Source organism: Manis pentadactyla, chromosome X (genome assembly GCF_030020395.1).
Source record: "Manis pentadactyla isolate mManPen7 chromosome X, mManPen7.hap1, whole genome shotgun sequence".
Classification (NCBI taxonomy): domain Eukaryota; kingdom Metazoa; phylum Chordata; class Mammalia; order Pholidota; family Manidae; genus Manis; species Manis pentadactyla.
In genome coordinates this window covers 103632238-104785670 of record NC_080038.1, presented here as the reverse complement: position 1 = coordinate 104785670, position 1153433 = coordinate 103632238, and the positions used below count along the sequence as shown (strand labels likewise).

At 38.8% G+C, this 1153433-nt stretch overlaps 7 protein-coding genes and 1 pseudogene across 12 annotated transcripts; 4 read left to right on the top strand and 4 right to left on the bottom strand.

The window, feature by feature from the left end:
* The first annotated feature begins 24458 nt into the window (after positions 1 to 24458).
* Positions 24459 to 104097, top strand: GUCY2F (guanylate cyclase 2F, retinal). Its single transcript, XM_036924931.2, is given in 28 exon segments — positions 24459 to 24591; positions 24594 to 24725; positions 24728 to 24885; positions 24887 to 25046; positions 25049 to 25180; positions 35006 to 35148; positions 35150 to 35308; positions 45529 to 45759; positions 45761 to 45872; positions 47239 to 47329; positions 51465 to 51561; positions 56022 to 56095; positions 56097 to 56148; positions 61599 to 61688; positions 72224 to 72276; positions 72278 to 72390; positions 74593 to 74751; positions 79824 to 79973; positions 82989 to 83133; positions 85369 to 85542; positions 86306 to 86426; positions 86428 to 86499; positions 90046 to 90220; positions 94253 to 94346; positions 95410 to 95414; positions 98215 to 98309; positions 103822 to 103928; positions 104013 to 104097. Coding segments are annotated over 28 exon segments (3312 nt in total).
* A 42739-nt stretch (positions 104098 to 146836) lies between these two features.
* On the bottom strand, positions 146837 to 147406 carry LOC130681806 (glyceraldehyde-3-phosphate dehydrogenase-like; annotated as a pseudogene).
* Positions 147407 to 465519: 318113 nt separating this feature from the next.
* IRS4 (insulin receptor substrate 4) lies at positions 465520 to 483268 on the top strand. The gene is made up of 2 exons (XM_036924976.2): positions 465520 to 469243; positions 479535 to 483268. Exons 1-2 carry the CDS (start codon positions 465520 to 465522, stop codon positions 479537 to 479539), a joined length of 3729 nt encoding a protein of 1242 aa, XP_036780871.2. The 3' UTR covers positions 479540 to 483268.
* A 27569-nt stretch (positions 483269 to 510837) lies between these two features.
* On the bottom strand, positions 510838 to 738845 carry COL4A5 (collagen type IV alpha 5 chain). 2 transcript variants are annotated; one of them, XM_057495198.1, is made up of 52 exons: positions 738799 to 738845; positions 738305 to 738527; positions 651031 to 651090; positions 626656 to 626745; positions 618023 to 618067; positions 613887 to 613931; positions 613739 to 613801; positions 609654 to 609707; positions 609279 to 609305; positions 607319 to 607399; positions 605491 to 605553; positions 603809 to 603844; positions 603679 to 603720; positions 603427 to 603519; positions 602174 to 602227; positions 602023 to 602079; positions 601717 to 601761; positions 600193 to 600246; positions 599492 to 599533; positions 597351 to 597483; positions 596067 to 596240; positions 595640 to 595723; positions 581134 to 581226; positions 579658 to 579728; positions 579192 to 579383; positions 578332 to 578500; positions 575872 to 575964; positions 575676 to 575780; positions 574571 to 574668; positions 573117 to 573267; positions 564797 to 564910; positions 559909 to 560076; positions 558942 to 559031; positions 558320 to 558469; positions 556836 to 556934; positions 555372 to 555461; positions 554816 to 554955; positions 546595 to 546721; positions 543694 to 543774; positions 542947 to 543045; positions 542349 to 542399; positions 540976 to 541161; positions 532370 to 532503; positions 523292 to 523364; positions 523085 to 523156; positions 522153 to 522281; positions 521239 to 521337; positions 519547 to 519759; positions 515344 to 515521; positions 513463 to 513577; positions 512963 to 513135; positions 510838 to 512088 (listed from the first exon to the last, which is right to left on the bottom strand). In XM_057495198.1, the coding sequence occupies exons 2-52, from the start codon at positions 738383 to 738385 to the stop codon at positions 512007 to 512009; spliced, it is 5058 nt and encodes a 1685-aa protein (XP_057351181.1). In that variant the 5' UTR covers positions 738386 to 738527; positions 738799 to 738845; the 3' UTR covers positions 510838 to 512006. The 2 variants fall into 2 exon arrangements, with proteins under 2 accessions (XP_057351181.1, XP_036780835.2); XM_036924940.2 differs by lacking the exon at positions 738799 to 738845 and having other exon boundaries at positions 738305 to 738698.
* A 1305-nt stretch (positions 738846 to 740150) lies between these two features.
* Positions 740151 to 1010666, top strand: COL4A6 (collagen type IV alpha 6 chain). Of its 3 annotated transcripts, XM_036924942.2 has the most exons (46): positions 740151 to 740405; positions 740597 to 740648; positions 859808 to 859891; positions 950507 to 950641; positions 951738 to 951782; positions 955054 to 955170; positions 957492 to 957560; positions 959243 to 959278; positions 962036 to 962098; positions 962884 to 962919; positions 963099 to 963140; positions 964160 to 964252; positions 965561 to 965614; positions 972273 to 972332; positions 973356 to 973400; positions 973900 to 973953; positions 975196 to 975265; positions 976328 to 976435; positions 977358 to 977498; positions 978408 to 978512; positions 980253 to 980413; positions 980891 to 981070; positions 981622 to 981805; positions 984490 to 984543; positions 987510 to 987581; positions 987859 to 987966; positions 988966 to 989187; positions 989567 to 989728; positions 991368 to 991538; positions 992267 to 992410; positions 992859 to 992984; positions 993438 to 993619; positions 995493 to 995556; positions 996111 to 996185; positions 996692 to 996799; positions 996893 to 997000; positions 997582 to 997653; positions 997966 to 998091; positions 1001759 to 1001875; positions 1002206 to 1002367; positions 1002551 to 1002649; positions 1004212 to 1004358; positions 1004966 to 1005082; positions 1006712 to 1006903; positions 1007606 to 1007892; positions 1010223 to 1010666. In XM_036924942.2, exons 1-46 carry the CDS (start codon positions 740395 to 740397, stop codon positions 1010481 to 1010483), a joined length of 5121 nt encoding a protein of 1706 aa, XP_036780837.2. In that variant the 5' UTR covers positions 740151 to 740394; the 3' UTR covers positions 1010484 to 1010666. The 3 variants fall into 3 exon arrangements, with proteins under 3 accessions (XP_036780837.2, XP_036780839.2, XP_057351255.1); XM_036924944.2 differs by lacking the exon at positions 984490 to 984543; XM_057495272.1 differs by lacking the exons at positions 1001759 to 1001875; positions 1002206 to 1002367; positions 1002551 to 1002649.
* A 1543-nt stretch (positions 1010667 to 1012209) lies between these two features.
* On the bottom strand, positions 1012210 to 1070824 carry ATG4A (autophagy related 4A cysteine peptidase; the record flags this gene model as incomplete). Its single annotated transcript, XM_036924946.2, has 13 exons — positions 1012210 to 1013766; positions 1014784 to 1014892; positions 1016331 to 1016387; positions 1017570 to 1017715; positions 1022026 to 1022104; positions 1022226 to 1022413; positions 1023050 to 1023129; positions 1025094 to 1025166; positions 1025311 to 1025412; positions 1027788 to 1027886; positions 1029984 to 1030055; positions 1032073 to 1032183; positions 1070599 to 1070824. Coding segments are annotated over 13 exons (1413 nt in total), but the record flags the coding sequence as incomplete, so codon positions are not given.
* A 66-nt stretch (positions 1070825 to 1070890) lies between these two features.
* On the top strand, positions 1070891 to 1082504 carry PSMD10 (proteasome 26S subunit, non-ATPase 10). 2 transcript variants are annotated; one of them, XM_036924949.2, is made up of 5 exons: positions 1070891 to 1071020; positions 1073136 to 1073234; positions 1074098 to 1074244; positions 1074342 to 1074508; positions 1081682 to 1082504. In XM_036924949.2, exons 1-5 carry the CDS (start codon positions 1070907 to 1070909, stop codon positions 1081833 to 1081835), a joined length of 681 nt encoding a protein of 226 aa, XP_036780844.1. In that variant the 5' UTR covers positions 1070891 to 1070906; the 3' UTR covers positions 1081836 to 1082504. The 2 variants fall into 2 exon arrangements, with proteins under 2 accessions (XP_036780844.1, XP_057352145.1); XM_057496162.1 differs by having other exon boundaries at positions 1074342 to 1074429; positions 1081682 to 1081824.
* Positions 1082505 to 1094807: 12303 nt separating this feature from the next.
* Positions 1094808 to 1126384, bottom strand: VSIG1 (V-set and immunoglobulin domain containing 1). Of its 2 annotated transcripts, XM_036924929.2 has the most exons (8): positions 1126213 to 1126384; positions 1114084 to 1114247; positions 1110806 to 1110913; positions 1105580 to 1105778; positions 1100934 to 1101089; positions 1100412 to 1100531; positions 1097379 to 1097520; positions 1094808 to 1096523 (listed from the first exon to the last, which is right to left on the bottom strand). In XM_036924929.2, the coding sequence occupies exons 1-8, from the start codon at positions 1126259 to 1126261 to the stop codon at positions 1096274 to 1096276; spliced, it is 1188 nt and encodes a 395-aa protein (XP_036780824.2). In that variant the 5' UTR covers positions 1126262 to 1126384; the 3' UTR covers positions 1094808 to 1096273. The 2 variants fall into 2 exon arrangements, with proteins under 2 accessions (XP_036780824.2, XP_036780825.2); XM_036924930.2 differs by lacking the exon at positions 1110806 to 1110913 and having other exon boundaries at positions 1126213 to 1126373.
* Positions 1126385 to 1153433: the final 27049 nt, after the last annotated feature.

The following is a 1153433-nucleotide window of genomic DNA, read 5'->3' as shown; positions in this document are numbered from 1 at the left end:
CAACAAATATTTATTAGGCAGGTACTATGGGCCAGGCATTGTGCAAGGTTTTGGATATAGAATGGTGAACAAAATAGACAAGATCCATATCCTCATGAAGCTCACAATGTAAAGGGAGTGCTAGACAATAAAAAAAAGTTAATGAATTAGAGGAGTTTCAAGTAACTTGCCTAATTCTGCCCATTGTTTAAAGCAACCCTTTCCTGTCTCTCCTCTTTCCTCTGTACACAGCTTTGACTTTGATTACTTTATTCTTAGTTTTGCAAAATTCTTCTAATCTTTAAAGACCTACCTTGGTCTGGTATCAATTTACCTTTCTAGACTTCTCTCCCATTCTTCACCAACACTGGAAAGCTAACTACTACTGTCTGCCAAAAATGACTCCTGTTTACTGCTTTATAGGTGATTGCTTTTCTTGATTGAGACCTTAGAATGTGTCTGGTATTCATTATGATTTTAAACAATCCTCACAACCCCTGGAAAGGGACATATTATTATCCAGATGTTTAAGAATTTAAACTGAAGTTCAAAGTGGTTAAGCAAGTTGGCCAAGATGACATAGGTAGGGAAGTTGGGGTTTCAACCCACTTGCCCTTAGACACTCTGCTATTCATGCATTTGCCTATACTAAGATTAGTTTGGAATGTTTGGTTCCTCCATTTCTCTGCGCCCTTCAGGGACCAGGGCAGGTGCAGCCTTTTCTGTGAAGCCTTCCCTCATTTATGTCCCCAGAACCCTAAAGGATGTGACCTGTCCTGTGGCTATGAGGAGTGTCTTTTGGTGTGGGGCAATAGTGCTGGGGACTAGAGGAGTGCTGTGAGTACTGAAAAGGGACAGCTGAGCTAGAGGGGGAGAGAAGGCTCAGAGGTTTGTGCTGAATGTGTGCCCAGAACTTTGTGTACTTTTACTGATGTGTTACAAGGGTTGAATCTGGGTAAACTGACAATATATAGAGAAAACAATGTGCACTCTGGTTGGTCAGAGCAGTTAATATAAAATTATGTTTCAGGAACAAATAGGAACCAGGTCAATAAGACAGAATTTCTCTTTACTAGGTAACTGCACATGTGCAAAAAGCTGGGAGAGTCACTAGGGAGGGTGTGAAAGGGCTTTCTTTGGAACACAGAATGGCCTCTTGGTTAAGCACATTGTTCTTGACATACGTCTGGATTCAAAGCCTGGCTATGCCATTGATTAGCTCTGTGACCTTGGCCAAATTATCTATCCATTCCATGTCCCAGTCTCCCAGACTGCAAAATGGAAATAATAATATTAATACATATTTCATAACATGGTTGTGAGAATTAAATGAATCAGTGCCTGGCATTGCTTGAGGAATATTATTTTCCTACCCATGGCAGAGGAGATTATGCAGCTGCATATTTGAGAGTAAGAAGTTGGGACAGACTCGATAACTGTTGTGTACTGAGAAGCATCTAAGATTCAGAAGATGGTTGGGGGCCTGGGATAGCAGACTGTAGGAGCAGTAAATTGGATAGATTAGGATTGCTCGTGGCTATGCTGTGCAGCCATCTCTTCTGGTCAAGTGAATACCTAGTGGAATTAAAGCTGTTTAGAGTTGCTAACATCCCTATCTGAGTTTTCACCTTGCTCTGGACTTGAGAAGGTCTAAACTTGACTGTTTGTCTAGAACAATCAGGGAAGTTATCTGAGTAGTCAGCCCTTTCCTCTCAGGTCTCTGATTGGCCACCAGCCTATTCACATTAAGTCTCATGTTCTACTGACTTAGCCACGCACCTTTGGCCTGTTCACATTAGATGGCACTTTTAAAAACAGCTTTACTGAGGTATAAATAACATACCCTTCAGTTCACCCACTTAATGTGTAAAATTCCATTGATTTTAGCATATTCACAGAGTTATGCAAGCATTACCATGAAATTTTAGAACATTTTCAATGCCCTGGGAAAAAAAACCCTTTCCCATTAGCAGTCCGTTCTCAGTTCCTCGTCACCCCAGTTCCTGGCACCACCAATCTACTTCCTGCTTTTATGGACTTGCCTATTCTGGACATGTCATACAAATGGAATCATACAATATGTGGCCCTTTGTGACTACCTTCTCTAACTTAGCACAGTGTTTTCAAAGTGCATCCATGTTGGAGCATGTATCTGTATTCCATTCCTTTTAATTGTTGAATAATATTCCCTTGTATGGTTGTAACATATTTTATTTATCCATACCTCCATTTACTGACATTTGGGTAGTTTCCATTTTTTGGAAATTATGAACAATGCCTCTATAAACATTTGCATACAAGTTTTTGTATAAACATGTTTTCAATTCTCTTGGGTGGATACCTAGGAGTGGAACTTCTGGGTCATATGTCAACTTATGCATTAAAAAACAGAATTCAACTAAGGAAATTTTGAGGATCTCATTGGCTCTATTCAACAATTCATGGATTGGGCAACATCCAGTGTAGCAGTTAGAAAGGAGCTCCAAGGAGCTGTACAGAATGAAAGAATTTTATAGGCAGAAGGGAGCAGGAACAAGGAAGTTATACTAGGTAAAAAAGGGGATTGGTTTTTGCAAGGTTACTTTCCTTTAGGAGATGGTAGGGCTCTATTATTTAATTTTTTTATTTTACTTTACTACTGATTATTTTACTACTACTAATCAGGAAATTCCTGAGTGACTGGTTTAAGATTTCATTTCTGGAAGAGCTGAAACTGTGATTAAGTTAAGTCTAGGTTTGATGATGTGCGGCTTAGCATAAGTAACTCCATTTTGGGCCTGTGACCCTGTTTTTAATATGAACTTAAAGTTTTAAGGGACTTCCAGCTTATTCTCCACAGTCGCTGAACCATTTTAATTTCCATCAGCAATGCATGAGTGTTCCACTTTCTCTACATCCTTACCAATACTTGTTATTGGCTACCTTTTTTTATTATAGTCATTTGAGTGATTGTGAAGTGGTATCTCACTGTGGTTTGATTTGTATCTCCCTGATGCCTAATGATGTTGAACATATTTTCATGAGCTTATTGGCCACTTGTATATCTTTTTTGGAGAAATGTCTATTTAGATCCTGTGTCTATTTTTAAACTTAGGTTGTATTTTTATTATTGAGTTCTAAGTATTCTTTATATGTTTTAGGTACAAGTCCCTGATCAGATATATTATTTGTAATATTTGGTCATATTCTGTGGGTTGTCTCTTCACTACTGTGGAGCTATGGAGAAGGGTATGGGAAATCAATAGGTTAAGTTACAACACTATAAACCCTGCTTTCCTTATTGAACATTCAGCAGTTTTTCTTGAGTAAATGTCAGATTTTTGAAAATGTTTACTTAATTTCTAGTGTTCTGAAACAGTTAATTTTCACATTTTTGTCAGTGCTCTCTTTGCTTTTTATGGAGGGTTGGATTGACAGAAGTCCTCACGCTGCCATTCCAGAAGCCTTGCCTAGGTATCACTTTTGTGTCTTTTAAAAGATTAACATAGTTGGCCTTTTATTATTTATGTATTTATGTTCTTCACTAGACTTTAAGTTCCTGGGGATAACATTATCTGTGAATATATTTAACAATTACTCACATCACTGGCACTGAGTAAAACTTTACACAAAGTAGGTGGTGAATGACCACAGGAAATGTCCTCCTTTTTTTAGTTTGCCTTTATCCTCATTCTGAATCCATTTTGAAGGAAATGAAGGTGTGAACTAATTTCTTATTTCTTATAAAGGGAAGTTTTTCTTCCTGTTGTGAAAGAAGTGAAGGAATAATCCATTTTCACCTCATTACTTTTCAATTGCCTCCTCTATGGGGTATTCATAAGTCTTATCTTCAGGGGAGAACAATTCTTTCAACTCTCTGCTGGAAACTTCTTTTCCTTCAAGTAATTATTTTCAGAGTCAAAACGTACAATAAGGCTTTTGTATTGGTTGAGCTCTCAGATTTTGGGAAGTCCCACTAAGACTCTGGCTCACTCAGTCTGCAAATTTCTTAGAAAAATGTGAGTTATCATTGTCAAGACATCATAATACAAGGTTCAGACAGCGGCATACATTTAATTCACAAGATGTGGAACTAAAATCTGCAAATTTCCTTGTCTTATTTGGCTCTGAGAAGTCACCTTCGTACTAAACATTTCTTTCTTTCTTACCTTCTTCCTCCCATCTAGTTCCAACCTCCCTGCTTCCATGGACTCAGTAAAAACAAAATGAAAACAAAACAAAAAGAGTCTCACTCCCTTGCTCCCCAGAAAAGAAAATGTTTTTAGGGGTTTAATGTAGCCACTCAGTTTTTCTCTCTGTTTTCCTGATATTAGCATAGGGCTACAGAATTTTTTTGTTATTATTTTCCTGACATAACTTTTTTTCATCATTTTACTTTCAACCTTTTGAGTCCTCATGTTGAGGTTTGTCTTTTGTAAATTGCAGATAGCCCGATTATTTTGGCCTAATTACCCCCTTTTTTTAAAGGATACATAATTTACCTGCAGTAATGTTTCAAACTTTCTGTGTACTGCTTGATGGATCTCACTAAAGTACACACCCATATAAAAAGTAACTACATCAAAACAGAATATTTCCAGGGCCCAAGAGGCCTCCTTCCTGTCCTCTCCTAGGCAATACTCCCTAAAGTTGACTACTATGACTTATGATCACACATAGTTTTTCTGTTATTTAACTTAATATAAATGGATTCATATAGTACCTGGCTTTATGAACACCTGGCTTCTTTCACTCAGCATTGGTGGGAGAGCTAACCAGTTGTGACACTGTAGTAGTAGTTCATTCTTCATTTATAATAGCCTCAAGCTGAAACAACACAAATGTCAGTCAGTAGGAGAATGGACAAATAAACTGATCTCAGGGGAAAAGAGTTTTATCTTTCACTACTAAGGATAATGCTAGTTAAAAAAAATACCCCCTTTAAAGATTGCAGGAGTTCCTTTCCATTCCTAGTTTGGTGTGTGTGTATATTTTCAAAAAAATCATGAACACGTGTTGTGCCCCTCTACCAAAGTTCACCATTCTTTTCCCAGTGATCCTTCTATGTGATTTTTTTTACATTCTGGTAATCACTTCCTTCCCCCATTTCTTCCTCTAGGGAGTTGTAACAGCTCCAGGCTGTAGTGTTTTTCTTCTGGTTTTGTTACACCCTGCCCACACCTTTGTAAACAGTTCCTTTATTAAACTGTGACCACAAAGCTAGGTAAAAAAAGGGTTAATGGGGAACTTAGAGTGAAAGTTAACTTTTATCTTTGGAGTTGTTTTGCAGAACAAGATGTTCAGGGAGGAGCAGAGGGGTGAATCAGTTGCTATTGGCAACTGCAGGAACTCCCTTCACTGCAACCTGGGGGGCCCTCTCCTTGTTGCCAAGGTCTGAGAGTTTTGGCCAGTCGCTCTCCCTCTTCTCAACACCAATCAAAACTGTACTGGGTTTTTACCTCATTTGCATAATCTATGTACCAACCAGAACTGTACTGAGTTCTCTGTGACTATAAAAAAGCTTCTTTGCCCTAAGTAGGGGACCCACTCTTTTGGGAGCTATCTGTGGTGTTCTCCTTCCTTGTTGCAAATAATAATCTTTCCATTTTTTATAATCTAGCTTGGTTCAATCTTAGGAGAGCTAATGAGCTGTCACTAAGAAACCCAGGTTGGTTATAAAACCTCCTTGATTTTTCCCATTTTGAATGTGTCATTTGTTTCCTATTGGGTCCCAAATATGTCCCATCTTTTTGTCTTCCTTGTCTTGTCCCTTTCCTCCTCTAATTTCCCTAACTGTGGGTATTTATTGGGATTTCAACTATTGCCTCTAAACAGATGGTACCCAAATTTATAGCTAGCTGTCATCCAGGCCTAAATCTCAAAATCATAATTTGACTCACAACCCTCTCCCACTCCCACCTCCACTGTCATCAGATAATTTGCTGTTTATCAGTTTCAGCTCTTAAATGTTTCTTTCATCCACCCTCTTTTCTCTAGTTTCATGGCTACAATACTGTACAGCATGGTGATGAAGAGCATGGGCATTGACCTCAGTCAGGCCTGGGTTTGAATTCTGTATCTGCCACTTACTTGGATAAATTTGTTCCCTCATCAAATGCATTTATTGAGCATAAACTTTGTGCCAGGTACTATTTTAGGCCCTGAAGAAACATCACTGAACAAGACTAAATCCTTGCCTTCATGAACCTTACCTTGCAGGGGGGGAGACATTATACATAATGAAAAAAAACAATAAATAAGATAATTTCAGATTGTGACCCAATGGAAAGAAAACAGGGTGTTGGGAAATACATGTCATGGGAGGAGGAAATCTTAGAGTTATAAGGGATGTGTGACTAGAGAAGAGAAGAGGTCCCTGGGGCAAGCTCTGGGTCATGCCAAGATTTAGAGGTAGGGAAAAATAATAGTAACAAATGTACTTATGGCCCTTGCTAAGGGCCAGGCACTGTCCTAAATGCAACGCATACAGTGATTCATTCAATCCTTGTCAGAACCCTAGGGGGTATCATTTTGATCTTTATTATCATTTTACTAATGAGGAAACTTAGGCACAGAGAGGTTAAGTAACTTGTCCAAGGTCAAACAGAAAACAAATGGTAAAACTGGAATTTGGATTTAGGCAGTCTTCTTTTGGAATTCATGTTCTTAACTGTCATGAAGTATACTGTGCCCCAAGAGAAGAGAGATGGGGAAGAGTCAGCAAAAGAGACTGAGAAGTAATATTGATACCGGGGTTCTTGTTTACGAAGTTGAAAAATGAATTTTGCAAATGCTCAAGGTAGGCAAGCAAGCAAGAGGCTTTTTATTGATAGAAGTAAAGATGCAGAACTCCCAGGCATATACTGGGAGGGGCTGGGCTTCCGTTTATGGGCTCAGGTCTAGGGGTGTTATTCCTGTTGCATTGACAAGGAGAGAAGCTGTTAGTTTTCTATAGGTTCCCGTCAGAATGCAGCTATATTTTAGCCAATCATACTAAAGGTCATTTCTATTTTTAACTAGTATGCCTTGGTAAAGCTACCTGAGCTACAGTGACTTATAGTCAGTAAAATGGTTCTTTATCAGGGAGGTTGGGTGGGAACCTTCTTATACATTGTTGCCTTGTTTCAGCTGCAAGTCTGTTTTTCACATTCCCAAGGTCCTTCATAAGCATCTTGTTTGTCCTTCCCAGGGCCCTTATTTTGCTCTAACTGGACAGGGGCTGCCCCCTGTCCTTTCTCTGTCTCACTATAACCTGCATGACTTTCAGTTTTCTCATTTGTAAAGTGGAAATAAAAATAGTGTGCTTTTCACGGGGCTGCTGTGAAGATAAAATCTTAGCATACTTGCAAAGTATATATCACAGTGCCTGTCAAGTAGTGGCCACTTGAGAGATGGCAGCTACTATTATTACTTCTGAGACTATTGTAATAGTTTCCTAACTGGCCCGACTCCTCTCTCTATGTGCTCCCCTCTCCACAACCCAGACCAATCACCTCATATTCCAGTTTACCTCTACACAGTGGTGCCATTGTGATCTTACATACTGCCCACCTGCTTAAAATCCTTTAGTGGTTCCCAATTGCCTAAAGCAGGGATTGGCTAACATATTATGTAAAAGGCCAGGTAGTAAATATTCTTAGGCTTTGTGGGCCATATGTCCTCTGTTGCCACTACTCATCCTTCCTATTGTATTTCAAAAGTCGTTGTAGAAAATATGTAATAAAATGAGCATGGATGTATTCCAGTAAAATTTTACATACAGAACCAACTGTGGGGAAGACTGAATTTGGCTCACAGGCCATAGTTTGTCAACCCTTGGCCTACAGAATTAAATTGGGCATTCAGGACCCTCCTGCCTCTTAGAACCTTGCTTTCTACTGCTCCCAACTGTTGGCTTAAAAACTGGCCCCTGTACACGGGGGTAGGGACAGACCAAAGGAAGAGGCAGACCACTCAAGATTGGTAGGTGGCAGGTTCCATAAGCAAAGGAACTTAACTATGAGACTTGTCTTGGGCAGCCATAAGATGAGTAGATCTCTGCACATGCCAGCCAGGATCTTAAAAGTTTATATAGAGGCCTTAATGGGGTTCAGATGGTCTCAGCAACACATTACTCTCTCAAGGCTGTCCTTGGGGCAGCTTCTAGCATGGGGAAGAGAAATGCACATTCCAAGGTCAGGGGAGATGGTGAGGAGCCTCTGATTGCCCAGGTCCAGCTTGTGGATCAATTGGAGGTCTTGTCCTCTCAATGACCTCCTCTGTTCGACCCCAGTGATTCATTCAACACTGCAGCCAAATCAGATGATGCTCTGTTCTCCTTGTTTACACTAGTTCCTCCACCTGAATTGCCCTCCTCTTCAAGCTCTGTCTGTTAAAATCTTATGTATCCGTATTGACTTAGGGTCCTTTGTAAGCAACAGACCTGACTTTGGCTGTGGAATAGACTGCAGGTGCTCATCAATAATCAGTGTTCTCTACTTTCTGGATGCCCACCTAGATTACATTTCCCAGGGTGCTGTGCAGAAAAGTGTGCCTTGTAACTAACTGAGCTCTGACCAATGGAATATGAACAGAGGTGATATGTGCCATTTTCCTTGAAAACCTCCTCCCACGCTTCATCCTGCCAGCTGAATGCAGAGGGTGCTTGTCTTAGTCCTCTCAAGCTGCTATAACAAAATAACATACACTGAGTGGCTTGAACAACAGAAACTTATTTCTCACAGTTCTGGAGCTGGGAAGCCCAAGATCAAAGTGCTGGCCAATTTGGTTCCTGGTGAGGATCTTTCCTGGCCTACAGGTGGACTCCTTCCTACTGTATTTTCACAGGATGAAGAGAGATATCTCTCACATGGCTCTTCTTATAAGGGCACTGATCTCATTTATGAGTGCTCCCCCCTCATAATCTAATTACCTCCTAAAGGCCCCACCTCCAAATATCATCACATTGGGGATTAGGGCTTCAACATATGAATTTTGGGAAGACACAGACAACTCAGTACATAGCAACTCCTAAGATCTAGAGGAGAGCAGAGACATAGAATGGAAGGAGAGTGGGTCCTTGAATAGCTAGCTATGTGGCAGAGTCCTCTTGCTGATCCACTTTGGACTGGACCTGAATGAGAAAAAGATTTTTTTTAAGCCACAAAGATTTAGGAGTTTATTACCCAAACTAATAAACTGGTTCACCACGGAATTTATTTAGAAGGCAATAGATGAGCTCACAGAAGGAAAAACTAAACAACTAGGATTCAAATAAGGCATGTTCTGGGAGCCAGATATAGGGAACTAATGGGTCACTTTTCCAGGGTACTACTGGCACAATGAATCAGCTCCCATTATTTGCCATCTTTGTTGCTCAGCTCCAGATTCAAACTGACTTGACTTGGACCTTGTGCCCATTTCCTGACTAGAGGAATGTAAGGCATATTGATCACCAGTCCCCAAATGCTACCTACAATGGAGGAGGGGGGTCTTCCACAGGGAATGACATAGCTGGCACTTGGCATGTCCTGCAAGGTAACAGTAAACCTTAGGCTTTAGGTGGTTCATCTATTGAATTCTTAATTTTAGTTATCGTATTTTTCAACTTTAGGATTTTTATCAGATTCTTTTTTACAGATTCCTTCTTGTGACATTGACCATGCTGTCCTTTTTTTCCTTGAGTATTTATAGTCCATGTCACATAACTGCAATAACTGGATCATAATAAGTCTGTTTCTATTGCTTGGATTTTTTTTCCTTCTTAGGCTTGTTTCTTAGTATGTCAGTTATTTTTAATGACTGACAGACTTTAAGGTATATAGTGCCTTTACGTTTATGCCTGAAAAGGTATATAGACTCTAGCTGATCTTACGTCTCTCCAGAGAGGATTCGCCTTATTTACAGCAAGGCCTCAGAAAGACAAATTACTTTAATCCAATCAGCTCCTGAGGTGACTTGAGGCTGGTTTACAATGTTTGCTCTACGCAGCCTATCTCTAGTTTGCGCCTTTCCTGGGATGTAGCTCTCTCAGGTGAACCAAAAGAGAGCCGGGAGTGGGTGTACTCTAGGGACCTTCCTCCTTGAGGTGTTCTGAGCTCCAATTTTTGTCTCCTCAGCTCAGTGAAGCTTCTTAAAACTCTTTACTTTTAGCCACTCTGCTTGGTTTCTAATTTTTTGCTCCGTGCAAGGTAATTGGCGAGTTCCTAGAGGAGAAAATCTGTGCTGAGTGTCAGACTCCCTTTACTGTGTTTCTCCTCTCTTCAGATTATAGCTGCTCAAATCCTAGCTGGCCTTGCAGACCTTTGACTCCACTCTTTGTACCCCTTTGTCCTGTGACATTACCTAAAGCATTTTAGGAGCTGCCCTCGACCCAATGTCTGAGCCAACAATTGACAAATACCCCAACAGGAAAAAAAAAACTTGCAGGAAGTTGGGCTCACTTTGATGAGTTTCCCTTCTTTCTGGGATTTCATCTCTCAAGTTCTAGTTCTCTGATGCCTTCAAAAAGGAAATAAATGGTTTTTCACATTTTACCTAATTTTTTCTGGTTCTCAGAAAAGCATTGGTCCACTGCAAGTTACTTCATCTCGAAGCAGAAACACCACCTTGAGTGGAACAATATTTTAATAACTGTTGGGTCTCTAAGAATTTCTTGTATATTTATTTTATTTATGTGGTTGATAGCTGGACTGGAAACCAGATGTTTTCAATACCTTAGATATATAAGGTTTAATGGTGATGATGATGGTGTGACTGTGGGTATCAGTCAGAGTTCAGTGCAGGAAACAGAAGCCACTCCAAAAAGTTTAAACAGAAAGGGATGCCCCTCATCTCTTTGACAAAAATGGAATTTTACAATCTGTTTCATTAAGTATATAATACATTATGGCATATTTTAAGGGCAATACATACACAGCCTTTTAATTTTTTCAGTTTGATCTGTAGTATTCCATAGTGTGAATGTCCTGCAATGAATTTAACCATTCCCCTACTGATGGACACTCAGATCGTCTCCAGGGTATTTTTTGCTACTAAAAATATTGTTGCAACAAATGTCTTTGTGACAATGAGTCCTGGTGCTTTTATTTTTGTGCAATAGAATTTTCCAAGTGAGATTGCTTGGGTCTAAATGTGTACATATTTTTAATGGTAATAGATACAATCAGATTATGTTCCAAAAGTTCATAACAATTTAAAGGGAAAGAATTTAAAACAGAGAATTATGTAATCACAAAATATTTGCTGTAAGGTCTAAAGGAGCAGGTATAGTTTGGATTTAAAAGACCAGAAAAATATTGAACTGAAACCTCCTGGGAACTACCTCTAGAGCTCTAGTGTCACCCCTAGAGCTCTGCCAGAATCAAGAACTTGCCACTGTTACCTCTGCAGATGCTGCAGCTGTCTCTGAGTACCCAGAGAGCTAGATGAAAAGCATCTATCACTGTGATCCAGGGATTAGAAACCACATAAAGAAACTGCTGTCGCTGCCTTTGCTGGGGATGACACCTCAATTCCTCCTGGTACCCCAGGAAGCTGGAGAAGAAACACGGCAGAAAAACCTCATATGGACAGACAAGACTGCTTTCTCTAGCTTCTTAGCCCACTTCTACCTGTCAGGTTTCACATTAAATGCATCTCCTTGGTGATCTCTAATTTGCATGCAAAACCCTAGCTGAATGGGATTCCGGGGTGGAATGGAAGTGGAGTAAATCAATCCATGGTATTAGCACTGTTTATAATTATTATATGGTATTACTACCTACTCACTTCTGCATAAAGCTGGGCAAGCCACTAATTTCAGGGTATTCTCTGCCTACCACTGGACCATAGAAGTGGGGGAAGAGACAAAAAAACAGTTCACAAAACAGCAAATGCAGATGGCTTACAAAACTATGAGAAAAGAATTTTTAAACAGTTCATCAGTAATTCAAAACTGCAAATAAACCCAGATATCATTTTTGGCCTGTGAAATGAACAAATATAAATTTGAGACAAACTGAAGCTGGTGACAGGGCAATAAAATGGACACTTTTATTCACTTTTGGAGAGAGCATAAATTGGTCCAAAGATTTTGGAAAATAAATAGATTATATATGTTAAGGACCATTGCTGATATTCATACACTCTGACCCAGTAATTCCATGTCTGGGAACATATCCTAAGGTAATAATCCTAAAATACTGAAAAGAGGCTTATGTTCAAAGATATTCATTGCTGCATCATTTACAAAAGGGAAAAATTGGAAAACTAAATATATAACAATAGGAGAATGGTTCATAAATTAAATTAAATATTCTGCAGCCATAAAATAATGCATAAGTGAAATAAATGATAATAATGTTAGCCAGAGACTTTAATTTTAATCCATTGATCACTATAGGCACAGATGCCTAAGGCCCATAAGATTTCCAAGGGCTTGCCAAGCTGTTTGAACCCTCACAAAAATTATAGGCTTCAAAATGTGAAGATAACTGCAAGATTAAAGTTAATAAATACTTAAGCAAATGTCAAAAGCTATAGTGCACTGATTTTATGAACTATTGCATTTTGTATTTAGAGAAGTTTCAAAACACCTTGGAAAAGTTGTTCATTAGAGTTTATCAGTTTGTAAGGATTCCTGAGTATACATAGTCTTTGATAAGAAGTCATAACTAGTAATAAATTTCAAAAGCAAAATTTAAAAATCTCTTTAAATTTTTAGAAAAAAATATAATGTAGGATGTGGTACAAGTCCAAGTATATATATATATATATTGTAGGTTTGGGATGGGGCCTCCAGAAGCTGGAGAATCATAGGGTTTAGCATAGTCTTAAATGCTTTGGACAACAAATGCCTTGTTTTGAGCACCTTCTGTGTGCCAGACACTTAATATGGATGATCTTTAAACTCCACGACAGTGCTGGGTTTTCTCTGTTTATCAATATTTCTTTCAGAAGAGGAAACCTAGGCAGGGAACTTAAGCAAATAGCCCAAGGCCACATGGCTGAGAAAGGTGGAGCTGGAATTTGAAGTCAGTTTGGTTTGATTCAAAATCCTGATCCCTTAATGTGAACTTACATACGTTAGAGTATCAAAGTAAAACCAAAAGCTTATGCAATCGTTTACATGGTATGATTGTAATTTTAGAAAAAATACGGTATTCATTGAAAACAATATTTTTTAAGATTTCTACTGTTCTGCATTTTCTAAAATATTTGCAACAGTTGTGTAACTACTAATTTTTTGAAAACCAGGTTTACAAAGTCTTGAGAATACTTGTATAACGCTGACATCCTGTGTCTGTATGGCATCATTACAGTCTCAGCTTTAACTTCAATTTGGGAGCTGACTACTAGACGGCAGCACTGAGCAAATTGTACTCAAGTTTTCGGGACTTGAAAGCCACAGAAAGTTGGGTCAGGATTCCAGCTCTTCTCACAAAACTGGAGAAAAATAAACCCATTTATAATGTCATAAATAAACAGATAGATAGATACAGAAACAAAATATTCTCCAATAGCTTCTTTGCATCTAGAAGCAATATAGGAAAAGTTATTAAGTGCCAAGCCTGGAACCATGCTGCCTGCATTTGAGCCCTGACTCCACTATTTACTAGCTGTGTGAACTTGGCCAAGTCACGTAACCTCTCCAGACTTATCTTGTTCTCCATCTCGAAAGTGGGGGTAAGAATTGTCTCCACCTCTCAGGGTTGTTGGAAAAATAAATGAAGTAATATGCTTAATAGTTGAGCCAGTTGAGAGAGGGGTGCTTGCTAATGGATAATCATTATACTGCCTGCAGCCCAAAGCAATTCTTCTTTTAAAAAAAAATATGTACCTTGCTGAGCACCAGAGACAGAGAGAGAACTTTGTTATTACTATTCAGTATGCCAAAGAACTTTCAGTGGGGCAGAGTTTATATGAAACCTTTAGAGCAAGGTTGAGAATTGCAGTTCAAAGCCTGCACTGGCACCAGGCAGATCCAGCTTTGAATGCGGTCTGGGCCTGGGTCACTTACCTGCTCTGCCTAAGCCTCACTTGCCTAACATGGAGAAAGTACTGTTATAAGTGTCATAGAGGTTTTGTGGCGATTCAAAGGAAGAGTGTCTTCCACGCTAGTAGCACAGACGTTGGCATGTGGAGCTCACAGCAACTGTTGGCTTTTGTTTTCCTCCCTAACCTCAGGGGGGTTATACGTGACATGGCAGCCCTTGTGGCAAAATAGGGAGGTTTGTCTAGTATCCTTCCTTGTAGTTTTCCTCTCCCGCCCTCAGTCATCTTCCCCCACCTCCTTTGTTCCCCAGGTTCTCCTGGCTGCACGGAGTTACTTGTCCCCAGTCTTGTTCTGGCTGACTAACCAGGAACACGCCATTCTGGACCTATTTTTATAGCCCATGTCACCGCCCTGCAGAGCTATTAATCCTGTGCCTCAGCCTTGAAAGGAATCTGTCGATCCCAGGTGACTGTCATGGCAAGCCTTTGCCACTTTCCCAGGAGGTATATAATTAGAGGTCCCCTGTAGTGTTCAGCAGTATAAAATCATCACTGATTATAAAGGGACTGTGCTTTTATCCTTGCAACTGAAGTTAAGAGGGAAGCTAGAGGGATGTGTCTGGCTTCACAAGCATCTTGTTGTTGGGGGAGGGTGCAATTTTGGGTCTTTTCATTCCATGGCTCCTAAGGAAGTAAAGATCATCCAGAGATGACTGAATTCTGTAAATTGTTAAGCAACGATATCAGAACTGTAGCACATGAACTGATTTATGTGTTGGTAAAATCCAGTAGAATCCCATGAATATTCTGGTGCTATCAGCTTACAAGACCCCGGAGGGACAATATTAAACCAGACAATGTAGCTGATGTTACTGACACAGCAGTTCTAGAAGGCCTGTAGGGATGATCCCTAGGATGGTACTCATGGATGGATTTGGAGTTTTTGTACATTTTTAGACTCATAAGGAACCCAAAGGGTTTGAATTTCTGTTCTAAAATCATCATTAATCACGTGGCCACTGAAGTCCATAGATCCAAAGGGTATTTTTTAGCCTACAGATAAATCTGGTGGGCCCACTCGGTGATTCATTTTAAGAGGCAGTGGTTACTAGCCTTGACTCCAAAGCTAGACCACTTATTTTCACTAACTGGCTCCACCACATACTAGTTGTATGCCCTTTGGCAAGTTATTTGGCTTCTTTGTGCCTCAGTTTCTTCGTCTATGAAATGTGGATGATGTTAATACCAACCCTATAGGACTGATGTGATGATTCAGTGACTTAGTACATATAAAGCCCTTGGAGCAGCACCTAACACATAGTGAACTCTTAATAACTGTTAGCTATTATTAGTAACATAGAGAGAGACAAGTATATAAGGAACTCTTAATTAAAAAATTATCAGTTTTATTTATATGCTAATTCCCAGCCACTCCTACCCATCCATTTAGAATCTCATGTCTATTCAGGATTTTGGAGCATTCCTTGAATGATGGTCCCTTGAGTGTCATAGTCCTCATCAGAACTACCCTGTGAAGCATCTGCTGGGGGTCACACATGGCACCATGGCACCAGTAGGTAGAGAAGGCTGAAAGGCCCTCACTTGCATGACTATTTTGATCAGGTCACCCGAATTCTACAATCAGCGATTGTTTCTTTTAGGTAGTTATATTGTTTTCCCCAAGCTTCTGTAAAAGTACAAGCAGCCTTGGAGGGAATGGCACAAGAGATCCATTAGTAGAATGTAGCAAGGATAAGCATGACCTGTGTTGGAGCCCAGTGGCCTTGGGTTTGAATCCTAATTCCACCACTTACCCAGAATCAGACTGTCTGGGTTTAAATTCTCACTTCACCAATTAGTGGCTGTGTGGCTTTGGGTAAGTTACCTTACCTTCTCTGTGTGTCTGGAAATCAAACAATATCTACCTGTGTGCATGAAAGGAGACAGGGCTCCTAAGAATGCCTGCCACATCATCAGCTCAGTAAGTATTATTATTGCCTAATTTATCTGAGTCTTGCTATCTTCACTTTACAAAATGGGGAGGATAATGTCTATCTTCATGGTTGTTGTGAACATAAACGAGATAACATACATGTAAAAATGCCTACCACACTAAAACAAGACAGACAGGTAATAATGAGTGTTGGCAAAGTCATGGAGAAAGAGGAACCCTCATGACATTGCTGGTGGGAACGTAAAATGTAAAAAGCTTCTTTGGAGAGCAGTCTGGAAGTTCCTCAGAATGTTAAACATGGAGTTATCATGTGACCCAGCAATTCTACTTCCAGGTATATACCCAAGAGAATTGAGAACATAAGTCCACACAAAAAATGTGTACATAATGTTCATAAAAACATTATTCATAATAGTCAAAAAGTGGAAACAACCCAAATGTCCATCAATTGAAAAATGAATGAACAAAATGTGGCTGAGATAATAAAATGGAATATTATTCAGCCATTAAAAAGAATGAAGTACTAACACATGCTACAACATGCATGGCCCTTGAAAACATGCTATGTGATAGAAGCCAGCCACAAATGATCACACACTGTAGGTTTACATTTATATGAAATGTTCATAAATAGGCAAATCCCTAGAGGCAGAGAGCAGATTAATGGTTGGCAGGGCATAGGAGGAGGAGAGAATGGGGAGTGACTGCTAAATGGGTACAGGATTTCTCTGTGGCGGTAATAAAAATGTTCTGAAATTGGGTAGTGGTGATGGTTGTACAACCTTGCAACTATATTTAAAACTGAATTATACACTTTATTTTCTGTTGAGGTATAGTTGATATACAATATTGGTTTCAATTGTACAAAATAATGATTTGACAATTATATGCATTACTAAATGCTCATCATGATGGGTGTAGTTACCATCTGTCATCATACAAAGATATTACAATATTACTGGCTATATTCCTTATGCTGTACTTTCATCTTCATAGCTTATTTACTTTATAATTGGAATCTTGTACCTCTTTATCCCCTTCATCTATTTCACCCATCTCCTCACCCCCACACCACACCCCTGTGGCAACCACCAGTTTGTTCCTGAATTTGAGACTATTTCTGTTATGTTTATTTTATTTTTTAAGATGCTACATACAAGTGAAATCATATGGTATTTGTCTTTCTCTGACTTATTTCACTGAGCATAATACCCTCTAGGTCCACCCATGCTGTTGCAAATGGCAAGGATTCATACTTTTTATGGCTGAGTAACATTCCATTGTGTATATGGACCACATCTTCTTTATCCACTCATTTATTGATGGACACTTAGGTTGCTTCCATATCTTGGCTATTGTAAATAGTGCTGCAATAAACATGGGGGTGCATATATCTTTTCAAATCAGTGATTTTGTTTTCTTTGGATAAATTCCTCTAAGTGGAATTACCGGGTTGTACGGTATTTCTATTTTTAATATTGTGAGGAACCTCTGTACTGTTTTCTGTAGTGGCTGTACCAATTTACACTCCCACCAACAGTGTAGGAGGGCTCCCTTTTCTCCATATTCTCACCAACACTTGTTATTTCTTATCTTTTGGATAACAGCCATTTTGACAGGTGTGAGGTGGTATCTCATTGTGGTTTTGATTTGCATTTCCCTCACGGTTAGTGATGTGGAGCATCTTTTCATGTGCCTGTTGTCTACATATATGTCTTCTTTGGAAAGATGTCTATTCAGGTCCTCTGACAATTTTTAATTGGATCATTTGTTTTTCTAATGTTGAGTTGTATGAGTGTTTATATATTTTGGACATTAGCCCCTTACTGGATATATCATTTGCAAACATATTCTCCCATACAGTAGGTTTTTTCATTTTGTTGATGGTTTTCTTCAGTGTACAGAAGCTTTTTAGCTTGATGGAGTCCCACTTGTTTCTTTTTGATTTTTTTCCTTTGCCTGGGGAGACATAGCTAGAAAAAAAAATTGCTGATGCTGATGTCCAAGAGTTTATTGCCTGTGTTTTCTTTTAGGAGTTTTATAGCTCCAGGTCTTATATTTAGGTCTTTAATCCATTTCAAGTTTATTTTTGTGTATGGTGTAAGACAGTGGTCCAGTTTCATTCTTTTGCATGTAGCTGTCCAGTTTTCCCAACACCATTTACTGAAGGGACTGTCTTTTCTCTATTGTATATCCTTGCTTCCTTTTTCATATATTAATTGACCATATAGGTGTGGGTTTTTTTCTGGGCTCTCTATTCTGTTCCACTGATCTATGCACCTGTTTTTGTGGCAGTGCCATATGATGAATTTTATGGTACTTAAATTATGTCTCAATAAAACTTATTTTGAAAATGTCTGCCATATAGTAGCTCTCATTTAATAGGAGTCATTTTTAGCCACACACACCTCAGTTCTTACTTTTGGAATCTAGAATAGGGCCTTGGATGAGTGGTGCCCATGAACAGAGAAGACCGCTAAGAGACAAGGGATTGACCTAAAGCACAGGTGTGTGCAGAAGTGTTGGGGGAAATTCAGTGGTCTCTTTTGGAAGGAAAGGCAGTGAAGGTATTTAAGGGGAATAGCAAAAGCAAACAAATCTCACATGAGGGCATGTGAGACTGATTTTGAAAGGCAGAAAAAGGCAGTAGTCTGTGGTGGACACATTTACCCAGAGGGCTCCAGTTGTAAATCTCTGGGTCAATGCATTTAGGTGAGCACTACTTCTGCTACAGGTGGGATCAATTTAAAGGATTAGATGGGGCTTTCTAAATTATAATCCCAGTCTTGATCTGGGGATGTTGAAGAGTGATTTACAAAAAGATTTACTATCTCTTTCAATTACTTATGCCACTAATGGAATTTATCAACACACTGGAGTTCTTGGCAGGATTATGAACATAGAGAGGATGTGCTGAAATGGACACACTGGGGAGTCATGCTAGATATTTGCACAAGTAGACAGAAAATTGAAGACATTTGATCAGTGAATTACATGGTGAGTAGTTGACAGCTCTTGTTCATTAGAGAGGTTGTAATGGGGAAGAAACTCAGCTCACTTGGGAGCTCTGATTTCTGAATAAGATACATCAGTTTTACTGCAACATGTAGTTTAAAAGATGACAAAAGAAAGAATGGGAGGGAAAGAAGGAAGGAAAGAGAAAGAAAGAAGGAAGGAAGGGGGGAAAGAACTTTCAAGACATTTTAAATCAAGATTTGGGCTCAAAGGTTCTCATCAAGCTTTCATTTAAATTCTTTCATGATTCTATTTTATTTCTTCCTGATGTTGTCTTCTACAAGCTGTTAACTTGATTCAGGCTGCAACTGCAAAGATCAATCATCCGTAGAAGTCCTTGGCTTGACAGGCCAGGTGAGGAACCATTTTTCCTCAGAGCTATTTGTCATAGTCTTTCTTTGTACATGTTTAAAGAACAGTTGTTTTCCTTGTGAAGTTGGGCTTCTCAGCAGATTGTGTAAGCTACCTGAAATGAAACGATGCATCCCTGCTTTCTAGCTATTTTCCATGGAAGCCGGATTCTGTGCAGGTGTTCGAACTTGAGTTACCTAGGCGACGGCCCCAGAAGAGCTGTGGGTCAGTAGTATTTTATGTCCAAAATTTCATACTTTCAAACTTCTAGTTATGACCACATTTCTCATTAACCCCAGGGAAGGCTTCAGCTGGCTTCTTTTAAAGATAGCATCTTTTACACAAGAGCTTTATAATTTTGTCTTTAAACCCAAATCAGCAGGTGAAGGCTCAGGAGATCTCCCTTCCTTCCTTTCTTCTTTTTTCCTTGTCTTCCTTTTTTTTTTTTTTTTCAGAATAAGTTTCTTTCTGCAAAATCTTGGGGTCAGGGATCAAGACTAAATCCTAGAGCAACAAAGAACTTTCTGGTTCTTCAGGGAGTCCTAGCAGAGTTAGAGATACCACCCAATGCATGAAATAGAGCCCAGAAAGAATGGAGGGACAAATTTTTGCTCAGCGCTGCCACCACTCCAGCCTCTGCTCTGCTCTCCTGCAGCTGTGCAGCAGCTGTGCCACTGCGTCACTCAGAGCACTGGGCGGAGCTCTTTATATAGAGTCAATAGCAACATATTGCCCATGTGTGTAGTGAACAAGCTGACCAGGGCCAGGTGAGAATTCTGTCAGCAAGAACCTTCACTTTCTCCACAGGATTATTTTAACAAATCACAACAACAATCAAGAACAAAGAGCAAGAGGTAGTTTCTGATATGCTGCTTGAGGAAAGACCTTGAGGAAAGTCTTGCCAATGGGTTTCAGCCCCAGACAAGATCACCATGGATTCAGTGAGACTGAAAAATATGACAGTGGAACGTTCTTGGGGTGAAAGGGTTTACACCCAACTTTATTCCCACTGTGGCAGGTCAATCACTAGAATCCCATCCAGTCAGAGCAAGTCTGCATGCAGCAAGCCAGTCTCTGCCTCTGGGCCTATCTGTCCTCACAGAGGTCTCAGTCTCTGTCCTTGGTGCTGCCACCACTCCAGTCTTGTCTCTGTTCTCCTGCAGCCATGCATCAGCCGTGCAGCAGCAGTGCCACCACCATTTTGCCCAGAGCACTGGGTGGAGCTCTTTATACAGAGTCAATAACAACGTATTGCCCACACATGTGTAGTGAGCAGGCCGACCAGGGCCAGGTGAGATTCCTGGCCACAGGAACCTTCACTTTCTCCACACCCATGTTGTAAATGTGTAAGCTTGGAAAATGCTATAAAAAACCCCATAATTTTTATTTAATTTTTTTATTGTGGTAAGAACACTTAACATGAGATCTATCCTCTTAACACATTTTTAAATGCACAGTGATGTTAACTATGGGCACTAGGTTATACAGAAGATCTCTAAAACTTATACATCTTGTTTAACTGAAACTCTATATCCATTGTACATCATCTTTGGAGAAACATCTATTCAGGTCCTTTGCCCATTTTTTGGTTGGTTTTTTTTTGCTTTTGAGTTGTAGGAGTTCAATAATATTTCAGATATTAACCCCTTATCAGATATAGGGTTTGCAAATATTTTCTCCCATTCTGTAGGTTACCTTTTCACTCTAATTGTTTCCTTTGCTGTGCAGTTCAGTTTAGTTCTGCTGTGCAGAACTTGTCTATTTTTGTTTGTTTTCTTGACTGTGCTTTTGGTATCATATCCAAGAAATTAGTGCCAAGACTGATACCAAGAAGCTTTCCCCCTGTTTTACTTCTAGGAATTCTATAGTTTTGGCTCTTACTCATTTAAATCTTTTGTCCATTTTGAGTTGAATTTTGTCAAATGCTTTTTCTGCATCTGTTGAGATAATCATATAATTCTGTTCCTTCACTCTGTTAATGTGGTATGTCACATTTATTGATATATGTATCTTGAATTATCCTTGTATCAGGGGATAAATTCCACTTGATCATGGTATATAATCCTCTAAATGTGGTGCTGAAAAGCAAGCTTCTTAGAAATTGGATGGGTAGGCATTATGCTTAGGAGGAACAACCTGGAGTGTAACATAAAAATGCCAGCCTTATACCTAGAATCAATAGCTGATCACTTTGATCTGAGGAGCACCAAAAGTCTCTTCATTTTACTACACAAAAAGTGGTCCATCCTCCTTTGGACCTGCAAGGATGCTTGAAATTAAAAGTATAATATTATAATTACAATTCCTGTGGCATAAACTCCCCATCCACTGTTAAAAACAAATACCATAGGTTGAGGAGGAGTAAGGGAAAGTATCAAATATTATCAGTATTTTACATATCAGTGGAAATTATTTAAAGAGCTTCTTTCTCTAGAGTTGTTTTTCTCTCCATTAATAGAGAAAGCAGACAGAACTGCACTACAAGTTTGAAGACATACCTTACCTACTGGATAATTTTGCCAAAGGTGGTTCCTGCTGAAGGCCTTAAACAGAGCCTTTTCAAGAACGTAGTAATATAAGACATTTCATTTGTGCTCCACATGGCTTCTTTATTATTCATTCAACAAATATTTGTTGAGTGCCTGTTATGTGTCAGGCACTGTACAGGGCACTGGACATACCATAGTGAGCAAAAGCAAGTAGGGAACTTACAAATATGACTTTACATGTGAGCCATGTTGGTGGACATTATTGCTCTCTTCCTTCTGATGTACATAGTTGCTTTTCCTGGCAAGATTTCTCGGCCAGGCCCTATATTCCCCCACCTTTTTGTAGTTTCAGGCCTAGCACAAACCACGTTTTCAATGTACTTGTTAATAATGATGGTAAAATAGGAGATGGTTTTAGGAACCCAGATTTTCAGCATAGCACAACTCCAGCATTGATGGGGGGACTTCACATTGTAGGTACTTGATAGAGGATTCTAGACCAAGATTTAAAATGATCAGGAACAGGATCTCCCAAATAGAAGTAAGTACCAACCACTTAGGGGAACACAACTACAGTTGCTAATTAGAATATCAAAGGCTAGAGAATGTTGAATGAATTCAGAAAGCAGTTTAACAGTGCAGTAATTTAGAAAAGTCACTACCTGTAAGAAGTGCAGAATCCCAGCATCAATGTTATATCAGAGAAGAAAAGGACTTGCAGATCCTTTAGTCCAGCTGAAAAAAGTTAAGCTGAAAAGAGCTGAAAAGTTAAGAGAGATGTAAAGAGTTGGAAACGATATCTTCAGTGTCTCATGAGTCAGTGGCAGAACTGGGTTCAGGACCCAGGCCTTCTGATTCCTAGTGCAGTCTTCTTTTTACTGACTTCACTTTATTGATTCCCATTCATTTTTGGATTCGTTGTGGTCTCTCAACTTGCAGCCTCTCTAAATCCAAATCCAATGGACACCTTTCTATCTTTAGCTCACTTGACATCTCAACAGAGTGTGAGATGTGATAAACACTTTTCGTCCTCAAAGTTTCATTTTCCTTGGATTGTAAGATACTCCTCTCTCCTGGATTTCGCTGTTTCTCTGGACTTTTCATGTAAGTTTCATTATGACCTCCTATCTCTTGGTCTGTCCTTTAAGTGTTGTGGGGTCTCAGGGTTTTGTCCTCTATCTTCTTTTGTTACTCCACAACTCTCTTTCATTGATCTTATACAGTGCCATGTCTTCAATTATCCTCTTATTGATCCTCGGGCTTATTGATTATGCCCGAATTTCTATCGCTAGTTCAGCTTTCTTTTATGAGATCCCATATGTCAAATTGTCTACTAGATATTGCCACTTGTATATTCTACAGGCATCACCAGTTCAACATGTCTAATAGAATGCATTATATCTTCTATCTCCTTCCTCCACTGTTCTTTATTTCAGAAACTTGTATCATGTTCTGACCATTTCCCTAGGTCTGAAAAGCTTAAAATCATCTTGGAGACCTCCTTTCTCCTCTTTACCTTCTATATCTTGTCAGTCACCAAATTGTTATTGGTTCTACTTTCTTAATCTCTGATATTTTTTACCTTGGAATTTGTCTCCATTCTCTATCTTCACCACTACTCTCTTGGTCTGTCATCATTTCTCATATGGATTACTACTAGTCTAATTACAGCAAACTAGTCTCCCTGCCTCCAGTCTTGCCCCCTTCCAACCCATTCTCCACACTGCTACTTGAGTAATCTTTTAAAAATAGAAATCTGATTATACCATGTCTCTGCTTAAAGCCATTGTCTACAGGATTGAATCTAAAAACCTATGAAGAACATGTAGGGCTCTTGATGATCTGGGCCTTGCCTTGGCTGACATCATAGACCCAACAGAACAAATGCCTTGGAATTCTTAGATTCTAACATACCCTTCTCTTTTTTAAATCTCGGGTCTTACTGCATGTTGTTCCTTCTGCCTGAAAGCCTCTTAACACCAACCCCACCTTGCAACCCCATTCATGAGGTTAACTTTCCTTTTACTTCTCAACTCAGAGATATCTCTCCTCTCCTCCCCTGAAATCTGAGTTTGGGTGGTTCCTCTCCATCTTCCTCTGTCTGGGCTACTTTAATTATACAGCCAATCGAGTTGCAAGGACTCCCTTTACTTTATGAGTTGCAATAGCACTTTTTACTCTGCATTGCCATTATCTGTTCATATCTGTGTCTCTCTCCAAGAGGGAAGTATGGTGGAGAAAGAAGGACATATTTAAAATGATAAAAAGGGTAGTAATATCACTAATATAATGCTAACAACATGCCAGACCCTGTCATAATCACGTGCTGTATGGTAACCCATGTGAGGTGGGCAGCTTTTACTGAATTTGAATCAACAGGACTTGGTCATGGATTGAATGTGGGGGCACAGAAGAAAGAAGAGTCTCAGTTGACTACCAGGTTTCTGACTGGAGAGAGTGGGTGAAGATTGGCTGGTGGGGGCCATCTACCGAGATGGACATAAGAAGTACAGGAAGAGGAAGAGTTTTGGTCAGGGTAGTGGACAGAAACTTTCAGTTTGGGGACTGACATTCCTTTTCCATCCTTTCATAACTGATATTTCCAGACGCTCCAGGAATAATGTGAGTAACAGATCTTTTCCTCTGACTGACAGGCATTTGGAAATCCTGCTGTCTGTTTCGGGACAGGAGACTAGCACTCAGGGTCTCTTCATTAGCTTGCTGGTAGCAGGAGGGCTATGTTCTTGGGACTCTGGGCTATCTTTCACCTTATGCTCTGGTTTGCAGCTCCCATAAGACAGCGAGGACACCATGGCCTTGTGTCCTTCAAGCTCCTGTGGTGCTTGTGCCTCCTGGCCCTCATGTCCCTTCTGTAGCAGGTGTGGGCACCCTCTACAAGATATGGGTCGTGGGCCCCTGGGCTTGTGATCTGTTGTTCTCAAAGGCCCTGCCTGAGTGTTTTGCTCGACTAGCCACTTTGTAGATTAACAAGGACCCATAATTTGATCTTTTGAATATGTGATTCTCAGTGAAGACTGCCGGTCTTCCGGGGCACTTTCCAGTTTCATTTCCCACCACCAGATGGCATTAGCAGTTATTGGACCTGCCAACCCTGGCTACTGCGAGGCTGCCTTGCTCCTGGGAAACAGCTGGGACAAAGGGATTTTTCTCCTGGGCTTGTGTGAATTATGAACTAGACAATAAAAACAGCTACCCGACCTTTTCTCGGACACTCCCTTCTCTGATCCGGGTGCTGGTAACTGTCATGAGATACTTCCAATGGACTCATGCTGGAGTCAATTCGTCAGATGAAGATATTTGGGTGCACACAATCGAGTCGCAAGTGCTGTTTGGAGCTAAGGCCTACCAGCAGAGGTCGTCCTGACTACAGGACAGGACAGTCAAAGCACTGGGAAAGCTTTCCAGCGCATTGGCCAGGCTGACAAAGTTCGCAGGGAGGGTTTTCTCCCAGCCAGGTTTAAATGTGGCTTCAGTGAGAGATAGAACAATCTCCGAAAGTCTTCCTACCCTCACACCTAGGATAGCACATTACTCCCCAGTTCTTCACACGTGTGCTTCTCTCACTCACAGTCAGGCTCCAAGACTGTCCTGCTTCGACAGAGCCTATTTTTTGAACTGAATAAAGGTACAAAGAACTCTGTGGTTAAGATTTCTTTGGGTACCAGTGTCTCCTCTTAGCACCTGGGTGGGGGAGAGCAGCTTCAAGAGTAAGGAGAGCCATACACCCTGTATACCCTTAGGACCTTTGTAGTTCCAGATCAGCCAAAGAGGATGTTCTCATGGCTTCAGTTTTGCTCCCTTCTGGGTACTTTCCCTCATAGGCTCCCAGTGCCCTGGAGTTATCACATCTCACGTAGAACCTGTCTTCCCTGGACTCCAAAATGCACATCTGCCTTCTTTCCTCTGCCCCCCCAAACAGGGCTTGTCTCTCTGCAGCACACAACTGGAGGGATCTAGCTGATCAATGGAGGCATAGTAAAATGAGAAGACTCCCTGAATTTTACCCTTTCCCCTTCCAAGATAAGTTTTACATTCAAAGCTGATTCTTACAGATGATGGACAAAATGTGAAGCAGAAGACTGATGGACTTTCTGAAGCTACCATCACCAGTGCGAGCTGGGGAAGGGGAGCTCTTCCTGGTCTTCTGGAATCAGACATGTCATACTTATTGCAGCCCTTGTGGCACTTTGTTTGGATTTTTTTTTCTCTTCTAACTTTTTGATCTCCACTTTACCTTTTCTTCTGAAAAGTGGCAGTGAATTGTTGGGAACACTGCTCATTTCCCCATTGCAGCCACTCCACCACCTCAGGAGGGAGAGCTCAGAAACTCTGTCAAACTGATTACTTTGAGGATTAGTCCTGGTCCGGGTCATTTCCTTAGCATAACAATGGGTTTGTTAGAGAATGGCCAAGCTTAGGCCTGGCCTATAACCAGAAGCCCATTTTAAGTTTCAAGTGTCTCTAGTATTGGGCCTTAATTATGATCATTATGGGAGCAGGAAGGCAAGAATTTTTAGTTCTAGGAACTATAGTAGTTTGCTTCCAGCTCCAGTCTACAAGATCCTATGTTAGGCAAATCAGTGTGGCTCTGATTACTTCATAATAGAGCTTGACACTTTCAAAGCAGAGCACAGAATTATTTTTGAAGATAGAAAACCATTTCCAGGGAAGAGTCATGCCAGAAACAGGCTAACATATTTAGTATCATAATGTTTTAATATGTTACAAATCTTCAAGAAGTCCAGTGTCTCCTGCAAGTTTACATTCCGTAAGTGTTTCACATCCCACCCATTCTAAATAATATACTTTTTGAAATAACATTTTGGCCTCTACCATGAAATGTTAAATAAATCCAGGCCCTGAAGCTCTTTGGGCTGTCAGACTGACAAACTAGGATATAGCGTTCACCAGCCACAATTCCTTTGAGGCAGAGGTGGCAAATGCACATATTATTGTCCTACTATTAGAAAATCATTCCTTTAAGTCAGTGGTTTTCCCTCTGGATGCACACTAGAATTACTTGGATATCTTTTCAAAATAACTGGTGCCAGAGTGCCACCTCCACAGGTTCTAATGGGCTGCAGTGTGGCTCCAGCGAAGGTATTCTAACTAGCTTCCCAGATTCTTGAAAAATGCAGCCAGAGTCAAGAACCACTGCTTTAAGTTAATGGAAATGGCAACAAGTCTTCCTTACTTTAAGTTACGAGCCACTTTTGTCTTAATATGACTTTGTTTAATCAGGTTGTTTTCTTTATAACAGTATGAATCAGCCTACTAAGGGAATGGAAATTTTAAAACTGGGGGCAAAATAAAGCCTAGAGAGGAAGGTACGTGGTTATGGAGCAAAGGAAGACCCTGGGTAGAGAGGACAGCAGCAGGAAGTGAAGTAGGAACTCAGAAAGGAGGATGAAAGGGAGCCAAGACAGAGCTCTGCTCTTTGGGATTTTGCCTCTATGTGGATAAAATGAAGGTTCCTGTGGCCAGGATTCTCACCTGGCCCTGGCTGGCTAGCTCACTGCACACCTGTGGGCAATATGTTGTTATTGACTCTATATAAAGAGCTCCGTCCAGTGCTCTGGGCAACGCAATGGAACGGCTGCAAGGCTGCAGGAGAGCAGAGACAAGACTGGAGTAGTGGCAGCGCCGAGGACGGAGACTGAGACGGCTGTGCAGGCAGAGAGGCCAGAGGCTGTGTGCAGACTCGCTCTGAGTGGATGGGATTTTAGTGATTGACCTGCCACCGTGGAAATAAAGTTGGGTATAACCTTTTCATCCCAAGAACATTTTACTGTAATTTCTTTGGTCACACTGAATCCATAGTGAACTTGCTCAGGTCTGAAACCCATTGGCAAGACAGTCTGCTTTCTGACAAAACAGGCAGACTCAGAGATGGCATGAGTCAGAATGTGGGTGGGGGTGGGGGCAGCAAAACGGAGCCATTGGTTGGGCTGTGGCTTGAGTCCAACCCCTGGCAGTCCAGTGTGCAGTGTCCAAAGGAGTGTGTGGTAATTATGTGTGGTAGAGCCAGTTGCTGGTATGCAAGGGCTTTGCTAAGTGATGGGTGGGGTGTGACAGTAGTTGCTGTGGAAAGGCAACGAGTCTTCAAGGAAGACAGGTTTGCCATCACTTGATCATCAATTGAGAGCAGTGCCTCAGCCAGTGGGAGCAGGAGGGGCAGAGTATGAACATAAGTAGACCATGTATCAGGACTTCAATCAAGCGGCCTGGGGTTCAGGGCATGTTTCGGGTCCCACCAGAAAATGGAAGACCTAGTGGGAAACTGAGGCAGAAGCCAATGAATATGGATTTGGTCAATAGAACAGAAGGTAGGTTACAACCCACCAGGCACAGCACACAGCCGATGGGATCTCTAGCTGCTTTTCTAGTGCCTCTCATCTGGTAGGACTGAGAATGCTGAAGTATTCCTAGCTGTTGTCTATCGTGACTGAAAAAGCACTAAGAGTTTTGTGTTACCTCAGCTGAGAAGGGCTGAGAAAGGTAGGGCCTGGCCTCTTCCCTATTCTACTGGATGGATATGAGGTTACTCTTCACTGTGGCCTCCCAAGCAAGCCTTCAGAGAAGGACCTATTTTGATGTATAAAATACAGTGGACAGGGAGCCCTTCCTTTGGAGAAGCCTGGCAATATTTGGACATAATAAAAATGGGAGATTTGTTTGGTCTTATCTGTTCACAATAACATTGATCACAGACAGCCCCATGTGGTGGTGGTAGTGAGGGATAGGGGTGGGGAGGAACGGGAGAGAAAGCCAGCCTACTACTGGTTGGTGTGTCACGTCTCTTTCTTGTACATTTCTGTTTCCAATTAGGAAATGTCACTGGCACCTTACTGGAGTCAGAAGAAATGCCTTTCTCAAAAACAGGTCTACATTGTGCCAGGACAACACCAAGACAATGAGAAAATTTAATAGTAAAGATGATAATAATAATAATGGTTCTGGGCTCTGTGGAGAAGAAACAGCAGGGATGTTTTTAATTAGATGCTGCCCTCAAGACAATGAAAGCAGCCACAATACCACTTTACATGTGGACAGCCCTCTATAGTTTACAAGGTATTTGCATCTAGAAAATCTCATTTAATCCTCCAGATTATCCAGGGGGTAGGTATTTTCTTTCAAGTTTTACAACACCTGTGTCTCACATAACAAGTAAGTAGGTGTCAGAATTATTAACACCAAAGAATGGAGTAAATGAAGTCCCAGAGAAGGGGGATTCAGCCTCTTCCGGATTCTCAGCTCATTTCCTTTAAGCTTCAGGGGCAATTAACTAATGATCTTTGTTATTGACAAAGTCAGATAGGAGAGACATTAATCAAAGACAAAGGCCTCAATTAATGGTCAGGGCTGCTGTATGTGATTATGTAGGTTGTGCCCTGTGCTAGGGAATCTAGCTGAATGGGCATGAGGGCCAAAATTCAGTTCACTTTCTGCTCCTTAAACCATGAGCCCTGGTGGAGGTTTTGATTCAATGGCACAAAAGAGCATCTGCTCACCAGGCAGAACACCTGTTGGATTGCAATTACCCAGAAGAGGTTCTTTTGCTAATTCTCACAAGGGCTAGCAGGAGGCCCCACTAAAAAGCAATTTAGAGCACTTTTCAAATGGCTATTTCAAGCCCTCCTCTCTTCTCCTCACCTTTTTGCCTATCAATGCTTGGCTGATTGTGACATCCTTTCAATTTGGATTTACCAGGTTGTTGAACCATTTGGGGATTCCTCTAAATCCCTCTAAATTGAGAATGTTTCACTATAATATGATGTTGGGCAAATAGGACACAGAATTGTCTTCTCTTGTTCTTCTAAAATTAAACACCTTATTACTATCTTATTGCCAGGGATCTGGCTCGCCTCTCCTCATCTATTAAAGATTATTGTACACAGAACAGCAATAGTAACAATAACAATAATGGCAATAGCTAATATTCATTGAGAGTTTAATGTATGTTAGTCATTTTGCAAGGGCTTTGTATGGACCATCTCATTTAGTTCTTCCAACAGCGCTTTAAAGTAAGGCCAGTTATTATTAACACACTTCATAGATTAGGCTTCTGAATCTAAGAGAGGTTAGGCAATGCATCCAGTGTCGCAGAGCTAGTGAATGGGAAAGCCAGGATATATATTCAGGTTGGTCTAAAGCAGTGCTTCTCTAACCTAGATGTGTACCAGAATCCCTTGTTACAACACAGGTTTGTTTGGTTCCTCTTCTGGTTTCTGACTCATGAGGGCTGAGGTAGGGTCCCAGAATTTGCATTTCTAACCAGCTCACAGTGGTGCTGATCTTGCTGGTCCAGAGGTCAGACTTTGAGAACTGCTGGTCTAATGAATGACTTAATGCTTTCCTGCTTCCTGTTCACTTGAGGTATAGCCCTAAAGCACACTCACTTGATATCCTGTGTTGGTGTACAGTGTATAATTCAGCCCTTCCATATTTCTTAACTTTTGGGCCCACTGATGAAATTCTTTTAAGTGCCTCAAGGTATACCAGGTGTTGGTCCTGTTTTCCTCCAGTAATAACAACGGTAATAGTGGTACTACTGGTCAAGAGCCTCAGTGCTAATAAGGAACTTGGCATGGGCTTTGGTGTAGAGAAATGTCAGTAAATGTCAATGGTGAAAGGAAAACTTGCTCTCATAGGCAGGTTTACTATCAATAATGATAAAATTATAGAAGACTCAGCACAAGAGGAAATCTCTAAACATCTAGCCTTCCTGCATTTAAGAGGCCTTATCTGTATAGCAGTTTAGGAAAAGCTGAAGAAAACATGTTGTGTGGTGTGGAGAAATATTAAAAGCTTATCTCTGGGCAGCAATGTGCAGGCAATAAATGCACTTGCAATACCAGTTTTACCTGGCATGAGAAAACACACTCGGCTGCAGGTGGGATGGCCCCCGCATATAATCTGTGTCTGCCATCATGCTGAGCTACTTGTATCAGTTCAACACTGGTGGCAGGAAAGTAAATGGTGGTCTCGGGACTTAAGGCTAAAAAAGTGTTGGGTGTCCTCAGCTGATAGAAACAGCCACATATCGCCTAGTGTGGTGTTCTTAAAGTGTGCTTTGAGAGCCTCCTACACAGTCACACTGGGTGGGTGGGTGGGTGGGGGTGCTGGGAAACATGCAGATTCCAGAGCCTCCCACTCTCTTCTTATGTATCCATTCTATAGACTGGGTGGGAGAAAACAGAGGAAGCATGTGAATCTACTTCTGTTATAGTATGGCCAGATATAGGAGTCCTGGGAGAATGTGAGACTTGGGGTAAATCACACTGCATGTCCCCCTCCTCCTTGGACCTGCTTCCCCTCTCGTCTCTCTCAACATTTGTTGAAATGAATGTTACTGGTAGGACATGTCACAAAAGGGTTAAAACGAAGAGCAAGGACGGTAGAATGGAGTGTTGCTGTGGATTGGGAGCAATATGGTGGGCTCCTGATGTGACATGACCCCTAAGGATTTCTTCAGCAATAGCTAGTGGAACCACTTCCATTTCACAAGGTGTGACACTGGGCCCACTTTCTTCCACTGAGGACTCTATAGCCAGTAATCTGTGAGAAATCAAAAATTGAATTTTCCCTTCTGAGAAACACAGTTCCTCTTTCACAAGGAAATGGCCAAAGTATTTTAATATACGAAGAGAAGCACGAGTTGAATAACTTAGTAATTGGCTTCTCCTGGAATTCTGTGACATTTCCTATTGCTAGTGTTGGGGGTGAAAGAGAGGGTCCTGGACAGCCTGCCGTAGTGGGTACCACAATATGAAGACAGCTGCTAGACAGCTCATGTGGGGTCCAGGTAACTCAGAGAAAGTGCTAGTATCACATCCTGGTGAGATGGGATCTCAGGAGGATGCATCTCCTGGTCCTTGTTTTGGCTATCAAGTGGCTTGACTATTAACAATCAGGATGGAAACTTACAAATGAGTATTATTCAGTGATCACCTGTTGACTCAGGCCTTGTTTAGGATTTAAGGTTTCTGTGTATTAATCCTTTCCTGACAACAACTTACAGGTAAAATCCCATTTTAATGAATGTAATTTTGAGGTAATAAAACTATTTAGTAAAATCATCATGTAGAACAGATGCATCCACAAATCCCTGTTCATGAAGCACTCAATCTGTTAAATTAAGTGGCTGTTGTTTGAAGTCAGTATTGATGCTTTCTATTTTAATGTGTTCAATGGTAAGGTCTTGTCATGCAAAATATAGAAGAGCCTGTGATCATACCCTCTCAAGGCTTCCATTTCCTCATCTGGAAAATAATGGGAAAATGAGAGGGGCTAGATGGTCTCGAAGGGTCTTTCCAAGTTGTAAAAATTCTGACTCTTCGTCTGAAATGTCCTCAGTGGGGGCCAATGGAAGGGAAACTGAGAGGAGAGACTCAGGTTGAGTGTTAGGTCTTGAGCATCGTTAATGACGCTCAGTATTAAAGACAGGCATGGTAGTATTCACCTGCCCAGCAAATACCCTTTCAAACTGTTCCTCCATACTAACAATCCAAATACGCCATGTCTCACTTCTCAAGGAACTCACCAAAGACATCCAGTGCACAAACTCTCTCAGTTCTTCAGACATCCATCTAAACAATGTTTATTGGGTGCACCATATGTACCAGGATATGGAGATGAATAAGACACTGTCCTTGACTTCAAGGAGCTGACAGTTTCATAGTAGAGGCTGACATAAATAAATTAGGGCAATAAATCTGGTAAGTGCCATGAAAGAAGTCAGCTCAGGGTGTGGTGGGGCTCTAAACCAGTGTCACAAGTTGGTGCCCTGGAAAAAAGTCTGTCAGATGGAGATTTGTGTGCAGGAAACTTATGGGGAAATGCTTTCAATGATAACACCTGTGAGGGAGAGAAGGCAGTGGGATTGGACACAGAGAAGACTCGAACTGTCATGCAATTACAACAAAGGTCTCAGCAGTCCCAATGGCAGTGCTGGAGCTGGGATGCCCTTCAGAGTGACCAGAATTGAAGTAAGCTCTCTTGGCCTTTATGCCTCCATGTTGATGAGCCATTGGTACAGGATGACACAGAGAAAGGGATGCAGATGACAATAATAGTTTAACAGCCAGACCATCAGGGGGAGGAAAAAAGGCCCTGATTTGTAATGCTTGCTGATTTCTATGGTATAATCACTCCCACCATGCCCAATTTCAAGCTACCAGTATGACATTATAGCTTACAAAAGCCCTGAAAATTTAACCACAGGCTCTTGTGAACCAGCAAAAGCCGACTTAAGCACACTGCTGAGGGTGTGTGACCTTGGAAGAGATGGTTCTCATTAGCTGAAGGCAATTCCCAGGGAGGCATCAGCTATCATGTCCTGACACCCCCAGCAACTAGGAGAATGAGTGCTTTAGTCTTGAAGGGTGCATCTGGGTGACACACCACAGCACCCATGATGCAGTGCATATGTTGAAGTATTTCCATCAACAAAGAGCACTTAGTTCTCTTTAACATTTTTTATCCAGTGAAGTACTTTTAATACTCCTTTAAGTATATAAATGGAATTTTATCTCTATGGGGTAATTTCGTCAAGTCATCTAATCTCTGCTTTTGTAGAAAAAAGCTGCCAATACCGACCTGCTTGCTAAGGATATTGTTGGACAAACTGGACAACTAACCGAGACACCTGAATTAACTTGCTTTTTCCCCCTCAACGGACTAATCTGACCAAATGGATTCATGTTTAATGATATTAACCAAGTTTAAGGAGTTAGAGGCCTTTGGTTCTAGTTTCTCTTTCTAAATCCAACTCTTGCCTTTCCATCCTCTCTGACACTCTGTTTTCCCATTATCCAGAGAGAGGCTGTGAACAAGGGAGGCTAACTTCCTTGCATGGCTGATGAACTAGCTCCAAAGATATCCCTAGAGTATTCAAAGGAAGGTTTGAGCATCAGAGTACCTGTAGAACCACTTAGGATAATTATATTGAATGGACTAATGATCATCTGAAAACTCAACTTATGTGCTGTGTGTATGTGGTGTTTAAATTAACTTCATGACTTACTAGTTATACTTTAAAAAAAAATGAAGAGTACCAGCTCTAGCTCAAAGGGAAACTTTCTGGGGGTATTTAACAAGTGTAAAGAAGGTTTATGAAAATCGATCAAACAAATATGTAAATGCTAAAGACCCGTCATTGAATGTAGTAAAGCATAGTCAGTTCCTGAGATTAAAGGTTCCGTGTAAGCTGTATAATTAATATTTACCAATGGCAATAGGACCTTTGTTGTTCTTCAAGGAGCTCAAAATCCTTGCCAGGCATTGTCTAATTAAACTACTCAGTGTACCTGTGCATTGGAATCTACATTTTAAAGACCTGGGCACTGGAGCACAAGTGGGCTTAAACTAAATTCATTTAGCATGCCAAGGGCGAAATTGGATATAAGACTTTCAGTCTCATGACCCAGCTGCCATTCTTCAACCGTGCCCTCCTCTAATGCACTCTATTCTAGCATAGCCTTGCCAAACAACATAGTTTCATATGTCTAGGAAGAATTAAATTGAGTGCAAAGTAATTCCAATTATAGGGAAGTTTTAGATTATTAAAAGTTGAACATATCGCCCATAATATTAATAGCATTTATGGATGAGTGAGTTAGTGCCATTCCTTGTCTATGGTGGCCTTGGTAAGAGTGGGATCAGTTGGTCAAAATCTGTTGGAATGTATGTTTGTAGGATGTGGACAATAAAAAGCCGCAGTGGCTTGGAAAATATCTCTCACCCTCTCCTTCCAGGCTTCTTATTCTTACTTCTAATCATAGTTACTATTTATTGAGTGCTATGTGCTAAAACCATTATACAAATTGCTCCTTCAGTCATCACTACCACCCTATGAAGCACATATTTGTTATCTCCATTTTATGAATGAGGCAGAGAGAGGTTAAGTCATTTACCTAATGGTATACAGCTAATAACTGGAGATGTTAGGATAAAAACTTAGATCTTCCAACCCCAAAGCCTCTTTGTTATGTTACCTCTCACTTGCTGTATTTGTTCTAGTTCCTGTATAGTATTAGGCTCTGCAGCCTGTAGACATATGTATCTTATCACCTAACCCAGAGTCCCTGAACAGGCCAAAGCCATAGCTCAGGGCTTCAACATCTTGCTCATCTTGGAGGCATAACACAGAAATCATTTCCAAATTGTTTATAACACAGTTATTTATTTCTCCCAATCTGTAATTCTTGGTACCATGTTTTTCTAACATATTACTGCTATAACCTCCCTGCTTTGTTGGTTTCAGTAATCATCATGTGCATGCATTTGGCCTTAATTGGGGCAGAGACTCAGATGCATCTCTTGGAATGGGCTCATGATCTGAAAATGACTGATGGAACCTATGTCTTTGTTCCCTAGGATGCTCTGCTCTTCAGTTTACCGTATAAGCAAGCATACCCACTAGCATATCCTGAGGAACACCCCCAAACTGTAAGAAGCCTATGATGCTGTGTTGACCATTACAGTGGAGTCCCAAGAAAAGACCTACCAAACCTACACAGAGACAGCAGCTAGAGGTGAAATTCCCAAGAAGCTGGAGTCAGATCAAGTAAGCGCAGATTCACAGGTTATCACGAGCAGAGAACTGAAAAAATCAGGAAGGTAAATATTTTTCCTATCAAAAGGTTCTGTTCCATAGGAAACCCAATCAACAGCAGGAGACTGCACACAAATTAAAAACACTTTTTTTGTTGCTGCAGAAAACATTTATAAAATAAAGACACATTGTTGGAAAGTGTGTTTTTTCTTCAAGCAACCCACAATGACAGCATATAGTCATGAAGAATAAATAAAACATATTTAAGAACAGGGAAACAAAACTTTTAACACATACTAGTGCTATATGAGGTGGTCCAGTAAAGATAAGTCTTGTTTCTGACCCAAGCTCTGGGTCAATTAAACAGTAACACTGGTATATTAGAATATAGTACCATTACTATTGATAAAGCTGGTATTGGAGAATGTGGCTTCTGTCTGTTGGCATTCAAGCTTCCCAACACCGAATCTGAGGATTAATCAGACTTCTTCATCCAGTCACCAGCATTGCTGGACTACCACATTCCTACCCAAGGGCATGCCTTTTGTAAATTGTACAGCCTGGAGGAGCACAGTGGAGTGTGGTCCCTATAGATAGCTCACTCTCAAGAGAAAGAAGTTAGGAGGGGCTGTGCTGCACATGCTTAATTCTCCTTCCAAACTAACTAGTCAGATCAAGTCACTCCTCCTTTCTGCAAAGGAATGAGTAAGGGGGTGAAGAGAGGTCAGGTATTTTTTACTAGTAGAGCTATCTCTGTATAAAAAGGAATCATCTGGAATGGGGAACAATTCCTCCCTTCTAATATACAAGAAATAATATTTATATATGTATAGATGATGAATGTATGTATTAACATATTTCATATTCAAATCACCTCTGGGCTAGAGCAAGGAAAAGGAATGGGGAGAAGAAAGCAGAGGAAAGAATGGAGAGCAAAGACAAAACCAAAAATGAAAAATACAGAGAAGGCAAGAAGTATGAGAGGAAGATAGGGAGGCCAAAGATGCCAGTTGGTTTAAATATATAGGGGGGTTCTTATAGGTTGGAAACCAGCTGTAGAAGACAGTAATTTTCAGAAGTATTTAGACTAACACCTACATATGTTTAAAATTGCTAGCATTTGCTAACCTACTGTATTAGTTATAATGCTTCTGGCTACAAGTAACAAACTCAACACAACATGGCCCAAGTAATATTTTTGTCCCCCAAATTTGAAGGTATGGGAGCTCCAGGGTCAATTAATTCAGCAGTTCAGCGATGTTAGCAGTGAACAAGGTTCTTTTCATCTTTCCACTTTATAAGCTATAAAATGCTAACTTGCCCTCACCATCTGGTTGCTTTCATGGTCTCAAGATGGCTGCCGCAGTTCCAGACATCACATACAGGCAGAACTGTCTACAGATGAAAATGGGGGAATATCCTTCTCCTGTGTCACTTTTTAGGAGTGAGGAAATCTTTCCCAGAAGTTCCTCAAACAGACTTCTCCCCACTTTCCTGGTCACAATTGTGTCGTTACCCATACCTGAACCAATAATTTAGAAAGAGGGATGAGACCATTGTGACTGACCCCATGGCTGCTGGAAAAGTATGAATAAAACTGGGACTCTGTTAGCAAGGAAGAAGGCTGTCAGATAGGCAGCTGATTGTGTCTAACACTCATATTTCTCATAATCTTCTCCTTTTTATTCATTCTTTTTTTCATTGTTCTATAGTCTGCTTCTCTCTGAATAAGTGATTCAGATGAAACTTAGGTTTACTTCTCTTTCTGTCCTGAGTACTGATAGCAAAGATTTCGCTGATTATTGTTCTAATAAAAAAAATTGACCAGCAGAGATATTAACAGTGCTGGTTTTGAACTTTATTGCCACCAGTATATTTATAATAAATCTTTTAGGGCACAAATATTTAACTGAAAATAATTGGATAATATGGTCAAGAATTGCAAGAATCCCTCAAATTGCTAAGGATTGTTGCTCAAACCAGTTGTTTGGTGTATACCAGCAAGCAACCAGATGGTGAATTTTTAGACTTTATAGCCAAAAATATTGCATCACATAGATACAGACTAAGTCATTTTTCTACTTTAATTACAGGATTGAGCGAAGGAGAAAGGTGTGTGTGTGTGTATTGTGTATATATATGAGCAGATATTTTGATACAAAAAACTCAGATTTTCTGCTCTTAATATTTGTTTCAATCTTTTTTGAGCTTGTGGAAAACATAAGCTAATTAAAGCAAAAAAAAAAAAGATGAAGATGCCATTAGCTTGGTTGCTAGGCAGCCTGCACTCTGCTTTAGACAAGGAAATAGAGAGAGCTAAAACAAAGAATCCAGATCTTCTAAAAAAGCTTGTTTGGATGCGTTTCCACCCCCACTTTGCAGGTGCCTAAGATTTATAACCAAAGAATGATAGAAGGATAAGACAATTATCTTAACATCTCTGATAAACAAAACCCTTTTTTCCTAAATTACCTTTTTGAAAGGTGCTTTTGAAGGCAGCTGGTATAGCAGAAAAAGCATATGATAAAGGAGCTAGACAAACTTGAATTTAAAGCCTAGCTCTCAGTCTTACTAGCTGTGTGTCCTTGGGCAAATTACTTAGACTTTTCGTTCTCAGTTTTCCCATCTATACAATGGGTTAGTGATCTACATTTTCTAGGGTTGTTGTGAAGAGTAAACAAAGTAATATATGTAAATGACTAGTAGCATGCCTAGCTGACAGCTATCCTCCTTTCCATATTTTCTCCATTGGGGCCAGGATGACCTTATTAGTTGATGGTGACCTAATATCTAAGTTACAATATGACTTCAGCTTCCTACTTTCTTGAAGATTTTTGATTACTGGCAGAGAGTCTCTCAGTAGTTCTAGCTTTCAAAATTATTTCACTTTCAGAAATCCACATGGTACTTGCTAAGATCAAATTAGTTAGTTCGATGTTTGCTTATCCATGGACTCCTGTTATTTTTTTCCCTATTTACTCAACAGATCAACAGCTATTGAGCACCTGCCATGTGCCATGCACTATGCTGAACTCTAGATAGAACAATCAACAAGACAGGACTTTTGTCAATAGTGTGTTGGCACCAGTTCAAAAAACTAATTTTGTGCATCTTTTTCCCAACTCTATATTTAGTGGCATCGTGTTTGTAGCTTGAAATCAGGCACTGGGAATATTTACACCATGGAAATTGGTAGTTGCTACAAACCAGAGCTTTATTCCTCCTCAGGGAGCTGTTGTTAAATATTTACTAGTTCATAACTTGTTCCTGCTCTTATGGGGTTTAAATTCTAGTGAGAGAGACAAATAGTAAATGAATAAACAAATGGATGAAAAAGATGACTGTATTTCTCCCTTTCCCAATAACTTCCAGTGGAATTGAAATTTCTATATATAGGCTACATTGTCTATGGTGGTGATTTGCAACCTCTTTTAATTTATTCCCTTGCTTCTTTAAAAAGTAAAAACAAACAAAAGATTATCAAAATGATGACTGCACATAATTTAAAAAGTCAAGAAATGCTAAAAAGTTTGTATCAACAACAAAGTAGTCCCTTGGTCTCCCTCCCACCATTCATCAGAAGCAACCACTTTCTTGTCTTTCAACTCTTTATTCTGGTATTTTCCTCTGTTTTTCTAAATACCATACTGCTACGGGTATGTCTTGAGTAATCAATTTTGAACCTTATTTGTTGACTCCCTATTCTAATTGTAGATTGTTAGCTCTTATATACTTCCTTACCCTTGTTCAAACCCTCAATATAGTCATGTCACAATTTTTAAATTCATGTTTAGTATTTTTAATATTATGCCTATCTAAACATCATCCATTATTGATCCATATGGTATCCTATGGTAATAATTCATTTCATATACAACTTTTGATTCTTACTGAAGTTAGTAATTGCTTTATTTTAAATTTGTTTACCTTAATTTGAATTTCTAGGTTTTTATGCACTGTCTGGTAGAATATAGCATCTTCTCAAAACAACTTTATACATGGTAAAACCCACAGATTCTTTATCAATTTCATTTGTTTTTCCTGGGGCTCTCTATCATCCTATTCCAATTTTAACTTGTTGCTCCCTACGGTTGCTGCACATCTGTTATGCTAGGATCTCCCTTCTCATCTCCCTGGAATTTTCCTTTCTCTTTCTTCTGTATGGATCCACTATTTTATGAGTCTCATGACTCCCATTTTCTTAGTTTATGTCCTCATTTTGGTGGAGCATGTCCTTTAGTAGCTTCTGAGAAAGGTATACAGGAGGTCAATTTTTGAGATTTTGCGTGTCTGAAAGTCATTATTCTATCTTCACTATTGATTGATAGTTTCACTGAATACATAAATCTAGGTTGAAAACAATTTTCCTTCAGTAGTTTGAAGACATGGCACATTATTTTCTCATTTCCGTTGTTGGTATTGAGAACACCAATGTCATTTTTATTTCTGATCCTTTGATTCAACCTGTTTTCACTCCTCCCCATTCTCTCAAAAACTTTTGAGAGTATCTCTTTATTCCTGATGTTATGAAATTTCATGATGATGTCTGGGTCTTTGACATGTATTACGCATGTATTTGGTGGGGCCTTTCAATTTCATTCTACCTGGGAAATTTTCTTATATTACTTATTTGATAATTTCCTCAACAATATTGCCTTTCTTTTTTCTGGAAACATCTTCTTTCTGGAAGAAGATTGGGACTCTCATCATTAAATATGAAGACATTAATTTAATCACTCTTTTATGTGGCCTACCTAACTCTCACCTTCCTTTCAATCAAGTGTCCTAGCTCTGGTAGAGGAGGGTATGCTGGATGTCTAACTTTTCCTTGCACAGACTTTCAAACAGCTCTCTCTTTTTTTATAATATGTGGGGCCTCTAATTCCTAAACCTTTCTGGGATTTTCAGGAGGCAGATCTGCTTGTTGCTTACCAATATTCTCCTTTTCAAGTATTTAGGTTTAATGGCTCTACACTCTGCTAAGTCAGTTAGCTTTCCATCTTTATGTTTTGTGGCTAGGGTTACAGACATCTCCTAATATCACGAGACTGGAAGGTTTAGTGTTTCTGCTCCTTGTTCTTGTTGTTTGGGTGTGATTTTGAGAGGAGAAAGAGAGTGAAGAAAAAAATCTTTATTTCACTAACTTTAATCAGGAAGTCATGAAGGAAAAGAAAGTTCCAAAGGGTATATATCATATTCTTTTGTTGGTTGGTTTGTCATAGTCCATTAATTTAACAAGTATTTATTAAGCTCAGGTATAACATGGTGGTTAAGAGCACGGGCTTTGAAGGCAGACTGATGTAATTACTTAAATTTACTCTGTCTTCTTTTCATTAATTTTAAATTGGGAATAATAATAGTACCAATCTCATAGAGTTGTTATGAGGATTAAATGAGTTAATATACATGAAGAACTTGTCCAGCACCTAATAACCCCTCTATAAATGTTTATTATTATTAATGTTGTTATTTTTATTATTACTATGGGCTAGGTACTCTGTAGGTGATGTAATGGAGAATCAAATAAAAATGAAATCTTTTCTCCAATGAAGGCAAACAGTTTTACCATTTCAGGGTGCTAAGGACACTGGGTCTAAAAGTGGGACTTCCTTACTTATTGATCGCAATTCAAGACTAGGACAAGGACTTGAACACTATACTTCCATGATGGTATTACCAGAGCCCTGTGCTCCTATTCTGAAATGCAAACAATAGCAGCTATCATGTATTCAGTACTTAGTCTGAACCAGGTAGTCAACATAAATGAGCCCACTGAATCCTCAGACCAAGCTGACAAATTAGGTATTCTTACCTCTGTTTTATGGATGATGAAACAAGGCTCATGGTAACTTGCCCAAGGTCATAAGGCTGGCAAGTGGCAGAGCTGAGATTCCAGCCCAAGTCTGCTACCAGAACCTGACCATTTGACCATACATTAGCCTGTTTGAAAAAATTACAGCGACTCATGTCTGATGCTTTACTCAAACAAAATAGCATTACTAAGATCTAACACTTTGATTTGAATGGGCTTATTGGATTGTTTCTCCTCTGTTATACGATGTGATAGGACTTTATGAGGACTGTGAAAAGAGAACAGTAAATCACAATGGAGAGATTGGGGGGTTGGGACACCAGTAACAAACTTCCTGATTTGATCTCAGGATGACTGGGCAAGGACTGTCACTTTGTACCTTCATATTTTGGCACAAAATAGACTTCTGAAATAAGGTTTATGTGCTTGCATTCTTAACTTTCATTCCCAATGTTTGTTTTCAATAAAACTTTATTGGCAACAGATGCATATTGCTGAAACACACATTTTGGATATTTTTTTCCAAATGTGGACTCATTTGGCTAAGCAAAGGAAATTCTCTGTATTTCTCAGTAAGCCTTGGGGAACCCCTTAAGCTTCTGCCCCTACTATTTTCCATTACCCTAAATAGGGTATCTGGCAGGGGGATGGTAGACTGAAGGGGCTGTGGTTAGGACCAAGCATTCGAGGACAGCGCGCACCACACAGAATGTCAGAAAAGGTTGCCCACAGCTCACAGTGGCTACAGTTATCTTCATACCTCACAGTATATAAAATAAGGGTACTGTGTTCATGAGTATCATATCAAATGGATTGGGCTATTAGCCATCTCTTGGTTAAGTCCTAGGGTTGAGATCATGCATTATTGGAGGTACCACCTTTAATAACAGGAATTCAATTACCCATTGGTTTCTTGATTTCTGTGTGCACCTGACTCTTTGTCCAAATGTGATGCTGTCATTTTGTTTTTCAAGTGAGGCTTTACAAGCCAGGTATATTTAAATGTACACTTTCAAGGACAAAATTCTTCAGAAGCCAGTTTTGTGTCTTTCAAGCACAGTAAATCTGAACTGATGATAGTCAACTTAATGACAGCATGAACCACTGAATTGAACAAATTCAAATATCACTGCCCCTGCCGCATACCTTGTTCTCTTGGATATAAGCTCCAAAAAGCCTAAGGTAGAGCTGGCTAAAGTCTCTGAATAAAAATTAAGGGAGACTTTCAATTATCACTCATTTATTCATCATTCATTCATTCAGGTTTAGGTCTTTACAGCAGGCAAAACCAAGAGACTGAGTCATCAGTTGTTTCACCCTTCTGGGCTGTGATGTCTCCAAGGTCATCTCTCTGGCAGAAGTTATTGCCAATCCTGTGTTACTTCTTTGGGGCAGAAGTCAGAAGCCAGGACAGAGGGTTGTGGAGCATGTCCTTCCTTCCCTTGTCTCACCCTCTACCTCTTCTTTTTCTCATTATTTATGCAGCTGCAACTAGAGACCTTTTGTGGCCAATGCTAAGAGAGTGTACCCTTGACTTATGGACAGGGCAGTTCCCACGCTGAAGGGCACAGTGGGTGAAACAGCAACACAAACCAGCTAGAACACAAATCCAGGCCCTCACAGAGTGGACATTTGTGACAGCCACTCTGTTGCAATGAGCACTGTTGCTATAGCTATGATATTACCCTTAGCTTCAGGTGCCTCTACCATACTTTGGCACTGTGTGTGTGCACACATGTACATTTGCATGTGTATGTGTGCATGAGTGAGAGATATGTGGTGGAAGTGAGAGAATCCTGAAGAATGGCTTCAGGTTTCAGTCATCTTAAGCAGATGCTGTCAATCCGTTTTAACAGGAATAAGTCTGAGAGCACAAAGGGCAGTGTAGCTCGGCCAGCTGAAAATGCTGTGGGATGGGTCAAGTCAGAGGTGAGGGTGTTTTTAAGAGTTTCAGTCTTTGCTTTTGGCTGGAGGTAGATGCAGTCTCTTTCCCAGAAGGCTCTGTGCGTTTCAAAACAGAATGCTAGCATTCTCCCTGCTTTCAGGGCCTTGCTGCTCTGTGGTTTTTTAATTCATTTGTTTTGCTAGTATAGATTTTATATTCCACCTTCCAGACTTCACTTACTGTCATAACCTACCAAAGCCCCAGAAAGCAGGCAGGCTCTTGCTGAAATCCTAAAGACAATCAAATGGAGCACCCAAGAATGTCAGGAGGGAGAGTTAGTGAAAACCCCTTAAGGGACCTCAGTGTGTACTAGGTAACTAAGGGTGGATGCCTTGGTGAGAGCATATGTCGCCCACTCACCATGCCTATTGCTATAGTGTGTGTTAAGGCAGTGGGGTGAATGGAGGTCACTGGAATAAAACCTAGGAGGCTGAAGTGCTGATTTCTGCTCTGTTATTAGTTAGCTCTCCTATCTGGGGCAAGGTTTTGGGCCTGAACAACTGGAAGAATGGAGTTGCCTTGCACAAAATTGGAGCAAGAGGATTTGAGGTGAAGATCAGGAGTTCAGTTTTGGGTACACTGAAATTTAATGTCCAAGTATCAAAGTAGGCAGTTGACTATGTAAGTCTGGGATTTATGAAAGAGGTTTGAGCTAAAGTATAAATCTGAAATTTATGGCATTGATGTAGCACTTAAAGCCTTGAGATCAGAAGAGATCACCAAGGGAGTGAGTGTAGATAGAGAAGAGAACCAAGGACTGAGCTGCAGGGTGTTCCAATGTTAAAAGGTCAAAAAGATGAAGAGGAACCCATAGGCCAAACACAAATGTCTGCAAGCTAAATTTGGTCTCTGGACTAGACCACAAGTTGGGAAATTTCACAGGAGTTCACAACTAGAAGAGACCACAGCTAATATCTGTTTCAATCAAGAATGCTAAACGAAGAAATAGGAGACCTGGGATCTGTTTGGACCTGGGTGAATGACTTTGACCAAGCACTTGGCTTCTTTAGTTCCTCTGTATCCTCAGTTCAGAGAGGAAACAAAGTGAAGCTCAGAGTGAAGGGATAAGTGACTCACCCAACATCCTGACATTAGGAACAGACCGCAGGCCAGTGTGTCTTCTATACAGTTGTTTAAAAGCCTCTATGTACATTAGAATTCCTGTGAAGCTTTTAAAAACACTGATTACTGGGTCCCAAACCTCAAATGTCTCATTTTCTTGGTCTGGATTGGGTTTGGCATTAGTATTTTTGACACTCCTTAGGTAATTCTGATGTGCAGCCTGGGTTGAAAACCCTCTGTTCTACATGAACAAGGCATGGCTGTATCTTGCTAGCCGCTACACATCTCTGCACCTTGACTTGTATTTCCAACACAAAAATGATTCACTCAGTTTTAAACTCTTTTATTCAGATGAAGATTGTCACAGGAGGATAGCTTTCTAGACCTTGTGAAGCCTGAGTAGCAAGTATCAGCTTTCCCCGAAGCTCGGCAAAATGGCATGATGATAGCTTACTTGAACTCCATCTGAAAAAGTGAAGTGTTACGGAAAACCATGAAGCCATGCCAGTGTGGGGGAAAGGAGGGAGGGATCATTCACTTTTCCTCTGTACCTTTTTGGAAAACAGATACAAGATTTGTTCCAAAACTAAATTTACAAGGTTAAGGAGCAATGCATCAGGCATAGTACAGGAATGCTGATGCTTTTACCATATTTCTACAGGGGCAGAGTCATGCTGTCCACTGTAGAAGCCTCCCTACCTAATAGTGGCTTCTCACCAAAGCTTTGCCACTTTGAACACCAACAGGATATAGGGTTTCTTGATTAAAACCCACATTCTCCATACACTACAGCATTTTGCTTGTAGCTGTGGGTGTGTGTGTGTCAGTATTGCATGTCTGCAAGTCGGCATGTGGGGGTATGTTTTTAAAGCTGTATTCTAGTGTTCACTTTTTCTGGGGAGCATGTGTCTAGGAGAATAGTCATTTTGGACTAAGACAGGATACCGACATGGACTGTGGAGACATGTTATTTACAGTCTTACCACACACACCTACCTCTCTAGTAGTGCCAGCAAAATGATTTTACTGTGTATAATGCACTGGTAATTAACCTGGTAAATTTCCTTTGCATGCCTCTTGTCTATTCCACACCTATTTTTTTAGTGCCCTTTATAACTCTAAATCATTTTCTTACTTTAGGAGCATAAAAATATATTGTGTATGGCTTGGTTTGCTCATAAAATTGTCATATTTGATATATTTAAAGATGTGAAGGCCTGGGGGAGAAGAACAGAAAAATTCAGGGAAGAAACCAAGCAAGTCCTCAGAAACAATTTTTTTTTTTCCTCTGGGTCTTCATAGCTCTCCTCCACTCAGACATGCAGCTCATAATAATGAACACAGGCTTGGAATACACTCTGAGATTGCTCTAGGGTGACTAGGGCTCAAGATAATTGTAATTTTTAAAAATAGGTTTCACTGTTGTTTGGAACCATCTACAATTCAATTTACTTTATCGCACAAGGCATGAATAATGCTATGAAAGAAAATGGACGGGCTAGTGCTGCCAGGCTGGTTCAGCATTCCCGAAGCATGCTGTTCTATGGATTCAAACAGTTGATAAGGACAGATCCAAATGGAAATGGAATTTCAGAGTATGTAATCCTGGACGCCAACTGGAAAGAATGGGAACTCCATAGTACTTGACATTGTGGACATGGAAATGGAGCTCCTACGGTTCAGGGGGACCCCCATTCACTTCTCTGGTGGCAGGCCCCCTTGAGCAGATGCAAAATGTTGGTTTGCAGAAGGAGGTAAGGAATAGAAAATCACTGGTAGTCAATTTGGCTCAGCTTGGGTTACAAGGGGAAACTCTTTAGGGGAAGGCATATTTTAATATCTGGAACACTCATAGAATTAGTCATTTGTTCTCAGGTGATATAAACATCTTGGCACTCTATGTAGTTAATTTACAATAATGAGGACACTGAGAAGTACTTTGCAGCTTTGAATAATCATTCACAATTTAAAAACTGTGCCCATTCATTTTTAAAGGATCCTACTCCCAAAGAAGCTACTCTGATAAGCAGAAAGCATGAGTCTTCTTCTTGGTCTTTTGTAGGCTTTGACCTGTGATTATTTCCATTGCTAGAATGATCACCTGTCCTTCCCTTGATGTCCAAATCCTGTCAATCAGGTCTCACTACAGAAATACCATATATACATACACCCTCTCTTCTCTGAACTTCCTTTGAACTAAAAGTCAGCACCTCACCCTCAGCACAAAATTGCTCTTCACTTGTTTCTTGTGTATTGATTGTGTCTTCCTCCAAATAGACTGCTCCTTGAGGGCAGGGACCATAGCTAATAATTCTTATGCCCCCCAACCACCCAGCACAATCAGCGTCCAATAAATACTTTGGTTTGATTGACTGATGGAACTCCACTAGCTCATGGAAGAGGGAAAACCCCATCAAATCTCTGAGAGCCAGAGGGGAACTTTGGAAGGATCCATATTATTCCTATGCAAGTATACACTCCACCCTTCTAAAACCAAATATATTATCTTGAAAGGGACTTCAGTTTCTATTTTGCTTTATCAACTACCTCTTCACCAGCATCATCGTATATTTTCCTATGAAATCTTAGTAATCCATCCAAATATTTAGATTTCGCAGAGGCCAATTTACATCATGATGAAAATACTAATTATCAAAAATAGACACACCCTTGAAGGACAGTGCTACGTTTTTCACCTATAACTCATGAGGTCTATGGGCTCCAGTGAATTAAAAAGGTCTTTTATTTTATGAAGGCAACATAATACTTACCCTTCACAGGTGAGAAAACACATTTATTCTCAAGACCTCTATTGCTGTCCAACTTAAATGAAGGTACTCAAAGTTTTCCATTTGTGGATGTTTTCCTCCAAAGAAACACCCGGGTCAGTCTTAATTCATGTGATTTGTTATTGTCAGAGTGGTGAGTGGTTTTGCTTCACAACAGAGAAATTGCTTTGTGTCCATAAAGTCAACAAGACAGACTGTGCTGTAGAAAAATGGAATTAAGTTAGGTAGATGTGGCTTGATTTTAGAGTCACCAGAAAGCACAAGGAGTCGCTCTGAGGTATCCTTTATTTACAGCCTCTCTCTGATAACGCCATTCTTCCTCTTCCTCTGGCTCTCTGCAGGAATGACCCTGTCTTTGCTATGATGGCCTGCCTTGCTTTGCTTATAGCTCTGCTATCCATTAATGGATTTGCTTACTTTATAAGGTACATTTTTTGTTCTTTTTGTATATAAAAATACAAGCCCATAATAGTTTTGTTAATATTGATTTCCAGGAAGTCATGTTTCAGTACAATTTCCTCATTACATGACCCACTGATTTTCTTTTTTCCATAGTGATTTACCATCCCTATTGGCCTCATTTAGAGTGAAGTGTTTTCATGATGCCAAGAATAACTTCCTCAGCTATGTTGTCAGTGTTGTTGCCTGTGAGTAGATCTAGCTGTTGACACTATCGTGAAATAAGAGAACCAGTATTTTAGGGCCTGTCTATACACTATCTGTGCTTCCTTTTCTGATGGCAGTCTCCTAGAATCACCTCCTTCCCCAAATGGTATGGACTGGTACGAAGCAGACATGGGATATTTTAATAGGTTCTAAGAATTAGGCAGACTGGCTAGAACCCAAGATTTAGGAAGAGTGGAACCAGTTCACAGGATTGTAGTGGGGATTAAATAAACTAATGTGAGGAGAACATCTAGAACAATACCTGTCTCACAGTAGGAGCTCAACAAATGGCAAACCTCATCTCCTTCTCAGGCACACGGTTACACGGTTCTGACGCTCCTGCTAATTGTTGGGAGCCCAGGATCCTGACTTTGACACTCATACCTTTTGCCTAGGGTATCATATTCCATATTTTTACTATCCTTCTTCCTTGGACAAAAGTTGTCCTAGCTAGTCATCAACATTGTCATTATCAAGTCTTTGTCTTCTCTCTCAGATCCCTTGATAGGTGACACACTACTCTGATGAATTAATTCAGGTTCAGGGATAAAAAGCTGAAGATGGCTTAATATGATACCCCTTTCTTATAATCTTTGCATTTTAACAGTTAGACCCTCCCTATATTAGGATGATTTAGGGAAAGTGAAATAAGAAATCAGCCACAAACCTCCCACTGAGGGAACCTTTCCACTATACAAACCACACTTTTGATGTCTCTTTGTAAAAGTGATCCTGACAACGATGTAACATATACTTGGTAGGGAATGGAGTGGAACCATTTTAGTAAGTTCCAAGAAAAATGTCTACTGTATTAAGAAGCTGTGTAAATTTGGATAAGACACTAAACTTCTCTTGGCCAAAATTTCTCATTTGTAAAATGAAGGAATTGGATTAGATGATCTTTAAGAGTCTTCCAGCTCTGATAGTCTAATGGGCCTGTAAAATCCTGGATTGAAGCTATTGCAGGTGACTCTTAGTGTTTAATATGTTTGCATTACTGTGAAAACCCACTATTATTCAATCTCTCCAGTATTAGAAACTTGATAAAACCACACAGACTAGTAGGTAGCTTATGATTGTTCAAACACACTTGATAAAGACATTATTTCAAAGGAAACTTTTCTTTTCATTTCTGTGACTATGACATATCCCTGCTCAGAACAGAAATTAAATGTCTTTAATTTAGCTGCTGCCAAAGAATAAAGTATTTAATTAACATCATTAGATACTTAGTGAAAATAAAAGCCATCCAATCAAAAAACTTCCCCCTCTAGGGAGATTTGAGGAGTAATAGGCTCAGGCTACCCAACACCAAAACATCCCATGGCAAGGTGGAAAAATGGAGTCGTACAGCGGCCTATGCTACTTGTCAATCTCCTTCCCACCCTACCCCTCCACAAATGACTGGTGTCACTGGTCACTGGTCTTTCCCAGGGAATGGACTGGTTTTTTGGGCTTAGAGTGAGCCCAGTATGCAATTCTTGGGAAGGGAAGACAAGAAGGAAAAAATAAATCATAGGGGAGTTTGTTTAGAGCTGGTGGGCTGAAGGGCAAAGAAGACTGGAGAGGAAAATGATTGGAGAGGCACATGGTTGGAGAGGAAAATGACTGGGAAGGAAAATGAGTTTGAGACAACAGGTATTTCAAGTGGTCACAGAAAACTCAGAGATGAGAGAGAGGCACATCGTTTCCCAGAGTCAGTTGGTCCTTGGTTCTTAAGCTAACAAAGCACAAAAGATGCCCTCTCTTTGCTGCCTTCCTCCTTCTCTGCCCACCACGGCTGCAATCAGAAGAGCTGAGCCGCTGATGAGTTTCTGTAATAGACGGTGATTACTTGCATGAGAGTGACTCTCTGTTCCTTCCTTTTCTGTGTGTTTTGATTGTTTAAGTTTTTTTTCAGAAAGAAAGACATGCAAAGGACCCAACCACCCCAAAACAAAGGATTCTTTGAACTCCTCCGTTCTCCCTACTCAGAACCAGACTGACTCGTCTTTCTATAAAGCTCCCTCGTGCTTTGTAATACTAATGATGATAATGATAATAATGAGTCCTTATGCTTTCATAGTGCTTCATGCTTTCCAGAACACTTTTGCATACATTATCTCATTTGAGTTTCAAAACAACTCTATAAAGCGGGAAATGCAAGAGTTATTATATTGCTAGATAGATGAAGACACTGGGGCATGAAGAGGTTAAATTATTTATCCAAGGTCATCTGGCTAATTAATGACAGAATCTGTACTAAACCTCAGGTCTCTGAATTGGGAGTCCAGTTCTCTTCCTACTGGAATGTATTCTGTAGCATGATTATTTTTACAGGTGTGCCTGCTTTAAGACAATTCACTACACATATGAAACAGATAAGTTAGGGAGTGATGCTTTACTTTGCCAAAAGATTCATGTGCTCAACCCAAGAAATCACTACAGGGCTCTTTTAATTGTCTCTGCAGGACAGCAGCTCCCACAGTGATAAGGGACATATTTGTTGGCAGACAATTAGAAACACATTAATTGTTTGTTTATAAACCAGTGGAATCACTGAAATAAACTGACTGGGTCGCTGGTACTTAAAGCTACAGCGACATTATAGACTTTGAGCAACTTGACAAAGCATTTTGATTCAGTGGTTGTTTTTTCCGCTCAAGCTCTTGGCTTTAATACATTCCACAGGATAACCATTAAGGGGTTATGGAAAAAGTGAAGCCAAACCGTAGCTCTGAGTTCCTAAGACAAAACAGTACAAAACAATCACGTGGGCTGAAGCAAGGTCCCTTCCAGGTCTTTAAGTTGCCTGGTTAGATCAACTGAGATGACCTACCTTGCTGTGTGGGTAGACATCATAAGCTTCTATGTGTCTAGTAATTGATTTGTAGGAAGTAATTTACATTCACTGCAAATTAATGGGCATGTTTGGAGAGAATCAGGTTTAAACTGTGTCTATGTAACACTCAGACAAGAGACCAATTCAGTAAAAGAAAAAAAAAACTCAGCCAGCCCGCTTGTTTGGAATCATGTAGACAAAGCGACCAACTGATTGAATTTTTCCACTTTTCAGCCTGTTGCTTTGGCAACGCATAGATGCAACTTTGCAAGATAAGTGGTCTTGTGGGCAGAAATCTGGGCCCACAGCCAGGGACCAAGGATTCAGGACCCAACTCTGCCTCCGGCTAGGGGATCTCTCACACAATTTGCTTAATTTTGTTTTCTTTCTTTAATGTGCTTTTGTGTCTATAAAATAGAGATTAGTAAGTCTTGGCCCTGGGATTATTAGAATATATACTATGGCATATGAGAAAGGATGTTGTGTTCTTTAAAAGTACTCAGAGGTGTTTTGAAAGTGCTTTTGATGTGGGGTCACCATTTTATTAGTCTGAGATACCAACCCCATGCAACACCCTCACCCCTCCCTTTTGATGCCCCTTTAATAGCATTTTCTTTCTTTTTTTTAATTAAGGTACCTTTGATATAAAATCATAAGAAGGTTTCACATGAGCAGCATTGTGGTTACTACATTCACCCGTGTTATCAAGTCTCCCTCCACACCCCATTGAAATCACTATCAACATAATAAGATGTGATAGTTACTACTTGTCTTCTTTGTGCTATACTGCCTTCCCTGTGACCTACCTATATTGTGAGTGTTAATTATAATGCCCCTTAATCCCCCTCTCCTTTAATAGCATCTTCATTTTTCTCTTTTGGTCTTTGTAACTCTGCAAGTTGTGAGAAGCCAGGATTGCTGCATTCCTTCGCTGTGGGTACTATGGGAAAAATCCAGTGAGGTTATTCTCTTGATTATCTTGTGTATTTTTAACTTCTATCACAGGGCAAATTCACCCTGGGTCTGCAAAACACGCAGCCTGCTGTGACCCTCTGATTTAATGCCTGTTATAGGTGTCATATAAATAAAATCCAGTTGATTAAAGGACCCAGCAGAATTCTACTGACTTTAAAGTATGTGACGCTTATCAATCCCTACTTTGGCAGTAAGGTAAGGAGCATCGCTTTGTCTTGCTGCACTGTCTAATAAGGTATCCACAAGCCACAAGGAACGATTGAGCACTTGACATGTGCTCAATGGAGACTGAGATGTGCCATAAGAGTGAAATACACACTGGATTTAGAAGACTTAGTACAAAAACATGTAAAAAATCTCATTAAACTTTTTAAAAATAATGACACATGTCAAGATGATAATACTTTGGCTATACTGAGTTAAATAAAGCAAATTATTAAATTAGTCTCACCTGTTTCTTTTTATTTTTTTTAATTGTGACTACTAGAAAACAGCATTATATGTGGCTCATGTTATATATTTATTGAATAGCGCTGTCTTCAAGCAGTTTTGTAGAAGTGAGGCAGTGCACTTTGAGGATAGTGCAGCTTTGACTTTGTAGAACCCTTCCTTATACATTTGAATTCAACATTTGATTGCTAGTTCCTCAAGGGCAGAGGTAAATCTCTATTTAAAAAAAAATGTTAATGCATAGCACCTGATGTGGTACTGATAGGTACTCGTAAAAGTTTGGTGAATGAATCAACTAGTGAAAGATAGTTGAATTTCACAGGGATTTTCTTCTGGTTGTGATTGTGTTATTATTGGTGATCTTCACTGAATGCCAGCTACTATGTCGGGCCCTGGCCTAGGCTTTGTGAGAGATGGCATGGAGTCTCTGCCTTCAAGGCGATTCCAGTCAAGTGAGAAAGACAAATTATACCAACCCAAGAGAGTCAATAGATGCCATGTTGCCCATAAGGCACCAGAATATGGTAGAACTTCAGAGGAGACAGATCTGTGGAAGAAGGCTCCTCAGAGACCCCGCACCAAAGCTGGATCTTAAAGAAGGAAGGATAGAATTTGTCTGGGTCACAGGTCATGAACTGGTAACCACTTTCGTTTGAACCTTATGGTTATAAAAATAGTAGCCAGAATTTTGAAATTGTGAGATTACAAATAAAAAATTTGGATTTCTGGGTGTTCTTTAAAAGTTGGAAGATCCATCAACTTTGGGTATCATTGTGGCAATTGGATGGAACTCAGTACTACTGCTCTTTTTGGAAGGGGTATGCTCTCTGCAGTTTAACACAGTTTCCATCACTCTCTCTTGTCTTTATGAAGCCTATTTCATCAATTTATACTAGCTGCGTGGTCCCTATAGGTATCCTAGACAGAGAAAACAGCATACACAGAGGCTTGGAAAAAAGTTTTGTCAAATGTAGCCTGTAATGGGAGAGTATGTCACTTTGTGTCCAGTCTATGTGGCCAAAATAAAGGCATTAGTCTTTGCAAATTCTAGTATAGTGGTGGCAGGATGTAGGGAGAGGATATAAACACATCATATCGTCCCCATGTGCTATTTACTTTTGCCATACCAGTGTACCATATCTGAGACTTAATTATCTCTGTGACCAAACCAACCACTTGCCTAAATGGGACAGTGAAAGGTATACTTTAGTGAGTAGCCTGTGTGAGAATAGATTTACATGGTAATACCTTGTGCCATTGGGATCAAATGAAATGTTCAGCTATTTGGTTTAACTCTCAATTACAACCCTACCTCTTACTCATTTAAATCATCAGATCATTTGGTAAAGTTGATATGTTCCTGGAAATGTATCACTAAATGCCAAAATTATCACTGTGACTGACTGAAAGCTACATCCCAGCCTCATGCCATAAATCCTTACTGATTTTAGTCTATTTTTGAAGCCACCAGAGGGCCCTGGGACTCATGGTGGTAGAATTTGTCTGGATTTGCCATACTCAGTATGTCTTGTATGAAATTTGCCACCTCAGTTAGAAAGAGTAGATACTGAAGTGCCAGCTCTAAAGCAATTCAAATAGATAACCCAATACTAAGAAAACAAATACTCAATTCTATAACAAAATATTTTATCTAGGAATGATCAGTAGTAAAAACAGATGGCTAGAAGTCATTGTCCAAATACAGCAATATACAGTAACGGTTTGGTCAAAAGTAATAAATCTAGTTTTTTTCATTTTGCTTGAAATTTTATTTTTTTTACTGTATTGTGAACATAAATATAATATATAAATATGGTTGATATCCAGTGTTATATTGGTTATGGTGTATGACATAATGATTCAACAATTAATATACATTATTAAGTGTTCACCACGTTTATAGTTCTCATCTGTAAACATACAAAGATATGACATTATTGATTATATTCCCCATGCTGCACTTCCATCGCTGTGACTAATTTATTTTATAATTGGAAGCTTGTACCTCCTTACTGCTCCTACTTTGCCCCCCCCCCCATGGCAACCACCAGTCTGTTTTAAGAATCCATACATCTTCAGTGGTATCCCTGTCAAAATGACAGTTCATGTCACCTGCCTAGATGTTTTGGCTCTAACATGTCAAAACAAGAAACACAGCTCAGTTTTGGGCAGAATTAGCCTTTTCTTTGTATACGCCTTGCAATAGTTCAGGAAGGTCTGTAAAACCTCCACCTGTGCCTTCTCTCTTTCCTACTGAGACACAAAACGTATTTGAGTTTTTTTCACTGGTTCTTACAAAATCAATGTAAATAGCAGAATAGTCCTACCTTCAGATAAACAAAGTACCAAGGTTTTAAAAATTTTGTTCATGATGATAGATGTTTTCTTTCATTTGTGCATAAATTTCGACATAATGAGAGTAAAAAACCCCAATCAACACCACTTTTCACCACATGAGTGAAAAGTGAATAGCAACAGGGATTGATAGCCTTATAGGGAATGTTCTTTTTATTTTTTACTATTTTGGCATAGGTGGAAAAGGATGGCATTACCCTAGAAGAACATAGCTCTTGGCTTCCAGACCCTTTTGGCATTTGGCTTGTATCAGGGATTCTGATGGGAAAAGATAGGGAAAGCATACATTTTCCTTAATTGCCGTGTAGTCACAAACTTGCAGCTGGCTGTGTCTAATCAGTCAAGAAGCCAAGTCAAGAATTCCATCCAAATGGAATGTCTGAAAGTGTAAACTCTTGGTGAATATTAAATTAATTCAGTCTAGAAAAATTGGCAGGTCAATAGAAGTCAGGCCAGGAAAGGAAGTGTTTAGAAGAAAGTGAAGCTGATGCCCAAATGTATGTGGATTTTGGCAGATTCTCTTGCTTTCTCCTTTGCCCTTCATGGCGAGGTCTGTATCTCAGTAGAAAGATCTAGGTGTTCCTGCTGAGATGTGAAAATAAAGAACAAAAGGGAAGTAGATTCCTCTCTGGCCTTGCTCTGTTAAGGGGAACTCAGGTTTATGCAAGGGTTATGTGAAGAGTCATGTTTTACAACTTGTCTGAATCTTGAGCTGTTGGAATTTCAACACATTATGGGCTGGGTGTAGTTGGCTATTGCCTTGGAAATTTGTGATAGGCTTGTCTTGGTAAAATGAACTTAACTCAGGGCTAAATCAATTAGTGATCTTCAGTTTATCAAAGACCCTTGTGAGCAGCATATGTGAAAGTACTTAAGGTCCATTTTTATTGGCAAGCAAGAGTAAAACAAAACATGGAGTGATAGAAATAACACAAGATCAGGCAATATAATGTCTACATTCTTCTTCCAGTCCCTATATCCTTCTCTAGGTCTCTGTTTCCTCATTGTGGGGATGGGGACTAGCCTGACAATACCAAATGTAACTGCTTACTCTGAATCGCTAGAATTCTAAGAAACATTTGGAGACACAGAGAAGAATATGAGGAACCTGTTGACTATTATTTCTTTATGTGAAATAAGTAGGTTGGTTTCGCTGAAGATAAAGATGTTCAATTTTAAAGGTTAATACAGATCGCAGATAACTTCCTCTTGTCATTCAACCGTGTACCTCCTAGCCCTCTCTTGCCAGACTTATGTGTACAAGTTAACAATTCAAGGAACAGGGAATTTGGCCCATTTAAGCATCAGACTTATAAATCATGGGCAGATGATCTACTCACTCCATACCATCTTATTGCTTTCTGGGATACCTTCTGTCATTAATCTTGCCTGCATAAACAAGGGTGCCACTTAAGATGGTATAACAAAAAGCCAGTCCTGAGAGTCAGAAGAGTGGGATTCTGTCTGAGTTGATTTTTTTCGAAATGTCAGATTTTTATCTTTTTCTCATTTTTGTCTATAAAACAAGGGTCCCAGATTAAAGTTTGACTGGTGTTCTTCCTTGCCCTCCAAATCTATGACTCTAATCCCCTCTAAGAGATGGAAGTACCTGAAGACATTTACCTTTCTTTTGTAGTGCATGGAGGTAAAGCATGGTACCAAACCTAGCCTTTAAAAAAAATAGTGAATATTAATCAATCTCATGTTCACGGAGTTCAACTTGTATAGTTACTTTCTTAGGCAAATAAAAGAAAAAACCCTAGATAAGCACAGTATCTATACCATAGCTCAATGCTCTGTCCTAGATCATAAAATTTTGTTTGTAAACTTTCCTTCTAATGTTTTCACAGAAAGGAAGTCGTGCCAGTGCAAGCTTCCAGATCATCTCGGAGGTCCAAAGTGGGAGGTTCCCAAGGCTCTCCTTCAGGGAGTCTAACTCTAGTTACCTATGAAAAGTCCAACATAGCGATTTATGAGGTAGGATATCCAACAGGTATCTAACCTGCTGCCTTCTTGGGTTTTAAAATGAGTCGGTGACTTAAGACTTAGTCTTTGGACAAAAATACTGAGGCTTTTGGTAAGTCTTTCCTTTTTGTCTGTTATACACTTATGGGCTTGTTTGGATGGCATTTTTGGCACTCATATTCCTTAGCAATTAATCTACTTCCCTGTAACCTTATTGATCTTTCAACTCCATTCATTTACTATGCATGTGGAAAAAAGCCCATGAGACCTTAACACTTAACTGTTTCACTCATTCTAGAAGATACAGCTATAATAATAGAAGAAATGACTTCCTGAGCCAGCTGTTTGTGATGGGATGTCTAGAGACATGTTTGTGTAGAGTACAGTTTGGGGCAAATTCTCCCCTTCAAATTCTAGTTGTTCTTCTAATACTTGTTATCTTCCGATATTATTACAATCTTTTAAAAATTATTCACTTATTTCTTTTTCACAGCCTGTACTGCTTCTTGGATTAACAGGTTACCTTCTGCTGTGTAAAATCGAATTCTTTATTATTTCACTTAAATTTCTGTTTCTTAAGGCTTAAGAAGCCACCCCTGACCCCTTGTTCTAAGGTACTGGAATTTGGCAACCAGAATAAATCTTGCATCAGTTGGAGAGATGGACTGTTTCTTCTCAGCAGGAAAGAGTTAAGCAGGGGGTAAAAGGGAAACTAGATCGCCTTTCTGTCCCTCCTAAGTGAGGCCTTCCCAGTGTGGTTTCCTGGTTTTGTTTGAAGATATACCCAAAAGCAGCAAACATTCTCAACTTCAATAGTAACTACTAAGTAAGTTCAGAACAGGGCAGAGTAAGTTTTCAGATTGTCTACCACAGTGGATTTTCCAAGTGAATGCTCTCTTCCATTGGATATGTAATTGACAGGGGCCTAAAATACCAAGACCGGCATGGTATATGTTTGCTCAGTATACCTGAATGCTTTGACTTAAATTTGTGGCAGGAAACCCCCGGATCTTGCCTTGGACTTAATTTAATCAAAGTGGAGATTTGCTTCGAATGTAAACTTGAGGTATTAGGGAATTGACAACTCTACTCTCTCAAAGACCGGAGACAAGATAATTATATAACTTGTAAAAGTAAAATGGAATGGGCTAATGGCTTTAAAAATGTATTGACACCTGTAAGATTCTGAAGTAAATCTCAATAACCTAAGGCAGTGTCTTGCTTTCTCATCTGTAAAATGAAGGGTTGAACTAAATTCTTAATCTTGGCTGCTTATTAGACTCCCATGGGAAACTTAAAAAAAAAATCTATGCCCAGGCTCCACTCCTAGTAACGCTGTTTCAGTTGGTATGGGGTTTGCTGAGGCATTGGTATTTCTTTTTTTAAGTTCCTATATATACAGCCAGGGTTGGGAATTGCTGGACTAAGAAACCTCTAAGGCCTCTTCTTGCTCAGATATGCTATGATTCTCTGATTCTGTGGAAGAATTTATGTGTTGAATTGTGGTGTGTTTTATTTGGTGGAGTTGGAAGGTTAGAGCATAGAATTGAGAAGGGAAAAAATAAACATCTGTACGTAACTGGCCTTTAAGAATCTGTCAGATATTTCCTCATTTTGGAAAGAGGCAGAGAGTTGAGTTAGTTCCCATAGTGACTTTTGGTCAGTCAGATCGTGAGTATTTCTGAACTGTGTAGGCCAATGAGGGCCTCTACCTGCACAAAAGGAGGGTGTGAGTGAGAGTAATACCACACAGTGACATGAAGATTAGCATGATGGCAGGGTGCAAGGGAAGACAGCTGAAGCCCGAAAACAGCCTGGTGAAGGGCTGAAGAGGACTCTGAGAAGGAACATAAATTAACTGGATCAACAGATCAAACAAAGAGGTCCAGTGTGCCATCTGAAATGGTTCTCTATTAAGAGTGTTTAAAAGAGATGTGTTATCTACTTGTTGTGTAAACTAAATCAAATTCTTAAGAATTGTTACTGGAAGGTCTGGAAGTTCCAAATAATGTGCCTGGAGTAGCAGACACCAAAGAGCAAAGGACAGGCTTCACTAGGGCATGCTCTAACATTGTACTACATGGACACAATTCACACTTTGATTATACACACAGATGCATAACATTTGGAATTGCACAGGAAAATCAGCCCTTGTTTCACACACACTCTTAGAGATACGAAAGGAAAGCTAGAGGACCAGATCACTGGGGAGAAAAAAGCTGTGAGGGGCAGATGCAGAGGGAACACATCATGATCTGCTGTGATAGCCACAGTCTAAGGGAGGGGGTGAGGTGGGTAGCAGTGCGACCCTGGCACACTCAGCTAGAACTCACTGAACTTATCCTCCCTCTTCATTCTCTGCCTCTGCCTCTCAATCTCTCTTGGTGTTTTCCTCTTTGTCTCATTTCTCTCTCAGCTCCTGCACACCCTCTCCATTCATTTCCATTTCCTGGGGCCCTTTTTCTATCTTCCCACCTTCTTCTATATCCTTGATAGCTCCTGCTTCACCCCTCTCTTTTCCCCCAAGCATCTTCTCTCTCTCATACAGGAATCAGATCATCAAAGCTGAAAAGGACCTAAGAAATCATCTAAGTTGCCCAGTTCTTTCAGGGAGGCAACTGAGGCTCAGGCCAGTTAGGTGGCTTCCCAAGGCCCGCCCCTGAATTTGAGGCAGAGACTGGTTTAGGACTTAGTTGTTTTGACTTAGTTAATACACCATGGCATTAGTGCAAAACTGATGGGCTTTAAATTACTTTGAAAAACTTTAGTGGATAGAGTTTGATGTTTCTTCCTCTTAATTAAAAAGTGAATGATGAATGAAGTATTTTATCATTCTTTCTCTTAAAAGAAAAAACAAAACAAATAGTGCATGTGTGGTAAAGATAAAACCTGACCATTTCCTCCCTTTTCCTCATTATTCATGAAGTAGGACACACACAGACTCAATAAAAATTTGCTTTAAAGTTTGTAAGAATTATTTAAATCTTAAAATAAACCCACATGAATCTCCCAGACCAAAGAAAACCCATGGGGGGAAAGAGCAATAAAGTAGGAGATGGGAGACCTTGATTGTGTTACTTCTGCCTTCAGGAGAGTCATTTAATCTTTTCAGACTTCAAAAATAAGAAGGGATTGTACTAGGGATATCTAGGATGCTTTCCAGCTTTCAAATTTGGTGATTTGACTGGAAAAAAGCTCTGCTTAACTACTTCTCAAACTTAATAAACCAGAGAGAAGTCTAGCCCATGTCTGTAATGGGGCTGACTCCAGGAAGAAGGTATCAGGTGCTTGGTATGGACAGAGACAGGGCTGCTAGTATTGATGTTCAGGTTGTGCACAGCACAAGGGCACCATATCCAAGAGGGTACTATTTACAATGTAGACATATCCTAGCTTACATAAGAGTGAGGCAGGAGAGGGCAAAGAGATTCTAGCCTCCCAACCTACTTTTGGAATTCAGTGGTGGTGGGGGGCCTTCGCATATCTACATTTATAACAGCACTTCCAACTATGTATGTTCATAGCCACTGGTAAACATATGTGCACCTGACTATGCGCCATCTTGACCATGATGCCCCAAGGGTTTCTTGAGGTTACTTCTTTCTCCTGCCTACTATTCTTGGAGGCCCAATTTCAGCTTCTCACCTCCACCTCGATAACCCAACTCCCAAACTGATGAAGAGGCCTCACCTGTCAGGTAGGGCTGGGTTGTGTGTGAAGTATCTGTGCTGCTAGTGAAATGTGTTCCCTGGTGTCTGGAGGATGTTTGAATAAATGAGAGGGTAGTACATGCCTGTGTGTAGACAACCAGGGCTGCTGCCCAACATCACAGGGCTGCCACAGGTTGTAAAATAATATTTTCACATAATTAGTTTTTTACTTGAAGGAAAGCATCCTTTTCTAATTAGCTCAAAGGTGCCCTAGTGACTAGCAGTGACCATGGGCTTGGTAATATAGTTACAAAGGTGCTGGGAAGCCAATAAAAGGCTTCCCAGTATATCCCACATATTGTCCGATTTTGTAAATTCCCAGTTAGAGTTTTATTCTTTTAGAATAACCTTAGCCTTTGATCTCTCTAAAGGGCAAAGTCCCGTGAAGGGTAAAACTTCAAATTCATGTTAGGCAGTCATTACTCCTATGATTAAGTAAATGTTGGATGGGGCCTGAGAGTTAGCCTTTCCATGCCAGTTCCCAGGTGAGCATGATGCAGCCAGCCCTGGAATTGCTGGGCAAGAGAAAAGAAAGGCTGCCTTTGGTGCTTTGACTATTGGGCTGCATGCAGGCACCCATCCTAGACTCCCTTTTTGAATTCCGTGGGTGTTGAGCCTGGCTGGCAGTTTTGTTCAGCTGCTGGAGGCCTCTGAGAGCCATACAGTAGTTAAACGGTTTTGAGCTGCTTGGCAAGAAGATGCCCTCTAAGACAAAGTGTGGGCAAGTAACTCAGATGCCTGCAGCTCCCATTAGCCTTTGCCGCTGGCTGGTCTCCAGATGCAGTGCCACAGCTGGATATATTCCTTAATAAGACAGTGGTTACACATTCTTAGTCTCAGAATTTGACTGCACACAGTTCTCTGCTTTCTGTCTACTTGATGACAAACTGGTGCAGCTTGAAATGCAATCTCTGGGCTATAGGTAATAGATGTGAAAGCACTTTGAGGAGTAGAGAGCACTGTGGAAATGTAAGGCATTATTATTATTACAGAGAAAAGGGAATCTATATTTGTATTGCTTTTTTAAAATTTGGGTTGGACAGAAACTAAATAGGGCTTGATGACGGATGAATCCTTGAGGCTATGCGCATAGAAGAAAATTATCCATCAGGCATAGGTGTGAAAGTGAAGACAATAAAACCATTGTTGTTTTTGACTTGACAGCAGCCTTGGAAATAGACTTTGAAAGAGTCTAGATTATGCATATTACTATGGTAGTACATTTGTGCATCTCCCCAAAATGTTTAATCTACATTTAAGCCAATTGGTTTATGATTAAAGCATAAGAGGGCCCCCACATGGCCCGCCGCACAAGAGAAAAATGGATCAAGGTAAATATGGGAAACGTTAGCTGCACTACATCTCCTGCTCTACATCTCCCACCACAGATGCCTCAAGGCAGTGAGAATTGCAACCACCAATGATCACAATCAATTGCAGGGAACTGGGCGCTCCATCACTTAGGTATGGGTAAGTGAAATGGCCTAGCACTTTCTGTAGTGAGGTGAGCAAGTCATTGCAGAGAGTGCTGTATTTCCTTTCCTGGGCTCTGCATACCTACAGTTGTTTCCTTGTCTTTAGTTAATTGGAATTTTTAACTTTAGCTTCTCGTTGTGACCTCATTTTTAGCTCAGGATGCAGAATGTCCACAGGGTAGAGAGTGACAGAGGAGGAACAAAGCCTGTTTGGGTTGATGGTCTAACTATAAACCCACCATGTGTCTTATCACCATTCTCTACCTTTTCTTTCTAGGGTGATTGTGTGTGGCTGAAAAAGTTCCTCTCTGGAGATTTTGGAGACATTAAGTCCATCAAATCAAGGTCAAGTGATATGTTTGAAATGGTATGAAAAACCCTCATTTATATACATTCCTATTAAAACCAATCCTTTCTCCAAAGTAACTAATACCAGCTGTTAAGAAGACCCCTTAACAAATCAGTACAGGGCAACTGCAGGGTTGCTACTGGCTTGATATGACCACATAATGGGCTCTGAAGTCAAAGAGATATGAAGGATTCAATTCCCAGCTCCAGCACTTGAGAGCTATACTTAATTGGGCATTTCACCTAAACGTTTTGAGCCTTACTTTCCTTATCTGTAAAAATATATTAATGTCTACTTCCCAAGGTTGGGATGAGGATTGAAAGAGAGAATACATATAAAGCATCTTGCACATTTTCTGACATATAGCTTCCTTGTAAAATTGTAGCTCTTATGATTATTGTTAAGTATATATACCATAATCATTCAAAATCTCTAGTTACCAGACCTGGAAAACTCATATGGTAATTTCTATTTACGTAAGAAAAATGGTCATTTCCCCAATCCTACCAATTATGTTCAAAGAGTCCTTGGATGGTTTGTTTAAGGAAGTATTCTATAGAAAAGGCAGGGATGGTGATGATGGTGATTCCGCCCAAGCCATTTAAAATCTTGGCTCTTCCTTGAGCTTTGAGTCCATAAAATATTTGTGGACACACTGATTTCTTCAGACTCATGAGAGTGGGATTTAGGAAGGTAGTGATAGATTTCTTCACATTTATGAAGCAGGCAAGTTCGAATCAACCCAACAGATTTGAATCAGGCGCTTGATCCAGCCAGAGCACTGTAGAAATGAGAAAACAAAAGAAATGGGAAAATAGAAGAGATGTGGCTTGCAAGGGACAGGATGTGCCCCAGAGGTCAGAATGAGATGATGTGATTTGGTATTTCCCTCACATGTGGTTTAAAACATTTTTTTAATTGAGTATAGTTAATATACAATATTATATTGGTTTCAAGTATACAACATAGTGATTCAACAGTTACAACCTATATTAAAGCCTCACCCCAACTAGTACAGTTACTATCTGTCAACATAGAAAGACGTTACAGAACCGTTGACTATATTCTCCATGCTGTACTTCCATCCCTGTGACCAACTTATATTATGATTGAGATTTCCCTTACATGTGGTTTTGATGCCTGAAGCTGAAGGGAAAATAATGAGAGATGAATCCAGAAGTGGGACCAGGGTCAGAGCTAGAATAGGCAATTGCATACTGGTTTGACAACCCAGGATGCTAAACAGAGCAGGATCCAAAGGATGGAGCCAAACAGGGCCAAACTTGGGGAAGCTGATAAACTAAAAGGATGGAAGTTAAAGAACACACTCTTCTTTCTGTCTTTTTGTTCAGACACACTATAAAACGCAAATTCTGGATCATCCTAACTCTTAACTTGCTTTGTGCCTATGCTTGAACAGCCAAGTATTGTGGTAGAAAGTTATGCAACAAGGTATATTGTTTCTACTATAAGTTCACATTTCTCATCATAAAATGTCCCTTAACACTGTCTTCTAAGTCTGTTATACTTCACTGGTTAATTCACTTTCTACAGCCCATACTCCAAAGCTTCTCCATACTCCTTAAACCTCCTGTGTTTTTTTCTTCTATTTTTACTATTATCATCCTGGTCCAAACCACCATCATCTCCCACTAGAACTACTGCAATTGGCCTTTTTTTTAAAAGAGAATTTATTAGAGCAGCTTTAGGTTCACAGCAAAACTGAGCAGAAAGTACAGAGTTCCCATATACCCCCTGCCCCCACACCTGCATAGCTTCCCCACTTTCAATATCCTGAATCAGGGTGGTACATTTGTTATAATTGGCGAGCATATCATTATCATCCAAAGTTCATAATTTACATTAGAGTTCATTTTTGGTGTTGTATATCCATGGGTTTTGACGGTTGTATAATGAATGTGTTTACCATTATAGTAACATAGAGAATAGTTTCAATACCTTAAAAATCCTTTGGGCTCCACCTATTTGTACCTCCATCCCCCTAACCCCTGGCTGCCACTGGCAATTGTATTGTAACTCCTTTACCCACATCCACTTTTACTACTCTCAAATGTTTTATCCATATTGTAGTCAGAGTGGTATTTTCAAAATTGAATCTAATCTTGTTAGTTCTCTGCTTAAATATTAAATGGATTCCTATTGCTATTTTCTTTGTGTGGAGATCTTAAATTACAGATTCAATTTCTTGAATAGGTATTGGACTATTCAAACTTTCTATTTCTTCTGGTATCAGTTTCAGTAAGTTATGGCTTAAAAGGAAGTTTTCCATTTCATATATGTTTTCAAACTTACTGGCATGAAGTTCTATGTGATATCCTTATGCAATCTTTTAAGTAGTCTTAGGATTTGTAGTGATGTCCCCCTTTTCATTCCTGATATTGGTAATTTGTGTCTTCTCTTTCTTGATCAGTTTCATTAGAGGGTATCGATTTTATTAATCTTTTCCCAAAATCAACATTTGCTTTGTTGACTTTTCTCTATTATATGTCTGCTTTCTATTTCATTGCTTTGTGTTCTTATTATTTCCTTCATTCTAATTTATTTGTCTTTAATTTGGTGTTTTTTTATATTTTTTTTGAACTGGGAGGTTTGATAGTTGACTTTTAACCTTCCTTATTTCCAAATAAAGTCCCTTAAAGTTAGGAAATTCCCTCTATGTACTGCTTCAGCTACATTTTGGGAGTTTTTCTTGTCTTTTTAAAACTTTTATTATGGAAAATAACAAACATATACAAAATAAACAGGATCATATAACCAAACTCCATATATGCCCATCACCCAACTTCAATAATTATCAACATTCTACCATTATTATTTCATCTGTACCTCCACCTACTTACATATTTAACTTGGTTATTATTCTTATTTTTTGTGGTGTTATTATTTTGCAGTTCTGTATTTTTGAGGTGCAATTATGTACATTGAAATGCCCATATTATAGATCTATAATTTTAATAAAGGGATATGCCCATATAATCTATTCTCCTATTGTGATACAGAACAGGGTCAGCAAAATATGGCCAATAAGCCAAATCTGGCTCATGGCCTGTTTTTTACAACTTGGGAACTAAGAATGTCTTTTATATTTTTAAAGGACAGTAAGAAAAGGAAAGCAAAGGTTATGCAACAGAAACCCTATATGTATGATCTGCAATGCCTAAAATATTTACTATATGTACTTTACATAAAAAGATCGGCCCCTGACATAAAACATTTCTTTATCTCCAGAAAGTTCCCTTGTATTCTCTGGTAAATTTGTGCCCTGCTTCCCCAAGAGGAAACTACTGTTTTTTTTTTCTCCATCTTACATTAATTTTGCTTATTTTATATTCTCATATAAGTAGAATCATACAGCATACTGACTAATATTCACCCATGTTATTGTGTGTATAATAGCTTATGCTTTTCATTGCTGAGAAGTATTTAATTGTATAAATATAGCACAATTTAATTATCTATTTTTCCTGCTGATGGACATTTGCACTGATTTCACTTTTGGCTATGTGAATAAAGCTGCTATGAATTTGCTGTTCGCATGTCTTTTTATGGACACATATTTTCTCTTGGGTAAATAACTAGGCTTGGAATTTCTATGTTAAAGTATAGTGTACTTTTAACTGTATAAGACATTATCGAACCTTTTCCCTTTTTAATATCCTGCAAGAAATTAGAGTTCCCTTTGTTCTACATTGTCACCAATATTTGATATTGTCATTTTTTATAGTTTTAGCCATTATAATAGGTTTTGGGGTATTTCATTGCATTTTCTAAAGTTTTCAGTTATGGTAAAAAATAACATAAAATTTACCATCTCTAAGTGTACAAGTCAATGATATTAAGTATGTTCATATTGTTTTGCAACATATTAACATAATCTTTGCATCTTGCAAAATTGAAACTCTGTACCCATTAAACAACAACTCCCCTTTCCTTCCTCCCCTCAACTCCCAGTATCCACAATTCTATTTTCTGTTTCTATGAACTGGACTACTTTAGTACGTTATGTGAGTGGAATCATATACTATTTGTCTTTTTGTGACTGGCTTTTTTCACTTAACATAATGTCTTCAATGTTCATACATGTGGTAGCATGTGATTTGATTTCCTTCCTTTTAATTAAGGCTGAATAATATTTTGCTGTATATTATTCATTTCTTGATGGACATTTTAATTGCTTCCCCCCTCTTAGCTATTGGGAATAGTGCTGCTCTAAATATGGGGGTGCAAATATCTCTGTGAGACCCTGCTTTCAATTCTTTGGCTGTATACCCAGAAGTGAGATTGATGGATCATATGGTAGTTCTATTTTTAATATTTTGAGAAACCACCATTCTGTTTTTAATTTTATTACGATTCCACCAACAGTGCACAAGGTTCCTATTTCTCCACATCCTCGCCAATACTTGTTATTTTCTGTTTTTCTTTTTTGATAGTAGACGCTTTAGTGGGTGTGAGGTGATATCTCATTGTGGTTTTAGTTTACACTTCTCTGATGATTAGTGATATTTAACATCTTTTCATAGGCAATTATAAACATTTTTGTACAAACATTTTTGTGAACACATATTTTCACTTCTTTTGGGTAAATACCTAAGAATAGACTGGCTGAGTCATAAAAGTAGATGGAAGTCTAACTTTATATGAAATTTCTAGACAGTTCTCCAAATTGCTTATAACATTTTACACTACCGTCAGAAATGTATGAGGGTTCCAGTTGCTCTAAATTCTCAGCGATATTTGTCTTTTTGATATTTGCCTTTCTAGTGTTTATGAAATTGGTATCTTATTGTGGTTTAATTTGCATTTCCCTGATGACTAAAGTTGTTGGGCACCTCTCCATGTGCTTATAATTCTTTTGTATATCTTCTTTTGTGAATTTCCTGTTCAAGTTTTTACCTATTTAAAAATTGTTTTGTTTAATTTTCTAATTGAATTGTTTCATTAAAAAATTTGAATTGTAGACATTCTATATATACCCTGGATACAAGCCTTTGGTCAGATATATGTTTTACAATATTTTTTCTTGGTCTGTGGCTTGTTTATTTTCTTAATGGTGTCTTTTGATGAGCAAGCGTTTTAATTTTGAGAAAGTCTAATTTATGATTTTATTTTGTGGTCCAGAAATCCTTGCCTATTCTAAGAGTCTAGATTTAGGACTATGATCTATCTTAAATTAGTTTTTGTGTTATGGACTAAGATGTTGATGAAGGTTCATTTTTTTTTTCCATAGAGAAATCCAAGGTTTCAATAACAATTACTTTAAAAAAGCTTTCCTTTCTCCATTGAATTAACTTTTCAACTTGGTAAAAAAATTAATTGACTGTAAAAGTATGGGTATATTTTTGGACTCTACTCCATTTCACTAACTCATTAGTGTACTCTACTGCCAGTATCACACTGTGTTTATTATCATTGCTCTAGATTAAATCTTGAAGTTAAATGGTGTGAGCTACTCCAACTTGTTCTTGTTCAAGATTGTTGGGAAGGGGGAGTTCATTTTAATTTTCAGTAAATTCTGGAATCAGTTTGTATATTACTTCAATAGAATTCTGGAATTTTTGATGGGGGTTGTATGAATTTATAAATCAATTTAGGGAAAATGGACAATTTAACAATATTGAGTCTTTAGCCTTATCTCACACCATAGTATTTCCTTTCTGCTCCAATCACACTGCCTTTTTTTCAGTCCTTAGATTGTGATCTGCTCCTAGCACAGAGCCTTTCACATGCTATCACAACCTCTGGAATGTATTCCTCTCCCTTCTTTGCCTGATTAACTCCACTATGTTTTAACTCCCAGCTCAGTTGTGACTTCTCAGGAATCTTCCCCCAACCTCTGATTAGTCAAAGCCCCAATTATACATACTCACATTATGTAGCTCTCCTTCATAGGACTTATCAGAGTTGCAAGTTTATGTTTATTCATGTAATTATTTGATTAAAATAAGAGGTCAGGGACCATGTAATATAATATTTTGTTCATCATTTGTCATCAGTACCTTAGCTTAGTGCCCAGCATGTAGTAAGGTTCTCAATACATGTTTGTTAAATGAATGAGTATTGCTGGTGGGAAATAGAGCACCAGAACTCTTTCACTAGTACCTGGTTAATATGTTCTATATGACCATTGATCTCTGGGTGGTAGAGAGTGAATAGGGTGACACAAGAATAGGAGGCCTTGAATAATAGCTCTCTAAAACAAAACAAAACAAAACAAAACAAAGGAAACAGGTGTGAGTACTGTTTAGTTCATGGAGGTAGAAAACTATACTGCCAAAATAGGTAACAATGGCTGATATAGTTAGGGGCAGGCACTGATGTAGATAATTAAATTTTCAAAGAGTCCATACTCACCTATAGGATGGTGTTGCAGCTGTTGTGCAAGTAGGGATTATTCTGATGTTATGATGTGCCAGAAACATTTTCAAGTGGATGAGGCTATCTTTAAGATCACTTAAGCTACTGTTTGACTCAGAAGCTGATTGTATGCTTAAAGGTTTCATGTCAGATATAGCACGAACAAAAATCTTTGGAGATAGGACACATTCAGTTTTGAACATCTGATGGTAACCAACTGGGGAGATACTATGGAAGGGGTGAAGTACATGCCTATCCAATAAATATTCAGATGGCCATCTTGCTAAGGCAGGTGTGCAAAATATTCTCTGCTTCCTGGGGTTGTCCAGAATGTCAACAGGACATGACTGCATGCAGGTATCTATCTGCTTCATATATGGGCTCCTCTCTATTGGTTGTAGCTGAGGACATATGACTTTAAAGATCTAGGGAAAATCTAGGCCTGAAATGTTTCCATTGCTAGGGCTGCTAGTGTAAAACTAGATGCTGTCACAAACAGATCCCCAAATATTTAACGTCCCAAACACAGCAGAGGTTTAATTCTTATCCAAATAACAATACAAGATAGATGTGTTCTTGGTTGGCGAGTGACTCTTTTCCAATATAGTGACTCAGGGACTCAGGAAATGACTATCTTATGGCTCTGCTATCTCCTAGGGCTTTGGCATCATCGTAATTTATTTATAGAAGTGGAAAAAAAACATAGAGGGTGTATATTTGCTTCTTAAAAGCTTCAGCCTAGAAAGGGCTCATATCACTTCATCTTACATTCCATTGCTTAGAATTCAATTATATGGCTACAGTTAACTCCAAGGGAAGCTAGAAAATGTGGGTTAGTTGTTTTCCCACTAAGAAAAGGAAATAGATTTGTGTTGAATAGCTAGCAGTTTCTAACATAAACACTTAGTGTTTCTCTTCCAACAGAGATTCAGAGCCCAGTAGTTTTGGCTGCTTGGTTCATAAAAGGTGATACGATGAAACCTTAGAGGAAGGTGTCCATTTTACTATGTGTGGACTGAATTTCCATGTCTGCCTTAGCTGGTTTAGGCTTCATTGGACTAAGAAAATTGCCATGGGTGCCAAGCCTTTATGCTTAGAAGGCAGCTTTAGTGATTAATAGCTGCCATTCACACCAGGGGTAATTTAACCTCAGTTTGGCTCACTTGTTGGAGAATCGGGCTCATATTCCAAGCCAGAGTGCCCCATCTGAATAAACGTCCTGCCATACTTTCAATGCTCAAAATAGAATAATCTTTGATATCATCTTTTCCCTTAGTTCTCACACGAACAAGCTTGTGATTTATAGCTCCAAAACATATCTCAGATCTTCCAATTTCTGTTCCTTCAGATTGCTACCATTCTAAATCTATATATACATTTGTATATCTGTGTAAACATATTTACAGGATAAGTTTATGTAATTAATAATTCCCTAATGGTCAAATTCACCAGATGCATTTCTGTCTTCATCTTACCTGACCTCTCTGGTATTTATCACAATTCTCTGAAATTCTTTCTGGCATTTATTTCACTTTACTGAAAGTCTTCCTGTGGTATTCATAATGTTTTCTAAATAGGCTTTTCTCCACTTCTTTGGCCTCATTTCCAAGTCTTTATGCAGGATGTTTTTCCTTTTCCCATCTATTTCCTTCTTTTCTTTTTGTTCTATACGCTTTCCTTGGGTTGTCTTGTTTACCCCCATTAATTTCATCTACCATTCATATGCTTACAATTCCCACATCTATTTATCCAGCTTGGACTTCTTTCTCAAGCTTCATACCCTGAATATCCAACTGTTTTTGGAATAGCGCCACCCTGTTGTCCCACAGGCACCTCATTCTTAATATGTCCCAAACTGAATTAATTAGCCTTCCCCACCACCAAAAATTTGCTTCCCCATCTGTCTTAGGTCAGATTCTCTAAAAGCTGAGACTGAGATGGAGATTCTTGTTCAAATTACACATTGAGAGAATGCTCCAGGATAAAGGGAGTGAGGGAAGCAGGATAGAACAGAAGTACAAGCTCAGCAAGTATGTGATCTCAGCTTGGAATCTAGCTTCAGTATGATCTCATGGGAACAATGTTGGAGTGAAAGTTGTACCATGAGTCTGTCCCATCTTGAGGCTGGGGAGTTGGACTTTTGTACCATTCCCAGTTGTATAGTCATTGGCTGAGGTCTGTGGGTGGAAGCTAACCTTTCAGGTAAGGTGGATCCCCTTTGGCTTGGGCTCTAGGACAATTTCCCCAAGAATAGAGCAGCTGTGAGTTATGAGCCAACATTCACAGCAGCTGGGGGATGCATGGTAAAAGAGTTATGGGTGGGACATCAGTATATCTACTACTACACCTTTCCTCAATGCCTATATTGATGTACAACACTGCTGTCTACCTAGGAATCCAAGTAGAAATCTGGAAGTGATAATGGAGCCCTTTTCTTGCTCATCCCCCATTAAATAGTAATAATAATAGATTATAATTATTGAGTGCCAGAATATAAAATTCAAATTCCATAGCAAGGTACTCAGAACCCCATGGACTGTGGCTCTTGTCCATTTCTCCAGCCTAGTGTCTCACATTGTTTCTCTTGAACTCTGTTCTGGCCTCCTTAAGCCTTTTGCTGTTTCCCTAATATGGCACACTCTCACTCTCAGCCCCTTCACCTACGTTACCATCACCTGGTCACTTCTTACTTGTCCTGCATGATAGTCCAGACATTACCTCCTCAGGGAAGCCTTCTCTGATACTTCAGGGTGCAGATACTTAACATCTGATCTCCCCCAGCATCTCATGCTCCCTCTCATAAGAAGACATTTCACAGTTGAAGTACAGCCATTGGTTTTCTTGTTACTATCCCTCTTTGAGTGGAAGGTCCTTCAGGGCAGTGATTTCATTTTATTTCTGTATCTCTAGCATGCAGTTCAGTGCCTTGGACATTGTGGGCATACACTAAAGGCTTCTTGCATTAGTGAAAAAATTAATGGATGCAAAGGACAAATGCAATCAAGATTCTAGATGTTTCTTCTAAAACAAATGTAGGTTTTGGCCAGTTGTTACATAGGCTATTTATTTTAACAGATGCTGGGTATATGAATATTCACAGAAAGACAGTCTATTCTACCTTTTACTGTACTCTCTAGATCTCCTGGGTTATAAGCTCCATTCCACAGGGTCCACAAAGAATCAGGAAGAAGGCCACAGCTCCAGCATTCACTTACAATATGCTGAGGCAGATTCTTCTCTGAAATCTCCCTCTGGCCATTGCATTTATTTTCTATCACTGCCTGTGATATTGTGATTTATAATAAGAAATGTATATTTGATCTTTTGTCTTTGTCCTCATTTCTGGCACAGAGCTTCTAAAACTCTTGGAATTTCCTAAGTGATGAAAGTGCTAAAGGTGTCTTTTGATATGTTAATGAGGTGACTTTTGGACTATACTTAAGAATAGGAGCTGGTAGCCAGGAGAACCAACCATATGATAAGAAGGTTGGAACTTTAAGTCCCATCCCCTGACCACTGGGGAGGTGAGAGGGGCTAGATGTTGAATCAATCACCAACAGCTAATCATTTAATCAGTCATCCCTATGTAAGGAAGCTTCCATAAAAACTGTAGTTCCAAGGGAGGGGGCTCCCAGCTCCAAGCAAGTTCATTATGGATTTGGTGAGACCAAATAATGACAATGGAACATTGCACGTAAAGAGGGACTCATACTAAACATTATTCTTATGGCAGTCACCTGGCTCTATAAGTGGCAAGCTCATCTCTGTCTCTGCCCCTGGCTCCAGCCTCTGCTTAGGCTCCAGGCTCCCCAGTCTCTACTCTCTTCCCTAAGCTCTGCTCTCCTGCTTCCCTCTGCCCCTACAACCAGGTGGAACTCTTATTATATCAGTACTGGCAGTAATGGCTTATTGCCAATGGGTATACAAGCATACACCTGTGTAGTAGGCCAAGCACTACCTCATTGTCTGTATACAGTGGGCAATATTAGAATTAGGTGAGAATCCTGGCTATGAAATTTCCATTTTTCGTACAGGGTTGAAGATCATCGGGGTCAAAATTCTGCTTACCATGGCCACCAATTGTAAGAAGGGTGAAGAGAAAGGCATGTGTCCTAAGCTCTGGTCCTCAGTTGGGACAGGACAGTTGTGACTCTCCTCTCTCCTTCCATTTCTAGATGAAGGACCTTCATCATGAGACTATTAACCCTTCATTGGGCTTCTTCAAGGATGTTTGCCATTGTGACAGAATTCTGTTCCCAAGGGAGCCTAGACGACATACTGACAAATTAGGATGTAAAACTTGACTGGATGTTTAGATCACCCCTCCTGGTGGATCTTATCAGATTAATGGAAAGACTGAAGAAATCTTGGATTTTCCCTATAGATTAGAATTTAAATGTTTTGGGATGTTTTATTTTTCTTGATCACTGTGATGATCTCACTCCTCTATCTTCCTTCTGAGGTTTTGTTCCCACTCCTTCCTCATGGTCCCTTTGTCCATATCTGTTATAAGGTACTGACACACAAAGGACTTACTCCTCCCCCCTTTTGAAGACCAGATTTATCTTTATTTCTTGTTGCCATTGAGCACTGTTTGCCTTAAGCAGTCCTTTTCTCCATTCCATTTCTCTGCTTCTTGGATGTGGGAAAGTGCTCATTCCCAGATTCTTTGGTGCTGCTTAGCTCCATCACCTGGTATTCACCTTCTAAAAGGTGGTTCAGTATACAACTAGGTGATGGGTCTTTGCATACCATGGGTATAAGTATTAAACTCACCATGACCAGAAAATCCAAAGATCATTGAGTCTGTCAGGCAGCACCTCCATTCTCTAAGGCAAGGACTATTGATAGTCAAGGAGACTCATGGATGGGCCTATGGATGGGCCTCAGGGAAGTCCATGAACTCCCTGGAATTATATGCAAATTGTGTCAACATGCATTTTTATGAGGCTGAGCTGAATGATCAGTGAAACTTGTTGAAGTTCCTTCATATTGACCATAGTCTTGACCTTTGTACTGTGGCTGAACCCTTTTCAAGGTAACTTATAGACATGATCTCATTCCAATTCTCCACAAATTGTGATTAGTTCCCTTTTACAGAGGCCCAGAGAAGCTAAATGAGGTACACTTTATTATATAGTGTATGCCACATGTAGTAGGTACTCAATAAATATTTATCAGCCATGTATTAAGTTACAGAACTGATAAAGAATCTAAGTCTTCTCATTGATTTTCTGGTAGCTCTTCAGTCACCCTGTAAGCAAGGTCCCATGAGTTAGGGGAGAAGCTTCTAAATGGCAGTCCTCTCAGGCCCATGATGAATGAAATGTAAGCATTAGACAACCTGGGGGAAATCTCATCCACTGAAGACTCTGGTTGGAATTACTGGGCACTGCAGACTTTCTGAGGGCACAAGATATAAAGCATACAAATACAAGAGTGTCAGGCTGCAAAATAGAGCCAGATACTTAAAAGAGCTCAGCATAAACAGTTCTGAGATGATTGCACTAGAATATGGATGTATTTATATGTGAATGATTAAACCCATCTGATAGGAGTCCTGGTAGATCACATTTGAATATCATATAAAGGTCACCAAGCAAGCTGCAAAGATCAGTAGTATTCAGCTTTCTTCTTTTTTTATTGTCTATTTTTAATCACAAAGCTGGCATACTAAATTAAATTTAAAAATCAAATGATATAAATATATATGACAAAATACTGACATTTACTCAATCTTCCTTCATTCCTCCCCCAGTGTTAGCCACTTCAAAGAATTTGTTGATTAGCTTTGCAAGTTATGTCATATGTATTTATATATATTATAGATTTGTTTGTTTTGTAAAATACGTACTGTCACATAGTTCTGTAACTTACTGTTTTTCACTTTATCACTTAGAGATGGTTTCCTGTCAGTAAGTACATACAGATCTAATCATATTTAACTGTTGCAGAATATTCCATAGTTTGGATGTACCACAATTTGGACAGTCCCTTCTTGATAGAGATGTATGGAATTTCTGATTATGTAATATTATAAAGGAAAGCTGCAGTAAGTGTTCTTGTATATGTCTCCTTGTGCAGATGTGTAAGCGTTCCTTTGGAAGAGAAGTAGGATCCCTAGGCCACAGGGTATGCATCCACTCAATATGATAGCTATAGCCAGGTTGCCTACCCAAAAGACTGTGCCAGTTTCCATTCCTGCCAATAGTGGATGAGAGTTGGGCTAGGCCTTTTAGGGAAAAATCAGAATCTTCAAATTACTGGCAATTATATATGTATGGATTCATCCTGTGTTTGAAACTCAATGAATCTCCCAGTAACACACAGTTCTCTATACACGCAAGATACAGTTCTTCATCAAAGCATAACATTTTAGAGGTAGAAGGGACCTGGAAATGATTCTTATTAGGGTTTCGCTTTGCCTGCATATAAAAGAAAAAGGCTGAATGTGGATCATAATAGCTCATGCCATAACGAGCTCAGAAAGTGGCTCAAAATCACAAAATAGTTTTGCTAAATAAATCCTGTTTGTATTATCTGCAGGGCGTGAAGTACTTACACCACAGAGCATTTGCTCACGGGAGGCTGATGTCTCGGAACTGTGTGGTAGATGGGCGTCTTGTACTAAAAGTGACAGATTATGGCTTTAATGACATCTTGGAAACGTTAAGGCTCTCCCAAGAGGAAACTTCTGTGGACGGTAAGCAATGTATTATATACCCTTCTGATGCATACAAGGTAACTCCAATATTCAAATGAGGATATGCAGTGAATTAAAGCCTTGGGCTAATTCAGCTACCTACTTTTGTTGAAAATTCGGCCTCATTTCCAAGCCAAAGGAGTTGAATGAAGTCTGAAGGCTGTAATCTCAGCACAGCCTAAACCTAGGAACAAAGCCAGTGCAATAATGTGGACTTCCTGCTGTGGTGGGATTAGGCCGTATTGTTTGGAGACCCCAGGAGTCTCTGGAGGAACTTGCTGAGCCTTAGGCACACAGTAGGTGCTCAATAAATACTTGTCAGATTGAATGGAAGATAATTTGGTAGCTGGACCCCCACGAAGCACATTTTGGCATGGGATGTCACTAGAGCCTACCCTCACTGTCTCTGTCAGAAAGGAATGAGCAATGAGCCCCCCACCCTGCCCCTCACAAGTAAATGCTTTGTGGGTTGTGTAGGATGGTTTCGGACAGAACTATGGCCTTTGAGGAAATAAGTAGGCATGCCTGAAACGTCCATTTTGTCTTTTTGTCTTCTGTTTAGTGCACTAGTGGCAGCACCAAACAATGCCTGTAGAGGTCATAACAGATCAAAGAAATCAGAGAACTCTGAGCTAGGGAATGGGAGTGGGTGAGTGAGAACCTGGAGGGAATGAACTGATGGAAGAAAGGGAGGAAGAAAGAGAAAGAGTAAGGCGAGAGAATGAAAAAGACTGAATATGTATAGGAAACATGGGCACTAAAAGTTTTTACCAGTATTGCAAAGGCAAAGAAGAGAGAGAGTGACACACACACACAAACAGAGAAACAGACAACCCCAAAGACAGACAGAGGGAAAGATGGAAAATTATAATATATACTTATGTCCTTAAAAGGATTTTTGTCATTCTAAATTTTAAAGCTGCTGACTTCGCTGCATAGGAGAAGCACAGAAGGAATGACAGACAGGCACTGAGAGAGACAGGCAGTCTAGTCATCAGCAACATCATCTTAGTGCTTTACAAAACTGATGGAATATTACATTTTAGGGAGTCGTGTCCAACTCTCTCATTTTACAGATAAGATAACTGAGGCTCAAGATTTGCCCAAATAATGAAGCTACTTAGTAGCGGTTCCATGAATTCAATTTAGGTCTTCTGAAGACTAGCCCCAAACCCAGCAAAATTATAAAGCTTATATAATAACAATTCCCTCTTTCTGTGCACATCCAGCTTTAGAGGACTTGAAGCTCCCAGTAATCAGAATTAAAGACATGTGGCATTGATTTTCTCTCTCTTTCTCTCTCTTTCTCTCTTTCTCTCCCCCTCTCTTTCTATGGACCTGTTCTGGTTGCCGACATAGTTGTATAGTTATTTGGCTAATTCCAATTTGAAAGCTGGGAGTAGTTGCCTGGCATTAGTTCCAGGATGTTGGGACAACAGCTGCAGAGGGGCAAGATTCCTGTCATAATTAGTCATCTATACAAGATAAAACACAATGGCCAACTTCCCAGACTTCCATTCAATACACAAGTTGGCAATTTCCAAAAGTGAGAAACTCTGGTCTTAGAGTACAGCAAGGATAGCTGCAGAGTGTGTGGGTGTATTTTGTGGACTGTACCTGTCCTTTCGTGTCTCTCTTCCTACCATTTCAGTTCACTCTCCAAATTGCAATGGCAGTCTGGATGCTCAATCCATTCTTCACACACTGTAGCCAGACAGAGTATTCTAAACCGAAAATCTGATCATGTGACAGCTATGCCAAAAGTCATTGAATGGCTTCCCATTGCTCTGAAGATAAAGTTCAAATTCCTTTGCATGGGGTATGAGCCCTGTGAGGTCTGGGCATTGTGGACTGGACTTGCCACGCTTAACAACTTCCCCTCCATCTTCTATGCTTTAGTAGTGCTGAACTCCTTCCAGTTGTTTATTTACACCAGGCTTTCTACTTCTAGACCTTCACACATGCTGTGCCCTGCTTGGCACCCTCTTCCCTTTCCACTCTGAAGTACACTCCTGTGAGCCTGGCTAGATTATACTCTATCTTTAAGGCTCAACTTAAATTGCACTGATACAAAAGCTTTCCATGACCCCCTGTGCTTGGTTAAGTTCCCTTCATTTTGATCCCTTAGGGCACTGAACTTTTTTGTAAGGTCAGACTTCGTTGGTATTGCATGTTTAATTAGCCGTCTCTCTCCCTAGCCAAACTTTAAGCTCTGTGAAGGCAAGAAACACGTTGGCCTTCCCCAGCATCTTTCACAATACCTGGCAGAATAAATGCTTGTCAAATCAATGGATGAATGAAATGAAATGGAATAAAGAAACTTTATTCCCACTAGGTGACAGGGCTAATAGAATCTTATCATTGGAAGGCCCACAGAGATCATCCGGCTCTACTTCCGTTTTACGTGTGGGGAAACTAAAATTCAGTAAGATGAGCTAATTAGGGACTAAGGTGAGATTTTGAACCCAGGTCTCTTGACTTGCAGCTCTGTGTTCTTTTGCACTACACCACACTGGCTCTCCAACATTGCGTTTATCACCACAGCAAGGCTCAGAATTAGCACTGGTTCCAGCAGATACAAAACCAGCCAAAGTAATTTTTCTAGTTTTCCTGAGAGTTCAAATCTAATGTTAGGTAGTGGCTCTTACTTGGCTCTGGAGTGGGGATGGGGAAATGGGAGTGGATTGTAAGTATATTCATTACTGTCCACTCTCAATTTTATAAGTATAGTGCAGATAAAGCCTCATTTTTAGCCATTAACAACATACATGTAAGTGCTCTCTGAAAATTCTATTTGGTAATGATTGTATTTAATCATCTAGCTTTTTACCAGCGAGTTTTGTCCTCTGTTCCCTTCTTGTGCTTTTAAATGTACAGAGAGAAAGGATACTAGGAAGAAGAAGCTGCCTACCATTTTCCCTGCTCACAAATATCCACCCTGCCTTCCCCACAAAACCATATGCCTGAAGTCCCACGATCAGGAATGTATTCATTTGACTAAAGCATCACTCAGTCTTTTCAGTTTTATTTGCAAATATCAGTCCTCATAGGCAAAGGAGACATATAAGCAAAACCCACCACAGGGAGTGTATTAGACACTTTCATGGCGTGGGGAGTGAGGGAGTGGGGGATGGGGGACAAAGGCTGGAGACACCTGGAGGACAAAGACAGAGGATGAGTACATGCCTGGGGGAGGCTCAAATTCCCTGTTGCAGCATTTCGATCAGGGTTGGCTGAAAATAGGAATTTTCAGGGTGAGTTTCTCTTTCCTGCATTTCACTAACAAACCAACACTATCTCCAACCTTTCATCCTCCTTCCTGCTTCACAGGAGCTTGTCTCCTGGGCTGCCCTTCCCAATGCCCCAAATTTCACAAGATGAAAAGTTAGGCAGTACTTCCCCTTGCCACCCCTACCCTCAGCTCTGTGAGGGTTCTTCTCCAGCCTCCCTATCTGGACCTGGACGTCCACCTGTTGTTTATTCCAGCTTTCTCCCCTTCAGAGCACATTGAGCCTGTCCCCAGCTTTCCTCTGTATCTGGCTCCCTGTCCTGCTGCCACCCCCCACCCCCAATCAAGCCTCCTTCACCTCGCCTCCAGTTCTTACTGTAATAACTTCCTAGCTGATCTCCCTGACTCCAGCCTCTCTCCTTCAATCCAGCTTGTGCAGGTTGCCAGATTAATCTTCCCGAACACGGCTTTCATCAAATCCCTTGCCAACTCCAGCACCCCTACTGCCTTTTGTATTCACTCCAAATGCCTTCATTTGGCTCTCAGGGCCTCTCACCTTCTGCCCTCATTCTTCTAGCCATTCTCCCTCCCCCACTTCATCAACCCCATTTCTTAATTCTCATTATTTCTTAACAGACCCATCTCTTCAGCCAAACTAATCTGCTTACCACCACCCCCATCTGCAATTTGCTCCTTTCTACCTCTTGTTTTTTTGCACATATTGTTCTTTCTCCCTGCAAAGCCCTTACCCTCTCCACTCCAAGAAACTGCATCCTCAACCTTTTTAACAAGCTCCTTTAAGGTTTAACTTTTCCAGGAAGCCTTCCTGGATTAATTTGTTCAACTATGTTTTTTATTAGTTTGATCCTTAAGGAATTCTCAATGTTCAACTATTTTTGCACTACAGAAACAGTGATGTCATACGGTTCAATGTAAAACACTCCCTCCATCTTTTGACTGCACTATTTATTATTAATGTGTATTTCTTTATGTATTGCTTAAGTGGCTCACTCCAAAAGTTTCTGGGTCTCTGACTGCCATAACTCTCTGAAAGCAGAGATAATATCTTTCACCCCTGCCATGGGGTCTGAAATGCAGCAGAGCATGCAGTGGGTGCTCTGTTTGGGTTGCTATAGATTCATTTCCCTGCACTGTATAGTGGCCCTCATCATTCTCTCCCTTGTATTGCAGTTAGGGGTACACATGTCTGTTTGCCTATGGTCTGTGAACTCTCTGAGGGCAAAGAGAAGGTCTAATTCACCTCTGGCACCACCCCTGCACCTCTCACAGTGCCTGGTACATAGTAGATCCTCAATAAATCTTCGCATAACTGAGTTGTAAGAACTGCTACACCTTTTTTGGTCTGCAAGGACCAGACGAGGCCTGGGGATTCTTTAATCTCCTTAGAGAAGACCTGGAGAAGCAACTTGTGAATTCCTGAGGCCCAGAGCAATCACATTACCAGACACATATAGATCTCAGCAAACAGCAAATCCATGGCAACCAGTATGGTAGTGCACTTGCCTTTCTCTGGAAGTCTGCCAGCTGCTACCTGCAGGCTCAAGAGAGCAGGAAAGCAAGCACCAGATAGTTTTTTCACTTAGAGCTATTTTGCCCGTCCCCATACCTCTGCTGTGTCTGCTTGCGTGGTCCTGGGGTGGGGAGAGTGGTATGCTCTCTCTATGTGCAATTCCGACCCTGTAGGGGGAGGACACTAGCATGCCAGTCTGTCTAATAAAAATATAAAGCAGTCAATGAAACAGCCCCCTTGGAGTCCTTGAGGGCATTGCAAATGCTGTCGGTTAATCCTCCTTGCATTCATGACACAATGCTTTCTTTTCAGAGTTATGGTGGATGGCCCCTGAACTGCTGTGAGCCCCGAAGGGCAGCAGGTTAGGTTCCTTTGCAGGAGATGTCTATAGCTTTGTCATCATCATGCAAGAAGTGATGGTCCGGGGCACCCCACTCTGCATGATGGATCTGCCTGCCAGAGGTAAGCGGGAGGTGAGAAAAGGGTGCCGGGGCCCACCATGACCCAGATCATTAGGCTAATCCCGGCTGTCATGACTTGCCAGGAGAATGAACATGGTTATGTGCTGTGCTGACCGCCTGTTAGTCTGCAAGCAGCCCTTATTGTGTTCAGATGGGACTTGGAGCCAGATAGCTTTAGGCATTTAAAAGAAATTCCCCCACTCAAGAAGCTGATCTGTTTCCAAGCTGTGACAAGCCAAGGGCCTACAGGACCTATGTCAGTCCTTTTTTTAAAGCAGCCCCTCTGTTCCTTTGAGACACTCCCTGTCAGGTATTTCACTACCCCTCGTGATGCTCCTGGAGGTCAGCATTCCCCCCGCACCTTCCCTGTGACATGCCAGAGGCTTTCATTCTCATCTCCCATCAAAATGTTTGGCCATCAGGCACAATCCATCAATGAATGGTAAAATCAGTGGGCGAAAGTTTGAGGGGAAAGAGGATATTTGCACATTCTAAAAGTATGAATGCACTAGATATTTAGTACTTACAAGTGGAAAAATAGTAAGTTTACTAGTAGGGGATCCTTCAGACACCACCTTAACCAAGTGATCAAGGTACCTCAACATCGTCCTGTACCCCAACATGATGCATTGAGAAGGACATCACATTGCTTCTGTGGTATTCTTGCCAGAAGTGCATAACCTTTGATCTAACTATGAGAAAGTATCACACACACTCTAACCTAGAGGCATGCTGCAGAATAATTGGCCAATACTCATCAAAAGTATCAAAGTCATGAAAGACAGGGAAAGAGTGAGGAACCATCATAGACTGGAGGAACCTAAGACACAACAATTAAATGCAATATGGGATCTTGAATTGGACTGTGGGACAGAAAAAGGATATTAGGGGAAAATTGATGAAATTCAAATAAAGACTCTAGGTTAGTAATGATACTGAAGCAATATTAATTTTCTTTGTACTACGGTTATATAAGTTATATAACATTAGGGGAAGCTGAGTGAAGGGTATATAGGCAATTGGTATTCTATTTTTCTGACTCTTCTGGAAGTATAAATTTATTTCGGACTAAAAGACTTTAGAAATGCAAACAAAACAACACAAAATCCCAACAAATATTTAGCTATCATTTGCCTCACTTGGAGTCCCCTATTATTCCTCTACTGAGAGCTCCCCATTGTTCACCATCATTTGTTACATGAAACCCGGATTCCTCACATGACATACAAGGGTCTTCACAATTGGCCCCTAGCCACCTCTCTAGGCTTATCTTCTGTCACTCCCCACACTCCAGCTAAACATGACTGGCGTGACTAGTAGTACCCTGAAAGCACCGTGGTCTCTCCTACCTCTGGGCCTTCACATATGCTGTTCACAGTACCTGGAATGCCCCCACTTTCTCCTCACCTTGCCTCATTCAACTCATGTCACCTCCTCTGGAAAGCCTTCTCTGACCTCTTCAGTGGGTCAGGTGCTCCTCTGTATTCACCTGTGTGTGTGTCTGCTAGATCACTTGTATTGTTGGTCATTATTTATCTCCTCAATTGGACTGTGAGTGCCTCAAGGACATGAATCATGCTGGGCCTAAGCAGAGAGGTGACCCATTCAACTCAATGGTGTTCTGAGAAAGGACAAAAACTCCCTCTGCTAGTTGGACTCCAAGGGGTCAATTCGCATGATATCTATTGCACTGAGAGCAGGGTGCTACAATGGGGAAACCATTACTGCTGTAGGCCACCCTGGGTTACAGGAGCAGAAGGTCTGATGTCATAAAGAGCTGAGAAGTTAGAGGTAACAGCTGAAATTCTTTCATGGAATCAAGGAGACTCCTATTACAGCTGAAGCAGTACTGTCAGAGTGTTACAGCCAGTGCAGAGGTGGGAAGGGCCCACTGGTGGACTGAGCAAGGTTTGCTTCATGCTGAAGAGTTGGGGGTACGGGGAGAGGACCAGGGATAAGGAATGAACTGGAGAGAAAATCAAGGCTTGGATTTTATTCTGTGGGTTATGAATAGTCACAAAAGGGTTTTAAGCAAGAAAGTAACATGGCCAAATTCATGTTGTGGGAATGGCTTGGAGAAGGCTAGGCTGACAGCAGAGAAAAATAGTTTGAGTCCCAGTGCAGGTTGCTGGGAACATTGAAGGCTAACTATTTTCTCCTACTTCTAGGGAGTTTTCTCCCTTTGTGAAAAAGTCAGTCTGACTGATCTAGACCTCTGATCACTAACGGCTTTTGGGTCTGAATAGGGAGTTGAGGAACTCAACAGTTGAGGTCTGAGGCATTTGGAATCAGGGCAGTATGGCAGATGGAGACTGCCTAGGGTCAAACTCAAATTTTCTTACTAGCCATGAGACTTTGAGCAATTACTCTCTGTGCATCACTTTTCCCTTCTGTAAAATGAAAATGAGAATTCCTACCTCATTGGTTTGTAATGAGAATCAAATAAAATAATTCATTTGAAGTGCTTATCCCACAGCCTGATACATGGTAAATATTCCACTGAAAGTGGAGTTCAAGGACCATCATCCAGGAGGATTTGGATGAGGCCCTGATATATTTACTGGAGTTCTTAATTCCCTTTCCTTAGTGGCCAGCCAGGGCCCAAAGCCTGGACCTGGGCTGGGCCTGGGCCTTAAGGGGGAATAAAGGGGTCTACTGTGGGATTGGAAGACTTATTTGATTTGGGTGTGGGGGAAGGGAGCCATATCATCTAAGGTGTAGTATTAGAACTAACATCAGGCCGGCCACATCTAAACCTCACAGAAGCAGCATAAAGCTATGCCTAAATGGTACTAATAGATCACTTGATAAATTTCTTACCACCTCCTCACTTGACTGATGCATCCTTTGCTCAGATACAATTTATATTCGGGCCACCTAGAATAAGCAAAGGAGATGGCCTTTCTGTGATTATTTCTGACCAACCCCTTTCTTGGCTGAAACTCAATTATTTTTTTGCCAAATCTTGGTGCTTTCTTCATGATTTATAAAAGTTTCTCTTCTTGCTTCTGTACAGAAATGATAGACAGACTCAAGAAACTTCCTCCTGTGTACCGACCAGTGGTTCCTCCTGAGTATGTCCCTCCAGAATGTCTTTGGCTGATGAAGCAGTGCTGGGCTGAGGCTGCACAATAGAGACCAACTTTTGATGAAATAGTTAACCAGATAAGGACTCTGTGAATCTTAGCACTGCTCAGAAGCTAGCCTACCCCAAGCCGACTCCTTGGTTTCTTGTCATATTGTAAGAGGAACTTCTCACAAGAGAAGAAGGCACCGCTCTTGGGGAAGAGGCATGGAAGTGGCTACTTGGAGGCTTTTTGATGCTGGTGCATCCCAGGTGTACAAAGGCTGGTTCAGGTGCTCTTCTGAATCTGAACCTCTGTTCCAGACCATCTACAGTCTGACCTAACCAACCTTTCAAAGGTAGAATTGAACCCCTGGGCATTTGCAAGGCAATGGCATTGAGACCGTTAGAAGACAGGCATCATGGAATCAACAAGGGTCCTCACAGAGTGGTGTTTGCTTTGGAGACCCCAGAGAACTGTGACAAGTATACGATTTAAGTGACGCCAGGTTGTTTTTGGAGGGCCTGGAAAAATATGGGGTGTTTGAGAGGGTGTCCAAGATGGAAGAAAGTACAAATGTGGAGTACAAAAGCAGGGGATTCCTTAGGTTCCTAGGGAACTACTTGAGGCAATGGAGAGCACGAAAAGTGATAATGTCTCTCCTCAAGTGTTGAATTTCTAAAGAGGCCAATTCTTTCTCTAGAACTGGGGACTGAACAGGAGAAATGAGGAAAGGACAGAGAGAGCCCTGCTGAGGAAGTTAGGTGTGGGTCCTAGGCCGGAGCATGCAGTTCAGAGCTTCGTTGAAACTACAGGATACCGAAACTGAGGGCGCTCTCTGTGAGTGCTGTGTCAGCTCTGGCGGAGAGCTTTTGAGCCTGGCTGGAGTACAGCCCTGAGATGCTTTGTGAGTGGCAGGTATCTGAGGCGGAAAAAAGAAAGAGTTGGGTTGAAAGCCTGAGGGGCCCTGCATATGAGGTCATCCGTGTCCCCAGCTAACAATGCCTCCATTAGCCCGGCTAGGTTTCTTGAGGACACTCATACAGGTGTTCGGTAGTATGAAAAGGCAAAGGACCATGAAGGTTAAATTTCTAAAAACTTACTATGAGGCAGGGGAAAAAGCATTTGCCCTGTTGTTGATGCTGGAGATGTTATTTCAGAAGGCAGCAGAGAAGCTGGTGATAGATAGAAGGAGTTCACGTCATATGGCCTCTAAACAAGACATTGCTGGGGCTGCCCTTATTGACATGCTTCAGTGCAAGTTTGGACTGTCTGAAAGACAAGGGTAGCCTTCCAGCTTCCTACTGCTAATAACACTTAAATGAGAAGAGCAGGAGAGGGAGGCTTTCAGGGCTAGGCAATATTGGGAGCTCAAAGCATCTGAAGTGGCTCCTGAGATTACCTGAAGGAACTTGGTGGACATGTCGATGTGGACCAGACTTAGCAGGAAACTCCTAGTGTTGACCTTGGGGCATTGAGTACCCGGTGAAGCCTGTGTGGCCCAGCTGTAGAAAAGGGTTCATTGGGACAGATTCCTAGATGTCTGCTCAGCAAACCAGTCTTTTATTGCTGAGAACACAGCCCTGTGCATGCTGAATACAGCAGCAAGGAGGAGCTATCCCCTCATGGTCCCAAGGTTATGCCAAGCTCCCTGGCTCTGTAGATGGACAGGGTCTCAGGAGTGCATATTGAAAATCTGTGGCATGTAGCCACCTCTAAAGGAACAGGGCACAGGATGGGGGCAGGACCAGTTGAATTTCTCCTTGACCCTGGCTGATAAGAAGGACATGTGCTAGGGGACTTCATTATTCCTGGACTCCATGGCAAGAAATAGGGGTAGATCTTGGGTCATTTTTAAGAAGTCAGAGAACCTCACACTGTCCAAGAACTGACAACACTTTTTGGACCTTAGTAGCATTAGAGGACGAGGATGATTTAGTAGGTTGATGATCGAGAAGGGTAAAACAGCACTCCCTGCCTTCTTTCTCCTTATCCTACTCACAGCTGCCCTGGGCTCAAGACCAAATCCTTTGCCTTTGAAGTGGCTACTATTCATGTGAGAGCACCTCAGCACTGAAGGATCCTGCCAGGAGCACCTTTGCTTAGACTTGAAAGAACAAGAAGGGTAGGGGAAAACCTACTCAGAGAAAAAGGGCCCTGTGACGGGGCCAGGGTGACAACAGGGGTGAGCGATGACTTTTCCTATTTATACCTGGGTTCACCTAAAATGCCCTGGCATTTTAGAGGAAGGGATTTGTGATCAGGGGTTCTGCTCCATCACCTCTGAGTTTGGGGAGTAAGAATCCCCTGGCTCCTCTTTCTATTTTACTTCCAGTTTAAAATTTTCAATAAAGGGAAGAAGACCAATATCATTGATTCTATGCTTCGGGTGTGGGAGCAATATTCTAGAAACTTGGAAGATTTGATCTGGGAGTGGACTGAAGAGCTGGAAATTGAAAAACAGAAAATGGAAAAGCTTCTAACACAGATGCTACCACCATATGTGTGAACACCTGAGGAGTGTGAATCCTTGTCACAGTGTGTTCTATTAAAAATAGACAAAAACTGCCCATCACCTAACTGCTCCTTCCCCTTGTCCTGCACCTCTCTACTTCCAGTTGGTTTGAGTCACACCTTTAAAATCAAAGTAGAATTGGAAACCAAGGGAGTGGAGCACACTTCCTAATTTTCCACTACGTGTGGCTCATGCTGGTCATTTAAGTTTTGTTGCCTCGGTTTTTCCATGTGTCACTTCATGACTTTATCTAGAATTTGACCAATTAAAAGGAGGCAGTTCTTTGAGTTCCCAGAGAAAAGCAGCAGAGTTGTTTTTCTAGGTATTTCCTCCCTTAGTTGAAAGCCTTATCTGTTGCTACAGTTTCCAAGTTTTCCAAGGCATCTTTTCATGTTGTAACATGATCTTGTAGGAGATACTTGGGGAAACTAGTCTCATGCAAAGGTAACCACATTGGAATGGTCCTCGAGTAGGGGGATGGCTAAGGAAGGAGGACAGAGAGCTGAAAAAAACTCCACAAAGGCATCAACCAGGGCTGTCTGTTCAATGCTGTATTCCAGCACCTGGCACATCGTAAGCATTTAATATATATTTGTAGAATAAATGAAATAATTAGTGTTTTCATCCAGGTGACATTTTCTTCCTCATCGTTCCTGTGTCAGTGATGTTCAGAGAAATTGTGTTCTTGCATATGTGTGCGTAGCATGGAAGAGAGCTTTTGCCCCCTGAGGAACAGCTGTGTCTGCTTTTCAGATCAGTTGCTGAATCCTTCAAAAGGCGTCGCACAATTGAACCTGAGGGCTATGACTTGGTCACCTTGCATTTCAGTGACACTGTGTGCCTCACCACCATCTCAGCCATGAGTGAGCCCATTGGGAGGGGTAGATTCTCTCAATGACCTGTAAACACTCTTTGATGCCATTGTTGGCAGCCATGATGTCTACAGGGTAAGTTACTTAGAGAAATATGTTCAAAAATCGGAGGATGCAATTGTATTGAATGCTGTTGTTTAGGAATTAAATTTTAAATAGTGCACCACTTCCATGGGTAACCCATTGGAAATGAAAGCCAGATACAATGCTACAATTTCACCCTTTATAAAATAGCAATCTTGACTCAGGAAGAGATTGCTGATCGATTTCTTTTGAGCCATTTTCTAGAACTGGGACTAAGAAGAGGTTGGAGTCAAAAGGGATATTGCACTTCAGTGGCTAAGTACTCAAAGTGTAGGCAGCATCTCACTAGGCACTGAGGGGTTACAGAAGTATTGGTGTTTTGCCCATAGTTGGTGTCTGTACAGAGTTCCTCTGAGTGAAGTTTGTGCAGATTTAATACATGCTGTTAAAATTTAGTTTCCTCCTTTAGGTACCCTTTCTGTACAGGAGGAACTCTGACATTTCACATGTCAAAGAGCTATTAGACTTGAGGCTCTTTGGGATTGCTACAGGGTAACCAAGAGCCACCTATTGATCTGAGGTCAGGGGAAATGATTAATTGTGAAATTGCAACTTCGGCTCCCGCCTTTCCCCCACCCCTCTAAGCCTGTCAATTTCCACTCTTCCTATGAAAGGTTACAGAAGATGAGTAGTGAACAAATGACTACATTCAGTCATTTTGGTGCCATGCTTCCTTACCTTGCTTCCTTACCCTTGGTTTTATGTGTTGTCTCGTCTCTGTGGAGAAAATGACTAAAAATATCATAGCTGTGCAGGGACATTTCCATGTTGTCTGCAAACATGGAAACTTGTCTTATTGATGGAGAAAGATGCCCCAGGCATCCCATACTTTAGACAGCTCCTCTGTCGCAGGAACCAAGGTTGAACTGGAGAATGAGTAGCTCCATTCATTGGGTCCTTCATAGTAGTCTGAAATGTTCCAACTCTCAAATCACACACAGGGCAGTGTGTTTATCTCAGATGAGACAGGGCCCTTTCAGGTCAGGTAGAGAGCCTCAGGGCTAGGCTAAAGCCACCTAAATAGGGCTCAAAAATAGACATCATACCTGTCAATCAGCAGGAGCTGCAAACTAATCAAGAAGCACACATGGAAACCACAGTGGAGAAAAAAATCCATGGAATCAGACTCCCTGTCCTAAGTTGTTGAACTCAAGCAGCCTGAAGAGAAAAACAAATCACCAATAGCTAATTCAGTTGAAACTAAAATCGAAGATGATTCAGCATGGCCAGTAATACAGCCACTAGTTTAATCAATCCAGCTGATATTGTTTGGACAATTGGTGGGGGTCTTAGGAATGAGGCCATTAGGTATTTTGGTACTTCATGGCTGCAGTAGTGAATTACTGGGCTGTTTGCAGGACAGAGCAGGGCTACATGAATCCAAAAATGGAATCTAATTTTTCAGTCTTGTTTATTAAAAACAACACAGTGCAAAGGAAATAAAAATTGAGCCAGCTGTGAGTCACCAAACCCATTTGTTTTTTTCATTTTCTTTACCTGTAAAATTGGAATCACCTCCCCTGGTACTGGGTAATCTGAAATAGGAGTGAAAAGGCTGCTGAGGAATTATGGGGCTGCTGACTTGTTCTTAGTTTCAGCTCTCCGGCCATCACCCCATCTCAACCAGACCCTTTTCTATACCTCCCTTCTCTTTCTGCATCCTTATGCAGCCCACAGTTCTCCATAGCTGTCTCAGACCAAGGCCAGGCAGCGCTCATGCTCACTGCCCTGCTCGTCTCCTCATCCATATCCTTGAGGACTCCTGAGTGACTGACTCATTGGAGCTCAAGGGTCAGCCCACAGTCTCTGATAATGGCCAGCCAGTGAGTTTCTCCCTCCCGTATCACATCGCCTTCCTCTGTACAGGCACACAGGCTTATTGGAGGGCAGGCCTCCTTTTCTCAAATTGCAATAGGTAAGGCAAGCCCCAGAGGGAAGCATGCTGAGGTACAGAGTCCCGTAGGTGCCAAGGATTGTTGTTACTGGCTATATAGAAAGTCATGAGGAGGGGTCTATTCTGATGACTAAATTTTCTCTGGAGCTGAGTTGTAGCCACAGTCCTATGGCTCATTTCAAGACCTATCAGTACAGATAAGGATACTGAAGCACAGAGAGGTGAAGTGACTTGCCAAGGCCACACAATTTGTAAATGGTGCATCTGGGATTCTAACCAAGGCAGTATGACGTCAGAGTTTCACACTTTTAACTGTTGCATTCTGTGAGTGCAGTTCTCTAGGCGAACATGGATCTGAGCTGGACCCAAACATGTACTAGCAGAGTCTGACCGGCACATATCCTAGAAGTCCTTTCAGCTTACTTACCATTTGGATATGCTTAAAAAGCTTCAATTTCCTAGTCACCTAAAAGAGCGAGCACACTTCTGTGGAGAAAGACGAGGAGCAAAGATTTACCTTTATTTGAACAGGTATCCAGCTCTAAGTGGTCCCTGCAAAGCAGTTTAGGGCTAGTACTGCTGCCCTTCGGAGAGGCGGCCCCAGGAAAGGAGGAGGTATGGCAGTAAAAGACCTAGTTCTCATATCCAGTGAACCGCAAAACTAACTCCACCATATTAGCAAAAAGGTGAAAAAAGCAGGAGGAATGAACTCTTCCACCTCCTTCCTTTCTGGCCTCGAGGCTGCCCTAGCTCATTTACCTGAAATCAGCTAAAGAAATTCTTGCTATTTGCAACAACATGGATGGACCTACAGGGTATCATGCTCAGTGAAATAAGCCAGGCACAAAAAGACAAATACCATATGATTTCACTTATATGTGGAATATAAAAAACAAAACGAACAAAACAGCAGTAGACTCATAGGCACTGAGAAGTGACTAGTGCTTACCATGGAGGAGGGGTTGGGATGGGTGGAATAGGTGAAGGGGATAAAGGGGCACAAAAATCTCAATCACAATATAAATTAGTCATGGGGATGAAAGTGCAGCATACAGAATATAGTCAATAATTCTGTAACATCTTTCTTTGTTGACAGTAACTATACTAGTTCGAGTCAGCATCTAATAATGTATATAATTGTCAAATCACTATGTTGTATACCTGAAAACAATATAAGATTGTATATGAACTATACTTCAGTAAACACACACACACACACACACCTAGGAAAGAATACACTAAGTTAAAGAAAAGTAAAAGAAATGCTTGCAGGCAGCATCATACGCAGTTACCCAGGGTGCTCCTGCGTGGGCATCTGTCCCAGAAATCTCCCCTCTCCCTTCCCCCCAGGAATTACTTGGAGGCTGATAGTTCTATACTACCTGTGAAGCAGTTGCATTTATTAAAGAATCTATGAATGTGGAACCTAGACATCAGAATTTTTAAAAAACAAAGCTCCTTAAGTGATTCTTATGTGCAGCCAGGCCTGTGAATCACCCACAGCCTCTCTTTGTCTTCCTCACTTTACAAGAAGAAGAGCTGGCTGCCATCATATCTCTTAGGCTCTGTGGAAACATGCACATGCACACACACACATGCAAATAAGTTATGTACCTGTTAATTCTATTTCCCTTGATTCCCAGGTAGAGACCATTGGTGGTGCTCACATGGTGGCCTCAGGCGTCCCAAAGAGGAATGGCAGTACGCATGCAGCTGAGATTGCAAACATGTCCCTAGATATCCTGAGCTCCGTGGGTACCTTCAAGATGTGGCACATGCCAGAGGTGCCAGTCAGGGTACGAATAGGCCTGCTCTTAGGTAACAGCAACCAGCTGAAGTAAGAGAAGACATTCCCATGGGTCTCAAGGAAAGACTAGAAAAGTAGGGAGAGAGTAGCAGTTGTCTGATTACTGTTGGCTGGATAGCCAAGTGTCCAGGGTGCATATTTCTTCTATGCCTACCCAAGTTTACTCTGTTCCTACCACCTGCACTCCTCCAGTAGGCAGCAGACCTTATGCTAGGTACTAAGCTCTTTCAGTCTACCTTTCTTTTTAAAGCCAACATTTCTACGTTTGACTATGATACAAGATCAACATGAATATGTTGTAATTAGGGTAGTTTAATTAGTTGAAATCTCAACTCCTGAAGTATTTTTTCCCTACACTACTCCCCACTTGCTTGAATCTCTTCAGGATCTCCCCTTCTTTGTGGCTTTCCCATCTATCTTCACACATTCACAGGTATCTTGAGAGGTATCTCACTTGATGTTACAAATATCTCACCTACTAGCCCCTCTTGCTTCCCTCTCCTCTCCCCTCCTCTTTATCCTTGCTTTGCTTTTCTAGGCTCTTTTTCTTTCCTTTTCATCCCTTTCCTACCACATTTGTTAGAAGAATGATTGATGCTGACTGTGCCATTTCTTCACTGCCCACTCCCTCTTCAACCCCTTTGCAATCTGGCTTCAGCCCTCAACACTTTTCCCAGTCCTCATTTGCCCTTCTCTCTGCAACATTTGATATTCTTGACAGTCCTCCCTCAGTTAGTTTCTATGACATGCTCCTCACTCTCTGAATGCTTCTTTTCCATTTCATTTACTGGCTCAGTTAGGAATTCCTATTCTACAGCTGTGGATGCTCCAACATTTTCTGCAAAGCTTTGAGTTGTGGTCTTGATGCTGTCTGCACATTCTGACCTCGAATTCATTTCTCAACCCACTCCAACCTGGCTTTCATTGTCTACCACTGTCTGACAATCTCTTCTGTCTCTATCTGTCCCTGAATCTGATATTCCCCAGGGTTCTGTCTTCATCCACTGTTTTTCTCCCTTGATATACTCTTCTGGGTGATCTCATTCATGTCTATGGTTTAACTACCACTTGTATGTTGATGACTTCCAACTCCACAATGTCAGCGCATATCTTCTTCCTTAAGCTTCAGCCTTGTATATCATACTTGCTGCTGACATGTCCACCTGAATGTTCCACATGGACCTCAGACTCAACACATCCAAAACAGAATTATTTTCTTCCCACACATAAACTTCCTCCTCCTCCTTTTTATTTTTTTCTACTTTAGTTGGTACCATCACTCGCCTAGTTATTCCACTTAATCTTGGGGGGTCATCCTCCTTGAATCTTCCCTCATCCTGACCTTCACCATTCAACCAGTTACTAAGTCTTGAATAATTTACATTTTAAAGACTTCTTGAATCTCTCTTGTCTCTTCTTGGCTCTCCTTGAATCTAGGCCACCAGCATCTCTTGCTTGGATTATTGCACTAACAATTTTCTTGCTGCTACTCTTGTTTCTTTCTATCCAGCCTTCTCATAGACATCAGCATAACCTGTGTTTGCTTTACTGTCCTTTCATTAGACTCTAAGCTCCTTGATGGCAGGAACCATATCTTACTCATGATTGTATCCCAAATAATTAGCACACAGCTGGTGTTCTTTTTAAAGAAAAGCCCCAATCTCTATGTGTGCTTCAGTTTTGTATTTCCAACCTCTCTAAGCATATCTGTTCTTGTATGCTTCACCATTACTTCAAACTCAACTTATCTAAAACTTCAAGTCATCTTTTCCTGCAAACCAGCATCAGTTCATAAACCCATGCCAATTTCCTCATGGTTGTCAATCAGACAGCCAACAAGTCTATTGGTTCTCTTTTCATGATGTCGCTCTTTTTATTTTTTCATTTTTATTTATTTATTTTGGTATCATTAATCTACAATTACATGAGTGACATTATGGTTACTAGACTCCCCCCATTATCAAGTCCCCCCCACATGCCTCATTATGGTCACTGTCCATCAGCGTAGTAAGATGCTATAGAATCACTACTTGTCTTCTCTGTGTTCTACTGCCCTCCCTGTGCCCCCCACCTCCTACATTATGTCTGCTAATCGTACTGCCCCTTTTCTCCCTTGTCCCTCCCTTCCCATCCATCCTCCCCAGTCCCTTTCCCTTTGGTAACTGTTAGTCCATTCTTGGGTTCTGTGCTTCTGCTGCTGTTTTGTTCCTTCAGTTTTTCTTTGTTCTTATACTCCACATATGAGTGAAATCATTTGATGTTTGTCTTTCTCTGCCTGGCTTATTTCACTGAGCATAATACCCTCTAGCTCCATCCATGTTGTTGCAAATGGTAGGATTTGTTTTCTTCTTATGGCTGAATAATGTTCCATTGTGTATATGTACCACATCTTCTTTATCCATTCATCTACTGATGGACACTTAGGTTGCTTCCATTTCTTGGTTATTGTAAATAGTACTGTGATAAACATAGGGGTGCATATGTCTTTTTCAAACTGGGCTGCTGCATTCTTAGGGTATGATGTTGCTCTTTTATCTCCCCTTTGTGTGCTCCCCCTCCAGATCATCACCTCCTTTCTAGACCACACAACTTTGTGCTTAGATGAGGGAAACAGTCACCTAACCGGTTTTACTTTCTCCCCTTTCAGTGCATTCTATACACTGGCTTGAGAAAATGAAAAGAATATTTATTTTCATCATGTAGTTTGCTGGTCAAAATTCTCTAGTGGTTCAAGGTCCTCCATCTTGTACAACCCAATATCCAACCTTATCTCCAGTTTCTCCTTAGCCACCTATACTAGGCAGACTGCTTTCTCTAAGACTTTCCTCCAATTCCATGCTCAATCCCAACCACAAACCTTTGATTTGTGTCCCTTTTCTCCTATTCAAATCCTACACACCTATCAAGATCTAAATGAAATCTTACCTTCTCCATGGGATCCTTCTTGACTGAACCAGGTCCTAATAAGCAACCCCTCCTCCATTTTCTAAACTATTATAGTATTTCTGCCTGTAGCATTTATCTCAACTCAACCGTCCATTGTCTTGAGTTGTTGCTTAATTGCTTCCTGTTTGGTAGTCTCTTCAATTAGACCATAAACTGCTGGAGAACTGAGACCATGTTTTCTTATTCCTCTTGGAACTTAGCTCAGTGCTCAATGAATGCTTCTGAATGGGTGAGAAATGAATTAAAAAGAGAACCATATGTTTTGTAGCTCTTATGTATTTTGATTCTTAAAAATTAAGCTTCAGAAAAAACTTTTTTAAAGCAAAAACAGTTACTTTGTCTAACTCAGGAAATAGCAAAAAGATAATGCTGAACATTTTTTTCAGATAGAAATAGAGCAGAGACCAGAAAGGTAAAGGTGGAGCACTATCTAGACACTCCTGAACTCTGTTTTCACTATGGCTGCTGAAGATTTTTTCAAGTAATGTCCACTCTGAACACCTAACACAGCATAGTGAAATGTAACAACAAAAGCCATTCTGAGGGCAAATAGAAAATATTCTTGGATTATCTATAGCTACTGTTCTTCCATGTCCCTAACACAAATGATTGAAAGTCAATTTTACTTCTTTTCACATGTTCTGACTGTGTTAACAATAGTTCTCTTAATAGACACAGTCTGGGGGACAGAGGGGGACAGATAGCTCTATGAGATCCCTCCTTCCAAACCTAAGGAACAACAAAGAAGTCACATTTTTCCTTGTGACAATTGTGCTTGGATACTGAGTCCCTGCCCAGGCCCTTCTGGTTTGGGTTTAATGCTTATCTGTCCCTGTTGACAGATAGAAACATTTGGGTGTAGCTGTTACTTGGAATAGAGGTATAAATCAGAAGGGAGTCATGTCTGCATCATTATAAACTTGCTTTCTTGTAGGGCAAAGAGTTCATTACTCATAAGACATCCTTCAGATTCCCAGGGCTATTTGGTGTCAGCATTATTCTTTTGTGTAGTTACATTCCTTCCCCTGGCAGTGTTCCTCTAATTAGGATCAGAAGCATACCTGTTGACTGCAATCACACCACCTGCTACTCTATAGGGTCAGTTGTTGCTGGAGTGGTGAGCCTCACTATGCCCAGATACTGTTTGTTTGGAGACACTGTGAACACAGCTTCTCAGATACAATAAACAGGGTTACATGAGTACCTACAGAGGGATAGATGGGATGGTCACCTTCTGGTGTTGAGAAGGTGATTGTTCCTCAAGGGAAGGGAAAAAGAACAGGGTACATGATGTTTTAATGTTTTAAAAGAAAATAAAAGATAATTTGAGAAGATAAAGAGATTTAACACACATATCTCTTGGTCTCTAATGGCAAACCAGTAGGGGGTGATGTTGGATTGAACACGTAACTTTTTTGTTCTAGAATGAAGCTGTTAGCTAAGTGACACTGAAACAGCCAGTTGATTTGATCAAAACAACTAAAAAAAAAATCCTTTGGATAAAGGAAAAAATTGGCCAGCCTAGTGGGTTTGGGGGTAATCATGTTGAAAAAATAAATAGGTAAGGGACTGACATTTTTAGGTTTACAACTAGTTTATGGAAATAAACCCAGAGCCAGCTGCCTCCCAGCCTGGATGCTGTTTGCTGCTTTAGTCTTCTTTTTGAACTAGTTAGGACCCCAAGAGTTCTGGGTTCATCAATTAGCCCCCTAGAATTTAGTTGCAATAATCCCTCAAACCGAGGAGCTTGTAATTCTGAAATAATTAATTCCAACTTGTCTGTATATAAAACCCTTAATTTCTATCAAAACAGGCATGGAATCAAAGATATCATTTATTCTCCCCTTCTTTGAGAAGAAAACTGTATAAACCATTATGCCATTTTTTTTGTTGCTGGCACCTCTTTCTTGGTTATTTAGTGCCACTACTAAGGCAATGGCAGCATCACAAGGTGACCTACCTATATCATAGTTGAACAAAGTGATTTGTTCATGCTAGTATGGGAAAAGCATAAAGAACAATAGATTCTATATGCAGTTTTCATGGATTTTTCTACTTTAAAAAAACAAACAGGTAAGCCTTTAGCAGTCCTGGATCTGGCAGCTACTAGGCAAGAAAAGCTATTTGCAGACTTCAACAACATACACAAACTAGTCCCTGATGATATGGTGGCCTATATCACAGTGGGTGGTGCCCTGTCTGACCCCAGTCCTCATCACTCATGTGCAGAAACAGGCTTGCACAATGGGTCCAGTCTTAGTCAATCTAGCCTGTGCAACCATGATTAAGGAGGCAGCACAGAACTTAGAAGCTGTTGTTGGAATAAATTTTCTGACATCTGGGAAAGTCTTCAAACTCTACAGACACAGCAGCAGCCATGGAAGTAGTCATCCAGGAACTGCGGCATGCATATGACTTTGCTCTTGAAGTGCAATGCAAGAGGAAGTGAAATTGATAATGGAACCACCATGCAGAGTTGGCACAGTACTCTGGGCTGATGGGAGCTTGCAGAAGACCAAAGTCATATTCTGGTCTGCACCAGGGAAACTCTACACATTTCACATTGGAAATAGAGAGCTGAGAGCAGAAATTGAATTTTCAGAATCAGGCAGCACCTTGTCCAGGGATCAGATAGGAAGAAGAAAATTGAGTGAATCATGCACAGCAGGTGTTTATTAAGCACTGATTACATAAGCACAAGGAAGACATTGTGAGGGATACAAAGAATCATACACATGTGGTCTGTGCACTGAAAGGAGCTTTTAGTGTGCACTAACATGTTTCTAGAAGCTAATGACTATTGCTAAAATGTGGCCTTAAACTCCACACCTGATAGACAATCTGTAAAGAGGTGGCTTCATGGTGGACATGAGACCAGGACACGTCACAGGTCTATCAAAAAATCAATTTCATGAGTATGTCCTTTGTGCCCAGTTGAACCTACTGATTCTGGAATGGAAGTGACAAGTGACCCAGCCCTGGAGGGTCCTCCTTGCCACACAACTGGACGGTGTCTGGAATGAGCTATCTCATGCTTTTCAGCTGTGTGCTCCCCACTAGTGAAAGGCTCCCTGACAAGCCATGCTAGTGGAATGGCACACATAGGGCTGGCTAGGGACACACCAGGTGAACATGTGATGTTTAGGAATGGGACAGCCCTTTCTCAACAGAGGTTTTGGGTGACCATGAGTTTGTGATGAAGATACAAACAGTACTGAGGTGTCAAGAGAAAGAAAGTCACTATGAGTACACATAGCAGAAATTTCTTGCAATTCTTTTCAGCCATGGCTTCCTATTTAGATTGTACTTAGCTTCTAAAAGAATTAGTTTCTCAACTGTGTGTGAGAATAAGTCTGGGGCTTGTTCAGACTCAACCTGAACATGGTCTTATTTCATAGAATGACAGTTTTCAGAAGGATCAAGAATCCTACCTCAGTTAATAAATGATTGTTCTCCACCAAAGAATTACACTTAGTTTCTAAATAAAATTTTCAGTTGTAGTTCCCTATGTAGAGCTCTTATCCCAGGTTAAGATCATTAGATGGAAAATAATACGTTCATGTGTGTACACAGCTCGATGCACTCACCCATAGGGCAGCTATAAATGTACAGGTTCCAAAGGATGTTGACAGCAGTCTTGGGACATTTCCCACTGATGTTTCATTTTGTTTTGTTTTGTTTTTTATTAAAGTATTATTGATATACAATCTTATGAAGGTTTCACATGAACAACAAACACTGTGGTTTCAACATTCACCAATATTAAGTCCTCACCCCACCTACTGCAGTCACTGTCTATCAGTGTAGTAAAATGCTATAAAGTCATTACTTGTCTTCTCTGTGAAGATCTATGTATATTGTAATTGTGAGTCATAGTGTCCCTTAGTCCCCCTCTCCCTCCCCATGCACACTCCCCAACCCCTCCCCATTTGGTAACCACTAGTCATTTCTTGGAGTCTATGAGTCTGCTGCTATTTTGTTTCTTCAGTTTTGCTTTGTTTTTATACTCCACAAATGAGGGAAGTCATGTGGTACTTATCTTTCTCCACCTGGCTTGTTTCACTGAGCATAATAACCTCTGGCTCCATCCATGTTGTTGTAAATGGTAGGATTTATTTTCTTTTTATGGCTGAATAGTATTCCCTTGTGTATATGTACTACCTCTTCTTTATCCATTCATCTACTGATGGACACTTAGGTTGCTTCCATATCTTGGCTATTGCAAATAGTGCTATGATAAACATAGGGGTGCATGTGTCTTTTTGAATCTGGGCTGCTGCATTCTTAGGGTAAATTCCTAGGAGTGGAATTCCTGGGTCATATGGTATTTCTATTTCTAGTTTTTTGAGGGACCTCTGTACTGCTTTCCACAATGGTTGAACTAATTTACATTCCCACCAGCAGTGTAGGAGGGTTCACCTTTCTCCACATCCTTCCCAGCATTTGTTGTTTGTCTTTAGGATGTTGGCCATCCTTACTGGTGTGAGGTGATAGCTCATTGTGGTTTTAATTTGCATTTCTCTGATGATTAGCAATGTGGAGCATCTTTTCATGTGCCTGTCGGCCAACTGATGTTTCTTTTTAAGTACAGCAATATTGAAAGATAGAACTATGGACGTATATGGAAAAGACACCCTTTTTTCCTCTTAAGTAGGAGATGTAAACCTTGGGAGTTCAGCCCTGGCAGCAGCCTGTGAGAGAGGCTCCTCAAGGCTAACTTCTCTCAGAAGAGGTCACATTTCAGTTGAGATCACAATAGTGATTACTGGTTTCTTCACCTCAACCCTTGAGTTAAATTAATACCTTTGTCTAGCATGGGCTTTCCTCTGAGATGGTGTCTAGGAGGCTGATAGGTGCTACAGCTCTCACCTTATTTGGGCCTGGTGAGGAAGACCATCACTCCCCGCCCCATCCTCCCGTGAAACCCTAACTAAAACTCGCTCTCAGGGACTTTGCTTAGGGTCTAGTTCATTTAGAAGTGGGGGTATTTATTACATTAATATTTTCTCATTAGTTTTATCCCAAAGGCTCCAAAGTCATGCCTCTCTTTCTTTTACAGTTTATCACATTCGTGTCAGTCACAGCACAGTGACAATTCTTCAAGCTCTGAATGAGGGCCGTGAAGTGGAGCTTCAAGGAAGGACAGAGCTCAGGGTATAATGTCCTTTTGTTATTTGAATGAAACCACTCGTACCCACCTGCTTCTGGAGAGGTCATGGTCTGCTGAAATTTACCTGGGTGTCTGAGACTCAGCCATAATTTGGGCAGAATTTCCAGCTCCATCTGCAGTTCCCAAACGACTATTTCCTTTTGCCTTGGTTTTCTTTTCTTCAAACTACAGCTGCAGTCAGGAGGATTGTTAAAACACCTTCTGCATTTTTTAGACTACAAATTGCATCCTTCTCTCCTAAAAAATTGCCTGGGATTTGGCTTTCCAATGAGCTGCATTATTATTTACACTTTCTAACTTCCATTTTATTTCCTCTTCGGCAGTGCCAGACGTTGTTCAATAAGCTACAGTACTGGGGAGGAGTTTGGGTCTCTATTTGCCTGCTCAGCAGCTACCCTTTCTGACTTTTCATCCACACCGTTGACCCTTGTTTACAGAGAGGCTTTATGTCTTTCTGCAAGGACCAGGAAGGATAAAGTCAGTTCCTATGAAGGACAAACATTTGTAGCACTTTTTCTTTCTGCTAGGACTATCACTTGATCTGGGATTTGGGGTCAGAATACTTTTCCTTTTTCTTAAAAAAATATGTTCTAGTTCTACTGGATTCTTTTTATCTTCCCCTGGATGACCCGAGAGCCCCTGGCTGTCCCAGTTGTAAAAGATTCCAGCGATCTAACTCCTTCATTTTCAGATGAAGTACCAAAGTCCAGAATGGTGAAGTCATTTGGTCAGGATCACACAGTCAATTGATAGCAGGATCAAAACCCAGGAAGCCTGACTTGGCAATCAGTACCCTTTGTATGATCCCATTGTGCATGCACATTATTTCCTCAGTGATTATTCTTGGGCAGAGCAAAACCTGGGCACTGAGTGGTCCATAATTTGTTTCTGTCATTGGCATACCTTCCCCAAATGGTGGCAATTTACATGTAAAAGGATTTCAGAAGTTAAAGGTTAGAAGGCCTGCTTCTAGTTGATCAGTTTTTTTCCAGTTAGTTCTAGTTTGTCCCTTCTAAAAGAACCTTAATATCATCCAGCAGGTGGGATGAGTCATTTATGAGCGGACAGAGGTTCCTTTCCCACCTCTGTGGAAAGATCAGTGAGATGACGTGGGTGGAAATGTTCCTTGGACAGTGAATCAAATCACCCAAGGCTTTTGTGATCCCTCTATACATTTGTCATTTCTCAGCAGAGGAGGACAAAGGCAGCTGGGTTTCCTGAAGCACTTTCCGCTCTGTATTGCTGGGCATAGGTTCCCTCGTTTAAAAGCTGAGGATCTGAAGAGGTGCCACTTTTGAAACTGAAAAGGAAAAATATGCCCTCACCCCCATGGTTTTTAGTGCCCCTCAAAGTCCAGTCAGGAGCAGTCTCTTCTTTGGGTGTTTCAAGTACAAAAACAGGACTCCCTCCAAAGGACCCATTGCAGCATCACAGTGTCCCCCGTCTCAGGGAATCTGGGAACATGCTCCAGCAAGTTGGAGGAAGAGGTAGAGAGAGGCTTCCCCTAAGGCTCAGACCTTAGTTATTGGGGTGGCAGGGGCTTCCTGAGGACAAGAGATTGAGAGGGAGATACTGAGAAAGAAGAAGAGAGGGGGCCCTAGGGGAAGGAAGGGAAATGAGAAGAAGGAAGAGGACAGGAAGTAAGATCCAAAGAAAGGAAGGGAGAGGAGGGAAGATCTTTTCTGCCTCTGTATACCTCCCCACCAGAGGTAGGTACTGGGCATTACTGGGAGACAGGGGATTCCTTGTTCCTTGGGTGCATGCAGTATATCCCCAACAAGACCACATCAGCAGCACAATTTAGAAATTCTGATTTAACATTTCACCTGCTGGAAAGCAAGAATCGCTCTAGTACATGGGTCAGGAGGACTACATTTGATGGCTAGCCAGGTGTGCTGTCAAAGATGATGGCTAAAGACATCGTCTGTTCTAGCTGGCTGATGTTTGAAATTCCTCCATCAGAGCCTCTTCTCTTGGGCTTAAAGATTGGATCCAGTAAAAATAATAACTCCCCCTGGCCCCTGCCCCTGCCCCATCCCATCTCCTTTATTGTAGTGATGACACTTTAAGTTGTTTCTCCTAGTGGAATCAAAGACGTGCGTTGGACTGGATAAGCGAAGAAAACAGAGCAGTGAGTAACTGGGTGGTACAAAGATAGGGACCACAATGAGGAAGCTGAGATAGCTTGTGGGAGGATTCATTTAGAGATGAGCTTGGGGGAGGACTCGGCCTCTCTGGGGAGCTGTCCTTCTGCCATTTCAACCCCCTCCTGTACTATACTGCCAACAAATCATCAGTGCTTAACTGGTAAATTCTGCTTTTTAAAATATTTCTTTCCCAATGGTCTGGTGATAACTCACCTCATTACCTCTTCTATACGAGTCCTGTTTCAGTTACCATTTCCTGACAAATTTGAAGCTCTTTGCCGGAGACTTTGTATATATCTAGGTTCATTGGTTGTATTTACCAGAGCCTCTTTGGTAGATTTACATTCTGAGAAGACTTTCCCAAATGGTTGTTCTCAATCAGTTTATGTTGTCTTTGCCAGAGGTGAAGACTTTCTGACCTTCTCTCTGAATTCTAGGGTTAAATAGCATTTGAGTATCAGGCTTCTAAGCAGTAGTCTTGCTTTGTTTGTGATTTCTCCCTTTTCCCCAACTTCTTCCACCCCTACACTCAACCCCTAACAGACACACACATGCATGAACATGTGCAAGCATGTGCACACACACACACACACAAACGCACACAAACCAGTAATTGAGTTAAGAAACAATGAGGTTGTGCTGACACAGTCATGAAGGTCACAAGGTCTGCTCTGTAATTCTTGTCCCATCAAGGACTCAATGTGTGACACTGGACAAGTAACTTTATCTTCTCTGTGCTTCCATTTATTCACATACAGGCCTCTTCTGACCTGTGATTATCGGAAAACTCATTAATCACAAGCTTTAAAATTCTCAACAGTTGCATTTTGGCCTCTAGACCTGCCCCTTGGCTCCAGCATGTGAGAAAAGCTATAACAGTGTGGAAGGAAGAGCATTTAAAATTTGGCATCTAAGATGTTAACTAGATTTATTGTGGTGATAATTTCACAATATATACAAACTATGGTGTACACCTGAAATCAATATAATGCACACCTGAAACTAACATAATGTTGTATGTCAGTCATATCTCAATTTAAAAAGCAGCAAAGTCATAGTAAAAAAACACATAAGATTTGGACTCTAGTGGGAGTTGGTATAAGTCCCTGCTATGCCTGCTTATTGACAAGTCATTTAATCTCCATGAACCTCAGTGTCCCTATTTGCAGAGTGATGTTAATAATGAACCTACTTTCCAGACTTTTGGTGAGAATTAAATAAGACAGGAGATGCCAAAGTGTCTTAAAGGTGTCAGGCCAGAGTAAGATGCAATTATTTGGAGGGTCTCTGGGACTGCCTAGGGATTGATACTGAATCAAGGAGTTTGCTTTAGGCTTTAGTTGTTGCATGCTTGTTTTACCTCTCACTCTCCCTTCAGAAGAATTTTGGAAGTAGGGTGGGTAAACACAGCTAGGATTCTAAGAATTCTCCTGGGTGGGCTCCAGAACCTCAGAGAGCCCCTGGAGCTCCCCTACATGCTCTGATTTGGAAGCTTGCCTGAGTCCATGACACTCCCATCATCTTTTTCAACCATAGGTTTTGGCACCCCAAAGTGTCCCAGGATGCACCCAAATATCTGGACAATCCTGGCATCTACAAAGCTCCTGTGAGGATTGGCATGTTTTCTTGGTAGCCTCTAGATCTCCAGACAAACAGTCAAATACAGCTGAGGGTTGAGCTCTTTTTTTAAATTAAAGTATCATTGATATACAATCCTATATTGGTTTCAAATATACCACACAGTGGCTCAACAGTTACCCATATTATTAAATCTTCATTCCCAGGTTGAGCTTTAAGAGTATGTTTTACCAAAATGAGGTCCAATGATACCTTGAGTGTTCTAAGTGCTCAAGGGTTGAGAATTCCAGTAAATGGAACAGTCTGATTATTTACTTGACTGTTCTGCAGAACACACTGCACTAGGTTCTGTGAGGAAAAGAAAGAGCTTAGGAGGCAGAAGAGTTGGGCCTGTGTTTAGAGCCCAAGACATGGCCTGAGAATGTTTTTTATTTAATAACATTATGAGTTCCTTAAGGACAGAGCTATCACTGTGTTCCCAGCCCTGGTACAGCAAGGGTGGAATAAATGTAAGAATGAGTGATTTGAGTAAAGTCTCAAGTTGTTCACCTCTCCTGAAAACAGAGTGGCCCCAAAGAGTCCAACTATTTGAGGTTTAGGGTGAGTTGGTTGTCAGTTAATGGAGGTTATGCTGCTGTGGTGGTAATTCTCTTCTTACTTGCGTCATGGAGAACTTGTTCAGAGCCTTGAACCAAATACTTGTAAAATGCTTTGCGATTCTTCAATTAAATGTGCTAATTATTATTATGGTTGTCATTATTGTTAAGGGATAAATATATGTGATGTAGAATAGAGAACAGTGGATTTGATATTTAAAGGGGCAAACCTAATTGGAATTTCTAAGTTAAACAATTTAGAACTCTTCCAAATGAGATCTGCCGAGGGTGAGACCATATTTGAGATTAATGGGTTGGAAACACATCCCATTACTTTTCTCAGTCTTAGTAAACACATTTTTTTTCTTATGGATTGGAGGAAATGAGAAGACTGACAAAGAGAATTAAAAGGATGAGAGAGAAACACATTGAGAAGAGGAAAGATGGGAGAGCAGAGCAAACACAGAAAACTCGTCTCCTCTGAGGTCATCACTCAGGCTCTGGGGTGACCAGCTTGAGTTTATGCTCCCTTTCCCTTCTCAGACTTAGGGCTCTTGACAAGCAACTAACTGGGCAGTAGATGGAGGTGTTCCTGAGGTCTCTCTCTACCTGTAAGAATTCCTCGGCAGGAGGGAAAGAACTCTGCAGACCTCTCAAAGCAGCCATGATGCCCTGGGCTTGAAAACAAAGTTGCACAGCCTGCCTTCCATTTCTATTTCCTTTTTCGGCTTTGTGAGAGCTGTTGGATGGCGGGGTGTTGTGGGGGAGGCAGACTCTCAATGTACGTACTCTAGATACAAAAGAAAATGGGTTGCCTAGTGCTAAAAGATCAGGGCAAAAATGACAAAGAAAATCTTCAACTGAGCATCCAGATGTTTGGTTGCTATGAAGCCAAACAGCCACACATTCTCAAAGATGGAGCTGCGTGGTGGTGGGTAGACAAAACATCTGGATGACAGCTTGAAATGGTGTTCACTTTTCATCTGGCTGCTGTGGCAGCTTATGGAGCTTGCCTGAGCCTCAGGTATATATGGCAAGGAAGCTGTGTAGGAAAGAAGACTCCAGGGAGTAGTGACAAGGGGAAAGCAGAGGCAATTTCTGAGCCAAACGTAATGCTTGTACCCTATTGACTGGAAGGACTTCTTTAGGAAAATTGGTTATATAGCGTGCTTAAGATTTCCTGTATTTTCTATAATAACGGCAAAGGCACTGAAGAGAACTTCTGGCTGCTTGGAAAAAAAGGCTTCACAAAGCCACTTCCTGTGTCCCCACCAGTGGGTAAGTGGAGTTCACACTTAATTAGAGTCTTCCTATGTCCTGCTTGCCATGCTCTCTTTACTATTTTTGTGTCTCCCCTGCCCTGCAGGCAAGTGGGCCATGGCCGGCAACCAGTAGAGATCGCAGCCTTCCAAAGAACAGCAGAAAGGCAGCTGGTAAGAAACAAGCCATAAGGTAATGGCGAGCAGGAAAACAGAGCACAAGAGCTTGCCAGATTTTTAATAGCTGGGGCTCCCTTTGGCATGGGTACCAGTCTCAGACTACACACTGTTGGCAGAGTGTGATGGAGCTGGTGAATTTCCAAGCTCCACTGAGTTGTGCGAAAACCTTGTGGGGAGGCCTATTGCAGAGTGATCTGCAACTGGGGAAGGTCAGTCGTCCTGGCAGAAGAGACCCTTGCCTCCTGTACTGATAACACATTTGAATGTTAACAAGGCTGGCCTTGTTATCCAGTTATCAGGCAGGTGCTCCTGTTTCTTTCATTGCCCAGCACCTGGGCCACATAATAAGCTGCCCCAGGTCTTTAGAGACTCACATCTACCTAAGCAAATGAGCAATATTATGATGACCCCCTTTTCCCACGATCTTTTGGCAAGACTGACTCTGAAGGGATGCTTATATCATTTCCTCTGGAGGTCCTGCCCAATCCCTTGGCATTGCCAACCAAAATAAGACTACTCCTTGACTGCCTGGCTTGAATTCAGGAGACTTTCCACTATCCCTCCTCCCCTCCTAGAGTGGTATGATTCTGAAGCAGCAACAACAGCCTAATTATCAAGAATTCTTCCCACATATTTATCTCTGAGGAACCCATTGCCTCCTTGGGCTCCTGTTAGTATTTATTATCTTCCTTATCTTGCTTTCTTATTCTCTCTTTCATGGACACTTAGGCCCTAAGACCCATTACTCCCTCCACTTACCCTTGGAAATCACAAGATCTTAAGGTAAACATTAGGGCATCTCCACACACTCCTGCTCCCTTGTGTTTTTTAGCATGGTCCAGAATAATCACAATTCTAGCAGCAGCTACTAAAGGCATTCATATACTTGCTATTTTTCCATTAGCCTCTGTTGACTTTCTCAGCTTTTCATGACTATTTCTCTCCTAAGAAAATCCAGTGTGTCTTCATTTATGTGACTATCAGATACTCTCTCTGAGTCATAACATTCATGCTTTAGAAAGGCTTCTGTACTGAGCATGTGGCTCCCCTTATAGCCTTCTGCACCACCCTCTGCCACCTATGGCCTGGCCCTATTCTTTCCTATTGACCAATACAAGCAGATAAGCAGCTGGGACACACATTCCTCCAATTTCCAGGAACATTCCTTCTTGTGGAGAAGGAAACACACAGAAAAACCATCAGTCTCAGTCTCTTGTAGGGCTTTCCCTTTGGCAGTGTGGTGTAGGCATTGGAGGCACTGTACAAGAACCTATCCATTCCTAGGAATGTACTGGAGTTTGCAGCAGGAGACACTGCAGCTGACTCACCATCACTGGCTGTGTGCTTGGGAGCACTTTCCTAGCACTGTGGATGGATGTGGCTTAGGTGATTTATACTCACTCATCTGGACCCCCTTGACAGAGGGCAAGCTTCTGTGGGCTGTGGGTATAATGGAACAGATTGATGCCAGTTGGCCCCAAACTGGATTTGATTTGATCGTGACTTAATTTGCACCTGTGCTTTAATCAGCTTCTTAGCTGACCACAATGGCCTTAATAGGCTGTGCTAATCACAAAAATCCTCAAGATCACCCTTGACAGATTTCAGAAAGCATGACCTAAATCAAAGAGCTCCTAGACATCTCCTTTATCTCTCATTTAATGTCCTATGCCAATGTCATCCAGTAACATCACCTATTCCAGAATATTTCCAACTTCTTGTGAATTTTCAGATTGACTCTTCATGACATAGACCCAATTTATGAAAGACCCATAATACCCTTTGTCTTGCCAGTGGGTTCCAGCCCCGGGCAAGTTCACTATGGATTTGGTGAGACCAAGAAATGACAATGGAACATTGGGGTAAAAGGGTTCATACCCAGCTTTATTCTCCTGGTGATAAGTCGAGCACTAGAATCACATCTGCATCTAGCAGTCCGCAGGTCCGTAATCCATCACCTCCCTCTCTGCCAAATCCTGGGCAGAGCTCTTTATATAGTGACTCAATCAGTAATAACTTATTGCCTATGGGTATGGAAGCAGTAGCCTAACAGTAGGCCAGTCACATCATCAAGTAGTTTAGGTTCAGGTGAGGATCCTGGCCATAGGAACTTCCATTTTCCTCACACCCATGAATGTCTCTCACCCATTGCCACCATCATGGGGACTGTTGGGACAAAACTTGAAATCTTTTGAAAGTGCTGTGGAGTTAGGGCAGAAAGAAAGATACTGTGAGAAGGGGTAGACCTTTGGCGAACAGGGGCTGCCTCTCAGACAGGGCCCTGCTGTCTGCCTAGCACCTTCTTCCCCATGTCCCCAAATATCCACCACTTCCCAAACCTTCCAAAAGATCATCACTTCATCTGATTAGTTTCCCTAAAATTTCAGTAATTGCAGTTCATTTGAGGTTCAGAAGTGTCTTCTTTCAATAAAAAATGTACCTTTTGGAGGGTAAGGGGCAATTAATCACTCATATCACAATGCAGGTGAATGAGCTAGATATTCAGGAAGACTTGGAAGTTTCATTTTGATTGAGACAAGGAGAAATGAGGAAGTTGGAAGGAAGTTTTGAACAATGGACGGTTACAGTGGAAAGCTTGGAGCCACACAAGAGCCATGGATCCCTGGGAGATGATAGAAGAGTGGAAACAAGGATGAGGGTGTAAAGTCAGTTTAGATCCCCCCACTTTTAAATCTTTGCTTTTGGTTTTCCTTGGACCCAAAGATTGGGAAGAAAATGTACTTTTCCTTCTGCTCTCAGAACCTAGGACCCCCGCCAGAGCTTTAATATTAACTCTGCTCCATGTGGGCTAAATCAGCCTTTGTGGACCAGCCTAGAAACCTAACCACCACATATATAACCTAGTTTCTATGGAATTTGGATTCCAAATTCCAAATCATTTACGTATAAATGTTTCGGACACATATCATCAGTAAATTAAAGATTACCTGTATGTTAACATGCCCCCTTTTTTGTTAAATGTGTAAAAACTCTCATAAATGGAAATAGCTACTTAGGCAAAACTGACAAATGGAATAGTGTTTCTCTGGTCAGTGATCCAGGGAAGTTTAGCAATTTGATTGCTGTCGGTGAAGTGCAGTGATACTGTGGGGCTTGGAATCATTCATACAGCAGTTTCATGAAGGGCCCAGGATGCAGAAGGAAGTCTTAGTGTTTCTTCATTCTTCTACTGAGGAACAAAGGCTGAACTCTTCTCTGGGTGAGGCAAAGGACAAGCTCTTTCCAGTTCAACAAATTGTTCCGCCTGGGCAAAGAATTAGTGAATGACTGTACCTCTGAGGATGACCAGTCTTCTGGGTTATTTAAGCCTAATTCAAATGTAAGGGGGTCCCTGGGAAGTAACTTTAATAAACTTTGCTCATTACACAGCTATCACCCAAAGCCCATCTAATGTAAACTGCAATGGATGTAAACCTTAAGGAAGGGTAGAGAGTTACGTCCAAGTTTAGTCATTCTAAAACAGCAGGCCTAACTTGGACTAAGATAAGAAGGTCTCTATTTTCACAGAAAAAAAGTAGGAGGCACTTCGTTTTCTTTTTCAATTGAATCTCTAGAAGGTATTTAATGAGCGTAATTTATAACTCAGATACTATGAGATTAGTGCCAGGAAAAGAATCTAGCAAACATACATCTGAATCCCAGTCCACTGTGACCTCAGTTGGCTGGAATGCATAAGGAATAGAGGGGAGAAGAGTCTGGTTAATTGTGTTGTTTGGATAACTGAGGGCTAAGAAGAAGTTCCTTTGTTTTCTTATTGCTTAGTATTCAAACTCTTTCCAAAGCTGTCATGGTCTCTTTCCTGTCTCAGTAAACAGAATCTAGGCAACACAACTGAACTGTCCTTGCCTGATAGGTGAGTATCTCACTGGGCCTCAGGGTCATATTCTGAGCATGACAGAAGAGATGTAGGAGAGATTGTCAGGGTAAAAGACATTGAAGGAGTGGACTGATTTGATCAATTCCCTTGAAGTTTTGTACTTTGTTTTCCTTCCTCTGCCCACCCTGCCTTTCAAGCCTTTACCCCTACCCCTAAAATAAATCCTTTTGAACATTTGTTTTTACTTTATGCTTTTAGTTTTCCAGATTCTACTTTCAAGCAGTTACTGGCAGTGGTTTGCCATAGTCACATGGAGCAAAGCAAAAAGGCTGAAGTCACAGGCATATTTAAAATAGTTAAGCAAGCTAGTCCTCCCTTTTATTATAAAAAATAATCTATTAAAACAGTGGAACCCAAACATATCAGCCAGTAAAGCAGTTAATTCTTTTAGAACAAGCGTCTTTAAAGAAAAATGCTTAGGGTATAATTTGATACTTTTCTCACTAATATTTAACTTTTTCATTATCAACTCACCCTGAATCTGAGCTTAGAGTCAAAAGCTCTTCCCAGCAGTTTTCCCCCTACCTTCAGTCCAAACGCCCTTGGACTGATCACAGAATCTCACTTCTCTCAGCCTCAGGTGGTCTGTTTACTGTGCTGACTGTTCAAGAGGATCCAGAAAAGGCTGAAGTTGCCTTTCAACCTCCTTGATGAGAGTTTTTAATTTGTTTTTCTAGACATGGCAGAGGAGAAGGAGACATGAAATAGCCTCTATTTGTGGCAAGGTCACAGTCAAAAGTGAGCTTTTAAGACTTCTGGAGAGAAGCAAGGCCTAAGGGAAATTTCAAAGAAATGAACCAACTCAAAACAGGACTTGGCTTCTCTTAGATGAGATTGCATTGCCCTCTAGGATATGGAAGAATCACTGGAGGCAAGGGAAGGGATGGCACTGCAGCTAGGGGCTCCATGGAACAGGATTGTCCCCAACATAGCCCAGGAACTGCAGCCCCAGAGCTAGGCCTGCAAAACTGCCCAGCCAAAGTCTTTTACTGAACAAGACCCACTGACGGTGATGCCAGGCTCTGTGTCTGATCCTGTCTGCTATTTCCCTCTTTGGTATTTCTGCAGTCCAGCATGTCAACCAAGCCTACCTTGTCTAGCCTACTAATACTGTCTTGTTTGGGATCACATCTTCCTTCGCTCAATTCTGTCATGAGCTCCCATATAAATCCATTCCATACTTTCTTGGATTCTTTTTCATTAAGGCTTTCTGCATTGACCAAATTAAACTTTCTTCAATTTGCCTTAGCATTTTAATTATCTTTGGCACTCCCATGTACCACTTGACTTATTTTAATAGAGTGTAGCCTGATTCTTACAACAAATTATTTCTCTATTTGCCTGCTGCTACTAGCACAGTGGCTTGAGTTGATGGTTAAGAGGGACCAAAATGATTTTTTTCTCTCTTGCAAGGAGCCCCTAGCTTCTTTCCTAAGTCACTTGTATTCCTTGTACAAAACAAAATATTTGGAAAACAATTTGAACAACATTTTCAAAAAGATTTAAATTCATTTCATCACACCTCTTATATCTGCATATTTTCTTGTGATCTGCTTCTTCTCAGAATGAATTATTGGAAAAAGAAAGCCAAATGCTAAAGAACTGCAAGTTGGGTTCTACTTCTTTGGGGTTTTACTGTACTTTATAAATATAACTTAACAAAATGGTCATCCCATGGGCGATTATTTAATTCCTTTTAGATTTTTCTCTTAGTGATCTCAACACCAATGCATGCTCATCACAGAAAATTTTTACAAAACACGTGAAGGCCCATAGGAAATTAAAATTGCTCAAAATTCCCTCAGATCCTTTATTGCATTTTATCCTTCCTGTTTGGGTTCACTTCATAGATTATTGCATGCTGTTGTAACATCCACCCAGCCAAAGAATACCTAAAGTTAGCTGATTCCCAAATGAGTCCATTTTACTTTTATTTTATTGCTGGTAGTGTTACTTATATTTTTGGTGGTGGAGGCTGAATCTGTTTCGATTGTGGGCAGCTTTCCGTGATCCACTTGTTCCTTATTTCACTTGGCATAGCTAAGCAGGAGCAGAGAGCAGATGGTTATCTACCACATCAGAAGGCTGTTACTCCATTTACTATATAAAGCTACTCTACCAAAAAGTGTTCCAAGGACTCCCATTCTGCCTACCTTGTCTTAGACTTTGTATAAACAACTTTATTATCAGGCTACTCATCTCATCACATTCTTGTCCTTAATCCAAGTGGAATCAACTTGCAAGGAGTGGGAGGCGGCAAACAGCCAAATAATAATACTTCATGCACTGGGTGGTCACATCTATGTGTCATCAAACAGTTGGATATAACTTAACAACTCAATTGAATCAAGCAAGCATTAATTAGAGGAAGGCTGCAATGGACTGACCATTTTATCCTCTTCTCCAGCCAAAGCTGGTTGACCTAATCGAGCACATTTCCCATCTGCCTGGTTGCTTCTAGCCCATTAAAATAATGGAATCTGTGCAGTAGAAGTCTCTCTCACCCTTTCTCTGGTCCATGCCATCTCCTCAGGTCAAGATGATGGATAGAGAGACCACAGACACAGACACAAATGACCTTTTAAAAAACACAAAGTGTCTGTTATTTGTGTGTGTTGTTTGGGTTTCTCTGAAGTGGTTTGTAAAATCCCTATCTTACTTCTTTTTCAGTTCGTATTTGCTGCAGGCCAAGCAATAGAGGATCTTTTTCAAAGAGGCACTTAAAGCAGAGGCAACTATTCATCTATAGCCTCACTTTGGCTCACTGCACATTTGAGTGGCTCCAGATGCCACTGAAGATTTTTCAAAGCCGACCTAATTCCAAGCAAATGAATATGTACCCAGAATCATAGATATGGCAGGGCCTTGGAGACCATCAACCGTGTGGAAATGTGGAAAATGATATTAGGGTCCAGAAAGGAGAAGCCATCTTCTTAAAGTCACCGTCTAGTGAGTAGAAGAGGAAAAGCTCTTACCAAGGTCAAAAATAGATCTGAGTTATCAAGAACAACCCTTCACATTAGGAACACTTCTTAGAGATCGTGGAGTAAGACCCCTAACTGTATGGATGGGCACAAGCTTGGCAGGAGCACTTTGGTTTGGGGTATTTTGAACTAGGTGACCGTACTGACATAACAGTCCAGAGAGAGACAGAGAAAAGATGGGAGATTCCTCACTAAATCACCTTTACCATGCAGACAGAATCTCATCCATAGCCATACATATTCCTAAACTGATTTGGCCCAAGTGGATGGAAAACAAACCTCCAATTCTTCCCAACCCTATGGATTCATTAATAGTTTATAGCACATGGCCTTAATTCTGTTTACAGAATTAAAGTTTCAGAAATACCTGAGAAGAGGCCCGACTTCAGAGAACATTTTAGGAATATTTTCACTGTGTGCATCATTCAAATAAGAGCTCCAAGACATAGTGAGGGAAATCACGGGGGATCTCAGCCTGCAAATTTCAAAGCAAGGTAAGACCTAATTCTGATTACTATTGTTGAAACCACCTCTCTCCTCTAGAGCCGTGAAATCTGAGATGTAGGTATAGCTGTGCACCTAGTGGAATAGGCTGGCCAGAGAGGGATTTCCCCACCCCCGCACTCACTGATGCCTGCTACTTCAGGGATGATTGAGCCCGTCATGTGGAATAGTCCCAAGTAAACTTCTCATGACCATGCCTACCTGGAATGAGAGATCAAAGGAAAAGCAATTGCTCCAGCAATTGCTTGGAGCCTTCTAGGGGACTAGTTAATGGAGCTAGGTTCTTTGTAAGTGGCAGTATATTAACTTCATTGGGGTATTTTGGTGTGGATAAGAATCAAGACCTGCTTGTTCTTTTGGATCTCTCTTGGTCCAGGAGAAATCTAGGGTTAAAGTAAATTTGTTGGGATGGTTGTGAGTCTGGAGAACCTGCCCCATTGATGGATTTCGGTTGACTTAATCACTGAACCCACAGGACAAATATTAACATAAAATATTCCCATTTATGTCTATGATTTGAAAGTGCAACTCTGCTATAATGGTTTGCAGTGATAGTATTCCAAAAGAGTGTCATAAGATGGTCATGTTACTCCAGAAAAATATAATTTTTCCCTCTATGTGTAAATCTATGTCTGTATTTCAGTGTACTTTTCTAGGATTGAAGTTTAGGTCTTGTAATCCTCCTCTTCCCGAAATTTTAATGTTTCTCTATTTTTATAAATTCCTTAGTTAGGTTCCAACATAGCTTTCTCTATTCTCCTTAAAGTTTATGTTCTAGCCCAAACTTATTACTTGCTCTTTCCCTTGACCTTTTCTGATTGCATGCCTTTATTCATGCTTTTCCCCCTACCTGAAATTCCTTCCTTGCCTGCCACCACATAGGTCTAAATTTTACCCATCCTTCAAAGTCTAGTCAAACATCACTTCCTCCATAAGTCTTCCTTATTCCTTCTAGTGATATGTCCCTTTTTCTGAATTCCTATAATGACTTTACCTATACTCTTTTAATGTTTATATAATATTAACTTGTTTTATAGCTATTTGTATACTTTCTTGTTGTCTCTACTATACTTTGATCTAGAGAAAAAAGTAAATGTTATAAGCTTCTTGAGGGCAAGAACCATGTTTGATTCATCTTTGTACTTCACACAATGCCTGACACATATAAAAGGCACTCAATAAATACTTGTTAACTGAATAAATGTTTCTATGACTCTGTGTATGTATCATTCCTCTGTGCATTTTCATCTCTTTTCCTTTTTTACTTAATGTTTTTCCTGTGTTCCTATACACCTGTCTATATCCTATCACCCTTCTCTCTCTCTACATATATATCTATAAAATGATGTATACATAATTTAATTAGCCATTATAAAAAACAAAGTATATTTTGTATTTGTTGTGTTTATTAAATTGAGGTTAAATACCTTGTTTTTAATCTGAAAAGCAGTAGTGTTTTTATATTCCCCTCCATCATAAAATTCCAAAGAGATAAGTTACACCACATTTTTATTATGCCATTGCTGGTTAACTTTTTTTTTCTTGATGGTCACTGACCTTTGATAGCAAAAATATTTCCCATTCATTCATTGAAAAGAATCCAGTTATGCTGTACTATGGCTTTCTCTTGAGGCATGGAGGGAAACCAATTTTAGGAATTGTAATACTTATCCAAGAGAAGTGGAGACTAAAAGACTCAGGTCGGGGGCATGATAGCTCTCTTGATAAATGTAAAAGGATACTATGGAGAGCAGGGTTTCACTTTATTGTATTTGGCCTCAGGAGATAGAATCTGGATCAAATGATGGAAGCTGTAGAAAAGGTCAACATAAGGAAGAACTTTCTAGAAATGAATGTTTGGGCCTCAAAGATAGTGAGTTCTCTGTTATTAGGGTATTCAACAGAGGCTAAATGGTAATGTTGTGTAGAGAGAATAGATGGTATTTCTAGCACTATGGGGGGGGTGGGATAAATGATCTTTTGAGAGTCTTTGGTTCTATGATTCCTCCTTAGAATAGACCTCAGAAGCTTTCAAATGTTAAGAACAGATCAATTCAAATTAAAAACGGAAAAACAGTTGTAAGAAACAGAGCTAGAAGCTTCAGACAGCTCCATGATAAATCATTGCATTCAGCCACTAAATTTTACCAAGTTTCTTGGCAGTTAAGGTAAAAAGGGAAGAAAACAACAACATTGGGTCACATGGTTCTTTGTCAAATAAAAAATTGCTTATGAGTTCATCTGCCTAGACAGATTTTTTTCCTGCTCCTGAATTCTAGGAGGAATTTATCATGTAATTCCTTGTATAATACATACTGTTTATTATAATGGGCAATGTGGTTTTACAAAAGATATAGACATGAAATGTCTTTTCTTCCCCTTAAAAAAAGGCTATAAAATATCAAATCTTAAGCCAGCAAGAAACTACTTTTTCCTTCAGAAAGCCAAGCTATCATGGTTAACGTGAGTTACTGTCTGTTCATCTGGCTTAATATAGAGATGTGGCACACAGAACCTAGAAGAACAGACAGTTAACATGCCCCTTATCTGCTCTCAAGTACCTCCTGTATCAGGTGATCCTTACCACACACAATTCATTGTTGAAGTCTCTGAGGGATGTCTCAAGGAGGATTGAGATTAGGAGCCTAAGGATTTGTGGTCTCTGCCAATTGCCTGCTGGCAAAGGACAGTAGAGAGAGGCATCCTAGTCCTACCTATCTTGTAGGGATGCTGTGAGGACGGAAGAAGAGAAAATTGATATCAAAGCACTGAGGAAAGTTATAATTTCTAACCAAATGTCAGGGATGAGGGATGGCACTATTGCCACCAGACTGCATCTCACCAGGGCCTAGGCCTCAGGGAGGGCTTTGGTGGTTAGCTACTGGGAAAAGCCAATTTGTCAAATCTGCTATGAAGTGTCATTGCATATCTACAGGGGCAAGGCATTCAACCTCAGAGAAAGATGACTTTATGAAATTAATGAAACTTTCATGGAGTCAGAACCCTCGTTGACCAGTGTCACAGTAGTGTCTTGGTCAAAGATATAGTCTAGCGACGAAAGGTAATTTCAAAGTAATTCGAATTCTTGCACTAATCAAAAACCATGTAGGGGATTCAGACCTACTCATTAAAATCCCCCTTTTTCTCCTGCGTGTTTTCTTTACATCATATTCCACATGTCTCCAGTGTCTCTCTCTTCAATTCATTTCCCCATCCCTTCAGCTTTTCCTTGATCTCCAGGCAGAACAATGGTCTTTTCTCAATATTTCCCTCTCTCCAAGCACTTTCTTATGTATATTGGCTTAGAATACTGCCTAAATCCTTTCCCCCTGCCTCTCATATATTTTTGCTCTCTCTTCTTGGTTGTGCATCACAAAAAGCCAGAGATCACTTTTGCCAAACATAGAAGGGATGGGTTGGAATGGTAAGAATCTGAGAAAACAAAAACCAGCCTCTCCTTGATGCACTGGGAGAGGGAGAAGGTTGTTAAATTGACATGAACAGATTAAACATGTATACCCCATCACACCATGACGTGGAAATTTAGCCAATACTTCAATCTGGACAGATGGATTATCAGAATCACTCAATTTCACTTCCTTTTGTTATTAACCCAATTTCTCTTCTTTTCTACTTCAACTTACAGGCTAGATTTTCTCACTAGACTGGAAACAAAGACCTTTGGGAAACAATAATTAATTATAGCAAACCCACTGGTTGATATGGTCAGAAAAGGTAGCAAGCCTGGTGGAAGGGCTGGGGTATCTCTTGGACTGGTTTTGTACATCTTTCAGGGAGATGCCATCTTCAGCATGCAGAAGGAGCAAGGAAGGGCTGGCTAAATTTCCCAGTGCTTCTTACGTCTGCCCTTTGCAGCGCAGCTTCAGTGTTTGGCTTGTGGTGTGTAGCTCCCAAGCGTTAGGAGTACCTCTTCAGATAAATATCAAACCCCAAATTCTAAAGCCTAAAGTAAATATTTTTGGTAACTGATCACATCATTCTCTATTGACCAAAATTCTGTCCAAGATACAGAACAGTGAATTGAAAGCACTTCAGAGGAACACTTTGGAGAAAATATTTCATATTCCCCTTTATGGCTCTAAAACACTAGCCTTAGACTTAAAGAAATGCCAGCTTCTGTACATTATAGAAAAGGTAAAGAAGTATATCCAATGTCTAAATTTCTAGATCTTTCCAACATTCCTCCCAGATCAACAAAGTAAGTCACTTCAGTGGTCATTCTAACCTTACTATTTCATGTAAGCCATGGGATGCTGATACCAGATGGAATATGTACTATGATTATAGGTATGGGGGGTAGTAATTGGCATAAACACAGCACTGAGAATAATTCAGTGATTCATAGCAGTGTTGGTGCCATGTCTCAAGTGCTTAGCAAAGGCTCTGGCATGTATTAATAAAAAAGCAGGTCAAGCTTAATTGTTGATGACAGTGAGATACATCCTTAAACATCTACTCAAATATCCCACCTATGGGCCTCCAAATATATAGTTTTTGTTCCTTGTTGTTCCTTTTTATTGTCCCAATAAATAAATTCATAGACTTTCAAAGTTGGGAAAGACCTCAAAGATCATTTAGTTTAACCTTCTTATTTCACAGACTGGGAAACTAATCCCAGAGAAGAAAGTACCTTCTCAAAGTTTGCACAGCTGGTTAGTGGCAGAGCTAGGCCTAGAACTTCCTTTCTCATTCCAGGTGCATAGTTACTGTGAAATTCAAACACTGGCTGTTGGCAGAGTATCCACTATTGAAAAGGTACTAAGTGACCTTAATAACTTCTGTACTTCAGTTCAATGTATTCTGACCCCTTTCCATTATGAAGCCGATGAATCATTAGTGATTAATTAGGTCTTCATGTGGCACTATCATTTCTAGCCTGCTCCATGATCTTGTATTTTCTGTCTTCCCTTTGGCACTGATTGAAAAAGCTACACAAACTTTCTTGGACGAGCTCAGTTGGTTAGTCATATCACATCAGTAGAAAGGAAAGGCCTCAACTCTTGATTATTTAGTCTACACTCTTAAGAATTTCCTGACTTATACTTTCTAAATGGACTTAGTCTTTAGACCTTACAAGGAAGTAAATCATGCTTATGTGAATAATATATTTATTCAGCTTTCTCATCCCCCAAGGGAGAGGTTTGAAATCGCCAATCTATGGATCAGTTTAGGATCACATATCAACCAATTAGTTTCCAAATCCTCTGACCCAAATCTTTTGACTGTGAAAAGTTACAACTAGAACAAGAATATGCTAAGAGAGCTGCCAGATCTCGATAATAGTTTCTCATACTAGCCTCTTAAAATAATGCTTTGACGATATTAGGTTAACTGGTTTTAAATTCCATCTTGTATTTATGCCAGTGAGTGCTAATTTGCTTAATTATGATACAGCAATGGTATTCTCTGTCTTGAGAAAGAGAGAATTGAATTTATTCAGTGAGTTGTAGGCAATGGCAACATTAACTTTAGTGGAACTACAGTCCTGACCTGTCCTCCCTGTCCCTCTCTCTGTGGTCAGTTCCATAGAGATAAGCTTAGCTTCCAGAAGGCTGATTTATTTTGTTGAATGTTAACCAGTGAAACAGACTATTACTCAGAGGTCTAACATACCATCTACTTACTTGACTGCAATAGAACATTTTGGAATAGGCTGTCTTCTAGATTCTGTCCAAGGTGTTAATCATTAAAGTAGCTCATTGGTTAATCTATACCCTGTGAGATCAGCTGGGTATTCATAGAGCCTGACAATCCTGGGCATGTGCTTGGAATTTTCTCCATTTTTAATCACAGTATCAAAGAGGTATTGCCAGATGGGTAATACCTGGAGTTTTTTTTCTGCTTCTCTTTCAATCCCATCTCTGAGCCAAGGAATCAAGGCAAGGTTGACACATATGGCAAAGAGATCTGGCAAATACCCTATTAATCAGATCCACAAAAGCAGCCAAACCAGATAAATGGTCTCCAAAGTAGATTTTTGTTTGCGGCAGGGGTACTGAAATGATCTCGGTTGTCTATTTATGAGAAATTGAGGAACTGTGGAAATTCCAAAACTTATTTATTTTTCAGCTCATCATCCTTGGAGAAAACATCAGCTGCAGCTAGTAACTTCAGGCATCATTAGTTTTCTGAAGAGTCAGTTAACAGCATGTCATTTCAGATCAGGAAACTGTTCGTCTATTCCCTTTAGCAGAACATCTCATCATTGTTGCTAGCACTATCACTGTGTACCTACTATGTGGCAGGAATGGTACACAGATAATCTCTTCTGAGCCACAGAACAGTCCCAGGAGACAGGTGTTATTGTTAACCCACATTTACAAATGAAGAAACTGAGGCTCTGAGGGGTTAAGCAAATTGCCTAAGGCCACACAGGTCATAAGTGGGAAGTGGTATGGAAGCCAGATTTGTCCTCATTCCAAAGTCTGCTCATGTTCTACTGTACTCACATGATATGAAATTATCTGAGGAGACCAAAATAACATTTTCCCTGCAGACTTTGCAGGGCACTGGACTATCTGGAATTCTGAAATCTGGGAATTTATTTCCCACCAGGTACTTGATGGATGAAGCAGCAACTAGAAAACACAGAAGGGTAGGGGGCAAGCATATTCAGCAACTGGTCAGAGGGTGTGCTCTCTGGGTTTGCTAGGTAGGTGGAAATAAGTTTCCTCAAAATGTGAAATGAAATAAGCAAACGCAAACCATGAAATCACACTGCAGTTAACTAAGGCTTCAACCTATTTAAAGAGGCTTTGTTTCAAAACATTTGATAGGAAAAACTATCCATTGCATCAATTTTTTAAAAAGTTTCACATTACTGATACCATGAATGCTTCAAGAAGGTCCACATCTGCTTACAGAAAGGGCCTCCAGTGGATATTGAGTCCTAGAATCTGGATGGACCCCAACCAGGAAACCAATGCTAAGACTAGCCACACTCCTTTGCTAAGCCATACTTCACCCAACTGAAGCCAAATATTCTCACTGGACTGTGACCTGGACCAAAGTTTGTTGTCTTCTTCTCTTAACATACAGTGAACAGATTCAAACTAGAACCAATGCTGTGTATTTTCTAAGTGAGTGAATCCAAGATAACAGAAAACTTCAAAACAATCATAATATTGAACCTGAATTGAATTGATATACATGTAGTCCAGTCAATTTCGGTCCTTGACTGATGATGCCACTGAGCTCCCAGTGTTAGAGCTCTACTCCGTGCTTGGAGAGCTCAGCTCTGTCTGGACTAAGCAACTCAGTCACACTGAAGACCCCTGGGTCACATTACCTATAACACACCCAAGTTCTGAGAGTGCAGACTAAGGAGGAAGGGTGTTGTCTGCTTTCAAATACAAAAGGATGTGTGTGCATGTCACTATACAATTTGCACTGACCTCCTTTCTGCTCTTCAAACACATCACATATTTTCCTGTCTCAGTCTTTGCACATGCCATTTCCTTTGTCTGGAATACATTGCCTCCCACATAATTTGCTCCCTCCTTTATTTTCAGGTCTTTGCTTAAATATCATCTTAATGGAGAATGCTTTCTGTGATTACCGATATCAAAAATAGCACCCATCACACTTTTTCATCTTCTTTTAATTTTTTTATAGCATCTAACACCACTTGACACAATGTATTTTAGTTGTTTATTGATTGTCCCCCCAACAGCGTGTAAGTCTATGAGAGCAAAGACTTTTGCTCACCTCCCTATCCCCAGTTCTTAGAATAGTGTCTGGCATATGGTAGGTGTTCAATAAGAATTTGGAAAAAATGAAACACGATGTAAGGTTGTCTTGCCAATGGGTTTCAGCCCCTGGGAAGTTCACTATGGATCCAATGTGACCAAATAAATTGACAGCAAACGTTCTTTGGGGTGAAAGGGTTTATTACCCGGCTTGTTCTCCCGGCGGTAGGTCGAGCACTAGTGTGTCTGCCTCTGCCCAGAGCTCTGGGCCAAGCTCTCCATATAGCGCAATAATAGCTTATTGCCTGAAGGTGTGGAAGCGGTAGCCTAGCAACAGGCCAGTTACAGCATCAGGTGGTTGAAGTTCAGTGAGGATCCTGGCCATAGGAACCCCAACTTCCCCACAAAGGTAATATGACATAGTCCAAAGTCAGAAAACCTCAGATTTAATCCAAACACTGTCAATAACTTGCTGTGGACTGGGGCCAGTCATGTTACATCTCTGGAGTTCAGTTTCCTTTTTGGTCAAATGGGACTATTTTTTTCTTTTTTTACCAAGTTCATGGGGATGTTGTGAGATGCAAAAGAAATAATATATATGTAAGTTTTTGGAAAAGTAGAAGGTACTAGATCTATGTATGTTTCCCTCTAGCCTATAAGGTCAGATAGTCTCTGAGAAGCCATTTTCACTGGTTTAACCTCATGCAAACTTTTGTTGTCTTCTCATATTCCTAAACTAAGACAAGCTCTTGGGGACAAAAAGCAAATAAACTACTAGTCAATGGGCCCTGGCCTTACTTTTCCTTGGCAGAGTATGCCTAAAGGCCAAAAGGCCAGTCTAACTGAAGCCAGAACCCAAAATGACTCTCTGCCAAAACTTGCACCATTCCTGAGAATCAGCTGCTCAATGGAAACAGGGACTCTGAGCAATGACCTACTGGGTTTGGCCATCTTGTGAGCAGGTTAGATGTCCGTTAATCCTTCAGGATTTGGCCAATTATCAGTCTCTTGAATGGCCTAGGACCACTGGCCCAAGGAAGTCAAGGAAGTAAGCAGTGCATGTCATTCCTGGCATCCTGTTCTAACCTCCTCTGGCTTGCCATGGACATGCACTGAAGTCACCAGATATCTCGGTGTCCTGGCTGGTGTCTACTCACCCCAAACCCAAATCCAATACAGCTAAACAACAAGCTGTTGATGAAGTCTCTGAATTAAATTTATGTGAAAAGTGCTATAGTCTGTACATACAAAGATTCTTATTCATTTTCCATCCATCACCTGGGCATGCCTTTAGGGATTGTAGGCTGGCATGGTTACTTTGATGAAATATGAAAACAAATCTGCTTTCCCCCAGAGTCTCAAGTGAATTGACTGCACAGCCATTGGCAAACAGCCCAAATGAGACTGACTACTCCGTGCTGCCAGAAAGATCCTGAACTTTCAAAGGTAGTGGGAGGTGGGTGGAAGCGGAGGCTGTGTTGTGAATAAAGAAGAGAGAAAAAGGAACACCTAAAGAGTCCTCCTAAGGGTTCTAAGATGACATCAGGGTAGGTTCTGAGATAGGGGAAGTGGGGTCAGGAAATAGACTTCTTCATTCTCCTTGCTCACAACCTGCTGCATTGCAACTCTGTCTCTACCACTTACTGCTTTGATCTTTTGTTTCTCATGGTGGTGGGAGTAGGGTGATGGTGAAACAAGTCCATCAGTGCCCCTAGGAGTCAACTGTAACTCCTAGCCCCTGGCTCATGTGCAAGGAGTCCCCACTGCTTTGCTTTAGGCCAGCCACACCAGTCCCTGGCTCGAGAATCTAAGTGGTCTTGGCACCTCTCCCCCTCAGGTGTCTTATGGCCTAAGTCTGCCCTCTTTCCTCAATGAGTTTATACTGGCACCAAATCTACATTCACAGGTTAAGTTATTTTATATATTTTAAATTACAAAACACATGCATGCTTCTTGACACTTTCTTTTAACAATACAAACACGTATAAAACAACAGGGGAAAGATCCCCTTTGCTCCATCCCCCAATCTCCACCACAGGAGTTAATAAGGCTGTACATGGTTTGGTATGATAGTTCCAGAAAATTTTCTAGGTACTTTATGTTCAGGAAACTGAACCAAGGAAATTCAGTTTTGAATTTCAGTAATGCTAAATGCTGCAGACCACAGGACAATTAGGGAAGGTGAAAAGCCCTGGCTGTTCCTAGCACAGCCTGGCTCTTTAAGTCCCCTGCTAGTGAGTGGCACTGCATGTGCTGGATAACTCGATGGCTGCCCATTAATGAGACGCTTGGTGAGACATGTGTAGGACACCTATACTTCAGCAAGCTGTACTGAAGCAGCCTTAGTTCTAAGCTGAACATTCTTAGTTTACCTGGCACTCTCTGTGTTGTGGCTGAAGCCAAACATCCATGCCAGCCTGAGAGATAAGATGTCTTGGTGAAGATAAAAGGCCAACAGCTTTGGTGAAGTGACCTTTAGTGGGAGTCTTCCTACATTGCTGCTTACTGTGCTCTGACCCTTCTCCCAGAAATAAAAAGCCTTAGTCAAGTCAGGCAACTCAGTGACTTGAGAGCTCTTAGCAGAAGAACTTGAGAGGCAACCAAGAAAAGTGACTTACATACCTGGTGGGGTCATGGTTAGGGCTTAACACCAAGCCACTTTACTTTGGAAGGGATGAAGATCTGTGAGTCAGAGATTTTTGGAACATATATGGTATCTGTGCTTAGTCTTTTTTTTTTTTTTTTTTTTTTTTTTAATAATTATTTTTTATTGAAGGGTAGTTGACATACAGTATTACATTACATGAGTTTCAAGTGTACAACACAGTGGTAGAACATTTATATACATAATTCTAGGTTCCAGCTATCACCCTACCAAGCTGTTACAATATCTTGACTATATTCCTTATGCTATACCTTACATCCCGGTTACTAATTTATTTTACCATTGGAAGTCTGTCCCTTTTTTTTTTTTTTTTTTTTTTTTTGTGAGGGCATCTCTCATATTTATTGATCAAATGGTTGTTAACGACAATAAAATTCTGTATAGGGGAGTCAATGCTCAATGCACAATCATTATTCCACCCCAAGCCTAATTTTTGTCAGTCTCCAAACTTCTGAGGCATAACAAACAAGTTTTTACATGTAGAACAAATTCTTACATAATGAATAAGGTCCATAGTGAACAGTACAAGGGCAGTCATCACAGAAACTTTCAGTTTTGCTCATGCATTATGAACTCTAAACAGTCAGTTCAAATATGAATACTCATTTGATTTTTATACTTGATTTATATGTGGATACCACATTTCTCTCTTTATTATTATTATTTTTAATAAAATGCTGAAGTGGTAGGTAGATACAAGATAAAGGTAGAAAACATAGTTTAGTGTTGTAAGAGAGCACATGTAGATGATCAGGTGTGTGCCTGTAGACTATGTGTTAATCCAAGCTAGACCAGGGCAATAAAACATCCACGTATGCAGAAGATTTCTCTCAGAACGGGGGGGTGAGGTTCTAAGCCTCACCTCTGTTGATCCCCAATTTCTCACCTGATGGCCCCCCTGCGACTGTGCCTGTCTTAGGTTGTTCCTCCCTTGAGGAATCTTACCCGTCTCTGGCTAACCAGTCATCTTCCGGGGCCATACAGGGAAATGTGAAGTTGGTAAGTGAGAGAGAAGCCTTATTGTTTGAAAAAGTTAGCTTTTTACTTCTTTGCATATTTATGCCCTGTGGCTTCTATGCCCAGCATTTGTCTTGAGGTATCTTTACCACTTGGAAGAATTATGATACTCGGTCAATTTGATATGAGGCACGAATTCTATTTAAGGGTTGTAATTAGGAAGGAAGAAGAAAAGCTATAGAAGTAGCAGGCGGAAGAAAACATGGGAAGATTGATTATTTCTTTGATATATCTTCAGTGTGCTTAGTCTTTCATCCACAGCACCCTTCAGACACGCACTTTTAAGTACCTTTCCCTGCCACTGCCTCACAGATGTCATAGCTGTTGTCCTCTCTGGGTCACCAGTGATGAAGCAGTGCAAAGGGGGAGGTCAGGCATGCCTGCAGTAAGGACTATAGAAACCCCAGAAATGGAATAAAGAACAGAAAGGCTAGTGGAAACCCAGAGCTGTGCACCCTGATGTCTGCTTCTCAGAACTGGGTTCAATAGAGTCAGCCTGTTTGCATGCTTGATGCATTCACTCACTCCTCACCTCATGCTACCAAGGGCCTGAGGAAGTTAGGAATTTCAGCTGTTCTGTCCTACTTTAAAAGTGCTGGAAACAAGAAGTGACACCTTTTTCTCCAGACTGGATAACCAGCAGGCAGCCCAGTAGGGTTGTGCTTAGACTTTGTAACTTGGGCGGTTATGAAACTCACAGGTTTAAGAAATATGTTGCCTTATCCAGTGAGTTCCTAGTCTAATCAGAGGGTCTAAAGTTCATTGCAGTTGGCAGTCTATAAGGTATAGATCCACAGAATGGCAGAGCCAGAAATGGCCAAGAATCATACAGTCAATCTCCCTTATTTTTTCCCTAGCCCTGGGAACACCAAGGCACACCAAGGCCCAAGGTCTCATCCAACTGTAGGCATACCATCCATCCTTTCCTGCGGCTACCACTGCCTATCAGACATCAGATGGTTTTGCGTTACGGGAAAGGGTCCTTCTGCCTTGTAGCTTTTATGTTTTCACTTCTTTGTGGGCTTTGTATTTGTCTTGCTTTCCAGCTCTACCATGAGAGAAATTACCTTTATACAGACGAGAACATTGAGATGGGAGTATGAAAATGGTCATAAAAACCCTGAGCAAATTTTCTAACCCCACCCTTTGTCATTGTCAAATTCCCTTTTGGGATGTCCCCAATGGAACAAATCATTTCTTTTAATCTTGCCAATAGCTAGGAGGATGAGCCTGAGGGGTGTGTGAGGTTCCCATCAGGAGGCAATTAATTTATTAATAATTCTGTGGCTACCTTCGGTTCCATTAACAAACAGGCGTGGGGTGCAAGCCTTCCCCGAGGCATCTCATTAAGCACTTGATAGAGCAGTGATTAACATTAGTATCACTAATACCTGACACTGGCTGTGTTCCTTGCATCTGAAGATTGGCTCTTCAGGCAGGAAGCAGAGCTGAAAAAATTAGCAGCAAGCAGAGATAAGACCCAGAGATGGGAAAGATATATTCTTGGAAACAGGATGGGTAGCTTATACCAGTTCTCCCCAGAGTTTAGAATTTCATAGAAAAACACAACTCATTTAATTTAGGGGTGCCATAGGGTGGTCAGCTTTTGTTTTGTGAAACAAAAAACCTCTGCAAGGCAAAATCTCCATCATTTCATTAAACAAATGATAGTGTAGCTCCAAAAAGGTAGGAAGGACAGAATAAATTGAGTAAATTTAATTCATAAAAAAACCACTGCATTGTCCTGATTCATCTAATTGCAGCACAGACCAGTGAAAACACAGTCAGAGACTGGAGCTGACCCACTCATTGGCTTTTGGAAAATTCTGGTCTATATGAGAGCTAACACACTACCTCACTGTTTGTCCAAGCTGGCTTCAGTTCATTGCCTGACCACTGCTTCATTTGGGCCTGAGCGAGGCATCCCTCCTAGCTCATTTTTTGTTTACCAGCAAGTTTCCTATCTGGTTCCTGCTGGATTGGTGGCAGAGGCTTACTTATCCATTCTTCTTTTTCTGCCCTAGTACAACTCAGTAAGGTCAGCTTGGACTGTATTTCCCTGATAGCTGTGCATTATATTGCCAAAAGAGTGCTTCAGGCTGGGATCTGTTAGCTAAGAATACAAGGTCACTTCACTAATTGCCCATGGCTCTTAAGCTCTATGCTATTTCTCTAATAGAACAATTTGTTCATTTATAATAAACAAGATTGCCTTTGGTCCAGAAACCCTTTTTGAGTGGATGTCTCTATGGTCTAGATGCTGCATGTAAACCAAAGTGCTGCCCTCCATTAGATACTGCTGGAGTTTTGCTATCAAGACAAGTAGAAGTGGAGAAAGGGGGGGCGTTCAAGTAGAGAAAGGAGCTGGTGCAGAGGAAGGAGAAAATGTAGTTGAAGCAGAAAGGCTCACTCTTCCAAGTGCCCTTTTCCCCTCACCCTATCATCCTATACCCTCCCCTGCAAGGGAACCTATAGGCCAGGTGGACCTGAATTCATGTCTCAGCTCTGGCTCTTATTAGCTGCATGGTCTTGGGCAATTTTCTTAAATTCTCTGAGCTTCAGTTTTCCACATTTGTAAAGTTGGGAGGATTTTTATGCAGATTAGATGAGAACACACATATAAAGTGGTGGGCATATAGCAAGCAATCAGTAAATGGTAGCTATTGCAATTCCTTAAAGCAGTTCTGTTGCTATATAATGGAGCTCTCTATTGCTATATAATGAAACCGTTACTGCCCTACTGGGCAGACCTGGATAATCTCCCCACCTGGACAGGCATGCCTATCAGAAAACAGGCCAGGCTCTTCGGAAGGGTAAAATATATACACTCAGGCTGACAGTGACAGTCAGGCAGCCATCTTTAGCCCAAATATCAGGGAAGAGCTCACTGTGACATGCTACATCCTGGAGAAGCCAGCCTGAAAGCTTCTGGAACCACCCTGGGGGTTCATGAATCTTCAGGGGGCAAAGTGAAGATTGTAAGGGTATCCTTTTCCTCCTAGTGTCTGGCATATGGTGCTTTGAATCCTGACAACACTGCAAGGTAAGCATTAATCCCATTTTACCATTAGAGAAAGAGGAAGTGATTATTTTCACATGCTTCTGTGGCCCAGTGGGTGCCAGGCTCTACCTATTAGTTTAGCTCTGAGGTAGTGTTCATGCCCACTGCTATCTAGTTACACTCATTGTTTTGTGTGTAGGGGTTGGGAGGTAATGTGTTCCCCTCAAGGACAGACACCAAGACAAAAAAGGAGGTACAAAACCACAGAAAGAGACAATGGTATATGTTTACCAAGTCCTGTTTAATTTTCCTCTTCCTGGGCTCCTAGGAAGGTTACATCTCCCACCCTTCCCTGCAGCTATGTAGGGCCCATGTGACTACATTCTTGCCAATGGGATATGGAAGAAATGTTGTAAACTACTCCCTAGCCTGGCCCTTTAAATAGTTAGTGGGGACCTGCAGCCCTTTGCCCCCTGCTGCAGAGAACTTGGAGCCTCATGTTAAGATGCTGCCATCCAGAATGGAAAGAGCTTGGAGTCCCAAGTTGCCCAACTTGGAAGAGAGCCCCTGATGACTCTCATCAGATTTTATATGTATATGAAAGAAACTTCAGTTGTGCCAAGTCACTGAGATGTAAGAGTTGATTTGTTATTGTAACATAGCCTATCTTACCCTAATGCATAAACCAGTCATATGTAGTTAGAAATACATACTCTAAAGAGTAAGTTGAGAGAGATGACAGAGAAAATGGTTTTGCATGTATCTTGCCTGAGGGTTTCAGCCCCAGGCAAGTTCACTATGGATTCAGTGAGACCGAGAAATGACAATGGAACGTTACTGGGGTAAAAGGGTTTATAACCAACTTCATTCTCCCAATGGTAGGTTGGGCACTAGGATCACATCTGCATCCAGCAGTCTGCAGGTCCATAATCTACCTCCATCTCTGCCTCTGCCCAGAGCTCTGGGCAGAGCTCTTTATATAGTGACTTGGTCAGTAATAGCTCATTGCCTACAGGTGTGGAAGTATTAGCGTAGCAGCAGGCCAGTTACATAATGGAGTAGTTTAGGGTCAGGTCAGGATCCTGGCCATAGGAACTTCATTTTCCCCACAGCACATCAGGGGTGGGGAATAGATGAATGACAAGCTGATGGGAGTAACACAGGTTGGGTGGCCAGTGGAGGGGATCTGTGGAGTGAAGATCAGAAGAACCCAGGGATTCCTGGCCCTCTATGTTTCCTGTTTCAGGTAAGAAGAATCTTTATCTTTAGCTCTTGCTGAAGCTGCTCCCCATCCAGAAGGACAGAGCAATTCTGGGAGAGAAATTTCCAGTTCCTTAGATCAGAGCCACATATTCTGTGCATCCTGGTTTAGCAGCTGCTGACTGTCAGCAACCCCTTGAGCTAGAAGCGATTTTGCAGATTGTTTAGTATATTTCCCTTAAATCTTCCTCAGCAAAAAGGAATTTTCCTGTTTTCTATCCTAAGAATAGACAAAAAGAAGTCTCAGCACCATGGCCCAACCTGTCCAGGTTGTCCTATCAATTGGAGGTACCAAATGTTACATTATAGAGTGGTCTCCACAATCCACACAAGGTATGCACACCTAGCCCCCAAGCTGCCAAAGGTCCCCTCTGGAGTTGCTGTCCATATCTTCCTCTAAGCCTGGGCCATTGCCTGCAGCAATCCAGACTGTCCCTTGACGTTTCCTTAAAGCCCATATGCTTCAGTTTAAGAACACGTCTCTCATGCTGTTGTCAGTAGAAATGGGGAATGCCTATTACCCATTCTGGCTAATTGCCTCCACCCAGCTTTGCTTTTTCCCTCTGCTGCTGAGTTAACTGCCTTGCACAACCCAGGAAAACTTCCCTTTTTGGAAAGCCTCTCTTGGTGAGCCTGACAGCAGCTGTATCCCTTCCAATGCCTAAGGAAGTCATTCAGCATTTTACAACTTCTTGAAATCTTAAGAGGAAGTGAATTCTCAGCTAGGTTGGGCCATCTACAGTCTCCTAGGGGACTGCACAGTGGCTTGAGGAAAACCTAATCCTGGCCTATTACAACAGTGCTGCCTTGCCAAAGTACACAAGGCCAGTCACTGCACTCTGCCTCAAGCTCAGCCAGAGCCTGGAGGGCAGAGAGCAAGAACAGGCAGGGCTTCCCTGACCTGACAAGTCAGGTGGTCAGGCCTCCAGCCAGTCAGCTCCAGGCCAGGCAGGAGTCACTGCTGCAGCCAAGTTAGTACACTTGTTTCCACACAGCCATGCTGAAAGCACCACAGAATGCTAAGAAATGCCTTCAGCTTCTGAGCCTAACAGAGGTGCTGGAAAGAAATAGAAAGAAACGGTGAAAGATTGTGAGAGAGAGAGAGGGAGAGGGAGAGAAAGGACGGAAGGAAGGAAGGACAGAAGGAAGGAAGGATGGAAGGAAGGAGAAATGAAAGGGAACATATCTTACCTCTAAGTGCTCCTGGGCCATGACAATGAGCCGTGTTAAGATCATATTTGTGCATAGCTACATGACCAGAATGTGTGTGCCTGGTAAATTCAGAGCACTGAAATTATGGTAGAAACTTCAGAGCCAGGAGGCCCTCCCTATCCTGGTATGCCTTATCCTGCTATCTAAACAAACCCAAAGGGCTTTTACGACAATTCCAAGAAAGCCCAGCAGATGTGAAGTAATGTAGTCCAAGCGAATTTACAGAAATGCTTAGGTAATTCCCGTCTAGTGCTTTAAAACCCCAACCCAGGGATGGACCACTGGATTTCTTAGGCCCTACGGCCTTATCTATTAGCCCAAACTGCTATCTGGCTCCACTGGGAGCCAGCCGTAGTCTCCTTCTGGCAGCAGCTTTGCGAAGCTCTAATACCTCATTAAGGTATCAGGTGAAACGCCAGACACCAGCAATTCAGCATCCATTGCACTCGGTACAGCAAGGGAGAGTTAAAGACAACATTATGAGGAACTGTGTTGGTTCTGGTGTCATTGAAAGGAGGTAGCAGGTACATCTTCAATGTACAGAGAGGAAATAAGCACATCCTCTGAAAAACTGAGGGCAGGAGTGCTGCACAGATGTGGATTTTTTTCTAGCTCCTTCTCAGCTCCAAAATTCCGTGATTAGTACTGTCATTTAAAAGTTATTTTTTTCAGAATGAAACTGGATTATTGTCTAACCCCATACACAAAAGTAAACTTGAAATGGATCAAAGACCTGAATGTAAGTCATGAAACCATAAAACTCTTAGAAGGCAACATAGGCAAAAATCTCTTGAATATAAACGTGAGCAACCTTTTCCTGAACGCATCTCCTCGGCCAAGGGAAACAAAAGCAAAAATGAACAAATGGGACTACATCAAGCTAAAAACTTCTGTACAGCAAAGGACACCATCAGCAGAACAAAAAGGCACCCTACGGTATGGGAGAATATATTTGTAAATGACACATCCAACAAGGGGTTAACATCCAAAATATATAAAGAACTCACATGGCTCAACACACAAAAAACAAATAACCTGATTAAAAAATGGGCAGAGGATATGAACAATTTTCCAAAGAAGAAATTCAGATGGTCAACAGGAACATGAAAAGATGCTCCACATTGCTAATCATCAGGGAAATGCAAATTAGAACCACAATGAGATGTCACCTCACACCAGTTAGGATGGCCAACGTCAAAAAGATTAGGAATGACAAATGCTGGTGAGGATGCAGACAAAGGGGAACCCTCCTACTCTGCTGCTGGGAATGTATGATAGTTCAACCACTGTGGAAAGCAACATGGAGGTTCCTCAAAAAAACTAAAAATAGGAACACCATTTGACCCAGGAATTCCACTCCTAGGAAATTACCCAGAGAAAGCAAGTTCTCAGATTCAAAAAGGTATATGCACCCCTATGTTTACTGCAGCATTATTTACAATAGCCAAGATATGGAAGCAACCTAAGTGTCCATCAGTAGATGCATGGATAATGAAGAGGTGGTACATATACACAATGGAATACTATTCAGCCATAAGAAGAAAACAAATCCTACCATTTGCAACAACATGGATGGAGTTAGAGGGTATTATGCTCAGTGAAATAAGTCAGGCGGAGAAAGACAAATACCAAATGATTTCCCTCATTCGTGGAGTATAACAACGAAGCAAAACTCAAGAAACAAAACAGCAGCATAATCACAGACTCCAAGAAGGGACTATGGTTACCAAAGAGGAGGGGTGGGGGAGGGTGGGCAGTGAGGGAGGGAGAAGGGGATTGAGGGGTATTATGATTAGTACACATGGTGTGGGGGGATCATGGGCAAGACAGTGTAGCACAGAGAAGACAAGTGGTGACTCTGTGGCATCTTACTACACTGATGGACAGTGACTGCAATGGGGCTTGGGGGGACTTAATATGGGTGAATGTAGTAACCACATTGTTTTTCTTGTGAAACCTTCATAAGAGTGTATATCAATGATATTTTAGTAAAAAATAAATAATAAATAAAAAAAGTTAATTAAAAATAAACTTTAAAAAGTCCTTAGCAATGTGAATACCTTTCAATAATAAAAATATTTTTCCAGACTTCCCTCAACTTAAAAAAAAAAGCTATTTTCTTCAGAAAACTTTAAACTTGGCTTCCTTGACCTCTTACTCTCCATGATAAGAGGATAGTTCTGTTGTTCAGCTTCCCTGTAGTAGTGTGCCTGTTTGGGAAGGCAGTATGTGTGTGCATGCATGCATTTGTGTAAGTGTGTATTTCTTTCCGAAGAAAAAAGGATACCTAAAGAAAGAGAGAGACTCACCTAAAGATGCCTCCCTCACCCCACCTCGACCCAACCACCAAGATAGGTTCAAACTCTAGGAGCTCCTGAAAGCAGGGTACCCACCAGTCCACACTTGAAATTGCTCGTAATGTTGCCTTCCACCTTTGACAAGCACCAGTATATTTCAACAGAGCCATCAGGGCTGGAGGGTGTCTGAAGCCATCAGACAAGCAGAACAGCCTAAGTGAAAGAGGAGAGGGCAACGAAGGGTGGGGCACTGCCCCTTTGGGATTACAATTGTTTTCCTTCTGGGTATCTAAGAAGGAGGACAGTGAGATGACAAGATCCTAGGGCAAGAAGGGACTTCGAGAAATAGAGCCACATTTAAACCACCCCAGACAGATGTCATAGCACTTTATTTAAAAAACATCTTGAGAAATTCCATTTATTATTTGTGCTTGTTTCGTCTGACTTCTATTCCTTGTGCAGCTATAAGCTCACTACTTCTTGGTCTGCAGGTGGTGACGGAGTTCATGATGGTGGGCTGCCCTGGGTGAAGCACCATAGGGTCTATAAAGGAGGAAAACTCCCAAGATCTGGTCACTCTCTCTGCTTGATAGATGCAGTTTGAACAGCTTAGAGCCTCAGCCTGCAGGAATGACACAGGTTGCTGGCCTCAATGGGCCAGGCTAAAAAGAGCTAGCAAGAAAACCCCACTGAGGTGTGTGACACTTGCCCAGGAAACATTCAGAGCCACGTGTGCCCTTGCTATGCCTGAAAAGTCCTGCAGGAATCCTCAGGAGTCAGAGCACTTCTTAATTTTCTGGGTATTTTAGAGATTCCTGGCACAACTAAAGAAAAAACCAAACCAGAAGCCTTCTTATTTTCCCAGCTTGCCTGTAGAAGGGTTATTTTCAGTTCTTTGCCTCTAGCTTGGGGCTCCCTTTCTACTAATGATCTGCATCTTAGAGGGAAAGCTGGTCCTTGTGTGATCGATAGGTCATGGGCTTTCACTTAGCATATGACAGTCAACCTATTATTTCATGCCATCTTATTGGTGGTGGGAGCTGTGTGGATTAGGACCTGTTGGTGACATTTCAGAGAAGGGGTGACAGAGGCTTTAGTTTGTCTAGTAGCAACCAAGCTGGGACACAGTGTGAAAAATAAAGTGCAAATTATAGACACAAGCGCAGACATGCACGCAAATCCATAAGGTTCTTAGCTTTTCTAACCTCCCTCCCCTCCCTAGCACACCCTCCCACGTACAACCATAAACAGCCACAGCAGCAAAGCTTGGCCTCCCAGATGTACCCAGAAAAGAGCTACAAGACTCACATCTGGCATCAGCAAATGCCAGGATTAAAGAAGTTAGATCCCACTTAACTCCCCTCCTCTCCCATAGATTTTCCTCCAGGCAAGGTAATCCCTAGATAAAAACAGGGTGTTACATTCTTTCTCTTAAAGTCCTCCCTGCCCTGTGCTCAACTTGCCTGGCCTCACTGCCCCACCCCACCAAAGTACTCCCCTATCCTCACCCTGCCTTCTCTCTGCTGGCTTCTTCAGGTGCCTGCCTTTCCGGGAGTTCTTCCTGCCGGCTTAGCATAGTGTAGGGCAGAGGGGCAACCTGGATGGAAAAGGCCAGCAGAAGCTGAAAGGACCATTTGTGCTTCTGAGCCCTGTCCAGACTCTCCTCTCCGGTCAATCACCTGTGAGGCCTCAGCTGAGCAAGACACAATGGGTTATGCAAAGGAGGAGGAGACGTGTTCTGAGATCAAGAATCTCACAATATAGCTGAGGCAGAAGAAGCTAACAGACCCACTGGAGATGGAAAAACTGGATATCATGGTGGAGACAATTGTGTTCTTGCAGAAAGAGCTGAAAGGCCATGGAGGCTTCCTGCTAAGGTAGAATCATCTGGGAAGACTTTGTACAGGAGGCAGGAATTGACTGACTGTTCAATGCGTCCCACCGTGGAGCCCCACACTGCGATGGGCTGGCAATCAGCTCTGTCTGGGTGTGTTGGAGTTTGGAGTTGGGACAGGGGCTGGGGGAAGCCATAACCTAGCCCTCTTCTAGCACAGTCCTCCTGCAGTTCTCTTCCTCCCCAGCTGGGCCTTCTCTATCCCTACCTATCCTTCCAGGTATCATCTCCTTCAGCTTGGAAATTTCACCAAGCAGCAGCTGGAAGCCAGGCATTGGCTGCTGGAACAATATTGGCTGGATTTCAAGTTGCTTTCAGACCTTCACAGGGGGAAATCTGCTTTGCTTTTACTTATCCTAATCAAGACCATGTGCTCTGGGCCCCATGGAAACATAATTGGTGGAATACTTTCTCCAGTAGTTCATCCTACGGATTCAACGGCAGATACAAAACTTGAGTTGCTGTGGAAGTGATGCCGGCTGCCTGGGTTCAAAAGCAATGCTCCTGGGTTCCCAAGGGGATTGCTTGTTCTCAAAAGAGAGAAGCTGTTGGGCCTCTGGAAAAGGCATAGTATCTTGATATTTATCTCACTCCTTTCTCCTCCACATGAGTTTTTTGTATCAATAGCAAGAGCAAACTGGCATGGGAACTGTGACCCACTTCAAAAAGCCTTCGTGGCACATTGACTGAGGAGCTGGGCATTTCTAACAGCAACTGCTGGCTAGCAAAGGCCCTGGATGGGACAGGTGTTCACTGCAGACTGGTGTGGTGTGGTGGGAAGCCAGAGGCCTGAGCTCTAGCCCCAGCAGGGCCATTAATTCCTTATGTGATCTGGGAGCAGGCTAATCTCTCACTGCTTCTTCCTCTTGGGTAGGTAGGGTAGGACCTACCTTAGGCCCTGGTTTTCAAAATAAGGGAATGGCCTGCTCTCTAAGTGCTTTGGGAGCTCTGAAATCCTGTGACTCAAAGTCCAGCTCTCTCAACAGCAGCCAGCAGTTGAGGGAAAGCAGCTGGTGACAGAGCTCACTCCAGGCATAACATCATGCCCAAGAGTGGGGGATATTGTTTCTCTGGGGGTGAACTGGCATGCCCTGGCCTTATGTAACAGTATCCCATCACTGATGCCTTAGGAGCCTCTGCTGGGCTAGTCCCCTTTCCTTTGGGATCATCACATCTCCAATGTCCTCTTCTAAAATGCAGATGATCTGTATGACCCGTTCACGAGAATGCACTAATCCGACCCTCTTCTCCCCAAATGGAGAATAGGGAAACCAGAAGAAGGTGGCAATGAGGAAGGGGCACAGACTTAGAAAAGTGGTTGCCTAGGATACATATTTTCCTGCTTTCACAATCTTGCTCAGGGACAGACCTGGCTTTCCTATAGTTCTGTTGTTTTGTTTCCAGGAAGTGGAAAGTTCTTACCTCCTTTTACTTATACCCTATTTAGAAAGTCAGTTTTCAGGGATGTTGGCCTATCCACAGTTGGATTCATCTGGAGAGAAGTACCAAGTCATAGAGCATTCCTGCTGCCATCAAACAACACTATACTTACATCCTCTGTGAGGGATTTGGAAAGACCTTTAGGGGTGAAAAGCCCATGATCCTTTGTGCATCCATTTCTGTTAATTGGGCCCTTTTGTAACCATCAGGTTTCTTTCTTAGTTGAAGTTTCCAGGGCTGTGATTTGCAGGAGACATCAGGTTTAATCCTAGGTCCCCTCTTACTTCATCTTGTTTCCTTTGTACTAGGTTATGAACCACACAAGAAAACTGGTCTTAATGGTTCACAGTCATACTTGGAGGGCAGGGTGGGAGGGAGGGAGAGAGGGGCAGATAGAAAGAAGTAGGGTGTGCAAAGGTATGGAGAAGAGGGGCATTGGGCTGTTTTTTAATTAAAAACTCCACTACTGAGCTTGATCAACCTCCTTATTCTCTAGAACTTGGCTCTGAGTGACTTCTGGCTGCTGAAATCAAATCCACCCTCAAAGGACAAAGATTTATAACCACTGAGGATATTCAAGAGAATGTGCCACAGGCTCTGAACTCAGTTATTAAAGAGGAGTTTCAAAAACCAGCTTTGAGCAATGGCAACACCATTGCAATAAATGTACAGGGAGTGAGGTTCCCAAGGTGCCAGTCTGAAGGGGACACCACTCCTTTAGTTGTGCATGCCTTAATATGCTTGTGAAAAAGCAGCAGTCATATTACATTATGGTCACATTTCAAATTATTCCGTTTCCTCTCCTTTTGTTTTCAATGGGGATTGGCAACAGCTGTTTGCTAAGTTTTGTAGGGAGCAGCGGAAAGCCATATGGGATTTTTTACCCTGGCTTGTTTGGTACCTATGGCCATTAGTTTCCCTTTACTGTACATGCAATAAAACTATCATAGGAAATTGGCACTTTGTGGAGAAAATGAGGGTTCCTATGGCCAGGATTCTCACCTGGCCCCGGTCGGCTTGCTCACTATACACGTGGGCAATATGTTGCTATTGACTCTATATAAAGAGCTCCACCCATGCACTGGGCTGCTGCACCATGAAACAGCTGCAAGGCTGCAGGAGAGCAGAGGCTGGAGTGGTGGCAGCGCCGAGGACAGAGACTGAGATGGCTGCGGGGGCAGAGAGGCCCAGAGGCAGAGACTGGCTTGCTGCATGCAGACTTGCTCTGAGGTGGATGGGATTCTACTGATTGACCTGCCACCGTGGGCATAAAGTTGGGTATAAACCCTTTCACCCCAAGAACGTTCCACTATAATTTTTTTTTTGGTCTCACTGAATCCATAGTGAACTTGTCTGGGGCTGAAACCCACTGGCAAGACACACTTGTATAGTGTTTTATGCTTTTCAAGGCAGCTTCACATCCAGATGATAATCTGGAGTGAAGGAACTTTGTCATATTTACTTTCGAATGGCCAAACCCTAGAACAAAGCCTCAATCATAACACTCAATATATGTTCATGGAATGGAATAATCACCTCATTATTTTATTCTTAAAACGTAAAGAAGGCAGACTAGGTATCTTTCATGATATTCCTATTGCATAAGGACCCAGGACACAAAGAGTACAGTGTGTATGGGGTAGAGGTAGTCTACTGTCGTGTTTAGGGCTATGGGCTTTGGGGACAGTTCTGGATTCTAATTCGGACTTTGCCACTGATTAGCCATTGATACTGAATCACTTACTAAATTTCAGTTTTCTCTACTGAGGAACAATATCCTTCTCAAGTAGGGAAAATAATAGTGTCTACCTTCCAGGGTTGTGCGTGAGGATGAAATCTGATCATCTATGTGAGGCACTTAGCATAAGACTGACATAGTAAGTAAGCATTCAATCCATGGTGGCTCTTTTTATTTTGTGAATTGTTTAATTTACATAGCTAGCTGGCAGCAAAGCCCAAGCTGGAATCAGGGCTAACTTTCAGTGTCAATTTCTTTAGACAAGACAAGGTAGTGTGGATAAAATGAAAGTTCCTGCGGCTAGGATTCTCACCTGGCCCTGGCTGGCTAGCTCACTACACATGTGTGGGCAATAGGTTTGTCTTGGCAATGGTTTTCAGCCCTGGGCTAGTTCGCTATGGATTCAATGTGACCAGAGAAATTGACAGCAAAACGTTCTTTGGGCTAAAAGGGTTTATTACCTGGCTTGTTCTCCCAGTGGTAGGTTGAGTCCTAGTGTCTCTGCCTCTGCCCAGAACACAGGGCCAAGCTCTCTATATGGCGCAATAATAGCTTATTGCCCAAAGGTGTGGAAGGGGTAGCCTAGCAATAGGCCAGTTACATCATCAGGTGGTTCAGTGAGGATCCTGGCCATAGGAACCCTAACTTCCCCACACTCCACCCCTCCAGGATTCTCGCCTTACAATCTACATGCTTTCAATCTTCTGCAATGATCCCTGTGCGAGAAAGCTGGAGCACTGTAACCAGATTACACAATAGCAAAAGAAGATAACAACAACTTAGAGATAATAACAAAAATTAAGATACCACAAGATTTTGATACAGGTAACATAAATTATAATAATCCTCAAGCCAGAGGAGGTTCCTAATAGCAAAATTTATAATAATCCTCAAGCCAGAGGAAGTTCTCAATCCACAAAGACTTAAGGGCAATAAGATACATGTTTAATGCCACCAACATAGGCAAATCTTGTCCATCAGGCAGGATGCATGTAAGAGAGTGGTCCTGTGATAGCACTGTAGCAGGAAGGGGGGCCCTTCCAGGTCTAGTATACCATACTTTTACTCCTTTCCCCATGGGGGTTACTGAAGGGTCTATATATAGTGCTACTGAAGGTGCATGCACTGGCCATAATGATAAAACAAAACTCCCCAGTAATAAGCTCCTACCTTCTGGCCGTTCAGGATACACTACTGTGACCTTTGTGGCCACTCTGCTGTTATTCCAGGAATACACAGGAGGCCAGCTTCCAGGCCTTGTTCCCAAGGTGCCAGGAGAGCCAGCCATCGTTGGTCCATGTGTCAAAAGGTCCAAGGTCACATCCACTCAATGGAGTCTCTGGGGTTCAGTGCAGTTGGTGCTGACAGCAAGATGTTGTTCTGGTGACCAAATCTCGGCTTCAGTGATTCCTCCTTGGTTTGTATTTGCAGTTGTATAGGGAAGGCAACCATATGTGTTAACACGTCTATGGGGCTCAGGGCTCCCTTTTGGGGTCTCTTGTTCAAACGCCGTAGCACAGTCCATAAGTGAACTGACCATCCCCACAATTATCTGATTTTTGTCTGGATTTTAACAAGCCATTGTGCCTCTCTATCATGCCTGCTGTGGTAGGATTGTATGGCACACAAAATTTCCATTTGATTCCCAGCTGTCGTACCCATTCTTGCAGTGTATGTCCAGCAAAGAGACGCTCCAGGTCTCTTTTGGTCACCTGCTGGTCTGCACAATTGGTAGGAAAAGCAACCAGAAGTCCAGTAGCTGTGTTCACACAAGTCATGGCATACCGATATCCTTCTGACACAGGTAGAGGTCCAATATAGTCTATCTGCCATCTGACGAGGGGTATAGGCATCTTAGCTATAGTCCTATGTTGCTGTGGAACTCGGTGTAAGTCCCTTTTGGAGCATATGACACACTCCTGCTGGGCTCTACTAACTTCTTCAAAGATCAAAGGCAAGCCCCACCAACAGGCTACAGCCCATATTGTCTTTTGCCCTGCATGCAACGAACGCTCATGTAACCATAGGGTTATATAAGAGGTAGGCTTTCCTTCTAGCCAGCGTATCTGGGCCAATTTATCTGCTTCATCATTTCCTGGGGATGCCAGTGGCAAACGACCTGTCACATGGTATACTGTAAATATTTTAGTCTGATCACAGGCCCATAAGTCTAGCCACAACTCTTGCCCCCAAAGGGGTCGGTGACCAACCAGTCAGTTGGCATTATACCAGGTTGGTAGCCACAGGGTCAAGCCCCCAATAGACAGTCCAGCTGTCAGTACACACAACTATAGGGGAGGGCTCCTGGCTGATCACAAGGCATGCAGCCTGCAACTCTGCCTATTGGCTGCTCTTCCCCTCACCATCTTCCATCCATATTGTCTCAGTCTTAGGATGGAAAGTATGGCCCTGCATTTTGGGAGCTGCCCACGGGTAGAGACGTCTGCATACCATGCATTTTCGAGTATAGGAGCTCTTCCCTCCCGATAGGGACTCTCTGCTACTAATGGTTCAAAGGCAAGTTTTTCCTGCTTTTCACTAGTGTATGTCACCAGTCCCAATAAGTGTTGGAGTTCTTCACTCAAGGGGCTGCTAGAGAGGGCACTATGCTGCTGTAGGTAAGCATCCCACTTGGCCAGTGTGGGTGTTTGTGCCACACCACTCCTTGGATTTGGGCCCAGTATCATACCCACATGAAGATGGGATAGGTGGTTATCAGGGCCACTCCTGTGACGGGTTCTGTAGCCAGCAAGGCGTGATACACGGCAGCCAGTTGTTTTTCTATCAAAGTGTATCGTACCTCTGCCCCTTTCCAGAGTTGTGACCAGAATCCAACGGGTTGGTGAGTTCATTCAAGCCGCTGCCAGAGACCCCAGCCATAACTGTCTTCAGTCACGTGAACATCCAGCTCACAGGGCCTTGATGGGTCTATCACACTCAAGGCCTGCATGGCCTTGACTGCCTGTTTTGCTGTAGTAAAGGCAGATGCACATGTCTCATCCCAGTCCCACCTGATGCCCTTTTGTACCAACCAGTATAAGGGCTTCAGAATTTGTGCCAAGTGTGGGATAAACACTCTCCAGTAGCTTAGAAAACCCAAAAACTCTTGTTGCAATGCTACAGTTGTAGGGATAGGAAAGGCGTGGCCTTTATCTATTACTGCTTCTGGTATAACTTTGGTCTTACCCAACCAGAAGACTCCCAAGAATTTGACAAACTAGGTCCCTGAACCTTGGTACTGTTCACAGCCCATCCTTTCTCCTGTAGGTGTTGCAGTAGTTCAGGTGCTGCACCTTCTAGATCTGAAAGAGAATTGGACATGAGCATATCATAAATAAAGTGGTACAGCCACATCACTGGTGGTTTCTCCCATATAGCCAAGTACTGGGCTGCAAGTCCATGACAGATGGTGTGCTATGGAGGTATCCCTGTGGTAGGATGGTGAAAGTCCATTGCTGTCCTTCCCACATGAAGGCAAACTGTTCCTGACTTTCATGCTCAATGTCAATGGAAAAGAAGGCATTAGTAAGATCTACCACATAATGCTATGTTCCTAGTTCATGGCTGAGTGTATCCATCAGGCCTGCAATAGAGGGAATGGCAGCACACATAGGGGGTATGACTTTATTCAGTTCTCTGTAATTCATAGTCATATACCAGGAGCCATCTGGCTTTTTTACTAACCACACTGGGGAATTGAAAGGACTATGGGTGGGCTTTATAATACCCACCTTTTCCAGCTCCTGAAGAGTTTCTCCAATCTCTTTATGCCCTCCAGGCAGTTTGTATTGTTTGGTTTTAGTCACCCACCGAGGCACAGGCAAAGCTATGGGTGGGTGCCTAGCATGTCCTCAGAACTGTCTTCAGTGTGAACTCACCTTCAGTGGTCTGCAACCATAGACCCTGCAGGATATCAATCCCCAAAATATGCTCAGGGATAGGAGATATATACACAGTATACTCTTTTGGGGGTAGAAGCCCTATTCCCAAAGGGATTTGGACTTGTTTCACTCTGATAGCCTTACCCTCGTATCCATCTATGATAGTGGGGGTCCCAGAGAACCATTTGGGGTTACCATGAATCAGTGAACATTCAGCCCCTGTGTCCACCAGAGCCCGGACACATTGTATGTTCACTGGGAACCAATGGATAGGTACTTCAACATGTGGCCTCCGGTCCCCCCTGGTCCCTAGGGCAGATACCTCGACCTTCCCCTCAGTCAAATCGTGTTCCCCAATCATCTTACTGTGTCAGCTTGAGTGAGGTTGGCTCACTCTCCAGCAGGAAGTCTTGCAGACACACAGGCCGGACTTGTGGCTCTGTCATTGACCTCTGCCTCTTTGGTCTTAATGGCTGGAACTGCTGCTCTGGTTTCAGTTGTTGCCATAGCTCTAGTAAGATCCTATTGGACTTCCATCTAATTTCCTTCCGTCTGCTCCTGTCCATATTAAATCAACCCACATCTGGGTCCTCATAACCTTCATGGGGCCCTTTAAATTCTTCTTGTGAGTAGCACACCTTATTTTTTTGTTGTTGTTCCCATTGCTTCAGCCTCTCCTAAGTCTGCTACTGTACCTGTCACTCTCTTATGGGCTGCTCTATGTGAGGGGAAAGAATGCCCACTAGATACCCAAAGGGGGATGTGGGAGCCTTTTGAAGCACAGTATTTCTCATCCTATTAGTGAAAATCTCTTCATCTGGGCCATAATTCTCTGGACTATAGATGGCATTTCTTATGCCTAGCCCTTGTAACACCTGTTGGAGCTCATCATATGTCTACCATCTAACAGGAAAGGATGGTAGATCACCCTGATTGGGCCACACAGCATGAAGTGCAGCCATAAGCCAATCGAGGAGGGAGTGACTCCCTGGGGTCTGATGTGCATTTTGTAATTACTACCTTAAGGCAGGCTGCACTGTCAGGGAAGCCAGCTTTCCCATCACTGATCCCAACAGAACAATTCCATCCCCTCTGGAAGTCCCACAGATGCAGGAGCCAAGCTGATATTGACTCCAAGGGCTTCTGCCTAAATTGGGAGCCCAAGTCCACCAGCTCAGTCTGAGTATAGGGGCGGAGCATAGAGTGCTCCACGACCTGGGGAGGGGGGCTGCCCTTCTCCTTGGGGAGCTTTCAGGTGCTGGGTCTTTCTTTACAACCATTGGGCATGCTTTCAATACAGGAGGGGTCAGTGCCTCTGGACCACCCCTTCATCCTTCCCCAGGTCCCCCATTTCTGGGCTGATGGCACCTTTCTCTCCCCTCCCCCAAGTGCCTCCTGTGCTACAATCTTTACCTTTTCTACTGTGCCTCACAGGAGTGCTAGCTCAGTACTCAGAAGCTCTCTTACCTTCACCTCAATGCTTTGCAGCTGGCGTTCTCATGCCACCTCTGTCTGTGCTTCCCTCAGGATTTTTTCTTTTTCCCTGATGGCCTCTTCCTCCTTCATAACACCTGGCATTGCTGCTGTCTTGTTCTGTAAGGAATCTATTACCTCTCCAATGGCACCTCACTGTTGGCGTTCTTGTGTTGCCTCCTTTTGCAACAATGCCATTTCCTTCTTCAGGGAATCCACAGAAGTTTGCAGCTTGTGTTCTCATGCTGCCAATTCTAGGGTATTTTTCAGGAGCATGTCCTTCTCTTCTGTAGACTTCTTTAATACTGTGAGAAGCAGCCAACCTACAGTCCCCACTGCCTCATGGGCACTCTGTCTCTCAAAAGACCTATTTACTATACCAAGGGCTAACCGTACTGCCTCAGGTATCACCTCCACTTGCCTCCAGTCCTGGGATGGAGACCAGTTCTCTAGGAGGCAAGCCACCTCAGACCCTATACTCACTGCGGGACTATCCACTCCCCATTCACAGGGGCAGCCTGCTGAAGCACCCTTCCCATAAGGGCAGCCTGTCCTTTTCCTTGGTCAACAATGAACCCTGCCAACTATGCCAATTGTCTTGGCAATGGGTTTCCAGCCCAGACTATTTCACTGTGAATTCAATGTGACCAAAGAAATTGACATCAAAACATTCTTTAGGGTGAAAGGGTTTACTACCTGGCTTGTTCTCCCAGCGGTAGGTGGAGCACTAGCATCTCTGCCTCCACCGAGAGCACTGGGCCAAGCTCTCTATATAGTGCAATAATAGCTTATTGCCTAAAGGTGTGGAAGTGGTAGCCTAGCAACAGGCCAGTTACAGCATCAGGTGGTTTAAGTTCAGTGAGGATCCTGACCATAGGAACCCCAACTTCCCCACTACATTGCTATTGATTCTATATAAAGAGCCCCACCCAGTGCTCTGGGTGATATGGTGACACGGCTGCAAGGCTGCAGGAGAGCAGAGCAGAGGCTGGAGTGGTGGCAGCGCTGAGGACAGAGGCCTAGGGGAAGGCTGTGCGGGATGACTGTGTGGGCAAAGAAGCCCAGAGGCAGAGACTGGCTTGCTGCATGCAGACTCTCTCTGAGTGGACGGGATTCAAGTGATTGACCTGTCACCATGGAAATAAAGTTGGGTATAATCCTTTAACCCCAAGAACGTTCTACTGTGATTCCTTTGGTCACATTGAATCCATAGTGAACTTGCCAGGAGCTGAAACCCATTGGCAAGGCAATTGGCAACAGTTGGCAGGGTTCATTGGTGACCAAGGAGAAAGAACAGGGTTGCCCTCATGGAAGGAGTGTTTCAGCAGGCTGCACCTATGGACGGGGAGACATTCGAGTGAACCCTGTGCACATGTGGTGCTGTGAAGGGGTGGAGGACTGGGGTCCACCCCAAGAGAAAGCTGACTGAAAGGCCGTCAGTACAAAGTGCTGTGCCCCGAGAGGAAGCAGCATGAGAAGGAGCAGTATGGGTGTGCAGGCTGCCAGGTGCCATGGAGCAGGTGAAGGAAGGAGCTGCACGAGAAGCAGCAGCACGCAGGCTGCCAGGTGCCGTGGGGCAAGAGAAGGATGTGAGCCGTCATCCCCAGAAATGGAGGAGCGGAGGTTTGACAAACAGGTCGGGGTGGAGGCCCTGCCCATGCTGGAGGCACCACTCCCTCCTCGGTTGAGACCCCACCTGGTTGAAAGCTGGTGGAAAGCCAGGACTCGGTGACTGCGGGTTCTTTCAGGAGCGGTGCAGCCCCCTCCTCAGGTTGTGGAGCACTCCATGCTCTGCTTCTATCCTCAGGCTCAAGCACAAAGGGAAACACGGTCTGCTTCTTGATGGAAGAATTTAAAGGGCCCCATGAAGGTCGTGAAGATTGAGATGTGGGTTGGTTTGAAAAGGCAGGAGCAGAGAGAAAGAAACTGGACTGGAGCTGTGGCAGCAACTGAGACTAGAGCAGTGGTTCTGGCTGCCTAGGACAAAGCAGAAGGCAGAGATAAAGCAACAAGATCGGCCTGTGTGTCTGCAAGGCTTTTTGCTGGAGAGGCTGGAGAAGGTGGGTGTTTTAAGGCCCACCCATGGTCCTTTTGGTTAACTCATTTGAGGAGAACTGATTTGAAAACAGCCAGGATGACCACTTGGTGGCAATGGATCTCCTCAGGCTTTAGGGTTATTATAATTTGTTAGAACTGGTTTGAATATGCAATGGATCTCCTCATGTTTGAGGGTTATTATAATTTGTTGTAATTTTTGTTATTTGTATATTTGTTGCAGCCTCTGTTGTTATTATGGAATTTGGTTACAATGCTCCAGCTTTCTCATACAGGGAGCATTGCAGGGGATTGAGGGCACATAAATTGAGAGGAGAGAATCCTGGAGGGGTGGACTGTGGATAAAATGAAAGTTCCTGTGGCCAGGATTCTCACCTGGCATCTCACCTGGCATGGTTGGCTAGCTCACTACACACCTGTGGGCAATACGTTGCTATTGACTCTATATAAAGAGCTCTACCCTGTGCTCTGGGTGATACAGTGGCCAGGCTGCAAGGCTCCAGGAGAGCAGAGCAGAGGCTGGAGCAGTGTCAGCACTGAGGACAGAGACCCAGAGGATGGCTGTGTGGGATGACTGTGCAGGCAGAGAGGCCCAGAGGCAGAGACTGACTTGCTGCATGCAGACTCACTCTGAGTGAATGGGATTTTAGTGACTGACCTGCCACCGTGGAAATAAAGTTGGGTATAACCCTTTAACCCCAAGAACATTCTACTGTGATTCCTTTGGTCACACTGACTCCATAGTGAACTTCCCAGGGGCTGAAACCCATTGGCAAGGCAGTAGAAAGGAGTGTGATAAAGTGGTCTAGACTTTAGAGGCTTGGCCAGCAAATAAAATGTGGAAGCTCCTGGATGTGCTTTGTGCTTCTTATACAAGGGATCCTCTGAAATGAATGTTCAAGACCATATGGTTTAATCCCTGTACCTTACAGAAATATTGTCTCATGTTTGAAGAGATACTTTTGGGACTTAGTCATCCCATGCATGGAAGCTACACCCTTCTTCAGTCCCCAACCTCTCTGAGAAGGGAGGCAACTTCACGCACACACACACACACATATATATTATATATATATATGTATATGTGATACATATATATATATAAAACTTTACATACATATATATTTTTAAGTAGCTGAGAGAAAAGCCAAAAAGACAGAGTGGCCACTGATTACAGGATGAAATCTGAAGCGACATCTTCTTGCATTCCATCCTCCAGTCCCATGGAACAGAGCTAAACAGAGGCCCATGTTGGCCTGTTTCCTGATTTCAGAAACATAAATCCAATCAACTGAAATGCCTTCTGTTTATACTGGCTATCCAAGCCCCCCAAACTTTACACAGGAAGTCATTAAAATTCCTTATATTCTCCCTAGGCAAAGGCAGACCCAGTCAAGTGACTTCTCTCTTCCTCCTATCCAGAGGAGACCTAGGTGACTAGCAGCCCTCAATACAGGGAACACCCTTTTATCTGATCATTTGCAGATTGTCCCATTTGGAGTCTTGAGTGGCATTTTCATTGAAATGCCCAAGGATTCTTGATGGACCCAGGAATGGCCACTTATCTCTTTCATTGTACCTGAGAAAGCCCATATTGTCCCCTCACAGGGCCTACCCAACCTAATTTCTCATTTTTTCCTTCTATAGTCACACCTGAAAAAACAGGGCCCCTACTCAGGCTGAGAAATTCAGCCCCAGAGAGCCACAAACCCTTCAGTCTTCAGTGTTTGGAAGACCAAAGGACCAGATCTCCACTTCCATTTGGCTCTTTGAAACTCAAAACCTGAAACATCCTGTTCTTTTGCCACATCTGCTTCTTTACCATACAGCTGGACCTGCTCCAGTGGGGGCAGAAGGATGAATTTGAAAACATCATCTTAAACTTTACGTGTGCCTTGTCATCAACTTACAAGGAGAGCTTAAGCTAAACCATGGCATTCTTCTCATTCCTTCTTTTCTAATTAACAACATATGATCTCCATTCCCTTCCTGCACTCCCCTCTCAGGAGCTTCCTTTTTTCACAGTCCAAAGATACTTGAAGTTCAGGCCAGCATGAGCCAATGGCTTACCCAGGTCTTGTTTTCTTCCCCAAGAGGAGTCCCCGATTACTTCTTTCAATGTACCAAGCTGCTTCCTCCTCAAAAAATATCCAGCTTCATCCTGAAGAGACAAGTATAAGGGCACTTCTGGTTCTATGCCTTCTTTGGTTTGCTGGATGCTCCCTGGCCTAAGCCCTCACAGTGAGCAGAAAGAGCAAGCAAGCAAGCAAGCAAGCTCTGAGCCAGCCCTTCCCAGAGTTGGTAGTTTTGACCTCATCAGCCCCAAATTAAATTTTCTGGCTCTCTTTCAAGCTTCCAGCACTCCCACTTACTCCCTTCTTGTTCTAGTTATATGTTTTGAAAGAGCATTTCCCTGAGCAGAGAAAGAGAGGAGGAGGGAGGGAAGAAGGGAGAGAGGCATGGACATACAGACAGACACATGCTTAACACTCCCCCACCCCAAAACAGAGACCAAGGCATAATTCACTGGGGTTATTTGAGGAATTAAGGAACCATAAAGTACATGGCCAGGGTGCTAACTAATTCTAAAACTTCTTTGTGAGACCCACATTTCATCAGGCTCCTATTTTATACTCATAGGACCTCTTAAACTCCATCTTGGGAAAGAGCTTCTGTCCTTGGTTATAGACCTCCCACAGAGCCAATGTCTGGTGACGGCCTGAGGAACAGCTATTCTTATGTCATACTAATATCTGTTCTTAATGAACACACAAATAAAAGCATAGACAGAAATAGGGCCTGAGGGTTCCCAGATCTCAAGACCAACCTAGGAGCCCATGGGAAGCCCCCTACCTCTATACAAATACATGCAAAAGAGCTTCCCCTATCACACAGAGAGCACACATGGGAAATATCATACCTCTCCCTGAATGAGCCAGTTGCCTCTACTAAGTGTGTTATAGTACTGAGGCTTTGCACCTGTGATATATGTCATGGTCTTTTGGGTTAGAAGGTGATACTCATGATGGTGTCACAGCTGCAGTGGTGCTAGTGGCTAAAGAAACATATCCAGCCAGCTTTAATTCCTGTGAGTAGATCAGTAGGGAAAAAATACAGTGTAAAATGATACAAAGAATGAAAGGGGAAAGTGTCTCAATATATTCTACAAGGCCTGAGCAGACATGCTTAGAGACCATGAGCTAAGGCCCTTTTCTACTCCATGTCCAAACAGTATCTGCACTAAAGCGATTATTTGCAATGCCTCATATTTTTTAGCTGGAAGTTGTCTTCAAAATTTTGCTCAAAGCAAACCACTTCATTTTTTCCCTGCTGGTATATGTTAATGGTATCCTTCTTCTAGGGGATGTGGGATAGGAACCATATGGAAGATGAAGATGTTCAATGTGTTAAGGGGTAGATTTGAGGCAAATGTCCTCAGAAATGAGGGCCTCTCTCTTCCTCTTGTACTGGGAGTACTGGTTCAGGGCTCTTACTTCTTAGAGGCCATATGAATGATGAAGTCCACAATGTGGTTCCTATAGCCAAATTCATTGTCATACTATTAAATGAGCTTGACAACATGGTCATTGAGGGCAATGCTGGCCCAAATATCAAAGATAAAGGAATATGTGTCACTGTTAAACTCATAGGAAACAACCTGGTCCTCTGTGTAGGTCAAGATGTTCTTAAAGCGGTTTTGCAGGGATGATGATCTGAGAAACACTATGACAAATATACCAGTTTTCCAGAGGGGCCATATACCTTTTTTAGGATGGAAGTGCTTGTATGAACTGTGATCACAAGTCCATGATCCCAAAGTTGTCATGGATGAATAACTGTGACCAGGGTGCCAAGCAGTTCATGGTGTAGGAAGCAATGCTAATAATCTTGAGGTAGTGATCATACTTCCCATGGTACCCTTTCATCACCAACATGGGACATCAGCAGAAGGGGAAGAGATGATAAGTCTCCAGCCCTCAACTGAGCTGCAGTCTTCTCCAAGAGAGGGAACAGATGAATGGACTTCCACAATATATGCACCACCAGCATCATCCCATTTGATGTTTACAATACCTCACCCTGAAGATGGCGATAGGCTTCTTATCATTGACAAGCTTCCCTTTCTCAGCCTTGACAGTGCTGTTGAATTTTCATGGGTGAAATCATACATGCAGAGGATATAGTTTAGGAGGTCATAAGCAGTGACAACATCTACTTTGTCACAGATGAAAGCAGTCTGCCGACCAGGTGCCCAAGACAGCCAAACTTGTTTATTCACACTTTCACTATCATGTCTTTGGAATGTGGCTGGCACTGCACAAAATGGTGCATCTATGTGCTAAGCACAGAGGAATAGATAGCAAATCATACCATTTTTATTGTTCAAATAAGAGGTTAGGTTATGAGGCTTCATTGTTCCACAGCCATCACTAAATTTTATTCATTGAACAAAGTTGTATTCATGCATTCCTCTCTCTCTTTCTATGCCCACGTTGCTCAGCCTAGAGAGATATAATCACACAACCAAACTAGGGTTCTATAGGGAAAATGGAAGTTCCATGGGCAGGATCCTCACCTGATCCTAATCTACTAGCCCACTGTGTAGGTGCAATGATGTAGTACTTAGCCTACTGTGCAGGAGCCTGCTTGCACACCTGTTGGCAATGAGCCATTATTGTCTGTGTTGCTATAAAAAGAGCTACACTCCAGTGCTAAGGGCAGAGGGGAGCAGAGGCTGGAGGTGAGAGCAAAGCCTGAAGTGGAGACAGAGCCTGGAATGTAGGCATCACCTGAGGCAGAAGCTGGAGCAGAAGCAGAAACAGATATGGACTTGCTACTTGCAGACTGCCCTGGATGTGGATAAGATTCTAGCACTTGACCTACCACCATGAGAATAAAGCTTGTTATAAGCCCCTTTTTATTTCCAATGTTTCATTGTCATTTTTTGGTCTCACAGAATCCAGAGTGAGCTTGCCAATGGTTGAAACCCGCTTCGGCCCAGAGCTAAGGTTCCTATAAAAGCTTGGTCTTTAGCAGCTGGAACCACAATGCTACCTAGAAATCCCTCCATATTGCCTCAGTCAGTAACATTACCCATCCCTTTAGTGCCTGTTCAAAACTTTAACCTCTCTTCTCAGACTCCTTCTCCACCCCATCTACCCCTTATTCTTACAGCAGTTTGCTTTGCTTCCTCTATTACCAAAATAATAGAGGCCATCTGGGAATAGGAGTAGCCTCCAAATTATGTCTTGATATGGTGACAAATATATCTACATCTAGAGCCATCCTTGTCTGATTCCCTTCTGCCTGACATCTGGATCTCATATATACCCCTTCATATATGTTTTGAGATTTTCACTAATTTTCCTTTTGATCAAGACCACCTTTAATCTTTTCCAGTCTCCTAGTTCCTTCTGCTCAGTATTTAGATGGTCAAGCCTTATTCTAATAATAACAACAAAGAAACAAAAAACTCTCAAAAAACATCTCCAGCTATCATCCTATGCATTTCATTATCTCACTGCATGGGAACTCCTCAACCCATTATAACCTGTTTCAATCTGGCTGAAACTATTTTAAGGTCCACTCTTAATTGTCAAATTCAGTTTACACTCCCCAACCACTACTTGACTTCATTTTCATTGTCATTTGATACCGTTGGTTACTCCCTTCTATTTAAAACTTCCTTTTCTCTTGACTACCATGGAGGTATCCTTTCCTGTTTTTTTCTCCCTACCTTTAGGATTACTTTTTCTGTCTCCTTTGCAGTCTCTGCCTCCTCAGAAAAACCTTTGAATGCCATTGTTTCCCAGGGTTCTATTCTCAGAACTATTTTTTTGTCACTCCACTCACTTTCTGTGGGTTAACTCATCCATGCCCATGGCTTCAATGGCCAACAACTAATCCTTTAACTTCTCTAACTTATTGTTCATTAACTGTCACACCAGAAACATGGTTAGCACCATCAATAGCTTGCTTTCTTTCATTCCTCACATCTACTCACTCATTGAGCTATGTCAATTCTACTTGGTAAATCTCTCTCATCCATATCCCTCCTCTCCATAACTTAAGCCCGTATCATTATTACTCCCAATTGGTCTGTCTGTATGTCTCACCTTCTTCCAGTGCATCCCTAATTGCAGATAAAATGATCTTTCTAAAATGCAGAGCTGATCAAATTTTTTACCTTGTTTCAAATACTCACTGAAACATAATTTCCATTATTTCTCTAACTTTCCAACTGAAATATCCCCAGGAGCTCGGGGGTAATTAGAAGCAGCCTAGTACAAGTAAAAACTTTTCCATCTTTCAGCTTAAGAATTTGTAGTCATTTAGCTTTCTACTCCATATTATATCTATATTTGTTTTAATATAAAATTACATATTGCTGAAAGATGGCAGCATGAAAGGTGAGACAGAAACCTCCTCCCAAAACAACATATAATATGAAAATATAGCAAATATAACTAATCCTGAAAGAGCAACAGGAAAGAAGGCTGTGGCAGGCTGCCTACATCTGGGGAAAACAGCAGACCTCAAGGAAAAGGGTAAAGTACCAAAGCTATGATCCGGAGGGACCCAAGCCCTTCTCCAACCCCAGCCCACCAGAGGGAGGAAGAGAAATGGAGTGGGGAGGGGTGGAGGCCTAGGACTGCTGAACATACAGCACTGGAGATATGCTCTGGGAGCATGAACCTACATTACATGGTGTTCTGGAGATTAGTGGGGTTGGAAAGCTAAGACAGGTGGAATACTTGGAGAGACTGAGATTCCAGCTGCTCGTGGAAAACAGGGATCCACATCTGGCCACTCTGGGACAAAAGAAAGATGGGCAGTCTGAGAGACTTCCTAACAGCGAGAGGGCTGATAAAGGGGCAAGGATTGTACAGAACTTGTTGCACAGGAGAAAGGACAGGTGGACAAAATTGTCCAGGCACACTCTTCCCAGCAGGTTGGGAACTTTCAGGAGCCTCAGGTGCTCCATCCCCCAGCTGGCTATGCAGCTACGAGGCCCCCCACCATGATACACAGTCTGCAGTGCCTTCCCCCTGGCCAGCACCAGCTTGCAAACTGGCTGCCCCCACCATTGCACCAGGCCAGCCAGACGGTGGCCCCACCTATGGCAGCTATAAGTGCAAAGCATAGAGTCATCTCCTTGTGTGCTTGGCCCACTGGCCCTGGCAGTGGAGGCAGGCACTGCAGCCAGGAAGCAGGAAAGACCTCTTTCCTCCCGACAGGCACCAGCACCCTTGCCTGAGTTGCCTGCCATCACTCCAAGGGCTCAAGAGCACCAGAGAGTAGAGCCTCTGGGAAATAGAGTGCACCACCTGCAAATATGAAATGTCAAAGGAACCTGGCTCAAAACAAAATGCCACAAACACCAGAAAAAGGGACAAGTGAAACTGAACTCATCAATCTTCCTGAAGGGATTTCAAAATAAATATCATAAACATGCTCATGGAGGTACAGAAAAACATTCAAGAACTCAGGGAGGAATTCAAGAATGAGATACAAATGTTGAAGAATTCAGTATCTGAAATGAAACATACAAAGGAGGGACTTAAAAGCAGATTAGATGAAGTAGAGGAGAGAGTAAATGAAATAGAAATTAGAGAACAGGAATACAAAGAAGCTAAGGCACAGAAAGAAAAAAGGATCTCTAGGAATGAAAGAATATTGGGAGAATGGTATGACCAATCCAAACAGAACAATATTTGCATTATAGGGGTACCAGAAGAAGAAGAGAGAAAATGGGATAGAAAGTGTCTTTGAGGAGGTAATAGCTGAAAAATTCTCCAGTCTGGGTAAGGAGATAGTCTCTTACGCCATGGAGGTGCACAGATCTCCCAACATAAGAGACCCAAGGAAGACAAGACCAAGACATATAATAATTAAAATGGCAAAGATCAAGGATAAGGACAGACTATTAAAAGCAGCCAGAGAGAGAAAAAAGATTACATACAAAGGAAAACCCATCAGGCTAGCTATCACCAGACTTCTCAACAGAAACCTTACAGGCCAGAAGGGAGTGGCATGATATATTTAATGTGATGAAACAGAAAGGCCTGGAACCAAGAATATGCTACTTGGCAAGATTGTCATTTAAATTTGAAGGAGGGACTAAACAATTTCCAGAGAAGCAAAAGCTGAGAAATTTACCTCCCACAAACTGTCTCTACAGTGTATTTTGGAGGGACTGCTCTAGATGGAACTGTTCCTAATGCTAAATATGTCACCAGAGGAAATAAAACCACAGAAAGGAAAGTAGAAAAAATAATTACTAAGCAGATGCAAAATCAAATCAACCACCCCCAAAGACAGTCAAGGGATAGACAGAGTACATAATATGATACCTTATATACAAAGAATGGAGGAGGAAGAAAAAGAAAGAAAGAAAAGGCAACCTTTAGATTGTGTTTGTAATAGCATACTAAGTGAGTTAAGATAGACTGTTAGATAGTAAAAAAGTTACCCTTGAATCTTTGGTAACCATGAATCTAAACCCTGCAGTGGCAATAAATACATACCTATTGATAATCACCCTAAATGTAAATGGTATGAATGCACCTATCAAAAGACATACAGTCACTGAATGGGTAAAAAAACAAGACCCATCTATATGCTACCTACAAGAGACTCACTTTAAACCCAAAGACATTCACAGGCTAAAAGTGAAGGGATGGAAAAAGATAATTCATGTAACTAATAGGGAGAAAAAAGCAGGAGTTGCAGTATTTGTATCAGACAAAATAGACTTCAAAACAAAGAAAGTCAGAAGAGATAAAGAAGGACATTATATCATGATAAAGGGGTGAGTCCAACAAAAAGACATAACCATTATAAATATCTATGCACTCAACATAGGAGCACCTACCTATGTGAAACAAATACTAACAGAATTAAAGGGGGGAGTAGAATGCAATGCATTCATTTTAGGAAACTTCAACACACCATTCACTCCAAAGGACAGATCAACCAGACAGAACATAAGTAAGGAGACAGAGGCACTGAACAGCACATTAGAACAGATGGATCTAACAGACATCTACAGAATAGTCCAAGCAAAAGCACCAGAACACACATTCTTCTCAAGTGTACATGGAACATTTTCAAGAATAGATCATACACTGGGCCACAAAAAGAGCCTCAGTAAATTCAAAAAGATTGAAATTGTACAAACTAGCTTCTCAGACCACAAATGTATGAAACTAGAAATAAATTATGTAAAGAAAAAAAAGCCCACAAACACATATAGGCTTAAAAACATGCTCCTAAATGACCAATGGATCAAGGACCAAATAAAAACAGAGATCAAGTAATATATGGAGACAACTGATAACAATAACTCAACACCTCAAAATTTGTAGTATGAAGCAAAGGCAATGCTAACAGGGAAGTATATTGCAATACAGGCCTACCTCAGGAAAGAAGAACAATCCTATATGAGCAGTCTAAATTCACAATTAATGAAACTAGAAAAAGAAGAACAAATGAGGCCCAAAGTCAGTAGAAGGAGGGACATAATAAAGATTAGAGCATAAATAAATAAAATTGAGAAGAATAAAACAACAGAAAGAATCAATGAAAGCAGGAGCTGGTTTGTCAAGACAATAAACAAAATAGATAAACCCCTAGCTAGACTTATCAAGAAAAAAAGAGTTTACACACATAAACAGAATCAGGAATGAGAAAGGAAAAATCACTATGGACACCACAGAAATACAAAGAATTATTAGAGCGTACTATAAAAAAACTATATGCTAACAAACTGGATAACCTAGAAGAAATGCACAACTTTCTAGAAAAAGACAACCTTCCAAGGCTGACCCAGGAAGAAACAGAAAATCTAAACAGACCAATTACCAGCAACAAAATTGAACTGGTAATCAAAAACTACCTAAGAACAAAACCTCTGGACCAGATGGCTTCCCCACTGAATTTTATCAAACATTTGGTGAAGACCTAATACTCATCCTCCTTAAAGTTTTCCAAAAATTAGAAGAGGAGGAAATACTCCCAAACTCATTCTATGAGGCCATCATCATTCTAATACCAAAACTAGGCAGACACCACAAAAAAGCAAATTAGAGACCAACATCCCTGATGAACATAGATGCAAAAATACTCAACAAAATATTAGCAAACTGAATTCAAAAATACATCAAATAGATCATCCATCATGATCAAGTGGGATTCATCCCAGGGATGCAAGGATGGTACAACATTCGAAAATCCATCAACATCATCCACCACATCAATGAAAATAAGGACAAAAACCACATGATCATCTGCATAGATGCTGAAAAATCATTTCACAAAATTCAACATCCATTCATGATAAAAACTGTCAACAAAATGGGTATAGAGGGCAAGTATCTCAACATAATAAAGGCCATATACAACCAACCCAGAGCCAACATTATACTTAACAGCGAGAAGCTGAAAGCTTTCCCCCTAAGATCAGGAACAAGACAATGATGCCCACTCTCCTTCTTTTATTCAACATAGTACTGGAGGTCCTAGCCACAGCACTTAGAAAACACAAAGAAATAAAAGGCATCCAGATTGGCAAGAAAGAAGTTAAACTGTCATGGTTTGCAGATGACATGATATTGTACATAAAAAACCCTAAAGAATCCACTCCAAAACTACTAGATCTAATATCTGAATTCAGCAAAGTTGCAGGATACAAAATTAATACACAGAAATCTGTTGCTTTCCTATACACTAATGATGAAGTAGCAGAAAGAGAAATCAGGAAAGCAGTTCCATTCACAATTGCATCAAAAAGAATAAAATATCTAGGAATAAACCTAACCAACAAAGTGAAAGACCTATACCCTGAAAACTACAAGACACTCATGAGAGAAATTAAAGACACCAATAAATGGAAATACTTCCTGTGCCATGGTTAGGAAGAATTAATATTGTCAAAATGGCTATCCTGCCTAAAGCAATCTACAGATTCAATGCAATCCCCATCAACATACCAACAGCATTCTTCCATGAACTAGAGCAAATAGTTCTAAAATTCATATGAAACCATAAAAGATCCCAAATAGCCAGAGCAATCCTGAGAAGGAAGAATAAAGCTGGGGGGATTATGCTCCCTGACTTTAAGCTCTACTACAAAGCCACAGTAATCAAGACAATTTGGTACTGGTACAAGAACAGACCCATAGACCAATGGAACAGCCTAGAGAGCCCAGATATAAACCCAACCATATATGGTTAATTAATATACGGTAAAGGAGCCATGGATATACAATGGGGAAATGGCAGCCTCTTCAACAATTGGTGTCCCAAAACTGGACAGCTACATGCAAGAGAATGAAACTGGATTATTGTCTAATCCCATACACAAAAGTAAACTCAAAATGGATCGAAGACCTGAATGTAAGTCATGAAACCATGAAACTCTTAGAAGAAAACATAGGCAAAAATCTCTTAAATATAAACATGAGCAACTTTTTCCTGAATGTATCTCCGTGGGCAAGGGAAACAAAATAAAAAATGAACAAATGGGACCTACATCATGCTAAAAAGCTTCTGTACAGCAAAGGACACCATCAGCAGAACAAAAAGGCATCCTATAGTATGGGAGAATATATTTGTAAATGACATATTCAACAAGGGTTTAGCATCCAAAATATATAAAGAACTCACACGCCTCAACACCCAAAAAGCAAATAACCCTATTAAAAGATGGATGGAGGACATGAACAGACAATTCTTCAAAGAAGAAATTCAAATGGCCAACAGGCACATGAAAAGATGCTCCACATTGCTAATCATCAGAGAAATGCAAATGAAAACCGCAATGAGATATCATCTCACACCAGTAAGGATGGCCAACATCCATAAGACCACCAACAGCAACTGTTGGAGAGGATGCAGAGAAAGGGAACCCTCCTACCCTGCTGGTGGGAATGTAAATTAGTTTAACCATTGTGGAAAGCAATATGGAGGTTCCTCAAAAAACTAAAACTAGAAATACCATTTGACCCAGGAATTCTACACCTAGGAATTTACCCTAAGAATGCAGCTGCTTAGTTTGAAAAAGACATTTGCACCCCTATGTTTATTGCAACACTGCTTACAATAGCCAAGATATGGAAGCAACCTAACTGTCCATCAATAGATGAATGGATAAAGAAGAGGTGGTACATATAGACAGTGAAATACTATTCAGCCATGAGAAGAAAACAAATCCTACCATTTGCAACAACATGGATGGAGCTGGAGGGTATTATGCTCAGTGAAATAAGCCAGGTGGAGAAAGACAAGTACCAAATGATTTGCCTCATTTGGGGAGTATAACAACAAAGCAGAAGGAACAGAAGTGCAGCAGCATTACAGACTCTAAGAAGGGACTAGTTGTTACCAAAGGGGAGGGGTGGGGGAGGGTGGGTTGGGAGGGAGGGAGAAGGGAATTGAGAGGTATTATGGTACACATGGTGTGGTGGGGGTCATGGGGAAGATAGTGTAGCTCAGAGAAGACAAGTAGTGACTCTGTGGCATCTTACTGCACTGATGGACAGTGACTGCAATGGGGTATCGGGGGGGACATGATAATATGGGTGAATGTAGTAACCACAATGTTTTTCGTGTGAAACCTTCATAAGATTGTATATCAATGATACCTCAATAAAAAAAGAAAAACCATTATATATTGCTGTATTTCCATTAAATTAAGGAAGCATTTGGATAAAATTGATGCTTCAAGATTAGCCATGTTTACCTTAGGAATTTAAATATGCTGTTACACACCATTTCCTACTGCAGCTTGAGAAGCTCAGACCCTACAGGAGCCAAGTCCAAACTCATTAGCAGAACATAAATGGTCATCCCTGATTGAGCACCAGTGGTCCCCAGCCAAGAAGTGGGGGTGTTTACTCTTTTAGGAATATTTAGTATGGTGTACGTGTGGTATAGTGGTTTTGATCATTACCACAACTGGGGGTACTTCCAGCACTTAGTAGGGAGGAAAGATGGATTCCATACATTCTATAAAGAGAAACAATCTCATATAATGAAGAACTATCTTCAAAATACCTCCTGTCTACCTCTCCAGTCTCATGTCTGTGTTCTCTTTTCATATTCCATTATCCAGCCATATCAAGAAGTACAGTTTTTCTTAAAGGTCATGGGGTTTCACATCTTTATATCTTGGCAGAGGTTGTTCCCTCTACCTGTAATAATCTGTCCTACCTTCCAGGTTTTTTTTTTTGTAAGCCTTTTCTAATCCCAACCCACCATCTTTTCCAGGTAGAACTAACTACTCTCTAGCACAACAATGCATGCATGGTAGATGCACAGTACATGTTACATGTTCATAGGGTAAATAAATGAACTATCAGTTAAAGCGTCAACTGATTAATTCATATAAAAACTTTCTAGCATGAGAATTAGCTAGGCTCTGTCCTCATTTGGGATCATTAAGGTAAAAGAGAAAGGAAGCAAAAAGTTGGGCCCCAAAGGTGCTGCAAGAAAAGAGCCATGGGTGGGGGCTGAGGGCTCTTTCATTTAGAGTCTCTAAGCCATCAGACATGAGGGGCAATGGATATACAACAGAAAGAAGGGGTTAGAAAGAGGAAATAAGGACAAGGGTGAAATTGTGCTGCTCTTACAGCCTGTCAACAGCTTATACTTTTATACTTTTGCATAGATTATTTTTTGTCCTGCTTCCCCATTCCCACATTGCTGCTTCCAACTGTTCCCATGGTTCTGACCTAGAAGGACTTCCATATTACCTTCTACTTTATTATTAACTAATTTCTTTTAATTGTAAAAGCAATAAAGAAATCTAAGATCATGATTTTAAAAATCAAATAGAACTATAAACAAAACTATAAAGAAGGGGGTATATAAGGAAGGTGAAAGAAGTACCCAATCTATACCCCAAACCTCAGGCCTTCTCTCCAGAGGTGACTGCTATTAATTTTTTCTTCTGTCTATGCATTTAGTGATATTTTTATTTATTATTATTTTTTAAATAAAAATTAGATCCTACCATACATACTCCAATAGTTAATTTTATGTAGCTTGACTGGGTTCAAGAAAATACTAATTTTATCAGCTTGACTGGGTCACAGGATGCCCAGATATTTGGTTAACATTCTTGGTGTGTTTGTGAGGGTGTTTCTCAATAAGATTAACATTTCAATGGGTAGGTTTAGTCAAGCAGATTGCCCTTCTTAAGGTAGGTGGGCATCATCCAATCAGTTGAAGGCTCGAATAGACCAAAACCACTGACCCTCTTGTAAATAAGAGAGAACTCCTCCTGCTTGACTGTTTGGTCTTGGACATTGGTCTTTTCCTGCCTTTGGTCTGAAAAAACATCAGCTCTTGTTGGATTTCAAGATTGCCAACTTTTGGACTGGAACTTACACCATTTGCTCTCCTGGATCCCTAGCTTTCCAACTGCTGATCTTGGGACTTTTCAGGCTCCATAACCACCTGAGTCAATTCCTTAAAATAAATCTTTTTATAAGTGCGTGCATGTATATGTGTGTGTGTACATACACACACACACACACACACACCCTGTTGCCTGTATTTCTCTGGAGAACTCTAATACATGCACGCTACTGTAACTTGATTTTTTCAAATACAATATATATTGGAGATGTTTCAAAGTAATACAAACAGATTTACTCTATTATTTGTAACAGTGGCATGATATTCTATATTACAGATATACTATCATTTATTCAGCTGGTTAACAGGAACTAAGTTGTTTCCAAAGTTTTTGTAATAAATAATTCCACAGTGAATATTGTCCATATACCCTTGCCAAATTGTACAAGTATATCTTTAGTCTGTCAGAAAAGTTGTTGCTGGATCAAATGGTACAGACATCTGCAATTTTTATTCATATTGCCAAATTACTTTCCAAAAGGTAATAGACACTCCCATCAATGGAGTATGAAAGTACCTATTACCCCACAACTGTACCACCACTGGCTTTCATTAATCTTTAAAACTTTTGCCAATAAGATAGGTGAAAAATAATATTGCAATGCTGCCAACCTGCTTTCTATAAAAGCTGCACCAATTTAATTACACTCTCCCCAAATGGTCCCATATATCTGGAACCATGCCAGAAGTTTCTTCGGAAAATTCTAATTTGAATCCTCTCAAGATGAAGATCATGCCTGCTGGCAGACCCCACAAACCAACCGCATTCTTCTGGTCCACTAGTTGAGCCCCAGTAGGCACTTTATCGACCTGTTTTTTAAGGTACCCTTCAAGAAAATACATCCTGCATAAAAGAAAAACACCGTAACACTCTTTAAAAATGTTAACATGGTTTCAAAAGCAAAAACCAGAAAAGGAAATCACATTACTAAATTAGATTGCTCATTCAAGAAGCAGTTGCCTTCGAGAACAAAGCAGACCAGCCTGAAAGATTAAAACCATTCTTGCAAACAGCAACTTGCCAAATGTTCCAACAGTCATGCTCATTTAATTCATTGTAGCCATGTTTCAACGCTAATGGATAATCAACATCTACCTAATATGTTACCAAGTGCTAATGAAACAGAACCAACCAGAAGGGGCCCAGTACCCCATACATTTAGTAAGTTGTAAAAGAGCATGACTATGTCAACTGAATCATTTCTCTGATACTGAGAAAATAACATGGCTGTATTTTAAAGGTCACTATGAGCAAGCTACTGATAAATCATGCCTGACAGCCCCACAACAAATCAATGATAACTAAACAAGCTAAACTTTCAAATAAATAAACAGTAGGATGGAAGAGGAGTCATTAAATGCAGCCCTTTTGGAGCCAACTCTGGGGGCAACGGTAGTAACCTGAGAAGAGAGGCATGTTCCGCTGGCTCTTTTGCTTTAGGGCTCACAGCCTATGGCAGGGATTAAGGTAAAAGAAGACATTATTCTCCCAGGCCCCATATTAGAAATGTTAACATCTGCCTTACTGCCATAGCCTATCAGTTACCTAATCTATTATTTCAAAACCTCTCCTGCATCTATCCCTTCCACTCCATAGCCTCTTCCGTTAGCTTGATCTAAGAGAAAAATTTTCTCCATTCATGATTAAGAGTTAATTTGAAATGCCCAAGTCATCCTACACACTGCTGCAAAGAGCCAGGTATACACTGGGTTTAAGATAGGATATCGGAATCATCATTCCATTTCTCAGACAAATGGCTCTGTATTTCCCAGAAGGAGAGAAAGTCAAATGTCTCTGCAGTGACCTGTGCATGTAAGAGATGACTTGATTTCTTGGGCAGATAGATTACTATACGGTAGCTCAGTGTCTGACCAGGAAGCCACCCTTGTTGACAATGCCAGTTATTCCCCTTGTCCCTAGGACTCCAATTATCAGAGAGCACATCACTGTTAATTTACCAACAAAGACCTTGGAAGACAGTTTCTATAGCCCCGTGACTTCTGTCCAGGCTTACTTCATTTAGTGCCTACATTTAGTTGGTCAACAAACAAGTATTTGTACATTACCTGGGAGTAAAGCACTGTGCTAGGTATAGTGGAGGGCTAAGAAAAAAGTGTAAGAGTAGTTTCTGTCCTGGAATAGTCTATTGAGAAGGAAAATCTTATATGAGGCTGGTTGAGCAGGCTTCATGGAGTTATGAGGATTTGGCATGGAAAGGAATTGGAGAGGTAGAGGGGAAGGCATTTAGGTCCACTCAGAATTTTATTGCTTTTGGTCTGAAGCCTTCAAAAGACTTATAGAATGAGGTAGATATAATGTGCTTTTAAAATAAACCAAGATCAAAACAGAGGTTAGAAAGCTCTTTTGAGTTTAAGTTTAGGAAACATTTCCCAGATGTTTTTTATAAAAAGAATTGTCAGACTAATAATATAGTTGGATTAATAATAGTGTCTAAAATAGTTTTAGTTCTGAGTTTTTGATTGGCAGAAATAGAGACGTTAGTGGTTATGAAACTACCTGGGTTAAAACTAAGCCGTTTGTATTTTCTAGCACTACAATAAAGGTGACATTATTTAAAGCGATCTCCCAACTTCCACCAAAATTTCCAGTATGCTTGTTGGTAACTAGAACCCATCAGTTAAAAAAGTGCCGGAACATTTTTTATAGCTTAGAAGCAGGTGCACTGGATTAGATGAACATATAGAATGTGTCGTCTTGAATGGAAACAGGTATAGTTTGGGAGCAGGATGTTACAAAGGCTTGCTGGTGGCCACGGAAGGCAAAACTGACCAGGGAAACAAATCTATATTGTTCCCCCAGATATCCACCAGGCCTCTCCCTCCTTTCACCAAGGTGTCAGCTTAGATGTCACCTCCTCAGAGAGGCCTTCCCTGACTCTCCCTATATAAAATCACACCCTCTGTCACTCTCCATCTTCTCATCCTGCTTTATAATTGTTTGAATATATGCTTATTGTCTCTTTCCCAATTAGAATGAGTTCTCCATGAGTGCAGGGACTTTCCTCCTTTGTTTACTGGTACATCTCCAGCTCCTTGAACAATGTCTAGCACATAGTAGGGGGCAATAAATATTTGTTGAATGGATGACTGTCATCCATTTGGAAAAAAAAGCTATGTAAAAATCCCCAAAAAGTAATTGGACATCATATTTTGAACCAATGATCTCATGTAGGTTACTGCTTGCTTTAGAAATGGTTTGTGATTTGGGAAGACATAAAGGCACTTCCTCCTACACAGTCTTCATTTCAGTTCCACCTCCTCCATGAAGCCTTTCTTCTTACTAACAAAGGTAACTCCAAACCTTTTCTGAACTCTGAAAGCATGTACCTTAATGAGGTCTTGTTCCATGTGTACAGAATTTGGAAGTGCCTTGAGAAAGAAAATGTTATCCTATCTTTTCTATCCTATAGTTTCTATCATGCACAGCACAGGGCACATAGTAGGCACTCAAGACATTTAACTACTTGTTAATTAATTAAAGGTGGGGAAATTGGCAGGCATAAACTGTTGGAAATGAGCTTTTTTCTTTTTCTGTAAGACACCCAATATTCAACTGGCATTAAATAAATTACTCATAAATCCTAACAAATCATTTTAACTATAAAGGTAAATTTGATTCAGCAGTGTCCCTTGGGCACTCTTCACACTTGCTAATGAATAACTTAGGGGCCTAGAAAAAATGAATTACAGGGTCTAGCCTTTGGGGAGAGTTGTCAAATGAACACATTAATTTTTTCATCTGCCTCTGCCCTGGGCTATGGGGGTGGGGGTAGGGTTTGGGTATGCAGCCTGCAAAGATCCCTTCATGCCTTTCCCTTTCCAGACTTCTTCTAGGATGTGAGTGTTGCTTCCTCACCCATAGGCAATAAGCTGTTATTCACTGAGTCACTATACAAAGAGTTCAGCCCAGTGCTCTGGGCAGAGGCAGATACACTAGTGATCGACCTACTGCCAGAAGAACAAGTCGGGTAATAAACTCTTTTTCCCCAAGAACGTTCTACTGTCATTTCTTTGGTCACATTGATTCCATAGTGAACTTGCCTGGGGCTGAAACCCATCGGCAAGACACACATGATGATGGATACCAGTATCAGCACTCTCGTATCTTCAATGCCAGTAACTCCAAACATTTTTGGAATTGTGATAGTCTATTTGATTTTGCAACACCTCTGTTTCCTTTATCTCTTCTAGGAGGAAACAAATTTTGGCAGATAACTTTAATGACAGCAGAAACAGTGGAATGTAAGAGTGTCTTGCCAAGGGTTTCAGAGCACTGGGCCAAGCTCTCTATATAGTGCAATAATAGCTTATTGCCTATGGGTGTGGAAGCAGTAGCCTAGCAATAGGCCAGTTACATCATCAAGTGGTTTAAGTTCAGTGAGGATCCTGGGCACAGGAACTCCAACTTCCCCACACTCCACCCCTCCAGGATTCTCGCCTCACAATCTACACACTCTCAATCTTCCACAGTGGTCTCTGTGTGAGAAAGCTGGAGCACTGTAACTGGATTCTCAATAGCAAGAGAGGCTAACAACAACTTAAAGATAATAACAAAAATTAAGATACAACAATATTTTCATATAGGTAACAAAAATTATAATAATCCTCAAGCCAGACAAAGACCTTAGGGGCAATAAGACCCATGTTTTAATGACACAAACATAGGCATATCTTGTCCATCAGGTAAGATGCATGCATGAGAGTGGTCCTGTAATAGGACTGTAGCAGGTAGGGGGGCCCTTCCAAGTCTAGTATACTATACTTTTACTCCTTTCCCCGTGGGGGTTACTGAAGGGTCTATATATAGTGCTACTGGAGGTGCATGCACTGGCCATAATGATAAAACAAAACTCCCTGGTAAGATGCTCTTACCTTCTGGCCATTCAGGATATACTACCATGACCTTTGTGGCCACTCTGCTGTTATTCCAGGAATACACAGGAGGCCAGATTCCAGGCCTTGTTCCCAAGGTGCCAGGAGAGCCAGCCATCATTGGTCCATGTGTCAAAAGGTCCAAGGCCTCGTCCACTCAATGGGGTCTCTAGGGTTTAGTGCAGTTGGTGCTGGCAGCAAGATGTTATTCTGGTGGCCGAACCTCGGCTTCAGTGATTCTTACTTGGTTTGTACTTGCAGTTGTATAGGGGAGGCAGCCATATGTGTTAACATGTCTATGGGGATCAGGGCTCCCTTTTGGGGTCTCTCGTTCAAATGCCATGGCACAGTCCATAAGCAGATTGACCATACCCACAGACTATTGGTATCTGACTTTAGTCCACATTTTAATAAGCCCTTGTGCCTCTCTGTCATGCCTGCTGTGGTAGGATTGTATGGCACAGGAAATTTCCATTTGATTCCCAGCTATTGCACCCATTCTTAGAGTGCATATCCAGTAAAAAGGGTGCTCTGATCAGTCTCAATTACCTGAGGTCAGCCATAGGTGGCAAAGAGATGCTCCAGGCCTCTTTTGGTCATCTGCTGGTCTGCACAAGAGGTAGGAAAAGAAACCAGAAATCCAGTAGCTGTGTCCTCACAAAATCAATATCCTTCTGACACAGGTAGAGGCATATCAATATCCTTCTGACACAAGTAGAGGCCCAAACACAGTCTATCTGTCACCTGATGAGGGATATAGGCCCCTTAGCTATTGTCCCATATTGCTGTGGAACTTGGTGTAAGTCGCTTTTGGAGCACACAACACACTCCTGCTGGACTCTACTAACGCTGATGTAACCATTGGGCTATATAAGAGGTAGGCTTTCCTTCTAACCAACATATCTGGGCCAATTTATCTGCTTCATCATTTCCTGGGGATGCCAGTGGCAAATGACCTATCACATGGTATACTGTAATTATTTTAATCTGACCACAGGCCCATGAGTCTTACCACAGTTCTTGCCCCCAAAGGGGTCAGTCACCAACCAGCCTTTTGCATCATACCAGGTTGGTAGCCACAGGGTCAAGACCCAATAGACAGCCCAGCTGTCAGTGAAGACAACTATAGGAGAGGGCTCCTGGGTGATGACAAGCCACACAGCCTGCAACTCTTCCCATTGGCTGCTCTTCCTCTCACCATCTTCCACCCATATTGTCTCAGTCTTAGGATGGAAAGCTATGGCAATGCATTTTGGGGGCTGCCCATGGCTAGAGATGTCTGTGTACCATGCATTTTAGGGTATAGGGGCTCTTCCCTCCCGATAGGGACTCTCTGCTACTAATGGTTCAAAAGCAAATTGTTCCTGCTTTTCACTAGTATATGTCACTGGTTCCAATAAGCATTGGAGTTCTTCACTCAAGGGGCTACTAGAAAGGACACTACACTGCTGAAGGTAAGCACCCTACTTGGCCAGTGTGGGTATTTGTGCCACACCACTCTTTGGCTTTGGGGTCCAGTCTCATACCCACCCTAAGATGGGCAGGTGGTTATTACCTTTATTGGGGCCATTCCATTGGTGGGGTCTGTAGCCAGCAAGGAGTGATACACAGCAGCCCACTGTTTTTCTATCAAAGTGCATCATACCTCTGCCCCTTTCCAGAGTTGTGACCAGAATCAAATGGGTTGGTGAGTTTGTTCAAGCTACTGCCAGAGACCCCAGCCATAACCGTCTTCAGTCACATGAACATCCATCTCACAGGGTCTTGATGGGTCTATCACACTCAAGGCCTGCATGGCCTTGACTGCCCATTTTGCTGTAGTAAAGGCAGATGCACATGTCTCATCCCAGTCCCACCTGACACCCTTTCATACCAACTGGTATAAGGACTTCAGAATTTGTGCCAAGTGCGGGATAAACACTCTCCAGTAGCCTAGAGGACCCAGAAACTCCTGTAGCAATGCTACAGTTGTAGGGGTAGTAAAGGCCTGGCCTTTATCTATAACTGTTTCTGGTATAACTTTGGTCTTACCTGACAAGATGAACCCCCAAAATTTGACAGACAAACTAGGTCCCTGAACCTTGGTGCTGTTCACAGCCCATCCTTTCTCCTGTAGATGTTGCAGCAGTCTAGGTGCTGCACCTTCTACATGTGAAAGAGAATTGGACGTGAGCATAACATCATCAAAATAACGGTACAGCTGCACTGTTGGTGGTTTCTCCCATGCTGCCAAGTCCTGGGCTACAAGTCCATGACAGATGGTGGGGCTGTGGAGGTATCCCTGTGGAAGGATGGTGAAAGTCCATTGCTGTCCTTCCCACATGAAGGCAAACTGTTCCTGACTTTCCTGCTCAAAGTCAATGGAAAAGAAGGCATTGTAAGATCTACCACATAATGGTGTGTTCCTAGTTTGTGGCTGAGGGTATCCATCAGGCCTGCAATAAAGAGGACAGCAGCATGCACAGGGGGTGTGATGTTATTCAGTTCTCTGTAATCCACAGTCATACCCCAGGAGCCATCTGGCTTTTTTACAGGCCACACTGGAGAATTGAAAGGACTATGGGTGGGCTTTATAATACCTACGATTTCCAGTTCCTGGAGAGTTTCTTCAATCTCTTTATGCCTTACAGGTAGTTTGTATTGTTTGGCTGAGGCACAGGCAAAGCTATGGGCAGGTGCCTAGCATGTTCCCTCAGAACTGTCTTTACCGCATATACTCTCAGTCTGAACTCAACTTCAGTGGTCTGCAACCATAGACCCTGCAGGATATCAATCCCCAAAATATACTCAGGGATAGGAGCTATATACAGAGTATACTCTTTTGAGGGTAGAAGCCCTATTCCGAAAGGGATTTGGGCTGTGTCACTCTGATAGCCTTAAACCTGTATCCAACTATGACAGTGGGGGTCCGGGGGAACCACCTAGGGTTACCATGAATCAGTGAACGTTCAGACCCTGTGTCCACCAGAGCCAGGACACATTGTATATTCACTGGGGACCAATGGATAGCTATTTCAACATGTGGCCTCCAGTCCCCCCCTGGTCCATCAGGGCAGGTACCTTGAACTTCCCCTCAGTTGAACCATGCTCCGCAATCATCTTCCTGCATGGGCTTGAGTGAGGTTGGTTCACTCACCAGCAGGAAGTCTTGCAAACACACATACCGGACTTGTGCCTCTGTCTCTGACCTCTGCCTCTTTTGTCTTAATGGCTGGAACTGCTGCTCTGTTTTCAGTTGTGCCATAGCTCCAGTAAGATCCTACTTGACTTCCTGTCTAATATCCTTCCATCTGCTCCTGCCATATTAAATCAACCCACATCTGGGTCCTCATAACCTTCATGGGGCCCTTTAAATTCTTGTGAGTAGCAGTTCTTATTTCTTCCCATGTTCTCATTGCTTCACTCTTCCCTAAGTCTGCTACTGTATGTGTAAGCTCTCTTATGGGCTGCCCTAAGTGAGGGGGAAGAATGGCCACTAGATACCCAAAGTGGGATGCGGGAGCCTTTTGAAGCACAATATTTCTCATACCAGTGGTGAAACTCTCCATCTGGGCCATAATTCTCTGGACTGTAGATGGTATTTCTTATCTCTAGCTCTTGTAACACCTGTTGCAGCTCAGCATACATCTGCCATCTAACAGGAGAGGATGGTAGATCACCCTGATTGGGCCACACAGCATGTAGTGCAGCCATAAGCCAATTGAGGAAGGAGTGACTCCCTGGGGTCTGATGTGCATTTTGTAATCGCTGCCTCAATGCAGGCTGCACTGTTAGGGAGGCCAGCTTTTCCATCTCTGATCCTGACAGAACAATTCCATCCACCCCTAAGTCCCACAGACGCAGGAACCAAGCTGATATTGACTCCGAGGGCTTCTGTCTAAACCAGGAGCCCAAATCCAGCAGCCCAGCCTGAGTATAGGGGCGGAGCATAGAGTGCTCCACCACCTGGGGAGGGGGCTGCCCCTCTCCTTGGGGAACTTTCAGCTGCTGGGTCTTTATTTTCTTTACAACCACTGGGCGTGCTTTCAATACAGGAGGCGCCAGTGCCTCAGGCACCACTCCTTCATCCTTCCCCAGCTCCTCCATTTCTGGGGCTGAGGGCACCTTTCTCTCCCCTCCCCCAAGTGCCTCCTCTGCTACAACCTTTACCTTTTCTACAGTGCCTCACAGCAATGCTAGCTCAGTCCTCAGCAGCTCTCTTACCTTCACCTCAATGCTTCGCAGCTGGTGTTCTCGTGCCACCTCTGCCTGTGCTTCCTTCAGGAGTTCGTCTCTTTCCTTGATGGCCTTTTTCCTTGTTCAGAGCACTTGGCCACACTACTGTCTCGTTCTGTAAAGAATCTTTTACCTCTTCAATGGCACCTTGCTGTCAGCATTCTTGTGTTGACTCCTCTTGCATCAATGCCATTTCCTTCTTCAGTGAATCCATAGCAGTTTGCAGCTTGCATTCTTGTGCCACCATTTCTTGGGTCTTTTTCAGGAGCATGTCCCTTTCTTCTGTAGACTTTTTTAATACTGTGAGAAGCAGCCAACCCACAGTACCCACTGCTTCATGGGCACTCTGTCTCTCAAAGACCTACTTACTATACCAAGAGCTACCCCTACTGTGTCAGATATCATCTCCACTTTCCCCCAGTCCTGGGGTGGGGCCCAGTCCTCTAGGAGGTAAGCCACCTCAGACCACATACCCACCGAGGACAATCCACTGTCTCCCCATTCATAGGGGCAGCCTGCTGAAGCACCCCTCCCATAAGAGCAGCCTGTCTTTTACCTTGGTCAACAATGAACCCTACCAACTTTGCCAATTGTCTTGCCAATGGGTTTCAGCCCTGGGAAAGTTCACTATGGATTCAATGTGACCAAAGAAAATGACAGTAAAATGTTCTTTGGGGTGAAAGGGTTTACTACCTGGCTTGCTCTCCTGGTGGTAGGTCGAGCACTAGCGTCTCTGCCTCTGCCCAGAGCACTGGGCCGAGCTCTCTATATAGCACAATAATAGCTTATTGCCTAAAGGTGTGGAAGTGATAGCATAGCAACAGGCCAGTTACATCATCCTGGCCATAGGAACCCCAACTTCCCCACAAAGAGGAATACTGGATAGGAAGTCAGTGGACTTGGGGTCTAATTCTGGGCTTTAACTATGGTTCCTCAACTGAGTGTTTGTGACTAGAGTATGTTACTTGCCTTAATTTGGGATTAAGTAGATCACTGTTTCCTAAACCTTGTTGCATTTCAGACTCACCAGGCAGATGTAGCTGTCAGAATTAAAAATACTTATTCTGGGGCCTTACTCCAGACTTACTGAATTAGAATATATCATGGTGGGCATCTATACTTTTATAAAGCATCACTGATATGTCTGAGGTTTCTCAAGCTTTAATATGCACACAGATCACCTGGGGAAGTTGTTAAAATGCCTGCCCTTTCTGATTCAGCAGGTCTGGGTTGAGGCCTGAGATTTTGCTTTTCTAACAAGTTCCATGGTGTTGCTGCGGATAAAGTGAAGGTTTCTGTGGCCAGGATTCTTACCTGGCCCTGGTTGGCTAGCTCACTACACACATGTGGACAATACACTCTTATTGACTCTATATAAAGAGCTCTGCCCAGTGCTCTGGGCGACATGGTGGCATGGCTGCAAGGCTGCAGGAGAGCAGAGACAAGAGTGGAGTGGTGGCAGCGCCTAGGACAGAGACTGAGGCAGCTGCGGGGATAGAGAGGCCCAGGGGCAGAGCCCGGCTTGCTGCATGCAGACTCGCTCTGAGTGGATGGGATTCTAGTGATTGACCTGCCACCGTGGGAATAAAGTTGGGTATAAACCCTTTGACCCCAAGAATGTTCCATTGTCATTTCTTTGGTCTCATTGAATCCATAGTGAACTTGCCCAGGGCTGAATCCCATTGGCAAGACTGTTGCACATGCTGAATTTGAGTAGCAAGGGGCTAGAACTTTGATGATTCTCAGCAGGGACAACTTTGCCTCCCACCCCCACCCCCACCCCCGTGCCCAGGTAGTGTTGCCAGATAAAATAAATTTGCAAAATCTGGCAGTCCTATGTCCAGAGGACATTTGACAATGCCTGGAGACATTCTTGGTAGTCATAACTTGGGGGAGAGGGCTGCTACTGGCTTCTAGTGGGCAGAGGCTAGGGATAGTATTAAACATCCCACAGCACGCAGGTCAGCCTGCCCCTCCAAGCACAGAATAATCTAGCCTAAAGTGTCAATAATGTTAAGGTTGAGAACCACTGGATCAGGACTAGGTGGTCTAATTTAAGGTCTCTTCAAATCATTACATTACTGCACATGATTCTGGTATAAGTGTGTAAAGTCATATATTTTGATCAATGATCAATGGTCACTAAATCAGAATTTTCTTCCCTAGCCAAACCCTTTATGACAACAGGAACTTTTCCAACAAACCTTTCAAAATTTTACTTATGTTTTAGTTTTCTGGGAATAACAAGTGAGCACTGAGAGTACAAGAAATGTTGAGTGTCAGAGCCTGAAGGGCCTTTAATAATCAACTCAATACAACCCTCCCAACTTACACATAGAAAAATCAAGGCCCACAGAGGGGAAGTGCCCAGCCCAAGCTATGTGGTTTCAAGGACATTCTCTACATATCTGAGGCTGTTAAGGAAATTAATTTTTATAGAAATGTCCATAGCAGTACCTGTTTTTAATTGACATGCATTCTCAAAATAACAGAGATAAGGAGATGCATTCTTCTCTCATTTGAAGATCACCATCCTCCACCCCCACCCCCAGCTTCCATTTCTATCCACATATTGAGAATGATTTTCTAAAAAGCTGAAGTTATCGCATTCCCTGAATATACTCATTCTGATAGGTCAGGCTTTGGAAGAATTTGCTTTGGCTTGATGTAGTAAGGATAATGAATATTTGTTAAGGATTTATAACTGCCAGGCATTGTTATGAGTGTTTCACATTGTTGTAAGTGTTGCCAGGCTAACTAGTCTTCCCAACCCTTCTTTCAGAAATGAAGAAACTGAGGAACAGAAATATAAAGTTACTTGTCCCAAAGTCCCACAAAGAGTAAGTGGTGGAGTCAGGACTTAAAACTGACATCTGGATTCTAGGGCTCATGCTATTAGCCATCAAATCAGACTACCTCTCAGAGCCTGCAGTTTTACTAAGAGCTCTGAGTTCTTAGAGGGAGGGATATACCATTTACGTTCATATCCCCAGAGCCTAACATGATCATGGGCACATAGTTGGAGCTATTTGTAGCTTGAATGAGTGAATGCCAAGATTTGGTGCTCTCAGCAAAGAAACTCATACAGGTAGGTGAGATGGCTTTCTGCTTACTTCCCTTTCCACAGGCATTAGCAAGAGTTTGTACAAAACCCAACTACTCACCCTGTTGTCTGAATATTTAAAACTTCTGAGGCAATATTTTAAATTTCTGAGACAAATGGTGTTTACGTTGGGGAGGTACAGTGAGGATAGCCATGTCTGGAGGCAGCTACTCATCTGGCCTACATAAAGGGTCAGCAGGTGGAAATGCTCTGCAGCAAGGCAGAGGAGTTCAGCTTGGGCTGTGCACCTGGAAGGCTGTGCTGTTTCCCACTGCCTTTGATGCCCTTTCTGGGCTGGCAGCTGCCAAACTCAGACTTGAGCAGAAGAGCCTATAAATACAGCAGGGGAGGGTTTCAATAGGAGGGGTTGTAAGGAGACCTCAGTCAAGACTCAGCTCAGATGTTAAGCCCACCCTTTAATGGAGAAAGACTGATCTTAGGGAAAGATTGTGAACCTTGAAATTCAACAGGGCTGGAATCTCACCCTGAGTACTTTGACTTCTATTTGCCTCAGTTTTCCTGTTCTGCATGGAATTTTTGGGAAGACTCCAAGTTATTTTCCCTATCACATGGAAGGCCTTCAACAAATGTTAGTTTTCTTTGCTTAGATCTAGTATGTTATATCTCCTACTTAGAAATCTCCAGCAGATCATCCCTTTGGTCTATCGCCCTTTATTCCTTTTCCTCTTCCCTTACACCAGCAGAATTGCAAAGTGATATCTATGAGTTGGCCTTGTGAGGTTGAAACCTAGGAAAATGCCCAAGGACAACAATGGCCAGCTAACTGCTGAAATGGGTCCTGTGGATAAAATGAAAATTCCTGTGGTCAGGACTCACACCTGGCCCTGGTTGGCAAGCTCACTACACACATGTGGGCAATACATTGCTATTGACTCTATATAAAGAGCCCTGCCCAGTGCTCTGGGTGACACGGTGGCATGGCTGCAAGGCTGCAGGAGAGCAGAGCAGAGGCTGGAGTGGTGACAGCGCTGAGGACAGAGGCTCAGAGGACGGCTGTGCAGGCTGAGAGGCCCAGAGGCAGAGACTGTCTTGCTGTGTGCAGACTCGCTCTGAGTGGATGGGATTTTAGTGATTAACCTGCCACCATGGAAATAAAGTTGGGTATAACCCTTTCACCCAGAGAAGGTTCTACTCTTATTTATTTGCTTACACTGAATCCATAGTGAACTTGCCTGGGGCTGAAACCCATTGGCAAGACATGTTGTCATGGTGAGCTGGTATAAAAAGAATATAGGCAATAATCTTGTATTAACTTTATATGATGACAGATGCTAACTACACTTACGGTGATCATTTTGCAATGTGTATAAATCTTGAGTCACTGTTGTACACCTGAAACTAATAAAATATCGTATGCCAATTATACTTCAAAAAAAAAGAAGGAAGAAAAACTGTGAGTCAAAAGGGTTGGAGTGAACCTAAATATCCTTAGAAGAACTTTCTGCAGACATGCTGGTATTCCGTACAAAGAGATTTATTACCTGAAGGTAGTCACTGGGAATACCTTGGCAACTGGGCAGTGGTAGAAAAGCCAAGAGGAAGTCCCTAGTAATAGAATTCTGTAATCTAAAGGTAAATTCTATCCCAAGTACTCAGTTGTTTTGAGCCAGTATTGTTTCTGAGGACAGAAAAAGTATCACGAGGAGGTAGAAACTTGTTCGTATATGAATACAGCAAAGGCACTCCAGCCATGCTTTTCTCCCTACACATGACAGAATTTCACCTGGTTCACAGATGCTCTTGTGTCAGGTATTTGCTATCAATAACTTCTAAAGCCAAAATTTCTGGACTGCATGTGAATTAAATCTGTAAATACTTCTGTGATCTGGAAGAAGGACTATAGATATTGGACTACAACAGGAAAGCTAGGAACAATAACCAGTTCAGGCTCTTCCCAACTTAACAAGAACATATCCCTTCTTTATAGGGCTTTTCACAAGAGGGAACTCTTAAGAAACGCTTGACTTGTGCTTCCTACTAATGTATTAGTCTTGAGTGTTTGGCCCAGATATGCCACCAACCAGCTTTGGTACTTTGGGGAATTCACTTTTCTGGACTTCCGTTTTCAAAGTTGTTAAAGGAGGGGACTAAAGGAGATAATATTCTTCTAGCATTCAGACTTGATGATTCTATGGGCGTGCAAGATGGAACTGGATGTTGATCTCATTCTTGAGGTAATCTGGGGCCTTGTCGTCTCCTTTGGAATCAAACATAGGCAGAGTATCAATAGATATCTGTCTCTTGCTTCAGTACTATCAAGATGTGACTGACCAACTTTAAAGGGAGGGGCAGGTGGGAGGGAGAGGCAGAGAGCAAATGCCTGTTTTCTGAGACTATACCATGTGTTTTGTATTTCCCTAGATTTACACGTGGCCTAAAGCCTGTTTGTTCTGTGCCTGTATTGTTTCAACTTCCATCTGTTTCATTGGTTCTATAAATTGGCTTTTACCCAATTCTGTTTTGGTCACTAAAGTTCAAATTGATCCCTGCCTTTGTATACAATCCCCTTCTTTCTTTGATAATGGAATTAATCTCACTCCCCAAAACGATGGTTGGAAACTTGAAAGCAGGCTGGTTACTGCTCCCTTCATCATATTTAGTTTCCTACCATTTACCTTCCTTTGGATTTGCTCTTTATAGCAGTGTCTAGTGTCTTGAGCTTCAGATTCCTCTCTGATGGGCTGAGATCTCTGATGTGATAGGAGGCTGGATAATCCAGTGCCCCTTGGGGCTATGTTGTTAGGACTGCCACAGCAAACAGGCTTACGGTGAGAAATTGAACCAAAACCGATTAGTCCTAGTCCAGTGAAGCTCTTCGGCAGTAAAAGGCTCTCAACATTTGCCAAGAGCTCAAAGGGTCCACCTTACCTGGGTATACAAGGGAGTTGTATCTGATACAATGGCAGTTTATCCTGCCCAGGAATGCGCTGGTAAATGTTTAACAATTGGCTCTGTGGGGAGAATAAAGCCCCGATTTGTAGTATTTGCCAATTTCCATGGTGAAAATACTCCAACCATGGTTGATCGCAAGCTAAGAAGAGCATGATGTCACTAAACATGGAGTTGGAAAGAGATGAACACAACTGGCCCTTAAAACTGGCACAAACTCCAGCACACTGCCCATTGCATCTGTATGATGGGCCTGCACAGCCGAAAGGCTCCAGATCTGGGGTCTCTGGTGCTGACAAGGACTGGGGAGGAGAGAGAGAGTAGTCCTGCCTTTCCAGCCTGCTCCTTGGGAAAGAGATATCAGGGAGTGGAAAAAGAGAGTGGCCCTGGAAATAAGCAGGGGCCACTGTAGGGAGTTCTGGGTGTCCTACCTGAACTGCTTCCCTCCTGAAGGCTTGGCAGATGTTCATCTGGTGAACTGGAAGAGCAACAGAGTCCATATCCTACCTGGATGACAGAGAAACCTTTTTTTTTTTAGAGCTTGCATGGCCCCTTCCCTATGGAATGGAGAAAGAAGGGGAATATTAAATCAGTGTTTGTTCTTCAGCCAACTGTGGTTTACCTACAAAATGATATGTAAGTAGCTTTGTCTCACCAAAGTGGAGAATAAACCTTAGAGTCAAGGAAACATCTCTCTCACACCTCACGGGGTGTCGGGGCTTGACTCCACACCAACACAACAAACCTGTACAAAGGATGGCCCCCTTGGCAGCACTACTATTTCAACTATTGCAAAATGAACACTGTAGCTGTGCTTTAGACACACTTCTCTAGATTCTGTTTCTTCAGTCTTGGTAAAACTGAAACAAATGTCTATGGATTGCTTGGCTGTGAAGTGAAGATACTTGGCTCTATGTGTAGTATCAGAACCACAAGTACAGTCCCAGGTTCAGAACATTAAATTTAGAGCTGGAAGGGCAATGGAGAACAAAACTTCAGTGCCAAAGTAACAGCTTTCTCACACTCAAGGAACGCTAGGGCTTAACATCACCCTAACAAAACCAACCTGAACAAAGGGCAGCATGTTGCACACTATACGCTGTATCTCCACTTTAGACATACTTTCCTGGACACTGTTGCTGGCTGTACTCTTCTGCCTTGGCCAGTACAGAGAAGGGCACTTATGGCAGGTGGAGTGGTATTGACCATACAATGCAGACACTTGGCACTACAGCTGGCATCCATATGGTAAGTTCAGGAAGCTAATGTTAAGTCTGGAGGGACTTTATGGAAATAATGGATCATGATTGTAGCATTCCAATTTAGTGTAAAATGCCATATACTTAAAAATCCCCAGGAGGAAAACTCAGCCACATGATGTTCCTCCCAGAGTGTTTTTGTTTCCCCTTAAATTTAGCTCAGGGTAAGTTTCATTCCTGGGTCCCCAGAAACCTTTTACAGAAGACTCCCTGTGGATAAAATGAAAGTTCCTGTGACCAGGATTCTCACTTGGCCCTGGTTGACTAGCTCACTATGCACATGTGGGCAATACGTTGCTATTGACTCTATATAAAGTGCTCCACCCAGTGCTCTGAGGGACACGGTGGCACAGCTGCAGGGCTGCAGGAGAACAGAGCAGAGGCTGGAGTGGTGGCAGCGCCGAGGACAGAGGCCCAGAGGATGGCTATGTGGGCCGAGAGGCCCAGAGACAGAGACTGTCTTGCTGTGTGCAGACTTGCTCCTAATGGATGGGATTTTAGTGATTGCCCTGCCACCATGGAAATAAAGTTGGGTATAACGCTTTCACCCCAAGAACGGTCTACTGTCATTTCTTTGGTCACACTGAATCCATAGTGAACTTGCCTGGGGCTGAAACCCATTGGCAAGATACTCCCTTTCCGTTTATATCTCCAGAAAGGATCTTGCAACATATTCTGACAATGGAGACTCCTTTTTTGTTGCCTAAAGAGCATGGAGACCTAGAATCAATAGAACTACCTAAAATATTATCATGTCGTGGGGACCAATCACCCAGCTGATCATCACACAGTTAATCTGATCTGCTTTTTTGGTTCCCTCCAATGTGGGTTAATCATTTGGCTATTATCAGATTTATTTAGCTGTGGGGCTATCCAACCACTTGCTTAATAAAGGACCCACAAATGTTTTCTCAAAGTTGTTTTATAGATAACAGCTAACATTTATTGAGAGCTCACTGTGTGTCAAGTTTTGCTCTATGGGTTTTATATGTATTATGTGATTCTCTCAACAACTCTCTGAAGCAGGTACTAATATTACCTCAGTTTATAGATGAAACTGAGACACAGAGAGGTGAAGTATCTTGCCCAAGGTCACACAGCTGGTAAGTGGTAGAGCCAGGATTCATACCTTGGCAAACTCAAGAGTTCTGTTATTTAACTACTATACCAACGTAATCTTACCATTAGAACAGAATTTAATTAAAATTTAAACTCTCCTAGGCTTGAAGTCAGGAAAGATGAGTTCTGATTCTGGCTCTGCCACTGGCTCATGAGACCTAAGGAAGGTCTCCCTATTTCTCCATGCTTACATTATACAGATGTCAAGAGAATTCAATAGAAAGTGTTAGTACCATGAGCAAGCTTTTCAAAAGAAAGTTGTTGTAGGTATCCAAAGTGTCACTGTTTCTCACTCTTTCACAGATCTAGTGAAAAAGATTGGCTTTTGCTGGCTATATGTTTTGCAGTTTGAACCCCATTGTTCTCCTTTCAGTCTCTTCAGGAGAAAAATCCTTAGAAGTTAGACCTGAAAAAGAGCCAGCAGAGCAGTGAACCCCTTGCTTGTTCAGGCTGGATAGCGCCCCATGACGCACCCCAGGTGTTTTTGTTTCGTGTTTTCAATCTTCTGAAACAGAGTGCACTTCTTCCCCTGAATACTTCACTAGGAATTTTCTCCAAATCCTTTCTTTCTTTTCTAGAGCCTGTATGTTACATTGGGTTGTAATCTTCCATTTCCAGGCCAGATAAAACTGTGAAACACTGAGGAACTGTTTATGAGGGCTGAACGCATGTCCATTCCTTGGCACCATCCTCAGTGTTACAATGTGTTGAAATTTATAGGCACCATGAAGAAAGAATAGGCCGTCTTTCTCAGGAAACACTGTAACTTTGGCTGTACAGGGACGAGGGAGGAAGCCCCTAGTAACTGGGACAGTATGTGGTTATTATGGCACAAACCAGGGAGCAGTGGCAGGAAATCAATACTATGACCCAAACACTAATGCCAGCAGGATGCCCAAGGAGAAAGGAAATGTTTTATACTTCTTCTTTATTTCTTCCTTCACTGTCCCGTCTCCTTCCCTGCTAGGAAGATTCATGACTTCCGTGAATGATCTGAAGTAGGCTGTCTAGGTAAGTTATCATGTGAATCTAGACACCGTTTAGAATACTCTTAGTTGAATCAAGACAATAGGAGTAAGCTGTACTATTTTGGGCAAACTGGGGCAGCTGGTTTCCCTGTGCTAGAGGTCATTAAAACTCTCCAGAATTATGGATGTGGCTTCAGCGTAGAGGAACAGTACGCTAGGTCCATGTTTGACATCACAGCATGCCCCACTGCTGCCCAGCACAGCGCAAGGAAAGCAGACAGCTTCCTGGGAAGTGCATCCAGCCAGGGTGTTGGCTGGGGTTTTCGCATGCATATTTGTGCAGCATCTTCTCAGATGAAATTGCCATGCTGACTGCAAAGAGAAAGAACAATTAGCACATTAATTAATTAGAATCTTGTTTTTAATTCTGCTGTGAAGAGTAATCTTTTGTTAACTTGAAGGAGATGCTAGGCTTATCCTAAGCTTTAATTGTAGTGCCATTATTTAAAAATATTGGCTGGCCCTGCTCCAAGGTACAAGAGTGTTTAAATTTAAATACTCTAGAGGTAATTTAAGCACATTATAATTTACTGACAGGTACTAATGACCCAAAGGAATTCCAGATTGTTTAGTTCAAACAAATGATTAAGATGATAACAGACCCTGAACTATGCTAATCACATTTTAAAATACTCTTGGCCAGGGAGCATGAGTACCTGTAAATGGGTATGCATCTATTTATGGATGTCTCTGAGATGTAATGAGAGGCTGCACCATAACTGTGTTGCAGAGGTGTGGCTTTTCAGGAACCCCGGCCTGGTTTTGAATTCCTGCTCTATGGTAAGCTGTACTAGCTGCATGAGTCTTGGCAAGTTACTCACAAGTTTTAATTCCCCATTCGTAAAATGAGATTAATGATATCCCTCCCAAAGGAAGGTTTGCGAGGATTAATGAGCCAACATATATAAAGTGGTAGGCACATAGTACATGCCTGAAAAATGGTAGCTATTGCGATTTACAAAGATACCTTATTTGTAGTTGTGTATTCCTGTGTGTATCTCCATGTTTGTATTTTCTAGGTGTCCATATCTGACTTTGAATCTATGTACTTACCTAGGTGTATAGATGTGTATTTTGGTACTTGGTAATGTGTATTTCTCTCTGTGTCTGTGGGAGTGCAGAGGTCTTGGTACGCAACTGTATCTACACACATGTTGAGTGACAGCCTGTGTGTATGAAGGAGAGATATGTCATATCTGCATGAATAAATGCATATCACTCTGCTTTCTGTAGTTCATGATGTCTAACTAGGCTGTGAAGACAACCATAAGCATGACTTCTGCAAGTTCCAGGAATACCTTCAATTCTTTAGTCTTGATTTCTTCCTTATTTAGCTGGCCCAGGTAGTGGAGATGGTTTGGTTGTATTTCTTCCCTTTTTTATTTATTTGTGTGTATATATGTTAGAACCAGCAGCTCCTTAGCCTAAAATTCCTTCTTCCTTTTTTCTTTTCCTGCCCCCAAGTAACTTCTCCCTTTTCTTTCCTTCATTTTCTACAGCCTTACTGGCTTTTCAGCCCACTAACTTCAGGGGGAGGAATATCTGAAGTAGGTGGGAGAGTAGTCCTTGGCTCTGAAACCAATCGTGAGCTTAGTCAATGTGAGCTTAAATTTGGGCCCCTGTGTTTCAGACAGGCAGATATGCATATATGAGGGAGAATGTACTAGTTGGAGACTCACCAGAGAAACAGATACAGGTGCTAATCTTTGTGGAATGATTTTAGAATAACCAGGAACTCCTCCCCACCTATAAACTGCTCTCACACTGGCCTGCTGTAGCACCTGAAAGTCCACCATTAGGTCCTGTATGTGGTGGGACTTTTCCCTGTGTTGCAAACACAGCTTTGTAGCACCTCTGTTATGGTAAAAAGTATCAAGGCTCTGTTCCACTGGTGAACCCACATTCTCAAGTTCTGAGAGTCTTGGGAACCTCCAGAATCAATCTGCTCAGACTTAAACTAAGGGGAGGGAGGTGTTAAGGACAAACCATTCTCACCTTTCCCTTTCTGCCCTTCCCCAATTTCAGTTTCCCCCATTATCAAGATTTGACTACATGAAGTCCCTCGGTTGGGTGTGAGGACTAGGCACAAAAAATGCCACCTCTTTCTCTCTTCTCCACCTTGTATTCTTTACCCTAGGCCCTTCTCATTGATGTTAGGAGCAAAGCAGATCAGAAAGATGAGTGTTAAGCTGTTTTAGTTAATCTTTCCCATAAGTTTTGGCATTTTAAAAGAGGGCCTAGGGACAGTGTTGTGCATTGCTGCCCACACTTAGGCAGTGCCCCTACATTCTGAAATTAATCCTCTCTGTGCTCTTTGCTCAAGCCAATCCCCCATTTCTTCCACAGTGGAGACCATCTATTTGTCAGAGAAAGCATTCTGATTAAATTAGTTTGATTTAAGGTGTGAATGATAACTGACTTAATGTGTTTATTTTCCAAAATAAAAGTGCATTTTGAAGGGGAACTTGTTAAAAATAAATAACCCTTGAATAACAGGATTTTAGCAGAAATCTGGGGCCCTTAAGGCTTTCTGGGTCTCTCAAGATACAGCATAAAAGCAATTAATGTTTTCTGTCCAATGCTCATAAAATGCTGAAATTCACCCAGTTCTGGTGCTCTCTATTGTTTTCAATGAGCCTCAGAGCTATGCATGATGTAAGATGCCATAGGTTTTTCCTTGACATAAGGGCCACTAGGCTCCATAGAAAGTTATGGATCGTTATGGAAGCACTATGGAGTAGGGGTGTCAGGAAATCACCCCTATTCTATCCCTAGCCACTAAACTGAACCTAGAGACTCTTATAGTAGAAATCTAACCTAGCCCCACAGACACCCATGTAATTGTTGAACCCATTTCCACAAATGTTAAGGTCTTCTCCCTCTTCTTCTCATCTTCTCTTCTACTTCTTCAGAAAGCAGGTAAGGACCTCATTCTACATGGTGGCCTACAAAGGGACCCACATTACTGTGGTGCCTGATTTCTGAAATGTAAGACTCTAAGGTAGAAAGCCCTGAGGGGTATGTATTTGTATGGGACAGATAGCTGAATATACTGAAATAAATTGTGGCTAAACTTCTTCTTAATAAGTCATAGTAAAGTATAGTAATAGTAGTTAACATTTCTTGAGCACTTTCTATGTACTTGGCATATAACACACAGTGTTAAGTACTTTGCAGGCATTACATCCTCCACTCTTTGGAAGTATTGTGGTGTTGTGGTTAAGAAAGAGAGTGCGTAGGTTCACATTCTAGTACCACCACTTACTAGCTATATAACTTTGGGCAAGTTATTTAATTTCTCTCGTCTAGGGAGTCTTACAAATTGGAGATAATAATAGTACCTGTCTTATAGGGTGGTTGGGAGGATTATTATGAGATAATCCACTTAAAGGGCTGAGAACAATGCCTGATTCCAAGTACATGGTCAATTAATGTTATTTTTCATAATGATTCTCCTATTAACTCTGTAAAATAGGTACTATTACTATCTTCATTTCAAAGATTATGAAATTGAGGGTCAGAGAAATTAACTTGACTAAGATCAAACAATAATAAGTAGTAGAACTAATGTTCAAACTCAGGTTCCTGTGACTTCTCACTGAAGTACTTTGTTACTCTCTATTTAATGTATTCAACAGAGAAAAAAACAATGATCAATATGTGACTCCTAGCTTTACTTATATTGTTAGGTGTAATATCTTGTTAATTTTTACTACATTCTTCTATCATGATCAAGATAATTAGTAAATACTAGTAAATGTTACTGCATTCTAGTTCACATATATGCATTTAAATTTTGCATTTGTATTTCACAACAGGGACCTAGCCTCTGAAATTCACCCAATATCTATAACAAAAACCTAGGATTTTACTTAAGCTATTAAATTAATGCATTGTACAGTAACATTATGGGTAGAATTTTGAGTCTTAGATTTATGAGCTATTTGTGCAGCAGACATTACTCTCTGTTCAGTCTTTGGTTAGAACAAACTCTACCAATGTAAATAAAGGGTAAATGTACTTTAGTAGGGGTGAAGGCAATGAGGGCTAAGTATATGATCAGGGAATGGAGAATAGCTGTGGGTGTTTCATGTCCAGGCTGAACAAAAAAAAACACTTGTCAGTTGGTCAATCAATCTTAAAAGACTGGAGGATTAATGGGATTTCAGAAGCTGTTTAAATGATGGGAAAGACCATTTGACTGCCTGAAGGAAAAGTATTCCAGGGATAATAAATTGTTTTGGAAAAGGTTCAGAGGTGGGAGTGGGATATGCCTGCAGGGAACCTGAAACAGGTGTGACTTCACACATGAGGTATAATGATAAAGTGATGAATGTGACTTCTTTTGATACAAGCATACCAGAACTTTATATCCAACAATGTTGTCTTCTTCAAAGCAGACATCTTGAGAGTTTAGATTCTTAATGCAGTTTAACATATCTTTGAAAATTCTCTTCTGGTCTAAACTTCAGAGCCAAATGTGCCCATTCCTTTAAGACAGAAAGTGGGAAGAACTAGCTGTGATGTAAGGGAGGTCTGAAGATTGGTATAAGACTCATGGTGTTTTAGCATCACCTTTGATGATCACTTGGGAAGGTGGAGAGTTGACCTCTAAACCAATAAAGTAAATGGAGCCATCTTACTTGATTGGAGATGGTGAGACTTACAGCCTCTGGGGTCTTTTACTAGGTCTAATTCCCTCTCTTCCTTTACATATTTATCCTGAGTTGATATTGGATCGTCCTACCAGAGTTTACTTGTTTGCAAATGGAGAACTAAATGGAGTTAGATGAAAATATTTTATACTTTCCACCTTTATGAAATAGATTCCATGTGACCAAATGAATTCCATCTAGGTCATAATGGATAGATACAAAAGCAAAGGAACTGCCAGAGGGAGCTGGTATGATACAAAATTGAACAAATATTGTTGGTTGGTCTAAGATGTCTGAGGACTGTTATCCTGGAAGCCCATTCAAAGAGCTTGCTAGGGCTGATGGGATTTGTTCTATCAGAGGCTTCAGAGAGATTGAGAAGTATGAAAACAAACAACTGTCTTTATATTTAACAAAGAAAAAGTGTATGGGAAAATTACACAGTCTAGGATGGAGCTTGGGGTTGGGATCAAGGGTACTCTAAAGACATTGGACAGGGTCTTGATTAACACTGGAGCTTGTGAAATTCACACTGAGTATAAACAGTGTTGCTACAAGAACTTAAAGTTAAAAGGTGAAAAAGAGATGGAGTTAAGTCTGTCAATGTATCAAATGTTAGATAATGTTAGTTAAGAACTAAAGATGAAGGATGATCTATAATGTTTATTAAGCATCTATTATGTTCTTTAAGTGTATGGCTTCAAAACAAGCTTGTGAAGTAGAGGTTATGGTACCCATTTTAATGATGAGGAAACTGAGGTTCAGAGAGGTTAAGTAACTTGCCCAAAGATATGTAGCCTGCATTTGGCAGAGCTAGGATTGAGCATCAATCTCACTGATTCCAAAACTCATGCTTTTCATCAATATATTAAGTTACTCTTTAAAGATGGATGCATCTGGGTGTGCACATGGAGAAGAGCTAGAAAAAGTATGTTTTGTCAAAAAAGGCTAATAGTTGGAAGAAGGAAGACTTAAGAATGTGGGCAGCAATGGGATCTGAGGTTGGTGCTGCCAATGACAGTGAACGTAGGAGGGAGAATTAAGTAATGTTTTGAACACAGATTGTAAACTGGTGGCCCTTGGCCAGATCCATCCAACACACATGTTTTGTTTGGCCTGCACAGTGTTTTCTAAAATATAGAATTTATTGCCAGTATTTAAAAAGAGAATTTTTTCACATAAAAATCCAAGTTTCAAGCTTGTCCTAAGGAAAAAAAAAGATTTGCCAACTTGGAGTCTGTGATCCTACGTAGCAAATCAGCTGGGGCTAGGTTGCACACACACAGGGTACTTGCTTTCCAGTTTCCCCAAGTCTTCAGCACACACTACACTTGGGCAGCTTCACTCATCAGGCTACCTGCCTAGCTTCTGGACAGGGTTTCATTTATGACTGATAGTGTAGATGGTCACGCTGGATGGTTTCTTGTTTTCTTTGAAGAAGATACCATCTTCTGGAAGAGATAACAATGAAAGTAGCCAAGACACTTTTCATGAGGTAACTCAAGGTGCTGAAATGTCTACATGGCTCATTTGACTAATGTCTGAGAGGAGCTAGAACCATTGTGGTATCAGCTATCAGCTAGCTGGACATTGGTATATTCTACTTTAGTTATCCAGTAGTATGGGTACAGGAGTGGAGGTGCTGTTTTTTTTTTATCTTGTTTGTGATTTGGGGTTGTATTGTAAACAGCTTTTAGTTGGCAAGAAAAGAGGACAGTGAAGACAACCAGTATCTTAGGTAAGGTGGACCTCAATACACCAACAGTAGGGCCTATTATTGCAGAGTCACTTGTGGTAAGAGGTGCTAGTATCTCCCTGAAATGGAGGCAGCAGCCTGAAAGTAATAAAGGTGTCAGGAGGAAGACTGTCTAACTGTGTTAGGTGTTGGGAAGAAATGTAGGAAATAAAATAGTGATCCGGGAGGATGCTTGTTTATTTTTTTAAAAAGTGAATTTACCAAGGAACTTGTATCTACAACTATTACAATTGAATAAGAAAAAGAAAAATAATACAGGTTGAAAATGGGCAAGTGATTTGAATAGACATTTCTCCAAAGAAGATATACAGGTGATCAAGCACATGAAAAGATATTCAACATTGTTATTCATTAGGGAAATGCAAAGCAAGACCACAGTGAGATACCAATTTACACTCACTAGGATGGCTGCAGTCAGAAAGACAGACAATAACCAATGTTGCTGAGTATGTAGAGGAATTGGAATCTTCATTTATTGTTGATGGGGATGTAAAATGGTGGAGCAGCTTTGGAGAACAGTCTGGCAGCTCCCCAAAAAGTTATACAGCTACTGTATAACCCCAAAATTCCATTCTTAGGTTTATCCCCAAGACCAGTGAAAATACACAAAAACTTCACAAATATTTATAGCAGCATTATTCATACCAAATAATGCCGAAAAGTGGAAACAACCCAAATGTTCATCAATAGACAAAAGGACAAACATATGTGGTCTATCCATGCAGTGGAATATTATTCAGCAATAAAAAGGAATGAAGTACTGATACATGCTACAATATGGGTAAACCCTGAAAACATATATGCTCAGTGAAATAAGCCAGGCAAAAATATGTTATATGATTAACAGATACTTTCCCAAAGAAGATGTACAAATGGCCAGCAGGTATATGATAAGATGCTCAACATCATTTATGAGGGGAATGCACAATGAGATATCATCTCACACCTGTTAGGATGGTGACTATTAAAAATAACAAAACCAAAAATGTACTAAGTGCTGGCAGAATTGTGGAGAAATTTGAATCCTTGCACACTGCTGGTGGGACTGTAAAATGGTATAGCAGCTATGGAAAACTGTGTGGACATTTCTCAAAAAATTAAAAATAGAACTTCCGTATGATCCAGCAGCCCATTTCTAGTTATATATCCAACAGAACTGAAATCAGGATCTCAAAGAGATATCTGCACTCTCTTGTTCACTGCAGCACTATTCACAATAGCCAGGATATGGAAACAACCCAAGGGTCCATCCAGAGGTGAATGGATAAGATGTGGTCTATACATACAATGGGAGATTATTCAGCCTTAAAAAAAGAAGGAAATTCTGCCACTTGTGACAACATGGATGAACCTGGAGGACATTAGGCTAAGTGAAAGAAGCCAAATACTGCATGATTCCACTTATATGAAGTTTCTAAAATAGTAAAACTCATCGAAGCAGAGAATACAGTAGTGTTTGCCAGGGGCTGGGGGGAGTGGAAGAAATGGGGAGTTGTTATTCACTGCATATAAGCTTCAGTTATGCTAGATGCGTAAGTTCTAGAGATCTGCTGTAGTTACCAATATGGTATTGGTATTGTGCACTTCAAAATTTGTTAAGAGGGTAGAACTCATGTTAAGTGTTCTTACTGTAAAAGCAAACAAATGAATAAGCAGGGGGAAAAAAAAAACCCAAAGGGATACAAGGAAACCGTAGGAGGTGTTGGATATGTCTATTATCTTAATTGTGGTAATGTTGTTATGGATGTTTGGCTATGTCCAAACTCATTAAATTGTACATATTAAATATATGCAGTTATTTGTATATCAATTATGCCTCAATAAAGTGGTTAAAAATGATGTATGAATCCATTTATATGAAATGTCCAGAATAGTTTGAATCTGTAGAGACAGAAAGTAGATTACTGGTTGCCCAAGGATTGAGAGGAAGGTTTGAAGGGAATAGGGAATGACCACTAATGGATGTAGTTTCTTTTTGGGGTGATGAAAATATTCTAAAATTAGATAGTATTAATGGTTGCACAACTCAATATACTAAAAGCCACTGACGTGTACACTTTAAATGAGTGAATGGCATGGTTATGTAAATTATATCTCAATAAAACTTAAAAAAAATGAATTTATAAAACAGACATAATTGTCTGTACTGCATTGTTTCCTAAACTTGGAAAAGGAGTGAAAAATTAAGGAGATTCTGTTATTTATTGAATCCTACATTATTTAACTTCTGAAAAGGCCTTTAGGCTCCTTAGGTGATCAACAAGCACATGAAAAGATATTCAACATTGTTATTCATTAGGGAAATGCAAAGCAAAACCACAATGAGATACCAATTTTTTATCCATGGGCCACAATAAAAGACTTAAGCATGGAAGGCAGAAGTTGATTTTTGAGCACAAAAGTTCCTTTCAAATTGTGTGTCTATCTGAAAAGTCTCTCTGGTCTCAGTGTTCATTTGTATAATTACTTCATCCTTTACTTCAGGCCACTCTCCTCAGTGTATCTGGTCTCTTCGTAAGTGAAGACAAATATCACTGAATAGAAAAACAAAGAAGCAAGCTAACTAACAACCAACTAACTAACCAACCCAAACCACCACATAGAATTCCTAAAGGCTAGTACTGGAAAGGACTTTGAAATGGGAGTAAAATGTTTAGAAAGACCCAGACAGGTAGTAGACAATCCTTACATGAACATATCTACAATGAAAGCAATTCCATGATTTCTTTTGATATGTGGTATGGTCAGTCTCCTTGCCTCATACGGTAGTTTCTAACATTGTGAAAACCTAAATACAATGCTGAGAATCCTTAAAGAGTATCTGAGAGAAGAATCCTGGGCCTCCGGGAAAAGGTCTGCAGGATCTAAGCAAGGAAATGGCGTGGAGACAAGCCTGGCTATCTTTTGGGGGTTGAAGGGACTACTGAAGACCTTATAAACAGCTCCAAGCAGGCAGACAGCTACTTCAGTTTTAAGACCACGAATAAATCATCCTAGCTGTGATAAAAAGCTTTTCTACTGATGTGTAAAACATCAACTTTAAAGTGGAAAGTCCCTAGGCAATTTCTAGTTTTATCTAAGACGGGTCCCTTTCTCAATTTAAACTCAATGATTTCCTTCTGTGGTTTTATCAATGGGCCAGAGGTCTCGTAAGATTGCTTCCTTCCTGCATCTGGAACTCTGCCATCTCTGTTGGAGGAAATAGGACACTTGCCTTTCTGGCCTGGCTCAGAGCTCATTGGAATAGGAGGCACAGAAGATGTGCGGCCATGAAGTGCAGGGGGAAGCCAGGGTGCCTAGCCCAGAGGTAACCGGAGTGGGCTGGACTTGAGTCCTCTATCTTTGTGTCTGTGAATGTTGAGCATCGCACAAATCACCTGCCTTGCCCAGTTAGTCTGTCAGTTGAATCAAGAGCATAGTTTGGAAGTAAGCATGGTTCATGCATGATTCTGGTGGTAACCCTGGACCCATATCATTTCTGTCATTGGCTTTCTCATGAATACAGCTTTAGACACTTTACTCAGCTGAGTAAATGCCATGGCAGAAGAGAGCCATTATATGGAGCTCCTGAAAGGAAGAGATCTTGAGAATTTGAGCAACAGGGTAGGAAGTAAAGCTCACCTCCATTAGTTCTGCCCTCTCTTCCCCCTAACCAGTTTGAGAAAATCACAAGGAACCTTTCAGCTTTGGCAAATATCTCCACTGACCTGATAGTGCTATCCTTACCCCAAACCACACTTTCTTAGAAGCAGAACATTCAGGTCTCTGGTCCCCAAATTTCCTTATCTACAATCATACTTACTATTCTGTCATCTGAGGGCTTTTTCCTTTGGTTCAACCCCTATGAGAATGCAGCAGTCATACAAGGGAAGAGTGACATATTAAGCCACCAATTAGATTTAACACATTTGAGAGAGTTTTCATTTGTTGTTTAGCAGGTCCCTGAGGGACTAGGACAAGAAATGTAGTAAATCTTGAGCCAGGGGGCTGGACAGAGGAAGTCAGGATCAAGGACAATGGTGGTGAAAGGACAGGTGGAAGTATGCCAAAGATAATCAGCTGTACCCTAGGAGGACTTGAGCTCAGAGGAGAGCCTTAGAAAAGGGCCCCTTCTGCCCTCCTGGCTCACCCAAGAGAACTGAGTGATGTGATTGCAGAGAAGAAAGAGCATGGCAGCAAGAGACTTGGCAACAAAGGAGATTGTACTTGCAATGTGGCATCTTTGTCAGCCACTAAAAGGTAGGTGACAGTGAGCAAAGAAGGACTTGACATATCTTGCTGTTTGTAGATGTGTGGGTTTGGTTACCCTGACAATGAGTATGGGAAGAGAGTAGGGTGGAAGGAACAAAAATAAAAGTGCAGTGAGTGTGAGTGAGGAGTTGGAGAGTGGGGGTGGGCATGGCAATCTCTGGGGCATGGAAGGCTCCCTTCTGGGGCCCTCTGAGAAATGCTCTGCTTGTTTCTTTTTCTCCTGTCCTTCCCTTCTTTCCTCTTCTTTGTATTTGTCTCCTCTCTTGCTCCTAATCTCCTCAGACATCCTACCTTTCCCTGCCTTCTCCCCTGACTGGGATTCAAGGATGCCAGTGGTCCTCTTCAGTCGGCCTTTGCCTCTGGCCCCATCCCAGTCCCAGCTGGGGTCCCTTAGGACCAAAGAGGCTGCTGGCAGACACTGTTTTCACAAATCAAGTCACATACTGGGCCCAAAGTCTACATACGTGGTGTTAATTATCAGCTCATCGATTAATGGTGAGCAGCTGTATGCTTTGTGTTTTTTCCAGAGCTGCACAGGGAGCCCTGGTGGCTGCTCACTGGCTTGGGCTCTGATTCCCAGTGGGGTTGGAGGGAACAATTTGTTACGGCTGTGGGTGACCCATAGCATAGAATTTCTCTGCTTCTCCTTGGTGTAGAGAGTGTTCAGTATTACCCTATCTGGTAGTCTATAAGGACTTCTCTAGCAAGGGTGCAGCTTCAATAGCAATCCAAACAGAGAGGATGGGAGCACAGAAGGAATCTCACTTTACGCAGCAGCCCCCTCCTCCTTCCTCACGTCCTTTCTCCCACTCCTCATTAATACTAGGCTGGTGTGGGGGATGGGCTGGGTAGTGTTTTTGCACCAGGAGCTACCTCCTTACGGATTACAGGAGGTTAGGGGAATCCTGCCTTCTTTTGTACCCATGGGGCCACTGGGAAGGGGCTGTGGGGAGCAGGTCTCCCTGTCTCCAGCTTCATCTCTCCCTTCCTGGAGATTGGAGTGATAGGAAAAAAAAAACCTGTTGTCATGGATGTTTCAAAAGCCAGGCATTTCCCTTAGGCTCAAAGGTAATCTGGGCCTTTAGGCTCAGTGGGTTCTTTCATCCAGGAGTTCTGCTCCTGCTAAAGCTCACTTCTGGCATTCAGAGAAGAAAGGTGTCAGGGAGTCTGCTGGCCCCCCTGAAATAAGCAGAGTCTTAGTAGTTGAAGGAATTGGAGAGTGGTAGTGGAGGTCAGAGCATGAGGGTGAAAAATAGGAGGCCCTTTTGGGAGTTCTCCAGAAAGTTTAGTGATATCCAAATTCTCCATGTGCTACTTCAGCTTTTTGTGCACATGTTAGATGCTCAAGGAATGCTTGAAAGGCGGAATGAAGTCACATTCTTGGAAGCCATTGCCTAAACTTCCATTAAGCCCATATGATTTCTTGGAGAGGGGCTAGAAAGATAAGTATATTGATTCTCAGGACCTTCCAGATCACACTGCAGCTAGGCTGCAGCTGTGATACCTGTAGGGCGAAAATCCCCTTTTGACCAAAGCAAGTACCATCTGAAACATGCATTAAACCCTAAATGACTACCGGAGTGTTTGAGATTCAGTGAGGTGAAATGACTTACTAAGCTTCGATAGTAGGACAAGAAGAAAGTGAAAATACCATTCAAATATTCTACCTCTTGTTTCACTGAGAAAGTAACTTTTATGCCCTTGGTTATAACGGTGAGAATGGAAATCCTGTTTGACTGCTCTGCTTATCACTAATCTAAAGATGGTCAGTTCAACATAAGCAGGAATAAGGAAGTAGCATTATGGTGACATATCAGATGCAAAATGCCTTTCCCCTCCCCTCCAAATTATATTTCTAAGAACTTCATATAGAGAACTAACAATGCTAATTATAATAATACTCTGCATATGTCCATGATTAAGATCCTGCAACATCTCATCTCTTATGTGTTTCCATGACACATTTCCCTGTGAATACAAGTATATTTTCATTTTATGAAATGCTAAGTACTACAATGGTTCCTTTTGCATATTCGTTTTCTTTCTTGAAAATGAAAAAATTTTTAAAAGCTTGCATTCATTGATTTATATAAGCATGCTTTACTTTTAATGACACTGTATCCAAGTTGTAGCTAGCCAAGCCTTAATTATGTTCCTGCCTTCTGTCCCCCACCCCTTTTCTCTGTCTTTTTTTCTGTCTTGTAATTATAAATAGTGTAATGTTCAACCTGACTGGCTTGCATTTAGGACTTTTCCCAAAGGCCCTAGCAGAGGACCTGGGGATGAGCCAGTATTTCACAAGTTTGGTTTGGATATGTACCCCAGAGGTTTCCCAAGTCTCCAGTCTGCCAAGTTGGCCTAGCAGTCTCCCCAAAATCACTTCTCCTGCTGTGCTCTGCCCCTTGGACTTCCAGGGGATCTGTTCAATTGGGGTCTTGTCTTCTAAGAGGCCCAGGTATGCTGGTATCTGAGGCGTAGCTAAACAAACCCAGCAGGGAATGGGGAGCTGCCTATGTTACCACCATCAGAACAGCCATTCCACCATCCATCTTTCATCACAGTTCCCAGCAAACATTAAGCACTTGATTGCAGAGGAAAAGACACATTCCCTGCACTCCTGGGGCTCCTGCACAGTGAAGGCCAGGGATATGTTCAACTAACAGACCTCATAGACATGAAAGACATAACTGAGAAATGCTAAAGGGACAAGACTGAACAGTGTGTGTGTGTACATGTGTGTATGTGTGTTTCAAAGCTATATAAGTTGAGGCAACTTTTCTATGCCTTTTTCCTTTCCAGAAAATCTGGGGCAGAGCTGGCCATAACCTAAATGGGGCTCTTAGTCAGTACCCTTTTAAGCTCATGTCTCTATGCTCCCTTTCTCTCCATCTCTTTTTAAAAAGGAAAAGAAAGTCCCGTAGTTAAGCTGTGTGTAGCCATGCTTTTATTTAGTAGAGGCAAAAACATAACCATCTTGTATGTGTTATCCCTTCTCTCCTACCTTTCTTTTGTTTTTTCCTCCTTCCAGTGTTGTTTTCAGTCCCTTTCTTCCTAACTTCTCTCTCAATTTGCTCCCTTCTCTTTCATAGCCCATAAAATATCTCTTCTGGGATTTATACCTGGAGAGAGAGAGAAGAAAAGAGAAAAGGAGAGAAGAGAGGAGAGGAGAGGGGAGGGGAGGGGAGGAGAATGGAGGGGAGAAGAAGGAGGGAGAGGGGAAGAGGAGAAGAGAGCAGGAACAAGACAAGGAGGGGGAAGGCTTTATGGAAGGGCAGGTATTTCTCCAGGTCCCAGCACACAGCTTCTCTGGCCTCCCTTCACTTTCAAAGAAATTAATGGAAATAGGTACCATATAATGAATACTTATTATGTGAAAGTGCTTTCAATACATTGTCTTATTTGATTTCTATAATAACTCTGCAAGCTGGCACCATTATTCCCATTTTACAGATGAGAAAACCGAGGTTCTGCAAGGTCAATCAAGTGGAGCCAGACAGCTTGAATTTAAATTCTGGCTCTGCTATCTAATAGCTAAGTGAGCTTGGGCATGTAGGTAACCTTTCTGTGTCCTGGCTATCACAAGTTTTCTATTCTAGAAAGGCATATAGCCTATATCCTACTTGTCAAGAACCTGTACTTTACTCATCTGTTAAATTCCTAGGTACCAATTTGCTAATTGAGAAGAACCAGCCCAGATGTACCCCAGGACCCTTCTTCTCTTCCCATGGGGTCTGTGCACTTAGCCAAAGATCTTTGGAAGACTTAGTTGGTGGGCATTTCAGGCCACTCGTTTATCACACAATTAAACAAATGAAAAAAATATACCTACTTGGAGTTGCCTTGCTAGGTGCCAACTATGGTAAGTGCTACAATTGATCCAGTTGACAGGATCATGGTACTATGCATAGGGAAGCAGGGAAAACAGTAGAGAAGTGATGATGGAAGTAAGATCTTTAAAAAGATAGGGAGTTAATTCTCAGGAAAAGAGATGAACTTGCCAGAAAAGGAAATAGCTTGCATCTTGTAGCAGGAGGGAATGGGGCAAATACAAAGAATTGAAGGGAGGTGAGTGTGGCCAGAGTGCAAGGAATGAGCACTGTGTGGTAGTGTATAGTCAATGTGTCAGGATATCAGACATTATTTTCGAGTGCACAGGTACATGTGGCGCACTTCCATCATATGATATGAGCATGGTGATGGCATATCAAAGATTTTCCCGGGCTGTAATGAATATTCCATTGTATTGCTGCCATAAGCACATTCCTAACATCAGTTCATGTATTCTTTTTTATAGCTTGAAGAATATGGTAGCTGTATGCATTCTTAGTTCCTGGGGTCATGTCTATTTTGTGGGATAAATGGGTTGGCCACAGTAAGTTTCCAAATAGCAAAGGGGAAATAGGGTTTAGTATACTAGGAAGGGAGTATTTACACTTGGTGAGGTCACTGGCTAGGCCCCTCTCTCATTGACTTTTCATCACTTTCTTATCCTTCCTTCTGTTCCCCAAACTCCTCTCCACCTTGAGGGTTGGGGTACTGGTCAGGTGGACCAGTGCCAGGGTTGAGTTTCCAGGAACAGGAGCTTGAATTGGCCAGGGTAATGACCTAGAACTGTAAGGAAAAGGAAGAGCTAGGGGATGAAGGCAAGCCTGTTCTTAGAGAGCACTGAGTGAGTCAAAAGTTGAGCATGGCAAGCCTAAGGGGTGAATAAGGGAGGGCCACAAATAAGAGACAGTTCCAAGAAGGTCTTGAGCCAGGTGTGCAAAAGAGCAGAGCAGGAAGTGAAGAATAAGGGCAGGAGTGAAGTGAGAGGGTTCAAGGCAATTGCCGCAAATGAGGCCCTGAGGTCTGCTACTCATTTTCTTTGGCTGCCTGCCACATAGTATGTGGGTGAGTTGGCCCAGTATAATGGCATGGGGCTGGGACTTGCCCTGGTTTGCCCAGTGAGAGGTTGTGACTTGTCAGGAGCACTCTTGAGGTGGAAGGCTGGTTCCCACCAGCATTCTGATAATCCACAGCCTTTCTCTTTCACCAGCTCCTGCAACTGGCCACTGTGGTGCTGAGAGTTTCAGTACCTCTTCCCACAGGCCCTGATGGTCATGGAAGTGCATGGTGTCACAGGGAGGGATACCAGGTAAGCTGGGCTTAACCAAGAGTGCTGGAAGCCACCTACTCACTATGTGAGCAGGGTTCGTAGGAAAGAGAAGTCAAAGGGATTGACAATTTCTTAAACTGAAATAGGACCAGCAAGGTCTTCAAGCACTTAATGGAGTGGGTATGGTATAAATTGAGATGCAATAGTGTTCAGTGGTTAAAAGTGTGGGATTTATTGCCATACAGACCTAAATTCAAACCCCCAGCTCTGCCATGTGATGGCTGTATAATCCTACATAGTCACGCAACCTTTCTGTGGCCCATTTCCACAGTTGGAAAATGGGGATAATAATATTTGGCTCATAAGATTATTGAACAGTTTAAGTGATGGTATGCATGTAAACTATTTAACATTGTGCCTGGCATTTAGGAAATGTTTAACAAGTGGCAGTGGTTGTTTTTATTGGGAAGAAAGCTGGATATGATCTGCTAGTTGAATTTTCTCCCCAGGTGCTTAGAATCTATGGGGGTTGGGATAGTACTTACTAATGCAGTAAAGTGCCAAGGATGGAAATTGACATTGCAGTGGCTGGGTGAATGTGCAATTCTAGATGTAGGAAATGCCTGAGTGGGAACTCAGTGGCAGTAAACTGGGAGAATCAGTCATGTTGCTGTGCAATGTGTACTAGCAGAGGTCTGGTGGCCCTTGGCAGTGGTCCAGGGCTGTGTCATTGGGAGCTAGTGCTGGGGTCTGGCTGGGTAGAGGAGAGCTGGAACAGCCAGGAACAGGCAGAACCAGAGGGTGAATACTAGCCTTTGCCTAGGAAGCACTGAGATGGTCACGTCTGGGAGATTCATGTGAAGACAGACACAGGATGCAGAGCCAACCAAGGTCAGGAGACAGGTACCCACAGGGACCAGTTCAGAGTGAATGAGGAGCCACAGCAGGAGCAAAGTGAATAAATTCAAGGGGCTTGCCATGGAAAGGGCCTCAAGGGCTGATATTTGGCTTTATTGGTTGCCAGCTGAGTAATGGGTGGGTGGTTTGGCTTGAGTTGGTTGGTATGGGCTGGGACAGACAGTAATCACAATCCTGCTAGGTGAACATAATTTCTACTTTATAGGGAAGGAAACTGAGAGTTAAAGATGTCCAGCAATTTGTCACATGCCACACCGTTCATCACTAGTAAAGATGGGAAGGTGGGAATAATCCCAAAGAGGACAGTTGAGGTAAAACGAAAAGCATAGCAAAATTTCCCATGGTAGAATGGGATAGGGGCAGGGGCCATCCATAAGTACAAAAGAATGTTGGCAGTTGTTATTCTCTCTGAAACTGTGTTGATTAGAGTTGCCACATCATAAGGGATGCAGTATAATTTAGTGGTTAAGGACTACTTCTGGAGCCAGACTGCTTCATTTCAAAATCTAACTCTGCCACTAATTAGCTGTGCGACCTGGAGCAAAGTACTTATATCTCAGTGCCACAGTTTTCTTATCTGTACAATGAGCAAATAATAGTACCAACCTTTTAGGGTATAACTTAATTAGTTAATATAATTAAAGCACTTAGAAAAGTGTCTGGTTTATAATAAGCACTATCTAAAATTTGGTTAATAATAATAATAGTAATGGGTTATTGCAAAGGGTAATGCACATAAAATTAGATAATGCATATAAAACACTTAACACATTCCTGCATACAGTAAGAGCTCAATAGATGAATTATTATTATTGTTATGAGTATTCTACAATTAGGATTATGTAAGCATTGGCCTCAGAAGGAATGAAGCAGACTCACAAAACCCATGGTGGAGACTAGCTTTACGCTAGAAATCTGAGAGAGAGTCCCTCCTCTCCTGTAAATACTGCTCCTTCTTTCTCATGTGCTTTTTTCAGTTAAAAAAATGGGTTGTCTTAGGAGGCAAAGTGCTTCCATTATTGCAGGTACTTAAACATAGGCTGGCTAACTGCTAGGCAGGATTTCTATATAGAGGATTGACCAATAATAGTGATAGCTAACAGTGATATAGGTACTCTTATTATCCCCCTTTTACAGATATGGTAACTAAGGCAGTTTATAGTCAAGCTCTTTGCCCAAGATCACATAGCCAGTATGTGGCACAGGTCACTTCTAACCCTTGACATCCTCCTGTGAGACATAGCAGATTTAGTCCCTAACACTGTAATATGAATAAGATTATATTTCCCCCTTTCTTTTTGCCAGGATGAAGGGGAATGATGGTGAGTTCTAGATTAGAGGATTTCAAAGTCAGAAAATACGGAAGACAGTGAGGCTAGTCAGATCTCTAAAGACTAAATCTAAAATTTTATCATCTCACAATTTTCTTTGGGGGTAGTCTTGGAACCTTGAATCTGCCCTCATGAGATCACAGCTGCCTGGATCCTCTCTTCTAGGAGTCCTCAGGGGACCCTGGGATCAGAACTGGTCCACAATTGGTGAGTGGAGACCCAAGTGCCCACAAACAATTTTTCGGCCTGTTCCAGATCTGCAGCGAGCTAACTCACATTTTGCTTACCACAGTGGGCTCTATTTTAGTCATCAGTCTGATCTCCTGCCAAAGCTGTCTTCATAGAGTAAGGGGGAGGGAAATAGAGGGTATTTCTGGCATGTAGAAGAGTTTGGAGACAAGAGCAAGCAAGTCATACTTATTCATTCAGGAGCTAAGATTACTTGGCTGGAAAAATAAGTTCAAGTCAGACAGTAGCAAGAACTGAAAGAAGTTCAGTAAGGAATTTGTTATAGAGGGCTTTGACACATAAGTCTGGATATTCTATGAGTGGTGATTACTTGAGGAAGAGAATGACATCACAATGCCCCAGAGATAACTACTGACCTATGCACACTGCACTGGAGGGAGGTGAGATAGAAGTTCAAGGAGGAGGCTTGAAAATAGGGGAGGCTGTGTACTAGTTCGTCTTAAAGTAAACTAGATGTGAGACTATATGCAAAGGGGGTAAAAGCCACAGGAAAAGAAATGGCAAGAAGGGATAAAAAGAGAATGGATTAACAGCAAGGAAGCCTTCTGTTTGATTTCATCGCATCTTTACTGAAGATAAGTCCTTTGTCTGAAACCTGTTTCCTATGTTCCTTTATTTGACTCATACTCATCTTTTTAGATCTAATTTATCCTTCAGATTGTATTAAAATTGTATGTTTGTATATTTGTTTTCTCTACTAGATTTAGAGTTCCTTGAGGCCAGTATGTCTATTCTTCTTTCCATAATCCCTAATCCCTTCCTCCTTTCTTTTCTCTTCTTTCCTTCCTTCCTTAATCACCAAATATTTTTTGAATACCTACTATAGTCCAAGGAAATCAAGCAAAAACTTGGGACAGACATTCCACCTGATTCTAGTGACAGAGAGTTTAGGAATTCATGACATGTTTTATGTGAAGCTGTCTTAGTGACTACCAGAGAAAATGAAACCTTCTGCTGTCACTAGCATAGACAGTGTTGCATAATAAAAATATTTTTGGCCAAAAAAGGAGGTAGATGTTTTCTAAACATATTTTATGAAGTCAACATTACCCTGATACCAAAACCAGATAGGACACACAAAAAAGAAAATTACAGGTTGCTGTCCCTGATGAACATTGATTAAAAAATCCTCAACACAATATTGGCAGACAGGTTCATCATACATTAAAAAGATCATACATGATAATCAAGTGGGATTTATTCCAGGGTGCACAGAATGTTTAACATTCACATATCAGACAATGTGATATATCACATTAACAAAATGAAGGATAAAAATTATGTGATCATCTCAATAGATGTAGAAAAAGCATTAGACAACCAATTTATGAAAAAGCTCAATGAAGCTAGTAGAGAGGAAATGTACCTCAACATAGCAGGGCCCATATATGACAAGCCCAGAGCTAATGTCATACTCAATGGTGAAAAACTGAAGGCTTGTCCTCTAAGGTCAGCAAAAGACAAAGATGTCCAGTCTCACCACTTTTATTCAACATAGTACTGGAAGCCCTAGATAGAGCAATTAGGCAAGAAAAAGAAATAAAAGGCATTTAGATTAGAAAAGAAGAAGTAAAAGTGTCACTATTTGCAGATGACATATTATATACAGAAAATCTAAAGACACCATCAAAATACTTAGAACTAATAAGCAAATTCAGTAAAGTTTCAGGATACAAAATTAATACACAAAAATCTGTTGCATTTATTTACACTAATAATGAACTATCAGCAAGATAAATTAAGAAAACAGCATCATTTATAATTGCATTGAAAAGAATAAAATATCTAGGACTAAAGGGAACCAAGGAGATAAAAGGTCCCTATATTGAAAACTATAAGATATTAATGAAAGATATTGGAGAAGACACAAATAAATGGAAAGACATTCCATGCTCATGGATTAGAAGAATTAATATTGTTAAAATGCCTATAATGAGAGGGGGCTCAAGATGGTGGTGTGAGTAGGGGGCCAGAAATCTCCTCCCAAAACCATACATATTCTTGAAAATTAAATAAACACAACTATTCCTAAAAGAGAGACCAGAAGGTACAGTACAACAGCCAGGCTACATTTACATCTGTGAGAACTCAGCGTCTCATGAAAAGGGTAAGATAAAAAGTCATGACCTGGCAGGACCCAAGCACTCCCTCAACCCCAGCTCACTGGTGGGAGGAAAAGAATCAGAGTGGGGAGGGAGTGGAAGCACAGGACTACTAAATAACCAGCCCTAGTAATCTGCACCAGGAGCACAGACACACATTGCATGGTGTACTGGATATTAGGGAAACAGAAAAGTAAAATCCGAGATGGAGACTGTGAGCTGGTCCCCAGAGCTGGCTCCCCTGAGACAAAAGAAAAGTGGGCACTTCTTAAAAGTCTTAAAGGGACAAGGGCTCAACAGCTGGACAAAATCGTCCCAGCACACTCAGCCCAGCAGGCAGGGAATCTTGAGGAACTTCAGGCTCCCTAACCCCCTGGGGGGTAATGCAGCCCCAAAGCTCTTCATGGCAATAAGCAGCCTGCCATTCATTACCCCCCACCAGTGCTGCAAGCAAACCAGCTGACCTGCCACAGCTTCGGAGCAGCAGGAGAAGAGCCCCACCCACAGCAACCACACAGAGTCTCCTCCCAGCATGCAGCTAACTGGCACAGGCAGTAGAAGCCAGAGTAAAGTCTGGAAGGCATGAAGGGGCGCCGTTCTTGCAGGAGAATACACCCGGTGCATCTACCACCACCCCCACCCCCACACAGTGTGCTAGGCTGTCCCAAGGGCTGCCTCACCCACTGCAGCTCAGGAGATTATCCCAGAGACTGTTCCCGGCATGCGGGTAGACGGCACAGGCAGCAGAAGCCAGAGAAAGGTCCAGAAGGCATGAAGGGGTGCCGTTCTTGCGGGAGAACACACCTGGTGTGGCTGAAACCCCCTGCAGTGTGCTAGGCTAGCCTGAGGGCCACCCTGTTCACAGCAGCTAAGGAGATTATCCCAAAGACTGTTCCCAGCATGCGGATAGATGGCACAGGCAGTGGAGAAGGGCAAAGTGACCAAAAGCAGGAAGGGACTTTGTTCTTCCAGCTGACACACGTCCCAACTGCCTGCAACCACTTCTATCACCATGAAAAGGCAGAAGAATCTGGTCCAGTCAAAAATCACTCAGCCAACCCCAGAGAGAGGGCCTAGTGAGATAGATATAACCAATCTTCCTGAAAAATAATTCAAAATAAAAGTTGTAACCATGCTAATGTACCTGCAGAGAAATATGCAAGAGCTAACGGATGAAGTCCGGAGGGAGATGACAAAAATGAAACATTCAATAGAAGGTCTTAAGAGCCAACTGGATGAGGTGCAAGAGACTGTTAATGGGATAGAAATCAGAGAACAGGAATACAGAGAAGCTGAGGCAGACAGAGATAAAAGGATCTCTAGGAATGAAAGAATATTAAGAGAAACATCTGACCAATACAAATGGAACAATATTCATATTATAGGGGTATCAGAAGAAGAAGAGAGAGAAAAGGGGATAGAAAGTGTCATTGAAGAAATAATTGCTGAAAACGTCCCCAAGCTGGGGGAGGAAATAGTCTCTCAGACCATGGAAGCCCACAGATCTCCCAACAAAAGGGACCCATGGAGGACAACACCAAGACATACAATAATTAAAATGGCAAAGATCAAAGACAAGGACAGAGTATTAAAGGCAGCCAGAGAGAGAAAAAAGATCACCTACACAGGAAAACCCATCAGGCTATCATTAGACTTCTCAACAGAAACCTTACAGGTCAGAAGAGAATGGCATGATATATTGAATACAATGAAACAGGAGGGTCTTGAATCAAGAATACTGTATCCAGCAAGATTATCATTTAAATTTGAAGGAGGAATTAAACAATTTTAAGATAAGCAAAAGTTGAGGGAATTTGCCTCCCACAAACCACCTCTACAGGATATTTTAAAGGGACTGCTCTAGATGGAGCACTCCAAAGGCTAAATAGATGTCACCAGAGAAAATAAAATCATAGCAAAGAAAACAGACGAACCAAATACTAACTAAAGGCAAAAAATAAAATCAACTATCCACAAAAGCAGTCAAAGGAAACACAAAAGAGTACAGAATAAAAAACCTAACATATAAAGAATGGAGGAGGAAGAATAAGAAGGTAGAGAAATAAAGAATGATCAGACTGTGTTTACAATAGCTTAATAAGAGAGTTAAGTTAGATGGTTAGATAGTAAAGAAGCTACCCTTGAACTTTGCTAACAACGAATCTAAAGCCTGCAATGGCAATAAGTACATATCTATCGATAATCACCCTAAATGTAAATGCACTGAATGCACCAATCAAAAGACACAGAGTAATAGAATGGATATAAAAGCAAGACCCATCTATATGCTGCTTAAAAGAGACTACCTCAAACCCAAAAGTATATACAGACTAAACGTGAAGGGATGGAAAAAGATATTTCCTGCAAAGAACAGGGAGAAAAAAGCAGGTGTTGCAGTACATGTATCAGACAAAATAGACTTCAAAACAAAGAAAGTAAAAAGAGATAAAGAAGGACATTACATAATGACAAAGGGGTCAGTCCAACAGGAGGATATAACCATTATAAATATATATGCACCCAATACAGAAGCACAAATATATGTGAAACAAATACTAACAGAATTAAAGGAGGAAATAGAATGCAATGCATTCATTCTAGGAAACTTCAACACACCACTCACTCCAAAGGACAGATCCACCAGACAGAAAATAAGTAAGGACACAGAGGCACTGAGCAACACACTAGAACAGATGGACCTAACAGACATCTACAGAACTCTACACCCAAAAGCAGCAGGATACACATTCTTCTCAAGAACACATGGAACATTTTTCAGAAAGACCACATACTAGGCCACAAAAAGAGCCTCAGCAAGTTCAAAAAGATTGAAATTCTACCAACCAACTTCTCAGATCACAAAGGTATACAACTAGAAATAAATTGTACAAAGAAAACAAAAAGCCTCACAACGTGGAGGCTTAACAACATGCTCCTAAATAATCAATGGATCAATGACCAAATTAAAACAGAGATCAAGCAATATATGTAGACAAATGACTACGATAGCACAAAGCCCCAACTTCTGTGGGACTAGGTGAAGGCAGTTCTAAGTGGAATGTATATAGCAATCCAGGCCTATTTAAAGAAGGAAGAACAATCCCAAATGAATAGTCTAAAGTGACAATATTGAAACTGGAAAAAGAAGAACAAATGAGGCCCAAAGTCAGCAGAAGGAGGGACATAATAAAGATCAGAGAAGAAATAAATAAAATTGAGAAGAATAAAACAATAAAAAAAAATCAATGAAACCAAGGGCTGGTTCTTTGAGAAAATAAACAAAATAGATAAACCCCTAACAAGACTTATTAAGAGAAAAAGAGAATCTACACACATAAGCAGAATCAGAAATGAGAAAGGAAAAATCACGACAGACCCACAGAAATACAAAGAATTATTAGAAAATACTATGAATATCTATATGCTAACAAGCTGGTAAACCTGGAAGAAATGGACAACTTCCTAGAAAAATACAACCTTCCAAGACTGACCAAGGAAGAAACAAAATCTAAACAGACCAATTACCTGCAAGAAATTGAATCGGTAATCAAAAAACTACCCAAGAACAAAACTCCCGGTCGAGATGGATTCACTGCTGAATTTTATCAGACATATAGAGAAGACATAATACCCATTCTCCTTAAAGTTTTCCAAAAAATAGAAGAGGAGGGAATACTTCCAAACTCATTCTATGAAGCCAGCATCACTCTAATACCAAAACCAGGCAAAGACCCCACTATAAAAGAAAAGTACAGACCAATATCCCTGATGAATAAAGATGCAAAAATACTCAACAAAATATTAGCAAACTGAATTCAAAAATACATCAAGAGGATCACACTCCATGAAAAAGTGGGATTCATCTCAGGGATGCAAGGATGTTACAACATTCGAAAATCCATCAACATTATCCACCACATCAACACAAAGAAGGACAAAAACCACATGATCATCTCCATAGATGCTGAAAAAGCATTCGACAAAATTCAACTTCCATTCATGACAAAAACTATCAACAAAATAGGCATAGAGGGCAAGTACTTCAACATAATAAAGGCAATATATGTATGACAAACCCACAGCCATCATCATACTTAACAGTGAGAAGCTGAAAGCTTTTCCTTTAAGATTGGGAACAAGACAGGGATGCCCACTCTCCCCACTTTTATTCAATATATAGTACTGGAAGTCCTAGACATGGCAATCAGACAAAACAAAGAAATATAAGGCATCCAGATTGGTAAAGAAGAAGTCAAACTGTCACTATTTGCAGATGACATGATACTGTACATAAAAAACCCTAAGGAATCGAATCCAAAACTACTAGAACTAATTACTGAATTCAGCAAAGTTGCATGATACAAAATTAATACACAGAAATCTGTTGCTTTCCTATACAATAATGATGAACTAGCAGAAAGAGAAATCAGGAAAACAATTCTATTCACAATTGCAGCAAAAAGAATAAAATACCTACAAATAAACCTAACCAAGGAAGTGAAAGACCTATACCCTGAAAACAACAAGACACTCATAAGAGAAATTAAAGAGGACACTAACAAATGGAAATTCATCCCATGCTTTTGGGTAGGAAGAATTAATTTGACAAAATGCCATCCTGCCTAAAGCAATCTACAGATTCAATGCAATTCCTAACAAAATACCAACAGCATTCTTCAACAAACTGGAACAAATACTTCTAAAATTCATATGGAACCATAAAAGACCCCGAGTAGCCAAAGCAATCCTGAGAAGGAAGAATAAAGCAGGGGGGACCTCACTTCCCAACTTCAAGCTCTACTACAAGGCCACAGTAATCAAAACAATTTGGTACTGGCACAAGAAAAGACCCACAGACCAGTGGAACAGAACAGAGATTCTGATATTAACCCAAACATATATTGTCAATAAATGTATGATAAAGGATCCATGGATATACAATGGGGAAATGACAGCCTCTTCAACAGCTGGTGTTGGCAAAACTGGACAGCTACATATAAGAGGATGAAACTGGATCATTGTCTAACCCCATACACAAAAGGAAATTTGAAATGGATCAAAGACCTGAATGTAAGTCATGAAACCATAAAACTCTTAGAAAAAAACACAGGCAAAAATCTCTTGGACATAAACATGGGTAAGTTCTTCATGAACATATCAAGGGACACGAACATGACAAGGGAAACAAAAACAAAAATGAACAAGTGGGGCTATATCAGGCTGAAAAGCTTCTGTACAGCAAAGAACACCATTAACAGAACAAAAAGGCATCCTACAGTATGGAAGAATGTATTCATACATGGCATATCCAATAAAGGGTTGACATCCAAAATATATAAACAGCTCATGCACCTCAACAACAAAAAAAGCAAATAATCCACTTAAAAAATGGGCTGAGGATCTGAAGAGACACTTCTCCAAAGAAGAAATTCAAATGGTCCACGTGCACATGAAAAAATGCTCCACATTGCTAATCATCAGAGAAATACAAATGAAAACCACAATGATATATCACCTCACACCAGTAAGGATGGCCAACATCCAAAAGACAAACAACAACAAATGTTGGTGAAGTTGTGGAGGAAGAGGAACCCTCCTACACTGCTGGTGGGAATGTAAATTAAATCAACCATTTTGGAAAGCAGTATGGAGGTTCCTCAAAAAACACAAATATATAAATACCATTTGACCCAGGAATTCCACTCCTAGGAATTTATCCTAAGAATGCAGCAGCCCAATTTTTACAAAGACATATGCACCCCTATGTTTATTGCAGCACTATTTACAACAGCCAAGAAATGGGACGAACCTAAGTGTCCATCAGTAGATGAATGGATGAAGAAGATGTGGTACATATACACAATGGAATTTTACTCAGCCATAATAAGAAAACAAATCCTACCATTTGCAACAACATGGATGGAGCTAGAGGGTTTTATGCTCAGTGAAATAAGCCAGGTGGAAAAAGACAAGTATCAAATGATTTCATTCATCTGTGGAGTATAAGAACAAAGAAAAAAACTAAAGGAACAAAACAGCAGCAGACTCACAGAACCCAAGAATGGACTAACAGTTACCAAAGGGAAAGAGTCTGGGGAGGATGTGTTGGAAGGGAGGGTCAAGGTGGTAAAGGGACATTATGATTAGGATACATAATGTAGGGGTAGGGCATGGGGAGGGCTGTACAACACAGAGAAGACAAGTAGTGTTTCTATAGCATCTTACTATGCTGATGGACAGTGACTGTAATGGGGTATGTGGTGTGGACTTGATGATGGGGGTAGTCTAGTAACCATAATGTTGCTCATGTAATTGTAGATTAATGATACCAAAAAAATGTTGATACTATGCAAAGTAATCTACAGATTCAATGTAATCCTTATCAAAATTCCAGTGGCATTTTTAACAGAAATAGAACAAACAAGTCTAAAATTCATACATACCCACAAGACAAACTGAATAGCTAAAGCTATGTTGAGAAAGACGAGCAAAGCAAGAGGCATCATGATCCCTGATTTCAAATTATTTGCAAAGCTAGCTTAATTGAAACCATATGGCACTGACATAAAAACAGATACATGTGTCAATAGAACAGAATAGAGAGCCCAGAAATAAATCCATGCTCCTATGGTCAATTAATATATGACAAGGGACACAAGAACATACAATGAAAAAAAAGACTGTCTCTTCAATAAATGGTGTTGGGAAAACCGACATCAACATGCAAAAGAATGAAACTGAATCCTGTTTTACACAATACACAAAAATAAACTTAAAATGGATTAAAGACCTAAATGTAATACCTGAAACTAAAATTCCTAGAAGAAAACCAAGCACATTTTTAAGAATCACAATGGAATTAAATTTGAAATCTGCAATGGGTTGACTTCTGTAAAATCCCCCTGAATATTTGAAAACTAAATAACAAACTTCTTATTTTTAAATGAGTGAAAATGAAAACATAGCATATGAGAATTTGTGGGATCACACTAAAGTAATACATACAGTGAAATTTATAACACTAAAAGCCTATATTAGAAAGAAGCAAGATCTTAAACTAATGACTATGGATTCTTTTTCTAAAAAGAACGAAATAAACCAAGTAAGCAAAAGATAAGAAATGATAAGAATCAAAGCAAAAATCAATGCACTAGAAAACAAAAACAAAATAAACAAAATCAATGAAGCCAAAAGCTGATTAAGAAAACTGAGAAAACTCTAGTTTGTCTGATCAGGAAAAATATGAAAGAAGAAATAACCCATGTTGGGAATGGGAGAAGTAACATCAGTACAGATTATACAGCTATTAAAAAGATAGTAAAAGAATATGTTAGCAACTTTATGCTAAAGTATTTGATGACTTAAATAAAATGAACAAATTATTTGTAGGACACACCTAACAAACTTAATAAAAAATAGATAACATGAGTAACCCTGTAATTATTAAAGAAATCATATATGAGTTAAAAACCTCCCCAGAAAGAAAACCGCAGGCTTAGATAGCTTTGTTTATGATTTATATCAAATATTCAAAGAAGATTTAATACCAACTCTTCATAAACTCTTCCAAAAAGTAGGAAAGGAGGGAATACTTCTCAACTTAGTCAATGGGTCTACTGTTACCCTTATACTCACACCAGAAAAAAAACCATAAGAAAACTATAAGCCAATTTTCCTGATGAATATAGATGTCAACATCCTCAACAAAATACTAACAAATAAATTCCAGCTACATATAAAAATAACTATACATCATGGCAAGTAGGATTTTTCCCAGGAATGCAGGGTGGGTCCAACATATTAAGATCAATCAGTGTATTACACTATGATAAGAGGACACAGGACAAAAAATATATGGCAATCAATAGACACAGAAAAATCATTTGAAAAAATCCAATAACCACTCATGATAAAAACATTCAATAAGCTAGGAATAGAAGGGAATTTCTTCAATGTGATAAATGGCTTCTGTAAAAACCCCACAGCTAATACCATACTTAATGATGGAAGATAAAGTTTTTCCCATAAGATAATGAATAAGACATGGATGTTTGCTCTCACTATTTCCATTTACTATTGAAAAGAGGTTTTGACCAGTGCAATCAGAAAAAGAATAAAAGATATCTATATTGGAATGGAAGCAGAAACTTCCTTTTCATTCACAGATGACATGATCTTATATATAGAAAATCTTAAGGAATTCACTAATGAATTATTAGATCTCATAAATGAGTTCAGCCAGGTTGCAGGATAGAAGATCAAAATCAATTGTATGTCTGTATGTTAGCAATGGTGAATAGAAAATTAAAGTGTAAAAAATACAACTATAACAACATAAAAGATGTAGTTGGCAAGGGGTAAACATCCAAAATATATAAAGAACTCACACACCTCAACACCCAAAAAGCAAATAACCCAATCAAAGAATGGGTGGAGGATATGAACAGATGATTCTGCAAAGAAGAAATTCAGATGGCCAACAGACACATGAAAAGATGCTCCACATCACTAATTATCAGGGAAATGCAGATAAAAACCACAATGAGATGTCACCTCACACCAGTTAGGATGGCCAGTATCGAAAAGACTAAGAACAGCAAATGCTGGCAAGGATGTGGAGAAAGGAGAACCCTCCTACACTGCTGGTGGGAATGTAAGCTAGTTCAACCATTGTGGAAAGCAATATGGAGGTTCTTCGAAAAACTAAAAATAGAATAGAAATACCATTTGACCTGGGAATCCCACTCCTTGGAATTTACCCAAAGAATACAAGTTCTCAGATTCAAAAAACATATGCACCCCTATGTTTATTGCAGCACTATTTTCAATAGCCAAGATATGGAAGCAACCTAAGTGTCCATCAGTAGATGAATGGATAAAGAAGAGGTGTTACATATACACAATGGAATACTATTCAGCCATTAGAATGAAACAAATCCTATCATTTGCAACAACATGAATGGAACTGGAGGATATTATGCTCAGTGAAATAAGTCAGGCAGAGAAAGACAAGTGCCAAATGATTTTCCTCATTTGTGGAGTATAACAATGAAGCAAAACTGAAGGAACAAAACAGAAGCAGACTCACAAACTCCAAGACTGGACTAGTTGTTACCAAAGGGGAGGGGTGTGGGAGGGCGGGTGTGGAGGGAGGGAGAAGGGGATTGAGGGTTATTATGTTTAGTATACATGGTGTGAAGGGTCACAGGGAAGACAGTGTAACACAGAGAAGGTAAGTAGTGAATCTGTGGCATCTTACTCCACTGATGGACAGTGACTGCAATGGGGTATGGGTGGGGAGTTGATAATGGATAAATGTAGGAACCACATTGTTTTTTCATGTGAAACCTTCATAAGAGTGTATATCAATAATACCTTCATAAAAAATGAAAAATAAAAAAAAAAGAATCATCAGGGAGACTTTTAAAACATACCAAAGTCCAGTTCCAAAACAAACCAATTGCACCATAATCTCTGGAGACAGAGCCCAGGTACATACCATGGTTATGGATTCCAAATATCAACTATCTACAAATTGATCTTTACAGTCAATCTGATCTAAATCCCAGCAATATTTGCTTGTAGACATTGACAAGCTAGCTGATTCTCAAATTTATATTGAGGACTACACCACCTGATTTCAAAACTTACGATGAGCTACTATAATCAAGACAATAAGGTACTGACATATAGATCAATGGAACATAATAGAAAGTATAGAAATAGATCTACACATATATGGTTAATTGATTTCATCAAAGGTGACAAGATAATCCAATGGGGAAAGGAAATGTTTTTCAACAAATAGTGCTGGAAAAAAATGGGTATCCATATGGAAAAAATGAATCTTAATCATTACCTCACACCACACACAAAAATCAACTCAAGAATGATAATAGACTGAAATATAAAAGCGAAGACTATAAAATTTCTAGAAGAAAATATAGGAAAATATCTTTAAAACTTGGACAGACTAGGACAGGAAGAGAAATACTATAAACAAAATTATTTATAAATTCATCTTCATCAAAATTTAACACATCTGCTCATACCAAAGGACTCCATTAAGAAAAAGAAAATGACTGTGCAAGCCACAGTAGGGATGAAAATATTCACAGGACATGTATCTGACAAAAGGTTTATGTCAAGACTATATGAAGAACCCTAAAGACTCAATAAGGAGTCTTTCAAAAGGGCAAATATTTGGACAGACATTTTGTAAATTACATATGCAAATGGTGAATATATATACAAATAAATGATCAATAAACACATGAAAATATTCTCAGCATCATTAGTCATTAGGGAAATGCAAATTAAGACCACAATGAGCTATTACTATACAGCCATTAAAATGCCTAAAATTATAAAGCTTGATAGTTCCAAATGTTGGTATAGACATAGAGCAACCAGAATGCTCCTACATTGTTAGAGGGAATGTAGAATGGTACAACCACTTTGGAAAAAATCTGAAAGTTTCTTTTAACTTAAACATATACCTCCTATATGACCCAGCAAGTCCAGTTCTAAGTAATTACTCAAGTAATTACTAAGTAATTACACATGTTCACTGAAACTATTGTACACAAATGTTCAGAGCAGCTTTATTCACAATCACACAAAACTGGAAACAACTCATATATCCATCATTAAGTGAATTGATAAACAAATTGTGGTATATTTGCACAACAGACTACTAGTCATGAATAAAAAAGAACAAATTAGTGACACATGTAATGACATGGATAAATCTCAAAAACATTATGCTGAGTGAATAAAGCCAGGAATGTATGATTGCTTTAATGTGAAATTCTAGAAAATTCAAAGTAATCTATAATGATAGAAAGCTCATCAGTGTTGCCTGGAGATAGGGGTAGGGGACATTGCTGGTAAAGGGCATAAGAGCACTTTTTGCGGTGATGGAAATGATCTATATTTTGATTATGGTAACTACATGGATAAATACATTTTTCAAAACTCCTGGAAATGTACACTTTAAATGGGTGCAGTTTATTTTTCATAAATTATATCAATAACATTGATTTTTAAAAAGTTCACTAGACCATTGTAGTCAGGTCTGATAACGATAGCTTTATGGCCTTGCATCTTGAATGGCATTCCTTAGTCAAAAGTATCTGATTCCCTAGGAGCCATTAGATATACAGAATCTCAGCACCCACCCTAGAGATTCAGAAACACAATCTTCATTTTAACAAGATCCACAGGTAATTCGAATGCACATTACAATTTGAAAAACATTATCATAGGGTACAGTGGAATATAGCCAGAGGCATCTTGGGTCCTGAATCACCACATGGAAGAAAGCCACCTGCTGACCAGGAACACTCACCTTATACTCTAATGTGACCAACGAATAAACTTCTCCTGTGATTGAGGCATTTTAATTTGGGTCTCTTGTTACAGCAGGTTAGCCTACCTAATTATAACAAGATTGATCTTGTATTCCTAGAGGGCTTGAAAGCATAGCCCAAAGTGGTCTCAGTGGAAAATAGCTTTGAGGTCTCATGTTCACACTTCATCTTCATGATTGACTCAAATTTCCTCTTATTTCACAGTGTATTTGTGTAATAATAATGTTTGCAATCATGCTTCAAATTACTTCGCTACTTTTCCCTAACTCTGAAGTAAAACTGAAGCTCTAAGAAGATGTGCCATGTCTATCTTACTGCTTTCCCTTCCTAAAAGAGTTAAGTGTTCACCATTTAATAAACATGGGTTTGGATAGAAAGTATATGGCACAAGGAAGAAGTTAAATTTTTGTTGTTTTTCATGCTACACGTAGGATGGTCAGATTTGAAAGAGAACTCTCTGCAAACAGTACTGTAAGTGATAAGAATTACTCTAGCCTTTAGACGCTCTGGTCTCTAGTATCCAATTTCAGAGATTTAACAAGTTCGTAAAGGAGAGGAAATCCTGCAAATGCAAACCTGCCTCAGTTTTTCAAATGACACCACAAAGTGGTTTGCCTACTCTGTACAAAAATGACTACAGATGGTTCTGTATATTTGCAAAAGTTGGTGGGAGGGTCCAGAGCTATTCTATTGAGTCCTTACTATGTGCCAGACCCTGTGCTGGGCACTTGCCTGCACATGACTTCATTTGATACTACCTGTGAGTTTAGATAATAGTATTTTTTGCCCTTAATTTTGAATGAGGATAGTGAGGTTCTGAGGGAGTAGGTAGCTTGCCAGACCTCACAGTGAATTAAATATATAAAACTGTATGACTCCAATGCTACCCTCTTTTTACAGCAGCATCATTGTAAAATGGACCTCTTATCTACCTCTTTATTCTAATGTATTCCCATCATTATGAGAGAGAAGGAGCCCTGAGACAGAGACTGAGAGCCAGTGAGCAAGCAAGAGCTCTTTCCTACATAGAGAAGGAGCAAAGAAGCCAGTTAAAAGCAGCTGGGGCAGCCCCCTCATGGCCCTCCCTCCTTCCCATTCTGAGGCTCAATGCACCTCACACCTGTCTCCAGCTCATTCTTTCTTGCTCCTTTTTCAGTCTCAACACTCTGCTCCGTCTACAATCTGCAGTTTTTTCTCCCTTGTCTCCCAGCCACCTCACCCTCACTTCCCTTTCCTTTCCTTTGATTCCTAACCACTGGCACCAGGACCCTGCCCTTTGTCACCATCCTTTGCACCCCCACCTCACTTCCTTTTCTCCTTCTGCTCTCTGTTCCTTTCTCTCCTGCTCAGCTTTCAAGGCCCCATTACGGCCCCACCATTGACTCTGCTCTTACAATGGCTCGGTGGTTTTGAGATGAAGTAAAACGTCACTAATTTGTTCTAATTGGGGGGAAAGGTCAGTCTGCCTTAAATGAAAAGTATGAGTGATAGGATATTTGGGGGGAGAAGATGCAATCTCATTACTTTCAAGTACATAAAGTAATCCCAACAAGTAAGACAAGAGGATAAAAGGCAAAGCTATACGTCTCAGAGATCTGTAAGTGGTTTGACAAATAGGCATGGCTCCTTTATAATTAGGACATTCAGTTTGGGGATTCAAATGCTGCTGTTGAGGTCTTTGCACTGAAGTAGGGGAATATTTCTCTTTTTTACACAATTAGTTTGTGAAGAGAGCTCTTTCATCATAGATACAGGTACAATCTCATTAGAGGGTCCAGTATTTCAGCCCCACTTTTTGTGTCACATGGCATGAGGAAGAGTGCTTTGTTCAGCCAATTCTCCAAAAGGAGTAACGGTAAAAAACAACAAAAATACTCACTTCTCTGGTTTCCTCCTACACAGGACATATTATCAATAAAAAAAATCCTGTTTGTTTCATATACTTGGGGGTGAGGATGAGGGGGTATAAGGGAAAGAACTGAATGGACACAAACAGAGCCAAACCTCAAATGTCTTAGTGTAGAATCTAGTAATTCAGAATTAGTGAAAATTGAGGTACCAGCCTACCTTATTTTTATGCTCTAAGAAGCCAATTTGCTAAGCCAAATACAATAATAAACAAGATTTTCCTGCGAAGATTTATACAATTCCTGAAAACACCAATTTTCCATGCATGTCCAATACTCTGAAAGCACCCCCTTTGTTTATGTGTAATTTTAAAGCTAATTTTAAATCAGCTTTAAAATTTTTTTAATTTTTAAAATTTAAACCAATACCAAAAAATTGGTAAACTTTCTACCAATTTCTGGAAGCAGCTCCCTAGAGGAAGGCCTACTAGGAAGCCCTTTTTTGCCCTCTTTTACTTTATGGTGTATGAAAACAAACAAGTATATTTTCTTTTTGAGTAACATAATTAAGGCTTCCTGTTGATTCAAACTGGCATTCCCCCATCTTTCCTTTATCATGGCTCAGCAATATTCTCCCCCAGTACAATTAAGCAAGAACGGGAAGACATGGGGGCTGAGTCTTACCAAGGTCTCTGAACAATTAGGAGGCCAGGATCCATACATCCTTACTTTCTCTCCCTGACAATGTAGAGATAGGTGGGTAACTGGTGAAAAGGAACATTCCCCCATACTTTACCTTGCAGTTTTAGCAGGCTTCTCTAACACTCAGAATGGAGATATGCCTTGCTATAGAAACATAATATGAAATTTGTGGAGATTTTCTTCAGTTGCTAAGGGAGTCAATTGATGTGAAGCTACCACTTTTCCTAAAAACCATAAATTAGGGACTACTTCTTAACGACTGTAAGATTCTTCAGCTTTAACCCAAAGGATTCATGGAAGTGTTTCTTGAAATTGTTCAGCAGGCCAAAGCTAGGGAGATAAGGGAGCAGCTTTTGTTTACAAACCACTAGAAGTAAATTTGAAGGGATTAACTTTGTTTGAAAGCCACTAAAATTGCTGAACAAGGTCATGAGGCCACTTCAAACTAGTCTGATTGCTTGTGCTTTGGTGCTCATACAAACACCATGCTTGGAAATAAGCAACAGGAATTCTTCATTAACAAAGTGTATTGAATGCAGTGAGTCTACTGAATTCAAGAATAGTGACCCATACCTGGCAATTTTCAAAGCGAAGTTGGAAGGAAAGCCATTGCCTGCCAGTTTCAAAGGGAAGTGTTCTAGGGACTGTTGGAGGTGAGAATATGATGACTTCTATTTGGGACTTTAGGGAGATAAAAAGGTCCACCGGCCCTCTTCTATCTCTCCAAATGCTAAATTAACAATATTTTAATGGTGGCACAATCAAATTTAATGTAATATAGACACAAACCAACATTTTTCAGAAATGTATTTGATTTTATGTTTCATGGTTTAAAAGGAAGCTGGGCATCTTGGGGTTCTAATCTTTTTAATGGTTATATTCACTTTTGACACGAATGTAAATCAAAGGGAAAATGGAATTCTGTTTACAAATTTCTGCTTACAGTTCTGTATTAATCAATCTGTAAAATGATTAAGCATCATTTAAAAGATTTTAAAAGAATGGATCAAATTAGTCAAGTGTACAAATAGAAGAAGTTTGGCATCCCTTTCAGTATACACATTTCCTTAAAAGAGACACACCTAATTTCTGGAGGTAGTCCCACACCCTTGGGCATTAGGGTTAGCATCAGAGACATCCTGAGTAGAAAAAGACTTTAGAGATTATCTAGTGTAGTAAGTTTTTTCAAATTTCTTTTCTTCAAGTTTCTTCAAAATCTTGCTTGAAAATCCAGCATAGGAACCTGGTAAGAGAAGAAAGTGTCTAAGGAAAGTAGAGGCTGAGGGTCCACTCCTTCACCACTCTTTCTCCCATATTTACTGACGAGGTAAGCTGAGGTCTACAGAAACTACGTGACCTGGTCAAGTTCACTCAGCAAGTGATAGCGGATCTCCTGATTTTCTTTCAGCTTTCTTATCTCTATTTTACATCCCCTTGTACCTCTCATAAAAGAAACAGACATGCATGTATGCATACAAAATACACACCATCCCAGGTGGCCAGTAGGAGCTTCTCTTGACTCTCACAAACCACTAACATCTCACTGTGAATCTCTTTATTAAATTCCATATCCCAGGAATATTTGCATTTCCAGGGAGAAGAGTGGAAAGAAGGCAAATATGAAGCCATGAAATGAATCACTAATGATGGCATGCCAGCGCGTAGCAAATTCTGCTGTGCGTGGGCTTCCTCAAATCACACTCCATAGGCATCCTCGTATTTACCCGATATTTAAGGCTAACCCTGCTGGCTTATTTAAAAAGAGTGGCTGCAGACAAAACCTCAATCAGAATTTGCATTTAGACCATTTTGGTCTTGAGATTTGAATAAACAGAATGAGGGTGAAAGGTGCTCCCACCCTTATTTAGCGGTTTCCATGTTATTGCACTTCTTTCTGAATAGGTGCAATGTTTGCTTTGTCTTCTCTATGGGTAAGAGACAAGCCTGTGCATATGTGTGTATGAGTGAGTGAGTATGTGTGGTATGAAAGAGAGACACAGGCACCCATGGAAGGAGACGTACACAAAGATACAAATACCAATACAAAGAGACACACACTTAGAGACACAGAAGTACACACACTTATACACAGAGAAACAAGAAAGAGATTCAGTGAGTGACAGTAACAGAAAAAGACAGCAAGACAGGGAATCAGTGACACTGAGGGAAACTGAGAGAGGGTAAGATTGAGACTGAGAAATTGGGAGAGGGACACACAAACAAATAGAGTGAGTGGCAGATATACAAAGAGAGACACACAGAGAAAGACTAAAGAAAGAAAGCTGGGAGCGAGTGCCAGAGAGACGGAGGGTGACAGCAAAAAACCAAGACAGAGAAAGAGGAAAGCTGAGGTGATAAGAGGAAGAGAGAAATAACCTTTTTTTCCTTCCCTATTGGAAGCCTTCAATGTTTCTTTTGCATTCCATATAACTTGGAAATCAAACTTCAGTACCTCATATTCAGAGGCAAACTGCTCAGAGCAGTATCTGCTGCTCAGAGACAAATCTTTTACTCTGACTATAGAAAATATGTTCTTTTTTCCCCCAGTTTATTTACCAAATTTGATTGTTCAGTAATCTCAGTTATGGAATATGGGAGCCAATGCTGAAGCTGGGGCTGACGGGATCACTATGATGAATGAACCAGCAGTTTTCCAGATCTCTAATGCCAGGCATTCATATGCCTCAGCAACCCTGCCGTGCTCTGTGCTTTCTGGGCTTCTGCCTATTTAAGACAGACACAGGGGCTGGCTGCGCGAGGTTTTCAGTGTATGTGTGCCTGGTACTCAATGCAGTCTTGGGGTCTTCTCTATGCTCTTGAGGCAGGTGGTGGTGTCACTTCAGCAGGGAAGTCTCCATCTTACCTATTCTGTCAGGAACCTTCCCATGCCATCTAACATTGGATGTTGTGAAAATAGTTACCATGTAAAAATGAAAATTAAAAAAATAGAGAGAGTCTCAAACAGTCTCACAAGTCCATGCATTGTTAAGTGGTTCTGACTACCAATCACATCTAAGAGTTTGGAGCCACTGCTATTGCTCTCTCTCTTTCTCTCTCTCTCTTTCTCTCAGGCACACACACACACACACACACACACACACACACACACACACACACACACAGAGGGAGAGAGGGAAAAATGAATGCTTATGTCAACCAAAAATGTGTACAAGAATGTTCATAGCAGCTTTATGCATAAGAGCCCAAATTGGAAACAACCCAAGAAACTCACAGTAGAACAAATAATGGATAATTAATTCTATACTCACACAGTAGAATACTCTACAACAATAATAAATGAATTACTGATACTTACAAAAGCATGGCTGAATCCCACAGACAGGAATTATGAATGAAAAAAGTGAGACACAAAAGAGTATGTATTATATGCTTCCCTTTATATGAAATTCAAGAACAGGCAAATCTCATAAGTAGTAATAGAAGTCAGAATGATGATTACCTCTGCAGGGAGGTTATTAACTGGGAAGCAGCTTGAGGGGGACTTCTTTGGTACTGCAAATGTTTTGTATTTTGATCTAGCTCAGAGGTCAGCAAATTATAGCCTGTGGGCCAAACTGAACCACCACCTACATTTTGAATGGCTGGGGAGCTAAGGATAATTTTTATATTTTAAATGGTTAGGAAAAAAATAAAAAATAGAATATGTCATGACACATACTAATTATATCAAATTCACATTTCAGTGTCCCTAAATAAATATTTTTGGCACACAGCCACGCCCATATGTTTACATATTGTCTAAGGCTGCTTCTACAAAGGCAAAATTGTGTAGTTGTGACAGAGACCATATGGCCTGCAAAGCCTAAAATATTTACCCTCTGGCCTTTACAATAAAAGTTTGCTGACCCCTGATCTAGGTTATAGCTACGTGGGTGTAGACATATGGAAAAACTCATTGAGCTGTTCATTGAAGATTAGTGCACTTCATGCACTTTACTGCAAAGAATTTTTTCAAGATCTAGAGAAAGGGAGCATAATAAGGACACATGCTTACATGCTTGATGTACATTAGGTTCAGTAAAAAAAGGCTGAATTCATTTCACTTCTTTACTTTTTCTTGTTGATGACAATCACAGCTTTATATAACTTCTTTATGCCCAAGGTATTATGGGAAACAACAGTAAAAGCAACGTTTATATAAATCAGTCAGTAAAGTTCTGACAAATAGGGAAATTTAGAATGATGTCTTACAAGTAGAAAAAAGATGATTAATATGTCAGTTTGTATTCTATTGTGTATGAGAAAAAACCAATAAAATGAAAAACTGTTTTGGTAATAATCAAATGTCTGACTCTCATTGGTGGTCTACTTCTGAGTCATGTATTAAATTATCGTTAAAGGTCATTGTGACTTGTCTGAACAGGCATTTGTGTTATTAACTAAAGAACTGCTAAAAGAAATCCCCATGCTACTCTTTCACAGGAGAGTATCTGTTACTATGAAGAAGCCAGTGTAAGCCAAATGACAGTGATAAATGCATTATAAACATTTCTTGTTGGAAGCTTGTTAATGATGTGATTTCTTTCCATTGTCAAATCTGCTCCTAACTTTAGTTTCATATTTTAGCTGTTTGCAGCATTTATAAATTGTAATATATGTCAAGGAGCACATTTCAGTGTTAAAAAAGAAAAGGAAAGCTGGAAAATAGATCCACAAGATGGCTTCAGGGTGGGAAATGTGTTTGTCTCGAAAAGCCATAATACAAGTTTAAAATCACAGGCTGGCAGTCAGACAAGTCAATGACAGCCTTTTCATTAAATCTGGGCTAAATTGTATAGTTGCACTGTTGTTTGTATCTGCGCCTATTGTTACAGCTACAGTTGTAAACTAAACAATATGAGAGTGATCCAAATACAGCAGTAAGACAAAGCAAGCTGATTTTGTTAATAAGCTTGTGCTCTTTTTCCTTCTATTAATGATATTTTATATTCACCTTCTAATTTGCATTCAGCCTCCAGTGTTTCTACCAAGCATATTTCACCTGTGTTGAAATACCTGGCAGCTTTTAAATTAGGGTTGCAGGTCTTCTCTAGTCTATCTCCAATTCCTTTTTTATGAACCCTGATGACTGATCCCACCTCTTGAAGTGTGGGGAGGTTTAAGCTCCAATTTGAAGTTGGCCTGGCTTCAGAAATTCATTTTCACATGGGAAATATACCACTATGGGTCTGTTGGAGGATTAAACAAAATAATATATGTAAAGTTTGAAGTGCTGTATGTATGACATCAGCTTTGTAAGAAATCCACTTTGTTTTTACACCTAATTTAGTGGTTGTTGGTCCCAGGCCAACTGGAGCAATAACAGCACTGTTTAATAGAACTTTCTGCAATGAGGGAAATGTTCTGTATTTGCACCATTCAATTCAGTAGCCACTGGCCACGTGTGGCTATTGAGTACTTGAATGTGCCTAGTATGAAATGACTGAAGAAACGAATTTTTTATTTAATTTAAATTTATCTATTTAAATTCAAATATAAATAGCCACATGAGATTAGTGGCTTACATACTGGACATCATAGCGTTACGGGACTAAGTTTTACTTGCTAAAGTAGCTTTGGATTAGGTGTTCTTATCTTTCTTTGAAGTGTAATGGGCCCCTTGAGAAGTCTGGTGTAATCTACTGGACAATTTCTTAAAAATTTGCTTTTTTCCTTTTTTAAAAAATAGTCTTATTCAGATATATTCCACATACCATACAATTCACACTTTTAAAGTGCATAAGTCAATGGTTTTTAGTGTATTCACAGATATATGCAACCATTATCACAATTTTAGAATATTTTCACCACCTCAAGAAACCCTGTATGTTAGCTATCATCCCCCTTTCCCCTCACCCCTTTCCCTAGCCCTAAGCAACGACTAATCTTTCAGTCTTTATAAATTTACCTATTCTGTATTTTCACAGTGTTATGTGTTGAATTTTGACCCCCAAAAGAAGTCCTACTCCCTAGTACCTCAGAATGTGAATTTATTTGAAAATAGGATCATATAATTAGTTAAGAACAGGTCACACTTGAGTAGAACTTTTCAGTATGACTAGTGTCTTTATAAAAAGGAAATTTGGACACAGGTACAGAGGGAAAATGATGTGGAGACACGGAGAAAATGACTATGTGACAAAGGACAAAGAAATTGAAGTGATACAAGTCAAGGAATGCCAAGAATTTCTTACAAACAACAGAATCTAGAAGAGGAAGGGAACAATTCAACTCTACAGGTTTCAGAGGATGTATGACCCCACTGATATGATTTCAGACTTCTAGTGTCCAGAACTGTGAGCCAGTACATTTCTGTTGCTTTAAGCCACCCTGTGTTATGGCAGGCCTACAAAATGAATACACATATGAACGCAATCATACAGTATGTGGTCTTTTTTACTGGATTCTCACACTTATAATGTTTTCAAGGTCCATACATTAGCATGTATCCATATTTCAATCATTTTTATGGCCAAATAATGTTCCATTAAATGTATATACTACCTTTGTTCATTCATTTGTCAAGTAGTGGACTTTTGAGATTTTCCACTCTGGGCTATTTTGAAAAATGAGGCTATAAGCATTTGTGTATACATTTCTGTGTGACCATATGCTTTCATTTCTCTTGGGTATATTCCTAAGAGTGAAAATGCTGGGTCATATGGTAACTCTATGTTTAATCATTTGAGGAACTGACAAGACTGTTTTCCAAAGTGGCTGTACCATTTTACATTCCCATCACCAGTGCATGAGAGTTTTCACACGTCCTCACCAATATTAGCTATATGACTTTTTGATTCTAGCCATCCTAGCAGGTGTGAAGTAACATCTCATTATGGCTTTGATTTCCATTTCTCTAATGACTAATGATGTTGAGCATCTTTTAATGTGCCAATTGGCCAATTGTATATATTCTTTGGAGAAATGTCTATTCAGATTCTTGATTCATTTTTTTAATTGAAGTATACTTGATATACAATATTATATTGGTTTCAAGTATACAATACAGTGGCTCAAAAGTTACACACATTATTGGATCCTCACCCCAACTGGTGCAGTTACTATCTGTCAACATGGAAAGATGTTACAGAACCACTGACTATATTTTCCATGCTGCACTTTCATCCCTGAGACCAACTTATATTATGATAGATATTTCTGTGCCCCTTTATCCCCTTTGCATATGCCACACACCCACCCCTGCCCCCTTCACCATGGTAACCACCAGTCACTTGTCAGTGTCTCTGAGTCTACTGCTATTTTGATCAGTTTGTTTTGTTTTGTTTTTAAATTCCACTAATAAGTGAAATCATATGGTATTTGTCTTTGTCTGCCTGGCTTATTTCACTTAGCATAATGCCCTCTAGGTCCATCCATGTTGTTGCAAATGGCAGGATTTCTTCCTTTTATATGGCTGAATAATATTCCACTGTGTATATGTTCCACATCGTTTTTATCCATTCATCTATAGATGGACATGTGGTTGCTTCCATATCTTGGATATTGTAAATAATGTGGCAATGAACATAAGGCATATATATTTTCAAATCAGAGAGTTTGTTTTCTTGTGGTAAATTCTTAGAAGTGGAGTTAACTGGGTTGTACGGTATTTCTATTTTTAGTTTTTTGAGGAACCTCCATACTGCTTTCCATAGTGGCTGCACCAGTTTACATTTCCACCAACAGTGTAGGAGGGTTCCCTTTTCTCCACATCTTCACCAACACTTGTTATTTCATGTCTTTTGATGAGTGGCCATTCTAACTGGTGTGTGGTAATATTTCACTTTGGTTTTGATTTGCATTTCACTGATGATTAGTAATGTAGAGCATCTTTTCATGTGCCTATTGGCCATCTGTATTTCTTCTTTGGAGAAATGTCTGTTCAGGTCCTTTATGCATTTTTTAATCAGGTTATTTGCTCTTTTTGGTGTTGAGGCATATGAGTTCTTTATATATATTGGATGCTAACCACTTATCAGGTAAATAATTTATGAATATATTTTCCCATACAGTAAGTGGCCCTTTTGTTTTGCTGATGGTGTCCTTTGCTGTACAGAAGCTTTTTAGTCTGATGTAGTCCCACTTGTTCATTTTTTATTTTGTTTCCCTTGCCCAAGGAGATGTTTCCAGGAAAAAATTGCTCATACTTATGTTCAAGAGATTTTTGCCAATGTTTTCTTCTAAGAGTTTTATGGTTTCATGACTTACATTCAGGTCTTTGATCCATTTTGAGTTTACTTTTGTGTATGGTGTTAAACAGTGATCCAGTTTAATTCTCTTGCATATAACTGTCCAGTTTTCCCAACCAGACATTGAAGAGCCTGTCTTTTTCCCACTGTATAGTCATGGCTCCTTTATCATATAGTAATTGACCATATATGTGTGGGTTTATATCTGGGCTCTCTATTCTGTTCCATTGATTTATGGGTCTGTTCTTGTGCCAGTACCATACTGTTTTGATTACTGTAGTTTTGTAGTAGAGCTTGAAGTCAGGGAGTGTAATACCCCCAGCTTTGTTCTTTCTCAGGATGGCTTTGGTTATTTGGGGTCGTTTGTGGTTCCATATGAATTTTAGGATTATTTGCTCTGGTTCATTGAAAAATGCCACTGGTATTTTGATTGGGATTGCATGAAATCTATCAATTGCTTTGGACAGGATGAATATTTGGACAATGAATTCTTTCTATCTATGAGCTTGGGATAGATTTCCATTGATTTGTGTCTTCTTTAATTTCTCTCATTGGTGTCCTATAGCTTTCAGAGAACAGGTCTTTACTCTCCTTGGTTAGATTTATTCCTAAGTATTTTATTCTTTTTGATGCAATTGTAAATGGAATTGTTTTCCTGATTTCTCTTTCTGCTAGTTCATTGTTAGTGTATAGGAATACAACAAATTTCTCTGTATTAATTTTGTATCATGAATCTTTGCTGAATCCAGTTATTAGTTCTAAGAATTTTTTTTTTGTGGTCATTACAGTGTTGTATATATGTGTCATGTAATCTTCAAATAGTGAAAGTTTAACTTCTTCCTTACCAATTTGGATGACTTTTACCTCTTTATCTTGTCTGATAGCCATGGCTAGGATATCCAGTACTATGTTGAATAAAAGTGTTGAGAGTGGGCATCCTTGTCTTGTTCCTGATCTTAGAGGAAAAACTTTCAGCTTTTTGCCATTGAGTATGATGTTAGCTGTGGGTTTGTTGTATATGGTCTTTATTATGTTGAGGTATGTTCCCTCTATACCCATTGTTGACAGTTTTTATCATGAAAGGATGTTGAATTTTGTTGAATGCTTTTTCAGCATCTGTTGAGATGATCATATGGTTTTTATTTTTCCTTTTGTTAATATGGTATATCACATTTATTGATTTATGAACATTGCACCATCCTTGCATCTCTGGAATAAATCCCACTTCATTATGAGGGATGATCCTTTTGATGTATTTTTAAATTCAGTTTTCTAATATTTTGTTGAGGATTTCTGCATCTATGTTAGTTAGGGATACTGGTCTATAATTTTGTTTCTTTTATAGTGTCTTGTCTGGTTTTGGTATTAAAGTGATGCTACCTCATAGAATAAGTTTGGAAGTATTCCCTCCTCTTCTACTTTTTGGAATACTTTAGGAAGGATGGGCTTTAGCTCACCTTCATTAAGTGTCTGGTAGAATTCAGCTGTGAAGCCATCTGGTCCTGTACTTTTGTTTCTTGGGGGTTTTTTGATTACCAGTTCAATTTCATTACTGTTAGTTATTCTGTTCGGAGTTTCTGTGTCTTTCTTGGTAAGTCTTGGAAAGTTGTACTTTCCTAGGAATTTTTCCATTTCTTCTATGTTGTCCAATTCTCTTATAATTCTTTGTATTTCTGTGGTGTCAGTTGTAACTTCTTTTTTTTTTCTGATTTTAATTGTGTTCTCTGTCTTTCTCTCTTGATAAGCCCAGCTAGGGGTTTGTCTGTTTTGTTTATCTTCTTGAAGAACCAATTCTTGGTTTTATTAATTTTCTCTTTTGTTTTATTCTTCCCTACTTGATTTGTTTCTGTTCTGGTCTTTATTACATCCCTCTGTCTACTAACTTTGGGCTTCATTAGTTCTTCTTTTTCTAGTTTCTTTAATTGTGAATTTACACTGTTTGTTTGGGATTGTTCTTTCTTGAGGTAGGCCTGTATTGCTTTGTACCCTCCTCTTATTTTGAGACTTCCCACTTATTTTGAACTGTTGTATTTTTGTTTTCATTTGTCTCCAAAATTGTTTTATTTCCTCTTTGTTCATTGATCCATTGATTATTTAGAAGCATGCTGTTTAGCCTCCATATGTTTGTGGGGATTTTTTGTTTTATTTTCTTCATGTAATTGGTTTCTAGTTTCATTCCATTGTCATCTGAAAAGATATTTGATACAATTTCAATCTTTTTGAATTTATTGGGGGCTCTTTTTGTGTTCTAATATGTGATATATTCTGGAGAATGTTCCATGTGCACTTGAGAAAAATGTGTATCCTGCTGCCTTTGGGTGGAATTTCCTGTATATATCTGTTAAGTCCATCTTATCTAATGTGTTTTTCAGTGCTTCTGTTTCCTTATTTATTTTCTGTCTGGATGATCTGTCCATTGATGTAAGTGGGGGTGTTAAAATAATCTAATATGATTATACTGCTATCTATTTCTCCGTTTAATTCAGTTACTATTTGTTTTACATATTTAGGTGCTCCTATGTTGGATGCATAGATATTTATAATTGTTATATCCTCTTGTTGGACTGATCACTTTAACATTATATAATGTCCTTCTTTGTCTCTTGTTACTTTCTTTGTTTTGGAATCTATTTTGTCTGATATAAGTACTGCAACTCCTGATTTTATCTCCCTTTAATTTGCATGAAATATCTTTTTCCATCCCTTCACTTTTAGTCTGTGTATGTCTTTGGATCCAGAATGAGTCTCTTGTAGGCAGCATATAGATGGGTCCTGTTTTTTTGATCCATTCTGCCACAGTGTGTCTTTTCATTCATACAGTTCACTTACTTTTAAGGTAGTTATTGACAAGTATGTACTTACTGCCATTTTATTACTTGTTTTCTGGTTGTTTTTATAGTTACTCTGTCACTTTCTTCTTCTCTCATTTCTGCTCTTATAGTTTGATGGTTTTCTTTAGTGTTATGCTTGGATTATTTATTAAAATTTTTTGGGTATCTATTGTAGACTTTAGGTTTGTGGTTACCATAAGGTTCATAGATAGTTTCCTAAATATATAGAAGTCTATATTTAGTTGATGTTTGCTCCATTTTGAACACATTCTAAAAATACTTTTTTTTTCTTCTTCCTCCACATTTTATATATAAGATGTCATAACCTACATGTTTGGGTATCCCTTGACTGATTTTGTGCATAGTTGATTTTACTACTTTTGCTTTTTTTAAACTTTATACTTGTTTAGTAAGTAATTGGTCTACTATCTTTACTGTAGGTTTATTTTCACTGATGAAAAATATTTAGGCTTAAGAACATTTCCATCTACAGAAGTCCCTTTAACATATTCTATAGTGCTGGTTTAATGGTGGTGAATTATTTTAACTTTTATTTATCTGAGAAACTTTAAATCTCTCCTTCAATTCCAAGTAATAACCTTGCTGGGTAGTGGGTACTTGGTTGTAGGTTCTTTCATTTCAATACATTAAATATCTCATGCCACTCCCTTCTGGCCTGTAAAATTTCTTAGAAATCTGCCTACAGCCTTATGGAATTTCCCTTATAGGTAACGGTGCTTCTCTCTCACCACTTTTAAGGTTCTCTATCTTTAATCTTTGCCATTTTCATTATATATGGCTTGGTGTTGTCTTCCTGGGTTCCATTTGTTAGAGGCTCTTTGTGCTTCCAAGACCTGGGTGTCTATTTCCTTCCCCAGATTGGGGAAGTTTTCAGCTATTATTTCTTCAAAGAGACTCTCCACTCCTTTGTCTCTCTCTTCTCCTGGTACACCTATTATGGATACATTGTTTAGTTCGCAACAGATCTCTTAAAATCCTTTCATTTTTAGAAATTATATTTTCTCTCTGTTCCTTAACTTTGTTGTTTTCCTATTCTCTAATTTTCATCTCATTTATTGTCTCCTATACTTGCAGCAATCTATTATTCATTGTATTTTTCATTTCAGTTATTGTATTCTTCAGCTCTGAATGGCTCTCTTTCAACTCTATGTCGAAGTTCTCACTGAAATCATCAATTCTTTTCTGCAGGTCAGTGAGCATTTTTATGACTGTTTGAAATCTTTATCAAGAAGATTGGTAATCTCCATTTCACTTAGCCCTCTTTCTGGTGTCTTATCCTGTTTATTTTGTTTGGAACATATTCCTCTGTCTCTTCATTTTGTCAGGGTCTCTGTGTTTCTCTCTTTGTTTTAGATAGATCAGCTACACCCCCTTGTTCAGAATGTAATGCCTTTATTAAGAAGGTGTCATAATTAGGTGCCCAGAAGCTCAAGACTCTTTGCTCAGCAGTACCTGGTTCTCCTTTGCAGCAGAGCCACAGCTGCTGTTGGTGTTCTGTGGTCAGAGCCACCTTTCTGCCTATTATCAGTGGCTGGTCTCCATCAACAGTGGCTGACTGCTTACCTCAGCAGGCCCTTTGTGAGCTATGCTGAGGTACTTGTGCTGGGATCATTATGGGTGGGGCCTCCCTCTGCTGGATAGGCAGCAATGGCAGCACTGCTGGGCTGGTGGGGCGGAGCAGGTAGGTGCATAGGGGAGCACGTCATGTGGCTGAGACACCAGCAAGGGGGGAGGAGTGTTTGTAGTTGGCTCCCACAGGCACCTCCCCAGTTGGTTTGAGAGAAGACTGGGAAAACCTCCCTTTGTCTTGCAGGCAGCAAGATCTGACCACTGCTGGGCTGAGCAGCTGGGTAGGTGGGTGGATGGGCTGATGTGTGTGCAGGGAAGCACCCCAGGGGCTGAGCTGCCAATGAGGTAGATGGAGCATCTGTAGCTGGCTTCCAGGACTGCCCAACCAATTGGGCTGAGAGATGGCTAGGGAAATGTCATCCACCTACCCTTTCTCCTCCTGTGAGAGCTCCCTGCAACCCCCACCACTCTGGCATACTTCCCTCTGCTTGTAAATCTTTCAAACTGTTGTCCCTGTGTTGGATCCCATCAGGTCTGATGGAGGGTGCCTGCCCTCCACAAGAGACAGGCATCTCAGCCTCCCAGAGTGCTCCAACTCTTCCTAGTGTCCAACCATGTTAATCACCAAAGCCCAATGCAATGTGGACTTGTGTTCCCAGAGTGGATCTTGTAGGCCAGATGTGTAGGATTTCTGAGTGCTTATCCCCTCCTGACTCTGTTCCTCTCTCTCCCGCTTGTGGGCTTGGATCCCAATCAATCATGGCTCTGCCACTTTACCTTTCTCTATGTGGTCTTCTTCACCAGGTGTACATGGTCTGTTCTATAGTTTTCAGGTCATTTTTAGGGTTAGTTACGTTTGCTGTGGTTGTTTACTTGGTGTGTATATGGGAGTAGGTTTCCACCTTGCCTTCCTACTTTGCGATCTTTTCCATGAATCTTCCTTTGCCCATTTTTAATTGAGTTATTTGCATTTTTATTAATTGAATTTTAGGAGTTCTTTATATTTTCTAGATAAAAGTCCTTTATCAGCTATATTGTTTGCAAACATTTTTTTTTCTCATTTTGTGGGTTGTCTTTTACTTTCTCAATGGCATCCTTTGATATAAATGTTTTTAATTTTGGTGAAGTCCAATTTATTTTTTCTTTTTTTGCTCATGCTTTTGGTGTCATATCTAAATATCATTTGCCAAATACAAGCTTGTGAAAATTACTCCTATGTTTTCTTCTAAGTGTTTTATAGTTTTTGCTCTTAAATTTAGGTTTTGATCCTTATTAGTTCATTTCTGTATATGGTGTGAGGTAGGCATCTAAATTCATTATTTTACATGTTGCTCTCTCATTGTCTCAATGATTTATTGAAATTAATATTTTAATGGTCTTGGCACCCTTGCCAAAAATCAGTTGACCATGAATGTATGGTTTTATTTTGGGACTTTCAACTCTTTTCGATTGATCTATATTTCTATCCTTGTGTCAGTACCACACTGTCTTGATTACTGATGCTTTGGAGTAAGATTTGAAATTGGAAAGTGTGAGTCTTTACTCTTATTTTTCAGGATAGTTTTGGCTATTCCTGATCCCTTGTCAGATTTTAAGTCAGATTGTTAGTTTCTACAAAGAACTCAGTTGGGATTCTGATAGAAATTTCATTGAATCTGAATATCACTTTATGGAGTGTTACTGAATTAAAAATGTTGTCTTCCAATCCATAAACATGGAGTATTTTTCCATTTATTTAGATCTATAATCATTCAACAATATTTTAAGTTTTCTAAGTTTTGTACTTCTTTACTTAAATTTATTCCTACTTTTTAAGAAGTTATTGTGAATGGAATTGCTTTCTTATTTTCATTTTTGAATTGTTCATTGCAAGTTTATAAAAATACAATCAGTTTTTCTACATTGATCTGGTATCCTACAACTTTGCTCAACTAATTAGTTTTAATAATTTTTTAGTGGATTCTTTAGGATTTTCCATGTACAAGATCATGTCATCCATGAATTGACAGTTTTACTTATTCCATTCCAATTTTAATGCCTTTTATTTTTTTCTTGCCTAATTGCCTTGGCTAGAACCTCCAGTATAAGGTAAAATATAAGAGCAAGAGTAACCATTCTTGTCTTTCTCCTGTTCTTAGGGAGAAAGTATGCAGTTTTCCACCACTAAATATGATGTTAGCTGTGGGGATTTCATAGACGCCCTTTGTCAGATTGAGAATGCTCCCTTCTAGTCCTAATTTGTTGAGAGTTTTTATCCTGAGAGGGATAAAAGGTAGGGAAGTGTTTGTATTTTGTCAAATGTGTTTTCTGTCTGCTGAGATGATTGTGAAATTTTTTTACTCTATTTATATGATGTATCACATTAATTGATTGTTGGATAATAAACCAATCTTGTAATCCTGGGCTATATCTCACTTAGTTATGGTGCTTAATTCTATTTATACATTGCTGGATTCAGTTTGCTTGTATTTTGTTGAGGATTTTTGTTTCCACAAGAGATATTGTTCTCTAGTTTTCTTATGATATATTTTTGTTGGTTTTGAATCAGGCTAATACTGGCCTCACAGAATGAATTAAGGAGGGTTCACTACTATTTTTTGGAAGAGTTTGTGAATAATTAACATTAATTCTTTGAATGTTTGATAGAATTCAGTGGTGAAGCCATCTGGGTTTCTCTGTATGGCTAGTTTCTGATTACTGATAAATCTCTTCACTTATTTTAGGTCTATTCATATCATCTATTTATTCTTGAGTCCATTTCAGTAGTTTGAGTCTCTAGGAGTTTTTCCATTTCAGCTAAGTTATCCAAATTTTTGGCATAAAATTGTTCATAGTATTCCTTTATAATCTATTTCTGTAAGGTCAGTAGTAATATTCCCTCTTTCACTTCTGCTTTATTTGACTTTTCCCTCAAACTAGCTAAAGTTTTGTCAATTTTGCTGATCTTTTCAAAGAACCAGATTTTGTCTTTAATTTTATGTATTTTTAGTCTCTATTTTATTAATTTCTGCTCTAATCTTTATACTTCTTTCCTCCCACTTGCTTTTGTTTTAGTTCCTTTATTTCAGTGCCTTAAGGTGGCAGGTTAGGTTATTTATATGAAGTCTTTTTTCTTTATTAATGTAGGTATTTACACCTATAAATTTCCCTCCAAGAACTGCTTTAACTGCATACATTTTAGTAGGCTGTGCCTTGATTTTCATCCATGTCAAAGTATTTTCTGATATCCCTTTTGATTTCTTCTCTAACCCATTTGTCATTTAGGAGTATGCTGTTGATTTCCACATATGTTTGGGTTTCTGCCAAGTTTCCCTTGTATTTACTTCTAATTCCATTTCATTGTGGTCAGAGTACATACTCTATAATTTCTACCATTTTAACTTATTTAGGCTTGTTTTATGTCCTAGCATATGGTTTGTCCTGGATAATGTTCTAAATGCATTTTAGAAGAATGTATTTTAGGTTATTGTTCAATGGATTGTTCTACAGATATTGTCTAGTTGGTTTGTTCAAGTCTTCTATTTCACCATTGACCTTCTGTCTTGTTGTATCTATTATTGAAAATGGGGTATTGAAGTCTTCAACCATGATTGTTGAATTGTCAATTTTCCCCTTCATTTCTGACATTTTGCTTCATGTATTTTGGTGCTCTGTTAATTGGTGCACATGTTTATGATTGTTATATCTTCTTGATGGAGGGACACTTTTGTTATTACAAAGTGTCCGTCTTTATTGCTAGTAACATTTTCTGTTTAAAAGTCTATTTTGTTTGATATTAATACAGTTACCCTAGTTTTCTTGTGGTTGCAATTTGTGTGATATATCTTTTTCCATCCTTTTACTTTCAAATCAATTTTGTCTTTGAATCTAAAGTATGTCCAGTATAGACAGACATCATATAATTGGATTGTGTTTGTTTTTATATCCATTCTGATACTCTCTGGCTTTTGATTGTTTAACCTATTCACATTTAATGTTATTATTGCTATTAGTTTTAGGTCTGTCATCAAAATTTTTGTTTTCCATATGTGTCATGACTTTTTTCCCTCTTCCTCCTTTATGGCTTTCTTTTGCATTAAGTGCATGTTTTCTAGTGTAACATTTTAATTTCATAAGTGATATTTTCATGTATTGTTTTGTACTTTTTTAGAGGTTGCATCTTAAATTTTCACAATCAGCTTCAGATTTATACTAGCTTAATTCTACCAATATATAGAAATGTTACTCCTATATAGCTCTGTTCCATTTCTATTATTGTGACATTATTGTTATACATATTACATCTCTCAGTAAAGCCTACAATACCATGTTATAATTACTTTACCTTCTATTTTCATTTCCTTTGCCCATTACAGCTTTTTACCCACCCACCTCCATTGTGCTATTATTTGTAAATATATTACAGAATATTATATTTCTATATGTTATAGGCACAAAAATATATTACATACATATTATTTTATATAATTACTTTTTAAAGCAGCTATGTGAAGGAGAAAATGCCCTAATCATGTATTTTATAATTATATAATTACCTTTACTTGTGCTGTTTATTGTTCATATGAATTCAAATTAACATCTGGGGTCACTTGCTTTCAGCCTAAAGAAGTTTTAGCATTTCTTGTAATATAGGTCTGCTAGCAACAAGTTATCTCTGTTTTTGTTTTCCTGGGGATGTCTTTATTTCACCCTCATTATTAAATAATCACTTTTCTGTATATTGGAATTCTGGTGGACAGGTTTTGTTTGAGCAGTTTGAATATGTTATCCCACTGCCTTCTGGCCTCTATTGTTTTCACTAAGAAGTCAGATGTTAATCTTATTGGGGTTCTCTTGAAGGTGATGTGATATTTTTCTCTTGCTGCTTTCAAGACTTTCACAATCCTTGTCTTTAACTTTCATCCTTTTTACTATGGTCTATCTGTTTGTAGCTCTCCCTGCATTTATTCTTTTTCAAAAAATTATTGAAATATAGTTGATTGAAAGGATATATGTATCCCCATGCTTATTGCAGCATTATTTACAATAGCCAATATATGGAAGTAACCTAAGTGCCCGCCGATAGGTGAATGGATAAAGAAAATGTGGCGCACATACACAATGGAATATTGCTTGGGCATTAAAAAGAATGAAATCTTGCTTTTTGCAACAACATAGATGGGTCTATAGGGTATTATTATAAATGAAATTAGTCAGAGAAAGATGAATCACTATATGGTTTCACTTATATGTGGAATTTGAGAAACAAAACAGAAACAGACTCATAAATACAGAGAATGGACAGCTGGCTACCATGGCGGGGACAGTGAAATAGGTGAAGGGGATAGAGGTAGAAACTTCCAATTATAAAATAAATTAATGACAGGAATGGAAGCATAACATAGGGAATATAGTTAATAATATTGTAATATTTTTGTATGGTGATAGATGGTAAATACACATAACATGGTGAGCATTTATAATGCGTGTAATTGTTGAATCACCCAGTTGTGATCTGAAACCAATATAATATTATCTTTACATTTATTTTACTTGGAGTTCATTGAGCTTCCTGGATGTGTAGGTTATTGTTTGTTCAAAAATTTGGCATGTTTTCAGCTGTTATTTCTTCAAATATTTTTTTCCTTTCTCTATTTCCTCTCCTTCCAGTATTCCCATTACATGTATGTTGGTCTACTTCATGATGGCCCACATTTTCTGAGACAGTATTTTTCTGTACTCTTCTCTCTGTTCTTTGGCTTGCATAATTTCTATTGATTTATCTTTAAGTTTACAAATTCTTTTATCTGTCAGTTCAAATCTACACCCTGCTAAATAATTTGTTTTTGCTTGTTAGCCTACATTTCAGTGCTAGAATTTCCATTCGGTTCTTTAAAGTTTCTTTCTTTATTGATATTCTCTATTTGATACAAATTTCTTATCATGTTTTTCCTTTACTTCTTTAATAAAGTTTTCTTGTAGTTCTATGAACATATTTATAATAGCTATTTTGAAATCTTATCCCATTAAATTGACATCTGGTTACTCAGGCAATTTCTGTTGCCTGCTTTTATTGTGGTACATGGGTCTTATTTTCCTATATCTTTGCATGCCTCATAATTTTTTGTTGGAATCTAGACATTTTTAGATAAAAATACTGTAGCAACTCTGGGTACTGGTCTCTCCTTCAGGGTTTGTTGTTATTTATTCACTTGTCTATTTGTTTAGTTACCGACTGGATATTTTAATGAAGTCTATTCTCCCCATTCCAGAGTGTTAGTTCTTGGTATTACTCTTCAGGGAATCACAGCTTTGGGTATGCCCACAGTCACACTGGGATCATAGAGTTACTTTTCTACTTCTACTCTTTCTCTGGCCACACCCAGCTATTAAGCACCACTAATTACCTGCTGATTGCTCTATTAGCTACAACAATGCCCTGGGGCATGAATTCTTCTACAAACTAATCCAATCATAATAAGTTCTGAGGTCAGTACTTGATACCTGTTCTGATCCCATGAAGGCTTCTCCCAGCTGTCTTATTACCCTGACCTCTCCTGCAAACTAGTTGATCTGTAGTCTGGGCTATATATACATTACATTCATAAGTCTCCTCCCAATTCCCTTCACCACAATCTTCACTGTTTTTATGTTTAAACTTCTCCAAACCCTGTTGCAAAGGAAGTCATTTTTTAAAACAGGAGCTATCTATTTCATGGCCTGCTTGCCCACTTCTCTCTCTCCTCACCCAGGAAAATCTCTGAGCCTAGGCTCTAGATCCAGTGGTAGGAACAATGGTAAGGTTCAAGTGTCACCACCAAGGAGCTGAGTGCTCAGTATCTGATCTCAGCATATGGGTGACAGTAGCTGAGGTCCTCTTGGCTTGTCTCTCTAAGGTATGGAAGCACCACCTCAGGAACTGGGGCAAGGGCTATTGAAAACCCAGTATTCTTAGTGTGCCATACTCAAGGTAGAGCCATTGTTTCATATGTGGGGGTTAGACAGAAGGGAATCGTTACCTCTTGACTGAACTGCACAGGAGTTAGCCTCAGCAATAGACAGCTGGGGGCAGGATAACAAACATTGACATCCTGCTTCTCCTGGAATGAAAACCCTCCAGCTGGGAGCTGGGGTGAGAGGGAACCCTGTACTCTTGGCTTTGGCAATCTGGAGTTGAGTCTCACCTCACTGAACTGAGAGGGTAGAGGCAGAGAGCAGACTTGATTCAAATACAAGACTTTCTTAATAAATTTCCACAGATTTTCTTGAATAGATGTTTCTTCATTTCCTATTTGTCCTTACGATCATTTCCTGAGGCTTTAATCGGTTGCACATATATTATATATATTGTAATGTATATATGAGGTATATATGTAATATAATTTTATATATGTAATGTATGTATATATATGTAATGTATATATGAGGTATATATGTAATATAATTTTACATAATATATATAATACAAAAATGACTATATAATAATATAAAACCATTATGTATATACACATAATACATATTTATATAAATTTCTCCATTTTTATTGGGGAATGGGTCAGTGGAACACCTTACAATATCATGCCAGAAGTTGATCTCTAAAAATCTCTTCAAATACATAAAATTAAATATAACAGATTCCAAAGGAAACCAATTATATTGAAATACACTTTCAAAATACTAAAACACACTTATGATATATTAATATTCTTTTGTATTAATGCATTAAGAGTAAGATATAGTGATAAGACTAAATGCCATAATTTCAAAATAGTAATGAATATAAACTATCTCCCAAAAATATCTGGTAAAACTTTAATATAATATGCAAATATCTGTGATTATTACTTAGAAAAATTATAGGAACATTTAAAAGTACTGTAGTTTGTTGCCTACATTAATAATTAAAGAAAATACTACATTTCAACTAAAGATTAGTGAAAATAAAGATGGAAGTTTTTCTCTTACAAAATCATGGGTCCTCTGAATTGTATTTATGGACTGTTTGGGGGTCCAAAGACCCCACGTTCAAACTCTTGCCCTAAATGCTTCCTGGAATGGAGAGAAAGGGTAAGGAATCCTAAAGAACCTCATCCTGTTCTATGATTAATAAAACTAATAAAACTAAGGAACAACTAAGATTCAGGCTATTGCAAAATCTAAATGTCTTCAGTTTCCTTAATCTCCATTCCCTCTTCATTTAGACAGCTAAAACCATGATCTATAGTCTTATCATTTTTCCTCTATTGTGTTTTTCTCCTTCATATTCAACCCATCTTCTTTCTCTGAAATGGCTCAAAATGTTTCTGTTAAAATTCTCCACCATTCTTGTTACCATGGCCACCTTATACAATCCCTCTTCAGACCTCTTCACTGGTTTCCAAATTGCTTGCTATCAAGAATGAAACCTTATTATCCTTATCTGAAAAGCTCACTGTCACATCACTTCATTTCCATATCTCATTTTTCTTGTCCCACAAGGATGTGACATGTGCAGTCCAAGGCTGGGAGCTGAAGGTACTCATCACCCTATGATGTTTTTCAATGAGAAGTCATAGCACTAGGATCCAAGGGGAAGCTGGTTCTATCATAGATTCAAGGAGCTATCACTCTGGACAAACGGACACTGCCATTCTCCTTTGTTACTTTGGAATGTCACTGTTATTTGGAAGAATATTACCCCAATCCTCCACTAAACCTTTGTTTATCTACCTAACCAGTTTTTTCAAATCCTGCTTAAAAATGTCTCTGATTTTGAAAGTATTTCCTCTATTTTTACTTTTGGACAAAATCGGTGATCAATTCATACATAAATCCAGCTGTCAACACTGTTTTCCTAGTCCATCCCTAGGCAACAAACAATTCAAACTTGTAGGAGGATGGTCTATTTCAAAAAATTGCAAATTAAATGGAAGTCAACATATATATACTTCTTGCTAAGGTCATTTGATTACATGTCAGCCTCTTAAGCACACACTTGTACTCTTCAGCCAGGCTATGTGCAATACTACCAGAGGTCTATCTTTAAATACAAAAGATAATATGCATAGGAAGTGATGGGGTCAAGAGCAATGAGCAGTTCTGTTTAGCTCTCAAAAGGTATGGTTATTCTTTATTTTTAGTAAAAGCTTCTACAGGCAAACTGTGACCATTGGGAAACATTCAGCACAACAGAACCATTTCTGTGCCTAGGTAGATGGCCCATTGTAATGTTGCTTTGTTTATCAACTGGCTATACAAATTCTCTATAATGATGACTGTACAAAAAGGCACTTTTTCCCCCTACTTGTACATGTGAGGGCCTCTTTCTATAATAAAAATACCTGATCCTGTGCTGTATGCACTATGTTCAGAAGAGGAAGAGAGTTAAATGAACTGTAGATAGGCTCTTTAATGCTCATTTAGCCTGGTGTTAAGTAGAAATTTCCACTCAATTACTCTTGTTGTGGCATTCTTAAAATGTTTCCCACTTACCTCCCTCCTCTCCAAAATACTACACACACATGCACGCAAACACACACCAAAAAGAGCCTCCCAAATCATTGAAATCAAACAAAATAAATCCTGAGGTAGACGTTGTGTGCATATTTCCCACATTTCTCTGTTGGTGTGTGTGGGCTAGGGTAGGAAAAGGTATCTTAGCAAAAGCTTCAATAAAGCAAAATTCTGTTCTAATAAACCGATTGGAGATCAGTTGGAGATCCTCTGAATTTGGTATAACAAGGTAAAATCGATGGGTGGGAGGAGAGAGGGAGCAGAGTGCCAGTTTGCTGGTTTCTTTTGGGACATACTGAGTCTTAGAGTCTGACAGAATACTGTGAAGATGCCCAGCAGGATGTTAGAAATTCAAGTATATTTGTATTTCACAAGTTTTATGCTTTCCACCAAAACACCAGACTCACACTTTTAGATATTCATTCACAGTGTTGACTGCAGTAGAAAGCTTTCCTTAGACAACTGCTCTGGGGTAGTAGAAATAATGTGAAAAAAACAAATAAAACTTATTTTCTCATTTTGAGCATTGCCCTTGGTTCAGTCTTTGGCCTTTAAAAACATAAGTTATGGAAGCACTTGACTCTAGATAGCATACTTTTGTTCTTTACACAGCAAAATGTTGATTACATACATATTATTATGACATCATAAGACCCCATTTTGTACTCTAATTTCCAGAAGCAACAATTATTATCTCTGTTATTTTCTTTATCTAAACATTTTTTCTGAACTCTAGAGTTCAGCTTCGTTTCCAGGAAGTTGAAATCTGAAGGCTTGCCTCTTACAGATAAAAGAGAAGGATGTTTAATCATCTTTGAGAATTAAGCACATCATATTTCTAATGACACTAATAAAGTCAAATAAAATTGGATAATCTAATTGTCTCTCACCCCAAAGAAATATCCCTAGCACCCTCTTTAAACATCTATCATTACTTAGGTAATTTAGGCAAAAAGCTTCTGCTTTTACATGAATTACTTTGGATTGTTATGTGGTTGTTTTCAGCCTGAATTGTCCAGATTGATAAAGTGTGGGTCCATAAAAGAAAAGCAGGCTGCCTTCAAATAGATGTGGGAGTGGGATTTTATGCATTAGGTAAATGTCATTCATCACTGCTGCCTTTGATGTTTGCAAAGAATACCTTTTGTGGAGAACACAGAAGACATGGTACATAGAAGCACTCAGGGATCTTTACACCCAAATCTAAATGCTAATAATGGAATACAGATTACTCTATAGGCTTTGATGAAGAAGTGCATAGCTCAGACCAAATATTTTAGTGATCCTAGCTTCACTCCTGTGTTGGTTACTTTCTGGAATTATATTACCTATCTTTGCAACACATATTATGCAAAATGTTCATCAAGAATTGAAATTAAAAGCAAAGCTGATTCCATAAGTGAACTAAAAAAAAGATGATCACATGTCCCATACTGGTCCAGCCTATACCTTCTTGGTTTGGGGAACCTTTAAGTGGTTAAATAAGCATCAGAGTCCCACACTGGGGTCAAGTTAAGGGTCAGGTTACCCTGAATCTAGTTGAAGACAAATCATGAAGTGCTTTGGAAGGTTCTGCAAATTATAAAACTTAAGTTAAACCAAGAAGAATACTTTTGTGAACACCACTTAAAGAATTCACAAGTGTCTGTGTGTTCTTAGTCTCCAATCTTGAATCTGCAGGGAAAATTTGAAGACTTAGGCCAAGAAAATTTGGAGACTTAGGCTTGGTGTTCCCTCTTTGGACTGGGGCTACTGGGGAAAGTATGAGCAGAATCCTCCTGTTGTCTTATCCTTGTCCTGGCTGCAGCAATGCCCCTCTGACTCTTTTACACTTTTCAGACTCAGGCTGGAAAGCAGACAAAATATTAAAGAATTGTTCTGTCTTGTTAATTTGGCCCATGGTGACTGATCCACAACATGATAGCTTGGATTAAAGGTCACTTTGTGTTTGCTATACACCTCCATGTTACTAACAATTCCATACTTGATAAACCATAGCTTCTGAAATGTAGTTTTCAAAAATGCATATATCTCCCAATAATGCTATACTAGAGAATGTTATGTGCAGTCAGCCAATGAATTAAGGATGACCTCAGTAATATATACAGTTGGTTGGCAGTACACACTATGATCAATATTGAAAGCAGTAGTCAAATCTGGCCTTGGAGTATAGAAGGTCTCTGATGAGTTGTTATTTGAAAAAGACTTCATGACTTCAAGAATGGCATTCTCAAGCCAAGTTAGAGGCTGAATCAGGTTGGAAAATGTAAAAACATTCCATCTGTCCATGTGCTCCTAGAAATTCTCAGCAGTAATTACAGCAATAAACAATGAGTATGTCACTAGGGTCACAAGGTCAGTTGGTTAATTTGTATTTTCAATGAGCAATGCTGTTCATAATCATCCACATCTCTGAGATAGGCTCTTAAGTCCTGATGAATGGAAGCTTGACTATGGAGCTCTATTAAGAAAATTCCCAGCAGTTATTTTAATATTTACAACAATATCAAGGTAGAAAAAGCAATAATAGGTATAGTCAATTTTATCATCCCTTAGGTGTCAGAGTACTATGTTCAGGCTTGGATGTTGAGACAAGCTGAGGAGGAAGTGGTGCAAAAGGAAGATTTTTCAGAACTATCAAGAGGAAAGATACAATTTTACATAGTATAGGTTTAAAAGTATTTTCCCTGGTATTCCACTGTCTTTTGTAGCTTTTAGACCCTCAATTCAGTTTGTAACTTGCTTACCAAATATGGCCTTGAATTTGAACTTTCAGAGGAAATTGAAGTTCTCTAATTTAACTTCTCTTGGGTTTACTTCCTATAATGATTAATTTTATGTGTTAACCTGATTGCATCAAAGATGCCCAGGTATTTGATCAAACATTATTCTAGGTGTCTCTGTAAAGTTGTTTTTGGATGAAATTAATGTTGAATCAGTAAACTGACTAAAATAAACTGCCCTTCCTAATCTGAGGGGCCATTATCAACTCAGTTAAAGGCTTGAATAAAAAAAAACCCTGACCCTCCCCCAAGTAAGAGAGAATTGTTCCTGTCTTCTTTCTAACTGCAACATTGGGTTTTTCCTGCCTTTGGACTCAAATTGAAAAATCAGCTTTTCCTTCTTGAACCTACTGGACTTGACTGGGCTTATGCCATTAGCTCTCTTGGCTCTCAGGCCTTTAGACTTGGATTGGGACTACACTCCTGGGTATGCTCTCCTGGGTGGCCAGCTTGATGATTTACCCTGTGGATCTTGTGACCTGTCATCCTCCATAATTGCATGAGCCAAACTGTTATATATATATATGTTATATTATATGCACACATGTATATCTCCTATTGGTTCTGTTTCTCAGGAGAACCCTAATACATTTCCCAATGCCTTTTTAGTTATGTCCATCCTCATATCCTTTCCTTCAGTCCACAGAAGTGGTATTCCTTTTTTTCTAAGCCTAGATCCCCCATTTAGACCCTATGTCGTTAACATTTCCAACCTCTTTTTCTCCACTGGTTCCTTTCCATATGGGTAAAATCATATCTAGGTCTTCCCTATCAAAACGAAAACCAGTGCTTGAGCCTTCCTCCCTACATTACACCCACATGCTACCCTATCTCAGCTCCCACCATATGCCCTTCTTTTTCACTTGCTAAATTTTGTAAGAAGTTTCTGTGCCTTTAGTGCTTCACTACCCATACAATACTCAATACCCAGCAATCAGGCTTCTGTCCCCACCAAACAAAGTGGTTTTATAGGAATTTTTCTAATCACCTATTAACCAATGTGGATTCTTGGGATAGAGGTCAGATTGTAGTAGACTGAGTATCACATGGGAAGTGAGGAATTAGAAACAGTAAGGGCTATTCTCTTGAGGAGGTTGGACAAAGAAAGGGAAAGAGGGAATGAAGTCTAGTAAGGGTCACCAAATTGGATAGAAGCTTGTTAGCTTCAATGGGATAAACTTGAGTAAGTCTGCAGAGAAAAGACAAGAGAGGATAATTGATAAAGCAAAAACCAGGAGGAGTTGAAAAGGGAGAGAACCATTTCAAAACACTTGGGAAATATCTCATTTATAAAGTCAGAGTGAACAAATTGATGGTACTTGGAGTATATCTATCACTTTCTCAAACTGTAATGCCTGATTTTCCCAGCCCTGTCATCATGGGTAGGAGAGAATCCTAGATTCTGCTGCAAGAATTGTGGGAGAGCTTGAACCTCAGTTGCATTTTCCCATAGAAATAAAGTTCTAAATCCTGACGAGGTGCCATTAAAAGAGCATTGTTATTCTCTTCAGGTATACTATCGGTTTCAGCAGGCTTTTATGATCTGGTCTGGAGATTGAACTATCACTTGCAACTTTGTTTCTATGGGGAAACACTCTCTGTCTTATTGGATTCTCTAAAAGTTGTAGTATCCAGATTGGGAACTGGCTGTTGATAGCTGGAAGGTGGTTCACCTATTCCACTGTTATTAACATTGGGGAAAAAAATCTTGGGAGCTCATATAGAGAAATTACTTGCAAAGTCATTTTCCAAACCATGCAAGAAAACCAGCCTTATTTATTTATAAATATTTTAGTATTTAATATTTAATATTCAATTTAACCCATAAGTGGCATTACTCAACTTGTTTGGCTTTCTTATTTACCATCCTTGGCTTCAAATGACTCTTAACTGTTCCCTGAAATCAATTCCACCTTCTCAGTAGAAATGTTTTTGGCCTTTGAGGAAATTCCAAAGAATGGATCACAGGCTCTGAAAGGCAGTATCAAAGAGAATTTTTGAAGATCATTTTGAACAGTGGCAGCCACTTCTGAATAATTTATAAACTCTAGCAGTAATACTTTGAAGGTATGAGAAATCATTTTAAGTTCTGATGTATTTATTTGAAAATTTAAAAAAGCATAGACTATACTTAAGAGTGTTTACTACTTCTCTTTTTAGGGTTTGATTCTTTTTCTGCCCAGCTAGGTTGTAACTGCTAAGAGTCAGGGACTGTAGTTTCTTTATAGTCCTATCTGTAGTCCTGTTTGGTGCCTTGCAAAGAGTTGATGTTTTAGATATGATGCATGTTTTCTTCAGTCTGGTATGTATGATTTAGGCATGTAAATAATAGCAAATCTCATTTGGGCAGCTTTGAACAGAACATAGTATGTGTAATAGAAAAAAACTTACAAAAAATTGAAGGAATATAGAGAATAGATGATGGCAAAGTGCCAAAATTAGCTTTTAACACAAACCAAATGGATGAAAATAGATAAAACCATAGAAGATGGAAAGATCAATCTCATTTTTAAGCATAAGAGCAGAATCACATATTGAAACTTACACCTCAATCTGACAATCTGGGCATAACTCTCATTATACAAACTACTTCGCTTTTCTCCCTCAATTCTCTAACCTTCCCAGATCCCCCACATCCTATCCTATTGACTAGCTCCACATCTGACATTTAATTCATCAGCTCTTCATTTCTTTGCTGGAAACGGCTCGATAGCAAAAACAAATTTACTATCTTGTCAGTTTCTATAGTTTGTTTCTAAATTGTCCTGGATATATCCCAAAGAGTGACATTTCCTCCAATTTGTGAAAATACACCAAAATGTAGTTTAACAAAACTAGTATCCTAATGAAAAAAATTCCACATCCTGATATTTTAACACCTATGTCATAGTCTTTAAAACATGTAAATGAAATCTGAGTTGTTACTGAAAAGAGAAAAAATGAAAAATGATGATGTTGGCAAGAATGAGAGTACGAATATTCATGAAGAAGGACAAAGTATTTCCCTAAAATGTAATGCTCTCCTTCCCAGGGGAGGCCATCTGTCCCCTTTGATTGCTAGTTAAAACCAATTAGCACAAAATGGAATACTACCTTATTGGGTTTCACCACAAGTCTTCTGGTTTCATCCTTAATCTTATGGTTTCCTCTTAAATGTTTTCTGTTGATGGTACAAATTGAACACAACAACAACATCAACTCATGTTTAAGCTGAGTATAGTCCACCAGGGCTCAAGAAAACACTCCTCATTAATATCTATAATCATTGCCTTATCCCAGAAAGGCAGAGATGATAACAACTCAGGCCTGTTCACACACACAAACTGTTCCCTTGGTCGTTGGAACTGCCAGGCAGCCAGCTAACCGCTTACTCTTTGCCTGGGCTGCCAGCACCTGAGATCCTGTGAGTCTCTCAAGTGGAGTAGCAATAGTGTCAGAAACACTGATGACACTGATTTCACACCCATTTCCTTAAAGTGAGTCACAATGACTCTGAAGTGAAAGAAGCTTGTATTGCTTTACATTGAACACAAAAATAACACTGACTTGACCTATCTACACATTACAATCTCTGGTCGATAGCTACAAGTCCTTTAATATTGCCTACTTTCCCAGTGTTGTAGTCCAAGATTCCTCCTCTTAACTGCTTGCTAATGAATTCTGTTCTCTGCTTAGTACAAATTTTCTTCTTAATAAAACATTTTTCCCCTGGTTATTGCTCCACCAGTCACCTCTCACTTTCTCTTATATCTGAGCCATAGCCACTTCTTTGGATGATAGTCTTCATTGCTCTGTAAATTATTCCTCTGGAGCAGATAAAAAAGGGACAGCACTAATTACCCAAGTTTTTATCACATATATCCTTTACCAAATTTGTATGCAACTGTAATAAATTAACTATACAAATAGTATAGACTAGGTGAGTGTTTCTAAAGAATAGCATGCATATTATTTCTGATATATGAGATGTCTTTAGGTGGTACATGGACTAATTTTTAAATGAATAATAGTTATATATTTATTTTATTTTATTTAATAGGTATACACAAACACATATACATACTTATGGCTTTATTAGAAAACCATGAATATTTAGATTCTATTGCCTAGGATAAGATTAATGATTTCTAAAAAAGAGGGAAGCTAATTTTCAAATTAAGTAAATAGTAGTATAGCTGTTAAAACAGATACAGCAAAATCACAAAAATGGTACCCCAAAAGACCAAAGTTTGGGAAACATTTGTGTCATGGTTAGGAACTCTCCCATGTTTTAATGCCCTCCACTGCCACTTACCAGCTGTGTGACTCTGGGCAAGTCCTCCTCACTGAGTCCTGGTTTTCTCATTTGTGAAACACATTGATGATAGCACTTATCTCACAAGGGTGAAAAACAAAAAAGACATAACCTTTCTTCCAAAATAGCTATCTATATCTAAATTAGGACTTGAGTTTTTAAAATGGTCTTTCAAGCTAATATGAAAGGAGGGGGAACTATAGTTATCAGACAAAAACATAGTAACATCTAATAGCAGAGGCATTGAGGGCTGATTTGAGGGTGAGTAGGAGAATCTTTCCTGACACAATCTCTTAGGACATCGGAAGCTATTTTTTGGTAGATGTTGGAAGAGTAAGTTGAGTTGCATAACAGAGTTTCATCTGGAATAAGAGACTGTTCTTTGAACAACCATTGCATACCTCTGCACTTACCATATTGGTTTAGAAGTGATATGTTTCCATGTCTATTTTCCCAATTAGCTTGTGAGAATCTTTAGGACAGCAACTGTTTTTTCATCATTGTATCCCAACACCTAGCACAGTGTTTGACCCAGTGTAATGGCTGTTGAACTGAAAATAACAAGGCTGATTTGATGTTTTAAGATCTAAAACCCTGATAACTTTATGATGTAATATAAATATATGCTATGTGTTCACCTGTGTATTAGTGAGAACAGAAATTTGCTTCTTGACTTTTAAATGGCCCTAGGGTGCTAGAGGAGTGTCTGTTTTTAATGAACCTGAATATAATGAAAATGGAAAGACTCCTAGATAAATATAAAGACTGAGATGGTGAAAATAATGCAAAGGAAAACTATATTATGCCCCAAACAAAATAAGAACTTTGAGAGATGCCAGAAATCCTTGGGGAGAAAAGAGAAAACTCCTTTATCCATAGATGACAGACTCCATATCCATCCCATTACTACAATTTACTCTTTTGATAAGAATAAATTTCTATCATTTCCTTAATGAAATCTGGTAATTGTGGCATGATGCCTGAAAACATTGTGTCTCCTTACATCCACCAGTCTACTTTCCCATATGATTTAAGCTAATGACTAAGAAGGGGAAGATAATCATTATCATTTTCATCACTGCCAACTAATCTTTGGGAAAAATCAAGACCATTGAAACATGGAACCACCTTACTTTAATCTTTTGCTGTCAAGAATAGATCTTTAAAATACCTCTGATGATTACTCTGTAATAAATAGCCTATAGAAAATACTATACTGTCCACTAATAATATCATCTAACAGATATTCTAAATATTGATGTATTATTTTCTAATATTGGGAGTTTGGAAACAAATCAATTACTCCATTATTTTTCCAGTCTTTTGACACAATCTCAGTAGGTTGCCTGCCTGCTTATAAGTGGAAAGTTTTGAGGGGTGAAAATAGTATTTAAGACTCCAAGGTCCCTTTTACTATCAGGTTTCTTAGAACCTTAGTCTACTAAATAATTGAGAGCTTTAACAAACAACAGCTAGTTATTGTGGCTTACTGGCGTGAGCATAACTTGATTAAAATTGTATTGAGGCATGGCTACTAATTTATTTCACATGGGAAATTAACAACAAAAGATCTGTGATAATGGTGAATAGGAAAAACAAACATTTTAAATACTATTTATTGAATTGTGGCCAAATCAAAGCTCTAGATGTAAAAGGCTAGGCATTCCACCATCTGTTTAATATTTTCTTCTTTCATATATGAGCATTGATGTATTTATTTAGGAGAGATGGAATACATGAAAAAGATTTGGGAAGCATACCTAGGAAAGAATTATAAGGATTATCTGATCATCCAGACATAAAATGTCACAAAACCTCTTGGATTTGGTTCTGAATTTTATGCTATGGTAGGCACCAGACTGTCTAGAAATAAACAAAAGCCAAATTTAAGACATCCCAATGACAATCCTCTTCTTAACCTGGTGTGGTTAAAAGAACATCTTTTTGACCTAACTCATCACCTCTGATATTTTGAAAAGCAATAAAAGGAACAGAGTGGGAGTCAGTAGGCCTGGATTGTAATCCTTAGCTGTATCTTTAACTTGTTTTACCCTGTCTTTTGACCTTTTGGAGTCTTGTTTTTCCCATTAGTATACCCAAAACAACATCTGCTTCACAGGATGGGCTTGAAAATTAATGAGATGGTGTCTGAGAAGTACTCGAATATCAGGTGTTCTGTAAATTCTAGGTACTGATATTCAATATTAAAATTCATTACCCTTCTCAGAACCACCTAACTAACCTGCTACATCTGTGATCTGATCTCAGCACATAGGTGTAAACAAGAAAATGTCAAACTGGATGCCATGTTCTTCTCAAGTTTAATCAATTTTGGTCAAATTGCATTAGTAACTAGCCAGATTTTTCTTACTTGAGTTTTTTTATTCAGAATGTTGAACAAGTAGAGTTCATTAAGAGTGCATAGCCACCACATATAGTTTTTTGTTGTTGCACATTAGCTGTTTTTGAATGTGAGTTCTTATAAATACTCAGGATGAAGGATTTCCACATGTTATTTTGAGTAAGTTTATCCTTGACCATTTTTTTCCTCTCTGCAGAGAAGAAATGTATATCTTCAATAGCCAAAAAAATCTCTTGCAGTAACTAAAGTATCATGAAGAAGTAAAGATTGTAGGGTTGAATAAAGACCATATAGATAATTTCCCTGGTAGTCTTGACCTGTACTTGACAGTTCCCTGGAGGAATGTAGTTTTTCTTTAAATGAAATAAAAATTTATGCCCTGAAATAATGATAACAACAATAAAAGATTTTTAAGCAGATGCTTTTCATACATGACTTCAGTTGGTACATGTTGAAAATATTTTTATGAGTCAAATGTTATCAACTGGTGTTTCAAATATGGAAAACAAGGTTTGCTACCTTGCCCAAGCTTATAGATTGAGTGAACGACAGTACTACTATTTAACCCAGATCATCTGACTACAAACTTAATGTCTTTTCCATTATTCTGTGATAATTGAATATGTAATCTTCTGAGGTCCAAAAATTAAAAATCTCTTTCAGTGAATCTGTAGCCCTTCTAACAAACCACAATTCTATTCAAATGGCTCTTCACTGAGGATTTCTATAGGGTTACCTCGTTGGTTACCCAATCTGCTTTGCCCTTATAAGTCTGTCTTTGATTACCTTCTTCGGAGCTAGGATTGTAGGGCATTAAGGAACACAGCCGTCAAGACTGTTTCCTGTTGCTGTGCACAAGCAGCCTTCCATCAACTCAATCACATTGCTTTCTTTGTGCTTCTCCCTCTTCTCTCTGTATTTCTTTTTCTCCCCGTGTTTTTACAAATCCTTTTGATTGTTTTTCCTCTAGGGCCCTGTCCCTAGCAAAGTTTCCACTTGAAGTATAGCTATTTCCTATAAGAAATTCCAGGATATGAGCATTCATACCACCAAGTACCATATGCTGTAGCTCCAGCAAAAAGACATAAATAACAGAGTGTTTTCTGTCCTAACAATATCCCTTCTGCTCGGGTTGCCCAACTCCTCCACATAGTTTTTTTTTCCACCTTTAGTCTCTTAAAACATTTATATTTCCTTTGTCAATAGACTCTTGTTTCCTCTTTTTTGAGGGAAGAGTGTAAAGCAGGAACTCCTGGTGGAAAAACAGGCAAAAAGTTAACCAAGTAACTAAACTGGGGGAAAGTTGAAGGGGGAAGACTTTAAGAAAACATTCTTAGTATAGATGGTGGTTAAGTAGCAACAGGGGATAAATGTAGGACACAGGTGGTCAGCATGTGTTTTGAGCAAAGGCAACATTATCCAACAGAGAGCAGAATTCCTTTAGAATAATCGCTGTTTGCTATGTAGGCTCAGAGGGCTCGAGGAAAGGTTTTCCTCCAGGCAATTGTTTCTATTGTTTCAGGTTGCCGTTACACCAAGCAAAGTCTGACTAAAATACTCTCTGGTCTTTAGCAAGACTTTATTTCAATTCCACGGCTGCACCAACCAATCCTTTGATCATAACTTAGTCCAGGGAACAAAAGCACTGCTTGGCACAGTGCCTCCTGGTATATACAACCCACATCCTCCTTTACCTAAAATATCATCTTTAAACTGACAAGGAAGCACCCTTGTGAATATCAGCTGCTGTATTATCCTAGCAAGTGTAAAAATTCCAGTTGACTCCATTTTGGTCATGTCAGGAGCTAGTGAAGAATTACTGCTTTCTTCGTTTTGTTGTTCTGATGTGTCCTCCAAAGGTGTATTTAAAATATCATCAACAGATGGCTCTGGAAGAGATGAATCCAATGGCTTGGCTGTTGACAAATTTCCCTAGTAAGATCTTTACTATTGATTATTATGGTAATGCCACACCTGCCCATCTGCCTCTAGACTCACATGACCCACGGTCTATTGCCTAAATTAGAGAGCAGAAACCCACCTTGGTTCAGCTCCTAACCTACTAGCAGAAACAAAGTCTTATGGTACAAATGAGTGCTAGGCAGTCACATATTCATTCATTCATCATCTAACAATTATTTTTTAAATGCATACCACCTGTTAGGGTGTTGTTCTAGGTACAGAGTGCCATATGGAATTTGAACTTTTAAGTCTCATCTAAGTCTGAATGGGCAGAGTCCAGGCAAGGCTGGAGATGTCATACAATTAGTAAATCAACAAGTTTGCCTCATTACATTGAACATGAAACGATGAAAGGACCAATTAAAGACCTAGCTAAGTATTGGCCAGTCTCCCTGAATAATCCACTTCAGTACATTCTTGGTTGTCTGCATGATTCTTTGATCATGACTATTTGTTTGCAGGTGTTGAGGTGTGATGGTGACAGTTTGGAGAATGCTTCTGACCACAAATTTCTTTTATTCAGCTGGGGAAGGTGTTCTGGTGAAAGATGGTGGACTGAGTACATGTATTTACTTCTCTTCCTTTCTAAAGTCTCCTTGAAATGATAGAAAACACATTTTCAAAATAATTAAACCATAACAGGGCCAGAAAACAAGAAAGGCATGCAGCAACAGCCCAGAAAGTTCGAGGAAATCCTTAAAGATAGAAAGCAGATGAGATCTGATTAATGGAGGAAATAGAAGATGGAAAAATGCAACCCAGAACTAGAGTAGTAAGAGTACTTTCTTCCAAGAGAGCTCCAAGAAGTGCCAAGCTCAGACTCAGGAAACACAAGAGCATAATGGGCCATGGGGCATTTTTCCATATAAAGAATTGCATTCAAAACTGCTAGGCCAATAGTGCCCCTCTTCCTAACCCAGAGCTCTAGCTTCCATTCCCAGCAAACACGGCTGGCAGTTTAGACCTGCCCCCAGGATTAATCCTGAAAACTGCTTCTGCATTAGGAAGACGGTAAACTAGCTGCCTTGAGTGTTGAGTCTCCGTGGGTGCTGGGGCCTGAAGAGAGTTTGAGGTATCTTTAGATCCCCACAACAGATATCTATGAGCAAATGATTCTCAACCCTGCTTGCATGTTAGAATCACTTAGGAAGCAGTCAAGTTGAGAACGACTGCTCTAAAGCAGCTTTCCTAATCTTTAATGTGCATATGAACCACCTGGGGACCTTGTTAAAATGCAGACTTTGATCCTACAAATCTGAGGTATGGCCTGAGATTATGCATTTCTACCAAGTCTCCAGGCTCCCAAATTCCTAGGCTTTTGGTGGAAGGACCAAAAGGCTTTTGAGTAGCAAGGACTTAAAAGAATCACAAAAGACAGTTTCAAAACAGAATGTAAATATTAACCAACTTGAACAAATGAAAGTAAAGGTATAAACAAGTTGGGTAGTTGGGGATGGTAACAGAGTAGAGATAAACAAAAGGATGCTAATCTCTATCTCACCTTTCAGGATCAATAGACACTGTCTGAAGTTAAAATAAAATATACAGATTTAATTTATTATTGAATAATATATATAACAATAAATATAACAAATATGGGTGAGTAGGATGGAAACAGGAGCCATGGAAGTGAGATAAAATTTTCATCTCTCAAGATAATAAAAATAATATTTACTGAATTCTTAATATGTGCTAAACACTATTCTTACTTGAAGTAAACATCTTACTTGAATCAACTCATATATCTTCACAACACTCTGAGGTAGGTGTTATAATTCCCATTTTTATTGATGAGAAAACAGAGGCCCAGAGAGATTAAGGAACTTGCTCAAGGTCACAAAACAAAAAGAAAGTGACAGTCAGGATTCAAAACCATGAAGTCTGGCTTCAGAGTCTACGCTATTAACCACTGAAGTCTCCTGAATTGAAATGAGTCATAGATGCTGTTTAAAACACCAAGAAATAGAAGCATAAACATGTTCTAATGCTAAATTTGAAACCACCTGAAGAATACAAATTTATATGGTGTCTCTATCTGTGGGACTCAGGGCACCTGGGGTATGGAGACGAGGATATTAATTTTACTTTATATTTTAAACACTTCTGAGTAGTTTGGAAGTGTTCTGCCATCCACAAAGTTACTTAATTTTTGAAAACTAGTTTAATGCTTTTTAATGCATTGGAAAAAATAGGAAAGAAATACACCAAAATATTAATGGTTATTGTTTTGTAAGGGTAGGTGAGGGCAAGGAATTATGTGGTTTTTTTTTTCATTTTTCAACCTCTGTGTTTTCTAAATTTTTTGGAGTTACTTTTATTTTCTAAATAGTGGAACAAAGTTAAGATCTCAGTGTGTAGGCCGATGTTGCCAGAAACAGCAGTGCCTGTTAATCTATGTATTGAGAAAAACAGGCACAGCAGAAGTTGGAGGTGGGTCTGGGACTCCTTTGGGACGTTTTGAGAGGGAGCTGTGCTCAATGAAGAAATTATTATGTTAGAATCACTCTTCAAAATAAATACAGATTCTTATCTAAGTTTTCTTGATCCCTCTGCTTCTCCATTCCCCTATCAATGGAAAAGTAGATACCTTTAATTAGTTCTGTCTAGTAGTTTGTCACAAGCTATACTCTTTTATTGTCTTTTAAATATCAGAATCAATTTTTGAACATCAGAAATAGCTTCTATTTGAGGCTTTCATGCAAACAGATCCTGGATATGCTACATTTAGCATGGCCAAGATAACAAGAAAGCTGATTTCTTGAAAAACACTACAATTCCCCCATACAAGGCATTCTTTACGGACAGATAACTCATCTTGACAGGTTTTAAAGTCTTAAATTCCTTGTATAGTTCCCTTATGGATACCCCCTCCTGGTCTAGTTCAAGACCCAGGCTAATCTAAGATCCCTTGGAGTTAATTGTGCAATTTGAATAGCCTAAAGAGCTGAATCTGGGAGATCTTTCAGCATCAAAATTTCCAATGGAGGTGACTCAGTATAACCTAAAATATGCAGGGGGAAGATAGCTCAAGTTATTGGCATTCAATGAATATGGCCCTAGGAACTCAGCTAGGGACTCCAATATTGTCTACATAGTGACATGATACAGAGTATATTTCCTGACTTGGAAAGTAATCCCCAGAGAAAGCTGAGCATCATACACATAGATAAGAAAAAGTCATGGAGCCACTTATAGTTCTTTTTTCTATTATAACAGGGTTGCTTTGATAATCTATACAGAATTCTTATACAGAGATAACATTGCTCTTGAGTTGCAAGCAAGTGGCAGTCACTATGATCTGATTTTCTGGAGCTAAGCAGAAGTAAGAAGAGGTGGCTGATGTTCACCATTCTAGCACATACATAGAAGACAGTAATTCCTTAATTTGGAAAGAGTCCATATGCTGATAAACCGAACCACGTACTTTTTTCTTAATAGACAATGAAGTGACTCAGAAATTCCTGACTTTTGTGGAAGAAAAACACAGCAAAGATTGAGTTGCCCCCAGGGAGGCTTATAGATTTTGCTATTTTAAAGGAGAGGATTCCCCTATATCTCCTTTTGCTGCAGATGGGTGGGACTGGGTAAGGCTGATGCCAGTTGCCTAAGAAAGTAACACCGAAACAATGGAAGTTTTACTTTCCTGCCTCTTGTGTTTGATTTAATTAGTCAAGTCTTGAAATAATGCCATTAAATATTATTGGAATATGTTATCACGACTGAAATCATCAGATCAGATGCAGAGTCTTTATAAAACATTGAAAAATTCCAAAGAGGATGGCAATTTGAATCATTACAAGTACATAATTCACAAGACTCCTTAATGAGAATGCTTTTATAGATATCTGCAGTAGAATCACCTGTTCATGCTCGGTTCACTTGGGCAAGTTCATTTTATTGAGACTTTCTGTTTGCAAGAATATCAAGGAGTTGCTTGGCTCCTAGAGCTAGCTGCAGAGGTTGGGGTGGCAGTAAGTGCCATGTTCACAGTACACTCATAGTTTCTCATGGCATGCATTTGTAACTATTGTAAGGACTTGATGAAATGCTTGATTTCTTGTTTTTCTAACACTTAGAGTAAAAGACATAGTGAATTGGTGCAACAGCTATAACTACATTGAGTAACACTGGATATTTCTTGGAAAGTTCCCAGGTCCTCAGAGACTATCTTGATAAATCTGTTTCACAGCTTACTCTTGTTAAAATGTTCTAATTTTATAAATGTCTCTGACACTGATTCATGTGGGTATGGACCAATTCCTTCTCAAGAGGCCTTTGCACCACTCAGATGCTTCCCTGAAAAAATTTATAAAACAACAGTCTTCAAGGATTTGATAATGGACATGCAGTTCTGCTATACTCAAGAGAGGAGAAGTATTCAAGCTGAGGTCCACATACTCCCTGGATTTCTGCCTGTGGTGAATTTCCAAACTGTAGTGCCAGAAAGTGGAGCCCAAGCAGAAATTAGCAGTCTCATGGGGTGAAGGAAATAGCTCAGAGTTATGAGTTGCTAAGTTGACTGAAATGTTTTAGACAGTTACTAGAAATGAGGGGGTTACAGAAATTTGTGTTAGAAGTACCCTTAATTCCTTGGCCAAATCCTCAGCTGAACAGAAATTCAGAACTCACACAGTGCTGAGGATATATCAGAGTTCTGACCCATCTAGAGTGAAATGAACTTGGTGAACTCACCAAGCATTCCCTTGAAACTTTAGGGAATGACCACACTTTAGGAGTAAGAATCACAAACTAGGAGTAAGGGCTATACCTGAGGACTAGAGGCAAAATAGAAATAGCACACCCCCACTTCTCCAAACAAAGTTTAAAACCAGGCCTTGACAGGACCAAGATGGTTCTCCAATAATTTAACTGCCTTCCAGAACAAAACTCAATAATCTTTGGAAGAAGATAACCTAATCCAGTGTCTCTACAACATATCATCCACAATGTCTAGTACATAATAAAAGAAAATGTATAGAACCAGGAAAATGTGGATAATAGTAAAATAAAAATTTATTAGAATGATACCTAGAAATGATCCAGCTACTAGAATTAACAGGAGAAAAAAGAATTAGAAATAGTTATTATGCTTTTAATATTAGAGAAAATAGGGGAAAAGTGTAAACAGATGGGAAAATTCAGCAGAGAGAAGGAAACTCCTAAAAGAATTAGATGGAAATTCTAGAGCTGAAAAATGCAATATCTGGAATAGAGAATTCATTGGAATGAAAGATGACTGAACATATCAGAAAGGGATAGGTGAACTCTAAGATAGGTCAATAGGAATGATCCAAATCAAAACAAAGAGACAACAACAACAACAACAAAGAAATAAATCAGAACAGAATATCTGAGACCTGTAAGGTAATATCAAATGGTCTAGCATATATGTTATTGGAGTCTCAGAAGGAAAATATAGAATGAAGCATAAAAAATATTTGAAGAGATAATGACCAAAACCTTTTTTTGGAAAATTGATAAAATATATTAACCCATAAATCCAAGAAGCTCAGCAAACCTCACGCAGGATAAACACACAGAACACACTTAGGGAAATCATAGTCAAATTATGAATAACAACAGTAAGTAGAAAATCTTATAGCTGCTTTCTTATCAGAAATAATGAAGCCTAGAATACCATAAAAATATCCTTTAAAAATGAAGGTGAAATAAAAACATTTTGCACAAGCAAGGCTAAAAGAGTTCATCTCCTATAGACTTATACTGTAAGAAATATTGGAAGAAATTAAATAGGCTGAAGGGAAATGCAATCAGAGAAATCTAGTTCTGCAAGAAGAAATGAAAACCATCAGAAAGAATAAATTGGTCAATAAATGTAAATAGCCTTTCAAACATTTAATCTTCTTTTATACATATATATTATTAAATCTCTTTAAAGATGATTGGCTACTTAATGTAAACATAACAATGAAGAAATGTGCAGTTTACAACATACATGAAAATAAAATATATGACAAGAACCCAAAGGGTAGGAGAATAGTCACTGGAAAGATACTGTTATAAAATTATTAAATAGTTCATGAAGTAATATAGTATATTTTGAATGTATAATGTGATAAGTTGAAGATATATTATAATCTCGAGAATAATTATTCAAAATAACACAAAGAGAAATTACTAAAATATCAATGAAAAATATACTGAAATATTTAACAAATTTGATTAACCCAAAAGAGGTTTGGAAAGTAGTAACAGAAAAATAGAGAACAGATGAGACAAATAGAAATCAAACACCAAGATGGTAGACTTCAATCTAAAATATTGATGATTATATTATGCAAAGAAACTAAACACCAAAAGACAAGATTGTCGAACTAGATGATAAAGACCCCAACATATGTTTCTTACTTTATACACACAATAAACATATAGACACCAAGAAGCTGAAAATGAAAGGATGGAAAAAGATATTCCATGCAAACCCTAAGCATAAAAAAGTTACAGCTATATTAATATCAACAAACTAGACCTCACTGAAGAGAAGTACTAAAAATAGAGTGGGACATTTCATAATGATTAATCAAGAAGAGAGAGCAATCCTAAATGTGTTGTATGTAATCATAACAGAGCAGTCCTATTCCTAGGCAGAAATCCAAGAGAAATATAAACATATGTTCATGAAAAGTACATGCTGAATGATTCAATTAATTTAAAATTCTGCAACAGAATAAAACTAACCTATGATGATAGAAATTAGACCAGTGGTTACTTGGTGGTGGTTGGGTTGACTAGGAGGGCTTAAGGGAATTTTCTGGGATAATGGAAATATTTTGTATTTGGATAGGGATGTGGGCAATATAAGCACATTCATTTTACAAAACTGACATGGCACACTTAAGATCTATCCGAACATTTTACTGAATGTAAATTATGACTTCTATTAATTTTCTGTTGCTGCATATTTGCATATAGCAAATTACCACAAACTTACTGACTTAAACCAATATGCATTTATTACTTCACAGTTCCTGTCAGTCAGAAGTCTGGCATAGTATGATTGGATCCTCTACTCAGGGTATCACAAGGCTGAAATCAAGGTGTCAGCTGGTTTGAATTCTAACTCAAGGTTCTGGAGAAAAATATGCTTCCAAACTTACTATTATTGTTAGCAGAATTCAGATCCTTGAGGTTGTAGGACTGAAACCTCCCCAGTTTTTTCTGATTATCTGCCAGGGACAGCTCTCAGCTCCTAGAAGCTGCTTTCAATTCCTTGCCCCATGGCCTCTGCCATCTCAGCATTATAGAACCTCCCACACATTGAATCCCTCTCATGCTTCAAGTATCCCTCATTTACTCTTCCACCATGAGCCAGAGAAAATTTCTGCTTTTAAAGGGTTAATATTATTAGGTCAGACCCATCCAGATATCTTAATACCAAATGATTTGGGACTTCAATTACATCTGCAAAATCCTTTCATAGCATCCCTGGATTAGTGTTTGATTGAAGAATCAGGGGCCAGGAATCTTGGGGGAGGGCATTTTAGAATGCTGCTTAGCACATAACTGAACAAAAAATGAAGGAAGAATAAAAACATTTTCACACAAACAACATCTGAGAGATTTATTACTGACAGATTTTACTATAAGAAGTACAAAAGGAGATGCTTCAAGGTGAAAGGAAAAAAGTGGAAGCCTGAATCTATAGGAAAGAATGAATAGTGCCAGAAGTGGTAAATACATCAGTTAATATAAAAGATTATTTTTTAAATGCCTTTAGAAGATTATTGACTGTTTAAAGCAATAGTATGTGGTGGACTTTAAATACATGTAGAAGAAATGAATGTTGAGAATAATGGCACCAGAGGCTAGATGGGTCAAAAATGGAATTATACTGTTATAAGTTTTTACAATGTAAAGCAATAGAATACTAAGTCAAGATAGACTATGATAAATTAAAGATGTATATTGTATTCTCTAAAGCAACCACTAAAAAATTGATTCAAAAATGTATAGTTAAATAGCCAATAGAGGATACAAATTAACTTAGTAACACATTCTTGATAAATTAATAAGATGGAAGGAAGGAAGGAGGGAAGGAAGGAAGGAAGGAAGGAAGTAACAAGCACAAATGGGGCAATTATAAAACAAATAGTAATGTCTTAGACTTCAAGCCAACCATATCAATAAATACCCTAAATATAAATAAACTGAGTAGTTCAAGCAAAAGACAGAAGTTCTCAGTCTGTTTTTTGAAGACCCAGATATATAAGGACATTAACATATTAAAACTACAACGATGAAGAAAGATATGCAATGTGAGCACTAACTGTAAGAAAACCGTGTGGCTATACTAATATCAGATAAAGTAGACTTCAGGGAAAGGGGTATTGCCAGAGATAGAGTGTTATTGTCATAACGACAAAAGGTTTTATTCATCAGAAAGATATAACAATCGAATGTTGTGTGCACTCAATAACACAGGTTCAAAATAAACAGAAAAAAAATTTATGTAACTGAAAGAAAAATTCAACAAATCCACAGCCAGAGTTGAATATTTTAACACTGTCCTCACAGTAATTGATAGAACACAAAGAGACAGCATTAGTAACATTATGGAGATTTGAATAACTTGATCAAATTGACATTCATAGAACACTACATTCAACAACTGTAAAATACACACTCTTTCCAAGTGAACATAGAACAGTCACTAAAATAGATCATATGCTAGATTTTAGGCAATTATCATAGATTTCAAAAGACTGAAATACTAAAGTAAATCAGAGAAAAGTAAAATTTTACTGTATGTTTCTTTTTAAAAGCTAATAAATAAATCAGAGAATAAATCCAGAGGGCCTAACAAAAGGTAATAGGAGTTCCAGAAAGAATGGAAGGTTGGAAATTATTTAAGAAATTATACAAGAAAACATCCTAGAACTGCAGGACACTAATCAGATTGAAAGAGCCTATCAAGTTCCCAGAACAATAAATGGAAAAGAAACACATACACACACTGCTTTGTAATCGCTAAGCTTCAGAATGCCAGGAATAGCGAAGTTACTAAACCCTTCAAATTTTGAAAAAATCCAGGTCATTTAAAATAAATGATAATCAGGATGGCTTTGGTTTTCTCTATAGTTCTGAATACTTGGAAGATGATAGTGCAATACTTTCAAAATTCAGAGGGAACATTAATTTTGACCAAAATTCCTATATCCAGCCAAACTGTTAATCAAATGAGATTTATCCCCCATGCATCTTTTCTTAGGAAGTTAGTTGAGGATGAGCATTAGCAAAAGAAATAGATAAAGAAACAAGAGGCATAGGATTCAGGAAATGGTATACCAATCCAAAAGAGCAGTCAAGGATGGAAGTTATGGAGAGAGTAATTACAGTTTAAAGCACTTGGACAGAGGGCTTAGCAAGATTTTTGCTAGAAAGATATGGGTCAGGATAGAACACCTGTTATGCTGGACCTTTGGGGAATAAAACAGATTTTAGGGAAGACATTGCAAAGTTAAAATAGAGAAAATTAGGAGCTATAGGAAAATAGCTGTGCAGCATTTACCCCATTCCGCATCTTGGCTCTGAAGCAAAAAATATTTGAGTATCATGATAGTGTAAACACTGTTTATTGATTAAACTAAAAAGAATGCTCTAACTATAGTGGGAGGAATGGGGACCGGAAATGGCAGTAGAGTATGAGAATGAAATCCTCATGTGTCTCATCTGCAAATAAATAGGTAATATCTAAGCCTGAAATACTAAAAATAATGGTATAAGCATATTATTTAAAGCTATGGAGTAAACAGCTAAGAAGTCAAAAGTGATTAAACCTGGAATGGGAAGCATGGATAAATTGGTCAAGGAATGGTTGTTTTTCATTATAAGACTACTGCATTTGATTATTACAAATCAGATATATGAATTATTTTGAAAAATAGCACATATTATACATTATTAAACAAACATCATAGAAAAGGAAGAATTCTAGCAAATACAGTAATATCCATTTACATTTTGAAGAATATATGAAATAAAGATAGAAATACTCTATTTTATTCAAGCAAATCATCATCTTTGGGCTTCTTATTCAAGAGAGTAGATTGACTACACATATATATATATATATATATCGTCTCCTCCTCCAATAATAACAATAATAATAATAGCTAACACTTATATAGTGCTTATTATGTACCAGGCATTGTTCTAAGTACTTTACATACCTAATGACAGCAATTCTCACAACAACTTTGTCAAGTAGGTGCCATTATCATCTCCATTTTGCAGAGGAGAAAATTGAAGCACAGAGAGGCAAACATCTTGCTTTAAGGATGGTTAGTAGCAGAACCAATAATCTGGTTCCAAATTCCATGCTCTTAACAACTACACTATACTGCTTCTCCCATTATAATTCCATGGAAATGACAACTGAAGAAAAGATGGCGGCATCTCCTCCCAAGACCACATATATTTTGAAAATACAGCAAATACAACTATTCCTAAAAGAGTGACCAGAAGTAACAGTACAAAAGCCAGTCTACATCTGGAAGAAGTCAACATCTCATGGAAAAGGGTAAAGTACAAAGCTGTTACCCGGCAGGACCCAAGCACTCCCCCAACCCCAGCTCACCACTGGGAGGAAAAGAATCAAGAGCAGGGAGGGAGTGAAAGCACAGGACTGCTAAATCCCCAGCCCAAGTAATCTGCCGTGGGAGCACAGACCTGCATTGCATGGTGCTCAGGAGACTGGAGGGGCTGACAAGCAAATCTGAGACAAAGACTGCAAACAGGTTCCCACAACTGGCTGCCCTGGGACAAAAGAAAAGCAGGCAATTCAAAAGCCTTAAAGGGGCAAGGGTTTAACAGGTGAACAAAATCATCCGGGTACAGTTAGCCCAGCAGGCTGGGAACTTTCAGGAGCTTCAGGTGCCCTATCACCCCTGAGGCCCCTCACCACAATAAGCAGCCTGCCACTCCTTCCTCCGTGTTGGCATCTGTGTGCAAACCAGTTGTCCCCACCATTGCTGCAGACCAGCTGGAGGGCAGCCCTGTCCACAGCAAATACACAGCTTAACGCAGAGGCTTCTCCCTGCATGCGGCTAACTGGCCCAGTCTCAGAGGCTGCTCCCAGTGTGCGGTTGACCGGCACAGACAGCAGAGGTGGACGCTGAGACTGGGAGACTGGAAGGGGCTTTGTTCTCATGACAGAACATGTGTTGCTTGCCTGTGACCCCTGCCATTGCCTTAGGTCATCCCAAGGGCTGCCCTACCCATGGCAGGTTAAGGGATTAACCCAGAGGCTGCTCCCTGTGTGCAGTTGACTGACAAAGACAGTGGAGAAGGGCAAGGTGACAAGCAAGCAGGAAGGGACTTTGACACCCACTAGTATCAATCTAATACCAAAACCAGGCAAAGACCCCACAAAAAAAGAAAACTACAGACCAATATCCCTGATGAATATAGATGCAAAAATACTCAACAAAATATTAGCAAAATGAATTAAAAAATACATCAAGAGGATCATACACCATAATCAAGTGGGATTCATCCCAGGGATTCAAGGATGGTACAACATTAGAAAACCCATCAACACCATCCACTATATCAATAAAAAGGACAAAAATCACGTGATAATCTCCATAGATGCTGAAAAAGCATTCAACAAAATGCAACACCCATTCATGATAAACACTCACAACAAAATGGGTATAGAGGGCAAGTACCTCAACATAATAAAGGCCATATATGACAAACCCACAGCCAAAAGGATGAGAGCTTTTTCTCTAAGATCAGGAACAAGACAAGGATGCCCACTCTCCCCGCGTTTATTCCACATAGTAATGGACATCCTAGCCATGGCAATCAGACAAAACAAAGAAATATAAGGCATCCAGATTGGTAAGGAAGAAGTCAAACTGTCCCTGTTTGCAGATGACATGATATTGTACATAAAAAACCCTAAAGAATCCACTCCAAAACTACTAGAACTAATATCTGAATTCAGTGAAGTTGCAGGATAAAAAATTAATACACAGAAATCTGTTGCATTCCTATACACTAACAATGAACTAGCAGAAAGAAAAATCAGGAAAACAATTCAATTCACAATTGCATCAAAGAGAATAAAATACCTAGGAATAAACCTAACCAAGGAAGTGACAGACCTATACCCTGAAAACTACAAGATACTCTTGAGAGAAATTAAAGAAGACACTAATAAATGGACATTCATCCCATGTTCTTGGGTAGGAAGAATTAACATTGTCAAAATGGCCATCCTGCCTAAAGCAATCTACAGATTCAATGAAATCCCTATCAAAATACCAACAGCATTCTTCAGGGAACTGTAAGAAATAGTTCTAAAATTCATATGGAACCACAAAAGACCCCGAATAGCCAAAGCAATCCTGAGAAGGAAGAAAAAAGTGGGGGGAGGGGGAGATTAAGCTCTCCAACTTCAAGCTCTACTACAAAGCCACAGTAATCAAGACAATTTGGTACCGGCACAAGAACAGACCCATAGACCAATGGAACAGACTAGAGAGCCCAGATATAAACCCAAGCATATATGGTCAATTAATATATAATAAAGGAGCCATGGACATATAATGGGGAAATGACAGCCTCTTCAACAGCTGATGTTGGCAAAACTGGACAGCTACATGTAAGAGAATGAAACTGGTAAGTTAAATTACTGTTTATACAAAAAAGTAAACTTAAAATGGATCAAAGACCTGAATGTAAGTCATGAAACCATTAAACTCTTAGAAGAAAACATAGGCAAAACTCTTGAATATAAACATGAGCAACTTTTCATGAGCTTATCTCCCCAGGCAAGGGAAACAAAAGCAAAAATGAACAAGTGGGACCCTATCAAACTAAAAATTTCTGTACAGCAAAGGACACCACCAGCAGAACAAAAAGGCATCCTACAGTATGAGAGATTTACATTCACAAATGACATATCTGATAAGGGGTTGACATCCAAAATATATAAAGAGCTCAACACCTCAACACCCAAGAAGTAAATAATCTGCTTAAATAATGAGCAGAGGATCTGAACAGACACTTCTCCAAAAATTCAGATGGCCAACATGCACATGAAAAGGTACTCCATGTTGCTTATCATCACGGAAATGCAGATTAAACCACAATGAGATATAACCTCATGCCAGTTAGGATGGCCAACCTAGAAAAGAATAGGAACAATAAATGCTGGTGAGGATGTGGAGAAAAGGGAACCCTCCTACACTGCTGGTGGGAATGTAAACTAGTTCAACCATTGTGGAAAGCAGTATGGAGGTTCCTCAAAAAGCTCAAAATAGAGATACCATTTGATCCAGGAATTCCACTTCTAGGAATTAACCCTAAGAATGTAGCAGCCCAGTTTCAAAAAGACATATGCACCCCTATGTTTATCACAGCACTATTTACAATAGCCAAGATATGGAAGTAACCTAATTGTCCATCAGTAGATGAATGGATAAAGAAGATGTGGTACATATACACAATGGAGTATTATTCAGCCATAAGAAGAAAACAAATCCCACCATTTGCAACAACATGGTTGGAGCTAGAGGGTATTATGCTCAGTGAAATAAGCCAGGTGGAGAAAGACAAGTACCACATGATTTCACTCATTTGTGGAGTATAACAATGAAGCAAAACTGAAGGAACAAAACAGCAACAGACTCACAGAACCCAAGAATGGACCAACAGTTGCCAAAGGAAAAGAGACTGGGGAGGTTGGGTTGTAAGGGAAGGATAATGGGGAAAAAGGGGCATTATGATTGGCACACATAATGTAGGATGGGGGCACGGGGTAGGCAGTATACCACAGAGAAGACATGTAGTAACTCTATAGCATCTTACTATGCTGATGGACAGTGACTGTAATGGAGTATGTTGGGGGGACTTGATAATGGGGGGAATCTAGTAACCACAGTGCTGCCCATGTGATTGTATATTAATGATACCATAATTTTAAAAAATTCCATGGAAATGATCATGAAGGAACAAAAGAAAGTATAAAACCAAAAGCCAAGTTGTGTCATTTCCTGAGAAAGGTCCCCCAATGATCTTCCTTTCCAGTTATAATAAAATATAAACTTCTTGCCATGGTTTCAAGACCTTTTGCTTCCCTCTCCAACATCATCTCTTACTGTTTTCTTATTTCTTCATATCTGCAGCCTTTTGGGCTTTCTTTTGGTCTCTTGGATTTGCCAGTTGCTTTCTTGCCTTAAGACTGTTCTTTTGGCCAGGAGTGGTCTTCCCCAGACTTTATCCAGGCAAGTTCCTTTTCATCATTCTATTTGCTGAAATCAGAATGATCTTCCCTGATTTAGGATCCCATGATTTTAGGGTCAAATCTGACACCTCCCCTGATCAGCTAGCTTCTCTAAAGCCCTTCACCAGATCTCTACATAACAGTACTGTTTATTTTCTTCATAGAACTTAATACTCTCTAAGATCACCTCATTTCTCTGTTGCTTTGTTTATTGTTACTAGACTGCCTTCCTTTCTCTACTGTGTCCTCAGTACACTTGCCTCTTCCACTTTTTCTTTTTTTTTGTCATGTCCTTAGTGCTTAGAATGGAACCTGGTGTAGAGTCCTCTAAGTGCTCAAAAACTACTTGTTATGGGAGGGGAAAATACCAAGAGAATAGAATGGGTTGCAGTAGATAAGAGACTTCAACAATTTCTAGAAGCCAAAAAAGCAAATGAAAGAATGGTAACTGGTAAAGTAGAAACGAGGAGGCCACAGCCTAGAAAACACTTGGAGGGGAGCTATCGTATGGAGTTATGCAATCTTTCAATGAAAACCTTAGAGAAGGACTGAGAAGTGAACTGAAATGGAACTGATATAGGTCTGTATATGGACATGTTGACCTCCTGCTCACATATTTCCCATTCCCCACACAGAATGCCATGAAGTTGAGCATTTAGCCCCAGGCAAAACACTGCCTGGAAAGAACTTAAAGAGCTACTGTGGGAGTTGGTGTCCCAAATAAAACCCTACTCATTCTGCCATCTAGAGTTACCCAGCATACCAGCAAATTCCCTGCCTGCTCATCCAAAGGAAAGCCTGCCAGACCACAAGCCCTGCTCATGTATACTGAGCTCCTACTCAGCCTATTTTCTCATTCATAAATATGTATGGATAATCATGAATCACAGGACAACTGAGGAAAACCTCTAACCTGAAAGAAAAAGACCAAATTAATAACAAATGATCTTTGAGGATATAGAATATGTGGAACTGAATACAGTTCCAAAACAAAACAACTGCCACTATGGAATTCCAAAACATCAGGAATAAAAAGAAGATCCTAAAAATTTCTAGTAAAAAGAAAGTTTACCCTCAAATGAACAAGCATCAGATTGACATAGAATTTATCAATACCAGATGCTAGAAGATAATAGAACAATATCTACAAAGTTCTGAACAATAATTATTTTGAGTCTAGAATTTTAAACCAAGCAAATATATCACTTAAGTAGGATGATAGAATAATGATATTTTCAGATACGACAAGATAGAAATTTGAGCTCCTAGGCTTCCTCTCTTGACATTACTTGAGAATTGTTGTAGCAAAATGAAAGAGCAAAGAAAAAGGAAGTCGGAGGATCTAAGAAAAAGAGATCTACATCACAATAGTAAGAAACAGAAGTCCTAGGACAGTCCCTGTGCAGCAGCCATGTTAGAAGACAGATGACAGAAGGGGACTCTGGGAGAGCAGTCACTGGCATTGGTGTACCAAGGGCCTGGGCAGTAGGAGTCATTCTCTCGGGGTGTGAGCAATAAGAGGATGCATTTTTAAAATAGAGAATAAAAAAACTATAATGAAACTGGGTACAAGTTGGTCAGCTTTTTATTACCACCATGTACCAGCAAATCTAAAAAAATATCAGTGTTAGACTACATTTCCCCCAGGGGGGTGCACATTGAGATTATGACTGAATGCTTAAAACAACTTGAGGATATGATCAAGGCAATTGGTTTACTATTAAAATAGGAAAATCTCTTTGAGCTTGATCCTCAGAATATTCTCCATTGGATAGTACAGGAGCATAACAATCGTCCTATAGAACGTAATTATAATTCCAGCACACAATGTGGCTATACAGTGAACACCATGGTCATAATCATATAAGCACTGCTTGTTGTATTCAACTTTTAGAATTTATCTATCTGACAAATTACAGGATAGTTAAATATGTTTACCTAACAGAATGTAAATGTTATCAATCTTAACAATGTGTAAAAATAAAGGTACAGCTGACAGTGGTTAAAAGGCAGGAGATGATGAGGAGCAGTGAAAGGAAGAGTAGGAATGTTAATGTCTTCATCTCACAAAGTACAGAATCAAGAAACATGGAACCAGAGATGGAAGTTTAATTATAGTTAACATTTCAGAGGTAACTAGTGGTAGAACTCAGAATAGGGATATAAATTATATATATATATATATATATATATATATATATATATATATATATTAGGAGAAGGAGAGTTGGGCAGGATTTATGTAAACTAACCACATTCTCCCCTTGCATAGCAATATGTCAATAGACAATGCCTAAACTCAATTAAGAAATGGCAACATAAACATTTTACTTAAGAGATATGGAGATAATACCAGAAAAAATTTAAATCACTGGGAAGCAAGACTGAAGGTGAGCAGGGGAGAATTGCCTTCTTTCCCCATAAAAAGACTTTGTGCTATTTGATTTTTGATTATATATTTCTCCATGTTAAAATTTTCTTAAGTTTTAAAAAGCAGTAACTTTGAAGGATTTGACATCAACTCTGTTTAGAGAGAGCATACACTCTACAACATGCTATCTAAGAATTCTTCAAAATGATCTTGCTAAGGGAGATAGCACAAATTTGCAACTAATGTGACAATGCCCTCACCAGATTAATTCTGTTTGTTTCAGTCCCTCAGCAGTGCTTGATGCTGAAGAGCAGTGAGTTCCCCATAACGCCACAGACTCATGCTATGGATTCATCCTGTGCCATAGATACAGGGATATACGACGGCATATGCTATGCCGCCATCAATGTTTAGAAGGACACCATTCTTTTCTTAGACCTCAGGAAAACGGAAGTATCATAGCATACGAGTCGTAGGGAGCAGGCTGACTAACTTTGAGCTGTTTAAGAAATTTCTATCAGCCATTTTGTGTAAAGGATTTGTTTTATATTGTGATATAGAAAATCTGGTCAAGTATTTTATCAGTCTTATTAAAGAAAGGGTTTATGCAATGTACAAATGCTCAGATTTTTTAAAACAAAAAAACAGAATGCCACCCTTATAACCATAAAAATGGTGGTATTGAGTACTATTAAGCTAGGCAATGGACAAACTATTAAAAACAACAGTGTTTTATAGCTATCAAACTATTCTGAAACTAACTCCATTCTAATCATTTTATACAACTGCAGCCACTGAAGGAATAGAAGCAGTTGACAAGCCATATAACCATTTCACGGGTAAGGACTTTACTCCTAGAATATCTAAAATCTGAGCTTTTAAAATAAACAGTAGTTTTATCAGCAATGTTTTTACTTTATCCTTTATATTTAAAACTCTAACTCAGGCATAAGTCATGGTCCTGCTACTAATGAAGGTCCTGCTGTCAGAAGAATTGCTGCTGGCTATTCCCTCTTTATGTATTTCTTTTTTCCTTCTTTCTTTTTCATCCTCCTTTATTTCCAACTGTGCTACTTGTTTTCTTTTTTTCTCTTTCTCCTTTTCTTCTGTCCAAGCCTTAAGCCTACCACTGGCACTGAGTGGCACCGCAATGCATTGTTGTTTGCACTTGGCTATAGGTTAAGTGGTTGCTGACCAGTATCATTTCTTTATGAAGAAAAGAAGTTTTGCTGTTTTAGTTGGATCATCAAAACACTTACTTAATTTTCAGAGTTAATTTCTTCTCTAGTCTAATACCTGACTTTGTTCTGTAACACATGACATAGGTTCTAGGTGCCGTTGCTGTTGCCCCTTTTATTAGCACATTTTCCAGTACATGATTACCACCTGCCTTCATTCAAAATTTCTTTAAGACGGTTAAAAACATGAGTTCACTTAACCTTTCCCCTTTAGTCAAAGTCACAAATGTCTCTGGCCGCCCTTGAAAATACTTATCTTCTTATTTGGTTATTTTTTAGGCATCAGATGTGAGAAATAATGCAGTGGCTTAAGAAAATAAACTTGAAAGTCTAGCCATGCCTTGGCAAACAAACTCCAAATTAGATGCTTATTAGAAAAGCCCAGTCCTTCAAAAGCGAGTTGCCAGTAAGGCGAGGAAATGGGTCTGTGAGCTGAAGGAGCCTGCTAATGGAAATCAACACTAGTTTCTAGTTTCTGTTTGTAAAGGCAGGTCAGAGGGACACCTTAAGAACTCCCATTCTGGTATCTACTTAGTATACTTCTGAAAGGATCCTGGACATTTTCAGCCACTTCTGCAAAATGAAAACTTGTAGACAGCCCAAGCATACCAGTTTTCTGTATGAAAAGTTGCCCAAGCCTTTATATCTGGCAGAAAAAATAACCATATGGATGTTATTCTAATGAAAATACTGCCATTTATTTTATTTTCCAAAACTCAATCACTGAAGATAACTTAAAAATAAGATTGGTCCTCCTACTACAGTATTAGCACTTATCTCCCATTATACTGAATGTTTTCCTCAGATAAATGTTTTCTTCACTGACAAATGTAGAGAGGTAACACAATACCTTCTCATGACAGACACCTCTGTCAGAAAAGAACATTGAGCAATGCAGTCAATTCTTAATTAACGAGGGTTATGAGGAACAGGCAAAGTACGGATTAAGTGTAATTCTACAGGTAAGTACTGCAGTTCATTTTTGCCTGTTAATTTTGAGCTCTCTCTCCTAATCTGAGTTTTATCAGAGCTCTTGACAATTAAGTAAATGTAGAGATTTGTTTCACTTCCTTTTTTATCCCTGTCTAATGAGCAGGGAAATGGAGAATAGGGAAAAAAGGGAAGAGGCATTATCTACTAATATGATAATCAGTCACTGGATTTGAAAGACTCATCTATGTTGGCTCATTATACAATCTTAGTTGCTTCTTGATATTTCTGGGGTTTTCTAATTAAAACTGGACCACAAATGATGAATCAAAAGAATAAGGCAGAGGTCAGTTTTTTTCAAGAATCCAGAATTGTATCAGATGTGTGAAATACAACCTCTAGCTATGTAGTTCTGGAGTCTAGAACCACCAACGTAGGCAATCCAACATCCTTTCCCCAGAAATCCTCCTGGTCCTCAGCCTTGAGCTGAGGTAAACATAGGACACTCACTCCTCTAGACTCCAGTGGTTGGTATTGGAAGCAGGAAAATGTATCATTTTCTTTTCAGATTTAGAGATAGCATCACCCTGACAGAAGATCCCTAATAATTATGATATGATGAATTTAGGCAGTAGACACTCTGGAATGGGTCAGTAATTACCTCTTCCATTGAGTACTGTAATGTAAGAAAGTACATATTTAGGGGAGGGGCGGAAGATGGCGGCGTGAGTAGAGCAGCGGAAATCTCCTCCCAAAACAACATATATCTATGAAAATATAACAAAGACAACCCTTCCCAGAATAAAGACCAGAGGACACAGGACAATATCCAGACCACATCTGCACCTGAGAGAACCCAGCAACTCGCGAAGGGGGTAAGATACAAGCCCCGGCCCGGCGGGAGCCGAGCGCCCATCCCCCCAACTCCCGGCTGGAGAAGAAAAGGCAGAGCGGGAGGGAGACGGAGCACAGGGCTGCCGAACACCCAGCCCCAGCCATCCGGGCCAGAGTGCAGGGCCCTCGATACTAGGAAAACAGGGCAGCAAGAACAGTGAGCGGGCACTGGAGGCTGGGTGTAGGAGGACATAAGAAAGCGCGTGACCATTTTCTTTTTTTTTTTTGCTTTTTTTGCTGTTTTGTTTTGGCGAGCGCTTTTTGGAAGTCTTAAAGGGATAGGGACCCCAATACTAGGGAAACAGGGCAGCAAGACCGGTGAGCAGAGGCCCGAGGCTGGCACTGGAGAATAAAGACAAACAAGCGACCACCTTTTTTTTTAAATTAAAAAAATTTTTTTTTTTTTAATTAAAAATTTTTTTTTTTTTTTTTTTTTGGTGGTCGTTGTTTTGTTTTGGTGGGTGCTTTTTGGAAGTCTTAAAGGGGCAGGGCGGGACACTTAATCTAGAGGTAGGGAATCCGGGGATCTCTGGGCACCCTAACCCCTGAGCTACAGGGAGCAGGGAGGCCCCTTACAGAGATAAATAGCCTCCCAGCAGCTCCTGCTCCAAAGCGACTCCACCACTTTGGAGTAGCTGCCCGAGCCAGGCCACGCCCACAGCAACAGCGGAGATTAACTCCATAGCAGCCGGGCAGGAAGCACAAACCCTGTCTGCACGCAGCTGCGCAGCACAAGCCACTAGAGGTCGCTGTTCTCCCAGGAGAGGAGGGCCACAAGCCAACAAGAAAGGAAGTCCTTCCAGCTGTCACTCATCCCAGCTCTGCAGACTATTCCTATCACCATGAAAAGGCAAAGCTACAGGCAGACAAAGATCACAGAGACAACACCAGAGAAGGAGACAGACCTAACCAGTCTTCCTGACAAAGAATTCAAAATAAGAATCATAAACATGCTGACAGAGATGCAGAGAAATACGCAAGAGAAATGGGATGAAGTCCAGAGGGAGATCACAGATGCCAGAAAGGAGATCGCAGAAATGAAGCAAACTCTGGAAGGGTTTATAAGAAGAATGGATAGAATGCAAGAGGACATTGATGGAATTGAAATCAGAGAACAGGAACGCATAGAAGCTGACATAGAGAGAGACAAAAGGATCTCCAGGAATGAAACAATATTAAGAGAACTGTGTGACCAATCCAAAAGGAACAATATCCGTATTATAGGGGTCCCAGAAGAAGAGAGAGGAAAAGAGATGGAAAGTATTTTAGAAGAAATAATTGCTGAAAACTTCCCCAAACTGGGGGAGGAAATAATCGAACAGACCACGGAAATACACAGAACCCCCAACAGAAAGGATCCAAGAAGGACAACACCAAGACACATAATAATTAAAATGGCAAAGATCAAGGACAAGGAAAGAGTGTTAAAGGCAGCTAGAGAGAAAAAGGTCACCTATAAAGGGAAACCCATCAGGCTAACATCAGATTTCTCAACAGAAACCCTACAGGCCAGAAGAGAATGGCATGATATATTTAATACAATGAAACAGAAGGGCCTTGAACCAAGGATACTGTATCCAGCACGACTATCATTCAAATATGACAGTGGGATTAAACAATTCCCAGACAAACAAAAGCTGAGGAAATTTGCTTTCCACAAACCACCTCTACAGAACATCTTACAGGGACTGCTGTAGATGGGAGCACTCCTAGAAAGAGCACAGCACAAAACACCCAACATATGAAGAATCGAGGAGGAGGAACAAGAAGGGAGAGAAGAAAAGAATCTCCAGACAGTGTATATAACAGCTCAATAAGCGAGCTAAGTTAGGCAGTAAGATACTAAAGAGGCTAACCTTGAACCTTTGGTAACCACGAATTTAAAGCTTGCAATGGCAATAAGTACATATCTTTCAATAGTCACCCTAAATGTTAATGGGTTGAATGCACCAATCAAAAGACACAGAGTAAAAGAATGGATAAAAAAGCAAGACCCATCTATATGCTGCTTACAAGAAACTCACCTCAAACCCAAAGACATGTACAGACTAAAAGTCAAGGGATGGAAAAACATATTTCAAGCAAACAACAGTGAGAAGAAAGCAGGGGTTGCAGTACTAATATCAGACAAAATAGACTTCAAAACAAAGAAAGTAACAAGAGATAGAGAAGGACACTACATAATGATAAAGGGCTCAGTCAAACAAGAGGATATAACCATTCTAAATATATATGCACCCAACACAGGAGCACCAGCATATGTGAAACAAATACTAACAGAACTAAAGGGGGATATAGACTGCAATGCATTCATTCTAGGAGACTTCAACACACCACTCACCCCAAAGGATAGATCCACTGGGCAAAAAATAAGTAAGGACACAGAAGCACTGAACAACACAGTAGAGCAGATGGACCTAATAGACATCTATAGAACTCTACATCCAAAAGCAACAGGATATACATTCTTCTCAAGTGCACATGGAACATTCTCCAGAATAGACCACATACTAGGCCACAAAAAGAGCCTCAGTAAATTCCAAAAGATTGAAATCCTACCAACCAACTTTTCAGACCACAAAGGCATAAAACTAGAAATAAACTGTACAAAGAAAGCAAAGAGGTTCACAAACACATGGAGGCTTAACAACACGCTCCTAAATAATCAATGGATCAATGACCAAATCAAAATGGAGATCCAGCAATATATGGAAACAAATGACAACAACAACACTAAGCCACAACTTCTGTGGGACGCAGCAAAAGCAGTCTTAAGAGGAAAGTATATAGCAATCCAAGCATATTTAAAAAAGGAAGAGCAATCCCAAATGAATGGTCTAATGTCACAATTATCGAAATTGGAAAAAGAAGAACAGATGAGGCCTAAGGTCAGCAGAAGGAGGGACATAATAAAGATCAGAGAAGAAATAAATAAAATTGAGAAGAATAAAACAATAGCAAAAATCAATGAAACCAAGAGCTGGTTCTTCGAGAAAATAAACAAAATAGATAAGCCTCTAGCCAGACTTATTAAGAAGAAAAGAGAGTCAACACAAATCAACAGTATCAGAAACGAGAAAGGAAAAATTACGACGGACCCCACAGAAATACAAAGAATTATTAGAGAATACTATGAAAACCTATATGCTAACAAGCTGGGAAACCTAGGAGAAATGGACAACTTCCTAGAAAAATACAACCTTCCAAGACTGACCCAGAAAGAAACAGAAAATCTAAACAGACCAATTACCAGCAACGAAATTGAAGCGGTAATCAAAAAACTACCAAAGAACAAAACCCCCGGGCCAGAAGGATTTACCTCGGAATTTTATCAGACATACAGGGAAGACATAATACCCATTCTCCTTAAAGTTTTCCAAAAAATAGAGGAGGAGGGGATACTCCCAAACTCATTCTATGAAGCTAACATCACCCTAATACCAAAACCAGGCAAAGACCCCACCAAAAAAGAAAACTACAGACCAATATCCCTGATGAACGTAGATGCAAAAATACTCAACAAAATATTAGCAAACCAAATTCAAAAATACATCAAAAGGATCATACAACATGACCAAGTGGGATTCATCCCAGGGATGCAAGGATGGTACAACATTCGAAAGTCCATCAACATCATCCACCACATCAACAAAAAGAAAGACAAAAACCACATGATCATCTCCATAGATGCTGAAAAAGCATTTGACAAAGTTCAACATCCATTCATGATAAAAACTCTCAGCAAAACGGAAATAGAGGGCAAGTACCTCAACATAATAAAGGCCATCTATGATAAACCCACAGCCAACATTATATTGAACAGTGAGAAGCTGAAAGCATTTCCTCTGAGATCAGGAACTAGACAGGGATGCCCACTCTCTCCACTGTTATTTAACATAGTACTGGAGGTCCTAGCCACGGCAATCAGACAAAACAAAGAAATACAAGGAATCCAGATTGGTAAAGAAGAAGGTAAACTGTCACTATTTGCAGATGACATGATACTGTACATAAAAAACCCTAAAGACTCCACCCCAAAACTACTAGAACTGATATCGCAATACAGCAAAGTTGCAGGATACAAAATCAACACACAGAAATCTGTGGCTTTCCTATACACTAACAATGAACCAACAGAAAGAGAAATCAGGAAAACAACTCCATTCACAATTGCATCAAAAAAAATAAAATACCTACCCTGAAAAAACCTAACCAAGGAAGTGAAAGACTTATGCTCTGAAAACTACAAGTCACTCTTAAGAGAAATTAAAGGGGACACTAACAGATGGAAACTCATCCCATGCTCATGGCTAGGAAGAATTAATATCGTCAAAATGGCCATCCTGCCCAAAGCAATATACAGATTTGATGCAATCCCTATGAAAGAACCAGCAACATTCTTCAATGAACTGGAACAAATAATTCAAAAATTCATATGGAAACACCAAAGACCCCGAATAGCCAAAGCAATCCTGAGAAAGAAGAATAAAGTAGGGGGGATCTTACTCCCCAACTTCAAGCTCTACTATAAAGCCATAGTAATCAAGACAATTTGGTACTGGCACAAGAACAGAGCCACAGACCAATGGAACAGACTAGGGAATCCAGACATTAACCCAGACATATATGGTCAATTAATATTTGACAAAGGAGCCATGGACATACAATGGCGAAATGACAGTCTCTTCAACAGATGGTGCTGGCAAAACTGGGCAGCTACATGTAGGAGAATGAAACTGGACCATTGTCTAACCCCATATACAAAAGTAAACTCAAAATGGATCAAAGACCTGAATGTAAGTCATGAAACCATTAAACTCTTGGAAAAAAACATAGGCAAAAACCTCTTAGACATAAACATGAGTGACCTCTTCTTGAACATATCTCCCCGGGCAAGGAAAACAACAGCAAAAATGAACAAGTGGGACTATATTAAGCTGAAAAGCTTCTGTACAGCGTAAGACATCATCAATAGAACAAAAAGGATCCCTACAGTATGGGAGAATATATTTGAAAATGACACATCCGATAAAGGCTTGACGTCCAGAATATATAAAGAGCTCACACGCCTCAACAAACAAAAAACAAATAACCCAATTAAAAAATGGGCAGAGGAACTGAACAGACAGTTCTCCAAAAAAGAAATACAGATGGCCAACAGACACATGAAAAGATGCTCCACATCGCTAATTATCAGAGAAATGCAAATTAAAACTGCAATGAGGTATCACCTCACACCAGTAAGGATGGCTGCCATCCAAAAGACAAACAACAACAAATGTTGGCGAGGCTGTGGAGAAAGGGGAAGCCTCCTACACTGCTGGTGGGAATGTAAGTTAGTTCAACCATTGTGGAAAGCAGTATGGAGGTACATCAAAATGCTCAAAACAGACTTACCATTTGATCCAGGAATTCCACTCCTAGGAATTTACCCTAAGAATGCAGCAATCAAGTATGAGAAAGATCAGTGCACCCCTATGTTTATCGCAGCACTATTTACAATAGCCAAGAATTGGAAGCAACCTAAATGTCCATCGATAGATGAATGGATAAAGAAGAGGTGGTACATATACACAATGGAATACTACTCAGCCATAAGAAAAGGGCAAATCCAATCATTTGCAGCAACATGGATGGAGCTGGAGGGTATTATGCTCAGTGAAACAAGCCAAGCGGAGAAAGAGAAATACCAAATGATTTCACTTATCTGTGGAATATAAGAACAAAGGAAAAACTGAAGGAACAAAACAGCAGCAGAATCACAGAACTCAAGAATGGACTAACAGGTACCAAAGGGAAAGGGACTGGGGAGGATGGGTGGGTAGGGAGGGATAAGGGGGGGGAGAAGTAGGGGGGTATTAAGATTAGCATGCATGGGGGGGTAGGAGAAAAGGGAGGGCTGTACAACACAGAGAAGGCAAGTAGTGATTCTACAACATTTTGCTATGCTGATGGACAGTGACTGTAAAGGGGTTTATAGGGGAGACCTGATATAGGGGAGGGCCTAGTAAACATAATATTCGTCATTTAAGTGTAGATTAGTGATACCAAAAACAAAACAAAACAAAACAAACAAAAAAAAAAGGACTGTTCCTGTGTGGTAACCTCCAATGAGTTCTACACAAGGGTATAAAGGGCATATACAAGTGTAGGCAAAGGGTCTGTTTGCGTTTATATAGAAATCAAAGCCTAATTGGGCTACCCTGAAAATGAACTAAGATACAATATGAAAGAGAACTTCCAACATCAGCACTCTCTGGAAGACTCATGACAGAAGATGGTCATCAAGAAATCCCAACAAAGATCCACGCACTGCTACAGCTGTAGATGCACTCATCCCACCAGCTCCTGGACTTGCCATGGGAATGAAGGAGATATCTAAGCTGGCCTGTGCATACAGTGAAACAACAAATTTGACTGGATCTATACTGTTGGAACTCAACCAAGAATTAGGAGAAGTGCAAATTGTAGCGCTCCAAAATCTTACAACTACAGACTATTTACTGTTAAAAGAACATAAGGGATGTGAACATTCCCCAGGAATGGGTTGTTTTAATTTGTCTGATTTCTCTCAGACTGTTCAAGTTCAGTTGGACAATATCCACCATATCATAGATAAGTTTTCACAAATGCCTAAGGTGCCTAACTGGTTTTCTTGGTTTCACTGGAGATGGCTGGTAATTACAGATATGCTTTGGTTATGTAACTATACTCCTATTATGTTAATGTGTGTGCACAATTTAAGTAGTAGCTTAAAACCTATACATGCTGAAGTTACTCTGCAAGAAGATATGTCAAAGAAATAATCAAATCTTCCCATGTTTTCTTCCACCTGCTACTTCTATAGCTTTTCTTCTTCCTTCCTAATTACAACCCTTAAATAGAATTCGTGCCTCATATCAAATTTACCGAGTATCATAATTCTTCCAAGTGGTAAAGATACCTCAAGACAAATGCTGGGCATAGAAGCTACAGGGCATAAATATGCAAAGAAATAAAAAGCTAACCATTTCAAACAATAAGGCTTCTCTCTCACTTACCAACTTTACATTTCCCTGTATGGCCCCGGAAGATGACTGGTTAGCCAGAGACGGGTAAGATTCCTCAAGGGAGGAACAACCTAAGACAGGCACAGTCGCAGAGGGGTCATCAGGTGAGAAATTGGGGATCAACAGAGGTGAGGCTTAGAACCTCACCCCCCCCCCCCGTTCTGAGAGAAATCTTCTGCATACGTGGATGTTTTATTGCCCTTGTCCAGCTTGGATTAACACATAGTCTACAGGCACACACCTGATCATCTACATTTGCTCTCTTACAACACTAAACTATGTTTTCTACCTTTATCTTGTATCTACCTACCACTTCAGCATTTTATTAAAAATAATAATAATAAAGAGAGAAATGTGGTATCCACATATAAATCAAGTATAAAAACCAAATGAGTATTCATATTTGAACTGACTGTTTATAGTTCATAATGCATGAGCAAAACCGAAAGTTTCTGTGATGACTGCCCTTGTACTGTTCACTATGTAACTTATTCATTATGTAAGAATTTGTTCTCCATGTAAGAACTTGTTTGTTATGCCTCAGAAGATTGGAGACTGATGAAAATTAGGCTTGGGGTGGATTAATGATTGTGCATTGAGCATTGACTCCCCTATACAGAATTTTATTGTCATTAACAACCATTTGATCAATAAATATGAGAGATGCCCTCACAAAAAAAAAAAAAAAAGAACAGACTTCCAATGGTAAAATAAATAAGTAACCGGGATATAATGTATAGCATAAGGAATATAGTCAAGATATTGTAACAGCTTGGTAGGGTGATAGCTGGAACCTAGAATTATGTATATAAATGTTTTATCACTGTGTTGTACACTTGAAACTAATGTAATGTAATACTGTGCGTCAACTACCCTTCAATAAAAAATAATTATCTAAGAAAAAAAAAAAGAACAAATGCAACTGATGCAACTGACATGACTCTAAAAAGTGAAGCAAACAACAACAAAAAACGATTCGGTGTAATACTTAAGAAAAAAACTTCTTTGGACTACATTGGGAATGACAAGGGCAACAATTCCTTATTCTGAAAATTGCCAATTAGAAGGAATGAATTCTGTATTTATCCTGCCTTTCTTACATGAATTACAAATCTCAGGGTAACCAAAAAAAAAAAAAAAAAGAAAGTACATATTTATTGAGGACCTAACACATGCCAGGTACTCATTTTATCATCATGAAACCTTTTGAGGCAAGTAGGCAAGTATTATTACTGCTATTTCACAGTTGAAAAAATGAGATGTATAGAGACAAATGAAGTTTCTCAAAGTCTTGTAACCAGTAAACAACAGAATTAGGGTTTGGAGTTACATCTACATGACTCTAAAGCTCTGCATACCGCAAGGCATTAAGTAACAAAAAGGAGATAAACATTTCTGGTAGTGATCTAAGCAGGGAGACTGTTGCTTGTCCATCCTGGAAGCTGTTTATGAATAGGGTGCTACATATTCACTTAGAATCCCTTGCAAGAGTTCCTACTATTTTTGTATGCATGTGCCATGGACCCCTTTATTATATAGAAAAGCTCATAAAGCCCTTTTAAAGTGCATAAAATAAAATACAGAGGATTACAAAGACAACCTATTCAACAGAATTTTGTTATCAAAAATGTAAAAATACTCATATGACATCTTATGTGCCCTTTTTAATTAAGGTTTCAAATACAAGATCTGTCAGCAGGTCTACCTATAATTTCAAAATATATTAATGACAAAGGAAATGCTAAATTTCCATTAGAGACTAACAAAAATTAAAAGTTAAAATAAAAACAACCATGAATTCTAACCATCGGGCTAGAATTGGCTCCACAAGGAGTCTGCATAGTGGTGTGCTGGGGCTAACATGAAGTGGCTTTGATGAATTTGTTGAGTTTTCAGGCAGTTTGCAAGCTACATGCTAAGTGCAGCCATTGCTAATAAGTAAATTATATAAATTTATAATTCAATAAACTACATTCAAAAAGCTAATAAGCACTCAAAACTCATTACTTCCTAATTATTTCACTGCATTCTATTATTGTCTATGCTCTTGAGGTTACATATTTATATCTATTGTATCTGTATGTTGAAAATGCTGTATAATGGCAAGCTATCATGCCATCTCTTCCCAACTCCACATTCAGTGACATCAGGCTTGTAACTTGAAATCAGCCATGGAAACCAGCAAATGCTACAAACCAGGACTTTCTATCCTACAGAGACAACTCTTCAATATTTAATAGCATATTATTGTGTCTATGGGCTCCAGATCAAGAACATCTGGTAGAACAATTAAAGTACCTGACGGTCTCTGGGAATTTCTTAGAAATCATGGATTATAAAGTAGACATAAAAAAGAATTTCTAGATACAACACCAAAATCATAATCCACAAAACAAAAGAGAATATACTGGAGTTCATCCAAGTTAAGAACTTCTGCTCTTCAAAGGTACTCTTAGAAGAATGAAAAGACAAGCCACAGATCTGGAGAAAATATTTGCAAATTATATATCTGATAAAGGACTTATATCTAAAAAATATAAAGAACTCTTAAAACTCAATAATAAAAACAAACAACCAAAGACTTACTTCACCAAAGAAGATATATAGATGGCAAGTAAGCCCATGAAAAATACCCAATGTCATTAGCCATTGGGGACATAGAAATCAAAACCACAATGAGATATCACCATGCACATACTAGAGTGACTAAAATTCAAAACATCAACTATTCAAAGTGTTGGTAAACATGTAGAGCAACTGGAATTCTCATATATTGATGCCAGGAATGTAAAATGGAACAACCCGTTTGGAAAACAGTTTGGCAGCTTCTTATAAAGGTAAACTTCCATCTACCATATAATCTAAGCAGTTCAGTCCTAGGTATCTTCACAAGAGAAATAAAAGTATATGTCTGGACAAAGCCTTATACATGAATGTTCACAGCAGCACTATTTATATTAGCCAAAAAGGGAAAAAATACAAATGTCCATCAACAGATGAATGGATAAACAAATTATAGTATAATCATACAATTGAATATTATTCTGTGATAAAAAGGAATAAGCTATTGATACACATAACAACTTGGATGAATCTTTTAAAAAGTATGCCAAGTGAAAAAGGTCAGCCAAAACACAGTACGTACTTTATGATTTCATTTATAGAAAATTCTAGAAAGTGCAAACTAACCTGTCATGGCAGAAAGCAGAACAGTGGTTGCCTGGGGATGGGAGGATGGGGAAGGACATGAGGGAAGGATTACAAAGGGACAGAAGGAAACTTGAGAGTGGTGAACATGTTCATTATTTCAATTGTGGTGATCATTTCATGGGTGTATACATATGTCAAAACTTTTATCAAATTGTATACTTTAAGTATATGCAGTATATTGTATATCAATTATACTCCAAAATGAAGTTTATTTTTTAAGAACAAGACTTATTCTATTAGCAAAAGGTTTAGCAAAGAAGATATATGGATGGCAAATAAGTCTGTTAAACAGGGTTACATTTTTTCCTTATGTTTTTTGAGGACCCTTCATTATATCAAGCCACTGAAGGCCAAGTATTTGAGGACATACTGTTTGCTATGTGGTATCCTCATAAAAGTCTAAAATATTCGCTGCCAAGTAAATCACATACTTTCCCCCTTATTCCCCATTTATTATGTGACTATATGTGGAAGGAGCAAGCAGAGGGAGTTTTCCTTTATAGGTGAAGAAGCAGAGACAGAGATACTAGCAACATGTCTCAGGTCACTCAAGAGATCAATGGCAGAAATGAGACTGGAATCCAGAACTCCCATCTTCTCAAATCATTAAGGAAAAGGTCTGTACTAGAAGAAAGAGTCTCCTGTGTGGTTCCAGAGGGTGATCAGAATTCATGGCAGGTTACTGAAAGGTAAGCATGCCTGTTGGAGGAATCTATGTTCTGTTCAGTTTTAACACACCCTTGGGAGAGATTTCAGTATACTCAAACAAACTTGGTGCTCTAAAATGTTTAAAGCATCTTTTAAATTGGGTAACATTTTTGCTTTTTAATCAAAAGGTCTCTTATCAATATGCTATGCCTTGATACTGCTAATCTGTCTATTTAGTACATAGAAGACTCACATTCATCCACAGATCCAGGAACAATATCTGAGCCAACATTTCATTAACTTGTATATTTTTCCCAAACCAATGATTGGTTGTGTTCCCCCATCCCTGCACCACCCCCTTTCCCTTTAGATGTTGCTGGGGAGATTTTGGCACAGCCTAGGAAAGGGAGGAGGGAAATGGGTAGGAAAAGGGGGAGTTAAAGGGCGAGTTACCAGGGGCCGCTGCTCTCAAAACAGACAAAAAGGAAGGAACACAGGAGTGGGAAAACCCAAGCCTCCGCACCCCTCTCTCCAAGTCAGGGCCTCCTTATGTGGGAATCCTGCCAGAAAATTTAAGGTAGCACTGAGAAGGAAGGACAGGGATTGAGGATGTCCTTACACTCCTGTTTAAGGACAATTTACAGAGTATAGGCAGTCTACTATAACTAAACCCCTATTCTTCAATGGGTGACACCCACAGTCACCTATCCATGCATGGTAAACAGAGACCTCAGCAGTTACAGAGACACGTGCCTACTCCCAGGCAGACACAAAGGGACAAAGTGACACATCCAGGGAAATATACATTTTTCAAGCCTTCACAAAATTAGTTAGGTACAGAGTTATGGGGGAAAAGTAGAGAAAGCCATAGGTGGTGGGAGAGGCAGGGGTGGAGGTGAAAGACTGGATTAGCAGTTAAGTGTGAAAGAGAGAGGGTAAATGAGTTAGTCTGATTCCATAGAAACTCCACCTAAGGGTGGATTAGAACAGAATGAGACACAAATCTCCCCAAATACTAATGTTTCAAAGCTAGAATTTCTGTCAAGCCTTTGCGTTCTGCACGCTAAAATAGTTCGAATCACTTTTTCCATATTGTCTAGTAGATTCACTTGCCAGCACAAATGTGCAAGCGCAAAATGATCATATTAGTTTATACATGTAGATTTTCTATTTAAATGATTCAAACCTTTAGGAAATATATCTAAGGAAATGAGTTACACCTCAGGTGATAGAAAGGGCAAAAGAGCAAGTGTAAAAACAACTGCAGCTATTTGTCAAAGGAAAAAAAATCCTCTATAAAACTGAGAACAACTTCTAATCACTAAAAATAGGAAATTAGACAAAGGGAATTTAAAAACTACCTTTTTTCCTTTTGATTTGTTTTTAGTGTTGGCACACATTTGAATGCACACTTAGAGACTGCTGAATCAATGCCCAATATAATCTCACTATTGTGAGTCACTGGAGGCAGGGCTAGGCTGAAGTAGTGGAAAATCTGAAATACGTAATATTTTCAAAGACATGCATTTTTATTACTTTCAAGTGTGAACAGTTACTCCAACTATGATTCAGACAGTCTTGCCTGGTAAAGGACCTGCTTTCCACAGAGTTCAGAATGGATTGTTTAGTATGATTTCAATTACCCTGAACCCAGTCATGGGAATTTTTTCAATGAAGCAGATTCTACCTTGGTACTCCATCTTTTGGAGAAATAACAATAGCTAATGCTTAGTGAGTACTTCCTATGTACCAGGCAATCACTGTTCTAAGAAGTGTACATAGATTGTCGCATTTATTCCTCACAATTACTTCATAATGTAGGTTGATGACTATCCCCATTTTACTGATGAGTAAACTGAGATTTAGGGACATTAAGTACCTTGTTCAAAAATCATAAAGTCAGCTAAGAGTTAGAGCCTAGATGTGAAACCCAAATAGGCTGACCCCAGAACCTGTGTATTAACTAGAGTAGTGCATTGCCTTAGATAAACAACCTTTTGCCTTAGGTAAAAAAAAAAATCTGATATCAGGGATTTATTTTCAAAATGAAAGAAACTTTTAGAGTATGTTTTGGCATCAGCACACACTCAACCCTCTCTTTTACATCCTCCTGTCTCTGCAGCTGCATATATGATTCCAAAGATCACTGACTTCCAGAGTCATGAGCCTCGGGGTGAAGGATCTTCTGGCATCAAAGAAAGAGTCGGTTATCTTCAGGAGACGGTATCGCTAAAGCAGGAGAGTCAACTAGCGCCTTTCAGAGGATTTTGTAACACAGGTTGAAATAAAAAGGTTTTCTGCTTCAGTTTCTGTTAACCAGGAAAGTAAATCAATTACAACCTCCCATATTTGAACAGTCTTAGTAATCGAGACTGCTGCCATGAGCCTAACAATTGTTTACGTGTATATGAATACAATTTAAAACATTGTGCCTCCAATTGTATCTGCTTAGCAAACTTTTTTCTTTAGCTAGTACAGCGATATACTAGCTCGGCCTTGCCTTACCACAACACTCAAAGGTTGTTAATTAGTGGAGTTAAGATTATGAAGATTTGAAGATTTACACATTTACCTCTGATAAAAATACAAGTGGCAATCTGATATGCTCATTCAACATTTTTATTGTGTAGTGAGAAATAACACCATGTGAAGCAGGAATGATTATGACGACAGACCAAAAAAACAGGAGGAGAAAATTGAAGGAAAACTAAAAAAACCATCTTTTAATAGCATGAAAAGTTAAAAAGCTGCTGGGCAAGTTGCCATGGATACCATGTCCTGAATATAATACTGGGCTTTTCCTCACAGTTTAAACACTAAAGGTCTGATTCTCCAGCTGCACACCTCCCTTCTGTGCATGTATGCAGTAGCAACTACTTGAAATGGAAGTTCTCTATTTTGATGAATAAAAATGCAATGGGAAATTTCCTGTGCAAGAATCCTAACCTGCTGAAAAGACATTTGAATAAGCCTAATTTCAAAAGGATTTTATCCCATTTCTATATTACCCAAGATTTCTAAGTCAAACTCAGAACACAACAACCTTTATAAATCTAGAGTAATGAATCAGAAATCAGGAATTGGTCATAACCACAATAGACCTACATGGCCCTTTTTCATCACTGACACTTGCTGCCCAATGGCACACATTCTTACTGCCCATTTATTGGAGTTTTATGGGGTATGGACAGAAGAAATATGGCAAATTGGCCATCTCCTCTATAGATCACAGAGACACTATACCAGAAACATATACCAAAATAAGTTACTGTGTCAAGAGTTCACTGCTCCCTTCATATTCTTTGGATTTAACAAAATGACTAAGACATTTCTGTCAAATTACAGGGGAAAAATGAGTCCATAAGAGGGTTTATAGAAAAAAGCAAAGGAGCAAAAGCAGCCCTGTGTATAGCACATGGAGTATAAGGTAGAACAGACCCACAGAGTCTAAGATGCTCAAATCCCATCTCTTGTCGCTTTACTAGCCCTGTGACTTTGGGTAAATTACTTGATCTCATTAAGACACATCTTATAATTTATAACATATGGATGATAACCATACCTACACCATAGAGTTGCTGTGAGGACAAAGTGAGTCATATATGTGAAACACTTAGAACAAACAGTATTATTTCTTCACTAAGTGATAATTTTTATTGCTTTTCTCCCAGCCCTCCAAATCCTTGATTTCACTCTGTGGCAAAAACACAGGCCTATGGTGGCACTAACTTCCACTTTTCATCTCACAGGAGAGCACTAACAAAATCTTCCTTACCTCCATGCCTCTGTATGCACCTTCTAAGTGTTCCCCGGCCCCTGTCAATTTATACATCAATTTACAAATCTCCAGGCTTTCTACCTTCACACCATCTGATCCTAGCTTCTCCTGGCAAGGCCTTCTATGTAGCTTATGTTCTCCTGCTCTCTCAGAAACAGAACTTGCACTTTGTGTGGCTCTGTGTCTTCTCTGCCACTTAGCTGTATGACTCAGCTTTTGAGAATTTACTTTATTCTCAAACTCTTGACTCACTATTTTTATTTTGTAGGCCCCCTGACTTATCCCAAATGATCCTGTTTTTGCTTATTCATCCTATCGTGCCATCTCTATGAGCCCCATGAGTTGATTCTTTCAGAATCTTCATATGCTGTTAGCAATTCTTTTACACACTTGAGAACATAGATGCAAATATCCTAAATGAAATGAATTAACCTCTAACAAGTATGATCAAGAAAAATAAAAGAAAAGACATGAATAATATAAACCACAAACCAAAAGAGAAAAACTACAAATACAAATGAAATTATAAAATTATAAAATAATAGTATTTATTACTTTATAAGTTAATTTGAAAGCCTAGATGAAGTGGACATATAAATCAAATAACACAGATTGGCCCAGAAAAAATAGAAAATGTGAATAGACCAATACTTAGATAAGAAATTTAAACAGTAGTCAAACACATATTTCCTAATAAAAGCACATGAGGCCCAGGTGGTATTATGGGCAAACATTCAAGAAAGAGATCATTTCCATCTTATACAAACTGTTCCAGGGCACCGAAAAAGATGGACACCATCCAATCTATTTGTCTCATTGTATATTTCTAGAAAAGAAAGATAGTCCTGGAAAAGAAAAGGAAATGGAACTATAGGCTAATATCACTTATCAATTTAGATGAGAAAACCCCAAATAAAATATTGGCATATAGAACCACGGATTAAAAAGAATAGTATTTCAAAAAATTTTAACAATATGAGGTGTTGGATGTGTTAACTAATCTTATTGTAGTAATCATTTCACAATATATACATATAGCAAGTCATTGTGTTGTACACCTTAAACTTATATGTTATATATAAAATATATACCAATAAAGTTGGGGGAAAGGGCAGATAAATTCTAGAAAATCTAAAAATGAAATTTACACATTACCAGATTATAAAGGAAAAAATGCAAAATCATCAAAAGATTTTTGGGGAAAAAAGCACAATGAAATTCAACATACATACATAATTTTTTTTAAGTCATAGAAAATTAATTAATTCTTCTTTAACCTTATAAAGGGTAGCCATCAGAGACTTACATCAAGCATCATACTTAACTGCAAATCATTAAAACCCTCCCAATTAAAATAAAAAAACAAGCAAGGATACTGGCCATTAGTACTATTATTCAACATATTACTGGAGTCTTAGCTAATGAGTGGGGGTGAAAACAAATGAAAGGTATAAAGTTTTGCAAGGAAGAGGAAAATAATTATGAAATACTCTTAGAGGGAAAATGTCATTTTTTCCAGAAATACTATCTACACTAAAATCCCAAGAGATAAAAATTAATAAATATAACTAAACAGACAGTGAAGAAAGGAGGTAGATATAATATTGACATATAGTAATCAACCTTTCATATATGCCAGCAATAACCTATTTAAAAATAATGGAGAGACAGACCAATAGAATAGAAGTTCAGAAATAGACAAAGTCATATGGAAATTTTGTATATGATAAAGGCAGCATTTCAAATCTCAGGGACAAAGATGGGCTTTTTATTCAATAGCATTGGGACAACTGGATAACTATTTGGAAAAGAAAAAAATTGGACCCATACCTCACACCACAGAGAAGAATCAACTCCAGTGAATTAGAGAGATTCAGTATAAAGTGAAATTATACAAGTTTGGTGAGGGAAACACTTTCTACCTATGACTCAATATTCACATGTGATAAAGGAAAAGATTGATAAATTCAACTACATATATTTTTTTAAATGCACAACATAAAATAACATAAAAATCAAGACAAATTACAAATTTGGAGAAAATATTTTTAGCATGTATGATAGTATCTCTACTACATAAAAGACTCATAAATTAAGAAGGAAAAAATACCAAAAACTCAATTTTAAAAAACAGGCAAAAGATGCAAACAGATAATTTTTAAAAATAATATGAAATGGTCTTTGAAGATATGAAAAGATGTTCAAATTTACTCACAATAAAATAAATGAAAATTGAAACCAATCCAATGTATCATTTCCAGTCTATCAGATTGGCAAAAGTTCAAAGGCTTAATAAAATACTGTTGAAAAGGCTGTGCATAAATGTCATTCTCATACACTGCTGTATTGAGTACAAAATGATACAACTTCTATGGTGGGGTAAGGGATTTGGCATTATTTAACAAAACTACATTTGCTTTTTATCCAAAAATTCCACTTCTAGAAATTCACTTTGAAGTTATTTCTCCAAAAATGCAAAAAAATCGTTTTTTTTATATTGGCTGTTTATTTATAAATGTAAAATATTGTCGGCAATGAAATGCCTGTATAAAAGAAACTGATTCATAAAATATGGAATGTCCTCATATTGAGTATTATGATGCTATAAAAAAGAAAGCAAAAGATACCTATAAACTGTTGTAGAGTTCTAGGATAAATTGTTAAGGTTTTCTTAAAGTGAAGTAAGTACAAGCAAGTGTGTGTATTACTGTGTCTTTTGTGTAAGAAAGAAGAGGAAATAGGGATATATACATATGCATGTATATATATATAAATTCACACACATGTACATGTATATAACTTCTGAATTTTATAAAAAGAAAAAGAAGAACAATAAAAACAGAAATTAATGAAATTTGGTTACCTACAGGGGGTGGATGGAAACCAGGTAGAATGGATAGAGAAGAAAGTGAGACTTCTCTGAAGATAACTTTCTGTATAGTTTTGAATTTTTGAACTGCATTGTTTTACATATTCCAGAAATAAAATAAATCAATAGGGATGGCAAACATTTAAATAGAATGCAAGCAGAAACAACTAAACTTAACTGTTTATTAAATTTATATCACAACCACACAAAGGAAAAAATAAATAGTTAATTCATGAAACTTTTGAACAGAACACTTTGACTATGTAGCCTCGGTCTAAAGACAAAAACTGCAGTGAAAATGTGAATTTGCTTGGTATGTTTACTTTGTCCAGGAATTCTGAAACCTTGTGTGTGTGTGTATTGTAGGGGTGAGCAAATAAGTAAATAAATTAATATATCCGTAATATTGGGAGCAAACCTTCTCAAAGTGGGAGAGGGAGATAATATGTAAATATATAAAAATGGGAAAAGCAAGGATAGACCCTGCAGTGTTGGGCTGAGACTGGAGGTATTAGTTGAACTCACATCATACATAAAGCATTTTAGTAAAGATCTTAGCTAGTGTGACAGTGTAATATGGGGAAAAAATTAGAATGCTTAATGATTGGCAAGGAAGAAAGAAAAGTGTCATTATTTTCACATCACATGATTCTGTACATAGAAAATTTTCAAAGAAACTACAAACTATTATAATTAGCATTAATTAAACAATGTTGCAAGAATCAAGGTCAATATAAGAACTAATTTAGTTCTATATATTACTACCAATAAAATATTGGGAAATAAATTATTTAAAAATACCATTACAAAAGCACGAGAAAATATAGAAAAGCTAGGCATAAGACTAACAAAAGATTTGCAAGTTCTCTACTACAAAAACAATAAAACATTGCCGAGATACTGAAGAAGTACTGAAGATGTAAGTGCCAAAGCCAGAAGCAACCCAAATGTCCTTCAATGAGTGAATGCATAAACAAACTGCAGTAAACACATATAATAAAATACTACTCACCAATAAAAGGAACAAACTATTGGCACACAATAACATAGATGACTCTCAAAGTGCATTCTAAGTGAGAGAAGTCAGTCAGTGTTCTATTTATATGACATTCTGAAAAAGGAAAACAGTAAGGATAGAGAATAGACCAGCTGCTGATAGAGGTTAGGGAAATAGAATAACTACTAAAGTGAAGCATGAAGGAATTTTGGGGGGTGTTGGAATTGTTCTGTACCCTGTTTGTGATTGTGACTGTGATTGCAAGAATCTATGAACGTCAGGTTGTGTTTTTGCATATAATTAGCATTAATTAAACAACATTGTTTAATTAATGCTAATTATAATAGTTTGTAGTTTCTTCATATTCTGGATACAAGTCCTGTTTAAGACATATGGCTTATGAATACTTTCTCCCTGTCTAAATTTCTCTTTTTTATTTAAGTTGTCTATTGAAGAGTTGAAGCTCTTATTGTTTTAATTAAAAATATTTTATTGAGATAAAATTATTAGATAATATTGCATAAGTTTCAGTGTACAGCATTATAATTCAATATCTGTAAGCACTAAAAAATGATCACCACTGAAAGTCTATTTACCATCCATCACCTTACAAGTGACCCCCTTCCCCTATTTTGCTTACCCTTCACCCTTCCCCTCTTGTAACCACCAATCTGTTCTCTATATCTATGAATTTTTTTTGTTTGTTTTGTTTTTTAATATTCCACAATGAGTGCAATCATATAGTATTTGTCTTTCTCTGTCTGACTTATTTCAGTAGGAATAATACCCTCTAGGTCCATCCCTGCTGTCATAAAGTGACAAGATTTCAGTTTTTTTTATGGCTTAGAAGGATTCCATTGTATATATACACCACATCTTCTTTATCCATTCATCCATCAATGAACACTTAGGTTGCTTCCATATCTTGGCTACTGCAAATAATGCTGCAATGAACATTAGGGGGCATATATCTCTTCAAATTGGTATTTTTGCTTTCTTTAGATAAATACCCAGAAGTGGCATTGTTTGATTGTTGGTGATTCTATACTTAATTTTATGAGGAACCTCCATAACGTTTTCTACAGTGGTCACATCAATTTACATTCCTACCAACAGAGCACAACTGTTCTTTTTTCTCCATATTCTCACCAATAATTTTATGTGTTTTCTTTTTGAAAATAGCCATTCTAACCTGTGTGAAGTGATATCTTAATTGTGGTTTTGATTTGCATTTCCCTTAGGGATTTGAATATCTCTTCATGTACCTGTTGGCCATCTGTATGTCTTCTTTGGAAAACTGTGTATTCATATCATCTGCCCATTTTTTAAATTAGGTTGTTTGTGTTTTTGTTGTTGAGTTATATGAGTTCTTTATATGTTTTAATATTAATCCTTTGTTGGATATATGATTTACAAAAATATTCTCCCATTCACTAGGCTGCCTTTTTGTTTTGATGATGGTTTCTTTTGATGTATAGAGGCTTTTTTTTAGTTTGATGTAGTTCTACTTGTTTATTTTTGCTTCTGTTTCCATTGCCTTTGGAGTCAGATCCACAAAAATGTTGCTAAGACCAATGCCAAGGAGCTTACTGCCTGTTTTCTTCGAGGTCTTTTATGGTTTTAGGTCTTACTAGAAGTCTTTAATCCATTTTGAATTTATGTTTGTGTATGGCATAACATAGGTGTCTAGTTATATTTCTTTGCATGTGGCTGTCCAGTTTTCCTAAGACCATTTATTGAAGACATGTCCTTTCTCCATTGTATGTTCTTGGCTCCTTTGTCATAGATTAATTATCCATATATGCAAGGGTTTATTTATGGGCTCTAAATTATGTTCCATTGATCTATGTGTCCATTTCAATGCCAATACCATACTGTTTTGATTACTGTATTTTTGTAGCATGGTTTGAAATCAGGAAGTGTGATACCTCCAGCTTTGTTCTTTTTTCTCAAATTTGCTTTGGCTATTTGGGATCTTTTGTAGTTCCATACAAACTCTAGAATTACTTGTCCTAGTTCTGTGAAAAATGCCATTGGAATTATGATAGGGATTACATTGAATCTGTAGGTTACTTTGGGTAATATGGACATTTTAACAATATTAATCTTCCCATCCATGAGTACAGAAGATATTTCCATTTATTTATGTCTTTTTCAATTTCTATCATCAAAGTCTTTCAGTTTTCAGTGTACAGTCTTTCACCTCATTGGTTAGTTTTATTCCTAGGCATTTTGCAATTGCAAATGGGATCATTTTCTTAATATCTCTTTCTGTTGGTTCATTATTTGTATATAGAAATAAAACAGATTTCTGTACATGGATTTTGTATCATCCTATTTTACTGAATTCATTTATTAGTTCTAACAGCTTTTTGGTGGAATCTTTTGGGTTTTCTGTATACAGTTTCATCTGCAAATAGCAACAGTTTTACTTCCTTCTTACCAATTTGGATACTTTTTATTTTCTTTTTCTTACCTAATTGCTGTGGCTAGGACTTCCAATACTCTGTTGAATAAAACTGGTGAGAGTAGGCCTCCTTGTCTTGTTCCTAATCTTAGAAGAAAATCTGGATGTCTCTTTCTTTCCCCAAGTTAGGGAAGATTATAGCCATTATTTCTTCAAATAAATTTTCTGCCTCTCTGTTTCTTCTCCTTCTGAGTATCTAAATATGAATGTTAGTATGGTTTATGTTGTCCGAGAGGTCCTTTAAACTATTCCTATATTTTTAAATTCTTTTTTCTTTTAGTTGTTCTTATTGGATGATTTCCACTATTCTGTCTTCCAGATCACTGATTCATCTTCTGTGTCATTTAATATGCTGTAAATTCCATGTAGTGTGTTTTCCATTTCAGTTATTGTATTCTTCAGCTCTGATTGGCTCTTTCTTATATTATCTTACTGTTTGTTGAAGTTCTCAATGTGTTCTTCCATTCTTCTCCCAAGTCCAGTGAGCATGTTTAAAACCACTACTTTGAGGTTTTTATCTGGCAAATTACTTATCTCTGTTTCATTAGGGTGTTTTCTTGGGGGTTAATGTTGTTGTTTTGTTTTGATTATATTCCACTGTCTCCTCCTTTTGTTTGACTTTTTGTGTTTGTTTCTATGAAATGAGTGGAAGAACTACCTCTCCCAGTCTTGAAGGAGTGGCCTTGTGTAGGAGGGTCTTCTGTACAGACTGCATATGCCTGGTGGCTTTGGAAGGCTGGCTACAGCTGGAATAGGCACAGGCTGGGAGTTACTGGGTGTGTCACACTGGGGCTTCCCCAGTGGGAGAGTGGGAGTTAGGACAGGTATGCAAAGAGTGTTCCCAGGGCATGCCACATGAGCAAGCGTCCTTGGGCACACCACAGCAGGGCTACTCTGGTGGGATGACTGGAGCTGGAGCTAGAGCAGGCATGGCATGGTGAGGGTCCTGGGGTACACCATGCCTGGTTCAGCTTGGTGGGATGGCTGGGTCACGTGCAGGCCAGGAAGTCCTGGAGCATGCCACACCAGGGCTATGTTGGCAGGACATCTGGAGCTGGGGCAGACATGGAAAGGGGTGCCTAGGGCACACTGTTCTGATGCTGTTTCAGATGGATGGCTGTAGTGGCTGTAGGAAGCCCATGGCTTCCTGGGGCAGCTGCAGCAGGCTGGGTAGAGTATGTGGACCTTGCTCCCATCTGCATTATCATGGTGAAGAGGGAACATAAAAATGGCACTCACCAGCATCTCTGATCCCATAGAGTTCCAGAATTTCCCTGCACATTTGGTAGATGCTCTAGGGTTAGTATATGGGTTTCCTTTACTTATAGTCTAGTCTAGTTGTCCTTTATACCATTGTTTTGTTGCTGTGCTGCAGGGTGGGCTAGTCTGCATGCAGGCCCCTCAGTGATATCCGTCCCTAATGCAGGCTGCTGCTTTGGGATGGGGTTCCCATCGTTACTTTGTGTCCATCATTTCTACCTTCCTCTGTGTGGTACCTTTATTATTTGTTGTGTAGAAGCTGCTCAACCAGCTTTCAGTTTTTCCAGAGGAATTTTTCTATATGTAGGTACAGATGCAGTGTATCTGTGGGAGGATATGAGTTCAGGGTGTTCATACACCACCATCTTGAACCACCTCTCCTCTATACATAGATAATTTCTTCACATTTTAATGTTTGAATGAGGATATATAAATGTATTACTTTTGTGATAAAAACACAAATTTAAAGAAAAAGACAAACAATGGTAAAACAATGGAGTCAATCTGTTCCTGGTAAGACAATGATGTTAATCTGTTGTAAAGAGATGTTTGGGTGAGGCTTAGAACCTCACCCCCCCCGTTCTGAGAGAAATCTTCTGCATACGTGGATGTTTTATTGCCCTTGTCTAGCTTGGATTAACACATAGTCTACAGGCACACACCTGATCATCTACATTTGCTCTCTTACAACACTAAACTATGTTTTCTACCTTTATCTTGTATCTACCTACCACTCCAGCATTTTATTAAAAATAATAATAATAAAGAGAGAAATGTGGTATCCACATATAAATCAAGTATAAAAACCAAATGAGTATTCATATTTGAACTGACTGTTTATAGTTCATAATGCATGAGCAAAACCGAAAGTTTCTGTGATGGATGACTGCCCTTGTACTGTTCACTATGTAACTTATTCATTATGTAAGAATTTGTTCTCCATGTAAGAACTTGTTTGTTATGCCTCAGAAGATTGGAGACTGATGAAAATTAGGCTTGGGGTGGATTAATGATTGTGCATTGAGCATTGACTCCCCTATACAGAATTTTATTGTCGTTAACAACCATTTGATCAATAAATATGAGAGATGCCCTCACAAAAAAAAAAAAAAAAAAAAAGGACAGACTTCCAATGGTAAAATAAATAAGTAACCGGGATGTAATGTATAGCATAAGGAATATAGTCAAGATATTGTAACAGCTTGGTAGGGTGATAGCTGGAACCTAGAATTATGTATATAAATGTTTTATCACTGTGTTGTACACTTGAAACTAATGTAATGTAATACTGTGCGTCAACTACCCTTCAATAAAAAATAATTATCTAAAAAAAAAAAAGAGAGAGGATTATAAAATAAATAACTTCTGAGGATGTAATGCATAGCATGGTGACTATTGTCAATGATACTGTTGCTAAGAGAGTAGCTCTTAAAAGTTCTTGTCACAAGGAAAAAAAATTTGTGTAACTATATAAGGTGATGGATGTTAACTCGATTTATTGTGGTGATCATTTTGCAATGTGTACGAATATTGAAGTATGTTGTACACCTGAAACATATATTAATAAAAAAAAAGAGATGTTTGGGGGGAAACTCTATATGCCAGGTGCTATGTCTTTGAGGACAGCCTTAGAACATAAACTTAATTGGAAGAGAGCCAACTTTGGGATACTAAAGATTGTGAACTCTATACTGAAGTAAATTAAAAAGGTGAAAGACGGTCCTGGAACATATGCTCAAAGTATTTCAATGCCAGATTTTGAAGAATAATAGGAATTTACTTGGCTTGAGAGAGTGGGGAGAATGGAGTGTGTGTTAAGATGAGAGAAGCACAGGAGGAAAGGCATCAAGCCATGAGTAAGTAATCGGGTGTGGCAGCTTGTGTGAACTGGTAATAATAAAAATAAGGCTGAACTAAGAGTATATCTTAGAATGCTTAGTTTCAAGTAATAAAACCAAGCCCAGCAATTTAAACTAATAAAGATATCTATTAACAGGTATTAAGTGGCTCACAGTATCATTGGAAAGGCTGGACAAACAGGCTTGAGGCTAAGCTTCTAGGAATAGTGCCCAAAACCACACTGCAGAACTGGCTGGAAGAGGAGGAAACTGCAGTCTCTGCCACTGTCAACACTAAATGCCAGAAACTCAACTTGACTGCAAACTGTTAATGCTGCCAATACCAATGCCACATCTGTTCTCCTGCTGCTGTTGCTTCTGAAAGTTAGATGCCTTTGCCACCACTTGTGTCAACAAGGTGAAAGCTCCTCACAGAGCCAGTTTCCTCATGTTACTCACTTGTGAATCAATGTCTCACATGAGTGCGCCTGTTTGGCTGATTCTAGATTAAATGCCTGCTTCCTAGCTGCAAGGGAGGCTAGACATTTGAGTTTTGATATCTATAGTTAGAGTAGGCCTAATTATATAGATACTTTCCTAAAATATAAAAATTCTCTTCAGAAGATGATAGAAAGGCAGCCAGAAACATCAATGATGAACATTGCAAATAGGTCGGGGCGAGGATGTGAAAAGCTATGAGTGCCTTTATTAAGAAGTTACACTTTATCTAGGTAGGTGATGGGGAGTAGGCAAAGGTATTTTTTAAATTTTGGTATCATTGATCTACAATTACATGAGGAACATTATGTTTACTAGACTTCCTCTTTTACCAAGTCCCCCCCACATACCCCATTAGTCACTGTCCTTCAGCATAGTAAGATGCTGTAAAATCACTACTTGTCTTCTCTGTGTTGCACAGCCCTCCCCGTGCCCCCCACGCACTATACATGCTAATCGTTATGCTCTCTTTCTTTTTCCCTGTCCTTATCCTTCCCTTCCCACCCATCCTCCTCAGTCCCTTTCCCTTTGGTAACTGTTAGTCCATTCTTGGGTTCTGTGATTCTGCTGCTGTTTTGTTCCTTCAATTTTTGCTTTGTTCTTATATTTCACATATGAGTGAAATCATTTGGTACTTGTCTTTCTCCACCTGGCTTATTTCACTGAGCATAATACTCTCTAGCTCCATCCATGTTGTTGCAAATGGTAGGATTTGGTTTCTTCTTATGGCTGAATAATATTCCATTCTGTATATGTACCACCTCTTCTTTATCCATTCATCTACTGATGGACACTTAGATTGCTTCCATTTCTTGGCTATTGTAAATAGTGCTACGATAAACATAGGGGTGCATCTGTCTTTTTCAAACTGGCCTGCTGCATTCTTAGGGTAAATTCCTATAAGTGGGATTCCTGGGTCAAATGGTATTTCTATTTTGAGCTTTTTGAGGAACCTCCATACTGCTTTCCACAATGGTTGAACTAATATACATTCCCACCAGCAGTGTAGGAGGGTTCCCCTTTCTCCACAACCTCACCAACATTTGTTGTTGTTTGTCTTTTGGATGGTGGCAATCCTTAGTGGTGTGAGGTGATATCTCATTGTGGTTTTAATTTGCATTTCTCTGATGACTAGTGATGTGGAGCATCTTTTCATGTGTCTGTTTGCCATCTGAATTTCTTCTTTGGAGAACTGTCTGTTCAGCTCCTCTGCCCATTTTTTAATTGGATTATTTGCTTTTTGTTTGTTGAAATGTGTGAGCTCTTTATATATTTTGGATGTCAGCCCTTTATCGGATCTGTCATTTATGAATATATTCTCCCATACTATAAGATGCCTTTTTGTTGTACTTATGGTGTCCTTTGCTGTACAGAAGCTTTTCAGCTTGATATAGTCCCACTTATTCATTTTTGCTTTTGTTTCCCTTGCCTGGGGAGATATGTTCATGAAGAAGTCACTCATGTTTATGTCCGAGAGATTTTTTAGGCAAAGGTTTTAAGCAGGGGAATGACTACTGTTTCACCTACCTTTAAAACATTTGTAAAATTTGGTGAAACTGGAGGTAGCAAGAACAGTAGGCAATTTGCAATGTTACAGATAAAAGAAAATAAAATTCTGGACCCAGGAAGTGGGACTACATAGGAACAGACATGATACAAGATACTTCAGGAATAGAATGTGAAGAAGTGAGGAAATAAGAGATTCATGATGTTTGGTTTTCATCATATGTAGAACTCCATAAGAATACCTACCTGTATTTTGTTTTGCTTTGTTTTTTCCCCTTTTCACCAGAGTACAAGTGATTCTTTCCACAAATAAGATTGTTTCTCATGGGCCAATTTTTTAAATTTGCCAAATATTTACTTTGTACTTAAAAAGATTTTTTCAGTTCAGAGTTTCAGAGTTTTGCAGTCTTTATTAGCCATCTTACTATTCTGGGGAAAAAATGAACATTCAGTCATCCATCCACTCATTCATTCTTTCAACATTTTTTATTATGTTCTATGGACCAGGTCTGAGTTTCAAATCTCTGAAGGCAGATTATTATAATTATTATACGTGGCAATTATTATTAAATAATTATTATTTTATAATAATATATATACATAAATACAATATGTTATATATAATAATTACTATACATAAAATAAATAAAATATTATAAGTGACATAAAGTCATAGTGCAAGTTTTATAACAAAAGATGGAAAGAGGTAAATACTATAAGAAATGTTGAGATAAAATATTTGGGATTTCAGAGGACTGAGAAATTATTTTTACTTTTGACTTTGGGCATTTAAAGAAAATCTTCATAGACATTTGAACTTGTAAGATAAGTAGGATTTGTATGTATAAAGATGAAGGTTGAAGAGAAGGGAACAGCATAAGCAAGATGGCATACTTGAATAAATAACAAGAGGTCAGTTTTGCTTGGGGTTCAGGATATAAAGAGATGAAAATAAATAAGTACATTTGGGCCATATCGTGATGGATTGGGATTGCCAGGCTGAGGGGTCTGGATTGCATCCAGTAAGCAAAAGGAAGCCACTGAAGTATTTCAGGCCTGGAATGACACGATTGGAGTTGTGCTTTAGAATGATCAATATGACAACTGTGAGGAGAGTGGTCTCATAATTCAGAGTCAGGGAGATCAGATAGGACAGTATTAGCAAGAGATAATAATGGGTAATGGAAAGAAGGAAATGGATCTCAGTACTACTATGGGGTGGAGCTGATTAGATGTGAGCTGCAAGGGAAAAGAGACCAAAGGTGGCAGTGAGATTTTTAGCCTGGATGAATGAGAAGGACATTATTCACCCATTAGACTGTTCAGATAACTTCAAAGAGAAAAACTATTTAATGATTGTTGCATAGACAAAGAGTTCAAACAGTTACTTAGATAACTGAATGGAAAACATGTCATTGGGGAAAAAGGAAAGTTTTCATATCTAAATTGAAGAATTGTGTTATTTAAATCACTCAACAGTTATCTTTACCACAATTGTGTAGACCGTACTGTGTGAATTTGTGACAAATGAGGACCCATAAAATGTTATTTGCTGATAGGACAATTGAAGATTCCTCATTCTTCACCAATTAATAATACATTATTACTACAATACAGTGTTTAAACTTTATGAAGGCAGGAATTTTGCCTATGTTGTTCGCTGCCATGACTCAAGCACCTAGAAATGTGCCTACCATATAGTAAGGAATCAATACAGTATGTTGAATGAAAAACTATAAACAAATAAAATTTTGTTCTGATCTTACTTCTAAGGCCATGTTATAGTCCTATTGCTCTAATGGGTAGGGTCTATGAATCCAATATAATAACTGCACAGTACTGAAATTAATAGGGTTATAGATTAATAGGAAGGAGGGAGAAACTATTGTTTCAGTTCTGCTGTTTTGACCAGCCCATTTCTCTTGGGTGACTATGAATACCCCCCTCCCTCAAAGAAAGAACAGCAGAAACAGTATCAGACCTGCACAGGGCTGGATATATAATTTGTTGGATCTATGACAAATTGAAAATGTGGGGTTCTTTGTTCATGAAAGTGTCATTAAAAGTACTAAAATATAAAGATTTTCCTTTCTTCCATGGCCTGCACTTTTCCCTCCTATTTCTCTCTCTCTCAATTTGTAGTAGAGCTTCTTATTTGCTATTTAATGCCATTCTAAATAGTAAAAAAAAAATAATTAGCACATTTACCATTCATCTTTATATTGCAAAATGTCAGTGTCAAATACAAGTATAAGAGTATTTAACTCATGTGATGGAATCACTGAAATGACACAAATCATATTTCATAGCCCACACATGCCTATATATTTTGTTCTTATCAGAACAGTGGAAATGCTGCACAAATCTAACTCAACCTTTTATTTCACTTATTGTTACACTCATTCTACCAACACTCCCTACCTCTTTTGCTGATGAATATAGAAAGACTAAAAGGAAAAGGAACAATGGTTTGCTATCTTTCTCTTTTCTTATATACATTGTTTTCAGCTTACATGGTTGGGTGATTTTTGGAAGCAACACAAGTAAGAAAGGATATGACAAGAGGTCCTTGATTGTTCATGTTTCTTAGAATGTTATTGCCTTTTTTCTTTGTTAGAAGACAGTTCATGTTGGAGTGGAATGTGTAGACTTTTTGTCTGACAGCATCTCTCTTATTCATTATGAGATATGTTGAACTACTACACCAGAATTCTGTGCTCTGGGGCATCATGAAAGATATATGCAAACAGATTGGCAAGGAATGGCAATGGACACACATATTGTGTGTATTTCCTCTGCTCACACACATGCCCCTTTGTCCCATTGAACTACATTTGCAATATAAAAATTCAAAGATAAAATTATTAAGAATATCAACATAGTGACAGCAGGGCATTAAATAAAGTCTGGGGTCTTCTGAGTGTGTAGCTCTGTGTGATTCCACAGGTCACATGCTTATGAATCTGTCCCTGAACCTTATCCTCTCCATCTCAAATCCTACATTGTTTCCAAAAGCAGAAAAAAAACCAAACAGAAAAAAGAATGTTTACAAAGGATATGGGTGATAACATCAGGGTGAGGAGTAGAAAATTTTATCTTAACCTGGCCATCTACAGTGAAAACAATGTAAAAGAACCTCAAAGTCTCTTTCATAAAAGAAAGAGAAGGGATTAAAATTATCTTTTTTTTCACAGATGCCAATTGGATAATCTGTGAATATCCTTATTCATATATTTAAAAGCATCATCATCAGATGTTTGCACCCTCCCATACAGGTCCTCCAAACTCATGCAATCACTGTTGGTCACAATCCTGAACAACTTCCACATGTGTACATGTCTAGGAAAACCATATATATAAGATGGGCAAAGACCCACAAGAAAATGTGTACCATCACAATTAGGAAAGAAAGATAAAAAGAATGAAAAAGAAGAAGGCAGGAAAGAGAAAGAGAAGGAAGGGGAGAGAGAGGGAAGAATGAATAGCATAAATAGACCAGAAGGTGAAAGAAGGATGAAGGCCAAATGGTGGATAAGACAGAAAATAAGAATAAGTAAGAGAGTAGGCTGGGTGAGTTAGGCCACGGTGAAAGGGACCACTAGCTGGCATTCTCTATTGACAGAAAACAAAGTTGAAAGATTCAAAACTGATTTGATTACAGATGAAGACCAATTTTCTCTAGAGACTGAGGTCAGCAAGATCAACAGCATAGTCGGAAGCCCTTCACACTGCCTACTCTGCAAACACACTATTCATAAACAATTCATGAAAAAATTGTCTTTGTGAGAAGTCAGAAACTAATTGAAAGGATACTGCACCTTGGATGACACCCACAATCACTGAAGCTGGTAGGGAGATTTACAATACCCTCTCACCAGAATACCCTGCCTCTAGTGCAGCACCATAAAATCAGGAAGAGATCCCCTAACTCCTGCTTTCACCCAGAGGAGGGAAGAGACTGGTTCACATGCTAGCACTCCAACTTTTCTAAGGAGGAATCCTAGAGGGCTGGCTTCTGTCTTGCCAGTCTTGGAGCACTGATGGATCTGGCACAATTAACCTCCCATGGGAGAATGGAGGCAATTGCCTGGGTTGGTAGATGCCACAGCTCCCCTCCGCACATCCTAGGTATGAGCAAGCAGACAAAAACTACAGATGGTTGCTTTTTCCTGGGACTGAGAGTTGTTATAGGTATTCAGAATCTCTGGCTGGGCTTCATGGTGGGTGTCTTCTTCTGCATAAGCTCAGGCCATGAAGGCATGTATTTTTCTCCCAGATAGGTCACATATGTAGGGTTAGGTCACATGTTAGGTCACAAAACAAGTCTTAAAAATTTAAGATCAAAATCATATCAAGTATCTTTTCTGACAACAATGACACACAAGTAGAAATTAATACCAGGAGGAAAACTGGAACAATCACAAATATTTGAAAATGAAACAGCACACTCAAACAATAATTTGGTCAAGGAAAAAATTAAAAAGGAAGTTAGAAAATATCCCCAGACAAATGAAAATGAAAACTCAATATACCAAAACTTACGGAATGCAGCAAAAACAGCACTAAGAGGGAAATTCATAATGATAAATGTCTATATTAAAAGAGACAACAAAACTTTATACTTCAAGGAACTAAAAAAAAGCAACAAACTAAGCCCAAATCTAGCATAAGAAAGGAAATAACAAAGATTAGTAGAAATAAATGAAATAGAAAACAGAAAAAGTTAACAAACTCATAGTCGGTTTTATGAAAAAGTAAATAAAATTGTCAAAATCTTAGCTAGACTAAGAAAAAAAAGAGAGCTCAAATAAAATCAGAAATGAAAAAAGAGTTATTAGAACTGAAGGCACAGAAATAAAAAGGATTGTAAGAGACCACTATGAACAATTATATGCCAACAAACTGGATAACCTAGAAGAAATGGAGAAATTCCTAGAAACATACATCCCACCAAGCTAAATCATGAAAAAATAAAGTCTTGAGAAATCAGAAAAACAATTCCATTTACAGTTGCATCAAAAAGAATAAAATACCTAGGAATAAACCTAACCAAGGAAATAAAAGACTTGTACTCTGGAAACTATCAGACACTCATGAGAGAAATTTAAAAAGACACAAATAAGTGGAAATCTATCCCGTGCTCATGGATAGGAAGAATTAATATTGTCAAAATGAACATTCTGCCCAATTTACAGATTTGATGTAATCCCTATCAAAAGTTCAACAGTATTTTTCAATGAACTAGAACAAATAGTTCTAAAATTCATATGGAACCACAAAAGACCCTGACTAGCCAAAGCAATCCTGAAAAAGAAAAATAAAGCTGGGGGAATTACACTCACTTACTTCAAGCTCTACTACAAAGCTACAGTAATCAACATAATATAGTACTGGCACAAGAAAAGACTCTTAGATCAATGGAACAGAATATAGAGCCCAGATATTAACCCACACACATATGGTCAATTAATATGATAAAGGAGCCATGAATATACAATGGGGAAAGGGCAGCCTCTTCAATAACTGGTATTGGGAAAACTGGAAAGCTACATGCAAGAGAATGAAACTGGATTACTGCCTAACTCCATACACAAAAGTAAACTCGAAATGGATCAAACACCTGAATGTAAGACATGAAACCATGAAACCCTTAGAATAAAACATAGGCAAAAATCTCTTGAACATAAGTATGAGCAACTTTTTCCTGGACACATCTCCTTGGGCGAGGGGAAAAAAATTAAAAAATGAACAAATGGGATGACATCAATCTAAAAAGCTTCTGTACAGCAAAGGACACCATCAGCAGAAAAAGGCATCCTACAGTATGGGAGAATATATTTGTAAATGACATATCCAACAAGGAGTTAACATCCAAAATATATAAGGAACTCACATGGCTCACATAAAAAACAAATAACCCAACTAAAAAATGGGAAGAGGATATGAGCAGACAATTCTCCAAACAAGAAATACAGATGGCCAACAGGCACATGAAAAGATACTGCACATAACTAATCATCAGGGAAATGCAAATCAAAACCACAATGCAATATCACCTCATACCAGTCAGAATGGCCATGTTCCAAAAAACAAGTAATAACAAATGTTGGTGAGGATGTGGAGAAATAGGAACTCTCATACACTGTCAGCGGGAATGTCAATTGTTGCAGCCATTATGGAGAGCAATATGGAGGTTCCTCAAAAAACTAAAACTAAAAATATCACTCAACTCTGTAATTCCACTTCAAGGAATTTACCCAAAGAAAACAAAATCCATGACCTGAAAAGATATATGCACCCCTATGTTTATTACTGCATTATTTACAATAATCAAGATATGGAAGGAACCTGAGTGTCCATCAGTAGATGAATGGATAAAGAACAATTGGTACATATGCACAATGGAATATTATTTGGCCATGAAAAGAAAAGAATTCCTGCCATTTGCAATAACATGGATATATTATGCAAAGTGAAATAAACCAGGCAGAGAAAGACAAATACCAATGATTTCACTTATTTGTGGGATATAATTACAAAGCAAAATAGAATGAACAGAATAGCAGTAGACTCATAGACAATGAGAAGGGACTGGTGGCTACCAGGGGGAAGGGGTTAGTGTGGATGGGTGAGGAAGGTAAGGAATAAAGGGGTATAAAAATTCTCAATCATAATGTAGGTTGGTCACAGGGATAGTAGTACAGCATGGAGAATATAGCCAATGATTCTGTAACATCTTTCTATGTTGGCAGAGAGTAGCTGTACTAGTGGGGGTAAGGACTTAATAATATGGGTAACTGTTGAACCAGTGTTGTATACTTGGAACTAACATAAGATTGTATATCAATAAAAAAATTGAAAGTCCCATCAAACCTATAATCAATATGAACATTGAATCAGTAATAAAGAAAAATTCCCCAAAATGAAAAGCTCAGGTTCAGATGGCTTCATGAGTGGATTCTTCAAAATTAATGCCATTTCTCCTCAAACTCTTACAAAAAAATTGATGAGGAAGGAACACATGAAATCATTGTGTGAGGCCAATATTACCCTGATACCAAAGTGAGACAAAGACACCACACTAAAAGGAAACTATAAGCCAATATCCTTGATGATCATAGGTGCAAAAACTCTTAACAAAATACTAGCAAACCAAATGCAATAATACATTAAAGAGGTCATACAAAATGACCAAGTGAGATTTATCCCTGGTATGTAAGGATGGTTCACCATATGAAAATCAACTAATGTGATACATCACAGTAACAGAATGAAGGGTAAAAATCACATGACTATATCAATAACAGGAAAAGCATTTGATAAATTTCATTACCATTTTATGATTAAAAACTGTCATCAAAGATTCAAGATGGCGGCGTGAGAGGTGAGACAGAGAATTCCTCCCCAAACCACAAATAGTATGAAAATATAGTTAATTGCTACAACTAACCCTAAAAGAGCAACAAGAAAGAAGGCTGAACCAGACTGCATGCAGACCTCACAAAAAGAGCAGACCTCATGAACACAGGGTAACGTGTGTTACCCTTTATGCCTTTACCAGGCAGGACCCAAGCCCTTCCCCCACCCCAGCTCACCAGTGGGAGGAAGAGAAATGGAACAGGGGAGGAGGTGGAAGCCTATAACTACTTAACACCGAGCTCTGGAGGTCTGCTTTGGGAGCAGAAACCTACACTGTGCGGTGCTCTGGATGTTGGGGAGCCCAGACAGGTGGAGGGCTTGAGAGACAGATTCCAGCCATTTGTGGAGGAGCGTATCCACACCCAGCCTCTCTGGGACAAAGGAAAGGCAGGTGGTCTGAGAGGCTTCCTAGGAGTTAGCGGGCTGCTAAAAGAGTGGGGTTTGCACGGAGCTTGCTGTGCGGGGTACAGGAGAGCTGGACAAGGTTGTCTGGGTGCACTCTGTCCAGCTGGTTGGGAACTTTGAGGAGCTTCAGGCACCCCATCGCCCTAGCTGCCTACTCAGCTCTGAGGCCTCCCACTGTGACATGCAGCCTGCTGCACCTTCCTCCTAGCCTGCTGGCACCAGTTCGCAATCTGGTAGTCACTGCACTGGTGTCAGGCCAGCCAGAAGGAGGCTCACCCTATAACAGCTATAGACGCAAAGCACAGAGGCTTACACCTGTGTGCTTGGACAACTGGCTCTGGCACTTGAGACAGGCACTGCAGACAGGAATCAGGACACAGATCCTTCCTCCAGGCACCAGCTCCACTCCCCTACGACACCCAGCCTCACTCTAGGGGCTGAGCAGGTCCAGAGACTGGAGCTCCTGGGCACTAGTGGGCACCACATAGAATTATGAAATGTCAAAAGAACATGGTTCAGACCCAAATCTTACAAACCCCAGAAAAAGGGCCTAATGAAACTGAACTCACCAATCTGCCTGAAGGAGAGTTCAAAATAAAAATCATAAACATGCTTATGGAGGGACAGAAAAATATTCAAGAACTAAGGAACGAATTTAAGTCAGAGATTCAATCATTAAGAAATTCCATATCTGAAATGAAACATAAAATGGAGGGATTTAAAAGTAGATTAGATGTAGTAGAAGAGACAGTAAATGGAATAGAAATTAGAGAAGAGGAATACAAAGAAGCTGAGGCACAAAAAGAAAAAAGAATCTCTAAGAATGATAGAATATTGAGAGAAATGTGTGACCAATCCAAACGGAACAATATTTTTATTATAGGGGTACCAGAAGAAGAGAGAGAAAAAGGGATAGAAAGTGTCATTGAGGAGGTAATTACTGAAAACTTACCCAATCTGGGAAAGGAGATAGTCTCTCAGGCCATGGAGGTGCACAGATCTCCCAACACAAGGGACCCAAGGAAGACAACGTCAAGACATATAATAATTAAAATGGCAAAGATCAAGGATAAAGACAGAGTTTTAAAAGCAGCTAGAGAGAGAAAAAAGATCACATACAAAGGAAAATCCATTAGGCTATCATCAGACTTCTCAACAGAAACATTACAGGCCAGAAGGGAGTGGCATGATATATTTAATGCAATGAAGCAAAAGGACCTTGAACCAAGAATACTATACCTAGCAAGGTTATTATTTAAATTTGAAGGAGGGATTTTCAGATAAGAAAAAGTTGAGAGAATTTACCTCTGACAAATCACCTCTACAGTGCATTTTGGAGGGACTCCTATAGATGGAAGTATTCCTAAGGCTCAATAGATGTCATCCAAGGGATAGACAAAGAGCACAGAATATGATTCATAACATACAAAGAATGGAGGAAGAATAAAAGGGAGGGAGAACCTTTAGGTTGTGTTTGTAATAGCACATGAAGTGAGTTAAATTACACTGTTAGACAGCAAGGGAATTACCCTTGAACCTTTGGTAACCACGAAGCTAAAGCCTGCAATGGCAATAAGTACATACCGCTCCATAACCACCCTAAATGTAAATGGTCTGAATGTGCCAATCAAAAGACATAGAGACACTGAATGGATTAAAAAACAAGACCCGTCTATATGCTGCCAACAAGAGACTCACTTCAAACCCAAAGACATACACAGACTGAAAGTAAAGGAATGGAAAAATATATTTCATGCAACTAACAGGGAGAAAAAAGCAGGAGGTGCAGTACTTGTATCAGACAAAATAGACTTCAAAACAAAGAAAGTCACAAGAGACAAAGAAGGACATTACATAATGATAAAGGGTCAGTTCAACAAGAGGATATAACTATTATAAATATCTATGCACCCAACACAGGATCACCTACATATGTGAAACAAACACTAACAGAATTAAAGGGGGAAACAGAATGCAATGCATTCATTTTAGGAGACTTCAACAGACCACTCACTCCAAAGGACAGATCACCAGACAGAAAATAAGTAAAGAGACAGAGGCACTGAACAACGTACTAGAAGAGATGGACCTAATGGACACCTACAGAACACTCCATCCAAAAGCAACATGATACACATTCTTCTCAAGTGCACATGGAACATTTTCAAGAATAGATCATATGCTAGGCCACAAAATGAACCTCAGTAAATTCAAAAAGATTAAAATTGTACCAACCAGTTTCTCAGATCACAAAAGTATGAAACTAGAAATAAATTACACAAAGAAAATGAAAAAGACCACAAACACATGGAGGCTTAATAACATGCTCCTAAATAATCAATGGATCAATGACCAAATAAAAACAGAGATCAAGCAATATATGGAGACAAATGACAATAATAATTCAACAGCACAAAAATCTGTGGGATGCAGCGAAGGCTGTGCTAGGAGGGAAATATATTGCAATACAGGCATGCCTCAGGAAAGAACAATCCCAAATGAACAGTCTAAACTCACAATTAATGAAACTAGAAAAAGAAGAACAAATGAAGCCCATAGTCAGTAGAAGGAGGGACATAATAAAGATTAAAGAGGAAATAAATAAGATTGAGAAGAATAAAACAATAGAAAGAATCAGTGAAAGTAGGAGCTGGTTCTTCGAGAAAATAAACAAAATAGATAAGCCTCTAGCCAGACTTATTAAGAGAAAAAGAGAATCTACACACATAAACAGAATCAGAAATGAGAAAGGAAAAATCATGATAGACACAACAGAAATACAAAAAATTATTAGAGAATACTATGAAAATCTATATGTTAACAAGCTGGAAAACCTAGAAGAAATGGACAACTTTCTAGAAAAATACAACCTTCCCAAGCTGACCCAGGAAGAAACAGAAAATCTGAATAGACCAATTACCAGCAAAGAAATTGAAATGGTAATCAAAAAAATACCTAAGAACAAAACTCTTATATCAGATGGTTTCACTGCTGAATTTTATCAAACATTTAGTGAAGACCTAATACTCATCCTCCTTAAAGTTTTCCAAAAAGTTGAAGAGGAGGGAATACTTCCAAACTCATTCTACGAGGCCAACATCACTCTAATACCAAAACCAGGAAAAGACACCACAAAAAAAGCAAATTATAGACCAATATCCCTGAAGAACATAGATGCAAAAATACTCAACAAAATATTAGCAAACCAAACTCAAAAATACATGAAAAAGATCATCCATCATGATCAAGTGGGATTCATCCCAGGGATGCAAGGATGGTACAACATTCGAAAATCCATCAACATCACCCACTACATCAACAAAAAGAAGGACAAAAACCACATGGTCATCTCCATAGATGCTGAAAAAGCATTCGAAAACATTCAATATCCATTCATGATAAAAACTCTCAACAAAATGGGCATAGAGGGAAAGTACCTCGACATAATAAAGGGCATATAGGACAAACCCACAGTCAACATTATACTTAACAGTGAGAAGCCGAAAGCTATTCCTTTAAGATCGGAAACAAGACAAGGATGCCCCCTCTCCCTGGTTTTATTCAACATTGTTCTGTAGGCCCTAGCCACAGCAATCAGACAACACAAAGAAATATATGGTATCCAGATTCGCAAGAAAGAAGTCAAACTGTCCCTTTTTGCAGATGACATGATATTGTACATAAAAAACCCTAAAGAAGGCACACACCTGATCATCTACATTTGCTCTCTTACAACACTAAACTATGTTTTCTACCTTTATCTTGTATCTACCTACCACTTCAGCATTTTATTAAAAATAATAATAATAAAGAGAGAAATGTGGTATCCACATATAAATCAAGTATAAAAACCAAATGAGTATTCACATCTGAACTGACTGTTTATAGTTCATAATGCATGAGCAAAACCGAAAGTTTCTGTGATGACTGCCCTTGTACTGTTCACTATGTAACTTATTCATTATGTAAGAATTTGTTCTCCATATAAGAACTTGTTTGTTATGCCTCAGAAGACTGGAGACTGACGAAAATTAGGCTTGGGGTGGATTAGTGATTGTGCATTGAGCATTGACTCCCCTATACAGAATTTTATTGTCATTAACAACCATTTGATCAATAAATATGAGAGATGCCCTCACAAAAAATAAAAATTAAAAAATAAAATTAAAAAATAAAAAATAAAAAATAAAAAAAAGGACAGACTTCCAATGGTAAAATAAATAAGTAACCAGGATGTAATGTATAGCATAAGGAATATAGTCAAGATATTGTAACAGCTTGGTAGGGTGATAGCTGGAACCTAGAATTATGTATATAAATGTTTTACCACTGTGTTGTACACTTGAAACTAATGTAATGTAATACTGTGCGTCAACTACCCTTCAATAAAAAATAATTATTTAAAAAAAAAAAATAAACCCTAAAGAATCCACTCCAAGACTACTAGATATAATACCTGAATTCAACAAAGTTGTGGGATACAAAATTAATACACAGAAATCTGTTGCATTCCTATACACTAATGATGAACTAGCAGAAAGAGAAATCAGGAAAGCAATTCCATTTACAATTGCATCAAAAAGAATAAAATTTCTAGGAATAAACCTAACCAAGGAAGTGAAAGACCTATACCCTGAAAACTATGGGATACTCTTAAAAGAAATTAGAGAGGATACTAATAAGTGGAAATTCATCCCATGCTCTTGGCTAGGAAGAATTAATATTGTCAAAATGGCCATCCAGTCTAAAGCAATCTACAGATTCAATGCAATTCCTATCAAAATGCCTACAGCATTCTTCAATGAACTAGAGCAAATAGTTCTAAAATTCATATGGAACGACAAAAGACCCCAAATAGCCAAAGCAATTCTGAGAAGGAAGAATAAAGCAGGGGGAATTATGCTCCCTGACTTCAAGCTCTACTACAAAGCCACAGTAATCAAGACAATTTGGTACTGGCACAAGAACAGACCCATAGACCAGTGGAACAGACTAGAGAGTCCAGATAGAAACCCAAGCATATATGGTCAATTAATATATGATAAAGGAGCCATGGATATACAATGGGGAAATGACAGCCTCTTCAACAGCTGGTGTTGGCAAAACTGGACAGCTACATGTAAGAGAAAAACTGGATTATTGTCCAACCCCATAAACAAAATGGATCAAAGACCTGAATGTAAGTCATGAAACCATAAAACTCTTAGAAAAAAATATAGGCAGAAATCTCTTGGATGTAAACATGAGCAACTTCTTCATGAACATATCTCCCCGGGCAAGGGAAACAAAAGCAAAAATGAACAAGTAGGACTATATCAAGCTAAAAAGCTTCTGTACAGCAAAGGATACCATCAGTAGAACAAGAAGACATCCTACAGTATGGGAGAATATATTCATAAATGACAGATCCGATAAAGGGCTGACATCCAAAATATATAAAGAGCTCACACACCTCAATAAACAAAAAGCAAATAATCCAATTAAAAAATGGGCACAGGATCTGAACAGACACTTCTCCAAAGAAGAAATTCAGATGGCCAACAGGCACATGAAAAGATGCTCCACATCGCTATTCATCACGGAAGTGCAAATTCAAACCACAATGAGATATCACCTCACACCAGTTAGGATGGCCAACATCCAAAAGACAAACAACAACAAATGTTGGTGAGGATGTGGAGAAAGGGGAACCCTCCTACATTGCTGGTGGGAATGTAAACTAGTTCAACCATTGTGGAAAGCAGTATGGGGGTTCCTCAAAAAACTAAAAATAGAAATACCATTTGACCCAGGAATTCCACTCCTAGGAATTTATCCTAAGAATGCAGCAGCCCAGTTTGAAAAAGACTTATGCACTCCTATGTTTATTGCAGCACTATTTACAATAGCCAAGAAATGGAAGCAACCTAAATGTCCATCAGTAGATGAATGGATAAAGAAGATGTGGTACATATACACAATGGAATATTACTCAGTCATAAGAAGAAAACAAATCCTACCATTTGCAACAACATGGATGGAACTAGAGGGTATTATGCTTAGTGATATAAGCCAGGCGGAAAAAGACAAGTACCAAATGACTTCACTCATCTGTGGAGTATAACAACAAAGAAAAAACTGAAGGAACAAAACAGCAGCAGACTCACAGAACCCAAGATGGACTAACAGTTACCAAAGGGAAAGGGACTGGGGAGGATGGGTGGGAAGGTAGGGATAAGGGGGAAAATGGCGCATTACGATTAGCATACATAATGTAGGGGGGTGGGGACATGGGGAAGGTAGTATATACAGAGAAGACAAGTAATGATTCTATAGCATCTTACTATGCTGATGGACAGTGACTGTAAAGGGGTATGTGTGGGGGACTTGATAATAGAGGGAGTCTAGTAACCTTAATGTTGTTCAAGTATTTGTACATTAATGATATCAAAATAAATAAATAAATAAATAAATAAATAAACTAAGATGGTAAAAAACAATAAACAAAACAAAAAACTGTCATAAAACTAGGAATAGGAGGAAATTACCTCAATATAGTAAAGGCCATATATGACAAACCCATAGCTAACATCATACTCAATGGTAAAGGCTTGAATATATTTACTCTAAGACAACAAACAAGTCAAGGATGCCCACTTTCACCACTTCTATTCAGCATAGATAGTACTGGAATTTCTAGCCAGAGCAATTAGGCAACAAAAAGAAATAAAAGAATCCAAATAAGAAAGGAAGAATTAAACTAGTTCTGCGTTAGAGAAGACATGAACTTATACATAGAGAATGCTTAAGACTCCATTAAAAAACTATTAGAATTAATCAATGAAGTCAGTAATGTTGCAGGATACAAAATCAACATACAAAAACCAGTTGCATTTCTATACACTAACAATAAACTATATGAAAGAAACTTAGGAAATCAATACCATTTACAACAGCACCAAAGAGAATAAAATACCTAAGAATAAACTTAAATAAGGTGGAAGACTTCTATACTGAAAACTATAAAACATTGAGGAGAGAAAAGACAGAAACAAGTGGAAATATATGTCATGTTCATGAATTGGAAAATTAATATTGTTCAAAGGTACATACTATCCAAAGCCATCTATAGATTCAATGCAATCCCTACCAAAATTCCAATTCATTTTTCATGGAAATAGAGAAAAGGATCCAAAAATTCATACAGAACCACAAAAGACCACAGGGAGCCAAATCAATTTTGGGAGAGAAGAAAAAAGCGGGAAGTATCTTGATTCCAAACTATATAACAAAGCTACAGGGATCAAGACAGTATGGTACTGGCCTAAAGACAGATATACAGACCAATGGAACAGAATAGAGATCTCAAAAGTAAATTCACACATATACAGTCAACCGATCCTCAACAAGGGTGCCAACAGTACACAATGGGGAAAGAATCATTTCTTGAACAAATGGTGCAGGGAAAACTGTATATACAGGTGCAAAAGAATGAATTAGACCCTTTTCTTACACCATACACAAAAATCAACTCAAAATGAATTAAAGGCTTAAATGCAAGACCTTAAACTGTAAAACCCTAGGAGAAAGCAAAGGGGACTAGCTTCATGACATTGGTCTTGGCAATGATTTCATGGATGTGACACTAAAAGCACAGAAAACAACAGCAAAAAACAAGTGGAACTGTCTTCCTCTGTTTGGGCTGCTGTAAGACAATTCTGGGCAGCTTATAAATAATAGAAATTTATTTCTCATAGTTTTGGAGACTGGGAAATCTAAGATATTGACATAGACAGTTTTGGTGTCTGGTGAGAGCTTCCTGGTTTGCAGACATCCGTCTTTTTTGCTTTATCCTCATTTTGTGGAAGGGGCACTTTCTGGAACCTCTTTTAAAAGGTCACTAATCCATCCATGAGGGCTCTACCATAATGGTCTAATTACCTCCCAAAGGTCTACCTCTTAATACCATCACCTTGGGCTTCAGAATTTCAATATGTGAATTTCAGAGGTGGGCACACAAACATTCAGACCATAGTAGGTTCTACATCAAACTAAAAAGGTTCTGCACAGCTAAGGAAACAATCAATAGAGTGAAAAGGCAAGCTATGAAATTGGAGAAAATACAAATCATTTATCTGAAAAGTGTGTCAACCTCCAAAATACATACAGAGCTCCTACAACCATATAGTAAAACATTAGTAACCTGATTTAAATTGGGCTAAGAATTAAATAAACATTTCTCCAAAGAAGACATACAAAAGTCCAACAAGTATATGAAAAAGATGTTCAATATCACTAAATCGTCAGTGAAATGCAAATCATAACCACAATGAGATATCAATTCATACCTGTCAGGACGGCTATTATAAAAAAAAAAAAGCCCTAAACAGTTGTTAGTGAAGATGTGGAGAAATTGAAACCCTTGCACATGTTGGTGGGAATGCAAAATGATGCAGCTGATAAGGAAAACTGTGTGATGTTTCCTCAAAAAATTAAAAATAGAACCACCATATTATCCAGCAATCCTTATTCACAATAGTCAAGATGTGGGAACAACCTAAATGTTCGTTGACAGATGAGTAAATAAAGAAAATGTGGCATAAACGTAATATGGAATATTACTTAGCCTTTAAAAGAACTAAATTCTGCAATATGTGACAACATGGATAAACCTGGAGAACATCATGCTAAGTAAAATAAGCAAGTCACAGAAAAAGAAATAAAGAAATACTGCATAATTCCACTTATATGAGGTAACTAAAGTAGTCAAACTCATAAAATCAAACAGTGGAATAGTGGTTGACATGGGCTGTGGGGTAGAGTGAAATGAGGAGTTACTAATCAATGGGCATAACATTTGAGTTAATCAAAATGTATAAGCTCTAGAAATTTGCTGTACAACACTGAATCTACAGTCAACAATAATATATTTTACACTTAAAATTTTGTTAAGAGGGTAGGTCTCATGTTACGTGCTCTTTGCACAGCAAAATAAATTACATTTTCTCTAAAGATAGGAAATACCCTTTCTCCCATAGATAAGTAGCTAGTTGAGATATTATGAAAGAGTTTAAACTAATCACAAAATCAGACAAGGATAATAGTCTATTTCACTATGCTACAGAATAGAACTTATCCAAATCTGTCTCTGATAGTGTTTGTTGAATGTCTTAAAAAGAAATTAAGTTTTTTACCTTATTAGCTATGTCTTGGTAATGCTAGTTTGGTGTTCCTTGTTTTAAGATTCCTGGGATGTACACTAATTTTAGCTGCAACTAGGCATCCGTGCATAAAGGGTCACAGCCAATAAGACGTTGAGTTTCTCCTCTCATAAGGATTATGATGTCTCCAATGAAACAACACAGAACAATTGTACCAAATGCTGTTTGGTTTCTTGAAAAGCTTTTGCAAATGAACTCTTTTAAAATTGTGACCTTATTGAACTTTATTGTACATTTTTCTCCAAGGAGATCGGCAGGAGCAACATTCTATAAGCAAAGGTCATTATTATCTGCAAGTAGGTCAAAAGCACTGCACATTTATTTGGTTCAATTTTAGATCTTCTCCTCTACCCACTATCTTTTTTTTTTCAAGAGTAGTTATAGGTCTTCGTGTGTATGCATAGCAGTTCATGTTTACTAAATTTTAAATAAAAATGATATTTGTACTGCTTTAGAACCTTTTATGAAACCAATCAAAATGTTTTCCAGGAAAACATTGCTGATTTCACAATATTCAAAAGAAATTGTACAGGTTTTTTCTTTGGCACACTTTACATATCTACTAGAGGCAATAAGGGGTGCCAATACAAATAAATGAAAAATAATCAGAATTGTTGGAAAGAACTTTAGACTAGATGCCTAATTCCAATGGGGAAGGGGGAGGCCATGGGATAAGAGATTGCCTCCTAAAACACTTCAATAAATAATAATGTCTTGCTTCAGATAAGCTCTTATTGTTAACTGCCTTTACAAAAATTAATTAATATAATGAACCTCCTAATTCCTATAAGGTGGAGACAGTCATAATCCATCTACAGATGATAAACTAGAGACAAAGAGGTTAAATTATTTGCTTGCTAATACATGTACAAAGAATACTGGAACCAACCAGGGGTTTCAGATTCCTAATAAAACATGTCAATGATTCTTTTGATCATGTTATTGAAGCATAATATACATGCAGAAAAGTAAAGGAAATCTAACTTTTCAGATAAAAAAACAAAGCAAAACCAGCATTCCAGAAGCCCCCCTCAAGTTTCTTTCCAGTCACTGCCTTATAAAAGATTACTACCCTGACTCATAGTATTATGTATGAGCTTTGCCTATGTTTTACTTTGCATAGTAAAATCATACTGTATGTACTCTTTTCGCATACTACATAATGCATTTATCCATAGTGTTAATGAACATTTGAATCAGTGTTTGCCTTTTATGAACAGTGCTGTGAGCATTCTTGTACATTGCTTATACTGACCACGTATGAACATTTATGTTGGTTTAGTACCTAAGAGTGAACTTGTTGGTGTACAGAGTACCCACATATTCAGCTTTAGAAGATACAATGAGAGTTTTCCATAATAGTTGTCTCAATTTATGCTCCAACCAGAGTGCATGGGTTTCAATCTCTCTTGGTATCTGCTGTCTTTCTCATTTTAGCAATTCTTGGTTTTGTGGTAGTAAGTATCTGGTTTTGTGGTTTTAATTTGCATCTCCCTGATGACTAGTGAGATTGAACATCTTTTGTGTATTTATTAACTGTTTAGATATCCTCTCTAGAGAAGTGCCTATTCAAATCTGTTAATCATTTTTGCATTGGGTATACTGAGTGTTTTTCACTGAAGTATAGTTGATATACAATATTATATTGGTTTCAAGTATGCAATATAGTGATTCAACAATTATATACATTAAGTCTTCATCCCAACTAGTATAGTTATTATGTCAACATAGAAAGATATTACAGAACTATTTACTGTATTCTCTTCTGTACTTTCATCCCTGTGTCTGCTTTATATTATAATTGAGATTTTGTGCCTCATTATACCCTTCACCCATCCACCCCAGCCCCTCCCCCATGGTAACCACCTGTAACTTCTCAGTGTCTGAATCCACTGGAATCTAAAAATAAAACAAAACAAAATTACAAAAAAGCACTGTGTATACAGTCTTCTAAAATTGAAATGTGGGTATTCTTTATATAATCTGGATGTGTCTTTTGTTGAATATATATATTGCAAATAACTCTTATTCTGTGGGTTACCTTTATAATGATGGCTAATTGTTAAACATCAATAGTGCCTTTTTAAAAATGCACTCTGAATATCTAATCTATCGTCAGCCAGCCTCCTTGGATAGGCAGGGGAAGAAAATTCTGCCCAGTTCACAGATAGGGAGACCAATGGACAAAGAAAAGACATTAGAATTGAGACTGGTCTCATTATCCTGATTCAATTTGTGTCCTATTAATACAGGTTCTATTTTATATTCCTCTCTCTTCACTACCTCCCTTACACTCTCCAACAACCACATGCCTACATACAACTTGACTGCAAATTAACATTTTGTGTCCTCTTGAAGGAAGGCCAATCTTGATGTTATTGTAACCAAATTTGGTTTCTGGCTTGCTACTCCATTCTATGTTTCCATAGAAATTACACAATCATTAAACCAGTCACCAATTAAACAAATTTATGATAACATTAAACTGGAATACTGGCAGGAAGGTGCCTCATACATTAAGAGTACAATAACTCTTATTTAATAATAGAAGATTCACACTGGAATGTTAAGGTTAGCAGAGGCGAGGGACAAGGATACTCAGAAGACCCACTTCTGGGGAAAGTGTGCTTTCAGATGCTTTCTCAATATTCACCAAATGTTAGAAAAGAAGAAAGGTTTGCTTTGTCTCTAGAAAGGCCCTGGAAGCCCATAGGGGTTCAACAGGACACATTTACTCACTTCATAATAAAGAATAATTCCTTAAACTTTAACAGAACTTTTGGACAGAGTGGGGAAAAAAATATACCATCACAAGGAAGTGAACCCAGTATCCTAATATCTGTGCCTTTGACCTAGTGCAAAGCTAATAAAAGTCATAGTTGGATTAGAAGGCAAGAGTTACAATGGAGTGATTTCAAGATCTAAGGAAGGCCCATTTCACCTCATCCAGGTATTTCCCCATCATCTGGCTGAAAACACAACCAACACTTTATTTTCTACTTTAAGGTTTTGATTCCTATTAAAATTAAATTTGGGTATGTGGGGCCATGGTATAGGGAAAATTCTTTAAAATTCTTTCAGATACTTTCCTGAGAATATATTTGGGTAAAGGAAAATGTGAGAGAGAAAGTAGTATATTTATTGGAGGTCTTTATAATAATGGAGCTTAAATTGAAGAAAGGGATTTCAGTAGATATTTTGGTTTAAATGTAACTTGTTTGGGGTTTTTGCACCTTCTGGGTGAGCTGCAGTCCAAGTTTAATTCTACACTCTTTTCCCACTTTCAGTTCCTTTCCCAGTAAGTGTCACTACCCTCAAGCACAGATTGTAATTCAATGTGAGCTAACAAAATAACTGTATCCTAAAAAAGTCCTTAATGAAATGTGCTTTAATGAAAATTGACAAGAATGGTTATTAATTAGGATATCAACATTTTTATATGAAACACTTTAAAATTGTTCTAGGGTCCTTGACTGCAGTTAGTATGATTTTGCAAAAATGAAGAAAGGAATTTCTAACCAAGGAAATCTTGACGCTGGTCCATCTGGATTGTCTCAATTTCTGAATTATTATGATCAGAATTTATGAGGTTTAAATGTCTAGATTATATGAGTACATCATTTTTATTAGTTCATATTGCATTCTGTACAACATCCAGTGCAGTGGGCCCTTAATAAAAATGATTTACAACCTCACCCGGGGGTATTTAAATAAATTACCTGGCCCTTTAAAAAAAATGATTTACATTGAGGAACACATTATTTATTAATAGATTTTTAAATTATTGATTTACAATATAATGTATTCATGTATTAAATAATGAATTAAATACATGCATCAGGCACTGTTCCAGGAGCTGAGGATATAAAAAACATCATTCTTGCATATGGAAGCAAGCAGTCTACCCTGGAGGACATTCATGTAAATAAACCATTAAAATATAATTTGAGAAATGCTAGAATTTTAGCAAAACATTGTAAGATCACAAAAGAAAAATCTACTCTTCTGGGTCTATGATCAGAAAAGACTTCTCAGAGGAGACAACATTTGAGGTGGTTCTTGAAGGAAGAGTAGAAGTTGGTTGGAATGTGGTGGGAATGGGGAATAAATGTGCAAGCATAGAGACAAGCATTGTTAACGGCAGCAACCATCTGGAAATTTTGTGTAGGGAGAACTTGGGAGGATAACTTCAATGGAAGGAAGGTCTGTCACTTATTTTAAAGTGACAAAGCCACTTTTTCATAGGAGACACATCACTGCTCCATAGCTTGGGCATTTATTTGGAATGGTTTTGGAGGGCTGATGGAGGTTATGGGACCTCTAAAGCTCTCCAAAGCTACACCTACGTTAAACATATATTTAGAAATAACAAAGGATTGGTTCAGTTTGGCAGAAGCATTTAGGTGTGTGTGGCAGGATGGCTAGGAAAGGTACCCTCCCTTCCCTAATAGAAATGACAGAAGATGAAGATTTCAATGTAGCAAACCAATACTGAAGGATAATTAATGCATGCATAAGTGAGGAATGGCCTCTCTTTTTATGATTAAAATAATTCATTTGTTTGATTTTGCAGAGACAATCTGCCTTTATTAAAGTCCTGAATTCCTATGATTAGGCAACAGCATGTTTAAAATTTATATCAATATTTGAAGTCCGTGTGTCTAGTATTTCATATTTGGGGTAAGGGGTTCAACCAACAATTTTAGATAGCTGTCATTGTAATCAAGGTGTAATAACTAACTTCAGCTAACAAATTGTTATTTTCACACTATGAGAATAACCTCAACTCCAAATCGTAAATTTACTAATTGTTCTTCCCTGTGGAGAACGTGAACTCTGTCCTTGACTATTATCTGACTATCTACAAACCAAATGCTCCTTAGTCTAGGTCAATTTACCAAACTCACATAAATACAAATCTTACCACTAGGGTATGTTCTTCACTTCTCTATATACTACATGGGACATAAATGAAAGATAAGAATAGCAATTAGTACCTTTGTTACGAGATATAATTTTCTTCAATTAAATTGCCAATATTAAGTAGAACATGTTAGCAACTTCAATTTTTTTACTTCTCTTTAATGGGAAAGTTGTATAATGAGAGAAAACACACAAAAAAGATTCCACAAAAGTAGCAGAGTTGGCATAAAGTGTGATCTATATGCTTAGCAAGACTCACTATGGGTCAGACAGTAAGCATACCACCTAATTGGGAGCAATGTGCCAACGGTAGATAGGCAAGTGTCAAACAAGCAATTCAGGGATAACACCTAAGAGGGTTGGTTAACAGGCAAAAGCAGACACATAAGCAGAGATGTATTAGCATGGCAGGGAAGATAGAGAGAGGTCAAGTACAGGAAGGTTAATTGAATACGTAAGGGGAGAGGGTTGTTAGCTAGAGGGTGTTACAGAAAATCCTTGAGCTAAGACAAGAAATGGGGGCTTCAAGAACTCAAGAACTATAAAAGACACAGAAGTGAATAATGTCAGTCAGATAGGGAGGGAGCCAGTAAGGTATGTAAAGAATCAATGGTCTCAGAGATGCTCAAGATGGTGGCATGAGTAGGGCGGGGGAAATCTCCTCCCAAAACCATATATATTTTTGAAAATACAGCAAATACAATTATTCCTAAAAGAGAGACTAGAAGATACAGTACAACAGCCAGGCTACATCTACATCTGCAAGAACTCAGCATCTCACGAAAAGGGTAAGATACAAAGCTGTGACCTGGTGGGACCCAAGCACTCCTTTGACCCCAGCTCACCGGTGGGAGGAAAAGAATCAGAGTGGGGAAGGAGTGGAAGCACAGGACTGCTAAATAACCAGCCCTAGTAATCTGCACTGGGAGCACAGACACATCACATGGTGTACTGGATAGTTAGAGAAACAGAAAAGTAAAATCCAAGACAGGGACTGCAAGTGGGTCCCCACAGCTGGCTACCCTGGGACAAAAGAAAAGTTGGAGCTTTAAAAGTCTTAAAGGGACAAGAGCTTAACAGGTGGAAAAAATTGTCCTGGCACACTCAGTCCAGCAGGCTGTCGAATCTTAAGGAAATTCAGGTGCCCTAACCCCCTGGGTGACAATGCAGCTATGAAGCCCCTCGTGGCTATAAGCAGCCTGCCGTTCATTCACCTCCCCCGTGCTGCAAGCAAACCGGCTGACCCACCACTGCTGCAGAGCAGCAGGGGAGCAGCCCCACCCACAGCACTACACAGAGTCTCTTCCTAGCACACAGCTAACTGGGATAGACGCAGAGGCTGCCACAAGCATGCAGCTGCCCAGCACAGGCAGAGGAAGCTGGGGCAAGGTCCAGAAGGCAGGAAGGGGTGCCGTTCTCACAAGAGAACACATGCTGCATGACTGCGACCCCAGGCAGTGCCCTAGGCAATCCCGAGGGCCGCCCCAACCACGGCAGCTCAGGAGACTATCCCAGAAACTGCTCCCTGTGGGCGGGTAACCAGCACAGGCAGCAGAGAAGGGCAAGGCAACCAGCAAACAGGAAGGGACTTTGTTCTCCCAGCTGACACATGCGTCATCTGCCTGCAATCACTTCTATCACCATGAAAAGGCAGAAGAACCTGGTCCAGTCAAAAATCACTCAAACAACCCCAAGAGAGAGGGCCTGGCATGACAGATATAACCAATCTTCCTAAAAAAAGAATTCAAAATAAAAGCCATAACCATGTTGATGGACCTGCAGAGAAATATGCAAGTGCTAAGGGATGAAGTCTGGAGGGAGATAATATAAATGAAACAATCAATAGAAGAACTTAAGAGCAGACTGGTTGAGGTGCAAGAGACTGTTAATGGAATAGAAATCAGAGAACAGGAATACAGAGAATCTGAGGCAGAGAGAGATAAAAGGATCTCCAGGAAAGAAAGCATATTAAGAGAACTGTGTGACCAATCCAAGCAGAACATATATTTGCATTATAGGGGTACCAGAAGAAGAAGAGAGAGAAAAAGGGATAGAAGGTGTCTTTGAAAAAATGATTGCTGAAAACTTCCCCAAGCTGGGGAAGGAAATAGACTCTCAGACCATGGAAGCCCACAGATCTCTCAACACAAGGGACCCAAGGAGGACAACATCAAGACACATAATAATTTAAATGGCAAAGATAAAAGACAAGGAAAGAGTATTAAAGGCAGCCAGACAGAGAAAAATGATCACCTAGAAAGGAAAACCCATCAGGCTATCTTCATATTTTTCAACAGAAACCTTACAGTACAGAAGAGAATGGCATGATATATTTAATACAATGAAACACAAGGGCCTTGTATCAAGAATACTGGGTCCATCAAGATGATCATTTAAATTTAAAGGAGGGATTAAACAATTTCCAGATAAGCAGAAGATGAGGGAATTTGCCTCCCACAAATCACCTCTACAGGGTATTTTAAAGGGACTGCTCTATATGGAAGTACTCCAAAGGCTAAATAGATATGACCTGAGAAAATTAAATCACAGCAAAGAAAGCAGACCAACCAAACATTAACTGAAGGCAAAAAATAAAAACAACTATCTACAAAAGCAGTCAAAGCAAACACAAAAGAGTACAGACTAAAACACCTAACATATAAAGAGTGAAGGAGTAAGAATAAGAAGGGAGATAAATAAAGAATCATCAGACTGTGTTTATAATAGCATAATAAGTGAGTTAAAGTGAGATGGTTAGTTGGTAAAGAAGCTACCCTTGAACCTTTGGTAACAAGGAATCCAAAGCCTGAAATGGCAATAAGTACATATCTATCAATAATCACCCTAAATGTAAATGGACTGAATGCAGCAATCAAAAGACACAGAGTAATAGAATGGATAAAAAAGCAAGACCCACCTATATGCTGCTTATAAGAGACTCACCTCAAATCCAAAGACATACACAGACAAAAAGTGAAGGGACGGAAAAAGATATTTCATGCAAACAATAGGGAGAAAAAAGCAGGAGTTGCAGTACTTGTATCAGACAAAATAGACTTCAAAACAAAGAAAGTCACAAGAGATAAAGAAGGACATTACATAATGATAAAGGGGGCAGTCCAACAAGAGGATATAACCATTATAAATATATACGCACCCAACAAAGGGGCACCAGCATATGTGAAACAAATACTAACAGAACTAAAGGAGAAAATAGAATGCAATGCATTCATTCTAGGAGACTTCAACACACCACTCACTCCAAAGGACAGACCAACCAGATAGAAAATAAGTTAAGGACACAGAGGCACTGAAAAACACACTAGAACAGAGGGACCTAACAGACATCGACAGAACTCTACACCCAAAACCAGCAGAATACATACTCTTCTCAAGTGCACATGGAACATTTTCCAGAATACACCACATCCTAGGTCACAGAAAGAGCCTCAGTAAATTTAAAAAGATTGAAATTCTACCAGCCAACGTCTCAGATCACAAAGGTATACAACTAGAAACACATGGTACAAAGAAAACAAAAAGGCTCACAAACACATGGAGCCTTAACAACATGGTCCTAAATAGTCAATGAATCAGTGACCAAACTAAAACAGAGATCAAGCAATATATGGAAACAAATGACAACAACAGCACAATGCCCCAACTTCTGTGGGATGCAGGGAAGGCAGTTCTAAGAGGAAAGTAGATAGCAATCCAGGCCTATTTAAAGAAGGAAGAACAATCCCAAATGTATACTCTCAAGTCACAATTATGAAAACTGGAAAAAGAAGAACAAATGAGGCCCAAAGTCAGAAGAAGGAGGGATATAATGAGCACAGAAGAAGTAAATAAAATTGAGAAGAATAAAACAATAGAAAAAATCAATGAAACCAAGAGCTGGTTCTTTGAGAAAATAAACAAAATAGAAAAATACCTAGCCGGACTTTTTAAGAGAAAAAGAGAATCTACACACATAAACAGAATCAGAAATGAGAAAGGAAAAATCATGACAGACACAACAGAAATACAAAGAATTATTAGAGAATACTATGAAAATCTATATGCAAACAAGCTGAATAACCTAGAAGAAATGGACAATTTCCTAGAAAAATACAACCTTCCAAGACTGACCAATGAAGAAACAGAAAATCTAAGCAGACCAATTATCAGCAACGAAATTGAATTGGTAATCAAAACTACCAAAGAACAAAACCGCTGGTCCAGATGGATTCACCGCTGAATTTTACCAGACATATAGAGAAGACATAGTACCCATTCTCCTTAAAGTTTTCCAAAATATAGAAGAAAAGGGAGTACTTCCAAACTCATTCTATGAAGTCAGAATCACTCTAACACCAAAACCAGGCAAAGACACCAAAAAAAAACGAAAATTACAGACCAATATCCCTGATGAACATAGATGCAAAAATACTCAACAAAATATTATCAAACCAAATTCAAAAATACATAAAAAAGATCATCCATCATGATCAAGTAGGATTTATTCCAGGGATGCAAGGATGGTATAACATTCAAAAATCCATCAACATCATCCACCACCTCAAAAATAGGACAAAAATCACATGATCATGTTCGTGGATGCTGAAAAAGCATTCAACAAAATTCAACATCCATTCATGACAAAAACTCTCAACAAAATGGGTATAGAGGGCAAGTACCTCAACATAATGAAGGCCATATATAACAAACCCACAGCCAACATTATACTTAACAGCAAGAAGCTGAAAGCTTTTCCTTTAATGGGAACAAGACAAGGATGCCCACTCTCCTACTGGAGGTCCTAGCCACAGCAATCAGACAACACAAAGAAATAAAAGGCATCCAGATTGGCAAGGAAGAAGTTAAACTGTCCCTGTTTGCAGATGGCATGATATTGTACGTGAAGAACCCTAAAGACTCCACTCCAAAACTACTAGATCTAATATCTGAATACAGCAAAGGTGCAGGACACAAAATTAATACACAGAAATCTGTGGCATTTCTATACACTAACAATGAACTAGTAGAGAGAGAAATCAGGAAACAATTCCATTCACAGTTGCATCAAAAAGAATAAAATACCTAGGAATAAACCTAACCAAGGAAGGGAAAGACCTATACCCTTAAAACTACAAGACACTCATGAGAGAAATTAAAGAAGATACAATAGCCAAGAAATGGAAGCTACCTAAGTGTCCATCAGTAGATGAATGGATAAAGAAGAGGTGGTACATATACACAATGGAATATTATTCAGCATAAGAAGAAAACAAATCCTACCATTTGCAACAACAAGGATGGAGCTAGAGGGTATTATGCTCAGTGAAATAAGCCAGGCAGAGAAAGACAAGTACCAGATGATTTCACTCATCTGTGGAGTATAAGAACAAAGAAAAAACTGTAGGAACAAAACAGCAGCAGATTCACAGAGCCCAGAAATAGACTAACAGTTACCAACGGAAAGGGGTTAGTGAGGATGGGCAGGAAGGGAGGGGTAAGGGGAAAAGAAAGGAGCATTATGATTAGCAGATATAATGTAGAGGGGATGGTATGGTGAGGGCTGTACAACAGAGAGAAGACAAGTAGTGATTCTGTAGTATCTTAGTACACTGATGGACAGTGACTGTAATGGGGTATGTGGTGGAGACTTGATAATGGAGGGAGTCTAGTAGACATAATGTTGCTCTTGTAATTGTACATTAATGATACCAAAATAAAAAATAAATAAAAACAGAATAAATGGTTTAAGTGAGATGGGTGGAGTCAGAGAAAGTACTGTCCTTGTTCAATCAGAGAGCTTATAAAAAAATTGTAGTTTGAAACAGTGCTGGATTGAATAAAGTTCTATTATTGTTGGTGAGTGGTAAAATGCAGAGTGAAGGCAAACATTAGCAAAGTTTACAAGAGCAATGACTCCTCTATCCCTGGCATCTGACGGCTCAGCAGCAATAAATATTGATTGATAAATGGCTCAACATAGATGTTGCTGAGGAAATGGCAAAGGCAGAAGCAGAGAGGAGAAAAGTCATCTAGGTGTTAGTTAACCACAGGAGAGAAGGTGATAAAGAGGTAGTAAGGGGAGAAGTGGGTCTAGGCTACCGTAGTTATTATTAGAATATGAATGAACCTTGAGATATATTCAGTTTAAATAAAAATCTCTGGATCTCTCTTACATTTTTGCTCTGAAGAATGTGGTATGGGGAGGATTGGACTAATGATCAGTTGGGGTCCCCATTAAGCTTTCATACTTAATGCCACATGTTCTGTGGTGAAGCTCTGAGTGTACCATGGGCATACCTCCTTAGTTCAACTGAGTTGAAAGGACCTCCACTGAGTTGAAAAATACCTCCTTGGTCAGTCAATAGAGAAATCAGTGTTTTCAGGAGAGAACCAGAGTTCCACTCTGGTAAGATGACCTGGAGAGGTAAGCAAAAATTGGTTTTAAGATTTGGTAGGGATTGGAGGTTGTCCTACATTATGGATTGGAATGAATAAAGAGATGATAAAGAACAAGAGATGGTTTTAGGAATGTAGTGAAAGAATGCTGTGGGATTATTAGGTTTAAAGAGAGGGCCACAGTAATGAGAGGCTTGAACTAGGAACAATAACATGGAGAAAAAGGATGAAGGAGGGATTTTATTGAATAATACACTAAGGATGAAGAGTCAAACAGGCACAGAGAAAGACAGTGAATTCAGGGCCACAGGAGGGCTATCAGTTTGAAATGAAACAAGTAATCTTTCATTCTCCGCCTTCTCTTCTGCTTCATCTTCTTCAGTCTGAAACCACAGGTAAACACCTGACTTCTTAATTTCTTTGAGGCAATTCAGCATAATGCAAACACAGGAGTTTTAGAGTCAGGCAACCTTGGTTTTGCAGCTGTGAACTAGCTGGATGGCCTAGAATAAGTTGCTTCAATGTTCTGACCTCATTTTTCCTCAGCTGCAAAATGATAATAATACCTATATTATAGGATAGTTGTGAAGCCTAAATGAGTTAATACTTTTTAAGTATAAGCTTTTTTCCTCTCCTCCAAACTACAGCCAATCAACTCCCCATAACTGCTCCCTCAGCCTTGATATTAATCCTATGCCCAAAGTAGGGACCTAAAGGATAAAAGGCTGGAGGCTCACAAAATCCTGTTAAATGTAGTGGAGTGCACACCACATTTGGTATAAGAACTAGTTTCAGGTCCAAGTTCTGTCACTTACAAGCTGTTTTAATCTTGTATTAGTTACTTAACTTCTCTGGGCTTTAGTTTCCAGTTTTATTGTGAGATAGAAATTAAATAACAAAGTGGCAGACACATGACAGGCTTTGAACTTTCATCCTCTTTCTGTTTTTTCATCACCAAAGTTCTTGAGTGAGTTATAAATACCATGTATAAAAATCTTTGTATTTTCCTACCTTCAACCTGGCTTGTTAAGGTCACTGAAAACCTCAGTGCCAAATCAAAGAAAGGATAGATTTGCTTTATCACATCTACTTCTCTGCCACTGTTGATACCATGAATCACTACGTAATCCTAAATATACTCCCCAATCTGGGCCTCAGGAATACTGGTTTTCATCTGGTTTGCATCTAATATCTTTGGCTTCTTCTGTAGTATCTTTTTCCATACTTGCACATCAAAGCATTTCCCACTGGCCTTCAGATTCCTATTGGGCTTTTTTATTATATACAAATGAGGCTCTGTCTGTTCTTGGAGGAACTGTTAGAGATCCCCAAATCAAAAGGACTTACAGACCTTTTCACTCCTGGAAGAGGAGATAAGTTAGTTATTCTTAGAAGTGTCATCAACAAGAGAGATGAAGGTACCTCTTGCTTGACTGAATTAATAAATAAGCCAAGCTAAAAGTGCCACCAAGAGAGATTAGCAGGTTCATGCTGATTACCCATAGCATTGGTTTCTGCTGAAATTATGAAACCACCAAGTTGTACACTTCTGAACATGGTAGGTTTACTGTACCAGGGGCAATACTATCTGTCTCCTTGATTCAAATATCATCTCTGTGAATGACACACACATCTACTTGACTGTGCTGAGCTTAATCCCTGGGTTCAGTCCTGTATAACTAAGGCAACCATATTTTCTGCACCAAAAATCAGGAGACACATGCATGGCCTGACAAACGATTGTTTTTTTCTGATCTGTGAATTATTCATATGAAGTCTTGCAAAGATATAAAAGTGCAATCATATTTTATTGTACTTTTAATGAATTTACTTTACTGAAAAGATAGCTAGCAGATGTCTAACATTGTCACCATCAGTGTGAGCATACATTTATCATTTGCAGCTTCTTCCAAGCTAAACTTTCCTATGATAAATGAGAAATGTGAACATTTTTCTTACATCCTGAGGGAGGTAACTGGGATAATGACCAACTCATCTAACTCTTTGCCACAAACATTTAAACAGTTTTTAAATCATCAATTCTTTGAGAAAAAAAGGCTTTTTCTCACTACTTTATTCTCCCTAATTCTGCTGCCACTGTCATCCTACAGGTGGTTTGTCAGCTGATGTGTGCACTGGAAACAAATGAGGAAACTTATTAACGTGACAGATTCCCAGGCCCCACCTCCACAGAGATTGATTTGATAGAGGTGGGGTAAAGCCCAGAGACTTGCAGTTTTAACAAGCTTCCCGTTGTTTCTGGTACAGGTGGTCTAAGTACCACACTTTGTGTAAGACTGCTCTGTGTGAACCATCTGCTTTGTTATTAATGTATAAATTCAACTGCTTTAGCAAAGGCTTATATTTTTTACCATAAAAGAATATTGAGGGAAAACAAATGTCTGTAATCCAACTTGAAGATAATACATGTGCTGTGCAGATTTAACCATGATACTGTATGATTCAAGACATCTACTGGGCTTATTATAACAGCACAATAATATAACTGTGGGGAAAGTACCTGATGAAGAAAAAATAGCCCCTTGAGAGCTGAAAGTGCATATCAAGAAACACAGCATACTCTACTAAAAAACCACAGTAATCAAGACAATTTGGTACTGGCACAAGAACAGACCCATAGACCAGTGGAACAGACTAGAGAGTCCAGATAGAAACCCAAGCATATATGGTCAATTAATATATGATAAAGGAGCCATGGATATACAATGGGGAAATGACAGCCTCTTCAACAGCTGGTGTTGGCAAAACTGGACAGCTACATCAAAGGGAAAGAAACTGGATTATTGCCTAACCTCATGCACAAAAGTAAACTCAAAATGGATCAAAGACCTGAATGTAAGTCATAAAACCATAAAACTCTTAGAAAAAAACATAGGCAAAAATCTCTTGGACATAAACATGAGCAACTTCTTCATGAACACATCCCCCCGGGCAAGGGAAACAGAGGCAAAGATGAACAAGTGGTACTATATCAAGCTGAAAAGCTTCTGTACAGCAAAGGACACCATCAGTAGAACAAAAAGACATCCTACAGTATGGGAGAATATATTCATAAATGACATATCTGATAAGGGATTGACATCCAAATTATATAAAGAACTCATGCACCTCAACAAACAAAAAGCAAATAATCCAATTAAAAAATGGGCACAGGATCTGAACAGACACTTCTCCAAAGAAGAAATTCAGATGGCCAACAGGCACATGAAAAGATGCTCCACATCGCTAATCATCAGAGAAATGCAAATTAAAACCACAATGAGATATCACCTCACACCAGTTAGGATGGCCAACATCCGAAAGACAAACAACAACAAATGTTGGCGAGGATGTGGAGAAAGGGGAACCCTCCTGCACTGCTGGTGGGAATGTAAACTAGTTCAACCATTGTGGAAAGCAGTATGGAGGTTCCTCAAAAACTAAAAATAGAAATATCATTTGATCCAGGAATTCCACTCCTAGGAATTTACCCTAAGAATGCAGGAGCCTAGTTTGAAAAAGACATATGCACCCCTATGTTTATTGCAGCACTATTTATAATAGTCAAGAAATGAAAACAACCTAAGTGTCCATCAGTAGCTGAATGAATAAAGAAGATGTGGTACATATATACAATGGAATATTATTCAGCCATAAGAAGAAAACAAATCCTACCATTTGCAACAACATGGATGGAGCTAGAGGGTATTATACTCAGTGCAATAAGCCAGGCAGAGAAAGACAAGTATCAAATGACTTCACTCATCTGTGGAGTATAACAACAAAGAAAAAACTGAAGGAACAAAACAGCAGCAGACTCACAGAACCCAAGAATGGACTAACCTCTTTATCTTAAACAAAATGAACAATTTGTCCAGTGAGGTTATCATTCTGACCATGTGTTTGTTGGTTTGGAGAGAAGAACTACAGATATATTCTTTACTTACATTTCTTTCATTAAATGGTAATACACTATACATGATATTTTCTACATTGCTTATTTCATTTAATAATTTAACTTGTATACCTTTCCGTTTTGGTACTATAGAGCTGTCTTTTTCTTGTAAACTACTGCTACATAGTCCATTGCATGAATGTACAACTATTTTAACCAATGTCCTAATGAAGGATGTAAGGTGTTTTCAATCTTTTGCTATAATAGCAGTGCTGCAATAAACATCCTAGTACACACATTATATGCACATGTGCCCCTAAAATGCTAAATCACTGCATATGTGCATTTTATATAGATATATATATGGCCAATTTATTCCCCACTGAGATTACATTGCATTGATGTTTAAAACTAACTGTAAAAGTTTTTCTATTATGGACAATAAAAAGTCTTGTCGACTATAATATTTTAACATTTTAAATAATTTTTATTTAAAATTAATATATTCTTCCTGTAAAATTAAAACATTTTACAGTATGCTAATGCCACTTTTACCCCAATTCCCAAATCTAGTCTAATCAATCCTGCCTTCAAAGTAACCACCATTAAAAAAAAGTAACCACCATTTGAGTGTGCATGTTGTGGTATGCATTCTTCTTGACTCTTCTGTGTGTTGGCAGTACATTAGTGCAGCTATAGAAGATTAATATTACTTTGTGGTTTGCATTTTTATGTAAATTGTATCATGTATATAATTTTTCATCTTTTTAAAAACTTAACTTTTGAGTTCTCTCTATATTGATCAATGACTGATATAAAGGTATTATTTCTCGCTCATGCTGCATATCCATTAATTGTTAGAGGGCTCTGCTCACTGGACTCAGGCACCCAGGCTGCTGGAGCAGCCACCAATTTGGAAATGAACAGTCTCTATGGGAAGGAAACACAGTCTTCAGTTTCCCACTTGTCACAGAAATAACAACTCATTAATCAGAACTAGACACATAGTCCTAACCAACCATAACAGTGACTGAATATAGTCCTACTGTGTGCTCAGAAGGAGAAGAGAATTGAATAACAGTGAATAACACTAATTACTCTAATAATCAGTAAAATTGATGCATTATGGGACATACACATTTCCCATTTTAATATACACTTTCAATTGTATTGAAAAGTGACTATACCAGTTTGCACACCACTATCAGACTGTGAACACATGCATCTCCCCATATTCTCCTTAACACTAGTTATTATCATGTTTTTTTAAGTTTTCCAGTTTGATGAGAGAAAAATGGTGTGGATATAATTTGGATTTTTTCTGACTGCTTGTGGAGTTGAGCATCTTTTCATTTGTATTTCCTCTTCTGTAACATACAGATTCATGTCCTTGGCCATTTCTGTATTAAGTTATTTTTAAGTATTTTTATCAGTTTGTAGAAGCTGCTTATATATTGGTGGATACAGATCCTTATCTGTTATGCACATTGAAATTTTTCTCACTAAGAGTCCATTTCTTTTTTTATTATCCTCCATGGGTACAGAAAACAAGTGGTTTGAATCTTTCACATAAAGCCCTGTGAAATAATTGAAAATAGTTATCAAGTCATCCCCTAGCTTTCTCTTCTTTGGGCTAAAAGGCCCTAATTTCTTTAACCTTTCCTCATAAGACTGATATTTCAATTTCTTTAATCACATTTCCTCTTTATCCACACCTTATTACTATAACAGCCTACTAAAAACACCATAAACTTCTGAAGTGTGTAATTGGCCTGATTTTTTTTTCTCCTTCCCATTTTAATTAGCAGCTAGTAAGCCTAAAGCTAAATTTGCTTTCCACCAACAGAAAGGATAAATGTCTTTATAATTTGCATTTTTGAGCCCCATTCCTGGTCTCTTTATAGCACCATACTTGTTTATCTTTCTTCCTTGCCATCTATTCTTTATTTATATATGATTTTATGTTACATTATAAGATGTCTATTTTTTTCTGGGAATAGGTGAGGTATAAATAAATGGGTAGAGGGGCCAAGAAAGAGAGATTGGGAGAATTCTGACAAATTAAAGGCCCATCTCCCAGAACTATTTTATCTTAATTTTACCCCAGTATTTAGTTGTATATTTACCCCACAATGGCTTTATGCTATAGATTCTGGAAAGTTCTGATCCTCTTCATACTACTCAGTCTTTTCCTTTTACAAAAGCACTTAATCATCAGTCCATCGTAAAAGTAACAACTTGTGTTTTTCCCTTTTAAGTTTTATCCTGTTTCTGTAAGGGCATTTTCCTCAATTGGCCAAAGTCATTTTGAATTGAACTGTCTTTGAGAATATTTAGCAAACCCTGTATAATTTGGTATCATCTGCAAATTTGATGAGTTTTTCCTTAAACATATATCTCTGGCATAATAAAAATCACTTCCTTATAGACAATCGCCATGTTGATAGTTTGATTAGAACTTCATTGATTTCTGATTGCAGAGAATTTCTAGCAGCATAGCTGTTTATTACAGTCTTAGTTTGCACTATCAAATAGTGTTCCTGCTAAGCACAATCACCAGAAATATAGCTCCCCTTACAAGATAATGCACCCAAACCCGCTGAGCACAAATAGAGACCCCCAAAAGCTCTCAGATATATTTCTACATTTCTGTGGCTTTGTAATCTATCCAGGTTGTGTCTGAGTGAAATCCCTTAGAAGTTATTGTGCCTTTTTTATAAAAACTCTTGTGATAGCCATCAGTATTGCTCCTTCTTGTCTATGTCCATCACCCATACCTTGTGCCAGTTAGTTGCTTTGGTTCCGTTTATACTATGAGATCAGTATATAGTAGAATGCCATCTTGTTCCATATTACTACAATAGGAAAATTGAGGCAGGCAGATTTCAGCTCGTGATAAGCAAAAACATTTTTATGGTTGGGGCCTTTCCAACATTGGAATAGGCTGTTTCTTGAAGTAGGTAGCTCCTGAACCCCGGAGGTATCCAAGCAGAGGTTGGAAAGCTCCCATTTCCCCCCTAAATTATACCATCTGTCATCATTTAAATCAATTGATTAAATTTTAAAATGGAAATATCTATTGTTTTCTTTGATGAATATACATGAATATTGTAGAACATTAAAATAGCACAGAGAAAATGAAAGCCTTCATTATTCCAACCCCCAGGGATCCCCAGTGTTAAGAATTTCATGTATATTCTTCTGGAAATTTAATTTGTCTATATAAACATCTTGGTTTATACACAAAAGAGATCATATTTATATGATTTTTTTACAAACTGCTTTGTCCACTTAAAAGATTGGTTATCTTCTCATGTCAATAATAAATATTTTTGTACTGTAACTTTGTGTAAGTTCTGCTAATGCATAGACTATATGCCAAACTCAACATCTTGGAGAATCAAAAAAATGAGTTACAATGAGAGTATACTATGCATACTGTTGTTTCAACATTTCATTATGAAAATTTTCAAACATTCAGAAAAGTTGAAAGAGGTGCACAGTGAATCCCTCTATACCCATCACTTTGAATCTGCAATTGTTAACATTATATTTGTCTTGTCACATATATGTCAATCTATCAATCCATCTTAATTTTTTATGTATTTCAAACTACATTGTAGACATCAGTATAATTTACCCTAAATACAATTGTATGAATATCTTTAATTAGAGCCCAGTATTTGTTTGTGACTCTTAAAATGTTCTTGCCCATATCTATCTCCACACTTGTTTTATTATATCCTTACAACAGAGTCCCAGAATGGTATAATGTGACTTTTAGGCAGAGTATACTCCTACACACATTCTGCCCACCCAGAAAGCAGTGTGTGTGATTTGTATTATTTGAATATGTGTTTTCCAGGTTTCTGCCAGGCCCCACCCTAGAGTTTCTGATTTAGAAGGTCTTTTGTGGCACCCGAGAATTTGAGTTTCTAACAAGTTAGCAGGTGATCCTGTTGCTGCTGGTGCAGGGACCATAATGAATATAGACTAGAAAGATAATCCTCATATTTCAGCATACATTGGCCAAAATATTGTTCAGTTTTTCACTTAGCCCACATGGACAAAATCATGTAGATAGAAATCTAGTGATAACTATTTGTTTCAACTTTTGTTTGCATCTCCTTTTTTCTATGTGCTTATGAAACCATGTGAATTTCCCTTTAATCTCTGTCCCTTAATGTTCCATATCTCTCAAATGCCATTACTGGACTGATATTAGAAATTTAAAATTTAATGAAAACCATCTTCAGTAACTGAATTTATCGAGTGATCACATCTGAAATGTTGGTACTGATCTTTGTCACATATGCTTGCGTAAAGCCTACCTAGAAAAAATGCACAGATTTAATATGTGTACTGGAGAATTGAATTAACTACCTTTCTCTAGATGCAATGTGTACTAATTCTGTTAATTTACAGGGCTACATGCCAAAATCAAAATCATGCTGAATCAGAAAAACAGAATTACAAGTATGAGTGCTTCTTTATGCATACACACAGTATTCCTCCGGGCCATTTAACTTTTGAGACAACAAATTTACTAGCCTTTCACTAACATGCCACCTCCATATGTCACAAAATTTTCTGTAAACCGTCAATACATGTGAAACAAATGCAAGATTAAACGCTTCATTCTGCTATTTATCATATTTTTAAGAGATTGAAGTCTTAAAGCTAAACTTCACTTCTAAATAAAAAGAGTAGCCAAAGGAACATCAGATTCTGAAGCTCAAAAGCACATATGTTTCCAACAAACATTTACTGAACACCCATTATGTACTATTCAGTAGGTGCTAGAAGTACAGAGACAAGGTTTCCTGCCTTTGAGTAGTTCATATTCTGGTCAGGGAAACAGATGTAAATAAATAACTACAATACTATGTGAGAAAGGCTATTATAGAGGTATGAAGAAAATTCTGTGGTATCACAAAGAAATGAACTGTTAATTTTCTCTTCAGTAACCAGGAAGGTCTTCATGAGGAGTGTTACATTTGAGTTGGGTCTTAAAGCAGTTGCCTGATGAAAAAGGTAAGAAAGGTAATTTCACACAAAGCAAGGGACTTGTGCACAGGCAGAAGTTTGAGGGTATAAACATGCTAAATGTGTTCATGGAAAAGCAAGAAATTTGGTGTGAGTGGATTCTAGGTGACAGGGAAGGAAGCAGTGGGAGATGACGTAGGAAATACAGGCAGGAGCTAGATTATGATGGACTTTGGACTCCCATGCTAACAAATTGGGGCATTATAGTGAGTGGTGAAACTTTGAAAGAAACAGATGGTCTTTGTTAAAGCATCTCATTCCATCTGTATATGTACTTCATGCATTTATTCATTCATTCATTCAACAACCATATATTCAGAACCTACTATTTGAAAAGCACTATATCAAATCACTTTGAAAACTACAAAGATGAATCAGACACAGTCAAATAACAAGCTTTCTATTTTGTATCCTAATGAATTGCTTTCATCACACACACACACACACACACACCAAAAAACAAAAAACTTGAGCAGGAGCAGGAAAGACTGCTATGGACTGAACTATGTTCCCCAAAATTCACATGTTGAAGCTCTAGTCTCCAATGTGACTGTATTTGGAGATAGAGCTTTCAGGATGCTGAAAGAGGTCATAAGGGTGGCTTCTTAATCCAATAGGACTGGTGGCCCTTATAAGAAGAGGAAGTGAGAAAAATCTCTCTCTCCAGGTACATGCACTGAAGAAAGGCCATTGAACACACAGTGGCAAGGTGGTCATCTGCAAGGCAGGAAGAGATTAAATTCAATACCTATCAATATTAACAGCCTATTATTCCCCACAGAAAAAGTTGCAAGGTACATAAATTGCCAAACAACCCTGAGAAATAACAAAGTAGGACTCACTTCCCAATTTCAAAACTTCTTACAAAAGCTGCGCTAATCATAACAGTATGGTACTGGCATAAGGATAGATATATAGACCAACAGAATAGAATAGAGCCCAGAAAAAAAACCCTCAAATTTATGGTCAGTTGATTTTCAACAAGGGTACCAAGACCATTCAATAGGGAAAGAATCTTCTTTTCAATAAATGACGATGGGATAACTGGATGGTCACATGCAAAAGAATGAAGTTGCATACGCTCCACACTATGCACAAAAATTAACTCAGCATGGATCAAAGACCTTTATATAAAAGCTAAAACCACAAACCTCTTAGAAGAAACTGTAAGGTTAATAATGACCTTGGATTTGGCAATCATTTCTTAAATGTGACACAATGAACATGAGAAACAAAATAAAAAATAGATAAATTAGACTTTATAAAAATTGAAACACTTGTGTATCAAAGGACACAATCAAGGAAGTAAAAAGCCAACCCACAGAATGGGAGAAAATATTTACCAATCATATATCTGATAAAGTTCTACTATCCAAAATATATAAAGAACTCTTATAATTCAATAACAAAAAGACAAATAACCCAATTAAAATTGGGCAAAGGACTTGAATAGAAATTTCTCCAAAGAAGATATACAAATTGCCAATAAGCATACAAAAAGATGTTCAGCATCATTAGTCATTAGGGAAATGCAAATTAAAACCTATACCCAAATGGGTATAATTACAAAAAACAGAGGATTAAAAGTGTTTCTGACAATGTGGAGGCATTGAAACTCTCCTGCATTGCTGGTGGTAATGTAAAAAAGGTGAAGCTGCTATGGAAAATGGCTTGGCAATGTCTCAAAAAATTAAACATGAAATTATTATATGACTCAACAATTCTATTCTTAGATATATACCCAAAAGAACTGAAAAGATATGTTAAAAAAAACTTATACACAAGGGTTCACATCATTATATCATTATTCACAATAGCCAAAAGGCAGAAGCAACACACATGTCCATAAAGTGATGAATGGGTAAACAAAATGTGATATATCCACACAGTAGAATAGTATTTAGCTAATAAAAAAATAAAGTACTGATACATATCACAACATGAATGAACATCAAAAATATGCCAGATGAAAGAAGCCAGGTACACAAGGCCAAAAAATGAAACAAAAAATATACAATGGATAGACTCAAGAACATAATGGAGGAGAAAATTTAAAAAGCAATGAAATTAGAACAATACAAATTATGCAATTTGAACAACAGAGAGAAAATAGATTTTAAATTGAACAGAGCCTTATGGATTTGTGAGATAATAATAAAAGGTTTAACATTCATGTCCTTGCAGTCTGGAAAGCAAGGAAAAGAGCAGTGCTAAAAAAAAATACTTGAGCAAATAATGGCTGAAAACTTGCCACATTTGGCAGAAGACATTAACCTATAGGCTCAAGATATTCAAGAAGTCCCAAACAGGATAATCCCACAGAATCCATACCAAAACATAATGGCCAGGCTTCTGAAAATCAATGACAAAATTAAATTGGAAAAAATAAAGAGAAAAATGACCTCTTGCTTATAAGGTACAAATAATTCATCTGATAGTAGATGTCAATAATTTCATTAAATGTAAATGGTCTAATGATACCAATGAAAAGATAGGGACTGGTGAACTGGATTTTTTTAAAATTTTTTATTAAGGTATGATTGATATACACTCTTATGAAAGTTTCACATGAAAAAACAATGTGGTTACTACATTTACCCATATTATCAAGTCCCCACCCATACCCCAATGCAGTCACTGTCCATCAGTGCAGCAAGTTGCCAGAGATCCACTATGTCCCTTCTCTGTGATACAATGTTCTCCCCGTGATCCCCCACACCATGTGTACTAAACATAATACTCCTCAGCCCCTTCTCCCACCCACCCCACCCACCGTCCCACACCCCTCCCCTTTGGTAACCACTAGTTCATTCTTGGAGTCTGTGAGTCTGCTACCATTTTGTTCCTTCAGTTTTGCTTCACTGTTATACTCCACAAATGAGCAAAATCATTTGGCATTTGTCTTTCTCCACCTGGCTTATTTCACTGAGCATAATGTCCTCCGGCTCCATCCATGTTGTTGCAAATGGTAGGATTTGTTTCTTTTTTTATGGCTGAATAGTATTCCATTGTATATATGTACCACCTCTTCTTTATCCATTCATCTACAGATGGACACTTAGGTTCCTTTCATATCTTGGCTATTGTAAACAGTGCTGCAATAAACATAGGGGTGCATATGTCTTTTTGAATCTGAGAAGTTGTATATTTATGGTATATTCTAAGGAGTGGGATTCTGGGGTCAAATGGTATTTCTATTTTTATTTTTTTATGGAACATCCATATTGTTTTCCACAATGGTTGAACTAGCTTACATTCCCACCAGCAGTGTAGAAGGGCTCCCCTTTCTCCGCATCCTTGTGAGCATTTGTTGTTCTTAGTCTTTTCGATGCTGGCCATCCTTACTGGTGTGAGGAGATATCTCATTGTGGTTTTAATTTGCATTCCTCTGATGATTAGTCATGTGGAGCATCTTCTCATGTGTCTGTTGGCCATCTGAAATTCTTCTTTGGAGAACTGTGTCTTCATATCCTCTGCCCATTTGTTAATTGGGTTATTTGCTTTTTGGGTGTTGAGGTGTGTAAGTCCTTTATATATTTTGGATGTTAACCCCTTGTCAGATATGTCATTTACAAATATATTCTCCCATACTGTAGGATGTCTTTTTGTTCTGTTGATAATGTCCTTTGCCATACAAAAATTTTTAGTTTGATGTAGTCCCATGAGTTCATTTTTGCTTTTGTTCCCTTGCTCGAGGAGATGGGTTCAGGAAGAAGTTGTTCATGCTTATATTCAGGAGATGTTTGCCTATGTTGTCTTCTAAGAGTTTTATAGTTTCATGACTTACATTCAATTCTTTAATCCATTTCGAGTTTACTTTTGTGTATGGGGTTAAAGAATAATCCAATTTCATTCTCTTGCATGTAGCTGTCCAGTTTTGCCAACACCAGCTGTTGAAGTGGCTGTCACTTCCCCATTGTATGTCCATGCCGCCTTTATCATATATTAATTGACCATATATGATTGGGTTTATATCAGGGCTCTCTAATCTGTTCCATTGCTCTATGGGTCTGTTCTTGTGCCAGTACCAAATTGTCTTGATTACTGTGGCTTTGTAGTAGAGCTTAAACTTGGGGAGCATAATTCCCTCAGCTTTATTCTTCCTTCTCAGAAGTGCTTTAGCTATTCGAGGTCTTTTGTGGTTCCATATGAATTTTAGGATGATTTTTTCTAGTTCAGCGAAGAATGCTCTTGGTATATTGATAGGAATTGCATTGAATCTATAGATTGCTATAGGCAGGATGGCCATTTTGACAATATTAATTCTTCCTATTCATGAGCATGGGATGTGTTTCTGTTTATTGGTATCTTCCTTAATTTCCTTAATGAGTGTCTTGTAGTTTTCAGAGTATAGGTCTTTCACTTTCTTGGTTAGGTTTATTCCTAGAAATTTTATTCTTTTTGATGCAATCATGAATGGAATTGTTTTCCTGATTTCTCTCTCTGCTAGTTCATTGTTATTGTATAGGAATGCCACAGATTTCTGTGCATTAATTTTGTATCCTGCGACTTTGCTGAATTCAGATATTAGATCTAGTAGTCTTGGAGTGGATTCTTTAGGCTATTTTATGTACAATATCATGTCATCTGAAAACAGAGACAGTTAACTTCTTCCTTGCCAATCTGAATGCCTTTTATTTCTTTGTGTTGTCTGATTGCCATGGCAAGGACCTCCAGTACTATCTTGAATAGAATTGGGGAGAGTGGGCTTCCTTGTCTTGTTCCCGATCTTAAAGGAAAAGTTTTCATCTTATCGCTGTTAAGTATAATGTTGGCTGTGGGTTTGTCATATATGGCCTTTATTATGTTGAGGTACCTGCCCTCTATACCCATTTTATTGAGAGTTTTTATCATGAATGGATGTTGAATTTCATCAAATGATTTTTCAGCATCTATGGAGATGATCATGTGGATTTTGTCCTTTTTGTTGATGTGGTGGATGATGTTGATGGATTTTTGAATGTTGTACAATCCTTGAATCCCTGGAATAAATCCTACTTGATCATGATGGATGATCTTTTTGATGTATTTTTGAATTCGGTTTGCTAATATTTTGTTGAGTATTTTTGCATCTATGTTCATCAGGGATATTGGTCTATAATTTCCTTTTTTTGTGGTGTCTTTGCCTGGTTTTGGTATTAGAGTGATTCTAGCCTCATAGAATGAGTTTGGAAGTATTCCCTCCTTTTCTGTTTTTTGGAAAACTTTAAGGAGATTGGGTATTAGGTCTTCACTAAATGTTTGATAAAATTCAGCAGTGAAGCCATCTAGTCCAGGAGTTTTGTTTTTAGGTAGGTTTTTGATTACCAGTTTAATTTTGTTGCTGGCAATTGGTCTGTTCAGATTTTCTGTTTCTTCCTTGGTCAGCCTTCAAAGGTTGTATTTTTCTAGAAGGTTGTCCATTTCTTATAGGTTATCCAGTTTGTTAGCATATAATTTTTCATAGTATTCTCTAATAATTTTTTGTATTTCTATGGTGTCTGTAGTGATTTTTCCTTTCTCATTTCTGATTCTGTTTATTTTTTTCTATGTTTTTTTCTTGATATGTCTGGCTAGGGGTTTATCTATTTTGTTTATTTTCTCGAAGAACCAGCTCTTGATTTCATTGATTCTTTCTATTGTTTTATTCTTCTCAATTTTATTTATTTCTGCTCTAATCTTTATTATGTCCCTCCTTCTACTGACTTTGGGCCTCATTTGTTTTTCTTTTTCTATGATTAATTGTGAGTTTAGATGGCTTATATGGGATTGTTCTTCTTCCTTGAAGTAGGCCTGTATTGCAATATACTTTCCTCTTAGCACGGCCTTGACTGTGTCCCACAGATTTTGCAGTGTTGAATTACTGTTGTCATTTGTCTCCATATATTGCTTGATCTCTGTTTATTTGGTCCTTGACCCATTGGTTATTTAGGAGCATGCTGTGAAGCCTCCATGTGTTTGTGTGATTTTTCATGTTCTTTGTGTAATTTATTTCTAGTTTCATGCCTTTGTGATCTGAGAAACTGGTTGGTACAATTTCAATCTTTTTGAATTTACTGAGGCTCTTTTGTGGCCTAGTATATGATCTATTCCTGAATACATTCCATGTGCACTTGAGAAGAATGTGTATTCTATTGCTTTTGGGTATAGAGTTCTGTAAATGTCTGTTAGGTCCATCTGTTCTATTGTGTTGTTCACTGCCTCTGTCTCCTTACTTATCTTCTGTCTGGTCGATCTGTCCTTCAGAGTGAGTGGAGTGTTGAAGTCTCCTAGAATGAATGCATTGCATTCTATTTCCCCTTTTAATTCTGTTAGTATTTGTTTCACATATGTGGGTGCTCCTGTGTTGGGAGCATAGATATTTATAATGGTTATATCTTCTTGTTGGATTGACCCCTTTATCATTATGTAATGTCCTTCTTGTCTCTTGTGACTTTCTTTGTTTTGAAGTCTATTTTCTCTAAGACAAGTACTGCAACTCCTACTTTTTTCTCTCTGTTAGTTGCATGAAATATCTTTTTCCATCCCTTCACTTTTAGTCTGTGTATGTCTTTGGGTTTAAAGTGAGTCTCTTTAAAGATAGGTATTGCTTTTTTATTCATTCAGTGACTCTATGTCTTTTGATTGGTGAATTCAGTCCATTTACATTTAGGGTGATTATCAATAGGTATGCACTTATTGCCATTGCAGGCTTTATATTCGTGGTTACCGAAGGTTCAAGGTTAATTTCCTTACTATCTAAGAGTCTAACTTAACTCACTTAATATGCTGTTACAAATACAATCTAAGGGTTCTTTTCTTTTTCTCCTCCTTTTTCTTCCCCCTCCATTCTTTATATATTAGGTATCATATTCTGTATTCTTTGTCTATCCCTTGATTGACTTTGGGGATAGTTAATTTAATTTTGCATTTGCTTAGTAATTAGCTGTTCTACTTTCTTTACTGTGGTTTTATTTCCTCTGTTGATTGCTCTTAAACCTTAGGAACACTTCTGTCTATAGCAGTCCCTCCAAAATAGACTGTAGAGATGGTTTGTGGGAGTTATATTCTCTCAGCTTTTGCTTATCTGGAAATTGTTTAATCCCTCCTTCAAATTTAAAGGATAATCTTGCCAAGTAGCATATTCTTGGTTCCAGGCCCTCTGTTTCATTGCATTAAATACATCATGCCACTCCCTTCTGGCCTGTAAGGTTTCTGCTGAGAAGTCTAATGTTAGCCTGACGGGCTTTCCTTTGTATATGATCTTATTTCTTCCTCTGGCTGCTTTTAATAGTCTGTAATAAAATCTTTGCCAATTTTATTACTATATGTCTTGGTGTTGTCTTCCTTGGGTCCCTTGTGTTGGGAGATCTGTGCATCTCCATGGCCTGAGAGACTATCTCCTTCCCCAGATTGGGGAAGTTTTCAGCAACTACCTCCTCAGAGACACTTTCTATCCCTTTCTCTCTCTCTTCTTCTTCTGGTATCCATATAATGCGAATATTGTTCCATTTGGATTGGTCACACAGTTCTCTCAATATTCTTTCATTCTTAGCAATCCTTTTTTCTCTCTGTGCCTCAGCTTCTTTGTATTCCTTTTCTCTGGTTTCTATTTAATTTATTGTCTCCTCCACCATATCTGACCTGCTTTTAATACCCTCCATCATGCTCTTCAATGATTGGATCTCTGACCTGAATTCATTCCTGAGTTCTTGGATATCTTTTCGTACCTCCATTAACATGTTGATGATTTTTATTTTGAACTCCCTTTCAGGAAGAGTTATAAGGTCCATGTCATTTAAATCTTTCTCTGGAGTTATATTAATTTTACTCTGGACCAGGTTCCTTTGGCATTTCATATTTGTATATGGCGCCTTCTAGTGTCCAGAAGCTCTACTCTGGAGCTGCTCAGCCCCTGAAGCAATGTCAGTGGTCACAGGGGAGCAGTATTGGTGCCTGGGGGTAGGAAAGAGCTGTTTCCTGCTTCCAAGCTGCTGTGCCTTTCTCCACTGCCTGCACCAGTGGGCCAAGCACACAGGTATAAGCTTTTGTCCCAGAGCAGCCAGATCCCTGCTTTCCACAAGTGGCTGGAATCTCAGTCTCTCCAGGAATTCTGCCTGCATTAGCTTTCCAACCCCATAATCATGCGAGTATCATGAAAGTACCATGAAATGCAGGTTTGTGCTCCCAGCGCAGATCTCTGGAGCTAGGTATTCAGCAGTCCCAGGCCTTCCACTCCCTTCCTGTTCCATTTCTCTTCCTCCCGCCAGTGAGCTGTGGTAGGGGAAGGGCTTGGGTCCCACCAGGCCACAGCTTTGGTACATTACCCTGTTCTGTGAGCTCTGCTCTTTTCTCCAGGTGTATGCACTCTGGCACAGTCCTCTTTCCTGTTGCTCTTTCAGGATTAGTTGCACCAACTATATTTTCTAATTGTATATGGTTTTAAGAGGAAGCCTCTGTCTCTCCTCTCATGCTGCCATCTTTAATCCTCTTAATGGTCTGCTGAATTGGATATTAAAACATGACCAAACTATACACTCTTTAAAAGAAATTCATATCAAACATAAATACAAAGGCAAGTAGAAAGTAAAATAATGAGAAAAGGTATATCATACCAAAATTAATAGAAGTAAAGGAGGAGTGGTTATGTCAGAGAAAGTAGACTTCAGAGCAAAGAAACCATGAGAGGCAGAGAGGAACACTGTATAGTAATTAAAGAGTCAATCCACCAAGAAGACATAGCAATTTTTAATTCATACACACCAAACAACATAGCTGCAAAATAGACAAAGCAAATACTCATAGAACTGAAAGGAGAAATAGTCAAATTCACAATTATAGTTGGAAACTTAACATCCTTCTCTCAACAGCTGATAGAACAACCAGACAGAAAATCAGCAAATATATAGAACTCAACAGTATTATCAATGAAAGGAGCTTAGAGACATTGACAGAACCAACAGTGGAATACATAATCTTTTCAAGTGCCCACAGAACATATATCAAAATAGACCACATCTAGAGCCATAAAACAAGCCTTAATAAATTTAAAAGAATTGAAATCATGCAAAGTGTTTTATCTGACACAATGGAATCATACTACAAACCAACAACAGGATGAAAAGAAAAAATCTCCAGACACTTGGAAATTTAACAACACACTTCTAAATAATTCATGGGTCAAAGAATAAGCTCAAGTGAAGTAGAAAACTATATCAAACAATGAAAATGAAACATCAAATTTTGTGAGCTGCAACTTAAGCAATGATGATAGGGATATTTATAGTACTAAATGCTTGCATTAGAAAAGAGGCAAAGTCTAAAATCAATAAGCTAAACTCCCACATCAAGAAACTAGATAAAGAAGATCAAAATAAACCAAAAGCAAGCAGAAGCAAGAATATAATAAAGATAAGCACAAAAATAAAATCAATGAAATTGACAACAAAAATTCAATGAATCAATGATTATTTGAAAGCAATAAAATTGACAAAACTCGAGCAAGATGGACAAAGAAAAAAAGAAATAAGGCATAAAAAGTATAATAAAAGAATACTAAAACAACTCTGTATGTACAAATTTGACTACTTAGAAAAATCAGATCAATTCATCAAAAAATACAAGCTACTACAACTCATTCAAAATGAAGTAGATAATTCAAATAGCCTTATATCTGCAAAGGATGTTAAATTCTTACTTTAAAATCCACCTCCCACAATCAAAATTTCCATGCCCACATAATTTCACTGGAGAAATCTACCAAACTTAAAGAATTTTTGCTAATTTTACATAATCTCCCAGGAATTAAAATAGGAAGGAAGGAGGTAATTAATTTTATGAAACTAGTATTACCTTGATATAAAAATTAGATACCAGAACAAAAATAAAATTATCCTTATGAACATGGACACAAAAATCAATAAAATATTAGCAATAAAATTCAACAGTATATAAGAGGATTATTCACCATGATCAAGTGGAGTTTATTTCAGAGATACAAATCTGGTTCAATATTTGAAAATCAATCAATGTAATCTATCATAATACCAGGCTTAAAAAAATGACATGATCACATCATGATTAAAATAAAAACTCTCAGAAAAATAGAAATGGGGAATTTGTTCCACTTACTGAAGAGCATCCATATAAAAGCTGGAGCTAACATATTTTTTAATGGTGTAAGACTGAATCGTTTTCCCCCTAAGAAACAAAGTAAGTATGCCTGTTCTCATCACTTTCAACATAGTATACATTCTAGCCAGGGTAATAAAGTCTGAAAGGGAAATGAAAGGAATACAGATGGGAAAAGAAGAACATTATCTGAGGATCACATGATGATATTTTTAGAAAATAATGAAGGAATCTACAAAAATATTCCGTAAATCTAATAAGTGACTTCAGGAAAGTAAAAGTATACAAGACAAACACAAAAACCAATCAGAAAGGGGCTCAAGATGGCGGTGAAAGTAGGGCGGCGGAAATCTCCTCCTAAAACCACATATATTTTTGAAAATAGAGCAAATGCAACTATTCCTAAAAGAGAGACCAGAAGATAACAGTAGAACAGCCAGGCTACATCTACATCTTCAAGAATTCAGCATCTCACGAAAAGGGTAAGATACCAAGTCGTGAACAGGTGGGATCTGAGCACTCCCCCCAACCAGCTCACCTGCAGGAGGAAAGGAGTCAGAGCAGGGAGGGAGTGGAAGCACAGGACTGCTAAATAACCATCCCTAAAATCTGCACCAGGAGCACAGACACACATTGCATGGTGTACTGGATATTAGAGAAACAGAAAAGGAAAATCTGAGATGGAGACTGTGAGCAGGTCCCCACAGATGGCTCCCCTGGGACAAAAGAAAAGTGGGTGCTTTTTTAAAGTCTTAAGGGGACAAGGGCTCAACAGCTGGATGAAATTGTCCCAGCACACTCAGCCTAGCAGGCTGGGAATCTTGAGGAATTTCTGGCTCCTTGGGGGTAAAGCAGCCCCAAAGAACCTCATGGTGATAAGCTGCCTGTCATTCATTCCTCCCAGCCATCACTGCAATTGGACCAGCTGACCTGCCATAGCTGTGGAGCAGCCGGAGAACAGCCCTCCCACAGCCCCCACACAGAGTCTCCTCCCAGCACACAGCTAAATGGGAAAGATGGAGGAAGCCAGAGCAAGGTCTGGAAGGCATGAAGGGGTGTTGTTCTCTCAGAAGAACACTCCTGGAGAGGCTGCGACCACAGACAGTGCTCTAGGCTAGCTTGAGGGCTGCCCCGCACACAGCAGCTCAGGGGATTGTCCCAGAGACTGCCTCCCAGTGTGTGGGTAACAGGGACAGGCAGCAGAAGCTGGAGAAAGGTCCAGAAGGCATGAAGGGGCACCATTCTAGCAGGAGAACACACCCAGTGTGGCTGCAACTCCCACAGTGTGCTAGGCTATCCCTAGGGAAGCCCCATGCATGGCAGCTCAGGATATTCTCCCACAGACTGCTCCCAGTGTGCAGGTTGATGGCACAGGCACTGGAGAAGGGCAAGGAGACCAACAAGCAGGAAGGGATTTTTTTTCTCCCTGCTGATACATGCGCTACCTGCCTGTGACCATGTTTATTGCTATGAAAAGGCAGAAGAATCTGGTCCAGTCAAAAATCACTCAGACAACTGCAGAGAGAAGGCCTGGTGAGATGGATGTAACCAATCTTCCTGAAAAAGAATTAAAAATAAAAGTCATAACAATGCTGATGGACCTGCAGAGAAATATGCAAGCACTAAGGGATGAAGTCTGGAGGGCAATTACAGAAATGAAACAATCGATAGAAGGTCTTAAAGCAGACTGGATGAGCTGCAAGAGACTGTTAATGGAATAGAAATCACAGAACAGGAATACAGAGAGGCTGAGGCAGAGAGAAATAAAAGAATATCTAGGAATGAAAGAATATTAGGAGAACTGTGTGACCAATCCAAATGGAATAATATTTGCATTATAGGAGTACCAGAAGAAGAAGAGAGAGGAAAAGGGATAGAAAGTGTCCTTGAAGAAAAAATTGCTGAAAACTTCTCCAAGCTGGGGAAGGAAATACTCTCTCAGACCATGGAAGCCCACAGATCTCCCAAGACAAGGGACCCAAGGAGGACAACACCAAGATACATAATAATTTAAATGGCAAAGATAAAAGACAAGGAAAGAGTATTAAAGGCAGCCAGACAGAGAAAAATGACCACCTAGAAAGGAAAACCCATCAGGCTATCATCAGACTTCTCAACAGAAACCTTACAGGCCAGAAGAGAATGGCATGATATATTTAATGCAATGAAACAGGAGGGTCTTGGATCAAGAATACTGTATCCAGCAAGATTATCATTTACATTTGAAGAAGGGATTAAACAATTTTGAGACAAGCAAAAGTTGAGGGAATTTGCCTCCCACAGACCACCTCTACAGGGTATTGTAAAGGGACTGCTCTAGATGGAAGCACTCCTAAAGCTAAATAGACATCACAAGAGAAAATAAAATCACAGCAAAGAAAGCAGACCAACTAAATACTAACTAAAGGCAAAAAACAAAATCAACGACCCACAAAAGCAGTCGAAGGAAACACAAAAGAGTACAGAATAAAACATCTAACATATAAAGAATGGAGGAGAAAAAAAAGGAATGGAGGAGGAAGAATAAGAAGAGAGAGAAATAAAGAATCATCAGACTGTGTTTAAAATAGCTTAATAAGAGAGTTAAGTTAGATGGTTAGATAATAAAGAAGCAATCCCTGAACCTTAGGTAACCAGGAATCCAAAGCCTGCAATGGCAATAAGTACATATCTATTGATAATCACTGTAAATGTAAATATACTGAATGCACCAATCAAAAGACACAGAGTAATAGAAGGGAAAAAAAGCAAGACCCATCTACATGCTGCTTACAAGAGATTCACCTCAAACCCAAAGACATACACAGACTAAAAGTCAAGGGATGGAAAAATATCTTTCATGCAAACAATAGGGAGAAACAAGCAGCTGCTGCAGTACTTGTATCAGACAAAATAGACTTCAAAACAAAGAAAGTAACAAGAGATAAAGAAGGACATTATGTAATGATAAAGGGGGCAGTCCAACAAGAGAATATAACCATTATAAATATATATGCACCCAACACAGGAGCACAGACATATGTGAAACAAATACTAACAGAATTAAAGGATGAAATAGAATGCAATGCATTCATTCTAGGAGAGTTCAACATACCACTCACTCCAAAGCACAGATCAACCAGACAGAAAATAAGTAAGGACACAGAGGCACTGAACAACACACAAGAACAGGTGGACCTAACAGACATCTACAGAACTCTACACCCAAAAGGAGCAGGGTACACATTCTTCTCAAGTGTACATGGAACATTTTCCAGAATAGATCACAAACTAGGCAGCAAAAGGAACTTCAGTAAATTCAAAAAGATTGAAATTCTACCAACCAACTTCTCAGATCACAAAGGTATGAAACTAGAAATGAATTATGCAAAGAAAATGAAAAATCCCACAAACACATGGAGGCTTCACAGAATGCTCCTAAATAACCAATGGATCAAGGACCAAATAAAAACAGAGATCAAGCAATATATGGAGACTAATGATGACAACAACACAAAGCCCCAACTTCTGTGGAATGCAGCGAAGGCAGTTCTAAGATGAAAGTATATTGGAATCCAGACATATTTCAAGAAGGAAGAACAATTGCAAATGAATAGTCTAAATTCACATTTATTGAAACTGGAAAAAGAAGAACAAATGAGGTCCAAAGTCAGCAGAAGGAGGGACATAATAATGATCAGAGAAGAAATAAATAAAATTGAGAAGAATAAAACAATAGAAAAATCTATGAAACCAAGAGCTGGTACTTTGAGAAAATAAACAAAGTAGATAAACCCCTAGCCAGACTTATTAAGAGAAAAAGAGAATCTACACACATAAACAGAATCAGAAATGAGAAAGGAAAAATCATGATAGACACAACAGAAATACAAAGAATTATTAGAGAATACTATGAAAATCTATATGCTAATAAGCTGGAAAACCTAGAAGAAATGGACAACTTTCTAGAAAAACAAAACCTTCCAAGACTGACCAAGGAAGAAGCAGAGTGTCTAAACATATCAATTACCAGCAATTAAATTGAACTGATAATCAAAATGCTACCCAAGAACAAAACCACCAGGCCAGATGTATTCACTGCTGAATTTTATCAGATATATAGAGAAGACATAATATCCATTCTCCTTAAAGCTTTCCAAAAAATAGAAGAGGAGGGAATACTTCCAAACTCATTCTATGAAGCCAGCATCACTCTAATACAAAAAAAAAGGCAAAGACCCCACAAAAAAAAGAAAACTATAGACCAATATCCCTGATGAACATAGACGCAAAAATACTCAACAAAATATTAGCAAACTGAATTCAAAAATATATAAAAAAGACCACACACCACGATCAAGTGGGATTCACCCCAGGGATGCAAGGATGGCACAACATTCAAAAATCCATCAACATCAACCACCACATCAATAAAAAGAAGGACAAAAACTACATGATCTTTTTCATAGATGCTGAAAAAGCATTCAGCAAAATTCAACATCCATTCATGATAAAAACTCTCAACAAAATGGGTACAGAGGGCAAGTAACTCAACATAATAAAGGCCACATATGACAAACCCAGAGCCAATATCATACTTAACAGAGAGAAGCTGAAAGCTTTTTACCTAAGATTGGGAACAAGACAGGAATGCCCACTCTCCGCACTGTTATTCAACATTGTACTGGAGGTCTTTGCCACAGCAATCAGACAATACAAAGAAACACAAGGCATCCTGATTGGTAAAGAAGAAGTCAAACTGTCACTATTTGCAGATGACATGATATTGTACATAAAAACCCTAAAGACTCCACACCAAAACTATTAGAACTAATATCTGAATTCAGCAAAGATGCAGGATACAAAATTAATACACAGAAATCTGTGGCATTCCTATACACTAATGATGAACTAGCAGAAAGAGAAATCAGGAAAGCAGTTCCATTCACAATTGCATCAAAAAGAATAAAATACCTAGGAATAAACCTAACCAAGGAAGTGAAAGACCTATACACTGAAAACTAGAAGACACTCTTAAGAGAAATTAAAGAGGACACTAACAAATGGAGACTCATTCCATGCTCTTGGCTAAGAAGAATTAATATTGTCAAAATGGCCATCCTGCAATATACAGATTTGATGCAATCCCAGTCAAAATACCAACAGCATTCTTCAATGAACTGGAGCAAATAGTTCTAAAATTCATATGGAACCACCAAAGACCCCAAATAGCCAAAGTAATCCTGAGAAGGAAGAATAAAGCAGGGGAGATCTCGCTTACCCACTTCAAGCTCTACTACAAAGCCACAGTAATCAAGATAATTTGGTACTGGCACAAGAACAGACCCACAGATGAGTGGAACAGAATAGAGAGCCCTGATTTTCACCCAAACATATATGGTTAATTAATATACCATAAAGGAGCCATGGACATACAATGGGAAAATGACAGCCTCTTCAACAGCTGGTGTTGGCAAAACTGGACAGCTACACGCAAGAGAATGAAACTGGATTATTGTCTAACCCCATACAGAAAAGTAAATTCGAAATGGATCAAAGACCTGAATGTAAGTCATGAAACCATAAAACCCTTAGAAAAAATATAGGCAAAAATCTCTTGGACATAAACATGGGCAACTTCTTCATGAACATATCTCCCTGGGCTAGGGACACAAAATAAAAAATGAACAAGTGGGACTATATCAAGCTGAAAAGTTTCTGTACAGCAAAGGACACCACCAATAGAACAAAAAGACATCCTACAGTATAGGAGAATATATTCATAAATGACATATCCGATAAAGGATTGACATCCAAACTATATAAAGAGCTCATGCACCTCAACAAACAAAGCAAATAATCCAATTAAAGAATGGGCACAGGACCTGAACAGACACTTCTCCAAAGAAGAAATTCAGATGGCCACCAGGCATATGTGAAGATGCTCCACATTGCTAGTCATCAGAGAAATGCAAATTAAGACCACAATGAGATAACACCTCACACCAGTTAGGATGGCCAACATCCAAAAGACAAAAAACAACAAATACTGGTGAGGATGTGGAGAAAGGGGAACCCTCCTACACTGCTGGTGGGAATGTAAATTAGTTCAGCCATTGTGGAAAGCAGTAAGGAGGGTCCTCAAAAAACTCAAAATAGAAATACCATTTGACCCAGGAATTCCACTCCTAGGAACTTACCTTAAGAATGCAGGAGCCTAGTTTGAAAAAGATATATGCACCCCTATGTCTATCGCAGCAGTATTTACAATAGCCAAGAAATGGAAGCAACCTAAGTGTCCGTCAGTAGATGAATGGATAAAGAAGATGTGATACAGATACACAATGGAATATTATTCAGCCATAAGAAGAAAACAAATCCTACCATTGGCAACAACATGGATGGAGCTAGAGGGTATTATGCTCAGTGAAATAAGCCAGGCAGAAAAATGCAGGTATCAAATGATTTCACTCATCTGTGGAGTATAAGAACAATGAAAAAAACTGAAGGAACAAAACAGCAGCAGACTCACAGAACCCAAGAACAGACTAACAGTTACCAAAGGGAAAGGGACTGAGAAGGATGGGTGGGAAGGGAGGGACAAGGGAGAAAAGGGGGCATTACAAATAGCAGACATAATGTGGGGGGGAGCACGGGGAAGGCAGTATAGCACAGAGAAGACAAGTAGTGATTCCATAGCATCTTACTACGCTGATGGACAGTGATTGTAGTGATTGTAATGGGGTATGTGGTGGGGACTTGATGATGGGGGGAGTCTTGTAACCATAATGTTGTTCATGTAATTGTATATTAATGATACCAAAATAAAACCTAAAAAAAGAAAAAAGTAAAGAAAGAAAAACAATCATATTTCTGTATATTAACAATGGACACATACAAGACCAATGAAATTTAAAATACTGTGCCATTTATAATGATTCAAAAATAATTTGTATATAAATCTAAAAATACATGGGATTTATTTGCTTGAAAACCATAAAATACTTATGAAAGAAATTTTAGAAAGCTATAAAGGAAATTTAATATTATGTTAATGCAGTGACAGACTCAGCATAGTAAATATGTCAATTTTTCCCAAAGTAATATACAGTATAAATTCATATCAAGTCCCCATCAAAATCTCAGTGATGTTTTTTTTTGTATATATGACTGTGATTTTTCACAAATTTATATTTTGAAACAAGAGGAAAGTTAAAATAATATTGGGAAATAATAAAATAAAAGATTCACTCTACCTGTTTTTAAGACATATACCTACAGTAATCAAGACTATATGGTATTGTTTTAGGGATAGACACATGGATCAATAGAACAGAATATAGAATCCAGATGTAACACAAATATGCCAAACTGACTTTTGACAAAGGAGCAAAAGCAATTCAGTAGAGGAAAGATAACCATGTCTTTAGGTACAAGGATAACCTTTAGAGTAAAGATAACAAATGATGTTGGAGAAATTGGACATAGGTAAAATATGGTGAATGCTGACCTAAGTCTCATAACTTATACAAATGTTAACTCAAAATTGATTATAGGCTTAAATGTAAAATATAAATCATACAACTTTTAGGGGAAAAAATTGGAAAAAATATCTTCAGGACCTAGAGCCAGGCAAACAGTTCTTAGACTAGATGCCAAAAGTACAATCCATAAAAAGGAAAGAAAAAATGGATAAATTAGATTACACCAAATTAAAAACCTTTTACTCTGTGAAAAACCCTGTTAATATAATTAAAAGACAAGGTACAGACCTGGAGGAAACATTTGTAAACCACAGTTATGATTTTGTTTCTAGAACATAAAAAGAACTCCTAAACTCTACGACAGAAAAAAAATCCAATTAGAAATTGACATGAACAGACATTTCACCATAGAGGATTTATTGGCAGCAAAGAAGCACATGAATAATTTTCAACATCATTGTTCTAATCACAATGAGTTATCAGTGCACTCCTATGAGGATGGTTATGATGATGATGATGATGACAATAATGATGATAACAATAATAATACCACCACCACCAAATGCTGGTAGGATGCAGAGAAACTCTAATACATTGCTGGTGGGAATATAAAGTAGTCCAGCCACTCTGGAAGAACAATTTGATGGTTTCTTTAAAAACTAAACATGCAATTACCATACAACCCAGCAACTGCATTCTTGGACATTTATCTCAGAGAAATGAAAACTTATGTTCACACAGAGCCTGCACATGAATGTTTATAGCAGCTTTATTTGTAGTTGGCTCCAAACTGGCAACAACCCAAATGTTCTTCAATTAGTAAGTGGATAAGTACACTGTGGTACATCCATATCATGCAAAACTACTTGTTAGAATACTATTGTCAATAAAAAGGACTTAACTATTGATACCTGTGGCACTTTGAATGAATTTCCAGAGAATTATGCTGAATAAAAAGGGAAATCTGGGATGGGGAAAAGATGGCGGTGTGTGAAGTGAGGCAGAAACCTCCTCCCAAAACCAGATATAACATGAAAATACAGCAAATACAACTAATCCTAAAAGAGTGACCCAAAGACTGCAGAACAGACTGCCTGCATCTGGGGAAAAGAGAAGACCTCACAGAAAAGGATAAAGTAGCAAAGTCATGATTTGGCAGGACCCAAGCCCTTTCCCCATCCCAGCCAACAAGTGGAAAGAAGAGAAATGGAGCAGTGAAGGAGTAGAAACCCAGGACTGCTAAACACCCAGCCCTGGAGATCTGCTTCAGGAGCAAAACTCACATTATGTGATACTCTAGAGATTTGTGGGGTTAGGAAGCAAAGACAGGCAGAATACTCAGAGAGACTGAGATTCAAGTCACTTCTGCAGAACAGGTATGCACAACTGGCCCCTCTTGGACAAAAGAAAGGTGGGCAATTTAAAAGACTTCCCGACAGTGAGACAGGTGCTAAAGGGGAAAGATTACACAGAGCTCACTGCTCAGGAGAAAGGACATATGGACAAAATCATCCCAGCACACTCATCCCAGCACATTGAAAACTCTCAGGAACTTCAGACACTCCATCCCCCTGGCTGGCAATGCAGACCCAAGTCCCCACACTGTGACATATAGCCTGCCACTCCTTCTTCCCAGCAGGCACAGGTACCACACACCTGCAGCCCCAGCCATCAAGCCAGGCCAGCTGGAGTGTGGCCCCTCCAATGGCACATACAGGGGCATAGCACAGAGGCTCCTCCCTGCATGCTCAGCCCACTGGACATGGCAGTGGAAGCAGGCACTACAGCTGAGAAGCAGGAAAGAGCTCTTTCTTCTTGTCAGGTGTCCATTCTGCTTGCCTGAAACCCCCTCTATAGCTACAGATGCTCAGCAGCTCCAGACAGTAGAGCTTCTGGGCACTAGAGGGTGCCACCTACATAAGGTTATTATTTTGTAAGAATCACTAGAAAAATGAAATGGCAAAAAAAATTTTGTACAAACAAAAATACAACATAAGCTGCCAGAAAGAAGGTTAAATGGAATTGAAATCACAAATCACCTTGATAAAGGTTTCAAAATAAAAATCATAAATATGCTCACAGAGTTACAGAAAAATGGTCAAGACCTCAAGGAAGACTTCAAGAAATAGATAGAAACTTTGAAAAATACAGTATCTGAAATGAAACATACAATGGAGGGATTTAAAAGTAGATTAGATGAGGTAGAGGAGACAGTAAATGAAACAAATTAGAGAACAGGAAAACAAAGAAGCTGAGGCACAGAGAGAAAAAAGGATGTCTAGGAATGAAAGAATAATAAGAGAAGTATGTGACTAATCCAAATGGAATAATATTCACATTATAGGGGTACCAGAAGAAGAAGAGAGAAAAAAAGATAGAAAGTCTCTTTGAGGAAATAATTGCTGAAAACTTTCCCAATTTGGAGAAGTAAATAGTCTCTCAGGATATGGAAGTCCAGAGATGTCCCAACACAAGGGACCCTAAGAAGACAACACCAAGACATATAATAATTACAATGGCAAAAATCAAGGACAAGGAGAGAGAATTAAAAGCATCCAGAGAGAGAGAAAAGATCACCTATAAAGGAAAGCCCATCAGGCTATCAGCAGAAACCTTAACAGGCAGGAAGGGAGTAGCATGATATATTTAATTCAATGAAACAAGGGCCTCGAACCAAGACACTCTACCCAGCAAGATTATCATTTAAATTTGAAGGAGGGATTAAACAATTTCCAGATAAGCAAAAGTTGAGGGAATTTACCTCCTACAAACCATCTCAACAGTGTATTTTAGAGGGACTGCTATGTATGGAAGTGTTCCTCAAGCTAAATAGCTGTCACGAGAGTAAAAAAACCACAGTAAAGGAAGTAGAGAAATTAATTACTAAGCAAATGCAAAATTAAATCAACTACCCACAAAGTTGGTCAAGGGATAGACAAAGAGTACATAATATGACACCTAATATATAAAGAGTGGAGGAAGAAGAAGAAGGGATAAAAAAGGAACCTTTTGATTATGTTTGAAATAGTATATAAAGCAAATTAAACTAGAGAGTTAGATAGTAAGGAAGCTGCCCTTGAACCCTTGGTAACCACAAATCTAAAGCCTGAAATCGCAATAAGTACATATGTATTGATAATCAGCCTAAATGTAAATGGACTGAATGCACCAATCAAAAGACACAGTGCTACAGAATGGATAAAAAAGCAAGACCTATCTATATAATGCCTACAAGGGAATCACTTCAAACCCAAACACATACACAGAATAAAAGTGAAGGGATGGAAAAAGTTATTTCATGCAAACAATAGGGTTTAAAAAACAGGAGTTGCTGTACTTGTATCAGATAAAATAGACTTCAAAAAAAAAGAAAGTCACAAGAGACAAAGAAGGACATTACATAATAATAAAGGGGTCAAACAAGAGGATATAACCATTATAAGTATCTATGCACCCAACATATGAGAACTGAAATATGTACAACAAATACTAACAGAATTAAATGGGGAAATAGAATGCAATGCATTCATTTTAAGAGACATCAGCACGCCACTCACTCCAAAGGACAGATCAACCAGACAGAAAATAAGTGAGGACACAGAGGCACTGAACAACATATAAAAACAGATGGACCTAACAGACATCTACAGAACACTCCACCCAAAAGCAACAGGACACACATTCTTCTCAAGTGCACATGGAATATTTCCAGAATAGATCACATACTAGGCCACAAAAAGAGCCTCAGTAAATTCAAAAAGATTGAAATTCTACCAACCAACTTCTCAGATCAGAAAGGTATGAAACTAGAAATAAATTTTACAAAGAAAACAAAAAGGCTCACAAACACATGGAGGCTTAAGAACATGCTCCTATAATCAATGGATCAATGACCAAATTAAAACAGAGATCAAGCAATATATGAAGACAAATGAACACAACAGCTCAACTCCACAACTTCAGTGGGACACAGCAAAGGCAGTTCTAAGAGGAAAGTATATAGCAATTCAGGCCTATTTAAAGAAGGAAGAAAAATCCCAAATGAGCAGTCTAAACTCACAATTATTGAAACTGGAAAAAAAAAAAACAAATGAGGCTCAAAGTCAGTAGAAGGAGGGATGTAATAAAGATCAGAAAAGAAATAAATAAAATTGAGAAGAATAAAACAATAGAAAAAAATTAATGAAACCAAGAGCTGGTCCTTTGAGAAAATAAACAAAATAGATAAACCCCTATCCAGACTTATCATGAAAAAAAGAGAATCTACACACATAAACAGAGTCAGAAATGAGAAAGGAATAATCACTATGGACACCACAGAAATACAAAGAGTTAATAGAGAATAGTATGAAAAATTATATGCTAACAAACTGAATAACCTAGAAGAAATGGGCAACTTTCTAGAAAAGTACAACCCTCTAAGACTGACCCAGGAAGAAACATAAAATCTGAAAAGACCAATTATCAGCAATGGAATTGAATTGGTAATCAAAAAAGTACCTAAGAACAAAATTCCCAGACCAGACGGCTTCACCACTGAATTTTATCAGACATTTAGAGAACTAATACCTATTCTCCTTAAAGTTTTCCAAAATATAGAAGAGGAAGGAATACTTCTAAACTCATTTCATGAAGCGAGAATCAGTCTAATACCAAAACCAGACAAAGACACCACAAAAACAAAAACTACAGACCAATATTCCTGATGAACATAGATGCAAAAATCCTCAAGAAAGTATTAGCAAACAAAATTCAAAAATACATCACAAGGATTATACATCATGATCCAGTGTGATTCATCCCAGGGATGCAAGGATGGTACAACATTCAAAAATCCATCAACATCATCCTCTACATCAACAAAAAGAAGCACAAAAATCACATGATTATCACCATAGATGCTGAAAACGCATTTGACAAAATTCAACACCTCTTCATGATAAAAACTCAACAAAATGGGTATAGAGGGCAAGTACCTCAACATAATAAAGGCCATATATGACAAACCCACAGCCAACATCAAACGTAACAGCGAGAAGCTGAAAGCCTTTCCTTTAAGATCAGGAACAAGACAAGGATGCCCACTCTCTCCACTTTTATTCAACATAGTTCTGGAAGTCCTCATTACGGCAATCAGACAACACCAAGAAATAAAAGGCATCCAGATTGGTAAAGAAGAAGTTAAACTGTCACTGTTTGCAGATGACATGATATTGTACATAAAAAACCCTAAAGAATCCACTCCAAAACTACAAGAACTAATATCTGAATTCAGCAAAGTTGCAGGACACAAAATTAATACACAGAAATCTGCTCCATTCCTATACACTAATGATAAACTAGCAGAAAGAGAAATCGGGAAAACAATTCCATTCACAATTGCGTCAAAAAGAATAAAATACCTAGGAATAAACCTAACCAAGGAAGTGAAAGACCTATACACTGAAAATTACTAGAAAGTCTTGAGAGAAATTAAAGAGGACACTAATAAATGGAAATTCATCCCATGCTCTTGGCTAGGAAGAATTGATATTATCAAAATGGCCATCCTGCCTAAAGCAATCTACAGATTCAATGCAATCCCTATCAAAATACCAAAAGCATTCTTCAGTGAACTGGAACAAATAGTTCTAAAATTCATATGCAATCACAAAAGACCCCAAATAGCCAAAGCAATCCTGAGAAGGAAGAATAAAGTGGGAGTATTACACTCCCTGACTTCAAACTTTATTACAAAGTCACAGTAATCAAGACAATATAGTGCTGGCACAAGAACAGACCCATAGATCAATGGATCAGAATAGAGAGCCCAGATTTAAACCCACAGATGTATGGCCAATTAATATATGATAAAGGAGCCTTGAACATACAATGGGGAAATGACAGCCTCTTCAACCAACTGGTGTTGGCAAAACTGGACAGCTACATGTAAGAGAGTGAACCTGGATTGCTGTTTAACTCCATGCACAAAAGTAAACTCAAAATGGATCAAAGACCTGAATGTAAGTCATGAAATGATAAAACTCTTAGAAGAAAACACAGGCAAGACTCTCTTGAATATAAGCATGAACAACTTTTACATGAACATATCTCCTCGGGCAAGGAAACAAAAGCAAAAATGAACACGTGGGACTACATCAAACTAAAAAGCTTCTGTACAGCAAAGGTCACCATCAGAAGAACAAAAAGGCACCCTACTGTATGGGAGAATATATTCATAAATGACTTATCTGATAAGGGGTTGACATCCAAAATATATAAAGAGCTCACATGCCTCAACAACCAAAAAGCCAATAATCCGATTAAAAAATGAGCAGGGGATCTGAACAGACATTCCTCCAAAGAAGAAATTCAGATGGCCAACAGGCACATGAAAAGATGCACCACATCGCTAATCATCAGAGAAATGCAAATTAAAACCACAATGAGATATCACCTCACACCAGTTAGGAAGACCAACATCCAAAAGACAAGAAACAATAAATGCTGGCAAGGATGCAGAGAAAGGGGAACCCTACTACACTGTTGGTGGGAATGTAAATTATTTCAACCATTGTGGAAAGCAATATGGAGGTTCCTCAAAAAACTAAAATAGAAAGACTATTTGATCCAGTAATTCCAGTCTGTGGAATTTACCCAAGGAAACAAGATCCTTGATTCAAAAAGACATATGCACCTCTATGTTTATTGCAGCCCTATTTACAATAGGCAAGATATGGGAGCAACCTAAGTGTTCATCAGGAGATGAGTGGATAAAGACAAGTGGTACATATACACAGTGGAATATTCCATCATAAAAAGAAAACATATTGTACCATTTGCAACAATATGGATGGAGCTAGAGGGTATTATGTTCAGTGAAATAACCCAGGTGGAGAAAGACAAGTACCAAATAATTTCACTCAGTTGCGTCGTATAACAACAAAGAAAAACTGAAAGAACAAAATATCATCAGACTCAGACTACAAAAAGGGACTGGTGGTTATCAAACAGAAGGGATTAGGGAGGGTAGACGGGGAGGGAGGGAGAAGGGAATCAAGGGGAATTATAATTAGCACTCACAATATAGGTAGGTCACAGGGAAGGCAGTGTAGCATGGAGAAGACAAGTAGGGACTCGATAGTGTCTTACTACACTGTTGGACAGTGATTTCAATGGGGGGTCTTGATAATGTGGGTGAATGTTGAAACCACAATTTTGCCCATGTGAAACCTTCATAAGATTGTATATCAAAGATACCTTAGAAAAAAAAGAAAAAAGGCAATCCCAAATGGTTACATACTATAAGATTTTATTTTTATTATTTACATTATTGAAATAACAATATCATTGAAATGGAAAACAGATTAGTTTTCCAGGTTTCCAGGCCTTAAGTGGAATCAGGCAGAAGAAATGTGGGTATGATTATAAAAGAGCAACATAGTTTATCCTTGTGGTAATGGAACTGCTCTGTATCTTGTTTCTATCAATATCAACATCCTGGTTGTGGTATTGTGCTATAGTTCTATAAAATATTATCATTGAGGGATACAGGGAAGAAGGTATTTGGGAGCCCCTCTGTATTTTTCACAACTGCATGTTAATCTCTAATTATCTTTAAAAAAAGTTTGATTTTTTTAAAAGATAGGCTACAGAAAGTGCTGTAAACTATAGCAACATACGTTATGATATTTTATAAGATTTTAAGTAGACATCTTTTTCTCCTCCAGAGTCCTTCTGTATGTTTTGGAAAATACTAAACAACAAATATGAAATACTATTCTAGAGCAAGATAAACTTCCCAATGAAAATAGGAAGAACCAATAAACCAAGAAGTTGTGGTACATACATAAGATGGAATATTATTCAGCCATAAAAAGAACAAAATCCTGCTGTTTTGTGACAACATGGATGGACGTAGAGGGTATTATGCTAAGTGAAATAAGCCAGGCAGAGAAAGACAAATACCATACAATTTCACTTATTTGTGGAATCTAAAAACCATACAAAACGAAATGAACAAAATAGCAGTAGACCCATAGACACTGAGAAGTAACTAATGGCTACCATGGGGGAGGGTTTGGGGTGGGTGGATGGGGAGGGTGAAGGGGATAAAAGGGTAAAAATTCTCAATTATAATAAGTTCGTCATGGGAATGGTAGTACAGCATGTATAATATAGCCAGTGATTCTGTAACATCTTTCTATGTTGGCAGCAGCTGTACTAGTTGGGGTGAGGACTTAATAATGTGGTTAACTGTTGAACCACTGTGTTGTATACTTGAAACCAATATAATATTATGCATCAACTACATTTTGATAAAAAATAATATATATATTTAGAACCTAGCATGTGACATATATTGCAAGGAGTTACAGAAAAGTCTAAGACATAGGCTCTGTTTTTGAGCAGCTTACTATCTATATATACACATAAGAAATGATGCAATTTATACAACTTCATATTTCATAAATTCTAATGTACTTTTTCCTCATGTGAACTACTCTGAACTCAAGATGGCCTCAGAGTCAATGAAATATAGCAAACAAAAGGCAATATATAATATGTGACAAAGGAGTAAGATAGGCAGAGTCTACATAATATTTCAGAGAATAAATATTGTATTCTGAAGTAGGGAACACTATTTAGAGGAGGTGATTATGAGCAGGGCCTAATGCATGCATAAGATTACAGGAGACAAATGATAGGTTAGTGGTTTATTGGAAAAGCAAAGAGAATGGAGTTGAGCATAAGGTATAACATAAGAAAGGACTAGTAATTTGGAATATGCACATCACATTTCAGGTAACTGGCCATGGGCAAGTTTGGCTTGAATAGAGTATTAATTAAAAAGAAAGAGAGAGGAAATCTTGCTTCTGATAATTGTGGACTAGGTAATTACTACTATTGGCTCCCAAATAAGAAGGATGGAATATCTTAAAATCATCTTAAATGTATCAAAATACTAATTACTTTTTCACAATGTACAAGAAAGCAATATTCCATACAGGTAAGCCTAGTACTAAAAGTTGCTTTTGCTCTGAGGTCTTTTGACAGTCCGGGCTAAATAGCTGTGAAAATTGAGTAGTGGGTTTGGCAGTGGTACACAGTGAAGTCAAAGCCTGATACCTTCTCAAAATAGAGATTCTGATAAATTCCCTTTGTCAATAATCTCAGACCCCAGTGAGCTACATCCCCAGGGTAAAAGGGAACTGGATTTGCCCTTCCACATACTTGCAACCCATTTTATGTTTTTAAAAAGAAAAACACAGGCCTAACATGGGGTCATTTCTGCTGAACCAAGTCACCAAACTAGGGCTTAATGCCTTGCCTAATTGCAGTTTCTGCCTCTCTCAGGAGTGGAATGTTAAGCCAGTCTGGAATTTCCTGATCACTAGTGAGGTAATCTGCATAAAACCGTCTGCCTCTTCTAAGGGAGAGTGACCTTATCTGAAACAAATCCTACTCTCTTCTTTTGCTAATCACTTTTTGCCTCACCTTCCTGTCTATAAAAACCTTCCATTTTGTACAACTCCTTGGAACATTTCTCTACTTGATAGATAGGATGCTGCCTGATTCATGAATCACTTAATAAAATCAATTAGATCTTCAAATTTATTGGTTGAGTTTTGTTTTTTAACAATATGTAGTACAGGGACTCTCAAGCCATGAACTTAGATTAACATGGTCCCAAATTACTAATGTGCCCAGGTGCATGGCAGAAGCAAACAAAAATCTTTTCTGGTAAGTGTACCTGCATCCTCCACCTTGAATTATTTTTCTTAATAATTATTAAGATTTCATTGTCAGCCTACAGTCAAAGCCAACCAGGTACATACAGAAACATATATCATGTGGATGAACCAACAGAAAAACAGCAGAAACAAACCCATAGGAATTTGGATTGATCTGCCACAGGCTATAAAATATCTATTGTTACTATGCTTAGAAAAATAAAAGACAACCATGAATATGGTCTGCATGGAACATGAAACCATAAAAAGTGGTGCAGCAGATGTGAAAAAGAACCAAATATACTTCAAGACACTGAACAATTAAATGTCAAAATTAGAAGGTCTTTGGTGGGTAAAACAGCAGATTAGACACAGCTGAAGAGAAATTGATGAACTTAAAGTAAGTCAAAATAAAATATCCAGAATCCAGCACATGGAGAAAAATGATAGAGTAATCAGAAAGAATAGAGAGTAAGAGATAGAGGATAGAGTGAGAAGATTTGACATATGTTTCATTGGAACCCAGAAGGACAGGAGAGGAAAAGATGGGGCAGAAGTAATATTTGAGGATATAATTGTCAATTTTCCTAAACTAACGTAAAAACCCAATCCATAAATCTAAAAATACCCTAGAAACATCAATCAAGATAAACAGAAATCCACATCTGGGAATATTAGAGTAAGACTGCAGTGAAACAAAGACAGAGGGAATCTTAAAAGCATCCTGAATTTAAACATGGCAGATTACCCACAAAGAAGCAAATTAGACAACTGCTGATGTCTCAAAGGCAACAAAGGAAATGGGAAGACAATGAAATGATAACTTCAATTGCTTAAAGATAACTACTAACCCAGAAATCTGTAGTCAGCAAAATGTATCACTCAAAAATAAAGACTTTTCCAAACAAACAAAAAGCTAAATATCCATTAGAAGGTCTGAACTAGAACTAAAAGGTATTCCACAAGATGTACTCCAGGAAAATAGGAGTAAAGAGCAAAGAAAATGGTAAACATGAGTAAATCTAAATGGACACTGACTGTCTGGCACAATAAGAATTCTTTGGAAGGTTTTAACAATATAGAATTAAAATGTAGCAAGACTAGTGTAGAAATCTGGAGGTTGGCAGTTAAATTCTTCTAAGAAATAATGGAAGACAAGTTTGGACAAGACTATTGGGACCAGATTATTAGGAAGATTAAATGCCAAAATGATGAATTAGTATTTCAATGAAAAGACAATAGATTTAGTCATTTAGTGACACAGTGAGAATGGAATACCAAGAGGATGAGCCTGGACTTTTATTTAAGTGACTTGGAAGAAAGAAACACAGGAGACAGAGAGATCAGCACTATGAATTAGGTATGCAATAGTAACGACAAAATGTGGTTATGCAGTAGGAAGTAAAAGTCATGGATAATATGAGACTAATTGGAAAGCACAAACAGAATTTGGTGACTGGGTGTAGAAGACTGAAAGAAAAAATTTAAAGATGATCTGGATATTTCACAGCTACATAACTGGGAAAAGAGACTATTAATGGAAAAAGTCAGAAGAAAAGTCACTTCACAGGAACAGTAGTAAAGGTAGTGAACTTGTTTCAAGATGTATTGAGTTTAGGGGAAACAAACAAGTGGATATATCCAGCAGGGATCTGAAGATGAAAAGAGCTTGGAGAAATAGTATAGCCTGGAGGAAGTTTTTGGAGTCATGTACATTTTGGTGGCATTCAAAAGCATATAGAGTGTATATTTAGAGAAAAGCAAGAGTCAAAAACTGAACTAAAGCACACACATTTAGGACACAACATTATGAAGGAGACCATCCACAGGGAGGGAGAAAAAGATGGTGGAGGAGGAAGGCAAGGCAGAAACCTCCTCCCAAAAACACGTAAGAGAAGAAAATACAGCAAATACAACTAAATCTAAATACAACCTGAAGACTGCAGAACAGATCACCTACACCTGGGGAAGAAGAAAAGACCATGCAGAAAAGGGTAAAGTGCCTGTTATTGAGTGGGACCCAAGACCTTCCCTGACCACAGCCCACAAGTGGGAGAAAGAGGAACAGAGTGGGGAGGGGACAGAAGCTCAGGAAAGTTGCACACCTGACCCTGGAGATCTCCTGCAGGAGCATGAGCCCACATTACATGGCTTTCTGGTGATTAGTGGGGCTGAACACCAGGAACAGCTGGAACACTCTGGGAGGCTGAGACTCCAGCTGCTTGCAGAGGACAGGCACATTCCGCTAGTCCTGAGACCCAAAGCAGAGGTGGCAGTTTAACAGACTTGCCAGCAGTGAGAAAGGTTGCACGGAGCTCTCTCCTCAGGAGAAAGGGAAGGTGAACAATACCTTCCAAGACCTCCCTCAGCTCAATAGGTCTGGAATTCTCAGGAGCCCCAGACACTCCATCCTGTTTGATGGCAACTCATCCCTGAGCCACCTCCCTGTGTGCACTGCCAGTGAGCCAACCCACTCAGCCCAGGAGCAGCATCAGACTTTGCTGCCTGGCAGGCAGAGGGAGACTCTCCCAGCTTTCTCCCTGTTTCAGCCCAACTGGGGAGGTGCCTGCAGAAGCCAGTCCCAGGGCTCCTTCCTCCCCACAGGGCTGAATGACCTACCCTGCTCCAGATCTGCACAATGACCCTGCCCACCCCCATTAACCCTCCAGCCCAGTCATTGCTGCAGGGCAGGCAGAAGGCAGCCCCACCCACAGTTATCCCAACAGAGGGTTCTCCTCATATCAGAAAGGCAGCTAAAGCAAAGTGCTGGCACAGACTCGGACCACTAGTCTGACAGACAGAAAGGCGGCCCCATCTACTGCACATCAAGAAGAGCTGGGGCTCCTGCAAAGTAGAACCATGTACTGGAGAGTAAAGTCTTGAGCTTCTGGACACCATAGGATGCTTCCTTCATAAAGCTATTACTCTATAGTCCAAGAAGCATAGCAGATCCATCTAATACAAAGGAAGAAACACAGAAACCCTGATAAAATGAGGAGGCAGAGGAATATATTCCAAGCAAAACTACAGAATAAGACATGAGAAAGAGGGCTAAATGAAATAGTGATCAACAATCTTCTTAATAGAGATTTCAAAGTAAAATTGAAAAACATGTTTACTGACTTACAAAAAAATATTCAATTTCTTAGAGAGTGCTTCAACAAAGAGACAGAAGAACTGAAAAAGAGCTACTAAGAGCTGAAGAATACATAACTGAAATGAAAAGTACAATGGAGGGAATGAACAGTAGATTACTGAAAGTAGAGTAGACAGTCAGTGAGGTGGAAATTAGGGGACAGAAACACAATGAAGATGAGGAACAGAGAGAAAAAAGGATCTTTAGGAATGAAAGAATGATAAAAGGGCTGTTTGAGCAATCCAAATGAAACAATATTCACATAATAGGGTACCAGAAGGAGAAGAAAGAGAAAAAAGGATACAAAGTCTCTTTGAGGAAATAATTGTTGAAAACTTTCCAAAATGGGGAAAGAAATAGGCACTCAGGTCATGGCAGCACAGAGAGCCCCTAACAAAAGGAATGCCAGAAAGACAACACCAAGACATATAATGATTAAAATGGCAAAGATCAAGGATAAGGAGAAGGTACTGAAAGCAGGAAGAGAAAGAGAAAGATTACTTACAAAGGAAACTCCATCAGGCTATCAGCAGACTTCTCAGCAGAAACTTTACAGGCCAGAAGGGAGTGGCATGAAATATTTACTGTACTGAAACAAAAGGACTGTGGATCAAGAATCCTCTGCCCAATAAGATTATCATTTAAATTTGAAGCAGGGACTAAATAATTTCCAGATAAACAAAAGTTGAAGGGATTCACCAATAGTACGTTAGCCTTACAGGATATGTTAAAGGAACTGCTATAGATCGAAATGTTCCTAAGGCTAAACAGCTCTCACCACTGAAAAACAAACCCACAGTAAAGGTAGAAGACCAATTAATTACCAAGCAATAAAGCAAAACAAAAGAAGCAAAATGAACTATACACAAAATCAGTCAAGGGATACACAAAAAGTACAGATTGTGACATCTAATACATAAATGTGGAGGAGGAAGAAGAAAAAAATAGTACTTTATATTGTGTTTGAAATACAGTGATCAGCAACTTAATATAGACTGCTATATAGTAAGGAAGCTATCCTTGAACCTGTGGTAACCACAAAACTAAAGCCTACAATAGATACATAAAAAACGTTTTAAAGAGAAATCTAATCACAACACTAAAGAAAACCATCAAATAACAAGAGAGGGGTATAAGAGAGGAAGAAAGGAACAGAGAGGAGCTATAAAAAACAGCCATAAAACAATTAATAAAATGGCAATAAGTACATATCTATCAATAATCACCATAAATGTAAATGGACTGAATGCACCAATCAAAAGGCACGGAGTGGCACAAGGGATAAGGCAACAAGATGCATCTATATGCTGCCTACAAGAGACTCATTTCGGACCCAAAGACATACACAGACTAAAAATGGACAGATGGAAAAAGATATTCCATACAATAATAGGGAGAAAAAAACAGAAGTAGCAGTACTTATATCAGACAAAATAGATTTCAAAACACATAAAGTAAGAAGAGACAAAGAAGAACATTAGATAATGATAAAGGGGTCAGTCCAACAAGAGGATATAACCATTATAAATATCTATGCACCCAATGTAGGAGCACATAAATATGTAAAACGAATACTAAGAGAATTAAAGGGAGAAATAGATTGCAACACATTCATTTTAGGAGACTTTAACACATGACTCACATCAATAGAAAGATCAGCCAGACAGGAAATAAATAAAGGACATAAAGGCACTGAACAATACATTAGATCAGATGGGCTTAACAGACACCTACAGAACACTCCACCCAAAAGCAGGAGGATATATATTTTCCTCAAGTGTATATAGAACATTCTCCAGTACAGATCACATACTGCCCACAAAAAAGAGCCTCAATAAATTTAAAAAGATTGAAATTGTATAAAGTAGCTTCTTGGACCACAAGGGTATGAAACTAGAAATAAATTACCCAAAGAAAACAAAAATGCCTACAGACACATGGAGGCTAAACAACATGCTTCTAAATAATCAATGGATCAATGAACAAGTTAGAACAGAAATAAAACAATACATGGAGAAAAATGAAAACAAAAATTCAACAGCCCAAAATCTGTGGGATACTTAAAGGCAGTTCTAAGAGGGAAGTACATAGCAATATAGGCTTACCTCAAGAAGCAAGAACAAACCCAAGTAAACAGTCTAACTTCCCAATTAAACAAACTAGAAAAAGAAGAACAAATGAATCCCAAAGTTAGTAGAAGGAGGGACATAAAAATGATCAGAGCAGAAACAAATAAAATAGAGAAGAATAAAACAACACAAAAGAGTCAATGAAACCAGGAACTGGTTCTTTGAGAAAATAAACAAAATAGATAAATCCCTACCCAGATGTATCAAGAAAAAAAGAGAGTACACACATAAACAAAATCAGAAAAAAAGAAGGAAAAGTCACAAAGGATACCACAGAAATACAAATAATTATTAAGGAATACTATGAAAAATTACATGCCAATAAATTAGACAACCTAGAAGAAATGGACAACTTCCTAGAAAAATACAACCCTCTAAGATTGACCCAGGAAGAAATAGAAAATTTGAACAGACCAATTTCCAGCAATGAACTTGAACTGGTAATCAAAAAATTCCCCAAAAACAATAGGCCAGGTAAAGACGGCTTCACAGCTGAATTCTACCAAACATTTAAAGAAGAGCTAATACCCATCCTTCTTAAAGTATTCAAAAAAGAAGGGGAGGAGGAAATACTTCCAAACTAATTCTATGATGCCAGGATCACCCTAATACCAAAACCAGGCAAAGACACCACAAGAAAAGAAAATTATAGACCAACATTTCTGATAAACACAGATGCAAAAATTCTCAAAAAAATATTAGCTCTCCAAATTCAAAAATACATCAAAAAGATCACCCATCATGATCAAGTGGGATTTATTCCAGGGATGCAAGGCTGGTACAATATTTGTAAATCAATCAATATCATACACCACATTAACAAAAAGGATACAAATTACATAATCATCTCAATAGATGCTGAAAAAGAATTTGACAAAATTCAACATCTATTCACGATAAAAACTCTCAACAAAATGTGTTTAGAGGGTACATACCTCAACATAATAAAGGCCATATATGACAAACCCACAGCCAGTATCATACTTAATAACAAAAAGCTGAAAGCTTTACCTCTAAGATATGGAACAAGAGTAAGGATGCCCACTCTTACCACTTTTACTTAACATAGTACTGGAGGTCCTAGCCATGGTAATCAGACCACACAAACAGATAAAAGGCATTCAAATTGGTCAGGAAGAAGTCAAACTGTCACTATTTGTAGATGACATGATATTATACATAGAAAACCCTAAGACTCTACCAAAAAACATTAGAACTAATAACGGAATTCAGCAAAGTTGCTGAAGCAAAATTAATACAGAGAAATCTGTCACATTCCTATATGGCAAGAATGAACTAGCAGAAAGAGAAATCAGGAAAACAATTTGATTTACAATTTCATCAAAAAGAATAAAATACCTAGGAATAAACATAACCAAGTACAAGAAAGACCTTTACTCTGAAAACTTTAAGATACTCATGAGAGAAATTAAAGAAGACACCAAAAGTGGAAGTCTATCCCATGCTCAAGGATAGGAAGAATTAACATTGGCAAAATGGCCATCCTGCCCAAGGCAATTTACAGATTCAATGCAATGCCTATCAGAATTTGAACAGGATTCTTCAATGAACCAGAACAAATAGTTCCAAAATTCATATGGAACCACAAAAGACCCTGAATAGGCAAAGGAATCCTGAGGAAGAAAAACAAAGCAGGGGGGATTATGCTCCTTGACTTCAAGATCTACTGTAAAGATACAGTAACCAAAGCAGTTTGGTACTGGCACAAGAACAGACCCATAGATCAATGGAACAGAATAGAGAGCCAAGATATAAACCCACATGTTCATGGTCAATTAATATTTGATAAAGGAGCCATGAATATACAATGGGGAAAAGACAGCCTCTTCAACAACTGGTGTTGAGAAAACTGGACAGCTACATGTAAGAGAATGAAATTGGATTATTGCCTAACTCCATACACAAAAATAAATGCAAAGTGGATCAAAGATCTGAAAGTCAGTCATGAAACCATAAAACTCTTAGAAGAAAACTTAGGCAAAAATCTGTTGAACATAAGTGTGAGCAACTTTTTCCTGGACACACCTCCTTGGGCAAGGGAAACAAAATTAAAAATGAACAAGTGGGACTACATCAAACTAAAAAACTTCTGTACAGCAAAGGACACCATCAAAACAAAAGACATTCTACAGTATGGGAAAATATATTTGTAAATGACTCATCTGATAAGGGGTTAATATCCAAAATATACAAAGAATTCATACAACTCAACACCAAAAAATCCCAAATAATCCAATTAAAAAATGGGTGGAACACCTGAATAGACATTTTTCCAAAGAAACTACCAAACTGTTTTTCAAGTGATTCCATTTTTCAATTCCACTAGCAATGCCTGAGGCTCCCATCTTCATTGACACTTGATATATATTCAGTAGTTTTAATTTTAGCCATTCTAGGGTATGTGTGTAGTGTTATTTCATTGTGGTTTCAATTTCTATCTTCCTAGTGATTCATAATATTGGGCATCTTCTCATTGGCTTATTTACCATCCACATATCTCCCTTGGTGAAGTGTCTGTTTAAATTCTCTGCCCATTTTAAGTAACTGAATGAAGTTTTCTGAAGAAGACATACTAATGGCCAACCGGTACATGAAAAGATGCTCAACATTACTAATTATCAGGGAAATACAAATCAAAACCCCAATGATATGTCTCCTCCTACCAGTTGGAATGGCTATGGTCAAAATGATAAGAGATAGCAAGTGTTGGTGAGGGTGTAGAGAAAAGGAAATCTTAGTGCTTTGTTAGTGGGAACTCAAATTGGTATAGCCATTGTAGAAACAGTTTGGAGGTTACTCTAAAAATTGAATATAGAATTTATTATCTAATACAGCAATCCCACTCCTGGGCATATATCCAAAGGAAATGAAAATAAGATATCAAGAAGATATTTGAACTCACATATTTATTGCATTATTCACAATAGCCAAGATATGGAAACAACATAAGTGTCTATCAATAGATGAATAAAGAAGCTGTGAGACATATATATACATATATGAATATTATTTGGTCATGAAAAGAAGCAAAATCCCGCCATGGGGAACACCTTGGATGGACATTGAGGGCAGCATGCTAAGTGAAATAAGTTAAAGAAAGACAAATGCTGTACGATCACTTTGTTGGGGAATCTTATAAGGGCAAACTCTAAGAAACACTGAAGACACTGGCAATTTCTAGGGGTTGGAGGTTGAGGGAAATAGAGAGATAATGCTCAAAGGGTGTATAAAGTCCCACTTATAAGATTAGCAAGTTTAGAGATTTAATGTACAGCATGGTGGTTATAGCTAAAAATACTGTATCATATGCTTGAATGTTGCTAAGAGTCAATCTTAAATGTTCTCACCACAAACAAGAAATGGTAACTATGTGACTGGTTGGAGTTGATAGCTAATACTGTGGTGGCAATTATTTTGCAATTTATAGTATCAGATAAACATGTACACCTTAAACTTACACAATGTTAAGTGTCAACTATATCTCAATAACACTGGGAAAAAATAAAATGTTCTTAGCCATTACAAAATTCTTTGTCCATTTTAAGTATTTGGTTGGTTGTTTCCTTACTATTAAAAGTTCTTTATGTACTCTGCATAAAAGTCCTTTATCAGATATATGCTTTGCAAATATTTTTCCCAGTCTTGTGCCTTGAAGAGCAGAAATTCTTAACTTTGACAAAGTTAAATTTATCAGTTTTTTAAATCATGATTTTTGTGTTGTATTGAATAAATATGAATGTGGTATAACTTTATATTTATTAGGTCTTTAATTTTTCCATGTTATTTTATAATTTTCCATGTACACTTCATGTATCTCTCTTGTTAATTTTAGTTACTTTTTCTTGTTTAAAATTTTGACCACTTTCACCATTTCCCTGAGCAACAACTCCATACCTCTGTAAACCACCAATCTGTTTTGTTTCTTGAATTCTGTTTTTTTTAGACTCCACATATAAGTAAGATCATATAGTATTTGTCTTTCACTGACTTATTTCACTAAGCACAATGCCCACAGGGTCCATCCATGTTGTTGCAGGATTCCCTTCTCTTTCATGGCTAATGATATTTCATTGTATATATACAATAACTTCTTTATCTGTTTCTCCATTAATGGGCATCAATGTTTCATTGATACATTATAGTAAGTAATGCTGCAATAAACATGGGAGTGGCAACATCTCTTTGAGATAGTGATTTCATTTTCTTTGCATGTAAATGTAAAAGTGGGATTGCAGGATCATGTGGTAGTTCTATTTTTAATTTTTGAGGAACCTCTATTCTGTTTTCCATATGGCCTGTTGGTACATTCCCACCAAAAGTGCACAAGGTTGCCCTTTTCTCCACATCCTCACTAACACGTGATATATCTTGTCTTTTTGATAATGGCCATTCTAACAAGTATGAGGTGATATCTTATTGTGATATATTTGGCCATTTCATATACTTGGCCATTTTTATGTATTCTTTGGAAAAAAATGTCTCTTCAGGTCCTGTGTAATCTAGGAACTGATATAATTTTACTTCTTCCTTTCTTATTTGGAAGCCTTTTACTTCACTTTCTTGCCTAATTGCTCAGGCTAGTACTTCTAGTACTATGTTGAATGGGAGTGGTAAGAGTGAACACACTTATCTTGTTTCTGATCTTAGAGGGAAGGCTCTCAAACTTTCACTGTTGAGCATGGTTCGTTGTGTGTTTATCCTGTATGGCCTTTGTTGTGTTGGGGTAATTTTATTCTATTCCTAATTTGTTAAGAATTTTTATCTTGACAGGATGGTGAATTTTGTCAAATGCTTTTGCTGCATCTATTGAGGTGATCATATGATTTTTATCTCATTTTATTAATGTGGCATATCAATTTATGATTTGCATATGTTGAACCATTTTTTATCTCAGGGAAAAATCCTACTTGATCATGGTGTATAATCTTTTCAATGTGCTGTTGAATTCAGTTTGCTAGTTTTTTATGAGAATTGTTACATCTATATTCATCAGGGATATTGGGCTGTAGTTTTCTTTTCTTGTAGTATTGTTATCTGGCTTTGGGTAATACTGGCCTTGTAAAGTGAGTTTGGGAGTGAGCCTCCTCTTCAAACTTCTGAAAGAATTTGAAAAGGATCAGTGTTAATTATTTAAATATTTTGTAGAATTCACCCATGAAGCCATCTGATTTCTTCATTGGGAGGTTTTTGATTTAAACTCTTTCTTCATTATTGTTCTGTTGTGATTTTTCTGTTCTTCATGATTCAGACTTGGTAGGTCCTATGTTTCCAGGAATTTACTATTTATTCTAGGTTGTTCAATTTGTTGGTATATAATTGTTCATTGTGGTCTCATAATCCTTTATTTTTCTGTAGCATCAGTTGTAAAGTCTCCTCTTTCATTTAAGATTTTATTTGAGTACTCCCTGTTTTCTTTTTGGTTAGGCTAGCTAAAGATTTGTCAATTTATTTTTTAAAAGCCTCCTCTTAGTTTAATTGATATTTTCTATTCCTTTTCTATTTTTTGTTTCATTTATCTATTCTCTGATGTTTTTTATCTTTTCTTCTCCTAACTTTGGGCTTTGTTCTCTTTTTCTAGTTCCTTGAGATATAAATTTAGATTATTTGAGATCTTTCTTTTTTCAAAAATGTAGGCATTTATCATTATAAATGTCCCTTTAGCCATTGCATTTGTTGTGTCACAAAAGTTTTGGTATGTTATGTTTCCATTTTTGCTTGTTTCAAGTTTTTAAATTTCCTTTTTGATTTTACATTTGACTCACTGGTTATTTAGTAATGTATTGTTTAATTTCCACATATTTGTTCATCTTCCAGTTTTCTTCCTTTTATTGATTTCTAGTTTCATACCATTGTACTTGAGAACAATGTTTATTCTGTTGCTGTTGGATGAAATGTTCTGTATATGTCTGTTTGGTCCATTTAGCCTAAATTATAGTTCAAGTCCATTACTTACCTGTTGATTTCCTGCCTGGATGATCAATCCATTGTTGAAAGTGGGGAAGTCTCCTTATATTATTGTATTATTGACTATTTTTCCCTTCAGATCTGTTAGCATTTGTGTAATACATTTAGATGCTTCAATGTTGGACCTTCTTATCTTTTTGATATCTGCAAAGGCTGTAGTAATGTCTTCTGTTTTATTCCTGCTACTGGTAATTTGTAACTTTTATTTCTTTTTGTCTTGCTAGAAGCTTGTCAATTTTATTGATCTTTATACAGAATTAGCTCTTTGTTTCATTGATTTTCTGTTTTCAGTTTCATTTTGATTTATGCTGTTATCTTTAGTATTTTCTTCTTTCTGTTTGCTGGGTTTATTTTGTTCTTGCTACCCAGTTTCTTGAGATGGGAGTTTATATTATTAATTTGACACTTTACCTCTTTTCTAATATAAGCACTGTTATAAATATCCCTCTCAGTATTGTTTTCAATGTATCCCACAAATTTTGATACATTGTATTTTAAATTTCATTCCATTCCATGCATTTTTAATTCCCTTGAGACTTGTTTTATGACCTGCAGATTATTGAGAGCTATTTTATTGAATTTCCAAGTGTTTTGAGATTTTCTTGTTATCTTTTTTACTGATTTGTTGTTTATTTTATAGTCAGAAAACACATTGAATAATTTTAATTCTTTGATATCTCTTGAGGTTGTCTATGGCCCAGGATATTGTCTGCTTTGTTATATATTCCAAGGGAACTTAAAAAGAATATATATTCTGTTGAATGCAGTATACTATAAATGTTTATCGGGGCTTGTTTCTATTGAGGTACATACAATAAGCTGCACAAATCTTCATATACAACTCAATGAATTTGATTAGATCCTATTGTTGATGGTATTGCTGAGCTCTTCTAGATACTTGCTGATTTTTCTCCTATTCTATCAACTTTTTTATGAGAAGTGTTGAACTCTTCAGCTATAAGTATGGATTTGCCCATTTTTCCTTTCAATTCTATCAACTTTGGCTTTACATATTCTGCAGCTGTTTAGCGCATGTACATTAAGAACTGCTATGTCTTCTTGGTGGATTGATGCTTTTATTAGTATGTAATACCCTTATCTGTTCCTGATCATTTCCTTTGCTGCAAAGCCTACTTTATCTGATATTAATATACCCACTTCCACTTTCTATTGATTACATTTTCCGTGCTCTATATTTTCTCATCCTATACTCTCAACCTACTTTTTTACATTTGAAGTGAATGAGTTGGGTCATTTTTGACAATCTCTGACCTTTGGTTGGTGTGCTTAGACCTTTTACATTTAATGCAAGTATTGACTTATTAGTCTCAAGTCTCCCATTTTATTTTTTATTTTGCATTTGGACTTGATTTTTCATGTCCCTTTTTTCTCTTTCCTGCCTTACTGTGAGTTATTTGAACATTTTATAGAATTCCATTTTGATTTATCTATAGTGTTTCTGAATGCATCACTGTTTTGCTTTTATTTAGCATTTTCATTAGGTATTACATTATATATAGTTAATTTATCAGTTTACTGGTGTTAACATTTTACTAATTCAAATGAAGCATAGAAACCTAACTTCCCTTACATCTCTTCACCCTTCCTTATTTATAACTGTCAAATGTTTTTGTATACATGTGAACTATATCAGGATTCTAATATTTCCTTTAGTCATTAAGCATAATTTGGAAAACTCAGAAAGAAAATCCATTGTATTTGCCCATATTCTCTCCTCCATTTGTTCTATTGTGCTCCCTGAGGTTCAAAGTTTCTTTTATCATTTCCTTTCCAGTTTGAGAACTTTTATTAGCCATTCTTTAGTATGGTAGTGACAATTTTTCTTTTTTTAGTTTTCCTTCATCTGAGAATGTCTTGACTAATTTTAATATAAATACCCCAGTTTTCATATCCTTACATTTGCATAATATATCTTTTCCTTTTCCTTTTAATCTCATGTCCTTAAAATTTGTCTATGATATGCAGCATATATTTGAGGAGTCTTGCTTTTTCATGCAATCTGACAATCTTTGACTTTTATTTTGGAGTGATCTGTCCATTTATATACAATGTGATTATTGATATGGCTGGATTTAAATATCTTGCTATTTGGTTTCTATTTGTTTCACTTTAAATTTCCCTTTGTTGTTCTTTGTCTTTCTCCCACACCTAATGAATATTTTTTTATTATTTAATTTCCACTATTGACTTTTAAGCTTTACCTCTTTTGTAATTTTTTTAGTGACTGCACATTATTAGAATATGCATTCTTAGTGTATCACAATTTTCTTAAAATTAATATTGTATTATCAGACAATTTGTACTCCAAGATGCAAGAAACTCACAACAGTATAATTTCATTTAACATCTCCATCCTTTGTAGTTTTCTTGCCATATATTTTATTTTAACATATATAATAAACCCTACAATTATATTATTTTTGTTTAAATAGTTATTTGTACTCAAGAATATTAAGAAAATATTTAAAAACTTGTCTGATATTTTCCCACATATTTCATTCGCTATCATTTCTTCCCATTTATATATATTTCTACCTGGTATCATTTCCTTTCTGCCTAAAGAATTTCTTTTAATACTTTTTATAGTGAAGATCCACTGGAGACAAGTTCTCTCTGCTTTCATTTATCTAAAAATGTATTTCATTTACCCTCATGTTTGAATATTACTTTTTGATGGATATCAAAGTCTGGATTGACAGGTTTTTGTTTGTTTGTTTGTTTTCATTCATATCATCCATAGACTTTTGGCCACCATTGTTTCTCATGAGACATCAGCCCTTATTTATATTGCTTTTCTTCCATATGTAATATGACATTTTCCCTTCACTGCTTTCAAACTTTCTCTTTTTTATTTTGGCAGGTTGACTGTGATGAAGGTAGGTGTGGACTTCTTTGTATTTTTTCATCTTTGGGTTCATGGTTGCTGAATACCACTAACTTTGAAGAATTTTTAATTGCATATCTTCAGATATTTGTTTTTGCTCTGTTCTCCCTCTCTCATCTCCATTTTGGATTCCAGCAGGTCACTGCACCTCTGTTCATTTTTTTTCCAATCTTTTTTCTCTGTATTCTTCTTCAGATTGGGTCATTTCTATGGTTCTGTCTCCAGGTTTACTGTTCTTTTCACCTGCCATCTTCAATCTGCTGTTAGGTTTGTCTAGCTCACTTTTTTGTTTTATTTTTGTAATTTTCATTTCTAGAATTTCCATTCTGCTATGACTCCCCATATGTTTGTCCATTAAGGCCACATTTTCCTTTATGTCCTTGAACATATTTAAAATTATTGATTTATACTAATTCAAAATGATATATGCACTCCTATATTTATCAGAATTATTTATGATGGCCAAGATATGTAACCATCCTAAATGTCCATCGATAGATGAATGGATAAAGAAGATATGGTACATGTATAGAATAGAATATTACTCAGTCATAAACATGAATGAAACCTTGCCATTAGCAACAACATGGGTGGACCTAGAGGATATTATGTTATATGAAATAGACCAGACAAAGACCAATTCCATATGCCTTCAGTGATATGTGGAATCTAAGAAACAAAACAAATGAACAAACAAACAAAACAGAAATAGACTTATAAACACAGAGAACAGACTACTGGTTGCCATAGAGAAGAGGGTGGGAAGGTGGGTGAAGCAGGCAAAGGGGCAAAAAGGTACATAACTTCCAATTATGAAACAAATTAGTCAAAGGGATAAAAGTACAGCATAGGGAATATAGTCAATATTGTAAAATCTTTGTATGATGACAGATGGTAACTGCACTTATTATAGTGAGCATTTAGTAGTGTATATAATTATCAAATCACTATGGTGTACACCTGGAACCAATAAAACATTGTATGCCACCTATACATAAAAATAAAAAAATAAAATTGTTGATTTAAAATGTTTGACTGACCATTGAATATCTGGATCATAACAGAGTTCTTTTCTATTGAAGCATATCTTTTCTTGTTTGAGTTATATTTTCCTGCTTCTTCACATGTTTCAAGATTTTTTATTGTGTGCCAGTTATTGGTAATGATATATTTTAAGAAGCCTGGATTTTTCTTCCATTAAAGAGTGATGACTTTTGTTGTGATATGCAGTTTATATTACTAGTTGTTCTCCTTTTACCTATGGAGGCTTGGCTTTAAACTTTGTTAGTTTAAACACATTGTGTGACCTCTTGTATCTCCATTCTGCTCACGGCCTCTAATAGCCACACTCTGTTGGGCCTTGTGGCACTTTACTCTGCACTTGTGCAGTCAGACCTCAGACAAAGACCTAACATAAACCCCCTCACAGACTCTAGTCTCTGTACATTGGTGGAAAATTGTCCCCATGCAGAGAGATGGGAGAATCTGAGGCCCATCTCATTTGCCTCCCTTCTCTAAGGGTTCATAGTCCTGTACTGCCTGTTGTCCAGCTCCTGAAAATAATCTTCTCAAATATTTTCTCTGGATTTATTACTATTTATGACAGGAGGGCAAATTCATTGCCAGTTACTCCATCATGGTTACAGAGCATATTTGGTCATTATTTATATTTTTCTAAAATTTAAATATTTTTATTATGAATGTATATTTCATGAGTAAAATGAATAATGAAATCATTCAAAAATTTCCGAACCATAACAAATTAAAATATAAATCAAGGAGAAAATATCTATTTCTAAATCAAAGGCAATATTAGATACCTATATTACATCTTCTATTACCAAAATGATATTAGAAATACAAAGACATTTCCTACACACTAACAATGAACCAACAGAAAGAGAAATCAGGAAAACAACTCCATTCACAATTGCATCAAAAAAAATAAAATACCTAGGAATAAACCTAACCAAGGAAGTGAAAGACTTATGCTCTGAAAACTACAAGTCACTCTTAAGAGAAATTAAAGGGGACACTAACAGATGGAAACTCATCCCATGCTCATGGCTAGGAAGAATTAATATCGTCAAAATGGCCATCCTGCCCAAAGCAATATACAGATTTGATGCAATCCCTATGAAAGAACCAGCAACATTCTTCAATGAACTGGAACAAATAATTCAAAAATTCATATGGAAACACCAAAGACCCCGAATAGCCAAAGCAATCCTGAGAAAGAAGAATAAAGTAGGGTGGATCTCACTCCCCAACTTCAAGCTCTACTATAAAGCCATAGTAATCAAGACAATTTGGTGCTGGCACAAGAGCAGAGCCACAGACCAATGGAACAGACTAGGGAATCCAGACATAAACCCAGACATATATGGTCAATTAATACTTGATAAAGGAGCCATGGACATACAATGGCAAAATGACAGTCTCTTCAACAGATGGTGCTGGAAAAAATGGGCAGCTACATGTAGGAGAATGAAACTGGACCATTGTCTAACCCCATATACAAAAGTAAACTCAAAATGGATCAAAGACCTGAATGTAAGTCATGAAACCATTAAACTCTTGGAAAAAAACATAGGCAAAAACCTCTTAGACATAAACATGACTGACCTCTTCTTGAACATATCTCCCCGGGCAAGGAAAACAACAGCAAAAATGAACAAGTGGGACTATATTAAGCTGAAAAGCTTCTGTACAGCGAAAGACACCATCAATAGAACAAAAAGGAACCCTACAGTATGGGAGAATATCTTTGAAAATGACACATCCGATAAAGGCTTGACGTCCAGAATATATAAAGAGCTCACACGCCTCAACAAACAAAAAACAAATAACCCAATTAAAAAATGGGCAGAGGAACTGAACAGACAGTTCTCCAAAAAAGAAATACAGATGGCCAACAGACACATGAAAAGATGCTCCACATCGCTAATTATCAGAGAAATGCAAATTAAAACTACAATGAGGTATCACCTCACACCAGTAAGGATGGCTGCCATCCAAAAGACAAACAACAACAAATGTTGGCGAGGCTGTGGAGAAAGGGGAACCCTCCTACACTGCTGGTGGGAATGTAAGTTAGTTCAACCTTTGTGGAAAGCAGTATGGAGGTACGTCAAAATGCTCAAAACAGACCTACCATTTGACCCAGGAATTGCACTCCTGGGAATTTACCCTAAGAAAGCAGCAATCAAGTATGAGAAAGATCAGTGCACCCCTATGTTTATCGCAGCACTATTTACAATAGCCAAGAATTGGAAGCAACCTAAATGTCCATCGATAGATGAATGGATAAAGAAGAGGTGGTACATATACACAATGGAATACTACTCAGCCATAAGAAAAGGGCAAATCCAACCATTTGCAGCAACATGGATGGAGCTGGAGGGTATTATGCTCAGTGAAACAAGCCAAGCGGAGAAAGAGAAATACCAAATGATTTCACTAATCTGTGGAATATAAGAACAAAGGAAAAACTGAAGGAACAAAACAGCACCAGAATCACAGAACTCAAGAATGGACTAACAGGTACCAAAGGGAAAGGGATTGGGGAGGAAGGGTGGGTAGGGAGGGATAAGGGGGGGAGAAGTAGGGGGCTATTAAGATTAGCATGCATGGGGGGGGTAGGAGAAAAGGGAGGGCTGTACAACACAGAGAAGGCAAGTAGTGATTCTACAACATTTTGCTATGCTGATGGACAGTGACTGTAAAGGGGTTTATAGGGGGGACCTGGTATAGGGGAGAGCCTAGTAAACATAATATTCGTCATGTAAGTGTAGATTAGTGATACCAAAAAAAAAAAGGGGGCAGTTCCTGTGTGGTAACCTCCAATGAGTTCTACACAAGAGTATAAAGGGCATATAAAAGTGTAGGCAAAGGGTCTGTTTGTGTTTATACAGAGGACCAAAGCCTAATTGGGCTACCCCGAAAATGAACTAAGATACGATATGAAAAAGAAATTCCAACATCTGCACTCTCTGGAACACTCATGCCAGAAGATGATCATCAAAAAACCCCAACAAAGATCCACGCACTGCTACAGCTGTAGATGCACTCATCCCACCAGCTCCTGGACTTGCCATGGGAATGAGGAAGGAGATATCTAAGCTGGCCTGTGCATACAGTAAAACAACAAATTTGACTGGATCTATACTGTTGGAACTCAATCAAGAATTAGGAGAAGTGCAAATTGTAGCGCTCCAAAATCTTACAACTACAGACTATTTACTGTTAAAAGAACATAAGGGATGTGAACATTCCCCAGGAATGGGTTGTTTTAATTTGTATGATTTCTCTCAGACTGTTCAAGTTCAGTTGGACAATATCCACCATATCATAGATAAGTTTTCACAAATGCCTAAGGTGCCTAACTGGTTTTCTTGGTTTCACTGGAGATGGCTGGTAATTACAGGTATGCTTTGGTTATGTAACTATACTCCTATTATGTTAATGTGTGTGTGCAATTTAAGTAGTAGCTTAAAACCTATGCATGCTGAAGTTACTCTACAAGAAGATATGTCAAAGAAATAATCAATCTTCCCATGTTTTCTGCCGCCTGCTACTTCTATAGCTTTTCTTCTTCCTTCCTAATTACAACCCTTAAATAGAATTCGTGTCTCATATCAAATTTACCGAGTATCATAATTCTTCCAAGTGGTAAAGATACCTCAAGACAAATGCTGGGCATAGAAGCTACAGGGCATAAATATGCAAAGAAATAAAAAGCTAACCATTTCAAACAATAAGGCTTCTCTCTCACTTACCAACTTTACATTTCCCTGTATGGCCCTGGAAGATGACTGGTTAGCCAGAGACGGGTAAGATTCCTCAAGGGAGGAACAACCTAAGACAGGCACAGTCTCAGGGGGGCCATCAGGTGAGAAATTGGGGATCAACAGAGGTGAGGCTTAGAACCTCACCCCCCCTGTTCTGAGAGAAATCTTCTACATACGTGGATGTTTTATTGCCCTTGTCTAGCTTGGATTAACACATAGTCTACAGGCACACACCTGATCATCTACATTTGCTCTCTTACAACACTAAACTATGTTTTCTACCTTTATCTTGTATCTACCTACCACTTCAGCATTTTATTAAAGATAATAATAATAAAGAGAGAAATGTGGTATCCACATATAAATCAAGTATAAAAATCAAATGACTATTCATATTTGAACTGACTGTTTATAGTTCATAATGCATGAGCAAAACCGAAGGTTTCTGTGATGGCTGCCCTTGTACTGTTCACCATGTAAGAACTTATTCACTATGTAAGAATTTGTTCTCCATGTAAGAACTTGTTTGTTATGCCTCAGAAGATTGGAGACTGATGAAAATTAGGCTTGGGGTGGATTAATGATTGTGCATTGAGCATTGACTCCCCTATACAGAATTTTATTGTTGTTAACAACCATTTGATCAATAAATATGAGAGATGCCCTCACCAAAAAAAAAAGTACACACTTCCAATGGTAAAATAATAAGTAACCGAGACGTAATGAATATAGTCAAGATATTGTAACAGCTTGGTATGGTGATAGCTGGTACCTAGAATTGTCATGTATATAAATGTTGAATCACTATGTTGTACACCTGAAACTAATGTAATGTAATACTGTGTGTCAACTATCCTTCAATAAAAAATAATTATCTACAAAAAAAAAAAAAAGAAATACAAAGACAGAAAAATACAAATGGTTTAATTATGTTGGATTGTTGATGACATTTCTTTGTTGAGTTGACTGAATACTCAAGCTGGAGAAAAATATAAAAACACGTGAGTGGAAGGCTTTGTGTGCAAGTCAGTGCAATGTAGAAAATTCCTGAATCATGAAAGTATTTATGGATGTGTGTATAATGTGAGCATATTAAAAGAAAGAAATATGATTGAATGTAAAAGAAGAAAAAGGGGAAATAGAGGGAGACAAGATGTATGTTGAGGAAAGAATGCTTTTCAAAATAGAAAAAGAATGAACATAAGTCTAGAAGCTGTTATTCTCCTTATTATGCATTTTATATATTAATTTGCCCACAATATTCTCATTGATTTGGGGCAGCTGAATTCACAATAGGGGCTTAATAAGAATGTGTTTGTATGATATTTCACCCACTGTTTCTAAAAAAACAAATGCATGCCATCCCATTGGGAAGGAAGACCCTCTAGTATTGTATCCCAGTTCTTTAACCTCACTTACCCAATTAGCAAAGACAGAACCTTCTGCATTTTTTTTGTAAATGAATATGCTTGGATGTATTAACTATGTAGAAAGGAAGGGTTAATAGCTGATGGGTGCAGGGAAGCATGAATTGAGAATGATTTAGACAGTAGGAATAATAATTAGACTCTGAGGCCCAGGAGGCCAGCTAAACAATGGATAGAAAGAAAAGCTTGAGAACAGGTGTGGGAATGAAAGACAGTGGGTTCATAACGGAAAAGTCAGTCAGCGACCAATGAATCAATGCAAAAGTCAGTAGGCTTCTCTCACACTGCTTCTCCTTTTGTGCTTTTGAATTCTCTGTCTCTGGCTCCTCCAGCTCTCCTTTTTCCTCCCATTTATTCCCTCTGGCTGGCTCTCAAAATTTAATTCTTGCCCCCCACCCATTCTACTTTGTATTCACTCCTTTAGGGGAGTTCATCTATCCTCCTGATTTTGGCTACTCCTTGTATACAAATAAAACTAATACATCCAGCACCAGCACTGACCAACTCTAGTTTCTTATTTTCTTTTACTGTGTTCTAGTTCCAGTTGCCTACAAGATATTTTCCCTTGGGTTTCCTACTGTCCCCTGAAATCTAGTATGTCAAAGTTTTAATTAGTTTTCCCTCTCACACTCCTGATCCATTCAAAATAAGAATTCCTCCTAACCTCACCATTACCACCAATGGTACCACTCATTTTTCTAGTGTCTCACCCTTGAAACTGTGGAATGTTTTTAATTCCTCTCAAATGTTTATACTATATCTAATATGTTGCCAAGTCTTTCTAATCTTTTCTCTACAAATTTGTTGGGTTTTAGTTTAATTCTTCTTTTTAAAATTGTATCAAGTAATATTTAGATTATGATAGTATCTCCTTTAAATGGGTTTCCTCGCCCAACTTCTCTTTGTTCTAGTGCATTCCTCATAGATGCTGAATTCAAATCCTGTTACTCTACTTCTCAGAAACCCTTTAGTCTGCTGACTTTTTCAGGTTAAAGTCTTTAGCCTAGAGTTCAGTACACTACTTCAGCTGTCTCTCTGTCCATGTCCCCTCCAAACTTCTCTCATTTATCTCCAAAGTAGAATCACAGAAAGTATATACTGGAAGGCACCTTTAAGTCAGAAATCCATGTCAGGCATTAGGAAAAATTTCTAGGGACCTAGAATTAGGTGTCAAAGTCATCGAAATACCTGTATTAGTTGAAAAGGTGGCAGTAGATAAGATGCCGGGGAAGTGCAGTATGATGAGAGAGGAGATACAAGGGCAAAATCTTGGGGCATGCACATTCTTTAAAGAAGCAAAAGGAGAAATACACAACAAAGGTGATTTTAAAAATCAATCACAGAAGGTGGAGAGAAATCTCTTAATTAGTGCCTACTGTATATTAGGTACTTTACACCCATTGTCTCTAGTACTTGCCAATCCCTGGAAAGCTAGATATTATCAACCCCTTTTTAAAGATGAGAAAACTGTGTATGGGAGAACATATTCATAAAAGACAGATCCAATAATGGCTTGACATCCAAAATATATAAAGAGTTCACACGCCTCAACAAACAAAAAGCAAATAATCCAATTAAAAAATGGGCAGAGGAGCTGAATAGACAGTTCTCTAAAGAAGAAATCCAGATGGCCAATAGGCACATGAAAAGAAGCTCCACATCACTAATCATCAGAGAAATACAAATTAAAACCACAATGAGATATCGCCTCACACCAGTAAGGATTGCCATCATCAAAAAGACAAACAACAACAAATGTTGGCGAGGTTGTGGAGAAAGGGGAACCCTCCTACACTGCTGGCGGGAATGTAAACTAGTTCAACCATTGTGGAAAGCAGTATGGAGGTTCCTCAGAATGCTCAAAATAGAAATACCATTTGACCCAGGAATTCCACTTCTAGGAATTTACCCTAAGAATGCAGTACTCCAGTTTGAAAAAGACAGATGCACCCCTATGTTTATCACTGCACTGTTTACAATAGCCAAGATATGGAAGCAACCTAAATGTCCATCAGTAGATGAATGGATAAAGAAGAGGTGGTACATATACACAATGGAATATTATGCAGCCATAAGAAAAAAACAGATCCTACCATTAGCAACATCATGGATGGAGCTAGAGGGTATTATGCTCAGTGAAATAAGCCAAGTGGAGAAGGACAAGTACCAAATGATTTCATTCATATGTGGAGTATAAGAACAAAGGAAAACTGAAGGAACAAAACAGCAGCAGAATCACAGAATCCAAGAATGGACTAATAGTTACCAAAGGAATAGGGACTGGGGATGATGGGTGGGAAGGGAGGGATAAGGGCGGGGAAAAAGAAAGAGGGCATTACGATTAGCATGTATAGTGGGGGGGGGGCACGGGGAGGGCTGTGCAACACAGAGAAGAGAACTAGTGATTTTACAGCATCTTACTACACAGATAGACAGTGACTGTGAAGGTGTATGTGGCGGGGACTTGGTGAAGGGGGGAACCTAGTAAACATAATGTTCTTTCTGTAATTGTAGATTAACGATACCAAAATAAAAAATAAAAAAAATTAAAAGATTAAAAAAAAAGAACTTTCAGAACTACAAAAAAAAAAAGTTACTTAGTGGCAGAGCCAGGATTTTAATCTGAATTCACTTTGATTTTGATCCAAAGTCTGTGCTATTTTAATCAAAGCCCATCGCGAAGCCATCAAGAGTGAGGAGGACTAAAAACATATGTTCCGATTTGGTGAGAAAGAGGATATTAATACCTCCTGAGTTCAATTTCTATACAGAAAGGAGAGTGAAGTCCATTTGCTCATGGGTTGAGACAGGAAAAGCAACACGACTCTTTTAAGAAATTTGATAGGGAAGAGAGATGAAGCTGTTGCTTGAGTTTGTTGTAGGGTTAAAGGAACGTATTTTATGGTAAGGGAGGCCTGTGTGTACTTGCCTCCAAAGAGAAGGAGACAGCTGAAAGGCAGGGTTTTAAAATGAATTCAAGGAAGGGAATAAGAGGGGGAAGATAAGGGAATACAAAGCACAGGTAGAGAGTAGTCAGCCTTGGTAAGAAGAGGGGAACATTTTTTTCTTAAAGACAAAATAGAGGAAGAGAGAGAGGAGGAAGTAAAAAATTTTGAAATAGAAACTACAGGGATTCTCAGTGAGGGGCCAGTCATGGGGGTACTTAAAGAGAATGCGAAGCTGCTGAAGAAAACATTCCATAAGGGTCTATATTATTCCAAGCTCCTTACACGTTTTCTCTTTAAATCCTCATAGCCCTATTTATTAAGTCTTTTATATAGGCAGTAATCACAATGAGGATGAACAACAGGGAGTAGAGGACAAGAAATGTATGGATAAATCTTCCCCTCACCCTTCTCCATTTCCATTCTGCTAATGCCTCACGCTGTTCCAGCCACTACACATCTTCCCAGAGCCTTAAAATATGTCAGGCATGCTTTCACAGCAGGGCCTTTGCACTAGCTGTTCTCTGTGCTGCAAAGCTCTTCCCCCAGAAATCTCATTATTCACTCTCCCAGCTCCTTCAAGTTTTGACTCAAATGTCACCTTCTTTGTGAGGACAATTCAGACTATTCTGCTTAAAATTACAATTTGTGACACCTACCCTCACACTGGAACACATACACTCCTAATCTCTATTATTTCTTTCTATTTTATCAACTTCTAACATAGTATATCATTTACATGCTTTTTATGTTCATTGCTGATTATGTGTCTCCCCACATTAGAATATGAGCTCATGGGCAGGGATTTTTGCCCCTTTTGTTCACTGATATACCCCACATTGGTGGAACAAGGAGTGGCATATGAATATCTCTCACTGAATATTTGTTAAGTGAATGAATAGGAGGTTATAGTAAAAGAGACCAAAATTCAGAGTTTGGGGAAATCATGGAAGTAGAAGATCTGTGAGTGGTAACAAAGCCTAAAGGCTTGTCCTCCCCTGAGGAGGCTGAGGAAGTAGTGTGGATGGCCCCTTGGGTAAGGAAGCCAAGGTCACTGAGGTGCCAGGGTATGTGCAGGGTCACCAGGGAGACAGTGAAAGCATTTCCTGAGGAATCTTGTATTTCAAAATTGTTGGACTCACCAAAGGAGACTATTCTTTTCCTCACTATCACCCTTACAAGGCTTTTTCTGCTGGTTTCTCCTACTTGCTCTTCCTCAGCACCTAGTAGGGTGCTGGGCACATTTTTGAATGGTGTTTTGAATTAATCATGGGTGAATATTCCTGGAGAGAAAAACTGACAAAACTATACAGATGGGGAAGAAAAGACAATTATTAAGGTAGGAATAACTGGCAGAAGCTTAAGGAGATTTTGTTTTGAAATTAAAGAAAAAGAGGAAGAGGAGGAAAGGAAGGGAGAGAGGAAACTGAAAGGAAACAATGATGGGAGAGAACTCAAAGGATCTGTATTAGGAGATTAGGAGAGAAGAAGGGCTTAAGGAGGATCTTACAACCCTGTTTTGAGAATTATTAAAGTACAGAGTACATATTCTTTTGTTTCGCACACATACCTACAAATTACACACAGATAAACATGCACAGTTAAACTACTGTCTTCACAAACTCTCTACCTTCCGCACAATTTTTATACAAGTTTTCTCACACATACCCATATCCATGAAAATACTCAGATCTCAGATACTCACACCCTAATACCTACACACTTATTGACTGAAACACATATCTAGGTATCTACCATGCCTTTATACACACAGACATACAGCAAGGCTCCTTTTATATGCTACTATACACACAGTCCCTTTAAATCCTTCTCCTCTCTTACATAAGTACCCACAAACAGCCATGGATCTGTGCACAGATACACAAATACATACATCTACATGACTCAGCTCCAGAATAACTCATCTCTACTCCCCTTCCCTGTTTACCATCTGCAAGGGAAAAGAGCTCACAGTCTTTATGGCGAATAACTATTAAATAGATAGAGACCAGAAAAAGCCTTTGTTGTACATTATTGTTGTCAGTAATTTTGGTAACCAGATCAACAAAGCACTGTTATAATGGACCATCTGCATGACATGGAAATCAGGGTTCTAAAGAACCCTTGTAATAGGATTTTACCTGTAGCTATGAAAAGAGGTCTACTAACAGATTTAATGTATAAATAAGGGAAATGGCCTGTTTAAGAATGAGGGCCTTAACAGCTGCATAATAATGCTAATTATACATGATTCTAATCTCTTTGTTCAGGCACTTATATGAGTCTCTTAGATTCTGTTCCAGTTAGCAGTATAACTGGATGTACTTGAAAGTAATACAATTACATTCCTTTCAAAATGTTCTATTAGGTATTTTATTAATTCAGACTGACCTTAACTCCTCCGTTTCTCCCACCCCCAACCTCCACTCTGCAATTAGGATGAATTAGCACAATTTCAGTGTATATAAAGACTTAAGGTTTTTATCCTTTTTTGCCTTGTACTAGAAGGAAGTAAGGGAGAGTGCAGACCATCTACACTGAGGCCCCAGGGGTGTGGGGGGGGGTAGAAATCTGGGAGGTCTGAGCAGATGGATCAGAAGGAAGAAAAACAGGAGGGGGATTAAGAGGAAAGGGAGAAGAGTGGGAGAGAGGGGAGTGCAGAGAACATGACACGACAGGAGAAGGGAGAGCAGCAGGGAGAAAGGCACTGAGAGGGAAAAGGGCTAGGAACCTGAAGTGGAGGGAAGCAGGGAACCACCAAGGAGGTGGGGAGGGTGAGGAATTGGAAACCCAATATGAGAGGTAAAAAGCACAGGCTGCAGGAGGAGAGCTCTGGGAAGGAAGCAATGAAAGCATTCAAAGCCAGTCTATGTGCTAAATATGATGTGCCTCTAGGAATTTTACACACACACGCACACAAACACAATTTTACTCAAACTTGTTTGGTTTAGTTAAATATGGATAGACCAGAGATAAATTGTGCCTTCCTCACCATTTTGTCCAAAATCAATTGTGAACATCAATACAACACAGAAACACTGAGGCACCTCTTCTTGAGAGGGTCTGCAATCACTCTGCTGCTTTAAGTAGACTTAAAACCATCCCAGCAGAGTTGCCTATGACCATATATACTCTACTTTCATTTCCCAGCATTACTGCAACTACTTGGGCAGTACCTTGCTGACTGATTTGTTTCTTCCTCATTTCTCTCCCACAACCCCGTGCAACCTCCCTCCAAATTCTTTCCAACCACTTAATCCTCTGAAGCAGCCAGATGACACTCCACCCCTATCCTGGCCTCACAGCAGAAGTGGCTGCTTGTGGGTGTGCCAGGCCTCAGCTGTGGAGCTGCTCACAAACATGCCATATCCTTGGGGTTGCTGTAGAGGCACTTGAGCAAGGCAGCAGGCTGGAGCAACTCTGTTCCCTGGCTGAGGTGGGGCAGCTACTCACCCCACCAATATTTGCAATTTTTCCTGGGTCTCCCAGAGGGCAACTTGGCTCTTTGAGTTCATGGTTTCCTTTGCTGAAGACCATGGGACAAGCTGTTCCAAGCTGGGGTAGACACTATTTTCTCTACTTTCTTGCTTTATGTATTATCAAAAGTGCTCTTCCTGAAAATGAAACAGTGAGCCAGGATTAGTTCAGAGCTATCAGTACTCATCCACCTCTGGGTAAAATGCTTTCTCACTCTTGATACCACGATCCCCTTCCCCAGAAGGTGGGGAGTAGGAGACATTTTTTTGTCCTTTCTTCGATTAGCAGTATTAATCTTGTTGTCCTATAACCCGACCAATGGTCCCTAAATTCTCTTCATCATTTACTGCAAAAAGTTCTGCTAGTCCTGATACAATTAAGCCCACCAACAACAGTTGTCATGAAGAAGTAGAGATGGGGGTATGAAATAAGTACTTCCCTCTGTGGATGCCAACCTAAAAGCTCACTATATTCCTCTTTGGAATCCCTTCATTCCTCCAAATAGCCATAGGGAAAAATAAGGAAGTGAATGCTATTCTAAATAGGGCAACCTAATAACCTCAAGACTTGGTGCCCAGAATGGAATGAGTTTCCACATGCCAAGCACTCTAGACTATGGGTGGCAACTTTTTCTGCTTGGTACACTAGAGAGGTAGAGATAGGCCAGAACTACATGGAATAGAAGTTTCTACCTGCTTTGCCCCACTACCACTATACTCAGGACTCTTCTTTCTAGGGAGATTCCTCACCTAGGTCCCTAGTTTCTTTCAGTCCTGGTAAAGGTGTTCTGGGCAAGACCCTTTCAGGTCCTGGGTGCTCCTATCCCAGATACTGGGCAGCTAGACAAGGGAGTCAAAGAATGTGGTACTGCATCTTCAGCTGCAGGCTGAGTGAGAGGAGTGGGGAAGAAAGGGTTCTTAGAGATGGATGAGGAGCTGAGAACTGTGAAACGCTATATTAGGAGCATCTATGGTGACAGAGACAAATGTGCACATACCTATGGGGCCAGAGCAAAGCCATAAACATGTCTTTTAAAAACGTTATTTACTTAAGGGAGTGTTCACCTGGAGACTTCCTCGGTTCTGAGCATTTTCACCAGGTGCAGCGTACTTTGCACTCCATGTCCTGTCATCGCTGGCACCTTAGCAGCAGATGAAGGTGGAGTCACCTGGGAATAAGAGATGCCTCTAGCTCATCAATCTCCTGGGAAGAGCAGGTTTGGGGAATACTGTAATAACTGGCAAACAAGATACCTGAACTCAGTAAAGTTGGTATCACTATTGTTTGAAAGAACTTCCAACCAAACTCCCTCCTTACTATCCTAATATCTCAATTGTGCCAGGAGTAGAATAAGGCAAGAGAAATGCCTAAGGGGAGAAATTTAAGAGGGTACTCACTCTCAGGGTCGGGCATTTGTCAATCATGCACTTGCATGATTCCAAGGATGAATGCTTCCTTAAATTTCCCAACCAGAGTGCCTCTCATCTGATTCCTGGCCCTGTATCTCAGTCTAAAAGGCAAGCTCCATAAGACCCTATCTGAACTGGGAAAACCAAAAGGAAGTCCATTACCTCATCTGCATGTGATTGCACTATGCAGCTTCAACAAGCAAAGGAACTTTAACAAAACACTGGGACCACACAACCGAGAATTAAGACAGGGCGCATATTTGTCAGGATGCTATTTGCCCCCTGCTTTATTACTTCTTACAGTGGGGAATGCTTAGCTTCTGAAGCAACTCATTCCATGTTCGATCAGTCTTATTAGAAACATCTTTCATTACTGTCTTGCCAGTGGGTTTGAGCCCCGGGCAAGTTTGCTGTGGATACAATGTGTCCAAAGAAATGACAGTATAATGTCCTTGGGGTGAAAGGGTTTATACCTGGCTTGTTCTTCCAGTGGTAGGTTGAGCACTAGAGTCTCTGCCTCCACCCAGAGCACTGGGCCAAGCTTTATATAGTGTACTAATAGCTTATTGCTTCTGGGTGTGGAAGCAGGAGCCTAGCAAAAGGCCAGTTTCATCATCAAGTGGTTTAAGTTCAGTGAGGATCCTGGCTATAGGAACCCCAACTTCCCCACACTCCACCCCTCCAGGATTCATGCCGCACAATCTACATGCTCTCAATCTTCTGCAATAGTCCCTATGTGAGAAAGCTGGAGCACTGTAACCAGATTCCACAACAGCAAAAGAGAATAACAACAACTTAGAGACAATAACAAAAAAGATTACAATACAACAAGATTTTGATACAGGTAACAAAAATTATAATAATCCTCAAGCCAGAGGAGGTTCCCAATCCACAAAGACCTTAGGGGCAATAAAACACATATTTAAATGACACCAACATAGGCAAATCTTGTCCATCAGGCAGGATGCATGCAAGAGAGTGGTCCTGTAAAAGGACTGTAGCAGGAAGGGGGTCCCTTCCAGGTCTAGTATACCATACTTTTACTCCTTTCCCTGTGGGGGTTACTGAAGGGTCTATATATAGTGCTACTGGAGGTGCATGCACTGGCCATAAAGATAAAACAAAACTCCCCGGTAAGATGCTCCTACCTTCTGGCCATTCAGGATATACTACAGTGACCTTTGGCAGCCACTCTGCTGTTATTCCAGGAATACACAGGAGGCCAGCTTCCAGGCCTTGTCCCCAAGGTGCCAGGAGAGCCAACCATTATTGGTTCATATGTCAAAAGGTTGAAGGCCACATCCACTCAATGGAGTCTCCGGGGTTCAGTGCAGTTGGTGCTGGCAGCAAGATATTATTCTGTTGGCCAAACCTCGGCTTCAGTGACTCTTCCTTGGTTTGTACTTGCAGTTGTATAGGGGAGGCAGCCATATGTGTTAACATGTCTATGGGGATCAGGGCTCCCTTTCGGGGTCTCTTGTTCAAATGCCATAGCACAGTCCATAAGCGGACTGACCATCCCCGCAGACTATTGGTATCTGACTTTAGTCCGGATTTTAACAAGCCATTGTGCCTCTCTACCATACCTGCTGTGGTAGGATTATATGGCACATGAAACTTCCATTTGATTCCCAGCTGTAGCACCCATTCATGCAGTGTATGTCCAGTAAAATGGGTGCTGTGATCACTCTCAATTACCTGTTGTCGGCCATAGGCAGCAAAGAGACACTCCAGGCCTCTTTTGGTCATCTGCTGGTCTGCACAACAGGTAGGAAAAGCAACCAGAAGTCCAATAGCTGTGTCCACACAAGTCATGGCATACCGATATCCTTCTGACACAGGTAGAGGCCCAATATAGTCTATCTGCCACCTGATGAGGGGTATAGGCCTGTTAGCTATTGTCCCATGTTGCTGTGGAACTCAGTGTAAGTCCTTTTTGGAGCACACGACACACACCTGCAGGGCTCTACTAACTTCTTCGAAGGTCAAAGGCAAGCCCCACTGACATTGTCTTTTGCCCTGCATGCAACAAATGCTGATGTAACCATTGGGCTACATCAGAGGCAGGCTTTCCTTCTAACCAATGTATCTGGGCCAATTTATCTGCTTCATCATTTCCTGGGGATACCAGTGGCAAATGACCTGTCACATGGTATACTGTAATTATTATAGTCTGACCACAGGCCCATAAGTCTTGCCACAACTCTTGCCCCCAAAGGGGTTGGTGACCAACTAGCCAGTTGGCATGGCACCAGGTTGGTAGCCACAGGGTCAAGCCCCGATAGACAGCCCAGCTGTCAGTGCAGACAACCATAGGGGAGGACTCCTGGCTAATCACAAGCCACATGGCATGCAACTCTGCCCATTGGCTGCTCTTCCCCTCACCATCTTCCATCCATATTGTCTCAGTCTTACGATGGAAAGCTATGGCACTGCATTCTGGGAGCTGCCCACGGCTGGAGCCATCTGTGTATCATTCATCTTCAGGTATAGGGGCTCCTCCCTCCCAATAGGGACTCTCTGCTACTAATGGCTCAAAAGCAAGTTCTTCCTGCTTTTCTCTAGTATATGTCACCGGCCCCAACAAGCGTTGGAGTTCTTCACTCAAGGGGCTACTAGAGAGGGCACTACGTTGCTGTAGGTAAGCACCCCACTTGGCTAGTGTGGGTGTTTGTGCCACGCCACTCCTTGGCTTTTGGGTCCAGTCTCATAACCACCCCAAAATGGGATACGTGGTTATTACCTTTATCAGGGTCATTCCAGTGATGGGTTCTGTAGCCAGCAACGCATGATACACGGCAGCCAGTTGTTTTTCTATCAAAGTGTATCATACCTCTGCCTCTTTCCAGAGTTGTGACCAGAATCCAATAGGTTGGTGAGTTCATTCAAGCCGCTGCCAGAGACCCCAGCCATAACTGTCTTCAGTCACACGAACATCCAGTTCACAGGGCCTTGATGAGTCTATCACACTCAAGGCCTTCAGGGCTTGACTGTCTGTTTTGCCATAGTAAAGCCAGATGCACATGTCTCAACCCAGTCCCACCTGATGCCCTTTTGTGCCAACCAGTATAAGGGCTTCAGAATTTGTGCCAAGTGCAGGATAAACACTCTCCAGTAGCCTAGAAGACTCAAAAGCTCCTGTAGCAATGCTGCAGTTGTAGGGGTAGGAAAGGCCTGGACTTTATCTATAACTGCTTCTGGTATAACTTTGGTCTTACCCAACAAGACGAACCCCAAGAATTTGACAGATAAACCAGGTCCCTGAACCTTGGTACTGTTCATAGCCCATCCTTTCTCCTGTAAATGTTGCAGCAGTCTAGGTGCTACACCTTCTAGATCTGAAAGAGAATCAGATGTGAGCATGACATCATCAATGTAATGGCACAGGTGCACCATTGTCACTTTCTCCCACGTAGCCAAGTCCTGGGTGGAGGACAGAGGGTGGGGCTGTGGAGGTATCCCTGTGGAAGGATGGTGTAAGTCCATTGCTGTCCTTCCCACATGGAGGCAAACTGTTCCTGACTTTACTGCTCAATGTCAATGGAAAAGAAGGCATTGGCAAGATCTACCACATAATGGTATGTTCCTAGTTAACGGCTGAGGGTATCCATCAAGCCTGCAATATAGGGGACAGCAGCATGCATAGGGGGTATGACTTTATTCAGTTCTCTGTAATCCACAGTCATACACCAGGAGCCATCTGGCTTTTTTACAGGCCACACTAGGGAATTGAAAGGACTATGGGTGGGCTTTATAATACCCACCTTTTCCAGCTCCTGGAGAGTCTCTGCAATCTCTTTATGCCCTCCAGGCATTGTGTATTGTTTGGTATTAGTCACCTGCTGAGGCACAGGCAAAGCTATGGGCAGGTGCCTAGCATGTCCCCTTAGAACTGCCTTCACCACATGTACTCTCAGTCTGAACTCAACCTGCAGTGGTCTGCAACCATAGACCCTGCAGGATATCAATCCCCAAAATATACTCAGGGATAGGAGATATATATACAGTATACTCTTTTAGGGGTAGACACCATATTCCCAAAGGGATTTGGGTTTTTTTCACTCTGATAGCCTTATACCTGTATCCATCTATGATAGTAGGGGTCCCAGGGAACTGCTCAGGGTTACCATGAATCAGTGAACATTCAGCCCCAGTGTCCACCAGAGCCAGGACACATTGTATGTTCACTGGGGACCAATGGATAGCTATTTCAACATGGGGTCTCCTGTCCCCCACTGGGCCCTAGCAGAGGTATCTCTACCTCCCCCCTCAGTTGAACCATGTTCCTCAATCATCTTCCTTTGTGGGCTCGACTAAAGTTGGCTTGCTCTCCAGCAGGAAGTCTTGCAAAAAAACAGGCCGGACTCGTGGCTCTTTCTCTGACCTCTGCCTCCTTGGTCTTAATGGCTGGAACTGCTGCTCTGTTTTCAGTTGTTGCCATAGCTCTAGTAAGACCATATTTAACTTCCTGTCTAATTTCCTTCCATCTGTTCCTGCCCGTATTAAATCAACTCACATCTGGGTCCTCATAACCTTCATAGGGTCCTTTATATTCATGTGAGTAGCAGACCTTATTTCTTTCCGTGTTCTCATTGCTTCATCCTCCCCTAAGTCGGCTACTGTATGTGTAAGATCGTTTATGGGCTGCCCTAAGTGAGGGGAAAGAATGGCCACTAGAGACCCAAAGAGGGATGTGGGAGCCGTTTGAAGCACAATATTTCTCATCCCAGAAGTGAAAGTTTCTTCATCTGGGCCATTATTCTCTGGACTATAGATGGCATTTCTTATGCCTAGCTCCTCTAACACCTGTTGGAGCTCAGCATATGTCTGCCATCTAGCAGGACAGGATGGTAGATCACCCGGATTGGGCCACACAGTACGAAGATCAGCCATAAGTCAATTGAGGAGGGAGTGATTCCCTGGGGTCTGATGTGCACTTTGTAACCTCTGCCTCAAGCTGGGATGAACCATCAGGGAAGCCAGCTTTCCCATCTCTGATCGAAACAGAACAATTCCATCCACCCCTAAGTCCCACAGACATAGGAGCCAAGCTGATATTGACTCTGAGGGCTTCTGCCTAAACCGGGAGCTAAAATCCACCAGCTCAGCCTGAGTACAGGGGTGGAGCATAAAGTGCTCCGTGACCTGGGGAGGGGGCTGTGCCTCTCCTTGGGGAACCCTCAGCTGCTGTGTCTTTATTTTCTTTACTGGGTGTGCTTTCAATAGAGGAGGGGTCAGTGCCCCCAGTACCACCCCTTCATCCTTTCCCAACTCTTCTGGGGCTGGTGGCACCTTTTCCTCTCCTCCCCCAAGTGCCTCCTCTGCTACATCCTTTACCTTTTCTTCAGTGCGTTGCAGCAATGCTAGCTCAGTCTTCAACAGCTCTCTTAACTTCACCTCAATGCTTTGCTGCTGGTGTTCTCATGCCACTTCCACCTGTGCTTCCCTCAGGAGTTCGTCTTTTTCCTTTATGGCCTTTTCTTCATTTAGACCACCTGGCAGTGCTGCTGTCTCATGCTGTAAGGAATCTTTTACGTCTTCAATGGCACCTCCCTGCCGGCGTTCTTGTGCTGCCTCCTCTTGTATCAATGTAATTTCTTCTTCAGTGAATTCACAGCAGTTTGCAGCTCATGTTCTCGTGCCATTTCTTGGGTATTTTTCAGGAGTGTGTCCTTCTCTTCTGTAGGCTTTTTTAATAATGTGCGAAGCAGCCACCCCACAGCCCCTGCTGCCTCACGGGCACTCTGTCTCTCAAAAGACTTACTTTCTATACCAAGGGCCACCCCTACAGCCTCAGGTGTCACCTCCACTTGCCTCCAGTCCTGGGGTGGGGCCCAGCCCTCTAGGAGGTAAGCCACCTCAGACCACATACCCATTGGGAGCAATCTACTGTCTCCCCATTCATAGGGGCAGCCCGCTGAAGCACCCCTCCCATAAGGGCAGCCTGTCTTTTTCCCTGGTCAACAATGAGCCCTGCTGACTATGCCAATTGTCTTGCCAATGGGTTTTAGCCCTGGGCAAGTTCACTATGGATTCAGTGTGACCAAAGAAATGACAGTAGAACTTTCTTGGGGTGAAAGGGTTTATTACCCGTCTTGTTCTTCCAGTGGTAGATCAAGCACTAGCATCTTTGCCTCTGCCCAGACCACTGGGCTGAGCTCTCTAATAGTGCAATAATAGCTTATTGCCTCTGGGTGTGGAAGCATAAGCCTAGCAACAGGTTAGTTACATTATCAGCAAGTGGTTTAAGTTCACTGAGGATCCTGGCCATAGGAACCCCAACTTCCCCCAATTACTAAACAGTAATTTGCCCCTCCTGTAGGCTTCTACTTAAAGCTCCTAGTACTTACATAGAAAAAAATCCTATCCCATCTTCTATAGGAAAGTCCTTTAAATTTGAAGGTAAGTAAAACATTCATACATCCCTATGTGTATATAGTTTTACCATTTTTTATACATCTACATCTACTAAGGTTCACACTGTGTACTGAGATATGCCATCCACATGCATTATGCTTCATGTCATTTAATTCTCAATAATCGTATGAGGTAGGTGCTATTATTTATTTTTTTATTTTATTAAAGTATCACTGCTATACAATCTTATGATGGTTTCACATACACAAAACAGTGCTTCAACATTCCCCCATATTATAAAGCGCACAGACCCTCCACTGCCATCACTGTCTATCAACATAGTAAGATGTTACAGAGTTATTAATTGTATTCTCCATGCTATACTACTGTCTCAGTGACCTATCTATGTTGTGATTGTGAATTATACTGCCTCTTAATCCTCTTCTCCCTCCCCACCCACCCTCCCCAACCCTTCCCTTTTACTGACCACTAGCCCCTTCTTGGTGTTTGAGTCTACTGCTTTTTTTGTTTCTTCTGTTTTGCTTTGTTTTTATATTCCACAAATGAGTAAAATCATCTGGTATTTCTCTTTCTCTGCCTGACTCATTTCACTGAGCATAACACCCTCTAGATCCATCCATGTTGTTGCAAATGGTGGAATTCTTTTCTTTTTATGACTGAATAATATTCTATTGTGCATATGTACCAATTGTGCTTTATCCATTCATCTACTGATGGACACTTGTGTTGCTCCCATATCTTGGCTACTGTAAATAGTGCTGTGATAAACATTGGGGTGCATATGTCTTTTTGAATCTGTGATCTTGTTGTCTTCAGGTAAATTCTTTAGAGTGGAACTCCTGGGTCAAATGGTATTTTTATTTTTAGTTTTTTTGAGGAACCTCCATGCTGCTTTCCACAACAGTTGAACCAATATATATTCCCACCAAGAGTGTAGGAGTGTTCCCCTTTCTCCGCATCTTCACCAGCATTTGTTGTTTCATTGTCTTTGGAATATTGGCCATTCTAACTGGTGCAAGCTGATATTTCATTGTGGTTTTTATTTTCATTTATCTGATGATTAGCGACATGGAGCATCTTTTCATGCCTGTTGGCCATCCATATTTCTTCTCTGGAGAAGTATCTGTTCAGGTCCTCCACCTGTTTTTTAATTGCGTTATTTGTTTTTTGGGTCTTGAGGCATATGAGTTCTTTATATATTTTGGATGATAACCCCTTATTAGATAAATCATTCACAAATATATTCTCCCATACTGTGTGATGCCATTTTGTTCTGCTGATGGTGTCCTTTGCTGTACAGAAGTTTTTAGTTTGATATAATCACACTTGCTCATTTTTTATTTTGTTTCCCTTACCTGAGGAGATGTGCTGAGGAAAAATTTGCTCATGCTTATATTCAAGAGTTTTCTGCCCATGTTTTCTCCTAAGAGTTTTATGGTTTCATGACTTACATTCAGGCCTTTGATCCATTTTGAGTTTACATTTGTGTATGGAGTTAGACAATAATCCAGGTTCATTCTCATACATGTAGCTGTCCAGTTTTCCCAATAGCAGTTTTTGAAGAGACTGTCCTTTCCCCATTGTATATTAATGGTTCCTTTATTGTATATTAATTGACCATATATGTGTGGGTTTATATGTGGGCTCTCTATTCTATTCCATTGATCTATGGGTCTGTTCTTGCCAGTACCAAACTGTTTTGATTACTGTGGCTTTGTAGTACAGCCTGAAGTCAGGGAGCAAAATCCCCCCTGCTTTGTTCTTTCTCAGGATTGTTTGGCTACTAGGCTATTGTTTGGCTTTTAGAACTATTTATTCTAGTTCATTGAAAAATGCTGTTGGTATTTTGATGGTGATTGCATTGAATCTGTAGATTGCTTTAGGCAGCATGGCCATTTTGACAATATTAATTCTTCCTGTCCTTCAGCACAAGGTAGATTTCCATTTATTTGTGTCTTCTTTAATTTCTCTCCTGAGTTTTCAGAGTAAAGGTCTTTCACTTCCTTGGTTAGGTTTATTCTTATGTATCTTATTCTTTTTGATGCACTTGTAAATGGAGTTGTTTTCCTGATTTCTCTGTCTGCTAGTTCATCATTAGTATAGAGGAATGCAACAGATTTCTGTGTATTAATTTTATATCCCACAATTGCTGAATTTGTTGTTAGTTCTAAAATTTTTTGGTGTAGTCTTTAGGATTTTCTATGCACAATATCATGTCATCTGCAAATGGTGACAGTTTAACTTCTTCCTTACCAATTTGGATGGCTTTTATCTGTTTGCATTGTCTGACTGCCATGGCTAGGACCTCCAGTACTATGTTGAATAAAAGTCGTGAGAGTGGGCATCCTTGTCTTGTTCCCAATATTAGAGGAAAAGTTTTCACCTTTTTCCTATTAATTATGAGGTCGGCTGTGGGTTTGTCATTTATGCCCTTTATTATGTTGAGGTATGTGCCCTCTATACCTATTTTGTTAAGAGTTTTTATCATGAGTGGATGATAAATTTTATCAAATGCTTTTTCAGTGTCTATTGAGATGATCATGTGATTTTTGTCCTTTTTGTTGATGTACTGTGTCATATTGATTTACAAATATTGTACTATCCTTGCATCCCTGGAATAAATCCCACTTGATCATAATGGATGATCTTTTTGATGTATTTTTGAATTTGGTTTGCTAATATTTTGTTGAGTATTTTTATATCTATGTTCATCAGGGATATTGGTCTATAATATTCTTTTTTTGTAATGTCTTTGGTTTTGGTATAGAGTGATGCTGACTGTATAGGATGAGTTTGGAAGTACTCCCTCCTCTTCTACTTTTTGGAATACTTTAAGGAGGATGTATATTAGGCCTTCTCTAAATGTTTGATAAAATTCCAGGGTTAAGCCATCTGGTCCAGGGGTTTTGTTCTGGGTAGTTTCTTGATTAGCAATTCAATTTCAATTTCATTCCTGGTAATCGGTCTGTTCAGATTTTCCGTTTCTTCTTGGGTCAGTTTTGGAGGGTTGTATTTTTCTAGAAAGTTGTCCATTTCTTCTAGGTTGTGCAATTTATTGGCATATAATTTATCATAGTATTCCCGAATATTTCTTTGTATTTCTGTGGTGTCCATTGTGATTTTTCCTTTTTCATTTCTGATTCTGTTTATGTGTGTTGACTCTCTTTTTTCCTTGATAAGTCTAGGTAGAGATTTATCTATTTTGTTTCTTTTCTCAGAGAACCAGCTCCTGGTTTCATTGAGTCTTTCTATTGCCTTATTCCTCTCAACTATATTTAGTTCTACTCTGATATTTGTTATGTCCCTCCTTCTACTGACTTTGGGCCTCACTTATTCTTCTTTTTCTAGTTTCTTTAATTGTGAGTTTAGACTGTTTGTTTGGGATTGTTCTTGTTTCTTAAGGTAGGCCTGTATTACTATGTACTTTCCCCTTAGAATTCCTTTGCTGCATCCCACAGGTTGAATTATTGTTGTCATTTGTCTCATATATTGCTTGATCTCTGTTTTAATTTGGTCATTGATCCATTGATTATTTAGGAGTATAATGTTATGCCTCCATGTGTTTGTAGGCTTTTTTTGTTTTCTTTGTGTAATTTATTTCTAGTTTCATACCATTGTGGTCTGAGAAGCTGCTCGATACAATTTCAATCTTTTAAAATTTATAGAGACTCTTTTTGTGGCCTAGTATGTGATCTGTTCTGGAAAACATTCCATGTACACTTGAGAAGAATGTGTATCCCACTGCTTTTGTATGGAGTGTTCTGTAAATGTCTGTTAGGTCCATCTGTTCTAATGTATTGTTCAGTGCCTTTGTTTCCTTACTTATTTTCTGTCTGTTTGATCTGTCTATTGGTGTGAGTGGTGGGTTGAAGTCTCCTCAAATGTTTGTGTTGCAATCTATTTCCCCTTTAATTCTGTTAGTATTTGTTTCACATATGTAGGTGCTCCTATGTTGGGTGCATAGATATTTATAATGGCTATATCCTCTTGTTGGACTGACTCCTTTATCATTAGGTAATGTCCTTTGTTTCTTGTTATGTTTTTTGTTTTGAAATCTATTTTATCTGGTATAAGAACTGCTATTCCTGGTTTTTTCTCCACATTATTTGCATGGAATATATTTTTCCATCCCTTCACTTTTAGTCTCTGTATGTCTTTGGGCCTGAAATGAGTCTCTTGAAGGAAGAATATAGATGGGTTTTGTTTTGGTATCCATTCTGCCACTCTATGTCTTCTATGTCTTTTGATTGGTGCATTCATTCCATTTCCATTTGAGGTGATTTTTGATAGATATGTACTTATTGATATTGTAGGCTTTAGGTTTGTGGGTACCAAAGGTTCAAGGGCAGCTTCCTTACTATCTAACAGTTTATCTTTAATCACTTATTACTCTATTTCAAACACAACCTAAAGGTTCATTCTTTTCTCCCCTTCTTCTTCTTCCTCCTCTACACTTTATATATTATGTGTCATATTCTGTAATCTTTGTGTATCCCTTAATTAACTCTGTGAGTAGTTGATTTAATTTCATATTTTCTTGGTAATTAATTGGTCTACTAATTTTACTGTGGATTTATTTATTCTGGTGACAGTTATTTAGCGTTAGCAGCACTTCCATCTAGAGCAGTTCCTTTAACATATTCTGTAGGGCTGATTTACTGGTAGTAAATTCCCTCAACTTTTGTTTATCTGGAAATTGTTTAATCCCTCCTTCAAATTTAAATGATAATCCTGCTGGGTCAAATATTATTGATTGAAGTCCCTTTTGTTTCATTACATTAAATAATTCATATCATTCTCTTCTGGCCTGTAAGGTTTTTGCTGAGAAGTCTGCTGACAGCCTGATGGGGTTTCCTTTATAAGTGATCTTTTTTCTCTCTCTGACTTCATTCAGTACTCTCTCCTTGTCCTTTATCTTTGCTATTTTAATTATTATATGTCTTGGTGTTGTCTTCATAGGGTTCCTTTTGTTGGGGGATCTTTGTAGTTCCATGACCTGAGTGTCTACTTCCTTTCCCAGACTGGGGAAGTTTTCAACAATTATTTCCTCAAAGACATTTTCTATCCCTTTGTATCTCTCTTCTTCTTCTGGTACCCTTGTAATGCAGGTATTGTTCCATTGGGATTGGTCACACAGCTCTCTTATAATTCTTTCATTCCTAAAGATCCTTTTTTCTCTGTTTTTCAGCTTCATTGTTTTCTTGCTCCCTTATTTCCAAGTCACATACAAGTTCTTCAACCTGTGTAAGCCTGCTATTAATTCCCTCCATTGTATTTTTCATTTCAGATACTGTATTCTTCAGTTCTGAGTGACTTTTTTGGAGGTGTTGTATCTTTTTGTTGAGGTCCTCACTGAGATCTTGAATATTTTTCTGTAGATCTGTGAGCATGTTTATGACTTGTACTTTGAAGTCTTTATCAAGAAAATCGGTGATTTCAGTTTTCCTCAACCCTCTTTTTGGTATTTTATCTTGTAATTTTGTTTGGATCAAATTCCTCTGCCTCTTCATTTTTTCAGTGTCTCCTATGGAGTAATAGCTTTTGAAGGAGGTGCCCTCTAGTGCCCAGAAAATCAATTCCTGGCACAGGAGCCCCAGCTGCTGGCATGCAGTGGGCAGGGCATCTTTCTGTCTGGCTTATAATGATACATCAGGTGGGCTGTGTGGGCCTTTGACTGTGTGAGCAGGGAGACTACTTGGAGTTGCACTGCTGGAGTTGCTGTAGGCAGAGCTGCCCCCACCCTGCCTGCAGCAATGGCAGGGGCTTCAGGTGAGCAGGACAGGTGCCTACTGTGAGGATCAAGCTCCTGGGGCTTGGCCATGCTCATGCTCAAGGAGGAGCATCAGTGCGGCACTGCAGGAGCTGCCTTGGGTGGAGCTGCCCTCTGTCTGTCCTGCTTCAATGACAGGGATACTGGTGAACAGGATAGGCACCTGCCGGGAGGAAAGAGCTCCCAGCACTGGCTCCTGCATGCAGCTCTCCAGCTGGCCCAAAATAGGGCTGAGCAAGCTGGGGGTTTTCCCTCTGCTTTCCTGGAGCAATGTCTGATTACACTGCTGGCCAGCAGGCTACATGCCACAGTGAGGAGCCTCTGGGCTATGTTGCCAGTGAGGGGTATGGAGCATCTGAAGCTCCTGAGGGCTCCCAACCTGTTGGGCTGAGAGCAGGCTGGGGAGGTGTTGTCCACCTGACCTTTCTCCTAAGCAGAGAGCACTGTGTAATCCTTCCCCCTCTGGTGCTCCTCTCACTGCTGGGAAGTCTTTCAAACTGCTCACTTTGCTTCCTTTGTTGGGGGCTTGGTAGAACTTGCCTGTTCTCCACAGGTGGCTGGTATCTCAGCCTCCCTGGGTGTTCTGATTGTCTCTGTTGTCCAACCTCACTAATCACCAGAGCACCATGTAATGTGGGTTCGTGTTCCCAGAGCAGGTCTCGAGGCCCAGGTGTTCAGTGGTCCTTCGCTCCCTCCTCATTCCTCTTCCTCCTGCCTGTGGACAGGTGTGGGGGGAGGGTTTGGGTCCTGCTGGATCATGGCTTTGCCACTTTATACTTTTCTGTAGGGTCTTCTCTTCTTCCCCAGGTGTAGGTGGTCCGTTCTGCAGTCTTCAGGTCACCTTCAGGTTTAGTTGCACTTGCTGTGTTTTCATGTTCTATATGATTTTGAAAGGAGTTTCTGCCCTGCCTTCCTACATGGCTATCCTTTTTGCAGAATCAGTAAGTGCTATTATTTATTTATTTATTTTTAAATTAAGGTATCATTGATAGACACTCTTATGAAGGTTTCACAAGAAAAACAAAGTGGTTATTACATTCACCCTTATTCTCAAGTCCCTCCCCATACCCCATTGCAGTCACTGTCCATCAGTGTAGTAAGATGCCACAGAGTCCCTATTTGTCTTCTCTGAGCTACACTGTCTTCCCCGTGACCCCCCACACACCATGTGCACCAATCATGATACCCCACAATCCCCCTCTCCCTCCCTCCTCACCCACCCTCCCCCACACCTCCCCTTTGGTAACCACTAGTCCCTTCTTGGAGTCTGTGAGTCCACTGCTATTTTGTTCCTTCAGTTTTGCTTCACTGTTATACTGCCAGTAGGTGCTATTATTAATCTAATTTTACTGGTGAAGAAACTGAAAATCTATAAGGGCAAGGACGATGATTATTTATGTCACCATTATAGATCCAGTGTTAGAACAGTGCCCAACATGTGGCAGTAATTAAAATAAACATTCATTGATTTGAATGAGTGAGGCTCAATGCCCAAGTCACACAGCCAGTAAATGGTGGAGCTGGGATTCAACTTCCAAGTCCAAAGCCTATTGTCCTTTTCTTATTCCCACATTCATAGTTCCCTCATCTGACCTTCACAAAGCATTCATTTGAGTCCTTTCGTCATGCTGACTTTCCTCAAACACAGGTCTGTATCTATTTTAAGAATAACTGGTCGAACTGACCAGAGAATGGCAGCATGCTCTCCCCTGTGACACCACAATTCATGAATTTTTGGACAGGTGTACATAATATTGATATAACTGCAGTCCATGTCCTCTCACAATAGGTCTTTCTGTTACCTACCCACTCCAATTTCCAGCCAGAAGTTCAATTCCTTCAGGTCTCAGTGATACTGATGAGCTTACATTTAATGTTGAGTTCTAATACCAATTTCACTTTCTTACACATACTGTCTCTGGATGTTAGCATACAAATATTTGTTGACACAAATACTGTGACTAGCCCTCTCCCCAACTGCTTCCTCATGTTAATCACCAGGTAACTCCTAAACTTTGTTTTTCCCTTCCCTGTCATACCTGCTGTTGTCCATTGTAACTGGATTTAGAAGTTTACTGGGCATTTTTCTCTGATATTTGACAGAATCTGCATAGTCAGGCAGCCACATTCCAGGTCCTGTTTACTTTTTTTTACCAAAGACCCAATTTTTGAAAAGAAAAAATAGAAAAACAAACAGATAAAAACTCCTGTGACCCTAGATTCCCAGGTCCTTCAATCTAATACCCCAATTTCATAATCTTTGAAGATATCTCTCTGATCTACTGATGATGTCATAAGAATCAGCAGGAATGGGTAGTAATCAACAGGTTTGGTAGGCCTCTGCATGCTCTATGGCACACACTGGATAAGTGCTCCTGGAAGATGGTACACTTTCAGGTTGGCCGTATTTGAGTTACTCCCAACTTCCTCTATACCTTCAGTGGGAAATCTTAATGAACAAGACGTGTTTACCCTGAAGGTCTGTAACACATTCTTTTGTTTCTAATAATGTTCAGAAATCCTTTGTGTAACTTATGCTTTTCAACATAGTCTGGTTCACTCCATTGTGACTAAAGTCACATATCTATTATCACGTTTTATACATATTTATGTCTATATTTATTTATAGTGGTACAGTGACTCTGCTTCTCCCCTTCTTTCTTGTGAAACTTTCTCTTACAGCCCCCCATAACATTGTCTTTGATATATTTAACCATGACATATTTGTCCCATGGATCCTGGGATGCTGCTGCTGCTTTTAAAAACCAAGCCTCATCCTCTGGGTGAAAGGCATTACACCTACTGAACATGTTCTATATCTCACTGGGTCAGGGTTCCTTATTTCTCCTTCTTCTCCTCATCTGGGATGCATTCAACTAAAATTCAACCATGAGCAGGGCATTGTTTTAGAGGTGGTGGATACAAACCCACAGTTGCCAAAATAGAAAAGCTGATAGTCTTGCCTTAGCTTTGAGTTCTTTCTATGTCATTAGAATCTAAAACTTCTTGTTTTCTTTTAATAATATTGCCTCAATTGCTGTGGGTGATTTTTATCTTCCCTGATAATATGGATGCCAGAGAGTTGTTTTATACAACTTCTTCCTACTCTGCAAGCATGGCAGCTAGATGGCCTTTGGTAGTTACACAGCCAGTGCTTGACTCTAGCAGAATGTACACTCGCTGCAAGTACTAGAGAAGCCCCCTAGGATTTTCTCATATTATTTTGGGTTAAGATTCCCTGTGGATCCTTATCTTTTATGGGCACCATTGAGAACCAACTGGTTCGACAACCATAATATGCCAATATTTTCTGTTGCCCTGGTAATATGAGCTTCTGCTCAGTACTTTGCAGAAAAAAAATGTTTTTGAAATAAACATTTAAATTGCTTATAGAAATACATAAGTAACATGCGATTTTACACAAAAATTTTATAAACACATAAGATGCTGCCTTGATGAGCATATGGAAGTTGAGACTGTATGATTACCTCTAAAGGGTATTGTAGTGGGAATTCTTACATTGAGTTGGAATAGTTCGGATAATCTCTAATGATCTTCCAACTCTAAGATTTCATGTTGAAAATTTAACCTTCAGAGTGTATATCCCATGCTGTATGACCCAGAGCTAAAGTCTTAGGCTCAGGGGCCCTCTGCATATATTGTGAATGTTTGGCATTTTTGGTATCCTTGGTGCATACCCTGAACTCTGAGGTAGCTTTAAGATAATTTCAGGACTGTAAGATTGAATATACTGCCCCTAGATAAGCAGCATTTCCCCCACTATATTTAGTACAGTCATGCACATGTTAGGAACAGAATGAATGATTATTATATTTGAATTTTCAGAGCCAAAGCTGTCACATAATACCTGCTTTCTGCCATCCCTGAAATTCATGGAGGAATGGTGATGACACTTTGGCTTGGCCAGGTTGTAGCCACCAGTCTAGGCATTTGCATGCACATACTCCTCTGTCATGACATTCTTTAGGTTGACATGAACCCAGAGTCATCCAGAGGAGGAAGTCATGGAGGAAATCACACCATGTTTCCACCCAACCTCTTTTCATATTCCAAACCTACTTATGGTGAAACAAAATTCTAATGTACATTGGAGGTAACATTCAATGAGGAAAATAAAATTAAAAGGAAATATGTTGGAAGTGAGGAGGAGTAGCCTAATTACTTCACTTTGGAGATACTGGAGATTTTGTAAAATTAGTTATTTGTATAATTATTTCAATGCTCAAATTATTTCAGTGCTCACAAAGGGACTCACTTATCCCTTACTACAAACCCCCTTGGGCAAGGAGACCTGGATAATTCTGAGTTGTCCTTGTTTCAAATTTATCATTGATTTTTTATTTAGTTGCTAGGCTGTTGAGTTCTTCCTATGTAAGCTCCAAGGTTACACCACTTACCAGTAAACATAGTGATAACTACAGTTCTTTCAGATAGTATATGGCTTGGTGGGAAGATAGGTAGAAAAAGAATGGAACAGATGAATGGACAGGTAAATGGAAGAATAGTTAGCGCTATAAAAAATGGCTTAGTAGGTAGATGATGGAGATTGGTGTTGGCATCTGAGAAAGGTCACTGAGATATAATAATCTTTACAAGAAATATATATTTTGTGACTCAGATAACCAAAATACCCTTCTCAGATATACTTGGGTCTTCATCTACAGTTTCTGAAAATGCTTTAGAGCCATTAAGGTGAAAAGGTGTCTTGTTATTAATGAAGGTGACTTTTGGACTCTACCCAAGGGCAGGGGCTGGTTTCCAGGGGGATCAACCATGTGATTAGAAGGTTGGAACTTCCAGTACTACCCCCCAATCTCTGGGGAGGGGAGAGGAGCTGGAGGATGAATTGGCCAATGGCCAATGTCTTAGCCAGTCATGACTATGTAATAATGGAGCCTATGTAATAAAAACCCAAGAGAATAGGTTTTTTGGTCTTTTCCCCTTTTTCAGAGTGCTTCCACATTTGGGGACCCACAAGCCTCCTCCTGCCACCAAGCTGGAACCTTAGCTCCATGAGGATGGAATATCCTCTGTTTAGGATGCTATGTTATTTCTTCATCTGGCTTTTGATTCATATCCTTTATCACATCCCCTAATAAACTGGTAAGTGTTTCCCTGAGTTCTGTAAGCTGCTCTAGCAAATAATCAAACTTAAGGAGGAGATTATTGGAAACTCCAGTGTGTAGCCAGTTCACCAGAAGCGCAGGTAACAGCCTGGGGCTCAGAACTGGTGTTCAAAGTGGGAGTATGGGGCAGTCTTGCAGGACTGAGCCCTCAACTTGTGGAATCTGATGCTATATCTGGGTACATAGTTTCTGAATTGAGTTAAATTCTTGGATATTCTGCTGTACCCGAGAATTGCTTGGTGTTTTGTGTGTATACATGGGAAGGTCCTCCCACATTAGAATTTGGTCTGGCAACCTATTTAGTTACACTATCCCTGAGTGCTTTCTGAATATGTTGTGAAATAAGACAAAACAATGAACCCTTATTACTGATAAGAGATAGGCTGGAAGATGGAGCTTATTAGTATTGGTCAAGAGGACTTCCTGATACTGAATTCCAGAATTAACAGAGATATCCACCCAGACACAGGCAATGCTGAATGGGCTCAGACTTCTCCCCATGGGGTATGTGGAGAGTCTATCCCTCATAAGGGCAAAAGAAGAACAAAAGAGGATGTAGCTCAAATTCCAAGAAAAGTGGGGGAGGCTATTTAATCCCAGCTTTTGCTCCCAAACTCATTAACCACGTCACTCCACTTCTCACAGGGAGGAGCAGTAAAGGGTAGAGAGAGGCCAAGTGCCTTATAGTGATGGTCATCTGCCTCATGATAGGAAACATCAGGAGTGGAGAAAAAGCATTTCACAACCCCTTCTACTTCAAAGTGGGCTTTTAGGGAGAAAATCAGTGGTTAGAAAAATGACCATAAAATATTAGCCATTTTTATTTGCTGTGTGAGAAACACTTTTAACAAGATCCACAGCATGCCATTACTTCAACCTACAATTACTTATCTGAATCCAATTATCTCAGTAATTCATATATATACTACAGTGATTACAAAAGAAAGTCCTTGTCACATTTAAATATTCCCTATAATATAGAAACTGCCCTGCCCACCTTTGAGCATATACATGATGACTCCTTTTGCCCATCTTGGTAAGAGATCTAAGGCCTAGAGTGGGAATAAGACATCAGTATGCACAGAAAGTGGCTACCAGTGATAATGGATTCCAAATATCTACAAAACTTGTATAATTAATAACAGAATTCCTCTGAGACTGATATTTTACTGACAAGCACATGGGTAGGGCAAGTTGTTCCTTGGATTTTATAACAACAGTCATCTATCCTAGAGGTAAATAGGAAATTAATATTTTTCATTATTCTAGAGAGCAGCCACACAACAAGACAAAACTTAATAACCTCATCTATCAATCATTATAGTTGGACAAACTAAGCATTGGATTTAAATATATGAAAGAGGAAGTTAGAAAGATTTGCAAACAACACAACAAAGACTTAGTTATATTGCATGAATTATGAGCCAATCTCCATCAGCATTTCTAAGATGAGTTCTGGGTAGAGGCTATTACTTTTAACATGGCTATTCTCCAATTTTACATTAAAAACATATGTCCTTAATCACCACACACAGTTATCTTTGCATTAATCCTCTACAGGTTTAAAACACTGCCTGCAATGTAAACATAATTTGGTTAGAGACAAAACTAATATCAAGATTAGGCAGAGACTAGTTTAGAGTAGAATATACATAGTATGTGCCATGCCCAGATTTTGATCTTCTCCACAATGACTAGGCCTCTTCCTTCTTAGATTAGGTGAAACTTTCAAATGGAATAAATAGAAAAGATGACTAGGAGTTTTCTTTTGATTGCTATAGAAGCTATAATAAAGAAAAGTCATTGGTAGGGGAAATAATTAACAACATCTCTGTTAGCTGAAAAGCAGTTATACTCTCTCTCCATTCCTACAACACCCATAAGGAAAACCAACAGCATAAAAATAAATAATGTAGCAAAAAGAAGTTAGTTTTAATATTAGTAATTAACAGCTGATTTTAACATGTTAAAAGATTAACAACTGCCTTCTGGAGGTTCTAGAATAATCAATCAAAACTGAATGTAATGGGCATTTACATGAAAACAAATTTTGTCTTTCCATGTAGTTAGATATGTAGTTTTCTGGGTGCTCTGATTTGTTGGGTCTGATAATAATATTTCCTCCACTGAGAACTGGAATTCCACTCTTTTTTGGGGTTACCTCTTTGGCTTTTTACTTCCCATAAGTCTGTAAAGGCAACAAATATTTATTGAACACTAACTGTTCCAGACAGTGTACAGGTTGCTGGAGTTAAAAAGATGAGTAAGAGCCATTCTCCACGCATAGGCAGTAAAAATTCTTCTCCGAGGAGTATCATTAAATTATTGACACCTAAGTGAGAATTAGTTTTATCGATCCCTTCCTGCAAGAGACATTGAGGGGTTAAAGGTAGATGAAGGGTACTTGTGCCCCGGATTTGAAAAGACAGGGAAAGGAAGGATTTTGAAAGGAGAATTTGGAATGCACTTATACTAACATTAATGCATACCTTTCTTCAAGTCATCAATCTCTTTCAATTTTATCAGAATAAATTCTAAACACATGAAACAAAACAACAATTATGTAAAATTTCTAGTTGCTCCAGTAATAGAAAATCCTATTTTTTTCAACTGCTGGGTGGAAGCAAGTTCTATGGCCACACTTCAATTATCAGTAAACATGGAGCTGGGATGAAGTAAAGAAAGCCTCTGATTTAAAGGCAGAAAGACCTAGGTTTCAGTCCTAACTCTGACATTTACTACTGGTGTGATCCAAATCTCTTAATGGCCCTGAACCTCTGTTTCCTCATCTATACAGTGGGGTAAGTAATTAGTAATGTATGTAAAGTATTAAACACAGTGCCTGGCTCATAGTAGGTATTTCATAAATATTGTGTCCTTTTCCTTACACTATTAGTATGGAATTGCTGTTTTTACAGTGTGGCCTAGGAACCCTTGTTGGTCTTCAATACCTTTTCAGGGGTTCATGAGATGAAAACTATTTTCATAATGATACTAAAATATTATTTGCTTTTCTCACTCTCGTCTTCTAACAAGTTCACAGTGGAGTGGGGTATCACAACAGATGGAATGCATAAGCAGATGAGAATCCATCTCTCTTCTATTAAGTCAAATATTAAAGAGATTTGCAAAAACATAAAATAATGCCACTCTTCTCACTTTGAACTATTATTTAAAAATTTTTGAAAATAGAGTTTTTTATAAACATGTTATTATGTTAACATTTACTGGGTTTATTATTGTTCATTTTAAATAAATTAAGAAATAAATATTTTAACCTTTCTCAGGTTTAATTTCTAACATGGTAAATACTGATAGGTATAATTCACAGGAACAAAAGTTCTTTGGGCTCTCATGTTTCAGAACCACTGGGGATAGATGACTGAAATTCACAGCATGGCCCCAAATCTAATTTTAGAGCTTGATCTTCCTATATTTACTTCTATACTTTCCATAATTATTAATATATATCAACTGACTTAAGGTTTCCCCTCTCATTTTAGCCTCCATCACTCTTTGGTAGAAATGTGAATATGTCAGGAACCAACCAAACTGTGGGCAAGAAAATAAGCAAAGAGCTGGGAAATTTCATCAAATGGTTAATCATCTCTGAATAATTTTTAACTGTAATGGTTAATTTAACATATTACAGTGTGTTTTATTAAGGGGTTATTTATTGAGATACAGTAAATTCACCCTTTGGGTGGACTATCGTAGGAATTTTAAGAACTGTATACATCTATGTAACCATAACCACAATCAAAAATGCCTTTCCTGACCTTTCTCCCTCACTTCTCCCTCCCTGCTCTCTATAATTAACCATTTTATAAGCTTTTAGTTAATCCTTCCAGTGTTGTTCTTTTACAATGTATCTATTTCCCCATTTCTTATATAAAAGATGGTATATACTATATAGTATACCACATATGCTATTTGCACCATGCTTTTTTTTGTTAAAGAATATATCCCAAAAGTCTCTCCATATCAGTATATAGAGATAGTCCTCATTCTCTCTTTTTTTAAAGATATTTTATTTTACTTTATTTTTCTTAAGGTACGATTGATATACACTCTTATGAAGGTTTCACATGAAAAAACAATGTGGTTACTACATTACCAAATTCATCAATGCTGTTGCATGTGTTAATAATTTGTTTCTATTATTGCTGAATTGTGGTTATGGTTACACAGATGTATACATTTCTGTTTCATTTCCTCCAGCACCTTAAATGATATGCCATACAAAATGAGTAAGGATAGCCATCTGAATCTTGGCTCAGAGCTTTCAAAGCTTAGCAGTATCTTAGGAATGACTGATGTCGGAGCTTTATAAATTTTTAAAAGATAGGTCTACATCTGCCAAAGCAGCTAAAGAGAATAGATTTACAATCAACTGTTTTAAAGCAGGAATTTCCTCTATACACATATTATCAGAGCTTGGGTTTCATTTAATATACTTAATGCATTCACTTGAACACTAATAGTTATCTTAAAACCAAGTGATTAGAACCTTATTATGGCCATTCAAAAGACAATTTCTCTTATGGATGCAAATCATCATTTTATGATTTTGAAGCCACTTTTGTAACCATCATTAACCAAAAGAGCCACAGGATTGACTGCTGTATGTCCTGTAGTACTTCTTGCAATCTATGATTTTAGTACAGTAACTAGAGGTCTACAAGCATGTGAAAGAGGTACTTGCAACTCAAGGAACCTTATGAGTTTATGAGTATAATAGCACGTAAGGAGGCACAATTTCTAGCTATGGATAAAAAACTGAATCCTAAAAATTCTGGCTTCCCTCAGGACTCAGGTCTCCCACCTGGGATTAATCTCCTGTGGCACTGTGTAGTTGTAAGAGGAAAGAACACTATACTTTGGCTATCTAAAAATTTATTCTAACTGGCTCATTAATGTTTTACTGAAAATTATGGATAAACCCATATTGATAGGTTCATGATTTTAAGTAAGAAATAACTTTCCTGTGTTTACCTCCCCTTTTGGAAGTGAAAGAGAATGTTTTCCCCCAGGTTTTGTTTCATATTTTATGGTAGATGCCAAACAGAAAAAAGAGACATAAAATATTTTATGAATTTTGTTATGACAGCACTACTCAGCATGCATAAACTTGTATTTTCTAATGGATAATCAAATATCAACAACGTATCTGTAAAGAACAAAAGCTGAAAAATAGAATAATATATGGGAATTTAACTCCATTTCTCAGAATTAATTTTAAGATGAGAAGCAGAATGTATTTACATTCCCCAATGTCTGTCCTTTACTGTTTACAAACAGAGCTCTCAGTAAGAGATAGACTTTCTTATTGCTAAAATCTTTTTTTATTGACATATAGTTGACATAATATTATATTAGTTTCAGGTATATAACATAGTGATTTCACATTTATATACATTACAAAATGCTCACCACAGTAAGTGTAGTTACCATCTGTCACCATACAAAGTTATTACAGTATTATTGACTATATTCTCCATGTTGTACTCTCATCCCCATGATTTATTTATTTTATAACCGGAAGTTTATACCTCTTTATCTCCTTCACCTATTTTGCCCATTTCCCCACCCCCTACCTTATGTCAGAAACCAATTTGTTCTCTGTATTTATGAATCTGTTTTGGGGGTTTTGTTTGTTCATTTGTTTTTCAGATTTCATATATAAGTGAAATCATATGGAATGTGTCTTCCTCTGTCTGACTTATTGCACTTAGCAAAATACTTTCTAGGTCTATTGATGTCATCACAAATGGCAAGATTTCCTTCTTTTATATGATTGGGTAATATTATATTATATATAAATAATATGTATATAAATATATGTATATTATATATAATGTATATATAATATGTATAATATATAAATAATAAATATATAAATAAATAACAAATATTACAGCCACTTTCAAAAACAGTTTGGATACTTCTTTTTACCTAAGGGAAAGGGAAAAAGTGTCGGTACAAAAACTTGTATGTGACTGTTTATAGCAGCTCTATTCATAGTTGCCAAACTTGAAAACAACCCAAATGTCAGTCGACTAGTGAATGGAGAAACAAACTCAAATTTATATTGCTAAGTAAAAGAAAACAGACTCAAAGGCTATATACTATATGATTCCATTTATATGGCATTCTGGAAAAGGAAAACTATAAGAACATAAATCAAACCAGTGATTTCAAATGGCTCACAGAAGAGGAACGATTGACTACAAAGGGAACATTGACCTTAGTTTTTTATTGAAGAATAATTGGCATAAAATGTATCATTTCAGGTGTACAACAGTGATTCTGTATTTAGATATATTACAAAGTTGTCAACGTGATGAGTAATTACCATCTGTCACCATAAAAAACTGCTACAATATTTGATAATATTCTCTATTGCTGTACATTCCATCCCTGTGTCTTACACACACATTATCTTTCCACATCCTATTTATTGAGTATATACCATTTTCTCCATTTTGCTTTGGAGGAAACCTAAGTTTACAAAATGATACGTGAATTCACTAAGATCATGTAGTTAAAGGGCACAGTCAGGACTCCAGCTGAGGTCTTCTAACTCCAAATCTTATACCTTCTATTATCCTACTTTGGATATCAATCATATCACTGGTGTCCAATTGTCCACATCATCTTTCAATTAACTTTTCAATCTTTCACCTTAAAAAGATAGGACAAGACAATGTTGTGGGGTACACTTAATTTTTTAAATAGGAAAATAGAAGTCCTATGGATCTGGAGAAAAAGTTGAGTGTTCCACTTAGGGGAAATTGAGCTAATAGTGAATTTGTACAAGATGAACTGCGCTGAATATGGCTAATGCTGTTTTCCAGAAGTTTGATTATGGGACATGAAAAATATAATAAAATGAAATAGAAAAAGGTCAAGAGGGATACACACCCAATAGGGTACAATAGTTAATGTGAGTAAATACTGCAGAATGGAAAGCACTTACCAGTAACTCAGATGTAAACAATTATTAGAGAATGTTTTCCATAGAAATGGTTTTACTAGTAGCTATAGCTAAACAAAAAGATACATCTTTAAAAACATACAAAAAACTGTGGAGCATGATTTGGTTACATACAGATAAGTACTACTCATCAGCAAGGCTATATCTATCTGTAAGTGCACGATGAATGAAGCCTCACCAATTCATTTATTTTGGTTTGACGTGAAAAGCCAAATGACAGAGAGAACCAGGGTAATCAGCATCAATCTTGAGGATGACCAAAATGAACAAAGTGGCTGTACCTAACTCAACAAGTCAGTAAGTGAACAAGGACTTGTATACACTTGCCTGAATGCCCAGAAATGTTCTAGATGCTTGTGGGGGTTCTAGTTAGAAGACGTAGTTTGTGCCCTAAACTAACATAATTTGTTGGGGTTACCAGTTTTAAATATGTAAACTATTAAAACATTATAAACCCAAGTATAGAGTGCACAATATGTACATGCTATATGGCTTTAGAGATTGGTATGAGTCAGAGTGGGCAAAATTAAGTTGAACATCAAAGAAAAAATAAGGTTTGAATTGTTGAGGAACAAGAGAGGAAAACCATAGCACATATTTACCTCCAAACAAACAAACAAACAAACGGTATCACTCTTCTCCTTGCAATAGTGCTGAATTCTTATTTGGAAAACCATTCCATCTGTGAGTCTTAGTCAAATGCTTTAGGCAGAGTTGACTTTAGCTCCAGGTGTGCAAAATTTTCCTAAGTCAATCAGGATATTCTATCCTCCTAGCACTAGTGACTGCCTTAAGTATGGGTATAAAACCCAAGCTTCTAGATTATTGTAGAATGTTCCCACTTACATAAGTGAATTACTGCACCTTTTTCCTCTTGGATCACTAATTAATTTAAAGTAGATACTGAAAGGATCCAATCAGCATAAACTTCTGTGTATTTTCTGGGAATACTAGGATGCAGATTTTTCTCTTCAACTGGATAGTATAATAAGAAGATTCAAATGTTCTAACTATTTAAAACTAAATAACATATGTGTGTTGGGGGACCCTGGGGTTGCCAAAGATCTACCATGTGGACCTTGAGGGTTGGTATGGATGCCACTGAAAGCAGAGTGGAAGAGATTTAGAGTAAACCTGGGTCCTTCACAACATCACTAAGGTGCAAGATCAATCCTTGCCTGGAAACAATTTATCTCTGGATTTTTCAGCTATATTAGCTAGTAAATTCCCTTTATTTGAATGAGATCAGGTTTTGTCCAACCATTCGCCAGACTACAGCAAAGGATTTATATTGCTGAAGAGCAATCATTTTGAACAATGAAGACAGCCCATAATCTAGAGGAATTTAAACAACAGGGACAGAATTTAGGACTCGACAGGCAATTGGGAATCATGACTTCCTTCTGAAAAGATAATGATCTGAATGAAGTAGTAGCCTAGGAATATTGCTCACACAGAAGTGAAAAGAATGGATTCATGGAAAAGAACAAGAAAGCAGGGAAATTCCTTAGGAGGAATTGAGGGTCTGCCCTATGGTGGTGATGATGGAAATGTAGAGAAAAGGACACAGGACAGGGAATAAAGTATATTGGTTAAAAACATGAGTTCTGGAAGTAGACTGCCCGAGTTAGAATCTGGAATCTGCTACTGCTACTTATACTCTATATTATGCTACTTTGGATAACAATTGTATCATTTCTATCCAACTATTTATATCATTTCATTAACTTTTGAAACTGTAGTCTTAGGAATATTTGCACATCTTTTGGTAAATTATTCTTTTCTGACCCTCAATTCTCTCATCTTCAAAATGGGGGAAAACTAACACCTATATCTTGAGGTTATCATTATGGTTAAATATAGGAATACATGTAAAATACTTGGAAGTGTGTGTAGCACATAGCAATATTCAATAAATGTTAGTTATTATTCAAACACATTTCCAAGGCAGAATCTACAGGACTTTGTGACTGAAAGAAACAAAAAAAAGAAAAGAGGACTAGATTAGGACATGTGTTCTAGCTCCAGGTCTGCCACACTAACAGTAGTGAATTTGAGCGACTTTCCTCACCTTTTTGGAGACTCTAATTAGTCATCTGTAAAAATATGTGTTTGGATTAGATGATATTTAGGGCTGTCTCCAGATCTAATATTTTATAACTTTATGAAATCTAAGTTGTAAAAAAGATATAGTATTATATATACATATATATTATATACTCTGTTATAGTACTAATATATTAAATTAACATACATTTTATGTAGTTATATAGTAAAAATTTATATTACGCTTTGAATGCACTAATCAATTTGATCCTTTCAACAACTCTGTGATGTGAACTGTTTTACAGACAAGGAAACTGAAGCTCAGAGGGTTTAAATGACATGTCCATGGATGTATAATTGAAGCTAAGACTCAAAGTCATAGCTTTCGACTCTGGACACCACACCATTTAGTATGGCCTGCTACCGTCAATTTAAAATGCCAGGATTAGCATGAGACCTATAGCACCCCTGAAACATGTGCTAGGTACACATTTGGTTGAAAGAACTCTTGGCCTTCATAGAATAGGCTCATTTTCTGTCAGTAAATACAGGAGAAGTAGCAAATACAAATAGCATCAAAGGGTTTCTAGATTATTGTAGAATGTTCCCATTTCCATGAGGGCAGTTTTGTGGCGCTCAGGAGAAAATGAACCATAAAGACAGTGGGCTTAAATAGGAAAAAACCCTCGGATGAGGTCCAAGTATGAATACAATGCCTCAGTGCTATAGAGACGGAGTATGTCTCCACAACAGGTTAGTAACAAATGGTATTGGTAGATTAGATTGTAGAGTGCACAGACAGCCATGTCTATGATAATAATGGTTATGTTATAGCACAAAGCCATGTTACTGACATGGCTAATGTGCCAGGCCAACCTTAAGTAACAGCAGGAAGAAAAGCCTGTTCATTGTATATTTAAATGTGAAAACTTAAGAAAATAGTCTTGGAGACTAAATTTAGAGCCCTATACAAGAAACTTGAGGCCAAAATTTCAGTTTCATATAGAGAATAAAGAGTATACACTACAAATTCTCCAGAATCCAGAAGAATTCTTAATGGTTGTAGGCTACATTTGAGGGCTAGACTCTTTCTGAGCAAAATATCACCAGGAATCTTATACTAAAAAGGAAAGAGAGGGAAGCTAGGAGAAAGGCATAATTTTCAGACCAATGTAGATCCTACTAGTTTAAAAGAAACTAAATGTAAGTGTGAAAAATGGGTCCGGACTATGACAGTGATATAAAGAAAACTGAGGGCAAGGGATGCAAACTTCTTAAAAGTGCAATTGACATATATAGGAAGTGGTTAAAGTTAAGTAAGAACACAATATACATACATATATTTTTACACTTTTTCTGGAAGCTTTAAAAGGAAAATAGCTGAATTGGTATATAGGCCAGTATGTAAGGATACACAGCTAGCCTTTCAACAATTTGGTAGAAAGAGGAAAACCAAGCATTTACAATGTCAAGTTACATATAGATACAAGAAGACCCAGCCTCAGTTGATGAGTAATTATGCTTGCTGTGTGTATGAAGGCCAACATACACAGTGTAAGCATAGACTATTTGAACAAGGAAAGGACAATATAAACTTTGTGAGTACAAAGATATCATTTTTAAAATGTAAAATGTGTTAACAATGTTAGTAGCTTATATCTACTTTACAGAAGACTTGACAGGAAATAGGAATACCCTCTACCCCAAAAAAATAGAAATTAGGCAATGTTATAATTTTGGAGGTTTTAGTTATCCACTAATAAATTCATCAAACATTTCATTGAAATGGAATATAGAATTGAGGATTGCATAAAACAAATGAACACTTCCTTATTATGAGATTTGAGTGAGTCTAAATAAAAGGATGTGATTTTGAGAGACAGAAATATCCAATTTTTTACAGAACTATCCAAAGGAACTACTGAACAATAACAATTAAGTTTTTCATATTAGCTTAAGCAAGAAAACCAGAATTATCTCACTTGGTTATTCAATTTTAGGAAAGGGAGGGGTGAAAAAAATGTAGGTTTTGCTATTTTTTAAACATGCCTTTAGAAATTAAAAGCCCATAAGAATGCATTTTTAAAAATCACCTAAAAAGAGCAAAAATTAATGAAAGGTACAAGACTTTGCTGAAAGAAATTGAAGACAAACACAAATGAAAGGACAGCCATGTTCATAGATTGGAAGAACTAGTATTGCTAAAATATCTATATGCCCAAAACCATCCATAGATTCAACACAATTCCTATCAAAATTCCAATGGCATTTTTCACAGAAATAGAAAAAATAATCCTAAAATTTATATGGAACCACAAAAGACTGAAAAGCCAAAGAAATCTTGAGAAAAAACAAAGCTGGAGGCATCACACTTTCTGATTTCAAACTATATTACAAAGCTATAGTAATTAAACAGTTTGGTACTGGCAAAAAGTAGACACATAGACAAATGGAACAGAAAAGAGAGCCCAGAATTAAACCCCTGCATATACAGTCAACTAATATTTGATGAGGGAACCAAGAACACCTAGTGGGGAAAGGGTAGTTTCTTCAACAAATGGTGTTGGGAAAACTGGATAACTGCCTAAAGAAAAATGATACTGCACCCCTATCTTATGCCACTCACAAAAATTAACCCCAAATGGATCAAAGATTTCAATATAAGATCTGACACCATAAAATTCCTATTTTTATAAGGAAGAAGTTCCTCCACATTGATCTTGACAATGATTTTTTGGATATGATACCAAAAGCCCAAACAAATAATGAAAGAAAAAAATCAGCAAGAGGGACTGCATCAGACTAAAAAAATTTTGCACAGCAAAAGAAACCACAGTAAATATTTGCAAAACATGCATCAGATAAAGGGTTACTATCCAAAATTTATGAAGAACTCATAGAACTTGAAAACAATAAACCAATCAAATATAAAAATGGGCAGAGGATCTGAACAGACATTTTCCCAAAGAAGACATACAAATGGCCAATAGGTGCATGAAAAGTTGCTCAACATCACTAATCATCAGGGAAATGCAAATCAAAATCACAATGAGATATCACCTCACATCTCTAACTATGGCTATCATCAAGATAAGACATAAGTGTTGGCAAGGATGTGGAAAAAAGAAAACCCTTGTGCGTTGTTGGTGGGATTATAAACTGGTTCAGCCACTATGGAGAACAGTATTGCCATTTCTCAAAAAATTAAAAATAGAACTACCATACGATCCAGCGATCCCATTTCTGGGTATATATCTTAAGAAAATGAAAACAGGTTATCAAAGAGATATCTACACTCCCATGTTTATTACAGCATTATTCACAATAACCAAGATATGGAAACAACCTAGGTGTCTCTCAGTGGAAGAATGGGTAAATATATATATATATATATATATATATATAAACACACACACAGACATGCACAGTGGAATATTTTTCAGCCAATAGAAATAAAAGGAAATCCTGCCATTTGCAACAACATGGATGGCCCCTGAAGACATGCTAAATGTGATAAGTCCGACTGAGAAGTACAAACACTGTATGATATCTCTTATATGTGGAGTCTGAAAAAAAACAACTTGAAAAAGCGGTGAATGGAATATTGGTTAACAGAAACTGGGGGATGGGAGAATGCGAGAGCTGGTGTTTAAGGATATATACTTGCAACTAGTAAATAAATAAGTTCTGGAGATCTAATAAATAGTACAGTGATTATAGGCAACAAACTGTATTTATAAACATTAAAGTTGCTAAGAAATCAGATCTTAATTGTTCCCATCACTAGAAGAAATGATAATTATGTGACATAATTGTGGTGCTAGCTAATGCTATAATGGTAAACGTATTGCAATATAAATGTATCAACTTAATATGTTGTACACCTTAAACTTATTGTTGTATGTCAGTTTTATCTCAATCAAATAAAAAGAGCAAAAGTGTGTGCAGTGGATAAAAAACAATTTAGCAGTCAGAATAATCTAAGATCTCCACGGCTATATGACAAAGCAAAAGAGACATGGGAAGGTGGTAGAAGGTAAGTGGGAGTATGTTTTTCAAAAAATGAAAAAAACTTGCCTATGTGAAGAGAGCAGGAAAATCTCTATATGTGTGGCTGGTGAAGTAAAAAATAATACCAATATGATAACTAGACTTATGGAGATCATTTAGGAATGTGCAAAAATACTGAATTACTGTGATGTACACCTGAAACTAATAGGATATTGTATGCCAATTATACTTCAATTAAAAATAAATAAAATAGTAATAATAATTTCAAGGATCAGCCCATAAGACACTCCTAATTAATATTAAAAGGTTTTTGAAGATATCAAAAGCAGAAAGTGAGCTGGAGAATCAGTGGTGCCACTGTGATCACACAAAGGTATACTCAGGCATGAGTGGTAAAAGAGAGACCCAGAGAAGGGCTTTTTATTTTCTTTACTGAAGAAACAATGAAGGAGAATCCTGAATCTAAATGAAATTTGAAGTAATGAAGTCAGAGACATGAGATCATGAACAGGTGGCAGAACTCTGGATATGCTGGTAAATGATATACATATCAGGATCCATTTGCTCAACTTTTGAAGAATCCCAAGGGTGAAATGGTGGAACAGCAGCATTTTGGGGGGAATTACTTCCATAATTAGCCACTTGACAGAATAAATAACACAAGGTTGAGTGCTGAAATAAACATACATGTTGAACAGAGAGGAAAAAATGGCATCTATGTTTCAGATGTTTTGGAGATCAAACATAACCCTCTTTTCCCAGATTCTATGCTTGCCCTAAATCCAGTAGTGTCTCTATTGGAATATATTCATCTAATAGACCTGATACTCTGATAACCTTCAGAAGACAAAATATTCTGAAAAATTAATATTTACCAAGGTGAAAAGCCCTGCCAGCTTTTTGCTCCTCCCAAGAAATTTTTTTTTCTGGAAAAATTTCCCTAAAGAAGAAAGACACCCTCCCCACACAGAAGGGTTTTGAATTGGGAAGGAATCATGGCCCCCAAACAAAAGTGATCTGGCCCAGAGCAGAGTGCCAAGGCAGATTCTGAAATCCTTCATGGATGTGGGAATCCACATTTTCCTGGTATTTATTCGAGTAGTACTTCATCAGATAAATAGAGCAGCAAAATATCAGTAAAATTACTTGTTACAATTTTAAGAAGTAAATTCAACACTACTTCCAAAGAAGATAATACATACCATTCCAATTTATAATCACATTTCTATTTTTTTCCTTTAATGCACAGTTAACCATTAAAACCATTTTCCATAAAAATACTTCTCATAATTCTGCTTCCCATTTTGGCTACCAAAAATGCAGCATTATTAGATGGCATTTTCTTATGAATTTTTAAATAATTTCTCATAGACTTAACCAGCTTTTAACTCTTTAGATGCTAACACCATAATTTTTTAAATTGGATTTTGGAATCATTGTAGATTCACACACAGTTGTAAGAAATTGATTATATTTAAGATGATCACTTTCACTTTAAGATGACTACATTTAATCAATTGCGTGTGAGAGGTTGATCACATTGATTACATTAAATTGACTGCATATAAGGACTTGCTTACATTTATAGATTTTACATTTATTTATTGTATATAAATATCCCATGTACACTTTACCCAGTTTTTCCCTTCATGGTAACATTATGTAAGGATATTGGCATTGATACAATTCACTGATCCTGTTCAGCCTTTACCATTTTACTTGTACAGTTCTATCACCACAAAGATCATACATGTTGTCCTTTTATAAACATGCCCACTTTTCTGTGCACATCCTTAATCCCTGGCAAACACTAACCCATTCTCCATTTTTATAATTTTGTCATTTTAAGCAAATTATGTAAGTGGAATCATATAGTATATAACCTTTGAGGATTGGTCTTTTTCATCCAGCATAATTCCTTGAATATTCATTGAGGTTGTTGCATGTATCAGTAGTTTGTTCATTTTTATTGCTTAGTACTATTCCATTGTATGTATGTACCACAGTTCATTTAATCATCCACCTACTGAATAACATCTGAGGTGTTTCTAGATTAGGGCTAATAGGAATAAAGCTGCTATGAACATTTGTATGCTGACACTTCATTTCAGACTTCTAACTTCCAAAACTGTGAGAGAATAAATTTCCATTGTCTTAAGCCATGCAGTCTGTGGTACTTTCAACAGACCTAGGAAACTATACAATGATGTTAGCTATACAGTTTTTGTAGATGCTCTTTATCAAGCTGAGGACGTTATTCCTGTTCCTAACATGACAAAAAATTTTATCATGAATAAGTGTTGAATCTGTCAAATTCTTTTTCTGCATCAAATGATATGATCATATGGTTTTTCTTCTTTAGCCTGCTGATTACATTTATTGATTTTTGCATGTTGGGCCAGTGTTGCATATATGAACTAAATCTCACTTGGTCACAGTGCATAATTGTTTTTATAAATTGTTGAATTTTATTTCCTAATATTTCATTGAAGGTCTTTGTGTTTATGTTCATGAAAAATACTAGTCTGTGCATTTCTCTGTACTTTATTTGTCTGATTTTAATATCAAGGTAATACTGGCCTCGAAAAATAAGTTTTAAAATGTTCCCTCCTCTTCTGTTTTCTGAAAAATGTTATATACAGTAGCTGTTAATTCTTTATGTGAATGGTAAAATTATCTAGTGAAACCATGTGGGCCTGGGAATTTCTTTTTTAGGAGCTCTTTGTAGTTTTATTTAATATCTTTAATTATTTAATTATTACCCATCTGGGTTCAGTTTTGGTAGTTTGTACTTTTCAAGGAACTGGTCCATTTCTTCTAAGTTTTTGAATTATGAGCATAAAGTTATCATAGTATTCCCTTAGTATCTTTAATGGCTATATGATTTCTTTCAGTCCTGATATTGGTGATTTATGTTTTCTCTCTTTGTCATTCTTACAAGAGGTTTGTCAATTGTGTTGATTTTTTGGCAGAATGAGCTTTGGATTTATTGATATTATTATTTTCCTATTTTCAATTTCATTGATTTCTGCACTTATCTTTGTTATTTCCTGCTGCTCCCTTTGGATTTAGTTGGCTCTTTTTCCTTAGTTTCTTGAAACTTGGATTATTGGTTTGATACCTTCCCTCTCTATTTTATAGCATTTAGCTCTATAAATTTCCCTTTTCACATTACTTTACCTGCATCCCACACATTTTGATATGTTGTTTCTATTTCATTTAGTTCTATGCATTTTTCATTTCCTTTGGGACTTCTTTGACCCATGGATTGTATAAGTGTGTTGTTTAATTCTTAATATTTAAAGATTTTCTTATTCGTTTTCTGTTACTGATTTTTAGTTTGATTACATTATGTTTAAAGAACATATCTGTATGATTTCAATTTGTTGAGATTTTATGATCCAGTATATGGTCTGTTATAGAATGATGGTGCCCCCTCAAACTTCATATTTTGAAGCGCTAACTCCTGGTGTGGTTGTATTGGGAAATGGAACTTCTAACCCACTCTTCTAATTAAGAAATTAATTAAGGTTAAATGAGGTTATAAAGGTGGGACCCTGATCTACTAGAATTAGTGTCCTTATACGAAGAGATACCAAAGAGCTCACACTCCCTTTCCTTCTCCATGAATGTACAGAGGAAAGGCCATGTGAAGACAGAGGAAAGGTGTCTCTCTGGAACCCAGGAAGACAACTCTCATCAGAAATTTTGAATTGGACAGAACCTTGATCTTGGATTTCTAGCTTTCAGAACAATGGGAAAATAAATTTCTGTTTTTAAAGCCACCTAGTCAATAGTATTTTGTTATGACAGCATGAGAAGACTATCTTGGTGAATGGTCCACAGGTACTTGATAACATGTGCATTCTGTTCATATTGAATGGAGTGACAAATGTCAATTAGATCTTGTTGGTTGAGAGTTTTGTTGAGTTATTCTATATCTTTGCTAATTTTCCATCTAGCAGCTCTAGCAATTTCTGAGAGTGAAATGCTGAAGTCCCCAACTATGATTTTGGATTTCTTTTTATTTCTTCTTTTAGGCCTATCAGGTTTTCAAAATGTATTTCTGGAGCTTTGTTGTTTGGTGGGTACACATTTGAGATCACTTTTACTATGTGGTAACTGACTCTTTTATCATTATGTAATGTCTTGCTTTTGTCCAGTAATTTTTCTTTGCTCTGAAGTCCCTTTATCAATATTAACATAGCCACCCCTGAATTTTTAAATTAGTGTTACCATGGTATATCCTTCTACTTTCAATATTCCTATGTTGATGTGTCTTAAATGAATTTGCTGTATATAGAATATTGGTTCATATTTTTAAATCCACTCTTTGAATTTCTATCTTTTAATTGGTGTTAGACCATTTACCTTTAAATGTAAAGGTTTAGACAATTTACCTTTAATGTATTGTCATATTAGGGCTTAAGTCTGCCTTTTATTATTTGTTTTGTTACCTTTATTTCTCTTTCTTGCCTTCTTGTAGGATTCTTGAACACTTTTTTCAAGATTCATTCTGTTTTATTTATACTGCTTCTGACTATATCACTTTGTGTTGCTTTGTTTAGTGGCTTCTGTATTACTATACACATACATAGTTTATCACAGCCTACTAGTATCTGCATTTACTACTTTGAATTACTGAATTTTACTTCCTTTTACTCTCACATGTTTAAAATATAATTGTCTCAAGTATTTCCTCTACATATATTGAGCGCTATAACATAATTTTTGCTTCAACCATCATGTATGTCTCATAAAACTGATGAAGGGAAGAATAGTCTATTATATATCCATATTTTATCCATTTATTTATTTTCTTTCTGAGTTTCCAAGTCTTCTTCTGTTATAAACTCTTTTCTGTGTGGCGAGTTTTCTTTAATAATTTATTTAGGGAAGGTCTGCTAGTAAATTATTCTAATTTCCCTTCGAGAATGTCTTTATTTCCACTTCATCCCTAAAGGATAGTTGTGCTACATATAGGTTTTTGGGGGGTGATAGTTTTCTTTCTCTACTTGAAAAATGTGCATCCTCCCTCTGGCCTCCATGATTTCTACCATCCAAACAGGTGTTTCCCAATAAGTAATGTGCCATTTCTCTCTGGTTGCTTTGAAGGGATTCTTTTTTTTGCCTTTAGTTTTCATATGTTTAATTATAATGTATCTTAGCATGGATTCCTTTGGGTTTACCCTACTTGAGATTCTCTTGGCTCTTAAATCTGTAGGTGTATGCCTTTTGCCAAATTTGGGGAGTTTTCAGTCATTATTTCTTCAATACTTTTTCAGCCCAACATTCTTTCTTTTTTCCTTCTGGATTCAGAGATCCTCTGGGAATCTGTAAATGTTAACGTTTTCATTATTGTCTCACAGATTCTTGTGGCTCTGTTCATTTTTTTCTATTTTCTCTCATTTGTTCAGATTGAATAAATTCCATTTATGTGTCCACTAACTCAGATTCCACCCATTCTTATTATTCAGCCCTTCCAGTGAGTTATTTCAGTTGTATTTTTAGTTCTATCACTTTCATTTGATTCATTTTATAACTTCCCTTTATTTCCTCAGATTTTCCTTTTTAAAATTTGTTTTGAGGTGACTTGTAACCACTCATGGAAGCAATCTTACAGTGGCAGCTTTAAAATCTTTGTCAGACAGTTCCGACTTCTGATTCATCTTAGTGTTGCCATCAATTTTTTTTCCTTCAGGTTATGGTTTTCCTGACTCATTATGATGGGTGATTTTCTATCACGCTGCACATATTTTGGATGTTAGGAGACTCTCAATCCTATTTAAATCTAATTTAGCAAGAAGCTACCTTGTTTAGTTTTAGCATATAAGGTCTAGTCTACTTTTATTGACTGTAGTCCAAATGACAACTTAGTTTTTTGAGCTCTTATAATGTTATCTGGTCCGTTTCCTTCTTCTGGGTCTGCTTAAGCTCCTGCTGCATCCCTGCTGGTGCCAACCAATGTTGTTAGGTATGGAGTGCAGATACCAGACCCACAGAAGGGGGAGCATTTCTCCTGACCTGTTTTTCTACCACTGGATGCTTTCCAGAGGACTTCCCACTCCATTTCTGCTTTTGCCTCCAGGGAAGGAAAGTGCCTACCTAGGCCACCTTCCACCACTAGGCGGAGGGGCCAGGAGCTGCTGAGCCTGGGTGGCTCTCTGCCATTGGGAGGAGGGTTGGGAGATGCCAGCCTTAGGGCATATTCTTCTGGGTGGAGGGCCAGGAGACACTAAGCATGTTGATGTCTCTAGCATGAGCAGAGGAGTCCACTTGCTGCCTCTCGGTGTTGGGTGTGCAGGGAGTTGTCCTACTCAGGTTGTGCTGTTGCCACTGTGGGCAGATTGTGTCCCCTTCTGCAGGTGTAGGGAATGCAATGGGTCATCATCCACTGGATCAATTCTCTTTTACCACTGCTTCTAGTGGATCAGACCCATTGCTTCCAGTAAGTCTCTGCCAGGATTCCCCTTTTCCAGTCCTTTGGCCAGAGAGGGAAATCTTTTTGTTTTTACTTTGGCAGTTGTCTAAACCTGTTGGCATTTCTGGGTCACAGCACCTAGTCCAGGATACATGGTAATAAAAAGGAAACCCAGGGAGCTCACTGTAGTGTCTTTCTGTAAGTTTTGAGCTCTTCAGCCAGTTCACCGTTTGCTTCCCACTTTCTGGAACTTCTTTGTCATAATATTTAGTTGTATTTAGAGCCAAGAAATGGGGAGAGTTGAGTCTGCCATCTTGCTCCATCCAACAATATCCTTTTATATTGACTTTCCAAGTAATCATAAGTATTTGACATATTTTACACATTTATTTGCTATAGAAATAGATAGTGATTTCATATTTTAGGATATATTACCCTATACCAGAGGTTTGCAAACTAAGGCTTGCCATGGCTAAGTTAGGAAGCCCATATATTAAAAAGCCAGAGTTGAATAGTTGTGACAGACTGTATGTGCCTCACAAAACCTAAAATATTTATTTTAGGGCCTTTACAAAAAAGATAGTCAATCCTTATCCTATGATATTTTAAGCTCTGCTGTTTAACTAAATAAGTTAGTAATATGGCACTACCACATAAAAGAGTATTGCTGTCATGATATTAAAAATGAATTTTTAGAGTAAGGAAGATATCAATTTAAGTGACAGGGTGAATTTTTTAGCTAGAGAGGACAATACTGCTCACAAAAACGATCCAATTGTTATAATATCATTATTCAGTCACTAATTCATACATGTCTTCATTTAATAAGCATGCATTGAGCACTATAATAGGTACTGAGACACTGGCACACAGAGGACACTTACTAAGCATTTATTGAGGGAATGAATTATGAATACTTATAAAAGATCCAGTTCTCAAGAAACTCACAGTTTAGGACCAGACCCTTCAGGGAGATAAACATATAAAAAGAAAATTACATTACAAGTGGAAATGTGCTTAAGTGGTGTTATGGGAACCCTCTAGGAGGATATGGCAGAAATCAAAGCTCTCCAACAAAATATTTCTTCCTTTCTTGGGCACACAACTAGATACAATCTAATATCTAATGTAGTTAGGTGTGGCCAAGTGAATAAGTTGTCTCCAATAAAATGTGAACAGAAGTGACAAAATCCATTTCCAGATCTAGATCCTAAAACCTTCAATGCTTGCTCCTCCCTGATCTTTCTCCCTCTGGCTGCATAGGATGGCAACACTCAGGGCAACATGGAAGCCATGTGTTGAGAATTGGAGTGCTTTTTCAGTTTAAGTTTTGAATGACAAGAGAGAGAGCTATGTTACCAACCTGAAAATTTTCTCACAATTGTTAAAAGAGAAAGAAAAATATCTATATAGTGCTAATGTGACTAAATTTGGGGATCTATTTGTTACTAAAGTGTGGTATACCATAACTACAAACGAAGGAATAACTTAACTGTGCCTGGGGAAGTAAGGTAAGGCTTCACAGAGGAAGTCATTTTTGAGCTGGGCCTTGGAAAATAAATGACTTGTCTTTATGCCAGTGAGGGGAATGGGCACTCCAGGGAGAGGGAATAGTATATTCAAATGCATAAAGGCACAACGTAACGTGGGTATGGCAAGATGAGTATAGGTGGAATATGCGAGAATGACAGAGATACTGAAAGTGATAAGAGAGGAGGTTGGAGAGTCCATTAGGACTAACTGAAGAGTTTTTTATGTATGAGGGAGTTTAATTTTATCCTTGAGTACTGAGGAGACAATGAACGTTTTTAAGCTGAGAAGTAAAACAATAAAGGTAGTTGAAAAATGTAGCTAGTGACACCAATAGTGATAGATTAGACTTTGGTTGCATAAAAGATAGAACTCTTTGTAACTAGTCTGTCTTCAAGATCCAATGCCATAATACAGATCAGAAATTTATTAGGATTATACCCACTAATGAAAAAAAATCACACACATATTAAAAAAGATCTCAAAAAGAAAGATTTAGCACAGAGGCAGAAAAATGAGGACTCCAGTTTAAGGTCTACCCAAAATGATATTTTTATTACACATGAAAGATGATCATATTAATCGGAATAAGATTTTTTCCAAATACGTAATATTTTCCAAATTCCATAATTCTTGAATATTGTGCTTTTGACTCTCATGAGTATTAGAAGCTTTAGCTATACTGTGGATATAAGGAAGCTAACAGAAAGAAATATAAAGCTTATTTAATCTCTCACATCATATAAATTATGATACTATATAATAATAGTGTCTGTTTCAGATTTGGAAATACTAACATTGATATTTGGATCTTTCACAGCATTAAATTGTTTTCTTGGAAATTTACTTCTTTTATGTCTAAAACAGCATTTAAGTGAGTATAGGTTTCATTTCTGTTTAATCATAGCTAGCCACAAATGTCAAAAAAATTATTGCTACTTTTCTGTAGATGTAAACTCTTTTAGTATAAATTCACAGAAATTTTAGATTGTAATAGTACATAAATATTTTTCTATACTGTAAGGGTTTAATCAAAATTTTTATTAAGATTTAGGAAACTCTATACAAATATAAAAGCAGATAATTTATCTGCTCTTATTCTCTTAATAAAAAATATATATTGTCAAAAAAGGAGATATATACAACAGGAAAATAGTTGAAAAGGAGAGAGAGAATGAACAGAGCCCCAACTGGGCTGCTTCAGCCTCCTGTAGGGATGGAGGAGGATGAGGTAATGGAGGCCTCCTGGTTTAGGAGCCTGAACAGTTGGGGAGAAGAGGCATCCCCCACCAGGTAGTGAAACTCAGCTCAAACCCCATCAGGACCACCTCTTATGTGAGGCACTGTGCCAAGGAAGAATGGTCAGGGACTGAGAGGCTGGGAGGAGGTGGGGGTACAGAGAGGTCTGGGTCAGCAAAAGGATCAGGGTGGGTGTTCTCCACAGGCACGATGCCCTACCACATGACAGCCCCCAGCCAGCCTTGTCCACCTCTGGACCTGGCTCATGCCTCGTCAGGGGTAGATATGCCCAAGTGCCCCCAAGTAACAATGGATGGGGCCTCCCTTCCTCACCTCCATTCAGACTCAGCTCCTGGTTTTACTCTCTCCATCAGGTGGCCAAGCTGGGCAGCTCTGAATGTTAAGCCAAAGGGGCACACTGCATCCTCCCTTCCTCCACCCCTCTCCTGAGAAAACAAGATCCTACGCACCACTTACTGCCTCTGGCTGGCCCCCACGGTAGTGCTGGATTCCAAAATGTCATAAATTCAGAAGCTGTAAAGACTAACTGAAGATAACTTTTCCACTTCAGATGGCTTTGTTTGACAAACACATGACAAATTAATTCTTTGTTGGAGAAATTCAGGGATTGTGAAATTATATCACTAAAGAATATTATACCACCAAGATAATTGCAAAATATAAAGTATTGCATATTTTCACAGCATCATTGCAAGAAAAAGATCGCTTTCCCCTAATCACAAAGACAGGATTCCTAAGGAGGTGACAGAGCTCACTCACTGATCACAATACACCTTCACATTTTGAAAGACTGAGCCCTATAATACATAGGAATTGCCAAGATGCTTTAATGTGGCTTTCATTCAAATTTATCACAGCTATGAAGAAAGATAACACTAAAGGTTTTGAAAACATACCTGCAAGCACAGTGGTAAGAAAAGGTACCTCTAAAGGCTTTCTCTTAAAAATGAAGCAATGAATAATGCGAAAAGATTTTAAAGTTATCCCTTGTAATCTGTTACTTAAGTAGAAAGAAAATAAAATTGATAATAATAATTATCAGATAATTTATCTGCTTTTTATTATTGATATGTTGTCACTAGTCCTTCTGGATCAACTATATTATCGATCATGATTACCCCAAAATAAAAATATGACTTCATATTAAAAAAATATTAGATTATATTTTTGTTGAACACAAAATATAAGAAAACATAAAGCCACTATCTTTTCTGCCCTCTCAAAAAGATTCTATTTTCAGCAACAGAACAGACTACGTGCCCAGAATGATCCTTCATCTGCAAACAACAAAAATAATGGGTCAAATGTTTTTAAAAATATTTTTAGCGCCATTTAGAGTCTGACAAAAGTGAGGAATAGTTAGCTAGGTAAGAAAAAAAGCTGGAGACTTCAACATTCTGTCAATAATTAACAGATCCAGCAGGAAGAAAATTAATAAGTACATAGTTCAACTGAATAGTAACAACAATTAACTGGATCTAATTAATATCTATAGAATATATTATCCAACAACAGAAGAATGTATACTCTTCCCAAGTTCATACAGAATATTCACCAAGGTAGACCGCATTTTAGGCCATGAAACATAACAAATTTAAAAGAACAGAAGTCATACAAAATATGCTTTCAAACTGCAATGTAATTAAACCACAAATCAATAACAAAATGATAGCTGGAAAACCCCAAACACAACACACTTCTAAATAATATATGGTTCAAGGAAGAAGTCTCATGAGAAATTAAAACATATTTGAAACTAAGTTAAAATTAAACTTCTAAAATGTGTGAGATGCAGAAAAAACAGTAATTAAAAGAGGAAAGCATTGAATATTAGAAAATAAGACGGATCTAAAATCAATGATTTAAGCTTCCACCTTAGGAAATGAGAAAAAGTAGAAGAAATTTAAAAATGAAATAATGTATTAAACACAAAATAAGCAGAAGAAATAATAAAAATTAGAGAAGAAATCAATGACATTGAAACATGAAATCAATAGAGAAAATCAACAAAACCAAAAGCTGCTTCTTTGAAAGAAAATTAATAAACCTCTAGCTATAGTAACTAATGAACAAAGAAGATACAAATTAGTAATATCAAATGAAAGAAGGACAATCACTACTGATCCCATGGACATTAAAAGGATAAAAAAGGAATATTAAGGACAACTCTATGTTCACAAATTTAAAAATTTAGAGGAAATGGAACAAGTCCTTGAAAGACACAATCTATCAAAACACACAAGAAAAAATAGACAATCTCAATAGGCATATATCTATTAAAGAAATTAAATCAGTAATTAATAACAAGCCAAAACAGAAAGCACCAGGCTCAGATGGTGAATTCTACTAAGGCAAAATCTACCAAACATTTAAATGAGAAATTACACTAATTCTCTACAGTCTCTTCCAGAAAATAGAAGTAGAACTGATACTTCCTAACTCATTCTGAGACCAGCATTATCCTAATGCTAAATCCAGACAAAGATACTACAAGAAAGGAAAACTACAGACCAATGTATCTCTTAAACATAGATATAAAAATCCTCATGAACATATGGGCAAATTGGATATGACAACATGTAAAAAGTTTTATACACCATGATATAGTGGGATTTATTCCAGGTATGCAAGGCTAGTTCGACATTTGAACATCAATGTGATCTCTCTTATCAACAGGCTAAAGAATAAAAATCATATGGTCATATGAATAGATACAGAAAAAGCATTTGACAAAATCCAATACTATTCATGATAAAAACTCGTAGAAAAGTAGGAATAGAGTGGAACTTCCTAAACTTGATAAAGAATATCTACAATCTATAGCTGATATCCTCTTTAATGGTAAGAAACTAGATGCTTTTCCCCTAAAATCAGGAACAAGGCAAGGATGTCCATTTCACTACTCCTATTCAACATCATACTGGAAGTATTAGATAATGCAATATGATAAGAAAAAGAAATACAAGGTATACAAGGTATACAGATTGGGAAGGAAGAAAATAAAAGTGTCTTTATTCACAGATGACATGATTGTCTATGTAGAAAAAAAACCTGAATCAACCAAAAAACTGGAACTATGAAGCAAATATAGCAATTTTACAGGATACAATGTTAGTATACAAAAGTCAGTTGGTTTCTTATATACCAGCAATAAGCAGTTGGAAAATGAAATTAAAAACACAATACTATTGCTGTATAACATAGTATCTATAGTTAACAGTATGGTATTAAGCACTTTAAATATGTTAGTAGGGTATATCTCATGTTAAGTGTTCTTACCAAAAACAAAACAAAACAAAACCACAGCACAGAAACACAAAAGAACACATTTACTTTAAGATCATGAACAAGACAAAAATTGCCCATTATTACCACTTCCATTCACCATCATACTGAAGAATCTAGCCAGAAAAAATAGACAAAAATTTTAAATAAAGTAAAATACACAAGTATTGGAAAGGAAGAGACAAAATTGTCACTATTTGCAAATAATGTAGTATACCAAGAATATGCAAAAGTAACTATAAATAGTTTGAATAAACAAGACAGTTTAGCAAAGTATCTGGACATTAAATCAATCTATAAAAGTCTATTGTATTTATATAAACTGGAAATAAATAATTGGAAAATGTTTTTAAAAGCTTTCTAATGTATATAACAAAATTTTCAAATAGCTGGGTAAAAGATGTACAACAGTTCTATAGTGAAAACTACAAACATTGCTGAGAATAGACATAAACAGACTTATATCCTATTCATGAAATGTAATTCTCAACATTGTCAAAACACTGATTTTCTTCAAATTAAACTTGATTCATTTTAATCCAAGCTCCCAGAAAGAATTTTTGTGGAAATTGATAACCTAATTTTTAAATTTACGTAAAAATGCAAAGGATTTAGTATAACCAAGACAATGATCAATGAAAGAATAGAATCCAGAAATAAACTATCTTGATGACCATCTTACAACATAAAAATTAATTCAAAATGGATATTTCTAAATGTAAAATGAAAAAAAAAAGCTCTAGAAGAACATATAAATACCTTCATATCATTTAGATAAGTAAATATTTCTTAAATAAGACACAAAACTCACTAATAATTTTGAAATTACAAATTGGACTTCATTAACATTAAAAACTCTTGTCCTGTTTGTCAAAATGCCATAAGTAAAATCATCAAAAATAAAAACCTTTGTGCATGAAAGGACACCAGGAAAGAACACCATGAAAAAGTGAAAACACCATCTACATAATTGGAGATATTAGTTGCACATAATATATATGATGAGGGACTTATATCCGGAAAGTATAACAATTCTTACAACTCAGTCATAAAAAGAAATTCCTATTAAATACAGGCAAAGGATTTAAATACATATTTCTCCAAAGAAGACATACAAATGGCCAATAAGCACATGAAAGGGTACTCAACATCATTAGTCATCAGATATACAAATCAAAAACACAATGAGATACTATTTCATACCCACTAGGATGGCTATAATAAAAAAAATACCAGACATAACAAGTGTTGGTGAGGATACAGAAAATTTGGAACTCACATACATTGTTATTGGGGATGTAAAAATAGTGCAGACACTTTCGAAAATGGTCTGGCAGTTCCTCAAACAGCTAAAATATGATCCAGTAATTTGCCTCTTAGGTATATTCCCAAGAGAAATTAAAACATATGTCCAGGAAAAATCGTGCACATGTTCATAACAGCATTATTCAAAGTAGCCAAAGACTTGAAACACCCGAAATGCCCATCAACAGATGAATGGATAACAAAATGTGATATATCCATACAAGGGAAAATATTACTCAGCTATAATAAGGATTGAAGTACTGATACATACTACCCCATGGATGGACCTTGAAAGCATTATGCTAAGTGAAAGAAGCCAGTCACAAAAGACTACATATTGTAAGATTTCATTTAAATGAAATATACAGAATAAGGGAATAGGCAAGTCTACAGAGAGAGAAAGCACATTAGTGGTTGCCAGAGGCAAGGGGTATTAGGGGACAGTAGGAGTGACTGCTAATGGGTAAGAAGTTTCTTCATGGGGTTAGAAATATGTCCTAAAGTTTATTGTGTTGATGGTTGCATAACTCTAAAAGACATTGAATTGTACACTTTAAATGAGTAAACTGTGTAGTCTGTGAATTTTGTCTCAGTAAGTCTGTTGAAAAATATATCATTAAAAAATGAAAAAGCAAGCTAGAGGATTGCAAAAAAAGATATTTGTAATGCATGTATCTGACAAATGACTCATATCAAGTATGTGTAAAGAAACCTAAAAGTTAATAAGGAAAAGAAAACACAATAAAAACATGGTAATAAACTTGAAGAGACAGTTTACCATACAGGATATATAAATGGGCAATTAGCATATAAAAAGGTACTCATCATCATTAGTCTTCAGTGGAGTACAAATTAATGCCACAATGAGATACCACCCACCTGGCTGTAATTAAAAACACTGACAATATTAACTGTTGGAAAAGATGTGGAAGAACTGGAACTTTCACACTCCTCCTGAAAATATAAAATTGCATAGCCACTTTGGAAAACTGGGAGCATTTACTGAAGTTAACCATATGCCTACTCTATGACCTATGACCTAGCAATTTCACTCTTGGGCTTGTATTCCAAAGTAATGGATGCACTTATCCACAAAAAAACACAGAAGATTGCTCATAACAGCTTTATTTATAATAGCCAAAAAGTGAAACAAGCCCAAATGCTTATCAAAAAATTGCTAAAAAGTTGTGATATATTTATATGATGCAATACTACTGCATAATAATAATGATAACAAAATGACACAATAATGATAAAATAACATGAATGATTCTCACATACATAAATGTAAGCAAAAGAAGCCAGACTTCAAAAGATCACATACTATATGACTGCATACAGTCATATGTGACCTTCAAAAATAGTCAAAACTAGTGATTAATAATAGAAATCAGAATAGTAGTTTCCTCTAAGAGAGTTACAAACAGGGAAGGCTCATACAGGAATGTTATAGAGTGTGAAAATATTTTTATCAGGGTGATGGCTGTATGGATGTGTACATAAATTTTTAAAAATCAATGAGATGTACAATAAAGATAGTGTACTTTATGCATGTCACTGTATGTATGTTATCCCTAAATATAAAATAACATCATCAATAACAAAACATAACTCAAGGAAAAGAAGCCAGACACAAAATAATACATATTTATGATTTTATGTATATGAAGTTCAAAACCAGACAAAATTAAACCAGGTATTTTTTAAGGATACATATTCAAGTGTTTAAAACTTTGAAGAAAACAAGGGATGACTAATAGAAAATTCATATGTTTATCTCTTGGGGAATGGGAGGCAAATGTGATGACAGGGATTCATATAATAAGGCTGTTGTGGTATGGTAATATTCTATTTCTGAGACTGAGTGGTACATACATGGATGTTGACTTTTACTTTTTCCATCAACTGTATACTTTCCCATACACTCTTTTACAGGTATGCTCATTTTCAAAATTAAGAAAAATAAAAATAAAACCACTACTCTACAAAGGAAAAAAATATATTCGTTTATCAAATAAAATTCATTCTCTGATAATTTCACTAATATTCTAAGACTGAATAGTTTCCCAAATTAACCATTCCTTACCATCAAAAGAGAGTGTTTTATAATTGGTATGGAATGAAAGTATTATATTCACTCATGATCAGGAACTATTGTCAGAAAATGTATCTGAACACTGAGAAAATCTTCTGGAAGGAAACAACCAAAATGTTAAAGTTCTGAAGCATTTATCCAGGCACATCAAAACATTTCCATAATTAAATTATGAGAGTAATCAAATAAATATGTATAGCACTGGCAAAAGAATATGAACCAATAATACACCAGAAAAGTGGACTAGCCCAGTATTCTTTCAAAATATTCCTTTTATTGTAGTATTCATTGAAATGTTATTTATAATAGTTGAAATTGCAAGCAACTGTCTACTAGTTAGGTATTAGCTAAACAAATTACAGTGCATACATACAATGAAGTACTTTGCAAACTATTAAAATGAATATGTAGATATTATACATCTGTGCTGTCCAATACAGTAGCCACTAGCTATATGTGGCTGTCCAAATTTAAATTATTAAAATTAAATAAAATTTAAACTCCCGCGTGTGGAAACTAGCCACATGTGGTCAGTACTGTACTGGACAGTGCAGGACAAAACATTTCCATCATTTCAGAAAGTTCTACTGGACAGTGGTATATAGATGTCTTCAGCAGGTTGTGAAACAAGAAATTGTGGAGATCTAAATGTATTATGATTATAGTTAACAATAGTATATTATATATACTTCTATGTTGCTAAGAGACTAGGTCTTAAGTATTCTTACCACAAAAAAAGAAATGATAATTATGTGACATGATAGAGGTGTCAGCTAAACTACAGTGGTAGTCGTATTGCAAATATATAAATGCATTAAATCAACACATTGCACACCTGAAATTTAAACAATATATGTCAATTACATATCACTTTTGAGAAAAGAAGTGTAAGTTATAAGAACAGACTCAATTTTTAATCTATATTTGTATTTGTACATATTAATGGAAAGATATGCCAAAATGTTAATATCTCTAGGTTATCTCTAAGATCAACTTGTGGGATTGTGGGTGATTTTTTATTGCTTTCTCCTGCTTTCTTTACTTTCTGAAAATTTCTACAAGCATGCATTACTTCTATAACCAAAAAAATATCATTGAACTATTCCATTTTCTGAAAGAAAAATAGTCAAACTGAGCTCTTTGATATATTTCTTGAAATGTATCTTAGCAGAATGATAAGGAATGCAGACAAAGTTAATCACAAAGCTATTTATGCCAGCATTACTTACAGTAAGGGAAAACTGGGATGGGGGTAATGCTATAAATCCAATAATAGCAACATATTTAAGTAAATTTCTGGTTCATCTTTATGATGAAATATTATGTAGCTATTAAAAAATAATTTAATACTTTTATTTTTTCTAGATTTATTAAGGAATAATTGGCAAATAAGTATATATATTTAAGGAGTACAGTGTAATGATTTAATATATATATATACACTGTAAAATGATTATCACAATCAAGTTAATTAACACATCTATCACTTTACACTGTTACATTTTTTGTGGTGAGAATACTTTGGATCTACTCTCTTAGCAAATTTTAAGAATGCAATACGGTATTACTAACTATAGTCACAGTGCTGTATGTTAGATCCCCAGAATGTACACAATAACTGAAGTTTGTACCCTTTCATCAACACCTCTCTATTTCACCCACTTTCCAGCCACTGCCAAACACTGTTGTACTTTATGGTTTTATGAGTTCAACTGTTTAAGATTCTACATGTAAGTGTGTAAATAGAGTATTTATCTCTCTGTGTCTTGCTTATTTCACTTAGAATAATGTCTTTCAAGTTCATAGATGTTGTGACAAATGGCAGGATTTCCTTCTTTTTATGGCTGAATAATATTCCACTGAATATATATATATACCATATTTTCTTTTTCCATAGACTGACACTTATGTTGTTTCCATATCTTGGCTACTGTGAATAATGCTGCAATGAACATGGGAGTGCAGATAGCTCCTTGAGATCTAATTGTATTTCCTTTTAATAGATACCCAGAAGGAGGATGATTGCTAGATCATATGATAATTCTATTTAAAAATTTTTGAGGAACCTCCATACTGTTTTCTGTGATGACCATACCAATTTATGTTCCCACCAACAGTGTATAAGGGTTCCCTTTTTTTCACGGCCTTGCATACTTGTTATATCTTGTCTTTTTGATAATAATCATCCTAACAGGTATGAGGTGATATCTCACTATGGTTTTGATTTGTATTTCTCTGATGATCAGTGGTGTTGCTGAATATCTTTTCATGTTCAAAAGTGTTGAACATCTTTTCATATATCTGTTGGCCATTTGTAAGACTTCTTTGGGAAAATGTCTATTCAGATCCTCTGCCCATTTTTAATCAGATTATTATTTGTTGTTATTTTTGCTATTGAGTTGTATGAGTTCCTTATATATTTTGGATATTAATCCTTTATTGGTATATGGTTTGCAAATATTCTCTCCAGTTCTCTTTTGTTCTGTTGATTGTTTCATTTGCTGTATAGAAACGTAGTCCTTTCAGGTAGCTATAACAAAACAATACAGACTGGGTAGCTTATAAACAACAGAAATTTATTTCTCTCAATTTTGGAAGCTGGAAGTTTAAGATCAGGATGCCAACATGGTGACGTTCTGGTGAAGGTCCTCTTCCAGGTTGCAGACAACTGACTTCTTGCTGTGTTCTCACATAGTAGAAGGGGAACCCAGTGGGTCCTTGGGCAGGCAGGCAGTCTAGACTTCAGCTAAGTGGGACCGGTGCCAGTTCACTGGGCTGCTTCAGAAAATATACATTCAGACTGAGGTTGGTGAGACTGCCTCTAGGGGCACTGACAAGTGTGCCTCCTGATGGGTCTCTGGGAGGGCAGGACTTCTCCTAGGTTATGGCTGGGAGGAGCTGGAGCTGGCTTACAGTACCACTGCAAGATCTGAATTTGGATCAAGAGCTGTTGAACTACCTCTGGGAGCACAGATGGGCATATCTACCAGTGGACCCCTGGGTAGGTAGGACTGCTCCCTGAACATAGAGGAGAGGGGCCAGAGTTGGGTCACTGGCTGCTTCAGGGTCCACAAAGAACACCAAGGTTGATGGGCCTGTTACAAGAAGCATGGGCCAGTGTGACTACTGTCAGGTGCCTTGGCAGAAGGTAACACTTAGTGTTAGATCGAAGGCTAAATGGTGCTGTATCTGGGTCCACAGGGGGATAGGGCTGTTGCCCAGTCTGTAGTCAGGGCCACAGTGGGAAAGTCTGCCACCTGGGCATAGGCTGGCCTTCTCAAAATGATCCTCCTCAATCTTGGTCCCCACTGGAGTATCATAATCTTCCTGGATTCCATAGCTCCCACAAAGGACCTTGTGTCTATGGATGGCTGTCAAAGTAGGAGCAAGGAAGCTCCTGTTTTGCCATTTTGCTAACATAACTCTCTTACAGTTTAAATGATATTAGAAAATATAAAGTTGATACAAAGTTAAGTGGAAAAATAGAAATGTAGTTACAGTATGTTCTTAAGTAAAATATGAAAATTATTAAAGACTATTTTTTAATTTATTTATACTTATGTTTTTATTGGGTAAGAATATATTACCCAATAATATATGAATATAGGAAAAGAGCATTTCCTTAAGAAGCCATCCAGAATACAAAATAAAGTCCTAATAATAATAGAGGGCTTCCAAGCAAAGATAGAGATTGAATGCATACATTTATTTTTCTCCCTCCTGAAACCCCACTAAAGCAACAACAAGGGGAATTGTGTAAAGACTTAAGCCTATAGAGACCAAAAAAAATGATGGAATCTGGGATAAAAGCAACAATGTTTCAGGAAAGCAGACAAATAATCGGTAACTGCCAAATGTGAGAAAAACTCTTTCTCCCACCTCAGTCCTCAGAACATTGGAAGCCAGGCCTATGCCTCCCAGGCAAGAAATTCAGATTCCTCTTAGATATCTGACCAGTCTCTAAAAGTTTTAGAGGAAAGAAACATTGGGGTTTCTGTTCAAAATGATCTAGAACTTCCAATCACCTTTTAAAAAAATTATTGTGACTATATATAGTTATTAGATGTATGCAATAAAACAGACAAAGAAAGAAATACAGCTAAATGAGCTATCACAAACAATACTCGAGTAACTACCTTCCAGATGAAGGAAACTTGCCACAGCTCCAGAACACCTCTTGGAGTCCATTCCAATCTCTACCTGCCCCTTTCTCAGCTAGAAGTAAACAATACATTGGTTTTTATGATAAACATTTCCTTGATTTTCTAGTCCCTAAATATTATTTAGTTTTGCCTGATTTTTTAGATTTTCTATTAATGAAATCATACAGTATATGTTGCATATGACTTCTTATACCCTATTTTTGTGAGATTTATCTATGTTGCTAGATATTGCTATAGTTCATTCATTTTCTTTATTATAAGAGCAGTGGTTCTCAAACTTGAGAGTGTATTAGAATCATCCCAAAGGCTTGTTAAAACGCAGATTTATTGGCCCACACCCCCAGAGTTTCTGATTCAGTAGGTCTAAGAAGGGGCTCAATAATTTGCATTTCTAACCACTTTCTAGATGATGCTGATCCTACTGGTCCAGGAACCACACTTTGAGAATCATTACTATAAGAAAGTTCATTGTATGAATAGATTTATTTATCCATTCTACTGTTAATAGACATTTGCATCCTTTCCAATTTGGGGCTATTTAGATAATGCCTCTAAGAATAATCTTGTGCATGTTTCTTCATGCAAAAATGCACATGTATCTATTAGGAATATGCTTTCCAGTGTCATAAGGTGAGGATAATTTTAAATTAGTGGACAGAGCCAAAGAGCTTTGCAAAGTAGTTGTACTGATATACACTCCATTTAGCACTATCTCAGAGTTTTAACTCACATCATTGCCAACACTTGGTATTAGCCATTTTGTTGGATCAGTTATATTACTACATTATGGTTTGGATTTATTTTTTCCTCATAACTAAGGAGGTTGAGCAATTTTGTGATATTGGCCATTTGGATGTCCTCTTTTTGGAAGTGCTTGTTCATGTTCATTTTTTAAATAAATTTATAGGCATTTTGGAGATGAGTTCTTTGTCAAATAGATATTTTGCAAATATGTTCTGTGGCTTCACCTTTCTCTTTCTAAATGCTTTGCTGAATAGATGTTCTGAATTTTATGTTATCAAATGTTTTCCTTTTTGTACTTTCTAATCATGGTTAAGAAATATTTCCCCATCTTAAGCATAAAAATATTCTTTTATATTATCTTCTAGAAACTTTGTTATCTTGCCTTTCATACATAGATCTACATTCCTTATGAAACTAATTTTTTATGTATGGTATAAAGTAATAAAATTTCATTTTTTCTTTCTGAACTGCTATGCAGTTATTCCTGCAGTTTTTATTGGGAAAAAAAACCCTTATCTCCACAAATACTATTTCTGCCCCATTCTCTCTTCTCTCATTCTGAGATTACAATTACACAAATGTTAGACCCTTTCCATGCATTCACAATGGTTCCACCCTCATTTCTTTGTTTTTTATCTTTTGTTCATGCTTTATTCTGGCTGTTTTCTTCTGATCTATCTTTGAGTTCACCAAATTAATCCTCTGCTAGACTTAACCTGCTGTTAAAACAAATCCACAAATTTCTTAATTTCAGTTATCATAGTTATTTAATTCTAAATACCCCTTTTGTTATTTGTCAAATCCCCTATGTCTTCTTTAAAAATACTTTTTAGTCTTCTGCTAAAATTCTCAATCTTTTCTTATAGCTCATTGAGCATGGTAAAAATAGTTATTTTAAAATGTGTGTGTGATTAATTCTGGGAAGATGGTGGAATAGAGAGAACCTGAATCCACCTTCTCCCACCTACACACTGAATCTACACCTACACACAGAGTAGTTAACCCTGAAGAACAATGGAGACTGAAGTGAACACCTTCTATACAACAAGGGACAAGAAGATAGCATTTTTTTTTAATCCCCAAATGACAAGACAGACAGAGACACAGTAACAGCAGGAACCACACCCAGCACAGCCACCAGCAGAGGGAAGGATATGGAATATCACTGGGAAAGCCAGGCATAAACTTCCTGCCCTGAGGCACAGGCAAAAAGCCTTACATTTTAAAGTAGAACTTAGACCATAAGTGAAAGAAGTTAAGTTTCAGAACTAAATATCTGCCACTTAGCAAGGAAACTGTTGGAGGCAATCCAGTATTAGGGGAGTCAACCAGTGCCACTGTTTGTGCTCCTTCTGCACATCTTAGTGTGGTTGAGAACAGGATCTGGGTGCACACACCAATCTCAGACTTGGTCTAGAGACCCCAATTCTATACCCAGGCACACCTGCAGGAGATCCAGCAGTCCTGCCATACTGCCCACTGTTATCTACCAGTCCAGCCCCCATCAACAGGACTGGAAAGTCCCCAAGCTCACAGAGAGGTTACAAGAATTTACAGGCTGGTGCCACTGAGGCAACTCCCCAAAGCAAGTGGGGAATGCATGTGCCAGGCCTGATCCCAGTCACAAGTGGGACCTAGCAGGTGTAGATTCAGGAATTCCCCTGAGCAGCCCAGAGCACACAGGGCCACAAGGGAGCATGTGTGTGCACAGTGCCTGATCCTGGCCACCAGTAGGAACAGGGGGTACCTGGTACAGGATTTCTCAGGAACAGTCCAGAGCATGCAGGGTCCATGGAGGAATACATACCCCCATGATATTTGAACCTGACTGCCAGTGGGCCCACAGGCACCTAACTGGGAATTCCCAGGAGAAGCCCAGAGCACATTCAGGGTCCAAGGGGCAATATGCACAGAGCCTGCCTCCATGCTGCCAATGGAACCTAGTGGGCTCCCAATGCAGGAATTTCCCAGAGTAATCCCAAGTGGCACAGAGTGTGCACAGGCATACAAGTGAGGTAGGAAATGGGATTCAGCTGGCACCAATCCAGGAGTTACCTGGAGTATGCCTTTACCTGCCGCTGGCCAACTACTCTCCCCCTGCCAGTAGAGAACCCACAGGAGTCCATCCAGGAGCCGCTCCAAAGAGTCCCCAAGGCCATGCCCCTTGGACCATGCCCTGGGAGGCCCAGAACCAGGAAAACCCTGTCTAACACTTACACAGCCTCCAGCTTGCCAAAACCATGAGGCACACACAGTCTACACAGGGGACTCTCCTACACAACACTAGTCCTTCAAGACCAGGAGAGCAAACCCTTTCAACTAATTCATAGAATCAAGCACAGAAAGTCATATGAAATGAGAAGACATTAGAATATGTTCCAAATGACACAAGAAAAAAAAACAGAAAAAAGCTAAATGAAAGAGTTAACCAATATACCTGAAAAAGAGTTTAAAGCAGTGGTTATAAAGATACTCAATGGACTTGAGAGAACAATAGTGGAACTCAAGGTAGACCTCAAAAAAGAGATTGAAAATCTGAAAAAGAACCAATCAAAGATAAAGAATCAATAGATGAAATAAAAAAATACACTAAGGAAATGAACAGCAGACTAGAGGATGCAGAAGAAAAGATCAGTGATTTAGAAAATAGAGTAATGGAAAACACTCAAGCTGAATGGCAGAAGGAAGAAAGACTTAAAGAAATGAGGAAAGGGTAAGAGAGTCCTGGGACAACATCAGATGTCCTAACATCCACATAATAGGAGTTCCAGAAGTAGAAGAGAGAAAGGAGTAGAAAATTTATTTGAAGATGTAATAGCTGAAAGCTTCCCTAACCTGAGGAAGGAAACAGTCTACTAGGTCCAGAAAGCACAGAGAGCTCCAAACAAGATAAACCCAAGGAGGTCCACACCAAGATACATGGTACTCAAAATGTCCAAGATCAAAGACAAATAAAATCTTAAAAGCAGCAAGCAAAAAGCAATGAATTATATATAAGGGAAATCCCATATGTTTATCAATGGATTTTTCTGAAGAGACACTACAGGCCAGAAAGGAATGACATGATACATTCAAAGTACTAAGTGGAAAAAAAAAAATCCCCAACCAAGAATACTCTACCCAGAAAGGTTATCATTCAGCATTGAAGGAGAGAGAAAGAACATCATAGATAAACATAAGTTAAAAGAGTTCACCACTATTAAACCAGCCTTATGAAAAATGTTAAAGGGACTTCTATAAGCAGAAAACAAAAGACCCTAAATAGAAGCAGTAAATTTAATAAAGGAAAACACTTCCAGTGGTAAAGCAAACATATAGCAGAGGTAATAGAACAATTACTTGAAAACTAGTATGAAAACCAAAAACACAAAAATAACAAAAGCAGTTATGTCTAAAAATTATTTAAGATAATCACTTAATAAAAAGGTATAAAAGAAGATATTATACACAAAAAAGAGGGAAGAGGGGGAGTAATAAATGTGGTGCTGTTAGAATGCATTTGAACTTAAGTGACCATCAGCTTATTATAGATTATTATATTAACAGGATGTCATATAAGAACCCCATAGTGACCACAAACCAAAAATATATAATAGATGCACAAAAAAGAAAAAGAAGGGAACCCAACCATAACACTAAAGAAAGTCATAAGCACAAGAGAAGAGAGCATGAGAGGAAGAAAGGGTGAGAGAAGAACAACAAAAACAAGCAGGAAACATCTAACAAAATGGCAGTAAGTACATACATATTGATAATTATTTTAAATGTAAATGGCCTAAATGCTCCAAAAAACATAGGGTGACTGAATGGATAAAAAACAAGACCCATCTATTTGTTGCCTACAAGAGACTCATTTCAGACCTAAGGATACACAGGCTGAAATTTAAGGGATAGTAAAACATATGCCTTACAAATAGGGATGCAAAAACATGGAGTTGCAATGCTTACATCAGGCAAAACAGATTTCAAAACAAAACAAAACAAAATAACAAGAGGCAAAGAAGAACACTATGTAATGATAAAGGGATCAGTCCAACAAGAGGATATAACAATCATAAACATCTATGCACCCAACATAGGAGCACCTAAATATATAAACCAAATACTAATAGACCTAAAGGGAGAGTTTGATAGCAACATAATAATAGTACAGTGCACATGGAACATTCTCCAAAATAGATGACATACTAAGACATAAAAATGCCTCAACAAATTTAAGATTTAAATTGTACCAAACATATTTTCAGACCATAGTGATATGAAATTAGAAATCAATTATCAGAAAAAAATGTAAAAAATACAAACATGTGGAGGTTAAACAACACACTTCTAAATAATCAAGAATCAAGGGATAGATCAAAGAGGAAATCAAACAACATATGGAGACAAATGAAAAGAGAAACACAATGGTTCAAAATGTGTGGGGTGCAAAAAAAGTGGTTCTAAGAGGAAAGTTTATAGCAATGCAAGCTTACATCAAGAAACAACATTCTCAAATAAAAAATCTAACAAGAAGATAAACAAAATAGACAAACCCCACGTCAGACTTATCAAGAAAAAAGAGGACACAAACAAAATCAGATATTGAAAAGAAGTTACAACTGATGCCATAGAAATTGAAGGAATTGCAAGAGAATTCTATAAAAAATTATATGCCTATAAATTGGACAACCTAGAAGAAATAGATAAATTTCTAAAAATGTACAATCTCTCAAGACTAACCCAGGAAGAAATAGAAAATCTGAACCAATCAATTACTAGTAAGGAAATTGAAATGGTAATCAAAAAGCTCCCAACAAACATAAGTCCAGGACCAGATGCCTTCACGGGTGAATTCTATCAAACATCTAATGGTGAGATAATACCTAGCGTTCTTAAAGTATTCTAAAAAACAGAAGAGGAGGGCATACTTTCAAACTCATTCTATGAGGTCATTGTCACTCTAATACCAAAACTAAAGATACTGCAAATAAGAAAACTTCAGTTCAATATCCCTGATGAACATAGATGCAAAAACACTCAACAAAATATTAGCAAACTGAATTCAAAAATAGATCAAGAGGATGATTCATCACAACCAACTGGGATTTAGTCCAGGGATACAAGGATGGTACAATATCCACAAACCAATGTGATATAACCATATAAACAAAAGGAGGAGAAAATACCATATGATCATCTCAATAGATGCTGAAAAAGCATTTGACAAAACTCATCATCCATTCATGATAAGAACTCTTAACAAAAATGGGTATAAATGGAACATAGCTCAATATAATAAAGGTCATATATGACAAAACCATAGCCAACATCATACTCAATGGTGAAAATCTGAAAGCGTTTCCTCTAAGAGCAGGAACAAGACAAGGATGCCTACTCTCACCACTTCTATTCAACATTGTATTGGAAGGCATAGCCACAGCAGTCAGAGGAGAAAAAAAAAGGCATCCAAATTGGTAAAGATGTAAAACTATTACTATTTGCAGATGACATGATACTATATATAGAAAACCCTGAAGACTCCACCAAAAACCTATTAGAACTAATAAATGAATTCCATAAAGTTTCAGGATACAAAATCAACATATAGAAGTTTGTTGCATTCCTATATACTAACACCAAACTAGCATAAAAAGAAATAAAAAATTCCATTTACAACTGCACCAAAACAATAAAATACCTCAGAATAAACCTAGTCAAGGAGGTGAAAAATCTGTACTCTGAAAACTATAAGACAGAGAGGAAAGAAACTGAAGAAGACACAAATCAATGGAAATCCATCCCATGCTCATGGATAGGAAGAATTAATATTGTCCAAATGGCCACGCTTGCCAAAGCAATTTACATATTCAGTGCACTCCCTAGCAAAATACCAATGGCATTTTTCCATGAACTAGAGCAAAGAATCCTGAAATTTACATGGAACCACAAAAATCTCTGAGTAACGAATGCAATCTTGAGAAAGAAGAACAAAGTTGGAGATACTACGCTCCCTGATTTCAAGATACACTACAAAGCTACAGTGATTAAAACAATATGGTACTGGCACAAAAGCAGACCTATAAATCAAGGGAACAGAATGGAGAGCCCAGAAATAAACCTACACATATAATATCAGTGAATATATGATAAAGGAGGCAAGAATAGACAATGGGGAAAGACAGTCTCTTAAATAAATGGTGCTGGGAAAACTGGGGAGGTATATGTAAGAGAATGAAACTAGATCACTGTCTTACACCTTACACAAAAGTAAATTCAAAATGGATTAAAGACCTAAATGTAAGACATGAAATTGTAAAACACTTAGAAGAAAACAGAGGCAAGAGTATTCTGAACATCAGCATGAGAAATTTCTTTCTGGATACATCTCCCCAGACAAGGAAAACAAATGAAAAGATAAACAAGTGGCACTCCATCAAATTGAAAAGTTTCTGCACAGCAAAGGAAACCCTTGACCAAAAAGGCAACCTGCCCTATGGGAGAATATATTTGAAAATGATCTATCTCCAGCAGGGGGCTAATATCCAAAATATATAAAGAACTCATACAACTCAACACCAAAAAAACACAAATAATCCAATTAAAAATGGACAGAGAACCTAAATAGACATTTTTCCAAAGAATACATATAGATGGACAACAGGCATATGAAAAGATGTTCAACATCACTAACCACTTGGGAAATGAAAATCAAAACCACAATGAGGTAGAACCTCACACTAGTCAGAATGGCTGCTATCCAAAAGACACAAAATTAAATAAGTGTTGTCAAGGATGTGGAGAAAAGGGAACCCTTGTGCACTGTTGGTGGGAATGTAAACTGGTCTAGCTACTATGGAAAACAATATGGAGGCTCCTCAAAAGCCTAAAAAATAGAAATACCATATAACCTAGCAATTCAACTTCTGGAATATACCTGAAGAAAACAAATCCATTAATTTAAAAAGATATATGCACACCTATTTTCATTGCAATATTAAAACAGCCATGATATGGAAACATCCCAAGTGCCCATCAATAGATGAATGGATAAAGAAGATGTGGTACATGTACACAATAGAATATTAGTTGGCCATGAAAAAGAAGGAAATCTTGCCATTTGCAACAACGTGGATAGATCTACAGGGTATCATGCTAAGTGAACTAAGCCAGGCAGAGAAAGACAAACACCTATGATTTCACTTGTATGTGAAAACATAAAAACAAACAAAAAAGAAATAGACCCACAAATAAAGACAACAGACTGTTGTATTACCATAGGGAAAGGGGTGGGAGGATGGGTGAAATAGGTAAAAGGCACAAAGAGGTACAAACTGAAATAACTTAGACATACAAATGAAAGTACAACATAGAAAATTTAACCAATAATACTGTAATATCTTTGTATGATAATATGTTAATTATGCCTATTGTGGCAAGCATCTAGTAATGCATACAATGATTGAGTCAATATGTTGTACATCTGAAACAAAATATTGTATATTAACTTTATTGCAATAAAAATGTGTGTGAATCTTCATATTTCTAGATCTCCTGTTAATGTTTCTGTTTTCTATCTTTTTCTGCTTGTTCTTGCTCATATTGTTTTGTCTCTGGGTGTGATATTATTATATATCAAACACTGTAAGTAAAATTTGTTTACATAAATAATTTGAAATTTAGGGTAATATTATCTTCCTCTGGAGAAAATTTACAATAGCTTTTACCAAGAAAGTACAAAATTAAAACAAGCAAAACCAACAAAATCAGTCAAACAATATACTAAAAGTGCAGATTATGATATCTACTACATAAAATGTGGAGAAGAAAGGAGGAAAAAATAAACCTTTAGATTGTGTTTGAAATAGGGTAATCAGCAACTTAATATAGACTGTTACACACTTAGGAAGTTATCCTATCCTTTGGTAACCACAAAACTAAAGCCTACAATAGATTCACCAAAAAAATTACAAAAGAGAAATCTAATCACAACACCAAATAAACTCATCAAATAACAAGAGAAGAGTATAAGAGAGGAAGAAAGGAAAAGAGGGGAGCTATAAAAAAAGAGCCAGAAAAAATTAATAAAATAGCAGTAAGTATATATCTATCAATAATCACGTTAAATGTAAAAGAACTGCATAGACCAATCAAAAGACAGAGTAGCAAAATGGATAAAGAAACAAGACCCACCTATATGCTGCCTACAAGACACTCACTTCAAACCTAAAGACATACACAGACTAGAAGTGGAGGGACAGAAAAAGATATTTCATGCAAATAAAAGAGATAAAAAAAGCAGGAGTAGTAGTACTTATAACAGACAAAAGAGATTTCAAAACAAAGAAGGCAACAAGAGACAAAGAAGGACATTATATAATGATAAAGGGTTCAACCTAACAAGAAGATAAAACCATTATATATATCTATGCACCCAACATAGGAGCATCTAAATATGTAAAACAAACACTAACAAAATTAAAGGGGGAAATAAATTGCAACACATACATTTTAGGAGACTTTAACACACCATTCACACCAATAGACAGACAAACCAGACAGAAAATAAAAGAAACAGAGGGACTGAACAATACATTAGATCAGATGGTCTTAACAGATATCTAAAGAACATTCCATCTGAAAGAAACAGGATACACATTTCTCCCAAGTGTAAATAGAATGTTCTCCAGCACAGATCATATACAAAAAAGGCCTGAATAAATTCAAAACGAATGAAATTGTATCAAGCAGCCTCTCAGACCACATGGTAATAAATTAGGAATAAATTACACAAATAAAACAAAAAAAAGCCTACAACACATGGAGGCTAAATAATGTGCTTCTAAATAATCAATGGATCAATGAACAAATTAAAATATAAATTAAGCAATACATGGAGACAAAAGAAAACAAAAATCCAACAGCCCAAAATCTGTGGGACACTGTGAAGGCAGTTCAAAGAGGGAAGTGCACAGCTATACAGGCCTACCTCAGAAAACAAGAACAATCCCAAGTGAACAGTCTAAACTCACAATTAAAGAAACTAGAGAGAAGAACAAATGAATCCCAAAGTTAGTAGAAAGAGGGACATAATAAATATCAAAGTAGAAATAAAAAAATAAGAGAATAAAACAATAGAAAAATTCAGTGAAAAGAGGAGCTGGTTCTTTGAGAAAATAAACAAAAAAGATAAACCTCTAGCTAAACATATGAAGAAAAAAAGACAACAAACACATAAACGAAATCAGAAATGAAGAATGACTGATCAAAATGGATACCACAGAAATACAAAGAATTATTAGAGAATACTATGAAAAATTATATGCCAATAATTTGGATGACCTAAAATAAATGGAAAACTTCCTAGAAAAATATAACCTTCCAGATTGACCCAGGAAGAAACAAAAATTCTGAACAGACCAATTACCAGCAATGAAATTACATTGGTAATCAAAAAACTCCCCCAAAACACAAAGGCCAGGTCCAGATGGCTTCACAGCTGAATTCTACCAAAATTTAAAGAAGAGCTAATACCCATCCTTCTTAAAGTATTTCCAAAAGTAGAAGAGGAAGGAGTACTTCCAAACTCATTCTATGATGCCAGCATCACTCTAACACCAAAACCAGACAAAGACACCACAAAAAAGGAAAATTATACACCAATATCCCTGATGAACATAGATGTAGAAATTCTCAACAAAATAGCAGCAAGCCAAATTTAAAAATACATCAAAAAGATCACCAACATGATCAAGTGGGATTTACTCCAGGGATGCAAGGATGCTACAATATTTGTAAATCAATCAATATCATACACCATATTAACAAAAAGAAGGATAAATATCACATGATCATCTCTATAGACACTGAAAAAGCATTTGACAAAATTCAACATCCATTCATGATAAAAACTCTCAACAAAATGGGGTTAGAGGGTATACACCTCAACATAATAAAGGCCATACACAACAAATCCAAAACCAAATCATACTTAATAGGGAAAAGCTTTCTCTAAGATCAGGAACAAAAGAAGGATGTCCACTCTCACCACTTTTATTCAACATAATACTGGAGGTCCTAGACATAGCAATCAGACAAAACAAAGAGGAAAATGTCATTTAAATTGGTAAGGAAAAAGTTAACTGTCACTATTTGCAGATGATATGATATTATACATAGAAAACCCTAAAGAATCCACCAAAAAACTTTTACAATAATAGAGTTCAGCAAAGTTGCAGATGCAAAATTAATACATGAAATCTGCTGCATTCCTATATATTAACAACAAACTAGCAGAAGGAGAAATCAGGAAAACAGTTCCATTCACAATTGCATCAAAAAGAATAAAATACCTAGGAATGAACCTAACCAAGGAGGTGGTGAACCTACTACTCTGAAAACTATAAGGAACTCATGAAAGAAATTAAAGAAGACCCAAATAAATGGAAATCTATCCCATGCTCATGGATAGGAAGATTAATATTGTCAAAATGGTCATCCTTCCCAAAGCAATTTGCAGTCAATGCAATCCCTATCAAAATACCAACAGCATTTTACAATGAACTAGAACAAATAGTTCAAAAATTCCTATGGAACCCAAAAACACCCTGAATAGCCAAATCAATTCTGAGAAAGAACAAAACTGGGGGCTTTATACTCCCTGACTTCAAGCTCTACTACAAAGCTACAGTAATCAAAATAGTTTAGCACTGGCACAAGAACAGACCCACACAGATCAATGGAACAGAGTAGAGAGCCCAGATATAATCCCAAGCATATATGGTCAATTAATATATGATAAAGGAGCCATGAATACACAATGGGGAAAAGACAGCCTCTTCAACAACTGGTGTTGGAAAAACTGGACAGCTAAATGTAAAAGAATGAAACTGGATTATTGTCTAACTCCATACACAAACGTAAACTTGAAATGGATCAAAGACATGAATGTAAGTCATGAAACCATAAAACTCTTAGAAGAAAACTTAGGCAAAAATCTCTTGAACTTAGGTATGAGTAAATTTTTCCTGGACACATGTCCTTGGTCAAGGGCAACAAATTCAGAAATGAACAAGTGGGACTACATCAAACTAAAAAGCTTCTGTACAGCAAAGGGAATCATCACCAGAACAAAAAGGCATCCTTCAGTATGGGAGAATACATTTGTAAATGACTCATCTGATTAGGGGTTAATATCCAAAATATATAAAGAAGTCATATCCCTCAATGTACAAAAAAAATAACTTGATTAAAAAATTGGCAGAGGACGTGAAGAGACATTTCTCCAAAGAAGAAATACAAATGGCCAACAGGCGCATGAAAAGATCCTCCGCATCGCTAATCACCAGGGAAATGAAAAAAAAAAACAATGAGATTTTACCTCACACTAGTTATTATGGCCACTACCCAAAAGACAAGAAATAACAAATGTTGGCAAGGATGTGGCGAAAAGGGAACCGTCCTACATTGTTGATGGGAATGTAAATTGGTGCAACCACTGTGGAAAGCAGTATGGAGGTTCCTCAGAAAGCTAAAAATAGAAATACCATTCTATCTAGTAATTACACTTCTAGGGATTTACCCAAAGAAAACAAAATCCCTGATTTGAGAAGATAGATGCACTCCTCTATTGCCACACTATGTGCAATACCCAAGATATGCGAGCAACCTCAGTGTCCCATCAATAGATGGCTGGATAAAGAAGAGGTGGTACATATACACAGTGGAATATTATTCAGCCATAAAAAGAAAAGAAATCCTGTCATTTGCAACAAGATGGATGGATCTAGAGGCTATTATGCTCAGTGAAATAAAGCCCAGCAGAGAAAGACAAATACCACATGATTTCACTTATTTGTGGAGTATAAAAACAAAGCAAATCAGAAGGAACAAAACATCAGTGGTCTCAGACACTGAAAAGTGACTAGTGGTTACCAAGGTGGAGGGGTCAGGGCTGGTGGGGGAGAAGATGAGATGGATAAATTGTCACAATAATTCAGTCACAATAGAAGTTGGTCAAAGAGACAGTAGTACAGCATGGAGAATATAGTCAATGATTCTGTAACATTCTTTCTCTGTTGATAGATAGTGACCATACTAGAAGGGGAGAGGATTTAATAATCTGGGTAACTGTTGAACCACTGTGTTGTACATTTGAAATCAACATAAGATTGTATTCAAAGATACTTCAACTAATAAAATAAAATAAACTGTTATGAACATTCACATGCATGTGTTTCTTTGAATATAAGTTTTCATTCTTGTGACTATAAACCTAGGAGAATAATATATTACTTCATTGTATGGTTAGCATGTTTAACTTTATAAGAAACTTACAAGCTGGGTAATAAGTGGCTGTGCCATTTTGCAATCACCACCAATACATGAGAGTTCCAGTTGCTCCTCATCTTCACCAGCACAGTGTATGCCAGTATTTTTTTTTATTTTAGCCAGTCTGATAAGTGTGTAGTTATCTTATTATGGTTTAAAATTATATTTCACTAATGACTAAGAGGCTGGGCATTTTTTTATGTGCTTCTTTGCTATCTGTGTATCTTCTTTTGTATAATGTCTCCAAATTTATTTACCTCTTTTATATTTGAGTTGTTTTCTTATTGCATTTTGAGAACTTTAATGAATTTTATTGAGTTGAGTAAATATTCTGGATACAGATGCTTGGTCAGGTATAGGATTTTCAAATCTTTCCTCCTAGTCTGTGTCTTCTGTTTTTATTCTCTGAGTATCTGCCACATAGCAGAAGATTAAATTTTGATGAAGTCATATTTATGAGCTTTTCTTTATTGATCATGTGCTTAGTGTCATATCTAAGAAATTTTGGCCTAACTGAAAATTAACAGAGATTGTCTTCTATGTTTTCTTATGGAATTTTCTAAGTTTTTAGTTTACATTTAGCTCCATGGTCCATTGTGAATTGATTTTTGTATAGAATGCAAGGTATGGGTCAAGGGTAGGGGTTTGATGGTTTTGCACACGGATGTCTAATTTTTCCAGCAGTATTTGTTTAAAAGTTGTTCTTTGTCTTTTCACCTTTATTTCTGGATTCTCTCTTTTCTTCCATTAATTCGTATGACTGCCCTTCCAGAAATATCACATTGCCTTGATTTCTGTAACTTTACAGTAAATTCTGAATTCAGGATGTATAAGAACTCCTACTTTATTCTTTTTCAAAAATCTTTTGGCTGTTTTAATTCCTGTGCTTTCCATTTTGATTTTGATTTTGGATTTTGATTAGGATTACAATGAATTTAAGGATCAATTTGGGGAGTACTGACATATTAAGAATGTTGAGTCTTCCAATCCATGAACATCACATATTTCTCCACTTCTTTACATCTTTACTTCATTAGTCTTTTGAAGTTTTTAACATGCAGGTCCTGCATATATTTTATTAGATATATAACTAGTATTTTATGGGTTTTTTTGTGGTGCAATTATATCACATACTTTTGAAGCCTTGGTTTGTGGCTTTGGCAATTCGATACCCTCAAAAACTTACAGACTTCTACAGAAAGAAACCCTTGTGTGTACAGTCAACATACTGGACAAAAATACACAATGGGGAAAGGATAGTCTCTTCAGTACATGACATTGGGAAAACTGGATAAGCACAAACAGAAAAATGAAACTGGAGCATTATCATATACCAATCACAAAAATTAACTAAAAATGGATCAAAGATTTGAACACAAGACTTAAAACCTAAAACTCCTAGAAGAAAACATGCGGTAAGAGCTCTGTGACATCATTGTTCTTGGATGTGCCACCAATAACGCAAGCAACAAAATCAAAATCAGTAAGTGGGACAACCTAAGGAATGGGAGAAAATATTTGCAAACCACATACCTGGTAAGGATTAATATCCAAAATTTATAAGGAACTCATACAATTCAATAACAAAAATAAATCTGACTTTTAAAATGGGCAGAGGAACTGAATATACAATTTTCCAAAAAAGACATACAAATGGACAACAGGTACATGAAAAAATGCTCAACATCACTAATCATCAAGGAAATGCAAATTAAAACCACAATGATATGTCACCTCATACCTGTTGAAATAGCTATCATCAAAAAAGACAAAAGATAACAAGTATGGGCGAGGATATGGAGAAAAGGGAACTCTTGTGCACTGTCGGTGGGAATATAAGTTGGTATAGCCACTATGGAAAACAGCATGGAGGTTCACTCAAAAAGTTAAAAATACCATGATCCAGCAATTCTACTTCTGGTTATATATCAAAAGGAAATGAAAACAAGATATTGAAGAGGTATCTGTACTCCTGTGTTCACTGCAACATTATTCAAAATAGCAAAGATATGGAAACAACCTAAGTGTCTATCAATGGATGAATGATAAAAATGTATTATATATATACAGTGGAGTATTTTTCAGCCATGAGAAAGAAGGAAATTCTGCCATTTGAGACAACATGGATGGACCTTGAAGGCATTATGCTAAGTGAAATAAATCAGACAGAGAAAGACAAATACTGTATGAGCTCATGTATATGTGGAACCTAAAAAAACCTGAACTCAGAGAAACAGAGAGCATAATGATGGTTACCAGTATACTATATACTTAAAGGTTGCTAAGAGGGTAAGTGTTAAGTGTTCCTACCACAAAAAAGAAATGGAATTATGTGACTGAGATGGAGGTGTTAGCTAATGCTATCATGGTAATCATAATACAATATATAAGGGTATCAAATCAACACATTGTACACCTTAAGCTTATACAATGTTCTATGTCAATTATATCTAAATAAAGCTGGAAGACAAACAACAATAAAGAAAACCTAAAGGCTTCTAGTCTCATTATTTTTGGTTGGTTCCATGAGGGAGTAAGCACATACTAAAATCTTTCCTAAACTTAGTTTTAAATCCTGTCTCTGGTTTTTTGTTTATTGGTCTATAAAGAGTTTTGCCTGACTCTTTCACTGTCAACCCAATGGTGGATATACCTGGAAGTCATTTAAAAACAGGTTTGAGTGGGAAGGAAATTCTCTTACTTTAATTTTTGCTGGATCCCATTGTGAGGAAGAAAACTCTTAAATGGAGCCTCCTGAAAAATACTTGGGGCCAAAATTTTATCTCCTGTTAATATTGTCTTATTAATTACCATTGCTTTCTTTTGGACTATTAAAAATGGTTCATTCTTTCAACCTGGAAGTTCCACAAATTATAGGAATCTTAGTAAAATTAGATTATAAATCACAAGCACAACATGCCCCCTTTGGCCATCTCTGGACTGCACTGTCTCCCTTGTGAGACAAAGCAGCTAGAAGCAGCACAGAGCAAAAGACATACCAACATTCTGAAATTTTAAAGCCATCCTGTAACACTGAAGGCTGTCAGCAGCATGTGTTCTGACTTCCAAGATATCCTGGGTGACTGTTTTACTTTAAAAAAAAGTCTACCACCTCTTTCATTTATTCATTGATCCATTGAATGTTCAGAAGCATGTTGTTTACCCTTCAAGTGTTTGTGAGGTTTCTGTTTTCTCCACATAATTGATTTTTAGTTTCATTCCATCATAATCAGAAAAGATGCTTCATACTGCTTAAATCTTTTTTAATTCATTGAGGCTCTTTTTGTGATATTTACAGTAGCTAAGATATGGAAGCAACCAAAGTGCCCATCAATAGATGAATGGATAAAGAAGATGTGGTACATCTATATAACAGAATATCATTCAGCCATAAAAAATAAAGAAATCCTGCCATTTTCAACAACATGGATGGACCTAGAGTGTATTATGCTAAATGGAATAAGCCAGGCAGATAAAGACAAATACCATATGATTTCACTTACGTGTGGACTCTAAAACAAAACAAAATGAACCAAACAGCAGTAGACTCATAGACACTGAGAAGTGACTGGTGTTTACCATGGGGGAGGGGTTGGAGCTGGTGGGTGGGGTGGGTGAGGGGGATAAACGGGCACAAAAATCTCAATCATAATATGAGTTGGTCACAGGGATGGAGGTACAACATGGAGAATACAGTCAATGGTTCAGTAACTGAAAGACACTATAATAGACACTATAGACAGAAACTACTAGTTGGGGTGAGGATTTAATAAAGGGTATAACTCCTGAATCCCTGTGTTGTATACTTGGAACCAATATAATATTGTATATATCAACTATGTTTGAATTTTAAAAATACACTTAAAAAAAAAGTCCACCACGTTTCTGGTCTGAAAAATCTTCTCCTGCCACCTGCTGTTTAACCACTTCCACTTTCTCAAGATACTAGGAGGCAATGAATTTTTTTAAATTAAAGTATCATTGACATACAATCTTATGTTCGTTTAAATACACAACACAGTGGTTCAACATTCACCCATATTATCAAGTCCTCACCCACTCCAGTGAGGTCACTGTCCATCAACATAGGAAGATGTTACAGAATCATTAATTGTATTCTCTGTGCTGTACTATCACCCCATGACCAACCTATATTGTCATTGTGAATTATTGTGTCCCTTAATCCCCTTCCCCCTCCCCCCAACCTTCCCCAACCCCTCCCCCTTGGTAACCACTAGTCCCTTCTTGGTGTCTACGAATCTACCACTATTTTCTTAGGAGTTTAGCAATGAGCTTTCACTGCCACATGCAGAGAGAATAATTACAACTATAATCAATATCTCAAATGATATTAAAGAAGATATTGCAACTAAGAAATAATAGGATGCTATTATTTAAAGAATGTTTACAGAATGAAAAAAGAGCTCTTGGAAAATAAAAGAAAATGAAAGCAGAAATGGAAAACTCAGTAAGAATAAAGAGTAAAAAATAAGGAAAATAGGATAACAAAGAAAATGCAAGGGCTTCCTGTAGCCAAATGAATTAGAAGCATATTTAGAAAACAGGTGGAGAACATATGGGTGAATTAGTGCTAATAAAGTAGAGAACTCAACAACAAAAAATTACTAATCCAAGGAAAATACAAAGCTGGAGAGGAAATTGAAAGTATCATAGTATACTATGATTATTGCATTCACATAGTCAAAGCACTGTAAACTTAGTATGCTCACGGGAAAAGGAATAGATGGAGACAGTGCATGTGTTCGGAGTGGGTGTGAGTGCATGTGAAAAAGAGGAAAAATCTTCATATGCTATGGTGAGAACTCAACAGATGTAGAGAAAACTGAAAAATCAAGAGATGGCAATATAAACACTTGTTCAGAAATAATATAAGGATCAAAATCTAAAGATATAAAGGTTAAATATGGCTGCCTCTGGAGAGAAGAAAATGGGGTAAGAGGACTGCTGTTTTTACAAAAAGCTTTGTAGGGACATATCTTTTTTAAACCATGTGCCCAAATGCAATGATAACAAGGAATAAATACAACTCTGCCAGGATTCTACAACTAAAGTATAGTTCTATATTAAATAGAAGCCCTAGACTTTGGCACTCCATTTTTTCCATGGCTATCAATCATAGACTACAGTGGAGACCCTGATAGCCTTTGGAGTACTTTGTTAGTGTCTTAGGCAAAGTGAATGAGAAGGATGGATGAAAGCAGGCATAGTGATCTTCAGAGAGGAAATAATAAGCAAGGAAAACAGAAGGAACATTGCAAGGACATTCTGAATTTTTAAAAAATTTCAAACAATGTAGCATTCTATGTTCAGCTGAAACATAACAGCAGCAGAAGACACATCAGTTTGGTTTATGTAGCTATCACAGATGGAATGACAGTTTCCAAACAAAGGTTCCAGGACAACCCCGCTGTAATCTGAAAAAGAGATGATCATAAAGTCACCAGCCATCTTTATGTGAGTACTGGATTTGTGCAACAGAGCCCTGTAGTTAAAGACGAACATGAAGACAGCTACAACCATCAGTACGACAGCATTAGTCATCAAGAGGCTTAATACTATGAAACTAAATCAGACAAAACTTCCTCAATACGTTCAGGTGCTCTATGCTCCTAATCTCCACCAACCTTACCTCCTAAAGATGAACATTACTAAAAATGAAGTATTTTACAAAAAGTAGAAGAGGAGGGAATACTCCCAAATTCATTCTACGAGGCCAACATCACTCTAATATGAAAACAAGGCAAAGACCCCACAAAAAAAGAAAATTACAGACCAATATCCCTGATGAACATAGATGCAAAAATACTCAACAAAATACTAGCAAACCAAATTCAAAAATACAGCAAAAAGACCATCCATCATGACCAAGTGGGATTCATCCCAGGGATACAAGGATGGTACAACATTCGAAAACCCATCAACACCATCCACTACAACAACAAAAAGGACAAAAACCACATGATCATCTCATAGATGCTGAAAAAGCATTTGACAAAATTCAACATCCATTCATGATAAAAACTGTCAACAAAATGAGTATAGAGGGCAAGTACCTCAACATAATAAAGGCCATATATGACAAACCCACAGCCAACATTATACTTAACAGCGAGAAGCTGAAAGCTATTCCTTTAAGATTGGGAACAAGATAAGGATGCCCACTCTTGCCACTTTTATTCAACATAGTTCTGGAGGTCCTAGCCATGGCAATCAGACAACACAAAAAATAAAAGGCATCCATATAGGCAAGGAAGAAGTCAAACTGTCCCTGTTTGCAGATGACATGATACTGCACATAAAAAACAGTAAAGAATCCACTCTAAAACTATTAGATCTAATTTATGAATTCAGCAAAGCTGCAGGATACAAAATTAATACACAGGAATCTGTTGTATTCCTATACACTAATGATGAACTAGCAGGAAGAGAAATCAGGGAAACAATTCCATTCACAATTGCATCAAAAAGAATAAAATACCTAGGAATAAACCTAACCAAGGAAGTGAAAGACCTATACCTTGAAAACTGCAAGACACTCTTAAGAGAAATTAAAGAGGACACTAATAAATGGAAATTCATCCCATGCTCTTGGCTAGGAAGAATTAATATTGTCAAAATGGCCATCCTGCCTAAAGCAATCTACAGATTCAATGTGATCCCTATCAAAATACCTACAGCATTCTTCAATGAACTAGAACAAATAGTTCTAAAATTCATATGGAATGACAAAAGACCCCGAATAGCCAAAGCAATCCTGAAAAGGAAGAATAAAGTTGGGGGGATCTCGCTTCCCAAGTTTAAGCTCTACTACAAAGCCACAGTAATCAAGACAATTTGGTACTGGCACAAGAACAGACCCCTAGACCAGTGGAACAGAATAGAGAGACCAGATATAAACTCAAGCATATATGGTCAATTAATATATGATAAAGGAGCCATGGATATACAATGGGGAAATGACAACCTCTTCAACAGCTGGTGTTGGCAAAACTGGACAGCTACATGTAAGAGAATGAAACTGGATTACTGTCTAATGCCATACACAAAAGTAAACTCAAATGGATCAAAGACCTGAATGTAAGTCATGAAACCATAAAACTCTTAGAAAAAAATATAGGCAAAAATCTCTTAGACATAAACATGAGCAACTTCTTTATGAACATATCTCCCCAGGCAAGAGAAACAAAAGCAAAAATGAACAAGTGGGACTGTATCAAACTAAAAAGCTTCTTCACAGCAAAGGATACCATCAGTAGAACAAAAAGGTGTCCTACAGTATGGGAGAATATATTCATAAACGACATATCTGATAAGGGGTTGACATCCAAATTATATAAAGAGCTCACACACCTCAACAAACAAAAAGCAAATAAGCCAATTAAAAAATGGGCAGAGGAGCTGAACAGACAGTTCTCCAAAGAAGAAATTCAGATGGCTAACAGGCACATGAAAAGATGCTCCACATCGCTAATTATCAGGGAAATGCAAATTAAAACCACAATAAGATATCACCTCACACCAGTTAGGATGGCCACCATCCAAAAGACAAAGAACAAATGTTGGTGAGGATGTGGAGAAAGGGGAAGCCTCCTACACTGCTGGTGGGAATGTAAACTAGTTCAACCATTGTGGAAAGCAGTATGGAGGTTCTTCAAAAAACTAAAAATAGAAATACCATTTGATTCAGGAATTCCACTCCTAGGAATTTATCCTAAGAATGTAGCAGCCCAGTTTGAAAAAGACACATGCACCCCTATGTTTATCGCAGCACTATTTACAATAGCCAAGAAATGGAAGCAACCTAAGTGTACATCAGTAGATGAATGGAGAAAGAAGAGGTGGTACATATACACAATGGAATATTATTCAGCCATAAGAAGAAAACAAATCCTACCATATGCAACAACATGGATGGAGCTAGAAGGTATTATGCTCACTGAAATAAGCCAGGCAGAGAAAGACAAGTATCAAATGATTTCACTTATATGTGAAGTATAAGAACAAAGAAAGAACTGAAGGAACAAAACAGCAGCAGACTCACAGAACCCAAGAATGGACTAACAGTTACCAAGGGGAAAAGGATTGGGGTGGGTTAGGTGGGAAGGGAGGGATAAGGGGGAAAATGGGGCATTATGATTAGCACACATAATGTAGAGAGGGGAACATGGGAAAGGCAGTATATACAGAGAAGACAAGTAATGATTCTATAGCATCTTACTATGCTGATGGACAGTGAATGTAATGGGGTATGCGAGGAGGACTTGATAATGGGGGGAGTCTAGTAACCATAATGTTCAAGTAATTGTACATTAATGATATCAAAATTTAAAAAATGAAATATTTTAAAGTAAAAGGATGTGGTTGAGTACCTAGTAGGTGAAGGTGCTTAAATATCTGAGGAAGATGAAAAATAGATGTGGGAAACTAATGTGGAATTGGCCCAATAATTTAAGTAGCAGTGTTTTCAAAAAATAAATTGTAAGTTTGGAGTGATAATAAGAATAATAACAGGGAAATATATGAGATTGGTACAGTTGTGCTGAAAATGACAATGATTGCAAATTATGTTGACTTATAGACATATTTGTCTGAAATTACGTTAAAAATAACATCAAAGGGATTCAAACATTTAATTACACAAAATCATATAAGCCAACACTAAGAGATGGAAAAAGAAATGAACTCCTATAGAGTTTATTGTTCAGTGGGTTCTATTCTCTGTAAAAATGTCTAAGTTCATAATTCCACTAAACCTGTGCAGGCTAAATGCCAAGGAGTTATCTCTGATTCATCTCTGTTCCTCACACCCTAGATCCATCGCTGTGCAACTTCTGTAGACCTTACCACCAAAAGTATTCCAACTTGAGCCACTTAGCTCTACCTCCACTACTGTCACCATTGTTTAAGCCACCTTTGTCTGGAGCACTAAAATATTCTCTTTGTGGGTCTCTCAGCTTCCTCTTTTGTACACTATCAATCCAAGTGACAGCCAGAGTGTGCTTTTTAAAACATAAATCACGTCATTCCCCAGGTTAAACCTCTCCAATGGCTGCCCATTGCAACTAGAATAACTCCAGACTCCTTACCTTGATCTACAAACCCCTCCTTGCTGGGGCCCCTGGCTCTCTGACCCCACTATGCTCTAGTACACTACCTTCTTTCAGTTCCTCCAACACTCCCAGCTTCTGCCTGATTTTATGCTTTGTACTTTCTCTTCCCGTACTTGGGATTCTTCCTTTGATCTTTGTATGGCTAGTAACATGGCATTTGCATCTGAGAACAAATGTTCTCTCTTTTGAGAGAGACCTTCTCTGACCACCCAATATATTTATATTCTCTATCATATCACCCATTTATATATTTAAAACAGGACATTTCACTACCTGATATGTTCCTATGCCTTTATTTGGCTACTTCCTACTAGGATGTAAACTTTATGATCATAGTAAAGACATTGTCTGTCTTATTTACTATCATATCTGCTGTACCTACAAATACTATCTGGAACATATATGATTTGTGATAAATATTTTTAAATAAATAAATGAAAAAAGGGGATGAAAACAATTCACATTTAATAATTTAAGATGTTCAATTGCTAAGATTTTGGCTCTGAGGGCACAATAAAGCTTTCTTTCTGTCTCAATGGTCAAACATTAAAAACCACTTGACCATAACCTCTCATTTTTCAAAAGGGTAAATAAAGATTTATAGATGCAATGATCAAACAGCTAGTAAGTGGCAGAAATGAGACTAGAACCCAACCTTCCTTAGGTCTAGGATAGTATTCTTTACATACCTCTCTTACTAATAAATGTCAGTATTTTTGTCATTATCAAATACTGGTTCCATTATGGCATAATAAAACTTAAAAGGCAAGTCTACTAATTAATGAGGAGACATGATGAATTAAAGTTTTACTTATGAGTATGTGGTCTGCTATGGGTGAACACTTGAAATTGTAAAACAAAGATAAATCACACATGTCCAATTCTCATGAAATAATACTAACACTTAACCAAAGCTGAATGATAACATCTAGAAGTTAGAGATGTATTGCAATACAGTTGGTAAAAGTAATTTGTAACATTGTAAAATGTCACAGATGATGATTAAATTTTAACATATTAGACTTTCAATTCACAGAAAGATTATGTATAGTAAATCAGTTTCAACTCCAAGTAATAAAAGTTTAAAGAAATATTTCTCAACTATTGGACCATACTTTTATTTTAGGCATAAGCCTATATACTAGTAAATTAAGTCAGCTTTATTTTAACTTAGGGTCAGAATACCAAAAAGCCAACTTAAGTTGTATGTCTGAAAACTTTCATAATTGACTTGTAGAAGTAATAATATTTTAAAAGATTTCCAGATCACACCATGCTTTCACATTTATATTTCAGTCATTTTTATTGTGCAAACACCCTAAAACTCACAGGTAATGGCCAGAACTACCTCCAGATCATACACATTACAAGACAGGAGACTGGGATCCTTATATTGCTCGGCACATTCTTTTGGGTATAAAATGGATGAGACAAAGGAGTCACAAGCTATCATAATGTGACATGTATGCATTTGCAAATCAAGCAAAAGTATTAGGTGACTAACAAGGGAGAATGAAAGACAACAGATCATCCCTGTCCTCAAGAAATTTATAATCTTGAGGAGAAAAAATTAACATTAAAAGCCGCAGTTATATTATACACACATATACACAGAGGATAAAATCATAGAAAATACATAAACTATAAGAAAAGTAAGTCTCCGCTGATAAATCCGACTGTACTGTTAGGTACTGCAAATAGGGTTTCTCAGCTTACATGTCTCACTTTTTGGAGTGCTCTCAGCTTTGATTCTGTAACACCTCAAAGATTCCAGAGGAGTGCTGAACCATGTGACAAAAGTCTTCAGGGGGACCTTGAAGCAATTTTAAGGAAATCTTTTTAGGTATGCCAAACTTTTTGTTTGGTTTGGGTTTTGTTTTTTAATTATGAAGACACCGATTTCATCTTCCAAGAGATATCTCTTTTCAGATGCAAATGTAACTATTTCTTAGACACTCTATTCAAATGCTAACATTGTTCCTTTCTGAATGTTAATTAACAAAAAGCAGGAATTGTTTATTCGTACTTACTAGCTTCTTGATCTTAAATCAATGTGAAATATTGATATATTTTCCTCTTCAGGCCAGATTTTTCTGTAAGATATCTTTTATCTGATTGTAAAATATATGTATATAAGAGTGTATAAAATACATATGTGCAGTTTAATACCTACATACTGAATGCCCATGTAACCATCACTCAGGTTAAGAAGTAAAATCCCAGGTGTTTTTAATGCATTGTCACAGAAGGAAGGGAGCCGTTTACTATGAAACAGATTCTAATTGTTCTCGTTTCCTTGATGAGAAATACAAGTTCTCCTTCCTCATTTCTCTTTTGACTCCTTAGTCCCAAATCTGGAAAAGGTCCTGAAGTAAATATGCACAAACATCTTACTTCCTAACTCCTGAACTCAAATTAAATTCTTTACATAATACTTTATCATGCTCCCTAATGACGTATTTAAGGGGAAGAGGGAACATATAATTGATGAAGAATGAAATATTTTAAGCCTATGCTACTGATGCTTTTATAATTATGATTTATTGTCTTGGATTGTTGCTATTTTTAATAAACCACATGTGAAAAAGTTTGACAAGAAGGAATGATTACCAAGCCTTGTGGGTAAAAGTGAAACATTTCCAGAATATCTCGCCTGGCTTTAGTATATCTGCATATCAATAGGCGTTCAGAGGTGGAGAGAAGTATGGCTTTAGTGCGTTTGCGTCTTTCCTCAGGGGTGGAGAAGTTCATCTCCATATCAGTGGGTGATTACCTGGGTAACAGAGGGCTTATCTGTACCTGAGAGGTGAGGGGGAGGGCCGGTGTGGTTGCTGCTGGAGCAGGGAAGAAAGACGGCCTGAGACTGCAGTTTGTGAGCAATAAACGGGTTTTAAACTTTCTCCCTTTGACTGATTTTGGTTTTTAGGGGTATTTTGCCCCGGGATTTCCTTTCCCCAGACTGACAGCCTAAACAAAATGTGGCCTCTAACATGGCTGTCAAGTACAGTGGCCCTAAATACTGAAGACTGCTTTGAATGACTGATGTTTCATTTTTTTGCAAAAAATAACACATTGTCGTCTAGGCTTATCACCTAATGCAGTATTGTGCATTTAGGTAAAATCCTTCCTTCAACAAGTTGTCAGTTGGTGAGTTCAGTGCAGTACTGGGCACCATGAAATGGTGAACAAAAGTAGAAAAACATAATCACTGCCTTCAGGGGGGCTTACAAAACACTGGGGAAGATAAAGCATCTACTAATGAGGCAACTGAAAAGTGCTTACAATCCATAAAGAATTGTCTGATAGGAAAGTGCAGACTAAAAACAGAAATGCATGAAACGAAAAGAGGTTCTAATTCAAAAAAAATTTGTAAGGCAGTTGTTTTGAACTTAGAACACAATTTACCAACAGAACCGTTAGAAACAAGTGTTTATTGGATTTATAGGCTTGCCAAAAGAAATGCATTTAGTTCACAATACATGGAAATTGTGTATTTGCTGTGAAAATAGAGTAGAAAGCAAAAGTGTTGGACTACTAACAATTACACAAAAATTGGAAAATAAAAATGATTATGAAAAAGGTTAATAAAACATAGCTGGAAATAGTTTGCATGCTGATGCTTGAGAAAGAGCCTGTTGAAATAAAATAGGTAGCTGAAGACTTCTGTGGAGATTCTGAAAAGGGCACTTGTGGTCCATGAGGTTATCTCTATTTTAACTTTGAAACATATCTTTTTCATTTTCATTCACTCACTGAACAAGTATTTATTGAGGATCTCTATTACAAGTCTGGCACTGTTGTAGTCACAGGGAATATATGGTGAGAATACACAGGGAACACAGGGGAAGACATGGAGTTCACATTCTGGTGCTGGGGACAGGAGAGAAATACAATGGTGTCCAGAAGTGATAAGTGCTTTTCCTTGATAGAGGTTTATCATCAACATTAACTGTGTTTATGACCAGCATTAATTTTATATTTGTCACCCTACATGGTCAGGGTTGGAATTACTCTTTGTTACCAAAAGGAACTAAAAAGGGGAGGGGAAAATATAGGGTACAGGTATGTCCTGAGGTTTCTGACAGTGGCCACAAAATGGTGAAGATTAAAATATGAGCAGGATTCTTTTGAGGAGGAAGAGATACCACATCAGGCAGAAGTCACTAAGCCTCCTAATGGTTATAGAGAGCTGGGCACTGTACAAAGTTCTCTGGAGGAGGAAGTAGTCTGTATTGAACATTTAAACCCATTCCAGACATTTCTTTTCTCCTCTTTCTTTCCTTTCCTTCCTCAAAGCAAACATGTATTGGTGATTTCCAGGCACTATACTAAACATTAGGACTACTAAGGTGAATATGACAGTCCCAGTCCTGGTCCTCAAGGAGTTTACAGTGCAGAGCAGTGCTCCTAACTCAGGGGTTAGTTCTATCCAGGGACTGTACTTTTAACTACTTAACAACCTGTGTAGCGCGAGCCTACCAATCAAGATGTCTGCTAGTCAAAGTTCTAGAGTAGGGTTCTGGAAATCCACTGCTGTGCCAGTAGTTAACTGTGTAATGGCGGGCCACTGGGAGGTCCTGAAGGAAGGGCTGGAGTACCCCAGTGGCTAAAGAGCATTTTCTGGAGCAGGAGTTTCAGGGCAGTAGTTATTTACCAAGTAACAGAAAAAGGATTGGAGCAATGACTGTCATTTAACAAAGATATGACTGTATCAATGAGTAACAGCTGAATCCTCAGCTCTACTTAATGTCCAGGGCTTAGGAAAATAGACAGTGATTATACAGAGATAGGTGAGTGAAGCAAGCTTTCCTAAATCATATACAGAATGCCACAGAGACCAACCTAACTGGAGGTGTGGGCAGTGACAATGTATTATAATAGAATGAGGAGTGAATTTGGAAGAATGGGTTATGTGCAGTAAGGGAGTGAGAAAATAGGTTGGTCCTGGTATCAGCTGGGAAGAGGGAAACCTATGCTAGGGTTAGGATTTTAGTTCTGACATAACAGAAAAAAAAAGGTGGGGAAGTCTATACACCTTGAGCAGGGAATGGTCTGATGAATGTGGCACAGGAGGGAGAATATTCTGTAGACTATATGGAGACTGGAGAAGGTACGGCCACTTTAAGAGGCTATTTCAGAAATCCTTGTAGACTTGATGAGGGCATGGCCAGAGTGACTCTGGGAATGAAAGGAAGGGCTCACTCTGACAGATATTGCAGGACCACGTGAGGAGGAGAAAAAAGAATCGATGATAACAGAATACATACTACAGCTCAAACATGATATCCAAGGGGAAGCTGCAAGTCTCTAATACTAACTCCTTAAAAATAGTAAATTTAGCTATATGATGATCCTATTTAATTTAAGAAATAAAGATTCTAACTTTTGAAGACAAGGAAGTATTAGCTGATAATCTTTTTGACACTAAGAATGTGGTTCCTGTATGACACTAGCAAAGAACATCATTTAGCTAAATATTACTTATTGACATTTCTACTAACATAGACAACATATATGGTTTAAAACAAATTTGTACAATCCGCTACATTTCATTGTTCACATGTTTAATTTACTTACTAAAAGTCATTTCCAAATGAAAGTTTTATCTTTTGAAGGTGGGAAGAAACGTTTGATTTTTAACTGAGCTAATTTTCAGTTGACTCCTCAGATAACAGGGAAGCTTTAGGAGCCTAATTAAACCATGTATTTGCTCTAATTACTTTAGCGGCAGACTGCTAGGAAACAAAAGCAGCAAACAGACCTGTTCTGTGTGCAGCAGTCAGGCATTTGATAGTTGTTTCCTCCAGCAGAGGTTTTGAGCAGCATAGAAGTAATGAAGCCGAGACGCAAAGCCATCATCTGTAAGCGGAGGCTGCAGCTACAAATCACAGGGCAGCCCTATTCCTGCATAGTGTAGAAAGCATCGTTCATCGTGCATGATTTTATGTCCAAACACAGAAAAAGTAATCATCATCATTAGCACCATTTTTTCATATCAAGGATAGCACCACATTTTTATCAACATAATTGTACATAGCTCACAAAGACTATAGACTTAATACTTAAGGGACAATTTATATATTGGGCAGAAATAATAGTACTTTTATACTGGTTACTTTTTCCTCTTAGGCTTTATTCTCTTGAATAATGTCCATATTTAATGCAACAGCTTAATTTCTAAATTAAGTAAACCCACACTTCTATTATCCATTTTGATTTTAGTACAACTGGGGTTTAGAACACTGATGACCCCGTATGTGAGGAAAAAAGCAGATGAGTTTTAATTACTAGTGACTATTCAGGTCAAACAACTGCTTTCTTAAAACAGGATTCACAGGAATTCCTTTTAAAGATAAACCTCATTAAAAGCATATTTCTTCATTAGATAGAAACTTTCAATGGTACTGAGGTTGTTTATTCATTTACCTTAGTTTCTAGGTATAAAATACCAGCTGAAATGCTTCACATTTCCCCCTCAGCTAAATTGGCAAACAAATAAAGAAATATTGTAGTTTTTATTACTTCTTATCTGTTTTAAAAATCTGTGTCTGAGACTCTTGGTTCAGAGTCCAAACTCTACAGAAATTATAACTGCACACAGAAAACTCAAGCTTTCTGGGGTACCTTGTCCTAAATATAAAAACAAAAAAATTAAGAGGTAGGAATCTATAACCAAAGGAAAGTAGTGCATTAAAACAACCATCTGGTGCGCTCAGGCCAAATACAACGTCTCCACTCTTTGCCTGAACCACCTAGATGTCTGTACCACCCCTCTGCTTTATTTTGCCTATGGAAACCTGACCTAAACAACTATTCTATATCATTAAGTTGTCCAGGAAGATGAAAGTTTAAATATATGTCAGACAAGCTGCAGCATCTGGTGCGATTCAGCAATGACGGTCTCCTCCCAAGAGCTTCAGTGCTGGAACAACTTTTAGAACTAAGGAGACCTGGTTGACCAATGTAAAGAAAATAATGTTCTCTAGCCACACATTCTCTCTGTTCACAAGTACTAATACTTGCCTTATCCTCTCCAAGTGTAGGAAACATACAAAGTAAAATCCCTCTACTAAACATGTCACTCTTATTTGTAATTCCCTTTTGGTACACCCAAATAATATATTTTGGGTACAAATGATCAGCATTATTCATCTTTCACTGTAATTACTTAAAAATTGTTTTCACACTTCTTTTAACACATTGCTTAGTCCTAGGAGATTTCCCCCCAGAGAATGTCTTACAAAGGATTAAGAGTGCTACATAAACTTTAACAAGTTTAGATGCTCTTATAGTTTATATAAGTTTATATATGAAAACTTAGCACTCTCTTTAAAAGAGGATATGAGCTTAGATATATGAAATTGTTTAAAAGATTAGAAGTGATCATGGTGACATTTGGGCATGTCAATAGCTCCCTTCTAAACTGCCTACAAACCTCATTGTGCCAAATTTACATGTCTTTCGAAATAGAAGAGAATCAAGTTTAAATGTGACGTTTTCCAGCAACAGAGAAAAAACTTTCAACCAATATGACAAATTTTAATATCTTTATTATGTAAACAGTCACACATAATAAGAAAAAAACATTAAGCATCCTATAGATAAGGCAAAGGACATAAAAAGACACTTTACATAGATAATCTATTGTCAGCAAATACATATATAAAAGTTTTTTATCTCACTGGTAAACAAAAATGCAAATTAAAACAACAGTGGAATACCATTTCACCCATCTTATCAACGATTTAAAAAAAAATAAGAATGTCCAATTCGGGCAATCAATATTGTGACAGGGTAAACTGATAGATTTTTGAAAAATAATACCTCAGATGCCCATACTTTTTAATGCAGTAATCCCACTTCTTGATTTCCACCATAAAGTAATAATTCTAAACATTTTTTTAAAGCTATAGGTACAAGATGTTCATTGCAGCATTATTTATAGTATCGAAAACAATGAAAACAACCAAACACCTCCAAGCAGAAGGATGATTAAGCACATTAATGCACAGGTGCCTGGAATAATATGCTTCATTTTAAATGATGTTTAGGCTGATCCATAATAATATGGGAAATGTTATCACGTTAAGGAAAAAGAACAAGATACAAAATTATGTACATTGTCAGCCTACTACTCTGTGAAAAAATTCTATAGACCTGAGGATTTTTAAATCTATCATCTTTAGTATTTGCAAAATGTTATTTAACGTGCAGTCTGTATTTCAATACACTTTTAATGTCATATTTTTACCCAAGGCACTTTCAAGTGCATTATCTTCTTTCAAAACATTTGTATCTAAAGCAAAACGCTGTGCTTGGAAAGACTTACAAAATATATCGATCATAAAAATCTCAAATTGTTTAATTCATTATCATTTTGGTTATAAGTGCTGGGAATCCTCTACATATGGGACTTGGCAGCTGAAACATATAGGTAACATCTCAGTCAGGGCTCTCTCAGCATCCATACTCATTCTGCCTCTAGCTCCTATCAGAAACCACAGCGGCTCCTAGCACCTGTGAATATACTGTGATTATAAACCGGTGGCAGCAGACGGAATATTAATGATTGCTTCTAATATTTAGGGGATAGCCAAAACCAATTTATTTTTCCCCCAAATGGAAGCATCAAAAAGGAGCCATTGATCCAAATACATTTATTCTGTTTCTAACAGAAAACAGATTCTTAAGAGGGCAGGGATGGTGTTTACTTTTATGATGTATACACTGACTAGTTTACTGTTAGGTTTTATAAATAATACCCTTTGCAGTATCTACCCTAGGGCAAAGGTGAACGGACATTTCATTATTTTAGAGAGAAATACCGTTTGTCTACACCCCCTTCCCCCAAATCCCTCTTTGCATCTGTGGTCACTCCTTGGACATTTTAATACCATATCGACCCACCTGCGCGCTTAGGAAGCTGATATCCTAGTAAAAGACAAATGGGGGAGTGGGGAACAGAGACAGAGAGACAGACTTGAAGAGGTTGCACTTACACTCCAGTAGCTTTTTTTCCCCAGAAACAAGGGAGGCGGCAGTTCTTATTTTTTTGGTATCAAATTGTAGGCTGAATTTCAGCAAAAATCTTTTCTTGACGCGAGGAATGTACAATATATTCTAGGATATGTATTCGGTATGATCCTTTTTGTAGGTACGAGATTTTCTAAAGTTTTTCGGTCTCTCTCAGAGAAGAGGAAACAATATAATTTTGAAATTATCTTAAAGGCGCCTTTCGAAGCATGTCCCATGGGAAAATATCAATAAAGCTGAACACTGGTTTCACTAAGAATCGAAGAATCCACTTTTCTCCAATACGGCTGTATACTTTGCAGGCCCCCAAAGTTGTGCTTTCATAGTCATCATTAATCAAATAGCCAGCAACACCATCTTTAGCCAACCTGCGTTTCGAGGGCTAGAAATGCGCTCTGATTAAAGATTAAGTTCATTTTGAAGGTATCGCTGTTACTCATGTGCCTAAGAGTCGCGGGCTTTTGTCAGGGCTGGAGCGGCTCGGGAGTGCCTGCAGTGCGGTGGGCGGCAGGCCTGAGGGCCCCGGTTGTTCACACGTTTCCAGGGGGTGCCCACCCTTTCTCCCAAGACGCTCACTCGCGGTGCGCGGCGGCAGTGGGTGGACCGGACTGTCACGGGAATAGAGAATTAATGTCAGGGACAGAAAGAGACAGCGCCCGGCTTGGTACGCAGGTAACCGCGGCTCGGGGATTTGCACGAGTTTATCACCACCATTAACAGCTACTTTCAGAGGGTTGTTTACCTCCTGAATGCGCGACAGCGGACAGCAGAGCCCACTCTGAAGCCCAAGCCACGCCCCCTCGTCCCTCAGCTCCCCTCCGGCTCCGCAAACTAATAAAGTCAGGGCTGCCTTGCTGCCATACACTCCCATTGGCTCCCATACCATCCAATGAGAACCTTGCAACAGTTTCACCTGGCTCCCGCTTCCCAAATAAACAAACAAACCTTCCCGCGACCCGGCCAGTGCTCCTCCCCGGCGCCACCAGAGAAGGCTGTACTCCGCCCCTCCCACCACCTCTCGCCCCCCGCAGCCAATCGAGCCCGGGCTGTGGCGCCCCCGCCCAGCTTGCTGGTCGGCCGCTCTCTCCTCCGCCCCTCCGGGCCTCCTCCGCCCCCTCGTGCCTTCGTGAACGCCTCGTTAGGAGCAGCGTGGCCAGAGAGCACCGCCTCCTCCCGTCCGACCTCCCCAGGCCCGCCAGCCCGGAGGCTCGCAGAGACAGTTTGGGCGCGGGTGGAGGCGGCCCCGCCTCCCGGGTCCACCGCCTCCTCCCTTGCACACCTTTGGTGGCGGCGGCGCGCGCCCCTCCACCGCGCTACTAGCGGGAGCCGCAGAGGCCGCCGCGTGAGGCAGTGGTCACGTGTTGTTTTGCCCGCCGCCGCTCTCAGCGAGTGAAGTGGGCGGGGGGGAGCCAGGACTGGAGGGGACTGGCGGGGGCTGGGGCGGGCGGACAGGGGTAGACGGCCTCTTCCCCCAGCCCTCCCCCTCGCTCACCTTAAAACCAACGTGCATCTCCATGGCGAGTTGCTCCTTCGCTCGCGCCCAGGCAACACGGAGACTGAGAGCTGCAGCAGTGGCAACAGCGGCAGCTCTAGCTGCGGTGGCGACCACCCCACTTCTTTCCTCCGGAGCCCCGACCGCACTCATTGGGACCGGGTCGTCTTGTCCGGGAGCCATGTGGCTATCCACAGCCACTGGCTCCCGGTCAGACTCCGAGTCAGATGAGGAGGACCTCCCCGTCGGGGACGAAGTCTGCAAGCACGGCTACCTGCGGAAGCAGAAGCATGGGCACAGGCGCTACTTCGTCCTCAAACTCGAGACCGCTGAAGCCCCAGCTCGGCTGGAATACTACGAAAATGCCAGGAAGTTCCGGCATAGTGTCCGCGCAGCGGCGGCTGCAGCAGCGGCGACCGCCTCGGGCGCCGTGGTCCCGGCGCTCATCCCACCGCGGCGCGTGATCACCCTGTACCAGTGCTTCTCGGTGAGCCAGCGGGCCGACGCAAGGTATCGACACCTCATCGCCCTTTTCACCCAAGACGAGTACTTCGCGATGGTGGCCGAGAACGAGTCAGAGCAAGAGAGCTGGTACTTGCTGCTCAGCCGCCTTATCCTCGAGAGCAAGCGCCGCCGCTGCGGCACGCCTGGCGCACAGCCGGAGGGTGAGCCGGCCGCCCTGGCGGCTGTAGCAGCAGCGGAGCCACCCTTCTACAAAGATGTGTGGCAGGTAATAGTCAAACCCAGGGGGCTGGGGCACAGAAAAGAGCTGAGCGGCGTGTTCCGGCTCTGTCTTACCGACGAGGAGGTTGTGTTTGTGAGGTTGAATACGGAAGTGGCCAGTGTGGTCGTCCAGCTCCTGAGCATCCGTCGCTGCGGGCACTCGGAGCAGTATTTCTTCTTGGAAGTCGGCAGGTCCACCGTCATTGGTCCCGGGGAGCTCTGGATGCAGGTCGATGACTCTGTGGTGGCCCAAAACATGCACGAGCTCTTTTTGGAGAAGATGCGAGCCTTGTGTGCAGACGAATACAGAGCCCGCTGCCGCAGCTACAGCATCAGCATCGGCGCCCACCTGTTAACCCTGCTGTCCGCTAGGAGGCACCTGGACATGCTGCCGCTCGAACCCGGTGGCTGGCTCCGAAGGTCCCGCCTTGAGCAGTTTTGCCACCTCAGGGCCATCGGCGACGGGGAAGACGAGATGCTCCTCACCAGACGCTACGTAACGCCCAGCGAGCCTGTGCCCCCCTCCAGGCGAGGAAGATTGCACCTGTCTAGAGCGTGCAGGTCCCGGAGAGCGATTTCAGTGCCAGCCAGCTTTTTTCGCCGCTTATCGCCCAGCCCGGTGCGGGCCCCGCACTCTGCGGAAACCCCCAACGATGGAGCTTGTGTGTCTTCTGAAGGGTCTGGTTCTGGCTGTGGCAGCGCTGGGGAAGGGGGCGATCCTCAGGGCAAAGAGGGACAGGAAGGAAACGGGGGCGACTATATGCCCATGAACAGTTGGGGCTCGGGAAATGGCCGGGGCTCAGGCGGTGGTCAGGGTTCCAGTGGCCAGGGCTCCAGTAGCCAGAGCTCGGGAGGAAACCAGTGCTCAGGTGGGGGACAGGCCTCTGGAGGCGGCCAGGGCTCAGGGGGCCAGGGTGCAGGAGGAAACCAGTGCTCAGGATATGGCCAGGGCACTGCAGGTGGGCACGGCTTAGGTGGTGGCCAGGGAGCTGGAGGTGGGCACGGCTCAGGCAGTGGTCAGGGGCCTGGAGATGGCCATGGCTCGGGCGCTGGCAAAAACTCAGGAGGGGGTAAAGGCTCACGAAATGGAAAAGACTCTGATGACAGTGGTGAGCGTGGAAAATCTCTGAAGAAAAGATCCTACTTTAGCAAATTAACTCAAAACAAGCCACAGCAAATGCCACCACCTCCACCACCTCCCCCTCCTCCATCCCCACCAGCTGGAGCAACTGGTGGAAAAGGGAAGTCTGGGGGAAGGTTCCGACTTTACTTTTGTGCTGACAGAGGAGCAGCAAAAGAACGCAAGGAAGCCAAAGACGCAGAGACCCCAGAAGGTGCGGCTCGGGGGCCCCACAGAGCCAGAGATTTTGATGAAGATGAGGATGACCCATATGTGCCCATGAGGCCGGGGGTGGCTGCCCCTCTTGCAAGCTCCAGTGATTATATGCCAATGGCTCCTCAAAATGTCTCTGCTTCAAAAAAACGCCATTCTCGATCACCTTTTGAAGATTCGAGAGGGTACATGATGATGTTTCCTAGAGTGAGCCCACCACCTGCTTCAAGTCCTCCAAAAGCACCGGATCCTGATAAAGAGGATGACTCAAAGGACAACGATAGTGACAGTGACTACATGTTTATGGCTCCTGGAGCCGGTGCAATTCCAAAAAATCCCAGAAATCCTCAGGGCGGCTCTTCCTCCAAAAGTTGGAGCTCCTACTTCACTCTGCCAAATCCTTTTCGGGGCTCTCCACTGGGACAGAGCGACCACAGTGAGTATGTACCAATGTTACCTGGAAAATTACTGAGGAAGGGCCTAGACAAAGAAGCGTCATCTAAAGGGGGCCCCAAAGATTCAGTCTCAAAGCCTTCAGTTGAGGGGTCATTCTCAAAGCCTGGATATGGGGGGTCACCTTCAAAGCCTTCAGATGGTGGGCCCCCCAAGAACAAGGCTAAGAGACCTAAACGACTTTCTTTTATTACAAAAGGAAATAAAATTAAGCTGAAACTACAAAAGCCCACACGTGGGCAGCGAGAAGCTGAAAGCTCTAGGGACTACGTCAACATTGGCTTCACTAAAAGAGGGAGCAATATGCTAGCCCCCGCTTCTCAAGGACTGCCAGATTCGTGGGGCATAATTGCTGACCCCAGACTGTCAGCCTTTTCTAGTTACGTGAATGTTGAGTTCGGCGTGCAATTTCCAAACCCAGCAAACAACCTCTCAGATCTTTTAAGAGCTATTCCAGGTGCCAATCCCCTCTCTCTGGACGGTGCTAGGTGGCCACTTACGCTTCTCCCTCCCTGTGCTAATGAGGAAGAGGGTGACTACATTGAAGTGATTTTCAACCCAGCAATGACACCAGCCGTGCCTTTTGCTGACAGTGCCATTCACTATGATGCTGAAACAGGTCGAATCTATGTGGTCGACCCATTTTCTGAGTGCTGTATGGACATCTCTCTCTCCCCCAGCCGATGCTCAGAGCCACCACCTGTGGCTCGGCTGCTGCAGCAAGAGGAGCTAGAGAGAAGACGCCCACAAAGCCGTTCGCAAAGTTTCTTTGCATCCGCCAGAGCCGCCGTCTCGGCCTTCCCTACCGACAGCCTCGAGAGAGACCTCTCCGCCTCAGCCTCCGCGGCCACAGCTCCGACCTTAGTCGTGGGCCGAGCATTAGCCGCCGCCTCCGCCCTCGCCGCTGTCCCGGGCATCGGTGCCGCTGCCGCGGGCTTCGAGGCCGCCTCTGGATTTGACTCCTCCTCCGTCCGCTGGTTCCAACCTGTTGCCAATGCTGCGGGTGCTGGAGCAGTCAGGAGGGCCCCAGACGCTGCCGGCGGCTCGACCCCCAGAGCCCCAGACCCATCTGCAGGCCTCGCCGGAGGTGAGAACGGGGTGGGCGGGGCTGCTCCCCCACCGCCACCTCGCCACCGGCTGCCGAGCCCCCCTGGGCGGGAAGACTCTGACGACGACGATACGTACGTGAGAATGGACTTTGCCAGAACTGACAAGAAGTTCGACTCTCCCCAGAGAGGTTGGTCATTTTAGAATTCATTTCCTTAAAGTTAATGGTTATTGCTTAATGAATCGATGCGCTACACGTCTACAGTGTTAGGAAAAAGTGAGTTAATATTTCATTAACTGGTGCCTATTTAGCACGGAAAGTAGAATTCAGTTTTAATTACTCATGCAATACACTGTGATCTTTGCAAAACTTTAACATTTCAGCTCAGTCATAAGTTTCTTTGTAAAGAACCGTGTATCATTTAAACATTTTGGTGCTGCGTTTAGGAGTAGTTAAAACTTAAGGCTATGTAGCATGAGGATGCTTTCAAACATCCTTCCCCTAACACTTAATGATTTATGCAAACAGGACATCGTAAATCCCATCAACTCGTTTCCAAATGAAAAAAGTAAAAGTTGCTTTTCTACAAATGCCCGTATTTAGTGGCAGGAATTTTACTAAGAGCGCAGAATATTAAGCAGTAATAATCAACTGTTAACATTGGGGGGAGGATGGCTTTCTCCTCTGCAGTTTACTTTTTAAAAAGCAATCGTTGACACCGCTGTGTTGTTTATGTGAAAACATCATAAGATTGTATATCAATGACTCTTTAATTAAAAATAGAAAATTTAGTTCTCAAAAAATAAAATCAATCATTGTTAGGGTAGTTTGCTGTGATCTACCAAGAAGGTTAAATCTCAACTGGTTGCATGAATGTCTGGAGGGAACAAAACAGGAATAGTCGAAACAGCAGGTGATTAAAGAAGAGAGTATTTGGCTCTGGAATGTATTTTTGTGTTGATTTGTTTTGTTTTTACAGAGGATACGTTACCCAAAACCTGAGGGTTCTTTTTCTCTGTCACTAGTAGTGACAGGCAAGTCACCTTCGGTGTGCCTCATTTCTTCACCTAACTTTCCCCAAAGAGGGTATGGTGATAACTTGATACTGGGTATGAATATTGTTTGAAAGGTTTAAAAAGCATTTAAAACATCTAATTGGTGCATCTTCTGGGAAATCCAGCAAAGCAGGATTATAAGGCTGGAGGAAGACCTGACCCCAGGGGCAACCTACCCTGGAACAGTGGATGTTTTTTAAAGGGTCACTTTTCCAAAGGAAGACATAGGAAGAGTAGGAGCTGTCAGACTTGGAAGTAAGACTTTGAGTAAGTCTACTGTGCACATTGTGCAATGTTGTTACCACTGTCTGGGGACATTCTTCTCAAGAAATGATTTGGGGAGATGTCTCCGTAGCCTCCACTGCCTTTCCTCTTTAGTAGACCGTGCTGCTTTCTCAGTGGAGGGAAGGGGTAGACCCCCAGCAGTTTTCACTCCAGTAGTCAGTTTAGTGAAGATTTTTGCTTTGCTTGCTTTGTGGAATGCTTTTGTGATTGGATCTCTGCCCACTGTGCTTGATCAGGCAGAACAAGTTGGGGACTGATCACAACAGTCACCTAACAAGCTCCCTATTCAGTGCAGGTGTAGCTGCCTCCCCCTTACCCCTGCTTTAGAAAACTCGCAATACAAAAACTCACATTTGCAGCACAGACACATTGAAGAGTGATCATTAAAACGACAAAAGGATGCTTTGGCTTGCCAAAGGATTCAATTCAGATCACCTTTAAATTGTGAGCCCCCCTCCCCCCAACACATGCCTGCACACACACGGCTGCCACTACTTCCAGAACCATGCATTAAATTATACAGTGCTATTTCCAAGAATTTAATTCACAACCAACTTTTCAGGAACAGAGTTCTTTTATCCTGGGAAGTACACCTAACTGCTGGAGACACCGTTGATGATATTGATGTAGGTGTTCCAGAGCTGCTGTGTCCCTGTGGTACTTTGGAAAGGACAGGTTTCCCAGAGGTTTGTCTAATACTTTCCAGAATACTCTTTAAGCAAAAATTAAAATGAGTGAAATTGTCTTGTTCCTAAAATAAACCCTGAGTTCCTAATGATTATCTACATCCAGTTATCATTATTTTAGCATAAGTTACTGATTTATAAATAATTTCAAAGGACTTTTTAGCTGTTTTGCAGATTTAGTGTTCTCTAAATGAATTGTGCCTTGAGAAAATTCCTAACTTTATTGAGTGACTACAACAAGGGGACTATATCTTACAGGGAGGCAGGTGCTCAGATAGTAGAAGCACTTTGGAACTTTAATGTACTTTACCAGTGTAAGATATTTTCGTCACTGCATCAACAATGAAGTGAGGTTTCAACAGTTTAAACTGGTGATTTCGTTTCTTGCAAAAATGGTTGGTCTTTAAGGTGATTCAGGCACATAATTTGCTGAGATATATAATGGGAAGGATCAGTAGAAATAATTCATTGCAGGAAATGACTGTTGTTACTCTTTCAATGTCAACGGATATGGTAGAATGTTGTTTGTGAAGTGTTAAGAACAGGCTGGATAATTCTGATGGTTTTTTGGGTTTTGGTGTTTCTTTTCTTTTTTTTTTACTATAAAGCTATAGAATTAATTTTCAGCCATTCCTGATCTCTCTTCACCTTCCTATCTAACATGAAAAATTATGTATCATATTAGAAAACAAAAAATATGCTTTGACAAAGGAACAAAAGCCATCTTTATTGGGAGTTATGTTTCTCAAGGGGTAATTTTAATTTATATCAAGTGCTAACTTAGAAGAGTGCCTGGCACAAGTGTCGTACACAAATTATTGTATAACTGTTACCATTGCTGTCATTTTTATTACTGGTATTATTGCCTTTAGAAGCACAAAATTAAAGTTCTCTGTCCTCCAATTCCACTTTTAGTCTTTACTTGCACTGGAAGTGGTTGACATCGTTGTTCACGGTTGGGATCTGTTTATGACTTAAGTGAAATGAAATGAGGCTATAAAGCAGTGAGACAGCTTTGTTCATGTCACACAAAATTGATACATAATCTCATTTACCTCCAGTCACATTGCAGATAAGTACTTGAAAGCCATTTGTTCAAGACAACTAAAAGCACCCAGAAATATAACCTGGACATGCCTTTTTTCTGAATGAAATCATTTAAAAAAGTGTATAAACACATAGTTTATAAGCATTAGTACTGAGGAGGAGAATGTCATTTCATATATGGCTTAATCTGACTCTTGATCTGCGTGTGCATTTTTGCCTCCTTTCCTGGTGTATCTGATGTAGAATTCCTAGTTTAAGATGACTAAGGTGAAAAATTCACTGATTTTTGTATTCTAGGGATTTACAGTCTAAGGGCGGCTTAAGGAGTGCTGAGAGAATTGGTCAGCCAAGTTGGTAATGTTATGATGGCACTGGGTATTAAAAAGTAAAGAAAAAAATCTGTAGTAATTACCTTTTGAAATTTTAGACACTGTTATTAACGTGAAAGAAGTATAAGCTTCTTTTCAGTGTACTACTGCCAAATCCTCTTGCTATAAATTTTAGGTGCCTAGAGCAAGTTGTTTTTGCTGTATTGGGCTTATTTATCATAAATTACTAGAATAAAATCTCCATAGAACAGAGATTTCTCAGTCACCATTGATAGGTCACTTATTTTAGGCAACATCCGCCCCCACCAAAAAAAAAAAATGGAATAGTCGTTTGGCATAGAGGTATTTGACCTGTAACCATGAAAGAGGACGTCGTTCAATTAAAGTGAACTAAAGTTCTTGGCAATCATTATTCATTTCCATTCATTCTAAGGGTAAAAATTTCAGCCACTGGCAAAACATCTTTAAACAAGGACTAGGATTTTAAGTGAACACGCAGAATATCACATATGCCTAGCAACTCAAACTAGATCTGCTTTCTCTTCATCTCCCTAAATTGTCCAACATAAACCAAAATACTTGACAGTCATTGGCAGGGATCAGTTTTGAGAACAAACTTGGGCTTCTTAGAGTCATCAGTTTTCATGTTGGAATAGATAGATAAGGGTAACCAGTATAGGTAGAAGTAAGGCATCCTGTGTGTGATTTAAAAAAGGGACTGTTGTTAAATTATCAACTTGTTGGTTGAGGGAATGCTTTACAGTTGCATACTGCCTTAAGATTTGCAATGCACATTCACCTTCACCTTCATTATTTTACCAGGGGACAGTAGGTACTGGAACTGAAGCCACTGTTAAGAATTTTCCCATGGCCAAAGAAGTTAAGTAGCAGAGCTGAAATTCAAGCCCATACATCTGACTTCAAGTCCAGTGCTCCACCTTGCACATCACACCACCCCTTGATCAGATGTTCAATCTGTTATTTTTCTATTGATGAAAGCTTACTATATAGGCAAGGATTGATAAATTCTCTTGAATTTTATAGTATCCAATTTGTTGTAATTCATTCATTCAGAGCGTTATAACTGTGAACCATCTGCCAGAGCTTGGGTGATTTTCATTGCCTTGAGCTGTTTGCCATAGCTCTTAGAATAAAAGAATTTGACCTGTGCTGGAATTGAATGTTTTAAATCTGGTCTGGGGTGGAGTTCGCTAATCTTTACCTCCCTAAAACAAGTAATGTGAGTATCCATCTGGATCCCATGGAAACACTGAATGGAAAGAAAGTGAAATGAGGGTACACTCAGTAAACTTTCATTAATGGTCATTTCCTTAACTGACGTTAGATATTTTGGGTTTTCCTAAATAATCCATCAACATTTTCCATTTACAGCAAAGTCTTTTAATTTCATTTTTCCGATATGCATAAAATGTGATATTCTAATCTTAACCATCACAATGGGCAGAACAGGAAAAAGTGGGACAGGTGGAAGAAAAAGCACTATAGAAGTAGATGTTCTTCATTTGTTTAAAAAGTAAACTTGCTTTTGGCAGTCAGGCACATAGATTTTAGAAGCCTTAGAAATCAAATCCTCTCCTTGGCTCATAAAAATCCTTGCTTAAAATTAAATTCATTTTGTTTAGCACCTTTTTTTTAATGCTTTAAGACTGTAAAAATAGCCCAGACATTTTATTGGCAATATTGGAAAATAGCTTTTGTATAATGCTTAATTAAAGCCTGCAGTATGTTTTATCTAAGAGGTCCTGCCAGGCTCTTAGATGGTTAGTATCATTTACTGGAAAACATTGCTTGGTCCTGAGCGAAAAATAAGAGATTAAAAGGGCTACCTTTTATAATGATGAAGTGAATACATTACAACACACTCAGTTTTACCACAACTCTCCGATTGCTAATTTTAAACTATTGTTAAAATTTCCAAGATAATGTGCTTGCCGTGTGACCTTAAAATATTTTTTCTAGCAATTCTGCATTGGTTATTGGCTGTGCAGCTACAGGTCTTACATTTTTAATCTCCTTTTGGAGACTTTGGCTGAACATTTGTGAGAGAAATTTTTAAAGATTTTAACAAATGTAAGCATATATCCTACTTTAGATTCACATTTTTTTTAGAGGGTACCTTACAATTTCTGGCCGAGGACTTATTGCCTTTTAGACTTAATGGAAAATGTGTACTTAAATGTTTAGTGAAATAAGAAAGTTATTGCTGTTTTTCCCCCTTGCTTCCTGACAAAGTTTCTTATTGGAGAGGGTTTCCTTGGTTGTATTATGGGAGTTATACCCTCATGTGCCCCTTGCCAACTTTGTGTCCCTGATTTCTGGAAAGCATGCTCTTTCCTGATCCCTGTCTGGCTGAAAAGGTGAAGGCCACTCTGGGAGCCCCACAGACCCATGGAGGGCTTACTGCTTGAGAAAATGTTCGATCCTAATTCACAGCCTGTTTGGGCTTAGAGTTCCTTTCGGGGCTCCTTGTTCTGCAGACCCAAGGCTGTGCTGCGTGCTCTCCCCCACTCTTTGGCACAGAGACAGCTGCACTGGTGTTTAAAGCTGTTTTCATGGTTGGATTGACCACAATATCTTTGATGCTAGCCAGACCGTATGGATTTACTGAATATACAATTCCCCGTCAATTGTAGTTGCTTTAGGTAGTTTTCACAATTGGTGTAAGTTGCCTCTGTATGATTATTAATTTTCTACGTTGTAGATTTGCAACTTAGAATATCAATGAAGTCTCTCTAACTTCATCTTGAAAAGTGTCCCCATGTGCACTCATGGCGCCCTGGAAAATCTGACCAATAAATAAGATTTTTAGCTCTTGCTCTTTCTTTAGTTGCACCTCCAGCCTTGAAGGCATACCAATGCTGTCCTTACCTCAGAGCCCCCACCCTTAACCCACCCGTGAAAGACTCCTTATTGTGCCTGAGGCTCTTCCCATTGTTTTCTTTCCACTGCCACCCCGCCCCCAATTACTCTAGCCGTCTGAGTTTAGAGGACACAATTCCTACTGCCATGGCTAGCAGACATATTTTCCTAGAGTTCCAAATTGGAACTTCAAATACATCTTCTCAAAGAAATGATGTGATAAGTGACGGTTGGGTAGAGTTAACTCTGTTAGTTCAGGAACTGTATAGGTTTAATATAGGCATGTGTAGACAAACCTAGGAGCCTATCCACCACTTATTTATAACATTGTTTCTATGGGATAATTTATTCTGAGCTTCAACTGAATAGTGAGCCTCAGAATATGTCTCTTTTGTAAATTGCAGGCTGCCTATATTAGAATTCTAGTAACTTGCATTCTTTAAGTCTGCAGTAACTAGGCAGCAGAGTGAAGTGGCCCAAGTGTGTGTTGGGAGGTAGTGGAGAAGCTGACCTGGGATGAAAATCCTGTAGCTGATCCTCACATACTTTGTATCCAGATAATCAAGCGTGCAGTAAGTTGTCCAGGGCCTGCTAGGGAAGGGCAGGTGTGAAACAATTGAACTGACTTTTGAGAAGATGGAGGTTTACGAGTGTCTATTTCCCTACAGATACTTTTGACTATTCTGTCACAAAACTGTTGCCACGATGGGGAGAAGCATATTTGATCTCCTGATCTATGAAGGAGACAATAGTCTGGTATGATCGGTGTTGTAAAGACTAGCAGCAGTTATTGCTAGTTTGCACCCTTGAGGGACAGCATTTAGATTTTTCTCAAGTCCTAGAAAATCATCCTCCTATACATTCACAGGGCACAGAAAGGTATGATGATCTGTGCTTATTGGAAGAAAAAAACTGTAAGCCAGAGGCAATGCTAAGCTAAATAATGTAATTGCATCGTTATACATTTATCTGGGGGTATGTGCTTCCATTTCTCTTTATTTCCTTTTGTTCATTTCCCTTCAGTTGCCTCCCTTAGTTGCTTCTGCTTGTGTGATCAGCAGTTGATTGCAGGGATAGCATGTTGACTACTAAACTGAGTGAGGAATTTTCAAAGGAACTTGAGAAATATTTCTTTGAGCTCTGGGAAAATTGGAGTTGACAAGATTACTAAGGCAATGAGATTGAGGAGAGGAGAAAGAGAATGAGAGAATAACTAACTGGATCTATTGTTACAGTTTTGGCTTTCTCCAGGCAGGGGGACCATTGCTGTTTTGGACTTCACACAGAGCACACAGAGGCACGTTTAGGATTCATATACAGAGATCTGGAATGCCCTGCAGGACCTGCCTTCTTGGCTCACCCTACAAGTTTCCAGGCATATTGAAGTCATGTGTGCTTTATTGGCACATTAAAGATTAATGTTCAGGTTTATGGCATATACAAATTGAAACAGAAAAGTTTACTTCATTTGTTTTCTAGAAGAAAGTGACACCTGCCAGGTTAGCAGGGGCAGGAGAAGGAAAATGTTTTGACTCCTCAGACACCATTCAGGCTTTCTCTCTTACAGAGAAAAATCGCTTAAAGAGTATACCCCCAATTGAAAGGGGTGGAATTGATGTGTCATTCAAAAGATCTTTGATTAACCAGAAAGTAAGAACAAGAATAAGGTAATTATTTATAACCCGTCAGCATGCAGTGGAAACAACACATCAAAACAGACCATATTATTAAAAGCATTGCCATTTACCCTTCTGGTGGTGAAATGATATCAAAGTGAACAGGAGACAGAACTAATATTGAACTAGTATTCATTTTGCAGACTGTTTCTGATGGAGTTTTAATCCTGAATTTGCTATCCTTTGCCACGGAGCAAGTTTCTGAGTTACTTCCTTATGCCAGTCTTTGGACTGTGCTCAGGGAATGTAAACTCATTTTAATATTAGCCTGTCTAAGTAAAACAGGATTATAAAGGTAAACCTGTGGCTCAAATTCCCACAATGCATTTCAAAAGCAAATTAAATTATTTTTGGATTATCTTGTTTTGGATAGCGTTATTCCTTTCTACCAGCATGGTTAATCAAGAGTTGACAAAAAAAAAAAAGGTGAGATAGTTTGATATCTTGATCTGGGTGATGGTTACATAAGTATATACACATGTGAAAATTCATCAAGCTGTACACTAAGATCTGTGCGTGTTATTGTACATACCTCCATTAAAAAAAGTGGTGACAAATATTTTATAAAGTAAACTTGAAATCACACCATTATTTGCTGGTTTTAGCATGTTATCAAGCATTCATGCAATGCTGGCATAGGTGTTACAGGAATTCAATTGAAATATGAATCAAATTGTTAGTGGAGTCTGTCATTTAAAAAAAGTAAAGAAGAAAAAAAAAACAACTCTAATAACAACAAATGCCCCTAATTCCAGCCTTAATATAATGTTGATGGGGTAGTTACATGGCACTTAATTTGTATGTTTGTGGAAAAATAAATATATAAAATGTAATGGATTATATAGGTTAGTAAGAAATCCCTTTTTTTTTTTTTAAATATTTTTTATTGAAGGGTAGTTGACGCACAGTATTACATTACATGAGTTTCAAGTGTACAACACAGTGGTAAAACATTTATATACATAATTCTAGGTTCCAGCTATCACCCTACCAAGCTGTTACAATATCTTGACTATATTCCTTATGCTATACATTACATCCCGGTTACTTATTTATTTTACCATTGGAAGTCTGTCCTTTTTTTTTTTTTTTTTTTTTTTTTGTGAGGGCATCTCTCATATTTATTGATCAAATGGTTGTTAACGACAATAAAATTCTGTATAGGGGAGTCAATGCTCAATGCACAATCATTAATCCACCCCAAGCCTAATTTTCGTCAGTCTCCAATCTTCTGAGGCAAGAAATCCCTTTTAAAGCACATGTAGTATGTTGTATATGAACATATTTTTATATTAAAACAAAGTAGAAAACGAAATTAGGTGAATACCTTTCTGAACTTAAATTTCTGTTAATAACGTCTGGGTGATAGTATCTGAAATTCTATGATAGTAGCCTAGCCTAATTTTGTAGCAGATAATTGAGTTGCTAATATGCACTCTCACAGTTAACCTCTGGCTATCACAGATACCTTTCATCCTTGTAAACTTGACAGGTATATAGCATCTAAATTTCCTAAGCCCACTGCTGACAGGAAAATTTAGTATCTTTAATAATCCATAGTGTTTACTTTCTTACAAAACCTTTTAGCACAGAAGATCTGCCCTATACAATGAATCCTTACTAATAGCCACAAGTAGGTGGGAGGAGAGTGAAGACCTTTGATGCTTCATCCAGCTGCAAGTTTGTTATACTATTAAAACCTGTAATGACAGAAGGTATAGTTAGAATGCAAATTGCTGGTTTAATACAGGATCTTGTACTTGAAGTCTATTCTGGAGGATGCTTTCTGGGGATGCTTTTCTTTTGGACTGGCTGTAATGAAATAGAATACTTGGTACTTTGATGCAACCTGATGTTAAAATAACACAAGCATCCCATAATCAATCTGCTGACCATGTATCCCCATCGTTTCTTCAGTCCAGTGTCCCAGATCTCCTTCCTCCGCCCCCCCCCCCCCCAGCGGTGCACCATCTCAATCAGCAAAAGGCCAAAAAAAATAGTATTAGAGCTTCTTTTTATTAGACAAATGGAGATTGCTGTCAAATCTCCTTTGCAGGTATGACTTTGCTCTTTTAGAAAAAATTCAGTGATTGAGACTGGAGACTATCACCAAGGCTGTGCTTCAATCCTTCGACTTGTGCCACGTAGTCTGGTAAGGGCATAATCAAGCTTGTAGAAGAAAAAAAATTCTCTGCCCAAATGCCTGGCCCACCCGCTGGCCCCAGTCGGAGGAAGCAGAACATTGCATGCATGTACCAAGCTGCTATCTGCGGGAAATGTCAGGGTAGTCTGGGGGCAAAAGGAGTAGCTGTCCTTGCCCCTTCACCAGGCTTGTGCTGGTGTTTGCTCCCTGCAGCAGGCAGTTACACACAGCCATGCCAAGGCAGTCTTCTTGAGATGACTCTCAAAAACTGCTAGTTTGATTTGGTTTTGTTTCGTTTTGTTTTAGGACAGGGTGGAGGTGAAAGCCTTTCACACTTGAATTATGAAAGTAACTTTTGTTTTGCCATCTTTTTTTCTAGAGTGATTACACTGCCACAAGAACACATTTTAGAAGAAAAGTGACGCTTATTGAGTTTTGTCGTTGTCTACTCTGGATCTACCTAACAGAAAGAAAATTCAGAGGCTTCTGAGTGGAAAACAACCTGAGTTTCTAAAAGCGTACAAGTGGATGCTGGTAGTTGAGTGATCCTAACACAGATCATTCATACTGCTGCCTTTTGGATCCAGTGATTTTTGAATTAAGAAATTCACACTGTACTTTGTTTTCTTCCTGGTTTCTCTCCCAATCTCTCTTTGAAAAGAAACAAATACTATAAAAGTGAGCATCCTATAACTCTTTCCTTCCCCTCTTTAAAACATGTTATTTACATATGTGTAAATGTGGCCAATATCAGTTTTACTGATGTATAATAGTTTGATTTAGTTTTGACTTGAAAATCCTTTGAACAAGAGTAGATAAAGAAGAAAGTTATGTTCCTGAGAAGGTAGGTATGATCTGGCATAATTTTTTCTGAGTAATACATACATAAAACATTTCTTGTTCAAGAAATTAAATGTCAGTGAACCGATATCTTGATGGGACATTTCCAGTATTTTAAAGGCAGGACCAAAGGACAGATTACCTCAGTTTTTGCTCATTAACAAAACTGCAACATTCTGTCCACATTAAATGTTAACTCACTAATTATCTGGATTTGGCATTTCCAATATTTTAAAGGCAGAACTGAGGAACAGATTATTTGTTTATATACAACACTGTGATGTTCTGCTTGTAAATCAATGGAGCATTTCCAAAACCATTATTATTTTTAAAATTTTGAAACCTACATTTTCCCCCTAAGAGAGGCAAAGGTCTTTAAAAGTCTTCTCACAAAGCCCCTCTCTGCCTCTCTGGGCCACCTCACTTTCACCTTTCATTCTCTCCCTCTTTCTGGTTCTCTCCTCGATACACACTCTCTCTCCTATGCCCAGGGCTCCTATAAAGAGATCAGTTTCCCAAATTCAAGAAATTAGTGTGTACCTATCTATCAATCAACATTCTCACTAAAACTTAAGCCAAAAGGAACCTCTTATATGGCCTTGTTTCTCTTTGGACAATGACTGTGTAAGATGTACCAAACGTTTTAAAAATCAGAGCAAGCTCCCCCCTTCTGGTTTTGCTTGCCTCTGATGGAAACTGAATTAAGATTTTAGGAACCTGGACCTTTGAGAACATGACACAAGCAGGTGGTGATTACAGAGGTAGGTACAAAGGTCTTGAAGCTTGCTTAGAGGTTTGTTACATGATGGCACACAAATCGTGAGTTGTAGCATCAGTGGTAAACCTCACCGTTATCACAGGTGGGTGCGAGCATCTGTGTAACTGTGCGAGTGCTAGTGTGTGTGTGCACATACTTATGTGTATGCACAGCTTTGTGTACCTGTGTACATGTGGTTGTAGATGTACCTGTTGTGTGTGACTGTTAAAAAAATGGCTTTGCATTTAATGTGCACCTTTGAAGTAGTGTAATATTTACCTAACATTTTTCGCCACCCGGTTATGATGTCTTTGAACGTGTACTTCTATCTTCAAGCAGGCTTGTCGTACATGTGGCTAACCCTAACTTCTCTGGTGAGCCAGTTTTGACTTCGATTATTTTTCCTTGCCTGCCAACCAAAAGGATCGGGGGTGGGGGGCTCTTTTTTCCCCCCTTGTGAATGGTGTTGAGGAGAGGATGTGGCTGTAGTACCAAATGCTACTCCAGCTGCTGGGCGCGAGGGCATTGATTTCATCATTTCCTTAAGACTCTTCTCTTTTCCCGACCTAATGAAACAACGCAGTGTGGCTTTTGTTCATTGTGATAACAATGCACTCTTCAGGCAGCCTTTTTTCAAGCCATCACCATTCCATTTTCAAGTAAGTTAAATAATAATCGTTCAGAATTGTGGAAAGAAATGATTATTTGGGGGAAAATGCTATTATTGCTTTATTTGCATATAAGGTTCAGGGGCTGCCAGCAGATGGTACAACACAGATGTGACACTTGCTGAATAAATGAATGGGAAACCTCATCCGGAACAGCACATACAAATAGTAACAGGTACAAATAGTCACAGGTACAGCATAACAAATATGCAATCTTTTTGACACTACTTCTTAGTTTACAGACACAATTTATTCAGTATTGTGCTGGAAGAATCTTTCTAGAATATGTGTACCAACATATCACTTGCCTTCCAGCTACCAGTTTATGCTGCTGTTAAGAAAAACCAATGATGGAACGATTTTTTTTGTGTGACCTCTGCATTTAATTTAATATTGGACATAGTCACTTGGTCAGTAAAAACTAAAACTTTACAGTTTCAGAAGTTCATTCTATTTGCTAGTTCTGCTTCACAGATCTGCTTTAAGTTGTTCTGGCTTTGTCTTCCTTTGTAAATACCCTTATACTCTCTTTTCTTTGTAAACATCTCATTTGCAGTTTTGGGAGACAACCTTGCAACTCTGTATAGTGTTTATATATATATCTGACTTGCTTCCATAGAGCTACTTGCAATAAATGTGTTCATGAAAGTTATTTGTGTGGAGACTCATTTTTTTCTTAGTAGTGTTTTCTGAGACCTCCATTATAAATACATTTTTCTGCTCTGTGGTAGAACTGACTGCATTTTTTTCAGGATAAAGCAGTTGGGACAACTTAGAGCTTGGGTCAAAGTTACTACACCTAGAATTATGAGGTTTTTCAATAGAGTTAACACATCAACTCTATTCTCCAAAGGTGGAGATGATGATACTAGTGTAGAACTTAACTTGAGTTTTCATGTCAGTCAGTCATGATAATGTGTGAATCCTATAGTGAAGCAACTAGTCAGTGGGGTTAAGGTTATCATTTACAGTTTTCTTTTGTCTCCTTCCCTTGCCACTTACTCTTACCCTTTAAGTGACTCCCTTTTCATTTACTTATTTTTAACTAAACTACTGGGAAGGCAAATACGAGTAAGGGGAAAATACATGAACGCACAGACAAAAACAATTTTGTGTTAATGGAATATAGAAGGGTGGATGGATTCAATATCAAACATGTATTAGCAAATTGTCAGCCTTATCAGAAGCCAAAGATTTAAAGGGACATTAGAAAAATAAGTGCCTCCCTGGCTCTTTCCCTTACCAAGTCGCCCTTGCCACACAGAGGGGCAATGAAAATAAATACGCCTCTGGGACCAATGCTCATCCAAGGCTCATCGGGTAGGGATGGAAGGGATCTGTGGAGTCAGATGGGGCACAGGGTAGGGAGGCAGGCCCCACATCATGTGCAAAACCCACAAGCTACATGGATTGTTTGCAGGCAGTTGAATTCATTGTGCAGTTTTACCTTACTTCATGCACCTGAGAAGTTGTGTGTAAAAGAATATCCCAACAGGAAGGTATAGACTGCCTTTATCATTAGACCCTGTTACAACAGAGACCATCTTACAATCTGTGTAATTTACTTACATGGATTATATATAAACTTTAGTCCTCATTTCAAGGGAGGTAATTTGTGTTTGTCAGGGCATTGCCCAAATACATTTTACTCATCCCAAACAGCCCCTCAAAGACAGATAGGCACATCTGTGCTTATCAGTCTACATGAGCTTTGTACTCATTTGGTGATTCACATCCTAATGGGACTTGAATTCCTGGAACAATAGGCATAGTCAGTGTGACTACTTTGACAATCAGAACTCATGAGCTGGGAAAATCTACACTGAAGAGTACACGAACAGAAATTCAGCTTCTTCACTCCCGAAGTCTCAAATATAGTAACCACTTATTCACTATAGAATGTGAAGAGGTACTGTTTCTTTAAAGTATAAAACCTATTCAGAAGACTTGTCAGGTAAAACATGCCTAAGTATACACTAGTTAAGCACCTCCAGTGACTGCTTCCAAAGATATTACTAGGTGCTAATTGACCCCAAAAGGCATCTTAGAAATGCACCAAAATACCTTTTTGTAATGTTTTGAAAACAAAACTGCCCACAGGCCGAACCTGGAAAATGTATGAAAATTTGGGCGGGTAAGTCAGATCAGGGCCCCTAATTTATAAAATGTGCAAAAGAGAAATTATGCAAAGTTAATGCACAGAATGAGGTTGAACTCTATTCTGTTTTAGAAAAAGCAATTCATTTCCACTCCTAGATGTGCAAGTTAATGGATGCTGATTTTCAGGCAGCTACCGTAAGTCCCAGTTTGCTACTTAAGTGTACTTCAGAGATAAGAAATGCAACTGAGCTGTACAAAATGAGACAACTTCCCTCCTGTCTCTTGTGCATGATAAATGCTAAAGCAATTAGGAACCACTGTTGCATGCTACACTGGAATTTGTCAGTAACATCAGTGCTGTGCTATATAAATGGGGGAAGCTTATTTAGAATAAAATCTTGAGAATTTAGGAGGAGACCACTAATTTAATATTAAGCATTTGGGTCCATAGAACTGAACTGGAAGCAATTCCCTCCTTGACTTCTCAATCTCAGAATATCCATTATAAGGTCTTCTGTTTCACTGGCAGTAATCTGAATTAGCATTTCATAACAAAAGGAACGAGGAAATATTGAAATGGAAAGCAGATTCTTAAATGTCTACAGAAAAATGTGAAGCGTACATTTCATTCTGTATCTCCACACTTGTAACCCCTAAGGTTTTCAAAATGTTTGCACTTTCTGCATCATTTTTAGGGAATTGAATGCAGGTAGGCCATTTTAAATATATTTATGCATAGCTCTCTGTTGTTTCACTTTAACTTCCTCAGAAGCAGGTTAGGAACCAAGTGTCTGACCTTGCTTTTCTATTCTGTTATTTTTTCTCTTTATATTACCCGTATGCTCATTCCAGGAAGACAGGCATTATTGGTGGTAGTGCTTACACTGCTTACAATCATTGCTAAATATATCACTTAGTTACACAGTAGATATAACCCATATAAGATACAGGTACAGCAAGAGACATTTTATGCAAGACTACCATGTCTTTTAGCAGGGGAGTGACAATGACACTTTGTCAACATTTTCATTGTCAAGGATTCTAGTTTGGTTCCTTAATACCTTAGAAAATTATAGTTAACTATTGGTTTGTACTCTGGAATTGGGTTTAGAAGTACAAGGAATCTTAGATGTGGTGTAGACCAGGCCCTACCATCCTTCCAACTACTTCTTTATTCATCTACTTTTCTCCCTTGAAGAAATTATTTTCATCAACTTTCTTAGCTATTAAAGTCCTGATAAGGGGTCTAATAGGAGAACAGGATGAAATGACTGTCAATATTTCTTCTTAGTCTAGAGATTTCTGACCCATGAGACTCCATGGAAAATGAGAGTTTGTCATACAGGATTTGAAAAGAGGATTTGTCTCCCTCCTGGTTTCAATACTCCGTACCTCCACCAATAAATGTTTTTTGTTACACAAATGGTGCTCACAACATTTCACTTTGTAAATTCAGAGACTAAAATCATTTTTTCTACTTGTCCCACTTATGATAAAGTAAAACCCTGTCTTGTTAGAATTGAGAAAAGTATCTGAAACTCCAATTGCTAAATCACAGCTGAGACAAAAGACTAGGATATCTGGATACAAATATTCATATACAAGAGACACACCAAACAACCCTATATCTCAAGTGCTGTGTGCCACATAGTAAACAAAATCCTCTAGAATGATTTTAACCAGCTGTTGTAATGAATGTATATCTTGTGCTGGTAGCAAGTCATTGTGAGTAATGGTACTAATTACTTGCCAGATTTGCCCTCCCACTGTGACAACCAAAAAATCTTCAAAATAAGAAATGGGAATTTTCAAGACACTGAACATCAAATGATAAAGGACAGTGACCCTAAAAAAGTGAAAAAAAAACTTGATAAGTGTTACAATTGCCCTGTCTTACTGCCTTGAGAGCAGTTTTAGGCAATGAAGCAGGCTCAGGGAATTTAAGCCAACTCCTTGAATTAAATCCAAAGAGGCTAAGGTGGCTAGAATTTATGAGATGGTATACCACAGAGGGGGAAACTTCACAAAGAATGCCAAAGATGTACAAGGGGTCCCCCTTGAGTATTCAGCAGAATATTGATCACCCCATGTACATAAGGAAATTATCTGAGGCCACAGAACTACTTGAAAGGATTAGAGATAACTGTTTGGCACTCACACAAGTGAAGAAATAGGACACGTTCCTACCAACCAGAATGGAAAATCTCAAGATAAATGGGATGTTTGAGAGAGTACTCAGAAGGGTCTTCCCTCAGTATTGGGGAAAATAAGTCCTAAACTCAGCACTGCTGCAGACTTATCTAACAAATTTTACAAGCAAGATATGAAAGGAACAACAGCCTCCAAATATTTTAACTGTGTTCCAGAACAAAACTAAACAATATTTACAGGATTACAAAATATTCAACATCCAACAAGATTAAATCACAGTGACTTCAATAAAAATAAAGAAAATTTTTTTAATTTTTAAAAATTAAAAAAGATAAAATTACAATGTATGGCATCACATTAAAAAATTATTAGGCATGCAAAGAAACAGAAAAATCTGAAACACAATGAAGAGAAAAATGAAACCTATCCAGAAATGACACAGATGATAGAATTAGTAGACAAGGTCATTAAAACAATTACAACTATATTATATATTAAAAAATTAAATAGAGAAAGGGAAGATAATATAAATGACAAATGGAACTGGTAGAGATAAAAACTATAATTTTGGAGGTAAAAAATATACTGCATGGGATTAATGGCAAATAAGTTATTGCAGAAGAAAACACTGTTCAACCTGGAGTCATAGCAATACAATCAACTCATCATGAAGCATAAAGAAAAAAAAGACAAGTAACAAAAATTAACAGAACATGAGTGAACGGTGGGGCAACTTCCAGTGTTCTAGTATATATGAGTGGAGTCCATGTAGAATGAGAGAGAAGGGCAGAAAAAGTATTTTGAATAATGGATAAAAATTTCCCAAGTTTGATGAAAACTATAAATCCACAGATCCAAGAGGCTGAATAACTCCCAAACAGAAGAAACATGAAGAAGTTACAGCAAAACACATCATGGTCACATTATGTAGAAAGGAACAAAGATGACAGCAACTTTTTCATCAGAAATTATGCAAGTGAGAAGACATTGAAGAAACATCTTTATAGTACTGATAGGATAAAAAAAGTCTACCTAGAATTCTAAACCCAGTGAAAGGAGCTTTCAAAACTGAAGGTGAAATAAAGGCCTTTTCAAACACATAAGAGCTGAAAGAATTCATCACCAGCAGAGTGCTCTTCAAAAAAGGAAGCTTTTCGTGCATGGAAAATAAAACAAGGTGGAAATATAGACCTACATAAAAGAATGAAATGCACCAAAAATGGAAACTATATGGATACATTTATAAATTATTTTCTTATTATTTAAATGTCTTTAAAAGATACTTGAGGATATGATAGGACTACAGGGCCCTTAAAATCCCCCATAAAATGAAGGAGAACACTGACAAAATTGTCAGAATCAACTTTTTTCAGAACTCTGGAAATTAACGAGTCCTGCAGCAATCCAGGGTATGTTTACTCAAGAAAAATGGTTGAATCTTGACAACAACAGTGACCTTCATGGTGTTTTAACTTGCCCTTTTCCCATCTCCTCATCTGAAGCAGTGCTGTAGCCTAGAAAACTAATAGCCATTAATCATTGTGAAAACCAACCACCTTCCAGCCTTTGGAGGGGACAGAACAAGATAGAAGTTCCTCCAAAGCTTCATTCCCAAACAACCGTTAGTAATGATCTGTTTGGTAGTTACTAGAATGAACTCAGTCATAAAGATGTCTTAGATTTGATGTAACACTGAGTTTTGCCAGTGCAAACAAACTTTTACATGGAGGAGTTTGTCAAAACCTATCAGTATTAGTTATTTAATATTGCAGCTGCCTGGGGCTGTGGATAACACTTGGGGTAAACAATACGCTAACTAAAAATCTTAAAAGGAAAATCTGGGGGATGAGATGTCCATAGGAGGATTTGAAAAACTCTGAAATATTTTTGTGTACCTAGAAGGAAAAGAAGAGGTGCAGTGATGTGAGCATACCCAGGGCTGTGCACATGCTCATGAAAGACCGGAAACCACCCAAAACACTCCCACGGTCGTCTAAACTTCAGGCTTCCATGCAAGCAAGAAGTGAAGGCTAGAAGAGATTTGTAAGCTGCCTGGCCAAATGTTGAAGATGTATCCCAGTGAGCCCAAAGAGCCACATGGCAATAACTGGGATATTTACTGCATCTAGGCATTAAAGGAAATCTCTCTAATTACTGGGAACCTAATCTAACAGCAGAGACTTTAGTTGCCACACATGACAAAGAATACAGATTTTTAAAGAATTAATACAGAAACATCATTAAACAAGTAAGTAAAAACAACAAATAGCTACCACAAAATCCCTTTTTGGGGGGCGTGTGATATCCAAAGTCATCACATCATTATTTTAAATGTCCTATTTTTGTTATTAAGGTATCATTGATATACACTCTTATGAAGGTTTCACATGAAAAACAATGTGGTTACTACATTCATCCATATTATCAAGTCGCCCCATACCCCGTTGAAGTCACTGTCCATCAGTGTAGTAAGATGCCACAGAGTCACTACTTGTCTTCTCTGTGCTACACTTTCTTCACCATGATGCTCCCCACACCATGTGTACTAATCATAATACCCCTCAATCCCCTTCTCCCTCCTACTCATCTGCCCTCCATCACCTCTCCCCTTTGGTAACTGCCAGTCCATTCTTGGAGTTTGTGAGTCTGCTGCTGTTCCTTCAGTTTTGCTTCGTTGTTATATTCCACAGATGAGTGAAATCATTTGGTACTTGTCTTTCTCTGCCTGCCTTATTTCACTGAGCATTAATACCCTCTAGCTCCAACCATGTTGTTGCAAATGGTAGGATTTTTTTCTTTCTTATGTCTGAATAGTATTCCATTATGTATATGTACCACCTCTTCTTTATCCATCCATCTAATGATGGACACTTGGGTTGCTTCCATATCTTGGCTATTGTAAATAGTGCTGCAATAAACATAGGGGTGCATATGTCTTTTTGAATCTGAGAATGTGTATTCTTTGGGTAAATTCCTAGGAGTGGAATTCCCAGGTCAAATGGTATTTCTATTTTTAGTTTTTTGAGGAACCTCCACATTGCTTTCCACAATGGTTGAACTAGCTTACATTCCCACCAGCAGTGTAGGAAGGTTCCCCTTTTTCTGCATCCTCACCAGTATTTGTTGTTCTTAGTCATTTTGATGCTGGCCATCCTTACTGGTGTGAGGTGATATCTCATTGTGGTTTTAATTTACATTTCCCTGATGATTGGTGATGTGGAGCATCTTTTCATGTGTCTGTTGGCCATCTGAATTTCTTCTTTGGAGAATTGTCTGTTCATATCCTCCATCCATTATCTAATAGGGTTATTTGTTTTTTGGGTGTTGAGTTCTTTATATATTTTGGATATTAACCCCTTGCCATATATGTCATTTACAAATATATTCTCCCATACTGTAGGAATGCCTTTTTGTTCTGTTGATGGTATCCTTTGCTGTACAGAAGCTTCTGAGTTTGATGTAGTCCCATGTGTTTATTTTTGCTTTGTTTCCCTTGCCCGAGGAGATGCGTTCAGGAAAAAGTTGCACTTGTTTATATTCAGGAGATTTTTGCCTGTATTTTCTTCTAAGAGTTTAATGGTTTCATGACTTACATTCAGGTCTTTCATCCATTTCAAGTTTACTTTTGTGTATGGGGTTAGACAATAATCCGGTTTAATTTTCTTGCATGTAGCTGTCCAGTTTTGCCAACACCAGTTGTTGAAGACGCTGTCATTTCCCCATTGTATGTCCATTGCTCTATTATCATATATTAATTGACTATATATGCTTGGGCTTATATCTGGGCTCTCTAGTCTGTTCCATTGGTCTATGGGTCTGTTCTTGTGCCAGTACCAAATATTCTTGATTATTGTGGCTTTGTAGTAGAGCTTGAATCAGGGAGCATAATCACCTCAGCTTTATTCTTCCTCCTCAGGATTGCTTTGACTATTCGGGGTCTTTTGTGGTTCCATATGAATTTTAGAATGATTTTCTCTAGTTCGTTGAAGAATGCCATTGGTATTTTGATAGGGATTGCATTGAATCTGTAGATTGCTTTAGGCAGGACAGCCATTTTGACAATATTACTTCTTCCTATCGATGAGCACGGGATGTGTTTCCATTTAATGGTTTCTTTAATTTTATCTCATGAGTGTCTTGTAGTTTTCAGAGTATAGGTCTTTCACTTCCTTGGTTAGGTTTATTCCTAGGTATTTTATTCTTTTTGATACAATTGTGAATGGAATGTTTTTCCTGTTTTCTCTTTCTGCTAGGTCATCATTACTGTAATTACTGTATAGGAATACATCAGATTTCTGTGTATTAATTTTGTATCCTGCAACTTTGCTGAATTCAGATATCAGATCTAGTAGTTTTGGAGTGGATTCGTTAGGGTTTTTTATGTACAATATCATGTCATCTGCAAAGAGTGACAGATTAAGTTCTTCTTTACCAATCTGGATGCCTTTTATTTCTTTGTGTTGTCTGGTTGCCGTGGCTAGGACCTCCAACACTATGTTGAATAAAAGTGGGGAGAGTGGGCATCCTTCTCTTGTTCCCAGACTTAAAGGGAAAGCTTTCAGCTTCTTGCTGTTAAGTATGATGTTGGCTGTGGGTGTGTCGTATATGGCCTTTATTATGTTGAGGTACTTGCCCTCTATACCCATTTTGTTGACAGTTTTTATCATGAATGGATGTTGAATTTTGTCGAATGCATTTTCGGCATCTATGGAGATGATCATGTGGTTTTTGTCCTTTTTGTTGATGTGGTGGATGATGTTGATGGATTTTCAAATATTGTACCACCCTTGCATACCTGGAATAAATCCTACTTGATCATGATGGATGATCTTTTCGATGTATTTTTGAATTCAATTTGCTAATATTTTGTTGAGTATTTTTGCATCTATGCTCATTAGGGATATTGGTCTGTAATTTTCTTTTTTTGTGGTGTCTTTGCGTGGTTTTGGTATTAGAGTGATGCTGGCCTCATAGAATGAGTTTGGAAGTGTTCCTTCTTCTACTTTTTGGAAAACTTTAAGTAGGATGGGTATTAGGTGTTCACTCAATGTTTGATGGCAGCAGTGAAGCCATCTGGTCCAGGAGTTTTGTTCTTAGGTAGTTTTTTGATTACCAGTTCAATGTCATTGCTGATAACTGGTCTCTTCAGATTGTTTCTTCCTGGGTCAGCCTTGGAAGGTTGTATTTTTCTAGAAAGTTGTCCATTTCTTCTAGGTTATCCGGTTTGTTAGCATATAGTTTTTTATAGTACTCTCTAATAATTCTTTGTATTTCTGTGGTGTCCGTAGTGATTTTTCCTTTCTCATTTCTGATTCTGTGTATATGTGTAGACTCGCTTTTATTCTTGATAAGTCTGGCTAGAGGCTTATCTATTTTGTTTATTTTCTTGAAGAACCACTAGGTCTTGCTTTAATTGATTCTTTCTATTGTTTTATTCTTCTCGATTTTATTTATTATTGCTCTAATCTTTTGTATGTCCTGCCTTCTACTGACTTTGGGCCTCATTTGTTCTTCTTTTTCTTGTTTTGTTAATTGTGAGTTCATGGTGTTCATATGGGACTGCTCTTCTTTCCTGAGGTAGGCCGGTATTGCAGTATAGTTACCTCTTAGCACCGCCTTTGCTGCATCCCATGGATTTTGCAGTGTTGTGTTATTGTTGTCATTTGGCTCCATATATTGCTTGATCTCTGCTTTTACTTAGTCATTGATCCATTGATTATTTAGGAGCATGTTGTTAAGCCTCCATGTGTTTGTGGGCTTTTTTGTTTTCTTTGCATAATTTATTTCTAGTTTCATACCTTTGTGATCTGAGAAGCTGCTTGGTACAATTTCAATCTTTTTGAATTTACTGAGGCTCTTTATGTGGCCTAGTATGTCGTCTGTTCTAGAAAAAGTTCCGTGTGCATTTGAGAGGAATGTGTATCCTGCTGCTTTTGGGTGTAGAGCTCTGTAGATGTCTGTTAGGTCCATCTGTTCTAGTGTGTTGTTCAGTGCCTCTGTGTCCTTACTTATTTTCTGTCTGGTTGACCTCTCCTCTGGAGTGAGTGGAGTGTTGAAGTCTCCTAGAATGAATGCATTGCATTCTATTTCCCCTTTTAATTCTGTTAGTATTTGTTTCACATATGTAGTACTCCTGTGTTGGGTGCACAGATATTTATAATGGTCATATCCTCTTGTTGGACTGACCCCTTTATCATTATATAATGTCCTTCTTTGTCTCTTGTGACTTTCTTTGTTTTGAAGTCTATTTTGTTTGATACAAGTACTGCAACTCCTGCTTTTCTCTCACTATTAGTTGCATGAAATATATTTTTCCATTCCTTCACTTTTAGTCTGTGTATGTCTTTGGGTTTGAAGTGAGTCTCCTGTAGGTAGCACATAGTTGGGTCTTCTTTTTTATCCATTCAGTGAGTCTATGTCTTCTGATTATTACATTCAGACCATTTACATTTAGGGTGATTATTGATAGGTATGTACTTATTGCCATTGCAGGCTTTAGATTTGTGGTTAGCAAAGGTTCAAGGTTAACTTCCTTACTATCTAATAGTCTAATTTAACTCACTTAGTATGCTATTACAAATACAACCTAAAGGTGTTTTTTTCCTCCTTTTTCTTCCTCCCCCATTCTTCATAGATTAGGTATCAGATTCTGTACTCTTTGTCTATCCTTTGACTGACTTTGTGGGTAGTACATTTGATTTTGCATCTGCTTAGTAACTAATTGTTCTATTTTCTTTGCTGTGGTTTTATTTCCTCTGGTGACAGATATTTAGCATTAGGAACACTTTCATCTATGGGAGTCCCTCCAAAATACAGTGTAGAGATGGTTTGTGGACGGTAAATTCTCTCAGCTTTTGCTTATCTGGAAATTGTTTAATCTCTCCTTCAAATTTAAATGGCAATCTTGCTGGGTAGAGTATTCTTGGTTCAAAGCCCTTCTGTCTCATTGCATTAAATATATCATGCTGCTCCCTTCTGGCCTGTAAGGTTTCTGCTGAGAAGTCTGATGATAGCCTAATGGGTTTTCCTTTCTTTGTGATCTTTTTTCTCTTTCTGGCTGCTTTTAATACTCTGTCCTTATCCTTGATCTTTGCCATTTTAATTATTATATGTCTTGGTGTTGTCTTCCTTGGTGTTGGGAGATCTGTGCACCTCCATGGCATGAGAGACTATCTCCTTCCCCAGATTCAGAAGTTTTCAGCAATTACCTCCCCATGGACACTTTATATCCATTTTTCTGTCTCTTCTTCTTCTGGTACCCCTATAATGCGAACATTGTTCAGTTTGGATTAGTCACACAGTTCCCTCAATATTCTTTCATTACTAGAGATCCTTTTTCTCTCTGTGCTTCACCTTCTTTTTATTACTCTTTTCTAATTTCTATTCCATTTACTGTCTCCTCCACTATATCTAATCTGCTTTTAAATCCCTCCATTGTATTTTCCATTTCAGATACTGCATTCCTTACCGATTAAATCTCCATCTGGAATTCTTCCCTGAGTTCTTGAATATTTTTCTGTGCCTCCATGAGCATGTTTATGATTTTTATTTTGAAATCTCTTTCAGGAAGAATGATGATTCAGTTTCACTTCGTGCTTTTCCTGTGTGTGTGGGATTTGGTTTGAACCAGGTTCTCTTGATGTTTCATATTTGTATGTGGCACCCTCTATTGCCCAGAAGCTGTACTCTTTGGAGATGCTCAGACCCTGGAGCAATGGCGGGTCACAGAGGAGTGGCACTGGTACCTGGGGTGAGGAAAGAGCTGTTTTCTGATTCCTGGCTGCTGTGCCTCTCTCCACTGCCAGAACCAGTGGGTCAAGCACACAGATGTAAGCCTCTATGCTTTGCATTTGTAGCTGCCATAGGCGGGGCCTCCCTCTGCCTGGCCAGACACCAATGCAGGGGCTGCTGGTTTGCTCGCCAGCGTGGGCTGGCAGGGAGGAAGGCACAGAAGGCTGCATATCATGGTGGTGGGCCTTGGAGCTGGTAGCCAGCCAGGGTCATGGAGTGCCTGAAGCTCCTGAAAGTTCCCAACCTGCTTGGCAGAGTGCGCCTGGATAATTTTGTCCACTTGTCCTTTCTCCTGAACAGTAACCTCTGTGCAATCCTTGCCCCTTTAACAGCCCTCTTGCTGTTAGGAAGTCTCTCAGACTTCCTGCCTTTCTTTTGTCCAAGTGCAGCTGGACATGGATCCCTGTTTTCAGTCTCTCCAAGTTTTCCGCCTGTCTTAGTTTTCCAACCCCACTAATCTTAAAAGCATCATGCAATGTAGGTTCGTGCTCCCAGAGCAGATCTCCAGGACTGGATGTTGAGCAGTCCTAGGCCTCTACTCCCTCCCCAATCACTTTCCCTTCCTCCTGCTGGTGAGCTGGGGTGGGGGAAGGGGTTGGGTCCTGCCAGATCATGGCTTTGGTATGTTACCCTGTTCTGGGAGGTCTGTTCTTTTCTCCAGGTGTATGCAGTCTGGTGCAGCCTTATTTCCTGTTGCTCTTTCAGGCTTAGTTGTATTCATGATATTTTCGTATTATATGTGGTTTTGGGAGTAGGCCTCTGTTTCACCTCTCATGTTGCCATCTTTAATCTCTCTTAAATTTCCAATTTTTTAGAAAAATATTATGAGACATGCAAAGAAGCAAGAAAGTATTGGCCCATAAGCAAAAAAAGAAGTGGTCAACAGGAATTCTTTCTGAGAGAGTCTTGACTTTGAACTTACTAGACAAAGACTTTAAATCAGCAATTTTAGTGTCTAAAGGAAACCATGTCTAAGTGACTAAAGAAAAATATGAGAATTATGCCTCACACTAAACAGTCAATATTGATATAGAGATAGAAATTATAAAACAAATAGCCACATACAAATTCTACAGTTGGAAAGTAAAAACTGAAATGAAAAATTCAGTAGAAAAGTTCAACAATACATTAGAACTGGAAGAAGAAACACTCAGCAAACTTGAAGATTTGTAAGATGACATTATCCAGTATGATCTAGTAGACTTTTATAGAACATTCCATCCAACAGAATACACATGGTTAAAAAGTGCACATGGAACATTATCCAGGGTCGGCTATATGTTAGCCCATTAAAAAAAAGTCTTGATGGCGGAGCCAACATGGCGGCATGAGTAGGACAGTGGGAATCTCCTCCCAAAAACATATATATTTTTGAAAATACAACAAATACAACTAATCCTAAAAGAGAGACCAGAAGACACAGGACAACAGCCAGACTACATCCACACGTGCGAGAGCCCAGCGCCTGGTGAAAGGGGTAAGATACAAGCCCTGGCCCAGCGGGACCCGAGCACACCTCCCCCCAGCTCCCGGCGGGAGGGACAGGGAGCCCAGGACTGCTAAACACACAGCCCCAGCCACCCGCACCAGAGCGCAGACACAGTGCATGCGTGGAGGGCTGGAAACTAGGGAAATAGGGCAGCAAGACCTCTGAGCGGGTTCCGAAGCTGATGCCCCTGTGGCAAAGAAAAGCGAGTGCTTTTTGAAAGTCTTAAAGGGACAGGGACTTAACAGCAAGACGGAAACAACACTGGTCACAGCCCAGTGGCTGGAAATTACAGGGAAAACCACGCGCACTAACCCCCTGGGCAACAGCTCTGAGACCCCTCACGGAGGTAAACAGGTAAACAGCCCCCCCGTCCATTACCCCTCCGGGTGCTGCGAAAGCAGAGAAACAGCCTAAGGCAAACCATGCCCACAGAAAGGGAGATCCCTCCATATCGGCTGGGCAAGACACAAAGACCCAGCCTACACGCAATACCGAACACAAGCCACTAGGGGTCGCAGTTGTCCCAGTAAAGAAAGGCCAGTAGCAAGTGAAAAGTTTGGCCCTCCCAGCTGACAGTCAATAACACCTGTCAACATGAAAAGGCAAAAAAATATGATCCACACAAGACTAACCCAGACAGCTTCAGCATCTGCTACATCTTCCCCTGAGAAGGAACCTGGGGAGATAGATTTAGCCAGTCTTCCTGAAAAAGAATTCAAAACAAAAGTCATAACCGTGCTGATGGACTTGCAGAGAAATATGCAAGAACTAAGGAAGGAGAATACAGAAATAAAACAAGCTCTGGAAGGACTTCAAAACGGAATGGATGAGATGCAAGAGACCATTAATGGACTAGAAAACAGAGAACAGGAACGCAGAGAAGCTGATGCAGAGAGAGATAAAAGGATCTCCAGGAATGAAAGAATTTTAAGAGAGCTGAGTGATCAATCGAAAAGGAACAATAGCTGCATTATAGGGGTACTAGAAGAAGAAGAGAGAGAAAAAGGGATAGAAAGTGTCTTTGAAGAAATAATTTCTGAAAACTTCCCCAAACTAGGGGAAGAAATGGCCTCTCAGCCCACAGAGGTACACAGAACTCCTATGACAAGGGATCCAAGGAGGGCAACACCAAGACACATAATAATTAAAATGGCAAAGATCAAAGACAAGGACAAAGTATTACAAGCAGCCAGAGAGAAAAAAAAGGTTACCTACAAAGGAAATCCCATCAGGCTATCATCAGACTTCTCAACAGAAACCCTACAGCCAGAAGAGAATGGCATGATATACTTAATGCAATGAAACAGAAGGGCCTCGAACCAAGACTACTGTATCCAGCATGAATATCATTTAAATATGAAGGAGGGATTAAACAATTCCCAGACAAGCAAAAGTTGAGGGAATTTGCCTCCCACAAACCACCTCTACAGGGCATCCTACAGGGACTGCTCTAGATGGTAGCACTCCTAAAAAGAACAGAGAACAAAACACCCAACATATGAAGAAGGGAGGAGGAGGAATAAGAAGGGAGAGAAATAAAGAATCATCAGACCGCGGTTATAATAGCTCAACAAGCGAGATAAGTTAGAGAGTAAGATAGTAAAGAAGCTAACCCTGAACCTTTGGTAACCACAAACTTAAAGCCTGCAATGGCAATAAGTTCATACCTTTCAATAATCACCCTAAATGTAAATGGACTGAATGCACCAATCAAAAGACACAGAGTGATAGAATGGATAAAAAAGCAAGATCCATCCATATGCTGCTTACAAGAGACTCAACTCAAACCCAAAGACATGGACAGACTTAAAGTCAAGGGATGGAAAAAGATATTTCATGCAAACAATAGAGAGAAGAAAGCAGGTGTTGCGATTCTGGCATCAGACAAAACAGACTTCAAAATAAAGAAAGTAACAAAAGACAAAGAAGGACATTACATAATGATAAAGGGCCCAGTCCAACAAGAGGATATAACCATTATAAACATATATGCACCCAATACAGGGGCACCAACATACCTGAAACAAATACTAACACAACTAAAGGAGGAAATAGAATGCAATGCATTCATTCCAGGAGACTTCAACACACCACTCACTCCAAAGGACAGATCCACCAGACAGAAAATAAGTAAGGACACAGAGGCACTGAACAACATACTAGAACAGATGGACCTAATAGACATCTACAGAACTCTACATCCAAAAGCAACAGGATACACATTCTTCTCAAGTGCACATGGAACATTCTCCAGAATAGACCACATACTAGGCCACAAAAAGAGCCTCAGTAAATTCCAAAAGATTGAAATCCTACCAACCAACTTTTCAGACCACAAAGGCATAAAACTAGAAATAAACTGTACAAAGAAAGCAAAAGGCTCACAAACACATGGAGGCTTAAGAACACACTCCTAAATAATCAACAGATCAATGACCAAATCAAAATGGAGATCCAGCAATATATGGAAACAAACGACAACAACAACACTAAGCCCCAACTTCTGTGGGACACAGCAAAAGCAGTCTTAAGAGGAAAGTATATAGCAATCCAAGCATATTTTAAAAAGGAAGAACAATCCCAAATGAATGGTCTAATGTCACAATTATCGAAATTGGAAAAAGAAGAACAAATGAGGCCTAAGGTCAGCAGAAGGAGGGACATAATAAAGATCAGAGAAGAAATTAATAAAAATGAGAAGAATAAAACAATAGCAAAAATCAATGAAACCAAGAGCTGGTTCTTCGAGAAAATAAACAAAATAGATAAGCCTCTAGTCAGACTTACTAAGAGGAAAAGAGAGTCAACACAAATCAACAGTATCAGAAACGAGAAAGGAAAAATCACGACGGACCCCACAGAAATTCAAAGAATTATTAGAGAATACTATAAAAACCTATATGCTAACAAGCTGGGAAACCTAGGAGAAATGGACAACTTCCTAGAAAAATACAACCTTCCAAGACTGACCCAGAAAGAAACAGAAAATCTAAACAGACCAATTACCAGCAACAAAATTGAAGCGGTAATCAAAAAACTACCAAAGAACAAAACCCCCGGGCCAGAAGGATTTACCTCGGAATTTTATCAGACATACAGGGAAGACATAATACCCATTCTCCTTAAAGTTTTCCAAAAAATAGAAGAGGAGGGGATACTCCCAAACTCATTCTATGAAGCTAACATCACCCTAATACCAAAACCAGGCAAAGACCCCACCAAAAAAGAAAACTACAGACCAATATCCCTGATGAACGTAGATGCAAAAATACTCAACAAAATATTAGCAAACCGAATTCAAAAATACATCAAAAGGATCGTACAGCACGACCAATTGGGATTCATCCCAGGGATGCAAGGATGGTACAACATTCGAAAGTCCATCAACATCATCCATCACATCAACAAAAAGAAAGACATAAACCACATGATCATCTCCATAGATGCTGAAAAAGCATTTGACAAAGTTCAACATCCATTCATGATAAAAACTCTCAGCAAAATGGGAATAGAGGGCAAGTACCTCAACATAATAAAGGCCATCTATGATAAACCCACAGCCAACATTATATTGAACAGCGAGAAGCTGAAAGCTTTTCCTCTGAGATCGGGAACAAGACAGGGATGCCCACTCTCTCCACTGTTATTTAACATAGTACTGGAGGTCCTAGCCACGGCAATCAGACAAAACAAAAAAATACAAGGAATCCAGATTGGTAAAGAAGAAGTTAAACTGTCACTATTTGCAGATGACATGATACTGTACATAAAAAACCCTAAACACTCCACCCCAAAACTACTAGAACTGATATCGGAATACAGCAAAGTTGCAGGATACAAAATCAACACACAGAAATCTGTGGCTTTCCTATACACTAACAATGAACCAACAGAAAGAGAAATCAGGAAAACAACTCCATTCACAATTGCATCAAAAAAAATAAAATACCTAGGAATAAACCTAACCAAGGAAGTGAAAGACTTATGCTCTGAAAACTACAAGTCACTCTTAAGAGAAATTAAAGGGGACACTAACAGATGGAAACTCATCCCATGCTCATGGCTAGGAAGAATTAATACCGTCAAAATGGCCATCCTGCCCAAAGCAATATACAGATTTGATGCAATCCCTATGAAACTACCAGCAACATTCTTCAATGAACTGGAACAAATAATTCAAAAATTCATATGGAAACACCAAAGACCCTGAATAGCCAAAGCAATCCTGAGAAAGAAGAATAAAGTAGGGCGGATCTCACTCCCCAACTTCAAGCTCTACTATAAAGCCATAGTAATCAAGACAATTTGGTGCTGGCACAAGAGCAGAGCCACAGACCAATGGAACAGACTAGGGAATCCAGACATAAACTCAGACATATATGGTCAATTAATACTTGATAAAGGAGCCATGGACATACAATGGCAAAATGACAGTCTCTTCAACAGATGGTGCTGGAAAAAATGGGCAGCTACATGTAGGAGAATGAAACTGGACCATTGTCTAACCCCATATACAAAAGTAAACTCAAAATGGATCAAAGACCTGAATGTAAGTCATGAAACCATTAAACTCTTGGAAAAAAACATAGGCAAAAACCTCTTAGACATAAACATGACTGACCTCTTCTTGAACATATCTCCCTGGGCAAGGAAAACAACAGCAAGAATGAACAAGTGGGACTATATTAAGCTGAAAAGCTTCTGTACAGCAAAAGACACCATCAATAAAACAAAAAGGAACCCTACAGTATGGGAGAATATATTTGAAAATGACAAAGGCTTGACGTCCAGAATATATAAAGAGCTCACACACCTCAACAAACAAAAAACAAATAACCCAATTAAAAAATGGGCAGAGGACCTGAACAGACAGTTCTCCAAAAAAGAAATACAGATGGCCAACAGACACATGAAAAGATGCTCCACATCGCTAATTATCAGAGAAACGCAAATTAAAACTACAATGAGGTATCACCTCACACCAGTAAGGACGGCTGCCATCCAAAAGACAAACAACAACAAATGCTGGCGAGGCTGTGGAGAAAGGGGAAGCCTCCTATACTGCTGGTGGGAATATAAATTAGTTCAACCATTGTGGAGAGCAGTATGGAGGTACATCAAAATGCTCAAAACAGACTTACCATTTGACCCAGGAATTGCACTCCTAGGAATTTACCCTAAGAATGCAGCAATCAAGTTTGAGAAAGACCAATGCACCCCTATGAATTGGAAGCAACCAAAATGTCCATTGATAGATGAATGGGTAAAGAAGAGGTGGTACATATACACAATGGAATACTACTCAGCCATAAGAAAAGGGCAAATCCTACCATTTGCAGGAACATGGATGGAGCTGGAGGGTATTATGCTCAGTGAAACAAGCCAAGCGGAGAAAGAGAAATACCAAATGATTTCACTCATCTGTGGAGTATAAGAACAAAGGAAAAACTGAAGGAACAAAACAGCAGCAGAATCACAGAACTCAAGAATGGACTAACAGGTACCAAAGGGAAAGGGACTGGGGAGGATGGGTGGGTAGGGAGGGATAAGGGGGGGGAGAAGAAGGGGGGTATTAAGATTAGCATGCATAGGGGGGTGGGAGAAAGGGGAGGGCTGTAAAACACAGAGAAGACATGTAGTGATTCTACAACATTTTGCTATGCTGATGGACAGTGACTGTAAAGGGGTATATAGGGGGGATCTGGTATAGGGGAGAGCCTGGTAAACAAAATATTCGTCATGTAAGTGCAGATTAATGATAATAAAAAAAAAAGCAGTTCCTGTGTGGTGACCTCCAATGAGTTCTACACAATGATATAAAGGGCATATAAAAGTGTAGGCAAAGGGTCTGTTTGTGTTTATACAGAGGACCAAAGCCTAATTGGGCTACCCCGAAAATGAACTAAGATACGATATGAAAAAGAACTTCCAACATCTGCACTCTCTGGAAGACTCATGCCAGAAGATGATCATCAAAAAACCCCAACAAAGATCCACGCACTGCTACAGGTGTAGATGCACCCATCTCACCAGTTCCTGGACTTGCCATGGGAATGAAGAAGGCGATATCTAAGCTGGCCTGTGCATACAGTAAAACAACACATTTGACTGGATCTATACTGTTGGAACTCAACCAAGAATTAGGAGAAGTGCAAATTGTAGCGCTCCAAAATCTTACAACTACAGACTATGTACTGTTAAAAGAACATAAGGGATGTGAACATTCCCCAGGAATGGGTTGTTTTAATTTGTCTGATTTCTCTCAGACTGTTCAAGTTCAGTTGGACAATATCCACCATATCATAGATAAGTTTTCACAAATGCCTAAGGTGCCTAACTGGTTTTCTTGGTTTCACTGGAGATGGCTGGTAATTACAGGTATGCTTTGGTTATGTAACTATACTCCTATTATGTTAATGTGTGTGTGCAATTTAAGTAGTAGCTTAAAACCTATACATGCTGAAGTTACTCTACAGGAAGATATGTCAAAGAAATAATCAATCTTCCCATGTTTTCTTCCGCCTGCTACTTCTATAGCTTTTCTTCTTCCTTCCTAATTACAACCCTTAAATAGAATTCGTGCCTCATATCAAATTTACCGAGTATCATAATTCTTCCAAGTGGTAAAGATACCTCAAGACAAATGCTGGGCATAGAAGCCACAGGGCATAAATATGCAAAGAAGTAAAAAGCTAACCTTTTCAAACAATAAGGCTTCTCTCTCACTTACCAACTTTACATTTCCCTGTATGGCCCCGGAAGATGACTGGTTAGCCAGAGACGGGTAAGATTCCTCAAGGGAGGAACAACCTAAGGCAGGCACAGTCGCAGGGGGGCCATCAGGTGAGAAATTGGGGATCAACAGAGGTGAGGCTTAGAACCTCACCCCCCCTGTTCTGAGAGAAATCTTCTGCATACGTGGATGTTTTATTGCCCTTGTCTAGCTTGGATTAACACATAGTCTACAGGCATACACCTGATCATCTACATTTGCTCTCTTACAACACTAAACTATGTTTTCTACCTTTATCTTGTATCTACCTACCACTTCAGCGTTTTATTAAAAATAATAAAATAAAGAGAGAAATGTGGTATCCACATATAAATCAAGTATAAAAACCAAATGAGTATTCATATTTGAACTGACTGTTTAGAGTTCATAATGCATGAGCAAAACCGAAAGTTTCTGTGATGACTGCCCTTGTACTGTTCACTATGTAACTTACTCACTATGTAATAATTTGTTCTCCATGTAAGAACTTGTTCATTATGCTTCAGAAGATTGGAGACTGACGAAAATTAGGCTTGGGGTGGATTAATGATTGTGCATTTGCATTGACCCCCCTATATAGAATTTTATTGTTGTTAACAACCATTTGATCAATAAATATGAGAGATGCCCTCACAAAAAAAAAAGTACACACTTCCAATTGTAAAATAAATAAGTAACCGGGATGTAATGTATAGCATAAGGAATATAGTCAAAATATTGTAACAACTTGGTATGGTGATAGCTGGTACCTAGAATTATCATGTATATAAATGTTGAATCACTGTGTTGTACACCTGAAACTAATGTAATACTGTGTGTCAACTACCCTTCAATAAAAAATAATTATCTACAAAAAAAAAGTCTTGATAAATTTTAAAGGACTGAAATCATATCAAGTCTGGTCACTAACCACTTGAGAATTAAATTAGCATCAGAGAGCTCAGGAAATTCACAAATAATTTGGATTAAATAACACATTCTTACATATCTAGGATGTAAGTGTAAAATAACAAGATAAATTAGAACATATTTCAAAATCAACTGAAACAAAACCATAGCACATGAAAATTTATGGTGTATGGCTAAAGCAGTGTTGAAAGGAGTATTTAGAATTGAAAATACCTATATTAAAAAATGAAAAAAGAAAGAATTCACTTCAATACCTAATTCCTATCTTAAAAAACTATATAAAGGAGAACAAACAGTCCAGAGCAGGCAGAAGGAAGGAAATAAGAAAGATTTATTAATAAAGGAAATAATAAATCAATAATGTGGAGAGTGGGAAAACAATATAGAAAATCAACAAAGTCAAAAGTTGGCTCTTTGAAAAAAAATTAACAAAGTTGACAAACCTTTAGCTAGACAGACCAATACAAAAGACATACAAGACTCAAATTATTAAAATCAGGTATAAAAGATGTTACACTACTGACATTACAGAAATAAAACTGACTATAAAAGATTACTATGAACAATCATATGCAAACAAATTAGACACACTAGACAGAACAGACAGATTTCTAGGACAGAAACTACCAAAACTGCAAGAAGAAATGGAGAAACTGAACAGATATAACAAAGAAATTGCACAATTCATTAAAAAATTTCTCACAAATGAAACCTTAAGACCAGATAACATCACTGGAGAATCTTACCAAATGTTTAAAGAAGAATTAACACACGTGGTTTGCAAAATTTTCAAAAAAATGGGAGGAGCCAAAGCTTCCCAACTCATTAAATGAGGCCAAAACCTCATAGATACCTAATAATATCTTAATACTTTACTAAAACTGGAGAAAGACACATAAGAAAACTACAGACCAATATTCCTTGTGAATATAAAAGCAAAATCTTAAAAACAACAAAAACCACTAGCAAATCCAAAGCAACATATAAATAGTACACAGCCAGATATCTTCAGTAGTGAATTCTATCAAACGTTTAAAGAATTAACACAAATCCTTCTCAAATTCTTCTAAAATATCTAAGAGGAGGGAACACTTCCCAAGGCATTCTGTGAGGCCTGTAATATGCTGATAGTAAAGCCAGACAGACACTACAAGAAAACTCCAGATGCATATCACTTACTAACATTGACATAAAACATCCTCAACAAAACACAGTCAAAAGCACAAGAATTACACACAATTATTAAATGGTATTTATATCTGAATGCAAGGTTCATTCAAAATTAAAATTAATGTAATACACCTAATCAACAGAATGAAGGAAACTGTTGAACCACTGTGTTTTATACTTGAAACTAATAAAAGACTGTATACTGATAAAAAAATAAATATAAGAAAATAGAGTGAAGGAAAAAACCTACATGATTATCTCAATTGACACATACAAACATTTGACAATATCTAACAACTCTTCATGATAAAAGCATTCAATAACTAGGAATACTTACTGGTGAGAGACTGAAACTTTCCCCCTTGGAATTGGAACAAGAAAAAATGTCCACTCTCATCATTTCTATTTAATGTTGTACTGGAGGTTCAGGCCTGATCAGTTGGCAAAGGAAATAATTAAAAGGCATAAAAATTGAAAAGGAAGAAGTAAACTATTTCTGTTTTCAGATGACATGACCTTATATATAGAAAATTCTAAGAAATCCACTAAAAACTATTAGAGCTAACAAATGCATTGAGCATAGGTGCACGATACAAGATCAGTATTTAAAAAGCACAACAATTATATGCCTATACACTAGCAGTGAACAATGCCAAAAGAAAATTAATGTAACTATTCCATTTACAGTACAAAAAGAATAAGACAGGAATAAATTAAATTGAAAAGTACAAGACTTGTACACCGAAAACCATAAAACATCACTGAAAGAAATTAAAGACCTGTATAAATGGAATGACATCCTGCATTCATGTGTTAGAAGGTTTAATATTGTTAAAATACAATATTCCCCAAAGTAATGTACAGATTCAATGCAATCTGTTGAAATCCCAGCTGTTTTTTTCTTGAAGTAAGTGACAAGCTGATCTTGAAATTCCTATGGAATCACAAGCAAGCCTGAATAGCCAAAACAATTCTGAAAAAGAAGAACAAAGTCGGAAGACTTACACTTGATGATTTTCAAAATTTACTAAAATGTTACAGTAATCAAGACTATGTGTTACTGGCATACAGACCTATAAATCAATAGAATAGAATTGAGAGTCCAGAATTAAGCCTATGTATCTATGGTCAGTTGATTTTTCAAAGGATGCTGAGATAATTCAATAGGGGAAAGAATAGTCTTTTCAGCAAATGGTGCTGGAACAACTGGTTAGCAACATGCAAAAGAATGAACTTGGACCCTTACCTCACAGTATGTATAAAAATTAACTAAAAATTAATCAAAGACTTCAATGTAAAAGCTAAAATTATAAAAGTATTGGCTGAAAACATAGAGGAAATCTTCATGACCCTGGTTTAGGCAAAAGCAACAAAAGGGAAAACAGATTTCATCAAAATTAAAATCTCTTGTACTTTTAAAGGACACTATCAGGTAAGTAACAAGACAACCCTCAGAATGCAAGAAAATATTTGGAAATTACATATCTGGTAAGGGACTAGTATTCAGAACACATAAAGTACTCTTATAGTTCAACAATAAAAAGAAAAATAACCCAGTTTAAAAATGGGCAATGCATCTGAATAAACACTTCTCGAAAGAAGGTATACAAATGGCCAACAAGCACATAAAAAGATGTTTAGCATCATTAGTCACTAGGGAAATGCAAATCAAAACAATGAGATACCGCTTCATATCCATTGGGATGATTATAATTTAAAAATGGAAAAATAAGTTTTGGTAAGGATGTGGAAAAATTGGAACCCTTGTGCATTGCTGGTAGGAATGTAAGATGGTGCGCCTGCTACAGAAAACAATTTGCAGTTCCTCAAGATAATAAACATAGAAGTATTGTATGACCAAGCAACTCTACTCCTAGGTATATACCCAAAAGAATGGAAAACAGGTATTCAAATATTTGTACATGAACATTCATAACTGTAATTCACAATCACCAAAAGGTAGAAACAAATGAAATTAAGGATCAAGGTTTCCAAATGGATGAATGAATAAACAAAATGTGGTATATCCATACAATGGATTATTATTAAACATAAAAAAGACTAAAGGACTCATACATGCTATAATGTGGATGAACCTTGAAAACACTATGCTAAATGAAAGAAACCAAAGAAAAACATAACACATTTTATGATTCCATTTATATGAAACATCTAGAATAGGTAAATCCTAGAGATAGGAGATTAGTGGCTGCTAGGGGCTACAGGAAGTGGGAAATGACTACTTAATGGGTACGAGGTTTTCTTTTGGGATGATGAAAATGTTTTGGAACTAGATAGAGGTGGTGATTGCACACATTGTAAATGTACTAAATGCCATTGGAGTTGTTTGCTTTAAAATTGTTAGTTTTATGTTATGTGAATTTTCCCTCAATTTTAATAAAAAGAATGAAGTACTGACATGCTACAAAATGGAAGAGCCTGCTAAGTGACATGCTAAGTGTGAGAAACCAGGCACAAAAGGTCATATATTGTATGATTCCATTTATACTAAGTGTCCAGAGTAGGCAAATCTTTAGAGACAGAAGGGAGATGAGTGGTTGCCGAGGGCTCGGGGTAGGTAGGAGGGAGCACAGGAAATCATTGCTAATGGGCATGGGGTTATTTCCGGGGTGATGAAAATGTTCCGAAATTAGTGATGATAGTTACACAACTTTGTGAAAACTGTACACTTTAAGAGGGTTAATTTTAGTGCATGTGAATTGTAACAAATAAAAAGGGAATGTACTGTTTAAACAAATACAGTAAGGATATAGCATGGAGTTTATAACATCTAAAAACTACAGTGTATAAAAGTAATAGCACAAAGCTCAGGAGGGGAAAATTGAAAGTATGCTATTGTAACATTCTTAAAGCATATGTGAAGTGGTCTTATATAACTCAAATATAGATTGTGATAAGTTAAAGATATATACCATAAACCCTAAAGCAGTAAGTTAAATAAAATGTTATAGTTAATATGCTACAAGGAAGATAAAATGGAATCAGAAAAGATACTCAGCCCAAAACAAGGCACTAAAACGTGAACAAAGTACAAATGGCACGAATAGAAAACAAATAGCAAGATTATACATTTAAACCTAACCATGTTAATAGCCACATTAAAAGAAGTCTATTAAAAGATAAAGATTGTCAGATTGTATTAAAAAGCAAGATCCAATTATATGCTGCCTGCAAGAAATGTACTTCAAATATAAAGACAGAAATAGATTAAAAAGTAAAATGATTGGAAAAAAGTAGTGTGCTAACACCCACACAAAGAAAGCTGAATGGCTATATTGCTATCAGGATAGATTTCAGAGCAAAGAATATTAATTTTTTTCTTTACCATAGTACCATTTTCATAATGATAAAGGGGTCATTTTCATCAAGAGGTCATAAAAATCACAAATATTTATGGACCTAATAAGAGAGCTTCAAAATAGATGAAGCAAAAACCAATAGAGCTGCAAGGAGAAAAGCCTTAGCACATTGTCATGCGCCCATGGCTGCTTCTGCTTGCTCAGAGGGCACAAAAGAAAATACCTGTTTTTTTAGAGCAGAAGGATGTGTTTGTGAAAATGGCTTTAGGCTGTTACCTTTTTCCACCCCACGGGGGCAGTTTTCTCTGCTGCTGCTGGCCTTAGGTGGACAACAGCTGCCATATCTGAAAGTACATAGTCAATTTAAGAACATATCAGATCCAGTAATCTCAAAGCCTGGTTTCTTACTATACTGAATACTCTAAATTAAGTAGGTCTGTATTTTAGCCTAGAAGTTTTCCAACTTGTCTAGAACCTTTCTTGCCTCTCTAATGTAATAAATAACCACATACTGCTTGGCCCAGTTGGCCTGATGTTTGTTCATCTGATTCTCAGCCTAAATTTCTTCCGATGGGATCCAAATAAGGAAAGCTACTGCAAGTGGAATATGACCAATGGAGGTTGTTATAGTGAGCAAACTCCAGTTGCTTTTCTGTGTGTTTATGTATATTAATATAAATGAAATATAACAAACTTTCAAGACATTTTCCCCTCCAGAGTACTTTCTGCATTGTTTATAATAGATGATATATAGTATCTGCATGGTCTCAGGTTTATATAACAATTAAGATATTCTTCAGCTGCAGAGGCTTTGACCAAACAAGAGTATCCTGAGGTACAGTGGATTCATTGTAAGTCCCCTGTGCCCAAGGGCTAATTCTAAAGGGTCTCAGGTGCTGCAATAGTGCTGGAAAAAGTCCTTAATTGAGGACCATGGTTTCCACAATATGAAGCATATCACTACTCATGAGGCAGAGACTTCTGTAGTGCCAAAAATATCCATGACACAGGATTCTGAATTTTGTGATATAAGCATCTTGGTGACTAGGTGATGACTAGATTTTGAGTGAAAAATAACTTAGTAACTTCTCCTGTGACCTTGAGAAAGTCACTTAAACATTCTAAAGCTCAGCTTCTGCATCTATAATATGAAGACCAATTCTGCACTGTTTGAATACATCAGGGTTGTTGAGGCGCAATGAAATAATGTGTGAAGAATGTATTTTAATTAGAACTACATAAATGTAAGGTATTACTCTTGTTGCTACTGAGGCATCAGAGATTATCTTCCTTGAAGCCTAAGCAAAGGTCAATTTGTTGTCAGAAAAAGGGCACAGAGACCTGACATCTGGTTTACCACTGCAGCTTGTGATAGAGGGTCAATATAGCAAGCACTTTACTGGCCGTAAAGAAATCAACCAGAAAACGATTTTACTTTAAAGGAAATTGTGTTTGTTTCTTGGTAAGCTCCATGTGGCCCGGTTGAAATTAGCAAGTACCTTCAGACTGCCTTTGGTTTTTGAATCCATCTCATCTTCCATAATCTCTAGTGTAAGCATTCACTCTGGTACTCTGGGTGAACCAAAGGGAAGCAGATCTGTAGTTCTGCAGGCTCACTTTTCACAGAGGCTCTTCAGGATGGAAAACCACTTGTTTTAGGTAGTTTAAATTGCTTATTTCTTGGCCTTGTAACATTTAGGGGCTTTTTTACTGATCTCAGGCATGTACACACAGCTTAGATTTCTCTGAAGTAGTACCACCAGGGGTTTTCTTTCTGGAACTTTTGGAGATCAGTTATTGGTGCTGAAGATCTAGTCTTCCAATGAGGTGACTGAGATTGCTCATTTGGAGTAGGATGGAGCAAGCAAATGAGCACCATACAAAACTTTCAAATATCTTCAATATACTCTAGAATATACTGCTCTGAAATGGAAATGACATGATTTTAAAATATTACTCAGTTTATTTTGGAGCTGCCTAGGGATGAAGGTGTTTGTACAGTCCAGTCTAAGAAGGAAGCTTCTCTGCCACAGGAGCCAACTGAAGTGATTTGCCCAAACAGAAGTGACTGCCCTTTGCTTCTGGCTTGAGAGGCATGAGAAATACTATCAGAGCCAACTCCTCATCAAGCTCTTAAGAGAATCTTTGACAGCAAAGTTGTCCCTTATTTTGGACACAGACACTGGGAAACTAGGCCACTTCTTAAAATAATTGCTATTGATCTTTATATGGATGAAGAATGCATGAAGCTTAAAACAAGGAATCTGGAGGCAGGACTTTAGACAACTCCACCACCACCATCAGCAACGAACTCAACAAATCATTACTTGCTGATTTTTTATATGGGAAATAGTGCCCTCTTGTGATTAACATACGAATAAACTTCTGATGGGTTTGGCATGACCAGCGAGTTTTCAATTCAACATGCCAACTGAGGTAAAGAACCTCATTGGTACCACAAGAGATAGAAGGTGTTTTTCAGATTTGGTTGGGTGAGAAAAGACACTATACAATCACAGGTCTCAAGTAAAACCCCTTTTGGAAGCTTGGAAGTGATGAGTGTGACACCAGCATGGTATATGTCTATATCATCTATGTCTATGTCTGTATTTTTCACTTGTTTGGTACATGCAGTAACTATTTGTATCTGATTATGCAGAACAACTGACTCATTGCCTGACTATGTGGGCAAACGATTATCTGTGTACGACTGCAAAATTCACTATAGGTATCTCCTAGACCAGCTACATCAGTATAACTTTGAATATACAGTGGGCCACCAACATTAAGGTTCTGGAATGGGCTGGATTCATGTAATTTAAACAACAAAGCAGGGCTGGGGGTAGGGGATTTAAGAAACACACAGACTAGCTGCATAGGCAACTATTACATTGTTAGGAGGTTCTTTTTGAGCCAAGGTTTTCAAGAGCCAAAAAAGAGAGGGAAAGCTACGAATAGCAAAATCTTTGCAATTAGTATTTGCAACTGTAACTCAAAGAGCAACCTTCAATATACAGCATGGAGAAAAATCTAGGGGGACATAATATGGTGTTTTCATTTGCAATTATCCACTAGTGTTTTCATGTAAATGGCTACAGATGGAATTTGCAAAGGGCTAGCCTTGGCATCAATAGTATTATTAGAGAGTTACCATTACTTAGAACCTAACTTTTACTACTACAGATGTTAAACTTTAGATTTTACACGGGTTCACATTAGGGTCTAAAATTCTGAAAATCATTTTGGTTGTCCTACATTTTACCTGTAACACAAATTTTACTAAAGTAGCTTTTAATGCCTTTTACTTTTTAGTAAGTCCTTGACTATTTTAGAGAGCTACACGTATTCATTCTTAATCATTAGGAATATTAACTCACTAATCTGCTTTAAACAATACTAATGAATTCTTCCCTAAATGGAAAGTAGTTCTGTTTCCTTTCTTAGCTATCAACATCACGTTTTTTAATAAATTTATTATCATAAAAACACCATCCAATGAGTTGTTTACTTGCTTGGAACACCTTTACGTTACTATATATTTTCTATCCATTATTAGAGTGATCCAAGTCTGCAGGGACTGCTTTTGGTTTGGAGCTGGTCTAAATGATTGTCTGAGAAGGGGCTACTTGTTGGTGTGCAGCTATGTAGACTATCTGTAAATGAGCAGAGTTTTACACACAGGCTGAAGAGATACACAAAAAACCATCCTTATAACATATGATATCTTTAATTAAATTGATATTGGTGAGTTAAAAAACATTAAGTGAGAAGATGACAGTGAGGGAAATAAAATATTCTATGACTATTTGTAATAAAATGTTTAAAATAAAAAAGAGGAAGAAACATCATTTGGCTTGGTAATTGAAGAGGGAAGACTACTAAGTACTATCTTCCAAGTTGTCGTGCAAGCACAGACCACAGGAGAATAGTTCTTACATAGGAAGCACAGGGAAAAGAATCATCAACCTTTTTTGTATATTTTTGTTTCTCAAAATTATTTGGGAGAACTTCGCCTAGACAGGGATGGGCAAAAGCAAGACGTAATAAGAAACACTAAAATGGGGGTGTCTGGTATTGAGCATCTTCAAGAATGTAACAAAAGAGAAATTGTTCCATTTGATATTATAATTTGGCGTATAACATGAGCATTTAAAATTCTGATTAAAGTGAGTAAAAATGACCTATTTTTAAAAAAATGTCAAGTAAGAACTTAGGGGATAAAACTCAAAATATATTTACTCTCAGTAGTAACTTGATGCAAGAATATAAATTCTCTTACTTTGATAAACATGGATATAAAATCTTGCTCTCTGTATTCTAGGTTTTCCTACATTTTCTGAAGAGTGATTTATGTCAGGTCACATCTAAATGACTCAACATTTTGAGCTAAAAGGCTGTTTACACAATATACACATTTTTTACTTACAGAGCAAAATAAGCTTAACACTTTTATATTAAAAACCTGGGATACAGTAGGATTAGTAGCACCATGAAAAATAATTCTTCTCCCAAACTGCAGTTCTTTACTCGGTGTGATTCTTCTCTTAATTGAATTTTTAATGTGCCACTTTAGTTACTGGCAAAATATGTAGTCTTCATCTTATAATCCATGGAGAAAGTCATTCTGGACCCAAAAAGTAAATTCATTTCCGTATTTCTTTCATAGAAAAATAATAGAGACCTTGCTCTGGCACATTGCTGAGGTACATCTGAATCTTCAGGGTTACTAGTTAGCATGTTCTCTTGGTCATATATAATAGCACCATTGGTGGCAGCAGTGGTAAAGTTGGGGAGAGTGAGACATGGCATCCTGGGAATTATATATATAGATGTATATATATATATATCTCACATTTAAAAACACACAAGGAATTCTTCAAAATGTTATGTCCTCTTCATACACACTTGACATCGGCTAATACGTGTCCTCAAGTCTCCTGCTTTCAGCGTTTCTGACTGAGGTTTGCTGAGTGGTAAGAAATGAGATTATTAGATGAGCCTTTTCTGGTATTTCAATTCCATTATTGGTTCAAATTCACACCCAACATTCTCTTGGTATTTAAGTAGTTCTTCTGATGACTTAATGTTTCACTCTTCAGCAAGGGAATCTATTGCTGTGACTGGTATGGACTGAGAACCATTAGTGGCCCAAGGTATTTTTGTGACTTTTCTCCCCTCACATTATTATCTTTGTCTATTTGTCTCTCCCTCTCATTCTCTTACACACTCTTCTAATAGCCCTAGAATGAAGGGGACCTGGGAAACTTATAATGAATAAATAATAATACCTGATCATAAGGAATACATAATGATAATATGTAACAAAAAATCAAGTAATGAGAACTTGAAAGAAGCAACATATAAAAATAAATTTAAAGTGGAAAAAATCCAATAGATACAAGTATACTGAGGTACATGTATTATATGGAATCTTACTCGTTCAAGCACTTGGATAAGAGCCTTGAAAACATCCTGGCAAAGGATATCACTGGACTGGGGGACAGAACACAGATTACAATTTCAACTCCTAGGGTAGCCTCAGTCTAGTTGAATAGCTGCCCACTTGTTACTGAGCAGGTCATATAACCTTTTCTTGCTCTGTCTTTCTGTTTTTATTGAAAGAGTTTACTATCAAGTCACCTCACACTACATGTACCTAATGTTAGACAAGTCTGTTTTTCTGACCTGAGTCAGGTATATGAGAAGAACAAGAATAAATGACAAAGTCCACTAAGTTCTACTATTTGTTGGGTAAAAACCATCCATAAATTTTCTCTCTTCCTTAGCATCTCTGAAGGAAGCTTAGGACCTAAAGTAAACCAAAGTCATAAGTACCTTACCTGAACATGTCTGACACATCTACAGTTGCCAGCCAAAAGCTGTAGGAGTTGGCATAGTAGTTGCAGGTACCCCTCCCATGACATTCAATGAAGGGAGCTGAACGAAACTCTTCTAAGCAGGAACCAGGGGAGGCCAGGGCTTGACCTGAGCCCTCTGCCCCTGCACTCGTGTGCTACAAAAGACAAGGAAAAGTGTGCTGCAATACCTCAGTGGATACCCAAAGATATGTGCTGAGCTTGGCTAAAAATTCAAATCCAGTGAAGAAAGTAGGGCCAAGGTAAGAGAATAATATCCATGCCAAGGGTATGCAACAAAAGCAACAGGCAGATTATGAAAACATTCCAGAAAATGTGTGAGCGGGAACACAGTACTTAAAGAGAAGCGGTATGAGGTTCAAGCTTCTTACTATGCAAATGACAGAGATTCCCCATACTGGGAAGAAATGTAGATACAATGGGAAATCAGCTATGACAACAAAGACAAGAAGAGTGTTTCATACCATCATGAAGGAATAACCAATCCAGAGAGAATCCCATCCCTGAGGACAACGGGGAATCTGGATGGTCTGACTGTGTACTGCAATCACCACGGCTGGAGCTTCACATACTGCACATCTGGTAAGGGAAAGGGAGAGGGAGCACAGTCTACAGAGTGAGTATGTAGGAAACAGAATTTCCTCTTCTTGAGAAACCCTCCTGTATAGAAGCCCATTAAAGTGTCTCCAATGGTCAGAAAAAGACAAAAATGCACTTTGAGAATAAGTTTTGCATAAGCCCTGTTTTCCAGTACACATAATACAATTAGAAATGAAAACTGTAAGTTTTCAAGAAACTACAGAACCACTACTACAGCATTCTCGTTTTCCATTCTGCCCTAAATTTGTATTCATACAAGCCATAGGCAATGCCATAATTGCTGTAAGAGCTTGGCTTAGTATATTGCACATACTGCTTGTTGTCAAAGTGCCCAAGTGGAGGGTAGACATTTAGTAATGCTGAAACTGTAAGAACAATGTCTGGTAAACTGGAAAAGACAAGAAACAGACATTTTCCCAATCCCCACCCATTACTTTTCATCCAAAGGATATTTATTAACCATTTGGCCATATCTGGAGAAGCAAAACAAATCCAGAGTGCTGGGCAGGTACCCAGGGCACTTGGAGATGTGGCTGAAATCTATAAAAGCAAGTATAACAGCAACAAAGTAAACAGAGTTGAGTCTACCAAATTTTAATAAAGATCATGAGGGGGCCCTTTTAGTCCCAGGGTTGGGACTAACAAAAATCACAAAAAATGAATTCCCAAAGGATTTAGGCAAATCTATTAAAAAGGGTACCATGAATTTGCCAAGAGAGGCTAAACTACTCTTCATATTCAAAGTCAAAGAAACTAGACTTTCCAATGATTCATTCTTTATGGTTCTTGGACCCCCAGATCAATTGGGTCATGATCAGAATGAAAATAGCTTTATCTAATATATCTTGGAGATCAAGTTAAACTAGGGTTCTGATGTGATGAAACAATAGGAAATCTATTAATGGTACCACCTTCCTCTTAGTTACTCATGCTCCAAACCTCAGCTATCACTTCCTCTTTCCCATAGTTAGTCAACTACCAAATACTATCTATTCTATTAATGTGATACATATCCCCCACTGAGAGTTTCAATCTATTCCTACCAGGAGTATAGTAATACCTTCAATCTAATTGGTCCCTCTACCTTAAGACTATCTTCTCTATAATCCATGTAGTACACCTATGGTTCTGTAATCTTCTCTGAAATACAGCTCAAAAACTTTTCAGGGCTCCCCATTATATACCAAATAAATTTCAAACTAAAACCTGATGCTGAAAGTTGTCTATCAACTGGGCCCAACCTAACTTTCCAATGTCTTCTTATGCAATCTTTATGAGCTACATTCCACACACATCAATCTACTACCCACTTCCATGTTCTCTGCCTTTCTCTTATAACTGTCTATATCTCAAGCCCTTCCCATCCTTCAAGGACTAACCAGGTCAAAATGGATTTCTTCCACAGAGTCATCTCAGATTTCTCCAGTTGGAGTTAAACATCCCTTTCCCTGTGCTGTCAAAGACCCTCTTATTAGATCTATTGTAGCACTTAGCCCAAGCCTGATATGATATATATTAGATTAATATATATATTAATAAATATATTTGCCTAATGACTAGACTGTGAATTCTTTGTATATTGCACTATGTTTACCATGAAGCCTGCTCAAAAGCAGACCCGCAAAAGGCTCTTCTGTTCTACCTAATCTGGGAGGAACATGATTGGATTATTCACACTAGACTTATTTCTGACTGCCTAATCTAACTGGGGATTGGTAAAAGTCAAAGCTATACCAATGTCTCACCGACTAATGAATGGCTGGATGCTCTGGCCCTTCAGGGGCTCCATGCTCATTGGCATGGGCTCTGGGGTGGAGAGCCAGTAAGAATAGTCATTTCTTGAAGCAAAGTTGCAAACATTATTGATGTTGCAGAACATGAAAGGCATGGTACTGAAGCGACGAAGGCAGCTGCCAGCTGTGCCTAGAAAGAATTGGGGAGAAAAAGATGAAGGACTACATGATGATACTTTAATTTCTTCTAAAACACTAAAATAACCTTCCAAAGAGAAACTTGCCCACATTTCTTAGATGATATATTTTAATTATTCAATTATAAGATATACATTTTCTCATATTTTAACATTTCTAAAATCAGGTTATGTCTTATAATTTATCTAGACATTTATTGTGGTGGTTTATTATATATTTCCCAGTACTGTTTTTAAACTGGTGATACATCTTATAAACAATGCTCTCTTATGGAGAATATGGGGTAATTTTTTGTGGACAAGTGAAAGGCATAGACACTGAGTCCTTATCATATCATATCAGTATTTCCTCTCCAGGCTGCCCTCTCTTCTGAGACAACCCCAAGATGTATCTGTGTAGGTCTGCAATCCATTTAAGCCTAGGGACAATTCTAGTGCTGACCCATATGCACAGCAACCACAGACAGGTTTGGAGGTGAATAATAAAAAGGGAAAAATTTAATAAGAGAGAAAGGAAGGATATGAGGGGAAAAAGAAAAGAAAAAGAACTAGAGTCTTTGAATTTCTAAGCTGGAAGAAAAACAGAGCATCTCTACCAGTGACCAGGCCTTTCTCTCACAAAAGAATGAGGAAAAATGACGTACCTTGTCATACATTTTTAAGTTGACATTTAAAATTTTTTCACTGGAAGTTTAAATTGATACTGTGCCAGTTATTAAGATACTGGTTATTGTCTATCGGCTCCAAATCTACCCTTCCATACTCTACTTTGTAATACTGGAGACTGGGACTTTGCAGACCACATTTCAACATTGCCAGCTCTAATATCTAGTGTTTTATGAATATTTATATTTAAAAACAACTTTTATATCACTTCTTAAAATATACTCAATGTATGACTTGAAACCTAAAAATATGAATTAAAAGCATATAAACTTGTCTTTAACAATTAGAAATTATTCAATGCTCCTTTTGCATTTGGAAATTTTTTCCCCAATTATAGTTCCATTCTGCTTCTTTTATACAGTTTTATCCTAATGTACCTTTCATTGATTATCCTTTATTTCTTGAAACTAAACTTTAAAAACATTTAAAAACTTTCTGTGACCATATGATTTTACATGTTAAATATTTTACTTTGAGTGATCATCATCATAGTTATTATTAATTCATAATTGATAAAAAATATAAATGTTATACATTTTGGTAACTACTAAATGCAAAAAGTAAACTTTTATTTGAGATGCATTTTTTATTGAGATGGATTAAAGTGAACTGCAGAGCCTCAGTTAATGGACACTTTAACAAAACAATTATTTTGAACTGTCCCTTTGAATCTGTCTCTCTGAGGTTTTCAAACTTCAAGGCAATGCGCCATAGTATGATTCTTTTATAAAGTGGGAGGTGGGTGATAGTAACAGGGGATGTGCAAAAGCGGGTTATTCGAAGCATATGTACAGGCAATTCAATTTTAGGAGAAAGTATGTATGAAAGCTGAGGATCTGAAAATTGATTCTTTTAAAATCACATCTATGTATTTCTTGGATATTCCTCATGTGTCAAAAGGAGTATGCTTATCTCAGACTTAAGATGACTGATAAAATACCAGTAATTCTTAAACTTGGTGGATGGTTAGAATCATTGGGAAGTTTTATACAATAGGTTTGAGATAGTCCTAGGAACCTTTGTAAAAGTTCCCCAGGTTGAAAATCATTGATTTAGTCTAATTTACACATTTTTCAGAAAAAAAAACTGGCTCAGGAGAGGTGAATGACTCAAGGTCATGTGAGAGCAAATGACAAATTAGCGTAATTGAAAAATGGATGGATTTAGAATTGGTAGGTGCTTGATTCAATTCTTATCTCTTTCATTTTCTGAGGTGGCTTTGTAAAGTCACTTAAAAATGTATGTGTGCATGTGTGCAAGTGTATGTATAAAATTAAAGAAAACAATATTTGTCCTATATCTTTCTTGAGCATAGTTGTGGAAATCAAATTGGATAATGGATATGAAAGTGCTTTTTAATTATAAAGTAATTTAAAAATAAAACTAATATTATTGCCTAATTAGGGACAGGTTAGAAATATCCTGGTCTCAGAAAGAAGAGCAAAGGAAGAGGTACACAAAAGGAAGGGCCATAATGATGAGAACAGGGGTGTTTGTTTACATCTGTGCTGTATGGTGGCCGCAATGATACAGAAGTCTCCAGATTTTCAAAGAGAAGATGATTTCATGAACTCTCAATGCCTCCCAGATTCTAAAATTATAAGGCTGTACTGGACAAATGGTTCTTAGCATGTTTTTTAAATTATCCAGACAAAACAGATTAAGTACTAAAACTAAAATGAATTTTAGTATTCAATCTGTTTCCCCCACCCTCTTTTTTACACAGCATAATCCTTTCACTAATCCAACACAGACTGTGTATTTGATCAGGTGATTGTTCCTTTAACATCAAAGCTATAGTTGCCTCTATTCATTGCTTAGCCATCAAGATATTTTCAATTTGATCCTTGTATGAGCCCTAGCAGAGACTCTGCAATCCAGGATCATCCTTGGGATCTTGGGTCTTCCTATGACTGAGGCCTAAATTGTACCTGAGTCAGGGCCACTTTGTAGCTTACTATGATAGCTCTTGTTTGACCAAACATGTGCATTTTGAAAAGCTATAGTGACAAACTGGATAGCAGATCCCATTTTCTCTTTGCATTACATTTTTGAATTCCACAGTGCTCAAAGACTTCTAATGGTTCATACTGACTTGATAGGTTAGGGATTTGAAGTTTATAAGCTCGATTATGGTTATAAGTTAGATTCTGACAGTGAAGAGAGAATGAACTAAAAGGAGAATTTTATGTGAGAAAGACTAGAGAAAATTATCTAAAAGAGAAGAGTATTTTCACAATGAAGATTTGTTGATTGTAAAATTAGAAAAAGATGTTAAAGAGGAGGTAAAAGAGGGAAGGAAAAGGAGAAGAATAAAAGAAAAGTAGAAGGAGAAGAAAGTTGGGCAAACTCCTACTTCTTTTGCTTCATAACATGGTCTCTGACTATTGGCTTCCTTGTAAGAAGATGTGCCTACTCTGGTGGACCAGAGCTGCCTGTCAGGTGTGGCCATATGCCCTGGGAACAGAGCAGAACAGACCTCGGGAGGTCCCTGTTGCTGGAGAACTGTTCTCACAGAATAGCTCAGCTAAAGAGACCTCAGGAGGCCTCGTACCATTCAGACCCCAGAAACTGGGAACCCAGACTATCTTCTAAAATGTCTTTATGGCGGCAAAGGAGATAGTAATCCCAAAAATAGGCAGCCCCAGGTCAAACAATGGGACCTCAAAATCCAAGTTAAATGTTCAGAAAAAGAGATCTCGGAGATTGGAAGAAGTCTTGAGAGACATCCAGTCCAGCCTCACACTATCAACCAAACTGTCCACTCCAGTATAGAGAAGACACATGTGAACATTAAATGAAGTGCATTATGTATGGAAACATGGTGTTCTGTATAGCTTTAACCTAATCTGGTAATATTTTATAAAGCTAAGGTATTTATTTTAGGAACTATAAAGTAGCATAATTAAGCAGTAACTTGACTTTTTTTGCTCTAGAAATCACAATTCTCTTCAGAACTTATCTTTCAACTTGAGGAAGAGCAGAGTCAGAGAAGAGGACGTTATCTCCTATGAGTTATAAACACTGCTCATTCAAGCAGCTGCTATGATGTAGGAAGCCCAGGGAACACATTTCCTTAATAACTAAGCTAATAAAAGTAAATGTGGCCCTCTTAAAAATGGCTTGTTTTGAGCCAAGAACTGTACCTCACACTAACTACTGCTTTTAGGTTAAATATTATTTATTTAAAACTCATAGTGAATATATTTAGCTGCCCTTGACATGGTCCTCAATTTGGAAGCCCTAAAAGAATAGTGATGCACTTTGGCCAAGGCTAATCTAAAACCCAATAGGATTTTCATAACAACAAAAACAAAATGCATAGTAGAAAATAAGATGCCAATTATCTCACCCAAGTCTTGACCGTGAGCTCTTTTATTTCCTTGTACATACAGGAGAGAAAAGCCTTCATAAATCTGGACAGTTCCCTGTGGGCACTGTGGTGCATCTGTTGTCTGGCTGTGACGTGTGATGAGGAATCCATGGGCAACAGAGGAGGTTCCAGGGGGACCTGGAGGACCTTGCAATCCATCTGGCCCAGGGGGACCATCCAAACCACGGGTACCTATTTCCATTGAATCATCAGTATACATGATTAAGTAAGCTCTGATCCACTATTATGGCTTTTGACAAAACATAATGACCTCATTTGATTAGTTAATCTAGTCAATATTTACAGTGTCTATAAAGGTATTGTCAGATATCATGGATTTGGAGATGAATACAATATTGTCCCCGCCCTCAAAGAGACTGAAATACATATTTTTTCTTCTGGAATCAGCTGATGACATTAGACACTAAGTAAGTACTGGATGAGTGGAACAGTAGATGGGAAGAAGTGATGCTTAGTTGGGGATTCTGTATGCTATCTAGTCTATTGCTGAACCAAAACCCCATGACACAATTTCAGCCTGCTGTTTTGTTCATCAACGAGAAAGGAAGGGTGTGGGTGCCATGGGTCTGCCAGCTTCAGTGCTGAAAAACATTTTCCTTTCAATCTGTCTGGGGTGTTATTCTCACACATACCTTTTTGTTTAGAGAATAGGCAGAGCACACTAAAGAAGCCTTTTCAAAATGTTTATTTTCAACCTACCACTGGTTCCCTTTCTCCACTTAGCCTGTTGATTTGAGCTCACTTAAAAATTCTCTTTATAAACAAGCCTTTGGCCACTGTGTGTATAGATTTTCATTTTGGGAAAGTTCACAGCAATGCCCATATGTGATGAAATGATGCTAACTTGTTTCCTCTCTGAAATACAGTTAATGAAATGGCAGGGTGTTGGCCTAGGAAGGCCAAAGGTATCACCACTTTGCCTTGTTGCCACTGATTTTTTTTGCCAATACAAACTCTGTGTTTATATTATATGGAGTTATATTTATAGTCTCTGGCATTGCAATATATATTAAAATATTTTATGATCTTCTATTTCTATTTTGGCAATCTCACTTAATGTACTTTTTACTGCAAGTTGATTCAAATTCTTTTTGGAAGTTGCTTGAATACAGATTGGAAATCTAGTATATACCAGATTCGATATTACCAGGAGCACCTATTAATAAGTGACCTAAAAAATCTCCTTATCAATTTGTTATCTCATTATAAAATGCCAATATGACTCTCAAAGCTCTGTGGGGATCAATTAAACTTTGCAATTATAGTTACTGAATTTTATGTGGAAATTACACTAGTGATATTTTCAAATGTGGAAGGATTCAGAATAGTTTCAAGATGGTCATGGGATTTAAATCAACATTCTGAAAATTTTCAGAACACGTAAATACAGTGAGTACCCGGAAAATTCCCATTTTGAGGAAGAGCAGGGTTTTCCATACTCTAAACACATAAATAAAAACATCCTTTCTATGATTCTCTTATACTGGCAAATATCCTTATATGTGCCGTCCTATTTTTCCGCAGAAACAGATTCACTAGCTGGCTGCACTCTCTCAAGAAGAGACTCTGACTGTTCCATTTGGAGGCTATATGTCCAGAGGTCTTGAGACTTAAAGACTAGTACCCACAGCAGTGTTTTACTTGTCTCACCCGGCTGGCCTGGCAGACCTGGGTCTCCTTTGCGCCCACTTGCCCCATCAAAGCCAGGGAGTCCATTGCGTCCAGGATCTCCTGGAGGGCCAATTGGACCTATGGGAAAAAGAAATAGAATTTTCAAATGCGGGTAAAATAATTCCACATCCAGACCAGATCTAGGAGACATAAAGTCCTTGAGTGTCACTGAATTCATAATCTGGTTTTGTCTCTAATCCAGACAAATGAAGGAATAGCTCAAGTCCAGGACAAAAGAAACAGACAAAGATTTAGCTTTATTTTTAAACAACCCATTTGCCTCTGTGGAGATTCCCATAGTAAGGCAGTTGTGTTCTCTCTGCCTTCAGAACAAGATAGGACTGCAAGGCCCAACTTTTGTTATCTATCCCACCATAGGTAAGACTGTTACTGCCTGGTACACTTTATTTATAGGAAGACTACCACTCAATGACTTAATAAAATAAAAAGACTGAAATTCATTTCTAGCTTTCAAAGTTGGCTACAAGCATAGAGTTAAATGGCCAGCTAGACAGGATTTAGTTTAAAAATCATGAGGCCTCACAGTGGGGAACTAATGGCTGGCCTACCAAATCAGCCTTCTATCCTTTTGGTGGTTGGGATTGAGAAAGCAGCAGATTTTAAGTGCATATTAATTTCATTACAGAAGTTTAAATAACATTAAGCTAGTCATTCAAATTAGAACAGCCAGAGGAGCCAGAAGAAAATGGACTGTGCCTAAAAGAAATTAGGGCGTGAATAATTAACATTTTCAAGAAAAAGGAAATGGGACCTGTGGTGGTGTAATACTACTAGTTGCTCGGACTCTTATCAGAGACAAATTCTGACAAGTGAAAGAACTAGGAAAATATTTTTAAACAGGTAAGGTGTTAAAAGATGATCTGCAAAGGTACCTGGTAAGCCCTGCAGTCCTGGTAGCCCTGGTAGCCCTTTTAATCCAGGCTGGCCTGGGACCCCTGGTGGGCCAGCATCTCCTTTGATTATAATACTCTGTCCTGAAGGACCAGGTAATCCAGGGGGACCTACGAGGTAAAACAAACAAATTTGAAGGTAGGGCAGATAAAGGTCAGAGGAAATAGATGTCAAAGTGACCTAAGGTCAGAACAAGAATTGTGAAAGAAGCCAAGTTAGATGTATTGGAATGTTGCCATGTCTGACAGAAATATGCTTGGGAAAACTATCATCTCACGTAGAAGACTGAAAAAATAATTTTCTAAGGGTCAATGGAAAAATTGGCATATTTCCCTATTTTCAAGCCTTAAAGCATGACTTGCTACTAGAAAGTCTAATCCGTTACAAATCGGTGAACTCTGGTGTCAGGAGAAGACAATTCTATTTCCTGACAACTCCATTTTGATACTAACATCATTAACAGTTTTTGGGTCTTTTTTGTGCTTGTTAAGGGATCCACCTAATTATTAGTAGGGGAATTTAGCAGATGCCCTATTTCACAGTTTATAGGGAACCTCTGTAAGTCTCTCAGCAAAAAGAACTATTTTCATATTAAAAAAATACAAACATACCTATGTGACTTGCTCTTGTGATCCGTTCAGTTGAATATGGGATAGTTAGCATAAAAGCCAATAAAATCTCTATGAAGCATTCTTGTTGGTCCTGCACTATCTTATAAATAAAAGGTCTGCTCTTAATATTATATTAATAAAATAGAGACCTTAAGAGATCAGTGGAAGAAAAGTCCTGCCTACTTCTTCTCAGTTGTTGGGGACTGAGACTCTGAAAGTTTGGTTGAAAGGCAGAACACAAACTTTCAAATTCTTCACTGTGTTTAAATATCAGGTATAACTCTCTTGGGAATAGGTCTTACCTGGGGGGCCAATAAGTCCTGGATCTCCCTCGGGGCCAGTTGAACCAGGCATTCCACTGGGTCCTTTCATGCCTGCAAAGAAGGTACATACAATTGCACAGCAAAGCAACAGGGCTACAGCCTTTCCCCAGCTGAATAAGAAAATGAGTATCTTAATCCAAAGGAACTTAATGTAAAAGGAGAACCTCCAAACATCCCTTCAAATACCTGGAAATCCTGGAACACCAGGGAGACCAGTATCTCCTTTCATTCCATTGAGACCTGGTCGGCCAGGATTACCCTGAATAAATAAAATCATTAATTTCAGAAAAAAAGTTGGGGGGAGGTAAGGGAATGAGGGCATAGGTTTTGCATAGTAGTTTACATCATGGACTCTAGAGTCAAACTTACAGGATTCAAATCCTAGTTTCACCTCTTACTAGCCTGTGTGATGTTGAATTGATTATTGAACTCTTTGATCCATAGTTTTCTCCCCTCTAGAATAGAGAAAATAATAGTATCTACTTGATAGGGTTGTTGTGAGGATTAAATGAGCTAGTTCACACTAAGTACTTAGAAAAGGGACTGGCATGTAGTGTATGCTCAATAAATGGTAGCTATTATTTTCTTACCACTAACAAAGACACTTCTTTTTTAGTGTAGTCCTGAGGTGATAAGTGCTTGGATTAGAATCACATGTGCAGAAATGAAGTCTGAAAGACTTAGCAAAAAATATAGTAGGGCCTATTAATTAATTGAGTCTGAGGGTCAAGAAAACTGTGGGTAGAAAAAGAGTTGAAAATAACTCTAGAATAGACCTAAAAGAAAAATAAATAAAGGACAATGAAGCTCTAATTAGTAGGAATGAAAAAGGAGCAAGCCTGGAGCATCTTATTATACCAAAATGTAAGTAAGTGCTAAAAAAGGGGGGGGAAGGGCATGTCAGAAATACATAGGATATAGCTTGAAGAGGCTCCAAAATCTGGCACAATTTGAACAGTAATATGGGTAATGATACTTTAAAAATTGTAAATCACTGAAAAAATAGTATTATGAGTCTGTACTGATAACAAATAGGCAATAAATGGAAGAGAAGGGAGGCTCTTGCTTAAAGTAGGGCTGACTGGTGTGTGTGGAGGTAGTGCTAGAGTTGGAAAACCATCATTTGCCACTATTCCAATATTGGTAGGTTGAAGCTAAAATCAAAAGTAGAACATATCTAGGAGAGGTTCAAGATGGCAGCGTGAGTAGGGTGGCATAAATATCCTCCCAAAACCATACATATTTTTTAAAATACAGCAAATACAACTATTGTTAAAAGAGAGACTAGAAGATATAGTACAACAGCTAGGCTACATCTACATCTGTGAGAACTCAGCATCTCACGAAGGGGGTAAGATACAAATCCGTGACTCGGCAGGACCTGAGCATTCCCCCAACCCCAGATCACCGGCAGGAGGAAAAGAATCAAAGTGGGGAGGGAATGGAAGCACAGGACTGCCAAATGACCAGCCCTAGTAATCTCCACCAGGAGCACAGACACACATCGCATGGTATACCGGATATTATTAGAGAAATGGAAAAGTAAAATCTGAGACGGAGACTGCAAGCAGGTCCCCCCAGTCAGCTCCCCTGGGACAAAAGAAAAGCCAGTGCTTTAAAAGTCTTAAAGTGACAAGGGTTTAACAGGTGGAAAAAATCGTTCCGGCACACTCAGCCCAGCAGGCCATCAAATCTTAAGGAAATTCAGGCACCCTAACCCCCTGGGTGGCAACGCAGCTCTGAAGCCCCTCACGGCGATAAGCGACCTGCCGTTCATTTCCCCCTGCCAGCGATGCAAGCAAACCAGCTGACCCACCACTGCTGTGGAGCAGCTGGGGAGCAGCCTCGCCCACAGCAACCACACAGAGTCTTCTCCCAGCGTGCAGCTACCCAGGAAAGACCCAGAGGCTGACCCCACGTGCAGCTGCATGGCACAGGCAGAGGAAGCTGGGGCAAGGTCCGGAAGACACGATGGAGAACCGTTCTTGCAGGAGAACACACCTGGCATGTCAGCGAACCCCCACAGCGCCTTAGGCCATTGTGAGGGCCACCCCACCCAAAGCAGCTCAGAATATTAACCCAGAGACTGCTCCCAGTGCGTGGGTGACTGGCACAGGCAGCAGAGAAGGGCAAGGTGACCAGCAAGCAGGAAGGGATTTTGTTCTCCCAGCTGACACACATGCCACCTGCCAGCAATCACTTCTATTGCCATGAAAAGCCAGAAGAACCTGGTCCAGTCAAAAATCACTCAAACAACTAAAGAGAGAGGGCCTGGTGAGATAGATATAACCAATCTTCCTGAAAAAGAATTAAAAATAAAAGTCATAACCATGCTGATGGAACTGCAGAGAAATATGCAAGAGCTAAGAGATGAAGTCTAGAGGGAGATAACATAAATGAAACAATCAATAGAAGGACTTAAGAGTGGACTAGAAGAGGTGCAAGAGACTGTTAAGGGAATAGAAATCAGAGAACAGGAATACAGACAAGCTGAGGCAGAGAGAGATAAAAGGATATCTAGGAATGAAAGAATATTAAAAGAACTGTGTGACCAATTCAAATGGAACAATATTTGCATAACAGGGGTACCAGAAGAAGAAGAAGAAAGAAAAAGGGGTTGAAAGTGTCTTTGAAGAAATAATTGCTGAAAAATTTCCCAAGCTAGGGAAGGAAATAGTCTGTAAGACCATGGAAGCACACAGATCTCCCAACACAAGGGACCCAAGAAGGACAACAGCAAGACATATAATAATTAAAATGGCAAAGATCACTGACAAGGACAGGGTATTAAAGGCAGCCAGAGAGAGAAAAAAGATCACCTAAAAAGGAAAACATCAGGCTATCACCAGACTTCTCAACAGAAACATTATAGGCCAGAAGAAAATGACATGATATATTTATTGCAATGAAACAGAAGGGCCTTGAACCAAGAATACTGTATCCAGCAAGATTATCATTTAAATTTAAGGACGGATTAAACAATTTCCAGATAAGCAAAAGTTGCGGGAATTTGCCTCCCACAAACCACCTCTACCGGGTATTTTAAAGGGACTGCTCTAGATGGAAGTACTCCTAAGGCTAAATAGATGTCATAAGATAAAATAAAATCACAGCAAAGAAAGCAGACCAACCAAATACTAACTAAAGACAAAATAAAATCAGCTATCCACAAAAGCATTCAAAGGAAATACAAAAGAGTACAGAATAAAACACCTAACATATAAAGAGTGCAGGAGGAAGAATAAGAAGGGAGTGAAATAAAGAATCATCAGACTGTGTTTATAATAGAGTAATAAGTGAGTTAAAGTTAGACAGCTAGATAGTAAAGATGATACCCTTGAACATTTGGTAACCACGAATCCAAAGCCTGCAATGGCAATACATATCAATCGATAATCACCCTTAATGTAAATGGACTGAATGCACCACTCAAAGGACACAGAGTAATAGAATGGATAAAAAAACAAGACCCATTTATATGCTGCTTACAAGAGACTCGCTTCAAACCCAAAGACATACACAGACTAAAAGTGAAGGGATGGAAAGATATTTCATGCAAACAACAGGAGAAAAAAGCAGGTGTTGCAGTACTTGTATCAGACAAAGTAGACTTCAAAACAAAGAAAGTAGCAAGAGATAAAGAAGGACATTATATAATGATAAAGGGGTCAATCCAACAAGAGGATATAACCATTATAAATATCTATACAACCAACACTGGAGCACCTATATATGTGAAACAAATACTAACAGAATTAAAGGAGGAAATAGAAGGCAATGCATTCACTTTAGGAGACTTCAACACACCACTCACTCCAAAGGACAGATCCACCAGACAGAAAATAAGTAAGGACACAGAGGCACTGAACAACGCACTAGAACAGATGGATCTAACAGACATCGATAGAACTCTACACCCAAAAGCAGCAGGATACACATTCTTCTCAAGTGCACATAGAACATTTTCTAGAATAGACAACATACCCTACCACAAAAAGAGCCTCAGTAAATTCAAAAAGACTGAAATTCTACCAACCAACTTCTCAGATGACAAAGGTATAAAACTAGAAATAAATTGTACAAAGAAAACAAAAAGGTTCATAAACACATGGAAGTTTAACAACATGCTCCTAAATAATCAATGGATCAATGACCAAATTAAAACTGAGATCAAGCAATATATGGAGACAAATGACAACAACAGCACAATGCCCCAACTTCTGTGGGAAGCAGTGAAGGCAGTTCTAAGAGGAAAGTAGATAGCAATCCAGGCCTATGGAAAGAAGGAAGAACAATCCCAAATGAATAGTCTGAAGTCACAATTATTGAAACTGGAAAAAGAAGAACAAATGAGGTCCAAAGTCAGCAGAAGGAGGACTATAATAAAGATCAGATAAGAAATAAATAAAATTGAGAAAAATAAAACAATAGAAAAAAATCAATGAAACCAAGAGCATGTTCTTTGAGAAAATAAACAAAATATATAAACCTCTAGCCAGACTAATTAAGAGAAAAAGAGAATCTACACACATCAACAGAATCAGAAATGAGAAAGGAAAAACCACAATGGACACTGCAGAAATACAAAGAATTCTTAGAGAATACTATGAAAATCCGTATGCTAACAAGCTGGATAACCTAGAAGAAATGGACATCTTTCTAGAAAAATACAACCTTCCAAGACCGACCAAGGAAGAAACAGAAAATCTAAACAGACCAATTACCAGCAACAGAATTGAACTGGTAATCAAAAACCAGCCAAAGAACAAAACCACTGGGTCAGATGGATTCACCACTGAATTTTATCAGACATATAGAGAAAACCTAATACCTATTCTCCTTAAAGTTTTCCAAAATATAGAAGAGGAGGGAATACTTCCAAACTCATTCTATGAAGCCAGCATCACTCTAATACCAAAACCAGTCAAGACTCCACCAAAAAAGAAAATTACAGACCAATATCCCTGATGAACATAGATGCAAAAATACTCAACAAAATATTAGCAAACCGAATTGAAAAATACATTAAGAGGACCATATACCATGATCAAGTGGGATTCATCTCAGGGTTGCAAGGATGTTACAACATTCGAAAATCCATCAACATCATCCACCACATCAACAAAAAGAAGGACAAAAACCACATGATCATCTTCATACATGCTGAAAAAGCTTTTGACAAAATTCAACATCAATTTATGATAAAAACTCTCAACAAAATGGGTATAGAGGACACGTACCTCAAAATAATAAAGGCCATATATGACAAACCCACAGCCAACATCATACTTAACAGCAAGAAGCTGAAAGCTTTTCACCTAAGATCAGGAACAAGAAAGGGATGCCCACTCTCCCTACTTCTATTCAACATAGTACTGGAGGTCCTAGTCACAGCAATCAGACAAAAAAATGAAATACAAGGTATCCAGGTTGGTAAAGAAGAAGTCAAACTGTCACTATTTGCAGATGACATGATATTGTACATAAAAAACCCTAAAGACTCCACTCCAAAACTATTAGATATAATATCTGAATTCAGCAAAGTTGCATGATACAAAATTAATACACAGAAATCTGTTGCTTTCTTACACACTAATGATGAACTAGCAGAAAGAGAAATCAGGAAAACAATTCCATTCACAATTGCATCAAAAAGAATAAAATACCTAGGAATAAACCAAACCAAGGAAGTGAAAGACCTATACCCTGAAAACTACAAGACACTCTTAAGAGAAATTAAAGAGGACACTAATAAATGGAAACTCATCCCATGCTCTTGGCTAGGAAGAATTAATATTGTTAAAATGGCCATCCAGCCTAAAGCAATCTACAGATTCAACACAATCCCTATCAAAATACCAACAGCATTCCTCAACGAACTGGAACAAATACTTCTAAAATTCATATGGAACCACAAAATATCCCAAATAGCCAGAGAAATCCTGAGAAGGAAGAATAAAGCAGGGGGGATCTCGCTTCCCAACTTTAAGCTCTACTACGAAGCCACAGTAATCAAGACAATTTGGTCCTGGCACAAGAACAGACCCATAGACCAGTGGAACAGAATAGAGACTCCAAACATTAACCCAAGCATATACGGTCAATTAATATATGATAAAGGAGCCATGGGTATACAATGGGGAAATGACAGCCTCTTCAACAGCTGGTGTTGGCAAAACTGGACAGGTACATGTAAGAGAATGAAACTGGATCATTGTTTAACCTCATACACAAAAGTAAATTCAAAATGGATCAAAGACCTGAATGTAAGTCATGAAACCAGAAAACTCTTAGAAAAAAACACAGGCAAAAATCTCTTGGACATAAACATGAGCAACTTCTTCATGAACATATCTCCCTGGGCTAGGGAAACAAAAGCAAAAATGAACAAGTGGGACTATATCAAGCTGAAAAGCTTCTGTACAGCAAAGAACACCATCAGCAGAACAGAAAGGCATCCTGCAGTATGGGAGAATATATTCATAAATGTCATATCTGATAAAGGTTTGACACCCAAAATACATAAAGAGCTCACGCACCTCAACAAACAAAAAGCAAATAATCCAATAAAAAAATGGGCACAAGATCTGAACAGACAGTTCTCCAAAGAAGAAATTCAGATGGCCAACAGGCACATGAAAAGATGCTCCACATCCCTTATCATCAGAGAAATGCAAATTAAAACCACAATGAGATATTACCTCACACCAGTTAGGATGGCCAACATCCAAAAGACTACCAACAACAAATGTTGGCGAGGAGGCAGAGAAAGGGGAAACCTCCTACACTGCTGGGGGGAATGTAAATTAGTTCAACCATTGTGGAAAGCAGTATGGAGGTTCCTCAAAAAACTAAAAATAGAAATATCATTTGACCCGGGAATTACACTCCTAGGAATTTACCCTAAGAATGCAGTAGTCCAGTTTGAAAAAGACAGATGCACCCCTATGTTTATTGCAGCACTATTTACAATAGCCAAGAAATGGAAGAACCTAAATGTCCATCAGTAGATGAATGGATAAAGAAGATGTGGTACATATACACAGTGGAGTATTATTCACCCGTAAGAAGAAACCAAATCCTACCATTTGCAACAACATGGATGGAGCTAGAGGGTATTATGCTCAGTGAAATAAGCCAGGTGTAGAAAGACAAGTATCAAATGATTTCACTCATCTGTGGAGTATAAGAACAAAACAAAAACTGAAGGAACAAAACAGCAGCAGACTCACAGAACCCAAGAGTGAACTAACAGTTACCAAAGGGAAAGGGACTGGGGAGTATCGGTGGGAAGGGAGGGATAAGGGTGTAAAAGGGGCATTACGATTAGCATACATAATGTAGTGGTGGAGGGGCACAGGGAAGTCGGTAAAACACAGAGAAGACACATAGTGATTCTATATAATCTTACTACGCTGATGGACAGTGACTGTAATGGGGTTTGTGGTGAGGACTTGATAATGGGGGGAGTCTAGTAACCATAATATTGCTCATGTAATTGTAGATTACTGATACAAAAATTTTTTAAAAAGTAGAACATATCTTAGGAGAACTTTTGATGAGGAACAGTATATTTGCATGATTTTAATATGTGCCTTCCTGTAGTTTTGCTTATTAGTTACAAGAGGAAAAGCAGGAATCATAAAGTGGAGAAACCTGATGACAACTTGATGGGGTGATTAAAATTAAGATCATCAATGAGAAGCAGATGAACATCATGGGCCTCCATACATGATGAAGGGCACAACATCACTCATGTAGTATTCCAGCTGGGCATGTACAACCTGAATGTAATTATAAGGAAAGAGCAGACAAAACAAGGAACATTCTATATTTTAAAAAATAGGAAGAGGTTATATTTCTTCAAAAATATCAAAGTAATGAAAGAAAAAAGAGGTTTAGAAAATGTTCAGATTAAGGTAGAATAAAGAAATACAACATTTAAATGCAATGCATGATTTGGTCTGGATCCTATACTGGAAACAATGCTATCAAGGATATTACTAGGTCAGTTGACACAATTGGAATATGTAAACTAGAAATAAAAGTTTATATGGATGTTGAATTTCCTGAAGTTGATAAATGTATTGTGGTTATATGAAAGAACATCTCTAATCTTAGGGAACCTTATGCACTGAAGAAGTTAGTGGTAAAGGGACATGATAGATGCAACTTAATCTCAAATGTTTCAGAAAGAAAAACATGTAACTATACGTACATATACATGCATACACATACATACAGAGAGCAAACACAGGCAAAACATTAAACAATTGGTCATCTGCATAAAGGATACATGGGAGGTTTTTCACCATTCTTATAATTTTTCTGTAATTTTAAACCTATTTCCAAATAAAAAATTATAAAAGGTACAAATGAAAGAGATAACTTTCAAAGACAAAAACGAATAGAACTTGACATACTAGATTTAAAAAGTGTTGGTATCAGGCAGTTGTCTTGAATCAGGAATAGTGATTCAACTGGAAGTACATGGGAAATAAATGAGGTAGAGAATGAATAAAGAGAGGACTAAAATTTTACATCTGTATGTCTAAGAGAATCATGATGACATGGGAAACAAAGGTTAGTTATGGGAAAGCTTTAAAAATGGTTTCTTTATTGTTTTTTTCTCTCAGAGCACAGACAGCACAGACTTTGTTGACTGCCAAATCTAACAACAATTCTGAATGAATGGAGAAAGCTTTGAGGATTCATAATTGAAGCATGTGACTTTCTGGGGCACTCAAACCAAAGTGGAAAATACATGAATACAGACCCAGGGATATGCTATTACTCTCATTTTACAGTGAAGACAAAAACCCAAAGCATCTATCTGCCTTCCTCATGGACACAAAGCAGACATGTGCAGCAAAACTGAAATATGACCCTAACACTAATTTCTAAGTCTAAAATATTCCTTTTTACCATAATTACTTCCCTATGGTATATATGCTCTGATGCATATGTCTCCTTTTATAAATTTGCTTTCACTGAAATGAGACTTTCTCAAATCATTTAAAATACTATATATACCAAATACTTCAGGTAAAGTATCTTTTGAGGAAACCTTTAATTGTAAGGTAGCAAAGTCCTTTTAGTTGGAAGAGAGGGAGCTTGACTTTCTGTTTCTCTGTAATTCACCAGTGAGCCATGAATGGAGCCCTGACCAGTAAATGCTAATTAAAATAATACAGCTTAGAATTCTCATTTTGAATGCAAACACCCACACCTCTTTCTCATCAAGTATCTACTCCCCTTTTCTACCTGAAGTCCTGGTGGTCCTTGATCTCCTTTCAAACCAGGCAAACCAGGTTGCCCAGGTTGGCCCGGGTTTCCTCTCTCTCCTTTAATACCTCCATTTCCAGGCAGACCCCGAGGACCTTCTGGACCTGGTAGACCTTGATAATGCATAACAAATGACCTTATTTCAGTATAGCATTAAGAATAGCATAAAAGTCAGGCTTTTAAAATATCAGTCATCTAAATCCTCCTTAGTTTGCTGAATAAAATCCAGACTACATTAAAACATATAGACTATACTGATTCTCTTTCTAATGTAAATTAGGCTGGGTTCTTTTTGTTATTAACACTGGTTTGCAGACCCTTTAAGTCTGCATTTTATTATATATTAAATCCAATAAACTCATATCTAAAGAAAGGACTTGGGACAATTAGAAAGATTGCTTCTGCAATCCGTAAGTGTTTGACCAGTGAAACAAAACAGACACCACAGGGCACTGTTCTCAAATTGGGACAGGCATCAGAATCTCCAAGAGGGTTTGTTAAAACAGATTCCTGGGACCATCCCCAGAGTCTGGGATTCAGTAAGACTGGGGAGGGCCCTAAGAATTTGTATTCTAACAAGTACTCTGAAAATAAACAAGTTCTCTGTAGCTAAATCTGCCCGTTCCCCACCACACTTTAGGAATCACTGCTGTAGGGCAATCAGGGATTCAAGCCATTTGTCTCATTGTGATTAAAATCAAATTGCTTTATTTGTAAGTACTTTCATTCAGCTTTTATTACTATGCAATTAATACAATCATTTAAGCAAACTGTTTAATTTCATTTTAGCGATATTCTCAGTTCATGGGAATATTTTCAAGTGTCAGAAATTTATTGATACAATATAGTACTTTTGAATTTACTTTAAAAATGTTTTCATATTCTTAACATTTTAAATATTTCTGAAGAAAAAGAATTCTGCATGTATCTTGTGAATAAATAATTTAAAATGGTAGTTTGCTAAACTCTTTTCTTTGTACTATGTTTTTACCTTTTCTTTCTAAATGAAGATATTGGGTCCATTAAACAACCAAGGAGATCTTATCAATGGCCACATCTTTTGTCACTAGGTGGGAAATGGCTGTTGCTTGCCCAGTACTAAGCAGTGGCTGAGGATGAGACTAACTCATCCTGCCTTAAGAAAATAATTATGAAGCCCTATATAACAAACAGCCAAAAGTTGGCACTTATACCTTCTCTCCTCTGGGAATCTTCCTTTTACTTTGGTGTCAACAAAAAAGGAAGATATGTAAGGATTACCTTTCAAGGAAATATCATAGGTATGAATTTAGAATACTGAGTTCATGCTTACATATGGACAAAGGGTCATCTTTTTGATCTGAGATAAAAGTCAGACTCTAAATCCCTTTCCAATATGTTCAAGAACCAGAATCAATGGCTAAACGCTAACCAGGCAGCAAGGCGTAAGGATTAAGAATGCTGGCCTCTGGAGGTGGAAGGCTGAGTTGGAATCTCAGTTCCATTAATTGTTAGCTGTTTGACCTTAGCAAGTTTATTAATCTCCTTGGCCTCAATTTCCTCTTCTTTAAAAATGGAAACACTTAATAGTAACCTACTTTATCAGGTTGTTCCAAGGATTCAAAGTATGTATAAATTACTTAAGACAGTGCCTGGCACATAGTAAGAATCATGTAAGAGGTTTTTAAAAATTATTATTATTACTATTGTTACCTTCATTACTAGTAGACTGAAAATAAGAAAATATCTTTAAAATATTGGCCTGTTTTAAATCTTTCAGCTACTTCTATGTGATTTCATATTATGACATTACTCTATCTGGCATATGAAAAAGAGGAAGCAGGTCCACAACAGTACAACAATTGATTTATCTTTAAATAGTTTAAATCATAGTCACCCTAGCCCCAAACCAGACAAACATACTCAGAAACTCCTTTCCTAATCATAAAGAAAGGGTGGGGAGTACTTTGCACTTGAACAAACAAAAATACAACTGCTAAAATCAAACCCCCAAGATAGGGTTTTCTAAGTAAAAATGTTAGTGCCATCCATAATGAATATTTTGGACTAGAAATCAGGCAGCAAAACAGTTTATTAAGAGAAAAATAAACTATCTGTGAATCAGCCTAACAATGACAAAATAATATTAAGATGGGGAAAAAAAGGAATCTTTTATGACTCTCTTCCCCAGTCTGAAAAGTAATCAGAACATTATCATTTGAAAAAAAAAGTAGGCATCTTATAAGCATTGCTCTTTTTTGTAATTAGAAAAGAATTTTGAGAAATTTACATGTTATTAATTCAGACTTGATGCTCAAGTCCCTCAAATTTAAATTAATGATTTGCTAATGATATAATGGATATGTAAGTATTATTTTTAACAGTACTTTATAGTTACCCTCTTCCATTACTGAAAATAGCCATGAAAAACACAGATCACACAACAAAAATTCAAGAAAATAAAATCAATATGCAGAGGTTACAAATGGGCCAGGTGCTTGCCTAAATATATTACTGCAGTTTCAAAAAATAAAAATAAGTATATTTCCATTTAAAATTCAACATGTCTTTATGTATGGATTACCTATTATAAATAATTGAAACCACAAAGACCTAATTTCAAACTTGATTATAAACAAGTCACAGTACATTCACCAAAATGTTAAATACCAGAGCAGATAGTATTTGAGGATAACAACACTCTTCAATGACTTCTGAATTACAGCAAAAAAGGTGTGTATCTCTTATCACAAATATAAAGCATTTAAAAAAAAAAAGAATTGACTAGTGAAGAGTCTAACCTTGAAAACCTGGGAAGATCAGAGTTCACCAAAGCCCAAAGATCGATGTTAGCAGTATCAGACATCACACAGTACAAAATAAGATTATAAATTAGAAGTGGTTCACATTATAGCATAAATTAAACAATAATCCTCTTTGCCAGCATTTCTTATACCTACAGCGCAATCAGTATGCAAACCGAACTATACAGCAGCAAAGAGAGCCAAACATTTTCAAACAGAGTTTATTCTAAGAAATAAGCTGCTAGTTTTCACTAATCCAAAAAATGGAAAACTCTATGTTAACACTGCTACTGTGGCTTTCTAAAAGTTAGCTTCTCAAACATTAAAGTTGGCACGGTAGTACCATTTCACCGATAGCCTTCCATTCCTTTCACAAAGGGATACTTTTGGATAAATGTTCAAGTTTTTCTTGGCCTCTGCCATCTGTCAATAAAAATGAGGTGCAAATTTCTTGATATGTTCAGACTGCCCAAAGGAGATAGTTACCTTTAAAATCCTCAGATAAAAATACAAAGATCTTAGAAGACTAAACAGAGAAATTAAAACATGAGTATACAATGGCCATTACCAACTATACTTTTATTTGTTGTCTTTGAAAATCATTCCATGAAATCACATTCAGAGATTTTTCATACTTCATCAAGAGGCTTTCTTCTGTGCACTATTACTTGTAATAGGTTACTCAAAAAGAAAAAGCCAATATATATTTGTTCACCATTGAACTTGAAAATAAGGGTCAAATTTTCCAAAGTTGTGAAGACCATCAGTGAAAGGATACTTTAAAATATTTTGGCATGCAATATCCCACCCCAAAGCACAGAATATATCACATTTACTTTACTATTATTCAATACACATATTAAATCAGGCTATTAACTATTAAAAGAAGTATCATTAAATAAAAAGATAAAAAGCCTACAAATAGGACAACTCTTGGTTAATGTTAATTGACTATGAACACAACTTCCTTTTCTTACAAGTCTTGCTATGATTTATAAACACTGAGGTTAGCAGAGACAAAAAAATTGTGCTAGAGCACTGAATCCTAGGATTTAGAAAACTCAGAATCTATTCTTGGCTCTATTACTCACATCTATGGGATTTGGAGCAAATCAGTCTCTCTGAGCCTGTTTTCTTAACCACATAATGGGAATAGCACTATCTGCTCTAACCTTCAGAGAGTTGGTTTAAAGATCAAAACAATTTTTAAAATATTGACCTGATACATGCCATGTACAAGGTGCTACAAGGAACACAAAGATTAGCTACACCCAAACTCTGCCTCCAGGGAGCTTACAATAAAAGGACATTATATGATGTAAGTGGTGGCATGTCAAATAAATATGAAACAATTACCACTACTGGCTAGTAATGAAACTCTTAAAACGTTTAATAATTTGAAATTCAGAAGGCTGAAAATTGGCTTCTGTTTGTTTAAGTGGTTTTTAAATCAACTACAGCAAACTGACTCAAGACATCACTTTGAGCCGTCTGGCTACACAATTAGTTAAAGAAATTAGAATTCCTACTGAGATAATTCAGAGTTTGAGTAAAGACATTTTATATATATGTTTGATATAAAAGAACCAATAACAAAATTCTTAGAAAAAATGTCATTGAAATATATGGTATTTTGGTTTAAGTAACAAGGAAAACTGGATCATATCACAGCAAAACTTCTAAGACTTTAATTTCTAAAAAGTAGTATTTTAATGAGTTATATGCCAAGTCAATTTTGTACATGAAGCTCTCAATCCATTATTTCTCAAATGACCTAACAAAGTTTAACTGAAAAACAAAATAAAATAAAAAACTGAAAGTATTGTACATAAATGGCAATAACTAGAGATAAGCTGATGAATTGATTGGTAAATTTTAAATCCAGTTTTCACTTAAGGTTGTAGTATTCAACTGTAGCAAAGAAGGGAATATTGCAGGAACCAGGTTCCAATAACTATGTAATTTAAAGTATATCTGGTAAATAAGAAATTATCAAATCAGTTTTACAGCAATGTGGCTACTTTCTTTCTTCTTCTTTGAATATACTGTAGTGTCTCAGAAGAAAGCAATTTTTTTCCTAGCTGATAATAAAGTCCGGAAGTGATCAAGGTGAAGACTTCTATGCAAATCAGACGAGGGAGGACTCAAAATTACTTCAAAGTATACTCTAGTTTTCTCTTTATCTTGGTGATAAATAGTATGCACTTGTCTTAATCTTTTTGATGACCTCCGTTTAGGAAAAACACAAGAAGTAGTTAGTAGGGATTGATGGAGTTTCTGAGGTAACAGAGAACAAGACAGTGGAAGCAGGGCTCAGTCTGCTATGGCTAAGAGTCTCCTAAAAGTGGGAGAAGCAGCTTTGTTCCATCTCTTACCATATTTATAGCTAGAGTAAGAGGCCAGATCATAAGCATCAAGCTATACAACTGCTTTTGTGCAGGATGCTATGTATTATTAGTAGAACATCTATTTAACTGAACACTGGGGAGCCCTAAATAAGATTTCTGGCTATGCCAGTAATTAACAATATGACTGTGAGTAAGCTTCTCAACCTCGGTTTTCTCATATGTGACAAAGACTCTCTCCTTGACTAAGCTTTAGATAGGCTCTCTAGGCTCTCTTTTCAACTAGGCCTCATCCTTGGGGCCTGATCTTGGTCTGCTGAGCCAAGTTTTAGCATGAATCCTGCATGTCAGTTTAAGAACAATTACCTCATCCTTAAAATCCGATCAAGTTCCTCATTCCCTATCCTTGATGTCTAAGGCCTTGGCCTCCTTTAGCAGGAGTTCTATCATGCCAGTTTAGTAAGAATCTACCTACTCTTGATGTCTCTTAGTAATTTTTCATCCACTGACTCCTTCACTCAGATAGTTGACTATAAACCTCCCCCTTGTCCTTATTGTATACAGAGTTGAGCTCAGTCTCTTTTTTCTAGTGCAAGAATCTTTCCCCTATTGCAATAATCTTAAATAAACTCTGTCTTAACAAGTTTCTGGTGAATATTATCTCTTTGACAAATGTAAAACTTAGTCCCTTCTACATTGGCTACTTAATGATTCTATGAAATAATGGGCTTATGGAGGAACAAGAAACTACAGAATTAATTTACACAGAGATAGATGGCTTCCTACTAAGAATCTTGAAATTACGAATTTTAAATTCATAGGAAGAGAAAATTTCCTGCCATTCCTAATAGCCAGAATTCAAAAGTATACTTTTTCTCCTTTTAATTCCTCCTTAGAAATTTGGAAATGGCTATTTATCTTGAATAATAGTAAACACACTCAGGTATTTGAGGGTCTTTTTACTCCTCATTTTGTTCTTTCACTATGAATCAGCAATTTTTCATTGGGCAGCTCTTGGTAACTATTCTTTGGTGTGTTCTGTTTATATGCGTATGACGAAAGAAAAGTTAAGAGGCTTCTAATCTGTACTAATTCTCTGGATCTTTTTTATACCTTGTGCCTATTGGCCCATTTTCATAGCAGTAGAATGTAGAACTTTGGGTCACAACCCAAAATATGAAGATAGGGTAGTGTGACAAATTACAAAAGGTATGGCAAGTCAAGAACTGTATATTTGCAGGATCTGATAATACATATTTGATGTTTAAAAAAGTGACTTTTTGAAGGAGAGTTCAATTTAATTGACATTAACAGATAGAAGGCAAAAATTAGAAATATACTCTAAAGGTAAAGGTAAAACAAACAATACACTTTTGGGTACTATAAGGTTTCAACTGAAAATGACACAAAGTTGTGAATTTTAAAATTTTAAACTAGTTTTCCTAATTATTCCAATAGAGAGAAACACTAGATTCTACAAGTTCCTGACAAATTTCCGAGACAGACCAACATGTAAGAACTCAACTGGCATATATACTCATAAAATATATTAAACACTTAAAAACATTAGGTACAGGTGTGTGTATGTACATATATATAAAATACATATATACACACATACACACACATACATATACATATATAGGTATACATAGATATATACACACATACATATAAATATATATAAAAATATATGAAAAGTTTCAAACTTCATGCAATTACTACTTTAGAGTTAAGGAGCTAACCTGTAGGACCTGGATAGGGATCAAAGTTCACCAAGGCCCAATGTCATCATTAACAAAAAGGAAAAATATCAAAATTGTTAGAAATATCAAGAAACTAAAGCATTATACTAACTTCTTTCAAGTTAAACTTCAATTCAATACAAGCATACTCTAAACGTTCATATTCATGCAACTATATATAAACCAAATTATCATCATTTAGCATCAACACTAAAATAAAAACAGCACGTGATATATTTTGTAAGGCCAAAAATCATTTTTACAATAATCATTACTATGCACTCAGGCAAAAACAGTCAATTCTAAGAACAACTGGGTTTAACATTCCATTTTAATTGGTTGTTTATAGACAAATTGAGAAGTTACAAATACTTATTAGGTTTGTGCTCTTCTTCCAGCTACTTTTGTTATTATTTCATTAGAAGCTGTGATTTTTTTAAAAGTGCCTTTATGACTAATGTCTTTAAGGGTGACATATTTTAAAGTAATGTTCAACAGTGAGCTCCATTACCCGTAAGAACAAATAACCACAGGGCTGATTAAAATTTTAAAAAGGATAATAGTTTGGTTTATTTGAATTACTGCATGCATAACCAAGCAAGGTATTTGTGTCAATCTTTTACAATAACATGCAAGAGAGTTAACATGGCTGAGGAGACTTTCACTGGTTTTCTTCAATAGTAAATGAAGATAAAACTTTAAATAACACCCTTTATAAACAGTCAAGTCAGATAAGATAAAATCTGGTTTTGAAAATGATCCTCTGAACCAAGTATGTGATCCCATTTAACTCATGTTTTTAGAGCATATCTTATTAAAATTAACTCTAATATTTGCAGAGCTTATGGTAATTTAAATACATTTAAAAAATGAGTCAGACTTTCAAAGGATAAGAGGACAATTGTTTTGTTGCTTTAATCTCAGATTTCTCTTATTTTTAAAAAATCAATGAAGGCCAAGTTTTCAGTTACCAGAACATAAAAACTGAGTATCAAGTCTCAAAAATCTGTCAATAATCTATTACCAGTGATTGGGCTCAGCAACATTAATCCAGGATGAAAATGAGCATTCCCAAACTTAGTAAAATGAAATGACACAGCATAGACACAAAATGAAAAGTGAACATTGGATGCAAAATTGAGACTATTAGAGCAGTTAACACAAGACAAATGAGGTATATAGACAGGAAGCTGGTATGAAGAGATCACTATTCAATTTAATCATGCTGTGATGTTGAAGATAAATTTGATTGCCTAGGTCCTAGAGAAAATAAATTTTTTTTATTGTGCTTGGTGACATTTGCTGATCATATGACAGAACCATAGCAACACTTTGGTATGGACCACAAGCATCTATTGGGTGATCACTAAAATGATTTCTGTGATGACATGCTGAGAAGCTCACAATAAAAATGCATTTTGGTGCCAGGTTATCAGTATAGCATTACATTAAATAAAAAGACTAATAAATCCACTATTTCCTATTTTCTTCCAAGTTGGTTTGTTTTAGTTAAACTTTAAATGATGAAAAGCATTACTGAAAAGAATTAATAGATGCCATGGAAATGTATGGAGCTAAGTGTACAATAAGCTATTACTTGTAAGAAGTTCTTAGATTATAGAGTCTTAAGTCCTAAAGACTGAATAACCTGCCAGCAAAATGAAATAAATGGACTGATAAATAGACCATTCCCCTACCACTCATGTACATACCTGGTCTCCCAGGAGGACCTTGGGGCCCAGGGTTGCCTTTAGGGCCTTCCAGAGCTGGACCCGGAGAACCAGGAGGGCCTGGGGGACCCTGCACTCCAGGGAAACCCTGAAAACCTGGTTCACCCTTTGGACCTGGAAGGCCAGGATTTCCTGGAATGCCAGGTAATCCTCCATCACCCTTTTGACCTATGAAAGCAAAGTGACATTACAGAACACATGAAATGATATTATTAGGCTTGCCTGTAAGGCTAAAACTATTCATAGTTAATTAGAACAAGTAATGGAAATTACTAGGGTCATTTCTACCTCCCACCAAATCTCCAACACATCTAAAAAAACCTCTTCCTATTAAATATATTTATGTATTATCAGAAGTGTTTATTAGAATATATATGGAAATAGAGAAACAATAATAGCTTGGGTCCTGAAAGATACCCTTTATATTAGGACATACAGCAATTATTACATGACCAGTAGCTATGAGTAAAAAATAGAAAAGCATAAAGTACCTATAAATAAAAATAGGTTAGAGATGGATGGAATAAATTACTTAAACAAATGTTTCAAGACTAATTTTGAAGCAAATGGAAGATATGGATCTTCAATGGTTGCTGTGTGTCCTTAAAGACCATTCTATCCAAGATGTAGAATCACAATCTAGACAAACCATTCTCAACAATTTTTCTATATCACCAAGATGCCTAAGAGTGATATAACAGTTGCACATTAAAGTGATAATTTTCATTTTGGGATCATGGAAGGATACCAGAATTTCTAGGAGATATGTGTGTGGTTAGCCAATGGTCATTTCAGAACATACATATCTGTATGCAAATTCAGTCATCAATTACCTATTTGGTGCTTACAATTAGAGTAAGAACAGTGAGGGAAGGTAGATGTGTTTGCACACATACCCACCCCAAATGTAAGACATATATTAACATGGAGTTTTCAAGATATATTTTTATTAGTAGTACATATTTCTACAGAGTTTCCTTATATTACCTGGATTTTATTTCCATGAGGAGAAAAGAGTGTTTTGTTTATTTTTTCTGGATAAAAGAATAGTAAAAATCTTAGTAAACTCTATCTCTTCCTACAATTTTACTTTCTTTATCATTTCCTCAGTAATTGTTTATGAAATTAATTAAGAGGTATCTACAGGTAAATTCCCTTAAGGAACCATTTTTATATAGTTCAACTCCTTGTACTAAATTGCTGAATAAGGAATGTTTTAAGCTATATCTCTAGCTTTGAGTTTTCTGGGATTGTATGTGTATTTTACAACAGTAAATGGTGTTGATGGAAAAATAAGTGTACTGGAGAATATTCTCTTTTTATGGACTGATTTAACATGTTTTATTAAAATTTACCAGAAAGTCCTGGGAGTCCAGGGGGTCCTGGGATTCCAAAGCCTGGTTGACCTGTCAGAGCATTAAACCAAAAACTCTCAAATAAATAATAATAATTGAAACAAGGAAAAATTATTTTCAGATCATTTAGATTTTTACAAAATGCTACCATTGATATTACATGAAACACGCAGAAGATTTATTTCCAACATGGAGCTATAATTCTAACATGAGAAAACTATACAAACATATATTCTATTTGTGATGAGTGTTAAATATATCTTTATATTCTTATACAAATATTATATATATGTGTATATATGAATATAGATTACATGGTGAAAGGAGGTCATCCAGAGAAGTTAAAAAAAAAAGCTGAGTAAATTCTTGACATGAAAAATTGGGCAAGAAATTTTCATAAGAGGGAGGCAACTTGATCAATCAATGTGAAATAATATTCTCAGGACAGAGTGGAAGAAGGTCATTAGGAAGGGAAAAGTGTGTGGTAGCTTAGAGGGTAAGAAAGAAGATAGAAGTTTATTGTGGATTGAAAAAGAGCAAAAGTTAAAGCAGACAAGGAAGAAATTAGAAAATTAGGAACAATGAAAAAATATAGCACCTGGTTCACCCTTCTGTCCAGCTGGTCCAGGAATACCATCTTGGCCTGGTTTGCCTTTTTCACCTGGAGGCCCTGGTAGCCCAGGATGACCTCCACCACCTAAAGAACAGGGTATGACAGTTTACACCTATCTTCCCAATTTCCTTTGTCTTCTACATTCCCCATTCTTTCCATACTAGCTCAAATAGTTCTATCCAAAAGACACAGAGTGACTCTGAGACCCTGCTTTAAATCATGAAATCTTGTGAAAAAGAAGAATAAAAAGAGTAAAGGGTAATGAGAATAAGGAAGAACCATATCATTCACTCAGTATCCAAAATTTTCAGTTTCTTGTTTTAATCTAGTTTTAGAATATCCAAAAGGTAAGGTGTGTGTGTGTTGAGGGGAGCATTATAGGCTTCATATAGGGCCAAGACAGGTGATTTGCTTTAGAATTCAGTAAACAAAGAAAAATACTACAGCTTGACATTCTAAAGAAAAAAATCAGAGTTTCTACCTACTTTTATAGGATACTTGAAATAACTCTCCCTGGAAAAAGTGAGCCCCCCAAATAAGGTCCCTTAATAATAATCTTAAGTTAATTTTTATTAAGAGTTGTTTACTTTATACCTAACAAGTAGTGCTAATGGAATGATCACATTTCCTTTTCTTAAAAATGTCCACAGCTCCCAGACATGATTCTACTTCCCCAAAATGAATATGAGCCTTAGTTTTACAGAACAGCAAACCCTTATTTTTCATGCTTACCTATAAGACCAGGTTCTCCTGGAAGGCCAGGGTTCCCAGGAGGACCATTAATACCTTTTGGTCCAGGAAAGCCTGGGGTTCCTAGAATAAAGAGCTCAACTTAATAATGAAAGAAAAACTGCATGGCTTTGAAAGCTACACCTCAAATTTACAATTTACAGTGTTAGCATAGAAACAGTGAAGAATAGAAATAAAACCCAAAAAGGTGCTGGTGTTTGCTGGATATTTTTAGGAATAATTTTAAGTTTTAAATTTATCCAGAGGCTGGTATTATTATATATTCATAATGAAAATAATTGCCATCACATTACACTGGTAGAATTGGTAGGATTTTATTGTGTGGATATATCAATTTTTTAAAAATCCATTCAACTATTGTTGGACATTTGGGTTGTTGTCAGGTTTTAGCTATTATGAATATCTGTTCTATTTATGGAAATCTGGTCTACTTCCAGTATTTAACCATTATGAGTAATGCTGCTATAAATATTTCTGCCCTGGTATGTTTGTGGACATATGTCTTAATTTATTTTGGGTAAATAGCAAGATTGGTGTGGAACTGCTATGTCAGACAGTAGGTGTATGGTGTGTTTTATTTAAAAAATGCCAAACCATTTTACACTCACAACAGTGGGAATTTTAGTTAATCAAGATCCTTGTACAAATTATGGTGTTGTTTTAATAATAGTCATTCTGGAATGAATGTAGTACTACTTCTTTGTGGTTTTAATTTGCATTTCTCTGATGGCTAATGGTATTGATCACCTTTTCACATGCTAATTGGCCATTCTATATCTTCTTTTGTGAAGTGAAATGTCTATTCAAAATTTTTTCCTATTTAAAAAAACTAGGTTATATATCTTGCTGTTTTTTGTTTTGTGGAAGTTCTCCATATATCCCAGATATCAGTCATTTGTCAGATGTATGTTTTGCAAGTATTCTCTCCTAGCCTGTGGCTTCCCTATTCATTTCTTAATGGTGCCTTTTGATAAGCAGAAGAACAAAAGAACTCAGGTTCTTTAAAAGAAAAAGAAAAAAAAAACAGTGTGGAGCAATTGGATATCTGTATCAGAAAAAAAACTCAACCTTGACCCCTACTTCACACCACAAAAATATTTTCATTTAAGATATATCATAAGTGTAAATATAAAAGCTTAAACACTGAACATTATAGAAAAAAATTAGGAGACTATTTCTATAAACCTGAGTAGGCAAGTATGTCTTGATAGAACACAAAAAGCACTAATCATGAGAGATTGATAAATTAGACTTTATTAAAATCAACACCTTTTGATTTTAGAAAGTGAAAGGCAAATTTGAGACAGGAAGAACATATTCACAGTAAGTGTATCAGACAAAGGACTCACACCAGAATATATAAAGAACTGCTCTGAAGCGACAAGTAAAAGGCAAAAACCCAATAAAATGTGAGCAAAAAAACTTGGAGGAGGTACCTCAAAAAGATGCAATCCAAATGGCCAATAAGTATGTGGAAAGGTGTTTAATACTGTCATTTATTAGGAAGATGTAATTAAAACTTCAATGAGATACCTCTATATACCCACCAGAATAGCTAAAATTAAAAAGACTGAAAAACACCAAGTAAGATGTGGATATGGGCAACTGGACATTTCGTAGCACAAAATACTAACCACTGTACAGTCATGGCAAGCTACTAGGAGCCACCCATGACATTTTATACATTTTCAGGTGGGGCTGTAATTTATATACTTATGTATTTTGGAAAACTGGTACCATCTACTAAAGTTAAGTGTACAACTACCCTATGATTCAATCACTGTACTACTAAGTTTTGCCTAAAAGAAATGACATGGCATTTTGTCTAAGAACAAAAGACATGTCAAAGAATGTTAATAGCATCTTTTTTCTTAATAGTCCCAAAGTGGAAACAACCCAAAAGTCCATCAACAGGAGAATGGATAATTGATTATTGTGTATTTCTTCAATGGACTATTATATAATAATTAATAAAAACAAACTACTGACATTGGCAACAAAATATATGATTCTTACAGACATAACGATGAGTGAAAGAAGCCAGACACAAAGATATATACCATATGATTCTATTTTTATGAATTTCAAAAAGAGGCAAAATTAATTTAAGGTGATAGAAGTCATAGTAGTGGTTTTACCTGGGGGGTTGGGTGGTGGTTTGCTGTGAAGGGTCATGGGTAAAATTTATGGTGTAAGGGAACTATTTTACACTTGATATTTATGGTGGACATATGGATATACACATGGGTAAAAACTCATCTATAGTCTTGCACACTTTTTGTATCTGTATTATATTTCAATAAAAAGGTTGACAAAAAGATAACAAAAGGCCCACTCCATCCATGCCACTGTGCATGCCAAAAAAAATAAAATAAAATAAAAATTAAATACAAACAAAAATAGAGCAGATACTATAACAGTTAGTTCAGGCTACCTACTTGACTATAGTGCTAAGTCCCTTTGCTTGCCTGATTCAGTCCTTGTCATTTGAATGACCCGTATCTGTGTGCCTGAGTACAATTTTCTAAGAAGATCAGCAGCAGGCTAGGGCTTACAAGTGTACATTATCACCTACAAAAATAGTAAGGCCTCTTTAATTGACTTGTGGTTAGCAGTCAAAGATTTAAAAATGCTCCACCAACAGTCTCTCTTCCCATGGGATATTGTCCTGCTGAGTTGGTAACATTCATTCTTTTCTTATACAGGAAGAAATTTGGCAAAGAAAAGTTAAAAAGCTAGTTCAAGATTATATAGTTAGTCGGTATCTGACTGGAAAACAGTAATTGATTGGGAAATAAAAGTCCACCAAATAAGTTGCTCTGTTATGTGGTTTAGAGTAGATAAGGAAGGAGAGAAGGAAGCAATTAAAAAAAGGAATATTACCAGGGAATCCAGGAAGGCCTGGTTGTCCTTTTGCTCCAGGGGTACCTGGTAATCCGGGCAAACCAGTATCTCCCACAGAACCTTTGATACCTGGGTTCCCTGGATATCCAGGCAGACCAGGTTCACCCTAAAAACATGAATAAGAAGATAAAACTGAAGTCTCTATATGACTTAGCTTGTATAACATAACATTATTTTTAGAGCTTTTATTACATGTCAGGCATTCTGCTAAGTGCTTTACATAAATTGTGTCATTTAATCATCATAACAGCCATTTGAGTTAGTCTTTATAATCTCCATTTATAAGAAAACTCAAGTCTTGGAGAAATCAATTGCCTAAGGTCTCTAGTAAGTAGCAGAATTGGGATCTGAACCAGGGTCCATCAGACTCCAGAGCTCATGCTATTCCCATGATACATAGATGCATTATTCTCATTAATCCTAAACAACCCTAAGAAAGATAATATCATTAGCCCATTTCACAGTGATGCAGGTAATAAGTGGTGGAATCTGGGTTTGGATCCAGAAGTCTGATTTCAGAACCTGTGATTGTCATCCCTAATATGCTACAATGAAATTCATTGTTTATAATGGGTATGTCAAACAATAGTTATAGTAGGTTGTACTACAAAAGGTATATTTCATCTTAACATGAACAAGTCTATCAATACTTCAGGAGACATCTCAAATCTCATTTCCTCCATGAAGCCTTCCAGGACAAAGAGACCTCTACCCTAAGAATTTACGGTAGGTTCTTATTGTACCATGTCTATAAAGGTTTCATGTATGTATGTCTTGACTCTTCAACTATACTGAAAATTTCTTCAGGGTCAGAGACAATTCATATATACCCTTTTTGTTCAATGAACATTTGCATTATATTTTCTTCTAGTAGAGCCTTAGAAGAGTTCATACTCACTTTAACAATTAAAACAAGTTTTTCGCAATAACAATGAGAACACATGCCTTAACTAAATCTACCAGTGTTCACTGTTCTGCTCCTGAGGATTGTGACCTCTCCAACAAAGCCTTAGTGTTTATCAACACCTACTGAGTATTTCCTTCTTCATTTAGTGCTTATGCTTGTCTATGTGAATAGGACTGTTTGTGACTCAAGTGTTTCTGTGGTAAGGTAAAATGTTTTTAAACTAATGCCTTTTCTCCCTACATCCTATTTTTTAAAAGCAATTAAGAATCTTGGGCTGGGAATATATGTATTTTTGCCTGAACCCTTATAAATCAAATATCTAGCATATTTTTATAGATATAATAGGAATACAATTAAATTTTGGATTAATTTGGTTCCATCTTATGTATTTACATAGAAAAGCTTTCAATAAACAATGATGATTCTTGTTAATCATGAACCAATGGTTTTTATATACCAAAATAAAAAACAAGAAGAAAATTCCAATATTCTGCTAATGGTAAACCTGAGAGGCAACAGACAAACTCCTGACTATAATAAAGCATTTTAAATTCTACACATAACTCCCACCTATAATTTCAACCAACAATTGTTCCCTAACACAGTTCCCCTTACCACCCAATGGACCTATCTAAGTTGTAAAAAGAAAGTAAATATTTCACTAGGGCTTCTGAAAAGGACTAAAATTTGCTAGTTTAATTTTTATCTGAGTTTTTATTATTCATACACTTGTGAGAAAACAATAAGCTTCAAAAGAAGGTAAGCAAGAAGAATTTAAAAAATAGAGTACTCAGAAAACCAACAAACTGGCCAGAAATCCTGTAAATCACTCTGAGAAAGGAAAATTCTATTTACACTTCTGGTAAAAGCTAGACATGACTTGAATACACTTAAACTACAAATATCTGCATTTGTTCTAATGTCAGGCTTTGATATAATTCTTTTTTTATTTAGATTTAATTGACATATAACATTATATTAGTTTCAGACGTACGGCATGATTGATATTTGCTTATATTGCAAAATGATAACCACAATAAGTCTAGTCAACATGCATCACCACAGATAGTTACAAAATTGTTTGTTCTCATGATGAAAACTTTTAAGATTTACTCTCTTAGCAACTTTCAATATACAATACAGTAATATTAACTACAGTTACCATGCTATACATTACATCCCCATGACTTATTTTATAGCTGGAAGTTTTTAATTTTTTAACCCCATTCAAGCATTTGCTTACCCCCCACATTCATCTCTGGCAGCCACCAATCTCTTCTCTGTATCTGTGAGCTAATTATTGTTGTTTTATTTTTAATTTTGTTTTGTTTTTTCATTTATTTTTTGATTCCACATATCAGTGAGATCATATGGCATTTGTGTTTCTCTGTCTGACTTATTTCACTTGGCATAATGCCCTCAAAGCCCATCCATGTTGTCACAAATGGCAAGATTTCCTCATTTTTACAGCTGAATAATACCACATTTTATGTGTGTGCCTGTGTGTGTGTGTATCACATTTTCTTGTCCATCTCTATCCATTTGTCCATTGATGGACACAACTTAGGTTAAATCCACAATTAGCTATTGTAAATAATGTTGTAATGAACATGGACTGGCACATATCTTTTTGAGTTAGTGTTTTCTTTATTTGGATAAATACATATAAGGAGAATTGCTGGATCATGTGGCAGTTCTATTTTTAATTTTTTGAAGAACCGCCATATTGTTTTCCACAGTGCCTGCACATTTTAAAATTCCCACCAACAGGGCATGAGGGTTCCTTTTCTTCATATTGTCTTTGTCAACCCTTGTTATTTCTTGTTTTTTTGAGAATAGCCATACTAACAGGTGTGGGGGAATATCTCACTGTGGTCAAAATTTACATTTCCCTGACAATTAGTGATGAGCACCTTTTAACTGTTGGCCATCTGTATGTAAGTAAGTATACTCATGATTTGGTATGTTCATGGGAGGAGACAAGGGCATGATTTTCTTATGCCAGCATTTTGAACATATCCCACTATTCTTATTTCTTAAAAACTTACTATTTATATAATTTTTTCTTGTGCTTGACATTCCCCAATCATAGTACTATGTTTCCTGAAACTTATTCTACTCTTCCTTTATAAGGCAGTCCTTGCTTTGCACAGTAGTACAGGGCTATAAAAAATGTTGAAACCAAGTAGAGATCTTAATAATCAGTGGGAAAAAGTCCTTTAAAAGTTTTTCTCAAAACACTAAAATCACTCTTCATGTGAGTGATGCACGCATAGAGAGATCATTATGTCAGTAAGTTTGCTTTCATTAACTTCCTTGGCTGCACATCTGAAGTCTCTCAAATGGTGGCAATGTCACCATTTCTACAGTTGCTTATTTCATCTATAACTCCATTTACATTAGATTTAAATTTCATGTCTAGTGTTACCGCTTTCCATTTTGTTGCTGTACTTTCATCTTTGTTGGTTAATTTTCTCTTTTGCATATTCATTTTTAATATTCATGTTGGTTTATCAATGAGAAACCAAAAGGCAACACAACCACAAGCTTTGCTCTCACAGCATAAAGGGAATAACAGGTTCGAGTGACTCATTACTGACAGAATCTGAAAGAAGTGAAGTGATTATTCACTGCTCATGATGCACAGCTGTTATTTACATAGTGATTTATGGATTGGAGAGCACATACACCATGGTAACTTAAATTTGAACCATGTTGTTCTGGACTGATGTTATTTAACTAAACTCTGGTAGCTAATTTATGCATATCAGAACTGTACAAAGCAAGGACTGCCTATGCCTAAAAGAACTGAGCTATAAAATCTTTTTACGATGTGTCACCATCATAAGTTAAATAACACCATTTGAAAGAAACAATAGGCTACTTCAAATACATTATTTCTTATTTTATCAGCTCTGCAAGTATCCAAATTTAGTGAAGAATTTGCTTTTTGAAATATATTTGTAGGCTGCACAGAAAAAAACCAAAAGAGCCCTTTGCTTAAAGAATTGAAATACTGTGGACATTTGCCAACTGCATCATGTTTTTCTGCTGCCATCCATTATAACTTCAGTGAGGAGTTATTATGGTAATTTTGGTTCCATTATATATAAATGTTAAAATTCACTCAGTACAGAAAAAATATGTAGAAAAATTTTTTAATAGAATTTCAAATCAATGAGTAAAGAATGGATTTTCTAACACATGAAGTTGGGGGTATCTGGATATTTATTTGAAAAAAGAATAGCTCCTCACCTCACTTGTATGCCATACAGAAAAAGTCGGATAGATTAAAGACCTAAATATAAAGGGCAAAATCATGAAAGTACTGGAAGAAAATATATAGATCTATTTTTATAATCTTAGGATATAGAAGTCTTCATAGTAATCAGAAAACTATGTTTCTGATCTTTCCCACCACATCTGCTTCTCCCAAAATCTTTCCTAGCTCATATACAGCATCTCCATTCTTCTAGTTGCTCTGGATAAAAAACTTAGAATCATCCTTGAAACCTCTCTTTCTCTCATATTACATGCTGGTTTGACTAGGAATAATATTCAGATCTAACTACTTCTTATCAGTTCCACTACCAGCATTCAGATTCAAGCCATCAACATCTCTACTCTATATTATTTAAATAGTGTCATAACTGGTCTCACTGTTTTCATCCTTATTCCTCTATTATGTATTTCAAAAAATAGGAGCTGTAATTTTTTGTAATTAAAATACAATTATGTTATTCCTTCTAGCCACTCCCCATTTCACACAGGAATAAATGCCCTCACTATGAGCTATCCCCCATTACCAACCCGATCATACCATTTACTTAGTTTCACCTCACTCTGCTTAATTCACACTAGCCTCATTAATGTTCCTCAAACATGTCAGTTGTGTCCTAACTTAGGGTATCTGAATGAATCACTTCTTCACTGCATGAAGTCACTTGATCAGTTGTTATCAGACAAGCTTTCTCTTATTACCCTATTTCAACATGTAACAGTTCTCAGCAATTCCTGTCCCTAAGCCATATTTACTTTTGCCGTATCTTCTAACATACTATAAATTTATTTATTTTGCCTAGTTTGTCTATTGGCTGGATGTACACTCCATGAAGGCAGAGAGTTTCATTCATGTTCTATCTCCAGCACCTAAAATACTTGTTTGGCACCTCATACATACTCAATAGATATTTTTTTGAACAAATGAACAATTACAAAATCCATCCATGTAGATATTTTAAACTTCTATATGATGAAATATATAGTAAACATGTTATAAGACAAACAACTGACTAGGAGAACATATTTGCAACAATGTAATAGATAATGGATGCATCTTTGCTATTTATAATGTACTTCTACAGATCAACAGGAATATATAACCAAATCCCCTCCTAAAAAAATGAGGCAAAGAATATGAATAGACAATTTGAAGATAAGGTATAAACATGAGAAATCTCACTTGTAATCAGGAAAATTCAGACTTAAACAATGAGACACTACTTTTTACCCATTAGATGGACAAAATTAAAAGGACTGATAATATCCAATATTTGTAAAATAAGGACAAAATAGAAAATTTCTTATACTGATCAAGAAAATATAAAGCAGTAAAGCTATTTAATAGGAAAATTTGTCAGTAACTATCAATATTGATAAAACATACATATGCTGGGTGGGTTCTAGCAACTCTACTCAGAATTTACTCTACAGTGATTGATATTTGCCAAATAATATTAAGATACATATGTAAGATATGGATAAGAATCTTTAGTGCAACATATGTTTGTAATCATGAAAATTTAAAAACAAATTTAGTATTCTTAGTAGGTTAAATTATTTATGGTTAACCCACATTAAAAATACTATGAAAAAGAATGAGTCATATATTTATTGGCTGATAAAGAAAGTTTACCAAGTTTACTAAGTTATCATAGCTAGATCTGGAACATAGAAATAGTGTGATTTTGTGTGTGCAAATAAAATATTAAGACATCTACATTTGGAAGATACAGCATCATTTCATGTATCAATAACTGAGGAAAAATTGCTCTCAATTATAACTGTAAGATGCTTTCCATTTTAAGATGCACTTCAATATCAAAGACTTTGAATGTAAAAAATTGAGTCTTAAAATTGATGAAGTATCTGACATATATGCATGCATATATATGCATAAAAAGCCTTTTCTGGACAAGTACAGGAGGAACTACTAAAAGTAGTTACCTTAGGGAAGAACTATAGATTTGGGATATGAGTAAACATGTAGAAAGAAAACTTCTCATTCTATATCATTTCACACTGGTGGATTTTTAAAATCAAGTTTTACTTGTTACTATTAATATAAAAATTTTAAAAGACAAATTTAAATGCACGTAATATGTTGCCCCAGCAATTTCACTTTCGGGAATCTATACAGTATAATTGTACATGTGTCCACAGATGTGGGTAAGAATGTTCATTATCAAATTATTTGCAATAATGGAACATCATGAAGCCATTAAGAAAATGTACAACAACAAAACTGTCTAGCATATATTGGAACAGAAAGATTAAAAGATACGTGATAAAGCAACATAAAGAATAGTGTGGATTCTATGACTACATACATATAACATGTAGAAAAACCAAAATTCTGTATGTATATATATAATATATATACAGACATACCACATTCTATCATGCTTCACTTTAATTATGCTTCACAGTTACTGAATTTTTTTTACAAAGTGAAGGTTTGTGGCAGCCCTGTGTTGAGCAGTCTAATTGGCCAATTTTCTAATAGCATTTGCTCACTTCATGTCTCTATCACATTTTGGTAATTCTTGCAATATTTCAAACTTTTTTATTATTATTATTATTATATTTGTTATGGTGATCTATGATCAGTGATTACAACTTGCTGAAAGTTCAGATGATGGTTAGCATTTTTAGCAATAAAATATTTTTACGTTAAGGTATGCATGTTGTTTTATTAGACATCACGCTGTTGTATACTTAATAGACTGCAGCATAGTGTAAACATAACTTTTATATGCATTGGGAAACCAAAAATTTATTTGACTCACTTTATTGCAATATTTGCTTTATTGTGGTGGTCTGGAAGCAAACCTGCACTGTCTCTGAGGTGTGCCTGCATATCTACCTACCTCTATCTGTGTCTATCTGTCTAGAGCAAGGGATCCAAATGTACACACCAACTACTATCAGTAAATCTCTATAGGAAAGAGAATGGATTAAAGAAGATAATGTTATGAAGGAGAATTTCACTTTTACCCGTGAATGTTTGTATTATTATTTTTAATGAAAATATGTGTTCATGTAGTACTGGTAAAATTTATATAGACAGAAAAAGTTAAAATTCATTTCAATAGACTTTACACTGTTAATCTGCAATTAATATTCAGAAACTTCTCTTGGGTTTCTCTTAAAATAAGTTGATTGGGCAATCAAACTAGTCTTTCTGTATACGACTAAAAAAATTATCTGTAAAACATTGTTCAGTAAATTCTTATCTCAGTGGGAATTTTCATTAATTCCATGGAAGTTGAGTAACACAATTCCTTTTCTAACGTTCTCGAGCCTTGTGGTCTGACTGAATGATTAAACAACGTTTTAAGACAAACAATTGACTTAGAGAAAACATTTGTGACACATATAATAGACAATGGATGCATCTCTGCTAGTTCTGAAGTATTTCTTCAAATCAGTAGGAGTTATTACTTTTTTACATAAAGTTAAGCCGTTATCAAATATTCATTGAGCCCAATGATTCTAAAACAAGTTCTAAATTTGATTGCTTGAGAAACACCACCAAAACTTTCATATTGACTAGGGGCATAGAAAGATATGTAAAACTGTTTTTCGGGAACTACCTCAGATATGCTCCTAAGAATACTACTGCACTTTCACTAATTGCCTAAGTTACTTTGTTTGTAAGAGTTTTCAAATTAGTTAACAATAATATTAGGACACAGACCACTTTTCTTTCCAGTAAAAAGGGAAAAGAAAACCAAAACCAGGCAGAAACATGCCTTTGGTTTACTGAAACATACTCAGAGATTAAGATAGAGGAAAAACAAAGAAATAAACAAGTTTTCCCTCATTCTTTGCACTGGCTGTAAACCCTAAAACAAATCTCCTTAATATAAATATAAAAGAAAAGAGAAGCAATGAATTTCTTGCCCAAAATATGTCATGTCATTCTATAGTTTGTTTAATGAAGAAGTAGGAATGAACACAATATTAAAGAAAAATCACATTTGCTCAGACATTTGCCTAGTGTAGGATTACCTTTGGGCCAGGAAGACCTGGAAGACCAATGCCTGAAATGCCAGGATCACCTTTTTCTCCTTTTTGTCCAGGTAACCCTGGGGAGCCAGGTTGTCCAGGAACTCCAGGAGGTCCTGAAGACCCTTTCACCCCCTGTGGGCCTATTAAAAACATGTAACATGCAATATTTTACAAAATACTCTATATTTGTGGCATATCTATGATGCATATGACCAAGGAAAAAGATTTTGAGACAGAACTCTGCAAATTCTGAGTTACATAATAATCCTTTACAACCAGGATTATGTAAAAACCTATTCTTAAAGGAAGTTTAAGTGAAACAGGTACAACTGGAGAAAAGATAAAAAGGCAAGTTTGTGAAACCTTACAGGTTTCTAAAGCTCTGTTCTTAATTCCCACTTCAAATATTTGTGTAATGAGAGAGTTTTACCCACTGATTACCTTAGATATTGTCTCAGTTTGATTCTATCAACACCAGTATTTTCTTTTGATAACAAAGATAGTGAACCATTTTCTATTAATGGGACTAAACATTTGGTAGATTTTCATCACTTACCTGGAAAACCCATATCACCTATGTTCCCTTTAAGTCCAGGAGGTCCTGTTAGTCCTGGCTTTCCAGGGAGACCAGGGTTACCCTTGGGACCTAGAAAAGTCAAATTACTAAATTAAGAAAGTCAGCAATATTGGGGTTGCCTGGTTTCTCAGAATGGGTTGTAATTAAAATTCAAGCATGCAATTGGATAGATCAAATCTTAATATATGATTAAGTTCCAAATATCCAACTCAGCATAAACCAGGCAAGAGGTACCTAAGAAATCTCCTTAGGAACATAATACAATATAATTATGGTAAGAGAGGTCTCCTAATACAAACTTATGTTAAGAATACAAAAATTTTACCCAGGCATCTTGTTTCTTGCCCTAAAACAATTTCAATCACCTTAAGTCCTATTTGTTGTATGTGTTTAACTACCCTTACTGTATTTATCATAGATAAATCCAGTACAATGAGTTTGTTTTTAAAAGACTCAGATGTGGCTTTCCCATGTAGAGCCTGATTATGTGAGACCAGGAAGAGGAAAGTGGTAACCTTTCATGATATACCCCCAGGCACAGTAGCTCAGGGATAGATAAGGGTTGATGGAGAGGTACAGACTGCCTCCCCCAACAGTCATGCCTCTTCTGTTTACACATTCTTCCTTAGAGCTTGGGTTTTTGAGCTCTGTGGTGTCACCCAGGTATTTTCCAAGGACCATAGTGTTGCCTTAAACATTGTTTTATTTTTTCTTTCACACTGGCTTCCAACTTGAGGAAGAGATGCAGAAGATGTGAAGGACAGAAAGATAATTTCTCTTTCCAGCTACATCAAAGCAATGTAGTACAGAGTCTAGAGCAGAATAACTGACCTAAAGGGCTCTTACGAAGATGGGGGCCAACTGCTCTTAATTCCCTAGGGGCCCAACTAAAAGAAAATGGCTTAAGAAGCAAAAAGAAAGAGTTATATTAGAAATAAAAAAAAAATCCACATTGGCTGTAAGGATGATCAATGCTGTGACAGACTACCAAAATAAGCTGTAAAATTTTCATCCCTAGAAACTTTTAGAAACAGAATGGGTAGCCATCTATTTTATGTAGCTTAATGATAGACTTGTCTGAAGGCAAAGAACTGGAAAAGGTGAATTCTTCAGGTTCTTACCAGATAATTGTCCTTTTTACATATGTTGTAATGTATGTATATAAAACACAACATCTTACTTGGATATACTTGTGATTCTATGTCCATCCTGCTGCCATGAAAAGAAGAAAGTGAGCAAAGCAGAGCATCCTACAAATCCTGTCTGTTGACACTTGGGCCAAATGGCAACTGTTTTGCTAAAGGAGAGTTTCATATCTCAGCAGCCACCCAAGCGTATTGCCATGACCAAATCCAAAACATCATCACACATGATAAATACATAATTACTTTTCCAGGGTTCAGGAGCAGCCATCCCATTGTTAGCGTAGTCTATCATACTTACCTGATGGTCCTGGTAATCCAGGTTGTCCACTTAGTCCAGGCTGCCCTGGGTCTCCAGGCAAACCCTGGTAACCTTTTGGCCCTGAAACTCCAGGAATACCTTCCAAGGATGAGTATAAGAAAGAAAAGTTAGGCTGATATCATTAATCCATTAAATGAATTTGACAAAGCAAGCTTCCCAAATTCTGAACTATGATTGAAATACAGGAACCAGTGGTATTCTGCTACAGTATGAACCAATAGTACTGGACTCATACTAAAATCCAGCACTTTTTATTTAGCTACCATTAAGAAATTCAGAGCACTCAATAATTAAGTCACTTTCTTCTTTGGGCCTCAGGTTCTTATACTGTAGAATGAAGGAATTGGGGGCAGATTATCTCTAGGCTCTTAGATTCTACAACTATCTTTAATAACCCTATATCAGAGGCAGGGATACTTTACTGTCTCTATTTTACAAAAGTCATAACTGAAAGAGAAGAAGAGTCTTACAAGGAGTAAGTTAAGAAAGGTATCTCATTTTAGCAATAATAAAATTAGGTGACCGTGCCTCTTCCATGACTATATACAAAAGTACAGTAATGTCTTACACTCTTTTTTGAGGAAAAATCCCATCAAGTCCTGCTCATAGGGAAACATATAACATCTGTGTACACACATACCCTCACAAACACATGAACTGACAGTATTAATGGTTACAACACAAAAGGAGCTACAAACTTTACTAAAAACCACAAATAAACATAAACACAAGAAAAATAAACTAGCTTTAAAGTTCCATGTTGTTTGAAAAGCTATTCCATATATATTGAATTGTAAGTGCTTTATTTATTGAAGTGTACTTCTCTATAGTTTCTGACGCTTTATTATGTTTTATTTTTATATAAGGAACAAAGGATTTTTTATTTAAAAAACAAATGTTATACTCCATACTTTATTGGCTTCTACTGAATAAGACAATTATAATAACACAGTTGTTCCCTAGACCTACTCTCAGTGACTTCCCCCAGGGCTGAGTTTGGCTGTTTATAGTCCAACACTTGTTTATTCTACCAAGGTAGAATAAAAATGAGTTGTATGTAAAAGCCAAGTGTGATATGGATATCAAAACACTTCAGGGCAACAGTGTACCATTCATCCCCATCTGTTTTCAAGGGAAGAAAACTAAAAAATAGCAAATTTCCCAAATTCTGAAGTCTGTTTTCCAGATAATTCTGGCTGCATATCCTTTGTTCATGACCACATCCTATGCTATTTTCTGGAAGGCCTGAATAGTTTGTGATAGATAAATTACAAAGAAAACACTCAAACAAGTTGACTAGTAAAATGGTACAAATCAAGAGAAAATTAATTTTCATTACCAAAATTTGATGCATCTAAGTACCTTCTGTTGCTGAATCCTGGACTACAAGTCACTTTTCATGCTATTAAAAATTACAGTTTAGTAATCAGGTAACACATTCATAAATATATGCATTCACTCACCTGGTAAACCAGGGTCCCCCTTCTCTCCTTTTGAGCCCAGCAGATCTGGATCCATTGGTCCAGGAGAGCCTGGAAGGCCAGGCTCTCCTTTACCACCTTTTTCTCCTGCAGGGCCAGGAGGTCCTGGCTGGCCCTGCAAACCATCATCACCTAAAGCCAACATGTGTGGGAAAGACACACCAGATCAGATTCATCCTTCCAGGATTAATGCATATAAAGATTATTTATATGCTCCATGTTGGGTAGCTCACTGGCCACCCAAAACACTTATTATGCACCATCGTTATTGTCTATGAATAACTTGAGCCCACACACATTTGAGTCTCAGATAATAATCCATCTTTCTTCTGGAAATCTTTGACTATTATAAAGACAAAAGAAATAAAAATTTAATCCCTATATTTTGTTGTTTTTAGCTAAGTATTTAATGTTTCATGGTACCCAAACTAAGCATACCACAAAATTGAAAATAGGATCTATTTAAATGCCACATCTCATAGAAACAAAGTAAAAATAAGCATTGCTCATTTTAAAGCAGTCAATTATAAATATTCTGTATTGACATAAAGCAATATTTAATTTTCTGTTTTACATGCATCTGCCAGCAAACTCTGAATATTACCTTTAAGACCAGGAGCACCACTTCTGCCAGGAATACCCAAAGGTCCTGGTGGGCCTGGAGGTCCCATCATACCCATTTCACCTTTGGCACCTTTGAGGAATATCAGTAAATACGTTTTACCTTTCCTTGACCTTGGTAAGATAAAAGTTAAGTTTTAAGATGTCAAGTGGAAAACTACTATTGAGGATTGGAGGGAAGGCAGTAGATTTTACTCCTTTACAACTCTTGTAACCTTAGTGACCACTATTGTTGATACCAATGAATAAAGGATTCACTGTGGTAGCTACTTTCTAAAGATGGCCCCCCAATGAACCACACATCCCAGTATATACATCCTCATATAGCCTTCTCTCCTTGAATTTGGGCTGACTCTGCCTTGCCCTTAACTAAGTGACACTGTATGACAAGGCTCTATCATAATAAGTCTTACAGCTTCCACGTGGGAGTCTTGGAACACTTACTTTTGGTTTTGGGGATTCTCTTTTGGAAGCCAGCTGCCCTGGAAGGAGAGGAACTACCCTGACAGTGCCGTAACATAAGTTCAAGCCAAGTGAAGAGGCACTATGGATAATGAGATACCGTATAAAAAAGACAAGGAACACTCAGTGTCAGGAAAGTGCCATCTTGGAAGTAGATCCTTGACTCCCAACCACTCTGGGTGGTGACATGGATCAGAGATAAATGACCCTAACAAGCCATCCCTTAATTCCTGACCCATAAAATCTTGAGCAAAATTAAAAGGTTGGTTTAAACCATTACATTTCGGGGTCATTTGTTATACAGGAAGATATAACTGGAACTCTCACAGTGAAAAAGTGTAATGCAAATAGGGAAGTGAGTTTCCTTCAAAGATAGGTAACACTTTTCCTTAAAGGATAGTGTCAATCCAGGAAAGTACAAGAGTACAAGAGTAATAGTCATTTTAATTTCCTGAATCCAAAACTAGAGAAAACTTTAAACAAATTACCTGGAAAGCCAGAGGCACCTGCTTTTCCTGGGAGCCCTGGTGATCCTGGGGGTCCAATAGAACCAGGTGCTCCAGGGATTCCTGGACTTCCTCTCTCACCAGGGGGTCCTGGAACATCAAACCCAGGAGGCCCTGGATCCCCTTTCTCTCCTGGTATTCCATGTAAGCCTAGTTAATATAATACCAAAATTGACAAGTATTGAAGCAGTTTTAAGATGTGTATCTAGTTATTTTTCTAGTAAACAAGTGATAGAATCCTGCGTATAATAAACAAGTGAGTTAGAGATACTTTTGGTATTATGCACATAAAATGATCTAATGATGAAACTTTAGGATTTTCAAGCATGTTTCTGTAAGACAGTGTGTCTCAAATTATTTCTGGCAAAAGACTCATCTTTTTTTAGAAAATACAATAAAAATTACTAAAAAACTAAAAACAAAGCAAAGACATATAAATATAAAATGCAAGCCAATCTATTGGTTATTATACTCAACAAATATAATTACACTGTCAAATTGCTATAAAAGTTTCTAAATACTTTCGATTTCTTCTAATTCCAATACAGACTGGTAAACAGTTTGTGATTCAACAGTGGTCTATTGACCACACTTGGATTTGCATTGCTCTAAGGAATTACGACTTATTGGGATAATTTCTTTAATTCATAAAAAATGATTAATTACTGAATAAGTCAGTTACATGGATCCTTTTTACTTTATTTTTACTTTGTTTTACATGTTGTTTTAACAATACATTACTATTAGTTTTTGTTAACTTTTGTTTCTCAGTCTTCCAACCAGGATTTTATAGAAAAAAATATAACATTGCTAAAATATTTAACCATAATAAGTTTATCTTAAACACTGTACTCAAAAACTAAGGTGATTTAAAAAAGAAAATGTTTAGGGGTAGAATTACACTACAAACATTATGCAAGTTCCCACTCCAATACCTATCAGCTCTGTGCCTTTGTGAGTTGTTGGTCCTCATCTGTTAAATAGGCATGCCACGTAATGACTGGAAGCTAGGGACTGAGCCAAGTGACCATTCCAAGTGTTCCTTCAACAGTAAGATCTAATTTTATTGGGGAAAATCCACAGGCAATTATTTTATAAGAGAGCAAGATGCTGGGATTTTAAGATCTGTTTGATGTTATATACCAGCATGTCCTTAAACTGATAAAATTCACTTTGAAGATGAGAGAATTTCATTTAGTTGGCATAGTGGTAATGGTTCCAATGCTGCCATTTCATAGTAAAATACTCAGAAGGGGAGAGAGATTTTATATTACTCTATTTGTGAAGTAAGATGAGCTATGTAATAATGAGCACTATTATAGCTCTATATGGATCACTGCTTATTATACTATAGCCCACATAGCTTTTTAATAGCTGAGTTTTCAAGTTAACTAAATTTTCCTCTGAAATGTGCTCTAAAAGGGCAGTTTTGCACAATAATGAAAAGAAATCAATGACTTAAATCAGGAGAAATCTTGTTTGTCTTCCATAATTAAAGATTTAAGATTGGGCTTTTGAGAAAGAGCTACTATACCTGGTAGACCTGAAGTTCAAGAGTCAAGGAGTTACAGTTCAACAGCAAGATAAGCCACCCAAGCAGAAGCAAGTTGCAAAAATATTCATTAGGTTAGGAAACAAAACTAAGCATGTAAAGATTAGAATAAAAGAGTGTACAAAGAGAAGTTATTGGATATTGACTCACTACTATCATATATTAGTAATGAGTAAAGGAACGTATTTTAGGCATTTATCCAGACACTCATATAGCATATTCTATAAATGAAATATATTTGCCAATAAAGACACAATAAAATATGTTCATTCACAAAAAGTAATATTCTTTGATGAACAGCTTTACACTCTTATTTATCTCTTATCTTTATATTGCTTTGAATAATCATTTTGGAACTTAAGTTCCAACAGATCAGTTAGAATTTAAAATTAATTTGATTTTATGCTGTAACAAGGTAGGTACAGAGAAATCAATAATTATCAGTAACTGTGGTTAAATAACCTCCATGTACTAGGCAAAGATTTCTTTCTTCATTATTATTAGTAGTAGTAATAGATATTATGCTGTACATTTCATAGAATGAACTTTTCCATGAATACTGTCATGAATAGGCATCCTGGTAAGATCCAGGATGAAAAAAGTCAATATAAATTCAAAAACTCTGCTGAATGTTCTTATGCAATAGCAGGAATTATATGGATCCATCTATAGAGACAAAGTATATTAGGGGTGTATAGATGGTCTAAGTGTATTGGTAGCCCAATCAACCAGCTAATGGAAAAAAATAAAATTTCAAAAAGATGTGTTATCTGTGAGAACTTTACACACACACACACACACACACACACACACACACACAGTGCAAGGGTTTTATAGCCAAATAAAATTAGAAAACTATAATGTACTATCCTTCATCTATGAAAATGACATGAGTAATTCCTTGTTTCATTGATTCACATTTGTGATGATGAGCTTAAGTGGATTCAACCACGTACTTTTTCTTAAGACTGGGCAAGTACTACAACACATTTGGCTCAGGTGAGGGTTTGATCTGTACATTCCAGGGACATGGGATTGAGCATATTTAACTAACCTTTAAAAAGAATCATTAAAGTAATCTTGTAGCTAATGAACAAATCAAATAAAAAGAATCAACTTCCATTTCTGCCTGGATTTCTAGGGCATGGGATGAAAAGAATTTTGCTTCTTGTCCCTTGGCATTTTTTTCTCTTTTATTCTCCTACTATCAAATGAGGAAATGATATTCAACAAGTCTTTAATTTATTAACATGCATTAAACTGTATAGCCTGCCCTGGAGAATGACAAATAAATAGTAAAGCCTAATTAAATAACAGCAGAAAACTGGAGTCAAAAGAAAGGCCTGAAAGGCATAATGTGAATTTTGCACTGGAAAAATGACAGTATAGAATATTTTGCATTATGTTTTCTATTGCAAAATGAACCACAGAAAGTATATTAAATAAGCTTCTTATTTAAAGAACATTGGTAGGTAGAATTTCAGCCATACCATGTAAGTCAGATGTATCAAGATATTAGGAATAGCCTTGCTTATCATTCTGTTACTGAGATGTATGAACATAAATTATGACTTTTTGAAATGGGTTAAAATAATATTCTGCTTTGGTGATATAAACAAAATTTACTTAAAAAGTGACTATACATGGCTAGTATGGTCCTTCCTGTGGTAAAACAAAATTGTGATTTGAGAACATTTCTATATTAATAAGAATGATTCAATATATTCAATATATTCTCAATGCAAGTTGCTGTTAATTTCATTTGTTTGTAGAATCATATTAGTTAAGATCTTGATTCTATGGCAAAGTATATTTTATAGAATGATGAGGCTAAACAGCACCATTACTTTGCCCCCTGCTCATCCTATCTAGACTTTATAAATCAATATACCTATATACCCATATGTTAAAAAGAGAGAGAGAACGTTAGATGTATGAAACACTGTAGAGAATTAGCTAAATTTGAAAAAGCATAAAGAACAAATAAATGTATTTTTATTTTATTCACATTAGTACTAACAGTGTAGTCTTTTTATTCTTGCTCAACTGTGATTTAAGAATTTAAAATGCTTCCAAAACCTCATGTAATTTGGGGAAATTAAAAAAAAGATGAAATACAACAGAAATGATAAACTCATTTTAGTTATCTTTGTGGAACAGTAGGCCAAAAGTATAATGGCCAAACCTAAAAACTGTTTTTTTCGCAAGGTCCCTCTACTATGCTAATTGGACAGAATGGTTTTTTCATGTGTGTTGAAGCAGTTGCTTTTGAACAACTTCAAAGCCAACACTTAAAGTTCTCTTGTTTTTAAATCAGTAGTGACATGTTAGGGGTCATTTAAAAAAGATACAGTGTTCCATAAAATAATTTTTTAAAAAAGCACATAAACAAAAATAACCTTTACTTTCCAGGTTTTTTATATTGTTAATCAGTGTTTCCATAAGTTTAGAATAATAACTAACAAACTACCTATTGCCATTTAAAGTGAAACAATATTTCAGTCATGTATATATATCTGAACTGTGTGTTTAAGTCACCTGATGCATTCATGTGAATTAAGGAATGATTAAATGTTCCATATGTTTTAATTTTATGAATTATTACAGTGTTTTATAGTAACATAATATTGGACGAAGAATGCCCTTTACTATGCCTGCCTAGATGAAGATAAAAAGAATTTGTATCGCTAGATGGCTCAGAATCCATTTGAGTAAGCTCTCAGAGGAACCGTATAATTCTCTATTAGGTTAAATGCTGACAAAACATTTTTTGCACATCTGTATAAAAAAGTTTAGCGTGCTTATGAGTTGCAAAGTGATTGTTGATTTCGGGGCAAAAGAGAAAATTCAACTCATTTTATTAAAAAAAGAAATGAGAATGCCTAAAATGTATTTTTAACAGAATGTTTTTAACTCTGTAGTTCTCATGTGCTAAGAAATGTTAAGAGGTTCCACAAAGGTCTATTGATGCCATATAGCTACTCAGGCCTGAAATGATCAGCACTACAAGTCCTTAGATCTGTGATTCCAAGATTATGACTAGCTTAATAGTCATATGCTGTGGGAACATACTGCAATTGTTAAATTCCATTATTGTTAATAGATCTATTTTAAACAGGGAGAGGGAGGAAAACTAACAGGGATTAAGGTAGCTCTTATGCTGTGATCTGTACTTTTTCAATTTTATAAAATCATGCAAGTAGACATGTTACCTTTCAAATCTATTTTCTTGAAGACTATTAGGTAGGTTTTACTTTATTGATGAGCTAACCAACCTCTATATGAGTATTACAAAATGCACATTTACTCCAATCTTACCAGGTTGGCCTATCAGTCCAGGAATCCCTGGTGGCCCCGGTGGTCCCTGAACACCTATTCCTGGCAGCCCAGGAGGTCCCATTGGCCCAGGTTGTCCTGGTGGCCCAACATCACCTTTAAGAAATAAATAGAGTTTAGATATTAAAAATGACAATAGCAGCTAAGTCACTGGTCCTTAGGAACCACAATTTCCATGTTAAAAGGCAAATCACATTAAGCAGGGATCTTGAAAAGCTACCCATTTATTGAGCAAGGAAAGTAAACACAAGTACCCAGAGCAGATGATAAGGAATCCATTAAAAGTTACAGATTTGTAATTTAACTTACGGTGAGCACTCAAGTTTAGTACTTATATCAACCTTACAAAATAGTACAAAAGATTATGAACCACACATCTGTTTCACTTGTAATTCACCTTGGGGGAGTTATCTATTTAAAAGTTTACAATGTATTTTCAAATTATCTTTTTAAGGTAGATAACCTTTAAGACCTTCCTATTTACTAACTTGGGCCCATGGCCTATAAACATGCTCAAGCCTCTCCCATCATCAGTAAAACATCTCTTTGACATTGGAAACTTCACTAGCCCTCTCTAGCTTGCTGTCTGTCACTCCTACTTAAAAATTTTTTTAATATATTAAAATTCACTCCTCTTAGCGTACACTTTGATAAGTTTTGACAGTATGCAGTCATATAATCACCACTAAAATCAAGCTATAGAAGATAGATACAAGCGTAGTTCCATCAACCCAAAAGACTCACTGTGCCTAGTTATGATCAACCCGTCTTCACACTCCCATTCCCTTGCAACCGCAGATCTATTTTATGTCTTACAGTTTTCTTCTTTTCCAGAATGCCAGATAAATGCAATCATACATTATGTAGCCTTTTGAGTATATCTTCTTACACTCATTTCCAGAATGCCAGATAAATGCAATCATACATTATGTAGCCTTTTGAGTATATCTTCTTACACTTAATATAAAGCATTGATATTCATCCATGTTTTTGTATGTATCAGTAGCTTGCTGCTTTTTATTGCAGGATAGTATTCCATTATGTGAATATGTCAGAATTCATCTATTCACCAGTAAAAGGACATTTGGGCTGTTTCTATTTCTTGGTGATTATTAATAAAGCTGCTGTGAACATTGATGTGCAGGTTTTTGTGTGAAGGTTCACATTTTTCTTGGATAAATTACTAGGAGTTCAATTGCTGGGCCACGTGATAAGGTTATATTTAACTCTACACAAAAATGCCAAAGTATTTTTCAAAGTGGCTGTACCATTTTGCTTTGTAACTAGCAAAGTATGAGAGTTTTTAGTTTCTCTGCATCTTTGGCAGCACTTGGTATTGTCAATTTTCCTTCTTTTTTGAAGCCTCTACTGATAGGATAGGAATTGGTATCTCACTGTAGTTTTAACTTGCTTTTCTAGATTACTAATTACATTGAGAATCTCAATATGTGTTTACTGGCTATTTAGGTATATTTTTTGGTGAAGTATCTGTTCAAATCCTTTGCCTATATTTCTGACTGAATTCTTTAAATTTGGTTGTTTACTTATTAGTTACTTCTGAGAGTTCTTTTTATATTCTGGTTAAAAGTCCTTTGTCAGATAAATAATAAAAAAGTCTATTTCAATTTAATTAAGTTCAATTTATCAATTTTTTTCTCTTATGGAATCTTTTGGTGTTGTATCTAACAGTTCTTTGCCTAACCTACAATTACAAAGATCTTCTCCTATGCTTTTGTCTAAAACAAGGGACAATAAAGTACTGCCCATGGGCTAAATTTTACCTTTATCGGCCTGTTTTTGAATTGCCTGTGAACTAAGAATCTACACTTAAAGGTTGAAAAAAAAATTATATGACAAACCATAGGTGGCCCACAAAGACTGAAATATTTACTATCTGGCCCTTTATAGAAAATGTTTGCCTGATTCTGTTCCAAAAGTTTTATCATTTTAGATCTTACTTTTAGGTCTATGATCCATTCTGACTTAATTTTTGTAGAAAGTATGAAGTATAGGTCCAGGCTCATCTTTTGTTTTGTTTTGCATATGGATGTCCAATTGATTTAGCTTCATTTTTTGAAAAGACAATTATCTATTGAAATTGCCTTTGAAACTTTGTTAAAAATCAAATTGTATAGGTCTATTTTTGGGCTTCCTATTATGTTTCATTGATCTATGTGTCTATCATTTCACATGTATCATACCATCTTAATTACTGTGACTTTATATTAAGTTCTGAAATTATTTCTGATTTTCCAACATGTATGATTTTTATTTCTTTCTATTGCCTTATAGGACTTCCAATACATACTCAAAAGGAGTGGTAAGAAAGGATATCTTTATTTTGTTCCATACCTTCAGGAAAAAGCAGTTTTTCATAACTAAATACAATGGGTCAAGTTTGCTGTAAATGTCCATTACCATGCTAATGAAGCTCCCTTCTCTTCTTGATTTTCTGAGATCACTTTTTAAGAATGCATGTTGAATTATGTTAATTTTCAGCATCTACTGAAATGATAACAGTGTTTCTTCTTCAAACTGTTGATACAGCAAATTACATTGATTTTCAAATCAACCTTCTATTCTGAGGATAAGCCTTACTTGGTTATAGTGTATAACCCTTTTTATATATTGTTGGATTTGATTTGCTACTCTTTTCTTGAGAATTTTTACATCTATATTCATGAGAGATACTGGTCTATAGCTTTCTTTGCTCATTATGTCTGTGCCTGGCTTTGATATCAGGGTAATGCTGGCCTCATACAATGGATGGGAAGCAATCCATCCATTTCTATTTTGGCGAAAAGATTTGTGGAGCTGGTGTTATTGCTTCTTTAAATGTTTGTTAGAATTCATCAGTGATGTCATATAGACATGTAGATTTCTTTGTTGGTAGGATTTTAACTTAAACTCAATTCCTTTAAGAAATATCTGGATTATCTATTCTTCAGTGAGTTTCAGTAGTTTGTATGTTTCAAGAAATTCATCCATTGCATGTAAGTTGTTAAATACATGGCCATACAGTTGTTTGTCATACTCCTTTGTTGTTCTTTTAATGCAGGCAGGGTCTTTCATTCTTAGTATTGGTAATATGTATCTCTTCTCTTTTTTTCTTGGTTGGCCTGGCTAGAGGTGTATCCATTTTATTGATTTCTTCAAAGAACCGTATTTGATCTCACAGAATTTTTCATATTGTTTTTCAGTTTTCAATTTCATTGATATCTGCTCTTATTGCTATTTTGCCCTATCTTCTGATTGTCTCCTTTTTATTTTGTTTTCTTTATCTACTTTCTTAAGGTGAAAAGTTAGATAATTCATTAGAGATTGTTCTTTTAATCTAATATTTCATATATGAATTTTCTTCTAACCACTTTGTAATATGCATTGTACAATTTTGGTGTTTTATTTTTATTTTCTTTCGATCCAAAATAGTTTCTAATTTCCCTAGTGATTTCCCCTTTGATTCATGAGTTATTTAGAAGTGTTTTGGTTATTTTCCAAATATGTCAGTATTTTCCGAGTTTTCTATTACTGATTTCTTGTTAAACCTGTTATGGTTAGAGAATCTACTGTATTATTTCAGTATTTTTAATTTGCTAAAATTTGTTCTAGGGCTTAGATTATGGTCTATCATGGTGAATGTTCCTTGTGCACTCAAAAAAAACACGCTTTCTGCTCTTCTTGGGTGGAATGTTCTATAAATGTCAATGACGAGGTATTATGCTGATGAGAAACTTCTTACCCTGCTCTGCTAGAATACTGTACATCCTATTCTTGTATCCTTCTACATGAAGCCAATGCCACATATGGCCCATGGTAGCTGAATGAGCATGAAAAGTGTAGTTGGACTGAAGACCACCTGATGTTGATCATTACAATATCTCAATTTTCTATTTGTAATTTCTCTTTATTAAAGAAAGCTGCCAAAATTGTATAGTCTTAAGGTGCTACCAAAAAAATATACTTTTCCCTGTCTCCCACATTTTCTCAAATATCTTTTTCAATTTTACTTTTCATATTTCTGAATTAAATTCCTTTTTTGTTACAGGCAAACCTCAGAGACATTACAGGTTCAGTTCCAGACCACTGTAATAAAGAAAATATTGCAATAAAGCAAGTCAAATGAATTTTTGGTTTCTCAATGCATATAAAAGTTATGTTTATACAATATTATAGTTTATTAAGTGTGTGATACTATTATGTCTAAAAAAACAATGTACATACCTTAAAACTTAAAAATACTTTATAGCTAAAAAATGTTAACCATCATCTGAGCTTTCAGTGAATCATAATCACTGATCACAGATAACAATAACAAATATAATAATGATGAAAAAGTTTGAAATATTGAGAGAATTACCAAAATGTAACACAGAGACATGAAGTGAGCAAATGCTGTTGGAAAAATGGTGCTGACAGACTTACTGCAGGGTTGCCACAAACCCTCCATTTGTGACAAATGTAGTATCTGCAAAGCACAATAAAGTGAAGCTCAATAAAATGAGGTATATATGTATATTATACATTTTTTATTCATTTAGTTGAAACTACTCAATATGACTGTTGAAATAATTTATTCTTTCCATACTGACCAATGATGACATTTCTGTGAAATATCAAGTTCTATATATACATGAGTATGTTTCTGAACTCCTTCTATTATATTGGTCTATTTGTATGTTCCAGCACTGGTTTGCAATGGTATAATTGCAAAGACTGTATAATATATTTTAGTATATGTTTGGTCAATATTGTTCCAAAATCAGTTATGTCAAGTGCTTCCAAAACACTCCTTCTTGATTTCTCATTGAAAACGCATTATATTTACAGACAAATTTGGAAGATTTCTCATTGAAAACACATTATATTTACAGACAAATTTGGAAGAGTTGACATCATTGGATCTTCCCATCCACACATATGACTTATCAACCCAATTAATTCTACACTTCCTCAAGTTGTTAATAATAGAGTTTTAACTTTTTTCCACAAATACATTGGGCACATTTTATTAGTTTCTAGATACCACACAGACTTTTTGCAAATTATATTTTATATTTTATTTCTTAGAATATTTCCAAATACACCATTCTAATTTGTTACAGTGATATTTTTGCATGTATTCTAGCTACGTGGAAAATCATTCCATAAAGATTGCAGTCAAGTGTCACCTCCTCTATGAAGCCTCCTTAGATGAGGCCCTGAACAAAAGTAACATATAAGGCAAATTCAATGCTTCCAAAGTCATCTTTTTTCTTTTTTGTTTAATCTGATTCTAATGTCAGTCTTAAAACACACTTTCTTCCTCATATAGTTCTTTCCTGTTGGGTATTAGCCTTTTAAATTTATTATTGGTTACTATGTTGCTTTGAAAGTGCTGCACCAATCTCATATAGTTTAGTTACTAAGTTCTAATACTCAACCAATGGTATAAGTGTGTCTGGTGGGCAAACTTTTATTGTGATTTGCTTGCTGAGTTTTGGCTGTGGTCCACTGATCCAAAACATTAATGATACACATTCATAAACATTCCTATTGAGGTAACCACTATCATAATAATACTACCTAGATTTTCTTACAGTAAAGAACAATCTCTGAGACCTTCAAGAACATAGTCTATATGCCTTTGTGTTTCTACTGATTGATTCAAGTAGTATCTGGCACATAATAAAAATCTAATAAATGTTGAGGAATAAAGGAATTACATGGCATAAAATCCCAAATTCTTTTTCTTCTAGCACCTTAGGAACTGTAGTAGGGTTTTAATATTTGAGAATGATTCCTATTAGGATATGGGGATCCTATACGTCCCTTCAAAGATTAGGAAAATTCCTGTTAAGAAGTTGATGTTTAAAATAGGCTTTCACCCATTTCTTCCCAACCCCTGTCTAAAGGACATTTTTATAAATAAAGCATAGTGAGTGAATAATTTCTATATAGAACTGCTTGCCACATAGCTTATCATTTATATTGTCTCTATCTACAATTTTGGGGGTCAGAGGTCTAAACTGGGGGAGATCATTGGTGGGAACCACTACCTGTAACTTTGTTACACTTTACAGATAGCCATAATTGTTTACTCCAAGACAGAAAGGTATTTCTTAAAAGATCTTATCTAAGAATTTGTATTGGACTAGTCTGGAGCTTTGGCTGGAAGGATCTAGCCTGGGTAAATTGGGCTATGGTGTCTTATTGCTTTAATGGGAATCAAACCAACATGTCTCAGGAGCATGGAGCTGTTCATATTATTCTCTAGGGGCCAAAACATTGACCATGAGAGTCCACTTCCTTACAAACCAGTGAGGAAAAAAAATTGCCAAACCAGCTAGGCTAATTCTATTCCTACATATAATTATGGAAATCAAAATCAAGAGGATAGAAGAAACCAACAGAGAAATGAGCAAAGGATATGAACAGTTTACAGGAAAAAAATATGTATGTCCCTTAAAGATATGAAAAAACTTGTCATTTTCACTCACAATAATGGACTACAAATTTGAACTACCCTGAGAATAAAGGCAAAGAACCTATTATATCCAAAGAAATTTTTTAAAAAGAAGAATAAAGCTGGAGGATTACATTAACTGATCTTAAGGATAGTAAAATAGATAAGTAGAACTGACATCACAGGAATAGATTCACACACATATAGTCAATAGATTTATAACACAAACACTAAAGTAATTCAATGGGGAGGGAGATATTTTAAACAAATGATGTTGAATAAAATTAGAGATGGAGGATAGTGTTAAACATAAAATCTAAAAGTATAAAACTTAGGAGCTCAGCATTAGTCATCAGGGAAATGCAAACTGAAACCAAAATATGTTACCAACATACCTACCAAAATTGAAAAATGAAAAGACTGATAACACCAAATGTTGGAGAGAATGTGGAACAACTGAAACTTTCATACCATATTGGTGTGAGTTTAAAATGGTACAACCATTTTGGAAAAAGTGGTTATGATCCAACAATTTATGGTTATGATTCAATAATTTACACAGCAAAAGCACATATCCATAAGAATATAGATATGTTCTACAAGACTTCTTATAAAAGAACATTCTTTTATAAGCTTCACTCATAATAGCACAGAACTTGACACAGTCCATATGTTCATCAACAGAGAATGGATAAACAAACTTTGGTGTATTTATACAATAAAATACTCAATAATAAAAAATAAAGAACTACTGATAAACACAGCAGCATGAATGGATCTCAAATACAGTACTCTAAGTGAAAGACGCCTTACAAAGGAAGTGCATACTATATAATTTCATATGGAGTTCCAGAACAAGTAGAAATAATTTATGATGAAAAAAATCATTCAGCATAGTTGCCACTGTGGATGTTGGGGTAGAGACTGAGGAAAAGGGAAATTTCTGGGATATCATGATAGAGCTTTGGTTATATGGGTGGGTGTATGCATTTGTCAAAGTTCAGCAAATATACACTTAAGATCTGTGTATCACATTTCAGGTGAATTTTATATCAAAAGAAAAATAACTATAGAATTGTATTTATGATATGCAAGCTGAAATATTTAGGGAGAATTATACTGCTATTGCAATTTACTTTGAAATTCATAAAAAAATAAGTCCATGGATAAAGGAATGAATAGATATGTCACAAATCATGTATAGTAAAATATTGATAGTAGAATATAAATGAAATACAGTTGTCTCTGTAAAATCCTTTCTACTTTGCTGTATATATGTCAAATTGTTAAAAATAGAATGTTGGCAAACATAAAAATATTAATCATAGAATCTAGGTGATAGATCAATGGTTTTTTAAAATATTCAATTCTTTAAATTTTTGTGTGTTTGAAAATTTTCACAATAAAATGTTTTAATAACTACACTGAAATTCCTACTTACTTCCATCAGATTAGCAAAAATCCAAAAGTCAACATACTCACTAAGCAAGGCTATGGGGAAACGAGCACACTCATATATTGCTACTGAGAGTGTAAAATGGTGCAAATGGAGAGAAATCTGACAATATCTAGAGATCCATTTACCCTTCGATCCATTTTCATTATTTTCCTATTACAGCTGTACACTTACGAAACAACATGGAGGCAAGGTTATTCACTATGGCATTATTTCTAACAAGAAAAGATTGTCAAAAACACAATCGAGCAACTAGCAACTGGAAGAATACACTATAATATACCCAAGCAATTCAATACTAGGTAGCTATTTTTTAATTGGACTTATCATCCATAAACATTCCCAACAGTTTCAATTTCTATAAAAGTTAAAAGAAAACTGAGAAGTAGCAACAGCCTCCATACCTTTTGGTCCAGGCAACCCATCGAAGCCAGTGCGTCCTGGAGGACCTTGAGGTCCTGGGAAACCATGATCCCCCTTTGGGCCAAGTGTTCCTTTGAAACCTGGGAGTCCTGGAGGCCCAGGTGGCCCAGGTAGTCCAAATCCTGGTTCTCCCTTGAGTAGACACATGACGAAACACAACAAAAACTCTCATGATTTTCTTGGTGTTTATTTTTTACCACAGAGAATTTAAAGTAGAAAATATAAAGTAATATTTTTTTTTCCCATAGGGAAGGGAGTAGGATAATTAAATGAAAAGTAATTGGTATGTTGGAGAGAACATCTGGAAGGCTGGGAAACAGGGTTTAGTAAAACAAACTAAATGATTTGGACTGGTTTCAAGACAAGAAAGAGATAACTGAGCAAACATGAGATTAAAGAAGTGAAGTGAGGAAATGTGATTATAAACTGAGTATTAGATGATTATTTTTAATTTGACTAAGTATGATAATGAAATTGTGGTTTTTGTATAAATGTACATTTACTTAGAGATGAATACTGAATTATTTATGGCTGAAATAACACAATTTTGAGGTCTGGGTTAAAATGCTTCAGCAAATAAAAAAGGAATAGATGAAGTAAATATAAAATCTTGATAATTTAGAATCTGAGTGATGAATATAGAAAAGTTCATTGTATTATTGCTTTTACTTTTGTACCCATTTGAAAGTTCATAATAAAATAAAAACAACTAATCAATAGAGAAATGGTGTCTCATGAGAGCTGGGTCATTGGTCAATTGTTATTCCCATGGAAAAAAAAGTAGTAATGATGAAAACACAGGAAGTTTAAATTAATTAAGAACAGAGAAAACAGAGGAACAGTCATGATAATTACATACCACAGCAGTTTGCTGAAGGCTGACAGACAAAAATTTTAAGATTAGCTAAGGTATAGTAAAAGGAATGGAAATAACTCTAACAGTATCATTATTTCATTATTATTATTATTATTGTTGTTATTATTATTATTATTATTTCTAAGTCAATAGCAGTGATTTGCATTATGTATCTGGGATGGGACTGTGGAGAGGGAAACAGTATGGGAAGTTCTTTACATGATATTCTACAACATTTCAACCAGTCAACATGCAGGCATGGATAAAATTAAATGGATGGTGGTGGTATTTCAGAGAGGCACAGAAGGAGCTGATGATTGTATTCTTTTATCTATAATCTCTCATCTCATCAAATAACCTGTCACTCTAAAACAGGTTCAGAAGCTTTTTTTGCTTCAAATTTGATCTCTTAGACTATTAAAGACTGTTTGGGGTTAAATATGTTTAAATGAAATATAATGTTACATTTTATTTATATAGTGAAGACTTGGGATAATGTCTAGTCAAAATAGAGAGCCAGGGCTAAGGAAGGTAGGGGAGATAGGAAAAGAGCAAAGAATATATCAGAATGTCCCAGACCTTCAGTCCTGGAAAGCCTGGCGGCCCAGGAGGGCCTTCTAGCCCAATTCTTCCAGGTGTCCCAGGTGCTCCTGGAGGACCTGGAATTCCCGGAAAACCTGTAAAATGAGGCATTTTTTAGTCTCCAAAGAGAAGACACTTTAAGAAAGATATACAAACTCCCAAGCCTACATTTTTACATATCCAATCATATTTAGTTACTGACTACAGTAAGATGTTAAAACCACAATGATATTCTAGATGACCACTTAGGATCAAGCCTTACAGATAGCTGATATGCCCTCTCAATCACCTTATGGTCTTATCATATTCATATAGGGAAAATGTGTTTGGGAGTTACACTCTTCTGAAGGAAAAAGAAAACTATTACTTTATTAAAATGGGGTAGAACTAAACAATAAGGAATGTATCCCACACAAAGATGCAGAAAAACTTTTCTTCTGCTTACATATGTATATAGTATGATAAAAGTCTTACTATATAATTCTGGAAATGAGCTAAACATAATTGCAGGTATTACACAGATATATACACATAAAATCAAATCTGGCTTTTTTGAAGTCATTAAATGTAAATGAGTAAGGGCATGTTTAAGCACTATTCTCAGACCAGTGTGCCTTCTTGCCATTCATGAGAATAAATTCTCTGAGAAATAAAGCAGAACTGAAGCAACAGCCCTAAACATTTCACTAAATCAAGAGAATATGATTTAGAATAAAACATTAGTTGGACATGTGCAATAAACCTGTTTTCTGTTTAACAATCCATTCATTTAACAAAAATTAACTGAGTGCTTACTATGTGTCATTACCTTTTCTAATCCCTGATAATATAACATGAACCCAAAAGACAATAATTTTGTGATTTATAAACCTTTTATGTTATTTTTATATACCTATGATTTAAATATCTCCTTGTGTGGACTGTTTCTAGATAAAGACAATGAAATTACAGTGCATACTTGCTGTGACTTTTCATTTACATTCTTTATAGTACATAGAAAAAAGGTACAATGGGTATATTTTAATTGTTGAGTGAACTGTATCAAAGAATAATGTCATACTAACCAGCTGATCTATGCTGCCTGTTACCCAGTCCAACATACCTTTGGGACCTGGTGGTCCAGGAAGCCCGATTCCAGGGATACCTGGTTCTCCTTTGCTACCAGGTATTCCTGGCAAGCCTGGCTCTCCTGGGGGCCCAGGATCACCTATGAAGACACAGCAGTTTTTGAAAGGGAGACTTTCAAACAAAGAAGCCAATAATTGTTGATGACATGATCAAATAAATTCCTGCCATACCTGGAAGACCGACTTCCCCATCTCTGCCTGGGTTACCGGGTAGGCCAGGCTTCCCTGGCTGAGTTATGGTCTGACCTGGATCACCCTTAGGACCTAAGAATAAGAGGGAATCAATAGTGAGTGAGAAGTGTTCATTTGACTAAAAATCTCCTCTAATTAAAAACAGAAAAAGAAAGTATGCATAGTCTTTTGAAAATACAAACTAACAAAAACCCACAAGAAAAAACAATCCCATATTATATATTCAAGGAAGATACCAAACAGAAGGATGAATTTCAAAGAAAAAAAGTAGATGACAGTTTTAAGAGCTTCTATGATTGAAGATAGCATCTCTAAAGATATTTTTTAAGTGTAGGTCAAAAAAGCCTAAAAAAAAAAAGACAAACTATAGTAAACAAGGAAAATACTTATTTTTGGTTAACTAATGGTACCTTAAGGTTTTATGTGTGGAAAGTCCAAGTACACCTACTTCTTATGAATTGAAACAGGGACTTGAAATAGGCTCAGGACAAAGATGGATTTTTCTAGACTTGACATAGAAAGCACTAACCATGATAGAAAAGACTGATAAATTTGACTACATTTAAATCAATTTTTGTTCATTAAAGACACCATACAGAGAGTAAAAACAGCAAGCCATAGCGAAAATTTTGCAAAATAAATAGCTGACAAGTAACATATAGAATATATATACATATATATATCCTCTAAATCAATAAAAAAAGAAATAACTCTAACCCCACGGAAAAAATGATCAAACCACTTGAATAGACATTTCACAAATGGAAACTCAAATGCTCAATAAACATGAAAAGGTGCTCATGTTAATGTTATCAGAGAAATGCAAAATAAAACTGCCATGTGATATATCACACTCAACAGATTGGCAACAATTTTTAAAGTTTGACAATACAAAATATTTCAGAGGATGTAGAGCTACAAGAAATCTCCAATAGTGCTGGTGAGAGTATAAATTGGCACAACTGCTCTGGACATATTTTGGAATTATCTAGTAGAGGTGAAGATATGTTTATTCTATGCCTCAAAAATGCTAACTTTAAATATATACCCTAGCACAGGGATTGGAAATTTTTTTCTGTAAAGGACAAGACAGTAAATAATTTAGGCTTTGTGAGTCATGTGGTCTCTAGCAACTACTCAATGCTATGGTTGTAGTGCAAAAGCAACCATAGATAATGGTGAATGGGTGTGATGTGTTCAAATGAAACTTTCATTTATAACAAGGGTAGGCCAGATTTGATCCATGGGCTGTAGTTTGCTGATCCTGGCCCCAGAGAAGTGTGTGCCCATGTACACCAGGATATATATACAAGAATGTACATAGAAGCATTATTCATTATAGGCTTGAACTATAAATAATGCAATTATCCATTAACAATAGAATGGATAAATCAACTGAGACACACACATACACACAGTGGGACACTATTCAGCAATGAAAATGAATGTATAACACAATGGAATATTACTCAGTCATAAAAAATGAAACCTTGCCATTTGCAGCAACATGGATGAATCTAGAGGGTATTATGTAAACTGAAATAAGTCTTAGAAGGATAAATACTACATGATTTCTCTTATAAATGGAACCTAAAAAGTAAAACAGAAATAGACTCAAACACTGAGAACAAACTGGTGGTTGCTATAGGGAAAGGGGGGAAGAATGGGCAAAATAGGTGAAGGGGATAAAGAGATACAAACTCCAACTTATAAAATAAATAAATCATGGGAATAAAAAGTACACCATAGAGAATATTATAACTAATAATATTATAATATCTTTATATGGTGACAGTTGGTAACTACCCTTATTGCAGTGGTGAGCATTTAGTAATGTATGTAATTGTTGAAACACTATGTTATATACTATGATATAACCAATATTATTACATATCAACTATATAGAAAAAGAAATGAAAAAGAATGTACTACAGCTATACACAAAATGAACACAAAGAATACTTACACTATGATTCCATTAACACGAAGTTCAAAAAGAAGCATCATTAAATTACTTTGTTTAGGGATGCGTACTTAGGTGATAAAACTAGGGGGTAAATAGAAGGAAGTTATACAAAAAGTCAGAACAGTGGTTACCTTTGGAGAAATAATTCCTATGATCAGGAAAGGACAGAGAGAGGAGGATGGGGGTTTCTAGGATGCTGGCAATGTTGTTTCTTGACATGTGTGGTAGGTACATGGGTATTACCATTGTAATGATTTGTTAATGAATTATATGTCATATACTTAAAAACAACAACAATAACAATGAAGACAGAAGAATTTAAAGAAAAAAACCCTTGCTAAGGAGTTCTGAAAAGCCCAAATATAATGCCCAGGGAGATACATCTCTCATGAAAGGAAGTCAAGAGTGACCAAAAGATAAACATTTCTACTTTTAGGCACATAATTAAAAACAAACAGACACAGTAAACTCACCTGGTATTCCTGGTAGGCCTGGATTTCCTGCGACACCCTGTATGCCTTTTTCACCTACTGGGCCTGGAGGACCAAAACCAAGAGGGCCCATAGGCCCCCTATTCCCTGGGAGACCTGGCAAACCTGGGTTCCCAGGGGGACCTCTTTCACCCTTAAAAGCAATTCCACCCTGAAAAGGCAAAAGTTTAATACAGAAACATATAGATATAACAGCTATCTGTAGGTCAGTATTACCAAATACAACAAATGAGACAGCCATAAATCGTTCTTCTTAAAAGCTGTTTAAGTGCGTGTTATTATAGGATGTTATGTGTTATCACTCTGCTTAGTCATTCATTCTTTCAACAAATAATTTTGAGTTCTTGCAATGTGCCATGTGCTGGTGATACAGCAAAGAATAAAAATGGCTGAAAATCTCTGTCCTCATGAAGTTTATATTCTAGTATAAATCAAGTTTACAGCTAATACATGGTCACCTACCCACATTTATCTCTAAGTTCACTATATATAAAAACTAAATTAGACTCCTGTTGTTAGGCCTAAATAAACCCAGACAAGGATATGTGGGATAAGAGTAGGGGAACCTCACTGAACGATAAACATTTTAACCTCCTACCCACCTATTGCATAACCAATATTACTCAATATAGTAATGGGCTAAAAAGAAGGAATTTATAAAACAACTGAGAGGAAAGAGTGGTAAGGAAACCCTACATATTCAATAATAATATGCCATTATTCTACATAAGCACATTCTTTTGAGCACTGATTGTTCATCTCAGCACCAGGCCCATGTTACTAGGAAATATCCCTAAATAACAATTTGACATCACAAAACCAAAAATATCAAACCAACTCACAGGTTCTCCTTTGGGGCCAGGAAGCCCTGGTAATCCGTCTTGTCCAGGGGTGCCAGGTAAACCAGGAAGCCCTGGAGCTCCAGGGGAACCCAATTCTCCTTTGTCACCCTTCATTCCTGGAAAAGTGAGTATGTCACCAGGTTCACCTTTAGATCCAGGAAAACCTGGAGCACCTGGAACTCCTGGTATGCCCTGACAGGAAAAAAAAATAAAATAAAGGGGAGAAAAAGAACAATAGAAAAAGAAACTCAGTTTCTGTTTCTATAACACTTTCTTCTCTCCAGTTTATCCCATCAACCCACCCAATAACATTTAATGTACAAAGCTATGAATCAAATGAGGCATGTGAGCCAGAGAGAAGAGTCAAATAAATCACAGTTGAAAAACTAAATTTCTTTTGTATATATCCCTGAGTGAAAAATGGCTTTCTTCTACTTCTTTTGTTTTATAATATACTCAAACTTACTGTTAATCCTTTGGGACCAATTGTACCAGTGTATCCTTTTTCACCCTTCTGTCCAGGGAAACCAAGAGATCCTAACACACATACATACACATACACAATAATGTGAGCTGTGAGCTTGAGTCCTTGACAAAGTTCATGTAAAATTAGCAACACAGGAGATCAAGCTTTAAAATAAGAACCCCACTCAATCCATTTTACAAGTCACATTTTATTTTCCTATTTTATGCCCTCAAAATGAGGAAATCATCCTTTCTTTTGAGTAAATATAATATTTCATGTTACATATAATATTTTGTATCCTTAGGTATTTCCAACTTCAAAGCCTCTCAGAACTCACTCACAGTTACTAAGTAATATGCACAAAAGTGCTCAGACTCCTATAACCATCCCACTGCTAAGAGGAAATGGAGACAAGGGCAAAGTCTGCATCTTTCTTTGTTCTGACTTAAACAATTTCCTGAGATCCCTACCAGTCCTTTAATTGGCTTGTCACTTTTTAGAATTAGGTTTATGAGAAACACTTGGTGCTCAAAGACTAGAGGAAATATTGCTAAAGTGGTGGTTTCCAAAATTGGTCACTGGACCAACTGCATCACCATCATCTAGGTACTGGTTATAATGCTCTTTCTTATACCCCTCCACAATTTACTAAATCAGAAACTTTTGAGGTGGGACCTGGCAATCTGGGTTTTAACAAGCCCTTCATGTAATTCTGATGTACTCCCAAGTTTGAAAACCACTAGAGTGGGTGTACAAGGCTAGATTATTAACTTCCACTGGCAGCTATAAGACTTGTTAAAATCTATTTCCAAGTGCAAATGAACTGGTTTACTTGGCAGACACACTAGACAGAAAGGTAAGAGATCTGGTGTCTCTATTCTCAGCCCTGACAAAGACATAAAGTGCAATTTCAAGAAAATATAATATTGGGATATCCCAAGAGGCAGCTGAGTAAGAGTTGTGGGTCTGATGGATATCAAATATGGTTTTGATTGGAAACAGAGGAGGAGGAGCTATATATAGAAAAAGGAATATTGGCAGTTGGTCACCAAACTCCAGTAGAATCCTCATTCCTTAATGACAACATGTGATATATCCCCAATGATTAGACATTCTGCCATTGGAAACTATACTCAGGGGCCAGGCATTATGAATTTCCCCCCCCCCCAGTGTTCTGGAAGAAAGAAGTCTGACTTTGTATGAGTTATTTTCCTCACCATATGGAAAATAGGGGTGATATTTTTTTCCTGGAATAATATTGTCAAAATGCTTTAATAGAAAATGATGGTTGCTTTAGGTATTAGAAACAAGAGCATAATTTATTTCACAGCAGATAGAGGCATTTCACATTTAATTATTTATGGATATGAATGACTAGCTATAAAATGAGGAACTGACATCATTCTAAAGCAACAAACTCACTAAAATCTAGCCAATAAATATTTTTAAAAGTTGCCCTAAGATAAAATGTTTTACCTGGAGGACCTGGAAGCCCTGGCAAACCAGGTTGACCTGGAGGCCCTGCAATACCAGTTCCAATACAGTTGAAGCAGGTATCACCTTTGTCACCTACAGAAAAGCATAATGGAGCATAGATTTTACTTGAAGGGGTACATTTACCTTCTTTAGATAGGCCCTAGAGAAATTAGCACTAAGAGACAACACTGCAACTTAACATAAAGAAGCCTCCATCTATAATCAATTCAATATTGATAAATATTTACTGGGTGTCTACTACGTGCCAAGCACTGTTCTAGGTGTTTGTGATATATTAATAAACAAAACAGACAAAAATCCATGCTTTCATGGTACTCACATGCTACCAGGGGACAATAAACAATAAAGGTAAAGAATTATTCAATTATAGATATAGATATGTATATCTATATAGATAGATATCAAAAGGTGTTATGCTTTTATGAAACAATAGAGCTGGGTAAATGGCATTAGATATGCTAGGGCTGGGTGGCAAGTTGCAATTTTAAATAGGGTGATCAGAATAGACCTCATTGAAAAGAAGATACATGATAAAAAGAAACTTAAAGAATGAAACATGTGTATAATGAGTACAGAGAATTCCAGGAAGAAAGAATAGCTATGCTGGGCATATACAAGGAACATCAGGGACCAGATTGTTGGAGTACAGTGATGAAGGGGAACCAGGTCTGACAATTAACAGGTTATAGCAAGTGGTATATCATAAAATGTCACAAAATGTTAACCATAACAACACTAAACTATGTTTTCTACCTTTATCTTGTATCTACCTACCACTTCAGCATTTTATTAAAAATAATAATAATAGAGAAATGTGGTATCCACATATAAATCAAGTATAAAAATCAAATGAGTATTCATATTTGAACTGACTGTTTATAGTTCATAATGCATGAGCAAAACCGAAAGCTTCTGTGATGACTGACCTTGTAATGTTCACCATGTAACTTATTCACTATGTAAGAATTTGTTCTCCATGTAAGAACTTGTTTGTTATGCCTCAGAAGATTGGAGACTGACGAAAATTAGGCTTGGGGTGGATTAATGATTGTGCATTGAGCATTGACCCCCCTATACAGAATTTTATTGTTGTTAACAACCATTTGATCAATAAATATGAGAGATGCCCTCACAAAAATATATATATACACACACACACACTTCCAATTGTAAAATAAATAAGTAACCGGGATGTAATGTATAGCATAAGGAATATAGTCAAAGTATTGTAACAACTTGGTAGGGTGATAGCTGGTACCTAGAATTATCATGTATATAAATGTTGAATCACTGTGTTGTACACCTGAAACTAATGTAATACTGTGTGTCAACTACCCTTCAATAAAAAAAAAAAACGTTAACCATAAAGACTGTGGCTTTTATTGTGAGTGAAATGAGAATCTAGTAGAATAATTTAAACAGAAAAGCAAGATGATATGACTTAAGTTTTAAAAGGATGTCTCTGGCTGCTTTGTTAAGAATAGAATATAAATGTAATGATGGAAACAAGGTAATCATTTAAGTGGTTACTGCTGCAGTGATCTAAGAGCGATGGTAGCTCATCCCAAAGAAACAGCAATAAAGATGCCAAGAATTGGTTAGATCCTGGACATACTTGAAAGTAAAACCAACAGGATTTTCTCATGGATCATATATGGAATACAAAAGAAAAGAGGAATCAAGGATATGACTCTAAGATTTTTAGCTTGAACAACCAGAAGGCTAGAGTAGCCTTCAATTAAGTAAGAAGGGGAGATGTGAGAGGAAAAATTACAGGAGAGGAAGTGGCAGAGATCAGGACTTCAACTTGATCAGAATGTCAGGTTCAAAACGTTGGGTAGATAGTTGGATATACTAACCTAGAGGAAAAAACTTGTATCTGGACAGGAGGCACACATTTGGAAGTCACTGGCAAGCAGATGGTATTTAAAGTCATGAGACTTGAAAAATGAATTCAGATAGAGAGGAGAAGAGGAGCAAGGACTAGAACTGGGAGCATTCCAAAACTAAAAATTGGGTGGATAATTCTAAAATGCATTTGGAATAGGAAAAGATGGCACAGTAGGATGGCAAGGTGAAAACCTCCTAACATGTACGCACTGAGGAAACAACTATAGTGAATACAACTAACCCTGAAAACAACCAGAAGACTGCAGAACAGACCATCTATACCTGGTGAAGAAGAGAAGACCACATTGTGAAGGGTAGAGGGGAAGAGCCAGGACTGATCACAACCCAGGTCCTGCCCCTATACCAGCCCACAATCAGGAAGGAGAGGAACGGAGTAGGGAGGGGATAAGTGATTAGAAATCTGGCACACCTGGCCCTGGAGATCTGCTCTGGGAATACAAGTCCACATTGTCTTGGGCTTTGATGATTAATGGGGCTGGGAGAGTTAGAGCACTCTGGGGGCCAAGACTCCTGTTGCATGTGGAGGACAGGCAAGCTCTGTCAGTCCCACTGAGACCCATCACAGAGACAGTAGTTTGAAAGATTTGCCAGCAGTGGGAAGTGTGCCAGAGGGGTAGAGGTCGAAGGGACCTCTGGAGGAGGTCTCTCTGGAGGAGAAAGGGCAGGCAAAAAGCATTTCCCCAGACCTCCCTTAGCCCAGCTGGTCAGGTGCTTGCAGGAGCCAGCTCAAAAACTCCATCATCCTCGCTGGTGGCTCAGACCCAGAAGCGGGTCTCCCCTGTGTACCCACTCTACTCAGCCCAGCAGTGGTCCAACTATGCTGCCTGTCAGATGGAGAGCAGACCACATATTCCTGGCCCTCCTTCAGCCCAACTGGTCAGGTGCTTGTGGGAGCCAGCTCCAAACTCTCCAGCTCCCTTGCTGGCAGCTCAGCCCTATGGCAGTGCTCCCTTATTCACCTGCCCAGCCAGCCCACTCAGCCCAACAGAGGTTGCCATTGCTGACCAGAAAGCAAAGGATGGCCCAACCCACAATGAATTCCAGCAGAAGCACCTCATGTCACACAAAGGACACACAGAGGCTAGATGTGGGGATCAGCCATTGTTAGCAGAAAGGCAGAAAGGTGGGTCCCACCCACTTTCCACAAACAGCAACTATGGCTCAGCCACAAAAGAGAACCAGGCTCTGGTGAACAGAGAGTCTTGAGCTTCTGGGCACCACAGGATGCCCACTTCATAAAGCCATTATTTTCAAGACCAGGGGGCATAATTAATTTATCTCATACACAGGAAGAAGCACAGAAATGAAGACAAAATGAGGGTGCAGAAGAATATGTTCCAAACATAAGAACATGATAAAACACCACAAAAAGGGTTAAATGAAATGGAGATTAGCAATCTTCTTGATAAAAATTTCAAAGTAACAGTCATAAGGATGCCCACTGAACTGGGGAAAATAATTGATGATCTCAGTGAGAACTTCAATGAAGAGACAGAAAATATAAAAAAGCACCACTAAGAACGGAAGAATACAATAACTGACATAAAAAATACAATAGAGGGAAGGAATAGTAGACTGTTGGAATTAGAGGAAGGAATCAGTGTAATAGAAGATAGAGGAGAGCAGAGTAAACAAGCTGAGAAACAGAGAGAAAAAAGAATTTCTAAAAATGAGAAGGTGCTAAGAGAACTGTGTGATAACTCCAAATGAAACAATATTTGCACAGCAGGGGTCCCAGAAGGAGAAGAGAGAGTCAAGGAGTGGAAAATCTCTGAAAAAATACTAACTGAAACTTCCCCAATCTGGGGGAGGAAATAGACACCCTGGTCCTGAAAGCACAGAGAGCCCCTAATAAGAGGAACCCAAGGAAGGCAACAATGAGAAATATAGTATTTAAAATGGAAAAGATTAAAGATAAAGAGAGAATCTTAAAAGCAGCAACAGAGAGACAGACAGTTACCCATAAGGGAAACTCCATAAGGCTATCAGCAGATTTCTCAGCAGAAACTTTAAAGGCCAGAAGGAAGTGGAATGAAATAGTTAATGTATTGAAAGGGAAGAACCTATAACCAAAATCCTCTACCCAGCTTGGTTATCATTCAGAATTGAAGGAGAGATTAAAAGTTTCCAAGATAAATGAAGGTTAAAAGAATTCATCACCACTAAAGCAGCCTAACAGGTTATGTTAAAGGGAATCTGGTAGCTGGAAATGTTCTTATGTCTAAATATTCTTTATCAGTAAAAATAAACCTACCGTAAAAGTAGTACAATGACTTACAAGCAAATATGAAGTTAAAAAAACAAAAGTAGTAAAATCAACTATATATAAAATCAGTCAAGAGATACACAAAAAATGTAGATTATAACATCTTATATATACAAAGTGTGGAGGAGGAAGAAGAAAAAAAAGGAGTATTTTTAGAATGTGTTTGAAACTCAGTGACCATCAACTTAACATAGACAGTTACATATTTTAGGAAATTATCTATGAATCTTATGGTAACCACAAACCTAAAGCCCATAATGGATACATAAAAAAATTTAAATGAAAGGAATCTACACATAACACTAAAGGAGATCATTAAATAACAAGGGAAAGTATAAGAAAGGAAGGAAGGAACAGAGAGGACCTACCAAAAAACCCAGCAAACAATAAATGAAATGGCAGTAGGTACATGCCTATCAATAATTACCTTAAATGTAAGTGGACTGACCCTGTTTGCAGATGACATGATATTGTACATAAAAAACCTTAAAGAATCCACTCCAAAACTACTAGATCTAATATCTGAATTCAGCAAAGTTGCATGATACAAAATTAATACACAGAAATCTGTGGCATTCCTATACACTAACAATGAACTAGCAGAGAGAGAAATCAGGAAAACAATTCCATTCACAGTTGCATTGAAAATAATAAAATACCTAGGAATAAACCTAACCAAGGAAGTGAAAGAACTATACCCTGAAAACTACAAGACACTCCTAAGAGAAATTAAAGAAGATACGAACAAATGGAAACTCATCCCATGCTCATGGATAGGAAGAACGAATATTGTCAAAATGGCCATCCTGCCTAAAGCAATCTATAGATTCAATGCAATTCCTATCAAAATACCAAAAGCATTCTTCAATGAACTAGAGAAAATCATTCTAAAATTCATATGGAACCACAAAAGACCTTGAATAGCCAAAGCAATTCTGAGAATGAAGAATAAAGCTGGGGGCATTACGCTCCCCAACTTCAAGGTCTACTACAAAGCCACAGTAATCAAGACAATTTGGTACTGGCACAAGAACAGACCCATAGACCAATGGAACAGACTAGAGAGCTCTGATATAAACCCAACCATATATGGTCAATTAATATACGATAAAGGAGCCATGGATATACAATGGGAAAATGACAGCCTCTTCAACAGCTGGTGTTGGCAAAACTGGACAGCTACATGCAAGAGAATGAAACTGGATTATTGTTTAATCCCATATACAAAAGTAAACTCAAAATGGATTAAAGACTTGAATGTAAGTCATGAAACCATAAAACTCTTAAAGGACAACATAGGCAAACATCTCCTGAATATAAGCAGGAGCAACTTCTTCCTGAACGCATCTCCTCCAGCAAGGGAAACAAAAGCAAAAATGAACTCATGGGACTACATCAAACTAAAAAGTTTCTGTACGGCAAAGGACACCATCAATAGAACAAAAAGGTATCCTACAGTATGGGAGAATATATTTTTAAATGACATATCCGACAAGGGGTTAACATCCAAAAAAAATTAAAGAACTCACATGCCTCAACACCCAAAAAGCAAATAACCCTATTAAAAAATGGGCAGAGGATATGAAGAGACAATTCTCGAAAGAAGAAATTCAGATGGCCAACAGACACATGAAAAGATGGTCCACATCCCTAATCAACATAGAAATGCAAATTAAAACCACAATGAGATATCATCTCACACCAGTAAGGATGGCTACCATCCAAAAGACAAACAACAACAAATGTTGGCAAGGTTGTGGAGAAAGGAGAACCCTCCTACACTGCTGGTGGGAATGTAAATTAGTTCAACCATTGTGGAAAGCAGTATGGAGGTTCCTCAAAATACTCAAAATAGAAATACCATTTGACCCAGGAATTCCACTCCTAGGAATTTACCCTAAGAATGTAGCACTCCAGTTTGAAAAAGACAGATGCACCCCTATGTTTATTGTAGCACTATTTACAATAGCCAAGATATGGAAGCAACCTAAGTGTCCATCAGTAGATGAATGGATAAAGAAGATGTGGTATATATACACAATGGAATACTATTCAGCCATAAGAAAGAAACAAATCCTACCATTTGCAACAACATGGATGGAGCTAAAGGGTATTATGCTCAGTGAAATAATCCAGGCAGAGAAAGGCAAATGCCAATGATTTCCCTCATTTGTGGAGTATAACAATGAAGAAAACTGAAGGAACAAAATAGCAGCAGACTCAGAGACTCCAAGAATGAACTAGTGGTTAACAAAGGGGAGGGGTTTGGGATGGCAGGTGGGGAGGGAGGGAGAAGGGGATTGAGGAGTATTATGTTTAGTACACATGGTGTGGGGATCATGGGGAGAACAGTGTAGAACAGAGAAGGCACATAGTGGATCTGTGGCATCTTGCTGCACTGATGGTCAGTGACTGCATTGGGGGTATGGGTGGGGACTTGATAATATGGGTAAATGTAGTAACCACATTGTTTTTTCATGTGAAACCTTCATAAGAGTATATATCAATCATACCTTAATAAAAAATATATAAATGGACTGAATGTATCAATCAAAGGACATAGGGTGGCAAAATGGATAAAGAAACAAGACCCACCTTTATGCTGCCTAGAAGAGACTCACTTCAAGCCTATAGACATACACAGACTAAAAGTGAAGGAACGGAACAAGATATTTCATGCAAATAATAGGGAGAAAAAAGCAGCAGTAGCAGTACTGATATCAGACAAAATAGACTTCAAAACAAATAAAGTAACAAAAGACAACAAAGGACATTACATAATGATAAAGGGATCAGTCCAACAAGAGGATATAAGAATTCTGAATATGCACCCAACACAGGATCATCTATATATATAAAGCAAATACTTAACAGACCTAAACAGAGAAATAGACAGAAACACAGTCACATCAGGGGATTATAAAATCCCATTTACATCAATGGATAGACCATCCAGACAGGAAATAAATAAGGAAACAGAGACACTGAATAACACATTAGACCAAATGGACTTAACAGATATATATATAGAAAAATTCCACTGAGAGCAGCAGGATATACACTTTTCTCAGTGCACACATAATTTTCTCCATAGTAGATCACATACTAGGCCACAAGAAAAGAGCCTCAATAAATTAAAAAAGATTGAAATTGTATCAAGTATCTTTTCAGATCACAATGTTATGGAATTAGAAATCAATTATACAAAGAAAACCAAAAAAAAAAAAAACAACCCCACACACTGAGGTTAAGCAACATGCTTCCAAGTAATCAATAGGTCAATGAACAAATCAAAAAGGAAATCAAACAATACATGGAGACAAATGAAAACAGAAACACAACAGTTCAAAATATGTGGGACACAGCAAAAATGCATCTAAGAGGGAAGTACACAGCAATACAGGACTACCTCAAGAAACAGGAACAATCCCAAACAAATAATCTAAACCTCACAACTAAAGGTACTAGAAAAAGAACAAATGTAACCCAAAGTTAGTAGAATGAAGGACATAATAGATATCAGAGCAGAAATAAATGAAATAGAGAACAAAACACTAGGAAAAAAATCAATGAAACCAAGGGCTGGTTCTTCAAGAGGATAAACAAAATAGATAAACCCCTAGCCTGACTTATCAAGACAAAAAAGAGAGAGGATACAAATAAACAAAATCAGAAATGAAAAAGAAGTTAAAACTGACACCACAGAAATAAAAAGAATTATAAGGGAATTCTATGAAAAATTATATGCCAATAAGTTGGACAACCTAGAAAAAATGGAAAAATTTCCAGAAATGTGCAAGACTGACTCAGGAAGAAATAAAAAATCTGAATAGACCAATTACCAGTAAAGAAATTGAACTGGTAGTCAAAAAACTCCCAACAAAGAAGAGTCTGTAACCAGATGGCTTCACAGGTGAATTCTACAAAACATTTAAAGAAGAGCTAATATCCATTGTTCTTAAAGTATTCCAAAAAGTAGAAGAGGAGAGAATACTTTCAATCTAATTCTATGAGGCTAGCATCATTTTAATATCGAAACCAGACAAAGACAATACAAAAAACCGTATTATAGACCAATATCCCTGATGAACATAGATGCAAAAATCCTCAACAAAATATTAGCAAACAAAATTTAAAAATACATCAAAAGGATCATCCATCACCACCAAGTGAGATTTATTCCAGGGATGCAAGGATGGTACATTATTCTTAAATCAATCAATGTAATATACCACATTAACAAAAGGAAGGATAAAAACCATGTGATCATCTCAGTAGATGCTGGAAAAGCATTTGACAAAATTCAACATTCATTCATGATAAACTCTCAAAAAATGGTTATAGAAGGAACATACCTCACCATAATAAAGGGCCATATACAAAAACCAACAGGTAATATCATACTGAATGGCAAAAAGCTGAAAGCTTTTCTTCTAAGATGAGGAACAAGACAAGGATACCTACTCACACCACTTTTATTCAACATACTAGAAGTCCTAGCATGGCAATTAGACAAAATAAAGAGCTAAAAGACATACAAATTGGTAAGGAAGAAGTAAAACTGTCATTACTTGCAGATAACATGATACTATGTATAGTAGAAAACCCTAACAACTCCACAAAATAATTATTAGAATAACTGGATTCAGCAAAAGTTGCAAAATACAAAACCAATATACAGAAACCTGTTGCATTCCTATACAGTAACAATGAACTAGCAGAAAGAGAAATAAGGAAAACAATTCCATTTACAAATGCATCAAAAAGAATAAAATACTTGGGAATAAACCTAACCAAAGAGGTAAAAACCTGTACTCTGAAATCTATAAAATACTGATGAGAGAAATTAAAGAAGACACAAATCAGTGGAAATCTATGCCATGCTCATTAAAAGAATTAATATTGTCCAAACAGCAATCCTGCCCAAAGCAATTTACACATTCAATGCAATCCCTATCAAAATACCAATGGCATTTTATAATGAACTAAAGCAAAGAAGCCTAAAATTTACATGGAACCACAGAAGAACCTAAATAGCCAAAGTAATCTTAAGAAGAACAAAACTGGGGGTATCATGCTCCCTGACATCAAGCTATACTACAGAGCTACAGTAATCAAAACAGTAGTGTACTAGCACAAGAACAGACACATAGATCAATGGAACAGAATAGACAGCTCAGATATAAACCCATGCATATATGGTCAGTGAATATGTGACAAAGGAACCATGAATATACAACAGGGAAAAGATAGTTTCTTCAATACCTGGTGCTGGGAAAACTGGACAGCTATATGCAAGAGAATGAAGCTGGATTACTGTCTAACTCCGTATATAAAAGTAATCCCAAAATGGATTAAAGACCTAAATATCAAACATGAAATCATAAAACTCTTAGAAGAAAATATAACCAAAAGTCTCTTGAATATAAGCATGAGTAATTTTTTTCTGGATATATCTCCCCAAAGGAAACCAAAGCAAAAATGAACAAATGGGACTTATATCAAACTAAGAAACCTCTGTAGAACAAAGGACACCATCAACAAAACAAAAAGGTAACCTGCAGTATGCGAGAATATATTCATAAATGATATATCTGATAAGGGGTTAACATCCAAAACATATAAAGAACTCATATGCCCCAACACCAAAAAACCAAATAACCCAAATAAAAAATGGACAGAGGAAATGAACTAACATTTCTCCAAAGAAGAAATACAGATGGCCAATAGGCATATGAAAAGATGATCCACATCACTAATCATCAAGGAAGTGCAAATCAAAATCACAATGATATTATCGCCTCACACTAATATAAACAACACCAGGAATAACAAGTGTTGGCAAGGATGTGGAGAAAAGGGAAACCTCCCACACTGTTGTTGGGAATGTAAATTGGTGCAGCCACTATGGAAAGCAGTATGAAGATTTGTCAAAAAAGCTAAAAATAGAAATACTGTATGACCCAGTAACTCCACTTACCTTAAGAAAACAAAATATCTGATTTGAAAAGATATATGCACTCCTATGTTTATTGCCACATTATTTATAATAGCCAAGATATGGAAGTAACCAATGTGTCCATCAATAGATAAATGGATAAAGAAGATGGGGTACATACACACAATGGAATAATATTCATCCATAAAAAAGAAAACAATCCTGCCATTTGCAACAACATGGATGGACGTAGAGAGTATTATTCTAAGTGATATAAGCCAGGCAGAAAAAGACAAATACCAGATGATTTCACCTATATGTGGAAACTAAAAACAAAAGAAAATAAAATGTACAAAACAGGCACTAGACACTGAGAAGTGACTGGTGGTTACCATAGAGGAGAGGTTGGGGTGAGTGGGTGAAGTAGGTGAAGGGGATAAAGAGGCACAAAAATCTCTATCATAATATAAATTAGTCACAGGGATGAAAGTACAGCATAGAGAATATAGTCAATATTCCTGTAATGCATTTCTATATCAATAGACAGTAACTGCACTAGATTGTGTAAGGATTTAATAATGTATATAACTATCTGATTACTTTGTTGTATACTTAAAATGAATATAATATTCTATATCAACTATACTTCAATAAAAATATTTAAAAATTAATGAAATAAGTATGAAATAAAATGAATTTCTAAAACAAATTTTAAAAGTAAAAAATATAAAGTGCATACAGAAATGCAAAGTAAGCCAAGACTTACTATAAAGCCACAGTAATTCATGTTGTTTTCAAAATATTTTTTATTGAAATACAGTTTATATACAATATTATATGGTTTCATTTGAATATCTTAGTGATTCAACAATTATATGCATTACTAAATGCTCACAATAAGTTTATCATCTGTCACCAAAGATATTACAATATTATGAGCTATATTCCCTATTATATACTTCAATCCCTGTGACTCAATTACTTCATAAAGTTTGTACCTCTTTATTATCCTCTTCACCTCTTTTACCCCATTCCCACGGTAACCAATTGTCCTTTCTCTGTTTTAATGAGTCTATTTCTGTTTTGGTTTGTTCATTTGTTTTTCAGATTCTACATGTAAGTGAAATCATATGGTATTCATCTTTTTCTGCCTGATTTCACTTAGCATAATGCCCTCTAGGTGCATTCATATTGTTGCAAATGGCAATATTTTTTCTTTTTTTATGGATGAATAATATTCCACTGTGTATGTATACCACATCTTCTTTATCCATTAATTTATTGATAGGCACATTGGCTGCTTCCATATCTTGGCTATTATTGTAAATAATGCTGCAATAAACATAGGGGTGCATATATCTTTTCAACTTAATGATTTCTTTTCTTTTCTTTTCTTTTTTTGCATAGATACCCTGAAGTGGAATTGCTGGGTCATATAGTATTTCTATTTTTCATTTTTTGTGGAACCTCTATACTGCTTTCCACAGTGGCTGCACCAACTTGCAAGCCTACTAGTAGTGTATGAGGGTTCCCTTTTCTCACATCCTTGCCAACACTTTTTATTTCTTGCCTTGTTTATATCAGCTATTTTGACTGGTGTGACATAATATCTCACTGTGGTTCTGATTTGCATTTCCCTGATGATTAGTAATGTGGAGCATCTTTTCATGTGCCTGTTAGCCATCTGTATGTCTTCTTTGGAAAATTGTCTATTCAGTTCCTCTCCACATTTTAAAATTGGATTATTTGTTTTTTTGGTGTTGAGGTATATGAGTTCTTTATATATTTGGATATTAGCTTCTTATCAGATATAAAGTTTGCAAATATATTCTCCCATACAGTAGGCTGTCTTTTCATTTTGTTGATGGTTTCCTTTGCTCTGCATAAGCTTTTTAGTTAAATAGTCCCACTTACTTATTTTTGCTTTTGTTTCTCTTGCCTGGGAAGACATAACCAGTAAAAATGTTCTAATGCTGATATTCAGGAGTTTACTGACTATATTTTCTTCTAGCAGTTTTATGGTTTCAGGTATTATATTTAGGTCTCTAATCCATTTTGCGTTTATTTTTGTGTGTGGTCTAAGAAAATGACCAGTTTCATTCTTGCACATAAAGGTACAATAATTTAGACAGGTTGGCATTACTATAGTGAGAAACAAATAGAACAATGGAACAAAGTAGAAAAGGGTCAGAAACAGACTCATACATATAAGTTTCATAAGAGTTACAACAAAAGTGTTAACACAGTTCAGTAGGGAAATGTGGTCTTTCGTACTGTTATTGAATCAATTGGATATCCATAAGGGAAAAAGTGAACTTTGATCACTGCTTCAAACTATACACAAAAAATTAAATAAAGATACATCAAAGATCAAAGTGAGAAATGCAAAACAATAATGCTTCTAGAAGAAAACAGAGGAATATCATCAGGTCCTTAGGATAAGAACAGATTTCTAAAACAAAACATGATCAACACTAAGCATAAAAGGGACATTTGTAATTGGACTTCTTTTAACTAATAACTACCATTCAAGAAAGGACACAAGTAAAAAATTAATTCATAGAATGGGAGAAAATAGTTGTGAGATATATATATATATATATATATATATCCAACCACCCAATTAAAAATAGGAAAAATAGGCACTTTATAAATAGAATATACAAACTATGAGGAAGAAGTCTCAGCATCAATAAGTCATAAACCACTTTGAAAATGGCTTGGTGACATTTATGGAAACAAAACCTGTACTACCCTATAACCCAACAATTCTATTCCCAGTTAATATACACAACAGAAAAAATGCTATGTCCTACTTAAAAAGTATAAGAATGTTCAAAGTAGCTTTATTCATAATAGCCCCTGGTCAAACATCTATTAATATTAGAATAGATATTTAGGTATCTTCATAAAATGAAATACCAAAGAACAGTGAAAGAATATTGCTACAAAAAAACCTGAATATATCTCATAGATATGATATTGAGCAAAAGAACCAATATACAAAAGAGCCTATACTGTATGATTCCATTTGTACAAATTCAAGATTAGGCAAACTAATGTATGATAGAGGATAAAATGGTGGTTATCTTTGGGAGTGTTGACTAGGGGACACAAGAGAGTCTAGAGTCTTGTAAAAGTTCCTTATTTTGATGTAGATGATAGTTACATGGAAGATTATGTAGATATACAGATATAGAGAGAGAGAGAGAGAAAGAGAGGAGAGAGACATATCTATATTTATATATGTAATATATATAAAATATACAAGGGAGGTATGAAGAAAAACAGGACATGTAATATACTGAAAAGTAAGTGAAGAAAGTGCTTAAAGAATGGAAAAATGAAATGAAAAAGGACTGAGACCTGATATTTGGATTAACAGTACAGGCTGCTTGTGATTTTGACAAAAAGCAGCATCTATGAGTGGTGGGTGGGGGGGAAATAAAATCCTGAATGGAGTATGTTTAAGAGAAAATGAGAGGAGAGTATTAGACACAGTGAGCAGAAAAATTCTTGAGTTTTGCTGCAAATGGAAGCAGAGGAATAGAGCAGTAGCTAGCAGGGTAAGTGGGATTATGATAAGGTATTTTTTAGATGGGTGAGAAAAGTGTATTCGTATGTTGCCAGGAATGATCCAGTAAAAGGGAAAAATTGATGATATGCAACAGACAAGAATTTCTGGAATAAAATCCTTGGGAAAACGCGAAGGAATGGAATCTATTGTACAAATAGGAGAATTGACTTTAGATAGGAACAATAACAGTAATAGGCAGGAAGGCAGAATATATGGATACAGATGCAAATAGGTGGGTAAATGTGTTGGTGACAACCTGTGAAAATTATCTTGTAATTGCTTCAATTGGTCAGTGAAGGAGGAAGCAAAGTCAGCATCTTAAAATGAGAATAGAAGAGGAAGTGTGAAAGGTTTGAAGAGAGAAGAGAAGGTGCAAGCTCAGAAGAGGTGGTAATTTGGAATGCTTTTGTTCCAAGTGAGTACAATGAAGTACGGGAAAAGCAAAAGAATCAAGGGTTATGCATGGAATTGATTACAGTGATTGATCAGGGCATTTAAGCTACATTGAGAGGGAGGAAAGGGTGTCAAAAAGTTGAGAGATAATCTATAGGTCTCAGTGAGGTTGAAATGATATTGGAGTTAGGTTATTAGAGGTAGTGAGCTAGAAAGATAGGATACAGTGGTCAGAAAATAGGTCTCATAAACCAATGTTATGGAAGTTTGCACTCTTGGTAATGAGATGGTCTTGATGTATGACCATGACCATGGGAGTGAGTGGCTGAGGTCGGGTGGAGGACATAGGAGATTTTGCTGATGATTTGGAAGAAAGAAAGAATGAATATGGGGATCAAACCTTTCACTCCTTGTTCTCCTTGGAGTCCTCTATCACCTGGAGATCCTGGAGGCCCTGGAGGGCCTGCTTCACATATCTTATCACCTGAGAAAAGATAAAGGATATCAAGCTAGTTATCGTGAAATATCTGGAAGACTAAACAAAAAGAAAGCCTGACAGGCTAAGAGGAAAGAAAAAAGATCTATTTTCAGTTACTTCTCGGCAATAATACAACTACTTATAAGCAAAAGAAAGATATAATATTGGTGATAATTTGAAGAGCAAATTTAAGCATCAAAGAATCACCAAAAATCAAGTCAATGCAGCAGTAGAGTCTCTTAGATACCAGAAACATAAAGAATGATGGCAGTCTTCAGCTAGATTCACTTATAAATGAAAGCAAGTCAAAACCAACAATAGAACTTAGCAGAAGAAAAGTCTTACTTACTAGGAGCAACGTGAGGACCAGGAGGGCCTGGAGGCCCTGGAAGGCCAGGAGCCCCAGGCTGCCCATCAAGTCCAGGAGATCCAGGAATGGAAATTCCAGGTGGACCTTCATCACCTTTCTGGCCCCTTTCTCCAGGAAAGCCCGGGGGGCCAGGAGGACCTATAACTGCAGTCCCTAAGAAAAAAAAAACACATTAAAGTAATCACAATGATTGATTTGATAATATTTTATTTAGGATTGTTGCTTCCAGGTTCATAAATGAGATTGAATTATAGTTATTTATAGTATTATCTTCTTGGTGGCTTGGTATCAATGCTATTAAACTGAATTTCCTTTCAAAAACAAATGTTCTGAAATAGAGTGCAAAATATGAGAATTACCTGCTCAACAACTTGGTAGAATTCATCCATAAAACTCTACAAAACTACCCATAAAACCAATGTTTTTTCATGAAGATCTTTAACAATTCAAAGTCTTCTATAGTAATTGACCTGCTTAGGTTTCCTACTTTCCCCGGATCATTTTAGTAATTTATATTTTCTGTTTCATGAGGAATGTATACTTCATCTAGAATTTCAAATATAGTGATATGGTTTTACAGTTTTCTTGTAATTCAAAAATTGTAAATGTATTTATATAATTTATATAATTATAAATATGTAATTTTTTATTTATTGATTTTATTTGTTCATTCTCTTGCCTTTATCTCATATTTTGTTTTTATTTTTACCTTTATTTTTATTTTTGCCATCTATTTTGTTTGTGCCTGTTTTATTTCTTGTTGGTTTTTCAACTTAGCTCATTTATTTTTATTATCTCTAATTTTGTGATAAATTAAGGGTACTACTTTGGTATAGCAAAATCACCATGGGGATTTCTAGGTAAATGTTTCTGGAATTTTAAGTAGACAGTGCTATTTATTATTTTTATATAGGAAATCTTACAAAACTAGACATTATTAGAATAGCATTCCCTTCCGTAAGAGCATGAAAAGTGTAAAGATTAATTTTTAGATCACAGAAATATTTGGTGTAATTTATCAACAATAAAAAGTAGAAATGGGATTTTTTAGGGAAAAATGGCACTATTCGACTTTTTTATTTTTTTAGTACAGGTGAGTAATTTGGTTGAGAAAGGCTACATATAGTAAGAGTTAAGAAACTTCTGTCAAAAAAAACTCATATCCATGCTCACTGTGGAACTAGTTAAATCTAGTTAAATACTGTATCCATGGATCAGGAAAAATGCTATAAACACAATGAGATTAAATACAGTTTCTTTTACCTGGAGGTCCAGGAAGGCCAGGTGGACCCTGTATTCCAGGAAATCCTCGCTCTCCTTTTTCTCCAGGCATGCCAGGTAACCCAATGTTTCCTTTTTCTCCTACAGTTACACCAGTCCCAGGCCTAGGAATGACCTTTATTATGAAAGAAAAAAAAGAGGAACTCAAAGAAGAGGTTTGTTCTCCAGAAAATACCCAGCAACTATATATGATTACAATGCCTTCGTTTTCACAAATCACTCAGATACAAAATCATTAAGACTACTACATAGATTCTATATCACTCCTATCCTTCAACTGACTAGAAAATGTTCAATACCAGTAATAATATTACAACCCTCACCTGTGCCCCAGGCTTACAGATATAGAAATATTTTTGAAGTCTCTAATAATTCACATTCAATTCATTCCAGTCACCTCAGCCTGATAATTCTTTACTGAAAATGTCTCTCAAATTTGCCCCCTTTTTTCTGTTGCCCCAGCTACTACCTTCACCTCAACCTTGGATTAACAGAAGCACCTTCATCTAAAGAAAAGAACATTCTGGCTTGTCCTCTTGAACCCAAATCTACTGCTAGGATATGCTTCCTCAAAAGCCAGTTTTTCAGTGTTAGCTATCCTGTTTAAGGATGCAAAATTCTTCACTACTTTTTACTCCATCTGACACGACTTTTAACCCTGAACTCCATCAAGTCACTTCTCACTTCCAATACCACCCTCACCTATTTCATTTCCTGTTATTTCTAGCAGTGAATTTTTAAGTGAGTAAGGTCTGATACAACCACTTCATGCATCTTGCACATTCTTGTCTTTGCTTTTGAATACGCCATTCCAAACATCTATAATGTCTTCCCTCAATCTTTCCCTTTACCATCCCACATTTCTTTCTTAATCTAAAAAAAAAGAAAACTTATCTCTTTCAGGAAGGCTTTATTGATCAAAATCAACCAACTGATTATTCCCTTTCTCTGTCTTCTTAGAACTTCAGTGCCTAAAGAACTTCATATTAGATAAATAAATATAAGGAAAGCAACCCCATAAAGCTATAAAGATAAATAACTTTAGGTTTAAGAAACTGATCGGCCTGAGGTACAAATCAACACCTACTGGCAAAGTGTGATATTTCATCCTGGCTCTATTGGATACAGCAAATATTCAGGCAAAAAGAGACTGCAAGTTGTAGGACCTAGAACTGAGATAGTAATTTAAAGGGGAGCACAAGCTACTGGATAGGACTACAGTCTGTTCATCAAAATTCTATCACCTCATTTTATAAAGAAATTATTTCTTAGAGAACTAAAACCCTGATTTTGAAATAACAGTGAATAAAAATTATCTAAGATCTTCTTTAAGTATATCCTCATTAGATTTGGTAAAGTACTAAGTAGCAATATCTGAGACTCACTATAGACAAAAAGATTTGAATTAGTGTTACTCAAATGTCTGAACATACGGGTTTTACAGCGTTTGCACCTTTGCAGCTTCAATCAAGTTTAAAGTTAAGAGTCTTACCAAATTTTCACCAAAGGAAAACCAACATGTCAAGTTGCAACAATGACATTTTATTCTTAAAAAGACTAGAAATAAATTTGACTTCAATTTCATAGTGAATGTAAACATGACAGAAAATCTGTAAGCCCCTCATTATTCTTTCATAGAGCAATTTCCTACGTTTGTTATTAAAAGCCCCTAGAAAGCACACACTCAGGGACAAAAGAGGTGTGAATCAGACAATTACAAATTGAGAAAACCTATTAAGACCAAATCCAACTTTCTCTTGAGCTCTGCAGGGAGAAGGACCAATCCCTAGTTCCCCAACAGTGTCTTTTATTGAACTTTTATAAGCAACACTTGCACCACCTGCTGGTTACTTGAGAAATGATTTAGCAATTATGATGCAAAATAACCCAGTGCCATAATTTTGGATCTCTAATATGGAGAAGTAATACACAGGCAGAACAACACAAAGACTTAGAGGTCAACATCACTGAAGTTTTTAGATGTAAAGACTCTTAAGCCAGTAAAAATTGATAATGACTTAGAATTTTGTGTTCTATGAGGAAAAGGTATGGAGTATATTAAGGCACAAAAATGAAAATGCTTGAATAGATTTGATAAATGAAAACTTAAAAAGAAAACTTACAAGTCCAGGAGGTCCAACTGGGCCAACGTCACCTTTTTGGCCCTGTTCAACACAATGTAAAATAGATTAGTAAAAATCATGCTGAAACATCAATTTCTTCAAAAACATAACAGATAACTAAGTTTCATAAAGATCCAGAAATCCATAATAAAAGATCTCAAAGAGAAATACAGCATAAGGTAATGAAACAAAACCAAGCTTAGCCTAGGAAGACTGTGATAATTGTCTCAGATTTACTTACTAGCTATACAGTCTTGACCAAATCAATTAACCATAGACTTCCAGACAGTAATTGCATAGATAAGGGAAGTGTTTAGTGGAGACATTTTAAATTCACAGCTATAAATCTTTTTAGTACAAGGACCTCACTAAATAGTGCTGAACCTTCTTTCTGAAGAACAAAAATTTTGCCCATACATGTTCACAATAAAGGCACCAAGTTTTAACAATGGAAATGCTAAAATTAAACAATTATTCATGTATTTCTATAACATGGATTGTGATTTAGGACAATGAATGAAAATTTAGAGGAAGTAGCATAAAAGAAAAACAAGCAACACTAAAAGATGGATAAACAAAGTATGTTTTGAATACAAAAGCTAGTCATTTAGAAATTTGTCATTTATAACTCAACCTTGGGAGAGAAAAGTGTTATGTTATCTAGAATAAAACCAATGACTTCAAAGTACTAAGATTCTTACCTTTTCTCCATCCCTTCCTGGTTCACCAGGGTATCCAGGATCACCAGGCAAACCCTATAAAACACAGAGGACAGAGTGACATCAGCAAGAATGGTGGAGTCAGGACCTCCAAAAATTCTCTCCTTCATAAAAGCAACTAGAACGTCAGCAAAAATGGTCAGAGTCAACATTTTTTAGAACTGTAGAGATTACCAAAAGCTTGCAGCAACCCAGGAAGCATTTGTTGAAAAAAAATAAAAGGCTGAATCTTGGTAAGAACATAGAGCTTTGTGGACTTTTAACTTGCTCTGTTCCAATCAACCCTTCTCAGCTCCACAGTAGCCTTGGAAACCAACAGTTCACAATCAAGGTGAAAACCAGAAGCCTTGCAGCTAACTAGAGGGGAAAGAATGTGTTGGAGCTTCTTCAAAGACCTATTCCCAAAGAACTGTCTTTATTTGACCTATCTAGTGGTTCCCCAAAAGATCCCACTTGCAAGACTATCTTTATTTCACCTCACTTGAGTTCTCCCAGTGTGAACAGAAAAGCCTTTTCCCTGGGGATATCTATTGAAAACAATCAGAGGCAACTATTGAACATCATGGCTACCTAAATTGTGAAACAAAGACCAATTATTCCAAAAGCCGAGAACTGAGGCCCTGAATTTACCTCATTTTATACCATTTTCTATGTTTAAGTCATTTGTGAATCTAGAGTTTGTAAATTGAGGAATGCCTATTTAGCAAAATCATCTGGAAAACAAGTTATCTGACTTTATTACTTCCAACTTCCAATCTTGTTATGAATTATCCCTTTCCTTCAGAGTGGTCTCCAAATTTTATCAAGTTTTCTATCTGTCCTTGAAAACCTGTTTTAACAGCTATTGTGAATACTCTTGATACTGAGGCTGCTTCAAACAATGTTCCTGGACTTGCATGGTTTTATTTCCCCCCTTTTTTGGTAGGAATTAGTTATCAAAACTTTTACTGAAAAAATTTATGTTGACACAAAGAATTGTTTGTGGGTATTTTTAGCAGTTTAAGTCATAATGGCCCAAACCAGAAACAACTAAAATATCCTTCAGTGGGTAAATGAATAAACAAACTGTGGTACATCTATATAATCAAATACTATTCAGCAATAAAAAGGAATATAAATATGGAGTACAGAGTAGTTCTTGGCAGGGATTTTAGGAGTGGGGGAGGGAAGGAGATGACTACAAATAGCATGAGGGAACTTTTGAGGGTGATGGAACTGTTTTTTATTATGCAGTTGGTTACACAATTATACGTGTTTGTCAAAACATACAGACTGTACACTAAAAATGGTTCATTTTACTGTGTTCAAATTATATCTCAATAAATATGACTTAAAAATATGACTTAGAAAGCAGAGGAATTTCAAATTCATATTCAAAAGAGAAAGGATAATTTCCATTCATTTAAAGTATTTTCAAACCCAGCTTTTTTGCCAACCTGCTTCTCTATCACCATGCCAAGTATAGCCATTTTGTGTGTGGGTGAGTGATGGACTTTAACTACTCACTGGAATTCCTGGTTGGCCATTCTCTCCATCTTTTCCTGGTTTACCCTATGGAATTTAAAGAAATGCAAAAATACAAATTTGTTATTTAGGAAGTATGAAGTTAAAGAATATAACAAGCTTTATTGCTGCCTTGGACTACATTAAGCAGAATTTTTAGACTTCAATATTATAATAAATGAATATGTCAATCATGACATTCTGAAGCAATGAAAATAGGACTTAAAAGGAAAGAATAAAATATTTTATTTTTATACACACACATATTTAAAATATTTTGCAAAGAGTATTAGTACTCATAGCACTTACTCTTTTGCCAGGTTCTCCTTGTTCACCCTTTTCGCCTTTCATACCACCTGGAGGACCCTGTACACATAAAAGTAGTTTTACATGTTCTTGGAGTACTATGTGCCAATACCAATTTACATTTAATGATGCTAAAGAATTTTAGATAACTTACTGGAGGACCACGTATCCCTGGAGGTCCAGGAGGCCCTTGGTCACCAGGAGGTCCCTGTAGTAGTAGGGGAAGGGAAAACAATGTTAATACTGTTAATGCTAGAGGTAGCTAGGAACACTTTTAATAAGCTGAATATAGGCTCATGCAGTATAAGCAAAGATAATAGGATATTTTTAGTTCAAAGTTGAAATCTGCTAGGCAGAAGAACCTAGAGCCATCTTTATTCACTTCAGTTAATTTCTAGTTTATGTACAAGCCAAGTTTTGACAAAAATAACAAGACAATACTTAAGATTAAGTATTAATGATTTTTTATTCTTATAAATATTTTATAAAAAACTAGATTTGGATATATTTTGGCAGAGAATTAAATGGCTCAATCCATATGGATGACTGTAGAGTTTCAATACAATTTGTCCTTTATTCTTTACTTTCTTATTAACATTTAAGTAAAACAACAATGCACACACTCTATTACAGGGTGGGCCACTGTGCTATAAAAGATGTGTTTAATAACTTCATTTACTCTAGTGGAAAAAAGGTATCAGATAATTATTTCTAAACACAACAGGGTTTTAGAGTAACATGGTCTTTCTTCTTGCATATCAGTAAAATGTAGAGAAAACAGTCATCTAAAACAATGATAACCTACCTTACTGTGACCTAATTTTGTACATGAATGCATTATGCATAATAGCCAAAATAGAAACAATCCAAATGTCCATCATCTCATGAATGGATAAATGAACTATGGAATATATACACAAAGGAACACTATTCTGCCATAAAAAGGAATGAAGTACTGATACATGCTACAACTTGAAAACATTATACTAAGTAAAAGAAGCCAGACACATTCCATTTATACAAAATGTCCAGAATAGGCAAATCTACAGAGCCAAAACACAGATTATTGGCTGTGTAGGGCTGGAGAGTTTGGTGAGAAATGAGGAGTGACAACTTATAGGTATGGGGTTTTTAGGGGTAGCTGATAGGAATGTTCTAAACTTAGATTATAGTGATGATGTTCCTATCCAGTGAATACACTAAAAAAATGGAATTGTATACTTTCAATGGGTAAGCTATATGGTATATAAATTACATCTCAATAAAGCTCTTTAAAAAATTTAATTATCTCGCATCCTCATTTTTTACAATACCCTCACATATAACTATATTCCAGCTTATAATGCATTTTAATGGAATGCCACTTTCATAGCAAGAAGTTCATAGATTTCCTTTCTACATACTCACCTGATCTCCTTTCTGAAACTCTACATCAATTGGTCTTTTCTGTTCACTGATCTGCCCAGGTGGCCCAGGAGGGCCCTGAAGACCTTGCTCACCCTGTTTGCAAGATAAAATAAGAAAGTGGTATTTCATAATTTACACAGACAGCAATATAACATGTAAGCTAAGTCAGTTGCAAGAAGCCAAAAGACAAGTTCAAATGACTAGGAAAGGAGAAAACTGGGGGCTGAATAATCAACCTTTTTCTTTACTCACCTTTTCACCCTTGGGTCCCTGGAAATTTAAGCCCATATTACCCTGAAGAGAGAAGTTTCAGTTTAAAATCTCACTGACAATAACAAAAAGGATCCATACCAAATAAAAGATGTAAAGGGAAAAAAATTACCTTTGGTCCTGGAAGTCCTGGTGGACCAGGAGGACCCTAAGAATAGAAAACACAGAAAAGGGAAAGAAGTATCATATTAATAAGGCTAATACAAATTATTTAGCTTTATAAAAAGCGAGGACTGAGAAAGTCCTTCAAAATAACATTTTCCTGTGTTTTTTTCTCATTGCTTTCTAGTCAGAGACACCCATTTAAATTGACTTAAACAAACTAGATGAATATGGAGACTTCTTGTGACAGGATACAAGTGGGCAGGGGAAGAAACGCAAGGGTGGGCAGAGGCAGAGGGGCAGCACCAGGGTCAAAATTCAATACAAAAGTTAGACTCAACAAACAAATCAAATTTCTCATATCAGAATTATAGGTAAATTTAGGTACCATAAGGCAATTAATTCTCTAGTTCTAAAAAGCATGTGTTTACTTTTTAAGGCCAGTTTTTATTTTTATGTCATCTGACTTTGTATATTTGAGAATGTTTTAAGGTTTGAAAAGTTAAATGGACCCAAGTTTTGTCTACTCAAGTACACCTGCTGCTCTCAATGGACCTATTTAGTTACATATTGTACCTTGGTGGTATTTCTAAGAGTTTGCTTCACCTGTTTAATGAGGGTTAACTGAAGGGATATTCAGAAGTACAGAGTGAAACAGTTATGTGTCTACAAGCGTTAAGGAAATTCAAAGCGTAACAACACACCTAGCTAGGGTGTACTGATATTGTCACAACAGAGTTAGGAAAAATTGCGATCGTCCAGAATCTCAGGCTTTGCAGGATGTCTACAACTAAAACAAACTAAACAAAGGGGTTTTCTAATCCTCTCCCCCAAAGATTTCCAGGAAAGCAGAAATCACAATCTTTTCTGGTGGATTCTTCTAGTATTTGCCAAATGTATTTCTTGTGTACAAGAATAGAGGACCAATTGTCACAAACAAAAATGTGCAATCTATAAAGGTATAATGAAAACTGTCACTTCAATATATGGTAGAGAGACTGGCACATGAGAAATTATTTTGACTGAAGTACAATTTTCTTGCCCAGTTAAGAGGGTAACAGGAAAGCTCTAAATCCAAAATATGACTTGAATGAAATCTGTATTTCAGGATAAAAATACTTAGAATTTATTAGAGAAGATGATATGAGTGACCAGAGAGGTAGTAAGGTAAGAGCACTGGTTGCACATTCAGGGTCTTTGGAAGTTTTTGTTTCTTTCCTGGGGTACACAAATCCGCATCCCGTTGTGGAGTGATTCACTACCCTCACCAATCCTACTGTTTTGTCATAGGCCCCTAAGGAACGAGAGCTGATAATTTCTGTGAATATCTGTTTTTATTCCTCTTCAACAGATAATATGTTTGAGAAAACATAGTTCATCAAGTGACTAGAGAACTGCCCTAGAAGGCTTCATGAGATGGCCAGAATCAACTTCAACACTGGCACATCAAGAGGTAAACAACAAAGTATTTTAAATCTTTCCCTTTGTGTACCTCATTTTTTCCATCTATGAAATGGAGTTATTAACTTATCCTATATATTGTTTGCAGTAACATTGCACAATTTCCTGTAAATAAGAAAATTATAGCTTATAAACATTGCAAATGCATTATACTTTCAAGTAACTACATAATTTTCATATTTGTGGAAGAAATGAAAAGGAGGAGAAATAAAATTACAGAAACAAGCTTACCATCAAACCTGGTGGTCCTTGTGGACCAACTGGCCCTGGTAAACCAGTGGGACCAGCTGGGCCCTGTTAAAGAGGAAGTAAAGAAAAGGATGAGGAAAAAAACCCTTACTTTGTCATACAAAAACTAAATGGATGAAATTTAAACTTAAGTAATTGCCAGAATTTGGCTCTACAAACCTATAATTGTACAATATTAGAGGCATAAATTCAAAATGTGTAAGAATAAAGGGATTAAGCAACTATAAAGAAATTCAACTAAACAGAATGGATGCAACTTGTAGGAAATGTATATTTTACAGTGGTAGATAACAAAGGTTGGACAAACACACAGTAAGGAAGTTTCACAAAATAAGGCAACAAAGATGGGCATTTAGTGGGAGTTTTATGTTGGAAATGGGAAGAGAAAGCCTATTAGATTCAAGGTGGATTCTCTAATTTTAAAATGAAAAATAAAATTAAAGAAGGAAGAAAGAATAACTGGGACAAAAGATAAGGGAATGATGTAACTACAGTGGAACACAATTTGGATCTTAAAATGTTGAAAAGCTGACTGCCTTGAAATCTAGCAATTCTATATCTAGGGATAAATCCTGAATTGTTTTATAAATAAAAAAAAATCCCTAAACAGCCCAAATTCCCAACAAAAAAAAAATCAGAGAAATAATAAGTTGTGGTATGTTTACATAATGGAATGTTATACGGAAGTGAAACTGAATGAAATTACAGCCACATACAATAATATGGACGAATCTTAACATATCAAATAGAAACAATTGCAGAAAACTATATAAACACATTATTTTTCAAATTAAATACTCTTGTTTAGAAAAATACGTATATGTAATAAAACTATTTTTTAAGAAGAAATGGAAAACTCAGGATGGTAGTTATATTTGAGAGTGCAATAATAGAGCGCACAAGGAAACCACAGGTTGATTCAAAATTATCTGTAATGTTCTAGTTCTTAAATGTTGTTTGGGGTTCATAGGTTTTCATTTGTAGTTAAGCTTCATAATGTACATACATTTTGTATGTATTCTGCTGTATTTTTAAATACTACATAATAAAGATTTATGAAAGATAAAAGACAAGATTGACAGTACTTAAGAGCATATGGATGAGTGATGTCAAGTATGGAATGAGAAGGCAGTTAATGAAAAAGGTCCCTGACATTGTATCTTAGTGATCAAATATTAGAAAGTACTGATTTTTATTTCTGGCAAAGGGATCAATCCTTGTGAAATTTAAACCTCAAGAAATTGGCTTCTTAATCCATACATACCCAAATGTTATTGCTGTCTCTATGTGTGTTAACTGTAAGCTGACATATCTTTTTTTCTTGATTGTACTTGATGTTCATCATGCATAAATTTTATTTCTTCAGCATTCAAAATATATTCAGATATTATGCATAACAGTTTTACAAATGACTTCTTCTGATATCTTAAAAGGGACACCTATGATTTCTGTTTTATAATCACACCACTTACAATTATCAGGATTACTCCTACCACCCACCCAACTGATCCACACAGCACAAGAATAAGGATATAGAAACGTACTTCTGTTGCCAAACCCAAAAACCAAAATTTCCATAGAAACTGGATAGAAACATAAAAGAACAAAGGTATTGCTTCTGAAAATTCTCCCTAGCCCCGGCTGCTTTTATTTTCAGGTACAATGTACATGCAATGACATGCAATGACTGTCAAACTTCAGGTGATAATTTTTATAACTTAATAGAGGGTACTAAAGGCTGAGGAGAAAAAAGTGATACTGGAATCTGATTTAACCAATGCAGCAATGAAGAAAGTCACTGGATGCTTACTTGTATTCCAGGAGGACCTGGATATCCTGGATTACCCTTTGGTCCTGGCAGTGATGACATAATTATACTACCTGGTTCTCCCTGAAAGAAACCATCAGTGGAAGTTTTAATTAACAGTTATGACACATGAAAACTGGCAAGGGCACAAAAATGATCTGAAAATTCAATTTGTCACGTAAATGTCCTGGAAGATCAGGTGATCTCAATAATTAACATGAATAAATTTACCTTTTAAAGGGAAATGAAGTGGCCAGAGTACACTGAAGTACAGTTGATTTATTAAGAGCTGTGGTACCTTCGGTTACTCATTCACTAAAAAATATTTATTAAATATGAATGTTTGCCAAGAATTGTGTTAGGCTAAGGATACTCAGTAATGAAGAAGATAAACATGACTTTTTTCTCAAGGTGCTAACAATATACCAGAGAAATGCAGACTGTAACATGTAAAGAAGATGACAAAATGCTCTGCTAAGGTCTGTGAAGAAAAATAACATGGTACATGATAAAGAAATAGTGGAGGACTAAAAAGAAATAAGTGTGTGACATGATAGAGCTGCTAGTAGCATTAAAATGGCAATCATATTATAATACATAAATGCATCAAATTAACATGTTGCACACCTTAAATTACACAATATTATATATGTCAAATATATTTCAATTAAAAATACAAATAGTAGAGGAAATCAGTTTGGGTAGTCAGAGAAAGGCAATCTGTGAAGGTAACATTCAGGCTAAGATTTAAAAGATAATAAGGAGTTTGCCAAGTGAAGGTGGGGGAAGAGTGTTAGGTATATACATGTAGCATGCACAAAGGACCCAAAAAGGGAAGTTTGGCACATTCAAATAACTTAATGCACGAGCCAAGAGAAAAGTGATTTAAAGATAAGGTGAGAAATGTGGGCAGAGACCAGAACACGCACGTCTTAGAAGCCATGGAAAAGAATGTGAACTTATCTTAAATGCAGTGGGAAACCCTTGAAGATGTATGAACAGAGAGATTAAATTATTGATTACATTTATAAAAGGTCATTTTTGTCTGCTTTGTAAAGAACAAATCAGGCTGGGAGGTAAGGGGGAAGTAGAGAAAAAAGACACTAAGTTGCCATTACAGTAGTCCAGATAAGACATTATAGTTTAGGGTGGTGGCAGTGGACATGAAGAAAAATGGATGAATTTAAGATATATTTTATAGGCAACTTTAACACAACTTAGTGATAGAATGGAATGAATAGAAGATATAAACACTAACTCTCAGGTTTAGGGCTCATATAAATGTATACATAACATATAGTGATGCAAATTTTAGAGATGGAGAAGCCAGAGGGAGGAAGAGATTTACTTTGGCGTCTGAGTTAACTTTGAACATGTTGATTTAAATGTCTGGATATTGGAGTGGACATGTCAGGGAGGAAGTTTAATACATGCATATGACTCAGAAGAAACGCCTGTTTTAGGGATATAAATGTAGGTATTCAGTAACTACAAATAATCAATAGTACAAACATTAATAATATTTGTTAGGCATAACAGAGAAGGAGTCAGAACTGTGTCCTGATACCTGCTAGACAGAATCAGAATAAGCTGGCATAGAAGACTGGAATGACCAGAGATGCAGAAGAAAAATCAGGAAGGGACAGTGCCACAGAAGCCAGGGGAAAAAGAAGTATTTCTTGAGGGAGCAGGAGGTCAATGATATCAAAATGTAATGAAGACTGACAGTATCAGAAAAGAAATTTGAGCCTGATATACACATTTACAAGTGTTCAGCACACAGAAGGTATTTAAGGCCACAGGAACAAAGGAGACCACTTAAGGAGAGCTTGTAAGTGTGCACCTGCACAACTTCTCGAAGCATGCATTTTAAGACAAAAGTTAGAGAAATTATCTGACTGAAGTTGCAGGCTTTCCAAATATTTTATTCAAAATGTTTATCTTCCCAGCCTGAGATACTTACCTTCATACCTGGGATTCCAGGAGGTCCCTATTATTAAAAAGAAAGGGGATTATTTTATATATATATGAGAGTGGAGCAAACAAAAGAACACAATATTTTCCAAATAAAGTCCAAATTGAATAGACTATTGCAGGGTCATTCTGAGTACAATGTATCTTAAGATATTTAGAGATGACATTTATATTAAATACCATACAATCCTTGCTTTTACCCAGTAGAGAACTATACTGCCAACTTTTTGGAAAAATCCTTTTCTATTTTACTACTTAAAAATGTACTAATTTGTTCTACATGAATGCATTGAGCTCGCTTTCTACACTTCTGCTGCTTCTGTCAATTCCTTTGTTCACTATAATCCCAAATTTTATAACTTACTGGAGGACCCTGTAAACCAGGAAAACCGGGGCTGCCTGGAAATCCACGTTCTCCCTAGAAGGAGTTAAAAATAAAGAGCATGGAGGAACAAGAAACAAAGCATAACTATACCAACAAACAATGATGTATTTAAAAGATTTCTATAAAAGCCATTTTGAAACATGCCAGCTTGCCAAAAATTCATTAGCCGTCACTTTCCAATTACTTTAATATCAACTATCCATATCAATTCAACCTTCTAAGATAATTTTATCCCTACTCATCAATCCCAATCAGAAATAAAAGAAAAAATTTTCTACTTCAGTTCATTTTCTTCTGACAAATCCATTTTGAGACAATCACACCACAGATTCCTGGCCATCATCACATTTAATAGTTAATGATTTGTACCAATTTCCTGCCCATTTATTATATAGATTCTTAGTTTAACTGCCCTATTACATCTTTTTATTGTAAACTACATCAAATTATTTTTGTAAAGAGGAAAAGATGGTAAGAAAGAATGTCATTAATATCACCAAGAAGACAATAATAGCAATAGTTCTAGCAATTGCAGGTCATTATGTTTTCTAGCCACCCAATTTTTCTCACTCACTATTGTAAATTACTAATATGGACATTTGGTTTAGAAAACAAAAGCTAAAACTGCTGTAGAAGACTCCAATGCAGCTTCCTTTCTACTACCTAAATGCCATAGTAATCTAGCAACATTCTTGTCAGAAGCTTAGGAGTAAAATTATTACAGCTGTGTGCTTTTGAGTTATTGTCTAATATCCCTCTCTCCTCCATTTTCTACACATGGAAAAAGTAGGCTCAGAGAGAAAGAAAGTGCCCTGTGCATCAAGCTTAGAAGACAGAAAATAAAAGGACCCATATATTCTGGCTCATCTCTAAGGTTCATTCTATTAGTTACACAGTAAGAAATATAAGAAACCATTTCATCTAAAAGTACACATAATAAATCTATTTTTAAAAATTTGCTGCTAACAGCACTACTTACAATAGCTAAGATACAGAAGCAATCTAAGTGTCCATCAGTAGATGGATGGATAAAGAAGAGGTGGTACATATACACAACGGAATACTATTCAGCCATAAGAAGAAAACAAATCCTACCATTTGCAACAATATGGATGGAGATGGAGGATATTATGCTCAGTGAAATAAGCCAGGTGGAGAAAGACAAGTACCAAATGATTTCCCTCATTTGTGGAGTATAAAGTTAAAGCAAACTGACGGAATAAAGCAGCAGCAGACTCACAGATTCCAAGAAGAGACTAGTGGTTACCAAAGGGGAGGGGTGTAGGAGGGTGGGTGGGGAGGGAGGGAGAAGGGGATGGAGGGGTATTATGACTGGTATACACAGTGTGGGCAAGGGTCATGGGAAAGACAGTGTAGCACAGAGAAGACAAGTACTGACTCTGTGGCATCTTACTACACTGATGGACAGTGACTTCAACGGGGTATGGGGGCGACTTGATAATATGGGTGAATGTAGTAACCACAATGTTTTTCATGTGAAACCTTCATAAGAGTGTATATCAATGATACCTTATTAAAAAAATTTGCTGCTAACATAATTGCGGACCTCAAACAGAAAGTAATTGTGAGATCTGGTAAGGTACTGCTCTACAAAAAGAAAGAAAAATTCCTTTAATCATATAGCATATTATACTCACTGTAGATTCATTTGGTCTTCAAATAAAACCTTGGCTAGTAGTCTAGCTCAAGGCATGCTGGCAATAAATAACTAGAATAGGCACAAGGATGTAGCCCACTTTAACATGCAATGTGCCATGCAAACTAACTCCACATTGGTTCCATCACTGTAAGGGGTCCCCAGCTCAAATTTTATTGCCTTTAAGTATACAATATAATAATTATCACAAAATAGGGCCTTCAGAATGCAAAATAGTTTTATTCAAATAATTTTAAATATATGACCTAGTATAAAATCTGACATATGCCATTCATTAAACCAATTTAGGGTTATTTCAGAATATCATGTGCAAAATGGAAAATGCCAAAAGGCTATACAGAAAATTATAAGATATTGCATTAACCTATAGGAAAAGGATAAAAGTGCAAGAATAAGAACAGAGGCTATAATATGTAAGGTTTCAAAAAGAGCAAAATTTCCTCACTTTTATCTTGCTAACACTTTATATTAAATTGAAACAGTTGACAAAAGACAAGAAAAGTGGGTCAGGAAAAAAAGCCTGTCATATGTAAAGTTTTATTTTTTCTTCTAAATTGTTAACATCATTTTCATTGACAGAGAAGAGTTCCAAGTTCCATACTAATAGTTTATAGTAAAAACTGATATGCTGTATTACATATAGACTTTGAGGATTTCTCTTAAGGAAATTATTAGGAAGGTAAAAATAATTTTAAACATTAAGTATTCACAGTAATTAAAACAGTACTGTAGTGGCATAAGAATGGACACATAGATCAATGGAACAGAACAGAGAGCCCAGAAATAAACCCACTCATAGATGGTCAATTAATAGATGACAGTGGAAGCAAGAACATTCAATGGGGAAAAGACAGATTCTTCAATAAATGCTGCTGGAAAAACTAGACAACTACATAAGAGAATGAAACTGGATTACTGTCTAATACTATGCAAAAGTAAATTAGAAAAGGATTAAAGACCCAAATATAAGACATGAAACCATAAAACTCTTAGAGGAAAACTGGCAAAAATCTTTTGAACATAAGCATGAACAACTGTTTTCTAGATACATCTCCCAGGCAAGGGAAACAAAAGCAAACATGAACAAGTAGGACTACATCAAACTAAAAATTTCTGTATAGCAAACGATACCATCAACAAAACAAAAAGGGAACTTACAGTATGGAAGAATATATTCATAAGTTATTTATCCAATAAGGGGTTAACAACCAAAATATATAAAGAACACATAGGCTTCAACACCAAAGAACCCAATTAAAAAATGGGCAGAGGATCTGAATAAATGCTTTTTCAAATAAGACATACAGATGGTGAACAGGCACATGAAAAGATGCTCCACATCACTAATCATCAGGGAAATGCAAATCAAAACCACAATGAGATATCACCTCACACCAGTTAGAACCAAAAGAAAAGAAATAACAAGTGTTGGCTACGATGTGGAGAAAAGGGAAACCTCCTACACTGCTGATGGGTATGTCAATGGTGCAGCCACTGTGGAAAGCAGTATGGAGAGTCCTCTAAAAACTAACAATAGAAATACCATATGACCCAGTAATTCCACTTCTAGGGTTTACCTGAAGAAAACAAAATCTCTGAGTTGAAACAATACATGCACCCTTATCTTTATTGCCACATTATTTACAATAGCCAAGATATGGAAGCAGCCAAAGTGTCCATCAGTAGATGAATGGATAAAGAAGATGGGGTACATATACACAATTCAGCCATAAAAAGAAAAAAATCTTGCCATTTGTGACAACATGGATGGCTCTAGAGGGTATTATGCTAAGTGAAATGAGCCATGTTATAAAAGACAAACACCATGTGATTTCTAAAAACAAAACAAAACGAAATGAACAAAATAATAATAGACTAATAGACACTGAAAAGTGACTGGTGGTTAGCACGGGAGAGGGGTTGGTGTGGGCAGGTGAAATAGGTGAAGTGGAAAAAGAGGCACAAAATCTCAATCATAATATACAACACAATTAAACATCTGAAAACTTGAATTGTAGCTAGTTTAAAAAATGGCAAACTTTTTTATGAATTACATTCACAAGTATTACTCTTAACACTTGATATTATATTTGAAACATATATATCCTAGTTCCTTTTTAACTTTCATCCTACTTTATACTAAAGTCAAAATAAGACTTGATAAGTAATGTTCAACCCAATGTGATATTCTAGCTAATGACACATGCTTACAGAATTACTGATTTTTCAACATACTGAAAATGTTAACTCAGAAACACAGCCTATGTATGTCCGAGACATAAAGCTACTATACCTCTTCGTCAACATTCTTCATATTGATTTCTTTAGATTTTTAGATCTATTATTATCAAGTTTATTGCCTAAGATTAAGTCAAAGAACTCTCACCTTGGTTCCATTGCATCCGGGGATACCTTGAGGTCCTGGAGCCCCATCATGGCCTGGCATTCCCTTTGAAAAGGGATATAACACATGTATAGTATTTCTTTGATTATTTTTTAAGGGATTTTAAAATAAGAGGCCAAATGCTACTTACAGGAAGACCTGGTGTCCCTGGAAATCCAGGAAGTCCAGGAGGACCCTATAAGAAGAAATACGTTCCTTGAATCAAATAACAATCAATAACAATAAAGTAATATCCTGCCTAAGGGAATCATGAAAACTATATTTAGAATAGCAATGGACAAAATGTATCTCATTATTACCCTAAACATTAAAGAAAAAAACTCCCTATAGATGTTTACAAGTTTGTTTCATAGGAAACTATAGAAGAAACTCCTATTTGAGGGAGCATGGTCTTCATTGCACTTAGTACACACAGGCAAATTATTGGATGAAATGTCTTTTCCAAAAGATAAAGTGGTTCTCCCAGGTTTGTAATGTTGGATATTGAATTCAGCAGGGGGTGGGTAAATGGCAAATATATCTGTCCCTGAGGACATCACCAGGATGTTCCAAAATTTCTTCAATCAAATTTCCCTGTCAGGATTAGCAAAAGTACAAGTTTGACAATGTTCTTTGTAGGTGAACCTATGGGAAAAAGTCACTCTCAGACACTGCTAATGGGATTCAAACATCATGGAGAGAAATTTGGAAATATATAGCAAAATTATACATGCATTTATCTTTTGAAACAACTCATTTCTAAGAATATATCCCAATAGTATACCATAAATTATGAAATAAAATATGAAATTCAAGGTCATTGATTGAAGCATTATTATAGCTAAAGTTTAGAAATGACCATACCATAGTTATAGCTAAATATTAGAAAAAATAAGTACATGACTAAGTAAATTATGGTACATCCACATAATATAAAACTATGCAGCTGTTAAAAAGAATGAGGCAGATCTCTGTACATTGAAATATGTAGTTATCTCCAGGATATAATTTTAAAAGAAAAAAGTATAAATAGTGTATATAATATGCCACCTTTTTATAAAAGTGGTAATACTAAACATGGCAAGGATGGAGGTGAAGGATCCCTAACTATGCCTTGCCTTATAGAACAATGTTTAAATAATTAAAAATTAAAATTGAAAAGGTAAAAAAAGGAAACCATTAAAAGTTAGGAACAAATTGAACCCACGAACCTAACGTATACCAAGTTGTTGACATAAACTATACAAAGAAAAAATTACTTCAAGTGCCTTTAAAGCATGATATTTTGACTGTACTTCCTTAGCGAAATTAGTCAATTCAAAGGGGAAAAAAGAACAACAAATAAATAATTAATTGCATTTAAGAATTCTGTTACTACTATTAATTGAAATCATTTTGTTCATTTGTAAACTGTTAATTTGAAGCTATTCTAGGTATACTGCAGGATGAAGGAAATAATAAATTATATTAATGTCATTAGGAATTGAGATTTTCACCTTAAGGAGAGACAAGTGTTTGGGCTGGGCAGACAGACTAAGTGTAAAAAAACCTTTGTATTTTAAATGTCAATTGGAAGTAATACTGTGAATTCATGATATTTTTCTCTTAAAAAATAAATATTTCCTAATTTTGTCCACTGAAAAGACATCAAAACAATGACAGATGCAGTAGCAATGAAAATCCCTAACATTCAGACTGTGGTATCTAAATCACAGTTTTCACTAAAAAGGACTTGGAATCAGAGATGTGACCAATTCCAGATTCAGATTTAAAAAATGTACAAGATGAGTCTGAAGGGTCTTCCTGTGTCAAAAAGCAGGGAAATTATCAAAGATCAATAGGGTTTTGACCAAAGGACACAGGCACCAGTTTGAAGGGCTCCCACAGACCAAAGATGGAATAATTTGGCCTTCAAAAAGAATAATGAGTACAACTGATTGAAACACACAATTCCATTTGTACATAATGATAACAAATTCAAAAAACCTTCCTTGATCACTACTCAAAGCTACCAGTGTACTAGCTAATTAGCAGCTGATAAATTAGAATTCCAGCTAAAAATGAAGGATTGATAGGATTTTAAAAATCACCATTTTGCAATTTTGAACAAAAAAAGTGGATCTAGGCAATGATCATTAATGGATGCTAAACCATTAGATGAAAATTGATGAGGAAATTTTTGATGGCAGAATCAGACTCATATATCTGAGACCACTGATCAAATCTAGCAACAAAAAAGTGGGATAGACATATATTTGTGCTGTAAGATGTAATTCTATAGTAAATACACAGCACTACCTATAAAGTATTCTTTAATTTTTTTGCAGTATAATTTACATACAGTAAAATGCACAAATCTTAAGTGTACAGTTCATTCTCCATCCCCAGACAGTTCTCTAGTGCTCTTCCAAAGCAACCTGCAATTTTCAGGAAATATGGGGGACAGAGAAACAATTTACATGACATCATGAGGTAACAATCAGCCACAACCAGAATGTGGAATGCAGTACAATACAAATGACCCAGTTTCTCCAATGGTGTAATAAAAGAGGCTTAACAAATATAGCAATCAAATGCAGTATGTGGAACTTGCTTGGATCCTGGTTTGAACAAACCAATTGTAAAAAACACCTCTTTGAGACAATTGAGGAAATCTGAATAAGGACTGAGTTCTAAAGTATATTGAAAATTTACTGCTCATTTTTTGGGGTGTAATAATGGTAGTGTGGTTATGTGGTTATCAGACTACTGAAGTATTCATTTGTGGAATAAATAATGTGGGGGATTTACTTTAAAATAATCCAAAAAATAGTGGTGGGATGTAGATGAAACAAAGTTGTCAAAATGTTGATAACTTTTGAAGCTGAGTGATATGTGCATGGGGGTTCATTGTACTACTTTTCTCTGTACATTTGTGTCTGCTTAAATTTTTTCAGAAGTCTTAAAATCTGCATGTCAAGAGTTGCCTGTTAGCTGAGACCTGATGATGCAAGAGCTATAAGGCCATCTACTTCTAAGCACTTCTGAAGTTGTAGTTGAGGAATGGACTATACAGGCACTCCCAGACACTTGGAAATGGCAACTGACAGAATGGACAGTTCTTTTTTTGTCTTAACAGTGCTCAAAGACATAGTTAATGGTAGCTATAGGTATTTGAGATATGATTATTATGAAGAGCTTTAATAGTATATCCATTTACTACAGAAAAACAGAAATATGTCTGCTAAAATAAACTAAAGGTTTTGAATTTCTTCCCTACTTTTCCAGTATCCTAACCACAGTAGTCATAAGTAGCACATAAGGCAAGCTACATGTTCTTAAGAACTATATAGCAAGCAGAATGTTTTTAATGTTATGTAAAATATGTATATCTATTAAATTTCTGGAGATCAAAGGATCAGAATGTTTAATTGCCTCTTACACACATAAACATGCTGTATCACCACCCATGTATTTTATACTCAAATTAAGGGGCCTTGTCAATGAATGAACACAGAATTTAAGAGCTAAAAGGGACCTTGGAGATCATATTGATTCTCTAATTTAACAAATGGAGAAACTGAGGCTCAAAAAGTTTAAATATGATTTTCCAAAAGCCAGTACTATTTTTAAACTATAGTTTGTTTCCAATTCTAAAGCACAGTGAAAGATTTAATGTCAACTTAAAAGCTTCTCAGAAAAATTACACTAAATATGCACTTCAATTTTGAGACACATCCTGATTTCCAGAACATTAAAAATGAAAAATCACACATTTTAGAATTGAGGAAATGTTGTGTTTTTCCTAAAGTAGTTATTCTTTAACATAGTGTTTTAAACCAGTGCCTCCCAAACTTATTCTCTTTAAAGATACACAAAGAAAATTATAGTATTTGTACATGCTACACTGGGAGGGTGGACAGCCTGAAGTTGAACAAAATTCTAAACCCAGAGGACTGACATAATCAGACTGGTTGAGAAGTTCTGGTTTAACCACTTGTATGATATATATTTTTAATAAATTAACAAGCTGTAAGAATTTAGCACTTTCATATTTCTTACCCAAAAGCTAATTTAAAATCTTCATATATTAGCTTAAAGAAACATCTGGATATATAAATATAACTATAAAAATGCTAAATAAAGGATAATTGTAGACATATACCAACTCTTAAATTTGACTTTTTAAAGACTGCATGTTTCTTTTAGCATTTCAATATGAGTCTTCTTGGGTTGTCTCATATACTTCATTCCCTTTCTCTCTGTTTTGATCAAAAAAGCATTTGATATACAGCAAGTATCACTTACTCTGATCCCTTTTGGTCCTGGTGGCCCTGGAATTCCATCATCACCCTGAAAAATACAATACATTTAGTTTTTTTTCTTCAAAAATAGCTCTCAAGTAACTAATTTTAGATTATAAAATAAGAACTTAAATTTCTGTGAACCTTTGTGAAAGTTAGTGAGAAACTTACATATCCAAGGAAGAAACATGTATTATTGAGACTGAAAACAGAGGTAAGTTACATGATAAAAAATAAGAAAAGCCTTTATTTACTGAGAAGAAAACTGCTAACATAAAGTGAAAGAAACTTTATACCTATAAAGTTAATTATGAATCATGAAAGAAAACAAGGATGAAATAGTCATATAGATATTCCCCAAATCATTTATGCATAAACAAAATAACAACTGAAAATCTAGGCATTTTCTATAATATGTCAATCTGCTTGCCATGATGGTAATAAATAGCATCATCTCTAAGCCCAAATATAGACTGTTCTTGAATTTGGTGTTTCAAATCTTTGCTTTGTTTTATAAGGCACTTTTTACTGGCAGAGTTTAAGAAGGAACAAGAAAGAACCATAGACTTCCTTTTCTCGCTTCTGCTCTAGATTCCATACAAAAGAGGTTGCCCACATATTTGTTAATCTATTTACTCATTTCTAGCTACAACCACATTGCTGAGAACTTATTCTCTTGCCTCAGTAAGCTTTTATTAACTAGTTTCCTTAAAAAATAGAATAAAGAAAACCTAATTCTACTCCAAAAGACAGGAATTTCAGTAGAATATATAGCTAGCACACCTGAGACTTTAGATAGCTATTATTAAAGTGGGACATTTTGCTTTACATAAATGGTTTCCATGTTATTCAACTCATAACTCTAGAGGTTCCACTGGCGGCTTCTTGATGCCTCTGTCATAGCCTTCATTCAATCAGCGCAGCTGTGTTTTTATTTATTTCATGTTGAACTTACACAAAAAGTTTCACTTGGAGAAAAGGTTACCTGGCATGTAAGTTTACTATAGTACTTTCACAAATTACCACAAACTTAGTGGCTTAAAACAACAGTCTTACAGTTCTGGAAGTCAGAAGTATGACAGAACTCTCAGTGGCAGAGCTCTGTTGCTTTCTGGAGGTTCTATGGGGGAGAACCCATGTCCTTTCTTTTTCCAGCTTCCAGGGCCACAAACATTCTTTGGCTCATGGCCCTCTTCAAATCCAGCAATGGCTGAATGAGTCTTTCTAACATTGCCTCACTCTGACACTGACTCTACTACCTCCCTTTTCCACATTTAAAGGATCCTTATGATTACATTGAGCCCACCCAGATAATCCAGAATAATCTCCCTAGTGCAAAGCCAGCTGATTAGCAACTTTAATTTCATCTTCAATCTTAATTTCACTTATGTATGTAACCTAATATATTCACAGGTTCTGGGGATTAGGTTCTAGACATCTTTAGGGGATGGGCATTATTCTGCCTACCACACCTTGCTTTAAAAAAAATTTAATTTACTCCTTCCACAACACATGCATCTCTAAGGAGATTAAAGTAAATCCAATTTTATTTTAAAACAAATAGAAGACCATTTACCCAATGAATCTTTTTGTTTGCCTACTAAAGGCAGAAATAAGACAAAAATATATTAATATTGTACTGGTTGTCCTAACCAGTATGGTTAAATAAAGAGAGAGAAATTTAAGGAATAAAAATTGGAAAGGATAAGGCAAAACTATCACTATTTACAAATAACATGATTGTAGGCATGGAAATCCAAGATAATTACATGAAAAACTACTATAATTGAGATAATTGAGTAGTATAACTGAATATAAAACTAATATGAAGAAATCAATAGATTTTTATACCAACAACTACCAGTTAGAAACATAACAGAAGAAAATATGCAATTTACAATAGCAAAAAAAAAAAGACTAAATGTTTAGGAAAGAATTTAACAAGAAATATGTAAGAGTCAAAGGAAGAAAACTTTAAAATACTTCTAAAGTTCAAAAAGGAAGACTTAAGCAAATGGAAAGGCATTCTATGTTCTTAGATAATAGGATTGAACATAAAGTCAATTATCAACAATTTTAGTTACAAATTTGATTCAATAAAAATAGAAATGAGTTTTTTTTAAACTGGACAAGGTGACTCTAAAGTTCATGTGGAAAAATAAGCAAGAACATTTAGGAAAATTCTGAAGAAAAAGAGCAATGAAAGTACATTAGCTTTGTCAGGTATGAAAATAAAGTATAAGACATCAATAATTAAAATGGTTTTGTTCTGATATTGAAATAAGCTGTCCACTGGAAGACTATGGATGGCCCAGAAACAAGTCCATAAATTAATGTGAATTTGGTACATAATTAAAGTGGCATTGCAAATCAGTGGGGAAAATTATATTGGGACGCACTTGTGAGGACATATGGGAAACAAAGGTGGAACTTATATCACAAACCATACAACAGGATGAATTAGAAACGGATAGTAAATACTCAAAGTATTAGAATACTGGAAGAAAACAGAGGAAAACTGTTTTATAATCTTACAGTGGAGAAGACATCTCCTATTCAAAATACAAAAGCCATAAAAGACCTTTGAAAAATCCATGCAGAGACACATAAGTATACACACATATATACACACCCAGCAAAGACAAAGGAGAAACTGGGGGAAAATAATTGCAACTCACAACACAGACAAAGGGTGATCTTTTTAATATATAAGATTAAATGTTTAGGAAAGAATTTAACAAGAAATATGTAAGAGTCAAAGGAAGAAAACTTTGAAATATGAAAACATCAACAATGCAGTAGAAAAACGGGCAAATGATATGAATAGACAGTTCACAGAAAACACAACTGATTCTTAGACCTATGGAAAGATGCTTAATCTCACTTTTAATAAGATAAATGCATAATAAATGTACATTGAAAGACCATTTTTCATCTATCAGATTGGCAAAAATCTAAGTTTCATAATAGGGTTAGTGAAACTACAGGGAAATTGATCTTCTTGTATATTGCGGAACCAAGGATAAATCATACAACTTCTTGGGGGGCAATATGGCAATATCCATAAAAATGTATAAATACATGAACCCTCTGACACAGAAATATCACTTCTAGTAATCTTAAGAGATAATCCCTTATTTGGGAAAGAAAATCTATTAAAATTGTACATTTTAACAGTATTGTTTATAGCAGCAAAAAACTGAAAACTACCTAAATGATCATCAATGGAAGACTGGCTTAATAAAATTATGGTTTATATACACAACAGAATATAATGCAATTATAAAAAAATAATGAGGTTTTATTTATACTGATATGAGGTATCTACAATGTATATTAAGTGAAAAACAAAGGTCAAACACTGTAGTGAATATGTGACCATTTTATAAACAACAGGAGTTAGACAAACCCCTAGCCAGACTTATCAAGAAAAAAAGAGAGGACATAAATAAACAGTATCAGAAATGAAAAAGGAGAAGTTACAACTGACACCACAAAATACAAAGAATTGTAAGAGAATTCTATGAGAAATTATATGCCAATAAATTGGACAACCTAGAAGAAATGGACAAATTCTTAGAAAAGTACAAACTTCCAAGATTGACCCAGGAAGAAACAGAAAATCTGAACAGACTAATCACCAGTAACAAAACTGAATTGGTAAACAAAAACCTCTCAACAAAGTCCAGTACTAGATGGCTTCACAGCTAAATTCTACCAAACATTTAATGAAGAGCTAATACCCATCCTTCTTAAAGTATTCCAAAATATAGGAACGAATACTTACAAATTCATTCTAATAGCATCACTCTTAACAACAAAACCAAAGACACTTCAAAAGAAGACAATTATAGATCAATATCCCTGATGAACAAACATGCAAAAATACCCCCAAAATATTAGCAAACCAAATTCAAAAATATATTAAAGGATAATCCATTATGACCAAGTGAGATTTATCCAGGGATGCAAGGATGGTCCAATATTCAATCAATGTTATACACCACACTAACAAAAGGAAGGATTAAAACCATATGATCATCTCAATAGATGCTGAAAAAGCATTTGAGATAATTCAACATCCATTCATGACAAAAACGGTCAACAAAATGGGATAGACGGAACATACCTCAATAATAAAGGCCATATATAACAAAACAACAGCTAACATCATACTCAATGGCCAAAAGCTGAAAGCTTTTCCTCTAAGTTCAGGAACAAGACAAGGATGTCTACTCTCACTACTTTTATTCAACATAGTATTGGAGGCCCTAGTCATGGCAATCAGATAAGATAAAGAGATAAAAGGCATTAAAACTGGTAAGGAATTGGTTAAACTGTCACTATTTGCAGATGACATGACACTATACATAGAATACCCTATATATATATATATATATATATATATATATATACACACATATATATGATACTATATATAGAAGACTCCACCAAAAATACTATTAGTACTAATAACCAGATTCAGCAAAATTACAGGATATAAAATCAATATACAGAAATCTGTTGCATTCCTGTATACTAACAACAAACTATCAGAAAGAGAAATCAGAAAACAATTCCATTCACAACTGCATCAAAAGAATAAAATATGTAGGACTAAACCTAACCAATGAAATGAAAGACTTATATTCTGAAAACTCTAAGACACTCATGAAAGAAATTAAAGAAGACACAAATCAATGGAAATCTATCCCATGCTCATGGATAGGAAAAATTAATATTGTCCATATGGCCATCCTGCCAAAGCAATTTACACATTCAGTACAGTCCTTATCAAACTACCAATGACATTTTTCAATAAACTGGAGCAAATAATTCTAAAATTTATATGGAACCACAAAAGACACCAAATAGCCAAAGCAATCTTGAGAAAGAAGAACAAAGCAGGGGATATCATGCTCCCTGACTTCAAGTTTTACTACAAAGTGATTAAAACAGAATGGTACTGGCAAAAGAACAGATAAAAAGATCAATGGAACAGAATGGAGAGCCCAGAAATAAACCCACACATATATGGTCAATGAATATATAACAATGGAAGCAAGAATATACAATGGGAAAAGGACATAACTTCAATAAATTGTTCTGGGAAATCTGAACAGCTACATACAAGAGAATGAAACTGTATTGTCTAACCCCATACACAAAAGTAAACTTGAAGTGGATTAAAGACCTAAATATAAGATATGAGACCGTAAAACTCTTAGAAGACAACATAGGCAAAAATCTCTTGAACATAGCATGACTAGTTGTGTTCTCAACATAATGGAAACAAAAGCAAAAATGAACAAGTGGGACTACATCAAACTGAAGAGTTTCTGTACAGCAAAAGACACTATCAACAAAACAAAAAGGCAACCTATAGTATGGAAGAATATATTCATAAGCGATTTACCTGATAAGGGGTTAGCATATAAAGAAATCATATGCCTAAACACCACAAAAACAAAGAACCAATTAAAAAATGGGCAGAGGATCTCAATAAACATTTTTCCAAAGAAGACATACAGATGGCTAACAGGCATAAGAAAAGATGCTCTACATCTCTAACCATCAGAGAAATAGAAATTGAAATCACTATGAGATAACACCTCACACCAGTGAGAATGGTCACTAACCAAAAGACAAGAAATAACAAGTGTTGGTGAGGATGTGAAGAAAAAGGAAACCTCCTACACTGTTGGTGGGAATGTAAATTGGTACAGCCACTATAGAAAGCAGTATGGAGGGTCCTCAAAAAACTAATAATAGAAATACCATATGACCCAGTGATTCTACTTCTAGGAATTTGCCCAAAGAAAACAAAATCTCTGATTTGAAAGCATATATGCACCCCTATGTTTCTTGCCACATTATTTACAACAGTTAAGATATGAAAGCAACCAAAGTGTCCATCGATAGATGAATGGATAAAGAAGGGGTACATATGCACATGGAATATTATTCAGCCATAAGAAATAAAGAAATCCTGCCATTTATAACAATATGGATGGACCTTGAGGGTATTATGCTAAGCAAAAGAAGCCAGGCACAGAAAGACAAATACCATATGATTTCACTTTTATGTGAATCTGAAAACAAAAGAAAACAAAATGAACAAAACTGAAGTAGACTCATAGACACTGAGAAATCACTGGTGGTTAGCATGGGGGGCAGGGTTGGAATGGGTAGGTGGAGTAGGTGAGGCAGATAAAGAGGCACAAGAGCTCAAATAGTAATTGCACTAGTTGGGGTGAGGATTTAACAATGTGTGTAAGTGTTGAATCACTGCGTTGTATATACTTGAAACCAAGATAATATTGTATATCAGCTAAATTTCAATTAAAAAATAGAGGAAGATAAATGTGTGCCTGTGGGTATATAGGTATATATGTGCATGTATATATTCTTATCTGCATGCATATCCATAAAAAGTTCTTGGGCATATTCTTAAGAGAATAAAATAAATGGATACCTATTAGGTCTATGTAGATTCAGTAGCTAATGCACAGAGGTAGAAAGGGGATTTTTTTATTCTATAGCTTTTTAAGTTAATTTATTTTGAAGAAAGTGAACATATTATCTACCAAAAATTAAATTTTATTTTTACGAATAAAGAAATCCTTTGGAAAATTTTATATATAGACTTCTAAATATATATATATATATATATATTTGTTTTACATGTTTTTACTTTCATATGTAGGAATATTCAGATTAAAGGATAATCCTACAAAATTTATGACAGTATATATGTTAACATGTACCAGAATACCCAATCACTTTATAAAAAGTATAATTTAGGTATGCTGGGAAGCATGAAGTCATACTGGAGACAGCAGCACAAAGTGCTTCATATTCAAAATCCCAAAGTTTAAAAAGCAGTCTAACCTTCTCATTTTACAGATATTGAAATAAAATCAAAGCAAAAGATTGGACTACTTTCTAAATTTAAAATGCATACAACCACACATTTAAAAATTATATTATTGTAGAATAGTGCCAGTTAAGGCTAAATTATTTCAAAGGAATTCTGATGTGGTTTGCTTTTTAAAAGCTGATACAAATCCTTATTAAAACTGCCACCTCTGAGCAAGCATGGTGGGCAAGAAACTCAGCCCAGAATACCAGGTAAAGTCAGAGACAAGAAGTTTAATTTTATTTTTCTATGGTTCAACTTAATTTCTATTTCAAAGCATCCATTTCATTAATGTGACTGAAATTTAATCTTAGTCAACTGAGTCCCCACCTCATTTTCACAAGGCTGTACCTAAATTATGGAGAACTTAAGTAGTTTCAGAGTGCTCAAAGTGGGACAATCTAGTCGAAGCTGGAATTCTTTGAGATGTCCCATGCCAACAGTCTGCATGCATTGCTGCTGAATTAGAGCTCAATAGCATCTACTCAACAATTTCAGATCTCTGCTACTTCTTCGCCACTCCAGGTGCACAAGAAACATCCTATTGTTTTTTTGGACCTCATTAGACAGGACATTGTGTTGAATGCCCAGTCTACTTGAATTCTATGCAGTCACTTAGAGTCTTACTTTTCCCTCAGTGTCAAGTTCTACTCAGGAAGTTTTGCCCAGGTCCCTTCTGCTCTTTAATCTAACAAAACGATCTGATGTACTGCTACCTCCTCAAAGATCATGCTCAGGCGTACCCTCACAATCTATGCTCTGGTATAGTTAAAAAGTATTTTTATGCGTTTGAATTGATTTTCCTCCTTTACTGGGAGGACTGCCTGATGAGTATCCATTTGATTTCTTTAATACTCTAATGAATGATGTACCACTACTAAATTAAATTAAATTAGGAAAAAATGTTTTTTAAAGCACTTTTCCTTTTTAGAAAAATGACCAGAACTGGCCCTTTCATATATCATTTCACAGGTCTACTTTTACTTTTACAGATGGTAAAGGTCAATCAATCAACCAGAAAAGCCATTTCAAAAAAAACCAGAAACTCCTTTCAATCTTAAAATTCACTATTATCTCTTGGTGGAAACCTCTTTATTGGGAGGGAGGGAAACTTGAGGATACCTTTTTTGCACTCTGACTCAGTATTTCTACTCCTAGTCCTTCCCCTTCAACCTCCCCCACTCTACCCCATGATCCATAAAAAATGGCAAGAGGTTTTTCTCCAAGCTCCCTCAGCAATGAAACAATTCCCCATGTCTTTGCTGATCCATCTGACTCTCACTGGCACTGTTCCATGGGGAAAAATGGAACAGTGGGGAAGTTGGTGCTTTTTCTAGTTTAACTTTTTTGCTTTTACTGTCACATTAAGTGTTTGACGGTTAGTTTCATTTTGGCTTGTTGTCATTACCAGTCACTCTCATACCTGGCAGTTCAGCTCCTTCCAGCTCAGCTGAGCTCCTGACAGAAGTTAATTTTTGTTAAGGACCCAAATAACCACATACAACTAAAGGCATCTTCCAAAAGCATATGATTATATCAGTAATATTCAGGTTTTCTTTAAACCAACAACAAAGTATAGACTCACAGCTATTCTATTGTTTTATTTAAATATTAGTTTCTGGCAATAATTCAGTAACTTTTTAGTTGATTTGACATGCAGCTCCACAGTAAGATGGCTTAATTCTTCTTGTATTACTGGTTGGCAACTTGGCACATACCTTTTGTCCCCAAGGTCCTGGAGGCCCTTCTGGACCTGGAAATCCAGGCAAACCTGGATGGCCTTCCAAACCTGGAAACCCTCTCTCCCCCTGCAATTGAACAAAAATGAAAGGTAAGGTCATTTGTGAATTTTCAAACACAGCTATGGTTGAGATTTAAAAAGACCGAATGACTATCTTGAGGAAAGTAACTTAATTTAATGATACTAATTCACAGTATCCACTAACATGAGGAAACCGGAGTGGAAAAACACAAACCACTCTGAATTTATATCATGTGTGATAATATAATCCTTTGCTTTCTTGTAAAAAATCTCTTGTGTTAAATATTCTGACATCAATAGTTTAAGAGAGAAGAAGGAAATAAATCTAGAAAATAAATCCAGGTCTGCAAGGGTTACGTGAAATAAGTGTGGTACAGGGAAGAATAAGGATAAAAAGAAAACATCAGAGAAGCTGTCAAATTTGTTGTAGAGTAGAATAGATGTACAAATATCCAGAATGGAAATTCATTAGTTGACTGGAGATAATTTAGCCAGAAAAGGACTTTATTAATTTTTTAAATTATAAAACTAGTACAAAAAGGAATACACATTTGTTTACTGTAGAAAAATATATATATATTAAAAAACCACTAGTAATCCCTCTACTCAGAATTACTATTTGAATTGTGACTCAAGTCCCAGTTCTGACCAAAGCACTTATCAACACTACCACAGGAGGCCTACCTACCTACCATTGAGGGTTCACCATATCAGCACCTATACAGTAAAGTGGCCTGATGCACATATTTGTACAGCCAGATAGGTTGGGGTAGAGAGCCACCATGTGTACTAATATATCATTAAATCAACACATTAGGGTTAGTTAACTTGCATACAGCCAATCATAGTAAGAGCGTGAATCCCAACACCCCTAGGGGATCCAATCACAGAAAGCAAATTCATCACTATTACGTTTAAGAACCCTGAGGGCTCACAGTTCCTAACTACAGGCCTGTAAGTGGTTCCTCTACTTTCCTAAGGCTTGAAGGCTGAGTCTCCGGCAGAGTCACTGGACTTTGTTCTGGGAACCCTCTCACCAGATTCTATCCACAGTGACAGCCTAAGCAGCACCTGACAAAGAGAAGCAATGCATATCTACAAGGCAACTGATGAATGGGCCATTGGAGGCACATACATCTAGAGGTTAAGGTACAGTAGGCTTTTAGTCATACTCTGTGTGTGTGTGTGTGGTAAGTACTAAGTTTGGTCTAGATAGCTTAGACAATTTTGTATTGAGTGGTTCCTGGGTATGTTTAATTATCTTACAATAAATATAAGTACTTTGAAAAGGCTACTTCTGGTTGGTTTCCATTTATCACTTAAAAGTCAATAAAGCAAATGCTAGCCAGTTAATGGCAGGTCTAAACATTCCTGTAGTTTTGACAATTATTATTAACATATTATATATTCTATAAATACATCTCTTTGCTGTTCTAGTCACAGAATTGTGACAATTTTATTGTAATCAACTTTAACCCAATTATTTTGAAGGAAATAGAGAAAGAGGGGAGAACATTAGGGAGGATTGGATTAAAGATGGCGGCATGAGAGGTGAGACACAGGCTTCCTCCTAAAACTGCATATAATATGAAAATATAATTAATACAACTAATCCTGAAAGAGCAACAGGAAAGAGGACTGTGCCAGACTGCACACACCTGGAGAAAAGAGCAGACCTCATGGAAGAGGGTAACATACCAAAGCTGTGGCCCAGTGGGACCCAAGCTCTTCCTCCAGCCCAGCTCACCAGTGGGAGGAAGAGAAACAGAGCAGGGAGGGAGTGGAGGGCTTGGACTGCTGAATATCTAACTCTGGAGATCTGCTCTAGGAGAACAAACCTACATTTCATGTGCTTGCATGGTACTCTCAGGATTAGAGGGTTGGAAAGCTAAGACAGGCAGAATTCCTGGACAGACTGAGATTCCAGCCACGTGGGGAAAGCAGGGATACATATCCAGCTGCTCTGGGACAAAAGAAAGGAAGGCAGTCTGAGAGACTTCCTAACAAGGAAGCCCTTAGCAAGAGGGCTGGTAAAGGGGCAAGGATTGCACAGAGCTTACTGTTCAGGAGAAAGGATAGGTAGACAAAATTGTTCAGGTGCACTCTGCCCAGCAGGTTGGGAGCTTTCACGATCTTCAGGTGCTCCAGCTACCTAGCTGGCTACACAGCTCCAAGGACCCCCTCTGTGATACACAGCCTACTGCACCTTTCTCCCGGCCAGCCCCACCTGGCTTGCAAACTGGTAAGCCCTACCCTGATGTTAAGCCAGCCAGAGGGAAGTCCCATCTACAGCAACTACAAATGCAAAGAATAGAGGCTTATACCTGTGTACTTGGCCCACTGGTTCAGGCAGTGGAGACAGGTAGAGCAGCTCGGAAGCAGGAAACAGCTATTTCCTCCTCCCAGGCACCAATACCACTCCCCTGTGACCTCCTCCAACATTGCTTTCAGGGGCTGAGCAGCTCCAGAGAGTAGAGCTTCTGGACACTAGAGGGTGCCATATACAAATATGAAACGCCAAAGGAAACTGGATCAGAGTAAAATTAATATAACTCCTGGTAAAGATGACATGGACCTCATGACTTTTCCTGAAAGGGAGTTCAAAATAAAAATCATAAACATGCTCATGGAGGTATGGAAAGATATTCAAGAACTCAGGAATGAATTCTGGTCAGAGATTCAATCACTGAAGAGCACAATGGAGGATATTAAAAGCAGATTAGATACAGTGGAGAAGATGATAAATGAAGTAGAAACTAGAGAAGAGGAATACAAAGAAGCTGAGGCACAGAGAGAATAAAGGATCTCTAAGAATGAAAGAATATTGAGAGAACTGAGTGACCAATCCAAATGGAACAATATTCTCATTATAGGGGTACCAGAAGAAGAAGAGAGAGAGACAGGGATAGAAAGTGTTTTTGAGGAGGTAATTGCTGAAAACTTCTCCAATCTGGGGAAGGAGATTGTCTCTCAGGCCATGGAGAGCCAAAGATCTCCCAACACAAGGGACCCAAGGAAGACAACACCAAGACATATAGTAATTAAAATGACAAAGATCAAGGATAAGGACAGACTATTACAAGCAGCCAGAGAGAGAAATAAGATTACATACAAAGGAAAACCCATCAGGCTAACATCAGACTTCTCAGCAGAAACCTTACAGGCCAGAAGGGAGTGGCATGATGTATTTAATGCAATGAAGCAGAAGGGCCTTGAACCGAGATTACTTTATCCAGCAAGATTATCATTTAAATTTGAAGGAGGGATTAAACAATTGCCAGATAAGCAAAAGCTGAGAGAATTTACCTCCCACAATCCATCTCAACAGTCTATTTTGGAGGGATTGCTATAGATGGCAGTGTTCCTAAGGTTTAATAGCTGTCACCAGAGGTAATAAAACCACAGTAAAGAAAGTAGAACAGCTAATTACTAAGCAAATGCAAAATTAAATGAACAATCCCCAGAATCAATCAAGGGATAGACAAAGAGTACAGAATATGATACCTAATATAAAAAGAATGGAGGAGGAAGAAAAAGGAGGAGAAAAAGAAATAATGTTTAGATTGTGTTTGTAATAGCATATTAGGTGAGTTAAGTTAGACTCTTAGATAGTAAGGAAGTTAACCTTGAACCTTTGGTAACCACGAATCTAAAGCCTGCAATGGCAATAAGTACATACCTATCGATAATCACCCTAAATGTAAATGGACTGAATGCACCAATAAAAAGACATAGAGTCACTGAATGGATAAAAAGATAAGACCCATCTATATGCTGCCTACAAGAGACTCACCTTAAACCCAAAGACATACATAGACTAAAAGTGAAGGGATGGAAAAAGATATTTCATGCAACTAATAGGGAGAAAAAAGCAGGTGTTGCAGTACTTGTATCAGAAAATATAGACTTCAAAACAAAGAAAGTCACAAGAGAAAATAGGACATTACATAATGATAAAAGTGTCAATCCAACAAAAAGATACAACTGTTATAAATATCTATGCGCCCAACACAGGAGCACCTTCATATGTTAACAAATATTAACAGAATTAAAAGAGGAAATAGAATGCAATGCATTCACTCTAGGAGACTTCAACACTCCACTAACTCTGAAGGACAGATCAACCAGACAGAAAATAAGTAAGGACACAGAGGCACTGAACAACACATTAGAACAGATGGACCTAACAGACATCTACAGAACTCTACACCCAAAAGCAGCAGAATACACATTCTTCTCAAGTGTACATGGAACATTTTCAACAATAGATCATATACTAGGCCACAAAAAGAGCCTCAGTAAATTCAAAAAGATGGAAATTGTACCAACCAGTTTCTCAGACCACAAAGGTATGAAACTAGAATAAATTAGGCAAAGAAAATAAAAAATCCCACAAACACATGGAGACTTCACAACATGCTCCTAAGAAACCAATGGATCAAAGACCAAATAAAAACAGAGATCAAGCAATATATGGAGACAAATGACAGCAATAATTTCACACCACAAAAATCTGTGGGATACAGAGAAGGCCATGCTAAGAGGAAAGTATATTGCAATACAGGCCTACCTCAGGAAAGAAGAAAAATCCCATATGAGCAGTCTAAACTCACAATTAACGAAACTAGAAAAAGAAGAACAAATGAGGCCCAAAGTCAATAGAAGGAGGGACATAATAAAGATTAGAGCAGAAATAAATACAATTGAGAAAAATAAAACAATAGAAAGAATCAATGAAAGCAAGTGCTGGTTCTTTGATAAAATAAACAAAATAGATACACCCCTAGCCACACTTATCAAGAAAAAAAGAGAGTGTACTCACATAAACAGAATCAGAAATGAGAAAGGAAATATCACTACAGACACCACAGAAATACAAAGAATTATTAGAGCATACTATAAAAAATTGTATGCTAACAAAGTGGATAAACTAGAAGAAATGGACAACCTTCTAGAAAAATATAACCTTCCAAGGCTGACCCAGAAAGAAACAGAAAATCTGAACAGACCAATTACCAGCAACAAAATTGAACTGGGAATCAGAAACCTACCTAAGAACAATACCCCTGGACTAGATGGCTTCACCACTGAATTTTATCAAACATTTAGTGAAGACCTAATACCCATCCTCATTAAAATTATTCAAAGAGTAGAAGAAGAGGGAATACTTCCAAACTCATTCTATGAGACCAGCATCACTCTAATACCAAAAACAGGCAAAGACACCACAAAAAAAGAAAATTACAGACCAATATCCCTGACGAATATAGATGCAAAAATACTCAACAAAATATTAGCACACTGAATTCAAAAATACATCAAAAAGATCATCCATCATGATCAAGCAGGATTTATTCCAGGGATGCAAGGATGGTACAACATTTGAAAATCCATCAATATCATCCACCACATCAACAAAAAGAAGGACAGAAACCACACTATCATCTCCACAGATGCTGAAAAAGCATTTGAAAAAATTCAATATCCATTCATGATAAAAAACTCTCAAAAAAATGGGTATTGAGGGCAAGTACCTCAACATAATAAAGGCCATATATGACAAACCCACAGCCAACATTATACTTAGCAGCGAGAAGTTGAAAGCTTTTCCTTTAAGATCAGAAACAAGACAAGGATGCCCATTCTCCCCACTTCTATTCAACACAGTACTGGAGGTCCTAGCCATGGCAATGAGACAACAAAAAGTAATAAAAGGCATCCAGATTGGCAAGGAAGAAGTTAAACTCTCCCTGTTTGCAGATGACCTGAAATTGTACATAAAAAACTCTAAAGAATCCACTCCAAAACTCCTAGATCTAATATCTGGATTCAGCAAAGTTGCATGATACAAAATTAATACATAGATATCTGTGGCATTCCTATAAACTGACAATGAACTAGCAGAGAGAGAAATCAGGAAAACAATTCCATTCACAGTTGCATCAAAAAGGATAAAATATGTAGGAATAAACCTAGCCAAGGAAGTGAAAGACCTATACTCGGAAAACTACAAGACACTCATGAGAGAAATTAAAGAAGATACTAATAAATGGAAACATATCTGTGTGCACGCATAGGAACAATTAATATTGTCAAAATGGCCATCCTGCCTAAAGCAATCTACAGATTCAATGCAATTCCTATCAAAATACCAAAAACATTCTTCAACGAACTAGAGAAAATCATTCTAAAATTCATATGGAACCACAAAAGACCTTGAATAGCCAAAGCAATCCTGAGAAGGAAGAATAAAGCTAGGGGGATTATGCTCCCCAACTTCAAGCTCTACTACAAAGCCAAAGTAATCAAGACAATTTGGTACTGGCACAAGAACAGACCCACAGACAAATGGAACAGACAAGAGAGCTCTGATATAAACCCAACCATATATGGTCAATTAATATGTGATAATGGATCCATGGACATACAATGGGGAAATGACAGCCTCTTCAACAGCTGGTGTTGGCAAAACTGGACAGCTACATACAAGAGAATGAAACTGGATTATTCTTTTACCCCATACAGAGAAGTAAACTCGACATGGATTACAGACTTGAATGTAAGTCTTGAAACCATAAAACTCTTAGAAGACAACATAGGCAAACATCTCCTGAACGCATCTCCTCAAGCAAGGGAAACAAAAGCAAAAATGAACTCATGGGACTCCATCAAATTAAAAACTTTCTGCATGTCAAAGGACACCATCAACAGAACAAAAAGGCATCCTACAGTATGGGAGAATTATTTGTAAATGACATATCCCACAAGGGGTTAACATCCAAAAAATATTAAGAACTTACACGCCTCAACACCCTAAAAGCAAATAACCTGATTAAAAAATGTGCATAGGATATGAAGAGACAATTCTCCAAAGATGAATTTCCGATGGCCAACAGACACATGAAAAGATGCTCCACATTACTAATCATCAGGGAAATGCAAATTAAAACCACAATGAGATATCACCTCACACCAGTAAGGATGGACAACATGGAAAAGTCAAAGAAAAACAAATGCTGTTGATGATGCAGAGAAAGGGGAACCCTCCTACACTGCTGGTGTGAATGTAAGCTAGTTCAACCATTGTGGAAAGCAATACGGAGGTTCCTCAAAAAACTAAAAAAAGAAATACCATTTGACCCGGGAATCCCACTCCTTGGAATTTACGCAACGAATACAACTTCTCAGACTGAAAAAGACATATGCACCCCTATGTTTATCGCAGCGCTATTTACAATAGCCACGTTATGGAAGCAACCTAAGTGTCCATCAGTAGATGAATGGATAAAGAAGGTATGGTATATATAAACAATGGAATTCTATTCAGTCATAAGAAAGAAACAAACCCTGCCATTTGCAACAACATGGATGGAGCTGGAGGACATTATGGTCAGTGAAATAAGCCAGGTGGAGAAAGACAAGTACCAAATGATTTCCCTCATTTGTGGAGTATAACAAGGTAGCAAAACTGAAGGAACAAAATGGCAGCAGACTCACAGATTCCAAGAAGGGACTAGCGGTTACCAAAGGGGAGGGGTGTGGGAGGTTGGGTGGGGAGGGAGGGAAAAGGGGATGGAGGGGTATTATGTTTAGTACATATGGTTTGGGGGATCACGGGGAAAACAGTGTAGCACAGAGAAGGCAAAAAATGACTCTGTAGCATCTCTTACTACACTGACGGACAGTGACTGCATTGGGGTATGGGTGGGGACTTGATAAAATGGTAAAAGTAGTAACCACATTGTTTTTTCATGTGAAACCTTCATAACAGTGTATATCAATAATACCTTAATAAAAAAATTTTAAATAAAATAAAATAAAACACACAGACAAAAAAAAAGGGGGGGTAAGAGGGGAGAAATAAAAGATCCAAAATATTTAGAGTTGGATCACCTCATATTACAGAGTCCATTCCTGGCAGAACTGATAGTAGAAATCTGATCACAAGTCCAAGCCAAAAAGGCTGCTAGAAAGAAAAGAAAAATCTAGCTCGAGGAGATTTCCATAATTGGAAAACATAGTTACATTTTGGGATCTCCATTGGTATCTAGAGCATATCTCTGCCAAAACTTGAGGATAATGCTTGAAGAGAGCTGTATTTTCTGAGAAGCAAAAGTGCCATCCAGGCTACAATTAAGAAAGGAATAAACTAGAAATTGAAAGTGAATGGTGTTAAAAAGTTTAATTGTGTTGGTATTAATAAAATCATTTACCTATAAATTATGTAACCTTAAATCTCCTCCCACTATAGTAAAATAATAGTGTGGTCCTATTAAGCTGACTAATATTATACTGAGGAAGATAGAAGGGCAGCTACTGGATAGTGTAGCAAAAGGAATTGCAAGAACAATCTTCAGCCATTGAAAGAAATTTTCCTGCAGCAGAAACAATAGAAGACTTCCATGTGGAAGGTAATGAGGGAGGGTTCTCTACCAAATTCCCAATACAGATGGTAGGGAAGGCTGACATTTGATGTATGCCTACCCTTTGCTGCCAGTGGTAAGGCAAGGATTCAATCCTTACAACTAATATAGATTTTACTGCGATTTGCTAATACTCACATAGAAAATGGCATAGTGTATCTATTTCTGAAGTCAAAGTTTTTTTAAAAAACTGGCTTATGCTGTCTGCCCATATTTGGATAAAAACATCATTCTTATTTTTCATTGCGGAATAATCTTCTGTCTTAACCTGTCCATTAAATATTGGTGTTACTCTGGATTCCTTTTTTTTTACCCATTCTTTCTATTTCTCTGGGAAATCTCAAATACTAGCAGTTTTTTTTCCTAAAAGCTAGGCATACAGGGCTGACTGTCTTAAACATCTCCATTTGAACATCAACAACAACAATAGTAAACATGTATTGCATGTTTTCTATGTGCCAGCTTATTCTAAACTCATTCCATGTTTTATTTATTTAATCCTCCCAATGACAACCAAAATAATGAACATATCCATCACTCACAAAAAACTTCTTGTCTTTACAACAATGGTTCTGGAACTGGATTCCATGCAAAAGATAAATTTAGTCACAGACTTTACACTTTCACAAAAATTAACTCAAAATGGATCAGAAGCTTAAATGTAAGACACAAAACTATAAAACTCCTAGATGGTAATATATGAGAAAACCATGATGACCTTGGGTATGGTAAGGACTTTTTAGATAGAATAACAAAGGCACAATCCATGAAAGAAGTAATTAATAAGCTAAACTTCATTAAAATTAAAAACTGTTCTGTGAAAGACAATGTCAAGAGAATGAGAAGATGAAAGATGGGAGAAAATATTTGCAAGTATTTGATATCTGACAAAGGGCTATTATACAAAATATATAAAGAACCCTTAAAACTCAACAATAAGAAAACAAAGAACCCGATTCAATAATGAGCCAACAGACACCTCATCAAAGAAGATATACAGATGGCAAATAAGCATATGAAAGGATGCTCCACATCATATGTCATTATGGAAATGTAAAATAAAAGAACAGTAAGATACCACTACAAACCCATTAGAATGGCCAAAATTCAGAACACTGGCAATACTAAATGCTGACAAGGATGTGGAACAACAACAGGAACTCTCATTCATTGCTGGTGGGAATGCAAAATGGTACAGCCCCTTTGGAAGAACATTTGGCAGTTCCTTAGAAAACTAAACGTACTCTTACCATATGGTCCAGCAACAGTGTTCCTTGGTATTTACACAAAGGAGTTGAAAACTTATGTCCACACAAAAACTTGCACATGGATGTTTATAGCAGCTTTATTCATAATTGCCAAAACTTGGAAACAACCCTGATGTCCTTCAGTAGGTAAATGGATGAAGAAACTGACACATTCAGACAATGGAATATTATTCAGGACTAAAAAGAAATGAGCTATTAAGCCATAAAAAGGCATGGAGGAACTTTGATGCATTTTACTAAATGAAAGAAGCCAATCTGAAAAGGCTGCATACTGTATGATTCTAACTATATGACAATCTGGAAAAGACAAAATTATGGAGACGATAAAAAGATCAGTGGTTGCCAGGGGTGAGAGTGGTGGAGATTAATATGTGGAGCAGAGAGGATTTTTAGGGCAGTGAAAATACTCTGTATAATACTATAATGATGAATACATGGCATTATACATTTGTCCAAACCCACAGAATGTACAACAGCAAGAGTGGACTCTAAGGTGAACTATGGACTTTTGGGAGATAATGATGTATAAATGTAGGTTCATCAATTGTAACAAATGTACCACTCTGGTGTGGGATATTGATAGTTGGGGAGGCTATGCAAGTGTGCATGTGTGGGGGCAGGGGGTACTTGGGAAATCTCTGTATCTTTCTTTCAATTTTGTTGTGAACCTAAAACTGCTCTAAAAAAATTAAATCTAATTAAAAAACATTACAGTGAGCATTATAAACATAAAAAATTTCCTAGCTCCCATTCATAGTATCTCCCTCATGTCTGTACCCATCCCCCCAAGGCAATGAATGATTTGCTTTAACTGTAGATTAATGTGCATTTTCTAGTTTTATATTAATGAAATTATACAGAATGTACTCTTTTTGTCTAACTTTTCATTCAGTGTAATTATTTTGAGATTCAAACATGTTGTATTGGGTATCAATAGTTCATTCCATTTTTTTGCTGAGTAGTGCTCCATTGTATAAATACATTACAAATTGTTGATTCATTCACCTGTTAATGAGCAGTTGAGTTGTTCCCTGTTTCTGGCTATTACAAATAAAGCTACCATGAACTCATGTACAAGGTTCATATAGACATATGCTTTCATTTCTCACTGGTAAATGCCTAGGAATGGAAAGAGTCATATTATAGGTTTATGTTCACCTTTTTAAAGAAACAGTCAAACTTTTTTCCAAAGTGTTTGCCTCATTTTAGATTTGCACCAGAAATCTATGAATGTTCCAGTTACTCCACACCCTTACCTATATTTATTATGTTTATTTTTTAATATTTAGACATTCTAATAATTTTATAGTTGTATGTCATTATGGTCTTATTATGCATTTCTCTAATTAATAATGTTGAGTAACTTTTCATGTGTTTATTTACCATCTATATATCTTCTTTTGTAAAGTATCTTAAAATCGTTTGGCAACTTAAAGTCAGTTTCTAATTTAATTTTGGGATGTTTGTTTAATTATTGCATTTTGAGATTCCTTTATATATTCTGGATATAAGACTTTTATCAGATATGTGATTTGCAGATATTTTTCCTAGACTTTTGTTTGTCTTCATTATCTTAAAAATGTTCTCAGAAAAGAATGAGTTCTTAATTTTAGTGAAGTACAATTAATCAGCCTTTTCTTTTATGGATCATGTTTTTGGTGTCATATCTAAGAAATAGCTGCCTAACCAAAGGTCACAAGGATTTTCTCCTGTGTTTTATCCTAAAATATTTATAGATTAAGGTTTTATACTTAGGTCTATGATCCATTTTGAGTCAACTTTTGTATACAGGGCAAGCAGTGAGTCAAAGTCCATTTTTGTACATATGCATAACCGATTCTTCCAGTACCTTTTGTTCTAAAGACTATCTTCACTGAATTGCCTTTGCATGTTTGTTAAAAAAATCAATTCATCATACATTTGTGTGTATATTTACTGACTCTCTACTCTGTCCCATTCATCTATACATCTATTGTTTTGCTACTAGCAAACTACCATGTCTATTACAGTTTTATACTAAGTCTTGGAATTGTGTACTATAAATCCTCTTTTTTCTTTTTAAAAGCTACATTAGCACTCCATCTCAATTTTAGAATAAGCTTGTTAGTTTCTACCGAAAAAGCAAAAATTTTATTGGAGTTGCTTTGAATTTATAGATAAATTTGGAGATAATTGGCATCTTAATGATACTGAGTCTTTTAATCCATGAACATGATATGGATTCATTAATTCATGTATTTTATTTTTCTCAGCAATATTTTTGTAGTTTTCAGTATACAGGACTTGAACATTTTTGTCTGATTTACTCCTATGTATCTCAAAATTTTATGCCACTGTAAAAGGTGTTTTTGTAATTCTTATTTCCCATTTTTCATTGGTAGAATATAGAACTATAACTGGTTTTTGTGGGTGGATCTCATTTTACTGGTTTTATTTATTTCATGATCCTTCTAAACTCACAAGTTTTAGGAGCATTCTAATATTGTCTATAGAAATTTCTACATTCCCAAATCATGTCATCTGCAAAAAACAGAGACAGTTTTATTTGTTCTTTTCCAGTCTAGAGGCTTTTCCTTTTCTTTTTCTTGTTTGCTGCACTGGCATTGTTGAACTGAAGTAGTGAGAGCAGACATGCTCCCGATCTTAGGGAGAAAGGAATGTAGTCTTTCTCCACTGCATAAAATTTTAGCTAAAGAGGTTTAGTAGATGCCCTTCAAAGTTAAGGAAATCCCTCCTATTTCTAGGTTACTGAGAGTTTTTATTGGAAATAGATGATGAATTTTGTTAAATGCTTTCTCTGCATCTATTGAGATAATTATATGGTGGGCTTATTTAGGTTTTTAAATTTTTTTAGTCTTTTAATATGGTGAATTACAATTTTTTATTTTCAAATGTTAAACCCACCATGCAGTCCTGGCATATCCACTTGGTAATAATGTGTTATCCACTTTATATGCCACTGGATCTGATTTGCTAGTCACCTGTAGTTTTCTGATTTTGTAATGTTGTATTTATCTGGTTTGTGTATCAGGGCATACTGGTTTCTTAAATTATTGGGCATCAGTCTTTATACCTTTATTTTCTGAAAGAGTTAATGGAAGACTGATATTCTCTCTTAAACAAATGTTTCATATAATTCAACAGTGAAGATTTCTGGGTTGGAATTGTGTGTGTAGGGGGGGAAGTGTTTGATAATTTAATTTCCTTAGTAAATATATGGCTGTTCATATTTTGCTTTTTTTAGTTTTAGGTAATATGTTTCTCAAGTTATTAGTCCATCTCTTCTAAGTTGCCAAATTCATTATTATAAAGTTGCTATATTCTTTTTTTGGCATTTTTAAAAATTAAGGTATTATTGAGACACACTCTTATGAAGGTTTCACATGAAAAAACAGTGTGGTTACTACATTCATCCATGTTATCGTATCCCCCCTAACTCCACTACAGTCACTGCCAATAAGTATAGTAAGATGCCACAGAGTCACTATTTGCCTTCTCTGTGCTACACTGCCTTCCCCATGATCCCCCACACACAACATGTGTGCCAATCATAATACCCCTCAATACCCTTCTACCTCCCTCCCCACCTGCCCTACCCCACTTCTCCCCTTTGGTAATCGCTAGTTCCTTTTTGGAGTCTGTGAGTCTGTTGCTGTTTTGTTCCTTCAGTTTTGCTTCATTGTTATATTCCACAAATGAGGGAAATCATTTGGTACGTGTCTTTCTCTGCCTGGCATATTTCACTGAGCATAATATCCTCCAGCTCCATCAATGTTGTTGAAAATGGTAGGATTGTTTCTTTCTTATGGCTGAATAGTATTCCATTGTGTATATGTACCACCACTTCTTTATCCATTCATCTATTGATGGACACTTACAGTGCTTCCATATCTTGGCTATTATAAATAGTGCTGCAATAAACATAGGGGTGCATATGTCTTTCTGAATCTGAGAAATTATATTCTTTGGGTAAATTCCTAGGAGTGGAATTCCCAGGTCAAATGGTATTTCTCTTTTTAGTTTTTTGAGGAACCTTCATATTGCTTTCCACAATGGTTGAACTAGCTTACATTCCCACCAGCAATGTAGGAGGGTTCCCCTTTCTCCACATCATCAACAGCATTTGTTGTTCTTTGACTTTTCGATATTGGCCATCCTAACTGGTATGAGGTGATATCTCATTGTGGTTTTTATTTGCATTTTACTGATAATTAGTGATATGGAGCATCTTTTCATGTGCCTGTTGGCCATCTGAATTTCTTCTCTGGAGAATTGTCTGTTCAGCTCCTCTGCCCATTTTTTAATACGGTTATTTGCTTTTTGGGTGTTGAGGTGTGTGAGTTCTTTAATATATTTTGGATGTTAACCCCTTGTCGGATATGTCATTAACAGATGTATTCTCCCATACTGTAGGATACCTTTTTTATTGATGAAGTCCTTTGCTGTACAGAAGCTTTTTAGGTTGATGTAGTCCCATTTGTTCATTTTTGCTTCTGTTTCCCTTGCTCGAGGAGATGAGTTCAGAAAAAAGTTGCTCATGTTTATATTCGGGAGGTTTTTGCCTATGCTGCCTTCTAAGAGTTTTATGGTTTCATGACTTACATTCAGGTCTTTGATCATTTCGAGTTTACATTTGTATATAGGGTTAGTCAATAACCCAGTTTCATTCTCTTGCACATAGCTGTCCCATTTTGCCAATACCAGTTGTTGAAGAGGCTGTCATTTCCCCATTGTATGTCCATGGCTCCTTTATCATATATCAATTGACCATACATGATTGGGTTTACACCTGAGCTCTCTAGTCTGTTCCATTTGTCTGTGGGTCTGTTCTTGTGCCAGTACCAAATTGTCTTGATTACTGTGGCTTTGTAGTAGAACTTGAAGTCAGGGAGCATAATCCCTCAAGATTTATTCTTCCTTCTCAGAATTGCTTTGGCTATTCAGGGTCTTTTGTGGTCCCATATGAATTTTAGAATTATTTGATCTAGTTTGTTGAAGAATGCTGTTGGTATTTTGATAGGGATTGCATCGAATCTATAGATTGCTTTAGGCAGGATGGCCATTTTGACAATATTAATTCTTCCAATCCATGGGCATGGGATGTGTTTCCATTTATTGGTATCTTCTTAAATTTCTCTCATGAGTGTCTTGTAGTTTTCAGGGTATAGGTCTTTCACTTCCTTGGTTAGGTTTGTTCCTAGGTATTTTATTCTTTTTGATGCAACTGTGAATGAAATTGTTTTCCTGATTTCTCTTTTTTCTAGTTCATTGTTAGTGTATAGGAATGCAACAGATTTCTGTGTATTAATTTTGTATTCTGCAACATTGCTGAATTCAGACATTAGTTCTCATAGTTTTGGAGTGGAGTCTTTAGGGTTTTTTATGTACAATATCATGTCATCTGCAAACAGTGACAGTTTACATTGTTCTTTACCAATCTGGATGCCTTTAATTTCTTTGTGTTGTCTGATTGTCGTGGCGAGGACCTCCAGAACTATGTTGAATGAAAGTGGAGAGAGTGGGCATCCGTGTCTTGTTCCTGATCTTAAAGGAAAGGCTTCCAGCTTCTCGCTGTTAAGTATGATGTTGGCCGTGGGTTTGTCATATATGGCATACTTGCCCTCTATACCCATTTTGCTGAGAGTTTTTATTATGAATGGATGTTGAATTTTGTCGAGTGATTTTTCAGCATCTATGGAGACGATCATGTGTTGTTTATCCTTCTTTTTGTTGATGTGGTAGATGATATTGATGGATTTTTTAATATTGTACATCCTTGTATCCCTGGAATAAATCCCACTTGATCATGGTGTATGATCTTCTTGATGCATTTTTGAATTTGGTTTACTGATTTTTGTTGAGTATTTTTGCATCTATGTTCATCAGGTGTACTAGTCTGCAATTTTCTTTTTTTGTAGTGTATTTGCCTGGTTTTGGTATTAGCGTGATGCTGGCCTCACAGAATGAGTTTGGAAGTATTCCCTCCTCTTCTACTTTTTTGAAAACTTTAAGTAGAATGGGTATTATGTCTTCACTAAATGTTTGATAAAATTCAGCGGTGAAGCCATCTGGTTCAGACATTTTATTCTTAGGTAGTTTTTTTATAACCAATTCAATTACATTGCTAGTAATTTGCCAATCCAGATTTTCTGTTTTTTTCTGGGTCAGCCTTGGAAGGTTATATTTTTCTAGAAAGTTGTCCATTTCTTCTAGGTTATCCAGTTTGTTAGCATATAATTTTTCATTGTATTCTCTAATAATTCTTTGTATTTCTGTGGTGTCTGTAGTGATATTTCCTTTCTCATTTTTTATTCTGTTTATGTGTGCAGACTCTTTTTTTCTTGATAAGTCTGGCTAGGGGTTTATCTATTTTATTTCCTCAAAGAACCAGCTCCTGCTTTCATTAATTCTTTCTATTGTTTTATTCTTCTCAATTTTATTTATTTCTGCTCTAATCCCTCCTTCAACTGACTTTGGGCCTCAATTGTTATTTTCTAGTTTTGTTAATTGTGAATTTAGACTGCTCATATGGGACTGTTCTTTACTGAGGTAGGTCTGTATTGCAATTACTACAGGCCCTCTTAGCACAGCCTTTGCTGCATCCCACAGATTTTGTGGTGTTGAATTATTGTTGTCATTTGTCTTCATATATTGCTTGATCTCTTTTTTTATTTGGTCATTGATCCATTGGTTATTTAAGAACATGTTGTTAAGTCTCCATGTGTTTGTGGGCTTTTTTGTTTTCTTTGTATAATTCATTTCTAGTTTCATACATTTGTGGTATGAGAAGGTGGTTGGTAGACTTTCAATCTTTTTGAATTTACTGAGGCTCTTTTTGTGGCCTTGTATATGATCTCTTCTTGAAAATGTTCCATGTGCATTTGAGAAGAATATGTATCCTGTTGCTTTTGGATGATGTGTTCTGTAGATGTATGTTAGGTCCATCTGTTCTAATATGTTGTTCAGTGCCTCCGTCTCTTTACTTATTTTCTGTCTGGTTGATCTGTCCTTTGGAGTGGGTAGTGTGTTGAAGTCCCCTAAAATGAATGCATTGCACTCTATTTCTTCTTTTAATTTTGTTAGCATTTGTTCACATATGTAGGTGCTCCTGTGTTGGGTGCATAGATATTTATAATGGTTATATCCTCTTGTTGGATTGATCCCTTTATCATTATGTAATGTCCTTCTTTGTCTCTTGTGACTTTCTTTGTTTTGAAGTCTATTTTTTCTGATACAAGTACTGCAACACCTGCTTTTTTCTCCCTATTAGTTGCACAAAATATCTTTCCCCATTCCTTCGCTTTTAGTCTGTGTATGTCTTTGGGTTTGAACTGAGTCTCTTGTAGGCAGCATATAGTTGGGTCTTGTTTTTTTGTACATTCAGTGACACTATGTCTTTTGATTGGCACATTCAGACCATTTACATTTAGCGTGATTATTGATAGGTGTGTACTTATAGGCATTGCACACTTTAGATTCATGGTTACCAAAGGTTCAAGGCTAACTTCCTTACTATCTAAGCGTCTAACTTAACTCACTTAATATGCTATTACAAACACAGTCTAAAGGTTCTTTTTTTCCCTCCTTTTCTTCCTCCTCCATTCTTTATATATTAAGTATCATATTCTGTACTCTTTGTCTATCCCTTTTTATTACTCTGGCGACAGCTATTTAACCACTTTCATCTATAGCAGTCCCTCCAGAATACACTGTAGAGATGGTTTGTGGGAGATAAATTCTCTCAGCTTTTGTTTATCTGGAAACTGTTTAATCCTTCCTTCTAATTTAAATGATAATCTTGCTGCATAGAGTATTCTTGTTTCAAGGCCCTTCTGCTTCATTGCATTAAATACATCATGCCGCTCCCTTCTGGCCTGTAAGGTTTCTGCTGAGAAGTCTGATGATAGCCTGATGGGTTTTCCTTTCTTTGTGACCTTTTTTCTCTCTCTGGCTGCTTTTAATAGTCTGTCCTTATCCTTGATCTTGGCCATTTTAATTATTATGTCTTGGTGTTGTCCTCCTTGAGTCTCTTGTGTTGGGAGATCTGTGCATCTCCATGGCCTGAGAGACTATCTCCTTCCCCAAATTGAGGAAGTTTTCAGCAATTATTTCTTCAAAGACACTTTCTATCCCTTTTTCTCTCTCTGCTTGTTCTGGTACCCCTACAATACAAATATTGTTCTGTTTGGATTGGTCACACAGTTCTCTAAGTATTCTTTCATTCCTAGAGATCCATTTTTCTCTCTATGCATCAGCTTCTTTGTATTCCTCTTCTCTAATTTCTATTTCATTTATTATCTCCTCCTCCATATCTAATCTGCTTTTAAAACCCTCCATTGCATTCCTCAATGATTGGATCTCTGTCCTAAATTCGTTCCTGAGTTCTTGAATATTTTTCTGTACCTCCAGATGCATGTTTATGATTTTTATTTTGAAATCTCTTTCAGGAAGATTGATTCGTTCAGTCTCACTCGATCCTTTTTCTGGTGTTGTCAAGACTTCGCTTTGAACAAAGTTCCTTTGACATTTCATATTTGTTTGTGGAGCCCTCCAGTGCCCAGACGCCCTACTCTCTGGAGCTGCTCAGCCCTGGAGCAATGTTGGGAAACACAGGGTAGTGGTGCTTGTGCCCAAGGTTAGGAAAGGGCTGTTTCCTGCTTCCCGACTGCTATGCCTTTCTCCACTGCCAGAACCAGTGGGTGAAACACACAGGTGTAAGCCTCTATGCTTTGCGTTTGTAGCTGCCCTAGGTGGGGCTTCCCTCTGGCTGGCCTGACGCCAGGACAGGGTTTGCCGGTTTGCAAGCCAGGTGCATGCTGGCCAGGAGGAAGGTGCAGCAGGCTGCATATCATGGTGGGGGACCATGGAGCTGCATAGCCAGCTAGGGGGCTGGAGCGCCTGATGATTGTGAAAGTTCCCAGCCTGCTGGGCAGAGTGCACCTGAACAATTTTGTCTACCTGTCCTTTCTGCTGAGCAATAAGCTATGGGCAATCCTTGCCCCTTCAGCAGCCTTCTCGCTTTCAGGAAGTCTCTCAGACTGCCCGCCTAGATCAGCTGGATATGGATCCCTGTTTTCCACAAGCAGCTGGAATCTCAGTCTCTCCAGGTATTCTGCCTCTCTTAGATTTCCAATCCCACTAATCACCAGAGCACCATGCAATGTAGGTTCATACTCTCAGAGCAGATCTCCAGGGGCTGTGTTCAGCAGTCCTGGGCCTCCATTCCCTCTCCACTTCATTTCTCTTCCTCCCGCCAGTGAGCTGGGGCAGGGGAAGGGCTTGGGTCCCACCGGGTCATGGCTATGGCACATTACCCTGTTCTGTGAGGTCTGTTCTTTTCTCCAGGTGTATGCAGTCTGGCACAGCCTTCTTTCCTGTTGCTCTTTCAGGATTAGTTGTATTAATTATATTTTCATATTATATGTGGTTTTAGGAGGAGGTCTCTTTCTCACCTCTCATGCCACCATCTTTAATCAGCTTCGGTGATGTTCTTTTGTTAATCATTTAATGTTTGTGGGATCATTCCTGATATCCATAATTTGTATTTTTTATTTTCTAATCAGTCATATTAACTACCAATTACCAAATTTTAGCTGTATAAGTATTTTCTATTCTTTTCTAGTTCATATATTTCCACTTCCACCTTATTATTTCCTTTTCTTATTTTAAGTTTAATTTACTTCCCCTTTGCTAGCTTAAGTAGGAAACTTAGATCACTGATTTTAAATCTTTCTTCTTTTCTAACATAGGCATTTAAAGCTGTTTCCCATTAAGCCCTGACTTAACTCTATCCCACAATTCTCAATATGTTGTATTTTAATAATTATGCAATTTGAAGTATTTTCCAATTTTCCTTGTGATTTCTTCCTTTGTCAGTTATTTAAAATGGTGCTTTCCAATTTCCAAATAGATAGGAATTTCTACACATCTTATTATTATTGATTTCTTATTCATTCTGTGTGATCACAGAATATATACTGGTATTTTCAGTCTTTTGGTATTTTTAGGCCTCATTTTTTGTCCCATCATATGGTCTATCTTGGAGAAGGTTCATGTGCCCTTGAAAAAAATTATATTCTGTAGTTGTTGGATGTAGAACTGTGTATGTCAGTCAGGTCTAGGTTGTTAACAGTGGAATTGAATCTTTCCTGTGATTTATCTTTAAGCTCACTGACTCTTTCTTCTGTAGTCTCCATTCTGCTGTTAAAAGTATAAACCATTTTTCTTACATATATTTTTAAATTTAAACCTTTCCTTTTTTTTAGTTTCTAGTGTTCTATTCTTTATCTGTTCACTTGTTATGAGTAGATTTCCCTTTAAGTCAACAAATATATTTGTCCTATCTATTTTAAATCTTTGCCTAAAAATTCTAACATTTACATTATTTCAGGGTTACTTTTCACTGATTGGTCTTTTTCTTTACTATTGGTTACTTTTACCTGCTATTTCTCATGTGGACTATGTTTTAATGGCATATAGGAGATTGTATTTAATATATACACATCCTAGATTCTTTTCTCTCTGAAGACTGCTGAACTTTTGTTTTAGGAAATAGTTAATTCAGCTAAACTAAACCTTAAAACCCTGTTTTCCCTTTAATATACAGAGTTAAATCTATGCAGTTACTGCAGATTTCCAGCTGTTCCTTTTTGCTGGTTTGTATGAATCCTCCCCTATACATATAAAGTTCAGGATTCAACCAAGAATTTGGGGGAAGTTTACAAGCAAATTTTTTGGGCTCTCTTCTCTGTGGCTCCCTTCAGTCCAACATATCCCCCATAACTTTCCAGCCACTCTGGTATCTTCAACTCTGTCCTCTGACTTCTCAAGTCTGTAAGACTGGCTTTTTTGTCTGGGTTCTAGCCAGCTTTTGCCATGCAGATTAAAGGATGCACTCAGGAGAAAAGCCACATAAATGCAAACTTGCCCAATATATTTTCTTTCTCTCAAGGGTAGTATCCTATCTATTTTTTTGCTGCTTTTGGTCACTCTGTTGAGCTATTAAATAGCTGTTGTATATTGTCCAGAGGGTTTATTTCTTAAAAAGAATTAACCTGACAAAAGTCACCCCACCAATATCAGAAATGAATCCCTTTTGATCTTTTTACGACTACAGAAAGCACCCTAACTGTACAACAAAAACAAAAACACTTCCTTCAGACTAATTCTACTTAAACAGATGTTCTGTATAACATTATTCAATTATTATTAATAGATGTTTTGGGGACTTGGGACAAAGATGGCAGCATAAGTGAGGCAGAACCCTCCTCCCAAAACCACATACAACATGAAAATACAGCAAATAGAACTAATTTTAAAAGAGCGACCGAAAGACTACAGAACAGACTACCAGCATCTGGGGAAAAGAGAAAACCTCACAGAAAAGGGTAAAATAGCAAAGTCATGATTTGGCAGTACCCAAGTCATATCCCCACCCCAGCCAACAAGTGGGAGGAAGAGAAATGGAGCAGCAAGGAAGTAGAAGCCCAGGACTGTTAAACACCCAGCCCTGGAGATCTGCTCCAGGAACATGAACCCACATTACATGGCCCTCTGGAGATTAGTGGGGTTGGGAAGCAAAGACAGGTAGAATACTCAGAGAGACTGAGATTCCATCTGCTTGTGGAAAACAGGCACACATAGCTGGCCTCCTGGGACAAAACAAAGATGAGTACTTTGAAAGACATCCCAACAGCAAGAGTGGCGCTAAAGGGGCAAAGATTACACAGAGCTTGCTGCTCAGGAGAAAGGGCAAGTGGACAAAATTGTCCCAGCACACAAAGCCCAGCAGGTTAGGAACTCTCAGAAGCTTCAGATGCTTCATCATCCTGGCTGGCAACACAGGCCTGAGGCCCCTCACTGTGGTACACAGCCTGCCGCTCCTTCCTCCTGGAAGTCTCTGGTCCCGCACACCTGCAGCTCCTTGCCATCATGCCAGGCCATCCAGAGGGTGGCTCCACCTATGGCAGCTACAGGGCCATAGCACAGGGGCTCTTCCCTGCATGCTTGGCCCATTGGACCTGGCAGTAGAGTCAGGTGCTACAGCCAGGAAGGCAGGATAGAGTTCTTTCCTGCCAGCAGGTGCCAGTTCTGCTCACCTGCAACCCCTGCCATTGGTACAGACATTAGCAGCTCCAAAGAATAGGGCACTAGAGGGAGATACCTACAGAAAGGTTTTATTCCATAGGATTCACTAAAAATGAAATAGCAAAAAAATTTTGTCCAAACAAAAATTCAGGAAAAGACACCAGAAAGAGGAATAAGTGAAACTGATATCACCAATCTTCTTGATAAATATTTCAAAATAAAAATCATAAACATGCTCATGGAGCTACAGAAAAATATTCAAGATCTCAGGGAGAACTTCAAGAAAGAGATAGAAACTTTGATAAATAAAGTATCTGAAATGAAACATACAATGGAGGGATTTTAAAGTAGATTAGATAAAGTAGAGGAGACGGTAAATGAAAAATAAATTAGAGAACAGGAAAACAAAGAACCTGAGGCACAGAGAGGAAGAAGCCTCTCTAGAAATGAAAGAATATTAAGAGAACTGTGCAACCAATCCAAACGGAACAATATTCAGATTATAGGGGTACCAGAAGAAGAAGAGAGAGAAAAAGGGATAGAAAGTTTCTTTGAGGAGGTAACTGCTGAAAACTTCCCCAATCTGGGGAAGATAATAGTCTCTCAGGTCACGGAAGTGCAGAGATCTACCAACACAAGGGACCCTAGGAAGACAACACCAATACATATAATAATTAAAATAGCAAAGGTCAAGGACAAGGTGAGAGTATTAAAAGCAGCCAGAGAGAGAAAAAAGATCACCTACAAAGGCTAGCCCATCAGGCTATCAGCAGACTTCTCAGCAGAAACCTTACAGACCAGAAGGGAGTGGCATTATATATTTATGCAATGAAATAGAAGGGCCTCAAACTAAGAATACTCTACCCAGCAAGATTATCATTTACATTTGAGACAAGGATTAAACAATTTCCAGATAAGAAAAAGTTGAGGGAATTTACCTCCACAAACTGTCTCTACAGTGTATTTTGGAGGGACTGCTCTAGATGGAAGTGCTCCTAAGGCTAAATAGCTGTAACAGTGAAAATAAAACCACAGTAAAGGAAGTAGACTAATTAATTAATAAGTAAATGCAAAATTAAATCACCTATTCATAAAGTTAGTCAAGGGATACACAAAGAGTACAGAATATGACACCTAATATATAAAGAGTGAAGGAGGAAGAAGAAGAAGGGGGGAAGAACCTTTAGATTGTGTTTGAAATAGCATAATAAGAGAATTAACACAGACTGTTAGATAGTAAGGAAGCTGCCCTTGGACCTTTGGTAACCACAAATCTAAAGCCTACAATAGATGTTCTGTCAGGAGGAAAGTAGAAACATGGTCAAATGGAGCTTGGAAATACAGCATTACAAAACAAATAGGTTTCTTTACTCCAAGACTTCTAAACACCTTTAATATGCTAGTGGGCCTTTTATATAACTAAATTGAATATGCTTTTGAGATACTGTCTCAATATTTTTCATGTATAATTAGTAAACATTCACTGTTCATTCAAAAATATTTATTGAGCCTCAAAGAGTAGAGACTAGAGTATGATCCCTTCTCCTAGTAGAACTCTCTGTAGGCCACGATTCTCTATTCCTTTTTAATATTCTATTTTCAGTGTCAGTCCCTGACTCATAGTGGTTAGGTTTATGTTACTTAATCTTCACAAATATCTATCTTGTAATAATTATATCTATATAATAGGAGTGCTGCTGTGGGAAACGGGAGATAAAAACAGAGATTCTCTAATTATTAACTTACATGAACTAGATAAAAGTACATGAAATTGCCTAGCATGGTAGCTAGCACAAATAAGTAGCCTGATAAAAGTTTGGTTCCTTGTTAAGTGTTTTTCCCTTCTTTTCTCTATTAAGTCAGTGATTTCAACAAGGTTGATCAAAGGCTGGCAAACTAGAGCTCTCAGGACAAATGCAGTCAGAAGCCTGTTTTATATAATATAAGAGCTGAGATTTTTTTACACTCTTAAAGGGTTATTTTTAAAAAGAGAGAAAAATATGTGCCAGAGACATTATGTAGCTCACAAAGCCTAAAATATTTACTATATGGCCTTTCATAGAAAATGTTTGCTGACCTTCACCTTTTATTGTATACATTTGTTTGAACTTTTCACAGTGAAAAAATATTAAAATATTTACTATATGGCCTTTCATAGAAAATGTTTGTTGACCTCTGAGATATATTCTAATCCTTACGGCTATCTAAAGTAAGCAGTATAGATTTCATTTTATTTACCTATATGCTGAGGTAGAACCCTGTTTAAAAGATAAAAGCAAAAACAAAAATGCTATTTCACTGTTTTTAATTAAAGTATGATTGATATACAATCTTATGAGGGTTTCACATGAACAACATTGTGGTTTCAACACTCACCAATATTATCAAGTCCTTACCCTCCCTATTGCAGTTACTGTCTATCAACGTAGTAAGATGCTACAGAATCATTACTTGTCTCCTCTGTGCTGTACTGCCTTCTCTGTGACCTACCTATATTGTGATTGCTAATTATAGTATTTCACTAAATTTTTGAAGGTCCTTTTCAGATCTTACCTTTTCTCCTTTTATACCACTACAGTCACACTTTGACCCTGGAGAACAGCCATAGCAAGCCTATAAAGAAGAAAAAGAGGGAGGAAAATTACTAAATATGAACCTAAAAATCAGACTGTAACTTACAGCTCTAAGAATTCAACAATCCAAAGTTGTAAAACAAATACTAGAAAAGCATCTGAAAGGATATATATCAAATTGCAAACAATGATTACCTCTGGGGAAACTTTCACCTTTTATTGTATACATTTGTTTGAACTTTTCACAGTGAGCAAACGTAATTTTTTATAATTTTAAGGTAAAAAATATATTTTTAAAAAGATGTTAAAAGTCAAAAAGAGATTCAGATAATTTCCCTATGATTTGCCACTTGTCCAATCTCTTAGGAAGTCCTTTTTTCCCCCTAATATCACTTCTAAGAAATTACCTCTCAATCTGTAATAGCAATGATCTGGGCAACTAGCCAAGGATGTCTGCCACTTGAAATCTCTTGCTTCTCTGCATTCATAAGCAATCACAGAACATAAAATACCTAATACTATCTTTAACACCACCTTCCTTTTCTTTGTTCCCATTTTCTTATCACTAGCAGCTCAGTCTATAACAGCTCCAAGCTTTATGACACATGCTGTTCCCATATCCTGGAGGTTCTAAATTGCTACAAGTTCATTCACTCATATTAGAAATTGAGGTCTTGAAGCCAGAAAAATATCCTTCTCGAAAGTAAGAGCCTATATAAGAAGACAGTAGAGAACTTCTGCCACCCACAACTATCCTTTTCTCTGGTATGAAGCTGAACTGCTTAGAAAAGCAAATAGTAATTAGTTTAACATATGTAGCTAGCTCATCATTTATGTACAATATGATGGTATGTTTCTTATCAAAAAAGAAGTATTTTTATGTGATGTAAATACCAAATAATGTTTATCAATGCTTAACCCTGGGAGCCTATGACTTAGAAAGTATCTTAACTTCCTTACCAACATTCTATGCTTTCCTTTCCTCCAATCACTATCAGAGTACTTTCCCAATCCTTATCAAATTACTGGCCTCACTCTTTAGTCAGAATTCCTAGCCCACTCAGCTGCAACTAGAAGCCACCCTCATACTGTAACTTCTTTTCCTCATTTTAAGAGCAAACAACAATCACTTGACATTAGGGGTCATCTCTCACATTGCAAGAGGCAGTTCCAGTAAAAGATGTGCTCTTGACATTTCTAATTGAGTCTGGTATGCAGCCATTATTTATTATACATAGGCGATTAGCTTATACACTGGTTTTAGTAGTATTCGTCAACTATGTTACAGTTTAAATAGACTTATTCAGACTTACTAACTCTTCAAATTCGAATTAAGCATTATTAGAGGCCAGAAAACTTAGACATTAAAGATGAATAAGACACAGCTCCTTCTGACATATATAACTAATTCAATAAATACTTATTGCCAGCCACTATATTATGTTAGGTGCAGATAGATAGATAGATACAAAGACAGAACACCCATCCTGAATGGAAAGGATAATACCATACACACAAATTACATTACAGTGTTTCAGGAACAGAGGTTAATTTAAGATATGTAATAGTGTTTTGTGCACACATGAATTCTAGATTCCAAAGTACAATTTAGAAATTTTAGAAAATACTGATTTATAAGATAAGAACTGTCAGTGGTCATACTCACTGAATTAAATCATGCATATTATCGACACTCAATTACATGCATTAATGTAAGATAGTAATAATCCAAAATGGCTGTAAACCTAAGAATAATTAACATTTGACTGAAACGTATGCATGCATTTTCTGTGTAAATATATGTGTATAGTTTTTTGTTGTAAGTAAAAGGTGGTATAGCTTTCTATTTTCATCTTTCATTAAGTTATTCCTTTTTAAAATATAAAGTCCTGAGAATAATTCAAAGTATACCTTAATAGGATTTCATTAATATAGAGAAGATATGACTTTTCTTTATAATTGTATTTCTGACTTTTCAGTATTCAATAATATCCTACAAACCTTAATATGATTTTTAAGCAAATAAAACCTTAAAATGCATATCATTCTGAAATAATTTTACACACTATTTTTCTTAAAAATTAGTAATTTCACTTTTTGTACTTCTTTATTACTTAACAGGTAGTTATACTTTAGAGAGGTCACTACTTAAAACATTTAGTGATTACAGAAAATCTGTTTGAATTCTATTAAAAATTGTAATTTATATCCTATTTATTCTACCTAAGTTATGATAATTATGATACTCAGGGGTTTAAAAAAAGGTAATTGTAATATACACACCAACCACTAGATGCCACTTTCCATACAGTTATAACAGTGATGGCAAAAAGAAATACCCTAATTTGAAGGCTGGTCAATGGGCTGGTTAATGGAACAACTTGTTTTTTTACCAACATCAATTAATATTGATTAGGTGCCCAATAAGTCCATAGCACAATACTAGGGCTAAGAGTTGTATCAAAAAATGTGTAGACATGAGTGCTACCTTTAAGGAACTTCCAATCTAGTAAAAAAATAAAACAACCCATGCCTAAGAAATTAAAATAAAATTTAAATACAATGGAATAACGAAATAGCTGACAATGGTAACAGAAATAACTCTAACATACAAGAAACACATCCTGAGTTTATCTCAAAAACTGAATCATTAGGAGATGATGGACAAGCCATTCGTATACTCTGGGGCTCAGTTTTCTCTTTGGTAAAATGACAGATAAATGTATGGTCTCTTTAGTAGCTTTCAGCTTTTACATTCTGTGATTCAGTAGACTCTACCAAGTAAAAATGAGTGGTACAGTCAATAATTGCTACCGAAGATAGCGTTCCCTTGAACCCGGAAGTGTTCATAACGGCTCTGTAGAAGAGGTAAATAATTTGACTTCAATTTTGAAAGATGGGCAGAAAGCTATCTAGAGGAAAAGTGGTTACACTAAGCACTAAGATTAAAACACAAAATTTTTGTGGGCAAAGTATCAGGTAAAACAAACATTAAGTGCCTTGGTATAAAGAACTTAAGTCCATATGAAAAAATTACAGTAGAAGAGAAGGCTAAAAAAATCTTTTCAAAAACTGTGGAAAGACTATTTAATTCTTTCTTTTAGCTTCTTCTTAATTGAAGTATAGTTGATACATAATGTTATATTGGTTTCAAGTATACAACATAGTGATTCAACAGTTAGATGCTCACTCCGACTAGTGTAGTTACCATCTGTCATCATAGAAAGATGTTACAGAACTATTGACTATATTTTCTATGCTGTACTTTCATTCCCATGACTAATTTATAATGTGATTTGATATTTTCACCTATTTCATTCACCCACCCAACCTTTGCCCCATGGTAATCACCAGCCACTTGTCAGGGTCTATGAGACTATTGCTGTTCTGTTTGCTTGTTCTTAGATTCCATTTATAAGCGAAATCATATGGTATTTGTCTTTCTCGCCTGGCTTCTTTCAGTGAGCTTAATACCCTTTAGGCCCATCCATGTTGTTGCAAATGGAAAGATTTCTTTCTTTTTTATGGCTGAATAATATTCTGTTGTATATAGGTACTACATGTTCTTTATCCATTCATCTATTGATGGACATTTTGGTTGCTTCCATATCTTGGCTATTATAAATAATGTGGCAATAAACATAGGGGTGCATATATCTTTTTGAATCAGAAATTTTGTTTTCCTCAGGTATATTCCTAGAAGTAGAGTTATTGGGTCATATGAGATTTCTGTTGTTAGCTTTTTGAGGACCCTGCATACTGTTTTTCATTGTGGCTGCACCAATTTACCTTCCCACCAACAATGTAGGAGGGTTCCTTTTTCTCCACATCTTTGCCAACACTTGTTAATTTTTGCCTTTTGGATAGTGGCCATTCTAACTGGTGTGAGGTGGTATCACATTATGGTTTTGATTTGCATTTGCCTGATGATTTGTAATGTGGAACATCTTTTCATGTGCCTGTTAGCCATCTGTATGTCTTCTTTGGAAAACTGTCTATTCAGGTCCTCTACCCATTTTTTAATTGAGTTATTTGGTGTTGAGGTATATGAGTTGTTTATGTATTTTAGATGTTAGCTCCTTAGGATATATCATTTGTGGATATATTCTCCCATACTACAGGTTGCCTTTTCAATTTGTTGATGGTTTCCTTTGCTGTAGAGGAGTTTTTTAGTTTGATATAGTCTCACTTGTTCAATTTTGCTTTTGTTTCCCTTGCCCAGGAAGACATATCTAAAAAAAAAATTACTCATGCTTATGTTCAAGAGATTTTTGCCTATGCTTTCTTTTAAGGGTTTTATGGTCTCATATCTTATATTTAGGTCTTTAATCCATTTCAAGTTTATTTTTGTGTATGGGGTTAGAGAGTAATCCAGTTTCATTCTCTTGCATGTAGCTATCCAGTTTTCCCAACACCAGTTGTTGAAGAGACTGTCATCCCTATTGTACATTCCTGCCTCCTTTGTCATATATTAATTATCATATATAATTGGGTTTATTTCTGGGCTCTGTCTTCTGTTCCACTGATCTATGTGTCTGTTCTTCTGCCAGTACCATACTGTTCTAAGCCTCTTCATGGTATAGCTTGAAGTCAGGGAGAATGATATCCCCCCAGCTTTGTTCTTCTTTCTCAAGATTGCTTTGGCTATTCAGCATCTTTTGTGGTTCCATATAAATTTTAGGATTATTTGCTCCAGTTGAAAAATGTCACCAGTATTTTGATAGGGATTGCACTGAATGTGTAAATTGCTTTGGGCAAGATGGCCATTTTGGCAATATTAATTCTTTCTATCCATGAGCATGGGATAGATTTCCATTGATTTGTGTCTCCTTCAATTTATTTCCTCAGTGTTTTATCATTTTCACAGTACAGATCTTTCACCTCTTTAAGGAAAATCTAGTTAATTCTACAAGGCCACGTTAGATTGTTAAAGCAAGAAAACGATGCAACTATAGCAATGTTTCACATTTTTTAGTACAGGAGAAAATTATAAAAAAGTAAAGTTTTTTATTATCATGTAATAAAACATCATAAAGCTATAATAATTAAAATTGTATGGTATTGCTCAAAGAATAGGAAGTTTAATGAACCAAAATAGAAAGACTAGAAACAGATACACACACACACACACACACACACACACACACATTTGCTATGTGATAAAATCTGGCACACCAAATAGATGTGAAAATAATGATTGTTCAACATATGGTGCTAGAACAAGTGTGGAAAACAATAAATTTGTATCTCAGGTTCCTATGATAAAAAAATACCAGATATGAGATGTAAAAGTACAAATTAAAGCAATATTCTGCATGCATTAGGATCGCTTAAAGAACCTCACAAAAATTCAGATACTCAGACCCCATCCTAGACATTCTGTTTTAGTAAGCCTTAGATTGGTACCAGAATCTGACATTTTAATAAAACATCTCCAAATGATTCTGATTCAGGTATTTCAAGATATATGTACTACAAAATAATGGCATTGAGGAAAAAGAAATATTCTAATAATGTGACTAGTTCAGTATCCAAACTGATATGCCTGCTTAAAAAATAAATAAATAAAAATGCTTGAAAAAATAGAAAAAATATCTTAAAAGCATCTAAAGGAAATAATAGAATTTATCAGGCCAAAAGCTAGAGGGGAGAACCCCAGAAAAGTGACCAATGACTACTTTTGCCCTAAGGGCATTTACCAAATAGAGAATTTGAGGTTCTTGTTTTATAACTTTAGTATAAGGGTGTGTCAAATATAAAAGTACCCCACAATCCCATCCTGAGGGAATTTTAAGAAAAGAAAAAATCTTGGCTCTCATCAGAGAAGTATAAGGGAAAAAATTCCTTGAGATACTATTACTACAAGCTGGCCCTCATATAGATTTGCAATCCAAATTAGCAAATCCAAACTGCAAATTTTTTTAGAGTGGACTCAAACTGCTTTGACCTTCCAGAGGCTAGGCAGAAATACATACAAACCCTATAGAGAAGAATATATCTTCACAGGAAACATCAAAAAATTCCAAAAAGTTCTTTTGAATGGAAAATAAGATATCCATCAAAAATTGCTAAGCATACAAGAAAGTGAAATACCATAAGCAAAAACTGGGGGAAATATCTGACAGTAGAAACTACTCAGCAAAGATTTCAGATATTGGAATTAGTAGACACAAAATACATAATAAATTTTTTTTACAATTATGAAAGACATTTTTAAAAACTTGAACATAATAAGGGGATCAGGAAACTGTAAAAAGAATTACCATTGAATTGAAATAAAATATAAATTCTAGAAATAAGAACTATCAAATTTAAAACTCAGTGGATGGGCTTCACAGCAGACTAGATACAGATGAAGAGAGAATTAGTAAAGTTAAAACACTTGGCAAAATGAAAAGAAATTATAGTACAGAGACAAAATGTATGGACAGTGTGAAATAGTAGATGAGGCATGGAAGAAAGAATAAGGAAGCATAACATATAGGTAATTAGGGTTACAGAAGAAGAGTTGAGAGTGAGAATGGGGCACAGGCAATAGTTAAGAGATAATGACGTAGAGTTTTCAATAAATAATTAAAGGTATTTGTGATTCTAGAAGTCTAACAGATCCAATCGAAGAAAAATAAAACCCCAAACTAGATGGAAAATAGTGTAACCTTGGAACATAAAATCAAAGACAAGGCAAAAGTATCAAGAAAGACAAGACAGATTACCTTCAGAAGTGTGACAATTAATTTATAGATTAGTTCTTAGAAGTACAATGGAAACTAGAAGACTGTGGGATGACATCTTTAATATGGTAAGGGAAAAGCGTCCACCTAATTTTTTAACCAGTTAAAATATCTTTCAAGAACAACGTAAAAATACAGATATTTTCAGACAAACAAAAACTGAGAAAGTATGCCTCCAGCAACACCTCATAAAAGAAAATTCAAGTCTTTTAAATATGTTCTCCTTTATGTGAAAGGAAATGAAAAGGAAATAGAAGGTCAAAAATACCAAAAGGAATGAAGAAAAAAAAAGTGGTAAATTTGTGGATTAATTTAAATAAATACTAACTATAAAACAATTATAAAAATAGCTGTAGGGTTCAAAAATATAGAACTGAGTTGAGAAAAAATATATAGAACTAAAAGAAAAACACAGTGATAATATAGTATAAGTCAGGAGAGGATGAGTGAAGTTAAAATATTCTAGGTCCTTGCATTTGGGTAGAAAACAGTTATAAATATTAATTACTTTAGACTTTGATAAGATAAGCATGCAACCTAGGTATTTTCATTTCTATGGTAAAACTTAAAAGAAGGTAAGTGAGGTGTTAATTCTAAACTAGTGGAGGGGGACAATATTTAATAAATCCAAAAGAAGACAAAAGAGAGACAGAAACAGAAAGTGCCACCTTAGAAAAGGCAGGACAAATAAAATAAAGATATCAGTAATTACAGTAACTATAACTAAGTATAAATGACATAGCACAAGGAAATAAACAAATTTGGAATGTGGTACATTATAAAGACAACTGGCATGGATTTGTCAAAAAGTCAACGCCATGCCATGGGAGAAATGACTTTGTCAATGACTACTTGTAGGCCACCTTCCTAGCAAAACATCAACTGGTGAAACTTAGAAAAAACAAAATTTAAGTCTCTGAATATTGCTGTAAGAACCTACAGCAAATGAAGACACTTATTCAACAAAATTTACTAAATCTTAGTATGAATAGTAAAGATCTATCGCATTTTGGCTATGACTCACTGCCTTCCTCTCCCCCTCCCCTACTCAGTTTGACAAAAGGTTCATACAAAGTGGTAGTAGACTGAACCCAGAGCTCCTTCTCCCTCCAACTCCCACTTGAGCATTATGGTATCTTACTGAGAGGAACAGATACCACCATTTCTCTCACCCCCCCCCTTGCCCAGTTCTATCTGCATCACTTGCAGAAGCTCTTCAAGCAAAAATAGCCAAGAGTTCTTAGGCTCTTGTCTTCCACACAGCCCCAACTCAATACAAAAGCTCCAGCCATAACAGGCTGAGAATACAGGGCTCTATGGCTCTAACTCCAGCTCACTCACAAAGCACAGTTTGATGCTAGCAGAAAACAAGCTGAGAAGACCAGATGTTACTGTCTTTCCTAATGCTGTGCTCAAAATCACAGTGTCACTCCAAAAGAAGTGGGCCAGAGCTCCTGTCCCCAGCTCTAGAGCACTGTCACAGACATTTTGCTGGTGACAGGAGCTCTGAAGGTCTCCTTAAGGCACCTGACTTTACTTGAGACAGAGTGTAGGGAAGTTCAAGCTTAATGGTACTCCCCAAAACAATGGAAATTTTGGTGGCAAGCAATTAATAGGAGGCAGGTAGCTCTATGAGAACAAGAAGCCAAACCATAGATTAGTCACAAGTTTACCAGAGAGAAATGGAGGAGAAGACTGGTAAAAAGAAACATCCTGTGATTAGAACAAATCTCAAAGATTGGCCTCAAAAATTTCTCCTGAAAGAAGCATAAACTTAATTGGATCAGAACAGCCATTTGTGCCCAAGGATATTGTCAAAAACAAAAAAGCCATTCACAGTCCATTAGTGAAGGCTTACAGCTGGATGAGATACCTACAGAGGCAGTTTCAACTCAACAGAGAGAGCAGGAAAAGAGACAAAGAGAACCCTGATAAATTCATTGTCATACTAAGGTGACTGTGAACATGTCCAGGCTACAACCTTTGGGTAGTAGTAACATCAGAGGCTGCGCAATGTGGGGCAGACAGACTTCACTAATAATCCAGCAAACTCATTAAACAAATAAACAAACAACAAGCCCTGAAGAGGAGGAGGATCAACATTCAGACTGGCTACAGTATATTATCTAAAATGTCCAGGTTTCAACAAAAGATTATGAGACATATTAAGAAAACAGGCAAGTGTGTCCTATATAAAGGAAAGCAAGCAATAGAACTGTTCTTCACAGAGATCCATAAAAAATTTTCTTCCCACTCATTCCTGACTTTTTAAAAACTTAAGAAAATAAACAAGTGCAGTACATCAACAGCTACAAAAGACTTTTTAGCATCATTAGGGGCATCTAACTAGGTTTTGAATTCTAGATTATACTTTAAAAATCACCATTAATTATTTTAAGTGTGTAAATTATATGTTTATGTAGTATAATGTCCTTTTCCTTTGGTGAGGCATGATGTATGCTGAGGTATTTAGGCATATAAGGTGTCATGATATCTGCAAATTACTTTTAAATGGCTTATCAGAAGTGTATGCACACACAAACACACACATACACAAATACATAATCATTAAGCACATGCACACATACACACTAGAGCAGAAGAAACAAAAATATAATGCATAATGGAAAAAATGCTAAAAATTGTTGAATCTAGAGGGGAAAATACTGGTATTCATTATATGTTCTTTATAATTTTTTGAACATATTGTAAACAGGTGGGGAAGTGCATTGTTAAAAATACTTATGAGACAAGTATACTCAAACTGCAAAAAAAGGGCAAATCACAACATGTATGCTATTTATCAGAGACATCAAAAACATAGGTTACATGGAAAAGTTCAAATGAGAGATGAAAAAGTTATATCATACAAATAATAAAGAAAACTGGTATAGCTATGTTAATTTCAGACAAAACAGACTTTAAGGCAAAAAGTATCACAAAAGATAAAAAAGGGTACCTTCAGAATAAAAGGCTTAGCTCACAAAAAATACACCTTAAAAAGACACCTACGTTTGTATGCACTAACACATCCTAAAATATATACAGTTACAAGTACTAGATCTACATGGAGAAATAAATCCACAATCATAAAAATTGCAAATTTTAAACATATCTCTGACTACTGATAGAAAATGTAACAAAATAATCTGTATAGATGTACAAAGATTTGAACATGATTACAAACTTGTTCTAATGAACATACATAAAACAGTGTACCCATCAAGGGAAGAATATATATTTCTATCAGGTACACCCTGGATATTCATAAAAACTGGCCATATTGGACTTTAAGGTTAGTCTAAGCAAATCTCAAAGAACAGAATTCATATAGAACATGATCTCTGACCATAATTCAATCGTTATAACAAATAATTTAAATCTAATCAAATTCTTCCAGAAAACAGAAGAGGAAGAATAAAGCTAACATGAACTTGATACTGAACCTAAATAGGACTGAGTATGAAAGGAAAATTACAGGTCAATCTTACTAAGGAATACACATGTAGAAATCCTAAATAAAATATGACAAAGCTGCGTCACTTCAGATTTAACTTAGACTCTACCTGTTGTCAAAAGGAAAGAAAAAGTTTGGAAAAGAAGAAACAAAAATGTCATTCACAGATGATATGATTGGACAGATAGAATATTAAAAATAATATACCAAGAAATTAAAATTAATAAAATTTTAGCAAAGTTGCTGAGTATAAATTCAATATACTAAGGTGAATTATATTTTTATACATAATTGTCAAAATCAGAAAATAAAAAAGAGACCACTTACAATGGTGTTCCTAGAGTAGTCTCCCAGGAAAAAAGTAAGAGAACTAGATGTGATGAAGCTTTAAAAAAAAAATCGGAGTATGAGAAATACAGTGTAAGAATAGAAGAAATATAATTACAGACTCTGAAGAAAGATCAGCACAAAAAAAGAAAACTAATCACAAACATTTCCCTGGCTCTACAATAAGCAACAAAATCATAATACATATTCAAAATAATGTAAACATTGCTTATTGATTTAGCTGAAAACAGCATGACATGTTGGGGGTAGATGGAAGAAGACAGGTAAGGTGGTAGCAGAAAGAGCACATCATCTATCTTAACACAAAGTAGACTAACAAGTTTTTGTCCTTAAGGAACTGATCTATGAAGTCAAAAGGAATGAGAAAAAAATTGATGTTTTTTACTGTTTATTGTACTTTTAAAATCATATACATACAATATAATACTATCCCATATTAGGCAATGGCTACTCCTATGAGTCTCATAAACTCTTAGAGGATATTACTTTAACATTTCAAACAGAAGTCATCTTTGACCTGGTTACTCTTAATATAAAACCTCCACTTTTGGGGGCACGGATTCACCACTCTTTAATAGTCCATGGCTAAAAGTTTTACGTATCTTTTGTTACATCCCTTTATTTGATATCCTATCAAAATCTATAAACAGATCGTGCTATTTCTTCCTAATAAATGTTATCATAAAAGAACATTAACAGAGGTGAAAGAGGTCTTAGATATTATCTAATCCACCCATTTCCCTTTAAACATGAAGAAATGGAAGGCCAGTCAGTGACAGAGCCCAAGCTAGAATCAGTTTCTTGACTTTTCCAATATTTCAACCTGATTTCCATTTACTTTCAAGTTTTGAGCAAAAGCCAAGATATTTTGCCAGATTTTCTATGAAAAAGAATCATTTTCTTCTCACTATCATAGAAGTATTTCTTAAAAATCAAATTATAGATGAACACATTAATCAGTTTGAAAGCCTTTTAACCAAAGCTGCAGCTGCCACTTCCTACAAACCCAGGACTGAAATAGGAGGAGACTCATTAAAATATGATATGATGACTAGAACATATAATTCACCAATACTAACACAGATAATGATTTTCCTTGATTAAAATCATTACAATTTTTACGATCACTAAAGAATAAAGATAGGCTCATGTAGTTTTCAAGATCCTTTTTTTCCCCAGTCGGAATGGAAGAAGGCTGGGGAAAAGAGGTGAGAGGCCTAAGAAAGGTTACCAAGCAGAAATATGCCAGATCTTAATGATGCTCATAAACTAACATTGATCAAAGTAAGCCCAAAGATTTAAAGAGAGCAGTTATCAGACAATGGAGCTATTCTGGTATTTAGTCTGGACAAATTACCAAATAATTCATTACTAAAAGTACTTTAACCTTAAAAATCCACAGACAAGCTATTCAGATTAGCCTTAGCGATTTTACATTTATGGCGGGGAAGCTATGCCTGTTTCCGGCAGATTTTTTTTTAATCTCCAAGTACTTTTGGATACCATTTGGAAATATGTGAAATGGGGTGCTTTTTAAATAACTAGGTCACCAGATGCTTTTCATGGCATTTGTGTACATGGAATTTTTACATTAGAAAATTACCTTAAATCAGAATGGTATTTGTTAAGAGTAGATTCTGTGATTGGCAGATAGGAAAGAAACCAAGTGTAAGCTACTTTAGTCAAAAGCAACTTTTCCCCAATTTTAGGTATTAGTGACCATAAATTAAATTCTAGATGTTCTTATTGAGTTTGGCTCTGGGCAAATTAATATGGGATGTATGTAGATTATTAAATTCTTATCTCCCAAGAACAATTTTTATAACCTAAAACGGGGAATTACAGAAATAAGCAAACTTATCAGAAAACTGGTAACACACACAAAATACATTATTTCACATGCTACTCTAATAGATTTTTCCACAGCAAGAATTCCCAAAGTTAAGTGGAACAAGCACTAATTTGAAGAAAGTAAGTATACACAAGCATGTTCATGGTCTAAATTTGAAAATAAACACAGGTAAGTATTATAACATAGCAAAATTAGAAGCTCTCCATTCCAGAGCTATATATGATCTATGATATCCAGTTAAAACATTCCTAACCAACCAGCCTCACCCAGTGAACACCTCCAATGATGAACTCATAAGGCAGCCCATAGTACTAATGTTTGTGACACTGCAGTAAGAGATTTAACCTGCTTAAATCCCTTACAAAGAAAAGTCAACAGTAGGAACTCAAGAAAGATTAAAATCAGCTTAAAATGAGATTAACCGAATGAATCACTTAATATTGTTTTTTAAAAGCTATAGTATAAGCAGCAGAAGAAACTATTTCCCTACTGAGGGGTAAACAGCAGAATTTGCAGAATCTCCCACTTAGCCTTAGTCTATTTACATATCAATGGATGTTTCAGAGCCTCCAGTGATCTCAGACAAAGGGTGAAGATAAAACAGCCATTCTCTCTTCCCCTCCATTCCTGGTACATAATTGGTCCGGCATTTGCCAGTCACCAAGGACCTGCCCATGGAGTTCCACCCAGAAGGTGTAGGTCGGGTAAGGAGAGTGTGAGCCATAGCCAGAAGAGATGGATGGAGCCAGGCCTGGCTATGATTGTAAGAAATAAAAGTCTTTCTCCCAGCCAGCCCTTTCCCTTGACTTACTTTGGTTTTATCGGATTTATCGGGGCTTACTCTGGGCAGGGAACACCCTTCCCCCCGGAGCTACATCTAACAATATAATGGTACAGCCACACCATTGGTGGTTTCTCCCATGCTGCTAAGTCCTGAGCTACAAGTCCGTGACAGATGGTGGGGCTGTGGAGGTGTCCCTGTGGAAGGATGGTGAAAGTCCATTGCCATCCTTCCCAAGTGAAGGCAAACTGTTTCTGACTTTCCTGTGCTATGTCAATAGAGAAGAAAGCATTAACAAGGTCCACAACATAATATGTCCCTAGTTCATGACTGAGGGTGTCCATAAGGGCTGCTATAGAGGGGACAGCAGCATTTAGAGGGGTTGTCATTTATTCAGTTCTCTGTCATCCACGGTCATACACCAGGAGCCATCTGGCTTTTTCACTGGCCACACTTGGGAACTAAAAGGACTGTGAATGGGCTGTATGATGCCCACCTTCTCCAGCTCCTGTAGAGTTTCTCCAATTTATTTGTGCCCCCCCAGGCAATTTATACTGCTTAGTATTTGTCACCCTCCAAGGTACAGGTAGAGCTACAGGTGGGTGCTTAGCATGTCCCCTCAGAACTGCCTTTACCACATGTACACTCAGTCTGAATTAATCTGCAGTGGTCTGTAACACAGGCCCTGCAGGATATGCACCCCCAAAATATATTCAGGGATAGGAGAAATATACACAGTATACTCCTTTGGGGGTAAATTCCCTATCCCCAATGAGATTTGGGTTTTCTTCACTTTAATTGCCTTACCCCCATAGCCATATATCACAGCAGGGGTCCCAGGAAACTGCTCAGGGTTGCCATGAATCAAAGAACATTCAGCTCCTGGATCCACCAGCACCAGGACACATTGTATGTACATTCACTGGGGACCAATGATTTGCTAGTTCTACATGTAGCCTCCTGTCCCCACCACATCCCTCAAGGTGAAGGCCTTGACACCCCTCCCAAACTACAACACCCAATCACCTTCCTGTGGGGGCAGAAACCAAGACAGGGTCTGGGTACTCTCCCCCAGGAAGTCCTGCAGGCACACAGGCCAGACATGGGGTTTTGCCTCCAGCTTCTGTGTCTTGGACCTCAGCAGCTGGAACTGATGATCTGGCTTTAATTGATGCCATAGCTCTCACAAGATTCTATTGGGCTATCCATCAAATTTTTCTTTCACTGTCCCCACCTTTATCAAATCAACCCACATCTGGGTCCTTGAGACCTTCACAGAGCCCTTTGGACCTCTACTCTCTGTAGCAGACTACATTTTCTGCGCTTTTACTGTTTCAACCTCCCCCAGATCTGCTATAGTATGAGTAACCTCACTTATAGGTTGCCCTACATGGGGGACAAGAATAGTCACTAGGGACCCAAAGGAGTATGGGGGAGCTGTATGGAGCACCAGGTTTCTCATCCCCACAGTGAACAACTCCTCATTGGAGCCCTGAGGGTACATATTATAGATGATATTTTTCATGCCCAACTCCTATAAAACCTGCTGGAGCTATGTATACATTTGCCAGCTCGTGGGGAAATATGGTAAATCACCCTGATTAGGCCAAACTGCCCTGAGGGCTGCTGTCGGCCAATCCAAAAGTGCATGATTCCCTGGAGTCTAATGGGTATTTTGTAACCTCTGCTGTAGAGAGGGGTAAGTCATCAGGGAAGCCAGTTTACCCATTTCTGACCCAGACAGAAAAATGTCCTCTACTCCTAAATCCCAAAGACACAAGAGCCATGTGGGCAGAGGTTGCCAAAGGCTTCTGCTGAAACTGGGTGTTCAAACCCACCAGCTTGGCCTGGGTATAGTGGGGGAGCATGGAGTGTTCCACAACCTGGGGAGGGGCTGCTCTTTCCCCTGAGGAACCTATGGTTGCTGTGTCTTTATTTTCTTAACTACAACTGGGCAGGCTTTCAATATGAGAAGGGCTGTTGCCTCAGGTGGTGGACTTGGCAACCATTCTCCCCTTGGCCCCACCCTCTTGTCCTCCCCAGACATCTCACCTCCCCCACAGCCTCTTGCAGCCCGCTCTTTTCTGCTGCCCACGCCCATGCCACTAGCATGTCTCTCAGCAGTGTGAGCTCAGTTTTCAATTACTTTGGTTCCCTTTTTAGAGCATCCCACATCTCATCTTCCTGTTCTGACACTTGTCACTGAAAGGCATCTTTCTCATTAGTAACTCTTTCCAATTCTGTGAGAAACAACCACCCCACTTTTCCTGCTGCCTCATGGCCACTCGGTTTCCCTAAGTAGTCCGTGATTTTGCAGAGGGCCAACTCCACTGCCTCTGGCATCTCCATCCTTCCCCAGTTCTGGGGAGGGGTCAACTCCTCTAGGAACACTTTACTCCAGACCACATCCCCACTGGGGGAATCTCCAGGTGAATCCCCACCATCCACAGGGGGCTCCCCAGATGAATCAACACCACCCCTAGGTGGGGGTCCAAGGGTATTTTCCCACCATCTGTAGAAGCAGCCTGCCCAAACATTGCACCCATGAGGACAGATGGGTGTTTGTTATAAATCCAGTGAAACCAAAGTAAGTCAAGGGAAAGGGCAGGCTGGGAGAAATGCTTTTATTTCTTACAGTCACTAGCCAGGCCCAGCTCCATCCATCTCCTCCAGCTGCGGCTCATGCTTTCCTTCCCCCCAACATCCCAGGAGGAACACCATGGGCAGGTCCTTGGTGACTGGCAAATGCCAAACCAATTACATACCAGGAATGAAGGGGAAGAGGGAATGGACATTTTATCTCCACCTCTTGCTCCGGATAGACTACAGGCTCTGAAACATCCATTGATATGTAAATGGCTAAGGCTAGGCAGGAGATTCTGAAAATTCAGCCATTTACCCCACACCTACTTAAAATGAAAGCAATTACCTTAGTTTGGGGAAGGGGGATCTGGGCAGTGCTTGTAGATAAATTGCTTCTGTTGTAATGATTATTATTCATTTCTAAGATGAAACCTTGGTAAGAAAATCTGGTAATATATACATTTTCAGTAATAAAATGAATATACATCTCAAGTGATAACTGTCATGTCTATCCTGCCACTAAGGGAGTATATGCACGGGATAGATGTATTATAGATTTTGGGATAAAAGGTTTGCAAAACAATAAAAACAATAACCAGCATTTGTATGCTCTTTATAATTTACAAATGATATGACATACTGTATTTGGTCCTCTCAGTAATAATGCTGGGATGTATGCAGGTATACTTACCTATGTTTTCAGATGCAAAAACTGAGGTTGAGAGAGATTAAATGACTTGATTTAGTACTACACAGTAAGCTGACACTTGAACTAAAATTTTTGTCTTTTGCCTCCAAATGCTTTTACTACTAACTCTGGAAGAAAAATATCCAAAACTTCCAACAAAAATTAGTGCAGAATGATGGGATGATAAACATGAGTAAAACAATAAAACCACTGGATTTTAAATTATAATTTATTTCTGGATATTATTAAAACTTCCAGCATTATTTAAAACGATTTACTCTAAGATAAATGAGTTAACCACAGCTATGACTTCACTGAGACAAGAAAATTGAGAAGACAGACCTTGACTGTGGCAAGAAGATTTTTATGGACTGGCTATTGACAGCACTAATGCTTTCCATTCTACCAGGCCTGTACAGACATATCCTGAGTTTCAACATCTTTCTAAGGATTGCAGTAAAGCGGTTCCATAATGTAAAGAGATTAGCACAAGTTGAACTTATCTGTAGTTATTTGTTTTAACGTGGCCTTGGAAAAGTACTAACATCACAGATAAACGAAACAAGCAAAAAGACTACAGTGTCATGATAATAAGAATAAAGACTTCAGAGTTGAGCTGAGTATAAATATGTCTGGAATGTTTCTTATGAAGTAGTCAAAACCTTTGTTCTAAGCACATTTAACACCCAGTACGTCCAACTCCAGGGCTCTGTGCCAGTGTAAAAATGCACTAACATGCCTGAGGCCTCCCTACTGCCTGCTGGCAGGAAGGTAAGAATAAGAAACTATTTTTTGCCCTACACTAAGACACCCAACATTTCCTGTGTAATTCTAACAGAATTACTGGCTGATCATCTCAACACCTGGTATTCATCATAGGAGGAACTAATAGGATCTTTATTTCACAGGTAGCAAAGCAGGAAACCCTACTACCACTTTCAGTGAGGCAAGTTTTCTGCATGAAAGCCCCCATGGTATTTCACAACATGTGCAGAAATCAGGAAAACCCTACTTTAGTACAATCACAAAAAGCAGGAATGCTTCCATTCTGGCTGTTTCACTTAAGATCAACATGGGGAAAAAATGCCTTCTTAATAATGTTCTTGATTATGAGATACTGATTATATAAAATCACATCTCAAAGGTGGAAAATAGTTTACTATCATCTCCATGGTCCCTCCCAAATTACAGTAGCTCCAGCACTGTGCAATAGGCTGAATATTTAGAAATCTTACAAGCCTCCTCTAATATTAAATCTGGCAGTACTATTTCAATATCTGTCACTCAAACAGAACAATTATTTCCAAAGCAGCTTAAATTTATATGCTAATCAAACTCTACTGTCATTTTATGTTCTTGTAATGACAAAAATCTATCCTTTGCTTAGTCTTGTCCTACAGGGGCTGGTGGAAGTATAGGTAAGAAAAAGATGATTTGACAAACAGAGCTGAGTGATGAAGATGGAAAATTCTTTACAGGCAAGAAGAGTCCATGATATACCTTATGTACATAGAGTCAATCAATGAGCTTTCATTTTAATAAAAGTAGCAACAACCTGGCAACTTGCTATTTAATCAGGTTTGTTACCATGGGATTATACCTGATTTCTATCACTAGCCCAATTCTGGTGAATACTAGAGTGCTTGGTGAAAAGCATTAAGAGCCATACATTAACTGGCAAAATGATTTTAGAAATCAAAGTCAACCTGGCTAGTTATCTACAAATATAATTCAAGGCAACACTGAATTTGAAACAAAAAGAATGAAATAAATACTGCATACCAGAAAATAATAAACAGAAATTCTAATGGTACATCTGGTAGAACAAGAGCTAAACATATGCAAGTAGACAAAATTGGAACAGAATGTATGTTATCTTGGCTTGTGGCTAGGTTTCTGAAAATGGAATGTCTCTTATTCTTGAGGGAATACTGACCACATATTAGTTACTAACCCTCTGCAATATGTAAGCACATCAAGAGATGGGTTGTACACAATTCAATTCCATAAACATTTATTGCATGCTTTGCTATCTCAAAAAGCAATAAGAACTGCTGGGGATGTAGAAAGATGGCACAAAGATGAATATGGCACACACAGAATCTGCCTTCAGAGACCTGGCAATTTAGTTGAAGAAATATACAAGCAAATCAGTTACTGTAATATAATAAAAACAGTAGGAAATTAAAATGTTATGATGAAAGTATAAACAAAGTACTCTAAGAAAAGATAAAGGGTTAATTCTAGTTAGGAAGAAATTATGACAAAAGAACAGGCAACAAGCATTTTCTATGGCAGATTTTAAGGGAAAATAATACCTAAAATTATTCATTTGGACCTGCTCTGTCCAATACAGTAACCACTAGCCATATGTGCTTACTGAACACTTGAAATGTGGCTAGTCCAAACTGAGATGTGCTAAAAATGTAAAATATACACCAGCTTTCAAAGAGTATAAATATCTCTTAATAAATTATATATTGATTACATGTTGAAATGATTATATTTTAAATATAGTGAGTTAAATAACACATTACTAAAGTTATTTTCACCTGTTTTTTATGCTTTTTAAATGGCACTTCTAGAAATTTTCAATTACATGTGATCCATTATATACTATATTTCTATTGAATAAAGATGATCTAGAAAACAAAAATAGTGACAATTATGATGGTTATTGCAAGATATGTTTGGGCTATGAGTGCAAAGGATTATTCTTCTAGAGAATAACTCATTCTGAGACAAGATAGAAAACCAAGAAAAAAAGAATAATGAAGAACAGGTGGAAAAAACTATCTTCTGATATAAGAGGAAATATTAACTATATGATAATGAATAAACAAAGAAGTCTCCTCATTACTTGGGGAACAGAAAAAGTTCTGTACATCTTTCTGTTCCACTGCAATAGTAGTCCTAAATATGATTGCTTTATCCCCAATCTAGACCAATTAAAAGTAATATGTACCCAGGGCTAAGAACCAAATGTGTCTAAAAAATTGGGAAGATTCATAATCTTGAGAAGATGGTAGAAATCAAATTACTGCCAACAAAAACATTCTGTATTTTAAACCTGAGGAGCACAGTTGATTTGATTGACATTTGGCAATAAAAAAAAATCTAAGGATGAAAAACTGTAATGTCAGATTGGGGTTGTTAATAATAATGGAAAAGAAAACTGAACACAGTCACCTGCATACCCTATAAGCTGAAAAGCAGATTTTTGTAAGTTCAGAATTACAACTGTGATTTCATGAACAAAGATTCTAACAGAATAATGATTATGGGTAATTCTAAAAAGTAAAATTCTATCATGCAAGCATGAGAACTTAATGAGAAAGAAAATAGAGATGTGTGAATAAAGCAGAGGTACAACACAGGGAACACTGACTGAATTAAGTTTTTAAAACATGGAAAAAGGGGAAAAGTAATTGAAGGCACAAATGAGTAGCATAAACCTGTAAGAACAATCACAGTAAAACTAAAAACCTAAAGGGAACCGAAGTTCATAGGGGAAAGTGCTTAGAAAAATTAGAGTAGCAAACAGAGCAGTGGTTGATCTGGTATTTGGGAACATTTGGGTTCCTTCATCTTCAACCAGAAAGGTGGTCTTCAAACTGTAAAGGAGTTAAGACACTATCTAAGGACAGGCAATACAACAACTACTGAATATATTTATGTTTCCAGGTTCAAATAAATTATGCATTAAGCTAATGGAAGCTTTCTCATAACCACTGTTAGTAAAAACTGTAATGTATGGAAAGTAGTAAAGATGTTTAGATGACTCAAATTGGAAAATTTTCAGTATTGTTAAAAAGAAAAGAATTACCAGAAATACAGAAAAGTTGATACATAAATACTAGGTGAAATAAGACAAGTTTTTTAGATACAGGAAATGGAATGGCATAGTGACTTTAATTCCAGCAAGATGTTTAACACAATATGCTGAAAGATAAAGTGGTGAAATGTGGGTGGATGAAATTAGAATTCAGTCATGTTGGTTCCCTAAAGTCCTTTCCATGGACTATGAGGTGGTCCCACAATATCTGAATCCCCTCCTACCTTTCCAACTTTATTTCTTACACTATCCTATCGTCTAACCTCTTTGCCTCAAACATGTCATAGTGTACATGTGTTTGGGCTTTTTCTCTAGTTATTGCCTCTGGCTGGAGTGCCGCAATCCCAGATATTCACATCTGGCTCACTCACTCACTCATTTCATTAAGGTTTCAGCTCAAATATCACCTGTTCAGAGAGTTGTACCCTGATCATTCTTATAAAGCAAAACCGCCATTCTCTATTTCCTATTTTCTTCATAGTACTTATCACTATGTGGTCATTTATGTGTATACAGTGTGTGTATGTGTACAGAGAGAGAGAGAAACATATATACACACATATATAGGCAGCACATGGAAATGTGGGGGCCATGGTGCCACTCAAATCTGCCGGAGGGATCATGTTGATTTACAGCCCAAGCCTCCAGTCCTCTAGATCCACCATCAGGCTCAGAACAAGGCCATGCTTCATCCAGGCTGCTCCTAGACAATGACTGAGCATAGCAGGAATGTTAGTACATATCCATTCCTACAGAGAAAGGGACTACTCACAGGTGACTTTGGCTCAATGACTCTCTATTGTCCTGGCCAAAACTTTGTTAGAACTGCACTGCAGTCTCATACACTTCCTACTCAGTCCTTTCCCCTGTCCTTCCACAGTGTCAGACTTGCAATGCAATCTGAAGGTGCTCCCTGACTATTGCTGCTGCTTTGCAGTTTATGATACTTCTTTGTTTTTTTAATAACAAAGTTATTAAAACTGAGTTGCCTACTGAAGGCTCTGCTATTCTCAGAACAAAAATGATGTCAATTCTAAAAAAATTATAACTGCCAGATAAAATCTATAATGAAAACCATAAAAAATGTGAATCACCAATTCAAAGAGACTTTTAAGATATAGAGGAAATAAATAAGCCTAAGTTCCCAAAGACTAAGCCTAAGACAACTATTTTTTAACTAAAGTGCTATTGATCCACCTAATTCAGTCTAGTTTCTTGAACACACACTTAATGAGATGGCTAGTTCCTTTAAATTATGTTTATATTTATTTCATTATCAGATCTGATATTTATAATGTCATTGAGATAATTACTACTAAAAAGTGAGAAGTCTGCATTTTCATTGGTATTCAATTTAATCATCCAAACTATTACTGTTGTACATAAAACCAACATGGTGTTATCATCTATAACGCTATCACTGAATATAACATTTGCAGTGTATATCCATGGGTACAGTTGACCTGCCAAATCATAAATGGGTAACATAAATAAAAAATGGGTAACAACAGTAATAAAATTCAACAAATTTCTTTACCTTCTCCCATTTCCATAATAGGAAAAAATGACTGTTTTGAATTTCTAACCTGTTAGGAGAAAGTCATAGTTTCTGACTGAGGTGATCACGCTCAACTTTTTGAACATCTCTTAGTTACCAAAATATGGAAAGAAATTGGAAGAAATGGAGAAATAGAATATTTTTAAGTGTATGTGCAAAACTGTACTTTATTCACTACATTAAGTTTAACTAGATGGATGCCAGCAACCTCAAATACATAAATGCTTTTTAAATAAATCTCTTACATACAGGAGTCCCAGTGATCAAAATCAATCAGAAATGCAATAATCAGAGACAGTTGCTTAGTTAATTAAGAAAATTGTTAATTCCTTTAATGACAAAGAGCTCAAAGAACTATATAAATATAAATATATACATATTGTTTTTCTGTCATCATTTAATCCTAGACTAATCAAAGAATAACATATTTTAGGTACAGACACTGATAGGAACAATCCAAAATCACCTGAATATGGGAACTAAAAAAACTTCTTCATTCTATGCCCAATATCCTTTTGGATTTTTCTCTAACTATTTTGTTTTCAGTTTTTATACACACCTCCCAACAACTTTTCATCCTTCCTTGGTCCCCTGGTTCCATTCCTCCTGCTATGCTCATCCCTCACAGTTGATCTGGAATAGCCTAAGTAATCTTAGACTTCTAATGATTATATATCTTTCCACATTTTTATTGGAAGGGAGGGTTAAAACTAGATCTCTGCCTACATACATGTCACTCTTATAAAAGCACACTATTTTTTGTTCTTTCCAGATTTCTTCAAAAACTTGTAAGCTGTTATATACATTTGAACAATGCCAAATAAGAAGTTAAAGTGTTTAGGTAACATCTCCAAACTGTCATGCACTTAACAATTTTACAGTCACCTGATGAAGTATCTATGCATTTTTCCAGTATTGCTTGAGACTCAGCAATGAAGGCTGTTTCTTAATTGTCCTGGAAAACTGGAGCAATCACAGTGGATTACATGTTCCAAAAGTTTTATTTTATCTTATCATTGGCTACATTAACCAGATTTATCTGGGTAGTTCTTCAAAGAAATTCTTCTCATCTCCCTTTCCCCTTTCAAACAACTTTAAAAATTCAAGCCAAATTTTTCCAGTGACATTGGGTAGCTTTCCATGCTCTCAGCCAAAAGGGGAAAAAATGTATTTTGCTGTGAGGATTTTCATTTCTTTGAGACTCTGAAGAAGAAAAAAATAAAACCTAAACCTATTCCTAAAGAGTGTAAGTGCCCCCTTAATCATTTGGCAATTACCATGGAGCCTGAAATACCACACCTACTCAGATACCACTTAATGTTTTGCTGTTGGGGGAAAAAACCTCAAATGTGAACACTGCTAGAATTTTAATTACCAGATAGTATTTTAGCAATTTATCCATCTGCCTGTGGTAGCTTACAAAATACTTTATTTTTTAATTCCCAAGAATAAAAATAGTTCAGATTTTTTCTTTCCTTTCTAATTATAAAGAGACATTCTCAGCCTGGGAAAAAATATATAGAAATATGGAAAACTATGAAAAGAAAGTAAAAAATAATTCTTAAACTCACAACATCCAAAGTTGGACTGTGTTAATGTACTGAGGTATTTAATATCAGAGTCTGTCAATCTGTCTCTCTTAGCATGTGTGTATTTTATAAACATATATATTAGGCATGTACATAGTGTATATAACATGCTGTATTATATGGTTTTCATGGAAAACATACATGGAATGAACATGTATAGTTCATTCCTATATCCTAACAATGAACTAGCAGAAAGAGAAATCTAAGAAACCAAACAAACAACATACAAAAAACCCAGAAATAGATTCATAAATACAGAGAATTGGTGGTTGCCAGAGTAGAAGGGGTGCAGGGGTGGGCAAAATAGATCAAGTGGGTAAAGAGATACAAACTTCCAATTATAAAATAAATCAGTCATGGGGATGAAAGTACAGCATAGAGAATACAGTCAATAATACTGTAATAACTATATAAGGTAACAGATGGCAACTACACTTACCATGGTGAGCATTTCATAATGCTAATTGTTGAGCCATGATGTTATTATACACCCAAAACTAATATAATGTTGTACATCAACTAAACTTCAATAAAAAGGTAAATAAATACATATTAGGGAAAAAACAAAAATAACAGATTTCATCAGAATTTAAAACTTCTGCTCATCAAAAAACACCATTAAGAAAATGAAAGAGGCAAGCAACAGACTGGAAGAAATTTTTTGCAAAACATATATGTAATAAAGGACTGGTATCTACAGTTTATAAATAACAGCTAAAACTCAACATTAAATGGAATTTTTAGCTTGGAAATGTAGAGAACTAGAAAGACATCACTCCTAAATTTACAACAAGAGAAAAGCTAATCTTTCCTCTAAGATCAAGAACAAGACAAGGATGTTCTCTCTCATCACTTTTATTCAACATAGTACTGGAGGTCTTCCCATGCAAATCAGACAAGATAAAGAGATAAAAGACATCCAAATTAGTAAGGAAGAAATTAAACTGCCACTATTTGCAGATGACATGCTATTATATATATAAACCCTAAAGATCTGACCAAAACTATTAGAGCTAATAAATGGATTCAGCAAAAATTGCAGGATATAAATCAGTACACAGAAATCTGTTGCATTTCTATATCCTAACAATGAACTAGCAGGAAGAGAAATCAGGAAAACATTCTATTTATAATTGCATCAAAAAGAATAAAATATATAGGAATAAACCTAACCAAGGAGGTAAAAGACCTGTACTCTGAAAACTGTAAGACACTGATGAAATCAAAGAAGAAACCAATAAATGGACATCTATCCTGTGCTCATGGATAGGAAGAATATTGTACAAATGGCGATCCTGCCCAAAGCAATTTACACATTCAATGCAATCCCTATCAAAACACCAATGGCATTTTTGAATGAACTAGAGCAAATAATCCTAAAATTCCTATGGAACCACAAAAGACTCCAACTAGCAAAAGCAATACTGGAAAAGAAGAACAAAGCTGGGGCTATTATACCTCTGACTTCAAGCTCTATTCTAAAGCTACAGTAATCAAAACAGTATGGTGGTACTGGCACAAGAACAGAACCATAGATCAATGTAACAGAACAGACAGCCCGGATATAAACCCACACATATATGGTCAATTAATATATGATAATGGAGCCATGAATATACAGTGGGGAAAAGACAGACTCTTCAACAACTGGTGTTTGGAAAACTGGACAGCTACATGCAAGAGAATGAAGCTGGATTACTGTCTAACTCCATACACAAAAGTAAACTCTAAAGGGATTAAAGACCTAAATGTAAGACATGAAACCATAAAACACTTAGAAGACTACATAGGCAAAAATATCTTGAAAATAAGCGTGAGCAATTTTTTTCCTGGACACATCTTCTCAGACAAGGGAACCAAAATAAAAACTGAAAAAGTGGGATTATATCAAAGTAAAAAACTTCTGAACAGCAAAGGACACCATCAGAGGAACAAAAGGCACCCTATAGTATGGGAGAATATATTTGTAAATGATTCATCTAATAAGGGGTTAACATCCAAAATACATAAAGAACTCATATGCTTCAACACCACAGAAACAAATAACCCAATTAAAAAATGAGTAGAGGACCTGAACAGACATTTTTCCAAAGTAGACACACAAATGGCCAACAGGTACATGAAAAGATGCTCTACATCACTAATAGCCAGGGAAATGCAAATCAAAACCACAATGAGATACCACCTCATACCAATCAGAATGGCTGACATAAACAAGACAGAAATAACAAGTGTTGGTGAGGAAGTGGAGAAAAGGGAACCTCCTACACTGTTGGTGGGGACGTGAATTGGTGCAGCCACTGTGGAAAGCACTACGGAGGTTCCCCAAAAAAACTAAAATTAGAAATGCCATAGACCCAGTAATTTCACTTCTAGGAACTTACCAAAGAAAACAAAATCCCTGATTCAAAAAGATATATGTACCCTTATGTTTATTACCACATTATTTACAATAGCCAAGATATGGAGGCAACCAAAGTGTCTATCAATAGATGCATGCATAAAGAAGAAGTGATACCACTTCTCCAAAGAAGAAATACAAATGGCCAACAGGCACATGAAAAGATGTTCCACATCACTAATCATCAGTGAAATGCAAATTAAAACTGCAATGAGATATCATCTTACACGAGTTAGGATGGCCAACATCCAAAAGACAAGAAGTAACAACTGCTGGTGAGGACGCAGAGAAATGGGAACCCTTCTACACTGTTGGTGGGAATGTAAATTGGTGCAACTGCTGTGGAAAGCAATATGGAGGTTCTTCAAAAAGCTAAAAATATAAACACCACTTGACCTAGTAATTCCGCTCCTAAGAATTTACTCAAAGAAAACAAAATCCATGATTCAAAAAGATACATGCACCCCTATATTTATCACCACAGTATTTGCAATAGCCAAGATATGGAAGCAACTTAAATGTCCATCAAAAGATGAATGGATAAAGAAAATGTGGCACATATACACAATGGAATATTATTCAGACACAAAAAGAAAAGAAATCCTACCATTTGCAACAACATGGATAGATCTACAGAGTATTATGCTCAGTGAAATAAGCCAGGCAGACAATGACAAATACCATATGATTTCACTTATTTGTGGAATATAAAAACGAAGCAAAACAGAAGGAAAAAAACAGCTGTAGACTCATAGACACCGACAAGTGACCCATGGTAACCAAGGGGGAGGGGTTGAGGCGGGGGTGAGGGGGAGGGGTGTAAAGGGGCACAGTAATTCACAATCACAATATAAATTGATCACGAGGACAGTAGTACAGCATGGAGAATATAGTAAGTAATTCTGTAACATCTTTCTACATTGATATATAGTAAATGCACTAGAGGAGATAAGGATTTATAATATGGGTACCTGTTGAACCACTGTGTTCTTTGTTTAAAACCAACATAAGATTGTATATCAATGATACTTCAATAAAAAAAAGTAGTGATACATATACAATGAAATATTACTCAGCCATATAAAGAAAAGCAGTCCTCCCATTTGCAACAACATGGATGGACCTAGACAATATTATGCTAAGTGAAATAAACCAGGCAGAGAAAGACAAATACCATATGATTTCACTTATTTGTGGAATATAAAAACAAAACAAAACAGAATGAACAAAATAGCAGTAGACTCAGAGATACTGAGAATAACTGGTGGTTACCATGAGGGAGCGGGTAGATAGGGAGGGTGAGGGGGATAAAAGGGCACAAAAATTCTCAATCATAATATAAGTTGGTCACAGGGATGGTAGTATAGCATGGAGAATATAGCCAATAATTCCGTAACATCTCCCTATGTTGACAGATAGTAACTAGTGGGGGTGAGGATTTATAATATGGGTAACTGTTGAACCACTTGTGTTGTATACTTGAGACCAATATAAGATTGTGTATCAATGATACTTCAATTAGAAAAGAAAAGGAAAAAGCTAAGCAAGTTGCAGATTAACAACTTTTCTTGGACCTATCACAGATAACAGAGATCACAGGGCAAATGATGAGCCCAAACCTCTAGACAGAAACACACCAGAGCATTTGCTTACCTGGGGAAGACAACACTGAATGCCATATAAGCAGGTAGGAGGATTAAATAATAAATTTTAACTAATTGCTAAAAGCCATGCATGGACTAGCATAAGTGTGAAGCTTCCAGAAGCTACAAACATAGAGAAGCTCACACTTTCTAACAGCCATCTGCAGGAACTCCACCAGGCTATCTGGTGGGAATGTAAAATGATTCTGTCACTTTAGAAAACAAAATGTTAGTCCTCCAAATAATTAAACACTGAATGATATATCACTCAGAAATTCTACTTCTAGGTATATGACAAGGATAAATGAAAACATACATCTGACCAAAAACTTTGACACAAATGTTTATATTAGCATTATTTATAATAGCCAAAATCAGGAAACAACCAAATGTCTATCAACTGATGAACTAACAAACAAAATGTAGTGTACCCATAAAGTAGAATATGATTCAGTGATGAAATGAAGTACTGATTCATGTCACAACATGACTGAACCTTGTAAACATTCTGTCAAATGAAAAAAAATTCACAAAAGACCAAATTTTGTATGATTCCATTTATATGAAATGCCCAGAACAGGCAAATTATGAAGACAAGTAGATTAGTGGTTGCCTAGATCTGGAGGATTAGGAGAGAACAGGGAGTTACGGTTAGTACATATGGGGCTTCTTTATGGGACAAGGAAATATTCCAAAATTGGACTGTGGATATGATTATACAACAATCTGTGAATACACTAAAAAACATTGACTTGTATTTTAAATGTATGGATTACAGCTCAATAAAGTTTTTTATTTAAAAAAGAAAGAATGAAGAAAGTTGTGGTTAGTGATAGTAATTTTTGACATAGTCTCCAGAATAAGAGATATTATTAGAGATAAAAAGAACATTACAGAGTAATTATCCAAGAGAATATAACAAAATTTAATTGTGTATGCAACTAACAACAGAGCTTCAAAACACATGAAGCAAAACTTGATAGAAATGAAAGGACAAACAGGCAAATTCACAATTTTACTTTGAGATTTCATCAGTCTTCTGTCAGTAATTGACAGGCCAAAATGAAGAAGTCAGTAAGAATTTCATCATGATGACCTGAACAATACTGTTAACCAACTTGATATATATAGAATATTCCATCCAACAGCAGGATGCACATTTTTCTCAAGTGTACATGGTACATTCACCAAGACATAACATTCTGGGCCATAAAAATCATTATAAATTTGAAAGAATAACAATCATATGAAGTATGTTATCTGAACATAGTACAATTAAATAGAAATCAGAAATACAAAGATATTGGGAAAATCCCCAAATGTTTGGAATGAAACACAACACTTCTAAATAACCTATAGGTCAAAGCAGAATTCTTAAAAAAAAGTATTTTTTAACAAATGAAAATGAAACACATGTCAAAATGCCTGGCATACAGTTAAAATAGTTCTTAGAGAGAAGTTTATAGCATTAAATGCATATATTAGAAAAAAGGTTTTGAGTCGATAATCTAAAGTTATACCTTAGGAAGTTAAAAAGAAAAATGCAAAATAAAATGAAAAGAAGCAGAAATCAATGAAACTGAAAACAGAAAAAAACAATAGAGAAAATTAATGAAAAAAAGCATTCTTTGAAAACATCAATATATTTGGTAAACCTCTAAGCCAGGGTGACTAAAGAAAAAAATATACACTCAAATCATCAGTACCAGAAATGAAAAAGGAGGCATCACTACTAATCCAAGATATTTTTAAATGATAATAAGGGAATACTATGAAAAACTCCATGCTCATAAATCTGACAACTTAGATAAAACGAACCAATTCCTAAAAATGTACAATTACAACACTCACCCCAAATGGAACAGATGACTTGAATTGTCCCATAACTATTAAAGAAATTGAATTCATTGTTTAAAACCTGAAAAAATTTCTAGGCCCAGACAGTTTCATTGGCAAATTCTATAAACATTTGAAGAAGCAGTCAAACCAATTCTACATAATGTCTTCTGGAAAACAGAAAAGGAACCCTTCCTAACTTATTTTATAAGGCCAGCATTATGTTAACACTAAAACCACATTAAGAGAGTAGAGAAAATGAAAACCACAACCCAATATCCCTCATGAAGAAAAATGCAAGAATTCTCAATAAAATATTAGCAGAATGAAGCCAGCAGCACACATAAGGAATAATACACCATGACCAAATGGCATATGTCCCAGGAATGCATAGTTAGTTTAATATTTGAAAATCAATGAATATATCCTATGAATTAACAGTCTGAAAAACAAAAACTTCATGCAGTAAAAGCATTTAACAAAATTCAATACTCATTCATAATAAAAACTTAATGAGCTAGAAATAGGAGAAATTCCTCTACCTAATGAAAAACACCTATTAAAAATTCATAGCCAATATCATATGTAGTGGAAGACATATTTCTGGTGAAAGACAGTTTCTGGAAAAAATAATCTTTATTTCTCACCATTAAACTGGAATTCCTAGCCAGAGTAGTTAGAGAAGAAAAAGAAATATAAACCATACATATTGAAAAAGAAGAAATAATGTCTCAATTCACAAATTACATGATTTTCTATATAAAAAATCCCAGGGAGATTTGGGGGGAGAAAGGGGGGCATTACAATTAGCATGCATAATATGGGGGGGGGGCACAGGGAGGGCTGTACAGAATGGAGAGGACGGGAAGTGATTCTACAGCATCTTACTACGCTGATGGACAGTGACTGCAATGGGGTATGTGGGGGGAACTTGGTGATGGGAGGAGTCTAGTAAACATAATGTTCCTCATGTAATTGTAGATTAATGATACCAAAAAAAAAATCCCAGGGAATCTACAAAACATCTCCCAGAACTAATAAGTGAGTTTACCAAGGTCATAGCATAAAAGAATAAAATGCAAAAACCAATTTAAAAACTAATTAATGTAAATAAATGAAAACTCATTTGCATTCCTATATGCTAGGAATGTCCAATTAGAAGCTGAAATCAAAAGTGAAAAATCATTAAAAACAACTCTAACAAATAATGTACTTGGCTATAAATCTAACAAACTATGAACAATTTTATGTTTTTTTTGCATTTTCACAACAAAATGCTCAGAAGGGAAATTAAGGACAATATATGTAAATGGAGATACATACTGTAAGGATTGGAAGATGTAAAATATAAAGATGTCAATTCTACCAAAAAATGATATATACATTTGATGTAATTCCCATCAAAATCCTAGCAGGAATTTTTGCAGATATATACAGAAAGGCTATTATTAAAATTTTATGGATAAACAAAGTAAGTAGAACAGCCAAAACATTTTTTAAATATAATAAAACATGATGAAACCCACCAAAGGATTTTAAAACTTAATGACAAAGCTACAATAATCAACACAAAGAGGTAATGATGAAGGAATATACACAAAGATCAATGTAAAAGAAGAGTTAGGAAGCTGTGCAAATAAGGTCAAATGATTTTTAACAAAGGTACATTCAAAGATGGTCTTTTAAACAAATGGTATTCAAACAATTAGAAATCCATAAACAGAAATATGAACCTGAAGTTCCAAATCCTATACAAAAGTTTTTTAAAAATGTAAGTTTTAAAACTACAAAGCTTTTATAAGAAAGCATAGGAGAAAGATCTTCCTTAGGCAAAAAAATTCTTACACAATAAAATTTGTCTAATGCTAAAAAAATAATTCTTAGAGACTTGGCAAAGAAAGCACATCCCATAGAAGAGAAATATGATTAGAGTTCATCAAAATTAGAAGTTTTAGAATAGTGGAAAACACTGCCATGTGACTGAAAATAAAAGCTATAGATTGAGAGAAAATATTGTAAATCACATGGTAAACACAGGTTTGTATGCCAAGTATATAAAGAAATCAGAAAATTCAATAGTAATAAACAGCACAATTTAAAATGGGTAAAGGACTTGAACAGATACTTCTCAAAATATGTTTATACAGATAAACATATGAAAAGATGTCCAATCTCATGAACCATTAGGGAGATGAAAACCAAAACCCTGACAAATTATCACTACAAAAGAGAAATAATGTATGAATGATTCAGTTTCTTTACATCCTTGTCAGCATTTGGAGTTGTCATTATTTTTTATTTAAACCATTCTTCAGGTACATAGTGGTATCTCACTGTGATTTTGAATTTACATTCCCTTAATGGCTCATGATGTTGAAAATGATTTTCTGTGCTTAATTGTCATCTGTGTGTCCTTTTATATAAAATATATGCTCATATCTTTTACCTATTTTCTAATGGGATTTTTTTAAAATAATGAGTTTTGACAGTTCTTTATATATTTTAGATACTAATCTTTGGTTGGATGTGTGTTTTGAAATATTTTTGTGTAGTCTATAGCTTGTATTTTCATCCTTTTACCAGACTTTCACGGAACAAAAGTTTTTAATTTTGATGAAGTCAAATTTATCAGGACTTCCTCTCATAAACTGGATATTTAGTATCAAGTGTAAGAAATCTTCACTGAGTGTTTGGTACTGAGGATTTATTTATATTTTTTCCTAAAAGTTTTAACGTTTTATTTTACATTTAAATCCATGACCCATTTTGAGTTAACTCTTTTAAAGGTGTAAGGTTTGGGTCAAGGTTCATCTTTTTGTCTATAGATGTCCAGTTGCTCCAGCATCATTTGTTGAAAAAGCTGTTATTCCTCCATCAAACTGCTTTTGCTCCTTCGTCACAAATTAGGTGGGCATATTTATGTAAGCCTATTTCCTACTTCTCTCTTCTGTTTCATTAATCTATGTGTCTATCCCTCTACCATTACCACAGCTATGTTGACTAACCATAGCTATATAGTAGGACTTACTATCAGTTAGAGTGATTCCTCTGACCTTTATTCTTTGTTTTTAATATTCATAACTGAGATGTTAATAAGCATGTTGCTCTAAACCAGAGCCTGAAAAAAATCAAGTGTATATCTAAGTAAGTGCTCATCCCCAAAGACATGAAAGTCAATTATGGGAGTAGAGGGAATGGAAGGATGAAAAAGCTTAACTTTATGTTAACTGTTACAAAATAAGCACTATTTCTACAGTATAGAATCTGCCACTCATATCTTAATACATATAAGGCATTTTAAGAACATGTGGGTGGAAAAAAGTGAAAAGATGGCTGTGTGAGAGGAGAGACAGAGGCTTCCTCCTAAAACTGGACACAATTAGAAAATTTAATTGGCACAACTAATTCTGAGAGAGCAACAGGAAAGAGGACAGCATCAGACTGCACACACCTGGAGAAAAGAACAGACGTCACCGAACTGGGTAACGTAACAGAGCTCTGGCTCCACAGGACCCGAGACCCTCCCCCACCCAGCTCACTGGCAGGAGGAAGAGAAATGGAGCAGGGAGGGAGTGGAAGGCCTGGGACTTCTGAACACCTAGCTCCGGAGATCTGCTCTGGGAGCACAAACCTACATTTCATGGTGCTTTCATGAGACTCGCATGACTACCAGGTTGGAAAGATAATACAGGCAGAGTTCCTGGGGAGACTGGGATTCTGGCTGCTTGTGGAAAGCAGGGACCCATATCCAGCTGCTCTGGGACAAAAACTTATACCTGTGTGCCCGGCCCATTGGCTCAGGCAGTGGAGACAGGCACAGCAGCCAGGAAGCGGGGAACAGCTCTTACCTCCCCCCAGGCACCAGTAACGCTCCCCTGCGACCCCTGACATTGCTTCAGGGGCTGAGCAGCTCCAGAGACTACAGCTTCTAGACACTAGAGGGCGCCATATACAAACATGAAACGCCAAAGGAACCTTGTCCAGAGTAAAATTATTAATACAACTCCCAAGAAAGATTTAAATGATATGAATCTCCTGACTCTTCCTGAAAGGGAGTTCAAAATAAAAATCATTAACATTCTAATGGAGGTACGGAAAGACATCCAAGAACTCAGGAATGAATTCAGGTCAGAGATCCAATCGTTGAAAAGCATGATGGAGGGTATTAAAAGCAGGTTGGATATGGTGGAGGAGACAATAAATGAAATAGAAAATAGAGAAGAGGAATACAAAGAAGCTGAGGCACAAAGAGAAAAAAGGATCTCTAAAAATGAAAGAATATTGAGAGAACTGTGACCAATTTGAGGAACAATATTCGCATTATAGGGATACCAGAAGAAGAGAGAGAGAAAGGGATAGAGAGTGTCTTTGAGGAGGTAGTTGCTGAAAACTTCCCCAATCTGGGGAAGGAGATAGTCTCTCAGGCCATGGAGATCCACAGATCTCCCAATACAAGGGATCCAAAAAAGACAACACCAAGACACATAGTAATTAAAATGGGAAAGATAAAGACAGACTGTTAAAAGCACCAGAGGCATAAATAAGATCACATACAAAGGAAAGCCCATCAGGCTAACATCAGACTTCTCAGTAGAAACCTTACAGGCCAGAAGGGAGTGGCATGATGTCTTTAATGCCATGAAGCAGAAGGGCCTGGAACCAAGATTACTTTATCCAGCAAGATTATCATTTAAATTTGAAGAAGGGATGAAACAATTTCCAGATAAGCAAAAGCTGAGAGAGTTTACCTCCCACAAACCATCTCTGCAGTCTATTTTGGTGGGACTGCTATAGATGGAAGTGTTCCTAGGGTTGGATAGCTGTCACCAGAGGTAGTGAAACCACGGGGGGGAGGGTGGAGCAGCTGATTGTGAGGCAAAGGGAAAATTAAATTGACTATCCCCAAAGTCAATCAAGGGATAGACAAAAAGTACAGAATTTGATACCTAATATATAAAGAATGAAGGAGGAAGAAAAAAGAGGAGAAATAGAAAAGAACCTTTAGATTGTGTTTGTAACAGCATACTAAGTGAGTTAAGTTAGACTCTTAGATAGTAAGGAAAGTAACCTGGAACCTTTGGTAACCACGAATCTAAGGCCTGAAATGGCAATAAGTACATACCTACCGATAATCACCCTAAATGTAAATGGACTGAATGCACCAATCAAAAGACATAGAGTAATAGAATGGATAAAAAAACAAGACCCATCTATATGCTGCTTACAAGAGACTCACCTCAAACCCAAAGACATGCACAGACTAAAAGTCAAGGGATGGAAAAAGATATTTCATGCAAACAACAAGGAGAAAAAAGCAGGTGTTGCAGTACTAGTATCAGACAAAATAGACTTCAAAACAAAGAAAGTAACAAGAGATAAAGAAGGATATTACATAATGATAAAGGGCTCAGTCCAACAAGAGGATTTAACCATAATAAATATATATGCACCCAACACAGGAGCACCAGCATATGTGAAACAAACACTAAGAGAACTAAAGGAGGAAATAGAATGCAATGCATTCAATTTAGGAGATTTCAACATACCATTCACTCCAAAGGACAGATCCACCAGACAGAAAATAAGTAAGGACACAGAGGCACTGAACAACACACTAGAACAGATGGACCTAATAGACATCTATAGAACTCTACACCCAAAAGCAACAGGATACACATTCTTCTCAAGTGCACATGGAACATTCTCCAGAATAGACCACATACTAGGCCACAAAAAGAGCCTTAGTAAATTCAAAAAGATTGAAATTCTACCAACCAACTTTTCAGACCACAAAGGTATAAAACTAGAAATAAATGGTACAAAGAAAGCAAAAGGCTCACAAACACATGGAGGCTTAACAACATGCTCCTAAATAATCAATGGATCAACGATCAAATTAAAATGGAGATCCAGCAATATATGGAAACAAATGACAACAACAACACAAAGCCCCAACATCTGTGGGACGCAGCAAAAGCACTCTTAAGAGGAAAGTATATACCAATCCAGGCATATTTTAAGAAGGAAGAACAAACCCAAATGAATAGTCTAACATCACAATTATCGAAACTGGAAAAAGAAGAACAAATGAGACCTAAAGTCAGCAGAAGGAGGGACATAATAAAGATCAGAGAAGAAATAAACAAAATTGAGAAGAATAAAACAATAGAAAAAAATCAGTGAAACCAAGAGCTGGTTCTTTGAAAAAATTAACCAAATAGATATGCCTCTAGCCAGACTTATTAAGAGAAAAAGAGAAACAACACACATCAACAGAATCAGAAACCAGAAAGGAAACATCACGACGGACCCAACAAAAATACAAAGAATTACGAGAGACTACTATGAAAACCTATATGCAAACAAGCTGGAAAACCTAGGAGAAATGGACAACTTCCTAGAAAAATACAACCTTCCAGGACTGACCCAGAAAGAAACAGAAAATCTAAATAGACCAATTACCAGCAACGAAATTGAAGTGGTAATCAAAAAACTACCCAAGAACAAAACCCCGGGCCAGACGGATTTACTTCAGAATTTTATCAGCCATACAGAGAAGACATAATACCCATTCTCCTTAAAGTTTTCCAAAAAATAGAAGAGGAAGGAATACTTCCAAACTCATTCTATGAAGCCAACATCACCCTAATACCAAAACCAGGCAAAGACCCCACCAAAAAAGAAACTACAGACCAATATCCCTGATGAACGTAGATGCAAAAATACTCAACAAAATATTAGCAAACTGAATTCAAAAATACATCAAAAGGATCATACACCACGACCAAGTGGGATTCATCCCAGGGATGCAAGGATGGTACAACATTCGAAAATCCATCAATATCATCCACCACATCAACAAAAAGAAGGACAAAAACAACATGATCATCTCCATAGATGCTGAAAAAGCATTCGACAAAATTCAACATCCATTCATGATAAAAACACTCAACAAAATGGGCATAGAGGGCGAGTACCTCAACATAATAAAGGCCATATATGATAAACCCACAGCTAACATCATACTGAACAGCAAGAGGCTGAAAGCTTTTCCTCTGAGATCGGGAACAAGACAGGGATGCCCACTCTCCCCACTGTTATTCAACATAGTACTGGAGGTCCTAGCCACAGCAATTAGACAGAACAAAGAAATACAAGGAATCCAGATTGGTAAAGAAGAAGTCAAACTGTCACTATTTGCAGATGACATGATATTGTGCATAAAAAAACCCTAAAGACTCCACTCCAAAACTACTAGAACTAATATCGGAATTCAGCAAAGTTGCAGGAAACAAAATTAACACAGAGAAATCTGTGGCTTTCCTATACACCAACAGTGAACTAATAGAAAGAGAAATCAGGAAAACAATTCCATTCACAATAGCATCAAAAAGAATAAAATACCTAGGAATAAACCTAAACAAGGAAGTGAAAGACCTATACCCTGAAAACTATAAGACACTCTTAAGAGAAATTAAAGAGGACACTAACAAATGGAAACTCATCCTATGCTCCTGGCTAGGAAGAATTAATATTGTCAAAATGGCCATCCTGCCCAAAGCAATATACAGATTCGATGCAATCCCTATCAAATTATCAACAGCATTCTTCAATGAACTGGAACAAATAGTTCAAAAATTCGTATGGAACCACCAAAGACCCTGAATAGCCAAAGCAATCCTGAGAAGGAAGAATAAAGTAGGGGGGATCTCGCTCCCCAACTTCAAGCTCTACTACAAAGCCACAGTAATCAAGACAATCTGGTACTGGCACAAGAACAGAGCCACAGACCAGTGGAACGGGATAGAGACTCCAAACATTAACCCAAACATATATGGCCAATCAATATACGATAAAGGAGCCATGGACATACAATGGCGAAATGACAGTCTCTTCAACACATGGTGCAGGCAAAACTGGACAGCTACATGTAAGAGAATGAAACTGGATCACTGTCTAACCCCATACACAAAGTAAATTCAAAATGGATCAAAGACCTGAATGTAAGCCATGAAACCATAAAACTCTTAGAAAAAAACATAGGGAAAAATCTAATGGACATAAACATGAGTGACTTCTTCATGAACATATTTCCCCAGGCAAGGGAAACAAAAGCAAAAATGAACAAGGGGGACTATATCAAGCTAAAAAGCTTCTGTACAGCAAAGGACACCATCAATAGAACAAAAAGGTATGCTACAGTCTGGGAGAATATATTCATAAATGACAGATCTGATAAAGGGCTGACATCCAAAATATATAAGGAGCTCACATACCTCAACAAACAAAAAGTAAATAATCCAATTAAAAAATGGGCAGAGGAGCTGAAAAGACAGTTCTCTAAAGAAGAAATTCAGATGGCCAACAGATACATGAAAAGATGCTCCACATCACTTGTCATCAGAGAAATGCAAATTAAAACCACAATGAGATATCAACACACACCAGTAAGGATCGCCATTTTTGAAAAGGCAATCAGCAACAAATGTTGGCAAGGTTGTGGAGAAAGGGGAACCCTCCTACACTGCTGGTGGGAATGTAAATTAGTTCAACCATTGTGGAAAGCAGTATGGAGGTTCCTCAAAATGCTCAAAATAGACTTACCATTTGACCCAGGAATTCCGCTTCTAGGAATTTACCCTAAGAATGCAGCACTCCAGTTTGAAAAAGACAGATGCACCCCTATGTTTACCGCTGCACTATTTACAATAGCCAAGAAATGGAAGCAACCTAAATGTCCATCAGTAGATGAATGGATAAAGTAGATGTGGTACATATACACAATGGAATATTAAGCAGCCATACGATAAAAACAGATCCTACCATTCACAACAACATGGATGGAGCTAAAGGGTATTATGCTCAGTGAAATAAGCCAGGCCGAGAAAGACAAGTACGAAGTGACTTCACTCATATGTGGAGTATAAGAACAAAGGAAAACTGAAGGAACAAAACAGCAGCAGAATCACAGAACCCAAGAATGGACTAATAGTTACCAAACGGAAAGGGACTGGGGAGGATAGGTGGGAAGGGAGGGACAGGGTGGGGAAAAAGAAAGGGGGCAGTACAATTAGCATGTATAGTGTGGGGGGGGGCACGGGGAGGGCTGTACAACACAGAGAAGACAAGTAATGATTTACAGCATCTTACTAAGCTGATGAACAGTGACTGTGAAGGGGTATGTGGGGGGGACTTGGTGAAGGGGGGAGCCTAGTAAACATAATGTTCTTCATGTAATTGTAGATTAATGATACCAAAATAAAAAAATAAAAAATAAATAAAACAACAATACTTTCACCAAAAGTGAAAAGGCCACAAAAGTATAGAATGTAACATTCTAAAATTGTTTAAACATGTGTGTGTGTGCGTGCACGAGCGTGTAACCTGGAAGATTAATCACCAAAATGTTATCTGTCTGTGATGGAATATAGATGATTTTCATTTTCTTCTTTATATTTCACTGTTTTTTCACTCAGATGTTGTTCAGTGACCTCATATTGCTTTATAATAACCCCAAGTGATGTTTTTAAAGTTGACTTTCACATAAAAAAAAATGGGGAGAGGAGCTGAACAGACAGTTCTCCAAAGAAGAAATTCAGATGGCCTACAGACACATGAAAAGATGCTCCACATCGCTAGTTATCAGAGAAATGCAAATTAAAACCACAATGAAATATCACCTCACACCAGTAAGGATCGCCACCATCCAAAAGACAAACAACAACAAATGTTGGCGAGGTTGTGGAGAAAGGGGAACCCTCCTACACTGCTGGTGGGAATGTAAATTAGTTCAACCATTGTGGAAAGCAGTATGGAGGTACATCAAAATGCTCAAAATAGACTTACCATTTGACCCAGGAATTCCACTTCTAGGAATTTACCCTAAGAATGCAGCACTCCAGTTTGAAAAAGACAGATGCACCCCTATGTTTATCGCAGCATTATTTAAATAGCCAAGAAATGGAAGCAACCTAAGTGTCCAACAATAGATGAATGGATAAAGAAGATGTGGTACATATACAGAATGGAATATTATTCAGCCATAAGAAGAAAACAAATCCTACCATTTGCAACAACATGGATGGAGCTAGAGGGTATTATGCTCAGTGAAATAAGCCAAGTGGAGAAAGACAAATACCAAATGATTTCACTCATCTGTGGAGTATAAGAACGAAGGAAAAATGAAGGAACAAAACAGAAGCATAATCACAGAACCCAAGAATGGAGTAACAGTTACCAAAGGGAAAGAGACTGTGGAGAATGGGAGGGTAGGGAGGGATAAGGGCGGAGAAGGAGAAAGGAGGTGTTATGATTAGCATGTATAATGTGGGGAGTGGGGGAAAGGGGAGGGCTGTCCAACACAGAGAAGACAAGCAGTGATTCTACAGCATCTTACTATGCTGATGGACAGTGACTGTAATGGGGTTGGTGGGGGGGACTTGGGGTAGGGGAGAGCCTAGTAAACATAACGTTCTTCATGTAATTGTAGATTAATGATAACAAAAAAAAAAGAACATGTGGGTGACTTATTGGATCAATGTTTACTTATAAAAAAATCATTTCCACATAAACCTCTCTCTACATGATCTAACCTATAAATGCAATGAATAACACATCTGAAAAAAAATCAGTGCTTTAATTTATAACAACAAACCAAAGTCCTTCTGGAAGTAAATGCTCACAGAATGATGAAATACAAATTTTTAAAGTAGCATAAATGTATTAAAACTTGAAATATTTTTTCATTTATAAAAGATTTAAGCATCTCAAAATGAATAGAAAAAAAACCCCAAATGTCCCCTTACCTCCTGCCCCCTGTACTAACTGCAGCTGTTTACACCTTTACTTAGATCCTTTTTCTTCCTTTACCCTTTCTATCACCCATTTATCATAAGGACACTTTATAAAAATTCTGACCTGTACAAAAACCCACATGCTGGAGTAAAACTTTTTTCCAGAATAATCATTGCAAATAATTAAATTATGGGTCCTGTTACACTTTGAAGCAGCAAGTTTTATGCAGTCTACATAATGTTAGATCTATTTGGACTTGCAGAGATATTCTGCAAACCTTACACAGAGCTCAGTACTATTACCATTAAGGTAAAAAAAAGTTTTAAATATAGCCTTGTGCTTAAAATTTAATTTATAAAAACAAAGAAGTACTTCCAACCTAAGTAGTTGCAATCTGTTTTCTTATGGAGATGTAAAAAATTATTTTCTGAGCATTAGGCGACATCAAAATAAGCCACAAATAAAGCATAGTCCCAAGTTCACATTGTAATTTAAGGTGCTTCAGGTAGAGCTTTAGCCCATTCCTAGAAAAATACTAATTTACAAAACAAAAGTGAAAATCGACTAAAACATCAAAGAACATTTAAATGATTCCATTCTTTAAATCAGTTCTTTTATATTGGAGATATAAGGAAAGTCCTATAAATACTGGTTAATCCCCCCTATAATTGGGGAGCTCCCACCAGTGAAATATGTTTTTATTTGATGGCTACGTACACCCAAGGATTAGGTCCCTATAATCCCTGGGTAACACAGACTACATTGTATATACATTTATTGTTTTTTTTTAAGAAAAACAGAATTGGAGTTAAAATAACAGTATATCTTCTGCCATATGATTTCTACTGATAACATGATTCACCAATGTGAAGTACGAAGATAAAAACCAACACAGAAAAATGCTACATAAAAGCACCTTAGTCACTAAATTCAACTCCTTCAAAGAAGGCTTAATTAAGAAAAAAATTAATTCATGTACAGGTTGTCCAAGTACATTTCCTAAATACTACTTGAGTTAGCAGCTTATAAAGTAAAATTGTTACTTTTCTCTTTGATGCTATTTTTCTTTGAACTCATTCTATTCAAATTGCTTTATATGCATGAAGTATATTCAGCTGATAAAAACTGAGAGTCTTTCCTGGTGTTCTCTATTTTCTAATGAATAAAATCTCTAAAATGGATGCACAATTGTAGACTCACTTATTGAACCCCCTCTCTACCTTTACTTATAAATAAATCTTTTAAAAGATTCTTTATCTCTTTGCTAAGTCTTGATAGCTACTAGAAGTTTATAGTTTAAAATGGCATTAAGCTAAATGAAAGTTATACAGTGCTTTATAAAGGTGAAAATACAGTCAATCGTACTTAACAAAATATTAACCAAATAAAAATGCCCATTAGAAGGTACAAGTGAGACAACAAGGCTTTGAGAATTGGGATAAAGAGAAATATAGCAGAACCAGGTACTGTTTAGTAAAAGGTTTATACACACTATTTTATTCACAGTCAAAGAACCAAAACTCCTGTAGAAGACTCAATAATTTTCCACAATTAAGCAAAACTCAATCCATTTGTTCACAGGAAAAAACATTTTAAAAAATTTTACTCATCCATTTTACTTGTCCAGTTAGCTATATAGCAAGTTTAATCTCTCCCACTGTACAATTTCCACTCTTCCCTTTCACCCTTTACAATGAATGTTACACTACATTTAAAAAAATGAAAACATTCTCAAAATGGACCAAAGATCTAAATGTAAGAGTTAAAACTACAAAAGTCTTAGAAGAAAACATAAGAGAAAAGCTTCATGAATTACACTGGATTTAGCAATTTCCTGGATATAACACCAAAAGCACAGGCAACAAAAGTAAAAACTTCTGTGCATCAAATGACACAATCAACAGAGTAAAAGGCAACCTATAAAATGGGAGAAAACATATGCAAGTCACATCTGGTAAGTGGTTAATATCCATACTATATATAGAAATTCTACAATTCGGTAACAGTAAAACAACCCAATTAACAATGGACAAAGGACTAGAATATATTTCTCCAAAGAAAACACAGAAATAGCCAAGAAGCACATGAAAAGATACTCAACATCCCTAATCATTAGGTAAATGCAAATCAAAACCATGGGATATCACCTCATACTAATTAGGATGACCACTATGAAAAAAATAATAATGGATGTTGGTGACAATGTGGAGAAATTGGAGATCTTGTGCACAGTTGGATGGAACATAAAATAGTGCAGCTGCCATATAAAACAGTATGTGGGGGTGAGATAAAGATGTTGGAGTAGGAAGATCCTGAGTTCACCTTCTCATGGACACACCAAAATCTACAACTATATATAGAACAAATATCTCTAAGAACAAACTGAAGAATAGCAGAACAGATCATATACAACTAATGAAATAAAGAAAAAGCCATATCAAGATGAGCTGGAGGGGCAGACACAGTTTAGTCAGGACCCACACCCCCCAGCTTAGTGACCTATAAGTGGGAGGGATATCACAACTGGAGAGGCCATCCCTAAAGAGTGAGGTGTCTGAGTTCCACACCAGGCTCCACAGCCTGAGGGACCTGCATCAGTAAGATGAGCACCCATAATGTCTGGCTTTGAAAACCAGCGGGGCTTATGTTTGGAAGAGCCAATGTGCAGTAGGAAACAGGCTCTGCTCTTAAATGGCATGGTACACAATCTCACTTGCTCCAAATCCCAGTGCATAGGCAGCAGTTTGAAAAGTGCCTGGGTTACACAAGAAGGAGAACCACTGACTGATTTTAGGCCATGTGATAGAGGGGCAGTGACTGGTTGGAGTGTTCTCTGAGGATGGAAGCACTGTCAGGTGCCATTTCTAATACTCTCCATCTACGTAATGGCACTGCTCACCCTGCCCTGGCATTTCCCTGTGGACTCGCCCCACCCAGCCCAGAGCCCCTCCCAAGAGGCTCCCTACCTTGGCACTTCTGGCAGGTACCCTTAGCCAGAACTAGAGCCCCTCCCAAGTGGACCTCCACCCTGCCGCTCCCATCAGGTGCACTCTACCACCACCAGAGCCCCTTCCACCTGTCCCCTTGCCTACCTCATGGGCACCCATAGCTGATACAAAACCCCCTCCTAAGTGGCCCTATCTCAGAAAGCCCACACCACACTAGAATGCCTACAACAGTCACAGCCAGATCTCACAACAAGCCACACAGGAGAATGCCGCCATCCACCAGTGCACCTGCAGCTATCACAGCCAGGTCTTGTAGCCAGCAGCACTGGGGAGCAACCCTGCATACTAGCACACCTGCAAGTCACAGCCAGGCCTCTCAGTCAGACAGTAGGATGGCCAAGCCCACTCACCAGTGCATCTCTAACAGTCACAGTTTGACCTTACAGACACCCATGCCAGGGGTCAGTCCTGTGTACTGGAAATTCTGCACCAATCACAACCCAGCCACAACAGGAGAGTGCATGCAGCCCACACAGAGGATACTCCTGGGGCACCTAGTTCAGGTGACCAGGGGGTTTTCACTACTGTGCTCCACAGGACACTTTCTCCATAAAGCAGCTTCTTCAAGACCAGGAAACATAAATGATCTACCTAATACACAGAAACAGAGAGTTAGGCAAAATGAGGAGACAGAGAAATATGTTTCAAATGAAAGAACAAGACAAAACTTCAGAAAAAGAGCTAAACAGAAAGGAGATAAGCAATCTACAGATAAAGAACTCAAAGCAATAGTCACAGAGATAGATACTCACTGAACTCAGGAGAAGAATGAATGAACACAGTGAGAACTTCAACAAACAGATAGAAAATATAAAAAAGAACCAATCAGAGCTGAAGAATACAATAACTGAAATTAAAAATACACTGGAGGAAATCAACATTAGACTAGAGGTATAGAACAAATCAGAAATCTGGGAGAAAAGGTAGTGGAAATCACCCAACTGGAACAGAAAAAAAGAAGAAAGATAAGCATAGTTTAAGGAACCTTCAGGAAAACATTATGCACACTAAATTCAGACTACATGGGTTCCAAAAGGACAACAGAAAGAGACAGAAAACCTATGTGAAGAAATAATGGTAGAAAACTTCTCTAACCTGGAGAGGGAAACAGACATCGAAGTCTATGGAGCACAAAAAGTCCCAAATTAGATGAACCCAAGGAGATACACATCAAGAAACATTATAATCAAAGTATCTACAGTTAAAGAGAGAATCTTAAAAGCAGCAAGAGAAAAACAACTACTTATATACAAGGTAACACCTGCTAAGACTATAAGCTGATTTTTCAGGAGAGACTTTAAAAGCCAGAAGAGAGGGGCACAATATGTTCAGAGTGCTAAAAGGAATAAAAAAAAACTCCCCAAGAATACTCTATAATTTTTAATCACTCAAAATTAAAGGAAAGATAAGTAGTTTCCCAGACAAGCAAAAGGTAAAGGAGTTCATCAACACCAAACCAGCCTTACAAGAAATGCTAAAGGGACTTGTTTAAATGGAAAAGGCCATAACTAGATATAAGAAAATTATGAAAAGAAAAATATCTCAGTAGTAAAGGTATATATATAGTAAAGGCAGTAGATCAACCATTTATACAGCTAGTATGAAGGTTAAAAGACAAGAGCAGTAAATCATCTAGACCTACAATATTTAGTCAAGGGATAAACAAAACAGTAATATGTAAAACGTGATGATGTCAAAAACATAAAACCTTGAGGGGGAGGAGCAGTAAAAATGTAGTGCTTTTAAGCATATGCTTGAACTTTAAGTGACCATCAACTTAAAATAGACTGCTATATACATAGGATGTTATATATGAACCTCATGGTAACAAAAAGCCAAATACTATAAAAATATACAAAATATAAAAAGAAAGGAATATAAACATGAGTAAAGAAAGTCACCAAATCACAAGGGAAGAGAGCAAAAGAAGAAAGGAATAGAGAAGAACTCAAAAACAACCAGAAAACACTCAACAAAATGGTAATATGTACATATCTATCAATAATTACTTTAAATGTAAATTGACTAAATGTCCATTCAAAAGACATAAAATGACCGAAGAGATAAAAAACCAAGACCCATCAATGTATCACCTATAAAAGACTCACTTCAGATCTAAAGACACACAGGCTGAAAGTGAAGAAATGTAAAAAGATACTCCATGCAAATAGAAACAAAAAGAGAGCTGGGATAGTAGTAGAAAGAAAAAGAGAACTGGGGTAGCAATACTTATATCAAATAAAGTAGACTTTAAAACAAAGACTGTAACAAGAGACAAAGAAGGGCCTTACGTAAGGATAGATGGATCAATCCAACAAGAGGATACAACACTTGTAAATATCTGCGCACCCAATTTGGGGGAACCTAAATACAGGAAGCAAATATTGGCAGACGTAAAGGGAGAAACTGACAGTAATACAATAATAGTGGTATTTTTAATACCCCCCTTACATCAGTGGATAGGTCATCCAGACAGAAAACCAATAAGGAAACACTGCCCTTAAACAACATATTAGACCAGATGGACTTAATAGATATATACAAAGAATTCTAACCCATAAACAGCAGACTACACATTCTTTTCAAGTTGCATGTAGAACAACCCCAGGATAGATCACATGTTAGGCCACAAAACAAGTCTCAATAAATTTAAGACTGAAATCATATCAAGCATCTTTTCTGACTACAATGAATGACTAGAAATCAATTACAAAAAGAAAACTGAAAAAAAAATCACAAACATGTGGAGGCTAAAGATGCCACTAAATAACCAATGGGTCAATGAAGAAATTAGAGGAAATCAAAAAATGTCTTAAGAAAAATCAAAACGGAAACACAACAGACCAAGAACTATGGAATGCAACAAAAGCAGTTCAAGGAGGGAAGTATATAATAATACAGGCTCACCTCAAGAAACAAGAAACAAGAAAAATCTCAAGTAAACAATCTAACCTTACACTTACACCTAAAGGAACTAGAAAAAGAAGAACAAAGCACAAAGTTAGTAGAAGGGAGGAAGGAAATAAGATCAAAGTGGAAATGAGTGAATAGAGACTAAGGAAGCAAATAGAAAAGATCAATGAAACTAAGAGCTGGTTCTTTGAAAAGATAAACACAATTGATATACCTTTATCCAGATTCAGCAAGAGAAAAAAGGGCTAAAATAAAATCAGAAAAGAAAGAGAAGTTATAACCAATACCATGGAAATACAAAGGCTCATAAGAGGCTACTACAATTAGATATTTAATAGAGGCCACATTATGACAAACCCACAGCTCTCATCATACCCATGCTGAAAGATTTTCCTCTAAGATCAGGAACAATCTGGTAGTTGACAGAGGGAAACAGTGTGGGGGAATGGGAGAAACGGGGGAAGGGGATTAAAAGGTGAAAACTTCTAGTTATAAAGTAAATAAGACAGGGATGTAATATACAGCATAGGAAATATAGTTAATATATATGAAACAACTTTGTATAGAGACAGATGGTAGATAGATTAATCATGGGGTGTAATGTTTACAAATGTTGAATCACTATGCTTTACACCTGAAACTAATAAAATATTGTATGTCAAATACAATTTATTTTAAGTATAGAAAAGAAAAGAAAAGAAAACATTATGGCAGTTCCTCAAAAAACTAAAAATAGAATTATCATACTACCTAGGAATATCACTTCTGGGTACTCAAAATCATTAAAAGCAGGTTCTCAAAGAGATACTTGTACACCCAAATATTATTATTTTTGGTTGGTCTATTGTTTGCCCAACTGTTACTCCTTGCCCTGGGAGGCACTGGCTAATATATTTGCCTTTAAATGTTTTCTATAAATGTCCCCCAAGTAGCTGCCTCAGCCTTGGAAGATTCCTGAGCTAGGTAAAACAAGGGCAAGCCTTTTGAGCTGGTCTTTCAGGGAGCCATCAGATCAGTCAAAATGAACAATCATGATTCTTTAAGAATAAGGCCACTTCTGCTTCTCCAGTACTGGGAATGTGGATTTGTCTTCAAGGCTTCTGCCAAACTGGAGAACAGGGGATGGGAACAAGGTAAGTTAAAATACCACAAGTTCTTAGTGAGATTCAACTACTTTTTTTTCCTTGATTAAGCATTTGCCTGGTTGCTGTAATTTATTACTACTTTCCAGAATTCAATAAAGTTGATTCTGAGGTATCTGAATTCCAATATCTAAACATATTTTCAGGTAAAAAAAAAAAATTAACATAGCATTTTAGTAATATACATGAAAAACAGCTAATGAAGTTCCACAGTTTGATGTGGGCAAGAGGGACCTCATAATTTGGCACACGCCACTCTAACATTCGTCAGCTGCTCCCAGTTCCAGGAGCAGAATTATTTGTATAACCATTTTCTCCATTCCTCCAAATTGGTACACGGTGGTAGCATTTTAACTTTTTTATCCAATGGATGCCTTGGAGATTATGGCTTAACTCTCCCTTGGAATCCACTTTGAAGTGCTGTTCTGGAGGGTGGATCTTGCTATCTCTGTGTTCTTTGTTAGGCCCATGGGGTGGTCAAAGAAGATTGGTGATAGGGACCAAGGACAGAGCTTGCAGCACAGGCTAGAGTGATACATACATTAGAGTGAGACCTCTCCTGGTACAAGACAGAGCCAGATATCAAAAGAGAAGGAGGCCAGCCAAGGTCTAGGAGTCAGCTTTCCCAGTGCAGTCATACTCCAATTTTGAACTCTGAGGAGTTTAAGAATTCTAAACTTGAACCTGACCTTTCAGTTCATTATAATGTTAAAATGTGAGAATACAACATTATTTTATGCAATAGTTTATTAACTTGGTTTATAAATTCTTAAAATTTTACATACATGATATGTAGTCTTGTATTTGTATTCTTGGCTCAGTCTACCCAAATGTTGACACTGGCCTGAACAGACTAAACCAATTAATTATCTCTGTAAAGTCAGTGAGGTTCAACTGGATAATGAACAATAGGTAGACAGTGTCCAAGTGACTTATACTTTATTATGTTTATATAATTTACATAAATATTGTGAGATGAAGACCTGACATGTGTCCATTTTCCCAGAAGAAATAAATATGTGCAAAGCAAATTCAGGGTACCAACAACTTTGTAAAACCAAGAACTAAGACAACTCTGAATCAACATTACACCCCAGCTAACTATAATACAGTGGAGATAGTCTTCCTAAAAACTTGTTTTTAGGCTTAAATAAGCCTACTTGAAGGTACTATATTTTCATCAATTACCTTTATTATTATTGATCACAGTGGAAAATAATCTAAAGTCCTTTCTAGGTGAAATGGTCCTTCCCCCAGTCCCTACACAAGGGTAGCCACAGGCTATCATGTTTTATACCATATGACCCAGAATTCGCATGCATGACTAGGTAATTATAGACCAGAAAAGATAAAACTTAAAAACAATCAATCTATAGGCTGGCCAGTGAACTGTGAAGTGGCTGGAATGAAAAAATAAACTGTGCCAATCAAATCAATCAGACTTCTTCCTATGAATTTGAGCTGGGAAATAGGTGGCAATGGGAACAAAGCCAAGAGTTAATGATACAGAATGGCTACAAAGGCCACATTGGCCATGTGCAAGCCAGTACTAGGAGGAAACAAAAAGTATGAGGAAAAGAAAAAAGAATAAAATAAGTATGTATAGATAAAATGGAACCTTGGAGCTCATGAATAAGTTATCCTCTTTTTGCTGCCTTACTTCCGGAATGCTGTGTAATTCCATTCTACAATTACTACCCCACCCCACCCATATCTTGGGGTAGAGTGAATATCAATTTCCCATAACCCAAACCATTCCTACTCTTTCCCAAAATAGAAATACATGATCTCCAATCAAAATTCAAACAAATCACATTGTATTTGGCTTTTTTATAAAAGGTAGCTGCCATGAGATACTGTGTTTTATGCAAGTTTGTTTCATGAAAATTCAGATTTTGCAGACAAACCTGGAAATATTATTTCCTGTAAAATTAGATTTTCCTTTAATTTTCCCTAGTGACTTATGGGAAGATTTCCAAAGATGTGCTTACTGAGAATAGCAGATAAAATGAATAGTGAGTATCACTAATGTCTCAAGAAGAATTACATAAAACAAAAATCCATTAAGAATAGTAGGTTCAACAATGTGAAATATTCAAAGGAAACTTTTTAAAGTGAAAAATATATGGCTGGGCTCTAACAAATGAAATACATGAAGGAATCAATGATTTGAAATATATAATTCTTTCCCATATTCCTATTAAAATGCCACTCAATCTCAACCATATTTTAAAGTGGATTTCAACTGAAACATGTCAGGAAGCACACCTGCTTTGCCTTCCAGGGTATTTATTTTAATATGAACTTCACACAGGCTTCTATAGAACCCCCTGATCTCTTATGAATGAAAAGGAAAATACAATGTCACATACTTTTAGCATCATTAGCCACTCATATGAGATTTCCCATAACAAAGACTATATATGACTTTTCTTTTGACATATATTACCTATTCATCAAAAATACTTAAAATTCGGTGTATCAATGACTCAGAAAACACCAATTTAATTCACAATTAATTCACTTGAAAATCAGATCAATAACCTCAAGTGTGCAGATTTTAAATCCTTAAAAAAATAGTAAAACCAGAAAAAAATCCCCCTAACTTAAAAAGGGATGTACAAGGTTGATACTCCTTTTTATATTGGCCTATAAATAGGCCTATTCAAATAATAAGTTTATCGTGCCATTTACCTGCTGAAAAATCTACAGATGTTATTATTGGTATATTATACACCATATTACAGTATCAATTCCCTGAATTCAGGGATCCTATCTTTTTAACAGCTATACATTAACAGGTCCAGCAAAATGCAGGGGAAATAGTAGAGGTTCCATAAATACTTGTTGAATGAATACATTACTCAAGCAAACTCCTTCAATATTTCCTATTTCAAGGAGTTATAACTTTACCTAAAATGTTCCTATTGCTTCACAATGGGATATCTTCAGTACATCCCAAGTTTATTTATCTGCTGTCTCCTAAATAATAATCACTTACTCCTACCTCCTGAGTTTAACCCTTTCCATACCCTCAATTTCTTTTGACATTGGGCTCAAATTTGACAAATAAAAAGTTTTTCAAAGATTACACCCTCCATCTAGTAAGTCCTTATTCCTTTAGCCAGTAGCCCCATCCTCAGACCATCATATCTATTTAGTATCACAGAGACAAAATCTTTACAGTAAATATCATTTAAAAAGTTCCTTAGTATACAACACTAATACTCTTTCTTAACAGTCACTATCTTAATATTAATACCACAAACATAAAATATTATCTATCAATTGCAGTGGAACAAGATAAATGTACCTGCATTGTGAATGAATGAAGAGTGAATCAATATTAATAAATTACTTCAATCATTCTCAATAAGCCTACAGAAGTTGAAATTCAGATTAATGTATGTACTCTCATGTAACATCAAAACACAGAAAACACAATAAGGAGTATTCTGGGTGGAAAAATCAAAATAATGGAGTGACAAACTATGCTCATGGATTGTAGACTCAATACAGCAAAGATGTCAGTTCTCCCAAACTGATCTATAGGTTTAACTTAATTCCTATCAAAATTCTAGCAAGGGTTTACAGACACAAACTAATTATAAAATTTATATGGCATGGGCTCTAGAATACATAAAACTATCTTGAGAAAAAAGAATAAAGTGGAAGGCATCAGTGTACCCAATATTAAGGCTTACTATATAGCTACAGTGATCAAGACAGTATGCTACTCATGGAAGAATAGACACATAGATCAATGGAGCAGGATAGAGAACCCAGAAATAGTTCCACACAAATAAACCTACGTGATTTTTTTTACAAAAGTACAAAAGCACTTCAATGGATAAAGGATAGCCTTTTCAATAAATGTTGCTGGAGCAATTAATTAAAAATGGATCATGGACCTAAATGTAAAAAATAAACCTATAAAACTTCTAGAAAACCTTTAGTATCTAGGGCTAGGTAAAGAGTTCTTAGACTTGATATCAAAAGTACAATCCATAAATGAAAATATTAATAAATTAGACTTCATCAAATTTTAAATCTTTTGCTCTGCAAAAGACCCTGTTTTAGAGGCTGAAAGGACAAGCTACAGATTGGGAGAAAATGTTTGCAAACTACATATCTGGGAAAGGATTAGAATCTAGAGTATAGGAAGAACTTATACAACTGAATAGTAGAAAGAACAAACAATCAGTGAATTAGGAAATGGGCAAAAGACCAAAAAGACCATTTCACTGAAGAGGACACTAAGATGGTAGACAAGCATATCAAAAGGTATGCAATAGCATTAGCCATTAGGGACCTACAAATTGAAACCACATTGAGATATTACTACATGCCTATAAGAATAGCTAAAACAAAAATTACACAACATATGCCAGTGAGGGTGAGGACAAAGCAAGTCACTCATTTATTAGGGACAAGAATGCTATTCTATAAAATAGCTTGGAAGTTTCTTATAAAAGTAAATGTGCAACTACCATATAACCCAGCAATCACATCCCTGACCATTTATCAAAGAAATAAAAATTTATGTCTATACAAAATCGGGTACAGTAATATTCATAGCTGCTTTATTTGTATAGCCCAAAACTGGAATCAGCCCAGATTTCAACATCTGAATGACTTAACAAACTGTGGTACATATATAACATAGAATATTACTCAGCAATAAAAAGGAATAACCTATTGATAATCAGAAGAACTAGGATGCATCTCCAGGGAATTATGCTGATAAAAAATGCTAATCACAGGAAAAGCTATATACTATATTATTGTATTTATATAACATTTTCGGAAGACAAGATTTTAGAAATGGAGACAAATTATTGGTTGCTATGGGTTAGGATAGTGGAGATGGAGGTGGTGGTGAAAGGTGTGTGTAGTTATAAAAAGGCAATACAGATGTCCTTGTGGTGTTGGAACTGTTCAGTATTTTAACTGTGGTGCAGATACATGAATCAATATATGTGATAAAATTGTATTGAACTAAAAGACACATATAGATCAACACAAGTAAATCTGGCAAAATCTGAATAGACTGGTGGATTGTGCTAATGTTAATATCCTGGTTGTGGTATTATGTAATAGTTTTATAAGATGTTACCATTGGGGGCAAACAGGCAAAGCATGCAAAGGATCTCTCTGTGTTATTTCTTAGAACTGCTTGTGAACCTACAATTATTTCAATAAAATTTTAAATTAAAAATCCCCAGCCATTTTAGAACTTGTTCACTCTTCAATAAAACCTTCTAAATTACTTAATAACAATGACCAGAACTTTAATTGCACATTTCAAGTTGCCTACATAAATTGGGAATGTTAGTGAGATAATAATTAATATACCTTATTAAACTGCCCAATCTACCCACCATTGCTCAGTAAATACTTAGAACTGCCTATGGCTGGAATTAAAGGACTTTGATGGAAAAACTGAAGAACAGCAAGGAAATACATACACTAAAAAATCTATTTCTTCAATATTATTATTAGGGGAGCATTTCTAGTAATTCTTTCTAATACAAAGTTAATAATGTCAGCAGAAAGCAAACTTGGGCAGCATTAGAATAAGACTTTACATAAAAATAAAATCAAACAATATGTGGGAAAGTGTTTTAAAAAATGCAATCTTGGAACCCCAATATAACTGTGATTCAATTCAATTTGACAAACATATTATGAGTATGGGATATATGCAAAACTCTAAGCTAGTGCTAAAGGGGAATATAATTATATTCTCTAGAAATTCACCATCTAGTGAGAAAGGCAGACACAAAAATAACTAATGATGATACATGGCAGATGTTTATAAGTGTTATAACAGAAGTGATCTACAGTGCCATAGACAAAGCTCTGAGAACAATTTGTTGCATGATGCAAAAGAGTCCAGAATCATTTATGAATCAGCCAATACATTTAAATATATACTGAACTTCTAACCTTCCTATAATGTGGCTTAGGTATTGAGAAAGAAAACTGTAAACACATATTTCAAATGAAAACATACCACAATCTTAAATAATTCTGTGTAAATTCTAACACATTGCTAAGTTTCTAAGTAAAGAGTAATTCTATTTTCCTTGGGACATGCAAAAAAATTTATAAAGTACAGTGTATATTAAGAAGTAACAATACTGAGTTAAATTTCTTATAAGTAATTTAGATCATTTAAAATTACTAGAGAATATCAACTATAATAAAGCAAATTACTAGAGGATGTTGGCTCAGTTGTCAACCATAATATGCTAACCATATAATGAGTAAATTATAAAAAGCTAGTGAATTTTTAAAACACATAAAATGTTCCTAGCTTAGGAGTTTATTTGACCTAATCATGCTCTTTGGAATTACCCTTGTTCTCTGTGAAAAACAACATGCCCAAAGGTATAAGCTAAGGAGAAAAGACATTGTGGCCATCAACCCAGTAGCATCCCAGCCAGCATAGAAAGAAAATTATTTTTATAAATTTCACACAAATGTGCTCAACCTTATTCAGAACATAAATGCAAATTAAAACCACAATGAGATCATTTTTTACTTGTATTAGCAAAGATATGCTGTTTGATAGCACAAGGTGTTGGTGAGGGTTGGGGAGACAAGCACTTTTATCTACTGATGGTATAAGCACAAATTGGTACAACCTCTATGGAGGACAATTTGGCAATACCCATCCAAATGACAAAGGCACAAATCGTCCAACCTAGCAGTTCCATTTCTACACATTTATTCCACAGATAGTATACATCTGAAATGACCTATTACAAGATTTTTTTTTCAGAAATGCAATAGAAAAAGTGAGGAAACAAGCTACATATTCAATAGGGATTAAATTAATTACAGCATGTCTATAGAAAAAAATAACATATGTAGCCATAGCTCTTCATGTACTAATATGGAATGATCTAAAGCAAAGTACAGAAAAATGTGTAAATATGGAAAAACGAAGTGTGTGTATGTTCATGAGTGCCCAGGCTTACATATGCATGAAATACCTCTAGAAGTACAAACAAGAAATGTTAACACAGGTTGCCTCTGGGAAGGAGAACTATATGGTTGAGCACAAAGAGTGGGGAACTTTTAATTGTATACTCTCATAACTATCAAAATTTGAGCCACCTGAATGTATTACCTAATCAAAAAATAAATGTAAGAGGGAAAAAAAAAAAAAGAAAACCAATCCAAAGTAGTACAGCTCACGTCCCGAGGAAATTATTACAGCTAATTCCTCCTGTCTAAAAAATACCTTGGAACAGGGTAAGAACCAAAGGAACCAATTTATTTCAATCACGAGGCTGATGTTTGTCTCATAGTATTATGGTAAGTTTTCCCCACTGAAGTTTTCTGATTAGCTATATGAGAATTTTATCTTCAGCAGATCCTCCAGATCCAAAAGGAAGTATTTGGTCAGAGAATCAACATTTTGGAATAAATATATCAACATTTTGGACATATAGTAGAACTGCATTACAACACTGCAAGGGTCAATTACTTTTGAATTAGTAAGCAGAATAAACAATTGTTTGATTTACTTATTTTTCCTTTCAAAATTGATCAGTTAGCTCTCTTACTTCCCTCCTTCCCTCTATGCTTGCCTCTCTCTCTCACAGACACACAAACACACACAGTTTTAGAACTCATATAGATAATTCTTTCTTCTGTGCCTTCTGTACAATTCTACTATTGCACTCATAATGCTATATTGTAATTTGTCTCTCAACACATCTGTGATCTCTTGGAGAGTGAGGAGATTATGTACTCTCAGCCTGACACATGTGCTGCAATGCAGAATTTGGAGGACTGTTTCACAAACCTCCTCCCCAAACACTTTCTAATTTAATAATCATTTGCTTTATTCTGAAAATTTGATATAAAAAAATTTGAGATCATGTCCTTCTACATTTTTATTGTTTTGAAAACTTTGGGAAATTCTATTTTAATTTTAGAAAGTCTACTTGAACATTTGAACATAAGACTATTTAGATTTGGCATATAAACCAAAATATATTAAAATGAAAATATTTCCTGAGGTACCCTTTGAAATCAGAAATAAGAAATTTTCTTACGCATGGTGTACTAGATTGAATAGTGTCCTCTCAGAATTCATATCCACCTAGAACCTTAGAATGTGACCTTATTTGGAAGTAGGGTCTCTGCAGATGTAAGCAAGTTAATATGAGGTCATAGTGAATCAGGGTGGGCCCTAATCCAATGACTGGTGTCTTTATGTAAGAGCGAAATTTGGACACAGAGAGATACATGCACAGGGAAAGCACCATGTGATGACAGAAGTAGAGACTGGAATGATCCATCTATAAGCCAAGGAATGCAAGTAACCACCAAAAGCTAGAATAAGCCAAGGAATGCAAGTAAGCACCAAAAGCTAGAAAGAGGATAGGAAGGATCCTTTCCTAGAGCCTTCAGAAAATGAATGGCCATGCTGACACCTTGGTTTCAGACTTCTAACCATCAGAATTGTGTGAGACAGTAACTTTCTGTTATTTTAAGCCACCCAGTTTGTGGTATTTTGTCAGGGCAGCCCTAGGAAACTAATATACATGGAAAATTAAATGTTCAACACAAGTAAAATGAAATAATTAACTAATGTTAATAGTATTACCTTATTTCTAAAAACATCCTAATATTTTCCATCCCCATTGTAATGGGATAATGAACAGAGAGGTAAAAATTATTTCCCACATCTCCCAATGTGAAGCCCTGTAAGCCAGTTTAGTCTCAAAAATCCCAAGTTAACCAAGTGTATTCCTAGATCCAGATTTTGTTCCAGCTATCTATGCCCCAGGAAGGAGACCTTCAGAAGGTATTAATTCTGCCAGCACTTTGATCTTGGACTTTCCAGCTTCCAGAACTGTGAGAAATAAATTTCTCACCCAGTCTCTGGTATTTTGTTGTAGCAGTCTGAACAAACTAAGATAGTAATTCATTATGTTCATAGAATTAAGTATAACAAGTATTAAGTATTAATACTTACATAAGTACTTATATATTATATTTATACATTATTTATATTTTATTTGCTTACATAATATTTTATATTTATATTATATACAGTCATATTCTTATATATTATAATAGTATTAAGTATACAATAGAATTAACTATATAATCATCTCTGTAGATGCAGAAAAAAATATGATAAAGATTCAGTAGCATTTCTTGTTAAAACTGTCACCAATCTGGGAATAAAAGGTAACTTCTTTAACCTGAAAAAGAGCCTCCCATAAAATTCAGAGCTAACAATATTTCAGCAGCAGCACTACCGACACTGCGGCCTGGATGACTGTTGTGCAGATGGGTGGGTGGGAGTCCTGGGCTTTGCAGGATGTTCAGCAATGTCTCTGACCTCTACCCACTAGATGCCAGAAACAGCTCCACATCATGACAACCAAGAATGTTTCCAGACATTGCCAACAGTCCTCTATAGGCAAAGTATTGAGAACCACTGAACAAACATCTCGTTTAATGGTAACAGACTGAATGCTTTCCTCCTAAAAACAGAAGTGAGGCAAGGATGACTTATCTCACCACTTTGCTCTCTCTGCTTCTACTGAATATTGTACTGGGGTTTCTAACCAGAACAGCAAGGCAAGGAAAACAACTCATAGGCATTTAGAATGGGAAGGGAAAAATAAAACTCCTTTCAAAGACACTGTAATTGTGCATATACAAAATCCTGAAGAATCTACAAAAAGCTACTACTAAAAATAATAAAACTGGTACATTGAAATGTACAAGACATTGCTAAGATAAATTAAAGATGACCTAAAAAATAAATGTACCACAGACATATGTAAGACTCAATATCATTAATGTCAATTTATCTATAGATTAAATATAATACCAATCAAGATCCCAGCAGACTTTAGAAATTGACAAGCTGTTTCCAAAATTATATGGAAACATAATAAAGTTAAAATAGTTAAACTTGAACTGCCTGATCTCAAGCATTACTACCCAGCTACAGTAATCAAGAGCATGTGGTATTGAAATAAGGATAGACAAGTAGATCAAGAAAACAGTACAGGATCCAGAAATAAATTCACACATATACAGTCAATTGACTGGCAACAAAAGTGAAAAGGTAATTCAGTAGGGAAAAGATTGTCTTTACATAAAACAGTGAAAGAACAACTGGATATTCATATTAAAATTTTTTTCTGAACACCATTGAAAATGATATAGTATGAAGCTCTAAGCACCTGTCCCTCCACAGAAACATTAAAAAAATCAAGCAGGAACTGTCAGAATCAAATTTGTCAGAACTCTGGGAAACAACCAAGGTTTGAAACAACCAAGCAAATGTTGAGCAACAACAACAAAAAAGACAACTTAAAAGTGGTAAAAGTAAGCCTGTTGTGTATTTACTTGCCCTTACCCAGTTGCTTCCACAGTTCAGTGGCAGTTTTCAAGACAGCAGTGATGTTCACACTGCAGGACCCATGTCCCTGGTTCCAGAGAGAGCACAGCAGATTTTGTTCAAAAATAATTGTTTGTCTATCCTAATCTGTCTGGGGACTACCTGAAGGACTAATGTAAAACACTTACCTTGGCTTCACCTAACTTGGAAAAGACTCAGGACAGAAGGGCTATAGGCATTTTGGGAAATCACTGTAAGGTAAATGAACAACCTGCCTGGGTTGTGTGGGGCAAAAGATTACAGGTGAGGCATATGGATAGAATCCAAAATCCTGGGAGGAAAAACAAGGAGGGAGTTTCTTTGGGAAAACAGGGCATTGAAAAGTCCCCATGTATACTGAGGAATTTAAAAAGCCAGGCATAAGCCCAGGGCAGGACCCATGCTCAGGAAAGACCTGAGAAAACTTTAAGTTTCATCTATCTTATCTCCAGGCATAGCATAAGCAGGAAGTAAAAGCTAAGGCAGAGTTGCCAATGGTCTGGCTAAGTATTAAAGGAGTGCTACAACGCAGTGTCAATGTACAAAGAAAGAGATTTTTCTCCTTCCTTTTTCTTTCTTTTGTTCTCCTTTTTTCTCTTTTATTGGTTCCAGGCATTCAAATAAATACTATCAAAAACTATGTGAACACAAAGAACACAGATTTTAGTACCACACATGACAAGGGATATGGTCTCTGCAAAAATAGATTGTAAAAGCCACTGAACAAATGGTGACTGCAGCCCTCAACATTCAACAATAGCAAATTCTGGTAAAGGGCAAGAATCTGACTTGCAGAGTTGCTACATTAAAATATTCAAATTCTGTTATCTGCCAAAAATGAAGTAGCTTACAAAGAAAAAGGAAAGTGTAGCTCATTCAAGAAAAAAAACTGTAAGGAATCATCACTGAAGAAGCCCAGACATTAGCCTTGGTAAACAAAGACTTAAAAACAACTTTCTTAAATATGCTCAAAGAGCTAAAGAAAACCATGGACCAAGAAATAAAGGAAACCAGAAAAACAATGTTTGAACAAAAGGAAAATATCAACAAAGACACAGAAATTTTAAAAGGAACCAAACAGAAATTCTAGAACTAGAAAGCATAATATTTCACTAAAGGAGTTCTACTTCAGAGATCAGCAGGCAGAAGAAAGAAACTGTAATAAACTTGAAGGTAGGACAATTGAAATTATCCAGTCTGAGTGGCAGAAAGAAAAAGAATGGAGAAAAATGAGCAGAGCCTCATTTGCAACAACATGGATGGATCTAAATGGTATTATATTCAGTTAAATAAGCCATAGAAAGACAAATACCATATGATTTCACTTATTTGTGAAATATAAAAACAAAGCTAAACAAGATGAACAAAACAGCAGTAGACTCACAGACACTGAGAAGTGACTAGTGGTTACCATGGTGGAGGGGCTGAGGTGGGTGAATGGGGAGGGTGAGGGGGTTAAAGGGCACAACATTTCTCAATCATAATATAAGTTGGTCATGGGAATAGTAGTACAACATGGAGAATATAGCCAATGATTCTGTAACATCTTCCTATGTTGACAGACAGCAACTATACTATGAGGATTTAATAATATGGGTAATTGTTGAACCACTGTGTTGTACATTTGAAACCAATATAAGATTGCATATAACCGATACTTCAATTAATACTAAAAAAAAATGAGCAGAGCCTAAGGGACCTTTAGGACACCATTAAGCAGACCAACATACCCATGTTAGAAGTACCACAAGAACAGAGAGAAAGGTTCAGAAAGAATATTTGAAGAAATAGTAGCTGAAAACATCCCAAGTTGGAATCTACACATTCAGAAGTTCAGTGAACTTCAGGTAGGATAACCTCAAAGAGATCCATGTCACATTAAAATCAAACTGTAAAAAGACAGAATAAAGGAGAATTAGCAAAACTGTAAGAGAGAAGCAAACTCATCACAAAGGGATTTTCACTAGATTAACAATTGATTTCTCATCAGAAACCATGGAGGCCAGAAGGTGGTGAGATACCATATTTAAAGTACAGAAAGTAAAAAAAAATTAAACCTGATAACCAAAATTCTGTATCTGACAAAAAAATCCTTCAAAAATGGAGGTAAAATTAAGACATGCTTAGATAAGCAAAAACTGATAGTGTACCCTACCAGCAGTCCTGCCTTACAAGAAATGCAACAGGGCCTAAAGCAGTTTACAGATTCAATGCAATTCCTATCAAAATACCAACAGCATTCTTCAATGAAATAGAGCTAATCGTCCTAAAATTCATATGGAACCACAAAAGACCTCAAATAGCCAAAGCAATCCTGAGAAGGAAGAATAAAGCAGGGAGAATTACACTCAACCTCAAGCTCTACTACAAAACCACAGTAATCAACACAATTTGGTACTGGCACAAGAACAGACCCATAGACTAATGGAACAGACTAGAGAGCCCTGATATAAACCCAACCATATATGGTCAATTAATATAAGATAAAGGAGCCATGGACATACAATGGGGAAATGACAGCCTCTTTAATAGCTGGCATTGGCAAAACTGGACAGTTACATGCAAGAGAATGAAACTGGATTATTGTTTAACCCCATACACAAAAGTAAACTTGAAATGGATTAAAGACTTGAATGTAAGTCATGAAACCATAAAACTCTTAGAAGACAACATAGGCAAACATCTCCTGTACATAAGCATGAGCAACTTCTTCCTGAAACCATCTCCTTGAGAAAGGGAAACAAAAGCAAAAATAAACTCATGGGACTACATCAAACTAAAAAGTTTTTGTACAGCAAAAGACATCATCAACAAAACAAAAAGGCATCCTAGAGTATGGGAGAATATATTTGTAAATGACATATCCAACAAGGGGTTAACATCCAAAATATATAAAGAACTCACACGTCTCAACACTCAAAAAGCAAATAACCCAATTAACAAATGGGTAGAGGATATGAAGAGAGTTCTCCAAAGAAGAAATTCAGATGGCCAACAGACACATGAAAAGATGCTTCACATCACTAATCATCAGGGAAATGCAAATTAAAACCACAATGAGATATCACCTCACACCAATAAGGATGGCCAGCATCAAAAAGATTAAGAACAACAAATGCTGGCAAAGATGTGGAGAAAAGGGAACCCTCCTACACTGCCTGTGGAAATGTTAGCTAGTTCAACCATTGTGGAAAGCAGTATGGAAGTTCCTCAAAATGCTTAAAATAGAAATACCATTTGACCTAGGAATTCCACTTCTAGGAATTTACCCTAAGAATGCAGCACTCCAGTTTGAAAAAGACAGATGCACCCCTATGTTTACCGCTGCACTATTTACAATAGCCAAGAAATGGAAGCAACCTAAATGTCCATCAGTAGATGAATGGATAAAGATGTGGTACATATACACAATGGAATATTACTCAGCCATAAGAAGAAAACAAATCCTACCATTTGCAACAACATGGATGGAGCTAGAGGGTATTATGCTCAGTGAAATAAGCCAGGCGGAGAAAGACAAATACCAAATGATTTCACTCATATGTGGAGCATAAGAACAAAGACAAACTGAAGGAACAAAACAGCAGCAGAATCACAGAACCCAAGAATGGACAAAGAGTTACCAAAGGGAAAGGGACTGGGGAGGATGGGTGGGAAGAGAGGGATAAGGGTGGGGAAAAAGAAAGGGGGCATTACAATTAGCATGTATAATGTGTGGGGGGGTACGGGGCGGGCTCTACAACATAAAGAAGACAAGTAGTGATTCTGTAGCATCTTACTACACTGATGGACAGTGACTATGAAGGGGTATGTTGGGGGGACTTGGTGAAGGGGGGAGCCTAGTAAATACAATGTTCTTCATGTAATTGTAGATTAATGATACCAAAATAAATAAAAATAAAAAATAAAAAAAAGACATATGCACACCTATGTTTATCGCAGCACTTTTTACAATAGCCAAGATATGGAAGCAACCTAAGTGTCCATCAGTAGATGAATGGATAAAGAAGATGTGGTACATATACACAATGGAATATTACTCAGCCATAAGAAGAAAACAAATCCTACCATTTGCAACAACATGGATGGAGCTGGAAGACATTATGCTCAATGAAATAAGCCCAGCGGAGAAAGACAAATGCCAAGTGATTTCCCTCATTTGTGGAGTATAACAATGAGGATCAAAATGGCAGCAGACTCAGAGACTGCAAGAATGAACTAGTGGTTACTGAAGGGGAGGGGTGTGGGAGGGTGGGTGGGGAGGGAAGGAGAAGGGGATGGAGGGGTATTATGTTTAGTACACATGGTGTGGAGGATCATGGGGAGAACAGTGTAGCACAGAGAAGGCACATAGTGGATCTGTGGCATCTTAGTGCACTGATGGACAGTGACTGCATTGGGGTATGGGTGAGGACTTGATAATATGGGTAAATGTAGTAACCACATTGTTTTTTCATGTGAAACCTTCATAAGAGTGTATATTAATCATACCTTAATAAAAAATTTTTTAAAAAAAGAAAAGAAATGCAACAGGGATTTCTTCAGGCTGGAATGAGAGGACACTAGACAGGAATTCACAGCCCTATGAAGAAATAAAGATTTCTGGTGAAGGGAACCACACAGGTAAATATAAGTCAGTATATTATATTTTTAATTGTAACTCCTTTTTTATTTCCTATATAATTTAAAGGATAAATGCATAAAAATATAATTATATGTTAAAGACACACAGTGTATAAAGATATAACTTGTGAGAACAGACTGAGGTCAATTCAAATCAGATTGTTAAAATTTAGGAACTAACTTTAATCCCAATGGTAAGTACTAAGAAAATGTAAAAGAAAAACATAAAAAGAAATGAAAAGGGAATCCAAGTACTGCAATACAAAAAAATAAATTAAACAGAAGAGATTAATGGAGAAAATGGGCAAAAAGTGTATGACATACAGAAAACAAACAGCAAAATGGCAGAAGTCCTTTTAATAAATAATTACTTTAAATGTAAATGGCTTAAACTCCCAATCAAAAGGCAGAGATTGGCAGAATGGATAATACATGGATCCAATTACAGCTCTCCACAAGGAACTCACTTTAAATCCAAACATTCAAATAGGCTGAAAGTTAAAGAAAAGAAAAAGATATACCATGGAAACAATGACCAAAAGAAAGCTGGGGTGGCTGGCTATAATATCAGACAAACTAGACATTAAGTCAAAATTTGTGACAAGAGACAAAGGACATTATATATTTTAAAAGGGTAAATTTATCGATAATTTATAGCAATTATGAACATACACACCAAACAATATAGACCCAAATATATGAGGCAAATACTGACAGAATTGAAGAGAAAATTAGACTGTTGTAAAAAATAGTTGGAGACTTCAGTAACCCCCTTTCAATAATGGACAGAATATCTAGACAGAAGATTAGTAACAAAATAGAGGTCTTGAACAATACCATAAGCCTAGAACTAAAAGACATATAAAACCCTCCACTGAAGAGCAGAATAAACATTTTTCTCAAGTGCACACAGAACATTTCCAAGATAATATGTTAGGCCATAAAACCAGTCTCAATAAATATATAAAGGAAGAAATTGTAGAATAAAGCTAGGTATCAATCAAGGAGAAAAAATGGAAAAACAAAAAAGATGTAGAACTTAAACAATATACTCCAAAACAATCAATAGGTCAAAAAAGAAAATACAAAGGAAATTAGAAAACACTTAGGAATAATGAATATGAATACACAACATACAAAAATTTATGGGATGCAGTAAAGGGACTGGTCTCAGAGAAATTTATAGGAGTAAGTGCCTACATTAAAAAAGGAGAAAGCTCCCAAATCACTAACCTAACATTTCACTTTAGAAAAACTAGAAAAAGAAGAGCAAAACTAAATGCAAAGCTAGCAGAAGGAAGTAAATTATAAAGATTAGATTGGCGATAAATGATATAGAGAATAGAAAAACAAGAAAATCAATGAAATCAAAAACTGTTTTTTTAAAAACATCAACAAAGTCAACCAACAGTATCAAGACTGAAAAAATAGAGAAGATGTAAATAACTGAAATAAATAATGAAAGTTGGGACATTAATACCAATCTTACAGAAATAAAAAAGGATTACAAGAGACTATTATAAAACTTGTATGCCCAAAATTAGATAGCTTATATGAAATGGACAAATTCTTAGAAACACACAAATTACCAAAACCAACTCAAGAAAAAATAGAGAATCTGAGCAGGCTTATCACAAGTAAATACACTGAATTAGTAATCAAAAATCTCACAACAAAGTAAAGTCCATAATCAGATAGTTTCATTCTACCAAATATTTAAAGAAAAATTAACTCCAATTCTTTTCAAACTCTTCCACAAAATAGAAGAGTAGGTAATACTACCCAACCCATTCTATGAAGCCAGTATTATACTGATTCAAAAGCCAGACAAAGATACTAAAGAAAAGAAAGTTACAGACCAGTATCTCCTATAAAATGGATGCAAAAAAACTCAACAAAATGCTAGCAAACCAACTCCAATAGCATACTAAAAGGATTATACACTGACTGGGTAAAATTTATCTGAGGAATGCAAGGGTGGCTCAACATAACAGAATCAATCAATATAATATGGCACACTGAAAGAACAAGGAGAAAAAAAACCACATGACCATCTCAACTGATACAGAAACAGCTTTTGACAAATGTCAACACCCCTTTAATGATAAATGCACTCAGAAACTAGGAATACAAGAAACCTTCTCAACATGATAAAAAGTACTCATGAAAAATCCACAAGCACACTCAATACTCAATGGTAAAAGACTGGAAGCTTTTTTTCCTCCAAGATCAAGAACAAGACAAGGATGGTTCTCACCACTTTTAGTCTACATAGAACCAGAAGTATTAGCCAGAGTAATCAGGTGAGGCAAAGAAATAAAAAGACACCCAAATTAGAAAGGAAAAAGTAAAATTCTGTCTGTTTCAGATTACATGAACCCTGTATTGTATAGAAAGTCTAAAAAGAACAAAGTACTGATAAATGATATAATGTAGATGAGCCTCAAAAACATTATGCTAAGTGAAAGAAGCCAGACACAAAAGGTCTCATAATATATGATTCCATTTATGTAAAATATTCAGAATAGTCTTAAGGAATCCACAAACAAAATACTAGAGCTAATAAACAAGTTCAGCAAAGTTTTATGGTAGATCAACACACAAAAATCAGTTTTGTTTGTATACAATCTGAAAGGGAAATTAAGAAAATAATTCCACTTATAACCATCCAAAAGAATAAAATACCTAGGAATAACTTTAACCAAGTAAGTGGGAGACATGGACATAGAAAACTAGAAAATATTGATTCAAGAAATTAATGAAGACTTAAATAAATGGAAAGACATCTTGTGTTTCTGGATTGGAAGACTCAGCAATATTAAGATAGCAGTAACATCCAAAGCAATCTATGGCTTCAATAAAATACCTATCAAAATCCCAACAGCCTTTGAGCAGAATGGAGAATACAATGCCTCAGATTCACATGAAATTTCAAGGGGCCCCAAATAGCTAAAATAATCTGGAAAAAGAAAACAAAAGTTGGAGAACTCACATTTCTTGATTTCAAAACTTACTGCAAAGCTACAGTTACCAAAACTGTTGTACTGTCACAGAATAAACAAATAGCCAGTGGAAGAGAACTGAAAGTCCAAAAATAAGCCCTACACCTAAGATGAATTGATTTTTGACAAGGGTGCCTAGACCATTCAATGGAGAAAGAACAGTCTCTTCAAGAAATAGTGGAAAGACATCTTGTGTTTCTGTATTGGAAGACTAGGCAATATTAAGATATTCACATGCAAAAGAATAAAGTTGGACTTCCACCTCCTGTAATTTACAATTAATTCAAAATGGATCAACAGCCTAAATATAAAATCTAAAACCATAAAACTCTTATAAAAAACATAGGAGTATATATCTTCATGACCTTGGATATGGTAATGGAGTCTTAGATATGACACCAAAAGTATGAGGAACAAAAGAAAAAAATTGGATAAATTGGACTTCATGAAAATCGAAAACTTTTGTGCATAGAAGGATATTATCAAAAAAATGAAAAGATAATTTACGGATTGTGAGGAAATATTTGCAAATCATATATCTACCTAGTATCCAGAATATATACAGAACTCTTACAATTAAATAACAAAGAGGCAAACAGCCCAATTAAAAAAATAGACAAAGGCCTTGAATAGACATTATTCCAAAGATATATAAGCGGCAAACAAGCACATAGAAAGATGTTCAACATCATTAGTCATAAGAAAATGCAAGTCAAAAACCACAATGAAGAATTACTTCATTAATAAATCAGGATGGCAATAATAATAATAAACACAGAAAATAACAAGTGTTGGAAGGATGTGGAAAAATTGGAATGCATGTGCATTGCTGGTGGAAATGTAAAATGGTCTGGCCACTGTGAAAAGCAGTTCAGCAGTTCTCAAAAACTTAACAGAATCACCATATGGCCCAGTAATTCTACTCTTAAGTATACTGAAAACAGGTAAACAAATACATGTACATACATGTTCATGGCAGCATTATTCACAATAGCCAGCAGGTTAACAGCCCAACTGTCTATCAATGGATGAGTGGATAAACAAAATGTGGTATCCATACAATGCAATGTTATTCAACCATAAAAAGAACAAAGTACTGATAAATGATATAATGTAGATGAGCCTCAAAAACATTATGCTAAGTGAAAGAAGCCAGACACAAAAGGTCTCATAATATATGATTCCATTTATGTAAAATATTCAGAATAGGTAAATCCATGGACAGAACGCAGACTTCCAGGGTCTGGGGGTAGGGCAGGAATGGGGAGAAACTGCTTATTGGATATCAGGTTTTATTTTAGACTAATAAAAATGTTTGGAACTAGATAGAGGTGGTGGTTGTACAACACGGTGAATGTACTAAATGCCACTGCATTGTTCACATTAAATGGTTAATTTCATATTATGTGAATTTCACCTTAATAAAACATTTAAAGAATTGAACCAAGATCCTTACCTCACACTGCACACAAAAAAACTTCTAAATTCTTCAAAAGTGAGATGTATCAGACATATAAAACAGGAAAAATTGAGAACTTTAGTGTAATTAAAATCTTCTTATACATGACAAAAAAAGCAATAATGATAGAACAAAAAAAGTGATAAACTAGACTTCACCAAAATTTTAAAACTCTGCAAATTGAAATGTACTGTTAAGGAAAAGAAAATACAACACACAAACTGGGAAAAAATACTGTGTGTGTGTGTGTGTGTGTGTGTGTGTGTTTGTGTATACAATGACAAAGCATTTGTATTCAGAATATGAAAAGAACTCTGAATTTGAGAAGATAAAAAATCAAATTTTAAAAAAATAGACAAAGATTAGAGAAGACACCACAAAAAGAATATATTTGAAAGAAAGGCCAATGACTACATGAACATATGATCAGCATCAGGAAAGTGCAAGTAAAATGAGATACCACTTTATGTTTACTGAGATGGCTATAATCAAAAAGATCCTATACATTGCTGGTAGGAATATAAAATAGTGTGACTACTTCGACAACTATTTTGGCAGTTTCTTGCAAAAGTATACACTCCATTCCTTTGCATTTACTCAAAAGAAATGAAAATTATGTGTACAAAATGATTTGTACACAAATGTTTACAGCAAACGAAGCAGATCAGTGTCTTCCAGGTACAGAGCAGGGCAACATTTTACTAGGCAGGGACACAAGTGAACTTTTTGGGGTGATGAAACTATTCAATGTCGTAGGTATAATATATATATACCCAAATACATTGTCAAAATTCATTAAATTGTACACTTAAAATGGATGCAGTTTATTGTATGCAAACTATACTTCACTAAAGTTGATTTTTAAAAAATAGAAGGGAGGAGAACCTGAATTGGGACTTGGACCTGTTCGGTAAGATTTCCACAGGCAACTCCCATGAGGGACGCTTCATTGAGGTCCTTGTTTGCGCCAAGGAATGCGGAGGCAAAACATTGTTGGAATAGCTAAGTTATTCACTTGTTCCCTTAAACTTACCGAATGGCATGCTGTATTTCCTGAAATATTCAAAGTATTTATTTAAATTTCCTATGAGTGAGAAAGAACCCCCCAAAATTAGTTTAAAATAACAAACTTACATATATGTAGACATACATGTCTATACTACAATTATCTAAATATTTAACTTCAACCCAATAAACAATTTAATAATTAAAAACTGTAAGAAGCTTCCTAGGAAATCAAAGTGGGTTTAAAGAGGTTTTCCTATAGCTGCAGATAAACCTGCTTTCTTGTTTACACCTTAGTTTTAATTTTCTCTTTACAACACATCCCACTCCCCCATTTTCTTGCCTCTCTTTTGGATCATTTCATCTCTAATTAGATGACACTATTTAAGGAATTATTTCTGTTTTTTAATATACCAAGTATTAGTGTATGCATATTTAACTGTCATAATGTTTGGCCAATACCTCTAGAAATAAATTTTGAAAGTACTCCTAAGTCTTTCCACTTTGCGGTAAAGACCAGAGTTGTAAAAAGCTGATTAAAGAGTTGAACAAATTACTATGCCTAAGGAAAGGCAACCTGATTTCACTAAATTATATTGGAAGAGACTACAGATCCTGCAGTACAGATCATTTAATGAACACATTATATGCTAGGCATTAAGACACTTCAGGCTAATAAAATTAGCCTCATCAGTAGGTAGAAGAGGCATGATTTAAACCAAGCCTGATGTCAATACCCATGCTCTAAACTAAACCATTATACTACTCTACAGTAGTAACTTTAGAACTAGCTATTTCAGGGGTTTTGTACTCCCATAAAAAGAAAGGAATCTGTCCTACCTATTGCAAAAAACAAAATACTAATGCAGTCCATCATCCCAATTTCCAACCCTTTGGTGTCCAGGATAAATTCTCTGAGCATTCTCTCTCTACCCCAGTTCTAAAGTCTAACTTTACTTCTAAATCCTGCTCTTTCCAATTATTTGTTGTAATAAAGTACATTAAAGCAACAATGAGGAGTGACTAAATGTACCTCCCACACTACACTTTTACTATCTGACAAAGGAATGACTAAGAAATATGCAAAATCCAAAAAGAGAATGTCTACAACATGACTAACCGGATGGCACTCTCATTTTTCCCAGCTGCATTCACCTATACCATCTTCTAGACAGAATTAGAATATCTACACCTTCTCAGCAATATAAACCCTAAAGGTATATCTCTTTTCCAAAGCACCCTCTCTTCCAGCTTGGCTATAGAGTTAACTCTAAACCACTGAGGTTGACACAATTTTCTTCCTCAGGGAAATTTTAAGATAGGGGAAAATTAGGGCAGCAACACGTAAGATGATAAAATATTTTCAATCAATATTGGCAAACAGCATAAACTAGTTAAAATGACTTTATTTAGGCTTTGCAATAAATTATAAATTTTAAGCAATTATAAACTAAGATATCTTCTTGAAGGATTTATTAGAGTTGTTTACTACATATTTTACAAATCCTGAATGTTCCTAATTCAACCAAAAAACACTCAATTAAAAAGTTCAAAATTCTTCCTTGTTTACCAGGAGTGGATTTAGATTTTATATCAGTCATTGTATCAGTTTATCTAAAGACTTTGGATTCATTCACAAGGCCTTAAAACAAAACCACAGGTTTCATACATAATTACACATTTTGCTCCAAATATCAGTTAAAAAGTTGGGTCCAGCAATCAACATTAGTCTTTTTAGTGTTGGTAAAGAGAAAAGTGGAAAGGTGTGTGTCACTCAGTGGGGGGAGAAAAGCTAAGAATACATGTTACACTTTATATGAAAGAATAGATAGAAATTAAAGATGACTCCTCTCCACTGTGATCAATGGCAGAATTATTACTGGTGCTAGGTTATTCTGGAACTTTTTACTTAAAAAACCCCCACTGAAGCTCTACTTTAAGAAAGGCAGGTAAAGGAAAACTCTAAAATTGAACAGAAATGTTTATCAAAATAATAAAATCCTGTTTTAGTTTTCCAATAATTCATCTAGCTTTCTTTTCCTTTATAAGAATGATGGATAAAAATAGTTAACTATAAAATATGTTGTTAAATTGCTTAAATCCAAATAAAAGAAATATATAGCTGTAAACTAATATTCAACACTTTCAAAACATTGCAAAAGTTATAAAATTTACTGTCAATAGCTGAGAAAATACAGATAAGGAAAAAAAAAAGGACCCAAATTTCACTATCTTCCTTTCTTCATTTAATTTTGAATAAACATTTATCACAGAGAAGTCTTATAACATAAAGAGTTCATGTTTAGACTGATGTTACATTTTTAGGACAATGGTAGGGAAAGGAGATAAAACTTTAGGCCCTAGAGTATTCTACCCAAAATGAACCAAATTAATTTTCTCTGAGTACACATTTTCATTAGTTGTGATTTAATGAGAACCGATATCTATACTCTTGTCTCCTATAATTTGATACTATATGTTTAAACCCAATAAAAATCTTTATAGAATTTTTAAGTACCATGAAGAATGAAAAAGCAGACATGTGAGCAAAACTGAAAAAGATTATAATCTGAAATAATTTAATCCCATGTGCCTCTGAATATTTTGTGTTTTCAGATTAAATCAGAACCTTATTTTAAAACGAAGCCTGGGTAATATGTTTACAATGCCTCAAGGAAATCAGAAAGACCTAATTTTGAACTCACCTTTGTTTTTCCGAATATTGTCAATTTCAAATTATAATGATTTAACCATCTAAAAAAATGGCACTTCCCTTTCCTTATCTTGGTATCATGGAGTGGAGAAAAAAATGAGAATATGAGTGTGAAAATCTATTAGGCTATTGATAAGTTTATAAGCCCATGTTTTCAATATAAGGGTTGTCAATTTGCAAATCCAAATGTATCAGTTAAGTTAGCCAGGAAAACAAATCCAAGCCCCTGAAGATGAACCTCTTTTTTCAGCCTCAAAGAAAGGTGACCTTTCTCAGTTTAATCTCATTTGTTATTTTACAACATTAGTCTGTTTTTTTCCATTATACAGTATACAAAAATGAAGACATGAAGGCTATGATAAGGTCTAATACGCTTGTACTATAACAAAAAGAAGTGTACTGCATCTGTGGAGAAAAATGAATTGGCTAAAAAGGCTGAAAAAGATAAGCAAGCAAATAGAATTAAGAGAAGGTAAGAGCTAAGAATTAATTTATTCACCATTAGCCAAATTACTACAAATTGAGTATACTCACTCTTAAGTAAGAAACATTTTTAAAAATTAAGAACCCAGGAACTCAGCTGACCTTAAGAACTAGAAGGAAAAAAGCTTTATTTTTCTTCTTCCAAAATGGATTCAGTATTTATAGGAAGTGAGAGGAACGGAGATGGGGAAATCCACAACCTAGGGAGATGAATTTTGCCAGACAACGGAAACTTTCAACATACCTACATCTGAATAAAAAGTAGAGCTTATTTTAAAAATCATAACATAAAAGGAACTGACTCCTTCAGTTTGAAACAAGACAATGAAAATTGACCATGACCTGAAAGCCAGGGCATACTGGCTCATTTATAGCCAGCTAGGAGAACTACTCAGAAGGGATACTAAAGCTTAAATAAATACTTCACATTTCAAAGGCTTCTGAGACTAAATTAACTCAAAATGGATAAGGCCGCCATTTCCTACAGGGTCACTGTTCAAGCATTTGTCTTACAAAGTCAAGTTAAATGTAATAAAGTTAGGAAAAGAGTCTTCTTCATATCAAAATAAACTGAACTATACTTTTTTATAAAATATTTTTATCAGTTACCAAATCTGAGACCTACATATAATTTCTTAATTCCTTCTTCCTACATTATCAAAGAGAAATAATACAGGTAAATGAAGTAAAATGAGGTTAATAGGAAATAAAAACTATGGTAATGATCCTAGTCTTCTCTTCCCATAACTTCACAGGCAAGATTAGAAATATCTCTATCCTATGATTAAAGGGATATTCTGGATATAAAAAAATTAATTAATCAAAAAAACTTTACTCTCCATTTATTAAATGAAAGGCTTCCTGCCAAATAAGGTCAAGTATACAAGGAGAAAATATGACCACTGCTCTTGAGGTAACTCTCATACTGCAGGTTTAGACAGATACATACATGGATGGATGGATAGGTAGATACATAGATGGTCATAGATATATGAATATAGGTGATGATATCTAGTTTTGGAAGTCTGTTTGAAGGAAATAATCTGAAATACAAATAACTGTTCAAAAATGTTCATAGCAGTGTTCTCAAAAATGTGAAACAAGGCTATGTTGGAATAATTGCCACTGGGCTTGCTGTCTTGCAATTAACAACCAGAAACCTCTACAAAGTATGTGAAACAAATGTTTTCAGACACGGAAATTTTAGCAAAGACTGAAGTCTCAACACTTATATCAAACATTCTCTAACAATAAGGGGGGAAAAGGAGAGGAGTGTGCAGAGAAGAAAGAAGTAAATCTATTTTGATTCACAGAAGGCGTAATCATGTATATAGATAATTTTAAGTAATCCACAAAAGAGCTACTAGAAATAATAAATTAATTTAGCAGGAGCACAATATACAAGTTGATAGAAAAAAATCAATTGCATTTCTATATACTAACGATTGAAAATAAAAAATACCATTAATAAACTATTCAAATACATGAATACCTAGAGATAAATTTAACAAAGTATGTATAAGACCTACACAGTACAAAACACTGTTAAATTAAAGACCTTAATAAAAAGAAAGATATACCATGTTCATTTATCATTATATTGAATACTGTTAAGACATCGATTTTCCCCAAAATGATCTGCAAATTAAGCACAACCCCATTCAAAATTCCAGTTTTATTTGTCTGAATTGACAAGCTGGTGTAAAATTTATATAGAAATGCAAAGAAGGACAAAGGGAATCAGAAATTTGAAAAATAAGAACAAATTTGGAGAATTTGCACTATCTGATTTCGAGCCTTATTATAAACTACAGTTAAGAAAGATAATGTGGTATTAGCTAAGGGACAGACGTACAGATTGATGGAACAGATTAGAGTCTAAAAGTAGACCCAGACATATGGAGTTAATTGATTTTCAACAAAGGTACCAATGTAATTCAATGGGGGAAGGGATCATCTTTTCAATACATGGTGCTGGAACTAATTAAACACAAGGGAAAAAACTGAACTAGTAGCCTTACCAGACACCACACGAAATAACCAAATGAATCAAAAGCTAAGATTATTTTTAAAAAACCTCTTAGAAGCAAAGGTGGAAGAAAATCTTGGTGACCTTGGGGTGATCAAAGATTTCTTATAAAGGACACAGAAAGTTGTAACCACAAAAAGGTGATAAACTGAACTGTGTCAAAATTAAATTTTTATTCATTGAAAATACTAGTTAAGATTAACGACAAGACACTGAAAGGGAGAACATATTCACAAAACTTCTATGTATCAAACAAAGATGTTATATCCAGGGTATGTAAGATCCAGAATAATATCTCTTACCACGCAACTGTAAGAAAACAAATAAAAAAGAAATGGCCTACTGATAAACACAACATGGGTGAATCTCAAATGTATTATATTGAAAAAAAAGCTAGACTCAAAAGGTTACATTTTAGATTATTCATTCTATATGACATTATGAAAAAGGTAAAATTATAGGAACAGAAAATAGATGAGTGATTGCCAGAAACTTTGGGTAGGTGGAGAGGCTGATTACAAAGAGGCAGCATGAGGAAATATTTTGAGGTGATGGAACTATTCTGAATCTTTATTACGGGAGTGTTTACAAAATTGTATGCTTTTATCAAAACTCATAGAACAGTACACTGAATATTAATAAAAAGGTAACTTAAGAAAACTAATAGGGCATAGCAATACTCAGATATCAAAATGGCTAAAATTAAAGACAATAACAAATGCAGTCTAGAATGAGGAACAACTAAACTTTCATACACTGTGGGAAGGTACAATGGTACAACCACTTTGGAAAACAATTTAGCAGTTTCTTATAAAGTTACAAATAGACTTATAATACAACCCAGCAACTCCAGTTCTTGATATTTACCCAAGAAAATTGAAACGCTATGTCCACGCAAAGACTCGTTCATAAAATTCATAGTAGAGGAAGTGGCGGGAAACTTTGAAGGCACTTTTCTCTACTCTAACTCAGAACTTTTCCACTCTTAGCCTTTTTTCTTCTCTTCCCTCCCTAGATTTCTATGTCCATAAAACTGTAGGAACTTTTTGTTTGAGGCTCCTTCATCAGTGAGATACCTGACTCCCAAGGCTGTGATGATCTACCTGACCTGGAGCCACTGCATGGAGAAAAACGTAAATGGGAGGGAAAGGGAGCCAGCACTTTCCCTGATTTAGCGACTTGCTTGTATAATCACAGCAAGAAACTAAAGGCTTGAGTGTTACTCTCATTTCGGCTTAATTTGCTACTCAAACACCTAGCAGCTTAGCTGACCTCCTGACAATATGATCATTTAAGTAGGTGTAAATTATTTCTTGATGAAATTTAACATTTAAAAAAATCTCAGCATATAGGAATGAAAAACAACCTCCTCAATCTATAACTATGGAAAACTTTAAGCTAACATAAGAGCAAAATATTTAAGATCTTCTCCAAAAGAGAGTGCAAAAAATGGATTTTCTTCTCTTACCACTTCTATTAAACTTATAGTGGATGTCCTAGCCAGTTCAATAAGACAGCCAGCACAAAAAGGTATACAGATTGGAAAGGAAGAAGTATAACTCTCTTTATCTGAAGATATATGATTATATACATGGAAAACACAAAGTAACTACTAGAGCTAATGAACAAATTTAGCAATACTGTTCTGTATTTTATAGAATACACTTACACTATTGTATGTATCTGTCAAAACTCAGAACTATGCAGAAAATGGGTGAATTTTACAATATGTAAATAATGTCCTAAAAAAGAAAACAGAAAAAAATTAGTAATAGGATAAAAAAATCAGTATAAAAAATGATATCTTAACAAGCAACTGAAAATTTTTTAAATGATACCATTTACTATAGAAACAATTACATGCATAGGAAGGAATTTAGAAAGTGCTGTGCATGACTTCTATAATGAAAGAATTAAAGAATATCTAAATTAATGGAGAGATGTACTGTGTTCATGGATTGGAAAAATCAATAATTTTAAGATTTCAATTTTTCCTGAATTGACCCATAGAATCATTGCTATCCCTATCAAAATCCCAAATGGTATAAATTGACACGATGAATCTAAAACTCATAGGAACTAAACAGCCAAGACAATAGTCAAGACAATCTTAAGAACAAATTGGAAGGACTCAAACTACAAGATTTAAAGAGTTACTATAATGCCAAAATAATCAAGACAGTGTGATAATGGCATAAGGAGAGACAAACAGATAAACAGACTAGTGAATTTTGACCTGGATGTGTAAACATACATTCAATTAATTTTGAATGTAGCCATCAAAGCAAATCAATGAAAAAAAGGGATTTTTTTCAATATATGGTACTAGAACAACTGGTTATCTATATAGGAAAAAAATGGGCTTAAAGACAAAATCTGAAACTATGAAGACTCTAGAAGAAAACATGTATCTTTGTAACTTTAGGGTTTAAAATTTCTTAGAAGACATAAAAGGCACTGAGAGAGAAGGGGCATGAGGGAACTTGGGGTAATGGACATGATCTGTATCTCAGCCTGGTTGGTAGTTATCAAAGTGTATACAATTTTTTTAAAAATAATTGATCTGGTCACCTAAGATCAGTGTAATACCATTTTACGTAAATTACACTTCAAGGAAATAACTGTTAAAATTCAAAAATAAAACTGCCCCTGGCAGCTTTACCTATAATAACCACAAACTGGAAACAACTCAAACAGGTGAACAGAAACCTATTTAACAGGTGAACAGAAAAACAAAGTGTGGTATATCTACACAATGTACTACACTACTCAGCAAGAAAATAATGGACTATGTGGATACATACCACAACATGGATAAATCCCAAATGCTGAAAGAAGCAGAAGGAAGTGTACATACCATATGATTCCATTTATATAAAATTTCATAAAATGAAACTAATGAACAGAAAGCAGATCAGTGGTTATTTAGGGATAGGAGGTGAGACTAGGAAGGAAAAAAGGAGGGGTTACAAAGAGGCATGAACATCTTTTGGGGTGATTTATATGCTATTTTTAATGTATAGATGGCTCTTCAAAGCACATATATAAGTCACAGCTCCTCAAATTGTATACTTCAAATAGTGTATTTCATTGCATGTCAAGTATACCTCACAGTTGTTTAAAAATTATGAAGATGCAGATTTGAACTCAATAAGAAAGAATTTTCTAACAACCAGAACAATAGAATTTTAGAGTTGAAAGAGACTTTGTGGGTATTTGGGACAAGGTGATATCCACCCTTTATTTGAGCACTTTTGAGTAATGGGGTATTCCATTACTAGATAGCTTAATTGTTACAAAATTGTTGATACTGAGCATTCCTGTAACTTAACTCATTGATTCTAGGTCTTGCCTCTTGGTGCTGCCCTTCCCCTAAATTCAAAATTCATTCAACAACTAGCTACTGAGAGCCAATTTTATATATATATATATATATATATATATATATATATATATATATACCCCACAAAGCTATGTAAGACAAGTTACCCTGATTTCATGCATTTTCCAGTATGAGCTGTAACTAGCTCATTGTCTTTTTTTCATCACTGGCTCCTCTGCTATGGTTTGTACATTGCAAGAATGTTTCTGACTTGGCAATTGGACTGAAGATGGTAGAAAAGACATGAAAATAATATAGCATCTCCACTCTCTATTTGATATTTTAAGCTCATCTACTAGGATGAATAAAATTACAAAATTATATTACCAGCACACCAATCCCTGAACCAATATTGTATACTGTACAGAAGACTGAAATAAGATTCCATTTCTGCTTCTGCAATTAACTAGATGCATTTTTCATTAATCACTTTCCTGTAAAAAGATAGATTTGGTCTCTGTAATGGTTTTCAGTCTTTTTGGTCTCAAGACCCTTTCACCCTCTGAAAATTGTTGAGATCCCAAGAGCTTTTGTTTATGTGGGTTTTATTTATCAATATCTACCATGTAAGATAAAATTGAGTAGTATTTAAAATATTTATTCATTTAAAAGTGACAATAAACCCATTACATGTTAACATAATTATGTATTTATGAAAACTAATATTTTCCAAAGCAAATAAAATAATGAGATGGATTATTTTATTATTTTGCAAATCTCTTTAATGTTTGCCTTGATAGAAGACAGCTGGATCTTCATATCTGCTTCTGCATTCATTCTGTTCCTGCATCCATTCTGTTGCAACATGCTGCTTTGGTCAAAATATATGAAGAAAATCTGGCTTTATGTAGTTACATGTTTGGAAAACTGAGTATTTTAATAACCTTTTAAGATAACTGTGTATATTCTTTGGTACTATGCCAAAGCTCCAGAAGTGATAGACCCTTTAGGATTAATTGCAACATAGAATCTCAAACCTTATCAATTAACTTTTTGAACTCAGTTACACAAAAACTCATTGGTCTATCTTGCCTTTGAATGTATCTTTTTTACCCATGCATGACTTTGTAGTATCATACATTAGTCATTTGGAAAATATTAGTTCACTGAAATTTGCAGAATTTCCAAATGTTAACACATTTTACTATACAACATAAAAAAATCATGCTTATCAATATAATTATCAATCATTAGAAAAGGCTAAGATTTGGTAAGCTGTCAAGCTCATAGTGGCAGATTCAAGTTTTTCAAAATTCTAATTCTTACTTGAAAAGCTCAAACTTTTTCATTGGTAACAAATATTGCCAGTAGTTTTCCTTGAAGTAATAGGCATACCTTGCCTATTTTCTACAAAATGTCTGCCAAAAACTCAAGTCTGAATAACCTTGGTTTGTCTCAGTTGTTCAAGTAAAAATGTGTTCCATGCAAAAACCAGTTAGTTCACCCACAACTCAAACAACTGTGCAAGCTCTTTTCCTAGAAACAATGATCTTACTTCAGCACACTGAAGTATTTTGTGTATACTTACCATTTTGTCATATAGATTGTTAAAAAGATGTGCACTCAAGGGTCCAGATTTAATAAAGTTAATGCTACATTGAGGACATTTTTTAAGTAAAATTGGCTTCTTATCCCTTGAGAGTACATTGAACTACTAGGACAATTTGGTACATGGCACAACCAGTTTTACCTACCATCAATACAAATGTCACACAGTGAAAAAGACAAAACAGTCTTCATACTATTGCTAAAACAGTTCTCAGGAATCCTAGGGGTCTACAGACCACACTTTGAGAACTACTGACCTAAAGGATCCCTAATATCCCTCCAGATCTAAAATGTCTATAATTATGTAAATAGTCAACATCTTTCATTTGTACAACTCTACAAAACAATAATTTCCCTGTTAAATAAAATACCTTATATTTAACAAATACATCAATTTCTTATAAATCTTTCATTCCACTGATCTTGAGAACAAACTCATGAGGTCATAAAGCAGGAACTATTTTTTCCTGCCTAAACAAACTGTGATTTTGTTCAGATTTTCCTATCTCCCAACTGTTCCAGGGGCAATGTGCTTTGGCGGTGGGAGGAGGAGGGCTGGGTAAGTAACTGATCTAACTCTACCGTTATGATCCTATTCCATTTGCCAATGTATTGATGTAAACATACACATAAAACATAATTCTAGTCAATGAGATTCAGGTTGGAGGTGTAGGACTCCTGAGAAAGTTTTCATTCCTGATAAAAAGGGACACAAATGAACAGCTCATACTGTTCTTCTACTGGACATTGTGGTATCTGCATGTGATTCCCAGAACTGCAGCAATCACCCTGCCAGTATGATGGGCACTAATCTGAAAGAGAAAGCTGAATGGCAGAATATGGCAGTGCAGAAGTGGAAAGAACCTGGGTATTATTTGGCTGAATTAATTACCCTCAGAGATACTCTACCTCCAAAGTTCTTGCTATGTGAGCTAAAAATTGTCTTTATTGTTAAGACAGTTGAACTAGTGTTTTCTACCACCTGCAGCAGAAAACAACTTATCTCATATAAACAGGCACTATTATCCCTACCTTTCCCATACAGAAATGTTTCACTACACCAGTTAGATTATGAGATTATGGATAGAGAAGGGCCTGTCCTCCTTTAGCAAAGTCCTGGAGAGTTCAAACTACAGAATACACTAAGCAATTTCTCACTAGTATCCCACTCTTAATACCATTTCCTCCCAAAGTTCTAATATTTCCTTCAGTAGTCCATTAATGTCATATATATTGTAAGAAACTTTGGAAGTAAATCAACCAGTTTCATAACATACTGGAAGAGTGTTATTTGACTGGATAAGACGATACAAATGCCAACAGATTTTCCTATAGTTCTACTTTAGTACTATTTTAGTACCATTAACTTGACTAGCACTTGCTCACAAATGATGCTTAAATTTCTCTAGAAGCTAATAAGTAAATCTCATGTTTATATCAGATTCAGTAAAATTTTTTAAGTGAAAAATTAAATTTAGCAAAAGTGTGTTTCTTTTATAACATTTGCCTTTGGTTGTCTTTGGTTAGCAAATAGCACAGAATTTAAGGTTCTCATTTTAACAGGGTAGCAGGTACCATCACAGACTATGCTTTTGGTTAAAGGCCAGCAGAAGCTGCTAAGGGAACAAAGGGCAGTTGGAACTGGACAGATTATGAAGGTAAATAAATTCTAGCACTGAAGCATAAAATGAGAATCTGGTTTGTTAAAATTAAAGGAGCCTATGTATCAGATTTTACAATAAACATGCCTCTCCAAAAAAAACCTCAAGGATTACTGCTATTAAAAACAAATCTTTGTAATGAAGATTTAGTTAAGTGGCTGGGTGGTTCATTTATAATGTTAATTAGAGAGAATATATTTTCAAAAATTACTTTTGTTCCATGGTTGCTATTATCAGAAGAGGATGAGATGATGGAATGATTACAGTTTAAAAAGAAAATCATTAGAGGATAGGACCAAATCATCTAACCAACTGGCAATCAGTTGAGCATCAATTCCATAGTCACTGTGCTAGATAGAAAAAAATGATAAGGACTGTCTCATAGGCACTCTTATCACTACTGATAGGAGTATAATTGATAAAACCATTCTAGAAAGTAATTTGGCCAGAGCAGATCCCTCTCATTCAGAAGCTTAAAGTTCAGCTATTAAAATGCCACCTGGAAAAGCCATAATGCGTAACAGTTCGTGATTTTGCAGAGGAATACATTTCAATTGCACGGAGTATAAGGCTAGCATAAAGGCAGTAAAGTCACTTGCTAGTGAGAAAACATGAGGAGAAGGTAAAGTGGGAGTGGTACAAAATGGATGGGGACATCTTGTTCCGTATGTACTTACAAGATTGTTCCTAAAAAGAGGAAATGGAGTCTGGAATAATATCACTCCAAAGTGGGAAAAACAGATCAGCAATTAATGGGGAGAAGGTTCTGGAGTATCACTAAGGGAGAGATGAAAGCAAGGGACAGCACTAGGCAAAAACACAGCCATTTAAGTGTAAGCCTCATAGGCAGCTATGGACTAGGGGCTGGCCAAGGGGGCGAGAAGAGAGGGCAAAAGGGGCCCCCATTTCAGAAGCATTTAAAAGCTTTCCTAGGGGAGGGAGAATGTCAGTGGGTTTGGACTATGTTATACCTTTACCATAGCTAGTAAGAGGTATCCATGGAGGGGAGGCTCCATCTTCTGTCCAGAAGAGACATGTAGGGAGATGCATAGTTCATAAAATTAAAATTTAAGCCCTAGAGAATGAATGGCCTAGGTAATAGGAATAAGTAATTATTAAAAGATGGACAAGTGGTGAGACTCTTTAGAATCAAGTCAAATGACCAGTGACAAGAAAGGGTTATAGGAGTATAGAAAGTACAGTTAGAAAGGGAATTAGTTAACTTTTTAACAGGACTTTATTTTTCTGTATTACCTATCATGTTTGAAATGCGGACTTAGGTAAAACTCATGAGTAGGTTCAAGAGGCAGACTGCTTTGGTTCAAATCTTGGCCCAACCACTTACTAATTCTATGACCTTGGACAAGTTATTTAAATACCCTGTGGGTTTCTTTTCCTTGTACATAAAAATGGGAATAGTATTAGCCACCTAACAAAATATAACACAGAACCACTAAAGTTAGCTATCATAGTTTATCTCTTGATACAGCCTTTGTAAATATCAGGGTCTACTGCATGTACCAAAGACTTTTAAAATACTGATGGTCTTTAACCCACTAATTCCCCGGGAAGGAAGAAGTACTAATAAAATAATACAAAATATGAAATAAGAATTGTTCATGGCAGCATTTCTTACAGTGGCTAAAAAAATTAAAATCCAAAAATATATTCTATAAATATGAACAGGTAAATTAATTGTGGTGTGTATAAATATACATTGTATGCAATTATTTAAAAATAATATTTTTAAAATTAAGAATTTTAGTAATATTGGAAAATGCTTGATAAGCAGAAGAAATGTTAAGATATAAAACTGTATGTAGAATGATCCCAATTTTTTTTAATCCATTTACTTTTTTAAGTTTAGGAAAAAATTAAGGAAAAAAAACCAAACTCATGGAAAGAGATTTGATTTGTGGTTACCAGAGGCAGGGGGTGGGGGAAGGGAGAATTGGGGTAAGGTGGTCTAAAGGTACACACTTCCAGTTATAAGATAAGTCAGTACTAGGGGGTAACATACAACATAATGACTATAGCTAAGAGTACTGTAGGATATATAGGAAAGTTGTTAAGAGAGTAAATCCTAAGAGTTCTTATCAGAGAAAATTTTTTCTTCCTTCAGTCTTTTCATCTTTCTTTCTATTATATCTATATGAGAAGATGGATGTTACCTAAACCTGTTGTGTTAATCATTTCACAATAGATGTAAATCAAACCATTATGCTGCATGCATTAAACTTATACAGTACTATACATCAATTATTTCTCAATAAAACTGGAAAAAAATCTTTAAAAGATTAGATATATAAAAAGTAAAATCAAAACAATAATAGGGATTATTTCTATGCTGTTGGTAGAATTGCAGACAGATTTTTATAACTTTCCATATTTTTCAAGTTTCCAATACTAAACATGTATTACTTTTGTTATTGGACAAAACCAACATAGAAATTGTTTGAATGAATGAACCAATATACAATTCTTGCCTTCAAAGAGTGTATAATCTAATAGGGAGAAAAGATAAAAATTGCATGAAACAAAACACTTAGACAAACACTCTAACAAAATGTGACCAAATACATTTAGATACTAGACAGGAAGAGACTAAATATTACAAATGTTCAAAGAAGGGTAAAATCAGCAGTTGATATAATAGTAAGGGAAGGTTTCACAGGAGGATTGTTTATCTATTTTCACTAGCAATGTAAACTCCATGAAGGCAGGGACCCTGTTTATCTTATTCAAGTTCACCCACAGTGTCTAGCACAAAATGATTTTGTGGATAGTAAATATCCACGAGGGCAGAGCAACATAAATACAATTCTTAATTACTTATGAGTTGCTGAATAAGCATCTGCTGAATGGGTGCAAACACCATATTGCAATTCAGCAAAGATTTGGATTCACAGGATTCTAATCAAGATGTACAGACAAAATATACAAATGTAGTACTCAAGGGATTATAGGAAAACTCACTGAGGCTAGAGTGGAGAGAGTATATTGTAAAATGTAATGAAAAATAAGGTTGGATGAAGGGAAAGATCATGACAGGCCTTGAAAATCAGGCACAGAATTCGAGAATTAACATAATAAGAAATGACCAGTCAATAAATAATTTGTAATGACAATGAAACCCAAAAATTTACTGAGTGTTTGCTATGTGCCAAGAACTATTCTAAATGTTTTACATAACGTCTCTCATTTTATCCTCAAAACAATCTGTGACAGAAATACGACTGGCCCCAGTTTGCTAATGAGGAAATAAAGCCTCAGAGGTTACTATTTGACTGAAGGTCACACATCTAACCAGTTAGATTCCAGGTCTGACTCCAGGAGCCAAGCTCATAAAGACTGTATAAGACCTCTGCAAGGCCCATAAAACATGTCCAAGGAGAGATACCAGAAAGCAGTTAGATCCAACATTATCAAAGATCTATGTTTATTCTGTGGTCTTAGACTGAAATCATAAGTATCAGTACAAATTCATGATTTTTAATAGACACATATATATATACAAAGAGAGACTGTAAGAAATAGAGAAATGGGTATGTGGTGTGTGTGTGTGTGTGTGTGTGTGTGTGTGTGTGTGTGTGTGTGTGTGTGTGTGTGTGTGTGTGTGTGTGTGTGTGTGTGTGTGTGTGTGTGTGTGTGTGTGTGTGTGTGTGTGTGTGTATTTCCTAGTTTTGTCTCCTGAAGAGGCCGAGAAGCAATGACACCTCAGTTGCAGTGGGCATGCCATGCACCAGAACTTGATCTCCAAATACCACTATCCACTAAAATGAATCAGAGCTCCTTGGAGAAATGGTTGACTACAGGGTTGGGGCAGAAAAAGTAGAAAATGAGTTTGGACCATCTTGTGGTGCCAGAACGTAAGAGAATGCTCAAAAAATGATGGGGACAGGTTGAAAAGACACAGGAGCCAACTAGAAGGGGCTTCTATTGGCCAAATCTGGGGTAAATGCAGCAAAAATAAAAGTAAAAATAGCATAACTCATTACAACTCATAGAATAAAACAACTGTCCTTAAGTCCATATGGCTACAAATAAACAACTAAATAAAGAAATAGAGAAAGTAAATTTCTTTGTTACATTATAATTCAATTAATAAATGCAGAAAATGTTGAAAACTGATAATCACCACTTGGCAGATGTCACAGTAATAATTATTCAGGCCAGAATCCTCAATAGATAATAACACTAGCGGGCAAAAGTATGATGAGAAACGGGATATTTACACTGTCTCACGATATTGCCCCATATAGTCTCACAGGGTCTGCTCATTTTGAAATTACAAAAGGAGAAAATAGTGACTTTACAGTAGATAAACCTGGCAGACACAACCTTAACCAAGTTATCAAGGTTAACTCAAGATAAAGAATCTCATGTGTTGCATATATAGACATCAAAATTCACATATAAACACAAGAAAAAAATGTACACACACTTACACAGTCACAAGACAGATACATATATAAACATATGCACAAGACGTTTTATAGATAGTTGAATCAATGGAATTAGATATGATGGGTGGTAAATTGGTAAAAACAACAAAAGTGAGTTGGGCATCTTAAGCAAAGTAAGCCACCATATATAAATACCCTGCTTTATCATAATAGACATGCTCCTGAAAAGTTTAGTATATTTAAAATTATGTAAACTAATTAAAATAATTATAAGGCAAATATTTCTTCAAAATAATTGAAGGAAAACACTAAAAATTGTAGTTGTTTTATGAACCTAACTTTTATTTTTATAAAATTGTTTTACAAAATCATTTAACCTATAACAAGCATTTTTTTCTAGATTGCTTTGAAATTATCTCTATATATAGACAAACATATAGAGATCAAACTCTGATCTTTCTATTCTAAACCCAGAGCTGTTCTCCTAACATCAGCAGGAAGAGATGTAATCCCCATTATCATTTCCAATGCACTTCCTGTGTCCCCGAAGACCTCCCCCTCAAAAAAGTAGCAGGGATCCAAATACTCTGAAAAGCGAATAAATCTCTATAGACCACATACAAATAAAACTCTACAGAGGTAGTATAGGACAGTCATTAAGGGTAAAAATTTTAGAGTCAAACTGTCTGGATTCAAATTTCCAGCTCCCCAACTTACTACATATGTGACTTTTGGCAGGTTAACCTCTATGATCCATAGCTTCTTGATCTGTAAAATTGGGATATAGCAATAGCATATACCTCATAGATCTGTCGGGGAGATTAAATATGATAATGTATATTACCATATGAGCATAGTGCCTGGCACACAGTAAACACTCAAAAATGTTAAGTTATGATAACAATGCGGACAAATTCTTCCTATGGAGCAGTATACTTAATAGAGGAAAAACTGTTCCGTGGCCACAAAGGGCACTACTACTCTTAATGAGTTGCTGCTGGTTACAAGGGCGATAGTACATTTAAATTAGAGAAACCTGTTAAGTACATTTAAATTACAAAAACCTGTCCACTCTACTACACACACACATGCAAGCACGCGTGCACACACGCACCCCCTTCACCCCACCCCCTTACTAGTACTTCTATAGTAGAGGTAGTATAATTTTACACACGATATCCATAAATCTAAGTGCATATCCTACTGACAGTGAGTTAGTGCAGGTATAATTACCTTTACATAAAAATATTTATTTCCATCACTAGAAATGACCTTTCCAGTAGAAAGCTGCCTTTTTCTCTTACTGCTAATCTTTTGGCATAAGGGTTACTTTATATTTCAACTAATAAACACTCCACCTAAAAAAAACTTCCACATATTTGTGATATCCCAACTTGGCATGACTTCAGAGATAAAGAAATCCCTTAACTATGAAAAATTAAAGCAATTTAAATAGCAATGCTCTTCCTGATATATAAGTCCCAATACCAGACTACTCCAGCCAACATCCAGCCCCACTTCCACCCAGTTTACTCTGGAGAAGGCCACCAATACCCCCAGCACTAGTATGGAGAGCAGATACCATTCATATCTTTGAGATGATTAAAACATTTATCTAACTAGGATATTGAAATGTGAAGCAGAGAAAACAAACCTCTGGTTTTACTAGAGGCACAATACCCTAATGATAGGGAAATGGGATATAAAATGTTCTTTAAAAATTATATGGGAGGAAAAAGGAAAAAAATTGCATAGTGTCTTCTATAATTTCTTCATGAACACTCAACCGTTAGTGTCCAAGAACACAAGTTTGCTCCCAAGTTTTATCAATCATAAAAATAAATCTCATTTTTAGTATAAATTGCTGTATAGTATTGCTATACATACTCGTATGACAGGCATCTGGTGCATATTTATTAATAGCAATGTCAAAAGAAAAAAATTGGAAATATTTAATCAAATATGCACAAAATCATTGCCCCTAGGCCAAATGCCATAAGTTGTAGGCACCAAGATATTTTTTAAAGTAACTCTTAAAACAACAATTGCAGTTTTATCCAAGGGTCTGTAGCACAATTGAGTGGCTAAAACTTACCCCATTAAGATGCTCTGCATCAAAAAAGCAATTTTAAGTCAACCATCTACTTTGATGAAGGAAAAATCATGGCAACTGTAATTAAAAATCCCTGATATGCATGAATTTTCTGATTTGGTATCATAATTATGTCTTGCTTACAGTAATATGAAAGTTGGTTTTCTAACCTTAAGTACACACTTTCTGGAGGACAGGAAGGCAATGTAATGAGGCATGCTGAGTGTTTAGAGAAGCTAGACAGCTAACTTAAAAGTGAACCCGGTTAAACTACAGCATAGCATCTGCATATAAAGAATTGAATTGATAATCACTCAACCATGTGGAGGCCTAAGCCATGATCTCATATTAATGTGTTTTTAAAAGCACCCATTATGATCACTCAAATATAACTTCTAAATAATCTGTTACATACTTCTTTAAAGGTTAAATGAAATTAAAGATAATGGGCTTCAGGCTGGAGGATATTTTCTCTGACAAAGCCATTCCTTCCTTTAAATCTCCCTCTCATCCCCAGAAGGATAGTGGATGGTACTACCCCATATCCTTCTAGGAGATACATTGGGGTTTTAATTCTACATTCCTAAAACTGACTGGAACTTTTGCTCTGTCATGTCACATATGAGACGTGAAGCCTGAGGCCATCCGTCTTTACCTCATAGTTCTTGCTATGTTACCTGAGTATTTGCAATAAGGATGTCAAAATGGAAACAGTCTCTACAGAGGCTTTGCTGACCACAGGTGAGGGTAGGTTCATGTTGCTTAAGCAAAGGGCAAAAGGGAAGAACTTTATGGGCGGGCTTACCATTCTGATTTAAGCTGGACTTTAGAAAAGTCAAAATATTAAACTATAGACCAAGTTTAAAGAGTGCGTGGGTTGGGTACAACTAGTGAAAAGGTTAGCCAGCAGGCAGGGAAAAACCCGAGGGCGGAGGGCGGAGAGGAAAAGTTTTAAATTACCCACCAGAGCCTGGTGATCTATTAGCATGCGTCCCCCACCCCAGGCTCTGCTCTTGCCCCCAGAGCAGCTAGCTGCAGGAAAGCAAGCAGCCCTATTTTTAAACACTTAAACCTCTCCCTTGGACTTCAGAAGGCTTGAGTTACCAGCGTTTACTGTAAATAATGTGTCTTCCTAAACAAGTGAAGGTAAATATGAATTCCCTAGCCAAGGCCTAGCGGGAAGTTAGGTAAAGGGCGAAAGTGATTTCGGCGTGAGAGTGAGGTGATGGGGGTCGGGATGGGGGTGGGGAGGTAGAAGGAAGGACTTACCGCAGCCTCTGCAGGCTGCCCCCAAAGCCTCAGGGCCAGTAAGAACAAGCCGGCAGCCAGGCTGATTCCACGCAGTTTCATTCTTCTCCGGCTCCCGCAGCTCCTTCAGCACCCGCACGAAATCCCTGGCTGGCTCTGACCAACTGACATAATCTTGAGGGTTTATTGGGAGAGAGCTAGAGCTGGAGAAGGACAGCCAGGGTGTCCCAATTGTGCCGGTGAGCTTGGGTGAGGAGAAAGAAGCTTTTTAAGAGTGGAGGAAAAAAAAAAAAAAGCAGCAGCAGCCTCAACAGCTATTCTTCCCTCCCCCCTCCCCTCCCCAAGAAAGCTGGTCTCTCGGGAGCAGTTTTCCCTTCTGTCCAGACTTGCAAACTTTTTCCTTACACAGGTCCCACAGATCTACTTTCCTCCCTCTCCGCCTGCACCGCCCCCTCCCCACCGGCCCTGGGGAATTTGAGGATCACTCCGCCGCAGCCTTAGGCTGCACCGGCAACCTGCGAGGGAGTGACGCTCAGTTATTTGGAGGAGGGAAACTTCCAAGACCAGATGACTGAACACCAGGAGTCCAACCGAGAAGCTTTTCTATTCGTTCACTTGCACCTTTCGTTGATAGTACTTACTCCTGCCCAGTCCCACTCTCATTGGTGAGAGCACCAAGCCAATTACAAATAGACCTGAGCTGGAACTATTTTTTTTTTTGGCGGATGGATCTCATGGAACAGTACTTTTTATTGTTAATGATTAGAAACAAATTTTAGTCGCTGCTCTCTAGGTTGCTAGTGTATTTTACCTTCCGCAGGACAGAGTTTGTACATACAACAGAATATGTGAAAATATTACAACTATATAAATATATTTATATGATTAAACATATGCTTATAACTGAAGATTTCAGATAATGAAATCTCTGTGTAAAGACCATGCATGTTATATATATGTAAAATTTGGCAGCATTCATAGACAGTAGTTATTATATGTTTGCATGTTATTGTGATACAACCATGTCTTTTTATGTAGCTGCACTGCTAAATGCCTTAATTTTTACTTCTTGGACTAACATAAAAGGTAATGACTGCTGCAGCAGTTGTGTTTCGGAGGGATTTAGGACAGGGAATTATATAACGTTCATGCAATTTTCCTTAAAACTAACAAACACCTAACTGGAAATATTTATATAGAGTTAACTTAACGGCAGAGGGTTTAAGTTTTCCCAAATAAAGCAGACTTGAACATTACTTTGGTAATTCTTATATACAGACTTTATTAAAGTACCAAGAAGCCCGGAAAATACTTTGTGTGACTCCTTGGAAGGCCTTTCAGAGATGTGCTGAAGAATTCTTCAGAACATTTCCGTTACCTCAGACCCTAAATTTTGCCACTTGAAAATCTTTCCTGCCTTTGGACCTATTCAGGGCTTTGGACCTGTTCATGAGGGCCCACTCATTCTTAATTTCTACTCCGTTTAGGGTAGACTTGACAACCCCAGAAGTCACCACCACTACCACCACCACCACCCTCAAAGCTTAGGTGTAAAACCAGGATGAGTGTTGTATGCATTTGGGCAAGTTTGCAGGGATAGTTTGGGACCCATTTGTCTGTGTAGGAATCGTATGCCTTGATCTATTTATTTGTAACAGTTAACAGGGTTTATGGAAGTGTGTGATGCATAGTTGGCTTAGATCTTAGTATATACACCTCTATGGGCCCATGCGTGAAGCTGTGGAGATGCGTGAGAATGCTCTGTGAAGAGGTGCCTGAAAGTGAGAAAGACAGCTGGCTGCCCAAGGTAGGGGGGGGTGATTGACAGCAGACAACCCCGCCCCCTTCCCCTCCATTCCTTCCTCTCCTGGTGCATGAAACTATCTTTTGAGTACGGCAAGTTGTAGCGGGCACGGCTGACTGTGTTTTCCTTTGGGGCACTTCTTATATAGAAGCTAAGTTTAGTTTCTTCTGAAGTGAACCGCTTCGCCTCCCTACCTCGTCCTCCTGAATAAGAAAGCAGCCGCCAAGCATCAGCGGAGCCCCGATGAGCCGGGACTGCGGAGCGGCTTAGCAGTCTCCCGGGACCCAGCTCCAGAGGAGCCGCAAGCATGCACCCTGGGTGAGATGTTGCTGCTCAGAGATTCCCTCCTTTCCTAGTTTGGGCTACTTTGCCGAACCGGGACTATATCTGTACTTCTGTCATTGCAGAAAAGTGGGGACAGACAGCAAAAAGGGGTTGGGGTCTATGGACAGACACAGGACCCTGGAGCCTTAGATAGCCCATGTTACTCACCCTCCCTCCCATTTCAGATTGTGGCTGCTCCTGATTACGTTGTGCCTGACCGAGGAACTGGCAGGAGCGGTGAGTTTCTTCTCGCGACCTCTTTGCGTCCTCCTCCTTTGACTTCCTCCGCATCCCACCTCTTGCGTTTGTATTTAGGGGCATAAAGGATTGCGCTACGAAACCGAGTTCACATCACTCCCATTTCTAGTGGGAGTGAATAGGATTCTTAGGAATAGAACAGTGACAGGTTAATTGCCCTTGGGACTCAGGAATCTTTCTCTCAGAAAATCTTGGTAATGGGTTGGGGAAAAAAATTAGAAAACACAAGAAGCACGTATTTCTGAGCCTCTTCCCAGACGACTTAAGATGACCGACAACTGATGCCTTTCTCTGCATCGATCTCCAAGGCAGAAAAAATGTATTTTCCCCTGGTCTACAAGAACATGCGTTGGCGCACAAGTTTGTGAGTGGAAGAAGAGCACAAGGAGTGGGACTTGAAAGTGCGGCGAATGTTATGGAAGTTAAATAAGTATTTGCTTGTGATTTCTTTGACAGTACCAGGTGACATCTGGATTCTTTAACTACCTGAACTGAACTGATACCACTAGATGATGTTCAGTTTCTGACATTTTCCTTTTACTGGTTTTCTGTGTCATCAGAAAGTTAAAAGTTAAAGTGGTTGGTATAGAAAAAAAATTCTGTAAGTTAACAATTCATAGGCTGTTCAGATATCATCCATAAAATCAGCTAGGGACTGCAGGCAAAGGAATTTCTGTAGACATCTGGCCCAGAAAAATTCAGTGTATCCCCAAAAGTAGAGGGAGACCTCCAATGGAATTACTGGGATATTTTACCAAAGGTGGAGGGACCCAAATAATCAGAGATGCTGCAGTTTTCTAGTCTCACTAGCTACTTGTGCTGGTAGAAATAAAGTTAACTCCTGAGTTCAAATATCAAGTTGTTCAACTATTGCAAACTATTTCACTGCCCCATTTTTTAAAAAACTCAATAATAGCCAAAGTCTTATAGATGACAGATGAATATATAATCTAAATATTTACCATGTGGGTTTTGACCATTTTAACCAACTGGACCTATTTTTAATACTTTAAATATTTTTAAATACTGTTTATAGAGCCATACTTAACTCAGTGACATCACCTAATAACTTTATGGGGAGAAAAATGGATTACTTTGTCCTGGCATATGTCTTTAAGAAAATATCAGAATAAAGTGAAATAATGTCTCTTATGAAAAGAGGATGGCACCAGAAAACTTGACTTTTAACATCTTGTGACCCCTTAACTAAGAACATCAGCTCTTATGTAGGTAAATTCTAGACTTTGTAAACAGAAATATTGATCTAGGGTTCTGTGCACATCTCCATCTGATTCCTTCAGTACAGAAGTTTAGTTATGTGTTACCTTGATTCTCAATACTACACTTACTGAAAATGGGAGGTTTGGATTAGTTAACAATTTGTCTGGGAACCTTGCCACTTGTAAAAACGTCATGCTTGGGCAGAATACTCTGCAGCAAAATCTTTATTTTCAGATTCTGTCCGATGTTATTCAGTGTACTTTGGGGAGAAGCATTAACAAATCATTCTAAATAGCTAGAGACTTCCCAAACACTGTATCCTATCACGTGACATCCTTAAAGGTCACTAGAGGATGATACCTTCAATTCCAGAATCAAGCCCTGCTTTGGTGTATAAGTTTTAGACTCTGTTTTATTGCTTTACCAGTTAGTTTATTGGTCACCTGCTATTATCAGTGTGATTGGCCTTGGCAAGAACAAAATAACCCTTGAGACACACTGACAATACTTTTATTTTTTGCCTTATTAAAGTCCAGAGCTGATCCCTTCACCTGTTGTTTACTTGACCTTGAAAAGTTATTTTTTTAATTTTTAGAAAAATGGCAAAGAGAAGGAGGAGAGTCGCAAGATAATTTTCCCAAAAGGTGACTTTTCTAAGGGGAAGGTTTTTTTTTGTACTCTCTATACTGGATTCTCATCTATATTGGCTGGGTCTCATTTTCTACTCTCAATTCCACCTTATCCTCTGGGTTTGTAATGTTTTTTTACCTTTCAGATAAGTTTTAGACATTTGAGATCTGGGCACCTTGTTTGACTAGTATTAATGACAATTTGTAAATATATTGACAGAAACTATGTTGTGCTTCCTATGAGAAATTCTCTTCACTGTGACAGTTCAGTTGCCAATAATGGAATATTGGTGAGCATTTAAGATAGGGTCATTTAGGTGCTTTTGAATTCTTCCTTTGTCATAATTTATAAAGCAGTGCTATTTAAAGCAATGGAAAGGGAAATGTTAAAACCCAGGATTAAAAAAATGAGTTTCCATTAAATTTCTTTTAAGAGAGTGATGATTTTTAATCAGGTGAAATATTTACACAATTATTCTGAATGAGATAGAGCCTAGGCCTACAGAATAATCCATAATCGTTTTGGTCATTAAGTGCTTAAGGCACAGTGCACACAGATTTATTTAAACATAATCTCTAAGTCTCTAGGCATTTAGTTTCTCAGACAGTAATGGTCACTATGTCCCTTAAAAGATATGGTACTTAATGATAAATTATTATGTGCAATGTACCTGCATCGCATTAGAGAGAAGACTAGAAAGATCCATATCTCACCACAGGCCAAGATGTCTGGGAGCTAAAAATATGCCCAAAGTAGTCAGGATCCTTATGTATTCTTCCCACTTTACTCCAAATCTGCTTTCATGAAAGGCTCTAATACAGACAAGCATGTTTAAAAGTCAAAGCCTAGTGGGAGAGTTATTTGGTTAGGGAAGAGGGGAGAAGAGAGATGTCTATTGTCTCTTTTGCAAGAAACATAGTAAAATGCCTTTAGTCACATTCAAATCAAGTTCTGATTGAAATACAAACTTCTTTAAGTTGTAATTTACTCAGGTTGGTCCTTTCCACTGTGGTTTTCAGCTGTAATTGCAGTCATCAAAGTATGAATAGAGTGTTAAGGTTTCTCAAAGACAGAGAAAAATCTCCTCCTATTCTAATGATCAAAAGGAATATATGCCTTTTTTGGGGCTGTGTCTCAAGGAATTCTTTTTCTTTCTTTCTTAAAACAACTTTATTGAGATATACTTTGTATACCATAAATTCACCCATTTTATGTGTACAATACAATGATTTTTAGTAAATTTACCAAGCTGTGCAACTTATTAACATATCTAGTTTTAGTACATTTTCATCACCCCTATAAGATCTTCCATATCCACTCACAGTTAATCCCCATTCCCATCATCGACCCCAGGCAACATGAATCTACTTTCCTATCTCTATAGATTTGTCTTTTCTGGACATTTCATATAAATAGAATCATGTAATACGTAATCTTTTGTGTTTGGCACCTTTCACTTAGCATAATGTTTTGTAAGTTCATGTTGTAATATGTATCAGTATTTTGCTTTTTTTTTAGTATTGTTATTCTTATTTAGTATTGGTATCCCATTATGGATATATACCATTTTGTTTATGCATCACCAGCTAATTTGGGATCTTTCCACTTTTTGGCTGAGTAATCCTGCTATGAACATCAACATACATACATTTTATTTCTCTTAGTAGATATGCAGGAATGGAATTGCTGGGTCATATGAAAAATTTATATTAACCTTTTAAGAAACTGAAAAACTGTTTTCTAAAGTGGCTGTACCACTTCACATCCTACCAGCAATGTGTGAAAATTCCTGATTCTCTACATCCCTGTTAACACTTGTTATAGTCTGTTTTTTTTATTATAGCCATCTACCATAGCCTGGTGTATGTGAAGTGGTATCTCATTTTTCATTTTAATTTGCATTTCCCTAATGACTAATCAGGTTAAGCATCTTTTCAAGTGCTTATCAGTTATTTGCATATCCTCTTTGAAGATATTTCTATTTAAAGCTTTTGCCATTTTAAAGTTAGGTTGTCTTCTTAATTTAGTTGTAAAGAGTTCTTTATATACTTTGGATACAAGTCCTTTGCCATATACAGTTGACCTTTGAACAACATGGGTTTGAACTGTGTCCTTTTATACATGGAATTTTTTTCAATAGTATTTTGTAAAATCTTTGGGGATTTGTGATAATTTAAAAAATATTTTATTTTCTCTAGCTTACATTATTGTAAGAATGCTGTATGTAATACATATAATATACAAAATATGTGTCAATCAACTGTTTATGTTATTGACAAGGCTTCCAGTTAACAGTAGGCTATTAGTTGTGAAGTTCTTGGGGGAGTCAAAAGTTGTAGGTGGATTTTCAACTGCACAGCTTGGGGGGCAAGGTCAGTGCCCATAACCCCCATGTTGTTCAAGGGACAACTGTATACACTTTGCAAATATTTTCTCCCAGTCTGTGGCTTGTCTTTCCATTTTCTTAATATGAATTCTAAAAATAGTTGTCTGCTTTGTATGCTAGCAAATATCCTGTTTCAGCTAGCTATAAATAATTACAGTATGTAACATGTATGTGTGTACATGGGAAGATATTCTCTGCTCATGGATTAGAAGAACTAATATTGTTAAAGTGTCCATACTACCCAAGAAATATACCAAGTAAGTGCAATCCCTATCAAAGTTCCAGTGATATTTTTCACAGAAAAAGAACAAACAATCCTAAAATGTGTATGGAACCACAGAAGACAACAGTCAAAGCATCCTTGATAAAGAAGAACAAAGCTGGAGGCATCATTTTCCATGATTTCAAACTATATTACAGAGCTCTAATCATTAAAACAGGATGGTATCAGCATAAAAACAGACACACAGATCAATGGAACAGAATAGGGAGTCCTGAAATAAACCCATGCATATATGGTCAGTTAATTTACAAAATATACAGAATATACAATGGGGAAAGGGCAGTCTCTTCAATAAATGGTGTGGGGAAAATTGGATAGCCACATGCAAAAAGAATGAAACTACCACCTTACACCATACACAAAAATTAACTCAAAATGGATCAAAGACTTGAACTTAAGACCTGAAACCATAAAACTTCTAGTGGAAAATATAGGCAGTAAGCTCCTTGACAATGACAAGGTGGTCCTGACAATAATTTCTTTGACTCTAACACCAAAACAAAAGCAACAAAAGCAAAAATCAACAAGTGGGACTATATCAAACTAAAAAGCTTCTGCACAGCAAAGGAAAACATCAACAAAATGAAAAGGCAGCCTACTGAGTGGGAGAAAATAATTGTAACTCATATATCGGATAAGGGGCTAATATCCAAAATATACAAAGAACTTCAGCTCAGTAGCAAAAACAAAAACCACAAATAATCCAATTAAAAAATTGGCAAAAGATCTGACTAAACATTTTCCAAAGAAGACATGCATACAGATGGCCAACAGATACATGAGAAAATGCTCAACATCATTAATCATCAGGAAAATGCAAACCAAAATCACAATGAGATATCACCTCACACCTGTTAGAATGGCTATTATCAAAAAGATGAGAAACAAGTGTTGGTGAGGATGTGGAGAAAAGAGACCCCTTGTGCACTGTTGATGGGAATATAAATTGGTACAACCATGATGGGAAACTGTGGAGGTTCCCTAAAAAGTTAAAAATAGAACTACCAGATGGTCCCCCAAGTCCACTAATGGGTATTTATGCAAAGAAAATAAAAATACTAATTTGAAATTATATATACACCTTCATGTTCATTGCAGCATTATTTACTATGGCCAAGATAGGGAAACAGTCCTTAGGTTGTCTGTGGATAGATGAATTCATAAAGAAGTTGTGATGTATATATATAACCACATGGTGTGTGTATATATATGTATGTACACATACTCACAGAATGTGTGCATATATAATAGACACACACACACAGAATGTGTGGATATACACACACACAGTATGTATATATACAAACAAACACACACATACGCAATTCAGCCATAAAAAAAATAAGTCTTGCCATTTGCAGCAACATGGACCTCAAGGACATATGCTTAGTGAAATATGTCAGAGAAAGACAAATACTTATAATCTCTTTTGTATGTGGAATATTAAAAAAAACAAGCTCATAGATACAGGGAACAGGTTAGTGGTTCAAGTGGCAGGGGATGGGGGTGTGAGAAATGAGTGAACTGTTTTTGTCTTTATAAAAAAAATTTGAATTAAAATTATTTTTGAAAAAGAACGAAACAAATAGATTGACCCCAATTATCAATATGTATTGGGTTTTGCTTACCTAAATTATATGGGCAATTCCATAATTTCACCACCATGCTTGGAGTATAGACTTGTCCTGTCCAGTCCTGACAGGACATACCCATATATAAAGAACATATAAGGAAAGCACCACACTTTATTAAACTATCAAGTCCTTTTAAGCTGACTAAATGTCCCAGTGAGGCTGATCATAGGACTCTAACTTGTTTTAAAGTCTAACTAAATGTAAATAGAAGAACGAATAAAGCATTCCCAAGGGAAGGGAAAATTAGCTAAAAGCAATTATCCACTCTTTTACTATCTTTAATCTATTCCTCTCCTAGGATTTTGTTTTTCTTCCACAAACAATATTGAAGTCTCCTTCATTATAAGAGCAAATAATTGAAGAAAAACGTGGTTTCGTTTTCCTCTGTAACTCTAACCCCCTCAATCACATTACCATCAAATTCCTGGCCATTGTCTACTACTCTTCTTCAACAACCTTTTACTCTTAAGCCTATTACAGTCTAGACTGAGTCTTGTCTACCAAAATTGTCCTCTTTCAAGCTAATTAATGGCTGCCGAACTACCAAGCTCTATGGTTTCTTTGCAGTCCCCATTTTATCTGACTTCTCTACTGGTTTTTTTCCCAGTTTTATTGAGAAATAATTGACAGAAAACACTGTATAAGTTTAAGGCATACAGCATGATAGTTTGTTTTAGATCCATTGTGAAATGATTGCAATAGGTTTACCTAACACCCATCTTCTCATATAGATACAATAAAAAGAAGAGAAAAAAATTTCTGCCTTTTGTGATGAGAACCCTTAGAATCTACTCTCAACAATTTTCATACATAACATACAGCATTGTTAGCTATAGTCATCATGTTGTACATTATAATTGGAAGTTTTATCTTTTAACCACCTCCCTCCAGTTCCCCCATGCCCCATCTTCTGCCTCTGACAACCACAAGTCTGATCTCTCTATGGTAGTGTTGGCATTTTCCCACAATTCTGAAACCACTTTTTCCCCTTTGACTTCCAAGACACTGTGTGTCATTATTTCTTCTTAAACTTCTCCAGTATTTGAATTTTATTCATTCAACACTTAAACTTACTGAGCAACCACTATATTCTAAATAGTATGCCAAGTTCTGATGACACAATGGTGAACAAGTCAAACATGATCTTTGCTGTCATGGTACTTACAATCTTTATCACTCGTTGATCCTAAAGTGGTTTTTTTTCAATATTTTATCCTTTGTCTTCTTCTTGCCTCAACAGTTTTAGCTATGCTTCCTATACTTTGATGGCTATAAAATTTATATTTCCAGCCCAGACACGTCTTTTGTGCTCCACACCTATTATTTCCAATTACTTATTAAGCCCTTGTACCTGTATTTCAATGAGTTGATACATACAAAGCACTTAAAACAGTGACTATGGCACTCAACCAATGCCAACTGCTGTATTTTGTATTGCCTCAAACACAGCATATCCAAAGTGAAACTATTTTCTAGTCCTCCCCATGACACTCCAGTCTGCTTTTTTATTTTTGTTAAATGTCATCACCACCCACCAATTTCAAGCAAGAAACTATCGAATTAGCCCCCAACTTTCACTGTCTCCATCCTTCTAGGCAAGTTCCATTAATTTTACCAAAAATCTATAGAATCTAAACTTTTCCATTCATACTCAATGGGCTCCAAACCTCATCACCAAACATCAATAGCCTCTTAATTAGTTTTTCTACCTCCTGACTCCTATTAAGTTATCTCCTGATTTAAAACCTTTGCTGGTTTCTTGTTTCTTCCAGCACTGAAATGTGTACTCCTTGGCTTGGCATATTTAAGGCCCTTCATTATGTGGCTTTGACTACTGTTCTAGCCTCATGTCTAGGTGTTTTTATCTACCACCCCTCTTTCTCATACTCACGTGTACAATAATACACTTCATTCGGACTGAACTCTCCATTCCCAAAGTACTTTAAGTTCTTTCCCATCTCTTTGCTTTTCATATGCTGTCCCCTTTATCTGGAGAGTCCTTCTCCATTGTTTACACCTTCCTCTCTTCCTAGTGAACTCCTACTCAATCTTCAATACCCAGATACTTTCTTCCCCTGTGTTTTCCTGGCTCTTTGGGTCCCTTTGGTAGCACCAACCATGTAGTCCTGAAATTTCTATGCTTACATGTCTGTTGCCCTCTTCAACCTTGTACTTGCAATGTCCAGGATACTGCTAAGCATATAGTAGATGTGCAATAGGTGACTTTCAAATGAGGAAACAGATATACTATTAACCTACAACTGCCTTTTCCTTGTCTCTCTTAAGACTTACTAATCTTAATTCTAATAATTGCTTTGATGTAAAAATAATTGTTCTCATACTGATGTTTAGACTTCAGCTATACTTTGATATTGATTCAACATGCCATGCATAGTCATTCCTTCTGCTCTTAGTTCTGTATGAAAACACCCTTTTTTTCTCATTTCCTGTCTCTGTAGGTGGGCATATTATTCTTCCCTTCAGGCCCACTTTAGTGAACATTTTCCTGAAGTTTCCTGCTCTTTCTATCCTTCTGTCTCTCTTGTTTTTTCTTGTTTCCTTCCTTCAATAAATATTTATTTAGTGCCTACTCTGTGGTCATCCCTGCCATTTGAAGGACAATGGCAAGGACTAAGCCAATGTGGCTGGGGCACAGGGAGGGTGAAGTGGAGGGAGGGAGGCAGAACACTGTGAGGCTGGAAGAATGAGGAAGGGCTAGACCTGTTCTGCAGCCTTAATTGCTCCCTGATTGCTCAGAGCATTTACCTAATGCCCATGCTAAAGTGTATTTCTCTAGGCAGGGTGTGATAGACATTATAGTTATTGCTGGTCACCTACTTTGTGTCCAGCATTGACAAACCCTTTATGCATGGAGGGCTCACTCATTTGGCACACATCTGCCCTTTCCAGGTTTATAAAATCCATGCAAGCCATGAAGTATGTCTTTTTTCGAGCTCTTTTTGGGTTTCATGTTTAAGTCTGGAGGTCTATTTCTTGATTTTTCCCCTTTATGGATTATAATATGGTTAAAAAACAAGGAGCTTCAAATCTGGAACCAAATGTTCCTAGGTTCATGTATAGGCTCCAATACTAACTAGCCTTAGGACAAATCACTAAATACATTGTTAGCTGTAGAATTATTACTATTGTTATTCTTCTCCCATTGCTCACTGTGATTGCCTCTATACTAGAAATGAGTGGTGAGCCATTTTGGGGCCACTTTAGAGAAAATTGCTTAATTATTTGTTGGATTTGTTTTTCAAGCTCCCCAGGAGAGAAGAGTTAGAACTGTCATACTTGCTCCAGTTTCCCAAAGCCACTTCTACCTCTGCTGCCTTACCTCTGTGATCTCCTCTGGAGAACAGGGTCCCAACTAAAGATTATGTCTGAAGGCACTTCTCCAGGCATCTCTGAAGTCTCAATTCCCCTTTATCCAATAACAATGGGGCTAGTTTGCCATTATCTTTCCAGCTTATTTGCTTGTATTGAGGGGGAGTTGGTATTCTTCAGTGGAAATTTCCCTGGCCATAAAGCTCTACAGCATTTACCTCAGAGAGACCAGTTTTTTCCCAGAAATGTCTGGAATTTCTGGCAAAGAGACTAAATTAGTCCTTTGGGAGAGAGATTTTTCTCTTGGGGAGGGAATAAAAATTAAGTGGTATTTCTCCTTTCTCTATAAAGCTAAGAGTGGTAATTTTTCCTCGCCCAGAGGGAAGAGGGTTGCCAGAGAAAATCTAAAATGCCTAGAATCTCTAAATTCTGTTTGCAAGTATAGCAGATACCTTAAAGGTGAAGATCAACTTTAGATTTATAAGGTTTATATGACCTTGTCTTGGAGAGAAGATTAAGTTGCATAAATGCTTACCAGCACCTCTCATGCAACTAGATATCCAGAGCTCATAGATAATGATGGTGATGTTGAGTGATAAAGAAGAAAAAAAGTTATTTGTGCACTTTTCAAAATTTACAGCAGTAGAGCTTTTCCCCCAAAACATGTCATATGATCCCCAATATAAAAGTCGACCAGAATAAGTGTTTTGCTAATAAGTAAAAGTTTTTAACATTTATTTGTGAAGTCAGTAAGAAGGAAGAGACTGGTAGAAGAAACCCCATAAAAATCTGAAATTGAGAGCCATAGCAGTCTCAGTCTTCAGTTTATTTCTGTTCCGTTTACACAATGTGGAGAAAATTCTGATGTGCCCAAATAAATAATGGCCATCATGGGGTGAGAGCTTTTTTGTTTATCACTTTATCTTGCCATCTCAGGATACTCTTCACTTAAATAGACAGCAAAGAAAATCTCTATTTCGAGGTCTACACACACTCCTTTCTCTCTCTCTCTCTCTCTCTCTCTCTCTCTCTCTCTCACACACACACACACATCACACATTAACTTGTTAACTTGGCAACACTTGTTAATACAATCAGTGGTGTGTTAAATGTTTGGTTTGTAACCCATTTGAACGGTGCACTCTGTATTTTATTACAGCTTTAAAAGTTTAAAATAAAGTTTTAAAGTGAAATTAAAATCATGCTGTGGAACTATTGAAATACCTCCCTGATTTAAAAGCACTGAATTATATGATAATCGGGCACTAAACTCCACAGGACAGAATGAAGTGCAATAGACGGTGAAAGAAGGAAGAGGTCAGTATGGATTGAAGTGAGGGAAGGCTCCACAGCAATAGGATTTGTGCTGGGCCTTAAAGGACTAGTAAAAATGAGTAATAAATGTGGATACTGTATATTCTAGTTTTTTTTTTCCAGCACATCCTGATTTCAAATTTTCTTCTCTAGGTCTCTATAAATATACTTGTCAGGACAGATAATTCATCTTTGATTTTAAAATGTAGCTCTATTAAATATTAGAAAGACAAACTGATCAGAGCCTGGGCATGAGTATGTATCAGGGCACAGAATCTTTGAGGAAATTAGAAAAAGGCACACTTTGCTCTTGGCAGTCCTGTAGGCTATGGAGGCCTTGAAAGCCAGGCAGAGGGAAGAATATGGCTACAAAGCACTGTACTGATTGCTATTTGAGGGAAATGCTGACGTGATCAGTGGGTCTTTTGCCCTCTCTTCTTATGCCAGGCAACTGTCTGTATATATAACTACCTATATTGTATATATCCAACATAAATATGCATACCAAGAGGCTGCTGTTCTTATTTTTATTATAAGGGCTAACACTCTAGCTTTAACCACAGTTTTTGCCTTTAGTTTCTGTCCTCTATATACTATTTTCCTAAATCACAGCTTTTATCCTTCCCCTGCCCAAGAAGCTATAACATCACCCAGATGCCTATTCAATGAAAAAATTATATTTCTCCCCCCACCCCCATACCTTCTCCTACTGGACTATTGGAATAACTGAATACACAATGGTCAAGTTGGAAGGAAACCTATGGATTTCTCTGGTTTAGTGTCCAGCACGTGTTTTGAGACTTCAGCCAGAGCTGTACAGTCTTGAAGCTATGATAGTAGCTTGAAGCTCCCACTCTCCCTAATAGCTGTAGAACCAAAGGGGCTGAGAGAGAATGCTGCTTCAGTGTCCACTGCCTGCCAGGTTATAATCTCTCAGTCAGAGCCTAAGTCAGTGGGGAAAAGAGAAACATTGTACTTTAGAGCCAAAGTGACAACAGTTTCTTTATCTTGAAGGATCCCTCTATGCATTTCTCTGTAAGTGTGGTTATGCTCTCCTATATACGTGTGATAGTATGCATTTATTTAAGGTATTTTGTCAATTTTTTGCAGCTGTCTGTTTTTAAAATTTTGAAAACTTCAGAATTACAGAAAAGTTTCAAGTATGGTACAAAAACGTTGCTCTTTAACCATTTGAGAGTAAGTTTCCAATGTGATGCCAAATCCCTCCCAAATACTTCAGTGTGAATTTCCTACAAAGATATTCTGCTATATAATCAATTTTTCTGTTGAAAAAAGTTACTATGAAATACTTTAGGCCAAAAAAGTTATAATATATATAAAATACATACAAATATTTTTGTATTTTGTATATATTATATACAAATATATTTGTATGTACAAATATGTTTGAAAATATAATGGACATATACAATAATGTAATGAGCATAATACAGTGAATATATGACCATCACCCAGCTTAAGAAATAAAATGTTACCAATGAAGCTGAAACCACCTGTGTATGCCTCCCAAAGCCATACCTCCACCATCTTGAATTTGGTATATACCATTCATTCCTAAACTGGAGCTTCTATGTGGGATTCAGGTGGGTGGGTGAGTGCCCTGAAGTTGTATGTAAAATTAAGCATATATGTGCATTGTCCTAGGGAGAAGGTCCGTAGCTTTGATGAGATTTACATAAAGGTTAACTGCATGTGAAGTATCAGATTTCATGGAAAAATAGTCTACAGTTAATGCATATCCTTTTCTGCCACTTATTTTGTTTGACTGTTTGTATTCTAGCTTTCTCCCCAACCAACTCACTGAGATATTTTCTTAAAGGTCACTTCTTAATCACTAAATTCAATTGCTTCTTCTTGGTCCTTACCCTCACTGACCTACCATAGCATCTCACTCTTGATTCACTTGCTTCTTCCAGACTCTCTCCCTTGCCTTGGCTTCTGCCCTCTCTTGACATTCTTCAGTCTCCTCATTTGAAAAATATAGTACCTACCTCATATGGTCATAAAGATGAGCTGTAACGTTCATAAAGTGCCCGGTTGTTGTATGCTCAATAAATTGTAGCTATTATTTGGCAGTTAATTCTCATACACCATTATCTCATTATCTCCCAGCCCCCTATTTAAGGTGTTGCTAATGGACAGAGGTCATGCCAAGAAGACAGCCTGCAATTACTGCTTCAGCTTCCTGCAGTGCTGTTTATTAGTCTAGTAGTATCTCTATACCTATTAGAAGTTGTGGTTAGGTGGGGATCAATGATCCTTCGAGACTTCAGGAGAAAATAATTTAGGTGAAGAAGAATTAGCCTTAAATTACTTAATTTCATCTGTCAAGGTTTGTAACACTATTCTCAGCCTGGTCACCTTTAAAGGGCCTCAGATGGTAAAAAGGTAGTTCTCTCTTCTTTGTTTGTTTAGCTTTTTGCCCACTCTGCTACTAAATAGACTGACAAATGAAAGTGCCAACTCTTATGAGGGACAAGTGTTGGCTCCAAGCTGGCCTAAAGCCAGTTTTTCTGGATGGGCCACTGAAGAGCCATATGACTTTCAGTCACTATTTACTTGGAACAGAATGAGAGGAAGGATTTATATCAAGTTACCAGTCCCCTGAGCCTGCCCTGTCCCGAGCTGTCCTCTTGTTTTCACATTCACTATTAGCTGCCAGTAACAATGACATACTTTCGTTCATATCCATAGTTGAACCTTACAATAAATATTTGAGGACACAAGTCTCTTTGAAGCACCAAGGCCCTTAAAAGAGGCTTATCTGCTGAAGGAAAAACAGCTAAGTTACTTTTGTGCTTTGTTAGATAGAGTGCTTGACCCTTTGAACTGTAGCTGTCATATCCCTTTGGTCAGGACAGGGTAGGGTATGTTGCTATAGAAAACAACTCCCGCCATCTCTGGGGCTTAAAATAACAAAGATCTATTTCTCGTTTATAATGCATGTCTATCATGGGTCACCTGGGGGACATTATTTGGTCCCCAGTGTGAGCCCAGGTGGAGCAGCCATCATCTGGAACACTGCTGAATGCTGTGGCAGAGGGAAAGAGAGCTCTGGAGGTCTCACACTGCATTGCCAATGAAATCTTATTTCTGCATGTGACACATGGCACTTCTTTCATATGTGGTCATCCTTGACCAGGGACCAACTAGAGGCCAGGAAGTGCAATTCTTCCATCTACCCTGAAGGTGGAGAGCTGGAAATATTCAGTCACACTTATTTAATACACTTAGAAAGGCATCGCTGGTCTCTCTAGACAGTCCCTTTCCCTGGGATGCCTTGCTAAGTGGCTTCCCTTTAATTTCACTCATTCTTGTTTTCTTGCTTCTGCAGAAATATGCTACTTATCTGTTTGGTAATGATCCGTGCAAGCCTTAGGCTGTGTTGTATAATGCAAGCTGGTTTTTCTCCCCTTGATTTGAATTCTTTCTGCCTTTTTGGTGTTCCCACAGTTGTATGCTGCAGTGATATACAGTGGTATTAGCTTAGAATAGTTTTGTTTCAATAAAATGCTTTCTTTTGCACTCTTCCTCATCTCTTGCTGTTTACTATTATAGTAACAGAATAGCTATAATTCTGTTATCTTCTGACTGTAAAGCTGGGATTAAATGACTTGCCTGAGGGTATGTTGTTAGTTGGTATTAGAAGAGCCTGAACTGGAACTCAGGTTTTCTGACTCAGTCTGTTTTCTTTTTATTACACCAGGTCCTATTATAAAGAAAGCTGTATAACTGGCAGCTCTGTAATTTACTCCCAGAGGCGACTGGTAACAACAGAATCTGGTCTTTAATCTTGAACAAAAGGAATTTTCCATTTAAATGTCCCCCTCGGAATATTTTGATGAATTCCATGTCATAAAATCAGATTCCTGGGATTCCAGTGCCAATAGGTTTTTATTCTTGAAGCAAACAAACAACTGGCCCTGAGTGAATCAGTGTCATCATCCTGACTATCTCTAAGACTCAAACAAATATGGACTTTCACCACCCCTGCTGTAGCTCAATCTAGAATAAGTCATTGTATGCATTGTATTACTGCAGGTTTCTCACTAGGATCTGGATGTGACACAATGTTCAAAGATTAAAATTACAAATAGCATCAAAAGCCTAGTGAGGGCATTACTGCCTAAGTTGTGTCAACCCGTCTCAATTTGGAGTGAGTTTTGTGTGAATTGCTGTGGGCTCTTTTCATGTAAAGTTTACTAAAAAGCTTTTCAATGATGCTTCTTGTCCTAACTAAATGTACTATTGATATTGGCTTAAGAAAAGGCCCTAGCCAATGATACTATCACAAAAAAAATCATAGATAATAAAGGAGGCATATCTACTATAAAGAGCAATCTTAACACTCAGGCACAGAGTTCTTGTCAAGATATCAACCAAATACAACATATGTGGTCCAGAGTATCTTCAGGTATGAAGAACCTCTGCCCAGGCTTAGTAGAGAAATACACCATTGAGTTTTTACATAAATTCAATAATATAAATTATAGGTTAGAAAGGAATCTTTTCAAAGAATGCCACACAGACTCTATTAGAATGATGTTCTGAATTATTGTCATATATAGCAGTACCAGGCTAGATATCTGAAGACACTGACCATTAGTGTAAAGTCAAAGCCAATTTCACTTATGGTATATCTGCAGTGACAGAATATCTTCCATATTATTTTTTCACAGAGTCTTTTGCTGTCGTCATTTAGCTACCAGGTTAATTTTCTTATTCCTCATGGAAACCTTCATACACGAACAAAGCAGAGAGAACAGTATAATGTTACTCTATGTTCCTGTTACCCACCATCAACAATTATCAACTCATCCACTATGAGACCTATATGAGGATGGTCATAATCATTTGCACTTCATGGTTATGAACTGCTTTTTTTTAAATGTCTTTTCACTTTTTATGGCAATTGTAAGCATAAATGTTAGGCTTTTACATAAAGAAAGAACATTTATTCACACCACTAGAAAATAGCATCAAAATATTCATGTCACTAGAATAGCTCAACCACAGATGTTTCCTAAGAAATTCTTAGAGGCAAGGGAGCCAGCATCCTTCTATTAGGACCTATCCATTATATCCAATCAGCCAAAAGCTAGGAAAGAACCATTGCTCCTCATAGTATGGTTTATCGACCTTTGGGTGTCAGCAAATGTATTCTTGGGGATCTATAAGTTCTTAAGTTTAAAAAATATTCTTCTAATATCAAACTGGTAATAATCCTTCTGACGGTTCACTTTTATACTCATACTGAATTATTTTACCAGTAGTTATCTTTTAAAATGGAAATAAATTATCAGAAGGTGTTTTAATAAAATAAGATATAACTTTCTTGTGTCAGTGTTTCTCAAATAGACATGAATCTGTTCTAGAGTTCCTTAGAGTTCTGAAGGATGAGAAATATCACTCTAATTATCACATATGAACATTTCAGAGTTTTATCAAACAAGTTGCCATTTATATACATAGGCCCTGCACTAGTTGTGCTCTCAGTGAACAGAAGGTGGACATTCTGGTGGAAAAGAAGGCTTTCCAAAGAATATGAGGTTGAAAAGTTAGAAGTGGAAAATGAGATTAGGAAAGTATGCTGGAACTGCATTATTGACAATCACAAAACACTTTCCTGAAAGGCTAAGGAGTCTGCACTTCTGTATTTTTTGTCAATGTGACATTGTTTTATGTGAGGTTGGGAATGTTGTCTTCTGCAAATGTGGGTTCTGAAAGTTGGTAGGTTTGGTAGATTTTTGAAGTCATCTGCTACTCTTCATAATGTAGTGTAGAAACCTGTTTCCAAATTTAGGTGGGATTCTGTATCAGGTTTTAATACTGTGTAAGTAAAATAATACTCTTTCTGTATTTGTCTGTACTAAGCATTGAAATTGACAACAGTGAAGGTTTTAATCCTTTTTTTGTCACACAGAACTGAACATTAGTTTAATTTTATAGATGTGTTTCATGGAACAATAATCTGCCAGAGTAAGGACTCCCATCTGCTCACACACAGTTACTTAGCGGCAGTCCAAGGACTCTAAGCAGGCTTTCATTTCTCACTCTAAAAATCTGAAAGACAAAAACTAGCTTGAACTTTTGTATGTATATTTATGCCTGCTGCTTAATAATAATGCGACAACAATAACAAATCAAAGATGATAATACCATGTGCCAGTCATTATACTAAGAGTCTTACTTACATTTTTATTTCATCTTCACAACAACCCAAGGGCAGTAAGGTAGTAGGATTCTCCTTCTTTATTTGCTTGACATGCTGTTGATTATCAGGTGGTGTACTGATGGATGTCCCTAGAACTCATCTGTTTGTATTTCATATGGGCATATAAATTCATTCCCATATCACAGTATGAGTACTTCATCAGCATCTAATACTGATAAGCGGTTAACAAAATCTCCTTTACGTGTTATATCTCATTCGATTCTAGTAGGAACATTATGAAATAGGAAGAAAAAATTTTATACAGTGTTATACTCATTGTGCATGAAAAAAATGGAAGCTCAGATACTTCTTACTTGCTCAAGGTACACGTTCACCTTCTGCTGTGTTGCTGTTATATTCAGTCTTGACTCTTGAACTGTTGAAAGTATGTTCATTTTTTTTGGCTTAAGAAGAACACAGAAACTAATTTTCATTTACTGTACCTGTCATCCAGCATGATGTCAGTTGTACAACAAGCAGTTAATAAATGCCTGTTGACTTGGCTTATTAGATTTTATACCAAATTGGAGGAAGAACTAGGAGAATAAAATAAATTTTGCATATGGCTTCCCACTAGTATGTGGCTGTTCATCAAACTTTATAAATCTCTAAATCTTTCTAGGAACTCCCCACTACAGAAAGGCCCCAAATATTTTATCTGCCATTTATCATACACTGTCTAAAATTAGGGTATTATAGATCCATTCCTTTGGCTACAGACATTCCTAGACATTATTCTAAATTACATATATCTCTAAAAAGTACAAGTCGTTAACATATTAGTACAAAATTTTTTTTAATCTTTGCTGAGAATTTGGCCAGGGTAACTTTGAAAGAGATAAAGGATCATTTTGGAGCATAGATCACAACTGGGGAGAGTCAAAGGAACATATTAACAGAATGTTTATTATCTACTATAATAACAATAACTAATACTTGTTCAGAATAAACTATGTGCCAGACTCTCTGCCTTAATTACTATTATTACCCCATTTTAGAAATGAGATACCTGACACTCAGAAAAGTTAAATAACTTGCTGAGGGTCACAAGGCTAGCAAGTGGCAGAACTGGGATTTAAACCAAGGTAACTAAAAACAAATCTTGCATTCTTAACCATTACCCTGCACTACCTAATCAGTGGGAATAAGGAGAGGAAGGGAAGAAGAATGGAAAAGGATATATAAACGGTTGCTAAGAAGATACACAAGTCAAACATTTTCTAACATCACAAAGGAGGCTGGAAATCTGTGGGCTCAAGTCCTGTGGCAGGTATTTTGGCCTGGATTCCCCTAATATTCACCTCCCTTTCATTCAGCATTACTGGCTACTTTGTCTTTGCTTTTGCTTATTTGGTTAGTCTTCAGTGTTGTTGTTTCTCAAGTGGAGCCTGAACAATATAGTCAGATCTCCTTTGTATGTCTTATCTCCACTGTGCAGCTCAAAATTTGTTACTTATAAATTCTCATCATGCAAGGCTACCAGGAGCAATGAATAATACATGAGAGTTGCTTTTTGCAACTAGTAAATTGAAAGGTTGATTTGAAAGGTTGACCCCCAAATAAAACCTTTTCACCTTGTATCAGTTCTTCCAGAGTGAACTTTATAAACAATCCAGTCTCACAGGCTGGAAAGATGAATAATAGTATTGATGACATTACCTTTACACTTGTGTGTAGGGCTTTCATGTTATCTCAGTTGAGCTACTCACCAGTTATACGAGATAAGTAGGGATTCTTATACCCATTTTGTAGATGAAAGGGATTGAAGCTTACTAATTTTAAGTGGCTACCCGGCTGATAGGCAGAAAAGCCATTTACAGAGCCACAGCCTGAATACAGTAGTCTTCCAACAATCCCACATTATTTGCTTTTTTGCCTACCCTGTGACTTGATGCATCACACCTTATAAAGAAATCTGCTCTTTTATTGCAAGCCTCTTCTATGAACCAAATAAATGGTACAGGCATTAAGTCCTAGAGTAGTCATTTGGAGTGGTTGAGGGGAGAGCCCATTTGGGAAAAGGGTAATCAGGAAAATTTCCTTGGAGGAAGTGAAATCTGAGTTGCAGGGTGATTTATCAACTTCTCTCCTTCTTTGAAAGAGCCTATAGATGGGAAAAGAATATGTTTCCCTGATTCTAAATGGATGGAGGTATAGATATGTGCTGATACAGAATGGTGAATGTATATGGGGTGATGTTTGTAGACCTTTCAAAAGTATGTTTACATGAAATGAAGTAGTTGGAGAAAAGGGAAATCCTTGTCTGTCAAGGTTCATTCAAATTGCTCTACATCCATGAACCACGGTATGACCATTCTGTCCTCCATTAACCTTCCTTTTCTCTGCATCCTCTAATAATCATAGTCTAGACTAGAGGTTACAAACTGGTGACCCATGGTCCAAATTTGCTTCAAAGACATATTTTGTTTTCACCAATGCTGCTGTATGCTAGGGGTAGGATTTTATTGGCTTTCTGGGAGAGGAGGGCAGAATTTTGAGTCCACAGCCTTGCCACAATCCCCCAGCAAGGCCCTCCAGATGCTCTGTTGGGATGAAATACAACTATACTGGGAGATTTGGCTTCCAACAGTTCCTAGGTTAGCGCATGTGTGGTTAACTGAGCAAGATGACCCTGTTCTTCCTCAGCACTGATGTAGAAAACACTTAAGAATGGCCAGCATTAGCATCTTCCAAATTGGAGAGAAAATAGAAAATGGCACCAAGCTTTCTGAGAGATTAGATCACTGCCCTGTTATATTTCTTTCTGTCTCAGTGCATTTTCTACTGAAATTGATTAAAGTCTTGTAGTTAATAGGCAGATTGATTATAATGTCTTTCCTCCTCAAACTATTAGTCACTGACTACTGAGCATAACTCTGAGAGGTTTGATTAGAGAGTTCCAATAAAAATCGTCATAGTCATACTCTACATTTTCCAGGTCTCTGTGAATTTCCCTTTTGCTCTGTATGGTGGCCATAGACTTAACCCTCAACCCATGCACTTTCTAACAAATGAGATGGGGAGAGAATGAAACCTTTAATTAGTGTCTCTTGAGGATGTGACAGTTCTGAACAGCTTTGCACAGATGAGAACCACTAGATATTATCCACACTGTCCCTGAAAGCCAGTAGTAATAGATACTTAACTCCTAAATTGCCCTCAGTCTTTGTGAACCTCCAGAATGCCATGGACCTAGCCTGGGAAACCAGTTCTGACTAGACTGTCTAGAAGTCAGGCAAAGCCAGTACATCCTATTTCCAGCAAAGCAGTGGGAACTGCCTGAATGCTGCTAGAAGCATGGCAGGTCAAGTTCTCTTCCTTCGGGAACCTGCAGAGCATGCTGAATCAGCTCAGATGGACTGAATTGCCCCTGGTCCCCAGTAGTATAATTAACTTCACAAGACAGGCAATCCATTCCATCAAATAGATTATTTCCTTTCTTTTGAATGGTGTTAAGATTAAATCTATCATCTTCTTACACCTGAATTTTAACATTAGTACTTTCATTTGGAGATTCACATTTTCACACACTAGTTTTGTACGGAATTGCGGTGCTGACTTTCTAACATGAAGATCCCCAAATAAAGCCTTTTTTAACCTTGTTTTACTTTAACTGATGTAGCGGTCCTCCTGTGTGCCATCAAAATTATTAAACATTCAGGATATAGTACCTATTCTTCCACATTCCACAATAAGATATTACCAACCTTCAGCTTTCCCCTAACAAGAGCAGTGAGGCAAATGATATAGACTGCCCAGCAATGACTAACAAGACCTTTCAAAAGAAAGTCCTTAGCTTTGATTATTTGGCATGCATACACCAAATCAATTTTACAGGACTCTAGGCTATGCTGACTTTTTGATTGTGCCAGAATTTTGTTGAATTAGCTGTAACATGAAATTCGATGTGTTGTTTCCTGGATCAGGGAAATGCCTTTGTTGTGCAGTGGTTGTCCTGCTAACAGGTCAACCCTTGCGTCATTATACCCTGGCTTTCAGAATCCCAGAACTTTTCCTATATCAACTGGGCTCCCTTTTCATTCAGTAGAGTTGGTGCTTGAGATGGTTGGGTGCCAGAAGGTCACAGGAGAAGCAAAGGCACTTAGTGCTTTTGTAAAATCGGTGAAATTAGTAGAGGGAGGCGTGGGGTAAAGTGATCCCTCCAGAAATCTCCCACAAACCAAAAACAGCCCCTCAAATGGCACATCGTGATGATTCACCCTTACCCCTCTCTTCCGCTTTCTCATTCTATCTGCATTTATGGCAGTCTGGATTTAGTAGAGGGTTCCTTCAAACAATAGGCTTAAGACATGTTAAGCACTGAGAAACTCTGTTTTCAAATTTCCATTGAGAGGGATATAGAAACTCTGGTCAGTGTTCTGTACAGTACTGCATCTGATATTTCTGAGAGACTATAATGTTTGTCCAGTATTGTGCCAGATCCTCTAACATAATTAGAATGAGTAGTAATAAACCAGTGTTTACATATGATTCTTATTTTGGGAAAGCTAGGTAAGCCTACAAATCTACTGACACCATCTCTCACTCCTTTTACTGGACAGGCGTTTTGGATGGGTCCCAAAACACATTTCCTGCTTTTCTATTAAAACAAACACTAATGTTATTCCTGTGAGTCTTTTCTTTTCCCCTGATAAGGCTTATCTCTTGCGCTTCTTCATTAAGATCTAGGTGTTTTTTTGTGAAAATGCCTACTTTGGCAAGTGAAATTCACCCCCACCCCAACAGGCACCCCTATGGCCTCCCTTGCACCATCTCCATAAATCCCTCTTTTTCCCTCTGATCCCACCCCAATCCTCAACATTGAAAGCCCTATCACTCCAAATAGCAGTAGAAAGGAAAAAATGAAACTAAAGATATGTGCTTGTAATGCCTGCAGGTTTTAAAATAAAGTTTAATGTTCTAAGCTTCAACTTTGGTAGACACAGTTACCCTGGCCTTAAAGGTCTCAGATAGAGTTCTAAAGCAGATGAAGTACATCTCACTGTCTGTTTTTTCCTGCTATTAGATGAGAATCTCCTGGATAAATTAAATTCATAAATGGCTTAGTATCCTTCTCTAACCCTTTGTTTAAGGGAGTGGGGGTAATGGAAACTCACTGGGTATTAATTGGAGGACTTCTGGCCCTACCACTGTGGCCTTAGGCAACTCACTTTAACTTCTCCTGAGTTGCTTCATTTGCAGAATGGTGATAACAGTATCTGCTCTGCACACCTTACAAGGTTGTAGCCAAGTTCCCCCATAATAGTGGATGTTTACACCAGGCCCCACAGAGCTTCAAAGTTATATTATTTCAGACACCTCCCTTCCCTATCACAGAGGAGGCAAAATTGCCCACCACTTCCTGTCAACTGGCAGCTAGAAGAAATTAAAGGGTAAGCTTATTGTACTCATCAATCTTTTCTGTAGTTTTGTTATATTTTTAAAGCACTGTCTATTTGCCGAGTGAAAGGTATCTCTTCAAAAATACTTTATGATCTTGGTATGTAATTATGATTTACTGGCAAGGTTTTTAAGAGAAGACATTTACTAGTGCCTGCTTTGTCCCACCTCTGGGCTTATCTTTCTTGTGCCTTAATCACCATATTGAAGCACAGCTTATTTATTTTTCATCCACCTCTGCGGTGCCCAAATTCTTCATCTTTGCAGCTGTTGATTGTTTTACCCTCTGACAGCTTTTTCTGCTTTTTCAGTATGAATTGATGTCTAGACAGATAATGGTTATTAAAAGTTTGGGAAATGATGGCTGTCCTAGGAGGCTGGTATAGGGCTTGTTCAGGAGAAAACATTATCTATTTAAGCTGTAAAAAAACACAACTCATTTGACATTCATATGAAACTGAAATTGAGTTCTTAGTGCAAATGTCACTTGAGAAATGGAAATATGGATTAGTAAAGTGATGTGAATGGCTGGAGTCTTGCTGGGGAGGGTGCAAAGCAAGCCCTTGTTCACCCTAAAATGGTGATAATCAGTTGTAGAAGGCATATTTTTTGATCAATTATATTAACTGTGTATGTATTTAGAACCTTCAGAAAACATATTGATCACTTCCCAAACACCCTCAGACTTGCTCTTGACAGCCACTTGAGAAACTCCTTGTTTCCAATTTCCCACCTTCCCCAAGGATCTTTCTCCTGGATGATAGGAGGAGGATCCTAGAGAAGACTTCAACGAACAAGCCTGGAATGAGCTGCTTGACATACACAGAAAGGTTCATCATGCCCCACTCAGGGGAAATGTTGTTGGGGCAATCTCATTAGCCATTCAATGAAAAAATGAGGACCATCTTCCAACCTTGATCATATAGGGCCACTGTTGTCCTTGAGAGGGGCATAGCTTTCAGCAGGAGATTAGGTATCCAACCCATTTTCTGCCTGATGTCTTGTCATCCTTTCCTCTACTTTTGAGCAGCTTAAAATAAAAACAACTGCATAATGGAGTTTTTACATAGCTGACTGGGGCACAGCAGGTTGTTAGCCATAGTGGTTAAGAGCACAAAAGATAGTGTTAGACCTGGGTTCCATTCCAGCTTTTCCATTTCCTAGCAGTGAGAACTTTCAGAAGTAATTTAACCTCTTTGAGCTTACCTGAGCCTGCAATTTTGCACTGGTAAAATAGGGATAATAGTAGTACCCATCTACCAGGATTGTTTTGAGGAATAAATTAGATAATACATTTAAATCATTTAGCATAATAATCACTTGAATATTGCTGGTAGATGTTCCCAATGTCTTAGTTTCATTACAATTATTATTTTTATAGTAAATAATAACTTCTCATCTTTGTGGCCATTATGGAAAGTATATGGGAAGCTCTGTTAGCCACAGCTTGAGGAAAATTGTTTGTTAGATTACTCAGACCAAGTTGCTTCTGTCCAGGTTAATCATGTCTTCTGTGAGTACAGACTGCTTCAAAGTAAGGCCTTGCAACCACAGGGTTCCCAGCTATGGAGACCAAAGATCCTGAACATTTCAGTTAGACTGTATCTCACCTTAATTCCCCAAACCCAGTCCTTAAAAGGTCTAGACAAGTGGTTTTCAAGTCTTTTGAACAGCAACCTCCTCTTTTTTCCCCCAAATGAAATCCTACAAAGAACCACATACATAAAGCATATAAAAGTAGTATTCTATTAGTATGAAATTTTCTATAGGTTCATATATATGATATTTTTAGTTGATTTTCAGTGCAAAAAATGAAACTAGGTGCTAAGGATGACAGTCGTAGTCTTTCATCAGTGTCTATAATCCAATTTGTATTTGTATTTTGTTTTCTACATAGTATTAAAAAATAAAATTCACATAGATGTAGTAATTGCAAATGGTTGCAGAGTTTGCTTGTTTGTTTGAATAACTGATTTAGAAGCTTTAAAGAATGTTAATAAGAAAAGTCTGTGTAGCCTGGTATAGGCTACTTAACTACTCTGAGCCGTGGTTTCCCTATTTGTAGAATAATACATATCTCAGCGAGTTGTGAGGATTAAATAAGACATTGTATGTAAAGTCTCTGCAGAATTTTGTGGGCCTTTTAGAATGCCTGGCACATAATAAGCAACCTGCAAATACTAACTGGCACTGTCATGATCACTACCTTCACCAGCAGCAGCAGCATTTGTTAAATTCCTTAAATCATAGGCAGAAGAATTAGTCAAGATTCCTTAGCTCTTTCATCTTCACTGTTCGGTGGGAAACATTTTTTCCAATGTCTATGGCAACATTGTCAAATTCTGAGTCTTACATATTCATCTCTGTCAGGCACTGACTGTAGCTTCTGTAGTACACAGTTTGGAAACCACTGGTGTAGATGTTGACTAGGTTTCTGCAAAGTCCTCACCTGGCAGACAATGCACTCTTTTAATGCAGGGGTTATAGTTTATTTATTTGTGTATTGTTTGTAGTGCCTGGGACAGCAGATGTTCAGAAACTCTTGAATTATATTCAAGTTCACTTTTCTGGATTTTAAAGAAACTTTCCATCATCCTTAATCACCTTCCCCTGTAAAATGAAGATTTCTTCTTGGCGCCCCTCACCATTTGTGCTACCATTGCTGTACATTTTTTGGTTGTCTTCTGAATTGAGGGTTCCAACATTTTTGTAGGTAAGGAGTTCCTCAGTTTTTCAGCTGGAGCCTCCAGATTTTGAAGGCCTTCATATCCTCTAATGAAGGAGACAAGTTACTACTGTTCAACAGTCACTAAAAGGTCACTGTCCTGCCTTCTCAAACCACAGTTTGGGGCCCTCCCAAAAGTTTGTCTCTTAATATTAATCTCTCATGGAACAGGCAAGAAATATTTTATTTTAGATTTGACAGTTTCTGTTATAAAAGTTGCTTTTAGCAGCCATCTAAAAGTCATTACTAGTCATAGCAGAGTCATTTGATTACATATCATTCACTCCCAGAGGTAGTAAAATCATAGATGCCATAAAACTGTGACAGCTGTATAGTAATACAGCCCGTTCTTATGATCCAGCAGGTAAATTTAGATTTCCACTGCCTAAAGAGTCAGAGAATGCCTGCCTCTCTGCCTCCCTTTCTTCCTGTTTTCCTTACTTCCACAGATACTGTGTAGCCACCACCACCATCAGTACCTGCCCTTGAGAATTAAAAAGTCTGGCAAGGAAGAGAGACACACAGACAGATTTCCTTTGTATTTGTTGTATGGCGTGTAATTAAGATATGCAAAGGATATTATGAAAACAGAGGAGAGAAGCATCTAAAGCAGCCTCGATAGGATATCCTAAAGGATAAAGAGGAATTTTCCAAGGAAAGGGGTGAAGATGGAAAAAGAGACTATTTAAGGTAGAGTTTGGTGCATTGAATATGAAGCCAGGGCAAGAACCAGCATGGTGTGCTGGGAAAACTTCAAGCAGTTCAATATTAGAGAAGCATGATGTGCCAGGTAGAAATCAATGAAAAAGAAGGCCAGAATAACCCAGCACCAGATCAACAAGGACCTTGGATAACATTAGAAGCCTGAAATGTATTATGTAAGTGATAGTTATCTACTAGAAGATTCTAGTGTAAGGGTGGATACTGGAAGGCTAGTAAAATGCTTGTGTGACAATTTTCCTAAGTAGTCCAGTGAGTAAGAGGTGATAAGGTCAGGAACTAGGGCAAGCACTGTAGAAGTAGAGAGGAGAAAAATACATTCGTTAAATATTTAGGAGATAAAATTGATGGGATTTCATGATTTATTGCACATGGGGTCAGAAAAAAGAGGATTTTCAAGGAAAACTCCCATCCTAGGTGTCTCGCAGTATGGAAAAAGAAAGAGATTTAGAAGGAATTCCACTTGACATTAGTTTGGATGTTTTAAGTTCGAGCTGCTCAACCTCCCTTGGTCCATGCAAGTGAAGGTAACAGTAAAGCAGGTGTACTAGTTCTTGGTAGAGGTTTGAGTTCAATATTGATATAAGAATGATGGATGTATTGATGGTAGTTGAAACTATGGGAGTGGATGAGCTTACTCAAGGAGAAAATGTAGAATAAAAAGAACAGAAATCTGAAAATAGTACCCTGGTGCAACACCGATATTTAACAAATATTTTCTGAATGTCTATGCTAAATAGAGGAAGGCCCTGATCTTGAGCACCTTACAACCTAGTTAAAGATGATATTGAATTTCAAACTGTTCCTCAAAGTGCCAGGGTTCTGAGGTGCTACCACCAAACCTGCTGCATGGGACAAGAAACAGTTTGAGCAGCCCTCTCACTCATGCTAGAAAATGATTCACCAGAAGCACACTTACTAAAAAAGCTTCACTTTTACTGTATGTGGGGGCATTTTTTCCACTTTAAGTTTGGTTTGGGTAGAGGTAGGTGAGGAGGGTCCTACTGTTAAAAAAGAGAAATTTGACAACCACTTCTCTAAAGGACTGATTTGAATATAATTAACAACCAAAATAGATAGGATAAATATATAGTTCAAACTCTACTTTTAGTGGAAAGGAAGGGATGAGACCAATATTTAAAAATTGGTGATGATATATGGCTGGTGTTCAATTCCATTTCATTCTTTTCAGCATCATTAAATCATCACATATTGCTAAGTATGAAATAATAAATGGGAAAGCGGAAATGCATATTTATTAGGAAGTGCCTGCCAGATGAGGTATTGGGTACATGAGGTATTTTGCCAAATTATGTAGATTCTTAAATATTATGCTGGATATGATCAGATGCACAATTACAAACCATTGTTCTCCAGTGGGCTTCTGTCTTATGTGTATTTTAGAATTATCAGTTTAACCTTTTCACTCATCGCATATGACACATGAGGTGAATTGACAATTACCATTCCTAAATGATGAAATGTCTACAGATTAAAACTTCTGCTGGAATGTTGGTCATTATTTCTTCTGAAAACTTGGGAGAAGAATGATCTTTATTTGGGAATGATGGCTCCTGTCTCCCCTCCATCCCACTCCAGTAATTAAGTGACAAGATCTATATTAGCTTTATGATTTATCAGCAGAGGAGATAAATCCCTGGAAATCAAGCATATAATCAGCATTATAGTTCTCTGATAGGAATAGATTAGTAAAGTTTGCATACTTGAAAAGTGAAAAATGAAGCAGTTACTGCTGCCATTGCTTTTATTTATTAAAATAAGGTGTAATTGATCCATTGAAAAATAAAAATAGTTTTGCTTACTTATTGTATTACTATTCTAGGTTTCCCTCCATTTGTGGAAAACCTGTATTCTAGTCTGTTTGGTTGTGAAATGAAATGCCATAAATCAAACATTGCAGCAGGAATGGAGGGAGAGCTTGAATGGGGCCCGTAGGAGTACAGTGGGGGGAACATCCTCTCTCAGAAGCTGGAAAAGGGAGAAAACGTTTACTTGCTTGGATTTGATAAGGTTAGAACAAACAACTTTTATATGACTACCTCTGTGCAAGTCAAATATCCAGGTAAGGCAGACTATGTTTGTTGCTGATTTGTCAATTATTTAAATTTAATAATTCACAGTAGATTAAGGGAAGAAAAGTTATGCATTTTAGAAAATTATTAATGATGAAGAATATAGTAGTCTGTAGTAGTCTGAGTTCACGAGTCAAGGCATTTAATATAGTGTTTGGGCATAAAATTTACATTGCCTAGATACTTCTGCTTCTAGTCATGTGATATAATAGACATACTGTGAGTACACGGTAGCTGAAAAACAGTAAGATCCTAGGTAAAATATATCTTTTTATGCATTTCTGGGGTCACAGAAAGTAGACTGGGAATTTGAGGAATCACCTCAGTTCTCCAAATTAAAAGGAATAAACCATGAACTAAAACAAGAGCTGGGAATAAGAGCAATTAAAAAGACAGATATATGAAAATTGCTCTGAGGGAAAATTAGTATAGTAATTCTGCTTTCAGTTCACTAAGACTTGGAATAGCATCAAGGCTGGGGACACAGCAAAGGGGGCTCTAAACCTGAGACTCCTCATTAAAACAGGATACTTACAAGGACCAAGGTGGTCCCAAGTTAGTAAAGTCTTTCCACCCCAGGAGAAGCAGACAAGAATACTCTGTGAAAAAAGTCCCCGATTTAAATTTGCAGTTTCACAACATATTATGGGCAAGCAGGTATGAATGACTTCACAACAATCAAAGATCACCAAGCACTTGAGTCAAAAGACACCATAAATGAGAGTCAACAGAAACAATAGTGAGCAGATTTATATTCCCATGGATATTCAGAATACCCATGCATGAAAATGTTTTTAAAATCAAAGATATATTACAAGATGAATAAGCAATAAGAGACTATTAGTAATTAACAAGAAATTTGGAAAAATAATAAATGGAACTGCTATAAATAGACAATGTGTTTATTGAAATAAGGAATTCAGTGAATGGTTAAAACAACATCCAAGACCAAGGGTGAAGAGAAAACTGGTGAACTAGAGGAAAAATTTAGAAGAATTATCTACAAGGGAGACAGAAATACAAGGAGTTGCAACAAGAATACTTAACTTATATCTAATTAGAGCCTCAGAAAAAGAGATTGGCGGGATTTGAGGAGAATTTGTAGACATAATAACAGAATTTTCCAGAACTGTTGGAAGACATAAACCTTCAAATTCAGGAAGCACAACATACACCAAACAGGATGAGACAGGTAGAGAGCTAGATATGGAAATGGAGAGATACGGATGGGGGAAAGAGAGAATCCTAGCCTAGATACTGTAAGGAAAATTTCAGGAACCCTTTAAACAAAAAGATCTTAAAAGCATCACTTACAAAGTCATTACAGTTAGACTAATAGCAGATCACTTACCAATCATAATCAAATACAAAATTTAATCATGATGCAAGGACAAATTCACAAATCTATCATTTTAGAGAAAGATTTCAAAATGTCTCCTCAATTATTGATATTTAAAGCAGATAAAAATTATCAAAGCTATAGAATATTTGAACAACCTACTTAACATGCTTCATAAAATGAATGTTTATAGAATACTGCACCATTAGAGAATACACATTCTTCTCAAACACATATGGAATATACGTGCAGATTTACCATGCATTGTGCCATAAAGCAAATTGCAGCAGAATTCAGATATCCATATCCATAGAAAGTGTTCTCTAACAACACTGAAATTAGGTTAGAAGTCAATAACAAAAAGATAATTTTTAAAATTCTCACACATTTATAGATTAAAAACCCACATTCAAAAGAAATCACAATGTAAATAAAATATTAGAACTGAATTATAATAAAATTATACATATCAAAGCTGTGACATGTAGTGAAAAGGGTGTATATAGAAGAAAATATATAGCAATCAATGCTTATAATGAAAAACAGAAGACTGAAAATTAATCATAGGCATTCAGCCTAAGAAATTAGAAAAAGAAAAATAGACTAAATCTAAAAGATTAAAGATAATATTTATTAATAGGAACAGGAATTAATAAGTTAGAAAATGAACATGCAATGGAAAGCATCATTAAAATCAAAAGTTCATTCTTTGAAAAGAATAACAAAAGTGAAAAACCTCTAGCCAGAAAATAAAAAAGGTCACAAATAATCAATATGAGTACCTAAAAGGAGGATAAACCTACAGATGCACGAGATATTAAAAATACAAGAAGAGGATGTTATAAATAGGCAAAGGTTTTAAACAGGTTCTTCACAAAGGAAGATACATGAAAGACCAATATGCACATGAAAAAATGCTCAACATCATTACTTACCAAGAAAATGTAGTTTATTTTTAAACAATTATGAAATACCACTAATACCTACTAGAAGGGTTAACATTTTTTAAAACTGTCATCACCAAGTGTTGAAAAGGATGTGGAGCAAATAAAACTCTCATACTTGCTGGTGGGAATGTAAAGTGAAACACTTTGGAAAAAGGTCTGGCAATTTCTTATGAAGTCAAACAATGTCCTATTCTTGGTCCAGAAATTTCACTCCTAAATATTTAGCCAAGAGACATAAAAATTCTGCCCACAAAAAGACTTGTACAAGAAGGTTCATGACAGCTTTATTTACAATAGCATGAGACTGCAAACAACCTCAGTGTCCTTTAGCAGTTGATGGATAAACAAATTGTCACATATTCTTACAATTAAATAATTGCTCAGAAATACGAAGAAACAAACTACTGATACATAATGCCAACACAGATAAATCTCATGAACATAATGCTAAGCAAAAGAAATAATACACAAAAGAGCCCATACTCTATGATCCCATTTATAACAAGTTCTAGAATAAGCAAAACTAGTCTACCCTGAAAATAATCAGAACAGTGTTTATCTTTGGTGCTCAGAGAGAGACACTGATGGAGAAAAGACACATGATGGAGCTTTCTGGGGAGATTGAAACATTCTATATCATGATAAGGGTGTGGGTTATACAAGTACATGCATTTATCAAAATTATATGATTAACTTTTTTGTATTTCAATAGATAATCTTACCTTAAAAATAACTGCAAAAACAAAATAATAGTAACAACACTCACCTCACTACCTTCAAATTCCTAGAAGAATAATTATTAAAGAAATGAGTTCTATAGTTGAAGTTTTACCAAACTTTTTAATGAAACATATTATTCCAATTATTATACAAATTCTAGAGAATGGGAAAAATCCTCCCCAACCTAACTCATTCTATGTATCAAGATAATCTTTAGGGAAAGAAAGAGATAATATGGCAACAAAGAGAAGAACAATTACTGGATAGTTTCTTCCATGAACATAAAAGTAAAATCCTAAACAAAATGTTAGGGAATTAAATCCATCAGGATATGAAAAAGAGAGATCTCATGACATATTGGATAAATTCCAAAAATGCAGAAGTAGTTTTAACATTAGGACATATATAAATGTAATTTACCATATTAATAGAGGAAGGGAGAAGAAGAAGAAGAAAGCATATGCTCCTTTCAGAGATTTTCATACAATAGTACATGGACAACTCCCTGACAATTCATTTGACCTCCATGGAGGTTGAAATATTTTTCGAGCAACAAGCAATAATTTTGTCTCAAATTTCAGTTTGGTTACTCCCTGTTAGCATGCAAATATTACAGATTTTTATTTTATTTAAAAATAAAATTTATAATTTCCTGATAAAAAAATAATGTATCTTCATTATAGAAAGTGGGATAGTACAGAAAGGCACAAAGAAGAAAAATAAGATTAACCATAATTCCATGATCCCTACCAGTTTAGTGCATATCCATACAGTAGTTTTTGTGTATGTGTGTGCATTTGTAATTTAGATCAATGTGATCATACTTGTACTTACTACTTTGTTGTAACCTCCCATTTTCATTTATCAGTATATTTTTCATGTCAAATCCCTAATAGCTTTATATGTACATATTCTTGCAATGTCTATATTGTGTCATATCAAATAGCTATATCGTATTTTTTTACTCCTCTATTTTTAGATATTTTAGGTTGTTTTCAATATAAGCTCTTATAAATAATGCTCTGATTCTTACAGCCAAGTCGTTATACTTACCTATGATTTTCCTTAGGATACATAACTACAAGCAAAATAATGTTAAGTCAAAGGATGTGCACATTTCTAAAGACTGAAGAAATAACCAATTTCAGACACATATCCAAGTACACATTTTAACTTAAAATACAATGAAGGTAGCATCTCAAATCAGTTTTTTGGAGATGGTTGACTAATAATTTTGAAAAAGTCAAATCTCTATTGCATACACTGCACCAGAATATATGCCAAGTATAGTAAAGTTTTAAATATAAGAGATAAAAATCGCAAAAATCCTAGAAGAAGATGTAGAGAACTATTTGTAAAGTAAGAAATAAACTGATCTGAAAGCATAAAGGAAAATATTGATACACTGGGCCACTTTCTCAACTTTTTGGGTCAAAAATATATCATGAAAAAATAAGTAGATGAATGCCATGTTTGAGAAAACATTTACAACATGTGCAAAAGAAAACCTTAATTCATTACTATATAAAGAGTTGAAGGTTATCTATTGTTCATAAATATAAATTTACACACACACACGTATACACATACTTACTTGGATCTTTTTCAAGAATGAGGTCAAAGCTTTTCTTTTGACATTTTTCAGTCTGGAAGTTGGAAAAGAGAATTTCTGAGACCAAAATGGAAATTATAAAAGTTTTTTTACTCTGAGGTTCTAGTGCAATGAAACATAGCAGTTTCACCCTGCTGTACTTGGAGCCCAGAAAGAAGGCATATTCCTTTCATCAGTGTTCTGAGATGAAGCTCTGGTCTTGAACTAAGTGCAAAAATAAGTGGGCTATGCAAATCTGGGAATGACTATTTAAACGCTGATAATTAAATTAATCTATTCCAAGCTAAATGAATAATGAGACAGTACCACCTGTTATGTAATTTGTAGGGCCAAGGTCTTTATACAATGTAATAATGAAGTCTTGTATTTTAAGGTACTCTGAAGGAGAGAGGAGAGAGGAAGGGAGAAGAGAGGAGAGGAGAGCCGAGGAGAGAGAGCAAAATTAAACTACGAACTTAGGGAATTCTCTTTCCTGGGGGTAGTAATAGCAAAATACTTAGCCCAGTAGTAAATGAAGCAGAGAAACCATTTTGTATAGCATTTGTCTTAGACATTTTCCTAGCAAAAACTAAAGTATGTCTTTACTAACCTTCACTTCACAATAAGGAAGGCTTGGGTGTTGGTGTTCAGAAAAGAAATGTTTTATTAGCAGCCATGTAGTCTGGATAGAGTGTCTTACAGAAATCATAAAGCATGCCTTGACTGGTAGTCATGATGACAAAGATAGAATAGCTTTCAGGCACTGAAATCAACACAGTACACTCCCGGAAATTAGCCATCTCCACTATCTTCCTCCATGTGAAACTGCCTGTCCGTGTCAGTGTGACCTCCATGTTAGACAAGTAGGAAAACAGAGTGGGCTGGGGGGTTTGGAAGCTTTTCTGTAATCGGGGTATATACTTTGATGGACTTTTCCGTAGTCCTTTTTCATTATCAAACTTTCAAAATGGTTAATAATGAAAGATACTACGGTGAATCATTGGGCTATTCAACAGTTACTAAAATCTGCTGCCTTCCCTGGGTGTCTCATCTTCTATCCAGCCCTAGCATTTTGTGTGTTGAAAAGAACATTGCCTGAAGGGAAAACACTTGGACAAACAGTGTGCTTGGAAATAATCCAACTAAAAACTTTGAGGCATGTTCCTGACCCAAATAGGAACATATCCTATTGTCTTTTTGCCCCAGTTTTGCTTGATTTGTAATATTTGAAGAGTTCCAGTTTTGAATAAATTTCAGCCTAATTTATACCAACCTAGAATGTAGATGTAATTTGGCAATTTACAGATCAGGCAGGGTTAGTACTTACGAAAAGCACAAACAGAGAATCTTAGAGATTTAAAACTAACAACTGGGGCAGAATCTAGCATAGTACATTCAAATTAGTAGGCATTTAGTAAACATTTGTTAAGGTGAACTGAATGAATTCATGAAACAGCATTCTCTCTTATTGCCTTGTTAAAAATTTTTTTCAGTGGTTTCCTATTAATAAAAAATCCAGGTTCAAAATCCTCTTCTCATTCCGTACCCAGCAGTAGTCACCAGCTTTATTTCATTCTACCTACTGACATGCCTCCTTCACCATAGCCAAGTGGATGCAAAGTCTCCCAAGCCCTTGACTAGCCATACTACAAGAGGAACGCTTTCCCTGCAATTTAATCCAAACACTTCACATACTTCCATTTTACAGCATGGATTCCACATCTCTGCTCATTCTGCCCTGACACTCTAGCTCCAAAGCACTTATTCCTACTTTTCTCTTTTGGCTTTCCCTTTTGTTTGGCTCTTATCAAGTATACTTATTGGTTTCTTCAAATTCCAGGTTTGTCTGTCTTTTATCCTCAGCCAGATCATTAACTCTTAGAAGCGAGGAGCTCCTGTCTCATATCTCTTTGTATACCCTACCTCTTTTTCTTAGCTTCTTAACCTAGGGAAAGGATCTCTTAAGGGTCTGTGAATAGAACTGTGTTTCAATGTAATAGTCTTCTTTGTAATTATACATTAAACTCTTTCATTCAATGCACAAAGTAGAATATGTATCCATAAAAATGCACAAATCATAAATGTAAGGCTCAATACATTTTTACAAGGTGAATATATCTGTATAATTAGCATCCAAAACAAGAAACAAGAGTACTGCCTGCACTCCTGAAGGGCTCCTTGTGTCCTCTTCCAATCAGAGCCCCTACCAAAGGTAACACACTGACTTCTGACACCATAGATTAGTTTTGTCTGTTAGTGAACTTTAAATAACAGAAATCACTGGTATGCGTTTTAGTTTACACATTTAAAAGCATTTTTCTGAGAAGGTTTTCAAAGCCCTCACCAGATTGCCAAGAGTCTGGTGCACACACACACACACACACACACACACACACACACACACACAGTCACAGAACCCCTGGACAACCTCTTAGGCCTTCCCAGCTCTAGAATTTCTAAGTCTAATCTTTACATAAAAAGAGGGAAATTCCCCAGAACTAATTTCAAAAGTAAAGTGACTCAGAATCTGATAATGCCTAAAATAGATGGGCAGTGCCAAAGGTTTGCAAAGATTGATTCATGGTTAGTCAGTTCTTGCTGCAAGGGTTGGGTGGGGAGAGTAATTTTTGATGGAGCAAAATGAGCTTTATTAAACTATTTTACCATATATTGCTCATGGCTTTGTGTTTTTCTCTTTCAAAATAATTTTAAGAATAGTCACCTGTTCTGTAGACACATCATCTAGCACAAGGCCTTACATGTAAAAGGAGCTCAATAAGTATCTAATTATTCATTTTGTGCTTCAGTTGGCCATCTTGAAACAAAATATCAGCTAGTTAAACCTTTCACAAAGGTACATCTTGTCAAACTGGCAGTTCTTAACAAACTTCAATGGAATTTGTTTGCTTGGTATTATAGAGAGAGATTTTTGCACTGAGAGTGAACAACACTATGTGAACCTCCAAGTACGGGCATAGACTGATCTACCTAATCAGGAAAAACTACAAATGAGCATCAGTTCCCTGCAATATCTTTGCGATATGAATGTATCAGTGTACCTCTCCATGTACTTTGCTTAGGGAGCTAAATGGCTCCTATCTGCATGTTCTTTTTGCCTAGCATTTTTGTTGTCCTGCATGTTCTTTTTGCCTAGCATTTTGTTGTCTTTTTGCCTAGCATTTTTGTTGACCTGAATATCTTCTATTCATTCAATGTCATTTTTTGAGTGTTTACTATGTGCACAGTACTGCATTCAAGGGCTGTGGCAGGTGAAACAGAAATAGAATATGCTGATGCCAGTCACCCAGTATTAAATAACTAGTTTGAGCAATAAGATATAATAACCAAAAAAGAGCTAAAGAAAAGTGCAAGGCTGACTATATTTAAGCAAAACAATAAATGGTGAAAACAATAAAATTGTTGAATGTTAAGTGAATAACCTCTCTTTGGGGAAGCTGGGGAAGTCCTCAAAGAGATTGTCACCCTTGTGACCGATTGAGAATTTCTCTATAGGAGAGGCTTAGGGAGTATTGATCTGATTAGAATGGAGGACTGAAGGACTTGTCCTGAAGCTGCATTTACATTATTAGCAAACACATTATTCTTTGTAGATTATACTTTTACTAGTGGTGGACCTTGAAGAATAGATGGCATCTGGCTTAGTGAAGGAGAGAGGGTCTTCTTGTTGAGGATTCAGAATGTACTATGTGTATAACTGCTTTTGTGGAGGATACGATGTGTAAGACAAGGTTTCCATTCTCAAGAAGGTTGCAACCTAAATGAAGAGGCATGATATACATGCATAGAAAATCATTACAAATAGAATTTTAAAAATAAGTGCCAAATTCAGGCAATAAGTGATCGAGAGAGAGAGAGAGAGAGAGAGAGAGAGCTCAGCATTCACCTTAGTGGTCAAGGAAGGTTTTCTGGGTCAGATGTAACTTGAACTAGACCTTGAAAAAGACATAAAAATTGGATAGAGGGAGACCAGGCAGAATTACATTGTCTTCCGTGACTTCGTGGTCAGTATTGAACTCTTACTGTGACTCATCTTCTAAAAGACATCATTTTATAAATCTTAAGTAAATAATGCCTTGAATTAAAAAAAATAATTGAAGTATAGTTGATATACAGTATTATATTGGTTTCAAGTATACAACATATATGTGATTTGACAGTTATCTATATTATTAAATCCTCACCCCAACTAGTGTAGTTACTGTCAACATATAAAGATGTTACATATCTACTGACTGTATTCTCTATGCTGTACTTTCATCCCTGTGACTAATTTATATTATGATTAAGATTTTGTGCTTCTTCATTCCCTTCAACTATTTCACTTGCCCACCCCCAACCCTCTCTTGTGGTAACCACCAGTCATTTCTCAGTGTCTATGAGTCTCCTGCTGTTTTGTTCATTTTGTTTTGTTTTTGAATTATAATTCTTATGTCCCCAAACAACCTGCTGAATGATTATTTAGCATTGGGAGGTAGTGCTGGATCATACCTTTCTGTCCTGAAAGAGTTAACAGAGCTTCGATAGGTATCTCACTGCCAGGAGTTCAGGCACTGGGCCACAGACTTTAGATAAGAGAAATGCCTTTGTGCTGGAGTGCACTTAATGAGAGAGAGCACTCTGTCCTGACACATTTGATGAATTCGCTCAATTTGGGAAAACCCAAGCCAGTGCACCTACGTTAAGATGAATAAAGAAAAAGCTCTGTTAACCTTCTTCATTCCTAGGTTGTGAATTCATTCTTGGGAGGCCTTGAGAAAGGAGGGTGAAAAGAGTAGGAGGAGGAGTGGAGGTGGGGGATACAGAGTTTCTGACCTGAATTCCACAACAGAGGAATGTGTGAACAGCGAGAGGCACAGGTACAGGCTAGTGTTCTCACATACCTGGGCAAAGCAGTTTTTATCCAACTCCCATTACGCCATGGATAGTTGACAGTTTGCTCTGAAAAACTAATATTTTTTTCTGCTTTTTTTGCCCAGAGTTTGCGGAATGAGAGAGGGACACCATGAGAACAGAGGAGAGAGAAATAACATTTTAAAACATTTATGTCTAAAATAGCAATGTGAATACTTTAATGCTGTTAAAGCTGTCCATAGCCATGTTTAAATCAGGAATACGAGGAACACATATTGTGTTTGTTCTGATTCATCATGTAACTGCAAGATGGTTATCTGGGGGAGAAAATGAGGTCAGCCTCTCTTAGTATGGAATTCTTAGGAAAAACTAGCAAGTGTATTTTGTACTGTCTTGGTGAGGGGCACTTGGGTCAGAAGTTAGATTCAGAAAATGCAAAACATCTGCTGGCACAAGTGTAGTGCATTTGTTTAAATTGCCATGCAAACTGTAAGGGTAAATGTAAAATATAATTCAGGGCACATAAAAAGGTGAAGGATATGTGGCAAGTGATTAATCAGACAGATGGATTAAACTCAAGTCATTTCTTTTAAAAATCATGACTCTTTATTTTACTTTTTGATATATTCTTTTGGTGAAGCATTATTGATATACAATATTACAGTGGTTTCAAGTATACAACATAGTGATTTGACAGTAATCTATATTATTAAACCTCACCCCAACCAGTGTAGTTACTATCTGTCAACATAGAAAGATGTTGAATGTCAAGTCATTTCCTTTTATCAGATGAATTGCTTTCCAGATATTGGGTTAAGGAAAATTATGAGACACCTACAGTTATAGTATCCACTCATTGTGATTACTATATGTAAAATTTCTAAGGAACTGCCAGATGTTTTCCAAAGTAGCTGCACCATTTTACATTTCCACCATTGTATGAAGGGTCCAATTTCTCACACTGTTGTCAGCATTTATTATTATTTTATTTTTTTATTATAGTCATCTTAGCAGGTGTGAGTATCTCATTTTCAACTTCTTCATAATGTCCTTTTAGGCACAAAAGTTTTTAATTTTGACAAAGTGCACTCTATATTTTTCCTTTGTTGCTCATTCTTTTGAATAATTTTTAACAATCCATTGCTAAATCAGATGTATCCCTATGTTTTATAGTTTCAGCTCTTATATTTAGGACTTTGATCCATTTTCAGTTAATTTTTTGTATATGGTGTGAGGTAAGGATCCAACTTAATTCTTTTGTATGCAGTTACCCAGCTGTCACCACATCATTTGTTGAAGACATCTTTCCCTATTAGATGATCTTGGCACCTTTGCCAAAAATTAATTGACCAAAATGTATGGGTTTATTTCTGCAGTCTCAATTCTATTTCATTGATCTATATGTCTATCCTTACACTGATACTCTACTGTCTTGATTACTGTTTCTTTGTAATAATTTTGAAATCAGGAAGTGTGAATCCTTCAACTTTGATCTTATTTTTCCAAATCATTTTGACTATTCTGGGATCCTTGCAATTCCATATAGATTTTAGAATCAGCTTATAAATTTCTGTGAAGAGCCAGCTGGGATTCTGATGGGAATTGCATTGAATCTGTAGATCAATTGCAGAAATATTGCCATCTTAAAATATTGTCTTCTAATTAATGAACACAGATATTTTTCCATTTACTTAGATTTTCTTTAATTTCTTTCAAGCATATTTTATTAATTTCAGGGAATAAATTTTGCATTCCTTTTATTAAATTAATTTCTACATATTTTATTATTTTTGATGCTATTATAAATGGAATTGCTTTAATTTCACTTTCACTTTTGAATTATTCATTGCCAATTTATAGAAATACAACTGATTTTTGTATGTTGATCTTGAACCCTGCAACTTTACTTAACCCTTTTAGTAGTTCTAACAGATTACTTAGGATTTTCTTTTTTTTGGATCCTGGCACTATACTCTACATAATTCTCAGAATGACCTCTTCCACCACCCCAAATGAGAGAGGTGAATAGTAACCTGTTAATGAAGATCTCGAAGCTTAGAAACTTAAGTAACATTTCTAGAGAGGAATTATAACATTATCATTAAGACCAATTACTTCCCGTTTCCTCATCCATAAAATGGGGGTCTCATGATTTTTAATGCCTAGCCTATTGTAGGTGCCTTGTAAATTATAACTTTTTTTTTTTTAAATAATAATTTTTTTATTGAAGGGTAGTTGACGCACAGTATTACATTACATTAGTTTCAAGTGTACAACACAGTGGTAAAACATTTATATACATAATTCTAGGTTCCAGCTAACACCCTACCAAGCTGTTACAATATCTTGACTATATTCCTTATGCTATACATTACATCCCGGTTACTTATTTATTTTACCATTGGAAGTCTGTCCTTTTTTTTTTTGTGAGGACATCTCTCATATTTATTGATCAAATGGTTCTTAACGACAATAAAATTCTGTATAGGGGAGTCAATGCTCAATGCACAATCATTAATCCACCCCAAGCCTAATTTTCGTCAGTCTCCAATCTTCTGAGGCATAACAAACAAGTTCTTACATGTAGAACAAATTCTTACATAATGAATAAGTTACATAGTGAACAGTACAAGGGCAGTCATCACAGAAACTTTCGGTTTTGCTCATGCATTATGAACTCTAAACAGTCAGTTCAAATATGAATACTCATTTGGCTTTTATACTTGATTTATATGTGGATACCACATTTCTCTCTTTATTATTATTATTTTTCATAAGATGCTGAAGTGGTAGGTAGATACAAGATAAAGGTAGAAAACATAGTTTAGTGTTGTAAGAGAGCAAATGTAGATGATCAGGTGTGTGCCTGTAGACTATGTGTTAATCCAAGCTAGACCAGGGCAATAAAACATCCACGTATGCAGAAGATTTCTCTCAGAACAGGGGGGGTGAGGTTCTAAGCCTCACCTCTGTTGATCCCCAATTTCTCACCTGATGGCCCCCCTGCGACTGTGCCTGTCTTAGGTTGTTCCTCCCTTGAGGAATCTTACCCGTCTCTGGCTAACCAGTCATCTTCTGGGGCCATACAGGGAAATGTGAAGTTGGTAAGTGAGAGGGAAGCCTTATTGTTTGAAAAGGTTAGCTTTTTACTTCTTTGCATATTTATGCCCTGTGGCTTCTATGCCCAGCATTTGTCTTGAGGTATCTTTACCACTTGGAAGAATTATGATACTCGGTAAATTTGATATGAGGCACGAATTCTATTTAAGGGTTGTAATTAGGAAGGAAGAAGAAAAGCTATAGAAGTAGCAGGCGGCAGAAAACATGGGAAGATTGATTATTTCTTTGACATATCTTCTTGTAGAGTAACTTCAGCATGTATAGGTTTTAAACTACTACTTAAATTGCGCACACACATTAACATAATAGGAGTATAGTTACATAACCAAAGCATATCTGTAATTACCAGCCATCTCCAGTGAAACCAAGAAAACCAGTTAGGCACCTTAGGCATTTGTGAAAACTTATGTATGATATGGTGGATATTGTCCAACTGAACTTGAACAGTCTGAGAGAAATCAGACAAATTAAAACAACCCATTCCTGGGGACTGTTCACATGCCATATGTTCTTTTAACAGTAAATAGTCTGTAGTTGTAAGACTTTGGAGCGCTACAATTTGCACTTCTCCAAATTCTTGGTTGAGTTCCAACAGTATAGATCCAGTCAAATTTGTTGTTTTACTGTATGCACAGGCCAGTTTAGATATCTCCTTCCTCATTCCCATGGCAATTCCAGGAACTGGTCGGATGGGTGCATCTACAGCTGTAGCAGTGCGTGGATCTTTGTTGGGGTTTTTTGATGATCATCTTCTGGCATGAGTCTTCCAGAGAGTGCAGATGTTGGAAGTTCTTTTTCATATCGTATCTTAGTTCATTTTCGGGGTAGCCCAATTAGGCTTTGATCTTCTGTATAAACACAAACAGACCCTTTGCCTACCCTTTTATATGCCCTTTATACCCTTGTGTAGAACTCGTTGGAGGTTACCACACAGGAACTGCCTTTTTTTTTTTTTTTGCTTTGTTTTTGGTATCACTAATCTACACTTACATGACGAATATTATGTTTACTAGGCTCTCCGCTATACCAGGTCTCCCCTATAAACCCCTTTACAGTCACTGTCCATCAGCATAGCAAAATGTTGTAGAGTCTCTACTTGCCTTCTCTGTGTTGTACAGCCCTCCCTTTTCTCCTACCCCCCCACGCATGTTAATCTTAATACCCCCCTACTTCTCCCCCTTTTATCCCTCCCTACCCACCCATCCTCCCCAGTCCCTTTCCCTTTGGTACCTGTTAGTCCATTCTTGAGTTCTGTGATTCTGCTGCTGTTTTGTTCCTTCAGTTTTTCCTTTGTTCTTATATTCCACAGATAAGTGAAATCATTTGGTATTTCTCTTTCTCCGCTTGGCTTGTTTCACTGAGCATAATACCCTCCAGCTCCATCCATGTTGCTGCAAATGATTGGATTTGCCCTTTTCTTATGGCTGAGTAGTATTCCATTGTGTGTATGTACCACATCTTCTTTATCCATTCATCTATCGATGGACATTTAGGTTGCTTCCAATTCTTGGCTATTGTAAATAGTGCTGCAATAAACATAGGGGTGCATCTGTCTTTCTCAAACTTGATTGCTGCGTTCTTAGGGTAAATTCCTAGGAGTGGAATTCCTGGGTCAAATGGTAAGTCTGTTTTGAGCATTTTGATGTACCTCCATACTGCTTTCCACAATGGTTGAACTAACTTACATTCCCACCAGCAGTGTAGGAGGGTTCCCCTTTCTCCACAGCCTCGCCAACATTTGTTGTTGTTTGTTTTTTGGATGGCAGCCATCCTTACTGGTGTGAGGTGATACCTCATGGTAGTTTTAATTTGCATTTCTCTGATAATTAGCGATGTGGAGCATCTTTTCATGTGTCTGTTGGCCATCTGTATTTCTTTATTGGAGAACTGTCTGTTCAGTTCCTCTGCCCATTTTTTAATTGGGTTATTTGTTTTTTGTTTGTTGAGGTGTGTGAGCTCCTTATATATTCTGGACGTCAAGCCTTTATCGGATGTGTCATTTTCAAATATATTCTCCCATACTGTAGGGATCCTTCTTGTTCTATTGATGGTGTCTTTTGCTGTACAGAAGCTTTTCAGCTTAATATAGTCCCACTTACTCATTTTTGCTGTTGTTTTCCTTGCCCGGGGAGATATGTTCAAGGAGAGGTCACTCATGTTTATGTCTAAGAGGTTTTTGCCTATGTTTTCTTCCAAGAGTTTAATTGTTTCATGGCTTACATTCAGGTCTTTGATCCATTTTGAGTTTACTTTTGTATATGGGGTTAGACAATGGTCCAGTTTCATTCTCCTACATGTAGCTGTCCAGTTTTGCCAGCACCACCTGTTGAAGAGACTGTCATTTCGCCATTGTATGTCCATGGCTCCTTTATCAAATATTAATTGACCATATATGTCTGGGTTAATGTCTGGATTCTCTAGTCTGTTCCATTGGTCTGTGGCTCTGCTCTTGTGCCAGTACCAAATTGTCTTGATTACTATGGCTTTATAGTAGAGCTTGAAGTTGGGGAGTGAGATCCCCCCTACTTTATTCTTCTTTCTCAGGATTGCTTTGGCTATTCGGGGTCTTTGGTGTTTCCATATGAATTTTTGAATTATTTGTTCCAGTTCATTGAAGAATGTTGCTGGTAGTTTCATAGGGATTGCATCAAATCTGTATATTGCTTTGGGCAGGATGGCCATTTTGACGATATTAATTCTTCCTAGCCACGAGCATGGGATGAGTTTCCATCTGTTAGTGTCCCCTTTAATTTCTCTTAAGAGTGACTTGTAGTTTTCAGAGTATAAGTCTTTCACTTCTTTGGTTAGGTTTATTCCTAGGTATTTTATTTTTTTTGATGCAATTGTGAATGGAGTTGTTTTCCTGATTTCTCTTTCTGTTGGTTCATTGTTAGTATATAGGAAAGCCACAGATTTCTGTGTGTTGATTTTGTATCCTGCAACTTTGCTGTATTCCGATATCAGTTCTAGTAGTTTTGGGGTGGAGTCTTTAGGGTTTTTTATCAACAGTATCATGTCATCTGCAAATAGTGACAGTTTAACTTCTTCTTTACCAATCTGGATTCCTTGTATTTCTTTATTTTGTCTGATTGCTGTGGCTAGGACTTCCAGTACTATGTTAAATAACAGTGGAGAGAGTGGGCATCGCTGTCTAGTTCCCGATATCAGAGGAAATGCTTTCAGCTTCTCGCTGTTCAATATAATGTTGGCTGTGGGTTTATCATAGATGGCCTTTATTATGTTGAGGTACTTGCCCTCTATTCCCATTTTGCTGAGAGTTTTTAACATGAATGGATGTTGAACTTTGTCAAATGCTTTTTCAGCATCTATGGAGATGATCATGTGGTTTTTGTCTTTCTTTTTGTTGATGTGGTGGATGATGTTGATGGTCTTTCGAATGTTGTACCATCCTTGCATCCCTGGAATGAATCCCACTTGGTCATGGTGTATGATCCTTTTGATGTATTTTTGAATTCGGTTTGCTAATATTTTGTTGAGTATTTTTGCATCTACGTTCATCAGGGATATTGGTCTGTAGTTTTCTTTTTTGGTGGGGTCTTTGCCTGGTTTTGGTATTAGGGTGATGTTAGCTTCATAGAATGAGTTTGGGAGTAACCCCTCCTCCTCTATTTTTTGGAAAACTTTAAGGAGAATGGGTATTATGTCTTCCCTGTATGTCTGATAAAATTCCGAGGTAAATCCATCTGGCCCGGGGGTTTTGTTCTTTGGTAGTTTTTTGATTACCGCTTCAATTTCGTTGCTGGTAATTGGTCTGTTTAGATTTTCTGTTTCTTCTTGGGTCAATCTTGGAAGGTTATATTTTTCTAGGAAGTTGTCCATTTCTCCTAGGTTTCCCAGCTTGTTAGCATATAGGTTTTCATAGTATTCTCCAATAATTCTTTGCATTTCCGTGGGGTCCGTCGTGATTTTTCCTTTCTCGTTTCTGATACTGTTGATTTGTGTTGACTCTCTTTTCTTCTTAATAAGTCTGGCTAGAGGCTTATCTATTTTGTTTATTTTCTCGAAGAACCAGCTCTTGGTTTCATTGATTTTTGCTATTGTTTTATTCTTCTCAATTTTATTTATTTCTTCTCTGATCTTTATTATGTCCCTCCTTCTGCTGACCTTAGGCCTCATCTGTTCTTCTTTTTCCAATTTCGATAATTGTGACATTAGACCATTCATTTGGGATTGCTCTTCCTTTTTTAAATATGCTTGGATTGCTATATACTTTCCTCTTAAGACTGCTTTTGCTGTGTCCCACAGAAGTTGGGGTTTGGTGTTGTTGTTGTCATTTGTTTCCATATATTGCTGGATCTCCATTTTGATTTGGTCATTGATCCATTGATTATTTAGGAGCGTGTTGTTAAGCCTCCATGTGTTTGTGAGCCTCTTTGCTTTCTTTGTACAGTTTATTTCTAGTTTTATGCCTTTGTGGTCTGAAAAGTTGGTTGGTAGGATTTCAATCTTTTGGAATTTTCTGAGGCTCTTTTTGTGGCCTAGTATGTGGTCTCTTCTGGAGAATGTTCCATGTGCACTTGAGAAGAATGTATATCCCGCTGCTTTTGGATGTAGAGTTCTATAGATGTCTATTAGGTCCATCTGCTCTACTGTGTTGTTCAGTCCTTCCGTCTCCTTACTTATTTTCTGCCCAGTGGATCTATCCTTTGGAGTGAGTGGTGTGTTGAAGTCTCCTAGAATGAATGCATTGCCGTCTATATCCCCCTTTAGTTCTGTTAGTATTTGTTTCACATATGCTGGTGCTCCTCTGTTGGGTGCATATATATTTAGAATGGTTATATCCTCTTGTTTGACTGAGCCCTTTTTCATTATGTAGTGTCCTTCTTTATCTCTTGTTACTTTCTTTGTTTTGAAGTCTATTTTGTCTGATATTAGTACTGCAACCCCTGCTTTCTTCTCACTGTTGTTTGCTTGAAATATGTTTTTCCATCCCTTGACTTTTAGTCTGTACATGTCTTTGGGTTTGAGGTGAGTTTCTTGTAAGCAGCATATAGATGGGTCTTGCTTTTTTATCCATTCTGTTACTCTGTGTCTTTTGATTGGTGCATTCAACCCATTAACATTTAGGGTGACTATTGAAAGATATGTACTTATTGCCATTGCAGGCTTTAAATTCGTGGTTACCAAAGGTTGAAGGTTAGCCTCTTTAGTATCTTACTGCCTAACTTAGCTCGCTTATTGAGCTGTTATATACACTGTCTGGAGATTCTTTTCTTCTCTCCCTTCTTGTTCCTCCTCCTCGATTCTTCATATGTTGGGTGTTTTGTGCTGTGCTCTTTCTAGGAGTGCTCCCATCTAGAGCAGTCCCTGTAAGATGTTCTGTAGAGGTGGTTTGTGGAAAGCAAATTCCCTCAGCTTTTGTTTGTCTGGGAATTGTTTAATCCCACCATCATATTTGAATGATAGTCGTGCTGGATACAGTATCCTTGGTTCAAGGCCCTTCTGTTTCATTGTATTAAATATATCATGCCATTCTCTTCTGGCCTGTAAGGTTTCTGTTGAGAAATCTGACGTTAGCCTGATGGGTTTCCCTTTATAGGTGACCTTTTTCTCTCTAGCTGCCTTTAACACTCTTTCCTTGTCCTTGATCTTTGCCATTTTAATTATTATGTGTCTTGGTGTTGCCCTTCTTGGATCCTTTCTGTTTGGGGTTCTGTGTATTTCCGTGGTCTGTTTGATTACTTCCTCCCCCAGTGTGGGGAAGTTTTCAGCAATTATTTCTTCTAAGATACTTTCCATCTCTTTTCCTCTGTCTTCTTCTTCTGGGACCCCTATAATACAGATATTGTTCCTTTTGGATTGGTCACACAGTTCTCTTAATATTGTTTCATTCCTGGAGATCCTTTTGTCTCTCTCTATGTCAGCTTCTATGCGTTCCTGTTCTCTGATTTCAATTCCATCAATGGCCTCTTGCATTCTATCCATTCTGCTTATAAACCCTTCCAGAGTTTGTTTCATTTCTGCGATCCCCTTTCTGGCATCTGTGATCTCCTTCCGGACTTCATCCCATTTCTCTTGCGTATTTCTCTGCATCTCTGTCAGCATGTTTATGATTCTTATTTTGAATTCTTTTTCAGGAAGACTGGTTAGGTCTGTCTCCTTCTCTGGTGTTGTCTCTGTGATCTTTGTCTGCCTGTAGCTTTGCCTTTTCATGGTGTTAGGAATAGTCTGCAGAACTGGGATGAGTGACGGCTGGAACGACTTCCTTTCTTGTTGGTTTGTGGCACTCCTCTCCTGGGAGAACAGCGACCTCTAGTGGCTTGTGCTGGGCAGCTGCGCGCAGACAGGGTTTCTGCTTCCTGCCCAGCTGCTATGGAGTTAATCTCTGCTGTTGCTGTGGGCGTGGCCTGGCTCGGGCAGCTACTCCAAAATGGTGGAGTCGCGTTGGAGCAGGAGCTGCTGGGAGGCTATTTATCTCCGCAAGGGGCCTCCCTGCTCCCTGCAGCCCAGGGGTTAGGGTGCCCAGAGATCCCGGATTCCCTACCTCTGGATTAAGTGACCCGCCCTGCCCCTTTAAGACTTCCAAAAAGCACCCGCCAAAACAAAACAACGACCACCAAAAAAAAAAAAAGAAAAAAAATTTTTTTAATTGAAAAAAAAAAAAAAGGTGGTTGTTCGTTTTTCTTTATTCTCCGGTGCCAGCCTCAGGCCTCTGCTCACCGGTCTTTCTGCCCTGTTTCCGTAGTATTGGTGTCCCTATCCCTTTAAGACTTCCAAAAAGCGCTCGCCAAAACAAAACAGCAAAAAAGCAAAAAAGAAAAAATGGTCGCGCGCTTTTCTTATGTCCTCTGGCGCCCAGCCTCCAGTGCCCGCTCACTCTTCTTGCTGCCCTGTTTTTCTAGTATCGAGCGCCCTGCACTCTGGCCCGGATGGCTGGGGCTGGGTGCTCGGCAGTCCTGGGCTCCGTCTCCCTCCCGCTCTGCCTGCTCTTCTCCCGCGGGGAGCTGGGGGGAGGGGCGCTCGGCTCCCGCGGGGCCGGGGCTTGTATCTTACCCCCTTCGGGAGGCGCTGGGTTCTGTCAGGTGCGGATGTGGTCTGGATATTGTCCTGTGTCCTCTAGTCTTTATTCTAGGAAGGGTTGTCTTTGTTATGTTTTCATAGATACATGTTGTTTTGGGAGGAGATTTCCGCTGCTCTACTCACACCGCCATCTTCCGCCCCTCCTCAGGATTTTCTATATACAGAATTATGTCATCTGTGAGTAGAGATAACTTTGCCCCTTCTTTTACAATTTGTATGATTTTTATTTCTTTTCTTGCCTAACTACTGTGGCTTGAATTTTCAGTACAATGTTGTATAAAAGTGGTGAGAACAGACATCCTTCTCTTGTTCATGATCTTACAGGAAAAGCTTCTAGTCTTTCACCATTTTGATGGTAACTGTGTATTTTTTATATATGTCCTTCATCAGGTTTAGGAAAATCCTATTTATTCTTAGTTTTCTGAGTGTTTTTTAATCATAAAATGGTGCTGGGTTTTGTCAAATGCTTTTCTCTGTGTATTGAGATGATCATGTGATATGGTGTATTATATTAATTTATTTTCAATTTAGTTTGCTCTTCCTTTTGTAATTCTAATAAAAAGGAAGAAACATAGAAACTCAGACAACATGAGAAGGCAGAGGAATATGTTCCAAACAAAAGAACAAGATAAGACACCACAAAATGGGCTAAATTAAGGAGATTAGCAATCTTCTTGATAAAGATTTCAAAGTAACAGTCAAAAAGATGCTCACTGACCTGGGGGAAAGAATTTATGATTTCAGGGAGAATTTCAACAAAGAGATAGGAAGTCTAATTCCTTAAAATGTAAAGTTAGATTATTGACTTGGATCTTTCTTCTTTCTTAATATAAGCATTTATAGCTATACATTTCTCTGTGAGCACTGCTTGGGCTGCATCCCATATGGTTTGGTATGTTTTATTTTTATTTTCATTTATCTTAAGAGTATTTTATGATTTCCCTCTTGATTTCTTCTTTGACCCATTGGTTATTTAGGAGTGTGTGGTTTAATTTCCACATACTGTGATTTTCCCCAATATTTCCTAGCTTGTGATTTTTAATTTCATTCCATTGTGGTTGGAGAACACATTCTGTATTATTTCTAGCCTTTTAAATATGTTGAGGTTTGTTTTATGGACTAGTATGTGTCCTGGAAAATGTTCAATATGCATTTGAGAAGAATGTGTATTGTTCAGAAGAATATGTTGTTCAGAAGAATGCTGTTGTTCAGAAGAATATTCAATAGATGTCTGTTAGGTCTATTTGGCTTGTACTGTTGTTTGAGTCTTCTGTTTCTTTGCTGATCTTCTGCCTACTTGCATCCATTATTAAAAGTGAGGAATTTGAAGTCTCCAACTATTATTGTTGAATTGTTTGTTTCTCCCTTCATTTCTGCCAGGGTTTGTTTTTATTTATTTTGGTGCTCTGTTGTTAGGTGCATATGTTTATAACTGTTATGTCTTCCTGATGGACTGGCCCTTTATATCACTATAAAATGACCCTTTCTGTCTGTAGTAACATTGTTTGAAAGCTGGTTTTATCTGATTTTGTCTTAATTTAAATTGCGGCTCTTTATATGAAAATTAGTTGAATCAGATGGGTTTTGCTTTTTATCCATTCTAACAATCTTCACCTTTAAATTTCAGTGTTTAGTCCATTTACTTGAAATGTAATAATTGTTATGTCTGTGTTTAAGTCTACTAACTTGCTATTTGTTTTCTATTTGCTCCCCTCTGTTTTTTGCTCCTTTGTTATTCTTTTCCTGCTTTCTTTTGAATTAAGCAAAGATGTTCTTAAACTTTGTTTTGCATTCCACTTTGTATCCTCACAATATTGGCTTTTTACTATGTGTCCTCACTATTTTTTTAAGGTGGAGGTTGTCTGTAGTGCTTGCTCTAGGGACTACAACTAATCACAGTATATATATTCATGGGCATGGAGGTGTGGAATAGTCTGGCATGTTTCAAAACTGAGATGTTCTTTGTACCTGGATCTCAGAGATTAATGTAAAGGTTAACATAATCATTAACAGACTAGAGTGATTATAATTTTCCATTTCTCAAATACATATTGTACCAGGCATTGTGGTAACTGCTTTGTACATACATATATATACATATGTATGAGGATTAAATAATTTAATCCTAACAATCACCTAATGTAATAGAGAAAACAAGGTCAGTGACTTTGCAAAGGTCACATATCAGTAAGAGGTAGATCAGAAGCAAAAACCCTGGCAGACACAGTGAAAAGAAAAGAGAAATGATGTATTAATGTTGGGGTGCATTTGAAGATTTCTGAGTAGAGGTGAAATGTGAGAGGACTTGGACTTTAGCGAAATCACTCTGACTGTTGTATTGGAGATGGACTGGAAGATATCAAACCTAAGGCTGAGAAACCAGTGAGGACACTACTGTTACAGCCTAGGTGAGAACTGATGAGGGCCTAAAAGTAGACATTAACAGTGGAGGTTAAAGGGGAAATTCAAGAGGAAAACAGAAATGTATACATTAGAATCAATATTGCAGTAGTCATAAGAAGAGAGAGAAAAAAATAAGATTGATAATGAAAAGTCCCTACTTTGTGCCTAGTACTGTGCTAAGCTGAGGAAGAAAGAATAGGCAATGATATTAATTATTATTAATAACAATAGCATCAATCGCATATGATGACATATGTATGTTAGATCGTATACTAACACTGTTGTCATTAATAACATTATTATTGTTGTTAATGATTCTCTTGTTACTAATAACTTTCTAAGTGAGTATAGTAATAGTTAGCATTTACTAAGTACTACCTATGTGCTAGGTATAGTTCTAATGGTTTTCTTTACATACATTACTTCATTTCATCCACATAACAGCCTATGAGTTAGGTACATCATTCTCACTTTGCAGTTGTGGAAGCTGGAGTTCAAGAAGGTTAAGTAACTTCCAAAAGTTGTAAAAATTAGTGCAGCCAAATCTAGCCTGATGGTGTAGCTATCTTTTATTTGGTCTGTGCAATGTTTTTTTTTAAAAATTCATTTCTTTTCAATATGTAAACAGACAGACAATCATTTTTAAAAGACACAGATTTTTCAACTTTTTAAAAAAATATGCTATAATCTAGCTACATTTAGCTTAATTTCCCATAAAGCAATATGCAGCTGGACTTAATGAGCTTCTTTTGACAGGGCATAGGCTCTCATAACACTTCAGTGCGTATCCAGTTTGCTTAATTCGTTACCTGTCTTTGTGGGGATACGAATCACAAACTTTAAGGTGCAAGAAATACCTAGCATACATGGGCAATTTTAGAGGAAGACAAACATAGGTAAAACAATAATAAATAATACAACTTATAATTTAATAATACACTCATGATTGAAGGCACGACATTTTAAAGGGATAGTGATGAACTGGGCATCTTTATAACAGATTGCTTATGTTGAAGAGTAGATGAACTAGAATCATAGGTGTAGTTGATCTATTTTGTGGAAAATAATACTCTAATAATAATAGCTCACTCTGTCTCAAGCATTGCAATAAGTGCTTTACATGCATAGGTCTCTTTGAATCCTTTCCACAGCCCTATGAAGTAGATACTTATTATCCTCTTTTATAGATGATGAAACTGAGGCCCATATCAATTTGGTGATTTGTTCAAGGACACACAGTTACTTAGTGACTCAAGAGCCCTGAAGTTCGAATTTCTGGTTCACTGTCCTTATACTGTAGAAAAAGCTGAAAATCTGAGTTCCCCCATTCTCTGAGGACAGTTTGTAAACTGAGGAAGTAACAGTGGTGCAGAGAATTTGGGAATAGGATTTGCCTCAAGTGGTCCAGAGCTGCCTTTAAATTTCTTTCAGGGAGCTGTTGAATAAAAGATGAGACAGATCAGTAGTGGTGAAAGAGATCCCAAAAGTTAATCAATACCACAGATTGTTCTGGATTGAAATTGATGTTATTGCCTTGTGGAAAAGCTCCTAGGCCCAATGTATATTCAATCCTCTGTCCATTATAAAACTCAGTGAATAACCTGTGGGCCAATGGAGACCTCAATATTCACTCTGGCCAGTTCATGATCTATGTCTCCAGCCCTGAACAAATGCAGTTTCCAAAACGTGATTTAGTTAAAACTTTTTTCTTAAATGGCAATTCAACTATTTATGAACTAGTTTACTGAGATAATCTCATTAAGCTGTAACAAGCAATTTATATAAGAAAGAATATCAACAACATTCCTGATTCACAGAAGTAAAAAATTGCCTTCTTAAGTTTAATCTATGTTAATTAAATATATTAAGATCTCCATTAGCTTGTGTTCTGAAAATAGTGGATTGATGGCATTACCTGGTTATCTGAGTGTAAAGCACAAACTCCCCTCCTGAAAAATCTCAATAATACGTAAACCCAGGAGATTCCATGTGCCATTCTTAGTGTGCTGGATCAGTTAGTGGATTCTTAGGATCATTAACAAATATTGGTGGCAGAGGGATTCATAGGACAGACCACCAGATTCAGCCTTCTGAAGAGCTCCACAGAGCTCTGCTTGCTGGCAATAATAAAGAAGAAAACTCAAAGGGAGTCAGAGGGCCAAGGCAAAGCAAAAAGAAGACTCTCGGTCTCCAACTCCTGGTGGGATGCTTTTCTTTCTGTGCCATTGTGGAAAAAGTGAAGGTTCCTGTGGCCAGGATTCTCACCTGGCCCTGGTTGGCTAGCTCACTACACACGTGTGGGCAATATGTCATTATTGACTCTAAATAGAGAGCCCTGCCCAGTGCTCTGGGCAACACAGTGGCATGGCTACAAGGCTGCAGGAGAAAAGAGCAGAGGACAGAGGCTGAGATGGCTGCACGGGTAGAGAGGCCTAGAAGCAGAGACTGGCTTGCTGCATGCAGACTCACTCTGAGTGGATGGGATTCTAGTGATTGACCTGCCACCATGGGAATAAAGTTGGGTATAACCCTTTCACCCCTAAAGTAATATTCTACTGTCATTTCTTTGGTCACCTTGAATCCATAGTGAACTTGCCTGGGGCTGAAGCCCATTGGCAAGACAGCCATCCAACCTTGAGAGCTTTATAAAAAATTAATGTATTTTAAATGTGATATGGAGACAAATCTAGTATTTTTTTTCACCTGTATGTGCTGTAATACTAGTGTATCTCCATCAACTGTAAAGTATACTACAAGTAACATATTAATAATAACATACTAAAATTTTTGGATATTTTAATATAAATAAAGCCGACTTGAGGTTATCTCTTGCATCAATCAGGATCTCAGGAGAAAGCAAATGGCACACTCAAGAGCCTAACAGAAGAGAATTTAATGAAATGATTCTTCCCGAAAGGGTGGGCATTCTCCCTGAGCACAAAACAGAATAGAAAAAAGGTGGAGAGAGTGTCTGGAGGGGCAAGTAGAATATCCAGTACTAACCTTAAAACTATGTTAGGCCAATTGCAGGAATAAACCCAAAGTTTCAGGGGCTTAAAATCAAAAACGTCCAATGTGGGTCCATGGAGGAAACCGGAGTCTTTGTTCCATGTAGTCATTTGGGGACCAAAGCACCTCCCTTCAAGTTTGTGCCATGACCTAAAGCAGAGGTCAGTAAACTTTTCTACAAAGGGCCAGATAGTAAATGCTTTAGGCTTCGTGAGTCATACAGTCTCTTTCACAAATACCCAGCTCTGCTGTTGTAGCATGAAAGAATCTATAGACAAGGTGTGGATAAAGTGAAGATTCCTCTGGCCAGGATTCTCACCTGGCCCTGGTCAGTTTGCTCACTACACATGTGGAGCAATACATTGTTATTGACTCTATATAAAGAGTTCTGCCTAGTGCTCTGGCCAACATGGTGGTGGCACGGCTGCAAGGATGCAGGAAAGCAGAGATGAGACTGGAGTGGCGGCAGTGCCCAGGACAGAGACTGAGACGGCTGCATGGGTACAGAGGCCCAGAGGCAGAGACCAGCTTGCTGCATGCAGACTCGCTCTGGGTGGATGGGATTCTGGTGATTGACCTGCCACCATGGGAATAACGTTGGGTATAAACTCTTTCTCCCCAAGAACGTTCCACTGTCATTTCTTTGGACTCATTGAATCCATACTGAACTTGCCTTGGGCTGAAACCCATTGGCAAGACAGTTGCATATAGTCAGCAGGATTCATTGTTGACAAAGTAAAAGAACAGGCTGCCCTCATGGGAGGAGTGTTTCAGTGGGCCGCCCCTATGAATGAGGAGACATTTGAGTGTCCCCCAGTGGACATGTGGTCTGACATGGTTTGCCTCCTAGAGGACTGGGCCCCACCCCAGGATTGGGAAGGGGTGGAGGCAACACCTGAGGCAGTAAAGTTGGCCCTCAGCAAAAAGGGAATTCCTTAGAGAAACAATGTCTGTGAGGCCATGGGAATGGTGGGGAGTTTTTTCTTACAATATTGAGAAACGCTGTAAGGGATAAAGATGTCCTCCTGCAGGAAACACGAGAAGAGGCAGCACAAGAACATGAGCTGTGAGGTGCTGTTGAGGAGGTAAAATATTTGTTGGTGACTGAAATGGCATCATTACAAGGTGCTGTGGAAATGGTAAAGGATGTCATAGTAGCCCAAGAGGAAGCAGCATGAGAAGGAGCAGCGGCCTGAGGGGAAGCAGCCTGAGAGTGCAGGCTGCCTGGTGCTGTGGGGCAGGTGAAGGATGTAGTGGAGCCCTCAGCCCCAGAAGTGGAGGAGCAGAGATTTGATGAACAGGTTGTGGTGGGGAGGGAGTGTGCAGGCCCTGCCGGTGCTAGAGGCATCAGCTCTTCCTTGGTTGAGACCCCACCCAGTTGAAAGTCGGTGAAAAGCCCAAAATAAAATGAAGACTTGGCAACCACAGGTTCCTCCAGGAGAGGTGCAGCCCCTTCCCCAGGACATGGAGCACTCTATGATCCGCTCCTATACTCCAGCTCAAGCAATGAAGGCACAAAAGGAAATACGGGTCTGCTTCTGGAAGGAAGAATTTAAAGGGCGCTGTGAAGGTCATGAGGACCCAGGTGTGGGTTGATTTGATAAAGGCAGGAGCAGACAGAAAGTGGATGGAAAGTCAAATAGAAACTTACTGGAGCTGTGGCAACAATTGAAACCAGAGCAGCAGTTCCAGCTGCTGAGGACAAAGCAGAAACCAGTGACAGAGACAAGACTGGCCTGTGTGTCTGCAAGACTTTCTGTGGGAAAAGCTGGAGAAGGTGGGTATTGTAAGGCCCACATATTGCCCTTTTGGTTAACTCATTTGAGTAGAACTGATTTGAATATATCCAGGATGAGCACTTGGTAGCAATGGATCACCTCAGGCTTGAGGGTTAGTATAATTTGTCATAATTTGTTATTTGTATATTGTATTATGTTATTATGAAATTTGGTCACAGTGTTCTAGCTTCCTCAAACAGGGACCACTGCAGAGGATTGAGGACACATAGATGGAGAGGGCAGAATCCTGAAGGGGTGGAGTGTGGATGAAGTGAAGGTTCCTGTGGCCAGGATTCTCACCTGGCCCTGGTTGGCTAGCTCACCACACACACATGTAGGCAGTACGTTGCTATTAACTCTAAAGAGCTCTGCCCAGTGCCCAGGGTGGCAACACGGTGGCACGGCTGCAGGACCACAGAGGAGGCTGGAATGGTGGCAGCACTGAGGACAGACTGAGATGGCTGTGGGGGCAGAGGGGCCCAGAGGCAGAGGCCGGCTTGGTGCATGCAGACTCACTCTGAGTGGACAGGATTCTAGTGATTGACCTGCCACCATGGGAATAAAGTTGGGTATAAATTCTTTCACCCCAAGAATGTTCCATTGTCATTTTTCAGTCTCATTGAATCCATAGTAAACTTGTCCAGGGCTGAAATCCATTGGCAAGACACAAAGCTTAAACAGGCATAGCTATATTCCAAGAAAATTTTGCTTGCAAAAACATGTCACAGCTGGATTTCACACATGGGCTATAGTTTGCCAATCCATGCCTAAGACATTGTCATCTTCTTTAGAATCGTCTGTATCTGAGGGCAAGAGGAGAGTATGTGGAGGATTGCATGAGATGTTTTTACGGATCACACCTGGAAGTGGCATAGAAAAAATCTACCCACATTCTATTTGCTAGAACTCAGCCATGTAGCTTTGCCTAACTTCAAGTAAGGCTGGGGAGTGTAATCTAACTATGTGCTCAGAAAGAAGAGGAAACAAGTTTCGTAAACATCTAGCCAATTTCTACCACTTATTCTTTCAAACTGCTCTAAACCAGTATTTCCCAAAGGGTAGTCCATACATGCAACACATATACTGGAGACTTTCTTAGCAAAAAAAAAAAAAAAGGATCTAAGTCCTTGTAAGATTGGGAAATATGCTTACTAGATTCTCCCTCTGCGTTGAGATTACAATGCATTTAACATATCAAAGGCTCTGAAAAGCCCCACAGTGTATAACATTTTTAAAACTTTGGTAAAGAGGCTTTATAACAAAGCATTGGTGCTCACTTTCATTCCAAATGGAAAGAGTAGGGTTATAGGTAATCCTGGGGAAATTTGCAATTCCAGATATGCTCATGGGAATTCCTTATGCATGGAAACTTAAAAAACTTAATTGTAAAGCCAATACATGCACATTAGTTAAAAAATAAAAGTATCATTCCTTCTAATACTCCCCTACCATCTATACCAATCACCTGCTTATGTTAATTTCTGTGTATTTTGTTTGTATGCCTATTGCTGTGCTCTGCCTCATGCCTCTGGCTTGCTGTCCTTCATGTCACTTTCACCTTCAGCTCTCTCACTGGAATATAAATTATATGACTCCATAGACTTTTGTCTGTTTCATTCTTGCCTTGCCAATGGGTTTCAGCTCCAGGCAAGTTCACTATGGATTCAAGATGAACAAAGAAATGACAGTAGAACGTTACTTTAGGGATGAAAGGGTTACATCCAACTTTATTTCCACAGTAGCAGGTCAATCACTAAATTCCATCCACTCAGAGTGAGTCTGCATGCAGCAAGCCAGTTTCTGCCTCTCTGCCCCTCTGCCCACACAGCTGTCCTCTGGGTCTCTCTACCCATGCAACCATCTCAGTCTCTGTCCTCGGCGCTGCCACCACTCCAGCCTCTGCTCTGCTCTCCTGCAGCCTTGTAAGCATGCCACTGTGTCAGCCAGAGCACTGGGCAGGGCTCTCTATATAGAGTCAATAACGACACATTGCCCACGTGTGTATAGTGAGCTAGCCATCCAGGGCCAGGTGAGAATCCTGGCCACAGGAAACTTCACTTTATCCACAGTCCTCCACTGTGGGTATCTCCAGTTCTTACAATACTACTTGGCCCCTAGTAGGTGCTATGTCTTCTAATGTTGTCTAAATGAAATCTTGTACTACCTGACAGAAAAGATTTCCTCTTGTTACCCACAGCTAGGTAAAACCATGTTCTCTCTCTCTGTCTCCATCCAATAGTCACTTCTAGTTCCAGGTACCCTCTTGTTAGGCCATTTAGGGTATCAAAGGCACCTTCCCTATTGTTTAGAGCAGTGATTCACAAACCTGGATGATCAAAAAATTACCTGGTGAGATCTTAGAAGAATGTAGATTTCCAGGTTTCCAAAATTCAGATTTCTAATGATAGGATCAAGGAATCTGGAACTTTAAAAAACTTAGTTGTTGTATCTTCAAATACACAATATTTAATTAAATGTTATTAGATGGCAACAGGAAACAAAATAGACTAAGTTCCTTATTTCATGGAGCTTATATTCTGGGGTGAAATCAATAAGTAAAATTGTTAACAAATAAATATATAATGTGTCAGTATTAAGTCCTGTGAAGAAAAAAAGGACAGTAATAGGGTATAGAGTGGCAGAAATGCATGTAGTATTTTAAGTAGGGTGGTCAATGAAGAATGCTTGTTATTCTCTGATTTCCACCACCTCCCTTATCCCACTAATTCATTTTCCACCCTTTGCTTTACTTTGTTGCCTATGATAGCCAGTCTCCAAGATGACCCCCAGTGATTCTCAGCTTCTGCTGTTCACACCCTTGTGTGGTCGCCTCCCACACTGACTCAGAATCCATCTGTGTGACTAACATAATATGGCAAGGTGACTATGATTTTTAAGGCTAGGTTATAAAAGACATTGCAGCTTCCACTTTGGCCTCTTAGATCACTCTGTGGGAAGCTAGGTGCCATGTCATGAGGACACTCATGCAGCCCTGTGGAAAGGCCCACTTGGAGAAAAAATGAGGTCTCTGCCAGCAACCAGCATCAATTTCACCTTGAAAGTGGATCGATCCTCCAGTCCCAGGCAAGCTTCAAAGACTGTAGCCCCAACTGACATCTTGACTGCAGTCGAACGTGAGACCCAGGGCCCAAACCACCAACATAGCTGTTCCCCAATTCCTAACTCACAGAAACTGTAAAAGAAAATAAATATTTATTGTTTGAAAAGAAACAGAAGTGACTCTGATGCTTACTGGGCTTTAGAAACTCCAGGATTCAAGCATTCTTCTTAACCTTTTTTCTTTACAAACCATGACATCAGATGAAAAATCACATACATGGCACAATTTTTAACAGTGACTCGTTCTGAGGAAGGGGATTGGAGTATGTCTGTGGGAAGGGTAGGAGACTTTGTATACCTATACCCCATGGCCTGATTCCCATCCTACAAACACTGTGGTATTAAGTTAAGGGTACTAGGAAACCTGGGCAATGTGAACAATTCGGGGAATGATAGATGGATCCAGTTTCTATTATTAACAAGCATATGAAGTGGTGACTCTTCTGGACTCTCATAGCACCCTGGACATAACTCTACCTCTGAACAAATGCCATGATAAAATTCTGTGTCTGAAACCTGACTAAGCAGAGTCATCTCCGAGGCCTAAATAGCATACCTGGCACAAAACAGATGCTCATTAAAGCTTGCTGAAGTGAACTGAAGAACCATCAAATTAAGACTGGGATACCAAGTTAGGACCAGGCCAGAATTGATGGTGATGCTGCATTGAGTATAGACCAGAGAGCTGAGTTAAATGCTCAACTTTTTAAATGCTCCCTGCCTTTCAACTATTATTTAGATTTATCCTAGGGGTAGGAGCATGCTAGAGGCTGCAGGTAAAGCAAGTGGTCCCAAAAGTGAAAACTGAAAAGTCTGGAGACCAGGTAGGGGCCTGATTGGTACAGTAAGATACCTGAAGAGAAGACAGTGTTGGAATAGGTAAGGGCATCTATTCTACATCAGAATACAAAAAAAAGGAGTTTAAAAGAAAGGTGTTGATACCACTTTCCGAGAAACTCAGATATCATGTTTAGTTTCTAAACTCTCCCTTACTCTGATTATAAAATGTCTCTACCCCAGGCAGTCCAGAAATAATCTTTAAGGATAATACTATTTTCTTTCATCTTCCAGTCAGTTAAATCCAAATTCTTGAGACGAACAATTTGTAGCCCTTGAAATGTTAAGGAGAAGTATACCAGGCATTCGAGATTAGTGGTGTTCACCAAAGAAGTAGATTGTTACACAGACCTACACAGACCAGCATCTTTCATTAAATACCAAATCTGAAAAAAAAAACCTTAATTCATGAGACAAGCACCATCAAAATGATTGAAAAAGCTACAGTTCACATCATTCACTTCTTAATCCCTAGAGATGCTCTTCCCCTTCAACCTAGCTGAGTGAAGAAGGCACTTCCCTGGAGAGGACAATTAGATTAGAAAGCCTGGAGCCTTCCCTTTGATTACTTAAAATGATACTAAGTCCTTGAGCTAACTCAGATGAATCGTCATGGTTTCCAGGGGACCGGCAACTCAGAAAAGACAACTTCATTGCACTTTCTTTCCAGTTTACTTACTTAACACTTTGAAAATACTTTGGTAAATTTTATTAAAGAGGCTTCAAGCCTTTTTAAAATCGATCGGAGAGCTCTCTCCTGATTTCAAATAGCTGAATGAAATTCTGCCAAGTGCTGGTAATAACATCCTTCTGTGTCATGGATGGTCAACCCTTACTCCCACCCTTACAGCAAGTGTGAAGTTCTAATCAGTATAATGAATGAAGTAGTTATTAACATTTCAAAAAAAAACCCAAATTGCTACTCTTTTGTGAATTATATTGGTCACACTGTTTGCCCAGGGGACTTTGTCATTAAAAAAGCAGGAGGTTATTTACCAAAAGGATAAATGAGGGGGTTGTTTACTAAACAATTCACTCACCACTGGGAACCTTCTCTCTGTCTTGAGAATAAGATTTGATGTGTATCCCTTTGAAAATTACCTTTGAAGACTAAAATGTCACACCTGTATTTTAGGGACAATTCTGTCAGTAGTTTATGAACAATAAACAAGTATGTAAACTACCATTCCAGGTATATAAACCTTGGGCAACTTTAAGCCCCCACAAGTCATTTAGCCTGGCTGTCTCAGTTTCCTCATTGTTCAAGTGGGATAATAATACTTTCCTACCTCAAAGACGTGTTTTAAAAATTAAGCAGTTAGTGATCTGCTTTGAAGATGAACTGCCATGTTTTCATGATTCCTTTGCTCCTAGTCTGGCTCAGTCGCTACAGCAGTTGAACATATAATGTTGTAAATATGCCATGTTTGGTTTTCACATAGCCATACTCTCTTGAAAACAAAATTTGCTTGAAATATTTTCCCACTGCTCTGCCTTTGAGCTTTATGGGGGCTTGGGGTTAATTAGGCTCCACAGGCTCTTATCTAAACCTTTTTGAAGGGCTAATTAACTAGTGTATACTTTGTCAAATTCTAATGAGAATTGATAAGGAGTCTTTTTACCTGGTTTTATTTTCTCTTGTGGGAGGATATAATATTTTAGGAAGCATTTGTTTTTTACAAAGAGGCAATATTTGTTAATTTAACCAATGTTTATTAAGCATCTTGAAGGCCTATGTGGGATACAAAAGAATATAAAAGAAAAAGTTTTTAAGGAGCTGATGGATCTGAGGAGGTTAAGCTAGTTGTAAAAACCTCTGAGCCACAAACATTATGCGTATGTGTGAAGGAACTCCAGCAAATGAGCACTGAAGTGGGCTTAAGGTGACAGGCTTGACTGATGTAGAGGCCTTGCTTTGGATAACAATGAACAAGATGAAGTGTGTAGGATGGACTGGGTGGTGGAGGGGGTGATATAATGGGCTTAATCAGGGAAGGAGAGCTTAATCAAGGAAGAGGGTGGGGAAGCAGGGAGAGGGAGGCTGTAGGGGAAAGAGTGTGGGACTGGGATTCAGGAGACCTGGGTTTAGTCTTGACGCAAACATCACCATTCTCTAGCTCTTTGAACTTCAATTTGTCACTTCATAACAGAAGGTTATCCCCTCCACAATACAGAGGTTGGGACTACATAAGGGACTTCCAACCAGGGTATTCTAGGATTTGAAAGCTTCCTAAAAAGAATTGAGTTTAAAATTTTAACTACAGTCAGGTTCTCAAATTCTCCATTGGTCTCATGGCTGAAGAGAAAGAGATTACAGGGGAGAGGCATGAACTTTACGAAGTCCCCTCGATTATAACCCAGGACCAGAATTAGGAAAAGCCAGTGAAAAAAAAATACATGGGAGAGCAAATTGTGTATCAAATCCTTGGGTGGTGGTATCAGGTAGTAGAAAGAACACATACTTTGTTGTTGAATGAATGTGGCCATGGTTTTAATCCCAATTTATTCCCTTAGCTGTGATTTCAGGCAAGTTCCTTAACCTAAACCAGGGTTTTCTAACTATTAAGTTGGAGTAATAATATTGTATACTTAATAGGGTTGTTCTGAAAACACAATGAGTTAATCTGAGCAAAGCATGTTGCACTCACCTGGCTTGCCATAAATACTCAATAAATGGTAGCCATTTATAGCTCCCAATTACTGGGGCCCTGGTTTGTCTTGACTGTTTTGCTAGACACGTTAGATTACACAAAGGGGCCCCTCTGGCTCTTCCTTAGAGACTGAGCTTTTATCATCTTTCAACTGAGGGCCTCCGTGTCAGCTTACACGACAGGCCCTTCCCCCCACAATATTACACTTCCACAAGCTCTCCTCCAAGAAAACGAGTTTTCAGGCATGTCTGCTATTTTCAGTTTGTCAGTATCTGGATCTACCTGGTCCCAGTCAATCTAGATGTAGTGTAGGATTGTAGCCTTGTTCTCCAAATACTTGTGTATCTGATTTAATTTCTGTCAATGTTAGAGAGTTTTCCCAGAATACTGGGGAAGCTGTTTCCCAGAGCCAGGCAGCCCTGACCACCCTACCTCTCATTCACAGGGGCTTACTGGGGGCCTCTGCTAGGGTAAAGACTTCAGCTCTGTTACTCAGATATGTTAGGCAAAGATCTGTTTGGCGATTAGTTTTGATTAGATAGGAGTTCCACACAAAAGGCGGCTTGTGCATTTATTGTAGTTACGGAGATTAGGAAGCCAGGTACTGCTGTGGGAAGCTGCCTCATTGAAAAGAGAGGCCATTCTTTGATGTTGAGCGGTCCAGTGTTCCCCAATGAGAAAAATCACTATTAGTTTCCTTAATTTTGCAAAGCACTTGAAAAGCGCTTTAACTAACTCCTTAGCTTGGATAATACTTGCTTGAGGGTGGGAGTTTAAGTCTGTGCAGCGGAAGCCAAGTAGAGATTTCGTTTTCTCACTGGTTTCCCATGATCTCAGCGGCAGCTCAATGACATTTTTTTCCCCCGCTTTTGTTCTTCCTGTTCTTTCTATCTTTTACACTTAGTCACACACTCTTCTTCCCCGCCTCCAATGCTAGTCTTTTTTCCAAGTAGCACTTCTGTCATGGTCTACACTGATCTAACCCATACCTATCCATAGCACTCACCCATGTTATTTTTTGGCACATGTAGCCCCTATCGCTACACACACTCCTTGCACTCAAGCTCTTCTTCTCTGTACACTTAGTTACTTGTGTGACTGGAAGAACAGGAATTACATAGATCTCCCAAAAGATTATAGGTTTGCCTTTGGGTACTGTCTTGTGCTTAGTATCAGAATAGGAGTGTGTCTGATCCTGAAACAGCCACTGAGGTAAATTTGGAAGACGTGCTATCAGGAAGACCTACAAGCCTGGAAACCTGCGAGGTGGCTCCCTTGGCCTTCTCCCTTCTTTGTCTGCTGCTCTGTAGTGAAGCTGGACGGTTCCAACATGACTCTAAAGACAACCTAGAGCAAAGTGGAGCTGCTCTCTTCCTCCCCCACCCTGTTCTTCTCCCTTTCTTTCATTTCATTGTACAACACTGGGCCTGGCATACAGAAAGTGCTCAATAAATGATAGCTAAACTGATCCCTAGTATTCCCTATTCCCTTTCCCTGCTTTATTTTTCTTCATAACACTAGTCACATCTGCCATACTATGTCTTTTTATTTACTTTATTGTTTTTGTCCTTTCCATTCCCCCTGCACCCCCCAACATGCACACAAAATGTAGGCTCCACAAAGGCAGGAGTTTTGGATGTTCACTGCCATAATACTGATACATATGTACTGATGTTTACTGATATATATGTAACATAGCACTTAGGATAGTACCTAACATTTGGTAGTTGCTCAATAAATATTTGTTGAATAAATTAAGTAGGTTTTGTCTGATCTTCTCTGGGTCATTTGATTAAGCAGACACTCTGCTGAAGATCCCAATTGTCTCACTTCTCCTAAGTGAGGATTCCACCAGACATCTCACTTATAAACAACTGGACCCACAGGAAGGTGAGGTGTCACCCACGTGGACACCAAGAAGACAATAGCAACAATGACAGCTCAAAGTTATTGAGTCAGCTAAAGTACATTGCTCTCAAGAGCAGGTTTTTGTTATGTAGATGTCAAGGTGAATGGATAAAATGAGACATTTTCCTAGAAAAGATAGATCTTTTCCCAGAAGAACCACGATTTGGGACAGATTTGGTGGCTGGCTAAAACAATGGTCCAGAAACCTAAGAAAACAATCAGCTAAGCAAGGTTAGGAGAGAGGGCAGAGAGGCCTGAACTCTTGCTTCAGATCTGAGTGATTTCAGCTGCTCCTGTGGAAGGAGGGAGTGTTTTTCTTGTATTAAATCTCCAACCCTGCATCTGGCCTTATTGTCTGTCTTGCTGTGCTTTGGCTCAGAGATGCTGCTCTGAATGGAAAACTTTCTCTTTGAATAGACTTGAGCTTGAAAACTTCTAATTTGCTGGAGCAAATTAGTTGTTGAAATTGCACAGAAAATCAGAGTATCTAGAGTTTGAGAAGGCATTTAGTGCAATGATTTTCAAACTGTATTTCATGGAAGTTAGGTACAGGTACAGTCTCTTTGGCAGTTAAAACGTTGGCTATTGCCAAGTGTTGGCAAGAGTGAGAGAATATGGTCACTCTCATACCTTGCTGGTGGGAGTGGAAATTACTGTAGCCTTTTTGTTGGGCAATTGGGCAACACATGCCAAAAATTTAAGTTCACATGCTCTTTGACCCATCAATTCCACTTCTTGGAGACTGTTCCACCAATATACCATATTTCATCAATTCTAAGATGCACATTTATTTTATAGATGTGCATTTTATGCACATTTCATTATGTCTGAGGTTGGGATGGTTCCTTAATTCAATGAAATATGGTACTTCCCACATTCACAAGAAGTTACTATATGATTTTTTGTCACAGTGTCAGTTTTAAATGTAAGGTCGAGAAAAGCATAGATATCCACAGACAGGAGACTGGTTAACTAACTTACATTCATCTCAAATAATATCCTATGGAGCTACTTGATGATTTGAAAAAAAAAGTCAATATGTCATTTAAAAAATTTTTTAAAAAGGATATATAATTAAGTGAAAACATTAAGGTACATAATACTGTTTTTAGAAAAATCTTTTGTGCCAAAAAAACCTGTTAATAAGATTCGGTATATATATATAGTGTGTGTGTGTGTGTGTGTGTGTATTCTGATATATATGTACCAATGTTTTTCTGGTAGGATATGCAAGAAGCTGTTATGAAAAATTCTTCTGGGGCAAGGGTTGAGTAGTGGGAGACTTTTACTTTTCATTTTGTACCTTTTTTTGGCACAGTTTGAGTTTTCCTACCATGTCCATATATTGCTGTATTTTCTTAAAGGTTAAAATAAGTTTCTCAGAGATGAATTATGGTTCTTTTTTCTCTTTTTTATACTTCTCTGTATTAAAAACACATAATAGATATTATTTTCAAAAGGAAGTCAATAAGCAGCCCCTGTCTCAGTAGAGTTCGTAGGGTAATAAACCAGAGAACAGATGCTTTACTAGGTCCAATAACAAAGATTTGAACAAAGTGCTGGATAATTAGGGAGCATGGAGGGGGGGGAACCTGATTCATTATTTCCAGAGGCATCAGGAAAGTATCCAGAAGAAGTGACATTTGAGCTGAGGCTTGGTGGAGCAGAGGACATGTGGTGGGAAGCATTCCAAGAAGAACAGATAGCACATGGAAAGGCAAAGTGGTGTAGAAAGACATCACTTGTTCTGGAAGTACTGAGAAGGTCTGTATGGTTGGAGACACATTAGCGTGTGTCTGTGGGTAAGCTGATGAGGCAACATGGTGAGTGATAAGAACAGATGAGTGCATACCATGTGCTAGACACTGGGCTAAGCACTTTCAACTTTTCACGTCCAATTCTTAGAAGAGTAGAGTGTTCAGGAATCTATGCCTTGAGATGAGCAATCATGGTGAACATCCAACCCAGGGTTTGGACATGGACCAAGTTGAGTTCCAATCCAAGCAATTTAGTCTCTTGATCCTTCCTTACAGGTTTGTGATGTGGTTTTAGGGAAGCTGTATATAATGTGCTTGACATATAGTCAGAACCCACAAGAGTAAGCTGCTATTAATATTCTCATCCTTATTATTCTTCCCTCTCAAACCTAGCTTAGTGCTGCATATACAGTAGGTGCTCAGTGAATCCCTGCTACTGAATGATTTGTGAGAACTGGGTAAGGTGTGTGATAGGCATGATATGACCGAGCTCTCATTTCCTACCAACCCCCCCACCCCCCGTCCAGCTCTTAATACCATAGAAGTCAGAACATTTTGCCTAAGAGAACCTAGTATTCACCCTCTCTGGATATGTGAGGAGGCAGAACTCCAGGAACTTGAACAAAATCTAGGAACTTGAGCAAAATTGAGGGAAAAAAATCAAGATTTTTCTGTAAAGCTGATCACTCCCAAGGCTTTTAGACTACGTGGATGATAGAATAAAAAGTAGAAATAAAAACCACCAAAGCAAATTCAAGGTAAAGTCCCTTTGCTTTAGCAAACAAGGCAGTGTAGTATCAACACCAGGACCAAAGCAGGTAGACCTTAAAACATGGCTGCTATGTGGTATCATGAGAATTGAAGTTGGAAGTTGAAAGGCTCCACTTTGTTAGTTATTAGCAGTGTGACTTTGAACAGGCCATTTTCCCTCTGGGGAAAGAGTCCCATTCTGTTTGCACCTGTAAAATATGGGAGTTGAGTTAGGGTTGGATTAGAGTTAGATCGGGCTAGCAAACTGCAGCCAAATCCAGTCTGCCACTTGTGTCTGTAAATAAAGTTTTGATGGCACAAACCTACACCTGTTCATGTAAGTATTGTCTATGGTTGGTTTTGCACTGCAACAGCAGAGTTCAGTAGTTTTGCCAAGACCATATGCCATGCAAAGCTGAAAGCATTTACTGTTTGGGCCTCTGCTGAAAATGTTTGCTTACTGCTGACAAATGCGTAAGGTCTCTTCCACCTCTGACAGATCTGTGATGTCTGTACTGCTAAAGGCTTGATGCATGAGACCATTTGCAATCATTAGGTTCGGAAATCTTTCATGAAATTTACAAGTGGTCCAGAAGTTCCATCTGTAATTTATTTTAATATAATAAAACTTTTAGATCATTTTGCTGTGTACTATGGACCATACTGGTTCTGGGGTGCAATGGGGAGTGAAACCAAACATGACTCTGGCACTCATGGAGCTTACAGTCTACTGGAGGAGAAAGCTGTTAACAGAACTTCATCGCATATTTCCCTTTGGAAAGCAAAGCGAACCAGATATTTCATAGCAGGTTGATGACTGACCAGGTTTACATATAAGTTTATGAATCCCGTTATTCATTCATTTATTAGTTTGCCCATTCATTCATTCATTCAGCATATATTTATAGTTTCATACTATGTGCCAGGTACTGGGCCAGTTGCTAAAATATACTGACGAAAAAGATTGAAAAATTTCCTGTGCTCATGTACCTTACATTCTATTGGGGGAGATACATATTAACCAAAAAATCACAAATAAATATAATTACCAACTGTAATAAGTGATTTGAAGAAAAGGAACATAGTGATATGGCAGCATATAACAAAGAAACATGCTCTAGATGGGAGAGATCAAAGAATGATTTCTGAGGAAGCATTTCAGCTATAATTTGAAGGATGAGTTGGACCAATAATCTAGATAATACTAGTGAGAACTGTTTCTTTTCTTGGTTGGGGGAGTTTGGGGCATCTAGATGAGTACTTTTCAAACTACAGGTTGACTGAAACTCTTTCTTATTTTTTAAAATCAGTTGTATGGATCCTGAACAGCATTTGTTTCCCAGTACAATGCAACGGAGTAGACAAGACAGGAATATAATAGAATGAAATTTTCCAATTGCGTTACTGGAGATAATTGTTTTGTGAAACTATATAAAAATTCATTTCTTATTGTGGGTCTCAATCCAGAAAATGAATATCACTGATCCAGATGATCTGCTTTGGCTCTGTGTTAATTGCAATTCCTCAGTTAACAGCTCTGTTCTCCAGTTTCCTGTCTTTAAAGACAGAGGGAGGTATTCTTCAGGTCTTTTTAGGTTTCCTTTCATGTTCTTTTCAGAGAAAGCATGACAGCAAGTGGGACAGCAAGAGCCACCATTTTACTGAGGGCCTACTCTGGTGCCTTCTATAAATTATACCGTTTAATACAGCAATCCTACAAGAGGCACAGTTCATTATCTCCTTTTCAAATAAGGATATTTGAGGCTCAGAGAGGTTAAGGGATTAGCCCAAAGTCATACAGCAAGTAAAATTTTCTTGCCTAAAGAACTAGTAACAAGATAATGCAAATAAACTCAATTTGGTACTGTCTGAACATTCAACAGATATATTAAGAATTGATCAATTGAAATGCTAGTTGAGAAACTGCCAGTTTTCTATCACCTGTTTGATGATGCAAGTTCTGTAGACCTTTCAGTTGAGTCCATCTCTTTCCCTTTTGCCTTCTGGAAAAAATGTTTGCTAATTCCTGAGCTGCTTAGATGGAATTTGGACCAACCTAATTCCAACATGGTGAAAATTCAGGCTCTGCAACTGAAAAGAAAGCATCAAAAAGTATGACATTGATGTCACACTACCAGTCCCTTAGCCCTTCAAATCTCCAAAAAAGAATCTCTAAAGAAGGGAAATTTGGGGAACAATCAATTCCTGTAGGATCACAATAGGCAATAACAGACTGATCAGTTCTCCAGGCTGGAAGCTACAAACCAAAGGTGCATGGCGAGTGAAACTACAATAGCAAGGCCTCTGGAAGGAGATTCTGATGCTATCGTTAAGAGACTCAAACGGGTTCTTCTTAATTTTCTCAAATAAATGGATTAGAGGTGTCTCCCCATTTTCTTACTCAGATGATTTCATTCTTCTTTAACATACAATAAAAATGGGCAGGGAAAAATCCTTCAATGACTAAATAGAGGGAAATTAATAGCCATTTGGGTCAGAGAAGTATAATTCTGAAGGCAGATTTTCCTTAGGCAGATAATGAGCTGCAGTTAAAGAGAAAATTGGAATAATGTGAAGATAATTTCACAAGTGCCCCTTTTTCGAACCCTCTGGTTTAAAGTGGCAATCTGCAGCATGATGTGATGAAAGATTACTTCGGAGTGAGAGTTACAAAAACTTGGTTTGGGTACTGTCTCTTGTCTTAAGTTTGGGTAACCTTGGGACAATAACTTCACTTCTATGTATCTCAGTTTCCTCATCCTGTAAAGTGGGAATGAAAACAGCAGACATGATCTAGTTCTTAACAGTGTTGTGAGGATCAGATGACAATAATGCATATGGGAAAATGTGTCTTATAAACTGAACATTTCCAGAACAATATATAGTGTGAAGATGCTACATTCAGACCTTGCTTAAGAATTTATAATGGAAAGTCCAAACTCCTCAAGAGAGTCTGATGCAGCATAATCTGGCCCTACCTAATTTCACCAGTGTTATCACTAATTATGCCCTTATAGACCTCTCTGTTCCATTTATATGGTTCCATTTACTCTCTTACAAGTGAAACATTCTCTTTCCTGCTTCTGTCACTTTATTTATGCTGTTCTTCATGCCCTTTGCCCTATTTTAAACCCAACTAAACAGCTAGAAAATGCACCTAACTTAGGAAATGCCTCCCCTAAGAAGGCTTTCTACATCTTCACTGCTTAAAGTATGGTACTCCCACCAGCAGGATCAGCATCACCCAGCACCCTGTTAGAAATGCAGATTTCCAGGCCCTGCTCAGACCTACTGAATCAGCTTCTGCATTTTAACAAACTTCCCACAGCACATTACAGTTTGAGAAGTGCTTTCCTACACAGCTCCAGCCCTCATTCGCTTCTCCTTTCTCTGAAATTCTAGAGCACCTGGGGTTGTGTCTTCTTATTGAATTGCTTCCCAGTTACACTATTCTCTTCAACTTTGAGACTGTAAGCACTTGAAAAACAGCTGTATATTTAATGATTTTTAACTTAGGAACCATTTTTTTTTACCTGCTTTCAATTCCACAGACGTTTATTGTGGGTCTGCTGTGTATAAGCCACTATGGGTACAAAAATGAGTAAGATGTAGTGCCTACCCTGAAGAAGCTCAAGGTCTAGTAAAAGGGATTTCTTCCTCCCTCCCTCCCTCCCTCCCTCCCTCCCTCCCTTCCTTCCTTCCTTCCTTCCTTCCTTCCCTGTGTCAGCACTTACCAAAAATTCTTTTCCAGGTACTGCACTAGTGGTTGATAATAAGAGGATAGCCAATACAAAACCTCTGCTTTTGAGTCTAGCAGAAATACATATGACCATACGTAACTATAATAAACATTTGTTAATGCTGTAACAGCATTACCTTGGGGGTGCAGTCCAGTGGGTAACTAATTTGGGAAGTTAGGAGGGAGGAAAAGCTACAGAAAAATATTTGGGTTTGTCTTGCCTGAGGGTTTCAGCCCCAGGCAAGTTCATGATGGATTCGGTGACACCAAGAAATGACAACAGAATGTTCTTGGGGTAAAAGAGTTTATACCCAGCTTTATTCTCACTGTGGTAGGTCGAGCACTAGAATCACACCTGCATCCAGCAGTCTGCAGTTCATAATCCATGCCCATCTCTGCCTCCTGGGCAGAGCTCCTTATATAGTGACTCAGTCAATAATAGCTATTGCCTACCGATGCAGAAGTAGTAGCCTACAAGTAGGCCAGTTACATCATCAAGTAGGTTAGGGTCAGGTGAGGATCCTGGACATAGGAACTTCCATTTTCCCCACAGGATTAAATTTGGAAGTTGAGTTTGAACCCCTAGGTAGACAAGAGTCTTCCACCCAGAGGGAACAGCATGAGTGCATATGTGCACACACTCACAGTGCATGATATTTTGGGGGATGGCAAGTAGTCAGGTGTGACTACATGTGGGATATGTCAGTGTACTAGCGTAGGGAGCAGAGAAGTCTGGATGACCAGAGATAAGGGTTAAAATTAGACTGAAAGTCATGATACAAAAGGTCCCATATGTTTTACACTAAGGAACTTAAGTTGTTTTTTCCTGTTTTGCCAACCTGTTTCAGCCCTGGGCAAGTTCACTATGGATTCAGTGAGACTGAAAAAATGACTGTGGAACATTCTTGGGGTGAAAGGGTTTATACCCAACTTTTATTCCCCTGGTGACAGGTCAATCACTAGAATCCCATCCACTCAGAGCGAGTCTGCATACCGCAAGCTGGTCTCTACCTCTGGGCCTCTCTGCCCCCACAGCTGTCTCAGTCTCTGTCCTTGGTGCTGCCACCACTCCTGCCTTTGCTCTCCTGGAGCCTTGCAGCAGCCCAGAGCACTGGGCAAAGCTCTTTATAGAGTCAATAACAATGTATTGCCTACACATGTGTAGTGAGCAAGCCAACCAGGGCCAGGTGAGAATCCTGGCCATAGGAACCTTCACTTTCTCCACATTTCCCCTTTCATTATACAATGGAGAGTTCTCAGTGATTTTCAGATATTATTATCTCATAGCAAGTGCTCAATAAAATGAACTTGAATTGATTGTGGAAGAAGAGAAAAAAGTTTCTTCAAGGGTATAGGCAAAGTGTCTTTTAACTTGCCCTGCATTCTGCAGTCTTGATTAAGATTGTCAAGAGGCTGCTGTGCTTGAAGAGGAAAATGTGCCTAACTGAAGAGACCTCCCTATCGGAACAACAAAGACAAAGCACAACTATAAAGGCTGAGAGCAAATTGATCTGAATTAAAATGTGGGTTATTATGCCATTAAAACACAGACAGAATGTCTGATGTGGGTGAAGCACCCTTGAAGGCCCCCTTTACAGGTAGCAGGCATGCAGTTGTCTGGAAAGTGAAGGTACAAGCACATGTGCTTGATGTTGAGATAAGCTCACAGCTGTGAAAATCAAGCCAGTGGTTTGGGGTCTGTACATCGAGCTTCCAAGCTTTGCTCTTCCACTTACAGTGGTGTGATGTTGCTGCAACTTATACCTGTGTTTAGGGGCTGAAAATAGGTCCCTGCTGGTTTCTATTTTTATCACCTGCTTCCCTACTGGGGTGAGATCTTGCTGTGTGAAAGCACCAGGGCAGCTGTGGTCTTACACTACTTACTGCCCACCTACCCAATTATTTGCAGGAATCTGCTTTATTGACTTTTAGGGAGCATGTGAAGAGGTTCTAATCATCCCAGAAGCAGAGATTTATGAGAGATTGTAGGATGTTGGTTGATTCATGGAATCAGACTTCCAGGGCTCAAAGGGAATGGAGAAAACATTGCTACCCCCTCTACAATATGCCTACCAAATAACAATCCCACTTTGTGCTTACATGCTTCCAAGAAGCCCACATCATGTCCAGTGCAATTCCCTTCCTCCTGCGCTAGTGTGATTCTCTTCAGCCACACTGAATTTGAGGACGTTCTTCCTTGCCTTGAGTTATTGTAGTATCTCATTGCATAAATAGAAGTAAACATAGTATAGTCTCTAGACCAAAAGACTTGACTGCCCTGCTTTCTTCTGTAAAGTACAAGGATAGTTCTGGGCCATGAGGTTTAACATACATGTAAGGCCACTGACATGTGTTCAAAAGAGAGTGGCTTGGGAAGGGAGGGTACGGGTGAAGGAACTGGGGCTGTTGGGACCTGGAGAAGAGACTTCTGGAACAGGTTAGCGGTCTTTAAATATTTGAAAGGCCGTCATGGGGCAAGGGATTAACCTTGTTCCATATTGCCACAAGGACTGGAGCTAGGGTCAATAGGTTGAAGCTACAGAAAATAAATTTCAACTTAATATGAAGAAAAGTCACCTAATAGTCTGAGCCCTCCAAAGGTACAACAGGCCACCTAGAGAGTGAAGGAGTTCCTAGCAACTGCGGTTATTCTACATAGCCTGTATGTTTTTCAAAAATAGAAAGGGTGTTTTATTAGAGGACATTTCAGCATTGGACTGAGCTCCCTTGTTGGACCCTGAGATGCTCTCAGGGAACCCTGATACTCCATGGAATCATTCAAAAACCACTGGTCTAGATGACCTTTACAACTAGTTTATCTCTATTATCATACATCAGTATACCTGTAGATTCTACCCATTTGTCCAAGTTCTACCCTCTTGCAATCTGCTCCCTCTTTTTTAAATGTTTTCTTAAACTTGTTACAAGTGGAGAGCTTCATGCTGTCTAGCAATTATATTTCTCAGATTTCCAGATGGGCCCTTGAGCCAAATGACCTGTGGCCACTCCACACAGGCAGGCATAAGAGTTACTAAAGAGTTATTAGAGTTATATATTATATTCTGTCCTCCACCCCTCTCTCTCTTTTTCCCCCCCAACACACGCAAACATACATACCTAGCTTGATGCAGTTAAGATTCAGAGATGTGAAATGACTCATCCAAGATCATACAGCTACTTAATGTTGACATCTGGGAATGGAATCAGAACAATATACACTTCATTGGTAATAGTGTGGCTTGAATTTCTGAAGAGATTATAAACCTTTCTTCTCTAATGTACTCCCACTAAAAATGTATTGAATTTATTTACAAGGCATGTTAGTAAGGTCTATCTATGGTTTCAAGATATAAAACAGTATCTGAGAGTATTTGAGATTTCTTTGATCTCAAATCAGTGAGGTTTCACTGGCCTCTGAGGCTGTTGTTGGGCATGCCTGTTGCTCAAAGGCTCTGTTCTGTGAAAAGATTCTGTGATATTCTTTATGCCTGCTCTCCAGGTTTTATGACTTGGAAGTTCCATCCAGCTTCCTTTAAAATCCCTTGGCTAAAATCGAATGCTGTCCTAGGAATGACTTAGTGCACTAAGCCCGGGAGAGAGGGCTTCCTCTCTTGGATGGCTGAGTAGCTCCTTTAATCTATTTACCGCAAGTGTTCATTGCTCTGGGGCTCTGAGATTCTTCAGGATGAAAGCCCTCTATAAATATTTGTTATTGTTATGATAACCAGTATGGCTTCCTGAGTGAGATAAATTTGTCTTCTGTCTTCTGCCTCCTCATAGCTTCCTTCCTTATCCTTTTATTTCTCTCTCCAGATAATTTTTGTGTTAGAGAAACAATCTATTCGTGCAGTTAATTAAGCTGAGTCCAGTGTGATAGGCATTAGTGACTTTTCAGGTTTGTAACTGCTAAGGGATAAAGGCATTGAAGCTGGGGGTTCATACCATAAATATATTATTTTAATCAACCAGAGGGAAAAAGATCCTTGAAAACAGAATTAAACGTGATAGCAGAAAAATAATTAAATATTGCATGGAGAGGTGGTGGGGACTGGTTTCCACAAAATTAAAAATAGTAAATCAACGTTTGCAATATCCTGTAGACCATCATCATGATAGCTCTGGCTCTCAGGTGCCTATAGGATGACAGTCAGACTGTTTGCAGGAAACACAGACCTCTCTGATCTGGCCGCAAACTAGTTTTCCAGACTCATCCATTCCTTCTCTCTCCAATGAATCATTCCCATCCCTTCTTGCTTCTAAAGTTCCCCTTCTTCTTAAATCCAACCCACTGGTCCTTCCAGAGTTCAGGTGACAACTCCATGAAACTACTTGAACCGTACTTACCCCAAAACATCCATTTTTCTGTTCTCTCTTCTGAAATACTATATGCCTGTCTGCATTCTCATTTGGCTCATCACATTTTAGGGCAGTAAATTCTAGTAATCTTCTTATGTGAGTCATTATTGCCTCCCAAATATCAACAGTTCACAAGCTCCTAAGAGCCAGAGCCCAGTGCTATCTTATATGGTATGTCCTTGTGTTCCCAACAGCACCACATGCATAGCAGACATGTGGTAGATTAATAGGATGATAATTTCATGTTGGGGAGAATCATAGTTGAACAGAATGGAAAAGTGAGACTCACAGTTGGATATGGACATGAAAGAAAGGATGTGGAGACCCCAGCAATTGGAATGAAAGAAAACTGGATAGATCTCTAGAGTTTGGGCTTATTTAGCAGCTGGGAGAGGGCTTTTGATGGGAGCCACCACACAGACCAGAACATCTGGTTGCCTCCAAATATGATTGGCACAGCTGTTGGTGTGTTTAGAAATACTTTGCTCTTGAAGTTAAAGACTTTTGTCCAGCTGTGTCCAGTCTTCTAGAAGTTGCTCTGAATGTAGCAGTTCCAGATCGCATCTGTTGACCTACACAAGTAAAATATGCACATGGAGCTTCCTTTTTATTTCCTTATTTACAAATATGCCATCCAGGTGCTATTTCCCTGAAACCTGTACTTCACAAAGACACATGATGATAGTCTCTGCCCTTTAGCTTTTCTAAACATGTGAGCATTTAAAATGAATACCTCACATTTGCTCACTCATACCTACACTCCACTATCTTGCATTCCATATTTATACATTGTTCCCACTTCAAGCTAAGAATTTGTATTGAGTTCTGAAGCACAGAACGTACACCTAGTAGATACTTAATAATTTTTTCTAAGTTTGGCTGATTTAATTAAAGATCTGCTAAACAGAGCCTAAAGGCTAAACCATCTCTGTTTAATTTTAAGAAGAAATGATTAGGGATAGACATGATCATGAATCTTCTGGTACAAGGTAGAGTATTATATGGATAGTGTAAACAGTTGTCCTCCATTACCCTGGAAGACAGGAAAATAGGAAAAAACCTGCAGTTGCAGCTTGCCTGAGTTAGGTAAGAAGGTGATAGTCAAAGACTTTTGAATGGCTTAAACAAAGACTTTGGTGTCGGACAGATTTGGATTAGAGACCTGGATCTGGTCACTTACTAGCTGTATGGTCTTGGGTAATTTACTTCAGTCTCTGGACCTCAGTTTTCTCATTTCTAAAATGGGGATATGGTATTGCCCAATTCATGGGGTTGCTCTGAGAATCAAATGAAATAATGCAAGAGACTTACACATTTGTTAGGAGGCAAGGAAAGAGCTTGACAGTATAGGAAAGAGAGGGAATCCCTGAATAGCAAGGACTTGGAGATAATAGCTTTTGAAAGCTGTGGATAGATCTTCTTCCAGAATGGTTTGGGGTTGTATTACATATTGAACCACGTTCAAACTATATATCTTCAGTGTGGATCTAATTCTTAGGATTCTGAAGCTCTTTTCAACTTACACCCTCTCATCATGCCTGTTCTAGAACATTACCCTCTGGAAAGGATCTGGGCTCCCAATTTCCATTTCAGCTTCTTTATTCTACCCATATCTTAGCTTATGCTCTGTTGCCAGGTCATAGAATTTTTTTAAAAAGGACTGCTGAAGAAAGCCTTCTGTTCAATTATGTCTGCAGTCTCCCAAGTCAAAAAGAATATTAACTGAGTTCTATGATGACCAATAGAGTGAGAAGATGTGACAATTTAAGAGTACCCACCAAACTTAGGTCTGCTTAGATGTTACAGGTAAAACAATACTAGTCTTTGAAGGAATTCTTTCTGTTGTCTTAGTTACTTAACTGGTCAGTGCTTATGCTCCCTTCTACCAAATGCCTACTCCATACCACATGCTGTGCCTGGCACTGGAAATACAGAAATGAATAATGTATTTTCCCGGCTCTTGAGGAACTCATAGTCTAGTTAAGGAAGACAGACAAGAAATTGATATTTCCAATGTAGCATTCTAAGTGCTATGCATAGGGATGCTGTGGGATTCTAGGGCATCCTAAATTGTGTGGGAGGTGTCAGGCAAGACTTCTTGGGGAACCTGAATGCTAGTGATACTATATAAGAATAATCTAGAATCTGCTTTCAATCATTTTAAAACTTTGGCACTTTAACAACTATTTGTAACAAATGATTTGGATATAACCAACAACTGATTTTGACAGGTCAATGTGTTATAAAGGTTCAAAGTCTAAAAATTACCTTCATATCCAGGGACCTTCCCAGTCTCTAGCTAACCGTATTCTGGGCCATAATTTACTTAACTGCCCAAGTTCTGTGGATAAAATGAGAGTTCCTGTGGCCGGAATTCTCACCTGGCCCTGGTTGACTAGCTCACTGCACACCTGTGGGCAATACATGGCTGTTGACGCTATATAAAGAGCTCTGCCCAATGCTCTGGGCGTGACACGGTGGCACGATTTCAAGGCTGCGGGAGAGCAGAGCAGAGGCTGGAGTGGTGGCAGCGCCGATGACAGAGGGGCCCAGAGGCAGAGACTGGCTTGCTGCATACAGACTTGCTCTGAGTGAATGGGATTTTAGTGACTGACCTGCCACCTGGAAATAAAGTTGGGTATAACCCTTTCACCCCAAAACGTTTTGCTGTCATTTTCTTTGGTCACACTGAATCCATAGCAAACTTGCCCAGGGCTGAAACCCATTGGCAAGACAGTTCCTATCCTGAAAGTTCCCAAAGAAGAGTTAGTGAATTGGAGTTATCCAGGAAAAGAGGGAGAGGGAGAAACAAGGAGAGGAAAAGGGGTGCATTGCAGGAAGAAGTAACATGTATGCAAAAGGGAGGAGAATTTAGTATAAAAGGAGCTTGTTGGAAGTGACAGGAGAAAGTGCGAAAAATAGACATAGGGGATGTTGTAGGCCATGGAAAGGAAGTTGAGCTTCATCCTGTAAGGTAATGAGAAACCACAGAACAGTTTTATGTAAGTGTAAGCATCCAACTGTTGTCAATATCCTATCTCAGTGGTTGTAAAGTAGGGAAAATGAGGTGAGGCTCTAGGCGGACTTTTACCAAATTCCAGGTTGGAATGACATTTTAGGGCCAAAACTGGGATGGAGTCCCAGGTTTTTACTGAGGTCACCTAGCTCTAGACTAATGACTGTGAATTAGCAGGTTTTGGGGTCTTGTAGAGTCCCATTGCCAGTGTGTATAATGTTAAACTCTACCAGGTGTCTTCCAGCTCTAACACACCTTTTGCTCTTTCAGTCCTGAGTATTTTCAACCTTTCTATCTGTCATTGTAAGCATTTACTGAATGAATTATCTAAACTTCTCTGTATATATGTTTGTATGTTGATAAGATAGTACTAAAAGCCATGAAATATCTAAGGCAGAATAGACAGTCTACCGAGGCAGGGTAGACAAAAAAAGTATTTAGAGTTCAAAACTTTTCTGTTTTTCTCCTTAAAAGGAATTGAAAAGACTTTTCTACACATTGTTATTATATCATGAGGATGATGAGTTAATGTTTTCAGGTATTTTTAGTCTTTTTTTAAAATGAAAAGTGCTACTTCTGCTCTTATTATTTTAATAAACAAGTATTGCAGATGAAAAATTCCAGGGAAATGAAGAATGATGTTTACACCCCTGAATCAACTGTCTGTACTGATGACATGTTGCCAGCTTCTTCACACTTATCTCATTGAATCACACTGTTTTTCTTGGAGGGCTTTTTGGGATAAGTGATAGAAATGTGGATTTATGGTTGTTGTTTACGAAGAGGCTTAATATTCCTACACTCTGGTATTTCCTGCCTTTTTTTCTGATACTTTTGGATGTTTTAGAAAAGTTTAAGTGTGGGTGCTCAGGCAGAAATTCCATAGATCAAAATTCTGTGTTTCAAATCTGATTCAATATGAAGTTAGTTCTTTCATTGCTCAAACCTACTTGCTTCCTAGGAGCCCAGCTACTGGGTGAGCCCCGTAACTTCATAGGTTGCTTTGTAAAACTTTTCACTGTGTGTTATGCAAATTCCAACTCTTCAGGATAGATTCTTGTATTGCTTGAACACCTCCTCCCTATATGGTTAAGATATGAATTATGTACCAAGATTGCCTAGGTTATAATCCCAGACCTGCCATTTACTAGCTACTGACTTTTGGCTAGTCTTGCAACCTCTCTTTGTCTCAGTGTCCTCCTCTGAAAACAAGGGTATTTAATAGTACCTACCTCGTGGAGTTGTGGTGAGAATTAAATGATTTCAATATGTAAAGCATTTGAACAGTACCTGTCACATAGTTAATATTATTATTTGCCTCTGAAACTGTATTTGCTGTTCCCTCTATCCATAACTTCCCTAAGAGATATGCTTGGCTGTAGATGTCTGCTCAAATGTCATCCCTTCAGGGCAGCCTTCCCTGACCACTTAATCTAAGGTACTTCCCTCCCTAAAGATATTTGCAAATGACATATCCAGTAAGGGTCTAATATCCAAAATATATGAAGAACTCATACAACTCAACACCGAATAAATCAAATAATCTGATTAAAAAATGGGCAGAGGACCTGAATAGACATTTTTCCAAAGTAGTCATACAGATGAGCAATAGACACATAAAAAAATACTCCACATCATTAATTATCAAGGAAATCCAAATCAAAACCACAATGAGATACCACCTCACACCAGTCAGAGTGGTTCATATCAACAAGACAAGAAATAACAAATGTTGATAAGGATGTGGAGAAAAGGGAACACTTATACACTGTTGGTGGGAATGTAAATTGGTGTAGCTACTATGGAAAGCAGTATGGAGGTTCCTCAAAGAACTAAAAATAGAAGTACCATATGGCCTAGTAATTCCACTTCTGAGAATTTGCCCAAAGAAAACAAAATCACTAATTTGAAAAAATATATGCACCTTATGTTTATTGCAGTATTATTTACAATAGCGAAGATATGGAAGTAAGCTAAGTGTCTATCAAAAGATGAGTGGATAAAGAAGAGAATGTACATATGTACAATGGAATATTATTCAGCCATAAAAAAGAAGGAAATCTTTTCATTTGCGACAATATGAATAGACCTAGAGGGCATTATGTTAAGTGAAATAAGCCAGGCAGAGAAAGACAAATACCATATGATTTCATTTCTATATGCAACTAAAACTCAGAACAAACAAGCAAAACAGAAATAGACTCATAAACACAAAGAACAGACTGGTGGTTGCCATATGGAGGGGAGTGGGGAGGATGGATGAAATGGATGAAGGGGAAAAATGGTTAGTGAGAATGTTATCTTGATCTGAGTGATGGTTAGGTGAGTATATGCATGTGTTAAAATTCATAAGTAAAGTAGGTCCCTCCCTGTCATGCTCTATCACACCACCTTGTGATTTCCTTCACTGTTTGTATCTGCTCTCTGAAATTAGCTGGTTTCTTTATTTATGTATTGTCTGAGTACTCTCACCAGAACATAAGCTCTATGAGGCCAGAGCCCTTATCTGCCCTGTTCACCACTGTATCTGTAATAGTAATGCACAGCATATGGCAGTGTTCAATTAATATGTGTTAAATGGATAAACAAAGTGATTTTATTTTATGAACCAAAAACCAGGGCAGCTCTTCTGTCAGAGAACCTTTATATGCTTGAAGGTATAAGAAGCAACTGGAAGATATACTTCAGATCTTAAAATATTGACATTTCTTGCACATTTTTGATGGTTTCGTGGGGATAGGACAGAGAACGTCATTAGTCATTAGCACTGGCTTGGAAAATCCAAGCATATGACCTCGGCAAGGCTGGTGTCTCCCATACTGGGCATGAAAAACAGGTGCTTGATCATTGTGGTCACTCCTTCCTCTGTTCCCATGGGTGTCCCTGGGTAGATCTTGACATCTCAATGGATATGACCTGCTGTTTTTGTTATTATATCCATAGAGCATTTAGCTCATGATTTGCACATAGCAGGTTCACAGTAATTATCCACTATATGAGTGAACTTTCTCTTTTTCTTCAGCATCGAAACTTTGTATCTCAATGAGGGGGTGGAAAGCAAAGAGACCACTTGCATAGGAATTTCAAGAGTTAGGGTTTATATTTGTCGGTTTGAGAAGTGGATACATTAATAACAGCTAACCTTTTAATAAGAGATTGTCTAACCCAGGCCTAGAGACTTCTCAAAGAGACCATTGTTTGGTGATTTCAAGGTGGGCTCCTTCTCAGACTTTCAGGTTGCCATAGAGATGGCATGTTTTTCTTCCTAAATGATATTTGCTTGTAATCTCAGAAGTCTGTTCAGAAAATTAGCCCAGGTGATTTGGGAGTCGGAAAGGGATGGCTGTGGCAGCTTTGAGGCCGTGCTAACTCTATGAAGGCCTAGTTTGTTAAATGAAGTGAGGAAAGAGAATCTAAAGACCATCCTAATCAAAAAGCTATTGTTGGAAAGCCTCTCTTTTTCCATCTGGTGAATGAGGATGTGTTAATATGAGGAAAGAAGGAAGATTTCCAGGTCAGAGGGTTCAAAATTCAGTGCTGCAGTATGTCTGTAATAGTTGTGGAAATAATGTGTGTTATACAGAAAATAACACTTGTGGAAAAAATGTGTATTTAGAAGTTGATTTAGTCGGTGTCATATAAGAAAACACCTACACAACTGTACTGAGCAGCCCAGAATCATTTCATGGTATTTGTTGATTTTCATTTATCTGAGTACGTGCTTCTTGAGGGAAGAGATCATATCTTAACATTCCTTTTGCATTCTTAACGGCACCTTAGTTGATCTCATCTGCAAGGTTTCTCTCCTTTTCTCATTCCCTTGTGTTAATCTTTCTAAATCACTTCTCTGATGGTATCACTTTCTACAAAAACATTTAATGGTGCTTTTTCTGCCAGTTGAATAAAGTCAAACCCTTGAGTCTGATACTGAAACCCTTTCAAGATCTATCTTTCTAGCTCACTTTCCCACCACTTCCATAATACACTCTAATTGTAGACAAGCTGGAGTACTTATCTTGCATTTCCTGAATATGCCCTGTGCTTCTTTGGTTCAGTCTTTCCCACCACCCTTACCCCTCCACTGAATGTTTGCTTATGCTGTTCCTTCCCTTTGGAATTCCTCTCCCTCACTCTATAATCTCTAGCTAATGAAATTCTCCCCATCCTTTAAAGCTCATTTAAATGCCACCTCAGTGGGAAGTGAGCTTTTGGTATCATGAATTCCTTTAGTCTTTTCTCCCAATCTTCTTTTCATCCTCCTGAGGCTTAACACAAAGCCTCCATACAGGTATCCAAGTACTTGTAGACCCATAAATGAACTGTAGGTTGATTCACATATATACCAAGGTCATAGAGGCAGAAATGACAGCAGATCATGACCATCTAGCAAGGCTGGCCAAGAGTTATTCCATCTACTGAAGCCTGTTTTCTCATTGTCTTCCACGATAAAAAGAGAAGATGAATTTAGAGATTCGTTGGGAAGTGATAAACAGACAAAAATAAAAAGGAGGCTCACTTGACCACAGATTGGAAGGAATTTCTGAGGAGACCTGGTTGTCACTGCAGTGAGGAACAGAACACAGGCATTGGGGGAAGGGCACTGGGCTCTAGAAACACTGAGGACCATGGCCTTGCCTGGCCTTTCTTATTTCTTACCTCCACTATGCTGTGTAGCACAGCCACCCCATCAGAAAACTCAGTACCTAGACCTTCAACTCTTCAACTGGTGGACTATCACCCTGATGCCAAGGAAACTGTATAATGACATTCCATTGGCAGGGAATTAAGAGGAAAGAAAACCAATATATATTCCCTTAATTAAGATGTGCTCACAAGGAACCCCAAGTTCTAGCACATCTCATAAGATGATGGACAGGAATTGCCTGACGCTTTGTTTAGAAGCTGTGTAGCATAGCACAATGCCAATGAGAGGGGGCAGTAAGCACATACCCTAGGGACCTTGGCACAGTGCCCCAGAACACCTCGCATAAATTCGGTTCTCTTGCTTTATCTTAAAGATCCAAACTGATGTTGTGTCCTCCATAATGTAATTGTATTAGTTTAAATATTTTAAGTAATGTTTTGAGGTAAAAAAAATATCAGAAGGTATGTGCCAGTTTTATGCTGTGGCCTTCAAGGACCACGTGGCACACCACTGAATATTCCCTGATCAGGTATAGTGAGGGTTAAATGAGATAATACAGAGAAAACATGTAGCTCAGAACCAGAAACATAGTAAGTGTTCCATACATGGGACTTGTTTGTAGTTAATTCCTCTCAGAGCACAGTTTTGTTTTGTTTTTTGTCAATTGAGAGATTAACATCTCGCTTAAAAGTTTGTCACAAGTATTCTGTGAAGTATGTACCCAACTTTCTGACAAAGTAAAGTCCACTTTTGAGGGGAGGGCTTTGCCATTCACACCTTCCAGAATAAAATGGTGGATTGTCTTCATATTAAACACATTTTTAGAATTTGCTTCTTATGGGTCAGGTGTGTCCCTTCCTTTCTATCTGGAGATGGAGGCAAAAGCCAGGTTAGAAGCATACATGTCTGTGTGTACAGACACACACACACACACACGCACACACACACACACATTTCATGACAGCCTCACAAATACTCCTAATGCCTGGGTTCACCTAACTCCAAAGCAAGGGCTGCAGCCCAGAGCGTTCTGACCAAGCATTATTTACCAAAGATCTTGCCACGTTGATCAGGAAAGATTTTGTAATATGAAGGCAATTATCCAGGCAATTTGCAAAGGGTATTTTACCTGCCAGTATGCTCTTGGGCAGAAATGATCTCTGATTACAAGCCTCATGCAGTGAATATATAGATAGCTTGTTTTGCCATCTTGCTTCTGTGTGTGTGTGGTGTAGTGCTTTAATTATGTTTCTTGCTGCCTGAAGAAATGCAGCTTCAATGATTTTTCTTTGCATAGAACGTCACTATCCCAGTTGGAAATAACTGTATTTTGTTGTTTTTCCTTATCTCCCCTTCTTTCTGCCTGTCTACAAGCAAAACTTCCTTTTGCATCTTAAAACATCTGACTGTAAGATCAAGGTTCAGTCTTGTGAGGCTATTACCATCTGGGATTTGTCAGTGAGAATGCAGTCATGTGCTTTAGCAGTAGAGCACAACTGCAGGTTTTATTTGCTCAAGGTATAGCTGGCAGATTCTTCTCAGCCACCCTTCATATACATACACAGATACACACACATGCACACACACAGACTCATATGGTCACCTACTTTTTAAAGATACTGTTTATTTTTTATGTTTAAAACTGAAATTTGGAAAATTGAAGCATACTCATTACAAAATAATTTATTTTTAAATGAAGAAATGCAGATAAATATAAAGAAGAAAAAAATGGTACCCCCAGAAATGGCCAGTGTTAACATTTCTGACAGCAGCTGTTATATCATTCCAGAACACATGTTCATTTAATTTCACCTTAGTAATGAAGAGGAAGCTGTCAACAGGACACAGTTCTTTTGGGGAAGACAGTAATTTGACTTGAAATGAAGCTAAGTCAAGGTGCTAGAATGTGCACCTGAGTGCTGATTGGGACCCCCCCCCCCCACGCCCTGAAGCTAATCTCAGCTGCAGCAGAATTCATTGTGGAGAAAACAGAATTAAGTGCCAGGACAGAAGCCATTTCTGAGGGATTGACTGTCCTTGCTGAGGATCTGTGGTATAAGCAAAACTTTCTCTCTACTCATTGATGGCTAAAACCTTGAGTTCTGGCTCTCAAGAAGAAAAGGGTTAGATGTGACAGTGAAGTGCCTGAACTTTCCACCCCCTCATTGCCCCCAAAGCAGAAACAACAAAGTCAGCACTAGGCACCAAAGTCTTTTGAGCATCATTTATTTTTCAGAAACCGCTCTTCACACACACACACACACACACACACACACACACACACACACACACACACACACACACACACAAATCATTTGTAGGTACTTTCTGGGAGAGTGGGATGTATGACAAAAAGACACGAAGCTCAGTGTTCTGCAAGATTAGTTGTTACTAATAGAAAGATTAATGATTTAAATATTTCTCAAAGCTATAGCACTTTAAATATTCACTTATATTGTCACCACACATAAGCATGTCAGGGCAATATATTTCTATATGAAGATTTCTTTAGATGCCTGAATTGAATTTATTTTTTCATTCTTTTCACCTATCCCTACAACTCTGATTCTCAAACTGTAGCATGCCTCAGAAGTACCTGTATGGTTTGGAAGAAGGCAGAGGGGTGCTCCCAAATTTCTGATTTTCAGGTTTGGGGTGGGACCTGAGAATTTGCATTTCTCACAGCTTCCTAGGTGGTGCTGATGCTACTGATCTGAGGACCAGATTTTAAGAATCATTGCCCTTCAAGAATTTTCCAAAATATTATTCTTGATTTCGGGTAATTTTTATAGAAAATTATTGGATTTAGCCACCACCATGCCACACCTATTGCAGATTTTATTTTTTAGATCTTAGATAGCACTTTTGTTCCAGAGTTCCTTGTTATTTGTCCCTGTACCTTCTAACCAACAGAATTGCTCAATGTCTGTGCTTCTGAAAAAAAGAGTCTCCCAATACCTTCAGATGATATACGAGCTAGTTTCTTTTGGAGAGGATTTATGGCTCTGCCAATTATTAGCAGAAGATCCTTCAGGAAGTTACCTAACAACTCTGAACCTCAATGTACACATCTGTAAAAAGAACAAAAAACAAAACAAACAGAAAAACATCTGGCTCACCCAGGGAGTGTAAGCATTAGACAAGATAAAGAGTGTATAAAAGGCCTGGCCTAGGGATGTAATTGTTAGGCCCTCACCCCCCCTTTTATTATCTATATTTATGTTGCAAATGGTGCTCTACCAGTGCCGGTAGGTGTTCTTTTCAGTGCTGATTAATCTGTAATAGCTTTTAAATATCTAATGGAGCCTAGGCAACACTGCATAGAGATAACTTTGAAAATCGAATTTGCCCTATAGTTGGAAGGCATTTTTGTGTCAAGGACAAGTGGGAACAGGCTTAATAATAATAGTTAGCATTTATTGGTGCCTACTACTATGATTGTTGAGAATGATCTCATCTAATCCTAATAACAGCCCTATAATCGAAGGCATTATTATTATTATTTTACAGATGAGGACGTGGAGGCTCAGAGAGGTTAGTCAACTTGCCTGAGGTCACACAGATGCTAGTAAATGCAGAGCCAAGTTGTAAACCATGGGCTGTCTTCTCTCCAAAGTCTGAACTCTAACCACTGCCTCTTCAGCTCAGATTCATAAGGAGTCAGTCTGAGGGGACCTTCAATAGCATAGTCTAGTCCTCCCATTGTGGAGATGAAAGAACTGAGGCCCCGGAGGGCGAGTGGGTTACCACAGCTCACTAAGGGCAGAGCCAGGAGCTAGACTTAAGTTGCATCCAACCTCTGCAGTTTTTACAGCAATGTAGGCTTGCTTTGATACAAATAAAAGTTTTGACTCACCAGTTTAAGCATTGGATAAACAAGGGCTGTGCTGAATGAGGAAGGGGACTTAGATATTCCCATGTTTAACCACCAGCTCTCTGAGGGAGGTGGGGAAAGCCCTGATTTGTAGCATTGTCAATTTCCACCGTACCGTATAAATACTCCCACCAAGGCTTATTTCAAGCTATCATTGTGAAGCCACTGAATGCAGAGTTGAGAAGAGCACACAATCAGAAGTCTTGAGATGATAGGAGCTGGCTCTAGCATAGCATACCACTGCCTCCATCTTTGTAGAGAATGACAAACCAAACCCTGAGTATTGTTCCAACATAAGATTTGATAGTCAAGAAAAAAATGAGTTTCTTATGTGCCAGGATTCTGAAATTCAGAAGAATTGGTATTCTGGCCAACTCTTCTTTTAGAGTTTAGGAATGCCTCTATTACTGACACCAAGCCCCTGCCAAGGGCCTCTTGTGACTTATTTATAGAATCTTTTTTTTCCCCAAAGGATACATAAATATATTATGGCATGCTGTATCTTTGGAAATGCAAAACCCTTTTCTCAAATGATATCTTTGAGAGTAAGAATAAATTAAAGCACTCATAAGAAGCTGTTTGTTTTTATTTTTAAAAATTCTACAACCCAAAATTATTTTAAAACTTAAAAAAGAATCTGAGGAATACATGCTTATCATAGGAAATTTAGAAAATACAAGCAAACAAAAGAAAAAAGATTAAAAAATCATCCATTATTCCAAGATCCAAAGATTTATATGGCTAACAATTGAGTGCGCATCCTTCTGATATTTTTTCTCTTCTTATATGCAGATACATTTTTTAAAGGAAAAATGCATTGTAAAGGAAATCCATTTATAAAATAAAAGCTACCACAGATGATTATCCTTCCCATACAGGTCCTGCCACCCTATTTGTATTCACGGAAATGGTATGTTCACTGTATTTATGCTGATGTTCTACATGCATTTGAAGATAATACCACTAATGGGGATTGTTATCTGTGAGTACAGATGGGGCTAAAAAGACCAGGGTGACAGTCTCAGCCCTTTCCAGTCCACAGACCACTGTACACACAAAGACTGTTTTTGAGCTATGGTTGCAGCTGTGCCGATATGGTGGTTGATTTGGACTCTGCCTCTGAGACCTGAGGTCATCCTGAAGCTCAGAAAATACCCCCCTCACACACACACTGGCCTGCCTGCTGCTTGTTTCCTGCTGCCTGCAGCTTGGCCCCATTGTTTGAAGTGGGGCTTCAGAGCCTCTTTAATGGGTTTTCTTCTGCCCTCCCTGCTTGGGGTTGCCTCACTGCAGCTCACCATACAACGGTCTGATCTGGAATCCTGGGGCCATCCATCCTTCACACATGTCCAGCCCAGTGGGGCGCTTTAGAAATGGAATTTGTTCATTCCCTCTACTTAGTTTTGATTTTAGAAAAAAAAGAAAAATACCCTAGAAAAATTTAACATAGTAACAATGCTAGATCACTGACTCTGGGAAATGAATGTTTCTTTCTGAAATAGATGCTCATTATTAAGTTTGGGAATAGGAGCCAGTAGGAGTTGCCAAAAGGTAAGGCAAAGTAGCTGATCTCTCTGGAATCTGCTTTTGGCTCTTAGTCTCAAATGTGGATTTTCTTGACAGATCCTCCTCTGCCATGTTTCCTGAGTTGGGTTCCCTACTTGAAGGCCAAAGTTGAGCAGTGGAAAACCACAATATGTTTGGGGAAATGTAACTCTTAATTCAGAGCTGCTGAAAGTTGTGGTAAATTTCATATTTATAAATGGGTGATATTTGGTGGATTTCTGCTGACATTTTTGTTTTGTGCATCATTGCTGTTGAGCACATAGTGGACTATGTCTTCAGAGAGAAGATCCCTTTTTAGCTGGGAAAATGTGACAAAAGAGAATCCAATCCTCTGGCCAGTTTGTGAAAGACAAAGTATTTTTTTGTGACAGAGGAGTTAAGTTTACTAGCTGTGTGACCTTAGCAAATCACTTCACCAGTCGGTGCCTCGGTTTCCTCCTCTGTGAAGAGGCAATAAAGATAATGTATCTTCCTTGGGATGTCACGAGGATGAAATGAGACCGCATGTGAGGTGCTCCACACACAGTGCCTGGTGCAAGAAAATGCCATGATATTTTCTCCAAGGGGAAGACATTGTCTTTGGGTCCAGTTCTTAGGTAGTGATCCCAAGGCAGGGAGCCGGCTGACCCTCCAGTGAACTGTCAGTGCCGTGGTGGGGGGCAGGTGTCCCTGATTTCTCTTATTGTAGTGCTTTGAATCCTTGTAAATTACAACATTTAGGTCTGTGGTGCTCAACCTTGGCTGCACATTGCAATTACCCGGGGGGACTTTAAAAAATAGGGAGGTCTGGGTGCCACCTCCAGAGATTCGGATTTAATTCATCGGTGGTGGGGCCTGAGCAATGGGACTTTTCAAAGCTTCCCAAGTGATTCTCATGGGCATCAAAAGTTGACAACCACTTGATTATAGACAGATGCTGCACATCTGTGATAACGATGATGAAAATTAACATCATGCTATTGAAGGCAGTAGAGGGCTGCTACTGCCACTACAGCCTGGATCATGGATTCTTCTCAAATCTCTTGACCCAGGGAAATAATCACCAATCCAGAGAATCTGCATTGGCCCCACCTGTATTTACCAGATGCGACCCCCAGGCCATTCTGTCCGTCTTTCCATTGAATGTTTGAGTTTGCTTAAGGCGGGGGATAAAAAGCTCACACCTGGCCTTCTAATGAAGTTGAATAACTGTGTGATGGTAAATGAAGTTGAGTAAATGCACGACAGTAGTCTAAGAGTTAATCTCATTAATGCTGATCTCTTATGCTTGGGCTGTTAGCTATTGCTCAGCTTTTATTAATTTAGGCTTCAACATGTATCTGCCTTGTCCACAATTCCAGATGGTGCTATAACTCATGCCCTTCTGTCGGTTCCAGAAGATGACTACATGTGTTTTATTTAGATAAACTGTAATTATGCCGACTTTCAACTGTTTGGGTAATTTTGGCCCATTTGTGGATGATAAGTGATAAAATCCACTCTTCATTATTATATACTAAAAATCATCTGAAAACAGATTTGTTTGGTTAATGAGGTCTTATGGGGGTGGGTGAGATGGGGGAGGGAACATAGTACTTGAGGTTTTAGTTAAGTATGGATGAAAAACAAGTAGGACAACTTTTGTTTTCATGAAGAGCTCAAAGCCAGGCAACAAAACCTACCTTGTGAGGGTAGCAGTTAGGAACAGGTCTCCACCCTATATGTCTATGCTTTATTCTAGCTTAGTATAGACACTTAATCCAGGGTGGGGCCTATTAGTAATATAGGCATAATCACCTCCCCCACCTCTTAGCCCCCATGTTAGTATTCATCTGGGTAACAGGCTCAATTTGCAGTTAATTTCCATATAAAATGAAATACAATCATATCCACCAAATACTTGCTTTTATGCCTGGATTCTTTCCTGTAAAAGTCTCATTGCTCTTGACGGAGGAAAATGGATCTGTTTTTAGACAGGGACACAGCTTATGAAGCAACTGCCTGAACCCAAAAAGCCCAGTTGCAAATAAACTTGTCAATTCAAAATCAAAGTGTCCTGAATCAGAAACAAATGATGGTTGGTTGTACAATACTGTAGTAATTTCAAGCATTCTTTTTTCATAACATTCACTAGAAGTGAATTGTTGATAATATGATTTTTAATGTATGACTTAAAATTGCTGAAGAAAAGGTAAAAGTATCTTTTCGATGTGTTAAAAAAAATGCCTTCTGGAAGGTTCTTAGTGCTGAGCATCAACAAAATTCAAGCTTAAGCACAGATCTTTTATATTCCTAAATCTTCCCCCGAACTCTGAAATACTGCCAAGTAAGATGAAGAAGGCAGAAGTGGAGGATAGTTGGTTTTGTTTTGTTTGTAAAGCTGTTCCCTCTTTGTTGTTTACTCTTAGTGGCCAGGAGAGAGGTCCTGGGCTGCTTTGTTCTTTGGCTGGGATCACTACTATACAAAATGAAGGGTTTTGAAATCTTTAGTCTGTTCCCATGAAATGAAAGGCAGAGGCAACTTTTGCCTCTTAAGTACATTCTAAGTAGAAACTATTGTTTTGGGTGTTTGGAAAGGCTGACTTTAGACATGGACTCCTGTCATGGGACTTTTAATGCAGATCCAAGCCTTCAAGAAACATTTACATTTTGGAATGGAGTTGATTTTATTCTTGGAGTTGGATAAAATGCATACAGTACTTACTCACTACAGTCAGTAAAATGGATCTTTACAGACAGCACATTCTTGAAAAAGAACAACAAAAATCAAGCTATTATATTTTATCCCTACCATTTGTTAATAGACAGTTTGGGTTGTCAAATCAATTTCACTATTGTTCTTCCATGCTGCTTGACTGGGTCACCTTTGGTTAATAGCTAGATACGTTTAAATGGCAGGCAACTTAACTCTCCTCAGTTCTCCATTCCCTTCTCACCCTCTGCCTTTTTTGCCTTTGTAGCCAAAAATAACTGCTAAATTATGTTCATTGTGTCCTAATTTGGAATGGAAGGATAAAACCAAAGTTTTACTGCAATCTTTTTGGTGTCTCAGTTACTTCTGGCATTCAGTCACTCTGAACATTCATTTGAGTGTCTGTATAATGAATACTCTGTTTTCTTTTTCAACTAAGAGTTAATTCATCAGTGAAACCAAACTTCACATTTAAGGTCCCTTCCAATCCCCAAATGCTTTTCATCTCTGATTGCAAACCTATATGCCACTATGGCTACGAATGTTACCCTTCTTAGGTACTGTTTGTTTTGTTGCATTTTTTTTTCTTGAAAGAAAGGAGCTGTTTTGTAAGCAGTAACTTTCATTCTGGAATTAGACATCCCATCCAACCAAATATGAGCCTTGAGAACCTCACCAGTTTTTTGCTGCTAGATCTTGCCATGCTGCTGTGCCCCCAGTTTATATGGCATGAAGGCAGGAGCCATGTTTTAGTGGCTTACACATAGCAGTTATTTGTTAAACTGAACTGAGTCTACCTTGTAGGTTATGGATATATTGTCAACCCTCCAGCCTTGTACATATATAGCAGGTGCTCAAGAAATCTTGGTGAGTTAATAGTGTATGTTTGAATTGGAATAGGGTAAGAACTGGGAAATTACCTTACATGGAATATAACTTGTAAATAAGCATTTGCATTTATGATGTATCAATTGGGCCATATATGCTTTGCTGGGAAACCAGATTATTGCTGAAGTATTCATATTCCTAAATTTAAAAGTTTAATGCAATTTAAATCAAAATATCCAATAACTTAAAAAAATTCATCCATAAATGTTTCAGTATGTATAGCTAAAAGATGCCTTTTTTTAACCTAACCACAATACCACTATCGCAACTGCAAAAACTGTCATATATTTTAAAAGTTAGATATTCTTAACTATTGCCTAGAGTCCCCAACTTATACCTACTAAGTACTTCTTACCACTTTCCTAGTCCACCTTTATTTTGCTTCTTCTACTCAGCTCTTTTTCTCCCTTAGAAAAGAAAGCCTCATGTGGTTTTCGGTAGAGTATGACAAGTCCTTCTGAATCACCACCCATCGTGGGGTCCTGGGCTTGGAAATTTTTTCAGTTAGACTTCTTGGGGACAGTGAATTTGAGCTTTCTTATGTGTGGATATTGGGCCAGACACACAAGTTGTCTCCTTTAATTCTCACAATATCTCTGCCAGGTAGATTTTATCAACAAATACCTGATAGCTGAGTTTTCTAAGTCTCTTTTGGACATTGGATATGAGTCTATGCAGGTGACCTGGACGAGGTAGAAAGGAGAATAAAGGAAGCCAGTGACCATTCTTTGATCACTTGCTATGAGCCAGGCACTATATGAGAGGCTTTGCATATATTTCATTTAACTCTCAAATAACTCTAGGAAGTAATATTCTAATCCCCAGTTTACAGAGAAAGAAATTGAGACTCAGAGCTATTAACTATTTTGCTTATTTTTCAGACCTTTAGTTAAAAATCTGAAGATCCTAATGACATGATATATGGGTAGAGTTAGCTTATTATCTATAAGAAAGAAACTAAATATTCTAGGCCTGCTTTGCGTGATTTATCACGTATCCTCACCAAAGCCCTATAAAATATGTATCATTTATCCTCCAGTTAAAGATTAGTTTCAGCCAAGTTAAATCAGTTACCCAAGGCAACCAGGTAATAAAGTAGCATAACAGGAACTTGGATCCATGTCACCCCTAAAACTTGTGCTTGTCCCCTTGCACTGTGCCTCGATTTCTCCAGTTACTGCTAAATCTGAACAGACAGAATTGCCTTGCTTCCTTACTTATAGCAATTAACTTGTATTATTCTGTATTCTGATGTAGTATAGTCACTTGTATTCTCAACTGAATGTAAACTCTGTAAGAGCAGGAATCTATGTCTATTTTGTTCATTGATATATCCTCAAGGCCTAGAACAATGCCTGATGTGCAGTAGGAGTTAAATAAACAATTTTTTAATGAATATGTATAATATTTGCTCCCCTGAGATACACATTTCTTATGGGTAAGTGAATCTTGTTCATCTTAGATGGCAATTAGCATAGTCCCATGTCCCTAATAAGCAACCATTAATAATGCCTTTAAATCAGGCTTTCTAGGTAACAAAGTGTTACTGTGTATGTTTACACCAGTGCTAATATAAATTGAAAACCCAAGGCCAAGATTTATAGGAGGTATCAGGGAGTGGAGAGAGTTGGTACCCAGAAGAGGCTGTGACACTGTATGAGGGAAGAAAGAAAAGGAACAACAGCCAGGGAAAGAGAATGAGCTTCCCTCCCTGTGGAGAAACCAGGGAGGGTTAGCAACCTACAAGTCTTAGCTTGAGAATAAGCTAGGAGGGCTGTGCAAGGCTAGAAGAGCCTTATCACTGTGTGGCCTGTGTAAGCAGAATGGGTTTGATCTCAGCCTGAGTTCCCAGAACCTCACCCACACAGACCCTCACTCTCACCCCCAGGCAATTTAGCCTGTGGCTGTGGTAAGGAGATAAATATTTCCTGCCTGCCTCCAAGACTTGGTAGATGCTGCAAGGGGAGACAGGGAATTAAAAAACTTCAACCCCATTTGGGAGTCTTTCAAGAAGCCAAAGTCAGCTCTTTTAGGTCACTTCCAGCTAGATAAGCTCAGAAGCTGGGAGCAGAGAAGTTACCACCTCTTCACAGTCTTGCAGGCCCCACAGGAGAGGAACATGCAGTTGATAGATAGTGGGAGGAGGTGCTTGAGAGGATAATACTGCATGGGAATTCTCACTGTCCTGATGCAGATCCCTTACCTACCATTTGTGTGTGCTGTGTAGTGTTTTGTTCATTATACCTCTTAATGCAACTTTGTTGAATAGACAAGTGTTTGTATTTTGGACATTCCTAGGAATGCTGGGAAAGGAAGGCAGGTGTAGACCAATCTGAGCAAATTCCATGAAAGTAGTGTCAGATTGCATGGATGCAAGCCCCAGATGTTACACATTAATCACTTCATTTGATCTTCATGCTAATCCTGTGAAACAGACCAGTTATTCTTATCCCCATTTTCTAGATTGATAAACTGGGTAACAATGAGGTGAATTGGCTTCCCAGGAACATGCTGCTATTTGTTGGTAATTCTTCTGATTATAATTCTTGTGTTCTTTCCACACTATGTCTCAGAAAAAACTGAATGATTTGTTTGCAGGAATATTAATCTAGTTTTGGTGTATCAGATATAAAGGAAAAGGGAGAGTCAGAGAACAGGGTGTTATTGCAAAGCAACTGCAAAGATCTAGACAAGAGATAAGGAGCCTGTGCTATCATTAAATAAACTGTTCCCAACTCCAGTGGTAACTTCTGTCTCTCTTATTATTGGACCTTTCATTAGCACTCAACAAAGTTGTCTGTTCTCTTCCTTCCTCTCTGGATGTTCTTTCTTTCCTATTCTACTTTAGTGGCTTAGCTTCCTTTGACCTCTAAATGTTGGCTTGGCCCTATGCCCTCTTTTCTTTTGTTTCCTAGTCAGTCTTAAGCATTTTCATGGCTTTGATCTCATGGATGTTCCAAAGTTGTAGTCCAGACCTTAGCTCTGAATTTCAGACACACTTTTGCATTCATTCATTTAACAAATATTTCTCAAGTACCTTTGATGTGCCAGATACTGTTTAGGCAATTCTGGCTTCATCATTAAATAAAACAGACAACAGCTTTTATTTTACTTACAGTGAGGGAGGATACACAACATCCATAAATTAAATAAGTTACATAATACATGAGAAGGTCATAGGTGCTATGATAAATAGGAAAAGTAGAACAGGATAGGGGGAGTTGAAAGTGCTGGAAAGGAAGTAAAAATATTAAATAGGGTGGTGAGGATAGGCTTCATTGAGGTGAGATTTGAGCCAACACTTGAAGGAAATGAGAGAAGTAGCCTTATGGAGATCTACAGGAAAAGTGTACCAAGCGAAAGTGCAGTGCAAAGGTCCTTCAGTGGGAGGCCAGTGTGTCTAGAATAAAGTGAATGGGAGGTGGAGTTGTAGATCAGGTTAGAGAGTTTAAAAAGGGAGTGGGCAGATCATGAAGAGTCTTGTAGGCCATTATAAGGATTTTAGCTTTTACTCTGAGCAAAATGGGGAGCCTTTGGAGGATTTATGGGCAGAGGATAGATATTATCAACTTATATCTTAAAAGGATGACTGCGTGCTGTAGGGGAGCAAGAACAGATGGAGGAAGACCAGTTAGCAGACTATTGCAATTGAATTTTCTACTTGATAACTCTTCTTGGATGTCTCAAAGGTATCTCAAACTTAACAAAAGACATCCCCCTTTTCCTTCCCCACAAAAATCCAACCTGGCCCTCCTCCATTGTTGTTTATCTCAGTGAATGGTTCTACCTTGATCCCTTGATTCCTTCCTCTCTCCCACCCCCCATATCCAATTTCTCAGCAAATCTTGTTGATTTTTATCTTCTATTAACATTTCCCTAATCTGTCCTTGTCTCTCTGTCTCTACTTATTACCTCAGGCCACCATCATCTCTAGCTTGAATTACTTCAGCAGCCTCCTAATGGTCTCCTTCATCAACTGTTCTCTTCTAATATATTCTCTATAGAGCACTTAGAATGATCTTTTCAAAATGTAGATCTGCTCAAGTCAGTGCCACTTAAAATTATTCACTTGCTTCCCCAGTTCTCAGGATGGCCTACAAGATCCTGTGTGGTTTGGCTCTGCTTCCATCTTTAGGTTCAGCTCAGCCCAACCTTTCCCTTGCTTATTGCATTCTAAGTACATTTTCATTTCCTCAATTATACCAAACAGTTGGCTAACTCAGGACCTCCACATTGCTTATTCCCTTTGTCTGGAATACTTTTTTTCCCATTTGTTTCTTGGCTACTACTTCAGTTCTCAGTTTAAACGACTTTACTCCAGGAGGCTGACCAGCCCTGAATACTCATCTGATTTAGGCTTTCCCATTAATCCTTGTCTTGTCATAACACTCTTCTTTTTCCTTCATAGTGTTTATTACAACTTCTAAGTCTACAGATTTCTAGAAACCTAGCTGCATATCTACATACACAGAAAGCTACTGCGTAGTACTTTTCTGTATGCTGGGCAGTAGAAACAGCTCTGTGAGTCATGTAAGTTCTATAAGAGCAAGAGCCATGTCCATCTTCTGTTCCACTGTATATTCAGTATATAATACAGTGTCTAACACATATTAGACACTTTTAGATGTTTGTTTGGATAAATGGATATCTATTCTTTTCTTCCTCTTAAACCAACCCCCTACAACTCTCTAATTCCACCATCTAGAGGGCATGTAGAGTCAAATTTCATACACTAAGTATCCATGAGTACTTATGGAGCCTAGCATTGCGGTCTGTCCTATTGCAGGTCCAAACAAAGCAAAACATGCCTGCCCTTGAAAAACTTGTGTCTAAATAGAGATGCAAGGCATACCTATAAAGCAAGATTTCTGCCTAAAATTATCCATAGAATATCCCATTTCCGTTCCCCCTGAACACAGTGTATTTTTGGTTCAGAGGGTGATTGCTTAGGAGTATTCTCAGGAGAAGGTTACATGGCCCTTCAGGTGGCACCTTACTTAGCTGCCCACATTTCTGAATCTGGCTCTAAGGTTTGCCCACTTGGGAACTGAATTTTATCAGCCCAGGGCGATTACATAATTTCCTTAGGACACAGTCACCCTAGCCAAGTTCACAAGAGTCCTTGTATTAGTATTCTAATTAGTATTAGTATTCTAAACTAGAATACTAAGTTATTTAACATAAGAAAAAACAACTACTAAGAAGAACCAGATAGTCACAGGAGTGAATCTTCAGCCTGTGGAAAAATTCATGTGGGGAACCAAGTGACAACAAGAAGGTTGCTTGGTGTGTATGGCGCTGCAGCAAGGGGAGTTGGTTGTATAATCCTAATATTTGCTGGCAGCCAACTCTAATGGGCAGACCTGTCCATCTTCAGGATGGGGATGTGCTGACCTCAGTGAATGAAAAGTAGATTTTTTGAGCCAGAGGTTCTTCCTAGCCTTGGCAGTGCTGCATTACTGAGGATTTCCATTTGAAAAATCTCCATTTTTAATATTTTCAACTGACCTTCTTCCTCCCAATGGGCTCTTTTTCTCGAGCTATGTTAATAACATTGATTTGGGTTACTGGCTGGACTGGCTCTCAGCCTGGAACCTTTGCTGTCTCTTTTAAGGTGACTTTGCACCTGGTCTTATCTAAGGTGCTTTAATTTCATTCATCAAATTCTTACAGTTTGGCGGGTGCATTGCTGGGTCTTCTGTGGATTCTTTATATAATCTAGTACAACTCTCAGTTGGAAGAGGAAAATGCGTTTCTGACCCAAGAGTCACTGCCATTTTTCTCAGGTAGAAGAAAGATTATTAATTGATAGGAGTGATTAATTTTTGTTGGGCAGTTCGAAAAAGCTTTCCAGAAGAGGCGACATTAAAGCTGAGTCTCAAATTAGAAGCTTTGAGGGTTGGGGTAGGATATATGATAATTTCTAAGTAGAGAAAGCAATTTGCATAAATGTTATTGCATACCTGTAGGGTACTGTTGTGTATTAGGGTAAATAGAACATAGCGCACTGGGAGTTTAGGGAGGTCCAATGGCAGAGAGTTCAGGTACCTTCCCTGTCCCATCGTAGTCAGCCTTACAAACCCTGGGACATAGCAACTACTGACTGTTCTGCCTGAAACACTGCACGAAAGCCAAGCCTTGACTCCATGTAAGCTTCCGAACATTCTTCTCCCCTCACAGCCTTTGTATAGTTATCTATGTAAATATACAAGTTTGACCTGCCCTCCTCTCTATCCCCCTACTAGTAGACTATAAGTGTCCCTGGAAGAGAAAGAACTTCATGTTTTAATAAAGTTATACAAAGTTTTATATTTTAATAAAACTATTTCAGATATTTGTCATTTCCATGCATGTCTTTATACTTTCACTACATTCCTCAGAAACACCGAGTATTATTTTACAGGTTATCAACATTATAAAAATGATAGGAGACACATCATTCTACACCTTGTTGTTTTCAACCAACATTATCTTAAGATTCATCTATGTTATAGCTGTTTCTTTTTTAACTGTTATATAGTATTCTGTTGTATGCATATAATCATAATTTTTAAATCTTTTTGTCCCTTTTTGGATATTTTGGTTATTTTTCCATTTTGGGGGTAACACAGACAACATTTTGAAAAACAATGGGCAATAGCTAGTGAAGCTGAAAATGCGCATGCTTTTCAACTGAAGCAAGTCCATTCCTCAGTATATACTAGACCTATGCTTTTCAATATGGTGGCCACTAACCACATGTGGCTAAATTTTTTTTATATTTGAATACATTTTTTTATAGTTTAATTAAAATTTAAGTATCAGTTCCTCAGTTGAACTAGCAGATCTTGGTTGCTAAATAGCCACATGTGTGTGGCCAGTGGCTACTGAGTTGAACAGTGTAGTTATAAAGCATCTCCATCATTGCAGAAAGTTCTATTGAACTGTCCACAACAGTGTTGTCTTGGAGGATAACTTTATTTGCATATTCCCAGTTATCCATAGAATGAATAAAGGTGAAAAGATTGCATTACGAGGCTATATATGGTAAATGTTACATGAGTTCGAGGAATAATAGCTTAACAAGTTTAGAGGGGGTGGAATTTGAGCAGTTTTGGGGTCTGTTCATGAGTTTGAAGGAGAATTGAGTACGGTGTTTATCCAGGGCAGTCAAGTGCAACATAGCAGGAGAAAGAGTTGGAATCATTACTGTGGGGGAAATCAGATAACTCAAAAACAGAGAAGCTGTAGCAAGAATCAGATCCAAGGCAAGACTGTGAGAGAGGAAAATGAGTCATGAGGTCAGAAGCCAAAAAGATTAAAAGGAGGCCAAGAGGTGGAGTGCAAGGCAGGTCAGAGAGAGCAGTTGAGGACAGAGGCTGTGAAAATGTGAAGGTCCCTGAAGCCTGTGCTCCTGGCTTTGAGATCAGAATCTGTTCATGTCCATCACCCACAAGAGGGGAGGCCTGCCCACTTTTAGTGGAAGCTATGGTTAGAAGAGCGTTATCTGTAAGAATGTGGAGGAAGATTAGGGTTTGGCTCCCACTGCAAGTAGGTGTGAACGTTTGGAACGGTGAAGGCGGGGCCTGGGCAAGGCTGCTAAGAACTGAATTTCTGAGAGAGTACTCAAGGAAAAGTAAGAGACAAGGGAGGGAGCAAGTGTGGTAAAAGAAGGCAGATCAAAAAGGAAAAGGGGATGAAAAGACTAAGAGTCAGAAAAAGACAGAATACAATGAGAGGGGACATTGTACAAGTCTTACTGCTGGTTTTCAGTTCATTATCGAGTTCTTCCTATTAAAAAAAAACCTCAGCAGGAGTGTGATGTGGGATTCCAAAGCCATGGGTCTGATTTACTCAGATAGTACAGTCCTAGCCCCAGGCTTCTGCCCAGCTCTCTGAGCTGCTCTGTGGTCTGCTCCTGGTTTTCCTGAAAGCTTCTCCAGCTCTTCCCCCACCCAGATCCATGAACTTCCACAAGTCAGAGGGAGTGATTAGAAAATTCTGGTTCCAACACTTTTGGCAGGGAGGGGACAGGTGTGTGGCCACAGGGTAAGTTGGGTATGAGTGAAAAATCAAAAGCAGCCATTTTAAAGTTTATGAGTCAAGCAGGATCTCCTCTGTCACTCTTTGATATATTGTGAAGCTTAGCTTGGCAATAAAAATCCGCTCTCTCCTGCCCACCTCTCATCTCTTTGCATCCTATAGATAGTCTAAACTCAGTTACAATTTCAGTTGTTCTTTTCAAAATTCAATAATCAGATTAGTGCCTGCCTTCAAAATAAATAAAGGTGTAACCTGTTCTAGAACCAAACCAAATGAAGGTTGGCTTACTTGCTTGCTTGCAATAGTGTAAAATCACTTCTAACCACCCAGCTTTTGATATCCACAGCGTATGCAGAAGGGACTAGAAAGTTCACCCAAAGGGGCAGACAAATCTATCTGACCTAAGGAAAGTAATTGTTCAAGTGGAGATTGTGCATTATGAGAGCAGCCAACTGTCTACCAACAGTGGGTCTGCAATCCCACAAACCTTTCCCAGTGGCTTTCTATATACCCTCTGGCAATACTGACAGAGGTTTGGATTCCTAAGCAAGAGCAGTCTGAAAGAGTTGTGTGCATTGCTAATTCTTTACAAAGATTACAGCTCTTTAATTCCCAAGGCTATTTCTTGCTCTGACTCCCCTGCTTCTTTCCAGCTCATGTAACTTCACTCTTCAGCCTCAAAGCCCTGTGTCCAGGCATGAGCCAGTCTACTGAAATGTGGGCAACTGTCTTGACATACATGGGCAATCAGATGTTTGAAGAAAACTGATGAATAACCATGTGTCCAAGAGATCCATAGAGCGTAGGGAGTTCAAAGGCTTATTCTTGTGGTTAAATACCGGGAATGCCATCTCATTCCCATCCACTGATTTCTCTATTATCAGCTGGTAACCCACAAGTAGATCCCTTGTTCATCTGCCAGGATGCAAACTAGCCCTTCTTTCAAGTCCTACTTTTGTTGTCAGGCTTAGGAACGCTGCAGTTACTCCAAGAGGGATCTGGCTGGCACAGTTAGTTGGACTTATTAGGCCATAATTACAGTATTGCAGCATTAGCTTGCATTTCTGGGATTTCATTACTGAACCTTCCTCATACATGTCTTTGGGTCCTGATGCTGCCATTTAGGTACCCAACAGTTGAACCTATGGCTAACCTGACTGCTTCCCTGAGCTCTAGGCAGATGAATATAATGTTTCCTTACGAAGAAGGTTTGGGAAAGCAATTGATAATCATAAGTACTAACATATGTTGAGTGATTCCTATGTGTCTGGCATTATGCTTGCATTATCTTGCAATATTCACAATAAACAAGGGCAGGTACTATTAATATCCCATATGCCTACAGATGAAGACACTGAGGAGTAAGTTAACTTGCCCAAGATTACACAGCCAGTAAACATGTAATTGTCATTTATTCCCATGTCTGTTTTGATTCAGAACATACTCTTTTTTGTTGAAGTGTAGTTGATATACAATCTTGTATTAGTTTCAAGTATACAAGTGGTTCAACAATTACTACATTATTAAATCCTCACCCCAACTAGTGCGGTTACTATCTGTCAACACCAAAAGGTGTTACAGAATCATTGGCTATATTCTCCATGCTGTACTACCATCCCCATGACAAATTTATATTATGATTAAGAAATTTTATACCTCTTTATCCACCTCATGATCCCCACCTACCCATCCTAACCGTTCCCCCATGGTAACCACCAGTCACTTCTCAGTGTCTATGAGTCTACTGCTATTTTTTTCATTTTGTTTTGTTTTTTTTTTAGATTTCACAAGTGAAATCGTATGGTATTTGTCTTTCTCTGCCTGGCTAATTTCACTGAGCATAATACCATCTAGATCCATCCATGTTGTCATAAATGGCAGGATATCTTTCTTTCTTATGGCTGAATAATATTCCATTGTGTATATGTGCCACATCTTCTTTATTCATTCATCTATTGATGTGCATTTTGGTTGCTTCCATATCTTGGCTATTGTAAATAATGTGGAAATAAATATGGGTGCATATATCTGTTTGAATCAGAGATTTTGTTTTCTTCAGGTAAATTCCTAGCAGTGGAATTACTGGGTCAGAACATATACTCTTACTACTGCATCAAATTGCCTCTTCTTGGAAAGTGTCTGTCTGCTCCTGGCTTCACTAGCAAGAGCTCATCTGATTTCAATTAGCTAGAAACTGAAATGCATTAGAATAACAGATGTTTCCTTTCAGATGAAGTGATGGGCTATACTGTCATATTTCACTTATCAGCAACGAGTTTGAGGCCAGATTGTGAGAATTTGTAGATCATTTGTCATGAGTACTTACCAGGCATCTATTATGTACCAGCACATGTTGGGTGATTCAAAAATGTGTAAGAAACAGGTATGACCAATAAGAGATGAGTGTCTTACCAGAGAAAAAAGGCTAACACACAGGAACCCTTCCCAGAAAGAGGAATAGGGAAGGCACAGTAAGAGCAAAGAGGAGTCACTCATAAATGCTTTAAGGAGCAAAATCCACAAAGTTAGGCATAAGAAAAGTCAGGGACCAAAGGGCTGATTGATTGATTGATTTTTTGTGGTAAAATACACAATTACATATCATAAAATGTACCATCTTAACCATTTAAGGTGTATAATTCAGTGACATTAAATACATCCACAATGTTGTGCAACCATTACTATCTAGTTCCATAGCTGTTCACCACACTAAATGGGAACCCCATACCCATTAAATAGTCACTCCCCATTCTCCCCTCTTCCCAGCCCTGGGCAATCACTAATCTCTTTTTGCCTATACAGATTTGCCTATTCTGAGTATTTCATATAAATGGAATCATACAATATGTACCCTTTGTGTCTGGCTTCTTTCACATAGCATAATATTTTAAAGATTCATCCATGTTGTAGTATGTATCAGAATTGTGTTCTTTTTTATTGCTGAATAATATTCCATTGTATGGATAGACCACATTTGTTTATTCATTCGTCTGTTGATAGACATTTGGGCTATTTCCACCTTTTGGCTATTGTGACTAGAGCCTCTATGAACATTGGTGTATAAGTTTAGTTTGAATACTTGTTTTCAATTCTTTTGGGTATCTAACTAGCAATGGAATTTCTAGGCCATATGATAATTCTATGCTTAATTTATTGAGGAAAAGCAATGTTTTTCACAGGAATCTACCATAATGGTTAAAAAGGACTTTAAAGTGAGTTGAATTCTGGCTGTGGTACTTAGAGTTGTATGACCTTTAGCAAGTGATATAACTTTTGAACCTTAGCTTTCTCATCTGCTGAATAAGGTTGTTTTGGGGGTTGCATGGCATAATGCATATAAAGCACTTAGCACAGTGCCTGGCACATACAAAGTACTAGATATGTGGCAGCTACTAGGAAAACCCTATATAATCTCATGTTAAATGTGATGTATAGTAAACATCACAGAAAAGTAGAGGCACAGCTCTCTTGTTCATATTGCTACTTAGCCCTGCCCCACCATGTAGAACTCAGCAAGTTATCTGAATTTCCAGAAAAATGAGCTACCCTGGTTCCTTAACTTCTCAATTTTTAATTATTTAAATTGTATGTATATGTGAGAGTATATGCACACACACACACACCCATAGACACATACATACATATATACACACTTATTATCTACTGAAAAAGTTTCTTTAAAATGTCAGAAGCCTGTGCATTTTTTTATAAAACTGATATTTTCCAAGAAGAGGCAATTTGATGTAGTAGTTAAGAACATATGTTCTGAATCAAAACAGACATGGGAGTAAATGCCATTTCTGTGTTTACTAGCTGTGTAATCTTGAGCAAGTTACCTCATCCTTCTGAGCCTCAGTTTCTTCATCTATAAGCATGGGATATTAATAATAGTACCTGCCTTTGTTAGTTTATTGTGAATATTAAATGAAATAATGCAAGCATATTGTGAGGCACCTAGCAAGCTCCCAACCCTCTGTCTGTTTTCCAGAGATATCCATGACTTTGACCTTTCTTGCTTTCCCACACACCACAAGCCATCAAAATGACCAGCCAAGGGGCTTTAGCCACACCTGAAAGAATATTGAACTGTGATAAATATTCTGTCCAAATGAAATGGAATTCCACCATAACAAAAGCAGCCCAAGACTCCTTAATCTCAAATGTATCTTTTGAGTTTCCTGCTTATGATTAGTCTGTCTTTTGGAAGTTACGTTTTTCTAAGAGGAATTAACTTTCTACCTATACAGAACAGAATCATACAGTATTTGAACTGAAAGGGAAGGGGCAGTGAAAAGAATTACCATCTACTGTACACTATCTTATTGGATCTTTACAACAACCCTGTTGTGAGATAAATATCCATGTTCCCACTTTGCAGCTGTGGAAACTGGGACTCAGAAGTAAACAGCCCAGAACTAGTGTCAGAACCAATATTTAAACCCAGATCTTTCTGAAGCAGCTTCAATGAACTATACTACAGTTGTTGTAAAGAATTTCTGGGATCTTGTTTTGCTGTTGGTGAAGCAGACATCAAGAAAGGTAAAATGAGTTGCCCTAGGTCACTTAGTCAGTTAACCATAAAGGGACTAGAAACCAGTTCTGAGTATGCCAGCTCCTGTTAACTTTATTGCCTCTAAATGGATGACTAATGTAATGGTTCATCAGTTAGAGAATGAGTACAACATTAGAGTTAATCTGAAAATAAATTCCATCTGCACCTTAATTACTTCCATTTCATGTATCACAGGCTTCGTTGGAAATCTTTTGTCCAGTTAGAAATGAACTAGTGACCTAGTGTTCCCTGAAGTTTCTGTGCCCACTGTATCCACTACTTGATGTACAAAATAGAGAGGCAAATGCAGGCAGTCCGCAGATGAATTCAGTTCTATTTTATAAACAGGTATTCGCCACTGTGGTGGTTAATTTTATGTGTCAGCTTGACTAGGCTATGGTGCCCTAATGCTCAGTCAAACCCCAGTCTAGATGTTGCTGTGAAGGTATTTTTTTAGATATGATTAACATTTAAATCAGTAGACTCTGAGGAAACCACATTACCCTCCATAATGTAGGTTGGGCCTTAAGGGAAGAAGACTGAGGTGCCCTGGGAAGAAGAGATCCTGCCTCCAGACTGCCTTTGGACTTGAGAGTGCGACATCAACTCTCTCCTGGGTCTCCACCAGGCCTGCCTGGCAGATTTTGGACTTGCGAGACCCCACCCTTTATGAGTCTGTTCCAATAAATAAATAAATTGATTGATTGATTGATTTAATTAAAAATACACACACACATTCTTTTAGTTCTGTTTCTCTGGAGAACACTGACTATACAACCACCCACCAATGTACCGGGCACAGTGCTAGGCTCTGGGAATTTAGAGAAGAGATCTCCATACAAAGAGATTTGTACAATGTGGCAAAATATGACAAAGCGCATTGACAAGGTAGGGCAAGGTGGGAAAACAAAGCTACAAAGAAAAGCACTCAGGTATATTTCCTGATCTCCTTTACACCTGCAAATAATCCTACTGACATGCAGACATTATCTGTAAGTGGAAAATTTCCTTAATTCTGAAGGAGAAACTTTCCCTTTAGGCAAAAAATAGATCCTCCTCCTCTCTTTAGATTACTCTGCTTGTTTAAATCTATTGATTGGATTTACTAATTCAGTCAATATTTATTGAGTCCTTGCTTTGTGTAATGACAAAGTGAGGATGGTCTGAGAAGCTTCAAAGGTACCAGGGCCTCTCCCTAATCTCTGTCTAATCTCTGGAACCCAGCCTAGGGATGGAGAAGTTGCCTGATGTAGCTCTGGAGTGAAAACCAGACACCTGGAAGTTCCCGGTCAGCCTATTTGTCTCTCTGACAACTTGATTTGGGCCAAATTAGAAATTGTACCTATGGGTTTGGGCAGTGACCTGTCCTCAACTTTCCACTCCTGGTTTCCAGGACTGCCTCCTCAGTTTTCAGGCTCTATCAGCGCCTTGTTCACATGCATCACCCATCAAAAAGGCTGACCCTGGGTATTTCAGGGAAGACTTATGTCCTTAAAATGTGAATTTCACTGATTCCCAAAGATGCAAGCTCTTCTCTGACTCCTAACACTCCAGTCATCTGCAGTCCTTGGGATTGGGAGAGACGAGTAATTAATGTCTATAGAATACTTGCAAACCATGCAAGGCAGCATATGAATCAATATAGAAAAATCAATAGCTTAACAATAGCTTTCCATTTATTTAAGTCTTCTTTAATTTTCTCAGCAATTAAGCTTTCAGTGTACAGGTTTTGCACAAATTTTGGCAGATTTATCCCTAAGTGTTTCACATATTTGACGCAATCATATTTTAAATTTCAATTTATATTTTTTGTTGTTAATATAGAGGAATAGAATTGATTTTGTATATTGATCTTGTATCATCAAACATAACTTACTTATAAGTTGTAGTAGGCTTTTTTGTAGATGTCATAGTATTTTTTACATTCTCATCTGAATAAAGACAGTTTTACTTTTTCCTTTCCAAATTTTTCCCCCAGGCTTTATCACACTGGCTACTACCTGCAGCACAATGTTGAACAGAAGTGTAAATGTGGACATCTTTGCCCTTCTTCCAATCTTAATGGAGCATTCAGACTTTCACCATTAGGTATAATGTTACCTTTAGGATTTTTCACAGATGCTCTTTAGCAGATTCAAGAAGTTCCCTTTTATTTGTAGTTTGCTTAGAGTTTTTATCAGGAATGGATGTTGGATTTGTCAAATTATTTTTCTGTATCTATGGAGATGTTAAACCAACCTATCATTCCTGGGATAAACTGTACTTGGCCATAAGGTACCATCATTTTTATATTTTGTTGGATTCAATTTCCTGTATTTTTAAAAATTTGTGTGTCTGTACTCTTGGAAGATAATGAGTGTGTAAGGGTAATGCTTGACTCATAGAATGAGTTAGGAGGCGATCCTTCATCTTCAATTTTCTGGAAGAGTTTGTGTAGAATGGTGTTATTTATTCCTTAAATATTTGGTAAAAATCACCAGGGAAACTATTTGGCCTAGGAGTTTTCTTTGTGGGTAGGGTTTAACTACAAATTCAAAATTTTAAATCAATAAAGGACTATTCAGATTATCTATTTCTTCTTCAGTGAGCTTTGGTAGTTTGTATATTGGAAAGGAATTACCAAAGATGTTCCTGAGACCTTGCCACAGATGTGGGCTTTCGGGAACCATTTTGCTTCTCACTTTGCCCACAAACAAAAAGAAAAGTAGATGAGTTTCAAAGCCATGAAACAGATTCAGAAAAAAATACTGGATCACTCCTTTGGGCTTTGGGTAACTCCAAAAAGTTTGAACTGGAGTTTGAACTTTGCTTATGACATATAGTGCTGAAATGTTTTTCATGATGCTTTTTAAAGTCTGTTCCCACCAACCAAGTAGACTACTTGACTAGCTTCTATTTTCTGCATATAAGAAGAGATTAGGGCTGTTCCTCCTAATTTTAGAAATGCAGGCATACGTGACAAGTTGGTTTGTCTTGCTCACCCTGCAAGCAAAATTAAAATTAACTTCTGAAAGGATTTACAGCTTAAAATTGCAGCCATAAAATTAGGTAAAAGTAACATGCTATTCTCGGCAAATGAAGACAGAGATCCCAGTCTGCTGTGTACTAGGTTTTCAGGGAGTTTTCTCTCTCATTTTCCTTTTAGCCATGAGAGATGAATTTGCTATGAGCCATATTCAATTTTCCTGGTTCAGATCCTGCTCCCCATGTCATCTTTCTTCATCTTTGAGCAAGTCAAAAAGCTTTAGCCACATCTACATCAGTAGGCCTTGGAGACCATCTATATCATGAGCTAAATGTCTAGCTAAATATTATCTTTATGGAAACAACCTGTATTTGTCTCCCATTCTGTCTCCTTCTAATAGTTGCTCCTGCTGGTGAACTCCACACCGACTCCCCATCCATCTCAGCTGGGCGTTTGTTAGACTCCCTTTCCCTGATACAAAAGAGAAATGGCAGTGCCCCTGATCATTTGGACTCAATAATGGATGAGACAGTCTGTTAGGATATTTTCAACAAACTGCAGCCTCTGGCCTGGAATCCCAGGCTTTTCCTATTCCTATAGGTTCAACTCTTAGAATGCTTACTGACTCTTCCATCCTAACTTTGGCTCCCAACGAGAAATCATAATGGATTTTGTTTTCAACTTGGTATGATTTTTCTAAAGCTATCATATTATAAAAGAGCATGAGACTCAGGGTTAAGCTACTACAGCCCACGACCCTGTGTACCTAAGGGTTAGTAGCAAGAGCAGGCTCACAGAAAGTATGAGGACATGCAACCCCACCATGCACTGCATGGCTGAGTAAACTGAGGCACAGCCTAAGCACTAAAAATAATCTTACATCTTTTTATTAGAGAACAGTCACTACAATGTATCTGAAGTAGCCCAAAGGGGATGCTGTTCGAATGTGCAATGAATACAATAATGAAACACAAATAGTGCTGTAGCTGGAAAAGAGGGAAGGTGATAGTGAAGAAAAGATGTGTGACCGTATCTCAATAAGATTATAACTTATATCTCAATAAAATTGTTAGAGAAAAGAAAAAGAAAGGATGTGACTAGGATTTCCAGAGAAAAGGGTGGGATATGAAAGGCATTCCAGGAAAGAGAAATTGCTGACAAACAGACCTCTGTGAGTAGAATATTGGAGGTGATAGGTGGGCCTGCAATGTAGGTTGAGCCTGATTTAGAGAGGCCCTTAAATGTTATGGTTGGATTCTGACCTTTGCAGGTAATAGGTAGTCACCAAAAGTTTTTTGAGAGAAGACAGGGCATAATCACATCTAAGTTATAGAAAGGTATCTCTTTCCTTTTCCAATGATACTTATTGCTTTCTTCTTTTGATTAGAGTTTATCTCCTTCATTAGGCTTTAAGTTCTTCAAGTGTAATAAATATTTGTCTTTTGTCCATAGTGCCCAGAGCAGTGCTTTTTTTTTAAATTTTATTTTGGTATCATTAATCTACAATTACATGAAGGACATTATGTTCACTAGGCTCCCCCCGTCACCAAGTCCCCCCAACATACCTGTTCACAGTCACTGTCCATCAACATAGTAAGATGCTGTAAAATCACTACTTGTCTTCTCTGTGTTGCACAGCCCTCCTCACGCCCCCCACCACTATACATGCTAATCGTAATGCCCCCTTTCTTTTTTCCCACCCTTATCCCTCCCTTCCCACCCATCCTCCCCAGTCCCTTTCCCTTTGGTAACTGTTAGTCCATTCTTGGATTCTGTGCTTCTGCTGCTGTTTTGTTCCTTCAGTTTTCTTTTGTTCTTATACTCCACATATGAGTGAAATCATTTGGTACTTGTCTTTCTCCGCCTGGCTTATTTCACTGAGCATAATACCCTCTACAGAGCAGTACTTTTATACACTTCTCAAATCAGCGATGTGGCTTTGGCATAAGCAAGTTTTGGTTCTAGTCTTTCCCTTTCTGGTCATGTTCCCTCTATTTAAGTATGCATTAGATCCATTCACTTCTCCCCATGCAGGCCCCGTAAGCCTTGTTCAGGCCACCTTCTTCTCTCTCTGCAACAGTCTCTTAATTGGGCTCCCACCTCACTACCACCCCTCCTACCATACTGCCACTAGAAATTTTTTTCTAAAATATCAATCTGATTATGTCACTTCCTGCTTAAAATTATCCAGTGACTTCCTGTTGCTCTGAGGATAAATAACCACCTACCTAGGACAGCCTGCAAGACTCTGCAAGAGCAGGCCTTTTCTGCCTATATGGCATCATCTCATGCCACTCTCCCCTTCCCTTTCTTGTTTCAGTCACTCTGGCTTTCTTTTAGTTTCGCCTATGTGCCATGCTTTCTCTCACCACAGGGCATGTCCATATATTGTTCCCTCTGCCTGGAAGATCTTCTACCTCACTCCTATCCCTTGACCTAGTTGATGCTTTCTTACTCTGCAGACCACAGTTTAACTACACTTTCTTAGATAAATTTTCACTGAACCCACCAGGGAGTTCAAGTACCCCTGTTATATATTCTCATATCCTTCTGTTGGTCTCCTTTGTATCATATAGCACAATTATAATTAAAAGATTATTTTTTACTTTTCCAAGGTCTGTCTTCTCCATAAGAATATAGAGCTGAGGAGCAAGTCTATTTTGTTTAATGGTATATTCCCAGGTATAATCCTGTGTCTGGCAGAGTAGGCACTCAATAAATTTTTGTTGAATGAAAGAATATGTCTTAATGACTTAACCATCATGAATGTTCATACCAGCCTATTTTTCTCTATTACACTTTGCACAATTATTATTCTTTAAATATTTGTGTAAGTATTTTTCTGTATCCCATGTAAGCCCCATGATGGCAGGGATTATATTTATTTTTTAATTGAGTTATGGTTTACAAACAATAAAATGTACTGATCATAAGTGTGTAGTTTTAGGAGTTTTGACAAATGTGCACACTCATAAACATTCCAAACAAGATACAGTAGATGTCCAATATCCCAGAGTACCCTTATACCCCAATCATCTTCACCCCCTCACCCCTGCAGATGTTACTCTTATTCTGATTTCTATTATCATGTGTTCCTTTTGCCTATCCTAGAGTTTTGTGTAAGTGGACCCATACTGAATATGCTTTTATATCTGGCTTCTGTGAGAGTCATCTATGCAGTTATATGGATCAACAGTCTGTTAATTTTTTTAATTCCTCAATAGTATCCCATTGTACAAACATACCACAACTTGTTTATCCATTCACCTATTGATGGAAATTTGGGCTCTTTCCACTTTGGGGTTATTATGAATAAAGCTGCTATGAACATTTATGGACAAGTCAGAGTCCATTTTTTATCATCATATCCCCAGCCCCCAGCACAGTGCCTGGTACTCAATAAATATTTGGTACTCTCAGCAGGCACTCAATAAATATTTGTTGAATAAACAAATGAATCTTATCTGTACAATGATAGTAATAACTTTACCTTCCCCTCCTGCTTAGAATATTGGAATGCAGCTAGGTAAGAGTGACTCATTTACAGAAAGAAACTTGAATACCCTCTTAATGTCGTGAAAAGTAAGTTGTAGAGTTTGTACTTTAAATATTATTACTGACAATTACTGTGGACAACTCATCACATTAGTGTGTCATAATGCTATTTGAATTTCCAGATAAAATATAGGATGCCCAGTTAAATTTGAATTCCACATAAACAACAGATTTTTAGTATAAGTATGTCCAAAATATCACATGGAACAGATTTATGCTAATTTGGGACACACTATACTAAAAAGGTTTTTTCTTGTTTTTCTGAAATTCAAATTTAACTCAGCGTCCTGTAATTTTTATTTGCTAAATCTGGTCACCCTAACTACGTGTAAACCATAGCACCTCTGGTCCCCAGGTCCCTTCCAGCCTTAAAGCTCAAAGATTCCTCCCCTGCTCACAGCAACTGGCCCTACGAAATGCTGTCCTTTCATAGCTGCTCGGTAAGCAGTTTCTGGCAAAGGAAAGGAAGACATCTATTTTAAGAACAGTATGGGCAGCATTTAGTTTGTCTATTTGTGTGTTAAGCATTTGCATGATAAATTCACTTTAAGGTTGATTTGGACAGTACATCCCTCAGTCCCTGGCTCAGTCTGACTGGCTCGGGCTTTTCCAAGTGCTATCCAGCATGCCTGTACCTCTCCCCACCCCCACCCCAACCCATCGGTTGTGTTTGTGGATGTGGATGAACACAGACATTGGAGGGAAGTGCCTTCCTGAACTGCTCAGCAATGTCTGCTGTCAGCTTCATCCTTAAAATAAAAGGTGGGTGACAAGTTCCATCTGGTAGGGCTCCAGCTCCCACAGATCACTTTCTTCTCCTCCCAGAGCCTTTCATTCATAAACTCTCAAGGAGCTGTTCTTAAAAGGCAAATGCACATTAAACATGGGACAAGACTCAGCTTGGTTTAATGTGTGTATACATGCCTTAATTTCAATGAACAAGTTTTGTTTCAGAATTGTTCAAAGTAAAGGCAGACTCTCGTCTTAGAGCACAAACTTCAGAAACCTTGGATGGTGCTGAAGGGGGCCTGGCTTACTAGAAGAGCACTAAGATTTTGAGTCAAGCCTGGGTTTGAATTTGTGCCACTCCTTACCTTGATCTTGGGTAGGCAAACCATTTAATCCCAGTAAGTGTCAGCTTCCTCATCTATGAGATGGTGGTGGTAATATGCCTACTTCACAGTGTAGTTGGGATAGTTCTATTGGAGAACAAAGGTGAAGTACTTAGCCAGGTACATAGCAGATGCTCAATGCATGGTAGCCATTATTATGAATGTGGCCCCAGGAATATGTCTGAACCAGCCAGAGAGGCCTGTCGGGTACTCAAATCCCGAGAGCACCCACAGATTATAAAAGAGCACCTCAGCATCTTGTATTATTCTTCCCCTTTAGAAATTTAGCTGTGCCCTGAGAAGAGTAGCCAGGGGGCTTTGAGTCTTTGCTTTGTAACTTAACTAGCAAGGGACACCAACTTTCTGAGACTCAGGTTTGGTTTTATCAATCTAAAAAATGGACATATAAAAATTCTTCCTTTGTTTGAAAGTAGTTATGAGAATCATCAGTGGAGTTTATTTAGAAAGAGTACAAATAGTACAAGTAATATTGTAAGGTAAATAAACCAATGTCGATCAAAAATGCAGAGGAAGAAAAGGGCCCCTCTTTTGATGCTCATCTTTCTTTTCATGACTTCTCAATTTCAGGCCAATTCCTGCAACTGGTGGTAGTGGGTGCAGTGGAAAAACACTAGAGGCAGTGAGGATACCTGGTTTCTTATCCCATCTCTGATCCATAACCTCCTATGTTGAGGAAGTCACTGAAAGCTGAGCTGCCATTTCCTCATCGTCAAAATGTTTCTCAGTCACTGAGTGAGCACCTCGTAGGCACCTGCAGGCACACTACTAGATATTGTCATTATAAATAATACCAGCTAACATATATTGAGCATACAACATGCACCATGCATGGTACTAGGGGCAAAATCTGTAATGTCACAAAACCCTATGATGTAAAATATTACCATCCTTATTTTATAGTTGAGGAAATTGAGGCTTAGATGGTTTAAACTGATTTGCCTTATGGTGAATAAACCAAGGTCTTCATCTCAGAGGAACTCCTATCCAGGAGGGTAGGTGAAGATATAAAGAAATAATTGTACTATTGAGCGATTGTGTGATATCTCTATACAGCGAAAATACCTATTCCAGGCATGTGGCAGAAAATCAAATGAGATTTGGTGTGAAAGATGTTTTGAAGAAACCTGGAGTTATTAAAACAGCATAGTTCTGTTATGTTGTAGGAAATGGGGATGGAACAGCTATTTCAAAAACCATTTGCTGAGCTAATTCAAGAAGTATTTATTATATTCCAAGGGCTGTCTTGTTTTGCACTAGGTGGAGTGTTAACAGGCCCTAGCCTCTTTGTGGTGCCACCTCTTCTCTCTTCTGAGAGCCAGCCTCAATTCTAAAACCCACACATTTCTTCCACCTGACCAGGATCAATCACCCACCGATTGTACTACCTTATTTACTGCCTGGTACCCACCGTCTGGGCACACTTCCCTCATTAGGAAGCCTAGATTCCATGGTCCATTGTTACAATACTTCTTTCCATATGCCTTTGAATCCCTTGCCCTTCTTTTCCTTTATCATTCTCACCTAGCAGAACCCCATGCTGGTTAAATCCAATTCTGCCGCTAATCTGCATCTGTCCCCACATGGCGGAACAAGCTAAGAAAATGTCATAATAACGATAACTGGTGTTTCTTTAAGTCCATGACCACTGTCCTCAAGTGAGCCCCAAAGCTGCCTTGCAGCCCTATCACATCTCCCTAGTTCTCCTTTCTGAAATCGCACTGGTCCACATCACCACATTGCTAAATCCATTGGTATGTTCTCATGCCTCGTCTTACTTGATTTTTCAATAATTTAGCACAGTTTGTCACTCTTTCCTCCTTGAAATACTTTCTTCACTTGCCTCCTAGGACCCTTCTCTATGTTGATTCTCTACCTACCAGCCTGGCGTCTCCGTCACAAGACTCCTTCTCTGGTACCTTCTCACGTTCTCTTAACGTTGAAGTGCCTCCGCGCTCAATTCTAGGATGTCTTCTCTCCCCTGTCTCTACATGCACTGCCTTGGTGATCTCACCTAGCCTTGTAGCTTTGTATTCGTACCAGTGGTGGCAGAGGTGGTACGCACGAAATAATCCCTGCCTTCTTCCACTTTCCATGCTGTGAGGTGGTCCCCTGTGTCTAGTTCTTACTAAAGGAATATGAGCACAGTCAGGGGCAGCAAAGAACAAGTATTCACATCTGTGGTGGTGGAGTTGCTAGAAAGAAGCAGCTCAGAAATCCAAGTCACTTTTGGAAGGAAGCCACTAAGGAGATCTGCCCGTCCCTCACTGGATTATATAACATGAACAAGAAATAAACCCTAGTTACATTAAACCATTGAGATCTGGGGCTTGTCACCGCAACATTGTTGAGTCTGCACTGACTAGGGCACCGCAGACCACAGGTACATTGCCAAGCTAGCTGTCTCCCTCATACTCCACACTCCAGAGCCACCTATCGAATCAGCATCCCCATTAGAAATGTAATAGACATCTCAAAACCGCCATTCCTAAAGCCCCCAAGCCAACTCCTCAAACAGTTTTCTCTATCTGAGTAAGTAAGAATTTCATCTTTCTAGTTGCTCAGTACAGAAGCCTTGGAATTGACCTCAACTCCTTTCTTTGAGTCCCATCCTGTACCCAACCCATCAGCACACCCTAGCAGCAGTACCTTCAGAACATATTGGGAAAGCTCCCACTTCTACTGGCCTTTACAACTGCTTATCCAAGCCTCCACCATCCTTCTGCTGGGCTACCATGCCAGCCTCCTGGTTTCCATTTCCACCTTTGTCCCATGACAGTTCACGTGGCAGCTAGAGCAATCCATTGAAAAAGTAAATCTGTAGATGTCAGAACCATTCAGTGTTTTTCCAGAGGCAGAGTTCTGACAGGGGTCTCTAAAATCTTAACACGATCTAGCCCCTGCTACGTCCCTGAGCCATCGCCAACCCTACGCCCTTTACTCCATTCCTGCACTCCGGCTTCCCTGCTGAATGGCCAAACATCAAGCATGTTCTCTCATTTATTGCCCTTGCTCTCGCTCTTCCTTTTGCCTGCAACACTCTTTTTCCAGAATATTACATGGCCTGCCCCCGCATTTGCTACAGCAGAAGTTCTCAAACTTGATAGTGCATAGGAATCACCTGAAGGGCTTATTAAAAACAGATTGCTAGGCTCCACTCTAACATTTACGATTAAGTAGATCTGGGAGGGGGTGATAATTTGCATTTTTGACATGTTTCCAGGGCTGATGATGCGGGCCCAAAGACCATGTTTTGAGAAACACTATTCTCTGCTCAGAAGTTAGCTTATAAGCAAAGCCCTCCCTGACTTCCCTATATAAAACAACAGCTTGACCCAACACTTCATATCCCTTTGTTTTCCTTCATACATATTATCATCTGACAAAAATGGATGTAATATTTGTTTGCTACTTGTCTTCCCCTCTGGATTATAAACACCATGACAGTGGGGATTTGGTTTCATTTGTGGCTGTATGATACATGTCTATCTCCCATGTCTAGCACACTATGTGCCTAACACACAGTAGGTGCTTCATAATTATTTGTTGAACGAATAATCAAAATAAAATATCACACAGCCAGCCTTCTATGACTAAGCTTCTGGAGGAATAACTTACAAGGATAACTCACCTTTGCTAACCATTCAGTCACTCCAGCTAAGCTGCTCTTATGTTCCACCTCTCACTTCCTACCTTTTGTGTCATTGTCCTCCCTGCCACCACTCATGACAGAGTACACTGCTTATGCCTGGAAAGGCATACCAGCTTATGGAAGGGTCACTGATGTAACTCTTTATTTCAGGAAACCAAAGGGAGAGGGAGAATAAAGCTGGTCCAACATCTGTAACAAAATTGTTCTGAGAGCAATTACTTCATAGCCCTTTACTTAGTACCTGCTTGTGCAGAGGCTACAGAAAAAGATAAAACAAAGTCCTGTTTCCATTCTGAAGGCAGAACCAAATCGATTGAGTCAAATATGGCACAGCACCATTAGCCAAGAGGAGGGAGTAAGAATTACTGCCTGAAATTGCTGAGAGGAATAAAATGGGGGTTGGGGGAGGTGGAGTCTTCAACAAGAAGATGGTGTTTGAGGTGGGTTTTGAAGAATGAGTAGAAGTTCAGTTTGTGGTAAATGGGAAAACAGGATAGAGAAGGCATTTTAGACAGAGGAACCAGCGTCAGCAAAGGGATAGATGGTGTGTGTGAGATGCTGGTGATACTAAAAGTATTTAACAATCAGTTATATGCAGATATCAACAAATCCAAATGGGCATCCTAACCAAGCAGAGTGGATATCAGCCATAGACAAACCAGCATGGCCATATAATTGCATACCACCTGACTATCAGCTCAAGAGAGAGAGCAGAGTGTCACAGAAATGCTGAGTCATGTGGCATAGCTAATATTAATGTAATAATAATAGCTGATGCCAAGGGCTTACTATGAGCCAGGCACTGTTCTTTGTGTGCTTTAGGTTTGAGTCCTTCAATCAATCCCTATATAATAGATACTGTTACCTTCCCCATTTTACAGATGGAAAATTGGATATGAAAGAGTTTCAGTCACTTGCCTCAGGTTACTCAACTCAGAAACTATTAGATCTGGGATGTAAGCCTATACAGACTTACTCCAGAGCTTATACACTTAACTAAGGTATGCTGTCTCAGGTAATGGCTAGAATGTAGGTTGCCTCTCTAACACTGTGGGGATAAGAGGTAAAACAGGCTGAAGTTTCCCCTTATAGACCTTATAGTTTGGTTGAGGAAACAAGACTCTCAGCCATGAAACCTAAGAAACATTGCAAGGACTGTCAACAGCAACTTGTGATACTTGCCCAGGAAGTGGGACATACAGTGTATGCTGTGTCTTTTCCCTAACTGGAGTGGTCATGGAAGAAATGGAACTGGAACTTGGGCTTGAGAGGTATGGAACAGTGTGGAATTAGGGTCAGAAGTACTACGGTGTGACTAACTCGCTAGCAGTGTGACCTGGGCCAAAGTAGTTTCCTTCGGTGTTCCCATCTGTAAAATGGGTGATGTGGATTAAGACTAGTGGTTCTTCACAGAAGTATCCTACCCCTGGGAGGTATTTGGGAAATGGTGAGGGCATTTTTGGTTATCACAGTGATTGAGGGAGACTCTTAGGTTGGCCAGGAATGGTCAATGTTCTGCACACTCTAAATTGTCCTGTATCCTGCCCCTATGTTTAGAAGACCTCTGGACATTCATGGAGGTGGAATGTCTTTATAGTTATCTGAGCCTAGAATATAACCACATTTTACATATTGCAATGAATTTTTCATTGTTTTATTTTATTGATTAAAACCACCCAGTAAATAAAGGAAAGACTGAACTTTTTTCTCAGAACTTTACCATGAGTTATTCACCATTTCAGAAAACCACTACACTAACAGCAACTGTGTTCACGGTACTTGAGTCACCAACATCACATCCCAATGTCATTCTGCTTCAGCAGGCTGTTTCGTTCACAGTGATTCTGCATTCAGCTGCTAGCCTCTGACAACTTCATTACATCTTACAGTACACCCATGTACGAGCGTTTACATATTGAAATACATATTGTTTCATTATACTTTTGTTTTTTCTTTGCAATACAATAATGGCATAATATGTGCTTTTTAAATTATTGCTTACATCTTTATTATAACTTATTCCTATGAGTTGTTTTATTTCAGGATAGCAAGAATGAATAATAAATTTTGATAATAAAAAGTGGTGTGCCTGTCCAAGTTAAGAGCCATAGTATTAGATGATCTCTCAGGGCCTTTTCAGTTCTAATTGTCTGTGGGTGTAGGGAGAGGTTGGATTCTGAGAGGAATTGGAGAGCATTCGAGGACGGGAATGACACCAGCAACATGGCCTGGTTCAGCAGGGTTGGAGTGTCCCCAGAGAAGCCAGGATAGGGAAGGGACTTACTTCCTCAGGGCCTGGTCTTGTCATGTTCCCTGGAAGCCACTCCTTTCCTCCCTCCCCCTTCACTGTAACTGAAGACTCCTGGGGGAACTGCCAGGGCCCGCATTACAGGAAATTGCCTTGTGGCCAGTCGGGCCTCTCTGGTTACTTTCCTCCCTGACAGAGGACAGTGATGGCTTCCTGTCTGTTAGCTGGGTGTCTTTGCCTCCTTGTTCTGCCAAGTTCCCAAGAAATCTTAGCTTCTGCTCCTTATGTTTTTGTTCAGCTCCTGTCATTGGGGTTTTTCCCTTTCTTATCTAGCTCCCTTGCTTCAGGCCTCCTTGCTCCGTGCTAGAATCTGGAAACTTTTGGTCCACAACAGACAAATTGTGTGGGACACCCAAATAGCATTGTTTGGAAGTAGGCCAAAGCCCGGAACAGATAAAACTGCCGCTTTGGCAATGCCTGTTGAGTCCTCTCCCTTGAAGGGAATGACTTTATCATTTAGTAACATATTGGTTTTGCTTCTAATTATACATACTCATTGAAGACTGCTAGGAAAATGCAGAAATATATGAAGAAGCAAATACAAATTATCCATTATCCCAAGAAATACCGTACTCAGTGTTAGACAAAGGTGACATCACTGGTGAAGGTTGAATTCAATGTTGCTGTCTCTGTTCTCTGTTCTGTGCCAGCCCCCAGCTTCCTCCTCCCACAGCACCTTTTGATCTCACCCTTATGAAAACTGGCCTGTCCTATATACCATAACATGGAGGGCAAACTGGAAAGTGTACACTAGCACTTACCATGTCAAAGGCATATGAGAGAGATAAAATATCTCAAATCAGAAAGGTGTTTGGAATCTAAAATAGCAATATTTTGTCATAGCTCTGCCATCACTACCTTATTACTGAAGTGTTCTGGTGATAAAGTGTTGTGGGAATGTCTAAAGAGATAAGAGACCATCTGAGATATTCACAGTGCTCCCTGGGAATTAGGAAAAGGCTCACAGTACAAAGAGGCAAGAATGATTAAGTGTGAGGCTCGCTCATAAATATGCCTTTCTCTTTTGAAAAAAAAAACAGCCAACATTAAACAGAAAAGTTCGATGATACTAAATCCATCCCAGAGATAAAGTTCTTATTACAAGTAATAGTTAGAATTTATATTTTGCTTTTTTCCAAGGTGGATAGGGTCAGAATGGCAGTTTCCTCATGTTTGAGTTAACATTGAGCCTCTGGTAGACAGAGGACTTAGAAAATGTAAGGCATAAGAGTTACGGTTAAGGCTTTGGAGTTAGTCCGACCTGGGTTCAAATCTCACTTCCATTCATGTAGTCATCAAACATTCCTTACATGCCAACCCCTTGTCTTAGATATCAGGATTAAATATTGGACAACACAGATAAGGGCCCTACTTACATGGAGCTTACATTCTAGTGGGGAGAGACAAAATGTTTAATGTTGAAAAAAAAACATAGTGATATGATTGGAAGTAACTGGGGGTCACCTTAGGCTGAGTGGTTAGACGAGGCCTCTCTGAGAATAGACAATTGAATGGGCACTTGGAGGATGAAAAAGACACCAGCGCTTAAAAAAAAAAAATCTAGAGGACATGCATCCCAGGCAGAAGCAACAGCTAGGGCAAAGCCCCTGAGGCAGGGACTGGCTTAAGTTTTTAAAGAATAGAGTGAATACCAGTGTGACTGAAGAAGAGTGAGCCAGGAAATGACTGAAAAAGTAAACTTGGAGAGGGTCAGCACAGGTCAGATCATGCAGGGGCCTTACAGAAATTTAGCTAGTAATAATAATCATCACAGTAATAAAGCAGAGAAGGAGAAAGGAAGTTGGAGAGTTTGAGGGATACTGTATGGTGCTACCTGAGGAATTTGAATGTGACTAACTGGGCACAGGGCTGTCACTGTCAGGTTGGAAGGGTATGCTGAAAGTGGGGCCTGAGGAGAACAATTCTGAGAGCAGAGTATGGGGTGGCAATTTCCCTCTATCATTGCATTTCTAGCCCTTGAATTTCCCTCAAGTTCTCTGCTGCAGCTACTGCTTTTTCAATGGGAGCAACTACGGAAGTCCAGTGGACACAGGGATATGTCTAGGGTCTATTTCCAGCCCATGTAAAGAAATTTTCTTCTACTTTGTTACTGGAACTCCTACCAATGAGGTGGTATCCCAGTCAGTTTCCAAACCAGCCACCGAACTGGCTACTTCGTGAGGTGTAGACCTGACTAAAAGGGTGCTAGCTTAAAATGACTTTTTATTTCATGTAACTCATGACATTGTCAATGAGATGATTAAGCCCTCTTAATTTACTTGAGTAGGAGGAGTGTGGCTAAGAGCTAGGTTCCCTGGGGCAACATTGCTTCTTGGTTTACATGGTTTACTAACTTCTTCCTTTTTTTTTTTTTTTTTTTGCTAGGGAGAGAAGAAGTCCTTTGGAAAGCCATGTGGGGGCCAAGACTGCAGTGGAGGCTGTAAATGCATTCCTGAGAAAGGAGCCAGAGTAAGTTGCTTCTTTCCTTGTTGAAAGACAAAGAGTCAAAGGAACTGTCATCTGTAGTGTGTGAGTTTTCTTTAAAGTTAAACTGCTTGGAATTTACTCTTATAACCTAGGAATGAACACAGAAAATGATGAAGACCAGCTGGAAGGAACTTTGCTGACTAAATGATAGGCAGAATTAGATTGGTCAAAGTCTCTGAGAGTCCAGGAGGAGGTTGTCTCATTGACTTACTGCCAAGGTTTCCTCAAGATTTCATCTGGAGTATTTCCAAGCACCAATTAGGTGGTACGGAACAAGATTATGATGTTTGTAGATATGTGTACATTTTCATAGCTCATTTATATCCACTTGGTTCTTCCTTACCATTCTGGGGAACAAGTGGTCCAATTGTTGTTTGCAGACTAGGGATGTGGCTTGTTCAAAGTCAAGGGTACAGGATGACCATAAAGTCCAGAAATATTGGTGACTATACACCAAGAACAATTTATAGATATTATATTAAAACATAGGATGTGTTTAAAAACATTGTGTGGTATATTCAATGCATTGTCCCTCACTAGCAATGCACAGTTCAAATTGTGAAAGAACACAATGAATGATGTGTTGCCCCAGATGAATTTTATCTCTGATTTTCATTGAATAAACCTGCATCTTTAGTGTAACTCACAAAAGTTATTAGAGGAGATTCAATCTGCAAAAAAATAAAATACAATCTATGTTTACAGAATTTATGGCCCTCCTGTGGAATTCAGATTTCTGACTTCTAGCATTATGTCTGTACTCTCATTATGCTCAAACAAGCCTAAGAGCTTTCACTGTTAATGGAAGGTAGCATAAATAGGTCATCGAAACCCTCAAAAACATAGCCAAATGGGGAACAGAGTGACCATTCTCACTCCTCTTTCATTATCTTCCATTTGAAGTTAAGTGAAATGTCAAACTATGTCAGAACTTGAAGGAACAGAAAAAGCTATTTCCTCATGAAAAGGGACCAGACCCGTTTATATTTTAAAGGCACAGGCTTAGAGAATGATAAAATATCAGAAAAGGAACGTATCTTCGTGAGCTTCTCATCTTATCTGCTGATTGTGCAGAGGAAACAAACTCTGGGAAGGAAAATGACTTTCTGGGATCACACAGCAAATTGATGGCAGATTCAGACTATTACCTGGGTCCTTTTATTTTTTGTCTATTTACTTTAGCCCCTGTAGCCACCAAGGCCCAGGCCTTTGCAACTGATCTACAACTTAGAAACAGTTTAGAGAAAAATAATTCTGCAATAGGTGTATGACTACATTCTTAAACAACATGCAAGCAGTGCAGACAAAGCAAAAGTCTCCCTTGATGCTCTGTCAGTCCCACTATTATCTTTCTGATTTTTTCAGTGTATAATCAGAGACAGGTACAAATGCATTTAACAATAGTTTCATTTTCTTTTCTCCCTAAACTATAATTATGAGTATACATTCTTTGCCTTGTTCTGTGTTGCTTTAGACACTTAATATGTCCTTAGGGTCTTTTCCTCTGCCCCATAGTTTAAAGCCATTCCCCTTTTGATGAACACTTAGTCTATCTTCAAATTTTTGCCATTTTAAAAATGGCAATGCTATAGTGAAAAAATCCTTGAACAGGCCTCCTGATACTCATCCCCAGCATAGATACTAAGGATCGGAATGACCACATACAAGGTAATGGACATTTTAAATTTGCAAGTTAATGCTCAATTACCCCACAAAGTATCTATGCCAATTTACACTCCCATGAGCATTGTACAAAAGTGCCAATATTTCTACACCCCTGCTAACACTTGGCGATTTTCACTGCAATGGGTGGAAAGTGTCCCAATTCCTGGACCACATGTGAATTTAAGTGTCTTTTCACATATCCATGGGGTATTTATATTTCTTCTGAGAATTTCCAGGACATATCCTCTACCTACTTCCCTGAGCAGTGATGCTTAATTGACTTACTTTACCCCTGCAAAGATGTAACAAATAAAAATGGCCCAAGTGCAAATGCAAATTAAAACCACAATGAGATATCACCTCACACCAGTTAGGATGGCCACCATCCAAAAGACAAGCAACAACAAATGCTGGGGAGGATGCAGAGAAAGCAGAACCCTCCTACACTGCTGGTGGGAATGTAAATTGGTTCAACCATTGTGGAAAGCAGTATGGAGATTCCTCAAAAAACTAGAAATAGAAATACCATTTGCCCCAGGAATTCCACTCCTAGGAATTTACCCAAAGAATGCAGCAGCCCAGTTTGAAAAAGACATATGGACCCCTATGTTTATCACAGCACTATTTACAATAGCCAAGAAATGGAAGCAACTCAAGTGTCCATCAGTAGATGAATGGATAAAGAAGATGGAATATATTCCAATAATATATATTCAATGAAATATTATTCAGCCATAAGAAGAAAACAAATCTACCATTTGCAACAACATGGATGGAGCTGGAGGGTATTATGCTCAGTGAAATAAGCCAGGTGGAGAAAGACAAGTATCAAATGATCTCACTCATCTGTGGAGTATAACAACAAAGCAAAACTAAAGGAACAAAACAGCAGCACACTCACAGAACCCAAGAATGGGCTAGTGGTCACCAAAGGGAAAGGGGTTGGGGAGGGTGGGTTGGAAGGGAGGGAGAAGGGGATTAAAGGGTATTATGATTAGCACACGTAGTATAGAGGGGGTCACGGGGAAGGCAGTATAGCACAGAGAAGACAAGTAGTGACTCTGTAACATCTTACTATGCTGATGGACAGTGACTACAATGGGGTGTCGGGGGGGACTTGATAATATGGTTGAATGTAGTAACCACAGTGTTGCTCGTGCTAAACCTGAGCGTAAGATTGTATACCAATGATACCTTAATTTTAAAAAAATGGCCCAAGTGGAAGCAGATATTTGAAATTTGACACAAAAAGGCATTTCCTGATGGATTGTAGGGGACAGGAAACAGTCATTAGACTCCACAGCCAGGGAACTGGAAAGGAGCTCTTCTTTGTTGGCTTGGGTAGCCTTTAAAAGTAGAAAATCTTATATATCTGGACAGAGGTCAGTCCTACAACAGCCAAACATACCTACGCTGACCGCATTGTTTAAGCCCTGGCTGAAATTTTGATCTTTGAAGATGGAAGGCACTGGCTTCCTCTGTGAGAAGCCCTCGTTTGGGTTCCAAACATCTGGAGCCCTGATCTGACTTCTCCATTGAAAACCTGAGTGGTTGAAGGGGTGAGGGATGGAGGAAAATTGAGCATTACTGCACAGGTATTTTTTCCTCAATATTTAAAAGACTCAGAGTCCACACAGCTAAACATGTTCCTAATGTTTATTTGTGACATCTGAAGTTTCTGGGAACATTTGTCAAGGTTATTGAACCAGACCAAACTGTATTTCTTGAGTCAAGACCAGGAACATCCTATGTCCCAGGTAGATCAGGCAGCTGGTGTGCATGGGGCAGACCCTGTGAAAGACGCTGGAAGCCACCCAGGCCGCCAGGTCCCCTTTAGTCATCCTCCTACACCCTCCTGCATTCCCAGGGCTGAGCAGGTTTGTTTAAACTGGCCCCAGCACTGTTGACCCCGCAGGGCAGCCCCTCAGCACCCCTTTTGTGCAGATGTCAGAAAGATTTGAGACTGTTTTCTTTAGCTGAGCAGCAGGCCCCATTTGGATGTCAAGCTGTTCCTCGAGCTGTGTGAGTCGAGAGGAGAATGGAGCATCAGGTCACCTCTGAGATATGCGGCAGCCCTTGGCACGTCTGCCTCCTGCCTTGGGGAGACATCAAGCACATAGCTTGCTGAGCAGCGTGTACTTTTCTTTTGCCAAAGGCCTCTTGAACTGACTAGGACCTGTAGACAACAGCTAGGCTCCTGCACAACTGCAATCCAACCCTTTGTGGCTTAAGTGATCTCATCCTGGTTTCTTGCAGGTACACGCTGTCTGGTAAAAGCCCTTGTCTAGCCTCGGGGCAAGGCTTTCCAAAGCATCTTCTTCCAGGGCCTGTATTATCTGTATGCAACACACAAAGGAGCTACCAAGTGACTTGCCCAAGGTCACTCTCCTGTTAGTGGCTAAACCTTATTTAGCCTACTTTAAGGAGAATGTCAGCTCTAAGAAATGGCATATCTAGTAACATTATCGAAAGAGCTTTTTCCCCTGGACATTAACATTTCAATTTAATGTTTCACTTTCGGTTTTCTTTCTTAGGAGGTAGGTTTTATTATCTGGGAGAGCCATTCTTTTGAGCTCTCTTCCCTCATATTTTTTTTTCTGCCATTGGATTGAGAAAAACATTTCAGATTGCCATTTCTTTCCCTTCCCTTTTCTACCTACTGGATTTGAAAGCTATCTCTGTGTTATGCTCTGTCAGTGTATATTGTCTGAGTTGGGAGCAAGTGGGATTCTTTGTTTCATTTCGAGCCTGGTATTCCTTAACACTATTTCAGAGTTTCCCCTGTTTCAACAGTGTTCTGGTATTTATATATGGCGTCGTGAGTTTCTAATTATCCATGCAATCTAAAGGAGCATTATCACACATAATCCTAAACCACAGGGAATGTTTGGACTCCCTCCTGACTAAGGGCTGTTTGCTCCTATTTTATGGCTTAGGAAGCTATGCCCTAGCTAGATTTATAAGGCTAGCCCACATTTTACGCAAAACAGCCCAGGTTTCTTAATCCCTTATCTCCTGCCTGCATCCTGCTGCTTCTCTGTCAAAAAATGTGTGTTTCCCATGAATTCCAGAGCCCAGCTGCATCAACCACTACTCCTTCAATTTACTCTTCTCCTGTAAACAGCTGGCGTTCTCTGTGTCAGCTGACTGGTGCCATGGCTACCAAGAGGCCTTTCTATTTTTTCCTGAATTAGGCAGTTCCTCTGTGCATCTTTCCCTTCTCCCTGTGTATCCCCCACACCCCTTCCCTGCCCAACCACTGCCACAAACACCGATGTCCTTTTCCTCTACTGTTCCAAAGTGAAAGCTCATATTGCACAGGACCTCCTTGGGTAGCCAGGCCTTGCTCCAGCTGCCAGCACTCAAGCTTCTTGCCTTCATTGCCCACTCACTTCTTAGCTCTCTGCAGGCTGGCCTCACTGTGGACACTGAACACCACTAACCTGCTAGCTGCCAAATCCAATGGATGTTTTTCATTTTTTATCTTCCTTGACTTCTCTGCCAAATGAGAAATGTCCTTCCTGAAACTCTGTTCCCTTGGATTTCAGAATGTTAGCCTCTCCTAGTTCTTCTCCTACTTTGACTGGGGCTCCCCAGGGTCCTATCCTCATCTTCTCACTGTAGGCTTGTCCCAGGGTGGTTTCACATATTCCTGGGATTTCAGCTACCACCCATACAGTGATCAATATTAAATCGCTATTTCTAGCTCAGACCGTTCTCTTTAGCTTCAGGTCAGCATTGTCAATTTCTTGCTGGGTACCTCTGCTTGGATTTTCCCTGACACCACAAACATGTCTCATACAGAACTCAGCCATCAACTCCCACCACATATATTCCCTCCGAAGCCCTGCTTGTGTCTTCTTCATCTTGGCAAATGGCACCACCAACAAGCACTCTGTTGCTCAAGCCAGAAACCTGGGACTCATTCTCTTTTTCTCTTTCCTTTCCCTACTACCACCTCCAATTCATCATCAAATCCTGTCCATTTATCTTCTTAAATAAAGCTCAAATCCATCCACTTTTCTCCATACTTATTTCTCCAATCTAGGCCTGTGTACTTTGTTGCTTTTCCTGCCTCATAATACTATGAATTACCATAAAAGCCTCCAGACTGGTCTCCCAACCTCCAGTCCCACTCTCTCCCAGCCACTCTGCTGTCATAATCTTTCTGAAACACAAATATGATCATGAAACTCTTGCTTAAAATCCTTCAGTGGCTCTCCATAGCTGCTGCAATGAAGTCTTAACTCTAGCAGGCTTACAAAATCCTCCATGGTCCGGCCCCTGACTACCTCTCCAACATTCTCTCTCCTCACTAGGAGACCCTCCTTTCAGAAAACAAAATAAACTAAACTATAGTTCACCAGACCTGCTATGTTATTTCATATGTTCCAGGTTTATACCTGCTATTCTCCTTTCAGTAGCTCTACTCTTTGTGCACTGACTTGCTTCTATTTACCTGTCTGTTAAAACCACACACAGACTTTGCCTCATGAAGCTTTCCATGATCTGCAAAGCTGAGGTTACCTACTTTTCCCATCATTCCTCTCATGTTGACCTCCAGCATGAGGTCACCTAGTCTTCCCATCGTTCCTCTCTGTTGACTTGTCTGCTCTATCTTATGAATGCCTAAAGGCAAAGAGTGGGCCCTCTTAGGCTCTTCAGGGGAAGTAGGCAGTATAACTCTTTCATGAAGGTATGACCAACTAACCAACTAACCAACCAGTTTGAATGGGTATGGTTCTTGTCCACATCCTGGATTAGCTATTAGGTTGCTGTGAAGCAGATGAGTCTTCTGGCTAGGGAGGAATCCCTTCTGCTAAAAGAAGATACAGAGCCAGGACAGTTATATCCATATCTTTTTTAGATCCTAATAGCTATCAGGGTCCCAGCTCTTTCCCACACTCTGATTCAGATTACTTGCTTTGAGATTCTGCTCTACCTGACACCTAGAGTTTGTGACCCTGACCTCTTCTTTTGCCTGACTGCTTCATACTCTGTGCTTACCAGTACAAGGGACTTGGCAAAATGCTATTATTTTACCACCAGAAATTCATTCTTCTTGCAAGGTGAGGACATTCATGAATAATCGTGAGTCAAAGATAATCACAAATTTTCTTTCTGACATTGATTTCACCCTCCTATCCACCAAGCCATTTGCTTAAAGCCTCCTGACCTTATGCAAAGTCAATGGTCTTACTTCTGTTGTTTCTCTTCCTTCTTTGGGGAGAGGAATAGTGTTTGTATAAGGAAGGAGCCATTAGGTGGCAGTAGGGGAGGGAGGTTAAAAAATCCAGGTTCCCTGTGTATTTAAATATAGTTACTTAAGTCAAGGATTATTGATGATAATGTTAAAACTTAGTGTCTCTGCACTGAATCAAGATGTAATCGTAGCCCAGCAGATGTTCGTGGTTATCTTAATCCCTTCTTTGATCATATGGGGACAGTATGGGATTTATGGAATATATTATCTATGCTAGTGAGGGAGGCTTCTGTTAGAGAGGAGCCAAGGAGCTGCAGGAGGAGATAAATGCACAGCTGTGGAGTCAAAAGCACTGATTTAGATGTCCTGAGACCTAAGTGCCAGGCCTGAGCTTTGCTAACTGGATGACTTTGGGCTGGTGCTTTCCCCTTTCAGGGCCTCGGTCTGCCCATAAGTAAACTGAGGGGTTTGGGCTGGGTGATCTAGAAGAACCCAGCAGCTCTGATGATCTAAGTCAGACGCCACCTTACTGTCACCGTGACAGTTCCTTGCCCCTGGAGTGTCTTATCGTGCTTTCTAGTGTTGCAGTGAGATATGAAGGGCACGGTTTGACAGTGTTCTACCCTCCAGAGGGGTGTCGTGGCAGCTGCCTCAGATATGAATCAGTTGCTGTGGCTTTTCACTGCTGCTGCTGGAAGCTCTGATCAGCTGAAGTGGTTCCCTGCAGGAATGTGCAGTTTCCCCCCTTCTGCAGGGGTCCTCTGGCTGGTGTGATTTGAAGAGAGCCACAGGGATAGCTCCTCACCACCCATACCCCCAAATATTCTGCCTTGCCTAGGACCCATTCTCCCTATGGTTCTGGCTTTGGAGACCCACTCTTCAGGTTAAGCACTATCCTACCCTTGCTCGGCTTGAGTAAACTGCATATGCCTCTCTGATGAGAGGAGGCAGGCTCACTCTGCATCTCTGGGGAGAAGGTATGTGCACAGATCTTTAGAGACCACTCAGCTGTCCTTGTACTAGCCCTGCTAACCCATATGTCAGAGACACTGGACATCAAGATAGGGGTGAGCATCTTGCATGCCAACATATGACATACTCTCTTCTCCTAGAGTCTTATCTTCCCTCACCAGCTGTTTTCTCCTTTCCTCTCCTTGCTCTTCTCTTTCCTCCCTGGTCTCCAATGTCCTCCTTTCTCCTTCCAGGCTTCCTCACTTCCCTTGCTCCAGCATTTCTAGCTCTCCCACGCCGCCCTCACGTCCCCACCTTGGCCAGCTCACCCAGTTTCTCCCCTCTGCTTTTGGTTGCCTGTGTCACCAGTCCCTGTTCTTTGTCATCTATCAGTTGGCAGGTATCAGAAGGAGTTGCTGTGATGTACTGTATAGAAACATCCCACCTACCTGGAGATTCTAAACCTCAGAGCCTCGATCAGTGGTCTCCAAAACTGGGGGAGTCGGAGAGAGCAGTACATGCAAGTCAATCCACTGGGGTGTGAAAGAAAATGCTACAGCTTCTATTTCCATTAAACTGGAGAAAATCTAGAAAGAATTTTTATTTGGATTAAATTATTTAATTGATGTGCCCTACTCAAAACAGTGTGTGGTACACGAAGCACTATGAAAGCATTAGCTATTATTATCATTATTAAGCTTTTCAAATATATAACAGGCTCGCTGTCACTGGCACCCACACCAGGTGTTTTTCACCTCAGCTGTCCTGGTCCTTTATCCTGAGTAAAGAGCAGGAGCCCACAAGATGGAAGAGGTGACATTCTGGCCCTTCCTTTTTCCCCCCCTATGTGTATACCAGAGATATTGCTATTTCCTTAGGCCCAGCTAAGTGGACATCTGGATTATATTACCTAGCTACATTAACCCTCACAAAATGAGTAAGTGGCTTAAGAAGATTCCTGAAAATAAACCTTGTATTGGAGATAATACTAGTAATTATAATCCCGGGAAAATGGCAGCATGCATACTTCTACAATTTGAAGGAATTTTTCCATCAGTCTCATTATGAGGTAAAAACCACAACAGTTGAGGTATATCTGATGAGAAGTCAGCAAAAAAGTAATGCAAGGATCATCAAGAAGACTGTAGGAAATATGGACTTACATGCATTCTCACCGATGAAAGATTTTGCCCTACATGCATGTTGTGCCTTAAAATGTGCTAATAATGTAATAAAGCCATCACAATTAACAAGACATTCCACACGCTGTTTACCTCCTCTTTATTTCATCCACTTACATTTTCTATTTATTATGTGTTTCATGATATATATGTATTATATATATATGTAGAGTAGGCCATGTATATAATTTATATAATGATTAATAATATATATAGTGTGTATATATACACATGTATGTACATACATACATACCTAGAGAGAGAGCAGAAGCATGCTCAATTTCTTTTTAACTCAAAAGGGTGTGTAATTAGAAAGATTTGGGGACCACTGGCCAAGACCATACTTAAAATAATTGGAAACCCACAAGCAGAGGAAAAAGAACTGTGAATAAGAGAAAAATAACTGTCCTGAAATCTCCTGCTCTTTCCCTGTATAACAGCCGTGCCACCAACTTTAAAGCCTCAGCTTGACAACTTTATATAAAATAAAGCAGTGGGGATCCTAGGAGTTGGGAGAAGTGAAACATCTAAAAATCATAAAATCTCAGGGCTGGGAGGTAGCCAAGCTCCAGATGGCATATCAGAGTTTATAAAGGGCTTTCCCAGCATGCCCATGAATGCTCTTTCTCCAACTTTAAATATGAAGACTCTTAGGGAAGAAACAGTTTCAAAAGAGTTAAGAGACTTTCCCAAGGTCCCTTGTAAGTGGTACAGTTGAGATTTAAACCCAGCATTCCATCCCCCTGTTCAGTGTTCTTTCCTCCATGTCAAATGGCCTTTTAATCCCACAGCCATAATCAGCAGAGCTCATTGTGGCTGGGTTGTGAATGGAGGGATACTTGTAGTGGAGAATGTCTGCTAAGAAGACATAGACCAGATATCAATAAATCAGTCATCCTCCTGCCCCAGTGAGAAGCAACTCCTGCATGTTATAGTGTCTGTTTATATCTTTGGGTTTTAAAATGTTTTCCTAATATTCCTATCTTCTAAAAGTTAAAGAAATGAAATCCATGCATTAGGAAAGCCTGGTTTTTATCTGTGATTACAAGTTTTGTGAGGAATCTGTCATTTTTTACGTCTCTGATGTGGGTCTGTTCCTTTATGTATGCCCCTCGTTGTATGGAAGTTCACCTCAGTAGGGTCACAAATGGGTGTAAATGGAATTACCAAGTATATATCAGGGAAGTAATTTGGGGTCTATTCTGAGAAGACTTGCATTAATGGAAGTCTTCCAAGAATGCTTAACAAAATTAATTGCACGACATCTCTCTTAAGCTATAGAAGTTGATGAGGAAAAAATGTGCATTGCTTTGCAGAAATTTGCTTCACTGTCATCTTTTCAAAAGAGCTTATATTTTAACAAATGAGGCACAGAGCCAATCATTTAATGACTGCCTTTACTTATGGTGGTAGAGGTCCTAGACGACACACTGTTTTGTTTTTCTCAAGTCCACTGGACAAACATCTAAGAAAGCACTCTGGGGACTAAATATTGGTGTAGGCACTGTGGGGAATGTAAACACTGCAAGCACTAGACCTCTATTTAGGGAGTGTACACACACACACACACACACACACACACACACACACAGAGCAGCAGGAGCAGCAGCACTTAACTATACACTATGCAGCACCACATCTGAATGAAAGTGTGAATGGCTGAGCCTAAGTCCTCAGAAGGCGGTATTGGTATGGACTGGAGTGATTAAGTAAACTCTTTTTTTTAATATTATGACAAAAAATGTTTCTTGAGGAAGATTAATTTGGTGGGGGTTGTGCAGGGTGGATTGGAGTGAGAAACATGATAGGCCGACAGAAGGCTCCCTATTTTTAGAGGTTAAGTGGCATGTCCAAAATCCCCTAGCACTACAGAACGGCAAGTTCTCATTTTCTGCTGTTCAGATCCTATCTTTCTTTTAAACGATTCTCTCCAACCTGAAACACACACAGAGACACAGATACACATTCACCTAAAATAGTGATTTGATGATGAGGACTTGTCTTCATTTCAGATGAATGTGTCACTTTTTAATTTTTTTATTTAGCTGGAAAACAGTGCTAATTCCTTTCCCTCACAGCCCTCTAACTCCTTGGCAACCAGTATTTCCATTGATTAGTCCCTGCTGATCCCAACTGAGGAAAATTCATCCCCTAACAGAGTGGAGTCAGCAGCACTAAGGTGACCCCGTCTTGATTACAGGGAGGACTGTCAGTGTCTGTTTCCTACTTGACACATTTTGTTACGTGAGTGATGTGTGAAAGGTAGTGTTTGGGGAATCAGGAAAGAAGGAAGTCATTGTTTCATGTAAGACAGATTTTAAAGCGTGGTCCGTGGAGAAATCTACAGGGTACTTTAGAATTGTGCCCTTCTGAATTACCAGCTGTGACCATAGCAGGTTCATACAGGGGACTTAGCTATTAACACTTGGCTTTGCTACAACAGATAGCTTGTACCATTTTTATCTTCAGATTTACGAGCTTAGTTTTACTCTTTAATTTTTGAAAACCCAGAGGAAAAAATGCTCTTCCTTTGGACCCCAGGGAGATTACTGTATGTGTTTGGTTATCGTCCATATCAAAGGAACCATGGTCTCTGTCCCCGTACATGTCTTTGCTAGTTCAAGTAATTGCGGTGACTTGGCATTCCGCTGCTTTAGTTGGGTTCCCTCTTGGAATGGACACCAGTCAGTGATTGCTTCCCCCTCCACATGTTGCTGGGGGAATGCCAATAAAGCCATGAGCAAAGGAGGGAGCTGTGGAGGAACAAGCTATGGGGCCCTGATTGGAATGAAGGGTAAGCAGGGTTCAGGAGCCAGGTTTCCCCAGAAAGAGACAAAAAGAAAGCCAACAAAAGGAAGAGACAGGCCTACACAGGCTCCCCAGACAGGGCCCCTTTGCTGTAAGAACAGAGCCTTAAACTTCACAAAGCTCAGGGAGGGAAGGGAGCCAGAGGTTAAACATAGCCTTTGCGATTCAGTTGAAGAATCATTAACTGAGCATACAGAGAGAGAAAAGCCACACATGTTCATATAAAGCAACATTTATTATTCTTAAAACCCATTAAGACACTCCATAAACTCAGAAATGTACCTAAACTTGTATATCCACATAGAATCTAATATTTATCCCCACAAACTCCAAAAGTACTCACCCTTACATAGAAACATACAGTCAGAGACACTCAGCAGCAGAAAACACCTGGAGACCCATGATGCCCGACCTAGGCTGGTTTTTGAGGTCACAGGGTGTTTAGTGACCTCATAAATCCATTATTGCAACTGTGGGCCCATGGCTGCAGGGACTGGCACCAGAGCAAGACCAACTTCTCTCTGAGGTCTACCTTCCAGATTGGGTCCAAACCTAGTTCTAGCTATGAGAGTAGAATAGAGGGCCATTTCCTCCCTCCCTCATGAAATGAGGGGCCAGCCCGAAGGCCTGCAGGGTCCCTTGGAGGAACCCGAGCATGCAGTGTGGCACAGCCCCTGGTCCCCTCCTTTCCCCAGGCTCATTTACAGCCTAAGGGCAAAATATCCCCAGCTTGACCAGCCACAGAGCCTCCATCAGTCAGTTCCAAGTTTCCCAGATTCCTGAGGGAAACTTGGTCCGGCCCAGGGGCTGTGACAAGGGCTCTTCACATCATCCCCTGAAGTCCTTGCTCCTCAGGAGCCTCAAGCACGGCACCCACCCCACACCCATCTGTCCCCAGTAGTGGGAGTCTCCAAGGGGACCTCTCAGAGTCAGTTTGCAAGGTTGCCACTGAGGAGAGGGGCCCTGCCCAGCCCTGCCCGGTGGGAGATGGTAGCTCGAGCAGGAGTGACTGAGCCTCCTCTGAAGAGGTGGTCATGCTGCTTGGAGTGGCTCAGGGTGGCCATGAACCACTGACCCCCTGCTGCGTCACACCCACAGCCAGACCAGAGCGGCCATTGGCCCTCTGCAGTGGGAGAAACCAACTGGGAAGAAGTCAGCACAACACAAAATCAAACACAGCTTGGGAACTTTGGACCAGCTTCCAAATTGAAGATCTGCAAATGTCCTTTATCCCCTCACTCCCCAAAAATCATTTGCCTTATCAAAGAAAGTAGGTTAATTAGATCCCAGGATGAAAGAACCAGAAGGCACCTCAAGAATTATGTAGTGCAAACTATTTCATCTTACATGCAGGGGTCCAGAATGGGGAAGAGACTTAAACTCTAAGGAGTTCTTTAAAAACTTGTTTTATTGAAGGCCAGGTGTGTGTGTGTGTGTGTGTGTGTGAGAAAGAGAGAGAGAGAGAGAGAGAGAGAGAGAGAGAGAGAGCAAGATTGACTGAGAGAGAGATTGACTGAGAGAGAAAGACAACTTTTGGGAGACTATATGCAAGCCTGAACCATGGAACTTGTGGGCAGGAATGCCTTTATCCATTGGCCAGATAGTTCCCACTTCCCAGGGATCCACAGGTTCAGAACAGGGTAGGGAAAATTTGTCATCTTGGTAGTTAAATAAGTGCAGTGGTTGAGAGCACAGGTTTTTGGAGCCATTTAAACTGATATTTTCTGGCCTGGCCCTATCATTTACTAGACGTATGATCTTTACCCAGTGGTTCTCAGACACAAGCAATCTTGCCCCCCCCACCCCCTCCGTGAACATTTGGCTGGGTCTGGAAACATGTGTGGTTGCCATAATTAGTGGGGTGCTACTGGCACCTAGTGGGTAGAGGACAGGGATATTGCTAAACACCCCACCAATGCACAAGACAGCCCCTCCACTACATGGAATTGCCCAGCCCAGTATGCCAGTCATGTCAAGGTTGAGAAACCCTCTGTACCTATCTCACAGAGATGTTATGATAATTAAATAGGCTGATACAGAAGGGGCAGAAGATGGCGGCGTGAGTAGAGCAGCGGAAATCTCCTCCCAAAACAACATATATCTATGAAAATATAACAAAGACAACCCTTCCTAGAATAAAGACCAGAGGACACAGGACAATATCCAGACCACATCCGCACCTGAGAGAACCCAGCGCCTCGCGAAGGGGGTAAGATACAAGCCCCGGCCCCGCGGGAGCCGAGCGCCCCTCCCCCCAGCTCCCGGCGGGAGAAGAGCAGGCAGAGCGGGAGGGAGACGGAGCCCAGGACTGCCGAACACCCAGCCCCAGCCATCCGGGCCAGAGTGCAGGGCGCTCGATACTAGGAAAACAGGGCAGCAAGAACAGTGAGCAGGCACTGGAGGCTGGGCGACAGAGGACATAAGAAAAGCGCGCGACCATTTTTTTTATTTTTTTTATTTTTTTTGCTTTTTTGCTGTTTTGTTTTGGCGAGCGCTTTTTGGAAGTCTTAAAGGGATAGGGACCCCAATACTAGGGAAACAGGGCAGAAAGACAGGTGAGCAGAGGCCTGAGGCTGGCACCGCAGAATAAAGAAAAACGAACGACCACCTTTTTTTTTTTTTTTTTTTAATTAAAAACTTTTTTTTTTTTTTTAATTAAAAAAAATTTTTTTTCTTTTTTTTTTGGTGGTCGTTGTTTTGTTTTGGCGAGTGCTTTTTGGAAGTCTTAAAGGGGCAGGGCGGGTCACCTAATCCAGAGGTAGGGAATCCGGGACTTCTGGGCACCCTAACCCCTGGGCTGCAGGGAGCAGGGAGGCCCCTTACGGAGATAAATAGCCTCCCAGCCGATCCTGCTCCAACGCGACTCCACCATTTTGGAGTAGCTGCCCGAGCCAGGCCACGCCCACAGCAACAGCGGAGATTAACTCCATAGCAGCAGGGCAGGAAGCAGAAACCCTGTCTGCGCGCAGCTGCGCAGCACAAGCCACTAGAGGCCGCTGTTCTCCCAGGAGAGGAGGGCCACAAACCAACAAGAAAGGAAGTCCTTCCAGCCGTCACTCGTCCCAGTTCTGCAGACTATTCCTATCACCATGAAAAGGCAAAGCTACAGGCAGACAAAGATCACAGAGACAACACCAGAGAAGGAGACAGACCTAACCAGTCTTCCTGAAAAAGAATTCAAAATAAGAATCATAAACATGCTGACAGAGATGCAGAGAAATACGCAAGAGAAATGGGATGAAGTCCGGAAGGAGATCACAGATGCCAGAAAGGAGATCGCAGAAATGAAACAAACTCTGGAAGGGTTTATAAGCAGAATGGATAGAATGCAAGAGGCCATTGATGGAATTGAAATCAGAGAACAGGAACGCATAGAAGCTGACATAGAGAGAGACAAAAGGATCTCCAGGAATGAAACAATATTAAGAGAACTGTGTGACCAATCCAAAAAGAACAATATCCGTATTATAGGGGTCCCAGAAGAAGAAGAGAGAGGAAAAGAGATGGAAAGTATCTTAGAAGAAATAATTGCTGAAAACTTCCCCACACTGGGGGAGGAAGTAATCGAACAGACCACGGAAATACACAGAACCCCCAACAGAAAGGATCCAAGAAGGGCAACACCAAGACACATAATAATTAAAATGGCAAAGATCAAGGACAAGGAAAGAGTGTTAAAGGCAGCTAGAGAGAAAAAGGTCACCTATAAAGGGAAACCCATCAGGCTAACGTCAGATTTCTCAACAGAAACCCTACAGGCCAGAAGAGAATGGCATGATATATTTAATACAATGAAACAGAAGGGCCTTGAACCAAGGATACTGTATCCAGCACGACTATCATTCAAATATGACGGTGGGATTAAACAATTCCCAGACAAACAAAAGCTGAGGGAATTTGCTTTCCACAAACCACCTCTACAGAACATCTTACAGGGACTGCTCTAGATGGGAGCACTCCTAGAAAGAGCACAGCACAAAACACCCAACATATGAAGAATCGAGGAGGAGGAACAAGAAGGGAGAGAAGAAAAGAATCTCCAGATAGTGTATATAACAGCTCAATAAGTGAGCTAAGTTAGGCAGTAAGATACTAAAGAGGCTAACCTTCAACCTTTGGTAACCACGAATTTAAAGCCTGCAATGGCAATAAGTACATATCTTTCAATAGTCACCCTAAATGTTAATGGGTTGAATGCACCAATCAAAAGACACAGAGTAACAGAATGGATAAAAAAGCAAGACCCATCTATATGCTGCTTACAAGAAACTCACCTCAAACCCAAAGACATGTACAGACTAAAAGTCAAGGGATGGAAAAACATATTTCAAGCAAACAACAGTGAGAAGAAAGCAGGGGTTGCAGTACTAATATCAGACAAAATAGACTTCAAAACAAAGAAAGTAACAAGAGATAAAGAAGGACACTACATAATGATAAAGGGCTCAGTCAAACAAGAGGATATAACCATTCTAAATATATATGCACCCAACACAGGAGCACCAGCATATGTGAAACAAATACTAACAGAACTAAAGGGGGATATAGACTGCAATGCATTCATTCTAGGAGACTTCAACACACCACTCACCCCAAAGGATAGATCCACTGGGCAGAAAATAAGTAAGGACACGGAAGCACTGAACAACACAGTAGAGCAGATGGACCTAATAGACATCTATAGAACTCTACATCCAAAAGCAGTGGGATATACATTCTTCTCAAGTGCACATGGAACATTCTCCAGAATAGACCACATACTAGGCCACAAAAAGAGCCTCAGAAAATTCCAAAAGATTGAAATCCTACCAACCAACTTTTCAGACCACAAAGGCATAAAACTAGAAATAAACTGTACAAAGAAAGCAAAGAGGCTCACAAACACATGGAGGCTTAACAACACACTCCTAAATAATCAATGGATCAATGACCAAATCAAAATGGAGATCCAGCAATATATGGAAACAAATGACAACAACAACACTAAGCCCCAACTTCTGTGGGACACAGCAAAAGCAGTCTTAAGAGGAAAGTATATAGCAATCCAAGCATATTTAAAAAAGGAAGAGCAATCCCAAATGAATGGTCTAATGTCACAATTATCGAAATTGGAAAAAGAAGAACAGATGAGGCCTAAGGTCAGCAGAAGGAGGGACATAATAAAGATCAGAGAAGAAATAAATAAAATTGAGAAGAATAAAACAATAGCAAAAATCAATGAAACCAAGAGCTGGTTCTTCGAGAAAATAAACAAAATAGATAAGCCTCTAGCCAGACTTATTAAGAAGAAAAGAGAGTCAACACAAATCAACAGTATCAGAAACGAGAAAGGAAAAATCACGACGGACCCCACGGAAATGCAAAGAATTATTGGAGAATACTATGAAAACCTATATGCTAACAAGCTGGGAAACCTAGGAGAAATGGACAACTTCCTAGAAAAATACAACCTTCCAAGATTGACCCAGGAAGAAACAGAAAATCTAAACAGACCAATTACCAGCAACGAAATTGAAGTGGTAATCAAAAAACTACCAAAGAACAAAACCCCCGGGCCAGATGGATTTACCTCGGAATTTTATCAGACATACAGGGAAGACATAATACCCATTCTCCTTAAAGTTTTCCAAAAAATAGAGGAGGAGGGGATACTCCCAAACTCATTCTATGAAGCTAACATCACCCTAATACCAAAACCAGGCAAAGACCCCACCAAAAAAGAAAACTACAGACCAATATCCCTGATGAACGTAGATGCAAAAATACTCAACAAAATATTAGCAAACCGAATTCAAAAATACATCAAAAGGATCGTACACCATGACCAAGTGGTATTCATCCCAGGGATGCAAGGATGGTACAACATTCGAAAGTCCATCAACATCATCCACCACATCAACAAAAAGAAAGACAAAAACCACATGATCATCTCCATAGATGCTGAAAAAGCATTTGACAAAGTTCAACATCCATTCATGTTAAAAACTCTCAGCAAAATGGGAATAGAGGGCAAGTACCTCAACATAATAAAGGCCATCTATGATAAACCGACAGCCAACATTATATTGAACAGCGAGAAGCTGAAAGCATTTCCTCTGAGATCGGGAACTAGACAGGGATGCCCACTCTCTCCACTGTTATTTAACATAGTACTGGAGGTCCTAGCCACGGCAATCAGACAAAACAAAGAAATACAAGGAATCCAGATTGGTAAAGAAGAAGTTAAACTGTCACTATTTGCAGATGACATGATACTGTACATAAAAAACCCTAAAGACTCCACCCCAAAACTACTAGAACTGATATCAGAATACAGCAAAGTTGCAGGATACAAAATCAACACACAGAAATCTGTGGTTTTCCTATATACTAACAATGAACCAACAGAAAGAGAAATCAGGAAAACAACTCCATTCACAATTGCAACAAAAAAAATAAAATACCTAGCAATAAACCTAACCAAAGAAGTGAAAGATTTATACTCTGAAAACTACAAGTCACTCTTAAGAGAAATTAAAGGGGACACTAACAGATGGAAACTCATCCCATGCTCGTGGCTAGGAAGAATTAATATCGTCAAAATGGCCATCCTGCCCAAAGCAATATACAGATTTGATGCAATCCCTATGAAACTACCAGCAACATTCTTCAATGAACTGGAACAAATAATTCAAAAATTCATATGGAAACACAAAAGATCACGAATAGCCAAAGCAATCCTGAGAAAGAAGAATAAAGTAGGGGGGATCTCACTCCCCAACTTCAAGCTCTACTATAAAGCCATAGTAATCAAGACAATTTGGTACTGGCACAAGAGCAGAGCCACAGACCAATGGAACAGACTAGAGAATCCAGACATTAACCCAGACATATATGGTCAATTAATATTTGATAAAGGAGCCATGGACATACAATGGCGAAATGACAGTCTCTTCAATAGGTGGTGCTGGCAAAACTGGACAGCTACATGTAGGAGAATGAAACTGGACCATTGTCTAACCCCATATACAAAAGTAAACTCAAAATGGATCAAAGACCTGAATGTAAGCCATGAAACCATTAAACTCTTGGAAGAAAACATAGGCGAAAACCTCTTAGACATAAACATGAGTGACCTCTTCTTGAACATATCTCCCCGGGCAAGGAAAACAACAGCAAAAATGAGTAAGTGGGACTATATTAAGCTGAAAAGCTTCTGTACAGCAAAAGACACCATCAATAGAACAAGAAGGATCCCTACAGTATGGGAGAATATATTTGAAAATGACACATCCGATAAAGGCTTGACGTCCAGAATATATAAGGAGCTCACACGCCTCAACAAACAAAAAACAAATAACCCAATTAAAAAATGGGCAGAGGAACTGAACAGACAGTTCTCCAAAAAAGAAATACAGATGGCCAACAGACACATGAAAAGATGCTCCACATCACTAATTATCAGAGAAATGCAAATTAAAACTACAATGAGGTATCACCTCACACCAGTAAGGATGGCTGCCATCCAAAAGACAAACAACAACAAATGTTGGCGAGGCTGTGGAGAAAGAGGAACCCTCCTACACTGCTGGTGGGAATGTAAACTAGTTCAACCATTGTGGAAAGCAGTATGGAGGTATATCAAAATGCTCAAAACAGACTTACCATTTGACCCAGGAATTGCACTCCTAGGAATTTACCCTAAGAACGCAGCAATCAAGTTTGAGAAAGACAGATGCACCCCTATGTTTATTGCAGCACTATTTACAATAGCCAAGAATTGGAAGCAACCTAAATGTCCATCAATAGATGAATGGATAAAGAAGATGTGGTACATATACACAATGGAATACTACTCAGCCATAAGAAAAGGGCAAATCCTACCATTTGCAGCAACATGGATGGAGCTGGAGGGTATTATGCTCAGTGAAACAAGCCAAGCGGAGAAAGAGAAATACCAAATGATTTCACTTATCTGTGGAATATAAGAACAAAGGAAAAACTGAAGGAACAAAACAGCAGCAGAATCACAGAACTCAAGAATGGACTAACAGGTACCAAAGGGAAAGGGACTGGGGAGGATGGGTGGGTAGGGAGGGATAAGGGGGGGAGAAGTAGGGGGGTATTAAGATTAACATACATGGGGGGGTAGGAGAAAAGGGAGGGCTGTACAACACAGAAGGCAAGTAGTGATTCTACAACATTTTGCTATGCTGATGGACAGTGACTGTAAAGGGGTTTATAGGGGAGACCTGGTATAGGGGAGAGCCTAGTAAACATAATATTCGTCATGTAAGTGTAGATTAGTGATACCAAAAACAAAGCAAAAAAAAAAAAAAGGGCAGTTCCTGTGTGGTAACCTCCAACGAGTTCTACACAAGGGTATAAAGGGCATATAAAAGTGTAGGCAAAGGGTCTGTTTGTGTTTATACAGAGGATCAAAGCCTAATTGGGCTACCCCGAAAATGAACTAAGATACGATATGAAAAAGAACTTCCAACATCTGCACTCTCTGGAAGACTCATGCCAGAAGATGATCATCAAAAAACCCCAACAAAGATCCACGCACTGCTACAGCTGTAGATGCGCTCATCCCACCAGTTCCTGGACTTGCCATGGGAATGAGGAAGGAGATATCTAAGCTGGCCTGTGCATACAGTAAAACAACAAATTTGACTGGATCTATACTGTTGGAACTCAACCAAGAATTTGGAGAAGTGCAAATTGTAGCGCTCCAAACTCTTTCAACTACAGACTATTTACTGTTAAAAGAACATATGGCATGTGAACAGTCCCCAGAAATGGGTTGTTTTAATTTGTCTGATTTCTCTCAGACTGTTCAAGTTCAGTTGGACAATATCCACCATATCATAGATAAGTTTTCACAAATGCCTAAGGTGCCAAACTGGTTTTCTTGGTTTCACTGGAGATGGCTGGTAATTACAGATATGCTTTGGTTATGTTACTATAGTCCTATTATGTTAATGTGTGTGCGCAATTTAAGTAGTAGCTTAAAACCTACATATGCTGAAGTTACTCTACAAGAAGATATGTCAAAGAAATAATCAATCTTCCCATGTTTTCTTCCGTCTGCTACTTCTATAGCTTTTCTTCTTCCTTCCTAATTACAACCCTTAAATAGAATTCGTGCCTCATATCAAATTTACCGAGTATCATAACTCCTCCAAGTGGTAAAGATACCTCAAGACAAATGCTGGGCATAGAAGCCACAGGGCATAAATATGCAAAGAAGTAAAAAGCTAACCTTTTCAAACAATAAGGCTTCCCTCTCAGTTACCAACTTCACATTTCCCTGTATGGCCCCGGAAGATGACTGGTTAGCCAGAGACGGGTAAGATTCCTCAAGGGAGGAACAACCTAAGACAGGCACAGTCGCAGGGGGGTCATCAGGTGAGAAATTGGGGATCAACAGAGGTGAGGCTTAGAACCTCACCCCCCCTGTTCTGAGAGAAATCTTCTGCATATGTGGATGTTTTATTGCCCTGGTCTAGCTTGGATTAACACATAGTCTACAGGCACACACCTGATCATCTACATGTGCTCTCTTACAACACTAAACTATGTTTTCTACCTTTATCTTGTATCTACCTACCACTTCAGCATTTTATTAAAAATAATAATAATAAAGAGAGAAATGTGGTATCCACATATAAATCAAGTATAAAAACCAAATGAGTATTCATATTTGAACTGACTGTTTAGAGTTCATAATGCATGAGCAAAACCGAAAGTTTCTGTGATGACTGCCCTTGTACTGTTCACTATGTAACTTATTCATTATGTAAGAATTTGTTCTACATATAAGAACTTGTTTGTTATGCCTCAGAAGATTGGAGACTGACGAAAATTAGGCTTGGGGTGGATTAATGATTGTGCATTGAGCATTGACTCCCCTATACAGAATTTTATTGTCGTTAACAACCATTTGATCAATAAATATGAGAGATGCCCTCACAAAAAAAAAAAAAAAAAAAAGGACAGACTTCCAATGGTAAAATAAATAAGGAACCAGGATGTAATGTATAGCATAAGGATTACAGTCAAGATATTGTAACAGCTTGGTAGGGTGATAGCTGGAACCTAGAATTATGTATATAAATGTTCTACCACTGTGTTGTACACTTGAAACTAATGTAATGTAATACTGTGCGTCAACTACCCTTCAATAAAAAATAATTATTTTAAAAAAAAAAAAATAGGCTGATACATACAAAGCCATTAGCATACTGCCTGACACAAAGTAAGTGCCCCATTAATTATTAGCTATTAGTATTATCAAACCCTACCTTAACTCCACTTTTTCTTGTAGTTACATCCATGTCCCTGCTCCCCTTACAGCATAACTCCTTGAAATAGTTGTTTAAACTCAAAATCTCCACTTTTCCCATTCTTTCTTGAACCTACTCTAATCAGGCTTTCATCATCACCACTTCTTTCTTATATAAAGGTCACCAGTGACATCCACATTGTTAATTCCAATGATGATATCTCAGTCCTCCTCTTAATTGACCTGCCATCAGTATTTGAAATGACTTTTCACTCCCTCTTTCTTGAAAAACTTTCTTATCTTGACTTCCAGGATACCACTCCTTTGTTTCTCCTCCTACCACAGTGGAAAAAGCTCCTCTGTCTCCTTTGATCTAAGTAGAGAGGGACTTGGTCTGATTTGTTTTGTTTTGTTGAATGACTGACTGAATATTTATTGTGAGGATTAGATGAGATAAGGTATGTAGAGGCTTAGCACACATTAAGCACTTAATAAATGGCCATCATTACCACCACTGCTTCAACTGTTATCATTGCTATTATTATTATTATTGTTATTCTTTCTTGCTGGGCTATGAGTCCCTTGAGCATGGGATTAATGTTAACATGTCTTGGTCTTCCCTTGTATAGAGCTCTGTTCAGTAGAAGAGTATATATTCAAGTCTGGATATATATCCAGAAAACAGTTCGCTATGAACACGAGTAGTTGATAAGGACATGAGACTGGAGCAGGCCCTAGAGGAGATATAACTTTGGAAGAGCTTGACTAGGGATGGGGGTGGGTCGGTAGAGGCTCCTGGCAATAGGCAATCAGAAGGGAGTCACATCCTAGCCATTTTCACTCACCTCTTCATAAATAATTGGACCATAAAAGGTAAGGAGTAGCAGTTCTCAACCATTAATCATCCCAATTCCTCCTCTCCTGGGTATGGGGGAGAAGTAGGACTGTGGCCAAATGTTAGCATGAACAGAGCTTATCTGTTGGGTTTGACAGAGTAAGCAACAAAAATTCACTTTACTCACAGTAGTGGTTGAACTTCATTTTCAGTCATGTCAAACTTTGAGCAACCTTGTACACTGATTGGCTCCTACCATCATCTTTTCAAATTTTCAAGTGCCATTTATACTAGCCTGAGAATTTGGTCCCTTCAGGATAGCCATTAGAAAAAGCACACAACCCAAATTTTATTAGAAAACTGGTGAACATTCCCATTAGGTGTTGCTGTTCATTCTAATAACATAATTTGGCAGCATTTGGAGTGAAAATGAGGTAATAACCAAACAAGTTATTTGAACTTTTTATAATATTGGTGCCATTAACTACTGCCAACTGTGGCATTAAATGATGGCTAGCCTTTCCTTACTCTCCTTCACCACCTACTCCAATAAAAATGTGTGCGGCCTGAACCCTGTCTAAGAAATGCTATTAAATAAAACCCATTGTTTCCAGTTGCTGACCATCCAGAACTACACTCCTGCTCACTTGCATTGCAGCCCACATGCAGCAACCAACCTGTTTTGTGGATGGGTCAGCCTATCTGTAAATTGCCAGACAGTAATTGCCCAAGTGCAGAGAAAAATTTCAATCTAGTTTACATAAACCATCAAATGATTTTTTTAATCCACAAAACCCAATCCATTGACTTCAAGAGGAATTATGTTACTGTAATTTTGTTTTCAAATCAGCACTTATTTTAAGTTTGAATCTGCCATCAACTCAAAGGTCTGAAAATTAACTTAATCTCTAAATTTTCTAAACTTTTTTAAACAGTCTTGTTTTTTAAGCCTTCCAGTAGGTGCTTAATAAATATACAAGTGACATATAGGCCTCCACAATTTTCTAACTGGCTGGACTGTTGGTGGCTTTTGGCAATTCTATTATTATCTGTCAGAGATCCTCCAGTATCCATCTGGGCCCACAGATAGCCAAGGCTCCTGAAAGAAATGTTGATAGAGCCCAAGGGGGAAGTTCTAATTAATTCTGGAAAGGTGATCTAGCTGCCTGAATCCCCTGAGCCTCTTGTAGATGCCAAATGAACTCCTAGCCTTATAATCCCATCTGTGATCTAAATGTATCCAGAAATCATCCACTCATCTCCTCTTCACTAATGTGCTCACAGAGATGTATTTTTTCTCTACTAAGATATAGGGATTGCTTTCAGACCTATCAGAGATAATAATTGTCACCTTTTCCATCATCACCATCATAAGAACTATAAGGATAACATATAATAATGAGATAATAATAGTTGTTATCATTTATAAAATATTCACTGTGTGCCAGGCATTGTGCTAGGTATTTTATACATGTTGTCTCATTTAATATTTCAATGAGATATAAATATCATGACATAGAGTTCACCCTTTGAAAGTGTACAATTCAGTGGTTTTTAGTATACTCACAAGGTTGTCCAACCATTTCAACTATCTAATTCCATTACCTTCCATCACCCTGTGTCACTTAATTTTCACAGTAGCCTTAGGGAGTAGGTATTTATTGTAAACCCCATTTTACAGATGATGAAGCAAAGATTAAGGAGGTTAAGTAAATGACTTGCCAAGTTCCCATAGCATGTAAGCAGTAGAGCTGAGAGCCAAAGGCATATCTCTTTGGACCCCAAATCTATGCATATCGTTCTATCTCCCTGATGGTTTTTATTTGTATTGTAGTACAGGAACATTTCCATTAATAGGGACACCAAATGAAAAATTGCATCTTTCTTGTTTCTGTCTTCTATTTCCTGCTCTCCTCTCCTTTATCTCTCAAGGGATTGATGGCTTTGGTGACCATAGTAACCACCCCCTTCTGCCCACCCCTCCTTCATACATACATTATAAACAGCATATGGTTCCCCTGTCAAAATCTGCTTTCAGCTACTGACATTACTTTGCATTGAAGGTCGAAAAGACTTTCAAAATCTCAATATTTTACACCTTCTTGGGCTTACTTTTGTTTAATAGCAGGCCATTATTTAGCACAGTGATATGAACAGAACTTTGGCATCAAGCTTGGATTTCACATTCTGGTCTGTTTTTGCCATGCTAAATGTGTTACTGTCAGCAGTTAACCTCTGTGAGCCTCAGTTTTCTCAGCTATAAAATGAAAATAATAATAGTCCATAAATCACAGGACTGCTGTGAGAGCTAAATTGAATACACATGCTCAATGTGTGATACAATGGCTTGAAACAGAATACATGCTCAGTAAATGGCAGTAGTCATTTTGGTGGTATCGGTGAATGGGTAGAATGTGGAATTACAGAGCACCCATCAAGTTATATGGCCTAGAATAATCCATAGGCTGTCTGCCCACAAGGCAAGCTTTGATAACAAGCATTTATTACACAACGAAGTGAATGATAGTATCCCAGGAGTATTCCAATCAAGTTAAATAGTTCCTGCATATTCTTGCCACTTTAATCAACTAAAAGCAGAAAGATCCCTTTTGGCATTAAATGTGACTGTTCCCTCACAGCAGTCACAGCACTTCCCTCTTTAAGAAACTACAGTGAATCCCTGTTGCCATCAAAAAGCAAAACTTCACTTGACCTGTAGGATATTGAGCATAGCCAGGAGTTTCCCAGTGTCAGGCTGGGTCTGACATGCCTGAGAAGATCAAGTAGTCCTGGCAGACCCGTGGAGTTGAATAGAGGCCAGAGGCCCGAATATAATTAAGCGTATAACCCATAGGCTATTTTAGAGTTAGCAGGTTGGGATGAGAATCTGGAATATAGATTTCAAGCCGATTATCAGTTGAGAGTTTAAGTCAATTCCAACATCCAATCCAAACATGGGCAATCGGCAGAGGTCCAAACAGCAGGATGCCTCTATACAATCTAAGAGCAAGTACCAGAGACCCAAACTCGACTAATAATAATAGTTGCCATTAATCATTTACCATACACCAGACACTCTACGAAAAGCTTTACTATGCATTAATTATCTCATTTAATTCTTGCAACAATCTTATAAAGGTAAGTACTAGTATCCTCTGCATTTTAAAAATTAAGGAAACCAAGATCACAGAGCTGGAAAGTGGTAAAGCTTGTTTTAAACCCCAGATCTGTTCCACATACACGCATGCCCTCAACCACTAAATGTATTTTAATAATGCCTCCCAACACAGGGAGTGCTGCTGGTAACCACAGGCCACACGCTTGAAGAGTTAGGCACAAGGATAAAGTGATCTCAGCAATAAAGCTGATTTGCTGCTTAGCCAGAGAATTATTGAAGTGAAGGTCATGTTTGTTTTTCTACTGTGTGGTGGCAGGAATATACCAAAAGTCTGAGGTGGGGCTGAGACTATCAGGGAGGGGCAAAGAGAGAGTCTAGGTTGGACTGAGGCAAGTTACTATAATGATTTTTCAGAGTGTAATTTTTTTGCTGCATATGCAAGTTCACTTTGTCCTATAGTTGTGTTCTGAAAATTTTGTCTTGATTGCCTCCTATATTCTAATTTTCAGTGCTCACAAATAGAATAACTCCTATCTCTCTACCTTTAACTGTCTTATGTGCTTCCCTTGATCTATAAAGAAAATGGAACAAGCAGGAAGAGATGGCTCTTTCTCCCTTAAGGAGCATTGTAGCTTTCTGGTAAATTAACTGACAACATCTTTTCTAAGAGGTGGCTCTATTTTGCAAGGATGGAGTCTGGATGCTTTAGAAACAACTTCAGCAGGAAATAAATGAAAAGTGTTAAGTGGCCTCTGTTGGAAAGCACGTTGGTCCCTTTTGGAGGATGGAGATAGGCAGTAAGCACCTCTGAATGTTTTCTCCCCTCTAGTGGTCAGTGGGAGGAGGAAAGAATGGTGGTATTAGCAGTGCCCACTTTTTACTGTAAAAGCAATCCCGGAAGTAACATCCAAAGAATATTGCATCCTTAAGAACACTATTATCTGGGAGCTATGTTTCAGGCCAAGGACACTGTATCCAATATATTAAAATATGACCAACAATTTGTCATATTAGCAAAGATACAATTACACTAGGACCATAATAATTCCAAATAATGAAATTAAGGTATGTATACTGGGCCTAGATACACTCTACATAATGATTATAAAAGGGGCCTCTGCATATCATCTTTCTATCTAAATATAAAATATCACCTAAAATAAACAATACAATACATATTGACTAAATATATCATTAACATTTTATCACCTCCTTAGACTTTATCTTTAAAGTGCTTTCCAAAGTAACCTAAGTTCTTTCCACAGAGCCATTTATGAAATGAAGCTCCACAAACAGCCAGATATTGTTCAAAACCATTTCCAAATGTGTCTCTAAAATTAATACTGGCAATGTCCCTTCCCAATTAATCTTCTCTGCATTTTGGCAATATGTATCAATAGCCTTAAAAATGTTCACAGCCTTTGACACAGTCATTCCAGTCTTATGAATTTAATGGAAGGAAATAAAGCAGTACTGAAAGATTTATGAATGAAAATACTCATCAGAGCCCTATTTATAACAGTGAGAAAATGGAAAAAGCCTAGTGTCATACAATAGGGGAATAGCTAGGTAAAGAAATACGGCATAGCCCTTGCACTGGAATATCACCTAGTCATTAACATGACGTTTCTTTGAAGAATATTTAAACTTAGAAAAAGTGCTTATGATGTAATGTTAAATGAGAATTATGGGAAATAAATATGTATACAGTATGATCGCAAATTTGCAATGATAATAATTATAATACATACCCAAGTTTAATAAAAGACTGAAAGAACAAACACTAAAATTTTATCAGTGGTTATCACCAAGAGGTAGAATTATGGGGGAAGGGTTGGACAGGCAAAGGAAAAGGAGCTATAAGTGAGGTGCTAATGAGAGCTGAAGGAATGAGGTGACAGCTGAGTAGCAAAGCTGGTGGGCTTTCTTGGGCAGAGGCCTGGGTCTACTCTGAATGAGAGGGCAGTTCAAGGGGGGGTGACCAGTCATCCTGGTCTACATAGGACTAAGGAGTTTCCCAACACATGGGACTTTCAAGGTTAGAGCTGGGTAATTCCTATGCAAATGTGGATGCACTGGTCACCCCAGACTCAAGAAAACGGAGACTGGGAGATGAGTAGTGTAATGACCAACTTCACACAGGAAGCAGAGCACTGGAGCGGGAGTTCAGAGGGCTTAATTCTGCTGCCTACTTGTAAGATGTTCATCTGAGGCTTAGTTATGGCTATAAACACTTACCTTGCTTGCTCACCAGGTTATTAGGTAGACTAAATTCAATCATTCACAAATGTAAGGGATTATCAGTAACAGTAACAATAAACAGGTAGTAGGCACGTGCTACATTGCTTTGGGCAGTTTTAAGATCGGGGGTGTATTAATAATGCCAAATTTATAAAATTGTGGTGAAGTCTAAGTGGGATTATATGTCTAAATTAGTACAATGTTTGTCTTCTAGTAAGCACTGATTAAACATTAGCTCTGATAATTAATTACACGTGACTGCTTATACATCTCAATTTGAAAATACAGATATGAGAATCCCCTATCACATAACAGCAATTGTATGAGATAGGTACTTCTATTAATGCTCCCATTTTATAGATGACAAAATTTCGACTCAGAGAGGTTAATTGCTTTGCCTAAGTTTATACAGTCAGTGACAGGGCCCTTTGTCTCTCCTGGTCCAGCTCTCTTCTACTTCATTAAATTGCCACCCAGTGAAAAGCCTTTCTGGATGTGGACATAGTCAACAGTTTTTTTTTTACTGTAGACTACCTTCTTCCTGCCTACACCTCAGTTTAGTCAAGCCTACTCTTGGACTAAATAGAAGCCACCAAGAAATAGTCTATGGGGTATTTTGTTAGCAGTGTTCAGAGAACTTCAGGGTCTTATAGGAAGGCTACAAAATAATTACAAGGTCTGCAAGACACCGCTCAAAGGGCAAGGAGTAAAATCAGTAGTGTTTTGGTAAATATTTAACCACTGGCTCTGGAAGAAGAGGGAGAAGGACCCCAATTTATAGCATATGCAGATATCCATGTTGTAAATATCTCCACCATGGCTGATTTCAGTGTGACTGGTTTCTGTGAACCAGTGCTCACCAGTGCATGCCAGTGCATACCAGTTCCAGCATGTACACTACTGGAAGCAGAACATTAACTTTAAACCATTGATTTCTGAGTTTATATAAATTCATGGAGAATTAAAGCATGGGCATTATTCAAGAAGATTGGTTTTTAATATGTGAAAAGGGAGGGAGAAGGAAGTGCAGGGAAATGGGTTAGGCAGATGGGGGACAATTTAAGGCAAGGCCCAGAGGAATAGAGGACCTTCCTGTTACTGCCTGCAAATCTAGGTCTAGCCTCTCATGAAAGCCCTCAGTAAAGCCAAAACTAACACCTATAGCAGGGATTAGAGAAACCTTTTTTTTTTTTTTTACTTGTCACAAGCTTGGCATTTTTCCCTCCAACTTTCTATCTTGAACATTTTCAAACCTTCAGAAAAGTTATAAGAATAGAACAATGAATACCCATACACCCTCCATCTAGATTTACTAGTTCTTAATATTTTTCCACATTTGCTTTATCACTCTATTTTTATGAATTATTTGAGTTAGTTGCAGATATCTTGATCCTTCACCCTACATTCTTGAGTAAGACTCTCCTAAGGACAAGGGTACTACCCTATATAATTATAGTATAGTCATCACATTCAGGAGATACAACACTGGCACAATATGTAGGTGTAATATCTATATTCAGACTTCCCCAATTGTGTCAATACTGCCCTTATAGCTTTGGGGGTTTTGATGCAGAATCTAGTAAAATATTGTCTATTGCATTTAGTTGTCAGTGTCTTTGGTCTCATTTAATCTAAAACCCCAGACCCCATTTTTTTTTCTTTTAGTTTTTATGCCATTAACATTTTTGAAGAGTTGAGAGTAGTTGTTTTGCAGAATGTCTCCCAGTTGGGCTGATTATTTCTCATGAATACTTTGAGATTAAACCTTTTTATTTTCTGTGATGCTGTGTCCTTCTTAGTGTCTCACAACAGGAACATGATGTCATTTTCCTCATTACTGGTAGTGTTAAACTTAATCATTTGGTTAGGGTGGTGTCCAACATATTTCTCCATTGCAATGACAGTAGTAAAACTTCGCCTTTGTATGAATATTCTGTTCTGGGAGAAGCTTCTTTATGCTGAAAGTATAAATTACATGGTTCACTGTAGAACCAAGGTTGGAAAGGCATTTTCTGTAATTAAAAGAAAAAAATAGAAGATGAGATTTATTTTTTAAAAATCTGACACTAAGCCTCTTAGCCAAATTCATGAGCTACTCACATGACAAGGGAACTTATCTAAATAAGGGGTTCCTTATTTAAGTTGTGAAATGTTGGTGGAGTCTTTTGCCCTAGTCTATTTACATACATGCATCCCTAGAACTTAGCTTAGTGCCTAGGCTACAGTAGGTGTTTGGGAGACTTTTACTGAATAAATTCTTCTCCATGAATGAGAAATTAATCACACCAAGCAAAAAATGTACTTTATTTTGTCAATTGGCACCAGCTGGAATTGATATAGCTACTTAAGCACCACTCTTCTCAAGGGAAAAGACAGAGCTTTCAGTTTTCATCCAGGTATTTGACCTTACTCAGGCACTATTCAAGTCTCTGGTTATTCTAAAATCTTAGCTTCTTGATATTGAAGTCAGAAACCATTCCAAATAAATCAAGGAACAGCCCTGTATTTGTTAGGATTAGACGTGGCTGCAAATGACAGAAAACCCAAAATAACTATGTGTTAAACAATACATTCATTTATTTATCTCTGAAGTAAAAGCCCCTAATTCTAGCCAAGATGGAGTAACAAGGGCTGGATTTACCCTCCTGCCTGAAACAAGTGAAAAACCAGACAAAATGAAAACAATAGTTTTCAGACATTGTACACCAGGCAACAAAGAAGAGTGATCTCTGAGAGACAGGAAACAAACAAGGTGAGCCCTGTGATTGCTCCAGCTTACTGCCTGAGAGAGTTTCCAGGCAGCGGTGCAGGGAGATGGAACCCAGGCAGGACCAGGTGGATCAGAGACAGAGCCCGGAGTCAGGAAAACCAAGGCAGCTAGAATTTGCAGGACAGAGTACTGGAAAAGACAGAGCTGGACAGAATGAGAACTCTAGAGATGTGCAGAGTTCCTCTTGAATCTTTGGCTGATTACTAATCAACGTATGTATATAAGGCCAGGAAAAGAACCAGCCAAAATGAGCAGAAGGAACAACCCTCAGAGATCACAGAGAACTAGGAATGGTGCCTGTTTCACCAGCCAGAATGGAAAAATCTCATCATTCACAGAACATCAGAGTATTCAAAGGGGTCTTGGTTCAGTAGTGGTGCCAAGTCAGCCCTAGACTCAAGACTGCTCTAGACCTGCCTTATGAAGTTTAAAAACAAGTCTCAAAAGGATGCAATTGTTTCCAAGTAATTTAACTGTGTTCTAGAACAAGCCCAAGACTATTTATAGAAATATAAAATATACAAAATCCAACAACATAAAATTCATATCTGACATCCAATTGAAAACTACCAGGCTGTGGATAAAATGAAGGTTCCTGTGGCCAGGATTCTCACCTGGTCGGCTAGCTCACTACACATGTGTGGGCAATACGTTGTTATTGACTGTATGTAAAGAGCCCTGCCCAGTGCTCTGGGCAACATGGTGGCATGGCTGCAAGGCTGCAGGAGAGCAGAGCAGAGGTTGGAGTGGTGGCAGCACCAAGAACAGAAGCCCAGAGGACGGCTATGTGGGCAGAGAGGCCCAGAGGCAGAGACCGGCTTGCTGCATGCAGACTTGCTCTGAGTGGACAGGATTCTATTGATTAACCTGCCACCATGGGAATAAAGTTGGGTATATCCCTTTCACCCCAAGAATGTTCTACTGTCATTTCTTTATTTTTTCTTTTTTTTCTTTTGGTATCATTAATGTACAATTGCATGAGCAACATTATGGTTACTAGACTCCCCCCATTATCAAGTCCCCCCCACATACCCCATTACAGTCACTGTCCATCAGCATAGTAAGATGCTATAGAATCACTACTTGTCTTCTCTGTGTTGTACTGCCTTCCCCGTGCCCCACCCCCCGACATTATGCCTGCTAATTGTAATGCCCCTTTTTCCCCCTTGTCCCTCCCTTCCCACCCATCCTCCCCAGTCCCTTTCCCTTTGGTAACTGTTAGTCCATTCTTGGGTTCTGTGAGCCTGCTACTGTTTTGTTCCTTCAGTTTTTTCTTTGTTCTTATATTCTGCAGATTAGTGAAATCATTTCATACTTGTCTTTCTCTGCCTGGCTTATTTCACTGAGCATAATACCCTCTAGCTCTACTGTCATTTCTTTGGTCACATTGAATCCATAGTGAACTTGCCTGGGGCTGAAACCCTTTGGCAAGACATGGACATTCAAAAGAAGAAGGAAAATACAATCCATGATAAGGAAAAAAATTGATCAATCAACACTGACCCCAAAATAACACAGATGATAGTATTAGTAGACAGACTTTTAAACAGTTATTATAACTGTTTTCCACATGTTCAAGAAGCTAGAGGAAAGATTGAGCATGTCAAGTAAAGACATGGAACACATTAAAAAGACCCAAATAGAACTTCTAGAGTGAAAAACTCAATGTCTGAGATGATGCAAACATCCATATAGGCAGTTGAGGGCTTTTATGGCTGCTTCATGTTCACCAGAGACCAGGCTCCTTCTGTCTTACTGCTCAATGTCCATCATTCTCAACATTTGGTTTCCAATTTATGACCCAAAATGGCTGCTCTAGCTCCAGACGTCATAATCTGCATTCCAACCATCAGAATGATGGACTAGGGGAAAGAGTATGTGCATCCATTTAAAGACACTTAGAAATCACATCATTTTCCCTTACATCCCATTGGCCAGAACTTAGTCCCAGGATCATACTCATCTGAAAGTGAGATCAAGAGTTGTCTTTTTTCTGGGTGGCTATGTGCCCAGCTAAAATGTCAGAGTTCTACCACTTAGTGAAGAAAGGGAGGACCAAACAGTGGGACAACTAGGTATCACTTTTCAAGTTCTGAGTCTTATCAGTGCAGGAGAGATCCTGATCCAGTGTGAATAAAATTTTGACTCCTGGCTTGAAAATAATCTGAATGAAACTGCACCTCAGTGTTTTTGATACTCAAAAATTAGAAATCTGATAAATTTGGTTTGGGGTTGTTTGACTTCCAGCCCCATACCTCCATATACTTTTGAGCTTATCTCAAACAAACTGCCAGAGTTGCTCCATTTCCCCAATCAGTGACACCAAGCTAGAGGTGGAGTTTAACATTCTGTTTGACTTATGCCTATGTTTATCCTGGCCAAGAAACCAGGGTCATTCAGTGTGTTTATGCCCTAGTCCTGAACAGCTCACTTTATTTCTTTCCTAATAAAGTCACTAACACCTGCAGCTGAAACCAAGTTTCACAGAGGCATCCATATTGCATGGAAGGAATCCCAGTACTTTCTCCCTGATGGAGAAAAACTTGGCACACAATAGATACAGTCTTTTCTATGGGCCATGTAACTCCTACCCTGACTTTCTTTTGGTTGTCCATATACCTATTCCTAAATCTCAAATTACTGGTCATTACAACTTGTTGACGATTTTGAATAGCCTTTCAGTATTTCTGGGGGTCTTACTGCTTTCATAATGCCAAAGTGGATGCCATTCTTTTCAAGAGATGGTAGGTGGGCATGCAATTGATCTGCTTTGTCAGGCAAGAAAGTATTGCTGAAAAATTGCAATTCTTACAAGGTGCCATACAAACCAAGTGTGTGGCCGGCTCACTGAATGTCCCTGTAGAGCATTTTGCACTAGTTCTGTGTGCTATCTTGAGGAGCTCAGATAAAAACAATCTGCAGGAAGTCAAGCCTGGGCACTTTCCAGTTGCTAATGAGTGATTGCTTTAACAACCTTCTGCTTAGACATTGCAGCGTGACATTTCCACTTTCCCCCATATAAGCTCTCTTTTCCTGTAATCACACTGCTTCTCTATTATTAGCATCACCACCATCATTAATCTTTACACCAAATAATAGTGATTTTTGAGGTATAACATGCATAGGGATTTCATATAACATACTAACAACCTAGAGAACTGTTTTGGTGGAAGAGGTTAGGAACTTCCAGTGCTGATTTGGACTGCAGATTGTGACCTCTGGGGGAAGACTCTTTCCTCTTGGGCTCTCCTACTGTGAATCTGACCACAGAGGTCACGATGGAGTCGATTCCATAAACACACTCATTGGCCTGCTGTACCCAGTGTAATTTGATTTCTCATCGGGCATCCAGTAGAGCAGAGTACACTGTCTGGGCCACTTGGGAAAGAGCAGATGGTTTTTGACTTGACAAAGTACCATTTGTCAGGTACAATTTTGTTTTCAGTAAGATCTTGCTGTTTGGATAAAATGAAGGGTAGGACTGGAAAGTTGATGTAAGGGGAAGATAACTCATGGGATTCGATGGGTGTTTTCACCCAAAAAGAAATGGATATTAAGAGGTTAAGTTGTTTTCCAGGTGAAGATGAGATGTACACCTTTGTTAGGCATGGCGGAGTGTTTGAAGTTTGATGCTCTATGAGCTCCAAAAACTACAACTTTGTTCCACTTATTTTAACTAACCTCTCATTGACCATGACTATCAAAAGACTGAGGAGAACGCTTGAACTGTCAGTGACTATTAACACTGTAAATTGCAAACATTTGCTAGCTGAGTGCCTGCCCTTCTGACCCGTCTTTTTTTTTTTTATTGATTTGAAAAACACAACATTCTTTGAACTGGTTAGCTCCAGATCTGTGAAGTGTTTGGATCCAAATGAGTTGCCCCAAATGAGGCAAATCAAAGACGTATTTTTTTTTCTTGTGCTCTTTAAAAAAAAAAAACTTATTGAGAGTTTTACCCAGTAATATACAATGGGACAATTCAGCTTTAGGTCTTTGTATCTTTCTTTTCAGCGGATTAAACCAAAGCACAAGAGCTGTCTGTTCTCTACCAGTCAGGCAGGGCAATAGAGTAGTATTAGCAAATCGATAAACATAACACTTAAACTATTGATGTTACAATTCTTTCTCCCTCTGTATTTTGGGCTTCTTCATCTTGCTCACATTTCTCAATATGGCCCTTCTTCAGATATTGTCTTATATCACTGAAACATCTTTTCAAACAGCAAGTTAGTATCCAACAGTATTCCTCCCCCAGCATCTTCTATTAAAGAGACTACCTTCCAAGCCCTCTTTTTTCTTGGCAGCCCACATCTTATCACTTTGTATACTATTGTCATGGTAGATTTTAAAGGCTTTTTCAAGTGCCCCAGCTAGCTATAAAGTGCTGTGTCTTGCCATTCCCTGTAATCAAGGATGTCATATCCCACAATGGTCAGCTGTAGATACTAAAGAAAATAGACTGATAGTCTTTGAGGTTCACTTCCCTCTCAGAATTTTAGAGGACTACCCTGTGACCAAGAGGTTGGTCATCTGAAAGTACAGGATACCCCAGGACAAACAATCTCCTTGAATCAACAGGTACATAGGAAGTACTTACTGAGCACTTATTAAGTATACAGCATTGAGCTAGGTACCAGAGGAGAAATATAAGATGGATATGGCATGGTTCCCCTCTTGGGTGATGTTCTGTTTTCAGCTTGGGGAAGCAAAAATACACCGCAAAATCTAAGAGGAAATTGTACAGCCCATGAACCATCAAATGTTAGCTCTGGAAAGAACCTGCAGTTATCATCTTGTACAACTGTATTTTCAAAGGCTGCCTCTGTCCTTGCCTCCACCCCTTTCAACCAGTGGCACTGCTTTGAACTTCTATAAGATTTTGTTTAACAAAAGTTCCATAGCTTTCAAAAATTTGCAGGCCATAAGCCTAATCCAACTCCCTCATGTTACAGATGTGGAAACAAAGCCCCAGAAAGGGGAATATGGTTGAGGATCTGTAGACAACAAGAAGTTGCAACTCTCAGTTGTCTGATTCCAGAGATTCCCTTTTCTCCATGCCACTTACCAGCCTAGCAGCAGACACTTGTGAAATATCAGAGTGGCCTACTCTTTCAGGAATAGCCACTTGTCTCAGGAGCAGGAGGAAGTTTCTTTGGGGCATCCTGAGCCAAGCTTAGGTCAGGAGTTACTCCAGAAGGCCGGAGAAAGGAGAGCAGTGAGGGATATTGTCAAGCTTCCCATTTTGTTGGCCCCAAATGGGCCCACATCCTTCACAAGAAGGTAAGAGTACCGAGCTGGTAGAATTGTGAGGATTAATCGAGATCATATATGCAAAGCATCTAGCACATAGTAGGTGCTAAATAAATGTTTGATCTTAATAAAATGGTGATTTCTTTGAAACATAAAGTGTTATCTTTCAGTGATATGGCTCCTAATTATTACATAGGCAAAAAAATGAGGATTTGTGAATCAGAATCCAGGTCTAGGATGAGTTACCTGGTTTACCAGATGAATACCAATTTTGTATATTTTTGGTAGAGTCAAGTCACAAGCTTTCACTTCCTAGGGTGTCTAGTAGGGTTTAGCAATCCTAGTGTGCCCCACTATGCCTGGACAGAGAACTAAACAGAGGGTGTGGCACTTTTAAACCCAAGTCAGGAAGACATGATGCTTTGCTTTGCTTCTCATAAGCTGACTGGCATAAAATGGAGGAGAAAATTGTCAAAAGGATGGTTGTTTTACTTGGATAAATTTAATTCTCAAAAAAATCACTAAAGAAATTTCCTCACTTGGAATTAACTTGGGAATGGCCTGGGAGGTATCACTGATGGTATTGCCTAGTTTGATGGAGCATTCACTTCCGACTTATTGTCTGTGAGTTTGGCTAGGGAATTTTCCAAGGCAGAGGTTACATTTGAGGCTTGAACTTCAGAGCTCCGCTTATTTGCACCCTCATCCCAATCTCTATCCCTCACAGCTGATTTCCTTTTGAAAGCAAGTGAGGTTTCCTTTGGATTTCTGACTTAGCTATTTCAATTCCAGCATTCCCACTCTGCTAGTTCCCCTTGGATTATGAGTTAAAGCCCTTCTTGCAATTGCTTTATCTCTTCTGAGCAGTGGTCCTGACTTAGTAAAAGTTAAGCAGTTTACTCCAGATTTCCCAGCTAGAAAGTAGCAGGAACTAGTAGAACCTAGGCAATATGACCAATATACTCTATTGATCAGAGATTTCAAAAATAAGAGGAAGTACCTCATGACCTGTGGGATCAAGAATGAGTTTACAGAGGAAATAGCAATGGGCTTTCAGGCAAGGAAAGGATGTTGACAGAAATGAATCAGTGGAGTGTTATGAGTGTGCCATTCAGGTAGAAAAGCATAGGGTAAAATGTTGGCCAGGATACTTAGTTTGACTTGGATATGAGATCCTTTGAAGGAGATATTAGAAGATGACTACTTGAACAGAGTTGTGATTATGTTATGGAGAACCTGTTCTAACAAGATGAATTTACACTTAGTTCAGTAAGCAACTGAAGGTTCTTCCATTCTTCCTTTTCCTTTTCTTTCTTTCTTTCTTTCCCATTTTCCTTTCTTGCCTCCCAAATAATATATGTGCTTAATAGAATAAAAATTAATATCTAAAAGAGGAATACTACCAGAAAGCCACTCAACAGAGATGATTCATGTTAACATGCAATTTCTCCCATGCAAATATATACATACAAATAACTCCATATTGTGGAAAGCAGAATTGTAAGATTTCTGCTCTGTGCCTATATGTCCTATATAATTCCCTCCCCTTGAATGTGGGCAGGCCTGTAAATAGGATGTGGTATATCACTCACTTGATTAAATTATGTTATATGGTAAAAGGCGATAAGCTAGTTATGCCTGTAATTACATTACATTATATAAGAATTTCCAGCTGGCTTTGAAGAAAAGAATCTTTAGGTTGTGAGAGAGACATGTGCTTAGGATCTGAAAGCAGCCTCTAGGAGTTGAGAGTGAACCCTAGCAGTCAACCAGCCAGATAGACATCAGGGACCTCAGTCCTAAAAAACCACAGGGAACTGAATTCTGCCAATAAGCAGTAAGCTTCAGTTACAGCTGTGGCTGATACTGTGATTTCAACCTGGTAAGTGCATTAACTCTACTTTCTTACTTTATGTATTCTTGATGTTCTGGTGTCTGGGGCTTGCTGTCTGGGGAGACTGCCCCTCTCGGGGCTAGCCAGTTCTTAGAGATTATAAATCACTTGCCCAGACGGGGGCCTTTTCATATGCAAACCAACCAATCCAGACTCCATATCAGAACCACCCCCTCTATCTGGCTCTTACACTCTAGGAGGCAATATTTCTCTGTCCTAATCATCCCAGTGGCAGGTGCCAGGCAAATAGTGACAGCTCCTGTACTCCAGAGCCCTCTGAAATTATTTAAACTAACCAATCCTAAACCTGTTTAACCCATCTTGCCTCGCCTTTCCCATGGAAACTGAAAGGCTCTTGCCCATGTTTTCCCCTTACTCCTTCTCCCTTCTGACTCACCCTTGCACTTCTACGTGGCCCTGTGTGGCATGCTGTGTTCCTTCTCTTGGAACCTGGCATAACCAACTGTCTTTTCAGAGGCAGTCATCCCCTGATCTGTTGGTGTCACCATACCTGATTAATATAAAACTTACATTTTGAAACAGTGAAACACCCTTTGCAGAAGGTCCAGTTAAACAGTACTCAGACTCCTGGCTCATGGAAACTGTAACTTAATAAATTTGTGTTGTTTTAAACTGCTAAGGTTAACCTGCTAAGTTTGTGGAAATTTGCTATGCAGCAATAGAAAACTACTAGATTTGTTAAAGTGCTACTTAAACATACCATATTCCTTAACATATGTTTTTCATTTAATATGACATATATATTCATGCCATTGAAAGATTTTGAGTAAGGGAATGAAACACTTAGAGCTGAGAATTTAAACAGCAGTAAAATATGGGACAGTTGAGAGAAGCAAAAGGTGGAGGAAACCTGACAGGAGACTATAGTGGTTATTTGGGTTAGTAGTTCTCAACCTTGGAATCACCTAGAACAATTTTTAAATACTGATAGCTGGCATTCACCGCCCCCAGGGATTTTGATTTAATGGTCTGGTTATGCAGTGTTTTTTTTTATTAAGGTATCATTGATATACAATCTTATGAAGGTTTCACATGAGCAACATTGTGGTTACTACATTCACCCATATTATCAAGTCCCCTCCCACATACCCCATAACGCTTCTGTCCATCAGCATAGTAAGATGCTATAGAGTCACTACTTGTCTTCTCTGTGCTATACTGCTTTCCCTGTGCCCCTGCTACATTGTGTGTGCTGACTGAAATTGGGTACCTAGTGTTTTAAAAGCTCCCCAGGTGATTCTGATCCACAGCCAAGGGGGAGAACCACTGGGGGATAGAAGTAGAGAGTGCCATCTTGAATTCAAGTGGTCTTGTTGAAATAGAAAAGGAGGACTGGGTGAGAGAGGCATCACTAAAGAGAACATCAATAACCTTGCAGTAAGAAGACTGGGAATCCTGCTCATCCTGCTTTTGTTGTTGCTTAGTTGGCTTGCTTGTTTTTAGATTTTCAATCATCTCATTAGTATTAGGAGAATTTTCATGAGGAGATAGATACTTCAGGCTTGCTATGCATACGTGGTAGGATTGTCAAGGCGATCTCGAAGAGCATTCTAGGTAAAGGAAATGGTTTGAACAAATCTCAGAGATGGCACTTAGTGTTCCAGGTACCAGCATGAAGTTGGTGGTTAACACAGAGAGTGAAGTTAGAGTAATGGGGATGTGATACAGAGGCTTTGATGTTGTAGAAACCAGGAGTCAGTCTCATCCTTGAAAAGAAGGGAAATGAACTGATTTTTCAAAATGGTAGGTGAGGAAGATAACTTGAGGGCAATATGGAGAAAAGTTAGAGAAATCCTAGGAGCCAGAAAACTTACAGGTTGTTACAGTAGTTGAAGCATGAGAGAATGGAACGTATGGTAGGCCAGAGCAGTGGAAGGGGAGAAAAGCAGGACTAATCAAGAGGTACACTGAAGAGAAGGCAAATTTGAAGGACCTACTGAAGTAGGAGTAAAGGATTGGAAGGGTGGTGAACTTTGGGCTTGGCAGGATGGCAGTAAGGAATTTGATCAAGAGGTATCTATTTTGGCATTGTGGTTAGAGAAAGGGTAAACTAGTTAATTTGATTTCAAGTGTTTGGGATAATAAGGGGATTCATCCACTGTAGACTCTTCCTTGCCTGGAATGAGTGGATGAGGGATGGATCTCACAAGGGAAACATGGTAGAAATAACAGTAGTTTAAGTAGTTTGCGTGCTTCTCCCTCTCTATAACACAGAGAACTCCCTTTGAACAGTTGCATGAAAGAAGAACTAGCAATCCCAGCTGCCAATAAAAAGAGCACACATTTTTTTTCCCTTTATAGACCCCCAGAGTAGAACTTTCTGGGGTTGTATTTGGTTGTGATTCATATTTTTGGCTGTGGTTCAAGCCTTGGCATGTGACATGTAAGCTGGTCACTTGTAGCTCGAGCAGCAGATGGTGGTTCCTTCCTCCCTAAAATGGCTGAGTCGGCCCTGAATCCTTAGGAGTGTAAATAATTTACTCTCTATTCCACTGAGCCCAGTTAATATTATTTCTCAAAATACCCCTTCCTATGCTCTTCTATTTACTTATACTTGGCTTGCCAAGGTCTTCTAAATATCCCTTCGGATATTTATTTTATTGGTAGAAATACTGGCCTGACCCAAACTCTGAGGTAAATTGTGAAGGATAGGAGTATCTTTAGTCAGCCCAATGAGATTTTTAAGTACAGCTGTCTCCCTCCCATGAGGGAGTTCTGTACCAGAAACAACCGTGTGAGATCCTGCTTTTCATCAAGGGTTTATTGGTTAATGAGGCCTGTGGCTGGTGTGGTTTTCCTGTGTTTAGCTTTTGGAACTCTCAGAGACAGTTGCTTGGAATAGAGAGCTGACAGAATTATTGCCCAGCAAGCCTGCCGGCCACAGCCCACAAGACTCCACCAACATCGATGAACTTTATGGCCGACTCAGTGAACAGAGCAAGTATTTGAAGAGGCAGAGTGAAGAGCTATTGGCATCCTGTTCTGCTGTCTGAGGAAGTCCCTGAGGCTTCTCATTAAGCCATCCTTTTTCTATTTCCTTTTATTCTAGGCTTTGTTGTCCTTCCTCAAGTGCCTGACCAGGGACTCATGTGCAATCATAGCTTCAGGATGAAGTTATTGGAGTGGAACCTTGGTACTTACCTCCCCTAGTTTTCCTGTGGCAAAGGGGACCCTTTCAGTTAAAACCTGCAGTAAAAGAACATGACCAAACTTTACCCCCTAACATTCCAGCCCTTCACGCTACTTAGCTACAAATTCTTACACCACTGAAACAGACATATCAATCTCTCCATTAAAAAAAATAGATCTTTTTTTAAAAAAATCCAAATATCACCTGATAGTTGGACCAGAGTGATCTCATATCCAAACATAGTATGGTTCTTTGAAGAATGGGAGAATTAAAATCACCTGAAATCTGTCAGCATGTTTATTGCTGATTCTGAGCTTCACTCAGATATTACCAGATCCGGGCTAGTCTTCTCTTAGCCTTTCCCCAACTGCCTTGTGGAGTGTTCTTTCAGTGGCTCCAATTATGCCTCTGCCCCCACCTCCAAGTCCTGCCCAGTTTGGTCTGGGTAGAACTATAGTCCAAGCTGCTCAAACCTAGCCTGAAGAGATTTAAGCTGGCATCTCTGACACAGCCTGCAAGTTTTCTTCAGGTGTGAGTCTCCATGACAACCCTGTACCTCTGGCTTTTAATACATGCACTCCTGAATCTGGCTTCTGGCATCCTGAAGGTAGAAGGTACAATCTGACCTTTAAATTCTCCTCCTATGGATTTTTGGCCAACATGCACTGACAGTGTGTCTGCCTCAAATGAACCTTCTAGACAGAGGTCTTCATGACTCCAGTCTCTGATAACCCCTCCCTTTTCTTCAGCACAGTTTTCTTTCCCGATCTTTGTTTTCTGCAGAGTGACTTCCATCAGCTGGTTGACATGGTTGTCTGGCTCTACCATTCAGTGAGGCTGTGCCTAATTCTTTTGATTCTAAGGATTCATGTGGGTTAGCCGTAACAAGGAGATTGAGTTCTGATTTCTTTCTCCATACTTCCATGGAAGACAGGAAGATAGATTACTTGCAGTGCTTTCTGGAAGCACAAGGTAAGTGAGCAGCCTCCATAGTGGTAGAACCAAGAGAGGATGATGGTTGTCTTTGAGCCTCCAGAAATGGTAGCTAAATCCAGGAGACAGTAAATAAAGACAAGTCTATAAAACAACAACAACAAAATGTTCTGCTGGAAAAAAAAACAAGCTACTTCTGATAAAGTCAATAAATTCAAACAGTGTCTGATTTTGGTCCTTGATTATCTTGCTGGCCCTTCACTGGGGAGAGAGAGCTATATAGCTACCACATCAAAGGAGATAAGGAAGCAAGGAAGTCTAGCTAGGCATTGCCATAAATATTTTCCCTCCTGCTTTGGACTGATGAACCATGGGGCTATGCAGAGGAAGCAAAGAGGCAGCTGGCATTGTGGCACCATATCCTATGAATCCTTACTGGCTTGTCTGATAGCTGGTAACATAGTACAATAGTAATAAGTGTGGGCTTGAAAGCTAGACTGCCTGGGCTTGAATGTCTTCTGATGTGTGACATTAGGCAAGTTTCTTAACTCTAAGTTTTAGTTATCTCATCTACAAAATGGGCATAATGCATCCTCCCTCATATGGCAGTCTTGGGGATTAAATAAAATAATGTTTATAAAGTGTTGGCCACAATGCTGGGCACATAATAAGCACTAAATAAATATTAACCATTGTTTATATTAGCTAATGTGCATGGGTGGGAGAGGGCTTTCAAGAAGGAATTGAATATAAGAGTACATTGAGATTACATGATATCTACTGATTGATCCTTTTGTAGTAAACTCTTTTAAATACAGTAAAAGCTCCCCTCACTGACCTCTACTTAACTGACTTGATGTATTAAGTCACTGCTTTTCCTTTCCTGAGCATTAACCAATGCCCAGGGCCCAAGGAAAGCTCATGGGTAGTAAGTTACCCTCTGGTGGACCCTGACCCTTCTGCTCCCATGTGTCAAGTTGATGCTGACCAAGAATTAGTTGTTTGTTGCCAAACTCATTTATGCCAGTTTTACTTGCTAATATAATTAGGTAACTTAATGTAAATTTATAAAATTTGAATATAAAAGTTTCCCATGAAAATTAAGTTCAGTGTTTTTCATAAAGAAAAGTTGCATTTAAAAACTGCTCTACTGTTAAAAGAAAACCAAACAAACCCTGGAACTGGATATCAAATGGATATATTAGCAGTATAACTTATGTAAGAAAGAGTCTGTGAAATTCCAGTCAGGGAACCCACACTCAAAAAAAGGGCCTTGGCCTTACATCACATCACCAGATTGGTGAATGCATGTACATTTGCATGTTTTAGGTTGAAATAAAATGCTCAAGGACTGCATATATTATTTTATGATGTTTCACTTTAACCAATAAATTATTTGTTCTGATAGTGATTATATAAGAGCTTCTGTATGGTCATTATACTGTGTTAAGTACTTTATAGGCTGTGGGCTTGCAAGAAGGGAAGCACTGTCCAGTAGAGTATATTTACCGTTTTTATGGATGGAAGCTTATTATAGGAAGAATAAAGCTCCCCCTCGCAAAGATGTCCATATCCTAATCCCTGGAACATGTGAGAAGGCTGTGTTATATGGCAGGGGGGAATAAATTGCACATGGAAGCAATGTTGCTTAGTCAGTTGATCTTGAGATCGGAAGATTATTCTGTATTATCAAGGTTGGTCCAATGCAATCACGAAAGTCCTTACAAGTGGAAAAAGAAGAAACAAGTGTCAGAGAGATGAGAGGAGAGACTTGGCCAATGTTGCTGGCTTTGAAGAAGGAGAACGAGGCCATGCATGCACCAAGGAATGCTAGAAAGGCAAAGGAATGGATTATCCTCTAGAGCCTTCAGAAAGGAATGCCATTCTGCTGACACTTTGATGTTAGCCCAGTGAGACCCATTTCAGACTTGTGACTGACTGAAGACTGAGATCATATATTTGTGTTGTCAAGCCACTAGGCTTGCGGTAATGTGTTACAGCAGTACTAGGAAACTAATGTAGAGGCCAAGCCAAGTTGACGACAAACAGCAAATCCTACCTGCTAGCAACCCCCAACCCAACCCCCACAACTGTGCTCATGGGGAACCTAAGTCCTTCATACTTTCATGCACCCTAGATCCAAGATTTACACCTAGGATCTGGGTCTGGCCTTAGAAGCACCATTTTTACTAAGTTCCTACTACTTGCCAGGCAGTATACTAAATGATAAGGCCACACTGATGAACAGCATAGACACAGAGTTTGTCTTTATGGAGCCCTCATGCTCTTTGCATTCTCTCTTCCCATTTCAAAACCTGTACTTTGTGGGAAAGGGGGTCCTCAACATCTTCTTCTTTCTATACCAAGGAACACCCTGGTTTTTTGCTCATTTGTAAAACAGAATATTTAAGCCATTACTAACTAACACCATTTTTCCTGGGACTCTTTTCCTCAGGTTGCCTTTGATTTGTGACTCTGGTATCTCCTCATTCACCCATCCCACAAAGTGATTTTCCAGAATTCTATCATTACAGTCTTCCAACACCAAAATACCAGCACTGCCCTGCTGAAATGAACCACCTCATCAACTCCAAGTCTCTTCCATTTATCAGAGGCATCTCATGTCTGCCTCAACACGCCCTCCCCAGCCACAGCAGCTCACCTTTGCTTCTATAGTACATGTAGTTCTGAGTCATGCCTTCATGCCCCTTGCTACTTATGTCATTTTCTTCTCTCCTACCTGTGGCATTTGCATTTTCACACTTCCCTGATTAGAAACCCCTTCAATGGCTTCCCACTGCTCTCAGAATAAAGTCCAAATTCTTCATCGTAGCACTGTGGGTCATCATGATCTGGTGGTCCCGTCTTCCTCTCTGCATTCCAGTGCCATGATCCCCACCCCCTATGTCTTAGTTCATTTGGCCTGCTATAACAAAACTATGGTAGACTGGGTGGCTTACAAGCAACAGAAATTCATTACTCACGGTTCTGGAAGCTGGGAAGTCCAGTATCAAGGCCCTGGCAGGTTTCATTCCTGGTTCATAGATGGCCATCTTCTCGCTGTGTCCTCACATGGTGGAGGGGATGAAGTTACTCCCTGGGATTTCTTTTATAAGGGCACTGACCCCATTCATGAAGTCTCTACCCTCATGAACAATCACTCCCCAAAGGCCCCACCTCCAAATACCATCATGCTGGGGGAGTAAATTACAGGATATTAATCTGTCAGGGACACAAACATTCAGTCTATAGCACTATCCTCAGCAGCCATTCTGATATCTTCAAATGTATCATGTTCTCTTTGACATGCTGCATCTTCCTGAAATATTTATCATCAACTTTCTTCTGCCATTCCCACCTCCACCCTCTTCAGCTGGTTTACTCATCCTCCATTTGATAATCCATATATCTATGCATTTCTTTGTAGTCCCATACATTTCTTTGTAGCACATACTGACTTGTAATCACTTGGGTTTTTTGTCTTTTAGATGTAAGCTCCATGTTTGATGAAAAAAAAGAGTAAGTGGATGAATGAACTAATAAAAGAATGATCTTTTAGTCCCAACTTTTAAATTGTTTACTTTCTGCCTCCTCCAACTGGAATGTAAGCTTAGTGAGGGCAGGAACCTTATTTTCTTGACTGCTGCCATGTCACTAGTGCCTAGCTTATAGTATAGACCAAAAAATATGAGTTTAAAACAATGTTGGCATCTTTGTGGAATCCAGCTGAAACATACCTTTGTAAATTCTTCTGCCACTTGTAGATAAAGAGGGGAGCAATGAAGGCAGAGAAAGTTTCCTGTGTTTCAAGATTTCCCCCTGAACCTGGAATCCTGAAATTCACTTCATTTCCTTTTCTATCATCTAAACAATGTTACTTAATACAAGTTAGAAAGTTCATAATGTTGTTTGTCTCAAGTACCTATACACAATTTTCCCCGTATTAATTAATTGTAATTTTTGTAAGGCAAACCAGCCAGATATAATTGGCCTTATTACATAGATCAGTGGTTCTTAAACTTAAATGTGAAGCAGAATCACCCTGAGTGTTTTCTAAAAAGACTTATTCCCAAATCCAAGCACAATTCTGATTCTTTAGATCTAAAATGTTGCCTAGGAAACTGCATTTACAGGCTCTCTCAGGTCATTCTGTTGCTGATTGTCCAAGAATGATCCCTTGAGAAAAACCAATATGGATTTTGAATTGGGTGTCTAAGCAGTGTAGTGACCTGATCAAATAATAATACTAGCTACCATTCAGTGAGTGTTACTCTTTGCCAGGCACTGATTTGTTCTATGAAGCTTTATTGAAAGCTATCATTATCTTTCATTTCATCTTTTCCACTAGTTTATGAGAAAGGTATTATAAATACCCCATTTTGTAGGTGAGAGAACTGAGGCTAAGAGAGGTTAAGTAATTTGCCCAGAGTTACAGAACTACTAAGTGGCAGAGCCACTCAACATATTCTGACTACAAAGCACCTCCTCTTTCCCTTAATTCTAGGCTACTCTCCTTCTACTGAGCTTTGCAGACTTCTGGATCCTTCGTATGCTCCAGGTGCACTTACCACTCCAGTCCTAATCAGAATTATGATCTGCTGCCCTTACAGGTGCTTTTGTAAAAGTTACCAAAGCCCTGTCTTCCTACAGTTCTTTGCTTTGCATTTGTTGACAGTCCCCAGGCAAAAAGGCCCTTTTTTAGAAGAAAAAAATATGTTCTTTCTGCCCTCCTCACATACCACATTAATTACAAGCTGCAGAGGAAACTGCTAAAGCTCCTGGACCACTTGGCCCTTCTTCTCCTCTAAAGCAGGAAGCAGAACAGCATGAAAAGAGTTTCCTTCTGAAGCTCAAGTACTCTCCTGCTTACCATTGCCTGGGACAAAGTTTCAGTGTGCTGGGTATGAATCCTGTGTTAAAACAACCATCAATAGGTGGAATGTTTATGGAAAACAGATTGGGATTTACAGACAAGAACTCTCATGAGGGATTTGAGGTAAATATTGAGTGAACTCCCTTTATACTTGGCCTTTCCTGTGCACTTGATATTAGGAAGTCATATGGGGTCCTCCAATAACCCAGTATGAACAGATTATACTCTGCCCAAGGATTGCTACTTGCAGCAGAAGATGGGGTTGAAAATGCTTCCCTGGATAGCAGAGGTAGCTAGATGATGGATCTCTCTATTGTACTGTCTTGCCAATGAGTTTCAGCCCCGGCAAGTTCACTATGGATTCAGTGTGACCAAAGAAATGACAGTAGAGCATTCTTGGGGTGAAAGGGTTGTACCCAACTTTATTTCCATGGTGGCAGGTCAATCACTAAAATGCTGTTCACTCAGAGTGCGACTGCATGCAGCAACCTGGTCTCTGCCTCTGGGCCTCTCTGCCTGCACAGCCATCCTCTGGGCCTCTGTCCTCGGTGCTGCCACCACTCCAGCCTCTGCTCTGCTCTCCTGCAGCCTTACAGCCATGCCATGGTGTCTCCCAGAGCACTGGGCAGAGCTCTTTGTATAGAGTCAATAGCAACGTATTGCCCACACATGTGCAGTGAGCTAGCCAACCAGGGCCAGGTGAGAATCCTGGCCCCAGGAACTCTCATTTTATCCACCCACCTCTAGCTTCCACTTTCTTATGCTTCCAAAGAGTGTCCTGACAGACAACAATCTGGAACTTAAGTACTGTACCTAGAAACAAAAGCCAGGAAGGGTTCCTCAGAGGTTATTCAATTTCTGCCGGGCAAGATCTAAGATGAAGATGGCAAACTATAGTTGCATGCCAAGTCCATGCATGGGAATGGCTGCCTAGAACAATATAGTGAAGAATTATGAGGCCACATATGGGTACTGCAGGAAAGAGTGCCAGAATTGATTAGTGATGTCTGCCATGAACATGAACACACAGAGGAGCAGCAATGGGCTACGTTTTTTGCCACTCTTGCTCCAAGTCAGTAGTCCTTAACCTGATGTCATACAAATTACTGGGAGCTTAAAAAAATACTGGTACCTGGAGGTCCATCACAGACCAATTAAATCAGATTCTCTGGACATGACTTTCAGGCATCCAAGCATGTAGGGTTGAGAGCTACTGCTCGGCACCATCACAGATACACAGATGACTTAACTCACTAGCTCTCAAGTGTACCTCCCCAACAAGGACCTTCCAGACTAGCTGCATAAGAATAATCTGAGGAATTTGTAAAGTTGTGGATTCCTGGAACCAACTCCTAAAATTTCCAATTTGGAAGTGTGGTGACAAGTCCCAAGAATTTGTATTTTTAAAGACCTCACAGGAGGGTGCTGGTGTGCAGACAGGTTTGGGAACCACTGCTCTAAGCTATTCCTAATGGCTCAGATGCGTAAGAAAGAACTTTGAGCAGTACCTTGAGGTCTGAGAGAATGGTTTTCAACCCTGATAACACATCAGAATTTCCTGGGAGACTTTTAAAAACACCAGCACCTGGATCCAACTCCAGGTGAATGAAATCAGACTGTCTAGGGTAGAACCTGGATGATTCTAATGTACAGTGAAAACTAAGACTCACTGCTCTAAGAAGTAGGATGAAAGAATCTCATTTGAGGACTTCATCAAGTGGATTCATCTCTCTTTTCCTAGGGGTTTAGTCCTGTCTTGCCAATGGGTTTCAGCCCCGGGTAAGTTCACTATGGATTCAGTGTGACCAAAAAAATCGACAGCAAACGTTCTTTGGGGTGAAAGGGTTTATTACTCGGCTCGTTCTCCCGGCGGTAGGTGGAGCACTAGCGTCTCTGCCTCCACCTAGAGCACTGGGCCGAGCTGTCTAGCTCAGTAATAGCTTATTGCCTAAAGGTGTGGAAGCGGTAGCGTATCAACAGGCTAGTTACATCATCAGGTGGTTTACGTTCAGTGAGGATTCTGGCCATAGGAACCCCAACTTCCCCACAAGTCCCTAACTTAGTCTAGCCCTTTGGTTTGAGATTAGGTGGTAGAACTACTTCTGTTTCCCAACCTTATTTGCCCACTAGAATCAATCAGCTATGATGCTTGTGGTAGTTTTATGAGTCTTCCTGGACTTACTAAATGTTGGCTGCAGTCACTCACTCATTTTTGTAAACACATAGGTACTGGATGTATCAGATTTTTTATAAAATGTAGATTCTAGTATCTTCTATCTCTATAAAGAAAGGTTATTGATGATGGTTTATTTAATTTTTTTAGGATAATCAAATGAAAAGTAGGACAGTCGAAGCTTTTAAGAGACAGAGTCTTTGTAAGGACTAAGTTGTGTTTAAAGCTACAGGCGTGCAAGACCCCTCGCTGTGAATTAGTAAGAACAAATAGACAACTTAACTATCAATCCATAATTGGCTCTTCGCCAGAAGGAAAAGCTTTCCTTGACCCTTTTCAGATCCCTGGATGGGTCTGAAAATTAAACTGACAGGGACAGGTTAACAGGGGGAAAACATACAGATTTATTGAATATAAGTTTTACATGACACAGGAGCCTTCATGAGGAAATGAAGACACAAAGAAATTAGGTGTGTGTGTTTTCTGCTAGGTTTGATGAAGCGTGGGCAGTTGTGTAGGAATTTGACAAGTTAAGGAGTTTGAGGTGAGTGTAGTAAACTGGGAAGACTTAGCCAGGCCTGTTTGTTCAGATTCTTCTTGGCATCGCTTTGTCTTTGGATATAAGGATGCTCCTTTCCTGTGGGTATGGGGAGGACACCTATCAGATGATGACCGGTTTGTGACCTATTTCAGAGGAGAAAGATTGGGGGGAGGTCAGAGTGACCTTCCTGCTTCTACCATTTTCTCAAACTCCTTCTGCTTAAAATCTTTGACATGCCAAGGTGCCATATTTGGGGGTAGCGTGTCCTAAACCCCATCACCCTGCTGGTCCTTTTAGAGGCAAGTGGAAGAGATACGATTCCTTTCCTTTAGAAGCTTTGCCTTTATGTTGATATGCTTCACATAAGTTGTGTAAGCCAGCCAGCCAGCCACAACCGGAGTCAGCCTTGCAGGGATGGTCCCATCAGAGATGGTGAGATTTGCAGAGTACAGCAGGACTCCCCTTCTTCATCATAATGCCCTTTAAAAAATTACACCTATTTCACTTACGCTTGAATTTACATCACTAGTAGTTAATATATTTGATTTAAGCATTCCCTTTTTGGATCCTTATTTTTAAACATAAACAGGACATACTAAGTCTCATACCTCCAATACTCTCAGGAAATAAGGGCCGTGACTGTCTTGGCAGAGAAATGACCCCAAAGGAGAGAGGTTGGAAGGACCTCACAAAGACAGCTTGAATTTATAGGACTAACTCCTCTTGTTACTGCAAGCTGGTTTTTCTGTGCACTTCCCGTTTCAGGACTTCTTTGCAGAGGTAACCCGTTTTGAAAAGCAATGTGAGTCTTTTGAGAAGTAGTGAATTGGGGCCTAGCCATCTCTGTAGACCCAGCACCTGGTTCAGGGTAGTCATTTCATGGCAGCCAATGAAAATATGCCATCCTAGAACTGCCATGGGAGGTTTTGGATCCAGCCTTGGGCCCATCCAAATGAGTCCCAACAGCCAAACCTCTGGAGGACAGCCTAATCATCCTTGTAAACAAGACCACTTCCTTTCCCCCCACCCATGGAGAACAGGACCCAACAAACTAGCTGATACAATGTCCCTATCTATGTGCTCTTGAGAATAGACCATTGTGTTTTTGCCAAGAGCTAGCTATCCAGTGAATAATCTGTTCCTATACATTTACACTCAGTGCAGAGTATTCTAGGACATGTTTATACTCAAGAAAGGTTAGTATTAACATTGTGTCAGAGGATTAATCCATTTTAATTGTAAATGCCAAGAACAAACCTCCTTCTTTGGGACCCAGATGTATGACTTCAGTTAAATATTTATAGATTAGTTGGAATGTTTACTCTTAATTCTGGAGCTAGGTATTTACTTGCAGAATTGCATACTCCTTCCCCACCTCCAACCCCAATCAGTGTTCTTCTGATGTTTTCTCTCTGAACTATAAGTGGTGGGGTTGGTGGGGAGATGATGGGAACATCTATCTAATGGAATAGAGCTACTGATATTGGTGGGAGCTGACCCTTGTCTAGTAGAGTAACCAAGAAAATACTCTAGGTATATTATCAGGATCATGGAATGAATAGGGGCCTCAGAATTGGGAAACCTGGATTCTAGTTCCAGCTGTGTTACGCCTTAGCTGTATGACCTTCTGTGGGCCTCAGTTTCCTCATCTATTAAGTAAAAGAGATGAATTTGAATATTTAAAACTTCTTCCAGCTTTCAATTTTCATGGAAGCTTTCTCTAAGCCATTTTGAAACCCCTGCCCACTCCACATGTAATACTTACACCCTCTGGAACAACAGTACCAGCCAAGAGAACCTTCTGCAATGATGGAAATGTCCTGTACCTGTGGTGTCCAGTAGCATAGCCTCTAGCCACATGTAGTTACTGAGCAGTTGAAATGTGGCTGATGTGGCTGAGGAACTGAATTTTAAATTTTTTTTTGTTAATTTAAATGTAATAGCCACATGTGATTAGTAGCTACCATAAAGAGCAGCACAATGCTAGACAATTAGCAATGACATTGGCTAGCTCCTTACAGAAAGCCATTATCTGTGCTAATGATGGCTTCTAATTTGGGGAAGATGAAAGAAGTGGTTGGTACACACTGCTCAGTAAGAATGCTCTTTCTCTGATGTGGAAGGTAGGATACAATTAAATATTCTAGATGTGCTGAGGTTTTCAAAATACACAACTGCTGAGTTCTTATTAGTTCCACTAAAAAGTGGAAGTGGGTAACAAGCCATTGAACTAATTTCCTCTTTGTTTCTGTATGAAATGTTAATATGCTTTTAGCTGCACTGTGTTAAACTGGGAAAACAGTATCACTGTAGGGCATTTAAGACATACACAGCGAATTGCACAGAATCAATTTCCATCATTCCATATTCATTTAACAGTTTTTCATATAAAAAAGAGCTTGTTTACTTAATTTGCAAAATGTTTCTTTGTCATTTAATAGTCTATTGATCTGTATCCCATAGCATTGACTGCAGAAAGTTATTAATCTGTCTAAATTAAAAAGAGGGGCAGGTCTTCATTATACAACTTCATTATACATTATACAACTCATTGAGTTGAAAATCAGCTATGGCTGTTCCTGGACTTGCCTTTCTTGCTTCCAGATTTACAATATTTGTCTTGATATAGTGATATTAAGTATTATTGTTAGTTATTATTACTGGAAGTCATGTAACTAAATAATAATAAGCATTTATTAATCAAGACTTTCTACCATACTCCCTATAGAGCACATAACACTCATGATAAATTTTGACAGTATTTGAAAAAATACTTAACTCCAGTTCCATGAACTGCTTAGAATGAAGGCTTCTAACTAATATGATCCAGTTGCCCAAGCAGTATTATCTATGTCTGTGATGGCAAATCCCTGGCATGACAGCTCTCACTTCCCATGCATTCCTTTGTCTTTGGCATTCCTCTGACTGAGTTTGGGTGTAGCCTCAGAATTCTTCTCGCCCCCCATGTTCTAGGCAGCCAGTATCAAATGATTAAGAGAATTAACCGGACAGCATTTAAAATGAAACTTATTTTTCCTCTCTGATTTTTACTGTGTGGACATGATCAATTTGTAAAAAACAAAAATGAAATAAAATCCATATAGCTCTATAGCCGAAAGGAACTCTAAGGAGCACTCAATCTAATTCCCTTATTTTATAGATGAGAAGGCTGAGGCTGCAAGAAGGGAGGGGAGTTGTACAAGGTTACAAAGTTGGTCAGTGGAAAAACAGGACTAGATCCCAGCCTCCTGACTCAGAGCCAGCAAGACACCACCTCCAGTCCACCATGTGGTAATTGCACCTTGGATGCTTGATTCAGGATTATCTTGAGCTGACTGGAAAAGTCTGCTTGCCTGGACAATTGAGGCTGGATAGGTCTATTAAACAGGGTCAATCTTCTGGTTTGTGGGATGGCCACATTCAAACAGATTATTTGGTATTTTTTCCCAGGAGCTGGACTTACATGTTTTCCAGACATCTGTGTCCAATGCCACCTGATTGGAAGAAAGAAACAGCAGCCTATTAGTTGAAATGAACAGTTCTAGCTTAGCAGGACCTTCAGGAATGTCTAGTACTTATCAACACGTATGATCTTTATTGTTATCTTTGGCAAATTCCTGAGCATCTGCCTTTGTTAATGTGTTGCTTTCCACCCAATAATTTGCTTCTCTTACTTATGGCCCATGCCCTCAATCAGGGTTGTTCTTATGCTAAAATTGTGTTTGTTTAGTTTAAGACACTGATATCATTGCCAGGCAGTGTCTTAGAGTTGAGCCCTCACCAGTTTCAGTAGAGAGGAGAGAAGTCTGCTATTTTAATCAGAAGCAACAGCAAGAACCTGGGAGTCTTGATTACCAGTTCTTTAGATTGTTTTTATGACCTAAATGATTCTTTACATTGGTTTGCAATGTTAAGTGATTTGCAAAGTGACAATCAGGATTACTATTTATTAAACAGTATAATAGCTATAAGTGAACGCTCAGGAAAAAGGTATAATTCTGGTTAATGGTGTTATCATTTAACAGCCCGGGCATCTGTTTCTGCACATTCAGTGTCTTTGTTTAGAAAATGCGTTTATGTCCTAAAGCTTCTCCTGCAGTTGAACATTTTCACTAAGCAGCAAGTTGTATTAGTTTGCCCTCCTTCCTTTTTTTTTTAACTCTTTGTTGTGTCTTTAAGATCCTATTCTTGTTTTTGCAATTGGTTTCTTATAATCCTTTAAATAAACTAAATTTCAATGTGGCTGAAACTGCTAAGCTCTTCTAAAGGCATGAGTAAGAGGGGTCTGATCCCTCAGTTTCCATAGGAAATGTCACCCTTCAGCTAGTAACTTACACCTACAATTTTGTTCATAAGTCAGGCTTTGTTCCTGCCAGACCCTGGGGTTTTAAAAGTAGCAGGCCAGATACCCAGGGGTCTTTGAAAGAGGACTGATTTCTCTCATAAACCTTCTTCTTCAAATAAGAATACTGAGATCCAAAGAAAAGGAGGTTCTCACTTATGATCACAGAAAAGTGATGGGAGAGCTGAGACCAAGCCTCCTAACTCCCTGGCTAGGATAATTTCTTTACTACCTCTTAGAAGAAATGCCTCACTACTCCCAGGACCTGCCTTATGGTGACTGTATGGCTTTGTAACAACTGTATCTCTAATACTGAAGATACTTAATTTTCTATCAAGACTTTGTCATTTAACCTAATTTTATAAGTTTTGGGGTAGCATCTGTTATATCACAGGGGTTTTGGCCATGGTCGATCATTGTCCTAAGAGCTTACAGTTGGAAGAGAGGCTGAATGTGCTGGCTGCCAGATAATTAGAAGGAAGTGTGGAAAATGAACATGGGCAAGAAAGAGTCAGGGTTTGTTAACAGAGAGAGGTTGGTAGACCAGTGATAAAAGAGAACTGAAAAACAGATTCAAGGTACATACTGAACTTGGATCTTAACAAAATTAGGGGAAAGAGGAGAGAAGAGCAGGGAGAAGAAAAGATCCTCTGAAGGCTGTATTGTCTGCAGTAGGTCGTGGGCAGGCAACGGAGAAGGATATTTTGCTACTGAGTCTCTTTATTGAACCATCAGTTCTTTCTCACGTTCCTTCCACCCCCAAGGGCATCCTTTGAGAATCGCTGCTCTACATTTTCAAGTTGCTGAAGTGTTGAGCACTAACACAGACTCTTTTAGATAATGTAGACCCTCTCCATGGTCTGATTCAAACAGTAGGCCGTCAGAGCAGAACTTTGCAGACCGCTCTCTTCAGAAAGTGCCCCCCCAGTCCATTCTGGGGTGACCTTCCTTTTACTTTTTCTCATGAGACTCAGAGTGGCTTGAGCAATTAGCAAAACCAACACTGGGGGTACTTTGTAAGTGTGCACTCAAGAGGCATAGAGCCTTCTTAAGGATTCCAACTTTTGGAAACCTTCCTGGCAGATCTAGGGAAGAGTTTATGCAAAACTTGGTCAGGGTTTGCTTTTTCCCTGAGGCACCATTTCCCAATGTAGCTTTTTTATTACTGGAGTTAAGAAGTTCAGGATTTCCCCCATTAAGGTAAAGTAAACAAAATGCTTTACCCAACTGGTGGTTTCTCCAAGCTTAACTTCCCTTCTCCCCACCCACTCCCATCCTTCCACCCCAGCCTCTGTGATCCTGGCATGTACCCACCTCTGTCCCCTCTTCAGTTCTGCACAGTCCCTGAAGATAAACATAATGAATAGAGGTATGTATATTCAGAGTACCCACTGGTGTTACTACAACTGTTGATACAAGATTTAGGAAAGTATGTGAGCTGTATAAAATGGACATTCCAGCTTCAAATCAATGTGCGTTTAACATGCACAATTGGTTGATTTCACTTTTTTTCTTCCCTAGACAGGAACTAACTATTCCCCTTACATGTTAGCAAACCAACAGGTCACATTTTTTAGGAGTGGGAGTTTATAATTCAAACCAAATACAAGAGTTCCCTGCTGTTGGCTATATCATCCAGGAATACTTTTATTGAAACCCTATTTCAGCCATGTTAAGGAAGAAGATTATAGAGTGAAAATCATTTCCCTTAAATTAAGTGTGCCCATAGGATTACAGATGGCCCACTTAAATGCATAGTAAATTTTTGATAGGCTAGAACCTTTGCTTTCTGGGATATTTGTGGCATTCCTCTTATAGGAAGAATCATATATGACAGGAAAATCATCTGAGAGGAAGTCAGGTATATTGCCCAGAAAAAAAGGAGTTTCCAGGTAGTGTCCTGGGATCCCTACTCATTTAGACCATGTCCTACATCTCTACCAACTACAGTCTGAGCAAAAGGAAATGATCTGCTGAAAATAACTCAGAGGCTCACCTAGTCCTCAAAGAGCGAGGAAAGATTTTCTGTGATCTCCACCTGACTCTATCTTGTGAGTCACCCTTCAGCTAGTAACTTATTTGCAATGTTAAGTGATTTTCAAAGTGACAATCAGGATTACTATTTATTAAATAGTATAATAGCTATAAATGCCTCTGACAACTTAGAAACATGTTCATCAATAAAGGTTTCCCCTTAGGCCTCAATGAACCATACAATTCTGTAAACTTGCACTGTCCACACTCCGAGAGTCCCCATTACATAAAGGATTTGCTGCTAGCCCTAATAAATACCTTAGTAAATAAATGGGCTCTCTGAAATATAGGGCCTACAAATCCTAGAAAAAAATTCCCAACAGCTGAGGAAGGGCTGGGAAGCAGCCAGTGCTTTCTCCGGCTTGGTAAAGAAGTGGGGGTTCTAGCCCCGCTCCAGCCTGGCCTGGATTCCATAGGGCTAGAGGTGTCCTCTCTTCTTACTTGGTTCCTGGGCTTTCACATGTACATCATTCAGTGGTCTCAGTACCAATGATAGGGTCCAGGATTCTCATTTCAACAAATATTTTTTGACCGCTTGGCTGGGTTCTAGGGATCAAAGATGAGTAAGACATAGTCCTGCCCTCAAGCACCTCACCCAGTGATAGAAGGAGACCAAGAGATGAGCTGTCAAATTCAGAGAGGTAAATGTCATTATAGAAGTATAAACATAACGTAATGTGAGTACTTTTGGTTATTTAACAGATACTGGAAATAGCTGTAAGGATGATTATTTCCTTTGTGGATGATCACTATGTTATTGTAGGTTAAGATTAGATTTATGTCAACTAGGGAAAGAGAAATATAATTGGTTCATTACTGTACATTACTGGGATATACACTGACCAGCATAAAACTTCTTGCAAAAATTGTTTGGCATGAGAGTTCATGTCTGGGCCTTTACTTACTGCATAATGTAACATTACTTTTGTATATCTATCTTCCCTACCGTAAGGTAAGCTACATGAGGGCAGGGATTTTTGTCTGTTTTGTTCACTGTTGTATCTGCAGATCCTAGAAGTGAGCCAGTAAATATATAACAAATATTTGTTGAACAGTAAGTAAATGTAGGTAATTAAAAATTATGATAAGTGCCATGAAAGAAAATTAACACATGTGGTTAGAGATTATAACGAGGGAGTCTGATATAGATTGGGGCATCAGGGTAGGTAGCCCTGAGGAAAAGACATTTGAGCAGAGGCATGAGGAGTTAGCCAAGACAGAGGAGTGTTACCCTGTAGACCACAGACGGCTCACATTTGGCATACAAAAGTCACTGGAAATCTGAAGATGTCAGGTCTAAGTGACTCAACATTTACAGGCTACTCAGTTGACATGTTAAGGAGTGGGTTTGAAGTGGCAATTTTGGGGGGGTTCTTGTTTCAAAGATTGTCTCAGTCTCCCAGCTCTTCCCAAATCTTTGGGTTTAAAGCCAAAGAAGCAGAGTTCTGACACAAGTTTCCCTCCTGCCTCTTCCCTAGGTAGATTAGCTTTGGGCATTTGGCCTTTGAGATGGCACCACAACTCAGGACACTCCTCTTCCTCGGCTTGCCTGGCAAGAGATGCATCTGACATCTGGAGTCAGAAAAACAGCCTGCCAGCCACTGAACAGTTCATCCGGGGCCCTGGACAATGAGAATCAGGCAATAGCCAATTCCTTGTCTGCAATTTGCTGATTATCACACCCCAGGGTGTGGGATTGTACAGCCAGGACCGCTTTGCTCTGCCTCTCATCAAGGCAGAAATGAGCACAGATCCTGACAGGTCAAATCTGCCCCCAGACCTCCGAGTTTGTTGTACAAAGGACTAGGCTTAATCTCTGGCCAAGTGTATAATTCATTTATCTGCACGGTCATGAATTCTGGGCTCTCAGGGCAGGAAGCGTGGTGCATTGTGACTGGTTCTACAGGCCCAGGGAGTCACTTAAGCCCCGATTGTGTTGTGGAGGGAGGGATTTGGGAGACAAAAGCCCCTGTCGCCCAGAGATTGAGCAGACTGGAAAGGAGCCTATGCACACAAAGGACTGGAGCACTGGGGAGAGGTTGACAGCCTTGTCATCAATGCCCGTGAACTTCTCTAGATCATGGAAGTGATGACAAGGGGGCTGGAATTAATTACTTCATAGACTTTAGCCAGGAAGAACTGAGATAGGTAAAGAGTTCATCTCAGGATGTTTGCCCATGTACATCTGCCACTTTGTAGTGGAGGGAAGTTTTAAACACCAAGAGCTGATTTTTCACTTGTCCTCTTCTCAAGTAGTTGTTGGGGGGCTTAATTTTTGCCTCCAGCTGTCAGAGCTCCTTTCCCACCACTCAAGAGACTAGAAATAAAAGGCAGTGCTCTAAAAAGAGCAGATACTCTAAAGCTAATTGGAAATTGTTTGGAAATTTGTGATTTCCTGGCTGGGCCAGCTGGCTCTCTCTCTGATCCTCTGGACTTCCTGCTGAACAGAGATGGAAATGGGATGCCATTCTGTGTTCCTGGAGTTTCATTTGCACAGTTCCACAGCCTGAGGGTGTTTGACCCATTGCAATAAATGTAGCCTCAAATCTAGAGTTACGTGGATTTTGAAGGATTTCAAGCTCCCTGTTTTTCATGTCACTGTAACCTACATTGAACTGTGCAATGGAGGGCATTTTAATCATGGATTGTATGTTATATCTACACTGCAGGCTCCAGAAAAGGAGGAGGCAGAGGGTCATGGAAGGCGGAGGAATGCAGAGAACAGGGCTCTAGTGCCTACTCTGACCTTGGACAAGGACTGCCCCTCTTTGTGTGGTGAAAAACCCTGATGCTCTGTTTCTCCTTTTCTCCCTGATCATTTTGGGGTGTGATGTGAAGGACAGGAGGAAATCCCAAGCCCAGCTCTCCCGACCAATCCTGTCAGTGCCTATACTGACAAACGTTCATCACTCCACTGAAGGTCTCTGAGTGCAGCCATTACTTCGGATGGGGTCAGGCATTAAATACATTATCAGTCATTAATACTTTTCCTCTCAAATACATCTATCAAACTAGCCTCAACAGAAAATTGGGACCCCTGGGGAAATGAAATGGAAATATAAAACTTTCTGGGGTGACTGGATAAAATTTTGTTTGTTTAGGCTTTTTACCCTTTGAGATCTGGTTTCTAGGTCATCAGCAAGTCCTAAAGAGTCCCTGCTTCGTGTGAGTTCACTTAGCTGCCAACCAATAGACTTACATTAGTAAAACCATCAGAGGATTCTCCAGCCCAGTATATCCCAAGGAGTTTGTTGCTTTGTCTTCATTCAGCAAATGTCTAGTAAGCACTAGTTCTAGCACTGTGCTAGGACCTCTACAGATATGGAAAACATTTCCAGTCTTCCCTTAATGAGCTTGCTTTCTGGTTGGTGGAGATAAGTTAAGAAAATCTGCAACATGTACATTTAAGAGCCATCTGCTTAAGTGACATAATGAGTGCTCCAGAGAGTTTTGTAGTGATGTAACAGATGGATCAATCAGGAAGCAGGAAGAGGACAGTCTGTGCAAAGAGAAGCATATGAACCAAGGTCCAAAGGTGGAAATGAGCCTATAATGTATGTGCAGGGGTCATGTAAAAGACACAAGGGTAGAAAAAACAGCTTCAGACTAGAGTGAAGGGCAGAGAAAATTTAATTCGATCCATAAAGCAGTATCTCATACCTCTTCCTGCTTCCCTCCATATGAAAATTATATCCATTTTTCAAAACTCCAGGAAAATTTCCACTTCCACCAAGAAGCCTACCCTGATTCCAGAATCTGTGCCCCTGAGCCCTGTGCCCTGCTTCTTCTTAACAGTGAGGTGTAGGGAGTGAATTATGGGAAAATCCACAAGGAAGAGGAAAGGAGGTGGAGCAGAGGAAAAGACTGGCATCTATTGAGCATGCACCATAGATCTGGCATTGTGCCAGTGCTCTAATAATAATAATGATAAGCAGCAACAGCAGCATAGTTAAATCCATCAAGAGCTTTGGACATGTGAGGCACTGTGCCAAGCACTTTATAGGGCATAGTGACTATATGTCATTTTTTAAATCACTCTGTACCCAAAGGACTTTTCTAGTTGGAAAGAATACCCCATTTCATGAGTCTTACTGGGGGCATCGGGCTACATCTCTCACTGTGGAAGCCAGATACCTCCTCTGCCTATTCCCAGGTAGCTAGGGTGTGGGCATTGGACCTATACTGAGCCAACAGGATACTTTCACTGCAACTTTCAATCTGGAGCAACTGAAGCTAAGATGACAAGACAGAATTCAAGCACTGTGGCAGTCAGTGGCTGTGGCTATGGTACCTGCCCAGATGGCTCCTGCCATCTGGACTCCAAAGTCTCCTCACCTTTTCTTCTGTTCTAGAAGTCTCTGTATCACAGATTGGCAAACAACAATCTTTCCCCTTACTTTTTTCTCCAAATAAAGTTTTATTGGCACATAGCCATACTCATGCATATACTTATTGTCTATGGCAACTTTTGTGCTACAAAAGTAGAGTTGAGTACTTACAACATGGTATGCCCCACAAACCCTAAAATATTTACTACCTGACCCTTTACAGAAAAAGTTTGCTGTCTCTGCTTGGTATCCTCCCAGTAAGTGCCTTTTTTGCTTAATATATTCAGAGTTGATTTCTGTTGCTTGCAGTCAAGAACTTTTACTGATACAAATGGATTATCTTTTCTAACCTTTACAACAACTCAGACAAGGAGGTACTATTGTTAACCTCAAACTGAAGATAAGAAAATGAAGACACAGAGAGGTTACCTGTCCAGGATCACACAGATAGTAGGTGCTAGTGGGCGACACAACTGAATTTCAACTCAGATGTGGCACTATCATTCATGAAAGAATTGAAGAAAATGGAGATGGAGTAGTTAGTGGTCCCAGACTTCTTTTGAGAGAGCAAAGGAAAGAAAATTATTTCCCCTAGTTGTTCAGAGGCACAAAGTGATCAGTACCATGGAAACAGAGAGGAAAAAGGACTGGAGATAGCAACAGCTTGGGTTTGACATGTTAATCTCCCTCTTGGGTAATTCTGTACAGTCTATTAAAATGTTAGTTTGAACCTTTGTCAAAAGGTTTCACTGACCTCTCAGTTCTTGGATCCTCTGCCAGCCTTTTGCTTGCTAAGAAATCTAGAATTCATTGGAGTGGCAGCCCAGAACTATACTAAACTGTGGAGTTTGAATTCCCTCTTCGGATCCCCGGGGCCTATGCTGGATCCAGGTGACAGTAGCCAAAGTACCACATTATTTCCTCTGCTAAAATGTAAAACATGTGCCTTCTGAGGACAGAGTCTTAAGGTGTCTCACCTGAGGGTTTCAGCCCTAGGCAGGTTCACTGTGGATTTGGTGAGACTAAGAAGTGACAAGAGAATGTTACTGGGGTAAAAGGGTTTATACCTGGCTTTATTCTCATGGCAGTAGGTCAAGCACTAGAATCACGTCTGCGTACAGCAGTCTGCAGGTCCATAATCCACCTCCCTCTCTGCCTCCACCTGGCGGAGGTCTTTATAGTGTCTCAGTCAATAATAGCTCATTAACAATGGGTGTGGGATCATTAGCCTAGAAGTAGGCCAATTACATCATCAAGTAGTTTAGGGTCAGGTGAGAATCCTGGACATAGGAATATCCATTTTCCCCACATAAGGCTTACTCACTAATTTCACCTACATATTGAAATATGTAGTCTGTGCCCTATTTTAAGGTGGCTCACATGCAGATGACCACAAAAACTTATGTCATAGGCAACCCTCTGTCCTGTCAGAGTGGCTATGGCAGATAAACCCTTTCACACTGAGCTCAGCATTCTGGAGCTTTTGCTTTGCTAAATGCAGAAGACAATGGCCAATAAGCCACAGCTTTTCCAGGGTGAGTAGGGGCGGTTTGAGCACATAAGGCTTTTCAGTCTTACCCACTGGACCCAGTGTTCCTTCAGAGGGACTCCTGTGAATACTTACAATAATATGGTGTTCCCTCTGCTTAGTGTACCATTTAACTGAGCTAATTAGTGACAAATAAACATCTCACAGCAAGGAGCATTCTGGTGGGAAAGTCTGAAGATAGGGAGGGTCAAAATGCAGACTGGTGAAGGAGGCTTCTTGCACCAAGGCATCACAGTGTTATTGGATTGACCTGTTTGTATGTGTGTCTGTGTGTGTGTCTGTGTATGCACTCTCCTGTCTGCTAAAATAGTCTGTTTCTCTAAGGTAGTTGGGAAAGTTTGTAAGTTTCTTTATTGTCTTGTCACATGTACTGATGGAGTATTTTCTTCTGTGATTTTACCCCTAGCAAAGTGACTCTCTGACAGTTAAAGAAGAACAGTCTTTAACTGAGAGATTTTGTAACCCATGATTTGTCCCTCAAGAATATCTTCTTTGTACTCTCTGCTAATGTGGCCAGGGAACATCTGAATGGTGTCTGAAAACAGACATCTCTTTGCTGGGGGTCAAACCCAGCTCTGGTGCCTTCAAAGTTGGCTCTTTTCTGGATGAGTGCCTGAAGTTAACTAGCAAAAGAGTGGACTCAGGGAAGCCATTAGGAACTTTCATTATTATTTCCTGATTATCTGCATGTGGGAAAGGAGTGGTGGTTAGCACAATTGAACCAGCCTCCAGTTTAGTCATCCTAACCATTTCAACACAAACATTCTCATGACCCGATCACCATGCTGATCATATTCACCTAGTATTGAATCCTTTCTCAAAGCACTTTTCCACTGAAAATTCTCATCAATCTCCTCACAACAATCTAGTGAAAGTTCCATGAGTAGGGGCTGCCCAGTAAATCAGTTGATCAATAGCCATGCCATTCAGCAGGTCAAGTGGTTAGTGTGTGTTTCCAGGTGGCCTGGGACATGGAAAATTATGATATTACTTGTCAGCCTTCCAAAAAGCAGAGCGTAATCAAACTGAGCTCACAATTGCATGTTTTTATGATTGGTAGGTACCAGTGCACAGTAGATGAACCACAAAAACCAGTGCTTCATTTCCCTCAGTCCTTTGATTTTGCTATAAAAGTCTTTCAAATTTAATCTCTTCTTTTCTGACTGAACTCAGTGTTGGTTATGAGCACTCTGAGAATGTTGCTTAATAGTGAACACTAAATAACACATTACAGTAGCACAGCCTTGTCTGGTGTAGAGAAGAGTTTGATAGCTCGTCTTTTATTTTCCTGGGAAGGAAGTGTGGAAAAAGTGAAGGTTCCTGTGGCCAGGATTCTCTCCTGGCCCTGGTTGGCTTGCTAACTACACATATGTAGGCAATACGTTGTTATTGACTCTATAAAGAGCTTTGCCCAGTGCTCTGGGCTGCTGCGAGGCTCCAGGAGAGCAGAGGCAGGAGTGGTGGCAGCGCCAAGGACAGAGACTAAGATGGCTGCAGGGGAGGAGAGGCCCAGAGGCAGAGACCGGTTTGCTGCATGCAGACTCGCTCTGAGTAGATGGGATTCTAGTAATTGACCTGCCACCGTGGGAATAAAGTTGGGTATAAACCTCTTCACCCCAAGAATGTTCCACTATCATTTTTTTTCGGTCTCATTGAATCCATAGTGAACTTGTTGGGGGCTGAAAGCCATTGGCAAGACAGGAAGCAAAAAATATTGGTGAACCTATCTAAAGGGCTCATTCTTCACACTTCCCATTTGCCTATTCAGATAAGAGGATCATATGTCTTGGTTAAGTCCACAAACCCACAAACAGAAAATACAAATAATGCCATTGTCCACAGCCTGTCTCCTGAAGACAACTAAAAGAAAAAAAATAGGACATTCGTCATTTCATTAAATGTCACATAAGCTGTCTCAGCTTTTTGGGTAGGGAACTCTTGTCTTTGATGGATATGACTAAATTGTTGGAGCAGAAGAGAGGCTCTAGTCTCTCCCATAATAAATTATGAATTAGTGATGTGGGCTGAGGTTTCTCCAAGCATATGCAGTAACTATTGTGTTTGCAAGGATGGCGCAACTTCAATGCTGCATTCACTTCAACTACTATTTAGGACAGAGGTCCTCAGCCTTGGCTGCACGTTAGTCACCTGAGGAGATTTTGTAAATCTCAGTGCCTAGGCCACAGCCCAACTTAGCTTGGGCTATCATAACAAAATATAGACTGGGGTGTTTTAAATAACAAATTAATTTTCTTACAGTTCTGGAGGCTGGAAGTTCAAGATCAGGGTGCCTGCATGGTCAGGTTCTAGTAAGAGCTGTCTTCCTGACTAACAGGCAGCCACCTTCTTGCTGTGCCCTCACATGGTGGAGAGAGAAGTCTAGTGTCTCCTCCTCTTATAAGGGCACCAGTTCTGATCAGAGCTTCACCCTTATGACCTCTTTTAACCTTAATCACCTCCTAAAGACACTTTCTCCAGTACAGTCACATGGTGGAGGTGATGGCTTCAATATATATGAATTTTAGGGTAACACAGTTCAGTCCATTGGATAAATGAGTTAATTACATCAGACTCTCTAGGAATGAGACTCAGACATCAGCAGTTTTTAAAGCCCCTCAAGAGATTCCAATATGCAGCCAAGTTGAGAACTACAAAGTTAGAGCCTTGCCCTCAAAACTTCAGCCCACAGATCAACCGCATCAGCAGCACCTGGGAGCTTGTGAGACACGCAGAATCTTAGGTCTCACCCCTGACCTACTGAGTCAGACCCTGCATTTTAATGGGATCCCTGTAAACCGTGTATCCCTGTATCGTGATTTATATGCATTTTACAGTTTGAGAAGCGCCGATTGAGGACATCTAACATGTTTCTACTCTAGAGAATCCTCTTTCTTATGTAGTCAGGCACTCTCAACGATAGCTATGTGACCTCTTTACATACTGTAGGATTGTCTCCAATACCAGGTGCTTGACTGTGCAGTCTCCTGACAATCGCTCAGTGATTCACAGCACGTGAGGCAGTGTGTGCCGAGGTCTGCTCACTTACATGGGTGCCATATACATTGTTGGGTACCTGCCAGGCAGTGAGTGAAGTAACCGGTTTTAGGTTCTTTTCTAAAAACGGGTACAGTCCCCTTTTTCTCCCTGGTAATTCATTTGCTTTTGGATTGGTTTCACAGAATTAGCTTCCTTCAAAGAAGGCAGCTTCTTGTTCAGGCTACAGATTTCATGTAGATGGATTGCTTAGCTTTTTGCTGCCAACGTTTTTGTTTAAGAGGGTTTACCACTACCCCAATCTAGATAGCTATTTCCTATATGTACTGCTCATACTTAGATGTTTTCATGGTTTCCATATAAATCAACTTCTTTGTCTGGTCTTGTTACAACGTAGTTGTTAATTGCATGGTGGTATAAGTGTTTCTCTTTGGCTCCACTACAAGTTTTCTTTGTTGTGGTAAAAAATGCATTTTACTAGTTTAAATTGGGGAATATAAGAAAGTTCTGGCACTGGTCATGCTGGTTGTACAACAACGGAAAGGTATTTAGTGCCATAGAACTGTACACTTCAAATTGGTTAAAATGGTAAATTCTATGTTATGCCTTTTACTATAATCTTAAAATTTTAATGCATTTTACTAAATGTGGTGATATATCCTGGTTTGGATCCTGGAACAGAATATGGGCATTAGTATAAAACTGATGAAATCAGAATAATATATGGAGTTTGGTTAATAATATCATACCAACATTAATTTCTTAGATTTGATAATGTACAATAGCTATTAGGGGAAACAAAGCAAAGGAGTGTGTGAACTCTATAGGAACTCTCTGCTATCTTTGTGATTTTTCTATAAATCTAAGATTATTCCAAAATAAAATGTTTATTAGAAAAAAAGAAAAGATTGATTCTATTGGGCCTATCATTTTGGAAATGAGATAGGAAGGAGCAGTGAAATGAGATAGAAGGGGCAGTGAAAGAAGTCAAAAATCTGACAACCCTTTTCTTCTCCAGAGCTTCCAGGTTGAGCCCCTTAGAAATGATGGTAGTTAAGAAGCAACAGAGCCCCCGCCACCATGACATGGTACTGTGAAAATGACTTGGTGGGAGAGCGTTTTGCTTTCAGGGTTCTAAGCTATGATATATAATATATATTCACTATAATATATATATATCTCAGTGGATTATAACAGTACTATTTACTGAATGCCAGTTTGGCATAGTGCTTAAGAGTACAAAACCCTGGGTTTGAATAGGGTTTCTCCCACTTTCCAACTATATGACCGTGAGTAGTAATATAACCTCTCTGTCTCGTATACAAAGTGTGGATGACAATGACCTCCTTCATAAGATTTTTCTGAGCATTAAATGAGACCATCCTTATGAGCTACCTCACACACCTATGTGACATACAGTAAACACTAGATGTTATTGTGTGATGCAGGCCCTATACTGTTTTATATACATTTATATTACTTGTGAATCTCATATAATATATATCATTTCTTACTTTTTACAACTTTTAAATTATACATTATATATACAATGTGCCCAAATCATAGTGTACAGCACTAAGAATTTTTACAAAGTTAACATGCCCATGTAATCAACAACCAGATCAAAGTACAGAGCATTATCATCACCCCAACATCTTCTGTGTGTCCCCTCTCAGTTATTATCTACCACAATTAACTCCATTTGTTTTGGTTTCTATTCCATTTCAGAGATTTCTTCCCTCTCCAATATAAAACATTAACATGGCTCAAAAAGTCAAAACTATACATTAGTTAGTAATCTTTTTTTTCCTCCTTCTCTTCCCTCCAGTAACTCATTTGAAGTAACTTATTTTTAAATGAGAATCACATGCACAGTAATTTCCAAAGCATTCTGAAGTACTTCACAGTCCCCTCAATTCAGTGCAACCAATATTAAGTGAGCATGTACTCCGGCAAAGCACACCAGCGGGAAGAAAGGCGAACCAGAGGCCTGTCTTTAGATGCTCCAAGCCCATTTAGGGAAACAAGGCCTTAGACATAGAATTATAGTTCAATGCACACTCTGATATAATAATAATAGCCACGCAAAGGTCTGTATGTAAAATTACCATTCACAGTAACAATGAAAAGGAAAATCTGTAACCTATCTTTTTTTGTTAATAATCCACCTAACAAAAAGTAAATTGGATGTTTTATAAATAAAAATTTTAAATTCTAATGCATGTAAAAGACCTGAATAAATGGTGGGATACATCTTGTTGATGGATGGGATGACTCGATCATAAGGATGTCAATTATTCCCAAATCTATCAATTTAAGGTCATTCCAATAAAAATACCAGCAGGATATTTTAAAGAACTTGAAAAACTTATTCTAAAATGTATATAGAATAAATGTCTAAGGATATCTAAGTCAATTTTGAAAACAGAACAGATGAGAGACTTGCCCTTCTACAGTGTAAGACAGGCCTGCAAAGACATCATCATCAAACTGTAGTACTGGCCCAGTAAAAGGCAAATAAACCAGAGGAATAGACTATACAGCTCAGAAGTAGATGATAATAAGACCAATGCAATCTCACAGCAAGGAAAGGACAGATTGTTTGGTATTGGGAAAAGTGGATCACCGTGTGACAGAGTTTCCCAATCAATGTGTCACACTGAAAACCACAAATGGATTAAAGGGGTATAGAGCTATTGATCCCCTTGACGCTTAGGATGGCCAGGCAGGACCTACAGTGGCTAGAGCTCCTACTCTGGTGGCCTCCACCTCTGGCCCTAAGCGGCTCCATCAGTTTACCATATTATGCTGAGCACATACTACCATATTCCTTCTATGCCGTGACAGGAAAAAGATTGAGAAGCACTGCTATATGGAGGAAAATAAAGTTGGATTATTACCCTATATCACACAAAAAAGGTGACTTCCATGTAAATTAAAAGCCTAAGTGTGAAAGATAAAACTATAAATGAAGGAGAATTTATTTATAATTTGAAATGGTATAGGACTTCATAAATAACACTCCAAAGTACAAAACATAATGTAAAAAAAAATCATGCATGTTACTACATCAAACTTAAGACTTCTAATTCAGTGAGGGGCACCACAAAGTTAACAGACAGATGATAGACTAGAAGAAGGTATTTGCAATATCTGAAACTGACAGGCATTGATATCTAGAATGTCCAAGGAACTCTGGTAAATTAACAAGGGCAGAAAACACAGTAGGAAAAGAAAAGGGCAAAACATAGTCACAGAATGGTCAACCCACAGAAGAGGAAATGGGATTGGCTAACAGGCATATGAAGAGATGATGGATCTTACCATATTCAGAGAAATACGAATTAAAACAACAGTGAGATTCCAAGTTGTACTCATCCAACTGACAAAAATTAAAAAGTCTGCCCACACCAGCTGTTTGTGAGCATGTGGAGAAAAAGGAATTCTCATATTTTGCTGATAAGAGTGTAAATGGGTATAGTTTAAATGAGCAATATGATAGTTACTGATAGTAACAATATATATATTCCTACAACCAAGCAACCTCACTCCAGAGTATGCATGCTGGGGAACCTCTCCATGGTTCAAAATGGGATGCTTATAAGGATATTTATCAGAAAATCATTTTTTTTTATCACAGAATCATTTGTGTAAGGGATTAGAGGCAAAGTAGATGTCCATTGGTGGCAGGGATATATATGTAAAGTGTGATGAGTGCATACTGTACATATTAACAAGGACTAGAAGCAATAAAATAGTTGTGCAAATATAAGTTTAGATCTTGAAAATATTCTCATAAAAATAAAAAAATAGAATGAGATCTATAACCCAAAAATATTTACATCAATTGAAATACACACATGCACCAACCTATATATGTGTCTTGGACTTACAACTTACATCAGATACATTAGAGATGGTTATGGTGAGGGGAAAAGAATGAGTGGAGCTTTGAATGAAGAAAAATAATAAAAAGGGGATGTATATCAACTAATAATGATATTTTGCCATAAACTGAGGGATGTGATCAACTTAGCTCTCAACAGCTGAATTCCAAACAAACAAAAAAAATTTAAGTGTTATGAGAAGAGAGACAATAACTCCAACTAGGGAAATGAGAAAAGTCTTTTTCGAAGAGGTCCGATTTGAGCTGAGTTATAAACAATAGAGCCTTGGTGGAGAGTTCTGGAAGAGGGGGTTTTTTTTTGGCAAGGAAACCACCTGGTTGGAAGCCAGGCCATGAGAAAGTACAGGATGGATTTAAATGTCAACAAGGAGTTTGTTATACCTTGAGTCTAGGGCAGGTAGGATGTTTAGTGGAAAATAAGCCTGCAAAGACAGGTAGGAGCTGAATGGTGAAGGTCTTTCAATGTCTGGTGAGGGAATATGGGTTTCATTTTGAAAGTATATAATAGGAAGTGATTTAGTTTTTGAGCAGAGGTACAATAGGATCAGATCTAGGAAGATTACTGTCCAGATTGTTAGATAGATTGCAGCAATTTGGATGCAGAAAGAACTCCAGAGGCTGTTGTCATTATCCAAGTGAGAGCTAATGAGGGATTGAGCTAGACTGTGGTTGTTGGTCCCTAAGGGGTCCAATAAGAATGGGATGAACATGGACCTGAAAAACTGACAAGACGTGGGAAATAAATTAGAATGGCGTCTCATCTTTGTAAGAAGGTGGTGGAAGCTATGGGAGATAGATGAAATCACCAAGAAAAAGGCAATAGCCTTTGGGCAGAAGGGAAAGGTCCAGTGAAGAGGACTGTGAGATGATAAAAGACTGAAGAGCCCATAGTAGAGTGCATTGAAAGCCAAGGGGAGGGTTCCAGAAGGGAAGAAAGTGTTCAGCAGTGACAAAAGCTAAGAAGAAGGTCAATGAGAAAAGTACAAAGGACCAAGAACCCTGACCACAGTGAGCTGTGAACATGTGGGCTACCTTCTTTCCTCCCTGCACAGCCTATTGACTCTGCCTTTGGAGTTGGCACCATTATCTCTTCATCAGCCCAAACTATCTCCCCTTGGGATGAATACTAGGCCAAGCTACAAGGTCTTCAGGTGTGGCATGGCATTGCTAATAGTCTGGTGGATTTTCTCCACATGTGGATCCCCACATTGCTCTCTGGCTCCAGATTTGTCTTGACACCATTGACTCAAGTACCAAATGCTATACATGATTATATCTATAGCTAGTTCAGACTTCTCACTTTGAGCAAGACCAAATTGTCTAGTAAATCATTTATCAGGAATTGCTAGCTCCCCTCGGCTCACTCTCCAGCCTGGACCCCAAGATCAGTTATGTCAACAATGCTCGCATGTCCTCCAGTTGGACCTATCCCTTTTCCTCACCCGCTGTACTTCTGATGTATGTGCCAGTACACAGCCCTGGAAAACCCCACCAGCTTTGCCTGTTCCTGCTCCTGGGCTGCCAAATATTGTTTGAGAAAGCTTCCACCACAAAAACATGTTCCCTATTGTCAGCGGAGCTCTCAGGGCTGTTTGGCAGCCCTTCACACTTTTCTAACAGTTGACTTCCTGTCATGTCCTCCATGCATCTCCTTCCAGACTTTTCCAGTCATCCTCACCCTCAGCTACCTTCACTGTCTCTCTGTGTGATCTCATTTCCCACATTTATTGAGAAAATTGAGGTAAATTTGAAATGGACTTTCTTCACTTGCCTCTTACCAAAACTTATTCTGGGTGTTTGTGTTTATGCATCCTGCTCCACTCTCTAGTTTGGAGGAATAAAAGACCCTCCTCTCTCTCCAAGACAAACCTATTTAACAGTCCTTGGTTGGGTTCAGAATCATATACCTCCTGCCTTCCTCTGCCTCATGTGTGTACATAACTCATCTTTCTGACTTGAACTGAGAACTCAGGGACAGAGCCCATGGTACATTCCTCTATGCTCCTAACATGTGGTACCATGGCTGGTGCATAGTAGGCACTCAATAAATGTTTAGTGAATTGATGAGTTATGAAGGGACCAAGTAAACTGACCTGAGTTCTTTGTCATTTGTGCATCTACTTAGCTGGTTCATAAAGGTGCCATTGGCAGCAAAAATGATGAAGGGAAGAATCAGGAGGATTCAATAAAGTCCAGAGCCAGAGTTTTAGGTGGAGTTACATGACGTTTTAGTGGGAATTTTTGACTAGAATTGACCTGTCACTTTATAAAGGGAGCAGCAGAAAAAGCACTAGATTGGGAATAAAAAGGTCTGGCTCTGCTACTCATAAGCTCTTTGGCCATGAAAAGTCAAGTAACCTCTGGGCCTCAATTACTTTCTCTAGTACATTAAGGATAGGGTTATTAGGTGCATTAAATGGAATCATGGATGTGCTAACACTTGGCAGTCTGAAGCACTTCTCCAGTGCAAGCTTGTAGCCCTTATTCCTGATGCCACTAACGGCTCTGGAGCTTCCTTCTACTTTTCACCCACACGACAGCTGCCTCTGCCATGACAGCCCACCTTTCCTGCCCACAGCGTTTGATTTCATCTTTGGCTTCCAATTGTCCATGATGTTAAAGGAAAATATATCAGAAATGTGGAGGCCTTGCTCTCCAGACCCCCTTCCCATCTCCTTTTGGCCTGCAGGTTACCCATGCAGATGACTTTACTTGTTTGTCCATAGGGACGACTACAAACAGTTGGTGAGGGGAGCTGTAAGTCATCCCATCTTCTGGAATTCAAATCCATGGCTGGCTGAGAGGTATATGGCAGGCTATGCCAGGGTACCAGCCGGTCCTGCCATTTCAGCAGACTGCTGTGCCTATGGGCACCTGTGTTTGGGTTGGAATGAGTATCTCTTTATCTGCATAGGTATAGATACATGTACTCGTCTGGTTCTAAATGAGTACAGGGATGTGGGTGTACAGGAGAACAGTGCTGAGACTGTGTAAGGTGTGTCCCTTCCTCCCCGCCCTCCCCTCCCCATCAGAGCTCCCTGAGTTCTTTGGCAAGGGGTCCCTGATAGGGAAATTTGTTCGATCCTACCCTTCTTTTTCTCCTTCTGTTTAAGGAGGAGCAATAGTTGCTTACTCCATGTTACTTGCCACTCCCCAAACTTGATGACTTCTCATCAGAGACTCAGGGAAGCCAACATTGATCCACAAGCAATCAGCTCACATCGGTTCAGTATTAAACCAAAGGCTATACAGTATATTTATTGTGTAATTTATTACATCAGAGAAAAATGCCCCAGGTATCCCTCATCTAAAGGAATAGATACACTACAGCCACAATTGCTGTCCAGTGAATTTCTGGAAGTCCTATTTCACTTTGATTTTTATTATAAAATTATGGCTATGCTTTGCTAGCAAAACTAAAAGAAAAAGAGTGGTTTCACATTGTAGTTAAAATGTGTATTTTATTTTACTTTTAACTATTGATATGGAAACATCTCCATGTTATGGTTTTCTTAACTGAAGTATAGTTGACATATAATGTACTAGTTTCAGGTGTACGACATAGTGATGTGACATTTATATACATTACGAAATGTTCATCACAATAAATGTAGCTACCGTCCATCACCATACAAAATTATTACAATATTATTGACTATATTCCCTACACTGTACTTTTTATCCCCATGGCCTATTTATTTTATAATTGAAAGTGTGTACCTCTTTATCCCCTTCACCTATTTTGCCTATACCCCTAACCCTCTCCCCTCTGGCAACCACCAGTTCTCTGTATTTATAAGCTAAGTTTTTGTAAACTACAATTATAGGATAATTGTGTAAGTCCAATAATTTTTAACCTATAATGAGAATCCTGTGCTAGACAGTCAATTTGTCCCCACCTTTCTCAGCTTTAAATTCGATTCCTCCTTTCATTCATTTTTTTTTTCTTACAGAAAGTGCCTCCTCACAAACCTACATTCATTTAAGAGCTTACTACCTTTTGAGCCCAGCAAAGAGGTTTTTTAAATTGGTTCTTTGGCTATTAGAGTTTTTCCCCCAAAGCAAAGCTTTGTCAATAGAATGAACCCTCAGCCCCTTTCCACATAAGGTTGTCTCACCTGAGGTTCGAAGCAACCCAGGAAATAGGGCAAGTTATAGCCCCATTTTGCTAATGAGGAAACTAAAGCCTAGAGATCACTTGGCTTTCTCAAGGCTGTACAGTAGGAAAGTTAACAGCAGCGAATAGAACCTACATCTTAAGAGTCTTCCTTAAACAGGAGAATTTTCTGAGAGGCAAAGGCAGCATGAATCCAACTTTACGAGAAGGTTTCAGGAGGCCTGTGCCATCAAATCACATACAAGTTGTCCTTCTAAATTCTGACAAGGAAAACAAAATTATGGCAAATGAAGTATTTCAGTTTTGTCCAATCCATGTATTAGTTTTAGGTTAAAGTCATCCCAAGAAAGCTGTATTTATTTTCTCATGCAGTCTGGAAACTGAGTGCACACTTTGTAGTACACTGGGGCCCTTTGTACAGAATGCTTTCCCATTTGAAGGGGACTGGGGGCTCATTCAACTATTCGGTAATGGTTACCAAAGTGTTTGGTTGTTCTTTATTTTTACAGCCAACTATTGGTCATATTTAAAGTTTCATTTGGTTTTTGGATCTTCTACTTTCCAGTTAATTTTTTTATTTTTTATTTTTTTTTATTTTTATTTTTTTTAGATAATTATTTTTTATTGAAGGGTAGTTGACGCACAGTATTACATTACATTAGTTTCAAGTGTACAACACAGTGATAAAACATTTATATACATAATTCTAGGTTCCAGCTATCACCCTACCAAGCTGTTACAATATCTTGACTATATTCCTTATGCTATACATTACATCCCGGTTACTTATTTATTTTACCATTGGAAGTCTGTCCTTTTTTTTTTTTTGTGAGGGCATCTCTCATATTTATTGATCAAATGGTTGTTAACAACAATAAAATTCTGTATAGGGGAGTCAATGCTCAATGCACAATCATTAATCCACCCCAAGCCTAATTTTCGTCAGTCTCCAATCTTCTGAGGCATAACAAACAAGTTCTTACATGGAGAACAAATTCTTACATAATGAATAAGTTACATAGTGAACAGTACAAGGGCAGTCATCACAGAAACTTTCTGTTTTGCTCATGCATTATGAACTATAAACAGTTCAAATATGAATACTCATTTGGTTTTTATACTTGATTTATATGTGGATACCACATTTCTCTCTTTATTATTATTATTTTTAATAAAATGCTGAAGTGGTAGGTAGATACAAGATAAAGGTAGAAAACATAGTTTAGTGTTGTAAGAGAGCAAATGTAGATGATCAGGTGTGTGCCTGTAGACTATGTGTTAATCCAAGCTAGACAAGGGCAATAAAACATCCACGTATGCAGAAGATTTCTCTCAGAACGGGGGGGTGAGGTTCTAAGCCTCACCTCTGTTGATCCCCAATTTCTCACCTGATGACCCCTCTGCGATGTGCCTGTCTTAGGTTGTTCCTCCCTTGAGGAATCGTACCCGTCTCTGGCTAACCAGTCATCTTCCGGGGCCATACAGGGAAATGTAAAGTTGGTAAGTGAGAGAGAAGCCTTATTGTTTGAAATAGTTAGCTTTTTATTTCTTTGCATATTTATGCCCTGTAGCTTCTATGCCCAGCATTTGTCTTGAGGTATCTTTACCACTTGGAAGAATTATGATACTCGGTAAATTTGATATGAGGCATGAATTCTATTTAAGGGTTGTAATTAGGAAAGAAGAAGAAAAGCTATAGAAGTAGCAGGCAGAAGAAAACATGGGAAGATTGATTATTTCTTTGACATATCTTCTTGTAGAGTAACTTCAGCATGTATAGGTTTTAAGCTACTACTTAAATTGTGCACACACATTAACATAATAGGAGTATAGTTACATAACCAAAGCATATCTGTAATTACCAGCCATCTCCAGTGAAACCAAGAAAACCAGTTAGGCACCTTAGGCATTTGTGAAAACTTATCTATGATATGGTGGATATTGTCCAACTGAACTTGAACAGTCTGAGAGAAATCAGACAAATTAAAACAACCCATTCCTGGGGAATGTTCACGTCCCTTATGTTCTTTTAACAGTAAATAGTCTGTAGTTGTAAGATTTTGGAGCGCTACAACTTGCACTTCTCCTAATTCTTGGTTGAGTTCCAACAGTATAGATCCAGTCAAATTTGTTGTTTTACTGTATGCACAGGCCAGCGTAGATATCTCCTTCATTGCCATGGCAAGTCCAGGAACCGGTGGGATGAGTGCATCTACAGCTGTAGCAGTGCGTGGATCTTTGTTGGGGTTTTTTGATGATCATCTTCTGGCATGAGTCTTCCAGAGAGTGCTGATGTTGGAAGTTCTCTTTCATATCATATCTTAGTTCATTTTCGGGGTAGCCCAATTAGGCTTTGATCTTCTGTATAAACGCAAACAGACCCTTTGCCTACACTTTTATATGCCCTTTATACCCTTGTGTAGAACTCATTGGAGGTTACCACACAGGAACTGCCCTTTTTTTTTTTGTTTTGTTTTCTTTTGTTTTGTTTTTGGTATCACTAATCTACACTTACATGACGAATATTATGTTTTTTTATTATATTACTATATTATATTATAGTAATATTATATTACTAGGCTCTCCCCTATACCAGGTCCCCCCTATAAACGCCTTTACAGTCACTGTCCATCAGCATAGCAAAATGTTGTAGAATCACTACTTGCATTCTCTGTGTTGTACAGCCCTCCCTTTTCTCCTACCACCCCATGCATGTTAATCTTAATACCCCCCTACTTCTCCCCCCCTTATCACTCCCTACCCACCCATCCTCCCCAGTCCCTTTCCCTTTGGTACCTGTTAGTCCATTCTTGAGTTCTGTGATTCTGGTGCTGTTTTGTTCCTTCAGTTTTTCCTTTGTTCTTATATTCCACAGATAAGTGAAATCATTTGGTATTTCTCTTTCTCCGCTTGGCTTGTTTCACTGAGCATAATACCCTCCAGCTCCATCCATGTTGCTGCAAATGATTGGATTTGCCCTTTTCTTATGGCTGAGTAGTATTCCATTGTGTATATGTACCACATCTTCTTTATCCATTCATCTATCGATGGACATTTAGGTTGCTTCCAATTCTTGGCTATTGTAAATAGTGCTGCGATAAACATAGGGGTGCACTGATCTTTCTCATACTTGATTGCTGCATTCTTAGGGTAAATTCCTAGGAGTGCAATTCCTGGGTCAAATGGTAAGTCTGTTTTGAGCATTTTGATGTACCTCTATACTGCTTTCCACAATGGTTGAACTAACTTACATTCCCACCAGCAGTGTAGGAGGGTTCCCCTTTCTCCACAGCCTCGCCAACATTTGTTGTTGTTTGTCTTTTGGATGGCAGCCATCCTTACTGGTGTGAGGTGATACCTCATTGTAGTTTTAATTTGCATTTCTCTGATAATTAGCGATGTGGAGCATCTTTTCATGTGTCTGTTGGCCATCTGTATTTCTTTTTTGGAGAACTGTCTGTTCAGTTCCTCTGCCCATTTTTTAATTGGGTTATTTGTTTTTTGTTTGTTGAGGCATGTGAGCTCTTTATATATTCTGGACGTCAAGCCTTTATCGGATGTGTCATTTTCAAATATATTCTCCCATACTGTAGGGATCCTTTTTGTTCTATTAATGGTGTCTTTTGCTGTACAGAAGCTTTTCAGCTTAATATAGTCCCACTTACTCATTTTTGCTGTTGTTTTCCTTGCCCGGGGAGATATGTTCAAGAAGAGGTCACTCATGTTTATGTCTAAGAGGTTTTTGCCTATGTTTTCTTCCAAGAGTTTAATGGTTTCATGGCTTACATTCAGGTCTTTGATCCATTTTGAGTTTACTTTTGTATATGGGGTTAGACAATGGTCCAGTTTCATTCTCCTACATGTAGCTGTCCAGTTTTGCCAGCACCACCTGTTGAAGAGACTGTCATTTCGCCATTGTATGTCCATGGCTCCTTTATCAAATATTAATTGACCATATATGTCTGGGTTAATGTCTGGATTCTCTAGTCTGTTCCATTGGTCTGTGGCTCTGCTCTTGTGCCAGTACCAAATTGTCTTGATTACTATGGCTTTATAGTAGAGCTTGAAGTTGGGGAGTGAGATCCCCCCTACTTTATTCTTCTTTCTCAGGATTGCTTTGGCTATTCAGGGTCTTTGGTGTTTCCATATGAATTTTTGAATTATTTCTTCCAGTTCATTGAAGAATGTTGCTGGTAGTTTCATAGGGATTGCATCAAATCTGTATATTGCTTTGGGCAGGATGGCCATTTTGACGATATTAATTCTTCCTAGCCACGAGCATGGGATGTGTTTCCATCTGTTAGTGTCCTCTTTAATTTCTCTTAAGAGTGACTTGTAGTTTTCAGATTATAAGTCTTTCACTTCTTTGGTTAGGTTTATTCCTAGGTATTTTATTTTTTTTGACGCAATTGTGAATGGATTTGTTTTCCTGATTTCTCTTTCTGTTGGTTCATTGTTAGTATATAGTAAAGCCACAGATTTCTGTGTGTTGATTTTGTATCCTGCAACTTTTCTGTATTCTGATATCAGTTCTAGTAGTTTTGGGGTGGAGTCTTTAGGGTTTTTTATGTACAGTATCATGTCATCTGCAAATAGTGACAGTTTAACTTCTTCTTTACCAATCTGGATTCCTTGTATTTCTTTATTTTGTCTGATTGCCATGGCTAGGACCTCTAGTACTATGTTGAATAACAGTGGAGAGAGTGGGCATCCCTGTCTAGTTCCCGATCTCAGAGGAAATGCTTTCAGCTTCTCACTGTTCAATATAATGTTGGCTGTCGGTTTATCATAGATGGCCTTTATTATGTTGAGGTACTTGCCCTCTATTCCCATTTTGCTGAGAGTTTTTAACATGAATGGATGTTGAACTTTGTCAAATGCTTTTTCAGCATCTATGGAGATGATCATGTGGTTTTTGTCTTTCTTTTTGTTGATGTGGTGGATGATGTTGATGGACTTTCGAATGTTGTACCATCCTTGCATCCCTGGGATGAATCCCACTTGGTCATGGTGTACGATCCTTTTGATGTATTTTTGAATCCGGTTTGCTAATATTTTGTTGAGTATTTTTGCATCTACGTTCATCAGGGATATTGGTCTGTAGTTTTCTTTTTTGGTGGGGTCTTTGCCTGGTTTTGGTATTAGGGTGATGTTAGCTTCATAGAATGAGTTTGGGAGTATCCCCTCCTCCTCTATTTTTTGGAAAACTTTAAGGAGAATGGGTATTATGTCTTCCCTGTATGTCTGATAAAATTCCGAGGTAAATCCATCTGGCCCGGGGGTTTTGTTCTTTGGTAGTTTTTTGATTACCGCTTCAATTTCGTTGCTGGTAATTGGTCTGTTTAGATTTTCTGTTTCTTCCTGGGTCAATCTTGGAAGGTTGTATTTTTCTAGGAAGTTGTCCATTTCTCCTAGGTTTCCCAGCTTGTTAGCATATAGGTTTTCATAGTATTCTCCAATAATTCTTTGCATTTCCGTGGGGTCCGTCGTGATTTTTCCTTTCTCGTTTCTGATACTGTTGATTTGTGTTGACTCTCTTTTCTTCTTAATAAGTCTGGCTAGAGGCTTATCTATTTTGTTTATTTTCTCGAAGAACCAGCTCTTGGTTTCATTGATTTTTGCTATTGTTTTATTCTTCTCAATTTTATTTATTTCTTCTCTGATCTTTATTATGTCCCTCCTTCTGCTGACCTTAGGCCTCATCTGTTCTTCTTTTTCCAATTTCGATAATTGTGACATTAGACCATTCATTTGGGATTGCTCTTCCTTTTTTAAATATGCTTGGATTGCTATATACTTTCCTCTTAAGACTGCTTTTGCTGTGTCCCACAGAAGTTGGGGCTTAGTGTTGTTGTTGTCATTTGTTTCCATATATTGCTGGATCTCCATTTTGATTTGGTCATTGATCCATTGATTATTTAGGAGCGTGTTGTTAAGCCTCCATGTGTTTGTGAGCCTCTTTGCTTTCTTTGTACAGTTTATTTCTAGTTTTATGCCTTTGTGGTCTGAAAAGTTGGTTGGTAGGATTTCAATCTTTTGGAATTTTCTGAGGCTCTTTTTGTGGCCTAGTATGTGGTCTGTTCTGGAGAATGTTCCATGTGCACTTGAGAAGAATGTATATCCCCCTGCTTTTGGATGTAGAGTTCTATAGATGTCTATTAGGTCCATCTGCTCTACTGTGTTGTTCAGTGCTTCCGTGTCCTTACTTATTTTCTGCCCGGTGGATCTATCCTTTGGGGTGAGTGGTGTGTTGAAGTCTCCTAGAATGAATGCATTGCAGTCTATATCCCCCTTTAGCTCTGTTAGTATTTGTTTCACATATGCTGGTGCTCCTGTGTTGGGTGCTTATATATTTAGAATGGTTATATCCTCTTGTTTGACTGAGCCCTTTATCATTATGTAGTGTCCTTCTTTATCTCTTGTTACTTTCTTTGTTTTGAAGTCTATTTTGTCTGATATTAGTACTGCAACCCCTGCTTTCTTCTCACTATTGTTTGCTTGAAATATGTTTTTCCATCCCTTGACTTTTAGTCTGTACATGTCTTTGGGTTTGAGGTGAGTTTCTTGTAAGCAGCATATAGACGGGTCTTTCTGTTTTATCCATTCTGTTACTCTGTGTCTTTTGATTGGTGCATTCAATCCATTAACATTTAGGGTGACTATTGAAAGATATGTACTTATTGCCATTGCAGGCTTTAAATTCGTGGTTACCAAAGGTTCAAGGTTAGCCTCTTTAGTGTCTTACTGCCTAACTTAGCTCGCTTATTGAGCTGTTATATACACTGTCTGGAGATTCTTTTCTTCTCTCCCTTCTTGTTCCTCCTCCTCGATTCTTCATATGTTGGGTGTTTTGTGCTGTGCTCTTTCTAGGAGTGCTCCCATCTAGAGCAGTCCCTGTAAGATGTTCTGTAGAGGTGGTTTGTGGAAAGCAAATTCCCTCAGCTTTTGTTTGTCTGGGAATTGTTTAATCCCACCGTCATATTTGAATGATAGTCGTGCTGGATACAGTATCCTTGGTTCAAGGCCCTTCTGTTTCATTGTATTAAATATATCATGCCATTCTCTTCTGGCCTGTAGGGTTTCTGTCGAGAAGTCTGATGTTAGCCTCCTGGGTTTTCCTTTATAGGTGACCTTTTTCTCTCTAGCTGCCTTTAAAACTCTTTCCTTGTCAGTGATCTTTGCCATTTTAATTATTATGTGTCTTGGTGTTGTCCTCCTTGGATCCTTTCTGTTGGGGGTTCTGTGTATTTCCGTGGTCTGTTCGATTATTTCCTCCCCCAGTTTGGGGACGTTTTCAGCAATTATTTCTTCTAAGATACTTTCCATCTCTTTTCCTCTCTCTTCTTCTTCTGGGACCCCTATAATACGGATATTGTTCTTTTTGGATTGGTCACACAGTTCTCTTAATATTGTTTCATTCCTGGAGATCCTTTTGTCTCTCTCTATGTCACTTCTATGCGTTCCTGTTCTCTGATTTCAATTCCATCAATGGCCTCTTGCATCCTATCCATTCTGCTTATAAACCTTTCCAGAGTTTGTTTCATTTCTGCGATCTCCTTTCTGGCATCTGTGATCTCCCTCCGGACTTCATCCCATTTCTCTTGCATATTTCTCTGCATCTCTGTCAGCATGTTTATGATTCTTATTTTGAATTCTTTTTCAGGAAGACTGGTTAGGTCTGTCTCCTTCTCTGGTGTTGTCTCTGTGATCTTTGTCTGCCTGTAGCTTTGCCTTTTCATGGTGATAGGCATAGTTTGCAGAGCTGGGACGAGTGACGGCTGGAAGAACTTCCCTTCTTGTTGGTTTGTGGCCCTCCTCTCCTGGGAGAACAGTGACCTCTAGTGGCTTGTGCTGGGCAGCTGCGCGCAGACAGGGCTTCTGCTTCCTGCCCGGCTGCTATGGAGTTTATCTCCTCTGTTGCTGTGGGCGTGGCCTTTTTCCGGCCTCTGCTCCAAAGTGGTGGAGTGGCTTTGGAGGGGGAGTGGCCTGGAGGCTATTTATCTCCGTCAGGGGCCTCCCTGCTCCCTGCAGCCCAGGGGTTAGGTTGCCCAGAAATACCCCGGATTCCCTACCTCTGGATTAAGTGTCCCGCCCTGCCCCTTTAAGACTTCCAAAAAGCATCTGCCAAAACAAAACAACGACCACAAAAAAAAAAAATTTTTTTAATTAAAAAAAAAAAAAAAGGTGGCTGCTCGTTTTTCTTTGTTCTCCGGCGCCAGCCTCAGGCATCTGCTCACCGGTCTTGCTGCCCTGTTTCCCTAGTATTGGGGTCCCTATCCCTTTAAGACTTCCAAAAAGCACTCGCCAAAACAAAACAGCAAAAAAGCAGAAAAAAAAAAATGGTCGCGCGCTTTTCTTATGTCCTCCGACACCCGGCCTCCGGTGCCTCCTCACTGTTCTTGCTGCCCTGTTTCCCTAGCATCCAGGGCCCTGCACTCTGGCCCGGATGGCGGGGGCTGGGTGTTTGGCAGTCCTGGGCTCCGTCTCCCTCCCGCTCTGCCTGCTCTTCTCCCGCCAGGAGCTGGGGGGATGGGCGCTCGGCTTCCGCCCGGCCGGGGCTTGTATCTTACCCCCTTCGCGAGGCGCTGGGTTCTCTCAGGTGCGAATGTGGTCTGGATATTGTCCTGTGTCCTCTGGTCTTTATTCTAGGAAGGGTTGTCTTTGTTATATTTTCATAGATATATGTGGTTTTGGGAGGAGATTTCTGCTGCTCTACTCACGCCGCCATCTTCCACCCCTCCGATACTTTCCAGTTAATTTTATCACAAAAGGAAAGTTTGTTCTGGTTTCTGATATAGTTTTATGAGTGGTTATAGAGAAAAGACAGACCTGAAAATTCTTCATCAACTTTTTTGCCTCTATCTGGCAGCCATCTCTGCTTCATCCTATTTTAACAATTATTAGCATTCCCTAGGGGCAAGGGAAAATACAACATGTTTAAATACAAAATTCTCCAATGTCTGCCCAACACAATGATCATCCAATTAGTATGCTATGCCTGTATTCTCTTTTCTGCCCCTAATTTAATATGCTAGCATTAGAGGCTCATACCATATCACAATTTGTCTACAGAACCCTAGTAAACTGTCCATTGCCCACAAAACAATTAAGGAGGCCACTTTAACTGTGCAACAATTAAAGAAGGAGAAAGCAAGGAGAAACGAGAAGAAATCCTGCATCTTTTTAAGTTCTAGAGTGCCATTCTTTAAAGTACCTTTTATGACTTAATTTATTAATTCCATTAAGTGAATTTCTATTAAATGGCACCTGTTCCAGTGAAAAGATTGGGCACATTGAGATAAATGGTTTGGGTCCGAGAAAATACATTTTCTGCCCAGAGGAGCTCTTACTGTCCCTCTTCAGGTTGGGTTTTTATATTCAGAGCATTGTTCAAAGCAGAGAGGAAATGCAGCTTGGGGAAGAAGCAAAGGCTTTAGTATCCACAACATTAGCTTCACCAAAGGCTTGATGTGTGACCTCAGGCAAGTTCCTTATCCTCTCTGTGTTTCAGTTTAGTCATCTGTAAAGTGATGCTAATACCCATTTATGAGAGCTGTGAGAGGATTAAAGGAGATGGCACTTAGTAAGTGCTTGGCAAAAAGCAGGTCACTATTATGTTTTAGAAGAGAAATATGTATAAACAGCAAGAAGGGAGGGATGAAGAGTAATGCCTAGCAAGAGTTAACTTTGTCACTCTGGAAGGTGTCTTTCTGAAAATTTCAACACACTGACAATAGCCAGTGGGATGGATATGTGTGTCATTGCAAACAAAACATGTAGCTGCATGTCTTCATGCCTGGGCTAGCTGTTTCAAACACTGATTATAGCTTAAGAAGTAGAAAATAAATGTGTTTTCATTTGGGTGTTAAGGGCGAGCCTCTGATACTACTTCTTAGCTGTGACAGACACTGAGGATTGGGGAGCTTCACCTTTTACTAGACACTGATAAACTATGTTTTGCCGGGAGTATAGATAGGCAAGGTCACTGCCTTTGCTGCCAAATATTGTAGATTAACAGGCTGATCCATGGTTTCACGGGCCACAGAATGGGTCTGTATATCTGTATGATCTGAGTCTGTCTCTGCCATACTCTAGATCTGTTCTTTGTCCCTTATTTCCTTCTTCGGACAGTGCTAGCCCAACAGCACTGTTACTAGGAGATTGGGACCACAGGCTCTGTGCATGGCTGTCTCCACAGAGGTGGTTGGGAGGCTCTGATACCAGCTCTGCCACCTACCAGCTGTATGACATCAGCAAGCCTAGTTGGCTAGCTTTGCAGCTTGGTGCCCTCAGCCTACCTCACAGGTGTGTTGTGACCCTCCAAAGGCAAAAGGAAGGGTTCTGAAGTGTCCAGCATTCTGCCGTTGGGGGTCATCATTAGTTTCATTCTTACTGCTTATTTTACAGCTAGGAGAGCCACCCCAGCTGTTTAGGCCAGAAGCTGTTAAGCTCTTGTATCCCCTTTGCCCCAGTCCCATAGCCTAGATGGGAATTCCAGTTGGCAAGTAAGGACAAATTGTAGAATTCAAGACACCTAGTCCCTAAGCTGGAGGTCAGGGACCTCTGCTCCCCTTTCCCTAAAGGCCACACAAGAGATTTTAAAGGATAACAACAAAGCCTTTTAATATAATTTTGTCCCTAGCTAATGAGATGTGAGGGTGCCCTTCTCAGAGTTCCCAGGTGCACATTTATTTCTGTATTTTCATTCGCTTCACAGTTAGCTTTTCCCCACAATTATATTTTGAGTGTCTACCGCTAGCTAGATACTGCATCTCCAGAAAAAGTCAGCTGAGCTCCCTGCTCTCTCGGACCTTCCAGTTAGTGAGAGAAACAGTTGCTGAAATCTCCCTAAATGGTCCCCAGGCTTCTTAATCCCCATGTCTCTAAAGGCGAACTCCCCATCCTCCACCGGAGACCCTTCTTCCCTAGGCCTCCTCATGCCAGTGAAGAGATGCACTCAGTAGCCCAGTTGAGAAGCCTGGGAGTCATCCTGCACACCTCCCTCTGTCTTACTCACCCATTCCAATCTAGCACCAGGTCTTATCACTTTTACCTCCTGAAATATCTCTCAGATCTGTCTTCTCCCTGTCTGCACTGCCATGAACATAGTCTGGTTCACTGTTAGGTTATTTCTCTCCAGGAGGTTACAGCCTCCTCACTGGCTTCTGTGTCTCTCATCTTAATGCCCCATCCACTCCCTCCTATTGTGATACTGTATGAACTTTGGTAAGTCTCTTTCCCTTTCTGGGCTTCAGCTTCTCCATCCTGAACTGGATGACTTCCTAAGTCTTGTGCAGGTCTCTTTTCTGTGGTTCTGTGATCAGATGGTTCTTGATTGCATTCTGGTGCAGCTATCTAAACTTCCGAAGAAGATGTTGTTCTACCTGGCCTCTGGCTCTTCAGTGTGTATATTCATTCATTCATTTCTCCATCCATTGAGCAACATTTACTGAACACCTACTGTGTACTAGGCACATGTGATTCAGTGGGGAGTAAGACACAGGCATTGTCCTCAAGGAGCTCAGTCTGTTGGGGATTAGAGACAAACTGGCAACCTAGCCCATACTGTGGGGTGGGGGTAATCATGGAAGCCTCCCTGGAAGAGCTGATATCTTGATTGGAGTCTGAATGACAAATAGGAGCTCAGGAGAGCAGAGGCATGTACAGAGGCGCTGGGGCAAGATTCTAAGAGAGAGTAAAGCAAAATTAGAGGATGACAGGCCAAGTGGGAGGCTGTGGCAACACTCGAGGGGAGAAATGAGGATAGAAGAAGTGGACAGGTCTGAGTTATATTTTAGAGGTGGAATTGACAGTCCTCGCTGTGATTAGTCTTTGCTGGATTAGATGTGGAAGTTGAGGGAAAGAGAGAAATCATGGAGGACCCTTGGGTTTCTGGCTTGATGTAGCTCTGGGCAAAAACGTGTTCCCAGCCTGGGGTGAATAAATCAGTGAAACCAGTGAAGCTGAAATCAGTCAAGGGAAAAATAAAGTGGGAGAAACCCAGTTATTTGCTCATAGGAAGCCTGACTCTGTTAGCCTCTCTGGCCACCACTCTCGCTCACCCGTTTCTCCCCTGTCCTTCGCCACCAGGCTTGCGTTCACTTCTCCACCCTCCCCTTGTAAACACTTATTGATAGGGAGATGGGCTAAGGCCAGGCGAGAGATTCTGGAACTATTGCAATTTTACCCACACTTGATCAGCACTGTAGATGGACTTGCATTTACTGAGTTAGTTCCATTAACTCAGGAGGAAGGAGCTGGTTTAGGGAATAGGGTGGGAGAGAAGAGAAGGAGTTCAACTTTGCGTGTATTGAGTTTGGGTTGGAATATCCAGGTGGAGAAGCCTGCTAAGCCAATGGCTATAAGTGTCTGACACACTGAGAAGAGAAATCTGGGCTGGAGGTTCAGAATGGGGAGTCATTAGCATGTAGACGAGATTCCCTTAGGAGAATGGGCAGACACTGGAAGAGCCACATGCGCTAAGGCTACCCAGGACACAAGCACTAAATAAGAAGGGAAATGCTGTTATAGATGTGGGATGCTGGCACATGCTCATTCATTCCTGGGCACATATCTATGCCCCAGAGAGTTTCTCAATGATGTCTGTGCATCTCCCACTTGAGAGAAGGAGCACTGTGTATGCAATCATAACTTCTCCCTTGTACCAAAACTGATACCTAAAGAGGAAAGGGAAGTGATACTTTCATGCTTTATCTGCAAGACGTTTTACATTAATTACATACATACATAAACTCGCTTAAATGTTCGCAATAACCCTATACCAGAACTATTATTGCATGGAGCCTTAGAGACTCAGAGATTAAGTCACTTGCCCAAGATCACATAACCATTAAATGGCAGTAAGGGGATTTGACTCCAGGTCTGTCCGGACTTCGACGCCCGCACCATGATACCACCTAACAGCAGTTCACCACTTCCCGCAGTAGAGCTGGATCCTTACGAAAGCCTGTGCACGCCCTTTTCTTTTCTCTGCTTTGTAGATATCATTTGCATCCCCTAGCTTAATGCTTTGCTCTCCATTAAAATACAAATCCCCCCTGGGGAGAAGTAAAGCTCTAAGTTGTTGTCAGTCATTTATGCTTCAGTTGGAACGAGTTTTAGATTCTTCTTCAGGAATAAATTTTAATTTTATGGGGAGAAGGACACTGAAAGCTTGAAGGAAGGGTAAAAAGACAGAGAGAGAGGCCTGGTAATGAAAAGGCAGCCCCCTCTCAGTTTCACAGTCCTAGCTAGTCTGAGGCATGTGCTTTTCAGATTCTTAAATACTATTTCCGCACCTCTGTACTACAGTCGCTGTCCCCTTAACCGTGGCTTTGCTTCCCGCGGTCTCAGTTATCCACGGTCAGCTGTGCGGCGGAGGCAGACGATCCCCCTTTTGACTTAGGGTCAGGTCAGTAGTAGCTGAACGCTACACAATGCGAATGTCCCGCACCTCACTTCATCTCATCATGAAAACATTTTATCATCTCTCATCATCACAAGAAGAATGAGTACAGCACAATAAGAGATTTTGAGAGAGAGGGACTACATTCACATAACATTTATTAGTGTATTGTTATAATTGTATTATTAGTTATTGTTGTTAATCTTCTACTGACCCTAGTTTAGAAGTTAAACTCTATCACAGGTATGCGCGTGTGGGAAAAAATAGAGTATATATGGAATTTGCTTATCCGTGGTTTTAGGCATCCACTGGGAGTCTTGGCACATATCCCTCATGGATAAGGGCAGACTTCTGTACTTCATATGCAGACTCATTTCTGAGTCTGTTACCCCAGTTATCTGGGGCTAGAGCTGTGGGTGTGGTCTGATCTAAGGTGACCTTAGAGTGCATACTGACCCAAACCCAGCATGGTCAGCAGGAGGCAGCCAGCCAGGGCTGCAGTCGTGAGCCTACAGTTTCTGGCCTTAAGCACAAGTCCCAGCTTATTCTCTTGAGAATTAAACCCTGATGTGCATATTTAAAACTGAGAGCAGATGGAGACCCAAGAACTTGTTGGAAAGACTCAGAGGAGTCCCTTCTGCCCTGTCTGAATCTATTTGCCAAAATAAATGACACGTATCAGGACAGGGCACTGGTCCAAGCCCATTGAAATTCTGCTAGCAGTCCAAACAGTGATGGTGTTTCAGATTGATTCTGTGAAATGATCAGAGCTCGGAGGAGAGAAATGATGTGTGAGCATCTGGCTGCTGCAGCCTACTGATGGGGACAGTCCCAGGGGTGGGCCTGGGGTAGGGGAGCAGCCTTAAGGACCCCCTAGGACATCTGCCACTGGCAAACAGGGAAAGAGCCACACACTAGGAGCAGGCAGTATGGTTTGAGTCCCATGTTGTTTTCCTTTCCAGGTATGTGATCAATACGTGTCTTTCCCCTTCTTTAGGCTTCCTTTTTCCCCCATGCACAAAACAGAACCTAGTCGAAATGGTCTCTAAGGGGCCTTCCTGCTCGAACATTCTGTGACTTCTCTGACACTGATTTGATTTCTTTTTCTCTGTAGTGGGAGAGGCCCACCCACCCACCTGCTTCTCTGTAACCGCCATGTTCTCACACTGACCTCTGCTGGTCATTATGAAAAGTGCCATCCATAGCTGCTTTGGAAGAAAACAACAGAAAAGCAGTTCATCACCAATTTAGTATTAAGCTTCAGCAGTACACTGGGCAGTGCGACAGAAGCCCTGTTCATTGGCAATAAGGGAAAAAAGTCATACGCTGTAAGCACACAGTTAGCATATCTAGAGATGGCTGATGACCCACAAAAGAAACTGTCTCGCATTTATTCTCTTTGCCATCTTCATTTGTTCCAGTGCTCTGTGCCACTGTATGAAAGGATCTCAATGGGTGGGAAGACTCCTTGTCCCATATCCTATGGCTTCAGGCTCCAGAAGGGTCTGGCACCCTGCTAAGGACGCAGTGGCTCAGAGGCCTCGAAACATCCTCACAGGCCCTTCTGGCCCTTATGTCAGTCTCAGAAGTTTCTAGCTGGGGCCAGCCCAGACATGCACGTTTCTCTGAGGGGTGCCATTTCCAGTGCCCCTTTGGAAAAAAATTAGAATTCATGAGTTCTTTAGGAGACTCACTTTAAGCTGTCTGGCTGGAACAGAGGAGTTGGCTCTGCAGCTCGGGCAGATTCAGCATGTCTTCCCAGCCAAGAGAACAGGAGCAGGCCATGGAACCTGCCTTTTCTGGTGGGTATCCGATTTCCTGTGAAGCCCAGCCCTAGAATTGCCTCAGTCCGAAGACTTCCTGCTTACTCTTGCTGAGCACGTGCTCACAAAGGCAAGAGACCAGAGCTGGAGCGTGCCAGCCCATGTGTCCACACCAGGCAGTGCTCAGGCTCTAGTGATGTGAGCAAGATGGGAACTGGGCCACAGCAGAATGTAGTCTCTCAGTTCAATGGTTTGTCGTGCTCTCCACCTCCCCTCCCTTGATGTGGGAAAGCTTCGGGCAGGGCTTAGATTTGGGCCAAGCATTCAGTGCCCTGACTGCATCCCCTCTGCTAGTAATGACATGGCCCTGCCAAGCCCATCCTGTCCCCACACTCCCACCCCCACCCCATCCCCTCCTCCCAACAGCTGGTTCTTATCTGTCTCCCTTGTTCCAGCCTCAGGCAAGCTGCCCTGGCCTCATGCTGACACACACATGTTCTCCTGAATGCTCGTTGATGAGTGTCAGCCGTAAAACACTGCCTTCCTCCATCCCACACTCACCCTGAAACCTCTGAGGGTCCTGATTCCTACTACATTAAGTCTTCCACTTTCCCACCTTGCCTTCCAGACCCACTTCAGTTGGGGCATACTCAGCCTTTCCAGGGTGGCCCATGACTCCCCAAGCTGTGGACAGAATGTAAGCATTCCACCAACCCTCCATGGCCAATCCTTTCTTTGTGCTGTTCACTGTGGTTCTGTGTACATCAGTCTTGAAGGCTGGGCCCACATTTTAGACTTCTTCATTAATCAACAACACTTCAGCACTCGTTTTTACAAAGCTTCTTTTTCTTTTTAGTTTCATATATAAGAGAAAATTACAAGAGTAAGAAACAACAGAATCATTGTAAACAAAATTCCAATGATGGGAGGTAAAAGCATAAAAAGTGAGAGTTCATGTGCCACCCCATCATTCCCAGAAATAAGCCCATTAAAAAGTCTACAGCTTAGCACCCTTTGTAGGCTGCATGCTGGGTGTTGAAGGTGAAGCGGTAGTGGGTGGTAATAGCATCTCCTCAGGCAGACCATCTTTTACTTTTCTGCAAGAGTCCTAGGTCTTTGTGGGTCAGACTGACACTGGAAATTCTACTCCAAATCCCCCGCACCGCTGGTGGCCACCTGAGTGTCTAGTACATGCCTCTAACCACTGCGCAGAAAGCATCTGCCCTCTTTTCAGCCTTTTAAAAAGTAAACTTTGAAGGTGAGAACTCTAAAGGGCATATTTAATGGGCTTTTCTCAGAGTTTTCACAGATCTGTAGGAAATTGCAGGCAGTCAGGAAAGGGGCCAAGAGGTGGAGATGGGAAACATTTATGAAAATAGGCTTTCTACCTGTTACGGTGTTGTGTGCTCTGAGAGATAATGCACATTACTAGCGATTTTCACTTTTCTGTCAAAAAAAAAAATTCAGGCCCTACTCTGACTTGTTCTAAATGATAGACTAGCCTGCCTGTGTTGTACCCACTGGGGTTAATTCTATCTCAGTTAGCTTTAAAATGTCAGCCTGAACTCTCAGACTTAATTGTTACAGACACTTTATAACCAGAGCCTACAGAATCCTCAGGCTGCTCCCTCTTGCTATCATAATTGATACTTAATGGAAATTCTCAGGCTTCTTGGATTTTACACATTCAACTCTGTAAAGATGGTGAAGGATGAAGAGGAGAGGGCTGGGGAAGGAGCAAATAAACTGTGTGTGTGTGTGTGTGTGTCCCTGTAAGCACCTGTTTCCAGTTGCAATGATAGGGTCCTGGGGTCCTTGGTCAGCCTGTTTCTGAATTCTCCCCTTTCTGGACCCTTGAGCAGTGTTCTGAAGGCACAGCCATTTCTGGACTTCACTGTAAGCATGTGGTTGGCCATTTGGACGTGAGTTATAAAATGTCATGATGCTCTCCAGTGTTCTGTTCTTTCACTATTTTGACAATCTGATGGATGGCCTGGCATTAACTAGGAAAAGGACAATATTATCCAGCCTGAATAACTAATCTCCTAAGAAGCACAGAGTTGAAGGGTCTTGGTGCACATGAATCTTATTAAATGTGCTTATAAAATACGTTTTATCCAAATAAGCTTAGCAGCCTCTAAAATAGCCTTTTCTGATCCGTGTCTGGAACTTTGGCATGCTTCACAGATCTCTAAGCCAAAATGATTTTGTAAAGTGATGACAGTGTTCTTGGTGCCTGGGAAAATGGGAAGTGTTGATGTTAAGTCCTCTATTGATTAATTGCACTCCTGTCCATCTTAGGGGCGACCGGGACCAATTGGAATTCAAGGTCCAACAGGTCCTCAAGGAATTCCTGGCCCTAGTGGTTTATCAGGGTTGAAAGGAGAAAGGGGCTCCCCAGGCCCTCTGGGATCATATGGACCAAAAGGAGATAAGGTAAGAGCACCCAAGCTTGAATTTCCTTTTGGATCACGGGCCACATGTATGAAGGTGAAAGGTTCCAGATCTCTTTTCTGTTCATTTGTGAGAACAATACTAATCCTGAATACCTTGGTGCCAGGCTACATACGTGAATAAGAAACAGGCTGGGTTATGTGTGCTGCTATGATCAGCCCGTTTCTGGAGAGACTTCCACAGCAAACAAGCTGTAAAGTACATGTTTTAGCTACTTGCTAAACAAGTGGGTTCACGGCGGTTGGAAAGCCATGTGGGCTTGGGCCAGAAGCCCAATCAGCTGGGCAATAGAGGTCACGAATACAAGCAAGACTGGGAAGCAATCTGGGCTACAAATACAGGGAAAGAGATGCAAGAAAGGAGACTGATCATATCTCAGTGGTGGCTGGCTCAATTTAGCAGCTCAGGTTGTTTCCTGTTGATTTTAATCACCTCCTCTTCACCCCATTGGTAAGGGAAGGAGTCCCACCCAAAGATGTGACACCTGCCACAAGACAGAAGAGATGGACAACAAGTTTACTGATCATATATTCTCACAGCACAGGGAAGGAGGATACCACACACCACACAGGGCCACACAAGGCTTGCACTCTGGAGCAGCATGAACCAGAAGGGGCTATAGGAGGCAGACTTTGTAGTGTCAAGAGGGTGAAGTGCCCCTTGGTTCCTGAGGGAGGGTGTGGTTGGCTTGTTTGAATAATTCAGTGGGCCAGCAGGGAATAGAAATCAACAACTGTGTATGGTCTGTTTGATAAGGAGACCTTATCTCTAGGAGCAGAATGGAGAGGGGAACTTGCATTTGAGGCCTTCCTGGTTTTCCTGCATGTCAAGGCAGCATGTAATACTGAGCCTTAATTTTAGGTCTTAACCACATTACCTAAGACAAGAACACAGACATGTCTGAGACTTTAGGTAGAGGCATGTGGTCACTTGGAACTGGAGTGGGAAGCAAGGTCACATAATGTGGAGAGGGAAGTACAAAACACTTCTTAACAACTTAGGTCCTGAATCACATATATAAGCCCCATTGGAGAGCAATTGGATTGTCTCAACATTCTTCTCCTTACTCCTCTTTTAGGGGCCCATGGGAGTTCCTGGTTTTCTTGGCATCAATGGGATTCCGGTGAGTGTGTCCACAGAGGCATTTTTGATACCATCTCTAGGTTCTCCCTCATAGCTCAAGCACTTTGGCCTTAGCAACACCTGTCTCATGCAAGCATGCTCAGAGTCAAATGTTGAGATGTGCATGGTAAGGTTCGTAGGGCTGTGGTTACACACAGTTTCCCTGGGATTCAGTTACAGACAGCACTAAATCAGATGGTTGGGGGATGCAGGGACATGTGCAGGCATGAGAAATCATCAGTATCTTAGCCAAAATGAGTTTGGTCTTCTGTGTTGAGGAGAGCTTTAATCAGAGGTGAGGGACTGGTTCTGAAGTGTGGAGACAGTGCCACATTAGAGCATATGCATACTCATTATAAGAAAATTAAGAAAGGACATGAAATTAGATAGAAAATTCCTTAGCGATATCTTGACACATTTCATTTCAGTAATTTGTTCTCTTCAGCCTTATTTCTGGGTAAATTTCCCTTTGGTTTTTACAAAGCAAGTACTCCAGAGATGGCTTGGAGGCAGCCTCTTCCATTCATTCTGAGAACCTGGCTTTGCTGGAGCTAAGTGGAGAGTTTGGAGCTTGCAGACATCTCCATTTCCCATTCCATCCAGCCCAATCCCTTAGTTTCTTCATTTTTGCCCTATATGTCTACTAAGTCCACCACTGAAGAGTCCATAACATTTGGCCAGCCTTTAAAATATAGTATTTGGAACCTGATGCTGTCAGTTTTTGGTTGTGTCATTTGGCACTTCTCCATATATTTCATCGTTAGCCTGGGCTGTGTTTGTCTACAGCAGTGTTTTTCAATCTTGTGTAAGAGATTGGTTTCAAATCTTGTGCGGAAGTTCAGCATATAGAACTGGAAAAAGTGGAGCTCTTTCACTTGAAGGAGTTCCTGGAGCCTGCTTTTATCCTTCCAACAACCTCTGAGGGGTTCTTCTAAACCGTATCAGAGCACAGCTTGGTAAACCCTAGACTTAACAGCTTCTTATATCATACTGCATAATGATCTAGTATCGGGCAAGGGAGCTTGAATCTCTTTGTACCAATCTATAGGTATTTCATGAGCACTGATATATGTTAGCATTACTATGGGGATACAGAAAGAGCATATGACACAGTCATCTGATTCATTTTTCTCCTCAGATCTAGTATACATTTGTGGATTTGGAGGATATGAGGCTCACTTGCCTCATGTTTATTATATGTATCAACAAATAGGTGTCAGATTTCTGCATTTTATTTAACTGCAGGGTCCACAGAATACTCAGTAGTGGCCCGGTGGGGAAGTTAAGTGGATGGGGTTGGCCATCTTTTTATGATGTCCCCTGGCATTTTCTAATGGCTATATTCCTTTGGCCACTCTATCCAGAGTCTCCATTCTAGAAGCAAGAGAGTGAGGTGCACTAGCAAACTGCAGACCACCTTGTCCATTCATCCTGGGGAGCTGGCTTCACTGGAGATGAGGGGAGGATTGGGAGCTGTAGTCTCTGTTTAATGGAGGCTGGAAGCAAGTGATCCCTGTGATGCAGAAGCCAATTCCAGTTCTGAGCTGGAACCTGCCCCAGAGTCCAGCTGGACACTTCTGCCTCCAACCTGTGACCAAGACATCCCTAGGGCTTGCAGAAATTGATCATTTCCCTTTGGGGTTTCATTGCTTGGGGGAATGAGTCACAGGTGTCCAGAGCCCTCCATGTGCACGTATGGCTCCCAGTAGCAGTTTCCACTCCCTTGGCCCTTTACTTGACCCTTCCCTTGACCAAAGATTATAAATTTTCTTTTGACTTAGGATTGCTTTAGTTTCAGGCTCCAAGCTTCACTAACTCCATGAAGTTATTCTTCCTTGTTCCTTCCCTCTATTCCAGCTGTTTAAGATGTATCTATTGGGCACCTTCTGTTTACTGCTTACCTCTCCCTTCCGTCTCTAACCTCCTAGGAGTCCTTGGTATCTGTCCCCCACACTCTAGCACCTTATTATGTATGGCCCCATGATATTTATTGATTGTGTTGTGCAATAGTCTGATCTAGCTGCTTGAAAGCATAGAGTATGTTTTCAGCTCTGCTCAGAGGCCTCAGAAACCCCAGGGCTGAATTCGTCATATAGTGGAAACTCTAAAAATAGTTGGGGAACTGACTCCAACCTCTAGTGCCTATAAAAACAACAGTTCTCAGACTGGCAGGACTCCCTCAGGCAGAGGAAAACACAAACACTCTGGGTTCAGTCAGACCATTTAGTTTGCTCCTCTTTCAGTGGCTGAAACCAACAGCTTCCCCAGGACATCTTACTAAACAGGATCACAGCACAAACCTGGTTCCCCTCCGAATACTGGCTGATCGCTAACATATGTGTCACGGGTTTTGGTCCCAAAACTACATTTTTGCTGTCACGTAGATAGTTTCAATATGAATGAGCAAGTAGTCATTTCATGATCATTCAAGTCTGTGCACTAAGGGGCCCAGCAACCAGCTGAGAGAGTGAACAAACAAGCATTCATTAAGATATTCAATATTAGAACAACACAGACTAGGGGTGGGAGGGCTGTGGGATTTAATGATATCACAGCTGTGAACTGGGGCTGTTGGCACCTGCAAGAAATATATGTTTATCAAATGTCTCCAGTTCAAGTTAAGTTGGGACCAGAAGTTTTCGAGTTGTCTTTTGCAATTTATGTTTAGCTTTTCTCATGGAATCAATCTCAAACATTTCCCTGCCTGGAGACTTGTAAATGAGCACACCAGATTTACATCTTCAAAGTGAACATGTACCACTCACCAAATGGCAACTTTTCTTTTGAAGTCTGGGTTCTGAGGTACATTGCTTTTCTGGAATACAGCAAGTCATCCTATTTGTGTGTTCAGCCATAGAAAGCCATGCCAGGCATCCCAGGTTGCAGTCTGTTCTGAGGAATCTTTAGACCTGGCATGATTCCCTGTTGGTAGTAGTTCAGCTGCCAGACAGCTAAGCCCCATCTTAGCATGTCTTTGTACCCAGGGAAGGTAAAGTTGCCACACCCTGTGTATCCCATTTCTTCATGCTTGACCCCTTTGGTTTCAGCATTGATCCTATTAAAGCATGGATCCTTTTGGGAGGCTTAACACTGAGCTGCCATCAGCCACATACACCTGAGTATAAAGGAAAGCTATGACAGCATAGGTGATGGGGCTAAGGAGGTGGACAAGGAGCCAGAGTTGGGCAGCACACCTGGCATCTCACTGTGGAGGATGTCAAAGTAGCTGGGAGTCCTGTGGTTGACTTGATCCCTTCTTTTCACTTTCACAGGGCCACCCTGGACAACCAGGACCCAGAGGCCCACCTGGCCTGGACGGCTGTAATGGAACTCAGGGAGCTGTTGGATTTCCAGGCCCTGATGGCTATCCTGGACTTCTCGGACTACCCGTATGCTACCAGATCTTTGTATATTATTTCAGATGACTTCCCTTGCCTCTGAGTGTGCCCTTTTTCTACTTTTCTGGAGATCTCATTAAGCATCTGTGGGGCAACCACTACAGCCTCTTATCCACTGCCAGAGTCTATGCTGGCAATGCCACAACATTAAATGTATAAAGAAGAATATCGATTGCAGGGAGTGTACACATGCTACACTAGTTAGATGGGTTTTTTAAAATGATGCTTTTAGAGTTGGCAAGATTGTTAAAGAATGTAGTAAACTTCAGAGCAAAGTACATGCTTGAACTTTTGACATATTCCCACATCAGACTATATTGGGAAATGCAGTAATTGGAAGGCTTACATGGGATCATGGAGCACTAATGACCCAAAGGCCTTGGCAAGCTTGGTCTACACCAGTGATTCTCAACCATGGGTGCTTTTGCCTCCACCCCCACCAATCCAGAACATTTGACAGTTATGATGGCCATTTTTGGTCATCACAATTGCTCCTGGCACAGGACAACCAGCTCCCAGCATCAAGGAATCACCTGCCACAAAGTGTCAACAGTGAGAAATAGTTGAGAAATCCTACACTACACTGACATAGTTTGCCCCCTTCTCCCCACTCCCCACATCATAGTCTTTAGTTCTGAGACTGATAAGGCATTTATTGGAGCCTGGTGTCACCACTTCTATTTAATTCTATTCATCTAGTTAGGGCTTAAATATTGGTATCTAAAGGATCTCTAATAGATACTATGCCCCTGCAAGGCTGCTTTCACAAGTGCCTAGAAAGAGAAAAATAACACATTTGAAGCCCATTCTCAACCTCACTTGAAATAATCTAAGCTAATAAGGGCACTGATATGATATATTTAGCTAGAAATCACACTATCTATTGGATAGCTACATGAATTAATTGGTGGGGTTTTTTTTTTTAGTATATCTTATTCCAGTGCTACGCCTGTTCTTTATTATTATTATTAAAGTATAATTGACATATAACATTATATTCATTTCAGGTGTACAACAAAATGATTTGATATTTGTATACATTGCAAAATGATCACATAAGTCTATTTACCATCTGTCACCATACAAATTTACAACATTTGTTTCTTGTGATGAGAACTTTTAAGATGTACTTTCTTCGCAGTTTTCACATTTGCAGTACAATATTATTGACTGTAGTCCCCATGGTATACACTGCAACCCCATGGCTTATGATTTTAACTGAAAGTTTGTACTTCTTGGTCTCCTTTGCCCATTTCACCTGCCTCCTTAGCCCCTCCCGTCTGGCTACCACCAATCTGTCCCCTGTATCTGTGAGTTGGGTTTTGTTTTGCTTGTGTGCTTGTTTTCTTTTTTAGATCCCGCATGTCAGTGAAATCACATGGTATTTGTTTTCTCTGACTTATTTCATTTAACATTATATTCTCAAGGTCTATCCATGTTGTTGCAAATGGCAAATTTTCATTCTTTTTTGTGACCAAGTAGTATTCCACTGTGTGTGTGTGTGTGTGTGTGTGTGTGCATACGTGTGTGTGTATCACATCTTCTTTATCAATTCATCCATTAATGGACATTTAGGTTGTTTCCATATCTGGGTATTTATCTGAAGAAAACAAAAACACTAATCCAAAAATATGTATGTACCCCTATGTTCATCATAGTATCATTTAATTGGAATTTTAGTTAAAGAGCAGTGTGATTGCCTTCAGTGACCAAGCTGTAAGTGTGGGTATATGTGAGAAAGTGAGACAAACAAAACACAAGCCCCAGATTGGCATGAAGGACTCTTAGGCCAGGGGGCAGCAAACTGGCCACTGTGACACCGGGCCTGTGGCTTGTTTTTACGTTTTTAGAAGACTTTGAATAATAAGAGAAGAAGAATTATGTGACAGAGCCCAGATATGGCCCACAAAGGCTAAATTATTTACTGTGTGGTTCACTGACCACTGTCCTAGACAAAGGCTCTGTCAGTGTTTTATACCTGTGAGGGATGGGGCAGGTGAGCTCTATAGGCTTCTGAATGACACGTGTATTCTGTGTGGATGTTCAGATCGGTGCTCTGAATAGATTCAGAGTCTCCTACTTTCTAATCCCTTTATAGACTCTGACTTGAGGGTGGGGGGTAGGCATACAGCTTTGAGACACAACACCTAGTTTGGGGGATGTACTTTGCCCCTTAGCACAGCCGATTCTGCCATAGAATAAACCACACGGTTTCAGGCTTTTGCTGTTCTGTCCTCTATCTGATCAGATCATGCTATTAACAAACCTCCATGTGTATGCATTTCTTCACAAGTTGTTATCATTTTTCTCAGGGGCTTCCTGGTCAGAAAGGCTCTAAAGGTGAACCTGTCCTTGCCCAAAGTGGTTTGAAAGGAATGAAGGTAAGAGACTCTAAGGCAGACAGCTGAGTGGGCTACAAACTGAGTTCCCCTGGACTGGGCCCCACCTCCAATAAAAACATTTCCAAAACTAGCATCCATGTCTCTCTTTAAGAAGCAGACCAAGCTGGGTTTAAAGAGGATCCGGAGCTTCTTTTTGTGATAGAAACATTGACAGAAATGTTTTCAACCATACTGTCCAAGAGATTCGCTTTGTAGGATCTAGACCTAATATGGGAGCCAGATCAGCAAACAGTTTGCATGGGTATCATTTTTTTTGACAAATGGAAACATTTCCTGGAGGCAGATACCTTTTGTCTACTCCAGAATCCTTGATGTCTGCATACCTTGGTTTGAAGCCATGTATGTCTCTGTCCATCTCAGCATGGCCACCAGCCCAGGATCCTGGCCCTGCCCTTTTCTGTATCTGCACACCAGCCCATCACCCAAGCAGGGCCCCTGGCTGTCTGCAAAAATTGCCCTTCAACTCTGCAGCTGGTTGGAAACTTTCATCTCTTCCTAGAAGTGATAAGAACCTTCTGTGTTCTTGTGACTGCTCTTGGTCTATACTGCCTGGTATCCTGTGGACCCTCAGCAAACTCTAGTGCCAGATGATTGGCCCTATTCCTTTGCAGAGTGGGAAGTTTGCCCATCATTTCCCTAGTAGCAGACAGGAATATATGTACCCAGCATCTGAGGGGAAGATGTACCCAAGCTCACTCAGCTGAGGATGGCACTTGCCATTCTTCCATCCATGTACAGAGCCAGGAACATTGGAAATCACTTTGGAAGTCAGTCGCAGGGGTGGGTGGCTGAGAGCTGTAGAAGGTATAGGGTTTGGACTCTTGACTATAGATGCCATAGCAAAAAATAGAATCTTAGACTTGAAAGGACTTCCTGATTGTTGGATTCATGTTGTTCATTTTACAGGTAGAAAAACTGAGGTATACTAAAGGCTATGTGACTTGCTCAGAGTCACATAGCCAGTTTACAGAAGAGCTAAAACCCAGGCAGTGCTCTTTCCATGAGCAAAGAGCTGATTTTTGACAGTAAGCCAAATAGGGTAAGATTAGCAGGTGTCAAAATATGGCTATTGTCATAGCAAACATTGATTAAACGGTTTTGCCAAAAATCAGAGACCCTGGACCCAGTGGAACACAGCAATTTCCACAAGATGGTTATATTACAGATTCATATAGTGACTTAAGATGCTGCAAAGTAATTAAAACGTAATCAGAGACTGTACGCTCTGTTGATTCTCCCTTGAAATGGCTGATTTGCATTGTATACATATGGGCACAGATTCTCTGGGGATGAAGGCACATGGGAAGGTAGCTTTGCTTTCCTCCAAAAAGAGCAGGAAAATCACCAGCCCGCAGAAGCCATTTCTAATTGATGAGTTCCTAGCAAAGGTGAAAATTAATTAATCCAAGTAAAATATGAAATCCTGTTCAACCAAGTCTATAATATTTGTCTTCTAGAGTCCAGATTTTTCTTAGGAAAAAAAAAGTAAGTGGTTGAATATGTCCAATTCATGCAGTATTTAAAACGCAAGACCTTGACAGAGGAGAGCCAAGCTTCAGTGGTGTGTTTTTATGCTTGTGAATCTTAGGTCAGTTATGTATGAAATACTACAGGTTTCATTTATTACTCTCTTCAGTGTCCTGACTTTGTCTGTTTCTCAGGGGAAACCTGGCCTGCCCGGACTGGCTGGAATTGCTGTAAGTTGTTATTTCTGTGTTGAGCTATCAATATTTGGTCAACAGTTACTGATGGTCTGTTTTCATTCCTCTCTGTGGTGTCCAAATATCTTTGTAGACCTCCTCAAGGAAAATCCAGAGAGCTGAAGGAGAAAGGTCCCTCTACTGCATTCTTCCAGATGAGGAAGTACTGAGAGGATGGACTGTCCACCTCAAATTACACAGAGGGCAGGCTTTCAGACCCTTAGTCTGGGGACCTACATACTCCCTGGGAGGTGTTAGGAAAGAATTTTGCCTAGGCTTTCCTAGGTGTTTTCCTAGGTGTTTTCTGTGTGTTCAGAGTGCTGTGGGTCAAACAAAAGAAGACAAACACTCTTTTTTACAAGATATTCTATATAGAACTTCCTTTTAGGGACTCTTAGTGAGTCCATGCAAGGATATAGGTTGTATTAGTAAGAGCTTTCTTTTTTCCTTGAGTTTCCACATTGTCATCACTTTCTTTTAAAATAGCTTAAGAAAAACCCCTTCCTTTCTGTATTGGGGTTCCTGCCTTTCTTCTTTCATTCCAGAACAGTTGTTGAGCTACCATCAGCAAAGTGCTAGAAGCGATCCCCGAGATGATGCAGACATGGTCTCTGCCCCCTTGCCCCCAAGGATGTGAAGAACTAGTAGGGCAGTGGCATAAGAATTCCACAACAGTTTCAAGGAAGAGATGCTGTCCACCTAAGGATAGCTCATGAGAGACTTTATATCTAAGATAGAGAAGGTAGCCTCTGAGAAGTGGGAGTGATGTTTAGGCTGGCTGACAATGGGAGGAAGCTTTCTGAACAGAGAGAGTAGTGTGAGAAAAGATAGGCAATAAACAAGATTTCTGCAAGCCCACATGTATGCAGAGATGAGTAAGGACCAAGGGCATGCAGGTCCCCTAGAGCTAAACAACATCAGTTGAGATGATGTAGTAACTACATTTGTAAAATAACATCCACTGAGTTTGCTGCATAGCTTGTCTAGAGATTCATTTCCCTGCCCACAAAGGTGCACTGTCCTTCTACATACATACTGCATGATAAATAAACCACTTAGATTTGGGGAGGGGCATTGGTGACTGCATTGGAGATTTGTGATCAGTAAGAAGATGACAGGTTATTAGTTACTGTCAAAGCAATGTTTGACTCTCATACATTGCTGGGGAATCTTTGAAACCCTACTTCCTCTTCCTCCTAAGTCTCAACTTCACTTAGCCACTCCATCTCTTACCTAGGCACATGTCACCTTATTACTGCTCCCTGATTTTGATTGGGCCATACATTTCCTCCTACCATCTTTCTCTTCAAACTTCATTGTCTTGCTTTTAATACTGTTATTCACTTCAAATTATTTTCTAGTTTCTCTTCTAATGTTTGGTTTGGTTCCCGGAGATACATGTTGTTTAATCTCCAGATACTTGACAACATTCCAGATAGCTTTCTATTATTGATTTCACTGCAATTAGAATGTGCACTCTGTATGATTTCAATCCTTTTACATTTTTTTTGAGATTTGTCTCATGGCCCAGTGCATAGAATGCTCTTGGTGAGTGTTCCATATGCATTTGAAGGGAATATGTATTCAACTGGTTGAGTTTGACCAGTTTTTAGGTTACTGTAAGTGTAACCTAAAAAATATTCATTAGGTCAAGGTAGTTGATAATGTTGTTTGGCTCTCATATGCCCTCACTGATATTTTTGTGTAGTTCTATTAATTACTGAAGGAGGAATGTTAAAATCTCCAACTATAGTTGCAGATTTGTTTGTTTCTCCCTGAAGTTCTGTCAGGTATTTCTTCATGTATTTTGAAGCTCTGCTATTAGATGCATACATCTAAGATTATTATGTCTTCTTGATGAATTAACCAATTTTATTGTTATGAAATGCCCTCTCTTTATTACTGATAATAGTATTTGTCTTGAAGGCTTCTTTAACTGACCTTAACATGAATTGTTTGGCTTTCTTTAAGTTTTTTTATATCATTTTAATATGAACATTGTCTAATACAAAGTTGAATTAATTTTGCAGTGAACACTCACACTACTATTTTACTGTCCTTGTTTTATCCCACTGCTATCCATCCATCAATCCATCTTATTTTTGATGCATTTCAAAGTCAATTGCAGACAGCAGAACTCATACCCCTAAATACTACAGCATATCTATCATTAGCTAGACTTCAGAGTGTTTACCGTTTTTTTTATGTAAAATCTACATGCAATGAAATGCACAAATCTTACATGTGCATTTGCTGAGTTTTGACAAATGCATACTCTTAGGTAATCTGAACCCTTCTAAGGTAAAGAATATTCCCATCACTTCAGAAAGTTCCCTCCTGCCCCATCCCAGTCAAGCCCTGTCCCCACCCCACCACACTGGCAAGCACTCTTGTGATTTTTTTTCATCATTGATCAGTTTTTCCTATTCTAGAACTTCATATAAAGGGCAAATACAATTATGTAGCTTTTGGGGTCTGGCTTCTTTCACTTAGCACAATGCTTTGGAGATTCATCCACGTTGTTTCATATATTCACACTTTGCTACTGTTTATTTTGAGTATTTATTCCACCTTTGGGATGAATTGCAGTTTATCAGTCCTTGAATCAGTGGACAACTGGGACATTTCCAGCTTTTTACTGCTGTCAATAAAGTTGCTATGAACATTCTTGTGCAATCCTTGTGGGCATATGTTTTCATTTTTCTTGAGAAACTATCTTACATTTTTGACCGTGGTAAAATCTTGCATCTCTAGGGCCCACAAGGAGCACCCGGATCTCCAGGAGCTGCAGGACCCATGGGGCCATCAGGATTGGAAGTAAGTCTGCCATGTGATCCCAGTACTTGCATGAATGCTTTCCTCACCAGACCATGGATTAAATGTAAACCTGTGTAAATGTAGGCCCTCCTAGGAGAGAAAGGCAACTTCCATTCTTGGGGATCAAAATGAAGGATGCTCTAGTAAAGAGCTATTTGTTGTCTTTATTTCTTTCTATTGTCCACTCTGTACCTCCAAAGCCTCCTAGCCTCTTAGCCTAAAGAATAGCCTGGCACATCTATTTCCACCTTCCTTTCCACTCACCCATGACAGGCATTGCTAATTAATTATATCACCACTGCCATCACCCACCCTGAGTACAGAAGAAGCTTCAAAGTCCTTCTCAATACTGCACCTTGGATAGCTCTACCTACTTACCTTTCTGATACCAAACCTATTTGCCATCACTGGTACAGAAAGAGCATAGCCAGTCATCCACGTGGCTCTGGGAAAGCCCTGTCCCCTGATTGTTCTCTCTCCAGTCCATGAAATCCCACTGCTGATTACTTTAGTGTAGCTTACCAAAGGTTATTGTTTTAAAATTCCTGGCCAATTGGAAGAATGATGCATGAAGTCTTCACTACATTAGTATGAATGTGGTTATCAGGTCAGTCTCGGAGATTTCAAAGGTGATAAAAAACAAACCATGGGAGATGGAGCTAGGATTGGCTATGCTGAAGCCACGCTACACCAAGGGAATGGGGGACCTATCCCCCCACTGATTCTCAATATGCCTAGGTTCTTTTAGGCTGACACTAACAAGTGCTCTTTCATTTTTATCATAGGGTCCTCCAGGCCCCCCTGGCTTCCTTGGTCCTGATGTAAGTATACTTTGTCTTTGGGGCATTTGGCCTCCTTTTACTACATACTCTAGTTTCCCCAGACATATTCTGGTTTGGTTAAACACACTTCCTAGTTAAAAGACTGCATTCCAATTTAAGTTCCTGGAGCTTGTTTAGTAATTGATTTTGTTTTTTCTCCCTGTACCCCTGCACCCCAGGGAAATATGGGGTTAGGTTTCCAAGGAGAGAAAGGAGTCAAGGTAAATAGATTTTGGAAAATACTATCTGCTCTCTATATGCTTCAAGAAACGTCTCTGGCTGCACACATGTGCCTGCTTGTGTAAGGGGATTTGGATATTTGCCATGGGAAATCAGCATTTCCCAACCCACATGGATCCTTGGGTGGGTTCCCTTGAGGACTGCATGGCACACATAGGCTATTGTGATCTTTTTCCTTCAAAATATTGTCATCTTGCTGTTTCCTACCTGAGAAGTGTATATGTCTTACAAACATACTCTCTTGAAATATATTCCCTCTTCCTTCCACCTGGGTATTTTCCTGGTGTTTTGTATGTTGCATCACCTTCTCTTTCTTTTTCTCTGCTTTTCCTGTTCCCTCCCTCCTTCTTCCTCTTCATTCTCCTCTTCTTCTTCCCTCCTCCTCTCCTCTTCACTATCTCTCTCCACCCCATCTCTCTGTCCTCCTTAACCTCTCTTTCATCATTCTCTTTTATGTCCCTTCCCTCATTCGCCTATTTCCCTCTGAACTGTATAGTGGTTTGGGAGTCTCAAGGGAGACTGAGAGCTCGTCCTCCCCACCTCAATGGCTGCCTCTTATAGACTGCACTGCCTTCAAGGAACAAATCCAGCTCCTGGTGTTCCAACACAGCCTTTACTGCCTCTGCTGGTGCTCTAGGCAAGGACTAGACCAATTAGAGTCTGATCACCATTGCCAGGAGATGGCCATTCACCTTGCTCAAACTCCTTTTTTGGTCACTTCTAAATATCCTTCTGTGCATGTTCATGGCAACCATGAACCTGTGCCTTCTTTTTATGCATCTTGCTTCCTCCCTCTGCACTGAAGCATTTGATCAGGTTTATAATTCTTTTCACCCCTTGGCACTGATAATTTTGTTTCCTCATTGATGCAAGGGTGAGGATGAAGAGGCCAAAGTAATGGACAGTTTATTTGTGAATTCCAGCCAGAGAACAAACCTACCCTCTGGAGAAATGGTCTGTGTAGTTTCTGCTTTGCTTAATGTTCCCTTTGATCTTACAGGGGGATGTTGGCCTTCCTGGCCCTGCAGGACCCCCACCATCTACCGGGGAGCTGGAATTTATGGGATTTCCCAAAGGGAAAAAAGGATCCAAGGTAGTGATCTTTTAAGAACAGGAAAAATTAATAAGCTTTTCCTTTTTAACACCAGAGTTTAGCTCTAATAACCATACTGTACTGGAAGGATAAGAGGTTTCTGGGTAATGGATTTTTGTTCAGAAGTGAGAGTAAAACCTTCTTTATTTTGTCCCTTATAAGAAGCTTTCTAAAAAGTCTTTTTTTTTTTTTGCGAGTGTGCCTGGGTTTCTGAGTATTCATTTAAGTGCTATTTTCTGTGTTTCAGTTTTGCAGATTCAATTATCAAGATGCTGAGTAAATTAAAAAAACATTAAATAGTTGTTTTTTTTCCCTCCTAACTCCCAACCCTCTTAATACTTCTGTTGTTCCCCAAGCACTGTGACAGAACACCTATGTTAAAATGGTTGCTTTTGAGTTACATTTGTAAAGAATTTATTTGCCCTCAAAAACTTGACCCTGAACATCGGATACATCATCACCAAGTGTCAATAGATGCCCTAATTCACCTGATCTGAACTACCAAGTCTGAAGCTATAGACCTATTTAACCAAGATATTTTGTAATCTGTATTTTGATGTGAGAGTGTAACACATGGCTGTATTTCACTAGCTATCTATTGATAAGGTGTGCAGATACCTTTCAGTACCCTGCATTCCCTTCCTGCCTGGGGTTCCCTTGAGTTTTGTGATTCTGTGTCTGTAGTCAAGGGATCCAGGCAGGGAAAGTGTTTAGTCCCATTTCTTTAATTTTGTCTTTGTAGAAGCAAAGGCTCTAAGCCCTCTCCTGGTTGATTTACAGGAAGTAATCATTGCTTTGGAAAAAGTTTTGGAGCATATGAAAGATTGCCTGCCTCTCTTACCATTCCCAAACCTTAGGGAGCCCTTCCCTGGCACATATAAGTAAATAAGCACATCAGGGAAACATAGATTAGAGTGTTTATATATCCCTATCCAAATTATAATTGTTATTTTCTCCCCAAAACTACTGATTTCTTTGCAGCCTATAATTTGCTCTAGGAATTTGTACTGAGTATCTTCTTCCACTAGAAAGAAAACATATGATCATCCTTCTGTCTCCTAATTAGCCTGAGAATTTGAGATTCTGTTTTAGATACTTTTCTTTTCCTGTCATGGGTCTTGGCTATTCCCACAACACAAAGGGGTCCCTAAACTAAGACATCCTGGTGCAGTCACTAGTTGGGGTGCCCCAATCCTGTAATCCCATTGTTTCCCCACTGCCCAACCCAAGTAGCTCACAGGAGCCATCTCCTTTGTGTTCACTGCCTCCTGTTGCTATTCATTAATTAAGCTTTGGTTGGTTTTCCAGGGTGAACCAGGGCTTCAAGGCTTTCCAGGAATAAGCGGCCCTCCAGGCTTCCCAGTAAGTTTCCCTATTTGGTCAACATGTGTTTAAGGATCTGATTGGATAAAAGTTATAGCAATAGAAGGCTAACAGGAAGACCTTTTCCTGTGATTATTGTAGAGTTCCACCATCTTCATTATTGGCAGGCATTTAAAGAAATGTTCTTGTTTCTCGAACCCATGGGGACATTAGCATGGTTCCTTATCAAACTATGTATCTTAATCTTAGAGGTCATTAAGTCAAGCTCTAGAGTTAAAACCGAACCAGGCTTGACTTCTGGTTACAACAATTTCTAGCTGTGACTTGGACAAGACTCTTAACTGTTCTGAGCTTCAGTTTCCTAACTTACAAAAAAATGGGACAATAATAGGGTGGTCATGAGGATTAAATGAGGTAATATGCATGAAAAGGGCTTAGTATATGCCTGTCACTTATCAATTTTCAGTAAGTGGTAGCTAATCTTAGTAATCCTATGTTTATTTTCCTATCTGCCCCCTTGTATCTTAGATTTTTTCATTCAAAAAATATTTTTTGGGTGTCCCTATGTGCCAGGCATTCTGCTGGACTCTGAGGCTACAACAGTAAATAACAGTCTAATGAGTAAAAGTCCCTGTTCTTGAGGAGAGGACATTCTAATGGGGTAGTGAGGGAGGAGACAGACAATAAACAAGTAAACGAATGAAAAACAAGTTCACACAGTGGTTAGTGATACATACAAGGTAAAAAATGGTGAAGTGGTGGAGCGTGGCTGGGGAATGGGGTGGGCTCCTTTGGACAGAGTGATCAAGACGGGCCTCTCTGAGGAAGTATGAGGAGGGAGCAAAGTCACATGAAGATGGGAAAGAGTGTTTCTGGCCAAGGGAACCACAAAGGCCAAGACCCTGAGGTTGGAAAAAGCTCAGCATGTTGGAAGAAGATCAAGAAGGTGAGTGAATGGAACAGAGTGAGCAAGGCCAAGAACCAGGCAAAAGAGGCAGGAGCCAGATCATGAAGACCTTTGTAGGTCAATGTGGCTTTTATGGTAAATGTAATGGAAAGCAGTTAGGAGGCTCTGACTTGTATTTTTAAGATCTCTCTTGTGGTGCAGGTGAAGATGGTAGCAGCTTGGACTAAGGTGATAGTAATGGAAATGGAGAGCAGTGCATGGATTCAAAATGTAAACGGTTTAAACTTTTTTGTTATGGAACATTTCAAACATATACAAGGTGGAGTGAATAGCAAAATAACCCCCCTGTGTACTCATTACCCAGCTTCAATAATAAGCAACTCGACGGCCAATCTGAAGCAAGTAACATATCATTTCATCATTAATACCTCAGTATTTCTAAGAGATAAGGACTTTTAAAAAAATTGTGACAGTATCATCGCTAAGTATCAGTTAATTACTTAATATCAGTTAATAAGTCAGAATTCAGATTTATGATTGTCTCAATTATTTTTTATAATTGCCTTTATGGTTGAGAATCCAGATGAGATCCACATATTACTTTTGGTTGATATGTCTCTTAAATTGCACTGTGAGTTTAGAAGGAGAAGCTGATAAGATTTTCATGGATTGGGTGCAGGGGGCGGGGGACAGGGTAATGGATGAATCAAAGTGAGGACAGGTGACTCCAGTGCTTCCCCACAGTTCTTTGAAACACTTTGGGTCTCTCTGGGTAGCCAGAAAACAGAAGCACTAGAGCCATCGCACAGGTTGCTTCCATGCTGGTCCCTATTACTCCATAGAAACACAGGGCACAGACAATTGCCTCAGTGTCCTTGATTTTAATCGGCTTAGTATCTAATGAATCAGAAAGGGAGAGAACCTTGGTGTTGGAGATAGGATTTCCAGACTTCAGACCCAGCTCTAGCTCTGGGGCCTTTTCAAGTCTCTGAACGTCTCTGTGTATCTGTAGCAATAGTCACAATGGTCACAATATGGAAATGGTCATATCTACTGTTTTGACTTCTCTGTATCTCTGTAATGACAATGGTTATATCTACTGTTCTGAGGCCCAACTCACAATGTACAGAAAGTTTCTTTACAAAGTATAAAACTGTGCTGTACAATATGATAACCAGAAGCCACATAGGGCTACTGAGCTCTTCAAATGTGGCTAGTCTGAAATGAGATGTCCTGTAAGTGTAAAATACACACCAGATTTCAAACACTAGGTGTGAGGAAAATAATCTAAAATACCTCACTAACAACTTTTGTTGAAATGACAATATGCTTATTTGGTTAAATAAAATGTCATTAAAATTAATCTCATTTATTTTACTTTTTTAATGTGGCTACTACAAAATTTAAAATAGCATAGGAGCTCACATCACATTTCTATTGGACAGCACAGATATAAAATACTTTGCAAGTGGGCTGGGGAGTAAGGTTTGTGCCTTCTTGTGAGCAATTCACATAGATTCTAGTCACTTCGCATCATCCCTGGAGGTAAGCAGGGTGGGCTGGGTTTATCTCCCTCTACTGATGAGGAAACCATGGCCTGAAGAGATGAAGAGGTTTGTCCAGGGTCACACAGCAAGTTATTAGCAGAGCTGAGACTGAAATTCAGCTTTCCTGAATTCTAGCCAATTCAGGGCTTTTCCCCCATACCATACTGCCCCCTACAGTCCCGTCTGCTCTTGTCCTGCTGGTAGTAGATTTTATGATCTCTGGTGTTACTGAGTTCACTGGCTCACACTCCCTCCCTTCCTCCATTCCATTCCCAGTTCAGCCTCACAGGCTTTTCCCTGCTGCACTTACGCCCTGCTCCCTTTTGTCCTGTAAAAGAAGAAGGACTGGGTGACAGCAGTGCTCAGTCATAAATTGCAATTCCATTTCAAGCTCAGCATTTCCAGTGTTTCACAGTATGTGGGCTGAAAAATAGAAACCCCAGTTGATTGTAAAGACATAGAAGCAGGAAAATACTTAATATAGTGAAGTACTTAATATAGCACAGGGTATTTTCAGAGGGTGGGAATCAAGAAAACAGAGTTCTCAGCCCACTTGGACATGGATTCGACACACAATCCTGGCCAAATAATGTAGCTCCTTCACTCCTAATACAGGCATACCTCATTTTATTACAATTCACTTTTTTGTGCTTTGTGGATGCTGCTTATTTTTCCAAATTGAGGGTTTGTGGTAACCCTGCACTGAGCAAGCCTATCACCCAATTTTCCCAATAGCATCTGCTCACTTCATTGCCTCTGTGTCACATTTTGGTAATCTTACAATATTTCAAACTTTTCTACTATTATTATATTTGTTATGGTGATCTGTGATCAGCGCTTACTACTGGCCAAAAGCTCAGATGATGATTAGCATTTTTTTTTGCCACAAAGTATTTTTAATTAAGGTATATAGATTGGTTTTTAGATAATGCTATCGCACACCTCACGGACTACAGTATTGTGTGAACATAACTTTTGTATACGTTGGGAAACTAAAAAATTCATTTGACTTGCTTTATTGCAATATTTGCTTTTTTGTGGTGATCTGGAAGCCAACCCACAGTATCTCCAACGTATGCCTTTCTCTCTGTCTGCCTAATGGGAACATTCAAAGGTGCCTTCTGGGCCTTCTGATAGAAACCTTGTGAGAAAAAGAGTGGTAATGTGTTTGAGATACTCTGGGCTTTTCAGACGAAACACACTTCTTGAATACCATGCCCTCACATCAGCTTTCAATCATTCACACTCACTGAGACGCAAGGCCACACTGAGGATGGAAATCTCTAGGAAATCTCAAAAAGGTTCCCTTTAACTGTTTACTCTCCATAGGAGCCTAAATCTTTGCAGGAGCTGCTGACAAGAGGCCAGCCTGACAGACTGATGCCTCGTATTCTCTCTCCTTTCCCCTCTGCAGTGAGCAAATATCCTTGATTTTCTGGCTCAGCCCCAGCATCACACATTTCCTTCTCTTGTCCCCAGCAGAACACTCACAGGGGCAGGCCTCCCATGGAGATCGTCAGAGAGAATCAGACATCTGTGCGCCCTCTGTCCAGGGGACCAGCAAACAGGGTACAGCAAAAAGGGAGAGATGAGGGGAGGGACAAGAGAAGAAGCAGGCAAATCCTGAGGTACCTACTGAGTGGATCTGAGTCAACTAGTGGGCTATTGGGCAGGTGGAGTTCTCCCTCCACCCAGCACCAGGCTTTCCTGGTGGTAGGTCTTATGGAGGAAGAGCCCCAGTGTGACAGACTTACGCTAGGCCCCTAGGCCCTGGTGCCCTGAGGGGCAATAATGGCAGTGTGACTTGGTCCAAGTCTACAAAGAGACTGACTTGCCTAACGTCTGAAGTTTCAAATCTCCAGTCATGCTTGCAGTGCCAAGCAGAGCAGATTTCAGCAGTTTAGCTTCCCAGATATCCCCACAAATCCCTCCCGGCCCCTCCCCGATGGCATCACCCCGCCTCCACGCTTTGGCCTCCCTCCTGCCTTCCCCTGCTAGGAAGGTGCCCTTGTGGCAGAGGTGGCTCTGGCCATCTGCACTGCCTTCACTGGGGCCATCGGGAGCCTGCTGTGGGTTGGGGGGAGAAGCTCGAGGAGAAGGTGACCACGTAGACGCCTGCCTGTCAGGTGAGCATGCCTCTGAGGACCCACGGTCAAAGTGGCTTTCACTCGTCAGTGGGTCCTGACAGCCCCGGGTTCCAGCCTAGTGTTGGCAGTTTGCCTTTCTCTTCACCACCCTCCTCACCCCGCCCCAGGGACTGCATCATCCCCACTTACTCCTGGCCACGGAACTGAAGTTGAGGCTTTGCAGAGCCACTACTATCCTTGAACCAGAAATACCAGGAGACCAGGGCCCTAGGGAGTACACCTGGAAACACCTAAGCTAGTGCTCTAATGAGGCCTTCCTGGCATGGGTGAGAAGGGGTGAAGAACAGCTCATGATGAAGACTGTGACAGAGCCAGATCCCAGGACACTGTGCTAGAACAGCCAGTTCTGCGGGGCCCTGTATAGTGCCCCCCTGCACTGGAAGTCATGCTGAGCCTACAGCCCCAAATCTTGCCAAGTCATTTATGTTTTATTGGCTTTAACCCACACAGAGAAATTACTTTCTGTAATTTTTTTCCTTTTTAAAGTTCTTGTGTATTTATTTATTTTTGTTCATATTATCGCATAAACTCTCAGGCCCTCTCTCAGAGAAAGTAAGAGTCCAGAGATTCTTTCTGCTTTCTGAAGAAGAAGGACAAGTTTTCTTTGTCTTTATGACTTTGGGCAAGATAGGTAGGAGGCAGGAGACAGTTGCTGGAAATTTTTTCCTTCATCTTTTGCAATGGTTTTGTTCTCTGGGTCATTATTCCATTCAACAAGTACATATTCAACCACTTTGTATGTGTTCAGCCTGTGGTAACATGCCTTGAAGGGGACAGAAGTGAGTGTGATATAGACCTTCTGCTTATAAACTTTCATACACAACCCATCTTAGCTCTTTACAAATGTGGGCCAGTGCGGGCTGCCGAAGCTCTGTGGACTGCCAGGAAAGGCTGCCTGAAGTGTCTGACTTCAGGGGTCCAGTAGACACATTCCACCAGGTGGCAGCATGCCTTGGTTTCCAATTCGAGAATGCAGAACTATGATTTCCTAGAAAGCTAAGGAGTATTCAGCCTCTACCTGTGGGAAAGCCCTAAGTGTATAAGAAGAAAAAACTACAAATGGGATAACAGTGCCTTCACAACCAGCTGAGCAAGGTCACATCAACAGGACAACAGGAGAAGTGCCACCACATTGACTGTCTTTCTTAAGCTTACATTCGAGAAAGCTTCACTACCTCCTTATACTCTCACAACAGGCCTAAATGTGGTTTGCCCAAATCTATTCTCCAGAAAGTCCCACTTTAAACAAATAACAAAATGGCCTCAGTTAAGTTTGCCGTGAAAAGCTTTATCCACTTTGGTAAAGAACTCTTCTGTAACTTGAGGCCTAGAATATGCCTGCCTTGAACCCAGAGGGGTATGAGGTCTTTCTCACTCACTCTCCTTTTTGGATTTCTGCCTGCCCCTAGAGAATCCCCCAATGTCTATGACCACAAGCCCTCACTTCCACTTGCCCACACCAGCAGAGCAAAAGGAGTTGACCATCTTGTAGTCTTTTTTGGTATGCTCCTAGGGTCTGCTGGGTTGTAGACCATGCCTAGATAGAAATATTCATTCCTGCTAAAGAGAATGTTGCAGTCATCATGTCTCCAAAGGGCAAAAGCTCTTCCCTGTAGTATTGACCCCCAAGAATGAATGCAGTGCTCCATTTGTGGATCAAAATACCAAGCTCCTAGATTATGGAAGGTAGCCTGTTCTCAAGGAAAAGGCCCAGGAAGGAAGTCTGAAGACCTGTCTGTCTCATTGATTCTGCAACCCATACAAGATGCCTTCTGAGTGTTAGTTTCTCCATTGGAAGATCAACAAGGTTAGATATTTAATCATTTCTATACTGTTAGCCTATGTTGCTATAAATATATGTAATAGTGTTTCGGGGAGAAGACATTACTTCTAGAACCAAAAGGGAACCTTGAATGAATGGCCCAAGTTACATTCAGGCCCTGTCTGCTTCCCAGGCACTGACAAGAGACTCAGCATGGTGAGCCTCCCCAGCAGGGACCGTGGAGCTAGTTTGAAATTACCTCCCTGGTTTGGATGGAGCCAAGAGACCAATGAGTAATTGAATGTTATAACTTGTGGTTTCTTTTTTCCTTTAGGGATTTGGAACTGCTGGAGAAAAGGGAGAAAAAGGAATCCCTGGTTTGCCAGGACCTAGGGTATGAGCCTGGAATGTTGCTCACTTGGTCCATTTTCTTTCCTGTTTGCATCTTTGTCATGTAACTTGATGGCCACCTAAGCTTCTCTTATTTCTCTTCCTCAACCCTCTAGCAGGTTCTCCAAGACCTCCTCTTCTCCACTTTGCTCTATTACCTTGACTTAGTGGTTCCCTGGAATAAGGAATGGTGTACCCTTTATGCTAAGTGACTCCTTAACCTATTTACTCTCCTTGTGCTCATGTATATTATCTTCTGGGCTAAATACTTTGTCTTACTTTCATTGCATTCTATCCTGAGAGAATGTGGAAGGGTTAGAGGGGGCTGCAGGAATGGAAGAAAGAGGGCCAAGAGCAATTTTATAGGACAGAAACAAGTCTGGGAAATTCTAGAACATAGATGTTTGGAGTCAATAGTTTTCATTAATAATCTCCCTTCAGGAGATTTAACTGTTAGCTTCTCTGATTCTTAGCTTCAGGCACTTAGGTCTTAGGCTGTAAGCAATTGGCCAACCTTAGCCTTAAAGAAGTAACATTGTAAAGAATTGTTTTTACATTGGTCATGAAGGTTGTTAAGAGTCTTTTGAGTATTCAGCAATGTTCATCCATTACCCCGCCATTTCTTTCACTAGTTTTCCCTATTCCCTTGTCTTGAAAACACATAATCACCAACAAAGAATGCTTTGGGATGAGAAACAAGAGGCCCTCCCACAATCTATTTAAAAATCTCATGACTTGGAACTAATGCAGACTGAGTACAATACCACCCAGCCCTTCTACCAAATTCCACCTAATACTTAAAATGTTTCCATTTCTTTAGCTCTTTAAAAATGCTCTGTGTCGCTATTCAGCCTGATGGATTAGTGCTTAGAAAGAAGTCATTAAGCCAAGTCTAGGAACATTCTCTTACCTGATTTTAGGAGCTGCTAAATCCTGAACTCAGTTGGACAGCTTTGTTATGTAAGTCTAGCAGCTTTTCCTAGTGTGAGCTATTAATCTTTCTAAGGTGCTTCTATTCTCTTTACAGGGTCCCACGGGTTTAGAAGGAGCCCAGGGCCCTCCAGGGAGTCAGGTACTTTGATTAATATCTTTAAAGCCTTGTTGTTTAAAATCCTAATCAAAGGACCCATTTGCTTTACTTAACATGGCCATCAATCCAAAGGGAGACACTGCATGTAATACAAATTGTCCACTTCCCTTTGATTGGTATCTCAGTTACTCTCTCCCTTTATTTTCACCCAAGAAGAGGAGTACCCAGTTGGTGCTGTGCCAGGCAGTGATGCAGTCACACTTCTTTAACGTGTTATCATCAGGCCCTAGCAAGGCCAGCCTGTGTGTGTGCATCTCTAGCTTTGTAGCCCTCGTGCCTTCTAATATGCAAGCTGGCTACCTAGTGCTGTATTGCCTTGTAGAACATTTAATAGGTTCCAGAGTCAGGTAGAATCCATACATACCCCGGAATGCCAGACAAGATCTCCATGTCATTTGCTCTGGCCTAATCCAAAGACCAGCCCCTCTTATGCCCTTAGACATTCAACTTAGTTGTAACAACTACTGTGTTTCTGTTACAGGGCAAAAAAGGGTCCTCAGGTTTTCCAGGGCTTAATGGATTCCCAGGAATTAAGGTAATGTTGGGAAGTAAAAATCCAGGATTGGGGAGGTGGAAGGATGAGGAAATAACATAAAGGCTGTTTAGTCTGTTTGGGCTGCTATAACAAAATATCACAGATGGGGTGGCTTATAAACAACAGAACTTTATTTTTCACAGTTCTGGAGGCTGGATGTCTGAGATCAGGGTGCCAGTATGGTTGGGTTCTGGTGAAGGCCCTCTTCTGGCTTGGAAACTCGCTGATTCTAGCTGTGTACTCACGTGGTGAAAAGGGCAAATTAGCTTTCTGGGGCCTCTTTGATAAGGGCGCTAATCCCAGTCATGGGAGCCCTGCCCTCATGACCTGATCCCCTCCCAAAGGCCCCACCTCTTGACACCATCCCTTGGGCATTAGGTTTTCAACAACAGGAATTTGAAGGAGTGGGGGTGACACAAACATTCAGACCAGAGCAAATACCTACATAGCAGATGAAGTATTTTTTTAATATTTTGACATTTTAGATGTTACTCTTTTCACATGGAATCAGTGCAACCAGTTTCAACAACACAAAGCTGATGAGCATTCATTAACTGCTACTTGATTCATGGTAGATTAAAAGGTTGGGGAGTGGCCCGTGGGAGCAAATCCATCCCTACAGGAAGGAATATTTTATTTTTGACATTGTTTAGAATTGTCAGCTTTTCAGTTGTATTACTGTTTTTAAATTCTCTACAGACAATGCATCCCCTTATTACCTGCACCTGGGGCAAAGGGCTCCCATCCCCCCACCCAGGATAGGCCACTGTATCTGATTCTGGTGCCTGAGTCCCTCTCTTGGGAGAATGAGGACTCCTTTGACTGCCTCTGCCTGCCATCACCCACTAACAAGGGCAGTGACAGCAGCAGAATCCTAGGCATGCTGAGGGTGGAAAAAAAGTGAAACTCTTCTCCCCCTTAGCACATCTGGGATGCAGCCATGTTGTCTATTCCTGTGATGTTTCCTAGGCCTAGAAGCAGATTGTCCAGGAGTTGAGGTTGCAAAATAAAAGTGGGATCCCTTGTCCTTGACAGGTTGGCAACTGAGTGTCAGGACTCTGACTGCCTTGTCACCTTCATCTTAAAGTTACTGGACTTTGAAATTAACCTATGGACTAGTTGGAAATAGGGTTACAGAAGTAGAAACCTTTCATTTTCCTGGAAAATGGCTTCAAAGGGCACATAGATCTTGGGTGGCACAGTCACGGAAATATTTGTGTTTAATGTATTTAATCTTTGCAGGGTGAAAAGGGTGGCGTTGGCCTGCCAGGCCCAGATGTTCTCATTGATACAGATGGTGCTGTGATCTCAGGTGCAACTTCGCATTGATTTGAGTGGAGAAGAAAAGGCGGGCAGTTAAATTCTATATTCCTTGTAATTGTTAAAAGGATACTTTGTCAGCCACTGAACTGCTACTAAACTGGATGTTCCCAAGGGCTGTGCAGGGGTCCTGAAATGGGGGAATTATTCTAACTCCAATGTCTTGGGCAAAGAAGCCAAGCCCCGCACTCCATTTTTGTGTCAAGTCCACCAAGACTAGGATTTGGGTCACCCTGGGCCTGGATTTGCTAAGAATGATTCTCTTAGTGATGCTTTAGGAAGGACTGATATCCTCCCCAGCTAGGATGACTCAGACCAATGCCATGGAACACTCAGGGTCTTACCTACTTGATCCCACTTATGCTTGAGCTTGACAATTTCCCAGGCAGTGGAAAAGTATCTTTGGCTAGTAGACAAGTAGTTGACAGCCCTCCACAGAATGATGCTTTGAAAGTTTGTCTTTACCTCTGCTTGTTCTAGTTCCCACATGTGCCCAACTCTTCTCTTTGCCTTCTCCAAAGATCCAGATGCCTGGTGTCTCCAGCTACTACTTGCCTGACAAAGGCTTCTACTATAGCGCCTCTTCCACCTGAGTTCCCTAACTTATCCCTCTCCTCTTAGCCCCTCAATCCATGCCCTGTCTGCTAAACTCACTGAATCTGAGGTGTTAGTGATTGACAGCAGCTTCCTGTATTCTACTCCCGGGAAAACTATGTGTATAACCTGAATAAGTACACTTCAGTACCTTAACCTAAATGGTAGACATTTGAGGCATATGGCAAATTAGTAGTAGTAGAAGAACCTTCCCAGTACTTACCAGTTCTTATCATGGAAAACAAGCTCTGGCCAGACCAGTTCTGAACACTAGTGGAGCCTTACCTGAAGTAGGCCCATTATCACGGGAGGCCATTAGCATCTGGGAGAACTACGAAGGGCAAGAAAGGCACTTCTAACCTGAGGACATCTTCTTACAACTCTTCTTAGGCATTTTGTGGCATGTGTGGGCTTCCTCTGGGTTTGCTTACTGCTTTTTTTTTTTTCATTGCAATGCCAGGTTATCCTGGAGACCCCGGTATGCCAGGCCTCCCAGGCCTTAAAGGAGATGAAGGCATCCAGGGCCTGCCTGGCCCTCCTGGCAGCTCTGGCTTACCAGCTTTACCAGGTGAAAGAAGCTAACCCACCCCCTGCACAGATTGGTCCTCTACCCACTCTGGTGCCTAGCAGCCCCTTCCATACTTCTGGTCTGGGTACATATATAGTCAGTAGAAGAGAGGTAGGCTATAGTCAGTCAGTGGCCCACTGCCTGCCCAAGGCTACTGTGTATGAGGTTAGTGCCTGGGTGAGCAGCTTTCCTTTGGCCTCAGTAATGTGCCTTAGCTAGACAGGCAGTCCTAGGCTGTCAGTGAGGTTCACAGCACCCAGAGGGAGCCTTGTTGCTCTTCTGGGAATGTGCCCTCACACTGATGCTTGCCAGAAGGGGTGGGCAAGAGCCCAGGGGAAAGTTCATACCCACATCCTCCCTCTGTGCTTAACTCAGGCACTAAATGGCCCCAGGATTCTATGGATGACACCCTTGAAAGAGTCACTGGAGGGGCATACCCGTATACCATTCTGGAGCAGTAGACAGAGAAGAGGCATGCTGGAGTCTGCAAGGCCGTAATATCCCAAATAGAAAACCTCAAACACTACTTTTAAAAGACACCAGTTTCTAAATTCCTTGGAGATGGGCCTCTGTAAGGATATCTGTGCTTTTAAAGCAGCCACTTAGAGGAGGTACACCTGATCCCAGCACGAAGGTGGAAAACAATCGAGAAGTGGGTGCATGGAGACCCAGGTGTCCCTCTCAGGTTTGACACTAAGAAGCTCTGTGCCCCCAACCACGTTTCCTCATGTTTTGGGGCTTCATTTCCCAAGGCATTAGGCTGGATGGTTCCTAAGGACCCTTCTAACTCTGAGGCAAGAGAAGGGCAAATGCTTTCCCAAATGTTCGCTTGAAGTTAGTTTCCAATGTATGCCACTGACTGGAATAACCCTGAAGCGCAGAGTGATATGATTAGCATTTTTCTGTGGGCTTATCCTTCCAGGTATCCGAGGTGCCCTAGGGCCCCAGGGAGTTCCGGGTATGAAGGGGTACCAAGGAAGCCCAGGCCACTCCACAGTTGGGGCAGCTGGTCTCCCTGGAAGAGATGGTTTTCAAGGCCTACCAGGCCTACCAGGCCTACCTGGTAAGTTGTTCATTTCTCTCTTTGGTCTTGAGGCTGCATGACTACAGAACAGTCATGATTTCTGAGGAAGGGAGCATTTCACAGGTGGAGCAGCTAAGCCAGGACACATGATAAGTGCAAAGGGACAGTGATGAAAGCCCTGTCCTCTCTGAGTCAGAGCCCTGCTTGTACAGGTTAGCAACTACAGCAGTCAGAGTGTCCATCAAGGGACAAGCAAGCTGGGGCCATCTCGATGACCAAACACTACCAAATGCCTTCCAACTCTTGTACTCATTTCATTCCATCCTTCACTGTTCTCAGCCCCTAGGCCTCTGGCCTTATAGCTCCTGAAGAAGTAGCACTGGCTCTTTCAAGCTTTCCCTGGTCCTCAGGGCTCTAATGCGGTGGGCTAAGAGCTTGAGACATGGGAAGCCAAGCCGGGATCCTCAAGACAGCTGCTAAAAGCCTCCACGGGGCTTCTTCTCCTAAGATCATCTACCTGAGTACAGGATTCTGGATTCTAAGAAAGACTGGAAGTATGCCCAGCATGTTTCTTTGCAACCTAAATCCCATGACCGTTGATTGCAGCTGATGACCATTTCCTTTTTTGTCCTAAGAGGACTTTCTGAGATAGAATTGGGACTGTTAGTTACTGAAGCTGCCCTGGTCATTTCTGTATTCCCAGTGGTTAGCCCAGTGCCTGGAACATAGTAGACATTCTGTAAGTAGTATTAGAGTGAATTAAGCCAATGGAGGATGGACTTGCTATAGACCCTGGGTCCCTGTCTTGGATTTTTTTTTTTGATCTCTACTCTGGTTGTTGAGACCTAAGGACACAGGCCTTGGTGGCTGAGCTGCTGTGGCTATGCTGAGTCAAATGGGCTCAGGCTTACATAAAGTGCCAATCTTTTATGTCTCTTTTTCCTGAAGGTCCAGCATTTGACACTGGAACCCTACAGAACACAGAGCCAGGGTTCCCTGGTCTCCGAGGAGAACGAGGTCCAAAAGGACACCCAGGCCTCAAAGGAATAAAAGGTCATTTTGTCCCATTGGGTTTCTTTGTTCCCCAAACCTTTGAAGAAGGCTTTCCGAGCACTGAGCAAACCAACAGCCTTGAGAACCTGAACAGAAACTATCTTGGATCTTGATGGGAAATTTGATTATAAAATTGTTGGAAGTGTTCTATTTGGGGCTCTAAGACTGAGGCTAGCAATGGAGGTCACACAGGACAAAGTGGCTCACAGGCTTCTCTTCCTGCTCCCTCCACCCGAAGAAGCTACTGTCCGCAGACTAGGGTGCTAACCGCACATGCCGCAACCCCTCCCGGTTTGCAAGGCCAAGGCTCTAAGTCACTTATTGCCTTCAGCCTGAGGAAAAGGGCTCTGAACAGGTCAAAACCTGGCACTCTGAAAAAGCCAACTGGCTTCAGGAAAACAACTCCAGCCCCCACTGATGCTGAAGGACAGATTGATTACCCCAGCTCAGCTGCACCGTTCTATCTATCTCCTTGCTGCCTTTGGGTCATTCCTCCATTTCATACTCACGGGAAGATGTTAAAGCTCAGATAAACCAATTCATTATAGTGGCAGCCCAGGCCAGGGTGGAGGAAGAGGTGAATCTACTGGCTGAAGAGAGGTATGGGGATGGCCTGAGATCTCCCTTCTTCTCTCAAGGAATTAACAGCTCTCCTCAACCTTTAGCAGAGAGGTCCTAACTTATCTCATTGCCCTGTTCATAAAATGTCACTACTTGAGTATAAGAGCTAGTTCAGAAGGTTTTGAAAGCCTCATCTCTACTGTTCAGATCCAAGGAAGACTATTTGGGGGAAAAGGACATTAAATTGCCAGTCTTGCCTTAGAATGAAATGCTAAGCTTGGCCCTTCCCTCCTGACTCGCTACACAGCTAGTGTACTTCTTGATACCATTCTCTCTCCTAAAAATGGAACATGCTCTAATGCTTCCCCTTCTATATTCCCATGGGACCACAAGGTTTTCTCTAAGTCTGGAATAGTGATAGTGATTCTCAAGTTTCATTGTACATGAGAATCACCTAGGGGAGACAACTAAAAATTAGATTCTCAGGTCTGGCTGCCTGAGAGTCTGACTGATTAAGCTGGGATGAAGCCCAGTGAGCTGTCTTATAAACAACCATGGTAGCTGACTCATGCAGGAGGTCCACGGATCACATCTGAGAAGTGCTAGTTTGGAGAACAGGCTTTTTTCCTCAGAGTTTCAGGGATTATCAATTCTCTAAAATAAGAGGAGGCCCTTCGGAATCTTAAGGGAACTCAAAGTCACCTATGTTGACCTCAATTCTCATTTTCCAGGTCATAAGCACGGAAGGTATAGGTGGCTGGGCTATGGTGCTAGTGACTCCTTGATACCTCTTCAAAGGTGCTTTGCTGAAATCCCTATCATCAGTTTATTTGGCATTTGTCTCTGTGTGCAAAAGACAGGGGAAAAGAAACTTTGGTGAAGAGAACGCTGGGTGGCTTTAATTCCAGACTCTCAGTTGGTTAGCATAGGTCAGTGGTTCTCAACTCTGGCTGCACATTAGATTCTCTGATGGCTGGGCTCCACCCCAGACTAACGAAATCCAAATCACCCGCACAAATGGACTTCGATGGAGACTGAACCTGGTGCGTTTGAGCCAGTTCTCTGCAGCCTTCCAATTCCTTCCTTGGAGTTGTTCAAGTCACAAATTACCACTGTCAGGTCTTCTTTCTTCTTGGAAACATGGTCCACTTTGTCTAATGTTATCTTTTTCTCCCCCAGGGGACTCAGGGTTTTGTGCTTGTGATGGTGGTGTCCCCAACACTGGACCACCTGGGGAGCTGGGCCTGCCTGGGCCACCAGGTCTCGTGGGCCTTCCAGGCATTAAAGGAACCAGAGGAGATCCAGGCTCTGGGGGTACACAGGGCCCTTCAGGGGCTCCAGTAAGTCTTGCAAAACTTTGGCCCTGAGGGAGCAGCGGGAGATTTCAATGCCTCTCATTCCTCACCAATCACTTTCCTAAAACACATAAAAGAAGGATAGGAATAAAACAAAGCTTCAAGTTTTTGATGTGTAATATGGAGAAGTCTAATTGGATCTCTAAAGTCCCTTTCTTCTTTAACCTACCTATGTTTCCTCCCTCCCTCCCTTGCCCAAGATTATCTACATTTGCCAAGCACTGTGCTGGGGCCCTGAGGATAAAATTGGAATTAAGGCAAGGTTACCATCTTCAAAGATTTCAAATTTTAGGAAGGATAAGAAAATAAACGGGCAATTATAATCCAAGATGACAAGATAATCAAGTGCCCAGAACAGTGCCACAATATACCCAAGGACCTGTTTTAGGTCAAACCTATGCTAGGTGCCAGAATTCTATGATGTCTGCATCTCCTGATCATTCCCTTTTATCTCTTTGTCAGGGTTTATTTGGACCTCAAGGTCCCGCAGGCCCCAAAGGAGAGAAAGGGGACCCAACCATCACTACAGAATCAGGGATGCCAGGGGAGCAGGGTGATCTTGGCCCCCAGGGACTCCCTGGTCCAACAGGAGCTCCGGGCAAGGCTGGAATACCAGGTTTCCCAGGTCTGCCAGGCCTTCCGGTAAGTTGATCATTCCTGGGTGATTAGCTCCATAAATCCTCACATCTGACTTAGAGGGGCTTCTGATGGCCACTACACCATGAGATAGGGCAGACCAGAGTCCAGAGCATCAATTCTTTCCTCTGCCACTGATACTGTTTGTTCTGTATGTTTCCTTTCTGTAAAATAGGACTCTTTCTCAGAATGGGTCTTTGTCTCATTTGATAAATGCTGGTAACAATTGACCACATCACTTAAAATGCTTCAGCTTCTCAGTACCTTCCCCTTGCAAGTAATCCAGCTGCTTTCTGTGACCCCAAGTCTTATCCCACTCCTATTTCCTGCCTGACACCCTGTCAATTTAGAACCTTTTGCATTATCAGATCACCCAAGGTTCACAAGCTTCATTCCCAGTACATAAACTCCGAGGACTTGATTGATAAACTAGAGTGACAGAGAATTTGAACACAAAGTAAAGCACTGGTCACACTGGTTACCTCTTTCCTGTGGTCAGAGGACTCTCCAGATAAGACTCTAAGTTGGGCTTTCATTCTTTCTTATGTGTTCTCTAGGGTGATGGTGGACCGGGCTTCCCAGGTGAAAAGGGGTTTCCAGGACCTCCTGGTGAAAAAGGCCATAGTGGTCCAACTGGCCCCCCAGGAACTGGGCTACCAGGATCTCCTGGACCTCGTGGGCTTCCTGGAGATCAAGGCATCAATGGATTACCAGGGCAACAAGGCCTCCCTGGGCGTCCAGGTGAGTCCAGGAATCAGATGGCTTTGAACTTGGAAAACTGCCCCCTTGCAGAGTATAGATATGACCCAGGTGCATGAAGAGACTTGGCTGGTTATAATCACTATTTTCAATCCTCTGAAGGGTTTTCATGTGGAAAAAGAATCGTCTACCTGTACTGTGGTACACTTACATAGAACAGTATAGACTTCAGCTCTACTTAGTGAAAAACTTCTAACAGTGTAGTCTGAAAAGTGACAGAGCTATTGTGGGTGGTTATGAGCTCACAATCCCTGGAAAATTTCAAGCAGAAGCTAGATGACCATTTATTACAAGTGCCATCTGAGTAATGAGTGCGAGTGTAGACAAGGTGTCCTTGAAGTTGTTTGGTAATATCATCAGGGAAGAACGTTTCCTTGATTCACAGGATCTCAGATTGAGGAGAGACCCTAGTTGTATGTAGTCTAATCTCCATTTCATACCTTAAGTCCCTTGCATTTATATAACTTCCTTTTCCACTTGAGTTTCAGTAGTTAAAATCAGTGACAATCCTGCTTACAGATAGTGAAGGGACTGTGCTAATAAATCACCCTCTTCCGTATAACCAGAACAGCTCTTCATCCCAGTTTCTGTTTCCACAACTTCTATATTTCTTAGTGGTACTACACTTCTTATAGTCATCTGAAGTTTGAAAGCTTGGAATTCATCCCTTATTCTTCATTTTCAGTGATTCTTATGTTCTTCCCTTCCTCTTCTTGCTATTAAGCTCTCATTATCTCATGCTTAGCTTATCAAATACCTACGTATTTGTTGGAATAAATGGATGGATGGATGGATGACTGGGTGAGTGAATGACAGCAACTTCCTAAATAGTTTCTCATCTCGTACCTGCAGACTTCCCCCACTCAATTTTACTATGAACACTGCTGCTAATTAATATCTGTAAGCTACTGATATCATGTTACTCTCTTACTCCAAAGCCACAGATGGTCTCTGCTGAATATAGGATAATGTCCAAACTACATAGCCTAGAATTCAAAAGTCTCCAAACATGAACACAACCAACCTTTCTAAACTACCTTATCTTACACTTTTCATGATTTAAAAAAAATGTAAGACAACAGAATTTTTCACTGTTCCCAAATACAGTATATGCTCATTTCTAACTCCAAGATTTTGCCCATGTTGCCTTTTTTCTGGAATGCTCTTCCTCTTTTCTCTATGTGGTCACATCCCATCCATCTTTCAGGATTCTATATAAGCCCTACTTCTTCCACTAAGCCTTCCCTTGACCTCCACAGTATGTCATTGACACTTAAATCTTGCATTTCCTTCCATTAATGCTTTTACTTTCCCCAACTGCATTGTAAGCCTCTAGATACTAGGGAAGGGAATCCAAAAATTACTTAATTTCAGAGCATAATACTTTTTAGTGTTTCTCCACCTGCCTAGTGTAGTGCAGTGTTCCATAGGAAATGAACATACACTTAGAGAAAAAAGGGCCTTTGCAGTAGCAGAGGGGCTATGTCTTAGACCTATTTCTCCTCTTTCCACTTTGTCACCTTGAAGAATTACAAAAAAGAAGACAGGTACCAGGTCTTGTAAAATTTTATTGATTTTAAAATCTACTTTAGTGAAAAGGATGATGGTACAAGTTAAAAATCAATGATTCAAGATTGTTAAAACTAAGTCAGTTTTTCAACTCACAAATTCCAACGAAGGCTGTGAGGGGTTTTATCAAATGAATCATTCTGCCTTTTGGAAGTCCTAGTGTCAACTCTAATTTCGTTTCCAGCTCTGTTCCCAAAGACATTACTTCGTGGTCATTCTACTGGCCCTCCACCAACTGGGTCTTCATTCTAGGTCAACTCGTTTTGTAGGCCACTGGGGTTTAAAATGAGTTAAAATAACGTGGGACCAAAAACTTATACTTAAATCTGTGTATTGTCAACATTCCAACTGCTTGTAAACAGGCTGGGTCAACAGAAGGAAGCCCATGAGACCATTTCTATCCTGAACTTCCCCAGTCCCTATATAACTGAGGGGCTGTGTCTTAGACCTAGTTCTCCTCTTTCCACCTTTCCACAGAAAGTTCTCAGGAATATAGTGATATACTAAGCTGTAGCCTGGGAAATGCCTTATGCAGAAATTGTTCTTGTTGCAGTACCAAGACTCTCCAAAAAATTACTTCATTTCAGAGCATTAGCTTTGTTCGCTCTCTACTGCAGCCAAATGTAACTCCTTAAACCTGGCTTTCTTTCCACACAATTCCAAAAGCACATAACCTATGGGCCCCAGACATTTACATTGTGGTCATTACTGTTGCTATGAAAAATGGAGATGTTGTTCTTAAATGTACTCACTCCAACCAGTGGTGGTCTGGGCTAAGACAGCTCCACTGCCAGGAAAGGGAATGTAGCCATCAGAAGCTTTTCAAGCCAGTAGTGTGAATTAGTATAAACTCTGGGCAAGGAGACAACTGGCTGTCTCCAAAGAGGCTCTAATGCAGATGCTCATAGTAATCAATCACCCCAGTTATTAGGGAAGCAGCTACTGTGTCCTTGACCCTGCGTGGGTGCCAGCTCTCTCCACTTCATCCAGACAGGGAATTTGATTGGTGTACATACTGGGGCTGCAGACAAGACTTCCTTTGGGCCTCAAGGCACTTCTGTCCAGGTTTAATTTTCTTCTTTACTTGATTGGTCCAGGTGACTGCTGCTGCAGGAAGAAGGTTGGTGAAGGAGACTTAGACCCAGAGGGAGGTGAGAACTAGCTAGGTCTAGAGGTTCCCCGGCACAGTGTTGGCATGCCCCCTTCCTTTTTGTTCACCTTTATCTTAGACACTCACAATGTCTTGAGCCCCACAGTGGAGCACCTGGCTGGGGAGGAGAGATCCTAAGGCTGGGGTGCAAAGGCTCACACTGACACTGCTTCCGAGTTTCCTCAGCACATCCCTCCTGGGACGGAGGACAGGAGTGAATGGGCACGCAGCCTCTTGCAGCAGCTGATTTCCTTCACCATGCATGTTGATGGCTTGGCTGACCTCTACCTTGAGCACCTTCACTTTATGAACTTAGCTGGGGTCATGGTTTGCCTTGGGAGTTACCTGGAAGGATCCACATGTGTCTGATACTTAGTCATTGGACCTAGAGTAAACTGAGATGCTAGAATCTTGATAACCAGAGGTGCTTTTCATTTGGAAGATGAATTTTGGCATTAATGGGGAACATTCTGGATAATTAGATCATGGGTTGCACTTACCAGAGAATGGATAGAGCTGATTTCTGCTTTGTTAGGGAAGACGTCTCTTTACATCTCAGGGATGTAAAATTGAAGGCAGAGATAAAGTAAAAGAGCCAGATACCAGAATGACTTGAAGTCCTTACCTTCTCATCATTTTGACCCTCTGCTGAAATACTCAAGTGTGGTGTGGTGGGCTGTACAGGACAGGGCTAAGGCAAAAGGGAAATAGGTCTTTGTTTTCCTCTGGTTTCTGCTCATCTTCCTTTATGTCATTATTTTTTCTGTCCTGGGACCTTTCCAATGCTGGTCCTTGTCCCCATCGTCTAAGTTTTTTTTTTAATCTGGCTGTCACAGGTGAAAAGAATTTATGCAACTGATCTCATAAATTGAGGATGGATGGCTTCATGTTTGGACCCAGCCAGGGATATTTTTATTTTACCCAGTTTGTTTTTTAAGAGGTTAAGCAATGGAACTAGTGTTTGACACATTGGAACCAGTGGGCTATTGAAACAGCTGGGGCATGGGAGTCGTCTCCAGGACCCCTCTCATGATACCACCTAGGGGCAGGGAGGCAGTTCTCCAGCCTAGGCCAAACGACCCAGGCCCAAGCCGAGCACAGGATGGACAGACCTTTCACAGCGAAGCACCTCATCATGAGGTGCTTGCCCATACAGCATATTTCCATAGCAGGAAAATAACCCTCAGAAACAGATCCATCATCTTAATGACTGACAGGGTGGAGATGGTTGTGACCCCCCCCCCTCGCCCCATGCAGGAAAATCAGGCCTATGGCCATCTCCCCGTCTACGGAAATATGACTGTGGGAGCCTGATGTCTAGAAGGCAAAAAGTAGCCCACTTCTTCCATTCCTCGATCAAAATTGTGAATCGAACAGTAATAATGTATGGTTAAGGAGCTGGGCTCTGAAGCCAGGCATACCTGACCTTGTATCCTAGTTCTGCTACTAACTAGTTGGTAGATACTTAACTTCTCTGAGCCTCAGGGGTAAAATGGGAGCTAGTTATCTACACAGGCTACATAGTGGCGACACTAACCTGACTGAGGTTAAAAACTAGGGATGGCCTTGCAGGAGTTCCCCTGAATACTCCTCTTTAAGTAAAATGTAAAAACATACTCAGTGAGCACACACCAGGGTGCCAGGCACTGTGCTTAGTTCTGTTAGCATTATTTCATATAGTCCTCATAAACACCATCTGAGATAACTAGCTCCTATTTTACACCTGAGGCTCAGAGAAGTTAAGTATCTACCAACTAGTTAGTAGCAGAACTAGGATACAAGGTCAGGTATGCCTGGCTTCAGAGCCCAGCTCCTTAACCATGCATTATTACTGTTCGATTCACAATTTTGATTGAGGAATGGAAGAAGTGGGCTAAAAATGCCATCAAGCCTCTCTATTGGAAAATAGAAGTGGGTTTGGAGGAGGAATGCCAACCAGTTGAGTAAGCAGTCTGAGTCATAGGCTGCATACGTAACTTTGAGAAACGCAATTTGTGATTTATTTTAAGTACAGGCAAAAGCTATAGTACTTTATTAGCACTGTTGGCTCTGCTACTTAAAGCAGACCTTGAGGGATTGTTTTAATGAATAGGCAAGACCAATTTTAATTAGCAGAGCAATTGTTTGTAAATGGCACTTGAGGGAGCCCACAAACAATTCAGCAGTATTTTAGTAAACCTCCCCTCTGTGATCTTACAGGCTCTTTTTATTTGCATTATGAATGAGCAAGGAAGAATTTGCTAGGTGAAAGGCCGTGCATGCCAATTTCAATGTCTTGAATACTGGAATTGACTTCCTCTTTTCCCTGAGTAGCAGAGTCAACATTTCAAATGAGGAGCTGAGAGGAGGGCCTTTCATAGCCCAGAGAGTAGCCTTCACTATTTTCCTGGTACAGACATATGGGTACATCTGACCAAGCACAATCTGTAGGTTTCAGTAGATCCAAATGAGGTGTGTCGAAATAACCTAAAGGTTGGGGGAAAAGCCTGATTCCAGGAAAAAGGCTGACATGTGAACTTGAAAGGTCTTGGCTTCAAACTCTCCAATCTAGTCATGGGCATAATGGACCCTAGGACTAACCCCAGCCACCCACCTGAGGGAAAGAGGCTCCATCTGAGGGCAGAGTGAAGAGGCAATTGACATTTGCTGATGTTCCTTCACGGGTCACCTCTGGGAAGCCTGGTTAGGGAACATCCATGGCATAGGTAACTGCCCACTAGACACTGATGGTTTGGGAGGTGATGCCCCGTGGCACTTGGACACGATGAACGGTCTTACCTTAAGGAATTTCAGTAGAGTAACTCCCAAGAGATTCTGATACCAGGATTTTTCTGCATGGGCTCTTAGCTGCTAGGTGGGAAGAGCTTCGTCGTCACATTCAATGGAATGGGAGGAACGGAGCATGCTAGGTGGAAATTGTCTGTGACTCAGTGGGTTCGCCAGATGCTTACATATTACCATTTACAGGGATCACCTTGCCTTGCATTATTCCTGGGTCATATGGCCCATCAGGATTCCCAGGAGCTCCCGGATTCCCAGGTATGGAACAAGGCCAGAGAAAGCCACTGAGCACACTTGTAAGCACCATGATCCAAAGGAAGCAGAGGATATCCCAGTAGCATTTGGGGATCCCCATTCCTCCTAAGAGGGCAGTGTTAAGTATTGAGGAAGAAGAATGGCTGCTGGAGAGGGTTGTGTGGGGAGGTGAGGGTAAGAGAGGCCCTCCAAAAGACCCGGATATTTGATAGAATGTCACAAATCATACCGAACTACACTGACTTTGCTTCCCCCTCACCACTCATATTTGGGTTTGCAGGCCCTAAAGGAGCTTATGGTCTCCCTGGGAGTCCTGGCCAACCTGGATCACGTGGAAATAAAGGAAAGCCTGGAAGTCCAGGATTGGTTCACCTCCCTGAATTGCCAGGTAAGGAAAGGAGCTTCTCCTGACCTGCTCCTCCTCTTGTGGAGTGTGTATCTGTGTTGTAGTAGCCCTCCACCAATTATAGGGCCTTAGGTTTGTGCTCTGGTATGGGTGGGATGGTTCTGATTTCATACTCAGGCAAGACAGAGCCGAGAGCTAGAAAATGATAGCATACAGAGTAATAAAAGCCATTTGAGATCAGCTGGGACAACCCCTTTGCTTTTAGATGGGAAACTGAGGCTCAGGTGGAAAGTGACTTGCCTGAGATCACAAAGCCACTAGTGACAGAGGTAGGACTCTGCCAGGTTGTCTGACTGCCAGTCCTATGGCAGTTTACTGGGTCAGCTCCTTACAGGTCAGAGAGTGAGATTCAGATGAATCACAGGAAGTTGTCCATTTCTAGCCCTTTGCTCACACCCTGTCTTTCCAAACTGAGCTTCATCATTCTACACGCCCCCAGTGTCTCTCAAACTGTGTTCCCTGGGCCAGCAGCATCAGCATCACCTGGGAACTTGTTAGTAAGGCAGATTCTTGGCCCCTTGGCAGAACTGCTGAACAGAAACTCTGGGGGTGGGGCCCAGCAATCTGGATTTTACCAAGCAATTCTTCCCCCTGGTGGTTTTGACCTAGGCTCAGTTTGAGAAGCACTCCCGCTCCATAGCTCAGGGCTCATCTTGGGCCACGGGACTCGGGGTTTATTGGTGCCTCAGTTCCCTCCACCATCCAGGAAGAGGGGAGCATGAGAGCAGGGATAGATGACCCCAGAAGAGACTGGGCCTTTGACAGGAGGTCTTGGGTGTAACCTGTGCTCTTCGGCCACTGTAGGAGTCCCAGAAGCAGCAAGTCCTCCCAGGACCACAGACTCCTGACCTTCAACAGAAGAGGCCCACATTATTAATATGTTAGCTTTTATAGTGGGAAAAAACCTCTCTCAGAGATCTCTAACCAGACCTATTGCTTCTAAACCTCCATGGCCTTTTATTTTTGCCTCTTTACATCTAGGATTTCCTGGACTTCGTGGAGAGCAGGGCTTGCCGGGGTTTTCTGGGCTCCCCGGAAAAGATGGCTTGCCTGGGGAAGGTGGAAGTCCAGGCTTACCAGGTTCCAAGGGAGCCCCTGGTGACATCCTTGGTGCTGAAAATGGTGCTCCAGGGAAGCAAGGCCTACCAGGGTTGCCAGGGGACAGAGGATTTTCTGGAGACACTGGCCTTCCAGGATCCAAGGGTAACTCTTCTGCCTCGCTTGTTTCACAATCTATAGAGAGCCTTTCAGTGATCAGTATGCTTGCATGAGTCTGGGGAGATGTATTAATTAGGGAGCTAAAACGAAAAGTCATTTTATTCTGTCCATCCCTTTTTGGAACATTTCTTTAAATTGTCTGAATCCATTCTCCTATGTTAGTAATTCCAGAAGTAATCATAACCCATGGTCAGATTCTTGCAAAACCACTGATTTACTGCTAGAAATAGCAGCAAGGCTGGAACTGAGACAACAGTGGCACCTGGGATGCCTCCTGGGCCAAGTTCTTCCACTGGAAGTTGGTTTGGTGACCAGTCACTGCTATCAGTCTGAGCTGTGATCATCTATCCCTTCCTTTCATTAGGTTTGCTTGGGAAGTCGGGCTTGCTTGGCCCCAAAGGTGAGTGGGGCAGGCCTGGAACACCAGGCCACATGGGCCCTCCAGGCCCTCCAGGGCCTGGTGGTCTATTCGGCGTCAAGGGCAAACCCGGACTCCCAGGAGCACCAGGCTTTCCAGGCACTTCAGGTAGGTCTTATGGAGGAGGTGCCCCAATGTGACACACTTAAGCTAGGCCCTGGGCCCTGGCGCCCTGAGGGGCAATAATGGCAGTGTGACTTGGTCCAAGTCTACAAAGACACTGACTTGCCTAACGTCTGAAATTTCAAATCTCCAGTCATGCTTGCAGTGCCAAGCAGAGCAGATTTCAGCAGTTTAGCTTCCCAGATATCCCCACAAATCCCTCCCGGCCCCTCCCCGATGGCATCACCCCGCCTCCACGCTTTGGCCTCCCTCCTGCCTTCCCCTGCTAGGAAGGTGCCCTTGTGGCAGAGGTGGCTCTGGCCATCTGCACTGCCTTCACTGGGGCCATCGGGAGCCTGCTGTGGGTTGGGGGGAGAAGCTCGAGGAGAAGGTGACCACGTAGACGCCTGCCTGTCAGGTGAGCATGCCTCTGAGGACCCACGGTCAAAGTGGCTTTCACTCGTCAGTGGGTCCTGACAGCCCCGGGTTCCAGCCTAGTGTTGGCAGTTTGCCTTTCTCTTCACCACCCTCCTCACCCCGCCCCAGGGACTGCGTCATCCCCACTTACTCCTGGCCACAGGACTGAAGTTGAGGTTTTGCAGAGCCACTAATATCCTTTTTATCCCCTTTGTCCTTCCGTGTTTCTGGGCATAGGCTGTGCAGGTGAGAAAACAGCATGCAGGCTCACAAGACTAACACTGCCACAGCTTTGCTGCTCAGGGAATTATCTTACTACGCACTATAACCCAGCAAGGCCAGGGGTCCCTGAACTCACGCTGTGAGGTTGGCCCCCATTGAATTCCCTTCCCTTGTTGCAGAATCCCCTTCACAGCCTCCCATTAGAATCCTGGGGCTTGCAGCTACTTGATGCTTTTCAATCCATAGAAAGCCAAGTCAGCCATTCATTTAGGTCCTTGGGGGCCCAAATACCTCTGTCGTCCATGATTTAATCCTTTGCTTTTTTAATTTCCTTGCTTTGTACCTGAACATTCCACTTTGGCAGCAGCTCAGGAGGTTAATCCCATTGACCAACTTAAAGCATGGTGAAAGAAGTGTCAGAATGCCTAGGAGACCAAACAGGCCGTGGGGATTTCCACAGTCCTTGGCACTAGGGGGTCTTTCAACCTTAATGCCAAGGAACTGGCTGACTTAACTGCTTGCATGAGGGATTAAAAGGGCAGCCCTGTATCCATGGCTCCCTGGGAGGCTGAAACAATGGCTCAGCTTTAACCTCTGCTTCACCGATTGGCTCAGGAAACAGCCATTGTGCTGTGATTCAGTCTGGAAGTACCAGGCAACTAGAGTCCAGTTGCCACCCTGGCTTCCCGGAGCTCCATTCAGAGGCTAAAGTATGAACCACATTCATAAAGGGGAAAGAGGTTATGATCAGAAGGGGTTTACTTGTCCTGCCAGCCACTGTGCCATGCTGGAAATAATAGCCTTTGGCACGGTACTCTGAGTGGTAGGTGCTAACCCCTTGGCCACCTAAGAACTCTGCCTGTTAGCCCATGTAGGTCATTGTTAAAGGGCCATTTACAAAATGCAACAAGCCGACCAACCAGAAGCCATGGGAATAGACAGTGGCCCAAATCTGGACAAAGCCTCACTTGACAGCTATCCTGTGTTCTCTTCTGTACTGATTCAGGACATCCTGGAAAGAAAGGTCCAAGAGGAGAGACAGGTCCCCCTGCACCACCTGGAAAGGGAGGTCTGCCTGGCCTGAAAGGCCTTCCTGGATCTCCAGGGCTAATTGGCTTCCTGGGGAACTCAGGCTTGCCAGGAGGCGCTGGGTTGCCAGGCCTGCCAGGTCCAAAGGGTAAGTGAAGGGATCAGGAAGGCAGCAGTGCATGGCAAAGAGGAGCATCCATGCACCCAGCTTGCCCTCTCCTCTGTGCCTGGGAAAGGAGAATGGGGAAGGAGGTGGGCAGGGCTTTTGCAGCAAGATAGTTGGACTAGGCTAGTGCTAAAGGAGGCCTCCCCACCCAAGGTGAGCCACCCTCACTGCCTGCTGGGTGGCACACTGAGCAGAACAGCATGGTTAGTAAAGCCCAGGACAGTAACAGTCACACTTTGTTGATTCAATTGCTTGACCCCTACCCACAACCTGATAGCTCTCATTTCCTGTGAGTGTCCTACTACACACCAGCGGTTGGGCAGGAGGCATCTCCATTTTATACAGGGGGAAATGACGGGTCCAAGGCCACACAACTGGTTAGCAACAGGGCCAGACTAGGGCTCATCTCCCTGCCCCCTTGGCCCTAGACTTTTTTTTTTTCCTGTGCCACATACGTGCTCTAACTTGGCAAATCATAAGAGAAATGCCCACCTCTTCTTTCTTTTCTGTTGCTTAGGGCCATAAAGGGAAAAGGCATAATATAATATGGAACGACTAAGAGCTTAGGCTTTGGAGTTAGAGAAATCTGGGTTTGAATCCTTTCTCTGCAACTTGCTAGCTGTGTGCCTTGAGTGAGTTGTTTAAGCTCTCTGAGCTTCTATTTCCTTGTATGTTAAGCATACATAATAGAAGTTCTTGTTTCTCACCAGGTGAGAAGGGGTCTGTTGGACCAACAGGCTTTTCAGGCATGCCAGGTGTCCCTGGAATTCCTGGTGTGAGTGGATTAAAGGGAATTCCTGGGTCAGAAGGAAGAATGGGGCCATCTGGACTGGCTGGTAGGCCTGGTGAAAAAGGTAAGCTGGGGAATTGAATTCTGGAATTGCCACCCACTTATGCTTCCCAAGGTACATTGTTTATCAACTTTCTCATTCATGTGGCTTATACCAACCCTGGTTTGGAGAATAAGATTTGGGGCTCCTGAATGAAGTCCTTTTAACCAAAAAGACCTAATCACTCCTGTTACCACTGCGTGTTAGAGGCCTCGGTCATGAGTTCCCAGATGCTCCGTGGAGGAGGGTTTTGAGTAGGGTCTGAAGTTGCTGGTGGACTTTGGGCTTGTTGAAGGAGAGGGCATGCACACAAATTCAAAGTTGGGGAAACAGGCGAGAATGAAGCTGGGAGAGCCCCAAAAGAGGGCCCGGTGGGGGTGGTGTGGGAAGTGCTGACATGAAAGGCCAGCCCATGCCTGACCCTGTGTCTAAGCTCCCTCTGATGTGGATATCATGGTTTCCCTTCCTGCAGGAGACAGAGGCAACCCAGGGTCACTTGGACTACCCAGTCCAAGACCTCCAATGCTGAACCTCCAGTTCAAAGGAGACAAAGGCTCTTGGGGCTCAGCTGGATCTGACGGATTTCCTGGGCCCAGAGGTGCTGTGCAGGGAAGGGCTAGGAGAAATGCCCAAGAAAGGTTTTACAGCCCAACTCAACTTCTGTCCTGAAAAAAGGTCCTGCAGCCTAAGGCCTCCAGGGCAGCTGCCCGGATGGCAGCAGGGGCGCCAAGGAGGCTGCCTTCCCTGGGCCCAAGGGCTGCCTGAACCTTGGAGATTGCCAGTTTTCATTGCCACTGTGGAACTAAGTGTTTGAACCACAGGCTGTTGTGTCCCTGGAGGAGCCCGGCACGTAGTGGGGCACTGAGCAGCTTTCCCAAGGCTGGAGCTGGGGGGGCCCTGACCAGTGCCCCATAAGGCTGAAGGCTCCGCCCCACCCCTGTGCCTCTACCCCCAAGCTAACTGCCTGCCTGTGAGCCAGGGCACCTGCACCTTGGGGAGCAGATTTTCTCTAGCCCAGATGCTTTTTCTGAGCCATATGCTTCTTTCCCAGGTGACAAAGGAGAGGCTGGCCTCCCTGGGTCACCAGGCTTGCCTGGACCTCCTGGCTTCCCCAGCACTGTCAAGGGACTTATTGGGAGACCAGGCCCCCCTGGCTCCACAGGACTCCGGGGCTTACCTGGCCTGAAGGGGTCCCCTGGAATCACAGGTTTCCCAGGAATACCAGGGGAAAGTGTAAGTGTGCCCAGATGTTTGTTCTCCGCTAGGAAAGAGCCACTAGAGCAAGAGAACATGCCCCTGTTGCCCACCTTTCTCAACCCAGCCCTTTTCCCTAGCTGTCTCCTCACAAACCTTCTCCTCGAGTTTGACAGGTCTTGCCACCCTTTCCTGGACATCCCGCCCTCTGGGCCTCCATTCCTGCTACCTCCCCCTCCAGGCATACCCTCCTTTGCATTTGCCTAATACCTGCTGTCCCCAGGCACGTGCTCTGCCAGGAGTCCCTGAGCTCCCCCACTGCTGCCACACTACACTTCTCACTGCTTATATTGATTGTAGTTGGTTCTGCATAGGTCTGATCTCCTCAGTGAGATTGTTAGGACTTGAGACAAAGAAGCATCTGTTATGTTTTTCATCTGTGCCCCCCAGCCCGCTTCCTCATTGAGTGTGGTACATCATTACGAACTTGATACTGACTTCTTAATGTTTTGATTTCAAGAAAGGTCTTTGTTGCCTCCATAAGAGGCAACAACTGGCAAAGAATTAAAGCCAGTTTCTCTGGGTTCTCAGAAGGTAGGGTGGGAGAGTAATGTTAGCAACGAGACAGACTTGGCTTTGAATCCCAGCTCCATCATTCATTAGCTCTGTGATTTTGTGCCTCTTGCTTAGCTTGCCTGAGCTTCACTTTTCTCATCTATGAAAACTGGGGAATAATATTCAAACCTCCTTCACACAGTAATGAGGATTTAAGTGAGATGATACATGTAAAACACTTAAGATTGTATTTGGCACATGGCAGGCTCTGAATAAATAGTAGCAATAAACTAGTAGTATCTAAAGGACTGAATGAGCTGGATCACAGAACACCTGTGCTCCTTGCAGGCAAAGTCCCTGTCCTTTACAAGTGCCAGTCCATCTGGTAGAGAGAACACACACTTACACCCACACCCACACACACACACACACATCCCTGAAGCAATTGCAAAGGAAATAATTCTCAGCTGGATGCTCATGACTACTCATGCACTAGGAGGGAAGGAATCAAAGTGGGAAGGCATTCTGGGAGGGGTTCCAGCAGGAGCAAAGGCTCAGAACCAGCAGCTGTGGCAATGTGCAGAAAAAGCCAGGTGAATGTGGGGGGTGCCCGGGGTGGTGGTCCAGTGAGCTCAGTGACCCAGTCCAGAACTCAGACTCCCACCCAAGGCACTAGGTGGCATGTCTTTACTGGGTACATCTCCAAGTGAATCAAAACCATACCAGGAACCAGGAGAAGAACTGTACTGATAGCAGCTGACATGCCCACCTCCCACTCAGAGCATTGGACATTAGCCAGTAAAGGCAGGTTTTCTTGTAAAAATAGTAACATTAGCCCAAAGTCAGACTTCCGTACCTGCACATATACAGCCTGTTACCTGGGGGCAGAAAGACTTCATGTTCTTTGTGGAAACTGGCAAAGCTGGTTCAAGTATCACAGGGTAAAACAGTTTTTCTTGTGCATAATGGCTCCAGAGCTTTGGCCAGAATGGTGGTAGCCAACTGGCTGCAGAGCATACCAAAGGCCTGGCCTGCTGTCATAGTCTGTATTTTCTGAGAGACTTGCTTTGAATGGCCACACCTTGATTTCCCAAGATTCCAATTTTGATAGGCTTTGGGAAGTTATGAATGACAAGTCCAGGATTAATCTGCAGATTAAATCCCTCCCCTAAAATCATTAAGTATGCATTTCTGCCCTGTACACATCACCTTCCCCTCTGCAGGATGCCCCCGAGTCCACTCCTGCCAGAGTACAGGATAGACACATCTCAGGCACTTGTTCAAGGAAAGAACGGAGCTAGGAGGGTGGGAGGCCCTGAGCTCTGGGCAGAAATAATGATCCTATGTTGCTTCTAAGGGTTCACAGGGTCTCAATGGAGCTCCGGGGCTCCCAGGAACATCTGGTCTCCCAGGTTTAAAAGGTAGGGAGCATTTTCTCCTTTAATGTGTTTTTCCAGAGCAAGGTGGATTTCTAGCTGGCCCAGGGCTCTCCTGGGGGAGACTCTGTGTTTAGAGGGAGGTGAATTGATTTACATTTCCCCTTTGGCAATCTTTGGTCCTCAAAGACATGCGACAAATAGTGGTTTGACCCACCTGACTTCCAGACTCAGCAGAGAGGAGAATCTTCCCCTGCTGAGCCCAGCCCACTGGGTCAGAAAATTTCCCATCCCGGCTGTCATACTGTTGCATTCCAGTGATATTTTAGGGCCCCTCCTAGCATCTTCTCTGCCCATCCTGAGCCTCGTGATGTGCTTCCCAATGGAGATATGTTACCTGTAGCAGCATTTCATGCCAGTAGCCTGGTAGCATCCCAGCCCTTTGTTGGTGATTAGTCACCTTTTGCCCAATGGGTAATTTTGTCAAGGAGCTCCTCTGGCTATATGGAATCTGAAAAGGTTTTGCCTTCAAAAGATCTCTGCTACAAAATCAACTACAACTTCTCCTGACCTCTTGAACAATGTCTTGATATCCCCAGGAGATCGAGGCCAGACTCTTGGAATTTCTGGTAGTCCAGGACCCAAGGGACAACCTGGGGAGTCTGGTTTTCAAGGTAAGCCTGTAGTATTTTTGTCTCATGTGTCTATAGTCTCCTCAAAACTAAGGATCAGAAGGAGTTTTGAAGGTCAACCCCAAGTTCTGCAACTTCTATCCAGGGCAGAAAAATTCCTACTTGACATGTTTCCACTCACAGGCAGCCCACAGTTTCCCCAAGCAAACCAGGCTACTCTTCCTTCAAGACTCATAGATTTATAGGATAAGTCTAAGACCTTTGGGGTAATGTCATCGCACCCCTTAGTTTATAGCTATCTAAACTGCTCCTCGAAGATTTCCACCTATTGCTCCTACTTCTGGGGGCACTCAGAACAAATTACTTTTCAACTGGGCAGCGCCTTTCAAATGAGAAGACTGCTACCACAATCCTTTTCTGAGTTTCTTCACTGGCTCTAGCTCCCTTGGCCATTCCAGTGGCTTCACCTTCCTACTCACCCTCTTCCCTGGATGAGCACACTGCCTAAAATGTGGCCTGATCACTCAGCTTTTTTCTTGGTTTTGTAGGTGTGAAAGGAAAAGATGGACCAGTTGGTGATGTGGGTTTTCCAGGAAACAAAGGTGAAGATGGAAAAGTTGGTATTTCTGGAGATACTGGCCTTCCTGGCTCCCCAGGTACCATGCCACCTGATAACTTTATTCTGATAAAGTTAGGATTAGCTTCAAGCCACGACCCATTCTGAACTTCTATCTTGGTTTCACTTTGAGGACTGCCCGGGATTCCAGGCATGAGAGGAAATCCAGGACTTCCAAGTCCTCCAGGCCATCCAGGGGCAACTGGGCCCCTGGGACCCCCGGGCTTAACAGGAACCAAAGGTGTGTGTGTTTTGGAGAAGGTGGTATGGGAAACGGTCCTTCCCTCAAAAAAGGACAGCAATTGCTTTATATTAGGAGATACTAGCTAGGGTTAAGCTATACCCTGGAGAATCATTGACTGGGCCCCATGAGGGATAATGGAAAAGGAGGATGAGGAGGAAGAAAGGAGGTCAAGCTGAATGGGAAGAGGACAACACAGCAACCATGGGGAGAAGAGTTAGCAAAGAAGGTCACTGCCATGGCATCTGTAGCCTTTCCCTGGCTCCAAGGTGGGGCAGCAAGTGTCTGGGAGCTGGTGACTCAAGGCCTTGGTGTTGCTACTCTGTGTTTTTCTTGAAGATACCTAGTTATCTACCACCCTGCTCTTAAAGCTGGATTGGTCTCTAATAAGAGTCAAGAAAATCTAGATTGGTGGGTAGAGGTTAGGGCGGGTCCAGTCTCTCTTAGAGCATTAAGTAACGCCTCCAGAAGGGCCATGACCTTTCAAATGAGGACTTTGCAATGTTCTTGGGGTCAGGGCCTTTGCTGGCCCTTCATGATTCTAAGCTGCTGGAGCCCTCTCTGATATTCTGTCCCCTCAGGTTTTCCTGGATATCCTGGTTTACGTGGACTGAATGGGCTTCCAGGAACGAAGGGGACCCATGGAAATCCAGGTAAAGAAGACACTCAAGGGCAAGGAGAGCACCAACTCCTCCAGAAGCCCGGTGGGGGCTGGCCATAAGTTCCAGACTGTGCTATAGCCCATATCCTTGGATTCACTGATCTCCTTGCCAGCTCCCAATTTGGGGTACTTTGATGTGGGGAGGAAGGAAGATGGGGTTTGTCCTTCCACCCAGAATGAGCTCTCCTTCCTGTTATTTCAGTACTCAGCCTCTGGTATTTGTCAGGCAGGCCCCCAACAAATGAGTTAGACATGAGGGCCTCACTCCCACTGTGTTCTATCCTCTCTCTGCATCTCCTCCTAGGACCTAGTATAACCGGTGTGCCTGGGCCGGCTGGCCTGCCTGGTCCTAAAGGGGAAAAAGGTTCTCCAGGAATTGACATTGGACCTCCAGGGAAGCCAGGCATGAGAGGACAAAAAGGAGGCCAAGGTAAGTAACCCAAGTCAGGCCTTAGAGATGATGAGTGAGGCCTGGCTGGGGAGCCAGGGTTGGGGTTCATCAGGGCTATGCAGCTCACGGGCCTGGGCTGTGCCTGTCTTCACATCTCTAGGAATGTCAGAACCCAGCACAACAGATTGCTAAGAAAGAGGGTAGGCCATGTCTAGGGCTTTCCTGCGAAGCACAGTCTGACAAAAGTCACAGGGAAAAGCCCCCCAGCCTCCAGTTTCACTCCTACTCTCATTAGCCTCAAGGCCTCTCTTGCACACTTGGTCATTGGCTGAGTTTAATGTGCCCCTGAGGGACAGGGCTTGTGCACTTACTGAGAGGTTTGCCCGAAGTTCCTCAGTGTCCAGTGGGGATGGCACTCCCAGGGCCCTGGGAAGACAATGTGGCTGCTGAAAACAGCTCAAGACTTAGAGGATAAATGCCTCCCTAGGCCAGGCAAACAGTAGGCACTCAGATTTGTTGGGTTAATGGAAAGTAAGTTTCGCCCTAATCTCAGCCCCTGACTCCTCATATTATCTGAAGTCCCTTTCTGAGCCTCTGTTTCCCCATTTCTCAAATAGCGACAATGAATTCTAATTTTTTAACTCCCCTTAGGAATGTTCTGAAGACCCATATACACCCCACTCAATGTAGAACACAAACTTACTAGGGCATCACAGCCAAGAGCATGGGCCCTAAAGTCAGACCACTAGATTCCAATTCCAGCTGTACCTCTCATTAGCTAGATGACTTGAGCAAATAAGTTACTTGCCCCTCAATCCCAAATGAGCCTTTAGTTTTGCTTTTCTGTAAAATGGGCATAATAAGACAATCCACCTGATAGGTTGGGTGAGGAATCAATGTGGAATGAGGTAATATATATGAAAGGACTTACTGCAGCGCTGGCACATAGTAGGTACTCAAGAGATGGCTGGCCGTTATATCATTACATTGTTACCTGGGGAAATCATCTTTGCAAAATGTGCTGTCCCTCATAATCCCGGGGGACCTGAGGTCCCATCACATTTTATTTGTTTATGCGCGTGTTTGTATAACATGCATTATGTTTCCCAGGAACTCTGTTCATACATTAATTCATTTTCTGCTGCATTTTATACCGGTGCACCTGCTGCCTCTGTGTTTACTCTTTCCTTTGGCCTGGACCAATCTGTTCTTTTCAGAAAGCCAGCAGCTTCCCCAGAGAGAGGCCTCAACTAGGATCTGAGTCTGCAGGGAGTTTATGTAGCTTCTTTCACAGGAGAGAGAAGAGGGGACTGAAGAGAAGCATAGAGGCATTTGCCTTTTTGGTTTTCAAAACTTGACAATGAATACCTGCCTGGCCATTAAATTATTCATTTCCTTTAGCTATGTGAGGTAATAGAATCACAATTACAAATGCAGTGAACGGCATGTGTCAAGATGGATACATTGCAGGAACATAATGTTGAGTCAAAATAAAAAGGAAAAAGAAAGCAAGTCATAGAAGAGTACATTTGGTATGATTCCACTGATAAATGTTCATAAATAAGATTAAATGACCAATATATTGTTTAGGGTACAAATATGCATGGTCAAACTGTGGGTAAAGGGAATGATGAACACAACAGGAGGGGTTGCCTCTGAGAGGCAAGGTGGAGGGATCCATGAAGGGCGTACACAGAAATTTAAGGTAATGCTATCTTTTTTCTTAAATTTGGTGGTTGAAACACAGATTTCATTGTACCTGGATTATTTTTACATACGATTTATAAACATTCTTCTGCTCTTCTCAATATTGAATGAAAACACTGTTCTAAAAGAATATAGCAAATATCATATACCCCTGCATAGGAACCTATCTCTGTTTTGAGCATAGAAATCGGTATAAAATGTGAATTTACCCCAAAGAAAACTTCCAGAGCAATCCCTGTCTCTACAGTACATTGAACTAAATAATTTTAAATTACACCATTCATTTTCCTATTTGCAACTAAACATTTAGAGGCTGCACTTGAATATTTAAGGTTTGTTTTAAGGCTCTGACACTGGAATGAATTGGAAAAATGTGCCATCTGCATTTTCATGTACTCATTTAAAGTGTCTTATTCTTACTCAAAGAAATATATGAGCTTTTTTTTTTACTAGTACTGCAGGTCAGTAGTAACTTTATTTTAGGTTTAATAATATATTGGTATAATTATAAAATCAAAAAACAGGTAAAAAGAGGAGGTGGCTCCAAAACCCATGGGAACTTTTTAATAATCTGTGTTCTGCCCACACTATACTATCTGTGATGTCTTATTTATTGGTTTTACATAATTTCAGCATATATATATATATATATATATATGTATATATATATGCATGTATATAAAGACATACATATGAAAAAATACAATGTCTTTCCTTTCGGATTTTTACCTTTGTAAAAAGGAAACACATTTCAAAGGTTCATCAAGACATAACTGACCATACCCAAAAGAGCACCGTAGGGCTTTGCAGCTTTTTTTTGTTTTGATTTTGTTTCTTTTACAGATCTTAATCATTGGAGACGTTTCTGGGAATATAGTTTTTCCTTCTCTGTATTTCCTCAGCATTCAATTAATTAATGAGCTGTTAAAACACCTGAATTAACCAATCTACAATCTTTATAAGTTTTCATGGATTTTTATTTCTTAACTAAAAATGAGAAATTCAACATTAATATTTTTGGCTTTTCCTATCATAAAAAATAAAATTCAACTTTAATATTTTGGGGTTTTCTTATCCCAAAGAAAAAGTAAGAATCTCCACTACCAGAACAGTTTGCCAACCAGTTTGAATCTATTTGTCTTCATTTAAATATTTCCTAGAATATACCAAAGTAATAAATACATGTCTTTCATGCTGCGAACACAGTATGGACTGCCACATTTGTATTTGTGGCTTTGACATATTTTCCCATTAAGATTACCGTCTGTGTATTTAATGTGTGTATATTACATAAATCTCCTGTAATCAGCTGAAATTTTTGGTTTTGAACATTGTAAGTCATTCCAAGAACAGAAAACAGGTAAAGCAGTATTAGCATTTGAGCAAATAAGTATTCTGTATCTACTTTGTCCAAAAAGAGGGAAGGGATTTAGTATAGAGAAATTTGTTCTATAGGTAATTAAGCAAGCATTTAGGTAATATCATGAATTTTCCTGTTTGCCTAGAAGGCCCAGAAGTTAGCCCTCAAAGATGCCAGGATGCACAGTGCCCTTGCTGCCTCCATTCTGATCCAGCAGGTGTCTTCTGACTGGTTGGGGCCTGTAGTCTGAGTGGCATCAGCCATAATTGGCTAACTTAATGAAATGTGAGACAGGGACAGTAGGTGTAAAGACACTTTGGGAAACTTCAATTCAGGTGCTGCACTCATGCCTTCTTTTTTTCCTGAGTTGGGGAAAATCTGTCTAAAATATTTCTATTACCACTGAGGTTGGGGAGGTAGAACTTTCTGAAGCTCTATCCCAGTTAAATGCAGTGCCTGCTGGGAGAGGGGAGTCGCTGAGCCCTTGTCAGCTTCGTTTGTCCACTAGCTGCAAAGATAAACTGAAGGAAGAAGAGCCCTCTGCTGGCATTCGCTGCTCTGGCTCCCACTTACTGAGAAAGCGTGGCCCTCTCCTGGGCACTCAAAGCCCACTTAGCTGCTTTTATTTATTCTTTCCAGGTTTCCCAGGTCTCCAAGGCCCTGCTGGTCTCCCCGGTGCCCCAGGCCTCTCCTTGCCCTCAGTCATAGCAGGACAGCCTGGTGACCCTGGGCGGCCAGGCTTGGATGGAGAACGAGGTAAAGACTGGAAGCCCAGAAAAGGGCTGGCCATCACCTTTTGTCCAGTCATTGGGCAGGTCCTGTATACAGTCCTGCCTCATCCCTATTCCTGCATATGCATGGGCCTGCTCAGCCTCACGTCCTGCCACCAGCAGGGATGCAGGGGACTGGAATGGACTGCATTTTGCAAAAAGAGTTTGGGAAGGTCTGGGCACTGGGACCCCACAGGCAGCAAGGGAACATTCTCTGCCTTGGGAATGGGCTTTGGCTTCCTAACAGCCCCGGGGACTTAAGCAGTGGCCACTTCCTGCTCACCAGCCCTCATCCCACTTCTGATCTTATCCCTAGGCCGCCCAGGCCCCCTGGGACCCTCAGGCCCCCCCGGGCCATCCTCAGATCAAGGCGACCCTGGAGACCCTGGCTTCCCCGGAATTCCTGGCCCTCAAGGGCCCAAGGGAGACCAAGGAATTCCTGGTTTCTCTGGCCTCCCTGGAGAGCTAGGGCTGAAAGGTATGGCTGCTTGGCTGGCTGTTGGGCCTTCTCCCACGCTACAGTCAAAGGCCCCTTCCTGCAGCCATGTGGACAGAGGCCAGCTGATAATGCTCTTCCCACCCTCGCCTCTGTCTGTCTCAAGCCCCTGCCACCAGTGCTACCATGCCAGGCCCTGATTTGCTCTCCTTTGCACTTTGCCAGGCATGAGAGGTGAGCCTGGCTTCATGGGGATTCCAGGCAAGGTTGGGCCGCCTGGAGACCCAGGATTTCCCGGGATGAAGGGGAAGGCAGGGCCAAGAGGTGAGTTGAGAGCATGTGCGATGCTGAGTCTGAGCTCAAGGGAAGGGTCTGGGGGTCACATTCCTTCAGGAGTCACTCACTGGTCAGCAGGCCAAGGAAGCCTGGATACCTGAAGCAGCTGAATCCAGCTCCCCCAAGCTGCCTCCATCAGCTCCCAGGACTGACGGCCCTGCTGCTCTGCCACCAAGGGTCCTAACAATGACCACCCCTGTCTGCATTAGTGGGCACTGGGTCTGCGCTCAGATCACTACTCACCTGTTTCCTCAACCCAGAAATGAAGAATGATCCTGCACATCCATTGCCGCATCCCCCTCAGTCACACATCTAATCCATTAGGCAAGCCCTGAGGGTTGTGTCTGCTCAGCGCACCTTGCATCAGTTCACCTCTCACCATCAGCACTGCTGCCACCCTGTCTCAGCCACTAAGGGTTCCCATGTGAATCACTGCAGGGACTGCTAACCAGTCTCCCTGTTTCCATCGTGCATCTCCTCCAACAATCATTTCTCCTGACAGTGGTCAGAGAAATCTTAGGGAAACAATCCACTGGCTTCCCACAGGATAAGAATAAACTAACTATGGCCCACCAAGTTTGTGGTGCCTCCCTTTTCCTCCTTATCACCAGCCCTTCCTCTTTGCTACTCACTGTGCTCTTGCCACACTAATCTCTTTCAGTTATCCAAACACACCATACCCTGGTGGGCCTCAGGGCCTTTGCACATGTTAGTTCTACTTCCTGGAATACTTTTACCACTCCCTCCACCCTGGCTCCCAGCTCCTTCTAATGCTTTAATGGTCTCAGCTTAAATGTCACTGCTTATGAGACCACTTATCACTCTCTCAAGCAAGTTCTCTACCCCTTAGCCCCCACTGCTCCCTCCCACTGTCACTGGACTGTTCATCCTTTGTAGCACTTCTCACAGTTTGCAGCCAGATTAATGGTATTTGTTGGGTTCTGCATTTTTAATCTTTGTCACCAAACCATAATCTCCGTAAAGGTCTATCGTATTCACTGCTCTGTTCCCTGACCTGCCATGGTTTTGTACATAGTAGGCACTCAAGAAATACTTGTTCAGTGAATTTGTAAGCAAATCAGCTTATTTGGCTTCTATTAGTGAGCCAGCTGGCTGGGGTCAGTCCCAGGCTCTGATGCCAACTGAACCTCTGGGGTTGGACTCATCCACTCACTTCCTTGGCACTGTGCTCTCACCGGGGAGGGAGTAAACCAGCCACCCCAGCCCAAACAAAGGCTCATCCCACCGTATTTGCAACAAACATTTCCTGACTTGCTCATCACATACGAGGCCCTGTGCTGGGCCCTGAGGAGATAACATGAATATAACCCAGTCCTTACCCTCAAGGAGCCACCAATCCACTGCGGAGATAGATGGGTAGAGACGACGTTGTGTAAAGCTTGGTGAGAGCCGTCCTGGAGGTTGGACTGGAGGACAAACAGGAAGGACAGAAAGCTGGTGATTAGAGGCAGAGAGGAAGGCTCCCGTGGTACCCACCCTGGCTACCTCTGCCTCCGCCTGACATTTGCATTTCCCCCACCTGCCCACAGGCTCTTCCGGCCCCCAAGGTGCTCCTGGACAAACACCAGTTGTGGAAGCTGTCCAGGTGCCTCCTGGACCCATGGGTCTACCAGGCATCGATGGCATCCCTGGCCTCACGGGGGACCCTGGGGTTCAAGGCCTTGTAGGCCTGCAAGGTGAGGAGGGCACCCAAGAAAGGGACTTTCTGGGGTGCTGAGACAGCCTTGGCTGAGAGGCTGAAGCAACTGGCTGGGCCTCTAGCTCACAAGGGGCGCCTTCATCAAGTGTTTCCTCTGCTCTTTCACAAAGCTCCCAGGCTTCTTGCCAGGAAGGAGGCCTAGCAGGGCTAGCAGTTGTACTTGGCTTTAGATATTGTGTGGGCAGAGCACAGCAGCTACTCCACACAGCTTGTCCATCACTAATGTGCTGTTGAGGGAAGGAGGGAGTATGGTGGGGGATAAAGAGCAAAGGAGAAAGCCCTGGGCTGGGGGACAGGAAACCTGACTTCTAATCCCAGCTGTGCTCCAAATGGAGTGAGTTAGCAGTCTCTCTGGGCCTTGGTGTCCTCATTTGTGATATGGGGCACCAGCTGTTGCCCTGCACGCTTCTCAGCGTTGCTGGGAGGAGAGGCTCAGCCTTGAGTTGAGTATGCATGCCAAGAGGATGGCCAGTCGCCCTCTCCTGGTGAGTCCTGGGCATGACACACAAGCCACGTTTCTCAGGGTAGCACTCCTCAGGACCCTCCGCATTGGGAATCCTGCTGTGGGCCTTCTCTCCTTTCAGGCTCCAAGGGTTTACCTGGCATTCCTGGCAAAGACGGCCTCAGCGGACTCTCCGGCCCACCTGGGGCTCTTGGTGATCCTGGTCTCCCTGGACTGCAAGGCCCTCCAGGATTTGAAGGTCTGGCAATATCGGCACTAGGGGGCAGAGGGTTGGTTTTTGTGAAGATTTGAGGCTTGGGGGTGAGTCAAAATCACAAATCTGGGACTTAGGAAACCTGGTGGTAAAGCCTGACACAACCAGGAGGCTGGAAAACTGGGCTCTCATCCATTCGTTCCTACCCACCTCTGAGCCTGTGAAGGATAAGATTCCTGTGTTCTGGAAGGCAAAGGACTGTTCCAAATTCTTTTCTGGATTCTCTTCCAGCTCTTAAGAGCTATGACTCAATACCATAGCATGGCCCCTACCCCGCACCTCCCCTTTTCTATCTAAGGATTCTGACATGGATGGGAGGGGACTTAAAGGATAAGAAAATCTGAGATAAGGTATGGCTGTTATTTGCCTTACCTTTTATATCACAGTTGGTAAATCAGTTGTCCTGAGTGGAGAACAATTCTGAGGCTTGGTGGGAAAGTGGTGTGATCAATCATCCACATCTACCATGGGCAGGGGAGGAGGGTATGATTTTTGCCTTGCTAATCCCAACTCTGCTTTTGCTGCTTCTGATTCAGCAGCTACTTGGTTATCTCCTAGGAGAGACTGCAGGGCCTGAGGATTAACCCCCCTCTGCCCCCTCACCCCCTCATAGAGAACCCAAGGCTGGTAGCTATGGGAGGGAAGCTTGATAGTGTGCTTTTGAAAATTGAAGTATAGTTGATATACAGTATTATATTGGTTTTAAGTATATAACATAGTGATTTGACAGTTATCTACATTATTAAATGCTCACCCCAACTAGTATAGTTACTATCCGTCAACATAGAAGGATGTTACAGAACTGTTGACTATATTGTCCATGCTATACTTTCATCCCTATGGCTAATTTATATCATAACTGAGATTTTGTGCCTCTTCATCTGCTTCACCTATTTCATCACCCACCCCACCTCAACTCCTACCCCATGGTAACCACCAGTCTCTTCTCAGTGTCTGTGAGTCTATTTCTGCTTTGTTCATTTGTTTTGTGTTTTTAGATTCCATATATAAATGAAATCACATGGTATTTGTCTTTTTCTGCCTGGCTTATTTCACTGAGCATAATACTCTCTAGGTCCATCCATGCTGTCACAAATGGCAAGATTTCTTTCTTTTTTATGGCTAAGTGATATTCCATTGGGTATATATATCACATCTTCTTCATTCGTCTATTGATGGATACTTTGGTTGCGTCCATATGTTAGCTATTGTAAATAATGCAGCAATAAACATTACGGGTGTGTATATCTTTCCAAATCAGTGATTTTGTTTTCTTCAGGTAAATTCCCAGAAGTGACATTGCTGGGTCATATGGTATTTCTATTTTTAGTTTTTTGAGGAGCTTCCTTGCTGTGGATAGCATGCTTTTTAAAATGGGGACTCCATAGCCCCATACATCTGAGTTGGCATTCCAGCTCTACCATTTACTTACTAGCTGTGTGACCTCTGAGCCTCAGTTTCCTTATCTACAAATTGGGGCAATAAGGTTGTGGTGAGAATCAAGTGAGCTAACGTGTATGTAAGGTGCCCTGCTCAACACATGGCACAAAATGAGTAGCTGCTGTTCTTATTGGCTGCACCTGGCTCACCACTTTTCTGCTCTCTCCCTCCCAGGAGTTCGCGGAAAGCAGGGCCCCTTTGGGAGGGCTGGACTGCCTGGGCAGAGTGTGAGAGTGGGATACACCTTGGTGAAACACAGCCAGTCAGAACAGGTGCCCCTGTGCCCCGTCGGGATGAGCCAGCTGTGGGTGGGTTACAGCTTGCTGTTTGTGGAAGGGCAGGAGAAAGCCCACAACCAGGACCTGGGTAAGTACCAGCTCTGCAAGCCCTGGCTGTCCAACCCACAAGGCAAGAGCCACCCTCCTCACTCCTTCCAGCCCAGTGCTGGGTAGCGGGTTACAGCATCAGTTCTGCCCAAACCCTGGCTCTACCTCTTTCTTACCATGTACTCTGGACAAGTTACTCAACCTCTCTAAACTTCTGCTTCCTCCTTAATGGAACAAGGCTAATTCTAGTACTCATCTCATAGGGTGATGTAAGGACTGCATGAATCACCCAAAGTAAAATGCTTAGAACATTTGGTGCATATGAATTATCCATTAAACGTTAGCAATTAGTAGTAGAAATAATAATATGACCTGTGGGGCAACAATGTTTACCCAAGAATTAATTGTATTATCTACAGGTGTGCTGACTCTGAAACACTCTCTCTATTAAATGCTGGTTTTACAAAGCACACTAATTAGCGAGTCATTAGTCAGATTATAAAAAGATTCTTTTCAATATCAAACTTCCTTGGTACATTGAAAATATAGTTTGATCAACAGACTTTAGTGTGTGTACAGCGTCCCAGGACTGTAAGGGGAGGTGTCCCCGCTCTGCTACAAGCAGTTGGATGTAAACCCAAACTACTATCAAGTCCTGTCCTAGTGGCCCTGGGAATAGGCTAATCCTCGACCCACCCCTCAGCAGAACTTACCTGCTTCTGCCCACCTTTTCTCCTTCCAGGGTTTGCTGGCTCCTGCCTGCCCCGCTTCAGCACCATGCCATTCATCTACTGCAGCATCAATGAAGTGTGCCACTATGCCAGGCGCAATGATAAATCCTACTGGCTCTCCACCACTGCTCCCATTCCCATGATGCCCGTCGGCCAGACCCAGATTCCTCAGTACATCAGCCGCTGCTCTGTGTGTGAGGCACCCTCGCAAGCTATTGCTGTGCACAGCCAGGACATCACCATCCCACAGTGTCCACTGGGCTGGCGCAGCCTCTGGATCGGGTACTCCTTCCTTATGGTAAGGCCCCTCCTCTTGTGTAGAAGCAGAGGGCAGGGAGCTCTGGGAGGATCCCTTGGGCTGGTTCCCCGGCTCAAGGGACATGGGATAAAATCCATGGAATTGAAAAGAAGGAATATACTTGGCCTGGGCTTGGGGAAAGACTGGAGCCCAGTCCTGCATGAATGACAGATAATTCTGGGTGGGAATAGAAATGAGCAGTTTGCACACAGCAGTTTAGGGGTGAGACTATCTGTGAATCACCAGAAAGGGTTCTAACATCTTATGCCTGCTTCAGTTATGCCACAAGCAAGAGAAGGAGGAAACACCCAATCTCGGTGGACGGTGAGGGAGAGGCTGTCCTCAGTCAGGGCCAGGGCCACACTCTCACTGGTCAGGCTGGGCACGGACATTCCCCACTCTGCTACCCACCCTCCCAGGCCCCTCTGGCCACTGCCATCTCCTCCTGAAAGGCTCAGCTAAGGACGTGCTGTATTCCTATGTCCTATGTCCCTGCTGGGATTTGGGCAGCTTCTCCATTTCGGTGGGAAGGCAGTGGCCGGCCAGGCTGTATGGCTTGCTAAGAAGAACTGAAAACATCTGTAAGCCCAAGGCAGCATCAAGTCTGTCACATGACATTCTGTGCATGTCTGGGGACATTAAATGAGTGAAAGGTCAGGTATAGGACCAGAAAAACTCCTGGGGAAAGTAGAGGGGCACCCACTGAAGTACCCTACCTCACCCAGCTTCTTTGCTGAGTGGGCAGGGGCAAGATGGTAAGAGAGTGTCTTTGAAGAATTACCAGAGCCACAGGCTTCCTCACATTAGTGCACCTGCCTGGGCAGAGGTGCTTCCTTGTTTTGCTCTGTGAATTGGACAGTTTATCCCCAAATAATATAGAATCATCTCACTATTATTCTGTCCTGTTCACCACCCAGACCCGGAAATAAGGAGAAAAGGCCTCTGAGCTTTGACAAGGAATGGTACAAGAGCCGTATACAAAAATCTCATGCGCTTTGCTCGTGGAAGCACTCTTAAGGCTTTATTCAGAATCTCTCTACTCTTATTTTACACATAATTCTAACATATTAGAATATCTGTATTTTCCTGAAAACATGAGGGTGGCAACGGGGACTGCCTAGTTAAGGGATCCTGAAGCAATGAGGCATACCTACTAAAAAGAAGAAAAGAGTGAGAAATTGATTCGAAGGCAGCCCAAGAACTCCCAGGCTGTGACCCTTGATGTGGGGCCTCTGCAAAATCACCCAAGACAAAAACTGACATTCACAATGACAAGCCCAGGTCATCTGGGAAGTGTAAAATACACAGTGTAAGGCAGAAAGATGTGTCATTCACTCTAAAAAGTTTTCTATCTGAGAATCAAACTGAGGAAAACCTTAATGCTTCATTTATCAGGAAAGGTCACTTACATGGAAACTCATTCTCCTGCAGTTCTGCAAAGTAAGGCATTCCTGTGTGTTCAGATCAGGCATTTGTCCCATTGGCCACTTGCTGACCTGGATGTGTATGAGGGCTCTTCCCTACGTTTTGGGGTCCAGAGGATAACCCAGCTTAGGTGAAGGGAGAGGGGCAGGGACTCTGAAGAGATAAGGACTGCCACCTGTGGGTACAGTGACCAGAGACTGTCAGTTCATGAGTAGCACTGATGGGGAAATCCGGAAATCACGTGCTGGGGGAGCCCTCTGAAGTGAGGGCTGGAATGTTAGGCCAAACACAAGGCCCACTTGTACTCAGCAGGTAACAAAACCTATATGTAGCCCTAAAGGGTGTGGTACAGACTGAAAATATAAGTTCTAATGAAGGTAAACTTCAGAGTCAGAGCGATAATAGAGATGCTGAGCGGGAGAGCCCATGGTTTAACCACCTTGTGGAGGGCTGTGTGCTCCATCCCCCCGTACACCGCCAGGGGCTGGAAATAGAGGGCTCTGAGAAGAATTGCATTCTGAAACCTATTGAATTTCCCTTCATCCAGCCTATCTCAGACTTATTTGTCCATGGAGATTTGGGGTGGGGGAGGGAACACCTGACACGCCTCGGAACTCAGTGGGACAGCAGCAGAGTGGGAAACACTGGCTGAGATGTAGCCTCTGCCTAGGCGCGGTGGGTTAGGAGGGCCCTAGGTAGCACGGAGGGAGCGCTCCTGGCCCCGAGGAGCTATGAGGGAGGAAGAGCAGTGTCTGGTGCTAAAATACAGCTTCTGGCATGCTGGCGAGAAGCTGGGGCCGAGCCCTTGAGGGAGGCGAGCTCAGGAAGGGAGCGCACATCCCTCGTGGAGCGGCGAGTCCGCCGCCGCGACCGCACCAGCTCACGAGAGACCCGGTCTGTTGCAGCACACCGCCGCCGGCGCCGAGGGAGGGGGCCAGTCCCTGGTCTCCCCCGGCTCCTGCCTGGAGGATTTTCGCGCCACTCCTTTCATCGAGTGCAGTGGTGCCCGAGGCACCTGCCACTACTTTGCCAACAAATACAGTTTCTGGTTGACGACAGTGGAGGAGAGGCAGCAATTCTGGGAGGAGCCAGTATCTGAAACACTGAAAGCCGGGCAGCTCCACACCCGGGTTAGCCGCTGCCAGGTGTGTATGAAAAGCCTGTAGGGTAGCACCTGCCTCTGACCCTTGCCCTCCCCTCCCCGACAACGGTCACCTCACGAACCCAAATGGTCTGAAAAAGGAAGGCTTAAGTGCTTTTGCCCACCTGTCAAGTTGTGCATTGGAGTCTCATTTGGGCTGGACTACTACTGCACACTGGTCACACCAATCCTCAGAACCAATGGGTTGGGTGGGGTGGGGGTGGGGGTGGGGGTGGGGGTGGGGGTGGGGGTGGGGGTGGGGGTGGGCCCACCCTGCTAAGATCTGCTGTCCCATTTCAGTCCACCTGGTGCTACGGTTAACTCAGATGTTGGTGTAACTATTCATGGCTACCTCAGAAAGACCTGCTGGGCCACCCCTTTCTTATACCTAGCCTTCCTCACTGTCTTGATCAGAAAGCTCTTCAGAATAGCTGATATCATTTCTTAATGGCCAGAGGTCACCACCACATTATTTGGCTTAAACCAGAACCCAGTGTTACCTACATTAAAAAAAAATTCTCTGGCTAAATATTCACAGATGGCTCAAGCCTGCATAGTGAAAGTTTGCACTCTTCAAGGAGGCTCACTGTCTCTAGGCAGGCAGCATAGCTGGAAAGAAGTGCTAGTCAGTAGCCCGGGTGAACTTCGACTCCTTCCAGAGTGAGCAGACTGGGCCCTGTATTGCTTAGGGAGGGACTCATTAACTTCACACGGTCCTAGACAAATCACTTCCTCCTTGCTGGCTCCTTTCCCAGCCAGACTTACAACTTGGCCCTGAGTAGGGTGGAGGATGCATCAAATGTGGCCAGGTATACAAAGGGAAATGAGAACCACAATCCTTTCTCCCAGGCCTGGGGTAGAGGGGTGAATGGGTAAGGAGGTGTGAATTCTGCTTTTGACTCCAGGAACAAAAAGATCCCTTGTCCCAATTTCTCAGAAGTCCCTGTTTATTCTAAATGCCATCCAGATGTGTGCAATCTGGCAAACTGAAGCTACAATGTGTTGGTTCCTTTGCATTTTTGAGGCTGTTAGAGACTTCCCATTAAAGTGTCCATCTAACAGCTCTTTCACAGGTAGCCTGTTAAAGGATTTTAATATATTTTTAAAAGCTCATAAAAATCTTGCACACTCCTCTCTTTAGCAGTTAGCCGGCCTAAAGCAAGCCTAAGCTGACTATAAAGTGTATTGTATTCTGTTTGGGGGGATTTGTTTTAACCATTTCCTCTAATTATCAATTTCCCAGAACACTAAGCTATGTTGACATGAGGCAATTCCTTCCAGGTGATTCTGTTTCCTTAAATATTATGTAAACTGTGCCAAACAGACAAAGCATAATCAGTATAATCTGCATTATTGTTACCTTCACTTCCTGAGTAATAAGCATGGTGTTAGCTTTGTACATCACAAATAAAAGGAATTAAATATGAACGTTTGACTCTTTGGACATTCTTTGATGAAAACTTTGGTCTGAAGTCCTTCTCATTGCAATTCGTGAGTCCTTCTCAGAGCCATGGGGGTTCCTGTTACTGTAAGTTGAAATTCATAACAAAAATGGAGGCAGGAAAAACTATAATTAAAGTCAAAGGGCAGAAAGAATCCTTTAACAGGCACAAATCAATATAAGCCTACAACTGCTTTTAGCCCCATCACATGCTAGAGTTCAAGAGAGGAATTTCCATACTTCTGGGGTCTGAGGGTCATCTACAGATAAATCACAAGTAGAAAAATGTTAAAGTCACCAAAATCAAACATACAGGTATATATGCATATATTTTTATATACATAAAATATATCCTCTGGAAGGATAAACAAGAAATTAATAACCTTTGGAGTATTCAGGGAAGGGATCTAACCTGTGGGGAGGGAGAGCCATTTCACTGAATACGATTTGTACCTTTTGAATTTTGAACGACTGGAATATATTATCTACTGGGAAAAAAAGAAAAAAATAGAATTTAAGGGAACAGGTATTCTATTATTCTTATATATACAAAAAAATAACCTGTTTGGTGCTAGCTTTCAAACCACAGTTGTTGGCCTTCCTCAGGACTTAGTTGAGGATGGAGGTGAAATGTATGCAGGTCATGAGGGCAAGGGGAGGAAAATGGGGAGACACCACTGGAACTTGAGGTACATCCACACAGGAGAGTGGTTAGCAAAGCCAATTTGATAAATATATCCTTTAAAATGTAGTACATTGCTAGTCGTGAAATGGTCTGGCATTGTATTTAATGCACAGATTAAATACCACCACATGAATAATTCGAATTATGGCAGTCAACCAAAATGGAGTCTAATTCACACTATTTTTTGTTTTCCACCAAATCAGCAACTTAAGTCAGTGACTGGCAAACTACAGCCTGTGGGTCAAATCCAGTCCTCCACCTGTCTTTGGAACCAAAGTTGTACTGGCTTACAGACAGGCTTGTTTGCATGCACATTGTCTATGGCTACTTTTACACTTCAGTAGCAGAGTTGAGTAGCTGTGACAGAGTCTACATGGACTGCAAAACTTAAAACATTTACTACCTGGCCTATACAGAAAAAGTTTGCTGACCTCTGATTTAAGCAATCATGATTTGACTTAAGGACAGAGTGATATCTCACAAAAGTATCAGTAAGGATGGGAACAGTGACCAAGCAAATAAATAGTAAGGTTCCTTTAAGTAGGAAGGGAATCCACAAGTGCACATTTGACATTGTTTCTTTGACAAACTTTTTGGTCTAAATTATAATTACTGAAAATACATATTCAAATGATTTAGCAAGAACTTTTTCTCCCTCATGCCATCACTTTATTATCAGAGCAAGAGAACAAATTGCTTCTTAGTATTTAGGCCCAAAGAGGTCACATCTGAAAGGGTGAAGAAGCAGAGGGTAACCATCTCTCATCTCCTGGTGCTTGAAGCAAGCTGGGAGTTGCTGTCTGTCTCCCAGACGTCCACCTCCTCCTTTCAGTAGCTGAAGACTCGTAGGGGCTGTGTAAGACAAGCTGGGAAGCAAGGAATGACTCCTAATCTGTCTGCTCCTAGATTCCATGATTGTTCTAGTTCCTTTGGGGAAAGGGTAATTAGTTTCTTTTTTCTGAGAAATGGTGATTGGCTCAGTCATGATTGCTATGAAGTTTGTATGCTGTTGGCAAATCAGGCACTTACTGACTAGAAAAGTCTTACGTAATTAGTTCATGTTCTTCTGGTGCCACTTGGAAGACAGGCCTCCAGCTGAGTTCCCACTATTCTACACGCTCAGAATCTCAAAATCTTCCTCCAGATCAAACTCCTCCAGCTGTTCGGTAGAGTCAATGAATTCTATCAGAATACAGAGAGAAGAAAAGCTTGACACTTGGGTTGAAGCAGCAACATGGGCAAACCTCATTTTATTGCACTTTGCTCTATTGAGCTTCACAGACGTTACTTTTTTACAAAGTAAAGGTTTCTGGCAACCCTGCATGGAGCACATCTTCCAGAGCCATTTTTCCAATAGCATTTGCTCACTTTGTGTCTCTGTATCACATTTTGGTAACTACTGTAATATTTCAAACTTTGTCATTATTATTCTATTTGTTATGGTGATCTGTGACCAGTGATTATGACTCACAGAAAGCTCAGATGATGGTTAGCATTTTTAGCAATAAAGTATTTTTAAATTTAGGTATGCACATTATTTATTTTTATGCATAAGGCTGTTGCACATTTAACAGACAATAGTATTGTGTACACACAACTTTTATATGCACTGGGGAACCAAAAACTTCATTTGACTTACTTTGATTGTGATATCCACTTTACTGTGGTGATCTGGAACCAAACTTATAATATCTCCAAGGTCTGCCTGTATGTTACTCAGTAGTTAAGACGATGCATTTTTTATTGCTTTGCTAGAGAAAAGCTTGTGTGAAGACTTACAGGTAGGACCACTGCCAAGTATTAAAAATTCTCTATAAAGAATCAAAACAACTGGGCTTGTTACTTAGTTCTATACATAGTGATGAGGATGAGGCTCTGTAAGACCTTTGAGGAACCTTTGAATCACCCATGGCATCTGATTTGTTTTCTGAACCAGACCATGAGAAAACAAATTCTAGTCATTTTGATTTTGCATGGAACTTTAGCACTGAGCTCATTTTCTCCTATTACCGTTCTTTGAAATTGGTTAAAGGCAGTTCATCAGAAGATTAAAATGACCCAGAAGCAGCACTCCTTGATCAGTCCAGCTGAGCAGAAATTTTACATTCCATGGAAGCATGAGCCACAGTTGTTTCTATCTCATAAAACAATTGCTACACACAAGTTTGCTGGCTGGAGAGCCTCTGAACAACAGCTTACCTGCCCCAGTGGTTGTCACTTCTGGCTTGGCTGGGGGAACAAAGGGAGGCCAGTGTGATGGATGTTTCTGAACTAATTCAAACATCCTTAAATTTTCCTTTAGAATTTCCTGAGGAGACACAGACACAATTGTGAACACTGCAGAGTCACTACATTTCTGTCCAGTTAGCAATCTTTGTCCCCAGACTCTAAGAGAGGATGGGCTGGTTGTTGAGAGGTCAAAGCAAAGGCCTAGCAAATACACCCATCCTCTACCTGACCCATCTAAAGATCCAGCCTTCTTAGATTCTAGATGCTGTTGGCCAGGAAGGTAGGACACTAGAGGGAGCATCTGACGGAAGGTCAGTATTCCCGGCCCCTGCTCCATCATGAGGTTCAGGTCATATGCCAGTTGCATGGGCCCAACTCAACTTAGGGGTGAGATGTTCCTGAAGTGTTGGCTCCAAAGAAATGTTGGTTAGTTAAGTTGAATCTGCCCTAAGAGAATATTGGTACATACTGGCATGGTTTCAGTTTTAGTCCCAACACTTATGGTATATGTCCTAATTTAAACAGCATAGTCTTATCAGAAAATTTTCATTCTAACTTTCAATGAGATAGAAACACAATTTTGCTGCATTCTGAAATATAAGTATTGCCTTTAGAAAATAATTCTTCATCCTGTCCTAGCTAATTATTAACCGGGGTTTCAGATTCAATTAGGGACATCAGTGTTAAGTATTTGTTCATTGGTGAAGAAAAATCTTCCTTCCTTACACTTACAAGAGGCTCTGGGCTCCCATCTCTCCAATTTCTTTGTTTTGTAGAGAGGAGAACATCATGTCTCCTCCACCCCATCCAGGACTTTTTAAACTAATCCCCATGATCTCCCTTCATTCTTTGAATAAGTGTTTATCACTGTCTTCCACATATTTGCCATGTGTTAGAAGCTGAGGATGAGGGAGGCAGATACAAAGATAAGTGAGCCAAGCAAAACAAGAAATTCCTTTCATACAAAGTACCAAAAAAATAATAATAACTTGCTTTAGTATTCATACATATTTCTGCAAATTGTGTTCCCTTTAAGTGGCAGCAGGCCTACATTTTATATAAGTAACACAGGTAATAAAAAGGCAAGCCCCCTAAGCCATAATAGAATACATTAAACAGTAAATGGACCACTAAACAAATAGAAAGTAATTTAGTTCCTTCAACCATCTCTGTTACAAACACAGAAAGGAAGAATTTCAGCTGAGCTAAATGAAATTAGCATTTTTAAGTTAAAACAGTAAAATGTTAGTCGATTATTTCATATGACTCACAGGCTTAATGAGATGAAACATTCAGTGGCTAAAAATATTGCCCACTTGACATACTAAGCATATTTCAAACAAAAGTTTTTCTTTTTTTCCCTGAAGTTATGCACAATTCCCCACACCTTAGTTTCTTTTTCATGCAGTAAAGTCATGTCAGGCTAGGTTTATGTTACTATGAAAAAAACAATCTTGAAAAGGAATCATATTGAAGAGCTTTCATTTTTTAAGACTAAGAAAAACATACATCTTTACCTTCTGAACAAGGCTACACCAGCTATCAAAGTCTTTTTCTTCTTTGCAGAAAAATCCCTTGTTGGGGGGGAAGCAAAAGAACACAACTTAGAACTGGTCACGGGCACCGAGGCAGGCCCTTTGCAATGCAAGGTGGAGCCGCTGGCCCAGAGTTATGATGTGGGCCACTCTCTTGGGATGCGTCTTGTGGCAATAAGGAAGAAGACTGGCTGGGCTTCTCTCTCTCTCTTAGCTCATTGCCTCATTTGGACACACACATTTAATTGTTCTCTTTCTCCCTGTCTCCCTTTCCCCTTCCCTTTTCCCCTGTCCCTGTCCCTCCCAGTCTCTCCCTTCATATGGTAAGACATAGTAACTTAAAGACCAATCTGTAAAGCGTGGGGTTAATTCCATTACATTCAGTGCACAAATATACACATCTATAAAGAGTAGTCAAACCAACCAACAAAAGCCAAATAGTACTTTTAGCTCAGGGCAATACTTAGGAAAGGGGCTTTGGCCTTAGGGAAATTACCTATTAGAATAGAGAGCCATCCTGCAGTAGGGAAAGACCAGTCCAAAACAAGGGGCGGACTCTATCAGCTCTCAGTCACTGGTTCTCTGACAGTTGGGTAAAGGTGGAAGAGAGGATGCAGACGGGCCTCGGCCTCACTGGCTACTTCACAGGCAGCTGCCCCTTCAGTGTACACAGGTCATAGTCATACTTCCAGAGGGGGAAACCCTGAAGCTTCCGGGATTGTGTGCCCAGAGAAATGGGCACTGTCTACCTGGGAGGTCTTGACCCCTTATCCCTCCCTACCCGTGTCCCACCTTAGTCCCTGTGCCTGTGTGGAAATAATTAGACGGACAGAAGGAAAAGGGGGCAAGATGGTAATGCTGAAGATAACTAACATTCATAGAAAGCTTATGTGCCAGGGTGCCTTACACACAATACACCTCCCTCATCCCTATAAGGAAGGAACTACTGTTTTGCTCATTTTAGGGATGAGAAGACCAAGACTCAGAAAAGTTTAGGAACTCCCCTCTGAGTCTGTAGCCAGTAAGTAGTAGGACCTAGATTCCAACTTGAGCAGTTTGGTTTCAGGGTCCATTCCCTCCCCACTACACTATATTGCCTCTCAGCGGGCTGGTAAGCAAACATATCTTGCACCCTACCTAGCAACCTGGATAACTCCCAGGAACGGATCTGTAACAGGGTGGCATCGGATCTCGTGGTCCGCCCACCCTTCAGATACCCACCAATGCTACGGAAGGATCCAAGTTCAGGATGTTCATTCGCTGTGGGGACTGCAGGCAATGGAAAGTCTGGTCGTCAACTGTTCCATTCTCCTCAGTGTCAACAAAGGTCTGGGTTGTGTGAGGATCCAAGAAAATGAGCTCATCACCTATTTGGAATGAGAATGTTTCATCTTTGAAGAACCCCTGGCACTGGCCGCACTGCTGTCCTCTGGAGGAGGCACTTGGGTTCTCCTAGCCCCTCTCTTGGTGACAATGAGAATGAAATGACTAAAAGCTTGAAGTACGGTAAGCATGCTTGAAGGAAGCCACCCATACCAGATCTAATCATTCAATGAGAAGACTTGGCCTAGCATTTATAGCTCCTCAAGGTCCAAGTCCCCAAATGGAAAGTGACAGACTTGGGAAAAGGTGGGAACGAGAGACCGCAAATGGCATGGCAGGCTCTGTGAGCAGCAGTAGCAAAGAGGGGGTAGGTAGAATCACTGGGCCATGAGTCCAGGTGCCATTAGGGAGCTTCCTGCCTCTTTCAACATTGGAAAGCATCTTGCTGCAAACTATTGCTTCTCAGACCTAAGGTCAGAGAGCACATCTGGTAAGGAGAAAGGCCTTGGCCTCCAAAAGTAATGCGAATGCTTACTCTGCTGTGGCTGAGATATAGGGGAGCTGACATCTGGTCTTGACTAGCTAGCAGGTTAGTCATTGTTAGCAAGTTAGTAGTTCCTGTCAGAAAGCACTGTCTTCCTCACATTAATGTCAATACAGATTTACCTCACTGGGAAAACTCACTTTGAGATGACCGAGCTTACAAATGAGAGAAAAGCCATGCTTCATTAAATTGTAAGCCAAGCCCAATAATGACCTGAGGGGAGTTTGCAATAATAAAATCTCTACTTTTGATACTCAAAGGGCTTAATGCTCATCAGCAGCATGCTGAGTAGGCAAAGTACCTTAAGGGGCACCAACCTCATTGTCCAGGCCCAAGGACCATCTGGGCCTCTGAGTTCTAGACTGGGGTAGGCAACCAAAGAGAGGTCTACCAGAGGCAGAAGGATGGGGTGGTAGGGATACCTCAAAGACCTTCCCTGGAATGGCACCCAGAACTGTGCTGGGCGCATCTAAGTGCTTGTGTTGGCAAAGAACGTGTTTCTGATGTCTGACCAACATTTAACTTATCTCTGTCACAGGCCTAGGACAAACCTTTAACTCAATCTGTAATTTTCTTATTTTCAAACTGGGGACTTTGACCCTGTTCCAGCTACCTCACATGGCATTATAAGAACCAGAAAATTTCACCTCTGTGAAATACTTAAAACACAATCTAAACACAAGGTGGTCATAGAAGTATCTTGCTTAGACTCAGAAGTATTCCCCTACACATATATATTTTAAAGTATATGGACGTCAATGTTCCACATGCCTTGTGTTATGAAGGTCAAGGTACATAATCCCCCTAGACCACAGGTGGGTGAGATCAGTTATATCAAAAAAGCCTTGAGTCACAATGAAGAGCAACAACCAGGATGACTGGAATGAAGCATATCTAAGACCACAGACCACAAAAAGATAAGGGAAAGGAAGTTACACACAAGAAAAGAGAAATCCAAAGCAGGGTTCGAACCGAGCATGCTGCCAGAGTGTTTCAAGTTAAGGTGCTGGGAATAATCACAGTATCCTCTGGCCCTTTCCCATGGGTATGTGAGTGTGTGTATATGTGAGAGTGTGTATGTGAGTGTAAGTGTGTATGTGTGAGAGTGTGTGTGTATGAGTGTCAGTGTATGAGAGTGTGTATGTGAGTGTATGTATGTGTGAGTGTGAGTGCACGTGCATGTGAGTGTCAGTGTATGTGAGAGAGTGTGAGTGTGAGTGCATGTGTATATGAGAGTGTGCGTGTCCGTGTATGTGTGATTGTACATGTATGTGTGAGTGTGAGTGTGTGTGTACATGTAAGTGTGAGTGTGTGGGGGGGTGTAGTGGAGCTTGTGGGCTTCCCTGTTTCTCAGAGTGCTTAAAAGAGACACAATAGAAGATATACTAAAAAGCCTGGAAATGATGGGACTAACCCAAGATCTCTAATGAGGCCCAAGGAGAAGAGGCAGGCTGCTCAGCCATCTGCAGACACAGGGCTTGTGCTATGGCCCTCCCAGTGGCAGCCTTCACCCAAGTGCAGAAGACAAGCACCTCCTCTCTGAGCAGGCACAATCTGATAGCCAGAGCCTCACGCTCACCATAGTCTCCCACATGGAGAGTCTTCTCCAGCTTCGCACCAGACAAGAGGGCCCTCAGGAAGCAGTGTGGTATGGTGGGCAGAGATGGCCAAACTGGGACTGAGTCCTGGCTTTGCCACTTTCTCGCTGGGTGATCTTGAGGAAACAACCCCTGCAAGCCTTAGTTTCACTGTGTGTCAGCTGGAAATGATCTCTCTCTCACAGGGCTGTTGTGCTGACTGTATGTATACATCTAGGTATCTGTCTACATGCCTGTGTCTATCTAAATGTGTGCATGTGTACACACACACACACACACACACACACACAGCACACAGTGCAGAGTCCCTGGCACAAGACAGCTATTCAGAAAATGGCAGTTCTCATCTGTTTCCTCCCTTCAGACATTCTACCAATCCAGATCCTCCAACCTAATACTGTAAGGGGGTGAGTCAGAAAAGGCAACCTTGGGGGGACTTTGGAGACTCAAATGAAGGTTAAACAAAGGATTTCTGAATGTTACTGGGTAAACAGGCGCTATGTAGACCTCTGCCTCAGGAAGGAACTGAGGATCGCCCACATCTCTTTAATGAGTAGTCAAACCCCACAAACGTCACCCTGACCCAGTGGCCTCAGAAAACAGGAGGGTTACACCAGCTTGCTGAGTTCCTTCTGGGTAACTTTGGATAAGTGAGGCCAAGGTGCCAAGGAATTCCTTACACTATTCACTGAGTTCCCTCCAAAATCATTTTCCAATCCATTTCAACCTCGTCCTCATGCAAAAACAACAGGAAATAGAGTTTTGCAACATTTTCTTTAACAGGAAACGAAAAGCTCAGCAACAGAGGGCAGCTAAATTTATATAACTCCAAATATGGGGTTTTGTACATAGGAAAATAAACTCCTCCAGTCTGCCCATTTTCCATCAAGCAGTAGTTCTTAGCCTCCACCAATAGATGATAACAGTAGAGAGAGCCAAGGCAATTGTGTAGTAATGAAGAAAGAGGGAGCAGAGGAGAGACGTGTTGAGGTCAGGCAGGGTGAGTGTGTACTACAGGCCTGGCTCTTTGCTAAGTGCTCTACCGTGAAGTACCAACATGGTGAATCAGGTGTCAGCCCTATTTTCCGTAAGAGGAACCTGAGGCTGAAAGACTTAATTAATACTCTTTTCCTGATGTCACACAGTTAGCAAGTAGAAGACTGGCCTAGAAGGCCAGGTGTGTCTGTGTCCACCCTGCCTCACCTTCTGGAATCTCTAAAGAGGTGGGTGGGTGGGTGACTAAGCCCACCTCATCCTCTCCCTCACACCATTCCCCATAAGTACACTGGCTCTCCCTTGCCATCTAAACTCCTGACTTTGCTGAGGCCCAGTTTCAGACCACTCCACTCCTGCGAGAGGTGTCTTGTATCCAATTTCCCTAGCCACATCTCTCTTCCCTGTGCTCTTCAGCACTAAGCAGGTGTCTAGGCCCTTGGTCCTCAGGGTGTGGTGCACACACCAGCCACATCAGTGCCGCCTAGGTAGAGATGCCGGATCTCAGGGCCAAGCCTAGACCCAGTGAACCTGCCTTTTAGTAGGCCCTCAAGGGGACTTGTGTGCACATTACTTTGAGAAGCATTGGGCTAGCTCACCTTGTGTGCCAAAGGCCTTAAATGTCCCTGGACCCAGGCAGTGAATAAGGTAGCAGGGTTTCCAGTGTCATCAGCCTAGGCAGGGAATGCTGGCCTGCTTGTTAGGATCCACATTAGGAGGTTAGTGGCTTAGTGCCCATTATGGGGAAAGGGATACGTCTGTCTTTGCCCCGCTAATTCCCACCTAGTCATGGCTCTGCACAGTAAGCCAGCAGGTCCAGGTGCATGAGCGTGAGAAGCTAGAGGATGGCTCCAGCCTGAATGTCCCCTGAGAAGAGGGGACTGGCAACATCAGGGGCATGAAACCCCACCACCCTCGGCCTCACGGAAAGGAGAGGTGTGCTGAAGCAATGCTGTGACCGTGGCCAAGTTCAGTGGAAAAGCAACTGGGGGACCATCTTATCAAGAGGTGATGGAGTCAGGGCATTGAAGGGGGATCTGCTCTCCGTCAGGCACAGAGAAGTGTTTACTCTCCACAGATCAGGCAGCAGACAGACTGAACTGACCAGAGGCCACAGCATCTCGGGGCTAGACAAGGGCTCCCTAACTGGAATCGTGCAAACCTTCTGCCCACCCTCCCCTAGCCCATGAGGACTTACTTGTGATTCCTCTTTCCTTACCTAAGAATCCTATGAAATAATAGGCGTTATTTGGTTTTCCTCCTAATGCCCCTAAAGACTGTGGCATCTTAAAACACTCCTAGAGGGAAAGAGAATGCAAGATTCTCAACTCACTTGTAGACTGCTGCTCACGGATCTCTGTGCTCACATGGCAGTGTGATGGGCAGGCAGCAATGGGCTTGGGAAAAGGATTGACTTACTTTGAACGCGTCAACATAGACAGGATTGATTTGGTTTATGCCCAGGCGAAGGGGCACAATGAGCAGCAGGGGTTTCCAGGCTGGGCAGCAGGCTGAGGTGACCTTACTCTGGTTCAAAGCACTCACAGAGTCAGGGGGTCTCTCACCAGCTGTGTCAGCACTCAAGGGAAGGACACAGCACATTTTTTCTAGAAACAGAAGACAAGAGAGCTGAGTAAATAAGAGCTAGCCAGCCCTGGGAGATATGCCAGGGGCAAAACTAAGAGACATCTCATGTGATAACCCCTGCCTGGGAGGCCCGCCCCTCTGCCTCCAGGGCCCAGCCCACAGGAAGCCCAGGCCACTCATCCAGCCCTTACCTCTCTTCCTTCTGGCAATTGAGCACTTGCTTACCTCTCGCCAGATACTATGGGCCCACTGAGAGAATCTCATTTCTTAACTAGTCTGCAAGGGGTCTTTGAGACAAGGACTGTTATCTTTGGGTTTCTCCAACCCCACAGCAGGGAGCACAGGGCTAAATATGGGGGTCCTCCACAGAAGACCTGTTGGTGGTTTAACTGACTAGCCACACTTAAGGTGTCCCACAGGGAAAGGGTAGGTGGCTCAATTTTCTGAAAGGGAAGATAAGAAAGGGTCCAGGGAATGATTAACCAGAGTCCTATGCTCCCCCAAGCTCCCCTGCCCTCTGGGGCAGGCCAGAGAGTCAGTGTCTGTTTGTCTCTCATACCCCCCACCCCAACACACACACACGTGTGCACTTCCTGAATGTTAAGGAAGGGCCTTATCATGCACCACCCAGGAAGGTAAACAGGCTAAGGACTCACTGATATCTTCAATGACCACTGTGTTATCCATGGAAACATAAACAGCCAAGGAATTCCATTCGTCAAATAAGGCAAGTTTTCTGCAAAGCAACATACAATGAGGTCAAAATGGGGGAAAATGGAAATACCAGCAGGAAGCAGTACAATGTATGATACTCAGTGTTTCTGAAATCACTGAATGCTGATCCACTGAGAAATTCGGGTCAGCTCCTGCTCCCTTGACTGAGCTCTGGAACATTCTATGTCCAGGGACCTTCAGAATGCCACAGTTACTGTTTCCAAACTTGGAAAAGAAGGTCCTGCTTTACAAAGTGGGAAAATTTACCTCACAAAATGATGTTATTCCTACTGGGTGAGAGAGAAAAGATACCAATGCACCTGCTCCCAAGATTTTGTTTCTTAGATAAAGGACATCCTGACTTGCTTTTTCCAAAAAGGGAAATTGTCATTAAAACATATGTCTATTGGTGTGGGAGCACACATAATATGGAGACTAAGCCCCAGGAAAATCCAGGGAGAGAGAAAGCTGACCTGTTACATCTGTCCCCTGTGCAGTGGCAACATACAATGAGGCTGCAGGTGGCCTCGGGGCAGGGCCCTGCTGGTCAATAGCTGAAGAAGGAGAGCATGCTAAATTGCATGATTCCGGAGGAGATTAGGAAGAAAACCCCTTTAAAAGAGAGATTATCTGAGGTCGAAGTGAAGTTCCAGGCCTATTTTCTCTTTATCTTCTCCTCTTGCCAGTTTGAGAGAAGACATGTTTAACCTGGCTACTTCTGGGATTCTTGGGTAAAGCCTAGTTTCACTGGACAAAAGATAAAAACATTCTTTCCTAAACCGAAGTAGCTCCCAGGAAGAGGTTAATTATCATTACACTTCAATGTAGTCATCTTTGCCCCAAGTAATAACAATGACAGAATAACTATAATAATATACTGTTAATGATAACAGCAATCATGATGAATCAGAACTCATTTAAGTTCTTTAAAAGATGTATGAAAGAGGCAAATTCTGAGGGATGTCCTTTAAAAATCAACCATTTCAAGCTGGGTTTGGGGCTTGGCAAAGCCATTCTAACCTTCTACACTTTCTACCCTGAGTTCCTATGGTGGATTCCAAAATATTGCCAGACTCTTACTCAGCAGATTCAATGATGCCCCCAAAGGCACATTGGACTAAGGCAAGAAAGTAGTCTTGGAGAGGCTGCACTGTTAGCAAGGAGAAAAGTCAAGATACAGATTTCACTTGGGTCCCCAGGAATTCCAGACCACTCCCCCTATAAGCACATTTCTAAAGCATTCTGGTTCATCGACGATTGCCTAGTAATTGAAACAGTGCCACATTTGTACTTTGCACGGAGTGGGTCCCACCATCATGCTCCAGACAGCCCAGTTATTGAAGCACACCACACCAAAGGAGGCCGGATAGTTTCAATCTTCTAATGCCTAAATTCCACCCCAGATTCTGTCTGCCATTTGCATTCATTCATCAAGTATTTATTGAGCACTTATGAGTGCCAGGCAGTTTTATATGCTAGTGTTACAGTCGTAAACAAAACAAATACAATATCCACCCTCCTGGAGTTTTTACTTGGTTACAGGTTGTCAGGAAAGAGAGTGACAACAGGTGAGGTGGCTTACACATGTAGATGCTGATGTCACTCACCTCACTCAATTTCAAAACATTGGTCCTGGCCTCCCTACACAGCTTCTTCCTGTGGGAAATGAACTCTGGGATTTAACAGAACTACAGAAGTACCATGCTGGTGTACCTGGAGTCTACAGGATGGGGGGAGACTGAATGAGTCCTGCTGTGCCTCCACATATACTGGTACCAGTGAGTACAACTCTCATACACCAAGACAGATGTCCACACTCACATATTTCAAAGAACTGTTTGAGCAAAAAGTACAGATATTTGGTGGCTGAGTGGGACGAATGGTTTTGGGGATGGCAAAAGTAGTTACATTGATGGGACATTGAGTTGGCAGAGGAGGGAGGCATGGGAGACAGTAGAAAAAGGCAGATGCCAGACTCTTACTTACTTTAGCACTTGTGCAACTGTATTTGGTCCAAACCATTCGCCAATTGATTTTCCTTCTCCTACACCCATCTGTGCTGTTTTTATGTGGAGAAAAGTAAACAGGTCAGCAAAAGGTCTTCCAGCATGCCACAAACTCCTAATCTTTTATATAAATAATTAAGCAGATGGACAACTTAGCAGGTACAGTCATTGCCTTCAAACTACTGATGTGGCCTTACCCATTTGGTGGATAGAGTAGCAACAGTCTTTTCTATCTAAGAAGCACTGTAGGATTCGTTGATATTCTTCGGGTTGTTCTTTTTGTTTCTCCCAGTTCCAGTCTTTCAAGAAAAAAAAGATGAGTTAAAAACAGGATGGATTTTTTTAACAGTCCATTACCTCTCTGCACTCTTACTGTAACTCTGAGGTTAGAAGGAAAACAAAGGAATGATATCTAGAAGGAGAGAATGATCAAATTAGAACATTCCTAAGTGTCTTTAATTTTGATGACAAAGACATTTAGAAACTGATTACTGTCAAAGACTGAGTGGGTGTAAAGAAAAAGCAAAACAGGAAGTTGACCAAGGAAGTGACTTAGCCCGAGGCTGGAGTTGGGAGAAATATTATGTGAAAACGATGTCACAGAGGCCCTTCTGCTCAGCTATTCAGTGAACAGGAGGTCACCACAAAACCTGGCAGTATATCCGTGTATCACTCAGGCTTCATAATGTCCCACCTCCACACAGACAGCAATGGCTTTGGTCTGTGTATTTTGGCAGCACAGCCAAAACAGTGTCATGGGGGAAGTGCTATTCTGACATACCAGAGTTCACAAGAGAATATTCACAATTCGAAACTAAGGAAGCTAAAATATAATTGCATGCTGCCATTTTTATGCGACCTTTAAAAAATGTCTGCACTGAGCTTTGGAAAAACAGATATCTTTGCTATCAAGTGTTCAAGGTTTCCTTATGACCAAAACCAGAATAACTACATCTGTGGGGCTCCCATCTGTGCCTCAGGCACAGTCCCCCATATTTTACAGTGGCTACTTCTCGCTTCCTGAGGACAACTGTGAAAAGTCTCCATAACTGCTTGGGACAGGATGCACTACTTCCATCCCTCAGCTTGAAACACTCTCTACTTGGACCAATTTCTGAGGCTCAGTTTGCTTCTAAGACACAAATTTCTCCCCTGGAGTTTTAGAGAGAGTTTGACATCCCAACTGAAATATACTTCAAGCCAAAGGCTGTTATCTCCAGTGTCTTCTGTTCTCTTTGCTTCTATGATTTCCAAAACCAAAGTTTTGAACTTCTCCAGCACAGTCTTCAGAGGGTGAACCACATCCAACTTTTTGTCATTAGCTACCAAATTGTCCAAGTCTGGGGAAATCCTGATTAACTGGCTGCTAAGTACCACTAAATATTTACTGGTGACAGTGATAAGGGAACACCCCAGCTCAACTGTAAAATAACTGAATAGGAAACACTCCAAAATACCTCTTTACAAAATTACATCTTCAAACTCAGTTACAAGATCTATTTCCAAATTCTTTCTGCTACTTGCTTTTGACTCCTGCCCATGGGGTGTTTTCAGTTTGCTCTCCACAAAACTCACTTCCAGAAGAATCATCTTGAAGTATTTTATCAGTGAGAAAAAGTCAAATCATAAGAGCAGATCTGCTCCAAGAAGTATGTGCATGGTAGACAAATCACTGGACAAAGAGTAAGAAGACCTGCATTCTTTCCCCAAATCTCTGCTTTTTTGCTGTTCGACCCTGGGTGAGTCACCTTACTTCCTGAGCCCCAGTTTCCTCTTCTGTAAAACACAAATTATGATAGTACCCAGGGGAAGCAGGCACAGGATATCCTAAACCCTGAAAGAATGTATTCAGTCCTAAACCTCCCAGTCCCTTCCCCAGTCCTCTCTGATCACAGTAGCAGGATAGTGAGGTTACACAGTGGAGAAAAGGGAGTGGTGTTTCCATGCCTCTGAATCTCAAGGAGCAACAGTCAATGAGCTCAGTAGCCCAATCTCATCCAAGGTGATTTTTTGCTCTCTAATCCCAAGTCAAACCCAACTTTCACCCAAGTGCCTGAACTGACATATGGCTGACATCAGTCTGCAGTTGCCACAGGGAAGCACATGCATGTCTTAAGAAAGAAAGACTCAACACTTCCAACAATGATTACCAGAAGGTTCTTAATGAAGCAGCCTTCTCAAGAAGCTAATTTAAGGATTAATTCATCATCAAATGGACGTCCTCAGTGAACCCAAACCAAAACAGCACCAGCTCCTTCATTAGGCACCTCCTTTACGTCGCTTACATCCTTCACCAGGCAGATATTTTAAATGAGGTCAAGAAACAGACCACCACACCCATCTTCCTGCTCCCTTTGTTATCTGACCTTTTTAAGGATTCACTCAAACAATAGCAAAGGTGGAAACTCTAAATGATACACTTGCCTCAACGTTCAACTCTGTCCCAGGAAAGTAACTGGCTTGGTGAGTCACAAGAAAATGCTGGCTGTTTCCTTCTCATGAGAGGCTTTGTTAACTTCTTGGCCCCAGCAAGTGCGCTTGCAGACAGCACTTTAGCACCCGCAGCTCTGTTGCAGAGTGTTCCTAAAGCTCAGCACCAGGGCTAGACCATCGGCAGGAAGTGCCACTGCTGCAGGAGTCTCTGAGGTACTTGAGAGAACCAAATTTAACTCACCCCTTCCCAAATGTCTGCAGATAAGGGCTTGAGCCAGCATCATCTGTCCACAGCGTAGCATACATCCCCAGCCAGCATCTGATGAAGGGCCCGTTCCCCCTGTAGACAAAAGGGATGGGAATGAATATGAGTTCCTTAAATTGCCCTTTCCAGAAACATCAGCATAGTTGGGAATTATACAAGACTCTTTCTCTCTCTCTTTGAAAAGAGAAGCAAGAGATATTCCCAGATGTGAAGCAGGGTTTGTTTTGGGGTGGAACTTGGAAAGATAATCCTGAGTTAACCAAAACAAGTTCTATGGCCAAAGACTAAACAAACAAATGAACAAAAGCTGCCCCTTACATTTTCTGCTTAGAGTCTTCTAGGTATGCATGCTATTTTGGCGTATGACTACCAGCACTTAGTCCATGCCATGTCATCATCTGCCTGACCAAACCGAGCCTTCACAGGTCACTTCCCAGGGAAGCTAGCCTTACCTTAGTTCGGGAATAAATGCTACCAAAGGTAATCATCAAAATGGTCAAAGAGATCTGGAAGGCTCTTGACTATTCTAAATATACATTATGAAGATCTGAACAGCAAGGAGGACAATGTAAAATAGAGGAAAGAGTCCTACATTAGGCATCATAACACTAGTCTCTACTTACCTAATACAAGTCTCATCTACAGAGAGAAGATTGAGGGTAATAGTACATACCCTGCCTACTACCAGCAGACACTGTAAACTAAATGAGACACTACCTGCGAAAAGCGTTCCACAACCCACTCGGGCTGCTGTACAATGTAAATATTTGGTGATTTGAGTATGGCCAAAATTTTAAATACTATTAATATTTTGAAATGCACTACATATTTAAAAGGCACAGAACCAGTTAATAAATGAAATAAAACAATGGGTTCCATTTTAAGAGCACTTGATACAAGAAAAATCCCATATATGTGGCCAGGGAAAGCTCAATACACTTTGTCAAAATATCAATAATATCAGATGACTGAGGAGACATTCTGTTTTCATTGCTTCCCTTTCTCAACATGGAAATAGAAATGGAAATGGATGCTATAAGCATGATCTCACACGTCTAACTCTAAAAATAGTCATCAACCTTCTAAGACAAGTGGGCCAACGTGCCTACCCCTTTCCTTTTGCTGTGGGGACTGAAAGAAAGTTGCTACAGCAAGATAGGGAGGATTGTGCCAACTTGTGAGCTGGAAGGCGAGTCCTTTGGCTCTTGTTAATGGTTGGATTATTGGCCAAATTAGTATGGAAAAGACGCACTGAAGCCCAGATAAAGAAGAGAGAGATCTTCTACTGCCAAAACATTGTCAGAGTTGAACTATTTTTTTCAAGCCTTGTGAAGATCTCCTCACCCAGAGAAACTGAACCTCTTAGAATCAGTGGGTACTAAAGACTGTTATAGTTCACAGGATACTTCCTGTAGAGAGCTAAAAAATGTCTGCGTGGACTTGATTTTTGGCACTTATTGAAAAGGTTGATTTCACTCGTTACTAGGTCCAGTCCTGCATCAGAATCGGTCAGTTAGGTTTCCTCTTAGGAGAATAGCGTCCACCATTTGAGTTTGGTAGCTTTTCCTACAGGGCCATGATAATAGGAACAGGTTGGCCTACTTACAAACATTTTACAAATGTCCTCTAGAGGGAGCCAATTCACTTATTCACTTAGCTTATTGAACTGCCCTTTTTTCTACACAGCAGCTGGTACTCTAACAGCCTAAAATTAGTTCCAAGGAAATCTATCATAATTCATTTCCCAGTGCAACATGCTTTCGTTTCATAGGGGAAAAAACCAAAGAAATTGTTTTCTTTCCTTCAAAGTACAATTGTCTTTAATAATAAAGTAGCTCCATAAGCAATGGATTATAGTTTAATAGATATTACCCCAAATAAAAGTTTGACTTTTTTCTTTTTATCAGAAGTAAAACAAGTTAATACTGTCAGGGACCTGAGCACTTGGAGGTGGCTCAAGAGTATACTGGCATTACGTATTAACACCATGGAACCAAGTCTGATAAGGTACATTGGCAGTAAAACTTTTGGATAAAGTATAAACTTAACTACTCCCTTAAATCAAATTCTTCATAGTGAGCTGTTAATTCTGAGACTTCTGTGGAGTCATCAGTAATGTCAGGCAAGCTATCTACAAGGAAGAAAACACAACAGAACAAATGATATACCTACCAATTGGTGAAAATTTCCTTCTGTATGTAAACCACAGACGAGTGCTTATATCAGACAACAGCTTGGATTTTTCTGTAATTAAATGTGAAATTAAAATTAAGTCGCCATATCCCATCTAAAGATATCTGCCTTTGATTTCTGAGCGAGCAGCATACTCATTTTCAAATAACCAGTCAATTCCATTGTTATGGGGCTAGGGAAATTCATAAGAAATCCAATCTCATCTTAGCCAAATGATTTCAGCATTTTCACCCACCTGCTTTGACCAGAGCTACTAGCTGGTACAATGATGCTGGGTGGCTCCTGTCTCCTCATTGAGCTCTATGCCCTGGCAGGTACTAATACTGGGGTCATGGCCAAATGACAGGAAATAGGTAAAGCAAGGATCCTGGATAACCCACTGACAGGGCAATTAGCCCCTGCCTGAATGAGATCTTTCTTAGCCTTCTCTTTCCCCTTGCTCAACAACATGTCCATTTTTGTACTCTGTATAGAACTTACAGTCATGGCACTTTAAAAGAAGAAAAAGAAATTCAATTTTAGCCAATAGTTTCTTTTTTTTTTCTGCCTTTCCTTTGAACAGATCAGAAATTTGAGACATCTGGACCTTCCCTCCCCTTCATGTCCCCAGTGCCGAGTACATTATGGCAAGCAAATGTACAATGGCTAAGAGTAAGACTTCTGGAGTCAGACTCTGTCTAGGTGTAAACCCTGACTCTGCTACTTACCAACCATGTGGCCTTGTCACTTAACCTCTCTGAGCTTCAGTTTTCTCATCTATGAAATGGGGAAAATAACAGTACCTACTTTACAGGGTTGTGAGTATTCAACAAGATAACATATGCAAAGTGCTTAGATGGTACAGTATGCAATAAGCCTGTGATAAATGTTAGCTGTTATTACATACCCTCCTCTCAAATATTCACACCTCTGATATTCTCTATGCCTTCCAGCTTGCCTATATGCTAGGAAGGCTAGGGAAAGGTGTATGGACATTTTAACAATAATTTCCCTTTGAAAGACATATCCCAGCTAACATATAAACATGGGTATATTTGGCAACCTGAGGATTCCTGTTGTCATGGAACACAGAACTAGAAGAGATCATTTCCGGTCCCCCTCATTTTAAGTACTGGTGAAGGAAGTTAAGATCCAGAAAGAGAAAGTGACTTATGTAAGGTAGGAGATGAGGCTGAATACAAAGAGGTGTATTTTTTGTATTGCTACCTGGGGTGTCTCCACTATTCAGGATTCTCTAGTCAAAACGCTGAAGCCAGACTCAAGAGAAGCTAGAAGATACTAACTTCCTCTCCTGCATTCTGATCAGCTTCCTGCCCCTTCTTCCACGCCCAGGCCTCCGAAAAGGATCTCTCCTCAGACAGATGCAAAAATCAAAGCTGCCTTTCTCCAAGCTTGGGCTCTATCTGGGTACTGGGTCGTCAGCAGTTTCAGGTTAGGAGATCTTTCCCAATCCAGAAGAATGTAAGGGTAAGGAAGAAAGCTTCCAGCCTCCTTTCCATCCAGCTGCAATGGCTAAAAGTTCTACACAAAATCAGAATAAACTGAGATAGTGCTATAGTCAAGCAAAAGATCTAAAACTATGAGCCTTCCTTCTCAGTGTCTGATATTGTTTCTGATGCCATGGGCTGTTTAAAAGTCCCCTGGGTGGCAGTGTTTTTAATCTAGACAGAAAAGGATGTGAGAGGGATGTAGTACATAGCCAGTCATCAAAGTCTAGATACTGGCTAGTGGTACAAGGAGTGGGTCCATGTTGTTTGAAACCTGAGGCTTATAAAATTAAAGGCTTCTCCTTTAAGGAAAAGAGTAGAGATGATGACTTTTTCAAAGTGTATAAGCGCCTATGAGCATGTGAACACACTGCTCGGGCACACTCTCAGGGCCTTGGAAGGGACCTGTTCAAGCAAGCGGCCTGCGGCTTAAACTTTGGCTGCAAGGTAAATTCAACGAGAAGTAGCATTAATAGCTATCAAAGTAAAACTCTGCCAACCCAAGGAGGAATAAAGGATAGGATCTTAACCTCAGGCACCCACCTCATTTGGGTTCTCAGACAAATGCTGCCAACCCTTACCTGTTTTAAGAAGATGCTGTTTCCCCAAGATCCATACCAGCTCATCTGTATCTGGAAATTCTTCTAAGTAGTCAGCATAAATAGTAATCTGGTTTTCATACTTGGATAAAACTGAAAGAAAAGGAAAGAAACTTAAGCAAAATCTAATAGAGGGGACTTGCTTCTGTGGTGTACTTTTTATTACCTTTGTCCTGAAGGAGAAGGGCCACAGGTTCAAATCTAATGTAGGCAAACGCTTGTCCTTGAGGAACAAAGACAATTCACAAGGCTACAAAATCTTTCAGTACAGGGCTTTCCTCGTGACCACCTATTTTAACCTTCCCTTTTTCATGGTCCATTTGGCATGATCTGTAAATAATTATTTGGTCACAGTTATTTAAACACCTTTTTTTCATGGGGCCCTCTTTGTAAATAGCCACTTATCGAGCTTCTAGTGTGAGTATCTGAATGTGATACAATACTGAGGGCATACCTGACTGCTGCCCACATCACAGAGAATACTGTGAAGTTTCTAGAAGCTAGTTGCTTAGAAGGGGCTATAACAAACCTGAAAGATTTTCTAACTGTGAAAATGTAGTACTTTAGCTAGAAGATCAGCTGTTTTAACAGTATGTTTGCCATTTTATTTACATATTGACTTTTGCAAAGAAGGATCCTGAAGTGACGATAAATACAACTTGCTCTTGGGATTCACAAATCACTAAGGTTCTCTCTCAAAGTAACTGAACCAAATATAATTAAACCCCATAAGTTCACAGACCACACTCTCAGAACTTAGCACTATGTAAAGTGAGATGGATTAAAATTCATTCTTGTACCTCCTGTGGGGAAAGGGTCTGCTATAAGAGGCAAGTCTTGAGACTTATGAAGGGGTCCTGTCTCAAACATTCTCTTTAGGTAATTATCTGAGGGAAATTATAGTGTAGTTAGTAAATAAGTTTCAAAGTCCACAAAAACCTATTTTTACCCATTTAAACCTATTTTTATAAACAAAAAAATCAAATTGATAGTATATTCCATATTCTATGGTGCTCTATGAGAAACCATATCTCAAGTTCAAAGCTAAGACACACAACACACCCGTTCTCTTTTCAGCTCTTGGAGTCTCCCCAGCCCCTGTGGGGAGAGGAGCTCAGAGTGAGGAGGTTGTTTTTGTGCAGCTACGAGTAGCTAGCTGCAGGGACTCTCCCAAAGCTAAGTAGCTAAGAGCTCCATGGGAATAGTTTTCCTGTAAAAATAGCATTGTGGGATATGCTGAACTCACTTGAAAGGACTAATTGTTTTCTTTTGGCTTTGTTTTTTAAGGCAAGAGCATGCTATTTTCATAGAAATAAATGTTCCTAAATATAAACGAGTGGGATCTGATCATAAAAATACTTGGTTGGAGGATGAAGTTATACTTTGTGTAATTTGTACAAACTGAAATTACAATTGTTTGAAGTTATAATTTTAGAAAAACAGCTACCCAGAGATACTGTCTTCTTGAGAGATATTATAGAAGTCCAATCTTTCAGGGATTTAAGTCACTTTTCTCCTCAAATGTTTTAATCACTGAGTTAATAATCTCAGCAGTATTTCAAAACCAAGGAATTTAGAAATGAGACAGTCATTTTGTTCTCCAGTAAAAACTCACCACAGCCAAATCTTCCAGGGAGCCTATGCCATCTTAGCCTTTCTGCCACTGGCCTTAGCCTCTGGCCCCTGCCCAGGAAATACCAGGCTAAAAATGATTGCCCAGATCAGGCCATCCCCAGTAGGTGGGGGGCTGAGGTGGTGTAAATCACACTGTGTACCTTCCCACTCTATTCTCTACCCCTCATAGGCAAGAGAAATCAAGTTTAAATGAACATCCAGTGTAACTTAGAAAGAAAGACAGGAAATAAGTAGACTGAAAGGAGTGTGAGAAAGGGGCAGCCTCTCTGGCATTCCCCTGGTAGGGGTGAGGAAGGGTAGCACTGGATGAATGTACAGCATGTAAGCATATAAGCCTTGGGTCTTTTTTAGTACTGGCTGAAAAAAACATTTCTCTCTCACCAACCCTGTCTCAGTGAGTCACTGCCTAGCTATCTGGTCAAATCAGTACAGCCCCTTAAAGCCAGTAGAGAACTCTGCTGCTTCATTTGGGATGGCTCTGACCAAAATGGTAGCCAAAGGGTTTCCTCTTGCTTTTCAGCCCCTCTCAGGGCAGCAGAAGGTCATTACAGTCTCTATTCTTCCTGATTCTCCTCTTAGAAGATAGACTCCCAGAATACAGTGTGTCAGGCCCAAGCCAGCCTGAGTCAAAGCTACATGGATGAAAGAAATAAAAGTCAGAAAAGAAGATGAGACTGACAGAGGCAAAGAGCAGTTACATGGGGAGAGTGTATGTAAAGGGGTCTGGGGAGGAAAGGGAAATAGGTCTTACACAAGGAGAACTCAGAGCAATGAGAAGCAAACTGGGATGTGTTTGAGGTGCAGAAGTGAAATCACATTTCCAACAAAATCACTTTTTAACTACAGCAACTCTTTTTTTAATAGAAGTATAGGTGATATACAATCTTATAGTGGTTTCAGATATACAATAAAGTGTTTCAACAGTTACCCATATTATTAAATCCTCACCCCCACTACGGTTACTATCTGTCATCATAGGAAGATGTTACAGAATCATTGACGATATTCTCCATGCTGTGTACAGCAACTCTTTAAAATTTTTTTTTCATCAACTACTTTTGGCTTGTCTTAAAATTAACAAACAAGACATCAGTCACATTTGTGTTCCCTGTCCTTTCAGCATGTTTGAAAAGATAGGGGCTATACAGGCAGAGTTACAAATACTGTAGTTTGGTGGACCAAGAGTTAGCTTCCCCAGGGTCTGATGGACAACAGGCTTCACCGAGTTCCATTTTACTTTAATAATTATTGCACTGAAGTCTCTGCTAGGTTGGTTAGCTTAGCAGTCAGCTAAGAATTGAACAAAAATTTCCTTAAATTCCTGGAACCAAAAATTCTCCCAGTCTTGACCAAGGGACTCTGTGTACATGTTGGGGCATGCCTCCAACCCTCAGCCAGGTGGTTGAGAACTCTACCTTAATCTTCCCTTTCTGCTTGTAAAGAGCTCAAGATCAGCCAGAGTGAAAGTTAAGGATCTTCTCGGGCCTTTCCTGAGCATGCATACAGCCCTGAGAATGCACATAGCCCCAGGCATGCATGTGGTCTTCTAGATTCCTAGGAACATGCCTGAAATTTTCAAAGCCACAATGGGCATGTTATTCCTCAGCTTTTCCTTTAATGACTTTTGGTTATCTACTGCCTCAGGCATCTGTGATATTAATCAATTACCTCTAGTGGTTTTCAAAAAGGCAGCTGGGGAAACGCTTTCTGCTCCACGTCAGGGCAAATAAATACAGTCTTGCAAATGGGGTCTTCTGGGGAACCACCAGAGAGATCAAATAATGACAGTTCTTTAGAAATGAGGCTTTACAGGAACACCAAGCCATTCTGTGCTCTCCAGTGGCTATAGGCTGCTGGCTTTCCCTGTGTTTGCAGACTGGATTTTCAAGGCTACTGTCGGGCCGGAGAGCGAGGAGCAAAGGGCAAGCGAAAACAGCACAAAGCTCACTCTTCTTACCAAAATGCAGCCATTTTTCTTGTTGCAAGCTGCTGGTTAATTTCAAGAACTCTGAAGAGTCGATTGTAATCATTTTTGCCAGGTTTTCAAAAACTGCTATTATGGAAACAGAATTTTCAGGAGTCCTCACTCTGCCATTTTTGCTGATGGCTTACGTTAATTATATGCTTTCCAGTGACTGACTATATTTCTAAGGGTTATTTTGTAAAACTGCAAGCAAATGAAGAAAATCACTTTGAACAACAAATTTTCTGATAGCGCTTAACAAAGACACTTGTACATCAAGGCTCCTGGATTCCCAGGGGCTTGTGCCCCACAAACACCACAAACTCTCTGAGGGGAAATCAAAAGGCCACAGAATCTCAGGGCCAGAAGGAGATCTTCCTTATAGGTCACCCAATTCTAAAAGCATGCCAGGATACTGCTGGTACCAAAACAGTCTTCTCAGTAATACATACATATTTAACACGCTGTCAGGTCACAGCTCCAAAAATATATGAAAATGTCCATGGAAGACAGGTATGGTAAGCGCTGAATATTCATCAATATATTCATTCCATAAACTTTTACAGAGTACCTACTATGTGCTAAGCACAGGGGATAGAAGATCACTGAAATGTAGTCTCCATCCTCCAAAAGCTTTTAATCTAGTGGAGAGGATAGGTATGGAAAAAACTAACTCCGGTAAGTAGTATAAAAAAGGAAAGTGATGTAATGTACAGCATAGGGAATATAGTCAATAATATTGTAGTAACTTTGTGTAGTGACAGATGGTAACCAGACCTATTGAGGTGATCATTTCATAATGTATAAAAATATCAAACCACTTTTGTATACCTGAAACTAATAGAATATTGCATGTGAATTACAATTCAATAAAAAAAGGAAAGTGGTGTGGAAGGTAGCAAGTGATTAATTCCAAATGGAGGTGAACGGACCTTCCACAACCTAGAAAAGGTGGCATGGGTGCTGAGCCTTAATGGAAATTAGATATAAGTGGTAAGGGGGAAGGGAGGAAATTCCTGGTTGAGGGAACAGCAAAAGGATTTGGCAAGTGACTGAGTGTGCAGTGGGGCTGGGGAGAGTGAGAGAGAGAGTCAAAAATAACTTGCAGTTTTCAAGTATAGGTGATGAAATGGTAGCAGAAAAATATGGTGTGTGTGTTGGTGGTGGTGGGGAGTTGGTCTAGCCAGAACATATTGGACTCATGAGTTTAGCTGACAAAGGAAGAAGAGGTTAAAAAAAAAAGTGAAGAGGAAGTCAACCTGCACAGGGATTGTGAAGAGGGTCATGACAGATAGCAGGTTGATTAGCAGAGTCTAGGAAGGTAGGAGGAATCCAGAAGAACAAAGTTCAGCCTAAAATGTGCCCTAACCCCCCTCCTTCTGGGTCCCCTTAGTGTCCTGGTCTTTCCAGTCTCTGCTCACCTGTGCACAGAACCTGCCCCACCTTCATTTTTCTTCCTCCTTGGTTTTCTGACAATCAGGAAGTAAGAAAATAGATAACTGGACAACAGTTCTTAACATTTCAAGGGGGATTTTCGGGTCCCAAACTGCAAGTTTTCTTGAATTAATTCAGCAAGTCACACCCTAGTGATGCTGGGTTGTCAAGTAATGCGAAAGACATGAAAGATTTCTCCACAGACCCAGTATAAACTCTGACAACGTAAGAGAATGTTGTTGTTTTTAGACTTACACCAAAGAATCTTAACCAAAGAGTTATCATTCAGCTTGACTTGATGACTCGATGAGATTCTATTTAACTGACAGGTACTGGTGGTGGTAGAGCACAGCAGGCTACACCTGCCAAATTTCAAGGCAAGTCAGCAAAGGTATAACCAGTCCAGTTGGCAAAGGACCACTGTTAAGTGGTAAGACCCTTTAATTTTCAGGTAGAAAAATCTGTCAGGCCAGAGATGACTTGGCTCCACAAAATACATTTCTTAAAAATTTCAATCATTTCATCCTGCTGACAATGGTGGTTAAGAATCAAATGTAATGTAAAATTGGACTCTTTCTGGTTCTTTGAAAGTGGTGCTTTTGAAAAGCTTATTGCCTTTTAAAGTGTATTTTTCTTGTTGTTCTCACTTAGGGACAAATTACCACCTGCTGTCTGCTGACTGAAATTCATTTGGAAACGTCCATGAGGAAATGGGATTCCATGCACAAACTGGTCAGGAATGCATCTAACACACAGAATACTGCACCTCTAAATTGCTGCCTCTTTTTGCTTTTGATAAGGTAACTCTGTTCTTGAAAATGCATTTTTTAGAAGATAAAAAGACGCTGCTTTTATAAAGGTTGTATTTGTTGATAAGGCATACAAAGAAGGTGGCATATTGTATGGATGGAGGATGGATGGATGGAGAAAAATATTTGATTGGCTTTATAATTCAAGAGCTGTGGCAATGATTCTACAAACTGAGGTGAGAATCATCTCGATTCTTCATCAACAGGTTTTATTGTTCTTAAGGCTCAAGCTGCTAGTGAAAAGTGGGGTTGTATTCCTATGGAGGACAGTTTCACATTAGTGTCACTGCCAAGTCATGCACTGGGTCCAAAGTAAGCCTCCATGGTATTGTATCTTTGATTTTGGACAGTATCCAAACCAAAATGCAGCAATACTCAAATACAGAGTCTGTGGTTCCTGTCAGAAGCAACACACCATAACAATATTAGTCAAATTGAAGAGGGCATAAAATTATTTTTCTCCATCATTGAAAAGAAAAGAAAATTGTAGGAGGATTTTTTGGCATGGTGAAGAGAATGAGGAACCACTCTTCACATCTCTTGGAAATAGCTCTAGCCTAGGAACCCTAAAATTTAGGTTCTAGTCCCACCATGCCACTAACTAGCTATGTGACCTTGGAGAATTTACTATACTTCTTTGGGCCTTTGATTCTCCATCTATAAAATGAACAGTATGTTTTCAAACAGCATATCATAATTCATCAGTGGGCTGTGAAATCTACATAGTGGGCTTCAATCAGCATTTTTAAAAATTTAAATTGAAGAGGACAGAAAATATTACAATGTATAATAAGGATTAGCATTGTTTCATGAAACTTTTGTGTGTATATAAACTGGGTTGCAATATAAAATGTATTTCTCATTGTATTATCAGATGAAAAACATTGTAAAGACACTGGTCTAGACCTAAGCTGTCCAATACAGTAGCCACTAGCTACACTGAGGTGTTTATATTTAAATAAAACTAAAGATGAGGAGGAAAAGATGGAGGCATGAGTAGGGTGGTGGAAATCTCCTCCCAAAACCATACATATTTTGAAAATACAGCAAATACAACTACCCCTAAAAGAGTAACCAGAAGATACAGTACACCAGCCAGGCTACATCTGCAAAAATCCAACATCTCATGGAAAAAGGTAAGATACAAAGCCATGACCCGGTAGGACCCGAACACTCCCCGCACCCAAGCTCACCGGCAGGAGGAAAAGAATCAGAATGGGGAGGGAGTGGAAGCACAGGACTGTTAAATAACCAGCCCTAGTAATCTGCTCTGGGAGCACTGACACACACTGCATGGTGCTCTGTATATTAGAGGAGTGGAAAAGCAAAATCCGAGACTAAGCCTGCAAACAGGTTCCCACAGCCAGCTTCCCTGGGACAAAAGAAAAGCAGGTGCTTTAAAAGTCTTAAAGGGACAAGGGTTTAACAGGTGGACAAAATCATCCTGGCACACTCAGTCCAGCAGGCTGGGAACTTTAGGGAACATCAGGCCCCCTAACCCCCAGGTTGGCAACACAGCTCTGAGACCCCTCATGGCAACAAGCAGCCTGCCATTCCTTCCTCCCGGCTGGAACCTGCAAGCAAACCGGCTATCCACGCCATTGCTGCAGACCAGCTGGAGAGGAGCCCCGCCTACAGTAACCACAAAGCTTAACACAGAGGCTTCTCCCTGCGTATGGTTGACTGGCACAGACAGTGGACATGGGCGCAGAGACCGAGAGGCACAAAGGGGCTTTGTTCTCATGGCAGAACACACGCTGCTCATATGCAACCTCCACCAGCACCCTAGGCTATCCCGAGGGCCGCTCTGCCCATGGCAGCTTAAGGCATCAACCCAGAGGCTGCTCCTGAGATGGGTGCAAAGACCAGAAGGCATGAAGGGGCTTTGTTCTTGTGGCAGAACAAGCACCGCTCACTTGCAATTCCCACCAGTGAACTAGACCATCCAGAGGGACACCCCACCCATAGCAACTTAGGGGATTAACCCAGAGGCTGCTCCCTGCATGCAGTTGACAGGCACAGACAGTGGACATGGACACAGAGACTGGGAGGCACGAAGGGGCTTTGATCTTGTGGCAGAACATGTGCTGCTGGCCTGTAAACCCTGCTAATGCCCTAGGCCATCCCAAGGGGCACCCCGCCCACAGTAGCCTAGTGGATTAACCCAGAGGCTGCTCCCTGTGTGCAGTTAACTGGCACAGACAGCGCAGACAGGCAAGGCGATCAGCAAGCAGGAAGGGAATTTGTTCTCCCAGCTAACACACATGCCACTCGCCGGAAACCACTCTCATTGCCATGAAAAGGCAGAAGAAGCTATTCAATCCAAAATCCCTCAAACACCAGACAGAGGGCGCGGTGAGACTGAAATCACCAATCTTCCTGAAAAAGAATTCAAAATAAAAGTCATAAGCATGCTGTTGGAGTTACAGAGAAATATTCAAGAGCTAAAGGATGAATTCAGGAGGGAGATAACAGAAACGAAACAAACAATGGAAGGATTTAAGAGCAGACTGATGAGGTAGAAGAGACTGTTAATGGAATAGAAAGCAGAGAACAGGAATACAGAGAAGCTGAGGCAGAAAGATATAAAAGGATCTCTAGGAATGAAAGAATATTAAGAGAACTGTGTGATCAATCCAAACGGAACAATAATCGAATTACAGGGGAACTAGAATAAGCAGAAGAGAGAAAAAGGGATAGAAAGTGTCTTTGAAGAAATAATTGCTGAAAACTTCCCCAATCTGGGGAAGGAAATAGTCTTGCAGGCCATGGAAGTCCACAGATCTCCCAACACAAGGTACCCAAGGAGGAAAACAACAAGACATATAATAGATAAAATAGCAAAGATCAAAGACAAGGACAGAGTATTAAAAGCTGCCAGAGAGAGAAAACAGATCACTTACAAAGGAAAACCCATCAGGCTATCATCAGACTTCTCAGCAGAAACCTTACAGGCCAGAAGGGAATGGCATGATATATTCAATGCAATGAAACAGAAGGGCCTTGAACCAAGAATACTGAATCCAACAAAATTATCATTTAAATTTGAAGGAGGAATTAATTCCCAGATAAGCAAAAGTTGAGGGAATTTACTACCCACAAGCCATCTCTACAGTCTATTTTAACGGGACTGCTCTAGATGGAAGTATGCCTAAGGCTAAATAGTGGTCACCAGAGAAAATAAAACCACAGAAAAGGAAGTAGACCAACTAAATACTAACTAAATACAAAATAAAATCAGCTACCCACAATATCAGTCAAGGGAAACACAGAGTACAGAATAAAACACCTAACATATAAAGAGTGAAAGAGAAAGAAAAAGAAGGGAGAGAAATAAAGAATCATCAGACTGTGCTTATAATAGCATAATAAGTGAGTTAAGTTAGATGGATGGATAATGAAGAAGCTTCCCTTGAACCTTTGGCAACCATGAATCCAAAGCCTGCAATGGCAATAAGTACATACCTATCAATAATCACCCTAAATGTAAATGGACTGAATGCACCAATCAAAAGACACAGAGTTATAGAATGGATTAAAAAGCAAGACCCATCTATATGCTGCTTACAAGAGCCTGACTTCAAACCCAAAAACATACACAGACTAAAAGTGAAGGGATAGAAAAAGATATTTCATGCAAACAATAGGGAGAAAAAAGCAGGTGTTACAGTACTTGTATCAGACAAAATAGACTTCAAAACACACAAGAGACAAAGAAGGACATTACAGACTGATAAAGGGGTCAGTCCAACAAGAGGATATAGCCATTATAATTATCTATGCACCCAACACAGGAGTACCTACATATGTGAAACAAATACTAATATAATTAAAGGAGGAAACAGAATGCAATGCATTCATTTTAGGAGACTTCAATACACCTCTCACTCCAAACAACAGATCAGCAAGACAAAAAATAAGGACACAGAGGCACTGAACAACATATTAGAACAGATGTACCTAATGGACATCTACAGAACACTGCATCCAAAAGCAACAGGATACACATTCTTCTCAAGTGCACATGGAACATTTTCAAGAATAGATCATATGCCAGGCCACAAAAAGAGCCTCAGTAAATTCAAAAAGATTGAAATTGTACCAACCAACTTCTCAGATAACAAAGGTATAAAACTATAAATAAATTGTACAAAGAAAACAAAAAGGCTCACAAACACATGGAGGCTTAACAACATGCTCCTAAGTAATCAATGGATCAATGACCAAATAAAAAAAAGAGATCAAGCAATATATGGAGACAAATGACAATGACAGCATAATGCCCCCACTTACGTGGGATGCAGCGAAGGCAGTTCTAAGACGAAAGTATATTGCAAACCAGGACTATTTAAAGAAGAAAGAATAATCTCAAAAGAGTAGTCTAAATTTACAATTATTGAAACTGGAAAAAGAAGAACAAATAGGCCCAAAGTCAGCAGAAGGAGGGACATAATAAAGATTAGAGAAGAAATAAATAAAATTGAGAAGAATAAAACAATAGAAAAATTAATGAAACCAAGAGCTGGTTATTTGAGAAAATAAACAAAATAGTAAATGCCTAGCCAGACTTATTAAGAAAAAAAGAGAATTTATACACATATCCAGAATCAGACATGAAAAAGGAAAAATCACTATGAACACCACAGAAATACAAAGAATTATTAGAGAATACTATGAAAAACTACATATTAACAAACTGGATAACCTAGAAATAATGGACAACGTTCTAGAAAAACACAACCTTCCAAGACTGACCCAGGAAGAAACAGAAAATCTAAACAGACCAATTACAGCAATGAAATTGAATCAGTAATCCAAAACGACCCAAGAGCAAAATGCTCGGACCAGATGGATTCAACACTCAATTTTATCACACATTTGGAGAAGACATAATACCCATTCACCTTAAAGTTTTCCAAAAAACAGAAGAGGAGGGAATACTTCCAAACTCATTCTATGAAGCCAGCATCACTCTAACATCAAAACCAGGCAAAGACCCCACAAAAAAGAAAACTACAGACCAACATACCTGATGAACATAGATGCAAAAATACTCAACAAAATATTAGCAAATCAAATTCAAACATACATCAAGAGGATCATACACCATGATCAAGTGGGATTCATCCCAGGGATGCAAGGATGGTACAACATTCAAAAATCCATCAACTTCATCCATCACATCAACAAAAAGAAGGACAAAAACCACATCATCTCCATAGATGCCAAAAAAGCATTTGACAAAATTCAACATCCACTCATGATAAAAACACTCAACAAAATGTGTATAAAGAGCAAGTACGTCAACATAATAAAGGCCATATATGACAAACCCACAGCCAACATCATACTTAACAGTGAGAAACTGAAAGCTTTTCCTCTAAGATTAGGAAAAGACAAGGATGTCCACTCTCCCCACTTTTATTCAACATAGTAGTGGTGTTCCTATCCACGGTAATCAGAGAACACAAAGAAATAAAAGGCATCCAGATTGGCAAGGAAGAAGTCAAACTGTCCCTGTTTGCAGATGACATGATATTGTACATAAAATACCCTAAAGAATCCACTCCAGAACTAATAGACCTAATATCTAAATTCAGCAAGGTTGCAGGATACAAAATTAATACATAGAAATCTGTGGCATTCCAATACATGAATGATGAACTTGCAGGAAGAGAAATCAGGAAAACAATTCCATTGACAATTGCATCAAAAAGGATAAAATACCTAGGAATAAACCTAACCAAGGGAGTCAAAGACCTATACCCTGAAAACTACAAGACACTCATGTGAGAAATTAATGAGGACACTAATAAATGGAAATTCATCCCATGCTCTTGGCTAGGAAGAATTAATATTGTGAAAATGGCCATCCTGCCTAAAGCAATCTACAGATTCAGTGCAATCCCTATCAAAATACTGACAGCATTCTTCAACAAACTGGAATAAATAGTTCTAAAATTCATAGGGAACCACAAAAGACTCCGAATAGCCAAAGCAATCCTGAGAAGGAAGAATAAAGTAGGGGGGATGTTGCTTCCCAACTTCAAGCTCTACTACAAAGTCACAGTGATCAAGACAATTTGGTACTAGCACAAGAACAGACCCATAGACCAGTGAAACAGAATAGAGTCCAGATACTAACTCAAGCATATATGGTCAATTAATATACAATAAAGGAGCCATGGACATACAATGGGGAAATGACAGCCTCTTCAACAGCTGGTGTGGGCAAAACTGGACAGCTACATTAAGAGAATGAAACTGGATTACTGTTTAACTCCATACACAAATGTAAACTCGAAATGGATCAAAGACCTGAATGTAAGTCATGAAACCATAAAACTCTTAGAAGAAAACATAGGCAAAACTCTTTTGAATATATTGCCCTCTTACAGCACTAAATTATGTTTTCTACCTTTATCTTGCATCTACCTACCACTTCAGCATTTTATTTAAAAATAATAATAATAATAATAATAAGGGAGAAATGTGGGATTCACATATAAATCAAGTATAAAAATCAAACAAATAATCATATCTGACTTGATTGTTTATAGTTCATGATGCATGATCAAAACTGAAAGTTTCTGTGATATGACTGCCCTTGCACTGTTTGCCATGTAAGAACTTATTCACTATGTAAGAACTTGTTCACCATGTAAGAACTTGTTCGTTATGCTTCAGAAGATTGGAGACTGTTGAGAATTAGCCTTGGGGTTGATTAATGATTGTGCATTGAGTCCCCTATACAGAATTTTATTGTTGTTAACAACCATTTGCTCAATAAATATGAGAGATGCCCTCTCAAAAAAAAAAACTCTTTTGAATATAAACATGAGAAACTTCTTCATGAACATATCTCCACGGGCAAGGTAAACAAAAGCAAAAATGAACAAGTGGGACTATATAAAATTAAAAAGCTCCTGTACAGCAAAGGACAACATCAGTAGACCAAAAAGGTATCCTACAATATGGGAGAATATATTCAGAAATGACATATCTGATAAGGGGTTGACATCCAAAATATACAAAGAGCTCACACACCTCAACAAACAAAAAGCAAATAAACCAATTAAAAAATGGGCACAGGATCTGAACAGACACTTCTCCAAAGAAGAAATTCAGATGGCCAACGGGCACATGAAAAGATACTCCATATTGCTAATCATCAGAGAAATGCAAATTAAAACCACAATGAGATATCACCTCACACCAGTTAGGATGGCTACCATTCAAAAGACAAACAACAACAAATGTTGGGGAGGATGTGGAGAAAGGGGAAACCTCCTACACTACTGGTGTCAATGTAAATTAGTTCAACCATTGTGGAAAGCAGCATGGAGGTTCCTCAAAAACTAAAAATAGAAATACCATTTGACCCAGAAATTCCATGCCTAGGAATTTACCCTAAGAATACAGGAGCCCAGTTTGAAAAAGACATATGCACCCCTTTGTTTATGGCAGCACTATTTACAATAGCCAAGAAATGGAAGCAACCTAAGTGTCCATCAGTAGATGAATGGATAAAGAAGATGTGGTAAATATACACAATGGACTATTATTCAGCCATAAGAAGAAAACAAATCCTACCATTTGCAACAACATGGATGGAGCTAGAGGGTATTATGTTCAGTGAAATAAGCCAGGCGGAGAAAGACATGTATCAAATGATTTCACTCATCTGTGGAGCATAAGAACAAAGCAAAAACTGAAGGAACAAATCAGTAGCAGACTCACAGAACCCAAGAATGGACTAACAGTTGCCAAAGGGAAAGGGACTGGGGAGGGTGGGAGGGAAGGGAGGGAGGAAGGGAAGAAGGGGCATTATGATTAGCACACATAAAGTAGGGTGAGGCACGGGTAAGTCAGTATAGCACAGAGAAGACAAGTAGTGATTCTATAGCATCTTACTATGCTGATGAACAGTGACTGTAATGGGGTATGTGGTGGGGACTCGATAATGGGGGGAATCTAGTAACCACAATGTTCCTCTTGTAAGTGCATATTAATGATACCAAAATAAAATAATAATAATAAATGTATAAATAAATAAATAAAACTAAAGATTCAGTTACTCAGTTGCACTAGCTACATTTCAAGCACCCAGTAGTCACATGTGGCTAGTGATTACTGCACTGGACAGTGCAGCTGTGGAATAGTTCCATCATCACAGGAAGTTGTATTGGACAGTCTTATTCTAACAGTCTTTCCATGGTTCTATAGGAGGTGGAGATAGGACAGGTTGTTAGTAGGGATATTCCAAGCTCTAGGAACAGAAGATGGGCTCACTCATCTCTCTCTTAAGAGAGTCTGTATGCCAATTTCTACAAAAATGAGCCAGCAATTATTTATTAAACTCCAAACTTGGTTCTGTAAGGAATACAGAGAAAATGTCCTTGTAAATATTCACTAAATGTTAAATGAACAATCTAAGGCATCATAAAATCATATTATAGTTAAAGACATAAGCCTTATGTAAATGAAAGAGCTAATAAAAAAAGGCAATGCATAGGCAGGTGTTGGTAATAACTAAATGCTGTCAAAGTTCATAAAAGGGAGAAATCAATGAGCATTGGATTCATCAGGGAAGATGTAGGATTTGAACTGGTCTTTAAATTAGTGTGTGGGTTTGGATGAGCAGAGATAAGACAAGAGAATATTCCAGATGAAGGAACACCATAAGTATGAGTGTATCAGAGAATGGGGTAGGTTCTGGAAAATATTGATAAATGAGATTATCGAAGTGACTTGGGAATGGATTATGGAGAGTAGAAAGCCAGTGTAGTAGAGCCCAGGTCATGGTAAAGCCATTGAAAGTTTTCAGAGCACTTTCACATGATCCCGGAGATAGCCAGGCCAAGGATCATTATTTTCATTTTAGAGCTGAAAGAACTGAGTCCCTGAGAGGTAACATGACTTGCCCAGGGTCATATAGTTAGAAAGCTGTGTAACCAGGATTGAAGCCTAGTTAATTTTACTCTCCATCCAGCATTCTTCCCATGACACCTTGCTGTACCGATGATAAAAGCTGGATTTGAGGCACCAGAGATAGGGAGGCCAAGGAGAAAGTTGTAATAATCCAGGCATGAAGTATTGAAGGTGGCAAAAACCAGATGCCCTGGTTACATAAGATACTGTAAAACAAACTGACCATGCAGTACCCACTGTTTATATGAGTAAGAGCATAGACAGTCTGAGGTTAGAACACTGTAATTATTTTTAACTGGAAGTGATCTAAACTACCCCAAAGGAGTAAACATTAACAATATAACTCATATAGTGTCCAGATTTTTCCAGACAGTTCAAGACAATGTTCTGGACATGGTTCCTAAGGAACAACACTTTTATATGTCTATGCATTTTTATGACCCATTTCTTTCTTAGTTGTGTTTCTTTCCTCTGTCAATTTCAATTTGCACTTCTCAGAACTAATTGGTCATATGATTTTTTTACCTCATCTAAATTTCCAGTGAGAAAGTACTAGTACAAAAAGGTCAAGGAGCTAAAGGCCCTGGAGTCTTTCCACACTATTTAGTAAAACTAATGATCAGCTTAGCAATTAATTAGTTAATAATGATTTACTAAGAAAATACTAAAATATACCACTGCCAGACTAATCTTAAAGGATCTCTCCTCCTGTGTCAATAAGTTGCTCAAAAACTTCTGTGGGCTTCCAAGATTGCTGTGATAGGAATCAAATACATACTCATCAGTCTGGCATTTAAGCTCCTTTTCAATATGGCCATTTTCTACATTTCTAGTTGTTTGCTACTGCTCATTACTTCTTCATGAGATCTACTCCGTGCAGCCAAAATTAGCCACATGATGAACTGGAGGCTATTTGCTCATTCATGCTCAACTTGAACTTAGCACAAATGTGCTTTTTTTATGAACACTTTTTCCTCAGTTTTCCCACCAAGAAGTACTTGCTTCTTCTAAGCCTCTATTTTTTTGTATTTATATCTCCTTCATGGCACTGGGCACTTTGTACTTTATTGTTATTTGTAAGCATGTCATCTCTCTGCTACTGGAATGAACTCCTGTCTCAGTCCACATGGGATTCATCTCTGTATCCCCTAGTTCTGATCATAGTGCCTTGCAATAAGTCATCTCCTAAGGTCCATCAAATGTTTACTGAATGAGTGGGCATGCTGACTAAAGTCCAAAAGTTGGTTTACATGTATATCTAAACATCAATTTAACAATCCTTTACTAAGTGTCTATCTTACAACTGACACTGTGGTAGGCCCTGCGAACAAGCAATTTATCTTAAGCAATGTCAAGTCTAATGGGAAGAGAGAGAGAGAAAGAGAGCTCATTTTGATACAGTATGGTCAGTGTCTGCACAGGGGTGAGAGGGCACAGCAGGGGGTCATCTAAGTTAGTCCTGGGCACATAGAAGACTTTGGGAAGAAAGGTGATGGTAGGACTTAGCCTTAGATGATGAGAGTTAAGCAAGGGGAAGCTTGTACCAAAACTCCAAGGGATGAGAGACTCGGGAACAATGGTGCCACATGGAGACTGTCAAGGGTTGTGGCTGGAGAGGCAGGCAGACCTAGGAGATGCTGGCATTAGAAGCCTTAGCAAGGCTTTTGGTCTTAACCTAGGCTCCCCAGGGCCCCTGAAGGATTTCAGATACACCCAGGAAGAAGTCTAGGTATTCCACTATTTACAGAACAGAAGCAGTGCAACAAGTAATTGCAAGTAATCCAAATCCTGGTGTTTTGGGGACATTCATTATCAAATTAAATTCTCTTTAAAAACCCCAAAGAACTAAAGGGACCATCCTCATCAAGAGGGGTTTAGGTGGGTCTGTGTCTTGTAGCATGCTCAGTAGTACAGCACAAATGGAGAAACTCTGAGTCCTTTCCTGGAACAGTACTCTTAATTTGGAGCACTTTCCCAGCTTCCTCCTCTGTTTACAACCACCTCACCCACTTACCAGACCACAGGAATTTCCCCCATACCCTTTCAACATCACACTTCATTAGTAAATGTTGCCAGAAGACATATGATGTTTAAAAATACTTTATCTGCTATGTAATATAAAATTATACTGCCAGAGTTTAGTTTTGGGATTACATAAAATTATACATGTGCCTTCATTTTCAAAACAAAAAATGCATACCAAGTTAATCCTGAGGCAAATTTCTGTAAGGTGAACTTGATTTTCCAACATTATGTTATAATCATTTGAGCCAGGGGCCCAACAAAAACAATTTGACCTCATCCAAAAAGGATACAGTTTGCAATAAAATGGATCCTCATCCTTGATGTGCTTTCCTTGTACCAGACAGCAGGAAAATAAGTATCTACCCACCCACAAACATGAAAAACCCCACCCACCAACCACAGCAAAAATACTCTCTAATGTCTGACAGGCTGAGAATCTTGACTGGCTAAGCAAAACACAGATCCATTTTCATCTCCAAGAGTGGCTTTTCATAACGTGGGTTTTCTTAAAAGGTGTTCAGTCAACAGTTTTTATTAGTACTAAGTTAAATTATTCCACATTAAATTAATTCTAGATTTAAAATGTCTTTTATTGCACCCACCCTAGTGATTCCACTCCTAGGTTTATATTAAAGAAAAATGAGTTCTGCTGTCCATCAAAAGATATGTTCATAGCAGCTTTATCCATAATATCCAAAACATAGAAACAACCCAAATGTCTGACAACAGGGATGCCATGGACTGAATGTTGAAGCCTTAATCCCCAATGTGATGTTATTTGGAGGTGGGGTCTTTGGGTGGTAATTGGGTAACAAGAGTTGAGTCCTCATGAATGGGACTACTGTCCTTATAAAAAAAGACACCAGAGAGATGAGCTCTCTCCATCATGTGAAGACACAGCAAGAAGGTGGCCATCTGCAAACCAGGAAGAGGGACCTTACCAGATACTGAATCTGCCAGTGCCATAATCCTGGGCTTCTGGGAGAAATAAATTGTTGTTTAAGCCACCTGGTCTATGGGATTTTGTTACAGCAGCCTGAACTAAGACAAGGGGAATGGATAAATTGTGGTGAATCATACATGGAAACGGTACAACAAAAAAGAACTAATACTATACACTAAACATGGATGAATCTCACAGATGTTATATTAAACAAAAAAGCCAGATACAAAGTAGTACATACAATATGACTATTTACATAAAGTTTGAAATCAGGCAAAATTATTCTATGATGTTAGCAGTCAGAATAATTGTTACCCTTGGGAGGGGGTGATGACAGGAAGAGACAAGAAGGAACCTTCTGGGGGGCCAGAAATGTTCTGTATCTTGATTTAGGTGGAGGTTATACATACATAAAATTTCACTGAGCTATATATTTAAGATGTGTGCTCTTTACCATCTGTAAGAAATACCTCAATTCAAGAAAAAATAAAAAGGTAAGTCACTATGTTGGATTTATTTCTGGTACAGATTGGAAATACAGATCAAAATTATGCTAACAACAAAATATTCCTTTATCAGGAGTAGAGATATAGCTCTGAATTTATCTCAAGTCTTTATACACACACCCATCAAATCCAAAGTGCAAATAGTTTAGGGCTTCAGACACTATTTAGATATAAGAGTAATTTGTTGGATTTTTCCATTTATGGCATTCCAAAATGCTATCTATTTTTACAGGCTCACTTTGATTACAAATTCACAAATTTATTAATTCTTCTCTTGTATTAGAGCATTAGCTGGTCTTCATCAGAGAAATATATTGAATTTGTTCTCCAAATCTTAATGACAGAAGGCATAGTAGTTACAGAGAAATGTAGTTACAGTAGCATGCTGAAGAGAACACTGGCCTGTGAATTAGAAGAGCTGGGTTCTATTTCTGTTATTTTACCAGCCAAGTCACCTTGGGCCATTGTTTTAAACTAAAATTTGCTTTCCTTACCCATAAATGGAGATAATACCTTCACAACAGGGCTATAGTGAGGACCAAATGAGAGAATGGGTGTGAAAGTGCTTGGTAAACTTTATAGAAGTGCTAATATCCCCAAAGCTTAGTGTTTAATTAGAAATTGTGCCTGGGTGTGGACGATAGAAGATGTATTTAAATTTCAACCATGTACTTTGGTTTCACATATCTTATATCTCTCCAGAGTCAGGATCAACAAGAACACTCAAATTCTAACATCTCTAAAAGGTTGAGACAATTCCACTAATACCAAAAGTGGATGTGTAGAGGGAAGTACAATTAATAATTGCCTTCTTTGCTTTTCTCAGTTATGACTTTTAAATGTATCTCTAGCTATGCAATATCCAGTTCATAATTCTAGAACCTTGAACTGCTTCTGAAACACCCATGCTATAGTTCCCTTCTCCATTATGAATTTCACAATAACTTTCCCTGAAGGCTGCTCCCATTTCTACCCTCTACATTCATCATTACCACTATAGCAAAATTTTTAAATACTCCTCACTCTGAACTCCTTGTCAGGGTACCAAATGGAAGGTACCTTTTCTTGTGTTATGTTTTTAAGTTTGTTTTTCTGATGAGAGAGTGACATAGGCTGTATTTGCCCCCAAATTTTCCTGTCACCAATTATTCTTTCCAGTGGACCCAGCAGGAAACTCCTGATTGGAAAGCTATTCAGTGTAAGTGGAGCTTGACAGAAGGAAAAATTAGAGTGATTTAGTTTTAAGGGCCCCAGTGGTTCTTATTCCTGGAGATTTTATTCTTAGTCCCACAGCTAAGCTCTCCAACTTAGAGCAAGCCAGCAAATAAACAAACAAAACAAACTAGAGAAGATAAATCCTGAACCGCTCAAGTCCCTTGAGAAGCATTCCCTTCAGGCACTGAGTCCCAATTAAGAAGTCTTTTTTGAGCCTACTGAGCAGGGGAAGTGTTAGCAGAGGCCCAATGGAGAGCCTGAAATTCCACCCCTTCCCAGTAATAATGACATGCCCCTAGTCCTACCCCAGTATCAATGGATGGTGAGTGGGAAATCCTGACTTCTACCCTGACCTTGCAGTAATGAAATCTTTCCCCCACCAGAGAAGACCTGCTAAAAAAAAGTTTGACTTATGAACCAGAGTCTCATAACATAACACCCAAAATGTTCAGGATACAATAGAAAATCACTCATGTTTCAAAGAACCAGGAACACCTAGTGTTGAGTGAGAAAAGAAAATCAACAGAAACCAACACTGAGATAACACATATATTGGAATTATCCAAGAAAGATTTCAAATCATCCATCATAAAAATGCTTCAGCAAGAAGTTTCAAACATGCTTGAAAATTTTTTAAATAGAATCTCAGCAAAGAAATAGAAGCTATAAAGAAGTAAATGAATGCTTTAGATCTAAAAATAAAATAACCAAAATTAAAACCTCACTGGATGAGCTTAACAGTGAAATTGATGATAGAACAATAGAAATAACCCAGTCTGAACAAGGGAGAAAAGAAACTTAACAGCAACAACAAAAAAAGGGAACAGAGCTTCAGGGATATATAAAACAATTAACAATGTATTAAACATTCATGTCATCAAAGTTCCAGAAGGAGAGGAAAAACAGTGTGGGGCTAAAGAAGTTTTCCAAAAAATAATAGCTGATGAACCTAACTTTTCTAAAAAATTAAGTCATTTAAAAAATAAATAATGGCTGAATAGTTTGCAAATTTGGCAAAACACATAAACTTATGGAGATGAAGAAACTGAACAAACCTCACACAAAATAAATCCAAATAAATCCACAAGAAGACATCATAATCAAATTTCTAAAAACTAAAGAAAAAGAAAAAAGTCTTGAAAGCAGTAAGAAATGATAAAGTACTAATAGGGGAGAAACAATTTGAATGAGAGCAGATTTCTCATCAGAAACCATGGAATCCAAAAGCAAATAGCACATTTTTCAAGTGCTGAGAGAAAATAACTGTCAAACCCAGAATTCTATATCCAGCAAACATACCCTGGAAATCAAGATGCTCTCAGATGAAGAAAAGCTAAGACTTTGTCACCACTGACAAACATTGGCAGAGTAGATAAAAACATGACCAAACCATATGCTGTCAAAATTAACTCAATTCAGATCTCATATGTGAATCTCTTATATGTGAAATCTAAAAATATAAACACATCAAAACAGATCAGATTGGTGGTTACTAAAGTAGGGATTGGGGCAGGGGGATTGGGTAGAGGAGGCCAAAAGGTACAAACTTCCAGTTATAAGATAAATAAATTATGGGGATGTAAAGTACAGTATGATGACTGTAGTTAACAATACTGTATTGTATTATATATTTGAAAGTTACTAAGAGTGTAGATCTTAAAAGTTCTAATCACAAGGGAAAAATGCATAACTATGTGAGGTGATGGATGTTAACTAAACTTTTGTCATCATTTTACAGATATACATGTATCACATCATTATGTTGTACATCTTAAACTTATACAAGGTTATATGTCAGCTATACCTCAATAAAACTCGAAAAAATTACATTAAAAAACAAGTAACTCAATTCCAATTTAACAATATAGGTAGATCAAAAATATAAGGGTAGAAAGAGATATACCAGGCAAACATTAATTTAAAAAGCAATAGTGGTTAGTGGTTACATTTACATCAGATAAAGTAAACTTCAGAAAAAAGAAAACTGCCAGGAATAGCGGAAAATTGCTTAATGAGAAAAGTTTCAATCCATCAAGAAGACATAGTAATCTAAAATGTGTGTGCACCAAACAGGCTGCCTTAAAATACATGAAACAAAAACTCACAGAGGTGAAAAAAGACATGACAAATCAACAACTGTACTTGGAAATTTCAACAACCCCTCCTCTCATAAACTGATAAGTCTACTAGACAGAAAATAAGTTAGGATATAAAAGACAAATGCTGAACTCAATACTGTAACAGTGGTATGTAAATCATTTTAATTGTGGTATTGTTAAAATACAAAGGTATAAAAAATGACTATAACTATGCAAATATGTTAATGCATACACAATATATAAATATGTAATTTGTGACATCAGTAACATAAGGTGTGAGGGGGGAAGGAAAAGTAGAAAGTATTTGCATGTGATTGAAGTTATTATCAGTTTAAATAGATGACTATAGTTATAATATATCTGACATAAGTCCATGGTAACCACAAAGAAAATACCTATAGAAGACACATAAAAGAAAATGAGAAAGGAATCAAAGCATGTCACTAAAGAAAAAGTCAATGAAAGAAAGGAAGGCAGCAATGGAGGAAAATAAGGACAAAAATAATTAATAAAACAGCAATAGTAGTTCTTCCCTATCATAATTACTTTAACTGAAAATGGATTAAATTCACCAAAAAAAGACATAGACTGGCTGACAGATAATAAACAAAAGCCAACTATATGCTGTCTACAACAGACTCACTTTAGATTTAGACATACATAGATGAATGTTGAAGGTTGGAAAATGATATTCCATGAAAAATATAACCAAAAGGGGGTAGGGGGAGCTATATTTATATCAGACAAAACAGACTTTAAGTTGAAAACTGTAAGACAAAGACATCATATAGTGATAAATGGGTCAATTCACCAGGAATTTATTACAATTTTAAAGAACTCAATATCAGATAACTCAAATATATGAAGCGAACACTGACAAAACTGAAGGGAGATACAGGCAACAATACAATAACAGTAGGGGATTTCAACATCTTACCTTCAATAATGGATAGAACATTCATGCAGAAGATCAATAAGGAAAAAAAAGACTTCAGTAATGCTATAGACCAAATGGACCTAACAGACATATGTACAACATTCCACCCAATAGCAGCAGGATACACATTCTTCTCAAGTGCACACACAACATTCTCCAGGACAGATCACATGTTTGGTCACAAAACAAGTCTTAACAAAATTTAAAAGATTGAGATCATACCAACTATATTTTCCAACCAGAAAACTAGAAACTAATGGCAGAAGAAAAATTGGAAAATCCACAAATATGTGGAAATTCAAGAATATACTCTTGAACAACCAATAAGCCACAGAGGAAATCAAAAGGAAAATTAGAACAATATACTGAGAAAAATGAAAATGAAAGCACAACACACCAAAACGTATAGAATGCAGCAATAGCAATACTGAAAGGAAAGCTTATAGTGATAAATACCTACATTAAAAAAGAATAGTTATCAAATGAACAATCTAACACTATGCCTCCAGGAACTAGCAAAAGAAAAAAGGTTTAAGTCCAAAATTAGCAGAAGGAAGGAGATAATTAAGATTAGAACAGAAATAAACAAAATGCAAAATAGAAAACAATGATACTAATGTTTTTCTTAAAAGATCAACAAAATTGAGAAACCTTTACTTACATTAGCTTAAAAAAGAGAATACTCAGATACATAAAATCAGAAATGAAGAGGAGGTATTATAACTGATGCCACAGAAATTGAGAGGATTATAAGAGATTACCATGAGTAATTATAAACCAATAAATTGCATAAGCTAGAAGAAATTAACAAATTCCTAGAAATTTACAACTTACCAGGACTGAAACATAAAAAAGTAGAAAATCTGAACAAAAGTACAACCAGTAAGAAGACTGAATCATTAATCAAAAGGTTCCCAACAAAGAAAATTCCAGAACTAAATGGATTCACTGGTGAATTCTATCAAACATTTAAAGAAGAATTAACTCTTTTAAAGAAGCAACTTTAAATTCATTGTTTAAGTTAATTCTTAATTTAAATAATTAACTTTATTTTTTTTTTAGGAAGAGCTTTAATAGCTAATCCTTCTCAAACTCTTTCAAAAAACTGAAAGGGAGACAACACTTCCAAACTCACTTTGTGAGGCCACATTACCCTGATATCAAAGACAGAAAAAGACACTACAAGAAAACTACAGGCCAATAACCCTGATGAAAATAGGTGCAAAAATCTTCAACAAAATACTAGTAAACCAAATTCAACAGTACATTAAAAGGGCCATACACCTTGATGAAGTGGGACTTATCCCTGGGATGCAAGGATTGCTCAATATATGCAAATCAATCAATGTGATATACCAATTAACAGAATGAAGGGAGGAAAGTCATATGATCATCTCAATAGATGCAGAAAAAGCATTTGACAAAATTCAACATCTTTCCATACTGAAAAGTTGAGCATTCTAAACAGAATGAAGAATAAAAGGAAATTACCTCAACATAATAAAGGCCATATAGAAGAAGTCCACAGATAACACCATTCTCAGTGATGAGTATCTGAATGATTTCCTGTAATATCAGGAATAATACCAGGATGTCCCCTCTCACTACTTCAATTCAATATAGTATGGGAAGTCCTAGCCAGAGCAATTAGGCAAGAAAAAGAAATAAAAGGCATTCAATTCAGAAAGGAAGAAGTAAAATTAGCTCTGTTCATATATGACATAGCCTTATATGTAGAAAAGCCTAAAAACTCCATAAAAATTGTTAGATCTAATAAATGAATCAGCATATGCTCTTAATATTTAGTTTACAGGATACAAAATCAACATACAAAAATTGGTTGTATTTCTATATACTAACAATAAACTACCTGAAAAGTAAATTTAGGAAATAATTCCATTTAAAATAGCATCAAAAATAATAAAATACTTAGGGATAAACTTCTCCAAGGAGGTAAAAGACTTGAACACTGAAAATTATAAAACACTATTGAAAGGAATTTATAGGCACAAGTAAATGTAAAGACATCCTGTGCTCAAGGATTGGAAGACAATATTGTTCAAATGTCCAACTCAATCTACAAATTAAATGAGATCCCCATCAAAATCCCAAAGGCACATTTTACAGAAATAGAAAAAAACAATCCTAAGATTCATATGGAGCCACAAAAGATCCCAAACAGCCAAAAGAATTTGAGAAAGAACAAAGCTAGAAACCTCACATTTCCTAATTTCAAAATATATTATATAATTATAGTAATCAAAACAATATGGTACTGGCATAAAGATAGACAAATAAACTAATGGAATAGAACATAGTGCCCAGAAATAAGCCCACACATACACAGTCAAATGATCATTGACAAAAGGGCCAAGTGTACAAATGGGGAAAGGACAGCCTCTTCAACAAATGGTTTTGGGTAAACTGGATATCCACATGCACAAGAATGAAATTGGACCCTTATCTCACACCATACACAAAAATCAAAATTCAAAATTAAAACCTTCAACACAAGACCTGAAACAATAAAATGCCTAAAAGGAAACACAGGGGGGAAAGCTTCATGACATTGGCCTTGGAAATGACTTCCTGGATATGACACCAAAAACACAGGAAACCAAAGCAAAATCAGACAGGTGGGACTACATCAAACTAAAAATCTTCTGCACAGAACAGAAAAAAAAAACCCAGCATAATGTAAAGGCAACTTGTGGTGGGATAGAAGAAAATATTTGCAAACCATATGTTTGATCATAGACTAATATCCAAAATATGTAAGGAACTCCTACAATTTAATATCAAAGAATAATAATAACTTTAAAAATTGGCAAAGGACTTGAATAGACATTTAACCAAAGAAGACATACAAATGGCTAACAGGTATACAAAAAGGTGCTCAACATCACTAATCATCAGGGAAATGCAAATCAAAACCACAAAGAGGTATCACTTCACACTTGTTAGGATTGCTATTACAAAATAAAATAGAAAATAGTAAGTGCTGGTGAGGATATGGAGAAACTAGAAGCCTTGTGCATTACTGGTGGGAATGAACAAATGCTGTAGCTGCCATGGAAAAGGGCATGGCAGTTCCTCAAAAAATTAACAACAGAACTACCATATGATCCAGCAATCTCCTTTATGGGTATTTATCCAAAAGAACTGAAATCAGGATCTTAAAGAGACATTTGTTCATTGCAACATTATTCACAATGGCCAAGAGGTAGAAATAATCTGTTCACTGATGGATGAATGAATTTAAAAAAGGTGGTACATACATACAATAGAATATTAGTGTTCCATAAAAAGGAAATCTTGTTTTATGCTACAACATGGGTGAACCTTGAGGACACTATGCTAAGTAAAATAAACCACTCATAGAAGATCAAATACTGCATCATTTCACATATATGAGGTATGTAGAGCAGTCACACTCATAGGAACAGAGAGTAAAATGGTGACTCCCAAGGGCTGGGAGGAGGGAGAAATGCACAGTTACTAGTCAACGTGTATAGAATTTCAGCTATACAAATGAAAAAGTTCTAAAGATCTACTGTATGACATTGTGCCTATAGTTAATGTAATATACTTAAAATTTGTTGAGGGTAGATCTGACATTATACATTTTTTACCATACAAAAATATGTGACATGCAGCTAAACCACTGCTGAGAGGGAAATTATAGCACTAAAAACTCTTACCTTAGAAAATGGGAATGGCCTCAAATTTAAAAAATCTAAATTTATACCTTATAAATCTAGAAAAATAAGAGCAAAATAAACCCAAAACAAGCAGAAGGAGGGAATAATAAAGATGCCTGAACAATATTCCATTGTATATCTGTACCACTTCTTCTTTATCTATTCTCCTACTGATGGATATTTTGGTTGCTTCCATATCTTGGCTATTGTAAATAATGTAGTAATAAATGTAGGAGAGCATATATCTTTTTGAATCAGAGCTTTTGTTTTCTTCAGATAAATTCCTAGAAGTGGAATTACTGGGTTGTATGGTATTTCTAGTTTTAATTTTTTGAGGAACCTCCATACTGCTTTCCATAGTGGCTACACCAATTTACATTTCCACCAATCCTGCTATTTGCAACAACATGGATGGACATAGAGGATATTATGCTAAATGAAATAAGCCAGGCAGGGAAAGAAAAATACCATACGAATTCACTCATATGTGGAATCTAAAAATGAAACAAACAAGAAAGCAATAGTCATAGACACTGAGAAGTGACTGGTGGTTACCATGGAGGAGGGGTTGGGATGGGTGGGTGAAAATAGGTGAAATGGGTAAAGAGGCACAAAATTTCAATCATAATATAAATTCATCAGAGGGATGAAAGACAGTATAGAGAATATAGTCAATAGTTCTCTAACATCTTTCTATGTTGACAGATAATAACTACACTAGTTGGAATGAGCATTTAATAATGTAGGTAACTGTTGAATCACTATGTCTTATACTTGAATCCAATATAGTATTGTATATCAACTATACCTCAATAAAAAATTTTAATTAAAAAAAGAAATCAATGAGATTAAAAACTAAAAATCAATAGAGAAAATCAATGAAATAAAGAGCTGGTTCTCTGGAAAGATCAATGAAATAGACAAAAGTAGTAAGACTGACAAAAGAAAGAGAGAAGACAGATTATTAATATCAGAATGATTTAGGGGATATCACTAGAGAGTCTACAGACACCAAGCAATAAAGAAATACCACAAACAAATCTATACATATACATTTTACAATTTAGATAAATTGGAACAATTCCTTGAAAAACACAAACTTCACAAAACATGAAATAATTTGAGTAGCCCTGTAACTATTAAGGAAATTGAATCTTTACTTTTATAACTCCCAAAAAAAGAAATATCCAGGTCTATATGGTAACAATGGAGAATTTTACCAACCACTTAAAGGAGAATTAATACCAATATAAAGCAATCTCTTTCAGAAAATAGAAGAGGAGGGAATACTTCCCAATTCTTATAAGGCCAACATTTCATTGATACCAAAATCAGACACAGTACCAAAAAATTAAATAACAAGCCAATATCATTCATGAATACAAACACAAAAATCCTTAACAAAATACTAGCAAGTAGAATTCAGCAATATATAAACAAATTTATACACTATGACCAGGTGGGATTATTCCCGGGATGCAAGACTAGTTCAATATTTGAAAATCAATCAGTATAATCCACATATTAATAGGCTAAATAACAAAAATCACATGGTCATATCAACCATTATAGAAAAAGCTGTTTAACAAAATTCAACATTCACAATAAAAACTGTCAGAAAATTAGGAATTATGGGGAAATTGCCTCAACTTTAAAGAGAATATCTACCAAAAAAATTAGAGATAACATCGTACTTAATGATGAAAGACTGGCTGCTTCCCCACTAAGACTGGAAAGAAGGTAAAGGTTCAGCTCTCACCACTGCTATTCAACATAGTACTCAAAATCCTAGCCAGAACAGTAATGGAAGAAAAATAAATAAAAGGCATATAGAGTGGAAAGGAAGAAATACCACTGTCCCTATTTGCAGATGACAAAATGGTCTAAAAAGAAAATCCCAAGAAACTGACTAAAAAGCCAAAAAACCCCTCAGAACTTAATCAGTAGATCCAGCAATATCAGGGTGCAAGATCAATTAATTATTCAGCAATCAATTAATTGCATGACTATAGACAGCAATGAACACATGGAAACCAAAATTTAAAATATAATACTATTACCAGTCACTCAAAGAAATGAAATAGATATAATTTTAATTAAACATGCACAGAACTTCTTTGCTGGAAATGACACAATGCTAATAGAAGAAATAAAAGAAGATCTAAATAAATGGACAGATATAACCTGTTCATGGGTTGGAAGACTCAACACAGTAAAGATGTCAGTTCTCTCCAAATTGATATACAAGTCTAATATAATTCCTATCAGCATCCCAGGAAATTTTTTTTAGATATAGGCAAACTGATTCTAAAATGTATAGGGAAAGGCAAAGAAACAAACAATATTGAAAAAATAATAATAAAGTAGGAGGCTCTACCTGATTTCTAAACTTACTATAGAGCTATAGTAATCAAGACAATATATGGTATGGTATAGGAACAGACACATAGATTGATGAATCAGTACAGAGATTCCATAAAGAGGCCAATACAAGTATGGCATACTCGTTTTTTTTACTATAGTACAGAATCAATTCAATGGAGCCATAACGGATAGCCAGTTTAAAAAGTTAACCTCAACACGAACCTCACAATATATTCAAAAATTACTTCAAAATGGATCATGGACTTGAATGTCAAATGTAACTATAAAACTTTAATAAGAAAACCTAAGAGAAAATCTTTGTGACCTAGCACCTTGGAGTTGTTAGACATAACAACAAAAGCACAATCCATAAAATAAAAAAGAATTGGTGAGTTGGACATCAATAAAATTAAGTTCTTGCTCTGTGAAAAATTTTATTAATAAGATAAAAAGACAAACCATAGACTAATATAGAATATTTTCAAACTACATATGTGACAAATAACTTGTAACTAGAATATATAAAGAACTTGCAAAACAACAGAAAAAAAACAAAGCAATTACAAATTAGGCAAAAGACATGAAGAGACATTTCATTGAAGATTTAGGGATGGAAAATAAACATGCAAAGATGTTGACCATCATTAGCCATTAGAGAAATTCAAACAAAATGACAGTAAGATGTCACTATGCACCTATGAGAGTGAAATTAAAATGAAATAGAAAACAATGACAATGCCAGTGCTGGCAAGGATGTAGAGAAACGGGATCTCTCATACATTGCTGGTGGGAAGGCAAAATGGTATAACCACTCTGGAAAAATCATTTGTCAGTTTCTTTAAAAACGAAACATACACTTACTGTATGACCCAGCAATCACTCTCTTGGGCATTTATCTCAGATAAATGAAATTTATTTCTACACAAAAGGTTGTACTCAAATGCTCACAACAATTTTATTTGTAATAGCCCCAAAGTAGAAATAACCAAACTGTCCCTCAATTGGCAAATAGTTAAACAAACTGTAGTATATTTATAGCATGGAATATTTCTCAGTAATAAAAAAGAACAGACAAATTGATACATATATCAACTTGAACAGATCTAAAAGTCATTATGTTAAGTGAAAAAAATATTGGAAAAAGTCACATATTTATGATTCCATTTATATAAAATTCTCAAAATGATAAAATGTTAGAGAACAAATTAGTATTATGTCAGGTGTTATGATGGTGAGGGTAGGTGGTGGGCATGAAGATAAAGGGGTAGCTTTCTGGAAATGGAATATTTCTATATCTTGACTGTGGTGACGGTTACACACATCTACACATATGATCAAATAAAGTAGAATTGTATACACATACCTTGCTCCAATGTCAATTTCCTGGTTTTGATATTATATTATAATTGTGTAAAATGTAATGATTAAACCAGATGAAGAGCATATGGAAACTTTCTGTACTGTTTTGGCAACCTCTTGTGGGTCTTATTATTGAAAATAAAAAGTTAAATAAAGAAATCACTTATAAATCAAATCAGAACAAGTACACAGAAGCCCAAGCCCAGGGAATAAATAAACAAAATGTTTTATTATAACAGCCTTAAGCAATATGCCAGTTTTATGAAAGGATAGATTTTAAATGGGAAAGGTTTGTATAGGCCAGTGACATACATTACCAAAGACATTTATCTGTAGGAACAAAGCATAGAGTCTGGCTTCAGAAGAGGATTAAATATGGCGGTGTAAGAGGTGAGGAAACTCCTCCCAAAACCACATATAATATGAAAATATAGTTAATACAACTAATCCCTAAAAGAGCAATGGGAAAGAAAATGGCAACAGACTGCATATACCTGGAAAAAAGAGCTGACCTCCTGAAACAAGTTAACATACCAAAGCCTTGATCTGGCAGGACCCACACCCTTCCACATCCCAGCTCACCAGCAGGAGGAAGAGAAATGGAGTGGGAAGGGGGTGGAAGCCTAGTACTGTTGAACACCCAGCCCTGGAGATCTGCTTTGGGAGCACAAACGTACATTGCATGGTGCTCTGGAGATTAGTGGGGTTGGAAAGCTCAGACAGGCAGAATACTTGGGGAGACTGAGATTCCAGCCATTTGTGGAGGACAGGGATCCACATCCAGCTGCTTTGGGACAAAAGAAAGACAGGCAGTCTGAGAGACTTCCTAACAGCAATAGGGCTGCTTAAGGGGCAAAGATTGCACAGAGCTTGCTGCTCAGGAGAAAGGATAGGTGGACAAAATTGTCTGGGCATACTCTGCCCAGCAGGTTGGGAACTTTCAGGGGCTTCAGGTGCTCCAATCCCCTGGCTGGTTACTCAGCTCTGAGGCGCCCCACTGTGATATGCAGCCTGCTGTCCCTTCCTCCTGGCCTGCAGGCACTGGCTCACAAACCAGCAGTCCCCGCCCTGGCATCAGGCCAGCCAGGAGTCCCTGTCTACTACAGCTACAAATGCAAAGCACAGAGGCTTACACCTGTGTGCTCAGCCCATGGATTCTGACAGTGGAGACAGGCACTGCAGCTGTAAAGCAGGAAACAGCTTTTTCCTGCCCCCAGGCAAGAGCACAGCTCCCCTGCGACCCCCAACATCACTCCAGAGGCTGAGCACCTCCAGAGACTAGAATTTCTGGGCATGAAAGGGTGCCACATACAAATATGAAACATCAAAGGAACCTGGTTCAAACCAAAATATCACAAACACTAGAAAAAGCACCAAGTGAAACTGAACTCACCAATCTTCCTGAAAGACAGTTCAAAATAAAAATCATGAACATGCTCATGGAGGTACAGAAAAATATTATAGAACTCAGGGATGAATTTAGGACAGAGATTCAATCATTAAGAAATTTCATATCTGAAATGAAACACACAATGGAGGGATTTAAAAGCAGATTAGATGTAGTAGAAGAGATGGTAAATGGAATAGAAATTAGAAAAGAGGAATACAAAGAAGCTGAGGCACAGAGAGAAAAAAGGATCTCTAGGAATGAAGGAATATTGAGAGAACTGTGTGACCAATCCAAACAGAACAATATTCATATTATAGGGGTACCAGGAGAAGAAGAGAGAGAAAAAGGAATAGAAAGTGTCTTTGAGGAGGTAATTGCTGAAAACTTCCCAAATCTGGGGAAGGGGATAGTCTCTTAGGCCATAGAGGTGCACAGACCTCCCAACACAAGGGACCCAAGGAAACAACACCAAGACATATAATAATTAAAATGGCAAAGATCAAGGATAAGGACAGACTATTAAAAGCAGCCAGAGAGAGAAATAAGATCACATACAAAGGAAAACCCATCAGGCTATCATCAGATTTCTCAGCAGAAACCTTACAGGCCAGAAGGGAGTGGCATGATATATCTGATGCAAAGACCCCGAATAGCCAAAGCAATACTGAGAAGGAAGAATAGAGCTGGGGGGATTATGCTCCCTGACTTCAAGCTCTACTACAAAGCCACAGTCATCAAGACAATTTGGTAATGGCACAAGAACAGACCCATAGACCAATGGAACAGACTAGAGAGCCCAGATATAAATCCAAGCATATATGGTGAATTAATATACAATAAAGGAGCCATGGACATACAATGGGGAAATGACAGCCTCTTCAACAACTGGTGTTGGCAAAATTGGACAGCTACATGCAAGAGAATGAAACTGGATTATTGTCTAACCCCATACACAAAAGTAAACTCAAAATGGATCAAAGACCTGAATGTAAGTCATGAAACCATAAAACTCTTAGAAGAAAACATAGGCAAAAATCTCTTAAATATAAACATGAGCAACATTTTTCTGAATGTATCTCCTTGGGCAAGGGAAAAAAAATAAAAAATGAACAAATGGAACTACATCAAGCTAAAAACTTCTGTACAGCAAAGGATACCATCAGCAGAACAAAAAGGAATCCTAACTTGTGGGAGAATATATTTGTAAATGACATATCCAACAAGGGGTTAACATGCATTATATATAAAGAACTCACATGCCTCAACACCCAAAAAGCAAATAAACCTATTGAAAAATGGGCAGAGGATCTGAACAGACAATTCTCCAAAGAAGAAATTCAGATGGCCACCAGGCACATGAAAAGATTCTCCACATCGCTAATTATTGGGGAATTGCAAATTAAAACCACAATGAGATATCACCTCAAACCAGTTAGAATGGCTAACATTGAAAAGATTAGGAACAACAAATGCTAGTGAGGATGCAGAGAAAGAGGAACCCTCCTACACTGCTGGTGGGAATGTAAACTAGTTCAACCATTGTGGAAAGCAATATGGAGGTTCCTCAAAAAACTAAAAATAGAAATACCATTTGACCCAGTAATTCCACTGCTAGGAATTTACCCAAGGAATATAATTTCTCAGATTCAAGAAGACATATGCACCTCTATGCTTATTGCAGCACTATTTACATACCCAAGATATGGAAGCAACCTAAGTGTCTATCAGTAGATGAATGGATAAAGAAGATGTGGTACATATACACAATAGAATACTATTCAGCTATAAGAAAAAAATCCTACCATTTGCAACAACATGGATGGAGCTAGAGGGTATTATGCTCAGTGAAATAAGTCAGGCAGAGAAAGACAAATACCAAATGATTTCCCTCATTTGTGGAGTATAATAACGAAGCAAAACTGAAGGAACAAAATAACAGCAGACTCACAGACTCCAAGAAGGGACTAGTGGTTACCAAAGAGGAGGGGTGGGGGAGGGAGGTTTGGGAGGTAGGGAAAAGGGGATTGTGGGGTATCATGATTAGTGCACATGGTGTGTGTGTAGTCACAGGGAAGACAATGTAGCTCAGAGAAGACAAATAGGGACTCTGTGGCACCTTACTACCCTGATGGACAGTGACTGCAATGGGGTATGGGCGGTACTCAATAACAAGGGTGAATGTAATAACCGCATTGTTTTTCTTGTGAAACCTTCTTAGGAGTGTGTATCAGTGATACCTAAATAAAAAAAAACGTGCTTAAAAAAATATTAGAGGCACAGATTAAAAAATCTCATCTTAAACCAGGCAACTGGCAACTGCAAAGTGTTTGCAATAAACCACGTAAACAAATTACATCTGCAAACAATGAAAAATCAGTTGCAAATGGTCTTTGAGCCAGTTGTTCAAACTTTATTTAACAAGTGGTGGGAATGGAGATGTTTCATTCTGGATAACTCCGGACCTGTTCCTGTGATTGTCATACAGTTAATTGATTTGCATACATTCTGTGTAGGGTGTCTTCAAGTTTGTGTCACTATATTCATTTCCAGTTGTGCTATGGAAAGAGTATTTGCACTGGGTAAAATATTGAGTCTATCACTTGTCCTCAATTGTAGACCCCAACAGGAGATGTACCTGACATTTCTAGCAGGAAGAAGCCTATACTTTACTACCCCAGCAGGAAGAAGAATGATTTTCTCCTCACCTGGCAACAGCTCAGCCAATGAGATACTATCACAACTCATCCAATGAGAAATTACTACACTTCAAATGCTTAGTTTATTCCAACGGACTTCTTGTTTATAACAGCCCCTCTCACCTCCCCACTTTCCTCTGTAAAAGAGCAATCTTCTCCTTTGTTATCCAGCTTCGCCTAGGTTTTGCCTTAAGCTTGCATGTCCCAAATTGCGACTCTCTACTATTTCCAAATAAACTCACTTTTTGCTGGTAAAATAACTGACAGTTTCATTTTTAAGGTTAATATTATCATACTAGACAGCATAGATGTAGAACTTTTCCACCATCACAAAAAATTCTATAGGACAGCATTGCCCTAGGGCACGAAAAATGTCATTTCCCCACAATCATAAGTAGAATGACAGCCCAAAGAATTGCATAAATTAGCATTGCATGATCTGAGGTTTGTATTTACATATAATTTCATCTTCACCTGTATTGAGTAGTATGTTGCAGTGGTTAGGTGTTAGAAGCCTTGGTGTATAATAGTCCTGGATTTCAACTTCAGCTCTAATTTCTACTAAACTGTGCAAACCTTAGGCATGTTACTTCAATTCTCTGTGCCTGCATTGTCATTTTTTAAAAGGTGGGGCCTGGGGAATGATAGTACCTATGTCATAGGACTATTGTGAAGGAATAAATGAGATAAGGCAAATATCTGATACATGTGATCTATGAATAGATTCTTAGCCATATTCTTCAAGTGTAGATGATGAACTTGGCTGTTCTAGGACCTAAAATCTAGGTGACCTATAGAAAAGGCATTAGGAAACATTCAATCACAAGATCACCAAGGGAGTCGTAATAGGTCCCCACTGACTCTTCATAGATAAACAGCAACCACATTGGTCGTCTGTAACTTGGGGCCAGCAACAAAAGAAAAGAGGCCTTCTCCCTTAGAGATCTATCTGTCTGACAGCTTTCAAAAAGTCGAGGGGTACCTCACCCTTGGCCTTAAGGGACTCAAAATTGAAAGCTAAACACCATGTCATGTCAAATAAATAAAAGTATAACATACTGTCTATAAAGGAAGATTACCCAAACAAGTCCCTCAGTAGGAAAGGCACTTGGGTTGTTGTTGCAGCTGTTTCTAGGGCAATCACATTCAACTAATGTATTATTATGGTGAAAAGTTACCATACCCAATCCTTTGTGAATACCACAAAACAGGCCCTCTGTACCTCTGTAATCAACTGGGTAAGTATTTACTGAACACCTGCTACATACAGGTCACTTTCATTCTATACCACCCATCAGCAAACTACATCTGGCAGACCAAATTAAGTCCACTTCATGTTTTTCATATTGTAAGCAAGGTAGGAATGATTTTTACATTTTTTAACTGTTAGAATAACTGCCTTTAACCACTGTCAAACACTGAATGGCTCTGGAAATTAGCTCTTGCTGCAGACTAAATAGCATTTCTTAACTAATTCAACTTAAAATTAAAAAACAAAACAGCACTTCTATGTGAAACTTATACTGTAGGAAAGTCATTTTGATAGCTAACATGTTTGAAACACAAGTACACATGATTTATATACTTACCATGCTGTCACAAGTCAAAACAACAAAATAAAATCACAAAGAGATACTACTTCACACCCACTAGAATGGCTAAATATGGAAGATAGACATTAAGAAGTGTTGGTAAAGATGTGGAGAAATTTGAATCCTCATATAATCCTGGTGGGAGGAGAAAATCGTGCAGCCACTCTAGTGGAGTCTGGTAGTTCCTCACAAAGTTAAACACACAGTTGCCAATATGTCCCAGGAATTCCACTCCTAGGTATGTACCAAGAGAAATGACAACATATGTCTGCACAGAAATTTGTACACGAATGTTTATAGCAGCATTATTCATAATAACTAAAAGACAGAAACCACTCAAATGCCCAGCAACTGATAAATGGACAAAAAGTGGCATAGACATACAATGGAATATTAGTCAGCCATAGAAAGCAACAAAGTACTGATACGTACTAAAACTTGGATAAACTTTAAAATCATTATGCTAAGTGAAAGAAACCAGACCCAAAAGACCACATATTATATAATTATATTTGTCTGAAAACACAGAAAATGAAAATCCAGAGACACAGAAAATAGATCAGTGGTTGCCTAGGGCTGGGAGTAGAAATGGGAAGTGATGGAAAATGGGCATGAGGTTTCTTTCTGGGGTGATGAAAATGTTTTAAATAAGATTGTGGTGATGGTAACACAACACTAAAATATACTAATAAACACTAAATTGTAAATTTTTAGAAAAATCTAAGTATACAAGACCAAAAACATGGTCCATAAAAGAAAAAATGGTAAATTTTACCTCATCAAAATCCAAAACTTTTGCACTTCAAAAGACACTATTAAGAAAATAAAAAGACAAGCAACAGACTGGAAGAAAATACTGACATATCATATATCTGACAGAGACTTGCATCCAGAATATATAAACAATTCTTACAACTCAACACTAAACAGACAAAACAATAGGAAATACAAATAATAACCACAATGAGATATCATTTCAGACCTGTGTAGAATGGCTATACTAAAATGACAGACAATAACAAATGTTGGTGAGGATGTGGAGGAACAGAAACCCTAGTGAAGATGCAAAAATTATGCTGTGGCTTTGGAAAACAGACTTGCAGTTTCTTAAAAAGCTAAACATAAATTTGTCATATGATCCAGTAATTCCACCCTTAGATATCTCCCAGAGAGAAATTAAAACATATGCCCACATGAAGACTTGCACACAAATGTTCTTAGCAGCATTATTCATAATAGCCAAAAATTGAAAACAACCTACATGCCTACCAACTAGTGAGAAGACAGACAAAATATGTTACATCCATGAAATGAAAATACTATTTGGTAGTAAAAAGGAATGAAGTACTGATACATGTAACAATATGCGTGAACCACAAAAATATTATGCTGAGTGAAAGAAGCCAGGCACAAAAGACCACATTTTGTATGATTTTATTTAGATGAAATGTCCAGAATAGGCAAATTTTTAGCGACAGAAACTAGATTAGTGGTTACCTGGGAATTGGACTGGGAATGGATTAACTGTAAATAAGCATGAGGGATTTTACTGGGGGAGTGAAAATGTTCTAAAACTGATTATGGTGATGGCTGCACCACTCAGTAAAGTCACTAAAAATCATTTAATTATACATTTGAAATAAATGAATTTTATGACATGCAAAATATATCTCAATAAAGCTGTTAAAATAGGGAAAGATCAGTAGAGGAAACTAGATGAAAGGTACAAAGGAACTCTGCACTATCTTTGCAACTTTCTTATAAATCTAAAGCTATTCTGAAATTTAAAAATGTATTTAAATAAAACTTAACAAGGACATGTTAGTGGGTTGATAGTATTTGGCAGTAACTATCTATGAGAAAAGGCATTCAAAAAGATGAAATAGGTTAAAAAAAGTCTCATCACAGATCAACATTAACAGATGGACATTTGGAATGATTTTGATAATTGGGAACATTGACTGTGAGCCTCAATGAAACAAAATGGTATCCCACAAAAAAAGAATTCTATTAGTCTTAAGTAGTTCTGTATTACAAAAAAGGTGCTCAATTATTATTGTATTTTGAATTTCATCATTAAACATTTGTCGAAATTTCTTTTCTATATTATATAAGTACTTACAAATTATCCTCAATTTTGCCTTTTCACCTGCAAAGCCTAGAATATTTACTATCTGGCTCTTTACACAAAGTTTGTCAAGCCCAGTTCTGCACCACAACAGGATAAATATAAACATAATCAGTCTCCTGAGTGTATTCTTATCATTACCATAGTTTTAGCATAATGTCATCCTGGATATGCCCTATAAAGGATAAGCCTTGCATCTTCTCTGCTGTTTTATTTATTTGGGATTTCCATAAATAGAAACATTATTAGCTTAATAGTTCTAGCAAAGCCTCGATGTCATCGTTATTATTCTTAAATTAAAGGACCAGCACCATACCACAGTATCAAGATGACGCTCATCAAGCATGGTGTCACCAGGCCATGGACTCACCGAGGTCAATTAGGTATCAAGTGGCTCCTATGGCCTCACATCCTGCCTTTGGCATCACCTTGGCACATCACCTTACAACGGTGTCATATGCTATCACTGCTGTGACAGAATTCTGCCCTGATGCCACTCCGCCGAGATGTCATAATAATTAATCCCTACTCCTTTCCAGTCCTTTGATGGCGGCAGGGAGGGGGAGAGTAGCCAGAGGCACTGAGAGGAACTTAGGGGGTAGTACTCAGCTCCTACTGTTGTCCTTTTCGACTGCTACTGCAAGACAGGGCCCCCGTGGGACAGGACCTTCAGGCTCCCATTAACTCTCTTGCTAAGACCCAAGCACCCGTTTCGCGTGGCTGACTCAATGCCCCAACAGCGGCCACCCACCCCAGTTCCACACGAAGCCGCTCCCCGTACCTGACTCCATTCTCCAGCTGTCATCGTGGGCCAATTCCACCGGCCACTTGACTACGGAGGCCGCAAGGGATCCTGGGACTTGAAGTTCCGTTCTGCTAGGAGCAGAGTAGGAGAGAGAGGCAAAGGCGTCTCCCCGCTCGGAACTACGCTCGCATTGCAACTCCCAGAGACGCCCGCGGTGGGAAAAGAAGCAAACAAACGAGGAAGATGGGTGACTGGTGGAGCCCTACCAGCTCTTTTGATTGGCAGTCGGAGCCGGAGACGTGAGGCGTCAGTGGTGATGCGTCATAGAGATACTGGTAAGCGAAATGGAGGGGTGTGTGTCTAACGTAATGGTCTGCAATCTGGCCTACAGCGGGAAGCTGGAGGAGTTGAAGGAGAGGATCCTGGCAGATAAATCCCTGGCTACTAGAACTGACCAGGTAAAGCTGTGCTGGAGCGTGTCCTCCGGCGCCGGCGGCGGCGGCGGCGGCGGCGGCGAAGCCCAACGTGGCGGCCCTGCCCAAGCGGAGGCTGGTTCCGCGAGGTCCAGAGCTCCACCCCCGCTGCCCCCGCCTCCCCCCGGGGTCACCTCAGGACTCGGAATCCGGCGGCAGGGTCTAGCCCGGCAAACCTCAAATATTTTTTTGGCCCAGTATTTAGCTCACTGAATTTTGGATATTTCTAGAACGTTAACGCGTTTCTCAGAAATGTCCAATCTGTGAGGTATCTGTAAGGAGAAACGCTTTTTTAAAAAAATTGGTTTTACTTTTACTAGTGATTTTATTCAATGAAACACGGTGTAACCGAACACCTCTTCTGTACCAGGCAGTTTGCTAGGAGCTGCGGATACAGTCGAGTGGGGAAGGCAAGCATTAATTAAGTAATCTCAAATCGTACGTCCGTGGGAGGACATGATTTACTCTCCCTTAAAAATGCGAGTGTTGTAATTGAAAAGGCTTTGCAAAAGAAGGAAGTTTGGTTAGACCTTGAAGGCGGAGTGGGATTTTCCTGGGGCATGAATGGACGTTCTAGGCAGAGGCGGAACAACAGTGAATGGACTTCGCGAGTGTTTCTGCCCTCCTCCTCAAAGGACCTTCATGCTTTCACCCAGAGTTTCTAGAAAGATCCATGGTGCCCTCAGTAAACTAACAAATATTTATACACTGCATCCTATTTGATAGGAACTGTGCTAAGCACTGGCAGGGCAGTGTCATGTATTTACAAATCTGCATTTAATGTCTTCAGGAAGACTAGAAGTCAGACTTTTTCTGGAACTTTCCTTTATTGCCCAACCTGAAAATGGCAGTCAACTTCCATTGTGGTCTGTAATGTTTAATACTTTAAATTTAATTTAATAATATTAAATTAAGATTCAATAATACAGCCATTCTTCAAGTCAATGGCATAAAAAAGGGAGAAGTTATTCAAGATAAAGAGCCTTAAGAAGCCTAATAATCAAATACTTATGGCCCTTGTATGGATACTGACTACAACAGGCCAACTGCAAAAAGACAGTTGGGGAAATCTGCATACAGACTAGGTATTGTATGTTATAAAGGAGTTAGTGTTAATTTTAACAGATGTAATAATGGTCTCATAGCTATGTAGAAAAGTATCCTTATTTTTCACATACTGAAATAATATTTAAGGATGAAAAGTCATGATATTTAGGATTTGTTTTTAAAAACCTCAACAGGGAGAAAAACTAGATGAAGCAAACCTGGCAAAATAACTTTTAAGCCTAGGTGATGGTCATATATTATATTCCCTCTATTTTTATGTGTTTGAAGTTTTTTATAATAAAGTTTAAAATATCATTTTCTTTTACATAGGGCTAAGAAATATAGCAGTCAGTGCAAAAAGAGATTCCTTTTGAGAAACCTGACTAATTCCTAGCTTATTTTTTTTAAGTAATGTTGCTCTCTAATTCTTTGTATGGTATATATTTTAAATGGTTATACAGATAATCTCAACTAGTTTTAAGAATGTTTCTTTCCCATAGGATTCATCTATTCTTTCTAGAGCACCTAGAAATTTCAGGTTCAGACAGGTGTTTGCGTCTCAACTTTGCCGTTTTCTAGCTGTGTGACCTTGAACAAGTTGCTCACCCTGAGGAGTCTTAGTGGCCTCATCTGTAAAATGGGGATAATATCCACTGTACAAAATCATGGGGATTAAGTGAGGTGATGCATGTAAAACTCCTAGCAGTGTCTAGCATAGAAGGACATAAATACTGTAATAGTAAACAGCCCAAGTTCTATTTGTGCCAAAGCATTGAAATCAGTTTTTTGCTCTTCTGCTTTCATGGCTTTTTATTTTGCCCAGAAATACTTACATTCATCAGTGTATTCTCCCCATATTACTAAAACCTTGTGCTCTCTTACTCTAATAAGTAAAATGGTTTAAGATTACCTACCTGAGGATCCAGTGCTCTCCATTTCTTGTTTCCAAACTAGGTTTGCTGACCCCCAAATTAATTTTTTTTGCCTTCTTGCCTTAGTTCTTGTATTTCTCTTCAAGAATGGTGATTGTATTGCTTCTCTTTCCCCATGTAGGACAGCAGAACTGCATTGCACTGGGCATGCTCAGCTGGACATACAGAAATTGTTGAATTCTTACTACAACTTGGAGTGCCAGTGAATGATAAAGATGATGTGAGTACGAGGCAGAGTTGATAAATACCCAGTTATCTTTAGACTCCAGACTGGTATTTACTGAAGCCTGAATATTAACCTCATAAACAAAACTGTAGCCTTTATGACTAAGAAGTTACAGCTTGGCCCCAGGGACCAACCGCAAGACTCATGGTTGCATTATTTTAGAATGTTAATTTTGACACTCATACCCTGTAATTTGAGGGAAACATAGATGAAGGCTGACTTCAGTGACCTCTACAAGACTACAAATGCCTTATATTATATTGGAATTTTGGGGGGTCAGTATTGTCTGAATAATGAGAATTTAGATATCTTTTTTGTTACATAGAGATATATTATAATGGCATTGGTTATGCTAATGTAAGACTTCTAAAGAATAGGATGGAAACTTTTTCATAGGCAAAGATACTTTTTTTCACTGAATTGATATTTTGAATAGCAAAGAAATAAAAACAACTTAGTGTAGGGATGGTTGAATGCAGTGGGTATATCCATATAAGATAATATGCAACCAGTAAGGTTATGATTCCAAAGAATGACACAGAAAAATTCTCACAACAAAATGGTAAGTGGAAATTGTGGAATAAGCAATGCATTGAACCTTATATCCTGTGATCCCAATTTCAGAAAACATTAGAATTAGATCTACATATTATTGTCTCTTTGTTAGGGAATTATGGGTGGTTTTTCTTTTCTTTTGTATACATCTGCTTTCCAAATTTTCTGCAGTACATAATGAGGGAAATAGAATGTTATTTTTTAAACAATTCACATGTAGCTCTTCATAAACCCTGCCTAAATGTTAGCATTAATTCCTGTGCCTTTTCCCCCTTGGTTTTTGTACTGTCCACCTCTTACAGGCAGGTTGGTCTCCTCTTCATATTGCTGCTTCTGCTGGCCGGGATGAGATTGTAAAAGCCCTTCTAGGAAAAGGTGCACAAGTGAATGCTGTCAATCAGAATGGCTGTACACCCCTACATTATGCAGCTTCCAAAAACAGGCATGAGGTAGGCTTCCATTTCTGAGCTACTACTTCTTTTGAGTTCTAAACCTGTACACAAACACAAATAGATCCCTGCATTGCTTACTTCTCCACCTTTCCAGATCGCTGTCATGTTACTGGAAGGCGGGACTAACCCAGATGCTAAAGACCATTATGAGGCTACAGCAATGCACCGGGCGGCAGCCAAGGGTAACTTGAAGATGATTCATATCCTTCTGTACTACAAAGCATCCACAAACATCCAAGACACTGAGGGTAACACTCCTCTGTAAGTGACAAGTAGCAGTCATTTGTATTCTACCTGATATTAGCCTTCTTGCACTAATTCTGACAGATCATTTCTTTTTTTTATTCTGCTTATAAATGTAATACATGTTTATGGCAAAGAAATCTGAAAGCACCAAAAGTATAAAGATAAAAATTAAAATTGCCAGCTACTGCCCGCTTCACCTGGTTGAGGATGACATACATACCTCATTCTCCCTGTCTTTGGAACCCATGTCTGTGGCTTACCCATAGCTAGTTCATTATATGCATATAAAAATGCCACAGGATTAAACATGGTGGCATGAGAGGTGAGACAGAGACCTCCTCCTAAAACCACATATAATACGAAAATATAATTAATACAACTAATCCTGAAAGAGCAACAGGAAAGAAGGCTGCGCCAGACTGCATACACCTGGAAAAAAGAATAGACCTCATGGAACAGGGTAACATATCAAAGCCATGACCCAGCAGGACCTAAGCCCTTCCTCCATGCCAGCTCACCGCAGCAGGAAGAGAAACAGAGCAGAAAGGGAGTGGAGGCCTGGGACTGCTGAACACCCAGCCTTGGAGATCTGCTTTGGGAACACGAACCTACATTGCATGGTGCTCTGGTGATTAGTGGGGCTGGAAAGCTAAGACAGGCAGAGTACCTGGAGAGACTGAGATGCCAGCTGCTTGTGGAAAACGGATCCATATCTGGTTGTTCTGGGTGGGCAGTCTGAGAGACTTCCTAACAGGGAGAGGGCTGCTAAAGGGGCAAGGATTGCACAGAGCTTACTGCTCAGGAGAAAAGACAGGTAGAAAAAATTGTCCAGGTGTACTCTGCCCAACAGGGTGGGAACTTTCAGGATTTTCAGACGTTCCATCCCTCTGGTTGCCTACGCAGTTCCAAGGCCCTCCCACCGTGATACTCAGCCTGTTGCACCTTCCTCCCGGCCAGCCTGCACCTGGCTCGCAAAACAGCAAACCCTGCCCTGGTGTCAGGCCAGCCAGAGGGAAGCCCTGCATACAGCAGCTACACATGCAAAGCTCTGTGTTCAGCCCACTGGTTCTGGCAGTGGAGACAGGCATAGCAGCCAGGAAGCAGGAAACAGCTCTCCCTCCCCCTATGCACCAGACCACTCCCCTGCGGCGCCCCCAACATCGCTCCAGGGGCTGAGCAGCTCCAGAGAGTAGAGCTTTTGGGCACTGGAGGGCACCACATACAGATATCGAAAGTCAAAGGAACCTGGTTCAAAGCAAAATCTCACGAACACCAGAAAAAGGGTCAAGTGAGACTGAACTAATCAATCTTCCTGAAAGAGATTTCAAAATAAAAATCATAAACATGCTCCTGGAGGTACACCAAAATACTCAAAAACTCAGGAATGAATTTAGGATGGATATCCAATCATTGAGGAACACAATGGAGGGTTTTAAAAGCAGATTAGATATGGTGGAGGAGATAATAAATGAAATAGAAATTAGAAAAGAGGAATAGAAAGAAGGTGAAGCACAGAGAGAAAAAAGGATCTTTAGGAATAAAAGAATACTGAGAACTGTGTGACCAATCCAAACAGACCAATCCAAATTGTACCAGAAGAAGAAGACAGAGAAAAAGGGATAGAAAGTGTCTTTCAGGAAGCAATTGCTGAACCCAATCTGGGGACAGAGATAGTCTCTCAGGCCACGGATGTGAACAGATCTCCCAACACAAGGGACCCAAGGAAACAACACCAAGACATATAATAATTAAAATGGCAAAGATCAAGGATAAGGACAGACTATTAAAAGCAGCTAGAGAGAGAAAAAAGATCACATACAAAGGAAAGCTCATCACGTATCATCAGACTTCTCAGCAGAAACCTTATGGGCCAGAGGGCATGGAATGACATTTAATGCAAAGAAGCGGAAGGGCCTCAAACCAAGAATACTTTATCCAGCAAGATTATCATGTAAATTTGAAGGAGGGCTTAAACAATTTCCAGACAAGCAAAAGCTGAGAGAATTTACCTCCCACAAACCATCTCTACAGTATATTGGGGAGGGATTGCTATAGATGGAAGTGTTTCTTAGATTAAATAGCGGCCACCAGAGGTAATAAAACCATAGTAAAGAAAGTAGAACAGTTATTTACTAAGCAAATGCAAAATTAAATCAGCTACCCCCAAAGTCAGTCAAGGGATAAACAAAGAGTACAGAATATGATACCTAATATATAAAGAATCTTTAGATTGTGTTTGAAAGAGCATAATAAGTGAGTTAATTTAGACTCTTAGATAGTAAGGAAGTTACCCTTGAACCTTTGGTAACCATGAATCTAAAGCCTGCAATCACACTAAGCACGTACCTATCAATAATCACCCTAAATGTAAATGGTCTGAATGCACCAATCAAAAGACATAGAGTCACTGAATGGATAAAAAAACAAGACCCAACTGTATGCTGCCTACAAGAGACTCACTTCAAACCCAAAGACATATGCAGACTAAAAGTGAAGGGATGGAAAAAGATATTTCATGCAATAGGGAGAAAAAAGCCGGAGTTGCAGTACTTGTATCAGACAAAATAGACTTTAAAACAGAAAGTCACAAGAGACAAGGACATTACATGATGATAAAAGTGTCAATCCAACAAGAGGATATAACCATTATAAATGTTTATGCACCCAACACAGGACCTACATATGTGAAACAAATACAGAATTGAAAGGGGAAATAGAACATAATGCATTCATTCTAGGAGACTTCAACACTCCACTCACTCCAAAGGACAGATAATCAGACAGAAAATAAGTAAGGAGACAGAGGTACAGAACAATACATTAGAACAGATGGACCTAACAGACATCTACAGAACACTCCACCCAAAAGCAGCAGGATACACATTCTTCTCAAGTGCACATGGAACATTTTCAAGAATAGGTCATATACTAGGCCACAAAAAGAACCTTGGTAAATTCAAAAAGATTGAAATTGTACCAACCAGCTTCTCAGACCGCAAAGCTATGAAACTATAAATAAATTACACAAAGAAAATGAAAAAACTTACAAACACATGAAGGCTTAACAGCATGCTCCTAAATAACCAATGGATCAATGACCAAATAAAAACAGAGATCAAGAAATATATGGAGACAAATGACAACAATAATTCAACACCGCAAAATCTGTGGGATGCAGCAAAGACCGTGCTAAGAGGGAAGTATATTGCAATACACGCCTACCTGAGGAAAGAAGAACAATCCCATATGAGCAGTCTGAATTCACAATTAACAAAACTAGAAAAGAAGAACAAATGAGACCCAAAGTCAGTAGAAGATGGGACATAATAAAGATTAGAGCAGAAATAAATAAAATTGAGAGGAATAAAATGATAGAAAGAACCAATAAAAGCAGGAGCTGGTTCTTCAAGAAAATAAACAAAATAGATAAACCCCTAGTCAGACTTGTCAAGAAAAAAAGAAAGTCTACACACATAAACAGAATAAAAAATGAGAAGGGAAAAATCACTATGGACACCAAAGAAATACAAAGACTTATGAGAGAATCCTATGAAAAATTATATGCTAACAAACTGGATAAACTAGAATAATGGACAACTTTCTAGAAAATACAATCTTCCAAGGCTGACCCAGAAAAAAATAGAAAATCTGAACAGACCAATTAGTAGCAATGAAATTGAATTGGTAATCAAAAAACTACCTAAGAACAAAATGCCTGGACCAGATGGCTTCACCACTGAATTTTATCAAACATTTAGTGAAGATCTAATAGACATTCTCCTTAAAGCTTTCCAAAAAGTAGAAGAGGAGGGAATACTTCCAAAGTCATTCTACAAGGTCAGCATCACCCTAATACCAAAACCAGGCAAAGACACCACAAAAAAAGAAAATTACAGACCAATATCCCTGATGAACACAGATGCAAACATACTCAACAAAATATTAGCAAACCAAATTCAAAAATACATCAAAAAGATCATCCATCATGATCAAGTAGGATTTATTCCAGGGATGCAAGGATGGTAGTGTATTAGAAAATCCATCATCATCATCCACCACATCAACATAAGGAAGGACAAAAACCACATGATCATCCCCATAGATGCTGGAAAAGTATTTGACGAAATTGAACATCCATACATGAGAAAAGCTCTCCACAAAATGGGTATAGAGGGCAAGTACCTCAACATAATAAAGGCCATATATGACAAACCCACAGCAACATCATACTTAACAGCAAGAAGCTGAAAGCCTTTCCTTTAAGATTGGGGACAAGACAAGGGTGCCCACTCTCTCCACTTTTATTCAACATAGTTCTGGGGGGTCCTCACCATGGCAATCTGACAACACAAAGAAATAAAAGGCATCCAGATTAGTAAAGAAGAAGTTAAACTGTCCCTGTTTGCAGATGATATGATATTATACATAAAAAACCCTAAAGAATCCACTCCAAACCTAGTAGATTTAATATCTGAATTCAGCAAAGTTGCAGGATACAAAATTAATATGCAGAAATCTGTTGCCTTCCTATACCCTAATGATGAACTAGCAGAACGAGAAATCAGGAAAACAATTCCACTCACAATTGCATCAAAAAAAATAAAATACCTAGGAATAAACCTAATCAAGGAAGTGAAAGACCTATCTCTGTAACCTCCAAGACATTCAGAGAAATTAAAGAAGATACCAATAAATGGAAACACATCCCATGCTCATGGATAGGAAGAATTAATATTGTCAAAATGGCCATCCTGTGTAAAGCAATCTACACATTCAATGCAATTCCTGTCAAAATACCAACAACATTCTTCAACAAACTAGAGAAAATAATTCTAAAATTCATATGGAACCACAAAAGACAGAGAAAGACAAATACCAAATGATTTCCCTCGTTTGTGGAGTATAACAACAAAGGAAAACTGAAGGAACAAAACAGCAACAGACTCACAGACTCCAAGAAGGGACTAGTAGTTACCAAAGGGGAGGGGTCGGGGAGGGGTGGGGGAGGGTAGGTGGGGAGGGAGGGACAAGGGGATTGAGGAGTATTATCATTGGCACACATGGTGTTGCGAGAAGACAGTGTAGCACCGAGAAGGCAAATAGTGACTCTGTGGCATCTGACTATAGTGATGGGCAATGACTGCAATGGAGTATGGGGGGGGACATGGTAATATTGGTGAATGTAATAACCACATTGTTTTTTCATGTGAAACCTTCATAAGAGTGTATATCAATGATACCTTAATAAAAAAATGCCAAAAAAAGATTAAAATTGCCTATCATCTTGCCATCCAGAAATAACCACTGATAACATTTTCGTGTATTTACTTCTAGTCTTCTGTATGTGCATATTTTACATATTTTTGCATAATTGAGGTCATATTGTATATGTAGTTTTAAATCTTACTCTTTTCACCTCATAGTATATTGTGAGCATTTTCCAACATTATTTCATATTTTTTAAACATTTTTGAATGATTCTATAGAATTCCATTTTATGGATATGTCATAATTTAATCATTCCTCTATTATTATATATTTAAACTTTTTTGAGTTTCTCAGTATTATAAATTATGCTGCATTGACCAACTTTATACAAAAGTCTGTGGGTATGTTCCTGATTATTGCCTTAGTATAGACTTCTAGAAATAGAATTGCTGGGTCAACAAATACACACATATTAAGACTATTGCTATATATTGCTGAATTGTTTCCAGAGGAGTTGTATCATTGTACTCTCCCAGCAGCAGTTTGAGAGGGCCCACTACCTCCTCACCAACCCTGAAAATATCCTTTTGTATATGAAAAGCAGTGTTTCATAGTTTTAATCTTACATTTTTCATTGTCACTGAAGTTAAACATTTTTTAATGCCTACAATTAGTTGCATTTCATCTCTAAATTGTAATTTTTTGTGTTTCTTTTGGGGAATTAACTTATTTTTACTGATATTTAAATATCCTCAACATAAATATATTAATCTTCTGCCATGTTAGTTGAAAATCATTTTCCCAGTTTGTCTTTTCAAGTTGTTCATGATTTTTTTAAATGCAAGTTTTCAACCTCAGTGTAGTCAAACCTATTAATCTTCCCTCATGACTAAGAAGTCCTTCCTCACACTGAAATTAGTTAAATATTCACCTATATTTTATTGTAAGTTTTTTCTTTAATATTGCATTGGTTTGGTTTGAGAGTTACTGTTTTTTGTTTAACTCCCATCCACCTGGAATTCATTTATATGTATTACCTGAAGCCATCCTTTCCCTTGATATTTTTTCTACAGTACTTGACTACTTTTCTTTTGACTTTTGAACTAAAAATTCAAGTCTTTCTTGTAGTCTAAAGTGAGATTCAACTTTTTTAAAAGTATTGTATCCTTAACTCTTAGTTTTAAAAATATTTCCTGCAGTTCTGATCTATAGGATCCTGGGAAGAGCCTAGTATTTAGGAATAGTAGATGCTGTTTATCCAATCCAAACTTAGCCACTTACCAATTATATTACATACTCACATTGAGTAACTTGGAGAAATTACCCTATGTCTTCTTTCCCACATCTATAATAATAATTCCTGCCTCACTAAATTGTTATGAGGCTTAAATAAAATAACATGTAAAGTACCTAATACCCTTCATGATAAACTGTAAGTGCTTAACAAGGGTTGCCCCTCAGTTACTGCTCAGCCATGACATCACAGGCAAAGACTTTAACCTGTGATACAATTTCAACTGTAAAATGGTGATATAACACCTTGCTAACTTATAAGATGTGTATAAAGGTCAAATGAGATAAGATCTTTTAAACTCCTTTCCAAAGTTTAAACCACACAAATTGCTATTAGCAGGTTATGAATTAGGGCTTTTCTAAATTCTAGCTGTGAATTACTGTATATATTTGTGTAAACTACTTCTACTCTCCATAGAATAAGGAAGTTGTTCCTTAGTCTGGCATTTAGATTCCTTCTGTTGTAATAGGACTTGATTTATGATTTATGATCTGGTATTATGAGGCTACTCCACTGAATTTTAACTTAAAAACATTGTTTCTGCAAATTCATTTTCCTTTCCTGATTAAATGACTTTTCAATATTAGACCACCTAATGGTGTGCAATTTAGATTGCCTCTCAGAAAATCCTAACCATTACCGAGAATTGGTAGTTATTAACCAGTCTTTGTGGTCCTCAATTTCAGACACTTAGCCTGTGATGAGGAGAGAGTGGAAGAAGCAAAACTGCTGGTATCCCAGGGAGCAAGTATTTACATTGAGAACAAAGAAGAAAAGACACCCCTGCAAGTGGCCAAAGGTGGTCTGGGTTTAATACTTAAGAGAATGGTAGAAGGGTAAACAGTTTGGATTTATTCTTACATTGTATGTTTTGTGATTGTTCTCAGTGTCAGGCAACTAATGTACTTGTGCACAAGGTGTCATCCATTAATGATGAATTCTTTTCATCTTCAAAGTGTTATAAACATGTTGAATAGTGTTTCTTCTGAGGTTTTTGTCCTAAGCTTACAACTCGGTTTCCAGGCATTGAATAACTGTTGAGATTGTTCTAGTATTGCTGTATATTATTCTATATTGAATTTTGATTAATTTTGAGTAACTATTCTTTGACTGTTGTGAGTCCTCAGCACCCTCCCATGCACTGTCCATCTGCATTTGAGGCAGAACAACCTCAGTAGCACCAGGCCAGTTGTTCTACCAAATGTTTCTAGGTGGATTCTAGAATGTTCCTCTGTACAATTGAAACACATTCTAATTCATTTTGCAAGCTCACTTACCAAATATTGGCCTATACCAAATATTTCTGTTTTGTCAACAATATAGTTTAATTTATTTTTGTTATAGGAGGAATACTTATGTATTTTAGAGGACCAAGTTTTCAGTTTGGCAGATACGCTGTCCAAGTTTGGCATTCATAAACGCTGAAGTACTGAAAAATAATTGTCCATGTGTCCATGTATCTCTTTAATGAGCTATTTCCATCCAAAATAAAATGTATTGTTCCTAAAAGGGAGTCTCAAAGTACCTATATTAAGTCATCCTGTATTAAAAATAATGTCAAGCCAGCTACATGCAAGAGAATGAAACTGGATTATTGTTTAACCCCATACACAAAAGTAAACTCGAAATGGATCAAAGACCTGAATGTAAGTCATGAAACCATAAAACTCCTAGAAGACAACATAGGCAAACATCTCCTGAATATAAGCATGAGCAACTTCTTCCTGAACCCATGTCCTTGAGAAAGGGAAACAAAAGCAAAAATGAACTCATGGGACTACATCAAACTAAAAAGTTTTTGTACGGCAAAGGACATTATCAACAAAACAAAAAGGCATCCTACAGTATGGGAGAATATATTTGTAAATGACATATCTGATAAGGGGTTAACATCCAAACTATATAAAGAACTTACACACCTCAACACCCAAAAAGCAAGTAACCCGATTAACAAATGGGCAGAGGATATGAAGAGACAGTTCGCCAAAGAAGAAATTCAGATGGCCAACAGACACATGAAAAGATGCTCCACATCACTAATTATCAGGGAAATGCAAATTAAAACCACAATGAGGTATCAACTCACACCAGTAAGAATGGCCAGTATCGAAAAGACTAAGAACAACAAATGCTGGCAAGGATGCAGAGAAAGGGGAACTCTCCTACACTGCTGGTGGGAATGTAAGCTAGTTCAACCATTGTGGAAAGCAATATGGAGGTTCCTCAAAAAACGAAAAATAGAAATACCATTTGACCCTGGAATCCCACTCCTTGGAATATACCCAAAGAATACAACTTCTCAGATTCAAAAAGACATATGCACCCCTATGTTTATCGCAGCACTTTTTACAATAGCCAACATATGGAAGCAACCTAAGTGTCCATCAGTAGACAAATGGATAAAGAAGATGTGGTACATATACACAATGGGATGTTACTCAGCCATAAGAAAACAAATCCTACCATTTGCAACAACATGGATGGAGCTAGAGGACATTATGCTCAGTGAAATAAGCCAGGCAGAGAAAGAAAAGGACCAAATGATTTCCCTCATTTGTGGAGTATAACAATGAAGCAAAACTGAAGGATCAAAATGGCAGCAGACTCAGAGACTCCAAGAATGAACTAGTGGTTACCAAAGGGGAGGGGTATGGGACGGCGGGTGGGGAGGGAGGGAGAAGGGGACTGAGGGGTATTATGTTTAGGACACATGGTGTGGGGGATCATGGGGAAAACAGTGCATCACAGAGAAATGACATAGTGGATCTCTGGCAACTTACTGCACTGATGGACAGTGACTGCATCAGGGTATGGGTGGGGACTTGATAATACGGGTAAATGTAATGACCACATTGTTTTTTCTTGTGTATATCCATAAGAGTGTATATCCATCATACCTTAATTAAAAAATTTTAAAAATAAAAATAAAAAATAATGTCAAGCTTGTTACTACATGTAACAAAAACATATATTGGGGGCAGAGCCAAGATGGTGTCATGAGTAGTTCAGTGGAAATCTCCTCCCAAAAACATACATGTTTATGAAAATACAATAAATACAACTATTCCTAAAAGAGACACCAGTGGATACAGTACAACAGCCAGGCTACATCTACATCTTCAAGAACTCAACATTACACGAAGGGGGTAAGATACAAGCCATGGCCCAGTGGGACCCAAATGCCCCCCCACCCCAGAACCCGGCAGGAAGAAAGGAGTCGGAACGGGAAGGGAGTGAAAGACCAGGACTGCTAAACAACCAGCTCTAGAAATCCGCACCCGGAGCACAGATACACGGTGCACAGGGGGGTGGATATTAGAGAAATGGAAAAGCAAAACCTGCGGGCAGGTCCCTGCAACCGGCACCCCTGAGACAAAAGAAAAGCGAGTGCTTTTTGCAAGTCTTAAAGAGACAGGGACCCCACAGCTGGAAGAAGTCGTCCTGGCACACTTAGCTAGCAGCTGGGAATCCTGGGGAACTTTAGGCACCCTAACCCGCTGGGCGGCAGTGCAGCTCTGAAGCCCCTCACGGCACTAAGCAGCCTGCCAGTCTTCCCCCCAACTGGTGTGGACCCTGACACACTGGCCCAGTAGTGGAAGAGTGGCAGCGTGTGCCGGGGGCGGCCCACGCACGCCGGCACCCACGGTGCCAGAGGGGCCTGGGAGCGGCCCGCAGGAGCAGGCAGCGGTGGCAGAGGAGCAGCCCAGGAGCAGCCATGCTCCCAGCAGCCGACCGGAATCCCAGCCCGAAACACAGCCACCTGGGCCAGACCCAAAAGTCACTGCTGGTACACAGCTGCCCGGCAGGGTGCTGCTGTCACAGAGGAGTGCACCAAGCGTGCCTGCCACTCCCCGCAGTGCTCTGCACTGATCTGATGGACACCCCGACCACAGCAACTTAGGGGATTAACCCAGTGGCTGCTCCAGGAGTGTGGGTAACCGACACAGGCAGCCCAGAAGGGCAAGGTGTCCAGCAAGCAGGAAAGGACTTTCTTTTCCCAGCTGACACACCTACAACCTGCCTACAGCCACCGCTATCACCATGAAAAGGCAGAAAAATTTAGTCCAGTACAAAATAGTCCCGACAACCCCTGAGAGAGGATCTGCAGAGATAGACCTAACCAGCCTCCCTGAAAAAGAATTCATAATAAAAATCATAAACATGCTGACAGATCTGCAGAGAAATATGTAAGAGCTAAAGGAACAAGTACAGAGGGAGACTACAGAAATAAAACAATCTCTGAAGGACTTAAAAGCAGAATGGATGGGATGCAAGAGGCCATTAATGAAATAGAAACCAGAGAACAGGAACACAAAGAAACTGATGCAGAGAGAGATAAAAGGATCTCCAGAAATGAAACAATATTAAGAGAACTGTGTGACCAATCCAAAAGGAATAATATCTGCACTATAGAGATACCAGAAGAAGAGAGAGAAAAGGGGATAGAAAGTGTCTTTGAAGAAATAATTGCTGAAAACTTCCCCAAACTGGGGGAGGAAATAGTTGCTCAGACCACGGAAGCACACAGAACTCCCAACACAAGGGACCCAAAGAGGACAACACCAAGACACATAATAATTAAAATGGCAAAGATCAAGGACAAGGACAGAGTATTAAAGGCAGCCAGAGAGAGAAAAAAGGTCACCTACAAAGGAAAACCCATCAGGCTATCATCAGACTTCTCAACAGAAACCTTACAAGCCAGAAGAGAATGGCATGACATATTTAATGCAATGAAACAGAAGGGCCTTGAACCAAGGATACTATATCCAGCATGATTATCATTTAAATATGAAGGAGGGATTAAACAATTCCCAGACAAGCAAAAGTTGAGGGAATTTGCCTCCCACAAACCACCTCTACAAGGTATTTTACAGGGACTGCTCTAGGTGGGAGCACTCCTAAAAAGAGCACAGAACAAAACACCCAACATATAAAGAATGGAGGAGGAGGAATAAGAAGAGAGAGAAATGAGTCATCAGACAGTGTTTATAATAGCTCAATAGGAGTTAAGTTAGACAGTAAGATAGTAAAGAAGATAACCTTGAACCTTTGCTGACCACAAACTTAAAGCCTGCAATGGCAATAAGTACATATCTTTCAATAATCACCCTAAATGTAAATGGACTGAATGCACCAATCAAAAGACACAGAGTAATACAATGGATAAAAAAGCAAGACCCATCTATATGCTGCTTACAAGAGACTTACCTCAAACCCAAAGACATGCACAGATTAAAAGTCAAGGGATGGAAAAAGATATTTCATGCAAACAATAGGGAGAAAAAAGCAGGTGTTACAGTACTTGTATCAGAAAAAGTAGACTTCAAAACAAAGAAAGTAACAAGAGATAAAGAAGAACATTACATAATGATAAAGGGCTCAGTCCAACAAGAGGACATAACCATTATAAATATAGATGCACCCAACACAGGAGCACCAGCATATGTGAAACAAATACTAACAGAACTAAAGGAGGAAATAGAATGCAATGCATTCAGTTTAGGGGACTTCAACACACCATTCACTCCAAAGGACAGATCCACCAGACAGAAAATAAGCAAGGACACAGAGGTACTGAACAACACACTAGAACAGATGGACCTAACAGACATCTATAAAACCCTACATCCAAAAGCAACAGGATACACATTCTTCTCAAGTGCACATGGAATATTCTCCAGAATAGACCACATACTGGGCCACAAAAAGAGCCTCAGTAAATTCAAAAAGATTGAAATTCTACCAACCAACTTTTCAGACCACAAAGGTATAAAACTAGAAATAAATTATACAAAGAAAGCAAAAGGCTCACAAACACATATAGGCTTAACAACATGCTCCTAAATAATCAATGGATCAAGCACCAAATTAAAATGGAGATCCAGCAATATATGGAAACAAATGACAACAACAACACAAAGCCCCAACTTCTGTGGGACGCAGCAAAAGCAGTCTTAAGAGGAAAGTATATAGCAACCCAGGCATATTTAAAGAAGGAAGAAAAATCCCAAATGAATAGTCTAATGTCACAATTATCGAAATTGGAAAAAGAAGGACAAATGAGGCCTAAGGTCAGCAGAAGGAGGGACATAATAAAGATCAGAAAAGAAATAAATAAAATTGAGAAGAATAAAACAATAGAAAAAATCGATGAAACCAAGAGCTGGTTCTTTGAGAAAATAAACAAAATAGATAAGACTCTAGCCAGACTTATTAAGAGAAAAAGAGAATCAACACACATCAACAGAATCAGAAATGAGAAAGGAAAAAATCACAATGGACCCCAAAGAAATACAAAGAATTATTAGAGAATACTATGAAAACCTATATGCTAACAAGCTGGAAAGCCTAGGAGAAATGAACAACTTCCTAGAAAAATACAACCTTCCATGACTGACCCAGAAAGAAACAGAAAATCTAAACAGACCAATTACCAGCAACGAAGTTGAAGCAGTAATCAAAAAACTACCCAAGAACAAAACCCCCGGCCAGATGGATTTACCTCAGAATTTTATCAGACATAAGGAGAAGACATACTACCCATTCTCCTTAAAGTTTTCCAAAAAACAGAAGAGGAAGGAATACTCCCAAACTCATTCGATGAAGCCAACATCATCCTAATACCAAAACCAGGCAAAAACCCCACCAAAAAGGAAAACTACAGACCAACATACCTGATGAACATAGATGCAAAAATACTCAACAAAATATTAGCAAACCTAATTCAAAAATACATCAAAAGGATTATACACCATGACCGAGTGGGATTCATCCCAGGGATGCAAGGATGGTACAACATTCGAAAATCCATCAACATCATCCACCACATAAACAAAAAGAAGGACAAAAACCACATGATCATCTCCATAGATGCTGAAAAAGCATTCGACAAAATTCAACATCCATTCATGATAAAAAACTCAACAAAATGGGTAGAGGGCAAGTACCTCAACATAATAAAGGCCATATATGATAAACCCACAGCTAACATCATACTGAACAGTGAGAGGCTGAAAGCTTTTCTTCTGAGATCGGGAACAAGACAGGGATGCCCACTCTCCCCACTGTCATTCAACATAGTACTGGAGGTCCTAGCCACAGCAATTAGACAAAACAAGGAAATACGAGGAATCCAAATTGGTAAAGAAGAAGTCAAACTGTCACTATTTGCAGATGACATGATATTGTACATATAAAATCCTAAAGACTCCACTCCAAAACTACTAGAACTAATACTGGAATTCAGCAGAGTTGCAGGATACAAAATTAACACACAGAAATCTGTGGCTTTCCTATACACTAACAATGAACTAATAGAAAGAGAAATCAGGAAAAGAATTCCATTCACAATAGCATCAAAAAGAATAAAATACCTAGGAATAAACCTAACCAAGGAAGTGAAAGACCTATACCCTGAAAACTACAAGACACTCTTAAGAGAAATTAAAGAGGACACTAACAAATGGAAACTCATGCCATGCTTCTGGCTAGGAAGAATTAATATCATCAAAATGGCCATCCTGCCCAAAGCAATATACAGATTCGATGCAATCCCTATCAAATTACAAACAGCATTCTTCAATTAATTGGAACAAATAGTTCAAAAATTCATATGGAACCAACAAAGACCCCGAATAGCCAAAGCAATCCTGAGAAGGTAAAATAAAGTGGGGGGGATCTTGCTTCTCAACTTTAAGCTCTACTACAAAGCCACAGTAATCAAGACAATTTGGTAATGGCACAAGAATAGAGCCACAGACCAGTGGAACAGAATAGAGAATCCAAACATTAACCCAAACATATATGGTCAATTAATATATGATAAAGGAGCCATGGACATAGAGTGGGGCAATGACAGTCTCTTCAACAGATGGTGCTGGCAAAACTGGACAGCTACGTGTAAAAGAATGAAAACTGGATCACAGTCTAACCCCATACACAAAAGTAAATTCGAGATGGATCAAAGACCTGAATGTAAGTCATGAAACCACAAAACTCTTAGAAAAAAACATAGGCAAAAATCTCTTAGACATAAACATGAGTGACTTCTTCATGAACATATCTCCCCAGGCAAGGGAAACCAAAGCAAAAATGAACAGGTGGGACTATATCAAGCTGAAAAGCTTCTTAACAGCAAAGGACACCATCAATAGAACAATAAGATATCCTACAGTATGGGAGAATATATTCATAGATGACAGATCCGATAAAGGATTGACATCCAAAATACATAAAGAGCTCACACACCCCAACAAACAAAAAGCAAATAAGCCAATTAAAAAATGGGCAGAATTGCTGAATAGACAGTTCTCTAAAGAAGAAATTCAGATGGCCAACAGGCACATGAAAAGATGCTCCACATCGCTAGTCATCAGAGAAATGCAAATTAAAACCACTATGAGATATCACCTCACACCAGTAAGGATCGCCACCATCCCAAAGACAAACAACAACAAATGTTGGTGAGGTTGTGGAGAAAGGGGAACCCTCCTACACTGCTGGTAGGAATGTAAATTGGTTCAGCCATTGTGGAAAGCAGTATGGAGGTTCCTCAAAATGCTTAAAATAGAAATACTATTTGACCCAGGAATTCCACTAATAGGAATTTACCCTAAGAATGCAGCAGCCCAGTTTGAAAAAGATAGATGCACCCCTATGTTTATCGTAGCACTATTTACAATAGTCAAGAAATGGAAGCAACCTAAATGTCCATCAGTAGATGAATGGATAAAGAAGATGTGGTACATATACACAATAGGATATTATTCAGCCATAAGAAGAAAACAAATTCTACCATTTGCAACAACATGGATGGAGTTAGAGGGTACTATGCTCAGTGAAATAAGCCAGGAGGACAAAGACAAGTACCAAATGATTTCACTCATATGTGGAGTATAAGAACAAAGAAAAACTGAAGGAACAAAACAGCAGCAGAATCACAGAACCCACAAAGGGACTAACAGCTACCAAAGGGAAAGGGACTGGGGAGGATGGGTGGGAAGGGAGGGATAAGGGCGGGGAAACAGAAAGGGGCATTACAATTAGCATGTATAATGTAGGGGGGTGGTTACGGGGCCGGCTCTACAACACAGAGAAGACAAGTAGTGATTTTACAGCATCTTACTACCCTGATGGACAGTTACTGTGAAGGGGTATTTGGGGGGGACTTGGTGAAGGGGAGAGCCTAGTGAACATAATGTTCTTTAGGTAATTGTAGATTAATGATACCAAAATAAAAATAAAAAAATAAAATGTATATTGACTTGTATTTCAGAAACTAAAAAATAAAATGTTGAGAGAATCTCCCTGTTTTTCCTTCAAATCAGGTATGCACTTAAGTCTTAAAGTACTTCATAAAGATATTTCTTAGGTATTGGTAGCTCTATTATCAATAAAATTAGTGAAGCTTGAACTATAGTTAAAATCTTTAAAAATGGTAATCTTCTCAATTGCTAATTAAATGTGGAGCAAAAGAAAATAGATGTAAACTTGATCTCAATTTAGGGAAACATTTTAAATAATTACTAGTCATAAAATCTAATGAAGTCTAAGTGACTCTTCAAATTATTTTTTAATTTGAATTTTGTGCACAAATATTGCTTGAAATAAGTGATCCAAGTGAGCCCACAAACTCACATTAATTTTGAGTCAGAGACTTAATGACCAACAGCTAAAATGAATTTTGTAAACACAAGCGGTGTTTGTGTGCAAATCCTTTTTTACATAAATATTTTGAGTGCTGATCTTTACATCAGGGAAGCATCTTCTTATGGAACTAAACTTTGTTGATTGAATGCCAGGGATAGAATTGATAATGGGAAATATTTCTTTCCAGTATTTTGTAGCGTGATCAGAGAGTAGAGTTATGTTTAATAGAGCCTGTTAGGGCTGAAATCCTTTACTCATCATAAATATTGAGTTTATTACCTGAGGTAATAAGCTTTGTGGGTGTAAAAAAAATTCATCTTAGTTTTTAATAAGCAATACAGATGGAAACAAGCCTCAGGCAATTTGTAGGCTTATTGGCATTTCAAATGAAGTGGCTTATTAACAAGTTACTGATTTGTATAAACTAAGGATATTAATTGTCTTGGATGTTGATCGGATTGTTACCTATTCCCTATAGGAAACCCAGTAGAGCCGTTGATTCAAGAACAGCAAATTTTAGTTACTTCCAAAATGAACTCAAGAAGAATGACAATTTTAATTGTAAAGCTTAACTGAGAATATAAGATGGAAGAAATAGATAAATGGAACAGGAATAGGTAAACAGAATAGGTAAATATCTGTTGGAGGGAATCCACAATTTCAGTGAGGTTCTATGAGGTTCAAGGTAAATCTACATTTTACTTCATCAACTTCGCCTTAACAATTTAACTGTATGCCCCCAATGTTTTGATTGCCCAGTTTCTCAACTATACCAACCACAGTGAATTCATTACATGGCTGTGTCTGCTGCTTTCTGGTATCATAGCCTGTTAAGACTATCAAGCCCCAAAATCAGTGTGTCAGCAAGCATGACATAGCATGGGAGCTCTTTACTTGAGGTCTGTGGCTCCAGCTTCCTAGTTCTACTGACTGCCTAAAGTTGAATACAGAAATTTGGATGTGCATTTTTCTAGGAAGAGGGTTCTTATAGCTTTCATAAGATTCTCAACAGGATCTATAACTCCCTAAAAGGTTAAGAATCCCTGACAAAGAGGAAAAAAATGCTAAATTATCAGGAGACATGTGTTCTACCACAGTTCATAGTTTGTAAGTACTTACCTCCATTCTCTACTGTGGCCTTCAAGAAGGCAGAAATCACCGCCATAGTACAGATAAGAAAACACCCAGAGCTAGACAAATAGCCAACACTACTAGCCTTCCAAGATCCTGATCATTTTCTTTCTGCCTCTACTCAAAAGCAGTGGACCAAATGCAAGGAACTGTGGCGTTTTAATAACCTATTAGTTGTAACACACCTCCAACTCCCATGCTTTTCTTTACTTGGTAGGGTTTTAGTGGGGTTTTTTTAGTGTGTGTGTGTGTGTGTGTGTGCTCTAGAACCTTCATTATCATCTCTGAATTCTTTGTTTTGTTTTAAACCAAAGCTTCAAGTGGTATTATTGCATCTTTACTGATTGGTTTGAACATTTTATGAGACCTCTCTAACTTGTACATATTGTAAAACCTTTTATTATTAAAATATAGATTTGTTTCATTAAAATTAGTAGTTTGGTAAAGTTGAAAGAACATTGCACTGGGAATCAGAGAACTTGGGATCTACTTTTGACTGTGTGTAGTCTCTGGCAGATTATTTTACCTCTCTTCACTCAGGAATTCTCTTCTGACGATATATAGGAATGACCCAGCTTTTTAAAACTACATTTACCTCTTCTGTCTCCTCCACCAAGAATGTCATTCTCCATCATCTCCCACCTCCACCCCATCATTGTCAGGAGTGAGCCACTGTGTGTGTTACTACCCTCAGTATGCTGAAATTGAAGAAGGTTGAGTACTATTGATAAAAGTTCCCTTCTAGCTCTTCTTACTGAAATATCCTCAAACCTGAATTACACACAGGCCAGTGTAAGAGCTACAGATGTTAACTTCTTACCATATAATACTGGGGGGAAAGGTCCCCAGGTTCTCTAAAGATAAAGATACATGTGATTTCTTAGCTATTGGTCAAGAATTACTATGTTTTAGTCCCTTTTCATCACAGATCACTGTAATTTGGAGGCCCTCCCCAGTGCAGTACAAATTCCAGCTTTCCTCCCCTGCAGTCAACATGCTACTGTTGAAAACATGCAAGAACTTGCCATAGTTAGCAAAGCTGTATACCCCATGAGGACACTAGCTCTGATTCTGCTCACCATTGTATCACCAGCCACAGGACCTGGTTCATATAAGCCATTCAATAAATGTCCAGTGGGTGACTGAATATACAAGTGAATTCGAGGAGAATAAGGACCTACAGCCAAAAACACTGTTCTGTTGACTTTAGCATATTCTAGTTGCTAAATGCCAAAAGAGAAATGAGAGAATTTCCTAGAAATCTTTTTGGGTGGTGAGAAGTAAGTGGTTAAGAAGCCCAAGGCTGGTTTGGGGTTCGGTTAGGACTACCCACTTACATTTTTAACTACATATGGCAAAATGAATCACGAAGTGCCCTCTTTGAATGAGAATTACACTGAAATAATTGGGTTGAAGTTTTAATCAGGCTATTTGGGTAATGACCCATTACTTACTTTCTGATCTACTAGTGAGTAAGCAGAAAAAGCCTTTTATTTGTTCCCTTATTGGAAAGCTCTTTAGCATATGAGCCCATTATCCTGCCCAAGTAAGATTTAGTGAAAGTTGTTATGATTTCTTATTTTATAGGGTCTTAGGATTCATTGAAAACATAAATATATGGTGTATTATGAATGTATTAAAAGAAGATAAAGGGGACTAGGACCAAAGTTGCACTGACTCAAAGTGGCCTTATTAAGAGTAGGTGAAGTAGATGGCTACCCACATGGTTTGATGTGAGAGGGGCTTGAGAAGGCTCCTTTTTCCATAAATACTTCCCTTCTGTATTGTTTCAGTGCTTGAAATACCACAATCCAGACTCTGGATTAAAGAATTATCTGTGTTCAAGGGTCCCCTGTTAAAAGGTAAATATTCCAAAGAGAGCTAACTGAGTATCAACCTGCATGACACCACTGGATGATGAAGGACCAGGCTCACTGGACAAGAACTAGTCATGGAATGGGCTGGCTATTTTTTTAATAGGTGGCAAGTGTAGAGGTAGGTCCTGAATGACGAATCCTACCTGAGGGATGCAGACCTGAGTGGGTTTACTGAGCTAGTAGGTGTAGGAGAATCCTGGGTGTGTGCAAAAAAAAAAAAAAAAGAACACCCAAAGGCCAGGTAGGGCGCTGAAGGGAGAGATCCAAAGACACCACTTCAGATTAACCTCACCTACTTCCCAAGTTTGCCCAGCTAAGGTTTCTGCACAGGCAACATGTACTCTATATATTTTTAAGTCCAGACCTGTACGTCCATTGCTGTCAAACTCATTATGTTGATTTTGAGTCATACTCCCTAGAATGACAGAAATGCTCCTGTCATTTCCCCCAGGAGTAAGACATCCACAGATTTACTAAGGGTACCTTCTGTGTTTTTATCTAAGTCATTTGTTTCTAACGTCTTGGATTCAGGGAGTCTGTAAGTTATTTAAAACTGTACATGGTACTGTGTGTATAAACACTTTTCTGTGGAGCGGGGTCCAGAGTTTTCAGCAGATTCTCCAGGTGATCCATGACCTCAAAAGAAGTTAAAAAAACACTGATTCAAATATTCGTCGGAATTTTGAACACTGCAGTGATGATAAGGACAAAGCTCTCACAGACCGCCACGTGTGCCTTTTTTACTGCTCAGCACTGGCCCATCAGAAATTTTTGGGTGTAGTTGTTGACTTATATATTAGTCTCTTTTCTTTTGATTTGCCTCTATCCTTAAGGTGAATTCTAGCTACTTTGGCATTCTCATCACCGACATTTCTACATTGCTGGCATTTAGTGTTTAATCTACAAATATTAGGTCATTCTTAAGACCTTCATCATTTTGCTTCCTTGATCCATCAGACACCATATGTCATAATATTATATTTAGTCTGAATGGAATTATAGATGCCTCAAAAATCCCTGGGATTGACTGAAAATTAACACATCAAAAGAAAACACATAAATAAAGCTTGCCATCTCTTTTCTCCATGGCTCTGGACAAGTGCAATGTTCATTTCAATTTCGATCTACTCTAAAACCTCCAAGACTCTACCTCAATTAGTGTATATGTATGACCTATATAGAAAGGACTTCACGGTTTAAGAACATTCTCTGCATGAAAATCTGGATGTGGTAATTCATATGAAGGTCAAGAAAAGGCAAAGCTAATCTGTAATGATGGAAAACAAATCAGTGGTTGCCTAGGTCCAGGGTGATGGTGGGATTGCACAAAGGGGCATAGGGAACATTTGGGGGTGATAGAAATATTCTGTTTAGATTGTTGTGCTTTCATGGGTATATATATCTGTCAAAACTCATCAAATTGTACACTTGAAATAGGTGCAGTTTGTTGCATGTACATAAAGTATATGTCAATAAAGTTGTTCATAAAAGATTTATTCAATGACCTTACGATCATTAAAATAATATTTTATTAAGAGTATTGTACTGAACCTTAAAATAAGATTTAAAATCTGATTGATTATACAAATGAAAATGTCTGCCTGTAAATTTTGAAAACGTCTACCTGTAAATTTCTTCAAGGTGGGATGTGGGTGAAACATGGTCAATGGGATAGTTTTTTAACAAGTGAAGTGGTATCAGTGCATTTTAGTTAATATTTACTATTTATACAAGAATGACATCCCTCTATTAATGTGGTATGTCCCAACAGTAAAACAGATTAGATAATTAATTCAGATTATCTAAAATAGGTCTTAAGTGTTCATTTAGAACAGTTTCCTAGTCTGGCTATTCCAAAGCAGATTGCATCAGACACAGTGATAACATAATAGATCACTCAAAGCTAAATTGATATTAACCAATGATATTAACACTTCATATTCACTTAAAGAAAATTGTGTTTGCCTGTATGTTATTTTGGATTTTAAAATTGGGTTATTAAAAATTTTTGCTATGCTCTGATATTGGGTAACTGGGTGTTTCCTTGGGAAATCTAATATAATAAATAAAGCATTAAATTTAAGGCTGAGGTTTAAGTGCTATGTATCAACTAATATATACCCTTTACATATTCTCCTGTGGAACTTTTGAGGAACTTTTTCCAATCTATGAGACAATGCTGATGGATTCTTAGTGGTTGATGTGAAAATGAATAGGGAAGCCCTGACAACTAGTCTTAGAAATAAAACTGAATCCAATTAATGCCACCTTGTCATGCCTGCATGTGGAATGTAAAGAAGAATAGCTAAAAATAGAGAAATAAGATTTTCTGAAATACAAAACAGGTGTTGTTACAAAACACTTTTAATTGAGTTAGAAATCACTTGCCTTTTCATTTGCTATGCTTACATGTTAGTAAAATTGTAAGTATACTGCTAATACAGGAACACTTGCACTTATTATTAGTTTATTTAGTAGAGCTGCTTGTTTTGGATGGATGGTAGGAGCACCTTGTTAAAAGAGGGCTGGTCAGAATGGAGGGAGGTGGTAGGAGATTGCTTAGGTCAGCTTAATTCCAACCACCAGTAATGTGGTGAACACTGAACTTAGGCTACCAGCCTATGGCTTATTCACTCCCTTTTTCTTGGGCTCAACTACAATCCCAGGCCTGGTCTCCAGTTCTGGCTCCGGCTCAGTCACGGGGACAGGGTCAGGTTCTGGGGCAGGCTCCAGGGCCGGCTCATACTGTGGCCTCTGGATGGTGTCAACATCAGTGTCATGGGAAGATGGCACAGGTGCTTCTAGTTGGATGGTGTCATCAGATGGCAATGTATCCAACTCTGGGTTCTGGTTTCTCTCTGCCATCGGCCTGCAGAAAGAAGGCCCAGAGAAGGACAAGTTAGGGTTTGCCGTTTCACATGGAGTCATAGGCCCTGTAGCTTGGATGACCATAGGTCCCAGTCTGTTCAGGACCTGTGTGATCACTGATACGCTGACTCACACTGTCAGACCATAGGTCTCCATTTTGGGTGCAGAAAAGTTAAGTGTCAACAATATAATGAGAGTTCATGAAAGACAAAGCAGTGTTTAAAAGGTGAAAAACCTGATGTCAGGATGTAGGGTCTAAAGCTCTAATAAGGTCTTTGAGGTCCAAATTCATGGCTCTGGTGTATCTCCAGCTTCTACTTTATCTAGCACAATACTTGACACCTGGTTGGTACCCAATGCATAGTTGTGGAAGCATAGAAATGGAGGGATGAACAAATGAAAAATTTCTATAAATTGGAAAAGAAACCTCTGAGTGGTCAAGGGCCTGGGCTTTGGGCAGGGCCACATTCTGACTTCTGTGGGCACTACGTAGTTTGGCCTTCATGGGGCCCCTTGTTCCATACAAAAATATTAAAATTATGTTTTATGACTGTTGGTAGAAAACAAGTACATTAACATGATATATTAAAACATTTTCTTAGACCTAAAAGGGCTGTTGTGGTGGTTAAGTGAGTTCATATACATAAAACGCTTAGAAAAGAGTCTGATGCACAGCACTTGGTAAATGGTAGCCATCATTATTCTTTTATAAAAGCAATGAATGTGGGCAGAAAGACAACTCTGATACCTTATGCCTAAAAGTGCCTAAAAGGAGTTCTCAGGAAGAGCTGACTGAAAGAGAGATGCCTGAGAAATGTCTGTATTTCTAAGCAAAGACAACAAAATAAGGCCTTACTCAAGTTCTGTGGCGGTTTTAGAATGTCTCTTCCTTTCTTTCCCCTTTGCCTTGCTCCTTGCAAAGCACACAACAGAGACGATAATGGCAGCGCCCACTAGGGAGCCCACCAAGGCCCCGAGGATGATTCCAACTTCCGGATCTACAGGATATAAGCAGCTGGTTAGTAAAGTGGAACATATTGTCTGCCTCATACATATGCATTTGCAGTGGGGAATATTTGAGGCATTCATATGGTAGGAAAATGACTTTTATGCTAGGAGCATGGAAACCCCTAGAACTCTGCCAGTGGACTCACAGTGGGAGAAGAAAGATGCCTAGCTCGACTGTGTAACTTACCTATTCACATGTACACACATGAAGAAAACAATATGCCAGCCTGGGGGAGGTGGGGTCACTTTTTAATGGGCTTTAGAGGAATAAGTCTTCAGTAGACATTTGCGTGATGAGTGAGATAGACACACCATGGAGCTGCAATCCAGTCACTAACGAGATAACCTCCGTTGCCAGCAGGGACAATTTCACCAGGATTTCCGAGAGCATAGATGAGGTAGGTCCCTAAAAACCTCTCCCACAGATTCCATGCTTACCAAGGAGCCTCATACATTCTGGCCACTGGAAAGGAATATGCCCATTTCCATAAACCATCATCTGGTTTATTAAATCAGTTTATGGAAAAACTTAATGAGTGTGAGACAGTCCAGCTGAGTACCAGACCTTCAAGCACTGAGGGATTTTCCCCAAAAGACCATGTCAGGGCTCCAGGTGGGCCCATTGCCACCCACCTCCCTTGAAAAAAAGATGGACATCTTATATTTTGAGACAAACGGCTAGTTGAATTGCCTAATAATTCTTTTAACACATCATGATTAAAAGAACACATGTGGATAATTTAGAAAGTCAAACAGCTCTATTTCTAACAAAACCAGCAGCCCCTTTCCCCACTCCTCCCCATCTTTTGAGTCCCATTCTCTAGAGGCAACCACTCTTCACTCTTTTTTTAAAGTCTTCTATTATTTGCCCCTATGTTTCTATTATGCTTGTTGTAATATCTGCCTCTTCCAATTTTTGTCATTTTCTATTGTCTTCCTACTCTGGAAGTTGAAGATCTAACTCTCACAGACCACTCCCTCCTACCCCACCATGTTCTCCTAACAGGGTTATAGCAGTTGTGTGTGAGTAATAACATCAAAGTGTGCAGTGTATGACTAGGAAGCACATCTGCAGAATGTAGTGTGTGTATATATATATATATATATATATATATATATATATATATATAGTGATTCTTTCTTGTACAACATTAAAATTCTCCTTGATGTTAATAGTTGCCTCATTTGGGGATTTTAAAAAATGTATTATCACTATCTCCCCAAATTTCCAGCAACTGTTAAACTCCTTTCAATAGATTCAAACACATTAGATAATTTGTTGATTTCTTATGTTTTTTCCTTCCCTGGGAGACATCCCTTGGGGAGTCGTCCATCCTCCTCCCGTAGCACAGACTGGCTGCCCTCCAAAGCCTGCTGCTCTACCATCATCCGTATTTTACAGATAAAGAAACAGGCTTTGCAAATACCTTCAAGATCCAGCTCAAATGGCACTCCACTCGCAAAGCTGGCCCTGGTTCTATAAGCTTAACTGTTTCTTCTCTGGAGTCCTGTAGACCCTGTGCAGACCTATAACATTTTTTTGTCCCTGTATAGTCTGTTTGTCCCTCTAGCTAAATTGTGAACTCCTTGAGTATAAGACATGTATCTTATTAATCTCTATCTCCATCACCTAGGACAGTCCCTTGCATATAATAGATAGTCAATGAATGTTTGATTCACAGAGGGAGTCAGGGAGACAGGGAAGCAGGAAGGGAGGGAGGGAGGGAGGGAGAGAAGGAAGGAGCCAGATGCCAACATCACTGGAAAAGGATTGGAAAGGAAACAAGGCCTAAGTACAAATCTAGAGACTAGGAGTCTCTACATCTGCAGTATGAGTGTACCTCTGGAAAGGCAAAAAGGAATTGGGAAGATCTAGAGAAAAATAACAGAAATGTTCAAGGGACTCGGGGTAGAATGGGGCCACAGAAAAGGACAGGCAAAAAGATGAGGCTGCTTCAGTTTGAACAGAAAATAGCTGACAGTGATATGAGAAGGAAGGAGCAGCTTGGAGTTAGAAAATTTTTGGTTTAGGACAAATAAAAGGAAGAAGGCTCAATTTCACAGGAGTACAATGATCCATCCAATGGAGCCGCCCCCCCTGGTATGGTATATAGTAAAGCCACAGATTCAGAGTAAGAAAAAAATGAACAGATGACATGATCCTAAGTGCTATTAAGTGGTCTTTGAGAGGTGTAGCAAGATGTCTTGCAGTAGCTTGGCCCTAATTGGTCCAATTTGACAATTCCAGGCTCTCAAGTCTATGCTTTGTAACTAAGCACCTTTGAACTGGAAGTTTGAGGTTTAGAGACATCTTGGCTCTGCTGGTCACTAACTGGATGACTTTGGGCAAGTCACTTACTTCCCTAAGTTTCACAGCACCTGTCCAAGTGTCTGGCACATAATTTGTGCTCCATGATTATTAGCTACTGTGACTGTAGGTGTGGCTATTAGTATTACTATTATTATTAGAGACAGATCTTAACAAATTAATTAAGAACTGGAAGGTTTGTGAACACCATGTTTGACATAGATTGCTATATTTCACCTGGATTTACCAACAACATCAAAATGAAAATTCAACCGGGTTCTATCAATGAGGCTGTTGTTTTATTAAATAGTAACACCCACTTTCTGGAGAGTTTGTGAGCATTAAACAAATTAATTTTTGTAAAGAATTTAGGGCAGTTTGTGGCATTATTTTAAGTATTATGTAAGCATTAGATATTATGATGGTAATTAATCCTAAAAACCTATGAATAAAGCACCAAACTCTCCAGAGAGACAGGAAGGACTAGCCAGGGATCCCAATTAATTTACTTGGTTGGCAGGACCAGGATACTTGACTTAAAGAGAAACTGTTAAAGTTGTATGGTGAACTTACGTGAATAAGTTAGATCAATTTCACAGGAGCTATTGCCAAGGAAGTTGGTGGCAGTGCACTGGTAATAACCTTGTTCAAAATTGGTCAGATTTCCAAAAACCAAAATCCCGGTGGCTGGGTCTGTCAAAACCAGGAAATAAACTTTAAAAATCTTTTACATGGGTACCAATTTTGTTGAGGTAGAAGACCCCATGTCCACCCACTTCCTCACATTGGCCTCCCTTTCTTGAGATGTCCAGGGTCCAGCTAGGCCCCTTGGGACTATTCCAAATGCAGCCCATCTGGGCCCATGCCTATTCTCTCCAGATTCACCACCTCTGAGCCAAAAACGGGCTTGATGTCTAGAAGTTGGAGATAAGACCAGACCACAATCATCTTGTGAGGAGATAGACATTCTTTTTACATCCCCCTCCCAGAAGAAGAGAAGACTGAGCCCTACAGATAACCAGCCAGCCACACTCAAATGCTATCAGCTGACCATACACACCAGGCCTTGGCAGGGGCTGCTGAAGCTATACTTACCAAAGTTTTCTTTCACTGGGACAATGTTACTTCCTTCAAGTTTATACCAGTTGTACACAGGGGAAGGTGTTCCAAGAACCGAGAGGCAAGAAAGTGATGTAGGATAGCCAGCTTCTGGTATTCCTTGAATGCGGCAAACAGGCTTCGAAGGCTTGACTGTAAGGTAATGACAAAGGGTAAACATACTGCGAGATGAACGGCAGCCTGCAGCAATTGCACTCACTTCCTCACTCCCACTTTGTGCAATATGTGAGTTCAATTTTTAAAAAATCTTTAGACTTATTTTGACCGTTTCTGGTTGCACCACTAGGTGGGAGTAGAGCACTTCAGGGGCGAGGCCCTTCCAGTCTCCGGGCCATTAAGATTCTAAGAGCGTGTCTTCCGTCTGCCTCCTCCCCAGATTCAAAACTTGAATTTCCGCATTGTGTCTTAAAATATGCCTTTATTAAGATAGCCAAATGTAAGCAAACACTAAATTACTAGGGACATTATTTATACTATTGAAGAACAGTTTTAAATGAAAATAGAAGCCTTAAACACATTGAAATAACCTATTACTGATTATTTTTAAAAACATTTGTTTCATTAATGTCATATCTTTCATTTCCTTATGAGTCATTTTTGGTATTTATTCTTCCGGAGGTGACACAAAATGATTGGAGGGCTTGAATTTGCCTGTGTCCCTTACTGGAGGGAGAAGCCCATTTCGGAGGGGGTGGGCTACACGGTGCTGAAATCTTTCTTCATCTTTCACTCCCTAAGCATTTCCCTGAGCGCCTTCTGTATGCCTAGCACTGGTCTAGGCACCAGAAATTCAAAACTCTGGCACAGGTCTGAAGTGAGGTGGGGGTTGTGGTGAGAGATGAAGCCAGAGAGCAGTGGAGGCCCTGGCTTGGAAGGCTCTGTACTTACATGTTTTATACTGAGATCAGGAGGACCATGGAAGGAATTTGAGTAGGTGAAGGAAGATGGTCATTTTTAATGCTTTAATGGCTCACTCTCATTCTGGAGGGTTCCCGAACCAAGGGAGAGGGGGACATAGAGTCAAGAGGTATTAAAGAAGGAGAATCGACAGGACTTGGTGACCAAGATGGATAGTGGCCTTAGGGAATAGGGTGACTCCTATTATTTCTGATTTGGACAGCTGCGTACATTATCTTGCCATACTCTGAGATAAAGAGTACAGGAGGAGGAGCAGGTTCAGGGGGAAGGAGTGAAGAGAGGAGAATATGGTCAGTTCGGGACATACTGAGTTTTAGCTGCTTAAAGAACACCTCAGTGGAGAAGTCCTGTGGGAAACTGAGAATCTGAATCTCCTCATTCACTTTACTACTCACAGCTTATTCTAACCCATCTTGCATACAGCTAATGATCCAAATTTCAATACTCACCAACTCACCTTCCTTATCTTAAAAAGTGTAGGTTCTTTAGCTTAGGCTGGTTATTCCTTAAATGCTCTGAACATCCAGCTCTCCATCTCTTTTGGGAAGTAGCAGTTAGGAGCACAGCTCTCAACCCACACAGAATACTGACTGCAACTTTACCCTACATGTGTTTAGGCAGGTAACCCTAACATAACCAAACCTCGGTTGACACATCTGTAAGATGGGAACAAGTGGTTATCTGACATCCGACTAATCCAAATATATTGAATTTATATGAATAAAATAATGTTTTTAGTGCCTTGCACCTGGACTCACTTTTGGTCACGGGCAGGACTGATTCCTGCTGCCACATTTTGTAACTTGCTACTGAAGTTGATCTTCTGATCTCAGACTCTAACCCACTGTACACATGAGTGAGAAGGCAGACAGACATAGCTGTAGCTCTTTGAAATACTTCACCATCCCTATCTTTTAAACAGGTGTCTTTTAATTAAAACTGTTTTTCTATTTAGCTCTTTAATCTCTCTTCCTTATCACTGAGTCTCTGGGATAGGGACAACTTGCTGGGTTTGCCAATCCTAACTAGGCTATGTAACCAGAAGCCCACTGCAACTGTCACTAGATTTAGATGCTGCTTTTTTTAAAACATGGTGGTTTTATAGCCTTTGCAGCAGACTAAAGCAATTTGAACAAAAAATGAAATGAGTGTGTTTCATCACAGTCCGACACCAGGACTTGAGCTAAATGATGGGGAAAAACCTAAAATGACTTGCATTCATTTCTTGAGCCCAGGATCAAACCCAGATAGGCATTTTTTTTTCTGAATACATTTTTCTCCTTTTATTTTTTATTAGCAAAACACTTAGTGAATCACTTTGTACCACATCCCAAACATATATATTTTCTAAAACTACTTGAGTCAGGATTAAATTGACATTTCATCCAGTTAAAGTCCCCAGTAGAACTTGGATGTTTTACTGGCAAAGCCATTGATCTACCATTTAGCTTTATTGCTGTCAACAGAATTGGAGTGGGAAGAGGCACTCACCTTAGAAAATAAATGAAAATGCTTCAGAGTGTTCTTGAACCTTCACTAAATTCATCACTTTATGTGCTAAATTGCAGGAGGAAGATGATGCACATTTCAAATGCATACAAAACAATTACTCAAACTTCTATCTGGGTATCTTTCAGAGATTCATTGTGCAAGGCTGCTAATGGAAGTCTCCCAAGTGAATAGTTGTCCAGACCACCTGGGCCTGTGCTCATTGCTGTTTGCTTTTCCTGAATGGTGCCCCGCCACCTCAGCCCCTTTTCTGCCTGACACACTCTTGCGCATCCTCCCACATTCAGTACAAAAGTTACATTCCCCAGGAAGCCTTCTCCAGTTCCCCCTTGAACAGCTTTTAGCCCTTTCCCCGAGGATCTCTCTCTCTCCTACCTCCATTGCAAGCTTGTATGTTATATATCTGCCTCCCTCACTAGACTCTGAACTTCTGGAGGGCTGGGAACCAATCTTTACATCTTTCCATCTCCACTGCCTGGCACATTAACTGGACATGTGTTCTGGGCTTGTTGAATGAATTCATGCATGAACAAGTGAATGCATGGGATCAATGTCTATCACTGGGTAATGAAATGTCTCCAAAAGATGCATTGCTAAGAAGAGTGATCTTTAAGGAAATAGCAACACCTTTCTCCACAACTCCCCCTTTCCCACCTGCCCTCACCATGCCCCATCCCTCGATCAGGGCAAGTAGAACAAGCCCTCATAGGCATTGGAATTTGAGAACTGCAAACAACTTCTGCAATTTTTAGAGAAAATTATCAGTCTCAAAATTTCCTAAAAGCATAAATTTATAGAACACCTTTGTTCTTAGCCCAATTAATACAAATAGAATTTTTGAGAGTTCTCAAATGAACAGTGGAATATACAGACCCTTCTTCTTAGCTTGTCTGGATCCTGGATACTTAAGGAAAACTCAGGACACAGTCATTGCAGGAACAATTGACCCAAAGACTCATGGGAAAGAACAACTCAGAGAGGAAATGACCCTCAACTTCTTACGGAAGGTGATTAGGGATTCTCTGAACTTTCAATTTAAGAGTCTTAACCTTCCTGTCTAACTTCATCTCAGGGCTATTTCCAAACTCAGAGTTAAGGAGGCTTGTCTTCTTTAGGTTGTTTCTGGTCAAAAGGATAACCCAGAGCCAGGGGGCTACAGAAAACCATTACAGGACTGATCCCTTGAATTCTCTGAACATTGAATCTCCAGTATATCATTTGATTCTCATAACAAACCTGTAAAGATAGGGGATTATCTTTCCCTACCTCTAAAAGACCAGAGACATATGGGCTGACTTGCCTGAGGCCACTGAGTAGCAGGGTAAGACTTAGAACCTAGCTCTTCTGACTCCCAGGTGATGAGCCAGCATCTATACCACACCATTTAGTTCCTATGTATATGACTAGTTTTCCAAACTGGAACTTCACCTCTCCCAGGAAAGGGCTTGTGTACACTTCTCTTATCTTTCCCTGTACCCCAGGGCCCAGCACCAGGCTCAGCAAAATAAAAACAAAATAAAAACTCTAAGTCCCCATCACTGTGAACCTCATGGATCCTGGTACAAAGTAGACACTCAGTAAATACAGCACAAATGAACCACTCTCAGATCATTTGAAAAAAAGCTGATATGACTTACCCAATGTCACATAATGAGTATTTGTATATAAGCAAATTCTTATCTTTGCTTAATATGTGGTTCTGTTTTTCCAAATGGTATTAACATTTTTAAAAGGGACTCTCCTGGCTTTACTCAAAAGCATGATTTGATGGTGGGAGTTGTGGCTGGTTTAGGAAACATAGTAAGTTGACAGTCATCTCCCTCAGTAGGACTGGCTCTAACTGGAGGCTCTCTCAGAAAGAGTTGCTAATGATAATTTCGTGCGCCTGTGCGTTGTCCCATCTGTTCTCATTCCATCCTTCAGAGATAGAGATCCCCTGAGGTTGGGTCATCTACTGCTCTCTGTAATATTGGTGGCCCTTTTGGCCTGGCAATGGTTTCGACGTGGTTTATGAGTGATGTCTCAGTGTTACTATATGAGTTGGGTTGGTGGTGTGTCTCTATTTCCCTGTTAATAAAAGAAGCAGGAAGGATATTTACCCCTGGAACTTAATTAGCACCATAACTCACTGCCCTGACTCATTCAATGTCCAAAGTGACTCCAAGAAGAGAAAAAGCAGAAAAAATTGCCCATACCTAACACATTGACGTTGATGATGCCTTGATTTTTGCCAGCAAAGTCAGGGGGGTTGTTAACATCGCAGATGTAGCTGCCACTGTCGGCTGGCTGCATATGCGAAATGGTGATAGATGCATTATCTTGATCATTGGACCCTACGATGCGACCTTTAAATTGCCCAATGGCTGTAGCTTGTCCACCTTCAGAATAGTAGATCTATGAAAGAAAAATGACAAAAATAAGAACTGGGGAGTGCCTGGGGCTAGGATAAGCTACCTGGAGGCTCCCTCTAGCCAATGTTACCTTCACTAATAAGCAGCAGCTTCTCCCCCCCTGCAGGGAAGAGGTCTCCATGGCAAAGGTTTCTCAGCTCAATGGGGCCCTTTAGCTTGCTCACAGCTGTGCAGAACTATTACCTCTTTTGGGCTCAAAGCAGCTTTGTGATGTCAGGGCAGGGAGGTGTGCCTGTCTTACACACAGTAAACAGCTGGAGCTGACAGGATGCAATCCTGAAGCCTGATGCTCTTCTGATAAACTACCTGGAGGAAACTCATTAAATAGGACGCAGTGCCTGATGGAGAAACCAAAACCATCACTTGTTTCCCACTTATACATTCTTTTTTTTTTTTCATTTGAGTTTACTTTACTCAGCAGGACTATCTGGAATATCTGGTTTCCCTAAAAGTTAGAATATTTATTTATGCCCCTTTCACACACACGTACTCCTTTGGATAAGCAAATTTGGGTTCATCTTGTTTGTTAGAAGAGTAACATTTCAGAGCAGAGAGGCCCCTGAGAAATCACCTGGTCCCACCCCCTAATCATGCTGGTGTGAGGATAAAGTAATCTAGAAAAGGGCCTAAGAGATACTTAGTCAACTGTAGCTAGTGCCTCTCGACCCACATGGCAGAAGGCAGAATTGGAATTATTATTTCATTTAAACAAACAAGGGCACTCAAACCAAGAAAGATTAAATGACTCATCCAAAACACAAGGACTTATTTATTATTTTTTTTATAATTTACCAGACTTATGAAGATCTGGATTCTAGTTCCATCTGTATTAAAGAACATGGGTAGTTAGATCATAATGGCAACTGTGGGATCAGCAGGGTGAGGTAGAAAGAGGCCTGGTCTAGGAGTCCAGTGACTTGGGTTTTAGCCACAGATATGCCTCTAACTGTGACATAGTCAGAGGAGGTGGCCTCTGGTCATGCCTCCATGGCAACCTGCTTTGTGATAAGAAACAAAAGTTACTTAACCTCTTCAACCTTTAGTTTCCACAACTGAATGAGGAACCAGAGCAATGCTCTCCAAAGTATGTTGTGTATTCCCTGAATGTAGGCATGCAAGTTGATTTTAGGTGGTACACGAATGAAAACTTTTTAGAAAGAGACATCTACAGCATCAAATCTGTGACTTTGTGGATGTTATTAATTTTTTTAATTTTAAAAACATAATGTTATGGAAAATTTCAAGTATACACCACGGTAGTGAGATTCATGGATATTATTGTTTAGGGTGACACTAAAGTAGCTATTTTTAAGATTTTAAGAAAGCAAGTCAATACAGAAAACAAAGGCAAATAATCCTGCTGGTGATACACAAATATGACAAAAATCATAAAGATGAGATATGAAAGACTGAAGCTTAGGAATCACTGGACTAGGTGACCCCTGAGGTTCCTTCAAAATACATTCAGTCTCTGTACACACATTGTCAGTTTCATATAAATGTGTGACTGATTGGTATTTTAAAGAAGAAACTGAAGCCCAGAGAGGTAAAAAAGACACATGCAAAGTTCACAGATGGGACAGGTCTAGAATGTAGTTCTTCTAATTCCTGGTCCAGTGCTCTTTATCTTAATAGGCTAATGAGGGAAGGCAATCAGCAGACCAAAAGATACTACGTAGATAAATTCAAATACATTCTACTTTAAGTAGAAAGTCTTTAAACATCTGGCTGCTTCCCCTGCTCCCAGGGAAACTGGGGATAGGTCAGCCTGTTTTATGCTGAGCATTGATGACATCACAATGAGGTTCATCAATCTTGCCTACGGCCCTCAGGAAATACCAGAGGATCTAGGTGGGAGGACCTTGTTTCTGCAGAGAGCAGCGGGCCAAGAGTGTTTTAATCCAGGACCAGAACATGGGAAGAAGTCACTGTAAAAGTTTACAGTTGGGAATGAATCGAGGTGAAATGAGCAAATAAGTAATGAGGCCCTGGACTGGCGACTTCCCTATAAAAAGCACCTTCCCAACCCTTTTACCTAGCTTCTCACACGGTAGCCTAATATACTTTGCTCTCTCACAAATAATACTAAAGTGTGTCAGGGATAGAAATGGGGGCAAGGAAGGATAAAAATGGAGACCTAATGGAAAGGCCTTGGCCTTGAGGTGTTGTGTGAGAAGGAAAGTCCCCAGGACTAGCCAGGGGCCAGCCACAGATACTGAGGGGCTTTCTGTTCTGGGAAGTTTGTACTATCACACTGTCCTTGTAAAGAAAAAGAATGAAATGTTTCGTGAAACTGGTTATCTAATCACACAGGAAGGACTGCAACTTGGTTCTATTTTCCACAAAAAGAAGAGCTCTTTTAAAAATCAAAGCTGAACAATGGCCAAGGCCCAGCCCGTGATCCTGTGAGGCTCATGTACTTTTCAAAGAGAGTATATTGTCAATTTAGAGACTAAAGCAATTGAGGTCAGAAAAACCACGGATGTCCAACAGGCCACAACCTTTGGGAGGAGGGGGAGGAGAAGTCTGCTTTAAGAAAATCCATCCAAGTTTTCCCTTAAGTGGTGCTTATTAATTTTCTGCCCACTTGCCTTTTGTGGCTGTGTTCATGGTAGACTGCCCTACCTTTCCCCCCAGAGGTCCTCTCTGCCTGCCCCTTGGTGATGTTAGAGGCTGGTATGTGGAGTCAAAATAGCACATTAGTTATAAGACTCCCTTGGAGATCACTTAGCTCATGGTTTCTAAGGTTGAGGAGCCTTCAGGAGCCGGATGATATTAGAAATATGGGAAATGGCCAGAAGGGGCTGGTGGATAGAGGTAAGATCATAGCATATAGTAGGAACTGTGGTGAACTGAAGAGCCAACACAAACTAGGCTTTCAAACTGTGGAAACAAACACACAAAGTACTGGGCTGGCCAACCAGTATGCACCCACTGGCCAAATCAGGCCCAGAGACTTCCTGTGTGCAACCTCTGATTCATCCTCTTCTATTACAGAAAAGGACACTGAGGCCCCCAAAAAGGAAAAGATTTTCCCAAGGTCACACAATTTATAGTCAGACCTGGAATCCAGTCCTCCCCATTCCTTCTGAATACATGAAACATGGCCCTCATCGTCCTGCCTTAGATGAGGCAAGTGATTTCCAGGCAACCTTCCCCTTTTGGGGCCATTCCATCCCTTTCTCCAGCCTGCCCTTCTCCTGCCAGTGGCTGCTATTCATGGGTATGCTGCTGCCCATGCCAAGTAGGCTCACCACGCGCTGCCTCCCACGTTTGCCAGCTGCAGTAACAGTCTTTCCCCTTCTACTGCGCCAAGTTCCTATTCACATGAGGCCATGCAGCTGGGAGCCAGATTTTTCCAAAAAGATTTTTTCCCTCAGCTTTGTGACACTGCTCTGCAACTAGAGGCTGGAGTATAAACAAGAAAGGTTGAAGAATCCAGTCTGCATTCTGTTTGAGTCTAAACTGGAGTTAATAAATGCCTTCAGCCCCCAGAGCAGCTTTAGTGGGCTCCTTGTGGAAATGTAGAGGGTATGGGAGGCCACAGAAAACTACCCATTCTTTCCATTCCAGCTTCTTGCTTTCCTGCACTGCTCATAAAGGGGCTAGACATGGGAGGGGAGGGGTGCAGGGTGGCAATGGTCCCAAGCCCAGAATTTTCTATGGACTGTACTATAGGGGTCTGGAATTGCACAGGCAAGGAATAGAACACCAAAAGGAAGACTTCCCTGCCTCCAAAATACTTCCTTCTCTGCCTGTTATTTGCTGGTGCTACCCACCATTTGAACTGGTTCTTTGGGGTGAAGGCATCGGAGGTCTGTACTTAAGGGATTTTCTTTGGAAGAAAACAAAATAAACTATCACTTGTCCCTAACACATTAGCATCAGATTAATTTATCAGATTTAGCAAGAATAAACACTTGAGGGAATGGGACACAGAACAGATAAACTTTGATGGGAGGGGGTGGTGCGAAGGGGAGAACTTGGAGTGTTTCTCAATGCAGGTGACACTAGTATTTGGGTAGACAATTCTTTCTTCTGCAGCTTTGTCTTATGTATTGTGAACATTTATTTATCTCTAGCCCCCACCCACTAAATGCCAGTAGTGCCTCCCATTAATAGCAAAGCAACACCCCCTTCATTTTCAAGTGTCCCTAAGGAGGTGAAACACCCCCACCCCACCAACATTTGAAATACATTTGATATAATGCAGTCTGTAGAGGACAGGCCAGGTTGGGAGAATCTGAGCAGCCAGAGAATATTAAGACACTAGGTTCTGGAATGAAGTCCACTAGAGAAGTATTGTCTGACAGACTCATGGTAAGTAGGATCAATGCCTGTTCTGTTTGTGGGAAGGTGAAATCTCTTTAGTTTTATCAGTGGCTGGCTGGGTAGAAGTGGAGGCAATTGGTGTGATCAGAGGGGCACCAAACCACCCAGAACTCCCATTCTAGCCTGCCTGTCCCAGGGACTAGAGTCTTTAGCTAAGAGTTCCCGCTAAAGGATTGATCATCTGAAGCTGTCCATATCTTCTGAGAGGAGGGCTTCTCCAAGAGGAGGACCATGCTAACACATATACCGGCCCTCCTGGCCAGAAGACTTGTGAGATACTTCAGTCCCCATTGACCAAAGGAACCCCTCAGCAGGAGGGGATAATCAGTAAGAGATAACATCCTCCCCTGGGTACTGAGAAATGCTAGGCCTTAGAGTCAACTGCTCTTTTAACACAATAATTTTGGAATAGGAGAAGATGTGTCTGTGGCAAGAGTTGGCCACTGCCCTACCAATGCAATAATAGGGCCCTGAGCTCTTTGGAGGAGGATGGAAAGAATTCCAGACCTGGCCATGAGAAGGCAAAGTCAAGACTGTTCCAGTTTTGCCAAGGGCTTGTGCTGATTTGGGTTTTCACCAAACTCAGACCCTCCCAATCCCACTCCTAAAAGCTGTTGCCATTGCCTGAGAAACTCCAAACAATGAAGCGGTCTGGTGTACACCAATAAGTGATCTTACCTGAGAGGTCCAGCTACATCTTCCCCGAGCGTCTCTTGCATGCACCATTGTTAGACACTGACTGACTGCCTTTTCCTCCATACTCTCAGTATTGAGGCACGGGCTGTGCTGTGTTTGAGCAGAAATGGGTGGATCTGAGAGCTCAAGACTACATGATATACTGCCATATCAACCCAGGAGTTGAATTGGATCACTCAGTAGTCAGTCCGGCAACGTCTTACTCCCATAAATCATAGAACTAAGAGCACAGCGGTCTCTTCTTATCATGCCAAAAATGTCCCACCAGCCATCCCTAGATTAACATACAATATGCTCTACAGAATTCTGAATTCATGGAAGTGCCCAAAGAGGAAACACATTTGAAATATAGGCCAAATGCCATCTATACCAAGGATGTCTGTAACCTCTTGTTGAGCAGGTTCTCTGTTCAGGATAAGGAGCAGGCAGAGAAGGGGCCTGACCCTTCCCTTTAGCCACAGGGACATGGCAGGCAGTGGAACTGGAAACTAGTCCTGGGCCAGGATTCCCCCAGGAGCTGTGTCCCAACTGCTCAGCTCTACTTAGTGTCCCCTTTGGGGCTGGGTTCCCTAGTGCCCGTGACCCAGGGCTATGGATGGGAGAGGGATTTTGCAAATACACCATTTTGTGAGCAATGATCCTAATAATAATAATAACTCACATTCACTGAACGGTTGCTATGTGAAAGGCTTTCTAGCACTTCAAAAGTATCATCTCAGTTAATCTTCACAGTCAACCTCTGAAGTAGGTTATAAGTAGCCCCATTTTGCAAATAGGAAAACTGAACCTCTGAAAGATTAAGTGACTTTGGTAAAGTCATCCAGCCAGCAATTAGGTAGCAGAGCAAGGAGTAGAACTGACATTCATCAGGTTTCTACTGAGACTTCAAAATTACTCATCTGGAAAAGTAGAGAAGCACATGCCTACAGGGTATAGGGAAAAAGAGGAGTGACTCCAGTTCTCCACAAGTCTACATCTAGGGATGGTTGTAATGGGGATCTTGCTGGGGCAAGCTGAAGCAAGAAGCAAAAAGAGGAGGAAGAGAAAGCCAGTCTTCTTAGAGGTGGTTTTCACTGTCTCTAAGTCAAGAGCTGGCCATACTCTACCCTGTCTTTCATGCAGCTAAGGCACATGCATAGCACAGTTCTCATGCACTTAAAGAAGCATCTAGAATGTTTTAAGATCAAGAAACATGTTCTCATGGATCCAGCCACTCAGTGCAGAGGACCTCCTTTTATTTGAACATCCCAAAAGAGTAGATAATTTAAATTCCTTGCTCTGTCTTTTTACCTGACACTTTGAAGAATAAGATAAATGGCAAGTAAATGAGCTAGCCAATAAATACTTAATAGAATTTCTTTCTAAAGTACCTCTAAGAGATGGCCTGAGCTCAAGCCACATGCAGTTCAATCACCTACACTTCTATGCATCTCAAAACCTAGAAAAAACTCATTGCTGGTCAATCACAAGATCCTTCTGCCCTGCATCTCCCAGCTCCTCATCAGACATACAGTTCAAACAAGAAGTGGCCTTTATAAATTCCAGTGTTAGAAGAGGCATAAAGAAAGATTTGTATTTTTTAACTCAGCCTGGTCTGGCCTTGCCTCCAGGCAGTTGAGGACATTTTGATTTGAGTACCAAGCATAAAAATTTCCAAATTATACTGGCAAGGCCTCTCTAAATTCTAATACTGGCCAAATGGGAAGGACCAAGCCTACAGATAAAGAATGTACTGAAAACACTAGTCAGGAAACTGGGTTTTAAAAAGGAAGAAAGATGGTGTGATTATTGCCCTCTACAATCTAAGAAAAAAACATGCAAAGGAAAGGGATGGTTTTTAGTGGACTGCAGCAGGCGAGGTCTTGGGTCAAGATATTTTTGGTGACAGAAACTGGTAATTTCTGTTTTTGCTGCTACTGCTGCTTATGATGACAATGGTGTTTACAAGGGAGAAAATTTACAGGGTTTTGTTTTTTCAAGTGTTTTTACGTGCCTTATGTCAGTTGAATCCCCATGAGGTATGTAGCAGAGTATTACTGTTCTACCATATTTTTAAGAGAAGCACAGAGTGTCTGAGGTAATCAGTACTGAGAAAATTTTTGAACTTTGACTAGAGGGTGACATTGATGAAATCTCCTCTTGGATGATGTTTCCTGTTAAACAAGTGTTCAAGACCTCTGGTAAAGAGAGGACTCATCACCTCCAAAAGACCAGTTCATTTGGCTGAAGCAACACTGGCCAATGTGTAGCTCCCCCAAGCTAATGCCCTTCTTCTCCACCTCTGTCCTTGGGCCTTTTTCAGCCCACCCAACTCATTCTCCCTCTATTTTTCTACTTATCAGAACTCATCCTTTCCATCAAGGTCCAACTCAGCTACGTCCAACTATTTCAAATCACACTGATTTGTCTCCTCTCTGAACTCCTTGTTTTGGATCATACATCTTTTTCAAAATCTGATGAAATCTGTAGACTTTTTCTTTGAAGGGGTATGTGTTGGCATAGGTGCTTGCACATTCATGCATACACATACACATATATATATATACACACACACTTTGGAGTATACAGTTTTAAGCCTTGGACTAATTTAAAGAAAGAAGTACCCTTAAGACCAACTAAGAAAACCTAGGAATAGGCAGCTTGCAAGTAGAATCATTCTCCTCCTCTGACTTTCACCTACCCTCCTCTGGTACCTTCTTCCCCTAGATCTTAGCCTACCCACTCTGTCCCCTACCTTCTAGACTCCTGCTTCCCTTAATTACCCAGGGTTCCTCACTACCTTGGCCCTTCTCCTCCCATCTGGAGAGTCTTATTCCATCAGTACTCAGTCTGGTACAATGAGATAGCTCATTTGACAGGCAGATCCTAGATATTAAATATGACAAATATGCAGATCAATTAGGGTAAGCATTTGAACTGGGGTCTACTGGAAATAAAGTAGTTTTTTTTGTTGGGGAGGAGAATTTTTGCAAATATTGCTCATTTCACCTATGAGAAGGACCACTCCTATCTCCTCTAGAATACATGATGCTCTTGATGTTGACCTACTTAAAATTGAGGTAACAAGATGTAACTGAATATGAAGAGAGGACACAAGCCATGTCACCTAGATGATGGTCCTCCCTAAAGAGCTATCATCAAACTCTCTGTATCTGAGATTCTGCCACTGTTGTCATTAGCTTACCATTCCTTCACATACTGACCCCAATGGTTTATGCCGGAACTATCAAAGGGGAATAGTTTAGGGAAAAAGTCCTTACAGAAGTTAGTAGTGACTCCTTCTTATGAATGAATGACCATTGGATGGAAAGCTTATCCCGAGTGGCCACAGTGGAAGTATAGGTGCAGATGAGCGTGACATCAGATCCGACAGTCACATTCACAACACTCTCTGGGATGGTCACTTGCACCACATTAACTTGACCTGAAAAGAATCATCAAAAAGACAATAAATAGTACACACATTCTGATGACACTTTTTCATCACAAAGCACTGTCAGTGACATCTTATTTGAGGAATCCAAGGTGAGGTAGAGAAGGTGGAATGAACCGGGTAGGAAAGTTGAGCAAGCAATTGGCGTGGTACCCCCATGCCAGGGGAATTGCTAACAAATGACAATGTGAAGACACTCAAGTCCCATGTGATGATGAGGTAATTACACTGTACTGGGAATTTCTTCTTTGTAAGGATGGCCTTACACAGAGGTTGTTAAAATGTTGTCTTGGAACCCAAAAAAGGCCATGAATATGGACAACAACCCAGTTTTTTCAGGACCAAGGGGTTCTTGGATGTAGGATTTCCAGTTTTAAACTGGTTCAGTCTCAGGCAAACCATATTGGTATTGGTAGGACTTTGAGTTTGTAAGCCAGGAAAGTCCTGGGAAAACCAGAATGAGTTGGTCACCCTGTCCCCAAGACCATTTTTGGAGGATACAAGATCAAAATTGTGTTCACAGTAATGCCATGATGATATTTTTCTGTCACTCTCATCATCTCGTGAGTATACAATGAGTATCCCAAAAGCTACATGACAGGTAATGATGTCATTGCTCTGGCAGCTAGTAGATTGTGCTTGTGTATTTTTGTGTTTAAAGTTTTAAAGTTTTCATTTAAAATACTGTAAATATAAATAGAAATCACTGACATTGCAAAAATCTCTTTGGGGTCCTCAATCATTTTTAATGGAAAATTTTATTGAGATAATAGTTCTAAGAAATATGACAGAGATCCTATGTACATTTTACCCAGTTCCCCACCCCTGTGGTAACATTTTGTGAAACTATACTATAATATCACAACCAGGACACTGACGTTGACACAATCCACCAATCTTACTCATATTTCTCTAGTTTTACTTGTATGTGTGTACATGCGTTTAATGTTATACAATTTTATTACATGTGTAGGTCTGTATCCACCACCTTAGTCAATACTGAACAGTGCCATCACCACAAGATCCCTTATACTGCCCTCTTATAATCATACCCACCTCCCTCCTGCACCATGATCCTAAGCATTGGCAACCACTAATCTGTCTTCCATTTCTAAAATGTTGTCATTTCACAAATTTTATATAAATGGAAGCATGGTAATTCTTCGGAGTTGGCTTTATTTCACACAGTATAATTACCTGGAAATTCACCCAAGTTGTTGCGTGTATCAGTAGTTCATTGTCTTTTATTGCTTACTAATGTTCAATATTGTATATGTACCATACTTAGCTTTGACATGAGACTTTTGGCCTCCAGAACTGTGAAAGAATACATTTATTTTGTGTTAAGCCACCCAGTTTATGGCAATTTGTTACAGCACCTCTTGGAAACTAACGTACCCTCTATTGCTAGCTTGCTGATAGTATCATTTACTAGGTGTTGGATTTTGTTAAGTGCCTTTTCTGTATCAATTTATATGATCATTTGGGGTTTTTTTCTTTATTTGGTACGATAGATCACCCTGCAAGATTTTTGAATGTTGAACCAGCCTTGCAAACCTGAAAAAAATCCCACTTGTTTATGGTATAGAATTCTTTTTAAACATTGTGGGATTCAATTTGCTAGTATTTTGTTGAAGGTTTTTTTGTGTGTGTGTAGGTTCATGAGACACATTGGTCTGTAGTTTTCTATTTTTGTACTGTCTTTGTTTGGTTTTGGTATCAGGGTAATACTATTCTCATAAAATGAGGTGGAATGAATTTCTAATAGAATAGAAAAAAAGTCCTCTTCTATGTTTTAGAAGAGATTATGTGAAATTGGTGTTAATTTTTTTTAATGTTGCTAGAATTACCCAGTGAAAGTATCTAGGCCTAGAGATTTCTTTTTCAGGAGTTTTAAATTATGAATTCAAATTCTTTAATGACTTTAGGGATATTCAGATTATCTATTTTATATTGGGTGTATTTTAGTAGTTTGCTGTTTTTGAGAAATTGTCCCATTTCTTCTAAGTTGTCAAGTATATGCATGTAAAGTTGTTCATACTCTTCCCTTACATTTTTAATGACTGCAGGATATGTGCTGATATCCCATATTTCATTTCTGATATTGGTGATTTATATCTTATCTTTTTTTACCAGTTTTCCTAGAGGTTTGCCAATATCACTTACAGATTTTTTTTGGAAGAACCAGATTTTTATTTTGTTTAATAGTTTTCCTACTTTGATTTCACTGATTTCAGCTCTTTAATAATTTCCTTGCTTCTGTTTGCTTTGGATTTATTTTGTTGTTTTTTTCCAGTTCCTTGATGAAGGAGTTTCAGTTATTGACTTGAGACTTTTCTTCATGTCAAATGTAAGCATTTAGTCTTATAAATTTCTCCCTTGGCACTGCTTTAGCAGCATGTTACACATTTCCATATGTTATGTTTTCATTTTCACTCAGTTCTATGTATATTTTTAAACTTTCCTTTGAGTCTTTCTCTTTGATTCACAGATGATTTTAGAAGTGTGTTGTATAATTTCCAAGTGTTTAGAAACTTTCTTATTGTCTTTCTATTCTTAATTTCTAGTTTGATTCCATTGTGCTCAGAGAACACACTTTATGATCTCAATTCTTTTAAATTTGTTGAGGTCTGTTTCAGGACAAGCATTTAGTCTATCTTGGTAAATGTTCCATGGCTGCTTGGGAAAAAAGTGCACTCTGCTGTTTGGGGTGGAGTGTTCTGTACAAAGAGATATACTTTAAAACGCTACGGATACTCATCAAGATAGACCACATTCCAGGCCAAACATGCAAAACTTAAATTTAAAAGATAGAAGTTATAGAATGTCTGCCCTCAGGCCACAATGGAATCGAAGTAGAAATCAATTACAAAAAGATTACTGGAAAGTCCAAAACTACAAGGAGACAAAACAACGCACTTCTGAATAACATGTGCATCAAGAAACCTCAGGAAAAATTTAAAAATATTTTGAACTAAATGAAAATGAAAACATAATTTATCAAAAATTTATAGTATGCAACAAAAGCAGTGTTTAGAGGGAAATTTACAGTATTGAATGCATGTACTAGAAAAGAGAAAATATCTCAAATCAATCATCTAAGCTTGTACTTTAGGAACTAGAACAAGAAAAGCAAATTAAATCCAAAGTAACCAGAATAAAAGAAATAATGAAAATTAGAACAGAAATCAATGAAATTGGAAAAAGGAAATCAATGCAGAAAGTGAATGAAACCAAAACTGGTTATTTGAAAAGATCAATAAAATTGATAAGACTCTAGCCAGGCTAATAAAAAGATAGGACACAAATTATTACTAAAGAAAGAGGGGCACCACTACAGATACCATAGACATTAAAAAAATAATAAAGGAATACTAGAACAACTCTATGTCCATAAACTTGATAACCTAGATAAGGTAGAGCAATTCCAAAACTTGCACAAGTAGACAATCTGAACAGGCCTACATCTGTTCTGCATATGTTAAAGACATTGAATCAATATTTAATAACCTTCCAAAACAGAAAGTACCAAACCCAAATGGGTTCAGTGGTGAATTCTACCAAAGATTTAAGGAAGAAATTATACCAATTCTCTACAGAAAATAGAGCCGAGGGAATACTTCCCAATTAACAAATCACATGATCATCCCAATAGATGCTAAAAAAGCATTTGACAAAATCTAATGCCCATTCGTGAAAAAAACTCTCAATAAACTAGAAATGGAGAGGAACTTCTTCAACTTGATAAAGAACATTACAAAAATGCTACAGCTAACATCATACTTAATGGTGAAAAACTAGAAGCTTTCCTACTAAGATCAGGAACAAGGCAAGGATGTCCTCTCTCATTACTTCTTTTTGATCTCATACTAGAAATCCTAATTAATGCAATAAGACACAAAAAGAAAATAAATGTTATACAGATTTTAAAATAAATGACAGTGACATGATTGCCCAGTAGAAAATCCAAAAGAGCCAACAAAAAAACTTCTGGAACTAATAAGTGATTAAGTGATTCCATCAAGGTTTCAAGATAGAAGGTTAATGCACAAAAGTTTATTGGTTTTTTTTATATTCCAGCAAAGAACAGGTGGAACTTGAGATTAAAAAGCACCATGCCATTTGCATTAGCATCTCCAAAAATGAAATAGTTGAGTATGAATCTAACAAAATCTGCACAAGATCTCTACGAGGAAAACTAAATAACTCCAATGAAAGAATTCAAAGAAACACTAAACAAATGGAGAGATATTCCATGTTGATGGATAGGAAGACTCAATATTTTCAAGATGTCAGTTTTTTTCCAATTTTCTTCCCAAAAGAGAGAAAAACAAAGTTGAAGGACTGACACAACCCAACTTCAAGACTTCCTATAAGCTATAGTGATCAAGACTGTGTAGTACTGGCAAAAGACTGGACAAATAGATCAGTGTAAAAGAATAGAGAGCCCAGAAATAAACCCACATAAATAGAGTCAACTGACATTTGACAAAGGAGCAAAGGCAATAGAATGGAGCAAAGATAATCTTTTCAACAAATAGTGCTGGAGCAACTGGATGTCCATGTACAAATGAATGAGTCTAGACAGAGACTTTACACCCTTCACAAAAGTTATCTCAAAATGGATCACAGCTCTAAATGTAAAAACAGAAATACAAAACTAATAGAAGATTGCATAGGAGAAAACCTAGATGACCTTGGGCTCGATGATGACTTTAGATACCACACCAAGACACAATCCATGAAAGAAAGAATTGATAAATTGGACTTCATTAAAATTAAAAACTTCTGCTCTGTGAAAGACACTATCAAAAGAATGAAAAGGCAAGTCACAGACCAGGCAAATCTATTTGCAAAAGACATCTGATAAAGGACTGTTATATAAAATATACCAAGAACTCTTAGGCCTTAATAACAAGAAAACAGACTAAAAAATGGATGAAAGACTTTAACAGACATCTCACCAAAGATGATTGAGATGGCAGATAAGCACATGAAAAAATGTGCCACATTATATGTCATCATGGAAATGCAAATTAAAATTAGATACCACTACACACTTTTCAAATGACCAAAATCCAGAATACTGGCAACATCAAATTCTGGTGAGGATGTGGAGCAACAGGAATTCTCATAAATTGCTGGTGAGAATGCAAAATGGTACAGCCACTTTGGAAGACAGTTTGGTGGTTTCTCACAAAACTGCTAAACGTAGTCTTACCATGCTATCCAGCAACTGTGCTCCTTGGTATATATTCAAAAAAGTTGAAAACTTATATCCTCACAAAAATGCACATACAGATGTTTATAGCAGTTTTATTTATAATTGCCCAAACTTGGAAGCAACCAAGATGTCTTTAAGTAGGTGGATGCATTAAAAAAACCACAGTACGTCCATCCAATTGAATATTATTCAGTGAGAAAAAGAAATGAGCTATTCAGCCATGGAAAGACATGGACAGACATTAAATGAATATTACTAACTGAAAGAAGGCAACCTGGAAAGTCAAAACACTATACAATTCCAATTCTATGACATTCTGGAAAAGGGAAAACTATGGAGACAGTAAAAAAAATCAGTGGCTTCAAGGGGTTAGCAGGGAGGAAGGCCAAGGGTTATTATGGACATATGGAGCAAGAGGATTTTAGGGCAGTGAAAATATTTCATATAATAATATAATGGTGCATACATGCCACTATGCATTTGCCCAAACCCACAGATATTTTGTGCATCATGTTAGGAAACTCCTATTTTTAAATCTGTTATTTTAGCAGACAGTCTCTATTCTATGTTTTATTTATGTTTTGCACACAGGTCTCAGCCTACTTTTATGGGCTGTAGTTCTAAAGCTAGTTTAATTTTCAGAGTGTTTGCAGTGTTGTTATGGCCTGTTTGGTTTATCTGGTGTTAGTAGGGCTTCTGTCTGTCCCTGATTCTGTTGCCTGAGGGGACAGAAGTGTTTCACCAGGTCGGGCAGCTGGGTGTCTCTCAATGGGGGATCAGTATGGTTGGATACTCCTGGTACCCCTGGATCCCCAGTGTCTCTGTGTGGAGGAGAAGAGTCTAAGACCAACAGAGACAAAGAACCTTCTGTAACCCAGCACTTGATGTGGCATCATCCCTCTCATGTCTTCTACCCTACCACCTCAGTATCTCTCTAGGCACAAGTAGGGAGTCTCAGGCCCAGTTGGGAAGGAGAATGGTTCTTTTGTCTAATGTTGGTGGTGGGGCTCCTAATGATTACCCCCTGTCAGTGGTGTTGGGCTCACCTAATGTTGTAGGGACTCCCATCCAACCTGGGGGAAGAATGACCCTCGCTGGGATGCCCTCTGTTGCTAGATTGGGGTCAGGAACTGCCAGATGGGTACCCTTCTCATGCTGAGTGCAGAGACGTAAGACAGATTGCCTTTGGGTCATTCCCTGGGTCCCAAACCAGTTTGCTTTCTTATCATCTTTCAAAGTTCTCCTTGATTATCTCTTGCATTATTTTCAGGGTGGGCTTACACTTGTGCTTAGCAAGGAAATGCAAGGAGAAATAGGTCTATGCCATTTTGTCAAGATCAGAAATCTCCCTCAAGTTTTTAGAGCGTAAAAGGGTCCTGGGATCACAAAGTTTAAGAACTTTTGGCCTTTAAAAAGTGTGAGCTGTCCATATGATTTGGAGGAACACCAATGAGCCCCATACCCAAAAATTCAACTTACCACAGTACTTGAAATTCTTAGTTATATACAAGCATTTTCCAAAGGGCTATGATAGGTGACGATGCTTTGGGTAACACTATAGAGCCACTCCCTCATCTGATTAATGGGTTATTATCCACTGCAAAGTCAGAAAGTTCTCCAGGGTGGGCCATAAGACTGTCAGGTAGGTCTGAGAAGAAAAGGTCAGGTTTAAGAGATGCTTTCTGTTCTGCAGGGGGAGCTGGTGTGAGGGCTATAGCTGCCTGCAGGGTTATAGACAAGGGGTAGGGGTGGAATGAGGGTACAGAGATCATGGAAAGATCAGAGGAAACAGTACAGAAAGACAAATTTCTGGCCCCCTTCCCAATTTTGCATAACCAAAGAATTTCTAATTTTATTTTTCTTAATGATAGCAATCAACCAAAAGGACATCAGGGAACTGACAAACTTGAAAATTACAAGAAAAATCAAACCATTGTACTGATTACCCCTGGTGTTCCAGATTTAATGGCCATGTTATCCATCACGGCCAGGCCAGCTGGCCCAGCTGCTTCTCTGCCAGAACTTGACTGTTTGCCTGGCAACCAATGTCTTGATGAATTGAGAGAAATGCTTTAGGGTAGACACCAGTGCAAGCACCTTCTAACTCACTGCAGTTTCCCTCTTCCCAGTGTTTCCTGATGCCTTCCTGGTTCCCAGTATGCCTCCCCCCAAAATGAAAGTGGCCAGCAGAAAGCAGCTACTCTTTCCAGTGGGATCTTCACTGGGGAAATCTAAGTGGCTCTCTCCTCCTCTCCAAGAGCCTGTCTCATTTCCCTTGGAAGTTAACCACATCTCTGGCTATGCCTAAATGATGACTTCCAAATGTCCTTAAAATGTCCGAAATAAAAAGGAGAAAAGAAGTCATGAAAGTTCCTAGAAACATTCCCCCAAAACAGAGTTTTGAAGATACTATTTGGTCATCATTTTTAACCTCCAGTTTGGGTCCCAATATCTGTTATGAGATTGACTAATGGTGGGAGATTATGACCAGGTAAGGTTTCCCCACCACATATGCACACAAAACCCCTTTAAAGGCTGCTCTTGGCAAAAGTTCTTGAAGACAGAGTAAGCACAGTTCTCACAGAAGGCAAGCCATGGAAGAGGCCACGGTGCCTATCAACAAATATCTATCATGTGCCTATTTTGAGCTGTAAACAGTGCTTAACACTGGGGAAACAATCATGAGGAAGACAGACACAATCTCTGCCTGCCCTATCAGTGCACTTAGAATGAGGATAGACAAAAATCAAAGACTAGGGCACTATAGATCTGATTTAAACATTTTAACATTTTAAAAAATAGAGCACATATAAATACATAGCGATCTGTGAAAGCTCAGCAATATCACCTTGGAATAAGAATGGTAACCTCTGAGACAACTACGAGATAAGTATTTTTAAGAATACTACATGTTGTACTGTAAATAGGTAATAACTGTCAAGGCAAAATCTCCAGACAATTTTAATGCCCAGATTCCCAATACTCAGCACCATAATCAATCCTTAAATTCTGAAGGAAAGATGGCTTTCAGAAATTGTCCATCTCTAATACAGCAACAATACACTTCACAGAGCCAAGAGCTATATATTTTCAGATTAACTTTTTTAAAATATCATGATTCAATTAACACACATGACTTCAACCTAGTCCAGCACTGCCCATGAGAACTTAGTGTAATGATGGAAATGTTCTGTCTCTGCACTGTCCAGTTCAGTAGCCATTACCCACATGTAGTTATTGAGCACCTGAAATGTGGTTGGTGTAACTAAGGAACTGGGTTTCCAGTTTTATTTTATTTGAATTAATTAAAATTTAGATACGCCATGTGTGGATAGTGAACAGCATCAAATTAGCCTTAAACTGAAGGTGATTTGTACATGTCAGGGAAAAAAAAAGTTCTCTTCCTTTGAATTAATTTACTCTAAATTGAGAAACTATTTAAAAATTGAAAAAAAATCTCTATATTAACAAGACTGTGAATAAATAGCAAAATAAAGATTCATACCTGATTTAGAAAAAAACTCAGATTTCTATTTCACTCACTGACATGGCTGAATTAAAAAAACAAAACAAAAACCACATGTGTGGTTGAAATAAGTGTAACTGCTTTTTAAATTCAGTGCTTATTATTACAGTAAAATAATCCAAGGCCTATACACTTAAATTCATCATTTTAAAAAGATTTTTGAGTGGTTCATGTTTTAGTAATGATAGTTCATTCATTTATTTAATGCCTACAGTGTGGCAGGCACTTTGCTTATAAAGGGGAATTATTATTCTCCTAATATACCACAGCAAACATAAACCCACAAATAACCATATTTAACCTGATGCATTTGAAGTAATTTAACTTCCAACAACTTCATGTATAATGCTTCATTTTTTAGTTAGGGAATAACATAACCAAGTGATCACTCACGCTTTGGATTTGACTGTAAAACCAAAGTTCAAATATATTATTTCTTTAAAACACATAGCATATGCCCCCAGATAGTGAAACTAACATTAACACGTCTTTCCAACAGGTGGCTAATATATACTACAAGTATCTAAAATATGTGTGAACTCTTTGCAGAAGACATTTTTGCTTAAAATTATTTTCCTGAAATGAAATTTAACCTAAGACGTTATTGGAAAGGTTTTTATTGAAAAAAAAATCTGTCTTGCTTAGTTATACAGAAAACTGATTTTAAATATGTATGTGAAAATAATTTCTGGATGCCTGGGGTTCTGGAAGATAATTCCTTCTTCTATTTTTCTAGCTTTATTGAGATATAATTGACACATAGCATTTTGTAAGTTTAAGGTGTACAGTGTACTGATTTGATACACTTGTGTATTACAAATTATTATCACCATAGTGTTAACACCTCCATCATATCATATAATTATTATTTCTTTCTTGTGGTGAGAACATTTAAGATCTGCTCTCTTAGCAACTTTCACATATACAACACAGCATAGTTAACTATAGTCACTATGCTGTACATTAGGTCCCAATTACTTATTCATCTTCTAACTGCTAATTTAACCAACACCCCCCAGTAACCATCATTCTACTCTCTGTCTCCATGAGTTCAGCTTTTTTAGATTCCACAGGTGAGATCATATAGCATTTGTCTTTCTCTGTCTGACATTTCACTTAGCATAATGCCCTCAAGGTCCCTGACATTGTCCCAAATGGCAGGATTTCAGAAGGTAATCTGTTCTTTCAACATTTACTATGTACCCACTATGCACCAGGCACCATGCTTGACACCAAAAACATCACATTCTCCCTGACCAGGAAACAAGTCCAGGTAGCACATCAAATGGCACACTGATGGAAACATTACCAGTTGTTTCTCAAGTCCTATCTGGATCAGATAATGGACAATACTAAGGCCACGTATAGATTACTGAAATCTTCCTTTCTCTGACCTCCATATGTATGTAAGCACAGCAAACAATACATTCTACCACATTTCCATTCCATCTGCCAGACTAGCACTACCACAGTTTTCCATCTCGATAGTACATGTACAGAAACACAGTATTCACTATAAGCCAACAAAACCAGTTATATGGTAATTTAAGAACAAAGGCTCTGAAGTATTTATTGGTCACTTTAATTGGGCCTTGTTCTAAAAGTCACAATCAAGTAAGAGCCTGACATCATCGTAGTAATTTTTTAAACAATAAGAAATTGTATACAAGGTATAAATCAGACGTAATGTAATATAAACATTTGCAAAGGGAAACAAATAAGAAATTCACCCAAATCTCTGAATGCCTGTGATTTTTATTTTTATTTTTGTATGTTTCCATATTTTTCAACCTTTCTACAATGGCCATAACACTACATTTGTAATCAGTAAAAATTATATACATGTTAGTTACAGTAAAAACATTATTGCACCTGTTCTAAAACTGGTGCCTATAGGCCCCAGTAAGTCCTCACATAGGTAAGTAGGTATTGGCTACAGGTGGGATCTTAGGGGCTGGTGCAGAAGGCCTAGGGGTCACCCAATTAGCTAATGACCAGAAGCTTTTTAGGAAAGGACAAAGAATTTCACTGTCTAAAGTTAAGGTTTAAAATGGATATTTCTGGAAGAAAGGAGAAAATGTGATGTGTTCCCACCAGGCTGGAAACTGAGAAAAGTAACTTTTTCCAGCTCTAAATACTGGTTATTTAACTGTATAAATGCAGTATTGCCTTCTGGTGACAACATAGAACATGTATGTTTAAATATTTAGTGATGAACATTTGGAGAACTATTACTAAATATCATATACTTTTATATGAGAATAAAATAGTATAATATTCTTTGTAGAAACCCCAGAAAATATGGAAAAGCTGGGAAATAAAATAAAAGTCATCTATAATCCCATTACCCAGATGAAATCACCACTCTGGTATTTAGCCTTCTAACAATTTATCCTAGGCAAATGTGTGTATCCTGCTTTTTCACTGAATATTTTATCCTGAGTATTTTCTTATGTCATTAAAAATGCTTAGTAAACCTCATGCTAATGACTGCCGAATAATAATAATAACTTAAAAATATCAATCTTATGTAAACAATGTTATTGTATCTACCATGGGCCTAACTTATCTTAAGAACAGATTCAAAATGCATCTGTTAGTTGCAAAAATTAGCTAAGGGATTTTTCTCCATTAGTGAAATCTCTTGGGTCTAACCAACATCAGGATTTTGACTCTAAAAAATGATCTCGTTCTGCTCAAATCCCTAAAAACACCCATACTGCACACAACAATAAATCACTCACATACTTTTCAAAATACAATCCGAAGCTTGGAAGTCTGCAACTCCTTAAGAAATGTTAGATACTAAAGCATGGCAGGCCCTCCAAGCCAGGCTCGGCCTGCTGTAGCAAAGCAAGTCAGTCACAGTGAGCGTAAAGGAAACACTAACATGAAATAGAAAAAAATATATATCCTTAGCACAAGCTTCGGCTTCAGTGTGAATTCGTCTGTTCACCTTGCAAACTAAAGGAAAGAAACTGCGATGTTTCTGAGAAAATCTTAATTCAGAAGCTACATAAAATAGTTGCATTTACAGTATGGCACGTATTTGCTAAGCAAGAATGCTGAAAATTAGTTTACTCAGCATAATAATCACAGTTCCTCTGAAGTACAAGAGGGGAACATTCTACATAAAAATTTTGTATCTCACTTTAAAAGGAAACTCGTTCACAATTATTATAGTGATTGGAAGATCTTTTCCTTACCTATGAGGCAGTTTAGGATCAGAAAAACCTTCCAAAATGCAAACACCATTGTGTCGACGCTAGTTGAGCACAGCCAGGGGCCGGTAGCTTGCCTGAGCTAGGCTGAGTCTCAGACTGGCTTCTTCAATCACACCGAGGTTTGCCAGGCTTATCTGCTGGCATCAACAAGCAAACAAGCCTCTTTGGGCTTACTTGTTGGGTACCGACTTTTCTCAGGGCAGATTTGTGTTTCTTTGAAACACTTTTCATGGGGTGTGTATCCTTGATATATTTGCTACTGTGTTAATAATAAACCCATGTATTTAAATTCTTTAAGCACTTTGTGCATAGATTCTCTAAATTGTATTGTTTAAAACCAATCTTATTAAAAAAATATACTTGCGGAGGCGGGGGCTGATGTAGTTAGAAGAAAGCCTATGAAAATAAAAGCTGACAAGGCTAATTAATTTCAACTATTTCCAAAAAACTCTTAAAGCATTGCTTCACTAACCTCCTTTTACAAATCAGGTTAGGAAATTGGTGTTCTAAGATTTTCTCAGGAGACGGGGTTCACAGGAAGGGCATGGGGATTGTGAAGCAAAAAAGCGTTTATTTCTATGTGAACCAACTCTGGACATGTCACACTTATTTGAAACCCTGGCAGGAGAATGAATTACATGCTTAGGTCTTCCAGGTTAGAAAACCTTGTAGTATCTATTCAGCCACCTAATTTTGCAAAATCAGGTGTATGAATAAATGCTTTAAGACTTCCACTGGATGAATCTGAATTTTGCAGAATTAGGTTACTGAATAGGTGCTTATAGGGTTTCCTTGGAAAGGGGGTTCACTAGGATGGGATGCAGGCTGCAGAGGTGAGAAGCCTTCATAAGAACATGAACTGCTAACAAAGTCCCTCTCCTGCTTTAGTTACCCTGAGATACACAAGGGCCTCCTCTGCCTCTTCTCATGAGATCTCTAAGTCCTGTTGTTTCCATCTCTACAACAGTTCTCAGATTTGTCCCTTTTCCAATCTGCCGCTTCCATCCTGGTCCAGATACCAGATACTCAGCTCCTCACCCCTGGTCTACTATAACAGCTTCTTAAATGGTCTCTCTGACTTCTTCCTGCTTCCTCCTGTGTACCAGCCACACACCAATGTTCAACCCTGATCCAGCACCTTCAACACCACCATTACGGACTCTTCCATCAAGTCTAAAGTCCTTCATCTGGATTCCCATCCTTCCAAGATCAGGTCCTCACCTCATTTGAACTTCAGTCATGTTAAGTCACCCACCTGAAAAATGCTGTCAAAATTTATTGCCTCAAAGTGTTCAGTCACATGGAACAGGTAGAAATTACAGTGATGCATTTTACAAACTTTAATTTACAGAAAATGTATGACTCCATCTCATGGATTTTCCCACTGCTTCTCAGAAAGACGTTTTGCTTCCAAGAGGCCTAATTCCTTCTTGCAACCTTCCTTGTCCATGCTCATGTTTGATGCCAGACCTTGTGTCCAAGTGAATTTCATCACTACTTAGAATTTTCTCCTCACTGCTCTTGCTATCTAAGCATATTCTTAGCTCAGATCAGTCATGCTATCCTATGTAAAAACTTTGATGAACCCATAAAGCACCCCTCTCTGGGCACCCCCATGGATAAATTCACATTGTACTTAGAGCCTATACCCTACAGTTGGCACTTGATTGCTTTCCTGTAGTTTCTTATTTATTAACTGGGTCTACCCAAAATCTAGTGGCTGTGAGCCCTCCAGGTCAGGGACCACGTCTCATACAGGTAGTTCGAGCTTAGGAAAGAGTGAGTCCCAGAATGCACCGGTAGCCCACTGACTGGACCCAAGAACCCAAGAGTGCCCTTTTGGCATTCCCGCCAAAGCAATGCCACAGACAGAAGTCTCCTTCCCAGGGCTATGCAGTCCATAGTCTAGCACTGGCTCGAATTCTAAGTGCTAAGCTATATAAAGCAGCAGAGGAGTAGGAGCAGCAGGAGGCCGAGAAAGAACATTCCTTTACCTTCCCAAGCCATATGGGGAGCAAGAGCCAACATTTTCCTCCCAAATAACTACTGCATGTCTTTGACACCCACCTCCTTTTCTGCCCCCAACCCTCATGGTCTCTGGCCCCTTATGTTCCTAAGTTGCCCTAAGGGAAGGTCTTACTCCCAAGAATATCTCATGTTCCAAAATTACTTTTCCCTTTCCAATCTTATTCCTCCCAGAGACACTTCCCTTCCTCTGTACAAGCAGACATCAGCTCCATGTTGAGGGGAAACAAATCAATTGTCATGGACATTCCCCAACCTGTTTACACTATTGAAAATAAAATGCTTGTTTTCCCCATATAAATCTCAAAACCAGGAGTATTAGGCAATGCAAAAGACAAATAGTCTGAGGGGAGAGGTTTTGCAAAGGAGGACAACTTGTAGGGCAGCCTTCTGGAGGTCCACACCAGCTCTTCTTAGCCTTGGTTCTGCTTTTACCTCTGAGTCTACCAAACCTCCAAAAGACCAATGTTTTCATATGGCTCCTCTGGAAGCATTACTGGCTTTTTCAGTGGTGGGGAGCTGGGATGGGGGAAGAAATTTCTAAGTCTAGTGTTTGTAAGCCAGGGGCTTCCTGTGTTTCCTTCCATGCTGCATAGGTGACCATAGTCGGGTGACATTATAATTGATCATTAAAACTAGGACACTTTTGAAAGTGGAAGGGGTGCTATTTACAATTACCAAGGACAGACAGTATAAACCATCACAGTCCCAGGAAAACTCAGATATCTGGCCACCTGCCCAAAGGGGAGTGTGAAGTACAAAGCAAGTGCTAAATAAGAGCTGGCAACTTAATTCAGCATGTCCACACTGGTTGGCCCTGAAATGGGTAGAGTGCAAAGTATGACTTAAGATTATTGCCAAAAGCCATCTGCACCAGGATCATACAAACACAAAACGCTCCAGTACATTCAAGTTGAAATGCCTACACTGCTGCCATATAGGACCTAACTGGGGCTAGTAGAATTCTGTTAAAACAAACTCTAAAAGATATTCTAAATTCTCAGTGTCGAATGTTGTTATTGACTATTGCTTAAAAGAAGTGGGGCATTAACTGGCACAAGGAATATTATTTAATATCCACATTTTTACAGAGCTTTATAATTTTTAAAGCACTTTTCCATTTTATCTTTGCAGGTGGCAATAAAATAAATAGGGCCTTCTCTGTATGAGAAAACAGAGGCTCAGAAACGTTGTGTCTTTCTCAAGGCCACAGAGCATGCATTAAACGCTGTCCCTCCCATCACACCACACAAGGGCACAGTGTGAATGAAATGCAACAAATGTGCTGTCTCCAGCATTCTTTCTTTGGTAACTTCTCAGAAACCTGCAGTATCTGACTTGTCCCTCATTTTTTTAACCTAAAAATTACAAAAATAATACATTTCGATTGTAAAAGAACAAAGAAGTATACAGAAAATAAAAAGAAAGTCTCCTTTCTCTCACCCACATGTGTAATCCCACGCCATGCTCACAAGCAATAGGACTTTTTCATTTTTCTAAAATCTTCTATGAACTTACACATTCACACACAAGGGTTTTTTTTTAAATATAAAGGTAACCATACTACATATATAGTTCTATGATTTTTTTCTTTCCCCTTGAAAAAGCATTTTTATTATCTCTTTATGTCACCATGTACAGCTACATCTATAGATCTACCTTATCTGTTTGAAGGCTGCATGGTATCTCACCATATGAATGTACCATAACTTGTTTAAACATTCTCTTGTTGGTGAATTCCTAGGTCTGTTTTGGTTTTTCACTATTATAAACAATGGTGAAATTAACATCCTTTTGCCTATATCTCTGCCCATTTGTGTGCTTAATTTCTATAGATTAGGTACTTAGACATGAAATTGGTGGATCACAGGGTATGCACATTTTAACTTTTGGTACATTCTGCAAAATTGTCCACCGGAAATTCAGTAGCCTCCTGGCCTATCTTCTAGCCTCCAATCTTCTTCTTTCTCAATTCTATCCTTTATAATCCTGCCAGATAAGTTTTCCTAAAGTTAGATTTAATTGCATCATTCTCATACTCAAAAATCTTATATGACTCCCCATCACTTTTTTGTCCGGACAAAAGCACTTTTATCTTATATTCGATATGTACCCAGCCTAACTTTCCTGTCTGTTTTCTGCTATTTGTAACCAAAGAATGTCAGAGTCAGCTGGGTCCAGTACATATGCTATGGTATGCTGTGACTCTAAGGACCTGGCCTAGTAATGTTTGGAGAATTTACATTGTCAAGTTCATGGTCTGTCTTATGGGAAGTCTCCAAACAAAACAGAATATTCTCAGTTCCCCAAACATATACCTCACTTTTCCACTGTGCCTTTACAAGACTTATCCCTCCTCCTAGATCACCCACCCCACCAAGTCTAATTGTCAAAAATCTACTCATCTTGTGGGCATCAGCACAAATGCTAGCTCCTCCAGAGACTGTCTCCTGATTCCCACATGACATGATGTCACTTTTGCATTAGTTAATACCTTCCGCACAACACTTAGAAGATAGCACAGCTATTCATGTACTGGTCTTCTTCATATCTCTAAAAATGCAAGCTCCTAAAGAGGATAAGGAAGATAAGGACCATGTTTGGGTGATTTTACACACACACACACACACACACACACACACACACACACACACACACACGCACTGAGCTTGTTATAGGTCAGGCATTGTGCTAAGTGCTTTATTTGCATTATCTGATTTAATCTGTGTCACAGCCTTATCAGGTAGGTAGCATTATTACCCCTATAAACACCAGAGTCAGGCCTTCAGCCCAAGTCAGCTGCATCCAGTACATGTGCTACGGTACACTGTGACTCTAAGGACCCGGCCTAGTAATGTTTGGAGAATTTACATTGTCAAGTTTATGATATGTCAAAGTGACTATTTGAGAGGGCAGCCCTCAGTTGGAGGTGCATGATCTGGTATATTTGTTGGAAAACAAGCCTACAATAACGTCATAATCAGAAACAACAAACTTTCTTATCCCAGGTTAACACTGAGTTGCCTTGAAAACAATAAAGAAGTGACACATAATTCTACAATTCTCCAAACCAAGAGGCTTAGCGTCCCAGATTAGGGACTCTAGATAAGGGAAACTCTCAAGTGAATTCTGTGATGGTGTTATGTGGGAGATTCCCCCTTCTTCCTCCCATCCCTGTATGTAGGGACCGGAATTTCTCTCAGTGATCAACCTGGTATAAGCACACAGTCCCTAAATGTGCTCTCTGGACACCTTACTGGGAGTTCTCCAGAGGCCTCCAGAGAATTGCCAGAAGTGGCCTTCACTAAGGCTGTGAAGCAAGAGAACTTGAGAGATCTTTGTTTCCTGTCCTGGAGGGAAGAATCATGTAATTCTCCTTTGGAAAGCTGTGTTTTAACAGTAAGTATGACTCAGCTTGCGTCAAGTAGCTTGGGATTGCTTACCTAGCGATAGTAGGGAAGCTAGAAAGGGTTAGTACCAGGAACTCTAAGTTAACCGATAGTGTGACTCAACCTGCTGTGTACATTAAAGTGTTTGGGAAAGCCTACTCCTTGGCAATTTGTGCTGACACACTGTACAAATACATGTCATAGGCTCTCCTTTGAAAAAAATCACATGTATGTGCAGGTGCAAGCACACACACATACACACACGTGCACACCCCTATTCAACCCAAAGAGGAACTAGACCCTGCAATTATTTCCAGTCGGGAGAGGTCAGGCTCCACTTGTACCAAGAAAAATCACATTCAAATGGTGTAATTGCAGGACCCTGGGTGTTTACTGTAGTTTTGTTTAGCCAGTCTCACTCAACACTTCCTAATAATGCCATACCTGAGTGAAGTTAACCCTAAAAGCTGGAGATCCTTTTGGAATCAAGAGATTGAGGAGTTCCACAGCTGCCTGAGCTGGTTATTGGTGCCGGTGACAAAGTAACAAGAGTTGTCAAATGCTGAAGTCTTACAAGATAACAGTCAGGCCCTGGGTTAAGCATTTTATATGCACAATAATCCTATGAAGGAGGTATTAGTTATACCCCTCATTTTTAAAATGAGGAAATGAAGTTCAGAGAGGTAAAATGAGTTTGCATTGGTCAAAGAGTTTGTAAGTGGCAGAGCCAGGCTTGGGCCCCAGTGTGACTGCCTCAAAACCCGTGCCTTTGCCTATTCCATGATGTCAACTCCCGGCAAATGAGGGACAGTAGAATACGTAACTAATGCAGCCCCTGCTTGCCTGGCCCACACTCTTGGTGGGAAGACAAGGCAAATACATACAAAACAGGGATTAATAATAAAACATATGTGACTATGAAAGGTTGCATTATGTACCACAAAAAACAAATAAATACAAATACAGAAAGGGGGCTGTAGGCCATTAGAAGGGATGGCTTTGACCCCCACCACCACCACCACCAAATCTTCACTGCAAAATGAGTTTCAGGGGATCCATCTGGTAGGAGAGTGGGATTCTGGGAGGATTTGAGTAGGATTATTGAGGGTAAAGATCTACAAGGAGTAATGAAAAGAGAGAGCCTTTCACAGGGCAAGGATGACAACAAGGCCAAGAGACCAGGTCACTTTACAGAAGGGCTGAAAAGAAATCAGTGTTGCAAATACCTAAAAAAGAGAATTGTTAGGATGGGGGTCAGGCATGAAGGAGCTTGCAAAGAAGAGAGACAAGAGCAGGAGAAAATGGTGAAGGTGCCAAATTTTGTTGGATTTGGTTTAAAGTTTGGTTTTAGCTGCTTTTTGTTTGCTTGTTTGCTAGTTTTAATGAGGCAATGTAGCATAGTGACAAAGAGCATGGACTCCAGAGTCAGGCAGCTTGGCTTTAAACCAGAGCTCTGCCACTTCCCAGCTGAGGGGCCATGAGCAAGTTAATTTCTTTGTGCCTCGTTTTCCTCACCCATAAAATGAACTAAAAGAAGACCTCTTGAGGTTGTCAATGTTATAAGACTTGTACAAGTTATGAGTTGCAAAGTGCTTGAAACAGTGCCTGTCTATAGTATGCGCTGTAGACATGCTTGTTGTGTAAATACAAATGTAATTCCTTACCAGCTTTGAAACATGTGGGAAATTTTTTAAATCACTGTGAGAAGATCTTTCCCTTAAAAACAATGAGCCGACGGGACCCTTCAGGCAGATTGCAGCACGGCAACAACTGAGGAGAGCTGAGGAGTGGCTGCTGCCTTGAAACGGGGCTTGTATACTCCCGGGTCTCTAAGTCCCCACCCCCACCGCCAACTGCTTGCCCCTGGCCCACTTCATGTGCTCTTATGACTCCAGGCTTAAAGTGAAAGGGACAGCCTGGTTCCTAATACGCCCCTGTATTTATCAAGAGAGCTCATAAAAGAAGCAATGTGGGCCAGGGCCCCAGGTCTGGCTGAACTCACAGCATGCTCTAACCTGTAGAGTCTAAGCTAAATATCTGCCTTCCTCTCCCAGTGGGGGTCCCTCCTTGGCTCCAGGTGCTGGCCCACTGGGCTGCACAGACACTCCCATCCCCAGACCTCCTCCACTGCCTCAGGTCTTCCTGCTCAGTTCAGCACTTCTGATAGGAAGGAGGACTTCGGGCTCCCAAGGTCTTTTGCAGCAGCAGCTGTGGGAGGAACACAGAGCTGAGATTTGCAAAGCAGGAATGTGCAGGCTCGCCCTGAGTTATCAGGCTTTGACAAAATGTGTCGTCCTCCTCATGATCTTTTATGGGATTAAACTGTGCCTCAAGGTTTGAAAACTTCCCAGCTCAGGAAGAATTTCCACAGCAGCTAGCCCCCAACCAAGCTGTGAAGTCGATCAAATTTTTCTCCAAAACCCCCATCCATTACAGCGTTCCCAGACAGTGAGCTTCTTAGCTCTTCGCACTCTGGAGCTGCTCAACGCCACTCAGCTGTGAGCCTGGCCTGAGCCTGAGCCTCCCCCAGTAGTTTTCACACAGTCTCAGAACCTGTGTGTCTCTCCCTCAAAGGAGATGCCCTTTCTTTTTGCGCTCAGGAAGCTGACTGAGTCCTGCTTGGGTGGGGTGGGTATGGGACTTGCTGGCTCCTAGCTGTCACCCTGGAGATGGCCTCCCACCTTTGTTTGTGGGGAACGATTAATGGTAGGAATATCAGGGTATACAGGAGAGAAGCAGCTGTGGGAGGAGATCTTTGGGAAGAGAGACTTTGGGCCTTCAGTCAAACTCTGCCACCGCCACTTCTTTTCAACAACGAGCGGACGGGACCCTTCAGGCAGATTGCAGCACGGCAACAACTGAGGAGAGCTGAGGAGTGGCTGCTGCCTTGAAACAGGGCTCATACACTCCCGGTCTCTAAGTCCCCACCCCCACCACCAACTGCTTGCACCTGAGTGCAATTAAGCAAAGAGGGCCACAGAAGGTTCACTTCCAGGGTAAGAAATCACATGGTGCATCAAGCAGGAAGTGTCAAGACACAGATGAGACGTGATAGCGCTAGACCATCAAGTCCAACTCCTTCATTTCCCAGAGTACCAAACTTGCCCTGGGTCTCAGCAGTGCACTGTAGAGGTCAAGCAGGAAGAAGAACATAGTCTCCTAATAACTCTTTTGGTATGACTTCCTGGGAAAGGAAAAGGTGTAGAAGTGAGAAACCCAAGACTTGTCATAAACAGCAGCATATCTGATGAATAACAGCTCTGGAGCCCTTTCCAACTGGGCGGAGGTGCACAGCCTGGTCCCAGACCCAACCATCAGGAAGTAACTTTGGCCAATCTCCACCAGTTCATGACCCTCCCAAGGCAAACAGTGCCTGGTCTCAGGAGGGACCTGGATCTGAGAGCCTGTGGCAAAGACTCTAGGTAGAAAGAGCCCTAAGAGAAGCCTATGTCTGTGGGGAAAGTTGTTTTGACCTCCACATATCTTCTTGTAACTGCTACAATGCATCCCAGCAAGGCTTAAATTCCTTACTCCCTAGTCAGCAAGGCTTTATGTTCAATGGGTGGTTGAGGAGATGATAACATGGTCTAGCCCTCCATTGCCTCTCTGACCTCATCTCCCACCACTATCCCCCTCGTTCACTCCTCTGTAGCCACTCTGACCTCCTTGATATTCTCCAAACTTACCAATCATGCTCCCACCCCTGGGTCTTTGCACTTACTCTTCTGCCTGGTATGTACTTCTACAGCTATCTGTATGGTTTTCTCCTGCCCTTTCCAGAAATCTTTGCATAAATGTCACTTTCCCAGAGATCCCTCTCCCGACTACCATATCTGAATGTGCCCCTTTTACCCTTTAAGCCCTTACCATACTTTTATTTTCTTCTCATAGCATTTATCACCATCTTACATTACATATTTTATTTAGCTTCTTCCCACACTAAAATATGAGATATGTGAAGGCAGGAACTTTGCCTGGCGTGTTCATTCCTGTATCTCCAGCACTTAGAACAGTACCTAACACATCATAGGTGTTCAGTAAATAGTTACTGCATAAATGGATGAGTGGACAGAGAGGGGACTTCTGTATTTTTCTTGGTGCATGTTTACATAAAGCAAGTAACATTGTAAACATATATCCATTCCATTTATTCATTTACCAAACAATTATTTCTTGCATGTCCGTATGTCCCAGGCGTAGTATAGTCAGACTATGGAAAAGAAGGACATAGATGGGGAATGACAGTGCAGTACAGTGAGTAGTACCCAGAGTTTTTGGAAGCACAGAGAAGTTGGCAAAGGCTTCTCAAAGGATACAGCTCTTGCAGAATAGGAGATGTTAATCAGAAGAAGAAAATTGAAGTGAGGATGTGCAAAAGGGCACTTAACAACATGTGCATGAACACAGAGGCAAATCTGGGCAACAGATTTACCATGTTGGGTCACCAAGTGGCCAGGAAGGAGAGAAGTAAGGAGAAACAAGGCTGCAGATGAAGGAGAGGTGCTAGCTCAAGGGCCCCGCCTGCTCTACTTAGTACAAAATTAAGCCTCTAAATCGGAGGGGACAACTTGTCAACCATAGAGAAAGCCAGGCTACATGTGTATAGTGTGACCTGTAAACTTATTTTTTTTAATTTAGTGGCCAATATTTTAAAAATTAAAGTATTTCACATAAAAAATCTGGAATTTTAGCTTTTCATGAAATAGCAGAACACCACAGCCAACTAACCCATATGGCTGTGACTGCCGGCGGCTGTGCAGGAGCTGCCGGTGGCTACGCAGGAGCTGCTCCTGTTACACAGGGCTTTTGCTTTCCAGTTTGTCATTCTCCACTCAGTCTGCTTCATTGGTGATGTTATGACTGATCCCCAACCCCTAATGTGGCCAGGAAGTGGCAAGGCTTTAAGTCTGAGTCTTTTTCCTCAAAACCCATACTCTTACCCAGTGCGTGATTAACATCTGGCCCAAAGAAGGCCCTCCATAATCCTCTTTTGAAAAATGAACAAACTCCTACCATTGTCTCCTACTGGCCTTTCCCTCTGTCTCTGCACAGGCAGATCCTGCCCCATCTCTCAAGGACCAGCTCAGCTACAGCCTCCTCCATGGAGCCTTTCATGATTTCATTCTCACCACCCAACAGATGTGACCTCTCCTGTTGTCATGGGGTGAAGGAAATGAAGGCAACAAGGTTAGGGTGCAGGGGAGTATTGCAGGGAGCATTGGGATAGTTAAAGCTCGGCTGTAGGCAGAGGGTAAATCTGCAGTTTGAACCTGAGAATTTGTGTACCTGAGTGGAGAGTGCCCAAATGGTGGAAACTGAGAGACAACTGTAAAAGAACTAAAACAGACCCCAGCCCTTCCTTGCTTGAACGTTGTCTCCTTCCTTTTATTTCCTTTTCTTGTTTTCTTTCTTTTCTAGCTCTCTGTCCCCTGTACCTTAACTGGCGTTAGACAGTTAACTAGACAACCCACGGGTGTACAAAGACATCTTTCAAAAGAACTGTTCTGAGAGCAGCCAAAATGAGATTGCCCCAACAATCCAAAGAGAGTTGTGGTAAACTGGGACAATTTCCAGCCATTCCACCTGGAAGTTGTGTGGCACTTACAGATCAAGAAAACTGCAATCTGGGGTAAGACTGCAGTCCTATACCCCTATACCTCCTCATCCTATGAAAACCCCAATCTTAACTTAAGCTTAGGGAGTTACTTAATTCAAGGTGCTCCCAGACGTGCATCAACGGGATAAAGCCTGTAACCTCTATTGAAGTCACTTCAGGTTTGTCTTTGACAGTCTGGTGCTATGATTCGTACTGGGTCTGTATAAGCCCTTGAGCCTACACAGATTTCAAATAAGGACAGAACAAGCTAAGGAACCTCTTCTTCCCTTCTTGGGGGCCCCTATTGGGTCAAAGGATAAGTCCTGTACCCATATTCATGTGCTCCTGTTGTTTGTTGTAGCACACAAGTTGCAGGCTTTGGTTCTTTGAAAGGGTGAACCTACTGTCAGACCAAAGTCACTGCCTCTATTTCTTTTTGTCTTTTGGGATTCTGTGGCCTTTTATGTTCTCTGGGAGCAGAGCATGAGATGATGATCCTAAGGTAAAACAAGGCCTTTCTACCTTCTATGTTGGGTCTCTTTCATTTTGGCTAAAGTGGAGTGACTTCAAAGAAGACAATTTTAAACTGCAGTGGGCCATTTGGGACTCTTGGGACATGTCAAGACTTGTGCCTTAGAACACAAAGGAAGTAGATGTGGCTAATTGAAAATCAGCAGCTTTCTTTAACTGGTAAGGAGAAGCTGAGAAAAAACAGTTCAGAAAGTTTCCAGTCTGTTGAGTCCTCCCTTACAACAACCTCAGCTTTCTCCCTGTCCAAAGACCTCCTCCTTTCTAACTCTGTGCCTGCTCCTTATAAACTGATTCCCTCCTGGCCTTCCTCTCTCCTGCTGTCTTTCCTCTGCTCTTCTCTCTTTCTTGCCTCCTTTTCCTTTCTCAGCTCCCTCTCATCTTTGGATCCCCACCTTCAGAACTCTCTGGATACATGAAAGCCATAGAGAGAGGAGAAAGTCTTTTCAAGGCAATCCCTGAAGGTTTTTCCCCTTCCATTGACTGAGGAATAATCCAAACCTGTCAGCAATGGCAGGATGAATCTGTCTCTCATTTTAGGGTCTGATTAGAAACCACTTTTAAGGAGTACTCGGGGTTGAACATTAATACTAACATCCCAACAGCAATCTGCACATTCTTTGTTAACAGCCTAAAGCCTGAAATACCAGGTACTATCCAGAAGCATAAAATAGGCTGGCAGAATATACCCATTCAGGAGTTACCACACTCTGAGTCCAGTGCTTTTTAGTTCAGCATTTTGTGGAGAGCATACCTAATAAACAAAGAGAAAACCACACTTTGCAAATTTATGTCAGTGTAACTTAAACAGCTTGAGGGAAATAAAAGGCTCTTCATAAATACAACGCAGAAAAACATGGGTATTTGCAGATATTGCAGAGATTATGACACTGGGCCTGGAATTGTCCTGTTCTTGTCAGGGAACAAGCCATTCAACTAGAGTTGCCAGATTTAGCAAATTAAAAATACAGGGAATTTTGAATTTAGATAAATGAGTAATATCAAAGCATAAGTACGTCTCATGAAATATCTGGCGCACATGCTAGAAAATGGCATTCAGATTTAACTGGACTTCCTGGCAACCCTATGGATTGCTCTGTCAGAAACAAAGTGATTCCCCTCCTCTGAGGAAAGCATCCTACAGCATCTCCAGTTGCCTTTGGATCAGCAAGGAAAAATGACTCTATTGATTCATAAGTGGTCATCTAATCTCATTTTTAGTAGACACTGGAGCCACACTCTCTACAATCAATTCCTTCTAGTTTCTCACAATTCTCCCTTGGAATAATAAAAAATCTCAGTGGTGGGACTAACCAACTGAACACATTCTCTCCCTCTAACTCTTTCCCTGTCTCTTTGGGACCCTTAACTTTCAACATACCTTTCTCTTCAGTCCTCCCACCCACCCTAACCTTTTCAGATGGGACCTTTGGGCTCGATGGGGAACTACTATTAGGTTTATACCCAAAGGACTTTTTCTTGATCTCTTAGACTCTGGAAGCCCAGTATATGCATACCTCAGAGAGACTGTGGGTTCTGTTCCAGAACAGTACAATAAAACAAATATCTCAGTAAAGCATGTTAAATGAATTTTTGGGTTTCCCAGTGTAAATAAAAGTTATGTTTACACAATACTGTAGTCTATTAAGTGTGCAATAGATTGTCTAAAAAAAATACATACCTTAATTTTAAAAATACTTTATTGCTAAAAGATGCTGTCATCTCAGCCATCAGCAAGTCCTAATCATTGATCACAGATCACCATAACAAATACGATAATAATGAAGTCTAAAATGTTGCAGAAATTACCAAAATGTGACACAGATTAAGTGAGCAAATCCTGTTGGAAAAACGGTGCAGACAGAATTCTTGATGCAGGATTGCCACAGACCTTCAATTTGTAAAAAAACAAAAAAACAAAAAAAACCCCACAACATCTGTAAAGTGCAATGAAGCAAAGCACTATAAAATGAAGCATGCCTGTATGTCATCTTACGGTGGCTTTCCTCGACTCCCTGAGTAATACCTGAGGACTATCCCTGAGTCCTCCATTCACTTTCCACTTAAAATTACCTCAGTTTTCTGATTTAATTTCCTCAGTATCCAATATACTCTGTGTCCCCTTATCTACAGACACAGGGAAAATAAAGGATATAAAACCCTTACAAAGTCAATACTGACTCCACAATGCCTCTGTCTAAATTGGCCAGTATCCCCGAAATCCCAAAGCACTAGAGGGAGTATGACCCATCATGGCAGATTTCATAAAGGCTTAATCATTTCTTGTACTAGTGCCTAAAACATTCCTACCCATCCAGTGAAAATAGCCTAGTCGACATGGGTAACACTTTGTACAAGATGTGAGGACTATAAATCATACAGTTTGCCCACATTTCCCTCAAACACTATCCTGGTTTCTGTACCTCCAAATTCAACACACTTCACAGTAGTAGATGTCTGTTTAAGCTTCTTTAGTATTCCCTTACATTCTGATTTACAGTACCTTTTCACTTTAACATAGGAAAAACAATAAACCTGGCTGTGCTGCCACTAGGCCTCACAGGAACCCCTCCAAAACTTATCTCAGGTTTTCAGTCATCATCTCCAAGACTTAAAATTTCTCTGTCGACGCAATATGTAGGTGAGTTGCTCTTATGCTCACCTAATCTAACCTCTTCTCAAGTGGGTTCTCTTCATCTCTTGGAAACTTTGGCTATATAAGGACATAAAGCTTATAAAGATAAATTACAATTTTCTTAGACTCAGATTTACTATCTTAGTCATGATCTATCCTAGGGAGTTAAATCCCTCTGAGCAGACAGAAATACAGTCATTCAAAATTGCCCTCACCCTGTTACAAAAGACAACTTAGCAGATTTAGAGGATATTGAGTTGGTAGATCCCCAACTTCTCTGAATTACCTGTCACCTTATATGACATGACTGAAAATGGCATCTCTGAATCTCTGCCTTCAGAAGTCACTACAAAGTTAACCTTTGACAAACTCAAGGCTATCCACAACCCTATCATTCTGGATTATCCCCAAATTATATATAGTCTTTTTTTTCTGCTTATACATGAAAGGGATGGTCAAGTTCTTGGAGTTTTATCTCAGAAACGTAATAGAAATCAGACTTGTTGGATATTACAGTCTTTCTCTCTACTCAGTAGCTAAACATATCCCTCTTGTCTAAGGGCAGTAGCTGCACCTACATTTAAACTTGGGGTCATGTTTCCACCTAATGGTATCTCATGCAGTTCAAATTCCTTTCTCCAAAAGTATGCAACATTTATCTGCTTTCAGACTCACATCCTATGAACTTCTCTTCCTGTCCTCAGTATATATTACCATATACAGCAGTCACACTCTTTTTTAAAATTGGAATATAGTTTGTATGCCTTAAAATTTATCTTTATTCAGTGTACAATTCAGTATTTTTTTAGTGTATTCACAAAGTTGCTCAACTATCACCACTACCTAATTCCTGAAGATTTTTAGCATCCCCAAAAACAAGGCCATGCCTATTGGCAGTCACATCCCCATCCCACTTACCCCAACTATGGGCAACAATTAATCTACCTTCTCTCTTTGGATTTTCATATTCTGGACTTTTCATGCCAATAGAGTCATACAATATGTGACCTTCTGTGTCTGGCCTCTTAGTATGTTTTAAGAGTCATCCATGTTGTAGTATGCATCAGTATTTCCCTATTTTTTCTTGCTAAATGATATTCCATTGTAAACATATAGCACATTTTGTTTGTCCATTTATCAGTTGATGAAAATTTAGGTTGTTTCTATTTTGTGGCTATCATGAGTAATATTACTATGAACATTCATGCACAAGTTTTTGTGTGGACATAATCTCATAATTCTCCTGGGTACAGACCTAGGAATGGAATTGTTAGTCGTATGGTAACCCCATGTTTAACCTTTTCAGAAACTACCAGACTGCTCCATAGTTACTGTGCCATTTGATATTCCCACTAGCAATGTATAGAGTTTTCATTTCCATGTCTTAACAACCCTTATTATTTCCCATCTTTTTAAATTGGAGCCATCCTTGTGGGTATAAAGTAGTAGCTCAATGTTGTTTATATTTGCATTTCCCTAATGACTAATGCTGTTGAGTGGCTTTTCATGTGTTTATTGGCCATTTGTATATTTTGATGTCATATTAATCCAGCTATCTTACTCCGTCTTCCAGAGAAGAGGGAAACTCATGATTGTTTAACTTTAACCTAAGAACTTTACCTGTCTCTCTTATCTCCTTGAAACATCTCTATAAAACTCAGACTTAGAATTCTTTGTAGACAAGTCATATCTTGAAAGTGAACAAGTAAATTTTTAAGTTGGGTATGCTTTCACTGCTTTCCAAGAGCTTATTGAATACTCTCTTCCTGTAGTCAACTCCTCATAACTAGCTGAACTTGTAGGATTGACTCTAGCCTACCAGTTAGCAAAGAATGAAAGGGCTAACATACACACAGAAAGTAGATATGTCTTTAGTGTGGATTATCATTTTGGCATGCTACAGAAATAACAAGGTTTCCTAACAGCTGCTGATGCTTCCAATAAGCAGTGTGAGTACGTTCAGGCTTTACTAGGTGCATTGCTTCTCTCCAACGAAGTGGCTGTACTTAAAGACGTAGCTCATACTAAGAAACAAACCCATGATAAAAAAAGGAAATGCCTTGACTGACCAGATGCCAAACAGGGTGCTCTGACCCAAGTTCAATTGGTTAAACAAATTAAAGACAATCTGGTTTCTCCAGAAAACTTCTACAAAACCTTGAGCAAACTTCAGTTAAAAGATCAGACTTTAGGGGGTAAAAAAAGTATTGGGACAAATCTGGGTGTTTCCTCCAGCATATGGACTATGGAAACACAAAGACTGTCCCTGGGTTCCTCCAGTCTCTCTGAAATAAAGCTTGATGGAAAATTTGCAAGTTATGACCCATTATAGTAAACAATCTTGAAAACGACTCTGGGACAACACTGTTGAGAACATTTTAATTAGATAGTAGCTAAAGTCTCCAATGCATGCTCCATCTGCCAGATTCATAACCTGGAAAAACCCTTGAAGTAAGACACAGACAGAAACAATAGCCTTAGGGACTCTTTGAACATTTACAAATGTACTTTATGCAACTCCCTACTTCACAAAGATTTGAATATGGACCTACTACTGCTTGCCTTTACTCTGGATAACACAAAAATATATATTAAAGGAAATTACTAGAGAATTAAAATGGTACATTAGAAAATATCTATTGAACAAAAAAATACTTCAGAAATGAAGGAATTGAGGAACAAAAAAGATACAAGACAAAACAAACAGCAAGGTGACAGAAGGAAGTACTTCTTTATCAGTAATTACATTTAAAATAAATGGATTTAACTACCAATGAAAAGGCAGAAAATGACAGAATGTAGGAGGGGCGGAAGATGGCGGCGTGAGTAGAGCAGCGGAAATCTCCTCCCAAAACAACATATATCTATGAAAATATAACAAAGACAACCCTTCCTAGAATAAAGACCAGAGGACACAGGACAATATCCAGACCACATCCGCACCTGAGAGAACCCAGTGCCTCGCGAAGGGGGTAAGATACAAGCCCCGGCCCGGCGGGAGCTGAGCGCCCCTCTCCCCAGCCCCCGGCGGGAGAAGAGTAGGCAGAGCGGGAGGGAGACGGAGCCCAGGACTGCCGAACACCCAGCCCCAGCCATCCGGGCCAGAGTGCAGGGCCCTCGATACTAGGAAAACAGGGCAACAAGAACAGTGAGAACAGTGAGTGGGCACTGGAGGACGGGTGCCAGAGAACATAAGAAAAGCGCGCGACCATTTTTTTTTTTTTTTGCTTTTTTGTTGTTTTGTTTTGGCGAGCGCTTTTTGGAAGTCTTAAAGGGATAGGGAGCCCAATACTAGGGAAACAGGGCAGCAACACCGGTGAGCAGAGGCTTGAGGCTGGCACCGGAGAATAAAGAAAAACGAGCGACCACCTTTTTATTTAATTAAAAAAATCTTTTTTTTTTTTTTTTTTTTTTGGTGGTCGTTGTTTTGTTTTGGCGGGTGCTTTTTGGAAGTCTTAAAGGGGTAGGGCGGGACACTTAATTCAGAGGTAGGGAATCCGGGATCTCTGGGCACCCTAACCCCTGGGCTGCAGGGAGCAGGGAGGCCCTTACGGAGATAAATAGCCTCCCAGCAGCTTCTGCTCCAACGCAACTCCACCATTTTGGAGTAGCTGCCCGAGCCAGGCCACGCCCACAGCAACAGCGGAGATTAACTCCATAGCAGGCGGGCAGGAAGCAGAAGCCTTGTCTGCACGCAGCTGCCCAGCACAAGCCACTAGAGGTCGCTGTTCTCCCAGGAGAGGAGGGCCACAAACCAACATGAAAGGAAGTCCTTCCAGCCGTCACTCGTCCCAGCTCTGCAAACTATTCCTATCACCATGAAAAGGCAAAGCGACAGGCAGACAAAGATCACAGAGACAACACCAGAGAAGGAGACAGACCTAACCAGTCTCCCTGAAAAAGAATTCAAAATAAGAATCATAAACATGCTGACAGAGATGCAGAGAAATACGCAAGAGAAATGGGATGAAGTCCGGAGGGAGATCACAGATGCCAGAAAGGAGATCGCAGAAATGAAACAAACTCTGGAAGGGTTTATAAGCAGAATGGATAGAATGCAAGAGGCCATTGATGGAATTGAAATCAGAGAACAGGAATGCATAGAAGCTGACATAGAGAGAGACAAAAGGATCTCCAGGAATGAAACAATATTAAGAGAACTGTGTGACCAATCCATAAGGAACAATATCCGTATTATAGGGGTCCCAGAAGAAGAAGAGAGAGGAAAAGAGATGGAAGGTATCTTAGAAGAAATAATTGCTGAAAACTTCCCCAAACTGGGGGAGGAAATAATCAAACAGACCACGGAAATACACAGAACCCCCAACAGAAAGGATCCAAGAAGGACAACACCAAGACACATAATAATTAAAATGGCAAAGATCAAGGACAAGGAAAGAGTGTTAAAGGCAGCTAGAGAGAAAAAGGTCACCTATAAAGGGAAACCCATCAGGCTAACATCAGATTTCTCAACAGAAACCCTACAGGCCAGAAGAGAATGGCATGATATATTTAATACAATGAAACAGAAGGGCCTTGAACCAAGGATACTGTATCCAGCATGACTATCATTCAAATATGACGGTGGGATTAAACAATTCCCAGACAAACAAAAGCTGAGGGAATTTGCTTTCCACAAACCACCTCTACAGAACATCTTACAGGGACTGCTCTAGATGGGAGCACTCCTAGAAAGAGCACAGCACAAAACACCCAACATATGAAGAATCGAGGAGGAGGAATAAGAAGGGAGAGAAGAAAAGAATCTCCAGACAGTGTATATAACAGCTCAATAAGCAAGCTAAGTTAGGCAGTAAGATACTAAAGAGGCTAACCTTGAACCTTTGGTAACCACGAATTTAAAGCCTGCAATGGCAATAAGTACATATCTTTCAATAGTCACCCTAAATGTTAATGGGTTGAATGCACCAATCAAAAGACACAGAGTAACAGAATGGATAAAAAAGCAAGACCCATCTATATGCTGCTTACAAGAAACTCACCTCAAACCCAAAGACATGTACAGACTAAAAGTCAAGGGATGGAAAAACATATTTCAAGCAAACAACAGCGAGAAGAAAGCAGGGGTTACAGTACTAATATCAGACAAAATAGACTTCAAAACAAAGAAAGTAACAAGAGATAAAGAAGGACACTACATAATGATAAAGGGCTCAGTCAAACAAGAGGATATAACCATTCTAAATATATATGCACCAACACAGGAGCACCAGCATATGTGAAACAAATACTAACAGAATTAAAGGGGGATATAGACTGCAATGCATTCATTCTAGGAGACTTCAACACACCACTCACCCCAAAGGATAGATCCACTGGGCAGAAAATAAGTAAGGACACGGAAGCACTGAACAACACAGTAGAGCAGATGGACCTAATAGACATCTATAGAACTCTACATCCAAAAGCAACAGGATATACATTCTTCTCAAGTGCACATGGAACATTCTCCAGAATAGACCACATACTAGGCCACAAAAAGAGCCTCAGAAAATTCCAAAAGATTGAAATCCTACCAACCAACTTTTCAGACCACAAAGGCATAAAACTAGAAATAAACTGTACAAAGAAAGCAAAGAGGCTCACAAACACATGGAGGCTTAACAACACGCTCCTAAATAATCAATGGATCAATGACCAAATCAAAATGGAGATCCAGCAATACATGGAAACAAATGACAACAACAACACTAAGCCCAACTTCTGTGGGACACAGCAAAAGCAGTCTTAAGAGGAAAGTATATAGCAATCCAAGCATATTTAAAAAAGGAAGAGCAATCCCAAATGAATGGTCTAATGTCACAATTATCGAAATTGGAAAAAGAAGAACAGATGAGGCCTAAGGTCAGCAGAAGGAGGGACATAATAACCAAGAGCTGGTTCTTCGAGAAAATAAACAAAATAGATAAGCCTCTAGCCAGACTTATTAAGAAGAAAAGAGAGTCAACACAAATCAACAGTATCAGAAACGAGACAGGAAAAGTCACGACGGACCCCACAGAAATACAAAGAATTATTAGAGAATACTATGAAAACCTATATGCAAACAAGCTGGGAAACCTAGGAGAAATGGATAACTTCCTAGAAAAATACAACCTTCCAAGATTGACCCATGAAGAAACAGAAAATCTAAACAGACCAATTACCAGCAACGAAATTGAAGAGGTAATCAAAAAACTACCAAAGAACAAAACCCCCGGGCCAGATGGATTTACCTCGGAATTTTATCAGACATACAGGGAAGACATAATACCCATTCTCCTTAAAGTTTTCCAAAAAATAGAGGAGGAGGGGATACTCCCAAACTCATTCTATGAAGCTAACATCACCCTAATACCAAAACCAGGCAAAGACCCCACCAAAAAAGAAAACTACAGACCAATATCCCTGATGAATGTAGATGCAAAAATACTCAACAAAATATTAGCAAACCGAATTCAAAAATACATCAAAAGGATCATACACCATGACCAAGTGGGATTCATCCCAGGGATGCAAGGATGGTACAACATTCGAAAGTCCATCAACATCATCCACCACATCAACAAAAAGAAGGACAGAAACCACATGATCATCTCCATAGATGCTGAAAAAGCATTTGACAAAGTTCAACCATTCATGATAAAAACTCTCAGCAAAATGGGAATAGAGGGCAAGTACCTCAACATAATAAAGGCCATCTATGATAAACCCACAGCCAACATTATATTGAACAGCAAGAAGCTGATAGCATTTCCTCTGAGATCGGGAAATAGACAAGGATGCCCACTCTCTCCACTGTTATTTAACATAGTACTGGAGGTCCTAGCCACTGCAATCAGACAAAACAAAGAAATAGAAGGAATCCAGATTGGTAAAGAAGAAGTTAAACTGTCACTATTTGCAGATGACATGATACTGTACATAAAAAACCCTAAAGATTCCACCCCAAAACTACTAGAACTGATATCGGAATACAGCAAAGTTGCAGGATACAAAATCAACACACAGAAATCTGTGGCTTTCCTATATACTAACAATGAACCAACAGAAAGAGAAATCAGGAAAACAACTCCATTCATAATTGCATCAAAAAAAATAAAATACCTAGGAATAAACCTAACCAAAGAAGTGAAAGACTTATACTCTGAAAACTACAAGTCACTCTTAAGAGAAATTAAAGGGGACACTAACAGATGGAAACTCATCCCATGCTCGTGGCTAGGAAGAATTAATATCATCAAAATGGCCATCCTGCCCAAAGCAATATACAGATTTGATGCAATCCCTATGAAACTACCAGCAACATTCTTCAATGAACTGGAACAAATAATTCAAAAATTCATATGGAAACACCAAAGACCACGAATAGCCGAAGCAATCCTGAGAAAGAAGAATAAAGTAGGGGGGATCTCACTCCCCAACTTCAAGCTCTACTATAAAGCCATAGTAATCAAGACAATTTGGTACTGGCACAAGAGCAGAGCCACAGACCAATGGAACAGACTAGAGAATCCAGACATTAACCCAGACATATATGGTCAATTAATATTTGATAAAGGAGCCATGGACATACAATGGGGAAATGACAGTCTCTTCAACAGTTGGTGCTGGCAAAACTGGACAGCTACATGTAGGAGAATGAAACTGGACCATTGTCTAACCCCATATACAAAAGTAAACTCAAAATGAATCAAAGACCTGAATGTAAGCCATGAAACCATTAAACTCTTGGAAGAAAACATAGGCGAAAACCTCTTAGACATAAACATGAGTGACTTCTTCTTGAATATATCTCCCCGGGCAAGGAAAACAACAGCAAAAATGAGTAAGTGGGACTATATTAAGCTGAAAAGCTTCTGTACAGGAAAAGACACCATCAATAGAACAAAAAGGATCCCTACAGTATGGGAGAATATATTTGAAAATGACACATCTGAGAAAGTCTTGATGTCCAGAATATATAAAGAGCTCACACGCCTCAACAAACAAAAAACAAATAACCCAATTAAAAAATGGGCAGAGGAACTGAACAGACAGTTCTCCAAAAAAGAAATACAGATGGCCAACAGACACATGAAAAGATGCTCCACATCACTAATTATCAGAGAAATGCAAATTAAAACTACAATGAGGTATCACCTCACACCAGTAAGGATGGCTGCCATCCAAAAGACAAACAACAACAAATGTTGGCGAGGCTGTGGAGAAAGGGGAACCCTCCTACACTGCTGGTGGGAATGTAAGTTAGTTCAACCATTGTGGAAAGCAGTATGGAGGTACATCAAAATGCTCAAAACAGACTTACCATTTGACCCAGGAATTGCACTCCTAGGAATGTACCCTAAGAATGCAGCAATCAAGTATGAGAAAGATCAGTGCACCCCTATGTTTATCGCAGCACTATTTACAATAGCCAAGAATTGGAAGCAACCTAAATGTCCATCGATAGATGAATGGATAAAGAAGAAGTGGTACATATACACAATGGAATACTACTCAGCCATAAGAAAAGGGCAAATCCAATCATTTGCAGCAACATGGATGGAGCTGGAGGGTATTATGCTCAGTGAAACAAGCCAAGCGGAGTAAGAGAAATACCAAATGATTTCACTTATCTGTGGCATATAAGAACAAAGGAAAAACTGAAGGAACAAAACAGCACCAGAATCACAGAACTCAAGAATGGACTAACAGGTACCAAAGGGAAAGGGACTGGGGAGGATGGGTGGGTAGGGAGGGATAAGGGGGGGGAGAAGCAGAGGGGTATTAAGATTAACATGCAATGGGGGAGTAGGAGAAAAGGGAGGGCTGTACAACACAGAGAAGGCAAGTAGTGATTCTACAACATTTTGCTATGCTGATGGACAGTGACTGTAAAGGGGTTTATAGGGGAGACCTGGTATAGGGGAGAGCCTAGTAAACATAATATTCGTCATGTAAGTGTAGATTAGTGATACCAAAAACAAAACAAAACAAATAAAAAAGGGCAGTTCCCGTGTGGTAACCTCCAATGAGTTCTACACAAGGGTATAAAGGGCATATAAAAGTGTAGGCAAAGGGTCTGTTTGCGTTTATACAGAAGATCAAAGCCTAATTGGACTACCCCGAAAATGAACTAAGATACGATATGAAAGAGAACTTCCAACATCAGCACTCTCTGGAAGACTCATGCCAGAAGATGATCATCAAAAAACCCAACAAAGATCCACGCACTGCTACAGCTGTAGATGCACTCATCCCACCAGTTCCTGGACTTGCCATGGGAATGAGGAAGGAGATATCTAAGCTGGCCTGTGTACACAGTAAAACAACAAATTTGACTGGATCTATACTGTTGGAACTCAACCAAGAATTAGGAGAAGTGCAAATTGTAGTGCTCCAAAATCTTACAACTACAGACTATTTACTGTTAAAAGAACATAAGGGATGTGAACATTCCCCAGGAATGGGTTGTTTTAATTTGTCTGATTTCTCTCAGACTGTTCAAGTTCAGTTGGACAATATCCACCATATCATAGATAAGTTTTCACAAATGCCTAAGGTGCCTAACTGGTTTTCTTGGTTTCACTGGAGATGGCTGGTAATTACAGGTATGCTTTGGTTATGTAACTATACTCCTATTATGTTAATGTGTGTGCGCAATTTAATTAGTAGCTTAAAACCTATACATGCTGAAGTTACTCTACAAGAAGATATGTCAAAGAAATAATCAATCTTCCCATGTTTTCTTCCGCCTGCTACTTCTATAGCTTTTCTTCTTCCTCCCTAATTACAACCCTTAAATAGAATTCGTGGCTCATATCAAATTTACCGAGTATCATAATTCTTCCAAGTGGTAAAGATACCTCAAGACAAATGCTGGGCATAGAAGCTACAGTCCATAAATATGCAAAGAAATAAAAAGCTAACCATTTCAAACAATAAGGCTTCTCTCTCACTTACCAACTTCACATTTCCCTGTATGGCCCCGGAAGATGACTGGTTAGCCAGAGACGGGTAAGATTCCTCAAGGGATGAACAACCTAAGACAGGCACAGTCGCAGGGGGCCATCTGGTGAGAAAATGGGGAGCAGCAAAGGTGAGGCTTAGAACCTCCCCCCTCATGTTCTGAGAGAAATCTTCTGCATACATGGATGTTTATTGCCCTCGTCTAGCTCGGATTAACACATAGTCTACAGGCACACACCTGATCATCTACATTTGCTCTCTTAAAACACTAAACTATGTTTTCTACCTTTATCTTGTATCTACCTACCACTTCAGCATTTTATTAAAAATAATAATAATAAAGAGAGAAATGTGGTATCCACATATAAATCAAGTATAAAAACCAAATGAGTATTCATATTTGAACTGTTTATAGTTCATAATGCATGAGCAAAACCGAAAATTTCTGTGATGACTGCCCTTGTATTGTTCACTATGTAATTTATTCATTATGTAAGAATTTGTTCTCCATGTAAGAACTTGTTATGCCTCAGAAGATTGGAGACTGATGAAAATTAGGCTTGGGGTGGATTAATGATTGTGCATTGAGCATTGACTCCCCTATACAGAATTTTATTGTCGTTAACAACCATTTGATCAATAAATATGAGAGATGCCCTCACAAAAAAAAAAAAAAAAAAAAAAAAGGACAGACTTCCAATGGTAAAATAAATAAGTAACCGGGATGTAATGTATAGCATAAGGAATATAGTCAAGATATTGTAACAGCTTGGTAGGGTGATAGCTGGAACCTAGAATTATGTATATAAATGTTTTATCACTGTGTTGTACACTTGAAACTAATGTAATGTAATACTGTGTGTCAACTACCCTTCAATAAAAAATAATTATCTAAAAAAATTAAAAAAATAAAAATAAAATAAAGAGGGAAAAAAAAAAAGAAAGAAAATGACAGAATGTAAATGAAAAGAGAAAGCATGAGCCAGGTGTATGTTGTCCATAAAGGACTCATTTATAACCAAAAATGCAAAAGAGTTTAAAGTTAAAGAATGGAAAAAGATATCCCATACAAAAGTTTTAAAAAAAGGAGCTAAAGTAGGTATACTAATATCAAAAAAATAGACTTTAGACAAAAATTGTTATAAGAGAGAAAAAAGGACATTATGTTATAATAAAATTGTCAAACACTCAAGAATATATCACAACTTAAATACAAGTTCTCCTAACAATAAAGCTCCAAAATAAATGAAGCAAAAATTGACAGAATTGAAGTGAGAAATAGAAAGTTCTACAATAATAGTTAGAGATTTCAATACGTTACTATTAATAATGGATAGAGCAAATAGAAGATTACCAAGGAAATAGAAGTGCCTATTAAATAATACGATAAACCCACTAGAACCAACAGATATCTAGAGAACACACCCAACAACAGCGGAATAAACATTCTTCTCAAATGCACATAGAACATTCTCCAGGCTACACCATATATTAGACCACAAACCAAATTTCAATAAATTTGAAAAGATTGAAATCATGTAAAGTATGTTCTCTTACCATAATGTGATGAAATTAGTATTCAATAACAGAATAAAATTTAGAAAATTCATAAATAAGTGGAAACTAGACTACACACTCCTAAGTAGCCAATGAGTCAAAGAAGAAATCACAATGTAAGTTAGAAAATATTTTGCAATGGATGAAAATAAAAACATGTGCAATGCAGCAAAAGCAGTGCTCACAAGGACATTTATAGCAGTGAAATACCTACATTAAAAAAGAAGAAAGATCTCAAATAAATAACCTAAGTTTCCACTTTGAGAAACTACAAAAACAAGAGGAAACTAAACCCAAAGCAAGCAGAAGAAAAGTAATAGTAAAGATTAGAATATAAATAAATGAATTAGAGAACAGAAAATCAATTAACCCTAAAGTTCATTCCTTGAAAAGAATGGTAGAATTAACAAACCTTTATCTAGACTAAGAAATAAAAGAAGACTTTAATTACTAAGATCAGGAATAAAACTCAGGACATTACTGCTGACCTTACAGGAATAAAAAGGGATTATAAGAGAATTTTGTGAACAAATATTAGTAGACTAAAGGGTGAAAAAACCCAGATAATAATCTCAATAGACACAGAAAAGCCATTTGAAAACCTGTAATACCTTTTCATGACAAAAACACTCAAGGTACTAGGAATAGCAGGGAACTTCCTAAAGATTAAAAAGGGTTATCTATGAAAACTCCACAGCTAACATCATATTTAATGGTGAAAAAATTGAGTATTTTCCCCTAAGATCAGAAGACAACAAGAATGGGAGGTTAACATTGTATGGGAGTTTCTAATAATGGCAATTAGGCAAGAAAAAGAAACAAATGGCATCCATATAGGAAAGGAAGAATTAAGAGTACCACTGATCACAGATGACTTGATCTTATGTATAGAAACCCCAAAATATCCACAAATGAACTATTACCACCAATAAATGAATTCAGCAAAGTTACAAAATACAAGATTAATATACAAAATCAGCTGTTTCTATACACTAGCAATGAAAAATCCCAAAATAAAATTAAGTAAACAATTCCATCTACAATAGTATCAAAAAGGAACAAAATACTTATGACAAGCTAAAATCATCTTAAAATTCATATGGAAATGACAGGGGACCCGAGATAGTGAAAACAATCTAGAAAGAAGAAAACTAGGGGACTAAAACTTCCCAATTTTAAAACTTACACAAACCTAGAGTAATCAAAACAATGGGGTACTGTCATAAGTCAGACATATAGATCAATTATAGAATTTAGAGTCCAACTATAAATCCATACATCTATGGTTAATTGATTTTTGACAAGTGTGCCAAGACTATTCAATGAAGAGAGAGTAGGTTTTTCAAAAAATGGTGCTGGGGCAAGTGGATACCCACATGCAAATAATAATAATAAAAATAACAAAAAATAATGATAATTTGGACCCTTACCTCATACAATATGCAAAAATTAACTCAAAGTGAATCAAAGACCTAAATGTAAGAAATAATGCTATAAAACTCCTAAGAAAAAACATAGGTAA

Excerpts from the sequence above, each read along its gene's own strand:
- COL4A5 (XM_057495198.1), bottom strand. The coding sequence starts at position 738,385 with ATGAAACTGCGTGGAATCAGCCTGGCTGCCGGCTTGTTCTTACTGGCC. Across the intron at positions 626,746-651,030 it reads GTGGTATAAAAGGAGAAAAG|GGGGAGAGAGGGTTTCCAGG; the intron begins GTAAGATCTGAA and ends GTTCAATTGCAG. Across the intron at positions 554,956-555,371 it reads AGGTGATATGGGTTTTCCAG|GCCCACAGGGGGTGAAAGGG; the intron begins GTAAGTGATGAA and ends TGTTTTTAATAG.
- IRS4 (XM_036924976.2), top strand. The coding sequence starts at position 465,520 with ATGGCGAGTTGCTCCTTCGCTCGCGCCCAGGCAACACGGAGACTGAGA.
- COL4A6 (XM_036924942.2), top strand. Across the intron at positions 859,892-950,506 it reads TTCCTGAGAAAGGAGCCAGA|GGGCGACCGGGACCAATTGG; the intron begins GTAAGTTGCTTC and ends TGTCCATCTTAG. Across the intron at positions 973,401-973,899 it reads AGGGCCCTCCAGGGAGTCAG|GGCAAAAAAGGGTCCTCAGG; the intron begins GTACTTTGATTA and ends TTTCTGTTACAG.
- PSMD10 (XM_036924949.2), top strand. The coding sequence starts at position 1,070,907 with ATGGAGGGGTGTGTGTCTAACGTAATGGTCTGCAATCTGGCCTACAGC. Across the intron at positions 1,073,235-1,074,097 it reads CAGTGAATGATAAAGATGAT|GCAGGTTGGTCTCCTCTTCA; the intron begins GTGAGTACGAGG and ends CACCTCTTACAG. Across the intron at positions 1,074,509-1,081,681 it reads ACTGAGGGTAACACTCCTCT|ACACTTAGCCTGTGATGAGG; the intron begins GTAAGTGACAAG and ends CCTCAATTTCAG.
- VSIG1 (XM_036924929.2), bottom strand. The coding sequence starts at position 1,126,261 with ATGGTGTTTGCATTTTGGAAGGTTTTTCTGATCCTAAACTGCCTCATA. Across the intron at positions 1,101,090-1,105,579 it reads CATCAACGTCAATGTGTTAG|TCAAGCCTTCGAAGCCTGTT; the intron begins GTATGGGCAATT and ends ATTACCTTACAG. Across the intron at positions 1,096,524-1,097,378 it reads AAAACCGCCACAGAACTTGA|GCCGATGGCAGAGAGAAACC; the intron begins GTAAGGCCTTAT and ends TTCTTTCTGCAG.